Source organism: Homo sapiens, chromosome 3, assembly GCF_000001405.40.
Source record: "Homo sapiens chromosome 3, GRCh38.p14 Primary Assembly".
In the NCBI taxonomy this organism is placed as follows: Eukaryota; Metazoa; Chordata; class Mammalia; order Primates; family Hominidae; genus Homo; species Homo sapiens.
Window position 1 is genome coordinate 168839161 of NC_000003.12, and position 1052138 is coordinate 169891298.

The 1052138-nt window shown below is 37.7% G+C and overlaps 6 protein-coding genes, 7 long non-coding RNA genes, 2 other non-coding genes and 4 pseudogenes across 75 annotated transcripts, besides 52 other annotated features; 10 read left to right on the plus strand and 9 right to left on the minus strand.

Moving 5' to 3' along the window:
* RPL21P43 (ribosomal protein L21 pseudogene 43) lies at positions 19462-20012 on the minus strand (annotated as a pseudogene).
* On the plus strand, positions 62785-82836 carry LINC02082 (long intergenic non-protein coding RNA 2082). The gene is made up of 5 exons (NR_109989.1): positions 62785-62819; positions 64206-64380; positions 69127-69253; positions 71512-71654; positions 82572-82836. It is a non-coding gene; the product is annotated as a long intergenic non-protein coding RNA 2082 (long non-coding RNA).
* Positions 90899-91399: an enhancer, noted in NCBI's record as "NANOG-H3K4me1 hESC enhancer chr3:168647847-168648347 (GRCh37/hg19 assembly coordinates)". NCBI's record gives its function as "activates a minimal SCP1, AML or CMV promoter by ChIP-STARR-seq in primed H9 embryonic stem cells {active_cell/tissue: H9 hESC(primed)}" and the evidence as "EXISTENCE:reporter gene assay evidence [ECO:0000049][PMID:30033119]".
* Positions 163334-164105: an enhancer, noted in NCBI's record as "OCT4-NANOG hESC enhancer chr3:168720282-168721053 (GRCh37/hg19 assembly coordinates)". NCBI's record gives its function as "activates a minimal SCP1, AML or CMV promoter by ChIP-STARR-seq in primed H9 embryonic stem cells {active_cell/tissue: H9 hESC(primed)}" and the evidence as "EXISTENCE:reporter gene assay evidence [ECO:0000049][PMID:30033119]".
* Positions 163851-167783, plus strand: LINC01997 (long intergenic non-protein coding RNA 1997). Its single transcript, XR_924689.3, has 3 exons — positions 163851-164034; positions 165999-166118; positions 166835-167783. It is a non-coding gene; the product is annotated as a long intergenic non-protein coding RNA 1997 (long non-coding RNA).
* A 21822-nt stretch (positions 167784-189605) lies between these two features.
* Positions 189606-225033, minus strand: LOC107986051 (uncharacterized). The gene is made up of 3 exons (XR_001740574.2): positions 224955-225033; positions 192499-192648; positions 189606-190010 (listed from the first exon to the last, which is right to left on the minus strand). It is a non-coding gene; the product is annotated as an uncharacterized LOC107986051 (long non-coding RNA).
* MECOM (MDS1 and EVI1 complex locus) lies at positions 244347-824552 on the minus strand. 38 transcript variants are annotated; one of them, NM_004991.4, is made up of 17 exons: positions 824176-824552; positions 542027-542364; positions 304538-304672; positions 292269-292371; positions 288684-288900; positions 283420-283567; positions 281896-282049; positions 276223-277579; positions 273627-273714; positions 268766-268792; positions 262900-263066; positions 261725-261802; positions 255916-256085; positions 253798-253942; positions 250840-251076; positions 249840-250023; positions 244347-245883 (listed from the first exon to the last, which is right to left on the minus strand). In NM_004991.4, the coding sequence occupies exons 1-17, from the start codon at positions 824210-824212 to the stop codon at positions 245749-245751; spliced, it is 3720 nt and encodes a 1239-aa protein (NP_004982.2). In that variant the 5' UTR covers positions 824213-824552; the 3' UTR covers positions 244347-245748. The 38 variants fall into 38 exon arrangements, with proteins under 38 accessions (NP_004982.2, XP_005247270.1, XP_047303634.1 ...); XM_005247213.4 differs by having other exon boundaries at positions 281896-282052; XM_047447678.1 differs by lacking the exons at positions 542027-542364; positions 824176-824552 and adding exons at positions 310572-310595; positions 434209-434290.
* Positions 310279-310338: a silencer, noted in NCBI's record as "silent region_14872". NCBI's record gives its function as "represses an Ori minimal core promoter by ATAC-STARR-seq in GM12878 lymphoblastoid cells {active_cell/tissue: GM12878}" and the evidence as "EXISTENCE:reporter gene assay evidence [ECO:0000049][PMID:35858748]".
* Positions 393701-393995: an enhancer, noted in NCBI's record as "tiled region #14107; HepG2 Activating non-DNase unmatched - State 24:Quies, and K562 Activating non-DNase unmatched - State 6:EnhF". NCBI's record gives its function as "activates a minimal TATA promoter and a strong SV40 promoter by Sharpr-MPRA in HepG2 and K562 cells {active_cell/tissue: HepG2 | K562}" and the evidence as "EXISTENCE:reporter gene assay evidence [ECO:0000049][PMID:27701403]".
* Positions 401385-405996: an enhancer, noted in NCBI's record as "VISTA enhancer hs1433". NCBI's record gives its function as "enhancer in: limb[9/12] | trigeminal V (ganglion, cranial)[8/12]" and the evidence as "EXISTENCE:transgenic organism evidence [ECO:0001131][PMID:17130149]".
* LOC124909454 (uncharacterized) lies at positions 402901-408486 on the plus strand. Its single transcript, XR_007096154.1, has 2 exons — positions 402901-403591; positions 408166-408486. It is a non-coding gene; the product is annotated as an uncharacterized LOC124909454 (long non-coding RNA).
* Positions 438630-443600, plus strand: LOC105374206 (uncharacterized). The gene is made up of 3 exons (XR_001741018.2): positions 438630-442069; positions 443059-443141; positions 443446-443600. It is a non-coding gene; the product is annotated as an uncharacterized LOC105374206 (long non-coding RNA).
* Positions 470160-471359: an enhancer, noted in NCBI's record as "P300/CBP strongly-dependent group 1 enhancer chr3:169027108-169028307 (GRCh37/hg19 assembly coordinates)". NCBI's record gives its function as "activates an origin of replication core promoter dependent on BRD2, BRD4, P300/CBP, MED14 and CDK7 cofactors, with strong dependence on P300/CBP, by STARR-seq in HCT116 cells {active_cell/tissue: HCT116}" and the evidence as "EXISTENCE:reporter gene assay evidence [ECO:0000049][PMID:35650434]".
* MECOM-AS1 (MECOM antisense RNA 1) lies at positions 608707-637892 on the plus strand. The gene is made up of 5 exons (NR_134932.1): positions 608707-608775; positions 624784-624962; positions 627874-627940; positions 630985-631037; positions 637726-637892. It is a non-coding gene; the product is annotated as an MECOM antisense RNA 1 (long non-coding RNA).
* Positions 643395-643895: an enhancer, noted in NCBI's record as "H3K4me1 hESC enhancer chr3:169200343-169200843 (GRCh37/hg19 assembly coordinates)". NCBI's record gives its function as "activates a minimal SCP1, AML or CMV promoter by ChIP-STARR-seq in primed H9 embryonic stem cells {active_cell/tissue: H9 hESC(primed)}" and the evidence as "EXISTENCE:reporter gene assay evidence [ECO:0000049][PMID:30033119]".
* Positions 644258-644860, minus strand: RPL22P1 (ribosomal protein L22 pseudogene 1; annotated as a pseudogene).
* Positions 676079-676248: an enhancer, noted in NCBI's record as "experimental_66618 CRE fragment used in MPRA reporter constructs". NCBI's record gives its function as "activates a minimal promoter by MPRAs in K562 erythroleukemia cells, with activity observed for the non-introgressed 3:169233112 variant allele {active_cell/tissue: K562}" and the evidence as "EXISTENCE:reporter gene assay evidence [ECO:0000049][PMID:34662402]".
* Positions 724237-725436: an enhancer, noted in NCBI's record as "CDK7 strongly-dependent group 2 enhancer chr3:169281185-169282384 (GRCh37/hg19 assembly coordinates)". NCBI's record gives its function as "activates an origin of replication core promoter dependent on BRD2, BRD4, P300/CBP, MED14 and CDK7 cofactors, with strong dependence on CDK7, by STARR-seq in HCT116 cells {active_cell/tissue: HCT116}" and the evidence as "EXISTENCE:reporter gene assay evidence [ECO:0000049][PMID:35650434]".
* Positions 724600-724649: an enhancer, noted in NCBI's record as "active region_20780". NCBI's record gives its function as "activates an Ori minimal core promoter by ATAC-STARR-seq in GM12878 lymphoblastoid cells {active_cell/tissue: GM12878}" and the evidence as "EXISTENCE:reporter gene assay evidence [ECO:0000049][PMID:35858748]".
* Positions 724710-724769: an enhancer, noted in NCBI's record as "active region_20781". NCBI's record gives its function as "activates an Ori minimal core promoter by ATAC-STARR-seq in GM12878 lymphoblastoid cells {active_cell/tissue: GM12878}" and the evidence as "EXISTENCE:reporter gene assay evidence [ECO:0000049][PMID:35858748]".
* Positions 813787-813956: an enhancer, noted in NCBI's record as "experimental_66711 CRE fragment used in MPRA reporter constructs". NCBI's record gives its function as "activates a minimal promoter by MPRAs in K562 erythroleukemia cells, with activity observed for both the introgressed and non-introgressed 3:169370820 variant alleles {active_cell/tissue: K562}" and the evidence as "EXISTENCE:reporter gene assay evidence [ECO:0000049][PMID:34662402]".
* Positions 819945-822002, plus strand: LOC124906301 (uncharacterized). Its single transcript, XR_007096153.1, has 2 exons — positions 819945-820896; positions 821676-822002. It is a non-coding gene; the product is annotated as an uncharacterized LOC124906301 (long non-coding RNA).
* Positions 821634-822354: an enhancer, noted in NCBI's record as "NANOG-H3K4me1 hESC enhancer chr3:169378582-169379302 (GRCh37/hg19 assembly coordinates)". NCBI's record gives its function as "activates a minimal SCP1, AML or CMV promoter by ChIP-STARR-seq in naive H9 embryonic stem cells {active_cell/tissue: H9 hESC(naive)}" and the evidence as "EXISTENCE:reporter gene assay evidence [ECO:0000049][PMID:30033119]".
* Positions 823444-823543: a silencer, noted in NCBI's record as "silent region_14873". NCBI's record gives its function as "represses an Ori minimal core promoter by ATAC-STARR-seq in GM12878 lymphoblastoid cells {active_cell/tissue: GM12878}" and the evidence as "EXISTENCE:reporter gene assay evidence [ECO:0000049][PMID:35858748]".
* Positions 827473-827989: an enhancer, noted in NCBI's record as "H3K4me1 hESC enhancer chr3:169384421-169384937 (GRCh37/hg19 assembly coordinates)". NCBI's record gives its function as "activates a minimal SCP1, AML or CMV promoter by ChIP-STARR-seq in naive H9 embryonic stem cells {active_cell/tissue: H9 hESC(naive)}" and the evidence as "EXISTENCE:reporter gene assay evidence [ECO:0000049][PMID:30033119]".
* Positions 829953-830454: an enhancer, noted in NCBI's record as "OCT4-NANOG hESC enhancer chr3:169386901-169387402 (GRCh37/hg19 assembly coordinates)". NCBI's record gives its function as "activates a minimal SCP1, AML or CMV promoter by ChIP-STARR-seq in naive H9 embryonic stem cells {active_cell/tissue: H9 hESC(naive)}" and the evidence as "EXISTENCE:reporter gene assay evidence [ECO:0000049][PMID:30033119]".
* Positions 870112-871418, plus strand: SDHDP3 (succinate dehydrogenase complex subunit D pseudogene 3; annotated as a pseudogene).
* RNU6-637P (RNA, U6 small nuclear 637, pseudogene) lies at positions 881027-881133 on the minus strand (annotated as a pseudogene).
* Positions 925281-925370: an enhancer, noted in NCBI's record as "active region_20782". NCBI's record gives its function as "activates an Ori minimal core promoter by ATAC-STARR-seq in GM12878 lymphoblastoid cells {active_cell/tissue: GM12878}" and the evidence as "EXISTENCE:reporter gene assay evidence [ECO:0000049][PMID:35858748]".
* On the minus strand, positions 925450-925900 carry TERC (telomerase RNA component). The gene has a single exon (NR_001566.3).
* Positions 925529-926068: an enhancer, noted in NCBI's record as "H3K27ac hESC enhancer chr3:169482477-169483016 (GRCh37/hg19 assembly coordinates)". NCBI's record gives its function as "activates a minimal SCP1, AML or CMV promoter by ChIP-STARR-seq in primed H9 embryonic stem cells {active_cell/tissue: H9 hESC(primed)}" and the evidence as "EXISTENCE:reporter gene assay evidence [ECO:0000049][PMID:30033119]".
* Positions 925529-926698: a biological region, named in NCBI's record as "telomerase RNA component (TERC) promoter". NCBI's record gives its function as "regulatory_interactions: TERC".
* Positions 925581-925840: a silencer, noted in NCBI's record as "silent region_14874". NCBI's record gives its function as "represses an Ori minimal core promoter by ATAC-STARR-seq in GM12878 lymphoblastoid cells {active_cell/tissue: GM12878}" and the evidence as "EXISTENCE:reporter gene assay evidence [ECO:0000049][PMID:35858748]".
* Positions 925832-926336: a promoter, noted in NCBI's record as "hsProm505". NCBI's record gives the evidence for it as "EXISTENCE:reporter gene assay evidence [ECO:0000049][PMID:9546436]".
* Positions 925832-926698: a promoter, noted in NCBI's record as "hsProm867". NCBI's record gives the evidence for it as "EXISTENCE:reporter gene assay evidence [ECO:0000049][PMID:9546436]".
* Positions 925865-925882: a protein binding site, noted in NCBI's record as "Sp1.4 (h113)". NCBI's record gives the evidence for it as "EXISTENCE:protein binding evidence [ECO:0000024][PMID:12586348]".
* Positions 925878-925902: a protein binding site, noted in NCBI's record as "Sp1.3 (h112)". NCBI's record gives the evidence for it as "EXISTENCE:protein binding evidence [ECO:0000024][PMID:12586348]".
* Positions 925917-925944: a protein binding site, noted in NCBI's record as "Sp1.1 (h9)". NCBI's record gives the evidence for it as "EXISTENCE:protein binding evidence [ECO:0000024][PMID:11228546]".
* Positions 925924-925928: a TATA box. NCBI's record gives the evidence for it as "COORDINATES:motif similarity evidence [ECO:0000028][PMID:12586348]".
* Positions 925942-925963: a protein binding site, noted in NCBI's record as "h10". NCBI's record gives the evidence for it as "EXISTENCE:protein binding evidence [ECO:0000024][PMID:11228546]".
* Positions 925954-925958: a CAAT signal. NCBI's record gives the evidence for it as "COORDINATES:motif similarity evidence [ECO:0000028][PMID:11228546]".
* Positions 925991-926010: a protein binding site, noted in NCBI's record as "Sp1.2 (h4)". NCBI's record gives the evidence for it as "EXISTENCE:protein binding evidence [ECO:0000024][PMID:11228546]".
* Positions 927761-930401, minus strand: ACTRT3 (actin related protein T3). The gene is made up of 2 exons (NM_032487.5): positions 930161-930401; positions 927761-929190 (listed from the first exon to the last, which is right to left on the minus strand). Exons 1-2 carry the CDS (start codon positions 930358-930360, stop codon positions 928272-928274), a joined length of 1119 nt encoding a protein of 372 aa, NP_115876.3. The 5' UTR covers positions 930361-930401; the 3' UTR covers positions 927761-928271.
* Positions 929124-929268: an enhancer, noted in NCBI's record as "145 bp 3:169486144 sequence used in MPRA reporter constructs". NCBI's record gives its function as "activates a minimal TATA-containing promoter with rs9822885 allelic activity by MPRAs in C283T melanocytes {active_cell/tissue: C283T}" and the evidence as "EXISTENCE:reporter gene assay evidence [ECO:0000049][PMID:36423637]".
* Position 929196: a transcriptional cis regulatory region, noted in NCBI's record as "rs9822885 or 3:169486144 MPRA-significant variant associated with a GWAS melanoma risk locus at 3q26.2". NCBI's record gives its function as "allelic transcriptional activity by MPRAs in C283T melanocytes {active_cell/tissue: C283T}" and the evidence as "EXISTENCE:reporter gene assay evidence [ECO:0000049][PMID:36423637]".
* Positions 930130-930389: an enhancer, noted in NCBI's record as "active region_20783". NCBI's record gives its function as "activates an Ori minimal core promoter by ATAC-STARR-seq in GM12878 lymphoblastoid cells {active_cell/tissue: GM12878}" and the evidence as "EXISTENCE:reporter gene assay evidence [ECO:0000049][PMID:35858748]".
* Positions 930470-930539: a silencer, noted in NCBI's record as "silent region_14875". NCBI's record gives its function as "represses an Ori minimal core promoter by ATAC-STARR-seq in GM12878 lymphoblastoid cells {active_cell/tissue: GM12878}" and the evidence as "EXISTENCE:reporter gene assay evidence [ECO:0000049][PMID:35858748]".
* Positions 930470-930625: a biological region, named in NCBI's record as "melanoma risk locus-associated MPRA allelic enhancer 3:169487501".
* Positions 930481-930625: an enhancer, noted in NCBI's record as "145 bp 3:169487501 sequence used in MPRA reporter constructs". NCBI's record gives its function as "activates a minimal TATA-containing promoter with rs9811216 allelic activity by MPRAs in C283T melanocytes {active_cell/tissue: C283T}" and the evidence as "EXISTENCE:reporter gene assay evidence [ECO:0000049][PMID:36423637]".
* Position 930553: a transcriptional cis regulatory region, noted in NCBI's record as "rs9811216 or 3:169487501 MPRA-significant variant associated with a GWAS melanoma risk locus at 3q26.2". NCBI's record gives its function as "allelic transcriptional activity by MPRAs in C283T melanocytes {active_cell/tissue: C283T}" and the evidence as "EXISTENCE:reporter gene assay evidence [ECO:0000049][PMID:36423637]".
* Positions 932786-932885: an enhancer, noted in NCBI's record as "active region_20784". NCBI's record gives its function as "activates an Ori minimal core promoter by ATAC-STARR-seq in GM12878 lymphoblastoid cells {active_cell/tissue: GM12878}" and the evidence as "EXISTENCE:reporter gene assay evidence [ECO:0000049][PMID:35858748]".
* TRV-AAC1-1 (tRNA-Val (anticodon AAC) 1-1) lies at positions 933070-933142 on the plus strand. The gene has a single exon. It is a non-coding gene; the product is annotated as a tRNA-Val (tRNA).
* Positions 933776-934325: an enhancer, noted in NCBI's record as "active region_20785". NCBI's record gives its function as "activates an Ori minimal core promoter by ATAC-STARR-seq in GM12878 lymphoblastoid cells {active_cell/tissue: GM12878}" and the evidence as "EXISTENCE:reporter gene assay evidence [ECO:0000049][PMID:35858748]".
* Positions 933776-934402: a biological region, named in NCBI's record as "H3K27ac hESC enhancer GRCh37_chr3:169490847-169491350".
* Positions 933899-934402: an enhancer, noted in NCBI's record as "H3K27ac hESC enhancer chr3:169490847-169491350 (GRCh37/hg19 assembly coordinates)". NCBI's record gives its function as "activates a minimal SCP1, AML or CMV promoter by ChIP-STARR-seq in primed H9 embryonic stem cells {active_cell/tissue: H9 hESC(primed)}" and the evidence as "EXISTENCE:reporter gene assay evidence [ECO:0000049][PMID:30033119]".
* Positions 934041-934335: an enhancer, noted in NCBI's record as "tiled region #7912; HepG2 Activating DNase unmatched - State 1:Tss, and K562 Activating DNase unmatched - State 1:Tss". NCBI's record gives its function as "activates a minimal TATA promoter and a strong SV40 promoter by Sharpr-MPRA in HepG2 and K562 cells {active_cell/tissue: HepG2 | K562}" and the evidence as "EXISTENCE:reporter gene assay evidence [ECO:0000049][PMID:27701403]".
* Positions 934236-950556, plus strand: MYNN (myoneurin). 5 transcript variants are annotated; one of them, NM_001185118.2, is made up of 9 exons: positions 934236-934302; positions 934871-934937; positions 935105-935401; positions 939608-940401; positions 941430-941589; positions 943305-943483; positions 944317-944400; positions 945462-945548; positions 947256-950556. In NM_001185118.2, exons 3-9 carry the CDS (start codon positions 935136-935138, stop codon positions 947516-947518), a joined length of 1833 nt encoding a protein of 610 aa, NP_001172047.1. In that variant the 5' UTR covers positions 934236-934302; positions 934871-934937; positions 935105-935135; the 3' UTR covers positions 947519-950556. The 5 variants fall into 5 exon arrangements, 3 of the variants coding, with proteins under 3 accessions (NP_001172047.1, NP_061127.1, NP_001172048.1); NR_033703.2 differs by lacking the exon at positions 934871-934937 and having other exon boundaries at positions 939724-940401; NR_033702.2 differs by lacking the exon at positions 934871-934937 and having other exon boundaries at positions 935105-935271.
* A 3286-nt stretch (positions 950557-953842) lies between these two features.
* Positions 953843-973744, minus strand: LRRC34 (leucine rich repeat containing 34). 10 transcript variants are annotated; one of them, NM_001370608.1, is made up of 11 exons: positions 973410-973744; positions 969468-969585; positions 968428-968549; positions 968266-968330; positions 967688-967771; positions 964893-965018; positions 961499-961594; positions 957585-957739; positions 957054-957209; positions 956325-956451; positions 953843-954678 (listed from the first exon to the last, which is right to left on the minus strand). In NM_001370608.1, the coding sequence occupies exons 2-11, from the start codon at positions 969539-969541 to the stop codon at positions 954475-954477; spliced, it is 1209 nt and encodes a 402-aa protein (NP_001357537.1). In that variant the 5' UTR covers positions 969542-969585; positions 973410-973744; the 3' UTR covers positions 953843-954474. The 10 variants fall into 10 exon arrangements, with proteins under 10 accessions (NP_001357537.1, NP_001350817.1, XP_006713571.1 ...); NM_001363888.2 differs by having other exon boundaries at positions 964893-965021; XM_006713508.5 differs by having other exon boundaries at positions 964893-965021; positions 968482-968549; positions 973250-973744.
* Positions 955125-955269: an enhancer, noted in NCBI's record as "145 bp 3:169512145 sequence used in MPRA reporter constructs". NCBI's record gives its function as "activates a minimal TATA-containing promoter with rs7621631 allelic activity by MPRAs in C283T melanocytes {active_cell/tissue: C283T}" and the evidence as "EXISTENCE:reporter gene assay evidence [ECO:0000049][PMID:36423637]".
* Position 955197: a transcriptional cis regulatory region, noted in NCBI's record as "rs7621631 or 3:169512145 MPRA-significant variant associated with a GWAS melanoma risk locus at 3q26.2". NCBI's record gives its function as "allelic transcriptional activity by MPRAs in C283T melanocytes {active_cell/tissue: C283T}" and the evidence as "EXISTENCE:reporter gene assay evidence [ECO:0000049][PMID:36423637]".
* Positions 966996-967140: an enhancer, noted in NCBI's record as "145 bp 3:169524016 sequence used in MPRA reporter constructs". NCBI's record gives its function as "activates a minimal TATA-containing promoter with rs11711621 allelic activity by MPRAs in C283T melanocytes {active_cell/tissue: C283T}" and the evidence as "EXISTENCE:reporter gene assay evidence [ECO:0000049][PMID:36423637]".
* Position 967068: a transcriptional cis regulatory region, noted in NCBI's record as "rs11711621 or 3:169524016 MPRA-significant variant associated with a GWAS melanoma risk locus at 3q26.2". NCBI's record gives its function as "allelic transcriptional activity by MPRAs in C283T melanocytes {active_cell/tissue: C283T}" and the evidence as "EXISTENCE:reporter gene assay evidence [ECO:0000049][PMID:36423637]".
* Positions 969252-969396: an enhancer, noted in NCBI's record as "145 bp 3:169526272 sequence used in MPRA reporter constructs". NCBI's record gives its function as "activates a minimal TATA-containing promoter with rs28626343 allelic activity by MPRAs in UACC903 melanoma cells {active_cell/tissue: UACC903}" and the evidence as "EXISTENCE:reporter gene assay evidence [ECO:0000049][PMID:36423637]".
* Position 969324: a transcriptional cis regulatory region, noted in NCBI's record as "rs28626343 or 3:169526272 MPRA-significant variant associated with a GWAS melanoma risk locus at 3q26.2". NCBI's record gives its function as "allelic transcriptional activity by MPRAs in UACC903 melanoma cells {active_cell/tissue: UACC903}" and the evidence as "EXISTENCE:reporter gene assay evidence [ECO:0000049][PMID:36423637]".
* Positions 973119-973418: a silencer, noted in NCBI's record as "silent region_14876". NCBI's record gives its function as "represses an Ori minimal core promoter by ATAC-STARR-seq in GM12878 lymphoblastoid cells {active_cell/tissue: GM12878}" and the evidence as "EXISTENCE:reporter gene assay evidence [ECO:0000049][PMID:35858748]".
* On the plus strand, positions 973710-998613 carry LRRIQ4 (leucine rich repeats and IQ motif containing 4). 5 transcript variants are annotated; one of them, NM_001080460.3, is made up of 6 exons: positions 973710-973886; positions 982731-983781; positions 989599-989772; positions 991332-991470; positions 993827-994023; positions 998319-998613. In NM_001080460.3, the coding sequence occupies exons 2-6, from the start codon at positions 982762-982764 to the stop codon at positions 998469-998471; spliced, it is 1683 nt and encodes a 560-aa protein (NP_001073929.1). In that variant the 5' UTR covers positions 973710-973886; positions 982731-982761; the 3' UTR covers positions 998472-998613. The 5 variants fall into 5 exon arrangements, 4 of the variants coding, with proteins under 4 accessions (NP_001073929.1, XP_011511051.1, XP_011511050.1 ...); XM_011512748.2 differs by having other exon boundaries at positions 973787-973865; XM_006713613.5 differs by having other exon boundaries at positions 973885-974264.
* Positions 974909-975008: an enhancer, noted in NCBI's record as "active region_20786". NCBI's record gives its function as "activates an Ori minimal core promoter by ATAC-STARR-seq in GM12878 lymphoblastoid cells {active_cell/tissue: GM12878}" and the evidence as "EXISTENCE:reporter gene assay evidence [ECO:0000049][PMID:35858748]".
* Positions 975299-975348: an enhancer, noted in NCBI's record as "active region_20787". NCBI's record gives its function as "activates an Ori minimal core promoter by ATAC-STARR-seq in GM12878 lymphoblastoid cells {active_cell/tissue: GM12878}" and the evidence as "EXISTENCE:reporter gene assay evidence [ECO:0000049][PMID:35858748]".
* Positions 997136-997215: an enhancer, noted in NCBI's record as "active region_20788". NCBI's record gives its function as "activates an Ori minimal core promoter by ATAC-STARR-seq in GM12878 lymphoblastoid cells {active_cell/tissue: GM12878}" and the evidence as "EXISTENCE:reporter gene assay evidence [ECO:0000049][PMID:35858748]".
* Positions 998614-1000011: 1398 nt separating the features above from the next.
* On the minus strand, positions 1000012-1030775 carry LRRC31 (leucine rich repeat containing 31). Of its 7 annotated transcripts, none has more exons than NM_024727.4 (9): positions 1030473-1030775; positions 1022510-1022653; positions 1021401-1021568; positions 1017545-1017712; positions 1017176-1017343; positions 1015653-1015820; positions 1012459-1012626; positions 1008960-1009127; positions 1000012-1001153 (listed from the first exon to the last, which is right to left on the minus strand). In NM_024727.4, the coding sequence occupies exons 1-9, from the start codon at positions 1030645-1030647 to the stop codon at positions 1000822-1000824; spliced, it is 1659 nt and encodes a 552-aa protein (NP_079003.2). In that variant the 5' UTR covers positions 1030648-1030775; the 3' UTR covers positions 1000012-1000821. The 7 variants fall into 7 exon arrangements, with proteins under 7 accessions (NP_079003.2, XP_016862693.1, NP_001264057.1 ...); XM_017007204.2 differs by lacking the exon at positions 1030473-1030775 and adding an exon at positions 1023476-1023500; NM_001277127.2 differs by having other exon boundaries at positions 1000088-1001171.
* Positions 1008002-1008159: a silencer, noted in NCBI's record as "fragment chr3:169564950-169565107 (GRCh37/hg19 assembly coordinates)". NCBI's record gives its function as "represses an EF-1alpha promoter that drives an FKBP-Casp9 reporter gene in an ReSE screen in K562 erythroleukemia cells {active_cell/tissue: K562}" and the evidence as "EXISTENCE:reporter gene assay evidence [ECO:0000049][PMID:32094911]".
* Positions 1030776-1052138: the final 21363 nt, after the last annotated feature.

Genomic DNA, 1052138 nt, shown 5'->3' on the forward strand with positions numbered 1-1052138 from the left:
AAATAATAATATATGTGAAAGGAGGCTTAAATGCATTAAAATTCTTTAAGTGAAAACTATTTAAATCATTAACGTATTTCAAATGTGACCTCTGGTGAATTATGTATTATTTTCCTTTCATTTCCCTCGTCTTTTGAATCAGAATAACAATAATGCTTATGTTGACAAATTGTTGTGAGGACAAGGGTTACAATATTAAAAAAGTCTTCTCAGGGTGCATCTTCAACAACTAGTAACTTTTATTATGCCAATTAATTTTTAAAGTATCCAGATATCATTTTTGAAAAACTTTTAAAAACAGTTAATTTAGTGAACTATACTATATTACTTAGCATGGTTATGCAAATTTTTTTAGTTATTTTTACTACCAATTTTGGAGAAATGATAATTTCTCTGTCTTTCAAAGGGTATTTTTCTCATTGTACCTGCTTGAAAATCTATCCCCAAAGGTTTACTGGTTTCCTTTCTTTGTAATACATGCTTTAGGGGGAAATTATCATTTCTTCTTGGAATTCTGGAATTTGAATTAAAGAGTCTGCCAGTCAGCATTGCCTGTTTTCCCTTGGTCCTGGCATACAGAACTTGAATTGGTTTCCAAGGCAAAGCATTCAATAATCTGTATGCAAAGTAGTATTTTTACATAGCTCTGAATGTCATATCCAAATGTAAAGCTGCCTGTTGCCTCAAGTGTGAAATTCATTCTCATTTAAATTTTATGTTTCTTTGCAACTAGTGATGCTGGTATTTGGGGACTGGGCTGTAGAAACACATGTGACAGTGGTTAAAAGTAGTAATAGCTGTGATTGCACCTCCCTGGCTCCTTCCCCACTATTGCCTTTGTCTTCATGGAAATATGGAGAGCGTTTCATGTGGAAGCTACCCCTGGGCTAGCAGTAAATCTGCAGAATTTAAAGGTCCTAGTCATTTTTCTGAATGCATTTTACTTTGAGCTTTTGAGGTTGATTTTAGTCCAAAATGCTGATTGAGGATGAAAAGGTTACTAGAGAATTTGCCTATTCATGATGCAACCCATTTTTCATCCAAATCCCATGTCCGGATCACTTTTAATCTTCCCACTGCCTTCTGTAATGGCTGCTTGCTGCTCCTTTGAGCTACCATTTTTAATGCAAAGGGTCAATGGCAAGAAACTAGTGTCTCCATGGTTAGAACTAGACCTCCCATTTAAGTAAAGTGTTATACCAGAAATATGGATTCCTAAAGCCATTAGTTACAGTAATTGTATGGAGTACTAAGGACTGTACCTCACATGAGATAGCAAAAGTGTTAATGGTGGCTATAATCTAACACCCCAAAATATCCTTTTCTTAGGTAGGTAACTTATTCACTATAATGTTGAGCAAAATTGTGGAGCTATTGCTGTGTATCACACATTGTCCGCAAATTTAATGACATAAAACACAAACTATTATTTTTCATGAATCCTTGAATAAACTGGGCAGCTGTGCTGGTCTAGGCCAGACTCTGGACTCTCATATGTCTGTGGTCAGCTGGCAGGTCAGCTGGGCCTGGCTGGTCCAAGATGTGGCTGGCTAGTCTTAAGGCCTAGTCTCAGAACTGGCACATCATCACTTCTTGCTGCAGTCTTTTGGCCAAAGCAAGTCACACTCCTAGCCCAGATTCAAGAGGTGAGGAAATAAAGTCCGCCACTTCAAGGCAGGAGTTGAAAGTCACGTTATAAAGAGAAAAGATACATGTCTGGGTACAGAATTGGGGTCAGTTTTACAATCAACCCCAATTGCTTTTCCGGATTAGGAGGGGCAATACTGAGGTTCCCTCCTATACTAGATCACACCAGCTCACTCATGGTAAGCACCACAGCTCAAAAGCGAGATGTGAGGTTTTGAAGTTTTGAATAAGCTCTAACCCTCTGTGAAGTTATCTATTACAACAGCATTTAAGAAAAATAACTAGACAGGCCAGGCGCAGTGGCTCACTCCTGTAATCCCAGCATTTGGGGAGGCCAAGATGGGTGGATCACCAGAGGTCAGGAGTTTCAGACCAGCCTGGCCAATGTGGTGAAACCCCATCTCTACTAAAAATACAAAAATTAGCTGGGCGTGGTGGTGGGCACCTGTAATCCCAGCTACTTGGGAGGCTGAGGCAGGAGAATTGCTTGAACCCGGGAGGCGGAGGTTGCAGTAAGCCGAGATTGTGCCATTGCACTCTAGACTGTGCGACAAGAGTGAAACTCCATCTCAGGAAAAAAAATAAAAGAAAGAAAGAAAAATAACTAGACAGCTTCATAATGATGTTCTGTATTGATGTTCTGTATTGGTTAATACATTTCTGCAACATTTGGCTTAATATAGATATATTTTACCTATGCAGTGGAGTCTTGATTTCTTAAACAGCATGTTCTCAAAGTGTTTCTTCTTGTTTTCTTTCATGTGTGTGTTTATAAATGTATGTATATGCATGTATATATGGATTTAAATGTATACACATATGTATATGTATATATATATGCACATATGTGTGTGCATGCACATTTCCTACTTCACTTCTGCCAGCATGCCAGCATCCCTGTTATTCTTTAGCACTCTGAGGTACCACCTTATGGTTGTTTACTGAAGTTGCTGATTATTCCAAAGGTCACTACCCAGAGCAGGAGATGTTACCTGCCTTACTGGAGCCAACTAGTTATACAGTGGAAGGGAAATCTAGGTGAGGATGTTAACAGGCATATGTATGCATCTTTTTATGTGGTGGTTCTGATAAAAATTCCATAGGCTCAGCAATAGAGGGCTCAAAATCTGGCTGATAATTTTACATCTGGGGTAGCTGCATTTATAATCCTCCATCAGTTGTGGTGTTGTCATCTTCATTAAGAATTTAATGAGCACCAACAGGCCTAGCTAATGTGTGGAAAACAGAGGTGTAGCCACATCCTCTGCCTAGCAAGCTGTTGCATGATTACAGAGCTTCTGGTGTGCATGAAGAGCTGGGCCCTCCCTATTTTTACTTACTTCATAAATCTAGACACAGACTTCACTTTGGGGCTCATATTATTAAGAGGATACTGCAGAGGAAAAATAAACCCCGTTTGGTAAAGTAAATGGTATGCCTGCCTCTGTAGCTACCCATGGTTTATTACTGCTGTATGTTATTTCCAGCAGTGCTTATAACAGTGATCATAAGGGACCTTTAAAGACTTACTGATGCCTCTTGGGCAGTTTCAGAATAATACCGTTTATAAATTATTCTGCCTACATATCTTATGTCTTCAGGATTCCTTTTGCCTTGCTTTGTCTGTTGTGAGTATATTTGCATGAAAACAGGTGTGTGACAAAATTCAACATTCATTACAATGAAACACACCCACACTTATACACACTTTATTTTGCAAATGAAGAAATAAAGAGAACTTCTTAAATCTGATTTTTAAAGACAATCTATAAACATACATATAGCAAAGATTATACTTGGTGGCAAAATGCTGAAAGCATCCTCTGAGGTCAGGAAAACAAGACAAGGATGCTGCTTTCACCAACTTTCAATATTTCACTGGAGGTCCAGTCTAGCCTAATAAGTTAAGAAAAAGACTTACTGGAAATAAACATATTAAACTGCTATTATTCCTAGATGACATGATTATTTGTCTAGGAAATCTAAAAGAAGGTATATACTATTAGAACTAATAAGTAACTTTAGCAAGGTCACTAGGTACTATGTCAATAAATAGACTAATTGTATTTCTGTACATCAGAAACAAAAATGAATTTTTAAAAGACATTTATAATCATATTAGAGACCTATAAAATATCAAAAACCAAATTAGATGCAAGATGTATAATGCCTCTAATTAAAACCTCAAAATATTATTGAGAGAAATTACAGAAGACCTAAAAAAATAGAGGCATATACCATGGCCATGGATTGGGAATGATGTATAGTTCTAACTCAATCATAATTAAGATTTCTACAGCATTTTGAATCAATAAACTTATGCTAAAAAGTATGAAAAAGAAAAGATCCAAGAAGAGCCAAGAAATCTTGAAGAGTAAGAACAGAGCTGACAACTTTCAATGCTAGATAACGCTATAGTAATTAACATAATATATTATTGGTTCAAATGTGAATAAAGAGAACACTGAAACGTAATAAAAAGTCCAGAAAATGACCTACTTATATAGATCAATTGGTTTACGACAGGGAAAACCCTACAGTACAGTGAGTACATTAAGTGGATATATTCTATAAATGGTGCTGGGTTCATTGAATATTCATAAAGAAAAAATATTAATCTTGACTTCTACCTCTTACCACATACAAGTCAAAACATTTTACATTTAACTGTACAAAGATATGTGTCTTTTCTAAAAAAAATAGTATTTTTATTTTAAGGAACTATATTTTAATTTGTTCATTTGTTTTTGTTTTGATATCTAGGAACTCACAGCTAAAGCATGCCTGATCACAGTAATTTTCTTTAACCTAAGGTTTCTGGCATAACTCTCTTGTCCCTTTTATTGCATGACAATTGTTCTTTCATCCTTGCTTTAACGATTCTATTTTATGGGTCTCTTTTGTGTGTGTGAGAGTTATTTTAAATCTTTTTTTGAAGTAGACAAGGTATAAATAATGAATAAATCAATCAATGAGGCAAGTTAAACTTCTTTTGAAATTTTGAAGCCTGATTGAATTGTCAAAAAGAATTATAGCTCGTATAGTAATCCCAGTAATTACACTTTGATAAAGTTGTAACTGTCTAACATCATATTGCTAATATATTAAGCAAATAAATATTACATGGAATGTTCTTTAAATGTTAACATACGTGTCAGTATTAAAAATAAGTAGCATTTACATGGAGAAAGAACCTACTTTTTGTAGACTGTGTGTTATATATACTGGGACAAAAAATATAGATTATTTGTTTCTCTTTAGGAAAAGTTGCTTGAATATTGAAATAACTTTTTCATATGGATACAGTATGTAGAAGAAAAAGAATAACTGTTTGGAAGGTGGGAAGTGTAGCAACTGAGAAGTGCTTCAAACCCTGTTAGTGATTAAGAATGTGAGATTTAAAGTTATTAGACCTATCTACATAGGAATCCCAGCCCTGCCACTTAGTGACTGTGTCATCTTGGAAAAGTTACTTGACCTTTCTTAAGACTCAATTTCTTTATATCCAAAATGAGAATAATAATATCTATCTCATATAGGCTTGAATCTGTATATGGCTGAATGTAGGCATGACATTAATTTTTTGCAGAGTGTAATATTTCCGTATTTTAATATCCATCCTTTAAAATATTTAATTTTGAGTTTTGGAAGAGAATGAAATTTGAGCACCTATATGCAACAAGCAGACTGAGTACGGAATAACTAGGAGAGCAGGTGAAAAACGTGAATGATGTGGGACAAATAAGAAATTCTGAACACTGTGTGCAGCCCATCAATTGCAATGAGGACCTGGGGAGTTGTAACCTATGAAACTGTAGATGCTGTTGCTGTACTGTGAAGCACTACTGCTCTGACAGGCTCTCTGAGCTCCCATTCCACCTAGCACACGTGGCAATAAAGTGCAGCACATGGAATCCATATTAGAGCAATAGCTGCATCTTCAAAAAAACGTTTTAATGACTTTTCTAGTCTGCATTTAGAAGGATGATTTTAGATCTTACATCTTATCTTTTTCTAGGTTAATGTGCCTTCCCCCTCAGATCCCTGCATTTGGGGAAATTTCTGTGATGGTATACTCCCAGAGAGTATTGTGTCTCATTCAAAATACCCTTAGGAAACCTTTGATCTAGAATGTAAGTTCAGCAGCCAGAATCAGAATTGAATGCTTGTGGTGGTGTGAGAAGTCTGCATATATTCGGAAAGTTGTATAGGGACATTTTGTGTCGCTCCTTCTTCCACTTCTTCCTCTTCCTCCTCTTCTCCTCCTTCTCTTCCTCTTCCTAGTCTCCTTCTTCTCCTCCTCCTTCTCCATTTCCATCTCCTTCTCCTCCTCCTTCTCCTCTTCCTCCTCCTCCTTCTCTTCCTCTTCCTACTCTCCTTCTCCTCCTCCTCCTTCTCTTCATCTTCCTACTCTCCTTCTCCTCCTCCTTCTTCTCCTCCTTCTCTTCCTCTTCCTACTCTCCTCCTCCTTCTCCTCCTACTCCTCCTCCTTCTCGTCCTCTTCCTACTCTCCTCCTCCTTCTCGTCATCCTTTTCCTCCTCCTCCTCATTCTCCTCTTCCTTCTCCTCCTCCTTCCCATCCTCCTCCTACTCCTCCTCCTTCTCGTCCTCTTCCTATTCTCCTCCTCCATCTCCTCGTCCTTTTCCTCCTCCTCCTCATTCTCCTATTCCCTCTTCTTCTCCTTCTCATCCTTTTCCTACTCTCCTCCTCCTCCTTCTCCTCGTCCTTTTCCTCCTCCTCCTCATTCTCCTCTTCCTTCTCCTCCTCCTTCTTCTCCTCTTCCTCCACCACCTACTTCTATTCTTCTTCCTACTCTCCTTCTCCTTCTGCTCCTTCTCCTCCTCCTCCTCATCTTCCTTCTCTTCCTCTTGCTACACTCCTCCTCCTCATCTTCCTTCTCTTCCTCTTGCTACACTCCTCCTCCTTCTCTTCCTCTTCCTACTTTCCTTCTCCTTCTCTTCCTCTTCCTACTTTCCTTCTCCTTCTTCTCTTCCTCTTCCTACTCTCTTCCTTCTCCTCCTCCTTCTCTTCCTCTTCCTACTCTCCTTCTCCTCCTCCTTCTCCTCTTTCTCCTCCTCCTTCTTCTCCTCCTCCTCTTCTTCCTACTCTCCTCTTTCTCCTTCTCCTCCTCCTTCTCTTTCTCTTCCTCTTCCTACTCTCCTTCTCCTCCTCTTCCTTCTCCTCCTCCTCCTTCTTCTCTCCCTCTTCCTACTCTCCTTCTCCTCCTCCTTATCCTCTTCCTCCTCCTCTTTCCTTGTCTCTATATACTCTTCTCCTTCTCTTCCTTCTCCTCTTTCTTCTCTTCCTCCTCCTCCTCTTCTTTCTCTTCCTTTTCCTACTGTCCTTCTTCTCCTCCTCCTCTTTCTCCTCCACCTTCTCCTCTTCCTTTTTCTCTTCCTCCTCCTCCTCTTTCCCTTCCTACTCTTCTTCTCATTCTCCTCCTCCTCCTATTCCTCCTTCTCCTCCTCCTCCTCTTCCTCCTTCTCCTCCTCCTTCTCCTCTTCCTCCTCCTCCTCTTCCTCCTCCTTCTCCTCCTTCTGTTCTTCTTTCTACTCTCCTTCTCCTCCTTCTCCTCCTCCTGCTCTTCCTCCTCCTTCTCCTCCTTCTGTTCTTCTTTCTACTCTCCTTCTCCTCCTTCTCCTCTTCCTCCTCCTCCTCCTTCTCCTTCTTCTTCTTCTTTCTTCCTCTTCTTCTTCTTTTGAAGTCTGTGTACTGGTGTCTTGAAGAACCATCACCTTTGGAAAAGGTAGATTTTGTCAGCAAACTGGACCTGAGAAATCTTTTATTGCAAGGGAGGCTTCTGGATTAATTGTTCTCTTCTGTTGACATCCATAGCTATTGGCACTTGCAAAGATCTTATTTGATGGTTTCTATTCCTTGGGTGACCAAAAGCACTATATCAAAATGCAAATAAGGGAGAATTTTCAATGTTTAATATTAAACCAGCCCTCCTACCTACAGGAAACTGCCATTTCTGCAAATGGTGTGGAATGTTTTGTTATATGACAAGGAGTGGAAGAGCTAAATATGCCCTGCACTTGAACCGCACTCTGTTCATCTAAGAATTCTGTGTATGTTGTATTACATTGGAACTATCTGGATTACAGCACAGACTAATAGTCAACCAGCCAAAATAAAATCAGCCAAAGATTCATTGCTGTCGTTAAAAACCTCACTTTAGAAAGGAAGGACCTAAGTAGATACTTTAGTAATCAAATCTGAGGAAGTTCAATTTTACTTGGTTGTGAGAAACATGGAGCATGCAAATACCTAAAATTAAGCAATACTAAAGAAAAAAATAAATTTACTTATCAAAAATGATTAAAGTGTAGAAGTGAATCTGCTATCACAGTAATTTAATAAACTGAAGCATGAGTTATTTTGGATTGAATTTGTTACATAGCTCATGCATGAAATGATCTGTTGCTTGTTCTTGTGACTATGAAACAGCAAAGGGAAAAAATGTATTCTGTCCGAGGCATTGTAAAAATATTGAAAGCTTTGAGCCTTTTGTAGAGGCATATGACTACAACTTGTCATTTATACTTTACAGGCCAATAATTTTTACGCCGAAATCGCAGATGCTTAGCTTTCAGAATTATCTCTTAATATATAGTGGGTTCAGAAACTCAACTCTGGCGCCATGAGACTGTCACTCATGTGATTACACTGCCACCATGTGGTTTCAAAGATCCTTTCCAATTAAAAAAATCAAAGATATGGCCTCTTACGAAAAAGAAAATGATGATTCAAGTATTTTCTCTATTTTTCTTGGTCGTTTGTTCTGTTACAATATTATACATAGTGTATGGATTCTCATGGGAGGTATGACTGGGGCAGAAATGTAAGAGGTGGTAGTATAGGCTAATAATTATTTGTAGTTCTTCATGAATTCAGCTTCTGCCAAGTGAATACCATCAAGAGCTTTGCTAGCAGGTGCTACCTTCATTGACCTTTTCTGAATAAATATAGCATTTACAGTGTCCAGAAGAATCTAAAAAATTCCTTACAGATGTCAATAGGCAAGTGTTTCTCAAACTCGGTTCCTAGACTGGCAGCATGAACATTCTTGAGAAACGTATTAGAAATGCCAGTTATTCAGCTCCACCCCATGCACTGAATAAGAAATTCTGGAAATGGGGCCCAGTAATCTGTTTTAAAAAGCCCTCCCAGGTGATTCTGATGCTTGTTAAAATTTGAGAACGATTGTTAAAGACAATCACATCTCTCTTAGGATAGATTAACACACATTTCCCTAGATAGTGTTAAATTTAGCCACCTGCTTCGGGCCCCTAAAAAAAAAAAATCCACAGAGAAGTGAAAGACAAAGGTCCCAGGGCTTCCTATCAGTTTCGTTGACCAGCACCCTGAAGCCCTCCCTGGGAAGGAAGAAGCAGGTCATCTGGGGGGGTTCCTGTTCCCATCAACTGCCCTATCAGCATTCTTTCTTCCCTATTTAACTGCACCTGAAAGAGTTGCTACAGCCAATTCGGAATAAATCTTTCAACCTTTTGGGATTATTGGAACACAGTCAATTATGAATGGATGTTATATATAAGACTACTTTTCGGACATTAAAAATATAGTTTTTATATATAAGCTAAATATAAGCTAAAAATATAGTTTTTATATATACGCTAAATATAAGCTACAAATTGGAAAGCCTCCCAGGCTTTAAGAATGTTAAAGAATGGTGGGATGGTATGAATTGGAGACTCCATGCCCTGTCATTACAGCCAGACACTAAACTGCTTCCCAACTCAGTTTTCTGTAGTCATGCACAAAGGTTGGCCTCATGCTACTAGGACTTCTGATATTTATAATATGAAAAGTCAGAAAGAATAAATTTTATGTAAAATGTCAAAATTTTAAAGTATGAATTCAAGTTTACGTGCATGTATAAATAAATAAATGAAAACATATCTGCCAGTTTGATTCCATCTACTGACCTCCAGAATCTTGTTTCTGGGGTAAACAGTTAAGGAAAATTGTGGTTATCAACCTCAGCATACATTTATGAACATATGTATGTCTGATATTGAAGTGATTTGTGTCCATGCTTTTTCATCTTTGTATGTGTAAATACATATCCTTTCTCTTCCTCTTCCTCCTCCTACTCTCCTCCTTCTTGTTTGTGCTTCCATAGAAATTTTAGGATTGTTTTCCTGTTTCTTTGAAGAATGTCATTGGTATTTTGGTAGTGATTGCACTGACTATATACACAGCATGGAAACCTAGCATCTCAAAACATGGGGGAAATATTTTATTTGGTAACGAAGTAGCTTCAAACTGAGTAAAAGCAAAAAATCTGAAAGGTGCCTGAATTCAAAAAGCACATCTCTAAAGTGCCATGCTTTATAGAAGAGAATGTATGATATTTTTACTAATATGAAACATGTTTTCAAAGCATTTAAAAATCTTTCAAGATCTTACAAATTTCACAGCACATACAGAATAAAAATATTGAGAATATACGACTTACTTGTAGTGTAGGTTATTCTTAGGGACATATAAAATACTTAAAAATATCAAGATTAGGAACAAAATTAGGCACTCAATTGGAACAAAAATCAGATTTTAATTGTTTTTATCCCTGGCTATGGAAAGAGTGCTTAATAAATAGCAGCTGAACTAATAGAAGAATAAGTATTGATCAGGTGTTACTGAGAGAATTTTCTACATAAGGCATGGTCTCTGCAGCTTAACCCTCACTGTCCTCACTGTGTCCAAGATTCAGAAAGTGCGTCTTATATCATTGCAAGTTGGAGGTTTTCTGAAAGACTTCAAGAACAACTTTAGATAGAACCTTGGTTTTTCTCTGTGGTTTCTTTCCAAATCTAGTAAAATTTCAGTGGCTGTGCTGCTGATCATATATTTAAGATTGATAGAACTAATTCTGGGTTAAATTACAATGTACACACCAAGCTGAAGATCATTCTGGTCACTCGGGGCCAATGTCTGGATACATCCCCATCCCTTGGCACAACAGAAGCTAGTTTTTCAGACTGTTTCCAGATTTAATGAAGACCTCCTGCCCCAACTATCTTGACCTATAGAATATCATTGTGGTTAGGATTCTGAACATGGGGATCCTTTACTTTCCTTCCTCATGGATTTTAGAGTTTCAAGAGTATCCCATAAAAAAATGCATATTCAGTAGTCCCCACTTACCCTTAATGTATATGTTTCAATATACCCAGTGGATGCCTGAAACCACAGATAGTACCAAACCCTATATATATTATGTTTGTTCTATCCATACATACATATGATAAAGTTTAATTTATAAACAGGCATGGTAAGATATTAACAACAACAAAAATAAAATAGAACAATTATAATAATATGCCAGCATAACTACTCTTGTGCATTGGGGTCATTATGAATTAAAACAAGGGTTACTTGAACACAAGCATTGTGATACTGCCACAGTCAGTCTGAAAACTGAGGAGGCTACTAAGTGACTAGCAAGCAGGTAGAGTCTATGGGGTGAGTACTCTGAACAAAGGGATGATTCAAGTTCCAGGTGGGAGAGAGCAGAAAGATAAGGGAGGGTGTCAGATTTCATCACACTAAGAATGGCATGCAATTAAAAACTTATGAATTGTTTACTTCTAGAATTTTTTATTTAACTTTTTTCAATTTAGAATTTTCAAATTTTCTTAAATATTTGATACATAAGAAGTACATATTTTGAGGTTATATGTAATATCTTGATACAGTCATATATATTGATCAGATCAGGGTAAGTGGGATATCTGTCTCCTTAAACATTTGTCTTTCCTTTATACTGGAAATAATTATTATCCTCTAGCTATTTTGAAATATGCAGCAGATCATTGTTTAGTCACCTTACTGATTTATCAAACACCAGGTCTTGTTTCCATAATCTAACCATATTTTTGTTCATATAAATCAACCTCACTTTATTTCCTCTCCTCCAACCCTGGCCCTTCATGGCCTCTGGTAACCACCAATCTACTCTTTATCTTCATAAGATCACCTTTATTACCTCCAACATATGAGAGAGAACATGTGATACTTGTCTTTCTGTGCCTGGCTTATTTCACTTAACATTATGACTTCCAGTTCCATCCACTTATATTGCTGCAAATGACAGGATTTCATTCTGTTTTATGGCTGAATAATATTCCATTGTGTAAATACACCACATGTTCTGTATCCATCGATGGCCTCATAGGTTGATTCCATATTTTGGCTATTGTGAATAGCGCTGCAATAAACATGGAACTGTAGCTATCTCTCTAATATATTGATCTCCTTTCTTTTGGATATATACCCAGTATTGGGATTGCTGGATCCTATGGTAGTTCTATATTTTGTATTTTTAAGAACTCCCATGTCATTTTCCAGGATAGCTATATTAACCTACCTTCCTAGCAACAGTGTACAAGGGTTCTCCTTTCTCCACAATCTTGCCAACATCTGCTATTCCTTGTCTTTCAGATAAAACCAATTTAACTGAGGTGAGATGATACCTCATTGTGGTTTCCCTTTGCATTTCCCTGATTATTAATGTTGTGTAATTTTTATATACCGATGGGCCATTTTTATGTCTTCTTTTGAGAAATTACTATTCAGATCTTTTGTCCATTTTTAATTGGATTATTTATTTCCTGGGGGGGGGGGGTTGTTTGCTTTTTTGAGATTCATATATATTCTGGTTGTTTATCCCTTGTCAAAAGGATAGTTCACAAACATTTTCTCCCATGCTGTGCATTGTCTCTTCCATTTGTTGGTTGATTCCTTTGCTATACAGAAGCTTTTTGCTTGATACAATCTCCTTTGTCTATTTTTGCTTTTGTTGTCTACACTGTGGAGGTCCTGCCCCCAAAAACCTTGCTTAGCCCAATGTCCTGTAGCTCCTCTTCAGTGTTTTCTTGTAATAGTTTCATAGTGTCATGTCTTATTACATTTAAGTCCTTTAATCCACTTTAAGTCGATTTTTGTATATTGTGAAAGATAGAGGTATAGTTCCATTCTTCTGCACATGATTATCTAGTTTTCCTACCACTATCCATTGAAGAGCCTGTCTTTTCCTCAAAGTGTTTTCTTTGTGTGTTTGGCAAAAATGAGTTGACTGTAAATGCATGGATTTATATCTGGAGTTTCTATTCTGTTCCATTGGTCTATATGTCTCTTTTTATGCCACTACCATGCTATTTTGATTACTATATCTTTGTAGTATATTTTGAAGTCACGTAGTGTGATGCCTCCTCCTTTGTTCCTTTTGCTCAGGATTGCTGTAGCAATTCGAGGTATTTTGTGCATCCATAGAAATTTTAGGATTGTTTTCCTATTTCTTTGAGAATGTCATTGATATTTTGGTAGGAATTACATAGAATCTATAGATTGCTTTGGATAGTATTGACATTTAAACAACATTAAATTTTTCGATCTATGAGCACAGAATGTCTTTCCATTTGTTGTGTCCTCTTCAGTTGTTTTTCATCAATGTTTTATTGTTTTCCTTGGAGAGATCTTTTACTTCTTTCTTTCTTTCTTTCTTTTTTTTTGAGACAGAGTTCTTGCTCTGTCGCCCAGGCTGGAGTGCAGTGGCACAATCTCAGCTCACTGCAAGCTCCGCCTCCCGGGTTCATGCCATTCTCCTGCCTCAGCCTCCTGAGTAGCTGGGGTTACAGGCGCCCACCCCTATGACCGGCTAATTTTTTGAATTTTTAGTAGAGGCAGGGTTTCACCGTGTTAGCCAGAATGGTCTCGATCTCCTGACCTTGTGATCTGCCCACCTTTTTTGAGACGGAGTCTCGCTCTGTTGCCCAGGCTGGAGTGCTGTGGCACCATCTCGGCTCACTGCAAGCTCCACCTCCCGGGTTCAGGCCATTCTCCTGCCTCAGCCTCCTGAGTAGCTGAGACTACAGGCACACGTCACCACACCCGGCTAATTTTTTGTATTTTTAGTAGAGACAGGGTTTCACCATGTTAGCCAGGATGGTCTCGATCTCCTGACCTTGTGATCCGCCTGCCTCTGCCTCCCAAAGTGCTGGGATTACAGGCATGAGCCACCACGCCCGGCTCATCTTTTACTTCTTTAGTTAAATTTATTTCTATGTATTTTATAATTTTTATAGTCATTGTACATTTCTTAATTTCTTTTTCATATTGTCCACTGATGTTGTATATAATACTAATGATTTTTGTGTACTGTTTTTGTATCCTGCAAATTTACTGAATTTATTTATCAGTTCTAAGAGTTTTTTGGTGGAGTCTTTAGGTTTTTCTAAATATGAAATCACATTGTCTGCAAACCAGGATAATCTGATTTCTTCCTTTCCAATCTGAATGCCTTTTATTTTTTTCTCTTGACTGATTACTCTGGCTAGAATTTCCAGTATTATGTTAAACAAAAATGGTGAAAGTGGGCATCCTTGTCTTGTTTCAGATTTTAGAGAAAAGGATTTCAATTTCTCCTTATTTAGTATGATGTTACTTTGAGTATGTCATGTGTGGCCTTTATTGTTTTGAGATATATTTCTTCTATCCCCTGTTTGTTAAGTATTTTTATCACCAAGGAATGTTGAATTTTATGGAATGTTTTCTCAGGATTCATTGAATGATCATATGGTTTTTGTTTTAGGTTCTATTAATGTTATGTTTAACATTTATGATTTGCATATGTTAAACCATCCTTGCATCTCTGGAATGAATTCCATTTGATGAAGATGGTGAATAATCTTTTAAATGTGTTGTTGAATTCGGTTTGCTTATGTTTTTTGAGGATTTTTGCATTTATGTTAATCAGATATATTGGCCTGTAGTTTTCTTTTTTTTGTTGTATCCTTGTCTGGTTTTGGTACCATCAGGGTAATGCTGGTCTTGTAGAAGGAGTTTCCCCTTTCTTCACTTTTTTTGAAGAGTTGTTTGTTTGTTTGTTTGTTTGTTTTGAGACAGAGTCTTGCTCTGTTGCCCAGGCTGGAGTGCAGTGGTGTGATCTCAGCTCACTGCAACCTCTGTCTTCTGGGTTCAAGCAATTCTCCTGCCTCAGCCTCCTGAGTAGCTGGGATTACAGGTGCACACTGCCACATCCAGCTAATTTTTGTATTTTTAGTAGAGACAGGGTTTCACTATGTTGACCAGGCTGGTCTCAAACTCCTGACTTCAGGTGATCCACCCGCCTTGGCCTCCCAAAGGGCTGGAATTACAGGCGTGAGCCATGGCACCTGGCCGAAGAATTTTAGTAGAATTGGTATCAGGTCTTTAAATGTCTGGAATAATTCAGCAGTGAAACTATCAGGTCCTGAACTTTTCTTTGATAGGAGACTTTTATTGTGACTTTGATCTCATTATTTACTATTGGTTTGTTCAGATTTTCTATTTCTTCATGGTTCAATCTTGGTAGTTTATGTATTTCCAGTAACTTATCCATTTTTCCCAGATTTTCCAATTTGTTGCCATGTACTTGTTTGTAACAGTCTCTATTCTTTGAATTTCTGTATTATCAATTATGTCTCCTCTTGTATTTCTGATTTTATTTATTTGGGTCTTCTCTGTTTTTTCTTAGACTAAATAAAGGCTTGTTCATTTTGTTTATCTTTTCAAAAAACCAGCTTTTCATTTTGCTGCTACTTTGTATTTATTTAAGTCTCAATTTCATTTATTTCTGGTGTTATCTTTTATTTCTTTCTTACTATTAAATGTGAGTTTAGTTTGTTCTTGCTTTTCTAGTTCCTGAAGGTACGTCATTAGTTTCTTTATTTGAAGTCTTTCTACTTTCATTTGTTGCTATAAACTTTCCTCTTAGCACTGCTTTTACTTTATCCCATAGATTTTTGTATGTTTTAGTTCTTTTTCCATTTGTTTCAAAAATTTTAAAATTTTATTCTTAATTTATTCATTGGCCCATTGATCATTCTGGAGTATGTTGTTTAATTAACATGTGTTTGTATAGTTTCCAAGGTTTCTCTTGTTATTGACTTCTAGTTTTATTTCATTGCAGTCAGAAAAGATAATTAAGATAATTCTACTTTTTTGAAATTTTTTAGATTTTTTTTGTGTCCTGAGATATGGTCTTTTCTGGAGACTGTTTCATGTGCTCATGAAAAGAATGTATATTCTGCAGCAACTGGGTGAAAGGTTCTGTATATGTCAGCTAACCCCATTTGGTCTAGTGTGTAGTTTAACTCTTACACTGCTTTGTTGATATTCTGCCTAGATTATCCGTCCATTACTGAGAGTAGTTTGGTAAAGTCCACTCCTGTTATAGTGCAGCCTTTTTCTTGCTTTAGATCTATTAATGTTTATTTTATATACTTGGGTGCTGCTGTGTTGGGTTCATAGACATTATAATTGTTATGTCTTCTTACTGAATTGACTCTTTTGACCTGTGTCTTTTTGTTCAGTCTTTGGCTTGTGATGCATGTTATCTGATATAAATATAGCTACTCCTGCTCCTTTTTGGTTTCAATTAGCATGAAATGTCTTTTTCTATCCCTTCACGTTCAGTGTATTTGTGTCTTTTTGAGTGAGGCTTGTTTTTTGTAAGCAGTATACATTTGAGTCTTATTTTTTTGTGTACTCAGCTACTCTATGTCTTTTCATTGGATAATTGAGTCTATTTGTATTTATGGTTATTATGAATAAGCAATGACTTACTACTGTCATTTTGTTATTTGTTTCCTGGTGATTTTGTAGCTCCTCTCTTCCTTTCTTTCCTTTGTGGTGTACTGATTTTCTCTGGTAGTATACTCTAATTCATTATTTTTTATTTTTAGTGTATTTACTGTAGGTTTTTGCTTTGTGATTACCGTAAGACTTACAACAAACATCCTATGGCTATAGCAACTTATTTTAAACAGATGACAATGTGTCTTTGATCACAAAGAAAATAATAAAAACAGAGGAAATACTATTGCCCCTTATTTTGACCTTTTGTTGTATCAATTGATATATTTTTATATTACCTATCTCTTAATAGGTTGCTGTAACTATTATTGTTTTGACATATTTGTCTCTTAGTCTCCATACTAGAGTTATGAGTGAATTGCATGCCACAATTACAGTGTTAGAGTATTCCAAGGTTGTGTACTTACTTTTACCAGTGGGTTTTGTATCTTCAAATGTTTTCTTTTTGCACATTAATATTTTTTCTTTCATAGTGAAGAGCCCCCTTTAGCATTTCTTGTAAGATGAGTCTGCTGATGATAAATTCCTTCAACTTTTATTTGAAAGACTATCTCTCCTTTTTATTTGAAGGATAGCTTTGCTGGATACAGTATTCTTGGACAGTGTTTTCTCTCTTTCTTTGAGTATTTCGAATATATCCTCCCACTCCCTCCTAGCCTGTATGGCTTTCATTGAGAAATCTGTTGCTAGACAAATTGGAGCTTCTTTATATATTATTTGCTTTATTTATCTTGCTGCTTTTAGGATGCTCTCTTTGTCCTTGTCTTTTGTGAATTTGATTATTATATACCTTGGGGTAGTCTTACCTGGGTCAAGCCTGTTTTATGTTCTCAAACATTCCTATACTTGGATGTTTATATCTTTCTCAAGTTTTGGAAAATTTCCTGCTATTATTTGAGTAAGCTTTTTACCCCCTTGCTCTTTCTCAGCTCCCTCTTGAACACAAACAATTCCTAAATTTGCTCTTTTGACGTAATTCTCTACATCTTATAGGCATTCCCCATTTCTTTTTATTGTTTTTTTCCTTTGGCTGTGTTTTTGTATATTTTCAAATAGCCTGTATTTGAGTGTACTGATTCTTTCCTCAGCTTAATCCATTCTGCTGCCGAGAGCCTCTAATCAGTTTTTCAGTTCGGCAAATATATTTCTCAGTTCCATGATTTCTATTTGATTTTTAATAATTATTTCAATCTCTTTATTAAAATTCTCTGAAAACTTCTGAATTATTTTCCTGTGTTATTTTAGATATCACTGAGTTTTCTTAAAACTGTTATTTTGAAATCTTGAGAGTTCACTTGTTACCATCTTATTAGGAACAGTCACTGACTCCTTGCTTTGGCCATTTGGGAAGGTCATGGTTCCTCCCCAACAATTTGCTGTTGTTACTTGTGGATGTACATCTGTGTCTTTGTATTAAAGGGGAAGTTATTTATTTCAGTCTTTTCTGTCTGGCCTGTTTGGGTTTTTATTGGATATGTTTGCTTAGAGATTTGTTTGCAATTGAATGTGTTTTTTGCTAGGTCACTGCCTCGTTTTCAGCAATAGATGATGTCTTAAAGCCAGATTTGCGCTGGCTTTAGGAAACATTTGGAATGCTACCCATTCCAGATTTGGGAGGTCCCAAAGAGGATATGCTAGAAGTATGGGAAGGCTGGCTAGAGTTTTATGCCCAGGGGACCCTTGGAATATACCTCCTAAGGTTTGGCGCTGCTGAATAACCACTCTGATTTGTCAACTCTTTTGGTCAAGACACAGAACAGAGTTTCCAGGGCTGGGGATGGTAGTTGTGCCTCCCACATTTGTCTCTGGCTGTCGTCAGGGATATTTTTCACTTCAGGCCCTGCAAATACTCTCTGTGGGTTGAGGCAGGAACAGGTCTCCTGCTAGGGAACACAAGATAGTGGGAAAGCTGGTTGTCCACCTCAATCTCGCTTTTTCTAGTACAGTAGCCCTGAGTGGGGAGGGGGAATTTTCCACAGGCTTGGTGCCTGGCAGATTAGGAAAATGGTGTACCACATATAAAAGTCCAATTCTTTGCCATTTGAACAAAGACTTTTGATTCTCTGTAGCCCCAGGAGCTATTTCCTCATTTATTTATTTATGTGAGACAGGTTCTCACTTGGTCACCCAGGCTGGAGTGCAGTGGCACGAACTTGGCTCACTGCAACCTCTGCCTCCAGGGCTCAAACAATTCTCCCACCTTAGCCTCTCGAGTAGCTGGGACTACAGGTGTGCATCACCACACCTGGCAAATTTTTTGTATTTTTAGTAGAGACAAGTTTTCACCATGTTACCCAGGCTAGTCTCAAACTCCTGGGCTCAAATGATCTGCCCACCTTGGCCTCTCACAGTGCTGTTATTACAGGCTACAGCCACCGCACCTGACCTCCCTAGCACATTTAAATTTTGGGATGTTTCTAGTGATAATCTCAGTATTGTATATTTGTTTTGTTTTTTTGTGGGGAAAAGGGAAACAGGCTTGCTTCTGCTCCACCACTTTGGTGACATCTCCATTTTGTATTTTCAGATGACAGTTGACCATAGGTAACTGAAACCATAGAAAGCAAAACTGCAAATAAGGAGAGACTGCTGTACTCTTGGTAGGGATTAAAATGTAATATTTTTCTCATCTACTCAACAAATGTTATTAGGAATTTGGCCTTTTTAACTGGAGAGAACCAGACAGATACAACGAAGATTTCTGCGTGACTCCTGAGAAGGAAGAGTCCAGGCACCAGGACCCAAAATAAGTAATTGGATGACAATGTAATTAAGGTCAGAGTGGAATTTTCAGGGCTGGTGATGGTAGTCCTGCCCCTCCCCTTTGTCTCTGGCTGTCCTTAGGGGTATTTCTGTCTTCAGGCACTTTTTTTTTTATTATTTTGGTAAATTATTTTATTTCTTGCATGATGATTTGGAGGAACTATCTTCAAACCAGTACAAATATTTCATAAATAGCATGTGGCCATTTTCTAACCAATTGAGTAATTTGTTGCACAATAAGCCTCTTCACATCTTTCAGCAAGATATACATTGAATTTGAATAGTAAAGACATTACGCAATAAATTAGGACACAATTAAAATTTGCTTTAAATATTTCTTTGGGGGAGAGGACACCACACTTCCACTCAATGAAAAGAAACACTTTTGCAGTCCAGAGGTCTTTTACTTTTCTATACCTATTTGCCATGAATCCATAGCGACTGGGTTCCGGCAGCTCAGGCTCCTTCTCACTGGTTCTCCCAAAGTGTGCATCTCTGGGTGGAGCAGGCTGGCACTTCTCTTGAACCCAGGTGACTTTCTCTTTGGCTTTCTTCTTTTCTGATCATTTTCCTTCACAAGTTTCAGGAAGCTGCCTCAGCCCTTAAAGTGCTTAATATGCTCAATATGAACAATAATTCTCCTGACAAGAACCTTGCCCATAACTTGTTTGCTTACAACAGTGCCAACAGCATGCTGTGTAACATTGTAGACCCTCCCAGTTTTGCCTTCGTAACACTTGTAGGACATTCCTTTTTGATCAGTATTCATTCCCTGGATGTCTACAATATCACCTTTCTTATAAACTCTCATGTACATGTCCAAAGGAACAGCTCCATGTTTTCTAAAAGGCCTAGAGAACACGTATCAAGTGCCTCTCCTCTTTCCCTTTGTGTTCATTTTGGTGAATTACTAGAAAATGGCAGTTCTGGCCCAAAGGAAGCCAGGCGCTTTCATTGTTCCCTGTTGGTTGAGACAGAGACAGCATTGAAAGGGAACCCTGCCAGGGAACACAAGATGGTGGGCTGTCCACCTCGATCTCACTTTTTTCAGTGTAAAATCCCTGACCGAGGGGAAATTTTCCATAGACTCAGTGAAAAAAAAAACTGCTTACACTGAGGGAAAAATAAACAAGTAATCTGTCCCAACAGATCTAAAATGACTACATAGAGTAGTTAATATTTGAACCGGGTCTCCTAGAACTAATAGGCACTTATCTGGAGCAGGAAGAGGAGATAAGATGTGAACACATCAAAACCTGTTTTCTTGTGGCTACAGTATCTGCCAACCATTGTATCTTTGAAGCCTAGCACAGAACCCCTATAATGAATTCAATAACTATTATTTGAATTCAAGAATAAATGAGAGAAATAATGACTTGAATGTATGTAGGGCAGCATGAGCCATAGAAGAAATAAGATAAGACAAGAAAGATTAGTTAGGAGAAGACACTTTGAAGACCACACTATAAAAATTGAATTTTATTCTGTACATTAGTGGGATCTCTTGCATCAGGATGTATTGAAGTACTTTTTCAAAATGCGGTTTCCTGAATTTCACCACAGATTAACAGAATCAGATCTCTTGGGGACTGAATCAAGGAATCAGCATCTTCTGCACTCTGTGAAAGCTACTTCTGGAAGCAGTGCCCAATTTTTAAAATGTTAGTTTTGAGTTTGGGGGAGGGCTAAATATCTTAAGGGATCTGTTGAAAGCTAGGGAAATTCTTCCTATAAAAACGTATATACACATTCATTTTTACTAACAATTTCAGAGAGATCATGAAACCCCTGAGATTAACCTATGGACTCAGGTTAATAGCCTCAGAAACCAAGCTGGCTAACATTTGGCTTAGGAAAATCAGGTATGAACAATTGTAACTAAGAGTTATAGTGAAAAGGCCTTTAGGTGAAGCTGAAGAATATAGACAGTTTCCTCTAAACAACTGGTCTTTTGTAGAGGACCAACCTAATCTCATCCTGTCAATATTTACTATAAAAGAGACGTTCACATGTGAAAAGAGAAGAATTTATGCTGGGAGCCAGGAAGCTTCTAGGTCATTTCCGTCTTAAGTAAAGCATTTCATGAAAAATTGGAATGTTTCAAACTGAAAAAACGTACTTATTGAGCATTTAGAAACTGATTTTTTTTGCTCTGTTTCAAATAACGAAGTTGTTGCAAGTCTAGAAAATGTCCAAGTGAACTGTTTATGTAATTAATGCTTCAAAAATTTAGATTATATCTAGAAATCTTGGTCTCTTTCCGATAATCTAGCATTTGGGAACCATGGTGTGGTTCTATTTCCACAAAAATTAAGACCTCTATCTGCAAATAACAGCTAAATGGTCTATTGCTAGAGATATGTCACATGGAACAAGATAAAGTCTATGAAAACAGCCCTTTGAAAAAGTCATGGCTGAACTCTAATGACCTAAATTATTTAATGCAAACATTGTGTGTAACTTTGGAAATTTAGGGCAGCTCTCTCCCTGCCATAGTCAACTAAAACAAGCCTGTTTATGTGAAAGCAATGTGGAAACAGAGTTCGGAGGCACAACGTGCTATTCGTTGTACCTGGGGCGGAATCACTGAACTTCATCTAAACTTGGAGCTGACTCAAAAACCGGGTGAGAAGGAAAGAACTTGACACCAAGAGACAGAGACTGTGCTGGAATATGTGGGAGGGCTTCATGAACTGCAGAGCATTATATGGAGTTAAGAAGGTAACAGTGTATTCAGTTCACAACTTATAGTCTTGTTCTGTCGGCTTTTAATCACTGATTAATAAACAACATCATATTATAATTCTCAACCCACAACTTGTTTTTTCACTCAACATTGCTTTGGAATTTAGTTTGTATTTATATATGTTGACAATGTCCATTTCTTTTAAATGTGTAAATGCCCTGTTGTATGAATGAGCCAAAACTTTGCTTTCCATTCTAAAGGGAGATATAGGTTGTTTTTAATTGTCTAGTATGGCCAATAGCTTTTCAACAAACATCTCTCTGCATATCCCCTTGTGCACGTGTGGTAGGGTTTATTTAAGGTTTCTACCAGCCATGAATTTGCTGGGTCAAAGGATACTGCATTGTAAACTTTGTTAAATAACTTCAAATTGTTCTCCAAAGTAGGCAAATCAGTGAACGCTGTAGTTGCATTACTTTATTGTCTACCTTGTGTCAGCCTTCTCTAATTGCTAGTGAGCTTTTGCGTCTTTTCATACATTGTCTCTTCAAGTGTACTCTTCCATGAATTGCTGGTTAATATTCTGTGCCCATTTTTCTAGGTGCCAAATGCTAATCTTGGGATCAATTGGGATATACCTATGAGCAAAATAAAGAGCACTACTCTTAGAGTTTACCTTCTAGCAAGAGGAAATGTATTATGAAGAATAAACATAATAAACAAGTGCATTTTATAGCACAATAGAAGGTGATAAATACTACCGGAAAAAAGACAAAGTAGGACAGGGTAATGTGAAGGGGATTGGGGCCACAGAGTAGGCAAAACATTTTATTGTATTAAATAGGGTGGTCAAGGTGGGCCTCTTTGAGAAGGCAGGATTTGAGTCAAGATGAGGAAGTAAAGAACAGCAAGAGGTCAGTGAGTCAGAAGTGGAGACACAGAAGAGAAGAGCTATAGAGATGAAGTCAGAAAAGTAGAGGGGAAGGGTTGCTATATAGGGTCTTGGGGGCCATTGTAAAACTTGGCTTTTAGCTGAATGAAATGGGGGAACCACTGAAGGGCTATGAGCAGAGAAGTAACATGATCTGGCTTATCATGTTATTGGCTTATGTTATAAAAGAACCACTTACGGCCTGGCTTGGTGGCTCACGCCTGTAATTCCAGCACTTTGGGAGGCCGAGCCAGGTGGATCACGAGGTCAGGAGATCGAGACCATCCTGGCAAACATGGTGAAACCCCATCTCTACTAAAAATACAAAACAATTAGCTGGACATGTTGGTGTGTGCCTCTAGTCCCAGCTACTCGAGAGGCTGAGGCAGGAGAATCGCTTGAACCCAGGAGGCAAAGGTTGTAGTGAACCGAGATCATGCCATTTCACTCCAACCTGGGCAACAGAGAAAGACTACGTCTAAAAAAAAAAAAAAAAGGCTGCTCACATTAAATGCTGTTGTGCTATAGTTCTAGCTATAGTTCTATAGTTTCATAGTTTCTACATAATGAGAAACTTGGCTAAGTAATTTCTTCCTTTTGGAAAATCTATCCATTAATAGAACATCAGTAAAGGCTGGGAAACATTGTGGTTGAATTAAAAATTAAAATTTAGATCTTGTATAAGAAGGATGAGTTCTAACAGTGACTTTTATACTTTTTCTTCTGGCAGCTCTAGCTTCTTGTCTTTGACCTTTGTGCTTTAATTTACGTGCTTGTTAGGAATAAAGTTACTTATTGCTATTCTTGCCAGCTTTATGCCAGGGCCTGGGCCAGCTGTTGTTTAAACATTATCTCTAATGCCTGACAGCACAATGTGTGGTAAGTATTGTCATCTTTATTTTGCAGAGCTAGGATAGAAGCCAAATCTCACCAAGTCCCTTATTTTTCCATTATACTATGGTACACACTGTGTATGGTAAGGCTGTCATAGAATGTCTTTAACTAGATGGCACTGAGGTTTAAAATAATATGTTTCAACAAGTTGGTACTGAATAATGCTTAAGACCACCATAAAAATTGTTAAAGAGTAACTGTCTTAATATATATGATTCTCTAATCTAGCTTTTATCTTTTTTGAAGCTTGCATCTAACAAAACCTGCTTTACCCCTTTCTTGTTTTGTTTGATACTAGAAACAAAATTTATGGAATGAATTTTGGGTATCCAAAAATATTTGTCCTACTTCTTTAGAAAAGTGTAAGTTTCAATCCAATGGAGTAATCTAATATGTGAACCTGTTATCAAAACCCGGTGTAAGTGACATGTTTCAAGTGTTTTAATAAACTCAAAAGTTTAAAGAAAAATAAATTTCTCCCCAATGTATAGTGAATAACAAGCTATGTTTTGTTTTCTTCAACCTGAGTTGAGAATACGCCACATAATGATAGATCTAGTCCCTTCACATATATTTGAACACACATAGTTCAAGACCCAAGTGGATTCTATCAGTTTTCAAATTAAGGCAAAAATTTATGTCTCCAAATTCAGGACTGTTCAAAGGCAGTCTTAGCCAAGAGACACCTCTGTTATTTTTTCCATGACTGTTTAAATTCCAAATAATAAGACTATATTTTTTTCTGAGCCTGGAAGTCTATGATAATTACACATTGTCTTTTGATACAGTTTATCTTTAAACAAACTTCAGACAGGTCAGAATAAATTGTTTTAATGTTAGATTGTAACAAATTGCTAGGCATATCATCATGTACTGCAAATAAATGTACACGTCCACGAAATAGGAAAAATTGGGCAGAGGTGAATTCAACCACCCAGCCATTTACATGAAATAGCATTACTCAATGCCATTTTTAACTTCCAGCTTTGTCTAGATGAGCTCATTCAAGTTCACCTCAGTTGGGTGAACTGAGGAATCTGGAGATTAAGATCCCATGCATGTGTGTGACTGGGTTCAGTTAGAATAACATTTTCTTCCTGCAGATCATTAATTAGAATGTTTTTAAAGGCAAAACAAAGCACACAAAACACAGTTTGCTGAAAATGATGTTAGTTTATTTACTTTGAAAAATCTACTTCTATAAATTCATATACTAAAAAATAAATTAAAAGATAAAAATGATGTCCTAATATATTTCCTATTGAGAAAGCAAAATAATTAGCAATCTTCATTAGTTGTCTAGAAAAATAATTTCCTCTTCAAGAAAGTTGCCTCTATTTGCTAAGCTGTTCTAACCAAATTTCCCTTTATCACACATGAAATTTAACTGGAAATACTAGTGGTCTGTTCTCACTTGATTTTTCTGCATAAGAGTTTAAAAGGCAGGGTTACTATGTAATCTAGTCTGGTAAATTCTTTTTTGCCTAGGCAAAAACACCAGTTTACTTGTTAAAGATGATGAAGAGTTAAGTCCAGAGTTCATATCACAATCTTATCCCATGACACTCCCTCCCCCTTTCACTTGATGAAAATATGCTCATGTGAAGTGAATTCTGAAACTGAATCCGCTGAACATGCTCAGCATTTGGTACCAGATTTGTACTGTGACATTCAAACTTCTGCCATGGCTATTGCAATGTAAATAGGAAATTCTAAATGTGATTTGAATTGCCCTTTGGGGAGTTTTACAATGAGAGACGGTACATTTCCAAGGTAGCCCATAGTTAATATGGAGCAAGTCACAGTGGTCGGGTTGGAGACTGTTCTGCTTCGGAGCACAGGTTGACAGGAAACTCTGCACGCCTTCAACCGGACCGAGGGAATTCGGCGGTTGACATAGCCATGTATAGTTCTGAAATATTTTCTCTTGTTAGAAATGTTTTAAATTAGCCCATGAAAATAAGCACCTTTATTATTCACATACAGTGATTCAGTTTGGAGGTGACAGCTGTCTACATAGATCGTAGTGTAGAGATTGGCATAAGCAACGACTGTTTTTTAATTAGCAACAAGCTTTTGTAATTATTAGAGGTCAGCATTTCCTGTAATTGAATCATGTATGCTAGCAAATATACTCTCACAGCAAGCTGGTGTGCTCAGACCTTTCCCACGAAATGCAACTATTAGGTACCATCGTGTTGCACACAGAAAATGCATGGTAAGTTCGGATTGTACAAAGATATTTCCAAGATTCTGAAAGAACTACATTCAATGGCATTGAATTTTATATATGTTGTGATATTAAATGATATAAAATTCTAGTTCTTTCTACCTATAAATTTAGACGTTGAGACTTTTAAGAAAAGTGCATTGCTGAAGTTCTCCACAAGAGGGCCATAGCTCCCTCATTCTTTTAAATTTGGATTCAAGCTCAAAAAAAAAAGTAAATGCTATTATTTTCTCCTCAAACTTGTTGTTTCATGTATCTTATATATATCATAAATATGTGATAATAAGAATAATTTGAAAAAATGATGGATGCATAAGTGTGTACAGTGAAAGATTCCCTGCTGGTTTCCCCCTCCCCCCTCAAACATAACCACCTTTAAAGTGTGCTGGGGTTCTTTCCACATTTAAGCTTATCATGTATTTTTTATTTTACACAATGTGATTGCACTAAAGATTTATTTTATGTTTTGCTTCTTTGTTTATTCACTAAACCATACATTTAGGCATCTTTCTATTATCAGTCTACACAGACCTGCCTTTTCTTGTATATGGTTTCAGAGTATTATTTTGTATGTCTCTAAAATGTATTAATAAATCCCCTACAGATAAATATTTAGACTATTTTTAGTCTTTTGCTATTAAAAACAATGCTGCAGTTAAAAATCTTGCATTTATTTCTTTGCACAGGTATAATTTCTCTGCATGTTAAATTCCCTAGCTGCATAATTATAAAGCTTGTTTACTTAAAACTGTGTCTATCCCCCTCAGAAAAGATGGTTTCACTGAATTACACTCACACCATATAGGTGTGAGAAGTACTTTTAGCTCTGACTCTGACAAATACTATGTACGTCAAACCTTGTAATCTTTGCCAGTCTATGAAAGGAAAAAAATAATATCTTGGCAGTAGTTAAAAGTTCTAGGTCTGTGATAACTTTCTCCAATTAATTATTTAACTATCCCAATTAAATTTTTTTTACTTTCAAAACTGTGTTTCACAAATTTTATCAAAGATGGAAGCAGAGTGACCAGAAAAGACATCACTGGGCAAACTGACCTGGCTTCCATAAACTAGTGAGAGTAAAACCAATGCTATATCTAAGTAAGTGCTTAGTAGTTGCTACAATAATTTTATATCATTTGAAAATTTTTGTTTATTATAAAAACTGTATAAAATACGGTGGTCAGACATTAGTATTCCTATCATACAAATTAGACTGAATATTTGGACAATGTTCTTTTTACTTCTTCGTTATTATGATCATCAATTTAAAGAACTTCAATAAAGAAACTTGAAGTTTCTTATCTAAATTTTACTTAACCTTCCAAGCCTGTTTTTTCCTTTCTCCTTAGAGAATGTCTATCACAATTTGCCCATTCTTTTCTTTTCATTCTAAGCTACAACACCCACCCTTTCCTCTCAGTTTTTAGCAAAGAACAAAATGCCCAGAATTGAAATGTCAAGTATTTTTTTCCTAACAAAATATTTTTATTACTAGATTAAATATACACCCAAAGTAGCAGATTGAAAATAATTACAACAGAAGCTGGCTAGTTTACTGAACCAGCTTTGTTCACTTTCCTTGGAGGAAAAACTGGTTATTTCAGTGATAGCCATATATATTATACATGACCTAAAACTATCCCATCAAGTGACAAGCCCATTTTGGAAAAGCGCAAAGCAGGCAAGGCATATCTACTGCCATTGCAACCATCCCCATATTTTTCCCATCTGAGTGCTTCTTTCCTCCTTTCCCCTGCCACCTAACTATGTTTAGTTTTGTCCCAGCAATCTAACTATGTTTAGTTTTGTCCCAGCAATCTCTACAGGGAGTGAAATATTCTGATTTTTCATATTAGTTGAATATATCTACTGAGGTGTGGAGGGTGCCTCAAAGGAGAGCTTCTCTTAAGGGAATACTTTAAGGAGTGGTGAGCAGGAGATGTGTTTTCAAGCACTGAATATTTCATAAGTGGTTTCTGTGCCTGCTTGCATGGACCATCTCTGGCTCTATGTAAATGCAAAATGCCAGATGTAGAAAAATAAGATAGTAAAGAAGTATTAGAGGTACTAGAGTAACACTGTCTTTTTGTTTGTTTGTTTTTATGTTATGGTTTGTGTTTTCTCTGGGTGTTTCGTTTGATTGTTTTTGTTTTATTTTGTTTTTGTCACTTATACTTCAAGCTTTAGAATAGTATGTTCTAAATCCACATTCCAGCTTTTGTGGATATGTGGATTTTGTTAGACTTTGGCTGGTGCTGAGGACACAGCCCCTCCTTCCTGTCTCCTAACCCAACCAGATAAGAATCAGTGTAACTTACATGCCTCAATCATTTCTTATTTTGAGATCTCTGAATTTTTAGGTTGTCCTATTTCCATTTTTTGTTATTAACTAAATTATTTGAGAAAAAGGAGATGAAATGAAGTGGGATTGTTATTATTAGCCGTCAATTTGTGAACTTCAAAATATGGCATTGCTACAAAAGGAAAATACATATGAACCAGGAAAAATGAGTTAGTTATATATATGGATATGGTTTTTGTTTGTGAGAAATGAGTTATGTATATGGGATGAATTCCTGAGTGTGAATGTTGTTATAAAAGTAATAATTTAATAAAAATGCATTTATACAAATCAGAAAGAAAAGAGACTTGTATAGATAAACCAGAATTTATTTCATCCTTGTGCTGTAGTTTTTGTGTTGAAAAATGTGATTTTGGATTAAAAGCTCCAGCTGTGCAGTAATGTCTTATCAGTTGTGTAGCAATGTCTTATCAGTTGTGTAAAATAACCTTTGGACTGAATATTTCTTAATCATTCTATATTCTCCATAACATATATTGTGCATAAAATTCTCCATGCTTCATGTTAGAGATGTAATGAATAATTTGACAGAGGGTCAAATGCTTTTAAACACGATTGACGAAACTATTTTTAAAAATTAAAGGTTTCCAAGTGGTTGAAAAGTATATGCCCAGAAGCCTAGAAACAGAGTTGGTTCATTTGCCAGATACTAAAAAAGTACACAGAAACAGGTTCTATATTAAAGGAAAAAGAGAGAGAGAAAGAAGCTGATTTGTTATTTTCCATTTTCAACTTGTTCAGGTGGATTTTTGTGGCTGGAATTGTCATCAAGTGTGTGACTGTCGCTCTATCTGAGGGGCTCCTCACTGCCTCCCTGCCTGGGCTGGAGTCAAAGACAGCAATAGAATAGACAGAGCAGTTCCACCTGATGAACATGGGGGTGTCACACTTGTAGGTTTCAACTCCTCCCATATTATCCAATAAATTCTTTAGTTAAAAATGAATACAATTCTGGTTAATGAACACACATTCAAATAAGAAGTTTCTTACATGCTATTCTAGTGTCAACTTGCAAAATATCTTCTTTAAAAACATCTTTACATTGATATTTTGGGAAAGAATCTGTATAGTTCCAATCGTTTAAATGACAGCCTCTACCTCATACCATGGAGTAGCTAATCAGTTCAATAATTCAAAAGAAAAAAATCAGACCAGTTAGGGTGGGCAAAATAATCAGATGAAAAATTGAAATTTTTATGTTTCAACCAGCGCTTTTGACAGCAGGTTGATAAGGTCACATAAGAGGTACATGAATGTATTGGCATCCTTAGTTGTGTTTGTATCCTGCTAGTATCCTTCGGTGCATGTGCATGCTGTTAGCATCCTCAGGTGTGCTTGAATGCCACGTTCTATTAAGTTGCATTCTCCAGAGGCACAAAGAAATGCCGATGTGCTTCTAAGTAACTAGCTTGTACAAATGTTTAAACACTTTAAATTTCACAAGAGCTTACACTTTGGCAAGCTATTAAAAGGGGAAATATCTGTAGTGTTTCTGGGACATATCATCTTCAGTTGGAAACATTGGATTATAAAGTATTTTGGGAAGAGCTTTCTGAAGGGCTTATTTGCTGTTTGTGTAGAAAAATATTTTTCTAGCATAATTTTCAATAATGTTTTACAAAACCATTACTTTTATAGAGACACCAAGAGTAATAATATTGAATCATCATGCACACAGACTCATAACAGAGTCCTACCCTCTCCCAGGTCTGAAGCAGAAAAGTAAATAACAAATACGACCTTCTAAAATATTGGAATCAGTGTTATCTTTTATCGATCTTAAACTTTTTCAACATTTAATTTTGATTTAGTTTGGTTTTAAAAACTGGATTTTATTCCAAGGCTGGAAGCTTTATGGTTTCATAATGTGATTTCTAAAGAATTTGGAGCGGGAGTGAATGTCTGGGAGCACCTCCAATCTGAATGCTATGATCAAATAGATGCCTATGGAAATAAAGATTCTACTGCAGCATCATGAACTGCATACATTTTGGACAGAGGCTTAAAAATACTTGATTATCATGCCTGTAATCCCAGCACTTTGGAAGACCAAGGCAGGCGGATCACCTGAGATCAGGAGTTTGAGACCAGCCTGACCAACATGGAGAAACCTTGTCTCTACTAAAAATACAAAATTAGCTGAGCATGGTGGCACATGCCTGTAATCCCAGCTACTTGGCAGGCTGAGGCAGGAGAATTGCTTGAACCCGAGAGGCGGAGGTTGCAGTGAGCCGAGATGGCGCCATTGCCCTCCAGCCTGGGCAACAAGAGCAAAACTCTGTCTCTAATAATAATAATAATAATAATAATAATAATAATAAGATAAAAATAAATTTGGAGGCTGAGGCGGGTGGATCACGAGATCAGGAGTTCGAGACCAGCCTGGGCAACATGGCGAAAACCCGTCTTTACTAAAAATACAAAAATTACCCAGGCATGGTGGCAGGTGCCTGTAATCCCAGCTACTCGGGAGGCTGAGGCAGGAGAACTGCTTGAACCTAGGAGGCGGAGGTTGCAGTGAGCCCAGATCGTGCCATTGTACTCCAGCCTGGGCAACAAGAGCAAGACTCCATCTCAAAAAATAATAATAATAATAAAAATAAAACTGGATTCATTACAAGAGGAATACAGGGACTTCTATGGACAGCAAGTGGTCTTACAAATTCAAGACAAAGCCTACAGCCTTGAGCATTATATACTCACATATACTTCATTTGAGTATATAATGAAGTGAATGCAATAAATATGAACAATTTAACAAACTTTTGCTCATATATTGGAAAAGTAAAAAGAAACCTCAAAACTGAATTTTATAAGCATTTCAAAAAATCATAAATGCATTTTAATTTCTACCTCTAGTTTCTAGCTAAAACTCAGTGGAAAAAGTAGAGTTGGTATCTTACACCAAAAGCAATAATGACCTGTTATTATTGAAACTTCCAAGTCTTTCTTTTCCTCAGTTATGGATCCACACTGCCTCAATTCAGTTCAACCAACATTTAAGGAAATTGCAGTCTAACTCATGACATGATGAAATTTAACGTAATTGTAAAATTTTTATTTGAAGATCATGTTTGGCCCGGCCTTAGCTCCTGCCTAACCAACTTCACTACACCGCTTTCACTTACCAAAATTGCTTGTCTTTTCCAGACCAAATTCTTTCCCCTTGTCTCACTGTTAGCGACCTTTTTGCTCCCACCCCTCTTATCTTGATCTAAATCTTGCAAGTAAACCCACTACAAAATATAAATAACTGATTTCATTTGGTTGCAGCAAGGAAGTTGAGACAATATTACTTACATTTCTGGATAGTTTCCCTTTTGTTGTTTCACTCATAATCAGAAAAACTTTGTTCCCAAGAACTATGCAATTAGCAAGCTCTCAGAATGACCCTATTTATTCATCAAACTATTTGAACCTATGGCAAAGTTTGTTCCTTCGTATTTTATTAAACTCAATTAAGTAATGGGGTCTTTTGTCATCAGTTTCAACTTCATCTTCCGAGGAAAACCCACTGCACTTTGCAGTTTGTAAGATGCCAACCATTCATTGCTTTGTGGTGTTGAAGGTAATTTGATTTATGTCTTGCTCCAGTTAAGATGCCCAGGTCTTTAAGCATTTTTGACTCAGAGTTAGAGACTAAGGTCAAGTTAACAATGGTAATCTGTCTCTCTGTTTGCAAACAATGAATCATCATTTGGATTTTAAGATTGTATGGTAAGCTTTGACTTGGCAGCTTGGTTCAAAGGTTGTCAGCAAAATGTATAACAGTGGCCTGTTTCTGGAACCTCTGATCATAGACGGCAAGGATTTTCTAACAAGGCCACCAATATAGTTGTGAATAATTGGTAAGAAGGGGGTGTGGTTAAAGAAACATTAGTCCCATGCCCAAGTTACACTGGATTGATTTGATCCAGACTTAATAATATTAAAAGCTTCTCTAGTCATTCCCGGGACACAAACGATAATGCTTTCAAATTATTAAGAAAGACTATGACTTATTCAGGACAATATGTAAAAAGAGACTGATAAAATGAAGTACATAGTTCATTTCAATTTCTTACTTTAGACCAAGTAAACTGCCACTAGGAAGGGAGAGAGCTTCATTGAGAGTTATAGTATTTTATTACTAATTGAATTGGAGTTTATTTTGAAGAGTTGGCAGTTAAAGTAGCTGAAGTTGAGATTAACAATTCATAAAAGTTAGGGGCCAATTTCCTCAAACATCTTGTTCTTATTCGTAAGGAATTCAGACAAAGAAGTGACTGAAATAAAGAAAACCCTGAGATCTGGTCAACTTTGAGCTTTTCCCACATAACCTTAGTACATATGGCATATTAATTATTGAATTAATATTTGCAAATTGAGTGAATGAATCTTTATAAAATACTTATGTGTGAATCTTTGTATCTTTCTTTAAAATACCAGTGTCAAGAAAAGGACATATGTTTTCACAAGCCGTGATCTGAAAGCATGATTCTATGATTTGAACTGACAAGAATCTACTTACTCTCCTGTGGTTATTTGATTGTATTGCATCATGCAAAGTAACATTAACTGGTACTTTTATAGTTCTATTTTTTTCCATTTATTTATCCATAGTGATAAAGAGGGGATAATACTCAAATGGCCAAACAGAACCTGCGCAGGTCAGAATTTGAGCTGGTCACTAATAAAGAAATTTCATTAGTATATTGGATTATCATTTGTTGACTTTCACTTGACCTTCATGATGATATAAAGAAATCTTTTTATTAAAGATTTATTTTATATGGATACTCAAAATTAACATTCCAGGACCATAGCAAAAAAGCAAGTGCCTCTCTCTGGTAGCAGCTCTGAAAAGAGGAGATAGTTACTATTAATTATGCTGCTTTTACCTCCCATATTCTGTAAGTATTCTAAATGTATTCTTGCATATACATTTAAGGGAGTATTAAGATTCTTGAGCTGAATCACAAACACTCAGGTATTTTGGATTCAAGGGCTTCTTTCCTACTAAGTAAGCACCTCCTCTTCCTGGCCCCTTCTTGTCTAATTAACATATTGCTCATTACCTAGTCTGTTTGGGTTCTAAATGGGTATTGCTAACACTTTCATTACATTTCGAAGGAGAATTCTTGCTTCAAGTATGACTGCTGCAATCTACTAACTCAGGGCATTGAACATGGGTGTTCCTTTTTTGTGTACAACTCCTGTCCTTTAAATTCCACATATCTTGAAGAAAGTCGTTCCTGGTGACATAGCATTTCAAACTTAATGCCTAATTGTTTCATAGAAAAGAAAATTATAGGATCTAATCTAACTTGTTAGTTACTATGGTTTTACATATAGCAGGACCAACTTGTTATATATGCATACGGAGTAGATTGTACCAGATTTCTGTTATTAGTGATGCTTTACTGATCATTTTTGTTTCAAAAATATTTTAATTTTAATACTAAATGGAGCCATGGAAATTACAGAAGGCAATATGGTCCTCAGAGATGAGGTAACATTTTTAGGGTAACACAGGCAAGAATCAATAACTCTCAGCCGTCTTTCTAGACCTCTTCTCACTGAACTATACTGATTCTTTGAAATGAAGTAAGGACATGGGTCATAGATCCTTCTGCAAGTGCCCATAAATCAATATTGTATGTTCATAGTCTCCTGTTAGTGTACTTGTAGTAATTTCTGGGACACAGTATCTTATCATGAGTGAGAATGCTGACTCTGATTGTATAAACTTTGGACCAATGACTTCACATTCGTTTCCTTACTTTCCTCTGTAAAATGAAAATAATAATAGTTGTTCCCTCAAGCGGTTGTTTTGGTCATCAAATGAGATAATACAAGCAGAGAGTTTAGAACAATGCCTGACACATAGTAGATACTCAGAAAATGTCAACTATTTTCATTGTGATCCTTTCCTCTAGTCTCCATGGCATTCATTTGTTAAACTGATATCTGGTCATTTTTACCTTCTATTTCTGCAAAGTTCTCTTTTACCCCTTCCTCCCTTGAGTTCATGCATTCTGAAAATTTGCTGAAGGTTAGTATCCTCACCACAGGTATTTTGACCATGCTACTTATTTTTGCCTTTTAGCAACTGGACAAAATACAAGAAAAAATGGAAAACATGCATGAATAAATTAACCCTTGGTTTTACTGGATGGGTATATATCTTCCAGGAGTATTCATATAATCTATTAGCATTATATTAAAATTTTAATATTTCAGAATTTAGATTCATTGTTCAGTTTTTGTCTGGAGCACTGATAGGGGAAACTATTGCTAGGTATTTATGGGCACTATCCACACATTGGGAGGATGGCAACTACCAAATTTCACAAATGAGACAGCAGCTGTCATCAGTGCCCTTGGGGATGCCATGCTAACAATAGTAAATAAGGTGCCCATTGCAAAAAGGAACATTATCACTTTGAATTCAGCACTGAAACACTATGAACATTTCCTTAGAGATTGTTCCCTAGATGAGCATATACTCAGAAAACAAGCCTAAAAGGAATGAACCAGGTAGAGCTTATTTTCAGGACCTGTCCTAGAGCCATGGCCTTAGGACCATCCCTCTTTTCTGATACACATGCTCATGTTGCTTCCCAACCTTCAGCCCCCAGAACATCCACAATCTGTATCTCTTACAATGCCTCTGCTCTGTCTTGTGCCTTCCCTATCCAGTGCTCCTACTTAAAAGGCAAGCTGAAAAAGCTTGTTTTTATAAACATAAGGAAGTCAACATGTTGATTCAGATGTGACTATTTGCTGTAGCCTTCTAAAGTCAATGTCTTAATATTTTTAATCTATTCATAACTAGAATGTGAGAATCTTAGGCCATTTTAGAAGAGCAAGGTCATATGGCAAGAATAAACAATGACAACAAACAATGGAATAAATATTTAGGAACAGATAGAGCCTCTCCTCTGGTTTCTTACACAATCTGTCATCAGTACTTTCCGTAACACCTCAAAAAGATCTTTTGGCATAGCTTCTGTCCCCATTCTTTTCAAGATATCTGGTTCTGCTTCATGTTGTCTCTTGCTGGAATGCTGGCAATGGCCCCAATTGGGCTATCATCCTCCAATCCAATATGCACATTGTCATCAGTCTGATCATGACATTCCTATGGCTACCTACGCACCTAAGATTAAGCCTTCAGCAAGGTGTTAAAAACCCGTCACTTTTAAGGAATCACACAACTCTCCAACATCAAACGTGTCCCTAAATCCTGTCCTCTAGCCATGAAGCAAATGTAATTATCACTTTGAATAAAACACTTTACTTATTTACACTGTTTCTTCTGACTGGTGAATTTCTATTCACTCTTCTAGCCCCAATTCTAATGCTACCATGTAAGGACACCCTGATTCCCTCCTGATGGTGTTGACTATTATTTAGGATGCTTTCATCCTTTTTACAAGTCTCTGTTAGTAGCACTTGTCAGATTGTTCTGTGTTAATTTTTCACGTATCTTCCTGAATCAGTCTATTGACACAGAGTGTCTCTCTCTTGCTGGGGGCTGGAGTGCAATGGCACGATCTCAGCTCACTGCAACCTCCACCTCCCAGGTTCCAGTGATTCCCCTGCCTCAGCGCCCCCGAGTAGCTGGGATTACAGGTGCCCACCACCATGCCCAGCTAATCTTTGTATTTTTAGCAGAGACAGGGTTTCGCCATGTTGGCCAGACTGATCTCGAACTCCTTATCTCAGGTGATCCACCATCTCAGCCTCCCAAAGTGCTGGGATTACAGATGTGAGCCACCGCGCCCAGCCACAACACTAATTTTATTCAATTTTATGTCATCAGCGTCAAGCACAGGACCGTGATCCATAGTAAATATTGAATAATTGTTTAATAAGCAAATGAACATGTAAACACACCATACAGGGAGCCAGTGTTCTGTCTTTTTATAGAGCAAGCTTTTTACACAATTATGTATATTGTACTAGAGAAGTTTGCCTGCTTGCCTGCCTGCCTCCCTTCTTTTCTTTCTTTTTTCTTTCCTTTCTCTATCCTCCAAGCATTGATTGAGTGCCTTCAGTATTTTAGGTTCTATGTAAGGTGTCAGATGCATTGAGAAAACTAAAACGTTGCCTCCCTCCTAGAAGTGTTCTCAATTTTAATGTGAAGGAAAACAGTAAAGTAATAATAAACTTTGGGTACCAATAGTTTCACAGGAACCCCCTCCATGGTTGTAATTGAACTGTTGAGTTGTCCTCTGCTCTCTAAAGGTCAACTTTTGAGATGAGCTTTGAGAGCAAATGGAGACCTCCTTATAGTGCCTTGATACATTAGCATGTGCAAAAACCATTGATAGAACCAATGTCTCAGTTGTTTCTGGAGAATAGTATCTGATGTTGAGGATAAAAAGTGCATTGTCCTGAAGGTCCACATGCCTGGGTTCTAGTTCTAGCTTTGCTACTAATTAGCTATGCCCTTGATTCAGTGATTCAATCTATTGCATATCTTATATCTGTAGATTGAGGGTGCTGGTCTAGACTCCAGATCAATGAATCTCAACTAACAGTTAAATTACAGGATTCAAAAACATGTATACATTAAATTTATATTTGACATAAATATACATTTATATTTATAGCTAATAAAAATAATTATCTATTGGACATTATTTATTGGATGACTAATTAGGAAACATAATTTTATATGTATGTGTGTGTATATATATATAAAACTGTTTCCTAATTAGCCATCTAGTATATATAGTGTATGTGTATATATATATACACACACACACACACACACAGTGTGTATGTATCTATAGTGTATAGCATATAGTGTGTATATATGTAGGTATGTATATATAGTGGATAGTGTATGTGTGTGTATATATATATATACACACACACAGAGACACATATATATGTATATATGTACAATTTCCACCAAAGAGTCACTAAGTTAGAATCACCCAGGGGAGGCCAGGCCATGCATTTTTAGCAAAAAGCTTGCCAGTGATTCCGAGAGACACTGGCCTGAGCTAAATCTATTTTCCATGATATCATGATATATTTGAGGTCTCTGGGCCTCTACTTCTGTCTGTCTGGCAGGCCCCCACCCTCATGGAGCTGTGGAGACTCTCATCCCACTCCAGTCTTTCTCCTTTAATAGGCTGTGAGAACTAGGAACATTGTTTCAAGAAACAATCAGATCAGTAGCTGACATCATAGGTCTTCCTGAAAGAAAGGAAAGAGATGCAGAGCAGAGATAAGACCAAAAAAGTCCCCAAATGCACATGGGCTGCTGGTAATCACAGCTAGCACTGAGGCTATCTGCAACTTCTTGAACTTTAAGAGGGACCCAGTCATTCTGGTGTCCTGACTCCCAAGTATTTATTCTCTGACTGAGGCATAAAGATCCGGGTGAGCTAATGCATCAACCGATGAAAAATGAACAATTAAAACAATGAAGTTGTCGGTTCTTTTACCAGATTGCAAATAAATAACCTGCCTGTCAGACTGGCTGCTCTGCTGGACCATTAGTTTAATACAAAGACATTCTGAGGAACGGGTGGATGACAGCTGATCTATCACCCCAGTGGTTCCAGGCCTTTGATAAAGACCTGAGCAAAAAATGCTGTCATAAACCACAAAAGGTCAATCCCAATTTGTGGGAAGCAAAGTATTAAATGAAATTTGAATACACCCCTCTGCCCATCATGAAAGCCATAGGCTTTTTTTTTTTTTTTTAACCGGCAGGGTGTTGGATAGTTCTTTTAACAAACCGAAACACTTTTCTTTCTGCATATGCTTATTTAGCTTGTTAGAGACATTGTGCTGGTATATATGGCCATGGAGTTTGTAATTGCCACAGTGGAGGGAATGTGATCTTAGACTCCACAATGTATCTTCTTGCCAGGCTGAACAGGGTCTTACTACAAGGTGGTAGTAAGACATTCCATGCCATGGCAAATACTAAAACAGTCCTAATTTAACAAAAAGTCAATTCATTGCACTTTCTTATATGTGCTATGTCTATATGCCATCGCATAAAATATTTGCCAGCTAGAAATATTGTTCATTGGCAATATTAGATAAAGCCATATATAAAATAATTCAATAAGGATATATTATTGAAATTCTCTAGTTAATATCTCATTTGTCTTTAAATTTGATGGAAAAGTAATCACCTTTCAGAAGTCACCTTGAAGAAAATAATTATTATTTCTCAGAAGCATAAAATACAATTATAAAATTTACCCTACAGTTTACAACTAGGCAAGGTGCAATATTTATGAAGATTAACTAATTTCTTTCTCTAGTTGACTTTGTCTCAACTTGAATCTTAGCAAAGCTGATCCTCAATTTTTATCGAAAATCAATGAAATTACTGAGAAGTCAACAAATCAAAACAATAAATTTTCCCCTTCCAATTTTTTGGGGTATTTACCTATATTTAGGTTATATCTTCATAGTCAAAATGTTTATGTTCTACCTAAGTCAAAACAGCACTATCTATTTATTCGTATTTTTTAGTACATTAACTGATTAATTCAGAGTAAAATGTACCTTTAATATGGAGAAATACCTTAAATCTATACAGATGCTATCAGTAGAGGTTTTGTGGTCATTTAGTTGCCCAGAATGATTTTAACTAGGAAGAAGTATCAGCTACATTACTTCAAACTGGTTTGACCAGTTCTTCCTGTGGCCTGGATGGCTAATTAGGAAACGAGATGAATAAGAAATTAATGTAAAGCTTTTCAGGCTGATTTTCCTACCCAGCAAGTTAAACCACAGCTTTGCCTGTTATCTGCCTTTGTGATCTCTTCAAGGTTATATAATACTGTACCTCTCACTTCCTAAGAAGAAGCCCTGAGAGACTGGAAAAAGCTCAGAGCTCATTTCTGAGAGTAACCTGGTTCTGTTCCTGGTTTTGTCACTTATTGGCCAAGTCATTCATGCAAGTGATTTAGTGTTTGCTTATCATATTATATGCACAATAGCAACTGCTTAAAGAAAACTTCATGCAAAAGGCACATGCTGTTATCTAGATAGTGGGGTGCCCTTAAAGTCTTTTCTTAAAAAAACAGGGCAGTAATGTTATACAGACCACTAAAGGAAGCAAGTAGTTTCTGGTCTACAGACTTCTACTGTGATCTACAGTTAGTCCTTCGTTTCTCTAAGTTTTACCTTGGGAAGTTTTTCTTTTTAATTCACAGGTCTTCTTTCTGAGTTTCCTTTTTCATATCTCTGGAAGTCTCAAGCTGCTTTCAAAATGTTTATTGGCTCCTGACCTTATCCCAAGAATCTTAAGTCCTTTTCAACGTGACATTGTATTAAAACTTTTCTTTTGCATCCATTAACTAAGTAAAATTTTAAAAATAATTGGTCATAATTTGTCCATGTATTTTTATGTCACATAGTTTTTAAAAATATCATATTTGTATTCATGTCTATAAAGAGTTGTACATCAGGCTATTGTTAAGAACACTACCCACATGATAACATGGTCTGTAAGAGATGAGTCAGAAGCTACTTAAAATAGTTGAGAATACAGAGGTCATGGCAGGCTGAATAATGGCCCCTCAAGATGCCCATGTCCTAATTCCTGGAATATGAATACATTACCTTACACAGCAAAAGGGACTTTGCAGATGTGATCAAGTTAAGCATCGTGAAATGGGGAGATTTTCCTAGATTATTTGAGTAGGCCCAATGTGATTATGAAAGTTTTTATAAGGAGATCAGAGAAGAGAGAAGCTAAGCTGCTGGCTTCGAAGATGGAGAAAGATGTCACAAGCTAAGGAATGTAGGTGGCTTCTAGACACTGGAAAAAGCAAGAAAATCTATTCTCCCCTCAAGCCTCCAGAAGGAACATAGTCCTCCCCAATAACCTGATTTACATTTCTGACCTTCAGCATCATGAGATAATACATTTATATTGTTTAAAGACACTAAATTGTAAATGCATATTAGTGGTAATTTACTGCAGCAGCCATAGGACACTGACACAGAAATGTTTATAAGAAATCACCACTAAAGAAATTATTCATGCAACCAAACACCATCTGTTCCCCAAAAACCTATTGAAATAAAAAACAAAATAATAAAAAAAAAAATATTGCCACTAAACATGGGAATTTCTGCAGGTGTATATCTGATAATATGCCAAAATATTATCATAATTATAATTCATTCTGCTTTTTGATAGAACATCACTATACTTCGTGTATATTCTGTAGAGTTTTGCTTAATCTGAACCTGCTGAAAAAATGTCGTCATTTGATTAATAAATTTTCTCTAATGTTGAAAGAATAAAAATAATTTAAGAAGACCCAAAAAAATGTTTATAACAATCTAACACGCATATATACCTTTGCCAATGTATCCTTAAGAATCATGTCAGTAACTCCTATGTACCCAGTGTTTTCCCTGTGGAATTGTTTTCTCCTCCCTACTCTTTCTTCCTCTTCTTCCCCTTATCTCTATGTATACTTTTTTTTTTTTTTTTTTTTTTTTTTTTTTTTTGAGATGGAGTCTCCCTCTGTCACCCAGGCTGGAGTGCAGTGATGCAATCTCGGCTCACTGCAAGCTCCACCTCCCAGGTTCATGCCATTCTCCTGCTTCAGCTTCCAGAGTAGCTGGGACTACAGGCGCCCGCCACCACGCTTGGCTAATTTTTTGTATTTTTAGTAGAGACGGGGTTTCACCGTGTTAGCCAGGATGGTCTTGATCTCCTGACCTCGTGATCCCCCCGCCTCAGCCCCTCAAAGTGCTGGGATTACAGGCGTGAGCCACCGTGCCCGGCCCATCTCTATGTGTACTTTTACACTCTATCTAGTGTTTTGGATGTCAGTGAAGTAGTGATCTCCTCAGAGAGAATATCTGGAACTAAACACCTCCATCCCACCCCTGCCAGTCTAAATTGGGGTCCCTGATACTATTTTCCTCACAGCAGCCTGCACCTTTGTCACTTGTTTAAATTAGCTATTAATTTGAATGATTATTTAATCGTGTTTCTTTTCACTATTACAAGTTTCAAGGTACAAGAATCATGCCTGGTTTTGCTCACTGTTGTGAACCTGGCACACAGTAGGTATTCAGAGAATATTTCTTGGCTGAATGAAAAGATTCAGAATTCTTCATTTCTTGTAAGATTGACTGAAACTGTGTACTACAATGTAGTCCATCTAGAAGCATGAGACAATAAACTAACAAGAGTGATTGTTTTTGTTACTTACCATCTCTTGCAGAGAACATGAAGCCATCAGGCTTTGATCTCCTCTGAAGTCTCAAAGTCATTAGTATTTAGTTGGGTAATAATTGATGGACAATTTTCATGATGACTATCTAATATAAGAAATACTGTATTCTCAAAAATTATTTTTGGGTAACATTCAGAATGTTTTTTCTTGCTTTTATGTCTTTATTTTCATTTTCATTTTATTGCTTTGCAAAACAAATTGTAAATTCCTTCAGTAAGGTTTGAAAATCCACTTGAGAACTGACTGTAATAACCCTAAGAGGTCAAATTGCTCAAGAGTAAATTATTCCTATATTCTACAACTTTGATTCCTCTATATTTCAACTCAAAGCTAAAGATGTGCCTGGGCTCCTTTTGGTATGGAGAAGTGATTAACATGTGTGACTAGTTTCATAAAGCCCCAGACATTGGGAATTAATGAGAATATGGATAAATTTTATTTACATGTGTTTCTGAAACTTTACATCAAATAATTTCAATGTTCGTTTTTAAGAAATAATTTTCTCTGAATAGCAGATACATGTAAAGATGTTCTTCAAATGTTAAACAATTTTTCTCAATAATTTTGCTGATGTTTTCTATGTTGCTTGTCCAGCACCTTTGTTGAACAGTTGATTCTGATTTTTAATTATAAAGGTTTTCATGGAAAGGAAATAAATTTTGCTGAGGCACTATGAGATTCCTATACGTTACTATTTCAACTGTGTTACTCCTCATAAAAATCTGTAAGATAGATTCTATTAATCTCACTTTATAGAATAGAAAACTGAGGGTCTTAGAGCTCAAATAACTTTAATACCAGAGATCAGGTCAATGGCAGTGTTGGGCCTGCCTAACCCAAAGTTCCTGTAATTTCCTTTGGACCACACTATCTTTACTGGATACTTTCAGACCAGCACAATTTACATGACATCCCTCTCTCTCTCAAAGCACACCAGCCCAAACGTCCCTTCCTTCAAAGCCCTATGCCACTGGGCTCCATACCTCAAGTTGGGGAATGGCTAAATAGATTGGAATACTAGCATTTATTACACAAACCCTATTGTGTTCAGCACAGCCACTTTCACTTTTCAGTATAATTAGTCTCCTCAGAGCTCAGTGTTTTGTGGGCATATTTGCTATGGGAAGATCAAGTTTTATGCTCATGTATCCTGTGGCAAAAACAGATCTTCCCAATGATGGGATGAATTTGTAATAACTTTAGCTCTTGGTTTCTAAAGCTTTCAGAAGCCTCTAATGAAACATATTTCTATTTTTTTAATTATTGTTTACTGGCCTTTCATGTTAGAAACCTCCCATGAGGTAGTTCCTTTCATCAAGTCACAGTGGAATGTAGCTGATGCCCTCATGTGTTTAATGACAATGAGACAGAGGAAGTAAGAACATCACGTGCATCCACTCCCAGCTACCTCGGAAATAGCATGGTCAGTTCTCTTGTTAGCCACTTATCAACCAAACTTTCCAGACAGTAAAGCCACGTGGTGTACTTTTTGGTGTATCTGGCAAGTTCAGGATGAATACTTTATTGATAAATATTTGAACAATTAGTGACTCTTAGATAAAAAGATGTCTAGACTTAACAGCAGACTATAAAAATAACTGTTCAGATACTGAGTCAGAGTCCACCTAATGCTCTTATATTTGTGCATGTTCCAATCAAGTATTGGAGAAAAAAAGAGAATTTTTTTTTCCTTAATCACCCTGTGTTTCATCTATCACTTTGTTTTTAATGCTAAGCAAGCAACCGATGGAGTTTCTACACCACTGTTACTTTTACTTAAAGCTGTGAGATTAAATATCATTAAGGATAGTGGATGCTAAGAATACAAGAGACACCATAGGCATACAAGATCAGTAAACAAAAACATGGATGCAGTGAACAAAACAATAACGTTAATTCTTTCATGTACTCCTGATGCTAAGCGCCAAGGTAATAAGATGGTTGGTCTAATGATTATTATTCAATTTTAGGTCTGTGGGACCTAAATACCAACTTGGCTGATTTGTTTCACTGATTTTGTTTGAATTCTCATGAAGACACAACCATGAAACTCAAAATGTCTACTTAACTTCATTTTATTGCTGAAAAATACCCAGAAACCCTTTTTTTTTTGTCATGACGTTATTTAAAAACTGGAGGGAAGCTTTCATTGCACAGTCTGTAAAAAGAAAACAGCAGAACCCAGCAGAGTGGCTGACAGGTGACACAAATACAATGCATGCTAATGTGCAAAGAGAAACAACCTTGCGAGTTTAAACTGGCTGCACTAGAAAAAAAAAAAACTTTATCCAGATATGTGGTCCCTCATGAATTATACTATTATTTTAGTTGATTTTACCTGACATTACCGTATGATTTTTTTCTGTGACAAGAAAATTGCAACCGGCCCTTGACGGTCGGTCACAAATTGACTGAACAAAACAAAATCAAACAGTGAAGTAATCCCCAAATAAATTTAATGAAACCTAAATCCCAAAGGGCAGCACACTTCTGTAGGCAATGGTCTTATTTAATAAATTTTTCTCTGCTTTCACTTTTAGAGCTATATTTACGCAGACAAATTTAATTCATTGGGCTTACATTTCCTCTTCCCCTTAGTTTGTCCACCAGGCACATATAGAAAGGACTGTAACCAGGTATGTCAGTGTTCAGCCAAGAATGAGGACTGTCACCCAGTCACAGGGAGATGCACCTGTCTGCCTGGCTACCATGTAAACCACTGTCTTCTCCATGTGTGTGTTCTGTGCTCAGCTATAATTTATTGAGGAGGCACTGGTAGGGTGGGTCATCACTCAGAATACCAAAGGGCAAATGTTAATTCAAGCTTCTAATTCACAGCAAATTCTGTTAGAATTTATATTTGAATAATTGAAAACATATACTTTTTTTGTAACTCATTCTTCTATTTTGCCTTTTCTATTCAAAATATCCCCAAGTTCTTCACAAATATCCAACATGAAAAGAGATAAAAACGAGAAAGAAAAAATGAGAAAACATAGACTTATTATTATAAATCAACATACAACAAACTACTATATATTTCAAGTAATTCGCAAAGTAAGTTAATTCCAGGGTCTGCTTAGGAACAATTAAATTAAGCAAATTGTTATTCTGGAATGAAAATGATGACTAGCTTAAATGACCAAATGCCAGTTGGCTCCTTATTGTGTAATAAAAAAGAATAGTCCCTAGACCAAACACCTTACATTGATTTTTTAAAGGATATTTTAACATTGAAAATGGTTATAGAAGAATGCACAAAAAAAGTCCCAAGGAGCTTGTTAAAATGTTCAGCCAGCTACTTATTTTTTAAGCTTGTAATTATTTATAATGTACTTTTTATAGATTTAATTTTTCCCCCAACTTGGCAACTGCTGCTCTCTTTCCTCCCTAGTCATTCCTATAGCAGATTCCTTTTACTTTCCTAATTCTACAAGGATATGAATAATTTGGGGATTTTTCTCCTCGAACCAAAAATATAGACTCCTGGTCAAGCTATTGATTTTAGTTTTTTATAAGCCGTTGAATATATATTTTGAATATTACTTCCCTATTTTTTCCTAATGTTAAACATTACCAGCTAAAAACACAATTAAACATGTATGAAAATGGTTTCAATTACTGATTGCTTGGGATCTATAACCACTGAAGTTATTCAAACTTAAAATGAAGAACTAAAATATAAAATTAATCAATTTCTGTTCGTTTTTGGTTATGGCAAATTTCAAGCATCCTTGTATTGCAAGAAGGAAAGTTATTTCCTACATTTGATTCAAATGTCTCAGAAAGAATTTCTTCTTTATATCAAGGATGTTTTGTCTTAATAAAATAATATCAAGTTACATGTAACTGGGTTGCACTTTTATTTCAGAAGGCAAGCTACCTTTAGTTGAAAGAGGTAGCTTTACCTCATAAAAAGTGAGGCTGGCTGAGTCAGGGAACTGCTCTCTGACTAGTCAAATTGGCTTATTTCCAGGCAACACGTGGTTGGATGTGGCTGCAAGGATTCCTTGGCAACATCCACTATAATTACAGGACTATGAAAAAAGATTCAAGAAAATATCCATAAAAGGTGTAGCTGGCTTAAAAACAAAACTTTCAGCAGCCAAGAACAACTGGGCTTTCATGTTCTCAACTTCAGAATGGAGAATCAAAATTTTCTCTCAGCAGAGGTCAGAGGAAGCAGACAAACTTACAGTAGAATCTCATCACTTTTCATAATTCAGAGGATAGATGGGTCAGTCCTAACTTGTGGATAGCATGTAGGAAAAACAACAATTCCTGTTAGATGTAAACTCATAGTGCTATGTATTTTATGACCAATAAGAGGTTTTAAAGTGACCACAGACCCTGGAAACCTTTTATTTCTCCAACCCGTATGCAATACATGTTATTTACAGTCACTCTCTTTGAGGATATTTAAGGCATTAGAGTCCTCTATAACTATGGTCACTTCTTTTAACAGTATTCATAAGAACACCCCCACACTTGGTATAGAATGCTTTGAGAAGCATGGGCCACACAGTAGTCACCAGTGCCAAGAGAAAGATATCAAGACACTCACAGAAGTTGAGTTTTAATGCTATTGCTCATAGCAATAAAAATTCAGACAGACCAAATGTCAGTATCTCCTTTTAAGAATAAAGCCAAACAGCATAACAATGGCTGGTGTATCTGAGTAACCTGATCAAATACTAAGAAAACAGACTCTGTGGAAAACAGATTCATGCTTTTCATTTCTTGAGAGCTACGTGTGTCAGGATGCAGTCATAGCCTTGTTTAAGTTTCTAATGATAGTACCAAAGGCCGCTCACATAATAATAGTATACAGTAGCAGAGGGGCTTGGCATTTAACCTTTAATATTTAAATAAATCAGAACTGTAAATTCCCATCCAAGCTTCTTCTTGGAATGAGAATTCAAGAGAAGGGGATGTGCAAGGATGGGAAAAGATAGTCACCTTATAATGGAAAATAACTAAACACAACTTGCCAGAAATACAAAATTTCCAGGGAGAAATAATTGTAAAGGATAGAGGAAAGGCCAAGTAAAGATCAAAATGGATTTAGGAAATGAGGGAAGGGACGAGCCAAATAAAATCATTGTGTCCTGGGTGTGCGTTTTCTTGTTAAATTTAGCGAACATTTGAGCAAGTGCTGTGTGCATGATTCCAGAATCCAAACTTCACTTAGCACAGAATTGGATAGGGAAGTGAAATTGTCAATAAAATAATTTACTCTTGGAAAAAAAATGTCATTGGCACATCTATAAACACATATCATACTCTTGATACAAATTTAATGAGTTTTGGGACTAAGAGGTTAGCACAGATACTGTTTTTCAAACAGATGGCTCACTCATTAGTAGGTTAATTTCATCAAGTTCAGTTTCCCAATTTCAAAAGTATAATTAAGTTGAAGGCTAAAAATCAGATGATGTTCAAGTATATACACATATATATACATATATATACACACACACACATATATATACATATATATACACACACACATATATACATATATACACACACACATATATATACATATATACACACACACATATATATACATATATATACACACACATATATACATATATACACACACACATATATACATATATACACACACACATATATATACATATATATACACACACACATATATATACATATACACACACACATATATACATATATACACACACACATATATATACATATATATACACACACATATATACATATATACACACACACATATATACATATATATACACACACATATATATACATATATACACACACATATATATACATATATATACACACATATATATACATATATATACACACACACACATATATATACATATATACACACACACGTATATATACATATATATACACACACGTATATATACATATATATACACACACACATATATATATACATATATACACACACACACGTATATATACATATATATATGAAGAAAGAACAACAAAGGGTGATTCTATCAAATATAAAACCATCATTAAGAAAGTTTGGAAAATAGGTTCATATCAGAGGAAAATTATGTTTTCTAAGTAACTGATTCACATGAAAATTATCTCAAAATCTAGACCTTCACCTATATCAGTTACTTAAATTCCTCAATTACACAAGCTGTTTTTTCCTTTCAACTGAGATACTGATTCTTTGATACTTGTAATTATATCTACAGCGTAACATTTCCCTCCATTACAACACAAGTTTCACTCTTTGTTGTGTTGCTCCTTTCCTTACTTGCATAGAAATTCATGTTATCTTTCCTTTCACAGTAATATCACTGCAGAGTTTTCTATACCAGCCAACTCTTACTAATTTTACCTCCTTTTTTGAAAGCAACATGCCAGCAGTGCACATCAGACCTTAAAGTTTCAATTGCCATATTTTCAGCTTGTTTCATGCATTTTTCTCTAATCTCAAGCAACCAAATGTTCTTTTTCAGCATCACATTTATTTTACTATATTAGTAACTTAATAAAAACTGTAAATACTTACATTCTCAAAACTGACCCAAATGGATGTGAAAGAAGCATTTTATATATTGGTGAATGGTAGAAGAGAAGGTGATGGAGACTTTTTTAAAAAATCACTAATTTTGTTTTTAGGTACACTCACTGACTTTGTTTTTAGTACACTCAAATTGTTATAAGTGAGAGAGAAAAAGAACTACTTGGGAGGACTAAAAAAAATGCTGTGCACAAAAAAAAAAGGGCAATTAGCTATGAAAACTGACATCCCTTGATGGGAGGAAATGACAGGAGAGAATATGAAGTAAACCCATTGTTTTTCACAGAAAGCAATAAAGAAATACAACAGCTGTACAGATGAATAACCTTTGGTATGAACAGTTTTAAAGTGTTTGCTTCCCATCTCCATAATGGAGAATTTCATTTTTAACTGGAATGAAAAGGGAGGAAAGAAGCAGCCACTCTTTGAGTCTATAAGCAAATCTGAGACTCAAGATGCGAATTTTGAATTTGGAGATAGGATATACATGGGGATTGTAAAATTTTGAATCTCAACAAAAACCATTCCTTGGCCATTATTTATCTCTTACACAGTATCATCACAGTAGGCTGTACCTCCCTGGATATGAAAGTAAAAAATTGAAAAACTGACATAAAATGAAGAGGCATCCTCTATATCTGGTTTCTTTTTGAATTCTTACATGTATTAAACCCAGATAATTCCAGACAAGACAAGCTATAGCACTTAAATATTTAAAATAATGAACTTTTCTAGGTTGAAATTAGATAGCCTTGTTCAGTGAATTGTCTCCTAAGCACTTTTAAAAAGTAGGTAGATTCCCAAGGAAGCACAAAGTTAAGTCATACCTTATTAATGGGCAGCATCAAATACTAACAATTATCTGTATCGTCTCATATCCTCAGATAACTCCATGCCTTGAATCAACAGCTTGAAAGTGATTGAAAATACCAGTAGAAATTGGAATGTTGAGTTAACCACATGTCTACTGGTGTGAATTTAAACATTGGTTGCTGTAAGTTACAATACCACATATGGTTTTGTTCTCCTTTAACAGGATACCCGAAAGGCACGTATAGTCCATATTGCCAAAAGATGTGTAAGTGACTAACTGTGGCATCTGTGACGCCATGATTGGCACCTGTATCTTCTCTCCTGGCTTCACTGGGGCTGACTGAAGTCAAATTAAGTTATTCTTACCTTTTATGGAGTGGATATGCTGATCATTCCAAGGCCCAATACTGTTAGCAAAAGTACTAAAGCTGAGAGCTGGCATTTTTAAGAACTGTAATTAAAGAGTAAATGTTGTTGCAATTATTTTACTTCCTAATTTACAGTACTAACAGCAAACACAAACTGACCTAAACTCTAGGTTGAAGAATATTTATGTAGGAGTTTGGTTGAGAGCTACAGTCAGTGAAAGTAGCCAAAGAGATCTTTTTGGTGATAACCCCCCTTGCCCCAGGAACGCTAGACTCAAGTCAGTATTAGAAATTATGTTTGCCAAGATCAGAGCAGACTTAAGATTCCTGTGTTCACAATGTCAAACTCATTGTCTAAAGTTCCACAATTTCATTTATGCTCAGCAATTTCCTAGCTCAAAAGTAAGTGGTTTCCCTGCTCATCAAAAAGTAAACAGTTTCCTGAAAGCCAAAGACCTTAAATTAACTACTTATCACAAAAACAACTATTGACATAAAGTTTAAGGCACTGGATTGAAGAGCCCTTACAAATGCACAGGCTTAGACACTCTGAGGATATGACTACCAAGTATATTTTGTTTTTGTTTTTTTTTTCAGATCTGCCATTTTAAAAATATTTATATAGTTTTGCTTAACCCAAATAACTCAACCCATAGTCATACACTCTGACTCCTCTGACCCTTCAGGTGACAGTTAGTCAGAATGAAACACTCACATATGAAGCCACGATTATGATAATTTCTAGGGAGGATAAAAGAGGCAATGAGCAGGAGAGTGCATTGTGGGGAAGTCAGTTCTGGCAATACTGTATTTTTGACATGGGTGTTACGAATGAGGATGTTCACTTTGTCATCATCCATTGAACTGCACATTTGTGTTTTTGTGCTTTATTCTGTAATCTTATTAATTAAAAAAGTACCTCCAATAGGCCGGACGCTGTGGCTCACGCCTGTAATCCCAGCACTTTGGGAGGCCGAGGCAGGCAGATCACGAGGTCAGGAGATCGAAACCATCCTGGCTAACATGGTGAAACCCTGTCTCTACTAAAAATACAAAATTTAGCCAGGCGTGGTGGCGGGCACCTGTAGTTCCAGCTACTCGGGAGGCTGAGGCAGAAGAATGGCATGAACCTGGGTGGTGGAACTTGTAGTGAGCCGAGATCGCGCCACTGCACTCCAGCCTGGGCAACACAGCGAGACTCCGTCTCAAAAAAAAAAAAAAAAGTACCTCCAACAGATCTTAAAATAAAGATGGAAGTACTGCCTTAACACACACCTCAACATAAGTAAACTAGATTGTGAAATACCTTCATTTGAGATTCCTTCATTTGGATGAAGGATAGCTAAATTTGTCACTAGACAGGGTACTACACTGTTATGTGTTAAAGACACCCAAAATGCTTATGTTTCCTGGTCAGTCAGTTGCTTTGTCTGCTTTGGAGGAGGGTAATTTTTCTGTTAAAGTGCCCTGCAGGCCTCAGTGCTCTGCTGTATTGAGAATAAAAGACAAGACAAAACCTGGCTCCAGGTAGCAGACAACTGACACCTAGTGGATAGTGCCTCCTGAGGCCTCAATTGGCAAGTTATCTTTCAATTAAGGCCAACCTATAAAGGCCAACCTATAAACAGTTCTTAAGCAAGGTTCTGTCTGGTTCCTTTGTATTTATTCTTCAAAGAGAGTAAGTGGAAGAAATGTCCTTCTGCCAAAGCATTTTCAAAGCTGTGGTTTCTCTGAACATTGCGGGTACTTTGGTCTTAAGAAAGTTGTGATCTTGTACCTGAGCACTTTCCATTTGCTTTGACAGCTTAGTAGGGTAGAGCCAAATTTGCAACCCACCTCTTAAATGTTCCAAAAAATATGATATTTATTTTATATTATTACCACATTTTCCCTTTATGTGATTCTCAACAGATATTTATTTTGTCTTTGTGTATTTATATATATTTTGGTAAGCATCTGAATGAATTTGTGGAATGAAGTTGCAAAAAACCACCAAACAAATTAATAAATACAAATATATAAATGAATATTTGAAGATATGAGCATAATGAATCTTATATTTATATATAGGAACTTTAGCTAAAATTCTAGAATGGGCTTTAAGAGAACATACTCAAGAATATTATAAATATATATTTGTTGTATATATTATACATACATATATAACATAATATATGTACACATAATATTCCTACATGTGTTATATAACATATATGTACACATGATATACCTACATATACTATATAACATAATATATGTAATATACATACACATGCATATGTGTGTAATATATACATATGCATACATATATAGAGAGACACACACACACACGCACACACTCTTACACTTGCTAAGACAGAGACACATGGCAAAGCAAAACAATCCAAATTGGGAACAGTTGAGGTCCTTAATTTGTAAGAGACATTTATATTATATGTAAGTTTTTGACACTAGATATTTAGTTGAAAATTCCTAACGCCAACTAAAATGGCTCTATGTAAGCAACAATTTAAACAGTCCCTTGTTTTTCTTTGTTTATTTCTAAGTAACTTTTCACATTGAAAATCAAACTAAAAGCAAGTCAGTAAAACCTATTTGATTAAATGAAAATGTCATGTATTTCACAAGTTTTAAAAAATCTTGTCTGGCAAAATGTTTAATAAGAAAAATCTGGTTTTGTTTTGCTCTGTTTTATTTTGCTCTTACTTGCAGCTTGTCCTGAAGATCACTATGGGCAGAACTGTGTTCAATGGCGTTCCTGTGGCTCAGGACAGTGTGACCCAGTGACTGGAGTGTGTCAGTGTCCACCTGGCCGAATGGGAACCAGGTGTCAGGAAGGTAACAATGGGCAGGGTCACCTTCTCTGTCCAAGCACTAAATTAGCTATGCTGCGAAAGCAGATTTGGTGCCAACGAAGATAATTATATGGACAATATTTACAAGAATGTTTTCTGTTAGTGTGGCTTTCAAATAACATGAAAGTACATGCTCCCGAGCCGGGCGCGGTGACTCACGCCTGTAATCCCAGCACTTTGGGAGGCCGAGGAGGGCGGATCACGAGGTCAGGAGATCGAGACCATCCTGGCTAAGACAGTGAAACCCCGCCTCTACTAAAAATATAAAAAATTATTGGGGCGTGGTGGCGGGTGCCAGTAGTCCCAACTACTCAGTAGGCTGAGGCAGGAGAATGGCGTGAACCCGGGAGACGGAGCTTGCAGTGAGCTGGGATCGCCCCACTGCACTGCAGCCTGGGCGACAGAGCAAGACTCAATCACAAAAAAAAAAAAAAAAAAAAAAAAAAAGGACATGCTCTCATAGCACTATATAGAAAATAGTGCTGGAAGATAAGCACAAATTGGAAACAAAAGTAAAGAATAACTTATGCATGCTCTTGACTGGGAAGAAATTTTCAGATAACATTTGTTAACTTTTATAAAACTGCCAAAAATTGTGTGTTGGAGAAGTCTAATTATAAGAACTACAGAATTTTATATCCCCTTCAATCAGAAGGTTGAACCTGAAGAGGCCCCCTGAAATCTATAAGAAAAATGGGAGACAAGGAGAAAAACATAATCTTTGTTGAAAACTGCAAAATTTTCTTATCCTAATTGTAGTATTTATTATTACTATCATAAGGAGAGAAGAGCTGTCAAGTTTCAGAAAACAGGGATTTTTCGGGAGAATACTGGGCCCCTATAGATCTTAAGTAGGGCCAGCAGAGCAGCCACTTCTCCATGGCACACACACAGAGCAAAACTAAGGACACTTTCCTGAAAAATAAAGATTGGGTGAATAGGAGGGCTATTGAAACTTCTCTGAATCCCACTGAACATCTTAGAGTGGAGGAAAACTGGGCAAAAACAAAACAAAACAAAACAAGAATTATACAGACATACCATGTTTTTAACTCTGCACTAGGACAGAAGGGAATCTGTGGGGTAGTTTAGCAGCCTTGCAACTGAAGAGAAGCTCAACACACACAAATATCTCACACACACACACACACACACATACACATACATACATCCCACACCTTGTGTTATATGGAGCTGCACTCTGGACGAAGAAGGCTTTCTTCTAGCTGAGATCATTTTTCTAACCCTAAATAGACACTATCCTTCCAGAAATATGTGGTGCATTAAAAAATGAAGCTTGTACAAAAAAATACTTCTCTCATTTTACAAACAAAAAATGAAACTGTTCAAAGCTTCCCTTGCTGTTTTAGTGCAAATTCTGTAAGAAGGAAAAAGGAATAAAGGAATATGAAAAAGAAAAGGCAGATGAAACAACAGCAGAAAAGTTTTGCTATGGAGCACATGAAGATATTAACCAGAATCTCTTCCAAGAATTCAAAGGATGTAATGAAAAAGTGTTCTCTATAAAATGTGAGTGCAATGCAGAGATACAGGGGTTCATGGAATAAATGAAAAGACAACAAAAGGAAATGAAAAAGTAAGCTGGCAGAGCTCAAAAAAGAAGTGGAAATGAAAATTGAACCTCACATCATATAAATGAAGGCCACATTGGGAGCAGGTAAAGGAAGGACAGAATCTGCTGATAGTACAGCCAGGATAAAAAAAAAAAAAAAAAAACGAGGAAAATAAAAATAATGAAATGGAAAAGAAATGAGAAAGAAATGTATACTTGGAAGAGGAAAATGTTCAGATATAATATTCAAGATTTTTCCTTTGAAATAAAAGATCTGATGCTACATATTGAATGAATATATTTTATCTCGGGAAATAATAGTTACAGTGGCTCAAAAGCAAGGGGAAACTCCATTGAGGATATAAGGAAAAAATATGAGCTTACTTAAGAGTGAGAAAAATCAGTCTGACTTTTTACCTCACAGCAATATTCATTGCCAACATATGGCTAATCAATGCTTATTAAGTTTGTGAGGAAAAAATGTGACATGTATTTTATACACCATTAGCTGTTATCCAAATATAACATGGTGGCAAATTAACCACTTTTTAAAAAGTTGCTGGAAATATAGTAGCCTTAAAATATTTTAAAGAAACAATTGCGAGATAAATTGAAGCAGCCAAATAATAAATGGGAAATATCTGATAAAAAGACTATTAGTAAACATTGCATTCATCTTAATTAAGGCTAAGTTTAAAACAATTGTGGGAATTATGGCTACATGATAGAAGATAAATATTATAAATTATAACAATTGTAGAGATTTTAACATAGTGCTAACAAGGCATAAACTGGAAAGACAGAGAAGGCAAAGGAGTATAGGTATACTGGTCTTATTTCCTCATTCAAGTTTGTGGGGTACATGGGAGAGATCTGTGTCAAAACATATTATTTAAATATAACAATTCAATAAGTGTGTTTAAGTGTATAAAGGTACATTCTAGAATTTAGAATGCTTCAATTGAGATGTTAAGAATAAAAATACACCCAACTAAAATCAGATGGAGGAGCGAAATGAAAAAAAAATAAGAGAAAGCAGAATCATATTAATTTCATTACCATTTATACTGAGTTACCATGTACTAAATAAAGAAGTTTACTATATTATATAATGTCTGCACTATCTAAACAAAGTTCCCTAAATTATGTAAGAGTATATTTATAAGGCCCATGTAGAGAACGATGGAGTGCACATACCTTTTCCTATTGCTCTCTTTCAACATAGTAAACATTCCACACAATGTAGAAAACAAACATAAGTCTCTGAAATATGAAGAAAAGAAGGCAGATTGGATAAGAAACTTAGAAATCTAGGAAACAACATGATGGTGAGTTCCCTGGTTTTGTTTTGTTTTGTTTTTTGTCTCATATATCCCAGACTGAGTGCTGGAGAAACCTGCAACCCAGGTAGGCCAATGGGTGCAGACAAAGGTCTAAGATACAATTGATTTCTCTAGTCAAAGGACAGGAAAGGGGGCAGTCTAGCGATACAGAAAACTTTTAGAAAATAACTGGTCTTCTTCAGGCAAACACTACAAAATGAAACTGTGTCCTCAATCCCAATCCCATGAGCAAGGGCCAAATGAGGAGTGTGCACTTCAAACCCCATCCTGATATGAGAAGGTACCCCTCTCTACCCCACACACCAGGATTGTGTAAGAGAAGGCATTGTGGGGAGTTTGGACTTCATCTCTACCAGATAGTAACAAGCCCTCTAACTATGCAGTGTCCATGGTGACCATGTGATGTGAAGAGTGTGGACTTTCACCTCCACCAGATAGCAAGGAGACATCGCTCCTCCCTTCTGGGTGGTATCAGAGGAGGTCTAGTAGAGAGTCAGAATTCCCACAACCACCAAGCAGTAATGAATGTAGTGTCAGTGGAGATCAGGTGGGAGCCATAGGATGCACCTCTAATCCTATCAGTGACATTGGTATTAGCAGAGGCCTAGTGATGAGCTGAATTCCCATCCTGCCCCAGCAGGAAACAGCCCCATTTATCCAGTCTCCTACTTGGTGACCATGTAGGGAACTTGAACTTCTACCTGGTGAACCCTTATTCTCACCAGTGTAATATAGGAGGAGGAGACTGCTAAAATGGAAAATTTAAATGAGATCCATGTTCTGGTATCATAATATTCAAAATTTCCAGGTTTCAATTTTTAAAAATTCATCAACCAACAACTTGGAGAATTTCAACTTAAGGAAAAGGAGACAATCAACAGATGCCAACACAGAGAGGACACTAATGTTAAATTTATCTGACAAGAATTTTAAAGCATTTATCATAAAAATACCTCAATGAGTAACTACAGATATAATTAAGACAAATAAAAAATTAAAAGGCTCAGCAAAGAATAAAAGACCTTAAGAAGAACCAAATGGAAATTTTAGAACTGGAAAATAAAATTACCAAAATAAAAAGCTCAATGGATGAGTTCAACAGCAGAATGAAGTGGACAGAGGAACAAACCAATGAACTTGAAGGAATGATGGAAATTACCCAACCTGAACAACAAAGAGAGAAAAAAATAGCAACCAACAAACACACACACACAGCCTCAGAGACCTGTAGTACTATAAGAAAATATCTACCATTATGTCATCTGAGTCCCAGAAGAGGAAAAAGAGGGTGGAAATGAAAAAATATTTAAAGGAATAATGGCTGAAAATTTTCTGAATGTGACAATAAACATAAACCTACATATTGAAGAAGCTGTGTTAATGCCAAACAAGATAAACTCAAAGAAATTTACAAAAGTCATATCAACATCAAACTTCTGAAAATTATATACTGATTTAACTAATATATAAATATATGTTAAATAATGTATTCAATCAATTGATATATTAAATATAATCTATATTTTAATTCAATTAATAAATATTGAATAAACTATATTCATTTTAATATGAATAATTAATACATATTTTATATATCAAATACATTAATATATATTTCATTTTCAGAAGCTTGATATTGATATTTCTTTTGTAGATAGGTGTTGAGAGAGAAACAACAACACCTTAGCTATAGAAGAAATACTAATAGAATGATAGAATGACAGCAGCGTTCTCATCAAAAGTCATGGAAGGGGTGTAACATATCTGAAGTGCTAAAAAAAAAACAAAACCCTATCAAACCAGAATCATATTTCCAGGAAAAGAATCCTTCAAGAATGGAAAGGAGATTTTAAAAAATTCTCAGATGAAGGAAAACAGAGCATTTGTTGCTAGCAGACTTAACCTAAAGGAATGGCTAAAGAAACTTCTGGAAACCAAAAGAAAATGACAAAGAATCTTGGAACAGCAGGAAAATTAGAATGCATAAAGCAAAGAGTAAAAATATAGCAATGCAAACTATTTTTCTTTTCCTCTTGAGTTTTCTAGATTATACTTGGCAGATGAAGAAAAACTATGACACCAATGTAGTTCTCAATGTATATAGAAAAAATATTTGACAATTTATTATAAATGAGGAGAGTAAAAGGACAGAAAGGAGGTTAGGTTGCCACACATCATTCAAGCTGGTAAAATATTGACTCCGTAGACTATAAGTCAGGTGTGTATAACATAATACCTAAAGGAGTACCAAAAAAATCTATATAAAAGGAAATGCTGGCTCCTCCCCTGCAGTAGACTTCTGTCGGACATCCAGGTGTTTTCATACATCCTCTGAAGTCTATGCGAAGGCTCCCAAAGCTGAACTTTTGTCTTCTGTGCACCCACAGGCCCAACACCACATGGAAGCTGCCAAGGCTTGGGGCTTGCACCCTCTGAAGCAATGGCCTGAGCTGTACATTGGCCCCCTTTTATCCATTCCTGGACCTGGAGTGGCTGGGATTCAGGGTGTTATGTTTCAAGGCTCCACAGAGCAGCAAGGCCTTGGTCTTAGCCCATGAAACCATTATTCCCTCCTAAGCCTCCAGGCCTGTGATGGGAGGTGTTGCCATGAAGATTTCTGAAATGCCCTGGAGACATTTTCCCCTTTGTCTTGGCTATTAACATCCAGCTCCTCATTATTTGTGTAAATTTCTCCAGCTGGCTTGAATTTCTTTACAGAAAATTGATTTTTCTTTTCTACCACATGGTCAGGCTGCAAATTTTCCAAGCTTTTACAGTCTGCTTCCCTTTTAAACATAAGTTCCAATTTCAGACCATCTCTTGTGAGTGCATATGACCGTATCCATTCAGAAAAAGCCAGGTCACATATTGAATGCTTCACTGCTTAGAAATTTTCTCTGCCAGATACCCTAAATTATCTCTCTCAAGTTCAAAGTTCCATAGATCTTTAGGGCTGGGTCAAAATGCCACGAGTCTCTTTGCTAAAACATAGCAAGAGTAACCTTTGCTCCAATTCCCAATAAGTTCCTCATCTCCATCTCAGACCACTCAGCCTGGACTTCATTGTCCATAACACTATCAGCATTTTGGTCAAAACCAGTCAACAAGTCTCTAGGAAGTTCCAAACTTTCCCACATCTTCCTCTTCTTCTGAGTCCTCTAAATTGTTCCAGCTTCTCCTCGTTACGCAGTTCCAAAGTCATTTCCATGTTTTCATGTATCTTTATAGCAGTGCCCCACTCTGCCAGTACCAATCTCCTGCGTTAGTCCATTTTTACACTGCTATAAAGAATTACCTGAGACTGGGTAATTTATGAAGAAGAGAGGTTTAATTGACTCATAGTTCTACATGGCTGTGGAGGACTCAGGAAACTTACAATCATGGTGGAAGGCGAAGGGGAAGCAAGGACCTTCCTCACATGGCAACAGGAGAGAGTGAGCGAGCGAGCTGGGGGAACTGCCAAAAGCTTTTAAACCATCAGATCTCATGAGATCTCACTCACTATCATGAGAACAGCATGAGGAAACTATCCTCATGATACAGTCACTTCCCACTAACTAGGTCCCTCCCTCAAATTGTGGGGATTGCAATTCAAGATGAGATTTCAGTGGGGACATAGAGCCAAACCGTATCACAGGGGATATCATTATAGACACTGCTGGCATGAAATGAATAATAAGGGTATACTATAAATAGTTCTACACATATAAATTTGACAAATTAGATAGAAGGAACTCGTTCCTTGAAGAGCACAAAGAATAACTAATCCAATATGAAATAGATAATTTGAATAGTCCTGTAAATATAAATTAGAATTTTCCAGTTCCAGATGATTTGACTGGAGAATTCTATAAAATGTTAAGATGAATTAACATTCTACACAATCTCTTACTAAAATATAAGAAAAAGGAATCCAATTCATTTTATTCTGATACCAAAACCAAAAATATTACCAAAAACAGAAACTACCAAATAATGTCTTTCATGAACATAGCAAAAATGTTTAAAAAAATATTAGAAAATATAATTCAAGAGTTTAAAAATTAATTATACACCACCAAGTGTGCTTCGTTCTAGGGATGTGAGGCTGGTTCAATGTTTGAAAATCAATTTTACCATATTAATGGACTAAAGATCAAATTTAGGAGTATCATACCAATTGATGCAGAAAGAGCATTTGACAAAATTCAATATTATTCATGATTTTAAAGAACGCAGAAAACTAAAAATAAAGGGAATGTTCTCAGCTTGATAATTTGCATTTACATAAAGCCTATGGTATTATAATTAGTGATGAAAGACTGAATTTATCTTCCAAAATATTTATGTAAATATTTAGTAATAAGAAGGGATGAAAATAAAGAACAATAAAAACAATAAAATAAACTTGAAATGAGGAATTACTAAAAAAAAAGGTAAAATATGACTGACCTTATTAGTTCCATTAAGAGAAATTACAGCAATCTAGAAAAAGATAAAATTGTATTCCTACATTATTTTGTTCATCCAAATTACTTCCAGGTGCATAAAGTATTTAAAGATAATCACGAAAATTATGCAAGTACCAAAATTAACATGGGGATTAAAACATTATTTTGTATGGCCATGACAAAAACTCAGAACTCATTTTTTAGAAAAGAAACCCATGGTCTTTTTGACTTAAAGAAAATCAAAAATTTATTCAAGGTATAAAACACACAGAAAAGCAATGTATAAATAAGCTGGATGAAGAAAGACCAACAAAGCGCACTAATTTTCTTTTATTTCTTTTACTTTTCTTTTTTTTTAAGCTACACCTGCTGGAATGGGAGATTAAGTTTTAAGATCTGTGGGGGGTTTTTTTTGTTGTTTTTATTTTTTTGAAACAGGGTGTCATTCTATTACCCAGGCTGGAATGAAGTGATGCTATCATATCTCACTGCAGTCTCTCACTCCTGGGTCCAAGCGATCCTCTCACCTCAGTCTCCTGAGTAGCTGGGACTATGTGCACGTACCACCATGCCCAGCTAATTTTTTTATTTCTCATGAAGACAAAGTCTCACTATATTTCCCAGGCTGATCTCAAGTCCTGGGCTCAAGCAATCTTCCTACTTCGGCCTTACGAAGTGCTGAGATTACAAGTGTGAGCCACTGTATCTGGGCTAATTTTCTTAATAAGCAAAGAGATTTCTTTCATATATCAATAAGAAAAGGCTGTACAACACCCGGTGGATCTTATAAAAGATGATAAGCATCATTTATAGTGTGACAAATCCAAATTTAAGTTGCACTTTGTACCATCTTCACCTATCAGATAATCATGGCATGCCATATTGGCTAAAGATTGAAAAATGGGCACATTGATAATCCTTAGTAAATTGGAAAATCTCTTTGTAGGGAAATTTGATAGTGTTCATTACTACTTAAAAAGCACATATTTTATTTGAAGAATTTACTCTATAGGTACTATATTGTGATATTATACTATATTATCATATCATAAGAATGAAGACTTACATAATGATGTTCATTACAGCATTGTTTGTAGTAGCAAATTATTTTAAACAATCTGGAGTGCCAAAATAAATTTTGCAAAGCACAATAAATTCCTATGTAGCTGTTAAAAAAGAATGAGGCATATATGTACTAATGTAGTAATTTGGAAAAATTATTTAAATACTTTGTGTACTAATTTATGTACTATACTAATTTTATATACATGTACTAATTTAGTACATTGTTAATCTATATTTACTAATTTGGAAAAATCTTGGGAAATTTTATGTAAAAGAAAGCAACATTTACAATATTATTTATTATATATAATGTATTATATAATATATTATATATCATATATTATATATTTTATATATATATATAGACACACTCACACATACACACATATTAACCTTTGGGTAGAAAAGCATTAAGGGATACAGGAGATAGACATATTATGCTTTACTAGCCATAGGCTATTTCTGGATATATCCAGCCATTTATCCACTTAATTCAAAAAATATTTATTGAATGACAATGCCTGTTTTAAGCATATAAAGTGTATGGTTAAAATACAGACTATACAAGTGCTCATGCAACTTGCTTTCTAGTGAGAGAGATAATAATAAATATAAATAATAAGGGAATTAATAAATTTATATATGTTATTTATACCCCTCTAACATATATATATTCTTATCCTTACAGGCTGCTTAAGTCTGAGCGAGACTTGAGACTCTGAGCTTCAATGTTCTTAAGAGTAACGTGTGTGTGTGTGTGTGTGTGTGTGTGTGTGTGTGTACTCTAGAGGGAGTAAAATCTGTGGTAAGAGAAAAAAGAGCATGAAATAAGGCTGGAGAGCGCAGGGTGTGTTGAAAATTTAGAGTACTCAAGGTAAGTCTTATTGAAAGAAGTGAAGCCTGTGATACAGAAAATAGCTGGTAATTATGACGTTTTTGATGATGTTTTTAAGAAAAGAACTGAGAATACTGGAACACAGGAATGGAATATTTTCATAATATATTTTTGTATATTGTTTGAAATAATTAACATGTGATTACATAAAGTTTAAAAAGGCCATAAAGTCATTTACACAATTCTGTGTCAATATTGTCATAAGACCTAGACCTGTAGAAGTAAATATTTCTGAGTTTTTCTTACTTTTTCAATTATGCTTTTTTTCCCCAATTATGTTTTAAATCTTATCTTGGCTTAGTAGAAGTCCTGTATTTTCACAGATTCATTGATTTCATCAATCCATTTCAACATATAGGCTGGTAGATGAATGGGTCTCCTGGCTGATGAGGACAGGGTTGTTTTAGGAGCGTAGAAGGAAAACAGGCAAAAGTTTATTTTAATAACACCTGATATTGATTCTGCTTAATTTGCCCTATATGCAAAAGGTAAAATGGATTTAATTAAAGGTAGTCTATTGCACGTATAATGATGATTCAACCATTAATTGTACAACTATAACTGTTATTTAAGTAACAAAATCAAAAAATTTTTTTCATTTGGTACTGGAATTCAGTGCAGCTAGTTGCTCAAATAAAAGCAATAAAGAAAGTATCATGCAGATTGAATTCATGTACCTGTTCTGCTATGTATTAACCAATGCCTTTGGGCAAGTTAAAAAAAAAAAGTCTCTCTAACTCTTTTTTTCCTACTTGCTGGAATATAAAAATTTCTCTAATGTTTATTCTGCTAGCTGGAATTTTAAAAATTACTCTAGTTTGCTTCTGCTAGTTGGAATAGAAATAATTTGATTGGAAGTCAGATAGTCTAGATTTGACTCTTAGTTCTTATCCTTATAGGCTGTTTAAGTTTGAGCAAGACTTTAGACTCAGAGCTTCAATTTTCTCAAGAGTAAAATAAGAATACTGCTACCCACATCACAGGAGTATTTTTTAGTATTAAATGAGATAATCCATGTGGAAAATATTATTATGTAAAAATACTATAAACTTCAGGTCATAAATGGCAGGCTGTTGGCCAAATGTAGCCACAAATATGTTTGAATTGGCTGTCATAGTTTTGGCTTTTAGCAGCGCTGTAAAACAATTTTAATTAGTGGTCAACTTTCAAAGATTTGTTAATTTCACATAAAATATGAACTTTTGAGTTTTCCTTAAAAAGTCATATTAGCTGGCAGTATTGGGTTTGCGTTCTTCATAGCAAAAGCAACAAAATGCAAGTCTGATTCTCACCTTGGAGGGGCTTTGCACTCCCATCGGTTGCACTTCTCATCATTCAATTATCTTTTCCGTGACACTGAAGAAAGAGAGGCTCCGTTTTCCTTGTCTGGTTAGTTTCGTTCACTTGTGTCCTTTTTTTTTTTTTTTTTTTTTTTTTTGAGACGGAGTCTCTCTCTGTCGACAGGCTGGAGTGCAGTGGTACCATCATGGCTCACTGCAACCTCCGCCTCCCGGGTTCAAGTGATTCTCCTGCCTCAGCTTCCGGATTCTCCTGCCTCAGCCTCTGGATTCTCCTGCCTCAGCCTCTGGAATAGCTGGTACTACAGGCGCCCGCCACCATGCCCAACTAATTTTTGTATTTTTAGTAGAGATGGGGTTTCACCATGTTGGCCAGGATGGTCTTGATCTCTTGACCTTGTGATCCACCTGTCCTGGCCTCCCAAAGTGCTGGGATTACAGGCATGAGCCACCACCCCCAGGCCACTTGTGTCTTAATTCCTCTTGATAGTGCATTTTAGTTTGTGTCACCCACCTCTGTAAGTTGAAATACTTTTACCATTTCAGTAACTTGAAAACAAACTGCTCATTTTTCTTCTTTATCAGTTATGAAACTAAATATATAAAATCTTATCCCTAGTCATCCAGGATTGACTGCTCCTTCTTCACAAGGGTCTCTGCAGGTCCCAGTATACCAAACACACAGTATTAATCAATATTCATGGAGTGAATGAAAAAAATGAATGAATGAAAGTGATATATTTGCTACCTTACAGATAACATGTGAGTAGTTCTTTGTTTTAATTTTAACATTTATTAAGCTTTTGCTATCTAGATACAGTTACTGTATCTGAAGTAGAGAAAAATGTTGTTTTTCCGGCTGAGCACCATGGCTTACGCCTGTAATCCCAGCACTTTGGGAGGTCAAGGTGGGTGGATCACCTGAGGTCAGGAGTTTGAGACCAGCCTGACCAACAAGGTGAAACACTGTCTCTACTAAGAATACAAAAATTAGCCAGGTGTGGTGGCATGCACCTGTAGTACCAGCTACTCAGGAGGCTGAGGCAGGAGAATTGCTTGAACCTGGGAGGCAGAGGTTGCAGTGAGCCAAGATCATACCACTGCATTCCAGCCTAGGTGACAGAGCAAGACTCCTTTAAAAAAAAAAAGAGAAAGAGAGAAAGAACGGAAGGAAGGAAGGAAGAAAGAAAGGAAGAGAAAAGTGTTGTGTTATTTTATTTTTACAAAATTTTATTACAGGTTGTCCCCAGATAAGACATGGCCTCAATTATCAGCTAAAATGTACTTGTAAAAATGGTGGCCTTTGCAATTCTGCAGATAGAAGGTCTATCTGTGGCCTTGGGTGGACAGGAAATTATTGTGAAAAAAGCAAGTTGATTCACTGCCTTTTTTCCCTCAATAAAGATCTACTTTAGGCCGGACGCAGTGGCTCACACCTGTAATCCCAGCACTTTGGAAGATTGAGGTGGGCAGATCATGAGGTCAAGAGATCGAGACCAACCTGGCCAATATGGTGAAACCTCGTCTCTACTAAAAATACAAAAATTAGCTGGGCATGGTGGCGGGCGCCTGTAGTCCCAGCTATTCTGGAGGCTGAGGCAGGAGAATTGCTTGAACCCTGGAGGCGGAGGTTGCCGTGAGCTAACATTGCGCCCCTACACTCCAGCCTGCCAACAGAGCAAGACTCCGTCTCAAAAATAAAAAAAGGATCTACTTTTGAGAATACTGTCATTGGTTGATAAAATACAGCAGAAACTTGTGAAGAAGCTATTTTCCAGTAAGCTAATTCAAGTTGTTTAGAACTATAATTGAATATCCAATAAAATTGTTATGTAAATATGATTGATATTGTTACTGAAATATCACATGAAAACTCCTAAACTCCTTAAGTAATTGAAATAGTATTAATGTGAAAGAGCTCCTCTGAGACCTAAACTTAACTCCCCTACCAGCCACTTTTTAAGCCTAAAGAAAGGCTTTGTGGACACCAAATCTACTAAGTCTTGAGTTTCTAGGCATGAAGCTGAAGAATCTCCACCACCTCTGAGGCTTTCAGGCAGGCAAGGCGGAGGATACAGGGCTCTGGGAGAAGCCAGATCACATGAATAAGAATAGGCACAGCTGCAAAGAGGGAAGAGGACCACCCAAAAGTCTCCAAAATTTGTTTCATCAGGAAAAATTTAATCAGTACAGTAGTCCCCCTTTGCCTGTGGTTTACCTGCGGTACAGTACAGTAAGATTTTTGTAAGATTGGCAGAACTCTAAGTACATTGATGTAATTTTTTTATTAGTTACTGTGAATGCCTTATTATGCCTAACTTATGAATTAAACTTTATTATTGTTATGCATGTATAGTGGAAAACGTAGTGTATATAGGGTTCAATGCTATCTGAGCTTTCAGACATCCACTGGGAGTCTTGGAATGTATTCTCCATGGATGGGGGGCCTGCTATACCACTATACATGCATTTTTATTTATAAATGACATTCTTGCACGTCTTGACTAATAAGTATATTATAAAATGTAGATAAATGCTTAAATTGATAAACATGGATAAAATGAATATTGATAGTTGTTCTAATGTTTGTTTTCCTGAACCACAATTTGTTATTTTGTACAACACTGGAAAGCACCAACTTTATTTAGAGCGCACTATTGTAGGAGACATTGTATTTTGGCAGATTACAGAGCAAAGGTTCTGGCAAAGTGTGGATGAGAACATTGTGCTGGAGGCCTAAACTTGAGGCACTCAGAGCAGAAAAAAATTCACAATGTACGTTTACCCAGATGGTTTCAACTGCGGGTGGTGTGACTCTTCCGACTTAGTGAAAATGAGTGTGATTATCTACTCTCCGTCACTACTCGTTCAACTGTCATGAAATTCAACAACATGTTATAGAAGAAACCACATTGCAATGGGCATGGATAAACATGAATGCTAACCCTAGCTCTGCTAATACCATGTGGTCTATCTTTGGGCAGTTCACATCCTCTTTCTGATTTAATTTTCCCATCTGAAAATGAGGGTATTGAGCTGAATAATACCTGACAGTCCTTCCAAATCTAAGATTCAAGGCCATTTTTCATGGGATTTTGAAAAGATGGATATCCTGCCTAATTCATGGGAGATGGCTCTTATCAGTTTTGTGATTTGAGATTACAAAATCAGCTTTTTAAAAACAGACAGTACTATCATGTCCATGCTCTTTTTGATTGTAAGTTGAGTAATTTTCTGGCATTTAGTATGTGGGATATTTTTACCATTGATTCTATCATTTAAAGTTTTTATTATGTAACATTTCAAACACATACAAGAGTTAAGAGAATGATATAACGGTATAATGAATCTCCATATATCTGTCATTCACCTTCAACAATAATCAATCAATTTATGATTAATCTTGTGTCATCTATACTTCCAGCCACTCCCTCACTCTGTACCTCTATGGTATTATTTAGAAGCAGATCATGGTCATATTAATATTCTTTTCTAAGCTTTTGGTATTATAAATTTTGTATCAATAAATAGTTTTGTGCATATATTGTTTAATATTTTTGCCAAACCTCCAAGAGGTTTTAAGTCTTCCATATTGGACTTACATATTCTGTATTGTACTTGATTGGCCACCTAAGGAAATGTTTCAAAGGTTAAATTTTACAGACTTCAAAACCTAACTTCCTTGTAAGATATTTACCTACTGTATGTGCATCATATTCTTTTAATCTCTTTCTTCCTTCTTCTCTTCCTTCTTCCTTTCTCTCACACCCATCTCTGTCATTTACTCCCAGGACTTCAAATATCAAAAATTATATGATATCACCTTCCACAGATACTGTCTTATTTATTTAAATAATTTAATTTAAAAATCATTCTCACTAAATTTAGCCTGGATTTGAACACATTGCTTCTTTATGTCTTTAAGGTATTGAAGGATTTTTTTTCTTTATTTTTTTCTGTTTTTTCTTTGTTTTTTTTGTTTCATTTTTTTATTTTTTGAGATGGAGTCTCACTCTGTCACATGTCACCCAGGCTGGGGTGCAGTGGCACAATCTTGGCTCACTGCAACCTCTGCCTCTCGGGTTCAAGCGATTCTCCTGTCTCAGCCTCCTGAGTAGGTGGGATTACAGACATGCATCACCACGCCCAGCTAATTTTTGTATTTTTAGTAGAGATGGGGTTTCACCATGTTGGTCAGGCTAGTCTCAAACTCCTGACCTCGTGATCCACCTTCCCTGGCCTCCCAAAGTCCTGGGATTACAGGCGTGAGCCACTGCGCCCAGCCGGTATTGAAGGATTTTAGGAAAGGCTTTGGCCAAATGTTTATGTGCACATCATAGGACATAAGCATGATCTACTTAAAGCTATTTCAATTTCCTCATTCACTTTTCTAGACTAATTATAGAAACTGGCACCTATATATTCACTTATTTGTATGATCAAACTATTGTCAATGTGCTTCTCCATACAATTTTTTCTTTCTTTCCAATTCGCTCATCTCTTTATTTGGTATTGGGAAACAAATGAATTGAACATATTCTAATTTTCCTTTCATTTACTTTTAATGTAAATAAAATTCTAATTTGCCTTTTATTTATTTTTAAAGTAATAGTATTTTGACATTTCCATTTCCCAGTGTACCCTCCGGGATTTTATGGCTTGAATTGTGCTCACATCTGTGACTGCAAAAAATGGAGCTAGTTGTAATGCAGCAAGTGAACAGTGCATTTGCCCAGCAGGTGTCCATGGCAGCCAATGTGAAAAAAGTATTGCCAGAGCATTTTTAAGGACACAAGTGCGAGAATTCTGTGTGACTATGAGATCTTCTCATCTGGTGACAAACATGTAAAAGAAACTGAAAATATGCAATAATTACTTAAACATTCGACCTGCACATTAAAGTGGTAGAAATTCACTCAACGGCCAATATAATGAGTCCTTCTGATTTTGTGGCTGATTGGTCAAAATTTTATTTTCCTTTATATAAAGTTGTGAGATATTTCAAAACACCAGTAAAACTGTTAGTCTTTGTTGGACGAGGATTCTACCTCTGAATGAGAATAAATATTTCATTAAATGCTTTTAACGAATGTGACCTATGTATTGGGTTCAATGGCATTAAAAGAGATACAAGAAATTTATGAAAATATTTAAAGATGTGAATTAGGCATTTACCACTACAAAGTAATCATGGCCATGAGTGGAGATAAAGATATAAAGGTGAGAATTTGGGCTACTCAGTTTGAAACAAAATATTATAAAGCCCTAAAAGCCACTAACTCAGTAAACAACACAAAGTCCTGTTATGGCCTATATTATGTATAGTCTTTTGTCTATAGTTACAACAATCATGATCATTATAATTATAGTATGATGATAATGGTAGTCAAAGTTATTGTCTGTGGCCTTTAAAAAGGATTTATATGTTAGCTCATACTATGTTCTCAGTTGTCACTATAAAGAAAAATATCAATATTTTTCTGGCTGCAGTGGCGCGATCATAAATAAGACATAAAGAAGCAATGTGTTCAAATCCAGGCTAAATTTAGTGACAATGATTTTTAAATTAAATTATTTAAATAAATAAGAGAGTATCTGTGGAAGGTGATATCATATAGTTTTTGATATTTGAAGTCCTGGGAGTAAATGACAGAGATGGTGTGAGAGAAAGGAAGGAGGAAGAGAAGAAGGAAGAAAGAGGGCAAAAGAATATGATGCATATATGGTAGGTAAATATCTTGTAAGGAAGTTAGGTTTTAAAGTCTGTGAAATCTAATCTTTGAAACATTTCCTTAGGTGGCCAATCAAGTACAATACAGAATTGTCTCTTAGTAAGTCCAATATGGAGGACTTAAACCTCTTGGAGATTTTACCTCCAAGACTGGAGAAGATCAATATTTTTCTGGCTGAACATCAGAAGAAGTAATTGGTTATAAATTAAAATCAGATTCTGGAGTGCTCAGGAGAGATACTGACTCACATCTCTTTTTGTACATCCTTCATTATTCATGTATTATTTAGTGATTCAATAAAATGTCACCCATTATGTATCTGTGGTAGCAATAAGAACAAATTCCAACCTGACTCTAGTATACTATCACATGACAAGCAGCAGGCCCTGAGTTAAATTCTGGAAATACAGTGGAAAACATGGAGTTTATTGTCTTCTAGAGAGATGAATAATAAAAACACTTTAAGGGGAAATATTAAAAATAAGACGCTTGGCTTGTAGACTTGGTTTCCTTCCTAAAGCTCCTACCTTCAAAAATTTTATTTGCATTCTAAAGGATATATACTAGTGTTAAAGTAAATCAACTTTAAGACTTGCATGTCAAATCAGTTTAGAATGGACCTTCGTTCTGATATTCCAAAATTTTTCTCTCTTCTTTTGACCAGCAAATTCCAGTATCATCCCACTTTACTATTTGGAACTCAATCTTGAGGAAATTTTATATTTAACATTAAGATGCATTAATGAAAGTGCAAGGTGTTAATTTTTCAGCACTTCTCCTTTTTTGGTCAGTATTCACCTGGCATGTTTGGAGATGATTGCCATCAACTTTGTGACTGTGAAGGAGAAACCTTCTGCCACCCAAAAACTGAAAAATGCCTCTGCCCCCGTGGGAGAACTGGAGCCAGATGTGATGCTGGTAGGACCCAAAGCACGTCAGGACTCCCCCCTGACCCATCGTTATACAGAGATCTGTAGACATTTTCCTGCTAGAAGTGGTACTCTATTAAAGAGCATTGCCCAGAATTGCTTGATACTTTCCCCTTAGTAAGATGAGCAGGGTGTGTAGCTGTTACATCACAGGCAGCTCAAACAACGTTACAGCTGTCGGAGGACACGTGTTAAGTACTTAAAGGGACACAGTTAAATGCCCCATCACAAAGGTGATTCATAGAAATCACTGAGAATTAAGGCAATTAAGGTGTGGTCCAGATAGTATTCTTGAGACCCAAGCTTCCAGCTACTCTTTGGGAATTGAAATGTGTATTTCGTTTTTCTTTTCACTCAGAGAAATAATGACCTAAAATATAAAGTTCTAATTCTTCAGGGACTGTCTTAAGAAGAAGAGAGAGTAGATTGAGTAATTTTGAACTAATCACTTGCTACTAGACTTAATGGATGCTTATCAGATGAAGAGTTTTATATAATTCACAATAGACCTGAAGGACTGACCCTGCCACAGATATTACCCAAAATAGAGGGTTTAATCTCAGAGTTTACTTTTCTCATCTGCAACAGAGAAGGCTTGAAGCTTCATTGCTAAAAGAAGGGTTATTTCTAAATAAAGTCATGGCCTACACAGATGTCCTACAAGGTATTTTATTTTCATTTTTATTTTCAATTAAACACGGTTCATCTGTGATATTAAGTGTGAACAGCTGTGTCTATGCAGGCACCATAAAGATAAAAGATCTCATTTTAACTTGAACTCTGGTAAAGGTGCTATTAAACAGCCATAATATTAATTCATAAAAGAATATAACAACCTTTTATTGCATTATTCTCCCACCCCATTGGTAAATTAACATTTGCAGACATTCAAACAGATGTCTTAAATATACATCATTATTAACATGAAAATGTGGTATTTTTATAAATTAAACTCAGATTCTGGAGTGCTCGGGAGAGATCCTGACTCACAACTCTTTTTCTAATAAGAACACTCAATCTTGCCACCAAACTAAGTAATCCTCCCACACACTGGGCAGGGGTGTCTGGGTTGAACTTCATTTGAAATGACATAGGATTTTTTAAAATTTTTCACAAAGTTTCATGGTTTAAAGATTCAGAGCAGCATTTGCACTGCCTCCAAAGCTTCTTCTTAAAGGAAACTGTTGCTCTGTCATTTAGGAAGGGATTGAATTACTGTTTGCTAATGTTGAACCCTTGTAAAAATAATTAATTGCAAAATTGGTTTATGTTTCTATTTGCCTTATATTTATAATCTAATTAGTTAATTAAGGCAAGAGAGCTAGGCCACATCTTAACCTATGTTCATAATGCAAAATAATAAAAAAATATACATCCAACTGCTCATCTCTAACCCAGCATAAAGGATAGTGAGTCAATAAAGAAGTTTTTAACAAAAATTTGCCCAAAGTTTCAGAATTTGCCCCAGAGCCTATATCTTCATATTCACTGACATTTCCCAAATTCTCACTTTCCTGCTTTTTACTTTTTTATTAGGGCTTTCTTCTGCATATGTTTAATACCTTGCATCCACTCGTATAGTAGTGTAAAATGGGGAAAGAGCACTAGGTAAGAATTCTAAAACCCAGCTCTGCTGTTTATCAGAGATATATTATAGTAATTGAGAAGATCTTTTAAGCCATACCAAACCAAGGTTTATTTCTCTGTGGAATGCAAGAGCCTAACTCACTGCCTTGCCCACCTCACAGGTGTTAGAACCAACAGAAATACTGTATTAGAGACCCACTTTGTAAACTCCACAAGGGTAGGTGACTGTTATGATTGCACAGTTGAGTTTCTCTGATCCTTAAACATTGATAAACTGAGTTTCTTCCCAGTCCTGCCTGACCGAGTAGGAAATATGAATCTATTTTCTGTTTCCGTGAGCTGGGCTGGGCTTTCTCCTTATCCTCATAATTCTTCAGAAACAGAACTTGTTAATTCTCTACTGGAAATCAGGCTAAGAGCAAACACCCAGGCCGGGCCTTTTTGGTCAACATTTGGTTAAGCTAACACTTTCTATAATCTTCCATCATTTCTCTTTCTGTTGCAAGCACAGTGTAATTCAATTTAAAGATAGAGTCCTGTAGGACATAGATCAGGGGATCTATGGACCTTCTGACATATTTTAAGAAATGAAACAGTTGAAATTAAAGTCATTTCATTTTCAATAACATAAGCACAAATAATTGTGTTTTCATCCTAAAGGTTAGTCTCCTGTATTGGGCGTTCAGCATGGATGTTGCCTTTTTCTGACCTCAAGACAACTATCCAACTTTCCCTGTGTCCTTCACGATGCAACCACTAAAGCTCTACTGAAGTCTCTAATTCTGAGAAGGCACCTTAAAAATGTAAGTTGCTGTCCTGACTTCTCTTTTCAGTGTTGTCACTAACTTCCTTGACACTCCCACCCTTCTCCTGTTTTCCATTGATGTTCTTACTTTTATCACATAGCATTCTAGCATGGGAAGATATCCCATGGTAAAAAAGAATATTTCACAAGCGTATAATTATCTTATTGAATGCCAAGAAGTAATAGTAAGAACACTGTGTGTTTGAAAAGCATATCTGAATTGCTTTTACTTTAATTTTCTCCCTCATAGAATGCAGGCCAGGCCTGTATGGACCAAACTGTGCTCTCCAGTGTCAGTGTGGTTACATAGCTCACTGCAGCCCTCTCAATGGGAGCTGCACCTGCCTTTTTAAGACAGTGGACCCAACCTGTGAGGAAAGTGGTTCAGATGATCCTCAATATCCAAATACTAACAGCTTTTCAATTGGTGAATAGAATTTTGCAGACTTTCATCCACGGTTTATCATTTTAACTTTGACAGAGAAATGTACTTACTCAGCCATCTTCAGCCCATCCCGACCTGTTGTGGGGTAAATAACAGGATGTCTCAACTTTGTCATCTCCAAGCACAAGTCTCATTCTCTAGCCTAGCCTTCCCAGTGGTTTTTTTGCTGAAGAATATAGCCAATAATAAGAGAATGTTATTTCAGGATCCCAATCTTAGTAATGTTTGGACTAATAAGTGGACCTTTTTTATATGCACAGAAGGTATTTAAATTTGGATGGAAGAACTGCTTTTCAGTTCAGGTTGGACTACACTGAAATATTCACACCTATTCACTGAAGACTTCAGTGGCCATGAAATAGCTGGATCCTCTTTAGAAATATCTAGAATTTCATCTATTTATTCTCAGTATCCTTCTTCATAACAAACTCTGCTCTGGATTGCTAATGTATTGTTTTTCAAACATGACTTTGGTGTGGGAGACTATAAAGACTTTAGCCACCTAATGACGTGCACTTTCATAGTGAAACATCAAAATGTTTAGTGTGTTTTCTCCGTCACTGGCCAGCAGAAAGGAAAAAACTGGGTAGCAGTGACCGAGGCCAGGGCTTAGCCTACTCTGGGGGACACAAATTTCCTATAAATCAGGACCTACTTGTAATCAGTCTTTTAATTCACAGTGGTAATCTTGATTCAAATTGTTCATCATTTAGGACAACTATATAGCCATTTATGAACCTAAGATGAGTACTGTGATAAGCCAAGAAAGATACAGCAATAAATACTATTTTATTTTTGCTCTCAAGTAGTTTATAAGCACTTAAATTTTTCAGACCACTGGTTAATTCACATCAGCAAACAAAACTTTCTTGATTGGAAATGTTGTTTCTCATGTTACCCATGCTTTATTGGGATAAAAATAGAGAATATTACAATTATATGACTGAATATTTGATTTATACAAGATGTATGAGTGGCTTTTAAATCAAAACAGATTTAGGATAGAATTGACTGAAGGATTTATAAAAATACTTTTATCAATTCAGTACAGTTTCTCATCTTAATGATTATCTTTCTAAATCTCAGCACTTTTAACAGAGCAGAGATATAGCTACCTATAATGACCAGCCATGTCAAGCTTAATGTTATTAAATGATATAAGGGAGTTAATGAGATCACTTTCCAAAAAATGTTGTACTTTTTATTTTATTTTTTATTTATTTTATTTTATTTTTTTTTTTTGAGACGGAAGCTCACTCTGTCGCCCAGGCTGGAGTGCAGTGGCGGGATCTCGGGATCTCGGCTCACTGCGAGCTCCGCCTCCCCGGTTAACGCCATTCTCCTGCCTCAGCCTCCCAAGTAGCTGGGACTACAGGCACGTGCCACCATGTTCGCCTAATTTTTTGTATTTTTAGTAGAGATGGGGTTTCACCTTGTTAGCCAGGATGGGCTCAGTCTCCTGACCTCGTGATCCACCCGCCTCGGCCTCCCAAAGTGCTGGGATTACAGGTGTGAGCCACCGCGCCCGGCGTATACTTTTTATTTTCTTAGGGATAGAGTCTCCCTTTGTTGCCCAGACTTGGGTGCAGTGGCATGATCCTAGCTCACTGCAACCTCAGACTCTTGGGCACAAGGAATCCTCCCACCTCAGCCCCCTCAAGTAGCTGGAACTACAGACATGCACTACCATGCCCATCTGATTTTAAAAAATTTGTAGAAACGAAGGTCTCACTATGTCACCCAGGCTGGCCTTGAACTCCAGGCCTCAAATTATCCTCCTGCCTCAACCTTCCAAAGCACTGAGATTACACATGTGAGCCACCACTCCTGGCTTCTCCAAGAGATTATTAATTTAGTTTAGTCTTAAATGAGATAAAATAAATTACCTTTTTTCTCCAGTATTTGGAATTAAAGATTTACATTTCAGTGCATTTTAACCATTTAAATCAGTCATTAATAATCTGTTATTTCAAATCAGCTGAAAACTATTCTTTATTCTGAACGTTTGCCCATTTTCTTTACCTGCTATTGTTGTAGTTTCTCTCAACTATCACCATCTAACCTTCAAAGAGAATAAAGTAAATAAAAGCAGCATTCTCTCTTGGGCTGCCAGCCCCCTCTGGATTTTCTTTATTTCATGACTGTTAAAAAATTATGGCTACAAACAGGGAAAAGAGAAAGAAATCAGGCTTTTCTTCCTCAGTAGAGACCGTATTTCTATTCAGGCAGATGAGAAAAATCTAGATTTGATAGGAATAAAAATAAGGGATTTATTTTGACTATTCTTTTTGATTTTATATTACTTAACTTTTTATAAGTGAGAAACCATATGTAAAATGTTAAACAAGTTTCTTGGCAAATGGCAGATGTTTCATATATTATCTCCTTTCATCCCCTTTCCACCCAACACTAAAACAAATTGTAGGACCGGGAAAGCAAAGTCAGAGCATGAACCTGTATTTGTGCCATCCCAGGACCCTTTAGACAAATTGAATTTTCATTCTTATACCAGTCAGCATGAACAAGTGCAATTTACTGTAGCCCCTTTTCTGTATAAAAATTTTTATAAGTTGTCTTTCATATTAAAAAATAAAAATGAGAAAATGTTTAAAATCTAGAATATTTCCATTGTACTTTTGGTTATCTTGAAAAATCTTGATAAGCAATGCAGAGTGATCTCTCCTAAAAATACCTCAGTTCTGCTTAAGAACACTAGCAGATATCCTGAATATTATTATATGCAATATTTCATGCATAAACCAACATATAATAAACATTAATCTTAATTCTACAGCTGGAAAATTATGAAATATAGTTTCCTTGAAAATTTATATAATAGAATTTAAAATTTTATTTTTTGTAACTGCCACATTGAAACTGCTTCAAATTAAGAAAACAGTGTACAAAGACCTCACCTTTTTTAAACAAATAAATAAAGGTTGCTGTTCACTTTGGCAGTACATAAGCATTTACCTGAGGTTTTTACATGTAAACCACTATTCAGGTACAGTGAAGTATGATTTGGCTGCCGAGAAATAATTTGCACAAAATGTTAAAGAATCCAACTATTAAGTGAAGTATAATCTAATAGGCATGTCCTCTTTAAGCTAAAGTTTAATGTAAAATTGGAATCCTTGTCATTGGATACAAATATTTTATATATTACTCCTCTACTTTTTCTCCCTGTTTAATCTGTCCTTTAAATGTAAAAATGCTGATCTCCAAAGGAAATGTATCCACTCATAATATTTAACCGATCTAGAAAGGCGCATGTGCTATGATGTTTTAGCCTCTTTCATTTGAAATACAAGATCAGAGTGGGGATTATTATGCTTTTCTGCAATAATATAGCTCAAGTTTAAAGAAAAGTGAGCAGATGTGTGGAAGTATGCTGGCTAATTTGGAGTCTCAATTCAACATGCCTGGGATAAACTATTTCACTATGACACCTAACTTTCCCCTACTCTTTCTAACTTCTACATTCGTTTATTGAGTTTTCCAGATGAGACAGCTACTTGACACAGGTTAAATTACTTTCAGAGAACTTGGAAATCATTCCAAGAGTTAGTGGCAAGAATGGCATTTCCTTTGTTAGAAATAGCAAAGAGGGTTTGGCCTCTCCTGGGCCTCTTTCACCTTGGTTTCTCTAGGACCTGGTAATACAGATGTAGCAAGAATTTAAAAGAGCATTTGATGAAGTGAACAAATAATAGCAACTGTCTACACTCTAGGAGTTATGTATGCAATTCAGTTGAAATAACTTTTCTTAGGTCTGTAATAGAAAAAAAACAAAAAAGTAGCTGAGCTTTTAAAATAGATTTAAAAGACATTCCAAAGCTTTGTCTCTTTTAGCTAATTATGTGAAGACTATTTTCCACTTTTCCTGCTTATATTTTACTTTTTCTAAATAAAAAAACTTAAATATAAATAAAGTCTAAGATATGCATTTAAAAGTGATAGATGCCTCTTTTATGTTCTTCCAAATATTTACAGAGTTTTATCTCTAAATCTTATATCAGGATTACATGAAACACCATTTAATAATTCTTCATTTTAATGTTTGTGTGCTAACAGCTCTAATTTTGAAGAATATTAATTCAAATAACATATATTAACAAATTAGGTGTTTTTCTTCCAACAGAAGTCTTAAAATATATAAAATGTTTTAATATTAATGCCTCCACTTAAAAAAGATATAAGAAAATGTATTAAATATAATTTTTTTGCCAAGACTTCATGAGAAAAATTCAGCAATAGTTCAACAGACAAAACGATTCAGAACTGGATGTTTAGTGCTTAAGTGTTGACAATATTGGTCTCTTGAAACATAGAGTATTGGCTTGTGAATAAAATTCCATATGTGAGATTTGGATGAATTTGGGAGAGAGCATTCAACATGTGTTTGATGAATAGTGGAACCCGTGATGGATTAGATATCTAAATGGTCAATTGGTAATATTTCAAATAGTTTATTAATTGAAAAATGCCTTCATTCATGTCAATTTTCAACCATTGTCTACAAAGAAATTTTCTGCATTTTAACTCTACCTTGAATTCACTAAATAATTTTAAAATTTGTAGTGCCTACTATACTAGGTACTGTTTTAGGCATGAAAAAAGTAGTAGTGAACAAGAAGGATGTGTTCTCTGCCCTCATAAACTTCCAGTCAAGAGACTATGATAGCCAACAAGGGCAATGTTTTTAAATATCTCTAGCTGTGCAGTCAGTTTTATAGTTCATCAATCCTTTTATAGTTCATTAATCCTTTCCTAAGTGTATTTCTCACAAATTTGTTAATTCTCCAATGTTAATGCACATTTCGATAAATCAAATATATTTTACCTAACCTTAAATTCATGTAGCAGGTTTTACTCTTAGTGCTGTGATAGGAATTAAATTAAAAAAAAAACTCATGAAATACCATTTCACATTTATAGAAAGCTGTATTATTCTTTGCAATGTAAAAGGAAAGTTCACTTTCAAAGCTGTTGTTGAAGCCCTACTGTTATGAGGATTTACGTAGTGGAAGTAGAGAAAAAGAAAATATTCCTCATGTTCTGACAACTGTTGCATCCTTTTCAGCATCCATTATGCCTTCTCTTTTAATGGAGATGAATGTTTCCTAATGATAGAGGAGAGTTTTTAGGCATTTTTTGAAATCTGATTTTATTACTAGGCAAGTAATTCTGACAAACATTAACAAAATCTTGCCTCTTTAGTGGGGTTTCAAAACAAGATTAGATTTTTTAAAATTAAGGTAAAATGAACATAACATAAAAGATACCATCTTAACCATTTTTAAGTGTACAGTTCAGTGACATTAAGTGTATTACATTGTTGTGCTATATTCACCAAGGGTTATTTCTTTTAATACAGGAAAAACTTCTTGATGACATTTGAGTAACATGTAGGGTTCTCAGGCTGAAGTTGCTGGTCTACTTGAATAACATAGTTGTGTACTGCCTGCACTCCTGAAATTTTTCACACTAAAAATTTAATTATTTGAAAACATACTTTCTGTACATTTATTTTTATTTACTAGGCATTTTTGCAACAAAGACATGCTACACATTTAAGTAGAGTTATACTTTTACTGGGGACCAGAAGAGCAGTCATTTTTACTGAGCATATCGTAGTCGCAGCTCATAACTTTATCATGTTTTTGAACATACTAAAACATAAAACATCAGTACATCATTATGCTCTATGAAATAAAAATTGAATTAATAATTCTATTTTTAACAACCATCATGCATTTCCCAGATTTTTGCCATTTTCCTAAATATCTGCTCCCTGGGGTCCACTCTGGGCCTAAGGCAGTCATGGTACCAAGACCTTGAGGCCTCGAGCAGTGTTTCCTGATGAGTATTTGATGGAGTTACAAATTTACAAATTAATAGTATTCTGTAAAGTAGAACCAGGGAAAGGGGGTAGAATTGGTTGGATTTTATACTTGGTAACGCCATAACTAGGAAACTCTGGATTAAATAGAACTAAATAGTATACTTTATTGCAGTACTTGTTGGGAACCCAATATGTTGTGATTTGTGAATTTCTAGGAGGAAGACAGAGTACATAAAGAATTTCAAATAAAGAATTTCAAATTGTTTAGGCGTTCCTTTTTGTGAGGAATGTTTTGGAAAAACTAGTGTCTCAGGGAAAAGTTTTTGTGAAAAACAGAGATAAGTATCTACTTAAGTGAGCCCTCAGAAGCATCCTTGGTCTGGATGCCCTGATCACACATTTTCACGGTGTTTTTAGTCATTGCCTGAGAGAATTCTAAGGCCTATATTACTTTATAGTTTCCCATGAATCCTCTGTGAGCCAATACACATTTCTCAAAAGGGTCTTTGGAAATACAAATCAAAATGTTGATGAAACTTTTAGAGAACTTTGCCTTTCTTGCCTGTCCAATTAATATGAGAAATTAATTTTTAAAACATTAAGGACAATTAGGAAGATGTAAAATACATTGTGTTCTTTTAAAATTGAATTTTGTAAAAGTTATATAGGAATAAGTGTTGAAAAATAAAAGACCAAAATTTTGCTAACACCTGGGCATTTTATAGAAGCTTTACATACCCTATTTTGAATAACCCATGGGGTTTATATAAATGCATCAAAATTCCAAAGACAGAATATTGGGTAGCACATTGGATGAAATCCGTTTTGAGAATCACTAAATGGCTGCTGGCATGCCATGATTGAAGTGTGAGGATTCTAATAATGCTAGAGTTATCTAAGTATTTTGGCTACTGAATTTTATATTATTTATTAAATAAAATATTGAACATGAACAGACACACACATACACATAGACCTATCTATGAGTTTGGGAGTTTCTCTTAGGATTATATATTTAAGACATCTTCTGTTAAAATGACATTAACATTTCAAGTTTTTACAAATAGATATAGATATACTTTAGTAATGAGAAAAATCTTTCTCGCTTACAGATACCTGCAGTTCAACATGGTTTTTATAGACATCTATTTAAATTTTAAAATTGATAAATGAGGAAATAAACCTAATCTCAACTTGTCAGGCTAAAATACAGACTCTATTCATACTTTGGAATACTTATCCTAGCTATATTATGTGTTGGATAACCAAAGAAAACAAAGGGGCAACAATTATGGAGTAGAGAATCTTATATGCTTGCAATAAAAAAAGTGCAGAATTTAAAGAGACTTTAAAGCTTCCCCAGTCTTTTTGGTTCATAAGCAAGAAAACTGAGACTAATTGGGTCCTATAGTGAAAAAATCACAGAACCAAGACTTTCTCATCTCTTATCTCTGTTTTCTCATGTCTCTCAGCTTATGTCTTTTGATTATTCTTTTTGTTTTTTTTTTTTTTTAACTTTTGTTTTAGGTTCAAGGGTACATGTGTAGGTTTGCTACATGGGTAAACTCGTGTCACAGTGGTTTGTTGTACAGATTGTTTTCTCACCCAGGTACTAACCTGAGTACCCGACAGTTATTTTTTCTGTTCCTCTCCCTCCTCCCACCCTCCACCCTCCAGTAGGCCCCAGTCTCTTGTTCCCCTCTTTGTGTCCATGAGTTCTCATCATTTAGCTCCCACTTATGAAAAAAAGCCCAATATCACTGATCATTAGATAAATGCAAATCAAAACCACAGTGATATACCATCTCACACCAATCAGAATGGCTAGTATTGAAAAGTCAAAAAATAACAGATGCTGGCAAGATTGCAGAGAAAAGGGAACACTTATATACTGTTGGTTGTAGCGTAAATTAGTTCAAGCATTGTGGAAAGCAGTGTGGCAATTCCTCAAAGAGCTAAGAACTACCATTCGATCAGCAATGCCATTACTGAATATATACCCTAAGGGAGTATAAATCATTCTACCGTAAAGACACATGGATGCGTGTGTTTATTGCAGCACGATTCCCCTTTCTAAGATGTGAGACATTCTTTTGGCAAGGAGGGTCAGTGAATCTTACTTTACAGAAATCCCTTTGAATTCCAGCTTTAGTGTTACAGACCTTTCAAACTTGCGTTGTCACCATTTATATGATTCCACACTGTGTATGGAGAAGTAGTTAAATACAAATATAAGAAATTAAAGCCAATGAGAGATTCAAGGTCCTGTAATGATTTCATCATCATTTAAGGAAAGTAATTTAAATATTAATGGTTTTCATACCTTGTTTGGCATATGTTATTCAAACTTTATATTTTAAACACTATTTTGTCAACAGATTTTAAGAATATCTTCAGTTGACACAGCTTAACAATTTCTGTAATGAATGATAAACACAATTCTCAGAATTAATCCACACAAACATGGCTTTTTTTTTTTTTAAGTTCATTATGTAAGTGCCAAATAAACCTCTGAGAAGCATTATTGGTCAGTACCTCATTTGTAGCCATAAGGAACAGTTGCATTCACTTTATTTTTTTTGCTGTTCATTAGTTTAAGAACTCTTGTGATAAGAATCCCATATAATATTAATGAGTTTATTCCCCTTAAATTTGACTAACCAAGTTTGCTGGCTTATATTTTACTTAATCAAGACATATTCAAGGAAATTTAAGACAATTAAATAATGAATTAAATGAATAATCTGGATATGTGTCCTTCTAAAACAGTGTTTCTCAAACTTGATTGGGAGATAGAACATCTGAATATCATTATACTCAAGGTGGAACATGAATTATTAAGATATTTAATAATATATGAGCTGGAATAAATATTTCTTAGAGAAACTATATTATATGCATATTATATAAAAATCTAAAACATGCATATACAGGACCACAAAATTTTCTTAACTCTTCAGTTAGATACAATCACTTTTCTGAGAAATTTCATCAATTCATTGTATATTAATTGGACATTCACTTTGCCAGACTCAATAATTATTTGGGATCAATTGTTTTTTAAAGAAACTCTTATTGGTGAAAATGTTAAATAAGAAAATCTAATCAAATGCGAACTTGAAGAAACATTGGTCGTATTCAATTAAGCAATGGAACTCTTTTCCCAAGTTGCATAGTCTGAGGACTATTAAAGTCTGTATTAGTTTGTTGGTTGAAAGGTAAACATGGCATCTGTTTTTTGATCTATATACATACAAATTTTTAAAATAAACGAAAACTTTATGCAATAATGTACTTTTTAAAAATAAACGTGTGTTATATGTATGGCATTCATTTTAAATAGATGTTTTTATAATATGTTTTCTTTGTGATAATGTATGTGTTAAGAGTTATAACTGAGGCCGGGTGTGGTGGCTCACACCTGTAATCCCAGCACTTTGGGAGGCTGAGGCAGGCAGATTATGAGTCAGGAGACAGAGACCATCCTGGCCAACATGTTGAAACCCCATCTCTACTAAAAATACAAAAATTAGCTGAATGTGGTGGTGCATGCCTGTAATACCAGCTACTTGGGAGGCTGAGGCAGGAAAATCTCTTGAACCTGGGAGGTGGAGGTTGCAGTGAGCTGAGATCACACCACTGCGCTCCAGCCTGGCTGCAGAGCGAGACTCTGTTTCAAAAAAAAAAAAAAAAAAAAAAAAAACTTATAACTGAAACTTTACTATTGGGGTGAATCATCTACACTTGAGAAATCAATAGCCAGCTATTTACAAAGGCTAAATAAATCTGCTATTTATTAGATCCCCATCATTTGATTTGACAATATCAGTTCACTAGGTGACATCATGTTTTTCCACTCTAGTTACCTGAGAGAACCAGTTAGGACAAATTAATCTTATTGAGAGCTTTTTTTCTTTTTCCTTTGTCATCTTGGTCTATTCTGGCATGAATTTATTGGTATTTTTCTTTTTCTTTTGGATGTTTTATACTTTTTTTTCTTTTTTCTCTTTTTTCTTCTTCTTCTTTGTAAACCATAGGAATATTTTATATTTTCTAACTCACAGGGTTGGTACAAAAACCAAATTATTTGCTTGTGAGAGAATACTTCTTAAGCACTAAAGCAAGCTTGACCAACCCATGGCCCAGGACAGCTTTGAATGCAGCCCAACAAAAATCCATAAACCTTAAAACACTGAGATTTTTTGTGTGATTTTTTTTTTTTTTAGCTCATCAGCTATCATCAGTGTTAGTGTATTTTATATGTGGCCCAAGACAATTCTTCTTCTTTCAGGGTGGTCCAATTAACCCAAAAGATTGGACGCCCCTGCAATAAAGTATTGTATATGCTCATATTATTACCCTTTTGTTCATGATTTAATCAGGCAAAATGCAGTGAATCAATTGCCTCCAGTGTACAGATAAAGTTGTTTTCACAGATTTTTCCTCAAACTGATTATGCACATTTATCTTTGGGTGATAATAATAATTACATAATTGACTAATGACTTGTATAAATTTATTAGAATATACCAGACAGTATATAAGCATGTTTATAACATTTTGCTTAATCTTCACGGTAACTGTTTAGTAGATATGATTAACTGTCTGATTTTCCTTTTTAACAGTTGAATCTAATAACTTGCTTGGATCATATGGCTCCTAAGTGGAGCAGAACTCAGGTTTGCCTCATTCCAGAGGCCACGTTCTTGACTACAGCATGCATGCAATTATAAAACACTACCATCGAGGATGAAAATCTATACCCGTAAATTTTGGAAAGTAATAAAATTTTGATGAATCCAAGTCAGAATGAGTTCATACTCCAGTTGCTAATCAAGACACACACAGGTAGTCACATTTTCAACCACCTTTATTTTTGATGCATAAAAAAAAAAAACCTGTGAGTGCATTTTGTCTTTTGAGTGTTTTCTTTTGACATGTATATAAGCAGTGGTTAAACAAACAGTATCTCTGAAGGACCTTAACTTTAACCAAAAAACATTCACAGTAATTCCATCTATACCATGTTCTCTCCCAACCCCCAATCAAATTCTTAAAAATCAGAATGGAAAAAAAATTTTTTTCAGTTAAGCTGACTATAGTATTGCATACTTTTATTCTTAGCTTAATAACAATATTTTGAAATACATTTTGTCCCTAGTTACCAGTCCGGTTAACTTCAGACCTATGGTATAGACATTCTTTGCTAGTTTTCTTTTCACATTTTGTGGAATGTAATACTCCATTTCTCAGTATTCACAGTGATAGAGCTTACATTCTTCACTCAAAAACATTTAATAATGGCACTTCATAGCAAAAAATCTACCTTCTCTACCATTGTGTCTACACCTCTTCACTATGTGCCCTCAGCTACATAAGGAGAACTTGACCTAGTCCTGAAATCACCACACCTCCATACATTTTCTCTGCTTGCAATTCTCTATGTTTCCTGCATGGCAAATTTATTCTTCCTTAAAGGCTCCTTCAAAGAGTCTTACCTACCCCTCAAACCCCTACCCAAAATTATACAGAAAGTTTCTTTTAAGGCTTCTATAGCACAGGAGCTAGTATATAATGGGAGAAAAATAAATGATTTATAGAATTGTCGACTGCATTAAAAATGAATTAGAGACTGAGCTACCTGTCAGGAGGCCTCTTCTCTCTTACAAAATGTAAAAAGCTCCTTGTTTAAATTTCAAGTACCCACTCCCCTTGTGGCTATAATTGACTTGGACTAGCAATAGCCAAATGAACATATGTGAACAGTAGATGCCAAATAATGCAATTTTATTGAAATACGAATGTGGCTTTTTTGTTGGTGGGAGGATGTGCTGCTCTCCCACCATATATACTTGTTTCAAAAAATGCAGCATAAGGAAAAAACCAGATCCCATCTGCCAGGCCAAATAGCTATAAAGTAGAAAAATCAGGTTTTTAATGAATCCATTGAGAGTAACTTGAGTTATTTTTTAATGTAAGGGCAAATAAACTTTTGAGCAGAGTTACATAACCATGTAGTAGTCTTTTAATTTATAGCTAGGCCAAATTCAGATCCTGGTTTTAGCTAAATTAGAGTGCTCCCAAAAGACAGAATGATTAGATAATACAAGTAGGCTTTTGTTGGCCTCTTCTTCTAAAATATAGCTCACAGTCTAAGAAGACTAGAATTCAATTTTCAATTCAAGACAAGTAAACATGTCTGCATATATTCATAAGACTCACTGAACAACTGAACTTTGTTTTTTTATTTTCTTTAGCACATATCCACAATAAGAGTGTTGCTCTTTCATAGTCCAGTCGGAAGTAGTGTAGAATAAAGGCAGACACCTGTTCTTTCACCCGTTTTGGCCACATCTTCTAGCTCCATTTTAAGACTTCAATTTTGACAATTTTTTCTCTTAATCTACTAATAGAATCATTTGAAATATAACTCATCCATAGGAATTAGATGGTTAGCAAAGAAAGAGCCTCTATATTGATAAATAATTAATTATAATTGTGTTATGTAAAGGCCAAGATATTGCAGACAAACAGAGGTATTTAGGGCTTGTCACTGTTAATATTTGTTGTTCTCCTTGAGCATCATTATACTTCACAACGTTTTTCTTCACAACAGGAGGAAGAATTTCGCAGAAACATGACTTTGAATCCAACATACGTCCTGTACCAATTGAATGGTGCTGGCCACTAGTTTAACACATCTGTCTCAGGAAGGGAATAATGATGTTCTATCTACCTTATGGGTTAATGTGAACATTTTCATATTACGATTATTAAGCAGTACAGGTTGTTTGGCTAATTATATATGAATCAGGTGAAGGCATTTCGTAAATTATTTGCCTCAGTCTTGGACTTAGGAAACCTTAGCTTGCGTCCCAACTCTACCTCTGGGCAGTTTTGTGATCCAAGCACACTTAATCTTTTGAACTTCATTTATTCATCTGGACAGAGAGGGACAAAATTCCTCACTCAAAGTTACAGTGGTTTAAATGAAAACAAAAAGCCCATCATGTGGAACACATAGATGATAAATATAAGTTGAATCTGAACTATAGAATATAAGTTTTCCACCTGTTAATAGTAATACCATTAACAACAATAATAATGGCACACAGATTTCACAATCTTAATGTTGGGGCTCAGAACATAATAACCCAAAAGATGGCACCTTAGTGTACTATTTTAAGTTGAAGGAACTTGAAAAAAATCACAGAAGCAGGAGTCTCTGACCTCCCTCCCTTCTCCCCTGAAGACCCTAATGTGACAGGTGTTCTGCCCTGACTGTGAAGAGAAGAAGTGTCACACCTCTCAGAGAGGCTAAGACGAATCTGGACAGACAGTCCTTGCTATGTTTCTTCCAGTTTATTACCATTAGATCATACACTTTTGTCCTCCAATCATACTTCTTCTGCACAACTATTCATAAAATACAGAGTTTCCCTGTGTTTTTGGCTCTTCATTTCTGACAGCTTCTATGTCATGTAGAACTATGGTTAAATAAATTTGTTATGTTTTTCTTTTGTTAATCTGTTTTTCATTACAGGGGTCTCAGCTATGAGCCTTGTGATGGGTTGAAGAAAACATGTTACTTTACCTCCCCTTCATTGCTGAGTGCAGAAAGCTGGTCTAAGCACTGGATTTTACAGTTCTCCTGTCTATGGCATGTGTTTGTATTTCAGAAGTGAAGTAAAAGAAATCCACATTTTTAATATTATCAAGGAAACATACCCAAACAGCTGAATTATCCCTCTAGTATTTACACATTTGAGTAGAATAGGTTTTCTAAATATCTAAGTTGCCTAAAATTCTAAATATCTTTATGAAGTTCTTTTTGTTAGAAGATAATCGGTTATGGGTATTTGAAAGAAAAGTTTCTAGGACTTTTTGGTTGTTTCCTAAAAGTATGGTGTTACAAAAATGTTTGCTTCCTACTCACAGTCAGTGAGAGGTAAGGGTATCGCACTCATTGGGGATCACCCAAAGAATACCCTGGACCAGGGGACTTGGATGTTTAGGAAGATTGTTCAGAGAATGGTTTTGACCATTTCTGAGTGAGATAATATAGAGAATAATGGGGATGGAGGAAGGAACGGATAGCATGGGTTATGTCTGGGTGATTAGATGGATTGTCGGAATCAGAACCCATCTTATTCTCTGTAATTTGTCTGAAGCTCCCACGAGCCTCAAGTCAAGGGCCCTGCCCCACCACTTATTGTACATAATTAACACATTGTGGTAAATTAAACAAGTCACTATTTTCTGTCACTTCTGATTCTACTTAAATCAGAGACTTTATCACGAACAATTTGCCACTCTTTAGCATTGTTCTCAAGGGCAATTTGCCCCATTGATTCTTTGCACAGAAAGTCAGGACCTTCTGGCAATACAGGAAGAAGGTGGGAGTCAGGTGGGTTAAAAGTAGAGAAGAAAAGAAAAACCAACACCTTTGACCTGTAGAATGTGGGACAAATATGTTGGCAATGTATAATAGAATCCAAGGTTGAAAGGGATCTTTTAAAACAAACTGTTTTAGTTCTCACTCAGTGGAGCAATCATTTTTATTACCATATGTCTGATATCCACCCCACCTCTTCTTGAATGCCATCCACAATTCTTGAGTATCAGTCTGTTTCTTTGTTGCTAGAAATGTCTTTCTTAAGACAAGTGCTGTCGTTATAGAACCTCTAGTCTTGACAATCCTCTACTTGACAGTTCTAATAGTTGAAGGTAGCTTTCATGTTTCATTACTCTTTTTCTCTGAGTAAAAAAATCAGTGCTTTAATAGCTCTGATATTGTTAACCAACCTCCTCTGAAGATAAACAGTAAGTTCTTTTTGTAATTGCCAAAGCCATGGGGCTGTGGTTTAAAGTACATTATTATGGAAAATTTAATTTTTTAAATTATGTAAGTAATATATGTATTTTACGCCAAATCATTCATAATCCCACCCTGAAATAACCGCTGTTTACATTTTCATGTGCTTTTCTTTATGTATTTTATATCGTTTAGAAAAATAGGTTATATAAATAATTTTGAGTCCTGCTTTGTTTCCAATGTTATGGTTCCAACAATTTTCTGTGTCTTTAATGCTCTTTTAGAAGATGTCATCAGCAATTCATCCTAAATCCAGTATTCTTTTCTGATAATACCTTCTTCTTAACCTCTTCACCCTAAGTATCTGCAAAGATTCTTTTTAAAGTAGTTAGTCAACATCAGGAAGATGGCTACAAAGACTTGAAGAGCTGGCCTGGTAATCATTGATAACAAAACACTTCAGGTACAACAGAAAGCCAATGCTTTTTATTTAAAAAGTTAGCTTAAACTGAGAACACTTTCTTCTTTGTTGACTAAATCTTCCTTCTTGAAAAGACATTTCTTAAGCAGATAAAGAAATTTACACCCTCAGTTCATAAGGTATTTAATGTTTATATTCTCATGATGACAAACTGAGAGCCATTAGCACAAGGAGACTCTCTCCTGATGACAGAGGTGGATCTCCAGTGAAAGGAACCAAGTGAAGGTAAAGCGGTACAAGGCTTTGTAACCATAGTTACTTTAAGTCTAAGATTTTAAAGCTATTGTTTCCATTATGAAAGATGCATTAACATTCCTTTATGTCTACTCTTGGAAACCTTGTTATCATGACTAGCCTATTTACTTACTTATCTCTTAAGAGGTGGTTAGGCTTAATTAATTCTTAAACATTAACCTTGAAGATATATTCTGGAGGGTGGGAGAAGGGTTTTACTCTTTGAAAATGGGAAGGAGTAAACTCAGTGAAATGCTCAAATTCTGAGAGTAGCAGAAACTTTACCTTATGGACTTCTTTAAGAATTTGCTTCTACTTAATCCAGAAAATTCTGGAAATGCCCTCTTATGTCAATATGCATGCACCTAAATGAAGTGAAGGGTGAAATGGGGGTACTTTGGAAAGCAGTCCTAAAAAGCAACTTGTTATGTACTTAGCAGCTAATCATTCTTTTAGTTGTAACAGCTGTTTTCTTGTAAATGGTAAAAATATTCATGGTAAACTACGGGAATCATTCATACATTCATGACAATGAAGTAGGATGTTCTTTTATGACTAGGCTATTACCACATTAAGAGAAACTGCTGCCTCAGATTTTTTCTTTTCCCCTTTGTAGCAAATATTCTGACAACCACACAATTTTATCATTTGCATTGAGAGGCTGGCTACAGTAAACTACTATATCATTGTAAAAAGCACTCTCTCATTGCTACTTCCATTTTTGAAGAAGGAATACTAGTGTGAGTTGTTCCTAATTGTTTATAATAAATTTTCAGCGTAAGAAGTTTTCACCTTACTTTTCAAAAACATTCTGAACACCAGTGTTAGCCTTACTAAAGACTTTTTTCTGAAGTTGTTTATTGCCTTGCAGAGCAAGAGGAACTTAACTCTCACTTAAAGCAGGCCTATATAATTTAATATGATAATCTTCCTCAATTAGACTCAACATGCTTACCCGAGTACTGTGCATCCAGGAAATTTTAGCTTGGACATAATTTTCTCAGAGAAGCCTTCTGTTTCTCTGCACTAAAACAGCCATGCTACCAACACACTCTCTGATCATATTTTAAGTCCTCCTAGCACCCTAATTTTCTTTATATGACTGAGCACATTTTAAATTCTTACTCAATTCTTGTCTTTTCCACCAAGTTTAAAACTATGTCAAAGTAAACTATCATCTGTGCTTTCCTAGTGTTGTTTCCTCAGGACCATGCATAGTGCTTTGCACATGGCTGGCCTTAGATAAATGTTTGCTGAATGAATAAAATTGATGCATTAACTGTACTGTGTTATGTTCCTTGAAGCATGAACTTTTCCATAATACCACTTTATCAGTTTTGTTTGAGAAAAAAAGATGAGGAGTGCAACTCTGTGCTTTGGAAAGCAAAATCTAGAATATCTGACTTGATGCATGCCCATAGTTAGTGACATAGTCTACCATCTTGGATTAAGCTTGAGACTTTCTCCCTCTCACGCCAACCTCTATTCCATCTCAGGAAGAGTATAAACATAAACCAAGGGCAGTATTGGGTCATAAGCAAGAATATGAAACCTTTCATTTGACAATAGAAGTTAAAACATTTTGTGTTCCCATAGTAAATATTGTGATTGGGAAGAACTATTTGACTCCTTGAGAAGATTATAGAGTTTTTCAATTCGACTGTTTCCTTGAGAATAAGGAAAGAAATTCATTATTACAACTGAAAATGAATGAATGAAGATCCAGGGTAAATGTATTCTGGAAATAATATTTCATGGAAGATACTCCCCCTTTATTCTAAGCACTGCCAAAAATGATTTGATGCTGAATGTAACATTCAGGGCAAAATAATAAGATCAAAAGGGGTGTATTATAGTTATATTAAGCTAGTCTGATCCTTTGAAATCTGTGTAAAAGGCCTGACAAAGCAGTAATTTTTACATATGGAAATGTATTTATAATAAAAGCATACGGATAATAAATTGCCTTTGTTGAATGAATAAAGTTAGATTAAATTCACAATGCCTGTAAAACCAGCATATTGTGAAAAACAAACAAACAAAAAATCAACCTGTAGTCTGGAGCTTCATGTTCTAGTACAACTTTTTGTCCTAAAATTTTCATGGGCATTATGATAAATTATCATAATCTGTTGGAGATTCAGCTTCACCACACGTAAAAATACACTTAGATTAAATGATCTTAAGTATTCCTACCAAGTTTACTGTTGTATTAGTCCATTTTCATACTGCTGATAAAGACATATCTGAGGCTGGGAAGAAAAAAAGGTTTAATTGGACTTACAGTTCCACATGGCTGGGGAGGCCCCAGAATCACGGCAGGAGGGGAAAAGCACTTCTTACATGCTGCAGCAAGAGAAAATGAGGAAGATGCGAAGGTGGAAACCCCTGATAAAACCATCAGATCTTGTGAGACTTATTCACCACCACAAGAACAGTATGGGGAAAACTGTCCCCATGATTCAAATTATCTCCCACTGGGTCCCTCCCACAACACGTGGGAATTATAGGAATACAATTCAAGATGAGATTTGGGTGGGGACACAGAGGCAAACTATATCATTCCACCCTGTCCCCTCCAAGTCTCATGTCCTCACATTTCAAAAACAATCATGCCTTCCCAATAGTCCCGCAAAGACTTAACTCATTTCAGCATTAACCCAAAAGTCCACAGTCCAATGTGTCATCTGAGACAAGGCAAGTCCCTTCTGTCTATGAGTCTGTAAAATCAAAAGCAAGTTAATTACTTCCTAGATACAATGGGGGTACAGGTATTGGGTAAATACAGCCATTCCAACTGGGAGAAATTGTCCAAAAAAGGGGGTTACAGGGCCCATGCAAGTCCAAAATCCAGGGGGGAAGTCAAATTTTAAAGCTCCAAAATGATCTCTTTTGACTTCAGGTCTCACATCCAGGTCACACTGATGCAAGAGGTGAGTTCCTATGGTCTTGGGCATCTCTGCCTCTGTGGCTTTGCAGGGTACAGCCTCCCTCCCAGCTGCTTTCATGGGCTGGCACTGAGTGTCTGCAGCTTTTCCAGGCGAATGATGCAAGCTATCGGTGGATCTAACATTCTGAGGTCTGGAGGATGGTGGCCCTTTTCTCTCAGCTTCACTAGGTGGTGCCCCAGCAAGGACTCTGTGGCCCCTACGGGAAGTGGGCATGCCCAGCAGGGACCCAGGAGGGACTCAGACTCCACATTTCCCTTCTGTACTGCCCTAGCAGAGGTTCTCTATGAGAGCCCCACCCCTGCAACAAACTTATGCCTGGGTATCCAGGATTTTCCATACATCTGAAATCTAGACTGAGGTTCCCAAACCTCAATTCCTGACTTCTGTGCACTCGCAGACTCAACATCACATGGAAGCTGCCAAGACTTGGGGCTTGCACCCTCTGAAGCCATGGCCCAAGCTCTACACTGGCCCCTTTCAGCCACGGCTGGAGCAGCTGGGACGCAGGGCACCAAGTCCCTAGGCTGCACACAGCACTGGGACCCTGGGCCTGGACCACTAAACATTTCCTCCTAGGCTTCCTGGCCTGTGATGGGAGGGCCTGCTGTGAAAACCTCTGACGTGCCCTGCAGACATTTTCCCCATTGTCTTGGGATTAACCTTTAGCTCCAAGTTACTTATGCAAATTTCTGCAGCCTGCTTGAGTTTTTCCCCACAAAATGGGTTTTTCTTTTCTATCATATTGTCAGGCTGCAAATTTTCCAAACTTTAATGCTCTGCTTCCCTTATAAAACTGAATGCCTTTAATAGCACCCAAGTCACTTCTTAAATGCTTTGCTGCTTAGAAATTTCTTCCACCAGATACCCTAAATCATCTCTCCCAAATTCAAGGTTCCACAAATCTCTAGGGCAAGGAAAAAAGGCTGCCAGTCTCTTTGCTAAAACATAACAAGAGTCACCTTTGCTCCAGTTTCCAGCAAGTTCCTCATCTCCATCTGAAACTACCTCAGCCTGGACCTTATTTTCCATGTCACTATCAGGCTTTTGGTCAAAGCCATTCAACAAGTCCCTAGGAAGTACCAAACTTTCCCACACTTTCCTGTCTTCTTCTGAGCCCTCCAAACTCTTCCAACCACTGCCTATTACCCTGTCCCAAAGTCGCTTCCACATTTTCAGGTATCTTTTCAGCTACGCCCCACTCTATTGGTACCAGTTTACAGTATTAGGCCATTTTTATGCTGCTGATAAAGACATACCCAAGACTAGGAAGAAAAAGACGTTTAATTGGACTTACAGTTCCACATGGCTGGGAGGCCTCAGAATCATGGTGGGTGTCTTGCGCATCCGTGTGAAGAGACCACCAACAGGCTTTGTGTGAGTAATAAAGCTTTTTAATCACCTGGGTGCAGGTGAGTCTGAAAGGAGAGTCAGCAAAGGGAGTTAGGGGTGGGGCAGTTTTATAGGATTTGGGTAGGTAGTGGAAAATTACAGTCAAAGGGAGTTGTTCTCCTGTAGGCAGGGGTGGGGGTCACAAGGTGCTTAGTCGGGGAGCTTCTGAGCCAGGAGAAGGAATTTCACAAGGTAATATCATCAGTTAAGGCAGGAATCGGCCATTTTCACTTCTTTTGTGATTCTTCAGTTGCTTCAGGCCATCTGGATGTATACGTGCAGGCTTGGGCTCAAAGGCCTGACATTCCTGTCTTATATTAATAAGAAAAGCAAAACCAGATAGTGGTGAAGTGTTAGGGTGGTGAAAATTTTTGGAGGTGGTATGAAGAGATAATGGGCGATGTTTCTCAGGGCTGCTTTGAGTGGGATTAGGGGCGGTATGGGAACCTAGAGTGGGAGAGATTAAGCTGAAGAAAGATTTTGTGGTAAGGGGTGATATTGTGGGGTTGTTAGAAAGAGCATTTGTTGTGTAGAATGATAGGTGATGGCCTCGATACGGTTTTGTATGAATTGAGAAACTAAACGGAAGACACAAGGACTGAATAAGAGAAGGAGAAAAACAGGTATTAGAGGACTAAGAGTTGGGAGGACCCAGGACATCCAATTAGAGAGTGCCCAAGGAGGTTCAGCATGATTATTTGCTTGGTTGGTGAGTTTTTGGGCCCTATCTTTGAGTTTTTTTTTATGTTGCCATGTACCATGCCAGATTGATTTAGGTAAAAACAACACTTTTCATTTAAAAATATACAGAGTCCTCCTTTTTCAGCAGTAAGTCAAGACCTATTCCCGTCTTATTGTATTAATAATAAGAAAAACAAAACAAGATAGTGGTGAAGTATTGGTGTCATGAGGGGAACAGGAAGCTGTTCGGTAATATTTGCAAACTGATTTTTAGGGGTAAGGAAAACTAGTGTACATGTGCCTGTCTAATTAACAGGTAGACACATGTAGGTAGAGGAGCCACAGAGGAAGAAGAGACCTTGTGTAAGGCAAAACTAGAAATGTAAAGTAGGGGAAAGAATTGGAGTGTGTTTTTTCAGCAAAGGTCATTTATCCACTGTAAGAGGGAGTTAAGAGTGGTGGTTAGGGGATAAGACCAGGACCAGCTATGATGGTTTGGAGAAAAAATATAAGCCAGTAGTGTAGACAAGGGTGGGCACTCATGGATAAGTGAGAACGAAGAATAAGAGTATGACTAGACAGAAGACAGCAAGGATGAAAAGTTTTTAGGATGCAGTTTAAGTAGTAGGGGTGACTGCATAAAGCACTATTGCAAAGAGTAGGGTAAGGATGAATAGACCTAACAAAATGAAAGGATGTATTAGGCTCATAAGGGTCACTACTGTTCTTTAGAAATGTGGGTGACTTTAAGGGAAGTAGGGATAAGTACTTGCGACTTCTAGGAGGAAGAGGAGAGATCAAGCTGGCTGTCTGATGGACACAGCTTTATTCTGGAATGGTAAACCCAGTGGGGAGGGTCCTGCAGGTGGAGGCAGTTGGGGTATTATAGATGACTAAGTAGGGTCTGGTCCAATGAGGTTGTAGAGTTTGAGGGATCGGATTCTTAACAAGAACTGATTCCCACTAGCGTGTCTTTATATGGCTGGGAATCTGGAGTAGGCAAGAGAAGATTAGCAACCTAGCGAATTTCCTATCTAGCCTGCTGGAGGACTGGAAGATAGTCGCCTAGAGGGCTGGTGTCTGGGAAGAGGTTGGGGCTGAGCAAGAAAGTGAATTATGTCTAACAGAAGGGAAGAAATGACTGCAGCGGCCCTCTCAGGCCTTGTGGGAAAAGCCTCTACATATCCAGTGAAAGTGTCTTTCCAGACCAAGAGGTATTTTAGTTTCCTGACTCAGGGCTTTTGAGTAAAGTCAATTTGCCAGCCCGGGGCAGGGGCAAATTTGTTTCAGGACCAAATGTCATGTGCATCTGTGTGAAGAGACCACCAACAGGATTTGTGTGAGCAATAAAGCTTTTTAATCACCTGGGTGCAGGTGGGCTGAGTCCAAAAAGAGTCAGCAAAGGGAGTTAGGGGTGGGACAGTTTTATAGGATTTGGGTAGGTAGTGGAAAATTACAGTCAAAGAGGGTTGTTGTCTTGCAAGCAGGGGCAGGGGTCACAAGGTGCTCAGTGGGGAGCTTCTGAGCCAGGAGAAGGAATTTCACAAGGTAATGTCATCAATTAAGGCAGGAACTGGCCATTTTCACTTCTTTTGTGATTCTTCAGTTGCTTCAGGCCATCTGGATATATGTGCAGGCTTGGGCTCAGAGACCTGATAGAGGGAGGTGAAAGGAACTTCTTACATGGGAGCAGCAAGAGAAAATGAGGAAGACACAAAAGCAGAAAGCCCTGATAAAACCATCAGATCTCGTGAGACTTATTCACTACCACAAGAACAGTATGGGGGAACCACCCCCATGATTCAAATTATCTCCCACCAGGTCCCTTCCACAACACATGGGAATTATGGGAGTACAATTCAACATGAGATTTGGGTGGGAACACAGAGCCAAACCATATCAACTCTTTTGTGACCCAAAATACTCCAGGTGTTCTAAGAGCTCAAGATGGCTAGCAATGACGCTGCCTCTTGCATTGGAAGGGAAGAGGAGGTGTACTGAAAGGAATAAGTTAATGAGAAGATGGAGGCAAAGAGAAGGCAACGTGTTTGTGGGTTAGCATATGAATAAATGCATGAAAGAATGTGTATCGGTTACCTAGTGTTGCCATAGCAAAGTACCACAAACTGGGTGATTCAAAAAGACAGGAATTTATTGTCTCACAGTTTTGTATGGTGAAAGTTTAAAACTGAGTTGTTGGCAGGCCCATGTTCCCTCTGAAACCTGTAGGGAAGAATTCTTTTTCTAGCTTTTGGTGGTTTGCTGTTAATCTTTGGCATGCCTTACGATGCAGATGCATAGCATGGTTAGCACGGCATTCATCTTGTGTCTCTATCTCATTACATGGGTATCTTCTTATAAAGACACCACTCAGATTTAGTTAGAGATCCAACCTACTCTAGTATGACTTTATCTTAATTAATTGCATCTGCAATGACTCCATTTCCAATAAAGTCACATTCTGAAGTACTGGGGTTTAGGACTTCAACATATCTTTTGGGAGAAGACATTATTCAACTCATAACAAATTGCATCTGAGATAATCCTCAAGTAATTTTTCTCAATCTGTTATCCATTGTTGCTCCACTAAGACACCCCTTTGGATATCTTCTTCATAATTGCTCCTCCAAGAAATGTTAATACCACAGATCTATAACTGTTTAAATCATTTAGCCCTTTGGAAAATCAAACACCATTGTTGTATCTAAGAATCTAAGGGTTTGTTTTTGTTTTTGCCTATCAGGAAGTATCCATTTTTATGTTCTTGATAATTGAGAATACATGCTGAGAATTAGGGAAAAATTCATGTTGTATGATCAAAGGAAACCTTTTAATAATATATATTGTTATTATTTTGTTTGCCTGGACCAGGACATTTGCTCTGTTATAAATAAAATGCTAATATTGTTTTGTTTTGTGTTAAAGAGACATTATATATAGTAAACATTTTGAATTATTCTTTTTTAATAGTTTTCTTATTTTCAGGTTATTAAAATGGTTCTAGGTTTTTTTTTTTTTTTTTTTTGAAACAGAGTCTTGCTCTGTCACCCAGGCTGTAGTGCAGTGGTGTGATCTCATCTCACTGCAACCTCTATCTCACGGGTTCAAGCAATTCTCCTGCCTCAGCCTCCTGAGTTGCTGGGACGAAAGGTGCATGCTGCCATGCCTGACTAATTTTTTTTTTTTTTTGTATTTTTAGTAGAGACAGGGTTTCACCGTGTTGCCCAGGCTGATCTTGAACTCCTGAGCTCAGGCAATCCTCCGGCCTCAACCTCCCAAAGTGCTAGGATTACAGGCATGAGCCACTGTGCCCAGCCTATTTCAGGTAATTATAATCCAGATTATTTCATTGATTTCTTGGAGCCATAAAACATGTTGAATTACCATGGATATCTAAAAATGAGTTTAAAAAATTTTATTTTTTCATCAGAAATACTCTTGGCTGTGGTTTAATTCTTTTTCATGTTATATATAAGTTAAATGTATGAAAGCAAGATAAAATGATCTAAGATTCCTTATAATCCCCATGTGGGCTTCAGGCTTCTTTAATTGGAAGTCAATTTATGACAAAGTTGAGTGCATAGGAAAAATTCTTGGTAGAGAGAGCATATTACTGTAGATGAATTACATATTCTCTAGACAATATATTTTGCTAAAAGAAGAGATCAAGAAGACAAAAGGACAAAACCAAGAGAAAGAGGTCTCACAACTAAAAGGGAGGAAGAAATCAAGCTGTCTTTATTCACAAGTGACATAATTGTATAGAAAACCCGAAAGAGCCAGCAAAAAACCTCCTGGTACTAACAAGCAAATATAGCCAGGTTGCAGGATACAAGATTGATACAAGTCTATCACTTTCTTATACATTAGCAATGAGTAAGTGTAATTTGAAATTAACAACACAATACCATTTACATTAGCACCCTAAAAAATAAAATATCTCAATACCTTGAGATATTGAGGGTGTAGGTAGAGACCACTGCAATAAAGCAAATATTGCAATAAAGCAAGTCACAAAAATGTTTTAGTTTCCCAATGCATATAAAAGTTATGTTTACATTATATATATTCTATTAAGTATGCAGTAACATTATGTCTAAAAAGCAATATATATCCCTTAATTTAAAAATACAGTATTGCTTCCAAATGCTAACAGTCATCTGAGACTTCAGCAAGTCATAATCTTTTTGCTTGTGGAGAATCTTGCCTTGATGTTGATAGTTGTGGACTGATCTGAGTAATGTTTAGAAAAGATTGAGATGGCTATGACAATTTCTTAAAATGATACAACCATGAAGTTTGCTACCTTGATTGACTCTTTAACTCACCAAAGATTTCTCTGTAATGTGAGACACTATTTAATAGTATTTTACCCCCAGTAGAATTTCCTTCAGAATTGGAGTCAATCCTCTCAAACCTTGCTGTTCCTTTATTAATTATGTTTATGTAATATTCTGAATGCTGTCTTGTAATTTCAACAATGTTCAAAGAATCCTTAGTAGGAATAGACCTCACCTCAAGAAACCACTTTCCTTGTCATCTATAAAAAGCAACTCCTCACCCATTCAAGTTTGATCATGAGACTATAGCAATTCAGTCACATCTCCAGTCTCCACTCCTAATTTTAGTTCTCTTGCTATTTCTACCACATCTTCAGTTACTTCCTCCATTGAAGTCTTGAACTTCTCAAAGTCATCCATGGTGGTTGAGATCAATTTCTTCCCAAATCCTGTTTATATTAATATGTTGACCTCTTTCATGAATTATAAATGTTCTTAATGGCATTGAGAACAGTAAATCCTTTCCAGAAGGTTTTCAATTTACTTTGTACACATCCATCACAGAAATCACTATCTATGCAAACTATAGCTTTATGAAATGTATTCGTTAAATAATAAGACTTGAAAGTCAAAATTACTTCTTGATCCATGAACTGCAGAATGGATGCTGTGTTAACAAGCATGAAAACAACATTAATCTCCTGCACGTCTCCATCAGAGCTCTTGGGTGACCAGGTGTGTTTTCAATGAGTAATAATATTTTGAGAGGAATCCTTTTTTCTGAGTAGTAGGTCTCAATAGTGGGCTTAAAATATTCAATAAACCATGCTGTAAACAGACATGCTCTCTCATCCAGGCTTGGTTGTTCCATTTTTATAGGGCACAAGCAAAGTAGGCTGGGAATAATTGTTAAGAGCCCTAGGATTTTTAAAATGGTAAATGAGCATTGACTTCAACTTAAAGTTACCAATGGCATTAGCTCCTAACAAGAGAGGTAGCCTATTTTTTGAAGCTTTGAAGCCAGGCACTTACTTCTCTCTATCTATGAAAGTCTCAGATGGCATTTTCTTCCAATATGAGGCTGTTTTGTCTACATTGGAAATATGTTGTTCTGTGTAGCCACCTTCATCAATTATTTTAGCTAGATCTTCTGGATAACTTGCTGTAGCTTCTACATCAGCATTTGAAGCTTCACCCTCCACCATCACGTTATGGAGAGGACTTCTTTCCTTAAACCTCATAAACAAACTTCTGCTTGCTTCACACTTTTCCTCTGTAGCTTCCTTACCTCTCTCAGTCTTTATAGAATTAAGGAGCGTTCACAATGCAAAGGAAAATTGTGGATAATTGAATTTTTTCCAGAAGAACCCTAGCTTTTGGCCTACCTTAGCTCTTGACACGCTTTCCTCGCCAAACTTAATCATTTCTAGTTTCTGATTTAAAGTGAGAAACAGCTTAATACATGGGTGATGAAATAATCTGTACAAAAACCACCATGAAACAAGTTTGCCTATGTAACGAACCTACACATGTACCCCTAAACTTAAAAGTTAAAAAAAAAGTGAGAAATATGTGACTCTCCCTTTCACCTGAATACTTAGAGGCCATTGTAGGGTTATTTATTGACCTAATTTTAATATTTTTGTGTCTCAGGGCATAGAGAGGCCAAAACAAGGGAGAGAGAGGGGAATGGTTTGATGATGGGTCAGTCAGAACACACACAACATTCATTGATTAAGTTAAACATCTCATATGGACACAGTTTGTGACACACCAAAACAATCACAATAGTAACGTCAAAGATCACTGATCACAGATAACCAAAACAGACATAATAATAATGAAAAAGTTTGAAATATTGTGAAAATTACCAAAACATGACAGAGAGACATGAAGTGAGCACATGCTGTTGCAAAAATGGCACCAATAGACTTGCTTGATGGAAGATTGTCATGAACACTTAATTGTAAAAAACACAGTATCTGTGAAGTGCAATAAAGTGAAACACAATAAAATGAGTTATGCCTTAAGCATATCTTAGGTATGCACTTAGGAATAAATCTAACAAAATTATGTACAAGATCTATATGATGAAACATAAAACACACTGCTGAAAGAAATCAATGAATTAAATAAATGGATATTTCATATTCACTGAGAAAAATATAATATTGTCAAGATGTGAGTTCTTCCCACCTTGATCTACATTCAGTGCAATCCCAGTCAAAATTCCAGCAAATCATTCTGTGAATATTTGTAAACTATGTCTAAAGTTTATTTGGAGAGACAACAACAGACTTACCAACACAATGTTGAAAGATAACAAAGTTGAAGGACTAATAGTACCCAACTTTAAGACTTATTATAAAGCTATAATAATCTTACCATATGACCCAGCAAGTGAGTTTCTTGGTATTTACCCAAAAAGTTGAAAACTTATATTCACACAAAAAGCTTCACACAGATGTTTATAGCAGCTTTATCCATAATTGCCAAAACTAGGAAGCAAATAACATATCCTTCAGTAGGGTGAATGGATAAGTAAATGGTGGTACATTTTCATAACAGAATATCATTGAACACTAAAAGAAATGAAACATCAAGCCATGAAAACACATGAAGAAACCTGAAATGCATATTACTGAGTGGAAGAAGCCAGTCTGAAAATGCTAAATATTGTATGATTACAACTATATGACATTCTGGAAAAAGCAAAACTATGGAGGCAATAAAAGAATCAGTGGTTGTCGGGGAATGTGGGGAAGGAGGGATGAATTAGAGGAGCACTTTTTAGGCCAGTGAAAACTGTTCTTTATGATACTATATGAATGGATACATGTCATCCTACATCTGTGAAATCCATAAAATGTATACTAGGAGTGAACCTTAATGTAAACTATAGATAAAGGGTGATGATGTGTTAATGTAAGTTGATCAGTTGTAACAAATGAACCATTCTGATGTGGAATGTTGATAGTAGGACAGATTATGTATGTGTGGGGGCAGGGAGTATATGGGAACTCTGTACCTTTCACTAAATTTCTCTGTGAACTGCTCTAAAATATAACACCTATTAAAATAACAACAGCAAGAAGGAGAGAGAATTTCAAGAAGAAAAGATGGATCATTGCTTCTAAGAATTAACCTGGTAAGGGAAGAATAATAAGGATTGAGAAATAAAAGAAATGAATCTTTATTTGCATTGAGTCTTTATTTGTATTCAAAGATCATGGAGTAGGTAATACCAAATAACAACAGATGTTACTTGTACAGATTTATGAAATTTTAAATGATGGCTTTCACATTTTGATTTGATTTGAATGTTTAATTATACATGATAGCTTGTGAAAGATACCTGCAAATTAAATATGAATATCTTAGAATAGTGCACCAAACCCATAACACATAACAGAACAATTGCCCAATTATGTTCCTGAGACGGAGTTGTAATTTCTAGAACAGATCAACCTAGGGGCTTTGTCTGAGTCCTGGTGGGGATTGAAGCTCTATTTTCCACTGAACTTACCCTTAGGAATACAGATAGTCCCCAACTTACGATGGTTCAACCTGCAATTTTTTGACTTTACAATGGTGCAAAGGTGATATGCATTCAGTGGGAACCATACTTCTATTATGGTTTTGTGTTAGATTTTTCCCAATTGTAGGGTAATGTAAGTGTTCTGAGCATGTTTAAGGTAGGCTAAGCTAAGCTATGACATCTGGTAGGTTAGGTGTATTAAATACATCTTTGACTTATGACATCTTCAACTTACAATAGAGCTTAACTCATTGTAAGTCAAGGAGTATCTGTATTTAAACTATGGTTGCTAGCTTCTCTCTCCTGGGGCAATCACTGTCCTATGAGGGCCTCAACACTGTAGTGGGTTTGACCTCTAGGAATTCCACCAGGTTGTCATGGTAAAGAGCCAAGAAAGATCACTTTGTGGTTCTGGGAATTTGAGGTGAAAACTAATCATTGTGAAATATGCTCTGAGTGTTCTCCATAACAAAAGCCTACTTTTCAGATGAAAATAGTCTGCCAAAACCACTGCCAAAATCACCTGGGGGAAAAGCATTTTCCTGACTCTAACCCAGCCTACCCCCTACTCCTAGCCTACCCGCTTATCCCCAGCCTTCATGTATCACTTAAGGGATGTAAAAAGCTAAGAAACAGTTGTGAAGGACACAGGCCAGGGATACAGGCCCACTAAAAGAACTGAAATGTAATCATAAGATTATAGAAAGCTTCCCCCCTTCAGTGTTTTACAGCCATACCAACAGGACTCTGTTTAATAACAGTGAGTTAAAGCTGAAATAACTGCAAGATGCAGACTCTATCAAAGAATTTCTTAGAAAAGTCCAAAGAAAATAGGGTAGACAAAAAAAGGACACTATAAAAGTTTTAAGCCTCTGGAACGCACAGCCATAGCAAATATTAAACAAAGCCCAACTCCTAGCTGGACTAATATAAATCCTCACACTAAGACATACTCACCTTACTTTCCATTACCTGACACACTATTTTTTTTTTTTTAAAGAAACATTACAAGTCATGCTAAAAGGCAGGGAAAAGTACAATCTGAACAGACAAAGCAAACATCAAAAATCTGACTTGAGTATGGCATAGATTTTTGAATATCCTTAACCGAAATGCTTGGGGACAGAAATGTTTTTAGATTTTGGAATATTTGCACTATGTTTACCAGTTGAGCATCCCAAATCTGAAAATTCAAACTCTAAAATGCTCCAATGAGCGTTTCCTTTGAACATCATATCAGCACTCAAAAAGATTTGAATTTTGGGGTATTTTGAATGTTCAGATTTGGGATCTCAACCTGTATCAGACAGAGACTTTAAAACAACTATTAATAATAACCAAAGGACTATAATGCAAAAAGTTGTCAACATTCAGGAACACATGGATTAAGTAAGCAGAGGAATAAAATCCTAAGAAATCATCAAAAGGAAATCCTAGAAAGCAGAAATACTAACAGAAATTCGGAATGCCTTTGATGAACTCACGAACAGATCAAGCACAGATGAGAATAGAATCAGTGAACTTGAAGATAGAAAAAAAATCAGAAAAGAACATCCAAATACTGGAAACAATTTTAAAAGGTATAATGTATAGGTAATTGGAGTACTAGAAGGAAAAAAAAAGAAACTTAAGTAAAGAAATATTTGAAGTAAAAAAAGCTGAAAATTTTACAAAATTAATGGCAGACACAGTTCAGAGAACACTAAGCAGGATAAATAATAAGAAATATATAACTTTATATATTATGTTCAAGCTGTAAAAAACTGAAGACAAGAAGAAAATCTTGAAAGAAGCCAGAGGGGGCCAGGTGCTGTGGCTCACACCTATAATCCCAGCACTTTGGGAGGTCGAGGCTGGCAGACCACTTGATGCCAGGAGTTCGAGACCAGCCTGGCCAACATGGTGAAACCCCATCTCTACTGAAAATAGAAAAATTAGCTGGGCGTGGTGGTGCATGCCATAATCTCAGCTACTCGGGAGGCTGAGGCACGAGAATCACTTGAACCCGGGGGCTGGAGGTTGTAATGAGCTAGTATCTGTAATGAGCCCACTGTACTCCAGCCTGGGTGACAGAGCAATACTCTATCAAAAAAAAAAAAAAAAGAAAAAAACAGAAAAAGAAATATATCTTGCTTAGAGAGGAGCAAGGATAAGGATTACAATGCACTTTTTATCAGAAACCATGCAAACAAGAGTAGACTGGAGTGAAATATTTAAAGTTTTGAAAAAATAAAACCACCAACTTTGAATTCTGTATCCACCAAAATCATTCTTCAAAAGTGAGGGAAATATAAGGACATTCTCAGACAAATAAAAAGGAAAATTATATAGGTCCGGAAACTTGGAACTACATCAATAAAGGAAAAACACTGGAGAAGAAATGAATGAAGGTAAGATAAAATCTTTTATCTTTCTTATCCTTAATTTATCTAAAAGATAATTGTTTAAAGTAATTATAGTAATAATTTACTGAATGATTATAGCATGCAAATAAGTGAAATTAATGATAGCAATGTTGTTGGAAATGGGAAGAGGAATTGGGAATAATCTCTTACAAGTTACTTCCCCTACACCTGAAATGGTAGAGTACTACTTTATGTTAAACTTAGATTCATTAAAAATATATATTGCAAACTCTAGGGCAACCACTGACTTTTTTTTTTTTTTCAAGAAAAGAGAGGAGATAAAATGGAGCTAAATAAAATTCTCAATTAGAGAAAGCATAAAATGAAATGAGGGGGAAAAAATAACAATAATGCAAATAATAGAAGACAGTTACAACATGGTAGATACTAATCTAACTTTATCAATACTCACTTTAAATGTAAATGATCTGAAATACTACATGTTCTCACTTATACATGGGAGTTAAACCTTGGGTACTCATGGACATAAAGATGGCAACAGTAGACCAGGGACTACTAGATGGGAAAGGGCGTATGAGAGTCGAAAGGCTCTTGGGTACTACGCTTAGTACGTGGGTGATGGGATCATTTGTACCCCAGACCTCAGCATCACACAATATACTCAGATAACAAACCTGCACATGCACCCCCTGAATTTAAAATTAAAGTTACCAAAAAAAAGCAAAAATTAAAATAAATAAATAAATATAAATTATCAGAATACACCACTTAAAAGACAAAGATTGTCAGGGTGGATTTTTTTAAAACCACTACCATATGTTATCTACAGGAAAGCCACTTTAAATATAATGGCACAGATTGGTTAAAACTAAAGAGATGGAGAAAGATATGTCATTACACTAATCAAAAGAATGCTGAAGTTGCTATATTAATTTCAAACTAAGCAGACTTCGGAACAAGAAAACATGTCAGAGATAAAGAAAGGCCTTAAATAACAGTAAAGGGGTTGATTCTCCAAGAAGACATAACAATCTTTTTTGTTTTTTGAGACAGAGTCTATCTAGATCTGTCGCCCTGGCTGGAGTGCAGTGGCACGATCTCGGTCCACTGCAAGCTCCACCTCCCGGGTTCACACCATTCTCCTGCCTCAGCCTCCTGAGTAGCTGGGACTACAGGCGCCCGCCACCACGCCTGGCTAATTTTTTTTGTGTGTTTTTAGTAGAGACGGGGTTTCACCGGGTTAATAGTCTCGATCTCCTGACCTTGTGATCTGCCCACCTTGGCCTCCCAAAGTGCTGGGATTACAGGAGTGAGCCACCGCGCCCTGCCAACAATCTTTAATGTGTATACAATTAACAACAGAGTATAAAAATACACGTGGCAAAAATTGATAGAACTGCAAGGAGAAATAGACAATCTACTCATAATAGAAGACTTCACCGCACCACTTTCAGTAATTGATAAATCAAACAGGCCAGGAAGTAAGGATATAGTTGACTTGAACAGCAGCATCAATCAACTGGATCTAATTGACATTGGTAGAATACTTCATCCAACAGCAGCAGAATAAACATTCTTTTCAAGCTTACATGGAAAATTCACCAAGATAGACCATATTCTGTGTTACAAAACACATCTTAATAAATTTAAAATAATAGAAATCATATAAGGATGCTCTGAGATCACAATGGAATTAAGCTAGAAATCAATAAAAGAAAGACAGATGGAAAATACCAATGTATTTGGAAATTAAACGACACACTTCTAAATAACACATAGGTCAAAGAAGTCTTAAGGGCAATAAAAAATACCTTGAACTGAATAAAAATGAAAATAAAATATTAAAAAGGATGGGATACAACACAAGCAGTGCTTAGAGTGACTTTTTTTTTTTTTTTTTTTGAAACAGGGTCTCACTCTGTCACCCAGGCTAGAGTACAGTGGCATGATCACAGCTCACCATAGCCTTGACCTCCCAGGCTCAAGTGATCTTCCCACCATAGCTTCCTGAGTAGCTGAGATTACAGGTGCCCACCATCATGCCTGACTATTTTTTGTAATTTTTGTAGAGACGGGGTTTTGCCATGTTGCCCAGGCTGGTCTCGAACTCCTGGGCTCAAGTGATCCACCCACCTCAGCCTCCCAAAATGCTAGGATTACAGGTGTGAGCCACAGCACCCGGCTTAGAGTGACATTTGTAGCATAAAATGCAAATAATTAGAAAAAAGAAGGATCCAAAAGAAATAATCAAAGCTTCTGACTTAGGAAAATACAGAAAGAACAATTTAAGCCTAAAGCAAATAGAATGAAATAATAGAAATTAGGGCACAAATATTCGAAATGACCAATGACATTGCTATACCTTTAAGTAATCTAATCAAGACAAAAAAGACAAAAATTAACAATATCACAAATGAAAGACGGGTCACAACTACTACTGTTCTTATTGACATCAAAAGAATAATGAAAAAATACTACAAACAACTCTATGCCCACAAATTTGATAACTTAGATTCAATGTACCAATTTTTTGAAAGGCAAAAACTAAAGAAGAAAGAGAGAAGTTCATTCAAGAAGAAAGAGATAATTTTAATAGTCAAAAGAACGTAGAAGGCAACTGAAAGAATTTCCAATGACTAAAGGTGGAACAATTTTAACAATAAAATCACTAGTGTTGAATTATGACCAAACTATAATATATTCAAACTATAATATACCGAACTATAATAATGTTATGTAATATACTCATGAATGTTTATCCATGAGTCTATACTGATATAAGACATTATTAAATAAATAAATAAATGGACTAAAAGAGGTAAATTCATCATGCAGATAAATTCTAAATAATTTGTGTATATTCTCCACCCTAAATGAAGTGAAGCATAACTTTCCATAACTTAAGTATGAGTTGCTCATAGTGACATCTTTCCAAATAATACAGTATGGAAAGAGGGAATGAAGACAGTAACTTTACAGTGAAGAACCCTTATAAATATTCCTTCAGCTAGGTGATCAAGATTAACATCAACAATTATGTCATCATGTTGATAGTATGTACCCTTTATATGGTGTGATGAAAAGGGTAACATACTTCCGTGATTGTTCCCAAAAGACTCATCCTCAGTTTAATCATGAGAAAAAACAACAACCAAATCACAACAGAGTCATTCCACAGAATACCTGATCAGTACTCCTTTAAATGGTCAAGGTCATCAAAACCAAGAAAAGTCAAGAACTGTCACAGCCAAAAGGAGCTAAAAAGACAAGACAACTAAATGTAACATGGTATCTTGGTTCATCTGCGCTGGCGTAACAAAATACTTATTTCACGCAGTTCTGGAGGCTAGTAAGTCCAAGATTAAAGCCACCAGCAGGTTACATGCTGGGCGAAGACTGCTCTCTGCTTCCAAGATGGCATCTTGTTGCTGCACTCTCTGGAGGAGAGGAATGCCATGTTCTTAGAAGAGCAAAAGAGCAAAAAGAGCCTAAACTACTGGCCTGCAGCTCTTAAGGCACTAATCCATTCATAAGGGTAAATAATAATGTATCAACATTTGTTCATTAGTCATAACAAATATACCATACTAATGTAAGATGGTAATAATAGGGGAATCTGTGTGTGTATGTGGTTGGGGGGAAATGGGAATTCTCTGTAGCATCTTTGCAATTTTTTTTTCTTTTCTTTTTTTTTTTTTTTTCGGAGACAGAGTCTCACCCTGTCGCCCAGGCTGGAGTGGAATGGTGCAATCTCAGCTCACTGCAACCTCCGCCTCCTGGTTCAAGCAATTCTCCTGCCTCAGCCTCCCGAGTAGCTGGGCTTATAGGCACTCGCCACCACGCCCAGCTAATTTTTTGTATCTTTAGTAGAGACAGGTTTTCGCCATGTTGGCCAGGCTGGTCTCAAACTCCTGACCTCATGATCTGCCTGCCTCTGCCTCCCAAAGGGCTGGGATTACAGGCATGAACCATCGTGCCCGGCCTGCAATATTTATCTAAATCTAAAACTGTTCTAAAAAAGAAAGTTTATTTTTAAAATAATGACTCTTCAATGCTTGGCAATCTTACTCGATGAAAATTATTTTCCTTTGAACATGGTCACAAGTCAAATGTTATTTACTCAAGTTGTTCTATAAAAGAATAGGGACTGTATTAGCTTCCTAGGGCTGCCATAACAAAGTAACACAAACTGAGTGGCTTAAACACCAGAAATTTATTGTCTCACAGTTCTGGAGGATAGAAGTATGAGATCAAAGTGTTGGCAGGGTTGGTTCTTTCTGAGGGCTGTGAGAAAGAGTCTGTTCCATGCCTCTTGCCTCGCTTCTTGTGGTTCGCTGGCAATCTTTGGCATTCCTTGGCTTGTAGATTCATCACCCTGATCACTGTCTTCATCTTCATATGGCATTCTCCCATGTGCCTGTCAGTCTGTGTCCAAATTTCCTTTTTATAAAGATACCGGTCACATTGGATTAGGCTGTACCCTTATGACCTTCTTTTAACTTGATCACTTGCAAAGACCCAATTCCCAAATAAAGGTCACAGTCACAGGTAATGGGATAATACTTTCAACATCTTTGGTGGGGAGACATTACTTAATCCCTAACAGACACAGTCTTTGAATCCAAAATGTCCATTTGTTTATCTAGAAAGTCACCTCACTCACTGAATGCCTCATAGGAGAGTGAGTGCTTGGATAGTGCTAATATTTTCTAACAACACTGTAACTTATATTTACTGTGAGTGACCTGGAATTAACTAACTGGGCCTTTAATAAAGCCAATCAGATTTCAGGCTTTACTACATTTGCACTGACACCATCATAACTAAACCTATAGATATAACTTTCAACTACTTCTTAAATTGCCAAGAATTTTTAAGCTCAAATGAGGTTACACTGGACTTGCATATGCATATTTTTCTCTTCTTGTCCCTGTTCTACCTCTTCATCTTCCCCACTTTCAACTATATTTAAAAGACAAAGTGTTCAAATATGTTCATAAAGCACAGAAATGGACAATCATGAATAATTTTTTCAAAACATAGTTCAAAGAAATTCGGACTTCCCAGCCAAGCCCTTTGGAGTTACTATGTAGCGGCATCTAGGCACATTCTATAGAGTAGATTATGGACTCCTCAACCAACCAGATTTATAAACTCACTTATGTGGACATTTACCATATTCCCCTTCTGGCCGTAAGTACTATAAATAAGTAAAACATGCATGTTAGACAGTATGTTAAATGTTACAAGTGTTTGGGAGAAAAATAGGGCATAGAAATAAATATAAAAGGATGTCAGACTGTGAAATTTTAGATAGGGCATCCAGGAATGGTCTCGCAGAGAAGATAACTTTGGATTAAAGGACAAAACAGAATAAGGAATTCAGATACATAGCTATCTGCAGGGAGACAACTGATGATGTTCCAGGCAGAGGGAACAACTCAAGTGAAAGCACCAAGAAGGGAACATGCCTGGAATGTCTGAGGCCAAGGTAGCTGGAAAAGAGAGAGTAAGAGGAAAAATGTTAATAGATGAAATCAGAGAGATATCAGAGAATCAGGTTATTTAGGTAACTGTTTAACATAATGAGTATTTTGGCTTTTACTCTAAGTAAAATTCATTAAGCTATTTTCAAAAGGGACAATAACACAATAATAATTAGGTTTTCTGCATAGAGAATAGATTATGGGAGACTTCTCTCCAGGCAGAGGCAGAGAGACCAGCTAGAAGCTGGCGAGAGAAAATGGTGGTTTAGACCACAGTGTCAGCAGTGGGAATAGGAAGACGTTATTAATTTGGGATATAATTTCATGCACAACAAAAAGAATTTGCTGATGCAATGGGTGTAGAGTGTGAGAAAGAGAGAGTTTAAAATGACACCAAGATTTATGGAATAATTGAATTGTTATTTAACTGAGATGGAAATGACTGCAAAAGAGCTAAAAGTTTATTAGAGAGAGGTAGATATGAGGAGGCAGTTTGGGACATGTTAAATTTGAGATGACTCTTGGATTTTCAAGTGGCTATTTAGGCTCTGGGAGAGTTGAGTCCAGGACACAGAGAAGAAGTCCAGGCTGGAGAAATAAAGTTTTGATCCATTAGTATACAGATGATATTTCAAACCATGAGACTAGATGAGATGACCTAGAAAATGTGTAGACAAAAAAGAGAAGTGGTCCAAGGATTGAGCCCTGGATATTTTATTATTTCTCTAATGTTCTTTCTTTGTATTTTCTGCAGACTCATCTCCACCTTAACCAACCGTTAATGGTTGGCATTGCTCTACTGTATGTCAAAACTTAAAATGCTACAGTAATTGAAACAACATGGTATTGGTTTATGAAGATACAAATAATCAAATTAATAGGATCAATAGCCCATCTGCAGACTGATATATATATATATCCACAGACTGATATATATATATGTATTTATATATATATATAGAGAGAGAGAGATGTGATTTACAACAATAGTGGTGCTATAATATTGGGGATATGGTGGTGTGGTGGTGTTTTTAACAATGTATTGGGAATACTTACAATGCAAAGAAACAAATGACAGAAGCTCGAACCCTGCTTTACATAATACCCAAACATCAATTCCATATGTATTAAAAATTTAAATGTGCAAAGGAAAATAACAAAGCATCTAAGAGATAATATAGTAGAATATAGTCATAATATCTCTACAGGCAAAAAATTTATTAAATGGGAAACAAAATTATTAACTTTAAGAGAAAGATTGATAAATCAGGTTATATATAAAAACTGGACATTTCTGTTCATTGAAATATACCATTAAAAAAGTGAAAAGGGGCCAGGTGTGGTGGCTCACACCTGTAATCCCAACACTTTGGGAGGCCGAGGTGGGCAGATCACCTGAGGTCAGGAGTTCGAGACCAGCCTGGTCAACATGGCGAAACCCCCTCTCTACTAAAAATACAAAACTTACCCAGGCATGGTGGTGCGTGCTTGTAGTCCCAGCTACACGGAAGGCTGAGGCAGGAGAATTACTTGAACCTGAGAGGCAGAAGTTTTAGTGAGCTGAGATTGTGCCACTGCACTCCAGCCTGGAAGACAGAGCGAGACTCTGTCTCAGAAAACTAAGTAAATAACTAAATAAATAAATAAATAAAATAAGTGAAAAGGCAAAAATACTAAGAGGGAAAACATACTTTCAACACATATTGCTGGCAAAGAACTTTTTTCCTGATTATATAAAGAACTCCATATGTGAATAACAAGGAGGCAGACAACCCAATAGAAAAAAGGACAAGACAACTGAAAAGGCACTAAACACACACACACATACACACACACACACACACACACACACACAGAATGATAGACAAATATCAAGTAAACACACAGAATATAGGAAAAGATATTCAGCCTCATTAGTAATGAGGAAACTGCAAATTAAAACCACCTATAGAAAAGCCTAAATTTTAAAATATCACTAATCAGTATTAGGGAGATCGGGTTGTATACTGCTACACCACTTTGTAAAAAATGTGTCTACTAAAGCTGAAAATACACGTAGGTTATGACCTTGTAATTCTACTCTTTAATATACACCTAAGATAATACAAAACATTTATATTAAGAGATATGCATAAAAATGTTCATAGCAGCATTTCTTACCATAGTCAAAACTAAAAACTACTCAATGTCTTTAATAGTAGAATTTTTAAACAACTTGGGGAATATCCATGAGTGCATGGAATAATGTTGAGTGAAAGAAGCCATATACATATATATATATATGTGTATATATATATATATATACACACACATATATATATATACATATATATATATACACACACACATATATATACATATATATGTATGTATAGTATGACTCATTTTAAATTTAGTTCAAAAACAGGACAAAAGGAAATGTTTAATAATGCCAGCTTAGGTGGTATAAACAAAAGCAATTACCTACCATTCATAGTAATGGTAACTTTGAGAGGCAATGATTGAGAGGGGACACAAAGGACACTGACAATATTTTATTTGGTAGTCTTGAGGGTTACACAGGTGTTTGCTTTCTGACAAACAATTGCACTTTCAGAAAAGTAAAAAAGGATTGAATTCAAGTACTGAAAGATAAGATAAAGCAAATCAACTACTGATTTTTGGATTTGCTTTTGTGCTTAAGGAAACTTTAGGAAATGGTGGAGCACTATAACAGAAACAAAAGAGGGACAAAGCAGTATAATTATTTTAGACCAAGGAAAAGGATTAGGGAGAACAAAAAGTTTTCATCTCACTTGACAATCTGATTGACTGGTATTCTGATTGAGTTTGGGACCATTCATGAGCAAAGGGTAAAAGAATTCTGTGATGAATTATTAATATCTATTAGTAGATATTTGTCATACTTGTCCTAGGTTGCAGAGTTCTTAGTAAACAGATTAGCTCCAAATCCCAAAGAAAAGTGAGTTTGGGCAGGGAATGGTTCAATTAAGCCTGGGCTTAAAAAGAAGCCCCACATGCTGGGATATAAATTTAGCCTGCATTTTACCTTCTGAATTAAAACAGGTCGTGTGTATTGTGAGTGTCAGGGGTGTGCTGGTGGTGAAATGGAGTGGAATGTGAGGTAGAGAATGATTTCTCAGAAATAGGAAATCATTAAGTATTTACCCAGCAAAGAAGACAGGTAATGTAAAATTGATGTGAAGCACAAAGATTTTTCTTAACACAGTCTTTTTACATTTGTATTTTATAAGTGCTATTGATTTAAGATTCATTGGGAAAAAATGTGAAAATATTGAAAATGACACCAACTTGGAACCAAAAGCCTTGGTTTCTAATTTCAGTTATGTCACTAGTTAAATGTGTGAATTTGTGCAAATCACTTTTCTTCTCTGGACCTCTGCTTCTTTACCTGTCAAGTTAGCAATTAGAACAAGCTGGCCTCTGCATTTCCTTCTAGCTCTAATAGACTATAATTCTATGATGGAGACAGTTTGATTAGGTGGAAAAATCATGTGCATCAGTGTCAGGCCTTTGTGACTAAGCCTCTCTGAGCCTCATTTTCTCATCTGTAAATTAGGAGTGATCATATCTACATCGTTTGATTGTGAAAGTCAAAAAGAGATGAAATTGTCAAGAGCTCAGCCTAGCACCTGGAACTTAGTGAGCTTCCCAAAATAGTAAATTGTAATTAGGGCTAAAATACAATTTGCATGAAGCAAACCTATTTCAGATTCCAAGAATTTTCCTTTTTTTCTGATCTCAAAACAATCAGTGTCTTGGTCAACTATTTTGTAATCCATTATCTCTTCCATTCTGGGCATTGCTTTTATTTTTTAAATATTGCTTAAATATAACATTACTAGAAAAGATAATAGTGGCCATTTAGCTATCACCCAACTATGTGCCAGGCACTGGGCTGGGTAATTGCATATAATCCTCATAGCACCAATGTGAGGTAGACATTTCCCTTGCTTCAAAGTTAGGGCCAGTCATATTTTATTAGATATTCCCATAGCACCAAGCACAGCACCTTGAACAAAGTAGACTCTCATTACGTGTATTTTTGATTGACTGAAATGTGGCAGTGAGTCCCCTCCCTCTCTCTCTAATGTTTGTAGTTATTTGATTTATAAGAAATCTCTGTCCCTGGCTGTGGTCAGCTATTGAATTTATGTGTGACAAGAAAACCATAGAGTTTGGCAACTGTGCGGTGATAGGTGATGTGTGAATCATTTGGGGGAAGAATGAACATTTTATATTCAGACCTCGAATACCTGGGTCCTATGGTTAGTTAATCATGTCTATGGAATGCATGACTGAGCAGACAGGTTCAAAGGTAGGGGACTCGAAGCCACTCCATTGTGTGTTTCTAGATACCATCTTATTGCCCATTGGTAATATTTTCTATAGTCACTGCTCAAATGTATGAGACAAATACAGTCTAGGGTTTTTTCTTCTTAAAAGAAATTCTATAATGTAGGAAGCAGGGTCCAAACTGGAAGGCCCAGGACATTGTGACCCGTCAAGAGGTTAGAATATTCCCCCAATAAGTCACATCAGTCTGATGTGATACAACCAGAAAACTGCATGGGTTGGCACACAATGAGAGACTCCTGGGGACACGTCCCTAAAAGTAGCTCCAAGGCAGGAATTAAAAATGGTTCTGGAAGCTTTTGAGCAACTGAGCTAGCAGGACCAGAGCTGGCAGACATCACAACAGGCCATCGTTCCAGATGCTGCTCCCAAAGAGCACCCCCAGTGTCCGGCCCAGGCAGTTCCTCCTCAAGTAATTAATCTTGGCCTCCTTAAGTTACCCCCAGGTTCCCAGTGGATGTTTTTCTTCACTTCCCTATGAAATCACTTGAGTCTAGGTGCTGGTGGGGGTTGGGGAGTAGTATGGTAGGCATTGAACAATTCCAGCTTCACCAGTGGGAGAAATGGCCCTGTAAATCCTTTCAAAGGGCGCCCACCAAGTCCTTCAGAAGGAAGGGGCAGCCAGTGACATGAATACGATTATTGTAGTAGAGCAAAATGTGTGACTCGCCAGAATTCTGTTAAACCCAGCAAAAGGGAATGCCACAGTTAACCTATACCCCTGGGGAGCACTAAACCTGAAGCAGACTTATTAATTAGGTCTTCTGAGGGGCACAGAAAAAGGGGAGGAGGCCTTTTAAGTCACAGAGACAGACAGAGCTCCATTCTAACCAATTCCTTTCCATGGGGGCAAGTCCTGTATCTTTTTTTTCTTTTTTTTCAAACCAAACAGTTTGAGTTACATGTTCACAAGGTCCCTGTTGTGCCAAAGAGCATTTTCAATTCAAGTAGAACAGAAAAAACGTTTGTAAAATGAATCAGTAGGTGGAGCTCTTTCTTTTTATTTATTTTTCAATCCAAGGTCCCATTATTATTGAGGGACACAGAGCTTCAAAATGAAAAGAAATAGGCATTTTAAAAATGAAAACACATATACAACGTGCTTTCCTAATTGAAATGGTATATTGCGAAATCATTACTGTCACAGAACATTTGCGTTGCATGCAAATGCTGAAGCAAAGAAAATATATAAACCTAAATTGACTTTAGCAATTTGAAAGTGATAGTGGACATCTGTGTTCAATAAGTTTTTGCTGGTAACTGGTGTTTAATATTTCATGTCAAATCAAGAAGAGTGATAGAAGGTTTCTGAACACAGAGATGGCTGGCATTTTTGCAGCACAGCCTGCCCTTTGTCATACTCACCATAAAGAAACCTGCTGTAGCGAGGGTTGAAACTGCACCAGAGTGACTCCTTTTTTGGAACTTATATAAACTTCCAGAATATACTGTCTCTATTTTCTTTTAGAAAGATGTCTATAAGAAAAACAGGTTAAAGGACTTCCAAAGCTCATTATTTATTTAAGGGAAAAAAGGGTGTGTGTGTTTTGGGGATAGGGAGCTTTTGGAAGAAATTACAGCAGAATAAATCATCTAGAACAAATCTTACCTTTGTGTTTTCGTCAATCCTGATTCCTTTCTAGTCAGTGTGCAGTGATGTTAAGGAACTTGGTTGCCAATAGAAACATGCCTTCCTAAGTCTCACAATGAGGGCTAGATTGGATTTTAATGTTTATGTAGTTGGGCAGGGTAATGGTGGAGAATGGAGAGTAGGGAGGAAGAACTTTTTAAATAACTTTATAATTTCTTTTTCCACATCATGTTAAATAGGCAATCTTGACTCTAAATAGAACGTTTTGTCTTCGTAACAAATGTGATGAAAGGAAAAACTGCGGGGAGGGGGACAGCATTATTCTTTGAGCTGGCCACAGGATTAGCACTTAGTCCTGAAAAGGGTCATGTTGACCTGATTGTCATGTTAAGTCATGCTGACCTTAACATCTTCCATTTAGTTCTCTAACACAGAGGCTGGACCCTTGAATCTGCTTTGAGTATTGTATAATAAAGGTAAAATAAGAAGACCGACAGACTTTGAGGTACTACAGATATCAAGAAACAGTTTATGTTTATGTTGATATGAAGAAGTGTATATCTGAGCAAAGGAGTGCCCCCTTCCCTTCTCCGATGGTAGGACCAAGAATATGGTCCTGGAATGACCAGAAGCGGACCAAGAATATGGTTCTAGAATGACCAGAAGAGGATAAACAGGTACATGTTCTTTTTTATCCTAAAGTGATTTTTTTTTCTAGTGAGAGAAAAGCAAGTTGCTGAAAATATCCAAAAAACTGGAATGATTTGCCTGTGTGCCTAAAGTCATCTAACTTAGGTTCAAAAATAGAAAGAAATAGCAAGTTGTGTATTTTATTTTTTAGAGATGGGTCCTCGCTGTCTCCCAGCTGGACATGAATGCCTGGGCTCAGGTGATTCTTCTGCCTCAGCCTCCTTAGTAGCTGGCACATGCTACTGCACCAGGCTGATTTTAGCAACTGTTATAGTTTGAATATGTGTTACTGCCCAAATATCATATTGAATTGTAATCCCCAGTGTTGGAGATGGGTCCTGGTGGGAAGTGATTAGATCATAAGGGTAGTTTTCTCATGCATGGTTTAGTACTATCTCCTTGGTGCTGTTCTCATTATAGTGAGTGAGTTCTCATCAGATCTGGTTGTTTAAAAGAATGTGGCACCTCCCTGCTCGCTCTCTCTCTTGCTCCTGCTCTCACCATGTGATGTGCTAGCTCCTGCTTCATCTTCCACCATGATTGTAAGCTTCCTGAGGCCTCCCCAGTAGCTCAGCAGATGCCAACATCATGCTTCCTGTACAGCCTGCAGAGACTTGAGCCAATTAGACCTCCCAGTTTCAGGCATTTCTTTATAACAAAGAAAGAATGGACTAGTACAGCAACATAGGAGGAAACAGAGTAGATGAAAATAGTAACAACGTGCTTAGTGATGTGATAGAGTCTAATAGTATACTAAGCTAATTTTGCACCCCAAAATATGTATCTACAGGCAAACGTTAGGCACATAATAAATCACACTGAGAAGCTCAGCAGATGCCGGCATCGTGCTTCCTGTACAGCCTGCAGAGAAGTGAGCCAATTAGACCTCCTTTTATAAATTACCCAGTTTCAAGCATTTCTTTATAACAAAGAAAGAATGGACTAGTATAGCAACACAGGAGGAAACAGAGTAGGTAAAAAGAGTAAGAATATGCTTAGTGATGTGGTAGAGTCTAATAGCATACCAAGCTAATTTTGCACCCCAAAATATATATCTACAGGCAAACATTAGGACATAGTAAATCACACTGACAAGTTTTAAAGAAATCCTTTCTTTGTTTCAAAATAGCATTAGCCAATAATATGACGTCTTGCACTATGATTTATGCTTTGCAAAATTATAATAATTTTGTCACTTGATCATCATAATATCCCTATGAGTATCAAGGAAGTGCATATATCTTCCTTGTTGAGACACAGGAAAGAAGTAGTTTAGAAATGAATTGTGCCTAAGATAACATGGAATCTTTGTGGGTATATTTGTCCAAAAAGCCAAGCAGCATGGCCATGGCTAGAGCCAGGGGCTTCATGGCCACAGTTGAATAACCTGTCTCTTTTCTCTTAGAGCAGGAAGCTACTGTTGTCCACCAGACTTGGGCATTCAATGTGCAGCATGCAGGGGACCAAGCTAATCCCCCTGGCAGATGTTAAATCAATAGAAAAATGCAGATAACATACATGGGAAAGTGTAGCCTTCTCTTTCTACAGCTGCCAGGGTGATCTGCCTTGGGGCTTAGTCTGTTTCCCATATATTCCTTAAGTAAAATCCCAGCTATTGTGGCTAGTTAAAAGGGTGAAAGAAAAAAGATGTCATCACTCAAATGTTTCCCATGTAGGGTATGTTTATTAGTCATCAGTCTTATATATCACCATTCACTGGAAAGGTCCACATTTACAGTTACCATCAGCCTCTTCATTTTCTCCAGTCTGCAACTAAGCCTGCGCCATTTAATGCCCCCATAAGCATCCATTTGTGAGCCATTGTGGCTCCTTGCCAAGTCGTTGTGGCACTGAAGTTAGGGGTATAAACAGAGCATTATAGTACAACTACAGAAAATGATTTTTCCAGTGACATATCAAAATCCCCCATCTGCCTCTTTATCTTCAAAGAGAATCTAATGCCTTACTGTACCATCATTCGGAAAACTGATTCTCATTTTATTAGGAGCCCACTTTAGCTACCTAACTGCAAATTAGCATCATCTGCTACATGTAAAAAGGATCTGCTTCTCAGCTGTTACTGTAACTTATTTTATTAATAATCATTTGTGTTCTTTTCAACTTTAGACATTAACTGTCTTTTAAATCAAAATGAAATGTGTACTTGGCAACTTCTGACTCAAGCATTTGGTTCCCTGTAAATCCTGGAAATGACACAGTGTGCACTTTTCCTCTGGCGTACCTCTTCAGAAACCAGAGTTATGCAAAGAGGGACACTTAAGAACTAGGCAGCCCTGTCTCGCAAAGCCTCCCCAAGTTCTGGGAAGCAGTGGCATGTTGAAAATGACAGGAACGGAGCTCTTAATCACATGGAATTAAGAGAGTGTGTGTGTGTGTGTGTGTGTGTGCGCGCGCGCTCATGTGTGTATGTGTATGGTGAAGCAGGCCAAACAAAGACCCGAGTTTCTCTTCCTAACAATCTTAAAAAATAATTTCCTAGAATCCAACATTCTTCACATTTGTATATACTTTCAGGATAATGCATGGTTTTTTATTCTGATTTTAATAGAATCATGTTTCTCACCCTCGTTGTCTTACTCAAACTTTGTAATTTATGCAATTATGCATTTCTCTTCTCTAAAATGCTCTCTGAGCCAATTAAAAAATTATCTTAAATTTCACTTTTTCTGACTCCCACTCCTTACTCCCACTACAGATACAGAGAAAGTGGGCACACTATTAATTAGCCATTGCAAGCATCAGAGTTCCTTCCCATTAGATTCTCTTAATGATCCATCTGGATAGATAGGAAAGGTGTCATACCCTAATTCACAGAAAAGGAAACTTGGGCATAAAATTAAGATTTGCCCATTGCTGGAGCTGTCCATGAGCATTAGGAGTCCGGAATCCTAACTCTTAATAAAATCTATAATGATAAACAAAGCTACTATATACCAAACAGTGTACCAGGAAATGTCATCAGTGATTGCATTCCTTATCTCTTTGAATCCTCAAAAAAAAGCCTACAGTAGATATTAGAACTCTCATTTGAAATATGAAAAAGTAGGTTTCAAAAGATCATAAAGCTAGATAGCAGGAAAACCAGGAAACAAACCTGTCAACCCAGTTCCCAAACTTTTGGCATAACCACTTTGCTTTCTAGTCTCCTATACCTTCAGTCTGCAATGCTAATGTATTAATTATACTAGTCATTAGTAATAACACTGCTGACTTTTTCTTGAGGTGTAGGTATTTTTTATTTTTCTGGGATTCTTATAAATATTACTTTAGAGATATAAGGGCTGATTGTCACTCACAAAGAGCAGGGTCTGGCTATATCACGTAGTGAGAGCAGAAAGACAAGGTCATATAAGAACCAGGTTGTAAAATGAGATCAATCAGTACACGATATCTGGTTTAGTGGGATTGTTTGTTGTGCATTCTGTTCCCCACTAAAAAGAATACAGTGAAGTACAGATTCTAATAAGGAGGGAATAGACTGATGACTCTCTGATGTGTGTTAAATGCTACTTGTCATGATGACATTATCTACCATCTGCCCTTCACATTGTGAAAGACTAAGGGACTAAGGGTGAGATGGAAGACAGATCCCAAGCTGGGTAAAGACTCTTTTAACTTTTCATCACCATGAATCCTGTCAAAACACCCATCTCATTGTCATTACCTTAAACAAACCTGTTTACTTTTCATTTAATCTGTCAGTGGAGTTTGCCTTTTCTTTTCTGGATCTGATATCACATCTACAAACTACTGTTCACAGGTGTGATTCCCCAAGCATCCTTCTTCTACATAGGGAGAAATAGGATATTATCTTGTTTCTTCACAGCCGATATAAAGAGCACAGCTTCAAAGAAGGCCAAACACCCTTCAAAAACTGCTTTACCATTACCTTTATTACTTATTTTGACACAATTTAATTTTTAAAAATTGTGTTAATTCAGATGTGAAGCCTTAGGTCCGAAGCCAATGCACCTCTAAAGGGTAAAGATGACTTTCTCATTACCAGGACAATAGGTCTGAGAAAGTGGTAACAAAATTCTAATGATTTTTAAATATAATTGTTTGACAGAATTTCTAAAAGAAAAATTTTGAAAACAGAAAGATCTAATGACATAACTGCAGGAATGAGTAGCTGTCTTATGGTTTTAGAAACATACCATGATATATATTAGCATTTAATGTTGTATTATGTATGCATATCTTTCTCAGTAAGCTGAAAGCTGTTTAAACAAATCAATTTTATTGAAGTATAATTTATACATGATAAAATGTTCCTATGTAACCATCACTGCAAATATATACAGTTGTCCCTCCATATCTGGGGAACATCTGAAGAACAGGATGTTCTTCAGATACCAAAATCCTCAGATGCTCAATTCCCTTAGACAAAATGGTGTAGCATTTCTGTATAAACTACACACATCTTCCCATACACTTTAAATCATCTCTAAATTACTTTTTATGCCCAATGCAATATAAATGCTATGTAAATGGTTGTTAGGCTGTATTTTTATTTGTATTCTTTTACTGTTGTATTGCTATTTAGTTTTTCAGTATGCGGTTGGTTGAATCTGTGGATGCAAAACCTACAGGAGGGTTGACCGTATGTGTATACCCTTGTAACTATCACCACAGTGAAGATTTAAAACATTTCTATTACCCCAGAATATTTCCTGTGCTCTTCCCAGTAATCTCCACCCTATTCCCAACCACTAATGTGATTTCTATCACTATGCATTAGAATTTCATATAAAATGAATATAGAGTATGAAGTCTTTGTTTCTGGTATGATTTGCTCAGCATAATGTTTTTCAGAGCTACCCATATTGTTGCATATCAGGAATTTATTCGTTATCATTGCATACTATTTATTTGTATGGATTCCCATAATCACCTATTGGATACTTCATTTCCAACTATAGAATGAAGTTGCTGTGAAAGAACTTTGTGTGGACATGTCTGTATTTTTCCTTTTTTGTCAAGTTTTAAAATTATTTTTATATTTTTCTTTGTTTTTAATTTTTGTGGCTACATAGTAGGTATATATATTTATGGGCTACATGAGATGTTTTGATACAGGCAAGCGATATGAAATAAGCACATCATGGATGGAGAATGAGGTATATCCATCCACTTAAGCACTTATCCTTTGAGTTACAGACAATCCAATTACACTCTTTAAGTTATTTTAAAATGTACAATTCAGTTATTATTGACTATAATCACCCTGATGCACTACCAAATTGTATATCTTATTTATTCCTTCTATCTCTTTTGTACCCGTTAACCATCGCCCCGCCCTCCCCAGCCCCCAGCTACCCTTCCTAGTATTTTTTCTTTTAGGTAAATTACTAGAGGTGGAAGTGCTGAGTCATGTGGTAAGGGTATGTTTAACTTTATATGAAACTATACAAATGTTTTACAAAGGGATGTACAATTTTACATTCCCATAGTTATCCACATCCACATCCTTGCCACTACCTGTGATATGTAGCCTTCTCATATTGGCTTCCTTTACTGAGTAATATGCTCTTAAATTTCTTCCATGTATTTTTATAGCTTGATAATTCATTTCTTTTGGGCACTGAATATTTATTGTCTGGATGTACCACAATTTATTTATTGACTTACCTACTGAAAGTGATCTTGGTTGTTTCCAAGTGTTGGCAATCATCAGTAAAGCTGCTAAAAACATGTGTGTGAAGGTTTTTGTGTAGATAATATGTTTTCAACTTGTTTGGGTAAATAACAAGGACTGTAATTACTGGATTTTAAAGTTAGAGTATTTTTAGTTTTGTAATTTGAGCTGTTTCAGTGGTGCGTAATGGTATCTCACGCAGTTTAAATTTGCATTTACATGAGAACTAATGCATTTGAACATTTCTTCATGACTTATCACCATTTACATACCTTTGGTAAAACTTTCAAGCCTTTTACTCATTCTAATTGGATTTATATTCTTTTACTATTATATTGTAAAATACATATTATTCTCAGATATACGTACAGTGAAGATTTTCTGCCAGCCCCTGTCTTGCCTATTCATTTTCTTCATGGAGATTTTTGAATATTAAAACATTTTAAATTTTGATGAAGTCAGATTTATCAACTTTTTATGTTTGTGCTTTTTGTATTCTAGAAATCTTTGCCTTTTCCAAGGTCACAAAGATTTTCTCTTATGCTTTTTTTTAAGAAATTTTTATAGCATTGGCTTTTATATTTAAATCTATTGTCCATTTTGAGATAATTTTTACACGTGGCTGAGTTAAAGACTGAGGTTAATTTTTATTTTCCATTTGGATATCCAGTTTTCTGACATCATTTGTTGAAAAGTCCAACCTTTCTCCATTGAATTACTTTGGCACCTTTGTCAAAAATCAATTGACTATGTATGCATCAGTCTATTTTTAGAATCTCCATTTTGTTCTATTGAACTTATTGCCTATTCTTATGCCAAGACCACAGTCTTATTTAAGATAACTTTATAATGAGTAAATCTTAAATTCACGTAGTGTAAGTTCTCCAACATTGCTGCTCATTTATAACATTCTGTTGGTATTTCCAGATAGAGCTTTTGAACTTTCATATGAATTTTAGAAAAATAGAAGAAAAACTTCTATTTTTGTAAAAAGCCCCTGGGATTTTGATGTAAATTGAATTCAATTTACACTTTAATTTCAACAATGTTGAGTCTTTCAACAATCTATGAATATAATATAATTGCTCCATTCATTTAGTTCTTTAAAAAATGTTTTATATATTTTAGAGTATAGCTTTTACCCACATTTTTAATAGACTTTATTTTTTAGAGCAGTTTAGATTCACAACAAAATTCAGCAGTTTTCCCACATAACCCCAACCTCTACAAACACACAGCCTCCTCTATTATCAACATTCACCACCTTAGTAGTTCATTTGATACAATTGATTAATCTACATTAAGACATCATTATAATTGGAAGTCCACAGTGTACATTAGGGTGTATACTTGGTGTTTTACATTCAGTGAGTTTGAACAAATGTATAGTGACATATATCCACCATTATAGTCTACAAAATAGATCCGCTGGCCTAAAAATACCCTTTGGTCCACCTATTTATGCCTCCTTCCAGTCTCATTTCTGGTAATCACTAATTTAGCTTTGCCTTTTTCAAAATGTCATATAGTTGTAATCACGTGGTATATAGTCTTTTCATATTGGCTTCCTTTACTGAGTAATATGCTTTTAAATTTCTTCCATGTATTTTTATGGCTTGATAGCTCATTTCTTTTGGGCACTGAATATTTGTTTTCTGGATTACCACAATTTATTTATTGGCTTACCTACTGAACATGATCTTCGTTGTTTCCAAGTGTTGACAATTATCTGTAAAGCTGCTAAAAACATCTGTGTGAAGTTTTTTGTGTAGATAATGTTTTCAACTTGCTTAAGTAAATAACAAGGACTATAATTACTGGATTTTAAGGTAGGAGTATTTTTAGTTTTGCAAGAAGTCATTAAACTATCTTCCAAAGTGGCTGTACCACTTTGCAATGAATTTCTGCCAGTGATGAGTGGGAATTCCTGCTGTTCCACATCCCTGTTAGCATTTGGTATTGTTTGTGTTCTGGATTCGAGCCATTCTAATAGTATGAGGTGGTATATCACTGTTGTTTAATTTGCATTTCCCTGTTAACATATTATGTGGAGCATCTTTTTAGATGCTCATTTTTCATGTATATGTCCTCTTGGGTTAGGTGTCTAAGTCTTTGTCCCATTTTTAAACTGGGTTATTGTTGAGTTTTAAAAGTTCTTTGTATATTTTGGATAATAGTCCTTTACCAAATTTGCCTTTTGCAAATATTTTCTCCCAGTCTGTGGCTTTTCTTTTCATTCTCTTAACTTTTATGAAGTAAAATTTTTTTTATTTTAATGACATTCGGCTTATCAATTCTTTCTTTTATAGACTGTGTCTTTGGTTTTATATCTGAGAAGCGATCACCTAACCCTAGCTTATCTAGAATTTTCTTCTGTTATCTGCTAGAAGTTTTATCGCTTTGTGTTTTACTTTTAGGTCTGTGATTCATTTCAAGTTACTTTTCATAAAAGGTGTAAGGTCTGTGTCTAGCTTAATTTACTGCATGTGGATGTCTGTTTATTTCAACATAATTTTTAAGACTATCTTTTCTCAATTGTATTGCCTTTAATTCTTCATCAAAGGTCATTTGACTATGTTTATAGTATGTGGGTCTGTTTCTGGGCTCTCCATTATGTTCCACTGATCTATTTTTCTATTATTTTAATAATATAACACTGTCTTGATTACTATGGTTTTATAGCAGGTAGCATCAATCCTTCAACTTTGTTCTCCTTTCATATTTTGTTGGCTATTCTGGGTCTTTTGCTTCTCCATCTAAACTTAATACTCAGCTCAATATCCACAGAATGACTTGCTGGGGTTTAGATTGGGTTTGCACTGAGCCTGTATGTCAAATTGAAAAAAACTGTCATATTGACAATATCATTTTTCTGTTTATACCATTGGAATATCTCCATTAATTTGGTTCTTTGATTTCTTTCATCAGAGTTTTCTAATTTTACTCATGTAGATCTTGTATACACTTTGTTAGATTTATACCTGAGTGTTTTATTTTTTAGAGTGTTAATGTAAATGGTATTGCATTTTTGGTTTCAGGTTACACTTGTTTATTGCTGAGACATAGAAAAGTGATAGACTTGGCAGGATGCAGTGGCTCACACCTGTAATCCTAGCACTTTGGGAGGCCAAGTTGGGCGGATCGCTTGCACTCAGGAATTTGAGACCAATCTGGGCAACATGGTGAAGCCCCATTTCTACAAAAAATACAAAAATTAGCCAAGTGTGGTGGCACATACCTGTATTCCCAGCTACTCAGGAGGCTGAGTGGGAGGATGGCTTGAGCCCAGGAGGTGGAGGTTGCAGTGAGCTGAGATTGCACCACTGCACTCTGGCCTGGGTGACAGAAGAGTCAGGCCTTGAAAAAAAAGAAAGGAAGAAAGAAAGAAGAAAGAAAGAAAGAAGGAGAGAAAGAGAGAGAGAAAAAGAGAGAGAAAGAAAGAAAGAAAGAAAGAAAGAAAGGTGATAGACTTTTGTAAATTAATCTTCTATCCTGCAACCTTAATATAATTGCTTATTATTTCTGTGAACTTTTTTATTGGTTAAGTCTCAAATTTTCTACATAGACAATCATGTCTTCAAAGACAGTTTGATTTCTTCCCTTCCAATCTGTATACCTTTCATTTCTTTTTCTTGCCTTATTGCATTCCATTGTTATGTTGAAAAGCTGTAGTGAAGGAAGACATTTTTTCCTTGTTCTTTATCTTAGTGGGAAAGTTTTGAGTTTTTCATCATTAAATATAACGTTAGCTGTATATTTTTGTAGACTTTTTAATCAAATTGAAGAAATATTTTACCCACATTTTATTAAATTTACTCTTAAATTGTATTAGTCAGGGTTCTCTAGAGGGACAGAATTAATAGGATAGGTGTATATATGAAGGGAAGTTTATTAGGAGAACTGACTCACATGATCACAAGCTGAAGTCCCACAATAGGCTGCCTGCAAACTGAGGAGCCAGGAAGCCAGTCCAAGTCCCAAAACCTCAAAAGTAGGAAAACCGATAGTGCAGCCTTCAGTCTGTAGCCAAAGGCCTGAGACCCCCTGACAAATCACTGGTCTAAGTCCAAGAGTCCAAAAGCTGAAGAACTTGGAGTCTGATGTTCAAGGGCAGGAAGCACCCAGTGTGGGAGAAAGATGGAGAACAGAAGACTTAGCCAGTCTAGTCTTTCCACATTCTTCTGCCTGCCTTTATTCTGGCCACACTGGCAGTTTATTAGATGGTCCCCACTCAGATTAAGGGTGGGTCTGCCTTTCCCAGTCCACTGACTCAAATGTTAATCTCCTTTGGCAACACCATCACAGACACACCCAGGAACAATACTTTGCATCCTTCAATCCAATCAACTTAACACTCAATATTAACCATCATATAAGTACTTTATGTTTTTGATGCTATTGTAAGCGCTATTTAATTTCAATTTTTATTTGTTTTTGCAAGTATGTAGAAATGAAATGAATTGTATAATTAATCTTAAATTCTGAGTATTGCTAAACTCTCTTACTAGTTCAAGTAACACTAGCAAGTAATTTTCTGGATTCTTTACGAATTTCTAAGTTTTCAAATATTCCAATAAAAAGGTTTATTTTCAGTCTTAGTGTCTTTTTTTTTTTTCTTGCCTTACTTAAGTAGCTGGGGCTTTTAGTACAATGTTGTATGGATAGTGACTTTTTCCCAATCTTACGTAGAACGATATTAGTCTTTCATCCATGCATATAATGATAGATGTAGATTTGTCTTACATGCCTTTTATTGGGCTGAGAAAGTTCCCATTTACTCTTATGTGTGGTGCTTTTAATTATGAATGGCTGTGGAATTTTGTCAAAAGCTTTTTCTATATCTATTATGATAATCATTAGGGTTTTCTCTTTTATTCTGTTGATATGATGAATTTCAATGATTGCTTTTCAAATGGTAAATCATGCTTGAATCACCGAGATAAACCCTAAGACGATGTATTATCTATTTCAAAAGTGTTAAACTTGATTGGTTAAAATTTTGTTAAATTTATTTTATTTTATGCTATTGTTTTGAGATGGAATTTTGCTCTTCCTCCAGGCTGGAGTGCAATGTGATGATCTCGGCTCACTGCAACCTCTGCCTCATGGGTTCAAGTGATTCTCCTGCCTCAGCCTCCGGAGTAGCTGGGATTACAGGTGTGTATCCCCACGCCCAGGTGATATTTGTATTTTTAGTAGAGATGGGGGTTTCACCATGTTGGCCAGGCTTGTTTCGAACTCATGACCTCAGGTAATCCGCCTGCCTCGGCCTCCCAAAGTGCTCGGATTACAGGTGTGAGCCACTGCGCCCGGCTTGTTAAACATTTTAATGTTAATGTTTATGAAAGTTTCTGGTGTGTCATTTTCTCAAAAAGTCTTTGGCTTTGGAATAAATTTACTAGTGAAACTATATGGTTTGGGAGTTTACTTTTTTAGAAGGTTTTTAATTACAAATTCAATTTTTTAATAGATACACGCCTATTCAAATTTTCTATTTCTTTTTTAGTTGATTTTGGCAATTAACAAAGCAGTTTATCTATTTCTTTGAGGAGGTTAAAATTATTGCCATAAAGGTACTTACAATATTCTCTTATTACTCTTTAGTAACTGTGATGATGTCACATTTTCCAGTTCTTATGTTAGTAGTCTGGGTCTCCTTTATTCTTTGATTATTCTAGCTAAAGATTTATCATTTCTTTAAAGTATTTATCAAGATTTCAAAAATCCTATTCTTGCTTTAATTACTACTTTTTTATTTTTTTTACTTTTGTCCTCATCTATATTATTTCCTGTCTTCTGCTTACATTGAATTTATTTTCTAATTTATATGTTTAAAATGAAAGCTCAGATAATTGATTTTGCAACTTGTTTCATTTCTACACAAAAGCTTTTTAAAGCTATATTTGTTCTTCCTAATGGCAGTGTTACCTGCATCCTACACATTTCGGTATATCTTAAATATACATATATATATTTGCTTAATTCGAAATATTTTTAAATTTCTGTTATGGCTTATTTCTGACCATACATATATAGAAGTGATATTTTGTTTTGCTTTATACAAATACTTAGCATTTTTCATATATTTTTCTGATATTTCTCATCTAATTTAATTGTAGTCAGAGAACATACTCTGTTTAATTTCAGCCCTCTTAAATATATTGAAACTTATTTTGTAGCCTAAAATATGGTATATCTTGGTGAATGTTTCATATACATGTAAAAGAAATGTATATTCTGCTTTTCTCAGGTGAATGTTTTATAAATTTTATTTATGTCAAGTGGTTTTTAATGCCATTTAGGTCCTTTCTATCCATTCTGGTTTTTGTCTACTTGTTGTATCAATTACTAAAAGAACAGTGTTTAAGTCTCCAACAATAATTGTAGATTTGCCTGTTTCTCTATTCCATTCTGTGAGACTTTATTTAATGTGTATTAAAACTCTAATACTGGATTCATATGTGTTTAGGATTGTTTTCTCTTCTCGATTGGTCGACAATTTTATCATTACAAAATATATCTATCACTAAAATATTACATAGTTTAAAGTCTATCTGATCTGAATTTAGTCACTCTAGCTTTCTTAGGATTACTATTTGCATGGTATATATTTTTTAATTATTTACATTTAACCTTTTTGTGCTATAGGTTTTTAGAGTTAGTTTTTATAGGCAGACTTTTGTGTCATCTGATAATGCTTATATTTTAATTGGAAATTTTAGGGCATTTATTTTTAATGTAAGAGTTTATATGGTTGCATTTAAGTCTACATTATTGCTATTTGTTTTCTTTTAAATTCATTTTTTATTTACTCAATTGTTTTCCTTTATTTCTTGCCTCCTTTTTGATTAACCGGGTATGTTTTAGGGATTCATTTTATCTCTGCTGTTGGCATATTATTTATAACTCTCTGTTTTATTTTCTAAGTGGCTGCTTTGGGATTGATTGACAGTATGCATATTTTTGCTAGATATAGAATTATAAATTGGTAGATTTTTGGGGGGCCAAGACCTTCAGTATGTTGTTCCTATTTAGTTTCTAGTAAGAAGTGTCTTGTTATTTTTGTCTTTATTTCACTTTAGGTAATATGTCTTTTTTTTCTGACTACTTGTAAGATTTTCTCTTTATCATTGCTTTTCAGTAATTTAATTGTAATGTGCTTCTGAGTGTTTGTGTATGTATGTGTTTCCCTTGATTGCACTTCATTAAGCTTTTTATATCTGTAAGTTTACAGTCTTTATCACATTGTGAAAACTTGGAAACATTATTTCTCAAATAGTTATTATATCATTTCGTGTCTCTCTTCACCTTCTGGGGCTCCAAATATGCATATAACAGATAGTTTAATGTTATTCCACAAAATTCTGAGATTCCTTTTATTTTTCTTTTTAACTGCTCTTTATTTTGTTACATTTCTATTGTTAATACCCTCAAAAGTTTGCTGATTTTCTTTTTTCTTTTCTTTTCTTTCTTTCTTTTCCTTTCTTTTTTTCCTTTTTTTTTTTTTTTTTTTTTTTTTTTTTTTGAGACAGGCTCTCACTCTGTGGCCCAGGCTGGAATGCAGTGGCATGAGCTCAACTCACTGCAACCTCCACGTCCCAGGCTTAGGCGATTCTCTCATCTCAGCCTCCTGAGTAGCTGGGACTACAGGTGTGAACCACCCTGCCCAGCTAGTTTTTGTAGTTTTTTAGTAGAGATGGGGTTTCATGCTGTTGCTCAGGCTGCTCTCAAGCTCCTGGGCTCAAGGGATCCTCCCGCCTTGGCATCCCAAAGTGTTGGGATTACAAGTGTGAGCCACCACACCAGGTCAATTTTTTTTTTTATAATGTCTTTTTTGCTTTTCATTCCATCTGTGAAATTTTTATGCAACTATTTTTGAAGTTTAAAAGTGTAATTTGGTTCTTTTGAATCTTTCATATCACTGCTTACTGTGTTCATATTTTCATTTAATTACTTGTCTTAGTTCATTTTGAGAAGGGATAATCTGCTGGGTGTGGTGGCTCATGTGTGTAATTGTAACATTTTGGGAGGCTGAGGCAGGAGGATTACTTGAGACCAGGAGTTCGAGGCCAGCCTGAGCAACATAATGAGACCCCATCTCATTAAAAGAGAGAGAGAGACTGGATAATTCATAAAGAAAATATATATATATATATATTTTTACAATTCTGGAACCTAGGAAGTTCAAGGTCAAGGGGCTGTGTCTAGTGAGAACCTTCTTGCTGGTGGGAATCTCTGCAAAGTCCCAAAGTAGTGCAGCAGGCATCATATGGTGAGGGAACTAAGTGTGCTAGTTCAGATATCTCTTTTTCCTTTTATAATACCACTAATACCCCACACTTATGACCTCATCTAATCCTAAATATCTCCCAAAAGTTCCACCTCACAAATACCATAGCCAAATTTCCCACCTTCTTAATGCTGTTACAATAGGGATTAAGCTTCAAAATGAGTATCAGAGGGGACAAACATTCACATCATAACATTTCACTCCTGGTTCCCTAAAACTAATGTCTCTTACACATACAAATACATTCATTCCATCACTATTACCCCAAAGTATTAACTTGTTCCAGCACTAACTTAAAAGTCCAAAGTCTCATCTGTGATCCTGTGAAAACAAGTTATCTACTTCTAAAATGCAACGGTGAGAGAGGCATAGGTACACATTTCCATTCCAAAAGAAAAAAAAAGGAAAGAAGAAAGGAGTAGCAGGTCTCAAGCATTTCCAAACTCCAACAGAGTGAACAACACCAAATCTCAAGGCTTCACAATAGTCTTCCTTGCATGTTCCACTTCCTGGATACACTAGTTCACTTCCCAATGTGCATTGTTGAATTGCTTAATATTATTCCACAAACCACTGAAGTTCTTTACTTGTTTTTTGGTTGTTTGTTTGTTTGTTGGTTTGTTTTTTAGTATTTTTACTTTTAAATGTATTTTGCGAAGTTTCTATTGTTACTCTTACGTTTACTGCTTTTCTTTTCCATGGTATCACCCCTGCTTTTCATTCTATCAGTGAAATTTTCATGTAGTTGTGCTTAAAACTGAGAAGTTTAATTGAGTTCTTTTTTAACTTTTGTTCCTCCTCATTGTATTCATGTTTTCTTTTGACTGCTTAAACATAGCTATAGTTGCTGTTTTGAAATTCTTTTCTCCCAATTGCATCATCTTTGACATTTCTGCATCTGTTTCTATTGACTGCACTGAATTCTGCTTTTGAAAATAGCATGGATCATTTTTCGAATCTCATTTTTTTGGCATCATTAAGAAAATGAAATACACACAGTTTGGTATTTCATTATATAACATGTTCACTTTTAATATTTATGCGTGATAAACTCCTAAGACATTGACATTATTATCCATAAAAATACTACCATCATTTACTGAGTGTTTACTACATTCCAAATACTTTATATACAGTACCATTAAAAGAGCCTTTTATTGCACACCAATTTCTTTCTTTTGAGAATTGGTCTCAGTCATTCGTATAATTTTTTTAAATTTATGCTTTTCAAGACTGTAAATTTTATAATGGCAGGGTATACATCTTGTTTATCACTGCATAGCCAGCATTTGATACATAATCAGTTATACATTAGTTCAGACAAATATTTACCAATGAATAAATGAATATATAAGTGAATATTGATATTATTACATATCAATTGATATTATCATTTGATACACATCATTGATATTATTACACCTAACTTACTTAGACCCATCTTTCTTACACCCATCTTATTATTTGCCCAGGGTCAAATAATAAGTGGGGAGTCAGAACCTGAACCCATATTTTTTCCCCCAAATCCATGCTATGATGTGCTATGGTCTCTAGTTCTTGAAAGTAAGCACTATCGTTTTATCATTTATTCTCCAAAGTAATTGTGTAATGTGTGTTATTGTTTTATATTAGAGACTTAGATAAATGTCTCTAAAGAATTAATATGTATTACAGAATAAGAAGAATATAGATAACGCACATTCTTTAAGACATTTCATTTTGAGGAGTAGGGATTAATATACTGTTTCATTTTACATTAAATATGGTAAAATGGGGGTCCAAAGTCTGAAGCAGTGGGGAAAAAAAACAATAAAATAGAAAATAAGGAAAAAAATAACAAAAATCTCAACCTCGATTAATCAGTTACAAAAGACAAGAAAGGAGAAAAATAATATAAGGTCTGAAAATAAAGGTTAAAAGTTTTAATAACCAGTATATCAATAACCATAATTTTAATGTCAGTTAAAAGTCAGATGTGGCTGGGTGCAGTGACTTATACCTGTAATCCCAGCACTTTAAGAGGCCAAGGCCAGCAAATCACTTGAGCTCAGGAATTCAAAACCAGCCTGGCCTCATGGCTAAACTCTATCTGTACAAAAAATACAGAAAGTAGCCAGGCATGGTGGTGCATGCCTGTAGTCCCAGCCAACCGAAAGACTGACATGGGAGGATCACTTTAGCCCAGGAGATTGACGCTGTAATGAGCTGTGATCATGCCACTGCACTCCAACCTGGGCTGCAAAGCAAGACTCTTCCCCCCTGAAAAAAAAAATTAAAAAAAAAAAAAGATTTTTCAAATTGAATTGAGAAAACCAAGCTATTGTAGATTATAAGAAACATTCCTAATGCATAAAGATAAAAAGACTATATTAAAAGATTTAAACTGATACACCAGGCAAATACTAGCTAAAAGACTGCTGGCAAGCATTGTAATACCAGTAAAAATAGACTATAGCACAGAAACTATATTAGGTTACATGCTACAACATGAATGAACTTTGAAAACATGCTAAGTGAAATAAGCAAGGCATGATAGGACAAATACTATATGATTCCACTTACATGAGGTACCTAGAATAGTCAAATTCATAAAAACAGAAAGTAGAATAGAGGTTGCCAGGGGCTGGGGATAGGAGGGCGTGAGAAGTTATTATTTAATGGGTACAGAGCTTCTGTTTGGGATAATGAAGTTCTGGAAATGAAGAGTAATTGGTATGAACTACATGTTTGTATTTCTCAAAATTCATAAATTGAAATTCTAAACTCCAATGGGATGGTTTTAGAGGGTGGGGCCTTTGGGATGTAATGTGGTTTAGATGAGGTCATGAGAGTTGAGCCACCATGATGGGATTAGGGTCTTTATAAGAGGAGAAAGAGGTTTTAGCTCTTGCTCTCTCTCTATACCATGTGAGGACACAATGAGAAGACAGACATCCTCAAACCAGGAAGGGGCTCTTACCAGACATCAAAGATACTCATGCCTACATTTTGGACTTCCAAGACTCCAGAACTCTGAAAAATAAAATTCTGTTGTTTAAACCATCTACTCTATGGTATCTTATTAAAGCAGCCTGAACCAAGACAGTGGTAATGGTAGCACAACATTGTGAATGTGTTAATGCCACTGAATTGTATACTTGAAAATGATTAAAATGGTTAAACAAAAACTACATGGATATCAAGTTTTTAAACTATATTAGCTATAGAGAGGGTCATCACATAATAAAAGTTCATCATAAAATCTTTGCCTGTGCCTATGTCCTGAATGATATTGCTTAGATTGTCTTCCAGGGATTTTTATAGTTTTGGACCCAACAATTCCATTACTAGGTATATGCCCAAAGGAATATAAATGATTCTATTATAAAGACACACACATGTGTATGTTCATTGCAGCACTATTCACAATAGCAAAGACGTGGAATCAACCTAAATGCCTATCAATGATAGATTGAACAAAGAAAAGTGGTACATATACACCACAAAATAATATGCAGTCATAAAAAAGAATGAGATCATGTCCTTTGCAGGGACATGGATAAAGATGGAGGCCATTATCCTTAGCAAACTAACACAGGAACAGAAAACCAAATACCGCATGTTCTCACTTATAAGTGGGAGATAAATGATGAGAACACATGGACATCTAGAGGGGAACAACACACACTGGGGCCTTTCAAAGAATGGTGGGTGGGAGGAGGCAGAGGACCAGGAAAAACAACTAATGGGTACTAGAGTTAATACCTGGGTGACAAAGTAATCTGTACAACAAACCTCCATGATGCAAGTTAACCTATGAAACAAGCCTGCACATGTACCCTTGAACTTAAAATAAAAGTTAAAGATAATAATAATAATAATAAAAGCTCAATTCACATAGAAGATATAGTTTGCATGAACCTAATGAAATGGCCTCAAAATATATAAAGAAAAAAAAGTAGAAGTACAATAAAATTTGTATATCCATCTCCATAGTGGGAATTTCATCATACCTTTTAATTATTAATAGGTTAAGCAGACAAAAAATAATATACACACAGAAAAGATTTTAAAAATTGATCTAATAGTATTCTACACTCCAAATTATAGAATATACATTCTTCTCATCCACATTTATAATATTTAAAAAATTGATTACATGTATACTTGGCCATAAGGTAAGCCTGAATCATCCTAACTTAGTGCCCTAAAAAAAGAAAAGAGAAATATAAGATTGGAAAGAGAGGAACACCAAGGAATCTAACAAGAGTAGTTGAGTATAATATGAGGATATATAGCAAGTTGGCAAAATGTTAGATTCACATGTAGTAATTAATTACATTTTTATAGAGTAGCAACAAAGAGAAAGTATAATTTTCACAATGTTATTTGTAATAGCAATAAAAATTGTAGTCTACTAGGGAAAATCTAACAAAAGATGTGCAAGACAAATTAGTATTTTAAAACTTTATCCAAATAATTTAACCAAAACCTCAAATAATGGAGTGATATTTTATATGTGGATATAGCCACTGTTATAAAAATATCAAATGTTCTCAGATTAATATATAGCTTTAATGCTATTCCAATCCAAATTTGAACAGAGTTTTATAATCAAATTTTAATATTTGCATAGAAGAGAAAAGAGACAATACTAGCTAAGATACTTATGAGGAAGAATGAGGGATGATTTGTCCTAATACAAATTAAGGATTATGATAAAACTGTAGTATTTAAGAAAGTACGACATTGGTACATGGATAGACAGACTGATAAATAGGACAGAATACAAGTTTAGGCATAGGAGAAACTGATACAGACAGAAGTGGAATGGCTGGAGAAATGAAAGAGTATTCAATAAATGCAGTGAGAAACAAGTCAATTCATATAAAAATTAAGTTAGCCCCTTTCTTTCATCATATTAAAATGAATTGCTAATGATGTAAATATTTCTATGTTAAATATAAAACAATTTTTGAAGAAATTATAGGAGGGATCCCCCTGAAACTAGGGTAAAGAAGACTTTCTTAAACAATGCATAAAGAGCATTAACTCCACAAGAAAAGATTAATTAATAAGATTGATTAATTTAACAATTTTTCAAAATAAAATTAAAAAACAAGTCAGAAGCTCTGTGAAGATATTTGCAAAACATATAATCAACAAAAGATTATTGTCTTAAATATTTGAAAAAAGCAACAACTTATATATCAGTACTACAATTACCATGTAGAAATCTGGGCAAAAGACATGAGCAGTTTTGAATAACAGAAAACATTTTGCCAACCAAAATTATAAAAAGAAGCTCAATTTCATTAATAATAAGGGAAATGCAAATTAAGATGCAATGAGATTTTATACCCACTCAGTTGGCAGAAACTAAGAATCTGACAACACAATAATTGAACAAGATATGGAAACTTTTAGTAATTGTTGCTATGGTATTTATTATTATCAGTTAAATCCTTTTAAGTATGTCATCTGTTTCTTACCAGGGCACTGACTAATATACATTCTTGCTTATGTTCCAGTTGTTAGACTCATGGTTGTTGGGTATATTCTTGCACTAAATAACATATTTGTTAGAACAAATATTATTTTAAAACACGTTTTATATTGTTTTATGTGTTAAAAAGTAAAATATAAATTTTAAAAATAACAAATATGGTTATTATCAATATAATGTCAATTAAGACATCAGTGAATTGTATTTGTGTTTATATTTCCAGCTTCAATGGCACTTAATTAAATACCATCTTTTATTGATATTAATCTTATTTATAAATAAACTTTTCCGAAGTATTTGAATTCCTGCTTTTGTATGAAATAGGTTTCTGAAACTTTCCTATTCCTGAAACTTAGTTGTAGTCTTCCTAAATGGTGACTATAATAAAATCCCAATTTTCTAATTTCAAAATTATTTATTGTGTTTTACAGGTCAAAAAAGTGCTTTTAAATATACTTAACTCTCACGGTAAGCCTGAGCAGTGGAAAAAGACAGTCAATTAGAGTGACTATTTAAATAAATAGATAGTCACCTACAGGTTAAGTCACCCACAGAGGTCCATACAACCAGCTAGTTGCATAGTTTGTACTTGACTTCTAATTCCTTGTCCATTCTTTCCTCTACACCATTTTACCTCTAAAGATAATAATAAGCTTGTAAATCTGTAAAATATTTCGCCACTTTCAAAATACCTTCCATATCACGTCATGTGTTTTGATTCCCACATTCACCCTTGAGTTTCTTTAGCATATTTCTTTCTTCTCACAACATACATAGAGCATAATTTAAACAAAACATAGTATTAACTATTAACATAAAAGATTTACTTGTTAAAAATTTTCTAGATAATTAAGCCAAAATAACAATAAAATAACCTTGGTTTTGTTTCACAAACCCCATAGTTGTAGTCACTGATTTGTCTAAGAAATAAATAAAAATAATTACTTTGAAAGCTCCTTCATGGTTTCTTTTGAAAGAACAAATGAATGAATGAAAGAATGAATCAACAGTGATAAGGTGCAAAACAGTTTTTGCTTTTCTGAACTTTGTGAAAATAGAAAAGAATTTTTTCCTCCCGGCTAGAAATCTATTACATTGCATCTATCAAAGACAAACAAAATCTTTCCAGAAATTTTTCTTTAAGGTGCTATGACATGTAATGTGTATTATACAAATAAATAAAGTATGAATATAAAACAGTATGATTTATTTTTATTCTTATTAGTAAACATCTTGATCAAAATTTTCTCTCTACCCCCCTAATATCTATGTGATCTTGCCAGTGAATGGTAGTCTGGTTATAGGCAAGCTACATCTCACATCCCATTAAACCCACCTGCTCACACTTGGCAGGATTTGGCCAGTGCTGCTGCTCATTAGGGGCTCTGGCAGAGAGAAAGGGTGGGTGGAAGAGGCAATGAAACCAGTGCCTGAAGAGTGAAACTGAGGTTTAGGTTTTATGTGGGATTTTATTTGGTGAGTGGTTACACTGCTTTTCATTATACCAGATAACAGGTTGCTGGCAGCATATTTAAAAGATATGAAACTTTTAAGGGGCTGAAAATGAAATTAAAGCTTGATGAAATAAATCCTAATCTGTACCCCACATTCATATGTGTGCCAGGAAATGAACACACTAGTGCTTTAATTGTAATCAGGCTGTTCCCTTAAAGGCAGCAACAATATCCACTTTGCTGCACATGGAGAATCTAGGAAACAATGCCATTAAGAGTTTATATGCCATCTTATGCTCCACTTTCTTCATAACATTACATCACTTCTACAGGCATTTTCTGCCCCATTTACTAAACTGGCTCCAGTCAATGAAGTTGTGTATTATATGCCCCCAGGGAAGAAAATAATGCAAGAGTTTTACTGTCCCTGTTAATGCCATTTAATACATTACTCAAACACATACTAAAGACCAACAGTTCTAATTACACAACTTTGGTTTTAAGTGGCTTCCAAACTGACTTCTTAACTGGCAATTTCTCAAAAGCTCTTGTCTTCCCAAACTTCTTTTTGGAGGATTGGAGAGTCAAGAGAATGCAGTTTGAGATGCTGCAAAGGCTCTGGGTTGTTTGTTATGCTATAACTTCATTGTCTAAAAATGAAGAGAAAGAGTGGTATCCAGCCTGTTGTGTTGCTTTGTTTTTATTAAGTTTTATGTTTTACATGTTGCTCAAACTGGAATTAATCCTCACCTACCTCTTGGGAGGCTAATGTCTTTGAAAAATGGTTTAACATTCTAAAAGTGGTATGAGTCCAAAAGTAGGAGTGAATAGTGAGGTAGAACAGCATTCCATTTCTTTTTTTGGAGGACTTGGATTTCACTCCACTCCTTTTGAGTAGGAGAAAACAGATCTGTCTTTTCTCTGTTTGGATAAGGAGGGGAGAGGGCTTAAAGAAGAGAAACATTTTTAGTACCAGCTGTTCCCTAACTCAAGCCCTGAATAAATTTATTCTTTCCTGAGCTGGAGATACTAGAACAAACCCAAGAAAATGGAAAATATAAAGTGAATAAATGAAGCCGTTTTGATTTTAAGTTACAAATGTTTTAGAGGAGAGCCAAAAAGCTAAGGGATAAATTAACCACAGTTCAATCCCAAACCAGTGATAAGAACGTAGATATCTAAAAAAAAATCTCTGGGCTATGCTCTAGTGGGAGAGCTTTCAAAGCATCCCTGTGTTATAAACCCCAGTGGCCAATTCTTTTTACAAGATTCTTTAACATTTTTAGCAAACATCATCAGATATGTGAATCAAGTACTGCCACCTCAAGACTAAGCAACTAGCTCTCTTAGTTTTGATAAATGTGGTTTAATACCTGGTACAGTCTTAAGACTTAATATAGTCTTAATATTAGGATCTTATTATCAAAACCTCATATTTCCATTTAATATTTAGCATTTTTTCCACCAATTTTAAGGTCATGTTTAAGATTTAACCCATAAACATATTGCTATCTAAATTACAAAGCAGGTTTGGGATGTGCGTGCTTAAGCTCAAGAAGAATTTAACTATTTCAGTATAAATGATAAAATAGAAATGCAAATGAATAAGCATGTCAAATGGAATTTTTAAATAATGTTTCAGTATGGATGCGTATTTTTTCCATGTTTTGTCTATTGACAATATGTCTGTTTAATGTGTACAGCCTCCAGGCAAGCTACAATTTGATTTTCTCTTGCCCCACTCATTTCTTCTATGACTAAATATGTACTAGACAAACATGTTTGGGCCAGGCACTGTGGCCCATTCTGTACTCACAGCAATTTGCGAGGCCATGGTGGGAAGATCACTTGAGCCCAGGAGTTCAATACCAGCCTGGCAACAAAGCAAGACTCCCATGTCTACAAAGCATAAGAAAATTAGCTGGGCATGGTGGTGTATGCTTGTAGTCTAGCTACTCAGGAGATGGAGGCAGGAGGATCACTTGAGCCCAGGGGTTTGAGGTTGCAGTGAACCATGATTACTCGACAATCATTTTTTTCTGTTAAATCCACCAAAACTTTTCATTTCTTTCAGTGGCATCAATTTTCTGGATTTGGTAAAACAAAAAATTTGTATCTTTTTCTCTACACTTTAGTATAGGTTTTATATTATTCCTTAACTTTTTCATCCTTCAAAACCTAAACTCTGCCACATGAAAAGTCATGGATTTTGGAGCTCATCAGACCTGAGTACAGTCCCCATTTCTATCACCTGCTAGTGTGTGGTCTTTTAAACTTCTCATGAGCATCAGTTTTCTCATATAGAAAATGAAACTGCTTTGTAGGTGTAGTATAAAAAGTAGAGCTACTGTGAAAAATGGTGTTCAACTGATGGAAGCTCTTAATCTAAGGATCTAAGGGAAAGTCAAATGAGGAAAGATTGAAACGCCATGCTTGCCCCTTTCAAATTAACCACAGTTCAATCCAAAACCGGGGATAAGAACATAGATATCTAAAAAAAAATCTCTGGGCTATGCTCTAGTGGGAGAGTTTTCAAAGCATCCCTGTGTTATAAACGCCAGTGGCCAATTCTTTTTAAAAGATTCTTCAACACTTTTTAGCAAACATCATCAGATATGCGAATCAAGTACTGCCATCTCAAGACTAAGCAACTAGCTCTCTTAGTTTTGATAAAAGTGGTTTGTAGATGTAGTATTAAAAAAACTGCTTTGTAGGTATAGTATAAAAAGTAGAGATACTGTAAAAAATGATGTTCAGCTGATGAAAGCTCTTAACCTAAGGATTTAAGGGAAAGTCAAATGAGGAAGGATTGAAATGCCATGCTTGCCCCTTTCAAATAGGGCACCATGTGTACTAGGCCTGAAGACTATAGAAGCAGCAGATGGTCCACAAGAGAGCAAGGAGATTTGTTTCAGAAAGGAGTCCTTGGCTACGACTTCACTTCCCAAGTGACTAACTCATCTGGGCAAAGGAAGAGAAGCCTGAAACTTTCAGATTGCTGTGAGGGGAAGTCAGTCTGACAGGCTGAGTTGCCTTTCTTGTCCTTGGCATTGTAACACTGCACAGTCTTCTGTTGTTTCTGGAACCACTCAAGCATATAATGAATGGAGTACCACTGATTGGAAACGTTCGGCCCTAGATGATATTTCCGCAAGTTGTTTTCCTTCTACAACTTGGTAATGGATTTTTCTAACTTTAACAGAATGGTTGAAGTGTCTCTTGGTTTTATATGCTGTTGCCTGCTCTGGGTCCAACTCTGTCCAGTTATCATGTCATTTTTTTTTCAGCACCGAAAGTCAACTACTCTCCAAAATCTTAAATGTTTTTCTTGGAGAGCTACATGATCCTAAGCAAACAAACAAACTGAAGAGCCATTCTGGCTTTTCTGAAGAAACTGAAACTTTTTTTTCTTTAATGAATGAGCTGACTTTTTGGAACTGTAGCTTAGGTTCACTGAATTCTGCAGAGGTCAGGGGAGAGTAAGGAATGTTTGACAGTTTTGGGGCAGGAGGGAGATGGTGCTCTGTGAGGCTGACTGGGTTTGGTACCAGCACCTGGTAGGCCAATTGAAGGATAAGGCAGAGGTCTGAGTTGTGAATAGTAATGAAACATTGTGAAGACAGACTAGCCAGTTTTACCTGTGTTAAAATCTCAGCTCTACTAGTAACTAGATGGGTGAACTTAGACAAAGTTATTAAAATCTATGAGCTTCCATTTTCACATTTGTGTAGTGCAGTGAGAATTAACATGTATTAAGTACTTATTCTATGCTGGCCACTATTCTAAGCATGTTGTCTGTGATGTCTCAATTAATTTTCACAACAATCCTATGGAGCATAAAGCAAATATTATTATTTAGATTGTACAAAGATGAGGAAACTAAGGGAAAGGATACCTGGTCAAAGGTAACCAAGTTAGCAATAACAAGGTTAGAATCTGAATCTAGGCAATTTGGCTCTAAAGCTTATATTTTTAACCAATATTGTGTGATTAAGTCACTTAATGTATTTCCTGGCATGTAATTAGCATTTAATAAATCAGAGTTTTATTTTTTTCTTCAACTTTTATTTTAAGTTCAGAGGTACATGTGCAGGATGTGCAGTTTTATTACATAGGTAAACGTGTGCCATGGTGGTTTGATGCACAGATCATCCCATCACCTAGTTATTAAGCCCAGAATCCATTAGCTGTTCTTCCTAATGTTCTCCCTCCCCCAACCCTCCACCCAACAGGCCCCGATGTATGTTGTTCCCTGCCATGTGTCCAGGTGTTCTCATAATTCAGCTCCCATTTATAAATGGGAACATGTGGTGTTTGGTTTTCTGTTCCTGTGTCAGTTTTCTCAGGATAATGTCTTCCAACTTCATCCATGTCCCAGTAAAGGACATGATATTGTTTATTTTTATGGCTGCATAATATTCCATGGTGTATATGTACCACATTTTCTTTATCCAGTCTACCACTCATGGGTGTTTAGGTTGATTCCATGTCTTTGCTATTGTGAATAGTGCTGCAATGAACATATGTGTGCATATATCTTTATAATAGAATGATTTATATTCCTTTGGGTATATACCCAGTAATCGGATTGCTGGGTCAAATGGGTATTTCTGACTCTAGGTCTTTGAGATATCACCACACTGTCTTCCACGATGATTGAACTATTAATTAATTTACACTCCCACCAATAGTGTAAAAATGTTCTTTTTTCTCCCCAACCTTGTTAGCATCTGTTGGCTTTTGACTTTTCAATAATCGCCATTCTGACTGGCGTGAGATGGTATCTCATCGTCGTTTTGATTTGCATTTCTCTAATGATCAGTGATGTTGAGTTTTTTTGATATGTTTTTTGGCCACATGTATGTCTTCTTTTAAGAAGTATCTGTTCATGTTCTTTGTCCACTTTTTAATGGGGTTGTTTGGTTTTTTCTTGTACGTTTGTTTAAGTTCCTTGTAGACTCTAGATATTAAACCTTTGTCAGATGGATAGATTGCAAAAATTTTCTCCCATTCTGTCGGTTGTCTGTTGACTCTGATGATAGTTTCTTTTGTTGTGCAGAAGCTCTTTAGTTTAATTAGATCCCAATTAAATGAGAGATTTCAATATATAGTTGATTCTTGAAAATTTGGGAGTTAGGGGCACTAACCCCTTGCACAGTTGAAAATCTGCATATAAATTTTGACTCTGCAAAAACTTAATTACCAATTGACTTACTGTTGAACTGTTGACCAGAAGCCTTACTGATGACATAAACATTTGATTATCACATATTTTATATGTTACATGTACTGTATACCATATTTTTAACAATAGAGTAAGCTAGAGAAAAGAAAATGTTATTAAGAAAAGCATAAGGAAGAGGAAACATACTTACTATTTATTAAGTGGAAGTGGATTATCACAAAAGTCTTCACCATTGTTGCCTTCGCATTAAGTAAGCTGAGGGGGAGGAGGAGGTTGGAGAGGTTGGCTTTTCTAAGGGGTGGCAGAAGCAGAAGGAAATCCTTACATATGTAGACTTGCACAGTTCAAACATGTATTGTTCAAGGATCGCCTGGGTTTATAATATATATTATTTGTATATTTAAATATATATGTTTGTGATTTTTTAAAGGTTTATTTCTGGAACTTTAAGCAAGAATTAGAAAACTTTAATCTGCTAAAAGATTAATAAGCTTTGAGAATTTGTAGAGTTGATAGCTACACTGGTCACTGATTTAGGAAGGTCCATACCCATTTGAATACTGAGCATAAACTTAGGAAAATTAGAAAGATGTTCTAGAGTTAGTAAAGGCATAAGATAAGGGTCTTTTCTTTTCCCCTCTACTATTTATGATATGATTTTCTCTCATAGAAAGGGAAAAAATAAGTAAAGGTGTTTTTACTTTTTACTACTATTCTGCCTTGTTTTGCTTTGCTGTAAATTGATATGACTTTATGATTCGTTTCCCCTAATGATTTTTGGATTCATATTTTTTTCAGTCAGTCAATTAAACTTTCAGTGGTTGAGTTTCTATGCTCTAGACACTATGAGGGCACAATTCTGACTCAGTGGTTACATGATAGTCACCAATACTAAGCCTTAATTATTTCATGAAAAGTCCCTGCTCTAGTCCATCTTGAATATAAAACTAAAAAATTAACTATAGGGATGTCTATATGCCTTCTATTAGCCTCATCTTACTTATCTCACTTCAGCATGTAAAAATATAATCATAATAACTACTTAATTAGTTTTAAAACTTCAGTACAGATTTTAAAGTATGAAATCAGCTATACTTATTTTCAGATTTCAATTTAATAATTTTTTCTTTGGAGTTCCTTAAAATATTCCTTGATTTTCAACATTATCTCCTAATGTGATCAACTCTCTTCAGCCCACTCGTATTCCTTTTTCCAATCTTACCCTGTTTTCTTAGTCTCTGAGACTTTGCTTATATTGATCACATGTCTGGGATGTGTTCTCCTCACCAATGGAATCTTGTTAATCTAACTTCAAATTTACCTTGTCCAAAAATGTTTTTGCAGTAAACTTTACCTAGGATAATTCTTTGTATCTTAAATATAGAATAAGTTTTCGATAAATTGTTAATTATACACAGATAGATGTTTTGTGACTTTCTTACTAAGCATGTATTTAGATACATATAGCAAAAGGTAATCAGTTGTGAAACCATTATGTGTGATTCACATAATGAGTTGTGTGATTCACATAATGAGTTATGTGAATCAAGGGGTTGCCAAGTCCTGCCATCGATACTCAGTTTGGATGATGTTCTCTTCCATAGGGTGAAAAGTTGCTTTACAAATGCTCCCTACGTATGTCGTTTGTGTTTAGTTTCTTATACTACTTTGTTTTGAGTAAGGAAAATTGATTTTTAATTTATTCCATTTAATTATGTCATCTGGTCTCCTTTCAAGTTCCTATTTAAATGGCTTCTGAAATAATAAAAACATATAAATAGTTCTTTATTCTAGATTAAGTCAAATTTTTTATTTCTTCATAATTGTTTAAATTAAAAAAACTCAGTATACTTTTGCTCTTTCTTCTATATTTAAACCTTAATAAATTCTGATATATATGAGCTACTTCAGGATTCAATTGCATTTTTAATAACTGTGCTTTTCTACATGTTTAATAAATCAACCAATGAATGAGCAAAGAAATCAATAAATGAAGATAAATACAACAACTAACTAAAAAGAGCCTTTGGGTAGGGGAAGCCCTACCCAATATTCAAGAATATTTTGATATTCTTGAATGAATTCACATGTGAAATCCAGATTCATGCAGTGTATAAACTGAGTTTAGCAACCAAAGCCTGACATGCTGGCAATTTCAGCAGACTAGCAAAAGCTGTTATTTTTGATTGAAGAATAGAAATTTGCATTGATTATCAAAACAGACTGACATTCATTTGCATGAACATGATAAACCTACAGCAAGCATGCTAGCCAAATAGCACATTTATCAGAAAAATAGCTTCAGTGTGAAATTAATAAGTTGTTTTCCTTTTTTTCAACATGGGCAATAGGAACTTTTTGGTTTTGTTTAAGTATTATCTATTCCAGCTTATACATTGTTTACTTTTCATAATGTAATAATAACACCATGGCACCAATGCATTCTTTCCATGTGAGATAATTACATAAATTAAGTTAGTCCAATACTTACACCTAGCCTGAGTTCAAAACAGTTTTTTAATGTTTTGATTATAAGCAAGTAAATGAGCATATGTCCAATTACATTTTGGGTGCAATAGCTTTAGCCACCACATTTTGGCATTTTATTTTATTAGCTAAAAGTTCACATATGGTTTCCATGTCTCCAAGCTGTCTTTAAAGATACAAGACTTGTATAACCTAACATTGTTTTCTTTCCTCCTCTCTCCCCAGACCCCTCCCTATGTTCCCCATGTCTCACATACGCTCCCTCATAGAGGCACCCCTCTTAGGTTTTTAAGATTATATGTGCAAATAGTGAAAACCTGAAAGTTTGCAGATGCTTTCAAGGAATAATAAAAGAATTTTCCAACCCTAAAATTTTTACCTAATAAAGTATTCTGAAATGAATTCAAAAATGTTTACTATAGAAGCAGCAGTATTAATGTACAAATATATACAAGTTACAATTACTATTTAGCTGCTTCATTCTTTGGCTTGATGCTACACACTAGCATTATTGTCACCCTTTTCCTCCTCAAGACCCTCCTCAGCAGCTTTGGGATAAAGGAAGGGGAAACTTAGTGAACATCTTAAAGGTTGAAATGTATAAGACACAGCCTTGCTGGTGAAGGACACAGAATAAGGGAGCACAAAGAACACATTCAGTTCCTTTTGGCTTCAACATTCTTCTCTGTGTATCTGTGTTACTGATATGGTTAATGGTTTGGAAAACTGCAAGACTTGCATATTCTGGCCAGGGCTTAAAGACAACCTTTCTGAACAACCAACTAACAACTTGGTTACTTTTTAGGCTGTTGCTTTTAGCGTTTCAAAAGCCTTGGAGTAAATCAAATGTCTTTACTTTTTTTTAGTTGCCTCACCTGTTTATTGGAAATATCATATTTAATTTACAAAGAAAGTGGGGATTTTAATATATTGTTGATTTACAAAGGTTTCTAAAACTTCATATACAAGCAGTATTCAACTGATATAGGATATTCTTCAAGTTCAATATATATATTTAAGAAGAAAAAATCGTAAGACTATGAAATAGTCAACTGTGTAAAATGTTGAACTGTGTTAAATGTAAACTCCTGCATGCTATAGATCTTCATGCAGTAGATCTGACTTCTAGCTTTCAAACACATAACTTTTTCAAATTCCATTATTTGCAGGCAACCCCTTAAGAAGCAGGACATGGAATATTTTGTCATTTTCATTCTGAGGAACAGACTGGTTGGGTGCACTAGGCAGCTGATATGATGGGAAATCCTGCTGTCCATGAAAGAAAGTTAATGGATTTTTATAATGGTGCCAATCATATGGTAGAAATTATCCTTTCAATATTAGAGAATTTGATTAAAGGAATTACGTGAATTAGAAATTTTGAAGAATTTCATTGAAAAGCATTTTAAAGGTAATGCAAATTTTTGATTGAAAATATTTTGGTAATAAGTCATACATGCATGAGCTGTAAAATTCAAAGATTATTAAAAGATTAGGATTGTGTATTCTATTCCTGTGAAGAATGTCATTGGTGTTTTTATAGGGACTGCACTGAATCAATAGATGGCTTTGGGGAGTATTTTTCCTTGTAGAGATCTTTTACTTCTTTAGTTAAACTGATTCCTACATATTTTATTTGTAGCTATTGTAAATGGGATTGCTTTCTTGATTTCTTTTTCAGGATTACTCTTAGCATACTGATTTTTATGTTGATTTTGTATCCTGCAACTTTAATAAATTGTATGGAACCACAAAATCATCTAAATAGTTAAAGCAATACTCAGCAAAAAGAACAAAGCTGGAGGTATCACACTATATGATTTCAAATTGCACTGCAAAGCAATAGTTACCAAAACAGCATGGTACTAGCTAAAAAACAGACACATAGACCAATGGAACAAAATAGAAAACCTAGAAATAAATCCATGCACTTACAGCAAACTTATATTTGACAAAGACACCAAGAACATACATTGGGGAAAATACAATCTCTTTAACAAATGGTTCTGACAAAACTGGTTGTCCATATTCAGAAGAATAAAATTAGATACCCATATTTTACTGTATACAAAAATCAACTTGAAAGATTAAACACTTAAAGATAAGACCTAAAACTATAAAACTACTAGAAGAAAATATTGGGGAAACACTCCAGGATATTGATCTGAGCAAAGATTTTTGACTAAGATCTCAAAAGCACAGGCAATAAAAGCAAAAAGAGGCAAATGGAACTACACCAAGCTAAAATGATTCTGCACAGCAAGGAAAGAATTAACAAAGTAAAGAGAAAACCTACATAATGGAGGAAAATATTTGCAAACTAGCAAGCTGACAGGGGAATAGTAACCAGAATATACATAAAACTCAACTCAATAGCAAAAAAACACACAAAAAACCCCACAAATAATTCAATTTAGTAATGGGCAAAATATCTGAATAGACATTTCTCAAAAGAAGACATACACATGGCCAATGGGTATATAAAAAACATGCTCAACATCATTAGTCATCAGAGAAATGCAAATTAAAACCACAGTGAGATATCATCTCACCTTAGTTAGAACGGCTACTCTTAACAAGACAAAAGATAACAGGCTGATGGGGATGTGGAGAAAGAGGAACATTTGTACACTATTGAGGGGAATGTAAACTAGTACAGTCACTATTGAAAATAGTATGGAAGTTCCTAAAAAAACTGAAAGTACAACTACTATATGATCCAGCAATCCTATTTCTGGGTATCTTTCCAAAATAAAGGAGATCAGTATATTGAAGACATATCTGCATTCTGTGTTTATTACAATACTATTTACAATAGCCAAGACATGTAATCAACCTAAGTGTCCATCAATCGGTAAATGGACAAAGAAAATGTGGCATATATACACAACAGAATATTATTCAGCCATAAAAGAAGAATGAAATCCTGTCACTTGCAGCAACATGGATGGAACTGGAAGTCATTATGTTAAGTGAAATAGCCAGGCATGGAAAGACAAATATTGCATGTTCTCCTTCATATGTGGAAGCTAAAAAAGTAGATCTCACTGAGTTAGACAGTAAAATGGTCACTACTAGAGACTGAGGAGGAAAGGGGAGTGGGAGAAATGAAGACAGGTTAGTTAATGGGTAAAAAAATAAAGTTAAATAGAAGAAATAAGTTCCAGTATTTGATAACACAGTAGGGAAATTATAGTTAACAATATTTTCTTACATGTTTCAAAGTAGCTAGAAAATGTTTTCAACACAAAGAAAAGATAAATGTCTGAGGCAATGGATATCCCAATTACTCTGATTTGATTATTATACATTATACACATGCTCCAAAATATCACATGTACTCCCAAAATATGTACATCTATGTTAATAAAAATATCCAAAGTTATAAGTTTATACAGTAAAAAGTACATCTTTAATTAGTAAACCCCAGTTTTCCTCCTAAGAGAAAACTCAGACCACTGGTTTCTTATTCCTCCTTGTAGATATCCCCTACACACTCAAACATACACACACATCTATTTTTTCTTACCCACTCCTTAACAATCTCCCCTTCTTTATGATGGAAGTCTGTTCTTTTCAGGGTAGAAATGTGCCCAACTAAAACATAGCAGTTCCAAGGTACCTTTCCATTTGGATGGCTGTTCAATGCAATTCTGGCCAATGAGAGGGAAGCAGAAATTGATTATTGGTTCTTTCAGGAATGTTATTTGGAAGATTGAAAAATGTACAGTCTAATTCTCTCGGGTTGAAATATCAATAAAATGTTGGAAATGGAAAAGCCGTCTTACAATAAGTAGGGAGTAAACCACACGTGAGAATTAATGACAGAGAGACGGAAGAAGCCTGAATCCTTGCTGGTGGAATGGCATCACAGTGGTAGCTCTAGACTACTTTTACATTAGAAAAATAAAATTCCTAATTTATGCTTCATCCTTTTATAGAAGCATAATATTCTATTTTATAGATGTGATATAATTTCTTTCCAGACTTCCATTAAAGTCCAGTTAGGTTGTTTTAATGCTCCCAATAAAGAATATTTCACAATAGATATTCAGATACATATCATTCTACGCAGGAGCCACCATATGTGCATGATAAATTCCTAGAAGCTGAATTGCTTGGCTAAAGGGCACATACATGTAAAAAGCTTAGACGTTGTCAAATTACTTATAGAAAATTCCACTTTATTGACATCAATTCATGAAAAAGCAGGTTTTTCCACACCTTTATTAATGTAACATATCAAACTTTTAGGTTTTGTTTTCTAAACTGAAGGTAAAAAATCATATCTCAATATAGTTTTAACTTAAATTTCTTGCATTACAAATAAGGTTGAAATGTTTTCATTTGCTATAGAGCTATTTATTTTCCCTTTTCGCAGTCTTTGGCATCTTGCGCCCAAATTTCATTGGATTCCTTATTACTTAATTATTCAAATGAAATATTCAAATATTATTAAAATAATGCCTATAATTTTATGTCATTTACAGATCCCTAGCTTTTAGTTTATCTCTTACTTTTTTCCTTTTTTAATCCATGCAGAATTCTATAGCATTTGTGCAATTGAATTAGTTTTTTTAAATGGCTTCTAGATTCACATCTGACCTGCAAACGCTTTTCTCACTCAGATTATAAAAACATTCTCCTATGGATTGAAAAGTTTGATCCATTTTGGAATTCATTTTGATGTAGCCAAATGTGAGGTAAGGATTCAACTTCATTTTCTACCAAATGTTTACTCAGTTGTTCCAACATATTTATTGAATAAATGCTTTACCTCCACTATTTCTAATGCCACCTTCATCATATACTAAAGGCCTGTATATATCTGAATCTATTTATGGCCCTTTCAGTCTATTGTATTAATCAGTCTGTCTATCCATGTGCCACTATGCTGTTTTAATTATTGTACCACTATAATGTGCTTTAATTGGGCTTGCTCCTTCCTTATTATTGTCATCTTTCAGAATTTTTCTTGCTCTACTTACTTGTCTATTTTTATACATTAACTTTAGAAACAGCATATCCACTTCCAAAAAACATCCTTGTCTTATAAATTTAAAACTAAATATATACACTAAGGAAAATCTTTAAGAGGTTGTGTCTTACTAAAAATATATTATATGCATTTCCACTTAATTGAATATTATATTGTTTCTTCAGTAGTATCTTATGATTTTTTCTTATAGATCTTATGCATTTCCTGTTATCTTATTCCATTTCACTTTTGTCCCTATTGTAAATGCAGTATCCCTTTTACCACTTATAATTGTTTTGATACATGATGGCAGGTGATTTTGATATAGTAACATATCCCAAACAAACTTACTAAATGTATTTATTGTTTGTGAAGCCTTTTAATTCATTTTCTTAAACTTCCCAGGGAAACAAATATGTCATTAGCAAATAGTGATAATTTATTTCCAATTTTTAAGCTAATTATTGCTTCTCTTTGTCTAATTGCAATGGGTACAGTAACAGTTCAAATTCAAATAAGGGCTCTAGTTTAGTTGCAAAAATATTAATATGCTTTCCCAATTTGGCTCCCTATAACCACTACCAATACTATTAAACTTGCGCTAGTATAGCCTTTTCTTGGAAGATCTTAACAATTCATTTAAAATGCATGTTAATTATAACTGTCTTTTGATGAAAAACAAGGCCGTAGAGAAAGGTAAAAGTGGTGATAAATATAAAACTATATTCAAAGCCAATGAAATGCCTAAATAATAAAAATATTTATAAGCCCTAGCTAACAGCTCCACCTTTCTAAGTAGTATTCATGGCAACAAAATTCAAGGTAAAAAAGTACATTTCCCTAGAGTTTAATGTAAAAAAAATTTGGAAAATTTCTTACTCTAATGAAAATATATGTTCACATCTAATATAGTGCTTTATAGTTATGTTCAATACTTTTATTGGAATTGAATTTTAATATTTAATGTAGAACATTTTATGTATAAGTAACTAGAAGCTTTAAGATAACTAGATAACTTTTTAAAATTAGATAACTTTAAATAGAATTGTCAAATGTGGGCACTCTCTGCATTATTTGTTATATATCATATTGATTTTTTAAAGAACAGATAAGCAAATGGATAAAAGAAGCCATCATATAAGAAAAATGAAACATGTAACATAACGAATAAAATGAGATCAAAGATGGTAAAGTTGGTTTACTGTGATGAATAGTTTACTTATTTCAAATGTTGATCTCAAAACTAATTTCACAGCAAATTCTTTTCTAAAAAAGAAAGAAAGAAAGAAGCATGTCATGGCCAATAACTGCTGAAAAACTGTGGAGACTGGCACTTTCAAATGCTTGGCAGATTATTAAGCCAATTTTTGTTGAGTCCACTCTAGCTGTTGGAGGGTCTATGATTCCCAACTGTTTCACATCAGAGAATGAAAACAAGTAGGGCCCAGCCAAGACCACATTGGTAACTGCCAGCCCCTTTATATGCCAAACATGAAAGCAACAAGTCCAGATGCTTTGATCCTTGCATTTTTGGACTTAGCCCAATGTTATAGAAAAAAAGCACAACTCATGTTAGGACAACATACATTATAAGTAGAAATCAATCAATAGCACTGTGACCTTCAAACTCAGTAAATGTTTGGAGTTAGTTTCAGAGCATGTAATCTAAACTGGGGATTCGAAATTGGAACTGGTCCTAAACTAACAGAAAAAAATGTATATTTCTAAAATATAGAGATTAAAGGAAGCAACAGATGAAGTTTTAATTTATATATGTATGTGTGCATATATGTGTATATACATATGTACTTAAGAAGAATGTATTCTAATTTAAAAGACCCTAAATGGTAAGGAAAAGAAACCCACCACCACAGTGGAAACCTCTTTCCCTGCACGTAATTATAAAAGAAACTGAATTGTGAAGGGAAAATACATTGGAAGGAAATTATGAGCTTTCTCCCAATTTGGAGTAAGAGAATAATGAGATAATTTAATAAGTGAGTCACTTGGTTGCTAGGACACTGTTCTGACTTGTAGCACTGCTCTAGGCCTGCCAATTTATGAAACAATTGGCCCTCGTCTTGGCAAGGTTGTAGACCTACATTCCCCAACACAGGTACATTGAAGAACTGGCTACGACAGAGCCGAGCTGCGGAGATGATGGCCAATCTGAATTTGGACACAAGTTTAACTGCAGCCTCAATTCTTGTTTTTTTTAATCACTGTCTATGGTCAGGAGAGTTACCTGAAACAAATATTCTGGAATAGAGGAAATGTCAGTAAAAAATACCCTAGTTTAGGGGGCAGGATCTAGCACCAAGAGGTAAATAAAAACAATTTTGCATTATTTATTTAATTTTTTTAAATTTTACAATAATGAATTTACTGCATTGTCGCACAATTTCTGTCTAGACTACATTGTGTTAAAACCTTACCTTTTTTGTATTGTAAGCCTTTTGAATTGTTCCTGGCACCAAACAGACTGTTCTAGCACAAAACCTAATTTACAGTAATGCCTAAAGTGTTCAAGAAGCTATCATTAAGATTTCTTTTTCTTTTCTCATTTTTTAAGGTATATGCTTCTCGGTCAGAAAATTAAATTAGTGGTGGTGATAATACATTGCAATCTTTACTGACAAGTGAGAAAGGCAATGCACAATGCACAGATAGTCTAACATTTTCAAAACCTTCCAGGAACTAAAGACACCAGTTGCTGGAAGATCTGGTCTTGGCCTGTCAGCCTGCCAAAAAAAAAAAAAAAGTTATTTCCTACAATATAAACTGACTGAAAATGCCTCACAGTGTCTTCAAGAGAGCTGGGTCAGGGAAGGGAAGATGATCATACTGTTAGTTTGGCTGTGTTATCTGTATGTGTTTCGGCTGTTAAAAGCATACTCATGCACAAGGCAGAACCCATTAATGTATCTAAATAAGATAAGACAGTTAAGGCACGAGATCAGAACTTGGCCTATCTAAGTGAGCCTGTTTACCCAAGTGCTGAGAACAGCTTAATTCCGAACTTAGAAACATGGACATAACACCACAGAATTCATATTTTGCATTGAGACTTTTAATTTTTATTAGTCATTCCTTACATTGACTAATGCTCATATATCTTTATATGTATTCCACAATTGCAGAAGAATTCTTCTTTTAGGCCTATTTCTAAATAAATATATAAGTGGCAAGTGGACAAAAGCATACATCTATTCATTTATTCTTTCGTTGATCCCTTATGACTTGTGAAGGACTTTGTTGAAGGCTGAAAGGAATTTTAAAAGTAGAAAACAGTATGCTATAGTAGAAAGGTCAGAGACTTTAACATAACAATGTTTAGCTCAATCCCGGCTTTTCCACTTAATAAGGGTATGATCTTGAACAAATCACTTATCCTCCCTACATTTCAGTTCCATCATGTTTAAAACTGTAATAAGGGCACTTTCCTACTTTACTCTGTTCTTTGAGGTTTAAGAGAGATAATACGAAATAGGTAGCAATCCTTTGTAAACTATAAACATGTCAACAACATAGGTATTACAAGGAAAGGATGTTTTTCCTGCTACAAAGGAGTTTCCATCAATTTCTGGAGGCAAGGCATCTTTACATAAAATGGTTTTGGTATTAGTTAAAGGAAATTTTTGATTAGTCACAGTAAATATTAAAAAAATAAAATAAAAAAACACAGAGGCATCAAGATTTGAGATGACCCCAAAGGATGGGTTTGACTACACTAGGTTAAGAAAAAGAGAAAACATGTATAGTTAGAGAGTTCTGTGAACTACAATATGAAAGTAGAAATATAAAATAAAATATTTTCAGTCAATTATTTATGCACACAAAAACATTTGTTTAGTATGAAGAGAACGGTTTGACTGAAACACTTTTGAGGAAGATAGGAGACAAAATGTAGATCTTTCACTAAATTCTGACAGGCTATAAATCATTGTGAAAGCTGTGGCAACTCTGTCATAGTAAAGACGGTACAAGTAAAAGATATATATATATGAAAAAAATATATAAGAGAGGCTAACAGGAAATCTCTGTTCCAATTTTTCTAGCCCTAGTTTGCCAAGTAGGGAAGTAACACCCAAGACAAAATATAGTGATGTATTTTTGGAAAAACTCCTGGCTTAGTTTTAGGTTTGGAATAACCTTGGAGGGGTATTTTGGACGGTGTATCTGGTCTACTTTGTATTGGCACCTATGATGTTGTTCTGAAGTTAGGTGGCCCGCTCTGTCTTGTCAGAATACAGACAAATCTGGATATCAGTCAGATGGTCAAGAACACCAAGAAAGGCCTGAAAGAGGGTCACAGGTAGAGAAGGAAAAAAGGAGAAAGTTCAGTCTCAGCTGGAGTACATACAAGTGCAGGCCATACATGTGTTATATCTGTAGCCCAAAAGAGTCTGAATAAAGAATGTTGGGTTGCATCCAGTAACTGGGCTGGCCATGAACTTTTCAGACAGTTTAGTTGAAGGGACAGGAAGTGACAAATACAAGAAAGATATAGGATATGAAAAATCAGAAAAGTGGAGATACAGCCTCAAGATGAAACCTATCTGGAGATCTGTAATGATCTGTTGTCTCAACTCTTCCTTGGTATCCTCTTTTTCTTCTTCCTCTTCCTCTTTTGCTTTCTCCAATTTCTCTGGTAAAATCATTTATCCTCTCTTCCCTCTCTCCCTCATTTTCTTTCCTAATTTCTGTTTTTGGTAACAAATTTTATTAACACAATTTACAGTTCAGGTTTGCATTTCAGGGTTTCTTGCTAACTGTTCTTAGAGAAAAAAATTTATTTAACAAATGGTGAATGTTTAAGAGTTTATAACAGACATTTTCATCTTCTGGTAATGGTAGGCTAGTGTATTGCAGAGGAACCCTCCCACCAAAAGTAAAAAAAAAACTGGGCAACACATAGACACACATATACACACAAATGCATCTCTCTCTCTTCCCCAACCACCCAGATAGATAGGTAGGTAGCTGGATAGATAGATAGATAGATAGACAGACAGACAGATAGACAGACAGACAGATAGATAGATAAAGAGATAGATAGATAGACAATAGAAAATTTTTGTGTTTAAGAATTGGGGAGCTATTAAGGCAGTGACAATTACAAAGGTCAAAATATCCAAGACACAGGGTTAGACAGAAGTAGAAAGATGAGCCCAATGTCCTGCACCATTTTCCCCCTGCCGTTTACTGATTCACGAGCAAAAGCAAAGAGGCAGAGAAGTTAAATAGATCTTTGGAAGGACTGGGTAGCAATAATTGGAGTTTAGGACTCATCAACAAGAAACCCTAGAAAAGACCCCAAGCTTTCAATTGGGCTTCCCCAAAGGGCCACACTTTAAGTATGGGGTAAAATGGAATTAGACTGGCCCTCACAAAGACTAAAGCCCATCTGACTGGTTTAGAATAATCTATTTCTACCTTAACTGTCTGAAAGAGCACATAGTCCAAAACCAAGAAAAAAAAACAGACAAGAAAAGCAAACCCTGAAGAAATGTGGATATAGTAATTATCAGACATGGACATTAAAACAACCATAATTTATTTATTCAAGAAATCAGATGATAAGATAGAGGACTTCAGCATAGAACTGAGAGCCACAAAACAATAAAATAAAAATTTTAGAAATAAAAAATGTGATAATTGAAATTAAGAACACAATAGATGAGGTAAGCATCAACCAAGACACAGCTGAGGAGATTATTGAACTGAAATACAGGTCACAAAAAAATTATATACAGACTGAATCATGGAGAGAAAAAAGGGATAAAAGTAAACAAACAAAACTCCAGAAAACTACATAAAGGAAATTTAGGATGTGGTAGGGGGTAAATAAACAAAGCTTCTAAAGTTGTAATTAGCGTGAGAGAGAATTTTGCTTAGTCAAACTAGTCAGGCTTCTGAATCTTCTCCTAGGCCCATCTGTGCACTTCCTCATAAAACCCAGTTTTAGCAAAAGAACCCTGCTAAGTAAGTTTGGCCAAGACCTCTCATCCTCAATATCTAATTATCCTTTATATCAGATCAGATTCTTCATCCTTCACCGTCCTCCACATGATGTCTGATCCCCTTGACCTGTCTTTAGTAAGAATCCCCTTAGGTAAGTTTATTAAGAATATTCCTTAATATTCCTTACTGTTGATGCTTCCTCTTAGTAATTTTCCATCCACTGATCCTTCCACTGCTCCTTGGCTAAAAATTCCCAGTGGCCCATGCTGTATCTGTAGCTGAGTTCAATGTCACTCCCTTATTGCAAGACTCCCTTGCAGTGGTTCCCATACCTATCCCAATGGTCCTGAATAATGTCTCCCTTACCATCAAGTATCATTGAATAGTTTTTTTCTTTAACAGATGTCCTAGAAAGAAGAGATAATTTTCTAAATCCTAACAAGAAAATCATTAAGTAGAGTCAAAAGTACTATGAACTCCAAAACATAAAATAAACCACACTTAGGCTCATCACAGTAAAACTTCAAACCAAGATAGACATATTTCCTACAAATTAATAACAATAAGACTGATCAGCAGTGATGAAGATCAGAAGATAACGGGATGATATTTTCAACATACTGGAAAAAAATATAACTGCCAACTGAGAATTCCACATCTTGGGAAAATATTCTTCAAAAAATGAGAAATAATAACATTTTATTATAAGCAGAACCTGAGAGAATGTATCATCAACAGACCCACACTAAAGGCAATAATAGAAGGAGCTCCTCAGATAGAGAAAATGATTCCAGAGAAAGCATGAAAATGTGAGAAAGAATAATCAACCATGGAAAGGGTAAAGATGAGTGGAAATCTAAGGAAATATTGATTTATAAAAACATGAAAGATAATGTCTTATTGAATTTAAAACATATGTAAAATTAAAATATATGACAATAATAAGATAATGTAAAAGACATGAAGATGATAAATGAAGTTAAAGTATTCTGTTTCTTGCATTTGGGGGCAAGGGTGAAACAATACCAATTGATATTAGATTATTTTTTAAAAGAACAAATTTTTATTATATAGAGTAACCACTAAGAGAGTAGAAAAATGAATAATTAACAAGCTAATGGAAGACAAATTAAGACAAGAGAAAAGGAAAAGGAATGCAGAAATGTTGTAACAAATATAACAATAGTTAGATGGTAGATTTAAAACTAAATATATAAGAAAATATACTAAAGTAAAATGAAGTATATGCTACAAAAAAGAAAAAGATTATCAGGCTGAATTTTAAAGAAAAGCAACAATAAAAATTATATACTATCTATAAGAGGCACATTTTAAAGATTAAAAAAGCTAAAAGTTGAAGGAAAAGAAATTTATATCTTGCAAACCATAAACAAAAGGAACCTTGTATAGCTATACTAATATCAGACAAAGTAGACTTGAAGGTAAGAATCATTACCAGAACTAAAATAGGAATTTTTTAATGTTCAAATTCTAAGTATGTTTCTATCTAATAAAAGCAAAACTGATAGAACTAGAAAAAATATTAAATATCTACAATTGCTTTAATATTCTTCAATCTAAAACTGACAAAAGCAAATGGAGGCTGGGCGCAGTGGCTCACACCTGTAATCCAGGAATTTGAGAGGCTGGGGTGAATGGATCTTTTAAGCTCTAGAGTTCGAGACCAGCATGGGCAACATGGCGAGACCACATCTTTACAAAAAAAAAAAAAAATTAGCCAGGCAAGGTGGCACATGCCTGTAGTTCCAGCTACGTGGGAGAATGAGGCAGGAGAATCATTTGAACCCGGGAGTCAGAGGTTGCAGTGAGCTGAGATTGCATCATTGCACTATAGCCTGAACCACAGAACAATACTCCATCTCAAAAAAAAGCAAATACACAAAAAAATCAATAAGGGTATAGAAGAATTGATAACATGACGAACAAATTTGACCTAAACGGCATATGTAAAACATCATACCCAACACCTACAGAAGACATATTCTTTACAAATGGCCTTGAGACACTGATCAAAATTGAGCATATGTTGTGTCACAAAGCAAATCTTAATTAAACTAGAAAACTGGAACCATTCAAAATATGTTCATTGGCCACAGTAGCATAAAACTACAAATCAATAATAAAAAATGGTTTTATGTTCCCAAATATTTGAAAATTAGCGATATACTTTTATATAACCTATACATCAAAGAAGAAATCACAGTGGAAATTAGAAAGAAAATTAATTTAATGATTATCAAATATAAATATCAAAACTTTAAAACACAGAAGCTAAGTCCATGCTTAGAAAATATATACACTTAATTTCATGTTAGAAAAGAAGAAAGGTTAAAAAAGTATTTGCCAATCTCAAAACGTTAGAAAAAAAAGAACTAGAAGCCCAAAGAAAGTAAAAGAAAAGAAATTATATTATGGCAGTAGGAATTAATAAAATAAAAACAATTCTATAATAGAAAAATTCAACAAAAACAAATATTAATTATTTTTACTATAGAATTAATAGCAATAGGGCAACACTGTTCAAGAGAGAGGGAGAGCTTTAATAACCAATATCAGGAATCAAAGTGATAATGATGTTATTACAATCCCACAGTTACTGAAAAAATACAAAGTAATGTGAACTATTTTAGGCCAATAAATGGGTAAATGTTTGGAAAAAACTTTACAGAAAGGTGTTCTAAATTAATTATTTGTTTAATAATAAAGTACCCTAAAGAAGAGAGTTTTGGGTCTGGGTGTGGTGGCTGATGCCTGTAATTCCAGCAGTTAGGGAGAGCAAAGTAGGAGGATCCCTTAAACCGAGGAGTTCAAGATCAGCCTGAGCAACATAGCAAGACCACATATTTGCAAAAAATAAAATTTTAGCCAGGAATGGTGGCAGGCACCTGTAGTCCTAGCTACTTGGAAGACTAACACAAGAGGATTGCTTAAGCCCAGAAGTTGAGGGCTGCAGTGAGCTATGACTGCACCACTGCACTCTAGCCTGGGCAACAGAGCAAGACCCTGTCTCAAAAAAAAAGAACAAAAAAAAAACAAGCAGATTTTTTGGATCATTATTTTGTGTGGATCTAAAAAAGTCTCTTTCAGGACCCTGTAGAATGCCATTCTAGTCATTTCTTTCTCCTCATATTGATAAGTGAATGCCATTAGGAAAGACTCTAAAAACTGTGGTACAGAATTATCCCATTTGGTTTAAGTTACAAAATGACATATGAGGAGTTTTTAGAGAGTGACTCTGTAGACTCATAGACTAAGTGAACTTTGGGTTAGATAAGATGGTGAAAGAGAAAGTGAAAGATTAGCGTTGTGGGGCTTATATCCCATAGGATAGGTCCTGTATCGCCTCCCACTTCAGAGAGTTGCATAGCACATGTGCTGAATCTTTGATAAGATCCAACAGGCCAAAGTGCCACAAGTTCCCTGGTGATGTGTCTGAATGTGTGTGTTTTTTGTTTCGTTTTGTTTCTTTTTAAGACTTGGTGTACAAGAACATGTATCTCTGTCTCTCTGCAGTCTCTTTCTTAATGTTTCTTGGTTTCTCTATTTTTTCTCTTTCTTAGTATGAAAGATTTTTCCAAGCTTCATCTTCAGCCACTTCTCCTGACATTAGACACAATTTTTTCCTGTGTCCTTCCTACAGTGACAATTAATCTTTATGTATAATTCCCCAGAATCTCTTAACTCGGCTTACACGCTAAACTCAAGACAGAAATCAAATTATGACACTCTCTCCTTAACTCAATGTTCAAGGCGCTTGATCCATAATTCAAAGAACTCTGTCATTCAACTCCAAACTACCATTCCAGCTTTCACTGTCATTAAACCCCTGCTTCCTGAGTTTGCAACCAGAGCACCACTTTCCTGTCATGGTGGCATATGCACACTCACACTCTTTCCTCACCAGAAAGGCCCTTTCCTCCTCAAACCACCTCCCAGATTCTTACTCTCCTTTCAAGGTCTAGGTCAAATCCCATTCTATCTGGAAAACCTTCCTATATTGGTCTCATTCTGTTTATATGTTTCATAATGGAATTATTTAAATTTTTTTTTCTACTGGATTATGATGGGGGGACACTTTCTAGTCATCATTATTTCCCCACAACACTTAGTCCACAGTTTATACAATGTAATCAATAGAATCCTGTTGACTTTCAAACCTTCATTCTGAACTTTCACTTACTTCACCTAATGTGACCCTCTCTCCCTGGGAAAATCCTGCTTAGCCTTTGATATCCAGCTTTAGTGTCATTGACTCAACAAACCCTCCCTATCCCCACATAGAACCAAGTTGAAGTAGAAGTGAGGGAAAAAATGCAAGTTTCTTCCTTTAATTTTCTTACATAATAGAGCTTATGAAACTTACCAGTTGCATGTCAATTCAGTGTATGTTCATGTTGTGTGTACATATTTGGGGTTTTCAACTTTTCTGATAGTTCTCCTATAAGTTATTCTTTTAACAGATTGAGTTTCATTCTGCCAAGGTGATCCCATAGGCAGACTTTAATAACAGAATTTGTTTAAATTACACAGGAGTTTTAGATTATGAATTTTAATCTGGTGATAACTCTACATGAATAGGTAAAGTTGAATTTCAGTGGGGAAAAGGAAATAGACTTCTTTATATTTGTAAAAATAATTCTGGTGAAAAAGCATATGACCCAGTCTAATTAGTTAATGAGATATGAACACCAGCTTGAGAATGGTGCTTTAAAACTGAAGTAACTAAGGTTTTTCCTTTCCTGGTATTTTCCTAAGACAGATCTTCAAAACCAGATACATACCACAATATTCATCCAACATGAGTGTTTTTGATTGAACAAATATCTTTAATAGAAGCAGAATGTGCCAAGAATTATCTGGTGGTGTCCTTTTTAAAATTGATGTTTACTTTTTTCCATAGCTAACAATTCGAGATTAATCTGAAATAGTCATTTAACATTTTTCAGATACATTTTCTGTGTACTGTTTCATACATACCTAACTAAAGACCTAATAAAGCATCCCGAGTTTACTGAGTGCCTGCTATGTGTTCAGCTCTCAGCTCTGTTTTATGTGAGATTAGAAGAATGCTTTCCTGATCCTTGAAGAGACTCTAATCCAACTGGGAAGACAACTGGCACACAGATTTGGTGAAAATTTTTACTAGGCCAAATAGAATCAAACTTTTCAGAGTACAGAAAAGGCCTTAGGTATGGTAAAAGAAAAATGAAAAACAAATTATTTTAAGGAAACTCCAGAAACTGAATAAGCAGAGTTCACTAGGTGAGCAGTGTTACAAAACCAAAGAGAAATACTGACTTCCACCAAGAGTATCCAAGAGCAGAGCACAGAGCTGTCAGAGCAGAATATGCTCTGTGCCCCCAGAACTCCAGTGATGCTGGCCTGCATGGCATTCCCCAACACCTCATACAGTTACACTGGCTGCGTCTTTACAATGCATTCTCAGCCTCCTCTATTTGCACAAGCCTGAAATGTATTTCTTCAAGGTCTATCCCAAATGCTTCCTCTTCCTTGATGATTCCTGATTGATTCATCTGTTTCCTTTCATGAATTCTTAGTCTGAAACTCTCTGATTGCAAGACTATTATTTTCTTTGAATCATAGCTCTTGGTGTCCAGACCTTAAATTCTCACTTTTCCCCGAGAGTGTTCTGGCCCAAAAAACCAAATTCGATTTTTCTTTATATCTCTGACAGAGACTAATAATGACTACACATACAAAGATTACTTGTTGAATGAATAGATGTAATATAAACTAATAAATAATATGTGAAATAAACTATAAATTACATATTTTCCTTTGTATCTACTCATGGGATTTCATATAAACCAGTTAAAGTACTACATTAGGTCTTTAAGCAGAAAGAAAACTTTGCATGCAGATTATGTGTAAGTGAAAATGCCAAAGAGTCTAGGATGTTAATGAAGAGACTTTTGATACAAAGTATGAGGTGACAAGGGCAGGACCATATTAGTGGCAGTAGTGATGGGGAAGAGGATGGAACCATATGATTCAATAGATATAGGACATGAAAAAGGCAACTAATTAGATATGTTTGTAATTTGCAAGTTCCATAAAAATTTAGATAATGTCTTATTATTACACATGTCACAGCATTAAGCAGTGACTTGCAAGTGAAAGAGAATCACTGAAGCAGGGCACAGTGGCTCATGCTTGTAATTCCAGCACTTTGGGAGGCTGAGACGGGTGGATCACTTGAGGTCAAGAGTTCAAGACCAGCCTGACCAACATGGTGAAACCCCGTCTCTACTAAAAATACAAAATTAGCTGGATGTGGTTGCACATGCCTCTAATTTCAGTTACTTGGGAAGCTGAGGCAGGAGAATCACTTGAGCCTGGGAGGCAGAGGTTGGAGTGAGCCGAGATCACGCCATTGCACTCCAGCCTGGGCAACAAGAGTGAAACTGTCTCCAAAAAAAAGAAGGAAGGAAGGAAGGAAGGAGAAAGGGAGGAAGGGAGGGAAGTGGGGGGTTTGGGGGGAGAGGAGGAGGGAGGGAGGGAGGGAGGGAGGGAAATCACTGGAAAGAAGATAGCTAAACTCCCATCCCAAACTGAGTGTTTCCTGGCTGCGTGATGTTGAGCAAGTTACTCAACATCTCTAATCCTCAATTCCTTCAACCATAACATGAGGATAGTAATTCTGAAATCTTTTGAATGCTATGAAGAACCAAGAGAAAAAACAGAAAGTACCTATTGCAGTGACTGGCACATATTTCCTAACTGGTTAAAGGTAATTATCAGTGAATGTTTGCTGAATTTATGAATGAATGCATTAGGGCTAAAGTGGAAAGCAAAGACCAAAGAAAGGACACAGAAGGACTGAAAAAGCCTTTGGAAGAGAGGAAAATAGTTCAAGGTCAGAGGATTCAATGGAGGATTTTAATGTCTTCTGATTGCTTTAAATTATGGTAGGAGACCATGCCAAAGAGCTGAGCCTCTGTGGAAAAAGGTCTGGAATCAACAGTTTATTGTGATTGTATAAAGCATACCACAAAGTGAATTGGACACATCTTTAATATAAATAATTCTTTTTATTCTGCATGACTATCAGGTATAAATAGTTTGCAATTAGGATAACTGACTATGATTTCCATTACGGTTACATGGCTCAAATGAGCATGTGGGTAGATTTAGTTGGGGAAAAAAATAATAGAGCAGGCAGAGGCCTTAGGCTGTTGTAGCCATCTAAATGACAAGAGCATGGTGTAAGAATAGCCATTGACATGGATGCCATTCACTTACAGAACATGACAGTTGCTCTCTGCCCTTTCCCACCTTTTTGCAGATCTCCAAAATCTTAAAGAAATGAAGGGCAAGGAACTTATAGCCTGAAAGCTTTTAGATTTCCTCAGGATATAGAAACCAATTGTTTTAAATCCTCTAATATGTCAGAGATAATTTTGGTGAAAGAAAATCCAGGTTAAATACATCTGTACTTTGTAATTATACTCCAGAGTACCTAGTGATTGAATGTCTGTGTTCTACCTTCTTTAATACTAAATACTTTAATAAGGACAAATGCATGGCACTCAAGCCAGCTTCTGTCCCAATATGTGTCTGGGATATTCCTGGGCCTGAACAATTTAGACCAGAGAAGTTTCCTGCATGGCATCGTGACAGACATTATAAATGAGGCACAGGTCTCCTTCCTCAGAATCTACCTTAAAGCATTGCTCTGGGCAGTCCACTACAAATGGATTGAAATTGGCCTCTAAATTCATACCCGTTTGTCATTTTTGGTTCAGATGTTTGTCTGCCTTAAGACAGATGCCTGGAACAAATGCTGTCTAAAATTCATGTTCAGTTCAATGAGTCTATAGACCTCTCAGTTCCAATAATCTAATTAGCAGAACAAGACCATGATTATATAAGAAGGAGACTCTTGTGTATTAAAACCTTGAGGTAAATAAAAATTAAGGTAATTTATGTCTATGGCTGTATGAATAACTCTATCTTTATCTTGGCATCCTTTGGGTCCTTCTAGTTGTGCATGCATGTATATATTTATAAAATTACTATGTATTTCATTTTACTCATGTTCACAATTTTATCCCATATTTATCTAAGTTCATGATCACTTTTTCATAGTTTTTGTTCTAATTGTTGAGTGTTTCCGAACTGATTCATAATTTACTCTGAAGTCTTCTACTCACTCCTCTTGGCATTACAAATCAGTCTGAAATATGATGATACTAAAATATTTTTTAAATCCCTGGCACTTTGAATGATGATGCTTTGATTGGCTTTACAGAAGAACATACCTGGCAGTGCTCTTTTCAGTACACTGACCTTATTTCTAACAATTTGAAAAAAAAAAGTTTAAACATCATGTATTTTAGAATTTAAAGCTAGTTTATGATCTTTCTATATCGTCATTTGTTTTGAAAATCTTTTCCCCTTTTAAAAATTTTCTTCCTTTCCTCTAATGCCATTCTTAAAGATGTCTGAACCTTATTCCACACAAAAGACCTTAAAGCTGCAGGTGTGACTCTATACTTACAGTATTTTCTGTTACCCTTTTACTTTCATTTTTTCCCAAACCATCATGAGTTAGTCTCCTTATGTGCTCTCTCATTTTGTGCAATATTCTTCCTGAAAGTAAAGTTTAAGCAAAGAAGCTATACTATGTGGTTATTTCTCATTTCTCCCACGGCACCAAAATAAACAGAAATCAAACTTTGATAATCCTTTGAGTCTGTAGAAGACACGTATGACTCCAAGATTTTAGCACAATCTACATTGAAGGGGCTTTAGAAATTTGTTAAACTCATCTAAATCATAGTGTAAAATTAAATTATATTCCAAATAATTCTACTTTTTTGTTATTTTTCATAGCATACATTTATTGAATGGTTTTAAAGAGTAGTATGAACAAATATTCTGGGTGAGAATAAGCACATAACACTTTGGGGGTTAATGGGTAGGTTAGACTGGCTAGAGCAAGGTGTTTGAAGCATTTTAAGGAGAAGTACTGATAGGTACATAGTTTAAAACCAACCAATCACTATAGAATATTACAACATCAAAAGGTGGGCACCCGTAACTGTTATCTGGGTGTCTTTACAACATTTTAATTTGCGTTAGGGAGGGGGGATCTTACTAAGGTTTCTCCAATTCTTAAAATTAAACACTCCAGAGACCATTCTTTAACAACTCTTTTGGGTCATTCCAAAACACCTCTGTTATGGAGATTAATACTCTTTGATTCTGAGCCAACAGCATGGTTTTCAGATGTTACAATTACCTGTTCAGCTTCTCAGGGGCAATTATTTGAAAGGAGTAAATGCTCTGGCTACAATTGCCTCTGTGGGAGCCACAGTAATTGCCATTCATCAGGGCAGCAACCTGCTGAGGGCATCAATTCATAAGCTCTGAGCCATCAATAAACTGGAACTTGGGCCCCTGGTGCCAACATTCTTTACACAATGAAATATTATTACTGGCAATTAGGTAAACAATAGGCCAACCAGGAAATGGAAGAGAGGTTGCCAGTGACTATATCAGCACTCATCCACAGATGTCTTGATACTTTTCCTGCAAGAGAAACACCTTGAGATAACTCTACAAAACCAGGATCAAATTATCACAAAAAAACTTCACAGAGTGAAGAATGAAGGAAAAGAAAAATGATCACAAATGGGTTTTTGTTTTAATCAGGAAATACGGTATGGAGCAGTAGATAGCAACCTTCTTATCATAGATATCCATAGATATCCTATGCCACCTTTGTAGTAGCTGGTGTTGAGTACAACAGATGGAGAAAGACGGTTGTGTAACTGGACTCAAGGAAGCTAGTTCCACAGCCACAGTGTTGGGACAAACAGCTTAATAGTGTTCAGGGAATTCATATTAATGAAAGCTGATAATTTGTGAAGTGCTTTAAGAGTTTAAAAGGATTTTACCCTGCATGATGAAATTTGATCACCATGATAACAGTGATGTAATTAGGGTGGGTATTAGTGTTTCTGCCTGGGTATTTTTGATGAGGGGAGAAGACTGAGGGTCAGAGAGGCTAGGTATTAAGTTGCCTAGGTTGCTTCCAGAATAGTTCTTTCCCTATTCTACCGTGTTGCCTATCTCGTTCAGATCCCCACTCCTAATGTGCTTAGACTAGTCACGAAGGACATGTCCAGCTTACCCCAAACCTATTACTAAAACACTTGAGCCTCAGCCCCTACCCTTCAGAGCAATTCCTCTCGCAGGGCTCTGACTTACTTGAGGAAACAAGGAAATGCTGCAACCAGGGATAGGTCAGGAACTTTTGGTAAACCTTCGCTTCTGATGTAAAACTAGAAGACCAAAGAGTGAAACCCCAGATACCAACAGTAGCTTCAGACGAACACAGAGGCAGGGCTATTAAAGGTATTGAACTGACATACACAATAGTGAGGTTGAAAGGCAATCAGAAAGTTGCCATGTTCATCGCATGAACATGAATGCGGGGGATGTTTTAAGAGGTGAAAAAGAAAGTAACTCCAAACCTGATAATTGTAGTCATTTTTCTGTGTAAGTTGGAATTGATAAGTCCCTCATCTCCACTCCTGTTGTTTTTACCCAAATAAATAATGCAGCTGAAAGCTGTTTGATGGGATAAGAGTATACTGCTAAAACAGGAAAAATCTGTCAGGGCAGAAGTGGTGGGAGGTCAGGAATTTTTAAAAGGCATCATTAAAGAAATGATGTGGCTTGGGGTATGTTCCTAAGGTAATGCAGTGCATCCTTGGTCAGGAAATTCTTTTGACTGATAAATCTTATTCTATTTTATATGAGCCTAAGATTATTAAATTCATTTTATATATCAAACAAGTTTAGGGTCGATAAAATATATTTCTGAAAACTAAGCAGGAAATGGCAGTCTCGTGGTTAGAGTATTGATGGAGGGCCAGGAGTTTATTTTCACCTCCACCACAAGTTCATGACTCATGTGATCTAGGCAAAATAGTAGATTATTTCTCTTCTCCTTCCTCCACCTGAAAACAAAACAAAAACAAAAACATCGACTTTTTCACCCTTCCAAAGCCCTTTTCCTATTCATCCTTGCTTGCTTCTCTTGTTTCTCCGTTTCCTTTTCTTTCATTTATAGGCCAACCCCAAAGTTTAAGGAGATTGTGGCAAGGTATAAGTCAGACAGGTATTCTTTTCAGATCTTTTAAAACCATAGTATCACAGCAACAACTCTAAAAAAAATGACACAGACAGAACAAACCCGAATAAAAAGTTTGAAATAGATATATTTGACTTTTGCTCAGAATGAGCACAAGGGTTCTGAGAGAGGAGCTGAGGATCCCTAGAACCAGGTGCACAAAAAATATTCTAAAGAATTTCTTCTGAAATCTCAATAGGAAGTCTTCGAAGGTGCCACTGCTCCTAGTATGGGATTACTTCTTAGACTCAAGAGAAAAAATAAATATTAGAAAATAATTATCAAATGAAATACTCCCTGGGCTCAGGATACTCTGGTGCAGCCTGTGTCTATAATTAGGCAAGTAAAACAAATCATGGCAAAATTACTTTAGATTTGTTAAAACCATGTTGGCATTAGTGAACATTTTTACAAGACATGAATTATTTTTATTTTTTAACTGCTTTCTTGATAGTTCAAATGTTTCATTATTTTCTCCCTTACCAGGTTATACACATCTACAAGCAAGGACTGGATGTTCTATGTCATGGATCTCCCAAAACCCCTGGCACCATTGGTTGACGGTCCAAAGTATTTGACTTGCTAAAGAATCTTTCCCTCCTAGAAGTATAAAATTCTACTTTATTTTCCCTATAAAAACAAACAAAATAACTATATATATATGCTGATATTGAACCAGAATTACAAATAATTTGTAATGTCAGATATTTAAATTCTACCTATTTTATAATATTTATTTCACAAAAGTCACAAGACTCACTATGTTATACAATAGAGTTTTCAGAATCACTTTACAGAATCTTCTTTTTTGATTTCTATGTAACAATTGCTATTTTACATTAGCTCTAGTTTGAAACATATAACCTGTAATTTAAATATATAATTGTAAAAGTCCCTTTGCTTGTTTATGAATGTAGGTCATAATGCCAAATATATCATGATTAGTTATTTCCATTTATTGAAATTCCTGGGTTTGTCATAGATAGCTCTTATTATTTTGAGATACATCCCATCAATACCTAATTTATTGAGAGTTTTTAGCATGAAGGGCTGTTGAATTTTGTCAAAGGCCTTTTCTGCATCTATTGAGATAATCATGTGGTTTTTGTCCTTGGTTCTGTTTATATGCTGGGTTATATTTATTGATTTACGTATGTTGAACCAGCCTCGCATCCCAGGGATGAAGCCCACTTGATCATGGTGAATAAGCTTTTTGATGTGCTGCTGGATTTGGTTTGCCAATATTTTATTGAGGATTTTTGCATCGATGTTCATCAGGGATATTTGTCTAAAATTCCTTTTTTTTGTTGTGTCTCTGCCAGGCTTTGGTATCAGGATGATGCTGGCCTCATAAAATGAGTTAGGGAGGATTCCCTCTTTTTCTATTGATTGGAATAGTTTCAGAAGGAATGGTACCAGTTCCTCCTTGTACCTCCCGTAGAATTCGGCTATGAATCCATCTGGTCCTGGACTTTTTTTGGTTGGTAAGCTATTAATTATTGCCTCAATTTCAGAGCCTGTTATTGGTCTATTCAGACCTTCAACTTCTTCCTGGTTTAGTCTTGGGAGGGTGGATGTGTCAAGGAATTTATCCATTTCTTCTAGATTTTCTAGTTTATTTGCATAGAGGTGTTTATACTATTCTCTGATGGTAGTTTGTATTTCTGTGGGATCGGTGGTGATATCCCCTTTATCATTTTTTATTGCTTCTATTTGATTCTTCTCTCTTTTCTTCTTTATTAGTCTTGCTAGTGGTCTATCAATTTTGTTGATCTTTTCAAAAAAGACACATGCACACGTATGTTTATTGCGGCACTATTCACAATAGCAAAGACTTGGAACCAACCCAACTGTCCAACAATGATAGACTGGATTAAGAAAATGTGGCACATATACACCATGGAATACTATGCAGCCATAAAAAATGATGAGTTCATGCCCTTTGTAGGGACATGGATGAAGCTGGAAACCATCATTCTCAGCAAACTATCGCAAGGACAAAAAAACCAAATACCGCATGTTCTCATTCATAGGTGGGAATTGAACAATGAGAACACATGGACACAGGAAGGGGAACATCACACACCGGGGCCTGTTGTGGGGTGGGGGGAGGGGGGAGGGATAGCATTAGGAGATATACCTAATGTTAAATGACAAGTTAATGGGTGCAGCACACCAACATGGCACATGTATACATATGTAACTAACCTGCATGTTGTGCACATGTGCCCTAAAACTTAAAGTATAATTAAAAAAAAAAAAAAGAAGAAATTCCTGGATGGAAGGGTGTCAGAGACAATGAGCCACTAATTACATCTGAGCCTCAATGGTTTATTGGAGTGTTCCCTATGGCACTTAAAATATCCAGCGCAGAATTTGGGATTGACTACTCACAATTTATATTGTTATCTATTGTTCATGGACGGATATTGTTTTCTGACATAGATGGCAAAGCCCTTGACTGTAGCAACCATAGCTTCTTATATAATCAATAGCATTTAACACGAGAGGTAAAAGCCATCTCATTTAATCCAAGATTTCACAAACCAAAGAGTATAGTTGATTGGTAAAATATAACATTTTTTTAACCTCATACTTGTGGAAGGAAAATAAAAACCTGAGACCCCAATTCACTAAGCCAAAAAGAAAAAATTAAGCTGAGTCATGCAAGACGCTACCTTTTCTTTTGTTTCTAAGCAGATAGCTACAGATAAGAGGTTAAATATCTCCACAGGTAAGTACTCTATGTTCACCTTAAATTATGTAAAGTGCCAATTTACTGAGCTTGAGAGGAATACATGACTGACTAATTCCCCACCTGCTTCTTTTCTCTTGCAACATGTGGATGACCATACCCTCCCCCTTTCCCCTCTAGCCTGCTTTTCCCCTTTAAATATTGAAACTCTCAGAATCATCTTTGGAGAAAGGCACAGACCACAGACTGTTTCTGTGATTCAATGCTCTTTTCTTCCAGGCATGTCCTTAAACTTGGCAAAACAAACTTATAAATTGACTGAGACCTGTCTCAGATAATTTTGGCTTACATACTAGTAAAATTTGTGTGTGTGCATGTGTGTGTGTGTGTGTTTAGCTAGCTAATGATACATGCTAAAGACTTCTAGGTGCAGAGTAGGAAGATTTTGCATTGGTTTTTTAAACGAATCTGTTAGTCACTTATTTTAATTGTTAGTTGCAATTCCTTACATGAAGAGAAATGCTTTCAAAATATATTTCTGATTCATTAAGAAAATGTTCACCTCTTGCCTACTGACTTGCCATTAGGAACAGTGTGGTCATTATTTACGTGTCACAAGGTTGGTAAGCAAAATTAACCTCTAATAAAAAAAGTGTTTACAATGTTAAGGGAGCAAATACAATTCTCTAAAACAGGTTGAAGGACATTCTAACTAATGTCTCAGTGATTCAAGTCAATAGCAGTTGGAAAATAACTATTAAAATAAACTCGATATCACAAGAAAATGTTTGTTTTTTACTCAAAAATAGGCTGAAACTTTTATGATGACAATAAATAGATGAGCTATAGATATGACAAATTGTATGGCAATAGGTACATAAATTTTTCTTAAAACTAAAACTAAAATTTTTAATTAGGCAGCCTTGCAATTTATGGTATATGAATTTAACTACAGTTTTATTCATTATTGTATCAAGGACTCGGTGAGCTATAATAATAGATTTTTACATGATATGTTCTTCAGTTTCTCAAGATGTTGTCACAGGTAGCCACACTTTTTCACTCATTCTACATCTAACTCATGCGTCTAAGGATGCATGAATAAAGGATGCTAGTTGCTACTAATAGCCATCCTGTGACCAAGAGGAGAATCCGCTCCAGAAGCCAACTAACACAGTGACTGTCAGAGCAAAGAGAAAAATACAAACTAGATCTGTGATAATCTTGTGAGCTAATTGGTCAACTCAAAAGAGTGTCCAACTTCTGAACTTTCTCTAACATGAGTAAAATAATTGTTTTATTATTTAAGCTAGTGTAACTTTGGGTTTCAGAAAATCAAAAGTATACTAAGACAATACTCAAAGAAAAGGAGAGTAAAGAAGCAACAAACAAATTTTTACTCAAATTACAATTTTTTCCTGGAGCCCTCCATGATTATTAACAATTCAACATAAGCTATTCAAATGTAGGAGTTAAGATAAACAGCAATAGTCACAGATCAAAGAGATAAACAAACAAAAAAATTACATCCTCATACAGTTGCAAACAGGAGTCCCAGGTCGCTCTAGCGGTAGTTCTATGCTTATTTCCTGCTATTGCTGTTGCTATTGCTATTGTTGAAGCCTTGGGTTTCTTCTACAGTAATAGCTGAGGTTTACTGAGCTTTATTGTATGTCAAGTAATTTGCTGTCTAATGAACTCAGAATGGTCTCTTTGCATCACCAATTGTTGAAACAACTTGTCACTTAATTTTGTTTATTTCTACTTGGCTACCTAAGAACAAAGAGATAATCATTTCTTAGCCCTCTTATAGACTAACAGTCACTCAGGTGATTGTCTTAGCTCACCATTGAAGGGTTTTTCTTACATCATCATTTGACTCATCCAGTTAATGGATAATACTCTTGTGCTTTGACCATTTCTAGGCTAATTATAATCTTTCTCTTCATAGGTGGCCAATTGCTTTTTACTGTTAAAATATACAATATTTATTTTTTGTTTCTTATTCTATAACAAAGTATTTCAATAAGTTTATTCTTAAAAAAAGAAAGACAACTTAGAGCAGTCAAAAATCAGGTGGCCTGAGTTTAAAACTTGATCCTCACAAGATCATGGGCAAATAACAACTCTCTGTGGATTAATTTTCTTATTTGCAAAATGAGGAATAAATAGAATCTATCTTAGAGGATTACTAGGATACCATGGACAAATACATGTGAAGCACATAGAATGTCTCACACATAATAATGCAGAACAATCCTTAGTTATTCATTTACTCATTCATACATTCAATAAATAATTCATTGAGATGTTAATATGAGTAAGGTTATATCCTGGGCCTTATGCAAATACAAAAATCAAAAGGCACTGATTTTTTCTGCCTTCAATTATTCAACTGTCTAGTCTTGGACATAATTCACAAACAAAAATATCAACATTGTCACATAGTATTCAAACAGGACCACATAAGTGTATTAGGTATGAAAGAGGAAAAAGACAGAGGTGTCTTTTAATACTAAAATGTTAGTATTATTTTTCTCTTATATTCATGAAATTTGTTTAGTGTAGTGATTTAGTGTTTTTCTGCTGCTACGTTCTTTTCTCAAAGCTTGCTCACCTGTTGCCTGTTTTCCTGTTAATCTACTGTGCTAATGTAGCACGGTGTATTGCAGTAGCAAGCAAGGATACTAAAGAAAGTGTCAAAAGATAGAAAACATATTGCGACCTTCTTCCTAATCACTAACTGAATGATACAACTGACCAATCTTCCTTTGTGACACATAGTAGAGTATAAACAATTTACTAAGTCTGAAAGATCAAAGATCATATCCTATTGAGCTTTGAATCTTCAACATCTAATAAAATGTCCCTGATTTTCAAGACCTGACTAGTTAGAATATCACTTTCTCCTGGCCACAGTGATTGGTTCAGGAAAGGGAAAATCACCCACACAAGACTCAGACATTTTCTGCCAGAATAATTATTTAAAAAGATTCCTTCTGTCTACTCATTTTGCCAAGCTTTTGAAATAAAAGTCTGGAGTTGCCAACAACCATCTTGCCACCACCTGGAGGAAGTCTGAGAAGGAAGAAAGAGAACTAAACATATGAGAGAAAGGGAGACTACTGACAACCTTGGACCTCTGGATTCAATGGGCCTTGACCCACCACTTAGCCTTTTCAGCTAGTGAACAGATAGATTCCCTCTTCACTTAAAATCAGTTTAGATTGGCCGGGCGCGGTGGCTCATACCTGTAATCCCAGCATTTTTGGAGGCCGAGGCAGGTAGAGCACGAGGTCAGGAGATTGAGACCCCCGTGGCTAACATGGTGAAACCTCGTCTCTACTAAAAATACAAAAATTAGCTGGGCATGGAGGCGCGTGCCTGTAATCCCAGCTACTCAGGAGACTGAGGCAGGAGAGTCGCTTGAACCAGGGAGTCGGAGGTTGCACTGAGCGGAGATTGTGCTGCTGTACTACAGCCTGGTGACAGAGCAACACTCTGTCTCAAAAAAAAAAAAAAAAAAAAAAAATCAGTTTAGATTGAGATGCTCATAACAAGACTCAGAATTACATATTGTTATTATTATTAACCGGACTTTGATTATTAAATACCTTGAGGTAGTCTTTGGGTTAAATCTGCTTGATGTTCTATAACTTTTTTGTACTTAAATGTTGATATCTTTCTTTAGGTTTGGGAAGTTTTCTGACAGTATCCCTTTGAATAAACTCTCTACCCCATCTCTCTCTCTCTTTCTACTTCCTATTTAAGGCCAATAACTCTTAAATTTGCCCTTTAGTATGCAATGGGCATACTCAAGAATGCATCAGAGTCTTTTAATAGCACAGTGGATCAAGCAGAAGAAAGAATTAGTGAGCTTGAAGACAGGCTATCTGAAAATACACAGTCAGAGGAGATAAAAAGAAAAAAGAAGAAAAAACAATGAAGCCTGCCTAACAGGTTCTAAAAAATAGCCTCAACCGGGCAAATCTAAGAGTTATTGGCCTCAAAGAGGAGGCAGGGAATGAGACTGGGGTAGAAAGTTTAATTAAAGGGATAATAACAGAGAATTTTCGAAACATAGAGAAAGATGTCAATATCCAAGTACAAGAAGATTATAGAACACCAAGCAGATTTAACCAAATACTTACTCATTAGAGAAATGCAAATTAAAACTACAATGAAATACCATATATGGAAATGGCTAAATCTTAAATACTTGATAAAATCAGGTATTGAAAGGATGCGGAACATTTTTACATTTTTACATTAATGATGGGAATGTAAAATATACATCCACAATGGAAAACAGGCTGGCAGTTTCTTATGAAGTAAGAACCATAAAACCCAGCAATCTTATATTTACATATTTACCCAAGAGAAATCAAAATATATGTTCACACAGAGAATTGTTCTTAAAAGTTTACAGCAACCTTATACATAATAGTCAAGCAACCCAAATGTTCATTCTCTGCTGAATGGATAAACAAATTTTGGTGTGTCCATATAAAAAAATACTACTGAGCAGTAAAAGTAGTACCACATTTTCTTTATCCTGTCCACCACTGAAGGACATCTACATTGATTCCATGTCTTGGCTACTGTGAATAGTGCTGCAATTAACATAAGCGTGCATGTATCTTTGTATTAGAATGGTTTATATTCATTTGTGTATATACCCAGTAATGGGATTGCTGGGTCAAATGGTATTTCTTCAACGGCTAGTTTTTCGATCCTCACCCTCCTCCCACCCTACACCCTCAAGTAGGTCCTGATTACTATTATTCCCTTCCTTGTATCCACATATACTCAATGTTCAGCTCCCACTTATAAGTGCTGTCATGGACATAGATGTGCATGTGTCTTTAAGGTAGAATGATTTATACTCCTTTGGGTATATACCCAGTAATGGATTGCTGGCTTGAATGGTAGTTCTGTTTTAAGCTCTTTGAGAAGTCTCCAGATACCTTACACAGTGGCTGAACATTCCTGCCAGTAGTGTATAAGTATTCTTCTTATTCCACAACCTCACTGGTGTCTGTTAATTTTTGACTTTTTCATAATAACCATTCTGATCCTTGTGAGATGGTATTTCATATGTATTTCTCTAAAGATTAGTGATGCTGAGCATTTTTTCATATGTTTGTTGGCCACATGTATGTCTTCTTTGGAAAAGTGCCTGTTCACATCCTTTGCCTCCTTTTTTTTTAATGTAGTTATTTGCTTTTGCCTGGTAGTTTGTTTAAGTTCCTTATGGATTCTGGATATTAGACCTTTGTGAGATGCATACTTTGACAATATTTTCTCCAATTCTGTAGGTTGTCTGTTTACTCTGTATATGAAATTTTATAAAAGGCAAAAATATAGTGATGAAGCAGATCCGTGGTGGTCAGGGGCTAGGAGTGGGAGTAGTGTGATAGTGAAGAACCACAGGGGAACTTTTAGAAATGACAGAAATGTTCTATACCAGGATTGAGGTGAGAGTTACACAACTCTATACATTTGGCAAAATCATTAAATTGTACACTCAAATTTGGTGAATTTAGTGGTATATAAATTATATTTCAACAAACTAATTGAGAAAATATATATTTAGTCACTCTTACATATAACACATATACTAAGATTTGGAGAGGGAAGACTATTTTTTAATATAAGACCTATAATTTTCTGGCTTCCTACTGCACTTAGTTTTTCATTCTCTTTTGTAATGTTTCTTTTTCCATCTATATATATAATTGCCCTCTGCACATTCTGTATAATGCCTCAGAAATTGTTTCAAATCAACTTAGCCAGTGCCAAATCATCATACTTTCTCAACATATTGTGCTTGCTTTTTTTTTTTTTTTTTTTTTTTCATCTCACCACCATGCACCAAAGCCAGAACTTTCGGCTTCCCCCTGGAGTCCAGTATTTCCTAAGCAATCCTCAGCCAACTCAGACTTGTCTTCTTTTACCTTTGAAATCTCCCTGCTTCTCTCTATCTGCACTGCCTCCACTCATTGCACACCACATGATTTCCCACTTGGAGAATTGCAGCAACCTCCTCAGTGGTCTCTCTACCCCAATCTCTGTGATCTCTAATTCAAAATCTGATCTGTCACTTGCCTTGCCAGCACTGCCTGTAGGATTAGGTTCTAATTGCTCTTCATGGCTGATAGGGCCACTCACCATCTGCCCTACTTACCTGTGCAATCATATCTCTGCACTCTTCTGCCATGGAAAACTGCCTTCAGTTCTCTGAATGTGGCATATGTCCTTCTACTTCCAGGACTGATGGAAATTTTATTTTGCTGGAACATTCTCTTTTTATTTGAGATACCTCCCCTTTCCCAATCTCACAAATTTATCTTATTCATCCTGCAATTCTTAACCTAGACATCACTTCTTTTGGGCACCATTTGAATTTTCTTTTGCTTCCATGGCTCCTAGAACCTGTGTGATAGCATTTACCACAGTAAGATACTTTGGAAATATTTAAACCTATACCTCCTTCTAGGCAGACCATGAGCTCCACAAGGGCAAATAAACTTCCACACCCTTACTAGACCCCTAGAGCCCAGCATGGCACATTTTACGTACGAGACATACAACTAATAGGGGTTAAACAATTAAGTGACTCTACCTCCTCCTATCACTGTCAAAAACATGTAGGCTAATCATCTTAAAAATTAAATGTTGAACCATTTGCTTAGCTTTTGAGCATAAAGTCCAACTACTCTTTGTGGCAAGTCAGCCATTTGTAAAGGTCAATTTAAAAGTAACATTGGTTGCTCTTCCATTATAGTAAACTCTCTATTTCTTACATATTCCTCAATTTACAAAAACTTGTGGACATATGGTATTCATAAATCCTGTAATATGCAGCTGTGTCATACAAAGCTCAGAATAATCCATCATTGATTCATACCTCTGTCCATTGTTTTTTCCTCCTCATAAAGTGAGAGCAGAGTCTCAGTTTGCATTCAATATGTTTCTTCTGTTTAAAAATGAGTAGCAATTTATGTAAAAATTTTGTGCATTCAAAGCAAAATCACAAAGACTGGGAATACATCTTCTCCCTAATAAAGTTCATAGGCATTGTTGGAAACATACACTCTGTACCTCCACTAAAGCATTTTATTAAGTTCTGAAGGTGCTCAGTGAGAACCAATATTATCTATTTTGAGGAGTGGTGAGATGGGGATAGTCAAGATTAGTGATTTACCTGAGTACAAAGCAACATAACTTTCTTTGCTATATCATTATATGGTTTCAGTCCTGAAGATGGGCTTGTCACAGATACTGCCCTTAATATTTTGACCTATGATTGTTAAAGAAAGATTACTCTCTTTTCTTTCGATCAGCACTCATTAAAATAGCCTTTATGTCTGGTTGCAATAGAATATATATTTAATATTTAAAAGTTTATAGAGATACACACAGAAGTTAATATACTTCTGGAAAAATAAATGGAATTACTTGAGGCTGTAGGTTAATCAGCGTTTTCTGTGTGTGTGTTGTAAGAATGCATATATGTATCATTTATTCTAATTAGAAAATACATAAATAAAAAGAAAATTTTCAAATTAAAAATATGTTAAAGTAGAAAAAATGCTACAGATTACTGCTAATATTTTGTGTGCTTTCTTCTAGTAGATTTTCTATTTATATAATTGTAAAATTTTATATGTATGTATTTTACAACACTTTTACAATACTTGTTTAATACACTTTCTCATGGTTATGTTTAATTCATTCATTAACCATAACTTATTGATTTTACCATACTTCCACTGCTGAATGCATGAAACTCATATATTCATATATATATATTTAATTTCTTAATTTAATATATATGTACTTATTTAATTTCTTAGAGACAGGATCTCACTATGTTCTGCAGGCTGATTTCAAACTCCTGACCTCAAGCAACACTCTCATTCTGGCCTTCCAAAACGTTGGGATTACAGGCATGAGCCACCATGCTCAGCCTATTGCTGAATATTTTTATGTTACAAAGAAGAAAAAATGAGCATAAATCTTTTTTAATAGCTTAAAATGTTTTCTTAGAATATATTCCTTTAAGTGAGGGTGCTGACTCACATGTGTGAATATTCTTAAGGCTTTTGCTAAATATTATCCATATTGACCTTTAGAAAAGCTGCATTATTTTACATCTCTGAAAATAGTACATGACTGTCCTTATTTCCTACCACCCTTACCAATACTGAATATTACCTTTTTGTTTACTTGTGCGAATGTTATGCATGAAAAATCATTTATTATTGACATTTTAATATACTTCTTTGATAATTGTGATGCAAATGTTTTCTTATATTGTTCATAATTTGTATAAGTTGCCTATTTTCTTGTATCAATATTCCTTATTAATGTATCTTATTAATTTATAATAATTTTCATAAATAACAGTTGTTCTTTATTTTTACTTTATTTTAAAATTATTTTCACTAGTTTACCATAATTTATTTTTGATAATTTATGAGAATCATTTTTGTTTTTATGTACTTGAATTTATTAACAATTCTGTTTTTAATTGTTTGCTTTTCTACCAAGAAATGATGTATTTTCATCTGTACTTGTTTTATGACTTTAAAACTGTGTTCTTTATAACACTTTAATCCATCTGCAATTTTTAAATAAATATTATGAGGTAGGAAGAAAGCTTTATCTTTTCCAAATAATCAACAAATTATGCCATTCCCCTTCCCAATGATTAAACCATTCTTTCCTACTAATTAAGATGGATCCTTTATATCATATTAGTAAGCACATGTAGTTTCTGATTATCTAAGTCTGTTTATTCATCTGTCTTGCTTGACTTCTGTATGCAAAACAATACATTTGTGTTCATTCAAATATGGTATGAATTTCAGATTTGCTTCATGTGATATTCTCTGGCTATAAACAATTGGACTGAGGAAAATAATGAATGTGTTGCGAGTCTTTTTCTCAGTTTTCCATTTCCTTTCATTTATTTGTCTGTTTATATGGTGGTAGCACACCAGAGTCATTATGATAGCTTTAGTAACATATCTAGTTTTGAAAGCACCCCTCATTATTTTTTCTTTTATGACTTTTTTTCTTATTTTCACTTATTTATTCTTCTATAGGAGCTTTAGCATCTATTTTACTGGAATGGCTTTAAATCCATACATTTACCTGAAGAGACTGATACAGCATTGAGTTTATTTTTAGGTATAATTTTGTATCTTTTTTTTTTTTTTTTTTGAGACGGAGTCTCGCTCTGTCGCCCAGGCTGGAGTGCAGTGGCGCGATCTCGGCTCACTGCAAGCTCCACCTCCTGGGTTCACGCTAATTTTGTATCTTTTAAAAATGCATTTTATGTTTACTTTTTATTATTCTAAATTAATTATTATCAGTTATTACCTCAGCGAGGTTCTCTTTGAAACCTCCGAATAGGTCAGGACCCTTGTTGCATGAAAACGTCACTTGACTATTCCCATTAGGAAGAGAGGACCACCAAAGAAAAAATAAATAACAGAAAATACAGTGTGTGGAGCAGACTGGGTGTCAACTGTGATGAACTTGGGGAGGTGTCCTGTAGGATGCGGACAGTTGCTCTTCAGCTCCCCAAATTGTTGTCATTCAGGACTCTGTCATAGCTTCTGATTTCATAAAAGAAAAAACAGAAATCTGAATTTTTATATAAAATGAGCCTAGCGTTTCTAAAGACATATAACAAATTATAAGGGCAGGTAAGCAAAGTTGAGTGTAAGAAAGTAGTGAAATCCTAGTAAAAACAGGAAGTTTTGTGCTTACATTAATTTGTTTACTCCAAAATATTTATAGAGCATCTTCCTATGTCATATTCTGTGGAGAACAGTGATATATGTCTTAGTCAGTTCAGACTATAATGGAATACCATATACTATGTGACTTTAACAACAAACATTAATTTCTCATAGTTCTAGAGACTGGGAATTCCAAAATCAATACACCTGCAGATTCAGTCTGGTGAGGCCATTCTTCCTGGTTTGCAGACAGCCGTCTACTTGTTGTAACCTCATATGGTCAACAGTAAAATCTCTTTCCTGTCTCTTCATATAAGGGCACTAATTTCATTTATGAGGATTCAGATCTATGACTTAATTACCTCCCAAAGGCCCCACCTACCAATATCAACATATTGGGATTAGGATTTTAAAATATGAATTTGGGGGCAGGGAGAACACAAACATTCGATGAGATGTCTTTCTTTAAAAAGTTTAAAATAAAATAGATGAGTTTACTGTCTAGTTACAGAGTAGAGAATTAACTTTATTCAGAGAAAATTCTGACCTTTCCTCCCAATATTGGGAAGTGATCTCTAGGTCCTTGGAATATCATACCTGATATGAGTGTCTTTGCCTGTGGGTTTTAGCCAACAGACAGTCTAATAAGGCAATTTATGATAGATGCTTTGGGTCATGCAGCATCAGTTTTGCTTCCAGAAGAGACTGGAGACTACAGGTGTCAGTTCAACTTCTAGAAGGGGTTGAAAATGAAAAGCTCAACCACATGGCAGTATGTGATTAAACAGCAGTGAAAACTCTAGACACAAAAGGGTAGGGTGAGTTTTCCTGGTTGTGTATTGTCAAGATACTCCATGTGTATTGTCAAGAATCAATGCCAAGAAAGTAACAATGGAAGCTCCATGTTAGATACTTTTCCTGGAATCTGCCCTATGTGCTTCTTCTCTTAGTTGATTTTAATCTGTACCCTTTCTCTCTAACAAACTTTACCTATGAATATAAGAGTGTTCAGTGAGTCATGTGACATTTCTAGCAAATTATCAAACTTGAGAATGTTCTCTTATGAGGACTGTTCCTGCCAAAGTTTTGCAGTTGGCTTTAACTCTTACACTGGCCATTTGTGTTGAAGTCCTAAATTACATGACCCTTAACATAAACACCCACCCCCACCCCACACACACACACACTGAAAACTTATCAAATAGAGCTTTTCAGTTCTCAGTGACATTCAAAGAAAAGCAATTAAAAAATTGGAGCACCACTTAGAGCAGTGTTTGTAAATGGCAATAGAGAAAGTGAGTCTCTGAAAGCAAAATTTTTTCCAGGCTGAAAAAATATAGAACAATAATTGAATTGATTAGAGTTAAATCAAAATTACAATTATGATTCTAAAAGAACACCTAGTGCTATGGTTTGAATGTCCCCTTTGAATCTTATGTGGAAATTTAATTGCCAAAGAAGTGGTATTGGGAGGTGGGGCATTTAAAAGGTAAACAAGCCATGAAGGCTCCACTGTCATGAATGGACTAATGTTGTTATTGTATAAGTGGGATAGTTATCTTGAGAGTGGGCTCCTGATAAAAAGAATGAGTTTGGCCTGATTTTCCTCTCTGTCTAGCACTCTCCCTTGCCCTTCTGCCACGTTATGATGCAGCAAGAAGGCCCTTGCCAGGTGCCAGCAACATACTCTTGGACTTCCCAGCCTTCAGGACAACTAACCAAATAAACGTCTATTCTTTATAAATTATCCAGTCTGTGGTATTCTGTTATAGCAACAGAAAATAGACTAAGATACCTATTCTAAATATCTTAAAAGTTCAGCTCAATGTACTAAAGGTGTTTATGATTGAAATGACAGAACCACATAAAAAATGCAAACATCTAGTTTCAAAAAATGGTAAGACAAAGGATTTTGTAATTGGTATATATATATATATATATATATATATATAAAACGTGTGTGTTTATAAAACTAGATTGAGCTTTGATTTATAGTGAGCAAAGTTTTCTACTGATTCATGAGAAGGGCACTAGGCTATAGCTTGGGTTCACTGATAATCTAATTCCGAATATAAACATTCCTCTGTTTGACAGCTATCTTCTGTAGTTATCAAAAAATAAAATCTTGGGCTGGTGTGAGAAAAATTGGATTCTACTCCAAGTGACTCAGATAATATCTGATGTACATTAGTTCAAAAAAGATGAAATGGATGATATTGAAAAGATGATTAAGAAAGATGAAGTAAAATGAGTAGACATTTTTAACCTAGATAAAAGAAGATTTGGAGAACAAGACAGTATCCTTCAAATATTTGAATAGTCATTATATAGAAACACACATACTACCACCTGTTTGGCAATGATAGGTAGAAACAGTTCCAGTGTGCAATGATCTCAATGTAAGCAGAACCTTCTAATAATCATAGCTGCCCAAGAGTGGAATGAGCAAATGAACATTCTCTATGGTAGGATGGGAAAGTGTTTGTCTAAACATATTATGAGACCTTTGTAGAGAGCACTCAAATATGGATAAGCGGTTTTAAATTAAACAATACTTAAATAAGTAATCTTTAAAGTGATTTTTTTTAAAAAGTCAAATTATCTTTAACTTACTATCAAGCCTTCAAATCCCATGTCTTCAGATATGCTTTCCTAGCCAAGAACAATTTAGGAGTGATAAATTAGAAGTAAGGGGAAGTACTTGCTGGAAATGATCTAGGATTTATAGAACTCCTAATATGTATTTTCCATACATTTTTAAATTTGTTCTTTAGAAAATCTACTTTGGAAGTTTACTGTTATGCCAGTTTTGGAAGAGGGAGGATAAGCTCAAATATTAAAATAACCTACCAAAGTTCAACTACTCACATTATGGCCAACCCACATCTCCTATCTCTATTGCCCATATTGTTTCTCAAACCACCTCTTTCTAGAGGCAGATACAAGGGCCACAGCAAGCTAATGAGGGAATGACAGAGAATCTTTGTAAATCAAACCCAATATCTTACAAAGCCCAGTTGTCTGGGGTCATTTAGTGTGGACACAGCCTCTCCTATTTCAAAAAGCTCCTGAAGGTGTCACTGAATTAGAAGAGTATAATGATGGAAATGCATCATAGCATAAAACCCTACATCATCAAGACAATATGAAGATGTCTAAGAAAAGAAAATGCTATGTCTAAAATCAGTGCTTTTGCCATATTTAAGAGAAAAAATTATTGTAAATACTTCCATTGCTTCAGAAAATCACACTGGCTAAGGTTCACATAAAACCCATTTCATCTGTCCTGCAATAGCTTAGTGTTCAGAAGTTTCCCTGAATCAGCTGTGGACAAAACAGATATGTGATAATGTCATCAGAATTCTTTGCTTTCATGTAACAGAAATCAGGTAGAACCAGGTTAGACAATAAAGGGAACTCATAAGAAGGCTACTTTTCTAATCTCAGGAAGGACAGAAGTAAAGCTATGACTCAGAGGTAAACAGATAAAAAATTTCAACTTCTTTCTTAGCATCTTTTGTCTGTCTATTCACCTTGGCCTCTCTTCATCATTTGTTCCTGCTGCAGACTGCCTCCCTGCATGTCACGGGTAACCTGCCTGCCAGCAGTACTTTAGCATCACAGTCTGTATCTCCCATCAGTCTAAATTTGAGGACTATTCCCTGTATTAATTCTGTCTGAAAATCATGGATAAGGACTCTGATTACCCAGTTCAAGTCAGGTGTCTAACCATGAGCCAATCAGTTGTGTCCATGAGAAAGAGTTCACACAGAACTAAACTGGCTCCTGAGGGACAAAACTGTATATTAGTGCCATGCCTATGCAAGGAAATTATCAGCCAGAGAGGCATCACAATGAATATTTATTAGATTTGCCCTCCAGTTGAATTATGCAAAAATGTTCAGGCTTATTATGAGGTACATTTTTGGGAAAATTCTATGAAAACATGTATATATTTTAACACAAAAAATTGGGGGACTTAAAGGAATGAGCTTCAATTATCTAGTGTATTTGCTTATTCAGGATATTTTGTGGTTTACTGGCATAGATAAAACATATATTCTAGTCAAAGTATTTCCCCCATAGTGTCTTACATTAGTAGAGCATTATGTTGTGAAACGGTAAATAAGTGGCCTAAAGAAACAAAGCACTTTCAGTTGTGATTTAAGTCCTAGGGGAAAACTGGGTCCATGATAGAGCAAGTTTTTCTAAGACATTGTTATAAAATTTTACAAGAAGTGTTTCATCTTCTAGCTCAATTGTTCTGAAGTTTATGAGTTGAGCTAAAAATGTGTACCATCATCCTCTTTTACTGAGGTAAAAGCCAAGAGTTACAGAGAGCAATATATGATAATGTATGTTAATTATTAGAAAAGGCTTAAAAATATATGTTCCAATGACATGGCTATGCTGACATAGTTCTCAGCTGGAATACCATTTATGTGAAAATTCAAGCAGCTGCCACTACAAGAGAGTTTATGCTGAAGGCAAATTGTCAAATATGAAATGTAGGACCTAAAAGCTGGTGTTGGACAGATTAAAACCCACACAAATATGCACACACACACACACACACACCCCAAATAGACTGCATTGTCGGCTGAAGCTCATTTTCAGAAATACATGGCTCAGCACTAAAGTGGACAGTTTAATCAGTTCCTCTGCAGAAATAGCAAGATTTTTTACAAGGGAAAGAAAATCTACAGAGATGAAGCTGTGACTGGAAAATTTGATCCACATGTTGTATTTTTAGATCTGTCAAAGATTGACCTCTGTTTGCAGTTTTTCTAGCAACAGTTTAATGTAAAATTAGCCTATTTGTAGCACTTCTATATTTTGTGGAATTTTACTGTATATTATACCTTATTCGTTATTTCTAGAAAGTCAAATGTTTTCTTTTGAAATTCTTAGTTGCATATATTCCCTTTTTTAAGCTATGCAAATGATAGTGAGCCTACTTTGCATACATTTTGTGTAGTCTGTTCGGTGGGAATTTTGGTAGAAACTTATAAAGGATGGAACATGCTATTTTGTTACCTTTGAAATATTTGCAGAATAAAGAGATGGTGAACAGATGGGAAATTATTCACTGCAGGAATCGAAACAGAAATATTTCAAATTTTCTTCATCAGTGTATGGGAAAATCTTGAGCACGGAAAAGGGTGACTTCTCTGTATTTAAAACAGACACAACCTGGTTGTTTTCACAGGCATATTATTATTATTTCTTAGATAAGTGAGTAAGTATGTAAGTATGTCAACACATAAATGCATGCGTGTGGGAAAGTAGCATGGTCACCAAGGAAGAAAAGCTCTAGAGTAAAACCTTACCTTATTTTAAACCGTACATTTACTAAACTTATTATTTGCAATTCAGTTGACAATCATATTACCATGTGATATTCAAATGTCAAATGCATATCTCATTTTCAGCTAAGACCATTGCATCATTTCTTGTCAAATGCACTGAAATATGGCTAAGTCTAGCTCTGATTAGATAAGGGACCTCATGCTGGTGTTAGTAAATCCAACCCCAGGGATTGGTTCCCAAGCTGAGGGAAATGGCAAAGTTATTATTGATGGTGGTGCCAAAGCTAACAGGTTTCACATGTCTTTCATGAACATGTGGTGACAGCCCCAACAGTGACACAGTTAAGAGTCATTTGTTCAAATGTCCTAGAATCATTGCTGAAAAAAGGTGAAAAATCTGTGAATTTTAAATACCCACCAGTATGGGAGTTTGCTCAACTCTTTGTAGGTTTCCTGGTTCATTGCACTGAATGGAATCATATGAAAAGTAATCCCTTATTTATGTGCAGGAGTTTGCCTCATTAGAAGTCATATAACGTATACACTGGAATTCGAGTCTGGGGTTTGAGTCTGGGTACTGTACAGTTCTAGCTGTGTGACTTTCACAATGTTTTTTATTTCTCTGAACATCAATTCTTCTACATAATGATGATTTTTGTGAAAATTAAAGGAGATTGTGTATATAAAACACGTGGTGATCCATAAATCTTAGCTCTTCATGTTGTTATTTAGCCTTGTCATAATTTCATAAAATGTGCAGAGAATGCTTTATAGTCTTTATCTAGTTCAAGAAACAGAACCAGTGAAGGAAAAGTGGCTTGTCCGTGGTCACATGGCTAACCAGGGTGACAGAGGATCAAGCCATATCTCCTGGTTTGAAATCCAGTATCCCTTAAGTGTCTGTGGAGGAAAAAAAACCCTGTACATTGGACTATAATTAACGTACTGCTATACTTGCAGAGGCAAAGTAAAATGGTGAATTGGTGCAATTACCTCAATAATTCAAGCCCAAAAGTACCAAAACACTTTTATCTAGTACATCGGATTATTTCAAGCCAAATATCTGAATAAATGCCCCCATTATTCATATCATTTTGAATATATGTATACATCTGTTTTTTCTTGTGGGGGACAGGATGAGGGTAATCTTTGAATCATGTCTTCAATGTTTCCAACATAAATAGAGAGTATCATTTTTCATATTTGTTCCAAAATCCAGTGGCCTTTTTATTAAATTGAAGTTTGTGCATCAGTGGAAAAATCTTCACTGAAATATGGTACTTCCAACTGTAAATTTGGCTTGATTTAAGTGGCTTACAAGCATAACTGTACAACAGTGACAAGACACGGCCTTCTTTGTGGGTGTTGGGGGTGGGGCACAATTAGAAACACTTTTTAAATCCTTTCAGTTTTTGTTCTATATATGGAATTGAACTGTGATCCTGGAGAAAATGGTTCAACCCTGCTACAAGGGGTTATATTCAAATTAGTCCAAGACAATTGTGATATCAAAAGTGGGCTAAAATTGCAGTTATTTAAAACTCAAAGAAATACCCCCTCTTTTTTTCTGATCTTTACAAATCATATACCTATTTCAAAGCAAAATTAAACTCTTCTGATTATATTTCCTTAGCTACAGCCATGAACTGAATATAATATCAGCATTAAAATACAAATTAGTCACATTTGGAAAACAACCAACAAAAGTTTTTTAAACTATAGAAATACATATCAATTAAACTAGGCTGTGCGTAGTTAAAATCCAGTGTCTGTACTAACAAAATCTGTCAGCCCACCATCATTTATGTTTTATAATAAATATAGTGCTTAACAGAATGTGGGAATAACATTACCATGTATTGACAAGCCTATTATACTTTGAACAGGTACTACAAAGAAAGCTGTAAAGCAAATGTCTTTGTTCACTGTGAAGTCTGCATCGTAGAATAATCCCTAGAGATGAGGAAGGAAGAGTTTCAGACACAATTAGGGCCCCTTTTAAAGGGTATCCTCAGTAAAATACTGTGTATAAGTTCTTCAGCATTAGCACATGTACCCTCTCTTATGATTGCTAATAAGTCCTCTGGGCCTCTAGTCAACTTTCTGGTCTTTGCTTTAAAACCTGTCTCAACTGAAAGGCAATGAAAGGTCCCTTCAAGTCAGATAATAGGGGTGTGCACAGAAGCAGGTGAGATTGTTTCTCTCTGGTTTGATTGGTACTATCTTTGGAATTTCAGCCTATGATTTTATAGTCTCTACACTGTTATTCCATATACCTGCTTGAGTGTTAAATGGAAGAGCAGAATAGTACCTTTAGAGAAGAGATTAATACCATAAGTGTTCCACACATAGTAAATCTCAAAAGATCTTCATCGACCAGCTATGAAAGGAAGCCAAAGAATCAGAAAGAGAAAATGACAGAACGGAAAGTGGTTACGGCTTAATTTCTTGATGTTAAGGGGAAAAAATGTTTACTATTAAACTTTCCTTGTTCTAAGAAAAATTTGAGACCACTCTTTTTCTCACCTTAATTTAGAAAGGCCATATTAGAAGAAAACAAAAAACAAAAAAAACAAAAACCAAAAGTCATTTTCCAAATCATGATTTCTAAGATGCTGATAGAAAGGTTTTTATTTAAATAGCTGTCCTTTCTATAACTTTGGATCCAAAATTCTACTTCTAGGAGTCTTTCCAAAGGAAAAAATCAGACATGTGTATAGAGACTTAACTATATGACTATACACCAATTTCAACAGGAATAAAAATTGGGGACTGATTAGGTATATTATTATATGTGCATATATACAATGGAATAAAGTATAGCCATTAAAAAGACATTATTGAAAATTCTAATTTAATTGCAAGTGCTTTTTTAGTTCTTACTGTAGGCTATATTCTGGCCAGGCTGTAGCATACATTAGTGTCTGCTTTCACCAACCTCACACTCTCGCAGGAAGACAAAGATGGAAATATTTATTTATACTTGATATAAGTGTGGTAATATATTCACTGAAAGAACACATTAAAGGACATTGTGCTTCTGATTTTTTTATATACATATTTCATACATATATAGAAAGCATACTTATAATGTGTGTGAGCATATATACTCACACATTTGCATATACGTATATATAATGTGTGTGTGAGTAAATATATTTATATCTATTCACATTGTACCTGTTGGCTATTGCTGCATAACAAATCACCCCCAAACAACTATTACTTATTTCCATTCATGCATTTATTGTTACTCATGCATCACTGTAGGCCTACGGATTGGCTGGAGCAGCTCTGCTCCACATGCTCCACGTGTCTCTCCTCCTCCCTGGGATAATAAGCTGGATTGAGCATGTTCTTCTCATAGTAATGTGAGATGGACAAAAGAGAACAGAAATAGGAGGCATCTTTAGGTCAAGGCTTAAGAGTATTCAGAGAAAAAAATGCAGAAAAACCACGAGATACATAGGAAGCGATATAAATTTTCTGAGTGGTAAGATTATGTGTAATTTTTCATTTCTTCTGTTTATTTTTTCTAAAGTTTTAACAACAAAATGTACTACTTTTATAATAAAATCCAGGCAAAAACTTATTTTAAATATTTCACTAAACTATTCACAGGTTTCCTATTTCTTATGTCCTTCTCATAATTATTTATATAGAAAGGAGGCCAACTGGAGATAGAAGACCTAATATTTGATGTTGTCATTTATGTGTCAAAAAGCCATATTTTCCTTATGCGTTGCCTGGCCTGCTGTTGAATATAAATTGTGTATCACTGATAAACTTAAAGTGGTAGAGAATTATAACGCTAATATAATCCCTGTTCATTTACTTACTTTCCTCATTAAAGAAAACACACACACACAGAGAATTCCATTTGTTTACAAAAATCACAATCTTCTTAAATTTGCTTTGATTTTTGCATGGACACAACAAAATGTTTTAATATAGAAAGAAAGTACTTAACACCTTGAGTTGCTGGTATTATTTTTCAAATTTGTGGTCCTTCATCTCATAATGACACATAAAAGAAATGCTTTATGCTCATCTCTGTTCTTTGATTTCTTTACTCATGTAAGTGAATTTTTTTTTCTTTTCCTGTGGACTAGCCTAGAAAGCCTTATTTCCCTCCCCCCTCCCTTTTTTTTGGTGCCATAATTAGATTGAGTGGTAGATGTTTCTAGTGAATCATTCTACCAATTAGGCTAAAATATTAAAGACAAGTAACTTGAGAAGGAAACTCACATATCTATAGCACTTTGCAGCAGATGTATCCTATTTACTTCTTTATTTTATTGCTTAATGACTGGATCTGAAGTAATTGCACCATTTGACAGATATTTATTTGTAAAATGTGATTCATTCAGTCAGACACTTTTCAAATGATTTTCATGCCAAGTGTTAAAATTGCGTAGGCTTGAGTAGCTGTTTCAAAAGATGCAAACACACATGTTAATTCCATGCATCAAGCACATCTACTTTCGGCTCTTTTTATTATAGAAATATTTCAGTTGACAAAGAGTGCTAGTGAACAGACGGCAGGGACTTCTGGACTTTAATCAACCGCAATCACTGGCAGAGTTCAGAATTAATTTCCTAACCATGAATCACCTGCAGACAATGAATCACGTTCTAGAGAATTTTGCCAAACAAAACAAGCCATCATGCCCTATACAACTTTTGAGGACAGGGCTATGGAAACTCATTTGACTAGCACAGTTGAAACAGTGAAAGGGAAAGAATACTAGCGAATACTGGAACAAGCTATCAAAGAGTGCCTGGTGACTTTCAACTTAAAAAAGACAAAGGAAAGCAAGAGTTCAGCAAGAAAACACTCCTTTCTGAAACAACCTATCCATTGGTTGGCTTCTATCCCTAAATTCTAGCTATTGACAATCAAGATAAAGGATTTTTTGACTAGGATAGGTTCTATCCATTATAGCACAGACGTCAAAACATTTTCACCTATTCTTTAATCAAAGAATCAGAAACTTCTTATTTAGTTTCTGTTTCAGACACTGTATCTCCTTGGACAGAAATAAATGAGGGCAATTAGACAAATATTCAGATCATTCAGCTAAAAAATGTTTTTGAATGAAATAACCAAGTTATTTTTATACTTAAATTTGTGATTGTCTCAATTTTCCATTTTCTCTTCTAGGTATAGAACAAAGCACCTTTACATGCTTCTGTACACTGTAAAAAAGTTGCAGCCATAAAAAATGATGAGTTCGTGTCCTTTGTAGGGACATGGATGAAATTGGAAATCATCATTCTCAGTAAACTATCGCAAGAACAAAAAACCAAACACCGCATATTCTCACTCATAGGTGGGAACTGAACAATGAGATCACATGGACACAGGAAGGGGAATATCACACTCTGGGGACTGTGGTGGGGTGGGGGGAGCGGGGAGGGATAGCATTGGGAGATATACCTAATGCTAGATGACGAGTTAGTGGGTGCAGCGCACCAGCATGTCACATGTATACATATGTAACTAACCTGCACAATGTGCACATGTACCCTAAAACTTAAAGTATAATAAAAAAAAAAATAGAAAAAAAAAAAAGTTGAGACAAATTTCAGTTTCAAGACATGATAAAATGTTTAGCACTTTACATAACATCATCAAAATGAAAACTGATCACTTAAAAAGAAAATATTTTTATTGTCAAATTTGAATATAGTTAACTTCAAACTACACCAACAAGTAAACAATATACCACTAGGAAAAATAAAAGGCCTTGGCCAACCCAAGATATTTGACATACTTTGCTCCCATCATGCATGTCATTGCAATAAGAATAAAGAAGGAGTAGAACACACATCTTTTTGGGACAGAGTTTTGCTCTTTCACCCAGGCTGGAGTGAAGTGGCATGATCTCAGCTCACTGCAACCTCCACCCCCTGGGCTCAAGCGATTCTTCTACCTCAACCTCCTAAGTAGCTGAGATTACAGGTGCCCACCACTATGCCCAACTAATTTTTCTATTTTTAGTAGAGACGTGATTTCACCATGTTGGCCAGGCTGGTCTCAAACTCCTGACCTCAGGTGATCCACCCACCTCAGCCTCCCAAATGCTAGGATTACAGGAGTGAGCCACCATGCCCAGCCTAGAAAATGCCTATCTAGAAAAAATAATGAATAATAAGAACTTGCAAATGCATTATTACACAAATATCAGAAACTTAAACTAGATTGAACGTGTTTTCTTTTTACTGATTGATAACTTCCGTCAAATAAATCTGCCCTTATAAATTCACCCAGTGTTGGCACATAAAGAAAAAAAAAAGCAAGATTCATATCATATGGCACAGAATAAAATAATTTTCCAGATGAGCAATCAATATTTTATTTTAGACCATGAAAACAGGTATATCGGACTATAAAGCATCCATTGTGAGTCACTTTAGCCAGGCGAATGGAACACATTAACCATTATTATTATTGAGTGGAGGTAGCTGGAAGTTTTTTATTGACTCATATACCGTTTGGTCATACTATTGTCTGTCCATCACAGTGTGTTGTCTTCCAGCCTCTTAATCATTCCTTCTCATTCACTGATCGTCTTGGTGCCTGGGCTTACATTTCTTCTCTCTTCTCCAAATTCTATTATCCTGAGTGCCTGGCAAGACCTGTGTTCAGCCCAAACAAACCTTTGGTTCTAAGCACGTTGGTCTCATCTCGAATGACTTTTTCCAGTCCAATACCCTTCAGGAGTCCACCGCAATGCTGTAAATCGGAGTCATTAATCTTTATCTGAAACTGCTCCAGATTTTCTATTGCAAATTCAGAATCTATAATTATTTGACCTAAAACTCTTATTCTCTGACTGTTGCCCAGTTACTTCCCATACATTTTTTAACCTCATTTGTTTAGCCACTGTACTAAATATTATGAAGAGCCCTGTTAGTACCTTATATTGTTCTAGACATCAGATCTCCTGGAGTGAACCCAGCAAAGATGCCTGCTCTTGTGGAGCTTACATTCAAAACCCTTGACCCTTCTTCATTCTCCTAATCAACTCTCCCCTGTCTTCCTTTTCTACATAGTGTAAGTCCCATGAGCCATCATTTCAACTACTCTGTTCTTAATATCCTAACTTTTTGGCTCATTATTCTTCCATCATGTACTGGCAGAAACCCAAGTCTTGAGGAATCCAACCATCTCCCTTCTCAGCATATTCACCTCAGTGACTGAACATAATTTAGAGGAAATCACGTAACTGTGCAGATAGATGCCATACTAAGTTCATGGTCTCTGCTATAGTAACTGGGTCCTCAACATTTCCCAGAAATCCTTTCTTTTATATTTTCTTAGCTCTTTTTCTAGATCCCTTGGTGCTTATTTCAAACTAACAAGCAAGCTAAATAATGTTGGCATCCAAAGCAAGCAGTTTCAAATGAACCCACAAATCAGTCAGTAGTCCTTCCCTTATCTGCAGTTTCACTGTCTGCAGTTTCAGTTACCCACAGTTAACCATGGTCTAAAAATATTAAATTGAAAATTCCAGAAATAAACAATTCATGTTTTAAATTGCCTGCCCCTTCTAAGTAGTGTAATGGGATTTCACATTGTCTAACTCTGTCCTGCTTGGAATATGAATCATCACTTTGTCAGTTACCTGTGCTACTTGTCCCTTAGTCACTTAATAGTAATCTTCATTATCAAGAATGAAAAAACATAGTGCATAGAGGGTTCAGTATTGTCTGCAGTTTCAGGCATACACTGGAGGTTGTGATATGTATACCCCATGCATAAGGGGAGACTACTCTAACTCATGATATGACTAACAAATAATAATTGTATTAGTTCGTTCTCGCACTGCTAATAAAGTCATACCCGGGACCAGGTAATTTATAAAGAAAAGAGGTTTAATTGACTTACAGTTCAGCATGGCTGGGGAAGCCTCAGGAAACTTACAATCATGGCAGAAGGGGAAGCAAACATGTCCCTCTTCATATGGCAGCAGGAAGGAGAAGTAGCAAGCAAAGTGGGTAAACCCCTTAGAAAACCCATCAGATCTCATGAGAGCTTATTCACTATCATGAGTACATTATGGGGGTAACTGCCCCCATGATTCAATTACCTCCCATTGGGTCTCTCCCACAACATGTGGGGATTATGGGAACTACAATTCAAGAAGAGATTTGGTGGGGACACAGTGAAGCCATATCAATGATGATTATTATCAATACAGAGCATCTAGATGTGTTCTTTCACTAATCAGGGCTCAGAGAGTGAGGCAAATAGAAAAGTTTCTGAACCTTGGTTGGAATGGAACAACTAATTTTCTTTGCCTAAGTGTTAAACATTTTGTTGGGCCTAAGTTTAAAACTGAACTCCAATTCAGCAAGAATAGTTAAAATAGGAAGCTTCTCAGTGTTATGAATAAAAGAACCCACATATATAACCTTCCTGGACTGCCAGACCAGCAGGTGGATATAGCAGAAGATGATTAAGGGTGCTCCAAAACTTAACAGGGCCTTGGACAATTGTTGCATGTTTTTTGCCTTGGTTTTCCCACCTGTGAAGTATGTATAACAGAATTAACGTAACAGGGTTGTTGTGAAGATTGAATGGGAAATATGTGTAGAATGTTTACAAGAGTATCTGGACCTCATAAGTACTCAGCTATGTTAGCTGTTAGTTGCTGATTCCAATTCCATCTATAACTCTGGCTCTGTCTGTCTCTTTCCTGACACAGCAAACTTCTTAAAAACGCTTTCTGTGTTTGCAGGTTCTTTCTAATTTCTCCACCATCTCGTCACTCCACTACTCTTCTGAACCTGTTCTCATTGAAGTCATCTATGGCGTCCTTGACACTAAATACCTTAGATTTATTTCCCCGTTCTTATTTCACCTATTGGCATCATTTGACCCTAAAAACCACTCCCTTTTTCCTGAAACTCTCCTTCCCCAGCTTATATGAAAACACACACTCCTTGATTTCCTCCTATATTTCAGGTTTTACCTTCTCACCCCTTTTTCACAATTCAGAAATATTTTTTCAGTATTGATGTTTCAGAAAATCCTATCATGTCACCTTTTTTTCCTCACTCTACATTCTTTCCCTGGGGTATCTAATGCACCTTCTTAGGATTGCCATCTCTATTGTCTAGGATGAAGACTAAGCTACCATTAAAAAAAAAAAAAAAAAAAAAAAGCTACCATAAAAAAAGAGGAGTGGCTTAAGGAATGAAGTTTATCTATCCCTTACCTAAAGTCAAGGAGTATGTTGTTCAGGATGGCAAGGCAGCTCTGCTCCACACAGTCACTCAGAGACCCAGCTTCTTTTCTCCTGCTGCTCTGCATCCCTGCATCATCAGTGGCTGCTGTTTGCAGCTGGGTTGCTGTTAAATTCAGGGTCCTGAGGGAGGCAAAAAAAATAAGAAGTCTCAGGGGTAGAAATGATATGTAAATTACATATGTCACATCTGTCCACAATCCACTGGTAAATATGTGGCCAAATGACCACATGGATCCACCAGGAGAGCTCCGAAATGTGACTTCAGTTGGGCATATCCTCAGAAAGAAGAGGGTGGATTTTAGCAGGCAACTAGCAGTCTCTCCTGCACCATCTATAAGCCAATAGCTAAAAATTCTGTATCTTTAGCTCAGCTCTCATTCCTTAGCTTCAGACTCAAACATCTAAATGCTTCCTGGACTGCTGCACTTCGATCTCCCACTTAGATCTTAAATTCAGTATGTCCCAAACAGAATTTATAATATTCTACATCCTATGATCCTCATACTCCATTTTTTATCAGAAACAATTCCTGTTTCCTTACTTCCTTTTTTTTTTTTTTTTTGAGATGGAGACTCACTCTGTCACTCAGGCTGGAGTGCAGTTGCACAATCTCGGATCACTGCAACCCCTGCCTCCCAGGTTCAAGCGATTCTCCTGCCTCAGCCTCCCAAGTAGCTGGGACTGCAGGTGTGCACCACCACACCTGGCTAACATTATATACATATGTGTGTGTGTGTGTATGTATATATAAAAGTTATATATACATATATTATATATAATATATACATATACAATATACTTATCTACATATATAATGTATATATACACATATATATAATGTGTGTATATATATTATATTTTATATATATATAGTGTGTGTCTTTTTAGTTGAGATGGGGTTTTGCCATGTTGGCCAGGCTGGTCTTGAACTCCTGACCTCAGGTGATCTGCCCACCTCAGCCTCCAAATTCCTGAGGTGACTTGTGAGCCACCTCGCCAGGGCCCTCCTGTCTCCTTACTTCTTAACACAGCAGTAGAAAGACCACTGAGTTCCCCCAAACAAATAATTGTGCCACATCCTTTACCCCCTTGCCTCCATTACTCTTGCTTCCCCCACCCTGCCAGAATTAAATCTATCATAGTGGTCTATTGATGCTCTATTCTACATCTCTCTCAAATATTTAGGTCATTGCAACTTACTTCCTTTACTACTACCTTAATTATTCCTCCAGCCTCCACTGTTACTCATCCAAACTTACAAAATTCTTTATTCTCTGAATCTATTTGATTTCTCAGTTTGGACAGTAAGAGTTCAGAGAGGAAAGGACATTATGTTATCTAAATTTGTTTGGTATTGTGAGTAGCAAGAGGTTCGAGACAAGGGATTTTGTATAAAATTTATCCAAGTCTCCTCACTCCTAAGGTGAAAACTGTGAGTTCTTACTGTCTAATAAAGTGCATAGCAAGGGATACGTGTATTCTCCACAGTGCAGCCTGCAGTCTTTCTAAAATACAAATCTAATTTTACCACACTCCCACATATATAACTTTTCAATGGCTTCCCATTGGCCTTAGGATAAAGTCCAAATTCTTGATGTGGCTTAGAAGTTTTACATATGCTGATTTTTGCTGAATTTTGCCACCTCCTCACTGGATTTTTGACTCCAGACATGGAGACGGTTTCTTATGGTTCTTTGAAACCATCTCTCCCTTAAGTCCTTTGCTAATGGCATTCCATTTGGCTGGAGCTCTCTTACTTAAGCTCAGATCCTTTTGCCTAACTAATTCCTAGCCATCCCTCAAGCAGCAGCTTAGTTATCCTGTCTTCTAGGCAATCATGGGACCCTCCCCTGCAAATGGAATTAGGTGCCTTTTTCTACTTATTTTTTTAGCATCTAGTACTTACCTTGTATTGACACTTATAATATTTTATTATAATTGCTTTTTATTACTTATTTCCCAATCAAGAAAGTGAACTCTGTGATGACTGAGACTATTCTGCTCTCTGATACATCTGCAGATAGGATTGCGAATGTACTAGATGTTCAATAAATATCCACTAAATATTAATTTAATATTTGGATATCTGAGCACTTTGGAATGAGAATAAATGTAATTTAAGAACATTTACTCATAATTAAGTTCTTAATACAATTTTAATTAGGATGAATGGGTTATTTTATTTACTAAAGTACGTTTTATATAGAAATATATTCAATAACACTTTGAGAGTAATGAGCTAAAATGAATGATGTCAGGACAGACATGGAAAGTCAGAGTCTGCTAGACTTCTGATCTCTCTTCCTTGCCTGAGTCTTATTGTGCATTCCACACGTACAGAGCTCTTGCCTGAGTCCCACAGTCTGATTTCTTGAGGCCTCCTCCATGAAAGTTATGAGGAGTTGGTAAGCATAGGGTCATAAGCCCATCAGTGGGTCTGACTGAACTTCATTCAGAGTCAAACCTCTCTCAGACACTTGTCTTAGGAAATAGTACTCAGCCACAGCGATAATCAATTATGAAGTATGTTCCTGGTGATTACTGGTAATAAAGTACCAATGCCTATTAATTTCTTTTAAATTAGAACAGATTCAATGTCATCTCTATAATAGCATCAGTATTACCATTTTCCATTTTGTATGTTTTCTTGAGAGAGAAAGAAATGATTCAATCTATGACAGAGCTGACAATGACAATGGCATGTGTACCTGATAAATTATCTGGTTATCTGGTTTTAAAAATGGAAATGAGTAAATAAGTTCACCTTAATACAGAAAATATGGGGTCACCAGGTATGAATTAGACAAAAGCAAAATTTAACACTTCCTTTCTAGATGGGGAAAACAGGAGACTTACTAACCTAAGGGAATGTCTCAGGGCTGAGCAAGGCAGGGTGGTACTGCAAGAGGAAAGTGATGAAATCACCCTTTCTGAAAGCATGTGTGTCACAAGTAGCTGTATTTAACTCCTCCAGTTAGGGAGAAGCAGCATTTCCACCAGCGGGTTTGAGCAGATGTAAGTTCTAGGTGAATTTCTGTTACCTGCAAGGAGGGATGTGAATGCTCTCTTCATGAAGCTAAACTGGGTACAGTCATGGATTTCTTACAAGAGAATTTAGGGGCTTGACTGCCCATGCATCAGTAACATACAAGTCTTTTTAAATTGTATTGGCTAAAACTAATCACATTATTATGTTTCAAACATAACATTTAGTCCTACATTCAACTTGTACCTAAAAAAGTATGTTGCAGCAGCCAGCTTTTAATTTCAGGCTTCCAGGCTTTAATTAATTTAGAGGGCATTTACATCCAAAGAAAGAAAGTCTCATCACAAAGTGGAATTTGCACAGAGTGAAACCCTAGGACCGAAAAAGCAACTATCCCAGGGGTCCCTACCAACACAGCATGTGTGTCTCCAAAAGAAAAAAACCAAAGTATACAACCCTCTTTTTGGCTACCTCAATCAGCAACTGCGTAAAAGCCCCACATTTGACCTTAACCTATCCTACCAGGCATCCTCCTAGTTGTGTACTTGGAGATATCTGGAAGATGGTTAGAGACATCTGGTGATGTTCTAGAATTCAAAAGTGTGTGGAATGATGACTCCTCTAGAGATCTGATATAGAAAATTCTCAATAGTTTTGCATACTTCACATTAATACAGCCAGGTCCTGCAGACCCAAACATAGACAGGTACTTTTTCTTAATTGTGTTATTTTTCTCTTTGGTTTATTTGCTGTGTCCGTTATTGTTCTTGTTGCTCTCCTTTGTTTCGTTCACTTGAAAAGTCAGTGCTTTGTGAAGGTATGTTAATGAGTTATGAGGGCCGGGCATGCTAGCTCACACCTGTAATCCCGGCATTTTGGGAGTCCGAGGCAGGCAGAACACCTGAGGTCAGGAGTTCAAGACTAGCCTGACCAACATGGAGAAACCCTGTATCTACCAAAAATACAAAATTAGATGGGCATTGTGGCGCATGCCTATAATCCCAGCTACTTGGGAGGCTGAGGCAGGAGAATCACTTAAACCCAGGAGGTGGAGGTTGTGGTGAGCCAAGATCGTGCCATTACACTCCAGCCTAGGCAACAAGAGCAAAACTCCATCTCAAAAAAAAGAGTTATGTGCACTTGAAGGAAAATTTCAGAGGACATGGTGTAACGTCTGAAAGAGCTACAAGCCCTACTTGTTTCTGAAGATTTAAACATTCTCAGACTTGCTCTGAATGAAGAATCTCTAGTCCACATAGACATCGATCAGCTGCCTTTCATCTTCCTACGTCTCCTTCTCAAATTATGTGTGAAACTATAACATTGTAGACTGGATACTCCCCAGTGAATCCTAAGCTGTCCTAAAGATCATTTTCTACCACCCTGAAGGTTTAACTACAACTGCATTTAATTGGCATTGGTGGGCAATTCATTGGAGGCATTGCAATGTGACTTCAGGAAATGTCTGCCTACCATAGTGCTGGCAGGCTTATTTCTCTAAAACCTCATATCCCTTGTTGAAAAGTTTTGTGCTGCAATGTTGATGATATGTCCAGTTCAATCAATCAGCAAATATTTATGTTAAATGCCTGTTCTATCACTGCTGCTACATGACCTTCCCCCTCCATTGGCCAATGTGCTCCTGTGAATAGTGTTCAGGCAAAGGCCAGGATCATTCTTGTCTGACCCCAGTGGTTGCATGCTGTCGCTTCTAGTCCTTCCTAAGTGGAAAAAACAATGAATTTACCAAGAAGTAGTTATTGAGCACCTACTATGTGCATACAATTTTAATGCAGTTATGTTTCTTCCAGTCTGGTGAAACTCTCAAACACCAGGATGTCTCCCTCCCTCTCCCCTTCCTTTGTCCTTTCATTAACAGTTTATAATATTAATAACTAACATTTGCATAGAATTGTGTAATTAATAAAATATTTTTATCCCTTTTTTTTTTATATGGAGTCTTGCTTTGTCACCCAGGCTGGAGTGCAGTGGCATGATCTTGGCTCACTGCAACCTCCACCTCCCAGGTTCAAGCAATTCTTCTGCCTCAGGCCCCCGAGTAGCTGGGACTACAGGTGTGCACCACCACACCCAGGTAATTTTTGTATTTTTTTTAGTAGAGACGGAGTTTCACCATGTTGGCCAGGCTGGTCTCCAACTCCTGACCTCGTGATCCACCCACCTCGGCCTCCCAAAGTGCTGGGATTACAGGCATGAGCCACCGCGCCTGGCCAAGTATTTTTATTCTTAATCCTACACACAATACTGAGAGGGGGATGTTTCTCATCTTTCATAGCTGAAGAACCAGGAGATTGGGATTTGTCCAAAGACGCAGCCAGTAAAGAGAAACTTTCGGCAGCACCACATTGCTCTCTATATAAATAAAGCACTGCAATAAATGCTTGGGTTTGGGAATAGAAGTGATAATGAGATGAGTAAAATAGATTTTGACCTCAAAGAATTTTTTTTTTTTTTTGAGGTGGAGTTTTGCTCTTGTTGTCCAAGCTGGAGTGCAATGGCGCGATCTCGGCTCACTGCAACCTCTGCCTCCCAAGTTCAAGCAATTCTCCTGCCTCAGCCTCCCAAGTAGCTGGGATTACAGGCACTTGCCACCATGCCCAGCTAATTTTTTGTACTTTTAGTATACATAGGGTTTCACCACCATGTTAGCCATGCTCGTCTCCAACTCCTGACCTCAGGTGACCCTCCTGCCTCGGCCTCCCAAAGTGCTGGGATTACAGACGTGAGCTACCGTGTCTGGCCTTCCTCAAAAATTTAATATCAGAGGTAATACAATGCTTTTGTCCATTCTAAGACAGAACTAAGTGGCTGGTGCATTTCAGAATCCCTCCCTCATATCCACTGAGTGATGACCTGAGTCTTTGGAATCTTCATAGTTGCCCTGACCTCTGAGGAGTTATCCTGGCACAACTCTATCTTGGGCCTGATCAAAGCTACCTTTCTAAGAGCCACTGCTTTTTGAAAGCTGTTTGTAGAGCTGTATCTAAATATGATGTCCGTCTTCTCATCTCCTAGGCTCTCCAGTGCACTCCAGCATGGCTGTTGGCTTTGTCTTTTCACTCAAACAACTTTCGTTAAGGTCATGATTGACCTCGATGTTGATAAAGTGAAATTTTTTTTTATTTTTATCTCAAGAGCCAGAACAGCATAGTGGTAAACAAAACATGGAACTCTGAAGTCAAATTGCCTTGGTTTGAAACATAACTCCTCTATTTACTAGTTGTGTAATCTCAAGAAAAACACTTCACCTTTCTGTACTTCACTTTCTTCATGCATAGAATGGGGATAATAATAATACTACATCATAGTATCAGTGGGAGGATTCAATGAGTTAATATATGCAAAGCCCTGAGAAAATGTCTGAAACATTAAATGCTATAGATAGTAGATGTTATTTATTATTGCCTAAACTGCTTGCATGTTAACAATTTTTTTCTTCTTTGATCCCAGTCTTCCATTGATTTCTAGGATAACTGGCTAGCCATATGCAGAAGATTGAAACAGGACCCCTTCTTTTCACCATAAACAAAAATCAACTCAAGATGGATTAAAGACTTAAATGTTAGGCTCCAAACTATAAAAATCCTAGAAGAAAACCTAGGAAGTACCATTCTGGACATGGGCCTTGGAAGAGATTTCATGATAAAGTCACCAAAAGCAATTGCAACAAAAACAAAAATTGACAAATAGGACCAAACTAATCTAAAGATCTTCTGCACTGTAAAAAAAATAAAAATAAAAATAAAATAAATCAACAGAATAAACAGACAACGTACAAAATGAGAGAAAGTATTTTCAAACTATCCTACAAAGGTGTAATATCCAGAATCTATAAGAAACTTAAATTAATGAGCAAAAAATGAACAACTTTAATAAAAAGTGGGCAAAAGGACATGAACAGTCACTTCTAAAAAGAAGACATACACGTGGACAATAGGCATATGAAAAAATGCTCATCATCACAAATCATCAGAGAAATGCAAATCAAAACCACAATGAGATACTACCTCATACTAGTCAGAATAGCTATTATTAAAAGTCAAAAAATAACAGATACTGGTGAGGTTGTAGAGAAAAGAGAACACTTATACACTGCTGATGGGAATGTAAACTAGTTCAACCACTGTGAAGCAATTTGGAGATTTCTCAAAGAGCTTAAAACAGAACTACAATTCAACCCAACAATCCCATCCCTGGGTATATGCCCAAAAGAATATAAATCATTCTGCCATAAAGACACATGCACACATATGTTCATTGAAGCACTATTTACAATAGCAAAGACATAGAATCAACCTAAATGCCCATCAACAATGGACTAGATAAAGAAAATGTGGTACATAAGCTGGGCGTGGTGGCTCACGCCTGTAATCTCCGCACTATGGGAGGCCGAGGTGGGCGGATCACGAGGTCAGGAGATCGAGACCATCCTGGCCAACACAGTGAAACCCCGTCTTTACTAAAAATACAAAAAAATTAGCCGGGCATGGTGGCAGGCGCCTATAGTCCCAGCTACTCGGGAGGCTGAGGCAGGAGAATGGCGTGAACCCAGGAGGCGGAGCTTGCAGTGAGCCGAGATCACGCCACTGCACTCCAGCCTGTGCAACAGAGTGACACTCTGTCTCAAAAAAAAAAAAAAAAAAAGAAAAAGAAAAGAAAAGAAAATGTGGTACATTTGCACAATGGAATACTACACAGCCGTAAAAAAGAATGAGATCATGTCCTTTGCAGCAGCATGGATGCAGCTAGAGGCCATTATCCTAAGCAAATTAACACAGGAATAGAAAACTAACCATCACATGTTCTCACTTATAAGTGGGATCTAAGCATCGAGTACATATGGACACAAAGAAGGAAACAATAGACACCGGGGCCTACTTGAGAGTGGAGGGTGGGAGGAGGAAAAGGATCAAAAAATTGCCTATCAGGTACTATACTTATTACCTGGTGGGCAAAATAATCTCTATACCAAACCCCCACGACACACAGTTTACCCGTATTACAAACCTGCACATGTACCCCCTTTATCCAAAAAGTTGTAAATAAAAAAAAGAAGACCAAATTTGCTCAAATATTTTTCTATGACAGAATCTTCCTCTGAATTCTTGATTGACATATCAAAGTGCCTTCTTCTTGGCATCTCCACTTGACTGTCTCATATACAACTTAAACTCACCCTTTCTCCCTAAACTGGTTACCTCTGGTATTCCTCTATTAGTACATATAACCAGCATTCAATGTGTTATGAAGCTATAAATCCAGGAATTATCTCCACTACTTCTGTCGCACTGACCCTTAATATCCAATCCATCACTGAGTCCTGAAGTTTAGAATTTCCATATCCTTTTATTCACATATTCCTCATCCCAGTCAATGCTACCATTATGTTTCACTTGGACTACTGCAATACCTTTCAGAGGGCTCTCTTCTCATCACTCTGACTCCTGTCTATCTGCTTCCCATATATCAATCAGAATAATCTTTACAAACAGGAGAGCCTATCATCACTTACTTAGAGCATTTTGATAACTTTCTTATACTAGTATAATAAAGACAAACTAACTGCTTGAGCTCACAAAACATACATACATCAACTTTAAATCATCCCACATTTCCTCTTGCTTTCTTACTGCAGAGTCATTGACCATAGCTTCCTTTTACTAAAAGTTTCTTGCTCCCTCTCAGTGCAAGGCCTTTGTATATGTTCATCCTTCTCCTCTTTCCCTCCTCTTTGCCTCATTGGTTTCTACTCCTTTTGACATCCTAGCTGTATCATCACAGCCTCAGGAAGGCCTCCTCTGATTTTCCTCACTCAATATCCTTTTTCATAGCACTTTTCCTTGTTGTAGTTTCACATTCCTTCATGTCCTTTTTTGATTCTGTCTGTCTCATACCACAGACTACAAATTCTATGAGACTATGTCTCTGGGGGAAGTTGATTACTATAGTATAACAGGACCTGGCATATAAATGGTGCTCCAGTACACATTATTTGAAGGAACTTAATCTTGGACCCTTTGAGTTCAGTTCTATATCACAATGCCCAACATGGACCTCATCTTACAGGAGGGATGACTATACAAATACACATATGCTAATTATGGCAGGGTAGATATAATACTAACTGTGCTTAAAAGCTGCTATTTTTTAATACCTGTAGTCACAGGAATTGTGGTCAAATGAATTAGAGATGTTAGAGAACAACACAGTTTGTATGACTGATACTCAGGACTGAAAGAATAAAGCATTTAATTCATTTTGCCTTCTTAACATTGCTAAGACTGCAATTCCGGGGTCCTCTCTACTTACAGGCAGTATTACATGACCAAACTGCAATATAATAAATTTTTAGCTATATCTTATTTGTACTCTTATGTATAGCCATTATTTGAATTATTTTCTTCCCCAAAAAGAGGCTGTTTTAAGTTATGATGACTAAACTTAGACCCTACTGATTTTCTTTCTTTGTTTTTTTTTTTTTTTTGAGATGGAGTCTCGCTCTGTTGCTCAGTTTGGAGTGCAGTGGCAAGATCTCGGCTCAATGCAGCCTCCACCTCCCAGGTTCCAGCAATTCTCCCACCTCAGCCTCCTGGGTAGTTGGGATGACAGGCATGAGCCACCACGCCCAGCTAATTGTTGTATTTTTAGTAGAGACGGGGTTTCACCATGTTGGCCAGGCTGGTCTCAAACTCCTGACCTCAGGTGATCCACCCGCCTTGGCCTTCCACAGTACTAGGATTATAGGCATGAGCCACTGCGCCCTGTACCTACTGATATTCTTAAAACCACAGTAAGGGAACAAGCTGGGAATTGCATTATTTTACCTTCAGAATGGCCAGAAATATTTCAAACTTCAGCCTCTTGATGATTTCATAGATGAATAACAATGTGGTTGGTTTTACTAAAAAACAAGAAGCTTACAGGCCTTTCTTATTCTGCAACCCTGTCCCAGTGTTTAATAATAAAATTAATTGTTTTATGGCCTTAATGTTCAAATGTCAAAGACTGTAAATTTGCCGCACGAACAAAATTGAATGACCCTGCTTGGAAAATTTGTTTCTATTAATATTATAGGATCTGTTTAAAAAAAAAAAAAAAGCATCTGGACAGTTCATTTGAATGGCCACAAGAGAGCAGTAAGAAATTAAAGCTTAGGAAGATGACTCATAGTCACACTTACGTGTGTACTTTTTGCTATTAGGAAGAAATGAATAAAAAACCTACTTATATTTGTTCTTAAACTTGGCAATACAGTTTAGAATCTTTTTTTTAAAAAACAATTTAAGAAGGACAATATAGATAGCATCAGTAGATTAACTGAAAAGAACCTTGAATTAGAGCTTTTAGGAACCTCACGTTCATGCGTGAAAATGGAAAACAATAGTCACCCTGGGCAAAGGGACATCTTGAGAGGTCATCCAACACATCCCTGTGGATTATGCAAGCCAAAAGGTATGTGTCCCACTTACTAAGTCCCACAGAAGATTCCAGCATCTGTTTCTAAAGTATGGCCAATATTTTACAATGTTAACTATAGGACTTTTTTTTAAATGTCAAATTCTATCTTTTTATGTTGTAATTCAGCTACTATATTAAGTAGTATGTAGGGATACCCTGAATCTTTTTTAAAAGTTCATACCTATTTCTTTATGTGCCCCTGCCCTTTACTGCTCATACAAACTTGGCCATTTTTTACTTGGAATCTTGGATATCATGAATTTTAAAAATGAATTTTAAAATCATGAATTTGCAAAATGAACGGCAATAGCCTTAATATGTGAAGTACTATGAGGAGTCAGTCTGAAAAAAAGATGAAGAGTAGAAAAGTAGGCAAAGGCTATGAACAGGCAATTCACAAGATTAGAATTATATACTCAATATACATATAAAAATTGTTTATGTGAATTTTTAACATTTTTAACCTAATAATTTCCCTGCTAAGAATTTATCCTGTGGTAACAATCAGACTAATAAGAGTATAGATTTTAAAGTAAAAATAATTGGGAAAGTAAAAACTTAAATTATGTCAAAGAAGAAGAATTTGTTAAATTAATTATAGTCATACAAATGGGGTATAAGGAAAGCCATTACAATACTATAAGTAAATATTTATTGACATTGAAAGCCATGGAACATTTTAACTTTCAATAAAGTTGAAAACATTATATATAGTATGATTCCACTTAGGAAAAAATTGCGAATGACTGCATAGAAAAATATTTGGATGATATACGCCAAAACAGCAATTATGTCTGGGTAATCATCTTATGGAGGATTTTCTTTTTGTTCTTTTTTAGAACTTCTTGTAGATTCTGAATTTTTCTTACTGTTTGTTTGTTTGCTTTGGTTTATTTTAACAATTAACATGTGTTACTTTTTAAATTAGTAAAATCACAAAAAGCTACTTCTATGTTAGAAGAAGAAAATCCTCAGATAATCTTAAGAGTTAGTTTGGTGAATTTGTGAGGTGTTTAAAATTTAATCCTTATGTAGTGAGTTGCAATGAAAACATGGCTTAATAAAATATAATTTATGACATCTACGTTTTCATAATAATATGAAAGAAAAATATATAACAAGCTACCAGGGTATATTGAGATTTTGTCTACATGCAGCTAATATAACTAGGATATTTTTAAATCAACTGAAATGGATTTCATAATTTATAATGTAAACAGCTTTTATTTTTAGGAAAAAATAAAAGTCCCCCTCACCCCTTTTACCCGTGAACAGGCCAGTGACCTGACCTTCAACCTATTTCACTTTTTCTAAATGTTCTAAATGGCCATATTCTTACATAGGCCCATATTTAATCTTTAATTAATATGAATATTTCAGAACGGCCTTTACTTAATATGTGTTCTGTATAGCTGAGGATATAATAATAAAATTAATTACAGAAGAAAGTTCCAGTTACTACAGATTTGGAAAAGAATACTATGTTTCTTAGTATAAACTACTAGCAAGTATTTATTTTTAACCATGTTTAAATTGCTTCTATAATTTCTAAAATTATCAACTACTAAATATTTTTTACAAACCTAGTAATAGATTAGATCTCAAAATAAAAGCACAAGATAAACAGATGTCATCTCCATCTTAAGATGTCAAACTGAGGCTCTGTACTTTGCCCACAAATGATGTAGCTGGAACTGGGAAGGTATTCCATGCACCAATACATAGAACCCCCACAGCTTTTCATTAAAAAAAAAAAAGAAGAAGCTCTTTCCCTAATTATTCATACTTGTCTCTATATAGCATTTTCTCAAATATTTGAGGCCATTTTCCTCCTATCACTTAACCCTTCCATATGGGGAAAAACAAAATGTCTACAAGATATCTTTGGGGAACCACATTTCAGTGTTTTGTAATTTTATCCTTGCTTCTACTTGTGGGAATTAAGAGTTAGGCTTTGGCAGTGGGTGCAGGCAATACAGTCCAGTGAGCCAACTCAGAGCCCTTCCCACCACCAATGGCCTGAATCTCCTTAGGTGTTTGCCCATGTCTTGTACTTAATGCTTCTTCATTTGTGGAATCAGGACAGGCATCCTTGCTACTCTTATTAGTTGGCCACAACCCTATCACCCTTAAGAGTGTGTTTTATCCTTCACAGAAAAATAAAAAATGATGTTATGGAGACATGAGAGCACAAAAGGAAGTAAATGACTATGTTTTATCCATCACATCTGAAAATACAGTCTTTAGCAGCCCATGAAATTGTACTTGATAGCTAAAGCATTTAAATGACCTCAACTGTGTGTTTCACAGGATGGCTTAGAAATAGGACATGGAGGTTCTGGTTATACAATAGAGGGAGCACTGCCATAATGATGAGTAAATGTACTAGTCATTCACAATCTTCCTTCTGGCTAACATTGAAAAGGAGTTATTCATCTAGCACTGGCCTTTGCCCTCTTTGGTAAAAAGGTTCCTTGAATTTCTGAGGATCTCCTGATTTTTACCACAATCTCTCCCTATTCCCTTTCTTTTCTATTCCCCAAACATCACCCTCTTTTCACTCCTGTGTCTTTTGTTTGTGTGTGCTTTTAAACAACATGTTGAAAAACAAGACCATCAATTCCATTTTAAGAAAATCTAAAGGGAACCAAAAAGAGCAAAGACATTCAAACAGTAAATAGACAGGAAGGTAAAGATGCAGGAGATGAGGAGGGAAGGGTTGCGAGTGAGGCGGGGGACAAGAAACACAGGGTGCTTCCTTTACTTTGGATGAGTCACCTGACACTGATTCTGTCTGGAAAAGGGAATGTAAGAACACTTCCTTAAATTCTATGTGAACAGATACAGTGCAGTGGTATGTAAAAACTCTTTGAAATATGTTCCTTTAAAAACTCCAAGTATTATTTTTAACTTTCAGCTGGCTTAGCCTTCATATTTCAGCAATTATAGAAAAGTGTGTTGCTGACATAAAAATTGGGGGGAGTGTTATCACTATATTTTCTTTTTATGTTTACAAGCTTGGCTTTTTTAGTAGAGTTAATAAAGTATATGGCAAGCCTAAGGTTGCTCAACTTGCTGAAAATAAAATATTAAGATTCCAATTCTATTAACATTGACCAAGCATCTAGAATGTGTTCGGTTCTCTTTCTAGGTACTAATAGAAACTAAATGAATGTAAGGCTCTCATAAGAATCAAAGCAACTGTGGCAGCAAGTGAAGGAAAATTCATGGACCCTGAGTTGGTTGTAGTAGACGGAGACTCTGGAACCCTTCCTGAGCTTCATTCTGACTAGAGAGTTTAGATAAATTCAATGATTTGCTCTTTGCTTCACCCATTGGGTAACTATGCCAGGCCAGGCAATGGCCCACGATGAATAAGATATTTTCCTCAGGGAGCACACATTCTTGTACAGAAAGACAAAAAATGTACACGTGAGACAATAAAGCAACTAGATAATATTAGAGACTAATAAGTGCCCTAAAGGAAATAAAATAAGGTAGGATGATAGATAATCCCTCAGAGGTTTCTTTAGATTAGGTGACCAGGAAGAGTTCACTGAGGAGGTGACATGATGGACCAGCTGGAACTCCAAGGATGAATGAGAAGTTAGTAGTGTAATGAGGCAGGAAAAAAGTCTTTCAGGAAGAGAGAATGACCAGCCTGAGGGTTTCAAGACAGGACGAGGCCATTGTGCATGGAACATAGTGTGAAAGAGGAAGAGTGGTAAGAATTGAGGTCAGGGAAATGATACAGCCCAGCTCACGTTAAGCTTTTGATGTCACAGAAAGGAGTTTGGATGCTGATTAGAGTATAATGAGAGGTCACTGGAGGATTCCAGCAGCAAACAGAAGCTAACTCATTTACATTAATTTTGAAAGAAAATTCAGGTTTCTATGTAAGGAATGAACTATAGGAGAGGAAGACTTGAAGAAGAAAGAGGAATTAGAAAGTTACCATATAAGTCAGGTGAACAAAGATGGTGCCACAAACCAGAATTGTCACACAATACCGGGTAGAATTAGGGCTTTTCGTGGTATATCTAGAAATCTTTGGTGGTCTTCCTCTGAAATATAATTATATTGTCTAACACACTGAACTTGTTGGTGACAGTCACAATTAAAGTACAAAACAGATGAGCCATAGCTCTACACTACAAGAACATTTTTACTTTTAGTAATATTCATTATTATTTTCTTCTTCTAACTTTAGAGCATCGTACCATAACTTGAAATGTGCATAATATTTACTCTGTCTTCACTCTCCTCACCACAAGCCCCAGGTTTCTCAATCTTCTCATCCATTGAAGGCAAAGAAGTGGGAGAGAGGGTCAATATATTGCTTATGTTAACAAAGAAAGCAAGAAGTAGAACTGCTAGCAGAACACAGGTACTATGTCTGGATTTCAATAATGCTATAATCAGAACCACATTGCTTTATAAAGGGAAATCTGGGCTTCTAAGAACTGTGAAGTGGAGATTTACCAACTGACCTAATCATTCAAAGAAAATGTCAAACTACAATAATAGATTTCTGTATTCCTGTCTGCCTGAAGAGCAGAGTTGGGGCCCCTGCTGGGCATAGATCACGAAGCACACAATTATCCAGGCTCCAAGTTTCAGTAAAGAGTTTTGCTTAAATGTGCCAGATATTGTTAAAAACACAAAGAACCCTGTTCATAAACACCAGGCTTTATGCTGATCCAAAAGCCCGTGTTTATTTGTGTGGTCAATAGACTGCATATTTTAAGAATAATGTAAATAATAAAGTCAAACTACTTTATTTGGTATGAGTGAAATTGATGGGCTCAATAATCAGACACATTTGTGGACTGCTGTATCTGTACATATGCTACTGATGAGAAATAGTGACTGTATACATGTGAGAGAATTTATGGAAGCATATTTCAAAATTTACATATTCCATTCTGGAAAAAAAAAGTTCTCTTCTTTGCTTTGTGAATACAATTAGAAAAAAGAAATATTTTTTTAAATGACTGCAATGACTACTCCTTAGCTATTTTTCCAAGTAAAAAGCAACACAGCAGTCAAGACCAATCAGACCTGGAGTGGAAAATGTTTCTAACCATTAAATATAATCAAAATACTTGGATAATGTCTTAACGTCTTACATTGGGTGGGGGTGGGGGATGTAGGTAAACCTTTACTTCTGAAATGAAGACAATAGTGTTTCTCCCTACCAGAAAGAAATCTAAACTTGAAAAAATCTTCAATCTCACTGAATAAAGAGTTCAATCATAACTAGTTTTCAGAATATGTACATGTTTTCTTGAAATGCTCCCAAATTTCTTTTTGATCAATAAATGGTTCTTTTGACTGAATAAACTTGGTTTTTCTCATTTTTGTTTTTGGGAGTATTTGTTTGTTTGTTTTTGGTATGCCCCTATTCTTCTGTCTATAGTACCTGCAACCCAAATCCAAAATAATGTTCACTACAGATAGCTGAGCCCAAGCCCAAGTAACCACCAATTGTCAACTAATTTTTTTAATGTGCTGAAACATGATTAAATGATTTTTTTTTCTGTTTAGCTTTAGGCAAAAGTAAGTTAACTCCTGTCCAAGTGAGGACTTATTCCATCATTGATTTCTGACTTTAAAAGCTATTGACGCTTATTTTTATAGGCTGTATTTATTTTCCTCAGATAGAGCCGGAGATCAGTTGAAATAGACATATAAATAACTCAAAATTATTTTCTGATTTTCAGTAAAGCATAGCTGGTCATTTGCAGAACTTTGCCCCTCTATCTAGAATGGAAACTTTTCACTTCTGCACTCAGAGGTAGGCATCTTCCCTTGATCACAGCACACTTTCTCTCAGAGCCTGGATGAGACTTCACAACAAAACTCACAAGTAGCTGTTACAGAGATGAAAGCTGGTAAAGGAGATGAAACCTCCTTGCTGACCTATGTGCAAATGGAAGTGAGCTTTTTTCACATGATAGGAAACATACAAAGTACCTTCTCCTTCATGTCACATTCTTTCAATAAACTGAAGAGAATGCTGTGAGGGGAACTTCAGGATTGAGAAATAGACCCTCCCCCCGACAAAAAAAGATAAAAAGACCAAAAGAAAAAGAAGAAAAGATTGCACATTTGCACCCTGTGCATATTATCTGTATTGGCAAATCAACGCAGAACAGCAAGATGGTCAAAACAGAAGTTCTAAGTGCTCAGTGAAATCAGGATTGAATCCATATCCTCACAACTCACCAAGTTTCTACTGCTAAGTCATGTGGTGTATATATTGTGACTCTTGTCCTTGAACTACAATTCACAGGGGAGATTGTAGCATTGCTTTAAGTTGTAATTTTATGGAAGAGCTGATTAATGGAGGTCACAGACCAGATGAAATACTTAGCTTTGATTTGAGTCAACTTCACAGAGGATATTTTAAAGTATCAGACCAATACTAAATAAAAGCAGAAAACAGTACCTTGGATAATTGAAAGAAAAAAACATAAAAGAAAAAAATGGCAATTTCGGGTATATATTTTAAAAGTTAGTTCTAACTTGAATTTTGCTTATTTGCAGTCTTATGACTATACATAGATCTGTGTTAAAACAAGGCCAATATTTTAGAGTAACATAGCAATGTGCATTAAGAAATCTATCTAAATCCTGATTAGCAATAACTGCTGCTTAAAATACTAGAATCCATTTTAGCATTCAACAATATAAATTATTTTAGTATTCTCAATATCTTTTTTAAAAAACCTCATAATATACTTTTTATAACCTCTTGTTTTAAATAGGATCAAATACATACTATGGTAGAAACAGAGATTCCAAATTATAAATTTGGTAATTTATACTAAGTTTTAAGAGATAAGAAGCTAGTTCTTTCCCAAATTTTAAAGACAGATAATTTGTTTTTTGTTACAGGGTCAACATTACCATCATTCAAGAAAAATATTTAATATAAATGAATGTAAAATATTAATATAAAATATTAATATAAAAGTTACTTTCAAGAATGTATTATTTAATCTATGATATTACTAAGTTATTTTCATAAAGCATTTTGTTCACTGTGATTCATTATTTTATTTGAAAAGTTAGGGTAATTTAGATTCTTCTAATATCTAAGTCCAGTGGCAAATATATTTATAAGTATTATCTTCACGTCAGTCCACGGAGCTAGAACAACAGTTCTGCCATGAAATGGGAGCCTGGAGTAAAAGCAATTTAAGTAAATTGAAGATGAATGGTTCCACTCATATAGTGATCAGTTATCTCCTTTCCAAATGAGATCTTAAATAATATTCTGTTTTACTTGAGTATTTATCCTCATACAGTTTTGATTACTTTCCTTTTTCCATTACTGCATTCACACTTCTAACCTGGGGATTATTAATAATAAATAATTTGCTTCTATATCATTGTTCAGTTTTAGAATTGTGAATGGCTTACCTGGATAATGACTAGTTTTGTATTTGTTGCCAACCATCTGCAATGACCCTTATCCTAATCCTACATCAGAATAGGGGGGTTTGTGAAATAAAGGAGGAAGATGAAAAGTAATAACTTGTCTTATTTTTGTACTTACTTTGTGAATAGGGACTGTCTGGCCTAAGATCCAAGGTTTAGATGAACTTTGAAACATACAGAATTACATTTTAGAGTAGATTCTGCCAGCGCAACAGTGTTTCTTCCTATTGAGACGTACAGACTGTCTATAAGAAGTGGAGAGATTCTTTATATTTGCAGTGTTTGTGTGTTTTAAATCTCCTAAATTTTCTTTCCCAAACAAATGGAAACATACAGACGTTGCATTGTAAATGTGCACAATGGTGTGAGCTAACCTGAAATAATATGATCGTTGTCTGTGACTCTTTTTAAAAAACCTTCCCGTAGCAGCTGCTTCTGACTTCAGTTTTAAAACATTATTTCCATGCACATCCATGAATTATTTAGAATTCCTTAGTTTATGACACTCCTCTGCTCCTGCTGGTTACAAGATTGGTTTTGAATCATTGTCCTTAGAAAGATAAAGCACATACAAAATTGAATTTCATATGCACCACCCATGCAGGTTGAGCTCTCTAGAATGCTTTTACTTTCCAGATTGACCAAGTTGTTCAGCAAAGTGAGTACATAGTTCATTAGAATTTTAATGTAAAACCTTGTAAAATGAAAGTTTGGATAAATACAGTACCTATAAATAAAATGGAAAAGAATAAAGAATAGTTTCACATTATAAACATTATATTTGGAAACAGGAAAGTCCTCAGTTTTTATTTAATTAAAAGTCATCAAGGATGATCCAGCTCTCCAAAAAGTTTCCCACTTGTATTTTCAAGTTAACTAAAGTTTTATTCTAGTATCTTTTTTAAATATTCAAATCTGTTTTAGAAAATTTTTCTTTATTAATATGCAATAATCTCAATTTCTTCAGCAAAGAAAATGGTGTTAAAATGTCACTAGCTATCCAAAGGAAAAATAAAAATTTAAATCAATTGTCGAAATATTTCCAACCAACATGATCACACACAGTCTACATTGCAGACAAGATATCTCAGTATTTGAGGTGAAGGCAACATTATTTGAGTGAAAAAGCACCAAGAAGCATGTGATGCAATCTGTCTTTCCAAACCAAACCTAGCTTTCTTTTCCATCTCTTTTTGCTATTGCCTTTTCCTCTTTTCTTGATCTTTTCTCCCCATAACTTCCTTCATGTCTCATTGAAGTTTTGATCTTCTCACTGCTAAACTCAAATAGGGCCTCTATGACCAAGCAGGTTTTTCTATTTTACTTGAATTTTCATCCAGATGATTTGCATCCTAGAGACACAACCCCATTTTTCAAAATAAGATCTGGCAACACTCAGCTGTGGGGTTCAATTGCAGATGCCAAAAATGCAAGGTGCTATGATGGAGTTTTATAGTGTCTAGTGGAAAAACTCATAAGTGAAATTCTTTCTCCATCAACCTTCTTACATTAAAAGGGTCAATTTTTAAAAATAAACTCAGCTTTATGGAAGAATCATCAAACACAAAGGCATGGTTCCTTAGGGCGATGTGTCTCAGTTAAGACACATTTTTACAATTTGTTTCTATTCCAAACGTTTGATCATTTTATTATGTTTGAGGGAGTTAAAACTTTCTCTTCTGATGATTCTTGCATTCTCCAATAAATGTTGTTTATAAAAACTGTAAACAAATCTGACTGAATACATAAAATTACCATCTAAGAATATAGCCTAAAATAATCATTTCCAAAAGAATTTACACAAAATGAAAGCAGATAGTTTTTTGGATTTATAGTAGAAAACAGGTCTTAGAGAATTTTCCTGTTAATACAGCTATGAAAAAGATATTCTGGATATATTTTAAGAATGACACATCAGCTTCATCAATATTAGAATATAACAATATATAATATACAACTCTTTAGGACATTATTAAATAATTAAATAAAACATAAAGGCTTTATTTTTAAATTTTTGCTCTTCATATTTTAATTTGCATAAACATTTTTAAGTCTTAATAAATTTCAAAGAATTCCATATGACACTCTAAAAATGGGTTTTAATATAAATATGAAGTTTTTAAAAGTACATGGATTTTCCTAATAGTTTTGAAAATCTTTTTAAGGATGTTCTTACTTTTATGGTTCACTGTTGTCAAAAACATTCAAATAATTTAAAATTTAGAACTACCAACTAGAAGATTAATAGGCTAGATATTTTAGTATTGATATTAAGTCAAAAATTACTTATTTGTTCTTTCAATTGCAGAATACAATACTATAATATTCTTAGGGAAATAATATTGGCAGTTTTTCTTGGTAGTGTAGACTGTTATGTTCCATGACATGAGTACAAACAGGAAGCACAAAATATATTTTTCTAAACTAGCTTGTAATTCTTTTTCAAGAGCTAATGCATACTTTGCATGTATAGTTCTCAGCTGTTTATTTGTTTGTTTTTTGGACAGGATATAGCAGTAACTTCCTACAATTTTAACTCATTTAAAAAATATGTTATTCCAAAAATCTTAATGGATAAAGATAAAACTAAGACTCATAGACACAAATAGCAGGAAATTTGAAAACTATATATTTTTTTTGCAAGGAAATTCTGCTTATTTTTTCCAAATGCCTTTGCAAACAAGACAAATCTCATGATAAACAAAATATATCTAAAAATAAATATCACATATTAAATAAGTAGTAGTTAATCCAAGATGCAATATTCTTCACCTTTTCTAAATTATTTGGAAACACTTTCTAATGTCAAGGAATAGCTCATTTATTTATACTTAGATTTAGATTTAGATAATGTTTTAAAAATGATAATGAACTTTTAGCCAAGAAATTGCTTAAGTAAAATTATATGACTTGTGACTAACACTGTGCTTTTGTTTTTAAAGGAAAAAAATACAGTTACGTTCATTGTTAAGATGTATTTATAGAGCATTTTTATTGTTAAGTTATGCTTTTAGAGCTTTAGGAACATTTGAGAACAATAATCAGTAGTGTGTAATGGTATTGTTAGTGGAGTCCTTTCTATTGAATTTTCAAGATGTTGTAAAATGAGATTATGTGAGTAGCACCTCTGGACACTTTTTCCCATCATTGTGTTGGTATCAATCGCTGACTTCCACCATTTCTCCGGGTATTAAATAGAAACACTGGTTCCCACTGCCTTGATTGGAGGGTTTATAATACCTGACAGAACTGATAACCCTACTGAGATTAAGCATTGTGATCTTATGAAAGCTAAATGAAATCTACAGCTCCAGAATGTGTCTCTAAGACAGACCTGAGAAGATGTGAGAAAATATCTTTTTTTCATTCTTTCCTTATTCTGACAAAGCACTTCTTTCCCCAGGCAAATCTGGCTAAGAGAGACAGTGAGAAAACTCTGTGTCATAAGCTTCAGCCACAGTAGGGCCGCCATTCTACTGGCAGAGGTAACATCTGACACATGCCAAAGCTAATGCCTCATGCAGAAGGTGTGTTGCATGATCACTGTGTGTGGACAGATTGCCAACACATAGGATCAGTTTGAAATTGGCAGGGTTCAGCATGACTGGAAATTGAACTATGTTTGAAGAAGAGGTGCCTATGCTTGGCTCTGCTCCTGGAGTCATCTGTAACTACGGAAAAAGCCTTCTCACATTTACTTCTCAATTTCCCACACATTAAAAACATGAAATTTAACAATTATTGACTCTCCTCTATAAGGCCTTTCCAGGATCAGATATTAAAGTATCCCATTATCTAATATATTTAGAATGGTGTCCCAGTTCGTGGGGCCTGGCTGCAGAGACCAATAAATCTGCAGCTAACCACTGACGTTTTAAAGATTTTTGCTGCATTCTTCCTATCCTTATCCTCCTTGGTCATGAGTGGTCACCATGACCAGAAGAACAGAAATTATATGCCCTCTGCTTTCCACTCCTGGATTAATCTTAAGAAAGGATCTATCTCTTAGTAGCCCTGAAAAATGCGTTGTCAGCAGAGAACCGCTACCTCTAACTGATGTTTTTCAAATACCTTTTCAGCTCTCATTGACTGTCCTTCCTTATATTGATCCCTCTTCCAAACCTACTCAATCCACCAGTATTCTCATTTATATAGAAGTTCAGCTGCTACCCCAGTTCCATGCATTACTGGGTGTGGTCTGGCTCAGGAAATCTTGTTCTCTTAAAATGTATAATATTTTACATTTCATTTTGATAGGGAGATATCATCTTCTAGCTGGCTCCTTGGAAGGCCAGAAGCTAAGGCATAAGGAGCTGGTAATAACAATGTCATTATATGTCTTACAAGAAAATTTTTATTTTACCAAGTGATAGTGTCTTAAATCAAAGAATTTATTTTAAGGTCATTTTTTCTAGAAGCATATTTATGCTTTAAAAAAGCACAAATACAAGAATTTTCTGAAAAGAGATTTAGTTGCTGCAAAATTACAACGGATGGTGACAGTCTTATGCAACTCTGAGCTTGAAGTGTTGCATTTAATTCTCAGTCCCTTATTTTAAAAGCATTTACAAATCATAAGATATTCAGATGAATGTGACAGAATTGGGGAGAGGTCTGAAAATCAAACCATATTAGGAAGATTTAAAGTAACTATGGATGTTTTGTGTGGAGAATGAAAGACTTGAAGAGGAGATGCCCTATGATTTTTAATGGAGAGTCATATAGTAAAGGAATTTAAATTATTCAGTGTGGTTCCTAAGGACCATTGCATGTAAGTTGTGTAAAGAAAGATGCAGCTTTATATAGAGAAGAAAAATATATCAACTGGTATGTTAGATAGGAATCTTCTTCCTTATGAGAATATCTGGGACAGACATCAAATGGTTGCAATGAGCAAAACCTCATTCTAGCATAGCTTATTTTAAAAAGTGGATTATTGAAAAATAAAGGAGACATTTGCAGAACTCAACAGTGCAGTCAGGCTTCATGAAAAACAAAATAGTGTCAGTCATCTCCTCCCCCTTCCTCTTTCTCTCAGAAACCGCATGGTCTCTTCTCTCCCTTGCTCTCTTTAAGTCTGCTGCATTTATCTCTACAGAACGGATTAGCCTGTAAGAGCTCTGGTTTCCCTGCCTCCTCCTAATTTTAACTTGCATGTGGCTCTGGTTTGCCAGAGCAGCAACAATATATCATCTTTATATTCCCACAGCATTTCAGTATCCAACAGCATCTCTCTGTCATTTCTGGGTCTTTGTAGTTCAAGTTCTCCCAACAAAATTTCATCAATTCCTTTTGAGTCCATTTACCCATACTTGCTCTAATTTGCTGTGCCAAGCAGGTTGGATGTACCAGTGACAAAATGGTCAAGACTGTCAGCCAAGTGCTGGGAAAGGGGGCACTACCATTTAACCAGCCAAGTATTTCCCGTTTTAGTATATGTACCCACCATTTAGCCCATTGCCCTAGCCAAAAATCTGAAAGTTATTATTGACTCTGCCCTTTCCTTCAATTGCCAAATCCCACCCTTCATAAGTCCTGGCAATTCTATCCCCTAAATAGTCCATTGTTTCCCTAGACTTTTCATCTCTACTGATGCCATCCTACTCCAAGTCACCATTGTTTCTCAGGCAAGATATTTTAAAGGACGTCTAAGTTGTGTTCCCAAGGTCATTCTAACACCATTCTCCACACTAAAGCTAGAGTTACTTTTTCAACCAATTCTGATCATGTTGTCCACTGTTTAAAACAAGGCTTGTCAGATCTCAGTTTAAAAACAAATATTGTTCAAGAACCCTGTTTTGTTCAAGACCAGGAGTTTGGGTCTTGCCATACTCTCCGGGCTCATCATGTACCACTTCATTTCTTGCTCTCAGAACTCTAGGCCATAAAATTTACTTTCAAAAATAGAAATATACCAAAATTTCTATCCCCTCGAGACCTTTTACCTTGCTACTTCCTCTATCAGAAACACTTTGTTCTGCCACCCTTGGATTAGATAACTTCAACTCAGCCTTTGGATTTCAAATTAAGTATATTTATTCAGGGAGGTCATCTCTTTGAATGTTTTCTCCTACAGCAACATTCATCTTAGTTGAATTCGCTAGTTCAATGTCTAGCTTTTTCACCAGAGTATAAGATCAATGAAAGCAACTGCTACTGCCTTCTAGGCAACGGTAGTGTTTGACATAAAATATAACTCAATAAATATTTGTAGAATAAATGAATTATTGGTAAGCCTAGATCTAATACCAGGCATTCCAAAGATGTGAAATCCTAATTTTCTTAGATTTTTGGAGATGACGAAAAGCTCACACTTCTTGAAATCTCAAACCTTGATTAGGGAAGGCAAGACACTCTGTGACAACTTCTAAAATCAAGAATACATTTCTAAAAGGGTTAGATTATTTCTGCACAAAAAATAAAAGTAATAAAATTTTTATTTATGTTTTGTATAACTAAACATGGATATAAAGAGATATCAAATTCATGCAAGCAGAAAAAATAGCCAATCTTAATTCTTTCAATAAATTTATGTATCATGGCCGGTCATGGTGGCTCATGCCTGTAATCCCAGCACTTTGGGAGGATGAAGCAGGTGGATCACGTGAGGTCAGGAGTTCAAGACTAGCCTGGCCAACATGGTAAAACCCTGTCTCTAGTAAAAATGCAAAAATTAGCTGGGCCAGGTGGTACATACCTGTAATCCCAGCTACTTGGGAGGCTGAGGCATGAGAATCGCTTGAATCCAGGAAGCGGAGGTTGCAGTGAGCCGAGATCGTGCCACTGCACTCCAGACTGAGTGACAGAGTGAGACTCTGTCTCAAAAAAAAAAAAAAAGAAGAAAGAAAGAAAGAAAGAAAGAAAGAAAGAAAGAAAGAAAGAAAGAAAGAAAGAAAGGGAAAGGAAAGGAAAGGAAAGGAAAGGAAAGGAAAGGAAAGGAAAGGAAAGGAAAAGAAAGAAAGACAGGTAGATTTATGTATCGAGTGCCTGTATAAGCTGGGAACTGTTCTAAATATTTTAGATATAGAGTGAAAAAAATAGAAATGAATCCCTGCCCTCATGGAGTTTACATTTTACTACATTCTAGTAATATAACATGGTTAATCAAATACACAAAAATGAAAAAAAATGAAAAAATTGAAGTGTTCACCACACCTGGCTAAATTTTGTAAAACTCTTAAATATTTGTGAACTTGACTTACAAAGTGCTAGTGTTTTCTCTCCTATCTATGACTCTCCTAGGGAATCTCCTAGGTGTTTCGGAGAGACACAAGGATGTGGCTTTGGATAAATACTAGAGCAGAGGTGCATATAACCTCTGCAGATTTGCTGCTACGGAGGTGTATGTCTAAAAGGTAAATATTGTTTGAATTTGGATAAACATTTCAAAATAATAACAGAAAGACTTAGATCCTCATAAATCACACACCAGATAGGAATAAATAAATTTTAGTGACCTTGCTCCTCTTCATTTCCCCTAACACCCAGCATTTACACTAAGGAGCAATGACAAAGCTGTGTAGCAGAGAGACTATGGAGAGAGCAGGGTCCCTGACAGTCCCCAGATCAGATTGGTCTTGGGAATACCTGAGATTTTAGATGCCAAGAGTTGAAATTAAGCCATGGAAAATGGGGTGATACGCTATCCTTTTAAATCTCTTTTGTTTTAATTCCAAGAGATTCTATGCGGGTGCAAAGCCAAACAATAGATTCCAGAAGAGCAAAGTTCACAGTACAATAGGTGTTCCAAAATGGATGTCAATGCAAAAGGAAATAGGGCCACTTAGAAAACAGAATGTTGCCTTTTGTCTTAAAAATTAAAGCCAAATTTAACTCAGAGAAGACAATTCTGAACATAAAAAGAGACCTGTGGCTTCATCAGTTTAATCATAACCCACAAATATTTCTAACAAAGGTCATCGATGCAATCTCTTATAACACCAAGAAGTTAATAATGAATTTATGCATTCATTTGACAAATATTTATCAGGTCCATACTGTACATCAGGCACAGTTCTGGGTAATGAGGATAAATGGTGAATTTTTTTTTAAACCATGACCTTCCATAGAGCACAATCTAGTGAGAAAGATAAACATATAGCAAATAAATAAATATATGTCTAATATAATACTGGATGATAACATGCTATGAAAGAAAATATAGTAGTGTAAGAAGATAGAGGGTCTAGAGGTGGTATTTAAGATGAGGTGTGCAGATGTGGCCTGTCTGTTAAAGTGGCATTTGTGCTAGAGGGGAGTGAGCTACAGGGAGCGTGGTCAGAGAGGAGTCTGGAGAGGTAGCTAGGGTTCAGATCATAAGGGTACTGTGGGCCATGATAAGGTACTGTGGTGCATTGGACAAGAGTAATAGGAAATGGTGAAAGTAGTAAAATTCTGGTGGATAGATAGAGAGATAATGGAAGATAGATAGATCACTGATGGATAGGATATTATTTATAATATTATATTATATTTTATATCATTTATAATATCCTATCTATCTAATCACTGTTTGATGGGGTGTTATAAAGGTTCATCTCCTTGTCTTAATTCAGGACAACTCTAAAGAATTACAGAATTACAGTTACAGAATTCCTCTTATATCAGTTGAGGTCTTTGATATAACTGCATAAAAATTCAATTCTCCCTCTGTTCAATCTTGCTTCCAATGCCCCTCCTCCACACAAATGTTAAATTTGACAGCACCTTCTATAAACTTCTTACATGTAAAGCTCTTCATCAGAGTCTGTTTTCCAGGAAATCTGTCACTTGGTGCCAAGATTCATCCAAGGAAGCACGCTCAAAAATGAAATTTTGGCAGTAGATTACTGCTGGCCGACTGGCAACGAGGACCCCATCAAAGGTGTATAAGGAGAACGCCAGTGATCACTGGTTTGCAGTAGTGGTATGAATGTTAAAATTTTCATGAGTTGTAAACGTGGATGGGATGCTGTGATAGGCAGTCTCTAAAACAGTCCCCAGTGATCCTTGCCTCCTGGTTTTCATGCCCTTATGTAGTTCTCTCCTGCACTAAACCAGCATGTTCCATATGCCTAATGGAATACTGCCAAAATAATGGTATGTGTATTAGTGCATTGAAGCTTCTGTATTGGCATCTTAGATCACTCTCTCTGGGGAGGAAGCCCCTTGCCATATCATAAGAACACTCAAACAGCTCTATAGAGAGACCTTGAGGCTTAGCTAAACAGCTAGAATATTTTGCCAGGTATGTAGTAGTGAATATTTATTTCACTTGAGTCAAATCTTTTAACAAGTACAGGCATGAATGACATGGAATGGAACCTCATGGCCAGCCCTGAGCTACAGACTGCTCAGCAAAACCATTCCTGAATCCCTGACCCAAAGAAACTATGGGAAATAGTAAATGTTTATTGCTATTTCAAGGCACTGATTTTGGGGGTGGGAGGGTTATTTGTTATGCAGTAATGGATAAATAATTGCATATATTGGTAGAAGAGAATATACTTTAAAAAGTGCAATATATCATAGGTTTGAGAAATATTGGTTATAAGGACTATCAAATTATATGTCTATGGATGTGGGCAATGGATATATTGGGGGAAGGGAAAGTTTTAAGTTATTCACCACTTAAAGAGTAAGTGTGAAAGTGAGCCTCCTTTGAAACTTAAAAAAAGATTCTTAGCTCCTGCAGCCAGAGGGCAGAGAAAGCTGAGGACTGGGCTTATAAGAGTAACAAAGCTCCAAAAGAGATCATTTCTGGAAGGCTAATGTAGGGACCCTACGTGTGAAGCCGTGGGATGATGGACTTGAAGTGGGGATATTGTGTTGATGCATGAAAACCTCTTGAATCTCCAGATTCTCCAGAGCTTTTTAGACCTGAAAAAGTGGCCCACCTTCCCTGTTCAAGGACAGTACTCTTCCCTTGTCTGAAAATTATGCATAGGTGTGTTTGCAGCACAATCCATCTGCCTCTCAGGATCTACCTCCCATTATGTCTTTTCAGGTAATACAGTAGGCCCCTCTTATCCATGGGGTATATGTTCCAGCATCCTCAGTGGATCCCTGAAACCACAGATAGTACCAAACCTCATATATGCTAAGTTTTTTCCTAAACATATACCTATGATAAAGTTTAATTTATAAATTAGGCACAGTGAGAGATTAAAAACAATAATTAATAATAAAATAGAACAATTATAATAATATACTAGCATCACTACTCCACTATTCTTTGGGGCCATTATTAAGTAAAATAATGGTTATTTGAACACAAGCACCAGGATACTACCACAGTTGATCTTGTAACCAAGAAGGCTACTAAGTGACCACCAGGAGGGCAGCATATGAAGTGGGACTATGCCAGACAAACGAATCATTCCAGTCCTGAATGGAACAGAAAGAAATAAAGTAAGATTTCATTACGCTACTCAGAATGGTGTGCAACTTAGTTAAAACTTGTAAATTATTTATTTTTGGATTTTTCTATTTAATATTTTGGGACGTCAGGTATCTGAAACCTTAGAAAGTGAAACCACGGGATAAGGGAAACTACTATAACTGGAATTGAGCCTCAACATAACCCAGTGAGGGAAGGGCTGCAGTCTGCTAAAGGAGGAAAGAGTCTGGGTTTCAAAGGCATGACAGGACCTAACCAACATATACCAACAGATGGCAGAGCAGTATGTACAAAATTGGGTTCTGAGGATGCTGGATTAAGGAGGGTAGAATATAAAATTGGATTAGGAAGAGTTGATTAACATGGAAACACTCAACTACCACATAGGACTTAAAGCCCTGGAAAATGACCTTGGGAGATGAAGCTAATACGTTGCTAAGATAGCTCTTGGAAGTTTGCTGAAAGTTATGGCCCATGCTAAGTGAAGTATATTTACCAGGGTATTCTGGCAGATGAGGAAGAATAAATAAAGAAAAGTTGAGAGTAATGGTCATGTGCAGTGCATACATTTCATGAAGGTAGATGATAAAGAAGTGCAGGTGAGAAGAGAACCACTACAACTGAGAAGTTCAGTAATAGCTGTCCTCTATAGGCCAGGGCCAATGATAGGAGATGTGTCCATAGAACTGTCCTTCCTGATAATAGTGGGGATGATACGAGCTGGAATAATAACAGAAGCAGCATGGTGGGAACAATTATTGCATTGAGGACTAAGGTTGAGGTGGAAGCTGACAGCACATATAATAGTTATTTAACTGTTTGCTTTTTTTTTTTTTTTTTTACCTTTTTTAAGTGAATAAAGTAAGCACAGATCTGGAAACTGGGCAAGGGATGAACCATGGAGGATGACAATGGACCATTAAAAATTCAACGAGTCCTAATTGTGGCTGCTATACAAGATATGGTGTATTTGCTAGGGAAGATTAATAAAGCCTCAGATACATTTTATTATATATGACCACTAATCTGGTGAATGCAATTTTTTTCTAATCCTATTAGAAAGATCAGGAACAGTTCATATTCATTTGACACACACAACATCATTTACATATATTCTTTTCCTTGGGGCTATGTTAAATCTCCCATTTCCTGTCCCAAGGACTTGGACCATATGGATACTCTGAAGAAAATGACATTGGTCTACTATATCAATGATACCATGTTAGTTAAACTGAATAGATCAAGAAGCGGTGACTACATTGGAGACCAAGCTACAGATTCCTTCAGAGTCTATAGTAAACAATCCAATCAGTTATGAGGTTAGTATACATTCTAACCTGGACTAATGAACAGCATGATGGCTCTTGTTAATAATACTGTATTGTTTACTTGAAATGTCTTAAGAGAGATCTTAGCATCTCACCAAAATAAAATTTCAAAAGTAACTATGTGAGATGCTGGATGTGTTAATTAACTTGATTGTGGTAATCATTTCATAATATACACACATATCAAATCATCACATTGTGTACTTCATATATATACAATTTTACTTGTTAGTTGTAGCTTGATAAAGCTGGAAGAGTAGAAGAAGAAAAAAGAATGAATGACCTAGTCAGCTGATGTTAGCCAGACTGCTCATCAGCAGCCCCAGTACTTGCACAATAGATGCATGAATGGTGTAGCCTGATGAAGGAATGGACAATCTGCATGGGACCAAAAGCCTGAGCTCTCCCTCACTGAAGCTTATCTAGCTATTTCCACTGTCAAATGTCCAGCTTGTGAGGAATAGAGTCCAACTTGTGTGCTCTTTATAGTATTGTATCTCAAGGACATCCATTTTAGTGGCAAGTTGACAATATTGGACCCCTTCTTCCTCGAAAGGGGCAGCAACTCATCTTATACATGCATTCTAAGTATGGACTTGCATTTCTTGCTTGCAGGACCTCACCCACCATCATTAGCTGAGAGTGCACAGAGTTTGATTACCAACACAGGATCCCACATAACATCACATTGGACCAAGGAACACTCTAGACTAAAGAAAGTGTGGTAGTGGACACAGGGCCATGGGAGCCATTGGTTATATCACATACTGCTCCACCAAACTGGCCTGATAGAATAATGGAATAGTGCAATTACAGCCAGCTTGGAGATGATAGACCGTGAAGATAAGACCCTATCCTTCATAAAGTAGGATACTTCATGATGCAGTTATATAACCTAAACCAATGACCATTATATGGTTCTCTGTCTTTAATATTTAGAATACCTGGGTCCAAGACCCAAGGAAAGAAAACAGGAGTGGTCTTACTGCCATTACTTTTATTGACTTGGGGAATTTGTGCTTCCCATACCTGCAAGTTTAGGGACTATAATACCTAAAGGGAAGTGCTTTCAGAAGGAGACATTATACTAAGCCTTGAGCTGCAGTTGCTGCCTGATCACTTTGGTCTCTGCATGTCAGGACACCAAGAGCAAAGAAAGAAATTACTATGCTAGCAGGGATAATTAACCTTGATCATCACGAGTAGAGAGAGTTGCTGTCATACACTGGGGTCAGGAAGGAATATGTTCAGTACTCATGTGATCCACCTGGGTGTCTCTTGATACTCCCTTGCCAATTTTGATGGTAAATGAAGAAATGAAGTGACCACAGACTAACAAAGGTATGGTGACAATGAGATCAGACCTCTTGGCAATGAGATTCTGGATCATCGCCATAAGATAAGTCATCTAAACCTTCATGTGCCAACCAAGGGAATTTAAAATGACAGAGATGGGAGAGAATGAGTATCAGTTGCAGACTCAAGACCAACTACAGTAGCAGTGTCTGATGTTTATACCACTAACACTCTTCTTTTAAGTTTCCTCAGCAAAAGACATCCAACAGAACTGTGAAGGAGTTGCTCCTAGGAAGTGGATCCAAGAAATGCCAAGAATGGTCTCTTCTTTTTTTCTTTTTTTTTTTTTTCTGAGACTGGGTCTCACTTTGTCACCAGGCTGGAGTGCAGTAGCCTGATCTTAGCTCACTGAAGCCTCGACCTCCTGGGCTCAAGCAATCCTCCCACGTTAGCCCCCAAGTAACTGGGACTACAGACACACACCACCACTCCTGGCTAATTTTTTTTTTTTTTTTTGTAAAGACAAGGTTCTGCCATGTTGCCCAGGCTGGTTTCGAACTCCTGAGCTCAAGCAATCAGCCCACCTTGGCCTCCCAGTGTGTTAGGATTACAGGCATGAGCCACCACTCCCAGCAAGAATAGTCTCTATTGAATACCGTAGTGTGCTATCCATATGTCTCTACTTCGGTACTCGTCAGTCCTTCAAAGACATCCAAGACCATGCTTCCTCTGCAGCACCACTCCTTATCCAACGACCAGTAGATGCTGGAATTAAAGAACCAGACCCCTCGCCATGATTTGCGACAACTCTAAAGGCCTTCCCAGCTCCCGAGCTCTCCAGAAGACAGGCTGAGGTTTTTATTGTGACTGCATCATAGTTCAATTTCTTTCACTTCCACAGGTGTTAATTCCAAAAACAATCCCCAATAAACTTCCTGCATATAAGTCTCCATTTCTAAGTCTCTTTTTCGGGAATACCTGCCTACACCGCAAAATTAGTTATGATGATGATTATTATTATTTTTATTAGGCACTTAGCATATTAATTTAATTCTACTTCCCCCAAACAAAACCGTAAGGTTACTATTAAAGTAAACCCATTACAGCCAAGGAAATTGAGACTTAGAAACATTAAATACCTTACCTATTGTCACACAGGCTATAACTGGTGGAGACAGGATTTGAGCGAGGTCAGCCAATTTCTCAAGCCTGTGAGGTTTTATGAGTGATCAAGTATCGCTGTCAGAAGCAATAGCATGAACAAAGATATGTATCTTTGAGCTTGGGGGAATGAGAAAAGTTAGGGAGAGATAAGTCTTAGAAAGACAGAAGAGTTCAAATTGGAATAAACCAAGAATGCCACAGTCAATACGGATTTACCCAAAAATTGAACCAGTTCTGTAGAATTCTCCATTATTCTCATCCTAAAGAAGGAAAAACAGTATGGCTTATTGACAAGGATAAAGCTAATAGAAAAGTTACACTTGCACCCTTAATTCTGTTATATCCTTACCAGGTATGAGAAATGGCATGGGTAGAAGGAGAAGTGGATGGCAATAGCACAGAAAGAAATCCAAAACCCTCTCCTCAGGGATTATGAGGTGAAGGTGCCAGTCGTGGAATGCTGCACTCTTATTCTCCTGTGTTTATTCAGCCCTGGGGCTGAGGTTTGCCTTGGAGTTGTAACCTTTATAAGGGGTTTGCTTAATGACAGAATTATTCAACTGCATACCTCACCCCAATTAGAAAAAGGCTGTTTGGATTCTAATTGACCTTGACACAAGTCTGCTTAAAGAGATTCCCCAAGAATTATAGAGCTACTTTCAGAGTTTGACTTGGCCAGGAATATGAAATGTAACACGGTTTTTTGAATTTTCTGCAGTTACTATGAAACGACCAAGCCACAGGTATCAAACATGCTTTGTTTTTGTGTTATAATCACATTACAAATTGAACATTTCCACATGTGCAAGTTGGCAAATCTGAAATGAATGATTATGAAGATTATAATTACATATATCAGGTATATATGGCCAACATATTTTCACTCACACAAAAGCGTATTTTCCCTACTCCCTAGACATCCATGTATAGTGTGTTTATAGGATGTAAAACCATCATCCTATATATAAACCAAAAATGTATTTTTAAACAGTTATTGCCAGGTCAGGTGATAAGTCGACATAATATTTGGAAGGTGTAAATACCAGGAAGGGATAGAGATTCCTAAGCTAACCATGAGGAAATGACTAACAATAATAGGTTGAAATCAAGAAGAACATAATTTGGACTGAATATCAGGAGGAGAGAAAATAAGCTTCCTGGCTACAATAACTGTTAGGCTCTGAAATAATTCTTAAGGGAAGTAGAGCTCTCTTCCTTACCCAGGACTTTGGAAATGAGGCATGCATTCTTGGAGTCCCTTCTAACAAGCAGTTTTGCTTGGGGAGAGGAAGGAGATCTTTTCCATTTCTGTTTTCAGAGACTTGATATTAAGAAAAAAAATCTCAGAAATCTTTATGTAATTTCCCTTTAAATGTTCACCAAACCACCTTTGAGCATGATCCTGCATTTACCTTGTAGTGAACATTATGTCTCCTGTTCCTTCACAGCCAAGAAAAATCCATCCCATGGTCACACAGTTTGCAGCAACCAGGAATTATTTTCAGCTTAATCCTGAAGACCACTTGGTGGTCTTTCACTCGTCTGAGTACCTCTCCCAAGCACTGCAATAAGGAGTTCTCTAAGAATTGCAGCTAACTGCTTTAGTCAGGCGTACTCTCCTCATTTGTCTCAATCCTGCTTTTCCCTAGTTCACAGAGAAAGTGAAAGCCTAGAGTATGAACAACTATTAAGCTCCCTCTCCACCTAAAAATTGATCTGCATTCATAGTTTCCCTCCCTCCCTCCTTGCAAAGGCCAAGGCCCTCTTCACAGATCTCTGCACTAGATCTTAACCCCTCTTACCTCCTGCAGGGACTTGCTCTGTGAGCCACTCCACTCTTTTCACGCTCTCAAATACTCTATTTCCCCATCTCTTACTCTCTCAAGCATGTGTTTTACCTCCAAGTATGTAAATATGCTTTTTCCATCTTTTTTCTGGGTGGGGATGCTTCTCCAGTCAGTTCTCTAGAGGGTAGAGCACACTGCTAGTGGGCATACCTCAAGCCAAGGAGTGGCCATAGGTTGGGTGTTAGCAGGGAAAGAGGTGTGGACAGAGTTTGGGTTTGTAGCTGCAGTGGTCACACACACAGGTGTGTATACAGAGTTCCTCACAATATAAGGTTTACTGGGATGGGAAGAAAAAGGAGGATCTTCTGTTGGAGGTGCAGGGTATTCAGATTGACCTCTCCAAGCAATCATATTCTAGAGCAGAACTCTGGAATGCAAGAGTTTGAAATTCAAGCCTTCCAGGTGATTACAAGGTATATTTATTAAGTTGGGAGTATAGAACACATTTAACAGTTCATTCTACTGGTTCCTAGCTTTGAGATGGGGTAAGTTTGCCTCCATTCATACTTTTGCCTTGGGCCTTGGAAATACAACAGGTGGGCTTTCTGAAGCTACCATAATCTGGCTTATTTACCTCTATCTTGCAACCCCTATTGTTAAAGTTATCGATAATGTTTTTCTGGTTTTGTCCATTTGACACTTGACCAATCCCTCCTCAAAACTCTCCTCTCTCAGTGTCACATGACCGTCCCAGTTTTCTCCCTTTTTCTCTGCCCTTTCTTATTTGGCTTTCTTGGGTGCTTAGTGTGTCATCAGTCATTGAAATAGTAGAATTTCCCAGAATTTCTGTTTTTGGGCGTGATCACCACAGACCTCTCTCCTAGTGGGAGCTTTCTAGATTCTTAATCTGATCATATTCTGGTACTGTGAAACTCTACAGTGGCTCCTCATGATGGCCTGCAGTATAAATCCACACTCTTCTCATCAATTGAGGGATTTATGATCATCTGACTTCTCCAGCCTTATCTGCTACTCCCTCCCCATATGCATCCAACTCCATCCAAACTGCAGCTTCCTGAGGCCAGCATTTTCTCTCATGCTCTGGGCTGTTACCCAGGGGTTTCTTTTGCCTAGAATATGCTTCCCTCCATTGTCTGTCTGGTTAAACTATACACCATCCTTTGGGGATCGTCTTATCCATGTCTGCGAAGCATCTGGAGACTTACTTGGGTAGAATTTTGTGTGTATGTTCACAGACAGTTTCATAAAGGCTTCACACTTTCTCCTTTGTTAGGGGAAATAAAAAATCCATAAACTCCTCCTCTCCCACCCTCACAATGAACAGTGAGATATATTTCCTTCTAAAGTATATGCTAACTTTTACAAGATTTTAATTTGCAGCTTATAAACAATTCTGTTTTCAGCACTTTACCATGATATCATAAGAATTTTTCTATGTTATCTTACGGTAGCATAGCATTATAATTGTCTTTAAAATACATTGCTAAAATGTTTTTGCCAGCAACATAATATGATCAGACCTGTGATTTGAAAAATAAATCTGTTAATGATGTAAAGGGCTGATGTGTGAATAGACTGGAACCAGGAAACCAGACAGAAGTCTATTTGATCAGCCACGCTAGAGCCAGGGAGGAAAAGAGAGAAAAGGAAGACACTGGAACAGATACAAGAGAACTTTGTGAGGAGGAACTGGCAGACCTCAATGAAAGATTCCATGCGGCAGAAAAGGTGGAGACAGGTATCTCTATTAGATGATGCTGTGAACCAAACTGCAGAGGAAACATTACGGAAGGTAGTTTTCTAGAGAACAATGAATTGAGTTTCTGCATTAATATAACCATTTGGGGAGTCTTCATGAAGACAATAGTTGTATGATTGATATTTTAATAACTATGAAAAACAAGTTAGAGGAAATGTATAAAATATATACATTTATGTCAATGGTAAGGACTGTCAGGTAGATTGGAAAAGATTAAGATATTCTTAGGTTAAGTATTAACTCCGGGAAAACAAGAGTTAATAAAAAATAAAATGTAATGCATTAGTGATTTGTGAATAATATTTATATAATCATATGCAAAATATATTTATTGTCATAATTTTTAAACACTTAATTATGAGTTATTCAGTAATTGTTATGTAACTGTATTGGGAAGACGGGAGGAAAGAGTGTGGAGGGATTGCATAGGACAACTAAATTTTTATTTTCCATAACAGGAATCTGAAGAGAGTATCTACAGATGAAACCAATGAATAAATAGCAATATAAGAATGTTATTTATAAATGACTAAATACCTAAAAGGCCTGAAATTGAATGCACATTGAAGTAGGAAAAAGGAATAAGACAAGAAACTAATGGATTTTAAAAATATTTATTATAAAATATGTAAAATAAGTTGACTTTTAAAACTTGTTAGTAATGAAATAGCAAGCAGATTAAAGGTAAAATGCTATATTTACTTGTATGCATACATATACGTTAACGTGTTTTAAAGCACAGTTAGGAACATAAATCATAAGTGCCAGCTCAATCAATTATCATAAAATAAACACACCCATGTAACCATCACCTAAATTAAATGGAACATAATTAGCACCCAGAAATTCCATCTTAAGCTCTCTATATCATTGGTCCTTCCCTCCTATGCAAAAGTAACCACTATTCTCACTACCGTTATCATAGATTAGTATTGCCTTTTTAAAACTCAATTCAAGTTGAATAACACAGTATGTATTCCCTGCATCTAAATTCTTTCACTTAAAATTGTGTTTGGAAAATTCATCCATGCTGTTGCATGTAGCTGCAGTCATTAATTTTTAATGCTATACAGTATTTTCCTATATACAAATACCACAATCATTGGTTTACTCATCTATTCTACTGTTGATGTATACTTAGTGCTTACAGTTTAGAGCTATTAAGGTTGCTGTGAATACCTTTGTATATGAATTATGGTGCATATATGTACACATTTCTGTTGAGTAGCTAGATCATATGGGATAATATATTTTCAATTTTAATAGATAACATTTAAACCATTTTCTAAAGGGATTATACCAATTTATATGCCCACCAGAAATGCGGGAGGGTTACCATTCCTCCACATCTTACCAACACTTGATATTGTCAGTCTTAATCTTGTAAGTCTGGTATGTGTGAAGCAGTATCTCACTGAGGCTTTTTAATTGGTATTCCTTGATTTCTGATGAAGTTGAATATTCAGATATCCTCTTGTGTGAAATGTCCGTTTATGTATTTTGCCTTTTTATCTATTGAGGTTCTCTCTTTTTCTATTGAGGTTGTCTGTCTTTTTCTTATATACCTTCTCTATTAAAGTCAAAGATATTTTGACTATATGTTATCTTAAATTTTTGTCTTTTACTTTTACATATAAAATTAACCTGGAATTGATTTTATTTTTTGGTATGGGATGAGGTAGGTATCAATGCTACCTAAATTAATTTGTAAAATTAATGAATCCCAGTTAAAAAAACACAAGTCAATAAGACTTTGTGAAACTATATAAGCTGATTTAAAAATCCATTTTAAATGAACAAGTGATAATACCCAAGAAATTCTGAAATTTTTAAATAATTGTAGGTTGGCTCATTAGTTATGCAGAATGTGCACTGGACAGTTTTGGAGGGTGAAGGAAAGGGAGGTATCATTAAACATATAATAAAATGGTCCTGAGAATGAGCTATGTACAACATACATAATTGCACAGAAAAGCTCGAAAACCTATAAAACCTATTATAAGGCTATATTGATTAAAACTGTGTTACTGGTTTATCAGTAGGTTGATTGGGTAATGAAAAGAGTGAAGGTCACCAAAATAAACCAAAATTTATATAAAAATCTAATATATGAAAGGGGGACATTTCAAATCAGTGGTAAAAAGACCAATTATTATTAAATAATGTTTAGGAAACTTAACAGAATCTCTGCCTTGTAATTGTACCTTACAACAAAACAAACTTTAGATGGAACAAAATAGAAATTTAAAATAATCAGTGTGGATCATTGGTCTGTACATGAGTAAACCTCAAAAGGGAAAAGACCGATTAATTCAACTACAAAAATACACAATCTTCACAAAGTGAAAACTAAAAAAAAAAAAAAAAAACAAAAGCTAACACAGTTATAATTACTATAACAATTAAAGGCTATTTCCTTAAGTAAAGACCTCCTTGGAAAACAAAACCACCCAATAGAAAAGCAGACAAAACGTAGAAAGAGGTAACTAAGCAGACACCTTATAAATATTTTTTTAAACCCTGATGGTCTTAAAATGTATGAAAAGATTCACACAACCTTACTCATAATAAAAAAAAAATGCATCATATTTTATCATCTTGGATTTCCAAAGATGCAAAAAAAGAGAAGCTGGATTATTTGGTGTGGGGAAACAAGCACCCTCACATACCAATGGTGGGAATGTAAACCAGTGACAAATCTTTAGAGGTGCATTTATTGCCATAATCCTTGACCTTGCAATTCTATGACTCTTTACCAAGATATTAACTAAACTACTGTTCCCTATAGCAAAATATTAGAATCACCCCAAACGTCCAGTGGTAGGAGACTAGCCAATCAAATTATGATACAATGGAATATTATGTACTTGAAAAAAGAGAAGTGGAGAAGGAGAACAAGAAGAAGAGAGTTTTATTTGAATTTATATGCAGTGATCTCAAGTAAATTAAATAAAAAATTAAAAATATATAGTATGCTGCCACTTGTGAGAGAAATAAAAGGAGTAATACACATATCTTCTAGAAAAATATTGAAGAATCTTATAACAGGATTTGCATATTTGAAGGGGAACCAAGTTGCCAAGTGAGAAAAGGAAGCTCATTTTTTTTACTGTACTCTTTTAGAACTTTTGAATTTTTACCAGGAGCAGATACTACCTATTAAAAAGATGAATGAAATACTTAATAAAAATTAAAAAGATCGGGAGGCTGAGGCAGGAGAGTCACTTGAATCTGGCAGGCAGAGGTTACACTGAGCCGAGATCATGCCACTGCACTTCAGCCTGGGGGACAGAGCAAGACTGCTTCAAAAAAAAAAATTAAAAAGAAAAATATAATGAGGGATGACAGTGAAACTCAACTGATTATGGCTACTATTTATTGAACATGAATTCACACTAAATTCTTCATGTGCAACCGATGTTTGCATTTTTCCCCAAAACTATTTGGTAGTTATTGCTATCCCCATTTCACAGTTGAAGAAACTGAGGATCAAAGAGAAAGTAACTTACTATGGTCATGTATTAGTTAATAACAGAGGCATATTTCTTACCTGGGTGTGTATGTTTCAAACCATGTGCATTTTGTACTGTGCTTCCTCTTGCTATGACAAGTTTATCTCACATAAATGGAGATTCTCTTTAAAGCTAACTTGTTAATACCACATCCCACTGGCCAACTGCTAATCCATCTGTCATTTCACTTGCCCTCTGCATTCCCTCTCCATCCTTTCATACTCACACAAACTTGTGTACATACAAAAATGACTGTTTGGAAAGCAACCACCTACCGTGAAGTGACCCAGAACTTTGCACCGTTCCATGGATAATTGTAGGAAACCAACAAATAGTTTTCTTGTTCAAGACATATGTAAGTAATTGGTCAAAGTTAAGTGGCATCCATCCTATTCTGCATAGCTGGACTGTTCTTGCAACCCTCAACCCTTGCATTCCTCTGCAAAGTGTTTTGTTTATACAGGCAAAATTCTAAGCACATGGATATATCCTAGGCTGTCTTCATGATCAGAATCCAAATGTTCAAAAGACAAGCAGCAGGACACAGTTAATAGAGAAAAATGGAATTGCTGGTTAATCAGTGGAAAAGTAAAATAGCATTCCTTGTCATCAGGACGGAAGAGTGATTGAGTGCACAGCCTTTGGAGTCAAATATACCTGGGTGGATTCCCAGCTCTTTAATGGACCTGCTGTGTAGTCTTGGGTAAGTTTCCTAACCTCTTTTGCTTCCATTTTCTAGATGAGAAAATGGGAATGATAATACTGCCTATCTCACAGGCAGGATTGTTGTGAAGGTTAAAAAACAAAGAAGTGGAAGAAAAGCATTATCCTCAGTGCTGGGTGCATGGTAAGAATTCAGTGAATGATAACTATTGTTTTAGGTAATATTAGGCTACGTTGCAGGCCAAACCCTCAATTAGTTTTACAGTTCATATTTCAAATGAGACACTTTTTTGTGTCTTCTACAACTTGTTCCCTGGGTATCTGGTCTCCTTGACTCTACTCCCTCACCACATCTATCAGGGTGTCTGCAGATCTTTACATACTGTTCCCTTTACCTGCTACACTTTCATCCAGATCGTTCATGGAGGACTTCTTTCCAACAATGAGGTCTCTACATGAATGTCGTCTGCTCAGAGAAGCTTGCCGCAACCAAAATTTCATCCTTTCTTCTATCTCGAGCCTAAAATGGTGCTAAAGAAATATTTGCCCTTCAAAATACTGTGCTACACTGCAAAATGTCATGAAACATTAAAATATAGCCTGCCAAACATTTTTATTGTATGCTAAGTGACTGCCATCTTCAGATATTTTTCTCTCATCATCATAAAGCCAGTGGTTTCCTATCATTTTCTTGATAATGCAATTTAAAGCAAAGAGTTGACTGATTTTTCCTATTATATTTTAAGGAATGGGGATACATTTGAAGTACGTGAAAGAAAATTGTTCTCATTTTAATTTTTCCTAAGTTTTTCATCACACACAAGGAAGAAAATCTCAAATTAGAGCTAATATTTCTTTAACCTCTCTCTAACACTTCATAATATCCCCTTTTAAAATAAAGAACAAGTAGACAAAAAGCCCACAGTCAGGCAGGAAACAGTGTTGTATTAATCAGGATAGATTAGGTTTTTCTGTGGGCAAAAGACACATCCAATGTCTCAGAGCCTAAACTGAACAAAAACACATTTCTTATTTACAGTACATGCCCTATATGGGTTTGTATTCAGGATGAAAGCAGGTATGCACCACAGTCACTTAGAGACCAAGGCTGAGGCTCCACCATCTTAGAACTGTGTCATCTGAAACTTGAAGCTTTTTTCTTTTTCACATTTCACATTCTTTTTCACATTCCTCATAGGAAGAGGGTAGAGAGAATTGTGCAATGCAATTAAATTATTTGGACCAGTAGGCCGGGTGCAGTGGTTCATGCCTGTAATCCCAGCACTTTGAGAGGCTGAGGCGGGCGGATCACCTGAGACCCGGAGTTCAGGACCAGCCTGACCAACATGGAGAAACCCCATCTCTACTAAAAATACAAAATTAGCTGGGCATGGTGGTGCATGCCTGTAATCCCAGCTACTCGGGAGGCTGAGGCAGGAGAATCTCTTGAACCCGGGAGGCAGAAGTTGCGGTGAGCTGAGATCGCACCATTGCACTCCAGCCTGGGCAACAAGAGCAAAACTCTGTCTCCAAAAAAAAAAAAAAAAAAATTACTTGGACCAGTAGTGTGAAATGTCATTTCACCTAACAGTCCATTAGACAGAACTAGTTACATGCATCTCCCTAACAAGAATGTGTACTTTTCAATATGTAGTAACATCGACCACAAGTACAGATGGTCCCCAACCTATGATGATTCGATGTCGCTGTGGTGCAAAAGCAATATGCACTGAGTAGAAACTGTACTTCCAATTTTGAATTTTGATCTTTTCTCAGTCTAGGTCACAACCACAAGTGTAAAGAACCTATATGCTATACAGCGTACTGTGTTGCCAGATGAGTTTGCCCAGTTGTAGGATAATGTAAATGTCCCGAGTATGTTTAAGGGAGGCTACGCTAAGCTATGGCGTTTGGTAAGTTAGGTGGATTAAATGCATTCTCTATTTATGATATTTTCTATTTACTATGGGTTGATCAGGATGTAGCCCCATCATAAGTTAAAGAGCAACTGTATCTCACTAAAATCTAATAATATTGTAGTTTTTCATTGTGCATATTTCTATTATTAAGTTATATTTATAGCAAGTAGTTTTCTATTTACATGTTCTTTTCAAATAAAATTATCAAGCTGTAAAAAATGAATCAAGACAAAGAAATGTTAAATAAATAATGATACAAGTGGCTTAGAGATAAGGCAAAAGTTGTGTTGCTATCTAAATCATTAAAATGTGGGGCTCACTGTTCTTGGGTGAGATCACACAACTAGTTTGTGGCAAAAAGGATAAGACTGCAGATCTCTTCGACTCTACATCTGTGCCTTTCCAACATTGCTGTTGCCTTTCTAAGAACTGTGGTACCCAGTAAAGCCTATGCAATAGTCCTAAAGTGCTTCTGAATGCTAACATGAATGAGAGCAATTCCACTTTCTCTAATTATTCTTTTTTCTTTTCTTTTTTTTTTTTTTGAGATGGAGTTTCTCTCTCGTTGCCCGGGCTGGAATGCAGTGGCCCAATCACAGCTCACCACAACCTCCGCCTCCCAGATTCAAGCGATTGTCCTACCTTAGCCTCCTGAGTAACTGGGATTACAGTGATGCGCCACCATGCCTGGCTAATTTTGTATTTTGTATTTATTTTATTTTATTTTATTTTAGTAGAGACGGGGTTTCTCCATGTTGGTCAGGCTGGTCTCGAACTCCTGACCTCAGGTGATCCGCCCACCTCAGCCTTCCGAAGTGCTGGGATTACAGGCACGAGCCATCTCTAATTATTCTTTAACATTTTGTACCTTTGGATGGTGTTTTAGGAAAAAATGAAATGACCCAGCAACTACTTTTTAGTTAGTTATACACAAAAATTATTGGACTTAGAAGAATACGAACAGAAAATTTTTAATTTTAAATATATGCAAGAACAGTAAAAAAAATGCCACCAATTTACCCATTTAAATAACAGTTGACACTAAATTAGTGATACTAATGGGGAGATGCTTTTTCATAAAGACTATTTTTCTCTGTAAAGACATTTGGAAGTAAACAATCTAAATCTTTAGGTTTTAGTCAGTGTGTTTTGCTCTGAAGAGGTTTACAAAGCCATGGGGCCAATTGAATCTTCCTACTCCTACTATCCTAATATATTCACTTATTGAAAATTGTCCATTGAGATTTCCCACTTATCCTTCTGTTACTGCCTTTTTATTCTGTCAAATTGAAGACCTTAGTCCTTAATTTCATCTTTAGAAAGTGAATGTTGATGAAAGAACTGGTCCTTGATAAAAACAAAGCAAAGCAGAACAAAACAAAAATGAAAGCTGTATTCTTCTCTCTCCACCTATGGCACCTTCTCCCAGCCCATGAAGACAGATTGTTCAGATAGCTGCCACCATCCTCAGCTTCTTACAGCCCAGTCTTACCCGCTCAGGGAGGGCCTCAAATATGTCCCCTTACATCCATTTTCATCCTCTTTTGGCCTCTTAAAAATACGTTTCCTCCCATAACTATCACGGAGAAAAGGATCAGATTCACTACTGCTGATTGAAATCACTTAATATGTCATCCCTCGTAAAATAATATATTATTGTTTTAAAGGAAGCGCATATGATTATCACAGACCAGGATGACTTCAACGGTGGAGGTAAGGACATATTTTCTGACAAGGTCATGACACTAGCTGGCCTCCTGCTAGACTCGTAAATGTTGCTTCTTTGGGAGGTCTCTGATTCTTTTTTTCTCCTGATTTCTTTAACCTGATTTAAAGATACTGCTTCCTACAAGAAATGCTTGGAAGGAGCTAAAACTTTTTATCCTGCAGGGAAATAATGGAGAGAAAGTATTGAAAGTGAGCTTTGCCTTCTGAGATGTCAAAATAGGGCAGAATTTTTACATAAGATGCTTTTAACACTTCTTTCTTGCTTACAGGAGCTCAGTACTATTTAGTTGGTTATTTCTGTTCATCACTATTAGTTCATCACCATTTCTGATAAGTAGTTAGAGCTCCAAACAGGAACGAAATTGCTATGAATCAACATGTGGGAAATGGATAATACACTCTACTTTTATAATATGGACAATACGTTTGTTGCCATTAAGACATATTTTGTTTCATTTGTGACACATGAAAACAAGCTGAAGTTGAGTTTGGCTTTTGTGGCATAGAGCCAATCTGAGCACATTTGGAGGTAATCTAACCCCTGAACTTATCACAGAAGTCTTTGACCCGACCTCCTTTGTTGGATACCAGGATTTTACCCCACTCTGCTCATAACCCACTCCTCATTGTAGTGGCCTAGAAAGAAGAAACTTGGGTTTGGACTCCAAATCAGCTATGTGATCTTGCACCTTAGACAAAACCACCATCCCTCTTTTGAGATCTCACTGTGTTACCTGCATAGTGAGCAGGTTGGGCTCAGCCCTCCCTCACAGTGCATGATTAGAAGGCTCCTGTCACTCTCACACACAAGATTTCTTTTTGTTCTCTTTATGTAATTTACTCTTTGCTTAACTAATTTAAAAGAATTTGTTTGTTTTTGTAAAGTTTGTCTTATTAAAAAGCCACACATTCTTTTAGATAATGTAAAAATGCAGACAAACAACAAGAATAAAGCAAATGAAATTCATGCATAATCTTGCCAACCAGTAAAATGTTACATGATATAGCTTCCAGATATTTGTAACTTGCTTCTTCAGTTAATAACATATAGAGATTATCTGCTCATGTACTTAAACAGGCAGACAGCATAGTTTACTTTGCTGAGTCTCTTTCACTGACTACTTTGTAGATAACAATTATTTTATTATTATCAATGTTTTAATCAACATCCATGTTCGCAAATCTTAGTATGTAATGCTAACAAATTTTTAGGTTAAATTCCTAAACTGAGAATCTCTTTTTCATGGGTTATGCTCATAAAAAGAAGTATGTTTTTAATAAAACAAGAGTAATTCATTCTTATTGAAAATATCAAATAGTCAAAAATGTGTAATATAAAAAATTACCCACTGCGCTCCCTAGAGGTAACCCTGAATACTAGTTTGGTATATGTCCTTTTAGATAATTTATCTATTTATTCATTATTTAATAAAATGTATAGAATAGACACAATGTGCCATAGTAGTCACTGGAGAAACAGCATTGATCAAAGTAGATACAGTTAGTTCATTCATGGAGCCTAAGACATTAGCAATAGAGTTCTTAAATAATACACTAATACCTATGTATACAATTACAGATTGCAATAGGTGCATTGAATGTGTGGCAAATTGTTTGATGAGAGACACAACAGGACTAGTTAATTTACACTAATAGGTGAGAGAAAGTGAGAAGATATCAAGGAATGTTTCACTGAAAGACTAACATGTACATTAAAATCTGAAGAATAAACTAAATTAGCCAAGTGAGAATATAGGGGATGACTGGAGGAGTGGGATTCTGGATTGGAGGAAGATAGGAGTGCTCCAAGTTCACACATATGCTGTGCACAGTCCTTGGAAGTGAAATTGAATTTGGTGACTGAAAGTAATCCGGTAAATCTGAGAAAGGCAAGTAGGGAAAGACTAAACAGGTAGGCAAGAACTAGGTCATGGGGTGCCCTGGAGGCCATGTCGACCTGATGATATTCATTTGAAGAACAATAGGGAGCTATTGGAGGCTTTCTCCACTAACTAGGTATGTATGTCCAGTTTAGGCAGTTCTATGCCAGATATAGTCTGTTGGTAACCAGCACCATTTCCCTATTCCACTGTATCTTAGGGGCCCTGATGAGCCAAATCTTCACCCCCGACACTCTCTTGCTACCTGGTTTCCAGTGAGGTACCATGGAAAGCAGTTGAGGGAGGTAAGAAGGCAGGAGGAGGGGTGACTTTATCAGTAATAGTGACAGGTAAGTGAAGGCAATCAGTGGTTCCAGCAACCGCAATAAGGGCAACATCCAGGCAGCAGCAACAGCAGCCACACTCCTGTAACTCCGTGGGGAGTGGGGCCCTTAGTTATTTCCTGGTCTCTCCTTTACATCTTTTTCTTCCTTTTGTTCTCCTAGCCCTTCCAATGCCCTTGAATGCAACCCTCTGCATTAAATCCTTCTTCTCTGCTTAAAATATTTAGAGTGGTTTCTGTTCTCCTTTCTAGATATTGATTATTGAATGCTTTTGATTTAGACAAAAGCTTTAGTTTCTTCCTGACCATTTTTTTTGCATACACCCCCAAAATGTCTTTATGAATCAGTGTGCTTTAATTCTCGGTAACACTTGGCTACTTGGCTACAGTTTCATTGTGAGTCTTGCAGAGTCATCAGTAAAATTAATAACTGAAGCATTTAAAGCAAAATAATTCTTCAAGAATTCTCTAAGACAATTAAAGAACTGTAATGTTTTAGGATTACAGGTCCTTCTGGAGCAGTTCTAATTTTGTATGTGCTATCTATGTTATCCCTCTACCCCTGACATTAACAAATTATGTACCTGGCCTGAAATTATTGGCCCTTATATATGTTAGTTTTCCAGTGATACAGGTGGTATGGATATTTGTTGTTTTTGATGTCCATAACTTATTCCCACTTATTTGTGAGGAGCCTCTCTATACGACTGTATAGGAACTAGTCTTTCCTGCCCCACACCTTCAGGTGGGATTAATGGTGCTCTTGATGGTGCTGGGATCTCAAGCAGGGCTAATTTCTTACTCTATTTCTAAAATTTAAATCTGGACACAGAGGGACCAAAAAAAAAAAGACTGAAAATGATGACAATTGATGCATCTTGATGATAGCAGCCCAAGGCTACCTATTGGTTCTTGCTCTTGCCTATCCACTGGTTCTGGGTTGTGTATGAGGCCTGGTTTTCCAGATTTCCCTTTGATTGTGTAAGCTGTTCCACATCCACCTGATAATTTGCTTCTCTCCTTGAGCTGAATAGAATTAAATTCTTTCTGTCAAAAGAACCATATAAACAGAGTGGGATTGTATTTTTTTTTCTTTGTCATTCGTGGTAAAATATACATAACAAAGATTTTTATCATCTTAAAATTTTAAATGCACAGTTCAATAGTAGTAAGTACATTCACACTGTTGTGTAGCCAATCTCCAGAACTCTTTTCATCTTGCAAAATTGAAATTCTATACTCATTTACAACTTCCCATTCCCCACCTCCCCAAGCCCCTGGCAACCACCATTCTACTTTCCTATGAATTGACTGCTCTAGGTGCCTCATAAGTGCAATCACACATTATTTGTTGTTTTGTTTTGTCTTGTTTCTTGAGACAAAGTCTCGCTCTGTCACCTAGGCTGGAGTGAAGTGGCACAATCTCGGATCACTGCAACCTCTGCCTCTTGTGTTCACGTGAGTCTCTTGCCTCAGCCTTCTGAGGAGCTGGGATTACAGGTGTGTGCCACCACGCCTGGCTAATTTTTGTATTTTTAGTAGAGACAGAGTTTCGCCATGTTGGTCATGCTGGTCTTGAACTCCTGACCTCAAGTGATCCACCTGCCTCGGCCTCTCAAAGTGCTGGGATTACAGACGTGAGCCACCACGCCCAGTGGCATTATTTGTTTTTTTGTGACTGGCTTACTTCACTTAGCATGATGTTCTCAAGGTTTATCCATGTTACATCATGTGTCTGAATTTCCCTTATTTTTGAAGCTGAATAACATCCCATTGCATGTATATACCACATTTTGTTTACCCATTTATCCGTTGATGCACACTTGGGTTGCTTCCACCTCTTCACTACTGTGAATAATGCTGCTATGAACATGAGTGTACAAATATCTCTTAGAGACCCTGCTAATTCTTTTGAGAGTATACCCATAAGTGAAATCACGACTTTTTGAAAAACCACTATACTATTCCCTATAGTGGCTGCACAATTTTATATGCCCATCAACAATCCAAAGGGTTCCAATTTTTCCACACTCTCACCAGTGATTTTTTAAAAATATTAGCCTATATTCTAATGGATGTGAAGTAGTTCTCTTCTTTTTTGAAATACATGTTGCACCAAGGACAGCCTCTTGTATCGACAAATGGTTATGCGGAATATAAGGAACAATTCAATACTAACCCAGTTCTCTTGTGGAATAGCTGTCCAGTTCACTAAAGTCTCTTCAGGGCTCCTGGACCCAATTTGTTTGGTAAGTTTCCTCCGTTCTTCCCACTTCTCTCTGTATTCCTTCCATTCATTAAGTTTCTTTAAGCCTGGAGAGAATGAAATGAGAATACTTCTGAGCTGCATTTGCTTTCTCTCATGATGAGTCTGCTAATCATTTCAGAAAGGGCTTAAGTCTTTCCGTGTTAATACATTCAAAATGTAGGTTTTGGATAATATTTTTTTTTTTTTTACAAAAAGAATAACTAAAGAGGAAACTTAAGCCACCTGCTAGGAATTTGCAAACAAGGTAACTAAGGCTCTTATTAAGGAAACATTTAGAATCTTTCAAAAGCACTAGTATTGTTGGTTCTGACTTGAGATAACCTGAATTTAAAAAGCCTGGCAACCAGTCCTTAGCGCTCACCTTTCAAAACCTTCACAGCCAAGAGTCAGATGCCTAAATGTCTCCTCGGCATATTTGCATCCTGACAGCCTCACTGTGGGGATTAGAGGGGTGCACATTTCCTCAGTTTTGGAATATTCCATTTTGGCTTTTGTGTGTGTGTGTGTGTGACAGAGTCTCACTCTGTCGCCCAGGCTGGAGTGCAGTGGCGCCATCTTGGCTCACTGCAAGCTCCGCCTCCTGGGTTCACGCCATTCTCCTGCCTCAGCCTCCCGAGTAGCTGGGACTACAGGTGCCCGCCACCACGCCCGGCTAATTTTTTTGCATTTTTAGTAGAGACGGGGTTTCACCGTGTTAGCCAGGATGGTCGATCTCCTGACCTCGTGATCTGCCCGCCTCGGCCTCCCAAAGTGCTGGGATTACACCGCGTCCGGCCCCATTTTGGCTTTTCTTCAGCTGTGCCTGAACCAGGAGGTCTGAGACTCTCAGCTAAGTGTGGGCTAAGGAGTCAGCCCTCCTGGATTCCCAGGCAGTCAGCTGGGCTCCTCTGAGTAAGGTTCTTAAATTTTCTGAGCTCCAGTTTTCCTTATCCATAAAACAGGAATAAGACTGCCGGCTTGTAGGCCTATTGTGAAGGTTAGTTACGGTAATGAATATACCCATTTCCAGCGTGCTATCAACATAACAGGCAGTTTAAAAATGAATAATAATTTTCTTTATTCTTTACGGAAATTAATATTGGTAGATGGTCATTATCTAAAAATAAAATTATGAATGTGTTTTCTTACCTTTTCTTGAATTTTTTTGAGAGTCCTCAAAAATTATACTGAAAAAAAAAAGTTCAACAAATCTATTATACATCATGGTGACTACAATTAATAACAATATATTGATTACTTGAAAATTGTTAAGAGGATAGAGTATATGTGCTCTCCTCACACACACACACAAAGAAAGGTAATGTATATGTTAATTAGCTTGTTTAGCCATTCCATAATGCATACATATATCAAAATATCCTGTTATATACCACAAATATGTGCAATTTTTATTTGCCAATTCAAAAAACAGGGCCGGGAGCGGTGGCTCATGCCTGTAATCCCAGCACTTTGGGAGGCCGAGGCGGGTGGATCACTGGAGGCCAGGAGTTAGAGACCAGCCTGGACAACATAGTGAAAAACCATCTCTACTAAAAATACAAAAAAAATTAGCCGGCCATGATGGCGCGTGCCTGTAATCCCAGCTACTCTGGAGGCTGAGGTGAGAGAATCCCTTATACCTGAGAGGCAGAGGTTGCAGTGAGCTGAGATTGCACCACTGCAATCCAGCCTGGGGGACAGAGGGGAGATACTGTCTCAAAAAAAAAAAAAGGAAGAAAAATAAATAAATAAATAAATAAATAAATAAACAATAATTCTGGGCATCTTATGTTTTAAAGAAGTTTGGCTTGTGTTATTTTTTTAAACCTACATATTTTTTCAAGAAATACCTAACTTTTCCCTAAACTTCCATATCCAGTTTTTTTTTAAGTTTAGATTTCTGTTGTATTATAAATTTTTCCTCATAACTCTGTATACACACACACATTTTCTATTCCTTTGTTACCACAAAAATTATAAAATGTTTTGTATTTATAGAAGTATTATCAAATATTTTCAAAAAGTTATTTTGATTGTTGACATTCACAGAAACCCAATGAATTAGTAGGTGCAGCAGTTATTATTACTGTTGTTTCACAGATGGAATGGGAGATATATGACTTTCCCAAGACCTTGAAGCCAGTAAAGTGGTGGAGCCAGAACTCAGACCCTGGCCTTCAGTTTCCAAGTCCAAGATTGTCTCCACCATATCTCACTGTCCCTCTCCAGGGCCATGTAGTGAAGGGCTACTGGCTAAATAAATGGAGGAAACAAGCAGAAATGTAAGGTTGAATGCCTTTTTGGAAATCGGAGGAACCAAGTATTAGCAAACAACTGAAAAGTTATGCTCAAAGCCTAACAAGAAGCCAGTTGCATTGGGAATACTTGAACTGCTTCAGAATTTGTATATATATTTAAGACAAGGTCTCGCCCTGTCACCCAGGCTGAAGTGCAGTGGTACATTCCTGTAGCTTCCATCTCCCAGCCTCAAGTGATCCTCCCACCTTTCAGCCTCTCTCAAGTAGCAGGGACTACAGGCCTGCACCACCACTCCTGGCTAATTTTTGTATTTTTTATAGAGATAGGGCTTGGCCATGTTGCCCAGGCTAGTCTGGAACTTCTGGGCTCAAGTGATCCTCCTGGCTCAGCTCCCCACAGTGCTGGGATTACAGGCATGAGCCACCACACCCAGCCTGGTACATTCTTTAAAACAATGAAAAATGCCCTGCATATTCCAGATTTCTCTTTTCTCAAATATGCCATTCTTATGTCGTAAATACTAAATTCTTATTTGCCTTAGTTAATGGATTTATAGCTTAAATATATTTTCTGAATACTTCCTGTGCGTACTTTCTGTAAAAAAAATTAATAAACATACCCTATATTTTTAATTCTTATTCTACCCACATTTAGAAAGGATGCAGGGAGATTCTCTATGTATCTGATATTGTGGCTAAGAATGAATAAACAAATGAAAAAATCGGTCTGAATCTATTTCTACATGTCATACTAATTTATTCAGGCCTTGTTAAATCTCTACGATCAGCCAAAATTAGAATAAGTCTACTCTAAAACAACTTGGCATTATGCTTAAAGAGCAAAAAAAATAAATAACTGCTCCCCCAGCAGAGAATTTATCTTATGGAAGTACTACTACTCACATTCCAACTCTGTATGTACATATATGAACACACAGAAACAATTATATGCTTGAAAATTAAAATATAATTGCTGACTAGCAAATAGCAGAAAAATCTTCAACAAAATTAAAGTGGTGGAGGAAATTATAGTAGATCAAATGATGGAATATTGGGAAACTGCTACATTATTATTTTGAAGAATTTGTAGCACTATGCAGTGTAATTTTTTTTTCTTTTGACACAAGCAAAGAAAGAAAAAATAAATCTTGTTTACACGCAGTTATAACAATGAAAAAAGGATATTTTGCATGTGGACAAAAAATTAAAAGGAGCATAGAAAAGTCAAAGGTTTCCCCCCTTTGTGAATCAGTTAACACTACTCGTATAATGAAAAACAAAAATAAGAAACTGAGTTCCTTTTGGCATACAATCCGTAGAAAACCTGTAAGTCGCTCTTTGTCCTAATTTAAGTGGATGCTGTGAACGTGAAGTGATACCAGGACTGGGTTGTGGTGCACTTGAGCCCTGACTGCACCACATGGGGAAAGTACAGAACAATAAGCGAGACTCATTGTTGCCCAAGAACTATCATTTATGCTATCTCAAAACAAAACAAACATACTCTACATTCCACATATCTGTAGGGCATCAAGATCTCAGCATCATATCTTTAAATCATTGGATCCCAAAGGGAAAGTAAAATTGCATGAAGGAAAAATACCACACAGTGGGGAAAAATACTCCTTTTTGTAAGTCTTTATTTTTTAGTTGCTCCTCCCATAGTAATGCACTGAAAGGCATAACAGTTTATATTGTACAAAGCATTTGAAGAAAGTACCTCAACTTGCTGATTATTTCAAAATGAGATTACAAACAAAAAGAAAACAAATCTGGTTCCTCAATAAAGGGCAAAATAACTGAATACAGTCTGTTATTTACTTCTCTCTTTTAACATAAGGTTGGGAACACTTCATTTTACAAATAGGATTAACATGAACATAACATCGCACAAGCTTGCAGACAACCAGCATAAAATATGGAGTACAGTTTTTAATCAGAAGAATCATGCTTCCATGAAAGAAATTATAATCGTTTATACAATTGAATCGATTTCAGTATTACAAAAACTAAGTTGCATCTATTCGTATTTAGTTCATTAAGAAGGAAAACAAAACAAACAAACAAAAAGGAATGTTAAGAAAAGCCAAACACCATTTGGCACTCTCATACACAGGTCGGGTCACCTTGGTCCTTGAAATTCGGAAAGGGGTGTGCCTCAGACGTCATAAAGTAGTGGCTGACTGGAACAGTGCTATTTTAATCAACAAACAATAGTTTGCCAACAAATAAATACATGATACACGCAACACACACAAAAAAATAAACATTAAAAACAGTGACATGATTGTCTAAAATTAAGATGTTATTACAAGGATTTGGCAAACAATTTATTAGTGGTACAGCGGTACTGGTGATGAATAGGTTACTTCACTGACTTAACCTCTTTGAGTGTTAACATCCATAGTTTACAATATACACATACCCTTTTTCCCTAGTTTTAAACAATGTACTTAAGAAGGCAAAAGGGGGAACAAGTACTCCCTGTTATCAGTTTCTATAATAATTGACTGTGCATTTCATCCAACTACTTCTGTCTTCAAAGGGTTAAATTACATAAAACTTTAACGAAGAAAAAAATTAAATCTGTAATTAAAAGCAACTGTTCCCAATCATGTCAGGTGATCTTGTACAAAAGAGAATTCAGTTTCTATGGAGTGTTCATTCATATCAATGCTGCCATCTCAACTGCCCTTCTCACCCACCCATACCCTAAGGTGGGGTAAACTGGAAGATGCCTTCAGCCCACCAAGTTTTTTGTTTTCACTGAATCACTTTAAGTCGCATTGATTGATCTTCCAGAAGTCAGCAGCTGCCTTTGCTGTGCAAAACAAAATATCGAGAATAAATAGTTTCTTTTTTCTTTCTTTTCTTTTTTAAATCATTCAGTTTAAGGTCACTAGACTTTAGATGAGTGACCCTGCAGGTTTATAAGGCATTCTGCTCAGCAGTCTTGTAAATAGTCCTATATGAAAGAGCCATGCTACTGTTGGACTTGGTCCCACTCTGGTCAACCTTGATAACGTCATACGTGGCTTATGGACTGGATAGCACTGGATTCCGCCGCAGCCCTGGCCATACTGTGCCACACGTTGGAAGAACTGTGGGATGTAGAATGGAGGGACTCCTTGTCAGACAGTGACAGCATCATAGCATATGCCTGGGGTAAAAAGGAGAGAGACTCAGTAAATGGCATTTGAAAAACATCACTTTTAGTTCAAAGAATATTGTTGGTAAATGGAAAGGGATGGGACCCTGAGTAGGGGCATCCTTCATGGGTGTGTTTGGCAAAGAAGGCATATTTTTTGTAGAAACCACATGGGATTACTGCTGGCCTTTAGTGCCTAGGGGCCCCAAAAGTGACACACGCTACAGAACCAAAAAGAACTATCCTACCTAAAATGCAAATAGTGCTTCCATTGAGAAAAATGAGTCAGTCTCCTGTTCAACTATAAATACAGTCATCCATCCACTACATATGTTCAATTCACCAAAAATATTATTGTGTGCTTATGACTGAAACCTCAAATATTAATAAGATATAGACCTACCTTGACAGAGCTGTGGCCTAGTAGAGGATACAGCCTGACTCCTACACTTTATAACCGAAAGCACTGAAGGTGCTTGAGTGACTTGCCCAAAGTCACTCAATTAGATAGATAGTGGGAGAAGCATAACTAAAATGTATTTCTGCCCAACTTTTAATCCATTGTCTTTTCTCCAATTTCCCTCCATGCTTGACATACTCAGTCCTGGCACCCATAAGTTGAGGTGGATCAAATCAGCTCTACCAAAAAAATAAAACCAAACACAAGACCCAACAGTGTTCTAATCAACTTGTTTTCCAGTGTCTGCTGAGCAGAAGGTGCATGGAGGTGCTCTGTGAGGAAGTACTCTTTCTTCCCTATTATCATGTCAAATTTTAAATAACTGTTCAGAGAGTCCCCTATTTACTGCCAAGCAAAATATTCAAATGAAATGTTTGGTCTTGACTTGTAAGTGAACTTTTCACTGTTGATTTGCTATTGTTGGTCTCATCCATTGCTAAACTTGCTTGTCAAAATGCTGCTGAAGTGGAATCATTAAAGTCCTGCCAAAGACATTCCACTGTCTGTAAACAAAGACAAAATGCCTCTGTTGTTAGGCAGAATTTCATCTCTGGGAGTCATGCTGAGACATGTGGCCAGTCTGTGGTTTCTTCCGTAATCATTGCATTTAGTTAGAAAATTTACCCTTGTAGGCTGATTTTTGATTTGCTGGGTCATCGCTCTAAATGTACACATTTGACTTTTATGTATGCAATTTGCCTTTTGGACTTCTACAATATCTCATGATCCATTTAACAAATATTTCTTAAGCATCTACTCTATGCCAGGCTCTGTGATAGATCCTAAGAAATTAAGAATAAATAATATAGAGTACTTATCTTTGGCAGAGTTTAAAGTATGGGTTAAGTGAGCATTCAACCTAAATTATCTATTCTGATTATGTACCTACTTTTAGAGAACAAGATAAAGAGTACTCTGAAAGAGTTAAAACAAATTCTGATATTTGGGAAGATAAAAAGGAGTACAAAGAAAATTTTGGAATTTAAATTTTAATCCTGCCTTTAAACCTGCCTCTACTCACCTAGCTGTGTGATCTTGAGCAAGTTGCTTAACCTTTTAAGCTTTACTTTCCTCCTATAAAACAGATGATAGTAATAACAGTATTGGCCTCCAAGAGTTGTGGAGGAATCACATGCACTAACTTACATAAAGTGTTTAGCTCAGTGTGCCTGACTGAGGTAATACATAAATAGTACCTATTACCATGAAATTAATTTTTACCGGATAGAGTTTCTTGAGGGAGAGCACATGCAAAATGCAGCTACTATTGTACTGGTCAACTATTTTCAATTCAATCACTATAAAAATTACAGACTATAAAAATTACAGAATAAATATATGAATGCTTTGACTAAAGCATCTGAGCCTTTAGATTCTAGAAAATGGCAAAACAGCATATCTGCCTTTTGGTAATCAAAGGAAATAAACATTTTCATATATAAGGATCAGTGCCCAGCATATAGCTGGTAGTTAATAAATGAACGAATGAATGATATTATGAAATAAAGTGAATTTGCAAAAGGGCCTGACCATTTTCAAACTAATCTATATAACATGATCAAGTAACAAGAAAAATATGACTTAGGATTGCAAAATGCTAGTGTTTCTTATAACAGTAACAGTCCAGCTGGGTTGGGACTTTATGTCAAAATGCTGGTACTAAAATGTATTATAATTATATCCCTTATCTGTAGGTTTTCAGGCCCTTTTGCTTTCTGTCACTTCTGGCAGTTTCTGGAGTGTTTAGGTATTATATCTTACAATAAATAAGAAGCATTTTTGGTGGACTAATTAAAAGAAATTTAAAAAGAAAAAACCATGGCCAGGTGCAATGGGTCACACCTATACAAATCCCAGTAATTTGGGAGGCTGAGGTGGGAGGATTGCTTGAGCTCAGGAATTTGAGACCAGCCTGGGCAACATAGTGAAACCCCATCTCTACACAAAATTGAAAAATTAGCCTGGCATAGTGGTGAGTGTCAATAGTCCCGGTTATCCAGATGCCTGAGGTGGGAGGATCACTTGAGCCCAGCAAGTCGAGGCTATAGTGAGCCGTGATTGCACCACTGCACTCCAGTCTTAGCAGCTGAGTGAGACCCTGTCTCAAAAACAAAGAAACAAGTAACAAAAAACCAAAAACCTTGATACTCAAGTTATCTCTAATCAACAAGGATGGAAGAATGGGAAATCAAGGGTTAAAAAAAAATACTAGCCACCCCTTATGGATGTCTCTAAGTAAAAATGAAATGTCTACTCTAGCTAGTTTACCTTTAATGTTAAAAACTGGAAACTTCATTTTTATCCCCATTGAATAAAAATCCACTTACCCCTTTTACAATGAAGAAATGGTACCTATAGTCTTTAAGTGATGTTCTTAAGTTCATGGAGGTAGGCTCTAGGAGCCTCTGTAGATGGTGGCTGCTTTAACTTCAGTTGAGAAAGAACATTTATTTTACCTATTACCATACATAATATCTCAGAACTTTTTACTAAATTGAATATTATTTAATGATTTGTATTATCCCATTGACACAATGTTTTTCCCAACTTCCTTGGGATATTATTACATTTGCTGTTAAGACAAACCCAGACATCTTACCCAAATAGAAAATCATTTCCAAATGTACAAACTAATATGGTCACATTGCAGGTCAGGCCACATACAAAATGAACTAATGGATCAGGCAATTAGACCACAGTGCCCAATAAATATGGTAATAGGAAGTTTCTTTATTTTTAATTGACCTGAATGAACAATCCGGTTGAGTGTGGATGTCAAACAAAAAAGTACCGACTTCCTTTATTTTGTAACAAAAACACTGAGGCTCTTTTAATTGCTATTTATGGACCCTTAAATAGATTTATTTTTAGTTACCATAGTGCTGATACAATGTTGTAGAGCCTAATAAATTTGAGTACCATTCATTCACTCATTCATTTGTTGAATTTAAATTGACAGGTTTTATTTCCAAATCTGCCAGTAAGTTGGTGTAGACCTTTGGCAACTCACTTCCTTTCTGATCCTCATTTTACTATTAAATTACAACATGAGATGACTTGCTAATTAACTACACCTAACAATTTACTAGACATAGAAGGGGACAAAAAATAGAATTCACTTTTCAGAAAAATCTTAAAATATAATTACATTGACAAAAGTATAGACACGGAAAATGACTCTGAGGTAATACATAAATATTTGTAAACAAACATGATGAACTAACTGTACAAAAGTAAGAGAATTGCAAAGTCAAGGAAAGATAAGTGTAGGATGGGGCTTGTCATAAAATTTCTATACAGAATGCAGCTAAATTAATTGCTTTCTTGCTTAACTATTTTGGATTTGGTCATAAATACAGTAAAGATATGAACATTTTTAGAAAGGCATCTGACCCCATTTGGATTCTAAAATATTTCAAAGATAGAATATTTGCTTTTTGGTAATCAAAGGAAATGTACGTTTCATGCATAATGTAACCATGATGCTGTACTATGGGAAAATCTGTACCTGCGATTTGGACTTTCTGTGTAACGGCTGCTTAAGTTCCTCTGGCACATGGGAAGTACTAAAAGAAGACAGCTCAGCTTCAGAATATTGATTATCTTCCATTTTCCTCATTTTGAGGCTATCTGTGAAGTGCCTTATATGATCTAGAGCAGAAAGTCCACTTTTATATTCTTCCTCTTTATACCTAAAATGAACCAACGAAAAACACAGAAATTTTCTTTTCATTTGTTATCTAATCAAATCACTTTCATTTGAATCTATCTATACAACTGACAAACTTCATATTGTATCTGCAAGGTAAAGTAGCATGCATCAATTATTGGGTTTTTATAAATACTTACAAACATCATGTCTTAAAAATATATTTCTGTTAAGATTTTTAGTAACTAAAGCCAAGCATATATTTGAGATAAAGAGTTAAAGTCAGTGACACATTAGTCAGTAATAGGCAGAGACAGAATTCATATATTCATTATTTCCATTTAAAGTAAAGCTAATTATGACAATATTTAGTCAACATCCATCATGAAAATATAATAGTCCCATCAATTTAACTGTTTGGTTATTTCTTTTCATTTAAAAAGTTATCATCTATATAGATCACATATATATCTACTGAAGTGAAGTTTATCTCAATTATACTTAACTGATGACCATGCCAGATTATTGTATAATTAGATAACGTCAAAATCTCTATTTTTCTTTGAGTTTTATAGGTAGAGTCTAACAATAAATGATTGTGTACTTATGTAATTTTCATTTTATCTTTCCCACCTCAGGTTAATCAGAGTTGCACCAAACCTGATGTATTTATATGCTTGTGGATTATGTTGATAGCCACCTTATTTTCATCTATTTAAATCTGATCCACCATGTATCCCTTACTAATTCAAGTTTAATTTTTGTGATTTATAACTCACAAATTGCTTATCACAGGAGGAATTGCAACCGTACATGGATCTACTCTAGCTTAGTTTCTAAAGTCACCCAAGGTACTCACCTCACTGGGGATGTCTTGCAACTCATCTCCAGGGCACTGGTTTCTTCATAGTCATCCTCAGGGTTTCCTTCATGTAAATTACTTGTCACTGGTTCCTTTCCTGTTTTTCCAGTAATATCATTGTCTTCATCCTCCTCATCTAACAACACCTCATCTTCAACTTCTTCATCATCCAGCAAGTCTGAATTTTGACTGGTCACCAAAGCCTTTTCATCTTTAAAATGACTGCCATTCATTCTTTCAAAAGCATTAAAAAAAAAGTCCAATTGTTGGTTTCATTTTTAAAATTGTAATTTGTTCCTTTATTATGTCTTCCCAACAACAGTTTAGATTTTCAACACTTAACATCGGAAATGTTTTATTGTTTATGCTCTACGTCAACCATGAAAAAATAATGTGACTTCACAAATGGGAAGATAAAGAAAAAAATAATTGTATGATTGTTCAGATTATAAATGAAGCCTCTGGCAGAACCCGAAAAACAATCTTGGTCTCCCATTTCTTATCAGACTTTGCTTGATAATTGATATTGCTATATATATCATATAAAAAGGCACATAAGTATGTTCTCAGCACAATTTACCTAATTGCCATGTAAGTACCCACCATTTAAAATAATAGATTTCTGGAAAATTCATATCACTCATGGGCCGTAGCTACAATACACATGCCTAAAGTGACTCTAAAAGTCCAAAGACAATGTTAAAGTAGTTACCAAGAAACAACTGGTATTTACTGATACTAGATGACATTTGTGGTACATTCCACCTAACCACTCTACCCATATTTGGAAGTAATTGACAGCTCACTTATTTGTACTATTTTCAAATTATTTTTTACAGTCTGAATGTGAAATAGTTCCTTGTTTCTCAGGAAAACGCCAGGGTGGAAAAAGCTCAGGTATTACAATGTACCCCCATCACTTTCCCACATAACAAAAATGAGTATAATTTAATATTCAGATTTCCCAGGATTAAAAAATAAATAAAACAATCTTGGATGTGACAAACACACATAGTAAAAATCCATTTGACCAGAAAAAGTCATATCATTATTAAGCTTTTAATAAAAACAATCGCTTAACCTCTTTTATCAAAGAATGGTGAAAACATCTTTTGCACAGACATAAATTAGTTTCCAAACACACTGCCAACTTGCTTGCATGAGTGGATTAAAATTTTTATTTAAAAAAAAGAAAGAAAAAGTAAAAGAACAAAAAGAGTGCATGGATGAAAATCAAAAGTAACAAAAGCCAACATAATTAAGAAAATCTATTTGTTAATTAAGTTTTCAAATGTGGCAATTTACAGAGAATAAATTATTCATCAAAAGTAGCCTGGTAGGAGTTCAGGGGAAAAACTTAGATGACTCAACCTTCTTATTTCTGTGCTGTTTAGACATGCTGAAGCCAGATGTTGCAACTATACAGGCTCACAAATCGCCAATTAAAGGCTAGAAAATTTGAATAGGCATCTCAGAACCCAAATGGTGTGTTTTGTTCAACAGTTCTTATTTGCATCAAGTAAATATCATTATCAAAGTATAAGATCGTCACTGTTTCTTGCTTGTTCTTGCTACTTTGTCCTTCTGATCATCTGCTTCCTCTCTCCCTTTCACAAACAGACAGACAGACACGCACACACACACACAAATGGGCAAGTAAAGGGAAAGGTACATCCAACTGCACACTGGTGTAGTTATCAGACTTCTCAGAGACTGGAAGGGTCTTTTTTCTTGTTTTTCTTTGATACACTTTTATACAAGTTGAAAAACAGAAGTGGTCATTTTTTTTGTTATTTTAGTAAAAAATGTTTATTTGATGTTTGCCTTGAAAAAATTACATAAAATAATTAATTTTGACTTTTGATAACATCAAAAACAGAGGACACTAATCCAATAATACTTGTATGATGAAAAATAATGGAACTTTTAACTAATTTCATGTTATTTTGAAATTTACAATGTAGCATCTGAATTTAATAGGTCACTATATAGTCGTGTTCAGAAAAGTCTACTTCTCAACAATAGATATTTAATTATAGCTTACAGATAAGAAAAATTAAATCCAGTAGTTTTGGTGAAATAGTGTTTCATTAACTTCATATGCAATGTGAAGTGCTGGGTAACTGTTAAGTATTATCATTAACAGCATTAAAAGCTTTTTTAAATGAATTAAGCTATTCATGCTTAATGTTGGTGATGATAAAAGGGAGCCAGTGCATCAGGGCAGTAAAAACAAGGATGTTCATACCCACTGAAACAAACAGACCAGAATTAAATGAGTAGTCACTTAAGAGGACATAAAGTAGCAATAGAATCTTAAGAAGACTATAAAAGCTTCTATGTAAAATATATTTGGGGGAAACTCCATGGGTATTTCATATATAAATGCATACATACATATGTACTATAATATGTATATTACATATATACAGAATATACATATATGTATTTATGTATAATACAGGTATATAGAATCATATATTACCTGTAATATATATAATTTATGATGTATAATAGTAGCCACTATTGATCAGTGATTCAACTGAATCCCTGTGACGGCTTTCTCTTCTACTTCTGAAATTTTGATAACAGATTCTATTCAGCTATCAGATAGCTAAATCCTGGTAAAATTATGGGCTCTGGAACCAGAGAGCTCAGGTTGAATCCCATTGATTACTTATGTGACCTCTGACACAATGGTTTAAGCTTCAATGTCTCCATTCCTTCACTGCTAAAATTATAGTGGCTATCTCATAGGGTTATGATGAAATTAAATTAATTAACACATGTAAAATGCTTGGAAGCATTTAATGTGGTATTTAATATGTACTAAATATATACCAGTCTTTGGTGACTGAAGTAATAGTAGTGCCACAAAAGTGAGCATAGCAAGTATATTTTAAAACATGTTCATTTCAGTCGTCACAGAGTTTAAAAAGTAAAAGACAGCTTTACCTCTCCTCCACATTCCTGGGAGATTGGCTGCCATGGTTGCTGTTCCCAATGAAATTTCGAATTTCTGTGAAGTAAGCATCTTCTTTGTCATCCAGAATCGCACCTGTACTTTCCAGTTCAGAATGAGGCGACGATGTTGCTGTACCTGTGTGGAGCAGAAAGCCTTTTATGACAAAGATTATTGTTTATCTAGCAACTTATTTGGAAACTCACTCCTTATGAATTTGATCAGTGCTGTTTCTTAAAACATGCCCTATGAATATTAATAATAATAACTTTAGAAAGTCAAAGTCTCCCCAGTTTACCATAATACACATGCCCATGACGGTCCTTTGGGAATATATTGAACCACTGAAATCATGAAGTACAGTCTCGCAAAGAAGGTGCTTCTCTCACTAGCTTTTCCTTACCTCTATTGTGACATGAGAATATTTGTATTCACATAATGAGAATTTAGAGTGAGACAAATTATGAACAAGTTTTAAATAGATTCTGCCAAGAGACACTCTATATGAAGTCCTGGTTGCAGTCAACATGCCTTTTTATTTATTTATTTATTTTTTGGCTACTATGCTAAAGCATATAACAAAATACAGTTTAAAGGCACACTGAAAATTCTGCATCCTGGTTTGCTGGGCGAAGCTGTGAGTTGACTCAGAACACTCCAGTCCAGGGGTTGGTGCAGTATTAAAAGGACAATATTAGATATGCTGATTACAGGATGATCTTCCCCTTCCTTGCCTATGCACTGCAAGACTCACAATACCCGTATCACTGGATTGGTGTAAGGCTTACATAAACTTAAACCACTTTTACACTTAAGCACTTTATATGTGGTTGAGCTTTACACCAACATTAGCTTCCTGTTGTTTATCTTGCCTACAAAGTATCTGTAATATAATAGTTCATCACAATAGTCTATATGACAAAAACAGGAGGTTAGAACATCCCCTCACCTAAAAGAGGTTACAATCTTGGTCAAAAAGTATTAACTTTGACATGTTACATGTTTAACCTTTTTTCTTAAAATAACTTTGATAAGAAAATTATAGTTGTATGCTATAAGGGTACACACAGTTAGAGTGGCCAGTTTTGCACATTGGATTATACTTCTCTACCTAAAATCTAATATTTTAAAACTATGATCATTAAATTGCTGACTTTGAGGGAGACGAACAGTATATACTTTTAAGTACTAATCAGACAAGATCATAAATAATGTGCCTTTATAGGGGAAGAAAGATTAATAATTAAAAAATTCCATAAATAAAGATTGCTAGTCTGTATTAATCCAAATTTTTTCTGTTCTTAAATCTCTTTGCCTGAATTCTGTATCTCTCCTCCCCTACCCCCAAAGCATAACCTTTATTCTCTGGAGACAAATTGTGACTGCACAGGTTGGCTCTGCACACATATGCCAGCTGGCAAATGTTACTTAATGACTTATTATCTAACTATTGGAAGCCAAAGACTAGAAAACCTACAATCCCTTCTGCTAAATATGTGCTGGCAAGGTCCCAGTTAAGAAAAGTCTAGTTTTATGCCAGTTACTTTTATCTTACTTTCATATAAGAATTTGTGACAAAAACAAAGCACTACTATCATTTGCTATGGGTTGCTCTGATCATGTCAATAGTCTCATATTCCCAGTCTTAACAAAAATTACCAAGAGAGGTTCTCTGAGCTGCAGGCCTTTTACAAAAGCAGCTATGCTTTCTAGATTAATATTCAGAGGGTGACATTCTGGGGCTGCTACTCTAGAGACTCTGCCATGCCTAGAGGCCACATTCTGTGCCAACAGGTGAAAAGACTGTCCCCTGTATTTTAGGAAATCTTGTTTCATAAGTCTCCTGCGAGTTTAGGTCATTGTCCTCTTTGCTTAAAATTACCCATTAGGAAGATAAAAACATAATCCAAATAAGGCCACTGAATTATAAATTAATGATCACATTGCTCACATTATTCTAAAATCTCAACAGAAACTTCCTGGGAATTTTTACAATAAGACCTGATTTTGGCGTCAAAATGGAATAAAAGAAGAAAGATCACATTATCTTATTATCTTTTAAAACACGAAAAAGAAGTCATCTTTGACTTATAACACAATTTATTACGTACCGGACATGTTCCCATTCTCATGTTTCTTTAGGTGTCTGTCTAAATTGGTTTGTTGACCAAAACACCTATCACATAAGTGACACTTAAATGGCTTCTCTTTATTGTGGATGTTGCGAACATGCCTTTGCAAGTTAGAAGATATGCTAAATGATCTGTCACAGTATTTGCATCTGAAAAATAAACAAAGAGAAAATATTAGCAAGCACATTAAAAGGTATTTCTCAAGACTAGTTAGCCAGCTATCAAAAATCATCTCCACTCATAAAACAACATTTTAAAGAAAAGGCACAGGGAGAATACTATTCACACAATTAAGATTTCAATTCCAATATACTCTGATTGCTTTAAAGACTTTCATGACTTTATCAGAAACCATAATAAAATATTAGTGATTTGATTGCTCCCAAATTCATTAATCAGTACCAATATTTTAAGTAAACCTCATAAAATAAAGCACATTGAGGAACAGTAGCATTGTTTTATCTTCTGCTTAGGACAATACAACTAATTTTTTTGTAAACAAACAAAAAACATTCATATAGTTTTCAAATACAATAAAATATCACTTTTTAATTCAAAATTTCAGTCTGATTAATTTCTCAGGAAATTCATTTTCTCAGGTGCTAATCCTAAAGAAAATTCCATTATCAGTTTCAAAATAGCAATCAATATTTTAGACTTTTAAAACTAAAACAATGTAAATAATTTAGTCTGATACCCAAGAATCAGCTACCACAAAGCCTTTTCTCTGTTAATCTTTAAACTGTTATAAAAAAAATAATAATGCCACTAAGTTCTCTTTTTGGAATGAAAGCAAAGGGCTTCCATTTATCTCCCTTCCTATTACCCCCTATTTTTCATTTCTCTTTTTCTGAACGAGTCTCTAGCAGTCTGAATCAGGTTGGTTTTTCATGAAAGCACTTATTATTGGTTGGTTAGTTGTTTCTGTCTTCCATGTGATAAAAAAAATCATAAATTATTTTTAAAGTTTTCCTTTAGTCATAAAATGAAAATACAAAAATGCAAGGCCTCCTTCCCCTAGCTCTCATTAATGAAGAAGAAAAGGGTTTTTAGTAATTGAGAAGGTATTGTCCTCTGTCATTTTAAGGTAAAGATTCCATTATTTGCCATCATTTGTTTATGATTTTGGGGGGCATGTTACTTGAAAAAAAAAGTTAACTTTCTCCAAATGACCTTTTTTTTTTTTGTTTTTTAGATGGAGTCTCACTCTGTCACCCAGGCTGGAGTGCAGTGGCACAATCTCGGCTCGCTGCAACCTCTGCCTCCTGGGTTCAAGCGATTCTCCTGCCTCAGCCTCCCGAGTAGCTGGGGTTACAGGCACGTGTCACCATGCTCGGCTAATTTTTGTATTTTTGTAGAGACAGAGTTTCACCATGTTGGCCAAGCTGGTCTCGAACTCCTGACCTCAAGTGATCCACACACCTCAGCCTCCCAAAGTGCCGGGATTACAGTTGTGAGCCACCGCGTCCAGCCTCCAAATGACTTATAAATGAAAACTTCAATCTTAGAGGACAGAAAATTCTTAACTCATCCTTCCATGTGTGAAGGGCCCTTCTCCTCCCACTTCTGAATGCAGAGTCAGTGGTTCAAGTGCTCTAAAGCAGAAGTCACCCCATTCCACTAGAGTTCTTGGGCTTCTGTGGTTGTCCTTATGTGATGCCAGAAGTCTAGTCAGTTCAGTAGGAAAAATAATCTGTTGAACTAGTTACTTTGGCATAGTATCACTAAACCAACACAAGTACTGATTTGATTTTTCCCCCTTAAAAAACTGTTCTGGCATAATAAGCTTCTTCAACTTTCCTCACTTACGATATTAATAAAAATTGTGTGAAACCCCACATTATGGTAGTTGTAATATTTTAGCCCCAGTTTTTTTTTTTTTTAAATGCGTATAAAGTTATGACCTTCTCTGCAATAACTCTGTTTACCTCCAAGGCCCACTGCAATGAGAACCATGCTATATTTAGCACAATTTATTCTGTGCTTAGCAGAATAACCTAGAAAACCCTGTTACAGTAAACGTACTCCCACAAAACACTTTAGAAAAAATTTTTCACCCAAAACACTTTCTACACAAATCATGAGGAAGAGAGATTATGTTTCTGCCATGCTTCTAACTTTCTGCTTGCACACAAAGGGTCTTTTCCAAATCTAGTAAGCACCATCTTCTCAAATCTAAATAAGCATGTTCTAACCAATGATCAGTTGTTACTTTCTATCTCTCCTCTGCTAAAGTCTTGGCCAGAAAAAGAATGTTCTAAATAAAAAAATCACTTCCTTCTACACAATTCCAATAAGAGCCTAAGTTTTAGAAATTCTTAAAACGAACACATAACACAGTCATGGGCAGTATACTATTAAGCCTTCCTAGTTATTGGATGTAGACATGGAGGTCAGACGAGCCTTTGAGATCATGATGTAAAATAAAAACGCTGAAGTGAGAGCTCTGGGCCTGGGTTTTAATCCTGACTCTATTAGTAGCAGACTTTGCGGAAGGCAATTAGCATATGTAAATCTGAATTTTTTCATTTGTAAAACAGAGGGGCTGATGCATCAAGGACACAGAGATGAGTAAGATATGGATTCTCCGGGACATGGTGGCACCTGCCTATACTATAATCCCTTCTCCTGCTAAGAATCAGGAGGCTGACGTGGGAGAACTGCTTGAAGCCAGGAGTTCAAAACCAGCCTGAGCAACAGAGTGAGACCTACTGTCTATATAAAAAAAAAAAAAAAAAAAAAAAGGTGGATTCCACTGTCAAGGAGCTTGTGGTCTACTGGTATTTATCTTTCTGAAGAGATAATTTTCTACATAGGGACCATGTTTAACTTTTACTACATAAAGTATTAAAACCTAATAGAACTTTCCAGAAGGCACAGGTCAGCCACAGGAAGCAGACAATTCATGTATCATTTACATACCATTTTACTTTTTTTAATTTTTTCTTTTTGAAATAATTTTAGACTTACAGAAGACTTGCAAAGATAGTACAAAGGGTTCCCATATACCCTTCACCTCAGTTCCTCCAATGTTAACATCTTACCTAACATTCATTAAAACTAGGAAATTAACATTGATGCAATACTATTAACTAAAATACAGACTTTATTTTAATATCACCAATTTTCTCCAGTGCTCTTTTTCTGTTCCAGGATCTGATCTATGATCCCACATTGCATTTAGCTGTCATGTCTCCTTAGTTTTCTACAGTCTCTAACAGTTCCTCAGTCTTTCCTTGCCTTTAATTACCCTGACACTTCTGAATAATACCGATTGGGAATTTGGTAGAATTTTCCTTAATTTGGGTTGGTCTGATATTTTCTCATTATTAGAGTGAGGTTATAAATTTTGGGGGAAAATAGCACAGAGGCAATATGCCCTCTCAGTGCATCCTATCAAGGGTACATGATGCTGACATGTCTAACTTCTGGCATTGTTAACCCTGATCATTTGGATAAGGTAGTATCTGCCAGGTTTGTCCATTATAAGGTTATTACTTTTTCTCTTTCTAATTAACAAATATTTTGCAGAAGATATTTTGGGGCTGTGCAAATATCCTCTTTAAACTTTCACTCACTAATTTTTTATTTTTTAAATAAACTTTTCTTTTTTTGAAGATGGGGTCTCGCTGTGTTGTCCAGGCTGGTCTTCAACTCCTAGGTTTGGGTGGTCCTCCTGCCCCAGCCTGTCTGAGTGCTGGGATTGTAGGCATGAGCCACCACACTTGGCCTAAATAAACTTATCATTTTAGAAGAGTTCTAGATTTATTAAAAGGTTGCAAAGATAGTACATAGTACCCATTTTCCCCTATTGTTAATATGTTTCAGGTACGTTTGTCACAACTATTAAACCAACACTGATACATTAACTAAACTATAAAATCTATCTAGTTCACTATATCCACTCATTTTAACATTCAATTGATCTTCCCTGTAGCAGTTATTATTGTGGTGTCCTACTTGTGATTTTGTTTTCCTCATTTTTTCTACACTGTTCATTGGAATTCTTCTGCAAGGAAAAAAAAAAAAAAAAACCCAGAGGGGCTGGACAAATAATTGTGTAAGCTCTCCAGCTATACCAAAATGCTGGTTTGTGGTTTAAAAAAATATATATGCACAATAATAGAGCCATTATTGGGTGGAATAAAACCATTGAAATTTATGTACAAAGAAAGAGTAAAATGAACGTGATAACATAGTTTCCAGTACTCTTGCCATAACAAAACATGAGTGTGGAAACCTTTCCTTCCACTTAAGCAGAATTTCTGGTAATATAATTTTCTCAAAAGGGGAAATCATCTAAAACTTCCCAGTATTACATCTCTCTGAGACCTGTTATATCAAGTGCATTCTATCATGTATAAATTGGAAATATATCACTTATAATTAGTGATTTATAAAACAGGTAGGAAAGCAAGGAATTTGAGAAAACTGATGTTTTAAGTTTAGCTCCCTCTAGCTTTCTTCTAAGATTTCAATTATCCTCAAATGACCCATTTTCTTATTTTACCATTAAAAAAATATTTGAAATCTGATAAATAACTTACTTTTTGTTTTAATAGAAAAACTTAGCACTCAGGAAAAAATAATTTTGCATACATGCAATGTATAAGAATTTCAAAGGAGAATGACATTATGATATTACTTAAGTTGTATAATATTCATTCTTTGAAGAAATATTTACGAGTAACTAATACTGTGTGCAAGGCATTGAACATTAAATAATGTAGTTTATATTTTAAAATTGGAAAGAGTAATGTTGTCTATTTTCAATCTAATCTTTCTAAACAATATTAAAATTAGATGTGTCCAATGTGTCATATGACTAATTTTGGCATGTAATAGAATAAACTAAGAGGTAATTTAGGAAATTATTGATAAAATTGCCCGTTTTTCTATAATATACTCTATTTTATCTGTCCTACCTCTAGTTTCATATTTTCTTCTCCCCTGACTTCCCAGGTTTAAGATCTATTCTTTTTTTCTTTCTTTCTTTCTTTCTTTCTTTTTTTTTTTTTTTTTGACAGAGTCTCACTCTGTCACCCAGGCTGGAGTGCAGTGGTGCAATCTTGGCTCACTGCAACCTCCACCTCCCAGGTGCAGTGGATTCTCCTGCCTCAGTCTCACAAGTAGCTGGGACTACAGGTGTGAGCCACCACACCTGGCTAATTTTTGTATTTTTGGTAGACACAGGGTTTCACCATGTTAGCCAGGCTGATCTCAAACTCCTGACCTCAAGGGATCCACCTGCCTCTGCCTCCCAAAGTGTCGGGATTACAAGCGTCAGCCACCATGCCCAGCCTAAAATCTATCCTTTAAACCTCCTATTGGAATCCATGGAAAATGACTTAGCTGTGCTGGGGGAAAAAAAGTACATATGGGTTATTAACTCCTAGCAGAGATTTGAGGCTTGGAAAAGGAAGGCTGCAAAGTTATGATTTTTGTCAATTAAGATCATCCTAATTATTGAGAAAAGAGAACAAATGATAATAAAAAATAATATTTAAAATGGCTAGCATTTCTTAAGTACTTATTCTGTCCTAGACACTGTGCTAGAACTTTTAAACTGAGAGGTAGGAAGCCTTGATTAAAGAAACTGGAACTCTTCTAATTTTGATCCTAGCCATTAGTCAATTCTTTCTTGACTCAAAATTGAATAGACATATATTCAGACACGCATAAAATTTAAACTTTAATTATTATAAACTTTAATTATTATTTTATTATTAAAATAAACTTTAATTATTACAATATTTATCAAGATATTTAGCAAATATCATTGTCAGACCTGTAAGGCTGCTCTCCTGTGTGGGTTCTCAAGTGCCGTGTTAGGTTTGCAGACCTTGGAAAAATCTTGCCACAGTATCTGTTATGAAAAGATGTTTATAAGAGAAAGTCAGCACAGTTGACTATATTTCACTCATGCCACACAGCAGCCAGATGCTTATTCCTGATTCAATTAATCTTGCATGGAACTCACATTTCTTTGGTATTTAAAATTTACAACAAAGCCATTTCACAGATATTAATATAAATAACTCTACAAATAAAGACTGCATTCTAAGATCTGGTTGAATTTGTTCACTTATAAGCAAGCAATTTATGAAAATAGACTTTAGTTTTGATTACTCCTATACATCTCTCTTATTAACTCAATATTTTTACATTCACAAAATTGAACCAGATAAGGGGATAAAAATATGATAAGAGTTTCTGATTCTGGGTTGATGTAAACAGATTTCAAATGTTTCAACTCATTTTACATGTCAGCCACAGTGATAACTCCCTATGCATAGAGTGGTATCAGATCAGACAAAATCCTGAGACTTCATCCATCAAGGTATGTACCCATAAAAGCTTTATTTCTGGAAAGAAAGTGACATATTTTTCAAAGAGAAGATAAAGTGATATGCCTGAGTCAAATACCTACACATTTCTAAAGATGATTCAGAAATTATAAGCACAATTTATTTAGCAAAAAAAAATCACACACAAAACCAGAAACATAAAATAAGCTTTACTACTGATGAGTAACAAAAAATTTACTAGCTAGTTTTATTCACTTATGGACCTTACTTCTCTTTAATTAATGGCCTTATTCTTTAATGCCATGACAATTAATAAATATATGCTTGAGGACAGTAGTAGTATACCTTTAGATGAAAATAATTAATTGTGAAAGAAAATTCATAAATATCAAAGTGAGACAAGTAGATAGTATTTGGATTGTTTCCAACCTCATTTATCACAACCAAATGTCCTGTGTTAAAATTCACATTTAATAATTTTTTAAAAACACTATTTTTATATTTCACTAAATGAAGAACACTTTGAAGTGCTGGAGATCTATTATGGTGGCTATTAATCATCTAATCAGGAATAATTTCCAAAACAAACAGCAAGACCTTTTGAAATCAGAGGGGAGATTTCTGGAAAGTCAGCCATAATTAACTGTGCAGTTACCTGCAGGTATAGCGCTCCTTTCCCTTCCGCAGAAGGTTCTCTGGCAGGGCATTGGGAGGCGCCCTGAAGTTGAACATAGAGGGCACTGACTGTAAGAGCTCACTGGCCTCAGGTTTCAGGGCACTGAAGCTCTCTAGCTTTTCTGCCATGTTTTCAATAGCTGACATCTGAAAGGTAAAAGCACAAGACCATGAAGCGTTTGGCATCTTGTCTTCTATAATAATCTCTGGCAAACCAAGGACATCATTAAAAGGGAAGCATGAAATCTGCGACGGGTTGTAGAAAGAGACTGTAGTATCCCAATATTAAATAAACAACAACAGAATTGATTTATTTGGGAAATACCATAAGTAGAACCAAGCTTATAAAATGCTGAGCGAACTTTTTCCATAAGACCTTGGTTAGGCCATTTTATCATAATCTGATATATAATTGAACATTGAAATACATAAGAGAGCCAATAAAGCCAAGTTAACTTTTTATTTGATTAAATGACAGCATTAGTATCATGGTATGGATATTAACATAACGGAAATTATAGGAAAAGTTGCTATATGCCTTACCTAGGCAATGAAAACCGTAAGAACCATGCAGTCCCAAGAAAAGAACTGAAAGCATGGGAGAACATGAAGTATTACAGAATTACAGCTTAAGCCAAATATGGGTAACTCAGAAAGAAAAAACTAAATGTATAGGAGGGTATTGCCTAAGACTACATTAAATTAACATCTGGATATGCCATATTTTTATGTAGGATCATATACAAAGAATTTTGATTAAATATTAATTTTATCAAAGACAAAGACTAAGTTGAAATGACAGTTCATCATATGTTAATATAATTTCATATAACATAACTTGGCATGTGCCTTGTAAGACAGGGGGAGCAGTTTATGTAACCACACTTTTCGAGAAACATTCTTGAAAGAAAACTATCCCTGCCTAATTCTTCCCCTCTAGTAATCTAATTTTTGTTGTTTATAATCTTCAAGTTTTTGTACACCTGCACACTTATTTGAGAGTCACAAGCAGAAGATGGCATTTACTTTTAAAGTTGGCTTGATCCCTGTTTTTTAAAAACTTTTTGTAGAGATGGAGTCTCACTATGTTGCTCAGGCTGGTCTTGAACTCCTGGTCTCAAGCAATCCTTCCACCTGCTTCGGTCTCCCAAAGTGCTGGGATTATAGGCATAAGCTACTGTGCCCAGTCTTAGCTTGATTCTTAAGCTCCACAGCCAGAGGGACTCTCCCCTTTCCTTTGACCCTCTCAACATGTTGTGTTTCCTCAGGGCTCACATTTTATTTGGAAGCTGCTTATTACTGAATTTTTAAGTAGAAAAACAAACTTTCAGGCCATCCTGTTAAATCAACTCACCCATTATTTATTTGATTCTCAGGGCAGTGTGCCATTAGAAAGCTCAAGAAGCTATTTTAAAAGGTGTTTGCATTCTATATGCATTACATAAAAATCTCAAAGAGCTGTGATGCTAGACCAGAAGACACATAAGAACTGAGATGATCACTGCAAATTCAAACAACTGGTCAACCCAAGAAACTATCCTTTTGCTAATGAGACAGCAGGACAGAGATGGAGGCCTAATTTATGAGCTCAAGTTAAAAATAAAAGGCAACATTTCCTACTCAGAAGGAAAAATTAACAAGACATATATTCTGTGGACACACAGCTGGACAGAATACCATCAGCTTCTTAAAGTAGAGCAAAGTCTTAACAGCATGGCCTGAACATGATCTCTTCTCACAAAAGGAATATTGTGTGTTTGATTCTTCAAGTGACTATTCATGTTCTAGTTAGTTCTCTTTTTTCCCCCTTTATCCTGGAGCCTGCCCTCTCATTTCATGCCCGGACTCCTAATGTTAGCTACAAATTGCAACGTACAGGGTACTACTGCCAATTTGCCAAATGTCTTTCATCAAACACGGTACAAAAAAATCTCAGAGGAAAGTCAAGATACATTTACTTGTCAGACGACAAATGTGAACGCATCGGGAGGCAGTAAGGGCTATAAGCTCAGGGGTTTGATTCATAATCACTCAGCTGCTAAAACATTCTCCACAGATGCAAGTGGACAGCACATTTGTCACTATGAAGGATTTTGACACATACTGATCACAGGGCAGAGATATGGAATGATGCTGCTGCTCACAGAGGTTGGAGGAAATTCTGTCTCTGCAGAATATGGTCATTATTCCCTTCTAGACAGAGCATTAGCATGTCCATGTTACTTTGGATTTATTTGTTAAAAAATCAATCCAGAAATATTTTATGATACTCTTGTATTTGCATTTATTCCTTCTAATTGTTCCTTGCAGAAAATCATTTTGATATTCCACCCAGCAAGAAATAAGTTTTCTGAGTGAAAAATGAACTCTGGCCTTTAAACTGATTAGTACTACTAACAAGCATGGGTAAGGGTCATGATCACACACATTTATTGGGAAGAACAGTTAATGCATGGGTAATGATTATAAATGTTTTATTTATGTACATTTAATATTTAAGTAAAATTTCATTATCTAGTGGTTTTAAATCATTTGAGTGTCCATCTTGCTGACATACTCAGACTCCTGCAACAAAACATCTCATAGAAACACGTTTCCTTTTATATGGAAAATAGCTTACTCATGACTATTATTCTCGGCTTTCATCTTCAGCACACATAAACCACAAGTCCTTCAAGTTATTTGAGAGCAATTGGCTGTTGAGAAATGTGTCTTGCTTTAGTAGCTGCTAATAGCTAGCTCCTTTTGAAGAAAGATCACTGTGATTACTTTACCTCAAACTGTTTCGATTTGGGAAAACCATCAAGAAACAAGAAAATATATTATGGGCTTGATGGCTAAATAATGACATTCTTAAAGGTAATAGGAAAAAGAATAAGGGTTACGCAAGTGTCTTACAAGCCTCCCCCACCTTTGGCTTCTGGTGTCAAATGAAAAGAGGATTAAATTGGAGTGGGGAAAGGGAGGGAAAGACGATGGGAAGCGAGCTGAGGGTAACTATTAACACACATACACACGTACACAAAACATTTTCTGCCCAGCCAGCAACCACTGAAGCAACATAAAAGCCTTCGTTGAATCCTTCTTTTCATCTTCCTAATGTGTGCTCTTATAGCAGTTGACCTCAGTTGAAAAGAATAAGTTTCCACATTAAGATAAACAGAAGTGACTCAGACATCTGCTAGTTGGGGTAACTTGGCAGTTCTGTGATCAACATCAGCCCTAGTCAACACCTTAGATTAAGATATTGGATTAACACGAACTCTATTGAGTGCACAGATCAAAACCCCAACTCTCTCTTGCTATCTGGTCTGAGTCACGTGATGTTCCTCCAAAAGTAACACTTTTTTGCAGGAGAAATAGTAAGTTTTGACATTCATTTTAAATTTTAAAAATCAAGATAAATTGGAATAAATGGAACAGAATCTAGCTATATGTTTTTAAATTATGAAAAAATCAAATGAAAAGAGCAATATGTACTACTAGGAATAAGAAATTTGCTGAGAATGGGGAAATCAAAGGGGTAAAATTAGATCATATATTTTAAAAATATATTACCCTGTGATCCATTAATGTCATAGGCTAATCTAAGATCAGTAAATGACAGTTTTTTTCCTATGGAACAGTAATTTTTATTTACATATATAATAGTTGATGTTATCTGCAGCCAGATGTCTGGAAGAGGAAGTCATTTCACCCTGTTCCAGTCCCCAAGAGGCTATTAACTTTATACTGACGCAAACTAATATTTAGACACAATTCCCTAGCTCCTACCAAAAAATGTAGCTATCTCTCTAGTCAAATAAAGTTAGTATTTTTAAAAACATTTCAGCAGGCAAGATATTATCAACTGGGTCCTAAGCACTTAACATTTATTATCTGGCAGCCAATAATTGATGACAAAAAGGTTTCTCATTAAAACTATTAAAGTGACAACCTGATTATATGAAATGATATGTCCAACAACACCATGAATTATGTGACCTAATGTTTTACAAATTCGATTACACATGACTTTATCATAAAATAACTAACTTTTCATAAATAACTTATGATGGGAAAGTTTGTAGATTTGGTGATTTTCTATATTTATTCACTTGATAATCTTGAGAAATCTCAAAATCATGGTCATATGGGGGAGAAGTAAATATTCCTATTTTATGGTTATCCCACTCCATGTATCACATTCAGCAGTCATGATTATGAAATCACTTAGTTTTTTCTTTATTTTTGTGAGTACATTGTAGGTGTATATATCTGTGGGATACATGAGATGTTTTCATACAGGCATACAACGTGAAATAATCATATCACGGAGAATGGAATATTCATCCCCTCAAGCATGTATCCTTTGTGTTACAAACAATCCACATAGAGGTTTTTTTACCACGAAAAATTATAAACATATATCTTTAATATTTCCTACTAATATCTGTTTTATAATACAAATGTAAATCACATCTCTGAAAAACCTGTGACTCAATGGAATGGGAATGTTTCAAAGCATTGCAACGGCAATCACTATGCTGTTGTATTATAAGAAAAGGTAGTTTAACTTAAAATCTATATTGCCTTGGTAAGTTGGTACAATCATTGGCCATGTATGTAAGGGGTCAACACCTTAAGCTTCAACCACCTAACAAGAGAGCTATTGTCAAAGTCATACTGTACCTTAGAAAAGATGAGGACCGTGAGGCACAATACTCAAGACAGATCTCTACCAGGAAAGGCAAAGGAAGAATACTGGAAATGTAGGCCAGGATAATCAGAAAACAACCCCATCTATTGCACAACTTTGCCTAAGTTAGTGGGTTGATCTCTCTTCCTCTCTCTCCATAAATATTTGTGTACATTTGAAATAAACTTAAACCTTAAAAGTCTATCAGAATGAGAAAAATCACAATTTTACATATTCCACAAAAGAGATAAAATGAAGGAATTTCTCATAAAGAAAAATTAACATCAAATAGAGGAAATAGGTTAGTGCTAAAATGCTTCAATTAAGTTTATATATAATGATTCAGTGACTTTAAAAGGACAGCTAAACTATATCCCAAGATTTTGCTCATTCATCAGAAATCAGCATAATTTTCAGTGAAAAAGAGAAACAAAAACACATATACTTAGAGAATATTTTTAACTATATGTTATTTCCACTGACCAGGTTTTATTTGGGGGTAAAAACTAAATAAGCAGTATTCTTTGTATCCTGAATATCTTCCACAATAAAAATAAAGCTATCCCCTAATATTATTAATTGAAACTGACTGGATCTGGAAATAGTAACTGAAAGTCAAGGAAGTGAAACTAGATGCTAAAAGATCCATTCACTAGTTACACATGAATTTGTAAACATTTAGTTTTATATCTTCAAATAGCCAGAACCAATTTCTGCCCTAGGATATATAGATGTGAATTCCCATGTCAGCCTGTATCTACACAGGAGTTCAGGTTTTATCCTTTAGAAGGCTTTATCAAAAGCATCTTTACATGCTGATACAGGCTCCACCAAATAATGGTTGTTTTCACTTAGTGACCCATTTCGAAGCCTCGTTTAACAGCGTGTTCCCAGGTGTCCAGAAAGAGCTCCGTATCAAGGTATAATTATGTGGAATGCATCAGATTTATCGAATAAAATCATTCTGTAAACAATTTCTATCCCACTAAATGCCCAATTATAACTGAAAGAATGCAGCTTGAGAAAGCAGGGAAACTATCTGCTGGAACCATATCACGTAATGGAAAGGGGTTCAGAATTATTTATGTCTGTACAGCAATTTAGAATGTAAGCTGTTTTCTTTTTAATGCTACATCACTTTAGTCAAAAATATAAGTAGGAAACTTACCCAAGTTCTCTGATCAGGCAGTTGGAACTGGGAGCAAAATTGAAACAAAAACAAAAAATTACTTCTGTGTTGGTATCTTTATTGCAATCTATCCTTTGAGAAATTAACATTTGTACTAACTTAGTAATTTTTGCTTATCATGTAACTGTACCTTGAGTAAAAGCTTTGGAAATAAAAATTAAATATTGTTATAACTCTGTTGAATTTCCTCTGTTTACCTAAATGGAATGTTTGAATCAAGGTTAATTTCCACAAGAAAGCTAAATGCTACCTACTAGCAAATCTTACAGCAAAGCAGATGCTTCCTTTTTATTAACTACTACTTGCTATAAAACAATATCCTTAAACTTAGTTTAATTACTAAAAATTAGGCCATTTCCTGTAAAAATCCAATCTCTTGCATTTGTATAATGTTAATAACAAAGAAAAGATATTTACTCAAATATGAATCACTAAATAACAAAAGGATAATGAAAGGATAATGTACTTGGAAATTCACTACTTGATTTTTATTAGCATAGGACTCAGACCATCAGTAGTCAGAACAGTTAAGAACGTTAATGGAAAACTAAAAAGATCTAGCTCTTAATGACAAATTCTGACAAGAGTCACTGGGAAAACCTTCAGTGGGTTAGAAGCTCTTCCAGGAGACACAAAAGTTATATACGCTTAAAAATATCATTTTGCTTGGTTAAAGGAGATATATATTTTGCTTATACATGTTTTGGTATATTTAATAAGGAATATATGTAGTTTTTAAAGGATGAAAACTTGATTGCAGAAGAAATCTAACCATATGAAACACTTGTTGAAAGCAAAATAGAAGATGAAGAACAGAAGATTTAAGTGATTTTTCACATCAATGTGTAAATTATAACTTAGGAAAAGACTGTCTCCTCAGTTCCTTGGAATGTAGTAGCATGATAATCAGCCAATTTAAAAGAAAGAAAATATAAAAGAATGAAGAAAGGATAGAAATGTAAGTAAAAGAGAGTCTGTTGCAGATGTACTCAAAGCCAAACATTTGGAAATAAAATGTGCAAATAACCAAAAATAATATTAAAAGTATAGTAAAATCAAACCAAGGAATAATAGCCACTTTTACAATAGTGTAATTGCAAAATGACTTCCATGGATGTTCAAATGGGCTATCAGTGTGAATGCAAAGGATCCAAAATAGGAACAAACGAAATGGACATTCAGAGGTCACACAGTAATAACATTCCCTGCATCTTACCTATTTGTGGCCATTCAACTCCTTTTCAAAATTACAGTGACCATAAATAATTTTCAATCACATATGCAGGGGAAGCCTCTACAACGCTTATTTCTCCCTTAGAGTAAACTAACTTATTTGTAAAAGAAAACTAGAAGACTAAATAGTTCTCACCTGGCCTGATAGAGCAAACATGCTTCTTCAAGAATTGAACTAAGAGAAGACTTTAGACCCTCAGCATTCATCTTTTAATTTTGATGTATGCATTCATGTATCTTTTTTTTTTTTTTGAGTTGGACTTTCACTCTTGTTGCCCAGGCTAGAGTGCAATGGCACAATCTCAGCTCACTGCAACCTCCACCTCCTGGGTTCAAGTGATTCTCCTGCCTCAGCCTCCCAAGTAGCTGGGATTACAGGCATGTGCTACCACGCCCGGCTAAATTTTTTTGTATTTAGTAGAGAAGGGGTTTCACTCTGTTGGTCAGGCTGCTGTTGAACTCCTGACCTTAGGTGATCCGCCCGCCTCGGCCTCCCAAAGTGCTGGGATTACAGGCATGAGTCACCGCACCCGGCCTCTTCTAAGTATTTTTGACAGAATTTTTAAAATACGTATTATTCCAAAACGCAATAATATAGCCTAATAATCTTTCAATAAAATTCAATATATTTTTATTTACTGAGGTGTTCACTTATCACTGATTAGGAATTATGGAATGGGAAGGAATATGCTGGGAACAATATAAAGATATTCAAAAATTGTAAAACCAGACTTGCCCAGAGAATACCACTATGAAGCATCCTTCTTTCTTTTCCCTAAAACATTGAGAATTTGATCCTCCCTTTATTATTATGATAACCCAAGAAATAGGGCAGATATTATTCCCATTTTGAAATGAAGATCCAGATGCTGAGAGGGTCCATGTGATTTACTCCAATATACTTAAATGGAAAATGAAGCAATGAACAGTTTTATGCAAGCACATTAGCTATGAAATCATAACAAGCACTAAGAACAGAGGCAAGTCATTCTGTTTTGGCTCCTTGATCTGTGCCCCCCTTACTTCTGCAGTGAGGTCATGCCAAGAATACAATAAGCATCTTTTCAAGCACTCCTAGATACATGGCATGGCCCTGGCAAAGAAATTGGGCATAAATATTTATATTTATAATAAAATGCTTTTGCACCCACTAATAAGAGCTCTTCCTCATTTAGGTCCTTCCACATGCCAAGCACAATGCTAAATATGTTGCGTACATAAATGCCAGCTCTTCCAGCTACCCTGGGAAGGGTAAGACTTGATGAAAGAGGAAGAGGGCTCACCTGTATCCCAGCTTGTATCCCAGCTATATATAGCATGACACAAGAAAACAGCCATGATATTTATAAAAACAATGAAATATTTCTGTAATAGTCGGTAAATAGCCTTTGCCCTAAGCACCCTGAGTGTTCCCCTGCTTCCTTGGCCTCTTCCCCAAACACCCCTCAGATAGTCCCACTATCCAGCAAATAAAACATTGGCAGTTGATGCAGCAAAAGCCTCCAGTATCCTGCTCCAGAATGGCAGAAATCCATTCCGATTGGTAGGTATTCATGACGCATCAGGTTCTAAGTATTTTGATCACCACTCTTGGGTCCTGTTCTAATAGCAACATGCAGCAATAGGGAATCCCTTACACCAAGACGTGACATTCTGGTGTAGGAGGGAATCACTGCCACTGTGCTCCCACAGGCGTGTTTGTGAAGATCTGAGGAATGACTGCTATGCTCGAAGCACTGGACACATGCCTCATCTTTTGTGATCCTTAATTAACTTTGGGAATGTTAAAATATAACATATTTGCTCTCTTATGATTTTATTTTAAAATATATACCTACTACATTGCTAACAGCTGCGAATTCATACAGAATGAATGGTTGACAAAACTGCCCATCTTATGAACTGGTAAATTTACCTTAGTTAGCAAAACATCTTTGAATTTCAAAGTGGATAGAAACCTTACACCCGACTCTCTCATTTTTCAAACAGGAAAACTAAGAGCCAGGTAGACTAAGATGTTCAAAGACACTGAATCCCTTTTTGGTTTTTCTCCATTCTACCGTGAACCCATAGCACTCAATTTTGAAATGGTTAATTACTAAATTGTAAAGATTATCAGAACATGAAAATCACTTGACTACTGTAATTAATATTACTGTAATTAATTTTTGTAACATTAATGTATACATGAATATTATATGTTCATAAGTATTTATTTATAATTATAAAGGAAGTATCAAGAGAGATGTACTTTTTGTACAATATCTGACACAAAATATGTGCTACATTCCAGTTTATTAGCCTATGAAACTTTACAAGTACTATTTAGATCAGTCTAAATATAAAATATAGTCCCGATAAACATTAACTGTTTTGTAACTTACTTCTTTTCCATAAAGTAATTATGTGAGTAACATTCTTTAATCTTCCTATATAAAATTAATACTAACTGGAATGTTTCTGAAACTTTTACTGCTAAACCACATATTATCTCATTTTGAAAGGGAGTGAGAGTTCTTTAGTAATAGTAGATTTATCCAACTAACCCAGAAGATTGTGTTACAACTCTCATACTCTTTATTCAGGACTCTAGAAAGATACTTGAAAAAATACAAAAGAGGTAACAGAAAGGAAAAGGAAAAAAGAACCATATCCCATGATCTTTATTTAATTAATTTAATTACCTCATAGCTTTCCATAAGACAGCTTGCATAAACTTCCCCTGATTTTATTAGAGAACCATCATTTTTTGTTTGAACATATTACAACAGAACAAATTAGTTTATTCTATTTTTAAGAATTTTTATTAAAATGTTGCTATCTATAAAGACCAGAGCTTGCATCCTTTAAACAAAAGTAAAATAAATTTTAAATTAAGAAACCACATTCAAGATGTTTATATACCGTATTTGTTCTTTCAATACGATTTTCCACATGGTGGAAAATATGTAAACCTGTTTTTTAAAATTACTAAATGTATAAGGACTTTAGGATGAACCAATTAGAGATAGTGCTGCTTTGCATTTTCCTTGCAATGATAAACTGTATATATTTTGATAAATGAACACAATTCTATTCTGCAAATAGCACTGTGCATTGTGGTGAATTCTTGTGCAATTACAGAGCTTTGCTGGAATGCTCAGTGGTCTCTAGATAAATTCCTTCACCCTCTATGGTAACAACTTGTCAGGTAGACTCATTTCCTGTTTTTATCTAAGCCCGAAAAGAACAAGAATGACCTTCATGAGTATGGGACGAGTCACAGTATGATCTATTTCTTAGTATCAGCAACCACCACACACAAAACACATCTTGGATATTTATTTTCTTAACTGAATCCTGCTCACTCCAAAATGCACTTTAACTCAATAAACAGTTAATAGCAGACAATCATTTAACACTGAAATCATGTTATTTTTACACATATATTAACTAATTTTTCTTTAAAGAGTTTGGGTTTTAATTCTGCTAGAATTTCCTGTGTTCTTCCACACCAGCGTCATAGGAAATCCTAATGTTCTCAAGATGTCTTTCATTTCATTGCACCTGCTTTTCAGGATCAACAAGTTAGTTTACAAGCTGGAAATCTCAAATCCAAAATACTTACTTGTGGGTGAAACAAGAATCCTGGAGAAGGCCTCAAGTATTTCTCTTTTAAAGCTTCAAGTGGGTCAGTTAGTTTTCTTTTCTCTACTCTGAAAGGTTAAAATTAGATTTTGGAGATGAAGCAGTCTCACATATCAATCACTACATAATCACTGACATTTAAAGGAACTAACAATAAAGTCAATGGTAGGTTTCTGGGAAGCGCACTCATAAAACTATAGAGACATCTGTCCAGTTCTTGGAGATTCCTCATGACACTTCTAGGTGCTTAAGAAGAAAAGTTCCTATTTATAATGGAAAAACCCTACTGAATGACTAGGAATAGGAATAACGAGAAAACATGAAAAATAAGGAGTCACTAAATTAGAGGCATTTGTCATGAATTCAGTACCTTTCCATTCCAAATGTAGACAAGAATGCTTAATGATTTTGAAATCATGAGGTCAAGGCTGATTTTGAATATTAGAGCAATTTTCTACCAAGAAGGTGTTCTCCCAAATGTGCACTTTATTCCTTCCATATTTGTCAATAATAGTAAGGGCATTTCCAAGCATATACACTGCTAGCCACTCTTTGAGGTTCTCTCTCTCTCAATATATATTTATATTTAAACATATAGCATAATATATTGATATATAAATATTTTATGTAAATTATATTTAATATATATTCAGAGAGAGAGAGAGAATATATGCTCTTTGGATGCCACTGCTGATAAAGAAGGCAGGCAGATAGAATGGGTGTGGTGAGAAGAGAATGGGGAGCTTTCTGAAGATAGAGAGAGACACATAAAACTTACCTATATATCCCTTCTGCTTTAGAAATGTTTGCCATTCTATTTTGTATTAAGCACATAGGGAAATAATATCCCTATGTTGAATTAATTCATTGAATTAATTTCTTTTACCAACTTGGTAATTAAAAAAACTTTTAGATATGTGCACTCTTAAAGCAGAATAAAATACCTACCACTTATTGATATTATATATGTGATATATGTGTGTTGCATATACTATTTCACTTTTTGAAGTAGGTGATGTTATATCCATTTTATGCTTTTTTTTTAAGTCTCAGACATGAGAAGGCTGAGGTTGCAACCCAAGTCTGACACTAAAACTGGATTCTAGGTCTTTCATGAGTTTGGCAAAATGACAGGCCTAGGTCTTAATTGAGACAAGCACCAGAGAGATGTTGGAGATCACAGTGAGTAAGAGGAATGCTAGTAGGTGATGAGGATGAGTGCAAGAGATATGTGGAAGAATCAGAAGCCAGTTGCTACTGAGAGGGTACAAAAAGGAAAGCCTGAAAAATTATCTTAACAAAGGACTGAGACACATCATTGAGTTGGAAATACGACTTTACCCGAAATGTGTGACATACAATCTACACACAAAACACGGAAGACATGTTTTTCTTTTTTTTCCTTCTCTGGTAACAGGACTGCCAAACTAATTGAGATATAATAATTTTAAAAAGCAGCCAAACTTGGTACTGACAGCACTGAGTTATTTTGTATTGTCCTTTGATACTACTTTATCATATTCAAACGAGGGTAGTCCTTTCCATACTGACAGTGTTTCCTTGTTAACGCATTATAGATAATATACATAGAAGAAGAATTGTAAGTGAGAAGAACTTGCAGCTCTAGTACCTATTAAGTAATATGAACTTGATAAATATTGTTGAATTAAATAATAGCACATTTTCTCTTCACGAAAGAGAATTAGGCAAAATATGAAAATACTCCGATGTTAAATAAGTTCAATAAAAAATTATCCAGATGTTCCATGAACTCTTGACAATGTTCAAGATTAGAATGAGAAAGTAAATGTGAAAATGTTTGTAATATTCAAAATATGTAACAAACATATTATTATTCATACCCATTTAAAGAAAACTAGTATTTTAAAACTAAATCACTTTGGTCAGGTGAATATTACTGAATATTGCCAAAAAGGCCTTTTATTAAACTTGTATGTTTCACCCCAAGATTTTTTTGCTACATCAAAGGAAACCGGATAATGAAGCTATTAAACAGAGACATTTTTTAAGCCAACTACTCATATTATATACAAAACATATTCTGTGATTAATATTTCATTTACTTGGGGGCTCCTGAGAGATTTATTTAGAAACAATATGACCAGCCCTTATTAAGGATGTGTTGGTAGGTCAAAAAAGAGTGGACTCTTGCTGTTAGATATCCCCCCCATTCCAAAGAACCTGACCCATTTAAGTACCCACGCATATTTGCATTAATCCTTCAGGATCCTCATTCTTCCGCCACTTGACAATTTACTTTAAATATGACTTTCCCATATTTTCCACTCCAAAAAAAGTGTTTAAAAATAAATTTATTGTCAAGGGAAAAAAATTCTGTAGGCCTATTCCAAACCCCCAACTTCAGAAACATCCAAAAATAAGTTCAAACAGAATGATCCAACTTTCAGAATAAAAAATGAGTTCACTAGATCAAACAACTTCACTCTGTTTTATAATAATAGTAAAAATGATGTGTTAAAAAGCCATCACTTTACAGTGGAAATACCGCCTTTCATACATCTGCTCATATTTCGTCATCTTCCATACACGCTTACCTGTAAATAGGGTCCATAAAGAAAGGAGTGGGTCTTGCATGCTGCAAGGAACCATCTGAAGCAGGTCTTGATTCGACGTTGCTTCCTTTTTTTCCCCCAAACACGTGGTTTTTTCGAGGCTCAGTCAGCTTTGTCCCACTGGCTCTACTCCTACTGCCCATACTTAGATCCAGGGGCTGGTCTTGGCTTGTGGCAGGTGTCACTGGAGGCTTGGAGGGGACTGGAGTCAAGGGCTTCTCATCCTTTCGCTTAGTGGTGAGATCAAAGGGGGACTCAGAGCTGCCCTTCTGCAGTTTCTTTACTTCACCTGGTGATTGGGGTTCCATTTTCAAAGGTAACGATCTCAAGTCTCTATCAGGAAATGGGTACATTGATTGAGAGAATGCTGGAAAAAATGGGAGGGGAAACATGGAAGGGTAAGGTAAAGCTCCAACTTTTTTGTCTTGCAGCCCCACCAGTCCTGTTGAACCAAAGTATTTTTCAGCAATAGAAGCAATAGCCTTTATAGAATCATTCACAGCTCCTGACACCGCAGTCTGCTCCTCTAAAGATGGTGAGAAAATGGAATGATTGCTGTATTCTTTCTTATTATTTATTGAAGCCAGATTCTGAAGAGGGCTTACTTTGTCTTTGAACATTTTACCATTTTCTTTAAATTTCTCTTTATCACTTTCAATGTCACTTTCCAGATCAGAGCCCGAGGTTGTTTCCAGGTCACTGCCACTTGGTGTACTGACATCATCAAGGTCACTACTCTCTGACTGGTCACTGATTTTCTCAAAGGGCCTCTCTTCAGAGGACCTCTCGGGCTGGAGCTCCACTGGCTTATTGTCCCCTACAGATGGGTGTTTAGATAGTGCCTTCAAAATATCCTGTGTAGCTGGCAGTATCTGAGGATGTGTCATGAGGGGACTTTGACTTTTGTTTGTCTGTTCAGTACTTGATAGTCCTTTAACAGGAGAACTAGCAGGTATCAAAGGAGGCCTGTGGTACAAGCCGGAAGGAAACAGACCAGGGAAGCTAAAAGAAAATCCAGGAGCTGTTGGAAAGGTAAGACCAGCAGGATGCCTATTGGCGCCAAAATAGTCAGCAAGGCCCGGGTTGGCATGACTCATATTAACCATGGACGTTTTATCCATAGCTGGGGTTCCAGGAAGTGAAATGCCTTGGCCAAAAAATCCACCTGCCGCAAAATGGTTCTTGCCCTCACAAAACCTCCTGTGTTTATTTAAGGAAGACGTAGTGCTGAACATTTGTCCACAGTCTTTGCACTTGATTTGGGTTCTGCAATCAGCATGCATGCGCTTATGACGGCAAAGGTTTGAAAACTGAGTATAGGATTTATGGCAGACCTCACCTGTGTGCAAACAACAAAAAAGAATCTCAGGCTTTATGTCAATTGCTTCTGAATTTAGCAAATATCACAATTGGTTTACTCAAAATTTCAATTAGGAAGCCAGTAAAAGACATTGGAGGCACCAATCTGGGTGCTCCAAACACAGAAAACCCCATTTCACTAGATTCCAAAGCAAGGCAACCAACCTGACAAATGTCTTGAGGCAGCACAAATATTTCATATATATAGATATATATATCTTGTCACCCCCTTGTGCAATATTTTGCATAATATTTGTGTATTTAAATATTTATGAAAAGTTAAATTCCATCATGCATTGATTCTCCACACAATTATTATACTAATATAATGTTGAAAATTAGTCTTAAAATGCATTACGTACAAAACACAACAAGAACCCCTTTCAAATTTTAGAGTACTTAAAAATTCTATTTTGTAGGCACCAAAACAAAATAAAATATCCTCAACCAGAAACTTCACCTTTATTGCCTCTCCCCTTGGGGAAAAAGCCTGTGACTGCCCTGCTATTATTTAATTGGTATTATATCATATGCTCTCATCATTCACACATCAAAGCCACACAACAATGCACATTGTGTATTCTGAGACTTTTTTTAACAATCATTTTCATGATTTGAGAAAGACTGACATAATTTACAATGGCTCTATTTTAAGCCTGCAAAGGAAACTAAATTGAATGTAGCCCATCCTGCATTGCTGGTTCCCATGAACTATGATCACGTCCTCTGACTTCCCCTCACACCAGTGGTTGTGCTAACCTTCCTGCATTTATGAAAACCCCGTCCTTGGGAAACATGTCCACTTGTTGTCATATCTACACTGGTTATCTCAGGCTTGACTTCTGTGTGTTATAGCCAACTATGCTCAGTAGGGGAGAGCACTGTGAAAGCTCTAATCCAGAAAGAAGGGCACAGCATTGGATGCAGCTGTGAAATATGCCTCTTTGCTAAGAATTTGTCAATAAAGTAGAATCTTCCTCCTCACACATGTGCCACTATAGCCAAGTATATTTTAAGACCAAACTTTGTAACCCTTAATAACTCCTTTACCAGGTAAGAATCACTCACTTCACTGTCCAGCAGTATTACAGTATCAGTACCCTGAGCATCACATTTTTTATTTTACTTTACGGGATTGAGCCACGTTATGTGTGAGCTTATTTTAACACTTCTGTGCATGTTCAATACATGCAGAAACAAGATGTACCTTGTTGGTAATTGTTGAAGCAAATTTATTTTAAGAAATTAAATTGAAGACAAAATGCAACAGTTATTGCTTTCATATGATGGCTGCCTTTAAGTGCAGAATGATTGTGCTTCTAAGTCAAAGCAATAATAATTAAAAAAAAAAACTCATGTCAAGGAGATTTTATAGACTTTCAGTCAAGCAAAACTCACCCAGAGCTTGGATTATCCCACATACATCCAAACAGGAAGTACCAAGTAAGGGTATATCTCTTTCTTTTACTACTAAAGGTTAAAGTGTATTGTTGCATATATCAAAGTGTTTGGTAATATTAAAGGTGCCTTCAATTGTGGGATGAATCACAACGTTACAGAGGCTGTAACATGCATTTTAATGGGAATAGAAGATGTGGGTGATATCTTTTCAAATTATTTTACCAGAATATATCGACCAGAGTCAGCTTTAAAAGTATATACAATTTAACCATACACCATAAATATACATCTAATTTAAACTGTTTGATACACTAATTAAAATCAAATAATGGAGAAGGTAGAAACATCAGATGTTTACTAGATATATTAGAATAATTTATAGCTACAAGCAATAACAATATTTTATTATTGGAATTATAAAAAGTAAGAAAGCAACACCTCTTAAAAGGCATTGAAAAAATGTCTTGATGAGTATTCAACCAAGACATAAGTTTTTCAAAGACTTGTCATTTTTTGGCAAGGAAATGTTGCTCTCTACACTTCTTTCTTACAATCAGATGGCTTAAAAAAAAAAAATCAAGAGCTTCTCTCTATTGGAGTAACAGAAGTTCAGCTGACTTTTCTGGTGGCACCCGTTGTTACATGGCTGAGTGCTGTCTGTGTCTGGGCTCAAGAACATCGAATCTGGGATGTTTTCTTAGGCAGAGGCTTTGTTTTCGGCACTTGAAGGCCTGGCCTGGCATACCACAAACTACCAGGCCTCCAGGTAAACTGGTTCAATTGATGTTGAAGTTTATACTCTACTGTAATTTTCTCAGTAATAAGGAATTAGCCAGCAGTTAACATTGCATTTTTCTACTTATTAAACAAATTAAGAGGCATTTTGAATATATTCAGCCTATTAGAGCATGTGGTTTCTATTTGGGAAAGCTGTAGGTTTCTGTAAAGGCAGTGAGTAATTACCTTAGCACTGGTGACTTTGGGCTCAAGCGTGGCAGCACACTGTAATAAGAGACAGTTGCCATAAACACACCAGTGGGGGTAAATCGTGGTGTGTGGCCTTCTGGTGAGAAACAGATATCAGCCCTAGGTGAACCTCCTCCACTCAAGTCTCCACACCATTTCCTGATCTTTAATCTCTTTTGTTCTGAAATTACATGGCTATTATTCATAATTACTCCATGGTTCTCTGGCAGATTTTAAATTTGAAGAATGCCATCTGCTATTTAAATTTACCAATAATTACTGAAAATACATTCAAGGGAAATACTTTATGCAATCTGATTGGAAAGGGACACCCTATGGCACTTTAAAGTGAAACACTTGTCTTCAACACAATTAAAATTCCAGATCCCAGAATCTTCGATAGCAGAAGTCTATATTTTCTGACTTTTATTTTAAATAATAGAGAAAGCATTAAATGAGTGATCAGAATTCCTTGTGGTTTATTCTAGTTTTTTCTCACATCAAAACATAATAAAACTTACCAAAATTTATTTCTGAGGAATCAGAAATAAATGAACTATTTAATATCGTATGCCTGTAGTACTTCCAAGTACATTTTCAGGGCATTAAGACTTAAGAGTCAGGAATGCCTTTTTGCGACAAGAAGTCTAAAATTTCTATTGAATGCTTTATTTCCCGTGACCTTCAATAGAGCTTCCCCAAGGGAGATGAGAGCACCCTTTTTTAATCTGCTAGTCCTCTTCACCCGGGGAACAGAAGAGCATATGAGCAAAACAGGACTCTAGTGTAAGCTGGAAAAGGAAAGAAAAGCTATTTTGGTGCTTGGACACACAAAAGAAAGCTGTGTCGAGGCAAAGGAGAGTTAGTCTCTGGCATCTCCATGTTGGCACTGAAAAATAGTTTTTTCCATCAGGTCCTGTAGTAGTGTCTCATATACCTACTACAAACCAAAGTCAGAGGTCTTGCCAAGTGCTGAGTATGCTTCAACCAATTCTATGTGTATCTGGGTCCAAAATCAGTCTTGACGTTTGTAGCACAACTCAATAAGTCATTGTATTTATATGCCCCGCCAAGCAATGGATTAAAAGAAGCCCAGATTTTTTGCCCAGGTAGACTAAGAACAACTGATTTTACTTATAAAATGTTTGAGCACAATACAGAGAATAGGAGTGGGCGGAGAGAAGAAAAAGCAAATGAGAGCTGAGTTTTATTGTATTTGAAGGATGTTACTACAGTGCTCTGTACAGGGATGTTCTAAGTAGGTGGTCAGATCAGATGTCCCCTAAAAGCACACTGCCTATAAACTTGCTTTGGTGCAGTGGGTAAGAGAAACAGCATGTCCAGCATCTAAGTGAAAATGTTCTGCTTTTCTTCAAGTAACAGAGAACTACAGATCCGACAGCCTGTGATCGGCAACAATGGGTAGATTAAAAAGCATTTCATCCCCCTCGCTCTCTCCACACACATATACTCACATACATGCACACAGAGCCGTAAGCCTACTTCCCAGGTGGGCTTCTTCCAGCTCTTTCTGATCCAGAACAGGTTTTTAATCACTTCATCTTGTTTAGTGATGGCTGCTATTTGCTGCTTTACAAAGCCATGAACATTTACAATATGAGACAAATCTGATTGTCCTGATTAAATCCTACAACCTGTGGAGGTTTCCCTTTGATTATCTAATGAATTTTCTTTTCTCTACCTGTTATTGATTTCTTCTGAAAGAAAACACCCCAGGAATCAAGGACAAAATACCATGGATCTGATTATAAAAGATTTACTTGTAATCATAAATAGCCCTACTGGATTGGACCATAAATAGCTAACACGGTGACCCTCTAAAGGCCATGTGCAGCCACTCTCCTGGTCACAGTGCCTTTTGGGGAAGAGACAGATGTGGGAAGGAGGGCTGGAGTGTTGAAAACTTACAGATAAAGGGCTTCACACTGCTGTGGATGTGCTTGTGTTGTTTGAGGCCCGACGAAGTGGCAAACGTTTTGCCACACTCCGGGCATGCATGGGCCCGGGCACCGACATGCTGAGAGCGAATGTGCCGCTGAAGGTTGCTAGGGTCCGTGAAAACCTGCTAGGAAATGAGTACTGATTAATCAAGAAACTTAACTCAAGGGCACAATAAAGAAGACCCGGGATGACTCAAGAAGAAATTTTTCTTATTTGTTTTGTTTTTCTTTTCCCCAAAGACCAAAAGTGTACTCTCCTCTAATTTCCAAAATGTACTCTCCTCTAGGGTAGGAACTGTAAATTATTCTGCTCTATATCCTTAGCATGGTGTATCCACTGGTATCAGTTGAACCAAATAATGAATGGCACTATTAGGCCATATTCAAGGCCTTTTTGATACCATTTAGAGTGACTTGAGTTGAATAATAAAATGCTGGTTAAGCCATTATTAAAACTGGTGTGCTATTTTCACCCTTTAAATAAAGACACATTGTGTACAAAAATTTGGAGGATTTTGACTAACTACATTAAATCTATTTAAAGAGTTTCCCTAGGGCGTAAAATTCTAACACTCTTTCAGTGAGTTACTAGCAAGCTAAAACCATTCCTTTAGACATTGTACTAAAAACAAAAATAAAAAAGCCACCCAACACATCTGAGAGCAAAACATCCCTAAAGAAATTTCAAATGTATTTTTTAATTTTTATGAGAAAAAAACATACAAAATTTTAATGTGCATAGAACAAGGTAATCACAGGAGAATGACTACCCAGTAACCTGGTGGGGTACAGAAATTTCCATTGGCATGAAAAAAAAAAAGCTATTAAAATGCTAGGAAATGTGTTTTGGAAATAGAAAGCAACTTTAATGACACCAGGACATCTTTGAGTTAATCAAGAAACATGAAATTAAAAGAAGTGAATTACTTTTACCATAGTTCACAGTTATGGTCTAAGTTGAGTACTTCCATATCATCCCTATGTTGTTCAGCACTGACAGAGGCTCTATACATTTTAATTAGAACCAAGTCATAATTTATGGTGAGCCCTTGGTTGGAAAAATCTGCAAATATAAGAGTCACCCATTCTTTCTGAATAGGCATTCAGAAATTTTATGTGACTTCCTCACAAATTGCTATTAAAAGAAATCAGTAACATGAATTGGATAAAATTTTCATTCTCCGCAAGGCCATAAAACAACTCCACACTGGCAAATCAGTAGCGGAACCAGGAATTTACCAAGGATGTCTGACACCTAGTTCTGGAACTCACCATTAAGCCTCACTTCCTCCCTTACAAAAATAAAAGGATACCCACTAAGTGTTTTTATACACTCTACTAATGCCTTTTAGCATACAACACTCAGTGTACTTTTCTCAAGATATTTATAGTTTCCCCTCTGAAGGCTTGTTTTTATATATCGTAGCAAGTGATGGATTAAGAGAGAGCAGGATGACATAGAGAGGCCAAGTAGCCTACAAATTCACTGTACCTTGGCACAGTTTTCACATTCATAGTGCTTTCCACTGTCATGTGACATCTGGTGGCGAATTAAATTGGACTTCCAGTTAAATGCCTTGGGACACTGATCACACTTGTATTCCCTCTCTTCAGTATGTGACAGCATGTGTTTCTCCAGGCTGTTAAGAGAACAATAGATTTTAAAAGACAAAGGATGCATTCATAAACGGAACAACATTTTATTGTTAATCCAACTGGTAATTAAAGAAACAAGAAGGAAAAGGAGTTGAACTGAGAAGGAGGGAAGAGCAGAAACAGGCTTGTGACAGACAAAAGTGCATTTTATATTTCCTGGACTGTGTCTCCTGGACTGTGTCACCAATATGAAGATGTGTTCTTGTTGTTAGAAAATAAATCTGATACAGCTGGCAGGGATTATCTGCCAATTTAAAAGCATGATAAACAACAAGCTATTTGTCCAGTTTTGGATTCACTACACAATTCTAACAACAACACGTATTGCTAATACTCACTTAATTGAAACACAATTAAGTGAGTATTAAGCTCACAATTAAGTGAGTAGTCAATTAAGTGAGTATTAAGCTCACTTGTGAGCTTAATACTCACTTAACTGAAACACAAACACTCAAACAGAAAATGCTTAAAAGTATTCTGTCTAATGTATATAATCTCTAGTGAATCTAGGATGGACAGATGGATGGATGGATGGACTGATGCATGGATATATGCATGGATGTGTGTGTGTGTGTGTGTGTGTATCATATATATATATTACATAATATATAAAACCTAAGAATTGGGGAGCAAAAAAGTGTGTAATATTTTAAGTGGATGCAACATTTAAGTCCCCTAAAAGAAAAACATGATTAGAAGTTTCTCACAAGCATAGTTTCTCTGTTTTAAAGTTTAAATTGTTTTATCTTCTCAAATGTTTGCCCCCATTTTCTAAAATTTGTATATGAAATCTGCATGAATATAATGAAAAGCAAATATTATAGATAATGGATTATGTGATAGAAGATGTCTGCAACACCTTTATTGATTAAATACATAACACACTGGGATACTACCCCCAAATAAAGTAACCAGAGCTCCGTGGTAAAATAGCTTATTTCAAATCTGAACTATGAAATTCACAAGATGGCCCTTGAACATCTTGTTATGACAAAAGGCAAGCAATTTATAGATAATATCCAAAAAATTAGGGTTCCAACTTGAAGAGATGCCCACTGACCAAAGGTGGGGCAAGTGAAGCATCAATAAGAACAGCAACTCTTTTATCAATAAAGATATTCAAAACACAAACAGAACCCCAATGGTCTCCCAAGGAAGATGCAGGAAAGCCAAATCATTATTCCTAAAACTGGTAAATAAAGGGAAAATATTTGTGCACATATCTGCTTTTCCTATGTAAACTGCACTTTGGGGTAAACAAATAGGCTATGAAGGGAAGGTTCTCTACGCGAAATTAATCCAGGTAATAAATGATGAAACAATGATAGAGTTAGAGTACATTCGTTTTGAAGCTCCTAAAGAATTAATGAATCTAGGCAATCCATTATGTGACTTCGGGTAGAAATAAATGGCACCATCAATGAAATCTTCTTGGTGAAACACTGAGCGTAAATCCCAGCAAAGGCTTGGGATGTAACTACAAGTCTATAGGAAATTAGAGGGGATAGAGAAAGATGTTAACACCACAATGATATAAACAGCAGAATCCAACTCAGTTTCTTCTATAATTTTCTATAAATAAATTGTAATAAGAGAAAGAAGGTGGTGGAGAGAGAGACAGACAGAGACAGAAAGAGACAGAGAGAGACACAGAGAGAAAGAGACTGCCCTCTGGGGGAGCCTTTAGATTCAAATAGTCATAACAGACTTGTCAATCAATTGCTATATGTGGACTTTATTTTGATCTTTATTCAAACAAAACAGTAAACTTTATAACTGAGGAAATTTGTGCTCTTACTGAATATTTGATAATATTAAGAAATTATTTTTAATGTGGTATTGAACTTATGTTTTTAAGGAGTCCTTACTTTCTATAGACACATACTGAACTATTTTTGAATAAGATGATATACTGTCCAGAATTTGTTTCAAATAATTCAAAGCAGGTATAATGACAAGATTGGCTTCATGTGATAATTATTAAAGCTGAACATATGGGATTTTAAAAATCCTATCCGCTCTCTAGTTTTGTGTATATTTGAAGCGCTCCACAATAAAAAACTTATTTAGAAAAGAAAAAGTACCAACCATGAAAGCATTCTTTTATTTTCTTTTATTTCTTTGTGTGATGAATGCTATAAATATCAGTACCAATTAAGACCTTTGTGCACCTAGAATAAATTATCCAGTGGTCATACAGACTGTGTGACTGGGAGTATATGTAAGAAAATGAAGTGCCCATTCTCATATCTTGATAAATTAGAAATGCATTTCCTAATTTTCTCTTTCTCAGCTTCCTCCCCACAACTCTATTCGTACTGGCACAAGAACTCATTTTTCCTGCCCCATGAATCAATTGAGTTGGAAATGCTATTCTGAGCACAGGTGGTGATACCTCTGTGAACAAAAGGTACTAGGAGAGTACAGGTGTGTGGAGTCATAAGAAAGGCCCTAACTTTATCTACGATATGTAATCCTCTGTTTGTTACAGAGTGGAATGTTAATAAAAGAGTTAAGACAGAGATACCAACAACTGTCGTTAACATTGAAATGAGTCAGGGACATCCTCCAAAATCACTGTACAGATTGCAATTCTCACTGTCCGTCCCTAGCAACCCATACAGGCAAGCCATTTTATGATATATATTCTACTATGCTATATATCAAATCATAAACCCTGAAATCTAGTGGCAAAAGCTTGGCCTATATGTTGAGTTTTATTCCTCCCCCTAATTCCAAGGATATGGTTTAATTTTAAGAGTATATTATGAACATGTAGGTGTAAAAAGATAACAAAGCAAAAGGAATTTTCCCTTCTTTGTTTCTAATCGGGCAGAAACTCCATATTGTTCCATAGTATTATTAGCTTCCAGCTAATCAGTAATAAAAAGCACAAAAAAGCAAGTCATTTTCACAAAAGTAAATGTGCATTGCTTTCATAAACATAGAAGCAATGCAGTCAGTCAGTGAGACTTCTCTGCTTTTCGTGGAATTTTATCTCAATCTATAGAGCCTTGATCAGACTTTTGAGTTCTTTTCAGTTCTTTTCACCTTTTGCACATTGACCTTTGTTTCTTTCTTGCTCCTATTTTTTTGTTTGCATTCTTTTCTCAAGATTTTACATAAAGGATAGACAGCAGAAGAACAGATCAAATCCAGAAAGTAATTTTTGTCATTTAAAGCATAAAGTGACAACATAGCATTCAATAAAGGAAAAAATATTCAGAAAATAAAGGTTCTGAATGTGGCTAGATCATATAATTTATAACCAAAAATACCAGTTGGAGGATTAGCATTCAATTGCATAGTGACATGCTTTATCCATATGGCTGGACTACCAAAATATAAATGTTGAGAATTCATGCAATGACAGATAATTAGATTTCCTTATTGTTTTCTACTAAATGTTTGACTGAATCAACTAAACTAACAGTTGGTTTCAGCATTAGATAGAGTTGACTCAGGCTTAATCTTACAGCTAGGCAGATTAAGAGGCTTTCTCCACCCAAGAAGTATTGCTGTACACTCTTAGTAGAAAGTAAGAATTACATTTTAGTGTTTAGTTGGTCAATTTTTGCTTTATAATGCCGTTCATTATTTTTTATAACACAACTGAAGGAAATGGACTTTATTTCTGACACCAGAGATATTACTTTACAGTTTAAATATTTTTTCCTACTCATTTGTATTTGTTAGCTTCATTTTTTTTAAATTTGGGCACAATTATATTAAAGGGACATGCTGTGGCTTTTTTATTACAAATCCACACTTTACTAAACATACATAATTGATTTATTCTCTATGAAGATTTATATGAAGTGGCAGAGGTGAGTTTAAAAAGTTCTGGGAAAGCCCTCTTGTTCGGTAAAATGTTTACTCTCTAATAGCTAAATTAGTCCTAAATTTTCAAAGCTAGATACTTATCCTTTCTATTCAGTCTTCTCAACAGAAAGGATTATGCTTAATGCCTTTTAGTCATTTATGCCTTAAAATGAACTACTAGATGAAATCCTTTCCTAAAAGAGGCGTAACCAGGAGAAGAGGATATAGGGCTAAACATGAGGTGAAAATGAGAGGAAGAAAAGGATCCAGGAAAGAAGGAAAGGAAACAAAAGGGTAAACTGAAGTTGGACTGTCAAAGACAAAATCTGAGTAATTCCCATTCTTGAGTAAGGCCATTTGATATACTACCATTCCCATTTAAATATAATGTGATGTTCATTTAAAATTCTGATTACAAGTTTCAAGGATAATTTCCAGATTTAAAAGCAAAATAGTGAATACAATTATTAAAATTATTTGTGGACCAAGGCAAAAATCATTAGGTAGAAACAAACAAAAAAACCCATTAACTGTTCTAAACTGTTCTAATCTTAAAGACCATTCTGTAGTACAATTAGTATATACTTTTCAAAAAGTAGGTTCTAGTGTTGTTATCAGCAATTTTAAAAAGTTATAGAATAAAATTCAAAAGGCTATAAAAAGTTAATATGTCACTGAAATATAATTTTTATTGTGTTAAAAATAAGTGTTAAAGAATTACTTCATTTACGTTATTGTGTTTCTCTTTTTCCTTTTAGGAAATTCAACACTTTGGGAAATCAAACATGCTTCTCTTATTCTTTTATATATATGTAATTTAGATCAATTGTTGAAATTAAATCCATGAATTACTGCTCTATCAAAAGATCATTTACCTGTCATTAAGTGAATACCAGATCTAGTCCTTTAAAAAATCATCTGAATGTTCCTAGGGGTAGCTTTATTGTTTCTTGACATATGATTACTTTAATTTGTTCCAGCACTATATTTTCTCTAAATCACAATTTACTATAAAGTTAAGCCTTCAGTTTTTAATAACACTACTTAATAATAATATAACATTATTTTTCATCTGACATCAAAATAACTAATTCCAATTTCACTGTAAATGTTTTACAGATGAGAATATCCAGGCAAATATGATTTCTGAACATGTCACGAGTGCATTTGTCCAGCTCACTGGAGTTCCAAATTTTCCATCTGCACAAAGCCTCAAAATTCAGCATAACATTGCAGAAAAAATACACAAGTTGTATGGTACAACATGCCATTTCTAACCTTTGCAAATCAGGAAAAACTTGGTCACATTCCTTACACTCCTGGATCGTGTGTATCTCTTGGAGATCATTCTCGCTTTCGAGTTTTTGCTGAAAGTCCTCTTCAACCATTGAAAATGCTGAGTGAGGAGTACTGCATGGAAACTTTTGGTGATCTGCTAGTTCAGCCTTAGATTCAAAGAGCTGGTCACAGTCTTCGCAGCGATATTGCCGTTCTTCTGTGAAAACAATTCAGGTGTTAGGATTGGGTGGTCAGGAATTGCCATCACAAACCAGCCAATCTTACCAAATTTTACAAGACATAATAGGTATTATTTGATTGTCATTTCTATCTTGTCAATTTTAATCTGGATTAGAAATATCATATGTAAAGAACCAAGGACAGAGACTGGAACAATAACATAAGCAATGGCTGTGACTAGAGTATATTCCTCCTGATCAGTAAAACTTTTTGACTAAACCTTTTCAGGTCCAGAGAATACTAAAAATAATAAATACGACTTACTGAGCATCATATATTTTCTCAACCCTGTATGTGGATTACTGACATTCCTTAAAACCTGATTATGAGGAATTGTAAGTCAGATTTTTATCCTGGTTTTCAGATGAGAATTTCAGGTTCACAGAAGTCAAATGTAAACAGTCAGGGAGTATAGAGCTATGTGGCTGTATAAGGTTTTGAAACCATTTCTATTCCATACACTTCTTATTATGCCAGTGCCATATTATCTGGAAAGAACATGGGACACAGAGTCCCTATCTGAGCCATGTTTAACCTGGTTAATGTCAGCAAACTTGGAAATAGTTTAACATTCATCATCACTAATAATGGGACACAGGATGTTTTTAGTACCCTTCTAGGCTAATTTATGTTACCCCAGGGTCAGTGCTAATTGTCATAGCTTTGTTAAATAGAAAACATATCATTAATTTGCACTTTAAATCAATAAGATAAATAAATGGTAGTAGTGTGGTATAGAGATAACAAGGTTATAAAATGTCAGGTAGTGATGGCATTGTTTCTATTTTTGTCTTTTGAATAGCTTTCAGCCCACTCATAAAGCCACACTCCGCACAGATCACACAGATACAATCACAGAAGTCTTGAAAACAGCTCACACTGCTAAAAAATACCCACGGCAAACAATATGACACATAATCCCTCTTTTATAGACCTATGGCCAAGGAAGATGTTACTCTTCAATTGTTCATTGACTGAATGTTTTGGGGGGAATACTTTAGTCCAAGAATTCTTTTAGTCAAGTATTCTTTTTCTGAAAAGAGGTTCAGAAAAGGCTCTGTAATGAGTAAGAATCAGCCAGGTGAAGTGGAAGGAGGGGGCACATTTCGGGAAATGGGAAGAGACAGAGGCAAAAAAGAACATGGCACATCCACAGAAAGGTAGAGCTGTAGTAAAGTATGGTAGGTTCACAGAGCACATGTAAGGGAGGAGTGGAAAATGAAGCTGGAGGGGGTGCAGCTCACCAGGGGCTTTATAAGTCTATGCTAAGAAGGAAAACAGCCATTGAAAGTGGGAAAGCAGGGATATATTCAGACTTGGTTTTTAGAAGAATTTTCCCAGTTTCAGTATGAGAAGTCAAGCAGAGAGACCAAGTGAGACACTGCTGCAGAAATCCACATAAGATGCTGGTTTAGTTTATACTAAACCAGTAACAGTGGTAACAGAAATCTTTGGATTTAGAGGGTCGAGAGAGGGAAGTGTTCTAAAAAAATCAACTTGGCTCTAAAGACAGGATTCTCAATGACATTAGCTGGTTAGGAGAAACATTTCCTATAGTCTGTAATACTATTCATTTGTTTAAGATCTATATTTAGGACCTCAGCCAGGAGTCCGAACACAAGCAGAATCTCTAGGCCACATCATGCATGGAAAAAGCCTAGGTATCAGAGACAGCAAAGATTTTGGGTTGAATGCTGACCTCACCACTTACTAGCCATGCATTCTTGGACAATTTACTTAGCCTTAATTAGGTTCAGTTTCCCTATATGTAAAATGGATATAATTTCTTTCCCACAGGTTCTATGCATAAAAGAGTAAATGAGACAATATAGAGAGAGTATATAATATCTATCATATAGTAGGTGTGCAATACATGTGTTTCATTTTCTTTCCTAGGAAGAGTTGAATCCTAGAAGTATAAAATACAAATCATCATTTAAATATTATAAGAATTATATGTAACATATGTAGTGTATGTATGGATGTAAACATGATATGTTGAAAACAAGAAGCAACTGATGGGTTCAAGAGTGTTGTAAAGGAAAGTAATTTATGAATGGCAGCCCTAAAAGAACAGTCACTTCTATTTAAAACTTTTGGAGTATTAACCTAATCATTAATATTAAATAAAAATAATTGTTTGAAAACCTTTTTAGGTCTAACATTTACAGATGAAATATTCATTGCACCAGAGAAAGCCCAGATTGCAGTTCTTCATCATCTAAGAACTCCTTGCTGCCGAAGAGCCCTTTCCCATTGGGCCAGACACCCTCTTCAGGCTCAAACTCTACCAGGCTAATTGGGAACTCTAGGTTTCTAAAGCTATTTGCATGTCAGAGTTGCTAAGAGGAAAATGAGTACCAAAAGCGCCCCCCGCCCCCGCCGCCAGCCCTCCCCCTCCCCCTGCAAATACAACTACTCTTGTATAACCTACAAAGAGGCAGAATGCAGTCCAAAGGAAAAATTGTTCAAGTAAAGAGAACCCGCCAAGAGTGGCAGCTTCCTGGAGATATAAAAGCAAAAGCTGAGATTTTCCCATCTGGGATGCTAAAGAGATGAAGGGTGGTGATCCCTGACTCTGTGATGGGTTGGAATGGGTAATCCTTCCCAATAGACCTTCCAACTACAAAATATTCTAAAGATGCCACTAGATTATGTTGAACCAAATCACAGTATACTTGGACACAGAAAGAGGAAAAAGAAAAATATATATTAAATTTCCATCTCAATGACACAAATCAATATAAGCAAAATTTTCTCTTTATCTGACCTAAACATGTATCACTACTGATTATCATTATTTTTTATTATCTTTTGATTTAGAATAGGCCTCTGGCAAATAAAAAGTCCTCTGCCTCTATAATTTCTTCATCTATACATTTTTCCCAAGGCCTCTTCCCTGACACCCCTCCCATATGGTCATATTGGCTAAGATTTTCCTGCAGTAGAAACACTTTTCCCAGTAATAGAACATTAGATGACAGAAACATCCCCTTGATTTAGGAAAGCTCAAAATCAAGCTCCCTGAAAGATCCGTTACACAGTGAAAGGATTCTCACCATAAACTAATGCATTGACAAAAGGTTTAACTAGGTGAGGTTCTGCGCAAATGCTCAAAATTCCTTTGACCTCCACTTTAAGGAAGACCTCTGCTTACTTCAGCTTCACTGTAATAGTGGCCAGATGTCAAACCAAGAAAATAGCTGCTTCAAGAGAAGGAACTTGTTGAAACTGACATTGAAAAGCCAGGGAAACTAACAAACACCAGGAACAATGGATGCTTTCGATGCTACTTTATAGTCGCGATGATAAGGTGATAAGGAGGGTGGCGTGAGTGGTACTAACCGTGGATATCCGGCGCCATAGTTTCATGGGGATAGTCTTCGCTCTTCATGAACAGCAGAAGCTCCTCTCCCGGCGCAATGTCTGCAACTACTCTATAGAATATCTTTAAAGACAAAATAAAGGTGGATGGAATCAGGAAAGAGAGAGATGTATATATATTAACAAAGGGCAAGATATACACTAAGATACCTGTACAAACACCTTAACAAACATCTTTTTCTTTTTCTTTTTTATCAAAAGAAGTGTGATTTCCTGTTTTATATATTGAAAACCAGCCCTCTGGTGACAAATGGAAAGCTGTGACTCTCAAGCCAGTTCACAAATCTTTTCCAAATCCTACTTCACAAATCAAATTTTCTTAATGCAAGGCTAGCTGCGTCACATATATCCTGTGTAATGTTTAACGAAGAACTTTCCCTTCTCTGAATCCTCAAAGCACCCTAGCAAACCACACGTACTCACAGAGTTGAATCCTGCCTGGAATTCTCCAGCAGTAGCCTAGCTTACCTTGTACCTTCCCCACTTAAGCAAGTTTGCAAAAGTAGCGCCTTCTCAACAACGTGTTTGGAAGGTAATAGGTTGAAAGGACATGACATAAAGGATCATGACAACAAAGGAGAGTATTTTGTTTTTCAAAACTTAACCCCTCTCTCACCAATCAGAAGGGTGCTCCCATACCAGGGTCCTGCCCTCAGGCCCAGCTCCTGATCCTCTCTCTTTGAAAGTAGGCATTATGCATTTTATTGATTCATTTATTGGGGTGGTGGGGGTGGTGCTTATTCCCCTTGCTTTCTAGCAAAGTGCTGAGGAGAGGAAGCATTTAATAAATCTGTTAATGACTGACTCAAAAGCAGTGGAGCAAGTGTGGAAAGAACCCTGACCTGAAATTTCCAAGAGCCACTGCCTTTCTCCTGAGCAGCTTGGTGACTTAGGCAAGTCATTGTCCAACTTACCTGTCCAGGGACCAGGTTTTTTGTTTTTTGGTTTTTGTTCATTTAAAAAAGCTTTTAAGCATGAAAATCTTTAGATGTTTATTCATTCTACCATAAAAATGTCATCAGTTTTTTTTCATTCTAAGGTTATTTATTAAACAATCCCATAATCAGATAGAGGTTTTAGAAGAAAGAATGAAGTTCTACGATTAACTGGTGAAAATGAGACCAATTATATTATACCACAGTATCTTTGCAAAACCCTAGAGTACTCTGAGAAGGAAATTATTCCTTTGCCTCATATATTCTTCTCTCTCTTTAACAGTGCCAATAAGTCTTTTCTCCCAATCTTCCTAAGAATGTCCACAAACAGAATCAATCTCTTTTTTCTTTTCTTTTTTTTTTTTTTTGAGACAGGGTCTCAATCTGTTGCCCAGGCTGGGGTACAGTGGCATGATCACAGCTCACAGCAGCCTCAACCTCCCTGGGCTCTGGTGATCCTACTACCTCAGCCACCTGAGTAGCTGGGACTACAGCATGCAACACCACACCCAGCTAATTTTTGTATTTTTTGGTAGAGATGGGATTTCACTGTGTTACTCTGGCTGGTCTCGAACTCCTGGGCTCAAGCAATCTGCCCATCTAGGCCTCTCAACGTCCTAGGATTACAAGTAAGCCACTGCACCCAGCCCAGAATCAATCTTATTAAGCCAAAAAAGTCCAGATTCTAAATATCTGAGCAAAACACATACACACACACACACACACACACATACACTACCAAAACAATAACACAACAACCACCATCATATTCTAAGAATATATTCTTAGAAGATATTACTGTTAACTATGGTTTTTTGCAAGATCACATGATATTTCAAACTAAGAAAAGCTGCATAAGTTGATGTCTTATAAGATCAGCAGAAATGCTCATACTTTAATTTTATTTATCTATTTATATTTTGGAAAGATGAGAACTTTGTACGTGCCTCTTTATTCCAGTAGGTGGCTCTAAAGTCCAATTGTTTATTTTTCTATAACAAGACCGGAGCACAAAATTGTGCTAAATTTGAAAAATAACTTAATGAGGAGTATTTTCTGCTTAGCTTCTTTCCTGTCAAAATAAAATAATTTTTTTTCATTCAATAGTAGTTGAACCACCTGAAGCTGGTTTATAGAAAACAATGCTAAACATAAAATGTTGCTATAATATGTTATAATATAACCTAAGATTCTTTGTATTTGTCCACAGATAGAATCCAGACTAACTTGGCAAAATTACTCCTCATTATGTGCTGTTTCTATAAAAAAAATAGTTTATTTGCACTTTGTATCCTATTAACCCTAGCTGTTCACATTTTCTTTTCCTTGGAAGTACACTGAGAACAGTTCTTTTTAAAGATTACCAGATTTAAAATAATAATAAAATAATGTGTGAGTTTGCTTTTTTCCCCTAAACTTTCCAGTTAAATACTTATAAGTACACTGTTTCATTCTGGAGTTCTATTTCCCCTTAGAAAACAATGGACTTCTCTCAACAGTTTGAATCACCTCTTTTTTTGGCATCTCTCAAAGGTTTAACTTATTAGCTTCCTTTCCAACAACATGTTGACATTTGAATTGTGACATATTAGAACTTTTCGGTGGCTTCTCGGAAATAGTGAGGTTAAAGAGACAATACCCTACAAGACAGTAAAACAGTGCAATTGTCTCTATTGGGGAATACTACTTAGACACACGTCAGGTCATTTTAAGAGAGTATTATGATATCATTATTTCTTTGTAGTCCACTATTAATCATGTCTCTTTTAATTCCATTTTAGATTTACTCAATCCAATGTGAACAGTCTAAGAAACAAAAGAAATTGATGGATACACTGTAACTATATATTATAAAGACAATTCTCTTTGCCAAGACATAGATCACTACTGTAATTTCCCTTTAAGAGTCCAGATTGTCATGTGAAGAATATTGAGTGCATACAAAATAAAAGACACGGAAGAGTGTTGATGTTGGCTTTATTTACTGGAGGTAAAAGGTGACATTCCAAGCCATGAAAGGCAAAGAAAAGCAAAGTGGATTTTAACTTCAGGGTGTTCTTTTCAATTTTAAGTGAGTTTTTATGGTGCTCATGAAACTGAGGTTTGAAAAGAACTGGCAAGCGCCAGATATAATGAGGGCAGATTCTGGGCATGCTTCCCCATATAGCAATAAGAATGTCCCTCGAAGTTCCATTTGCCATACCCTTACCAAGCTAGTCCTTTTCTCAAGGTGTTTCTACCACCTGATCTTCATTACCTCTCATCCCTTAGGGTTTTGGAGACACTTAAGCAACATTGTTTTCCTCTTCTAATTACAATGGCCCAAAAGTATAATTTGAATCCTTGAATCTAGGGATGTCTACATATAAATTTAATTTACTTTCTAATAACATTAATGGTATGCCAGCAGGCATTTGAGAAGAGACAGGAGTAATTTAAATGAAAACAAAATGAAAATTTGTAGCCCTGAAACAATATAGTGGGGAAATGATGGGATGTCATCTTAGAGGAATCAGGCCTTTCAGAAAATATACTTTTATGTTATAAAATAGATCTTTCAGCAAATAAAAATGCAACAAAGGAGTGATTTATATAGATTTTCTCACATATTTGTATATAATAAGTATGTTTGACCATGCTTATAAAATAGAGTTATAATGTCTTTAAAATCTGTATTCTCAAAATCTTGAGTATATTGCAGTCCAGTGAATTACATACCATCTGTGTTATGTGCCATAAGCAGAGACACTACTAATATAACTCTCTCATTTTTGTGTTGGAGAAAAATGGAAGGGAGTCAATTAATCTGTTAAGTTCCATAAAACAGTTAATAATGGGTCTCTTCTCCTATCAGGGTTTTATGTAAAAAGTTCTCTGGATTCAAAATAAAAATATCCTGGATCTGAAATTTTGTAATGAATATACCCCCAATAAATAAAGAGAGGTTCAAAAATATTCAACACTTAGAAAATTTTGAGTTAATATGAAAAGGTTGTTCATTTGTTATTTTTGCTCTCTCTCTCAGAATGTTCTATGAGAAGAAAAAACTCAATTCTTCCCAATATAAGGTGAAAGACAAGAAGAATGGGGCCTATAAGAAAATAGATTATATGGAAATTCCATTTTTTTAAAAAGTCATAATAAATATTTTAAAACCGTGTTAACTCCTCCAAAACTTTCTATTTGGTAGCTAATACCAAAATCCAGAAGCACAACATGTTATGAACTAACCTAACTCCCATACATCTGAAACTTTTGCCAGTTGAGATGGTTTTTTCATTTTATCACATAAAAAATTAAATTTTCCCAGTATCTTGCTAGACTCTTTTTATTTTTCTATGAAGCAATATTTGTGCCTTTGTAAGTATGAATATTATATTTGGATCTCTGGATACCTCAATTTATAAGGATAAGTTTTTATAGTAAATGTTTTAGTAACAGATTTCTTCATGTTCTTTTATTTTTAAAATTTGTTCAAATAGCACACTAGTGAAATTTCTAAATGTTTATTTAAAATTCTAAATGATTCAAGTAGTTGAAAAGTAAAACTAGAAATCCAAAATTGTTCAGTTTTACCACTGGTAAAACCCACAGCTTAAGGCATAATTATAATATTATACATGTATATAGAAATTAAATGCCCTAAACAGAATTATTATAATTAATTTATTTTAATCAAACCCTGAAAGCAATTCCAAATGCAAAGAGAATATCCATTCAGCTAATACTCACAAGGCTAAGTTAAGTATAAAAGACAGTGGTGATATGAAATTGATTGAGCAAATTTAGACTTCCAAACTGTACATTTTCATGTGGTGTTATTTATAAATATAAATGTGCTTAGATATATTACATATTTTATAATTTGACATAAACATGGCAAAGTATATGTTTTGGAGAAATTTTTAAATTTTCATATTAGTAATCTCATGTATATAATTCTATATAATAAGAATGAATGCTTCATGGCACATGATTAATTCTTATTATATATCATACAAGTTATATGTAATTATATATTATGTTTTATAAAATTTATATTATATATACTTGGAATTAGAATTAATCATATATCATTATTCATTTTATTTGGTTAAGTCCAAGATGACAGCAGTAAAGCAGGCATAGACACTCATAAGCACTTTGATAGGAAAGTTAATATGCCATAAAAGACTTTCAGTCTAACTCTGTTTTATACTTTGAAGGACTGCTTTCAACCAAATCCTCTATCATTAGTTTTTTCAAATGGTAATCAGGTGGGTCTTGTTCATTATACTAGAGAACAAAAATCTGGAATCTGTCAGATTCTTTATCTGTGGATTGATTTGAAGTATTATGTTTGTATTGTTGAGACAGAAAAGTTCTGCACACAAGGGGGAAAATAAGAAAGAAGGAAAACACATTTACTTTTAAAAAGATGAACAAGGCTTTATTGTTATGAATCCCCGTTTATTTTTCCTGATCAAACACTGGAAGTTTTATTTATGCTTAATAGACTGCATTTGGCATGTCTAAAAATGACAGAAGCGTGAATTATGAATGACCTTCAACCTATGCAGGAAGTTGTAATAATTGAAATAATAGAGAAATATACTCCCAGCAAAATCTGTACTGAGAGAAAACCTTTTCTGGCTATTGGTGTCTTTTCACTTTGAAGTTAACAGTTGATTTCTTCCTCTTCCAGCTCCCAACATTTGGCCTAAATGCTTTATTTTCTATACCTTCATTCAATATACTTTCTGAAGACAAGGAAAAGCTGAATGGAACTTCAGCAATTGGAGGGTGGGTAGGAGAGGAGGTAGGTAGCCGTTTGCATGTTTGAACAAAGTCAGCATTTCATATGGACATATCTGTCAGTCTTGGTACTGCAGAGAGGTGGCATCAAGTCTACAGATACAATATATGCATTAGGAAACATAGTCTGGACCCTGATCTATCCATAGTAATGTGGGAAACTCCAATTCAGGAATGATGTAAATTTTAATAGGAGTATCTGCAGGAAGGATCCTATTATACATTCTGAGCCTAATTAATAAGAGGTAAAGAGAAGTGTCTTCAGCAGAGATTGATGACTGAACATAAATTTGTTCAACACTATGGAAGCTTTATCATGGCTAAGCATTGCCAAAGCAAATCACCCTTAGTTTCTCCAAAGAAAAAGTATCCCATATTTGTCTTCAGGGTCACAGTCTAAAGACAAGAAAATATTAATTGAAAAAGATCAAGTACTGCCTTGCTATATCCACTTCCTAAATGAAAAATATGACTCCACGAGACCAAGATATCTTTGGTGTGGAATTTTTTTCTTCTCCACATCTTTATCTCTTTGTCAGTAACATGAAGAGAAAACCAAGTATAACTTATTGAATGAAACAAAACAGAGAGAGAATTGTTAGTTCTAGTTTGCATAAATACGGCAATTGATAAAGATGCACATTATTATACACGAAGCTTACAGTGTACCCAGCCTGAAAGCCTTGCAAGATGTCTCCTTAAATAACCTCTGAGGGTCTATCTACAGACCCCCCAAAAATATCCATTAGCCACCTGTCTTTAATGTGGTCATTTCATCTGACTGTATAAAAACTGATGTTCATTTTGAATGGTTTCCAAACCTTTGGGAAGAGTTCCATCATTACATTACAAAGAAGCTAAAAAGATCATCTTTGGTGTTTTACTTGGCTGGAGGCTTCTCTTGTGTCCTTGACCAAAACATTATCCTCCTTCATGGCTTGTAAAGCATTCTTATGACTTTTATATGCCCTCCCAGAAATAGTTACAGTCTATTGTGTATGTGATGCTTTGTGATCTTCCTGAATGAAAGGCGATATATACATGCAAACACTAACTACTTAAAATGTACACTTAATACTTCAGGTCACCCTCTCTTTCAACTTATGCAGTTTGTGAATCTTAACAAAAATCCTAGCGTTATGTCAGTGTTGCATCCTAGGTATTGTTACATGAAGGAAACTTCACTGGGGCAGGGGATGAGGTGATGTTTGTTTTATGATGTAAAAATCAAATGGCAAACTATGTTTGAAAGAGTTTCATCTTCAGGTGAAGGAAGTAACTTGTCAGCCAGACAACATCCCCCCAAAGTCAGCTTAGGCACTGTTCACAAAGCCAGTCTCTGGGTATTGCCAGCTGGCATTCATCTTAAAACAGCAGAGCATAACTTTGGTATAAAAGTGGAACTTGACTTAAAAGCAAAGCAAAGAAAATGCCCAAAGCCAATAATAACTTTAACATCAAAAGAAGTGGTACAAAATGTGGACAGATACCCTTGTAAAGGAAGAGCAAATTAACAAATTACCTGACAGTAGACACAAACATTTTTAAAAAGTATAAAGAGGGTAACAAATTACATTTTTGCAGTATACATAGCTAATCTACCTTGCTGTTTTGCACAAATTGTACTAATCGAAAGATGCAGGAAAGTGGATTTTTTTTCATAGTAAAATCCAAAGAAAATAATAATTGAGCCCATAATAAGCTCACAATAAAATGCTGTTCTAGTGTCACAGCAGTCTGATATAATCATTCACGTGGACCTAAGGAGAGCGAACGCGGGGTGCCACATCAGCTAGGATCGTCCTGGAAGCAGTTAAAACTTTATAAGGTAAAGCACAAATGAGAACAATGCCTGTTCCAACTGAAAACACTGTAGAGTCTTGTTGCCGTTCATTAACCACAAGGGAGCTGGCAGAATCCTTAAGTGAATTCTGACTTTGTATTCTCTGAGGGGCACTCATTCTTCTGTAACTCATTTCTTCAAAATATACATCAGGCATTAGATAATCTCTTATCGACACATTTCTTTTTATTCAGAGTGAACAGCAGACTTCTCTTTTTCTACTTACTAAATACCAGCTGTCAAGGGCCTACTTAAAAATGAAAGGACTTATCACCTTGTGTAAATGACAAGATTAATAATGTCTTGGGTTTCTGAGAACTTTATTCTACTCATAGACCATGTTAGGGCAGGCCAGGAGTGTGTTCCTTCTTATGGTACAGAATACACACACACTTACATATACAAAACATTATCCCAAAGTACTCGCCCAGATCATTCTAACTATCAGTGGAAAGGCAGATTTCATTTAAGTCTAAAAAGTCAACTTACATAAATTGTATTAATTGTAAGTGGAAAGGCAGGTCTCATTTAAATCTAAAAAGCCAACTTAGGTAAATTGTGTCTTAGTGACTCTCTGATTATTACCAATATGTTTTCACTATGAAGATGTATTAGAGTAAAGCTGTTGTGTCCAGAGAACTACTCCATAAGTACCCAAACTTTGTGAATCTATTCAAACATGAGAACTGGCCTTGTCTGAGGTGGATGGGGGTCTATGGGTAGGTAGCCCTGGTTCTGATCCAGGCGAAGGGTATATGTGGGGTCAAAAGGAGACTTATCAAAGGATGGAGAGAGAGGTGAGAACAGGGTGAGACCGACCAAACCTAAAGCAATGAGTTATGTCCACCAATCAAAATGGTTTGTAAAAGTAAGACAGCTACAAGACTTTAAAGGAAAGAATATCTAAATAACTAGTTTTCTTTAAAAAAAAAAAACAATATATCATGTAGATGTTTGGTTTACTTCACATTAAACACATAGGTGCTTCTGTATGTAAATGAAACCTCTGAATAATGAAAAAAAAACATTTTTATGCTTCCTCTCTATATTGGTCCTCTTGAGGACCTAGTCTGGAAAGAGATTTCCTTAACCAACTCTCTGCTTTTGCTCCTACCCTGCTCTGCCTTTCAGGGCCAATTCTTGCTCCTGAAAGCAACCAAGGATAATTTCAGGTTGTTAGAATGTAAATATTTAAGCATTGTCTGTCTCAGTAAAAATTTCCAGCTAAACACCGTGCCACAGCCATAGACCTATGTAGCATTGTAGAGAAACTTTAAGGGAAAAATAATTAGAATGTTAAGGATAAAGAGACTTGGGTATCTTTAATGGATCTATTATTTTATGACTTGAGTGTGACTGTGACTCAATTGACTAGTGTCTTTGGTATAGCTTCTTTCATAGAGGTAAATTACTGTAGTTAATACATTTTTTCAGGGGTGAATAAAGATATCAGTCAGAAGCCACAGCTACTTAGAAATTATGGTTTAGCAGTGATGTCAATGTTTTCAGAATGTGCATCTCCAAAAACATCACTGCAATAATTTTGGAAGCATGAAATGAAAGAGACGTCTAAAATCACAAAACTTGAGTCTTTCTAGGCAGCACTGACAAGAAAGAAAGCTGCCACAAAGCTCATTCTGTCTGAAAAAAAAAAAATCTGAAATGAAATAACTCACAGAAATCTACTGGAAAATTTAAACTACTCAGGAAAATTTCCTTAAATAAAATGCTGGTAGAAAGGTATGGGGAAAGTGGTAACTGGGTTGCTTTCATTTTTATTTTTTCTGATACAAAATAGATTACATCTTTTATCAACTTTACTTAAAAACCAAAATCCATGCTGTTTCTAGAACTTCTTCACCCACAAAGAAATCAAATACAGGTTATCCAGCATACAACATTTTGACTGTCCTTCTACTATCAAACTGTATTATAATCTTAGCAAGCACATTTATTTTCTTTAATATGGCTCCTCCATATCATTAAAAACTGATCTGAATTGATTAAACTTGATCTTTTAACATTAGAATTTTTAAAAATATGTATCTTTGAAAAAGTAAAGTTCAATTTATACACTCTTGTTTTGTCCTGGGTAATCTTTTTATTTCTTTGTTAGATGACCTAATTATTACCATGACTAACTTGCAATTGAAAACTTCATCTCAAATTCCGTTTTTTTAGAGTCCAGGATTTATACCTGTCTTGCTCTAAAATTCACTTGATAAACTTTATCCGTATCTAAAAATCAGAGCAAAGAGAAACACTTTTTATAATTTCTTGTAGAGCGTTCCATTTGCTTTTGTGTTAGACAGGTGAGTTGATGTCATTAATGCTTAATAATTACTCCTATACCAGGGTCTCTCTCTATAGCTAAATATTAAATAATACCTCCCACAATGGGAGTGTTCATTATGTGATGAGTTGTGCTTATTCACCATTTGGCAGCTCCTATTCCTCATGGAAAAGAGAGCAAAAAACAGACCTAGAGAATCTCTTTAGTCAGCTCTTTTATCATTGTACCTAGTCCAACATTCACATTTCAAAGCTGTCTAGAATTGCTAGTTTTAATTGGATTTTAGAATATTCATATGTGCTTATAGGTGAATATGCTTATAATATATGCATACACTATTTGGGTGTCTCTTCCCTTTTGTCTTGTCAATTGGGCTAAGAGTGATTGTATACATCTACACGTATCATACAAATCTGACTTTTACCTCTGACTTTCCTCCCTTGTTGTTTATGGATGAATTTACTTGAATTTCACAATTACATTATTTGATATGCATTCTGTTAGCATCTTAGATTTCTGTCAGCATAAGAGTTAAAAATTACCACTTAAGAAAAATGTGTGTCTAATATTGTCCTTGTCTGTTTTCCCAGATTAAGTATTTTCTCTGATTCTTTAGTCAAAATAAGTAAACACGCTATTCATTAAGTCATAAAACTGGCATATTTTCTTTTGAAAACAATGGATTTTACAATGTATATTTCAAAAGCAACTATGGTAAAATTATAAATGCCTACTCTAATGAGTAGCCTAATTCATAGTGAGAAACAGGAAAACAGTTTCCCTTTGCAATCAAGATTCCCAATACGAGTACATTTATTATAAAACACTACACACATAAATATTAAATGAAAAAATGGCTGCAAATAGACTTAGATTGGCTACAAGTCCCGTTCTTAAATCATCTTTTCACGGATTCTACAACAGTTTTATCTGTCTAAGGAAATAGCTTCCATTGTCAATAAATATGAACAGCAAACAATTATTATGATATGATTATATTATTTCATCTTAAAGCTATCATTTGAGGTCCTCCAGTTCCTTTTGTAAGGAGTATAACATTAATTCACTCACAATACCTATGTATTTCTCACATCTACAGATAGTAGGTACTCAAAAAATATCTGTTGTTGATGGCGACAGTAACTCATATGATAGACGGAATATTTTCTGTTCACAATCAATAGCTAATTTAATAATGTTTTCCCTTGTCAATAATTCCTCTTGTTTTCTTATAGCAAGGAGAAAAAACAATTGATTGGTTTATTATTTTTGATATATGTTGAAGATTTTTAAATGATTTCCATTTAAACCTAATTTTACAATTTACTACCTCTTACACCGTTTAGTCAGTAAAAATTATCTGGTAGCTGGTACGATGCCAAAGAATAATCTCATAATAATGAATGAAATAGAGTCTTAGACCAATTGACAGTAGCTTTATTTAAGTTTTCAATTGGAAACATTTAATTTAAACTATTCTTCTTCTTGATGGTGATTTCATAGTAGATTTGCCAAGCAACCACTTCAATATGGTCTTTGAAACATATTTGATTTAGGAAACCATTGGGTTAAGAGAAATAAATGATTATAACATAATTAAATTCTAGCTCAACAATGTTTATAAAACAAAAATTAATGGGCTGAATTTCTTGTTATTTTAGGTATTGTCATATGATATTACAAGATTCATAACCTAATTTTATTAAGTGTAAAATATGTTTCACGATATTTTCATGATCTTTATTTCACAGTTATTGTTATTAAAGTCAACCTCACTGCATGGTCCTCCATAATGTCACAAAGCAGTTTCCAGCAGGGTTATTTTTAAACTTTTTAACATATACCAAAAAAAGTATTTTAATTAATCTAAAAGTAAGTGTTCTCATTTATAATTAGGCAAATCAATATAAAATGCATAATTAGATAAGATAACACTGATACTATGCATATACATTTCAAATAAAACCTATATAACATTTCAAGTATATCACTTCCAATTTCTGCATAAATTCACAAGATGTTCTTGATTAGCTCAATACCTTTTATGAATGTACCTACTATGATAGCAAAGAAAAACTGAACGGTAGGCAGTAATAATACTCAGTTTTTAAATCAGTCACACCAAGAAAACTGGTGCATTTATGAAGGATACTAGTACAAACTGAATAGACTACCCAAAGAATGTAAAGAAAGTAGTACTAAATATGAATTTGTTCTGCATTTTACTTATATTTGTGCATTATCTTTCACAATATCAACAAACAGGCCACAAGGGTCTACTGCAGCTTACTGTTATTTTTATTCTTCAGGCTCCAGTGATACTTTTGTGCTCTCAAGGAAAGACAAGAAAATCTTTACAACATACCTGATCATTTATCTGGCATGCAACAAGGTTGTGCTGATCATAACAGCCAGCGAATCTAATGTACTTGAGCCAGCTTCCAACATCTGGTTGACTGGCATCTATGCAGAACTTCACATTGTAAAATTCGTCTAAGATCTGGAGGGAAGAAGATGAGAACAATCAATTGCCATATTGGCCCACTCATTAAAATAATCAGTTGTTTGAAAATATTTCATTGAAATGTATATTCCTTCTTTGGATCCTTAAAAAAAGTCAGATCACAAGCACATTAATAGAGGGGAAATGAGAAGTTACCTTGAAAATGACAACATACTGCTTTTTTAAAAAGGAATAAAGCACTTGCAATTTGTTACAAAAACTGATTAATTGGTTTCAAAAATGCTTATTTTCATATGCATAAATTAGTGCTAATTTTATCCAATGTGATTTTTGCAAAAAATAATATTGAACAGCGTATATTAACATAATATTTCTAAACATTACAGTCAATATTTCATATTCGTATAGTCTCATGTAAGCATATATTTTCACATTTTTGCACTTTAATTTAAAAACTTCCATCTAAATTTTTTTTTCATGGTTAGCATCTCATTACCATGAAACAATTAAATCACACTCTTAATTGAAGGAGATAATAAGATTTGTCTTATAGGTGCTTCCAAACAAACTAAAGAAAAACAAATTAAAATAATGAATTCGGAAACACTCATGCAAAGTATGGCAAACTCAGGTTTTAGTTAACACATGTCAACGCATGTTTCAATATTTTGTCTAGTAAGCAAAATAAAGCTGGCTCCTTGTGAACAAATAAAAAATATATTAAAATACTGTAATGAACTGCCATCATTAGGTATACTTGTATCTTGTTATTTTTCATGAAATTTTACATTTGGCCCATCTAAATGTTAATCATTAGTTAGGACACACTAAACAAAAATTGAAGAGGGAAACTTCCATTTTTAAGATCATGTGTACTTAAACCAAGCTATTCTGATTCACTAACAGCAATAATGTCTTAAACATCAATATTAAAAGCTGTAGAGTTGTTGACCTGATGGTGAATAACTACAAAGGATGGTAATGTTATGTCAATCAGTTAATACAAACGAGGAAGTTTCCTATCAAAGACTAAGCAATATACCTAGAACAAAAATTATTGAATTAAATAACTCCTACAGATCTCTGCTGTATGCATAACCACATAAAAGTTAAAATTAAACTCTTGAGTACTGAGACCAAAAGCAATTTTGCATAGAATTCAGGCAATCACCCAATTGCAGATTCAAGTCATTAACTCACCATATACTTCAAGAAAAACCCAGTGCTCCAAGGGCTTTAGTCAAGAAGCCCTATGAATAAGCCTTTGGCCATGAGGAAATTGAAGGGCAATAAGTCGTCCCAAAATTTAAAAAAGAAAAATCGAACATAAGATAGGGATATTATTAAACACACACACACACACACACACACACACACACACACACACACACACAGAGAGAAATCAAACTCTTCTTTTTCAAGGATGCCTCTTCACACTAACAACGACAGAAGTGTACACTTAAACATCCTTTCTATTAAGAGGACAAATTCTAAAAATTTGTTATCAATAAAATTACAAACTTTAAGATGTTTCTTCAACTCTCAGTGCTGAGTAACTCAAATGGCAACTTGAGATTTCCCCCCATCCCAGATGTTGAGAAGGTACATAAATAATAGCAATGCACATTTTTAAATAGTAAAAAGTTGGAGTTTGTTGCTGGGTTTTGTTGGTTTGTTCAGTCTGTTTGGTTTCTGGTTGATCTTTTGTTGTTTGTTTCCTTGACTGGCAAAAAAAAGAAAAAAAAGAAAAAAAGAAAAAGAAAAGGCAGTTCTCCTGACACACCAAAGAAATATTTAATAAAGGACATAGAATAAAGCCAGTGAAATGCAATACTAATTCCATTTCATATTTGCAGAGAGACGTGGAAAACTTGTTAATTTCAAAGTCAAGAAGCATCCATCCCCTTAGCTTTCAAGCATACCCTTTCACAGGGGCAGGGAGTTAAGTATTACATACACTGCACATAAAAATTGTAGGTGTAATTTTATTCCGTGTTAACATTATTAGCATTGCCACTGTCAACAGCAAAATTAATTTTTAAAAAGGTTCATTTCCAAAGAATGTCTTTTTACTAATCTGTTATACGATTATTCAAAGATTTCACCATCATATTAACATTCTTCCTCTCAATATTCTTGCCCCAAGACAAAAGCTTAGCTTTCTCCAGAAACGTTTGCCCCCTGGGTGAATTATTCACTTTTGATTTGCTAGCAGAACTGCATTTGTCTCCCAAATGTCTTAATCGTGTCGGAAATCTCGAATAAAATAAAGTAACGACACATCTTCAGTCATTTCATATAACACACTCCTGTGTTTTTAAAAGCTGTCAACCTCCAAAGATAGCTTAAAAAAAAACCGTTTAGGTAGACTTTAGAGAAAGGCCCTTTCAAAAAACCAACAGCAAAAGGAAAAAAAAAAAAATCCCCACAATCTAGCCAAAGGGTCCGAATGTGACTTTCTCGCGAAGCAGCACACGATGTTGGACAGCAAAGCTGTTACTTGGCAAGGTGGAACTCGGCCGAGAGCGGCTCCAAAGTCGCGTGGCCAGTGCCAGGAATTCAGATTTTGGCAACCGCACCTTGTGCGTCCCCGAAACCGACGGACAGAGACACACGGAGGGAGGGGAAGGAGGAGAAGAGCGCAAGGAAAAGAGGCCGACAAGCCGGCAGAGAAACCCACCGAAGGCCGGACGACCCACCCCGGAGACGTGTCCAGACCGCACCGTTTCGCAGGAGGAACAAGGAAATCGCCCGGCTTAGCAACGTAGATAAGCAGCAGGGCTCCGCGAGACTGCGGGCGAGGAGGAAAGAAGGCTGGGGGCGGGGGGCGCCCGTAGAAACGGTGCCCCGGCAGGAAACTGTCCGAAGTGACAAACTTTCACATCGCCCAGACTTTTTTTCCTTTTAAAGTGAGGAGTTCTCTTACCTTTAGATTTCTATGGCCTCAACTCAGCAATAATAGGCATTCACAGAAGAATCAAAATAAACAAAATAAAATAATCAGCAGCCCCCAACGCTCCTGCACGAAAATCCTTTCAAACGATCCCGAGCAACATTTAGAGATGTTTAAAAATAATAATAATAATTTTTTAAAAGCCTCGCGTCTCGATTTCCAAATGGGTCTCTGACAACTTTGTCCGTCTCTAGGATCTGCTCTCCAGGACCACGCGTTTCGGATTTATTGTCCGCCAACAGTGTATTTTTAATACAAGAAATGAAGTCTTCTTTCGTCTGGGTGACCCGGGTTTGGTGTGTTTTGGCTTTTTCCCCCTTCCTAAATGAGCTCGGAGCTATTCCTTCTGGTTCACATCACCTCCCTCTTTTCTCACTTTCTCTTGCTCTTATCAGCCCGATGTGTAATGAAAGTTATCTGAAACCCACTAAAACTTCTACTTCTCCTTCCCAGTTCCAATGGGGGAAAACAAGCAGGAGGAGGAGAGTTTGAAAAGGTGGGGGGCCTGGGGAGGCGAGGGGAGCTCTATCCCCCTTTCAGATCCTCCGCAGCGCCTTCGCGGGTCCTGGACCCTCACGGGATCGTCCCCTTTCGCAACTCCAAGCTCAGCCGCCGGGTTTCTATTTCATGAACTGTCTCTTTAAAGAGGATCTGCTCGGCCATCCAGAAAGAACCCGGGGCGAGGGAGAAAGGGAGCTATCTCCCGCCGCCCAGAGTGATCTGATCGGAAGCCAGACGGGCTCCTCTTTTAAATTTTTAAAGTGACAGCAGCCTCCTCTGGCGGGAGAGGTCACAAAAAGGTCGCCAAGACCCAAGTCCTATAGGGACAGACTGATTATGGATGCACCATCCCCCTTAAACATGTAGATTTCTCCGGGTAAACAACCAATGGGGAGATCTCGCCAGGCAGGATTTCTTTCCCCAGGGAAATAGCCTCCGTTTCGATGTCTTGAAAGCACAAGTGTGGTGTGTGTGTGTGTGTGTGCGCGCGAGTGTGTGTGTGCATGTGTGTGTGTGAGAGAGAGAGAGATGGGGGATGGGAGGGATGGGGAAGGGTAGAGAAGTGCTTTCAGGGGTGTGAGGGTGTGTGCACCGAGGCAGGAGGGGGCGGGGGTAGGGGGGAGAGGTAGTGCTGGAGTGGGGAGGATAAAGCTTAGGGTATAGGGACGCTAGTTCAGACTAAATATAAATAGTTTAGAAATTCTCAGAAAACAGCAACCTCAAGAGTGAAAAGTTGACATGTACATTTCCAGTTTTCTGCTAAGCATTAAAAAAAATTTTTTTAATTGAAACTCATACTCTAATTTATTCCCTTCATTCTTGTAGCTAGGTCAGAGGAAGGGCGTGCAAAATTTTCAAACCATATTTTTCTTTAAAGATATTTTAAAATCTGAAAAATTATTGGCATATAACCCGCCCAAACAGCATATTATGGGTTTAGAGAGATTGATGACTGTCTGGTGAGTCTTTGCCATTTTCTTTGATACATTAATTAAAACACCTTGAACGCCAAAACGTGCAATAAGCAATTTGACGACTCAGATTATTTTTGAACGTTTAACATCATAAATGCTGCTTTTAGTAATCGGTACTATCCTATGTTTAATAACTTTCTAATATACCTTGGGTACATTTAAACCAATACATTGTAGAAAAGACATTGGAAGAAAGAATACAGGGGATACATAGCAAAACAAAAGGGTCTACAGATTTATTCATGGCCAACTTTGTAAGATTTAGTAAATCCCACTGGCTAAATGGAAGTAAACGCGTTTTTATCACAAAACTCCATTCATAAAAACAAATGGACAAAATCCAACTCCCCAGCTCAACAATGGAAAGTTAAGCAAAGTAAGCGAGTCTAGGGACACTTGCGGGGGAGAGGTGGGGCAAGAGGGGCTGGAAAGTGTGCTGACGGTTAAACTTTAGCTGCAAACGGGATAACACAAGTGCCACCCACTTTTTGTTTTCTCCAAGTGCAAATAAACGTGTAAATCCAGTAGAACTATATTTTCCCAAAATATTGATTTAAAAACAAAAATAGTAGCAAAAGGGAGGGATTGGGGGAGAGAAAATGACAAGAGGTGGTGACTAATTTGTTTCGGTGGCCTGTTATCTGTGACATTGAACTGTTATTTCAGATAATGGCCATTGTTTGAGAGAAAATCGCACAGCAGTGGTAGGTAGGACAGGAAAAATCCTTTGTAAATAACCTAAAACCCGGTCAGATATTCCCGTAGAGTTGGGCGCTTGAGAACCTTTAAGAGCTCCTGGTTCGTGGCCATTGATTTCCTGCCCTCCCTCAACTTGCCCATTGTCGGAGCTTTCTTTTTTTTTTTTTTTTTTTTAATTTAGCCATAAATTGGACCGGCTCGAGCTATGAGCTGTTCTATTTTCTTCCTGTCAGGATGAGGGATTTGTTTTATGATGCATTGTGTATTAAATACAAGTAATCTGGGGAACCGATTGCTTCAGACAGTGCGGCCTGATCAGGGGGTCTGGGAGCTCAGCGCCCCAACCCTGCGGCCCCCACCTCCTTGCCCTTTACAAAACTGCTTTCAAAACGAGGAAACGTCGGTAGGAAAACAAAAGGTCGTCTGGAATCATTGGCAGGTCCTGGCTAAATTAGGATTTCGTGGAAAGGGCCTCCGAGTTTTTTCCCCTATATTGGCTTCGGGTGGGGGGAGGCGGAGCGACTTTCAAGGTCTGGATACTTGCAGGTACGGCAGGACGCCGGTAGATGGCATTGCGCTCCGAAATAAAGCGCAGCGCCGGCGGCTCCAGCCACCCAGGTGAACCCGCCTCTGCCCGCCAGGCGCCGGCAACACAGCTCTGCCTTCCGCCTCGCCCGCCGTTCCGCGTCCTTCCGAGCTACGAGAGGAAGGCACACTGCAGTCCAGGCATGTAGACATCAGCCTGAGAGAAGGCTATTCCTACGTCTGAGCTTCTCTTCCCCAAATACAACCAAGAGTGAACGCTTACCCTCCGAGACCTTGGAAGATGTACCTAGAAGAATGGAGAATTCATTGCATCATCATTATTATTATATTAATATCATCATTATCGTCATCATCAGTCTTGTTCTCCACTGAATAAATTGTGAAAAAGACTAAAGGAAATCATCAGAAGGACCTGGGCAAAGGAAGCTAACAAAACACTAAATCTTAATCTCTCTTTCTCTCTCTCTGTGTGTGTGTGTGTGTGTGTGTGTGTGTGTGTGTGTGTGTGTCTGTCTGTCTGTCTGTCTGTCTGTCTCTCCCTCCCCTCTCCCCCACCCCATCCCACTCCCTTTCTCCTTTAGGTATATAACAATAACTTCATGTAAAGGCAGAGTCATCTCACTTTTTCTTCACACAACTTAAAGTTTAAAGATAGGGTTCTGAAATCCCACAGTAGTTAGACTGGCCTTGTTTCTCATGAAAGGGTCTTCTTGCTATTTAAATAAGAATTATTTAGAAGACCTGATCCATCTTCCCCAATAAGTGAATGAAACAGGAAAGAAGGTTAGAGGAAAAGGATTTTGCAAGGGGCTTGCTTCTTCCCCTGTTAGCTTGCTTTCCATCAGAAGGTTTCTAAAACAATAAATAAATACAAGGAGCCAAATACCATCACCAATTCCCTTTATTCCTTGGGATTTCTGGTGAAATCTGTTTACAGTAGTTCCCAGTTACAAATTAATCTGCAAAAGCCGCTGTCTGCTCAGCAGTAATCAGTAACATGCGTGTTCTGCAGTGTTTAGCACTGCCCTTGAAATGGGCTATTAAAAATAATGGTTTTACTGTAATCTCAAACCAGCTTTAATTTGCAAACATGTATCAGGACAGATGATCTAAATATTAAGGGGATGGAGTAGGAGAACAAACTAAAACAAATGTATAGCTTCGGGGAAAGAAAAAAATGGAATGATTCATCAGTGATGTTTAAAAAGAGAACCAGATTTTAAAAACATTTTTCCAGAAGGAATGATTATTTTTTCTTTCTTGATCTGTTAATTGTTGTTTACCAGGAAAAGGGCATTGGAAAAATATGAGGGTTGAGTGTGGGCTGATAGATTTTCTAGGAGTTGTAAAGATCCCCCTTTGGCTGATGGCAGGGCTGGGGTGGGAGAGGTTAATGTGTTTTCTTCCTGGTTTGAAAAGGGCATAAACCCTCCTCAGGCCCCTTCCTTCCTTCCCCAGCTGTGTGGATTGCAGAATCTTTAAAAAGCCCAAAGATTTCCAATAAGGCCACTGGCTCTGCCTTCATTGTGTAACTGTTTATTTAAAATAAGTCAATATATTAGTTAAAGCAGTAAGAAGTTAGTGCTCCAGTATTCAAGTGATTCCCACAAGACTGTAAACTGATGCCTCTTTTAAGCCTTAAACTTCATGGTCGTCCCAGAAGTAAAAGTTCTGCTAATGGAGACCCTATGGGCATGGTACATTCCAGCACATCATTAAAGGAAAGAAAAGCAGTCCAGCCAAAGCCAGATGAAATGACTGCACTGTCCACTTTTAATAGGCTTCCTGTGGACAAACAGCACTGTAACACTCTGCAGAGGACAATATTTAAAAACAAGACAACTTGCTGGCAGTTTTCAATACCGTAAAGTTAATAAAGTATGTTCCCATTCACCCTGACATTATGTTTTTAGTTTATAGAGGAAGGCACTTTATAACCTCAGTCTAAATTCCCTTAATTCTGCAGCTTTGGGTTTCTTGAGGTGGCTAAATATACACTAAACTCCAAGCCTAACATCTTTGTTTTAACTCTATTTTTTTGTAGCTTTTCAAGAACGTACATGTGCATTTTTACATTTCTCAAGTGGAGTTTTATTCATGGAGATTCTGTTAAATCCTGTTTCATACAGTTCATGTCAAGAAGCATGAAATAATCTGAGAAATTGACATTTGGCTGAACAATAAGTGCCTGCTAATTAAATTAGCTTCGTGTATAGATATTGATGTGTGTTTAAAAAGAAAATCAATGCTTCCTTTTCCATGTCAGAATAGGATTTTGTAAAATCTTACCTAACCTAACTGACACAAAGATAAGAAATAATGTAAGTATGTCTTTTAGGACTCAAGAGACTTCCCACTGATTCATATATAAATATTTCTCCCAATTTGTCTTTCTCCTACTCCTCTAAATTCTCTACCACCCACAATTTCTTTTCCCAAATCTTTTTATTTAATAGAGTAAACTTTGTAATGAAGCATGACCTTTAGGCAAGATAAACTAGATCAGAAAGCCATGAAATCTAAGGTGATATTCTGTTTAATTTTAATAATTTCTGTTTTTTAATTTAATAAGTATTTTGCAAGCTTTGTTCTCTAAGCATGAATGTGAATTCTGTGATGCTTTGATCAGACAGATCCAGTGAAACAGTCCAGCACAATACAAATTTACCAACAAAAATGCTGTGACTGTCCGTAGCCCCACACACATATCACAACTGCACTGAAGAGAGATTACTGGTGACTCTTGGTGGACTCTGCCTTTTTTTATTTTTTTTAAATTATTATTTTTTTTATCTATTGGGGTGTGCTGTTAGAAAAGAGGAAATTAAAGATAAAACAAATTTAAATAAAAAATTTCCCTTGGTCTGGAAATGGGCCCGACTGAAAGCATGTTAATCTCCACCTCAGTAATTTGGTTCTCCAGGAGAAGACAGAAGCCCTGCTGCTGTGCCCTGCACTTCATAAATCACATCTTTATGTGGACAAGGTCAGGGCACCTAACAGCTCAGACATGGGCCTTTGCAGTGGCTCGAGGATTCAGGCATGTTTACTCTCCTATTCGGCTCTCCGAGGAGTAGTCCAGCACGCTTCTAATTACTTTTGATTATTTTCATTTGCTGGGGTCAGTCTGGCTTGCCAGGACTGCTGGAGGGTTGATTTCCTACAAATCTTGATGTCTTTGTAGGACGGCACTGTGTGCGTTCAGAATTAGCACCCCGTTATTGTCCCTACAGCATGGGATCCTTCATAAATAGACATGGTGATAACAAAAGTTTCCCCAGTGAACCATTACCTACTTCCTTTCTTATTAATTAACTATACAAGCATAATCACCTAGCTGATCTTTCTCCAAAATGCCAAAGATTTTAACAGTTTAATATTTTATAGTATATTTGGCCAGAATGAGAGCAGATTTCTTTTTTGCTTCTATTTTAAAATATATTTAGTAACAACTAGCAGCTCTTTGGAAACTAAGATGAAGTACTTTGCTGAAACAACCGCTCTGGTGAATAAATTATTATACTCAAAGTTTTATTTTTTAAACTCCAGTTAAGGTTGCCATATTTAAAATATTTTTTGCTGGACTATTTTGATGTGTTTCAGTCCTAAGCTATGATGCTGAGTGGTTAATGCACAGCAACAAATTTATACCAAGTTTAAATGAAAATATTATGATAAAATAAAAATGTTAATAAAATACTGTAAAACTTTGGTAGCAAAATAGAGACAATAGAGAAATATTTCCCAAAAGTAGGGATGTTTAACTCTTTGATGTGTATTTATTACAAGATATATTCAAGAAATAAATGATGAAAAAATAAATACAAAAACTGAGACAGTCACAAAAAATGCATAACATATCAATCTGGTTGTTCAGACAACTGGTTGTTTTATATCACTAGGAAAAATTTACTATTATCTTTTTATTTTATAAAAGATAACTTTGCTTACGATTATCATTAGTCTCAAAAGGTGAAATCCCTCATTCTTTTTAACTTCGGACTAAATTAGTGAGGTAGTAAGTGCTTTTGGAAAAAACCTCAACTCTATAAGGAATTCATTTTTCATTATTTTATTAATTTTAATTAATTCAATCTTTCAATATAGTATTTAGCACATTATGCAATAACTCCAGGATCAGATTCTTCCCTCGAGCTTTAGATACACCATCTAAGAGTGCTTTTAGACTCATAATCTTGTGGGGAAAGTTTGTTGGAAGCTTGATTTTCCTCCTCTCTCCACGCCTAGCTGTGTACCTTTGGGTAAGTCACTTAACCTTTGAGTTGGTTTCCATGACAGTTTCATAATATCAGACTATTACGAGTGTTGGGAAAATAAATTGGGTAACGTGAGTGTGAACTGCCCTGAGTTCATGGGAACAGGTCAAAATACTATAAGTTTCACAGTATTTGTGTTTGTGTAACGGGTTACAGTAAACTTACATACATGCACAATGAGGAAGATAGTCTGGCCTATACTTTGGGGAACAGCAAAGTGTAAGTAGTTTTGTTTCCTCTTTCTTCCATTCCAGTGTCAGTTGCCCTAATCCTTACCCTGACCTTGGAAGGGAAGAATTTTAAGAAAAGTGTTTTTTTTCTCTCAAGCTGTGCTACCCATGAAGATGTCCGTCTCTGTCTGGCTTGCAGCTGAGTTTGTTCTGTTCTACCCACTGTGTTCTCTGCCAGTCAGTAAGAGAGAGTATTCTGCAGCAAAGGTGGAATACCATTGAGTTCCAGAGCCCTAAAAACGAGGGTAGGAACACACACACACACATCTTGGACTAGTTTTAGGTCAATATTTGTTACCAAGGCCAGGAAATTTATTCTCTACAATGTCTCCTGGTAGACAGACTTTAAGTACCAAGAGGGCAGGAATTGGGTCTATCTTTTTTGCCCCTGTTGCCCAGAGTCTACCATAATGCATGACATCAAGTATTTAGTAGATGTTTGTTGAAAAAAAAATGGATCAGGTCCTTCCTTGACTTCCATTCTCACCTAGTTTGAATGCCTAATTTGGATGCCTGTTACCTCTAGTCTGAATTATTGCAATGATCTCCTGCCAGATCCTCTGACCACCATTCACTCTCCCACCAGTTTAAAGTCCTTGATGTTAATCCTCTCAACCATCTGCTGTTACTTATTCCCTTGCTCACAGTTTTTCAGTGAGTTCCGATTGCCTAACAATTCAGTATAAATTCATTCCATTTTTTTTGAGAATTCAATGAGGCAATGTAGGTAAATCACTTAGAATCATGAAGAGGATATAGGATATAGTCAATAGAAAATAGCTATTATTATTGGTATTGCTATTATAATTTTAATTGCTATCATTATTATTGCTCAGCCTATAATTTATTTTGCCTTGGTTATCATAGATAAAATCTTATCTATACTTCTAAACCAACCATTTTTTATGTCTGCTGATTTTTACCACCCAGGCTTGACCTTTCCATCCTTCAACCCAAATTATCTGTGCTTCTCTCCTGGTTTATAGCCAGTTCTTCCTTACTTACAGGTGTGTCTTTAATGCTCTTGTCCTCCTAAGGACCATTGTAAGATTTTTAAGGACGGAATCAAGTTTTGTTCCTACTGATATCTTCAATAACAGCTTTCCATCATAAACTAAACTGTCTTTGAGACTTTTTGTAAGAATAAATTAATTATGGCTAAATGTATGGGGAATTACTTTATTTACATCCAAGCAAAGTTGGTTACTTAACACTATTCCCCCTTAGGAATCAGTTGATGCAGTGATGATTCTTTTTCAGGGATTTAGAAAGGAATTCCTACCACTGCTGCCTCTCCAGATAGCACAATATTGCCATACTTGCCTTACCCCATGTTTCCATTTCTTTACCATCTCTCTCCTTTCTCTGGGCACAAATCCTGGACAGTATCTTGGACTCCTCTCCTTCCCTTGTCCCCAATAAATAGTCATTGGTTCAGTTGGTCTGTTAAACTGTTTCTACAGGGTGCTCATTTTCCCACTGGCACTGGTCTAGTGAAGGCTATTGTCCTTTTAGGCCTGAGTTTTTGTGGCATTTTTACACCAAACATTAGTCTTCCTAAAATAACAAAGTTATAACAATGCTTTGCTTTACCTAAAAACAAAAGGTAAAGAGCAAAAAACAGAAGAAAAACCGCACTAACAAAAACTCCAATGGATCCCAATTTGCTAGAAAATAAAGCCCCTAATCCAAAATGCAATCTCCTCTTTTACAATTTGATGTCAAATTTATCGTCTTTCTAGGCCCATTTCCTGCTTGTTTCCTCTACACAAATCTTTAGCACTGGTTAACAACTGGAAATATGAATAGAAGCTCTTGGCCCTTCAACTGTGCTGAGGTAGGTCCTTCACTTCTCTTACCTCTGACACTGACAGCGTTCAGGAGATGAAACAATAGATCAAGTAGGCAAAGTGATAGTTCCATTCATCAAGCTCCTGCAAAGCCTTCCAGGCCCTCTTTCTTGAAATTTTTACAGTATGTAATATTAAAAGCATTCACTAATTAGTCATTATTCTTAAAATAGTTTGGGATATTTCTGTGATCAGCCAATCTACCTGTATACTGTTTGATGGCAGGAAACATCCTTCACACCAGCATTTTCTAATTGGTTATTAGAAAAGTTATTATCAGATATTCCCTGGAAATTGGCTCTGAGGTCAACTCAGAGAGCTAACTTCACCCAATGGATAAAGATAGCTCCCTCTTGGAGCTTCACAATGAGCACCAATGTGCTAAATACACTTAAGTCTAAAACTCTAAAAGTCTAGGAAATCCTTTAGTAAAGAGACCTATTTGGCTTATTCGACCAGGCATCATCGTAGGTAATTAAACTTATGTGAAAGCCTCTCTCCTCTTCCACTGGAACACCTAAGGAAAACAATTTTGTAAATAAAGTTTTATATTACTTTGTTTCAGAAAAGCATAAATATTCCCCATACATATATTTTTCTATCAACTGACTGTTCTCAACTCTTGATAAAAAAAAGTCCCCACAAAACAGTCATAAATAAATAAAGACAAAATGAAGCTTCCACATTTTATTCAAATTGAAAGCATTTGGAAAGTCTATAAAGATCACAAAGAAAGTAGGTTATCAGTAAACTCTAGCCAATCGATCCTTTGCCTGTAAACTATTACAATTGTATTTGAGTACACGGCCTGAGAACCTTCCAAAGGAATATATACAATCTCATTTCAAGATCAACCCACTTCTTCCTATCCTCCTCCATTAAAAGTCCTTCCAAAGCAGAGATTTTTACCATGGGCATATTCACATGCAATGTTTTATATTATTTAGACTTTTCTTAATAAGATTTGGCATTATCTAGATATGCATTTCCCTAGGAGAAAGAAAAGCAGCAGTGCAATCTCCATCTAAGGATGCCTGAATTAAACCTTTAAGAATTCACCTTTTTTCCAGTTTTTGATATTAGATTCATGTGTTATGCCTGCCCATGACTGTCTAACCACGAAACTAACTGGACATTAAATCAGATGGCATACAAAATTACAGGAATTTGATCTTTAGATAAACCACAAACCTTGATGAACTAATGTTGTTCCAGATGAATTAACTCATCCTGAGAAACAGAACATTTCATAGGAGCGACCACACAGTCTTCTCTGCAAAGAACACTAATGGCTGTGATTAATTTGTGTTCTATTGAACGTGCTTGCTTCTATTGAAAGTACACCTAAAAAGGTGTATACTAAAGGAAGGAAGAAGGCTTAGTCAGGCAATTCTGGCCTCAGAATAATTGCCCCACCCCAAATCTCTGATGGTGGATGCTGCATATTACTTATACTTGGTTATGATGTCTGTTACAGCGTTAAGAAACAATGAATGTGTTAAGTCATTATCAATGATTTCATGAAACATTTATCCTTTCTCTACATTGGAAATCCTAAAATTTCATTTCACTATTTCAATGACTGTAGCCAAACACTTAAAAAATAAAGTAACAACACTACAGAGCCAGAAAAGTATGTTTAGTTTATAATCCATTTAGTGAGTGTCACATCTTATGATACATATCAAATGGTAAAATGTCAAAATATTCCAATAGCAATTAAAGTACCAATACAATCTCTATATCATTGTGAAAATATGGACATTGATTTCAACTGTAGCTTTGAAAATATCTTTCTGTAAATGTTGTTGAGTAAATTCTTCAACTTCAAATAAAATCTTAATATAGCCTGTCTATAGAATCCAGAATTAAGTACTGGTCAACTTCCAAGAAGCAGATTCTCAAAGGTATTTGTGTTTTCTATGTAGTTCTTGGCTGGAAAACAAATCCAAGTTTGCTAACACAGTGCCCTACAACTAGAAGGGGGGGATGCCAGAAGGGACATGAATGGAAATACTTAAAGAGGAAAGAAAAATATGCACCCTGATTCACACATAATTTCTCTCCACATATAATCTGGACTGCCAATTTATAAATAAACCATAGAGCTGGATCATGATGTGGAGAACATTGAAATGATGAGCCTAGGAAGGTGATTGAAATGACTACAGGTTTAACATTTTAAACTCATACTTTTGTCTAATATTACATTGTGCCTTATACAATTTTATATTCCTCCACCCCACATCCATTCTACAAGAGCTGGCGAGGTTCAAAATTTCTCAAAAAAAGTGTTGATTAATTAAATTTAAATGACTCACTAAGTGTTTTAGCTACGTAACTTTTAAAAAATGTGGTGGTGGTTGTCGTCCCTGGAGAAATTACCATAAAACTGTTTATCATTGTCCGTATATAATCTCCTTGGTAATCAGTGTTGGAAGATTTCAAGAAGGTCATTATAAAAGTCTTCATAAAATATATTTTGCTGAATTTTAATCTTGGAAAACACAGTGAAGTCACAACATATACACGTTCAAGACTTACAACTATTACAAACAGAGGGAAACGGAAGGCAGGGAGTATGGATGAGAGAGAAAGAGGGAGGGAGAATGAATGAGCCTTTACCCAGGAAAGAGCATGAGACGGAAACACGAATCATCTGTTTCCTCAAAAGGAATCAGTGTTCAAATGCCTTTTGTACTATGAGTATCGTGTTCCATCAAGTGTGACTCTCGGGTTTAAAGATGTGTATTTTTCACACCATGCATCCTCTGAATGCAAATATACCACTTCCTCTGGTGCTCGGCCGAAGCCACGGTGGTCCATTCCAACACTGGATGGTTCAAGAGCAGAGCTGAGCAGAGGAAAAATTTGATTATACTTGATTTTCAATTACCTGCTCACTGTAGAACCTAAGCTCTCAGTAAGATGTAAATTCACTGAATTTGGTTTCATTTATGAAAAATATTCCATTGCAATGACAAGATAAGTAATTGAGACAGTGTGTTTTTATGCGTAGTGGGGTGCAGACCAGCACTTCTCTAATTATTCTCGCCCCCAAAATTTTTTGTGTGTGGTCCAGGTGATAACCGAGGTTCATGGCTCTCATAATTCAACTCTCGAATCACCCGTACCTAGGAAGAAGTGCCAGTCATCTGTTTTCACAAACTTCCTGTCTCCCATGGCCTTTCACAGGGAAGGTGATGGGCTGAACATGGTAAACTGCCATAATGAGGTAGGAAGTTTTCTTCCTAGGGCCCAGTAAACTACAAGCTTCCTCTCAGCAAAAAGGAAAACACTTGGCCTCATGAGCAATCAGTTTCATCCACAGTTTCCTGCTAGACCATAGCCTTCTGATGTTACACCCTTGAGGGAGTCTGCTTCTAGTTATGTAATAGTGAGAAAGTTGCTTCAACTTCTTCAGCCTCTCTTTTAGTATCTCTAAAATTGCAGGCCAGGCATGTTCATGCCTGTAATCATTCCAGGACTCTGGGACGCCAAGGTGGGCAGATCACGAGGTCAGGAGTTTGAGACGAGCCTGACCAACATAGTGAAACCCTGTCTCTACTAAAAATACAAAAAATTAGCTGGGCATGGTGGTGGGCACCTGTAATCCCAGCTGCTTGGGAGGCTGAGGCAGGAGAATTGCTTGAACCCGGGAGGCAGAAGTTGCGGCGAGCCAAGATCACGCCACTGCATCCAGCCCGGGCAACAGTGCGAGATTCCGTCTCAAAAAAATAAATAAATAAAATTGCAATAATGGGACTTCTAAGAAGTTATTAGGGTTAAACAATTGAGGTGAAGTATATAAAGCACTTAGTGTAATATCTGGTAAATAGAGACTCATAAAGAAGTACAGTACTTGGAGAGATAGCATAAATCCAAATAAAAATTTTAAAAAAGAAGTTTAGGATAGTGACTAACAACACAGAATCTGCAGTGGGGCAGCCTGGATTCAAATCACAGCTTCGCTATGTGCTTGGGGTGTGACATATGTAAAGTTACTTATCAGCTTGGTTTCCTCCTTTGTAAAATGAGTATAATGATAAAAAGTATCTCATAGGGCTATTGAGAGGATGAAATGAGGTAATCCATGCACAGCACTTAATTTAGTGTCTAGCACATACTAAGCACCTAATAAGCATGAGCTATTTTTAAATGGAGTTCTAACTCAATAAAATCGTTGGTACTTCCTATGCAAATGCCCTCTGTGGTTTTTTTTGTTGGTGGTGGATTTTTATATAGCCATCTTTATATCAAAAGAGAAACAAATATTTTGTCCCTTTAATTTATTTTCTGGTCACTCAGGCAGCAATTTGCTTCTGAGAAACAGAGATGGAAACATATAGAGCCAGAGAAGAATAACCAAAATAAGTGATAGGAATACAAATTCATAATGGTGTCTAAACACTAAGCCAGGAATTGCAATCCGAATGGGGAAAAACATTTTCTGAGAAAGGATTTTTTTGGAGACAGATAAAAAAAAAATGAAGAAAAATAAGAATCTTCAAAATTACGCTAGAAATGATATGTGTTTTTTAAAATAAACCTTGAACAGAAATTATGTTTAAACTACATTTTCCTCAATATTTGAAGTAAGCTAAATGAATAAGATCTAGTACTTGATAGCACAACAGGGTGACTACAGGGTGTAACTTTTAGTTATTTTTAAATGTACAATAATATATTGTATAATAATATATTAGTTATTTTAAATATATATTATATATTTAACAATAATATATTAGTTATTTTAAAATGTACAATATATTATTGTACAATATATTATTGTACATTTTAAAATAACTAAAATAATATATTGTACATTTTGAAATAACTAAAAGAGTATAACTGAGTTGTTTGTAAAACAAAAAAAGGCTGAATGCTTGAAGTTATTGATACCCTCATTTAACCTGATGATATTATTATGCATTATATGCCTGGATCAAAATATCTCATGTACCCCATAAATACATACACCTGCTATGTACCCACAAAAATTAAAAATTAAAAATGTTTTAAAAATATACATTTCTTCAGAATGTGGTAAAAAGAAGACAAAACATTCACAGAAAAGGAAGGACAATATACAAGATAAAACATTAGTGTGAATCCAGAGGACCTCAGTAGACGCTGTTCAATTTTGGGTGCAAAAATTGGTTCTGCTGGCTGGGAGTTTATGTTGCAAAGCAGGACAATGAGTTCAACACGTAAACCAACTTAGTTCAATTTGCTCCACAAGTATTTATGAGGAATCTTCTATATCCTGGCACATCATTTGACATTTAGTGTACATTGATGATTAAGTCATGGTCACCACCTTTAAGTAGCTTTAAAATCCAATGAAAAAAATCTATTGTGTTGGCCATTGGTTACATACCACACCCTATAGTTAGTCATAAGGGAACTGAACCATGCATGGATCCTGGGGAATCATTGCCACTACTGGGAAGACCAACCCTAATATAAGTGCTGGCAATGGCAGCTGAGCCTCAGCATCCTTATATACAGCAAGAGAGGCACAGTCTTATTTTTGCATTCTTACCTTGACACTGCCATCAAAAGGGGTCTGACCTGGATATTTACAAATTCCCTGAGCCAACAGTTCAGAATTTAGAGGATATGGACAGACCTAAAAGAAGACAAAAGACTTTTTTTTCCTGATTAAAAAAAATACTGGTCACAGATTAAAGACAAACCATTCACTCATTTATCCTCTCCATGTTCCAGGTACCACGTTGATGGTAAAGAGAGAAGATAAATATACTGAATACCCATCTGTGATGGTTTTAAAATATATTAAGAAATTTTAAATTTTCTCTCCCCTTCTTCAAAAAGTGGTCTAATTCTCCTCATGTTGAATATAAGCTGAGCTTAGTGACACACTTCCGATAAACAGAATGAGGAGAAAGGGATGCTATGTGAGTTTTGAAATTTGATTATAAAAAAGAAGAGTCTCTCTCTCTCTCTCTCTCCCTGTCATTCATGTTCTGTGGATATGATGCAGCCTGTAGAAAGGCCTATGCGGGGAACAATTAGGATGTGCCAGCTATGTGAAAGAGTGGCCTTGGAAAACAAATTATCCAGCCTCAGTCCCATTTTTAGGTGACTGAAGCTGCCATTTTCCCTGTGACCTGATGAGACCCTGGACCACAACTGCCCAGCTAGCTGAGCCACCCCTGAATTCCTAAACCATAGAAACTGAGAACACTAAATGTTTACTGTTGTTTTCAACCATTAAGTTTTGGGATAATTTGTGGGGCAGCAATAGATACCAAGCACACCAGCCACAGCTCTTTGGTGGATACGGAGAATTCAGTTGCCTGATGTCCTCAGACCATCAGAGAATAGCTCTGGGATATTTCCCTGGCCCCACAGCACTCTCTCTGATTCCTTGGCTTTTGACTCACAGGTTGAAAATTACCAAACCAAACATGCTGCAGGATAAGGTTTAGAAGGCAGAGGAAACAAAAAATTAATATTAAACCATTGTCCCTGCTGTTAAGTCCCATGCAATCTATTTAGAGAGACAAGACTAAGCTACTTGAAAGAACGGCAAATAGTACAAGACTGTACGTCATTAAGTACTAAATTATGTCATTCGAATGTTAAGTGCTGCAGAGATTCAAACAGAAGGGAGATGGATAAAGGATGGCATGGTAGGGGAAGCTTCATGAAAGAGGTGAGACCTGCTGTCATTCAAAAGATAGGCAAAAGCGGAAAATAATATTACTGGGAGCTTAGGCGAAACATATTTTCAACGTTCATTTAACTGCTTTGCAAAAAACCCAGCATACTATTGTTCATTAGGTGTGTAAAATCATCCTCACGTAATCATCCTCACATATTTTAAAAATATAGATTGTAGTAGGTTAGGTATGTTTATCTTCATATGTGTGTTCCAAACAGATAGATTAATTTTCCGATGGATTCCAATATACCAGACAGTTTCATACTCAGTGCTGGGTGAATCTGTCAGAATAAATTAAAGGAAAATTTAGAAATAATTCTTCTGGTAAAATATGAAAGCAGTAAGAGTAATTCTTTTTTTAATCTAATAATTACTAACACACTAAAGGTTCATATCCAGGCATAACGTTTTGTAGGCAAACTAGAAATATTTTATTTCAGATAATGGGTCTTCCTATTTTGTTTAACAACCAAGGACTTTATATCTACATTATATTCAACTCATTTGCAATAATGATAATAATAATAATAAAAAGCACAAAACACTTTTAAATCATAAGCATAATGCCTAAATATATACTATTCAGTGCAGTTTTCTGTGCTGTAGTTACTTAAAAATAGGCCCCTGGATTTAACTTCTTTGTAAGTAATTTGGCTAAGATTGGATATGTAGGCAAAAGATATCCATTCATTTTTTTTCTTTTAAAGCAAGTGTACTTAAATATTTTATTACTAACATTAGTCAGTCGTGTTAATTTCACTCATGTACTCCTTCTTTCAGAAACAAATCAGACATAATCCTTGCCAAATTCTCATCTTTGAAAACTCCACTGGCAACAATGTGGCAAGTGTATTGGGGTAGGGGCAGGGCAAGTGGATCCTGGGTGACCAATTAGCAAGTCATTGAAGTAATAGAAGTAATAGACACTGGCAAGATGATAAAAAATAGTAATTATAATACAATCTTTATTAAGTGCCTATTCTATGTAGAAAGCTTAGTATACATCATTTCATGTAACAACTCACTGACTATAAGGTGATTATTATCCTTGTTTTACAGATGACAAAACTGAACTCAATAAGATTGAGTATAGAAGTAGCCCAAAGTCACCCAACTGGTAGGTATTAAAAATGGGATTCAAACCCTGATCAATCTGCCTGTATATTCTGCCATGTTCTTTTCCAAGGCTACATTATTTCAGACATAATGACCTGAAAGACTGGTCTGTTAAGATGCCAAAGATACTATGTCCTTGGTAATTGGGAGTTGGCATTTAAGGTCACTCCGAGCCAACCACTGACTGACAGGGACTCTTAGGACCCCTAATCTCAGTTTAGTAATAAACATTAGATTAATAAAAGAAACACCACTGGGGGTATTTTCAAGACCAAAATATACTCTGGGGACATCAGGGAATCTATGCTGTGTACTAGTAATTAAATGGAGGCCAGCGAAGCAACATGATTTTGCCAAGGCTCAATCTTAATCAAAGTAAGAACAAATTTGAACCAATGTTTGGTTTGTGGCATCATGCTATTTTTTCAATTAGCTTCTCATTGATTAAATATATTTAAATTATAGTTGATATGGTTTGGCTCTGTGTCCCCTCCTAAATCTCATCTTGTAGTTCCCATAATTCTCACATGTTGTGGGAGGGACCCAGTGGGAGATGATTGAATTATGAGGGTGGGTCTGTCCTGCACCATCCTCATGACAGTGAATGAGTTTCACGAGATCTGATAGTTTTTAAAACAGGAGTTTCCCTGCACAAGCTCTCTCTCTGCCTGCTGCCATCCACATAAGATGTGACTTGCTCCTCCTTGCCTTCCACCCTGTTGTGAGGCCTCCCTAGCTATGTGGAATGGTATGTCTAATAAACCTCTTTCTTTTGTAAATTGCCCAGTCTTGGGTATATCTTTATCAGCGGCATGAAAACCGACTAATACAACAGTCTTTTAGGAAAAGATACACGCGAAAAGGAATTCAGTACTTAATACAGGGAGAGAGGCACTTCTTGGAAGTAAAATTTTGATCTACTAAGGTTCTCAAAAGTGACCCTACAAAAAAATCATCTATCTTCATCTTACATTTTTCACTTAGATTTCCCTAAAAACACAAAGGTAAAAATAAAAGAAGGCAAAATAATTTTTTTTGTCCCCAGCTATGAATCTATGTCATAAAATGTATGCTAATAAAAACAATTATATTTGATTTTAACATTATGTCATTAAACCATAATTATGTCTCATAGCTCAGGGAAGGTCATTTGGGGTTGTTAGTGGTGGTTTCCTCCTAAATCTAGCATATCTGTCCTTGCTATTTGTTTCCTTATCTGATTATTTACACTATTTTAAACTTCCTTGTACTTTTATCATCAAAAAGCACTTGTGGTCTGCATCCTGGGTGGATGACACTGACCTCATGTCATATTCCTTGTCTGAGCTACATTCCTAGTAAAGTTCCCTGACAAAAGTTTTGTCTACATAGTAGTCAACATAGGTTTTCACAGGAAATAAATTGGTTTATGAAAGTGAGTCTTAAGGTGGGAATTGGTTCCTCTGTTTCAGTACATCTTTTGAAAACGCTTAGTGAAAGTTCTTAAATATTTTGGTGAAGACACATATAGATACATGTCATCGGAAAGATCTAAGATTTCACCTCTTAAAACTATTAATAGAAGTAAACTGTTTACTGCACCATTTGACAAACATTTCCAAACCGTAACTAAGCTTAAGTTGAGCATTCATTCTAGTGAAAATTAACATGAAAATGCACTAAGAAAATGAAGTTGTAAAATTGATTGATTTCAGTGACAAAAGGAGATGCAATATAACCAAACATTGCAATTGTACCGGATGGTCAAGCCATCTATAGCATACCAGAAGTGTGTAATTAGTCTATGTTTTTCATCACTAGGAAAAAAGTATGTGGTTTTAGAGATCATGTTTAAAGCACCTACAGAACCCAACATTGTCATGCTAAATACAAGAGATCTAAAGATCTGCTGTTACACATCTATTACATTTAGTGAGCTGTCCCCCTGGCTTTTTTGAAGTGCTGTATACACGATCTTGCAAGGCAAAACACTTTATGTACCATACGAAATTTGAGGCATAATGTTAAATGTTCACAAGATAAGCTAACAAAACTGTATGCTAGTGACTTTTTTATTTCCTTGTTTTATGTCCTTTAAGTACTTTAAGGAAAGATAAACAAGAAGGTAGAGGAATAAAATGTGGCTCTTCCTTCTACATTTTTCACTCTCTTTCCTAAATTAAATTATAACTGCTGATTTGCACCCAAGGAAAGAATCATGTTAAAATATGCTGGGTTATTTTTTTAAAAAATGTTTAGATAGCAGCTTTCAAAACATAGCTAAGTAAAATGTGTTTTGAGATGGAAAACATTTGGTCTTTTTTTCAGCTTTCAACAGCTTAAGTGAAGGGATTTTTAATGTTCCCAAACAGCTGGGTCATACTATGTCTATCATGAATTCCACTCTTCACTGAAGGATCCCACCTCCCTAACTGTAGGGAGAAATTCTCTTTTTAATTCCTGTTCTTTCACTTGTTCATCTTAATAGCTTCCCATTAGTATCACAGGTTTTTCATAGGTAACGCTTGCAGCAGCGGTTGCTGACAGAATTTATTCTTGAATGAAACATAAAACTTTTCTTCAAAAAATGCCAATGGCTTTCTATTTATTGTGTGGTGGCTGTAGAAAACAACAGGTTAATGTACACTGGAACAATAATAATAACAGCATGGTAGGGAAGCGGGGAGTGCGTTGCTTATTTTCAGGACTCTAGCCTTCTCAAAGGTGCTAATTACTGAGCATTCCAGGGCTCATTATCTGAATTGTCTAAATTTTTATCACTCTTTTAACGTCACTCCGAACAAATGCACAAGAGTTTTTCAAAACAAATTAATATTTTTAAATTATTTTCAAATCCTTCCCAGGTAAAAATGTGCATGATAATACATCTATGTACTTATTTATGTGACTATAAGCAAGGTAATGAAGAGGGAGTGAATAGCAATCATGCAATATGTCAAATCAATATAAAACCAAAAATAATCCATGTAAAAACAGAGACAGAATATTGTTATTTACTGCAAATGTACGAGTTAAATTGCATCTTACATTTAACAATAGGTATACTGTTTTATATCCAAAAGAGTAAACTAAGAGTTCAAACATTTGCATGCACTAAATATGCAAACTACAAAAATAAACTGTGTTCATAAATGTACATAATTGTGTAAACTGCTTGGCAAAAAAATAACAAAAATGTTATTGTCTATTTTTATAATTATTGATTGATTGAGACAGGATTGGGATTACAGCCGTAAGCCACTGCACTTGGCCCTTTTTTTATTACGTTTCTTCAAATTAAACTACTTGGTTCTTTATAAATTATTGTATTATGTTATCTTCATTTGGCTGAGAGAGATGAGTTTAAAGAATTGTAGCTGTGAGATCAGTAAATTTGCCAGAGACAGGCTGGAGTCCAGTGGTACAATCATGGCATACTGATGCCTTAACTTTCCAGGCTCAAGCAATCCTCTCACCTCAGCCTCCCAAGTAGCCGAAACCACAGGTGCATGCTACCGTGTCTGGCTAATTTTTAAAAAAATTTTTGTAGAGACGGGGTCTCACCATGTTGCCTAGGTTGTTATTTATTGTTTGTTTCATAGTGGCTTTCACTTTTTTCTGCATCTATTTGTTTCTCATTTAGAAGTTCCATTAGATGGAAATTCCCAGCTGCATATTCACCCCCTGTGCCTTCTCCTCCTCACATAACTCCTCCAGTTGGACTGCAAGCCATTGGGCTTTCCAGCCTTTTCTATGTGGTCAGCCATTGCTATGGGCTAAGGATGGGCAGGGAGTGGAGAAATAGAGCATTACTCCAAGATGTGTGTGATTGGTCAAGGAACTCAAGGTCCCGCATGATGGAAGAAAAGACACCATGGTATTTATTATCTACCATGCGGTTCTACACAATAAACAACTCCCAATATGTAGATGATTCAGATGATTAACAGTAGTTTAAATTACTTTTGCAAATCCTCTATAATTGCTTTTCACCATAACCACCATCTTCTAACTCCTCCTCCATAAAAAGTCAATGTCTTCTTGGATAATTGAAAGTATACTTTACAGATATGTGATCTATACTTCTATGAATAGACATGTAACCCTAATATAGAAAAATTGATTGTGTATGTTTGACATATACACATACACAGACACTCACACACACACACAAACACACACACACAGCTTCAAAATTGCTTTTAATAAAACATACTAGAATCTACACAAATCTACATCTATACTCTGAATGACTTTTGAGTACTTGTCCTTTCGGGTTGCCTATTTCAATTAACAGTGTTAGTATCCACCCAGTGACTGACTCTGATTCGGTAAAAGAATATATCTTTAAAACATTCTTCTACATCCATGAGCAATGAGAGGGAATAGCAGCTTGTCACATGTAAACATGGCCTGGGTTTAAAAAGACGTGAAAACAATTGCAATTCTATTGTTAAAAAATTTGATCATTTTTTAGAAGAAATTTTAAAACTAGTTTTAGACTTTTCATAATCAGTTTTATTTAGAAATGCTTTAGATTGTGGAGATAATGCCAATAGTTTTTTACCTTACAGTATAATCTGTTTTTTGTTGTGTTTTTTGTTTGTTTATTTGTTTTTAGAGACAGGGTCTCGCTTAGTTGCTCAGGCTGGACTCAAGTGATCCCCTTGCTTCAGTCTCCCAAAGTTCTGGGATTACAGGCATGAGTCACCACACTTGGCCTGCTTTTTTTTTTTTTTTTTTGGTTCCATTTCTTCAAATTAAACTACTTGGTTCTTTATTAAATTATGGTATTATGTTATCTTCATTTGGCTGAGAGAGATGAGTTTAAAGAATTGTAGCTTTGAAATCAATAAATTTTGCCAGTTTTTACATTAAAATCCTGTTAGGTCAGATTTGTTAATATCAATTGCATAATGATTAGTTATGGGCAAATCAAAAAGTTATAAATACACTTCTTATACAGAATTAAAAGTTCTATATGACTCTACATGTAATCTTTTTTTAAAAAAGAAAAACTGTCTTGGAGAGATCATTAGTTCACTTTGTTAGATTCTTGGTCCTTGAACCTTATAGTCAGAGGGGGCTATAAATAAATAGTATGTTAGTTTTCATTGAGGGAACTCTTCTGGTTGGAACCAGACAATTGGCAAATCTCAAAAAAAAGTTGGAATACTAGGGGAAAAATGCAAATTTGTATACAAAAGTACATTATTTAACATAAAGAAAAACTCAAAGAAAATAAAATCAAAACATTTATAATTTAGAATAGGTTATTATAGATAAAATTATCTATAAAATGATAGAGAAAATTTAGATAAAAATAGAATAGATTGTTATAGATAAAATATCTTCATATAATATAGATAAAATTTAGACATATTATTAATAGAAAAATATGCAGGCAAAAATAAAATTATATTTGCTCAGGTTTTGGTTTCCACTTTTTAAAAAGTTATAGGTAATGTTTCCTCTTCATCTAGCACTAGTTCACTCCATAAACACATACTAAATTAAATTTAACAGTGTGCATTACCTGAGGAAAATGGCTTTCAAAAAGAATTTGTTTTCTACGTTATCATTTAGTGTAGGGAAAATAATTACACATGATTTTTAGCAGAAACACAATACTTAATATCATATTCTGGGTCACAGGTCAAACCTTTCCCTGGGTCAGTAATACTAAGTAGAAGAAAGACTTGAAACTATGATAAGAAAATCAGTCTTCGCAGTTATCAAAATAAGTTAAATTAACCTCATTACTTCAAACTGAAATAATCAATATGATATGACAATTATTTATGAATGTAAATGATGGTGATTTTACTTTCAAACATGTTCTGCTATGTTCTTTGCAGACATTCCAGAATCCAGGTGGCATACTTTCTCTCATATTACTAAATGTTTGCTCTGATCTCAGGAGTGTTAATACAAATAAAAATATTGACATTTTTTCTCACTTATTCAGTACCCATGGAAAAGAAACCTAAGTGTCATCCAAAACTCAGTACCTCTTGTACTTAAAAAAAACCTTCAGAATATAATTCCAAAATGTGAAATAATGTGCACCAGATAGTGAGAGCAAGAAGTAACCTTTAGTTTCCCTGAACTACTTCAACTTCCTGGTTAACCATCTTATCAGAAGTTTATTTTAATAAACAGAGAGGGTCAGCAAGATACTCTGTTCTATTCAATTCTATATGAGAGCAGTTCTACAGTTCTACTTTTTTTTTTTTTTCCCATGGGAAAGAAGCAAATACCAGCCAGCCAAAATACAAAGGCCTAGATGATATCTTACTACTGGCCTAATTAAGTAATATTTTAGGAAAATTATATTTAGGCATTTATGTAGTTCCTACTGGAAATGAAATCCCCAGACTATCACAAAAGCTATTTCATATACATGCCTACAAACTCTCTTTTGATCAAACCACTCTATTTTTACCTCTGTGGATTTAGATGTTTATTTTAATCATTAAAACTGTCTGTTCTAAATCAGACCTTAAAAGTCAAAGCTAGTCCAGGCGTGGTGGCTCACACCTGTAATCCCAGCACTTTGGGAGGCCAAGGCGGGTGGATCACGAGGTCAAGAGATCGAGACCATCCTGGCCAACATGGTGAAACCCCATCTCTACTAAAAATACAAATATTAGCTGGGTGTGGTGGCGCATGTAGTCCCAGCTACTTGGGAGGCTGAGGCAGGAGAATCCCCTGAACCCGGGAGGCGGAGGTTGCAGTGAGCCAAGATCGCACCACTGCACTCCAGCCCAGCGACAGAGCAAGACTCTGTCAAAAAAAAAAAAAAAAAAAAAAAAATCAAAGCTAAGCGTCTGCATTCTCTCAGAAGCAACCCTCGAATTACATTGTTTCCCAATGTACTTAATTGTAGCAAGTCAGATGAAGTCACAGCTCAAATGTATATACACTTTCGTGGATGCTGAATATGTGTACTTGGCCAATATTTTTTTTCCATTCAACACAAAGTGGCTAGAACTATGTTTTTTTTCTCTAGTCTACATTATGAGCCAGTTTCTCTAATTCTGGGCAACATTCCACAAAGCTTCACAGGGAATCCCCACAGTAATTTACATAGGATTGGGAGAACTAGGTGTTCCCTCAAATAAAAATATCAGCTGGGGAGCTTTTCCCCTTGACACTGTTGAACTCAACAGCCGAAAAGGAATTCTATTAACCCATTTAAAAGTGAACTTATTGATGGTTTTGAGGTTCTACCCATAATGTCCTTTTTCACACCATAGACAATTTGATTCTCAATTTTGAATTCTAAATTCTAAATCCACTGGGCAGTGTTTCATTTATACATTACAGAACAGCCTTCCATATAGATATGATAAAACCCCAAAATGGATATTCTGCTTTCAATGTTGCTAAATTAATAGGAAGATTTCAAAGGTACTCCTGGAATTTCTTTTTTATGTCACTGTATGCTTATAAATTATTAGCATTATTTTAAGAATATTTCTCTTCTCTAAGTATACACATGCATAATTTAATGTTATACATACTAATTTTCTATCAGAAAATACCTTTTGTGGCAAAGAAACAATAATGAAGGTTTAGAAGAAAAATATGTTGTAAGATGCTATTGTCCTTTTCTATTAGTTAGGAACATTTACTGAATATATGAGAATGAATTGAATTGCTTTGGTTCTCATGAATAAACCTATTAATAAGAACCAGTAACTCAAGGTAGGCTGCCAGATTTTCATCCACTCTGGACTCTCTATTAACCTTTATTCTTGTTAAAGACAGGACCCTTGGCGTTATGTCTCTCTTCATGTCTTATCCAGTGATTTGTACATAGTAGGTATCCAATACATATTTGAGAAAATAAATTAGAAATATTGTTTTATGACAGAGTTATAAAGCTCTTTAACATTTATACCATAGCTATTGTAATCCTTTAAAAAGAGTAGTAAAAAATGACCTTAAAATGGTATTTAGAAATTTATCCAAAAAATGAAAATAATTATAAATGAAATAAATAATTATTGGAATAAATCATTTGATAATCATTTGTCAAGCACTTATTTTATATTACTTCCAAAGGAAGGCAATGATGAAAATATATAATAACAAGGATAAGAAGCTATTCCTCAACTATTGTAAAATGGGAAAGACCACAAAGAGAAACAGGAAAACTGGCCTAGAAGAGCAAACTATTAAAATACAGATGAAGGGGCAGGGCAGGGGAAAACTTTTGGCCTTACTTTTCTCAAGGGAAGACAGAGAACTGACTCTAACAAAATAGAAAGCTCCCAAGAGAGGAAACATAGATACTAAAGGAATGCCAGGTCATTCCAGAATGAGCAATAGGAAATTAAACCAACATTCAATGGGTTCTATCCAAAGTAGACCATAAGACAGAGAAACTCCTGTGAAATCTGTATGAAACAGGCAATACTGATGTAGAAAGAACTGAGGAATAAAAAGAATAGAAATTCTCCCTTTGTTCTGGATACTATAAATTTTTACTAAGAGTGATATATGAAAAAATACCAAAAAAAAAAAATCTTCCCATGATTCGATCTGAAAGAAAAATGTAATTCATGTGTAAGAACTGGATGGTAGATGTTTGTATCAAGTAATATAATCATGCTATCTCCAATAAACATGGATTTAACTTTTTCTTGTTTTTTTACAGTTTATTATTTATTTTATTCAGGATATTATCTCCCAATGTTATACAAAATACTGACAAATGTCAATGTCTTTTCTTACTTTCCACTGTATCACAGGTTTTCACTTCATTTACTTCCGCAGGTACCCTTGTATGTGTGTGTGTGTGTGTGTGTGTGTGTGTGTGTGTGTATACATATATAAAATTAAAGGCCTATCCATATAAAAATTATCCCCCAATAAACTTAATCTCAGAAGAAACAAATCACAGCTGTAATTTTACCCATACATAGGAAAAATGGAACACAAGAGATTAGATAAAATAGTAATTGATATTTTGACTATTGCAACTTTATGAAACTGAAGATTTTGAATGATAATGACTAAGAGGAAAGAATAAACCTGAGGAATGGATGTGAAGATTTTGTGTCCTTAGGCTAAAGGACAATTAGTCATGTTTGGATTTCTAACATGGTATCATGAACCCTCAGTGGGTCAGGGGGCTAAGGACATAATACTGTGCTGTGCAAGCTCTACAGCTAACCGGCAGCAAGCCCTGACAAGTTGCTTGGCTTCAATGTGCATCAGCTTCTACAATTGAAAAAAGGAGAAAAATAAGGTCCCAATGCTTGTCTTATTGGATTCTCGTGAAAATCAAATGACACTGGAAATGAGGACACTTTATAAACCCTACATACTATATAACTACCAGTTAAAGGATTGTTATTATAATTATTATATTTACACAAAATGTGATTTTTCCATAGTTTACTCTAAGAAAAGGATGTATTATTTTCATTTTGGCCCCATTCATGTAATACCTATTTCTATCACCAATAAATGCAATAAAAAATGAGCTTAAGAACAAATATAAAATATTTATGAAAATTACAGCATTTGATACTAACAACCACTTCCTCCTTCTTGAAATGATCTCCTTGTTTGGCATTTATGACCCACCCTCTCCTGGTTCATTTTCTACTTCTCTGGATTATTTTTCAGGATGCTCTCCTGGGATCATTTTCTCTGCTAGCTGAGGAAATGCTGAATTTCCTCCAAGATTTTATCCTCAGCCTATTCTCCCTTTAACATGCCCACTAGGCTCTCTTCCAACAACTCTCAAAGCTTTAATCCTCCCTCTCTCCCCAATGCTGGTAATTCCCTGACAATACTTCTAACCACAAGCTCACCTCTGAACTCCAAACTGGTTTATCCTGTTGTCCCAGAGGCATCTTAAATTCAGTCTGGCAACTCTGAAAACATTTTGTGTTCACTCTCTTTCTCTGGCTTGTACTATCTTAGCCTCTATGACTCTCTCAGATCCCAAATCCAGCCAATCCTCAAGCTTTGTCGATTGCATTTCCAAAATATTTCTCGTATCAAATGCTTCTCACTATTGCTTGTCTTCTCCCATTTTATAGCACCCAGCTCCTTGCATCCAGACTTGCTCAGGTGCGATCCATTCTGCCAAATATAGCCAGAGTACTTTATCTTGTGTAAAAATCAAATCACGTTAATTCCCTGCTTAAAGTCCTTGAATGACTATCTGTATGTGACTACCTACACTGACGGGCTGAAGGCCAAGGAACTTCACAGGACATTTAAGGCACTCCATGTAGCCTCAACCACCATGTCACATTCATGCTCTGTTACTTTCTATGTAATACTTTGGACTTTATAAGTACTAATGGGATTGTAAGTCCTCATATTCACCTGAATATTTACCTGAACCAAAGTTTTAGCTTATGAGCCTTTACTTTGGCAAATGTCTCTTTGCCCAGCATATCCTGTCTACCCTTGACTTGCCAGGCTAACTCATGCTTATCATTTTAAAGATTTCATCTCCAGAAATGATGGCAAATTTTCAAACTCCCAGTGATGGGCATTTTGGTATGCTTCCACAGTTTCACAATTGGAAGTCTACGTATTATTTTTAAATGTATCTATTCATGTATATACATTTTGCCAGTAAACTCTAGTATTTCCAAGACCAGAAAAAAATGTCTTAGGGACCTTTGTCTCTGGCTTATATTAGATAATTAAAGTGGAACTAAATTTTGAACAAATTGGCAATGATCCTACCACCAAGCACTTCCTTCTGGCACTGATACATTACTAATGTAATGGACAAGAATGAATGCATGACATCAAAACTACAGAGGTTTCCTTTCTAATTACTCTGGACTACAAGGACAGGTAGAAAAATTATAATTGCAAAGAATGTGATGCAAGAAAAATCTTGAGTAAAAACCTCTTTATAAAAAGAAAAATCTAGACTCAAGTTTATGCCCAAACATCAGTTATATCAAAATACTTCAGTATTGACAATTGTTTAAAGACATATTTTATCCATATCAGGTTAATGCAGGGATTTTATTGCTAAATCATGATTTCTTGCACACTCTAAGATATTGGATCGGAAATTCTGAAAAATAGCATCCACCTGAAAGTATGTTAGGAGAAAGCAACTTGTTAGCATAAGACGAGGTCATTTCTTTCTTCTCTTCTGAACCTGACACACAGCATTTTAAAATTAAACAGAAGAATATTCTGCTTCCTAGGGATTTATGCCACCATCTACCACATTACTCAAATGACCACTGCTACTCATTACATAAGAGATCAAGCACAACTTTATTCATGAAAAGCAGACATGAAGACAACTTCTTAAAACTCAGGCTTTTAAAATCAGACTCTGTCTCATCTGGTACCTATTGATTGCCTTTTTTGTCAATCGGGGTGGGTATTTACCCATCTGGTATAGAGAATAGATACTAGAGTCTGAAATTGGACAGAACTGTGTTCCAATCCCACCTCTGTTGCTTTCTGTTTCTAGCTCTACAATTTTCAAGTTACCCAACTCACAAGTCTTTTTCCTCATATATAACATGAGAATAACAAAAGCCCGCACTTACAACATATCAGGCATGTTTTCATGGCTTTGCATCTATTATTGCATTTAAGTCACCCAATAGTCTTAAGAAATAAATACTACAAGTTGAGCATTCCTAATCCAAAAATATAAAGTCTGAAATGCTCCAAAATATGACATTTTTGAGTGCCTATATGACACCACAGATTGTCCTTATATAGGTGGCTAAAACAGTGATACCTTTGCTTTCTGACAATTCAATGCCTGCAAACTTTGTTTCATGCACAAAATTACTAAAAATATTCTATAAAATTACCTTCAGGTTATGTGCATAAGGTATATATAAAACAAATAAATTTTGTGTTTAGATTTGGGTCCCATCCCCAAGATATCTCATTATGTATATGCAAATATTCCAAAATCCAAAAGAATCTGAAACACTCTGGTCCAAAGCATTTTGGATAATGGACACTCAACCTGTATTATTTCCCATTTACAACTGAAGAAACGGAAAGGTCCCAGCAGCAGAATCTGATTTAAGTGGACCATTTCTAGAGTTCTGTGCTCTTGTGCTATGTTCTCCAGACCCGTCGCACAATGTTTGTATAAAGACTAAATACTTTAATAGGAGTAAAATATTTAAGATGGGTAGGTACTCAATAATAATTCCCTCTATGCTTTTCAGATGTATTCTTCTCTTCCTTCTATGGCAGACCCTCATGCAAACATCTCGACATGGCTTTAAACCACAGGAGCTAAATATCACTAAGTGAGGGAAGATGACCAATAAAAACTGAAGAAGAACCTAGAAGTCACAGAGTCAAGTGAGGCTTTTATAAATTCTTCAGGTCTAGTTTCTGCTAATATGGTTCGTTTTATTTCTTTACAAGAATGTCCAGTCTTTTGGCTTCCCTGGGCCACACTGGAAGAAGAATTATCTTGGGCCACACATAAAATACACTAACACTAATGATAGCTGATGAGAAAAAAAAAACAACACACACACACACATACACACCAAAAAAAAAAAACCCCTCATATGTTTTAAGAAAGTTTGCTAATTTCTGTTGGGCCTCATTTAAAGCCATCTTGGGCCACAGGTTGGACAAGCTAGCTTTAGCATATATCAAGAGGATCTTACACAGGGGAAGGATCAGGGAAGTCTCCCTCAGGAAAGGATGTTTAATATGCAACATGAAATATAAGAATGAGGTAGGCATTGACAAAAACAAGCAATGAGGAAAGGATCTCCTATTCAATAAATGGTGCTGGGAAAACTGGCTAGCCATATGAAGAAAACTGAAACTGGACTCCTTCCTTACACCTTATACAAAAATTAACTCAAGATGGATTAGAGACTTAAATGTAAGACCCAAAACCATAAAAACCCTAGAAGAAAACCTAGGCAATACCATTCAGGACACAGGCATGGGCAAAGACTTCATGATGAAAACACCAAAAGTAATTTCAAAAAAACCCAAAAGTGACAAATGAGATCTAATTAAACTAAAGAGCTTCTGCACAGCAAAAGAAACTATCATCAGAGTGAACAGGCAACCTACAGAATGGTGGAAAATTTTTGCAATCCACCCATCTAACAAAGGTCTAATACCCAGAATTTACAAGGAACTTAAACAAATTTACAAGAAAAAAACAAACAACCCCATTAAAAAGTTGTCAAAGAATATGAACAGACAACTCAAAATAAGACATTTATGGGGCCAACAAACATATGAAAAAAAGCTCAACATCACTGATCATTAGAGAAATGCAAATCAAAATCACAATGAGATACCATCTCATGCCAGTCAGAATGGCGATTATTTAAAAGTCAAGAAACAATAGATGCTGGTGAGGCTGTGGAGAAATAGAAACGCTTTTACACTGTTGGTGGAAATGTAAGTAAGTTTAACCAGTGTGGAAGACAGTATGGCAATTCCTCAAGGATCTAGAACCAGAAATATCATTTGACCCAGCAATTCCCTTACTGGGTATATACCCAAAGGAATATAAATCATTCTACTATAAAGACATATGCACACGTATGTTTATTGCAGCACTATTTACAATAGCAAAGTCATGGAATCAACCCAAATGCCCATCAATGATAGACTGGATAAAGAAAATGTGGTACATATACACCATGGAATACTATGCAGCCTTAAAAAGAAATGAGATCATGTCCTTTGCAGGGACATGGATGAAGCTGGAAACCATCATTCTCAGCAAACTAACACACAGGAACAGAAAATCAAACACCACATGTTCTCACTCATAAGTGGGAGTTGAACAACGAGAATACCTGGACACAGGGAGGGGAACAATGCATACCAGGGCCTGTTTGGGGGTGGAGGGCGAGGGGAAGGAACTTAGAGGACAGGTCAATAGGTGCAGCAAACCATCATGGCACACATATACCTATGTAACAAACCTGCATTTTCTGCATATGTATCCGAGAACTTAAAGTAAAATTAAAAAATAATAAAAATTATAACAATAAAAAGAATGAGGACCAGGCGCGGTTGCTCATGCTTGTAATCCCAGCACTTTGGGAAGCCAAGGCGGGCAGATTACCTTAGGTCAGGAGTTCCAGACCAGCCTGGACAACCTGGTGAAATACTGTCTCTACTAAAAATACAAAAAAATAGCTGGGCATGTTGGCATGAGCCTGTAATCCCAGCTACTTGGGGAGCTGAGGCAGGAGAATTGCTTGAACCCGGGAGGCAGAGGTTGCGGTGAGATGAGATCCCAGCCACTGCACTCCAGCCTGGGCGACAAGAGCTAGACTTGGTCTCAAAAAAAAAAAGGAGAAAAAAACAAAAAAGAGAAAAAGAATGTGGTAGATATACGCAAGATAAAAAGAAGAAAGAACAGGTTTTGTAACTGTTGGTCCCATTTCTGCCTTCCTGAGTAGTTAATACATTTCAGGAGGCTACAGACCATGTCTATTTTATTCTCCTACATAGCCTTTAGCAATCAGCATAGTGCCTGACACAGTCAGCATTCAATAAATATTGAAAGAAGGAAGGAATACATGTATATATGAAATGTGTGAAAGCCTGCAAGCAAGTTTAAGGAACTGAGAGAAATTCAGGAACTGAGCGAAGAATGTACAAAGATGGCAGAAGAATTTGCAGGAGCCAGATGATGGAGGGCCGCATGAGTGATTATACGAATTTTGAGCTTTATCATGAACACAGTGGGAAACCCCTGGAGGGTTTTGACAGAGGAGAGATATAATCAGATTGCTTGTGAAATTAGTGATGTGCCTTATCTCCCAAATAGAGCAGAGTCGAGGAATCATCATCAAGAAGGACATTAGTTTCTCAGAGTCCATCCTACCATGTTCCAGTGGTTTCTGCAGGTGTAACCTAGAAGCTTGAAGCTTGGGGAGGACAATGTATAGCCAGCTAAGAAGAGAAGTTTCTGGCCATCTATTTAGTGCAATCAGGTCATGTTTGCCAGCTTCAAGATAATGTTCACCAGCCCCACATAATCTTGAAAGCAATAGTGCCCCCATGATAGGTTCTGCCATGTTTGATTTTTCAAAATGAATTTTTAAAATATAAATTCTTCAGTTCTTTTCCTCTGTATTACTTAATTTCTAGGTTGTGATAAATCCTAGGATATGTTACGCTAGATATCCAACATCCAATGTTTTATTGTTTTTCTCATAACTCTAAAGACTACAAACCTTCTTGAAAACAATTACATAACTGTCTCTTTTGTGAGGTGGCTAATCTTTAGTAACACTGAACACTTTTGGCTGTACGAAGTTTTCACAGAACATTCAGATTAAGCACTATTAATCATGAAATTACAGTTTGTTAAGTAAAATGAAAAGTTCAATTTTTAATATACTACGCCCACAATATTTATTTAACAGAGTAATAAAACATAAATGCTTTCTGAAAACTAGGAAAAACAAAAGTGTGGTTAAAAATCCCTTTAACATTCACTTGAAAGGCAAAAAAATTATTTTTTAAGAAATATTCACTCTTTACAAAGTATCTAAGGCTACTCATGTGCTTTCTTTTCTCTATATATAGCTATGTGTCACCCATGCCTTTCTTTGTAATTTATGTTTAAACAAATTTTAAAGACCACAAGTAGGCCTTTGCTCTATGAAATAAGCCATGAGATATTAATGCAAAAGCTATTGTGCTGAGAGCTAAGAAACCCTACACTTCCACTCTCAATGCTAGTGTGTTAAAAGAGATTTTAGTAATGGCAAAGCCAGTCAACAGGGAATAATTAAACTCAAGTTGTCTAAGATTTGCTGTGATGTGTGGAATGATAGTTTCCAACCCAGCTGCTGCGGAATGTTTGCCTAAGAAGAAAGTGCAGTTGACTAGGGGCTACAGTTCAGATGAAATGCAATGAAAAAGCTCGTTGACCTCTAAAACAATAGGTGGGGCCTACTCGAATAATAAAATCAACACAAAGTCAACAATTAAACAAGAATGTAACAATAGGGCCATCTCAATATCATGCCACTAAAAGTTTTTAAAAGGACAGAATTACTCCACAGTAAACTGACAAATATCTACACTTGGCACCTCTTACAAGCTAATAAAGATGTAGACTGGCAACTGTGATAAACAAAGCCCTTCATGAATACCTTGCTTCTTTTTTCCTCAAAAAGTTTTTCAAATTCAGCTCGTTAAAAGGACATATTATATTTCCTTCAGTCCAGCAGCCGGTCTCTCTTTTTAAGCTGTCAACTAAGCAGTCATAAGCTCACATTGATAGTATGTTATCTGCTGAGTCCCCTCCCCCAGGACTCCCCATCAGTCCTAGACCTGTAGCTCAGCATAAACCAAGCAGTGTGACTTGTTCTCTATTAAAATGACTCATTGGTAATGTAGTCAACCTTAATCTACAATGCAGATGAAGAAAAAAGACAATTTTCAGCCAATTTGTTGATTTACTTTCGGAATTCCTTTTTAATTTTACTAGTTTTTCCGTTGTCTGGCATTTACAATATAGTCACAAACTAAAAAGGCAATTATTTTCCTCTCTTTCCTATCTATAATACCTTAAAGTTCAGGCCCAATATTATTTCCATTTAGAAAATTATTTGTATAGCTATTTGTAAGGTCTTTATAAGCTAAGGCTTGCCAAGGTAGTTCACATTTTTGATTTATCGTGGCTAGACTTGGTTGGCACTAAATGAAAAGGTTTTACCATCTAATTTTAATGTCAATATTAATATATATATAGACACACACAAATACACGTATACATACACACTATGTGTAGTATACAAGTCCCTTTAGCCATGTGTGTATGTTTTGATGCGCAAGGTACTTACATAATGACTGGCCAATAAATATCTCAAAGATTGATTTGTAATATACCTGATAAGAAATGATTTCCTACTACTTATCATGTGTCCTGTTAACATGGCCCTTTCCTTGATCACCTCCTCATACATTTCAAACTTCAAATAGAGTTTTTAAAGATCCTGAGTATTTGAGTTGCATGAGACAAAAGATGACAGGATTTCATGTTTTGTCTTTGTAAGTATTGGAGCTTCTTCACCTTCTTTCCTTCTGATTCATTTTGACCACAGACTTGCACTTTCTTATTGTATATCTCAAAAAGGGAAGGCATTTTCTGAGATCCTTTCCAGTATTCTCTTTATGTATGTGTGTGTGTGTGGAGATGATATATATATATATATATATCAGGCTGTGTGTATCAAAAGTTCCAAATCGGAGAGATGTCAAAAATTTAATTCAATAAATATATATTTAGCAGCTACCATGTTATCAACACTTCTAAGGAGATTTCCAGTCTTAAAAAAAGGCAAGCAAACTTAAATTATGTAGGAAGTGAAACTAATAAGAGTTATAATAACTGCTGTAACTTTGCTGAGCTCTTACTATGTGTGAAGTATTATACAAAGTATTTTCCTATAAAATTACTCATGTAATCCTCATAACTAACCTGTGAGGTACATACTATTATTAATCACACTTTATATTCAAGGGAATGAAAAACAGAGATGCCCAGTAATTTACTCAAAGTCACACAGGCTAGTGAGCCAGTCAGTTTGGCTCCAGATTTGAATCCTTAACTACTTGACTTAACTGTCTTTCTGTAGATCTATCCAGACCTATGCTGCCTAATACGGCAGCTACTAGCCACATGTGGTTATTTAAATTTAAACAGAAATTAATTAAAATCAAAATTAATAGTTTGGCTATTTAGTGCCATTAACCATATAGGTCAGTAACCACATGTGACCAATGCCAGCTGTACTGGACAATGCAGATATAGAACATTTTCATCTTTCTAGAAAGTCCTATTTCTCAGCACTGACTAAAAAATCAGCAATGGTTCCAGAGGAACAGGTCAGCCCTTGATTCCACACACCAACTCTTAACTAGGTTAGTGAGATTTGTTTTTTAAAAACCTGCTACTAAAAATAATTCCAGACTTCAATTATGCCTCAAACTTTAAATGATACCATTTACCTGCTTTTCCCAAGGGTGTAACTTTGTGAGTAAAGTGAGGATTCCAAAAGTACCAGAGATGTGTCATAGAAATAGGGTTAGTGACAGTGTGACCCAGAGGTCCTGGATAGGAAACTTAAACTGTAGTTATACCTGCATCTATCATGTAAGGAGACACATGAGAAGAAACAACTGTATATTGAGGAAAAGCAGGATTATGGAGTCAGGCGAACTTGGATTCAAACCAACTCCCTGCTTCTGTGACCCTGGAACATTAATTAAGCTATTTAAGCCTCAGCTTTCTCATCTGTGCAATGGGGCTAATAATGTCTTTTTTGCAGGTTATTATGAGAATTAAATGATAAAACACATACAGAATTCTTGCTCAGAAGAGGACCTTAGAAAACTATTTTTCTATATCTGGAGATGAAAAATACAAATCAAAGCTAAATAACAAGATGAAGGATAGGAAGAGGAATTATCTTGCTAGGTGCTACAGCTACTTGAACTGAGTCTAAATATTCACAGAGCTGAGATGTTTACGATTAATTACCTCTGAAAGTAACTAGTTGAAAGGCGTTTGGCAGGGTGTAATATAAAATAGAGCTGCCAAGGCTAACAGCTATTATTAAATGTCTGCATATTTTAACAACTGTGCTTGGCACTTTTATTCTCACTTTATTCAAAAGACAATCAGCATACTCTTCTTTGTGGTGTTCGTTATTTCATACAAACAAGCAGACTCTCAGGTTTTACCCCCAAAGATTCTAAATTATAAATCTGGGATTAAGTCCAGCAATCTGCATTTTAAAACAGTATCACAGCTTTTGATGCACGAGCTCCGCTGACCACACTTTGAAAAAACAGTAGAGATCCAACTTATTTAAAGCAGCAAAGCAAGTTGTGAGTCTACGTTTACAGGGATGCTATCTAACAACTTCAATTACATTCAGCCAAGAACTCACAAGTGTAGAGAAATTCCCTTTAATTTTGGTGGCACAGAGATTAAGCACATGTGCCAAAGCTTATATACTTTTCTTAAAAGAAAGTCATTTGGTGTCAATTTGCTTTGATTTAGGACATGAATCAAACAAGGCCCAGTTGGCTATCTGGCCTTCTGTACTAATGATTTTAGAAAAGTTTTCATCCTTAATGGCAACGTTACGGAAGCTACAGGGCTCAAACAGATGATCTTCAGATATATTGAGAATTCACTTCTCTGGAACTCTAACTTTCCTGATTTGCATTAATAAATGAGATGCTACTTGAACACCTATCAGTATTCAGATATTAGATACAAAAAAAAAATACTTGGCTAAACAGAGCTTGTTGAGATTGAGCAGAAAGTGGAGTCGAGGTCTGGCTCAGGACTAAGACATACATGAATTTCTGCCCTAGGTCCACAACTTCTTAGGTACGAGGCTTTGTGCGAGTTAATTAACCTTGCTGAACCTCATGATTCTCATCTCTAAAGTGAAGATTATACTGTAGTACTTATAATGCTAATCTCATTATCTCTCATGAGGTAATGCAAGTCAAGCATATAGCACATTGTTTGGCACATAGTAACAAAGGCAAGTTGTTGCTGTTGCTACTGTTACCCTAGCTATGTGATGGGGATAGAGAGGGCTAGTGAGCTTATCTGGATTAATCTGGACTCCATGGAATGAAGAAATGCACTCATTGCCATAGGGTAGGATTTCTGAAGACAATGAACACATTTCAACCTTCCACCTTTCTCCTGTGAGACATAGTCTCTCATCCCATTAATTCAGCAATGAATCTGTAGTAGATTTTAATCTAATGCACACTTTACTATTGTAAGAATCTCCTTCAGATCCCTATCTCTTTGACTTTAGATTTCCCCCTTCTTACCCAACCTGCACTTGACTTTTAAGATCAACCATCCTAAATACCTAAAATGCCACTATTGATATTTCACCCTTTTGCTGAAAAATGTTCTTTGGCTTCACCATTGTAGCAGCAACAGCAGGAGGAGGAGGAGCCAGAGGTCATATGAACTGAGCAGCTCCTCCTGCCTCACAGGCACTAAGCTATAAGCTGGGGTAGAAATATAAGAGCCACTCCCAACTTCCTGCCTTCCAAGAAGGCAGGGAGAAAGCAATCTGGAGGTAGAAGCAACTGATACGTTAAGGACTGTAGAAGATACATACATACACACACACACACACACACACACACACACACACACACACACACACACACACACACACATATATATATATATACACACATACATATTTTTTTCTTTTTTCTTTTTTCTCTTTTTTTTTAGTGAGACGGAGTCTCCCTCTGTTGCCCAGGCTGGAGTGCAGTGGTGCGATCTCGGCTCACTGCAAGCTCCACCTCCCGGGTTCACGCCATTCTCCTGCCTCAGCCTCCCGAATAGCTGGGACTACAGGCACCCGCCACCACACCCGGCTAATTTTTTGTATTTTTAGTAGAGACGCGATTTCACCACATTAGCCAGGATGGTCTCAATCTCCTGATCTCGTGAACCACCTGCCTCGGCCTCCCAAAGTGCTGGGATTACAGGCTTGAGCCACCACGCCTGGCCAGGACTGTAGAAGATATTTATGATGAATGTCTTTCTGCAGGGTACTTTCTCAGGGACAGCTACAAGAGTAAGATTTGTGTTGAATGACCAGGAATTTGCCTGGTAGAGAAGGTAGGGAAAAAGAAGAATAAACGTGACCATGGACTTCAAAGGGAGAAAATGAACATAAACAAAGACACACAGTGGTGAAGGAGCACAATGCTTTCAGGAGAATTCTGAATGATGACTAGGGTGAGGGGCAGAGAAAGGGGAGAAATGAAGCTAAAGACGTTTGGAATTAAATCACGGAGGGCCATGTATATCAGTCTAACAAGGCTGGCTTTCTAATTTTCAAAATGTTTTAGTGCAGAATACATTTTTTTTCCTCAAGCAAAATCTTAAGCAAACCCAGAAATATTGAACAAGTAAAAAGTGATGGTGTATTTCCTGAGGAAGAGGTAGGAGCTAGGAGGTCAATCCACCTGGCTTTCCCTTCCCCAGTGCTACTCTTTAAGGCGTCCCATGGGGTCTTGGGACTGAGCAGAACACAGTGAGAAACTACTGCTATGGACAACAGGGAGCCAGAGTAATGCCTTAAGTAAATAAAAGTTTAACTCAGGTTTGATGGTTAAAAAGGAGGGTCTCAAATGGAAAGGAGACCATTTAGAATACTCTTACATGCAGTCCTAGCAATAGGTGGTAAGGCTTTAAATTAAGGGAAAGGCAGAGTGATTTGAATTAAGCAGAATCAAGAAATATTTCTGGAGTGCAGACCATTACATTTGGCAAATCACTGGACATGGGAGAAGAGAAAAGGAGTGCCAGAAGGGAAGGTGGGCATCTAAATTCCAGCTTGAGAAATAAGGTAGATGGTGAGCCTATTAACCCCAAAAGGAATAAGGAGAGGGCGGATATATTTCACTTTATTTGACGTGGGGCAAAACGGAAACGTTCAGGTGGAGATATTAAGCAAGAGGGTAGAAATATAGGTTTAGAGCCTACGATAATGATTTAGGAGTCTATAATGGATAAGTAGATAGTATCTTTGAATGGACATGACCCAGGAGAATCAAGGACAGGAAGATGAAGGTGCTGAAGTGTGGACCCTGGGAAACACCATTTGAGAACTGTGGAGGGGAGAATAAGGATAGCCCAGAAAAGGAGACTGAGCAGAATAGAAGTGAATGAACCGTGGTCTAGAAGCCAGAGAGGACATAGAGTCCAAGAGGCAAGAATTGTCCCACGAAAGTTATGGAGGATGAAGGGCTGAAAAACTGACACTCTGTTTGGCAGCTGGGGAATGTTACATACCTTTTCAGGTGTTGTGGGCAAAATGAAGTTTGCAATAAGATAAAAAGTGAATGGAAATTGAGGAGATAGAGACAAACAGCAAAGACTATTTGCTCATGAAGAAAGGAAATGCAATAAGGTAGTGTCCTGCAGATATGGTACTTATCTTTAAAAGTCTTCCTTGAAGGCTTCTTTTCTACGGTTCACAATAACCTCTTTCGCCTCTAAACTCCAAGAAAAGTTCATAATCTGTACTCTTAGGGGATTTACTATTCTATCATTCACTACCCTAGATCATTCTATCATAATTTAAGAGTATTTTCTTGCACACCTCCTAATGATGTCTAACAAGCATCTAATGCCAGGCTGAATTCAATTTACCTTTAAGGGTAATTCAACCGAGTCTTTTCTCTCATTCTTCTCTCTGCCCTCCCACACTCATACTGAATTTATGTCAGTTCATGGGCTCTGCCATGCTTTCTTTTGTCTTTGGGCTGATGACTATACATCATTTTCTGCTATTATACAACTTCCTTTTATTGGAATAAAGGAATAATCATCTTTCAGGTGTTGGCTTAGACAATATTCCCTCAAGGAAACTATCTCTGACTCCCTCTGGACTTGGTTGTGTATCTCACCCAACCATTGCCCATACCTAGTATCTTATGCTTCTGCCATGACAGCACTGTATCAGTTCACTGGACTGTGTCCCTCACTTGATCTCCTAAGGGCAGAGAAAGCATCTGATGTAGTTATAGCTTATTTCCAATACCTAGCTTAGATGAGTAGTGACCAGCTCAGTATATGGGCTAAAACATTTGAGAAATAAGGGAGAAAAGAAGAAAGCTGGTCATGAGTAAAGGTAGGGAAAGATGGAAAGGAAGGAAGAAAGGAAGGAAGGAGGGAGGGAGGGAAGGAAGGAAGGAAGGAAGGAAGGAAGGAAGGAAGGGAGGGAGGGAGGGAGGGAGGGAGGGAGGGAGGGAGGGAGGAAACTAATTTGGTTCCCATTTCAGCATTGCCATTAACTATTGGGTGACTTTGGTCATACATGTAATTTGTTAATCTATAAAGCCAAAATATCATATTAAATTTATTCTAGGATCTTTTCCATTTTAAAATTGGATTCAAAAAGAAATCTAGCATTTATTTGCATGGTTCAGATTTCTGAATGTAATAACTGCATAACTATATTCTGTGACTCCCAGTAACTTTTACCCCTCAATAAAAAAATAGAATTGCTGAACTTTTCTCCTCAAATGACTATGTTAAAAATCTGTCTGAGTTTACACTTGCTAACTAACGAACCTTGACTAAGTCACTTAGTCTTGCTCTGACTCAGCTCCTCCACCTAGAAAATAAAGTGATGATTGGGGATTAAATGAGAGAGGCAAGCAAAGGTGACTTATGAGCTGCAGTCGTCTTTACGTAGGTTAGTCAGCAGATATTATTTGTAAATAGGGTTTCATTTACAGAATAGCTACCTTGATTTAAGGACATCAAGCTACTTGATATATTAGTCACTGGTAGTGCAGTGATGATCAATATTCAGTAGGTAGTTAGGTGAACAATTTAACAAAAACTTGGAGGTTTAAACTTGTTCCGAAGCAATAGAAAAGTAATTTATTTACTGTTAGGTCTTAGAAGTCTGACTGTACAGTGCTGTTCTTTGGAATCCAGCACACATTATGATGCTTTTCATAGTCTTCAATGGGGACTACTACCTGGAAAATCATGGTAGAAGTTTCAAATTCAAGAGGGTGCCTTTCTCACCCTTCAAAGAAGTTGCAGATTTTAAGAGTCTCTTCCTGGCTATGATCAACCTCTCACCTTACTGACAGAGTTTCAATTTAACCAAACGCTATTGAAACAAATGACTGCTACACCATACTGTTTCTCATTCTTTACCAAGGAGTTAAGTTTCACTTAGCAGAACATTCATCAATGAGTAAGAAAATATACACAAATACAAATAAAAATGGAAAAGCCAACACGTTACAATTTTTTGCCTTATGTAAGCTAAATTTTCTTCCATTGGAAACAGAACTACTTGTGCAGGTGGTTGCTAAATGCTACCAGCTGCTCTGTGGCAATATAGTTTCTGAACAGAACCCTAAAAAGTAGGATGGAGAGGGGAAAAATAAAGAAATGGGTGTGGAATAAGACTCTATATTAAACTAATTCCCTGGGTAATACAGGAGAGGGGGAGAGCAAGTTCTGTCGTAAACAGTAAGCAGAATTTCCATTCAGCTGGCCTACAATAAATTTATTTTTCCAAGAAAATGAAATGGAACAAGAGACCAGACATACCTGCTTTATGTTAAAGAAAAGCATGTATGAACCTAATACAGGAAGAAGTTGTTTAAGACTGTACATCCTTGAGAAAATATTACCTCCATAATAGTGCCAGGGTCTCTGTTAACTTGGGTTATCAGCTACATAAATTAGACGCACACTGGGGCTGTCTAACTTGTATAGCAATCTGCAGTGCTCATATAATTTGTACTTTGCTCTATCATTTGCTTCCCTCTGTCCTCTTTTCTAGTTACCAACTTATTTTTTAAAGCTTTGCACAAATACCATTATAGCTATCTTATTTATTGTACCAATTAAAAAATTGCTGAGAAATGAAGGGATCTACTTAGATTCCCGTAATAAAATGAGTGATCCGAATAAAAAAAATTGAAAATCACATAATCACTATTTTAAGGAATGCAATTCTCTCTCAATACCTGACAACCTTTTTTCCTTTGAGCAAGTTCTTGACAATGCCAAGACTCTAACTATTAATATACTTAATGTCAGCATATCTCCTACCCTGATTCAAAAAGCAAGAAACAGGATGAAATGGGGGAATACAGGAGATTAAAATAAAAGAAGAAAAAGGTAAAGGAGAAGAGGAAATAAACAGAAGAAATATTGAGAGAAACAGAGAGATAAATAGCAAATTGTGGTCTTCGAATGAGAAGATGGAGAGGACCAGAAGAAAAAAATAGAGAATTAAGGAAGAAAACAAGGTCAATTTGACCTTTTGTGTAGCTTTTTATTTATCTGAGTAATCCGAGGGGTAATTACAGGTCTTTGTCTTAATATGGAAAAATAACTATGATGTATGACCAAGACACAGTACTCCGGGAGTATTTCCGTATAGCCTACAGAGGAGCTATTGGTGCCTACCTTTATGGACATCGGGTTGTGATCATATTTTTTGCTAGGTCTGCTGCTGCCATGACTCTGCCATTGTGCTCATTGTGAACTCAGTGTCTTACATGAAAAGAGCCACCCAATCTCATTTTACCAACTCTGCATACTAATTCACAATAGCATATAATATCCCCACATATGGGTTTTTAGGTCATCAATGAAGCTGAATGAAACCATTCTCTTGCTAAGTACAGAATTTAGAAACCAAGCTGCTGCAAGTTGAAACATCAGTCACAGTCTCTCAAAACATTATGTTACAAAGGCTGTGATGAAGTTGCAGCTCTGCCCATATTTCCAAAAGTAATGACACTTCATCTTAAAGGCCCACTCAGTTATGTCACATTTATATTTGCATCCTATAATGTGAATGTATTAGCCCCAAATTGTTTGGTAATAAATCATCATCAAAGAAATATGTTCATTTTTACTTTTAGTATTCATGACTCGCATGATCCTAGAACAACATATATTTAGTACTTCAGAGCAATGAATCCATAACTTTGAGAGAAATTGCCTTATAGATCATTAAGACCTATGTTGCTTTAACAGTTAATCACATTTTCACTAATAATATGACATAAGTCCTTTACCTAAAGAGTGAAAAATGAATGACTCTTTTGCTTGCACTAAAAAGTCTTCTACTTGACCTTTACTAGGGGCAGAGGGAAATCCAGTATAATCACTGAACGCTTTCCCTACAGCAGTATCAATACTTTCATTCAGCCAACAGACTTCACCTTCAGTTAAGGCTCCTTGAGTCCCCAAACTCCAGGGGAAAAAAATCCTTTGGGGCTCTGCTGTAGCTTTGAACCTAGGGTCATGTGGTGATGTATCAATGAGCCCTGCATCTTCTGGAGAATACCTCAGATAGCTGGCCCAACAAAGACAAATATTATGGCAGCAAAAAATAAATCTGCCATTTTTAACCTTTTCAGGGAAAGTAATTCACTTATTGGCTTTGGTTAAAACGTCTTACCTTTCTTCCCCTTTTTGTTGTATCTGTGAGTAATTTCTCCAGTCACATTGTTTATAGGAAGTGAAGTTATTCGTAATCATGCCTTAAGAGTATGTACACAAACTGGACATCCTAAAAGACCGCTATGTATTAAATTCCTGATTGTTTGACATAAATTCTCTCTCTCTCTTTCACTCCGACAGGAATCTTCTCATTTATTTACGAATAGGTTAAGACCTTCGCCTTGTTTCTAACTATGTTCCTAAGTGCTAACATATATTAAGTAAATTTAGAGCCTCTTCTGCATAGGAAACAAATTAAATTGGTTAAACATGGAGAAAGACTAAATGTAATCCATCTCTTGTCATGTTTATGATATCTGAACTCATCTTATGTGAATGTTCCAATTTGGCAGTTGTAGCAGATGGGCTGCTTATGATAAAACATAACTACAGACGCAGAATGTGATAATATAAATCATAAAAGAGATAAATAATGAAATTCTTTTAAAATAACTCTGGCTAAATATTTAGACAGTCAATTTTTAAGCTTACTTGCAACACAAAAATAGTATTCACATATCTAGGCAAGGAAAGAAAGGTACTCAACCATAATATAAATATAATCTAAATCTAAACTTTCAGGACTCAAGGTATTTTAAAAATCTGGGTGAATTTTTAAGGTAGCAAAAAATAAAGTCGGGAGTCTTTTCCAGAGGTACTCAAAACCAGAGATGGCACTGATGAATATCTCTACACAGCTACCCCTCATTCCAAATCCCATTTCATAACTCCAGAATTAAGCAAAGTCTCCTATTTTATGATCTATATCAGATGATAAAGGAAACTCAGTGCCACTCTTGATGGACAACTTAATATCCATGAACCTGCTATCAATGTATATCAGTTTGTGACCTCATACTGCTTAGAGTTGCAAAATATATTTACATGAATCTGATCATCTCAAAAACCTCATCACAGGCCAACTGGTATCCAGATCATATAGAAGAGGAAAGTAAAGTTCAGAGAAGTGGCTTGTCCAAAGTCACACATTTATACATGATAAATCCAAAATTTGAACAGACATTTTTGTCTCCCAAACAGGTGCTAATTATTAATATCTTAATCATGGTGTCTCATCCAACTTACAAACAAAGGTAAAGATTTTAACTCAGAGAAGTTTGGAATAGATTGTACAATGCATAAAAGCAGCCCAGGTCCCCAGTCCACAGTTTGAAGATGGCCAGAAACAAAGAGATAAGGGGACAAAATCAGTACAAATGACTACTCAGGCAGTTTGGGCCAATTATGTTGTATATCAATGTGTATCTACCCTTACTAGGTGGCCACATCTACTCTTACACTTTCAATATGTACAGAGTAGGCAATTTTACCCATAGAAAGGCTGGCATTTGGTGCACTGTTTCAGATACCAGGAGCAGGACCAATTCCCATCTGGGATGCTGACTCCTTACCATCCCTACTGCAGATTCCTGGAAGGTAGCTGTGCTTTATCTGAAAATGAACTTGAGAGAGCTCTTAAGATACTTTTCTATTAGAAAACAGCATTGCCCCTCTCTCCACTTGTCCCCCTCCTGTCTTTCCTTCCCTGTTATTTATTGAGCTCCTACTGCATGTCAGGCTGTGCATCCATAAAGAAAGCAGCCATAGGCCAAAGCTCCATGGCACTTATCATCTGCTGGTGGGTGCAGAAATATAAACAAGCACATTCAGGACTATAGGAGTAAAGAAGAGCACCTGCCTGGACCAGGGATGGGGGTGAAGGAAGAGGACCAAGAGGGTATATATAAAACTTCCCAGATGAAGGCAGGTCTACGTTGAGACCTAAAGGAAAAGGGAGAATAGATCAGATAAGATGGAGGAGGACAATAAAGGCTGAAGGTAAGATGGATAAAATATGTTTGAGTGGATTTTGTTCTGTTGTTTTTGGTAGAGGGAGGAGAATGTAAGGAAAGAGTGAAGGTAGGGAGAAAGAAGTGGAAGAAAGAAAGAACGAAGGAAGGAGGGAAGGAAAGAAGGAGGAAATGAAGGAGAGAAAGAAGAAAGACAGGAAAAAACAGAGAGAAAGAAGAAGGAAAGAAAAAGAGATAGAAAAGAAAGAAAGAAAGAAAAAAAGAAAGAAAGAAAGAAAGAGAAAGAAAGAAAGAAAGAAAGAAAGAAAGAAAGAAAGAAAGAAAGAAAGAAAGGGAGGGAAGGATAAATCTCTTTGCTGTGTAATAAACAGAGGAGAAACATAGGTAAAAACACTAAAATCTGATTTGGTGGAATTTTGTACACTGCAGATATATGTCAGATTGTGAAGAAAAAGTGGAAAAAAAGAAGCATGTGTATCGGAGATACTGAACAGAGAATAGAGTGGGTGGAGTAAGCCTGTAAGTACCATTTCAATGGCATTAGCCGGTTTGTGTCTCTGCTGATTCTACCTGGTCTTAGAATGGAAAAGCTTGATTTACTGGACTGTTAAGGAACCTAAAAATGAAAAATACTATGCATAGGTTTGAGGATCACAGCCAACAGTTTATTATAAGTCTGGAATGAAGTCTCAACTTCTTCACTAAGAACTCATATTCTAACTTTTGTTTATTTGCTTTCTTATTTATTTCTGTTGAAGATTTTTTCTAAAAATACTGAATTGGAATAACAGAGCCCATATCTTTTAGGTATAACCTTGTAAAACACGTTTAGCAATTCAAGGCAGTGATACACAATATATCAAATGTAACATCATTCAGACATAACCACTAATATCTTCAATGAAATATATATTTAAGTTTTCCTCTCTGAGCAAGTTTTCTTAGCATTTCCTAAAACCTCAAATTTTTTTATTTAATTTTAATGTATTTTATCTACCATGTGGACAAAATTATGGCAAATGTGCTATGTTCTATTATCCTATGATTAGCCTAGTAGAAAGTATTACTGAAGAATATGGACATTATGCATGGACACTTCTTTTTGTTTTTAAATTGCCAACTGCCAAACCAGCATTTGCCATATTCCTTCCAATCACATAAGATTAATCAAGAGAGTTTAATTAAACAAGTCCAACTCACCAAAATTAATGATGTTCACTGAATGACCAGATTTTCATTCCAATTGGAAGTACTTTCATACTTTTACAGACAGTGTGACTATCCACTTTGCAATTGCAGTGCGACCTGTGAAACTTGCATAAAGACCTCCCCTGAATTATTGTTACCTACATAGTTACAGTAACTTGGAAGGTGATGTCATGCATTCACACAAAACATAGAAGTGATATCTTGTTGTTTATTTTTATCATTGGAGCTTGTTGGATGTTTGGGCTCAAGAATATGCAAACAGGGTTAATTAATGGCTCAATAGCAACCTAGAAATTATCCTATTCCATTCAGACATTTTATCAGTGACTTGGATGATGGGGGCAGGGGTAATATCGAAATGACACATGCCTAAGGGAGGGAGCAGACATGGGGTAAAAGTAGAAAGTCTGTAAAATAACAGAAGCTAGATATTAAATTATCTTACCAGGTCAGAGCTATGTGTCTGAATTAATTTTTAAAATTTAATAGACATGAAAATCCTGCACTTAGGTTTAAGAAATCAATTGTCTAAATACTGAATGGACAAAGACTTGACTTAATCATAGTTGACAGACTTTCAAATTCTATAGCAGACTGTGATATAATTACCCACAAAGCTTCTAACATCCAAGAGTATCCATAGAAATATAGTGTTCATAAGAAGGAAAAAAATAGTTCTCAACTCTGCATTTGTTGAACATCACTGGAATTCGGAGTGAGCTAATATCAGAAGACATTGTCAAATGGGCCAATGGCTGTCTTTCAGTCATTCCTTTCTGATCTTTGGATTTTTTTTTCTCTAAAGTTAAAATAAATAAATTTTCCTATCCCAAAATATCTTACAGAATAAGGAATTATTAGCCTAAAGACGTTTTAGAACTGCACAGGGGTCTTCAATGGTATTACACAAAAAATATCTAAAAAGGAAAAGCAGATGAGAATAAGGCCTTTCAATATTTTCATGGAAAAACATTTAAAGAAAAAATATTAAATAAAAAATATTTAATTCTCAAGGATGACATGGCTAAAAAGCTAAAGCTCATTTTGAATTTTTGGAATGTTAATCACCTATTTCAAAAGTTTTGATTTTAGAAATTAAAAGTCATTGTTACAATTTAAGTTATAGCTATATAAAACTATGGTTAGTGTTAGTTTAAGGGTTATAGTTAAGTGTTACATGTTTAAGACTAAAGAGAAATGAATACTAATTGAAATTAACCTAATCCATTGGCAATTCTTTTATTAAATAATGTTCCTTTTTATGTCTCATGTTGCACTCTGAAAATAAATAACAAAGATAACAAACTTTTCCTCCAAATACTAATACTGTAATGACAAATGATTACAAAATCTTTAAGTAAAATTTAATGAAAATTTTATTGAATAATGACTCATATATGCTTTTCAAAGATAGTGAGAATGTAGCTTATAAAATCAGTTACTGTACCTTTCAAGATGAATAAGCATGATTTGGGGAACAAGTGCAATTTTCTGATAAAGGACCAACAAGGTACCTTCTCTGCTATATAAAAAAATCTTAAAAAATGCTTGTTTGTCACTGCATGTTCTCACTCATAGGTGGGAATTGAACAATGAAAACACATGGACACAGGAAGGGGAACATCACACACCGGGGCCCGTTGTGGGGTGGGGGGAGTAGGGAAGGATAGCATTAGGAGATATACCTAATGTTAAATGATGGGTTAATGGGTGCAGCACACCAACATGGCACATGTATACATATGTAACAAACCTGCACGTTGTGCACATGTACCCTAAAACCTAAAGTATAATAAAAAATAAAATAAAATGCAATTTAAAGGTTAAAAAAAAGCTTGTTTGTAAACATCTTAATAAATAACAGCAACAACAATAACAATCATATAGGCATGCATGACTATATTTTTTCCTCCTGAACAACATATCTCAGGAATTGTTGGGCTTACACATCTGGAAAGCCATATTTGTTTGTGTATTTTCCATGCTGACACTGCCAAGAAACTAAATGCAGTTGAGTGTTACCGCTGAAATCACCAGGAGTCCTAGTGCCAGGCTGTGCCAGAATTTGCCACTCCAAGTTGCAGTCAGTCTTTCAACCTCAGAATTAAATAGAGCATCCGCCAAAGTAGTATCAGACTGAAGCTGCTTAAGTGGCTTTGACCATTAAAAACATACATAATTACACTTACATTCTGCGTGCAAATATTGTGCTATCATTTGAGAGTGCAAATAAGCAGTCAGCCACAACCCAGAAAGACAGTAGTCTACAAGAGAGATGAAGGACTATGGTAGAGACGGGACTGTGGATCTGTGTCCCATCTCAGCCACATACAGCTATATCATTCTAGCAAGTTATAGAACATCTTTCAACCTCAGTTTCCACATCTACATAATAAGAACAGTCATACCTGCTCTATTTGCATGAACTTTTTGTGATCATCAAATAATACAAATGAAATCACTTGCAAGAACCTTGTAAAACAAATATACCTATTTTAGCTAATCCCGGATCACACCTCTGCATTGTCAATGTTCCATTATAATTAAACAAGATCCTGAATACCCCAGGTGAAATGAGCCTGCTGTCCAGGTGGATCAATGCTTGGTCTAACCAGAGCTGATGCCCAACAGGGCCTTTCCTTGCAGGGCCAGTGACCGTCATATTGAGAATGCAAGTCTGAAGACTGCAGTTTGTAGAATGTGACTAAAGCAAAAACCTGCCGCATAAACTGTGTTTGTTCTTTAGACAATTTTTAGAATTAACTGACTCTATAGTAGCTTAAGAAACAGCATACAATTTTATAACGGAAAAAGGTGATAATTTTGACTAGGCTCACAATCATTTCTTGTTAGGTTGTGAGATAACTTTTATTAACGCCAGTTAATTCCTTCCTCAGGCCTGTGTCACTTTATAACCCTCTGCTTAAGAGAAATTAATTGTATGAATTCAGGTAAGACAAGAACTACCATAATAGATGTTTTCACTCTTGCCTTTACTTTTCTCTGATATACCTTAAGGTGGTCAGAGGTAAAAGCTAAAGATGCATTGTAGCCTGAGGGATGATTGAATGAAAAAAATGGGGGATGGGAACAGAACCTACTGGGATAGACCAATTTCCCACCACTGTAAGCCAGAGCAATTGATTGATGAATCCTCGCTCTGTCAAGAGGCAGCCTTCAGATTTGATCACATAAATACTCATTCAACTCAAATTCTGCTTGACAAGCCTCAGACAGCTTTGTTCTGTCACAGATATCATTGGAAGGAAATGCTCCATTAATCATCCTTAATTAACTTTACCATAGTCTGCTGAAACCAATATGCTCTCTGGCTAAACTTTGGACTTAGCCAGGATTCTATAGTTATCAAATGGAAGAGAGCTTTTTATGTTTCTTCTCTCCTATCGTTATGAACTATAGGGATCCAGCATGAATAGAGTTCACAGGAAGTCATGCCCATTGATTATATGAGATAGCTTATCAGCGTGTGCATTCTTTTCTAAAGGAAACATAATTTTAAATATGGCTGACCTGCATGAGATGGCATTTTATATCTATATCTCACTTGATGCTCAGACATTCTATATTTCCTCCCCAATTCTCAGCTATCATATGTCCTGAGATAATCATTTTCTAAGAGGAAAGAAAAATTTTAAAACAACAACAATAGTAAAGACTTAGTTTGAAAAGTAAAGTTGCTAGAGGCACAAAATGGTTTGTGATTAATTCATAAACACACACACATACACGTCTCACATTGTAAAATACTTCACAATTTTCATAAAGCTTTAACATGAGGCATGTGTTTTATTTTCATATTTGCTTAGTGCACATATTAACTACTTGTCTCACTTTGAAATTACCTACTGAGAAGTTTATTAACAAGCATCCTAATTCAGTGGTAATAAGGGCAAAACAAGAAAAAATGAGTAGCATTCACACTTTAAATAAAAATAGAGTTCTAAATGGCTATTATTAAAAGTCAAAACATAAAAGATGCTGGCAAGGTTGCAGAGAAAAAAGAATGCTTATACACTGCTGGTGTGAATCCAAATTAGTTCAGCCATTGGGAAAGCAGTGTGGCAATTTCTCAAAGAACTTGAAACAGAACTACCATTTGACCCAGCAATCCCATTATTGGGTATATACCCAAAGGAATATAAATTGTTCTACCATAAAGACCCATGCACTTGTATTTTAATTGCAGCACTATTCACATTAGCAAAATCATGGAGTCAACCTAAATGCTCATCAACAGTGGACTAGATAAAGAAATTGTGGTATAGATACACCATGGAATACTATGCAGCCATGAAAAAAGAATGAGATAATGTCTTCTGCAGCAACATGGATAGAGCTAGAGGGCATTATCCTAAGAGAACTAATGCAGGAACAGAAAACCAAATACTGCATGTTTTCACTTACAAGTGGGAGCTAAACATCAAGAACTCATTGACACAAAGAAGCGAACTATAGACACCAGGACGCACTTTAGGGTGGAGAGTGGAGGAGGATGATGTTTGAAAAACTACCTATTGAGTACTGTGCTCGTTACCTGGGTGACAAAATAATCTGTACACCAAACCCCCATGACACACAATTTACCTGTATAACAAACCTGCACAAGTACTCCTGAACCTAAAAATTAAAAATAAATAAATAAATAAATAAATAAAATAAAATAAAATAAAATAAAACAAGTGCAGTGTGTGCGGACTATGATAAATGAATAAAGTCTCCAGTATATCCCAGTCTACTTTGGTTGGTGTCTGCTCATCCATATACTCAGAGGCTTCATGACTGATTTCTAGCAGCTTCTGATCTTAGCCATATTTATGTGTTATGTGTTTACAAGGCAATTCATATGATAATGTTAGTGACTACTTCAAATGCTATGCTTTTAAAGCCAGAAGATCCATTTTAGAGTCACAAGAAACTTAAATTTACATCATAGAATTCTCTCTGTATATTAAAAAGTGCTCCTGTGAATGATCTACAGAAAGGGAAATGGACTCAAAATGATAAGGATGTGCACCCTCATTTTGTGTGTGCAAACTGAGGTTTGTGAAGTGATGAACTCAATAAAGAATAAGGGTTAAAGATTTCTGAAAATGACTGATCTCTTTATAAAATTACTGGTTTGGCTCTGCTATAGCAGACTTTGCCTTCTCCCCTCAGAAAGAGGTAGCAACTGACAGGCGTTTGATTTATCATTGATCTTTCAATGATATTTCTTATGGGCTATAGTTTTCTAATTGGAGGCAGAGGTAAAGTCTGTGGTAAAGAACATCTCCGTGTGGTTGGCAGACTTGCTAAAAACAAATACCAAATCATGTTCCTTTTGTGCAAAATGATACAAAGAACACATTTTCATGAAACTTCTAAAACATAGAATCTATTTGCCAACATTGGAGTTTTAAAAATATGTGAATGCTAAAAACCAAAACTTGATTTTTAAAATATGTAAACTACTTATGATTCTTCTGACAATAAAAGATGATGTTGAGTTAGTGACCAGTTCATAACAACAGATAGATACCCTGTTTATTAAAATGGTTCAATGTCTTATATTTACTTACTATGAAATAAGGTTTTATTTTTGAAGAAAAACTCATGTCTTAAATCAAATCTTTATATCAAACTTTCACTTCACATTGCTCTCCCCTTCCCTAGGGAAAAGAAAAAGTCAGGAATAAAAACAGGTGGAGGAAATCTTCCTTGTTAAAGTACATTTCTATTTTAATTTCTGATTATTATTACTGTAAATTATTCTGTGCTCTCTTTTTGTTTAACTACTTCCTTCCCTTGCTTTGGTGCCCATTACTTCTTCCATGGTTTAGGCATGAAGTTCTGATGGCAAAGTCATTATTTACCTTCCCCTCATTCCATTCCAAGCATCTCTTCTTTTATTTAATTTCTTCTCTTGCCACAGATTCTTTTTCCTTCGCATACCTTACCCACTGTTCATTTCTTTTTTGCTGATTCAAGTTGAAATTTACTTCCTGACCACTCTTCCCCATAAAATTTTTAGTTCAAGTATCTATTTGCCAATTACTGTACTAGGCAGTGGGGACAGAATACCACACATAACAGGCCGGTGCAGTGGAGGAGGTAGACATTAAACAGTGAATCCCAATACAATATGATAAAAGATCAAGCAGCATTTTAGTGTGCTACGGTAACAAATAATTGGGACATAATTTAATTTGGGAAGAGCAGTCAGGAAAATCCTTCCTGTGGAAAAAAAAATTAAATAGGGACCCAAGAGACAGAATAAGAGTTTTTTAGATGAAGAAGATGGAATAAGTGTGGTCTATATAACAGTCCACATGGAGTTATTCATTTGTTTACTGAACATTTATTGACAGCCACTCATGTGTCCCCAATGTCACCTCTACTGGCCATTTATTTGTCAATTTAAAACTGATATTTCAGAACATGTGGAGCATACTTATTAAACCCCAAAGAATATATTTGAAGTAGAAATTAATTTTGGAAGCAATGAAGAGCAAAATAAAGACTTATCCTACATTAAGTAGGAGACTGTTTATTTAGAACCTGCTTTGAGGTTACTTCTGCTCTTTCTCTTCCGTCAGCACCCCAGCAGAGCTGAGTAGATTTCCTGATGATAGAGGCCCTCTTTGTTCACAGTGAAGTGGAGATTGGCAGAAAAGGAAAAATCGTGGGGAAAAATGGTGGAGAAAAATGGAAGAGGAAACATGTTAACTTCTTTTCTTTTGTTTTCTTTCTTTTCTTTTCTGGAAACAAGTTCTCACCCTGTCGCCCAGGCTGGAGTGCCATGATGCAATCATGGCTCATTACAGTCTCAAACTCCTGGCCTCAAGTGATCCTCCTGCCTAAGCCTCTTGAAGTGCTGGGATTACAGGTGTGAGGCACAAAACCTGGCTTCATTTTTCTTTCTGGTTTCAAAGCATTATAATGCAATTTAGGCATACCTCCCTAAAAAACTGTGAGTTACGTTACACATGCACAACACCATAACTACACCCATTTCTGGGTCTTATTGAAATCTGAAAGGAGAATGATCAATAAAATTCTTATAACAATCCCAAGAAGATCTTGCCAAATTGTACCAAAGGGATTAGATAAGTTGAGACCATAGTTTCATCCTAGCGTTACTCTGTCATTTCATGAAACATACACTGTATATTTACATGTTTTCAAAGGTTAGCTGTGAGCCATGGAAACTGTATACTTTAAATATCTGAGTATATCTGTATATCTAAATATCTGAGTGAAAATTGGTGGAAAGCCATCCATTTAAGAAGCATACAACTCTGCTTATGTTTTTAAAGATATTTAATATCAAGATATAGTAAAACGTTGTGTTCTGTTTTAGGCAATGCAAAGAGTTAAGTAGATTTACATGAATGGAGTGGGAGCTGGGGGAGGACAATGAATGTCCTTCCTCATTTCAAAGGTCAAAGACAGCATTAATTATTTTTAACTAATGTCGTATTTAACCACATGCAAACTTAAATCAGTTTGGGTCTAACCAATTCAAAGCTATTCTTTGGTTCCCTGCTCTGCTGCAATAATTGACTAGGTTCGACTTTACAAAGGTCAAAAGAATGGACTTGGTTCATATTCTTTCAGCTAATAGCACAGTTCTTAAATCAAAATTTGAGAATTGATCTTTCAAAGTCACTTTTCGTCTCTACATTCATGTGTAATTTCAAATTATATGATAGATGTATCCAAACTCACTTTTTATTTAATTATTTTTTAATAACAGAAGACACAGTGGGAGGTTTTTTAACAAGATCTAGGTTTGTCTAAAAAAAATTCAAAAGGGAATTAAGAAAACCATGGGAAACTTGTCATTTAGCAGAGTTCTAATGAGTAAAGTGGATGTGGGCAATCTGAAGGAAAAAATTTAGGCAGACATAATGCCGAGCAACAGAAAATGAAAGCGATCTTAGTTTGGAGTCTAGGCAAAATGTAGAGCAAAGTCAAGTCAGATATTTGGGCAATTAGGTCTTAGAGGACTCTAAACATTATACTAAAGATTAAAACTATTGCTTTAGAGTAAGGTCTTCCCCAGACAGCTTACACTATCTGCCCGGGACTGAGCTTCTCTGCCCAGGCCTAGAGACCATGGCTTCATTCTAGCATTGTTCTGTCCTCCCTCTACAGGCAAGACCTCCCTACTCTGATGTGCCAGGCTTGTTGCTGACCATCATTCAAATTGTATATGTGATAACTCTTCATCCCCAAAGACTTTCCTGACTAATCAGTGGTCAAATGGTGATTACTTCTTAAGACTCCCCTATCTAACCTTATAACTCCCACAAGCTATCTTACTCTCATCACTCTGCAATATACATTTACCCTTGCCCTGTAGATAGTGAGGTCTTTATTGAATATGTACATCTGCTCAATGTTTATTCAGTTGCATGTACGTCTTTCAAGTGTGTCCTATGAGAATTTTATTTCTTGCACCTTAAATGACAGAGAACATGTTTACTTAATGCACTTTGCATTATGCCTAACACATCACCAATTGTTGACAATATTCAATAAGTACATTTGATTGTGGCATATTCAACTATGATTTTAGACAAGATGTGTGTGTGTGTGTGTGTGTGTGTGTAGACAAAATAAAATTCAGAAAGAGAAAATCTATTCTACAATGAAATTCAATCTCTTACTTAGCTATTTTGAAATTGTGTCCCAATACCACATTAACAGAGCCAAAATGAAATTTAAAATTATGGTTATACTATTATTCACACTAGGTAGGGTCAGGTTTTTTTGTCTGAATTAAATGGCTCCTTTACGCTAGCTACTTAGGAACCACTTCCCATACCCTCAAGCTAGAGTAATAGATACCTGACCCATTTTAAAAAGGAAGAGGGTTCCAATCAAGGTCTCTATGAAGTTTAGAAATGGGTTCAAAGCCTAGTTGTACATTTCCATAGTAAATATATTTTTGGTGGATTTTTCACCAATCATTCAATATATAAATCATGTTGGCTATATTTAGCCCTGGATAAAGTCCACTTTTTCCTGAGTCATAATGCCAACTTGGCTAAACGATCGTACATTTCCAATCATGCTTAAATAAACATAAAATTTATGTATGGATGAGAAGGACATTTCATAGATAATTTTTCTGGCTTCAGTATCAAGCACATTCATATTTTTCTCCTAAATCTGAAACCAAATGTTTGCTTTCCTAATATTTTTCCTTCCTACTGGATTTTTCTTTCCTTCTTCTATGTGGTCACCCACAGCCTGGCCTTTGTGTATTCTCCCAAGAAAGAATTGTTTATTTATATTAGCAGTCCTTTCAGGGGTTCCCTGTAGACTCTGTTTCCAATGGTATGTGGAGTTACTAAGCTTTTATTGTTGACAAGTGGTAGGTGGGATCCAAGCTTTTGTGGTTAAATTGTTTATTGATAATTACCTGTTAATTACCCTGCTGCCTGACTCCTGTAATTTACTATAATCATTACTTTCCTTTTTCTTGAAAACCATGTGCTCAAAAAACAAAAAGTGAAGACAAAAAATATACTTCTTACCACCTTTTTAAAAAATGGTTGGTTTTTTAATTAAAACCATTTAGAGTCAGAGTATTTTTCATCGTATAACATTTGGATTTGGAAAAGCAAACCAGTGTTATTAATGTAATTATAACTATGCCAAGTAATTGATTTAAACTGGTGAATATAACTTTGGGTGGCAATCACCAAATTAGGTGTCACACAGTATTCTTGAGTCATTAGTATTTTACTTTATTGCAGAATGTTTTCCTTCCTAGAGTTGGCCAGAAATTCTGTACAAAATCAAAGCCTTGAAACAAAATAGACTAAATTCTGTATTATTTGTTAAGGTTTGAAGCTTTTTACATTAAGATTCCAGCATCTAAAATTTTAATCCAATGTAGTGACATAATACTCTGTATCCCTGAGATAATGTACAGAGAGGCCTTTACATTTTTAATATAGTTATTATTTCTATGGTACAGTTCCACCTAACCAGACACGGTGTAAGAGTACATCAATGTCCAGGGAGTGTACAACTGGCTGCTTCAGTTTCCACACTTCTCAAGAAATTTCACCCAACTCTTGCTCCCAAAAGTTCTTTCAGTACTAAAAGCATCTGGTAAAATACCTTGCCATTAGCAAAAAAAAAAAAAAAAAAAAAAGAGTTAACAATTAAGTCCAACTTTCTGGGAATCAAAATCAGCTCCACCAGGCAAGCAGATGGATTTATTAGGTGTATATTCTTGAAATGTAATATACAAGGGACTGCAAAGAATGATCAAATAAAGTTCTAAAATAGCAAACCAAAAAAGCCCTGGAATCAACATAGCCATCATCCTGCCATTTCTCACCAACTTCCTCTCATTTCTCACCTTTGGACTATTTTAGCAGTCATTTTCATGGTATATTGAGGATAAGCATGGTCAAGGTGAGCCTATGAACTTCGTTGGCGCCATTGATTAAAACTACAGTTTAGAACTGTCCGTGGTTTACACTGCCCACTTCACCTCGACAGGAAGCAACATGGAGATGAATAGCAAGAATCCTTGATGTGCATTTTGCCAATTGATCAACACACATCTCCTGTGGGACTCCCTCGGCTAAATGCAGCCCTTTTGAAAACATGTCATTTTAATACCACAGTGGAAAGAACGTGGTATTTATGTTTAAATAGCTGGATTGGAGTCTAAGTTTGACACTTACTAGATGAGTAAACATGGACATATCACTTAACCTCTCTGAACTTACTTTCACCATTTAAAAAATAGGGATAAAAATAATAATATTGATCCAATTAATTTACTAAAGTTCTTATAATAATGTCAATGAGGTAACAATATAATAATGCACATGAATACACTTTATAAACTAAAATGCACTGTATGATTATAATAATCATTAATCAGGAAAATAATTAACACTCCTTTAAATAACCATTAAAAGAAATTTGCCAGACATAGAGAATAAATAGGACAAGCCTATTTAAATATCTAAGTAAGAGTGTCAATGCACACACATTATAGCATTTCAAGAAATATTTTTCTTAGGGAGAGATTAAAGTCAGGAGAGGAAATGGAACGGCTTCAGTTGCTGTCATTGCATTCTTAGTATTTTACTTGGGAGAATGAGCCTTGTCAAATGGAAAGACTGAAATGAATACATTTCTCAGCTGCTTAGCAGATATGTTTCCCAATATAAGCTAAACAGTTCAACCAACCTCATTTCCATGTGAATATCTGCACTTCTGAATAGATGATAGGAATGTGAAGAAGAATGGGTTGATCTTGGCCTTGGAATTATATGGCTTAGGTGTAAATTTATTCTTAATTTTCAATCATTATGTTTTAACATTCCTAGCTGAAATTTGGTTGAGCTATCAAATTGTTCAAAGGCCAGTTCATGCCACAGCCCAAGGAACCGCTACTGGGAGAAGGTGGAAACCCTAAACCACAACCAAGTCCATCCATAGGGTTTTCCCCATGAAGGTTACCACAACATACTTAACATTGTTACAGACAAATTGCTGCCATTACCAAGCCAAACAATTCTGTCTTTATGTTTTTAAATAGCTTTGGTAACTCTTTAGAAACTTTACAGCTGGAAAGGAACTGCATCTTGATGGAGCTACGTTTATAGAATTTTGTTCTATGCCCCTTTTTCATTTGTTTCCTGATTTAGACAATAGCCCCAATTTCCAGCTGCACATCAGTTACTCACAAGCCTGGTCTGAGTCTGTGATTCAGCCAAGCTCTGCACAATTGTCCCACAGCTCCCAATAGTTTATCATCATTGTTTTGTATAATTGGAAACAGAATTATTTATATGCCCCTGCCTACTCTGCAAGCAAATTTACAAGGGAACTGTGTCTCTTAATCTATAGTAGACCTAATGTAAACAGTAATGCAAAAGAGTATTCAGATTTATTGTAGGACTTCCTTAAAGATCAATATTTAAAATGAATACATATTGTGCTAATTTAAACATGCAACATATCACAGAGCTATTTACACAAGAAATTTACAATGGCCTAAGACATTTTTATACTCTATTCCTACTTCCTAGGAATATCTTTTATCAAATGGAAAGAAAAAAAGAGTTACAAGTTCAATGTTAATTCGCCTTATTTATAAACACTCATCTAAATCTGTAACCTCAACAGACAATATATTAAGCTACCAAATGAGGAATTAAAGTTACATTGAGTGTGACCCAAATAGGAAAATAAAGCTGACCGCATCCTCTGCAGTACAAGATGTACAGTTCAGTGTAGACAACAGTGTGGGACTCTGCAAAACCAAGGCTCAACTTGCTGATCTTAAAGCAGTTATTTCAGTTTTCCTCTGCCGTCCCTGGATGCTATGGGTTTAAATCACTCCCTGTCTTTGTTTAGACCTCATCTTGGAGGCTTAAAATAGTATCTCGTTGACAAGAATCTGAGGTCTTTCAGACCTAATATCACATCAAGCTGCTAGGCTAAGACCTTACATGCCAAGTCTCAGCCTACAATGAATTTTTATAAGTGAGTTATAAACCCCTCAAAAACAGGGTTTATAATGGAAACGCTGACAGACTCTTAACTATCGAGTTTCTAGTGGGTTCCTGTTTAATATACTGTATTTCTTCCCCTTGAAGATATTAATTTACTTTTTGAAATGTTCATTGCTAAGATTAAGCATAGGTTTTTGAAATGTGTTCATAGGCAATTTATGCATGAGTAGAAATGTACTCTTCTCCAGATGTACAGAATACTAATTTGAAAATGATTTATAGGCCACACCGTACTGTACATTCCATTCCCTTCTGAAAAGTTAAGACAAGGCTTTCCTTTGACATAACACCGGGATCCCCTATATATTGTAAATACAGTGTACTAGCCAGAGTTATTTAAATTCTTGAGACGTCAACTCTAGGATGGGTCAGAATAGAAAGAGTAAGCTGCCAGGACCAAGGGTATCAGCGGTAATTAAAAAATGGGAGGATTCAGGAAGAGGAAGATTGACATAAACACACATTCAAATAGAAGCTTCTCATCTTAAGGGAGTATTTTCATGTTTTGGCCAAATTAGATCGCTTAGAATTTTAGAGTGTTAGAATTGAATGAATTTTAGAAATCATTTAACTCAGATATTGCAAACTGGTGTCCTGGGGGCCAAATTAAGCCCCACAATATAAATAATAATCACATGAACAAAAAGTTGGGATTAGATGCTAATAATAATTGAAAATGTTCACCCCAAAAAGGAAATTTCTACTTCTCTTTAAAAATGGAAAGACTTGGTAACACTTAACTTGCATCTTCCCTTAGAAACAACTTGCTGGGGCTGAGTAGCGCAGCCCCCTTTAGAACAGAAGTGAGTCCCCTGCTTGCCAATGTCCACTCTTCCTGTTTCACACTTTCATGTCACCATCCTGGTTCCTGATGTAGTCATGTTTGTGAATCTCATCCAGAGAATATCTTGTCCAGGAATCCAAGCCTGTCTGTGGCAGGACTGGGATGAAAGTAAGGTCAAATCTTACACATTTTCCTCACTGCACTATCAGCACATTATACTCTCTTTGGCTAATTCCTTTTTGCAGGAAAAATGATCCTAGTGAAAAATAAGTTGAAAGATCTAATAATCACAGTCATTGGCAATTATGACTTCAGTGACTCTTCTGAGATCTAATGGAACTCTTGATCATCCCAAAAGGTATAGTGTTTTAATGCTTGCAAAAAATGTTTGCATCAAAATATGGGCTCTCAAACTTTGGTTCCACTTAAAAATCACCTGCAGAGTGTTTAAAAATTATGGCCAGGCATGGTGGCTCATGCCTGTAATCCCAGCACTTTGGGAGGATGACGCGGGCAGATTGCCTGAAGTCAGGAGTTTGAGACCAGCCTGACCAACATGGTGAAACTCCGTCTCTACTAAAAACTACAAAAATTAGCCAGGCATGGGGGCGGGTGCCTATAATCCCAGCTGCTCAGGAGGCTGAAGCAGGAGAATCGCTTGAACTCAGGAGGCGGAGGTTGCAGTGAGCCGAGATTGCACCACGCACTCCAGCATGGGCGACAAGAATGAGACTTCCTCTTAAAAAAAAAAAAAAAAAAATTAAACCTAGGTCCCACCCCAGATTTATTAAATCAAAATTTCTAAGTGTGTAGCCCAGGCATAATACATAAAAAACAAATTCCAAGATGATTCTAGTGAATATCCAGAGTTAACAAACACTGGCTCAGAGATAATTTATGATTTTATTATATTTGAATGAAAACATTAAACAGATTTTAAGTATAAAAATCATGTTTAATAAAAATGACTTTAAAAGCAGTTTGAAACTACTTCTAGTAAACAAAATGATGATATAGCATAAAGAACAAAAATATCTTGAGGCATAGTGACTTCTTTCCTAAACAAAAGCATTATAAGATTATTCATAGCTAATCACTTCATGGTAATGTGCTTTCATCATTGAGGAAGAAAGGTGTTCCTAAAATAGCTGAGAAATAAACAGTGTGCATATAAATGTCTGGAGAAGCAGCAGGGAAGGTGCAGTATCTCTGAAGGATGACACAAGATGGATAGGCGTTCCAGGTTAAGAATAGTTCTCAATGTTTCCTGGAAAGGAATTCCATATCCTCAGGAAGAAGTGACTATCTCAGAATATCCCATCTGGATACACAGTGGGCGGAAGTCACATTTACAGTAAGAGTTGAGGTTAAGCAGAGGATAAGCTATAATTAATATCTGGTAAAATCAGAAGAGCAGCAGTCACTGATATAAGAAACTATTTTTAATAATATAGATATAAGAAAAGATCATCTAAAATTTTACTGGATAGCAAGGTCTTTTATTTGCTTTCAGAATCCTGGTGGTACAGGTTTAAAGATCTAATTTTCTTAAACCCTGAAAAAACTACATATAAGTACATATGTGTATAAATGTGAGAAAGAGTGTGGATTACTTATGGAGACGAAGAGTTACATAGATTTCTAAGAAAAGGAGAATGCTTCCTAGTGCAGGTATTGGTGGTTTTTCCTGATATTCTGTTTCAAAGGCTCAAAAATCACAAATGATACAAAAATTTTAGGTAATGTCTCATGTCTTCTGTTAGGCTCCATCAAATGCCACCTTGTTGTTCAAAAGGATAGTTTAGAATTTAGAGATGATTTTAACCAATATTGGCAGTCCCTTAGAAACTTAGAAGCAGCTCTTGTTCCCCCACCACCCACTGACCACGCTGACGATGTGAATGAAAACAGAAATAACATACAGAATTTCAACTTTCACACTTGAGCCTGTATAACAAGTCAGCACTGTTCTGAAAACTTAACTTATGTTATCTTTAAACCCTATAACAAGATAGAAAAGTAATTATTACTTTACCTCTTTACAGATAAGAAAATTAGAACTCAGTGAGAGGAAGGAATTTGCCTGCTCTCACACAGCTGGCAACGAGTCTGAGATTCATGTCTAAATCTATTCCAAAGCTCTTGACCTTTCTATTATAACACAGTCTTAGTCTTCTAGTCAGCAATATATATATATGTGTGTGTGTGTGTGTGTGTATATTTATATATGTGTGTAAATATACAATATATAATGTATATATACACAATGTTATATTACATTATATATACATTATATAATATGTATTATATTATATATATAATGTATAGCAAAAGATTTGGGTACATTTATTAAAATTTGTGGTACAATTTGTGTGAAATGCCTTCACTCCAGTTATCTGTCTATAAAACAAAAGCTCATAACAGCTTCTGTTTATAATTCAAGCAGTCAAGTTACTAGTAAAGGAAAGACACAGTGGGATTTGGGTAATAAATAATGTCAATCTAATAGCATTATTATAGATATCCAAAACTAGTAATGGCAGCACTTAGGACATATTTAGGCATATTTTATTTAAATTACCTTATATGTTAAAGTAAGGATCAAAATATCTGTGTTAGCTAACAAGGGATGTGAAGGACCTCTTCAAGGAGAACTACAAACCACTGGTCAGGAAATAAGAGAGGACACAAACAAATAGAAAAACATTCCATCATGGACAGGAAGAATCAATATCATGAAAATGGCCATACTGCCCAAAGTAATTTATAGATTCAATTCTATTCCCATCAAACTACATTGACTTTCTTCACAGAATTAGAAAAAACTACTTTAAATTTCATTTGGAACCAAAAAAGAGCCTGTATAGCCAAGACAATCGTAAGCAAAAAAAAAAAAACAAAGCTGGAGATGTCACATTGCTTGACTTCAAACTATACTACAAGGCCACAATAACTAAAACAGCATGGTACTGCTACCAAAACAGACATATAGAACAATGGAACAGAACAGAGACCTCAGAAATAACACTACACATCTATAACCATCTGACTTCAACAAACCTGACAAAAACCAGCAATGGGGAAAGGATTCCCTATTTAATAAATGGTGCTGGAAAATCTGGCTAGCCATGTGCAGAAAACTGAAACTGGACCCATTCCTTTCACCTTATTTTGAATTACACTAAAATTAACTCAGGATGGATTAAAGACTTAAATGTAAAACCCAAAACCATAAAAATCCTAGAAGAAAACCTAGGCAATACCATTCAGGACATAGGCATGGGCAAAGACTTCATGATGAAAACACCAAAAGCAATTGCAAAAAAAGCCAAAATTGACAAATGGGATCTAATTAAACTAAAGAGCTTCTACACAGCAAAAGAAACTGTCATCAGAGTGAACAGGCAACCTACAGAATGGGAGAAAATTTTTGCAATCTACCCATCTGACAAAGGGCTAATATCCAGAATCTACAAGGAACTTAAACAAATTTACGAGAAAAAAACAAACAACCCCATCAAACAGTGGGCAAAGGATATGAACAGACAACTCAAAATAAGACATTTATGTGGCTAACAAACATAGGAAAAAAAGCTCAATATCACTGATCATTAAAGAAATTCAAATCAAAACCACAATGAGATATTGTCTCCCGCCAGTCAGAATGGCAATTATTAAAAAGTCAAGAAACAATAGATGCTGGTGAGGCTGTGGGGCAATAGGAATGCTTTTACACTGTTGGTGGGAATGTAAATTAGTGTAATCATCGTGGAAGACAGTGTGGCGATTCCTCAAGTATCTAGAACCAGAAATAGCATTTGACCCAGCAATCCCATTACTGGATTTATACCCAAAGAATATAAATCATTCTTCTATAAAGACATATGCACATGTATGTTTATTGCAGCACTATTTACAATAGCAAAGTCATGGAACCAATCCAAATGCTCATCAATGATAGACACAATAAAGAAAATGTGGTATATATACACCATGGAATGCTATGCAGCCATAAAAAGGAATGCGATCATGTCCTTTGCAGGGACATGGATGAAGCTGGAAGCCATCATCTTCAGCAAACTAACACACAGGAACAGAAAGCCAAACACCACATGTTCTCACTCATAAGTGGGACACAGGGAGGGGAATAACACACACTGGGGCCAGTCGGGAGTGGGGGTGAGGGGAGGGAGAGCATTAGGACAAATAAGCTAATGTATGTGGGGCTTAAAACCTAGATGATGGGTTGATAGATGCAGCCAACCACCATGGCACATGTATAGCTATGTAACAAACCTACACATTCTGCATTTGTATCCCAGAACTTAAAGAAAAATAAAAACAAACAAACACAAAAACAAAAAACAAAAATAGCTGTACCAAGAAACATATTTCTGAAAACACGGCGGCATTATTGTTAGCTACTCTGTGAAAAAGAGCTATCTAATATGCAATAGAAATTAGTAATTGAGTGACATTTTCACTGACATGAAACAGTAAATGAAGGGCTATCAACATAATCAAGATCTTGCAAATGTGATAAGAAAATGATTTAGGGCAAAAGAAGCTAATCAGAAGAAATAGAGATCTCATTCTTTCTCTCTTTCTCCCTATCAATTTTATTGAGATACAATTCATTCACATTAAGTAGGCTGATAACTTTTGACAAATGTATACACCATGTAACCACCGCCCTAATTGAGATAGAGAGCAGTTCCACCTCCCCAGAGAGCTCCTTCATGCCTCCTTTCAGTTTCCCCTTTTCCACCCAACCCTAAATAATTATTGATTATTATAGATTAATTTTCCTCTATTAATCAGTATAGATTAGTTTCCCTGTCCTAGAATTTCATATAAATACAATTAGAGAGCCTGGATTCTTTGTGTCCAGTTTCTTTCCCTCAGCACAAACTCTAAGAGATTTGCCCATTGAGTGGCATATATCAGTATTTCAGTCTTGTTTATTCTAGTACATGAAAATATCAAAGGGATTTATTCTTTCAACTATTAATGGATATTTGTGCAGTTTCAATGTCCTGATTTTATGATTAATGGTATGTCAAACATGTGTGCACAAGTCTTTTTGTGGAACTATTTTTTCATTGCCCTTGGATAACTACTTAAGAGTGACTTGCCGGAGTATACAGTAAGAAACTTCTAAACTATTTCCCAACGTGGCAGTACCATTTTACATTCCTACCAGCAACGTGTGCGATCTCTCTCTTTTGAGATTTTTCTACTCTCATGGGGCTTGAGAAATATACCCTGAGGCCTTGGACATGATCTCAATGATGAGATTGATTAGTAAAAAACAAAAAGAAAAATTAAACACACAAACAAAAACACCCTGCTACATATTCACCATCTCAATTATTTGGATGGTGTATCTGCTTGTCTTCTGCTATGGTGCTCACTCCATGACACAGAAGTTAGTGATCTCCTCATTCTTCTGTGGTCTTGTCAAATTGACCATCAATGGTCTCTGAATCTATCTTCTTCAGTGATATTATGTGCCACTGACCAATACTTCTTTCTTTAAATATGCTCTTTCACAGATTTGCATGGCTCAAACTTTCTAATTTGCTTCCTATTTCACAGACAGTTTCTACTCCATCTCCTTTACTAGTTCTTTCTCTCAGGGTTGTAGTTTCTGAGGGTTTCATGTTAGGCTGTTTTCCTTTCTCTTTCTGCACTGTCTTATTGAGATGTTTCATCCAGTTCTAGAACTTTAAAGATCATTTGTGTTCATGGCTCCCAAATTTATATCCTCAGTCTTGACCTCACTAGACAAAAGTCCAGACCTTTGTATCCAGTTGCCTACTTGACATCTAAATCTGGATGTTTAATAGCTATCTCAAATTTAGTTTCCTTAGTACGGAACTTTTGAAGTACCCTCCTCCCTGCACACTCCTCACCAACACACTCTTTTCTCAGTTGCCTCTATCCCCAAAATGGCTCCACCTGCCATCTGTTTTCCCATGCCAAACATCTGAGTGTTATTCTTGATTTTTTCATTTTCTCTATCTGCATTCAATCTATCAGAAAGCTTTCAGGGGATTCTTTCTACTCTCATGGGGCTTGAGAAATATACCTTGGGGCCTTGGACATGATCTGAATGGTAAGATTGATTAGAATATATCTAGGAACTACCCACATTTTTTCTCTCTCTCCTTCCACTACACTTCTCAAAATGATCGCTTAATGCAGCAGCATCTCCAGGAATACCCCACAACTGCTTCTCTCACAACAGCCAGAGTGATCATTAGACAACATAAATCAGATCATGCCATCCCCTGTTAAAATGCTCTGATGGCTTTCTACTACATGTAGAATAAAACTCAGACGCTTTATACCATGACCTGAATAGCTCTACCATACTCCAATGCCTGCAGGACAGAGGCTGTAATCAGCTGTAATGTCAATGAATAAAAGGGAGAAGGTAAAAAAAAAAAAAGCTAAACTGCTTGTAAGGGGAGGAAATTTAACAAATGACTACTTGCCCTGTCTTTTAAAACAATGTGAAGACAAAACAGGCAACACAGGCACATCTGTAACAATGTTAAATCTATTCCAAAGCTCTTGACCTTTCTATTATAACATAGTCTTGGTCTTCTAGTCAGCAATGTATATATATATATATATATATATATATATATATATATATATATATATATGCAACAAAAGTACACTGGCTACCTCCACTTTGTCACCTCTCCACTACCAGTTCTAGCCCTCACCTAGCCTAGTAATCTAATTGCTCTTACTATGCTCCTGGCCTTCCTTATGTTATCCAAATATGCCAAGCTCCTGCTTGCCTTGAGGTCTTCACACCTGCTGTGGCCTCTTCCTGGAATGCTCTCCTGCCTGGTTTTCACACCAGCTCCTCCTATCATTCAGACCACACTCAAATAGCACTTTTTCAGGGAACCTTCTCTCACCTCCACCTTTAAAGCAGTCCCCTCATTGTAACTATTATCCTCAGGCATTTACTGTTTCATGTCTGTCAAAATGTCACTTGATTACTGTCACATTACCCCCACTTTGTTACTTCCTCTCTTTCTTTTTTATTTTTTTTAATACTTTTCACTATTTGAAATTTACCTATTTATTTACTGACAGAATATCAATTTTCATCACAGGAAAGGAAGCTCCATGAGGGCAAAAATAGTTATCTCTCTTCTTTATACTTGACTTGCATCCTTTAGGCATGTTGTAAGTGCTTGAAAAATATCTTTTGAATTAACGAGTCTTTATAGAAGTGAAAAATATGCATGTAAAAAGTAGAGTTAGGTTTGGCTCCAAACTGAAAAGTGTTCTGGAAGATTACAAAAAGCAACGAAAAAAGAAAGGAATATATGAGAAATTAGATAATTTCATCATGTTTTGGCTTTTTTGCAACTTTCTTTTCTTTTCCTTTGATTAAAAAAATGTTTATACCATGTGAAATATTCAACTTTTTGCTCCATTTTGACTCCATGTTCTCAACTTTTATCCTATTAAAAAAGTGTTATGGGGGCCCATTTTCAAAGAGGGACACACCTAAATAACTCCAAACAGATGAGCCTGAACCAGTTTTAAAGATCATAAGAGAAAGAAATGCCATAGGCTTTTTGGTGGCTTTAAGTTTTTCTTTTTAAACAAACCTAGCTGGCCCTTAAACAGAAAAAATCGGCAAAGTTATGTTTTGGTACTCTTTAAAGACTGACCTGACTTTATGAATATTTTACCAATAATACAAAATTAAATCAATATATTTGCCCAGAGAAAATGAAGTTTTTATTTGAAAGAAGGCCCTAAAACTAAACCAGAAGTTTCCGTTTATTTTACCAACTGAGACCCTGACTTGAGCAGTAAACACTTCCTGCTCCCATGGCTGAAGGGCTATATATTATCTGAAATAATTTCTTTAGTCTGTGACTGGAGGAAGAAAAGTGACTTGCCCTTATTTATCTTTTTTAGGGGCTACATGGATTTTAGTGTCCTTGAAAACAAGTGATTGAGAACAAAGAATTAGCAATAATACACATCTGTATGATACCATTCATCTAAAGATCCCAAAGCTTTCTTGAGTGTCTACACTGCCCCCATCTTTCAATTGCTAAAGCATTTTGGTTTAAGACAGGCAATACAGCTATATTTGTTCCCCTTTGTGGCTTTGTAAAAGCCAACTTTTTTTTTAAACTAACATGTATGAACATCAGTGGAAATTAGCAGGCCTCACTCAGCTTGTAGAATTAGCGGTAGAAAAGAGAACTAAACTAAACTAAAAGAACTAAACTAAACATAGTGGATGGCTGATATATACTTGCCAAATTCAATTTAATTATATGATCAGGTTTTAATACAAATAGAAAAGACATATTTGAAGGGACACACTGATGTTTACAAACAGGAATAATGGAGCCCAGGAGTGTTTAAAAAAAAAAAAAAACAAACTCATTCTAGGAAACTCCATTTTGATTAAAAACAAATTCGTAAATCATTTTTCAGTTATAGCTTTCAGAAGCTCTTGGTTAGAATTCAATAAGGCAAAAAGAGTTTTGGTTTAGACTTTAAGTCATTGAGTACCCCAATACTAATAAATCCTGTAAAGAAAGTAATTGACAATGAATTTTTTTAAATGTTGCAGTAGATGATTCTGAAACTATTCATTTCTACCTAGATTTTTAATAAACATATTTTTGTTAACTAAGGGTGCCAACAAACTGATTATTATTTTATATTACAGCAAAATTTTCTACCATTAACATAAATAAGTCTTTAGGTTTTCAGAAAAAAAAGTTCTACAGGATTATATATTTATATATGTCTAGTATCTATTTTATATATATAATCTATAGGATTATATATATCTAAATATCTAATATCTATTATATATATACAAAATCTACATTATAAATATATATACATATATATACACACATATATATAATGTGAATACCCTCTGCAAAAATCAGAGCATGTGAAGATTTAGAAAACTAAAAGCCTAAAAGCCCAGGCTTTTCTTATAGGGCTTTGAAAATAGAAAGGCAGTTGTTAGAAAATCAGTATCATTTATTGAAAGTAGCCATGTTTGTTTAACTTTATTTTATATTCCACTCTATTCCTTGCACAATATTCCTCAGATTAAACTCCTCCAAAAGTAAAGAACAAAACACTAATGTGAAAAAAAAAGCCTTATGAAGTATTTTCCAGGAGACTCATTGTCTTTTTTTTCCCCCTCCTCTTTCCTTTTTTTTTTTTTTTAAAAAAGCAGACTTTCTTCAAAAGAAGCAATTTTACATGGTGTGTAAAACCGACCTTGGACAAGAAATGGAACACAAAGATAAATCATTTGTGGTGAATTTAAACATGAATCCGTGGAGCTCCTCCTTTTCTGAAATCCTCCATTTCTTTTAAAACATTCTGGTAATAAATTGCTGTGAGTTTTTGCCATATCCTATGTCCTTACTCACTGGGAACAATTGATGCTTGGAACCCATTCAACGATGGTTACATAGATTTGTGAAAACAGGAGCCGGCTCAGCTTTCCTTTAAGAGTTGTTTAGTGAAGTTATGCTCATTGACTTTTTACTCTTATTATTAAAATTCCTCATTAAACCTGCCTGAAAACTAAATGTGATTCCTTTTACCTGATGTGGCAAAATCACCCTCACCCCTTCCAGAACCATTTTATTACAAAAGAACAATAGATTTCCTTGCTGGGTAAAGTAAGAGCAGTGTGACTAATGCACTTTCTATCCTACAGAAGGCCTAATATTGTTAATTTACAAAATCAATTCAAGGGAACCACTTTGAAGACAAACTAGGGTCGTGCATATGGATCTCTCCAGAAATGATGTGTCAGTTCCAAGGCTGGCATTCCGCCTCAGCTGGCATCTAGCAGTTTTCGCTCTTCCAGGCAATTTGGCCCTTGATTTCAAACAAATGCATCCTGAAGGCCTAATGCCAGGAATAGTTTGATATGATTTATGCTTCATGTTTTCTCACAACCCAGAAAATTTTAGACCTGAAAGGCATATTTTTTCATTATTTAGCATTTGCCATGAGTCGTATGTAAGCCAAAGTTATTTTAGTGTCAACCTTTATTTTTCTGGACCTCTGAGTAGAGTCAACTCACGAGTGTTTCCACGTCTTGTTTGTTGCACAATAGGGAAGTTTTCTGGCTGCTTTCATTGATTTCCAAATCCCGAATCTTTCTTTTCTGATGGTATGATGGTGAAAATAACCTTATTTGGTTGCCATCATTTGATGTCAAAATGACGACCATCTAAACTACTTTTTTTCTCACTAGGTTTACTCTTTTAACCAAATTCATAGCAACTCTCTCTTACTTATTTCAAGCCTATGGGATAGAAATAAGTTGTGTCATTTCTAGTGGTGTTTAGGCATAGGTGTATCTTAAAAGCAATAGTTGAAACCTTCCCAAATCTCTGAAATGACATCTGACCACTGGCTGCCAGGTTGCAAGGTCTTCTGGCTTCCCCCATTTCCTGCATACATTTTTGCTATTTCTGAAATGAGAAGAAATAAATGTACTGCTAATTTACACAAACCTTCTCTAGTAAAAAAAAAAAAAAAGTACACTATAGGTTAAAAAACATTAAATATTACTAATTCTATATGTTTCAATCTAGTACATTAAAATAATATTCATGAAAACACTTTACAATATTGGGGGAAAGCCTTGTGAAATTTCACAATATATTGTTAAGTAAGAAAAATAGTTTATAAAATTATGAAAATGCAATCTTAATTTTGCAAAAGAGATATACAGATATGCATAGCAAAAATACTGTAGGTAGCTCAATAAAAAGTTGACAGTGTTTATCTGTAAAACAAAAACAAAAACAAAAACGCACATTAAGCTATCGCCGTGGCCACCATTTACACGGAGTTACTTAAAACAGAATAAATATATTACCCTATAATTTAAGTCATAAAAATCTACTGAGGAAGTTTAGTCTCTACTAGCCACACAAATAAACAGGTATGATACCATAGAGAACAACCGACAGATACCCCATCTCTGTGGGTTCATTTTGACTTCCTTGCACAAGTAGGTAACAGGAGGGTGGATGATCCGCAGATAGCCAGAGCCATATATTTAGAAGATGAACTCATAACAGAATGATCTGGATTTTGGCACCTGAGTAAACATGACTACATGGGTTTGTATTAACTTCTATTTGACATTCACAGAGAATTCCCACCTCTTGCCTGCATACATGAACTATAGCTAGACTCTTGGAGTCTTTTTTTTTTAATAAAACATTTTTGTGGAGACAATAAAATATATAACACAAAGGAAAGATTCTGATATAGGATTACATTTTGGGTTTGTAATAAACTAGAACATTGTACTTAAAGATAACACTGCTCAAGTTCAGAAAGATTTTTAAAAAGCAAAATATTTAGCATTTTCGTAAATTATGCACAATTAACATAACCTCACTACTATATACATGAAATGTTTAAAAATAAATAAATAGGCCGAGCACGGTGGCTCACACCTGTAATCCCAGAACTTTGGGAGGCCAAGGCGGGCAGATCACTGAGGTCAGGAGTTTGAGACCAGCCTGGCTAACATGGCAAAACCCCGTCGCCACTAAAAATACAAACATTAGCTGGGCACTGTGGCACGTACCTGTAATCCCAGATACTTGGGAGGCTGAGGCAGCAGAATCACTTGAACCCAGGAGGTGGAGATTGCAGTGAGCTGAGATCACACCACTGCACTCCAACCTGGGCAACAGAGCGAGACTCCATCTCAAAAAACTATATATATATTTATTTTACATATTTTATTTTACAAAATAAAATATATATGTAATATATATATATATAATCCCCATAATTTCAAAATTTATAAAAATTTCAGCATAGGGTAGTTTTTCTCACTCATCTACAAACATAATCAGAATTTACAACATGGCCTTGACAACAATTTTATTATACATCCTAAATTATCAGTGACTCTAATTAAATATTTTAATAGCTCTATAGTGAAATTAATGCTTAGGGCAGTAATCATTTGACTACTATAAATCATGTAAAGCTAAAAGTTTAGCAATATAGCTTATAGGTTGATAATCCAGAAGAGAAATATATTTTTATTTTAATGGGAAGAGACATCTTACTGTGTGCTTTTAAAATAAATTAGGTTTAAGAAGTCTACAAATTCTGAAAAGTTACAGGAAAAAAAAAGGATCCATTAATCAAAATTGTGTGACATGAAAAAATTTCATTTTTCAGAATGATCTTTAAGAAGATAAAACTTTCAACAGGGATCACAAGAGCTGGGTTGTTTAATTTGCAGTAGAATTTTTGAAATCTGGAGGAAGGATGACACTCAAATCAGATGTATGCACTTGACTTGTCAATGTAATGGAAAGTTACTTCGGGCAATGATCCCAATAATGCCACAGCTTGGGTGGGAAGTTTACAAGGAAAAACAGGAAGTGATGCCAGGGATCACAAAAGGACACTTCCCTTTTGACTGGAATGAGTATTTTACAAATCAAGGAGTGCTATGCATCCAGGGTGAGGCAGGGGGAGGCAGAGTGTCTCTCAGAAAAGCCTGTAACCTGTGGTCTCACACAGTGACTTCAGAACTTGTGGAATTTTGAATACTGTATCCAATTAGGAAAGTATCCTTTTTGTGTTCACATACTACAGAATGCAGTCCATATCAGTGTTAACTTTTATTTCTTAATCATTCTGTATTAGGCATCAAAAAGCCTACTACTGCTTGCCCAAAATCATTCAGGGAATTAAAAAGTTCTCTCTTTACTTACTCTTACAGTTTTATTTTGACAGACAATGTTGCACCGTATCCAATTTAAATTTGTGATGACAGTGGATTTGGGCGTGCAAATGTGACAGAGAACTTTCTCTTTCTCCCCCTCCTTCTACACCACACACCTACCCCTACGTATATAGCTGCGTGTGTGTGTGTGTGCTGTCTCCTGAGCTATGTCATGATCTTGGATGTGTGTCTGTGGGGCCCCAGTGTTGCTGCTGTGGGCTTTTTGCAACAACTATAAAATTCAGCACATTATCCTCATCTCGCTATAACAGCAAACATCGAAGTATCACAGAATCAAAGGAATTAGTTGAAAATAATTTCATAGACAGAGGTACTTAGCTTTTTATAGCTCTGGCTCAACTTGAATATCAATCTATATTAGGTCCTTTAAAAAAAAATTTAATAGGCCAGGCGCGGTGGCTCACGCCTGTAATCCCAGCACTTCGGGAGGCCGAGGAGGGTGGATCACGAGGTCAGGAGATCCAGACCATCCTGGCTAACATGGTGAAACCGCGTATCCACTAAAAATACAAAAAAATTAGCCAGGCGTGGTGGTGGGCGCCTGTAGTCCCAGGTACTCGGGAGGCTGAGGTAGGAGAATGGCCTGAACCTGGGAGGCGGAGCTTGCAGTGAGCCAAGATGGCGCCACTGCACTCCAGCCTGGGCGACAGAGCGAGACTCCGTCTTAAAAACAAAACAGAACAAAACAAAAACTTAATGAGATCATTCCTAGGTTAGAAGGTAAACTTATAGCTAACTTTCTTCTTGGCAAAAAATCAGGATGCTATATATACACCACTATATATTTGAGCACACACATGTAGCTACATATGTAGGGGTGGGTGTGTGGTGTAGAAGGAGTGAGAGAAAGTCTGTCACACTTGCATGCCCAAATCCACTGTCATCATAAATTTAAATTACATATATAGGTGTGTGTATATATATAATGGTATATATATATTATATACATTAGTTTGCTATATATAATAATAGCATGTGTATATATATATAAAATCATCCTAATTTTTTATCAAGAATACAGTTAACTATAAGTTTACCTCCTAACCTAGGAACCATCTCATTAAGTTTTTTTAAAGGATCTAATATATATATTATTCTAATATGTATAATTCTAATATATAATATATTCCAATTATATACATTTTAACAAATATAAATATAAGTAAATAAATATACATTTTCTAACTATATAGTTAGAAAATAAGACTGGGCACGGTGGCTCATGCCTGCAATCCCAACACTTAAGAAAGCTGAGGCAGGTGGATCACTTGAGTTTAGGAGTTCAAGATGAGTCTGGGTAATACAATGAAACCCTGTCTCTCCAAAAAAATACAAAAAAATTATCCAGGCATGGTGGTGCACACTGGTAGTACAGCTACCTGGGAAGGCTGAGGTGAGAGGATCACCTGGGAGGCAGAGGCTGCCTGCAGTGAGCTGTTTAGTCCAGCCAGAGTGAAACTCTGTCTCAAAAACAAGCAAAAAGAAAAGAAAAGAACACTTACTTGCTTCTTTTCTCAAATATTGCCTTTTCAGTGAGACCTCCCTTACCTAAAATTTCTACCTGTTCCTCCCACCTGCTAACACTTCATATTCCTCTTACCTGCTTTATTTTATCTTTCTTGCATTTAATTTTATTTTTATTATTATTTTTTGAGATGGAGTCTCCCTCTATCACCCAGACTGGAGTGCAGTAGCTCGATTTTGGCTCACTGCAACCTCCGCCTCCCAGGTTCTAGCGATTCTCCTGCCCCAGCCCCCCAAGTAGCTAGGATTACAGGTGCCCACCACCACGCCCAGCTAATTTTTGTATTTTTAGTAGAGACGGGATTTCTCCATGTTGGCTAGGCTGGTCTCAAACTCCTGACATCAGGTGATCCACCCACCTGGGTCTTCCAAAATGCTGGGATTACAGGCTTAAGCCACCGTGCCTGCCAATAAGCTACACTTTTTTCTTAACTTTTTTATTGTCTTTTCTCACCAGTAGAAGAGAAAGACCATAAGGGCAGGAATTTTTGTCTGTCTTGTTGACTAGTGTATTTCCTGAGGCTCGAACAATATCCGGCGCATAGTTGGGGCTTAAAAATCATTTGCTAAATCAATGAATAAAGGAAGGAAGGAAAGTAGGAAGAAAATCGAAGAAGAAGATTAGGGAAAGGCACTCTATACAATAATGTTTAAAGATGTAATTCTAGAATCAGGCTGTTTGGATTTAAAATCCATCTATGCCTTGTATTGGTTGCATAACCTTAAGCAAGCTACTTACACTCTCTTCTTTTTCTCATCTGTAAAATGGGCAAATACTGGAACTATCTTGCAGTGTTGCAAAGATTAACTAAAGTAATCCTTACATAGAATTTAGCATCATTTTTGAAACAATATGCAGTAAACAAATGTTAACTAATAGTATCATCATCATCTTCTTCTTCACCAGAACTATCACCTTTGTCCTAATTTTATGAGGCTAACATTAGATAACAGTCATTAATGGTTATTTTTAAATACTTCGGTAACATTTTGGAGTAAACTCAGAAATTATTTCAATTTCCCTTTACATACTTCTATCTGGCTACACAATTACCCTAGCATCCAAAAATAATTGTTTCCTGCCTTCCCACCTTCTTTTGTGAAAGAGTGTGAATTGTGTGCCCAGTTACCTTTAGCCCCCTTGGACCCATGGGCTTTTTGCTGTACTCAAGAGCACAGCTTTTGGAGACGTAAAGAGATGTTAAAAAAAAAAAAAAAAGCCAGTGGCAGCTCCTGGAAGTCACTCTGGTCTGGTTTTGAATGGGTTGGGCTAAGTGATCACTAAGAATTCATCTGGCTGTCAAATCTCACAACTTTTGGCTGACGTGTCCTTCAGGAAAAGGGCAGCAAGAACTGGTAAAATAGAAAAAAAATCACTTAAATTGCTTGCATTCATTTATTCATTATCTACGTATCCACTTCATTCACTCGTTTATGCATCACTTGCTTCTAAATATTTTTACCCTGTCCAAAAGGCATTATGATGATACAAAGGTAAATCAGACTTCAGCTCTGTCACCAGGTAGTTTGGCCTTTCCACTATGGCACCAATGAAAGGCAGACTAGATACCTGAAGGAAATGCTTTTTTGTTGTTGTTTTCTGATATTCTAGTCTTACATTATAGTTGCGCCATCATGTCACTATTTAAATTTTAATTACTTAAAATTATCATTTCCGTAGATCACTAGCTATGTTTCAAGTGCTCAATAGCCACATGTGGCTAGAGGCTACCTTACTGGAGAACACAGACAGAGAACATTCCCATCGTCACAGAAAGTTCTATGGGTCAGTGCTGTGCCACAGAATATGAGTTACTCATCAATTTATAAGTGGTAAATTATTTTCTGAGGTCCAACATAATCTGATATTAGCTAGCTAATTAAAGCAAACTTAATTGAAATGGCAAACAATAATCATTAGCAGAGATTCAGAATTAGTTTAAAGGTAGCTATGGTTTCGAAATTAATTCCAAACACTGGCTGCCCTCAGTACCTTGTTACAGCCTCTTATTCCTGCCATTAGACAACAGTGAAGCCCACATATGGTGCCCTGACTGGTCACATGATTTTTTAATATCCACATGATGGCACTAAAATGGCCTATTAGATTTACAGTGTCATTAACTTTCCAAAATAAAAATGAGAGTCTGCTCTGGCAGCGGGGAAAAAAAGTGTGAGTGCTGTTGGGTTTTGGGTAACCAGTCTATGAGGAAATGCTGACAGGGGTCAGTGTGACATCATCTTTCATTCAGCCCCAAAGCTGTCAGGCCCTCCCCAGATGTCTGAAACGCAGATATAAATTTTCATTATCCAGCAGCAAAGGGCCAGAGGTACACCAAATGAATTTTTTACCAATCAAATTATAGCTCATTGCCAGATTAAGTGTAAACACTAATTTTGTGAAGTTTTCTTCTGGTCATTTATCTCCAACTCCACAAAGTAACCTTGCTGAAGCTGGAAAGACTTCTAGATCAAATTATCATTTTCATAATCTTGTTGCAGACACTGCAAAATTGAATAAAAGGAAATTCCATTAATAATGAACGGTGCCTTCTTTCATGGAACAATTAGATTTTTTTCACATTTTCTAAAAGAAAATGCAAAGTGAGGAAATACTAAGGGATCACAGAAGAACCATTCTGGACCTCAGTTTCCCCATCTATAAAATGGTGAGACTGGATACAGTAATCGCTAATTCTGTGGTATAAGAATGACTCTAAGTATCTCTGCTTTCATACTGGCAAATTTCATTTTCAAAGTCCTATATTTTTTTTTTTACTATATGTTAAGTTCTAGGGTACATGTGCACAACATGCAGGTTTGTTACATATGTATACATGTGCCATGTTGGTGTGCTGCACCCGTTGACTCGTCATTTACATTAGGTATATCTCCTAATGCTATCCCTCCCCCCTCCCCCCTCCCCCCACCCCACAACAGGCCCCATTGTGTGATGTTCCCCACCCTGTGTCCAAGTGTTCTCATTGTTCAATTCCCACCTATGAGTGAGAACATGTGGTGTTTGGTTTTCTGTCCTTGTGATAGTTTGCTCAGAATGATGGTTTCTAGCTTCATCCATGTCCCTACAAAGGACATGAACTCATCCTTTTTTATGGCTGCATAGTATTTCAAAGTCCTATATTTTTAACAGGAGGTTTGAAGATAAAGTAACTTCCAATTAAAAAATGTGATAGGTTATAAAGTTCAACTGTGTATTTATTGCTGGGAAATTAGAACTCATTTCTTGGAGTTAGAACCCTGGGAAATAATGTGACAAATGGTATAGTTTGTCCTAGTTCTACTTTAATGTAAAAAGAATTACAGTTATACTATAATAGAACAAATACTCTATTATTGATAGTAATAGTACTACAATATCCAACCACTTGATTTAACAGTATGTACATAGGAAAAGGTATTCATGCTTTACTCTGAAAGTCAGAAACTCCATCTCCTCTGATTTGGACCGTGAGCCCCTCTATTCTTCCTCAAGTTCCAAGCCACTAGTAGTGACTCCCATGACCTCAGGTGGAACCTCCTGTAGGTTAAGTGCCTGGCCAAGAGAAGCAGAGCAACCTGGAACTCCTGCCATTATTAAACCCCAAAAGCTCTTCACAAGAAAAGGAAGAGTGCTTCAGAATTTTTTTCTGAGCCACTGGAATACTCTAGTTGACTACCGTGCCCTAGGTTTTTTCTATGCCCCACTGACGGGGGTGCCTTTCATCTAGGATATGGTGTGGTATCGATACTAAGGAGTATGATGGGGAGCTTTCTAGAGGGTAAGAGAGAAAATAATCTGAGAGGAGATAGAGAACGTCAGCTCCTGCTGGGCCCATTTCAAGCCTTCCTTCCCATCTGCCCTTCATCACCAACAATACTGTTACTGTGTTCTAAAGGGGCCAAGGAGTATCTGTGGAAGAACAAAGGCCTGGCAGTGATAGAGCATGCAATACTGGCTAAGTGGATGGAAATTCAAAGCAATGGCAAGAAGAAGTCTTGATTAAGCTGCAGTGGTCATCCAACACAACGTAAACCCAAATGAGTTGTTTTGGTGTTTGAATGGCTTGAGGGGGATGCCATGGCTTCCTAGGGTTCTCAAAACGCAGCCCCAACACTTTCCCAGGCCACTGTCACCCACATATAGAAAAGTACAGTGCTATCCTGAGTCTATCACTTCAGTGGAATATCCTTTCCTTCAGTCATCATCTTCAGCTACCCAGTAAACCTCACAGTAAAAACTGAGTGGCCATTGGGGATGGGAAGAAGGGAAAGAAATAATTCTCCAGTTTTCACAAATACTGAGATAGCTCATTGTTTGTAGTGTGACTTAATTTTTGAATAGTTGGCCTGAGTTTAAAATGTATGGCATTCATTATCCACCAGGGACTGAGAAGCAAGGCAAGGGGGCCCGTAGAGAATCAAGAAACCTGAAAAGCCCCATGGGCTGTAAGACCATCCAGCACTTGGCTAACAGTGCAACAATCTGTTGAGTCGAGCATAAACGAAGGATACAAATTAGATTTCCCCTGAAAGCCACAAGATTAAACATTAGGGGGCAAGTTCTTGGCAAAATGTATGTGTGTATTTTCCAAAACCAATCTTTTTTAAAAAAATTCACAAAGTCTGCTAAATACATTGGTCAGATTTTTCTCATACTTAAATATTTACCTAACTTAAAGAAACGTGATTTTCAGGTATGTCAAAGCAGAGATGATATTGATAATGCTAACCAATTTATTGATCCAGAGGGCTCCAAAATGAGTTTTATAGAGAATATATTTAGTATCATTATGTGAATTTTAGCATAAGATCTACTTAACTATGTAATAATAAAAATATAGACACTATGAGAAAAATGTTAAATGCATCCTAAATACAAGTGGAGAGCTATTCGGATTTTATGTTCAATATCCCATAGTCTATTAAGAACTAATGTTAGTTAAGTAGAGATTCTGCTGCCCTGGCTGCTTAGAGGGACATGTCTGGACTTGACCATATCCAAACCAATGGGGATAGAGTGGTTTGAGGTGGGCCAAGGAGAGTCAGGATGATTATTTGTGACTTTTGAAGCACATATGAGAAAAGAAACCCTGTCTTATCAAGGACTGGTGATCTTAGCTGTATCTTCTCTCAAAACACCCTACACCAAATTCAAAAACAGGGCCCATACCCAAAGATATTCTATTCTACTTTCTTTTCTTGCTGACAAAGATGAAATATTAGGCAGCTCGTCCTAAGACCCTTATTTGTTTGCTTGTTTGTTTTTACACTGTCTTGCTCTGTCGTCCAGGCTGGAGTGCAGTGGTGCGATCTCAGCTCACCGCAACCTGTGCCTCCTGGGTTCAAGTGATTCTTCTGCCTCAGCCTCCTGCGTAGCTGGGACTACAGGCATGCACCACCACGCCTGGATAATTTTTGTATTTTTAGTAAATAGGGGCTTTCACCATATTGACCAGGCTGGTCTCGAAATCCTGACATCGTGATCCGCCTGCCTCGGCCTCCCAAAGTGCTGGGATTACAGGCGTGAGCCACCATGCCCAGCCAAGACCCTTGCTTTAAGGGCCACAGACTGGTGCGGGAAATAAGCAACCCACAAAGAGAATGGCCCAAAAACTATCTGTGAGGTAGAAGAAGAGAAATCAGCAAAGGACTCCTTATTTTATTACATAAACTTCCATTGTCTCTTTAACATTCTTTAACTTAACAAATAATTTCTGAGCACGTCCCCATCTTGCCTAACCTAGATGGTCATTTATCTCCTTGTTCTCTTCAAAGTATTCTCTCACCACCCCTGCCTCACACTTCTTTTTTAATGCTGGTGCAAAGAGGTAAAATAAATATTATGGGTAACCCTGGATGCATTAAAGGTAACCTTGAACACTACTGTTAGTCTTCATTATATCTAATATCACCTGAATAAAAAAAGAATAAGAGTAGAAGTGGAGTGTGAGTTTCCACAGGACCTATAGTCCCTCAGAATAAGTTTTTCTAACTATTATAGAGATGAATAAAGGAATTTATAATAACTGTATATGAAGTATTTTATCTATTTAAACTTTGTGAATTACGTATTATGAATTTCATAAACTGTAACAATACATCTTTTCTGGAACTTCTCCACATTGGTTCTAGGTCTGGAGATGATATTTATCAAATATTTACTATGGGCGAAGGAAGTACAGTTATTCTCCCCGTTTTATTTATGAGAAAATCAAGTGACAACTTGCCCAAGGTCCTAAAACCAACACCATAACACGGAATTAAAACTAGATTTGTTTCCCTTTAGACATCTATATAAAATGTAGATGTATTCTCTTTGTTCAAGAGATTATAAACAATGATCAATAATGGAAAGGGGAATCAAAGGAGTTCTTCAGGTTTCACTTACAGAGGTCTTACATAAAGTGCTTATCAACTGGAAGGAATTTAACTGACTGTGCTGAATCTCAGAACTTCATTAAAAGCAGTTCTATTTCTCCCATGTATGGAAGAAAATTTTGCTTTTGTTTTTTGTATACAGGGCAATGGCAGGAGAATCTCTGAAATCATTTGATTTGAGAGTAGATGTTCATAGGCTATAAAAGGAAATCCTTGCCCTATGTTTAAGAGGTGTCTAACTTCACCCATCTTTAGTTTTTTCATTGTGTGACCTTAGGCAAGTCATTGGCTGGACACCACAGCTTCCTTTTGTGAAAAAGGAATCTTCGGGCAATTTAGTCAAACTCACTATTTTATAAAATAGTCATGGTGATGGATTTCTAGAGAAAGGTGAGAGCAGGCCCAGATTGTACACAGTACTAATATTAGCAAGAGCTCACTAATGGGAAAAAGGACTAGATCATTTTTACAGAACAACAAAATAAATATAAACATCTTACCATCTGAGAAAAAGCAAAATAAAATACATACTTTCTTCATAATATTTTGATTATAAAATATACCCAGAGAGAGAGAGAGCAGGTACACATATAAATAAATTCTGAATATCATAATCCTTACTTTTAAAATTCTGTCTCCTACCTGTTGTAATTTTGGTATAATATCCTATTTTTCCTACACCAGAAATTTATTTGCTAAATGCCCTATAGAGTAAATGTTTCTGAGAATTCTGTATAGATTTTCTTTTCTCTGTATCAGATCATAAGGATTGGTAGGTATCAGTGGGATTTGTTTTCTGGTTATGGGGACAGAGATCTCATGAACAGGCTTTGACCCCAACCATCTACCACAAAGTAGCACATTTGAGCTAAACCTTTGCCTTTCCTGAATGGCAGGCTGGACACAAACTTTTGCCCAAGAAATGCGTTGGAAAGGGGGAATGGGTGAAAAGTCATTGATATAGATGCAGAACTGTGCAAATCATGGAATAAAATGCTTGTTTTAAAAAGGAAACAAGATTAGAAAAATGACAACATTTCAAGAGGCACATTCAAGATGTGTTTTCAGAAGTGGGAATCAGCACATAGGAGGCAGGAGGGCAGCATGACCAAACTTGGGATTTTGTTGCTGTGAAAGTGAGCCCAAAACAAAGGGTGGGTATGGAGCAGTGTCCCTGATGGGAACCATTGTTTTCTCATCCGAAAGTCTTTCTCCCACAGCCCAAGAACAATTGAGACAAATACATTCAAAGGTCAACAGAACAGACAATGCTGGGAACGCCAGAGAACCTAGTAGCTAGCCCTGTGCTCTCATCACAACAGACGGAACCAACAACAGCCCAAGTAGCTACAAGCAATCTGATTACAACAGCCTTGCAGCGTTCCTGAGCAGTTTCTGTGGTTTATACTGAGTTCCTCCTCTACTGTAGTCTGTGCCGCAAATCTACCACAGATTTGGCTAAACAGATGATTTTCTTAAAAAGAATTATCTCTGGTGGTTTTGCCATATTCCGGGCAATACTATACTAAACAGTCATAATGGAAATACTAGCACAAGACCTGTTTTTTCTAAGCTCAGTGCAATATCTGCTGCCACTTGAATTTGATCATTTAAAGTCACTCATGATGCAGGCGTATGTTACGATCAAAGACTAAAAAGGAACTGCAAAGCAGGAGAGGACAGATGACCATGCTTTTATAAACTACAGTTTATGCAAAAACCAGTTTTTCACGGGGCTTTAAAAAAGGGGAGTTGTATTTTCGTGAGACTACAGTAGACTTTTTCAAGAAAGTAGTGTATTAAAAATAAAAACAGGATAAAAATAGAAAAGAAATTTATGAAGGAAATTCAGAGATGTGATTATAACATCACATTAATGACATTACAATTAACCTCAAAGGCATTTCCATGCAAACTTCCCCTTCCAACGTAAGTCACTCCAGCCAAGGAATAATCCTGTCAGGCTGAAATACTGCATACTTGGTGTGAGTCTAAAAGTGTTTCGGCTTTCTTCATTTTGTTTTTATTGCCAAGTTGGACAGCATTAGACGGAGCTGTTCTGGAGTTAGAAGGATACAATAGTCTGCAGTTTTAAAAGTTTAAGGCTTTTTATGCTTTTAACTCAAACACACCTTTTAAATCCCAAATTGGGCCACTCTTGGAGCTCACTGTATGCACTGATATTTTGGCTCACTGGGTGTGATAACAATGGACACAGTGAAGATGTTATTCAAAGCTTTTAAAATAAAACACAAAAACACTTGATAAAATAATGCTGATTATATGGCCCAAGCTTTTCACACTCACATATACATGAGTGTTAACTGCACTGGCTTGGAAACACTGGTTCTGGCTTTCTAGTCAATGGTCCGTTTACTTACAGTAAAATCTTCCAGAGGGGTTCCATAAAAATCTGCTCTGCTGTAAAGAAAAGGCCAACCTTACCAACTCCTTATACAGGAACTGAAGAGATTCCTTAGGCCTGTTGGGACTGTGATTAAGTTTAGCTAGAAAGTGCCATCCACGCATGTGAGATGGTTGGTGACTACCAAACGGGCAAGTGGAGAGGCAGCCAGCAGACACCAAATAAGTCACAAGAGCATCTCAACTAAAATTTCTGAACCCAAAGGCTTATGAGACTGAGAAATTATATTCTCTGGTCAGTCATGAAACTTGCTGCTTGGTCTTCTGATCAGAGTTTCCAGGGACTGGCAAGGCTTAATCTTAAATCCATGGAGGGGCCGAGGTTACTATCCTGGGTCAGTGATGGTCACTAGCCAGGGAGTTAGGTGAGGGTCCTTAGAGATGAAAGAGGCCCATTGAGCTGAATGAGGTCTGGATTCTGGTTGTGAATTCTGTTTCTACTACTTTCAATGGCCCTGGTCCCCTCCTGCAGGTCATTTTTAAAAGCTAAGCCCAAAGTATCTGAGTGGCTTGGATAAGGTGGCTACTGTGAATATGCCCTCAAGATAGCACTCATGAGTGTGAGATTCTCTGCACTTCAGAAGCCTCTACAACCAGGTGCTATTATGCTTTAAAACACACTAATATAAGAGACTATGATTTCCTAATCAGTTTCATGGGTTATTTCTCTATTCTTTCAGCTACAATGTTTTTTCATGTCATAATATAATGTGGGTAAAAAATACTTGCAACATCAAGTTGATTAAACCAAAATAAAACTAAACAAAGAAAATTCCAAATAAAGGAAGATTAAAAATGCCAAACAGCAGACTTAATTGCATTTTTGAGTTATCTTTCTTTACTCCAATGTCAAGGAAGAATACTTCAGGGGGCTATTTAGGGATAATACTTGAATATACAAATACTCTCTTTGGATTTACTTCTATGTTTACAAAAAATTTCTCAGGTGTCTTGAGGCAGCTACCTCTTCTCATAAGCCACTAACTCCTATGTTCACCTCATTTCCCTCCAGGCCAGAACTTTGAGACCTCTGTCTACCATCTTGGCTTTTCTCTAAATTTCCTCTTTTAGTGCCAAAAAGAAAAAAAAAAGGTTCTGGATTGCAAGTTCCCTTTATCAACTTAGCCAGCTTTTTTCTTTCTTGAGATACATGGGATATGAAGCATCTTGCCTCCTTGATGTTATAATAATGCAGTGATTTCAACTTATACAGCTGACCTTAGCTTTTCTTTGAGATACCAGGTTAAAAGTGGGCAGATTTTATAAATAGGCCAGTCTTCCTAATGGAAGTTTGAATGTATCTCCAAGATACCAGTTCATTATGACTTAATTCTCGATTTTGTTATTGATTTATTAAAAAGATGCATAACAAGTATCTTTTAAATATCAAGCTCTAAAGTAAGTTTTCTCCTCTGAACTCCAACTCACACATATAACTATTTTCTGAAATGGTTTAATTCTGCTCTGAAAGAACCCACAGCAGTAGGAATAATAGGTTTAGCCTCAAGATTTCTGCTGAAGAGCAGAAAAGAGGCTTCTACCTTTCATGGCCCATGGTCTGACTTTTACCCAAGCCTACTTCAATTTTTAAATTTCCTAGATGGTCATTTTGAAGGTCAATCATTGGTTCACTTTCACAATGGAGAAGAATAGTTGCCGCAACATACAGAATTGTTTATCTTGCCCCCATTCCCCTCACATAAGATCTTCAATGGTTCCCCCACTTTATCATAACTTTGTTATTATCAAAATAACAACACAAATAGAAAATATATTGTCTTTTTAACTTTCACTTTTATTAACTTGCCATTCATAGACGTTTGTTTAAATACTCTCTCTTCTCTCATCCTTCATTCATCATAAGAAGCATGCCCTCTACAAAAGATTCCCAAAATATTCTTGGTGGAAATAAAATCTTTGACAATTCTGGATGTTATTGCATCTATAGTCTTGATCTCTCCAATTTCTTACAATTGTAGTCTTTTTCTGTTTTTCCTTTTGTTGTGTCTATTGAATAAAATTGGAAGCTTCTCAAATGTAGTGCATGCATAAAGTAAACATGTTGTTCATTCTTTCATTTATTCACTTTTTCATTCATGCATTCATTCACCCATAAAACATTTATTCAACACCTACTTGCACCAGACACCAGGCTAAATACTGGGGATAAGGAAGTCTACAAGACTCACAAGTTTCTTGACTTTCAGGAACTTATATTCTGGCAGGACAAGAAGGGAGAGGCACATCATAACAAGTAAATGTAAATAAACTAACAAGTTACTTACAACCTATGGTGAGTGAGATGAAGGACATTTTTAAAAAATAGGATGATGAAATTAGGAGAAAAAGAAGTAGGAAACTTCAGACAGCTATAGTCAGCTGTAGTCAGAGAAAACAGCTGTAGTCAGAGAAGTCCCTACTGAGGAAATGATATTTGAGCCAAGACCCAAAAGATGAGAATGAGTCTTCCACACAAAAAGCTAGGGAGAAGCACCCCAGGAAGAGAAATCTTTGAGGAACAGAATAGAAACCAGTATGATGAAGTCATGAAGTGAGTGAGGGGAATATCAGGAGGTGGAAGACAAATCATACATGGTCCCATGACCAGAAAAAAAAAAAAAGTGAATATTATTTCTTAAAGCAAGTTCTCAAGATTTTCTAATTCATTGTTTAATGAAGTAATATGCAAATGTATCTACAGATCCTATATACTTGGTCCAGTTAAGACAGTGTCCCAAAGTTTAGCAGTAGGGGCTTTTACCTTCTAAGCTGTTAGTCCTGAGTCTTTTCAGCATCAAACATTTGAGACTGGATGATGTCACTTTAAGCCATTCTTGTACAAGTTCTAAGCAGCCCAACACCATCATGAATGGTACCCATTGCCCCACCCCAATGCATTAGGCCAGAATAACTGGCCAGCACAGCTAGAAACTCTAAGGAACTTCCAAAGCCTTTTCTCCTTTCTGATCACGTGAGAAGGCATTTAGTCCTATGGTTCTGTGAATTTCTCACGTTTCTCTTAAATTCACCTTTTTGAGATATTCTAAACTCTGGTGGGCTTTCTAAAAGATCATACCAAAAATTACCATTTTGAGGCCATTCTACAACAAAAGTGAAAAACGACTTGGACCCAAGAATCATGTCTTTTAAAAATTTCCAGCTCCACCACTGTTACCTATTATTTGCTGTTCTTCCAAGCATGATATAAGCAAACCACAAAAAAAGCTTTTGTTAGGAATCAATTTAATAGCTGAAAGGTTAATCTTAAAAAAGAAAAAAAAAAGGCAGGGAAGGGAGACACATCAAAGAACTTATGTATTGCAACTGGCATAGGAATCACAGCGAGCTGTGAATTTGGAGAGAGTAACATCAGAAACACCAACAAAGAGTTACATGTTTACAGGAAGAAATGAGTTGCAGAGGGAGTATAAGACACTATGGCCCCATTTTACATAGGAATCCAGTAACCATTTGTAAAATATATATATATATATATGTATACACATATTTTTAAGAGGCAGCATGTAAACTATGCTTGTGGTGCAGTTTGAAAATGAGAATTTTTTAAAGTAAAATTCTTGAAAATATTCTTTTTAACCACACCATTCAAAGCTTCAGTGAATATTTGATTCAGGCCCCAAACACTGTATGTTGCCAGTTTTTCTCAGCTTAAACTCTAGTGCCAAGCTGATTTTAACAACCTCTACCTTTATAAGCAGCCTTTTCATGTATATTTACTTGAAAATGGCATCTCAGCCTCTTGTCACCTCATGTTCTCTTCCAGACCATTCACCCAGGTCAGTTTCCTGGCAGGTCCCCAACAAGCAGTTGGGGGTTCTTCGTAGACCGAGCTTGGAGTAATTATGCTCTATAATTGTGGAGTCAGGGCCTGTCTCCCAGTCAGGATTAGAAATGCCAAGTCATTTCCTGTTTTCAAATCCAAAAGAAAGATAGTGACGTCTGATACTGGTTTTCCTATGTTTCAATTATTGTGGGGCAGCCTGGAACTGCCTTTGAAGGATTCTCTTTAGAATACCTGGGTCCCAAACATGGTGCTGTACCAACACCAGAGAATACAGAACATCATCCTAGCTATCTTATTTGATAATTCTTCAGGCTATTTCACCCAAATTGTGGCAATCTGGGTCATGCGGTATCAGAAATGTCATCTGGGGATGAACTACTTCTTGGGTGCTTTGTAGAAACAGGAGGTATATGCAGTAAAATGGGGGTGAAAGACGTTTGGCACATGTTAAAGGGTAAAGCACCTTCTTTTTAATTGTACAGATCCTTGTATTTTACAGCACATTAAACTTTAAAAGGAAAGGTAGCAAAATTGAGCATCTGTTTTTTTCTCATATAAATTCAACTCCTAATAAATACTAAGCAGAGTTTCCTTAGACCCAGTTGTGCGCAGATAAGCAGTTCCATACACACACAACTAATTGCAGCACTCTCTAAAGCTCACTCGACTGTCTTTTTTATTTCTCTGCCAGTGAAACCAGCTTTTAGCAATTGGGTTTTGGGAAAGATGACATCCCAAAAAAGAACCATAGCCAAAATAAACAGGGTTAAGATGGAGAATACTACTAAAATTATTACTGTTTATTCCATACTACAGTACTTTCCATTGTAAAGAGCATGCTGCACCTAAATTCGTCACAGTAACATGATTTTCATGCTGGAAATGAACCTGTGCATGTCTCCCAATTTCCTGACTATGGAGGAGTAAAATATATGTTGCTGCTTATCAGTTTTTTAAATGAATTACCTTTCCATAACCACTTATTTTACTTGAAAGTGACACAAAGTCTATAACATAGTAGATACGGTTACAATATGCCTGTTACATTTTATAGTGACAGCTGTATAACTTTTAAAAAGTGAAATGTAAATGTGTCCCTTCAGGTCAACTTCTTATAGAAATGTTTATGGTATAATTTTATTCAAAGAGAAATATGAGACAGATTTTTTGGAGTGGACACACAATTCCTACCATGGAAAGAATAGAAACAGACCTGAAAAGGCTGAAAAGGTGAGTTTCTGCCCACCCCCACAGAGGTACTCTGTGCCATTCAAGCGATGACCACTGAGAACGATAGCAAGGGTCAGTTGGCCCCTTTCTCTGGTGCTTTCTTTGATTGAAAAAAATCAGTATTTTAGGTTCTATCAAGATTCTTCAGTACTTTTAAGTTAAGCAGATTGAATTGAACCATCCATTTAGTCAATTATGTCATTGAGCAAATGATGGAAAGAGAAAGAAGACTAGAGATAAGGGAGACATATAAAAGCAATTTAAAAAAAGGGAAGAAAAGGGAAATAAAAGAAAAAAGAAAGAAGGGAAAAAAGAAAAAGGAAAGGAATAGCCATGTATTATAGATTTTTAGCTGATTTAAAAAAAATCTGGTAAACTTACTAAAGAGCCTTCAATAATTTGAGATGGCTAGAGTGATGTGTTTGTGTGCAAATCATTTATTTGCTATTGTGTAAGTTAAAACAGTAGCCCAGCTTCCACTTCTCTTTTGTCATTGGCTGTTATTCCTGGCCATATATTTTACATGTCAACCTGCTCACCATATGTGTACATACTTATGCTTTCTTTGCCACTAATTGCTTCTTTTTTTGACAATACCATCTATATGTGCATAGTATATTGCTGTTTTTATCACTCTAAGCCTATTAATGCCCAGACTTATGGTTCCCAGAGGAATTAAAATTAACCAGCTCTCTAAATATTGTTCATGAGTTGGAAAACTCCTGTATTTTAGAATCTCACTTCAGTTGTTTTTAATTGGTTTGCAATATTTCACCCTTCAGGGCTTGCCCTTAGCTTTTCAAAGTATATATTTGAAAAAATTTATGGGCGTGATATGAAAGGCAAAACTTAGGAAAAATAAACACTTCTTTTGGACAACGACAGTGCTTACGCTATGATTTAAAAGTCCAATTTTATAGTTTGGTAGAGACTAAACTCTTATTGACTTGCCACTGACTTCTATTATCATCAATGTGATTTTTACTTGTAAATAAACCATTCTAATGTGCTCTATGAGAAAAAAAGCACAGGACTCTACATAAAAGCAAATTCTCTTTTGTTGAATTCCTCTTTTTAGAGCTGGAGATCCCTAACCTATCATTCATTTTTTTTTAGTTTGTCATGAAATGTTGCTGTTTATTTCTAGAATATGGAAAGAGACTTCCTTTAAATGCTTGGCTTTTGAAGAATGGTCACTTTGTATGATCCATAAAGCAAATCACTGACAAAATGTCCCTAAGTCCCAAAGAACCATTTATTGTTAATGACAAATGCACATGCATACACACACACACCTCTCACATATGAAAACGTGTTTACTATTCCTGAAAAATAAAAAAGGAGGAATAAATAATAAAAAAGTAAAATTTTTGAGGAATGAAAAATAACCAAATAAATGATATTTCTTATTCTTTAAAATTAAAGTGATAGACTCTATGGATAAATGAAAACATATCTAAATTAGAACTACAGACTTCCCTGTTTCTCTGTTACTAGGGCAGAGGAAAAAGTAATTTTCTTCGCACACACAAAAAAGATAACATAATAGCAATAATATCATATTTATGTAAAACAAGGATCGCTTATGTTTTCATTCTCTTAGTTCCCCAAATGACAAATAATTACTATCTCCCAAATCATAGGTCCTGGAATCAAACCATTTTGCTTAAAAAAAAAAAAAAAGGGACAGACGCTCCTTGACTTATATGATTCAACTTACAACCTTTTTTTTTACTTTATAATGGTCCAGAAAGACACGCATTCAGTAGAAACTGGATTTTTTTGAATTCTGATCTTTTGCTGGGCTAGCTATATGTGGTACAGGGCAGCACCAGCCAGCCACAGCCTCCAGTCAGCCACATGATCACAAGGGCACTGATGGTCTATAGTGTACTGTGTTGCCAGATGATTTTGTCCAACTGCAGGCAAATGTAAGTGTCCTGAGCACATTTAAGGTAGGTTAGGCTAAGCTAGGATATTCAGTAGGTTTGGTGCAGTAAATGCATTTTTTATTTATGCTTTCAACTTATAAAGGGCTTATTGGAACATAAACCCATCTTAAGTGGAGAAGCATCTGTACTATCCAGCACATAAAACTTGGAAAGGATGCCCCCACCATGATATTTCAAAAAGCAACTCTTTCTCATAAGTAAACTTTCTCTTCGAGTGTTGCAATAGAAGTAACTAAAAATGACGTGGTTTTTAATTAATATTTGCTAAACATGAGTAAATGAATACATAAATGAATAAGGGGAGACATAAAACCAGATAGGGTATCAATGTGAAGTCTGTAAGAGAAAAAATCTATTCTCTAATTTTTAAGTAAGTTTTTAACACCTCACATGATCTGCCATGTGTATATTGTGTATATTTCATGCATCTGACAAAAAGAAAAGCCTAGTTAGGATTTCCCAAATTTGGATGTTTTGTATACACCTCGAAGAGCCGTCATCAAAAAAGGGTCACCCTGATTAATGATAATCAATGAATGAAAAGACTCTTTGACTGTATGTAATAGATGCTTTTCTCTGTGAATAAGTAACATATATTTATACAATAACAAGTGGCACGTTATTATTAATTGTGAATTCCAAGGTTAAGAACCTTTGACTTTGTGTGCATGACTATTGAGACACTTCAACGTGCTCAGACATTCAACAAACTCACCACTTGCTTTCATCTGTACTGAGTCTGTCACTTGACTTTTGACCTTTCATTTGGCACTGTCCTGTCATTTCTTTGGTTTCACAAATTTTAGCTTCTTACTTGACCTCTCAACTGTGACCTTTCACTTGACCTATGATCTCATAAATTCTGAAATCTCATACATGTAATCGAGAAACAAATAAACAAAACATCTGGATGAAGCTCTTCCTGAATTAAGTCTGAGTAGATGAAACATAGAACCAAAGGCTTCAGTAAGTAATGTAATATCCACTAGGATAATATGTAAATAGTAGAAAATAAATTTTTTGGGATTGACTAAGATACGGCAAATTATCAAAAGACTCAGCATTAGCTTCTATGAAAATATTTCTTTGGTCACATTAAAAATAACAATATACTAAGTTAGTCTGGTTAAAAATGAAACATCTTCAATGTAATACTGAAATGTAAAATCTTATCCTCAAGCATGAGAGTCAGAACTCTTGTCTGAATAAGTACCAAAGGATTTCACTCAGATAAAGATTGTGTAACTCACTATAGTATTCAATATAAAATTGTTATTTTAAGAGCTAACTGACCACCCTTAGTCACTCATTCTCCACTACAGTTTTATTATTTTTATAGAACTTGTCCCCGTATGAAATAATCTTCCTTTATTGATGTGCTGTCCCTCCCTACTAGAATGCATGCTTCATGAGGGCGACACATATTTCTGCTGTGCTAACTGCAATGTCTCCATCACAAAAAAAAAAAAAAAAAAAAAAAAATGTGGCACTTACTGTTGTTAAATGAACATATTTGTTGACTGAATAAAAGAATGACTATGCTTCCCAAAAATCACTGCATACCTGAACACCAGAGCAAAAATCTAAAGTAAATATACTAGCTAACTTTAAAGTTATATAGTTCACCCATTTTTTAGAAGTCCCATACTATTTAACCATTTAAAATTTATCCTGGATTTTTCTATATTGGTACTTAACTTCACAAATTTTCTTACTCTTTACTATTAAGAAATTATTTTTGGTGCAGGCAGGTTGGCTCACACCTGTAATCCCAGCAATTTGGGAAGTCCAGGCAGGTGGATCACGAGGTAAGGAGTTCAAGACCAGCCTGGCCAGCATGGTGAAACTCCATCTCTACTAAAACTACAAAAATTAGCTGGGTGTGGTGGTAGGTGCCTGTAATTCCAGCTAGTCTGGAGGCTGAGGCAGGAGAATCGCTTGAACCCAGGGGGCAAAGGTTGGAGTGAGCTGAGATCATGCCACTGCACTCCAGCCTGGGTGATGGAGCTAGACTCCATCTCAAAAAAAAAAAAAAAAGAAAAAAGAAAAAAGAAATTATTTTTTCTGACAAAATCAAAGACATCCTCAAAAACTCTCAGATTAACAAATGTTGATAATTAGCCCACAAATGCCAGCTGTAGCATGATTTAAGTCAAACCTCATGCTAATTTGAATATAGTCATGTTTCTTTCAGTAGATGTATGAACTCATATACTAGGAAACTGGTTTAAATTCACAGGAACATGCGAAGAGTTACTGAAACATGAGAGAGCATCAAGTTTGATGTTTTGCTACCTGAAATGACCACAGCAATTTTACTCTTAGGCATAGGCAAGCTAAAATTTACAAGCCCTTCAGATTAATGTAAGGAAGACTCAAACAGGAACCATAAAACCAAACCAAAAAAACCCCACGAACAAACCATTGAATAAAATTATTACTAAATAAAACAATTTGGAGGCAATATCTTCCAAAGGTTTAGCTAAAATATCCCCTGGACTCTCTTATAAAAGTTTGCATAAGGCATAAAGCTGATTCAGATAAACAAATCTGATTAGAAAGTCCACTTTCTCTTAAGATCTCTTATAGAATTCAACTAAGGAAATTTCAGTTTGAATATTAAATTAAAAGTGAGTTTTCACTTTCAAAATGGTGGTAGAAAAACCACTATGAATATATACATCCACTATTTAGTCAGTTAACAAAAGATTATAAACTAACTTACACAAAATATGTATTATGATTAATCCTATAAAATGCTAATACCAATAAACCTAGAATGTCTCATACTTATTTAAATCTTACCTGAATGTATCACATCTTCATCATAATGAGAATCGATAATAATAGATTAACACTATATATTTTTTGAAATGCAGAATAATTCTTGCTTTTTATGGGTTCCAAAATACTTAAAGATATGTTACATGTGAACTGCTATAAAAGTAAATTTTAAATTAATCACAAAACCCTAATTTTCTGACGTCCTCAAGCAAAGTTGAGTAAATTGTTCAGTTTGGCTAAAGCTTGAGGTTCTTTCTTGTTTAATCCTTTTTTCTTAAAGGTAATCAAAATAGTCAGATATGGTACAAATCATTTTGTTGGAGGAGAATTATGCTTGTGGTTTATTTAAATAATGTAATACCAATAAGGAGAACTTTAAAGAATATTAGAGTATTTGAAATATATGGAGAAATAAAAATGGCAACAAAAATATAAAAGAAAATTAAATACAGGAATTATTTTGTAGATACCACTGATATATTGGACATACTAACAATATAATATATTAAGAATAAAATCTAAGTAATAGCTATCAAAAAGAAATGGCTTGAAAAGTTCACATCAAGGGAAACCTATTAACTATTTAGAAATATAAGTTAAAATATATTATAATTGAGATTCAAATAAAAAGTTCTAGACTTCCAGATGAAAATAATATGAGAACTTAAAAAGATATTTATTTTGGGGGGTGTCCTAATAAATAAACTAGCAAGCTTACCATTTCTGTGTCATATCCTACATTAATCTATTAATGTAATCCAAGAAATTGTATTTTTTTCTAAATAAGTAAAGAATAGAAACCTCAGTTACATTTTAAAAATTACAAGGAAATTAGTAACAGAAACAGTTGTAGATGCTGTAAAAAGCAATATGGAAACTTTGAGGCGAAATAGGACAGAGTACCTAATTCCATTGTGTTGATATAACAAAGCCCAGACTTAAAAATAAAAGGTTTGCTGGCTTTACTTATGCTTTAGTTGTAGAAGCTTTTTACTACAAGAATTCAACTGCTGAAGTTCATTTCCTGTCTTTAATTCTAAACGAGCAATTTGCTGATAATTTCCTGTCTACATTTTCATAAAGTAGAAAGAACATGACTGGTTAAGCTAAATGTTTCAATAACCAAATAAACTTCAGCAAGTGTAGTTTAGGAAATTCGACAACTATCTAGAAACTGGTTTTATGATTATAGAATGTCTGAATACCATCTATCTCCCCCAAATGTTTGAAAATATTCTGAAGACCTTTGTGATTGCTTCTTTGACCCCCAGACAAATACAGCACCATTGCTTTGCCTCAGTGGCCCCAGAGCAATTAAAGTCAAAAGAGTATGAATCCCCTGAACTCTGAGCTGTTCCAGCATAGATGAGGAAGAAATGACCTCTAGCTGGGTTTCAGCCTCATTCCCCAACCCCCACCCTAAATCTTCATGCCTAAACCAAAATTCATTTGATGGAACTTTTTATAGACTGTGTTTTTGAATTCATGATTATCAGCATTTGGGGTTGAAATTAAAATAGGACATCACTAAAAGGGACTCGTCTAAAATCTAAATTAAGTTGTCAATTAAGGATGAAGAATGGCTTGTTATTATTGCCTTAAAATGATGTGTCCTCTTTGTCCTGTTGAGATCCCAAACATCTTCCATCTGAAATCTATTATAACTTCTGCAGAAGAGAATCTTAGGAAGTATACAGTTTCCTAAGTCTCAGAACTTAGGTCATGAAGGCTCAAAGAGGGGATGATCCATAAAGTCATGAAATGGGACAACTAAAAAACAAATGCCATTTTGTGCCTCTACCTGCCTCTAGATGCCAGCCAGTGGTAGAAAAGGAGTCAGATACTAATTATGAGGAGAGATTTTATTAGACAGATTTAAGGGGAACAGATGAGCCCAAATCCCCCTTTTTATTATCTACTGTACACTTAGCTAATGCTTTCTCCTGTGAGAAAGGCTTAAACAGTAAGCACAAACAGCACAATGAAATTGTAATGCCCTCTCCGTGTGGACCTGGATTATTTCAGCCACCAGCAATGTGAGTAGCTGCAGGTGTTGCACTAAATAAAGTAATATAAAGTGTCTACATTGCAACAGTGGAAGTACTGTTTCAAGACCCTTGTCTGCTTTTTATTAATAGTCAGATTCCTTCCTATCAGCAGCCACAACTACCTTTACCCTATTATTAAGCAACAATATTTTGATAGGCAAAGATCTATTAAAAATCACTGTTGATATTTTGTGACCATAGTCATTTTGGAGTTGAATAAGCGTTCAATCTTCTCACAGAAGGGGAGAACGTAAATTTGTGATTCAGGAAAAGAGGAAACCAGGGGTTACAAAGGTGGAGAGGCCAAGCAGAATGAAACAGACCCCCTCCATCAAGTAAAAAACTTGGCAGGATAACTAGAAACAGACCAACCCTAAATCTTAGGGTTCATGAGCTCTTAGAAACATAATTAACTGAAATAAAACTAATATTCCAGTGTTAAATTTCACCTTAACATACATCAGCAGTTACAATAACACCAGGTATAAAGAGAATCCGAAACTATTCATTTTGTTTATGGAATGTACCTTAAGCTAGGGGGAAACATTCCTTCACACATTAGTGTAATTTCTAAAATGGAGAAAAATTATCTACACAAAAAGAACTGTCAAGTTTACCTTACTCTATCAAGAAGCATTACTTTTGGGGAAAGTGTACTGATCACTTATTTGAAATTTCTTGTAATTATACAGAGCACCAGATTTCCAAAGCATTTGTTCTTGAGAAAGGAACCACTAATACCCAGGAAAGAAATGTTGAACAGGAAATGTTTGACCAATGTTGCATCACAAGATATCAAAAGAATTTCACTTTGGCTACTTCAGCGAATCAAGTCAGGACATTTTTAATTTTCTTTATAGTCTTTAAGCTTCTACAAAATAAGGTTTCCAAAAAATTGGTGATATTAAAATTTTTCTAGAAGTTTTGATACATGAAATAAAGTAAAAATCTTCTCCTAGAATGAAATGTAAAAAGTATTAGTGCTGAGAGTAGATAAACAACATTAGTGATCTGTGAATAGCATTCAGGAAATTCCATCTATCTGATGATCTGTCGGCTAACTGAGCAGTGTTTCATATGTCACCAGCTAACTAAAGCTCCCCATTGTGTTTATAGATTTCTTTTAAAGGCACTTTTAATGCCGTTTTACACATTAGGAGATAGTTAATTTAGAAGTAAATGGTAGACCACGAGAGGAGCCTTCTTCTTTTTCTTCTTTTTAAATTGATGTCCATTTGCATCTCAGCACAGCAACTCCACAAATTCCTGACTCTCAATCCTGAGAGTCCTGTCACAGGACTGCCTGCGGCAATCAGTCCTGGTTTCTTTTTGAACAAGCTTTCTTTTAACACTTAAATCCAGGGATGATTTAACAGAAAGTGTCTCAAGTCTATGAGCTACAGCCCCCTTAGACTCTACCCAAACAAAGCTACTAATGTGTGGTCAGTTTCTTGGCAACTCCACTCTCCGCTGATAACGCTCCTGCCTGCTATTCTCCAAGGAGCCGGCTGCTGGAAGACTGCTCCGAACCTCATCCCCTTGGTGCTCCTGATGCGGGCGATCCTCCGACTGCTCGGCGCCAACCACAACATGCTACCCACCGTGAGAGAGCAGGACGCGGGCTGCTCTAGTCAGGACTTATCGTCTATCATACTGATTGACGAAACCAAGAGTGAGCAGAAAAAATAAACACGAACAGAGGCTGCAGTGTATGGGCCAGTCAGCTGGGAGTTTTAGTATTTGGCCTTGGTGATCCTACTCTCATGGTAGGTTATCTTTTCCTTGTGCTATCATTTATCATAACTTTGAGGGCCAGGGAGAGAAACAAACCTACAATTTTTCTATTGGTTACATTCATTAGACTGCTTGCTTTTTTTTTTTTTTCTTTTCCTTAGCACTCCTTCCTTTGCCCCCTATAATAATCCCGTCCCCTCACATAGTATTCCCTTAAGAATGGTGAAATTAAATCTAAATATAGCTCTCCCCTTTTACTCCTATTCCAGCATAGATCATTGCAAGTAATTAACCTTTGTTATTCCATCAAATCTAGAATGCAAACCTACATGCTAATTTACTTAAGTCAGACTCAATAATAAATCTGCGTCTATAGCAGCTAAACTCAATGAAGATCCTGGATGTTGTTCAGTTATTTGGATTACTAACATCTTCTTTTTGAATAATGGCACTTGACTTTTTCAGGCACAAACCATGTTTTGTATTGGTCTTGACAGCCACTATAAAGTACTCCCCCAAGTGTCAGTAACAAAGATGATTTGTATGTGGCTTGCAGTCTTCCAGTGTTCTAATAGCTTTCTCATTCCAACCCAGAAACATGGAACACAGGGCAGCTGGTTAAAGCTGATACAAGCATTTCTTCTCTCAGCAGGCTATTCTTGCATAACCATTTATTTTGCAGAGTTTTAAAGTGCCTGAAGGATTTAATTATGTACATAGACAACCCCTATAAACTCTATTCTAGGGTTTTTATTGACTTTTGTGCTGGGCAGCTCTTAGGCATTTCAATTAAGTGTTTTTATAAGAAAAACGACAATATTGTTAAAAAAAATTCTTTATAGATACTTCCAAACAGGTTTTTTCCCCCGTCTGATTGAATAAACTATTTAATTGACCAAAAAAATCCAGGTTAATTCAAAGTTTGGTTTTTCCACTTTGGAAAAAATAGAGCGTTTGAGTCCCAGACAGGTTTGTGAAAATGAACCTGCCAATATCAGTGAAAGAATGGGCAGAGGGAGAACAGGATTACTTCGAAACATACTCTGAAACGTCACATGGCTACCTGTTACTCCGGAGTTTACTTAAACTCATGAGGGTAAAAACCTAAATGCAAAATTTTACATGTTCCACTAAACAAGTGCAGAATAATAAATTACCAAATTCATTTGGAGCACTCGCCTGACAGGCCTAACCCTCAAAAGTCTCCAGGAGACCCCAAAGCCCCCTTTGTCTGCCTTCTTCAATTGCAGGGCTCAAGTATTTACAAGGCTTCTGCAAACCTGCCTTCATTATGATGTGGGATATTTCAGTCCCAGCAGGTGGCCAACAGGAGACCAGACCTGCCCGTGAAATATGTAATACTTTTTCATATACTTTAACCAGAAATGTGCCCCTCCACAACTCTCCTAACTGTTCTAATTTCCCTTTCTCCTCTTAATCTCCTCAGAAAGCCATGAGCTTGCATTAAAATCTACCTAAAACATTTCACCCACAGGCAATGTAATTCTGAAACAAGCAACCAACATTTCACAGCTCTGGAGTAATAGATTAATTTGAACCTAATGTTGCCGTCGTTTACTGCTGCAAATGTTCTGGTGTAGACATAGCCCCGAGGCATGGTGCTGTGGCATGCACAAGTTTGGGAGCCGGAGCTACAGTTGGCTTAACATCTGTGCATCACATTTGCCATGTGCCTCATTATCCTGCACCCCACTGTGCCTACCTGTCCCCCTCAGCTTCTCAGCCACAGGCGATCTAATTTTTTTCCCCTCCAACTAAGAATCTTTGTTCTCCTTCTCACTTACTAAATTTTTGAGAGACCTCTGCACCCAAGCTGTGGGGATTCGGTCCATGTGAACAGCCCAGACCCTTTAGATTCTTAATTCTCCATTAGGAAGAGGAAAATTACAGCATTAAGTTTCTGACATGCCACCGCATAAATTGTGCCATTTGCAGAACCTACCAGAGTCTGTGACTAAACCCAGAGGCGTGTACTAAAGCATGGTGTTGTTGGTTTTGACTTTAACAAGTTTGGTCGGCTTCAATTATCTGTAAGCAAAGAAATAGTAACTTCCAACTCCAGATTTCAGAGAGATCAACAAGTAAAATCTAGTCACAGAAAGAGAAGATTGCCACACCAAAAATTAAAGCCAAGTGTCTTAAACTATTTAAGGAGTTAGCATTTCAAAGCTTATTGACACAAACAGTTGATACATACAACAACCTCACTCCATCACACACAAAAAAACAAAAACAAACAACAGCAAAAAAACGAAGGCTTTAAAAATAGATATAGTAACCAGGCCAAGCAGCTGCTTAAATTTTAATCCTGTTTTAACAATAAAAGAATCATATGACTCCTTTATTGGTTTTCCTTTGGAAGTGTTCTGGGTGCCCATTTATGGAGAGACAGAATGAAGATTTAGCCCTACCCAAACAATTTGAAATATGCAAAACATAAATAGTATTTGTTGTTATCATTATAAAGGGGAAATATAATATTATTAATAGAAGTATCAATAATGAAATATGCGAAAAACAACAGAACAGCCACGCTAGGGTTAAATGTTGAAAAGCCACCATCCTTGCCACAAGATAGAAGAAAAATTCAAACCAGAGACATTAGCTTTAAAAAAGCCAAAGCTTTGAATAAAGAAATTTAAAAACATTATCTTCATATTATATTTGACAAGCTGGATTTAGACATAGTCAACACATTAAAAAGGTGGCTTAGTGCTTTTCAATTGTTTACTAGTGTGCTAGCAAAGTACTTTACTGTGGGTGGTAGAAAATTAATTAGTTTTAAATAATCATTTTTATAGAACTAATAATTTTTTTAAAAAATTCATCAGATTCAAACAATTTCTACAACCTATCACTCAGACTTTTAGACCCTAGTGGAGAACAAAACTGAGAGGTCTTAGGAGAGAATGTTTCTAATGCCCTCTCCAAGTAAAAATATGCTCTGTTATAGAAATAGTATTGGATTTCCACACTTCCCTACATAATCCTCAAATTCTACGCAGTACAGAGCATTGAGTCTTGCACATTTCATTATATGCTTGAATTAATTTACCCTATATGGAATGTGTTACCTTTACAATAAAAAAGTCGCTATTCATTACTGAGAGTGGACAGATGGAACATGTTCAACTTAAGACATCAATAAGAAGAGAGGGAAAAACTTATAATCTATGTGGCACAGCCTCCTCCATCTGGTAGTTCCCAGCTTGTCTGCCAAGCCTTTTTTTTCCAAATAAAAGTGAGCATTTCTCTTTAGAGTTAATGGGACATTCTTAGATATTGACCCTGATTCTGATTTACAGATATTAAGCAACCATGCAATTAAAATATGATGTTTTCCAAAGGTAATCCATATCATAGGGGAATATTTGAGCCTAATTAGAAAACAAAAATTAGAACTACTATAATAATATTATGATAATACTAAAAGCATTATCAGATAAACAAAACAGTGTTTGATAGATTATGAAGGCAATTGAACAAGTTATTTTATTCTCTTAAAAAACACACTGTAAGCTGCATAAATACAACATTGGGTCAGTAAGGTGGCTGGCAATCTCTAGCAGGAAGACTATATTTGCACATCCTTCCCAAGCCCTTATCTAGCAGATGACACCTGCCTGATGTGTCACTAGGTACATCCCAAACCACAACTATCATGAGATCACTTTGCTAAGATGCAGTACACAAGACTATCAGGCTTTGAAATAAGTTAAATCTTATCATATCTTGATAAAAGTTAATTAGATTATCTCATCTATCAACTGAAACAGTACACATACACTTTTTTTTTTTTTTTTTTTGAGACGGAGTCTCACTATGTCACCCAGGCTGGAGTGCGGTGGCACGATCTCAGCTCACTGCAACCTCTGCCTCCCAGGTTCAAGCTATTCTCCTGCCTCCGAGTAGCTGGCACTACAGGCGCGTGCCACCATGCCCAGCTAATTTTTGTATTTTTAGTAGAGACAGGGTTTTACTCTGTTGTCCAGGCTGGTCTGGAACTCCTGACCTCATGATCCGCCCGCCTTGGCCTCCCAAAGTGCTGGATTACAGGTGTGAGCCACTGCGCCTGGCCCACATACAGTTTTTATGTATTTACCTCTCCTCTCATGTATTTGTTCCTTATGTCTGCTGTTCTTTGCTTTAAGCAATATCATTCTATGAAAGACAATGGATTGGGTCTTTATTTGTGTGCCAGCTCCAGGGCCTATGAATAATATTATGAAACATACACCCAATTCTCTGGCAATAGCCTATTATTTAAAGAGATTTTTTTAAGGTATAGACCATTTTTACATATTAGTAAAATATATAATATTATACCATCACAACATATTGGTAAATAACAATTACAACCGTATCTTTATTATTAAACCTTCTGTGTTGCAAAAAACCTCTGAAACTTTTTGTATAACCCTATCATGGAAAAACTACTCACTGTATATAATAATTACTATCATTCAGTATTATTTAAAAACATGAATAAACCTATGAAAAATATAGAATAAAAAGAGATCCTTGTAAAGGAAAAACAAAAAAGCTAACCATCCACCTAATACTTTTTTTTTTCTTTTTTTTTGAGATGGAGTTTCACTCTTGTTGCCCAGGCTGGAGTGTAATGGCACGATATCAGCTCACCACAACCTCCACCTCCCGCGTTCAAGTGATTCTCCTGCTTCAGCCTCCTGAGCAGCTGGGATTACTGGCATGCGCCACCACCCTGGCTAATTTTGTATTTTTAGTAGAGACAGGGTTTCTCCATGTGGGTCAGGCTGGTCTTGAACTCCCGACCTCAGGTGATCTACCCGCCTCGGCCTCCCAAAGTGCTGGGATTACAGGCGTGAGCCACTGTACCAGGCCTCTAATACTTTTATTCAAGGATTAATAAAGCCTTTTAATGCAATGATGTAATTGCATTTCAAGTTTCTTGAAACAATTTCTAAAATTTATAGCAATTTAGACAATAACTATTTATTAAACACTCACTACATGCTTATCCCACAATCCCTAAAATGTGATGGATATGCTGTCATACTTTTGGCACTGAGAAATTTTCTAAAAAATACAATTTTATTGACATATATTTAAACAGAATCTTTGGACATTAAGACTGTCTGCACAAAAATTTCTCTAAATTACTTTGTTAAAAATGTGATAGAATTCAGTTAAACCTGAAATTTGGGTCAATATGATACCAACTAGCTGACTTTTGCCCAGTGAACCTACATAGCTGCTCCATTTCTTCATCTCTAAAATGAGAATTATCATAATACTTATGTCATAGATAGGTTGTGAAGATTAAATAAAATCATGTGTTTAAGTATTTAGGATAGCACCTGGCACAGGGTAAAAACAATATGTTAACTATTTTTATTATGTATGTATTTAGAAGTTTCAAGTAATTCTAAACTTGACAATATTATTAGAATTGCATTACAATTACTTGGGAAAATCACTCCAAACCAATTAATCTGAATCTATGAGGATAATTATAATGTGTAGCTAGAATTGAAAACCTGTGATGAAGATATAGAAATTCAGCAGATTGGTGGCCCCTAAATGATTTGTTTTCGCTACTTCCTTGTGTCCTCCTAAAGCAAAGCTCAACTCAGTGATTTGCAGATAGTAGATGCTTAATCATCAAATAAAATGGAAAACTGCTAAATCTACCTCTTAGTTTGTATTGCACAAATTCTTAGTCTAAGTCTCTATACATGGTATAACATGTTCAGGGATGCATTTCTAGGCACTGTTCTAGGAATACCCTTTTGTTGTCTGTCAATTTGACATCTCTCTATTCATCTCTTCTTTGAGTACTATTCTTTGGGTACTGTTATGGTACCCAAGATTATGTCCTCATATATTAAAGCCCTAACACCCAATGCCTGAGAATATGACCATATTTGGAGATAGGACCTACAAGTATTAGTTAAAATGAGCTGTTATCGTGGGCCATAATCTAATCTGATTAGCGTACTTCTAAGAAGAGAAATGTTGGAAACACAAAGAGACACCAGAGGCATGCATGCTCAGAGGAAAGATCATGTAAGTAGGGCATAGTAAGTAGGTAGAGATCTGCAAGCCAAGGAGAGAGGCCTCAGAAGAAACCAAGCCTGCCAATGCCTTGATCTTAGACTTCTGGGCCCCGGAATTGTAAGGAAATGTATTTCTGTTGCTTAAGTCACTCAGTCTGTGGTACTCTGTTGGGACAGCCCTAGTAAACTATTACAAGTACGTTCATCTCTCCATCCCATTTATAGGCAGGGTTCCAGGCTCTCAATCTCACCCAAATGCCCTACCTTCCAGCATACTCTACAGTATATTGTATTTATTTACATGTCTGATGGCCCACAAAACCGATTTCTTAGGCTAGGAATTATCTAATTTATCTTTGTCTAACCTAGCACCTATCATGTGCTTTGCGTGATTGTTGAACGAGTGGGCGAATGAATGAATGAACCAATAAACACCTAAATGGCTACCAAGTCAAATGAAGGAATAAATGGAAGGGAAGCTACCATAACTGAACCATTTCTGATTGCATCCAAATCATCCCTAGACTTGACATCTAGTGCCACAACCTAGTGCTGCTGATAAATATTCAAAGAAAAAGACAGAACAACACACAATTCTATGATTTCTGGACTGCTATCAACTAAACCTACAAATAGTGTTTGCCTAAGATCTGCAAATCTTCCTTGGCTCCCGGTCCAAGGCAGAGGTATTGTTACTCTAATTCAGGCCAGTTGCATCCTTTCCACTTTGAAGACTGCAAAAGTCTTGCTGAGAGTCGAGAAGTTAGCCTGATAGGGTAGCCAGCTTTTTAAAACATTGATCCTTAAAAAATCTGTTTTTAAATAAAATTTCGTGGTAATCAAATGTGATACAGTCTAGATTGCCTTGATATGGAATTATGGAATTGTTGATGAGCAATAACATTTTGGGCACAATGGCTTAGAACACAGTTTAAAGCCAAATAGAGTTCTAGCATGCCACCCCAGTATTATGGGCATTTTATAGTTACATCACTCATTCATGGTACAAAAATCCAAAAGGTGGCCCTCAGGGGTTACTGGTAATGAAACAACAGAGAATTAAGATGAACCAACCAATTTAAATTTCACACTCTCCTCTGCTATAATTGAAAGGAACCGAGGTTGCAGAAGCTGTTTCAGAATCTTTTTTAAATACAAGGAAACGTTGTGAGCAGACATCTCATTTTTATTGGTACTTACATTCTGCATATGATTAAGCACAAACTTGCAAAGAATTAACCACTCCACCAACCCAATGGATCCGTTCTCAAACTTGCAGGAGGCGGGAGTGTTTGAAAGGGAAATGGGGGCTGGCGACCTGAAGCCCACTCCCTTGGGTCAGTGCATGCTGGGAGGGGAAATGAGCTACAGAGCAGACAATTTTCAGCATCAGTGGTTTTACTTTCTTTACCAGGCCTCACGAAAACACACTGACAAAACAAAGGACACAAAATTAATGACCCATGCATTCTGTCAATTGACTCTTAGTAGCAGTGGCCAGTTCACCTTAATTTTTTTGTTCGCATTGAACATGTAGCCCAAGGCACTGGTTAAGGTTCACTTAAGAATTCTTCAAAGGCATCACTTGGTTTTCATTAATTTGTTAACTGTAACTTCTCCTTTCTGCTGAGGAACCCGCATACCAAGTGAAGACCTTTATGCAAAATGTAGAAACAAAAGGCATATGTTTGACCAACCAGCTTTTCTCTTGTTTCTCGAGCAATCATGTCTCACTCGTTAATATTAGAGAAAATTATACCCATCAGATTTTTCTAGCATGTAAAATATATTTAAACCTTCTCAGAAATTCAAATGTCAACTCTCCGTTATTGTAGGGGAATAAGTAACACTGTAGTTTATTATGTCTGTGAGTAATTATTTCCTAATTATTCCTGTGGTTGTTAACCATGATTTTTGATGAAATTCAATTTGAGTATGCATGAACTATGGCCAACTAACTGAAATTTAAGGATTAACAAAAAAGCAGTATGAATTCAAAAAAAGGTATAAATGGAAATTTGTATTTACATATCTGTACAAAGATTACACCACCCTTAAGATGATGGTAACTTTTTGCATTTAAGTTTTCTTTCACTTTCTGGCCAGCATTTTGAGAATAGAGTAAATGTTTCCACTTGTTCAAAACTCACAAAGAAGATTCATCTCTACGATAATTTTGGTAAATTTGCTAAAATGTTGAACAGGTTTTCAAGAATGCATAACTAATAAACACTGAAGCACCGATGGCAGTGTCTGAATTTTCTTCATCAAGTGTAAAACAAGAATACAGGATGAGGCAACAGTTGCTTTCAAGCCTCAGGAGAAGTTAGCAATTTTAACATTTCTATTCTTAAGAAAAGAGTATCAAGAAAGTTCTAAGAGTGAAGGAGTCTACTCTGGGGACATTTGGTAGTTTTTAGCAAAGGAAATGGATCCCATGAAGCAAATGTATCATTCCTTTCTATAAACTTCTCAAACAGTTATAAAATATGATAGCAATGCTTGGTTGGTACAAGTTTGAGTTAGTTGGATCTGTCAGCATTTCCATTACAAATCCTTGATTTTCAAGGTTTTATAGTTCAGCTGTGAAAAGTTTCTTTAGAAAGAAAGTTGGCAAGGTGGTCTTTGCTAGGGGGTTTATCAAATTGAACAAATCTTTGTTTAGTTATCTCTCAGTTCTGTGAGCCGAAGTCTACTCCCAGCTAGACATGCCAAACTTCCAGCGACTTGAATGCCAGAGACAGGCTTTTTCTCTCTTTAAATTCACACCACAAGAGCTTCTCTTATTCTTGATTCAGAAGCCGCCAGGACCCAGCTCATATCCTGTGTAACCCAGTGGGAGAGGAGCCACATCATATGTAACCCTGTAGGACATATGAATTCAGTCTTGGCCAAGTGTCTCCAGCATGAAATGTGGACCGCACTACAGAGAGACTTGGAACTTTGGAATATGTGTATAATTAAAATGTAGGCACATCACACTACTGCTTGCAAAGTGAAGTGGTGTTCATTTATTAAAAGCCCCGTCGACTGTGGAAGTGTGAATGTGTTTCAGGGCAGTTCTGACTACTCAGAATAGGAATCTATTGCTGCATTGCTTTTAAAGAAATAGGTGGAAAAAAGATAATCCAAACCATATATTACAATGTAATATACAGATAATACAAACATGTATTCTATACCCATTGTATAGTTTTTAGATGTACATTTATTTTATTGAGGTTATGGTGTTGGAAATTTATATAAACTGTTTTTGATCAGAGGTGGATAGAAGGTCATTTCAATCGAATCAAATGTAAAATTACACTATCATAAATGTACAAAAAATTTAGGAGAGATGGCTCTGGGCAAGATGATATAAGAGTTCATTTTAAAACTCTGTCTATTAAAATGTTTTGTAAAATATCAATACATGCAGCAACTTTAATGTAAAGTTATTTATTTATATATACTAGCCTAGATATCTTTGACAAATAGGAGTATAAATCAAACAAAAATTCTTCACAAAATGAGCTTTAAATTTGAGATGGGGGAGAAGATATGCATTTAGATAAGCATAATAAAAGATAAAAATCCTCAGCATCCAAAAAGAAGAACAGAAAGTGTGTTCTGGTAGGTTAGAAAACGGAGATTTATGGGATATGACCAAGTACATATTCATATTAATAAAGTTCTATGATAATATAGTAAAATAGTTAACTATAGTAGCATTCAAATATTTTATTTTATATATAACAAATATTTATAAAAATAATTTATACTTATATAAATATTGTATCTATATATTTAAATGTGACATCTATTGAATTAAAAATGCAATCAAGTCTTAGGCTAATTGTTTCATTAGTAAAAGTCTACACTTTTACTGGGAAATCTGACACACCAAACCTGTTAGAATATGGAACTACAAGTTTATGCGGTCAGGCTAGCCAGCCCACAGAGGCACTAAAGGACACCACATGTCGAATTCAGGTGTCATCAGTGGTTTTAGAAAGGCAAAGCCCCATCAAAAGGCTTTTGTAGACAACAGGCTAGCAGATGGCTAAAGCCAGATATGGTTTGGGTTTGTTCAATATCTTACTCTATTCTCAAACTTTGGATTTGGCAAAACCAAAACCATATTTTGCCAAGTCCTTTCTTCCTTAATTCTTAAGCCCATGTGCATTTCAGTAAAATTTAACCCATATGTTTCTTATTCTTTAATACTTAACTCATCAAATATTTTTCTATAAGATCCATTTGACATTCAAAAGCCTTGTGAGTCTTAAAGCTCTGGATTTTTAGCTATTTTTTAAAATTAGGAGTTCTTAGCTTCCTCTGGAAAACAGGAAGTTGAATTCTGCCAAGCATAAATAAATGTGAACATGAATACAATAGGTTAATCCAACACCAAAAGATTGAATTTGGTTGGAAATAGCAACAATGCTCACTATATTTTTACAATATGCCTTTCTGAATCTGTCTGCACCTAGACAGTGACTGACATAATTTAAATCTAATGTAATGAACTTCACTAATGCTGACCAACAAAGGGATCAAGAAATATCTCTAGCGTGTAACTAAAGGAATTCTCAGCAAACCCATTTGTAAAACAAGCCACTGCTGTTTAGTTCTTTTTTTTTTTTTCTTGAGCTATTCGACTTCTTTTCCTAAAAGTTGTTTTGAATACACAGCAATAGAAAACATATTAATTACCATGACCTTAGAGTTATATATTTATCAGTAAGGAGCACATGTATTTATGTATTATATATTTATTCTGAAAATAAGATGCAAGCTTCAGAATGAAAAGTATAAGATACATGCTTCTGAATAAGACACATGTATCAGAATAAATACATACTTATGAGATACATCTATATATACTTCATATGATTTTTTGAATGTATATATTTGCAGAACACTTTTTTCCCCAGAAAGAAAAGGAAAACAATGATAATTTTTATAATGGCTTAACACAATTTCATGCCATCATATAAAGTCAACATAAATGCATTTAGAAAAGGAACCCTAACAAAAGAGTAATGAAATGATCTACCCTAATCATATTTATACTTCTTTGTACCCCAACTACATTTAACACATCTAGGCTTGAAGTGGGTGCTCATTTCATTCTTATTAGATTAAATTGAATTGAATCCAATAGCATAATTGATGACTCATATCATGATGATCCAAAGAATAATGACACTGTTATTCCTATGAAATATTTAAGAATTTCTTGTCAAAACCACTTGTATTAGTTATTTCTCCTAACAATCATGTGATGCCCTTTTAAAAAATGACTTGAAATTCTCTCTTCTGAGTTCCCATGGGCACCAGGGTACATTCTGTTATAAGACTTAGCATATTGTTTGGACGGGATGTGAAAATCTTGGCATTAACATCTATAATCAACCAGAAGATGTCATTGGGAAGCAAAATAAAGGTTGAAATCTATGTCGTAGGGAGTCAGTCTAGCACATCCAAGTAGCACATCCACATTCCTTTCATGAGTGAAATCCCATGAATGGATATCAACAGAGTTGGTCCCTAAACCTGAGAACTGACTTTCAGCTTTTGCTCTAGCCCTGTTCTCTGAGATTCTCAAGCCAAGAAATGGTCCAAGAATCTCTTCTACCTAAGGCAGCAGACACTCATTCATTCATTCAACAAATGCTAGTGAGCACCTACTTTGTTACAGGCACTCTTTATGACAAAAGTTCATGTCATCTTGAAGCTTACATTCTAGTGATTTTTACTATCTTAACAAACCATTTTCTCAGGGGGAAAAACCACAGTTTCTGTACATTTTATGTTTCTTGTAACAGGAATGCACGTTGAATTATAATTTCCTAAACTTTCATGTTAAATATTTGACATTGTTTTCAACAAGTTCTGTTCATGACAAATGAGATAATATTACTCTCAGATAACCCCTAAAATAAGGTATAAAAAGGAAAAAGATATTTCTTTCAATTTTCATGAAGAAATGAGAAAAAATCTGGAAAACATTCCAAAAATCTTAGAATTTTAGGGCAATAATCAAAGTTAGAAGTGGACAGAGAACTAATCAATGGTACAAACAGAAGGGCAGGATGATAGATATAGAAGTGGTGTTGGAGTTTATCTGGTTCTAGCAACAGCAAAAACAGGATCCATGAAGGCTCTTCTTCTGCTTAATGCATAGCTTGAACTGCTGCTAGCCGACCATGGAGCATGGCCACCACTTCCAAAATATTCTAAAGGATCAGAGATCTACCAAAGGAAAGGATGCACAAACACTGAAACCTGTTTGACATTCCCAATAATCCAATTCCTTCAGGTTTAGATAATTTGCCCAAAGTTACTCAGTTACTATCTCTTCACATTGCTTGCATAGACTTTTGTAATTGACAGAAGTATACTGCTTATAGGAGGAAGAGAAAAGAGAGTTGATATCCACCAAGTATCCATGACACCGAGCCGGTACAGTACCATATTTCACTAATATACCAATTTTGTGAGCTGAGTAGTATCCATTTTATAAATCAGGAGCCTATGCAGTCCTTCCTAGTCATATGCCATCTCTAAACTGGTTAAAAAACAATACAAAACAAAACCTGGAGACTTCATTTTTTTCTCTGTGCTTGTGTTAGCCTTCCTAGGCACTAGACACAGGGACCCTCTCATAGCGAGGAACATAGGTAAACGTAGATTATTGGATAAAAGAAAACGTGTGGCTCAGGGGTAGTCTCGGTGATCAGCCTGTTTATATTTCTGTTTCCTTCCAAAGTAAATAAGTTAAAGGCATGAAATACTTTGACATCATTATAAGTAAGATGCTATTTTAGAAGTTTCAAATAACCTGGTCTTCATTCATTATGACAGCACAGACTTTATTGGTCAAGTTCCTTACAATCATCAAGTGTTTGCATCAAAATCTTGCACTGTTATGACAACCATCTTCACATACTACTGACTTCTGTATTGTGGCTTAAACATAAATTCTCACTTTCTGAAGACATCCAGCTGGAAAGGCCACTTCAACTGCCAAGACGATGTTCCACAATTTCCACATCTGCTTTAGCAACTCTGTCACAGGCTCATTACTAATTTTTTAATCCATTTTTAAAGATCATTTTGTTAAGTATACACCCAAGATAGATTTTTATTTATGAATGGCTTCAAGTTATAGATGAAACATGCCTGTACTTTACTCTTTTCCTGCCTTTCTCAATGATTTGACATTATGACTAAATTTAAGTGTTCTCAAAAAAAATTTGAAAGATAATTAACCTATTTTAAATATTCATTCTCTGGTTTTTCTAGAATTCTGTCAGAAAAGTCTTCAAAAATACTTAGCTTCCTCTAGTTTCAAATCAAACCAATATAAATAATGGGTAGAATTACTAACCTGCAGGGAATGTCATCCTAAATTTCCTGGCGCTGGCTATGTAACTGTATGCATGACTGGTGTATTTACTGGAGGCAGTATATACTGTATAATGTTCCCCAAAAACTCATGTAACTAATGCAATATGATAACCACTAGGGTGCTACTGTGACGTAAAGGATATATTACCATTTTTTCCAATTCAAACAAGAAAAAAAAAAAAACAGTCTGCCTTAATGGCCCTGCCCTCTAAATAAATACATTGCCTGCTCTACTGAACTTAAAATTCAAGGTTATATATGTCATCCTGAAGTAAAAATAATTCTGTGGGATACACTTTCCAGCACCAAGATATTATTTGATTCTTTGATCAATTATTTCTAACAGTCATTTCAAAGGTCTAAATGGCCATGACTTTTACTAGGAGAACGTAAAATAAAAATGAGCCTTCAATAACACAGATTTCAAGTGGGCAAAAGATGGAGTTAGTCCAAGAGGTAACACATCTCCTTCGGGAGATGCTGGATGTTGGTTACTATCAACGTGTTTTAAGCTGGATCCAGTAGATACACTCAGTCATCAGTAGAAAAAGGTTCAGTGAAGAGAGGTCCTGAGCCATAGGACAGGAAAGATGCCTGGGCACATCTAGCTCCCTGCTCCTACCTTCTCATATGCCCATTTCCATGATTTTTCAGATGTGGAAACTGAGGCCAACAGCTGTAATTTCCCAGGGTCCCAGTCATTGTAGAGTAGGCATAGAGCCATCTCCTAACTTCCGAGAGGGCAAGATGCTGATTCTTCTGAAATAAGTTTTAGAATAGGAAAGCTAGAGCTGAGCAAACAGAAACAGCTTCATGGCAGGCTGCCAGGAAGACAGACAGCACAAAGATGATGGATGTAAGAAAAACAACTTGTAAGTGGTCCAAAAATGAGAATCCTGTTGGTTTTTCGAAAATACTGTAGTTTTTTAAAAATTCAATTAAAATAATATCCATGTTTAAAAGAAAAAAGAATGAGCAAAACAAGGTAAATATAAATAGATTGGTGTACATGTACCTAAGCTTTCAGCGGAGGCTACAAATATACATTATAAGCACCAAAGAGTGTCAAGAGCATTTTAAGAAATTGGTCATCCCTTTCCACTTTGTGAGTAATACTTGGGAATGGGATAAAAAATAATAATAATAGCCTCTAGGGAATGTTCAAAGATGAGGTAATTTGCATGTGTCTTCCAGAAAACATTAAGCATATCCTTCTCCTCTGCCAGGATAATTTTGAATTTCTGGCATTAAAACTTAAATTCTCTACCAAAATTGACCAATCTCCTGTTACCACTCTATATTTATGTTGGTGTAACAGTTTATTCTATGCAGTATTAGACTGAGGCTAGTCACCTATTTAATCTTCACATTTTTATTCAAGGTCTTATTGAAGAAAATCCCCAAATTCTGTGAAATTTTTGCACAGTTTTTAGGTTCTAATTCTTCCTACTTTGGGGCTATGGCAACTCAGCCAAGGAGGGCAAAAGTGATTGCTTCTCTAGAGAAAACTTGGATATATAAGTTTATCACCTTTTTCTTTCCCTTTTTTCCATCGGGCACATAATAATTTGGCCTTTCCTCAACCATCAAGTAAAACCCGTGAGCTGTGGAGGAGCTGCCGTAATGGTGTGGATAAATGCTTCCACTTCGTTTAGAGATGTAACCTATATATTAACTATTGATAGAAGCCTATGTTGATATCTCATTTCAAGATAGCAGTGTAACCCCCAAATACAAGCAAAGAACATGCAGTGTAAGAAAAAGTAGCCGGGCATGGCGGCGCATGCCCGCAATATCAGCACTTTGGGAGGCCAAGGCAGGCGGATAACTTTAGGTCAAGGGTTTGAGACCAGCCTGACCAACATGGCGAAACCCCATCTCTACTAAAAATACAAAAATTGGCTGGGCTGGTGGTGCGCTCCTGTAATCCCAGCTACTCAGGAGTTCGAGGCAGAAGAATCACTTGAACCCGGGAGACAGAGGTTGCACTGAGCCAAGATCGCGCCACTGCTCTCCAGCCTGGGTGACAGAGAAAGACTCCATCACAAAAAAAGGAAAAGAAAGAAAAAGAAAAAGTAGATTCCAGAAAATGTATGACAAATACATTGGGAAAGAACTATAGAACTATAGAAAGATCTGGAAAACCAGAGATTAGAACTAGAAGTGATTTTGGAATTTATTTACTTGCAATAACCTTCATTTTACAGTTTGGAAACTGAAGCCCAGGAGGTGAAGCAAGTTACCCAAGTCATAGGTTATTTTCTTTTATTCATTTTTTTAAAAAGATGAATCCATTAGTATTTCTATTACTGTTCTTCTAAATTCTGAGTCAATTGCCATGTTAAACTGTGGAGTAACCACTCCTGCTCTAAGCCCTTCATCAAACTCTTCTTGGCTCCTTTCTCTGACCTCTGTGCTTCTGAGGTGTCATTGTTGTTAGTTAGCAGCTGACTTCTACCTTTTAGATAATGCTTACTTCAGGAATTATGTCTCGCTGTCTGAAAACTGAAGATACACTCATCCCAAATTTCTGTGAATGGAGAGTGATCAGTAGGCTGTATTTTTCAAAGTCACTAAATAAAAGTGTTGTTACAAACATTTTAAGTACCTCCACTGCCCTAACACCCATCAAGTCACTTGGAGGTATTTAAGGTTAATAATATCGACTATTATCTGTGTTCAGTTAAAAGTGCCTTCACATTGTATTCACATGTTTAATCTCATGTAACTCTTAAAATAACCAAATAAAGTGGTCATTTCTAGCATTTCTGTTTTACAGATGAGACTCAGGTCACATGCTGAACACTGACAATACAACATCTATGGTTTTGCATCCCAAATCTCAGGCTCTCGACTCTATCATGAATATGTAGTCCTTTAAGCTTAAATAGTGAGTTTCTAGAGCTGATGCCATTTTTAATGAAGGACTGCCCTAATGAGTTGTATTATATTTAACAGACAACACTATGTGGCCAAGGTGGCCAAGACAGAAGCCAGGACAAAAAGAAAAAGGGCCCAATTTTTTTTTTTAAGTGTGGATTGTTTTCTCTTGGAAAAACAATTTGGGTTGTCCTAACAGCTGCCACTTTACAACTGTTCATAGTTAAATCACTTCCTCCTACATGTCTGAAGATACCGACACCGGCTCAAATCTTACGTTATACAGTATGACTGGCTTGAAGATCAGGCCTAAGGGCATCATTTAGTGCTATGCTTACGCTTCTGGATTCTATTAGGATCATACTTTATTTCTTCTGGCCAAATATTTTCTGGGCCAGGCACAGTGGCTCACACCTGTAATTCCAGCACTTTGGGAGCCCAAGCACTTTGCTTCAGCCCAGGTGTTTGAGACCAGCCTGGGCAACATAGCAAGACCCCATCTCTAAAAAAATAATTAAAAAAAAATTTTGCCTGACACAGTGGCACACACCTGTAGTTCCAGCCACTCGGGAGGCTGAGGCAGGTGGATCACAGGACCCCAGAAGGTCAAGCTGCAGTGAGCCATAATTAGGCCACTACAGTCCAGCCTGGGCAACAGAGTAATACCCTGTCTCAAAAAAACATATTTTCTGCTTTCTCATTGGAGGGCTTACTTGAGTCCAGAGCATATTGACTAAAAGCATTCAACGAAGAATGTGTTTGCTGAAAGCAGGGTGATATGTTGATGTTGAGTAAGTCTATAGCCCCTGGAGTCTGACAGTGTGGGCTTGAATCCCAACTTCACAAATCACTTGTTGTGTGATCTTGGTCAAATTTGTTAATCTCTTTCTGACCCAGTTTCCTCCCCTGCAAAATGGGTTCTTATGAAGGATTAATGAGTTAATGCATATAAAGTGCTTAGAGTAGTGACTGACACAGAGCAACGATTTAAATGTTAACTATTATGACTGAAAGTAGGTACAAAATGGGGGAAATGTTCATTAATCTCTAATTTTAATTTCTTATTAGTGGGTATTAATAGGTTCGTGTCCCTTTATTTTTAGATAATATTGGACTCCCTGACATTTGGTCCACTAAAAGCTTTAGTTATATTGGTGCCAAAATTGGCTAGACTTACTCATCATATTTTAAAATTTACCTTTTTAAAAAAATATACCCAGTAACCAGAGTTCTAAAGAACTTACATTAAAACTAACAAATAAAACTCATCTGTTGTAATATGTTCATTTTCATTAAAAAGACATCAGTCTGCTTTGTGCTTGCATTAGAAATAGAACTTAATCTCTGACAGGCGTTTCTCATTTTCCAGTTATTCTCTAAGGAGCATATGTTGGCAAGCATGCAATGATTTTTTTTTTTTTTTTGGCTCTGCACTGTGGTTGCAAATGGTGTCATTGTTCTTGGTTAAATCTGCGAAAAGTAAGCCTACCCCTCTCATTTTTTGGCTTCACGCTAAAGTAGCCTTTATGGCAAAGAACTGCATGAGTTTATCAGTCTCCGTTCACTGCCCATATTCCAACATGATCAAAGGCTGCTAAAATAGCCATACATTGAGCTTTGTTTTCTCCCTTCTCAGTTTCTGCACTTGTCGAGAATGATAATATATGTTGGAATAAAATCTAGATTTTTCTACTTTTGGGTCAATATAGGAGCTTCTGAGAGAAATAAAACAGGATAAATATTTATCCCTAAAGTTCTTTGCAGGCAGGAGAAACAGATTTAGTTGTCACTTGTCAATGAATATCATCACTGAATATTTAAAAGTTATACTTCAGACAAGTATTTAATCATTAATGAAATCATGGCATTTATCGTATGTCAAAATTCAGTGCATAGATTGGAGATTAGTTCTAGTGATTCCAGAAATACAAGAAAGGAACAATGAAAACCATTCCATGATAATAGAGCACTTTTTTTTCTAAGTAGTTGGTTTATTCATCCCCTTCATGATCGTGGTTGCATAATAAAGTTGCCTCTCAAGTTGTTTCTTTACACATAGTGTAAAAGTTAATAGCCTCTGTTTGAGATGTTATATCCTAAAGATAAAATAAATGTAATTTTACATTACTGTAAGGGACAAACTGATATTCTAAAAGATAAAAATATTTTTTTCTTTATTAATACATCTAAATTATTTTTCTTTAGTTTTTATTTGGGAATAGATTTTAAAATACATGGAGCACTATATTTATTGACTAATTGTGCCTCATACCAAATGATTCATGTGAGATGTTTATAGTTCTGTATAAATTAGCCACAATTATCTTTTTCTTAAGTGCATGCAGATTAAGAAACAAAAGAAGGGACAGGCACAGTGGCTCATGCCTGTAATCCCAGCACTTTGGGAGGCCAAGGTGGACAGATCACCTGAGGTCAGGAGTTCAAGACCAGCCTGGCCAACATGGTGAAACCCCGTCTCTACTAAAAATACAAAAAAATTAGCTGGGCATGGTGGCGGGCACCTGTAATCCCAGCTACTCGGGAGGCTGAAGAAGGAGAATCACTTGAACCCAGGAGGCAGAGGTTGCAGTGAGCCGATATCGTGCCATTGCACTCCAGCCTGAGCAACAAGAGCGAAACTCCATCTCAAGAAGAAGAAGAAGGAGAAGGAGAAGGAGAAGGAGAAGGAGAAAAGAAGAAGAAGAAGAGGAAGAAGAAGACGACAAAAGAAGAAGAATATGTCAGTGATACAGTGCCCGTGGTCCTAACCACTTGCTGGGCAGTGCCCACCTGTGTGTTTTTATGCTTACAAATGCAGAAGTACAGACAGGCACATTCATTTTCTAAATACTGACTCAACATGCTATCTGTAGCTACAAAGAGGCCATTTTAACAGAAGCAATTGCCCCTAGTCTTTGCAGGAAAAAGAAAGTGGGACTGAGTCCTTTACAAGTTCTGTAATTTGCTCAAATGTTTATGGAACGTCTACCCTGTGCCACGCCCCAATCTAGGAGCTTGGAATAAACTAATGGACACGAGCCAAGAAAAATTAGCTGCTCTCAATGAGCTTACATTCTGACTTCTAATAGTAACATCCTGATTTTTAAAATAAAGCTTTGCCACTTTTGGACAAAGACTGTTGCTAACCAATAGCATTTTAATAATAACAATATACCTTAATTTCAAAGAACACTGGCACATATTTTGGTATTTGATTCTCACAACAGGAGAATAAGGCTTTGCGCCTAAAATGCCCTTCCTGACCAAACTCTTACTCAAATGTAAAAGCTCAGCTAAAATGTCTCCTCTGGGAAGCCCTCCCTAATTCCTCATGCAATCAGTTTTATGTTACACAAGATGCTTCTCAGATATCAAGAAAAAGTTGTCTCAAATTTTCCCATACTGTATCAATTCCTACATTTACTCATCTCATTCCCCAGCTCTGCTTGCCCTGATAGAGAGTCGTGGGACGGAATTTGACCAATGAAATGTAGGTGAAGGCCACGGGTCACGTTAGGCTGGGCTCTTTAGAGTCTGTGATTCTTCTCCATTATTCTCTTCTCCTCCCAGGGTGAACTTAGAAGCCTTTTATTGCAGTGGAGTGTCACAAGAAAACCTGGGTCCTCAAACTCATTTCTGGAGAAAGCCCCCCACCACCTAGCATTAGACATCGATTAAGACATAAACTATTGTGTGAAGCCATGAGATTTATCTGTTGAGGCAGCTAGCATTAATTACTGTGATTAATACAATGACAGGAAAAAATGAATTTATTTTGTTTTGCCACAGAGGCACATCTTTTATACAGGAGGCAAGGAGTTACATTAAAGATGCCCCAGGCTGCTTGCTACCCCTGCAAGGGCTGGGGATGGAACTGAGAAACAATCACTACTTCAGCTCAGCTGCCTCTTTCCCTAACACTTACTCATGTCTTTTCTTTGATCCAAAACAAGAAAACCCATTAATTACCTTAAACAATGAGCTGAACTTAAACTAGCTATTTGTTGCCTTTTTTTCAAGATGCTATATATATATATATATATATATATATATATATATATATATATATATATATGTTTTTTTTTTTTTTTTTGAGACAGAGTCTCGCTCTGTCACCCAGTCTGGAGTGCAGTGGCGCAATCTCCACTCATTGCAAGCTCCACCTCCCGGGTTCACGCCATTCTCGTGCCTCAGCCTCCCGAGTAGCTGGGACTACAGGCGCCCGCCACCATGCTCGGTTAATCTTTTGTATTTTTAGTAGACACGGGGTTTCACCGTGTTAGCCAAGATGGTCTCGATCTCCTGACCTCATGATCTGCCCGCCTTGGCCTCCCAAAGTGCTGGGATTACAGATGTGAGCCACCGCGCCCTGCCAAGATGAAAGATATTTAAGTCCTGCCACCGAATATTGACAGAACAGGAACTCCTAGGTGTGACTCTCTCTTTTGATCATACGCAGAGCACTTGCACACACACACACACACACACACACAGAGTTCATTTTTAAACATTATTTTACTTATGAATAGGATGGTTGAATGAAATAGGAAATGGTAATTCTAGGCCTCAATTAATTTCATTAGTGAATACTGAATAAAATTTTGAGTTCATTGTCTTAAAGTAAATAGGAATTAGACTATCAGAGGTTAATAAAGATTGGTTATAATAGCTAAAAAGGGCCTGTTTGCTTACATAGTAATGTCTTTCTTTTTGTTTTAGCATGAAGGAACTGGGGATGTAGGGAAAATATGAGCACAAATCCTAAACTGTCAATGAAATATTTATTAAATAAAATTACTTCTGGTTTATTTTAATATTTCAAATTATATAGTATGTTGGTAGAAAGATAACAAATGAAAATTATTTTTGTATTCCACAAGGAAAAAAAAAACCCACTATGGCCCAGAGCAGTAGTGAAAGTAAATGTAGAAATAAGAAAAACAATGATGCTAATTAGTAGATAGAATAGGAATATGATCACTTCCATACAGAGTAGATTCAGATGACAGGTATTCTAGGTTCAGGATGTATGTCCTTAGAATCAAAACCTGAAATCTAAGTGGACTCTGCCAAATGTTATGACATACTACTTAACTTCCAAATTCCTGGGGGAAAATTGAACCTAACAACCAAAATGGGAAAATAAACACTGCTGCTACTTTCTTTTCCATAAATTGGTGGTGGTGGTTTATTGTTGATGTTGTTGTTGATCTTTGTTTTTGCCTTGGCTGATGGGAGGCTGAGAGACAGATTCTATACTTTCTTCTAGCTTTCATCAAAATTGATTGAATATACTGTTTTCTCCCTTCTTTTACTTCTCAGTATTTATCTTATTGTACATGTCTTTGTTTTTATTGTATCGGTATTTTAGTTGCAAGATGCCTCAAGTGCTTTGTGGAAGTAGCAGTGTTATAAATCAATTAAAAAAAAGCGAAGTATCAAGTGCAGATATTGCATTTCTGAGACTATCTAGTCCATATGGAGCCACAGAATGCTAGAAGGAAGGGAGCCTTAGAATTCTTCTAATCCAACACCCTTGTTAATCAGGTAAGAAAGCAGATACAGAGAAGTTGACATACCTAGGAAATAAATAATCAGGGGCCATTTCTCTTGTACCCTCTCATCCTTCCAACTATGAGACATATCTCCGCTTCAAATACACTGTCCAAATTACCACATACTATACTGTCTTAATTTATTTATTTTATACAAGTTTCTGAAGCTTTCTACCTAAAGAGTAAGCATTAATTAATGTGCTGTAGAGACCCACCCTCATCCTGCCAACTGACAGCAGTCCTTTCCACAAACTGCTGTTCAGGCAGCTGCCAAGAGAAAGAGATTATTCCCATGGACTCTTGCCAAGATCCTGGCTGGGGACTGTGCTCAGGGCTAACTGTTGCTTCGAGTAGTTACATTAGTCAGGAACTGGAACTGTCAGGATCTCTACCAACTAAGATCTTCTTAAGCAGCAGCAAAACAGAAAAAAAAAAAAGTTAGATAAAGCTCAGTTGCCAATATTCTTGATATATAAATCAACCCGAATTTGAAGGAAGATTTTTTTTAACCTTATCCATGGCTATGATATATGGTAAATAATGGCATTGTTGAGTTATTCATTCTAAATCACTTCTCCACCAGTGAGTAATTACTAAGGATGATCTTGTCCACATAGGTCATGTTGTGGCTAATATATAGAACCTTCTTCATAGGGCTCTGCACTGATAAGATGTGGCAGGCAGGCATGATGGAATGCAGACAGAGGACCGACCTTGCTGTGTGGGCAGACAGAGATGGGCTCCAAAGAAACTCCATTACTTGAAAATCAATATATTTGCAATATCCTTCTCTATAGCAAGAAAGTGCAACAATTATTTGCTAAAGTATGTACTGCGATTATTGTCTCTAATTTGTAGTTCTAAATATCCATTTTTAAAATAGTGAGAGAGTTTAGTATTTGACATAGAAGTCATCATTGGAAGATTGAAGTTGAATAGTGTCATCATAAGGTTCTTTTCAAGCTAGAGATTTGGAATGAAGGAGTGTGTGACATCAGAGAGCTGGGAACCCATAGGCCACTGGCCAGCCTTGAGCACAATGGAACACTAAAAGCGGGAGAATAAAACAATAAGTTAATAACGCATACTAAGTCACATGCTTTAGGAGAAATCTAATGCAAGAGGATGTGTTCTACCCCCAGTACTTCCTATGTTTTCTCATGCAGGTGGCATATCAGATTCTAATTCTCTATAATCCTTTCCCTTCGCTAGGACCTCTGTCCCTTCTGCAGTACTAGTGTGGTAGTCAGTGGACAAGGAGGTACGAGGCAGCAGTACTGTGCTATTAAGCCATTCTTTACTCAGGGGACAGAGTAACATTAATGGATTTCCAGATGTGGGAGGCTTCTAGCATTATTGCTTCTTGAAATCTCTTTGATGTCTTCAGAGTTCTCTACTCTGAATCCTGTCAAGAACAAAATCTATACACACAGGGTGTTATTTATGAGGCAACATGGCTGCCAGTCAGACATCAAGGAGGATTTTTACTTTGATAATTTCCTACTCTAAATAATTATTTTACATTTAGATCACCATAAATAAATGGAATTAACTCAAAAAAGGAAACTAACCTTAGTAAAAGACAAATTGACAGCCAGGCAGCATCATAAATCTCATGACCAATGAGATATTTGCAAGTAACTTCTCCTTGGTGTTGCCCATAAACACATCTGTTAGTAAAGTTGTGTATGAGTACAGTTACTTCCCCACATTAAGACCTGGGTAATTATGCTATTGTTAGTCAAAGTTCTAAGTTACTTAACATGGGTTGCAATTTCAAGTGTTTGAAAATGGTATAACCATTAAACGTACAGGGCAAAATAAGCAAACTATTTACTTCTAAATCGTTAAATGATTTTTGTTGTCATCTATGAAGCATACCTAGGTGAAGTCAGCATCAGTATTTGTTTCCAGGCTCACTTCCAAGCCAATGGCAACAATAGAACCAGTGTCTCACTGAACGTGGAGAGCCAACACAGTTCAGAGACAATAGTTTCTTAGCTTTCTCCCATTGTTTCACTCACATAAAGCAATCTGTACTTCTTGTCCCATATTACATTTGGTCTTTAATACTGGCAATTTGAGGACATACTATTAAAGGAAAAACTTCTGTCAAATATTATTATGCTTCCAAATCCTAAAGTAATTACTTAATATGAAGTATAAGGGCACAGAGACAAGAAGTTGCCTATTCAATATCAATTCCTTTTCTTTTTTTTTAAACCTTACTAATAGATCCAATTTTATTCAGGTCATTATAGGGAAAGAGAGAGAGAGAAGGAAAAAAGGAAGGAAGGAAAGAAAAAAAGAGGGAAGAGAAAGAAAGAATGGACTACATTTCCCAGATTGCCTTGCAACTAGGTTCAGTTAAGAATGAGTAGTTATCATTGGGTGGAGACTTCCAGAAAAGCCCCTCAAAGGGGACTGACTTATGGACATGCACTATTTTCATTGTTCTTTAGCTTTCTCTTGCTTAGAACATGCACAGCATGGCTGACGATTTGCAACCATGTTGAGAATGTGAGATTGAAGGTCACACCTTACGATACTACAGCAGGAAGTTAGAAGGATCCAGGGTTCCTGAGAACATCATGGGGCTGCCATACCAGCAGTTGCCTGCCAGTCTTCAGATTTCTTTTAAATTTTAAGCCACTGTTTTTGGGGTCTCTGTTACTCACACAGACATAATAGAGAAGTTGAAAAAGTGTTGATTGAGACCCGGTGTCTAATTTTTGCCTTTCCATAGACCGTATGGCCTTTAAAACCTCTCTTTACATCTCATGGCCTCAGGTCTCTTCTCTATAAAATAAGTGAGTTGGGCTGGATGATCCTAAGGAAACAGGAATGAGACCACGATAGGTAAATGGAGGCAGGAAAGAGCTGCCCTTACTTGCTTCTAGCTTTATTTAAGAAAGGGACCTGTGGGGCTGAGGGGGTGGGCAGTAGGTAATAAAGTAACCTCACCCCTGGGATGGAACATTAGCCTATGTTTGACAGCCCTGGGCAAGAGTTGAGCTCAAGGTGATTGAAGTAATGCTACATTTGACTGGAAAAGGGCCTCCCTTCTGTGTTCTCCATACTCCCTAGTCCTTCCTGAATACTACTGGGATGTGATAGAAAAGACAAAAGGAGAACATATCTTTAGCATAGTCCATTTTTTTTTTCAGAGTCCAACAGTTGCTTTCCATTTACCAGGGGTTGGAGGAACTAGAGAAACACGAATAATCACAATCCTCATGATCCAGAGATGCAGGAAAAGGAAGAGAAGACTCCCATAATTTTGTCTTACTCACCCACTTAAAGAATTTACATTAAGACATATAAGCCATAAGTCACTTATTTCATTCTGGAAGATGTCCCCTGATGGCCAAGTATAGTGCACATTGCAAATAAGCACCACACAACCAATTAGTTATTACGTTATTCACAAGAAGCAAAAAATTGTATCTATGATAAACTCTATACAAATTTTCCAGGTTCCTGGAAACAATCCAAACAATCTTTCTCCATCTACAATGTCCTTTACCAAGTTGAAACTAAATCATCTGGGATGGAAAATCTTTGATAGCTTTTCATACCAACCTTGTGAAAAAAGATGTATGTCTAAGTTTATGGCGACAAACAGTGTTATTATCTCTCCTCCTCTAATATTTAACCAACCTAAACACTCAGGGGAAAAATGTTATCTGAAATCCAACCACTTTATATACATTCACTTGGTCTTCTTTGGACAAGTCAACCAGCTTTTTCTCACAAGTATCTCAAATACTTGTTTGGAAAGCTTTTCTCAAGTGGGTATGCAAACAGGAGGAGAACTGTTCTTTAGCAGTCCCTTCTTATAAGCCTCCAATGATGCTATCTTCTTGTACTTTAGTTAATGAAAAGATAAATATGATCTGTGCTGTGCCCAGCTGTGTTGTTCTTGTACTGAGGAATTCACAAAAGGAAAATTTTACATCATACTTTTATCAGTGAACAAGCTTGCTAAAGCAAATAGATTTCAGCCTCCTGAGTTTGCTTCAATAAAAGATTAAACGCTAATAGTGCAACTTACCGCACTCAACAGATTTATGAATAATCAAAGTCTGGAGAAAGGCCAGGCCATTTAAGAACATTACCTACCAAACAGATGCCAGTAGTATGTAGACGTCTTCCCTATAGCCAAGCAGCTGTATTTCCTATCGCACAACTCAATATTGACTGCATAATTGGCCTTTACAAAACATTTATTAAAATGCACCATTTGTCACAGACCCAGTGTTTGTTTAAGAGTTTCAGGTGGGGAGAGGGAATTGAGGGGTGGGCGGAAGACACACAGTTTCTAATTACTAAGCGGATTTAATTGGTAAACAGCAGCAAGTCCAGCCTATCCTGGTAAGATGAAAGGTCTGAATTTTCAAGGAGCAAGGAGTTCTTTAAGAAATAAAGAGAATAAGCACCTTATGAGAACTAGTTTTTGAATACCACTTTGCATCTGTGAATGGCATTCCTCTCGGTGAACACAAAGCCCATTTCCATGTGTTTACCTTCGTGTTCTCATGCTATTCCTAGGTGGTCAGCCTGCCATTATGTTGCTGCTCTCCTTTTCTAGATTAATACACTGAGGCATGGAGACTTTTTTGAATGCTCTATCTACCCAAAGGAGCATATTAAGTTAATGATTAAGTGAGGGCTGAAGTCAGCGTGCTAAGTTTCTAACTCTTTGAAAAGGATTGCTTATTTCTCCATCCTGTATCTGTATACAGCTTTAAAAAGAAAAAAAAAAAATCAGTTGACTGATTCCTTGTAATAGAAACCACCTATTTAAAAAAATCTCCCTGCTAACAAATTCCAAATACATGTGGACAAAACGCTTTAATTAGAAGGCACTGAGTTTAGTTGCAATGAACTCAAAACGCACTCAGGGTATGACTCAAGAATGAAAAGTATCACTTTATTTTGTAGGTTTGCCATGGCAGAAAATGCAACTGGATTCCAGTTAATATCTTGCCAAATTAAAACATGCTTCTTAATTTGTTGGCCTCCTGCTCAATAAAAATCCTAGTCATGCTCTCTGTAATAGGAATTCCTCACTAAACCTCACTTAATGCTAGAAAAATGAGAGTATCATTTATCTCTGGCACCCAAGTATGTCTTCAGCAGGTGCTTGAATCATTTAAGATTTCTCTAACACCAAAAGCTAATTATTTTAGTTCTTTGGTGCTATTTTTAATTACATAAACACCTTTGGTTTCTTCAATTTTATTCAAACTTTAAAAGAGAGTAGGTTTGTGTTATGGCAATAATTATTCATTAAGTGGAAAATAGAAATATTTTTGTTCAAATTTTAGCTTTCTAACAGCTGCATACGTATATAAAGGTGTGTGTGTGTGTGTGTGTGTGTAGGTATTTCATACTCACTTGGCCCAAAGTGTAGGTGTTTTGTGCATTTACCTTACAGAGTCATTAAAAAATAATCATTTCATTGTGCATATTCAAACGCACTCAACAAAAAAGGACAATGTATAGTAGTTATAAACTCACTGATCCCGGTAAGAAAGGGACAGTGTTCTGGCCTATATGTCTGGTATCAGAATCTGGATAATAAGTGATACATTTTTAAATGATGGGTTGGTATCTAGCCAAGTGGCTAGGTTAAATTTATGAAAACTACAATAGAGGACAGGAATGCACATTCAAATAAGTGAAAAATAAATCCTAAATACGTGAAAAAATTGCTCACTTTCATGGATTATTGAAGTAGGAATTTAAGGTTCCAGATTATATCTATATCTGTATCTATCTATCTATCTATATATACTTATATGCAATTTATAATATTTATGTATTTAATTATAATTCCACAACTTATATATTAAACATATTTATGTTAAATATTAAACTCAGTGCAGGTAAAATACACTTATATCCTAAAGCTTTGAAAACTGTTATAACCCTTTCAGAAAGCAAGAACAGAAATTTTATAATATGTATACAAATATTAAAGTGTTTACAATCTTGATAATTCTACTGCTGGAAATTTACTTTAAATACATATCAACAATAGGTAAAGCTACATTCAGTAGGGTTTTTGTTGTTGTCATGGTGGTGTTAAATTTAATCGTATAAATTTAAACCATGCAAGTAACTAACACTAGAGGGAAAAATAAGTAAATTATTGCCCCTGGATGGACTAATACTTAAGTACAATAATAATCATACAGACTATGCAATAACTGGCCCAAATTCATGGTAAAATATTAATCAAGAAAAAGTTGAAGCTATAAGAAAAGTGATTAGCAGAGCCAAACAAAACTTTAGTAAAAATTATTGCTGGTTTTTAAATTTTTTGTAATACTGCTTTTATGTTTTGAAGATGTTGACAAGAGTTTGAGTCCTTCTTGTCCATATTTAAGTGTGAGATACAATTTTCCCTGGCCTGAGCACTTCACTCCACGTAGACAGTAACAAAGACAAGTCCGATTTCTCCGAAGGGAGTCAATTCCCATGGTATAACTATCTCCCAAAGCACCACTAAGGTTGCAGTTAGTTTCCTGAGTATGCATCAAACTCATGCAATCCAGGTCTGGAAATTACACCTGCCCTTCTTGGGAACCACTCCCTCTACATCAAAGGACTATCCTTGGCACAGTACAGCAGGGGTTGCAGCCCCCAGCCCTGAGCACAGCCACGTCTTCACATCATGAAGCCAGATTATCCTGATAAAAGGACACAGTCTCATCACCAGGCATATTTTTGTTAAAGCACAAATACCCAATGTTTCAACAATCAAATAATCGCTAAATTACCAAGCCAAGCAATTGCTTATGGAGAAAGCCACAAAAGGAAAAGGCATCCTTAACACTCTGATATTAAAACAACAACAATAACCAAAAAAGACTTTCCAAGTTTATAATTTTTTAAAGTCTGTGTTTTCCTCATGTTCTCACTCATAGGTGGGAGCTGAACTCGAGAACACATGGACACAGGGCAGGGAACATCACACACCGGGGCCTGTGGTGCAGTTGGGGGCTGGGGGATGGATAGCATTAGGAGAAATACCTAATGTAAATGACGAGTTGATGGGTGCAGGAAACCAACATGGCACATGTATACCTATGTAACAAACCTGCACATTGTGCACATGTACCCTAGAACTTAAAATTTTAAAAAAAGAATTTTCCAGAAAAAAATAAAGTCTGTGTTTTAAAACCAGATATTTATTACTCTCTTAAAATGTCTCAGGGTAACATTTTTAGTTCTGCAACAGTGCAGCTAACATTCCGAGACCAGCCATCGTGCAACTGCCCATAAAAAAATTAACACCATCAAGGCCATTTTTCTGTGCTTAAGCTCATACCAATGAAAACTACCCTATAGGCATAAACTTGATATTTCTGTTCACCACACATTAACCCAGCGTTCCTCAGAGTGTGACACCCAGGTGACTTCTGTGATGCAAATTTCTAAAAATCTGGCTGGAAACCTGCATGATCGAATACCCCACTCATGACAGGGTTCAACCATTGATCTTCGCTTATTTTACCCAGCTTGCACTTAGTCTTGGAAGATTAACCCTTTGGCAGGGTGAATTCACACTGTTAAACGCAAAGGAGTCTCTCCTGAGACTCATGAAAGTGCCTTAGTTCCCAGAGTAGGACCCAGAGACTACTGGAGATCTAACATGATTCATGGGAGTCAAAGAGAAGTGGCTAACATGGGAGTTGGGGAGAGACATAGGCTCTGGAAGGAATTGAATCACAGATTCCTGGAGCTACAGAAAACCTTAGCAGTCACCTTAGCCCTCTCAGTGCACCACACAACTGGTTAGTGAGACAAACTCAATGTAGCTTTCTTTACATTGTCCCCAGAATGTTTTGAGGTAAAAGAAATAGGGGCAGAAGGAACCTGGTCATAGAAAAAAAATTATATATTATTAAAGAAACATAATAGCAAATGAGGACAATATATGTAAAGATAATCTTTAAAACGTTTTCTGACATGGTCCTGGTATACATTTTAAATTACATCTGAATGCTGAGGAGACCATCTTAGAAGCTGGTGTGGATGACGACTTCCCAATAAGAATGTTAAGAAAGGGAGAAAGCAAATCATTTACACACCTGGCCGGCCCCTGTGACCTTCAAAAGTCACTGGCTGCACATTCAGTTGCACATACACTTTTGAAAAACTTCTCTTTGTCTGGCAATGTCATTCCCCTTACCCCATCCCTCACACTTTTCAAATAGAAAGAAAAGGGTCATAGGGTGGGCACTGGCTGGGTGCAGGAGGTCTCGACCTCACCACATCTGGTGAGGGCAGAGGAGGGGAGGCAGGGAGGACTGCGGGAAAGAGCTGGAGCAAGGGTGAGAGGACAGCAAGCTGGCCAAGGAGAAACACCTCATCCCCTTAACTCCTGCTTGAAGCATCTACCTCCTCCAAACACAGAAATATGAAAAACAGGTAGTCAGCTACAGAATAGGAAATTGAGATACTTTCCAAGGATTCAAGAGGAAGAGGAATGCATGCATGAGTTGGTCGTATTTCAGCTGCCCACATGCCGTTTTATGTGGGCACTTAGAACACATTTTCTATAACATCCCTTTGCCACAAATAAGGCATCAGAACATTTGTTACAAAGCAAGGGTATACAAAATACACTATATGATTTTGTATATCCACCACCACCTGCATACTCAAAATCACAGAGATAGATTAAAAAGGATATAGTTCAAAATGTTAAAGCCATATATGCTGTGTAGGAGCACTTTACCAAATTACCTTTGTTGCAGTCGCTGAAGTTCTCATCACAAAGAGTAAAAACCATCATGCTTCCACATAGAAATAAGCAAATTGCATCAGTGAAATATAACCAGGAAGAGAAAAGGAATTCAACCTCCCCCATCAACACTAAAACTAGTCAATAATTATCTAAGTGGTATCAGTTATGTTTTCTGCGCATCCTGGTTGGCCTCTAAGTAAAGAGAAGGAGCCGGAGAGAAGGGCTTGGGAATGCTACGGTTTCTCTATAGCAGTTTTATCTTAGGCGGTGTGTGTGAAGACTAGGGTGTATGCAGCGAGTAATCTGCATGTTTACTGCGTCAACATTCTACCCACTTCTGGGTAGAATCGTTGCTCATCCTAATCACATTCAAAGGCCCCATAGGGCAGCAAGAAGTTCCTACTTACTGGCAATTTAGCTCTTGGAAACCCTTGAAGAGGATGGTTTTGTCCCTGTGTGCTATCATGGCTGTGTGGAGGCCACTAAGCCAGCTCACAGCTAAAATTCAACAGGCAGGAATGACTCACACCTCTCCAAAGCTTTTTTTTTTTTTTTTTTTTGAGATGGAGTATCATTCTGTTGCCCAGGCTGGAGTGCAGTGGTATGATCTCAGCTCACTGCAACCTCTGCCTCCCGGGTTCAAGTGAGTCTCCTGCCTCAGCCTCCCAAGTAGCTGGGATTACAGGCACATGCCACCACGCCCAGCTAATTTTTGCATTTTTAGTAGAGACAGGGTTTCACCATGTTGGCCAGGCTGGTCTCAAACTCCTGACCTCAGGTGATCTGCCCTCCTCGACCTCACAAAGTGCTGGGATTACAGGCATGAGGCACTGTGCCTGGCCTCCAAAGCTTCCTAAAAATGAGTGAGGAGTACTGCCAATTTAAAAGTCTGCCTGATATTCAATAGAGGAAAGATACACTTTCAATAAACATTCACTTGTTTTACGTGATAATGTAAACTTGATAATGAGAATAAGAAATCTAATAAGGCCATTCTGTAATGTATATCATGAACTAAGTATATTTTCCTATTTCTTAGCACTACACTGTTTTCTGGATCTAAGTTGCCAAAAATACCTACTAGCTGAATGTAGCACAGGGGTTGAGCAGGAAGAAATCAAAAGGTTGAAGCAAAACAAACCCTGGAGAATAGGGTTTGAATTCAAATTCTGGAGGCACATTAAATAATGCTAAATAGAACTAAAGGGGGTAGTTTTCCTTATGAAAAGTCTACAATATAAATGTTGAAGTTTCTCTAGTCCTATATGAATGTGATAAAATGATCTATAAATGCACTGTCAAATACGGTAGCAACTAGCCACATATGACAATTTAAAGTGAAATAATTTTTTAAAATACAGTTAAAAATTAAGTTCCTCACTCACGCTAGTGCTCAATAGCTACATAGGACTAGCAACTACCACATTGAACAGTGCAGATTACAGAACATTTTCAGCACTGCTGAAAGTTCTATTGGGCATCTCTTATTCCAGAGCTTAATAGACTTTGAAGTAATCATAGATATAAAATATAAACTAAAATAAAAGGCATCACTCCATAAAAGTGCACAAGAGGGAGTGGCATATTTAAACCATAAAGAACCTTTATTCTTTCTTTGGCTCAATCCTTATTTAGAAGGGAAAAAATCTCTTCCAGAAAACAGGTAGGGCAATAACTAGGCTAGGTAGCAAAGTTTCTAGCAGAGTTCTCATTGAAGTCCTTTTACCTGAAAAGGCACAAATGTGTGTGTGTGTGTTTCCCCTCTGAGTTATTCAAAGCATGTACTTATATGGAGAAATGCTTACCATAGGACCTGCTAAAATAGTATGAATGGCCCAGAGTAGTGACATTAAGACAAGGACTTTTAAAAAGCCAGGAAATCAAAACTAACTGGCAACATTTGACCTGATCTCAAAACAGATTGCTGCAGAAGGGAACATTCTTACACAGAAAGGAGCCAACTATACATTTTCTATCCTCATAGGGTTAGATATTTATACACATTTTTATCACTGAAATTTATTTAGGATTGAAATGGTTATCTAGGTGTTGTCATTGGGTCTGTTTTTGGAAGGTCTCCTGCCTAGGGCGTTTAAAGTATGCTATATCTTGTGAGCAGGAAGATTTGATAATGTTCCAAGGTCACCTGTGCTGGAACATTGTTACCCTGCTAAATATCTTAGTTTTCTAATGATACGCAAATGGCAATTTAAAATACACTATTTAATTTCACTCTCTTCTTTTTTCTTTTTTACTGCTACAATTTGATCATGTGTGTGCCTCCATGCTCACAGGTTCAGGGTGTTCACATGATATAATTATAACAGCTATATGAAACAAAGCTCCAGAAACTATACCATGTGAGTTACAGATTAAATGGGTTGGCAATGCTGGACACAATACCAGTTCTCAAAAGTACTCCTGATTCTAACAAGTAAAGTTGTAATAAATTAAGAGGGCTGGTATTTACATAAGTAAATATGAAATTTCAAAGCTATATGTGAATTCCCATGCTGAATTGAATTCTTACTAACACAACATGTATTCTTTTTTTTAACGCAGATGATAGCCTTGTTAAAACTAGGGAATGCTCACTGGCATATTTACTTCTTGTGGATTCTAAGGTGCCTTTACTGATGACTGAAATCTAGCTATGTTAGAATAAGAGTCACTTGAATATATTTAGCACTTTATAAAGCAATGGTAACATATAACACTGCATTTGTCTGCCATAGCCACACATCAAGTATTTATGGTAGGTGGTATTTTGAAAGTGGGGGGTAAAAAGATCAGGTTGGTTAAGTTATGTGCCTAAGGACTTCAAGCCTTACATTTATTTTTAAAAATAATCTTAACACACAAGTAATACGAGACTATGTTTTTGTTTAAAAATGTCCTATGGCCGGGCGCAGTGGCTCACGCCTGTAATCCCAGCACTTTGGGAGGCCAAGGCAGGAGGATCACCTGAGATCAGGAATTTGAGATCAGCCTGGCCAGAATGGTGAAACCCCGTCTCTATTAAAAATAGAAAAAATTAGCCAGGCACGGTGGCGCGTGCCTGTTTTCCCACCTACTCGGGAGGCTGAGGCAGGATAATTGCTTGAAACCGGGAGGCAGAGGTTGCAGTGAGCTGAGATCATGCCACTGCACTCCAGCCTGGGCAACAGACCCAGACTCTGCCTCAAAAAAAAAAAAAAAAAAAAAAAGTCTACAACATGACATATGAAGCTAAAGCCCCTAGAACCACAACTCAATCTATGTCTGCTCCCTCTCCTCAAAGGCAACCACTGTTATCAGGTGATGTGTACTAGATCTTCTTTATGCCTTTGCAACCATTCACCCTTATCCAAGAAGGTACGCATAAGAAGATCTGGTGCAGCATTGTTTATAGAAACAAAAAACAATGTAATCACCTTAAATATCCAAAAACTAGAGATTAACCAAACTAAATGTAATTTAAAACAATGTAGCAAGCCTATATTAAATAATTTGAAGTTTCTAAAGTGCATAGCAAGTGCGTAGCACAGAGTGAGCATTATATAAAGTATCTACTATTATTATAAGGCACAACATATTTAATGAAAAACACAAACTGCAAAAAGACATACAACATGAGCTAATTTATGTTACACACACACACACACACACACACACACACACACACAAGTGCTGTCATAATTTTCTAGGAGTACCAGGATTTCACTCCATGAGGCTACTTCCCCTCTTTTAGATTATGAGGATACTTTCAAACTACATCAGGCAGCATTATAGAGTAAGAGAGAAAATGGGTATGTATATTATATCTGCCTCAATGTGTTTCTCTGGTCTTCATCCTTAGTATTACAGGTGAAGGGTATTCAAGGGTATTCAAGAATAGTTCATTTTCTTCTTGACTCCGTAAGCACAGGAGGAGCTCAAACATACTACCTCCCTGAAAACAAAAAAGGGATAAGAAACACTTTCTTACTTAAGAAAGAAAAACTTAAGAGAGAAAAAACAAAGTCGAATGAGCATAAACTGTCTCATCAGGTTCTAATTCTTCTGTTTCTATGCAGAAGTTTTTTTCAGATAAATCTTAATGTAGCCTAAAACGAAAGAATTGTGCTCTATGAAGCAGAGGACTCTGAAAAGGGAACCAAAGATGAATTTTAGTCCAGCTCCATCACTCTCCCAGTTGAGCACAGAGCCAGTCCCCTAACCTCCCTATACCAGGGACTTTGGACATAGTCTTTTATTATTTCCACATTGCCTAATGGGGGTCCTTTCTTCATGATCATGCATGTCCTTTACAAATGAAGCTTCCTTTGAAGACAGGCAAGAGATCAGATCAAGCCTTCCAATATTTATTACTTTGGTTTCCTCTTGGTTCACTGTTCTCACAATGGCTAATTCTCCAAGGGGTCCCAGATGTGAACTCTGCTCTAACTATTAAATATGACTGTAACAAGGGAACTCACACCGCAAAACATTCTTCTTGACTTCCAACCAGGGTTTCTCCCAAAGAGATGCCCCTGTACCATCTGCTCCAGAAAAGCGCAAATCCATTCCATTAATCATGGACGTCTCAGAGTTTTCTTTCCTAACCCTGAAGTTCCTGGTTCAAAGTTTCTAAAGTGGACCAACTTAGTAGAGAAATAAAACAGTTGCTATATTTACAAACACAGTATCAAGCACAATTCCTGAAACAAAGTGAACTCTCCAGAAACATTCACTGAATGAATGATGGCACGCCTTAACTAATAACAATGTATAGGGATCTTATTTGTTCATTTTCTTCATGTTTTTCATCAGGCTCTGTACCAACATATACAGAAATTCTCTCTTATTTCTCACTCTCTCTTAAAAGGACCACATTAGCCTTAAGCCTCCTGACATTCCTGGGCTATCATCGGAATTTCATGCACAACCCAAGCCAGGCCTTGATCTTGCCAAAAATCTCTGGTGATTTATTCAGTCTGCATATTGGACAAGTCCAGTTCTACAAGTCATTTAGATCCAGTCCTAAATGCCTTTAACTGGGATCAATTTTATTTTTAGTAGTTGAATATAAACTTTAAACCACAGTGAATGCAGTAAACCAAATGAATGCAGTAAAAACTTGGTGGCTTCCAAATTTATTTTGAGAATTGTAACATAAAAGCCAACATAGAAAATTAAAGCTTTCAAATAATCTCAGAAACAGTACCTGCTAAGGATGGTTTCCAAAGGTTAGCTGGAAAGTTTTATCAGGTTCATCTATATAACTACAAGATTCTTCATCTTAATTCTCTCATAATCTGTCTGATAACCAATGTACTAGAATGACAGACAACAACATAAGGAAAAGGTAGAGCTGAATAGTCAATGGAAATGCTTTAGCAGTCTTGGCCAGCACAGTCCAAAGGGAGCAATGAAGGTTCCTGATGCATGACGAACTCAAGCTCCTTCTGGTCGGTCCCTTGCCTTATTCACTGTTTGAGCATTTATTTAACCTTGAAGAGACAAGTCATATATTGGGAACTGTCCAGTTTTTTCCAGAGGTGTGGAGACACTAAAAACATTCAGTACTTTGAAAGCACCAACATTCCAAATATGAACTATGTTGCACTGTGCTCTGGCCTAGGCAGGCTCAGGAGTGCTTGCTGAGTCACTTCTGAATGAAAGGGATAAAAACTATGCCCCCATCATTTGATACAATTTTAGGTTAGATTAAGAAGTCATTCATTCAGATTTGGCTTAGTTCACTCAAATGTGTTTCTACCTTGGTCTCTACTTTCAATTTCTAAGCATTCTCTCCAAATTAGGCAGGAGCTTTGCTCCTCCTCACATCAACCACCACCATAATAAACCAGGATCTTCACAACTTAGAATTGGTTTAGGGCTCCTGACCCCAAATCTCAATCTTTCTTGAGGTTTGAATCATGCCTTTGTCTTATATTTAGAATCCAATGTCTTGTTCACTGTCTGGAACATTGGAATTAGCTGGGTCAGTTTCTTCCTCACCACATTCCCCTCCTTCCCCCCACTACACAAAAAAGACCAGAGTAAGTTGCTTGTTACGTAGTTGTTCAGTGGGAAATATGTTTTACAAATGAGGGGAGGAAAAGAGGAGGGAAAGCGGGTAAGTAGGTAGTAGTAGAACAGAAAGGGAAATTTGGGGAGCAGAAGAGAGCAAAAGAAGAAAAGGGAAACTTCTAGATTCCTGATAATAGAAAAGCTAGAGAATTTCATTCCTGAAAATTAAAGATATTTTACACGTTTGTGCATGTATGTGGCTTTGTGTTTATACACATACCGTTTTGTTTCATGTAGCATAATCAAATCTATTGCTAATTGTTTAGTTAATATTTACTTATTCAAACATGTTTTTAACATCTTGCCCAATATTCAATCTACATTTTACTTAGCAATTAGCTTCTCTGGCAACTTGCTGTTTTGTTTTCTTTTTTTAACAAAAACGAATACTGATGTTCTAACAGAACAGTCTTACTGCCCCCTTTGGCTATTGTCGTTTCTCTTGCTTCCCCAAAGGCAAAAGCTCTGCTATTTTGCTTGCAAACACAAGACTGATATTTCATTGTTGTTACAAAAGGGTCAAGATTTTTAAAAGCACCACCCTTTAAAGTTCTTTCATGGAGATCTCAGAAATGAACAGCAGTCTCACAGAAATTGCAGAACAGAAGCAGAGGAGAGAAATACAAATGGGCCAGCTAACATTATCAGTCATGTCACCCAGACTGTTACTCTTCTGAATGAAATAAATTGGCAAGAAGGGAAAGAAATGTCTGTGGAACATGCCACGGGATGAGGCACAATCTAGAGTTAGGACCTCCCTTTGCTTTTACTGTAAGCATGCCATTGGTCAAGATCAGCTAAATAAACTGCTCTGCAATTTCCATGCATTCTTTAACCATAATATGATTACCTTTAACAATCTTTTTGTGAAATCCAGGCAAATATCCAAGCCTACTTATTTTATTTTCCAGTTTTGTAACTATTTACCAACCTCACATACTAATCCAACAATGATTGTAGTTATATCAGGCATCTAGTGTATTCATTCAACAAATATTTATGTAAGGAACATTTCCTGCTATCTCACTAGATTGTAAAAACTTTTGTCACTAGATCTAGTAAAGAAATAGAACAGATTTAGAAATGAAATTCCATGGAAGCAAAAGAGCAAGCACACTATATTGGAAAATGTGAGATGTTTGGGGTAGATGAAATACAGTGTCTAAAGCTAAATAGGGAGGGGTTGTGGCCACAGTGTAGGCTGTAGCTGGAGGTATGGATGAAGGGGACAGGTCAAACTGTGAAGTCCCTAATATGCTGTGCTCAAAAACTGCATTTGATCATATTGGAAATTGAACACCATTGTGGGCCTTTAAAGGTGGGAACAGCATAATGACATTGTATTTTAGACAGAAAGAACTGATGCCAGTGGGAGAGGCTGATGGCAAATAAGAGATGCCAACAATCTGGGGCTGTTGTGATGGCCCAGCAGAGAGACACAGATGGCTCGAATGGAAGCAGCAGAAGTGAAATCGAGAAGAGAACATATTTGAGAGAAGTTTAGAAAGGAGAATGACTGATTAACTCTTCGTGGTATTATGATTGCTCTCCTCCCGCAGGAACCAGTCATAACCAATTTCAAAGCCTTTGGCTTGGAATGTCCTAAACACATTGCACAAAGCTACTCTGCATGGTTATCTTTAATCACGTCACATAGGAACCAATTATGATGTAGAATGTTGCCACTCAAAGTGTGATCTTTGGAGAAAAGCATTATCACCTACTGGAAACCTGTGAGAAATGCAGAATCTCCATCCCCACCCCAGAAATGCTGAATCGGATTCTGCGTTTAATCAAGGACCTCAGGTAAATCACATTCACATTGCCATCTGAGGAGTACTAACGTAGAGGAAGTATCTCTGGGTGTAGAAATAGCGGGACCCTGGTTAAGTCACTTACTTATTGAAATTTTCATTTCTTCTCCACAAAATTGGGAAACATATACTGATTGGCTGTAAGAGTGAGACTGTGATAAATTGTGTGAAAATGCTTTGTGAACTCTAAAGCATGATCCCAGATAGATTTAAATTCATTTTTATCATTGTGCTTGTCTTGTCATGCATCAAAATCATATGTTTGATTTATTTGCAAAAGACTTCATTGAGGGCTGGGCATTGTGGCTCATGCCTGTAATCCCAGCACTTTGGGAGGCTGAGGCAGGTGGATAGCTTGAGCTCAAGAGTTCAAAGCCAACCTGGGCAACATGGCAAAACCCCATCTCTATAAAAAATTACAAAAATTAGCTGGGTGTGGTGGCATGTACCTGCAGTCCCAACTACTTGGGAGGCTGAGATTAGAATATCACCTGAGCCCAGGAGGTTGATGCTACAGTGAGCTGAGATTGTAACACTGCATTTCAGCCTGGGTGACAATGAGATCCTGTCTCAAAAAAAAATTTTTTTTAAAAAAAGACTTAATTGAACCGTAAATATGGAAGTGGTAAAAGGAATGCATTTGCAGAGAAAATATCAAAACTTTAGTCACCTGGGTTTTTGTTGTTGTTTTGCACATTATTTCCTTGGGACTATATTGCCAACCTCCAAGCTTTCTATGAATTCACAAAACCTACATCCTCCTCTCTACTGAAACAAAGAAGAGGAGAAAGAATAACAATGTTAAGCACTGAATATTCGATAAACCTAAGGAACTTACCATTACCATATTTTTTTCTTGGTCAAATATCTATTATCTCTAAAAGTAAACCCAAATTCCAGCACTTAATTAGGTTCCTGGGGGAGGATATAGAATTGTTTAAAATAGAGTATAAGCCTATTTGTCTGTATTGTCTCATCCAGAAAGGAAATGAGATCAACCAGATAACCTTCTTGGATTCCTTCAAGTGTTGACTCCACAGTACCTTATTTTCAAGGTCAAGCAAGTAAGCAATATGCACAGGAGTAGCCCATGAAGTGCGATTTGAGGGATATCGAGTTGCTAAACCCTGAAGAAGGTATCCCCCCAGATATGCTGCATAGACCTACAATTAGACCCCAAATCTAGGGAGAAGATAACATGTCTGTGTCAGGGTCTTTTATAAAATATATTCTGTCTAGCACATTGCCACATGCTATGAATAATGAATTTATTAAATAGACCACTTTTATTTAGCAGCTGTAAAGGAAAGAGAAAGTATTTGTTTATTTATTTACTCATTTATTCATTCTTTGCTGTATATTTATTAGGTGCCCAAATGTGACCGACGCTGCCATTCACAGTAAAAGGCCAAACAAGATGGCCAGGCCCTTTGCCCTCATTAAGAATGTAATCTAGAGCTGTAGTCCTCAAGCATTTATCATCACATACCCATCAATAAAATTTGTTGAGTGTGCACCTCCAATATGTTAATATATTTATTTATAAATTAATCAATTATGCTACTGTACTAATATATAATATGATATAATAATATGTATATTGATAAATCCAAATAAAAATATGAGTGTATAACAGTAGAAACAGTTCTTAATTTTTTTTTTTCTGTGCCCCAATGCAACCACTGGCATATGGCCACCCACTTGAGAGATCCCTTTTTTACGGTAATTTCTATGAGAAACTTTTTTTTCCATGGGGACAATGTTATTCAAAGTATATGCTGACTTCAATCACATCTAGAATTCGAACAAAAGAAGTTATATGAGTTGCTCAGGATCAGAGATTCAACCTATTTTCTCTATCTCTCTCTAGTAACTTAAACTGCACTTAGAATATAATAGATGTTCAGTAAATGATTACAGAATTTAGGGAGAAAGGGATGAGGGTTTATGGAAGAAAATGAATACACTTATTACAAAAAAAGAGGTCAGGCATGGTGGCTCATGCCTGTAATCCCAGCATTTTGGGAGGCCAAGGCAGAATGATCACTTGAGCCCAGGGCTTCAAGACCAGCCTGGGCAATATAGTGAGACCTCATCTCTGCAAAAAATTTAAAAATTAACTGGATGTGGCAGCATCACTACACTCCAGCCCTGGTGACAGAACAAGACCCCATCTCAAAAAAAAAAGAGATAATTATTTGTATAATAAGAAAAAAATAGCTTGCTTGCCAGGAAAAATAATACATTGCCTCAATTATTTAAACAATAATAAGACAGAATAATACTCATATGATAAAGAATGTACCTCCCAGCTCACTTTCATTTGTGAAGATGAAATTTCTAATTATAGATCTCATCTCCAGAATTTCTGGGTACAATTTTACTGGCATCTCTCTCATATTTAATGGACAATACATCAATTTTACTCTAAGTAGTGAAATTATTTCTGAAATGCATTTACATGTAGGTTCCTTAAAATTATTTACCTTGCCCACAATTCATTGAAAAAGGAAATGGTGATAGAGTTACATAGTTACCTGGCCTCTTAGCTGGCCCCTATCACCATTGCCTTTGTTCAAAATCACCTGTATTTTTTTTCTGGCAAATGGCTTCTACTGATAGTTGGTAATACTAATATTTGTGTCATGTTATCAAAAACATTTCCCAAGACTCATGGTTGCAGTGTTATCAATAATAGATTTATCTGTTACATCAAAGTTTTGGTGTAATAAACTTATCACCATTTCCACTAGTTTTCCCCACACTCACTGTCAGCCTGGACAAAAGGTGCTTTGTAAAGAGTGTCCCATTCGAAATAGTTCCTTCAGGTGCACAGGCCAATTGCTGGTGCCAGGCTTTGTGCCCAGTCTTCTCTGCTGAGTTCAGAGCTCTCCCATCAAGACTCTGCCCAAGGAGAGCCTTCCACACTCCAAGAACCATGCGATAAGGGAAAATGAAGTTTAGGTTACGACACAGGGAACTGCATTTACGATACCGCCTGCTCCCAGATACTGCCATCTGGCATGTATAATTACCTTTCGGAAACCACGGGGTCACATTCTAGCAGCCTCCTTCGTGGTCTTGGGAATCCTGAGCGTTGAGATTAGGATCCCTGATCACTCTGGGCAGGGATGCACTCTAGCCTAAGAAGTCTATTTTTCCCTCAGCTTAATCCTGAGGGTCTCCAAAGTTCCAAACTGGTGGAGGAGAAGGATTTTTCCCAGGAACATTCTCCCCTTTAACAAATAATTAGGCCTCTCTCACAATCTTAAATTTCAAATAGGCCCTGAATCTCCAAGCAATGCTGACATCCTTTTTTTAAAGTATATGAGCGCACACACACACACACACACACAAATGTGTGTGTATATACAAATGTATAGATAAATATCCATATATATATGCTAAGAATGTGCTGCTCACAAAAGTTGTATATGATAGGTCTTATAATTCTCTTGTAAAAAATAAGGACATAGAGGTTCACAAAGCTTAAAGCACTCATCAAAAGTCCCATCACTAGGAGTCAAAGGTGAATGACACAGTGAAATAATAACTACAAAATTCTTAATTTATTATCATATAATTTCTCATGTTAGTGTTGCCATAATTATCACTGAGTTTTACATGTATATAAGACACCAGTACTTCCATGGACATTGCAGTCCTCCTCACCATCTCGGGCAGTGACCCCACCTTTCAGGAAGTGGGAGAGGGGAGGTTGCCCTTCACAACAGGATCCATGGTGTGGCCCCCATGGTGTGAAAGGAGGTTAGTCCCCAGCGGTGACTCTTTCATCACCAGGAGAAATCTGACCTCTCTTTCAGATGTGTGTAAAGTTATAAAAGCCTTAAAAATTTTTTTTAACTTCTTCTTACCGAGTATTGGACTTTGAATTCCTCTCTACCTAACTCCCCAGGGCCCTCAGGAGGCTTCTGGGCCATTATGAAAAGTGTTTGTAGAGCCGTGTCTGTGCCATGGTGGACAGGCAGCACAGACACAGGCTGGACAATAACAGCTGAGCTGCAGACGCTCTGCAGCCCTGCTTCTGTGGCGTTTTGACAGTGCCTTTTCAACACATGAACATTATTTCTCAGAGCCCTAATCCCATGGTCCTTATTAAATTTTCCATGTCCCACAGACCCCACCAGAGCTTTCTGTCCCACCTGAAGAATACTCTGCGCTCCCAGGATAAACAACATTTGATAAGAAGCTGACTTAGAACTACATAGAGTTTCACATTCAAACAAATGGTCAGCTGAATTTGCATGCAATAGCAAGTTGAATCTCCGAACTTCCTTCATATCTGGTATCTTGTAGAATTTCAGCTACAAGTGTGTGACTGCAGTAAACAGAGCCAGCTTGGGGAAAAGGTGAAAGACGCCAAGGAAACCTCCACTCAAACAATATTGTGAAAAATATTCTGATTAGTTAAGATAAGATGTACTCTCATTTTCCTGAGAGTTTTATCTTTATTAGATAGGCTGCACAATCCGTAACAAAGTCTTAGCTGAGCGTTTTGGAGCTGGTTGTTATTTTCAAATAGCATGTGCTATGGTGTTTCCTTGGGGGAATGCATTCCAATTTCTTAATGGGGTGTAATCAGTAACATGTTTGCTTCAGGCCTTATAATGATGATGCTGTTAACTACATTCAACAAAAATCCTTTAAAACAGCTGTTTTCAACCAACTTTCGCTGTGAATGTACTTTTGTGTGTTTAATGTACTTGGCAAGCATTTGAAAAAGCCCTTGCCTACTGTTTTATTTGTTTCCATTTATGAAAACATGCATTCGCTGTGAAAATCAGATGCATTTGTAAAGTTATCAAGGAACCCATAAGAAAATCTACCCTCTCCTTGCCATCATCAGCAATTTCTGAATCATCCACAGTGAAATTCACTTCGAAGAAACTTCTGTGGATTTGTTTAACCATAAAATGATCAGTAGCTCTTCTTGAGGCAAGAACAGAATGAACGTATTTCTTGAACTAAGTTCTCTCAGGTTAAATGAGAGAGGGACCCAGTAGGGCTGCCTGGATGAGGTTCAGAAGCAAAGATTTCCTTCTAGGCAGCTTCCCCCTCTGCTACCTGGGTGATTCATACCCAAGTTGTTGACCAAGCCCTGTTGTCTCTATCACTTATTAGTCTTCCACTCTGAAATGCAAAACTTATCCTCGATGCAGAGCCTGAGTAAGAATAGAATACCTTCCCTTCTTGTAACATTATCCAGCCAGGAAACAGGCAGCATGTACTAATGGTTGGTTTAAGTCTGGTCTTTGTTTTCTGTCTTCCACGGTTGACAACGCTCCCTGCAAGGAATCAGGCCAAAATAAAACTGCCAACCACCATAGTGCATAAAATTGTAAAAGCAGGACAAAAAATTCCTTGCCATTTTTATGTCCACCACTCCCTAGATTAGAAAGGATTGTTGCTATATGATCAACGTATTAGGTTGTGTTGTTATAGGTATTTGTAGGAGTCAGGGTGTACAATTAAAAAACAAACAAGCAAACAGCAACAGACCCACATTACAGACATTTGCCTGCTACCTGGTGAGTCCTCAAAAGGGAGGTAGCCCGGCAATTCCAACGCCCCGAGAAGAACCCAGAAGCTGTTCTTTTCCAATTTGCCTCCCTTATTCTGATCTCATTTCCTCAGTGCTGAACTTATACCTTTATCTGAAATCACTGGGAAGGCAGCTACTTAAACAATAAGAGAAACTAGTGCATTGTTTAATTTGCCTCTTCCATGAGTCCTAAATAATAAATCTCACAACATTCCTTGTACTCGGTGTGATACTGAATGCCAAACCCCAGCTCGGCAGCTGGAGTCCTATTTCCTGGGCCCTCCGAAGATAGAAAATATCACATTTCTATTTCATTCGACCCTTTCTCTCTCTCTGTCATGCTTCGCTGCCTTTACAAGTCACCATTTCACTGTTGCCACAAAGATTACAAGGACCCTAACAGGTAAGGCCTCCAGGAAACACGGATGGAGAGGGCCTGAAAGAAAGGCAGAGGACTGCCAGGCTTATCTGCTCCCTATCTCACCATTGCTTACCACAGGGCCTGTCCACTGACAGCCAAGCTGTCCTGAGGCAACAGCTCAGTAATAAGATACACAACAAATAATGTTTTTTTTGTTTTGCTGGAAAAATATATACTCAGGTAATTAAATTGTTAACATGATGGATGACCTTATTTTATATTTGAATTCAAAGTGACTTTCTGTATCATTCAACTAAAATGGCTTGATGTTATTAAAAAAATAAAAAACAAAGCATAATTCCAGAGAAATGGGAATATAGATTTTTGTTGATTTACTTTAGAAACAAACATGGGTAGTTGTTACTGTGCTGGATTGTAATGTTTACTTGAAATGCATGAAGCTGGTGTTCAAATCCTATATTCATTTTTTTCATTCCTAATTATTTGTACAATTAGGAATTGTATTTTATGGATACAATTGTTGTATCCTTAAAAGTGAGGCCGTAAAAAAATTGTCAATAAATATGCTTTGGTTTATGCAGGAAGAGCAAGAACATATTAGAGATACCTACTGTTCAGAAGGTTCCAGAAGCAGGGCCCTTGTATAGGAGTTTAAAATGTTAATGGACATGCATTCCGCCCACGTTGAATCCCATACGACAATATGTTTTGTGCCCAGGGCATGATTCTGACTAAATCAATAAACCACTCTAAGTCTGATAAAAGTTTTACAAAATATCCAAGACATTTAGAGTAATTGTTAACATCTGCTCATTATTCAACAGTGTAAGCAGGTTTAGAAGCCAGATAAATATATTTATTCATCAGCAGCCAGCATGTCACTGCTACCTCAGTGGTGATATAAAACAGTAAGACATTAGAACTTGCCTTAGTCTTGGGTTCAGAGAATACAAATGAACCATTATGGAAAAAACAGAAAATTCTGCTTTCTCCATGTTTTACACTTGGGGGGTAGGGGGAGAAAGAGGAAAGAGGCAAGTTTTAGTAAAAAAAAAAAAAATCTTGATAATTTACTTTGAACTAAAAACCTGGGGAATAGGCAAGAAAAATAAATATAAGAAGTACAAATCTTAGAGAAGGAATCTGATACAAATCATTGCTACAACATAAAGAGTATCTTTCTTCTTTATTCTCCAAAACACAACTTAATTTTGATTTCTTCTTTCATTTCACAATATAAGAAAGTTATTTCTACACTGGAAGGTTAAAAATGGGCTTTTTGAATATAACATTGAAAAGGTTCTATCAGAATGAAATTAGTTCTTTGAGAATATTTAGCAATTGGCAGTTGATTTGTCCTGAACCAAAACGAGCAGCAGAGCCATCATTTAATAGTAACAAGAAAATACTAATCAAATCACATTCACGCTTATTGGGGTGGGGAGGCATCTGAAGTGGTATTCTATGGGGTTTTGTTGTTGTCTCATGTAATCTGCTGCGTGTGCGTCTGTGTGTGTGTGTTCCAAGTGCCCTTCCAGTAGTCTCAATGACCTCCAGTGATGCTAATAGATCTCAAGTTAGGTGTTCCGTCAGTATTTGAAGCAGAGTTGATAATTAACTTTCAACTACCTGTGTTATCCTCAATCACGATTGTGTAAAATAGATTGCATAAAGTTGCCTCAAGGTTAACTCTTTGGTGAAGGAATAAATCTGACAATATGCCATCAACTTCAACACAGTCCACTAACACCAGACCTTAGAAACTTTATGAACTTTTTTTATGAAAGACAAAAGGATTCCAGAGAAGAGAGCAATAAAAATAAGTCGCTGGTGGACGTCGTTGCATTTATCTGAAGTACAGTTCTATAAACTCACTAGCATGTGCTTGCACAGTGAATATCAGATGGTAGACATTTAATAAAAGTTAGTTGAATTGAATACCTAGAACAATACTATATATCTATATGTGGTACCCAAAACATTCTAAGAAATTAGTTGAAAACAACAGGTTTTTTGTTTCTATGAGGACCAGAAGATTAGCAAGGTAGAGATGAGAAAATTAACACAGAGATGCTATCTAGCTAATTAAAGCTGTAAATGAAACAAGAACCTCCTCGTGGATTGTTCTGCTCACTAACCTGTAATTATATTGTCAATTGCATTAACTTCATTGCCCACTAATAGAGTAAGTTTCAAGGGAGGCAGCCAATGTTGGGATGGTTACTTATTTTTATGTCCTAATTAATCAGTACTGACACCAAACCACATCCTTCCTTCTTGTTCATTATTTAAATGACCCATTTATATGGATGAACCTCTTTGCTTTGTGCATTTCATTAGCACATTAACATGCTTTCAAAACAAAAAGGGTTGTTTCTGCTTCAGCAAATACTTTGAACAAACAGCTACTTGAGCTACCCCTGACAGGCTGTGCAACCCTCATCTCTTACTCGGCATTTGTATTAGGCCAATGGAGAGTTTGACTAAAATCAAATGATTACCACTTGGCTAAAAAAAATTAACTCCTGATGAGTTTTGTAGTGCTCGGGCAGGGGAATAAAGAGGAGGAATTAGAAAATAGAAGCAGGAATTTTAACTTCCCATCTGAGGTTGGAAAACAACTTGTATTTAGCTAGTTATTTCTTTGTGTCTCATATATGGAAACCTGAAAATAAGCTTTGCCACTAAGTGAAGTTAAACCCTGTTGAAGTCATCAGATTGAAGCATAATTTAAAAGTAGCTTGGTGAGCCCACCTCTGGGACATGACTCTCTTCTTGAGAAGGTACCAGGAGGAGTGTTAACTATTTTGGATTGCTGTAGCATTGCCCTTTAATGAAAGGTTCTATGCTTAGACTACACCTTGAGAAGCCGACAACAGTAACCTTAAGTATATCAGCCCCGATACTACCCTAAACAATAGTGTTGGAGAGAATAGATGCTTTAATATGTCCAAATAAAACAAATCATTTCCCAAAAAAAAATCCCTTAGAAAAGACAAAGCATGCTGTATCCAAATGTTAATAAAGTCTCTGTACATTATGGGGCACACTTGAGATATTTTTGGGAAAAACACAGTAACTGGGGGAAAAAAACTACAATCAAGGTTAATTTGTATGTTTAAAGACGTCTTATAATGAAATCATTTTTTAAAAAGTCAACATTATTTAACCCAGATTTATTAGTTATTCCTTTGAGTATGATCTCATAATTGCAAATATTTCATGAATTGCTCTATAATTTTAAAATAACCTTTAAACGTATATAGAAAAAAAGTGACTTTGTAGAGACCATGAATGTGCACCCACAGGATGCATGAAAAAAAATAATAGCTCCAGACCTACATGATTATGTACTTGGACCTGAGATGAGCCTCCCAGTGACAGCCACATACACAGATTTTAAAAATGGCATGTTTCAGATGCTGTGGATGCAAGTAAAGAGCTGTGCTCTTAAAAACTGTTGGGTGACTTAACCAATAAACTCTGATGATGCTGATGGTGTACATTTTAATTTTGAATAGAATTGTACCATAAAAGTGAATAAAGCTGTATTTCTAGATCATAAATACTGAAAATGCTTTGATAATGGCAAAAAATCATTTCTCGAGTTGGGTTGGGTAAAATTAGTTTTCGGTCTATGTTACATGGAGTTCTCTTAAATGGGATCATGGACTGTACTTGGATATGGTGGTGGTTTTCATGTTTCATTCTCATGAAAAAAATTGCAATTTTTAGAATGTAGCAGAACAAACAAAATCATGACTTACACTCCATACTTTCATTTACTTTTGGTGGTTTTCTCACATTTTCAACAGTTACCAGCCACCTGCCTACTACCACTACCACCTTTGTGGCCTGGGAATCTATCTCTGCTGAACTCCACTTATTAAAAGGAAATCCTTCTATATACTTTACCTAAATCTTGCATCCTTCAGTCGAAGCTCATTTCATATTATTCAAACTTTGGTGAACAGTAGTCCAACATCATCCTCCTTATTGGAAAAATCCATTATTTGAAAATAGTCAATAAATCACCCTTTATCCTTCATTTCCCCCACTTGAATAAGCCCAGCTCCCTAGGGCTTTCTCCAAAGTATGCAGCCTCCAACTCACTATCAAGGAAGAACTGAGTTCCTGGGAAAATTAGTCATATATTATAACTAATTGTAACATGACATATTATAGAAGAGTATAATAATTATTAATTTTAAACAGTAAATATAATTGCCCTAAAACTTGGCTTATACTTTCCTCTAAATTCCTCAGGAAATTCTCAAATTTCTCCTTTACCTCAGCCTACTTCAGAAATGCTCAATCCTCTCTGTCAGTGTGGGAGATCAGTTTATATTTAGGAGAAGTGGGCAAATGTCTGGTATGGAACACATCAAAACTAGGAAAATCTGTTCCCTCATAAACTAAGTTAAAATTTCTAAAACTAAAAGACAAGTTAATTAACCCATTGGATATAGTCATTGTTATAGCATCTATTATTGAAAGTGGGCTCTATTTCAAGCCTCAGATGTATAGAACATTCTGAAATGTTTTTCTAGGCAGTGCATACATGCTGATCCAATAAAACTTTCTTTTGCTTTGTTTAGTATGGAGATAGCTACTCTGCATGTTTCACATCAGTATTTGATTCTGTGTCTAAATTTGAGTATCATCTTGAATACTAGGTATTCTCCTCTGTAGAATCTGATCATGTGAATAATACCACAGGGAGCTGCATACTTCAAGCAAAAACTCAAGAGCTGATATTTGTTTCAACAGATTCACATTTTAAAATTTATTGTCTACCATTTGTGTATGAGGCATGAAACATGACCCTTATACTGGACCACAAATGATTATGCAACTAGTTTGGCGTTTTGTATTTTAAAGAGATTGGGGCTCATGCTGGTAATCCCAGCATTTTTTTGGGAGGCCGAGGCAGGTGGATCACTTGAGGTCAGGAGTTTGAGAGCAGCCTGGCCAACATGGTGAAACCCTGTCTCTACTAAAAATTCGAAAATTAGCTGGGCATGGTGGAGTGCATCTGTAATCCCAGCTACTCGGGCCAGAGAATCATTTGAACCCAGGAGGCAGGGTAGCAGTGAGCTGAGATCGCACAACCACACCCCAGCCTGGGTGACAGAGTGAGATGCCATCTCAAAATAAAATAAAATAAAGATAATCATAAACATAAATGAAAAGATTGAACTGATAGATGATGAAGCAAGATCTATTCACTGTGCAAGGATGAAAGGCCCCTACAGAATCCCTTCCTGAAACTCAGGATTGATTGTTTCAACCCTGTGATATTCTGCTTTCTGAACAAGATGCCAGAATTCTACTGTGAGCTCTGTGCAGGCTAATTTAGGAGATGCAAGATATCTGTTATCTCCCAGTGATCTCTCTGAGCCACAAGGTCAGATTCAACTGAATATTAAGGAGGGCCCTGAAAAGGCTCACAGGGCCACTTTGAGAACCATAAGGGTGAAGTGCATGACAGCTGGTTATGGGAAGGGGAGGGTGAATTCTGGTGGTACCATCTCTACCCAGTGACCATTCTTGTCATCAGGGTTTCCTAAATCAGCCTAATAGGAGACTGAAGATCTGAATTCGGGTATTGCAGAATGTTTGCAGCCTCCCAGGGAATGGAAAAAGATCTGGATCAAATTATATTCAATTTAGAGGCATGTGGGGCATTCTAATGATTTCCATTGCCCCTGTGGTCATCTTGGGTGGTGGAGCTCATTAAGGCTCAATCACAAAAATTAGGGCTCAGAGGATGTCAGACCTAAAAAAGGACCCAATGTGGACCACCTAAGCTCAGTGAGATGAAGTGACTTATCCAAGACCTCAGCTCCAGGCCATCTTATAACTAATAATAGGTACCTCCATGACTAGCAAAGGGGTGGCTGACATTTGTCTTTTAAATACCTATCGCAGGAGGAGTCAGCTAGAACAAATCAACAGAGCATGCCGAGAGTCTGAGAGAAAGTTATCTGGCATGAGCAGTGCTAGTTCCAGCCACCATCATGACTCTTGGAATTCCAGAGTAGGTTCCTAACTCACCTTCATGGTTTCACGCTCACCCCACCGTCTATTCACCACACAGCCGTCAGGGTCTTCTCCTGGCTTCCCATCACATTCAGTCCAAACTCCTCACCATGGCCTTTGAGGCCCTTCCTCTCTGACCTCACTGCTCCTCTCTCATTCATTCGCACTAGCCTCGTGTGTTTGGCTTTCTGGTTCTTTGAAACATCAAGTTGGTTTCTTCTTCGGCCGCCTTGGCCTTGCTATTCTCTTAGGCTGAAATGCTTTTTCTGAAGCTAGCCCCATGGCTCACTGTTATTCCTTTCAGGTTTCTGTTCCAGTGTCCCTGCTCAGAGGGGCTACACCTGACCCCTGCTCTAAGTACCAAACCTTCTGTGTGCTACAATTCCCCCTTTACTCTTTATCCCCTTCCTCATCTTCACTTTTCTTGATAGCAGTTATTATTACCAAACATTATATAGTTATTTGTTTCTGTATTTATTCATTTTCTTTGCCCCTACTAAAAAGTCCATGAGGGTATGGAGTTTGTCTAGATTTCAGAATAGTGCCTGGAACATAGTAGGTATTCAGCTTATATTTATTGAATCAATGATTTGATACTTTATGGGATTACCAGCCAGTGTGATCTACAGTGTCTAGCCCCAGTAACAGGTGAGAGTCACTGAAATAACCTGATCACAGTCCTCAGGTGGAGACCTCAGCCTGAGAGGCTCAGGGCTATTTCCAATCATTCTTGCATTTTCTATCATTTTGCCTAATTCTAACATTTCCTCTTTCTAACCTTGCTCTATCATGTCAACTAGAAACTCATTACTGCATGTAGGTTATACACACACACTTCTTAGAACAACTATATGATTTAAGACACCCTAGTGATTTTATTGGTTTATCATTAACTATTTATGGGTTTTTTTTGGTTAGTTGATTAGTGAGTTTTTTTTTAAGTTGTTGTATTTCCATTTAACCTTCCAGGATCTTGGTTTTCTGTAATGTAGAATAGTTATATCACTATACTTGCCTTATCTACATGTCTGTTCAAAGCTTGCATTAGGTTCCGTATTTTAAGATATTTTGAGAGAAAATAATCATTTTAGAAAATAGTTTCTGGGAGAGTTTGCAATTTCTACAGGCAGGTGTTTTCAGGGGAAAGTTAGCCAAACACAGAGAAAAACATTGCTTTTAACTAATGTATTGATCATTTGGGAGGGCACTGGCGTAAGGTCACAAACAAAGTAAAAATGTTAGCCAAGACAAGACTCAAGAGGGGCAGAAGCAGTAGCCTGGTCTCTGCTCAAATGTCCCCATTGTATGGAGCTGGGTAAACAGGCAGCTATGCAGTCTGTTCTGTCCTCTCTCATCACATGGGAGAGAAGCCACTAGAAAAACAAACAAACAACCAAATACAGCTCAAGGCTTATCAGCCTTTAAGTTGATGACCTTATACTCTGGGATCCCAGCCCCAGCTCTAAGGAGCTTATTGGACAATGATGAATCTAAAAATCTGAAGAAGTTCAGTCAATCATTGACTCTCAGGACAATCATACCCTCCTGCCTCAGTCCTTCTTCCAAAATCTCCAGTACGTCCTGACTGTGCCCAAACAGAGCTTGGTCTGCTTGGACAGAGTTCTCAGCAGTTTGGGCTTATATTCATGCTCTTGCCCATGCCTGCTTCACTCACCACATCACATTTGATCCGGATCCACAAGCACCCTCTTTTTCCTCCATTTGCTCTGATAAATGCTTTCTCGGTCTTTCTTCCTGCTCTAGAAGATTATCTTTTCTATTGCTTAGTTTTCTTTATTTAAAAAAAAATGTTTTCTATCTTAATGTTACGTAAAATATGTGCATTATAATTGAGATGGGGATTTTCAAACTGTCTTCCTGAGGTTCCTCAGAGATCATCAGAGGAAAGATATGAGCACAGACCTTTGGCTTTGAACCTCCTGTCCCACTTTCACCATAGGATCTAGGTTGACTTTTATCTATTTTATATATTGGGTTTCTGAGTAAGATATTGTTTAAAGAAAGATTTCCTATTGCTTTTATTTAAAAGGGTTAAAAAAAGTTAAATTACAATAACACGTGACTCGAAGGATTTGCCACCACCTGGTGGCAGCATACCCAAATTTCAATGTACCTAAATTTTTAAAAGGGTTGAGTTGAATCTGCTATTCTAAAATTATAAAGTGGTATCAGAAATGTCTCAGATGATGATGTATAATTATGAAAAAACATTAAAAAGTACAATATCACTTTCAAAATACAATATAGTATTTCAAAGTTGAGATTTTTATAAATGAATTAAATTACTTTATTGTAGGGCATAGTACTTGTAGAAAACATTTCCATTATGCCTTTAAAACAACATTGCAAGAAGGTAAAATAAACTAGTAGCATTCTCTCAAATTCTTTTTATGTTTGAACATCAATGTTACCTACCTATCCTCAAATATCTGGGGAAAACTTCATTTCTTCTTCTTCTCCTTAAAGTCAACATAAATACTCAGTTTCTGGGTAAATTGTACCAGGGACATTGCCCGTGCTGCTCTCTACCTCCACCAAAACAAAACAAAGCAAAGACACCTTTTCACAGAACTTTAGAAATGACTGCACAAAGAGAATAAAAAACAAGTATTACAATCACAAGTATATTCATGGACAAGTGGAGGAAGAAAGTGAGGTTTTGTTTGATGGTTTGTTTGCTTGTTTGTTTTCCTTTTTCAGGCCTTTCAGCTCTCATACAACAGTAACATATTGGTTGAACCAACTGACCTTGCTCTGGCCTGATTCAACCATAGTCTGTTCAGATAGAACACCTTTAGCACTCAAGAATAGGTTCCAGTAACTTAAACACCTGATGAGTGAAAAGGGAAATGAAACCTGAGCCTCACCATTCTCAAGTCACTTTTTTGACCAGACCCACATAGATGCCTCCCCAGCAGTCTGTAGTGGCCCTTGCTTTCCCCCTCCAGCTATGGGACTCCTAAGTCATTGCCCTCTTACTCACAACAATGATCTTAGGTTAAGTTTTCAGGCAGGACATGAGAAAATCAGCAGGACAGACAAGTGGCATCCTATAACACTCCCAGATCTGTGAGAACAGAGTGAGTGGGAGTGAGAAGAGCAAGAACGCCAAAGAAATATTCTTGGCGGCAGGCTGGTGGACGCAGAAGGAAGGTTTAGTTATGGTCCCTCAACAGCTGCAATAAACTTGCTCTGTAAGAAGCCATGATTATGTTGTATTGTGGATTTGCCAGCAAGATTACATCCACACAAGTTCTTTGTAGACCATCAGTAAACTCAGGGCATTCTGAGCAAATAGGAATTAGCTACATGGGCAGAGTTTTCAACTGAAATCCACGCCTAGTTCCCCTAAAGATTGTTTACCAGCTTTTCCCAGAGCCAGTTACAAGGAGCATAACATGACTTGATTCACAAAGAAGTAATGGAATTATAGTAATAAAGGAGTGAGGAAAATAAATAACAGGAATAGACTTGGCACTTTTGAAACTTAAAGGTGTTTTGCCTGAGATGAACCTGAGAACTGACCTACAATGCTTCTCATACTCGTAAACATGGTGCAAAGTTTGTTTTAATCATACAGAATATGTCACCATTAATTCTTTAAGCATGCAAAGAGCATATCATAGCAAATATTAGACACCCCAGAGGTGTAAACTATAGCTTAGAAAAACAAAACTCATTGGTGGCTATTACTTTGCAATTGTTAGATGTCACCATTGTCATTTCATGTTATAGATCTGTGTCACAACAACATCTGTACAAAACCAAACACCACCAGCTGTGCTCTTTCAACAATTTGGAGCAATAATTAAATTGTCTTTAGTAATACACCTGCACTGCAGATAGACAAAGCCAGTCCCATAAAATTTTACATGCTTATTTAAATTCTTCAGAAAGTTTCAATGAAGGATCCAAACAAACCAAAAATGCTAAAGTATGTCAAAATTGCCATGTGAGAAAACAAGTACACTGATACAAATTAATTAGCCTTCCTCCTTTGGTTATAATCTAACAGGCTACATCATACTTGCTGCCTTAGCTCCTGGGCTATTATTGCCTATCTGAGATCACTTTTGATACTCCTGAGGTAAAGGAACACCAAACAGTAGTCATTTATCTGACAAAAGACCTTGTGTTTTTCTTATTCTATCAATCATTAAACAAGTAATGTCTTTTTATGTTATTGCTTTGACATTCATTAACACTCACGTCAGAGGAAATCTTTGCAATTAAAAATTCTATTGACCATGTAAGGTTGTTTTGCCTGGGTTTGTTACAACTGATTTTTTTTTTTTAACAGAAGCAACAGCACTGAGGCAGGTCAGGAACCTACCACACAGTTCAGCTTGAGGTATCTCTTCTGACTCAAATGCTGCTGGTAATTATTAAAAAAATATTATTTTAAAAAAAATCATTTTTTCTATCTCAATGTAAACGTCAATGATAATCTTGACTGATCAGCTTAGCTTAAGAGGAAAGAATACCTCAGAAAGACAAAAGTCAGAGAGCCACAAGACTCTTGTGTTGTTATTAAATTCTTCCTCATGGCAAATGTGCAAACTTTCAGGAGAGTTTCAAGTAATAATCTGAAAAGTGTGCTAAAATCTCAAATGTTTGAAATAAGTTTTACATAAGGTCCTTGTGATTTGATACCATAAACAGAAACAGAGTAGGAGAAGTGCCTAACATGACAAAAGGAGAATTTTGAATATACCATAGAGTAACTTGTTCACTTCCAAACCACTCCTTTTGTGGGAACATCACCATAAAAACTGATTATACATCATCCACGGCAATATTATCATCCAGCATCGGGAGAAATAAACCTGAACAAACACATTTCTTTTTAATAAAGAGCAATTTAGAGGGTGGGAGAAGAACCAATTTCCTTCTTGGAAAAATCTCTGTGTTATAAAAATGTCTTTTATTTACGGAGTGGATTAGCTTTATGGTATCTGTATTTATATGCCTTCTACTTTACAAAGAATAAAACAGAATGGAAATCGATATAAAAATACTTCTTAATATACACCATATTAAATGTTATCAATATGAAGACACATATGGTTCTCTCTTTACATACAAAGATACATATGTATTAAATGTTATATATTAAATGAGATATGTATATTAAATGTTATCAATATGAAGATGCAGAGAGAAATGTGTCTTTATATTGATAACATTTCATATATAATATAATATAAACCATATTTTGACATCTATTAATATTTCCATCTATTTATATATACATATCTCCTTATACTATAATTCTAGTATTTAATTAAATTATATTAGTATTTAATTCAAATCAAAGATTGAATTTGGCCCTAGGGTACTGTAATGATTTGAAGATACTTAGAATAGAATGTGTCACATGGATTCCATCTCCATTCTAAGAATCAAATTCAATCACAAGAAGACTTGGGACATGAAATAATCTGAATTTATTTATTCATTCAACAAACTCTTAGTAAAGACACCAGTTTAGAGACATTGCAGCTGCACTGAGGAGGAAACACTACACTCCCCTGTACGCACGGGGAAGTGATTTTACCTGCAGGATGACCGAATGTGTGGTTTCAGGAAGTGAACTATAATGGGGTTTTAATGTCCTTTGGGTCCTGCCTCAGCATTGTTCATTTTCAGTAAATGAAAGCAATACAAGCTTTGCAAAGGGATTTCGAACTATAATAGGGGAAACTTAGAAACGAATCCAGATACCACCATGGATATAAGATTCTGGGAACTACTTATCTTGGAGAGATCTTTAATCTGAAATCACTGCAAGTTTCATGAATATTTAAGGAGCAAAGACTCAGAGAAGACAGTTAAAGGGAAAATTGCTGTTGGCTGATTTTTAACAAATAGATCCTTCCTAGAACTCCTAGTTCTCACTAGGAATTGCCTCAGAGACAATTTCCACCTATAGTCATTACTCAAGGATTAGAGCCCAAGACACCACACTCAGGAGGCCCGTTTATTGCAGACAGATGGTTCAAAAAGCAGCTCTCCCAGCATGAAGACTGTAAACCCGCCGCCCAAACCGAGGCCAAGAGGAGGGGCTGGGTTCCCCACCCAGTGCACACCCACGCCAGAGCTCCTCAAGATTTTCCTTCCCGCCCAGGCTGTGGTTGCTCTTCCTTCCTCACCTGATTCTACCAGGATCAAAATGTTCTTGGAATAAAATTAAGTAAAGATTAGGCCTGGAGTATAAGATTAGGTCACCCGATTTGGGTTTGAGTCGCCATTGTATCATTTACTAACAGCTTTTCCTTCAGCAAATCACTCAAGACCTTTCAAAGTAAAGTTCACCCCAGTCAGACCAGACAGACCCCATCTCAAAGTCCCCTGAACCCGGAATCTGATCTACAGAGCTCTTTTCTACTGAACTTCATGAATCACAGCCCCATTCCATATGCATAATTCCATATATATCAGCACACTGCTCAGCCACTATGGAATTTTAATGACCACATTTTCATTCAAACTGTGTATTCACTAGAATAGCTAAACATTTTTTCTGGTTAATGTACCTCAAGTTCTGATGCTATTTGGTCTCCTGCTCTTTGCCCCACAAAGAAATCAAATATAAAAATAAACAAATTGCATAATTTTTTTTACAAATAGGCTGGAGAGAGCCTTCACTATGAATGTGGATAAGTATTGATGTCACAAAGCTCTTGATTCTTGATTCCTTCCATATCATTTCACTTTCCTTTCCCCTCCACTCCCTCACATGTCTGAGACAGCCACGAGTCCCTCATAGAAACCTTGCAAAACTTAAGGGACTCATTGTTTGTGCTGTGCTTCAGAGGTGAGCCTAACTGAGTGCACTCTGATAATGTTTTTCAACAATTTCATGGATTGTTTCAGATTTATGTCAGCCTAAGATTATTATCTCTTGGCCCTCAGCCTATTGCCATGAAGTCATAACCTTTGTTTAAGAGCAGCCTAGCCCACTGTCATAATTACAGATTTGACTCTGTTAATAAAGAGAATGCAAGCCACTAAAGATTGAATTTCTGCTCTCACAGTAAGAAAATGAATGATATTTTATAGTAAATAATCATAATTTACATACTAAGAAGAAACCTTAGAATCTTAGATGATAGCCTCTCTTATAAATCATTCAAATAGAAAACATTTATAAAATGATCTTGCGGCGTTTATCAAATACCTATGGTTATACTATCTCACAACATTTTAGTTAACCCAGTTGACTCAAAACAGTTATAATTGTTCAAATGTTCTATACCCTCTTAAAGTTTTAGACTCATAGTCTTAATTTCACACCTGCTGATGTAAAAACAATGAACAAGTCTAATCATGGTAGCACATGACAGCCCTTCAGATATTTGAAGCTAGTCCTCATGTACCTTCTAAGTGTTCTCTTCTAAAATATCCTTAGGTCCTTCCATTTATTGACATGATCTCACTTCTTGCTATCTTTGTGCCCTTTCTTTGGAAGCTTTCTAGTTCATGAATCTCTCTCTCAAAACATAGTGTCCCCAAACAAAGACGATAACCCAAACGGGTTCCAACCAGAGGAGAGTACAACAGAGCTAACCATTACCCCATTAAATCAGGTCACTGTACTTCTATACTGGAGCCTGGGGTTCTATTAGCTTTTATAGCCACTCCAACACCTTGTTGGGTTATATTATGATTTGTCAAGGCTTCGCTCAATAAGTGGCCCTAAACTAAGACATGAACTTTTAGTTCTGTTTCTCGTGCTGTCACTAGTTACTGAATTAACTTGAAGCAATCTTTCTTAGCTCTGTTTCTATATTGTGGGTTCAGTATTTAAACCTTAGCCACAGCTCTCTTTTAACATGTTAGTTGGCTAATGTGGAATTAATTAAATATCGGCGCGATTCTGTTAGATAATAACATATCTCATCATCATTCTACACAATGTTATGATTATTCTCTGAAAGTGAAACAGCTGCACAAGGTGAGTGTCTGACTAGATTATGTCTAACCTGAACAGACTTTATTCCTCCAATCAAAACATTTTCCTCTCCTTCTTAAAGTTGACAAAGTGATTATAGAAATACAGAGATCTGAATAGAAGGAAAATGTATGATTCATATCATGTGAAGCAAGATGCCACCCAATCCACTCTAGGGAAAGTTGGGAGAAAATATGTCTTTTATTTTTTCTATCATAATGCAGAAAATAAGCACTAGCAGTGTTGATAGCCTATGGCTTTTCACTTAGAATCAACAATAGTGGCATGTCCTATGATTTTACTTTTTCAACACCATCCCCAAACAAAGCAATGAAATGTAAGATGATGTGAATGAGACCCTGAAATTTAAGGAGGCAGAATAATGGTTTGCAGGTGTGAACATTATTCATATTTTAAACTAAATTAAAATTTTCCCCATTACTCTAGGAAAATCAAATAATGTAATTACCAAGAGGTAAGATGCTTCTGATATGTAAAAGATATGCTAATTTTGATGACAGTTTTCAGTCATGTTAATCAAGTAAAGTATATTTATAGGATTTATATTACTGAGAATAATACCAAGGTGAAACTTACAAACTAATCCTTCATTTATAGCCTATTCTGTAAAATTTATAAACCCCAAATACAGGATCCTTTTATGTCCATTTCCTTCAAGTATAAATCAATATGATGGGGGCAACACAAAGGAGGGGGGCTTAGCACTGACATCAGTGCAGCTTGTTTAAATACCCAGATGATGTTTAGAAGACTGTACTTATTCTAGGAGATGTCAAAGAGGGGTTTTTAGTGAATATATGCCTCCTAAATGTCAATGATTGCTTTAAAATGTTCCCTCTAGGTTATCAAATATGAAGAGAGTTCCACTACCTTGCCTTTTTAAACACAATTGGGGCCCGACAGGACTAGACACTCCAGCAATAGCTGAACTTGAATATATACAATCTGTATCTGTGGCTTCAAGACAAGTAGAGAAAAGGAAGACACATGTCCATGTATCAAGTCCTGTTAGAAATGTAGCACAGTCTTAGACAATAGAAGAGAATCAGTGATTCAAGGTAGAGCTTGGACACAGTGCCAATGCTCCAGGGCAGGCAGAGGGACCAGGAATGCCGTGGGGTGGCACAACACCTCCTGCTGTGAAAATGGCAGAGTTTGTTTCCCATGGCCCAGTCTGTGTGCCTCAGGGTTTTGTTGTTGCTGTTGGTTTTTCTCTAAAATAAAAAGAAATCTGGTGAATTCAAACAATTATTACATTATAATTATCGCCTGGTTAATATTGATTGAAAGAATGAATAGAATGAATATTTTTTGAACCAGGGAAAAACTATGAACAAATATAAATTTTAAAAGTGTAATATTTGCCAGGTGTGGTGGATCATGCCTGTAATCCCAGCACTTTGGGAGGCCGAGGCCGGTGGATCACTGAGGTCATGAGTTCAAGACCAGCCTGGCCAACATGAGCAAACCCCATCTCTACTAAAAATACAAAAATTAGCTGGGTGTGGTGGCAGGCACCTGTAATCCCAGCTACTCAGGAGGCTGAGGCAGGAGAATCAGTTGAACCCAGGAGACAGAGATTGCAATGAGCCGAGATTGTACCACTGCACTCCAGCCTGGGCAATAGAGGGAGACTCTGTCTCAAAAAAAAAAAGCGTAACATTTTAGAAACAAACTAGATTTTACTAAACCAGATAAAAGATTAACAACAAAGAAAAATTTGAACAGAGCCAAAACCTAAACACACTGAGGAGTCCTCTTTCAGATTATTTTCACATCTTTAATATTTATTTGAAGAGAGATGACATATACTCAACTACTCTTACATTATTTCTTTCTAAGACAATGATCACCCAAAAAGGTCACATGAAAAACACCACCAATAAATTTATGTCACCGATCAAGAGAATTCTTTGGATTTTCACTAAAAGAAACCATTTTACATATTTTCTACAAATTCCAAGCCAATTGTCTGTAACATCATCAAAAGTCTAACTTCCCCCTTCCCACAAAACAAGAAAGTTCCTTGCCATTCTTTCCTCTCCATGTAATGACACACATTGATGGCATTTTCAGAAAATTTCACTCATGGAATTCATGGCTAACCCAACTTGAAACAGATATATATATATATATCACACTACTATTCATTCATTTATTCAATATATGTTTACTAAATGCCAACTCTGTGCCTGACCTAAAGATTCATAAAACAGTGGAGGTGGAAGACATGTTAGAAGTCATTCATAACAGACGTTGCAATATCTGGGACCTTAAGCGGTAGTGTAAAGATGTGAACACTCAAGTGTAAGATAACAGGGAGTGGTGAAATCCATGTGAAACAAACCACACAGTCCACTTAAGGCATTCAAACTCAATTTCTTTCTCTTCTGAAAACTGTATCAACCAGAAGCAGCCCCAAAGTTGTGAGTATCCAATCCTGATTTTGTCTAACCCTTTATTTTTTCAAATACTCAAAAAGCCAAATCCTGTTTCCAATACCATAAATCCAGTGAATTGGAAGCTTTATGCACCTCTCTGCCATTTTCCCTCACTGTCTCAAATCACTAAATGACTTTGTTTATTGGTTTGGTTTTTAGTTTATCTTCTTTCCTTTGGCTATATTGGCCTAATGCCAAATAAACAGTTCCTTCTCAGGAAGAAAAGGATGAGCTTCTAAACAATGAGATCAGACACTGCTGGTTATCAGAGAGGGTCATGAGAACTCCTGTGAATAGCTGCAAGAAATGTGGTTGCTTTCAAAAAATATGAATTTTAAGTCCAAGTGACTACAAAGCAATGAAGCTGCTTTTGTGTTTGCTCAAGGGAAGCAATTTCATCACCCCTCATGCATGAGAGATGGGTTCTGGAGGAATTTTCCAATCTTCTCACTTCCAATGAATCAATTGAATCAAATTATCAGTATAGTTTTGGGCTCAGAAAATACTTTTAATAGTTAATCCAGCTGTGCATGTAATGACAGCCTTGATATTTTAAAATAAATGTCAAAGTGAAGCTATTTCCACGCACTTCTATACATCATCTGTTCAGCTGGTGAATTAATATAAAAAATTAATTTTAGTGTTGACTTACTTTGTATTTTGTTCCCATGAGAATAATTCAGCCAAATCAATACACCTAAAAGTTTTTTATGTATCCTCAGTTCCTGTTCTTTCAACCTTATTGACCTCTGGTTGGAGCCAATTGACAAGTAATAAAATGTATAAAAATATAAATTTAATTTAAAGGATCTAATGTGAATGGTGATGAAACACACCATTCTTGGACCCTAGGCCACATTTATAAGCTGCTGGACCATTCAGAAGTTGAAGTGCTTTCCTTATATTTTAAAAATAAGTATTACTGAGCTACACAGAAGATAAAATGGCAGTCTAGCTAAAGCAACATTAAATAGAATATTTCCTATCACCTCAATCAATAACCTGAAAATTCCGACAACTTTGAAAACATTGTTACCATAGTATTAAGAACAAAATAATTAAGAAAGCCTTTCATTAGTTTGCTGATTATAAATATAACTTTGGTGTACTTTTTTCCTGTTCCTATATCTTTTTAACTTCCTCTGTTTTGTCTCTTAAAATGCCATCTTAGAGTTAGTTTTTATAATTAGATATCTCTCTTTCCACTCAATTTCTCTCCTGAAGCTTGTGCTGAGTCCCTCCTACGTGCAAGGCACTGTGCTAGGGTTCCTGGCTCATAGCTGATACTCAAAAAACATTTGTAACGATAAGATCTTTGAAAGGGTAGCTTAAGATTTCTTTATTCTTTCACCAGTAAATTTACACTACTGTGAAAGGCAAGACATTTCTAATCAGAATAAATGAGGTTAGATACAATAGGTACTGATAGGACTCAATAAATATTAATAGAATTAGTGAAGGCTCTTTTGAAAATTAAACCCCCTGAAAACCGCATTTTTATAGGTTTATTTATTGTGGTAGTTACAGTACACTCTGAGAAGGAGCTACTTAATTCATAATATAATCATATTCAGTGAAGTTAATTAATTCCAGATTTTATTATGTTACTTGAGCTCACTGAGTGCTTTAATCTCATGATATAAGGAGGTGGAAAAGGTAGGTGTAACAAGTCATCACAGAAGCCAAGGAGAATGATAATGTGCATCTCAATTACGAGACAAGGACTAATAAATGATTGCCTAATTGTGGGGGCTGGAAAAAAAATCCCAACACAAGGAAGCCCAAAGCACTTTAGAAATCAGACCAGATATCTAAGTTCCAAAGTAGCAGAAAAAAAGAACAAACATGGAGGGCGGCAGGCAGAGAGTGCCTTGCCAGTAACCAGGGCTTCCAAGATAATGGTAAACTTATGCAAGAAATAAACCTGTCTTACAATGGACACGTTGACTGTCAGCACCAAGGCCCAGCCCACTGGAAATCAGAGTTGCTGAAATATATGATTAGTGTTCTGTTTCATGCTCACTTTCATGCCACACCTTTCAGTGGAGGTCATCTTTCAAGTCATTAAATAATCTAAGAGTGATATGTACACAGAAGAGTTTGTTCCTTATCTTTTGTATGTCACACCTGGTGCTTTCCATGGACTCTTTGTTCTAGCTTTAACAAAGTTGTGTAAAGGTTTTTTTTTTTCCCCTTCCCAATGACTTACTTCAACTCAGTTTTTTAACCCTGTAACAATGGCAGTTATTGGGAATGTCTCTCCACCTAGACACACATTAGTTGTTAACAAAGATAATATAGAAAAACATATTTTGATTTCAATATTCTCTAGTTTGGTTAAAGATTTTCCTTTTATAAGTATATCTAGGTACATTGTTACCGCTCTGTTCCTTTCAAGTAAACATATTAATTCAATATTACTTTGTAATATAATTCTGATTTAAATATCTTTTATGACACTCATGCACAGGTGTTTAAAGTAAAGCATTATCGAGGTAATAAAAAATTCATGATTATCTTCCTTTGTATAATTATAGCTGAATATTATGCAATAAGTTCAATAGATTTTTATTAATTAATATATACTAAGAAAATATTAATTCAACTGATATTCTCAACATTGCTCATCTCAAGCCTGTGTGATAGATAAGACATATTCATCCCATTCAGCAGATGAAAAATGAAAACTTCCAAGAAATTAGATGACATATAAAATAGAAAGAAGTGGCAGAATCCACAGCTGGGCTCAGTGGCTCACTCCTGTAATCCCAGCACTTTGGGAGGCCAAGGTTTACGGATCACCTGAGGTCAGGAGTTTGAGGCCAGCCTGGCCAATGTGGGGAAACCCTGTCTCTACAAAAAATACAAAAATTAGCTGGACGTGGTGGTGGGCACCTGTAATCCCAGCTACTCAAAGGCTGAGGCAGGAGAATCACTTGAACCTGAGAGACAGAGGTTGCAGTGAGCAGAGATCATGCCATTGCACTCCAGCCTGGGTGACAAGAGCAAAAATCCAGACTAGAACAAGAGCCCCCTGGATTTTCATCCTTCTTGAAACATGCACAGACTCTGAGACACCTCACTGTCCTGGTTTTTCTCCTGCTGCTATGGCTGTATATGTCTGTCATCCTAAAGGGTTTCTTCTTTCTCCTTCTCAAAGTGTGGGCAAGGCCTAGGGCTCAGTCTTCTGCCTTCTTCTCCTCCTTACCCCACAGGGGGTCCCTTCCACTATCACAGCTTTAAATATCATATGGAAGTTGATGACTCCCAAACTCTTATCTCCAACCCAGACCACTTCCTTAGGTGCAGTCTCACATATCCAACTGTCCACTTGATGCCAACATTTGGGATTTAACAGCCATGCCAAGTTTACCATTTGTAAAACAAAATTTCAGATTTATCCATTCCAAACTGGTTTCTCTCTTGATATTTCATATCATTGGGCATGGTTCCATTGATCAAACAATTACCCTAGTTTCCCTCACACTCCTTTACTCCTAACATCAATAATTCTTAGACTTTCTTTCTCCCTCCAAATAAACCTTTAATAATCCCCTTTGCAATCTATTACCATCACTCTAGTTACAGCTGCATCATCACCTCCCTAGAATTGCCCCCTTCAATAGCTTCTCCACACAAACGCCAAAATAATCATTTAAAAACAGAATCATTGTAATCCCAGTACTGAGGTGGAAGGATCACTTGAACCCAGGAATTTGAGACCAGCCTGAACAATAAGGTGAGACTCTGCCTCTACCAAAAATTAGCTGGGTGTGGTGGCATGTGCCTGTGGTCCCGGCTACTTGGGAGGCTGAGAGGATTGCTTGAGCCCAGAAGGTCAACACTGCAGCAAGCCATGATCATGCCACTGCACTCCCATCTGAGCAACAGGGCAAGGCCTCATCTCAAAAGAATAAATAAATAAAAATAAATGCAGCATCATGTTAAGATACATCCTTACTTATAAGTGTAAATGGCCTCCTGTTAAATTTTTAAAATTTAAAGCTATTAATAGGTAACACATTCAAATGTTTCTAAATAAACAAATAGTATAAAAAGATAAACAGTGAAAAGCCTCCCTACCATCCTTGTTTCCCATCTACCTAGTTCCCTCCCACTCCTATAGGGAACCACTGCTCCTAGTTTCTGATGCTCCATAGCAATTTGAATACGACCCAAACATCTTATCCTGGCCACTGAGGCTACCTGGGCCAGATCCTGCTACTTCTCCACTCTCATTTCCTTTCACTCTTCTCCCTACTCATGGTGTTCTACTCCTCTCGCTTTCTTTGGTCTCATGAATTAACCAAATTATTTCCTGATTCAAGTATTTACCCACACTATTTACTTTAGTTAGGTTACTCTTCCCCTTTCTTCTATATTCTCCTGGTCCCCTCCCTCACTGCCATTTCACAGCAAGGTAGATTCTCCTTCACTACTTATTTAGCAAACTGATTACAAGTTGTAATTATACGTAAATGTGTTGACTTGTTCCCTAATTGTCTCTTTTACTAGATGATAAACTCCAGGAGAGCAAGTGCTGGGCCTATGTATTTTACTATTGTGCTGCTGGTACACCAAGTTACTTAGAGAAGGTGCTCAATAAATATTCACTAAAGTGAATCAATTAACACTATCTATGTAAACATTGGGAATGTAATTAAGCATTTCCTGAATATTGGTATTTACAGATACAGTGAGACATATTATATAAATTGGGAGTTATAAGGAACTCCCTCTCTCCAAAAAAGTGAGAAGGTAATGTTCTTAAATAATTCTATGTGTTAAAGAATGTCATGGTTTTGTACACAAGGGCTGCTCTAGGCATAATAAATATTCTATCTACTGTTCAAAAATAAAGGGCAAATAAGAATTACATATTTTGATGTGACATCTTACAACAATATATTTATAAATTTAAAGCCACTGCATATAACTTCATGCATTGTAACAAAATTTATTTGTCAATCGTCACTTAAGAATTTTGTTCATTCTCTTGCACATGCTATTATTTTTTATCCAAATAAAGGTATTTAACTCAACAAAATTTTAGGAAAAAAACACTTTTAAGGGTGAGCAAACTGTTTATTTCTTCTTTCCTTTTTAAAAAAGGGAGTGTCTGATGCTTTGCCCTGAGTGAGCTTGTTATGATCAACTGAATTCTCTCCCCATAAAAGACACGTCTTCCTTCTCATCCTGAGTGTGACTGTACATCGATGGACACTTCCAGACATTTCCCTTTCAGATATCAAAAGGAAGTATTAATCAAACAAAAGATGGGAAATTATGACATTCCACCACTAAGGTTTAACTCAAGTGGCCAAGTTTTAGCTGATCACAGGGTACAGGTGACTATCCATCATATAACCCATCATAACACACATTAAAACGTCTGGGTTAATCAGGACAGAAGCCAAAAATAATATATTTTGCTGACGTTCAATGAAGACTACCAAAGGAATTCCCCTGAAACCGGACTCTATAAACATGCAAGATCTAAAAGAAAAAAGGATATGAAAGGAATTCTGAGTAACACTATTTTAAACAAAGCAGCAGTACATTCTTTTGACAAAAAAACCTAAATGGTTTCTATGACATATGCAAGTTTAAATTTAAAAAATGGTAAAATAATCTCAGAAGTCCATGTGAGTATGCAAATGTATATTTGCATATTTTTATCTTATAAAAATTATCAGAGAATTGAATAAACTCATTCAAGATATATGAATAATATTCACAACCAGGCATAAACTTCTGATATCATCATACACCCATTTTCTTTTTCAGTCCTTTCTTCCAAAAACTAACTTCATCTGGAAATCAATGACAATTACATATAGAGGGAAACAGAAAGCTGTGGGATGTAACCTTAAAAGGAAACATATCTTCTCTTTATTATTAGGATTTTTACAGCTTTTCATTACAAATACTCTCATTTCCTGGAAATGGCTTTATTTCCATATCTGGAATAGGCTTTATTTCCATATCTGCCTCAACTCTTATCTTAAGCTCATATAACCACCCATATCACAGTTTGGGGTAATTCTTGTTGAAGCATCACGGTGTAAGAGATAAAGCACTAACTGGAGAGTCAGGAACTTGAGTCTTGCTTCCCGTTGTGCTACCACATGACAGCACTAAGGCAAACTCATGTCGCCACCTTGAGCCTCAGTTTCCTCACCTGTAAAGCGAGAGTGTGGGCTGGATGATGTCTGCAGACCCTGTCAGGATGTGTGATGCTATGAAGTGCCTTAGAAGCAGCTATTGTGATCACCACGGGCAAAACCAAACATTCCAGCACAGCACACATCAGGACCGGGGAAGAGGCCATTTAAATGCAGGACAAGTGTGGCCTTGGACCCTTTTCCCATTTTCTGTTCATTGACAGACTGTTAATACCCAGTGTTCCTTAACTCTCTGTAACTACTAAAAGTAACCAAAGCACACAATTCCCTTGAGCCATTTTGCAATTTTTTCCAATAACATTGTGTCTTTATAAGATTAAAGACATTTTTTCCCAATTAGAAAAAATCCATAATTCTTTTTCACATTTCACATATTCGTACACATTCAACATCCAGTCCATAAACATGCGCTGAGCACCTATTATATGTGATTCATGTGTTAGGCCTGAGGTATAAAGTAAAAACACACAGTCTCTGCCTTCTTCAGATCACTTATATTCAATTGATCTTATGAAATCGCTGATACTCAGTCCTTTATGACTCACAAAGTGGCTATTCCATGTGTCTCAACCTAATAGTTTTATAGCAAATTGTGTCATCAAACAGGTTAATCTTTCAAATTATCATAGGCATTTTGGAAAGTCCCATTAATTCTGGAAAGTCATTATGATGCTGTTTAGTGATTTCCTAGAGAATTGCCTAGCAAGGTTTTGGTTGTTTGCTTTGATTTTGGCGTGTGTATCTATTGCTGTCACTCTCGTTCAGAAACCTACACTAACAATTATTTGGCTCTTCTGTATTTGTTTCAATGCCTTTTCCATAATCAGTTAATAATTGACTGATCTACAGTCTCCTCAGCATTAATTAGTTATGATGTGCACACCACACACACATGCACACATGCGATGACCTGTTCTCCTTTTAAATCTTAAGTACTTCTCTTTTTCTTCCTAACAGACATAGCTGTGTTCTTTCTCACAGCTTGTCTTCTTAAAAGGATTTTAGACTGCTTGAGAGTAGGTTCACAGCCTATGCTTCTTTACATGACCTGCAGCCTCTATCCCAGGGTCCTGCATGCAGTAGACACAACAAAATTACCAACTAAATGATAAATTAAATTACAAAGGGAGACATCTGATTAAGAAGATACAGTAATATCCAAACATGAAAGCCGTGGGAAAACAGGTATTACATTTTTGCTAACCATGGCTGTGGCAGTTATATCATGCTCTAATGCTGTTCTTCACAATGACTCTTAAAAAAGGTCACAGTATTGAGTTCTTGGGCATGTCTAGCACATCAGAGAGCTTTGAGCACCGGATAATAACTATATTCAATTATGTCAGTTGGTACAAGTAAATTTCCAGCTTTGCCTTAGGAAAGGAAAATATTTATCAGGAAAATGAATAATAAGGCTTGCACTGTGATACAATAAGAGAAAAAAAACTTGGTAAGTTTATACAAAGACCATGGATAGTTCAAAATAGCCAACTACAATAATACTTTCTTTAAATGGGACTTTCTCTCAAAATAAACAAATAGCTGAAAACACCCTAATTTTGAATAACTGTCTTAAAATTTGAATGATATACCTATCTAAGCAAAATCAAAAACACTTCCCCAAATGATTAGCTTGTAGTGCACATATCAATTGCTTTATAGTGCAAGAAATGTCAAATGGCACTAGAAACAATACCATGCTTTCCTGTACAGTGCAAGCATATTTCTTCTTTAGACACAGTTTACATAATACAGGAAATGGCTTCATCTGGTTCCTGGTCTTTTTGATCAAGTCAAAAGCCTTAAAGAAAAAAAGTGTTTCTTTTACATTTTACTCTTTTTTTTTTGTACTTTTGTTTTTCAAAAATTACCTTTCTCTAAATTTTTAAAATGGGAACTGGACAAGGATGGAGAGCAATATCCTCTTAGAAATACTTTACTAAAAGACAAGCTCATGACCTTCTTCATGAATTCTGCAGGTGGCCAGAAATGAGGAGGAAAAAGCCTGTGATTCAAAAAAAAGTTGATACCGTGGTTTAAGATGCAATGTTCACATTTTAAAAAATAATAACCCAAAGGCCTAGATGTAGGGACTATTTGGAGTGTTTGAGAAGCAAGGTGGCCACTGTGGTGATTACACAGGAGTAGGTGGTAGGAGATGAGGTCAGAGAGGAGCTGGGCCCAGACCACGCGGGGCTTTGTGAGCACGGTAGGAACTTTGCATTTGACTCTGAGTTGGGACGCCACTAGAGAGTCTGGAACTAACTTATGTTTTTAATCAGTCACCTTGGTTGCAATGTGGAGAACAGATTATGGCACAACAAAGGGTGAAGCAAGGAGACCAACCAAGTATAGTATACACTGCCTTCATTTGGCAAGAGATGATGGTGATGTTGACCAGGGTAGTGCGATTGACAAGAAGCAGATGACAACTATATTTTTAATAAATAAATTGATGTGATTTGATGATTAATTTGATGTAGATGTGACAGAATGAGAAGAGGCAAGAATGACTGCAATTTTTTTTTTTTTTTTTTTTTGAGTTGGAGCCTCACTCTGTCGCCCAGGCTGGAGTGCAGTGGCGCGATCTCGGCTCACTGCAAGCTCCGCCTCCAGGGTTCACGCCATTCTCCTGCCTCAGCCTCCCGAGTAGCTGGGACCACAGGTGCCCGCCACCATGCCCGGCTAATTTTTTGTATTTTTAATAGAGACGGGGTTTCACCGTGTTAGACAGGATTAGCCAGGATGGTCTCGATCTCCTGACCTCGTGATCCGCCCGCCTCGGCCTCCCAAAGTGCCGGGATTACAGGCGTGAGCCGCCGTGCCTGGCCAACTCCAATTTTTTTTTACCTGAGCACCTAATAGAATAAGGAGGACACTAGGAGGAGCAGGTCTGGGGAGAGAGGAAAAACCAAAAGTTCAGTTCTTGACATGTTAATATTGAGATGCCTGTTAGTCATCCATGTGGGGATGTCAGCTGGTAGTTGGATCTCCAAACGTGGAATTAAAGGGAGAGATCTGGGATAGAGATATAAATTTAGGAGTCATCCAAGTAGGGCTGGCATTTGAAACTGCGACATTGGAAAGAAACACTGCCCTGGAGAATGAGCATGAAGAGAGATGTGAAAAGATCTAAGTACTGAGCATCTGGGTGCTCCAATACTTAAAGGGTGAAAAGAGGACAAGTAACCACAAAAGCAAGTTGAGACAACCAGTGAAATAAGAAGAGAATCAAAAGTAAATGGTTTGCAAGAACTCAAGCAACTAGAGTTTTTCAAAAAAGAAAGAAAGAAAGAAATGAATAACTGAGTCAAAGTGTAAAAGTAAATAGTATAGAATGAGGCCTGAGGATTGGCCATTGGATTTGGCAACATGACAGTAACTGATGGCCCTAAAAAGAGAATCTCTTTGATGATGTGAGATGAGGTTGGGAAAAAAAGAGAAAGTGTAAATTGCAGTGTTTTGCTCTAAAGAGGAGGAGAAAAATAATGCAATAGCTGGAGTGGTAAGTAGGGTCTAGTGAGATTTGTTTTTGAGGATGGAAGATAGCACAGTGTGTTCATACACTAATGGAAATATCTAGCGGGAGAGAAAATCAGATGATACTACAGAGAGAGGGCAGAATAGCTGAAGGATGTCTGCAGGAGGTGAGAGAGAATGGGATCCCATGTACATGGAAGGAAATTCACCTTACACTAGAGCAAGGACACCAAGGACAGAGTGACAGAAGGAAAGGCAGAATAAGAGGGGACAGATACAGGAGGCTTGGTTGATTTGGTGATGTGGCATGTAGATATTTTCATCTTAGTCTAGCTCCTCAGTGAAATAACAGATATGGTTATTATCAGCTGACAGTGAAGAGGGGAAAAGGTATAGAGGTTAAGGTAAATAGAAGAAGGTATAAAATGGTTCTTTAAGAGAGGTGCAGAGGAAGAGTAGGTGGAGAATCAGATCAAACTAGAGCTTGGGAATGGCCAGTTGAGAAGTAAGAGAGGTAAGGATATAAGCAAAGAGTATTCACAAGTGATGGACTATGGCTAACTAGTTAAGACAACTGAACCGGGACAACTGACAGGACCAAACACTGATCAAGAAACAGACTTCCATTTTATCAAGTCACAGAACTTTTGGAATCTATATGCTACCACATCCTAACCTAACAACAAATTCAGAATGTAAGGTTCCTTATGGACCCAGTCCCATCTTATTTCTGACTTCTCATACTGTATGATCTGCTGTACACAATTAGCTACACTTTGCTAGAACATCCAGAGCTTCCTCCTTCCTTGTCTTCTTCACAAGGTCAGCTCCATTCAGCCATTTCTCTTCTTTGGCCATTAATTCCACAATTACTTCACTGACCACTTCCTACGATGGATCAAGAATGAATTGACCATATGGCATAGTAACTGTCTTCCTCCAAAATTGCTGCACAATGCCTGGCACATACTTAGCACTTCTTTATAGATGAACAAATAAATGAACTCAAACATCAGTCATCCATGATCATTTATCTCTAAAGATGGAATGAGTTAAGAGGAAAGGGGATTTATAGCACGTGCATAGTTCACAGTCTCTGCTTAGTCCATGTTCTGCTCCAATGTAACACCATCAATGTCACCTGCTAACTAAAATTAGTGTTTAATTAGTTAAAATAACTTTCCAATTTTTACACTGATTTTCATTGTCTTAGTAATTCTCACAACTACCTTTTGATAGAAAAGTATGAGAAGAAGAAATAAGAAGAGAATGAAGAGAGGACAATAAAAGATGCCCAAGAATGAAAGTGGGAAAGAGAAGAAAAGGGAAAAGAAAGAAGAGAATAAAACAGAGACAGAAGGGGAACTAGGGAAGAGTAAATGGGGAGAAAAAAAAGCAAGCATTGGCCGCAGAAACTGATAGAGAGGAAAAGGCAAAAAGAAGAATATAGGAAAGGGATATTAATTTTAGGGCAACGATATTCTTACTTAAAAAGTGCTAAGGGAAGTTTAGAAATTTCTATGAGGAAGCTGGAGGATTCTGGAATATTTATAGTTATCCCTTATTCTCCTGAATATTTATGAATATTTATGAAGATCAACAACAGGCACATTTGTTAAGTAACTACTATGTGGAAAACACTGTGCAGGGCCCTGTGTAGTTCCCATGCCTTCAATTCCTCTTAACAGCTACTATTATCCTCACTTTACAGATGGGGAAATTGAGGCCCTGAGTAACTTTCCAAGACACAGAGTGAGTGAGATTGTTGATCCTCAGACCCAGTGCCACCCACGCTGCTTTTGCAATCCAGATATGCCTGCAGAATAGGGTGGGTTCTGAGCCAGCTGACAGGGCTTTCCCACATCTCCCATCCTCCCAGGCCAAGTCCAGAGGGCAACTGAGAAGGGCGGCAGGGGAGCCACCAAAATCAGCCCTGTAGTCCTTGACCCTAGGAACCTAAATGTGAAACAGATGGGACCCAGACACTCATCCAAGTCTCACACTGTCCTGTTTGGCTCTTTTCACACTTCATTCGGATATATCTGTTTATTCTTTGTAAAATACAGTTGTGCTCATGAGTTGAGAATCAAAGTACACAGACCGAGACCTTTTCTAGAGATGTTTGGCCTCCTTCTTTAGCAGCAAAGAGGATGGGAAAGAGACAAATTCAACCATCTTACTGGTGACTGGAAGAAAAGTTATTAAAAAGTTAACAGCTTTGTGTCTTTGCATGTTAGGTCTTTGGACAGCATTTTCTGGGAGTGTATGTAACAAGAATAATAAATTCATGGCCATATACTACCACAGTTCCCTCCAGCCTCAATAGTAATCAGTACCATGGGATCTCAACACATTGTCACTGAACCCAAAGAGCGCCAGATTAAAACCAGTTTGCAATTCCTGTATTCCTTTGTAATAACAAAGGAATCAAATATCATCTAGCGATGGCATATATCTATTCCATGAATGTTACCAGTTAACCAAAATTATACAACATTGGTGTAATGTCACCAATGTAATGACATAGATATATTTCATTGCTAGATGCTATATAAAGGCATAGCCCCATAACATAAAAAAAATTGCCTAACACAGGTAAAGTCAAATATGAGCCTAAATATTTAACAATAAAGTTATTTGTTCTTTGGTCAATAATTATTTTACCAACATATTCAACAAGAGCCTGTGCTTTCTTAATTAAAATTAGAGTTTTAGAAACTAATTAAAAAACAATAGATTTAAATTGATGAATACTAATGCTTCTGTAATTCACAATAATGTTTAAGGCCAGGACAGAAAATAGAAAACCATTTGACAGGGCCTGGGCTAAAAGCCATGGATGGCATCCACTGTTTAGTGTTGTATAATTTACAAACTTCTGTTCTTTCGACAACTCAAAGAATGAAGTTGCCAAATAAACACACAGCTCAGAAACAACGCAGAAGAATTAAAACACCCTCTCACATCTTGTTAAAAGGTGGTGGCCTTAAATAAAAGAACAGTATCTATAAACTGCTTGCCAAAAATACCCAGATACTAAACAGTTTCATTATAAAACTATTTTAAATTTCTCAGGATGCATTTGAGGGTGAGGCAGTCATATCAACAAAGTTTGATGATTTTATATTGTGTCTATGGCTATGTAAAATGAGATAAGGGGCACAAATGTCCCACAGAGAGGAGATCTCATATGCATTCACATATGTCAAACATTTGTCACTTTAAGAAAATATACTTTTTTTAAGACAGGGTCTCATTCTGTCACCCAGACTGGAGTGCAGTAGCATGATCATGGCTCATGGCAGCCTCGACCTCCCCAGGCTCAGATGATCCTCCCACCTCAGCCTCCCAAGTAGTTGGGAATTATAGGCATGTGCCACCACATCTCACTAATTTTTGTATTTTTTGTGGAGACAGAGCTTTGCCATGCTGCCCAGGCTGGTCTTGAACTCCTAAGCTCAAGTGATCTGCGTGCCTTGGCCTCCCAAATTGCAGGGATTATAGGCATGAGCCACTGCGCCCGGCCAAAAGACATATACTTTTAATCAAGTTTCATTACTGTGTGTCATTAGTTAAAAGAAAAATCCTGCCCATTATTCCTCATTTACATCTGTCTATCTTAGAATTCTCATTATATTGGCAATCACAATACTTGGTAAATTAGATCAAAAAGGGCATGATTCCAGAGATAAGAAATGGACTTAACTATTTCCCAGCGTGAGGGACCTTACAAAGAGTTTATTCAACAGTTTTCTTCACTTATTACGGTCCTCAGAGCAATTAAGTCCAGGGATAAGGGTTTCAGTGGTATCAGCAATATTACTGGCTTAGAGTTGTTATACGAGTTGTATTTGTTTTATAGAAACTCCTTGCCAATTCTTACATTAAAGTTAAACAAATCACTGAAATGATAACACTCAAAACGAATTGAATGATACTAAAAAGTTTCAAAACTCTGAGTTTTCAGAAAGGTTAAATAGCTTTAAAAATGTGGCTGGAGGTTTTTTTCTTTAATATGACAATCATTATATGATACTCAAGTTATGGTTAATATCCTTGAAAAAAAAATCCTTTTGTCAACTGGTGGTCTGTGGCTTGAGACTTCACTGAAAGGTTTCACTTGAAAAGGCTATGAAAACATCAGCCACTGATCCAGAAGTTCTCAACAGCTCAGAGATGTAAGGTCATTCATAATTGTCTCCATCCTTCTTTCCTCTCTCCAGAGTATAATTACTTCAAGAAACGAAATCCTGGTTTATTTTACTGAAATCCAGAAACTCACTACTTACATAGCAACAGCTACTTCCCTTATCTCTGGTTTAAATATCCACAACTGTCACCACTCCTAGGACAGTGACTAATGCTTAGTGGGTCTAATTTTTAGAACCTACACAATTTAAAAATATGAGCTACCATTGACTTTCTTCACAGAATTAGAAGAAAATGCTTTAAATGTCATGTGGAAGCAAAAAAGAGCCCGTATAGCCAAGACAATCCTAAGCAAAAAGAACAAAGCTGGAGGCATCATGCTACCTGGCTTCAAACTATACTACAAGGCTACAGTAACCAAAACAGCATGGTACTGGTACCAAAACAGATATGTAGACCAATGGAACAGAACAGGGGCCTCAGAAATAACGCCACACAGCTACAACCATCTGATCTTTGACAAACCTGACAAAAACAAGCAATAGGGAAGGATTCCCTATTTAATAAATGGTGCTGGGAAAACTGGCAAGCCACATGTAGAAAACAAACTGGACTCCTTCCTTACACCTTACACAAAGATTAACTCAAGATGGATTAAAGACTTAAATGTAAGACCTAAAACCATAAAAACCCTAGAAGAAAGCCTAGGCAATACCATTCAGGACACAGGGATGGGCAAAGACTTCATGACTAAAACACCAAAAGCAATGGCCACAAAAGCCGAAATACATAAATAGGATCTAATTAAACTAAAGAGCTTCTGCACAGCAAAAGAAACTACCATCAGAGTGAACAGGCAACCTACAGAATGGGAGAAAATTTTTGCAAACTATCCATCTGACAAAGGGCTAATATCCAGAATCTACAAGGAACTTAAATTTACAAGAAAAAAACAAACAACCCCATCAAAAAGTGGGTGAAGGATATGAACAGACACTTCTCAAAAGAAGACATTTATGTGACCAACAAATATATTAAAAGAAGCTCAACATCACTGGTCATTAGGGAAATGTAAATCAAAACCACAATGAGATACCATCTCATGCCAGTTAGAATGGCGATCATTAAGAAGTCAGGAAACGACAGATGCTGGAGAGGATGTGGATAAATAGGAATGCTTTTACACTGTTGATGGCAGTGTAAATTAGTTCAACCATTGTGGAAGACAGTATGGCGATTCCTCCAGGATCTAAAACCAGAAATACCATTTGACCCAGCAATCCCATTACTGGGTATATACCCAAAGGATTATAAATCATTCTACTATAAAGACACATGCAGGGCTGGGCACAATGGCTCATGTCTGTAATCCCAGCACTTTGAGAGGCCTAGGCAGGTGGATCACCTGAGGTCAGGAGTTCGAGACCAGCCTGGCCAACATGGTGAAACCTCGTCGCTATTAAAAATACAAAAATTAGCTGGGCATGGTGGTGGGTGCCTGTAATCCCAGCTACTCGGGAGGTGAGGCAGGAGAATCCCTTGAACCTAGGAGGCAGAGGTTGCAGTGAGCCAAGATCGCACCACTGCCCTCCAGCCTGGGTGACAGAGTGAGACTCTGTCTAAAAAAAAAAAAAAAAGACACATGCACATGTATGTTTATTGCAGCACTATTCACAATAGCAAACACTTGGAAACAACCCAAATGCCCATCAGTGATCGACTGGATAAAGAAAATGTGGTACATATACACCATGCAATACTATGCAGCCATAAAAAGGATGAGTTCATGTCCTTTGCGGGGACATGGATGAAACTGGAAACCATTATTCTCAGCAAACTAACACAGGAACAGAAAACCAAACACTGCATGTTCTCACTCGTAAGAGGGAGTTGAACAATGAGAACACATGGACATGGGGAAGGGAACACCACACACTGGGGCCTGTCAGGGGGTGGGGGGTAGGGGAGGGATAACATTAGGAGAAATACCTAATATAGATGACGGGTTGATGGGTGCAGCAAACCACCATGGCATGTGTAAACCTGCACATTCTGCACATGTATCCTAGAACTTAAAGTATAATAAAAAAAAAATCAGCACACCACTCTTTAGTGTCTATAATGAATTGGTCATATGGAAACAGATGTTAACGGTTGGGAAGAAGAGAGAATTGTGTAATGGAAAAATAACAGAGTTTATTTTGGAAATGAGAGTCTTAGCTCCATCATCAGTAGCTGTGAGAAAGTGGGAAAGTTATCAATCTCTCTTCTGCCCTATGTGTAAAGTGGGGAAATGATACCTACTTCAGAGGGTTGTTGTGTGAACTAAATGAGATAAGGTATAACATGACTGTGGACACATGGGTGATAGAACCTCAACCAGTTAACTGTCTTGGTTAACAAGATGAGAGTCAAGAAATATTTCAAATGTATAGCATCTTATTAGAGGTGGAGAAGGAGCTTGTAAATCACCTAACCAGACCCCTTCACATGTTCAAAGGATTTAACAAGAGGTCGTACGGTGACTTTGCCCAGAGCAATTTCAGAAGAGTAGTAGAGATAAGACGATTGTCTAGAGAAATAATAGTAGATAAAGAAATGGAGAAATGGATGTAGACAATCCTTTTAAGACGTGTGACGATGAAGGGAAGGAGAGAAAAATAAGGGATTGGATGCGGATTTTAGAATGTATGTGCCTGTTAGGTCTTTTTAGGATGGGAGAATTTGAGCTTTTGGATGGTTAAAGGTTAAGGTCAGATATAATTAGGAGAAACATATGTCATCCAAACCAGATGTTTTTGAGGGTAAAAGAGGATGCTACTTATGCTGACACAATAGGAATAAACTGGGACTGTCTGAGGCCAGCCAGAAAGTCTGGTGATCCTAAGGATACAAAGTGATGTTGAAGACATACAGAGAGAAAGAAAAATTGATGACGTAAGGTCCCTGAGGAGGAAGGATAAAGAGGGATCTGAGTAGAGGTATAGTTGGTCAGGAGGAAACGGTAATTAAAGACTAACCCTTTCCCAGGTTCTAGTCACAGATCTAAAGCCAATGACCCCCCTGTTTTCAGAGAGCTTACAATTTAGTGCACTGATTATCATGGTATAAGAGGAAAGAAGGAAGGGAATGGGATGGTCCACCAGTGGAAGAACCCATAATATTTTCAAGAAAACGTCCTAGAATTTCAATAGGGGACAAGTGTATTTTGAAAAGCATAGTCAATATTGTAATTCAGTGAAATGAAACTGTATTTTCTTTCTTTTTTATTGGCCACATCTTTATTTTGACATTTTGAGCAACACTGTAGAGAACTGTTATATTGTGTTTTTGTTTTTGCTTCATTATTACAGGAAGACATAAGCTAAGAAATTCTGATGGAGTGATAGGAAAAAGCTGCCCTTTTGTGAGCATATATTACTTTCTAGGTTCTGTGCTAGAATATATTTTATAAATGAACTGCCAGTAACTGGATGAGAAATCTGAGGCTCAGAGGGGCTAATAACTTACCAGAAAATAACCCAGGGTCTCCATGAGGGGATTTGGCAATGGGTCTGTGCTTCAAAGCTGGTGTGCTTCCTGTTGGTAAGTACAGCCATGCCAGGATAGGAAGGCCACCACTCTAATATAATTCCATGAACATTCATATCTAAGACACTGGAAGGATGTACAGTCTATGCTCAAGAAGTAAAACTTATTGGACAAAAAATATAAACTACTACATTAAAAGTAAATTGTGAAATGCTAAATGGATAGGAAAAGTGCTGTTAGAATACAAAGAGTGGGCCGGGTGAGGTGGCTCACTCCTGTAATCCCAGCACTTTGGGAGGCCAAGGCAGGTGGATCACGAGGTCCGGAGATTGAGACCATCCTGGCTAACACAGTGAAACCCAGTCTCTACTATAAATCCCAAAATTAGCTGGGCATGGTGGCACGCGCCTTTACTCACAGCTACTTGGGAGGCTGAGGCAGGAGAATCACTTGAGCCCGGGAAGGTGGAGGTTGCAGTGAGCTGAGATTGCAACACTGCACTCCAGCCTGGGTGACAGAGCGAGACTCCGTCTCAAAAAAAAAAAAGAGTTTAAATCTGGTTTAACTGGTTCAATCTGATCAGAAAATGTATCTCAGAAAAGAAGGTAGCTAAACAAAGCCTTGAAGAGTTGGGCAGTGACTCTTCAGGGAGATGGAATGTGGACCTATGTGGTTTTGTGGAGGGAGGGTGGGACAAGCGTGGTCAGGGAGGACTTGCTTAACACTTAAGGGAGGAGGTCAAACATGAACAGCAGTACAGATACAAGGTTCAATTAGTTTTACCAAAACATGAGACATGGCACTAGAAAAGACAGTGGAAGAGACATTTTTGGAAAGGAAAGAGGAAAGACACTACTCATGGTTGCTGTCCTAATTAAATATCAAACTAATGAAACTGGATTTCTTTCTGAAGAACACAGGGAGCCACCGAAGTGATTTTTTTTCCAGTTTCTGAGGCTGTCCTTCCAGAGCTGGGATTATTAAAGGACACACAGTTTCTCCATGTATCTCCAGCTTTGCTTACATAATCTTACAAAATAATATTGGTTTCTTCACATGTGGCACCCCTTGTCAACACCATCATTTATTTCTGAACTATAAGAAGTTACTTGAATTTCTGGTGGTGTGATATGACACTTGGATTTAGCATGAAAATTAACTGAATCTCGTGTGTGTTTCCTCTTAGGTGGTACTGAGAGTATTTCTAACCCCACGATGTTATCTAGACCCAAATATTTTTCTTCTTTATTTTCTTTATTTGAGATGTGATGGAACCTGCCAATAGAGGTATAAAGATAACACCTATTTGGCCAGATTGGGAATTAGGTGCAAGGGCTAACACCCAATTTTATTTTATTCATTCACAAAGAGGCTCTAGGGCTTTGTCTTTTGTATACCGCTTTATTCTCCATACTCATTGACCTCCTTGGCAGCTCACTAGTCTCTCAATAGGCTATAGGTGTAAAGAACTCCTTCATTAAAAATCACATGAAAACTTTTTTCCCAAGCCTGACCAAGACTTATCAGGATGGAACCAACTGAACAACTTAATAAAGTTTCCTCTTTGAGGAGTGAAGGACTATACAGTTAATTCTTCCTGGAGTGTTCACCACTGTAAAAAGAAAAAAAAAATTATAAAGACAGCAAATGCCAATGAGTACCTACTAAAGGTAAATGATACCAATTCATCCACTGAGAAGCTCATAAAAGGCCGGCCACAGTGGCTCATGCCTGTAATCCCAGAACTTTGGGAGGCCGAGTCAGGCATATCACCTGAGGTCAGGAGTTCAAGACCAGCCTGGCCAACATGGCAAAACCCCATCTCTAATAAAAATACAAAAATTAGCCAGCCATGTTGGCATACACCTGTAATCCCAGCTACGTGGGAGGCTGAGGCAGGAGAATCACTTGAACCCGGGGGGGGCAGAGTTTGCAGTGAGCTGAGATTGCACCACTACACTCCAGCCTGCATGACAGAGCAAGACTCCGGTAAAAAAAAAAAAAAAAAAAAAAAAAAAAAGCAGCAGCAACAGCTCATACAATGATGAAACACATTTTAGGAAAAAAAGAAATGGTTTTCCAGGGAAAACATGTAATATCCTGGGACCAATCTGTTAGACCTTAGACATGCAGAGTCATCATATGCACTCACACATATGCTTCACAACTGTTACTGAAACCAGGAGAGTTATCCTCCCTAGGATCTACCTTGACCCAGAAGGAACCAGCTTGAGGAGGTCAGAAACCAGTGCTGAGTAAAGGGCCATCACTTCTTTACCCCTCCTTCCCCCAGTATTGGGTGTGTGTTTCCCTTCTAGAGGCTTTATTTGGGAGTTCCATGTGGTAGTAAAATATGAAGTCATTAGAAATTCATCAGTGAATGATGGATTTCCTTTGGTTGCACAGCCACTGGGTCTGTCTTCCTGTTCCATGGAAGCACGTAGGCATTTGGACGGCCTATGAATTAGAGAAGAGAGAGGCAGACAGACAGGCAGGCCAGGGAATGCTTATCTAAAAGCAACAGTATGTCAAGATCTCAATATTGAACCCAGAAACTAATTTATGGCAAGCCTAATGTTTTTCAGTAAAAGAACATGTAACAGTTTACCAAATGTGACCACAGTCTTTCTGCCCAGGAGGCCACCAAAGGACCTGAATGTTGCCTCTACAGCCCTTCCCTCAAACAATGCATCCTTGTTCCACAGCCTCCCAGCTGTGACAGCCATGATAAAAATGGAGATTGTTTTTATACTCTATGTGCTGTTTGTACACTGACAGCAGCATGGTTATTCGCCAAATAATCAGAGTATGTTGGCATTTTTATAAATAAAGTGCTTGGGTTTGACAGTAATCTGTGCAAGGAAGACTTGGAGGATGGACAAAAATGTCTTCTTTCCCATGCAGAGGAAAAAAGCCTCCTTGGCTATTTTTCAGCACACTAACATCTCTTCTGACTAAAAGGCAGCCAGGAGCATAGCTATGACATCAGCCCAGCCGAAGCCCAGCTCTCTCCAAAAGGACACAGGGAAGTATTTCTTTCCTCCATGGCTTGCAGGAATGTGTTCCTGGGGCTTCCTGAGTTATACAAGAAGGATTTTATTTCACCAGAGTAGGGGCATGGGGGTGGAGAGGAAAGAGTGAGGAACTAACATTCAGCGAACTCCTATAGTGCTCTGTGCTCACACAGGTTGCTTTGTTTCATCCTCACGATAACCCTGGGAGGTGGGTATTATTGTCCCCAGTTTACTGATGAGGAAACCAAGCACACTCTCGTGTAGTGACCAAGGTGTGTTCACAGAAACCAACGCCTAGAAGTTGTCAGAAGTATAGGGATAGTCAGAGTATGAGAACGGGAGATACACACTTCTCCTTTAAGAAAATCATCTTCATGGCTGGAGGATTTCAAACACACATGCTCTGCTGCATACTTTCACATCTGTCTTGTCAAAAACATTTTTTACAGGTCTTGAAATATTTTTATAGACAATATCTTTCAAAAGTTCATTTAGGAAACTCTCTGGGTAGAGGGAAGATTTAATTATTATTTGACAAAGGAACAAACTGACCTTCTGAGAATTTCGGCAACGTGCCAAAGTCCCAGCTAATGACTAGAAGAAAGGGACTCGGTGCAGATCCTCGGATTCTCCCTCCTCTGGTTCACTGTCTTCCGTGTCACCTTATTCTGTCTCATTACTGAGCATAACAGAAACTTAGAACCAACTTTCCTCCTACAAGTGCAGGAAGAGACTGAGGACAGTGGGCTGGGGCTAATGCCGTTAACGCAGTTTGCCAGGAAGAACTTGTTCTGACAGCTAGAAGATTCAACTCTGGGTACTTTTTACTGAGGGTATTTCCACAGCCTCTTCCCTACCACCCCCCTCCCTTCTCTGCCAACTCCCTCATCTCAGCAAAATCAAATCACACCTGGTACAGATTGAAGTTACCTTGCAAACTGTGGGTCCTACAGTAACAGCTCTTCACACTACTCACAGCTCATATTTTCCAGGCAGCAGAGTACTAAATCTAGGATGATCAAAACCAGATCTTGAAGTCTAACCTACCATGGGTTTGAGAACCCCCTTATGAATAGTGAAAAGTTTTCACTGAGCTTTGGGCCCAGAGGTGCACAGAAGCACCCCGAGGTGGACACTGCGGAGCACACCATTCACAGAACAGGAGCACAGCTACGGGTCCGCTTGTTTTTGCTTTCGGACAGTCACTGGAATATCTTTCTAGCAACCAACCACTGGAAACTGGATGAGGTGGGCTTTGGCTGGTGGGTTACTATTCTGCTAGCCAAATTCCCGATGAATGTTTGCAAGTGTTTCTATCTGTAAGAGGATTCAGAAATACTGAATAAAGGCCATGACATAACAACTGAAAAGTATCTACCTCTCACCACCACTTTTTAAGGTGCATTAAATAGTTCAAGTTGTCCCCTTCATAAAGGGTAAATTTAGCTTAGGATAAATGTGTCTGAAGGGTATGTGAAGCCCCAAGACATTCTACTTTAAAGCATCTTAACACCAACAAACTTTGATTCTTAACTTAGACACTGTTGAAGAAGATGGAAAATTGAGTTCAATACTAACTTGGTGTTTGATCCTTTAAGAACACTGAATGCACTGTATCAACTAACATATACAATCTTCTGACGTCTGAATGGCCTTTATTTCCTTTCTAGAAGTTGGCCAACAAAGTCTGCTGCTCCTTTCAGCTCCCCTTTAATAAAGGAAGTTAAATAACTTTGAATGTTATTTATGATTGGGTCGGGGGTGATAGTTGCCAGATGTGAGATACTTCATGTAAACTATTAAAAGATAAAGATCCATGAAGTTGCGTTGATTTCTACGAAGAAGAAATACAAACCAAAGGGTCAAAACAAACATTTCAGCTTCCATAATGTGTAGCACTAAATTCAACAACCCTGTGTGCCTGCCACTGGGCTAGGCACTAGACATAGCAATATGAAAAAGATGAGCCATAAAAGGCTTAGAAGCCAGCCTAGGGCAGAGATAACATGGCACAATAAGGGCCACACCAATGGTGTGTGTCAACAGGGCTGTGGAACACAGAGAAAGAGGAGGGATTATTCTGTTTAGAAAAAAAGCTCAAGGAAGCCTCTCGGTGGAGGCAACAGTTGAACTAGGCTTTGGAGATAACTAGGATCTTGTTAAGGATCCAGGGGACAGAGAGAGAGGAGAGCCTTCTAGGCAGAAAACAACACAGGCAAAACATTAGAAGAGAAAAGATGGATGCACTCTGGATATTCTATTCAAAGAAACGAAAAATTATGCCACCTGAACCCTTACAGTATGTTATTTGGAAAAGTCTATTAATTTCACATGTAAAAACATTTTCCTTGTGTACAAGTAAATACTGTAATTGAAGTGACAGATTAGACATGTAGAATTTATTATCTGAAAGAAAACCTAATCAATAGGTATTTCATTTCAAAAAGTTAATGAAATATTATAGAGAGAGTGGCCTTTTAAGCTTTGATTTTTGGATTCAGAGAAAGAACTTAATTTTCAGTGACAAGGTCAGTACTAGTTGAATGGTCTCCTTTTGCTTCCCACAGAAATGACCGTTCTTTCATTCTTGAATTATTTATTAAAATCAGGCTTCAATAATCGGAGTCTATTTAAACATTTTTTTGTAGATCAGCAAGTTAAAAATCATGTTGCCTTTGCTATTTTTACCACCTTCAAACGGACAGTAAAGTACTTGTGTGAAATTAAATATTAATTTCATGAATATGTTTGGGTGTGTAACAAAATTCTCTCTTTTCAGTTCGTGTTAATTAATATTCAATGCAATAAGTACACATATGTTTAATACTATTATCATCAAGGAAGGGCAGAGGGTTCAAGTCATTGTAAAGGACAATGTGGGTATATTTTATCTCCTTCTAATTAGCAAAATTAGATGAGCTTCTGGAAGATTATTTGAAAGCAAAGGTTTGCCAAGCCTACTTTCAATAAACAGCTTTATGCTCCCAATAGCCTAGGACTCAACTCTTAGATGACAAAAATAAATCTTTTGGTACATCCATCATGGTTAAAGTAAGCCAATTCCAAGGTCAACTATAGGGTCAGATGCAAAAGGCTTGCCAAATAGCCACATATGCAAAATCATAGACATCAGCTCATCTGAAACAAATGCTCTACCTTGCAAAACAAAAATTATTTAGTTGTTTGCATTTATGGTCATGTATATTACCATGAATTTATGGTAATGTACATATGGTAGTATAGGTTGATTTGGGAACATAATGAAAATTATGTATCTTTTAGCCAAATGGATGATATTTTCTTACAGAAGTTAAAAAATAAAAATTAAAAATTAGCTGGCTGGGCACGGTGGCTCACGCCTGTAATCCCAACACTTTGGGAGGCCAAGGTGGGCAGATCACAAGGTGAGGAGTTCGAGACCAGCCTGGCCAACATAGAGAAACCCCGTCTGTACTAAAAATACAAAAATTAGCCGGGTATGGTGGCACATGCCTGTAGTCTCAGTCACTCGGGAGGCTGAGGCGGGAGAATTGCTTGAAGCCAGGAGGCAGAGGTTGCAGTGAGCCAAGACCACACCATTGCACTCCAGCAATGGTGACGCAGAGTGAGACTGTGTCTCAAAAAAAAAAAAAAAAAAGAAAAAAAAGCATAAAAACATTGACCTGTCTTTTTGCCAAGATCTAGGTCAGAGAGTAAACTGCATATATCTTTGGCAATGTATATAATTCGATAGACATTACATACACACTCTATCATTACTGAGGCAGTTCCTCTTTCAAAAGGATGTCTTTGTTAAATAAATGTGTCCTCATAACTGCCTTTGAGAAGGAGACATATGCTGATCCTATAACACTCCACACCTTCTTTGAAGCCCTTAAATACTTCACTTCAAAAGCATGTCCTATTTTAATTATATCATACTGGTACATGAGAGATAAGGTGATTTCTCTACTTCCTGAATCAAAAGGAACAGCAGGATTAGACAGAAACAGCACATCGACTATCATTTTAGCTGTCTCAAGATTACAACATTTGAGCATTTTGTTTCCATGCTACACCCTCCTTTCAGTGTCTATGAGGAAGTTTCTGCACTTTGTTTGACCCGACTGAACTTTGTCACACTGGCTTCTCACCACCCCTGATGAAGCAAGCCACTAAATCTTACCAACTATCTCTTTGTTGTCTCTTGTATGTTCCCAGCCCCTCCTTCCAATCTTACCAAGCCAGTTAAGTTGCACTTTTCACCTTCTCCGTTGACATAAAATGAAGTAACTGCATTTATTTGGATATTGACTGCACATTTTGTCAACATCTCAGATTTTATAAGTCAACTAGATCGTGTTTCAAGGCAAAGTCCTAAAATTTCATAGCTCATCTCTATTTGCTTGCTCAGTGCAAAGTAACGAAATGAAAAACCCAGAACTCCAGAGAAAGTTTGTTTAGTCTTGTCATCATATAACTGAACTAAATTATTCTGCACCATGTGAGTGTTTTAAAACATTCTATTATGGAAAAGGAAGCTATTAGTTTGTTAAAATATACTTAAATTTGATAGGCATTTAACCAATGTCTATGAATGTATAGTGTGCAGGAACAAAAATTATTGGATCACTGAATGCAATATGAATTAAATGTTGTAGAAAAAGCTGATGCAGCTTTTTCTACTAGTGTCTAGTAGCTTTTTTTCAGTAATGTCCACCTACTAAATGAAAATGTTAGGACTACAGGGCCTCGCTCCCAACTTCAGTTGTATGGGAAAACAAGGTCAACCTCCTGTTCGCTTATAAGATAGAGAATTGTTGTACTTGACACCTGGAGACATGATTGTCAGAGCTTCTAAAATATTTCATGGAATACATTATCTAACCATGTTAATATAAAACACGAGACTTGAGGCTATTTACATCTGAGTACCTGACTTTAGAAGAAGATCCTTTACTGTTCAAAATACTGTACGGAACCTACTGGTAGATATTGTTAGCTCCTTACCTAGTATCCTGAGTTTTACACAGAATCCTCTCTGGTGATGCTACCCATTCCGAAGTAAAGAAATGTTATTTAACATCAATATAGAAACATACTGATGAATATGCACATAGATTATCTTTGAAAACAAACACATTTCTCTTTTTTAGCCTTGGGAAACATTAACTTTTTTTAAAATTAGAGATTCATCTTATTACACTTGATTTGTGAAAAAAAATTAATTACAATGCTACATTCTAATGATTCAAAAAATAATTGAAGTCAGTCTATCAGGTGGCCCAGAAATTATGCTATAAGCTTTAAGCTATATTCAATTGCTGAGTTAGATCAAGATTAGAATTTTCCTATAATGCTTCTATTTCGGAAGCTGTTTTGTCCATTAACCAAAGAAGAAGTCTCAAAATGCTTGGGACATTGTTACCTTCAAAACTATGTGGGGAGTGTGGGCAAGCAAGTGCCTGTTTGTCTGTGTGCAAAAGTGAACCATTGAGCATCCTTTTCTAAGGCACTAAGACGTGCCCTTAATTCTTAATTCTGGAGAGCTGTTGGAATCCCACTGAATGAAGCCATCTAACTCGCTCTGTCCAGTTTATATTGCCTCCTGAGCCAGTTCTTGTTCATAGTAAAGTTGAATTTTATAACCTACCCTGCCCCAGTATTTCCTTATATAAATGGGTGACAAAGAGGAGTTCCATTGCAATATTTTTAAGAGAAAATTATTTTAGATTTGAATTCTGCAAAAATTCTGGATACAGGGGAAACTGTTAAAGCGCTGCTGCCCACTCATCCCATGAGCATTTTAAATTATGTACAATATGCCAATGAGCATTTAAAGCTGACTAAGAAAGTGTGTCGACCTATAAGAACCAAGTGAGGGGGTAGAGAAGTAAGCAGATTACCATGCAGCATGGCAAGGGCCATGATAGAAGTATCCACAAAGTGTTTTGTGTGTCAGCAAAAGAAATATCTAAATCTATTTCAAGAGTCAAGAAGACTTTCTTAAAAAGGGGATGGGTAGGTGGATTTTTATTTTTTTTTAGGTGGGGTTTCTCTCTGTTGCACAGGCTGGAGTACAGTGGTATGAACGCAGCTCTCTGTAGCCTTGACCTCCCAGGCTTAAGTGATCCTCCCACCTCAGCCTCCCGAATAGCTGAGACTGCAGGTATCTGCCACCACGACCAGCTAATTTTTTAAATTTGTAGAGATGGGGTCTCACTATGTTGCCTGGGCTGGTCTGGAACTCCTAGGCTCAAGAGATTCTCCAACCTTGGCCTCCCTAAGTGCTGGGATTTCAGGCATAAGCCACCACACCCAGCCTACAGGTGGAATTTTTAAGGGTGATTAGGAATTAACTGGACAAAGAAGAGGGAAAGTCTTTGCAAGTAGAGGAAAGAATCTGCTTGGAGCTCAGATAACTATTATTTGAAAACATAATGACATCTAGTTCAAACTTGTGACTGAGTTCCACAGTAGAATTCACAGAAAAAAAATTATTAAATATAATATTTCCATCAGTCTGTGTCTAAAAGATTAAAAAAGAGCAAATAACAATCTTAATAAACTGATGATAGATTATAGCCTCATCTCTTCCAACATCCGATTCTGTGGAAATTTGCATGGACATCTGAAATGGTTAAGCAAAATAAGTTTTCTTGTGTTTTTTTATAAACGCCTAGAGCAATCCATATTTTTCCTCTTGATTTTGACCTTTTTCCAAAAAAAAATAAATGTAATCTGTAGAAAAGAAATTTCATATTACCAAAATAAGTGACATTTTCATTTAAGTAATATCTTCCATTATAAAAAGACATTTTACTGAACTTCGATAATAAAGCTTTCATTTTATCCTCTTATGCACAGACCCTAAATTTATATAAATACATATTTGTCTATATATAGAAATATATATGTAAGTTATAGAGCTATAAATGACAATTGTAGTGTTCAATTACCTATATATTTACAGCTAAAGTATAGGTAAATTTTAGATAATGATGTTGATTATTATGCCACCACAAATGTGACTACTTCTGCCTCTAATAATACTATCAATGATAATAACTACTACCCCACCCTGTTTATTATGTTCTAGACACTGTACAAACATCCTAACTATACATTACATTTAATCCTTATACCACTACCACCAAGATATAGATATTAATCTCATTTTGCAAATGAGAAAACTGAGGCTTACAAAAGTCAAACAAATTGTCATTGGCCATACAGTTAATAAAGAGAAAAGGCAATCTAAATATATTGTTACTTTAAGCTCCCAACTTTACCACTTACTGATTGTCTGGGTTTTGACTCTCTGAACCTAGTTTTTTCTCACCTAAAGACTGGGAACCATACCTACCTAATACAGTGGTTTTGAATATGAACTCTAATGTTATATATAAAGATACTTGTAATACACAACAGCCATAAAAGTGTTAATTATCATCCCCATGAAAAAGCAATAAAGAGGATTTATATAATAAAAACTTGAAAACAATATATCTACAGAAATAACTTACAGTAGAATGATAATAGAAGGCAGGAATAGCTTACTGTGAGTGTTTCTTATAGTTTCATAAGTGTCATAACACACTGGAAGACTATAGAAATCTTAAACACATCATTTATTGTAAGTCCCACTGAAGATTGATCTCAAAATACATAGGATGAACCACATAAATTGACCCTACTATAAAAATTCAAAGGGCTTTCCAGATACATCTCTCTTTTTATTTTAATCTTTTAAAAGCATGTTTAGATTATATTCATTTGATTTTAGTGGAGCTTTTCTCTAAAATAAATTGCCTATACATGCACACACTAACACATGTGGAATTCCTTTTCTGTAATCCTCAAAGAGGCTTTTGATTCTTCTTCTGATTCTCCAAAAAAGAGTCAGTGAGCAAGTGAGATGCGTACTGGGATTTGGATGGCTCCAGAGTCACTGCATACATTTACATAGAAACCAGATGGCTGTGGAAAATGTTTCTTTTTTATTTAAAAAAAAAAAAAAAAAAGGATTATTGAGGTGTTTCTACAGACTCTTATCCTAAAATAGATAAAAAGTGCAAATCAAAGGCAAACTAAAGGGAAGTGGCATCCAAAATACTGCAGAAGCTCATCACAGTTTAACCACATATCCCTCAGGGGGAAACTCTTAAGAAAGTCACATTACTAGGACATAGGTAGGACCTTGTCCTAGAGAGTCTGGGGCTTTCATTATTCAGGGAAAAGGAGGGAAGAAGGAAAGGGGAAATCTTGGCCAAGAAAGTTGAAAGTCCTTGCCCTTCGAAGGCTTATTTTTTTTTTCTCCCTGCAAAACTAACCACAAGTTTATAAGATGGGATGTTTAAGGGACTTCACTTTTTAATCTTGTAATATTAATTCCCTGAAGCTTTGAACTGACAGGCAGGCCAATGTAAATGAGCCAGAACGAGAGTCAGAGCCAGAATATTTGTTGTACCAAGACAAAAAAATGTGTTATTAGTGCTCAGTGATTAATGAGCATGCAAGAGGAAGGGATATAACATGTATAAAATTGTCTTGGTACGTACATGGTTTACACAATATAAGGGCAAAATACAATCGACTTTACTACATACTCATATATACACAGATACCCATATCTTACAGATGCATCTGTACCATATGGGACATTTCATGTGAATTTGCATTCATGTTTAGCATTTCAAAAAATGATAAAAATCTGAATAGACATTTTACATTTGTGAAATGTCACATACACACAGTAAACAATGCTTATTCATCAGTGCATTTATTGGTTTCCTATACTTTAATGATATTTTGTCTTAAATAATTCAGATTCAGTACTTAGTGGTAAGTTAATTTCACTGGCAAAACAAATTAACCAAGTCTATGCTAACCCATGCATGGAGTGACAGTGGAAAAATTTAGTAAGGAATGCCATTATAATTCAAACAACTAGGGAAGAAAAAAAAGCACAGCATTGAAGAAAAAATACTTTTTAACAAAAGAAAGTTTTCTAGAAAAATATGATATTCTAACAAAAACATAGCATTTCACTTTATGAAATTTAAATTAATAATATCCTTTTCCTTTATGTCTGACCACCAAACATGTTCAGAAGAATATAAAGGTCTGCCTACAAATTATACATGTTTATAATAAAGCACATCTAGCATCAACTATTCATCAGGATTGGCTGAAGCCAAAAAAAGAGAAAGTTTTGAGGAAGTTAGACATGATGGGGAGGGGTGTGGAGGGACAAGAGATACAGAGGGGTGACCTGTTAACCCCATCAACTGCACCATGTCAAAGCTGCAAATAGCTGTGATTGGCCAAGCCAGCGAGAAGGAGAAAATAGCCACTGTATTTTAGGAATTAAATAAAATATAGAATAAATAAAAGGATGGAGACATAGTAATTACCCACAATAAACATTAGGGAGATGGGGGAATTTTCGTTTGGCCAGTTGCTTGGTTGACATCCCTCCCCAATTTGATCTCTTCTTATTTTCAAGGCTGGATCCCAAAACTAAACACCAACACCACTACCCTAAGCAATGAAAAGCAAATTATTTGCCGAATAAAAGTTTCAGATATGCTATTTTCACATTATTTGTATTACAAGTAAATACAAATTTTAATTTTTTAACTTGTTTTATATTATGATAATATAATGTTTTAGCAATCATTGTTGCAGGTAAAGAAAACCCAAAATCAATATAAAACAAACAAATATGAAAACAAATCATTTTTGTGCTGCTTAGGAAAAAGGAGTTCTACATAACAACTGTGCTTTCCACTTCTTTTCTTTTCACTACTTTTTTGTCTTTTCTTCCTGCCCTCCCTACCTCCCCGCCTTCCTTCCTTCTTTCCTTCCTTCCTTCTCTCCTTCCTTCCTTCCTTCCTCCCTCCCTCCCTCCCTTCCTTCCTTCTTTCTTTGTCTTTAAAGCATAAGAGCAAACCCAGACGGTAGCAATTCTGTTTACTCTTTTTGAGGCATCTCTCTAGACCTTCCTTCTGAGTGTTTTCTTTCTTTTAATAACACTTTCTTAAAAAAAAATAAATAAAAAACTTTCTAGAATGGAATGTGCAAATTTTGCTGGCTCTCTTCTGCTTTCTCATAGGATTAAATCTGTAAAGAGTTAGTTATTGGTTTTATTAACCCTAATATATCCAGTCAATTTGCATAACTATTTTTAGCTACTCATTTGTATTTTCCTCCTTTAAACACCAATATCATTGTTCTGGAATCAATTCTGCTGCTCAAAAGGAAATTGTACAGAAAGAGGCAATGCAGTTAATAATTTTATCTTTGTTGATGTGCTAATTGGGTTCAAATTAACACATATGCAAAATACGGTGAAGCACCGGACATTATTAGCTCATTCCATCTATAAACATGGTTCTCAAAGTTAGAATCACCAGGAAAGCTTTATAAAGTTCTGATAAATGGATCCTGTTCTCATAGATTTTAATTTGATTGTTCAGGATGGGCCTTGGGGATCAGAAGTTTTAAAACTCCTCAGGTGATTCCAACCTGCAAGAACCACAGAAGACGGAGAACGCTGGTTGATGAGGAGAAGGTCATTCATTGCGAGAGAGAAATAGTTGAGGTCAGAGAGGATGCTGATCCTGTATAATAAGTACACTGGGAAGACAATCAAATATTTCCAACTCATCTGTGATTTTCAAAACTTGTTTGTTGAATTAATCAGGAAAAAGAAGAAAATAGCAAATAAATAATTGCCATTTTACAGTGGCAAATAAATAATCACATGTATCCCTTTGGAGCCAGTGGCCCACCAAAGGTGGAGTCTAAGGAGAAAATGAGCCATGTAATGGAAAAGATGCAATTCTTCAGATAAGACAGGTGAAACCATCATGGGGTCTATCTTTGGAATTTAATTACATAGTTACCTATTTAGACTTCCCTTGCATATCTGCACTCCCTCAATAGAGGTAACAGAGAGTTCAAAAGAGGAAAAATAGTGTTACAATTCTAAAAGGGCTCCAGTTCTGCTGGCCTGTGGCAAATAAGAAAGAAATGGCCCCCACTGGTTTATACAAAACGCAGTTCATTTTTTTCAGGGGTTTGTCATTCCTATGCTTAGGTGGCTATCATTCTATTTTTCACTATGAATGTTGAGCTCTGCTCACCACTGGACTGAACAAGGAAGCAGAAGTTGGCTATGAGACAAAACTACTCACACACATCAGACAAGCCATATGAAAACAACAGAGCAAAAACAGCCTTCAAATAAATTGCACTAGTAAGAAGTTTGGAACTATTTGCTGAGAGCTCAGCATTTGTGATGATGAAGACTGATTTAATTTTGAACTAGGAAAGAAGGCATTTTCTGTATTCTCTGTGCTATTTTCCTTCAGCTCATGATAATCTTCCTCAGTCCTTTTCCTGAAACAGAATACAATTCTGTCCCTCTATGGCTCTCCTTCAGCATGTCAAAAATTGAGGTGAGCTCAGCGTGCGCTTGGAAGGTTGGGGAAGAACTTTTACGAAATGGGCAAAGTTTGTTCCAGGGAAAGCAGAGAAGACATTTGAATATTCCATAAGTGCAATCCTCAATATAAGTATGTAAATATATAACTGAGATTCACACAGTAAAAGATGACTTCAGAACCCCACAGTTGATAGGACTTAAAATAGTTGAAACACCTCAATTTTTGTTACACTGTGTTATAATATGTATTCATTATTTATGTTTCTTTTATTTGTTTTAACTCAAAATCATGTAAAATGATTTGGAAGAAAAGTTTAACAGTCAGTTTTATGGGTAATTCATGCTTGCATTTGATTCATTATTATGATTGCATTTAATATATGTATATAATGAATTTATAAAACAAAGAAATCCATTTTACTAAACTATGATTTCATATTATCTTAATACATTTAGAAACAGAAAAATTAGTTTTGGTGTTCCTATACATTATATATTACTTAATTATTTTAGAGGAATAAGGCAATGGCAGACTTTATGCAAACTATGTTTTAGAGAATTTGCGATTTTTTAGCGTTTGGTTTTGTTAGATATCAAAATGGCTTTCTGGATTCATCTTTGGTGTTACTGTTTCTAATATCATTTTATATAAAATAGTAATTGTGGCCCACTTGGACTCTTTACTCTTTTTGCAGAAATGTTAAAATTCCAGTGAAATCATACACTATTCTATGTAAGTCACAGGAAACCATCTTTTCAAAAAATATGACACAAAGTCTTGTAATAACATTTCCTGAGTACAATCTAGGGAGCTTCTGGGGGGCCAAATGAAGTCATAGAAGCAGAGCCTCCTGTAAAAAGTGAGAAATATTAATAAACACAATGTTTCTCTCTCATCAAATAAAAGCTCACCACAAAGGACTACCTCATGGCCTACAGGAAAAAAAATTTAATATTGTAAAGCATTGCAATGAAAACATTAAAAGTTACACTATTTTTTTTTTACTGAGGATAATGTTAAATCTGAAGAAACTCAATATAATTCACTTATCAGTGCTTGAAATAAAATACATGTTTAATATGCATCAATTCCAGGCCATTTGTCTCATGCTTTTAAAAGGATTCTCCATTAAAACACTGTATTTCTTCCTTAAAAGTTTTGTGATGGGTTTCCAGCCATTTCCGTTTATTGCTACACAGAAGGGAATGACTGGGCAGGTAAATTACTTAAATAGATGGCTGCTAAATGAGAATGAACTTTGACTCATTTAAATTAACTCCAATATTTATTATTAAAAGCTTGACAATGCTCTTGGAAATAATCAAGCATTACCACTAGAATAAATGAATTCAATGAAAAGGACTAAAAAGTAACAGCATTTTGTTTCAGAGATACTACCTTTATGTAAAAATCAAGGATCCATAAAAGGCTTGATGAACATTACCACAGTGTAATATTTGATAGAAACATCTCAGTAACTTTAGATATTTTTTCCGAGAGAAATTCAATGCAAGATACTCTGCAAGTGACTAGAATAACTATTTTTTAAAAAGACAAAGTAGTTAAGTTTTATATGTAAATTTTAATGAAATAGGAAGTGATTCTGTCTTCATGTATGATTGCGTCCATGAATAAGATTTATCATCTATGGAAAATAACTACTTATGTGAAATCACTGCTTAATTTAGAAGTTATTTTAGTTAGCCAATAAGTTAAATTATAGACCTAAGGGTTGGGTAGGGAGAGAGAAAGAACACCACCATTGTTAACATTTAATCTCTGTATACAATATATAAATTTTTTTAGGCAAGAAGGAAAATTAGTAAGATTTCCTTGCTACTGTAGGACATTTCTACATTCATACATCTGAATGACTCTCTGTGATTTACACTAGAATGAGACCTCTCAGACCTGTGGTTCAAAAGCATAAGCTTGGAAGAGATTTCAATTTATTGATTCCCGACACGCATCCTTTTGTCAGTTTCAAGAACACATTTGCTGTTATTAATACCAACCTCCATCTTTTTAACTCAAAATGTCACTGTAATAAGAAAAAAAAATAACTGATGGCCCTGATACAAACCCCTAGGGGGTCATTGTTGCCTGGGAATGAGTTTCCAGTTGCTGTTTACCTGTGTATGCCTTGCCTTGAAACCAGGAATGTACACATGCTTCATGGACAAAGTCCCTGTCTTCTAGAAGCCCTCAAAACTCTGAAGCCCGAGCCAAATACTGTGTACTCAGAAGATGCCCAAGAAGTGTTCCTGGAACTGAATCCTTATAAAAGGGCATTGTTAAAACATGACATTGCCCCCTGCTTGACCTCCAGCCTTCTACACAAATAGATGTGAAAAGATGTGTCTGTGTGTCAAAGTGTATTTTTCACATGGTGACTAATGTTTAATATAATCTATACTCAGCCATTACAGGAAAATAAAGATGATATCAGCAACCAACCCTGAGTGATAGCCTATCTGTCCTTTGTGACTAATTTTCAATACTGTTTACCAAAGAAAAATAGGTTTTCAAAAGCCTATTCCCTTTATCAAGAATACAAGAGAATTCATAAGTGCTGCATATTCACAAAACACATGTTTAAAGCATAGCACTTATTTGGTTGCGATATAATCAGAGGGTGTTTGTGCTTAGCTACACTGAACTACTTGATCATCTACAGCCTTATAGACTCCCTCAGGATCGGAGGCTCTTAAACAAGCTGTTTCAACTGCCAGGAACCTGGCCCTCCTCAGTTCCTACCTCCCCTCCCTTGAACTTCTACTCATTCTTCAGGCACCAGCTGAGATTTCACTTCTCCAAGAAGTTTCCCCGGATGCCTAATAAACTGAGCTAGGTCTCATAGCACCTCCGCCTTACAGAGTGTAATAATTATCACCCTGTATCGTAACTGCCTGTTTGCTTGTAGGTCTCCCTGCCCTAGACTGTCAACTCTGGAGAGCTGGGGCTGTGTCTTGGTCCCCACTGTGCCCCAAATATCTGGAATGGTAGGCACCTCACAGAAACCCACTGAATTGAAATGGTGTGAACTGGGGCTATCAGAAAACTGGAGTAATTTAGGCCAAAGAAACCTTTCTATAGATAACACTTTTTTCTGAATTATAGGTATTTAGGAAATGTATTTATGTTAGGGGTGTGTGTGTGTGTGTGTGTGTGTGTGTGTGTTGGGAAGCATAGAAGCTGCAAGAAAAGGAGAGTAAAGGGAGAGAGGGTGAGAAATGGATCTCATTCCTCTATGCAAGGTTGCACTTCTTCACAAGAATTTCATTCTGCTGTTATACTACACACAATCTTGTAGAATTCCTGCCTCCTTCATTAGACTATAAACCCCTAGAAGGTAGAGATTATGTTATTTTTTGTCTTTGCTGTTTATCGTTACTCATAGTGTCTTAGCAGATCGGGAGGAAGAGAGTGATAGGAAAAGGGGGCTTGGGGAAAAAAAGCTATGTTTTTACATTCTCAGAGTAAAAATTTGGAACCACATAGAAAACAGGGCAAGAATTTTGTTTTTATGGCACTATGAGAATTTAGGCCATTTTTCCAATGATTTCCAGAAAATATTATATAGAGTAGAACCAAAATCAATATTGAATAAATTAAGGTAATTAGGTAAGACAAATGAAATAATGTAGGTCGTTAGCATCTACAATGCCTAAAACACAGTACGCATTCAACAAATGTTAATTCCCCTCCCCTGTTTTATTATCTGTCTTATAACTTACCACCTTGCCAGCATTACATAAGGGCTTCAAGTGTCATGTGAATGTTAAATTAGGACTCCACACCAGGGGTTTTCAAAAATGTGGTCATTTGGGAACTTTTTAGAAGTGCAAATTCTTGGGCTCACCCCAGACTTATTGAATCAGAAACTCGGGGATGGGGCACAGACATCTGTTTAAACAACCACTCCAAATGGCTCTCTACAGCTAAAGTTTGAGAACCACTGCTCTACACCAATGAGAAAAACATCCATTTTAAATACAGGCAAATGATTTGAAGGGAAGACTGCAATGTATGGAAATAACCACCTTACCTAGTGTCTTGCTGCTAAAAGTGTGATCCCTGGACCAGCATCCCTGGACTGTCATTGAGTCACCTGGGTGCTTATCAGAAATGTTGGATTTCAGGCCCTTCCCGGAACTACTGCGACAGAAACTGCATTTTAACAAGATTCCCAGCTGATGTGTGTGTATATTAAGGTATGAGAAGCACTGGTCTAGTGAATATTTTCAGTAATAGAAGATGAGCTACAGGATGGGGGGAAACAAAACAAGTAAAAAATGACATTTAAAAAAAAACTAAACTGAAATCACCAAATTTGCTCTCATATAGATGGGTTATGTACAAAGTAATGGGTGTTTGTCTTTATCACATGTGATTTCTCTAATTAAATTTTATATTGTCTAAAGTGAGTCAAATATATGATGTGGGGGGAAGTGGGAGGGCACCACAACATTTTAACTCTGCTTTCTAACAAGAGAATAGGATGTAAGAGGAAGAACAAGTGGGCCACATTTGAAAGCCCAAGACATGTGAAATGAATCTATTATGTATTTGTAGCTGGAACACGTAAACACTGCCAGTGAATTTTTAAATTCTTCATCTTTTGTCCCACATTCTTACATACATGCACATTTTTCACATATTTAACAAGTAATACTTTTATCACCACGATTTTTGCTATTGATTGCTTCTTTAATAACAAAATGCATCACAAACAAAAATGAATGAAGCTGTCTGAGGAGAAAATTCCGTAGTAGCTTTACTGTCAATGCCCATCATAAATAACCATGACATCATAGGAGCCTTATCTACGGGTTGCCGCTACTGATCGATGGCATCACTCTAGTAGTGTAAATAGCTTCTAATGTCCCATCTTCCACCTTCAAATAGGCTCTGATTATTTATGATAGCTGTTAGGTTACAAGTCTGAGCTGTGGTTTGGATTTATTTTCTACTTATAGCTGCTGTGGATTTCAAGTTAGATAGGATTATTTTTTAGTTAAGATGATAAACTGAGATAGAACTGTCATCGAGCCTGGTACACCATCATCTCATCTGGTTGGTGTCACCATTTGACTATGAATTCATAATGCCAGAATGCTTTTGATATTATGATCATCACCGCACCAATATTAAAAGATGGCAGTTAATCACTGGATTTTACAACATGAAAAAGAAAAACATGCACCAGATATAGCTTTCTACACAATTAAAATGTTTTAAAAATACATTTAGCCATTTGTTACTAAATTGTAAAGAGGTGTATTGTGTGTATTTATGATAATGAAAGTGTGTCAGCTCCAATGTGACAGCTCAAGATGATTTAGGGGATAAAAAGGGAATCCATCAGCTTCTTGCAAGGTATTCTTCATAATCATAAAAGAGCCTGACAGGTAAGTTGGACAAGAATATATTTTTGCAGAGGGAAATAGATATGAGCTGTGTCTACATGAGACAAGCAGGTGGAACATTAAAAAATCTGTCAATTATCCAGATATTTTGTCAATATAATGACAAATATTTGAAGCATTCTGAACATTAGACAGACATGGTAAGTTATCAAAAATGTTTATGAACTAGACCAGGGTGATAGACTGTATTTTATACTTGTTCAGGAATTTTAAGCATTATGTAAACAAAGGATTTTTCTAATACAATCTTAAAGTCCCACTTTTAATAGATTTTACCAATTTGTTATTTAAATAATCTCTACTAAGTCATTCTTTTTCTTTGAGAAAAATTATGCTAAAAAATGTAAGATCTATGTTGCAACAACATGGATGGAACTGGAGGTCATTATGTTAAGTGAAATAAGCCAGGCACAGAAAGACAAACATCACATGTTCTCACTTATTTGTGGGATCTAAAAATCAAAACAATTGAACTCATGGACTTAGAGAGTAGAGGCCGGCAAGGGTAGTGGGGAGGTTGGCGGGGGAGGTGGAGAGGGTTAATAGGTTCAAAAAAAAAAAAAAAAAAACACAGAAGGGGCCGAGCGCGGTGGCTCACGTCTGTAAGCCCAACACTTTGGGAGGCCGAGGTGGGAGGATCATGAGGTCAAGAAATCGAGACCATCCTGGCCAACAAGGCGAAACTCCATCTCTACTAAAAATACAAAAATTAGCTGGGCTTGGTGGCGCATGCCTGTAGTCCCAGCTACTCAGGAGGCTGAAGCAGGAGAATCGCTTGAACCTGGGAGGCGGAGGTTGCAGTGAGCCAGTATCGCACCACTGCACTCCAGCCTGAGTGACAGAGTGAGACTCCCTCTCAAAAAAAAAAAAAGAACAAATGAATAAAACCTACTGTTTGATAGCACAACAAGGTGTCTATAATGAACAATAACTTAATTATAGATTTTAAAATAAAAGAGTGTAATTGGATTGTCTGTAACTTAAAGGATAAATGCTTCAGGGATGGACACCCCATTCTCCATGATGTGCTTATTTCACATTGTATGACTGTATCAAAACATCTCATGTACCCCATACATATATACACCCACTATGCACCCACAACAATTTAAAATAAAATGATTTTTTAATAAGTTCTCAAAACACAAGAAAGTTTTCACCACTCAAAATAGCATGTTCTCAATAGGTATAAGTATGTTCTGTATATACTTTTCAAGATAATTTTTAAATTATCTTAGTTATAAGACTATTTAAAAATCTCAGATTTCAGTACTTATGCTGTCATATATTACATATTCAGCAATTAACCAAGTTTATAATGAAATATGTATAATTTATACTTATGGTAAAAATTTTATTTCCTAAATTTGGAATAATTTTGTATGAATTTTATTTATATATAAAATATCTGTTATATTTGGGATTTTTGAATGGTTTTTAACTACACATGAAATAACTGGAACTCAGCTTACCCCTTACAGTATTTTACAAGCATATTAATAATAATAGTATATCTAAACTTAATCACTGCAAAGAAAAGTGTCTATTTGAAAATGCCCTAACTCTACCAAATTATAAAATTATCACTACAGCAATCTATCTTTTCATATTATTTATAAAATTTTTACCTGATCTTTTGCACATTGCTCTTATAAAGTCATTTTGAGAACTACTCTATATATCAAACATTTAAAAAATGAAAAGACATGCCACTTTTAATGGTGATAAAGCAACTGCTTGATGATATGTAAAATGAAAACAGAAGGTTTCCTCTAATAATTGTTGCTCTTAGATGAATATTATAATTATCCAACTCTCAGATATTTCACTTTCTAATGGTAGTTATTTGAATATTTCTTCCCAATATGGTTTGCACTACTAAAAGTCTCGAGTAAACGGAAAATCTCAGTAGAGAGAAAGTGGGAATGTGGCCACTAGGAGCTGACAATAGCTGTTTTGTCACATCTAGGCCCTGGTACTTACTCAGGAAGTGGGGATTCGTCCAGCCAGCTGATGCCAGGGGAGGATGATTTATTGCCTGGTGTCCTCAGTGGCAATTGGACCCTTTCCCACTGTCACTCACAACTTGCAAAGATTGTGTCCTAAAGAAGAGGTTCCCCTCCGTTCTAAAGAGATTACAATGCTTGTCATAAAGTGTCTTTTAACAGAGGGAAACGGGTATGAAAATGGGCAAAGAAAGGAAACAATCAGAAGAGGAGAGAAGATGGATGTTCTGTAACCTTTTCTCAGAGACCCATTTCTTCTACTTTTTCTCCTGTCTTTAGCAGGTTTTTGTTTTGGCTGATGACAATGCGTAATAGCCTGATAAGTTGATTTTGTGAGTCCTTTTTCTCATCTCTTGAGAAGACACTAACTCGTTGGGACTTCAGAGGGCTCGCAGAGGCAGGAGACAACAATTAGTTTGTTGAAGATGTCAGAAAGTAGCTTCAGAGTTTTGCCAGGAGAAATCCTTACTGACAGATCAGTGCTGACAATGTTGGCAGCTGCTTGAAAAGTGCAGTGAGTGGCTCCAGCATCTTAGGGTCCAAGGAAGAAGGCCACTGCTGCACATTAACTCTGTACTCTGGCTCTGTCTTCAGAGTAGGAATTCCTCCTGACTCGCCAGAATCAAAAAGGAATGTTGTATTTTTTTAAAAAAGAAAAAAAGTCTAAGAACTGGAGTCTACAAAACATTTTGTTAAATAGCTTCGTTAATAGCTAAACAAATAGAAAATTGTCAGTGTTGCTGTTAATTTAAATTTAAATCACTGCCTAAATAAGTCTTTATAACTGTTTTCAAAACCTTTTATGTACTGTACAATTTTAAATTTACTTCTCCATATGTAAAAATATACACTGGCGCTCAACTCTACAGAACATATTAATTTCAATAAATCTTTTTAAGGGACCAACCTGACATGTTAAGGAGATAAAATGCTTATGGTTGGAACATACTTAAATTAGTCAAACATTTTGCAGTACCATCCTTGAAATTATTAAACATTGTTGACATTCAAAATGCCAACAAACTTTTGCTTTAAACTTACCAAAGGAGACTCAAAGTATTGCTTTTCTAATACAAAATAACTTATTTTTCTAACCTGAAGACATAAAATTGGCGAGTTCTTAAAATTGTTGGAAATAATATAAAATCTCATTGCATTTTGATAAATATTATAAATATTAGTATTTTCCTTTGGGATAAAAAATAAAAGATTGATCTTTGTAATGAATAAAAGGAAAATACTACATTTTGGTAGCTTCGTAGCCATTTACTTTTTAAAGGAACATAAGTTGGAATACTATACTGCGTGTGTATGGATGTGTGTCTATATCATGTAAATGACATATATGTGTTTTTTGTGTAAAATTATCACTTTAGGCATAGTGTCCTGGAAGTTGTAATATAGTGAGGGGTTATTTATAGAAAATCTCTCAGAATGTTTCCCAGATAGAGCTAAATGTAAACCTTCTCTATATTTTGAAAAAAACTACATCAACTACAGTGTGTTTCTCACATTTCTAAAAAGAGTATAAAGTGCTCAAGCGGGACAAATAAGAAGAGATGTAAATGGGGTAACCTTAAATATTCTACAGAGAGGAGTCCCAGTGAAAGCCCTGAGTGTCAAGAAGCCTGAATTCTAGGCTTTGTTTTGCCACCAACTAGCAAATGACCTTGAGCCTCTCTGGGACCCACTTGCCTCATCAGTAAAATGAAGGGTTAAACAGGATGATCTCTCAAAGGAACCTTTTATAGTTATGCAATCATTATCATCTGAAACTACTGACTAAGCATGATCCACTCAGCATAATCTATGAGTTTAGTCAGAATGAGGTTTCTAAAACAAAAACCACTGCATAGTGAACGGCCAAGGCCACTGTCTGAAATTTGAGGAGCAATTATGCAGATATGGGGGCAACCAGATCTTTGATTTCTGGTCCATAGGCTTCCTGTCAACCTTTGATCCCTTCACCTGTATTAAAGGACAGCCAGAGGAAGAGGAAGAGGTAAGAGACATCACATAGTTTGCTACTGATCTGCTACATGATAAAAATTAGTGGAAATGAAGGGAGAATTTGAAACTAAACTGGGACTGAGAAGTTCTTAGAGTTTATCCCTGCTACTACTGCTGCACATTATCACAGTATTAATACGACTGTTGGGGAATAAATGCATTTAACAGTTAATGTGAACTCCACAGAAATAAATTACATGGCCAAATTGTTCACTAAATGCATTAATCCAGCTGTAAGGGACCTGCATCATAGCAATAATTGCACTGTCATTTCAAAGCTTTTAAAAGCTAATCAATCCAAATTATATCAACTTGACTTATACCTTCCCAGCAGCAGTACCTCAGTATTGCATAACAAATATACGATAAAAGACAGCTTCTGGCGTATTTGTAAAGCAGTTTAAAGCTTATGCATTTTTGGCTAACCTAAGACTTCCAGGGATAGGAAGAAAAAAAAAGACATCATGGCTCCACAGGTTTGACCCAAGTTTTTCCCATTTTACTGTCTGAGCCAAACAATACAGTTAACTCACTTTATGTGCGTTCATAATATTTGCCACAAATATTGCTGCAATAGATAAAACCAGTACTTCAATCACAATAGTCAATAGAGTTCTACTGGGTAGCAAAAACTCCTCAGCACAACAGGAGACTTTTAAAATTCAAGCACTCTAAAACTTAGCAGCACCCCTGAGAGCCACAAATTGAGAGAGATTAATTCTGTGCTCCTGCACCCCTCATTACCAGGAGAGCTGAAGTAGGTCAAATGCAAGTTAATCTCCTAAATTCCACTTTTGTACATGCAAGTTAGGCCAGCCATTACTGTGTATGGGCTAATGTCTTTAAGCTATGTGCACACAAAATTAATAGACAGTTTGCCCAGCCAATATGAAATATAAATAAAAGTAAATGCCTTGAAGTGATTTTACATAACGACATGGCACGATAAAGTAACCAAGGAAATATCTGCATACACCTCTGTGCTATCTAGAGTCAACACTGGTGAAAACAATGAAAGCCAATTATCGAAAAGTTCTGAATTTTTCTCTGATAAACAATAACACACAGATGAACAAATTTCATTTAATCCACCTATTTTGAAACATCTAATAGAAAAAAACTGCAAATATGATCTGCCTCCACCTCCCCCCACTTTTAAAAGAACAAGGCAAATTGCTCATGCAGAGGGTGATGAAGTTTTAAGCGAAGCAAGACTGCCATCACTCTGTGAAGGTACAATGTTTTCCATTCTTTAGGGAAGGAAAAAAAACAAGGCATACATGTCAGCACGAAGCTAGTAAAATCAGGACTCTGCTTGTCCAGAAGGCTCATAACAACCTAATTGCCTTACCTCTCTCAGACTGCAGCCAGGTCAAACTATTTATTCTGTTTTCATTATGAACTGCATATTTTCAAAGTGGTAAATCTTGTGATTTCTTTGTAAAATTAAATGAACCATCATCATACATTCTGCAGGTCTCTTTTTAATTTTGAAAATGTTGTTTCACATTCTAACTTATTTCATATGATCCTAACAATAACCCAAGGTTGGGAGGATTCAAATGATAACGTATTATTCTTAATGTACTACAGTAAGAAATATTAAATTACCAAATTAATAACCACGATAGCTGAATTCTAGTCCTGCCTCGGTAGCTAACTAGATATGTGACCATGGGTAAGTCATTTTATGTCAGCAAGCCACAGGGGGAAAAAATGCACTTCAATGACAATTTAAAGAATAAAAAAAAATTACACATGATCCTTAACTACATGAAAAGAAATGCTTAACCTCACTCTTACTATAAAAAAAAATTTAAAATACTCCAAGACACTACTTAGTTACACACCATGCTGGTGTGTAAGAGTGGGGAAATAGGGACTTCTATATGCTGCTCTCAGCATATAGTTCCATATATAGTTCCATGGTTGGTTAGCACAGCCATGGAAAATTGGCAGAACCTGAAATAGTTATAAATGCATATGCCCTTTTGCTCCATGTACAGTTATTGATTTGGCATTGTTTGCAATAGCAAAAAAGAAATAAAAATAAAAGCAACCCAAATGTTTAATAATAGGGAAACCTTTAAACAAATTATGGTATATCCATTCAGTGGAATTCTATACAATAATTGATAAAGAATGAGGAGGTTCTCTACATGTGGATATGGAATGATCAGCAAGACAAATGGTTAACTGGAAAAAAGCAAACTGCAGAATGGTATACTCAGTCTATACTAATGTAAAAAAGAGAAACAACATATATGCATTTGCTTCTACATGCATATCATATATTTAGAGAGATGATACACAATAAAAACATTGGTTGTACTTCATGGGGGGGCAGTTAGTGGATGGAGACAGGTATGTTTAGTTAATTAAATAAATATTTAAAAGAATTAGCTACATAGAGAAAGATATCCAAAATATTACTACAAAAATAAATCAAATAAGTGAATATATAGGTACACATTTGAAAGAAAAAGATTTTTGTCCGCATACACACAATGTCTGTGTGTGTGCATGCATTTTCCTGTAAACTTTTTGGAATGATATGCAAGATATTGTTGAAACTATAGAGAGACACGGAGTATTTACTAGGGGAAAAAAGACTTCTGCACTGCTTGAATTTTACTATATGCATGTGTTTCTTTCATAATCATACTAACCACAAATAAAAGACAAAAAATGAGGAGGAGTTAGAATTAACTGAAAGATATCTACAAGAGAAGTTATCTACCCTTAAATGAATTGAAATGACCCATAACAAAAGCATTCAATTACTCTCACCTTCCCTTCTTCTGATTCAAATGTAGATGAGTTCACTTTGAAAAAGAAAATTTCTATTAGAAATTCTGTGTGGATGACAGGCCTCTGTGAACATAAGAGCAAGAGCTCAGGGAATGGATTTGTCTGGTTCGCCACATAAACGCCCAATAAATACGTGTTGACTGACTGACAAGCCCCATTGCTAAGCATGCTACAGAATATGTGCAAAATAGCCTACTTGAGCAGTCTGCCATCCCATGAAGACATTCGATTCCAACAGGCTAGAACTTAATTGGAAAAATATGGGCAGAACAGGATGACAAGACCATTCTAACAAAGTCCTCTGAAAATGGGCGATTATTTCTCTGCTTATCTACAGGGCATCTTCCCAGCAAGACACTGAGCCTTAAAAAAAAATATTTCTAGCAACCGAAATAACTCTATTCCATATGCATTTGTCAATGTTCCCTGAGAAAGCAGTGGTAGTGTATGTGAGAGTGGAGAAAGATGGGAATATTGCAGATTCTGTCTGTGTGTGCACACATGTGCATAAGGACCAGATGAGGTGAATGCCCTTAGAAAAATTAGTATGTTTTTATTCACTGAAGTAAAAAGAGGCTGTTTCTGGGTGTGGAGTGTGAAAAACAATCTTACTACTTTATAGTCACACCTCATAACATAATCCTGTAACACCTACTGACCCAGGATCTCCAAGAAAGGGATAGTGTTAATTCTATTGCACTTATGGGAAATTTGGGGAATATGTAGCCAAGATCCACCAGCCCTGAGGTCCTGACTCATAGCCTTAACTATGAGATTTCCCTCCTGATTTGAGGATGAGTAGAATATACTCACACCTTTTCATGGGATTCTACCTCGTTCTTCTTCAGGAACTACAAAGCAATCCTTTAAAGATGAGTGGTATTAACACTGTAATTACTATTATTATTTATTTCATAAGAGAAGTAAACATTTTATATGTAGACTTCCTTGCCAGACAGCTAATGTAAAAATGAATATTTCAATTCTGAGTCAAAGAAAAGATTAATAACTTCTACACATTTATTGCCATAGACCTTTTATTTGCAATCATTTCAAAAAACAGACTGTCTTTAAAACATTTTAGTCAAATAATTATGAAGAACAGAACAAATGCCTTAGAATGACTGCATCTTCAGCAGCATGATACATTACTATTTCGGTCTACCTCCCCCTGCCCTCATGTCATATTTGGGTACTTTTATTTTTCAAATATTGAGTTGTTTTACTGCCTGCACAGTTAAGGCTATGATTGGTTGTTAACCACTTCTCTAAATACTTCAGGAGACTGAGAACCAGAGTGGAACTGCATTTTTTTACATCAATATAAAGTCATGTTCACCCCCATTCCCCTCCCTCTCATCCTCCCCTTTCCCCCCTCCCCCAGTGTTTTTCTCCCTCACTTCTTAGACGCATTTGGTAACAATCAGGCTTTTATTTTAAGGAGCCCTAAGATAAGGTATCTGTGAGCTCCACACTTGGAGTAATTGATCACATTTGTTTCCTGTTCGTAGGTTAGACCCCTCCTTCTTGCTCTTTTTCTTTTTTTTAAACTTGGCATGTTTCTCATTACCCTCTGCCTTGTTAGCCTAGTAGAAATTTTCTACTGTGGAGAGTGAAAACAGGACGATACTATTACAAACCTCGTCTAGTCGGTGACAGCAGCCCCTCTCTTTCTCCAGGAACATTGGGCCACTTCACGCTCTAGTGGGGGGCCCTCCTATGGATACAGGTATGCATGCCTGTAACTGAAGGAGGTTCTGTGGCATTTGCTTGGTGTTCACATGTTTAATTTTCACAGAACTGTGCTGATTCATACCGAGACTGTTCTCCAGGATGACAACATTGTTATCATATGACTCAAATTGCCCCACCTCATTTCATTTGGGAATGTTAGCTCAGGTTCAATAACCATCAGCTGCCAATTCTGTAAAAGAAGACCTGTATATTTCCCGTCTATGCTTTCTAGATAAATTGTAATCGGCAGCATTTTACTAGCCCTGTCAGGTGGGGCTTAATTGCAGATATTGTCTAAGGAAAGAAAAATGCAGAAGAATGAACGATCTTTTCTTCTTTGAGTCTCTGTGGGCCAATGAATATGAGACAGGGACTCAGTCATTTTCCTATCAAGGCTTCAATCACAACAATCCAAGTTAAAAACTCCAGTAACTCAATGTAAAATGAAATGCAAGCCCTGCCATTATTTTCCTGTTTGGGGCTGAGAGAGATACCAAAATAAATTGTTTATAATGGCTACAATTCAATTAATATATCTACTTATAATATCAATATTTATTTATAAAAATATGATAGAGTCTAATGAAGTGATATGCAGTTTATGCAAGAATCTTAACAAATAATCCTTTACCTGAGTGGTATTCCTTCAACATTCAAAGTTTCAAGACTATCTGAACAATTCCCTATTTTGTTTATTTGGTTGTTAGTTGGTTTTGTGCTTGTTATTCTCTTACACTTCACATGTCAACACCTTTACATAAGCAGCCAACAAAAGCAGCATATTTTAACAGAACTAAAAATAAATTAAAATTCAGGAAGAGACTTGGAACCTGGTCTAAGCTCTACCCCCAAAGTAGTTGGGTGACCTTGAGCAAGTAACTGACCCTTCTTGACCTTCAGTGTCCTCATTTATAAAATGAGTAGGCTGGGCCAGATGGCTCCACAGTGGCTTTCAGTGCTTCCTTCTCTGTCATAACTAACATTGAGCTGAATCACACTGTAAAAGATTGAGTCTTCGAGATTTTCCAAGGCTATGTAGAATACAATAGCCAGTAGCCACATGCAGCTACTAAGTGCTTGAAATGTGGCTAGTCCAAATTATGAGGTGTTATAAGTGTGAAATACATACCAGATTTCAAAGATTTTAGTACAAAATAGGTACAGTATTTCAGTCATTTAGTTTTTGCATTTAGAAATTACAATATTTTGGATCCTCTGGTTAGATATATTATTTAAATTATACCTTTTTTTTACTTTTTATAAATGCAGCTGTTACAACATTTTCAATTACTTATGTGACTCATGTTATATCTCTATCGGATGGTAAAGTAATAACAGGTCTATGGCTGTGTATTTACCACAGAGAGAATTAAAGTGGAAAGACTCTGAAATATTTTATTTACTGGGGGTCTTTCATAATAAAACAAAAATCTCTTGTTTTCTGGATAAAAATATCCAGGTCAAAGCCATCTCTGAAGCACCCATGCTACTCAATAAAGAACACTAAATGTTAAAAAGTGTTGTTTCATAAAATTATAGTACTAGTAACCCACATATAACCTAAAGAGCTTAAAAATTGCCCCAAATCTCATAATTTTCTCATCTAACTAATCCGATTTACATTCCTGAACACCAGAATTATTCATTCATTATATTCTTTACAATGTTTATATTTTAAAAATTTAGAAAAACACATTAATGAAAAGATTTTTTTATATAAATTATCTTTTGTTTCTTAATATAGATGTACCCACTTTATTCTGACAATCCCTTTGCTGAAGAACTTCTGAAGGACTGTGGCTAAAGATCAAATCTTAACATATTTTTGTCAATGAATACCTGGATAATTTAATTATTAAGGAAAAATCAAAGTTTTGTCTACATAAAAAAGTATTGCATATCTATATGATAGATATTTTAGTCAATAATTGCAATTTTGTATCTAAGGTGATAAATCTACACAGTAATGTATTTATGTATCTTTCTAGTAGGTATTAATATAAGAGAACTATTCATTATGCTAACAGTGAAGTCTAACCCTCAAAAGAAGCATTATCTATTCCACATTAAAGTAAACCCAGTTAATACCTAAAATGAATGTTTTAAAGTACATAGAAAAATGATTCAGCAAAAATTATAATTACAAAGCTGATAACGGTCATTTTTCTTTTGTTAATAATATTCAAATGTATCCCTTATTAAAATATGTAATCTTATTTTTACCACACTCTTTCTCAAGTGTTTGAATCTTTGACCATCCCCAGAACCTGACGCCTTGTCAGCCTATTGCAGGTAAAAGCTTTTGAAGATCTACCACTACTCTTGTCCTAATAAGGTCACTGACCTTTCAAGCTCAACTCCTACCACCCCCATCTTCATTTCCTCTCCTATCATTAGTCTGAAATGGCATCAACTACCTCTCAATTTTCCTTATCCCTTCAATGCCCCACCTCTTTAGTCCAAATTCACCTAATTAGGAACTTAATTTCCTTTTTTCTCTGATTGAGGAATTGATAATAGATGGACCCTATTCATCTTTGATTCACGGAAAACTGCAACAATGACCTCTTATTTAGGAAGGATAAGCATTTATTCTAGAAATTGTTTTGTGGAGGCCAACTACAGAACTAAGTAAAAGTGATGTTTTTATTTTTATTTTTTAGCTAAAACAGGGAAAGGAGAATCATTCAAATCTGATACGTTTTGTTTCTTTTACATTTCATTTTACATAGCCGTAGTTACTAATATTTAAAACAAGTAGATTTTCCTGTAAGGCAGAAAATAATTGAGTTCTAATAGAAGATCACTGAGTTAGATTTAAAGAAATATATTAATGGAAGTTAATAATTTCTTAAAACCGGTCATTTTTAACAATTTTATAAAAACAATCTCTCACACCAGAAAAGACATATGTGGGCTAGGTATCTACAAGTGGGAGTCACATATTAAAGGAGCTATCTCAGTAATTAGCTAACTTTACTATGAAATTATCTTCTTGACTCTGATGTGGTAGTTTAACTGTGGAGTTGTCTAACGTAAAAACTCAAAGCACATAAATATTCCTTGCAATATTTTTTTTCTGAAACTTGTTGGGGGGAAAAGTATGGCCTTAAGAGTTAGTGGTAGCAGAAAAACCAAACCAACAATTTTATTCCACCACTAAAATTTTTAATGTCTAATTTCATATCCTATTCATTCAGGGAGTGAAATAATCATAAACATCATAGTAAAGCTTAGAAGTGACAATCATAATAAACAGTAAAGACAAACCAACTTCATTTTGTCCAATAGGCATTTGAGCCCATACTCAGAGCATTCTGCAATAGGACTCAGGACCAAATCATTTCACCAACATTTTTCTTGCAACGAAGCTATTCAACGCAGAAAAGAATTAGGGAAATAGATGACCTAAGAAGAGATGACAATTTCTTGATTAAAAATGTCCCTCTCAAGTACACAATCTTATCTCTCTCTGCTCTCTTTGGTGGCCCATTTGAGCTGAATGAGGGTTAGAGCTTTGCTGTCTGGACCAAAACTATGCTGATGTGACTTAGAGCCTCTCCCCAAAAGGGAAGTTACATTGTTGATTTATCCCACGAGGCTACAATTTATTTTCATAAAAATAAAAATCACCAAAACAAGTTGCTAAAACACTGCTTTTTTCCTTCTCATTGAATAATTCATGCTACATAAGCCTAAGCATGGCCAAAGGATTTGGCTGTTTATAAGAGATAGCTAATGCTAAAATTGCCTCCAACTCAGTTATCTGGAAAGAAAGAAAATCATAGGATAATGAGTCGGGAATTAAGAAGAAAGCACTTTAAAACACAAAATTAAGTGAATCAACTACTTCATCAATTTTGGAAAATAATGTTAATACTATTTTTGCTTAGAAATAAAATCATTTATACCAAAAATCATTAATTATTAATAACAATTAAAATGGAGAACTCACTCTAATTGAGACTGAGGAATTTAAATTCTGACTATCTTGGAGCCCCACATAAAAATGTTTCCAAATGGAGGACAATAAAAAAAGATCGGTTTTATACAAGTTGCCATATTTTTGCCTTCATCTCCTGATGCTACTCCAAGTTAACCCTAAATAAGTAATGTAAATAGCTAAGTAAAATTCAGAATCTTTTCCAAAAGGCAGTAGTGTTATAACATCAACCAAACCAGCTGGTATGTAGCCAAAACATTAGAGAGGGAAATAATTTTAAAATTAAAATAAAATACTATCTTCTAATCATGAAGATAACCTTATTTTTTTCTTAGGTATCTTTTAAGAACTTGCATTTCCACAAGCCAATTACTGTCTTTATACAAAGCTTCATATATAACAATACAAACTGTAAACTGACATGTTGTGAAGCTAGTTGAATTCATCACAACATAACTATAAATTTCTTCTCAAATCATTTAAATAGTATGACATTTCCCCCCAGTTCTTTTGTTGATAAGCAGAATACACTTTTTTTCCTAATATATAGGCAAGTCTCAAGTTTCTTAAGTAAATCAAAGAATATTTATTCAGTCCCTCCATAGCTAACCAGTAGATTCGCATAGCTGAAATCTTTTATTGCTTCTTTTCTTTCTACTTCACAAACCTGCTTATAGTTATTACATAACAACGTGAGTTATAAAGTCCTGAAGATTTTCCATTGAGAGTGGAATTAATCTCAATGTAAATCAAAGTAAAAAATTAAAATATTGTTAGAAAACAATAAAAACAAGATGTTATAGCATTTTTAATCCTAACACCAAAAATCTCAAACCCCAGTAAATAAGTTCATATTCACAGCATATTTTTGACTCACACTAACAATAATCCCAGAAAGATCTGCCATTCCCCTAGGCTACCCAAGAACATGTTAAATCTCAAAAACCTAATGCCTACAGTTTTTCTCTTTATTCCAAAAAACTAATCATTATATCTCTTCCAAAGTTGCCAGAAATTCCTCAGTCCCCATAAAGCTTAATTTACTAGTTCATAATATTTCCATATTTATGTATTAAGCTACTTTCATAGGACACAAAATGATATATTTTTCAAAATTGGCAGTTTCTATTTCTCTTTTTAAGTTTAGTTTGGTCGTATTACCCATAGGTTAAATCCTAGCCTAACCTTTAACTTGTATCTTGGAAATACCAAAAAGCTTGTACCTTTAGAAAATGTGTGCAAAGTTTAAAAGAATTCGTGTTTTATGGCTAATCATAGAACGCTGAGGACAGGTAAAATGCAAGGAATGTTGCTAGAACCTCAGGATGCCGAACCAAGTAAATGGATGCCATGAAAATACAGCTGTATATGTTTGCATGGGCATATGTTTGTTCAGTTTTTCCCCCCCTTCCTGAGCTGGGGCTTCAGCTTTAGGTCATTCTGCAAACAAGCCCCAGGAGACACACAATTACACTCCCCTGGAGACTGACCCCTTAGAGTGCCCACCTGTAGCCAAACACAGATAGCATCCCGGCGCAATGAATTAGCACTCTAAGCTGATTAGAGCAGCTCTGCACAACTCTATTTTATTGACACAATGAAGAGAGGACAGAAAAGGGCCTGAAATGAGAAAATCATTTCCATGCTGACTGAATTAAAAGAACAAAAGAGCTCCTTGCAGTTGCAGCATTCAATTTGTCGGGAAAAAAGGAAGCCACTTAATGGCTCACAATAGATCTGAGCAGACAGATGAAATTTAAAACTTCAGCATGAGTGCGATTAGCAGCGAAACATATTCTAAATCATTTCCTCCATATGCATAATTTTGTTTGATTGTTTAGTTCTGTGTTTTACAAAAACACTGGGCTAGATGCTATCTTCAAACTGTCTTGACTTTTCATTTTGCAAAATCACAGAACAGTTTCTCATTGTATGTTAATGTCCTTGGTGACAATATAAATTGAACACAACAAGTGTGGCTCATGTTTTCCTTTCACCTTTGGTTTTCAAAAGTGAATGTATAAACAGAGGTTAATTTGTGGAAACTAGGATTGCAAAGTAATCTTCTACCAAACAACTTGTAATTCAAAATTAAATAGATTATAGACAACAGAAGCACTTTGACATGGGGTAAAAAACAACCAATTATTGCACCCAGAGGCTAAAAATAAACTGCCATGTTAAAGTCAAATGTCATCACTGATGTCTTCTTTGGTTTAAAAGATAGCATTATTATCAGTAAAAGCAACACCGTTAAGACGGCAGTTTCCAAGTATATGTTCTTTTTACATTTTTGCTCAATTAACTATTGTTTTACTTGTTCTGACTTATAAATTCCTGAGTTAAATTGAATTTGAAATTGATGTCAAAAAATGATCACTTAATAAGCAAAGCTAACTTTTAGATATAAATACCATATAGCAGTGAAGATTCTCTAGAATATCATCTTTTTTTTTTCCAATTTTATAAGAAAAATCTAAATGTCTAAACCGTATATGGAAAACAGAATTGATTTTCATGAAAGGATTGAATGTTTGTTTTTGATGGGGATTTTTCTCCTGCCAATGTTAATTTTCAGTGCCTAAAAATAAAGAGTAAAAGCAAAGGTCTTAGTTTTTAATTACTCAAAATTCACAGTTTCATTTTCCATGCCTAAGCTTCTTTTAAGAAAGCTTTTTTGTTTAAAGTGGCCCTTCAGACTTTTAACCTCTCATCTTGACTCCTAATTTAAATGAAGAAAATTCACTCCTTCTGTTCTTGAAACATTCTTTGCCAAGTGTTGAGGTGCAATGTAAATTGAGCAAAAATTGTAGAACAAATCAAAAGAAAAACAATTACTGTGAGATACTTTGAGATTCAAGACTTGGGGTACATTACTACTTAATTTGCTAAGTGTAATTTCCCCAGAGAAAAAAAACCAAGGTATTCTAAGGATAATAAAAGCACAAGTGATCTCCTCAACAGCTTCCATTTTCTTGACTAAATGAGGTAAGAGTTTTTTGTATAAAAAGAAACTATAAAGCTTGTGGATGTTTTAACAAAATCAACGTAGTGTAACTTTGCTGACAGCTTGTCACATTTCACTGACTGTCTGTCTGGGGTACCGCGATAACATCTGCATTCACTCAGTATGAGAGCCGAACATAAGACAAAAAAGTGGGCCCTGCCACGGACGGCTCCATCAGTCTGTCAGTTCTGACATGTCATCTGAATTTTTTGAATCACTAAACACTTTTGAGACTCTGGTACTTATTATCTTTTCTTAGTTTCTATACTCGCTCAGCAATGCTGGAAAATGTAAAATCTGCAAGCAAGGTAGTGGACGTCCCAGGCTTTTTGTTGTCTAATCCGTAGGCCCTCATTCATGCTCACTGTTAATCTCTTAAGACATTATAAAACTGTTAGACAAAGAAATGTGAATACCTCTGCTTCTTTTGAGAATGGGAGGAAACCAAGGAAAATCAGGATCATGCTAAGCTATTCTTTTCATTATGAAAATGGTAACTTAAACCTGTTGCATCAAATTATCTATAATTCCCCACGCTAAGGCAAATGTTTTTGAAGAATGAACAAGAGTAGTGTCACATAAAGAGAAAAATGATCACAGAATTTTCAAAATCTGCCAAATTTGATGTCAACAGAGCATTGAGATCCTTGTTGCCGCATTTCTGTTTCTATTTTTTATGCCATGGTACATGACATATGGTTAAGAGGCTTTCATAAAAGCTCATAAAAAAGCTTACCAATACCCACTAGTAATCATTAAATAGTTTAGATAATTTTGCTCTTTATTAGGAATCCTGGGAACACTAAGAGCTATATAACAATAGCCTTAAAATGTGGCTAACATTCATTAAAGTGCTACACATCACAGATTTTAATGAGCAATTTTATCCTCAAAACTGGAAAACCTTACAGCATTTTTCCTAAAAGGGTCAAATATAAGTAGATCCTCAGAGCTAGAGAGAATACTTACATGAACCACATAAAAGAGCCAAAGCTCCATTTCTACCTCCTGTTTGCAGTCAGTCATTCAGGACATTAAGTTAAAACTAGATGCATTTGCTTTCCAAGAAATCAAGACATAAGGAAGAGAGAAAATAATATTAAAATTAAGAGGCAATTTTTTTTCTGGACCTCAGATACCTAGTTCCCTTCTTCATAAGCACATGCTTAACACCTGCAAATAATTTCAGGTATAGACAAATGCCCTGCAAGGACTAATTACAGGTGTGCTTCCCACCTGCATCCTCAAAAAAAGACTAATTGTGCCTCAGATGGTCAAATCCTATGAATATTTGCTCTGAAGGAAGGTGACACATATATTAGATAGATAATTAATTTAACCAAAACCATTAGGTAAAAGGAGTTACACTGACATTTGCCTAAGGAAAAGAAAAGATAAATGAATGAAAACTAGAGAAAATAAAGACAGAAAAAGGGAAGAAAGGAAGCAAAAAGGAAGAGGTGAGGAAAAGAAGTCTATCATTTTTCACTGCTATATTCTCTGGGCATTTTGCAAACACGGTAGACACACCACACACACTTTGAAGTTAATATACTAATTAATTAATAATGAACAAAAATAAGAATGAATTTTGGAACCATGTGTTATTTTATGCACTTTACCAGCGCCTTATGTAAATCCAACTTGAAAAACAATTTTGCATGCAAACAAAACCTCCCTAATTATAAGCATGGGTAAATGCACTGGCACTGGCAAATCCACTACTGCAAACAGAAGACTTTGTGACTATTTCTCACTTTTCTTCTTTTGGCATATTGTCGTCTTGTAACTCTCTCAAGAGCTTTGATGTAATGTCATTTGCTTGATGTTTAGTCTGTGCCTAAAATGTCAGCTGTTTATTATTTTTACATTTCAGCGCTAACACAATGGCACTTCAGAATAAAGGGCAGGGTTCTGACACATCTCAATGACCAAAGGACTTATATTAAATAGAGGTTTCCATTCTTCCTGAAAATACTAGGGCACTCATTTTTTAAAACTTAGATAGACCAGTTTTCATTACTACATAATTTTCTTGTGACATTTTTGTAATCTACCTGTGAGTGGCCCTGTTTCAAATACTGTATCGAGAGCCAGCTTATTACATCAAGAACTGTATGCCTTCTTTAGAGCCACAAAAAAAAAAAAAATCACCTTTTCCTTTTATAGAACAGAAGACCAAGATGGTAGAAGGGTTTTGAGCCCTAGGACAAGCAGACAAAAAGATAACTGTCCCAAAGGCAGTCTCTCTCCTTTCTAAACTGCTAAGCTTAAGGGCCTCCTAGGGAGGAAGAATTTAGGGCCTACACGAAAATTAACAGGTACTATTTAATGCATGAAAGAGTAAATATAGACAAAGTTTTCCAGGAGAACTGCATAAACTTATAAGACTTATAACAAAGTTAAAAACGTAAGTGGCTTTCAAAAGGATAACAGACAAATCCACAGCAACAGAATCTTGGTGAGGAACAGCTGATGGTAGAAATACTATCTCATTTATGCTAAATTTTTAACCCTTACCCATGTGGGTAATGAATTCTAACATCCTACTGTGGCAATTAGTACTTCTTTTTCATCTATTTTTCTCAACTGGAACTAACTAATCCTCGAGCCTCATACCAACTCTACTAAATCTATTCTACCAGAATTTGGTTTAAAAACAGTCATGTTCAGCTATGTCTATAGCACATATCACATCATAATTTTGCCTTTCTTTACAAAAGTTTTAATATTTTAAGTGTCACCTTACCTGATTATAGTAACTTCATCCTATTTCATGGAAACTGAAGGTGAAATAACTTATTTTTCTTTTCTCAACACAACTTAGAGGATTGCAATTGGCAATCAGTGCTCTGAGGTGCTTAGTTGGACTATACATAGAAACCAAAACTCTTCAACTATACTTTACAACTGTATCTTAGATTCTCAGTGAGATTCATAACAGATCTGTGGAGCAGAAACTAAAGTCAATTGGAGATCTATGTTTCTATCAATCAGTTATGGTAGGTGAGTAAGGAATCAAACTTCAAATGAACACTTGAGTGAAGCCCACCAAGTGACATCATATACCACCTCAGTATAGTACCTTTGGTAATGTGCCTGAAAAATCAGTGTTCAGGGGTCCTTATTGGAGCTCTATAATTTGAATCCTAACAACTCATGATTTTCATCAAGTGCTTTCTGTATTTTTAACCTGGCTTATCTGTAGTCAAACTCAACTATTCTTCTACCTTTATATTGCTGACAATATTCTATAGAATGAATATCTTCAAAGGAGAATCTCCATGCTTTGGAAGATACAAGCAAAGTGAAAATTCTCTTGTTAAAATGATATTCACATCTGGTGTTCTCAAGATTGATGCCTTTTCCAAGATTAAAAAAAGGCTCTAACTTCTTATTAAACATTCCAATTAAATGTATTACTAAATCCACACTGTTCTCAATGGAAGCCCCTGCATGAAGAGAGACCTTAGGCTATAGCAGAGTTTGAGTAAGTAAAGAATCATAGCATGTGGTAGTTTTGTGACAATTTAGTTCATACTGCAGATGCTAGCAGACATTAACATTCAGTCTTAATGGTTAGGAGAATTGAAAGGAGTTAACTACACTCCAGGGAAACCAGAGCCTCCTATAACTGGTCTTGCCCTTCAAGTTCTTCCTTGAGGAAGAATCTACCTACACTCAGGGAAACTCAACTTTGGGCTACTGTTACTTTCAACCATAAATCCTTAACCACATAATTCAAGTATACCCCTTCTAATATCCTGTGAGTTGGGCAGTTTGCCCTCCATTTCCAGTAGCATATATTTTGGAATTTCTCTGTAAGAAAAAAGCTCCTTTCTGGCACTCCCTAGTGAGATGAACCCGGTACCTCAGACCCTAAAACTTAAAGTATAATAAAAAAAAAAAAAAAAAAAAAGTTACACCAAAAAAAAAAAAGAAAAAAAAAAAGAAAAAAGCTCCTACAATTTTTGACATTTCTTATGGTTCAAAGGCAATGATGAACAGCATAGCTTTAGATGTGAAAAGCTGTAATAGATTTTCTGTAGAGTCTGAATCTATGAATCCTCAAATTTCTGCCCAGAAAGTCCCAGGACTCACTGGACAACCAGGTACCATAATTAAAGAAAAATTTAAGAATAAACAAATGACTGTACAAAAAGATTAGATGTATTATCACTTATCTGAAATACTTCCATACACTTTATCGCAATATATTTAGTTATGATATTATTCTCAGTGACTCACAGCCATTCTCATTTAACAGGCCATTGATGGAGAAGAGCCCAGGGGGGAAAAAAAAGCAAATTCACAGGATGGCCAGGGTTGTTATTTCATATGGAATAAGGTCAACATCTTGTTAATGGGCGGAGTATGCCTTCTTCATTTAAGACAAAACACTGATGCCTTGGGAAGATACTTGCTGTCATGAGGCATATTTGTTATTAGGTTATTCTGAAAGATGCCATGTCAGTCCATACTGAAAAAGAGAATGAACTGGAATAAAAGCATGCGGATCTTCCCCTAGTTCTCTAAACTAGATCATACTTCTCCATGCTAGAGAAAACCAGCTAGATTACACTCTGGCTGAAGCCTGAGGAGGCAGAGTTTACAAGACACAAGAGTGCTGGGGGCCAAATTAAGGGGTAGTAAAAAAGTAAAAGAGATAACCCTTAAAAGGGAGCTCTTGGAAGAGAGTTTTCTTTCATGGAGTTAGGGATGAAGGAGAACGCTTTATGAAGGTTTAAATGTACAGCTCTTACCTCTCTCAACCCTGCTCCACCGCACTACAAGAACATAAATTAATTAGACACGAAGCCAAAACCCCTAGTCCTCCTCCTGTGCACTGTTTAGGGACACTTACTAAAGTCTTCAGCAAAAGAACCATTTAAACATGAATCAATGTTTCAAATATGTTAGGTCTAGTGAAGGCCACTTCCCAGTGGTATTCAGAAAGGGGACAATATTTAATTCAAGGTGTGGTGGCTCTGCCAACCTCAAGAGCTCTAACCTAAAAGAATGAATTCCACAATCCTTCCTTCACAAGGATAAAAAGAGCACCCTTGACTTTGGAAGGATGATGGTGATGATGATTATTAAAATCAGTTTGCTTTGAGGTGCTCACTACAGTTTACCAAGCCCTGCTCTAAGCTCTTCACAATACTTTACAATGAAATATTCATATTTAATATTCACAAAAATTCTATGAGGTAGATCCTATTGTTAATACCATTTAAAAGATGAGGAAATTGAGGCAAGAAGTGGTTAAGTACTTGCTTAAGGTCACAAAGCTAGTCAGTGGTAGAGAATTTGAACACAGTCCATGAATCTCTAGAACTCCTGCTCTTGGTCCATGTGTTATACTGCCTCTTTTGCTGTTGTTGACAAAAGTCCACTACAGCCATGCTACATTTGAGAGGATCAAATGCAATATTGAGGCTGAACTAAAGTCATACCCCGAGAAAGAATGCAGTTCATACCTATATCTTTTCAAAGATGGCGAGGAATAGAATTATCTCTCTAAACAATTTACTTTCCTCTTAAAACAAAGCTTTGGTCTTAAGCCACCTTCTCTGCTAACATATAAAATGCAGAGAGAGATGCACCTATCAAAGGTGCTTTGATTTCAGATATATAAAACACAACTAGACACTAGTTTCACACGGGAGAAATGATAAAACAAGTATCTATTTTCTATGTAATTTAAAGTTAACTTGTATTCTTCTCAAAACATGCCCCAATATATTAGGTTGGTGTAAAAGTAATTGCAGTTTTGCCATTAAAAGTAATTATTTTGGAGGTTTTGTTTATTGTTGTTGGTGGGCTTTTCTCAACAACAACAATAAATTAAAACCTCCAAAACCATGACAATATAGAACATGTCCATAAAGATGAAAAGAACTAAAGAGCAGGTGTAAGAGACAGAATTCGAAGACTCATAGAGTTACAGCTACAAGAGACCTGAGTGAGACTTCAGAGGGTAAAGTCAAATGACTTTTCCAAGTTCCCAAGTCTGACTTGTGCAAAAATTCAAGGTTCCTGGCACCCAGCCCAGTTTTCATTCCAGTGTATCACACAGCCTCCCTGAAACACAAACCACTAGACATATGGCAAAGAAGCAAGCAAGGGAGCTATGCCACATGAATGGCCAGATTGTTGAGGAAAGAGGGGTGGGGGCTAGGAGTAAAGGCCTGAAGGATAATATGGTTTTACAGAAATCTATTTGCAAGTAGATACTGCGGTTACCAATGTGGCTGCCCAAGAGAAAGAACAACTGACTGACAGCAGGAACAAAGGCATGGACAGTCTCACAAAGAGAGACACAAGAGTCACAGTGCTTCGTGTATATCACGAATACACTTCATCAAGTTGAGACCAAGAATAACAGTGAGGAAAAGCCCACCATACACAAGGGCCCCTTTATTCTTGGGGCTTTGCTGTTTCACACACACTTTACCTGAGGAAACATTAGACCTTTTGCTTCCATTTCTGTGGGATCCTTTTGATTTTTCCACATTTAACTAGCACATTTCATGACTATTTAGTGTTCCTATTTTTTTGCAAATTAATGTTCTGTGTACGCTGATGACATATTCGGAAGTTAATGAAATCAGATGAAAATCGCTTAGATTAAAATTTCCCCATTTCTTCACTACCCTGTATGCCACCTACTGTTCAGCCACAAAATACCGCAGCTCATGCATCAACAAAACTTCATATTAATATTCTCTAAGGTGGAAAGACTCTATTAGCCATTTTTTTCCCTCCTGTCCTTTGCTTCCAACTGTGTTTAGCTTTGAAACCCTCTGACAAATGGCCATTATTCTCTGGGCTACTAAAAAATTTCTAAACTTTAGGGGAAATGTATTTGGTCCAAAGCCCAAGGGAATAGGCTTGTTGAATTAAATGATAAATATATGCATTTAAGGTCATTAGAGACTTTATCTCCTGTGAAGGCTATATTTGTCAGATTGATATAATTTCTCTCAACTGAGTACTTAACTCCATCGGCCAACATTATTACAATTATTCCTTTCCCTTTAAGTGGGAGACTTCTGGCTAACAACACGTGCGCTCTTTCTGGTGCTGCTTCTTGAGCGATCAAGGCACACCTTTGTTTCATTTAGTATGCAATTTTCACCTCTGACCCAAGAAATGAGTCCTGGGCTTCCTGAACTTTATTGCCTGTTAATAGACTGCTGGCTCTCTTTTCAGCAGTAATAGAAATGGTGGAGAGGCATTTCATTTAAGAGGCTGGCAGACTGCAGCCTGAAAGACAATGTCAGAATTAAAAGTCAGCCTGGCCGAAAAACTGTATAAAGACCACAGTGACATGAAAGAGGAAGTTTTCCATATTCCACCCCGAGACTGAACACGCAGTATATAAATAAGAACAGCATCCCGGATCTCATTATTTTCCCACCGCACAATGGCAGACACTCTGAATGGTGCTAAGTGATTGATCTAGTAATTCATCTTCAACTTACACCTATCTACATATTTTGTTTCTCCTCATTAAACTGGAGACATCAGTGACAAACTTATGAAGTGGTAGTCTTTGGCTTCATAAAATACACACAGATGCTCATCAGAGGCTCTTTCCTGCTTGCTTCTTAGTGACACATGTTTATAATTTTGTCTGTATTGCGTTTGCTGTGGTTTACTCTTAAGTACATCTGTTCAATTAAAATGGGAACGTGTGACATGGCCTGTACTCAGCAACTTTTGAGCTTGTTAATGAAATGTTCTAAGGTTCCTGCCTTAGCTCTTTATTTGCAAAAGGGTTTCATTCCACAGAGTTCCAATGATTGAAAAGTACAAATAAAAATACCCTTTAAAACACATAGAAAGAAGTCGACTGTTTTGTTAATAGTTAAGAAAGGACATTATTACTGCATAAGGACATTATTTTACATGAAAAGACATTATCAAAAATGATTTACTGCCTCATGTTTGGAAACTTACAGGAAAAGTCTGATAATATATTAAACTTGTTTATTACAGCTTCATATAATTTTAAATAATACTACTTTTTCCTTTGACAAGTGCAATAAACTCTACTGGTATAGACATAGGTTGATTATCACGAGTCAACTGTGTGCTTAAAGAAACATGCCCAAACAATCAGCTTTTGACGGCTGCATCTCCCGTTATTTACACTCACCATCATGGTAATAACTCACCATTTCTATATTAATAAGGCAGTGAAATTTATTATGATGGCATTGAAAAGTTATTAAGTACTGCATCCCAAGTGACAAAGTACCACAGCACTGTCACTATCCAAAAGCAGTTGCCCATTCATCACCTGCCTTTCCAGATGGTCCTGCATCTTTATCGCTCCCAGGTTGGTGACATCACCTGTTCACCCACTCAAAATTGATGATGAAAGCAAACAGATCTATCTTACTTACATTTACCAAATCAATTTAATTTTTACAGGCCATGGCTTGGTGACATATTGACTGTTTTCCTTAATGGCATCTACCGTATTTAATGCAAGGATGTCATCTTTGATTCCTGGCTTGCATAATGTGTCATTTCATAATAAATGTTTTCTAACATATTTACTTAATGGAAAGAATTATGATTGCTTGTCAGTTCTCTTATTAAACATAATGATAATTCTTTTTCTTCTTGAGTATCATCCATTGGGCAAGAAATCTATTTTTATCTCTCCTTGTCTCTTACAGGAGATAATGACTTGGATATAAAGTAAGCTCTAGGCAAGTGTTAGACATACCGCTGACCCTTCTCAATCCTGGGGCTCAGTGTAAGGGTTTTATCTTATTTATTTGTTACTATAGAAGAACTATAGTCTTAAGGGATGCTCTAATTAACACATCAGCAATAGCTAAAGACGGATATGAAATAGCATTGCAAAAGGATAACAGACGTAAAACTGATTTTAACAGTTCATATGATGTTTAATCTTTACTTCCCTGGGCTAGTATAGTCGCTTCTCTTCAGCTAGTGACTCTATATCGAGTGCATGTTAAAATACATATCTGTGTTGTAAAAGTTAAGATGCAGGTACAGAGACTAGTCTACTGACTATCCGATACTCACATGTGACACCTCCTTTCCCCAAGTATGATTTATAGATCCCATCTGCTGCTCTTTGGAACAAATGCTTCTCTGACCTGTGTCACCATGGCATTGTGGTACATTTCTATTACCTAAGGGAATTAGCAATTAGATTTACTTTTGGAGATGAAGGCAAAATGGCATCAAGCTTCTGTATTTCTATTTAATATCCATACTATATGGGTATGTTCTGGGGCAATATTCCTGACTCATTCCTCACCAGTGCTTATATTCAGAGAGGTGTGGGAGTCCAGAGGGAAAATCAGTATGTGGTCTCCCTGCCCTCTAAGCCCCCACCTGTGCAAGTAAATGTGTATGCAAGTAAAAACAACATCAAATAAACTCCAAGTGACACTCTAAAGAGAAAAATTGGGAAAGGGTCTGTGACAAAGGAAAACTGAGTAATCTAAGGTGTGTGTTTCTGTTTCTTTAGGTATTTATCTATCAAGCATCTATTTCTTTAGATATCATGACCTAGCCAAGAGAAGCCTTAGTAAGGTAATGGAGAGAGAGGACTGGAAAAGGTTAACCGGCTTCAGCTCTACACTGCTGACTTAGACTGACAGCAATTGCGTTCCTTCTCTTGCTCTCTGGTTCTCTCAAACAGTGTTACTGTAGCTAATCTCTCCCCACCCTTCATTAAGGCTAGATGAGGTCTGGAATGACCTTCAGATTTATCTTGCCCTATACTGAACTGGTTGGGTCCCAGGGTTGGTGACTTCCTGGGGAGATTCCAGGAAGATGGAAGAACTCCACACAGGATCACTCTCCATCTGTGCTCCTACTGTTTAGTCTCAATCACGTGAGCAGAAATTTATATGTCAACAACAGCACTCTAGGATGGCTTATATCCCTTTGGAAACCAGGTCCAGGATTTCCTACATCCCTATAATTGCAATAATACTACCTCAAACTAGGAAAAAAAAAACTTGAGTTCAAAGCCAGGTAACCTGCTCCTACCCGTACAGTACATTCACATAAGGAGACTCATACTCATCTGAAAAAATGCTTCATGTTCATCTGTGATTAGTTTATCCTAATTCATTAGTCAGAGTCTTTCCCTTAGGTGAGGCTTCCAGGAAAACAGGGATTCAGGCCAGTAGTGTTGCGAGACCAACAAGAAATACCTTTTTTTGAGGGCAGCTGGCCTCTGTGCCAGGGTGGAGATTCTATGCTGGCATCACACACCTGCTGAATTCTTACCACAAGAATCTAAACAACGAAAAAAGAAAAAACAAATCATGCACACCTGTGGCTGCCAACCAGTGAGGTTTCATTGCCATGCCATGCACACCTGGGAAGCCTGTGAGGTCAGCTGCAGTGTCAGAGGAAAACAACACTCTCAGCCAGTTGGTAGGAGGCACAAAGCATCCATCTCCCATGGGTCTGTGACATGAACTGACTGGCCAATAGCCATAGAAAGTACATACACACACATCTTCTATGAAAGGAAAACCCTAAGTGTAGGCATGGCAAGAATAAAAGAGATTTCAGAGCAGAGGCTAACTGTAATCATTATCTGCTGCGCACTGTGCCCCCAGGAAGAAGGAGTCTTCTTGCATCAACTCTTAGGTCCTCCTTTATTAGCCAAATCCAGTCGCTGGGTAACCCAGAGAATAGAAAAAGACTATATTGAATAAGTGTCTCTGTATGACTGAAAAAACAGAAATGCAGAGTGCTGGATTATGAGGAGAGTGAGAATTTTGAGAGGAGAGAGTCTGAAAGCAGCACCTGCTGGATGTGTGAGATACTGAAAGACTAAGAAAGTGAATTGCAGAAATATACAGGGATAGTGGATTTAAGTTTTGCATAACATTAGTCATGGAATTCCCCTGTGATGTTTCTAGAAAAGATGTGATTTGGTTTTTAATTTTTTTTTTGTGGGGGTAGGCAGAAGTTGATGGACCTTAAACAATTTTTTTTGTAGTTACTGCCAAGGTGTAACTATAAGGCACCCAGATTTATATGCTTACCTAAAGAAAGCATCAGGTATCAAATACAGTACTGGTCGATTCCAAAATGATAAATATTTAAAAGCAAGAAGGCATGTGTATTTGCCTGTGTGTGTCGTAGGGGATGGTATACAAGATTGTGCAGTGTGGGTTCTAGAAACATTGTTTCTGTATCAGGTGACATTCTATGGCTGACTTCCTAGGATTAGATTAAGAAGTATCAACAAATTATTTTCTGTATCTTCAGCAGCACTCTACTGGTGGAATAAAAGTCGGGTCTGAAAGCTGGTGGAATAAATGCTCAACAGTGTAAAGGGGCTGGATCTGCAAGTAGTCTATTGGCAGTGGGTGGCATGGCCAACAATAATACAATTAACTTTCAATTGTTCTTGAAGCTGATTGTCTGGTTCCTAGGCATGTATATTCCTCTGAGAAGATACCTGTGAGATCTCCTTAGGTCATGTGGACCCAGCTCACACTATGCTGTGGAGCACTTCAGTGAGATAAGCTATTTCTATGAAATGTTTGCTTTACCGTCCATCAGTGCAAGCATCTTTTTTAAACAAAGGTACTGTCAAATTTCTTGTGCTTTATGAACATCTTATATCGAATATCAACTTTAAAGACGTAGTTTTTGGTGTCTATTTGCACACGTCTCTTTATATTATTCCTTGTTCTAATGATAGTTGACCAATTCTTGCCCTTTGTGATTTTTTAGCTTGACAATTCTACTAATTAACATGCAGAAAATAATCTTAAAAAGCACACAATATTTTACCAATCTTCAGTTTCGGTTACATCATGAAAGACCAAAAGAGGTTCTAGGGCAAAAGTGAGCATAGTATTTATCTACTGAATTTGCCTATAGCTGAAATAATTCATTTTAAAAATCACTACCTTGGACAGAATTATGTATAAAGAGAAGCATTTTATCAAAATGATTGTATGATTCTATCAATGTAAATAAACTTTGAGATGTTAAGATACTACATTAATAAAAATTTTTATTTATCATTCAAATGGAAGAGTGTACAGTTCCCCTCCTACTCCCCATTTTTTCATGCTACCTACTTATCATTATTGGAACAAATTCTCTTCATGTTGCTACCTTCATTTGATGAAACAACTAGGGAGCAAAGAAGCTGAACCAACTCCTATCCTTCTAAGATAGATTTGAATTGGTTATTTCCTATTACTTCTCACTGCTTCTTAATTTATCCTCAAGGAAAAAGCATAGAGAATAGAATATTCTGATGCAGTGGTCTCAATTAAGTATTCTAGAATATTAAGCATCATAAAGAATCTCTGTCCCTATAATTGCCAAATCCTAGACAACTGTCAAAACTATTAAAAGAGGCTCTTTCCTGAATATTTTATTGTGAGTTTTACTATTGACTTAGTGGCCAAAGAGGGAAGCAATAATCATGCAAGTATGGGGGTTAATAATAAGAAAGAAACTCATGAGGGTTTGTTTTGGGATAAACAATTTATATGAGGTTTCCTAACCGGAAGACAAATCACCCAACATTCCTTTGAAAAACGATTGATTCACATTCAAATTCTGGTTGATCACCAAGGCAGACAGAGCAAAACAGAAGACTCCTCATACTTGAGGAAATTTTCTTAAATTTGGACATCAGACTTTTCCACTTCACCAACTTCACTTTGGAAGTACTAGAGGTTGCCCAAACAGCAGTAAGAGTAATAGACATGCTGGACTTCATTGACATCTTTCATAGAAGAAAGAATAAGGCAAGCAAGCCTCATGGTATGGACAGAGCATATGTGAATGTAGGAAAGGGGACAGCTGACCTTTCCATAAGAAAGAAGGTCCCTCTTGAGCCCAGGCCAAAACCAGAGACAGTCCATGGTGCTTCTGGAGGGTAAATGTCTATAAACTTGATTGCAGCCTTTTTTTTTTTTTTTTTTTTTTGAGACAGGGTCTTGCTTTGTTGCCCAGGCTGGAATGCATTAGGATGAATACGGCTCACTGCATCCTTGACCTCCTGGGTTCAAGCAATCTTCCTGCCTCAGTCTCCCAAGTAGCTGGGACTACACATATGTGTCACCATGCCAGCCTAATTTTTAATTTATTTTTTGTAAAAATGGGGTCTCACTATGTTGCCCAGGCTGGTCTCAAACTCCTGGGCTCAAATGATTCTCCCACCTCAGCCACCCAAAGTGCTGGAATTACAGGCATGAACCACCTCACCCAGCCTTCTTTTTTTATTTCATTATATTCTAAGAGAATCTGTAATATTTCCTTGGGCACTAATGACGTTCAAACTCAGGGTCCCATTAACTAATCTTCACTTCTCTTGGCATTTTCTCTGTTTTTAATTTCTCACAAGATAAAATTGAATATCCAAACTATATTTACTATTTTAAAAACAATATTGCAAAGCTTAATAAATACTTTGTAATGTAGGCTTTTATAGTAATACACATTTGTTATTATATTACATTTCTCTTTCTTAACTACACATCAAAGACAATCTTTTGGATAGCTGGTAGTCTTCCTCCTCATTTTAAAACCATTAAGACTTCACTTCTTAGTTATCTAGTGTTAAGAGTATGCAACACGTCAAGTGCACTTGCTTTCTCATAAATAAATTAAACTTTTTCCCTGAAATAAATGCCAAACCAGTCAAAATTCATTTTGTGCCCAAGCCAACCTAAAGGGTCCTAGGGGAGAAATACTGTTATTCAAAGACATCTAGTGCAACTGGCATAAAAACATACACATAGACTGATGGAACCGAATAGAAAGCCGAGAAACAAAGCCACACATATACAGCCAACTGATCTTCAAGAAGGGTGCCAACAACACACAATGGAGAAAGGGTAGTCTCTTCAATAAATGGTGCTGAGAAAACTGAATATCTAACGCCAAAAAATAAAATTTGACCCTTACTTATCGCACACCATACAAAAAACTCAACTCAAAATGGATTAAAGACTTAAACCTACAACCTGAAATCATAAAACTTACAGAGAAAAGTATAGGAGAAAGACTCCATGACATTGGTCTTGGCAATAATTTTTTTTAATATGACCCCAAAAGCATAGGCAATAAAAGCAAAAATAAACATGTGGGACTATATCTAACTAAAAATTTCTGCAAAGCAAAGGAAACAATCAACAAAAACAAAGAAAACCTATGGAATGGGAGAAAATATTTGCAAACCATATATCTGGTAAGGGGCCAATATCCAAAAATATATAAGGAACTCATGCAACTCAATAGCAAAAAACATTAATAATAAAATAACTCAATTTAAATATGGGAAAAAGGACCTGAATAGATGTTTTTTCAAAGAAGACATACAATAGCGATCAAGTATATGAAATGATACTGAATATCACTAGTCATCATGGAAACGCAAATCAAAAAACCACAATGAGATATCACCTCTCAGCTGTTAGAATGACTGTTATTGGCGAAGATGTGGAGAAAAGGGGCTCTTTATATACTGTTGGTAGGAATTTAAACTGGAATAGCCATTAGGGAATACAGTATAAACAGTCCTCAAAAAATTGAAAATACAACTCCTTTATGATCCAGCAATCACACTTCTGTGTATATTTCCAAAGTAAATAAAATCGCCATCTCAATGAGATGTCTGCACTCACATAGTCATTGACTGCAACATTATCAACAGTAGCCAAAATATAGAAACAACCTGAATGCGAAGGATGAATCATTTTAAAATGTGGTACATACACAATGGAATACTATTTAGCTTTTTAAAAAGAAGAAAACCCTGCCATTTGGGACAATGTGGACAAACCTGGAGGATATTATGCTAAGTGAAATAAGCCAAACACAAAAAGACAAATACTGCATGATTTCACTTATATGTGGAATCTAAAGTAAAAAATGATAGGAACAGAGAGTAGAATGGTTGTTCCCAAGAACTAGGAGGTAGGGGAAATGGGGAGATGTTGGTTAAAGGGTACAAACTGGCACTTGTAAGATGAATAAATTCTGGAGACCTAATATACAGCATTGTGTCTATAGTTAATAATAATGTATTGTATACATGAAATTTGCTAAGGGAGTAGATCTTAAGTATTTTCACTACACACACACACACACACACTCACACACACATAACTACATGAGGTGATGGGTATCTTAATTAGCTTGATTGTGGTAATCATTTTACAATGTATATGTATATCAAAACATCACGTTGTACACCTTGAATGTATACAATTATTATTTGCCAATTATACCTCAATAAAGCCAAAAAATAAAAAATAAAACAAACACAAAAAATCTGTTGCATATGTCTAAAATCTCAAATTATTTCATTCTTCTTCATTATCAAGCACACATTATTTGTCAGCCTCCTGATGCTGACCACCGTTGTTAGGTATCTTAGAAGTGCAATGTTGCTGTTGTTGCCATTTTAATGAATATTCCTGTCTTAGTTAACATAGATTGCCTGTTTCAATATGTAAGGTGTCACTGTAGAATCTAAAATCAAACTTAAAAGTGTGAGAACTATTTATTTTTAAAATGACACAAGGAAGCACATCTTCATTGTAATATCACATTTTAGGATTACATTGTTGGAACATAATGTATTGCCCAAGCATTGATTCAAAATTAGTTAATGAATTTCTGACTCCAGTGTAATCTGTTTCCACTATTCCTTTCCACCTATTTAACACAGCATAAGAGATATTCACTCTCTACTCATGTCATTATGTTCTATGTGTAAATGTATGTATGTTCGAAAGAAGAAAACTAAGTTCACAGCCAATATTTTAACTGATTAAACTAATTTGGAGCAATTCTGGCTGAGATGAACACAAAGCCGGGTCTGGCACATGACAGGTGCATCAACAACTGACTTATACTTGCAGAGTTTTGTAATGGCCAATGATAATAAAGATCAGCAAAGAAAATGTGCCACAAGGCAATATTTTAAAGAAGCAAACTTTTTACTTTTTTCAATGGCTTATCTCAGAGTATTACAAACTAAGCCACCTAAATTTTTCTTTCACGTAAACAAGAAGTTTGTGATCTCTCCTGAACCCTCGTTTTCATTGTTAGTTAGAAAACGGTCAGTGCTTCCATTTCAAACCAACCCAGAGTCAAATAATTAGACCATCCAGAGATAACTGAACTTCTAGGAAACAAGAAATTGGAAAAAGAGCAATAACTTATAAAAATCAATCGATAAAATATAATAATTGGCTTTTGCCCTAATAACCCTATGCTAGATCTGCATTTTAGCCAAGCTGCTTCTGCTGTTGTCTTGTTAACATTTATTGGGTTCTTCTGCCAGCTCTGTGCTAAGCTCCTGACACACAATGTCACATTTTACCCTTACAACAACTCTAATTGGTTAGATACAATTATTATTCCTACGTGACATGTAAATAAACTGAGGGGCAGATAATTAAAGTTTCCCAAATCACTCAAGCCCACAGGACCCCTGAGGAGGACTTGAGACCAGGAAGTCTCACTCCAGAAGAAGCCTGTTTCCCACTGCTCCGCATGCAGTTACAATGTTACTACATTGTGGGCACTTTTAGAAGGAAACATGAGAAAAACCTCATCCTGAACCAACAGAACTCTAAAAAGTTATTTCTACTCAGTAATTTTAATCAATCCGTAACTCTAAAGTTCATAACCTGAGAAAAAGCTTTCTATCACTAATTATTTTCAAGTCCTTTAGACAAGCACATTCCAAGTCTTTAAAGATCTTTTTGTTGGAGAGAAGTCACATGCATTGTGAGGTGGCAATTGCTGCCAAACTCTAATATTATTTTTAAAGTTTCTCTTGGTTGGATAAATACTGGTTTGAGAGAAAATCATACAAATGATGTTTCTGGTATCTATAGCTTATTTTTACCAGACCATATATTTTGGTCTATAAATTATATTTTCAAAAGTATCTTATTTCTCTAACATATAAACAAAGGATTTTCCAAAGTACCTTACTTGGGAAATATATTCAATTTTTTATTCTTAAATAAAGTTCAGAAAGATGGCCCCTATTTATAATGTTATCTTTGACCTTTCTCTTTTAAAAATTTTCTTTGAAGAGACTACCACATTTCTCTACTCAATTCTGATTATATAACGGCTAATGACGTGGGGCAGTTTTTTCTTAAGTTTTTATTTTTAATTTTTGTAGATACATAGTAGGCAAATATATTCATGAGATATTTTGATAGAAGCATGCAATGCATAATAATCACATCATGGAAAATGGGGTATCATGAGGCAGTTATTATTGACCCATTGACCAAATAAAAAGCAGGGACCATTCAATTGGAGTAGTTTCCCTAGAATCACACAGTTAGTGACAGAAGCAAGACTGGATTATACATGTCTGAATTCCAGGTTCTAGATTTGTCCATGGACTACTTCAGCTCTCATTCCTTGCCTCCTCTTTCAGAGTCACATAATCCTATATTCATCCATCCATTCTTTCATTTATCCATTCATTCACTCATTTATTTATTGAACAATTATTTGTTGAATGTCTGTGTTATAGACTGAATGTGTGTGTCCTCCTAAAATCCATATGTTGAAGCCCTAACCCCCATTAGGGCTATTTTTGGAAATAGGGCCATTAGGATGTAATTAAGGTTAAATAAGTTCACAAGAGAGGGTCACCAATCCAATAGGATTAGTGTCCTTATATTAATAAGGAGAGAGAGCAGAGAGCTTGTTCTCTCTCTCTCCCTCTCTCTCTCTCTCTCCACCTGCCCCAACCCTCTCTCTGCTTATGCACACCAAAGAAAGGCTATATGAGGATGAGATGAGAAGACAGCTGTCTGCAAGCATGGAGGAGAGCGCTCACCAGAAACCAAAGCAGCTGGAATTTTGATCTTGAACTTCTAGCCTCCAGAATTGTGTGAATATAAATTTCTATTGTTTAAGCCACCCAGTTTATGGTATTCTGTTACAGTAGCCCAAGCTGACTAATACAGTCTGCTTATTTCATTTAATGGCACTATTTTCAGAATAGTGCCACAGGGATTAAAAAAATATATGGAACACAATCAAAACATTGCACTAGGAGAATACACCTTTGCAAGCTCTCAAGAACTCTTGCTTTGTTAGGGAAGCTATGTAAATAATCTGGATACTACACAATGTTTTAGTGTTTTCAGCCCAAGAAGTTCACCCCAGAAGCCTGCTTTCTACTGCTCTGCGTGCAATTCTCACGTTGTCTCATAATGGCTATCTTTAGAAGAAAACATAAGATAACCCTCATCTTTAATAAGTGGATCCACCTTTCTTGGTGGGACAAAATTTAGGTAGTAATATATTGTAATTAGAAAGAACATAAGGCTGGGCATGGTGGCTCATACTTTTAATCCCAGCACTTTGGGGAGCCAAGGTAAGAGGATCACTTGAGGAAAGGAGTTTGAGACCAGCCTGGGCAACATAATGAGACCCCATCTCTACAAAAGATGTTTTTTTTAATTAGCGAGTCATGGTGGTACACATCTGTAGTCCTAGCTACTTGGAAGACTGAGGCTGGAAAATGGCTTTAGCTCAGCAGTGAGCTTTGATCATACCACCAAACTACTCCAGCCTGGGTGACATAGACAAAGGGAGACCCTGTCTCTAAAGAAAAGAAGAGGAAGAAAGAAAGGTCATAGATGATATTATGGAAGAAGCAAACTTGAGGAATGAATAGAAACTTGCTAAGGATGGGGAGGAAAACAGTTTCCCAGGTAGAAAGAACAGTGTGTATACAGCTAAAGCAGTGTTTAGAGGGAAATTTGTAACACTAAATGCCCGCAGAAGAAAGTGGGAAAGATCTAAAATCAACACCTTAACATCACAATTAAAAGAACTAGAGAAGCAAGAGCAAACAAATTCAAAAGCTAGCAGAAGACAAGAAATAATCTAAGATCAGAGCACAACTGAAGAAGATAGAAATATGAAAAATCCTTCAAAAAAAAATCAATGAATCCAGGAGCTGTTTTTTAAAAAAAAAATTGACAAAATAGATAGACCACTAGCCAGACTAACCAAGAAGAGAAGAGAGAAGAATCAAGTAGACACAATAAAAAATGATAAAGGGCATATCACCACTAATCCCACAGAAATACAAACTACCATCAGAGATACTATAAACACCTCCATGCAAATAAACTAGAAAATCTACAAGAAATGGATAAATTCCTGGACAAATACACCCTCCAAAGGCTAAACCAGGAAGAAGTCAAATCCCTGAATACACCAATAACAAGTTCTGAAATTGAGGCAGTAATTAATAGTCTACCAACCAAAAAAAGCCCAGGACCAGACAGATTCACAGGTGAATTCTACCAGAGGTACAAAGAGGAGCTCGTACCATTACTTACAAAATTATTCCAAACAATGGAAAAAGTGGAACTCCTCCCTAACTCATTTTATGAGGCCAGCATCATCCTGATACCAAAACCTGGCAGAGACACAACAAAAAAAGAAAATTTCAGGCCAATATCCCTGATGAATGTTGATGCGAAAATCCTCAATAAAATACCGGCAAATTGAATCCAGCAGCACATCAGAAAGCTTATCCACTACGATCAAGTCGGCTTCATCCCTGGGATGCAAGGCTGGATCAACATACACAAATCAATAAACATAATCCATCACATAAACAGAACCATGAAAAAAAACACAGGATTATCTCAATAGATGCAAAAAAGGCCTTGGATAAAATTCAACAGCCCTTCACGCTAAAAACTCTCAATAAACTAGGTATTGATGGAACGTATCTCAAAATAATAAGAGCTATTTATGATACACCCACAGCCAATATCATACTGAATGGGCAAAAGCTGGAAGCATTCCCTTTGAAAACTGGCACAAGACAAGGATGCCCTCTCTCACCACTCCTATTCAACATAGTATTAGAAGTTCTAGCCAGGGCAATCAGGCAAGAGAAAGAAATAAAGAGTATTCAAATAAGAAGAGAGGAAGTTGAATGGTCTCTGTTTGCAGATAACATGATTGTATATTTAGAAAATTCCATCGTCTAAGCCCAAAAACTCCTTAAGGTGAAAAGCAACTTCAGCAAAGTCTCAGGATACAACATCAATGTGCAAAAATCACAAGCATTCCTATACACCAATAATAGACAAACAGAGAGCCAAATCATGAGTGGACTCCCATTTACAATTGCTACAAAGAGAATAAAATACCTAGAAATACTACTTAAAAGGGAAGTGAAGGACCTCTTCAAGGAGAACTACAAACCACTGCTCAAGAAAATAAGAGAGGACACAAAAAATGGAAAAAAATTCCATGCTAATGGATAGGAAGAATCAATATCATGAAATTGGCCATACTGCTCAAAGTAATTTATAGATTCAATGTTATCCCATCCAGCTACCATTGACTTTCTTCACAGAATTAGAAAAAACTACTTTAAATTTCATGTGGAACCAAAAAGAGCCCATATAGCCAAGACAATGCTAAGCAAAAAGAACAAAGCTGGAGGTGTCACGCTGCCTGACTTCAAACTATACTATAAGGCTACAGTAACCAAAACAGCATGGTACTGGTGCCAAAACGGATAAAGTAGACCAATAGAACAGAACAGACACCTCAGAAATAACACCACACATCTACAACCATCTGATCTTTGACAAACCTGATAAAAACAAGAAATGGGGAAAGGATTCCCTATTTAATAAACGGTGTTGGGAAAACTGGCAAGCCATATGCAGAAAACTGAAACTGGACCTCTTCCTTATACCCTATACAAAAATTAACTCAAGATGGATTAAGATTTACATGTAAGACCTAAAACCATAAAAACTCTAGAAGAAAACCTAGGCAATACCATCCAGGACATAGGCATGGGCAAAGACTTCATGACTAAAGCACCAAAAGCAATGGCAACAAAAGCCAAAATTGACAAATGGGATCTAATTAAAGAGCTTCTGCACAGCAAAAGAAACTATCATTAGAGTGAACAGTCAACCTACAGAATGGGAGAATATTTTTGCAATCTATCCATCTGACAAAGGGTAATGTCCCAAATCTAGACGGAACTTAAACAAATTTACAAATAAAAAACAAACAACCCCATCAAAAAGTGGGCAAAGGATATGAATAGACACTTTTCAAAAGAAGACATTTATGTGGCCAACAAACATATGCAAAAAAGCTCATAATCACTGGTCATTAGAGAAATGCAAATCGAAACCACAATGAGATACCATCTCACACCAGTTAGAGTGGCGATCATTAAAAAGTCAGGAAACAACAGATGCTGGAGAGGATGTGGACAAATAGGAATGATTTTACACTGTTGGTGGGAGTATAAATTAGTTCGACCATTGTGGAAGACGGTGTGGCGATTCCTCAAGTATCTAGAACCAGAAATACCATTTCACCCAGCAATCCCATTACTGAGTATATACCCAAAGGATTATAAATCATTCTGCTATAAAGACACATGCACATGTATGTTTATTGCAGCACTATTCACAATAGCAAACACTTGGAACCAACCCAAATGCCCATCAATGATAGACTGGATAAAGAAAATGTGGTACATATACACCATGGAACACTATGCAGCCATAAAAAAGAATGAGTTCATGTCCTTTGCAGGGACATGGATGAAGCTGAAAACCATCATTCTCAGCAAGCCAACACAGAAACAGAAAAACAAACAGCGCATGTTCTCATTCATAAGTGGGAGTTGAACAATGAGAACACATGGACAGAGAGAGGGGAGCATCACACACCAGAGCCTGTCAGGGGGTGGGGGGCTAGGGGAGGGATAACATTATGAGAAATACCTAATGTAGATGACGGGTTGATGGGTGCAGCAAACCACCATGGCACGTGTATATCTATGTAACAAACCTGCATGTTCTGCACATGTATCCTAGAACTTAAAGTATAAGACCAAAAAAGAAAGAAAAAGGAAGGAAAGAAGGAAGGAAGAAGGAAGGAAGCAAGGAAGGAAGACAAGAAAGAAAGAAAGAAAGAAAGAAAGAAAGAAAGAAAGAAAGAAAGAAAGAAAGAAAGAAAGAAGGAAAGCAAGCAAGCAAGCAAGCAAGAAAGAGAGAGAGAAAGAAAGAAAGAAAGAAAGAAAGAAAAGAAAGAAAGAAAGAAAGAAAGAAAGAAAGAAAGAAAGAAAGAAAGAAAGAAAGAAAGAAAGAAAGAAAGTAAGTAAGTAAGTTTGGGGACTTAATACAATATGGAAACCATCAATTAGACATGGTTGATATGGGAGAGAAATGTGTCAAAATGACACATTTTTTTGGACTGAACAACTAGATAGATGGCAATGGAATTTATTAAAACAGGAAATGTATAAGAAGGGGAGCTTTGCAGGAAGAAAAGAGCAAGGGCCCTACTAGAGACAGCAATGATTTGTTCAGTTATGATAGGCTGAGTTTCCATTAGGGGAACATTTAATGCAGAATCTGATGCATAGTAGTCCCTCAATAATTGTTTGCTGAACATGGATTTTCTCTGTATTTATTTGGGAGGAGGCCTAAGAGGTTTTTTTTTCTCCTTCATCATTTTTTTCAAAAATGAAGGCATATCAAAAAGAGAGGTCACACTAGTTAATCACAATTATCTCTAACTAAATAGGAGGAAAACCAGCTAGAGTTGAGAAAAAGATGACATGGGGACAAATAAAAGTCATCCGGCAGGGGTTGGGTGAGATGCCTTTGAGAAAGTGCCCTTGCTAATCATGATTGGGTTTTGTATTAACTAGGTAAGATTAAAAGAGAAAAAAAAAAAACCCTAAGAAGAATCAAGAGCTCAACTGCTCCTCTGTGGAAAACAAGTTTGCCAAAATTACAAAAAGTCATTTCTTTGGTTTTTTTATAATACCTAAAGAGCAGACAAGCCACATTCTCAAAAGGAAGGGTAATCGTTAAAATGATGGGAAAAGCTACTGAATTGGCCATCAACTGAATTCTTGAAGGAGAAAGAGGAGAAAGGGAATATGTGATTTTCGGCCAAAAAGTCAGGAACTATTTTATAAAGGTGTCTTGAATTCCAAGCAATAAAAACAACTCAGTTTTGACATAATGAAAAAAATCATTTTACATTTCTCAAGGTAAATATTTGCCAGTGTATATGTGGAAGACATTTCACTCCAAGGAGAAAAAAATAATTATTTTTGAATTTCCTCCAAATGCAGAATTTTCCCCAGGTTCATCCACCAATCCATAGGTATTATGTTTAAAACGGCACAGTCCTGCATTTACCAAGCCTGTAATTGAAAAGTGATTTCATTATTAAGCTGTGGTTTATTCCAAGCCTTCTGGATAATCTTGATGAGTATTGCACTTGTTGCTTAACTGTGGAGATTTTGTAATAAAAGTTTAATGAGTTACTTATTATTAGAATGTTTATAGCCATTATTTTAAGGTGAACAATAATGACGTAAAGTTCGTACGCATTTGGTTTAAAACGTATTCAACTCACATATCAGTTAATGCTACAGTGATTTTTAAAAACTCTCTTATCAGTACACGTGTCTAAAGGCAATGCAGCTAAACCTCAGCTTTACTGGGGCTATGGTTAAGAATGAAACTAAGGAAGGATTTCCCACTTGAATCATGTCAAAGCCGGATTCTGGCATTTCAGAATTTGAACAAGAATTGCTTTTATTATGGCATTTTGAACAGATTTCACAAGAGGATACATATAAAGCAAGAGGACAAAAAGTTGAAATTAAGTCCTGAAGGCACTGAATATTCATTTCTATTTAAAAGCTAACCAGATATTCTATTAATGATCATAAATATTAAGGAAACATACCGAAATAAATCCAGTTTATCTGATTTCTGTCTACTGAAATGCTATGAAACCAAAGGTCAATCACATCTCTAAAAAATATCTTACCCCTGCAGAAACTGTCTACAAGTTTTTCAGATAGAAACAAGATTTTCCAGAAATTATGATGTAATGATTCAAGCACAAAAGTTTTCAAGTTACAGAAATAAATGGAAAGTATATATATCTACTGAATCTGTATAAAACTTACACTCAGAAGAATAACATAGTTACCTGTCTTTATTGAAATAAATTTAATTTAGATTCTTTAATCAGACTATAACTTCTAATTCTTAGATGTTGCCAAATGGATTTTATGAAAAATATGACTGAAACGAGTGACTAATTTTCACAACCATTTTGTGCGTCTGTTTTGATGCACAAATTACTCATTAAATCATTTGAATATAAAGAACCATAACCTAATTCAGTGATGAGTACAGTGCTGACATTCTGGAAGCATGTATAATTAAAGCAGGGTTATCAAAAGAGAGGCAAAATATATTAGAAAAACATAGCACAAAATGAAAATAAAACCAAATTAACTCATAGTCACAAAATAGAGAAAACAAATGTTTTCCTCCAATCCTCCAACTCCCCACCCCAAAAAAGATAAAATGCAATAAACATGTCATATGATTATGCTTGTTTGCTAATGCCACATGCTACACATGGTCATAGCCAATGTTTCCAAACGTTAACTATAAAATCATATCTTCTTCCTTTAGTATTTTTTCAAATCAGTACAATTCTTTAACCATATATTAGGTTGGGTTCCCTCCTATCACGCTATACCTTTAATCAATACATTGTTTGTATTAAGAAGTGAGATTGTAAAGGAAGTTTATTCTTAAAAACCTGTTGAAAACATATTGTAACAAATATAATTTGCTTATTTTGTGGATGCTTAAACAATCTCTTCTTTACACAGCTGCAATATATAAATGTGTTAACTCAAAATACATTCTTACCTCCCATCCATAACTGGGGTCTTTCAGGTTTGACCTCTGCTCTCCCACATAAGGCCCAAACTTTTCACCTACTTCGATCTTCCTTTTGGTCCATATTCCTAGTCCTGCCCCAGGCATATTTGACTCTCGAAGTTCAAACTCAGCAGGAATGGGGATATCATCAGGGATGTAGATGGGGGCTTTGTAAGGAGAACCCTCCTTTGGAGTGAATGCTTCACTGGATGTGGCAGGAGAGCATGGCTCTTGAATATTGAGGGAGGGAGTGCTGGCTACTCCATCTGCATCTGGCATTTCTTCCAAAGGTATTTCAGGGTAGTTGCCATATACACACTCATTATCTGTGAATAAATAAGAACTTCATGAATTCCTTCTGATATTGAAGAGACAAAATTCCACAGGGGTAGCCACCTTATTATGTTGTTCTTTGAAGGATAAACAGGAAAGACCATTGTTACGATGTGCCTTCATTAAAATCTTTATTATTTACAGGCCAGGGAGAGGCTAGAGATTATGGCCTCTGTGGTTTATCTGTGGTGAATCCATAAATCAAATGAGCTAATCCTCAATTGTCAATACTTGCATGGGCTAGTTCAATTCATTATCCATCTGGGAAACAATCAGCAACTTCATTATTGGTCTGACTAAAGTACAGACAAGAAGTTAAACATGTGTGTAACTACAACCCCCAAACAATTCCAAATTGGGAGCTGACAGGATTCTAAAATATATTAGAAAGTTTTGTCATGCAATGTTATCTTGGAATAAACATAGGAGAGTCATCAAAGATTCCAAAGGCTGCCATGTGCCACAAGGCTTAAATGTGTGTGGCAGGATTATTTATTGGAATATTAGTGTTTTTTCTTTCTCTATATTTCCTTTCCAATTTTGAACATGTCACCAAGCCCTTGGTATTTCCTTGCCTCAGTAACTTATGCAGAGAAGAAAGTTAAAGTTACCTGAAGCCAGTGATGCCTCTGGGTATTCGTAAACGCTAAAATCGTTAAAGAAATTGGGTAAATTTTCCAGCGGGGAAAGGGAGAGGAAGGGTCCCTTGAGATGCACCAAAAAGACAGAGAATTTCCTCCAGACAGAGAAATGAGGGAGATCAGAAACGCTTTGTATGGGGCACTGCTCATCTTTACGGAGCAGCACCTGGGGAGGTGGCAAGACCTTTGAACAGACAGCAGGGTTGGATAGCTAGGAGTTACGACACTGAGCACGGAGGACCTGAGGACCCCCAAGGCAGCACGGCGCCACACTTGAAGTAAACGAGTGGACCGTGGGAGACCTTAAGACCTCTATGAAACTTGTATGGGGATTTTATGAAACCAATCAAAGGGGATTTCAGTTGTCTTAGAGCAAATGAATACATTTCTTGTCTGCTAGGATCACAAATTGAAAGTCATACCTGATTTGTTTGATTCATAGAACTTCAAGGAAGGAACTAAGAAAAACAGATGAAAATTACGAAGAAACAGACTTCGATCGAGCTAGTCAAAGGTTAATTATTTGAAAAATTAGCTGAGTGTGGTGGTATGCGCCTGTAGTCCCAGCCACTTGAGAGGCTGAGGTGGGAGGATTGCTTGAACTTGAGAAGGCTACAATGAGCTATGATTGTGTCACTGCTGCACACCAGCCTGGCAAGAGACTGAAAGCCCATCTCAAAAAAAAAAAAAAATAAAAAAAATAAAAAAAGAAGGTAAAATGGGTTGCCTCCAGCTCCATGATCAGTGTTCTACTATAGCCTGGATAACCACGAGTTAAGGATGATGCATCATCCCTAACTCGTGCATCAAGTTGCTGATTAAACTAGGTGACTTTAAGACCCTACCAACCCCGCAGTTCTATCAATTAAAGTCTTCTAAGAGAGTTTATTGGGCTAGAAGATAGAAGACCTTCATTATTCAGATTTATTATTGTAACAGACTATAACACTCATCATCAATTGCCCATCAAGTAATGACTCCTGTCTCTTAAAGTTTTGTGAAGTGTAAAGTGATAGCACATGCAAAAGTATTGTTTAATGAGGTGCTTGGTTCTTGGTTCAAACACTGAGATAATGCCATTTAAACCAAGCATATAACTGAATTCCAGAACCCAACCTTATACCTATGGGACATAGGTTCTCAACATACAAGCTCATTATCATTCAAGTTCAGCATGTCCAAAATATTGTACCTTATCATCTGCCCTCAAATTGATTCTCTTGTTCACTTTCCTCTTTCTACTATGAATACCATCTCTCCCTTAATTATCCATGTCTGAGGCTTTAAAATAACATAGCCATTTTCTCTCCTTTGTCTTCCAAACTGTTCAGTCACTAAATGCTATTTGTTCTTCTTGCAAGATTCTAACCTTCATCCAATTCTTTCAAATCCACATTTTCACACCTAAATATTTTCATAGTCCTTTAAATGGGTCTCAACCTCCAGCTTCTTTCCACTATCCATCAACACTGAGCCTGTTTAACACTGCTGAGTTTACCTTCCTGGCAGACCAATTTTCCTGTTTGACAGCCTTCAATAATCTCCAGTGTCTGCAGGTAAAGTATAAACCTCTTAGGTTTGGACTAAAATCTCTGTGGTTTTGAAACCATTCTTCCTTTCCATCTGATTCTCAATGCTCCTCAAAGGGAACCCCCAAGTTAGAGTAAACTTACTACTCTCCTCTGAGCTCAGTGAGTATTTCTTCTTCAGTTCTTCCTGCCTGGCACTCCTCTCTCTGCACCTCTGCCCGACAAACTTCTAGTCTTCCTCCTGAGTCAAATTCCAGCTGGTCCTATCACCGTCCCATTTAACACTAGTATTCTCTTCCTTGAATTATTACACAATTTTATCCCTCAGTTTGGCAATCATATACCATGCATTGCTGCTTATGGTTTAATGTGTATGATTGTTTCATTCCCAAGTAGGAAATAGGTCCCTGATGGGAGACGCTAGGACTCTTACTTTTTCAGAATTGTCCAAGTGATCTGCATATAGGTGTTTAACAAACACTTGTTAAATATATAATTAATCTAACATATAATTTTATTAAACTATGAATCCAAATCAATACTTTTTTTTACCAAATATAGGAAACTTTTGATCCTACAAAGCACCTTTAAACCTGTAGAAATAGAACATGATGAATTGTCCACTTTTCTCCAAACCCAACATCAAAGGAAACAATTTTAATAATTCTCCAAAGAAATATTATCAGAGAAGTATACTTTAAGGTCCAAACATACTCAACAAAATCCATCTAATTTTATCGTTCAGGGAGATTTTGCAATTCAACCTAACATTTAAAAGCTCATTAATGGTCTTAGCACAGGTAAAAACCTATAAAAACATCTCTTTAGAACTGTAACATTCAACTACTGCAAATGCAAAGTTATTTTACACATTCTTAAAGCGATTTCTCCCCCATTGTTAGAATTCTGTTTTTCTTGAGAAATATAAATTGTAAAACATTGTGTACTCTATAAATGTGTCCATGTAAGCGGGAGGAAACCAAAAGGCACCAAAATAAATAGAACAATATTCCTCCCGTAATTATCTATTAAAGATCAGTAAAATTTCCCCTACTTCCTCAAAGTGTCAAATCAGTCATACTTTCAGTTTCATGAAAGTGATCTTTAAAAAAGGATAGAGGCCGGGTGTGGTGGCTCCAGCCTGTAACCCTAGCACTTTGGGAGGCTGAGGCAGGTGGATTGCCTGAGCTCAAGCGTTCGAGACCAGCCTGGGCAACATGACGAAACCCCATCTCTACTAAAAATACAAAAAATTAGCCGGGCATAGTGGTGCATGCCTGTAGTCCCAGCCATTCTGGAGGCTGAGGCACAAGAATTGCTTGAGCCCGGGAGACAGAGGTTGCAGTGAGCCGAGATCACACTATTGCACTCCAGCCTGGGCAACAGAGTAAGACCCTGTCTCAAAAAAAAAAAAAAAAAAAAGCATAGAGACAAGCCCATCTGTGCCCTCCCACTGGCATAGCTTATCCCATGACCTCTGAATTACCCACAAACTCTCCCAATGCATAATCTAAGCGAGTGCATTTAGATTTCAGTTCCTGTGGAGACAAAATACATGTGTGTGCCCAGGCAGCTGCACAGAAGAATTTGAATTTAAAGCCTGAATGCAATTCTGCTTACAATGACAAAAATGTACAATTAAACCTAAAGAACAACTTACATAGGTCAAGCAAATCCACAAGAAGAACTCACGGACCTATTCATCCATATGCAAGCACTAAATATATATGCAAGTGCAGGCAATTTGTTTTGAAGCCACTTTTAATCTAGTATCATCCAAATTAAATGTAAAAAAGGCTGTGATGACAAAAGCGAAAATATTAAACTGCTGAGTTTTACGTATCAAAACATGCAACAATATTTCAATGTAATCTAGCATTATGAAATTTTCAACAGCAAATGCAGTTTATCACACCACATTGAATATTTGCATAAACCAAAATAAAATAATGCCTCCATATACATTACTCAAAAACTATCCAAAAAGCTGCTAAAACATTTCATCTAAATGATAAATTACTTCAATTATCATATCCCCATTAAATCTCTGTTATTGGGGAAAATTGGTAGATCCTTTCCCTCAGCTATAACTATAGTTAATTAAAGCATTTCTCAGATATCACACTGACAGATTGGGCACGTTTACAATAGGTAAGTATCAGGTAAGAAGTGCCATATATATCAGTGGTCCCATAAAGATAAATAACACTTGTAACTTCTTGGAGCTGAGCTGTCTGCTACTGTAATTTGCTTCATGCATCCTTTAGGCATGTCATTAACTGAGTGAGGAAAGAAAGACAAGCATATTGTTGGATTTGAGACAAATGATTTGGGAAATTGCTCTTGGAAGTCAACCTCTTCAATTCAAATTTTAAGTGTTCTAATTTCCTCAGAGACCAAGGGAAAGGCCACATTTTGATTAGATTATATTTATTTATATGTGTCTTTGAATAACTACCATAGGTTTCCACTTCAGAAGTATTCCATTTTGGAAACATATCAGAACCTTCAAAGAGAAGAAATTGCAGAAATAATACCAATAATAGTAACTTCCATAGATGTATCCACATTTTCTCATTTTAATGCTCAAAACAATCCATTGAGAAAATGATGATAAGAATAATCTTCCATTTTCCAGATGTAGGACCTGATATTCAATATATCCAAAGTCAGCTGAGACTAGCTGGGTGTCCAAACCCAGTCCTCCCTTTAACTCTTAGGCAACTTGTTTTTCGATCCTTAAAGATATGTTTTAAAGTTTGTTTGTTTTATCAAAATCGTAGCCATAATGTGTGAATACTTTGGCTTTTGACTTTTTCATTGGATTATAGTTTATTATAAACCCTTCCTTATGTGTATTTTACTATTTTCTAAAACTACATTTAATTGCTTTATAATATTCCATTATAGGAATCCACAACAGCTGAACTACTTCCATGGATTTTATTTATGTTGCTTCTAATTTTCTGATATCATAAATATCATGAAAATGAGCCTTCCTTAACATAAATTTTTATTGTCATCCATTTCAATTTCCTTAGGTTAGATTCCTATAAGAAAACTTAGTGGGTATTGACAGATTGCTTTTCAGAAAGTGTATAGCAATTTACACTTCTACCAATTATACTGGCATTTATTATTATGTCTTGTTTTTAATAAAGAAAATTATATATCTATTACTGCTTAATTCACATCTCAGTTGATTACAGAAACTAAATATTCTTATTTGTCATTCAAACTTCTTTATTTGCAAATTGTTCATTGTTTTTGCCCACTTTTAATTAGGCTTTCATGTCTGTCTTATTAATGATAAATAAATTAGCCCTTGGATATTGTATTTTAAAATTTCCTAGTAGACAATTTGCCATTTGGTATTTCGATTTTTTTTAACTTTTATGGAACTAAGTCTATATGTCTTTTGTGATTTTTACATTTTTCTTACAAAGTCCTTACCTACAGAAGGGAAAAAAAGATTCCCTTGAATTTTCTTTGAGTTTCATAGTTGCTTTTCTACCAACCTTGGATTACCAATGAGTGATTTACTGCTGAGTGAAAAGCAGAAAAAAAAATGATTTCATTTATTTGAGCGCCTGTGAACGGCAGGCTAGAAAAAAATGCCATTTCACTCGTAATTCTTCGGTTCTTATTTGCAAGGCTGGCCTAAATGCCTTCTCTTTTTGTGGGTTTTATATAACTCACCATTTGTTTCTTTTGGCCTTTCCGCCTAGTTTAACTGCAAATCTGGTCAGATGCCATTCAAAATCCTGAGTTTCACCATTAATGCCCATCATAATACTTATCACTCAGCATTATCATTAGTGATAGTAACATGAATAATTTTTCTCTCTACTCTTCACATTAGTTCATTGATAGAAAATATTCAGCAACTAAAAAGTTTAATATTAAGAGCATATATACATACTTTGACTATAAAGTAAGACTGATTTCTGTAGTTATTAAGAAGTTAATTATTTATACTCAACTGTACACATATATGCATATAATACACACATCCATGTGTATTTGCAATCTGTGTGTAGGGGTGTGTGTGTGTAATAGCTCCCTAATCTTAAAAATAGGCTGAGACAGAAACATGATTTGAGATCCCAGGCAGACTGGTTGAGATCATAACTACATGAAACAACTGCCAAGAGGAGCTCAACTAGGGAATTGAACAGATTAGGTAACTCAGAAATTTAGACATTTCCCCCCATTATGTTCCTCATTGCAGTTTTGTAATAAAAACATGAGCAAACTTCAAAGGAAGCTCTGTAGTAAAGGTTAATTGCTACTAAAGAAGAGGGTGGGCCCAAGCGCCAGTACTTTGTGCCCAACTTGCAAGCAGACAGGAAGGATTACACGTGGCTGAGAGCGGAGGATGTGTGCCCTGCTCTAGGAGGAGAACAGCTCGGCCAAACCTCAAAGCCCCACTAGGGACCTCCTGGTAGGACGTGAGCACATGAGCACAAGTCCATGAGCTGATGCCTGCTAACAGTGCGGCAGGGAAGGGAGGGGGAAGACATCAATTTCCTTACAAAATTAAAACTGGACATGCTCTTCTTCCCTTGTTAGGACAATTCCAGAGCAGTTACAGAGGCTTGTTTGTGAGAAAGCAGAGGACTTCGGGAGCCAGCTCTTCTGCACCAGTAACACAGTGAATAAACACGTGCTGGGCTTGGGGAAAAGGGTGGAGCTCAACTAATGCCAGATGCACAAACAGAACAAAGAAGGAGGCTATGAACTGGCCAGCAAAATCTTCTATGAGAATGGCCCCAAGATAATGAAATTTAAGATCCCAAAGAAACGAAGAAAGGAAACTAGTAAAAGTAGGGAAAATGAATTTCCAGAAAACTGACTTAAACAAGCTGTGAAGGACTGTAGCAAGGGTGCAGAATTACAGGCTTAGAAAACAGAGACATTGAATAGAATGGGAACTGCTGATGGGCATAGTCTTTAGCATGTCCTGCTCCAGAGGGGAGTGAGAAGAAAAGAGACTTAAATGGAGTGTTTGGACACTGGACTGAATCTGTAGAACCCGTGTCTCTAGATACGACCATTATGTTTGGAAATAATCTATCAACATGGCTTGGCACTAGAATTTTTTTAATGACCCTCTAAGCTTCCTTGCACTTTTAGTATTTGCTACTTCATAGTACCATGCTATTCCATGTCTTCCTTATGGAACTTTTCCCCAGTGTTTCCTAAAAATATTTCATATACGAGTTGTCAAAAAGACTCAGAATGGAAGTATTGGGGGCAAGATAGCAAGGGAGATGGCAAAGAATGTGATACGGATGGAAAATAAGGGACTAAATCAATGAGCAAACTTTTATTTTTCTCCTGGTATTGCGGCATACTGTTGCATGTCCTGTGGCTTTTAAATCTGGTTAAGAGATTTTCCACTCCTCTAGGAATTTCACAGACATTTCACTAAATAAATATGATTTGGGAATTAAACTAGTACTCCTAAGCTATTAAAAAATGGGCTTCGCCTCTTCCAAAACTTTCTCTTCAGAGATGGAACTAAGCTTTTGTCAAAAGGTAATGGAAAGAAATTGCTAGAAAATTCATACTTGAGGTACCAGTAAAGCCATTTGGTATCTAGTTACTGAATCTAAAAGAGCTAACGCAAAGACATTAAAGTTCTGTGAGTACTATTCCAAAGGAAAACATGAGCTGGTTAATGTTTGGCTTATTCTGTTGTTAAGGAGCCACCGTCACCAATATCCACTGGAATGACCAGGTAAGAACAGACTTATCACATATCAGATAGATAGTTTTTCTTTTATGTTTTAGCTATGTGCCTCTACTTTCTTTTGCCAGTACAAATTTTTGAGAGACTTTTAGCAACCTCTGATGGACCTGATGGGCTTTTTCTTCATAAGCTTTCTATGTCCCCAAAGTGATTTTCCTTCAGATTCATTTAGAGGAAAGTAGAACCGTCCTGAATTCATGCTGCAGCAGACTGGGTGGTTACTCCTCAGGCAATCTGAAATGACCAGAGTACAGCCTTTCAGTATTCCAGCCATATCTACAGTAATTATTTGCCAGCATATCTAAAAGAAGGCAGGCATTTCCTGTTGCACACAAATGGGACATTCTTATCTAAATTACTGTTTAAACAGGTATTTAAGAAAAGACTATCACAGTCAGGAATTTACTGATGACGGAACACATTAGTTTAGGGCTGGACACATTAGTTGAGGACTAACCATTGTCAAGAAAGGAAGTATATCAGCATCAGGAAGGTATAGAGAATATTTTACAACTCCCATATGGGTCAAGATGGAGGATTGTAAACTATGCCATTTGCATTTGGAGAAAGCAGGAGGGTCACAAGTCCTGGCATGGAGTTGTGCTTGCGTCAATATGTTGCTGAACCCTGGAGTAACCTTGAGAGGCAGAGGCTGAGAGTCATAGCTGCTTGGGGTCTCTGTTTCCCTATCCATAAAATAAGCATGTTGGACAAGTTCATCCCCAGGTCCATTCCACTCAAGCAATCCCAGTTCTACATAGTAGAAACCAGAAGGTGGTCAAAATTTGGTGTGCCAAAAGCTTATAAAATGTATTTCCTGGAAAGACACTCTGAGAATTGGTTTGGTCTCTCCCAACATGTAACCTAGGAGAGACTGTGCTCTAGCTGCCTAACCTTGCTCTAACCAGTGAAACTGGAATTTATTCCCAGTAGAGGCTTATAAAACTGGGCTGTTATTCTCACATTAAGTAGACTGCCCTCTGGTGAGGACTGTGGTTTATGTGTGGGCAGAAGGTGTGGTTTACTACCTCTAATTTGTTTATGTTGTTGATGGTGGTTTCAGAAGAAAGCTGCACCCCTTCACATGCTAAAGAGTGACCGGATTTACTTCCTTTAAAAAAAAAGTGTTTAAAGGTGGGCAGAGACATGAGGGAGCATTAATGTGCCATTGCTAATGGAGGAGCAACTGGGATCCCTGTGACCACAGCTCTGCTTCATTCAGCTCTGCATGTGAAATGAGAGCCCCAACTTGTTTATTATAATTACCTAAGTGTGGCTTGGTGGCTTTTGGCAGAGATCCTTCTTGCCTCCAAAGGAGAGACCAAAACTCAGGAGCTACACGCTAAAGGAAGGAGGATGGTGTGCATTCTGTAGCAAGGAGGCTATAATTCTAATATATTCTGGGTGAAAATATTCAAAACAACCCCCAAAAGATGAAGATCAAAAAGTAAATGAGATTGAGATCTACCTTCTACCACATGGCAAACAAAGATAGGCATGCAGGAGAACTGGATAAACAGCGTAAATGTAAGTTCAAATTCATTTTCACAGCTGACTTGATGCAGACCCTTCCCTATTACCACAAAACAGAAGAGCTTTCTTACAGCCAGGAGTCTTACATAAAGAAAAGAAAATAATTATGCATGTCTGGCAGAAGAGGGAGTTGTAGCAATGGCTTGCTGGTAAAACGGAATATGAGCGAGCAATAGAACACTAACTTAACCACACTCTTGGTTTGATAAGAAGCAGAGAGTGCCCAAAAGATTGAAATTTTGTTAGAGTCTCAAAATGTTTTATTTGAAAATGAGCAATGGTCCTTGTTCTCACAAGGTTTGGTAACTAAAAGACAGCAATAATTTCTCATCTTAAAGAGATTCTGTGGAAAAGAGTCCTTGATTTAGCTAATTTTAGCTTGAACTCTACCCCATTGCAAGCACAGTATCTTCAGTGTTAAACAAGTTTAGATGTTGCTAAGGAGTGCAATTTTCTGCCCCCATTCTAAGCTCTAAAGGCCCCCATATTGAGTTTCCCAATACCACATCATATTAAATGTAAAATCATTCAAAACCACAGAGATGAAGAGAATGTCATTGAAAAACATAAAGGAAGATTTTTTGCTTTTTTTAAGTATGAGAAAACATTATATATTTTGATTAAAAATGTTTGCAGAAAAATATGAACAGATGTGCTATGCATATGTGTATACATACACCAAATAGCACTTATAATTTGAGAGGGGGTAATTTCAACATTGCTAAGTGGTAACACAAGCTAGGTATTTAAGGGAATGATATAATATGACAACTTCATAGACTACCAAACTATGTATGGTCTCTGGAAATTGTCATTATCAACATGTACAATAACTAGTAGCATTAGGTGGTCTGTACAGTATCCTTCATGTCTAATTGAGTCACACAGTCTAAGACACTTGATGGGCACCAGGCACTGCCTTCTAATGGGAACTGACTTTCAAAAAAAAATGCATTCAGGGCCTCTTCTATATAAATTACTATCGTTTGCAGCAAGAGAGAATTATAAATGTTTGCTGGCAAAAACTAAATTTATTTACAAACTGAGTCTAATTTATTTATGGCTGCAGTACAATCGGCTTTTGTTGAAATATTTATGTTATCTGTACTTCTGCCTCACTAAACTCTACCACAATCATAAACACTGTTGAAAAATTATTTGCAGTTAGCAGGATTTAAGCTACCCATTATATCACCAGCTAGTGCCAGTAAACTTTTGCACTGGTTGATAAAGTTTCCTCCGTGGAATAAATATACATTTGACTTTCAAAATCTTTGGTAGGCTCCATACTATGAAAAGTGAAGGATTAAACAGATGTCCCAGACTTCACTAGTTTTGTGTGAATGCTTCAATTGCACATTCCAATTGAAATTTTGTGGATAGACTAGAAAAGTGCACAGATTTAAATCCTTTTCTAGCATTAAAAGAGGAATTCGATGATTGAAGTGTTGAGGTGATAATCTTTGCCAAAGATGCTACTGCTCAGACTTGAATTCATTTACCCATTCCAAAACATTTATTCAATAAATACCACGTTGTGCCTGGAGCTGTGTAAGTTGCTAAGGATAGAAATAGAGTTGAATAAGATAAAATGTCTGCCCTCAAGTAGCTTAAAGTTCAGTAGTGAAGACATAGATGGTAACGTATGTGACAATGAAATAAAATAAGGCCTAAGATGAGGTTAGGAAAAGTGCTGAGTGCTAAAAGAGTTGAGTATAAGTAATTCTGCAATTGGGCATGCCAGTCTCGTAGAACCTCTATCCTTAAGTTTGCTAGAACTATATATGTACTACATCTTTAAAGAAACCTCTTATTTTGATTATTGGTGGAAACGCAGTTGCCATTCACATTTATTTCTGAGTATCACTAAGCTCTTCATAGTAACGTGAGCATCAGAATATTTTGGGGGGATTATCTACCCTCACTGATGCTTCCAAATAACTCATAAAATGATGAAACATTGCCACATGTTCTAAAATGGCACGCCCACATTTCCATTACAAAGTAAGCCAACAGAAAACAGCACAGAGTAGTGGGTAGTTCCCATGTCAACTAAATATGTATTTCTGCTTGATCTGCTTCACTGAAAAGGGCCCAGAAGTTCTATTGTGAATAGGTAGGACTGCTGTGATACCAGTGAAACTCCCACCAGCCTACAAATGATCCAAACCACAATATTTACCTTCCAGCTAGAATTGAAAGTTATTCCAAACTGACCAGAGATAGTCCTGATGGATCTCAGAACAGTGATGTATTCAAACGAGGACTGGCCAGAGCACCCTGGAACCTCCAGTGGCATGGCACCAATCTGGAGTAGGAGTTCTTAGAGAAGTGTCAGTACTATTGTCTTCTGGTGTCTTACACTACCCACCAGATAATGAATTTTTCTCAAATAATTTCTACCTATGTATACAATAATCAAAGTAACTTAACAAAAAGCCAAAGTAGCAAAATTCATTTTGAGAGCTGTATTTATTTGATGGGGGAAAAAAGATCTCAAAAAAGGAGCTTTTCATTCATCAAGGTGCTTTGTAAAAAAGAATACCCAAAACTCACATATTTGGAGCTTCATATTTAGTAATATAATCATAAAATATTTTGCTGTCCACTTATATCAACATGATATAAAACAACTCTTACTTAGATCCAGGTGTTATTCACTAGAATAAACAATATCTCAGTGATTTTTTTGGTGTTTTGCTGATTTTTTTATGAGTTTATTCTGGTAAACCTTCTTTAACTGCTTGTTCTAACAGACTATAGCTATGCTAATTAAGTTACATAAAATCTTCTGGCATCATATTGCTTAAACCTCAGGATAATCAATTGAAATAGATATTTCAATAGCATTGTAGAATCTCAGAGCTAAAGAAAGCAAGAAAATTTTCAATTTATTCATCTAAACACCTAAAATTCTTACTAACTTAAATATATTGTGGATAAAGCCATGTAAATCTATACGAACCATGACTGCTCATGAGAAAAAATTATAACTGTTATAATTCTATCAAAAGCACATAATGTTAAGAAAATCTACTGGAGACAGGAAAGATACCTGAAGTCTATAGAATACACAATAATTTAACAGGCTTTTGCTATTGTTGCTTTGTTGTTTTGTTGCTGTTGTTGTATTAATACGTCTACTTCATTCAAGTTTTTAATACTCATCACCACTATTAAATCTTAACAACTATGATCCAACATATGCCACAAAACATTAATCATTTAGCCAACAAGACTTCTACATGTAAATCACCATGAGGGGGTCACAAAAAAGAATAAAGTGAAATTGCTGATTTCAAAGGACTTACAATCTTGTTGGGGAGATAAGGCAAATGCCCAGGAGGATTTAACTTATGTAATATAAGGCTGCATTAAATAGAGTCAAGTGAATGGCACAGAAAATGACCTCAATGATCAACTCTAAAAGTGATATTCCATTTTTTTAAGAGAAAGCTGAAGTGAATGCTGGCTAGAAATTCTAGTTGTGATGAAGGCAGATAATCAAGAGGATTGTGAAACAAAGGGGTATAGACTGTGGCCAAGCCTTGGAGAGGTAATGACTTTAAATTGGATTGAGTTTATCATATTTGCAGAGGTACGGCAGACACAGAAGAAAGGATTAGAGTGATTTCCACTTTCTATTATTTGACATAATGAGAAAACAGAGGGTGGTCCACATCTCTGGTACATATTATGAGCCATAGGAGATGCTTAACATGTCAGGTTTTGGTAGCATTGAACTCTTCTAAATAAACATATTTATTTGGACATAGTTAAGTCAAAACAAGTCACCTGGAAAAAAGGTTACAGGTCATTAATTTGCATAGTACAAAGGATTTATGAATTTTTAAATTAACCCTCCTGGATCTCGACACCATTTCAAAGAGTAGGGCATATCTGCATTTTTCTTCAAAGTTTAGATAGCTTAAAGGGTCAAATGAAAATGCTTGGCTGATGAAAAACCAGCTGAGCCAATTTGCTTTTTTCTAGATGGAAAAGAAGTGTATTATAAATTCTTCCAAGAAACAGCATTATATACATCAGGTCAAATATATATACAAAACAAATGAGCAAATAAACAACTGCAACAAAGTTGCATAAATATTTGGTGAGTCACAAAAAGATCATGCACACTCCAAATTCAAGAGAGCCCAAGTATGAAAGATGATTAAAGCACACCTCCACTGAAACTCCACTAGACTATAAGGGGATGAGGGCAGGGAGCATGGGTGCCTGTTTCACTGCCGAATCCCCAGGATCCAGCAATGTTTCTAGTTCATTACAATGATTCAATGTGATTGTGTTGAGTTGAAAACATCAGCCAAAGCACACCAATTTTACTGAAATTGGCTGGTACCTTTTTCTCCTTCTCTAAATTGGGAAGTTCTAACATAAATGTTCAAAAGGCATTACACAAATTGTGTCCTTAGTCTGCTTAAAGGTACGGTAAAAATGCCCCACTGAAGAAAGGGAAAGTGACTACTAAATTTACACACACTCATATGTGCACACATAAACACACACTCCAAATGCTCAAGATACTGATAGATTAACAACCAAACACAGTCAATTCAGAGTTTATATCATGTCCTCTTCACATTGCAACCTTTTCAAACAAATTTGTTTTTCTTTTAAAAGAAAAAAGGAATAAAAAACAAACAAAAAGTCTCTACATGGATAATCCATATTTATGTCCTTTTCTCAAGACTTTTACTAAGTTCTTCAGGAAGAAGAACAGTAAACCAGTGTCAAATATTACCAACTAAATTTGTTTCCACCAACATTTGCAGCAGCACCTGCCATGAACTAGCCATACCTTATAGATTGTAAAACATAAGCTTCATGAGGATAGGGACCCTGTGTGTTTTCTTCACTGGTGCCTTTGCAGCACCAAGCATAGTGTCTGGTACATAGCAAAGGTTCAATAAACAAATAAATATAAAATTTGTTAAATAAATAAATATAAAAATGGAAGAATACAGAAATGAGCCTTAAGGAGTCCAGAAACTATAGAAGCTATCCCCAAACCAGGCTGTGCCTCTGAATTCCATATGAAGCTTATTTTAAAAAGTACTAATTATATGGCATTTCTAGAATTAGTGATAAAGAATTCTTACTGACCTGATAGAATCATTTTTCATAACATCTGCAGCTTCCTGTTCTATAGTATGAATTTACAATATCACAAGAAATTCAAATAATCTATAAACCATAGATCCAAGCCAATTCCTGTTTAAACCAGAAGAACACAATGGGTTCAAGTCCACCAAACTAGTTATATAACCCCAGAAAATTCTCTTAATGTATTTGAGCCTCAGTTTCTTTATTCATATTTGATGCTGTCATATATGGTACCCAGGAGTCACATATGACAATAGAGCACATGACTTGTGGCTATTTCCAATTGGGATGTGCTGTAATTTTTAAAAATATAAATCAGATTTCAAACACTTGATACAACAAGTAAAATATCCTGTTGATAATTTTTGTCTATTGATTACATGCTGAAATAATATAATTTTGGATACACTATGTTAAATAAAACATATTAGTAAAATTAATTTTACCTGTTTTGTTTTACCTGCTTTAATGTGACTACTAGAAAATTTAAAATTACTATGTGGCTCACATTTGTATTTCCATAAGACAACACTGGTTTTCAAAATATGACACCAAGTTATATTAAGAATTAGAATAGCAAGGCATGGTGGCTCACGCCTGTAATCCCAGCACTTTGGGAGGCCCAGGTGGGTGGATCACTTGAGGTCTGGAGTTCGAGACCAGTGTGACAAACCTGGTGAAGACTGTCACTACTAAAAAAAATACAAAAACTAGCTGGGTGTGGTGGTGCATGCCTGTAATCTCAGCTACTCAGGAGGCTGAGGTAGGAGAATTGCATGAACCCAGGAGGCGCATGTTGCAGTGAGCAGAGATCAAGGCACTGCACTCCAGCCTGGGTGACAGAGTGAGACTTCATCTCAAAAAAAAATAAATAAATAAGAATCAGAATAAATGATGCTCTTGAGCATCTTTTGTAAGCTTTAGAGTAATATACAAATGCCAAAAGTTATTAAGTGACAGATCTAAAATGTCATTGTCTTTCAGGTCTACCTGCACTCAGCTAGCAAAAGATTATGAAATGGTTCATGATCAATTCATTCTCCACCACTCCCCTATTAATAAATCTCTCAATAAACACTTGTTGAAACCAAATGTAGAACAAGATCAACATAGTCATTGACATGGTACAAAAAGATGAGCTAATTCCGCAACACTCCCCTGCCATAGTTTCTGTGACGATGCAGGAAACAGCTTGGGCTAAACAACGTTGGAGGAAGGTTTACATTTGTAAGAGGCATTATTGGCCAATGAACAATGAGCAATATTTAATGATAGACGATGAAAACCTATTCCATTATTTCAGCCCAAAGTGCAGGATATGAGGGAAGTCATAAGATTAACCTATCTCTTTCCCTATATCTTGGATAAGGCAGTTCAATTCCTCCCACAAATATCCCATTCCATCACTTCAAAAACAATGTGTGCTTTGAAACACCTGGCAAAGAAAAGAACATGAAGAACTTTCTTGATGCTCTTCCATTGCTATGGTGCAGTTGGTGAACCTCCAAAAACCTTAGCTGACGAATGAACATGAGACAGATATTCCCAGAGTGTGTATACATGACACGACCTTGATAACATTCTCAAGAGTTTTAAATTCAGTTAGGTTCAGAGATAGGCAAACCCCACCCAGCATTCTCCCAAAGTTCTATTATATGAAAGTGAGGAGTAGAAAGGATTCCTCTGTGGGTAAAAAGGTTGAATTGTCATGGGCAGCTCATTCTGAGCTTTTACCAGGTCATGCCTCTAGACATTTTATGAATATTAATTGATGTATTACTGCAATGTAAGGCAGTTGCTAACCTAACATTCCAGCCTTTGTTCCAAGCCTTGTATCATTTTCTTCTGGGCTGTTGATTTTGGAGTGGCTGTGTAATCCTAGTGAACTGCTAGCAAAGAGTGATCAATCAACACTTTGAAAGCTTCTGGTTCATCCCAATACCTGGGATGAGCTTTGATAAATGATATTCTTGGGACTGTGTGAAATTTACATTGTAGAAGTAGTTAAATACATGTGGAAACATGGCAGGCTATTGTTTTTGTTATTTATTTATATTTAAACAAAATCTTTTGTTTGCAACAAATCCTCACTTGGTCCAAGATTATTCTGCTGCAAACTCAAGTCACTACATTTCTATATGCACGAACATTAGTGCTCTCTCTATGGATTTAAAGATTGCCACTCATTTATACACATTTGGGGGCACATAAATAATAATATAAATAGAAAAATGTTCTACATCCCATTTTAAAAACCTGGATAAAGGGATTGAAGAACATATCATACACTTGTTCATGGATGAGTACTAAATTTATCTCCCAATAATACTTTATCCTGGGTCATCAAGATTGACATTCATTTTAGAAAAATGTAGGAGGGTTAGAGTTCTTCAACCTTCTTCACAAAAATCAGCCACATCTTTTTGAGGACCTCACAAAGTTCTTTTGTGACTGGTCACAGTCAATGTGCCCATCTATTTTGTGTCCATATATATCCTCTGGAATGCGGCTTCCCTGTGTTGTTTTCTTTGTCAGCCTTCTGATCTTCTCCATTCTCTGCTCCTGGTGAGGGCCTCCTACTGTTCTGAGAGCTGTAGAGAGAGCAGTGAGCAAGACCAACAATACTCCTGCTCCTGTGAACCTTACTGCTTGATGGGTAGAGGAGGAAACTAAACCAACACACACATAGAGAACATCAGAAAGTCTTAGGTGCTCAGCAGAAAAAGCAGGGTGAAATGTATGTGCGGGTGGCTACTTCAGGTATGGAAGGCCTTGCTAAAGAGGCAGCATTGAGGATTTACACATTGAAACCCTTTCAGATCCCATTTAGGTGTCATCTCATCTGTTAAGGGTTCCCACTCTCCATGTTCATCATCTCCTCAAGCTCCAGAGTGAGTTCCTTGCTTTATGGATCACAAAGTACATAAAACGTACCTCAAAACATATCCTTTTGTCAATTGCCTGTTGCTATTAGAGTGAGTTTTATTTATGTCCATCTCCTCGTTTTGATTTCCAGTGACTTTAGGGCAAGGGCTGTGTTTCATTTACCTTTATATCTTCCCTCAGTGGCTGTAAATACACTAGATGCTCAAATTCAAATTGAACCAACTTTTACGCACATGTACCCTAGAACTGAAAGTGTAATACAAAAATGTTAATTATGAGGAGTTTCGTTTTTGAAAGCTGTACTTTGTACCTCACTTAGCTCTGAATCTGACAGATTTCAAAGGAAGCTCTCATTTACAAAAGTCATTGCCACCACGGGAAGAGGTATTTTCTAGAATTGTAGACTACTGACCATTCAGAATGCTTGCCCAAGTAAGTGACGTGTCAACTTTTCTTCTAGAAGAAGTTAAAGTTGGAAAACAATGATCTCTTCCAATACTTTTTAGATAATTACCCCTTGGTCCAAAAACAGAATTCTCAAGCTTGCTGCTTGCAAATGTGCCCCAGAAGTGAGAATTTTGTAGTTGAAAAAGAATCAGAAAGAGAAGCTTTTGATAAATAAACCAGAGTACTGAGCTAAACCTTGTACAACACAAGCTAGATTTCAAAGTAGATGGTGAGAATGAGCCTAGAGTTTGAAAATTCTGCCAGAAAGTTTTGTTTTATGTTTTTGTGGAGTTTTTTAAAGAAACATTTTGCTTTTTTGTTTTGGACTTGAAGATTGTGCTCAATACAGTTTTTCTTCCTTTAAGTGACACCTATTAAAAGAGAAAAGTAAATTGTTCAAATAGAAGAATTAATAAGACAAATAAATGCCCTTTTCTGAAGAATCTAAATTTTCTTACTTGGGATCTGATTATGAAATTCCAATTATAAATAAACTCCCAACCCCTTACCCAAAAAAGGAATGTCTCCAAGTTTAGACTGAGGTAGGATAAATACTCAACATTCTATTCCAAATACCAAGAACAAGGTAGGTATTTTCCCTGCTGCTTCCTTACCCTGAAATTTGACGTTCATTTTAATGATGCTTACTTTATTACTTGTCAGAAAAGTGAAATGGCCTGTCAATTTTATGGAGTTTCTCCTACCTTTCAAATGATTATATTACATTTTGAAATAAGTGTATAGCTCCCACCTCCTTTTTTTAACCTAAATGGTTCATGTGTGGGTTTGGTACTTGGCTACGAGTGGAATGAAATCATAATTTCAGGAGTCCAAAAGAATAGATCAAAATCATGCCAACACTTTCATGGATGGATATATGCTGCTAAATGGATGTTTACCTAGAAAAGTCATCATCTGGCATGCAACAGAGTGAATGTTTCTAAGCAGCTAACTCATGTATACTAAACAAATTTGGCTTGGCTGCTGTGAGAGCTGCCCTTTGGAAATTCTCAACATACATTTGTTTGATTGAGCCGTCATTCCCAGTTGATCTGCTGATGATCTGTGTCACTTTGTTTAAATGTCCTGGTGTGGTTTTCTATATATATACAGTGAAAAGCCAGTATGTTTCTGTGATGGATTAAATAGAGGTGAAATTCGAGAGTGACTCCTGTTTTTGATTCCTGCATTCTCAGACAGGTGGGTCTGGAATGATCAAGAATGTCACATTCAAACACAGGGGAAAATATGGAGCCCTTTTGATTTAAAACACATTACCGTAAAGATATATTTGCTACTGTGTTCTCCTAGTACCAGAAGCTATTTAGGATTTCCCACCTAAACAAACACCATATGGGTTAATTCTCAGCATCCTTTTCAGATATCCAGAAACAGGGGACACAAAACTCACTGCTTGGAAATGCAATCTAAGAGAAGCAAACAAGGCTCATTGCTGATGTATGGATTCAGAAATCAAATGCAAGGTCAGGCTAGAACTGAAGCTCCAGATCTCAAATATCCCAGTAATGGTTCAGATGGAAACCCAACACCACAGTGCCATACCCTGTCTGAGGCACTAATCAAGCGACTGCCTGTTTGCTCCGTGGTTAAAGCACTTCCTGCAGCTAATCTTCCTAGATAGGCTCTCAGCTTTAATAACCTATGGGGTCTGCTGTTAAGTGCCGGGATCTGGGCACCATCAGCGTTGATGTCTCCACTCTGCCAAACCCCAGACAGCACGTGATGCTCACGTAATCCCTCCCCTTAGCTTCCATGGATGCAGTAGACAAGGGCCTGCCTTAAGCTAGGTTCCCCTACTCAAAAAACATACAGCCCTGATCAACCTGCTGTCATACCTGAAATTCTCCCACCCCCACCCCTGACCCACTTAGCATTGTTTCTCTGGGCTAAGGTAAAATCATCTCCAAGAGTTCTGACCATTAATCGTTTATTCATTTCCATTTACATTTAAAAACCTACTATGGACTACACAGACACTGAATGTGGACTTTGGAAACCAAAATACCTGGCCTCATTCTTGGCTTCACAGAGCAACATTTCAGTAGAGAAGGAAGACATGCAAACAAAACATAGTACCCACGATCAACGAACTATGTCCAAGGTTCAGTGGAGAGAGGGAATTAATTCTGTCTTAGGGTAGAAATGGCTAGGGAAGGCTGTCAAGAAGTGGCCACACCCAAGAAGGGAAGAATAAGCTGAAGAAGAAAGGTGGCTTTGAAGGTGTTTCCCAGAGAAAAGATGAGGGAAAAAAAGACCCTACTAGAAAGAAGAGAGGACATATCTAAAGGTATGAAAAGTATGAAAGAGCTTAGCATGTGCATGAGACTAAGCATTCCTCAGTATTGTCTGACTTATAGTGAGAAATAGAGTAGGTGCACATGCAGAGAAAGAGGCAGTGAGGATCCAAACAATCAAAGGATTCATGCCATACCCTAGAGCTTGGCCTTCCTCCTATTGTCAATATGGAAAATGGAAAGATCAGAACTGGATATTAGCATGATCACTCTGATTCAAAAAAGAGGAGAAATTTAAAATTGGCAGAAAGCAGATGGACCAGTCAGAGGCTGTTTCAGTAGTCCATGACAGAAATCATGAGAGCTTAAAAAAGGGGCTGTGATGCTGGAGGATGAAGAATAACAGGGAGAGATTTAGGAAGTAAAGAGAGTCCAATAAGGGAGTGGAACGGGGATAAAATAAACTTCAATGAGCTCATATACTATGTCATGAGTTAATTTATCAGTGATAGGTAAAGTTGGCCACTCCCAGGAACTGGGACACATATGGGGGCTGAGGACACAGATAGAGAGAAGATTGGAATACTGAACAACGAAGTGATTAGAATACTGAACAATGAATCAGGAGCCCTGAGCCCCTGGGAGGCAATCATAGAGCCCTGGGCCATCTAGACAGTAATGAGGCTGCAGAACCAACAGGCTTTTCCCTTGCTTGAAGGAAACCTGGAGATCAGAAGATCAGCATGGGGATGGTAGGAAAAAAATTTCATTCTTACATGTACAAATAGAAAAAATAACACAAAAATTAGCTGGGCATGATGGCGCATGCCTATAATCCCAGCTACTCAGGAAGCTGAGGCAGGAGAATCGCTTGAACCCTGGAGACAGAGGTTGCAGTGAGCCAAGATTGCACCATTGCACTCCAGCCTGGGCAACAGAATGAGACTCTGTCTCAAAAAAAAAAGAAAACCAGGTAAGACATTAGAGGACACCTTCACTAGATCGTGCAGACTCTTAAGGAATGTTGATTCCCTAACAAACTTCATGCTTGACATTAGTAGCTGTGCCTTTATATTGATCACCCTTATGTTCCTACACTTTACGATGTTCAATATTCTTTGGCAATCCTAACTCAGGTACTGCCTTCACAAAGTGTTTGCCAGGTACACACCCCTTTCCTTGCTCAGTGTTGCCTGAAGTGGTATTCCTCAGGAAAGGCTCCAAAACCACTCCTGACCTCAGCAGTTTTGATAGGCACTTATTAAGCAAAATTCAACTTACATGTTATTTATTCCTACTGTTGAGAACTTTGAGAGAAAAAAAGTGGCTTAATGTCAAGAAAAGTAATTTGTTAAGATGATTTTTAAAACTCATTCAGTGCATATGCAGGAAATCCTGCAAAATCAACATTCTCTATACAGCGTTCTTCCCTGCTTATCCTCCCATCCCAGAACTCTAAATCCCCAGAGCACAGTACTGGGTGGCTCCCCAGCCCACAGGTCCCTCAGCCTATGTGCCTTCTTCCCCAAAGGAGATCTGATCCTTCCCCAAATTAATGTTTTGTATTATTTACTTGTGTATTTTCTTGATGGAAAAAATATAGAAAAGGGAAAACAGACAGAGGGTAGAAGTTGGGTTTTATTTATTATGGTTTAACATTATTTATGATTATTGTAATTTAGGTCCAACATCCCAAGAGTCTCATTGTAATGGGTGCAATAGACACCAATAAAATAGTGTCACAGAGCACATACATATATTCTTCTACTTCCTTTTTTTACAAGACGTATTTTCTCTATGCACACAAAGCAAATCCTGTCAAATTGCAATATACTTCTAGGCATTCTGTTTTGGATTTTCATTTTAAGAAATATAAAAGGAAGAATGAACTGCAAGACACTTATTTATTTTATGGACTTATTTGCACCATCGAAAAGAGAATGACGATAAATCCCTTTTAGGGAGGGCTTGTGTTTACCACTTCATAGCCATTGAAAGTAAATAAAATAATATGGAATAAAATAAAAACAAGATGGCAGGGGCTCTATATTAATAAGCCCAAGTGATTAAAACACAGATCAAACAATAAGCTTCTTTTCTATTTTGGGTTTTGAAATTTAGTAATTCTATTAACCCTCTGAAACATAAAAAGACAAATTTTAAGTATATTTTCTTAACTGATGAACATAATAAAATTTAGATTTATAAGTTTGGTTATTAGTGTACATGCACTTAGTTCTAACTCAGTCCCTGGTTTCCTGAGAAAACCCAAAATGGAAGATAGATAAAAATTTACATATTTGGCTGCCAAATATTTTTGCTTGGGAACTGAGAGACCAAATCAGTCATTGTTGAGCAACCCAGTCTCACAGAGGACTCTCTGGCAGTCTGGCTCTGAGATCATATTGCGATAAATGCTTTTCTATAGAACTAGACCCTATACTAATTCAAGAGTTTTAAAATTTTTTTAAATAGCTAAGAGCCAAATTTCTTCCTAGATTAAAAAAAATAGTTTGAAAAAAGTTGCTAAGGATATAAGAAATATATAAACTGGAGTTTTTATTGGTTGTCTCTCTGCAAAATATGCACACACACACACACCACCACACAAGTCTTGCCTAATTTGAAATGACAAAGGCCAATCTTTCCCACAATGGAAATGCACAGAGGGAGAAGGCCAAACAACAAAACAATCCAGAGAGTTAAAAAAAAATTTTTAAGGCTTACCAACAAACAAAAAACAAGCTCAAAATAAATTAGAAATAAACTCCAAACAAACCCAGCCAAACATAAAGCAGAGAAAATCCAAAGCAAACAATCCAAAAATCTTTAAAAGTATAGTACAGTGATCCCACACTGTTGCCTATGGGGATTGCTGGAGGGGGAAGCCCCCCAAGCTCAGGCTGATCCGATGGGCCAGTTCCTCTGAAGCCTCCTCCACCCCTCCCACTGCCAGGCTTCCTGGAGTCCTGCCCTGCAGACCAGAGAGCGCCACGCAGAGAAGGCTCTGGCCACCCCGCCGGCCTGGTATTTGGCTCCCCAGTCACCCAGCGCACAAGTATGATGGATGATGATGGATCGCAGCACCACCAAAACCGTGTGAATTTCCCAAGGCCTCTGATTATTCTAATCGAGCCCCCAGAAGAAGCACAGAGCTTCACAAAAGCCTCCAAGGAAACCTCCCATTCCCCTTGTCTGCCTGACACAGACTCCACTAAATAAAGCAATCAGGCCCTGATATGGCCTCCTCTCTTTGACACACAGATCCAGGCCTCCATATTCATTGTTCCATGATATGATTTAGCCTTGAATGAATTTTTAATAAACACCTACAGTTATAGCACAGCGAAATGGCCACTCTGGCTTCTCCCAGGGGAAGATAACAGTTTATGAACACTTGCCAGTCACAGCTTTGCTAATGTTCTATCGCTGTGCTAGACAATATGGTCAAAAGGGTTTTTTCTCTATCATCTAGTCTCTTTCTCTGTCTCTCTCTCTCTCTCTGTCTCTCCTCACCACTGCCTGCTCTCTCTTTCCCTCCCTCCTTCTCTCTCTCTCTCTCATTAGATCTTTCTTAAACCACAAAGAGTCTCTGAGAGATACAACTGCATAAGATAAAGGCACAATTATAGAATTTGTTCAAAACAGATAAAGAGTATCACAGCCAGACTCAGATATGCATAATGGAATTTTATATGTTGTAATAATCCAAGCTAAAAAAAAGAAGAGTGTAGTACTATTTCAATTGAGTTCAGTGTCCTCGACTTACTGAGATGTTTTTTTGCCATGTAAATTTGCAGCTTGTGCGATGGGGAGACTCTCAAGGCTTTGTGACTGCTGTTGGCTTCTTGGAATGTTCCAGATCAATACAGACAGAGTTAATAGTACCATACAAGTCTATAAAACTCCACAAACTAGCCATATTTAGAAATACAGCTAGTGTACTTGCAGCAAACAATATGTCCATTTAGTACTTTCTAATACTTACTGTCATCCAATTTCTAATACTTAGGTACTTAACTGTTCCCCTTCCCCTAAATGTACTACCTCTTGAACTCTTAAAATCTCTCAGTATCTATTCACATGCAAGCATATGAGAAAAAGGGTGGTTGTACTTCTCAGGAGTGGCCCCCAAATTTCTACATCAGAGTAGCATATGGAAATGAATTTAATTGAACAAGGGTAAGGAGAAGGGGTTGAAGCTGGGTTTACAGAGCACTTTGCATAAGAATGAGAAAATGCCAACAGACTTCATCAAATAATTGGAAGAGGAGTGTGGAGAATGTTGAAGATTATGGGTTAGCTTGGGAAGACTTTCCTAGCCATGGTTAGGTAACACCACCCATACTTCTACACTATAATTTTGTTTAGCCATTAATGATATCTCATACATACACTTTGATTTTTTCCCCAATTAGCCATGTAGCTTTAAAAACCATAACATTTTGAAATAGTTCATCCTGACCAACAACTCAGGATATTCAACCATAATCTTTGTTTCCTAAACCAGAAGGGTAGATAAATAAGAACAATAGATTACGCTTTTGGAAAACCAGATCCTGTTCCTGGCACTGTCACTAATTAACTGGGAAATTCTGAACAAGTCTTTTCATCTCTCTGGGAATCTATTTCCTCATCTGTAAAATTACTGAATGCAGAGAGCCCCCAGGGTCCTTTCCAGCTTATATTCTATGAGTCCATCAATCTCTATGTGATTGTGGAAGTAAATTCCTTGAAAGAGCCACAAGTATAGCTGCTTTGTACCATAATCAGCAAAGTCCTGTCTGCATATAAACTCAAGAAAAGCGATTGAAGGCTGATGAAGATATCATTTTTAGTTTGTGTTATGAAGCTGGCTTGGATAGGAATTAGAACATGGAAAGCAATAAAGTTTTGAATTGTACTGAAAACTTACTATGTGCCAGACTGACACTCTCTTACGCATTTTACATCATTATCTTATTTAATGTCACCGTAAAACCTACTGCATAAATAGGTAACAGTCCCATTTGACAGATTTTAAAAACTAAGGCTCAGAGAGTTTATGTGTCTCACTTCATTAAAACCAGTCTTCTTGAGCCCAAGCATAATATCATAATATTCTCATATTATTCTATTTCAAGGTTATTTGGTTACTGTTTTTTTTTGTTTTTTTTTTTTAATGGAGTCTCACTCTGTCACCCAAGCTGGAGTGCAGTGATGCAATCTCGGTTCACTGCAGCCTCCACCTCTCCCGGATTCAAGAAATTCTCTGCCTCAGTCTCCCAAGTAGCTGGGATTACAGGCACCTGCCACCACGCCCAGCTAATTTTTTCTCATGTATTTTTAGTGGAGACAGGGTTTCACCATCTTGGCCAAGCTGGTCTTGAACTCCTGACCTCATGCTCCACCCACCTCGGCCTCCCAAAGTGCTGGGATTACAGGTGTGAGCCACTGTGCCTGTCCTATTTCAAGGTTATTCTAATAGTTCCATCGCTCCCACCATTTACAGTACCCAAACTATCAAATGACAAATAAACTCATTAAAATTTGACAATAACTAATATGTTTCTTTCCTTTCCAAAAGAAGGCTACTCACTTCTTGGCTTCACTTTGCTCCTCTCTATAAGGTTGGTTCAACCAACTCCAGGTAATTCTCTAACTTAAGATTTACACACATATTATATCAACATTAAAGGCTAACTTGTTAAAGCTTCATGAAAATTTAGAGAAAAGCCAGTCATCATTGATTATCTTACCAGTTCACAAAAACATTTTTTGTAATTTATTATTACTGTAATAGAACATTTGTTATTATTTCAATCAACTTCTAAGTGGGACCTGTAAGGAAAGTAAAAATCGAAATAAAACTACAACAAAATGTACTCTTGACATGTTGGCAGTCTTCTCAAGAAGGGCTTGCTACTTATATCTTAAACACCTCAAACTAATTGTAAAATACTTCCTCACACATAATCCAAAATAATAACTTCTGAGGATATTTCTACTTAGGATTTTAATCCAAAATTAGGAGAGGAAAGAAATACCTGTCTATCTATCCATATGGAAACATTTACCTATCTATATTCCACAGATGCACTGACAAGGAATTCAGGCATTAGGAGAGTCTTTATATTGTTATATGTAATCAAATCACCAGTCATCAGACTCTTCTCCAAGGAATTCCACTTCTTGATGGTTATCCAGAATACTGTGACATTGACATGCAAAATCCAAGTTTGGATCCATCTACTTATTGGCCTCAGAAATTGATCATGTTTGGGAAAATTCCAAGATTTAGAGATCTGCACCAACAGTGTTAACAAAGAGCAGGATATAGTGTGATTTCCATTGCTGCAGTCATAGTCTGTGAAATGCCAATATTCTGCATATCTTCAAAGAACAGAATCTGTCTCCAAAAACTGTACAAAATAGCCCACTACAAAGGAAAATCCTTCAAGATCTTTGCTATTGAACGAGGACCAGAAATAAGAGGAAAACTTCCGAGAACAGTATAAAAATGACAGATATAAGAGGAGGCCAAGCATGCCATGAAATGAGACACTTTTTGCTGACAGATGAGCACCTTTGAACTCTAACCCAATAAAAGAATTAGCACTCCCAATGTATAATCAGTACAGCAAGCAAAATATGTCAACACATGATAGGCAGGATAATCAATCGACATGCGAGGTAGGAAACAGCCAGACTAAATAGCAACCCAGTCCCACTGAGCCAGACAGGCCTTCCTGCTCCTTCAATTTCTCATACCACAGGGACCAGGAATTAATATGCAGTAAAGGAAAACTTCTGGTAAGTAAAACAACAGAGCAAGAATGAAGAGTTCTCACTAAGAAGTGATTAGGATTCCCAAAACACGGTCTTGATGTCTTGATTTTTTTAGATGTGTTCTTTAAAGAACTTTCTCCTGTCAGATACTAAAAACTTTGAAATTATCAACCACAGTACTATTATTTATTCTCCTTTCCCATGAAGACTACAGAAATAGTAAAAAGAGCAGGCACTACGGACATAAACAGAGCTAGCTTTTAATCCTGGTTGGCTGTATGCTAACCACTGACCTCAAGCAAGTAACGTAAGCAGGCTGGGCCTCAGTTTTATATTCATCTGTTAAAAACAGAAGAATAACACTTTTTAAAAGGAGATTTGTGACAATTAAAAAAAAAACAGAATAGGTAAAGTGTCTTATTCAACACAGATTTGATATTGGCAATCCCAGTCTCCTCACAGCTAGCATGGTGTTTCCAACCCTGTGAGTGCTTAAGAAATGTGGAGATGCCACATATATTAAATAATAAACTCACAGACCACAACAGAGTAATGTAGTTTCAGACATGCTTAAGAAGGGGGGAAATTGGCCTAGGTTAGAATGCCCTATTTACCATAGCTCTGCAACAGTGAGAGAGTCACCTAACCTCTCTGGGTCACAGTCAACTCATTTATAAAGTTGAGCAAATAATATCTCACCAACCTAAGGCCCGAGCTGAGAAGAGCGACTCTCACAGTTCCTTTCAGCTTTAGATCACTCATTGCAAATTATCTGTTGCTAGTTTATCTTATCTTATGCTCTAACTTGATAAAATCGAATAGAAATTGCTTCAATTCCTAAATCTACATCCCTTCAGGAATTTGAAAATGATTACTTTGTCTTATTTTGCTTGTGTTTTCCATTTTCCCAAAGGAGAGTTACTAGTGTTCTCTGCTTAAAATCACTTAGCAACTCTGCAGCATTTTCATGGCGTGGTTTGAATGGTTTTTGATAGCAATTTGTTTTAAAATATTATCCTCAACCTATCTAGCCCCAAACCACAGGTGAGTACATTTTGTAACATTTTACACTCATGCCATCTATATTTCAAGATTCTGCCTGCTTTAAACAGAGTAGTTTTGTGTGATGCAGTACTTTATTTTTCACTTATTTTAAATACATTTGTTTTTCAAATAGACGCTTTGCAAGAATGACTTTCCAGCTATACATTTTGAAACCCTCATAACTGTACTCCCATGACTTTAGCAGCACTTCAAAGGGCAATTTTCTTCACTGACCATGGCAAATACTATTTGAATTAGCTAACAATTTTTCTTTGGATTCATGAGACAGAAGAGCATGCATCCATTGAAGCTAGGCTGATCATTATAATTTTAACACTACTGAGAGGATAGTAACCTAAAGTCAGAGAAAACGCAATATTGTGGGCTTTCCTAAACAACTGCTTAAACTTGTTTCTCTTTTCTGACAAGTGTGGATATAGACAAATTCAGATATTCTAGTATTTATCATTCACCAATACTATGGCTACAAAAATGAAATCTGAGGCCTAATTTGCCTTATAATTCAGAAACTGAGGAGCTTTCAGACAGCAACAATAAGTCATTTTTCACGTTTATTTTCCATGCACATAAAGACACACCACTCTGCCATCAACATATCAGGCGAAATCAAAAATGGCTTAGCACAAAAATTACCCAGAGAATGGCCATCAGAAAAACAGTTGTGACAAAGCAACTATGCTAAAATTGTACCTTAACTTGAATTATATTTGCATTCATTTGCTTCCTAATACTTTTGGAGAACTTTGTGGAGAAAAGACTGGGCTTTTTGTTCAGTAGTTTTTAAAATATCAAACGTTCTGTCCATCAGCTATCCCTTCTTGGATGTGACAATGTGATAGAATAAAGACCGACTTTTCTTTTGGAACCTCATTGACATGGCCTTTGGCAGCTTACAAGACCTGTCTTCACTTATTGTGTCCTTTGTACCCTGATGCCTTCTTATAAGGAAGGACAATAAGAGAGGCCTATGACAATATCTCAACTTTTCCCCCTGGAGACTGAGATTCCATGGTTTTTTGTGAAATCCAGCATGAGTAATACTTGTTATCAGAGAAGAAAAGCGCTAGACAAATAGGAAACATCATTTGACATTTCTCCTCCACATTTACAAAGTTAAGTGAGTTGTGGAACTGTGCCTAGGAGGGAATAAATATCTCATCACAAACTAGACTCAACCAGTCGTGCCCATTGACGCCTATCAAAACACAGCCGCCCTTTTCCTTTCATTCTGCTTGGATTATTTAGATTTCTCTAAATGTTTTCAATGAACTCAAAGACTAGTTATTTCAGGACAAAATAATTGACAATGCAAAACATTGTCATTATTTTATTATCTGCAGAGTTGTCCAACGGTTAGCAAAAATTAAAAGGACTTACCCATAGTCCACAAAAACATGAAATGCTTAGTCTTCTATTTAGATAGAATCAGGGATAGAAATGAATTGTAAGCATAGCTCCTGCCCATTTTCCACTACTGAATTTAGTAATCTTGTCTATCTCCATATGAATATATGCATATACATAGGTTTGTGTGTGTGTCTGTATATATGTATCACCATTCCATATGCTAACAAATGTGGAAAGGTCCTTTACTTTCTTAGGATGAAACTATTAAACTACATATAAATATCTGAAGACTTTAGTAAGAGAAACTGAGCCTTTCAATTTTCATTTTCCAAATGACACTATTGCCAGAAAAAAAAATGTTTGGCAAAACTCTTTGCTTTCTAAGCATTAAGAAAAAGAAGGTCATAAAACCGAAAGGAAAGATATTGCTCTCTAAAGAATCCAAATCCCAAACTAACCACAAGCAGGAATGTTTATAAAAGTACTTTCTTGAAACTCTCTCTGTTAGATATTTCATGCTATAGAAAAATCCTTCTGTAAAGAACATCAGTATATCATGGACTCAGCTTGCAGGTTAAAACCCAAGGATAGGCACTGCACTGTGAATTTCCCTCCTGACTGTATGAAGAAGCTGTAGAGGAGATGTATGCTTGGTTTCCTGACGTCCGCACTCTGAGAGGCTCCACTAATCCAAATTGCATATTGTGACTCCAGATGGCATTTCCAATATAAGAACAATGACTTCTGCAAAAGCACCAAAGAGCCCAAAAGTTGCAAGGCCAGGTGCCATCCACACCTTACATAAATATTTATGTTAAAGAATTTCTGACTGGGCGCAGTGGCTCATGCCTGTAATCCCGGCACTTTGGGAGGCCAAGGTGGGAAGATCTTTTGAGGCCAGGAGTTCCAGACCAGCCTGGCCGACATGGCGAGACATTGTCTCTACTAAAAATACAAAAAGTAGCCAGGCATGGTAGTGCATGCCTGTGATCCCAGCTACTCAGGAGGCCGAGGCAGGAGAATCGCTTGAACCCGGGAGGCAGAAGTTGCAGTGAGCTAAGATCAAGCCACTGCACTCCAGCCTGTGCGAAAGAGCAAGACTTTATATAAAAATAAAAATAAGGCTGGGCACGGTGGTTCATGACTGTAATCCCAGCACTTTGGGAGGCCAAGGCAGGTGGATCACCTGAGATCAGGGGTTCAAGACCAGCCTGACCAACATGGCAAAACCCCATCTCTACTACAGACACAAAAATTAGCCAGGCATGGTGGTAGGCACCTGTAATCCCAGCTACTTGGGAGGCTGAGGCGGGAAAATCACCTGAACCCAGGAGGCGGAGGTTGCAGTGAGCCAAGATTGCGCCACTGCACTCTAGCCTGGGCAACAGAGTGAGACTCTGTCTCAAAAAAAAAAAAAAGGAATAAATAAAAATTAAAAAGATAAAAATAAATTAATTAAAAGTTTTTTTTAAATTTATTTGGGTTATTTTTATTACAATGATCTTACTCTTGAAAATCCATGCTGTTTTCCATAAAAAGAAAGATGATGTTCCCTGCGTTTCTCATCTGGCTTCTGTGACACTCCTTTGGCAATTCTTGCGTATGCCATCAAAATCATACCAGACAAATGCTCCTGAAAGCTACGATCTATTGATTTTCATAGAAGGATTTTCCCCCTACAGCTGACAAGGAAAACAAGCATCTTCCAAAGAAAATTAAGGTAAATGCCAAAATGTCTCATCTCTTCCCAGTATGAATCCTTTAAAAATATTAATTATAATAATGTTTGACTTCAGAAGAAAGGCAAAAAGGAAAAATTTGAGTCAGGTGTGAAGAACATTAGGAATATTATGATCTAAATAATATAATATAACTGAAACATATAAGAACATCACTAATTTTCATTTGACTATAAACCAACCACTGGCTTTTCAAATGATTGGAACAATCTCTCAGTTTGGGTTACAGCTTTTCTCTTCAAAAGTTTAAACTGTTCAGTTCAGTGACTGTTGAATTTCAGCTCCTGAAATACTGTATACCATTGAGCACTTACTTTTGTGTTTTATTCATGGTCAAGATAACACCAGTGACTTTAACAACCCCTGCACTTTATTCAAATTGTTTTAGAAAATATATAAAAGCAGATTTCCTTTTAAAAACATAGTTAGGAGGATTCCTGGGCAAGATGGCCGAATAGAAACAGCTCTGATCTGCAGCTCCCAGTGAGACCAATGCAGAAGGCAGGTGATTTCTGCATTTCCAACTGAGGTACCCAGTTCATCTCACTGGGACTGGTTAGACAGTGGTTGCAGCCCACAGAGGGCGAGCCGAAGCAGGGTGAGGCATTGCCTCACCTGCAAAGCGCAAGGGGTTGGGGAACTCCATCCCTTAGCCAAGGGAAGCCATGAGGGACCGTGCCATGAGGGACTGTGATTTCTGGCCAAGACACTATGCTTTTCCCACAGTCTTTGCAACCCACAGACCAGGAGATTCCATCAGGTACCTACACCACAAGTGCCCTCGGTATCAAGCACAAACCTGGGGGGCCATTTGGGCAGACACCAAGCTAGCTGCTAGCTGCAGGAGTTTTTTTTTTGTTTTTTTTTTTATTTTTTTTTTTGTACCCAAGTGGCATCTGGAACTCCAGTGAGACAGAACCAAACACTACCCTGCAAAGGGGGCTGAAGCCAGGGAGCCAGGTGGTCTTGCTCAGTGGATCCCAACTCCATGGAGCATAGCAAGCTAAGATCCACTGGCTTGAAATTCTCACTGCCAACACAGCAGTCTAAAGACGACCTGGGATGCTCCAGCTTGGTTGGGGGAGGGATGTCTGCCATTACTGAGGCTTGAGTAGGTGGTTTTCCCTCACAGTGTAAACAAAGCCACCAGGAGGTTTCGATTGGGCACAGCCCACCTCAGTGCAGCAAGGCCACTGTAGTCAAACTGCCTCTCTAGATTCCTCCTCTCTGGGCAAGCCATCTCTGAAAGAAAGGCAGCAGCCCCAGTCAGGAGCTTATAGGTAAAACTTCCATCTTCCTGGAACAGAGAACCTGGGGGAAGGGGCGACTGTAAGTGCAGCTTCAGCAGACTTAAATGTTCCTGCCTGCCTGCTCTGAAGAGAGCAGTGGATCTCCCAGCACAGCACTCAAGATCTGCTAAGGGGCAGACTGCCTCCTCAAGTGGGTCCCAGACCCCCGTGCCTCCTGAGAGGGAGATATCTCCCATCAGGGGTCAACAGACAACTCATAAAGGACAGCTCCGGCTGGTATATGGTGGGTGCCCCCCTGGTATGAAGCTTCCAGAGGAAGGAGCAGGCAGCAATCTTTGCTGTTCTGCAGCCTCCACTGGTGAGACCCAGGCAAACAGGGTCTGAAGTGAACCCCCAGCAAACTCCAGCAGACCTGCAGACGAGGAGCCTGACTGTTAGAAGAAAACTAACATACAGAAAATAATAGCATCAACATCTACAAAAAGGACAACCATGCAAAACCTCCATCCAAAGATGGAGCAAAGATGAAAGGTAGATAAATCCATGAAGATGGGGAAAAACCAGCACAAAAAGGCTGATAATTCCAAAAACCAGAATGCCCATTCTCCTCCAAATGATGGCAACTCCTCACCAGCAAGAGAACAAAACTGGACGGAGAATGAGTTTGATGAATTGACAGAAGTAGGCTTCAGAAGGTGGGTAATAACAAACTCCTCCAAGCTAAAGGAACATGTTCTAACTCAATGCAAGGAAGCTAAAAACCTTGAGAAAAGGTTAGAGGAATTGCTAACTAGTATAACCAGTTTAGAAAGAACGTAAGTGATCTGATGGAGCTGAAAAACACAGCACGAGAACTTCGTGAAGCATACATAGTATCAATAGCCCAATCAATCAAGTGGAAGAAAGGGTATCAGAGATTGAAGATCAACTTAGTGAAATAAAGTGTGAAGACAAGATTAGAGAAAAAAGAATAAAAAGGAATGAACAAAGCCTCCAAGAAATATGGGAATATGTGAAAAGACCAAACCTATGTTTGATGGGCATACCTGAAAATGACAGGAGAATGGAACCAAGTTGGAAAACACACTTCAGGATATTATCCAGGAGAACTTCTGCAACCTAGCAAGACAAGCTAACATTCAAATTCAGGAAATACAGAGAACAACACAAAGATACTCCTTCAGAAGAGCAACCCCAAGACACATAGTCATCAGATTCATCAAGGTTGAAATGAAGGAAAATTTGTTAAGGGCAGCCAGAGAGAAAGGTCAGGTTACACACAAACAGAAGCCCATCAGACTAACAGTGGATCTCTCTGCAGAAACCCTACAAGCCAGAAAAAAGTGGAGGCCAATATTCAACATTCTTAAAGAAAAGAATTTTCAACCCAGAATTTCATATCCAGCCAAACTAAGCTTCATAAGTGAAGTAGAAATAAAATCCTTTACAGACAAGCAAATGTTGAGGGATTTTGTCACCACCAGGCCTGCCTTACAAGCGCTCCTGAAGGAAGCACTAAATATAGAAAGAAAAAACTGGTACCAGCCACTGCAAAAACAAACCAAAATGTAAAGATCATCGACACTATGAAGAAACTGCATCAACTAATGGACAAACTAACCAGCTAGCATCATGATAGGATCAAATTCACACATAACAATATTAACCTTAAATGCAAACGGGCTAAATGCCCCAATTAAAAGGCACAGACAGGCAAATTGGATCAAGAGTCAAGACCCATCAGTGTGCTGTATTCAGGAGACCCATCTCATATGCAAAGACACACATAGGCTCAAAATAAAGGGGCAGAGGAATATTTACCAAGCCAATGGAAAGAAAAAAAAAGCATGGGTTGCAATCCTAGTCTCTGTTAAAACAGACTTTAAACCAACAAATATAAAAAAAGACAAAGAAGGGCATTGCATAAAGGAATCAATGCAACAAGAAGAGCTAACTATCCTAAATATATATGCACCCAATACAGGAGCAACGAGATTCATAAAGCAAGTTCTTAGGGACCTACAAAGAGACTTAGACTCCAACACAATAATAATGGGAGAATTTAATACCCCACCATCAATATTAGACAGATCAATGAGACAGAAAATTAACAAGGATATCCAGGACTTGAAATCAGCTCTGGACCAAGTGGACCTAATAGACATCTACAGAACTCTCCACCCCAGATCAAAGTAATAGACATTCTTCTCAGCAACACATAGCACTTATTCTAAAACCGACCATATAATTGGAAGTAAAACACTCCTCAGCAAATGCAAAAGAACAGAAATCATAACAAACAGTCTCTCCAACCACAGTGCAATCAAATTAGAACTCAGGATTAAGAAACTCACTCAAAATCACAAAACTAAATGGAAACTGAACAACATGCTCCTGAATGACTACTGGGTAAATAATGAAATTAAGGCAGAAATAAATAAGTTCTCTGAAACCAATGAAAACAAAGACACAATGTACCAGAATGCCTAGGATACAGCTAAAGCAGAATTTAAAGGGAAATGTATAGCACTAAATGCCCACAGGAGAAAATGGGAAAGATCTAAAATTGACACCCTAATGTCACAATTAAAAGAACTAGAGAAGCAAGAGCAAACAAATTCAACAGCTAGCAGAAGACAAGAAATAACTAGGATCAGGGCAGAACTGAAGGAAATAGAGACACAAAAAAACTCTTGAAAAAAATCAATGAATCCAGGAGCTGTTTTTTTTTAAAAAAGGATGAACAAAATCAATAGACTTCTAGCTAGACTAATAAGGAAGAAAAGAGAGACAAATCAAATAGGCACAATAAAAAAAGATAAAGAGGATAGCACCACTGACCCCATAGAAATACAAACTACAATCAGAGAACACTGTAAACACCTCTATGTAAGTAAGCTAGAAAATCTAGAAGCCCTCAGAAATAACGCCGCATATCTACAACTATCTGATCTTTGACAAAACTGACAAAAACAAGCAATGGGGAAAGGATTCCCTATTTAATAAATGGTGCTGGGAAAACTGGCTGGCCATATGTAGAAAGCTGAAACTGGATGCCTTCCTTACACCTTATACAAAAATTAATTCAAGAAGGATTAAAGACTTAAACGTTAGACCTAAAACCATAAAAACCCTAGAAGAAAACCTAGGCATTACCATTCAGGACATAGGCGTGGGCAAGGACTTCATGTCTAAAACACCAAAAGCAATGGCAACAAAAGCCAAAATTGACAAATGGGATCTAACTAAACTAAAGAGCTTCTGCACAGCAAAAGAAACTACCATCAGAGTGAACAGGCAACCTACAAAATGGGAGAAAATTTTCACAACCTACTCATCTGACAAAGGGCTAATATCCAGAATCTACAATGAACTCAAACAAATTTACAAGAAAAAAACAAACAACCCCATCAAAAAGTGGGCGAAGGACATGAACAGACACTTCTCAAAAGAAGACATTTATGCAGCCAAAAAACACATGAAAAAATGCTCACCATCACTGGCCATCAGAGAAATGCAAATCAAAACCACAATGAGATACCATTTCACACCACTTAGAATGGCAATCATTAAAAAATCAGGAAACAACAGGTGCTGGAGTGGATGTGGAGAAATAGGAACACTTTTACACTGTTGGTGGGACTGTAAACTAGTTCAACCATTGTGGAAGTCAGTGTGGTGATTCCTCAGGGATCTAGAACTAGAAATACTATTTGACCCAGCCATCCCATTACTGGGTATATACCCAAAGGACTATAAATCATGCTGCTATAAAGACACATGCACACGTATGTTTATTGCGGCACTATTCACAATAGCAAAGACTTGGAACCAACCCAAATGTCCAACAATGATAGACTGGATTAAGAAAATGTGGCACATATACACCATGGAATACTATGCAGCCATAAAAATGATGAGTTCATGTCCTTTGTAGGGACACGGATGAAATTGGAAATCATCATTCTCAGCAAACTATCGCAAGAACAAAAAACCAAACACCACGTATTCTCACTTATAGGTGGGAATCGAACAATGAGATCACATGGACACAGGAAGGGGAACATCACACTCTGGGGACTGTTGTGGGGTTGGGGGAGCGGGGAGGGATAGCATTAGGAGATATACCTAATGCTAAATGACGAGTTAATGTGTGCAGCACACCAGCATGGCACATGTATACATATGTAACTAACCTGCACATTGTGCACATGTACCCTAAAACTTAAAGTATAATAATAAAAAAAAACTAAACAAAAAAAAAAAAAGAAAATCTAGAAGAAATGGATAAGTTCCTGGACAAATACACCCTCTAAAGACTAAACCAGGAAGAAGTCAAATCCCTGAATGCAGCAATAACAAGTTCTGAAATTGAGGTACTAATTAATAGGCTACCAACCAAAAAAAGCCCAGGACCAGACAGATTCACAGCTGAATTCTACCAGAGGTACAAAAAGGAGCTGGTACGAATCCTTCTAAAACTATTCCAAACAATAGAAAAAGAGGGACTCCTCCCTAACTCATTTTACGAGGCCAGCATCATCCTGATACAAAAACCTGGTAGAGACACAACAAAAAAACAAAATTTCAGGCCAATATCCCGGATGAACATCAATGCGAATATCCTCAATAAAATACTAAACCGAATCTAGCAGCACATCAAAAAGCTTATCCACTATGATCAAGTCGGCTTCACCCCTGGGATGCAAGGCTAGATCATCATACACAAATCAATAAACGTAATCCATCACATAAACATAACCAATGACAAAAACCACATGATTATCTCAATAGATGCAGAAAAGGCCTTCGATAAAATTCAACACCCCTTCACGATAAAAACACTCAATAAACTAGGTATTGATGGAACATATGTCAAAATAATAAGAGCTATTTATGACAAACCCACAGCCAATATCATACTGAATTGGCAAAACCTGGAAGCATTCCTTTTGAAAACCGGCACAAGACAAAGATATACTATATCACCACTCCTATTCAACATAGTATTGGAATTTCTGGCCAAGGCAATCAGTCAAGAGAAAGAAACAAAGGATATTCAAATAGGAAGAGAGGAAGTCAAATGGTCTGTTTGCAGATGACATGATTGTATATTTAGGAAAACACATTGTCTCTGTCCAAAATCTCCTTAAGCTGATAAGCAAATTTAGCAAAGTCTCAGGATACAAAATCAATGTGCAAAAATCACAAGCATTCCTATACACCAATAATAGACAAACAGAGAGCCAAATCATGAGTGAATGTCATTCATAATTGCTACAAAGAGAATAAAATACGTAGAAATACAAATCCCAAGGGATGTGAAAGACCTCTTCAAGGACAACTACAAACCACGGCTCAAGGAAATAAGAGAGGACACAAACAAATGGAAAAATATTCCGTGCTCATGGATAGGAAGAATCAATATCATAAAAATGGCCATACTGCTCAAAGTAATTTATAGATTCAATGTTATCCCCATCAGGCTACCATTGACTTTCTTCACAGAATTATAAAAAACTACTTCAAATTTCACATGTAACCAAATAAGAGCCCATATAGCCAAGACCATCCTAAGCAAAAAGAACAAAGCTGGAGGCATCACACTACCTGACTTCAAACTATACTACAAGGCTACAGTAACCAAATCAGCATGGTACCAGTGGCAAAACAGATATACAGACCAATGGCACAGATTGGTCTTACACCTTCCTTACACCTTATACACAAATCAACTCAAGACGGATTAAAGATTTAAATGTAAGACCTAAAAGCATAAAAACCATAGAAGAAAACCTAGGCAATACCATTCAGGACATAGGCATAGGCAAAGACTCCATGACTAAAACACCAAAAGCAATGGCAACAAAAGCCAAAATTGACAAATGGAATTTAATTAAACTAAAGAGCTTCTGCACAACAAAAGAAACTATCATCAGAGTGAACAAGCAACCTACAGAATGGGAGAAAATTTTTGCAATCTATCCATCTGACAAAGGCCTAATATCCAGAATCTACAAGGAATTTAAACAAATTTACAAGAAGAAAATGAACAACCCCATCAAAAAGTGGGCAAAGGATATGAACAGACACTTCTCAAAAGAAGACATTTATGCAGCCAACAAACATATGAATAAAAGCTCATCATCACTGGTCATTAGAGAAATGCAAATCAAAACCATAATTAGATACCATCTCACGCCAGTTAGAATGGCGATCATTAAAAAGCCAGGAAACAACAGATGCTAGAGAGGAGGTGGAGAAATAGGAATGCTTTTACACTGTTGGTGGGAGTGTAAATTAGTTCAACCATTGTGGAAGACAGTGGGTCTTCCACTTCCCAAGTTCAAGCATCTCTCCACCAATCAACTACTGTTGGGCAAGATCAGCAGTTTTCCCAGGCATAGCCAGAGTGATGTCCTAGAAAGAGCTCTGACCTGCAAAGCATGGAAGCATGGGACCTGCATTATGGCTCCAATCCCTGCAGCAAACCCACCATGACCACATCTTTAAATTCCCATGGTAAGTTGGGCTGGGTGTTCTCTAAGATTCCTTTCAATACCAAGAACCCATGGATCTGAAATTCAAATTATGGGGAAATGTTGAAAATGAAGAAACAGAAGAAATGTAGCAGTGGTTTCTTTTTATCTGAACAATGAGGCAAATAGCAAACATATTTCCTTATAGGAAGCCGGCCCCTAGAAATAGGGAATGGCAGTTTCCTCCACGGACACAATTATAGGTAGTGAAAAGGGAGAAGAGAGCCCCACTCCTCTGGTTCAACTATGAATCATTTTCAAGGAATAGGCTTGACTCATGACTCAATTTTTACTTTCAATTTCTCTCAAAAATGAAGAACTGAATTTTCAACCTCACTAACCAAGCCCATAATTCCTAAGAATATGATGTTTTAATATAGGATGGTCACTAAAGTGTTATTGAAGATGCTTTAACTGAACATGAACATGCACTTTGAAATAAAATAGGTATGTATAAATGAACCTTGAAGATAACTAAAATAAAGTGTATTTCATCAATATTCCATTGAACACAATTTTATGTAGGGTGTGTTTTCATCTCCTGTAAAGGACCCTAACATTCCATAGAATATTATATTATAGTAGGCACATTTGGCAATGATGACAGTGTACTGTATTTTTCTTGTAACTACATCTCCGATGAAGTCACTGCAGTCATGACAAACTCCAGTCCCACTGGAATGAGGTTCAGAGAACGGACTAAGAGGTAGGACATGGTCTAAGGGAAAGGGTTCTATTATCTGTCAAAACCAGGTAAAAAGGGAAGGTTTCTAGTTCTTTGAAGGCTAAACGATTAGGTTCTGATGGCTTTTAAATGTTGATCATTTATTATTAATATGAAAGATCATTTTAAAATGTATTATCTTCTTGTCTTCTCACTTTTGTGAACACAATTGTACATGCTAGAATTTAGCAGATTCAGGACACTGTTAAGGAATGTGGAGTTGTTTGCCATACAAGAAGTACTTCTAGATTGCTGTGCTGTTCTAAATGACATTTTTCCTTTCTCCCCATGAGGCCCATTGCCAATCTCCTTTGCCTGTTGGTCAGTGGACCATTGGCAGTAGATCTAATTCTTGCCAGCTTTCTAGTGCATCTTTTACATGGTCTCATGTTTGCTCTTCTGCTTCTTAACACTGTCTTCTTCTTGCTTTCCTTTGATCTCTTTCTTCCTGCCTCCTTACTTCGCTGCCCTGTTCTTACAGCCTAGGCTAACCAACGAGAATTCTCATTTTCTGTGGTTGGCAAACCAATCACTTATAGCATGTTTGTTTTTTTAAAAAAAAAAAACAAAACGATTTCTTACTTCTTCATGTTTACAATTCTTTTCTGCATTACGATTGGAAGATATCACTGCTCAGGCTCAGAAATTCTCAGGTATTTCTAAGTTAGCAACTTCCCCAGAAGGTAAGAGGTGAGAGCCTGAAGAATAAATAGGTGGACATGATTAAACATCTCTTGTCTCTAACATAGATTAGCTGTAATAATCCAAGTGAAAATCTGGGCTTCTGAAGAATAATTAGCATAGAATAAAGAATTGAGGGTTTAACTTTCTGTAAAGAACCTGGACAATCTTAAGAGAAACACGATTTATGCTTCACTATATAATCATCTATATTTCATAAACAAATAACAATTGTAAGTTTTATTTTTGCTCTTTTTATTGGTTTCTTTTTTAAAAAAAGATAGATGTTATCCTAGTTACCAGTATAAGGCTCATTTGTACCAATAAATACTCTCAATTATATGTTTGAAAGTCAGAGTTCTAGCTGAGACTTTATTCACATCCCTTTGTTATTTTATTTGTTGCCTAAGTTGCTGTGTGTGTAATGTTAAAACTTACTGGGAATTAGTGTAATAATGAAGAGAAAACTGATATGTTCTGTAGGATAAAATGAATGCCATGATCATTCACATTCCTTAATGGTGCTTAATCTAATCAAAGTCCAAGCCAAAAAGCAAATACATAAAACTATTAATAATGCAACTGAGTTTACACCAGAAACAAAATATGTTATTCATATAATACAGCAAATTACAGAGAAAGAGTAAATTTTCTTTTCACATATACAAAACTTCATATTTGGTTGCTTCTTTTCTTTCTTTCTTTTTTGTTTACCTAGAACCCAAAAGCTTTTGTCTAACAGTTCAGATCACATTCTTTTGAATGGAAAGGAATTTATGTCATTTAATGGAGTCAAGAAAGACAATTATTCACATTTTAAAGATATAGAACACTAAAATTTTCAAAAACTCACAAGCCTTAAGAATTAAATTTGGCCTTTTGGCAGAGATTCACCTACCCAGATCCCCTGAATCATATGCATAACGCAGTGAAAATTTTATGGACTTCATAGTCAAAAAATACTCCCTTTAAATCCAACTTCTGTGGCTCACCAGCATGCAACTTTGGACAAGTTACTTTATCTTTCTGAAGATCTGTATTTTTTTATATGTAAAATAAAATACTACCAATTTTGTGGAGCTTGAAAATAAGAGACATGGTACAGCACAAAGAAGGTACACAATAAATTGTAAAAATTGCCCTTATTTTTAAAAAGAGTGCTCTGGTAAGCAGAAAAAATAACTAAATTGGGGTCATGTGTCTACTAGTGCTTCCCAAACCGTAATGTACATAGAAATTACCTGAGTTCTTCTTAAAATGCAAGCTCTGATTCAGTAGATCTAGGTGAACCCTGAGATTGTGCATTTCTAATAAGCTCCTAGGAGATTCTAATGCTGCTGGTCTATGGATCATACTTTGAGTAGCAAGACTCACTAAGAAGCTAGACTCTAAGAATCATTGCAATGTCACTGATTCACAAAAGGCAGAAGTTTCTCAAAGGAAGATTTCACACATCGAGGTATCAACAGGAAAAAGAAAACAGAAAAATTGGTACTTTGCATAAGCCAATTAACCTCTCTTGGTTTCAAGGAAGGCAGGGGTTTGCCTAAAGTTCCTTTCTGTTAAAAAGTTTTATGTTTCCATAGAGCTTGTAACCATACTTTTCTCAATTTCAAGTTTTCCGATCACCTGAAAGGGGAAACTGATTATTTGTAAGGGGAAACTGTATAGAATTCCTTGCAGATATTTAACCTCAGTGAACAGAAAATCTCTCCTTATTTTGGAAGAAGATAAAGAAACTATACAAAAGATGATCAAAACTAATCAGATTTATCACTGGATGGGAATCCTTGGTAGATATCTTTGAAATTAGTGAGAATTTTTTAGCATTTTCCTAATAAGATGCCTTATTAATAGGAAACATGCAGGGATCACCAAATATTAACTCCATCCCATTTCTGATGAGGAGGCTGAGGTCTGGGGGAGACTCATACTTTGTCCACACTCACTAGAAGCTTCCAAGCAAAGACAAAGATTCAGTTCTCCTAAGCCCCATTTAAGCTGCCTCCGAAGTTTTGAATACTTCTTTTCTGATATGAAATCCTCATTATGTTATTAATTAAGCCATCATTAATTGCCAAAGAGGTAATATGTAATCTAGAACCAAAACCAAGCTGGGATATAAGTAGAAGACAGATGTGCCCTGACATAGTGGATGATATTTACTCAGTTTCCGATGGTCCCAGAGATTTAGTCTAAGATGCAACAAGCCAAAAAATGTAGCCTTCTTCCTCTGCCAGAATTTATAGTCAAATGCTTAAAGTTTCCATTAAGCCCATGACATTTCATCATCTTCTCAACAGACCTGTAGTTATTCCAATTGAAATAAAGAAAAACTCAGTGTTCTGGGAGACCACCTCCTGTAGGCCTGGCTCAAGAGCTCAATTTCTTAGTCTGACCTTGAAAACTAAGACAAGCATCATCAAGACTGCTGAGGTTTCGTCAAATTCCTACCATGCAAAGACCATGATGCTCTGGTTTAAAAGCTGAAAATAGCATCCTTTCGGTGGCACAGCTAAACCCTGCAACTGATTTTATGGTAGTAAAACTTCAGGGAAGCTTTCAAAGTTTTTCTGATCTGATTGGCAGTGCATTTCTCTAAGTCTACCATGACTTCCAGAACAAGTTGGCGGTCCATCTCCAGTTAGTCTAAAAAAGTCACAGCTCATGACCTCTATGATCAGAGACCTAGAAGACACAATTGTACAAACCTCCATCTTGACCATCATGTGAAAGAAGATGGTTGTTCTTCTGAAGGGTACACAATGTGAAACATGACTGGCAAGTTTTCTCCATAAACAGAGCAAATCTCTTCCCTCACAGAGCTGCCTTTATTTGAGCAAGACATTTGCAAAGCTTAGAGTCTCCTTGAATCTATTAGAAACCCTTCCCTGAGTGAGGAAACAGACATTGTAAATGAACCATGACTCAGAAACCCCCTTGTACCAGAAAATATCCTACAGATTCCAGAGGCATTTTATGTTCTATTTTCCTGACATACTAGTTCTAACTATCTGATTCATTTATTTTTTTGTTTAATGCTTTAACCAGTTTCTGCAGATTATTACAGTCAAACAAGTGATTTCTTTCAGGGTTAGTTTTTTTTTCTCCTTCTGACTTTGGAAGGGTTTCAGATTCAGTTGAAGGAAAGACTCTGTTATATACTACAGAAACACTCAACACCATATATTCAGCTTAACTACAATAAGAAAAGCCAGACCCAGATGTCCCAAGCTAAATCGAGGGAAAAGAGGAAAATTAAAATTTAGTGTTCATTTGCAGAAACCCCCCCCCACTTGCATGTGCCTCAGATAACCAGTTGGAATCAACGAAAATTTATAAGCTTACAGAATAAAAATCTAATTCTCCTGTCTCAGAGGACCTTGGAGCACTTTCAATTTTTTATGTACTACACAGATGACTTCAGTGGCACCAGATCACTTATCAATTAAGAGAGAAGAAATGTGCATGTCCATGCTCTTTGCACGAGAAAACGGAGCTATGATTAACAATCTCAAGTTGTCCATACACTTGATCTGCATTTAACATGCAGGCATTCTCTCAAATTCTATCCAGATATGGTCATAGTTGTTGATACAAATCAAAAATTTTAAAAAGATCTGAGCTTTAATTCAGAAATTCCATTTACAGAAATAAGATTATGCAAGAAAATGTATCTAATAAAGAGACAACTCTATGTAACATTTGTTGATTATGAATTAGGCCCTGTACTAAAACTTTATATCTAGTGTCTTCGAGTCACCCTATGAGGTATGTCCGACCACTATATTACTTTACAGCTGAGGAAACAAAGGTTTAGAAAAGGCATTTTGATTGGTCAAACAGTAAGCGATAGAGCATATTTAAAAGCCCACATTCTTAGCCACTTTATTTTGCTGTGTCTGAGTGTTAGAGCATTATTTATAATAATGAAAAATCTAAGCAATCAAATGTCCAACAATAGAAGCTTTGAGAAAATAAACACAATGGAATTCAGTGCAGCCATATGTTGAAGAAGAATAGTATTCTACAACATGGGAAAATGTTTGCAACACAGTGAGTGAAAAAGTAAAGCAATTTTTCAAAGCAGATAGCATAGAGCCTTTTGGTAACAGGATCTATACAGAAGGAAAAAAAGATGAAAAGATAACACATGGATAATGTGGAAGGTGGTTATCTCTGAGGGTGAGCCTGTGTATTATAGTTTTCTTTGCTATGTTTTGTATTTTAACAATATTCTACAATAAACACTGCAGAAATACTTTTCTATCTGAAAAATTAATGAACAAAATGGCAGCCATTATCTAGTAAAAATCCCCCCAACAGTTCTCCCTACACGAAAATATAATTTTGGCTGAGTTTGCTCCATCCATTGTAACACAGATTTCTTTTTGCAAAAAGCCTATGTGAAAACTTCAGCTAAAAAATTTTAATAATATTTTAAGAAAGAAGTCATTAGCATTTTCCCAATGATTCTGTCAGGTAAGTACATGCTCCTTTGGGAGACCCTAGTGACACAGTTCAGTGGGAAAGTCATTTAATATCTTGAGGCACAATCTAAGCTAAAAGTTACAGCACAACTTCAAGACGGTGGACACTCAGGCAGGGAAAAGGAACCTCTGATGCTCAGGCATGTCACCAGGAGATTGGCAAATGGCATCGCTGTGCTCATAGGAGACACCTGGAGCATCCAAACATGGTGGTGAATTAATGTTTGCCTTCCATCCTTCTCAGTTCACTCAACCTGAAAAGTGTTTTTCACCTTTTGAAATCCGTCTGATTTAAAGTCAATGAATAGTTTTCTGCACTAATAGCATGAAACATATGAGAACCAGTTTATAGCAGTCACAAATTTAGTAATTGCTGAAGTAAAAGGGCTAGAAGAGTAATTGCAGTTAATATGAGATTAATTGAGCTGCACGTGGAGCAGAGAAGATTGTGCAAGACAGTCTTCAGAATCCTTCTTCCAAATGCAAAATCATAAAATGTTGGTATCACTTAGGCATCCAGTTAGTAACATAAGGCTAACAGAGAATGTAGGAGGAAGAGACTGCATTTAATGAATGCCTACTATGTGCCAGATATTGTATGTATACACGTTAAATCTTTGTGACAACCCTATTAGGTAGAAATTAATCAACCCCCAATTTACAAATGAGGACATTGAAAACCAGAGAAATCTACATTCAGAGCCTATATTCTTTCTACTAGATTACTTTTTTTCAATAACAAGCATGGATATATAACAGAGAGCTTCTCAAGGTATGAATTCTTTTTTAAAGCCTCTTCGAGCTTTTTATAATTATTGGTATTCCCTTTCCCTCACATGTCACAGAAATACTAATATGTAAACTTTTTAGTATTTCCAATTCATTTTTTAGTAAAAATTATGATGTTTAAATGCATATATTATCATTTAAAGTCACAGAGCTATGCTAGTCTCTGTATTCTTTATCAAGTGCTGTTATTTTTAGCTCTTAATGTAGTATAATAGCTTTGTATTTTGTTAAGGTAAAGGATTTGCACTTCATTTAGGTGAGTCTAGGTAGCTAATTATGTCAAAGAATGAGGTTTTGAGTATACTATAGGCCGATATTTTCACACAAATTAATTCTTGGTCTAAAATAAAAGGAAACCTCTTCAGCTATTCAAAAGGAAGTCATTGTCCTTACTGACTATAAATAATAATAGGGCTTTATCTTGTCCATTTGGTTATTAAAAAGAAGATGAACTTGTGTTGACCAAAGAACTGGTGAACTTGATGTGGTGAAGCTAATGGAAATCTCCACTCAGATGTGAGTTATGTCCAGGTCTAAGTTTTTTGCAGCAATCTCTTGTACAGAAGATGGAATCACGAGGGAGAGAATATTTATTAAAATAAAAAGCATCCCATCACAGAGAGGAGTTGAGAGATTATTGCTATCTTTTCTATCATTGTAACTCCTTTTCAGGACAAAATATGTGTGTATGAAAGATAGCTAAGTGGTAACTAGAGACAGAAATAAATTAATGAAGTGGTGAGTTCAATTGTGTCTCCTCAAATTCATATGTTGAAATCCTAACCTCTAATACCTCAGAATGTGGTCATAAGGAGGTAGTCTTTAAAGTGATAATTAAGTTAAAATGAAGTCACTAAGGTAGGCTCTAGTCCAATATGACTGGTATCCCTATAAGAAGAGGAGATTAGAACACAGTCAATGCATGGGCACAGAGAAAAGGCCATGTCCTGGTGGCAGGTGCCTGTAGTCCCAGCTACTTGGGAGGCTGAGGCAGAAGAATCGCTTGAACCCGAGAGGCAGAAGTTGCTGTGAGCCAACATCACACCACTTCACTCCAGCCTAGGCAACACAGCGAGAAGAAACCAACCTTGATCTTGGACTTCCAGACTTCAGAACTTCAACAAAATAAATGTCTGTTGTTTAAGCCAGTGGTCCCCAACCTTTTGTAAACCAGGGACCTGTTTCATGGAAGACAATTTTTTCATGGACTGTGGGGGGTTGGTTTTGGGATGAAACTTCCACCTCAGATCATCAGGCATTAGATTCTCATAAAGAGCCTAGATCCTTCACATGCGCAGTTCACAATAGGGTTCACTTGCCTATGAGAATCGAATGCTGTCAGTCATCTGACAGAGGTGGAGCTTAGGCAGCAGTGCTCACCTGACAGCTGCTCACCTTCTGCTATGCGGCCCAGTTCCTAACAGGCCTAATAACAGGCCGTGGACCGGTACTGCAGGATTGCAGACCCCTGCTTTAAGCTACTCAGTCTATGGTATTTTGTTATGACAGCCCTAGCAAATGAATATATAAATCTTAAAATTTGTTGGAAAAGAATATGCTCATGAGGTCATACACACTCTATTGTACCTTTTTTCTACTTGCAAAATATCTTTTACCTCAAATTATTTTTTGTAAACAAAACTCTTAAGGCTATTATCTACTTTTTCAGACCAACAAACTAAAAGAATGAGAGCTTTTGTGGTAAAAGGGATTGGAATCAAAGGTCAATGCCCTTGGTCTGGGTTTTCACCCTGACATCACCTGGAAGTCTCTGTGCTAGGCACTGGGAAGGGAAAAAAATAAAAGAAAGGTGCAAAGAAAATGAAAAGAGACTCTGTCTTCAAGAAGCTCATAGTCTAGAGAAGGAGCCAGACACTTGGATACTAGAAAACAAAGCCAAAAATATATGAATGTGGTATAACCAAAGAGCCACAGGAACAATAGGCAGAATATAATTAATTTTAGCTAAGGATATACAAAAGATATCATGAGTGTCAGTTGAAATGAGAGACTGGAGTCAACTCTAAACTTCCTTGTCAATATAAAATGCTGTGGTAACAGCCAGAATGAAAACTCAGAATACTTGATCAGATATGCTGTATATAAGCTTTTCCTGTCATTCCAGCTATAGGATCCCCAAACTGCTGGACAATTCAATCAAGCTTCCTATTAAACCACTGTGTATAGGTGTTACGTGTGTGGGTGTGTATCTGTCTGTCTTAGGGTTGGTGTAGAGAAGATTCACTTTTTTAATTAAATAATTTTGCAGTATAAAGAATAGATTACATTGACTCAGATTCAGTCTAAGCAGTGAATGTAACCTCAGATGCAAGCTGCAAAATGGAAGGAATGTATCTATCTTATTCTCCATCACAAGCTCAGAGACTAGCATGCTATCTGACCCATAGCACATGTTCAACAAATATTTGTTGCCTGAATGTTGCATGGATGAGTAAACATATTTTCTACCAGATGAGATGTAAAGTTTATAGGGAGAAAACATCTTGAAAATTCGGCTCTAGAAATATCCTAACTCATACATGTCCAGTAGCTAGATGTAGTAACAGGTTTAATGGGTTTAACATGAAAAGATTTTAGTTCCAGGCCCTTCCACACTTAATAGTTGCATACCTTATACTGTGTCACTAATCCCTCTTAGTCTCCATGTCATTATTGGCCAAATAGAGTCAATGATATTACCACTTCTCTACGTCAGTGTATTGTTGTGAAGATCAAATAAGATATTGTGCATAAAAAATCCTCAACAACAAAGCAAGAGGAATGGCATAAATGCAGAATCAGGTAGTCTCTGTGTTGCAGAGTCCCACTGTCTCTCCTACAGCTGAAAGTTCAAAGATATAGCTTGACTTGTACTTTGCAGAAGGGCACTTAACTCTAAAAGAAGAAAATAAACTTTGAAAAATGATTAAGAATGGCGTGAGTTTAGAGAAGTTAGAAGTAGAATGTTCATTGATGCCTTCCCTGGTAAGATTCTACTTTGAACAGTAAGTCTATTCCATTCATAGAACTAGCTAAAGGTAATTTGTTTTTCAATAAATCCTCATTTCCAATATTCTGGATGGCCTCTGGCAGAAAATGTTATATAGCTATAAAATGCAATCTTTCATCAGGGCCATTTTAAGACTTTTGCCTGTCCTAGCTACTTAATTTTGGAAGCTGCATCCTATGTTATATCAAAAATTAAAATGTAACCACACTCTATATTTAACATAATTAAAACACAACTCTAGATGATTTGAATTATACTGGACTGGATGACATAGTACTACATTAATAAACATTTATTAATTGTGATTTTATCATTTTCATTCATATTTTTAAGCCAGTAATTTTTTTCAAGTAATTTTTTAGGCCCTTGGAAAACTAATAGCTCTCAGGTTCTAGGCTTACAGTGGTAACAGATAAAACAATTCCTGTATTTCATAATTGTCTAATTAGTTACTTTGTATAATTGCACTGGATTTTGAATAAGGAGAAAAAGGCCTCCCGCACTATTTCCTAGTAATCTGTGTCCACAAGTCTATTTTCCCTACCTGCTATGTTTGCCTAAGACTGGTCATTTGTTACCTGCTAGTTCCAATTGATTTCCTTTGCCTTTGCCTCCTTTAGCCATGAGTGCAAAGAACAGACCATACGATTTATACCAGCCATCTAGTACCAATCATTAGATAACAAGACCCTTTACTGAAAGCATTTAGAGTAAAACAATACTTTAGGTTTACCTTTGCTTTCATTTCCTTCTTTATTACACTAGGTTCAAAGTGAGGCCAAAAATGGTATCACAAGGCCTATTTAGACATCCAAGCAAAGAATGCCAAGTCATTCTAAATAAATCCCCCAGCTGCAGTAGAATTTTACACATTTTCAAGTGCAAGTTTCTAATAACATTTTTGGGCTTGTTTTTCCCCTTGTCTGTTTCAGTCACTGTCTTTATATATAAGGGGAAATGAGTCATATTAAATTATGCTCCAGCAAATGTCCTATAAAGACATATCTAAGCCATCCTGTTTGCTAATAAAAAGATAAGATTTGTCCTCTGAAAGAAGCAAGGTTGAACTATGCCAAAGAGCTTACAGCCAGAGTTAGACAAACCCAAAGTCATTAGCTGGTGGGGAAATCTGAACTTGTGGCCTTTCTTCAAGTGGGAGGAGTAGGAAGGGAGTAGCAGGGACCTGTCAGCCTTGGAAACTCAAGCTTGTGGCGAGAGGCTGGGAACTTCCTGTGGTTACTAAGAGGCTGCGATACCTTGCATAGATGTCCTGATAATTGTTTTCTAAAGTTGGCACTGCCTACTGGCTTACCGTTGCTAGTAGAACATTATCAAAACCGGGGTCTTCCAGAATTATAGGTCTCTAAGACCTACATAGAAGAAATAAAGGTCCCTTGACCTGTTGCCAAATGGTACCACAAGAAAAAAAAGCCCTTATTTCAAACTTTGAGCTCAAGTTAACTTCCCTACTTTGTAATTCCCTGATGGATTCCCTGATTTACTCACCTGATTAGATTCAAAGTCGCACAGACTAATTTCAATATTTTCCATGGTAAATACAATTAGGTAGACTGGTCTGCCACAAATCCTAAAGCCAAATACACACGGTTGTGAGATTTTTAGATTCTCCTGTTTGGGGTTCTCAATTCAGTAGCATGAATTAGTACTTACATATAGAAATGGCTAAGAGCATCCAGCATACCAGGTAAATGAGGTGTAAGGCAACACGAGATGGCACAGACCAAGGGGTTAGGAGAGGCCATGCTCCATCTAAAGGAGGGAGCTGCTATCAGGTATGGCTGAGTGTTGCCATGGAGAAAACTGGTTTGATATGGCCACATAATCTGATACTTCAAGATAAATCAGAAATTTGGATTTTGGGGTGAGGTTTTTCACCTTTTTTTTTTTCACATTGTGTTAGCCAAACTACATGTGTCTACAAACTGACTGTAGGCCAGAGAGACAACAGTTCGAGACCTAGTATGAATCTTGTTTAATTCTCTCCCTTTGTCATGAAGAAAAGTGATAGTTCCACTGTCATTTTTGTGATAGTACTACTGTCTTTTTTTTTTTTAGACAGAGTCTTGCTCTGTCACCCAGGCTGGAGTGCAGTGGCACTATCTTGGCTCGCCACAACCTCTGCCTCCCAGGTTCAGGTGATTCTCCTGCCTCAGCCTCCTGAGTAGCTGGGATTACAGGGGTGCACCATCACACTCGGCTACTTTTGTATTTTTGGTAGAGACAGGGTTTCACCATGTTGGCCAGGCTGGTCTCGAACTCCTGACCCCAGATGATCCACTGGCCTCAGCCTCTCAAAGTGCTGGGATTATAGGCGTGAGCCACTGTGCCGGGCTGTCATTTTTTTCTTCTCATTATTTAGCCTTAGCTGATCTCAAAGACTTATGAAACAGTAAAGCAGATGTCAATGTCTCCCTCTCTAACACACAAACAGACATATACTTTCTTCATTAAAAATTACAGAAAACATTTAAAATATGAAGGTTCATCATGTGGATAAATTATTTCAACCTCATAGAACACAAAAAGCCCTGTTAGGCTATACATCTATTTCATTCTTCTTCTTTACTATTGAATTTTAAAATGTGTGCACAGTGAGGTGACCCTTATATCAAAGACTACAAACAGTGCTTAAAGATATGCAGCACCTTTTTAAAGAAACACACCTTCTTATAAGCACAGTTAAAAGGGAAAAGGTTAAAGGCTACAGTAGATTGTTCTATTCTGTGCCAAGATTCTGCTCCAGCTGCAACTAAATAGTGGTTCTCAGGCTTAATTAAATAAAGACCCGTGTAAATTCTAACTGTTTACTATGTGATTAGAACTTCTCTGGGCAAAAAGCTCATATTTGATTTCCTTGCTGTCTGCACTTGCCCAAACCCTTTACCCACCAGGTATGTACTGAAGCTGTGTAAACTCAACATTTTTCTTTTGGAATCAAGGGTAAGATATAAAAGTTTATAGAAACGGTGAGACCCAATTGTGGAAAATTCATTTTATGTAAATGGAAAAAAAGTATTCTATATATTAGAACCAATGTTGTCATGATGAAATTTCTTTGACTAGGCCGGGCATGGTGACTCACACCTGTAATCACAGCACTTTGGGAGGCCAAGGCGGGTGGATCACTTGAGGTCAGGAGTTTGAAACCAGTCTGCCAACATGGTGAAACCTCATCTCTACTAAAACTACAAAAATGTGCTGGGTGTGGTGGGGCACACTTGTAATCCCAGCTATTCGGGAGGCTGAGGCAGGAGAATTGCTCAAACTCAGGAGGCAGAGGTTGCAGTGAGCAGAGATCACGCCATTGCACTCCAGCCTGGGCAACAACAGCGAAACTCGAAAGAAGGAAAGAAAAGAAAGACAGACAGACAGAATGAAAGAAAGAAAAGAAAGACAAACAGACAGACAGAATGAAAGAAAGAAAAGAAAGAAAGAGGAAGGAAGGAAGGAAGGAAAAAAGGAAGGAAGGGAGGGAAGGAGGGAGGGAGGGAAGGAGAAAAGAAAGAAAGAGAAAGAGAAAGAAAGAAAGAAAGAAAGAAAGAAAGAAAGAAAGAAAGAAAGAAAGAGAAAGAAAGAAAAGAAAGAAAGAAAATTTCTTTCAATAACATTGAGAGCAGTAGTTTTTAACCTTTGTGAAAAATCATCTAGAGTGCTTGTTAAAAATGCAAATACACAGGGCTTGTCCCCAGAGATTTACTGTGACTGTAGGGTGAGACCTTTCAAATGTTTGAACGCAGGAGATTCAAAGATCACATTTGGAGAAGCACCTATCTAGAGAAAAATCCTACTTCCAAGTTTAACGTTGGAGAGCTGTTATCTGAATTCATCTGGGAAAAAAAAGGGTTTATTCTTAATAATGGGGAGGTGGCAGAAATTGCCTCTTTAATTTTACCCATTCTCCAAGTGTCAAAACGTAATTGATAATTAAGATTATGTTCCCTTTAATATTTTTCAAATTTAGTTTATTTAGATAATGAATACCACATGTCCTTCAATAATTTTAAAATTCAGTTAATTTAAAAATTGTATAAATAGATTCTGAGATACTAAACAAATATACAGTCAAATTTTTTATGTTTTCATTTGAACATTCTGGGGAAAATAAGCATACTTTAGAAGCAAGCACATATAAATGCATAATTCAGTTAGGTTTTTTGTTTTAATTTGTCCTTGGCATTGATGAAAAACAAATTAGCTACTCTCCTTGGGTGCCTACCAGAAATAATAGTAACAAGTTGAGCTTTTTTCCTCCTCAGTAATATGTTCCTTTGTAGATAAGCACAGTGGAGAGGTAAAATGATGTATAAAAAGTTTACTGTTTTTTTTTTGTTTTGTTCTAAGATGTAAATGATAGGGGAAGGACTGGGAGCTATTTCAGAAATATTTATTCCATTGAGACAATGAATTTTGGTCATTAGAAGAAAGAATCATGGACTATCAAAATGAAACAAAAAGACAGCAGATTTATTTCTATAGCAAGTGTCTGTACATAAAGAGCAGGCACACCTCACAACATTGTACATTTATTGTCTTACAAAATGAACTGGGGTTGAGGTAGATGTAGTAAGGAAAAAGCTTTAATGATGTGAGGCAAATTTTTAAGAGAGGAGATGTTTTTATTTTTAAAGAATTCAATAAATATAATGATAGTGTTAAATGTTTTTGTTGTTTTTTCTCTCAAAACTATTTGAACCACTTATTAATCTCCAGTCTGTTTCATCAATCTTTTATGATGTGTTACAAGGAGTTTCTCAAATTTAAACTTCATTACATCATTTTATAGTTATAAACCCTGACCACTATAATTCTTGGTCCTAACTAGGCTATGAAAAGAGGAATGTATTCATTAGGCTAGTACAGTATGGGAAGCCTGTAGTTTAACCAAGGTTAAAACAAATAAGATGCCAAAGTTCACAATTTTAAATAAACTCAAGAACCTGAAAAAGATAATTTAAAAACAACATAGTGCATTTCTATAGTTTGTCATTATTTCATCTCTTATGGAAATATGCAGCAATGATGGTCTTTTTCTATATCTAGAAAAAATACATAAGTGATTTTTAACAGTAAGAAGTTATTTGTGTTTGGATTTCCTTCGCCACAGCTTCCTTAACTAGCTCCTGGGTAGAATTCATTAATTTTTATTAACAGGGAAAACATTTGTTCCCGTGACAATATTTGCATTGCCTGAATGATTTTCACCTCTGCCACAAGGTGTACTATCGGCTCATACATCACCCGATTACTTGGAGAGCAGAAAGACCCTCAGTCATTAGTGAGTGAATTAAAGATGATCTTAAGAGCTATTAATCACAGTGACAAAAGCCTTAATGTTTCTGTGACCCTAGTGGAGCCTGGGGACCCAAAGGGAAGCAGAGGGAGAGAAAATGGAAACATATGTTTTCTCCAAAATAACCTACCTTAGGAGAACTGTCAAAAAGAGAGTCACATCAAACTAAGAAATTCTGCCAGCAACTGGCCTCTGGATTATGTGTCTATTTATCTTCTTGTGAACTCATATTTCCTTTTAAAATATATATTTTCTTGCTGTAGACAATTAGAGGGCCAAAACTAGTGTCTTCTGTATCTTTGATTTCTTAATTCCGTTTATTTAGAACGACTTGTGCTTCTGCTAAACTGCATTTCTTGAAAAAATTCAACATAAATTGCATTCAGTCTAATAACCACATAAATCAGTATAAAAACAAGCAGACAATAGCAGTAAAGTGCCATTATAAACATTAATTCAAGCAGATACAATATTCCAATAATGGACCAAAACGGTAACATTATTAAGCACTACAGTCGGTTACAAAACTTGATCATTCTTCAATGTATCTGGCTGTATTTCCCTGGATGTTTACAAGATTATAATGGCATCAACTCCACTGTTAATAACATAGGCACTTGCTGGAATTTCAATTATCTTTCACAATATGTTGACATAAAAAACAGACTACAACTGGCTATTTCTGAATATGGTAAGAAGATCCATATCCCCTTATTTGTATGCACGTCTTTGTTTACATAGCTGAGGAAGAAATATCACATTGTGCTTATGTTTTGCAATTGGTTCTGAGTCTATGACGCAAAAAAAAAAGGGAAATTCTGGCTAAATCGCTTTTTTTTTTTTTTTTTTTTTTGAGACAGAGTTTCGCTCTTGTTGCCCAGGCTGGAATACAATGGCGCAATCTCCGCTCACCACAACCTCCGCCTCCCAGGTTCAAGCGATTCCCCTGCCTCAGCCTCCCAACTAGTTAGTATTACGGGCATGCGCCACCACGCCTGGCTAATTTTGTATTTTCATTAGAGACGGGGTTTCTCTGTGCTGGTCAGGCTGGTCTCAAACTCCCGACCTCAGGTGATCTGCCTGCTTCAGCCTCCCAAATTGCTGGGATAACAGGTGTGAGGCACCGTGCCTGGCCCTAAATGGCTTTTCTACACGTCAGTTTCTTCAATACGATTTGGATTAGCAAAATTAATGGTGAAATTATAGTTTTCTCTTTTGACATTGATACTATGTTGCCAAATAAAAAATCCTTTTTTTCAATCACTTTTCAGTGCCTAATACAGTAACTAACACATAATTAGGGCTCAAAAACTATGTGTTAGACTGACTGAATTGGATAAATATTCAATGTTATTTATATTGAAAAACAAATATGACTCTGGATTAAGAATATTAAAAATTTTTGGAAATTTTTTATTCTCAATAAGTTTTTATGTTTTGACTAAAGAGTCCAAGTCAATACAACTGAAAATACTTGAGCTTGAACGACATAACAGGATTATTTTATTCATTAGAAAAAATATATTTTAAGGGTAATTTTCTTTCTGGAATCATAGAGAATAAAAGAGAAAAAATTATGAAGAAGTTATTTTGCTACGGCTAAAAATAATTTCAGAGTACTTTAAAAGTCTCGTGAGTAAAATAAAATCTTTTATGAACCAATTAGAGTTTTGTATTTGACTTTATGATTCACACAGCTCTGTAACTAGATTTCATTATTTTCTCCATCTCCCAGATAAGGAAACCAAGGCTTACAATATTAAACTAATATTCTCCACTGTCATAAATCTAATTGGGGGTGGACAATGCCAGATTTTCTGGCTTCAAATCCAGTTAACTTGCCATTGAACTAAGCTGTGTCCCAAATACTTTGAAATGCAAGGAAAATGTATTGGTTAACTAAAATCAATCTATTAAATTGGGTCTCAGATAAAGCCTAGTTTCTATACAGGAAGGTTTATTGTTAAACGTATAGGAGACATTCAAATATTAACTTTTTTGCAATTATTAGTCATAAGAAGAGAAAAGTTTAAGGAACTCAAACCGGATCCCATGATAGAATCTCCAAGATTAGTTAACATAATATTCACAAAAGCACCTTCTTTGATAACCACAGAGATTCAAATTATAACTCTCTCCATTTAACAGAGTCAAACTTTTTGGAATGTAATTCTTGGAGACAAAAACCTTCTTTATATATTTCCCTCTTGTCCACCTGTAACACCCAGCAAATAGGGGTAAAGCTATTCTTGAGTTAAAGAAAAATGAAAAGCGTAGATTTATAGAGAAACGTGTTTTCATATGGCATTTTTCCTTCTCTCCAGGTGCTAAAGGGGGTCTCAGAGTAGAGTTCAACACTTAGATTAGAACTTTTTCCTTAAAAGCAATTAGAAAGTTATTTTTGAATGGCTAGACCAGACTTCCTAAACTTTTAGCAGAGCCTAATTGCAATGTCATATATAGAGTGACAAGAAATGCATAAAAATCTCATCCTCCTAAAATGTATCAAGGGATGTTTTATTATTCAATGGCTCCAGGAAAGTATACGACACAACCATGAGCCAAACACTAGTTTTAGCACTCTACGTATATTAGCTCATTTAATCCTCATAATAGCCCATGAGGTAGATATGACTCTCATCCCCATTTTATATGTAAGGAAATTGAAGCAGTAATATTAGGAAAAAGAATAAATGATTTTTAAACAGCCATAATTCAAACCCTGATTGTCTAGCTCTAGAGCCCACGCGCTTTATCCCTAAACTATACACCTTCTCACTCTGGGCTTCACCCAGTAATAGCTGCCCAATTACAGGATAACAATAAGAACATTTTGCTTGTTTTTTTTTTAAAGATTATTCAATCCTAAATCATAAGTATTCAAGTTTCTGAGTCAAAATTTGACATTCAAACATTCTTAATTGCACCAGCAGACCCTGAGACAATGGTTCAAGAGTCCGTAGTTTATTTCAGAGGTGGTCCCAGGAAACGTGTGTTAAGGGAGTATGCAGTGAGACAGAGAAGGGCCAGAAGTCAACAAAGGGTGTGCTATCAATCGAGTTAGCACTAGGGAACTCTAGATCAGCACAGCTGAGGTGAGGGATCTGGGGTTTTATCCACCGATTCCCATCAGTCATTTGTTGAGAGCTTATCCCAGGGGATGTAATTCCTCACACTTCTGACCTGCCCCATGCTCTGGCCGGGCAGTCTCAGGCAAAGCATTTGGAAGTCACGTGAATATGCACAGAAATGGTGAAGGGATATGGATGGGGTACTGGCTGGCCATAGAGATGGCCACAGCCAGCACGTGAAGAAATGTTTCAGGTACTATCGGGTTTTCTTGTTCCAATATGCAGTGTTCGATCCAATCATTTAAAACCATGTGTGTTTGGCAAATAAAACAACTTTTTATTAATCTTCTGTCCATAGTATTTATTAATTCATTATTTTCAACCAAAATTTACTGTAATTGTGAATCTAGGTTGGGTGCTGGGGGCAAAGATTAAAACATAAATTAAAAACAATCTCAAGCAAGACCTACAAATTACTACCCACAAAAGCAAAGACTGATAAAACAGGCTACATTAAAATAAGACCTTCTGTTCATTTAGAGATAGCATAAGGAAAGAAAAGACAAGCTAGGAAAGATATTTAAAAATATATATAATTAACTAAGGATTAGTATCCAGAATATTAATATTATTAATATTATTTAATATTAATATAGTTAATATATTATTAACTAAAGATTAGTATCCAGAATATATTAGTATCCAGAATACTTCTAAAATAAAACAGACTACATTAAAATAAGACCTTCTGTTCATTTAGAGATAGCATAAGGAAAGAAAATACAAACTAGGAAAGATATTTAAAAATATACATAATTAACTAAGGATTAGTATCCAGAATATTAATATTATTAATATTATTTAATATTAATATAGTTAATATATTATTAACTAAATATTAGTATCCAGAATATATTAGTATCCAGAATACTTCTAAAATAAATAAGACTAAAACAAAAACTCAATGTTAAAATAGGCCATAGACATAAACAGGATTTCACTAAATAGGAAACACAAAAGGTCCACAAACATGTGAAATCAAATGCAAATTAAGGCTGTAATGAGATAGTATTTTACATCTCCTAGATGGGCAAATAGGGTAATACCAAGTGGTATAAACATGTGAAGAATGCAGAAACTCTTGCACATTGCTGATGTGTGTGTAAATTGGCACAATTACTTCCAAACAATATTGTACTATCTTGTGCTATATCCCTGACATGCCAATTCCAGTCTTGTACGTACATACTAGAAGACATGTTTGAGGCTGTTCTTGTCCACATTCCTTATATGAAAAACTGCAAACCCAAAAGACACATCCACAAGAAAATGAATAAATAAACGGTGGTATAGTCACAAAATGAAATATTATACAACAGTGAAAATGAATAACATGGGTGAATCTTGGAAACAAAATATTGCATGTAGAAAAGCAAGACCCAGGAAAAAATTTCTAACTCAAAAACAAGCAAAGCCAAACAATATATTGTTTGGTAATACATACATAAGCAATAAAACCATTTTTTAAAGTAGAAGAATGATTAAAGTTCAGAGGAGGGCTTACTTCTAGAGTAAGGCAGAAGAATGAAATAGGGAAAATGCACATAGAGAGATAAAATAATTTGGTTGTGTTCCACTTCCTGAGTTAGGTAGTGAGTTCACAAGTGTTCATTTTATTTTTATATTCCATTACTTCTACATATATCATATATGTTATGTTTTATATGTGTATATATATATTCTTTTCAATATATCAAGAATTGTGTAATAAAATAATAATAATTAAGAAAATTTTGCTTGGCTGTACACAGCTCACAATCCTGTTTGGAAGCCTTCTTGTTGAAATGCGAAATGCTTTAATAGACAGAGAATCAAAACAGAGGGGTTGTGGAGCCCATGCTGGGGCCAAGGAAGGTTTCATGGAGGAAGCCTTGAAAGATGAGTAAAATTTGCCAAGTGGAGGTCCAAGAAAAGCATTCCAGGCAGGAGAAACCCAATGAGCAAGGGATTGAAGGAAGATGGAAGCCTGTTGGCATGTAAGGTGCTAGAAGGGTTGGGGATGGGGTGGGAGGAGGGAGTGGGGTTGGGGTGGGGGAAGACAACACTCTAAATAGTTTGCAATTGAGTGAATTGACAAGGTTTGGATTATTTTATGTCAAGTTACAATTGTCATACTTGTAATGAGACCTGTTATCATTGCTTATCTTTTTAGGGATAAACCATATGCCCTCCAAAGCTTCTGAAGGAAACAACTTCTCTTTCCCCTTCATATTGGTGATGTTGGGAGGGGGAGATGAGAAATTGAACACAACTAGCCCCTTCTCTCCACCAGTTTAGACAGCTCACCCCAGACCCAAGAGTCAAGTAATCACCTCTGGATATGAAGAGATATTCATGTTGGGTGGTCTACCAAGGATTAAATGCCAGGATCATTGAGAAAATTTCATCTCATTAAAGGCACAGAGGCCAGCTGATCCTCCTATCTGCAGAGCTGACAATACCTTAGGTGCACAATTAATTTCCCAAATAGTTTAAATAATCTAGAGGAGCAGAAACTGCACTGACATGAGGAATACAGATAACAATGAGTCTAATAATCCTGGACATTGCTCTGGGCAGCCTGGGTAGACACACGTGTAGCCATTTCCCAAGCTGGCTGATGTGACAGCTCAGCCTGAGCTGAGTGGACAGACAGAGTCCATGGCCCTCCAGGAGAAATTCAAGCCACTGGTGCCTTGGACAGAACCTTCATCTCTAAAGCAGCGCAACCAAGATATTCACGTTTCTGTGCTGTATGACAAAGATTTTGTACCAAATGAAAAATGTTACAATAATAATAATTTCTATCACCAAACAATACTTTGAGTGTATATAGCAACTTAACTATTTGAATCATACCCATTTTTAAAACTCTGTACCAGTACAAGCCTGTTAGCACATTCACTGACATATACTAGTAAGCATATGTCCTTTTCACCAAACCCAAGAATTCTATCTTTATCAAAAAATAGAAAGACTATAGGAGACAGAAAAATGTTCATTTTACATTTCCTTAGCAAATCTGAGATGCACAACATCTCAAATCTCAGATAACACCATGGTATTACGTGCATGTAGAAAGACTTTAGTTGCTACAATGGACTTGTCTGCAATTATGTCAAATATGCATAAAATTTTTGGCAGATGGGAATATCAGAAATAAAAGATGCTTTTTTTAGCTATGTTACACTTCTTCTTCTCTTCTTTTTTTTTTTTTTTTAAAAAAGGGGGGGTCTTGCTCTGTCACCCAGGCTGGAGTGCAGTGGTGCAATCTCAGTGCACTGCAACCTCCACCTCTCGGGATCAAGTGATTCTCCTGCCCCAGCCTCCTGAGTAGCTGGGATTACAGGCACCCACCACCACGCCTGGCTAATGTTTTGTTTTGTTTTGTTATGTTTTGTTTTGTTTTGTTTTGTTTTGAGATGGAGTCTCTCTCTGTTGCCCAGGCCGGAGTGCAGTGGCACAATCTCAGCTCATTGCAACATCCACCTCACAGGTTTAAGCAATTTTCCTACCTCAGCCTCCTGAGTAGCTGGGATTACAGGCACATGCCACCACACCCAGCTAATTTTTGTATTTTTAGTAGAGACAGGGTTTCACCATTTTGGCCAGGCTGGTCTCAGACTCCTGACCTCAGGTGATCCACCCACCTCAGCCTCCAAAAGTGCTGGGATTACAGGCATGAGCCACCATATCCAGCCAATTTTTGTATTTTTAGTAGAGACGGGGTTTCACCATGTTGTCCAGGCTGGTCTCGAACTCCTGACCTCAGATGATCTGCCTACCTCAGTCTCCCAAAGTGCTGGGATCAGGGTGTAAGCCACCTTGCCCAGGCTTGTGTTACACTTCTTATGAGTAACTTCTATATGCCATTAAAGTATGAATTAGAGAGTTTTAATAGTCTGCTTTTATTTTCTAGTAAGCACAGAAAACATAAGAGGTTGCTAGTAACAAGATAAAAATATCCATAGTGACTAGGCAGGTAAGTATCCCAATTAGGTGGGTATACTAATGTAATCTCTTCCATGCCAGGAAAGGAAGCTTCAGATGTTTCATGTCAAAGAATCATATATTAAGGAGATTGTAGAGACAATCACCACTAACTTTTAGTGGAAGAATAAAGACATCAAAAGAGGCAAACAGGCAAAACAAACAAATAAGAAGAGTTTTCTAAAAGTGAGGCTATTGCAGATGAAGGCACAGAAACAGTTTTTGTGGTCTCTTTTCTACTACTGGACTCAAGGTGCCCCATAACTTTGGAAACACCACCATCGATGAGGTTTTCACATTTTTTTTTATCTATAGTTTTTGACCCTGAATACAGAATTGGTCAAATGGAGTAGTATCTTTATGGCCCTAATACATTGCTTTGTATTACAGTCATTTGAATGGAGGTCTGTATTCTTTTCAACACTTCCACAGAACCTAGTCCAGTGTCTAACATTCAGTAGGTGCTCAGTAACTGTCTGCTGAATTTCAGTGAATAAACCCCTTGAAAGAGGAGTTATTCCACCACAGCATCAAAAAAAAAATTCACAATGAGTTTATAAAGATTATGTTTTCTACTCATAATATTTGAAAGTATCTACCAGAACTGGGATTTCTCTCCTTCCAATCTGCTTTGAAATTTCTTGGTATCCCATGGAAAAGAATATATTGCTAATGGAAATTCCAGTGGGGTCTCTTCCCTGTGAGCAGGCTCCTTGACTCTCTTCCAAATGCCACCATCAAAGATTCCATTCATGCCCCTCACATTAGGTCCCTTCATTACCCTCACTCAGTCATAAAATATTTATGGTGTAACTATTGTGGTGTTTAAGGCGCTGCACTACTCTCTGTGGGGGGAAGGGAAGGGGGAAGAAATGTAGCCCCAATCTACCCCCAGACCTATTGTGACCTATGAAATAGGTTTGCATTAAATACCCATGTTTATATTGTAATATCTTTGCCCATCTTAGGAACCAATCACAGTGTTAAGAAGCAGGGAAACAAAACAAAAAACAGAATGCCTTCTCTATCTGCCCTCAAATAGTTAAGGCTTTAACCTGTCTTCTGTTCCCATCATTCCATGAAAAGCCCTTCTCTGACTTTGCCAACAGCCTCCATCTTATCCAATCCCATGGCATTTATTTTATTCTTCATTATCCTGTTTGAACAGGCTCATCTCCTGTCAATACTCTTCCGCTGTTTCCCACTGACAGTGCTGGGTCTGATGCTTGCTGTGCTCATCTGAAAACACAGCAGAGGTCAGTTTGGGCTTTCATTTTAGCAATCGCTCCCTGAGGAGCAGAGGGAAAAGTCCAGCTACTCTGAACAACTGCTTCAGTTCTCTCTGAGGACAGAAGAGGACTCTCAGCACTAGACAGTTAGCTCTGGCTCCTCCACTCTCTTGAGGTCTGTGAGCCCTTTTCACATCAAATCCCACTAAATAGAGAATTTCTTATAATCCCCATATTTTCATCCCCAAACTCACTCTTTCATAAGTTTCTCGTAACTGCATCTCAGGGCTCTTTCTTCGTACTGATAGCAGATAACTTTGGAAACATATTTAAGTTATCCTTTGCCCTGTCTTTCCTACCGTCTACTTCCAAATCTTTTTCAGAGTTCCTGAAGTATCATTTTGATCTTGTTGCCCTTACTCCCAAATCTTATGAGGACTCTCAGTTCTCACATCAAGGAAGATACCTGAAAGCCTTTACCAGATGTGTCACAACATAGCCCATCCTTCTCGTCACAGATTTCTAGACACTCCCCATCAAATTTTCATGAGCAACACTGATATGGTTTGGCTGTGTCCCCACCCAAATCTCCACTTGAATTCTATCTCCCAGAATTCCCACGCATTGTCCGAGAAACCCATGGGGAGGTAATTGAATCATGGGGGCTGGTCCTTCCCGTGTTATTCTCGTGATAGTGAATAAGTCTCATGAGATCTGATGGGTTTATCAGGGGTTTCCGTTTTTGCCTCTTCCTCATTTTCTCTTGCTGCCACCATGTAAGAAGTGCCTTTCACCCCCCGCCATGATTCTGAGGTCTCCCCAGTCATGTGGAACTGTAAGCTCAATTAAACCTTTTTTTCTTCCCAGTCTCGGGTATGTCTTTATCAGCAGCATGAAAACAAGTAAATTGGTACCAGTAGAGTGGGGTGTTGCTGAAAAGATACCCGATGACTTTGGAACTGGGTAACAGGCAGAGATTGGAACAGTTTGGAGGGCTCAGAAGAAGACAGGACAATGTGGGAAAGCTTGGAACCTCTTAGAGACTTGTTGAATGGCTTTGATAAAAATGCTGATAGTGATATGAACAGTAAGATCCAGACTGAGGTGGTCTCAGATGGAGATGAGGAACTTGTTGGAAACTGGAGCAAAGGTGACTCTTACTATGTTTTAGCAAAGAGACTGGAGGCATTTTGCCCCTGCCCTAGAGATCTGTGGAACTTTGAACTTGAGAGAGATGATTTAGGGTATCTGGCAGAAGAAATTTCTAAGCAGAAAAGCATTCAAGAGGTGACTTGGGTACTGTTAAAAGCATTCCATTTTAAAAGGTAAACAGAGCATAAAAGTTCAGAAAATTTGCAGCCTGATGATGCAGTAGAAAAGAAAAACCCATTTTTTGAGGAGAAACTGAAGCCAACTGCAGAAATTTGCATAAGTAGGAAGACCATGGGGAAAATGTAACCAGGCCATGTCAGAGACCTTCATGGCAGCCCCTCCCATCACAGGCCTGGAGGCTCAGGAGGAAAAAGTGGTTTTGTGGGTGGGCCCAGGGTCCCCATGCTGTTTGTAGTCTAGGAATTTGGTGCCCTGTGTCCAAGCCACTCCAGCCATGGCTGAAAGGAACAAACATAGAGCTTGGGCTGTGGCTTCAGAGGGTGGAAGCCCCAAATCTTGGCAGCTTCCAAGTGGCATTGAGCCTGTGAGTACACAGAAGTTACGAATTGAGGTTTGGGAACCTCTGCCTAGATTTTAGAAGACGTATGGAAATGCCTGGATGCCCAGGCAAAAGTTTGCTGCAGGGACGGGGCCCTCATGGAGAACCTCTGCCAGGGCAGTGCAGTAGGGAAATGTGGGGTCACAGCCCCCACACAGAGTCCCTACCGGGACACTTTCTAGTGGAGCTGTGAGAAGGGGACCACCATCCTCCAGACCCCAGAATGGTAGATCCACCGACAGCTTGCCCTGTGCACCTGGAAAAGCTGCAGACAATCAGTGCCAGCCCATAAAAGCAGTCAAGAGAGAGGCTCTACCCTGCAAAGCCACAGGGGCAGAGCTGCCCAAGACCATGGGAACCCCCTCTTGCATCAGTGTAACCTGGATGTGAGACCTGGATTCAAAGGAGATCATTTTGGAGCTTTAAATTTGACTACCCCACTGGATTTTGGACTTGCATGGGCCCTGTAACCCCTTTGTTTTGGCCAGTTTCTCCCATTTGGAATGGCTGTATTTACCTAATACCTGTACCCCCATTGTAGCTAGGAAGCAACTAGGTTGTTTTTGATTTTACAGGCTCATAGGTGGAAGGGAGTTGCCTTGTTTCAGATGAGACTTTGGACTGTGGACTTTTGAGTTAATGCTGAAATTAGTTAAGACATTGGGGGACCATTGAGAAGGCATGATTGGTTTTGAAATGTGAGGACATGAGATTTGGAGGGGCCATGGGTGGAATGATATGGTTTGGCTGTGTCCCCACCCAACTCTCAACTTGAATTGTATCTCTTAGAATTCCCACGTGTTGTGGGAGGGAACCAGGGGGAGGTAATTGAATCATGGGGGCCAGTCTTTCCCTTGCTACTCTCATGATAGTGACTATGTCTCACGAGATCTGATGGGTTTATCAGGAGTTTCCGCTTTTGCTTCTTCCTCATTTTCTCTTGCCACTTGCCCTGCCATGATTCTGAGGCTTCCCCAGCCATGTGGAACTGTAAGTCCAATTAAACCTTTTTTTCTTCCTAGTCTCAGATATGTCTTTATCAGCAGCATAAAACCGAACTAATACAGACACTCTCCACGCTACACAAATAAGCCTGGTCTTCCACAGAGCCACCTTGCCCTGAGTTTACATCATAGAACTTGCTAAGCTACCCTCCCTTTCCTGATAATTAAGTGGGTAGTAGTTATGTGTGTTGTGCGTTATCTTTATCTACCTTTATTATCTTAAATCCCACACCTGCACCCACTGTGAGGTCACTATTACTGTTTTTTCAGTTAAGGAAATAAAGACTGAGAGAGCTTCTCATGATCATATACCTGGTGTCAGAACCAAGATTTGAACCCAAGTCTGCCTGATTCAAAAGCCCATGCTCCTAATGACTATGCAGTGCTACTGCCCTCATCCCTATCAGGATGGCTTGTTCAGGGGGTGCACCAAGCTTTAGGCACTCCCTGCACATGCCATTGTGGTTCACTAAGTGGAAAATTAATTAACAGTTACTGAATTTTCAGTTATTTTTTTCAGTATAATTTTGTCAACAAATAAATACTTACAGGTCTAAGAATTTTTTATGTTATGAAAAGGGATCCTCATTGTAAAATATTGAAATCCAACTCCTTCATTTTATCTACAATCTAGAAGATTCTACATTAGTTCAAGTCGTCCTCATCCTTGAGATGTAAAAGAAATTGCTCTGAACCACCCAATTTCTTGACCCCTTGTGAAGATGTCTACAATTCCCAAGGGTGGAAGAATTAAGTCTTATTGGTGCCCTCTGCCACCCATGCCCTAGAGTTCTCCTGCTCCACCTCCATCTTCTCCTATAAAAATGCACCTTCTCATTCAGTAGCTAGAAGGTGGCCAGGCAAAGCAGGCATTTTGTAAATTTTAGTTGACTGGGGGAGGGAACAGATGAATAATGCAGGATGTGAGGCTTTGTAGGTTAAGATCACAAGAAGAGGTGGATGGTTATCTACTATCTCCCCCCACCAAGAACTTTTCTGACTCTGAGTTTGAGATGTCCAAAGAAAGGCAGAATCATACCTTTCTCATTGATTCTTATGTTTACAAAGTACCTTTATAAAGCGTCTACTGTGTTCCAGGTACCATGTTAATTTCTAGAAGTAAAAATGTCAACTCTGTCACTGTCTTCAAGGAATCCATAGTGGGAAGCAGAGCACACAAACAGATGTTTACAGCACAACATGATGAGTGGTTTATTACACACAAAGTATTCAGGAAACAACTAAGAGGAAGAAAAACCATCTCCACCTGGAAAGACTGGAAAGGCTACACACCAGAGCTCAAATTTGAAATACATCTCGAACAAGGATTTGGCCATGCCAAGACAGTTGAGTGGAAGGAAGTACATTCTAGGCAAAGAAAAAGCACAAATGTGACCTACAAATGAAAGATTGGTGAGTAACTCTGCATAGCTGGAATATAGGCATAAAAGAGAAGGCAAGAAATGAAGCTGAAATGGTAAGTCAGAAGTGTATTATTTAAACCCTTGTTTGTGGTGCTAAATGGCTGGGCAACTAGGAGTCATGGTGTGATCAGATCTGTAGTTTGGAAATTCAACTGGAAACTGCTATGGATGAGAGCTAGGAGAGGGGAGAAATTAGAAGCTATTATAGTGATGATGGCAACCAATGGTGAGGTGATCTTTAGGTCATCACTGGAACCTGACCTATAGTAGACATTCAAAAAATATTTTCATGTAATTGAATTTGTCTCATGAGCTCCTTGATCTAATATACTGAGCAACTAGCCTTGCTACCATATCTTGTAAAATGCCACTCGTGTTATACGTTGTGGGAATGCTTAGGTGCCTGACCAGGATTTTAAGAAGATATAGAACTAACTTAGTATTTATTTATAGGTCGCCCATCACATGCTAAGCATCTTCTATACATTATCTCATTTGTGCCACACAACAATCCTTCAAGACAGTGTTTTCACCATTTTACACAGGAGTAAAATGATGTTCAGAGTAACTAATAAACAAATTTATCCAACTAGGGGTAAAGCCAGATTTTTAATTCAGTGTACATCTAACTTCAAAGGCACCTGTAAATTTGGGATATTATGGCAAGAGAGGTACTGGTAAAGCCACATTATCTTTAATCAAATATTTTAGAATAGCATCCACAGGAGTGTGCATGTGAGACCCCTGGCCTGGGAAGAGGAGTTTGCATCCTGATTTCCTTTTTCACTGCATATGGCAGCAAACCATAATGAGTCAGACATTGTCATAACACATTGCATAATTCCAATGAAGCATTCACATCTCAACTACTCTTGATTATTTCCAATTCCGTAATAAATGAAAGAGATCAACTGTTCGGTGGTTTGAGGAGGGTGGAAAATCATTTAATTCTTAAGTACCATTAAATATTTAATACTATTATAAGGAGGTAATGTCACTTTCCATAATACATTTGGCTTCAGGTACACTGGAATCCAGATTTTGACACCTCCATACCATGATAAATTTTTGACCCTGAAATTTTATTTGAAATCACGACTCCAAAATCTCCTGTAGCCAATCTACCAGGAGTAGTATCTGTCAACAGAGAGAACATCATATAAAGACCTTAACATTTTGAAAGCAAAGCCAAATGAAGCTCAATCACGAAAGGTCTTTTCTTTCTTTAAGGTGAGAGATGGAGCACAAATGAAGCATACCATGGTAAATAGGAACTGTGCTCACTTGCAGTCATGCACTATAGCCATTAAGCCTTAAGGTCTTAAGGTACTAAGCAATGCATATGATAAATTTCTCAAAAACATCCCAGCCATAACATAGTTCTTGCTGATTGCTCATTTACCCATAATGCATGCTGTCATAGCAAAGCCTGACAAATGACAGAGAAAGCTCAGGTTATTTTTTACACTGACTGCCAAGCCCCTCACCTCAGATTATTCATTTATTAGGGCAATCACTGAGGTCTGGGTACTTAATATTGTTTTCACCAAATATGAAAATGATCTACTTGCCTATTCTTTAGTTCCTCCTAGGGCAAGCCATTTATCATCAGCTCAGGATAAATGACTGCTTCATTATAGCTATAATTTATGAGGTGTTAGAAGTAAAGAGCCACGCCTAGAGACTTAAAGCTTTAATATGGATTAAAATAAGATAATCAATCAAGCTAATACAAATTTTCCCTCAGCATTATTTCTTGTTTTGAAATAGCTTAATAATTTGGTGAGGTGGCGGTAAGCTATGTTGAATATCCCATTATCCAACTACATGCATGTATGTCTGAGACAATACGTAAAGAAATATAGGATGTGATACCATCGGAAAAAAAGAAATACAATGAAACCATCAGCTGTAATTGGCTGAAATCCTCACTTTCCTTAATGGTGTCAAACTGGAGACCAAAGAATTACAAAGCAGGTGTAAACTTGGGTAGCATATTCCCTCTAATTCTTTTTCCTCTGTAAGAATATTGTAGAAAGATTGCTGCTGTTTTACTTTTCCTTATTCTCTCTACAACAAAGAAACACTGGGGAGAAAAGTTATGTCCCAATAACATGTCAACAATTTTGCTTTCTTTTATGTCTGAAGGTTTCACAACTCATAATTTGGACAAGAGCAGCTTCTTACTCTGTCTAGGGAATAAAGAATATTTCCCTCTAAAATGGCATTACGGACTTTAAAGAAATTTTTTCTGGTTTGCATCTCAATTTTATAGTTATTAGGCTATGCCAGAACAAATATTATTTCTGAAATATGTGTCATGCTCAAGACACTAACGTAAACCTATTTGGCCACTTGAGTGAAAAGCTTTGAAGACTGTACGGGAAATTCACGATTTAGTACTTTAAACACACAGCACCAGGAAGAAAATCACCACAAGAATTAACAAATCAGCAGTCTAAAGCCAAAGACTCCAAGGTGCTAATTAAAAAAGCTTCCAAAAGTTCTTGTTATTTTTTTTAAGGCCATGTTCCTTGCAGGTGAGACAAATAGGCCCCTGCTGCCTCCAAGCAAATCTTGAAGGAAACTTCCAGCAAGGCCTGGTGACTGGAAACTACTCAGCCTTGAAATTAACATCCCTAAGAAAAACCTTTTCCACTCCCTCTAGACAACAGCAGCTTACATCTTCAGGACAAAACGAAAAAAAAAAAATGATGACAAAAAAGAGGCCAGAGAAGACAGTTGGAGTAGTCACGCTGTGTTCTCTTGAAGGGAGCCTTCATTCTTTACCTCAGAGAGAGAGCGTGAAAACACACAGATCCTGACAATGGATTTAGTCAACGTGGCCAATCTCCCTACTTCCTTACACGTACATACCACTGAGTTTACCTTAAAAAAGTAAAAGCAGAAATTTTCACAAAAGCTGTGCATCAGGAGCTGTTATTACAAATGAGGCCAAGGCTCTGCATAAGAAGAAAAGGATCTTTCACAAGTTCATAATGGGAACCGAATGCAAAAGCCATATAATTATAATCCAGAATATGGCATCCTATGATATAAAATATTTCCACTTAGCTTAACTGTTTTCCATTCAATATTATTTCCAGCAATAAAAGCCTCTGGAATATCACTCAAACTGGTTCAAGTTAAATTCCAATCTAGATCTTTGTTAGCTAAAGGACATTTTTTTAATCCAGTCATCTTTCTCCACCCTACACATAATTCAACAACAGCCCTTCAACAGGGATAAAACAATTTAAGCTCTGAAGTTGTTCTATGCATGTGTGTGTGAGATTTTCATGCCCTATGTATTTGGACTGAAAATACTTCTCTCTGTCTCTCTCTCATTTAGACTTTATTTAAGATGGTGAAAAAAAAAAAAGCAAAATGTGATATTCACAAGTGCGCAGCATCTTATTTCCCATTTAAAAAGTATTCTGTAAAGAAAAGTCTTATACATAAAAAGAACTCTACTTGTAAAAATGAATAGGAATATGTACTATGAAAATATTAACCATCTTAGCTGTGAAGAGGTTCCAGTGGTTATAAAGAGAAGGGAAAGTAGATAGAAAGCTCTGGCTTGGCTGTTGGGTTTTTGGTTTGCTTGTTACATGTTTACCTGTTTGTTTAACACTACATATATCTCCAGGTACTCCACCATCCATGTCATCAACTGTGGAAAAATGTCCCATTCTTTCTTATGCCTATTTCTTAGAAGTTCCAGATAGTGAGGGAAAATATTCTAGGTCTCAATGAGCAATGTTATAAATTATATTTTGTATGCTACACTTTAGAGAGATGTCTTTAGTGTATTATACCATTGATGATTCTTGTGATTTTTATTTCTATGTAAAATACAGTTTACACAAAATTTCTATCGCTTAGTGAGACATTCATAATTACATATGAATAAGAATTACAGAAGACATTAAAATGTTTTCATAATAGATGTGGAAAAAAGCTATCCTGCGAGCATGTTTAAAATAGACATGGTTTGCCTTAAACTGAGGCATAAAGCCCCACTGCTAACTGATAATTTAAAGCACAAAGATGGGGAACTGTTTTTCTCCTTACTTCTGCTTGTCTGTTTATCTGATGAAATGTTCAAATAATTCCTCTTCTCAAAATACTAGTCTCTAGTAATGCTTTTTTATATATGTGATCCCTCAAGGTAGTCCTTCCCAAATAATAGCCATCGATTTTTAAAAAAACTTTGAATGGATCAAATCTTCCAATAGACATCAATCAATATTCTCAGATGCTTTGGTAAGCCGGGTCATCACTACTCACGGCCGATGCCCAACTACAGCTTGGTAGACTGGCAGAGCAAAGCTGATTTCTTTGAAAGGCCAAGTGATAGAGGTCAAGCTTGAGACTGCTTAGGAAACACACGCCTTTCCCTTATTTGTAGGACAAAAATGATTGTTAAAAATTTTTAAATTAAATAAGTTAACATTTTAAAAATTAAATAAGTTAACATATGGGAAATCCATTGGTAAACTGAAATGCACTACATAAATCTATGATGGATCAATGTTGATATTATTATTTCTGTTAATTATATTATGCATCTTCCTTCATGAGTCAGTCAGAATTTAGAAGATATTTACATTGTATTGGAATTTGTTGATTCAGTTCTAGGAATACAAACTCAGCATCTACCACGTAAAGGAACACAGTACTAGACACAAAGGGGATGTGTATCATGGATGTCAAGTCCCTGCTTTCTAGTAGCTCACAGTTTCAAACAACTAAAATGCAGTTCTGCGCCGGCTTCAGAGGGGCCAGGTTTCCCACAAGGCCTGGAATTGACCAATAGCTGAGCACACATACTTGCCATATATTTCTTGAATGAGTGAGTGAATGAATGAATACCTAATTTGGCTAACCCTGGGTATCATCCTTATTTTCATCATCTACTAAAAATTAGAGTTGAATATTTCTATTTTTCTGTAAGGTTTGAAAATAACAAAAAATTATTTTCAATAAGCTAGGCATGAGAAAAAGCAATGGCAGCTACATATTTTTCCATAGCTTTCATTCCCTAATCACTTCTTGCATAGTTATACACAGAACTTTAACTGCTGGCTTTTTAAGGGAAATTTCTCAAATGCAAACAAATATATTTCACCAAATAAAATCCTTACATGAATGGAATGGGAAATAGTAACTTAGATGTAAACTGCTAAGTTACCAATTAGCTTCTTAAAACAATTGAAAGTCACAGAGAGCCCTCAATATACAGAGGTGGTTAATTAATTAACATTAGATGTGATTAATAATGAGTCTCATTTAATAGCAAATATCTGCCTGCAATGGCTGCATGACAGAACAAAAAGCCTTCAGAGAGCAAGCAACTATATTTATCCTGATTGTGTTTGGGATTTTAACATGTTTTGTGCAGGCTGACAAATGGCCTATTAATTATCTAATGTTGTCTGACAACAACAGCTTGATAAAGATGTATGTTTTTGAATCGCTGGATGGAAACTGCTGGAGAAGAGCCCCAGAGGGGCCTTGCTGTCCTAAAACTGGGCTCCTAGCCACAATGACAGTCAAGACAAAGCCCTATCTCCCGCCACAGCCTTCGCAGATAAAATATGGCTTGGCATTAGGGACATTTTTTTCTTTCAGAAAACTGCTTCTGCAATATCTGATTAGGAAAAGGAGGAGTACTTCTTTACTAAATTGGGGTTAAGGCATAATCAATATCATATATGGAGTGTCTGGCCTATTCTGCATAAACACGGGCACTTCATATTATTAAGGAGTCTATAATGCCGAGGAAGCATATGGCAGGACACTGCAGCTGTCTCTATTCTTTTTATTTAGAAGTTTATCTTCCAACCTGTTTGACAGCTGCTCCTAAGTGGTTTCACAGTGCCAAACTATTTTTATGATTGTTTGATGTTTTATTCTCCCATTTCAGTTAATGAGATAGGATCCCACAATGGCCATAATTCAGGGCTGTCAGAACTAAAAAGCATGCTTGTGGCAAGAGAGCCTGATGGTAAATAAGGCTAAAAGCAATGGATAATAAAAAAAAAACTCTGTTATCAGAGTCGCCTTTGCAATCAAAACTTGTTGGGGTCAGAGCCTTCCTTTCTTTGTGTGGCTTCTGGATATTCCCAGCCCTGTGCAAGGTCCCTGTCCACCCTCCTCCATCACCCATTTCGATTCTACAAACAAGTCCTCATTTCTTTGGAAAGGCTCATGAGGAATAATATTAACTAAGAAATGTTAGAAGGTCTTAAAGATATCGAGTGCTATATTCTAATTAAAGGGCTTGTGCATCATTTACAGTGCCAAGCGAGTAATTTGTCATACACTGTTACAGAGAAATTGTTCAACAAATAACCTTTACAAGAGTCTTGAGAACAGCTTCATAATTGAAATCCCTAATGGTTTTGCTGGGAACTTTTATTAAGGTTTGGAGGATTTTTTTCTTTTCCTCTCCCTGAAGAGTTTTTAGAAACTTATGATGGTAATGTAGCAACTTTCTTTCAGGAAAAAAAAAAAAAAAAAAAGCCCTTTCTTAGTTATATTTACAAATGCCGTAAGTATTCACAAGGCCATTTCTGCTAAGAATCAAAAGTACAGTGTTTTCCAGAAGAAAATGTGAGGTTTGCTTTGTGTCTTTTATTTTGTTTTTATTATTCCTAATGGAGAAAGTTTTAAGACAGATGAAGATACCTACCTTTAGAATTATTTTTATCTTACACTAAAGTTCATGATCTTTATTTTGGTGTAACACTATCCTTGAAAATGTAATTTAAAAAAATTCAAAGTCACTACTAGATTGAGTCTGTCACATAAATTATTATTCAAAAGTTTAAAAACTGAAAAGTGACCACTTTCTCAAACAATATTTCTCTTCTTATTACACATTTAAAATAATGGTCCTTCACAGGCAGAAAATAGCATGGCAAAAAACTCAAATAATAATAAGTCCCATAACTAATTATAAAGCCTGACACGCCTCATACAGAAACACTCCCTGATGACTACCAAAGATTGGCTGCTTTATAAATATTTAATGCTTGCCAGTAACCCCAATTTTTATCTCACATCTAAGACTAAACCATTTGTCTCCTCTTACAATCAGCCATGTCTATGTAGTGTCATCATGTCTGAGCAAGTTTGACTTACTACGTGTTTTCCAGGATATAAAATTCAGGACATGACACATCATCATGTGAATGAAACAATTACACAATCTAAGAAGGATGGGGAAAAAAAGAATTCAAATAGGCTAAGTGTCATTATAAGGTTAGCTCCAGAGAACTCAAGTCAGAAAAACTGAACATCAGAAAATGATAGATAGGTATGGATCTGTTGTGAACTACTGAAGATGCAGCTCTTATAATACTCTTCTGTGACCCTCAATTCTTTTCTGCAACCAAATAAAGTTATATGAAGAAAGTGCACACCCTAATTTAGGGATATTTATATCCATATAAAATAAAGTGTATCTCCGCGTTTATACTGCGCCACCTTTGGGGAAAAGTGTAGTAGTCTCTAATCAGGGCTGGTGATGGCACCTGAATCAAGAGAAAAACTTTGACAGTTGAACAAGTGGTTCCTATTAAAGGGATCATAGAAGTTAAAAGGTAAAGATTACTACTCTCTGATTGATGGGTTATCACCTCCTTTGGATTATCCTATAAACCCCATTATTTCTATGAGAATGACTCTCATAATTCCGGAATATTTTACAGGTGAGTACAGCCACCTCAAAAACTGGAAACATGTTTCACAACTTCCAGAACAGTAAACATGTGAACAAACCCAACTACAAGCCATGCATGGAGCAAATACCTTTGAGAGAGCTCATATAACCTGCCAGTGCTCAATGCACAGCCCCTTCCACCAGTCTTATATATGAAACTCAGGATCCTATGTCCAGAGCTCTGAGACACCAGCCACTTCCAAACCACCATTGGAATTGGTTTGGTTTGTCCATCATGAATGTTGCTCTTATTGGTTTGACGTGGCTGCTGTTTGTGAATGTAGTTCTTATGTGTTTGCTGGTAGAAAGCTTTTGAGCCTAGTCCAAGCCAGAGGCTGCGAACTAGGCAGTCTTTGGCCTGCAAAAGTTATCATTTCATTATCAGTGTTTCTTTTCCTTTTAAAAAAATTATTTTACTTGTCAACACTTAAAAGTGAGAGGATTTTTACATTAATTTAAAAAATCAGATTTCCACCTTCTTGGAAATTTATATGGTCTGGCAACATGGGATCCACATTCTGGGAAGAAAAAAAAATTCTAGAGCCCTAAAGACATGATATCCATTCTTGGGTTCCCTGTGACCCACCACTACATGAGTCTTTTCCTTCATTCACACCTGGGTCCTGCTCTTGCTTTTAAATAACACCCAAATTCTAGTCCACACCTGCTCCTTGCATTGTACAATATAGAGATGGGGGGATTTCAGTGAAAGTGATCATTGTCACGAAATTCATTTGCAGCAGAAGTGGGTTTAGATTCCAGACCCCCTAGTTGACAAATCAAGGCAATTAATCATTATATATTCACCAAGTCAGTAACAGTATATTTTCAAGGGGCTTGGAACCTAGTGGGAAATAAGGGATGCATTTGTAAACAACAATAATATGGTAAATGGCTGAAAAGTTACTCTTGCCATGAGAAAAGAAAATATAAAGTGCCATGGACTGTCAGCATCCATGTCAACTGGGAGCTGGTTGCAAATGCAGAATTCCAAACCCACCACGGACCTGCTGAATCAGAGTCTGCATTTTAACAAGCCCACTCCACGATTCAAATTCCCTGTCCTAGGGGAGGGACTTTGCACCATTCCAGAGGTGCTTTCCATCATCCCCTCCGTAAAGGTGGGACCACATAGCTGCATGGTTATCTGCGACCCCTGTACCCACCATAATACTACGCACTGAAAGTTTAACCAGTATTAGTAATAAACAAACTACTAAATTAGGATTCTTCCCTCCACCCATAGGAGGAAGAACACACACATGTTCTCGCCGGGTGTGCTTTTCTAATGTGAAAACCAAGGACTGAAACCAGAAGAACCACTGGAAGCAGGCAGGAGGCCCTGATGTGAGGCAGGTCAGTGGCAGGATGTATAAGAGGAAAGTACATCCAGGGAGCTGGGCTGGCTGCCGTCTCAGCAGCCAGACCCAGGGCCAGTTGTTACTCATTGCCATCCAATCCCTCCAACCTCATCGTTCTCCAGCTCTGTTCACAGCTCTACCACTGTTCTCCACAGCTAAAACCAGCTCCCCTGCTGGGGCCCTGCCATGTGTTTGACAGTCCCTTCCAAGCACCCCTTCCCCGAGCAGAAGGGCCAGAATCTTCACTAATTAATATAGCCCATGGATGGGGCAGCGCTTAGGAGAGGCTACTCATTGTTGAGATACCCTAGATGATTTTTTTCTTTTAATTTAGGAACTCACAGGGCTTAATTTTGAGCTACAATTGTTTGGTCGGGCTCTCTGTTCAGAAACTCGGCCAAAGGATTAAGCATTAGCTCCAGGAGTGCAGATAAAATGATTAAGTAAATTAGTATAGTACTTAAAGGGAGAAGAGACATCCTTTAGAATATATAGGGGAAGAGAGGACAGTCACCTAAAAATTATTCACTCTTCTTATCTGATCATATCAGGCCAACTTTTATGTGTGCTAAGAAACAGAACATACATAAAAGACAAATAGAAGAAAAAAATGAACCACAATCTTCTTTTAGGCTCCATAACTGTATTTTGAGGATAAAATTGAGACTATCATCTTAAATGGAATCTCTGATATTCATGTTTGAATAATAGATATTCCCAATTATTACTAAAAATGTCACCTCTGAAATATGAGGGCCACATACCTGTAATGCCATCAGTCTTCCAGGCCCTCACTGAGGATTTGGGTTTCTTTTTTTGTTTTGTTTTCCCTTATCTTTTCTTCCCCTTGGAATAGGAGCAAATGTGTCTGTATTGTTCAAAAGCATACACGAAAATGTGATGTAACCTAAGCTAGGTTTTCAGGTGTTCCTTTTTCTAAGCACGAGGAAAGAAAATAGATGACACCACAGGTTTAATACTAATTGATTTATTACCTGCCTAAGCAAATCCCAAGCTGCGCAATGGCAGGCTTGGACTTAAAGCAAATGATTTACAAGATAATGTTTGACTCTGGGAAAGGGTAATCAGATCCAGATACAATGGATGATAGGATAATTGAGAAGAAATAAAAGAGGATAAATTGCCATGTGCTAATGAGTTTACAGGCCTTAATGGGAAGGACATCAGTTTTAACACTCAGGTTATGAGCTAGGAGCAAGTCTTTTTCTTTTCCACCCCCGCCTTCAACTGCTAAAGATGTAGTGCTGAAACAAACCAAGATTAATGGTATCCCACTCATTTACTTAACCATTCTTTACACCTCAGAAAGCTTCCTGCATTAAGCATATATAGCTGTGGTGTCCTGTATTAAACACAGAGAGCTGTGGTGCTTATTTTTTAAAACCAACTTTATTCCAAGCAGTTCCTGTCAGCAGATGCCACTTATCCAACAGCGCCGAGATATAAATGTTTTTGGCTGGGCCACTTGAGCAACAACTCTTCTGCTCCCGAGTCCCTGGGGGCCTTGGAGCCTGATGAGTTGATGCCGTTATCTGCAAGCCTTTTGGCCTAACGGAGAATATTCCGAACCATTTATGCAACCTGGGTGCACTCACATTTAGAAATGGTTGCCTGAGCAGCAATCATGTCTTGCCTCATGATTCATTTTTATATCTCACTCACCCGCCATCCCACATCACCAGCGAGGACTGGTGACACTTTATTGGTATTTTTTGATTACTGCTATAGCCATCTAAATTTTTCACAGGATGGGGGCCTCTGGTCCAAATGTAGCCGCACACTGGACTAAGGGTAGAGGCTACAAAGAAATAAAGGGGCAGAGGCCAGCAGGGCGATTAGGAAGTAATGTAGAGCAGAGGCACTTCCTAGGAAACAGAGAACCTATTCCCTTGTAATGTTTCTACCAAATGAAGTTTAATATGATGAATCATGGTGCAGCTCCAGCATGTTCACACCTTGCAAAAAAGCAGCTCAAGCGCAGCATTTAAACATGTCTGAATGATGACTCGATTCCCTTACACAAAAGCCGAAGGAGTACATATCCAAAATGGCTATTTCTACCTGTATTGGGAAGGTTGTTTTAGAGCGTTTCCCATTTTCACATGTGCTTGGGAAATCCAAGTGCTCATTTCATGCTTACTGATGTAATCCTGATCAAATAGTACTCTTATTCACAAAAGCTGATCTGATGTTATAGTTGGATCCTAAACCGTAAACCTCAAACATAATTATTTTCTTGACCTGGTGTTTTGTGCAGTGAGGTTCTAGGGATTGATTTGAAATTTACAACCTGACTATTTCTGAGTCAAGCAGTTACTATGAAACTATAAGCAATATTATTTACCCACTCCATACATGAGATTTTTAGGAACATCTGGGTTGTTTCAAGTTTCTGACAATAGTAAAACTTCACTGGTTCATGTTAATTTGGAGAAATCACTAAAACAATATTAAGTTTGTCACACTTTCTTTACACTTTACCAAGTGTTTTTACCTGAAAAGTTGACCAGATAATATAGGAAGTTTGCTTTTAGTTTTCAATTATTACTGAAAATATCTGCAGTAATGCAGGACAATTTGCTCAGCCTAAGCTGTAGCTAAGATTCATTTTAATTTAAATGATAACTGTTTATATAGAAGTAGATGCTTCCAACAAAATCATCAGGCTTGTATTCCCCCTTCCCCCTCAACCTGTCCCCTGCTCCAAATCCTACATTTGCTTATCTTTCAACTTGATTTACTAATACTTTACATAGCAAACCTGTTTCAGGTGTATAAGGGTCACCTGCAGTTCAAGCCAGGCCCATTTTGGTTGGATTCTTATAGTTTCTGAATTAGGCCTGTGATGCTCTACCCTATACTACTTGTGCAAAAGCATCTGGTGCTAGGCAGTGGAGAAGCACCCGAGACTGGCGTTAGTATACACCCCGAAAGACTAAAGTTAATCTTCTTAACTCTTTAGGCTGCTGTAATCCTTTTCCAAAATGTTTAAGAATAGGTTTTCCCTGTGGTAAAGAAGTAAGAGCCCAATTTCTCAGGCAGATAAACTGAGTCTTGAGAGTTGTTTTGTGGCTTCTGAAGGTCACAAAAGGAGCAGAAAAGCTGGGAACCAGGCCTGGGATCTCAGACTCCCACGTCCTCACTGGGAACACTAGACAATACTGACACCCTCCATGAACTGAATCCAAAAATTGTAAAAGATAAGTTGTTTCCTTATATTGTTCAAAGAGGAAAAAAAAGAATAGCTTTCCCACAGAGAGCAAACAAATAGTGAATGGGCCCTCTCTTCATCCTATAGAACTCTATGTGAGAATATTTTTTTTTCTTATGTGAATTCTTAAAAAGTCAGTTTGGATTGCTGCCTAACTTACAGAACATTTCAGAACAGACCTATTTTTTGTCTAAACAATAGAAGTATTGGGTCATAGAATTTAGAGTTGGAAAAGACCTTAGAGATCATAGAATTCAGCACCCTCATTTTACAAACTGAGAATCAGAAAGATTAGATGGCATGGACATGTTTACAAGTCATTTATAACAGAGGCAATTAAATACATTTCAAGGAAAATAAATCTATTTGTATGAATGTTCTAATTATTCTAGGAAAAAAGTACAAGAATACGTTATCTGAAACACATTTATTATTTTACATGGCAAGACTTGGCTTCTTCCCTTCAGAACAAATCTCGCTGAGAGTGGATTCAGTCTCCTTGCAAGAAATTGGACAAGTACCAACAAGGCCCCCATTAGCCCTGTCCATTACAGGTTCCATAGACTCAGGTTTTGTCAAGAGTGCAAAGAGGAAATGGCAGTGTGATAGCAAAGCATGGTGCCACACAAGGATTAAATAAGAAAAGGGCCAAAAACATCCACAAAGGGGAACCAATTAATTTACGGGAGAGTCCAAGATATATGGGAGATCATGTTCCAGATTCAGGTATCAGTTGGCCAGGGCCTTTTTGGAAAATAATCCTTATCTTTTATTTGGTGCCCTCCTTGCCTTCCTGTTCCTTCTCAGCCAGTAAATCTGCAGCCTTAAACACCAGCTCCTAGAGAAAACCAATGTTTTCTTTTTTTTTCTAAAACAGACAAGCAGTTGTATCAAGGATCTTCTCCCAAGAACAGGGTGTATTGATATTGGACACAACAGTTCAGTTCTGCTAGAGTTGAATCTTCCACTTGCGCCACCCCTACTCTCTTATTTTCGTACTTCATCTATTTTCTAAATTAGTTGAAAGATTAGCTGTAAAATGATCAGCTTCTAAATGATTGAAGCTGTGGTCTTATCTGACTCATCATCTGGGACAGAAACCATGGTGCAGATGGATGTTCAAACAGAAAGACATTTTTACATAAAAAAGTTGTCAACAAACACCAGGCTAGTGTTATTGCCCAGAGGAAGCTGACATCATGGCAAAGTTTTGAAGAACTCTAGAATTTTAGGACTGCAAAGACATCTGTGCCTCCGCTTATACAGAATCTTTATTTTTCAAATATGAAAAATTTAAGTTTTCAGAGATTTGGTGAAGGTCATTTAGCCAATAAATAGCAATGAAAGACCCAGGCTTCTTGGTTCCCACTGTACCACATTTCCAGCAGTTCTGAACCAGCTCACACAGGTCTAAAAAAACAACAATAGAACAACACAAACTATTGCTCTCCATTTTTGAAAAAATAAATTTTTGGAAGTGGTAAGTTATAGACGCATATAAGTTAATCACAGCTGCCTGTGTGTGCAAAAGTAGCAGTAGCAAAACACCTAGCTGATAAAGTAGTTCTTTAACCTTTATAGAAAGCATGATTTAAGGCATCTTATGGGAAATCAAAGGCTTCAGCCAATTCCAAGGATCTTACAGACCAATGGGAGCAGTAGGAACCCTGGTGAGATGGTTTCATGCCATGCTTTTTAAGTTTACATTTAGTCACCAAAAAATAATAGGCTGATATTTTTGAAGAAGAGCTACCTTCTTTCTTCATCTTTGTTATATAACTTTGTTATCCCTTTCCAAATTCACTATCCAAATATTCGCTAGTGTATTTCCAAATACACTAGCGTGTAACTGGGCTCTCAATCGCCAAACCCTGGTGGCATTCCAAAGTGTAAATTTTAGACACCTCTGAGCAGATTTTCCATGAACCTAGAGATCCAGTGAGAGACAAATTCTACCAACAACTCAATCCTCTAGCCAGTGAAGGTAGCCCCAGCAGACAGCAGGGAAAGCCTATACTCTCAATCAAAGGTAACAGCTCAACATGCCAGAGTTCAAGCATTATATAGATGTAATATTATTCTTACACCAAAAGACTAAGCTGTTGATGAGAAAATTGCACACATGCTGAATGATGGGCTTAATGTCAGACAGCCAGATGTTTTTACTTAGGGCTCTTTCCCATCTTTGCCAGCAGGCAGGAGAGAAAAAAGAAGACAACAATGTTCTAGATTAGGAGCTCTCTGAGAGCAAGGAGTGAGAAGTTTTGCTTTTACAACATTAATCTTTAGTGTATACTACATTCCTGGCAAAAATTAGATGTCCCATATGTGTTTCTTGAATTCATATGTTAGCACTCAAATCAGTTAATTTTCTATTTAGCTTAATGGAAAAAAATGAAGACTTGAAATTTTTATGCTGTTAAATTTACTTATCTGTATCACACTGGAAAACATCCTTACGAAAAACTGGAAACAGTCTTGGATAGGGGCTTGGGGTTTTTTCTTTCAAACTCAACAAGTAACTCTGTTGCCATTAATGAATACTGTAAAGGTAGTCTTTATTTGTAAATGTATATGCCAAAGGCAAATATAGTCTATATTCTAGGATTTACAGAATAATTATTTTGAAAATTTCTTAAAAACAAAATTTTCTTGTGTCTAAATTATTTGTTCATGAAACTTTGTAAAACATGCAAATTTTAAAGAACAACCTCATGTAAGAAACATAAAGGCTAATTTTTATTTACCAAATAAGAAGCTGTTTTTCAAAGCCCAGTTCAATAGGACAAAAAGTTTTCCTGTTGGCAAGCATAAAAACTCATTTTCAGCATTTAAGCTAATGAAGCACTTGGACAAATGCTCAGTTCAAGATATTTCATGGACAGTGTGGGCACACATTTATATGTCTGTGAGCATACAAAATAACACACACATGTAATTTTACAATGCAAGTTAAGTATAAGGAAATGGACTCCCTTTCCCAGGCACCGGGCATTAAAAAAGAAACCACCCCACTGGGAAATGGAAGGATTAAGCAGAGATTCCTATATGGCATCATTCATCTTGCACAGATATTAGCTTGATGCTCATGTGAAAACATAAAAACTCCATCTGTTCCCTAGGCATACTTAGTTTGTTGTTCAGATGGTTTGTTTTAAAGACTAATTTGTAATGGTTAAGTTAGTTATTTCAACTGAAAAAAAGTGTACAAAATGGAGCTTGGCATCTGGTTTTGCTAAAGGTGTTAAGCAATATTTAAGCAGCTGAGTGTCATCTCTACTTAAAGGATAAAATGAACAAGGGAGGTGGATTCTGCCTCCAGATAGATGAGCTTCAATCAGTATGAATGGGAACAGAATAAAAATAAGAAAATTATTATATTTTAAACTCTAAGGTCATCCTCAAATGTATTTGAACTTTTCATTTAGATGATGTAGCCATATGAGAAATTCTGTGTAACTTGTTCTACTTTGATAGTAAAACCTTAAATATTTACATGTATCAAGTTATACGTTTAATTTTTTTCATTTCTCCAATTGCCATTGGATTTGGGAGTAATTGGGAGAGTGCAATAAGATGGCCTTTGTTTCCTCTTAAATGGTAATTTGCACCTTCACTGTCATGGTGTCAGATATCAAGTGCAGATGCCTATCATATTTTTATCAAATATAATTTTGTTAGGAGAACTAAAAGTACGACTGCAAAAAAATTTTTTTTAATTCACCTATTTTTCTTCAAGGGATATGTGCCCTTGACTAATGAAGGTTCCTCCTTAATCTGCGAAGTTTCTGCAAAGCTTGCTGAGAGACACCCACAGAGTGGAAACCAGGCAGAAGAGAAGACTCACATGCCCACCTCACCGGCCAAAGAACCCTTGAGAGCAACAGCACAACGGATGTCAGAGCCAGGACATCCAAGGTAATGATGCTATTCCTATTATCACCTGAGACAACATTTGTGTGAGGATTCTTGCATATGGCCATATTAAAGATTTACATTTGGAGTTTTGCTAACATTTCCAAAGCAGTTGAGACACGGAACATTTTTGTTTTGAAAGCATTTCAAAACAGTTGTCTGTTAAATTTTGGAATGTAAAAATGTAGTTACACTTGGCATGGGCATTTAAATGTAAAACATATCTCTGTGATCCTTTTCATAACAGCAAGATTCTTTGTTGGATTGGAAACAAAAGAAAATCTCAAAACACTATCCAAAAAATCTTCCTTGTTGTCCATCAGGATGTCTCGCCGTGTAGATCTCACACCCTCTAGTTTTCGAAAAGCACCACGGACCCTCATTCATTGCTTATTACTTTTATTCACTCTCATTCTACCTGCTTTTTCTAATTCTCACTGGATTTGAAAAAGCAAATTAGGAGGGCATTACATGGGGAAAAGTGGGGAAAGTTCTTCAGGAAACTGATGGATTACTGTATATTATTCATTTAAATCTATTGAGCTTTATGGTCATATGTATCCCTTTAAACGGTATTTTTCTTCTATATCAATTTATAATACAGTATAACTTCCCTCTGTATACAGCTATCCCAATTCAGGTGAGAAGAAGAGCAACTCCACCATTGTTCATGGTCATAATCATCAGATCTTTGTCTTTGTTGAGAATACAAAATTCAAATTTTCTTTCTTCTACTAAGAAATTAAATTAAACATTAAATAGTAAATTTTTAGTGTTTACTGATTTTCTCTCCTTACTGTCACTGTGTCAGGCTCCAAATATCAAGCCAAATATATTTAATATTTAAAATGTTGAAAATGTTTCCTCAATTCACCTCTTTTTTATGTGGAAGAATTTTTTCTTTTAAAAATCTTACAATGAATACTTATATTAGAATCAGAATAAAAACAAAATTCTTATTACTAACAAATTTCTCAATTTAAGCTCTTTTCACCTATATATTCGTACTTTATTTAAGTTCCCTCTGATGTTTTAAGTTCTTCATTCTTAAGACAGCCTTGTTTAAAGGTTAAGAGCATGAATTCTGGGGCTGAACTGCCTGGGTTTTAATCTCAGCTTTGTCACTAATTAGCCGTGTGCCCTTGGGCAAGTTACTTAACCTCTCTGTGCTTTTTGCACATTTGTAAAACTGGGATAATAATATCTGTTTCCTAGTATTGTTATTTAATTGTTATTTCATATTCCTAGTATTGTTATTTAATATGTATAAAGTGCTCAGAATAGTGGCTGGCACACAGTAAGTTCTCTATAAGTATTCATTATATAAATAAAATAAAATAAAAACCTTAAAGACAGCCATTGATTAAATTCCATTTGGACAAAGCCAGATAAATGGCCAACACTTTGCTTGTCTTAGATTATCATCAAAATGTGATCTCTCTCATTTTACACTGATTTTTTCTGTATGTGTCGACATCCATTTTAACATAATGACATCACTTCATTTCACTTTGGCCTCAGCTGTTAACAGAGCTATTGAACACTTGGTGTAGATTAATTTATCTTTCACATTTTAATATGACTTTCTCACCATAAGAAAATCCTCATGATATACTAAACAATTTTATTTCTAGAAAATTCAATCTTGGAGATAAGTGATTACTTCTAAGAATATCCATAAAAATTACAAGCTCAATTACAACTCATCTGCTGTTTTAAATGTTTTCTTCTTTTGCTCAATTACAGTTCTTCTGGGCTTTAGCTCATAATATTCTGAATATAAACTCTACATTTTACCTGATCCTTTTCTAACAAGAGTTCTTCAAACACTATGCTACTTAGGAACCATGATGAAGTCATGGTGTAAAAATCACATGTCCTTACAAACTCACATCTTTAAAACTTGTATGTCTACTTTACTTTGATTCTAAAGTTGTATTTTGTTGCCATCTGAACACTTGAGATATAACATTTGAAGAATCAAGGTATAAAACCAGAGTGAGTAGAATCCCTGGCCATCCGTTACTATTGCTGGGTTAGGAATCCATCAGTCCAACAGGCAGCCTCTCAAAACCCAAACACTGGATATGCATATGCCAAATGGACTTCAGCTGAATAAAGTGAATACTGATGTTGGTATTTAGAAGCAGGTCCTTCTCAAAGAAGCCTTGGTACACACCTTTGACCCTTAACTGGGGTGCTCCAACATTGCCTGTGATGATGACTCCCAGTGAAGGCTCTGCGCTGTGCTTGGCTGCATTTCTATCTGAGTGCCAACAGCAAGATAAATGAAAGACTGGTTCACTGGAGTACTGGTGGTTTGGGGGCTATTGATTTTTGGTCCATTCTCTTTAAAAGTGAGATCTAAAAAGTTGACAGAGGGTCATTAATTTCATCATATACTTGTCGTCTCATCCATAACCAATCCAGAGTCTGAGTGTGCTTGTCACTCTGTGTTTGCACTTTATTTGTTTGGGGTTTTCTTGGTGATTCCACTCTTTTTTTTCCTCTTTCACTTCGGCCTCTTTAAATAAAGAAAGAAAAGAAACATGCCAGTTTGTGGCTCTTTCCTGAAAATGATTTGGGGATGGGGAAAGTTATAGATACAGATACATAGAGAGAGATTCTGGTAATAGGAAACAGTCAGAAAATAGCCTCTTCCAGCTGCCTTCTAACCTGGGTTTAAAAAAAGAAAAACTCCATATAAAATTCATCAATCCTAATTATTCAATTAGCCTCCAATTGAATAAACACTTACTTAGGTGAACTAGTGGACTTGTTTTAATGAAATATTAAAATACAAGTTGCCAACATTCTTTTTCAAAAAGCTTCTGGGTTCTCAACAAATGTTGTTGAAATGTACAAAAATAATTGATAGTAATCGTTAATTGAGTTTCTTTGGCTGTAAATTCAGAACAGGTCTACCAATCCTGCAAGAAACACCAAACTGAATTTCAAGATATCGTGAAAACAACTTACTGGTGAGTTTTATTGTTATGATGGCAGGTTTATTTCTTGTTTGTTTTTTAACAGGGTAAGGAGAGTTTGGCAGCCTCCATAATTATTATTGAAATAACCATCAAATAAAATCTTTAAGCCTGGTTGAATTTTCAATGAGCTGTGTAAATCTGGGGTGTGGAAAACAATAGCACAGGGCAAGAGTAGAATTCCAGAAAAATAAGCAGAGATTTTTAGACAATTCTTCAGCAGTCCACCTAGACAGTTATGTCCTCCTACCTGACTGGGGATGTAGTTGATTCTATAGTATCTGTTTTGAAACCTAGTTGCAAGACTGCAAGTGAGGAAAGCAAAGGAAAATATGATTAAGTTCACGGGCCAAGGCAAGGAAATCCAGTATTAATAATATCACAACCTGCCAGTAAATCTCTATTTTATAGGTGAAGAAATACATTTCTACTTTAAGTGTGTTTTTATATACCCTTGAGTGTCCAACTAGTTAAACTACCAAGGGAGCTCTACATGATTTAGAAATTAATCCTTCAAATAGCTAACAATTGAATGCCTCAGCTGTTTGTAGTCTCCTACCGCTGGCTAATTTCATTTTTGTTTTATATGTTCAGTGGTAAGCTTTCATTGTTCGCTGACACTGAGGTTGTAAGTCTAGTTAATTTAGTTAAAATGAGGCTGAGAATGTTCATAGCTTTTCACCGGCTACAACAAGACCTGGGAAAACTTGGAGTGAACACCCCACAATGAAACTCAATAGGAAAGAAAATTGAGATGACCCAGCTCATGGTCAGCTTTCATCACCATGGAATAGGGATGTAAATAAACATCTTTAAATGTGTTAAAAGGCTTCTAAGATCTGAAAACGTTTGGTGCTTTGCATTATCTCAGGCTCTGTGGTTACTTTTCTGGCCAACTCCCTTCTCCTCTTTTTATGTCAAGTCATTTTCCCCCAAAGCCATTGCTTGAAGTTGCGGTAAAAGACAAACCTAACAGTCTTCGTGTGCTTCTTACTAACAAAACCCACTAATTTTTTTTTTCATCTGCCTATCACCTGCTCTGTTTCCTCCCACTCTCCCAGGGTTCCCTACACTTTTCCTTTTAGCTGCTCAAAGGTGTAAATCTCCTTCCCATGCCCTGATTCCTCATTTCCCTTCCCCAGATAACTCCTGCCCCTTCCTTTATTTCAACATACCCATCCCTTATACAAGTTATTTTTCTAACTCTTCATACAAGATCTGCTCCACTGGTCTCATGTTCTCTCTTTTATGTGTACAAACACGTACTTAATTCTTCACAGCACTAATCAGGGCTGTAATTAAACAATTAATTGTGTAATTAATTTTTAGGGTCTGTCTTTCCCATTAAAATGTAAGCTCTGTGTAGATTGGGACCATATTTGTCTTATTTACTTTCCCGTGCCTCAGAGCCTAGCTCATAGTATACACTCAAAATTTTGTTGAATGAATGAATCCATTCCAGGATCAGTTTTCTCACCTGCAAAATGTAATAAAAAGGAATCCTTGCTTCTCAATGTCATTGTTAGTATCAAATGATATAACAAATATTTGAAAAATACTTTATAGGAAATCAAATGCTATAAGCATTATTGTTAATGCATTATCATTAATGCATAATGGTAGCAATTGTTGTAACCATTTCTGACACATGGAAGCAATTGCTTGAAAGGAATTTGTCAAATGACAACCACTCTGATCTTACTTGATCTTACTTCATGCAAAAGCAGCCAACAACTCGCCTGGGAACAGACTCCCCTCATCTACCCTGTGCCTGCTAGGCAGACTGCCACCAAGGAATCTGAATGCAGACCTTCATAATTCCATTGTAATCATGGTCTTGGTTGAACTCAAAAAACATTTTTGGGCACTGTGATGGGTGTTAGAATATCCTAGCAGTCTTTCTAGGGCAGCGTAAGTCACATTGCCTAGAAAAATTAATATTCTAATAGTAAAGATGGACACAGGGACAGATCGTTACAATTCTAGTCAAATTCCATAAGGGGAGGAGCCAGATTATAACAGAAGTGCACTGAACTCAATCTGGAGCCTCAGTCATGACTTTCCAGGAGGAGATGGTGACTGAGCTGATTCTTAAAGAATGAACAAGGTTTCCCAGGTAAAGGTGGTGAGAGTGCTCCTAGCAGAACAAGCAGTATAAGAAAGATACAAATGTGTGGAACAGTAAGAAGTACAGGTCACCAATCAGGTGTCCTGTCAGTAGGAAGCCAGCAGGGAGTCTATATCTACAATGTCTTAGTATTCCAGCAGTTGCATAGGAACCTAAATCTGAGATGTGGTTTTATCAACCAAAAGTAAAATTGCCAAAAGCCCAGCAAAATAACCTATGAGTGACTTAAAATCAAAACTACTACCTATCACCCCTGTTTTAGCATCAGCTAAATATAGCTGCTTTTAGAAAAGCAGCTTATCTCCACAATAGTCCTTCTGAAAAACTAATTATGTGAAAGTATGAAAAATGTACATTTCAAGGTGTACGTTTTTTTCTCCTACCCAGAAGTCCTCCTTTCAACTCTCCAGCAACGCCCCCTTGCATTCATAAACTCTGTGTCCACAGAGATACATGCATTTTTCCAGAAAAGTCATTAATTTTGGAATTTAAGAAATATGAAATAGACAAAGTGGGTAATTTTTCACACTTAGAAGAATGTACCCGTTATGTTTTGACTCTTTTTCTTGCACAGCTGAGAAAAGATTAATAACTCACTTTCTCTATTAATTGGCTTCCCAGGTGCCATAAAAGATGGTACCCAATCAAGTCACTTAAAGCAAAAAATGCCCATAGCACTCATTAACCCCCAACCAGAGAACGTGGTCATCACACATTAACTTTCCAGCAGCTAGCCTTCCTAAGAAACTGATATGATATTAAAGCTCCAGAGGAGTCAACTCTTAAATAAATTGTTGAATTATCCTCTTCTCCGAAAGGTACCCAAAAGTATTTTATATTAAAAAAGTAGCCAAGCACATGTGCCAACAATGCAAAAGTGTATATGATTACAAACAATTTTATTTTGCAGAAGCTTGGAGTTGGAACAATTCTAGCTTATTGAGGAGCTCTTCAAATTAGAAGGTAAGAGAGCAAATCACAAAAGATACATTCCAACTTCCTCTATTCATAGCCATAAGAAAAGGCCAGGGGAAAAAATAATAAAAGGTCTGAAGTCCTATGAGACTACACTTAAACTCTGAAGTCTAGGAAACTCTTACTTTAACATTAGCAAGAATTCCAAAGATTTGTATTTAGTCTAATGGAAGAGAGAAAAAACGAGCTTCTTGATGACAGCAAAACCACACTCAGATCATTGGAGGTCCTGGCAACCAGATACAAATTTATTCCTTTAGGAGCCCTGTCCTTTCTGTTGAAGCTCACTGCTGGAAGAATAACACAACTTCACAGTCACAGTTCTGCCATGAAAGCAGGAATCATGGGGTACAGGTGTATGAGGGGGAGGGGACAGGCAAGAGGGAAGAAAGTGATATGTATTAGACTGTTCTATTCCTGGCCACAGAGAGAGAAATTCTGAGGCATGTCACAGTGCTTGATGTGAAAGCCTAGTAAGTCAAAACGGGAAGAAATACTTTCAGAATCCTAATGGTCCTATTGCCAGAGTATAAGTTATGAGGAATCTGGTGTATCTATCATCTAGAAACCAAACAAAACTAAAAATCACAGGGGAATTACTACAGGTTAAAAAAAAATGTCTATTTTAAAGATTTAGAGATAGATTCAAATAGCTAGAGGAGGGTCTGAGCTATTTTTTTATTACAATAAGGCACACTTTTAAATGCCTAATGTCCTTTTGTTTTAGGGGGGCTTGTTTGTTGTTTTGTTTGTTTGTTTTGAGACAGGGTCTGGCTCTGTCACCCAGGCTGGAGTTCAGTGGTGTGACCTTGCCTCACTGCAGCCTCCTCCAACCCTTCTCCACACAACTTCCCCAATACCCCCATCCCCACCCCAGGCTCAAACAACCCTCCCACCTCAGCCTCCAGGGTAGCTGGGACTATAGGCACGTGCCAGCATGCCCGTCTGATTTTTTGTATTTTTGTAGAGATAGGGTTTAGCCATGTTGCCCATGCTGGTCTCTAACTCCTGGGCTCAAGCAATACACTGGCCTCGGCTTCCCAAAGTGCTGGGGTTACAGGCATGAGCCACCACACCCAGCCTCAATGTCTCTTTTTTTTAAATCTCTTTACCTTTATTTTTGCTTCTGCTTTTCTTTCTAAGTTTACCTCAGGAAAAAAAAAAAAATTCCTGCTTTAAATTCTAGACACCTATCCTGTGTAACTCCTACCTAGCAAGCATTGAATACATATATTTAAATGAAAGCAGATTTATCATTTAATCAGATAATGGAGAACACTGATGAAAACTAAGTGAAACTTCTCAGAAAAGTCACACGCTCTTTGGGCTTTATATCCAGGAATCCAACAAGGAGGAAAGTACCATCCCAGCTGAGCATTAATTATTCTTCCTTAGATTTCTCAGCTCCCATGATACTGCACTACATTGCCTAAGTCCTATATGTTAACCACTCTCCTTTGCTATGTGCCTATAATTTCTTGTTTATTCTTTCCTCCTGGCTCCTCATCACAATGCCTGGAATCACATTTGTATAATTTTGGAGGCAAACAAAGCACTTCCATGTCGTTTCCCTCTTCTGTTTTTCTCCTTGTAAGTTCCCATTTTCCATTTATACAATTCACTCTATTTAATAGTTTTCCTTACTATTCTATTTATGCCCACTTACTTTGATGATGTGCATTTATTTATGCCCCCTTCATTTTAGCAACCATGTTTTGTTGTCCACATGTCTTGAACTTTCAGTTTAAGATCTTTAGCTGTGTAGACTTGGGCTAGACTTCATGTTGTCTGGAATTCTAAAATATAACAAAATCTTGCCATGACTACATGTGCAAGGATCCTAAGAGTGTTTCTCTCAAAGAAAGGATAAGTGCTTGAGGTGATGGATACCCCATTTACCCTATAGTGCTTATTATACATTGTATGCCTGTATCAAAATATCTCATATACCCAATAAATATACACACCAACTGTGTACCAACAAAAATTAAAAATTAAAAAAAAATTAAAGTTTATTTCCCCATTCAAGAGGTTAGTTCACCCAATGGTGCCTATAATATTGTGTAAAAAAAAAAACAATAATAATAATATATTCAGGAGGCTGAGGCAGGAGGTTCACTTGAGCCCAGGAGTTTGAATCCAGCCTGGGCAATATAGTGAGACCCCATCTCTAAAAAAAAGGAAAAATAATAGAGGAGAGGAGAGGAGAGGAAAGGAAAGGAAAGGAGAGGAGAGAAAAGGAAAGGAAGGGAAAGAAGGAAAGGAAAGGAAAGGAAAGGAAAGGAAAGGAAAGGAAAGGAAAGGAAAGGAAAGAAAAGAAAAGAAAAGGAAAGGAAAGGAAAAGAAAAGAGAGGAGAGGAGAGGAGAGGAGAGGAAAGGAAAGGAAAGGAAAGGAAAGGAAAGGAAAGAAAAGAAAAGAAAAGAAAAGGAAAGGAAAGGAAAAGAAAAGAAAGGAAAGGAAAGGAGAGGAGAGGAAAGGAAAGGGAAGGGAAGGAAAGGAAGAAAGGGAGGGAGGGGGAAGGAAGGAAGGAAGGAAGGAAGAAGAGAGGGAGGGAAAGAAAGTAATATAAGCCTTAGTGTTCATTTTTTCAAATTGTTCAATTTATAGAAAATCCTAATCATGTGTTTAACCGACATAAAGTTCAAAGACAAGGTCTTAATGACTGCTTACTATTGTGGTAAGACAAATATGTCACATGTTCTAAAAATCAATCAAAATATTTACTAGGCCCCTACTTTGTCCCTACCTGGTAGTTATCAATATGTAGACACCACCCAGATACCATGCCAAATGTCAAAGATTTTTAAATCAGAGAAAAACCTAGAGAAGGAGTCATTAGCATCCAACAGTCTCCTGGTTTCCAAAAGGAGGTCCACCACAGTGGTTCCAACCTGTGAGAGAATCAAAAGTAATCTTGGAAGCTTTGTCAGAAATACAGAATCCTGATTTCTACATTAGATCTCTAAGGTAAATAAGGCTGTCTGGAAGTAGATTCAGGAATTTGTACTTTTGAAACTTCTCTGGTGATCAGAATGATCACCCTATCTACAAACTGCTGATTTATCTGGCCTTCATCCTAATCCACAGGCTAGCCAAAAACACAAGAGCGAATATATGAGGTTCCCAGCCACTGAAAAAAGAGAAAAGAGAGACCACTATCCCTAAATATTGTGAAACTTGAAATTCAGCAACACGATTTTGAGAACATTAAGAAGTCACTACTTTCTTGCTGTCCTACAGGTTAGGCGAAGGAAGAAATATGTTTAAACACCAGATACGGCAGGGCGTGGTGGCTCATGCCTGTAATCCCAGCACTATGGGAGGCTGAGGTGGGTGGATCATGAGGTCAGGAGATCGAGACAATCCTGGCCAACACAGTGAAACCCTGTCTCTACTAAAAATACAAAAATTAGCCGGGTGTGGTGGCACACACCTGTAGTCCCAGCTACTCAGGAGGCTGAGGTAGGAGAATCACTTGAATCTGGGGGGCAGAGGTTGTAGTGAGCCGAGATTGCTCCACTGCACTCCAGCCTGGTGACAGAGCCAGACTCCCTCTTAGAAAAAACACAAAAACAAAAACAAAATACCAGACACTATTAGTTTTGGGTACAAGAGAGGGAAGCCAATTACACATATAGCAAAAGAGAAGGAAGAATAAATACTATATATATGTAGTATTCATTATATCTATAGATAGATAGATAGATAGATAATTGAATCTATAGACAGGTTCTCAGAGAGAAAGAATACGCTCGCATCTTTCCTCCCTTTTCCTATGAGCACGACTCAACAGGACAGATTGGGTCAGTAGCTTAGGTAGAAATGGTCCAGGTTTGAGAATGCTAATGAGCATGTCAAACAATTTAGTCAGTCACCACGTGCCACCTCTCATTCACAAGATGAATTTCTTTTGTAGTGGCACATTGAAGGGAGAGGTTTAAATAGACCTTGTGGAAGGATCTGCATCAATAATAATTTCCAAGCAATCCCACTAGGAAGACAACTGTCTAAAGTCAGCCGAGAGAGCAAACAACAACAAACTTCATTACTATCTTTGGTATTTTGTAAACGTCAGTTCCTGAAGTCCAGCCTTCCAGCCTAATGCTCCATACTAGAAAAAGCCACTTACCCAACACCCCTATCATTCTTTCCTTTTTTCAATATACGGTTTATTAATATAGATGTCAGTCTGTACTTACAACCCAACATAAAATATCCTTGAAAATGGAATGTCAACAGAATGGTAATATACCACCTTGGGTTGATGGGACAGTTTTATTGCAACAGCTTAATTTTTATCAATATTATATAAATTATATTGTTACAATCATATATATTTATGATTAGATATAAAGTAACTGCTTTTTCCCTAATGCTAAAAACTCTATTATGTGAAACCTTGGTGTTAAAAGCAGGGTTTGAGGTTGGCAGCCCATGTTTTGTGTAATAACTGCTAATCCTCCACCAAAGAAGAGAAATCATTTGGAAGATACAAAAACTCTGAGTTTTTTATGCTCTCTGAAACCTATGTCATCAATGTGGATTAATATTTGCCCCCAGAATGATTCTGCAGGTGAGAAGAGATAACTGATATATATTAGCTTAGTGTCTAGTACTTAACCACCCATTATGATGGTATCTAATCAATCTATATTGATATCTGTCTGCCTACCTCATAAAATCTGTAGGTAGATACTATTATCCCATATTACAGAATAGAATACTGAGGTTCGATAAAGTTACATGTATTACCCTAGATCTCATTGCTAGTAGGGGCCAAGCTGAGTTCCAATTTCAGTTTTTGTGATTCTTAAAGCCTGAACAACTCCTACTGTATTCTCCTCAGGCCAACAGTCTGAATTACTAACACAGCACGTAAACAATCAGAACAGAGTCCATGTATTTATTGGTAACAAATGCACATACAAATCACTTGAAATTCCTTTTAATGATAACATAGCATATAATTCTATAGGGGAAAAAAGACAATTTGTGCTCTTATTTGTTGCCAATGGTTGCACTTCATTCTGAAAGTCATTTAATATTGAAATAAGTATCTTTCATGATTATCCTAATATAACCATTTTAGTTCTAACCCTGACAAGCAGCAAACTTTGTCCCCTGGCCCAACTTTATCAAGACGGTTGAAGTGTTTTTTTAAGTTATTCCCATTTTGCTTCTGGAAAAACTGGGCACAGGATGTTTCATGACCTTCCTCTTATGCACCCTGGGACTGAATTTGATCACAGTGACAAGCCAAACTGAGAATTTCTAAGGCCAGGAATACGGGCTGCCCTTTCTTTTAATGGACACATGGATGAAATGGTAATGTTTCCTTAGCACATTAAAAATAGTGACTAAAAAGTCGAAGTTTTTTTTTTTTCCGAATCTAATAGCTGTCTTAAATCGGGTAGAAAAGAAAGACGCAATCATTCCTTAAATGCATATTTAAAATTCACCAAGCCAAAGCCAGTCTTGCCAGATTTTGTAATCCTTTCCATAGTCTTTGTAAAGTACCTAGCTTGCCAATTAAAAAAAAAGGGGGAGGAGGAGGGAAACCTCAAGTGGTTTTTAACCACCAATAACAAAAACGACAAAGGTATTTTGAAACATCAGTTGCTGCTAGTTAGGAGCTAGCATGGATGTCTCTGGCTCAAAGATAATTCTTGCTCATGTTGGGTTTTTTTTTATTGCAACAGTATAAAATCAGATAAAGATAAATAAAATGAAATGGAAGCACAGAGATATTTGCTCTAAATATGGCTAAAGTGAATTTGTGGCTTGATGCCACTTTTCGCAGCTTTGTTCTCCCTAATCTAATTATGCCTTGAAGTTGTCTGCATTTGAGAAATTAATACTTTGATGAAATATCTAGCCAGTTCCATAAGCAGCAGAGGGAGAGGAAAGGGAAACATATATATAGTATTAACTCTGCCAGCCTTCAACCACCACAAGACCTCCTGGGCACAACAGTGGCCCACTAATAAAATGAAATGATAGCATATGTGCTTTGTTTAATTTTGATGTCTTCATAATGTATTACACAATTAGATTGATTTGACAATTTCCATTATGCTTGATAAAATATTTATTGAGCCCTGAAGATGATAACTCTTATCTAACCACCATTTGTTCTACAGATGTGACATATTTAATATATAAGTAACATCACTCAGATCTATGTTCCAGTTAGCCCATTACATTTTATTTGCAGAGTACAGTGTAAAGTCATCAATAACGCTTTGATAGATCCCTGTCTGCCCGGTGCTTGACAGGTGCGGAGAGAGCTTGCTCACATTCAGCGGCAGGGGCACATCAATCATGGCCAAGAAATTTACTGTGTGAAATTGGCCTCATCTGTCTCAATGCTTGATGCAGATCGAGTTTGTTCTTCTGATAGAGGTGTCGTTAGTCACCTAAGCATGCCTCCCTTGGTACTCATGCTCTCTGCAAGTAATCTTTTTTTTCTCCCCCTTCTCCCCCTTCCCTTTACATATTTTTGTGAAATTAAAATCTCGCCCTCCTGTGACCCTAATCCACATATTCTTGGCCAAAACAGGAGCCAGGTGACCTTTGAGATTACCCTTGTGAAGCCTTGCAGGTTGAGTGGAAGAAGATGCTATTTTTTGTTGATGCTGTTCTTTTTTTTTTTCTTTTTCTCCCCTAACCTCACAGGCAACATGTTCCACTGATGAGAAAACCGGCAAAGACAGGTTAGGCAGAAGAAAAGAGAGATGAGACAACGGACTGTGCCAACAAACTAAAATTTTACCTGCTGCTATGGATAAAATAGCTTTCTTTTTAGAAATACTCATGTTAATAAACTCCTACATGCGACATAATATGTGCCTAGAGGTCTGGATAAGTAAGATGTGTGTGTGTGTGTGTGTGTGTGTATATATATATATATATATATATATATATATATATATATATATACACACACACACAATTTCATTTGCAATAGGAAGTCTTCACACTGCAAAGGTCTAGGTAGATTCCTAGTTAAATGGCATTTCAAATTAAGGCATCTACCCCTGTCAAAGGAGAACTCCAAATGGTAACTGGCTCCCACAACTTCGAAGTGCTGCTGAGACCCTCATCAGCTTTTATCTTTGCGCCCCGTCATTCTCCCATGGGCAAAGAATTGCACAAAAATCTTGGAGTAAACACAAACAAGTGCCAAAATGAAGACCATCAATGATCCAAATCCTTGCAAGGTATAAAAGAGAATTTTTTTCTGAGTCCCGAAGTCAAGATTGTTATAGGCTGCAGGATTTTTATGTGAGAATGGAATTGTAAGATTAATCTTTGGCCAAGAGCACTTCTCTGTTTCTTGCAAAGGATTAGCTGACTTAAACTAGAGGCTCTGCGTCCTGCTCCTGGAGCTGCAGTCAGCTGTTTTTCCTTTGTGGAGCTTCCTGATATGCCCAAACACCTTTCTTCTTAACCTTTGTAGTTATTTCAGTATTTACTTCATTCTAAATCCTTATGCAGACTTTTTTTTTGCTTTCCAAGGCAAACCTTGTAGATAGCCAATCTGTACTGTTTCCACCAAATTAATGTGAGAGCTTGTTTTAGCAACTGCAAAACAAAAGTGATACACGGCTTCAATAAGACATATTATCTTCAGAACCTGTAAAAGTTGAGACTATCTCTAGACAAAGCGCAAGCACAGGATAGTCCTACCACTGCAGTCAAAATACCACAGAAGCTACATGCCACAGCAGGATGCCTGTCGGATAGACAATTAAAGTGGCCCAGGAATGACATATCCCCTCTTGCCAACATAATTAAGGTGTATTATTTGTCAGGGAGGTCAACGGTGAACAAATGTCCTAGCAAACTGAGAATGAAAGACAGGGAAGGAGCAGATAATGAAATTCAGGGATGACAAATGGCTCGGAGCCTGACACCGTGGCATCTGACAAAGAGAGACATCCAATGGCTCTGAAACTTTTCCTGGTGCTCTGGAAGGCTCTTGGATTTGGGGCATTTTTACATAAAGGATGTTGCATGTATCATTAATGTCATTCCATTTCCTTATAGAAAAGTATTAATATTGACAACTGTAGAAGAATGATATTGTCAAGGCAGAATTCAATATGCGGTATGGTTTTTGTCATGTGTACTCACTCTGCTGCTCCTTTGTGTCCTATCTACACTTGTTTTACAGCCACCTAGAGTAACCAGCCTATCTCCACTTTTCCCATTACTTGTTAATAGCTATTGTGCAGATAAAAATGCCTCAGAGTGACCTATAGGGACACCTCTGCCTTTGGCCAAGCACCCCCACAAGTGAGGGTACGAATACTTCCCAAGCTAAGCCAAGATTGAGTTATGTTCAGACAATAAGTATCACCAATTACTACCCTTCAGTTGTTCCCAGATACCAAAGGCTTAACCACCCACGGGAATAGCGACTGGTGCCTGCCACTTCCCTAAGGTTGTGTGTATTGTGCTAGGATATTTGATAGACTTGAGTATTATGGCTTAAAAAAACTATACAGGAGAAGGGATGCCAATTCCTAGGCTAAACCAGCTTCCTTTGTGAACAAATATCTGGGGGTGTTCCTCTGTGATAAAAACCATTTACGTCATTTTAGGCCCATTTTTAACCATACTGGGTCATTTTACAATTCAGAGAGCACAGATTAACCATACAGAGCCAGCAGTTATTGATGTGGAACACAGTAGGACTCCACAATCTTGTAATGCTACAATGATGTAGTCACTAATTTGTTTCTGCATCTAGCATTATTTATTCACCAAAATATTTGTTGATCACCTATTATGTACCAGGCATAGAACTGAATGGGAGGGCCACAGTAGTGATTCAGACAAACATAATCCCTGTCTTTACTAATACTGTAGCCAGAAAGACAGACATTAGCCAACATCTACCAAGATAACTAATTAGTCATAAATGTGATAAGTAGCAGGAGGAATGCTGGAAAAGCTTTTGACCAGCAAATCTAACATACGCTAGGGTCTCAGGCAGGAAGTGACACTTAAGGTGAGATATAAAGCAAGTAGGAATTCACATAGATAGGGATGTGAGTGTGTGTGTGTGTGTGTGTGTGCAAGAGACAGAGATGAGCAGCAACAAGAAGGAAAGGGAGGCGTCTAGGAACAGTATCTCAAGCAGAGGTAACAAAGACCCTAAGAAAGGAGAAAGTTTGGGTTGGTGGAGGAAAGAATGAAGCCCAGTGTGGCTGGAGCATAGACAGTGGAGGAGACGGTCACAAGGGTGAGGCTGGAAAGACAGGCAGGGCCAGACCATGCAAGGCTTTGAAGGCTCTTCTAAAGATTACGGCCTTCACATGCCTCTGCAATTAGAGAAAGCACTGGAAGTAAAGCCAAGCAGATATCAGCCAATGTGTCTGAGCAGTAAAGATATGGAGGTGAATGAAACGTCTCATTTTCAGATTTTCTCTTACCTAAAAAAAAAAAAAAAAAAAAAAAAATTTGCCTGATTCTCAGGCACAAATTTAGAAAGCAGACACATTTGGTGATATAACCACTAAAACTCATGCCTAATGTCTTCTAAATTTTATGGCCTTTTCCTTATAGGGACCTGAAAAGCTCTTGACAAGGCAGGAACGTGACTAATATAATTGAGCACATACTCTGTCCCAGGCACTGTGCCAGGCACCTTTAAAATCTCTTATTTTAATACTCACAAAAATGTTAAGACAAATTCCCCATTTTTTAACTGAAACAAATACAGAGTAAGTAAATTGTCCAATATCAGAAAACTACCAAGAGGCCTGAATGCTAATCCATCTGACTCCAGATTCGATGTACTTTCCACAGTGAAGACAATGGACTTTTTTCTACATTGATTCGCCTTTTGGTCAAAGTGGAGTCATCACTATTGGTATAAAAAAAGTATGATGATGGTTTTCTGTAGGTTGCCAAAGACTAACATATTGACATGTGAAGAATTCAAATATAATTGTGTTTTTTCAAGCAAGCTAGTGCTGTCTTCTTTTTATTTAATTGAAAGAGCTTCTTTATCACATATACTGTCCCATGAATACCTTCCATCCTAATCTCCACCTCAAAGCATTGGGCTCTACCTGCTAGCTTGCCTTCAACACTGCAATCTGAGTTCTTCAAGTACTACTGGAGTACTTCCCAGAAGTAGGAACAAAAGGATTTACAAGGTGTATACAGGTGGCTCGCTGGCCCTACACTGCTCTTCCTCCTTCTCATCTGCTCTCAGTCCACTGCTCCCCCAACCCCTTCCCCTGTGGCTGCCATTCCTCTCCTTCTCTTTCCCACTTTTTTTCTCATCTCTTTAGTCACTTTGCCCGTACCATTTATAATACCTCTTTACGTAAATAAGTTGGCCTTTTATATCACCAGCCATTTTTCCTTCCACTAGTCAAAGTATAGGATCCTTTAGTGTTCTCTGCTGTGTTTGTCCAAGCTGGTTGGTTGATGATAGGGCGACCTGGTAACCAATGAGGTGGGTGGTTTTTGTTCTTCAAAAAGGAGATGAAGGGAGATAAGCTGTTTCTGAGCCACATCCTAGAAGCCTGTGCTTTTCAGGAGGCTCCTCTCTGAAGATTAAGGGGCATATTTGTGGATGTGTGTTTTTTGCTGCTACTGTCTGCAGAGTGTCAAGGATCAACACATTAAAAGATGCCATTTTTCCTGGTGTTTCTGAGTTCTTGGGGCGGGGGGGCTTGTTTGTTATTTGTTGTTGTTTTGTTGAGTTTTGTTTTTGCTATCCTCATTAACAATACATGGCACAAAATCTTAAAACACGTTTCTGTACTTCACAAGTCAACAAAAAGAGAGTGTACATTTCTGTTTTAACCAGAAAAAGAATTAAACTTTATAAAAATAAATAACACCTGCCCCCCCAAAAAAGCAAATCATCACCCCAGGATGACAGAAAACATCGGTTAAAAAAACAAGTTAAGAAGTTTTTAAGCTGAACACAAATCTACTAATGTGTTAATCGGTCATGGACATTAGCCAATTCATGACTTTTAGCTGTATATCTTGGCATGTTAGGTTATGCTGGGTATTAAAAACAATTCTGAGACAATGTTGGGATTGGCAATTTTAAAAAAGCCTCAGCACTTTGGGAGGACGAGGCGGGTGGATCAATTGAGGTCAGGAATTCAAGACCAGCCTGGCCAACATGGTGAAATTCAGTCTCTACTAAAAATACAAAAATTAGCTGGACATTTTGGTACATGTCTATAGTCCCATCTACTTGGGAGCCCGAGGCAGGAGAATCGCTTGAACCTGGGAGGCAGGGGGTGCAGTAAGCCAAGATGGTGCCACTGCACTCCAGCCTGGGTGACAGAGCAAGACTCTATCTCAAATAAATAAATAAATACTTAAAAATAAAAAAAAAACTAAAAACTTTTCACAGTGTCTAGAATATAATTTGTCTATTCCACAAATAAATATATATTATTCCAGTGACAAATCTGTGTGTGTGTGTGTGTGTGTGTCCTCAACACACTTCACTAGCTTGTTGGACATTTCCCTAGACACAACAACCTCTGGTTTCTGTTAAGTAAAAAGAGAATGAACATTACTGCAATGACTGCTCCATGGTGAGGTGTTAGCTTTTCATCTACATGTATATGGAGCAAAAAGGTTTCATTCTTAATTACAAGTCATCATTTTAATACCATATCTCAAAGATCTGCCCCAACTGGAATTCCCACTGGGCACTGATAGTTTTCATTTGTTTCTTCTTTTTGTTATTGTTTGGTGGTGGGAAGAGAAATGTAAAGTACAACTCTTGAGATCATGTTCTGAATCAGGAATTTATAGACTGGAGGGAATATGCTATCTCTCTCCTTAAAAATTCAACTCTAACACTTCATGCATAGATATCAAGTACTTCATTACATTTCCAGTCACTGTGAAATAACAGTTTCTTTTACCTCCACCACGATCTTATTAGAGAAAAAAAAAGCAACTAAAAAAAAGGGGTCTAAATCTCACAGTCTGTACTTCCCTTACAGGCTGCTTACAAAGTTCTCATGATGAAACTAAGACACACTGGGGCGTGTACTCGCCTGTGTCATTCACCATGGGGAGGAGCACTGCAGAGCTCTGTTACAGGGGAGCTTAACCCACGTTCTTTTTTTTTTTTTTTTTTTTTGAGACGGAGTCTCGCTCTGTGGCCCAGGCTGGAATGCAGCGGTGCAATCCGGGCTCACTGTAAGCTCCACCTTCCGGGTTCAAGCCATTCTCCTGCCTCAGCCTCCCGAGTAGCTGGGACCTGTACAGGCGCCCGCCACCACGCCCGGCTAATTTTTTGTATATTTAGTAGAGACGGGGTGTCACCGTGTTAGCCAGAATGGTCTCGATCTCCTGACCTCGTGATCCGCCCGCCTCGGCCTCCCAAAGTGCTGGGATTACGGGCGTGAGCCACCGCGCCCGGCAACCCACCTTCTAACAAGATGAAGTCATGCATCGAGAAGTCAGTGCTCATTGTCTCCTTGGCAGTTCATCTTACTAAAAACCATCAGCTGGACTGAAGAAAGGAACTCATATTAACCTACTCTGAGCAGACTCTTGATTTTTTATTTCTGGTGAATAACACTGTGATATGTTACATGTTTTAGCTCTCAATGACCGAAACATTTAAAATTGATAGGCCTTTTAAATCTATGGCCACGAAGCAGGGACTTGCCAATATTTCTAATGGAAGTCTCCAAAAGTACATAACAATACATATATTGACTTCTTGTTTCAAGGAGTATCAAGATTAATTGTTCCTGTAAAGGTAAATAAATATTGACAGAGGTTTCACTTTGGTCCATATTTTCCACTTGGGTCAATAAATCTTGGTATTCACCTCAACTCGAATCAGTATCAGGTGATTATTAATTCATGGTATACTCGACTAGCAGCCAAAACTACAACTTAACATATAGAACACAGTCCTGCAGACCAATTTATGTTTAAATAAATACATGGAGTGAAAAACCATTGTTTTATTTTTATTTTTATTTTTTTTTTTTTTTTGCCCAGAAACCCGCATTTTATTGACAGTCATTTTCCCACAGAGAATCTTAGAAAGATGTCGCATTTTCTTTTAATGAATGAGAGAAGCCCACTTGTATCCCTGAATCATTGAGAAAAGCAACAGATACAACTGACAGTCACACTTTTTAAAATCAAACAGTCACTACCTTCAGCCCACACCTCCACACCCGCATCTGCCTCCCCAATGGCTGTCAGTTCGGTAAAGTCACCCTCTCCTTCTACTCTGGTATTACCACGAGAATTGAAATTTTTAAGCAGAAAAAAAAAGAAGTCAAGTTACAAATAAATGAGTGGCGAACCAAGGGAAGCCCTTTGACTATGATTTCCAATTTTCTGTTCAATCCACACTGCAGAGATACAAGGATAAACCACCATTTTGGTTCCCAAGTTTTATTCAAGAACTCATACAAAATTTTCCAGATAAATGAAATTTAATCCTCGTCTTCCTCCTCTTCTTCGTCCTGGTTAATCTGGAAGTAACGTAATTCGTAACTCTCTTTGCTGTTAGCAACTACGCGCAACCAGTCACGTAGATTATTCTTCTTCAAATATTTTTTGGTGAGATATTTCAAATACCTTTTGGAGAAAGGCACCTCGGATGTCACGGTGATCTTGCTCTTGCTCCTTTCGATGGTCACCACCCCTCCACCAAGGTTCCCAGCTTTTCCGTTCACTTTGATCCTTTCTTGCAAAAACTGCTCAAAATTGGCAGCATCCATGATTCTACAGGGTGGGTGCAATCAAGAGTGAACTTCAGAACTTGCTTCTTTTTTTTGCCCCCAAAACCATTGTTTTATATAACTAATGGAAAGTACAACCTATAGCTACCAGGCATTTAAAATAATCTATTGTTATTCTGTTATATTTCAATTTCTCTAGTAAACAAAAAGTGATTCTTTTTATCTCACAATTCAACATTTTGCTTTGCCCAATCCCATTACTGCTTGCACTTATTGATGAGCTTTGTAAATATGTGAATGTTTATAACAGAAAGAAAGGATGAAGAACAAAGGAAGGAGAAATTTTAAAAAGAAACAAAAGAGAAAAAAGAAAGAAAGAGGAGATAAAGAAGAGGGCTAAAGAAAATATTGGTTAGAAGAATTGAGAGACATAAAAAATATGGAAGGTAAAAGGTAACAAACTTAGGGAGAAAAAAATTTAAATATCACAGCTGATTAGTGTGTACTTCCATAAATTTCAGCAAAAGATATTTATTTCTTTCCAATATTCTTTTCCATTTAAAAAGATGCTCTGCCCAATTCTAATGACTTAAACATCATAAATATTCTAGTTTTCCATTCAAGATTTAAAATGCAATTAGCTATTAACTTATATAAACACCTCAAAGAAATTTTAAAGAAAATTTATTTTACACAGTAAATTTAGGAGCAGTTGATTAAAGTTTTCAGGGATTGAGACATCTCAGCTAATAATGGAAATAATAATTAAATATTAACAACAGATGGATGTTTCACATGAAATTATGGCACTTTTATTTCCTATGAAGGCACACTAACATTGGAAGGCAGACTCCTTAAGAGAAATTGCTCATCAACACTACAAATTGACAAGCATATCAAAAGAGTTATTGATCTCTATAGCATACCAGCTCAGATATATCAGTAGTAAAGCAAGCACCGAGACTGATTACATTAGCTAGTTGATATTACTTAGGGAGAGCTTTGCCTATTAACGGGGCTTCAAGTGCACCTTTCCCGAAGTACTGCATTTCTGATCTTTACTCTTGCTTATTTATTTATTTATTTATTTATTGAGATGGAGTTTCACTCTTTCACCCAAGCTGGAGTGAAGTGGTATGATATCGGCTCACTGCAACCTCCACCCCCTGGGTTCAAGAAATTCTCCTGCCTCAGTCTCCTGAGTAGCTGGGATTACAGGCATGCACCACCACGTCTGGCTAAGTTTTGTATTTAGAGTAGAGACGGGGTTTCGCTATGTTGGCCAGGATAGTCTCAAACTCCTGACCTCAGGTGATCTAACCGCCTCGGCCTCCCAAAGTGCTAGGATTACAGGGATGAACCACTGCACCCAGCCGCTCTTGCTCTTTTAAATCAAAATAAGGTTAAAAACAAAATTTTATTTTAGCCAGAATATTCTCGTTAGTGTTATATTAACCAATCACTTTGTAGTCAACAAAATAGTTTAAATGCAAATTTACCTTAGAGATAATTTATTTTCTAAGAATTGTGAGACATTCATTAACTTAAATTTACCAACTAAAAAGAGAGGGTTACAATAAAATATCTCTAGAAAGCTAAGACACTTTATCAAATTACTAGAAGTTTGGAGGTGAGAGGAAACTTGAAGATCATCTCATCCAACATTTTCACTTTAAAAAGAGGGAAATCAAAGCAAGAGAGAAGACACTCAGCTACTTAGTAGCAAAGGCAAATGAGTATGCAGATCTTTTTATTTTACTAAAAAGGCTGCGTGCTCAGATACACTCCCTTTACTTTTCACCTTCAAAAAGGCAATTTGGCAACGAAATATGCGATTTTGCATTTAGCTAATAAATCCACCAATAGAGATAACTTTGAAATGTACAATTCTTCCTCTAAATATATATATGTATATATATGTGTGTGTGTGTATATACCATATGTATAGTATATATGTATATATATGTATATATAGTATATATAGTATATATGTATGTATATATAGTATATATAGTATATATGTATGTATATATGTACATATATACTATATATACATATATATATAGTATATATATGTATATATATACTATATATATATGTATATATAGTATATATATATATGTATATATATATACACTATCCCAGAGACATCACCAAGTTTGATGTGGTTTTAGGTGTGGAAATATGAAGAGCCCACTAATATAAAATGATAAACTCTCTTTTTGTGTTTTTAATTATTCTTTAAAAGCAAATCAACAAACAATAACAAAACAAAATTATATTCAACCCAAGCATGAAAGCACTTCTCCACAATGCCTAAGTTGAGTCTTTAATAATAGTAGAAGTTTACTAAGTAAAGGAGGATAGCTAATAATGAAGCAGCACATGTAATGGCATTGAAACAAGAGTGCTCATTATACATTCCAGGAATGTTAAAAAATTTTCAACTTAAGCATCAAGTGTTTATGAGAGAAGAATTTTGAGGCCAGAAACCAAACAGCAAGGCTCAGATCTTTCCAAGTATTTGGAGCTTGTTCTGTATCTTCATGGTAAACCATGAAGAATTAATATGATCAGAATCTCCTTTGAGAAAGATAATTTTGGTATCGGTACTGAGGGAATGAAGAAGAAAATGATACTTGATGCACAAAGATCTATTGAAAATATATTTTGATTACCCAGAAGGGGAAGAACACCTGGATAATTAATCAATCTGAGTTAAAAAAAGAAAAAAGGCTATCTCCTGGGATTTAGGATTGGAATAGAGAATGAGGAATATGCTCATCAAATATAAACTCAGTCTGAAACCCCCAGAAACAAATGTGAAACTACTCCAAAGCAACGTATTCTAAATGTAGGCTCTACAAGATTTTCTCAGATAAAGCCTTGTGAAAATGAGCACACAGCCCCAAATTACAAAACATTCAAGCAAATACTCTTTTAGGAGAGAAAGCAAGCAGACAAAAGGAACTTCAGGTTTAGACATAACCTGGTTGACCTGTAGAATAATCTTCTAGAGACCACAAAATGTTTCCTTAATAATTAATTAATTTTTAAATCATCAAGTTCTATTTAGATTTTTTTTAATTTGTCATTAGAGAAATGATATCTCATGTCTTTCTTTTGGTTTTAATTTTTATTTCACATTTTTAATTGTATAGTCCAAAAACTAATTGAAAAAAAAGAGTAAAATAAAGATATTTTCAGACAGACAAAGGTGAAGAGAAGTTACTACTCACAAAACATTACTAAAATTAATCTAAAGAATATACTTCAAGAAGAATAATATTGAACCCGGAAGGAAGGAGTAGGATACAAGAAACAATGGTGAGAAAATAAATTGGTAAATAATGTGTATAAATCTAAATAATCATTAATTGCATTAATAACATGACTCCTTTGGAAGTTGTAAGTACAAGGTGAAACGAAAACACTTGGCAGCAATTAGCATGTAAACTGGGGGCAGGGGAGGGGGACAATCTGAATTAATGTGATCTACAGTGTTTCCATATTTCAGAAAGAGGGTAGATATTACTTAATGTGAGGCTTGTTAATTATGCACATTAAATATCTATTTGTGCTTATTTAAGAAAACACAAATAGAATGTAGGAGAGGGAAAAATAAAAAATAAATAAAATTTGGTGAATCTTACAGGAAGCAGGAAAGGAGAAAGAAAAACAAGTAGAAGAAAAAGAAACAGAAAGCAGGGCAAATACAAAACAGAAAATAAGAAGAAAGAAATAAATCCAAACAGATCTCTAATCACAATAGATATACATAGCCTAGAAGAGAAAGAAGGACAAATTTATTTAAGAAACAAAATCCAGCTATGTGTTATTTGGAAGAGATATATGCAAAAAAGGGAGGGGGCGGGAGGGTCGGGGTGGGGGGACTCAGTTTGGAAGTAAGTGGATGAAAAAAATACATACCAAAAAATAGAAAGCTAGAGTGGTTACATTAATATGAAACAAAGTATACTTCAATGAAAAAATCATTATTCCCTAATTATTACAAAATGACAAAAGGAAAACTTTACCAGGGAGATACAGTGTTTGGAATTTATAGGCATAAATAAATTGGAATTTATTTATTCCAATAGGCTTACTGGAATTTATAGTTTAACTTCCAAAAGCATGAAGCAAAAATTGACAGCATTACAAGAAATAAATGGACAAATTCACAATTATAATGGCAAATTTCAACACGCCTCTCTCTGTAATTAATAAAGACCCAAAGTTAGTAGAAACACATAAAATTTGAACAGCATAATTAACAAGTTTGATCAAACATATATAGAAGTCTGTATACAAAAACTATTTTTCCAGGCCAGGCACGGTAGTTCACACCTATAATCGTAGCACTTTGGGAGGCCAAGATGGGTGGATCACTTGAGACCAGGAGTTCAAGACCATCCTGGCCAACATGGTAAAACCCTGTCTCTACTAAAAATACAAAAAAAAAAAAAAAAAAAAAAAATTAGCCAGGTGTGGTGGCACACACCTGTAATCCCAGTTACTCAGGAGGCTGAGGCAGGAGAATCACTTGAACCTGAGAAGCAAAGGTTGCTGTGAACCGAGATTGCACCACTGCACTGCAGCCTGGGCGACAGAGCTAGACTCTATCTCAGAAAATAAAAAAGTAATAAAAGTAATAAAAACACTATTTTTCCAGTTTATGTGAAGCATTTATAAAAATTTGCCATATTTAACCACAAAGAAAGCACAGTACAATAAAAATGAATAACAAAACTATAACACAACTCATGTTTAGAAATTTTAAAGAATATTAAATAATATATGGGCCAAAAGAGAAATCATGACAGAAATTATAAAATAATTTAAACTAAATAATATTGACAACATTATATATCAAAACTTGTGAAAAGCAGCTAAACCAATATTAGAGAAAATGTATAGACTTAAATGTTTATACTAGGAATGAAATGGAGTAAAAACCAATGAATGAGTCCAATTCAAAAATTTAGAAAAGGATGAACAGAATTAAAAAAAACAAAAGTTTTTAAAAGAAAAGTAAAATACCTTTTAAACTAATAAAACAGATGAAATTTTGGCATCTGAATTAATTTTTTAAAAGGAAGCATAAATGAAAACATTAGTAATTTAAAGGGGGAATACAGATACACAAGAGATTTTTAAATGCTAGATAGACTACTATGAACAACTTTTAAGTCAATAAATTTGAAAACCCAGACAAAAGAATAACTTCCTAGAAAAATAAAACTTACTGAAATTGACGCATAAATAAAGAGCAAATCTGAATGTAACCATTTAAAAAGTTGAATATGTAGCTGATCTCCAAAATACATTAACCTAGTATTAAAGAAGGGGTTTTAACAGATTTTCAAGTAACCAGTAATCCCATCCTAAAGAAATTGTTCTAGAGAACATATAGAGAAAGTGACAAGTCAAATCAATCTAAATAAAAATAGAACAGGTTTTGTATGTGTGTGAAACTTGACAAGCTGACTGTAAATTTTATATGGAAGAATAAATGACTGAAACAATCTTGAGGAAGAGAAAGAGATTTGGCTTACAGATATCAAGATATCCTTAAAAAGATGTGACAATTTTAAAAAAGTGTTTGTGGCATCAGGATAAAGAAATGGACCAAATGATCAGGACAGGGACCCAAGGAACAAACCTGCACATTTGTGGGAACTTGGTATATGATGGAGAAGGCATTATTAATAAATCAGTGGGGAAAAGAATAATTCTTCAATAAATAGAGCCAGAACACTTGGTTAGGCGTAGAAAAAAGGATAAAACTAGATCCTTACCTCGTATGCAAACAAAAATTAAATTTCAAATAAATACCTAAATATGTAAAGCAAAATAGAAATTTTTAAAAGAGAAAATAGCTTTATAATATCAGTCAAAAACAATTTCTAAAACAAGATGCCACTATGCATAAAAGCACAAACATATAAAGTATAAAACGGGATATTCATAGATTTGACTACTTCAAAAATAGAAATTCCTGTTAAGCAAAGTTCGCCATTAACAAAGTGAAAGACAAGCCACAGACTGAGAGATGACCTTGCAATGTATGTAAGCAACAAAGCATTAGTGTCATGTAAAACTGAAAAAAGAAAGCCTGTAAAGAATATGATACAAAATCCACAGAAATGAAACCTGAATGGCCAATAAACATGAAAATATGATCAACTTTATTAGTAAAGAGAGAAAGTCAAATGAGACTTTGCATGCGCTTTAGAGTTTCAAAAATTAATAAATCTGATAATACTAATCATTGTATGAGAGGACAGGATGAAGAGAGATCTAGCAAAAATAGAAATTGAATCACTCTTATTAGGAGTGTAAAGTGTACAATCAACACGAGCTGTTATTAGGTGGCAAAGTTAAAAATGCACATAGCCACAACCCAGCAATTTCAATTCAAGGTATCGATCTTGAAAAATTCTCACACAGGTGCACAAACAAACCCAAACGAGATGCTAGATACAGCCCTGTTTGTGATAACAGAAAAGCAGAAACAACTCAACTATTTTTCTAAGTAGAGGAACAAATTAATAAACTGTGGTGTATTCATAGAATAGAATATCATATGACAGTTAAAGTGAATAAATCTGTTGAATCTTTATCATCATGGATTAATCTCAAATACAAGATGTTGAGTAAAAAAAAGCAAGTTGAAGAATGATATGTACAGTATAGTACCACTTATGTACATTTTAAAACATGCCAAAAGAGAATCTGTAGCTTGTGATGGAACATATACAGTTAAAGTTCAAAAATGAACATCGAAATACTTTACACCAACTTTAGGATATAGGAGAAGAGTAACAGAAAGGAGGGGTGGGCCTTTATCTGTAATATTTTCTTTCTTTTGCAAAAGAGAGTTTGTTAGTAGATATGCAAAATGTTAATATTTGAGTATATAGGTATTTTTATGTTCTTTTTCATGTATTTGAAGCATTTCATAATATAAAAAAAATGTTTTTTTGTAGTGACAGGGTCTCCTTATGTTGCCCAGGATGGTCTGTAATTCTTGGGCTCAAGCAATCCTCTCTCCTTAACCTCCAGAGTAACCAAGACTATAGGCACATACCACTATCCCCAGTTAACATTTTAATTTTTTGTGGAGACGGGTCTCCTTACGTTGCCCAAACCAGTCTTAAACCCCTGGGCTCAAGCAATCCTCCACTTTAGCTTCCCAAAGTGCTGGGATTTCAGGTATGAGTCAATATGCCCAGTCTGAAACATTTCATAATTAAAAATCAAATGAATTATTGAGTATATAACATGAAAAAGGAGAATAGATATTGCCACTTAGAAATCCTGGAATCAGGTCTAAAGTCACTCCAGAGACGATTGCTGACCAAAGTAGATCCACCCAGGGCAAATGTCCTAACCAAAAGGCCTGGAGTTTCCTCCAGGTCTCATGAGTATGGACTACAGATGATACTAGAAAAGGCTCTAGGTTGGTGATTTGCAGACCAAGACTTTTAAGTATCAGTAATTAAAATAAATAAATTTTATATACATACAGACACTAACATTATTTCACAAAAGAAAAGGCACTATAAAACAGAAAAATAAGAATAATAATCTCACAATAATCAAACATCTTTGAAATGAAGACTTCAATTTATCTTCATGAATAACTACATTTTTCTCATTTTGTCTCAGAACAATGAAAACTTCCTAATAGACTAAGAGGAAACCATATCCCAATGTTTGGGACCTCTTGTTTCAGAAACACAGTCAGCATTGTTACCAACCAGAGCCACGTACCAACAAAACTAGCTCTGTAAGACATTTGTACCAACCTCAAGTGGATTTTAGAAACTACATGATAAATTTTCACTTTCTTCATCAATCCTTCTAGTTTCGTGTTTCAATCAGAAACATGGGATCTCCAAGACTAAATGTACAAAATGCTATGAATCACATCACATTCATCTATTGCCAATTATAAAAGTTGTTTCTTTTCCTGGTTCAAGAAGTGATATAATTTCATCTATTTTTGCTATATTTTGCCTTGTTTGTTTAACTCAATAAAACAGGCACAGACCATATTTAAATATCAAAGAAAACACTTTTATCTGGGACTAGAATTCTTAAAGATAAGTGCTTTTTAAGCTTCCCAAGTTTGGTACATTAGTATTGTCTTCAATTCTGCTCAGCACAAACACACATTCAGTTTCATGGGGTCAGTGGCATGACCCTACTGACTTTGAAGAAGAGTTTTAAAGGAAGAGAAGATGCACAGTGTTGAAAATAGATATGAGGCTATTTAGATATTATAGCAAGTAGGAGAGAAAGTTCGTGGGGTAAGAAAGAATTAGCTTTCAATGAAAAGCAAAATACGACCTAGTTGACCAACTCAATGAAACAGCAGTCAAGTCCATTGTATGAGAGCAAAACTTGTTGAATAAATGGATCACTTTTCCATTCATTCCTTTGCTCAATTCCAAAGCCATTATTATAGGTTTGGCCAACCTCAGGACTTGTCATCCACTGAAGATTATTCTGGAATTTTTATCCTGAATCATATATAACAATCCCTGCCTTCAATGTATAATATTTTCAACCTAAGTAGGAAATAAAAAATAACTACTTGTGTTAAGCGCAGTCACAAAATAATATTAAAGATCAAGTTAAATACAGTTATTTACCATACACGTGTTTAATACTATTATTATATAACCCTACCTATAATACTGTTATTAAAGAAATAGTAATAAATGGAGTAACCAGTAAAATTAACTCATATTAGGCCCGGCATGGTGTCTCACGCCTCTAATCCCAGCACTTTGGGAGGCCGAGGCGGGCAGATCACTTGAGGTCAGGAGTTCAAGACCAGCCTGGCCAACATGGCTAAACCCCCTCTACTAAAAATACAAAAATTAGCCAGGCGTGGTGGTGAGCACCTGTTGTCCCAGCTACTCAGGAGGCTGAGGCAGGAGAATTGCTTGAATTCAGGAGGCGGAGGTTGCAATGAGCCGAGATCACACCACGGCACTCCAGCCTCGAAGACAGAGAGAGACTCCATTTTAAAAAATAGTAATGATAATAACTCATGTTTAGAAACATAATCGTACCTACCTGTCTTTTCTTATTTAAATAGAATAGAAAGCTATAGTCAGAACAATGAACAATCTTCTTGTTCAAGCGCTGAAACTTTAGCTAATATGTCTTTTAGTCACTGTATTCTATCATTTTTCTTGAGCCTCCAGCCATACCATACAACTCCATTTATTCGTTCAAAAAGATACTTGAACATTTGCTGGGTACCAAGCACTGGGGCTCAAGAACAGAACTCACCGTTAATATGGTTTATTTGCAAATATGGTTTATTTGATCAAGTAGCATGTCTCATAAAACTTGATTCTAAATACCTGTGCAACACTGTCATTTTATATTCCTCATCTTCAAAAGGAATAATGAAGCTTTAATCTCTTGCAAAACCTGTATGGTTCTTCTCCCTTCTCAGATAGCACCACGAGCTCCCACCAGTAACAAAACCACATTGCTGCCTCCTTCACTTTGCAGTTCCCTTAGAATCTAACGAGGAACACCACACTCTGCTTTGAACACTGTCTTACATACATATATATGTATGTATGTAAGACATACAGACATATGTATTTTTATATATACACATATGTATACATATATATATATATTTCACACATACACTGGGTGTATATTTATATACTGGGTAACTGAAGTTCCTCAGATGGGAAATGATTTAATCTGTAGCAACGTCTGACTCTGCATATAATGCTGTGTGAAACAGAAACAGCCCTGACACTTTATGAATAGGGAAATGAGAGAGCCTATTGAAGAAAGCTTGACAGCAAGAATGAAAGAATGAAGATTCAACTTAAGCTGTTGAAAGCCTAACAAGATAAAGGGCAGGAGAGTCTCCTTAAATGTGATGAAATAAGGCCTGAAGGGAAGGAACCATAGAGAGATTGACGAGTACACACTTTGAAACAGAAGATGAGTGTGTTCAACCTGACAGTAACGTGGTTAAATTAATCAAAGTACCAATAACCTTAAACGGTAGGAAAGAATACAGATTTATGCAGCAATCATCTTTGATGGTTGGTGTGAAATTTGAGCTAGATCAAAGAGGTAGAGCTTTTGAGGGAAAATAATTGTTATGATTATACAGCCTTCTCATAACATGTAAACATTACACTGACCATTTCACCGTCTTCTCTGCTTGCCTTGTGTTTTATTTCCTCCACCTTAATATTTTAAAACAGGGGACAATCTCAGTTTTTATTACCCAAAGGAAACACCTAATTTTAAGTGATGTTGCTCTTGTGATTTTTACTGATAAATTTTTGAGAGGGAATATTTTCAGAGAGTAAACTTATTGGTAAAACTAACAAGTTGACAGTTCACACTGCCCAGTTCTTCCTCTCTGGCTCCCAAGGGCGTAAGGCAGCCCAAATACCAAGCCCGCTCTTTGCCTTACTCTTGATTCATGTTGCTATGCTTTGCAAAACTGCTACCCAAGAAGTCAGATGCCACAAGTTCTAACTGTTGAGAATACAATTAAAGCAAGGAAAAGTTAAAAAGATCAAACTATTCTCAAGGTGTAAGCATTGAAATACATTAGCTATAAGCTAACTAAAATGGCCAACTAATCAAAACACCCCATTGAATACACTCATCACCAAAGTTTTATTATACACCACTAAGATCTTCCTGCTTTCACCTATCTGTATTAACTAATCGAGAGCACAATCTTTTAAAGCACTTATTCTTCAAGGGAAGGTAGAGGACAGTGAGGGACCCTGGAGCATCTGTATTTTGTAAAAGCTCCCAGTGTGGTGATTCTGATTCATCTTTCTACTCCAAACTTCCAACTGAGAGTCACTGCCTTCATGAGAAGAAATCTTTTAGTTATCTATTAAACTGTTTCAGCCATGGTGCCATTCACCTTCATCCTTATCATTAAAAATCAATAATGATGATCCAAGGAATGGAAGAGAGTCAATAAATGACACTAGTGAGGATGGAGAGGAGAATCGTGTTTGAAATTCACATCTAGCTTAAATCTTCCCTGTTGTAGGCTAGATCCTTTTCTCCTTCTTGGAAGACATTTGGTCACCATGCTTCTCTTAATAGTCCTTCATACAGTTGAGGACAGTTATTAAGTCACCTCTAAACCTTCTCAATACCGGTAATCCTGATTCCATTCATCTTTTTTCATCAGTGCTATTTTCCAACCCGTTAATCATTTTCATTGCTCTCCCCTGGACCCTATCCAAGTTCTCCACGTATCTTTAACCTTCTGTGAATTATGTGACCGGTTTATAGCTTTGATAAGCCTGGGTAGTGAAAAAGGTAGAATCTCATCACAACAGACTATAATTGTATGTGGGGGAGGACAGGGATGGAGCAGCAGATGGTTCAATTGTACAGAAAGTTTCACCACAAATATGATATTAATTTAAGTTTTTATTCTTTGATAATTATTTCTAAACACACCATATTATAATATTCTGAGCTACAATTAGAGTCTGTATTTTACACACCTGTCTTTTTAGTGTGAACCTGTGTCTGGCCTGGTTCTTTTGCATAATAGAAGAGACTATATTTTTCGAAAGAATGCTTGTTTCTTAGTTGAAACAACTTTTAATTACAAAGAAGTACTATTCATAACACCTCTAAGAAATGGAGAGACTAGCATATTTTCATATTCCAATACTCATTCTTTCCATGGCTTTTCCAAATGAGGCTAAATGGCCCAAACCTGAATATACTGGTAATTTGGACACTGGCCTCACTATCAAAACTATGAACCAGTCACTCACAAAAGCTCTTCAGTTTCAAAGCCATTAGTCACATTGTACTTACAGAAGGCAGCATGGCACAGTGATGTTAATTGATGGCTGGCCGCTTACTAGCTGAAAACTTTCAGCAGGTTGGGGTTGTCCTTTCCTCTTCTTTTAGAATAGATAATAATAGAGCTGTGTCATAAGACTGATGTGAGGATCTCATGAGCTATACCTGTAAAGTCTTCAAAACAGTGCCTGACACATAGTAAGCATAACGACCCTACCAGTAAAAGGGTCGACTCCAACTAGAAGTCACAAATATGGAGAACAAATGAGGACATGCAAAGCTTTTCTCTTGGATCTGCATTTAGGATATGGGAGCCTCCTCAAACAAGAAAAAGCCCTGTTGTTATGGGGAAATTGGAAGCAAAGAAAATTCTGCAGTGGCCAGTGGCAGAATTTCTCACCATTGAAAACATATTAGGGATGGGCAGAGTCTATCAGGAGTTCACTGGAATTCAGTGGCTAGCCAGTTGCCTCTATAAGCCTTAAAGATTCCCTTGAAGACAGACAATACACCCGTCTTTGGAAACATATTCTCATGTTAGAACCAAACGTGCATATGGAAATTATTATCCCTTAGCTAAGAGCTTTTGTTTTAAAACCCTTGTGGTGTTTGTAACCTAAAAGAGGGATTTCCTCAAGTTTTCTAAAACTGCCTCATTTTTTTTAAGAATCACCATGATCCATACCTCATTTGAGATCAAGTGAATCGTCAAACTAATGTGTTTTTTCAGGAAGCTAATTCTGTGACTTCCTTAAAGAGAGGGTTGCTCTTCCCAAGGGTTATCGGCAAGCCACTGCTCTGGCTCCTTGTGCCAGTTGTTCTTCCTGACTGGCCATTTCCCCTCTGGCTGGAGATAACCCTGCAATGACTTCAAATTCTTTCGTTCAGTATCTGATTCCATCTCCATCATAAAGCCTTCCTCAGAGCATGGTTGGACCTAAGCATTTCCACGTCTTAGTTCATTCCCAAGATCCCAAGTTGACTTTTGCTTGAACTTCAGTGGAAAATCCAAATCATGTGAAAATCAAAAAGAAAATAATGGCTCTTTCTTGATTCTATTTTCTAAACATATGGTAATGAACAATAAATGTTTACAGGTAGCTGTGATGGCTACAGAAAAATTTTCTTTGGGACCCCCATAAAATAGATTATATTCAGTAAACACAGCCAAGCATGCATAAACTTTAAGAAAGATTTTAGCCTTCTATCCATTCAAACTATTACCCTATTTCTTCCCTCTTTATTGCTACCATTCCTTCTGAAAAAGAGTTTATAAATTCATAACACATTAAAATGAGCAGACTCTTTAGTTCCTTAATCCTAGCAGTCTGATTTAGTAATTTCTTTAATGGCAATATTATTCTCCCCATGCCACAGTTCATATTTGACTTCTCTTGACTCCTTGCTTCCCACTTACTATCAGCAACCAAGTCCTGCTTATTCTTACCTTATTATATTGTTCTTTCTATCCCTATTGCCACAACCTACTTCAGGTCCTTATCATTTACTCCCAATGCTTCTTTTGCAATAGCCCACTAACTAGCTCTCTAATTCTTCAATTTTTCTCTTTTTCTTTTTCTTTTTTTTTTCTTTTGAGATGGAGTCTTACTCTGTTGCCCAGGCTGGAGTGCAGTAGTGTGATCTCAGCTCACTGCAACCTCTGCCTCCTGGGTTCAAGTGATTCTCCCGCCTCAGCCTCCCAAGTAGCTGGAATTACAGGTGCCTGCCACCAGGCCCGGCTAATTTTTTTTCTTTTACTGGTATTTTTAGTAGAGATGGAGTTTTACCATGTTGGCCAGGCTGGTCTCAAACTCCTGACCTCAGGTGATCCACCCGCCTCGGCATCCCAAAATGCTGGGATTACAGGCATGAGACACAGCTCCCGGCCAGTTTTTCTCTCTTGTAATTCATCCTGCATACCTTTGCCAAAACAAACATCCTAAAGCATAATTCTGATTATGTCTCCTCACATTTCAGACATTCCAATGGCTTCTCATTATGTCTAAATAAAGTTCAACTCATATAAAGTCAATGTGTTTGTTGAGTGAATCAGTACAAAAATTCCATATGTAGGCTTTAGCTATTTATCGAATAAAGTACAAAAGAAGAGTTTTGTTTTGTTTTGTTTCTTAGGCCAACATATGCCATATATCCTGTTTGTGGCCTCAGAAATGTGTGAATCACATTGATAAATCAGCTGAAAAAACAAAAGTTAGTATTTTACACCTTCTCTTCTCTAGAGTCTTAAAAACTCCTTCAGACTTCAACTGAATATGCGCTTTATTTCTGTTCTCTCTATTGATTCTTCTTCATTAATGTTTAATCCAAGGAGCTTTGAAGTACAAGATGACAAAATACATAATTTGTACCAATGTTCACAATTATTTCTTCCATATCAGTTAAGTGTAATTTGAAATATTATATCTTAAATTAATAAAGAAGATTTAGTAAAAACATGTTTACCTGTGTGAAAAATATTTATTGAAAATAAAACTTATTTTTAAATCCCACGAAAATAACAGACCAAAATGGCAGTGTAAGTACATGCCAAAATTGCCCCCTGTTCAAAAGCGAGAAATAATGGATAATGATTTTTAAAATATATGAAAGTGAAACTCTGTCCAAAAGCAAGAAAGTTTTCATGGACCATAAAAGAAAAGGAAACCTACAATACTAAAGGATGCTCGGTTTATGCCCAAAGATGAACAGTAGGTTTTGGGTTTCAGTGTTTATACAGAAAAGGGCCTGAGCCTGCCCCACACATGACCCAAGTACACTGCATAAAGCCAGAGTTAAAACTTCACTGCCAGCCTCTGAACAGAAGGCTGTTCTATCCACACTATCACAAGACCTGGTGGAGTTGAGGCAACTGCTGAATTACCATACAGGGAAGAATGAATTCAAGAAAATTCCCATGCAAGATAGGCTCTTAAAAAATAAATTTACACAAGAAAATCAGCACTGTAAAGGTAATTGATAAGCCCAATAGAAGGGAAACCTATACAAAGAAATAGAAATAACTAAGCAATCTGAAATGGACTTTAAATAATGATGTTTACAATTCTCTAAGAGGAAAAGGAGCATTAGCATCAGTGAAACAAAAGTAGGGCTATAGAAAAAACAATACTTATGAAAAAAACCAATTGGAAATTTTTAGATGGAAAAGCGTGAAGTAAAAAATTCAACACATGGTCTAAAGAATAAACTGCACACAGCTGAAGGGAAAATTAGTTAATTTTACGAAGAAACAATAAATCTCACAGAATGTAAAGAGATAAAGATATTTAAATAAATCAGAGTTAAGAGATATAAAACTATATACATATGAGTATATAAATATCCATATGTTTATATGTATACATATATATACCAGAAGGAAAGGACAGAAGAGATACAATATTTGAACAGATCATGGCTAAGTTTTCCAGAATTAATAAAAGACATGAGCACTAGAAACAGTCACAAGAAGTACCAAAAAAGAAAAGTCCAAACTTAGAGATGTTGCAGTAAGACTTCAAAAGGTCCAGGATACAGAGAAAAATCTTAAGCTTGCAGAGAGAAAAGACAGATTACCCACAAAAAAAAAAAAAAAAAAAAAAAAAAGAGTATAGTCAGAATAAGAGAAGAACTGTTCTCCTCAATAACCAGAGCTGCTAAAAAACAATGGACAAGTATTTTCAAAGTTCCAAGGCAAAATAGCTAAACCAGAATTCTGTATCCAGTTGTCAAACCATCATTCAAAAGAGCAGACAAGAAGAAGATATTTCCAGACTTATAAGACCTAAAAAAGCTAACTTCTCAGGAGCTATCTTGGAAAGAAATACTAAACAATTTACTTCGACCAGGGGGAAAAAAAAAGAATGGGATGCAAGGAAAAACAGGGACCAAATAAGTCAACAAAACATGCTGATATATCTAAAGCATTATATGCTTTAAAAGAAGCTAGAACATAATAATGTCAAAAATAGGAGTTGATGGCAAGATCATGCAAGAGATTGAAGGGATGTTAAAATGTATTAAAGTCCTTGTCTTCCTAGGGAGGAGGTTAAGACTACTAACTGCAGACATTTTTAGGAAAATTAAAAATTATAATGTATATTAAGGGTAACCAATAGAGGAAAAGCAAGAATAAAAATACACAGCTTGGTAACATTTTCTAAGGCTCTCTAGCCCTCACTATCTATCTCCAGAAGAGATAAAAACATCCTGTTAAAACTACAGATCTTGCTTTATAGTCACTTATGGCAACAGTGTGAAATTTCCCAGACAGCACTATATTCAATCAGTTACATTTTATAGTTTTTAAATAATGTTTAATAATTTAACAGTAGGATAAAGGAAGAAGGTTTAAAATAACTGAATAAAAATATTAGAAAAAGCCTATTTATTAGATCATAAAAGTCTATCAATGGATACTGTTAGATGATATATCTGAAAGTTAAATAAAACTGGATGAAGCCCCACACAATAAAAGTCACTGATGGCATTTGGACAGGCCTTCCATGAGAGCAGTGGATTAGGCAATCAAATAGGTACATACTCCTGTATCTTCCATAAGTCTGATGGCTTTTTTATAACCATCTTTTTAAAAGTTTCAATCATTAATTGATTATTCAGCTATGAATAAATACATAGATGAAACCTGTGTATGTCAAAAAGAGACAAAACCATATTTTAAAAATTGATATATGGAGAAAAACCAAATTTAACATTAGAATTTTGAATACTGCAAAATAATAATGGTACTTGTTTCTGAGTGACATGATTATAGTTGACATTTTCTTTTCTAAACAAACTTTTTAATAGTTTATACAAAAAAACACATATCATTTTCTATTGCTTTATCAGGCAAAAACAAATGTTTTAAAATTTTAACATTTTCCACATGAACCCATCTTATAAGGATTTAATTACTAAGCAATTATATAAATTTAAAGAAGCATTTCAAAATCCTAAGTAATTCTTCTAATACAAAAGTAGTTTTAATTGATTGGATATTTTAGGTTTAATTATTCACCTACATGTATAATATTAGATTATGTAACATGTTGCTTATTTTAAAAACAGGGCTAAATCTGATTATATAAACTTAATCTCTTCCACTGATACATTGACACAGTTGTTAAAACAATAAAGTCTCAAAGGAGAGAGGAAAAGTTTTAATAAAGAAAAGTTTTAAGAAAAATCAATTTATTCTTAATCTAAATAGAAATTAAGTTCAATTTGATCATTGTCTAGATTTTTATAAACTCAATGCATTTGTCCGTAGAATTCAGGAATACAACTTACTTATCTCTCTGTTAACGCCTGCATTAAGGTACCTATACAATCAGGCCCCTCCAGATTTAATAAAAACACTTATTTAGAAATATTATTCTCAGATTTCCAACTATAACAGGGTAACTATAAGGTTTGCTTAGAATTTGAATATACATGCCTGGGTTGAGTTAAGTACATTAACATACAGATTCCATTCTGCATGACTCTGTATAATGTAATGAACACTAACAGACATCCCATTTCCTATATCTCATATGTAGAAATTACATCCCTAGAGCTAAAGACTAGAAAACAGACATCAGAATTTTTTTTTAAAGTGAAAAGCATTTTCTAATAAAATTACTGAAAGGCATTTTACATTCAAGATATAATGATGTTCTACTTCTACTTAATATTTTTATCTTTATCAATTAAAAACAAACAAGAAAACCAGAAAAACCTCTTATTGGAGGCCACGTTTTTAACCCAGCTCTGAAAGACTCATTTGAATATTGCTAATAAAAAATGTTTACATGCCATTTCTACAAATTCTTATTATTGCATCTAGCTCAACAAGCAAGTCTGCAATTAACAACATAAAACATTCTTTCCTATGCCGTTGACAAGATTTTTAATGACCAGGCTAGTCATTTACCAACTTCCTTTGCTTAAAATCTAATAAAGAATTCATTCACTTTTGGCTCTCATTCATGTTAGCTAGAGTTTTTCTCATCCTCAAGTAGAGAATGAATTCAAGATTTTAATTAGAAATGTTGGCTTCCAAAGCTATACTCAAGCTTTTATTTTTTTAATTTATAATTATGTTTAAGGATAAAACACTGTGCAGAAGTAGCTACACAACATGATTGCTGGGTCAGCCACTTACTGGTTCAAGGTCTGTATCAAATAATTATACTGGCTGAAATCCACAAGAAATAACTGATAACAATAATGCTACACAGTGCATTAGACTTTATTTAGCATCACCACATATGTCACATAATGTAATATTCACAAATTGTGGGAAAAGCAACATTATTTATGATCCTCATTGTAGTTATTGTTTTCTCGCAGGCCAGGATCTACTTCCTTTTCCTACAGTGCTCTGATTTCCTTTTGAATATTCACCTGTTACTCACAGAACATAGACAAGAAACTGGATTCAAAAACCCATCTCTCTTACAAGCTGGCAGCCTTGCCAAATTAGACCACTCATTGGAGTCCTTTCTGTGAACTTGATGCTTGCACAGAGAAATAAAGATACAAAAAATATTTAGAGGTTTTCATTTCAGTGGCAGAATCCATATCAGATTCTTCCTGCTACAAGACCTATCCTGATCTCCAACTCCTTGGAGATGCCTTGACTACTGTCCCATTTCCAAGTCTGATTTTCCTGCTTTCCTTTAATTCTGTGTGCTCCCAAACCTATTCTAATAAATTTTCTTTTGCCTAAGTTAGCCAGAGCCAGTGTCTGTTGACTGCAACCAGAGACCCCTAAAAACACCCTTTTACACATCAAATGCATAAATGTTAAGTAATTACCCAGAGTTGCTCAATGAACAAGAAAGTGGTAATCTCATGACTTCTAATTCAGTGTTCTTTACACTCTGCCACAGATAAAGATGATCATACAACACTTTTTAAATATAGAGCTTGGTTTTCCAATGGTAAAAATGGCTTTAAAGTTCAACATCATTATAGGAGTAATTTGTCCTCAGGAAGAAATGAAGAATAATTTAATTTTGGATAGTTATAAGTATGTCATAGAACTTTTAGAAAAATGCCACTCATTTCCATCAGCAATATTTTCAGATTGTTATAAAGATATAAACATATTAAACCATATGCTTCATATATTAGGTTATCAATGCCTACTGTTGACTAACTTTCCCAAATACTTCTTTCCTGAATTCAGATGCCATATAAAAGAAAGCAAAAAGCCACTGTAAATTAAATGAATTGAGAACACTAACAACAATAATGGCAACCATTATTTAAGTACTTACCACACACCAGGCAATTCATTGGCATGTATCATACGATAGTAAATTCTCACAACAGCTTTGCAGAGTCAGTGTCAATATCCCATTTTAGAGAGAGTGAACTGGGACTTACAGATGTTAAGTAATTTGATCAAGTTCACATAACCAAAAAACGATTAAAACTATTATCTAAAGCCCTTATTTTTTTCTGTGCATACCATATATAATCTCAGAAACACTAAAGAGAGATGTCAGTATAGAGCTTTATCCCTCCAATTCCCAGAGGCTTAGACAAAGAAAACGTTGGTGAAACCATTGGACTCTATGACAACTAGAACTGCATAAATCATAATCAATAGAAAAACTAAATTTATCTCTAGAATTTGGAAAATCACAGGACATATATGTTAAATAAAGATTCTGAATATTACAGTGATTGAAAAGACATTTACCCCCACTTAATGCAATAATTTGAACCAGAAAAGCCTTGCATTTTGAAAAAGTTTAGAAATCTTTCTTTTAGGTTTACAAAGAAAAAGCGGCCTTCATTTTATCCCTTAGACTTCTGTGTCCTCCACCTGCTACATTACACTTCAAGAAATTTAACTTATATCAATCAAAATTTGCTTCTTAATGGATGTACATCTCAAACTCAATAGCCCACCCTTTACAAACACTGTACAACCCAATAGTGAAAGCAAAAAAAGCTATGTAGTTATTTCTTTAAAACCTTCAGCAGTTAAGAAGAAGGAGACATATCAAAGCATATTTTTTCCATCTGGCTCCAGAACTTTAGTTCATGGGCAAAGTATATGGTATTTGTATTGGCAAAATAAGTTGTGATTTCAAAGCATCATCTAGTAGCACTGTAACATAGACCATGGTGCTAAATGAGGCATGCTAGTGAATATCGTTCTTGTAATAGTATCAATTGTTTCAATATGTAAAACTCTGTTTAAAGCTATATGTTGAATCTCTACTCTACTTTTGGGTGTCTGGCCATCCAAAAACTGAATCCCACAAGTTACTAATAGACTTGAACTGAAAACTATCTCTGAAAATAGATCAAAAGGCACACTTTGTTCAAGATGTCTCAGGGAAAAGGTGACTTCTGCTCTCAAAAAAAAAAGAAAAAGAGAAGTGTGTGTGTGTGTGTGTGTGTGTGTGTGTGTGTGTGTGTGTTTAAATTAAATGGCTGCACAACCTAATGGAGAAGCTGCCCAGACTTGCCATTTGGTGGGGGTGGGAATGTGGGAGGTGGTTCAAACTTATTAGGCTACATCACTTCAGCTGGAGCTCTGTCTCGATGGGGATGCTAAAATCCAGCAACCAAGACTTATACCAGTAAAGTGCTCAATGAAGATGTTCTCTGATAGAATTCAGTCATATATGAGGTACTCATTTTTCCTACTCAATTATTTAATTGCTTTAAGTCTCATTTTAAAAAGTCTTTTTAATATCTTGAAAGTTTACGTAATGGTTATTATGTGCAACTAACTATAATTCTATTCCACTTTATTTTCATGTAACATTATTGAAAAGAGCTCATAAACCAGATTCCACACTCAAAAACTCAAATTCCTTTCATACTGTATCATTTGTTTCCATACCCAACAAAATTGTATCTTCCACCAACCAGCCTGGCTGCCTAAATGAGACTTGTGGGATGCTATCAAAGGATAGCAATGACAAGTGAATGACAAGACAGAAGCTTGTCATTCTGCCTCTTCAGGGTGGGATGTGATTTTTGCCTATCCAGAAACCAGGGGGTTCATGTTACAAATTTATATTGTTTAAAGAAATCCCCCGCAAAGTGATTCGTGGCCAAAATAATTGCTGTAGCTATCACATTCTCAACATAAGCATATAAATAAAATATATGCTTACGCTTAGCATAGGCATAGCTGGCTGATTGCATCTGCATTTTTGTACCTGCAGCTAATTACTGGCCCAAAAAGGAGGCTACCATCCGTCACCACCAAAAGGTAGGGGCATGGAGAGCAACTGACACATGACTGTTCTCTAATATAGCAGAGCTCCATCTATGTTGTTGCATGAATAGCAGAGATTGGAGACAGAAAACAAACATGTCTAAAACAAAAATGTCCAACTTCCTCTATTTATAATCTCAGTATTTATACTAGATCTGGTAATAAGTGCAAGGCCTACTCCTCATATACTACTATCAATTAAGATAAGATTCCATTTTATCCAAAGTATATCATACCCTGTAATTCTCAAAGTAGTTACAATAAATTTAAATAAAGTCAAAATCCTTTCTTAATCTTAGAGCAGGAATTTTTTTTTTTTTGCCAACATGTGGTATTTTATGCCCTTACCAAAGGCATACCAAAACATCACATAATCTAATTCCAGTTTTCCTTGGGTTTATTTCAGCTTTATTGGTGTACATTTGCAAATAGAAACTGTATATATTTGAGGTACATAACTTGATATACATATATATTGTGAAATGATTACCACAATCAAGCTAGTTGACATATATAATCACCTAACATAGTAATCTTGTGTGAGTGTGTGTTTGTGTGTATGCATACGTGCACACACATGGTGAGAACATTTAAGATCTACATTCTTAAGAAAATTTCAAGTATGCAATACAATATTGCTAACTATAGTCATCAGTCTGTCCACTGGATCTCCAGAACTTAGCCATCTTGCACATCTGAAACTTTCAGTTTTCCATGTTTTAAAACTTGGTCACCTTTTGCTGGAGGATAAGAAGAAGGAAAAGCACATGGCACTGTTTGGAGGCCACATGTAAGCCTATCTTTCCTCCTCATCAAAACCCTCTGAAAATAAAGACTCTTTCTCTGTCTTTATCATAAAGGTGGAACTGCGGGTCTTGAAAGGCTCTCACTGCCTCCTTTAAGGCGTTCTTGCCTCACATCAGTCAGAGGAAAGAGTGCCCCCACAGGCCATCATTAACCTGCCAATTCTGCCTCCAAACAAGGAGGACAAGAGCTCACTAATTTGAAGATCAAAAACCCACTTGTCCATTATATAATTGGAATGAAAGGCAAAATGTTGCCGTTCTGAAGAGCACAGTAATTACTAGCTGTTAATTGCTCTCTCGTGGTGGCTCACTTTTAATTAAAAAGAACAGCTCGTTGCAGGCCGATAAGCAATGGTGGAGACCACTGGTTTAATCAACAAAGCAGAAAAATTTGTTTCTGCTGAAGCCAACAACAGCTTGAGAAATCTTCAGATGTCCAATTGAGATTAAAAACTGTCTATTTAGTGCAGTCAGATTTTATTTTAACCAAGGAAATGACTATTTGAAGTCTTCCAATGTGAGTGTCCCCGCCACATCCCCGCTGGTGCCGTGGGGACTAATCACGGGCTGGGGTTGTGATCACTCAAGTAAAGAAATTTAGCGACTTTCCTCTTGACTTCATCATTCTTGGGTAATTGGCCTGTCTGAGGTGAGTACTCTTTTTTTTTTAAAGAAAGCGCTTTAAAGTATGGAAGGCCCACAGACTGTGCATTTAATTACTGTTCATATTTCATGCAGTCAAACTGAATTTCATTTGAAAAGAAAATGATTTACCTATCTTTAAAAAGCCTTAATGTTCTGCTTTGTTTTGTTTTGTTTTTTTCTTCCAGGGGTTATATATTTACATGCCAATATTTAGGGCACCAAAATTAATTCTGTAAGATGCTTCTCTGTCTTTTCCTCTTTCATCTAACAGCCACAGAATGCAGCTATACTTACCCCAGGGTGAGGAGGTAGTCCCTGGAAGGATAATACTACATTTAGTTAAGAAGGCTCCCAAGGTTAAGTAGAGTTACTTGGTCCCAATTTGGCTCATCTCTCTGCCTTTGAACAGTGTGTGTATCTGCCTCCCATGCCTCTTTTCTTCTCCCTCTTTTCTAAGTCATGATGGTTGGAAAGCCATTTGTTTTTAAAATTCACATGTTCTTCCACTTAACTGAATCTCAGGCTATATTTCAGTCTCGTCCTTCATCAAGGAGGAAACTTCTTCCCTCTTCACTAATCATAAGAAACACATATCCCTGAATTGTCTGGATAATATTAAAAATGTGTCTCAATCACAATGCCAGTGATATAGACTGTTGGTCAACTATCTACCCTATACATTGGGTGTTAGCACTAGTCTTCCTGTACAAAATGGTTTATCACTTTGGCTCCAGTGGTGCCTCTGAAAAGATCTGTCCTCTTGCCAGCCACTAAAGCAAACTTCTCTTTCTCCTCAGACAAGTCTTTAAGATACAGCCTATAAACGCATGTAGGTAAATGGGTAATTTAATTTGGGTAATGAAAAATTAACCAATTGTTAGCTTAATTTGCTAGTCCTTTTCTTTGAAAACACTGGTGACGTCAGGCTGATGGAGGCTGGTACCTCCTTCATGCCTTCATTCCTCCATGCCAATCTACTTAAAGGCATACAGCCGTCCCTCTTAGTAGGGAATTTATTAATTGAGTCTTGAACTGACTTTTCCAAATTAAGGTGTCTGCTTTCAGAAAGAAGGGGTAGGGAAGAAAAAGAGGGTTTTATAGGGTTTTCTTTTTCCCCTGGCTTCATTTATATCCAAGAATAGAAGGCCTACAATGGTGGAAAGAGCAAAGACCAATTTTGGTTTAAATCCCCACTTGCTTTTTTTTTTTTTTTTTTTTTTTTTTTTTGAGATGGAGTCTCGCTCTTTCGCCCAGGCTGGAGTGCAGTGGCGCGATCTCGGCTCACTGCAAGCTCCGCCTCCCGGGTTCACGCCATTCTCCTGCCTCAGCCTCCCGAGTAGCTGGGACCACAGGCACCGCCACCACGCCCGGCTAATTTTTTGTATTTTTGATAGAGACGGGGTTTCACCGTGTTAGCCAGGATGGTCTCGATCTCCTGACCTTGCGATCTGCCCGCCTCGGCCTCCCAAAGTGCTGGGATCACAGGCATGAGCCACCGCGCCCGGCCCCAACTTGCCATTTCTTAATACGTAACCATGAGATACTTGTTTAGCCTCTTAAATCACAGTTCAATCCATGGAGAAAAGAACTCTTTTAAGAGACTATTTCAAAAACTAAGTGAAATAACATTTTGAATATACTATGTGCTCAATAGGTCATAGTTGTACCTAACATTTGGGGCTGGCGATAAATGGATGGTAATTCAAGAAGGGTCCCTCCACATTCACCCCTCTGTATACTTTCAAACATGGCAGAACCTGGAGAAGAAAATCCCACAATTATTTTGTTGAGTATTCTCTATTTTCTCCTATCCCTACACTTCATCACTGAGCATGTGCCATTAATTGTTTTAACCGCTGTAAAATCTGGCATGGGAATAGGGTGGGACACAGTAAACTGGTGAATGACACAAAAAGGAATTTGATAGGAAATTTGCTTCTATAGAAAGGTGGGAGTGCAAAAAAAAAAAGACAAAAGAGTTATTTTCTAAAGTTTAAGCTTCTGAAAATTTGCCTCAGGATGTTAATATCTAATACAAAAGAAGAGTAAACACACATACACACTCACACACACACACATGCACAAACACATTTTTTGTGAGACTCTTCTTACCCAGCCTGTCAATCCTGTAAATAAGTTTGGTGACAGTGAAATAAGTGTGGTAATGATAAGAAACTATTCTCATATGAGCAGCACCATCTCCTGATGCAAGAAGGCTATGCAACTAGAAAAATAATAAAATAAAATTATTTTTTTCCTAAAATAGATACTTTCCTAAGGTACGTATTCAAAGTTGTTGCCTCTTTGATGTAACATTCCTTTCTGATCATTCTACTGGGAACTATTACATGGCTTCTTTTATTTCTCACTGACAAGAGGTTTTTAAAACAATTACTTAACCCAGTGGAAAAATTCAATGCCTTAGTTAAACATATTCGTCTTATTCTTAGTTACAAAATAAGTGTGACGCTATAGTCATCCTGCCTATATACAATCATGAAATATCAAGTTCTGGAGTTGAAAGAGACCTAAAGAGTCTTATGCAAATATAGGCCTTTAAAGTTGCTAAATACAAACAAATTCAAGGAACAATGACTAAACTCTACACTAAGATAAATGCCGAAGAGACCTGCTATTAATGTGCCTCAGGGCTTCATCTTCCCCAAAAGCTCAGTAGAAAAGGTTCCCTGTCTAAGACTAGAACTTGGTGTTAAAAGTGAATGGCCCATTTGTCAGGAGCAGGCTCCACCAGCAGCTCCTGGTGTGACCCTGGATAAATCCTGTCACTTCCCTGATGTGATGATTGATGTTCAGAAGCTCTGAAGGCTCATCTAGCTTGAAAAATCTATTTTTCTATCACCACTTCAAAAAATTTTTTGATCGTGGTAAAACATATATAAGATAAAATTTACCATTTTAACCATTTTTAAGTGTATAGTTCAGTGACATTAAGTACCTTCACACTGTTGTACGACCATCACCATTACTCATCTCCAGGGCTTTTTAATGATCCCAAACTGAAACTCTGTACCCAATAACTCTGCATTTCCTCCTGCCTCCTCCCCCATTTCCTCCTGCCCCTGGTAACCACTGTTCTACTTTCTGTCTCTGTGAATTTGCCTATTCTAGGCCTCTCATGAAAGTGGAACCATGCATTATTTGTTCTTTTGTCTCTGGCTTATATCCCTTAGCATAATGTTCTAAGGTTCACCCATGTTGTATCATGTGTCAGAATTTCTGTCCTTGTTAAGACTGAATAATATTCCTTTTGTATGTTTACACCACACTTTGTTTATCTGCTCATCTGCCAATGGGCATTTAGGTTGTTTGCACCTTTCGACCATTGTGAATCGTGCTGCTATGAACACTGGTGTAGAGTATCCGTTTGAGTCTCTGCTTTCTCTGCCTGCTTTGCGATTCAGGAAGAGTCCAAGCCGACTCAAAGGCAGCCGGTCAGCATCAGGCTTACGCATCTCTTGACTCACTTTGTACCACACCAACTACCAGCAGATGCTCAAACAAATGTCCTCTGATAACAGAAAGCAGATTCAGTCTCTTTGGATCAATTACATGTTAAACCAAAATCCTCTTATAGGGTGGGGGCAATCTCAGACACGTGCACCGTGCCAGTTAAGGCAAAAGCCAAGCAATGTGTATATGCACAAGCTTTTCTGAACACTTACAGTCCTGTGTCTACTCACGGCATCCAGATCAGGAGGGCTGGGATCACTGTAATCGATTCTCATCACTGTAAACTCCTGCATTCACTCTGTGATTGGGATGTGAAGGGTCGGGGGCAGGGAGGGAGTGTCCCCCCACCCCCCTTATTTCCTGTTTCTAATTTTCAGGCAGCACCTGTCACCAGCAGTCTTGACTTTCACAGTTTTCTTTTGAGCCTCTTTGCTTTTTTCTCATACTTGTTCTAAGGTTTATCAGAGGAAACACTTGCCCTCCCAAGGATGGCCTCCATGCTGTGACAGATTAATCCAAGTTGAGTGAACTTCCTTCAGACAGAGGACACTAATTATTATGAAGGCACTTAGAACACAATGCGAGCTGACATCTCACAGGCCATTCCCTGCCAACTCTGCATTGTCTTAATGTCAGACCCTGTCAGTTCCCAGCCTTAATTATATCCTGTTTACAAACATTAGGCCTGACTTCAGATGAAGCATTAACAAAGGTTGACAAAGGTCAGGGTCACATCGCAAGGATGTTATCTGTCTATACTCTCCTCCCGATAAACCAGAGGTAGAGGGCTGATCCGAGAGATAGCTTTCAGAGCAGAAAAATGCAGTGTGGTCACTGGAATATCTAATCTCTGCGGACACATTTTCATCCAATCTGCTAAATGCTGTGGCAGGGAGAGGGGGGCAAATTTAGAGGGCCAACTTGGTGCTACTTATCTTAAATCCCCTGAGGGCAGACATGGCAAAGGTGTTGGTAAAAACCTCTTTCAATAGGAAGAACAATCATCACCCTTTGCCACTGAATCAAGAAACTAATTCAAAGCGTTAAAAAACAGCAACCACCACCACCCAACCCCTGTTAAAATAGGGACCTGTTTTAAAGATGACAAGCAAGTTTGAATTACTATACTTGGCCTTACTTTTTAAATCTTATTATTTTCAAATGTTTTTATATTAGGGTCAATGAGCAGCTAAGCAGATTTTTCTTAAGCAAAGCACTCTTTAGATTCATTTTATATGCTGAATTTGTAGGTATCACATCAGACTTGCATTCAAATTAATCAGACTCAGGTTTCTTTGAATTTCAGTAAGTTAAAACAGTAATTACTATCACATACAACCCATTCTTTTCTTTAGGTTATGATCTTAGTGATCATCTGCCAAATCTCTATATTTTACAAATGGGAAGACAGTGGCTCAATGAGGTCGAAGTATTTAACCTAACTGAATCTTACAGCACAGTGGTGGAAAGTTCAGGCTAAAACCAAAATTCTCTCCCCCTAATCTAGGATTCTTCCCATACTTGGGAAATTAAACCTTTTTTAAAAAGTATTTTTAGGCCAGGTGCAGTGGCTCATGCCTGTAGTCCCAGCACTTTGGGAGGCCGAGGTGGGCAGATCACTTGAGGCCGGGAGTTCAAGACCAGCCCGGCCAACATGGCAAAACCCCGTCTCTTCTTTAAAAATACGAAAATTAGCTGGGTGTGATGGTGGGCGCTTGTAGTCCCAGCTACTCAACTTGGGAGGCTGAGGCACTAGAATTGCTTGAACCCAGGAGGCGGAGGTTGTAGTGAGCCGAGATCGTGCCACTGCACTCCAGTCTGGGCAACAGAGTTAGACTCTGTCTTAAAAAAAAAAAGCACAAAAAAAAATTTTTTTTAAAGTATTCTTACAGAAGCTGACATCTATTTACTAGACATCTGTTTAACAATTTCTATAATTTCCCCCATCAGCCTTCTCTCCCAACTAAATAACTTAGATTCTTTTCATCTTATAAGTTCCTGTCTGCCAACATGTAAATTGCTTTAAATGTTCTTTTCTGGACACACTCCTCTAAGTCTTGAAATTCCCATAGGGCACACAAAAGCACTCAGTAGATAATTTATTTAACTGCTTGGGCCTCATTTGTTTCTTCCACAGTATTGAGGCTTGTATTGTGCTAGGTCCAGGTCATTTTCTTATCTGGGTCCAGTTAGTTGCAATCTGTTCGACAGGCCATCTCCCTAAATGCACAGCTTGTGCAACTGAGTTCCAGGTGAATTAACACTTTTTGAAATTTATCTCCTTCAGTCTCTAGCTCCTCCCTCATCCCCCAACCACCCTACCATACCCTGAGGCCAAGGCCAAGACTTACTTCCAGGCCTCCTACTTACTAACGCTCCCAAGAAATTTCCTCTGTTCCCAGATTTTTGATTTCTTGCCACCAGTGGACAACTCTGAATTGTTCAGACTTAGCCCTATCTCCTCACATCTCTTTCTTCCTCATCTCTGTGAGAGGCATCTATAGCACAATGTTAACTCAAATGCAGTAAGCGTAAGAACAAATCTCCTCCAGGGTCCTTCTCCCAGTCCTCCCATCTTGGATAGAAGAAACACCGTTCTCCTCATGCCCAATATTTACTTCAGAGGGTCCTTTCTCAGCCCTAGCTACTTCCCCATAGTGACCAACTACATCTTGTTAACTGTTTTGTCCAAAGTGCCTGCCACAGAACCTGGAACATAGTAGGCACTTATAATATCTGATGAAAGAATCAATTAATGAATCAATGAATGAATAAACTTGGTGAAATCACGAAGTCTTGTCTATCTTTCTCCACAGCATCCCAGCTCCCCCTTCCCACTTCTTCCTGCAGGGCCATCTCCACAGCATCCCAGCTCCCCCTTCCCACTTCTTCCTGCAGGGCCATCTCCATCCTCAACACTTTCATCACCAGGAGTCTGACTTACTAGAAACCAGGGTTGCTATATCAACTTTAGTTTCTCCACCTAATCCCTCCTAATCATGGCTGGGCACAGACAGAAGCTCTGTACAAAAATTAGTGCTTCAATCTTACCTTAAAAACAGATCCTTTGTGACAATTCTATCAACTATTCTAATTTGTTATATAAAAATGTCAAGTAGCTCTAGGCCCGGGTCCAACTCCTGCCAAATGTGACTTATTTTGTTTCCCCGGGATGACAATGAAATGCTGTTAACTACCTTTTGATGATGATTCTCTGAACAGGTGTGCACCCCATAACATTCTGTGGTCTAGACCAGATTTCCCAGCTTATGGCAGATTATGTCATTTGGGACAGATTCCAAGGCTTGGTTTAAATAGATGTATTACTGCCTTGCTGTTCATGCATCAACCACATGCACACAGTGAAGGCAGATGAATCTGCCCATCAAGTGTGATGTGGAGCTCTCTGATGACAAACTGGACTTACGGTAATAAAATTGAGGTTAGAGTGAAATTGAACTAAAATCCCTGGGTGTTATAGTCCTTTAACTTGCTTCACTCACTGTGATGAGCTGCATAGTTCAGAAGGCAATAGTTACTAATAGTTTAAAAAGTTGTGCTTTAAGATGTTTCCATTGCAGAACTGTAAGTTGTGTCCTTTTTGTGTCTGCCAGCCAGTGGCTGGAATGCTCAGTCCGGAATTTCTATCAATTAGCAGAGGAAATAAATGCAGCGGGTAGAGGTAGAGGAGGAGGGAGAAAGGCAGAGAGAAAAATAAATGAAAAAAATGAATTCTTTCCTTTAAAACCTTGAGGAGGTGTGATAAAGCTGGCCTTTTTGCATGCATTACATATATATTTTAGTACTAAGTACAATTTAAAGATGGACAATAATCATCTGTTATCTGGGTCACACTGACACATTAATGGTTCTATTTGTAAGTCTTAGGACAAGATCAATAATTGAGAGCTTTAAAAACACCAGGCACACCTGCAACCTCTTCCCACCACTGAAAAATAACTGCCTGCTCTTTTTTTCAGGAGATCATTTTACTTTCTCTGCATTTGTAATGCCAGTCATAGGCACAACTTACTCTCCCATCAGAATTGGATTACATCAGTGGCTAGTGCATCCAGAAATACAGACCTAATATTTCACAATTGTTCTACAAGGGTGTGCACATACTTTACTACCCCAAACCAAAAAGAAATCTAATTTTAGGGGGAAAGGAGTTGAGATGGTCATAAGAAAACCATGTCGGTAATCTAGCACATACCTTTACATTTTTGAGTGTGAAAATGTCCAGTGCTTAAGTGAACTCCAGAATTCCTAATATGCTTACAACAAGCTGTTTAATTCAAGTGCAAGAGATCTTTTCTAAGTAGGAAAAGACACACTAACACAAGCAACATTTTTACAGTTCTTAAGCACAGAGTCAAAAAAAAAAGAGAGAGAGAGACATCGTTTTACAAAATAACTTGTTTTTCCACACTCATTCTGCCTTATTTGTTCAGTGGTGAATGGTTGGGGGACAGAGGGAGTCGGCGACTAAAAGGTTTTTGGTCTATAAGGAGTTGGAAGCATGTGAAAGAAGAGGTTTTGAGGATGTATAATTAAGCAGAAATCCTCAGCACTCACTAAAAAGGAATCAAGGTGAATGGAGGATCAACTGTGACCACACTGACTACTGAAGCCTTGAATGCCAAAACCTTTCCTTTCATTCAGGCATCTGGTTCTAAAGCAAGATAATTTTCAATTTTAAACAGTGCTAGATTTGATTGTAAAAATGTCTCTTGCATGCGATAGGACAGTTGCTGTCCTCATTCTCCTTTCCTCAGCACCTTAAATACCAGCCACATAGCAGATGCCCGATGAATGTTCACGGAATGAGTAAATAACCCCTGAATGGGTTCAAGGGTCCAAATATTGTCTTGGGTTCTCCTATGTGTCACGCTTTAAAACAATCCCTTTATAATATCTGAGAGCCAGTATAGTTTTAAATCAACTTACCAACAATATACAATTCAACTCAGAAAGTAAATAGAAATAAGCAAGATAATTTTCTGCCTTACTGGTCAACAATCAAAAACTTTTTAGAATCCCGGTAGACACAGTACTGGATAATTCTGCATTAAAAGAAGAAGCAGCAGATCAAGACTGTCCTCAGCAGTTCCACCCACATCCAACAACTGAGAGAGCAGTTGCCTTCTGAGAATGACAGTAGGGAGCTCCAAGCGGAGCTCCCACCCAACAGATCCAGCCTCACCTTTCATTTCGCCACAGCACAGCAGCAGCTCTCCTGTGGTCCTGCTTGCAGGTAGAGAGCACATGAGGGGAAAAAAGAGGGATCTGGTATGGGATTGTACCATAGGCCAGATCCTAAGGAACAATATTATTTTATACTCCTATGACAATCCCAACTCACTCACTCCATTGTGTCTGCCCATGTTTCTGAGCAACTTGGAGCTAGCCAACTCCTGTGGGGCCAGCAGCCTAGGCAAATAGCAGTCATCATTTATTGGTACAACGTAAATATTCAGTACAGACATATAAAGTAAATATTATTATCACCATTTTACTGGGGAGATAATTAAAGCTAATCTATTTAGCAGGTAATGGAGTTAGGATCTGAACCTTGGTTTGTCTGACTTTAAAACATGAGAATTTTTTTTCACCATACCATACTACCTCCTGGGCCCTATCGAAGCTGAGATTCCAGAAGAGAATGAGTTACACAGGAGGCATCATCATCTGCATTCAAAGTAGGCATCATTTTCAGATGAAGTCCTTTGTATATATGGGCCTAACAATTTAAGCTCAAAAGATTAAAATTTGAAGACACCTAAATATCACAAAGTGACAAACATTTTAGAAGTCTCTCATTCCACCACATACTACAGAGGGAAGCATCTTTGTAAAAATATCTTGCAAGATTTACTTGTACTTATAAAAATAAATTTTACATATATTAACATTCAACATGTATTAACATTGCATAGTACTTTTCCACTGAAAGAGTTCAAAGCATTTTTCAAATACCAATTTTTTTATTCATCTGACTGGGGGGAAAATGCTGAAACATTATGGACAAGCTCTAGGAAGCATCTCTTAAATAATCTAACTTCCTTCTTCCCAAAATAATTCAGGCATCTCAAGATAAAATACACATAAACACTATGACTAGTCAAATAGAAGTCCAAAACTCATGAGAAGTATTTAAGGAAAAAAACTCGAAACCTTGACAATATGGTCATTTGAGCACTGAATTTAATGTTCAACTTCATGAAAAACAAGGTGAAAAGGAAAAGAAGTATGTCATATATAATTCTCATTATCTAATAAAAAGGACTTCTATGGATTGTTGTTTAGGAGACTCTGAGTAAGATATTGGATAATGTTTTCTACCACTATTTGATAGAAAATACGTGAAAAGTTTTCATACGACATTACCTAAACTGACCCTCAACAAAAATTAAGAGTATCTTTAAACAAGAAAGCAATCTGTTTCAGATATAACTCTATTTTCCTTCTACATAGATCATATCTCATTGCTTATACTATGAATAGCGTACTCAATTTCTCCCATTTTTTTCAAGATCTTTTAGTTATCTGTAAATTTTTAGCAATAAAAGAATGTTCTTTTTTTTAAGGTAACATCTATAGACCATTTACTACTGTGTAACCAAAGCCCTGTGCAAAGCGTGCATTCTCTTGACTCGGAGACTCAGGGCTGTCAAACAACTTACCCTCAGTACCATGACCACATGTGACAGACCCAAGATTTTAGCTTGGGTCTTTCCAATTCCAGAACCCAGCTCTTAATTATCTGCTATAGATTCTCTTCCATCACATGTTTGCAGGATTTGCAATAGTTTTATCTGTGTTTCCAAAGTCAAATAGATATGAGCGTCTTCCTGGGGAATTCATATTTTCCTTAGGTCCATTTTTTAAGGGCAGACCCACAGAGGAAAACGAATGCTAGTTGCTTCTGACCAGTCAAAGCATTGAAATCATAACCTAAATTTAAAAAACCTAAGCAACGACAATAAATATTGCAACATGCAGGCAAACGAAAAAGGTCCATGTGGATGGTAGGAAATCATATACTTTGTGGCATGAGCAATAGGAACTTTCCTTTCAGGTCACTGATCAATTCAGTCAGTTGAAAGTAATCTATTGTCATCATGGATAATATTATAGATGAAATCCATTGGTGATCAAAAAACACCTAAAATTCCATGGATCATACAACAACAACAACAACAAAAAGCAATTACCATCATCATTCCCCGGGCAGGAAGCTCCAGGGAGACCAAGAAGTGGATGATAAAGGGGCCACCACCACCTCTTAAATCTTGTTGACTACTTCCAGATGAGCTTTTTGGCATGGGGAGGGAATGGAGCTAAAGAATCTTGCCTAGCTGTTAGATTTCAAGTAGAAATTCTCAATAGTTGGGCTTATGATCTTCTAGTTTCCTTTGTAAGGTAATAGATTTATCTAAGCATGGTAATTTTCTTACTACTTTTAAGCAGATTGTATCTCTGAATTTTGTGAAGACTTATCCAATATGTGCCTAAGCATGTAGACGTTTTAGACTATAAGGGGAAAAAAGATATTGCTAGCTTGTCCTATAAGAGGGAGCAGGGAAGGAAATGTCCTCTAGGGCTTATGCATTAGACTATTTCTAATAGACTATTTTTCTCTTCAACTCAGCCTAAAACATACCCTGAACCCTAAAGTTTTTCGATAATCTTATGCAAAAAAAACCTCTAGAATGACTGCTATTTTCTAAACATTACAGTAGAAGAACCCCTAAGCCAGAATTGATGGCAGCTATGTTTCTCACAAAGACACTCCCAAAACAAGAAGAGACCAGTGAAAGCCCAAGGATTTCCATCCATTGATTCAGTCAGGAACTGTGGTAGGTACTAGAGATTCAGTAACTTAAAAATATTCAGACACATTTGAGTTCAAAAAAAGAGAGAAAAAATAAGTAAATCGAGAAATAGCATTTGCACTCAAGGAATTTACATTCCAACAGAGAAGTCAGACACTAAACATCAAATTGTGCATAGCTATTTAATTAAAATTATGTTAAGAAAACAGTTGACAGGGCCGGGCGCTATGGCTCACGCCTGTAATCCCAGCACTTTGGGAGGCCAAGGCGGGCTGATCACAAGGTCAGGAGATCGAGACCATCCTGGCTAACATGGTGATACCCCGTCTTTACTGAAAATACAAAAAATTGGACGGGCGTGATGGCAGGCGCCTGTGGTTCCAGCTACTTGGGAGGCTGAGGCAGGAGAATGGTGCGAACCCGGGAGGCGGAGCTTGCAGTGAGCCGAGATCGCACCACTGCACTCCAGCCTGGGCGACAGAGTGAGACTCCATCTCAAAAAAAAAAAGAAAAGAAAAGAAAACAGTTGACAGGTATAGTACTGGTGTTCTCCAATTTAATTTAAAGGCACTTAGATTCCTGGGGGAAGGGGAGCAATAAGATGTCGGCTAGCCAAAAGCATTCTCCTAAAAATGCTTTTTAAAATAAAGTTTAGCAGCATTTTTTCCTGGGATTATGAATCTAACCTCCAATTCTGGCAACTGGACTCATTGTTGAGTCTGGGCACCATATTAAGAATCATGGTAGCCAATGGCAACCCAGCTCCCATAAATTCAAAGCTTCATATATATAAAACTATATGTACTGTATATTTCACTTTACCCCAGTTTTTTGCTTGTTTGTTTGTTTGCTTGTTTCCTTGCCAGCTTCACATTTTACAGATTCTCATAATAATTCTAAGAATAGCTCTAATATGGTTTGGCTGCCCCACCCAAATCTCATCTTGAATTGTAACTCCCACAATTCCCATGTGTCATGGGAGGAACCTTATGGGAGGTGATTGAATTATGGAGACAGGTCTTTTCTGCGCTGTTCTCATGATAGTGAGATCAGTCTCATAAGATCTGATGGCTTTAAAAATGGGAGCTTCCCTGCACAAGCTCTCTCTCTCTTTGTCTGCTGCCATTCATGTAAGACATGACTTGCTCCTCCTTGCCTTCTGCCATGATTTGAGGCCTCCCCAGCCATGTGGAATGGTAAGTCCATTAAACCTCTTTCTTTCATAAATTGCCCAGTCTCAGATATGTCTTTACCAGCAGCATGAAAAAGGACTAATACAAATTCCATCTTGAATTTGACAACCAGAGTAACAATTACTTGACTTTTCTGTTTCCTTTCTACAACAAATTTTTAAATAAATGAGAATGCTTCTCTCTGTGTAGAATCAAGGCATATTTTTAAAAGTAGAAAAATATTTGTCCAGTTTGAAAAACAACTGCTATGATCTATCCAGAACCTTAAAACTATAGAATCATATTATATTGGACTTTGAGTAAATCTTAGAATGAATCTCATCCAGCCCTTCATTTTATAGACAGAGACTGATAATGTGAGACTTTGTGAAGACCTCAGCCATTTAACCCTTGAGACATTAAACTGGTGTGTATCAAAGATATATGAACTTTGACATGGAACTACTGGCTGAATGGAACCCATTTAAATACACAAAATTGTATGTAAATGAACAGCTATGTATAGTCACAATCAAATTAGATGGTAATTCACTACTCTTCAATGTCAGGAATACAAAGTAGTTCCACAAACAGTGTGGTTGTGATACTGTGGTTTGTACTATGTAAAATGCCCAATTCAGTATCTGGCTCTTGGCAAAGACTTTGCTTTTAGGAGGAGCCCATCTTAAAAGATGAGGAAGGCAGAACGAGCATGGCCTCTTGCCCCAACAACCACCCACTGAATCAGATGAAACATACCACAAGGCAATTTGAATTTTTAAAGGCAAAACCTCAGGAAGACTCCTTTGCCCATTTGTTTAGTTGCTCACTAAAACAAATGCTCTTGATTTTTGACTGCTCAGCATCCATTCTCCAATCTTCTGGCAACAACAGCCATTTTCCTTTAGATAACCCCCCCTTGCCCATTCAGGCATGTTGTTCAGGTGGGGTTGACTCCATCCTGTCTCACCCCAGACTACAACAAAGAGCACATGGCCTATGCCTGGCCAATAGAAGCATTTCATCCCTTGACCACAGCAACTGGTTCAAGGTTAGGCACACGACCCAAGCCAGGCCAAAGTCTACATTCGGGACTTCTGTGGAAATCACTGGGAAAGAGAAAAGCTTTTCTTATTAGTTTGGAGCTGCCCAGAACCACAGTAAGAAGAGAGATGATCTGAGAATGTAACCAACATGGAAGAAAGCAAAAGAACAAGATAGAACAAGATAGAAAGAGAGTCTGAGTCTTAATGACATTACTGAATCCCTAAATTCAACATTGCTGAAGCCAAATGTTCCCTGAAACTCCCAGTTACTTCTCCAGTAAAATCTTTGTCTTTTATTTTTCATAAGTAAATTTGAATTGGGCATTTTTCTTTTGCAAACACAAGTGTCCTGATGAAATACTAATTTTCCCACCCTTCCCAACCTCCCTCATCCTTGGACTTCCAGGACAATGTAATGAGCACCAAGGATCTGAACTCTAGCTCTTGTTCCGCCATTTTCTTGAGCCACATCCTCTCTAAGCTCCAATGTCCTCACAAAAAGGGGATGGAGGCTATCTTTCCCATTTAGTAACATTAATATGGATCTTACTTTCAAGGGTTTTGAGATCATTAAGACAGAATTAATGTCATTAATACAGAAGCTCTGGTACACCTTGGTAAGTATGTAATGCTTTCAAAAATGAAATGCCATTATTTTCTTGGATTATCTCATTTCTCATTTTGGTTCTTTTATCCTTATTCTTCCATGTTATTAAATACAAACACAGGTCACTATTTAATGAATTGTGTTACCCTATTTTCTAGCCATTTTTATAAAAACTTAAAATCTTAATCTCAAAAAAAAATGGCTATGTGGAAAAGTGCTAAGAGTGTGTGACTTAGTGGCTCAGATGTGTAGCAAAACAAGCTTTAAAGTCCAGCTCTGCACCCACCCCAATTGCATGGCTGTGGCCAGATCATTTAATCACTCTGGGCCTCAGTTTGCCAATATGTTCAGCGAGATAAAATCACCCAATTTTTTTGAGTTGCTGTGAAATTAAAGCATATACACAAGGTCTGTCATATAGATGAAGCTCAATAAATGGGAAGGACAATATTGATCATTAATATTACTAGTAAGAGTGCCAGAGGCAATGGGGTCAACTCGGAGAAGATAGGTGAGGCTGGAGGGATGACACAGAAGTACCAAAGACCACTGTGGCAGAACAGCTTGGGTGAGTATCAAAGACCTAGGCTGGTTGGGTCCAGAGTTCTGGGGCCAGAGGGTCAAAAACAGCAGGACTATCTCTTCGTTCATAGCTTGTAAACTTCCCTACTCCTTACAGCTTTTGAGACCCTGCACTTTGAGCTTACCAAGCTCAGGGTAAGTGTCTTGATTATTTTTGTATTTCTGTCCTTTAAGAAGTGATTGGTAAATGCTCACTGTGATTTGAACATGATCATCTCTTATCCAAGAGGAAAGGCTGCCTTTACTTTTTGGTGTCCATTCCCAAGAAAAAGAAGGCCAGACAGAGCCCACAGCATGTACTTTTTCATTGGAGGAGAGACTTTAAAGTTCCATTTCATGTGGTTAACCCAAAATGTTCTCATCCATCTCCAGATGCCCTAGTGTCTCCAGAGGTGTGAAGGTCAGTGGTCTGAGATGTGTGGATCAGACCAGTGCAGCATTGGAATCACTTGGGAGCTTGTTAGAAATGTATGTTCTTGGGCTCTTTACCAAACCTACTGAATGAGAAACTCTGTTGGTCAGACCCAGGAATCTGTTTTAGTAAGAACTCCAGGGATTCTAATGCACACTCAAGTTTGAGAAACACTGCTCCAGGTAGCACCTTAATGCAGTCGGCTATTCATATCCGTGGGTTCCATATCTGTGGATTCAAACAACCACAGGTCAAAGCTATTAGGAGGAAAAAATGTGTCTGCCTTGAATAAGTACAGAATTTTTTTTTGTTGTTATTCCCTAAACAATACAGTAAAAGAACTATTTACATTGTATTAGGTAATATAAGTAATCTAGAGATAATTTAAAGTATATAGGAGAATATGCATAAGTTATATGCAAATGCTATGCCATTTTATGTCAGAGACTTGAGCATCTGCAGATTTTGGTATCCGTGAAGGGTCCTGGAATCAATCCTTCACAGATACAGAGGGATGACTGTATACATGTTTTTGAACCCTGTAAGTAAAACTTCTAGCATTTCCATGTTGAGAGGCAAGTGGAAGCTACAATTACATCCTTACTCAATCATGTAGCTCATGTTCATGCTTCTCATGGAAAATTATTTCAAAAATATTTGCTAAATACTTACTAAACAAAAAAAGTAAGATCTTGATCTCAGACCTTAAAAAGTTCTAGTTTCTTTTCTTAAGAGACCAAAGGGTCAGCTGCGGGTGGAGGCACCAATTTCCATGTATTAGTCATGACTCTAGGTTGCCTTTTTGGAGGCATGTGGAGTTAATATGAATCCTCAGTCTATATCAGACCCATTATTGATATAATAACAGACTTAGCATCCTTCTGCCTTGGTTCATAGTGAGCAAACCTACAGCTTTAAAGCACAGTAGGTTTAAACTCTTAAGAGCCAATGTATGATAAGTGACCTCAGAAAAGTAAGCCAGATCTCTCTAGACCCACTCAGCCACGACCAGGTGATCTCGGCATCAGCACTAATCCAGGTATATTAGTCCTGGGCATTTAGAAAAGATTATATGTGATCATATGGATGTAAATGTGAGAAAACAATGTAAGGTAACAGTATAAGGAATAGACATGGATGGTGTGTGTAACTCATTATGGTAAAAGAAACCAAAAAGAATAGTTAGGTAGATAATCAATCTTCTGATGTGTGTGACAACCACCTGGCACTTGGCCAGATTTTATAAGTAGTGCTCTGAAGTAGTGAATGTTTTTAGTAATTGATTTACACAATTTACCCCATACCTGTACACACTTGTAAAGAACCAGTATTTAGTGCCAGATCCAGCATCTGAAGACTTAAAAATAGACAATCCTGATTAGCTGTGTTTGCAAGACTTCCCCAACATAACAGATGTCAGGAGACGAGTATGACATCATGTTATAGATGATTTTTGTAATGTCATCACTTTGAAAAATTAAAATTAAGGTCAGCCCAGTGGAGATCTTTTATCTTTTCTTTTTATAGAAAATGAACAAACAAAATGTGATGATGAATATATTAAGTAGAAATGCATCCAAAAGCAATTTGCCCTTCCAGACAGGCTCAGCAAAACACCAGCAGGAGCCACACAAACACTTGGGTACTGGAGGCAAAGGACAATAAAGGGTCTTGGGAAGTGCCTCTGTCCTCCCTTCTGGGGCCTATAAAGAGAAGCCTAGTCCTTTCAAGCAGTTTCTCCAGATTTTACAACCTGGTTCTGCTGGTTGGGAGAGAGGATCCTCAAGAAGAATCAGTGCATGCCAATGGCATTCCAGAAGATATTCGCCATGAAAACTCACTACTGCAGGTAATTTTTTTTTTTTTTCCTAAGAGAGAACTTCTCTCTGGAGAGAGAGGAAGATAGGCTTAATTTGTGCTTTTACAAATTACATACTGGGTTCTGTACTGCAAATGTGCTTAATGAAAGAACAGATGCTCACAACTACCACATCGGGTTAAGTACTTAGGCACTGACATGGAAGCATGAAGGGCCCCTGTGTAACCATTCCCAAACTTCTTTAGGCTGTTTATTATCTATGCAATGTAAGAAATGTTTTTTAACCAGAACCCCTAAGTTGCCAAATTAGCAAATAAAAATACAGGGCCCAGTTAAATTTGATTCTTCAATAAACAAGTAATTTTTCAATACAAGTATATCCCAAATATTGCATGAGACATACCTTCTATTATATATATACACACATATATATATGCATATACAGGTATGTACGTGTATGCATGTGTGTGTATATACACACATATATACACATATACATACCTGTATATGCATATATATGTGTATATATATTAGTGTAATATATATATGTGTGTATATATACACACATATATACACGCACATACACATACATACCTGTATATGAATAAATATATACACATACATGTATGTATATGAATAAATATATATATATATATATATATATATTTGCTGTTTATTTTAAATTCAAATTTAACTGGGCATTCTGAATTTTATCTGGCATCTTATCCCTGAACCTATCAATAAGAAATTTCTCTCTTGGAACTAAATATTAGCCCAGGTGGAAGAGAATATAGGAATGTGGAAACTAAACTTTTTAATGTGTACAGGGTCCTTACTTTACAACTTTCCTGTGAGGTAGGACCAAAGTCTTTAATCCTCACTTTACAAGTGTAGACTCTGTGTTAAAGAGTTGCGAAATAAAAGAGCTGGGATTCAAATCAAGATCCTCTGACAGTTTGCAGAGGACTCTGTCAATCACTACACTAAACAAACTTAAAAAAGGAAGAATTAAAGAGATTGGCTAGAAAGGGCTGCTTTAGCAAGTAGAAATACCTGGTGCAAGCATGGACACTCTTTTCTGTTTTCACGCCTAAGTAAGCAATCATCAGTCTATGTTCTTCACAGGCTAAGAGTGGCCATTAAGAAATGAAAGCAAGTTTAGATTTCAACAGCATGTTTGGATTTGACATTTTGCATTTCAAGAAACCAAGGTCAGCTCAATCCTTTTAGCACTGGGACCCAGATACCACCATGATTTAAGTAAACAACAACCCTACTGAATTTAAGGGTAAGTGGTGGAGTAATTGCTCATGGCCTCTCTTGCTTTAATTTGGACTATCTTTATTTCTAAATCCATTAAGGAGAGCTTCGTTTCATTCTGCAAAACACTAGTAAGTTCTGTAATGAGATTGAATTTATCCTTGTGAATACTGTCAGAGAATTAAAAAATGAGTATCAGAAATAAAATGTTAACCTTCTCAACATTAGCTGTCTTATTTTCCATCTCCAAGCAATGCTATAGCCTGAAGAACTCTTAGGTTAGAAAATTATAGAAAACTAAACTGCATACTTGTTTAAAAAAAAAAAAGACATATTGTGAGATTAATCTGTCCCTGATAAGATATTCCAAATTCAAATCTTTCTCTAATCTTCCTCAAAATCAAATACTAAGCTATATTTACCATATCAAGAAATAACGGAGTTTCTAATATCACAGAAACAAACTTATGTTTCTCATCTGTTTATTCATTTTTAGAAGCTGTGCAATGAGTAATAATTGCCTATGAAAACTGCCTGTGAAGAATATTGTCAGAAATTCCAAACTGCTCCAGAGCGGTGGCAAGAAAGTCCAGAGATTATTATTGGGTAATGACATTGGAAATAAAAAAGTATATAGTATTACAGTATTGAGCTATTAGAGTAAGGAATCAATTCAAGGAGACAAGCAAAATTTATATACTTTATTGATTTTAAATTTTACATGCTCTGCTATGTGAGTAAATCTTTCGTAGTAATTCTAAAGCTTTGAAACATTGTAAATAACAGGGACTGTAGGGAGTTCAGGACAGCTATTTTTTCATACTGAGAGTATATAGCCTTTAATGCATATTAGAAGAAATTGGAGTAATGAAATACCTTAAAGCTAACTTAAGTCAGGGTTGACATGTTTTGTTTGGTTTTGTTTTTTGTCTCCAAAAAGAGAGCACGTATCAGGTAGTGAAGTAATTCCAGGTAGCATTCTACTTAAGGAAAAGCATATTAAATTGATCTTACTGTATTACATAAATCCAACATATCCTGTGTAAACTCAGAAACAGGTGGCTCTTTGTAAAAGGTGGCTGGATGCAGCCGGGCGTGATGGCTCACGCCTGTAATCCTAGCACTTTGGGAGGCCGAGGCGGGTGGATCGCCTGAGGTCAGGAGTTTGAGACCAGCCTGGCCAACATGGCAAAACCCCATCTCTACTAAAAACACAAAAATTAGCCAGACGTGGTGGTGGGCACCTGTAATCCCAGCTACTCTGGAGGCTGAGGCAGGAGAATCGCTTGAACCCAGGAGGTGAAGTTGCAGTGAGCCGAGATCATGCCACTGCACTCCAGCCTGGGCATAAGAGCGAAAACCCCATCTTGAAGGAAAAAAAAAAAGTAGCTGGATACTAACCAATAGCAGTAAAGTTTTCTCACACAAAAACAAATGCACTGGAGGAAAACACTGAAACAATAGTTGACTCAGGATTCCATCACCGAGAATTAGATTGGATTTGAAATAACCCTTCTATGTTCAATGTTGAATTGAAAAACCTCAACGTTGGGCCGTCGGAGAGCCTTTTTCCAGATAGGCGTTTGAGTAAGCCAGTCAGGTTCCTGGACAGTGCCATTTGTATTAAAAAGATCAGTTTTGGTCATTTGTAACTTTCAATCATATATATAATATACAAAATGACAGACATGAAGGAGGTGGGAGGAGTTTGACATTTTTATTGCAATGAGGCCTACTGACACTTAGGAAAACGTTTTGACACATTCAAGTGTGAGCAACAAATCTGTCCACTGATTCATAAACCACATGTTTACTTAAAGAAGCCTGGTCCAATAAATGAGGATCAAAATTTCAAGTGCTTAAGTCCATAAAATTCCCTAAAGTGAAATAGTGTCAGCAGAACACATTTTGACCTTCTTAAGATGAGTAAAGATTTTCAAATAAATGCACAGCCTGCTTATATTATTCTCATTTCTATACAATTTGTTTTATTTTTTTGTATCTGTACCCTATTTTTTTTTAATTCTGAGAAGCCACAAATCAACTTTTCAATGTTTAAACTTGTATGAATATGTGAGTGCAGTACTCAGGTAACTAAGCCCTGACTACTTTTTGCAATTTTGACTTATATTTACCCAGAGCATGTCAGTATGCTTGTTTGGAAGCCCTATTCATTACAAAGGTTTATTTTTTTTTCTTGTTGTGCCACTCCTCACACACTCAAAGCTATATAAAATAATGATTCTACACATTTGCAAAGACCTAAAGGAAATGTTGGTGATCCTAAAACACATCACAGTCAGATGAAAGAAAACTGGTTCTGTATTTATTAAAAAGAGACGAGTTTCGTATTTCTTCAGGCTTCTAATGTGAGCTGTTAAGAATGGAAATCAAAGTCACTGTAACTATTAACACTTAAAAGTGAAGCAATGGATCATTACAGTTTCTTAAAATGGAAAACCTTCTCAAAACTGGATATTTCGAACCAACCTACCAGGCTCTTATGCTGGCCACCAGCATAGGCAACCTTTGTATGTTGGAGAAGGAGGGGGAGGAGGAATTCCTGTTAGCAGAGGGAAGTGAGCAGGAATGGTATAGGAGAAAAAGAAAAGAAAGAAATCTAACTCAACAACCTTGAAAAGTTAATTCGGAAACTTTCGTTAGTGACTTTGGACTTCATTAAACTCCATGTATCACTATAGCAGCATGATCTCAACAGTTTGAAAGGTATTTGTCATCAGCAAAAGAAAAACATTATTTTTAAAGGAGTAAAGAGATTGATGCATCACTATGGACTACTTAAGCCCCACGCAGTTTCAGTCTTTAGTATTAATCTAAACGTGATGGCTTTTACATACGGTGCATAATTAAACATTTTCTTTTCAGGGCTTTATAGAATCCCCATATGTTTTTAATGGCATCATCTGAATGTTTTTCTTAATAATTCTGGCAGCCTGCTCCCAAATCTTCATGTTTGTTTTTTGTTCCTAATATCTTTTCTACAGAGGCTGCATTGTGCCAGAGATTGAATAAAGCTCTGAGGGCCTATGGTTAGAGAAGACACACACACAGACACACACACTCACATTCTGCTTGCTCCTCTCTCTTTATTTGCAATCTGTATTGCTATTGGCACTGGAAAAAGATATGTGAGAGAGAGAAAGCAAGGAAAAAACACAGGAGCCTGGGTCACAGCTTCACTCCACCACTGTGATACGGGCTCTCTCTCTTCTTTGGTAGGACTTTGCTAACTGTGTCATCTGTCTGTCTATAGAAGTTTGATGTGCATACTTAGGCGTGTGCATGCCAGTGGGATGGGTTGACTTTGGCGGCTGCAACAAATGGTTTCCCTGACACTCTGGGGGTGAACGTGCCATGATTTGCTGACTCCATACCTACTGCCTCATGGGAACAGACTTCCTCCTTTCGAGCAGTGGTCTATTTTCTGAGCCAAACCCCTTCAGACATGACCCATAAAACGGAAATAATGAAATGTTCACCATTTGGCTTAGGCAAATTTTGAGTTGTAAATCAGAATCACTTCCATTTCAGATGATATAAATGTAACCCAATGATCAAACATATATACAAGAGAGGACATCGGGATACAATAATAAGCTGAGACTCTAATATCCATGTCTACCCAGGATTAAGTGCCCATAGTCTCAAACATAGAACATAAGAGCCTCTACTTGAAGAATGAGTAAATCAAAGAGAAGAATGTGCCCCATTGTTGTTCAAGTGTAGCTTGCATTTGCTTTATCCCAACATAAATTTAAATTCTGGAAATTGACAAAGATAATAAATAACTCACATTTGAATCATAAGTCTCCTTTAAATTGAGTGTTTGAACTCAGATCCAAGTTTCAAAACATAATATTTTTTTAAAAAGGAGTATTCTCACATTCTTTCCATATTTGTCATCTTGAAATCTGATGATGTGAATGAATAAAATGGAAATAGTAACTGAAACAGCTTCCTTATGCTACTTTCTTCATTGAACTTCATTTATTTACAGATGGCCAAGTGGCTGTAAAGGCATTTGAAACTCTCCTATTATTAAAAAGTTAGATTTATCAAAACTTTCAAAGAACTGGTTTGCGTTTCAGAATTCCACAGATGATGTGCCTTAAATAGAAACAACCACCCTGGAAAATCTTAAAACATTTGCAGGCAAACAAGAGCAGAAACAAGTTATCCAGGAAGGGGAATTCTATGGCTTTCTCTGGTACCTCTAACATTCGTTGTTGGAACTTGACTAAAACAACAAATAATCTTTAAGAGCATCTCTTAAATAAACAAAAACACTTTTTAAAAATCCAAACCTCACTTTTTTCCCATTTGAATTGCTGTAGGAGAATTTATAATGTGGCAAACACAGTTTTTTAAAAAAGGGAGGTTCTAGAAATAAAGTGATTGAATAAAAATTAAAAATAAGGCCTTTAAAAAAAATCAATTGACATTCCCTGAATCCAGACACCACTTCAGCTGCTGGGTCTCCTAGCCCCAGTCAAAGGAAGGAGCTGCCAGAGAATCAAAGCCACAGGGTCTAATAAGCTCACAATCCACCAGGGACTATCACATCAGAACTCCTACCAGCTGTGCAACCTTGGTTAAAACCCAGAAATACATTTCTTGAAAGGTTTTGAGTCATGAAAACCAGCAGGACAATAATAGTTTTGATCTTCTATCAACAATTTGATTGAGGGACCTTCCCCTATTCTTCCAGAGCAAACTGCATCCATGAAAATAGCTTGATGGTATCTCCACATTTGAAACAACTCTCCCGTTTAGCTTGCTAACAATTGCCAAGGCTTCCCATATCCATATCCTGTAGCATTTACCACCACAAGCCCAATACAAAGAAGCTGAAGTAACAGCCAGTTTGACATCCCCACTCCCCAGCATTTCAAAATTGGTTAGTAAGGATGAGATCCACCTGTAGATCTAAGAACAATTCCAAATCACAGCAACGAAGAATTTGAAAAGTCCTAAGCCAGGTGCTAGCTGGGCCTGATTTTCATGACTTTTCTTTGTTCGTTTGTTTTAGTAACTGAGTGCTAACCTCACCCCTTAGAATAAAGACCCAGCATGCCCAAAGCAAGTAAATAGATTCCCTGCTTTGTACTGGTCCAGCACCCAAGTTCCTCTGGGACTGGGCCTGCCTTCTCTTCATCTTCTTCCATGCAACCATTTGGAGGATATTGCCCCATGTCAGACACTGTGTTGGGCACTGGAGAGAAGAATTAGAATAAATAGGACACAGTCTCTGCTCTCAAATAACTCAAAGTAGAAAAAAGGACATACATATTTTAAGTACAGTACAATATGATAGGGGTTATAGCAGAGGCAGAAACAAATTGGTATGAAGAACAAACATGGGGATTGCTAACTCTGCTGGGGAAGAACCTAGAAAATTTCACAAAACAGGTGACATCCAAGGTAGCACTTAAGGCTATTCAAGTGGTAGAAAAAGCAGGGAGTACAGAAAGAAAGGCAAGGAGGGCTTTCTAAGAAGGGAGCACAGCACATAAGGCTGAGCAGAGGTTCCCAGTTGATGTTTACATGAATCACTTGGGGGTACTTCTTAAATTGCAAATTCCTGGGTGTTACTCACAGATTCTCTTTCTTTTGGTCTAACTCAAGGACCTGGAGTGTGCATCTTTAACAAGGAGGTAGATCTCAGGTTACACTTTAAAAAGCAACTGGCCAGGGTCATGAAAGCGCATTATGTGTTTGAGGGATGCAAAGCAATTTAGTATAAGTGGAGCATAGATTTGAGGGGTGAGAGGTGAACTGACAGAGCTGGTCAACCAGGTCCAAGAGGAATTATGGAGTCTCCCAGCCACCTATGAAGCCCTAAAAATGAGATTCCAGGAAGCTTCAGAGCCACCCTCAGAGCTGCACCAGGGCTTGGATCTAGTCTCTATAGCTGCAACCACTTGGGTGTCTGCCGCACTGGGGTGTCAGCAGGGTAGAGAGAGAGAGGAGGAGCGTAGACAGCCTAATGTTTCAATCCCAGTTCTGCTACTTACTGACTATAGACTTGGCAATTGATTAACCATCTTGGGCCTCAGTTCTTCCTCTGTGATGAGAATAATAACTCCAAAATGCCAAGGTCAGTCTAAAGGTTAAATGGTATAATGTCCATGTAATACCTATCTCAGTACTTTACTCATAGTAATAGTTTTAATAGTAAAAATATTACCTACCATTTATTGAAAATTCAGATAAGCAGCAAAAAAAAAAAATGATTTCAAATAGAGGGAGTCATGTTTTGCCTGCACGACAAAGATGTAGAATTTCGCCATGACTGAGCCTCTCCTGCAGGTTACCACACCTAAATGTCACCTAGCTGTCAGCACTTCAGATAGACAGACCCTTTGCCTATTTTCTAGTGTGGGTCCCATCCCTGATCATTAGCCTTTGTCTAGAGTTTAGAGCTCCCTGGTCTGACATACCTTCCCACCATCATCACCTGCAAACCTGACAGCTCTTCACCAGTTCTATATTTCCTGATCATACACAATACCAAACTATCTCAGTGCCATTATGACTTATAAGGGTTGGCACTGTTCCTGAATACAATTAATTTATCTGCCAAAGACACACTTAACTGTTTCATGAGGCTCCTGATCTCTCTAGCATAAACAAACCAATGCAGAGGAAGAGAAGCCCTGATACTGAGGATGGTGAATAACTTTATCCTGAATCCTTGTCTCCTCATTATATTAACAGTAACAAAACTCTAAATTTAAAGGATACTCTGGAGTTTCAAGATATCTTTTTCCACTGTCTCTCATATGACCCTCTCCATAACCTCATCAGAGAGGCAAGACATTTTTCCCCATTTTACACATGGAAAAATATTGAACCTCAGCGAAATTAAATGACTTAGTCACATGGCCATCAAACTACAAAGACCTGAACCCAGGCCTCCTAACTCCTGGTACAAGTGCGCTCCAATATTCTACATCTGCCACCTCTCATTTTCTGCTAAAATTGACCTTCAGCAGGAGAGTTAATGACTACTCATGGGTCCAAACCCTTCCACACAAATGGTTACAAGTCTTAAATCACATGAAAATAAAGCCTGTATAGCAGTAAAGCCTAAAAATAGCTTTATTAATCTACTTCTGAAGAAGGGATTAATTCTAAAAACATTACAGAACCAACTGGATTCCCTTTTGTACCAATTGGGAGCAGATTTGGAGCCACAGCTGGTCATCATGGTATAGGAGAAATAACAAGTTTTAGATCAAAAGGATCTGGGTTCACAATCCTGACTTAGCCACTCCGCTGGATGCATCATCTTGGGCAAGTTCCTAAAGTTTTGAGTCCAATTTTTTAATCCTTAAAGTGGTTTGATCACTTCTAAGCTCAAGTGTGATTATACAACAATAAACATCACAAGCCTAGCTTGGAAATCACATAGAGGCCCTTAGCAATTGTTATCCCACTTTCCCTAGACCAGTGTTACCAAACTTTAACATGCATGAGAGCTCGTTAAAACAGTTTGGTGAGCTGCCCCATGCTCAGAGTTTCTGATTCAGTGTGTCTGGGGTGGAACCTGAGAATCTGCACTTCTAACAAGTTCACTTGGGTAAGGCTGATGCTGATGCTGCTGGCCCAGGGATCACGCTTTGAGAACCACCACTCTCAAGCCAGACAAAGGTGTCATGCAGACATTGAAATAGAAATCACTGGCTAGAAATCTCTAACCTAGAATGGTGATGCTAAGCTACTGGGTGTCAATTGCTAACAAGCAATACCAGCTAGGAAAATAGAAGAGCAAAGACCCATAATCCTGACTCCTTCATGGACTTATCAGGGTCAGAGGATTCCATGCTAGATGAGCACTTTGTCTAAGACCCCTTATAATTAAGACGTTCAGAATTTCCGACTGAAGGACCTCCCAACTCCACTTCTGGGAACATGCTGCCTTATAAATAGCCTCTGAAAATCCCTGGGAGCACCTAGACCACTGCTTCTGTGAAATCCAGCATGAATCTAATTGAAGCTGCTTAATCGAACACCAAGTTGCCCTCAGTGTGATTTTTACATCGCTGGCTCCTCAGTTGCTTCCCCACCCGGCCCTACCCCACATGCACACACAAATATACTGAATCTGAGAGTCCTTCAGGAGTGCAATTAGGACAGTCATTTAAGAGATGCACCAGCAATACCTCATTTTTACACATAGACATTTTTCTGAAAGAGAATCATGGATTTTGCTTCTTAAAGGGAATAACAACAACAAAACCCCAGAAAATACGTTAACCCTATTTTATGAAGGTGGTATAGACAGTATATCCTCTTTTGTTTCTAGATATGAAGAATACATAAAAATGTGATGAACAGGCACTGGCATATATATCACCCTATTCTTGTGAAGAAATTTGTAATATATCTCTATTTTGCTGCAGCCGATGCCACTGAGTCATCAATTTCCACTGTATTATCCAATGTTCTGCTTGGTTGGAATATTAAGCAGCCATCAGATTTTGAACTTCACGTTTCCTCACATTTGGCCCTTCACTGATCAAGCTTTGTTTCTCTGTGATTATAGATATATATCAGACCCCGGAATCAACTTTCTTTGTTTTATCAAGACCTGGTGTGTAGTAATTCTGATTTATCATTTTTACAACAGTCTCTTCCCTGCGGGCTCCAGGTCGTGATGGTGGCATTGCTACGATTTATGGTGGGGACTGTTGACGGAAAATGTATGGTCTTTTTGATTTTCCTTCTTTCCAACACCTGGTTCTTATTTTCCCAACTCTAGCTTCTGCCATTTTAAGCATTATTTACCATTCGCTGAAATGCATGGGTCTATTTGGAGGGGGACGTGTAAGGTAAAGGATGAATTTTCACAGTTGGCTATGATTTTTTCCTCTTATCAATGACCCAGTGCTGATTTTTTTTTTTTTTTATTTCCTTATGTCGTTGGGGGCCTGGAGTTCATATTCATTTCTCACTTGCTTCTTCTTATCTGACACGACTTATTAGTTCTCTGAGAAGGAAAAAGAAAATGCAGGCTGGGTTAAGTTCCTCACAGAGGTTTTTGAATTCTGCCTGTGATTCACGCTGTAGGTGGTCACCTCCCTTTCCAACCTGGATAGGTTATTTATTACTTACTGAAGGCTCCTCTCTCTCCAAGTCCCAGAGCAAGGCTAATTTTCTTTAGAGTCTAAGAAGTTATTTCAGAATAACTTGGCAAAAGGAAGAGTTTTTAAAGCCTGATAGTAATCCATTTTATTTACCAATATTGAAGAAAATTGTAAAAGATGGGGATGAAATAAGTAAAGTTGCTCACACCTGAGAAATGTTTGATTTTTGAAGACTAACGTTTAGGTTTCCCTGCCAATGCAAATCAAAAACCAATCAAAGCTGTTTTTCTACCAGAGATACCTAGAGTGCTTCCACTGTTTTTTTGCCTCCTCTCCTGCACCCAGCAGATGCACTATGAATTTCTTATAAAAATTGATTTGTATTTCCTCTTTTAACCAAGGTTTCTTTTGTTAATCTGTATACTTTTCCAAGAGGCCACGTAGTTTGTGGTAGAATTCAAATAGGAAAAATACTTAACATCCCCTCCATCTGTCCTTCTACTCATTCCTAAAAATAGAAGTCAACTTTTCAGACTAAGATTTTTAAATAAAAAATTTGGGAAATTGGTCAATTACATATGCTCTGGTAGAGATAGCTAATAACCCCCTGGATAAAGCACCCAGACATACTGATTTTCCCAGGACAGTTCCTGTTTACGCTTAGTATCCCAGTGTAATCAGTGGTAGTGGCATCTTTCACTGTCATAAGTGTGTCATTTTGGATAAAAATTATGTGGTCATACTGTCCTGTATCCACTCCCCCCATTCTTCCTTTTATTAAAAAAAAACCCTACTGACTTTTATTTGACAGGACACTTGGCTACCCATGTAGAAACTGCATTTCCAGTTTTTCCTGCAGTCTGGTATGGCCAATTATTTACATAATGAGCAAACTCGTAGTGCTTACTATTTGCCAACCACTGTCTTAGGTCCTCTACCAACTAACACATGCAATCCTCATCCCATGAGCAAGGTGCTATTCTCCCCATCCCTATTTTACAGAGGAGGAAACTGAGGAACAAAAAGGCTAGACCACTTGTACAAGTGGGATGTGCTGGGATGAGCTGGGATGTGAACCCCAATGGTCTGACTCCAGAATCTGTGCTCTGAACCTGCTACCTCGGAGTGTGACCAAGTTTCAGCTGTGAGAGGAAGTTGCATGGGCAACCTCTCCATTTAGTCCCGAAAGGGAAATGTCGTTGTCCCCAGTTCTTTCCTTTCTCTTTCACTCAAGGAGGAACAGGGACTTGGTGCTGGTGAACGCAGAAACAACTCTCCAGGAGCTGGAGAAGCCACAGACAGAGGGATCTGAAACCTGGGCCAACTTTCCCTGAACTGCCTACCTCCCTCTATCTAAGCCGCTGCCAGCCTGTACCTTAACTAATATGCATCCACATCCCCACCTCACCAAGTCCCACTTGATGCGAAAGCCTAGGCACCCATTGGAGTCAGGCAATGGGAAGATATATGTGAATATTCTATTCCAGTATCAAAATCAATCCTCTTGACCAGAAACAGACATTCCATCCCATTGGCCCCAAGAGTCCTATTCATTCTAATAGTTGCTCCCATACCATTTTTGAGGGATATTTCACCCTAGTTCTATATTTAATTCTAGATACATAGAAAAAAAATCCATGAAAGGCAAACATGAAAGAAAATATAGGTAGAGACATGCAGCCTCAGCCCTTACTTTCAAATGTCTAGGTGCCACCTGGGCCTCTTCCCCATCCTAAAGTCGTTCCAGAGCAAAGCACTCAACACAAAGGCCTTCCTTTACCACTGTATGAAACAGAACTCTCTACCCTAGCCTTGTGGCATCCCCTTTTCTCTCTCCCCTCCTTCATTTTTCTCAGCAGCACTAACCACCACCTGATATATGTTAACTTCTTCCTTTATTTATAGCCTATCCCATCTGGATTATAATCTCACTGGAGAAGGAACTGTGTCTGCTTTGGTCACTGCTTTATCCCCAGCTCCTAACTGAGCCTGATATGTCGTAGGCACTCAATAAATATTGATTGAGCAAATGAATGGAGAATAAGCAGACTGTCAACAGCTGTAACTATGTGACTTTTGGGTTACTTAACCTCTCTGGGTCCCATGATAACAGTGTCTAATAGGGTTGTTGTGAGAATTAAAAGAGATCATATATGTCAAATATAGAAACTACCTTCCAGTACATGGAAGGCCCAATATCATGTTAAGAATAACAACTAATACAGTGCTCACTCTGTTCAGACTGTGCTATGCACTACTGTTTCATTTAATAACAGCCCATGTGTTTAGAATCACCCACCTTCTGGTACCATAACAGGAGTCCTGGTTCAGCCACCACTGAACCTTGTTCTGTGCCTTGCCTTGTTCTGTCCTCTTTCTGGGATTTCCTGAGACAAACCAGACAGCAATTTCCAGAGGTAGGACAAACCCCAACCTTCTTTAGTGAAACCCAGGTCAGGAGTTGCTAGAACTGGTCTTGCCTTTGATAAACACAGCAAAATAGTATTATTTTAGGATTAGGACCATATCTGGTGTAAAAGTTAGTGGATTTGGAGCTCTGTTTGTTAAATGTCTCTCCTTTTTTTTTTTTTTTTTTTTGGTATTCCTTTAAGATCAGCATTGGCATCTTCCCACTAATAACCTGGGGTATAGTCAACTTATTCTTTCTTTCTGGACGTTAATTCAGCAGACCCTGAATAGTACAAGCAGACCCTGAGACTGAATCCTATAATCTGGAACAAAGCTACTATGTCTGACACCTAGCTAGGTCATAAGACCTCTTTCCAAAAAAAAAAGAAAAAGAAAAAAATTAGTGGAGCTAGAGTTCTGAGGATAGCAGATGTTTAAAAAACAAAGTAGCAGGACAACTTCCAAAGGGGAAAATCCACACTCAAGCTCTGTGATATCTAACTGGCCACTTGCAATGGATAGGGTCTCCTTGCCCAACCTCATGCTTCAAGACCTCAGCTCCTTTTAATTTTAACACTTACCAAACTAGAAATGATCTAGAGGATAATGACAATAAATAGTAGCAGCAGGCACAAATTTGAGTGACTACCTTATACAGGAACTATGTGCCTGTAATTGATTTTTCTAACATTATTTTTCAATCTCACAATCCTAAAAGTAAGCTACTATTATTTTTGTTGTTCTTATTCCTATTTTATAGATGGGGAAACTGCAGCTCTGAGAAGTTGTTGCTAGCACCCAAGGCCCCACAACTACTGAGGGGCAAAATGAAAATTCTAATCCAGATCTTTGTAATTCCCATGCCTACACCCTCTCCACTGGATCTTCCAACATTTAGCCCCTTATAATTCCTATGGGCAGGACATTTCACACATATATTTCTGGACACTTCAATACTAAAATGTGAAAGAACTGTTCAAACTTTACCCAACAAGAAGAATTATTTCCCCATGGGACAGCCTCTGGAATGACTGTATGATTCCATTACTCATCCCACAAATGTACCTGCAGTTATAGTTTCATTCTGTGGAATGCTGGGGAACCCTGCCTGTATCTCTAGCATAGCCATTAGTATTAGAAATGTCTTACTAGTAAGCTCCTCTTTGTATTTTACCATGTATTGGGTGGCTATTTCAGAATGGGTCAAAAGCAAACAACTTTACCTTATTTCCCTGAACCTCAACGTACACATCCTCTGATTATACACCGGCCCAGATAAATGAAATCAGAGACATAAAAGTAGATTCATCCTGAAACTCCCTAATCTCATAAGTAGTTTTTGTTGACAAAAGTTTTTGTTAGTGAGGTTCCCCCTCAAAACCTGCCAATGTTATAATTGACAGGCTAAAGTTAGTGTATTCCAGGTCTGGACAATTTTAACGGTCATCCCCTTAGCCCTGGTTTAATATACAGTGCTGGAAAACAGGCCAGAAAGTGAGTATCTTAGATATACTGATATAGTACATGCAGCAGAACATTTAAAAAAAAAAAAAAACTTACCCAAGGAATTCAAATCCTATCACAAATGCCTTTTTCTTTTACTTTAAAAACAAAGTAAAAAAATAAAACTTGAGTACAAAGGTGGCCAGGCTTGGCTGACAGGGTTGATAATACTGGGATTTAACAACATGGTTGTTCACAACCTATAAACCTACTTCTATTAGTTTTATAATTATAAAACGATTACCCCCAAACTCTATAGAAGTATAACCTGTTGGAGGCTCTGGCTTCACATTTGCATTATCTGAGGGGATTTTTTAAAAAAATAATGATACCTGGGGTCCTACCCTTAGAAATTCTGACATAATTTGTCTGAGATGGGGTCTAGGCATCAGTGCTGGTTAAAAGCACCCCAGTTGATTCTAATGTGCAGCCAGTGCTGGAAGCCATTATTCTTGGCAACTCTCTATTGAGATTCAGCCACTTCTCTGTCCCCATCACATAGCTGTAACTTGCCTCCAGTCAAATAAAACTTCAGATAAAATCTCTTACTGCCGAATTTCTTTCTCTTTTATTCTAACTGGTGTGTTCAATTTTTGCCTAATTATTCACCTACTTTCTTCGGATTGGGCCCAAGGTATACTTTTTTTGTGACAACCCAAAATTCTCTCCACACTATGACAACACTAATTCATTGGATAATCCCTTAAAATATCACACCCACTTTTATTGTTCATAAATGGCAGGTTAGAGGGACATAGATTCACTTCTGACTGATGACTAAGTGAAAGCAAGTGACTACAAATTCCCTATCCTCAGTTTGCAAAACAGAGACTGTAATATTTAATATTTTTGAAATCTCAAAAAAACTATAGTACAACACAATCTGAATTCAAATCACAGTCTTCTGTCAACTGAATTCGAATCACAATCTGCTGTGTGACATTTAGCAAATCATGATCCCTCTCAGAGCCTATGCTTACTCAGCTACAAAGCAATGGATTTCTTCCTCCCAGAGTAGATGTTGAGGCTAGGATTCTCTTGTAATGTTGAAGAAGTTCTGTATCTAAAGTCAGGAGTAACTAACTACTGGTGAGTGCAGTGACATTAATCAGTTGGTGGTGCTTGAAACTATATTCTCTTGCCACCCACCAAAAGAGCCCTATTCAAATTTTGTTCAAAGCAAGAGAAGAATAGAGTTCTTACATTTCATAATCAGGGAAAAGTACCTTCACTCCTCCTTTGAAAGTCCTATATATGTACTTATAACACAGAGAAGACTCAAGTCCTGTAAATTAGACATTTATTTCAGAATTTGCATTTTCACTGAAATAAATATTTTATAGATTCCAAAAAAAAAAAAGAAATAGAGGGCACCTGAAACAACCTCTTCATTTATTCTTCTATATACATATGAAACTAGACTATCCAGGAAAATATAGAATAGCTCGTTGTTCTTTAAATATATTAGCAGATGGGTTTTAGCAACTTCACTTGATCTAAGGCTTCCATGGTGGATTTGTTGAGTAATCTTCACTCAAATCAACCCAAATTCTGATTGTGCTAGTTTCCTCTCAGAGGCCTATGATTCATTTGCCTGTGTATCCTCAAAAGATTTTATTAATACTAAAGAGCCCTGATTCCTTTAGGCCTTCCCCATAGGACCTCAACTTCTAAAATTTCCTTTGAACCTCCACCAAGCTCCACAAATTTCCTACCTCTGCCTTATGTTTTAGAGTCTCTTCTGAGCTCCAGGACAACTGCTTCTAAGACATCTCCTCCTGGACATCAAACTCAACATGTTCCTGCCATGCTATCCTCTTCCAGTGTCTGTCTATGTTCATAAATGTCACCACCACCCACTCATCTCCACAGTCAAATGTTCACCAAGAACTTTGTACCCTAAATATGTTGTGAATTCTTCCACTTCTTTCCATTTCCACTATCCCCAGTGCAAAGACTATTCTCTTTGGATACTATAACAGCTCCCAGCTGATCCCTCAAGATCCATGCTCTGCCCAGTAGCCAGAGTAATCTTTTAAAAACGTATATCAGACCACAGCACTTTCCTATATAAAACCCATCAGTGACTCCTCAGGGTCCTCATAATAAAGATCCATGTACTTAACAGGGCCTTCAAGATCCTGTGTGACAAAACCCCCTACCCTCTACAGTCAAATCAATAATCACAAGTATGCAACTATAGCTACATTAAGTGCTATGAAGAAAAATGAAGAGCTACAAGAGTGTAAAAAGAAGGACTCTGAAACTGCCTTCCTATTTTCCTCTGGTGGAGCTCTTTTTGCTTCATGGCTGAATCCTCCTCTGTTTGTCCCATAAATGTCTGCATGCCAGACTTCCGTCCTTATCACACTGCTCTTCTCATGTACGCTCTCTCTTCCTGTGCCAAGGACTCCCACATCTGAATCTTCAGGCCTCATTTTCCAGCTGCCTCTTGGATATCTCCCAGATGTTCTGTAGGCACCTAAAAGGGTGCATTCCCAACCAGATTAAATGTCTTTCTCCAATTCCTCTTCTGCTGTTACCTCTCACCATTCACCTGAACTAGAAAATAAACACCCCTGAGATTTTTTTCTCCCTTTCCCTCACTCCCACAACCAAGCAGGAGTTCTGGCATTCTGCCTTCTAAACATCTTGTAACTTGGCATGTTCTCCATGCCCAAATGCCACTACTTTTGTTCAGACATGTGTTATCTCTCCCCTGCATTAGGGCTGCAGTCTCTTCCCTGGATTTTTTGCCTCCAGTCTCCCCTAACTTTGATCATTTGCTTTGCTGCCACCATGTTCAATGTGGCCATGTCATGGCCCTGCTTAAAAGCTTCTAGTGCCTTTAAAATAAAGCCCACATTCATTAGCTTCATAATCAGATCCTGCCTATCTCTCCTCTTTTTTTTTCTTTTTCATTCATTCTTTTCACAAGTATTCACTGATCACCTACTATGTAGATGGAGCAGAAAACATTGCTACATTTATTAAGCCCATCCCCAGGTGCTGCAATATACCCACACATTTGGCCTCCAGTAACTTGAAATCTCATCATTTTCTGCACATTTCATGTTCTTTCAGGCTTTCATGTAATACCTCCATGGGCTGCAAGACTTTTCCTTCCTCTCAAACATATTTGTACTCCTTATAAAGACTCAACACTCAAATGTAACCTCCATGAAGCCTTGTGAGAGTTCCACAGGCAGAATTAGGCACACTCCTTGGCACATCAAACCACTTTGAACACATCTCTTCCACACATCTGTCTCCATCACTAAACTGGGAGCCCTTCAAGAGCAGGGTACCATCTTCTTCCAGTGCATATCCTGAATAAATGTTACTGATCATATGAATTTAAAAATAAATGAACCAATCCATTCTATTTCATCTTTGAGAGCAGCAGTCCACAAACTGTAATGTGCATTAGAATAAGCTGGGAGTCTTATTAAAATGCAAACCCTGATTTGGGGTGAGACCTGAGAATCTGTATTTCTAACAAACTCCCTGGGGATATTGGTGTGTGGGCCCTAGGACTATACTATGAGGGGCAATGTTTTAGAACTTGATCATGAAACACACAAAGGGAGATTAGTTGAGAACTGAGAACTGTTCTTGCAGAAATTGAACAAAAAATGGTTCAGTTTCACATCTTTTCTATCAAATATGCATGACATCTTGACAGCAACCACTTTCTGAAGTGCTAGAGAGAAAGAGTCATTGTTGTAACCCTTCCTCAGTTGGAAAGCCCACCCTTAGCTCTCCAGATCCTCTCAGAAGCCCTGACTGAAGCTGATTCACTAGCCTTGCTTGTTGCAGAAGCCCGATGCTGGCATTTGTTTCCAACTCTGCGCATGGCTCGAATGTGCTCCCTTGTCATCTACAGCATGGATGCAGGACCCCAAATTTCCCTGCCAAGAGTTGGTGGCCCAGGACGGCTCAGTGCCTCTTTCACCTTCCCTGTTCTAAGGCAACAGCCCTGGCTGCCATTCCGGATGCCCCTTTTCAAGCCGTCCTACCTCACTGAGCGAGGCCTTGGCACTGGCTCTGCTGCATTGTCCTGGCCAGCACACCTCTTATCAGCCCAGCATCCTCTGTGCTCTTGACAGTAGCCTGCAAAGACTCACAGAACTGCCCGAAAGGTGATCCCAGTTTTAGTTAAAACTTTTCCTACCCTCAGAATTCTGAGATGCTACTGGGGATTTACAAGTTGTTTTAAGGCTTTTTAAAAGACAAACCCACGGTATTTACATAGATATATGGGTCTGTGTAAAGTACTGTGCAGTTCTTTATAAAAGGTGTAGTATAAATGTTCTTGTATTACTAGAAGGATTATATAAAAGATGTTAAAACGTATTTCTACTAAGCAGTGCTATAGATGGCCACAGAATATAATGTATCCATTGTAAAGAAATCCCCACCAGAGACCTCTGAAATCTTACATTGATTGAGCTGTGCTGGACCTAAAACGCATTGAAAGTTTTCCAAGTGGTAAAATATTAAATATACTCTTTTTTAAAATATTTACCAGTTAAACACTAAAGTACTATAACTGGCTGACCTTTCACAGCAGTTTTTGTTCTACTTTTCCAAAAGCAGCCAAAAAGGGATTGTTTTCTTTTAATGTTTTGTTTTGTCTTCTAGAAAAAAAAAAAAGAACAGACTTATTTTGAGCAATACGACTCCCCCCTCCGCCTATGCAATAACATCATAATGGCAGAATAATCACTGTAAACAATGCCCTGGGGATTTAGTTGGCTACAACAGGGGACTCTAGGAGCCAATTTCAGTGCTTTTCTTAACTACATCATTGCATTTTTGTCTGCAAGTGGATAAGAAGAGTCTCCTTTTAGAGCAGGTTGATGGAAAGTGCTAATTGTTGACACATTAGCTAATTGTTATGATTAGCCCCTGACTTCTTTTTTATTCTGGAAGTCAAGATCTCAACTGTGAAGTATGAAGATGCTTTATGGCAACAATGTTATGAAAACATTCAAACAATGAGAGGCTAATCTTCAGAAGCATTCAATCCGGTGGCAACTAAACAGCCATGCCTTTAAAGAACAGACAACTAGCAGGAAAAAAAAATATCCTAACTGCTGCATCCACCCAATATTTCAGACATAAGTATTCTGGGGTTATCATTAATGATCTGTTTTTACAAATCTACTATGTCTTTGGAAAGTTGAAGCAACTCCAAACCAAATAAACCACACGCAAGCCATAATGGTCCACTGACAATTGAGGCAGCTTGGAATCTGTGATAATATGAACTTGTAAAGTGCCACAATTAGATGTTTCTCTATTTTCCGAAAGTCAACATGGGATATTTGAAATTGGGATCATTCTCAACCATAGTTCAACTTGAGAAAACAACTAGTTACGAATACCAAAATGTGCATTATTTTTTTAATATTTAGAGAAAAGGGAAAAAGAGGAAATCAAGTAGAGAGAGGAAATATCAAGAAACCAAATCACAGAGTCCAATTATTGGCTCTGGCCATTGAATGGGTCATTATTCCATGCCTTGTCCACCTGACTTATAAATGCAAGCAAATATTTATTATTTGATGTAGGAATACACTGGCTTCTTATAAAAAAAAGTATTTGAGACTGGGCACAGTGGCTCATGTCTGCAGTTCCAGCACTTTGGGAGGCCGAGGCAGAGGACGGCTTGAGGCTAGGAGTTCTAGACCAGGCCTGGGTAACATAGGAAGATCCTGTCTCTACAAAAAAGTTTAAAATTAGTTGGGCATGGTAGTATGTGCCTGTAGTCCTAGCTACTTGGGAGGCTGAAACCCAGGTGTTTAAGGTTACAGTGAGTTATGATCACACCACTACACTCCAGCCTGGGTGACACTTGCTCTGGGTGACAGAGCAAGACCCTATCTCTGGAGGGAAAAACATTATTTGACGAAATTTCAATTTAAAAGTAATTCCAGACAAATAATAAAATCAAAACACAATTCTAACATGATAAAATGTGTTCATTTTATATTTTAACAAATGGAGAAAGTACAGACAACATTCTTAAATTATTCTGTCTTATAATCTCCCTTATATAAGATAATTATATTTTACAATCCATCCATTAATCAGTATCTGTACATTTTCTTCCTACAGGGATATTTCCTTTAAACTTTAAGTATCTGCATACTTGAGGGGAAAAAATCAGTTTTCAATAAGCTGCTGTTTATTGATTTTTATTTATTTATTTATTTTGAGATGGAGTCTCACTCTGTGACCCAGGCTGGAATGCAGTGGCACAATCTTGGCTCACTGCAACCTCTGCCTCCTGGGTTCAAGTGATCCTCCTGCTTCAACCTCCCAAGTAGCTGGGATTACAGGCATGTGCCACCACACCCAGATAATTTTTTTGTATTTTTAGGAGAGACGGGGTTTCACCATGTTGGCCAGGCTGGTCTTGAACTCCTGACCTCAGAAGCTGCTCTTTATTTTGATTGTACATAGTTTGACTATTTTGAGTGACTTAACTGGTTACTAACTGGTTATCCCAGCTAGAATTGTTTACAAGGCTAAATGTGATACTAACTTAATGTGAGTAAAGCAGTGCCTGGCACATATGCACCCAATAAATGTTAGCTGCCATCATCATCATCATCAAAGTGACAAGTAACTGATTAAAAAGTCAGACTTTCATTTATAGAAAAAGGCATACTTCTTTGGGTATATACCCAGTAATGGTATTGCTGGGTCAAATGGTATTTCTGGTTCTAGATCTTTGAGGAATCGCCACACTGCCTTCCACAATGGTTGAACTAATTTACATTCCCACCAATGGTGTAAACGTGTTCCTATTTCTCCACAGCCTCACCAGCATCTGTTGTTTCTTGACTTTTTAATAAATTGCCATTCTACACATGAACACACATGTTTATTGCAGCACTATTTACAATAGCAAAGACGTGGAACCAACCCAAATTCCCATCAATGACAGACTGGATAAAGAAAAGGTGGTGCATATACACCATGGAATACTATGCAACCGTAAAAAAGAACGAGATCATGTCCTTTGCAGGCACATGGATGAAACTGGAAGCTATCATCTTCAGCAAACTAACACAGGAACAGAAAACCAAACACCACATGTTCTCACTCATAAGTGGGAGTTGAACAATGAGAACACATGGACACAGGGAGGGGAACAAAACACACCAGGGCCTGTCAGCAGGTGGTGGGCAAGGGGAGGAAGAGCATTAGGACAAATCCCTAATGCATGCAGGGCTTAAAACCTAGATGACAGGTTGATAGGTGCAGCAAACCACCATGGCACATGTATACCTATGTAACAAACCTGCACGTTCTGCACATGTATCCTGGAACTTAAAGTAAAATTTAAAAAAAATTTTTTTAATTAAAAAAAAGAAAATGGTATACGTGTTCCCAGGTTAAGGTAAGATGTAACACAGCATTGTACATGGAAGAAGGTATTATTTGTATCAGCTGCTAAATGTTTTTGTTGTTTGGGCATTGGTTTTTGTTTTCTGTTTTGTTTGTTTTGTTTTTTCGGTACCCCATGACCAGTCAATAGTTTGTTGAACATCTATTACATAATAGGCACTCTGCTACATGGCTTAGATTAGGGCTCTGTCTACATACACAAACTGAGCTGAAGTTTAAAAACCTAACAGAAACTGTAGTAGTCTCTCCTCAATTTAAACACCCCAGGGGTATAATCCTTAGCTCCTAAAGGGAGAATAAGGTTGGAATGAACAAAGGTAAGAGGGAAATCTTGGAAAGGATATATGCAAGCCCTTATAAAGGACTGAGCAATAAAAAATAAAGACAGTACACAAAACCAAGATAACAACATCAGTGAACTCTTTCTACCCTAAGTTTGTAATAATTAAATGAATAATAACTTTTTTCTCTCTTGTTAGAACCTCCTTAGGCTCTTTCTTCTCTACAGTTTCAACCGGATATTTCAAATTCACTTAGCTTTCTTTCAAAGATCACAATAAGAAGACATCTCTGTCCTGGTCCAGTCCTGCATCTGACATGAGTGCCACTCTGCCTGAGAGTCAATACTGATTCCCAAGTCTGTGCCAGAGACACAGCCTGAGGCACATCCCTTCCTCTTCCCTGACATGAATCTCTGCTGCCACTTGCTCTGACCATCCCTTTTGGTTTCCTGCCAAACCTCCTCCCCTGCTCTACAAAGCATGTGACTTCTCGCTTCTCTTCCCAATCTCTTTTTTTTTCTTTTTCTAATGGCCCTCAACAGGAATGATTTGAGATTTATATATGAAAACCAAAATTCTTCCCATAGTGAAAGTTATATTCAAAAGTAAAGCTTCATGTAAAGGAAGCGCTAGGTTGAAGAGAGATTACTGTAAGGGAACTAAATGAAGCTATTATTCTTTAATGTATTATTGAACTGAGCCAATAATTGGCTTTTTAGTTTAATTCAACTTGTTTTCCTACCAAAATATAGATTCTATGATCCTTTATTTCTAATTCTTTTAAAATTGTATATATAAGAGCCTAACTGTATCTTACTCTATATATGCTCTTCTGCAGTCGTGGCAATTCCTGTCTATCTCTTAATTTACCTTAAGTAAGAATAACACAGGAATAAAATCCCTGTATATGTTAACATATTTTCTAAAAATATATTAATGGCTTTCTTTACAACATGACTGTAAAATATACAATTTTCTATAAATATTCAAGTATGTGTTGGGATGGAAGGGGCTTTTAAAAGCACATATTATTGGTAGAAAAAGAGAAAAGTTAAAACTCACCTAAATCAACTCCCCTCACCTAACATATGAAGAAAGTAATATTTAAAGTGGTGAAGTGACTGGTCCAATGTACACATCTGACCTTGGCAGGCCCACAGAGTTTGCACATGCCCTGCCTCCTACGGAAAGAATAATGGCATGTGGCACTGGCCACTTCAAGATGCAGCTCTCCTGGTAGTGTGTTGGACTGTATCCAAACAACCCAAAACATGAGACAAGTTAGTACAAACTGGCTATTAGGTGTTCTACTTCCCCATCTCTAAAGAAAGAAAGAAAGAAAGAGAAAGGAAGGAAAAAAAATACAATACAATCTAGGTTTGTTATAAAAGTGTTTGTTTTTAACTCTACTTTTGAACTTTTTGAACTTTTCAAATTGGTTTCTGGTATGTACTATCTCCAAATCCAAAGGGGGTTCCTAGAGCTATCCAATATGTGATGGAGCTGTTGAAAGAACATGAATTCAACTATATTAATTATGACATATAGTCACAGTTCAATTACTTCCAACACAGTATAAATTTTTTATAAAGGCAGAAAAATAAAAATGGTCAACATCCTATTAAAGACTCTGTATTCTCAAAGATGGTCATGCTACCTGATATAGTTTGACTCTGTGTCCCCACCCAAATCTCATGTTGAATTGTAATCCCCAGTGTTGAGGGAGGAACTTGTTGGGAGGTGATTGGATCATGGGGTAGATTTCCCCCTTGCTGTTCTCATAATAGTGAGTTCTCATGAGATCCGGTTGTTGGAAAGTATGTGGCACTTCCCCCTTTGTGCTGTCTCGCTCTCTCTCTCCTGCTCCACCATGGTAAGATGTGCTTGCTTCCTCTTAGCCTTCTGCCATGATCGTAAGTTTCCTGAGGCCTCCCAGCAATGCTTCCTGTACAACCTATGGAACTGTGAGTCAATTAAACTTCTTTCCTCATAAATTACCCAGTCTCAGGTAGTTCTTTATAGTAGTGTGAGAATGGTCTAATACATTACCCATACATGCCATATGTGTGTATAAGCAGTGGTCATGTTCTCAGAAGAACAAGTATGGGCTTTGGAGGCAAACTAATCTGGGTTCATACTCCACCTCTGCCACTCTCTGACCTTCTTTGGGAAGTTATTTAATAGCTTTGACCCTATGTTATCATTGTAATGGATTGATTGGTGTCTCCCAAAAAGATATGTTCAAGTCCTAATTCCCAGTACCTGTGAATATACCATATTTGGAAATATAATCTTTGCCAATGTAATTAATTTAAGGATCTCAAGACTAGATCATCCTGGATTTAGGGTGGGCCCTAAATCCAATGACCAGGGCCCTTATAAGAGAAAGGGGAGGGCAACTGGAGACCAGAGATCCAGAGGGAAGGCCATGAGAAGGCAGAGGCAGAGACAGGAGTCATGCAGCCACAAGCCAGAGAATGCCAAGGGTTGCCAGCAGCCACCAAAAGCCATTAATAGGAGAGAAGCACACAATAGACTCGCCTCAGAGCCTCCAGGAGGGAACAAACTCTGCAAACACCTAGATTTTGGACGTCTGGCCTCCAGAACTTTATTTACTATTTTCTTTGATGGAGACATCAGTACCAATGTATTAAAGGCTTTCCAACCCAATTTCATTATCTTTTCCCCTTTCAGAAAAAATAAAATATATCGCTTATTAAAACATAAGAAACTAGACCTTACTCAAGTCTTAAATTAACTACTAACTAATGATTTGTCTACATATCAAAGGAAGTCACACACACACAAAAAAAAAGAAAGAAAAACTTTAAAAATACTGTGAAATTGATTTTGTGGTTTAAAAACCTAATTTGAAGTGGTTTATTTTTAGAATGCCACCTTTTTCTCTATTTACTTAATTCAGGAAGAACCCATGTGCAAGTAGACACAGCCAGATGGTTTGGCAGTGGTCTTTTTTCCTTTCATTCCCTTAATCTCCCACTTGCAAAGTAAAGAAAAGCAGCAGTCATAATTGGTTGGCCCTATATGATTCATAGGTACGCAATTAATAGCTGCAGCAAAGATAAAGCATTTTCAGTTTCTTGGAACACAAGCTCTAAAAAGTAAGAGGGAGCTAAAACCTTAACACTCTTTTACAGAAGGGAATAAACCTCCTGCAACATCTTCCTTGTTTTTTCCTTTATTCAGGCCGATAGTTTGATGACTTGAGAGGCATACTACAGTTCATGAAAGGGACAATAGAGAGGTCTGCATCCCCTTTGAATGCAGACGTGTAAATACTAGAGGAGATAAGGTAGATGTCCCTGCTTGCTGGAGCCCTCTCTCCATCATTCAGGCCAAAAGAACAGGAGGAGAGACAAGTGTGATTAATTAAGCTCTGTTTTATTCTGTGCTCCATTTTAGGTTATAGGTTTACATATGTTAGGCACTGGGTACTCTCATTAATTATAATAGGTACATGTCATTTTCTCCTTCTTACAAATGTGGTAACTGATACCTAGAGAGCTTAAATAACGTGGGTATTCCATAACTGGGCCATAAACACGTAAAACTGACATTTGTCTCTCTTTTTTTTTTTTTTTTTTTTGAGACGAAGTCTCACTCTGTTGCCTAAGCTGGAGTGCAGTGGCACGATCTCAGCTCACTGCAACCTCCGCCTCCCGGGTTCAAGTGATTCTCCTGCCTCAGCCTCCCGAGTAGCTGGGACTACAGGCGCATGCCACCACACCCAGCTAATTATTGTATTTTTAGTAGACAGGGTTACACCATGTTGGCCAGGCTGGTCTCAAACTCCTGACCTCAGGTAATCCACCCACCTTGGCCTCCCAAAGTGCTGGGATTACAGGTGTGAGTCACCGTGCCCGGCCGACACTTGTCTCTGTATAACTTCCCACTCCCACTTAAAAGAAAGGATTCAGGAGTGACCAAGAAACTTGAACGTGGTTGTTGATGTTTATTTGACCAAACAGCATTAAAGAGAGAGTTTCACTGTAAGTAAAGAAAAAAAAAAAAAAGCTTTCTGGACTTAAATCTGATTACAACACATTTTAAATCCACTGAAACTTATCCTGATACCAAAAGACAAGCTTTGCCTATGCCAGTTCTCAAAGCTTTGAAACCCTAGTCATGAAGCAGCAGGTGTGGACTGCCTTAGATTGTTCTGGGGGATAAACCACACTCCCCCAGTGCCACAGCTTGCCCAGGATTTTCCCTGTGTCCTCGATTCTTCATCTGCCTGAGGCCCACCTTCTTGGAGAAGGGACAGCACAGAAAAGATTACATGTCATTTTTTAAGGCCAAGTAAGGCCTAGTAGTTCAAATTAAAACCCAGATTTTCAGCATAGCTTTTCTGAAATAAGTGTTCCTGTGAGAATCACTAGCTCCTACATTGTTGCCTTGACCCTCATAGGCTTATGAGTGAGGAAGTCCTCTGGGATGTGGCGCTGTCCAGAAGCGGATTCAAAACTAATGTAAGAAATAGCTTTGACCTTTAGAGAGCTTGAAATCTAGTGGGCAGACACAGCAGTCTATTAGAAAGCAATTACAATTTAATCCTCACCATTCTGGCGCAACCTCTATCAGGAAAGGTGAGAAATCTCCATACGGATTGGAAAGATAAGGGGAAAATAAGGAGGAAAGGCTAGCTTGAGTTAGACTTTGAATGATGAGGAAGGGGATTTGAAGGATGAGGAGGGAAGGAATTAGGGTAAAGGAAGATAACTGTCATTGAAGAGAAAGTCATAAAAATTATTACAGTTATTACAGTTTCTTTGGCAGGCAGAGAAGGAAGGAAAAGTTGAACAAAACGAGCAAATGCAAAGTTATGTCTACTGGGTCTTTTTCCAGGCCAAGATACCCCATTCACATCCTGTACTTAACTCACTTCCACCTGGACAGGCTCCTGAAAGGTTAAAGGCTCATTTTACTCTCCACAAATACATTTGCCTAATTTTTACAGCCATTTACACAGCAGGTAAACAAACTTCTTGATCCAAGATGAAAACGTAATTGTCACCCATTTCAGTGAAGAAGTGAAAACAGTGGTTGAAAGTTACCAGCAGAGCATGAATATGAGAGCTTCTAGTGAAGTAACAGAACCAGGCTACGCCACAAGGAACTCAAGAGGTGTGCTGGTAAATTTCAGTGTTCTACATAAGAAAGCATTACCTGCTTGTGCTTAAGAAATATGCATTTCAGTGGGCAGCAACAGAACAAAATCCTTCAAAGTTTGTTTCTTCAACTAGACATCTGTGGATACAATTATATATACGATTTGCCACAGCTCACAAAATTTTATGATTACCTAGACCCCAAACCAAAGCAAGGTGGTAATTCTGTGAAAATGAAAGTTTCCATCAGATTTCTGTCATGGAAAACAAATGTGGTCTTTATAAATGAGAGACAGGTTCCCTTTCCTTTTTTTTTTTTTTTTTTTTTGAGACGGAGTCTCGCTCTGTCGCCCAGGCTGGAGTGCAGTGGCGGGATCTCGGCTCACTGCAAGCTCCGCCTCCCGGGTTCACGCCATTCTCCTGCCTCAGCCTCCCAAGTAGCTGGGACTACAGGCGCCCGCCACTACGCCCGGCTAATTTTTTGTATTTTTAGTAGAGACGGGGTTTCACCGTTTTAGCCGGGATGGTCTCGATCTCCTGACCTCGTGATCCGCCCGCCTCGGCCTCCCAAAGTGCTGCCCTTTCCTTTTTAAGTGATGTCTGTGGTGGAGAGGAAAGCCACTGTCAGTCATGAAACGAGTTGACAATTGATTACACCTAAATAATCCACTGACTTGAGAGTCTCTTGATCCTGTATATCCTGGCTTCCTATCTGCTGTCTACTTCTATGTGCACCATCCATCCAGCCCTCCAGGTCTTAACACATCTAGTACCCCATTAAGAGTCTTTCCTAAATGTCCAGTGGTGATATCCAAAAGAGAAGACAAGTAATAAAAGAAGAAAACAAATATCTACACTTTAAAAAAAAAAAAAGTCAACTTGAAATGCCAAAAATTCTCATCCACTCCTCAGAATCAGAAACTATGTTTCATTTGTCTTGGTTTACGCAGTGCCCATCACAGGGGCTGAGACAAATACTCTGAAGTGTTTGTGAACAACTGAGAGTCTTTTCTAGGAATATTGGAATCAAATGACTTCTCTTTCATTTCCAATCAAGCAAGGTCAAATTAATATTCAAATATTGTACCTTAAATATTTGGGAATGATGCAGCTCACTTTTCAAGACACTTTGGCACTTTTTCAAAAAGTTAAATATAGAGTTACTATGTTACCCAACAATTTCACAGCTAGGTCCACAGCTAGCAGAACTGAAAACATATGCCCACATAAAACTTGTTCACAAATATTCACAGCACTATTATTTATAATAGCTAGAAAATGGAAACAATACAAATGTCACTCAATGAATAATGAATAAACAAAATGTGGTATATCCATGCAATGGAAAATTATTCAGCCATAAAAAGGAATAGAGTTCTGACACATGCTGCAATATGGATGAATCTTGAAAGCATTAGGCTTTCAAGTAAAAGAGACCCAAAATGCTACATACTGTGTGATTGCATTTATCTGAAATGTCCAGAATAGGCAAATCCACTGGGACAGAAAGTAGATTAGGGAGGGATAATGAGAAGTAACTGCTAACAGGTAAAGGCTTCTTTTTAGGAGATGAAAATGTTCTGGAATCAGACAGTGGTAATGCTTATACAACTTTGTGAATATACTAAAAACCATGAAATTGTATACTTTAAAAAGGTATTTTATGGTATGTCAATTATATCACAATAAAAAGAAATTTGAGAAACCTCTTGGTGAAGAAATCGTAGTCAGGATTTATGTTTAGTTCTTCAGGTGTGATGAAAACTATTAATAGTCTATGCATTCTTTTTTTCTTTGTCAATAGATATTTTGATAACATCATCAAAATTCTTATACCTACAAAAGCCCTTTGGCCATTTATTATATAATTAATCACTTTAAAATAGCAAGAGTAATAATAATAATAGCAACTAACATTTATTGAATACTTACTATACATTGGTCACTGTTCTAAATTCTTTGCATGTATTAACTCCTAAAAGAGTTAAAAGAACAACTCTATAAGGTGAGTACTATTCTTCTCTCTATTTAATATAGGAGGAAACTGAGGCACAGAGAGCTTACCACAGTCACACAGCTAGTTAGTGGTGGAGCCAGGATCCAAGCCGACACAGCCTGGTCCAAAGCTGACACTCTTAACCACCATTCAATCCACCTTTAATGCAAATAGGAAAAGGGTTAGTGTTGTAGAAAGAGTGCTGGGTGAGTCACTGCAGGCCCAAATCCAGAGACTGGTCTATGTTTTGCCACTTGCAAGCTCTGTAAGACCAGTATTTCCTTCTAGCCTGCTCCTCCTGATTTTTAAAGTGAGGAAGTGGGGCGGTGCCATCCCTAAGTCCCCAGTCACTTTGAATCTCCATGATTCTGTAACTAAATCATGATACAGCAAGCAAACCAAAAAAATGCCAAGGTAAATATCCTATCATTAGTGTGTTGTGCACATCAGAAACCTTAAACTTATAATATTTTATAGACAACAAGTAGGAATTTTAGGATTAAATAACTGAAATGACCTCAGAGGTTAAAGGACAAGGTCAGCTACCAGGTACTTTTTTCAAAGACAAAAAAAAAAAGAAAATTCTGTTCATTCTACCTTAGACTCAAGAAATCATTCCTTACATGATTTTTTTCCTGAAATGCAATTTCATGATATCTCATTCAATCCTCAACAAATAAATATCAAAATCCTCCTATGTGCCAGGCATTTTTGAGGCATTAAGAATAGAATTTTTAAAAAATAAAGCATAAAAAAGGGGGGTTCTGTTCATTTTAGAAGGGGATAATAAGCAAATCAATAAACATGATAATTTCAGATAGTGATAAGTGCTAAAAAAAGAAAATAAAGCAGGATGGTATGATAGTAATTGGTTGCTTTAGTATCTGCTAAAACTGAAGCTACTGTACAGCAGAAATTTTTGTCTATTTTGCTCATTATGTCCCAAGTACCTATAAGAGCATTTGAATGAATTAGCAAGAGATAAGTAAATGGCACTCTTTACATTGTGGCAGGGACTGCTAGCTAATCACTAAGTCAGTTTCTACCTTTTCCTGGGCTCATAGGTAGATTATATGTATTAGCTTGCCACAATTTCCATTACAAAATACTTCACATGGGGTGGCTTAAACAACAGAAATTTATTTTCTCACAGTTCCAGATGCTAGAAGTCCAGGATGAAGGTGTTCGCAGGTTTGGTGTCTCCTGCGGCCTCTCTTATTGGCTTGCAGATGATCACTTTCTCTCTGTGTCCTCATGTGGTCTATTCTCTGTGTGTACACACATCTCTGGTGTCTCTCTCTATGTGTCCTAATTGTCTTTTCTTATAAGGACATCAGTCAGATCGGATTAAGGTCCACCCTAATGGCCTCTTTTTAGCTTAATTCCCTCTTTAAAGGCCTATCTCCAAATACAGTCATATTCTGAGAGTACTGGAGGTTACGGCTTCAATATATGAATTTGGCCAGGGTTGCTGGGGAGGGCGGGGAGGGTCACAATTCAGTCCTAACACTACATTTCCCAGCCTCCCTTGCATTTAGGTGGAAAGCAGTCATAAGGCTACAGCCAGTGGCATCTGAATAGAAGAAATGTGTGCCACTTCCTGGCCAGCTCCATAGAAACCTCATGGCCTTCCATGCTGTTTCCCCATCTGCTGGCAGGATATTGACCCCCGTGATGATGTTAGAAGCCTCATGGTAAAAGTGACAAAGCCTGGGTCCCTGAAAATAGTGGGGCAGAACTTACAACTGTACCATTGACAGAGGCCTACATCAGACCACTATATGAGGGAAAAAATGAACACGTGCTGAGATTTGCTTATTACAGCAGTTCGCCTACATTAAACAACATCACTTCAATTATGCCTTCAGAGCTCCTAGTCTTCCCCAAAAGCTTTCTGTTATTCAAGTTAAAGAGTTTTCAATTTTTAAAAAAGATTTCCTCACAGGACTATGATTTCATTTTTTAAAGTCCTCTCTTCCTATTCTCTTTACTTTCAGCGTAAAATACAGGCAAAGTTATCCAAAACCAGGCAGAGGTCTTTTAGTGTAAGTTTTCACTGTTAAAGATTGGCACATCACAGATGAAAGTTAAAAATAATATATTACTTATCATGAGATAATGCAAGGACATAAAAACCAGAGATTCCCAATATTCTTAAACCCATAGTTTCAACCTCACAAAAACTAAGCCTGTATGGGCCAACTCAGGGTTGCCAGCTGCTGCTGTGGTTCATATACTAAAAATAACAGGGCACCAAGGAGCAGCTAGTCAGGCTGAATCTGGGCTGCAGTCCTCCCTGGACCAGGAACAACAAACAAGGTGAAGGAGGTAATAGGGGGTTGGGGGCACCAGTCTTCGCTGCAGTGATCCCGAGAGCAATGGGGAATCCAAAAATAAACATTGGTTGACTCCAGTGCCCTTGAACAAGTATGCAAGTCACTGAATAACAGAGCCAGCTAATCTAAATGCCAATCTAAACTTCTCCTGAGCTGCTAATGCAGGTGGCCAGATCTTTAACTTCTAAATAAGTTTACCAGAAGAGGTATGATGATTTTATGTCATTTATATTTCTAACAGATGCATCTGACCCATTCCAAAATATCTAAAATTTTCTTTTAGGGGCCCAGAAATATAATTCACAGCTTGAGTGATGAAATACAAGCAGCAGCCTGCCTATTTGTTCCTTCCTTCCTTCATGTCTTCATTCATTCATTCATTCAACATTATTATTTATACCTAATATGGGCCAGGCACTCTGCTAAGGACTAGGGATACATGGCTAGTAGAATCTAGTCTTTTCCCTCGGGGATTTCACAGTCTGAGAAGGAAAGCACATAGAAAAATGTGATAATTGTTATATAGGCATTTTGGCAAGGAAGGCAGAGAAGGAAATGGCCAGCCCCCCGCCAATGGAGAATAAAGATGAAAACAGAAATACTCCCAAGACCCCCAAATAAGTATCTATTACAGAGACTTCCTCTACACTTGGTTACAAAAGAAAGAAGCTTTAATCCAAACAGGGGTCTAACAATGTAAAATAATTGCACTGTAGGCCTAAAACCATGAAGGAAAAAATCAAGTCTCAAAGGAGAAAGGCCTGAACATCTTGAATGCCCAGCCTGACCTTGTCTGTGTCCTGTTCTCAGAAGGTGTCTCCCAAGTTTTCGAGGTACCATTTTTCTCTGGTTACCTCCAGCTCCCAAGAGTCTCACTAAAATACAAAACACATCCTTTAATATGGCCCTACTTCCTGGGCTCCTTAAACATACTTTAATACCTGTTGGAACATATCGTATAAAAGCAATTCATCACTTATCTTCTCCCAACACGCAGCCTGTGTCTTCACCCTGGCGGACTGGCATTTTAAAGTCAGTGGCATCTAAACGATCTCTGAAAACTGAGCTTTTTAAAACAAAATAAAATGGGGGACTAAGTCATGAACATCAGTGGTCTAAACCTTATGTACTTTTTGTTTTATTTCATATTTTAACTAGATTTACTTACAGCAAGCATCTTTTGTAGTTGAGAAAATGTGGATTGTAAGTGGAGTTCTTTTTGGTTAGTGAAATGACAAGTTCTTTAAACTCCTTTCAAAAGAGAGACCAGGTCTCAGATTGAGGATGTCATGTACAATAGTCTTTTCCCCTTGTAACTTTCCTTTGATGGCCAATTAAAGCTACTTATTCCTACAACAAGGACATGTATTTTGTGGGAACAGAACTGAAGCCAGCACCTTAATCTCATGTAATTCCACTGAATGACTTTATTTCCTCCCCAGGCTGACTCGGGGCTCCCACCAGTGGATGGTGGTGGTGGTAGTGATGTTTTGAATACGACCCTCTGATCTACTGGATTTGGGCTGAGAAAGATACTTGAATGACTTTGTTGAAGGTGAAGTAAAGGGGAACCAAATTTCTGTAATGAAATATTTCAAGCAGATCTTCATAATATCTTGAGTCATTGGGTAACTGAACAAAATTTACTGAAAGGGGTTGTGGTAGCCAGACTCTTAAGATAGCACCAGTGATCCCCACCTCCTGGTTGTCCCACCCCTGCGTCATCCCCTCCTACTGAGTGTGAGCTGGATTCAGTGACTCAATTCTAACAAGGAAAATAAAGAGAAGTGTCAGTGTGTGACCCAGAGACAAGGTCATAAAAAGCAGCATGTGTCCACACACATCACTCCCTTGAGGGGAGGCCAGCTGCCATGTCATGACAGCCCTATAGAGACACCCAAGTGGCAAGGAACTGAGGGCTTCTGTGAATGAGCTTGGAAGCATATGTTCCCCAGCCTTCACATGACGGTAGTCCCCAGCAATATCTGGATTGCAACCCTGGAAGAAACCCTACGCTACAACCACACTGTTATGCCAGCTCCCAGATTCCTGACCCGTAGAATCTAAAAAATAAAAAATAAAAAATTTTATTGTTTAAAGCTGTAAATTTAGGGAAAATTTGTCACACAGCAATAATTAGTACAGGGGCTAAAAGTATCCACTCCCAGGACATGGTGTAAGGAGTGCCAAGAATGTGCCCAGATCTACACAATTACAACCCCACCTCATTGCTCTCAGGCCGGAAATGCTGCAAGTCCTGTCTTAAATATGTATTCAATCACTCATAGAGTATACATTGGGTGCCCTCTGTGTACAGTCAGGGTACCTAATGTTACAGATAGCAAGGGAATGTGCCCCTTCTGAAATCCTATGTTCCCTCCCCTGAAGAATCAACCAGCTTTCCTGTCAAAAGCAGTTTTTAAGGCCACTAAAAACTGAAGCTAACCATTGAGCTGAGTCCAGGGCCTCCTATTAAAAGGAAAAAAAAGGGAACTTCATGGAATGTAGTCACCACCCCACCCTCATAGTTCCCCCTAAATTTAAATAGAAACACTTCACTCTACCCTCTTAAAATTAAGTATTCACACAAAGCAGACACTGGAGCATAAAATATCTTTTTACTTCACCAATTTGAACACCAGAGATTTGCCTTAAAGGGCCAGGCAACCTGAAGCTTTTCAACAAAAACAACTCGTGGAATACTGGAGGCAGATGATATTTCATCTTAAGCATCAGGTATATTGTCTACACCATCAGAGATTCTCAAAGGATTAGTACTAAATAGTGCCTATTATTATATTAATGATAAACCATTTGCATATCACTAACAAGTTTCACCCAGGTAGGGCTAATCCCTCAGTTTATTTTGTTTGTAGATCAGCCAACAGGTTCCTTATTCACTGTAGGCAAGGCAAGAAACACACTTTTTCTTCAACCTAGTTGGTTGGACCAAATGTTTACATATACACATTTATCCCCACCATTATAACCATCATGCAGCTTCTAGGACAATAATACTATTTCTTACATAAAAATATTAACTAGAAAGGCTTTCAATTAGCCAAATGTAATAACAAACAGATATGTACTTAAGGCTTGGCTACTGTGAAATGAAGTTATAAGCTAGTGAAATGAAGTCATAAGCTGGTCATACAAATACATATTTTTCAATAACAGGATTTTTTAAAAGATTTTTTAAAATAATTCATACCTTTGTTGATTCCACTTGTGCCATTTGCAATTTAACATCAGAAAATAATCATTCCAAATGGTTCTCCCTGCTATGATTCACCACGGTGAATGATTCTGCCACTCACAGCAAATCAGAGAATGGTTTGGAATGGCTTATTTTCCTGCTCCAATAAACTATGACTAGGCATTCAGCAGATTTTTCTTTTGTTTCTTATTATTTTGCAGAGTCGAGAAAAATATGAAAAATAAAAGAAATAACTGAATGGCCCACTGCTTTCAAAACGTATTTAGTCTTGCTCACTTATGTCAAATCTATTATAATTCACCTCCATCCTGCTGTTTTTCTAGTGTTTTCCATATCATGGAACCCTCACCAGTAGACGCCCATTCTCTTTCGGACCCCAAGGCATGGCTTACCTTTTCCTATAAAACTCTAAGTGCTCACTGCCAAAATAGATGTGTGTGATAAAATTAAAGTATTTCACTGGCCTTTGGTTCTGGAAATAATTGGCACAAATCTCCTTTGTTGCATTAATTGTATATCATTGTTTATCCAGCGAGTATCTCAGCACCCACTTAGCCATCTGGGCCTCAGCCCAGAAAACTGACTTACATGAAATAACAATGAGGCCTTTTGACAGTTTTCAATACACTGCTTTAATAATTTTTTCAATTGTATACTTTTCCTGATTCAGGAGTCTAAAATCAGTAACTACAAAGAAACAGCTGCTACAATTCTCTTTATCCTCCTACTCTCATCCTTAAGATTCCAGGAATCATCGGTCAGAAGTATTCAACTTACCAATGCTTAAACCTTTGGGAAAAAAGCATCTAGATTCCCTCTCAACCCCAGACATCTAGAAAAAAACAATAATGAATGATGATAGACCCAGTCAGAGAGAACTATCTTCTCATCATTTTTCATGCTAATGTATAAAGTTACTGATATTCTACAATCCTCTGTCTTCTCAAAGCATCTACACACACACACACTATACACACACACGCGCACACACACACACACACACACAAGTATGCATACCCAGAATCTCCTAAGCTAGGACTGCCAACAACCCACTAGCAGGGGCGAAGTTTGGATGCCAAAAGACATTGTATTGTCAAAGCTAGAGTTACATGAGGTACACTTTGCATAGAAATAATGTTATAAATGAAGATCATATAAACTTGGTTTATCTATTTAATTTATATCACTTTTCATAGCCGGGCTCTATATTCTTGACTGGGTGAAGATATAAATGAACTAGTGGGCTCCAAACTGTCTTGGTCAAACAATACATTAAAAATTATCATGAGCATATTCATCATGTATGTGTGTGTGTATGTATTTACAAATTATATAGGTATTCTGCTGTGATGCAAACTCACAAAAAATAATACTAGGATAAGAAAGAAATAATATACATAGGCATTCTACTATACGTCTGTAAACTCCACACCTGCACACCTCCTGGGGTGTACACTTTCCATTTTGAAGCTCCAGTGATATACCATGTTCTGCCCTTTAACAGTTATTTGTTTGGTGGGTGAAAACAATATATCTGCCACTTTTATGCAGCATTTTATACTTCATAAAGCATTTCATACACATTATCTAAAATAGTCCTCACAAACACCTTCTCCTCATTTTATAGACTAGGAATTTAAGTAACGTAAGTGCCTAAGATCACCCAAATGGACTGTGGCTAAACTAGATTTGAAACCAGGGCGATACTACAGATATACGACAGATTAAATGGGTTTTTATGTGCCAGTCTGGAAACCACACCACCACTTACAATATTACTTCCAAGGGAAAATGCTTTCTGAGTTCTAATTAACTGACTTGTAAAGGAACTTTTCGAATATAGGTCATACATTCAGGACTAGATGTATTACATATTTTCAAATAAATGTTTTTTTCATACAGGATAATCTGAAACTTTTATTATACCACTAATGCCAAAAAGTAAATCATATAAACATAAAAGCCCTACCAAGCAGTGCTGAGATGCCCATGTTCTATAAGACAGTCACCCAATGCTCAGGGCAGCATTTCTACCTTTACTTGTATAACCAATTTCATGTCCCGAAATTAATGAACCACATTCCCTTATAAGTGTTTAAGAATCAGTAAAATTTTATTTATAATTATTAAGCTTGTAAGTGTTATGCTTTAGCTCTGGAAAATTATCTTTTTCTTTTAAAGCCAAAAAGTTGCAAATGCAAGAAAGAAAATGCCTGTAATGAATGGTGCTTTGGGTCAGAAAGGTGACTAGAGAAACCAAAGTATTTTTGTTTTCCCTCTGCCAAAGGTGACTTAGATACTTAGACTTATGCTGGACTCCCTTGAGTCTTCTTGAACCCTGCTTTCTTAGATTGCCAGCATTGATTAAGTAATATTTTTACTTTTAATATTTAACAATGCATTTTACTTTATAAAAAATTTATATCCCCTTTGGCCCATAACCTGACTTCTGTGAACTTAATCTAAGAAAATAATATAAAATTATCAAAACATTTTAGACAGAAAGTATTTCTTCATAATGTTACTTACAAATTGAAAATTTAAAAGCAACTTGAATGTTTAACAATAAATGACAGAAATACTCAATGATATAGCATACTTCTGTTTAAAATGATGGCTACAAAAGCCATACAGAAGCATCAAAAAATAAATTTAGATATATTAATTGATAAAAGCAGGATATAGACCATGTGTGCATTATACTTACAATGACAATAATATCATAGGAAAAAAACAGACTAGCAGCAAATGGGCCTAAATGAATCAATGTTTTGGTTAAAGATAGTAGAATTTTGGGTGACTTTTTTTTCTATATTTTCTAATTTTCTCTGAGGTGGGTATTTTTATAACTAAAAAGAGGTTTCTACAAACGGCATCTGATGATTTATAAGGAATTTCTACAAATCAATAAGAAAAATATAAATATCTCTAATCAAAACTAGGGAAATATGAACAAACAATTCAGAAAAGGAAATCCAAATGGTAATAAAATGAAAAGAGGTTCAATCTTCTCTAGTAATCAGAAAAATTTTAATTAAATTAAAATAATAAAATATAATTCCATGTCATAATATTAACAAAAATTTAAAAGTTTTATAATTTTCGATGTAAGGGTATATGAATATTGGAGCTTTCATACACAGTAAGTAAGAGTAAAAATTTGTACAATCACTTTGGAGACTAACCTGGTAACATCTAATAAAGCACATAAGAGTCACAACAATGTTCATTGTGACATTATTGATAATAGTAAAAAGTTTAAAATGACATGCATTTCTAGCAATAGGGAAATAGATAAATAAATCATGATATTTTCATATGATGAAATATTATAAAGCAATAAAAATGAAAGAATTTGACCTATATGGAACATCACAGATAAATCACAAAAGCATACTGTTGATAAGGGAAAGAAGATCAGGATAATATAAACAGTTGGTCCCATTTAAATAAAGTTTTAAAGCATACAAAACAATGCTATTTTATAACTACATATGTTATAGCAGTAGTGTAAAAATATGCATGGGATAGCTAAACACCAAATTCACGATAATGACAACTTTGGAAAGGAAGAAAAACAAATGGGATTCGGGGTTGTGAATCCAGAGGACCTAAGTTCTAATCTGTAATGTAAAACACACACCACACACAGGCACGCACACTTAATCCATCTGAAGCAAGATTAGCAAAGGATTATTAAAGACAACTGAATGCGTATTTGCAGATACATAGGTGTCCATTATTTAGTCTTTTTTTCTTAATATTTAACATAAAACATTGTAAAGAAACAATGAGCACCTAGGCTGGGCATGTGTGCTCACACCTGTAATCCTAGCACTTTGGGAGGCCTAAGAGGGCAGATCACTTGAGACCAGGAGTTCAAGACCAGTCTGGCCAACATGGTGAAATCCCATCTCTACTAAAAATACAAAAATTAGCCCGGCATGGTGGTGTGTGCCTATAGTCCCAGCTACTTGGGAGGCTGAGGCAGGAGAATCGCTTGAACCTGGGAGGTGGAGGTTGCAGTGAGCCGAGATTGCTCCACTGCACTCCAGCCTGGGTGACAGAGCAATACTCAAAAAAAAAAAAAAAAAAAAAAAGGAAAGAAAGAAAGAAAAAAAAAAGATAGAAAAAGAAACAATGAGCACCTAAAACATTCTTTATTGGAAACAATAAAATTCTCTTGCAAGGGTCCAGAATCTTATCTCTAAACAAAATAAACAGAGTGCTCTCAATGAAATAAACAGTGGTTAGAACTGAGATAGATTCATAGAGGATGATCTAGGTAAGTAAAGTCGTTTGCAGTCTCTCCGGTCCTGCTTCTACTTGCTGTGAGGTGTGGCATGTTAGAAATGTTGTTTCTGCCTTCATATTTGGCTGGGGAAGTGGGGCAGGGAGACAACCCAAAAAAGATTGCAGCGTATTATGGTGGAGGGGCTCACCCTCAAAAAACTCCGACGCCGCAGTTTAAAGTGCTTCAGCTACGTGTATTGATGTTTAATTGTGTAGCAACATGAATTTGGTGTCTTAACCTTTCCGCCTCCTGGAAGATATTGAGTTATCCAACCCACAAAACCCTGGAGACTCTCAAGGCTTCCCAAAACCCCAAACTCTCCAGAAAGGAGCCATGCTTGGAAGGACTAGTGAATTTCATGTCTGTGAAAAGCCATCTTCAACAGTCTGGGGGGCTGCTTATCACATAGAAATGCTGGTAGGGGGCTGGGTGCAGTGGCTCATGCCTGTAATCCCAGCACTTTGGGAGGCCAAGGCGGGTAGATCACCTGAGGTCAAGAGTTCAAGACCAGCCTGGCCAACATAGTGAAACCCCATCTCTACTAAAAATACAAAAAAATTAGCCAGGCGTGGTGGCAGGCACCTATAATCCCAGCTACTTGGGAGGCTGAGGCAGGAGAATTGCTTGAACCCAGGAGGTGGAGGTTGCACTGAGCCAAGACCATGCCATTGCACTCCAGCCTGGGTGACAAGAAAAAAGCTCCATCTCAAAAAAAAAAAAAAAAAAAATGCTGATAAGGAAGAAGAGATGATTGCTTTGAAAGGGGTCACATTCTAAGTCTGTTCTTGGAGGCAATGATTATTCTTTTGTTCCAGCAGAGGGTGCACCCTGGCAGACAAGTCAGAATCCTATGGTAATTGGCATGCAAAGAGACATCACCAGCAGACTGCTCTGCCCTGGAGAACAGGCATGGGGGTGAGCAGGTTCATAAAACCAACTCCACCTTCTCAGGCCAACACTACCACCATGTACAACTGTAACTGGCCTGCGCCATCTCCAAAAACTAAAGCAGCAGGTTTATTCATTGAAACTTAAATCCACATAATAGAAAACTTTGATATTGACATATCCCATGTTTTGATCTACTATTCCCTTGAAAACATCTTTTGTGAACAAATATCCCAAAACAGTCAAGCCCAACCAGCCTGAAATGTGTGTTGTTTGACCTTTTGGCCATCTAGTCTGCATCTGGAGGTAAATTTGGAAAGTGGAGCAAATCTACTGAAAGATTGACCCTCCTCCTTCCTGAATATCCCGGAAGCTTTTTGGAATTCAACTTGCAAGTCATGCTTCATTCGAGGAACTTGATTATAATAGTTCCGGTGTGAAGGGTGCTGGACAGGACACTACGCGGACATCAGGCATAGCGATTCACACATTCCTCTACAAAGAGCTTCAGGTGTTTTTAGAACAAAATGAAAGAAAATGAAGCTGAGTCAGTTCTCAAAACTGTCCTCCTGTCATAAGATTCACCAGAATTACTCACAGTTATCACAGTCATTCTCAGAAATGTCAAGTGTAGGTGCTCTTCCGGGCCTTCAGAATGGTTCTTCCTCTCTCAGTCTCCTCCCTCTATTTGGAATGGCCCAGAAAAACAGTACACTGACCAAGAGCCCCATCTAAAATCAATTGTTTGCTTAAAAATGGCTACCATAATATATAGTGGTTACCAAAGTGTGTCTTATCAAAGATGATTATTTTATAAGAAAGACAGATCTTTTCAATAAAGGGAATAACTAACAGCATTAGAAAAAAATTGAAGAAAAGGTGTAGAGTAAATTGCAATAATCTTGACCATGGGGTAATTAATATTTTTTTAAAAAGAAAAAACTTATTTCAATCACTAAGACGACTCAAACATACAAGACATCTACTTGTATTCAAAAGACTAAATGTCACATATATGAACCAGCCAAGACTCACCATCTGAGAGTTAAACATTATAAAAAGAAAAGTCTTAAGCTTAATTCTCCTAGTCTATGCCTGCTTCAAATTAACATAATAAAGAATCAGAATATAGGAAAAAAGTAGTAAAAGCCCTGTTAAAGAAAAACAATGCACATATGCTTATTGGGATGTAAAATACAAATAATCTATATATGAAATAAATATATTTCCAAATCAAATAAGCTATAGATGTGATAAAATATTTCCAAATTTTATCATATATTTAAATCCAGGTTTCCACAGCAGGTCTTAGGTTAGTCAAATAGAGTTTACTATAATTCAAGTGCCCCCCCAAAAAATACTTTAGCAAGAGCTACTTATATAAAAAATGGTATTGCCCATGCAAGTCCAATGAAACAAGTTTCCTGTTTGAAATATCAAATTTAATTACCAAAATCTCCATTTTTTTCCTCTGAACACTAAAAGGTTTCATGTAATGAGGTTCAATTTAAAGAACTCTCTTCACTACATGATTTCATCTCACTTAAAAACCATAGCGCTTCAGGTGTCCAAACAAATGCTGCAAACTAAACCTGGACACACATACTCACAGAGCCTTCCCCAATCCCAGGAGAAATTTATACATGAAGATCCTTCTGTTTAGCCAGGTGAACTCTGCTAGAAATTCATATTAAAGAGAACTTTGAAGAAGGATGGTACAGGAGAACAGGTGCAGCAAAGGCACCATGTATTGAGCATCTTTTATGCGCCTCTCATTTTAAGTGTTTCATCTCATACAATCCTTACAGCCACCCCTGAGGTACACACAATTGCCCCCAGTGGACAAAAGAAGAAAGGAAAGCTCAGTGTGGCTGAGTGTGCTGCCCAAGGTTACACAGTGGGGAGGGGTGTCCAGGGTCTGAACTCCACGAGGGGAGAACTACCTTCCAATTCCGAACCCTGTGCCTAGCAAGCACCAGGGGCAGGGGAGGCATTTGATAAATGTTTGTTGAATTGAATATGACTGTAAGGCCTATCTACTTTGGAGCATCCTGGAGAATGGTGTCAGAAAGCCCAAATGCAATGTGAGGGATAACAAGGAGGGGTAGTCCACGCAGTCTAGGGTGAACCAAGTAACTTCACCCGGGCTTTCCTCGGATCCACTGCCCCCTCCTCACTCACTGTCTTCTCACCATTATCTCTGTCCAGCTCTGGACATCTGTCTGGGTTTGCTCTCTCAAGGTTGCTGCCAGCCTTGGCTGGACCTAAGGCTGCTTATCCTTCACCTCACTTTTCAAGGGAGCTGGTAACCATAAAAATACTGCCCAGCCATGGCTTCCATCCTTTAGCTATTTGGGATTACCCAGGCCCTGAGACTTCCCAGCTTCCCACTGACAATGTTGTTTCAAAGTCCCAGGACTTTGCAGGAAATCTCTGGGAATGGAGCTCCAGAAAAATCTGGGTGGTCAGGCTTGTGTTGCTTTCATAGATGGGTTTTAGTGAGAGAGTTTGAATCTGCCTAGAGTGTACACCTCAAGTAGTTATTAGAAATATCTGTTAGTAGTTTGTGTTCTCCAACAGGGGCATATGAGGGAGTCAGGGAGGTTTGGCAGCCCCTAGCATGCACACCACTGGTAACCTGGTGGATCAGTTAGTTTTCACACTCCTTTAAAGAACTATGTGAGACTGGGTAATTTATAAAGAAAAAAGGTTTAATCAACTCACAGTTCTGTGTGGCTGGGGAGGCCTCAGGAAACTTACAATTGTGGTGGAAGGCGAAGGGGAAACAAGGACCTTCTTCACATGGAGGCAGGAGAGAGAAAGAGCAATGAGAGGAACTGCCAAATACTTGTAAACCATCAGATCTTGTGAGAACTCACTCACTATCACAAGAACAGCATGGAGGAAACCACCCCCATGAGCCAACCACCTCCCACCAGGCTCCTCCCTCGACAAGTAGGGATTACAATTTGAGTTGAGATTTAAGTGGGGACACAGAGCCAAACCATATCACCTGGGGAAGAGTTTTAAGAGACTAATACATGAAGACTGTGGAAAGAGGTACCTGGGCATGCACCTTGTGGCAGAGCCTGAGCACCAAACAGCCTCAACCACAGGGTCTTGAAAATGACACCCCACTCCTGCTGAGAGCTTAAGGAAGCACTCTTTCAAGTGCCCTCTCTGCTCTGCAGATCAGGCTGGTTTTAAAATTACAATAATCGGTAATAATATCAAAAGCTACAACCACAATTTGCTGATTGCCAGGTACCATGCAATGGGGCTTTACCTATTCTAAGCCCCATTGATGGGGGTTATTATTTCCCCAACTTTGCAGATGAGAATATGGAATGGGAACTTAATAACCTGTCCAAGCCTCAGCCAGTGAAAGAGCCAGCTGCTAACCTGGATCCCATGCTCCCTGCAGCCAGCCCACAGATCACCCTGGCAACCCAGCAGATGAGCCCAAGCCACACAATAGTGCAACTTCTTCCCAGATCCCAATAGAAAGTTACTTGAACTTCTACTTCCCCTCCTGCTTTCCCTCGTCTGCCCACCTATGCAGGAATGAATTCGTGAAAACCTGGCCAGGCATTCCACCTTGGGAACAACTTCTATATCCCAACTTTCTTAAAATGTCATCCAACATGGTGAGGAAAATGAACTTAAATTCTGAATTACATTACAAACTGACTTTCCTTCTCATTGTGGCCTGGACCAGAATCAGCCAAACTTCTCTGGGCTCAACTTCCTCATACTCAACACAGGTCAGATGGGCTTCTCATCTTCTAGTGTGTTGACGATGGTTTATGTCGTTGCCTCAATTTTCAGGTCCCTTTGGCCATTGGGATGAATTACACAATGTGAATCAGAAGTGGACAATCAGGAGAGGAGAAATCCAGCCATGTCTGGGCCTAGGCCACTCTTCAGAGATGTGGCCCACAAACACTAACAAAAAGTGGCATCAAAGCTCTGCCAGTTTCCAAATACTTTTAAAATCCTAGAAACATACCTTAGGATAAGAACCTTAGAATAACTTCTAGTCCAAACCCTTGTTTGACAGTAAGTAAACCAAAATTTAGAGAACTATCTGTTCATTTCCCATCACCCCCACTCTCGTAGCTAGCATGTGGCAGGACTTGGATTCCGACTGAAGACTCTTTTAATTCAAAGGTCATGCATGAGGTACCACAAATGCAACCTCCTCTGATTTTATTACTTTAGCCACTAATATATTTATATTTGGTAATATTGCCCTGAATAGGAGAAAACAGGGAGTAAAGCAACCCAATCCTTATAGAATGTCAGATACAGTAAGGCTCCTGAAAGTCATTATTAATAAAGAAATTGAGGCACAGAAGTATGAAAATGCTTTGCCAGTAAAATCAAGCCAGATGATGATGACGCAGTGGCTCAAACTCCAGTCTGTAGACTTCCAGCCCAGGGCTCTTTCCTGACACCCTGAGGAAACATTGCAGAGATGTCACCAGTTGGTCTTGTTTTCTAAAGTTGTTAATTTCCATAACACTTCTTATTTCTTAGACAGTTAAACTATGTACAACTATGAAAATATCTGTACTCAGAGGTGGTATAATTACATGGAAAAAAATATAAGGACCACTGGGACAAAATCAAAAGAGACAATTAGAACCTGAGTTAAATTCAAAAAACAAAAAAGGAGAGGGGCAAAATGGCTGAATAGGAACAACTCCAGTCTGCAGCTCCCAGCGAGATCAATGCAGAAGGCAGGTGATTTCTACATTTCCAACTGTGGTACCCAGCTCATCTCATTGGGACTCGTTGGACAGTGGGTGCAGCCCACGGAGGGTGAGCAGAAGCAGGATGGGGCGTCACCTCACCCAGGAAATGCAAGGGGTCGGGGAACTCCCTTCTCTAGCCGACAGAAGCCATGAGGGACCCTGCCATGAGGGACAGTGTACTCTGGCCCAGATACTATGCTTTTCCAACTGTCTTCACAACCCGCAGACCAGGAGATTCCCTCAGGTGCCTAGGCCACCAGGGCTCTGAGTTTCAAGCACAAAACTGGGCAGCCATTTGGGCAGACACTGAGCTAGCTGCAGGAGTTTTTTTTCATACCCCAGTGGCACCTGGAACCTCCGAGACAGAACTGTTCACTCCCCTGGAAAAGGGGCTGAAGCCAGGGAGCCAAGTGGTCTGGCTCAGCAGATCCCACCCCCAGAAAGCCCAGCAAACTAAGATCCACTGGCTTGAAATTCTCACTGCCAGCACAGCAGTCTGAAGTCCACCTGGGACATTTGAGCTTGGTGGGGGGAGGGGCATCCACCATTACTGAGGCTGGAGTAGGAAGTATTCCCCTCACAGTGTAAACAAAGCCACCAGGAACTTCCAACTAGGCACTGCCCACCGCAGCTCAGCAAAGCCACTGTAGCCAGACTGCCTCTCTAGATTCCTCATCTCTGGGCAGAACATCTCTGAAATAAAAGCAGCAGCCCCAGTCAGGGGTTTATAGTTCAACTAAGCTTCATAAGCAAAGGAGAAATAAAATCCTTTACAGACAAGCAAATGCTGACAGATTTTGTCACCACCGGGTTCTTGCCTTACAAGAGCGCCTGAAGAAAGCACTAAACATGGAAAGGTAAAACTGGTACCAGCCACTGAAAAACATACCAAATTGTAAAGACCATTGACACTATGAAGAAACTGCATCAACTAACGGGCAAAATAACCAGCTAGCATCATAATGACAGGATCAAATTCACACATATAAATATTAACCTTAAATATAAACAGGCTAAATGCCCCAATTAAAAGACACAGACTGGCAAATTGGGTAAAGAGTCAAGACCCATCGGTGTGCTGTGTTCAGGAGACCCATCTCATGTTCAAAGATACACATAGGCTCAAAATAAAGGGATGGAGGAATATTTACCAAGCAAATGGAAAGAAAAAAAAAAAGCAAGGGTGGCAATCCTTGTCTCTGATGAAACAGACTTTAAACCAACAAAGATCAAAGAAGACAAAGAAGGGCATTACATAATGGTAAAGAGATCAATGCAACAAGAAGAGCTAATATATGCACCCAATACAAGAGCACCCAGATTCATAAACCAAGCTCTTAGAGACCTACAAAGAGACTTAGACTCCCAGATAATAATAGTGGGAGACTTTAACACCCCACTGTCAATATTAGACAGATCTACAAGACAGAAAATTAACAAGGATATTCAGGACTTGAAATCAGCTCTGGACCAAGCAGACCTAATAGACATCTACAGAACTCTCTACACCAAATCAACGGAATGTACATTCTTCTCAGCACCATATCACACTTATTCTAAAATTGACCATGTAATTGGAAGTGAAACACTCATCAGCAAATGCAAAAGAATGGAAATCATAACAAACAGTCTCTCAGACCACAGTGCAATCAAATTAGAACTCAGGATTAAGAAACTCGCTCAAACCTGACAATGCATAGAAACTGAACAACCTGCTCCTGAAGGACAACTGGGTAAATAACACAATTAAGGCAGAAATAAATAAGTTCTTTGAAACTTATTTCAAAGAACTTTGAGAACAAAGACACAACATACCAGAATCTCTGGGACACAGCTAAAGCAGTGTTTAGAGAGAAATTTATAGCGCTAAATGCCCACAGGAGAAAGCAGGAAAGATCTAAAATCAAAAACCTAAATCACAATTAAAAGAACTAGAGAAGCAAGAGCAAACAAATTCAAAAACTAACAGAAGAAATAACTAAGATCAGAATAGAATTGAAGGATAGAGACTTGAAGAACCCTTCAAAAAATCAATGAATCCAGGAGTTGGTTTTTTGAAAAGATTAACAAAATAGATAGATCGCTAGCCAGACTAATAAAGCAGAAAAGAGAGAAGAATCAAATAGACACAATAAAAAATTATAAAGGGGATATTATCATCACTGATCCCACAGAAATACAAACTCCCATCAGAGAATAATATAAACACCTCTATGCAAATAAATTAGAAAATCTAGAAGAAATGGATGAATTCCTGGACACGTACACCCTCCAAAGACTAAACCAGGGAGAAGTCAAATCCCTGAATAGGCCAATAACAAGTTCTGAAATTGAGGCAGTAATTAATAGCCTACCAATCAAAAAAAGCCCAGGACCAGACGGATTCACAGCTGAATTCTACCAGAGGTACAAAGAGGAGCTCATACCATTCCTTCTGAAACTATTCCAAACAATGGAAAAAGAGGGACTCCTCCCTAACTCATTTTACGAGGCCAGCATCATCCTAATACCAAAACCTGAAAAAGACACATTAAAAAAAGAAAATTTCAGGCCAATATCCCTGATGAACATCAATGTGAAAATCCTCAGTAAAATACTGGCAAACTGAATCCAGCAGTACATTAAAAAGCTTATCCACCACGATCAAGTCGGCTTCTTCCCTGGGATGCAAGTCTGATTCAACATATGCAAATCTATAAACATAATCCATCACATAAACATAACCAATGACAAAAACCACATGATTATCTCAACAGATGCATAAAAGGCCTTTGATAAAATTCAACACCCCTCATGATAAAAACTCTCAATAAACTAGGTATTGATGGAACGTATCTAAAAATAATAAGAGCTACTTATGACAAACCCACAGTCTACATCATACTGAGTGGGCAAAAGCTGGAAACATTCCCTTTGAAAACCAGCACAAGACAAGGATGCCCTCTCTCACCACTCCTATTCAACATAGTATTGGAAGTTCTGGCCAGGGCAATCAGGCAAGAGAAAGAAATCAAGGGTATTCAAATAGGAAAAAAAAGGAAGTCAAATGGTCTCTGTTTGCAGATGACAGAATTGTATATTTAGAAAACCCCTTCATCTCAGCCCAAAATCTCCTTAAGCTGATAGGCAACTTCAGCAAAGTCTCAGGATACAAAATCAATGTGCAAAAATCACAAACATTCCTATATACCAATAATAGACAAACAGAAAGCTAAATCATGAGTGAACTCCCATTCACAACTGCTACAAAGAGAATAAAATACCTAGGAATACAATTTACAAGGGATGTGAAGGACCTCTTCAAGGAGAACTAAAAACCATTGCTCAAGGAAATAAGAGATGACACAAACAAATGGAAAAACATTCCATGCTCATGAATAGGAAGAATTACTATCATGAAAATGGCCATACTGCCCAAAGTAATTTATAGATTCAATGCTATCCCCATCAAGCTACCATTGACTTTCTTCACAGAATAAGAAAAAACTACTTTAAATTTCATGTGGAACAGAAATAGAGCCCGTACAGCCAAGACAATCCTAAGCAAAAAGAACAAAGCTGGAGGCATCACGCTACCTGACTTCAAACTATACTACAAGGCTACAGTAACCAAAACAGCATGGTACTGGTACCAAAACAGATATATAGACCAATGGAACAGAACAGAGGCCTCAGAAATAATACCACACATCTACAACCATCTGATCTTTGACAAACCTGATAAAAACAAGCAATAAGGAAAGGATTCCCTATTTAATAAATGGTGTTGGGAAAACTGGCTAGCCGTGCAGAAAACTGAAACTGGACCCCTTTCTTACACCTTATACAAAATTAACTAAAGATGGATTAAAAACTTAAACGTGAGACCTAAAACCATACAAAACTCTAGAAGAAAACCTAGGCAATACCATTCAGGACATAGGCATGGTCAAAGACTTCATGACTAAAACATCAAAAGTAATGGCAACAAAAGCCAAAATTGATAAATAGGATCTAATTAAACTAAAGAGTTTCTGCACAGCAAAAGAAACTTTCATCAGAGTGAACAGGCAACCTACAGAATGTGAGAACATTTTTGCAATCTATCCATCTGACAAAGGGCTAATATCCAGAATCTATAAGGAACCCAAACAAATTTACAAGAAACTATCAAACAACCCCATCAAAAAGTGGATGAATGATATGAACAGACATTTCTCAAAAGAAGACATTTATGCAGCCAACAAACATATGAAAAAAAGCTTATCATCACTGGTCATTAGAGAAATGCAAACCAAAACCACAATGAGATACCATCTCATACCAGTTAGAATGGCAATCATTAAAAAGTCAGGAAACAACAGATGCTGGAGAGGATGTGGAGAAATAGGAACACTTTTACACTGTTGGTGGGACTGTAAATTAGTTCAACCATTGTGAAACACAGTGTGGCGATTCCTCAAGGATCTAGAACCAGAAATACCATTTGACCCAGCAATCCCATTGCTGGGTATATACCCAAAGGATTATACATTATTCTGCTATAAAGACACATGCACACATATGTTTATTGCAGCACTATTCATAATAGCAAAGACTTGGAACCAACCCAAATGCCCATCAATGATAGACTGGTTAAAGAAAATGTGGCACATGTACACCAGGGAATACTATGCAGCCATTAAAAAGGATGCAGGGACATGGATGAAGCTGGAAATCATCATTCTCAGCAAAATAACACAGGAACAGAAAACCAAATATCGCATATATTCTCACTCATAAGTGGGAGTTGAACAATGAGAACACATGGACACAGGGAGGGCAACATCACACACCGGGGCCTGTTGGGGGTTGGGGGACTAGGGGAGGGATAGCATTGGGAGAAATACCTAATGTAGATGACAGGTTGATGGGTGCAGCAAACCACCATGGCACGTGTATACCTTTGTAACAAACCTGCACGTTCTGCACATGTATCCCAGAACTTAAAGTATAAGAAAAAAAAAATGCTATCACATACACAGCCATTTTCAGCTGGGCAATCAAAACTGGGCCATGTTGAAGCTTTCACCCCACAAGCTGAAATACAGCTGAAAGATCCACGCCCCAGGGGCAGCCTAGCCAGGCTGGACACCAGCTCCTGCTCCCAGGCTTCTCCCCCTCACCCTCTGCTTTCACAGACCTCTTCCACATCAGAGGCTACACAGGAGGAGGGAGCCGGTTTTGTTTTCTGCATAATAAAGATTTCAAAAGGCGAACGAATGAAACTTCCATGCCTTGTTCGGAAGAAGTTCATTTTTTAATATATTTAAGAAACATCTAAGCATACAAACAAAAAATTTTGTAAATGTACACAAAGCCCCCTTGTGGAAGTATATTTAAAAACCATTTTGAGGGCTGGAATCTTGGAAAGGGAGAAATTATGGCATTCATGATATTGTAGGCTCCCGTGGGCTGGTCATCATGTGAGGAATAGATGCAGGTATCTGACGGCAGCCGAAGCAGCATACCGTCAGCCAGACTGCCTGCCTCCTGGACTATCTTTGTATAACTACAGAATCCTTTTTTCTTTTCCTTGTAGCCACCAAAAAGAAGTCCCAATATAGACCTTAGCGGATTTCATCCCATTTTAATTCTACATTGCTTTTATCTATCTTTTATCAGAGGAAGGAAATCAAGCGGCATAATTTGGTTTACCTTTTTTTTAACTTTCAAGAAGAAAATATCTTCATATCTCCCAAGGCAACAGAATCTTTTGAACTAATAAAAACCATACAATTTCCTAGGTACCAGTTTTTCCTATGGAAGATTTTTAAATTTCCTTCTAGGAAAAATAAACAATTAAAACACATCCTATGAAGATATGTTAAAGACCACGTTGAGTTGGAAATGAAATAAAATGCTGCATGTTCTGCATTTTTTTAACTCAAGAAAAACTTTTTTGACTTTCATGATGTGCATATGGCCATTAATTTCAATGTGATATTATGGTTTTTGGCTGAACAGACAGTATGTATGTATGTATGTAAGCAAACAAAACAAATGCATTTTGTATTCAAATTTATACAACTCCATACATTTTTATGCTGTTTATTTGAAAATTAATTTTGGCTTAGGCCTCAGAGACAGCAAATGTTGTCAAGATTTGAGGGCTACCTGAAAAGCCTTGGGGACAGCATTACCCTTATGCATAAGAAACAGCAAAATAAAATAAAAATAAATGAATTTCCAAATACGTCATGGCTAATCCCTTGAGCTGACCTACAGATGAATTATGGAGGTTTTGCTACAGGACTGAGATCTGGTGATTTCACCGAGAGATTTATCTTATTTTCCAACTTATTTTCATATCTTATTTCCTTTTCTTTTAGAATTAGACTGTAAATAAAAGAGCTAAGAGTGAAGGAAGCTCCCTTTCACAGAACTCATATTGGATTGATAAATTAAAATGGTGAGATGAGTTTTGTATGACCCATCCTCAAGGATTTGGGAAATTTAGCCGATGCAAAACAAGGCATTAATTTGGAGAGGCCTAGCTACTTACAATGCTTAGTATTCTGACAATGATGAATGGCATCATTCCAAGCAAATGGTAATTTCACTTTTTGTGACGGTACTTTAGAGCAAAACCGACTTTCTTCACACAAAGAATTTGCAATCCTATTGAACAGAGGCAGTACCTGAATATCAGAAATCCTTCATTGTTTAAGTATCATCTGATATTCTTGATTGGCTTCAGACTGAAGGTTGGAGTTGAATTAGGGAGAACGGAGGTTAAGTCCTAACCTTGAAAGACTTAGCAGCCATTGAAACACTGCCTTTGGGCACTTATTGGCCTGTATTTATAAAAAAAAAAAAAACTTTTCAATTCAATGAGGGGAGGGAGAAAACACAAAACTTGTCACATTCATCAAGTGAAGCCACTGGAAAGACATCTACAGAACACCCAAAAAGCATAATCTTTCCGAAGCGCTGATAGAAATGGTAATTGGATGGGTCAGGGAATAATACAACCGAAGCAGGGGCAAAGCAGAATATCGCTAAAAAATCAAGGTCAAAAAGAAAAGAACAGACCCTTCTTAACTAGTAAAAAACTTACACTTGGCCTTTGTACTAAGGGAAAAATATACCTGTTGCTACCCGTAATTTATGTCCTCACAAAAACCTCTCGAATAGAACCTTCAAACATAAAAAGCATTAAAGACCCTCAGTTTCACAGCCCATAAGAAAGCTTCGCCTTAAATATTGGCTCCATCAAAATAAGTTTTCTGCATGCAGAAAAGAAAATGATTTTTAAAAGGAGCAACTAAAAGCAGTGACTCCCTTTCTCAATCTAAGCCATCTGTCTTTCCAGCAGGGGAAGGTGTGCCCTGCGGGGGTAGAAATACATTTAACAAACTCTACCCTGGGGGACTGAAAAAGACCAGGCACTCCGAAGACTGGCAGAGAATGCCAGCACTGTCTCCCCAGAGAGGAACAGACCTGATGAATCACCAAATCTGGGTTGCTCGTTTTCCTGCCTTCTTTGCTAATGAGCTAATCAGGGCTGAGCCAAATGACACATGTAAACAGATGAGCCGTCCGGGGATGCCGCCTTGTCCTGCTTTTATCTTACACAAACACCTCCACACTGGACTTAGAAGGCTTTTGGCACAAGGCAGAGAACTGATATTCTGGGCTGCATCCAGCTGGGAAAGGAAGAGAACTAGTGAAGTGGTGTGTCGTTCAACTGGTGGAACTGCACGGATGCAGGTGTCTCCTTACTGACAAAGATATCAGTTAAGGGGGGAAACAGTCCCTGAAAAGACAGTATCTGGAGCCCCTCCTCTTCATCCAAGGAAATAAAGCAGAACACCCTCAAAACCTCTCTGGACAGGTTCCCTTAAGAGTTAAAAAAAAAACAAAACAAAAAACCCAAAGCTCAGCCTAGCATTTCCCTGTAAACCGTACAAATTCACTGATACACAAGAAAGACAGCATCATTTGTTAATTCGCAAAATTCTAAGGTGCCTGTATACCCATTTCTATTAATCTAGGAATTCAACTTTCCACATTAGATTTCTACAGTGATGCAGGGTAGGAGATGGAGTTTATGATTTGTGCTGACAGAGCCACATCATATTTTAGGGAGATGACATTGCTATTGATGGTTCCTTCTAATCTATTCCCAGTAACATGCTCATCTGTATGTTTTCCCCAGGCACCAGAAGAACAATCTCAGATCCTTAAAACAGTATGTCATTCCTTTCCACACATCTCATATGCACATATATTATTATTATTTAACGTTTATTAAGTACCAACAGTATGCTAGGCACAATAGACATAGGGGGCCATAAAAACATATTTAACGCATCAAAAACCACAATAAAAGGATGCTGTGTATGTGACAGAAGACGATAAAAATCTCTGCAATTCATAGTTCAAGATGAAATGCACCCCAAGTCCCAGAGAAGCCTTGGAACAGTGTGGCACATCAAAAAAGGTATTGGAATTTTTATTCAGCCAGCGTAAGGAAGGTTATGCATACCTTACAATTAAACATGGCCTTCCTCAACCTTCCCAACATTCTGCAACAATGAATTCTCTAATGGTAAGCCACTAATTACTTAATTTATCTAGTTAAACTTCAGCACTCTACCTCATTCTCAATCATAATAGCATATACTCTGTACCAAGCACTATGGTAGTCATTTAAAATGTATTTCTCTGTATGAGAGTGGGGTTGAAACTTGGAAAGGTTCAGTGATGCATCCAAGGTCCATGATCAGGATTTCATTTTATTGTCTGTTTTCCAGGATTTCACTTCCTGTTTTACACACACACACACACACACACACACACACACACACACACACAGAGAGAGAGAGAGAGAGTTAAGAGTGATAAATGCCATTCACAAGTTTGGGGATTTGGAGTTAATATAATATCAAATAACCAATTTAGACATTGTGTAGACATAGCACTGGCCGGGCCAAGATAGATATATGCTAGGGGTCTCAACTTCTTCACTTGCTAACGCTACTTTAGACATGGTTTAGTGTAGGGTAAAGAGCATGGAACCAAGTTTTCTGAGTCTGAATCCTGGTTTTGCCACTTCTAAGCTGAGTGACTATAAGCAAGTGAATTGACATCTCTGTACCTCTGTTTCCTCACATGTTAAAAAGATATGAGGAAAATAATAGTAACTTATTTCACAGAGTTATTGTGAGGATGAAATGAGTTAACGTATAAAGAAAACTTAGTACAGTGCCCAGCACATAGTAAGTGCTTAAAAAGCTGTTATGTCATCAGAGTCCTGGCATTGAGAAGCAGATAATATGTTTTGAGTAAAAGACATTGTTGCTGATGCTTATCAGTAAACCCTGTGCTGCAAGCTGCTTTATAATTAATAAAAATGAGTTTACACTAGCCATCTAACTCTCTTCATTCCAAACTTTCATGAACCTAAGTGAATCTACAAGACAGCTGGCTAAAACCCCGAAAAGTTGCCTTTTTTTTTTTTTCTCCAAAACTGCTGTAAACACTAAAAAGTTGGCTTTTCTATGGTCGCCTTTACTGAACACCAGATGGATGGTTAGAAGGTAAAGAAAAGACCAGACTCATAGTGTTAGGCCCCATGGAGGTGTTAAATGAATGAATGAATGAATGATCCGACAGTGCCTAGAAGCTCAAATAATTCAACAAGGCTTCAAATTTGGATTCAGAATCTTCTTTGAAATTGGGCAACTCTCAGCCACAGCCAGACTAATTTGCATATTTTCCATGTATTTTCCACTTCCTCCCTATTTCATTGTACATCTTCTGGAAATTTCTCTACTTGTTATTTCTACAGAGGACCTGGAGGAGATGGGAGAGGTAAACTTCAAGTCAGTTAACGGAGCTCATTGTTCTCTAACCAAGTGATAGCCTTAGTTGGAGAAAAAGTCAAAGCTAATCACTAAATTCAGATTTTTGGATTATCAGTCAACATGAATTGACCATGCATTCCTTAGACAAATTAGGATTAGTAAGCAAAGTAGGAAAACAATCAGAGTTGATGCTTCGTACTAAGAAAAAAAAAAGACGTTGTTTTCTAATATGGTACTTATTGTCATAAATATCAAGGGATTAGATAACTAACTGCTATAAATTAAGGGTAGTCTAAATTATAAGCCCTGTTCATTAACAAGTATAAAATAATTGCTTTAGACAACTTAAAAGATGTGTGATATGGACTTGAAATCACAAAATGGAAGTTTTTAAAATTATTCTGTGGTCACTATTTCCTTTAAGCTCAGTTACTCAGTGGGAATTAAAAACCTGCCAGGACTTCTTCAGTGATACAACTCACGATGCTTTTTTAAGGGAAATTACTATGGAGCATAAATTTTTTTTTAGAGTTTCACACCTTTCCAAACCACTTTTTTCCTGAAGGATATTGCCTACTTTCTGTAGCTCTAAGCTTAAATGTGGTGCCATTTAATTACATACAGACTAATAAAGCAAGACATATTTAAATGTAATTTTGTAGCTTGTACACATAAACTCAAGCCAGTGGATGATGAAATGCTGCTAAAATTATCCTTATCCAGTAAAATTTATTGCAGTGATGAAAATCTTGACATCTATTCCAAAGTTCAAATTAAACTTTAGCGTAATAGAGTAGCCTAAGTTAAACCAAAGTAAATAAGCAATTATTTATAGTAATTGCATGTGTGTGTGTGTGTTGCATGTATTTAACTTTTCAGAAGAAGTCAGTGAACCCACATTGTGGGGACCGCTGAATTAATTACAAGCGTACACAAAAGGGTATACTCTTCAATGATCTCAGCATGTCACTTTGAATTTATCCATCTGCCTAATACCCACCTGTCTAGTTGCTCTTTCATTTAACCACATATTATGGCATCAATATTAACTTTCAGATTTGGGTAAGACCATTGCCATTTCCCAAGCTATTTGCCTCCTAATAAACACAGACTGAAGGGGAAGTGTTGAAAGCTAGGGCAATATTTTTCCCATAATGTTTGATACAAATCCCAGCTGCACAACATTGTATGTTAATAACCATTATTTAATTAACAGATGAAGAAGCCCTTTTGAGCTGCTCTGGCAGATTTTGAACTTGATCTTCTATCATTTGATGTCATGCAAGACCAGATAAATGACAAGTCTTTCGAGAGTCTGCAGAGCCCCTTTAGAACAGCTGCACAGTCTTCCCCCTTCTTTGCAGCAGGTTTCTCACTTAAGAAAAAAACACGCTTCATTACATCGCCTCTTACTTGAGCTGCAAGGGTCTATTCAAGGAAGATAAGCCTCTTAGAAATGAAGTAGCGTTGAATTTAGGTTTTGAGTGACAGCAGGAAGATTTATCCATTCAACAGACAATACCGCTTTCTCTGCATTAATCTAGGAGGCGGACAATGATCTGTTTTTTAGGCCTCATCTCATCTCTTTCCCACAGCAGAAGGTGATTAGAGTTAGGAAACAGGGACTGTGAAAGAAAACTTGAGCGCTATCTCTCTAGCCCTCCTGTTTCCTGAAGGGGTAAGAGGGAGCCCCTAGGCCAAGGGCATCAATCACAGATTCACAACAAGGATATGATGCTTTACCACTGGGAAACTGATAGGCCACAGGTATAAAGGGGTGAGCCCCAGAACCCAAAGGGTAAGGCATTATAGTTAACCTCCCAAAAAGGGAAGAAAGCACAAAGTAGCTCTTCATAAGTGAAAGCCCTTGAATTCTTCCTAGCTGGGCCCAAATGAAAATGTCAGGATTCTCTTGGACTGAACATGATATTCTACCACCTATACACGGGTTAAGGTTCAGTGAAATCCCAACTAGCTGATCTGCCAACAGCAGCCTAAAGAGAGAGCAGGAGACACAAAAGAATGCCATGCAACATTTGAGTGAGATTTCCACAGCACAACCATTTCATCTCATTTATATCCATCTTCTGCACCTCAGGAGAGGATTTTCGTAGGAGCCCAATTATTAATTTGAAGTATCCCTCTCAGCCAAGCACTGAGCACAGAGCCCATTGTGAGCAACTCGTCACCTGCTAGGAATCTGCAAAGATATTACCCTGAAGTCCAGCATGAGAATTCCATTTTACAGGAAATAGCTGGTACTATCCTTAGTGTGGGAGGCTTGCCACTTTATTAGTAGACTATTTGTCTATATTTTGAAGTGCAGAAATTGACGAATGGACTTTAGAGAGAATATGGTGGCGTCGAACAATGCTTTCAGTTTGGGGCATGCAATTTTTTTAATTTCAATAGGTTTTGGGGGAACAGATGACGTTTGGTTACATGAATACGTTCTTTAGTGATGATTTCTGAGATTTTGGTGGACCCATCACCCGAGCAGGGTACGCTGTACCCAATGTGTAGTGTTTGGGTACTGCTACTGCCACATCACAATATCCAGGATGCCTTTTATAGACTACTCACAGTCTTGATCCTTTTTCCTTTAGCTCACTGTGGAGGTACATATCAAATATCTAAAACTAAATGAATAAAATAAAATATTCACCTCCAGTTACCCTCAAAGTATCCCTGCACCAAGACAATCAAAATTGGGCCCAAAAAGGTTTAGAACTCAGATACTGGAAAACAAGTATGAGGCAACATGCTTTTGTGTGATATCTATTTTCCTGAAAAGGCAGCTCATGGAGGCTGGGAGAGACTCTCATTCAAGTGTGAGTAATTAATTAAGTTAGTAAGTAAGCAGAGAGAAAAGTCATAGACATTACCACAGAATTAAATCAAGTTGCCCCAAATGACTTGTAAATTTAAGAGCAGATTGTGTGTTCTCTAGAAATCAATATAGAGTCATCACATTTTGAGATTTCCTGTTGTTAAATTGTGTTTTGTTTTGTTTTGTTTTTGCAAAATGTCGTATTGACAACTAGAGGCTTCCTTGACATTTACCCCACGTGATACTGGAAATATCTGTTCATCAATCTTAAAGCCACTGTAACCAGCCAAATATTGTGGTGACAGGATGTAATCCATGTTTCAAGTCTCCTAGGAACCCAAATCCAACACCAACACCAACACCAGAATGTGGCTTGAAGAAGATTCTGAAGGAAAATAAGAAACCATCACTCAGACCTCTTTGGAAATCCCTTATAGCATCATAACACAGAGGCTATGCTCACATAGTGAACAGGTCTTCAGAAAAGCAGTAATGATTCAAAACAAAATGAAACAAGAAAAGGAGCACCGAATCTCTGATATTCCATATTGTCCAAATGAGTCCTGGGAAAGATGGTTTTCTTCTTATCTCTGATCTTCAGATTCCTTAATGTCCATCTTTATAGCACTATTATCGATAAGTTCTTCTTTACCTACTGCTTCCATAATCAAAAGTTGACCTCCCAGGTGGCAAAAAAAAGCAGTTCCTCCACCATCAAACCCTACCTAATGGGCCTAATCAGCTCCTACCATGATAGTCTTTATTTTCTTCTTTCTTGCTTTCTGCCTTTTTTTTTCTTTTTTAATTACTGAAGACTCTTGTTTTGGAGAAACCCCTAATTGCTTCATTTTGAGATGTTATGTTTAACCTCAGGAAATGGTGCTATAAGACCTGGCAAACAGCTTTCTGGTTGTTTCAATCAGTACCAGATTATGAGGTCCAGCCGGGTAAGAACTCTATTCATTTTCTTGCCCTGTCATCTTGATCTTATTTGAATGTCTGGGGAGCTGGAGGTGCTTAGCTGGCCCTGGATTTCAGGACTGGGGGTGGGAGTACCAGGGAGAGCTATGCGATGTGTTAGAGACACTGAAAGTTTTCATTTTGACTCCTTAATGAGAGCGACCTTTGACACAGGCTGATGAGTTCCATGCCTGTCCTGGTGTGCTTTTTGAAAACATTTGACACTGGTCACAGGTCTGACAGGGATATGACTAATGAAGTCGTGGTATAAAAATAATGGGCTGCAATTGCAAGTCATTTGCATGAAACCAAACTCCTTAAAAACTTGTCTCTGTTCACTTTCTGTTTTCTAAATGAGTCAATAATATGAATCAGATGGGTTGAAGGGAATAGACTCCCAAATATTCCTTCTATAAGTTTGGTAAATTAGTTGGCATTTGGTGCAATTTTTGTTGCCTTGAGGCCTGGTTTAAATTGGACTGTAGTTACTAAATTGCTAGGGCGATTGCAGAATGTGTAGGATAATGCATAATACCTTGTTTTTCTTAAGCGTTTCGTCAGAGAGCTTCTTGTGAGGTCAAGGGGCCCAGGCAGCGCTTTGCAGAAAATATCAAGCGAGAGTAGATGAAGAAGAAATATAAGGAGGTTGTGGGGGAGGGAGAAAGGAAAGGACTAAATAAAAGAAAGGAAAAAAAGAGAATAAATGTAGAAAGAAGAAATAAAACAAATAAAAAAGAGGGCAACATGGATTGGGGTCCAAAAACACAAAAGGACAGGAACAGGAGGAAAAAGAGGGAGATGGGGAAAAACGGGAAAATGAACGCAGAGTGGTTAAAGAAAATGGGGAATAGAAGAAAATTTTTAAAGGGAGAACCCTAAAAGAAGAAGCTACCATGTTGACTTCAGTTTATCCTGTCAAACTGTGTATTATTTATCCTCACACAGGTTAAGTATCCACTAAACAAAACTCTGGGCTAATAGCAGCTCACAGCTCACACACTAGGGCCAATCCTTCCCTTCCTTTGTCTCTGCACAACCCTGCCAAAGTTCCTGATGTTTCATCCTTTCACCTGTAGCTAAAAACACCTTCAGAGAAGGTTTTAGCAAAACTTCTGAAATTACATTTGACCAGCTGCGTCAGGAAGCAGCAGCCAGGAGGAGGCACATTGTACAAGTTCCTTCCTAGAGCCTTCCTCCTGTGGGACTGACTATTCATGATTTAAACACTTAGGGTTTTCTTTATGATTTGTCAGTTTCAGCACATCTATTTGGAACTTTGTTTTGCTTACTGGTATATACGACAAAACGAAATATCATGTGTTCCCAAACTTAAATAAAAAGAAATACAAATGATTTACAGATATACACACATAGAACAAATGAATAAAGGAAAGGTTACATGGCACAGAGGAAATTGTACAAGAGGTTTGGAAATGAACCAGCTCCAGTTGCTCTGTGACCTTGGGAAATTGTCTTAATCTCACTGAGCCTCAGTTTCTTCAATCACAAAATGAAGGATTAAAAGATTGTTTTACAAAGTACTAGCAAAGTACCTGGCACACCATGAGTAGCTAAAATGAATGAATGAGCAGGCAGAGTAGTAATACTCTCTTTTGTGCCTGCCTTTCAAGGAAGTATTTCTCACCTACCATTCATACATAAAGAAATCAATAATAATTCTACTTATATCCCTCGATAACACTGAAAATCCAGGATAAAACATGCATAGACTCCATAAACTAACCGCATTGCATCTGTTGGGGTTGTACATTCTACTCCCAAAAACCTGAAATCCAAACAACTAACAAAGTGAAACATGTTGTCCTCTCTCTCCCCCTCTATCTCTCGCTTTCCCTCCCTCTCTCTTTCTCTTCCTGTAGAACTGCCCATCACATTCCAAATCTCCACTTAAATGCTTGGATTAGTGCATGCCAACCCAAACTCCTATATTTACTACTTCTAAAAAAGCACAAACTAAGGATTAATGTTCATAATCATGACTTGATAATAGTTGAAGATTGGTAATTTTTTGTTTGTTTGTTTGTTTTTTGAGACAGAGTCTCACTGTGTCACCCAGATTGGATGCAAACAGAACTCACTACAGCCTCTACCTCCTGGATCCAAGCATGCCACCACGTCTGGCTAATTTTTTTTTTTTTTTTTTTAAGAAACGAAGTCTCACTATGTTGCTCAGGCTGGTCTTGAACTCCCGGGTTTAAGCAATTCTCCTGCCTTGGCTTCCCAAAGTGCTGAGATTATAGGCATAAGCCACCGTGTCCAGCCAGTAAATATTTTAAAATCAATTATTTGAGAAATATTTACCGTAGCTTAATTCTCAAAAATTGATCAATTGTGGTTACTTTCAGTTTGTCACAACTGGCCAAATCCTGGCCACTGCAAGCCCCAATTATTCTAAATATGCATGCATTTACTCTATGAATTCCTGCTGAGAGAATATTATTTCAGTTATTTGTCTTAATGAGGCTCCTCAGTCCATAAGCAAGTTTTGTTATTGTTACTGAAATAAAGACATAGAAGATATTCTCATTCTAGGAACCAAAGCTAACATTAAAAGACAGTAATAGACATTAGAACAAATTTTTTTAAATTAAAGAGTTGTTTTTTTAAGAAACAAAATGAAGTTTAATAAAGACAGAAGAAAGGCCGGGCGCGGGGGCTCACTCCTGTAATCCCAGCACTTTGGGAGGCCGGGGCGGGCGGATCACGAGGTCTGGAGATAGAGACCATCTTGGCTAACACGGTGAAACCCCGTCTCTACTAAAAATACAAAAAATTAGCCGGGCGTGGTGGCGAGCGCCTGTAGTCCCAGCTACTCAGGAGGCTGAGGCAGGAGAATGGCGTGAACCCAAGAGGTGGAGCTTGCAGTGAGCAGAGATGGCGCCGCTGCACTCCAGCCTGGGCGAAAGAGCGAAACTCCACCTCAAAAAAAAAAAAAAAAAAATTACAGAAGAAAATGAAGAATGAGTTAGAGAAAGTCTGGGAAGGCTCAAAAGGAGGACACTTAGACTTGTAGTACATTTCCAATTGAATTTGAGTATACTACTGGTAAACTACTGTGTATTTCTAAAGAAAGTGGGACTTAACAAGTGAGTATGACATTTGGCAGCTGAGAAATCATCCTTTCTCTGTAATCAATAATGCTAAAGACTATATATAAAGTGGTCCACGCTGCCCAGCACTGTATTCACATTTTAAAGAATGAAGACACTGAAAATGAGCAGTACCAAAAAGTACTAAGAGGATGAAAACTAGATCCTAAAAGGAAAAGACAATATAAATTCTAGTTATTTCACTAGAAGTGTTCAAGAATCAAGTGCGAAAGGATCTTACGAGAATGATGCTGACTAGTTGTCTTTCATTTCCACAGATTATCAAGCAAGATGAAATGGGAAAATGGATAGAACATAAAGAAAATCTTCTTGACAGTAATAAATATAAGAACATTTTTAAATATTGGACAAGATGACCAATAGAGGTTATGGATTAGAGGTCTTAGAAATCTTTTTAAAATAGGAGCAATGACCATCTGTCTTAAATGGTTTGTGTCTTTACCTGCCTGGAGGCCAAACACTGAATCATTACCAAATGTATGGTTCTATTATCCCAGAGATTGATGTCATTACCTCTGAAGTTTAATGCAGGGGAATGGGACAGGCAATTGAATAGTGCTGAATCGAAGATTTAAGGATTGAAGAGATGATGATACAATATAAGTGTAGCATTTAATTTCTCTAAAACTCCAGAGAAAATAATTCTATAAAAATAAAAGTTTGTGGAAGTTCTATTTTGTATTTTAATTATGTGTGTATTTGGCTCATTTCCTTTATTAAACCATAAGCTTCTTGAAGGCAAGAGATGTATATTTCTCCTCATTTCGCCTCTACCTCACCAACCCACCCAAAGTCCCTAACACCAGGGCCAAGAACCAGGTATTATTACCAGGTCTATAGACACCTATAAGGTTATACCTGTCCATGCCCTGTCAGACTGGTTTGCTGCCTGGACCGCAGAGGTTGTTAACTATTTTAAATATTCCTACCCATCCCTTCTTAAAAGCTGCATCTTCATGAGGGTAGGGAGTTTTATCTGCTTTGTTCACTAATAGCACCTGTAACAGTTTCTGGTATATAGTCAACACTTAATAAATACTGGTTGAATGAGTGAATGAATAAATGAATGATTGCCATTCAATACACTTCTTGAGGGCTATTTAGGAATAACAAGTTTTTTAAATCTCCCAAACAGAAAAAAATGTTAAGAACATTCTTAGCAGGTGGTTCTGTATCCTGGGAGGCAAATCCATATTAATTCTAACATTTTTGTCTTCCTTCTCCCTATCATATTCCTATGCAAGACTCTACAACCACAAAATTGCACCCTGTATTTCAAAACAGAGAAAACATTTAAGATCAACAGTCTTATGCAGAATAATTAACTCAATTTCTATTTTTTATATTTTCATTTCAAAACTTCAAATAGTTGTCTAATCAATAAGTGGTTTTAAATCTACATTTTCCTATCCATTTCTTTGCAAGTAAAGTAGGAATGAGAATACTTGCTCCCATAGGGGAAACACATAAAAACCATAGAAGGTTATGAATATACTATTTAGTTTAAATTTTTTTACATTATAAACCACACTCTGCATTCAAATTTCCATCTTTACTTTTCCCATACCTTTATATTTTAAGCATCTAAAGCCAACAACTGTAATAGTTTGCTGTCTAGTTAGCATAATTTCTTTATTGCCTTGGGCATAGATTTGCAATGTAATATAAATAACAATACTATTTTGCATGGCTATTGTACCTCTGGAAACCCTTTACCAACATTAATTTTCACAACCGTCCTTAAGGAATAGGTGATCACTGATATTAAGGCTCAGGCTAATGAAATTTGGCTTAAAGAATAATATATTCGCAAAAAAGTTTTAATTTACCATTTGTCAGTTTAGTGTTATATGGGTATGTATTTGTGTTTCACTAGATCCCAAAGAAAGCATTTGCCTTTGTAACATCCCCTAGGAATATATAATTTCAATTTAGATTCTTCACTTACCCAGACAGGAGACTGAATTCTGTTTGTTTGTTTTAATAGATCTCTATGTCTACCTTACACCAAAGCTCAGTCTGACCAGATACACAAGTGAAATTATTCAGTTTGGTCAGTTCTTAAAGCATAACCATCTGGTAATGTTCTCTGCGCAGCAGCTTTTAGAAATAGCTTTCCACTTACTAGGTATCAGCAGTTAGTGCTGGCATATCTGTAGTAATCGTAGAAGAAGTAATCATAGTACTGGTAATATTAAGTCACATTTATTGAGGACTATGTGCCAGTTCCTGTTCTAAGCACCTTACATGTACTAACTCATTTAACTTTCATAATAACCTAATAACAGCAGTGCAGTTATTATCCCCACCTTTCCAGATGCGGGAACTTGGACAACAAAAAGAGGTTAAATAATTGCCCAAAGATGTATACCTAATAAAAGGTGGGGTCAGCATTCCAACCAATATTTATTGAGCATCTAATTTTTTTGCCAGACACTTCACAATGCTTTCACTGCCCAATATTTCCTGTAATACAGAAATGATCATACTGTATTTTGATTCAGCAACATTTATCAAAAAGCCTGGAGCTGTCACCAAATATTTCTGATAATCACATCTCTTTCCTAAAACAATGAGTTTTAAGAGAACAGTAACATTTTTTGCCATTGGCACATATGGCATGGTTTCTGTCAAAGGGACTGTGGCTCTTTATCACATGTAAACCCACACGCCAACACACACACACACACACACACACACACACACACACACACACACACATAAACAATCACCTGTTGAATGGGCCAACTCAAACAACTGGTCAGTGAAAGCTGGGGAAATCAGTCAAACCAGTTATTTGACACCTTGTAGAAAAAAAAGGGAGGGGAGATGCAAATATTGTTGGATCTAATTTTTTACGTTTTAATATCCTGTACCGGAACCATGCAAAGTAATGCTAGAACCTATAAAATATTTAGGAGGAACCTGGTAAGGACAAAAGATAGTTTCCAATGCTACTCTAAAGGTGTATTGATTTAACTGCAAACAGTTACATTGTACACTGTCATAGCCTAATGCTTCATGGAACAAAGAGTTTCCAGTTGCGTCTCCATGTCTTTTATCTTTTAAAATGCACTTTTCTATTTGTTTACAAAGTTCTATTATTCACCTGCCAGGAAAAAAAAAATACCAAATTTAAATGAATCCCTTTATCCAAAATTAAATCCTGGCCTTAAGGATCAGATCCAGAATTAGCCAGAAATATGCATAAACTCCATACAGTTCCAAATTAATTTGTTAATTTAATTACCATAATAATTAAAATTGTTTACCATATTGTCATCAGAAACCAGAAGAAAATTATAAGTAAACAGAATCTTTATTATTTGTATTAAGCAAAATAAAATTACATAAAGAGAGACCTGGATATGTAGAGTATCTTTCATCTTCAAAGTAGTTTCTATATCTTCTGTATAATATTACAGTATTCAATGTAAGCACTCATTTTATCAAACAACAGAGTAAATAACAAAATAAGAACATAAAGTGACTTGCTGGCTATAGATGATGACTTCCCCAAGGCTGCCGTGACTTATATACCTTTCTTTGGCAACTCCTTTTGGAATTCTTTTTTATTTTGCCATAGAGATTTTTGTGGGTGACTTTTATTTTGTTTTGTTTTGATACTTTCATGAGCTACAATATTATGTGGTTCTCCCCTTCTACAATTCGTCCCATTAAAAGTTCTGTCATCCTGTTAGACATATAAGTGACATGGTGGCCAGAATTCAGGGGTGAAGGGAACTGAATTTTGAAACCACACAATTTATGTGGAAATAAAGTACATTCCTCATTTGTTTCTGCGTCAGACATATGGGAAGACTGTGTATAATAGGTTGTTTCATTTGTGTGATGGAGAGATTTTTTTTTAAGCCTTCTGAAGAAAAAAGTCATACTGATGTCTACGTTCATCTATGCTTCTTTTCCCGTGTTTTAATGTGGAAACATTTTAGAACTCACAGTTTCCACACTTCGTACGTTTTCCACAGTTAATTAATCCTGCTTTCCCTCATGACAAATGACCCTATCTCATAAAAGGACACATTGGCAAGCAAGGATTTAACTCAAAGAAGCTGTTCTTTGATATATATGTATGAATTGGGTTTTTTTTTAATTTAAAAGCACTGGACTCTCAGAATATGAAAATGTACTACATCTCCTACGGAAAAGTAAATTTGGAAATCTTTTAGGTAAATGAAATACATAGGGTTTTTTTCTTGTCTTCAAGAACCACCATGTCCAATTAGAGGGCTGGGAAGTATGACTATTCCATATCTATATTTTTAAGTCTACCATACCTTGTGCTCTCAACTCAGAAAATTCAGAAAGTAAACCCTACTCAAATGGCTGTGTGGTAGCTTCTGAAAATTCCCAATGCAAATGGCCCTCTTTTTTCCCTCCCAACTCTCCAAGTCTTAGGGAAAGAAATAAACTCCGAATTATTAACCTGTTGCTAATTTTCCCTATTACTCAATATTAAATGAAGATGGAGAAGAAGGCCCCAGGATATTAACCTAGGCTGTCCGCTTCCCACAGAGACACAAGGCTTTGCAGCATAAGAGCTAGAAGGGTGAATGACACCACTATTCTTATCTCTAAGAAGTAACTGAAAATTTCATAGATTGACAATAGGCCAAATTCGGCCATCCCATATCCCTACGCCTCTCTAGAGACCAGGAAGGCACCATGTTAGAGTAGATTCTACTTTAAACTTTATAGGTAACTGCAGGTCCTAGGAAGTCCATGCCACCTCTCAGGGCCTCTGTTTCCTCATTTGTAAAATGATGTGGATGGAAAAAACATTCTCTAATGACCCCTCAGCTCTGGCATTTTATGATTTTCTCTTATGCCATGTAATATGGCATGCTATTCCCCACTGTCTCCCCTCCCCAACCCCCACTGATTTATTGCTGAACAGCTAGTCCATACAGCAAGCTCTGGGCTTAACCTGGCCTCACTTGCATTAGTAGAAGCAAGTTATTTCTCATCTTCATCGCCACACTGCAATTCCGACTCACATAGAAAAATCTATCTATCTGCCTACAAACCTATACATCCATCTACCTACTTTTAACAAATCTGTGTTCAAATCACATGCAATTTCTGAAGAAAAATTAGTGTTTCTAAGGCTGATTCCCTTGGAATCACTGCAACAATTTTGTCACAAAAGACACCAATTGAGCCAACTTGCAAGACCCTTTAAAATTCAGGCATTCTGTCTTCACTTTCCCTTTTATTCAGCACTACCCTTTCTTGGCATCTTTGGACTCAGAACTATGAATCTCCACATGCCTTCCATTTTGTTCCACATCTGGACAAGAGGCAGGAAAACAACAGATCATCAACAAGTTCAGGTGGAGTTTGTTTTTGTTTTGGATTTCTATAAACAAGAAGGGAAAACAAACTCTAAGTAAGCATTAGTTTTTACCAATTTATTTTTCTAACATGCTACATCTCTGGGGGAAAATATCTACTGATTTGATGAATAAGTATGAAGTTGGGAAGCCTGCTCTTATAGGCATGAGGTAAATACCAAGATGAATAAGATGACTAAGGAAGCTAAAATAGGTATAATAGCAACAATAGCAACAGCAAGAGATATTTTGGGTTATTTGCTCTACCTTAGAATCAGAGTGCCCACACCGATACATGAGCATACCTGGCAAAATCTGCTCCCACAGAGGAATGGCCAGTGCAGAATGTTCTTCTCTAAATGGTTGTCAGAGGCCAATTTGTTAAGACTAGAAATGGAGAACCAGAATAAGAATAAAATCCTTTTCTCGAAAATTCAGGCCTGTCACATAGGTACAAAGGAGGATGTATTTTTAAAATCTCTGTTGTATGTCAGGCACCATGCTAGGTACTTCTATATGCATATTTCATTTAACCTTCTCAACAAATCAACAGTGTGATTCTCACTTTTTCCCCATTACATAATGAAAACCTTGGGATTTTTAAAGTCCACGCACTGCCACTTGATGGTGGATGTGAAATAATTGTACATTAAGATTATTAAGCTGCTGCAGCTAGATAAAATATTTAACAAGTATTAAACTGGAAGTGATCATGTGAAATCAGTTTTAGCTAAGATACTAATCTAGAAGTTACTATCTGTACTAAAGACAGCAAAATAGAAAGCGTCCCTACCAGCACAGCATAATGCAAAACGCAAGCAAGGACAACTAGTAGCAGGCCTTCTGCAGAACCTATTAGAGAAAGCAATCTGCTTTAGAATTGATGGAGATTCCCTAATCAAAGTGAAATTGAGCAAATTCCTAAGCCAGATGGGGAGTTTTCTGCTAGCAAGTCATCAGAAACAAGGATGCCAACTTGATCCTATGGAAAGGCACAGTACAAGAATGACATGGAACACTACCTCATCGAGAATAGAAAACTCCAGACCCTACCAGGACTGTGGCAATCCTCTCAGCCCTCTCGCTTATTAGTGGAGGAGAACTGGGAATCAATAACAGAATCCTTTTGTACATCATTTATATCTTTGTACATGTAATTATACTTAAATCAACAAAGTAGTAAACTTTATATTACTCCTAAGTTATAATGTGGGTTTAGTCATTCTCTGATTCAAGGAAATGTTGGCTTTGTAAAACCAAAGGTAACCTTCTGCTGTTATTTTGTAGGCTGTGGACGGAGAAATCCCTGGAATGATTGGAGAGTCGAGAGTCGGATGCACCAAGCCGAGAGAGAAAGCCAAGTGCACCGTTTAGCAAATGATACTTAGGGTTTATTTCTCTTTGGTTTTTTGCTCCATGTTACACACCCACATACTTGTAAGACAGAGCAGTGAATGGCCTCTTCTGTCTGAGTCCAAAGCCCACACTCTGTCTGCTATGTCACACTATTATGACATACAGCCATTAACCCGTGCTAATCACCTATTTCACTTGAATGACCCAATATAACAATGTGTGGATTTGAGAGACAATCTCATACTAAAAACAAACAAAATGAAAGAGAAACCTGTTATAATATGTAGAGTACCTTATTACAAAGATTCAGAACCACAGGTCAAATAGCATGCTCTCCGGCAACAATATGATAAAATTCTTTCCTAAAAGGAAAATTCCATTGAAAACAAGCACTTTTTACATCCTAGGAGATGGCCCATAACAACAGTACAGTATAGAGAATAATTTTCCATAAAAAAATACTCATAAAATCAATGCTGTTGTTTTTTCTGGTCCCCACCCATTTCATCTTCATTTTCTAGAAACCAAACTGAAATGATGTGGCTGTTTACACTTTCAGAAGGAGAGAACACAGAAAGCTGAGTGACTGTGACTCAGAGATTTTGTTCTACCCCCGACCAGCAGTTACCCTTCAACCAGTCTCGCTCTTCATCCCTCACAATGCAAACTTCAGAGTCACACTGCCAGAAACAAACCCAAATAATTCCCAAACACACCACTAGAAACCCAAACAAAACACTAGATTAAAAATTCCAGGGTGTCTGCTGTTCACAAAAACTTGCTGGCTCACCAGCAAAAATCTGGGCATCAGCACTGTGCTGTCCACAACTCCTAAAGACGGATGTGGCTGCCTCCAGTCCAGAAGGCCTCTTCCTTTCTGACTTTCACATTATTCCTCAGCCAACTGCAGCCTACTTGGCCAACATTATTTTCCTCACCCTTTCACAGACAGCCTCCACCTCCTCTTACTGCCCTCACGCCCACCCTGCCCAACTGGGTTGTGTTTATCCTTTCCTTCCAGCCTTCTCCTCTACCCTCTGGGGTGTCCACCGCCCTCTCCTCTCTAGTTCCCCTAAATCCTTGCCCAATGCCCAGTTTAGGTCCAGCCTTTACTGGGTAACTTTTATCCAAGCACATGAGCTTCTCTCTGCCCTGAAATTCTAGAATTCTTTCCACGTAGGGCACAGAATCATGAAGTTCAATTTCTCTAGTTGTTTTTTATATGATAGTCTCATCTTTTCATCTGGATTAAAAGTCCACATCTTAGAGTCCCTTGCCATGCCCTCCATCTCAATTAGGGCACTTAAAGCCAAACAGCTGCCAGCATTTTCCACAATTACATGTATTACATTACAGACACACATACACACATACACATATACACATGGATACATACTTATAAATCTATACATGATATGTAGGCATGATATGTATTTACACACACATCATGGGATATATATGTACATAAAAAATACGGTGTATGTTTATATATCTAAGACATATATGTATGTATAAAACATGAGATACATATGCCTTCATTTATTATTCATTTGTTTGTTTACTGATTGTTTACTAAATGCTGATAGAATTTTTTAAGAATTAAATTCCTATTGAGAAGGGGTCTCGCTATGTTGCCCAGGCTAGTCTGAAAATCCTGGGCTCAAGTGATCCTCTGGCCTCAGCCTCCTCAGAAGCTGGGACTACAGGCCTGCAAGACTGCACCCAGCTTGGCTGGGTTAATAGAGTATTAACACTAGGAAAACAAACGCAGAAATGTTGTAGCCTCATCCTGCATGCTGTCTGTAGATGGGAAAAATCAAACTCAGGGAAATTAATTTTTTCAAGACTACACTTGGTAGAAAGCAAGGTATGAGAAGGAGCTAACAAACTAAATTCCACAGGAAAACAGCATAAATATTACAGCTAGACAAGAACGCTGATGGAGAAAATTTCCCAATAGAGGAACCATTAGGGGTTCCTGAGGCAAATATACCCTATACAGTGCAGATTGTCTATATATGTAGCTCACTATGGCCCATGACATATTAGCATGTGAATCTCCTTCAGTGTTATTGATAAAAATTCAGATTCCTCAATGCTATCTGAGAGCTATCTAATCTGAATCTCCAGGTAAGGTCCAGGAATCTATATTTCCACGGAGTCCCACAATGATTCTCTGCACACCACAGCTGAGAACCACTGGCTCTACCCTATATCAAGCTGACAATGAGAAAGATATAAAAGACTAGGCAGATGCTGCTGGACTTGAGATCCCCATTCCCAAGGAGTTAATTCAAAGACAGTCATTGCTCATAAGGCTAAACCAAGTGGTCCAATTTCATTTGCTTATTCTTCATTCAAAAAACCACTTTTCTACCAGGCACAGTGGCTCACACCTGTAATCCTGGCACTCTGGGACACCAAAGCAGGCAGATCACCTGAGGTCAGGAGTTTGAGATCAGCTTGGTCAACATAGTGAAACCTTGTCTCTACTAAAAACACAAAAAAATTAGCCGGGTGTGGTGGTGCACGCCTGTAGTCCCAGCTACTCAGGAGGCTGAGGCAGGAGAATTGCTTGGACCCAGGAGGCAGAGGTTGCAGTGAGCCGAGATTGCACCACTGCACTCCAGCTGCACTCCAGCCTGGGCAACAGAGTGAGACTCCATCTCAACGACAACACCACCACCACCACAAAAAAAAAAAAAAAAAAAAAACACCTTTTCACCTAAGTACCTCAAGGCCCTCCACCAAAAAAACAATGCTCTCTTAAAACTAGCTGACCCTTTGCTCTAAGCATAAAGAAAAACAGAAGCACATGTGGCATTGTGAAAATGACCTATTCTCAATTTTCTATGTCTATCTAGAGCTGTGGCATTCTTCTAATTTTTTTTCTTTTAACTTAGAGTTCTTGTCCCTAAAGCAGTGGCCCTCACAATGTAGTCCCTGGACTAGCAGTATCAGCATCACCTAGAAAGTCAAATTCTTAGGCCCCAGCTCAGACCTGCAGAATCAGAAATTCCAGGGGGCAGGGCCAGCATTCTGGCTTAATAGACCCATTGGGTGATTCCGATACAGGCTACAGTTCGACAACCACTACCCTGAAGGAATACTGGGAGAAGAGGAGTTTCCATTAGTCCTTCTCAAGTCTGAGCCTCCTCTGCTTGGGGAAATGGGAAGAGGTGAATGGCAGGCTGAGCAAGGGAGATCCAGGCCCATCCGCTCCCACTAGTCCATCTGCAGGCATTTCACACAGCTGGCTTTCATAACAAAGCTTATCCTGAGTCTCAAAGTTGATACTCTCTGAATATCAATTGATAAGCTTACCAACATGTTAAAACAACAAGGCAACACAGCAGGCCTAGTATGGAACACAAATAAACGTCACAGAATCTGACCTTAAAAGCTGGATCTAACTGAAAAAAAAAAAAACAAAAAAAAAACTGGATCTATATTCTAAAATTAATGGGGGAGGGAGGGCTGGACTGATTTAATTTAGTGAGAACTGTTTCTTTTAAGTGAATTGGTTGATTTAAGTCCTACAACCAGTTTCTAAGCACTCAATTTCAAATTAACCAGTTGCTTGAATAAAATGGTGAATTTTCTTTATTTTCTTCAAGACAGGCTCATGTGGCTATGACCTGAAATCAGTGATTAAAGAAATGCTTAATGGTATCTGCCCATTACTAAATTATTATTATTAATTAAAAGTTTAAAAAGAAAACAAAGCTTACTTTTGTCTACTAATGGATACAGGGATTTAATGTTACAAATTACCTTTCTAAACCCAAAATGCACAAGGAAGTGAAGTATACGTAGAAAATTCATCTCTAAAAGCATACTACCCACCAACGACTACCTAATTTAGCAGAATATATTACCTCTATGCTTCATAAATCTTAATTAAAGCTGTTAGTTTTCCTATTATGTGATCGAGAAATGCCCCATTAAAGTTAAACAGTTTCTACAAGTAATTATACACATATACACTTTAAAATTGCTTCATATATACTGGAAACATTGTCTACTAAATCAAAAACTTGCAGAATTTCATTAATGCAAGATTTTTTTATCTCCCAAAAGTCAAATGTGTCCCAGAGGAACCAGTATACTCAGTGTTGGCTTCTTATAATACAATTTAATGCTCACAAACACAACTAAAGTATTTAAACATTTACAGGGGTTGTCATAAATGCTTTTCTTATTTTTGATCAAATTCAACCTTACACTTAATACAGTTAACTGTAGTTATTTAATTTAAAAACTTGAGATTCCAACCTCAAAAATTTATAACAATATAAATGCAGTTACTTGGCTATAGGATACGTATACTGTGGGGACTCCATTCTTCAATATGAAACACAAATACCAAAACCAGAGAGGTAGTATTTTTTAAAGTAGACATTATTTTAAATAACTTTTGGCACATTGAAGAAAAAACATCAAATCCAAATACAAAAATAGAATTCTTTCATTCATATAGTCAATTTCAATCAGACACTAGCACACCAATAATAAGAATAATGTTTATATTTTTCTGTTTTGAAAAATAATACAAGATGAATCGATAAACTAGCTAATTGAAAATATAATGTTATTTGAGGGATTCTAGACATCCTAACTGAATAATTGGATGGAAAATATTATTGACAACTTCTCCATTTTCTCAAAAGGTGTAGTTTATTTAATTCATTGAAATGTTACATGTAACTCTTTAATATTATACTTCCGAGAGATGTGCAAGTTTCATCTTCAGAAACTGTCACTGGCCTTAGAAGAAAACACTTAGATGTAAACTCTTGTGCCAAGAGCTTTCTGTCCTGGGGCATATTGGATGAGCACATTCACAGAACATGAAACAAGAGAAGGAAGACAGCTGTAGCCCAGGCGGTGATGGATAACCCTTGATCGGGCAAACGTAATATCTCTGAGGGCTGAAAGTACATTATTAATTGAAATCCTTGGTTAGTTCCTCCTTGTAGACCACCATATAATTGCATCTCTACCTGAAAAACTGTTTTCAGCAGAATTCATAATGGGTAAAGTGTCCTCAAAATGCATATGAAGGAAATCTATTTTGCGTACAAGTGATTATATCACAATGTACACATTACAGAGACACTAAATCCTTATTTCCATGACTGTACACAGACCAGAAAATAAATGCAAGCAGTTTACCGCTCACCATACAGCACAGTAACAATTAAAATGCTGTTTGATCAAAAATTAAAACCTAAAAAACATTAAAACTAAAAAAAAAAGACTGTTCCATAGAATTAGTGTTTCCAGTTAGCAACAAATATAAATGACCTCAGTGTATTCTGATATTAAATACAACCTCCCCAATATAAATATCTTATAGTTACAAATACCTTAGTTTAATGAAATGCCTCTTCTTTTGTGACTATATTTTATGAATATAAATTGGACTAGTCAAACACATTAGCATTTTTTTCTTATTCAAATAGAGTGTATCAAATCTTGCTGGTTTAAAAAGAAAAAGTTTCTTAGGACAATGAAAGTTTTATGGGGAGTTGAGGGGTTGGAAGGAGGTGAAGAGGTGCATGTTTCCAAGCTAGGGTATAGGAAAGATTAAATATCTCACTGAACTTCAGCCTGACATGGAAAAGTAACATCACCTAAAATCTCAATCTTATCAAAGTGTAAGATGAAGTAAAATAGAAGACAGGGATACATTAAGAGATGTTCAACATAAGTTTTAAAAATAGGTACAGTAATAATGCAATCCACTAATAAACTGAATAAGGAGCCGGGTGGAGAGTCTAACAACCAGTCATACTAAATGACAGCTCAGAGGGCGAAGAGGTGTGGAAACTGAGAAGATAGACTTCCAAGTCTTTTCCTGAAAGTGCTTAGATTTTGAGAAGAGTCCAATATTGTCAGACAAAAGAGTCTTTGTGCAACAACACCAGGGAGGTGACGGAAAGCTGCTCAGGAAAACCAACATAGACAGCCCCAGCCTTGTACACAGGACCCGTGGAGAACTTTGACTTATGGGGCCTGCAGAAAGAACAATGCTAAATGCAAGAGCATCATATTCAGCCAATATCAGAATGGGCACAGAGCAGATGAGCAGATGTCTTTAAAAAATCATGTTGGGTTTTTTTCTTTCAAAAAATATAATAAGCAGATACACAGACTACAATTTCAAATTGCATCAGTAGTCTTAGACTAGGTCCTCAGACATTTGACCACTCTGGGTGATTTAACCTGCCTCACAAACCTTGATACCTCTGGTTGGCAGGGGCTCTGATTTTGAGTTCTTGGTGAAGTGGCAAAACAGCTCATGAGGGAGTATCAACACACAAGGCCTAATATCCTGAGGTTCCTGTCCCAGAATAATGAAATAGGAGCCTGTTATTATTAAAGGAAGACTGGTGTCATACAGAGACAATTTCAAATAGAGAAATACACACTAAACATGGATGGTGGTCCACTGTTTATTCAAATTCAGGATATCTACAAAAACTTAGGCTGTAAATCAAGTAAACACATCAGATAATTGGCACTTCCAGCGTTAGGGAGAGTTGTCCAAGCTTTTGCCCCTACAGGAAACCATAATAAATAAGAGAAAAACACCCAGTATATCAACCTTTCTGGATCTTCAAAATAGAGCTGCCTCATAAGTTTTACCAGGATGAAAATATTAAAAGATTCATAATAAGGGTACAAAAAATTCATTTTTCTCCTTCACCATTTCCAACTGCCCTGCTATCAATCTGAAAATAATTTAAGTGTTTAAAGGTATCCAATAAACAAGCAATGTCCTTAAATAAACTTTAAAACCAGGTGCCAATTTTAAATTAGCATTAGATGCAATTTTATCTTAAAATGGCATCTTCGCAGCTGTAATTTCCATCATATGAAATAAACAGCAAGTTATAAAACTGGCTGAAAATTTTTCAAAAATATACATCTGCCAATAAAACATACAAAAAAGATTCAATCTCATACAAGAACCAAAAGAAAATAGGGTGGGAGGGTTTACTGTGGAATTAAAATGTAAGAAGATAGCAGAACAAAGTCTTCCAGTAACTATTTTTTGTAGTGCTAAATTCTGTGGTGTAATGGAAACAGCATGATGTCAGAGACAGAAGCCTGGTTTTCAATTCTACCGCCACCTTGAACTAGCCATGGGATCCTGATCTGTAGATTTACTTCATTCATAAAGGGGGGTAATGATACTTTTCGTCTGAGTGTAGTATAGTGAGCAATTTGCACCGCAGTTGGTGCATATAAACTCTTAATAGGTATTATCTGTTGACGTTATTATCATCATGAGTTGCTAGATCAGATCAGCTAGCAAAGAGAAGGGTCTTAAGAAAACAGGAGACAAAAATGGATCCAAATGAGGCCAGAGTGAAGAAGAAAATATGGGACTAGGCATCAAAACCATGAAGGTCAAAGGAAAGAGAAGAGAGAAACTTTGGAAACATCACAGGTCAGACTGTGACCTTAATGAATATGATATGTGACTGCCTAATAGAATTGTTATTGATATGACACATGTAGCTTTAGAAACAAACTACACTAAATGCTTGCACTGGGCCTGTACCTGATCAAAACAGACATATTCATTCATACCACTCTGCTTCCATCATTCAGGGTTTTGATAAAACGTTAAACCTCATCCTCACACCTTAAATGTAATTTTACCAAACTAAAGTAAACTGAAGTGAGCTACAACCGATAGCGAAGAACCCTATACGCATTAACGTGAGCCACAGTTTAAAGTGTGTCCCCTTTAGCATAAGGCCGGGCACGGTGGCTCATGCCTGTAATCCCAGCACTTTGGAAGGCCGAGGCGGGCAGATCACGAGGTCAAGAGATCAAAACCATTCTGGCCAACATGGTGAAACCCCATCTCTACTTAAAATACAAAAATCAGCTGGGCGTGGTGGCGCATGCCTATAGTCCCAGCTACTCGGGAGGCTGAGCAGGAGAATCACTTGAACCCAGGAGGCGGAGGTTGCAGTGAGCCAAGATCAAGCCACTGCACTCCAACCTGGCGACAGAGTGAGACTCTGTCTCAAAAAAAAAAAAAAAAAAAGTGTAAACCTGTATATGGAAAAACTACATAGTGAAAGTCTGCTATGATACATTTAACTTTTAGACAAGAATAAGCTGGTTCCCAATATAAGCTTTGTGAAGATGTTCCATTGTACCAACAATCAATTCTCTCACTGGGAATGGTTGAGAAATGGCTTTGTTGACCAAGTGCTATACTACACATAAATTAGCAATTTGCAAAAAGAGAAAGAATAAAAGGGAAAGAATCAAATACACTCAACACCACAACATGATAAATATGTTGATTAATTCCCTGATCATTCAAAGAGATATTCAGGAATTTCAAAGACTGTACATCATTATAATTTCCTTTGTCTTCTAGATGTAGGAACCTGCCAGTTAAAAGGAAGTCATAATTAACACTATGCCAGTTGAAGATTTATGTATGGATATATGTAATATTCTGCACAACTACCTCTTGACTTACTTTTTTTTTTCTGAGACAGGGCCTCGCTCTGTCCCCCAGGCTGGAGTGCAGTGGTGCAATTTCAGCTCACTGCAACCTCCACTTCCTGGACTCAAGCCATTCTCGTGCCTCAGCCACCCGAGTAGCTGGGATTAGCTGTGTGTGCCACCACACCCAGCTAATTTTTGTATTTTTAGTAGAAGCAAGTTTTCACCATGTTGGCCAGGCTGGTCTTGAACTCCTGACCTCATGTGATCTGCCCACCTCAGCCTCCCAAAGTACTAGGATTACAGGCATGAGCCACCGTGCCCAGCCATTACTTATAAATTTTTTAAACTGAGATTAACATAAAATCATAGCAAATTATAAGTACTCCCCAAGGGATTAAAAAACTAAGCAAAAATAGAGAAAGTCAAGAATTAGTCACCCATAGTTTTCTCAAGAAAACAGAGTTTAAATATATAATAGGAAGGTAGAAAAGTAGGCACTATATCTACAAATAATTCACATGCACACGTATCCCTAAAATGTGCTAAGTATCATTTAGATGTCCAAAAACAAGAAACACCAGTTACCCAGGGGCCATGATTAATTTTCTCCCTTCAAGAGGAACTAGGTCTGCAAAAGGCTTAGAAATTGGTAGACTCAGGCCCACTCCAGGAAACTCGGCTGGTGTTTCCATTATAAACCGCATTTCAGGAGTTTACAAGTTGAATGTTTTTAAAACATATTGGGCTCATAATGAGCTCACACATTCTTAAAATGTTCTCTTTTTGCTCTCCTTTAAAAAGTATGGCCACTTTTGTGAATAAATCATAAACAAAATTTCAGGTGATTATTTTTGGCTGAGCTCCAAGACACAATGGCTAAATGTTTGAATAAAGTAAAAAGACTAATTATTTTCTTCATTTGGAAAGTAGAGTAGAAAGGCCAGCCTGAGAAACACTCCACAGGACTTCCGTTTTAAAGCATTCTTTTGCAATATTTTCATTCAGTGGTTCAAGATCCTAGGACTGCAGCTAGGAATATGCAATCAAACTTCAAAAACTCCATTTCTACATCTGGAGATTTATGCAATAATCGCTCCAGCATTAGACTTCTCTAAAGTTATTTGTGGTCAAAATTACATGTACCATGAAAGCCAGGAAGACTCTTAGAATGAAGCTAAAAGCCAGGTGGTAAGGCACCTACACTTAGGTGTCGCCACAAACCCAAATTCAAACCAACCTCATAGTTTTATAAGCCTTTTCCCTGTGCCAACTCCCAGCTTAAAAATAGTCCAGGGCAAATCTCAGCAAGGAACTGAGTTGATGAGTAGGTTAAGGCTTAAAAATCATTTCTTTCAGAACCAGGGGGAAAAGAAGAACCTGGAGGTTCTGCCGAATATGAAAACTATTCTCCACAGCATCTCTAACACCTTTTGGGGTTTATAAAAGAGGAAGGCAGCAGAGATGTCAAAGCCAGGCATGCCTCATTCCCACAAGGAATAGAGCACTGAGTGTAACTCACCAGGCCTCTTACATGGGAATGTTGGATGGTACAGCACCATTGAGTTCCAGAAGGATGGTCCTGCGCCGCAGTAGAAAAACACCTTGAAACAAGGTAGCTTTACTGCTAAACTCTCTCACCATGCATGGCTGAGTTCAGCTGCTGAGGAAAAAGGTGTTCTCTCTGAACCTGTGAATTGACAAGATTCCCCCTATTCACAGAACAACCTTCCATCTGCAGGCTCACGTCACACTTAGAAGACATGAAAATGTGCCCCATCCCAAAAGAAAGAATCACATAAACTTTCTAAATTGCAACTATGCAAAAGACACAAGTAACACTGATTAAAACTGCACAAATTCCAAAATTTAATTGATAATATTCTACATGTAGGTTAAAGGTTAAAAATACCCTGCAATGCTGCTATATTTATTGACAAGGGCAACTTTTCCATCTGTTTCTAATTTTATCCATGATTGGTCATGAGCCTCAAAAGAAAAATCCACTGCTGACAATAAATGAAATGAAATTTGCACTTTCCTATAAATACCATCCCCCTTCAAGAAGAGGAACCCATTAATTACCACGTATGGGGAAAGAAGAATTAGTATGCTAATGCATACTAGTGTCCTAAATATTGTTCTTGATCAATAAACACACAACTTCAAACTCAGAACATTAGAAACAGAGATATACTCTGATTTGAATGGTGGTTTAAGTAAAAAAACTTATGTATCTGATATTTGGTAGATGGATATGGCACCTTTACACAATGAGTAGCCAGCAGCCAACTTTCCAAAGATTATGAACTTAGAGAGATGTTCTCTATTCGTCAGCTAGCAAATGACTAACTTTTCCAGATAGCCTTAACCACCTAAATCTAAATTATGGAAATAATACAAGAAGAGAGGCTGGAATCGGGGGAAAGGAGCCTTTATGCTCAAATAGTATTTTTATACCCCTTCTCACTGGCTAGTCAGGGACCTGACTCCTTTATCCACCAATATCAGATTTCTCAACCTCAGCACTATTGGCATTTTGGCCCAGGCGATTCTTTGTTGGGAGCTGTCCTGATTGTAGGATGTTTAACAGCATCCCTGGCTTCTATTCACTAGATGCCAATAGCACAACCCACTAGAGGCTGCCTACTCCTTGTGACAACCAAAAATGTCTCCAGACATTGCCAACTTTACCCCAGGGAGAAAAATCATCTCTGGTTGAGGACTTCTGACGTATACCAAAAGAGGAAGGAAATATTTAGTCAAAAAGAAAAAATAAATAACATTTAAAATAAATCTGAAGGCATAGGGAGTTTCCAGACCCCACAGAGTCCTCCCTTCCCCAATCACTCATGAGCTGCAGAGCTATGAAAGTAATCCACAAGATTGCAACTTACAAAAAAACTATGTTCTGAAAGTTTTGAAATGCTCGTTAGAAACATACCACCAATTTTCTCCATAGAAATGTTTATTATATGTGGTGAATAAGTTCACAGGCTAGCCCCCAATACATATATTCACTCATATATGCACATAGACAAATACCACATACACACATATTTAACTTACAGGGAATATATTATTGTAATATCAGTAATTAAATACCATGAAAAATAAATATTGAATAACAAATTATATACAGTCACACATCACATCATGAGGTTTTGGTCAACAATGGGCCACATATAAAACAATGGTCCCATAAGATTATAACAGAGCTGAAAAATGTCTGTCACTTAAGTGACATCTTGATGATCCTGACCCTGCGTAGGCCTAGGCTAATGTGTGTGTGTCCTAGTTTTTAAAAGAAAGTTTTTAAAGTTTTTTAAAATTTTTTAAATAGACAAAAGCTTATAAGGTAAGGATATAAAAAATATTTTTGTACAGTTGTACAATGTATGTTTAAGCTGTTAGCACAGGAGTCAAAGTTTAAAAAGTTTACAAAGTAAAAAAAAATTACCATACGCTAAGATTAATTTATTATTCAAGAAAGAAAAATTTTTGTATACATTTAGTGTAGTCTAAAGTGTACAGTGTTTATAAAGTCTGCAGCAGTGTACTGCAAAGTCCAGGGCTTTCACATTCACTCACCATTCATGCACTAACTCACCCAGAGCAACTTCCAGTCCTGCAAGCTCCATGGGTAGCAAGTGTTCTATACAGGTGTACCATTTTTTCTTTTACACTGTATTTTTACTATACATTTTCTATGTTATGCAATTGCCTATGGTATTCAGTACAGTAACATGCTGTACAGGTTTGTAGCCTAGGAGCAACAGGGTACACCATACGGCTTCAATGTGCAATAGGCTAAATTAAGGTTTGGGTAAGTACACTCAATGATGTACCCACAACAATGGCATTGTCTAATGCCACGTTTCTCAGAAAGCATTCCCAAACATACCCCTGTCATAACTATGCATGACTGTGTTTGCTTATCTCAAAACTTAAGAAAATGTCATTTTTACTAGATTTATCAGACTGACAGAGACTCTGTAGAGAGTCTGAAGAAGCTTTTTGGCACTCTAAGATCTTTGGCAGTTAGGAGCCCTGGATTCTTTAGGGACAGTTTTTAAAGTTTCTAAGGAAGTTTGTGTAATTGCCTTTTTCTCTAAGCGAAAATTTCCCTTAGAGAAAGAAAAATGATACGGAGTGGAGGGGAGCAGCTAGAAAGAGAAAAGTATTAATGAGTATTTGTGTGTAAGCATGAGAAAGATTTACCTGCAAGGCAGTTTAAATTAACTGAGCTTTGATTTAAATATACAAAAGAGAGAGAAATCTCTCTCTCTCTCTCTCTCCCTCCCTCCCTCTCTCTCTTTCTCTCTCTCTCTCCCTCCCTCCCTCCTTCTCTCATTCACATACACATACTCACTAGCTCCCCTGAGGGGATGCCGAGGAGTACAATTTGAAAACCACCAATTTAGTTCATGCTTCTCATTTCACAGACGAGAAACCTGAGGTGTAGAGAGATTAAGTGACTGGCCCATGCCCTTGTTAATGATGGGCTGGAAGAAAGACTCTGGCTGGGACTACTTTGCATTTGTACCCCTGAGCCCTGTGGAAGCAGCTAGGCAGAAAACTAGACTGGAGGACTGGACTTGTGCAGGGAAGAGCTGGGAGATCATGGGGTCAGACAGCTGAAGACACAGGGAGCCCAGGAAGTGTCAGGGACCCAGCTGTCCTCTCCAAACCCCAGGAGTGGGACCAAGGACTTACTTCCCCAGGGCTACCAAGAGGCAGTCTCCCAGAAGAGCTGCCCTCTGAAAGGGCCCCAAAACATCTTAAGAAACTCAAGAGGGACTTGCAGGGCATCCTTCCATGAGCTGCCCTCTAGAGGAAGTTGACAGAGAACAGAAAAACCTCCCATCCCTAAAAGTGGGCACATGACAACAGAAAATGAAGCTGTTGGACATTGAGCTTGTAGAAACAGTATTCTTGGGGGTATCTCATTTTTCCCTTTTCCTCACATGTCTTCATACCCATCGCAGCATGAATCCTATTTAAGACAGAATGAAATTAGTATCTCTTTCTGCTTGATATTATCTAAAGGGCAAGAGTAGAAATGCTGGTCTTTGTTTATAGATACCATTAAGAAACACATACAAATTCCCAGAGGCAACATTATACGGATGGAAGGTCAGAAAACTCTGAGTGGGAGGTTTAGTCAATTGCAGAAATGCCGAAAAAAATAACCTGGCTCTCGGATTCCTAGACACAAAGGTACCATTTAAGGAAAGAAGATGATATATACTGCCTCCCAAGTAACTGCCAGCCAGTAGACATTGCCTTGAGCACTGGACAGAACAAGTTTAGATCCACCTCTGAAAAACAAACACTTTCAGCTATTTCATGGTAGCTGCCATGTCCCTTAAGCTTTATTCAAACTAAAGGAAAACTACACAAAGGAAAAAAGTAGAGTTATATATTTTTAAACTCAGACACATGCTAGCTCTTACTCTTTTTTCTGTAGGCACAGGGGTAATAGACATTAACTCTGGAAGAAAAGAGATTAAGTGACAAAATTTTGTCTGTATCACAGAAATGAGTAACAGTAACCCTGTTAGCCCTGTGTGCTACAGTGAAAACTAGACAATGCTGGAGGGTGCCGGTCTGTGCTAGACGACAAGACTAAGCAAGACAGAAAGAGTCCCACTGGAAGGCAGGAGGTGATGGTGAAGGAAGAGAAGAGTGAAAAGAATGTCGTGTGATCAGGTGAGGATGCAGTACCACTAAGAACCTATCTAGGTTGCCCTGAGTTGCCTATAGGCTAAATCATCAATGTATTGATTGATGCTCTGGAACCCTATGTGTCTTTTCCCAGAGATTATCATTAATCTTAAAGTTTACCCAACTTTTTTAAACAGAAGCCATGGATATCATGTGGTAAGTAATCATGGTAAACTAGTTTTCATAAATGATGTAACGCATTTGATGCTGTGAGGTAAAGTGAAGTTTATTTATACCTCTGAATCTTGAGTGAAATATCATAGACAGAATGAGAGAGATGACTCTGTAAAGAAACCAGAACCTGAAAATGTGATCATTTTCCAAGCAGGTGAAAGTTGACTGGTAGGACCAGTTTAGGAGTGGAAGGAAAGAATGATTATTTAACCTAGCCCAGATGCCTTATGGTTAATATTTAAATATTCCAAGTGGTATCCACTACTTTGATTAGAAATTAAAAGAGGCCAGGTGCGGTGGCTCACGCCTGTAATCCCAACACTTTGGGAGGCTGAGGCGGGTGTATCATCTGAGATCAGGAGTTCAAGACCAGCCTAGCCAACATAGTGAAACCACATTTCTACTAAAAGTACAAAAAATTAGCCAGGTGTGGTGGTGCATGCTTGTAATCCCAGCTACTCGGGAGGCTGAGACAGGAGAATCGCTTGAACTCAGGAGGCGGAGTTTGCAGCAAGCCAAGATCACACCTGCACTTCAGCCTGTGACAGGGCAAGTCTTCGTCTCAAAAAAAAAAAAAAAGAAAAAGAAATGAAAGAAATTAAATGATACCCAGTGTTTTAAATGATAAACGTGTTGGTGTGCTTCTATGTGCCAGCCTATGTTTGGTGTTTTACAAGTATTAGATCTACTAGTTAGCATACAGACTAAGCTGCTGAAACAAAACCACCGCAAAGTACAGTGGCTTAAACAGGAAAGAAATGTCTTTCTTTTTTGTATAACAGTCCCAAGTTAGGCAGGCAGTCCCAGACAGGTAGGAAGCTCTGCTCTGCAAGAACATTCAGGGTTCCAGATTCCTCCTCGCTTATTGCTCTGCCATCTCCTAGGGTATTGTTCTCCTCCATATGGTCAGAGCTGACTCACTACCATCCATCTACTTTCCCACCTGCAGGAAGGGAGAAAAGAGGGGAAGGTGGACAGGAAGCTTCTTTTTATAAATTGCAGATAATTTAAACATAATTCTGTTCACATTCTATTGAACAGAATCCTAATGGCATGATCATGTCTTCCTCCAAGGGAGGCTAGAAATGTAGCCTATAACTGAATAGCCATATGCCTCAGTATAGCTCAAGTCGTAGTGTTATTAAAAGGACAGAGAAGGGGAATAGATATTGGGAGAAAATTTGGAGTCTCCGCCATTTTAACCTCATTGAACTCTTTCCACAATCCTGTATTATAATACTTTAAAAAAAGTTTTAATTTTTTAGATACTTACGGAGGCAATATAATATCTTTATAAATGAACAACACACTTGAAGCTGTTAATAATTCTCCCAAGCGCCACAGCAGGAAGTGGCCAAGGTAGAATTCAAACTCAGGTTTTTTTGTCTCGATATCCATCTTCCTTCTACCACGCTATGTACAGTGTGCCTAATGAGTCTTACTCCAACAGACAAAGCACATAATATGAAATAAAACTCATGCCATGTGGCTTTTTTCTTAAAGCCAATGTCTCTTCATAAAATAACAACACCAGCAGAAATATTTGTGTAAGAAAAAAAGTCAGAAACTCCTTTTTAGAAAATAAAAAGTTGAGGGGAGAGGGAAATTGCAAGGAATTTATTAAAATACCACTACAAAAGATACTTGAAAAAATTTATTTTTCTCCTACCACTATAAAACAATCAATTTTGGTGGTGTTGACCACAAATCGTATTGGTAAGAATAGAAGGACTCACGTGGAATGACTTTCTTGTTATTGAATATCCATAATAAGCTGGCATGGAACAATCTAAAACAGCAATGGGTCTGGTTTGGTAAAGTTGGTGTGATGTGTGCACACACGTACAAACACACACCCTTTATGAAATAGCATTACTGAATCCTGCTATAATCTTAAATCCCTACACACCTGAATGCGTCTATGTCATGAGATAAACACTCGTAGAATAAAAATTTACTATCCCACACATTCATTAAATTTGCGTAAGCGCTTTCAAGAATGGAAGGCTCTGCTTGGGGTGGGGTTTTATCCCCTCTTCCTTCCCCTGAAATCAAGAGATATATTTTATAATCTACAGCCAGCTCTCTGGCAAATCTCCATTCTTTTCAACCTGACAGACTGTTTGTCAGTTAAACTCCCCTTGTCATGTATCCCTACCACTGCCAACTCATGCACGGAGACCTTCACTTTTACTGCTACCACTTGCACCCTATGCAACCTTTGTCATTGATCACTGATCCGATCCAGTGCCCACATGTTCTTCAAGTGCCTACACAAGTAATGAGGTACTTGTGGTGTAAAATTAAACTGTCAACTGTCAGCGATTGATAACCACAGTGAGAGCTGACCTAGAACACCTGCACCAGTGGCCAAGACAGGTGTGACGTGTTTGATCGCTGAGGCCTGCTAGTCAGTCTGACCTGGTGCTGTCCCTCCATGGGTTTCCTTGCATTTCAGCCTCCCAGCTTTCCTGCATACCCCTATGAGCATCCCTAGTTTGCAGAAACCACCCTCACAGCCAATTCGGGCAGCTGATCAGAGTGGCCTTGAAAGCAGATCTCGAGTCAGTAGGTTGGTTTGAAAGTAATATGACCTAGAGATTTTCAAAGGTGGCATCTGGAGTCAGCCTGGTGTTTTTTCTTCCACATTTCCCCACATCCCCTCCTAAAGCGAGTCTTGGTGGCAGGATTCACACATACCATCCTCCCTCCATTTGTGTTTCCAGTCATGTACCAGTGCCTGGCAAAAGGACCTTCCCTTCAGGGCAGGCACACGGCAGTTATTAAGAGTCTGGTGTAAGGATGAAGCAGTCCTAATGGAACTGCCTTATGGCTCTGAGCATTTGCTTAAAGGCATTTAAGTTGAACTGGCTCACGTTCTGTTAAAGTACGATAAATGCAAGCTTTTCTTACTCATATGTAATTGAATAACCTGCACAAAGGAAAAAAACATGTTCTGCTCTGACTAAAATTGTTTTTAGCCAGAGTTGTTGCACAGCATTTAAAGTTTTTATTTAACAGTTTTATTATGTAAATGAGTAATAGATTTTTTTAGCCTTAAGCAAAAATGCACTTACAGACCTAAAACATCCTTTGTGAAAAATCTGAGACGCGTGATGGGATTCTCATCCCATTACGCCATCTCACCCGCACCAAACAGTTGCACTATATTAAGTTCATGTGATGAGAAGATAAAAATCTATTAACTTTCTGCTGACCTTATCGACACAGGAATCTCTGCAGACATTACAAAAGCCATATCTCTTCTGACTTTTACATCCAGAGCCTCATGCTCCAAAGTCCCAAACCAAATGTAAAATCTTCATGATGAGTGGGACCCTGACACCAATTCAGATTCCAGGCTTGCTGGCTTGCAGTCAATGGAGCCTCCTCTGGGGCACAGAGGCTAGCCTCTACTTTGCATGTGACTTGAGGGGCCTTTTTTTTGCCATATGCTACTGGGGACTCTGAATCAAAACTATTTCATGAGGACCATATGTTATGAGAAATGCATGATGGAAAGTGAACAGCAAAAAGTTGCCCCATATCACTGGGTGATGTATTACAAACATAATTAAATCTGAATAATGTGCAGTGTTATTTCAGTTAATCATTTTTTTTTTTTTGCAATTTAAGTGAGGAAAACATAGCCCAATTTCCAAATTACATACCAAAGTCCAGATAAGCTAAAGCAGATTGGTGGGAGAGGAGTAAAACAAGAGCTGTACACCCTTGTTTAAGCTTCTGTAAAAGGTCTTGGTGTATTTAAGATATGTTGGTAGGAAGGTGACAAATTATAGTCTCTGTAAATAAAAGGTTTAAAACACTATTCGTTTTCTTTTGAATCAACAATGAATTCAGACCATCCCCAACTTATAAACAAGCAGCAAGTCAAAAAGATCACTGTGTGTTCATTGTTTAGAATCCAGAGTATAATTAAAATTTCATTATTAATAGCTATTAGGTTTCCAAGCTAGCCTATGAAGACCTGTCTACTCCAGCTGTTTCTGAAATGTGGTATTTCTACTTTATCTTGATAGCATTAGTTACAGGGAGAATGGACAACATATTCCAAATTCAATGGAATTTATTTATTCATTCTCTACTATGTTTTCCCAGAATATACTGATTACTACATTTCCCCAAAGGATATCCCAATTTCCCAAATGTCCCCAAGCTGGAAGAAATCATTTTCTATTCTGAACCCTTGGAATACTTTATTTGTACTCTTATAATCACCTTCTACCTAAACTACAGGTTTTTGTCAATTGAGCTTAACTACTCCACTTATTTTTATATTTTTATATTACTAGCTTATTTTTACATTTCTAACACCCTAGTTCCAAGCCCTGAATTTGGCAAGTTCTCAGTACATATATATGTATAAAAGTGGATGCCTATGTAAATAAAGGAATACGATCTACTAGGGTTGCCAAACATATTTTCCCCTCAGTGGCACTGGAATCATGGGATGTAATGGGGGAAAGGGAAGAATATGATAATGATAATGACAATGATGAGAATGAGGATGATAATAGCAAATAATATTGTGTGTTTACCATGTGACATGCTCTTGTCTAAGCACTTTGAAAGTGTTGACCAATTTAATCCTTGAAACAACTCTGTATGGTAAATGATATATATGTAATGTTACGTGTGTGTGTGTGTGTGTGTGTGTGTGTGTATAATATCCCTATTTTACAGATGGGATACTGAGCACAGAGGCGTCAAACAATTTTCCCAAACTCATACAAATAGTAAGTATAATAGATATTTCTGGACACCAGAAACATATTTGCTGTGTACATGTGCATAAGAGGGAATGCTTCCCTACATTACTCCAGAATACAAAGCTTCTTTCTGCCTTTCTCATCCACATAATGGAAGACACTTCTTGGGTGAAATACTCCACAGTTATTTCAGTTCTCACTGGTGAGTCTGAATATAAGCTCTATGAGAGCAGGGACCTTGTCAGTCTTATTCACAATATCCCCAGCCTCTAGAACAAGGCTGGCACATAGTAGATGCACAAAAGGTGTTTGCTGAATGAATGGATGACTGAGTCTGTGTGGGGTAATGATAGGGCTAAGGATGGGACTCTAAACTCAGGTTTCCTCTGTGGGTTTCACAGTTTACTGGTCTTAAGAGGAGAGTTTCCTAAACTTGCCTTATGATAAAAACCACCTTCAGCATTTGTTAAAAATTACCCATTCCTGTAGATTCTGAGTCAGTGAGCTGAAGTGGAGCTGATAAATCTGTTTTTGTTGATACTGCTGCTGCTGCGGTTTTTAACACATGCTTCAGGTGGTTCTAAGCTTAGGAAACCTTGCCCAAAGGATACCATTCTGTCTCTTGGGAAACTGCCTCTATGATAGGCATTTGCAAATTCACCAAGAGTGACAGATAGTGCCTCGGGCACTGCCACTGTCTCTTCCAATGCAATTTGTACATTATGCCGAATCATAATACAGGCCTTGTACTTCTGCCTCAGCTGACTTGTCTGTGGGATCCTGCAGCTCTCAACCATGCGGAGGAACGCTTCCATTCACACATTTTGTCCCCCTAACCCTGTCTTTTCTGAGGGTGCATCAATGTCTGATGAATGAATGAATGATGGAATAAACACCAACATGGGCAAACAAGCAAGTCAGGCAGTTGTGAGGAGTGGAAGTGTTTCATAAGCTTCAGTTTTTAGTTGCACGTAGTAGCATACAAACAATGGCAAAAAGAATATTAACATGTCCTGTTTCCATTGCTTTCCTTCTGACTTAAAGAGCGTTCCTATAACAGCTAATAATCTCTGGACCTCAAAATCACTATATATCTTTTTTAAAATATTTTATTTTCCTTAGTTATAATGGAACAGATATGGTGACCTTAGTACCCAAAGGATTATTTTAGTCTTACAGATATCTCTCTCTTCCTTATTCTCATTTTTATTCTTCTTTCTTCCCCCAGTCTGATAATTATGTCCAGAAATCAGTAAAGAACATCAATCTTGGTTGGGATAAATTTAAGTAGCTGGAAATCATAATATCTATGATCCTCCAGAGTCTAGAACACGGTTTCTAAATCTCAACGCTATTGACATTTTGAGCCAGATAATTCTTTGTGATGGGGAGCTGTCCCGTGCATTATAAAATATTGAGCAGTGTGTCCCTGGCCTCTACCCAGTAGGTGCTAGTAGCCAACCTCCCGAATCTCTAGTTATGAGTTATGACAACCAAAAATTTCTCCAGATATTACTAAATGTCCCCTGGGAATCAAAATAACTCCCAGTTGAGAATCACTAATCTAGAATGATTTTTTAAAACAATGTGCTTTTTAACATATTAGTCGATATTTGGTATTTATGTTAAAGGATATATTAATCAAAGTTGCTTGAACATCAAACGAAAATATGGACATAATTTCTTAAAGAAATTGTTGGTTCAAAAGAATCATGGCTACCCCTTTAGATGTGAAGTTCAAGAGATATCAGGCAGAAGCTGAAATGGAATCTTGACATTGCTGAGATTTTACAAAAAAATTTGAAAGGAGGGTGAGCTTGAAGACTAACTAAAATGTCTCACTTTTGGCAAAAACATCCAAAGTGTAATGCACTTTGCCAACAGCTTTGCCCTTGGCTTTTTGTCTTGTTTTTTCTTTTTAACTTAAGGGTAGTTCAAGGGTAGTTTTAATCTGTATGTTCCTGGTTCCTATAATCTAAAAATCATCCAAATGCTGTTTTATAAGAGTATCTCGTAAGCTTTGATGTCCAAGAAGCCTGGGGGCCCTTTTTTTATGTGCTTATTTTCTTTTGAACCAGGAAATTGTGTTTTGCCAAGAGCAAATGGAACTTGAGCCTCAAAAGATTTGAGCTCTGTTTGAAACATAGAACCCACAAATTCTCTACAGGTTCTCAACTTGATAAAATACGTGCTTTCACCTTCCCTCAGACCAAACCTCTGCTGGTTCTACTTTAAATCACCATTAGCACTGTCCTATACACCTAAAGATTTCCCCACAAGAGAAAGGGTTAGGCCGTAAGTCTGAATTCCTGACACAACACTATTTTCAGCTGGACTCATCATCAAAATGCTCTGCAAGGTAAGAGAAGAGAAGTTAAATGAGAAGACAGAGAAAAGGTGAGAGATTCAACTAAGTAACTAAGAAAGTCCTTTGACTTTCCCCAGGACCAAATCCAGCAAACAAGAGATTACATCAAAGTTAAATTGTTTACATATTAGATGACCTGTTCATTTTTTTCCTTACCATTGATTTCCACAGTACAAAAATATTATTTCAGTGGCAAGGATGTAAACCTTATTCATAACAGGATTTCAACCACATCCTGAGAACGAAGCATCTCCTTAGATAGTGTGCTCTCATTTATATCGAAGACATGCTGGTTTTATTTGTCAGTGTTTGTTGAGAGGTCACAATATCAGGAAGCAGGAGATGGCTCATCAAAGCGTCTCTGCAAGCCCCTACTACTCATCAATTAGACAGCACCTTGTTTTTAACATCGGGGCGGAAATGCATCTCCCCTGACCCATTGTTAGAAGCTTCCTTCTGTCTTTAAGTTTTTTGGAAGGGACACTCAGGACTCGACTTCTTTTTTCCAATAGGTAATTGTCACTAATTAATGCTCCTGCTGCATACAAGAATGTGGACCTGTGACCCTGAGTAATCTGGGTCTGTATCTCTGGCTTTGGAGCAAGGACACTCTAATCTCCTGACTCTAACCATGGGGGCCCAGGTCACAGACACAAGACTTCCCGCTGGGTTCCTGAGCAGGCCTTACTCTGCTTCAAAGCCAGTGAGTTCAGTGGGGCAGCCTGACTTCAAGGAGAATGTGGCATCTGGCCAGTGAATACCTTCTGAGGTGAGATGTTTTCTCTGAAGGTCTGGAGATCTTTCTGCAGAAACCAAGGTCTCTAGCTCTATTCATTCCACATTCATTTACTGGGTACCTGTTCTGTGCCAGTCTCTCACCTAGGCACGGAGGATAAAATGAGTAAAACAGAGTCCCTTCTGCTGACAAGGAACTAGAACTAGGCTCAGTCTTAGCCCCTTGTTAAAATACCCTTTAAAGTGTAACTAGATAAGGTGGTCTTATGTTCCATCTTTTAGATCTAATGTTTTTGTTTAATGGTGCTTGTTATTTTCTCATTAATAAAAACTGATGAGCTCACATATGCATTAATTCATCTCATTTCACCATAAGATTCTTCATTCACTTTCCCTCCCTTCTCCTCTCCTCTCTTTTCTTTTCTTTTTCTTTTTTCTTTTTTTTTTCTCTCTCTCTCTCTTTCTCTCTCTCATCTCTTTCCCACACACACAAACTAAAGCATGGGAATTTCTGATGAGCATAAGACTCAGAATGACTCCAGGATAAAAATATATCTCTTTCCCATACTCTTAACAAAATACTAGATCACTGAGGATGCCTGTCCAAAATTCCTCCCTCACTTAAACAGAGCTTTAGGTTTTCCTTTTCCTCTAGTGAAGATCTTTCTCCAAAACCGAGCCTAGCAACTACCCTCATGCATATACACCACTGGATTAATTTCAAATCAATAAAAATGATATAAACAAATGCCCAACATTAAAAAACAATAAGGAAACTCTGGACTTCAAAATAGTTAAACAAAAGGCTGGTTATTTTTAAAATAGTCTTCATATTACAAATGTCGGATTCCTTTGAATAAATCTGGCCCGGATTCCTTTTTAAACATTTATGGCTGCTTGATTTCCACGGTTCAAGAACCTATCACTACTAAAGAAATAAGCTACAACCATGTATTATGTAATTAAACAGGCCTAAGTGATAGAAACAAATCTACCAGGTAATAAGCAGTGAGCTCTGCACAATTCTTTAAAAAAAAAAAAAGACGGTCTCTCACTATTTCGCCCAGGCTGGTCTCAAACTCCTGGCCTCCTCCTGCCTCAGCTTCCTGGGCAGCTAGGATAAAAGGCATGAGCCCACACACCCAGTTAAGCTCTGCACACCTCTTTTTGGGTTATACTGCTAGTGCACCCGCTTCGGGAAGACAGCACAGCACAGCACATAGAAAGACTCAAGCTGGGCTGCTAAGTTCAAGTCCTTCTCCTCCACCAAGTTCAGCAAGTTATCCAATCTGTCTTTGCCTCCATTTTCTTATCTGTAAAATGGGGGGTTAATAATCATATATTAGATGAGTTCACATCTCTAAAGCGTCTAGAAAGTTTCTAGCCCATAGTAAGCACTATACAAGTGCAAATACTAATACATGTTTATAAAACACATAGGCTCACAAATACATGACCCTATACTTAAAGGAAAAGCAGGCTAGAGAGATGTTGGAAATAGTTGTTAAATTGGCTTAACTTTCTCAGGACACCTTGTACCCACCACGTTCATGTCTCCTCTAGCCAACTATAAAGTTATTAACACAAGAACCCTGTCTTATTCATCACAGTATCACCCACAGGGGCTGAGACAGTGCTTACACAGAAATGGCCCTTGATAAAATATGGGCTGAATGAATGAACATATGAATTTGATACTTTGAGAACTAAATTAAAAGTTATTTCTACTAGCATTTTTAACACAAGAACTATTGAGATTACTTATATATTAGTAGTAAAATGTTTGCTTTATTCATTTGATTGCAAAACTTATAATGAACTCAGTGAAACTTGTCCACCTTTTTCTACATGTTGAAATTTTCAAAAATCCATAAGATTACTCCTCACACACACACCTCCAAGTATCCATAGAGATGGACCTACTTCATACCATTATATTCATAATCCAATTATTTCTAGAAATCCCATTGATTTCAGGGAACTGAATTTGATAGCCAGGAGGCATTCCACTGGCTTCTTAAAGGACATTATTGGTTTTCATTTTGTTTTGTTTTGATTTCAATTGCAACTCAAACAATGAATCTTCCAAAGATGGTTACCCTCACTCTACAAAAGTGCTAAGTTAATATTCTTTAAAATAAATACAAGCATTTCTTGGACTAGATACCATCAACTTTAATTTTATTTTTCTCACATAAATGTTAACCAAAAACTAAATGATAATTTCCTTCTGTCACACAGCAATTCCACTGTGGTGGAACAAAGTGTTATCTCAAGTTTCACAGAGCAATTGTTCAATCATTCCTGTTGGTGGCTCCTTTCCAAATCTTCGAGAATGGCCCAGCCAGCCAGCCCTTGAAACTGGGAGTGGGAGGCAGAGGGGGAGTCGCTGTCAGTAAGAGCTCAGCTCTGTGGCATACTGGCTGGTTCTCCCCCAGGAGCATCTCCTACCCATGAGGACAATGCCCAAAGCATGCTGCCTGCTTGGGGACAATTGCTGGGAAACCTCTAAACATTGAACTTGTGCAAAGGAGGCATGGAGGCATCAAGGAAAGCTTCATCTCACCCTATTTTGGTGAATTAAATTCTCACGAAGTTTGGGGAAGAAAAGAGGGGGCTCAGAAAAAGAAATGTATTCCTTAGAGTTTTTTTGGTTTTGGTTTTGGTTTTTTTGTTTTTTTGGTTGGAGATAGAGTCTTGCTCTGTTGCCCAGGCTGGAGTACAGTGGCACGATCTTGGTTCACTGCAACCTCCGCCTCCTGGGTTCAAGCGACTGTCCTGCCTCAGCCTCCCAAGTAGCTGGGATTACTGGCACCTGCCACCACACCTGGCTAATTTTTGTATTTTTTTAGTAGAGATGCCATGTTGGCGAGGCTAGTTTCAAACTCCTGACCTCAGGTGATGCACCAGCCTCAGCCTCTCAAAGTGCTGTGATTATAGGCACGAGTCACTGCACACGGCCAATTTATTCCTTATAGTTGAAAAGCAGTAACAAAGATTTCGGCTTCACTGAAAGAAAACATTGTTCAAACTACATCACCTACCTCCTGCTAAAAATCATCTACAAAGCCACCCTTTAGAGTTGGGTCAATTAATCTTTCTAGATAGACTGCTCAAAGAGGAAGGGAAATTCTGATACATGTTTTCCTACCAACTTCCACATACAGATGAAGTAGGTTTGTTGAACCTTAGATGCATAGAGCTCTGAGCCCATTTATGATACCAAATCTGTTTGTAACATAAATCAACCAAATGTTGGAATTAAAATGAGTATAGAATAGCTTAAAGTTAATAATCAATTCTATTCTCCAATTCCTTGTAAGTCTTGAAAGTTTGTGACACAACAGAAACTAGGGTTATATCTCTATTTTCATTGTATTTTCTTCGCCCTCCCACAAAACTAGGAGCAATTAGTCAAACCCAGTATATTTTTTTAAGATATGGGAGTGGCTTTGTAGAAGAATGGCTTTCCCCCTCACAAAAAAGTCTAGACTTCTTCAATTAAAAGATAAAGAAAATTAAAAGACCCCTAACAGAGGTAGGACCATAGGTAATTATTATTTTTTATGTATTTCTATATTTTTATAACCTTACAATAAAAGTAAATCATTTGCATAATGAATATTTGTGTGTTTGTGAATGTTCATGTGCACCCAGAAGGAGTCTTGACCTGACTTCAATGTTTACATAAATCACCTGCGAATGTTGTTAAAACTCAGATTCTAGTTCAGTAGATCTGAGATGGGCCTGAGAGTCTGCATTTTTAACAGGCTCCCAAGTTACTGGTCCATAGACTATACTTTGAGTGGCAAAGTATACTGTATAGTGCTTGTCTGATTAAAAGTTCCACTAGGTGTCTTCTTTCCTGCCAGTCCAAATGAAGTTAAGAAACTTGACCCCAACACTTTAGAGCAACAACCAAAGCAGAGTTAGAGAAAAGCTGACATCACTTATAAAACTTGGTCTGCGGTGCCTTTGGTTTTTCTCTTCTTTGAGCAACTTTGGTCTATAAAGACTTGTCCCCTACCTCATATTGGCCAGAATCTAGCAGCTAATGGGAGGGGCGGGATTATAAAGGGAGAAAATTTCATACTGATAATTGTTTTAGCCAAAGAATGGGTAGCCCACCTGCCATCAGAGTCTATACCAACCATTTAGAACCATGAAGAGAGTTTCAGGCCCTGAACTCCTGAGCCTTGACCAGCCCTGGGACACTTCTTAGAACAACTGTCTCCCCTCTCCTGTCTCAGGTGAGTGGATCTTTATTCTTCATAACCTTGGCTCCTCAACCCTCAGCTCCTTTGCACTGAGCTCTTTCCAAGCTTTCTCCTCCTTCATAGCTCCCAGGCAGACCCTAGACTTTTCTTCCTCTCCTCCTTAAGCTTCTTTGTCTTCCCTTTCAGTGCCATCAAAATGAGATCACAACTTCAGATCTATCATTGCATCTAGTCCCAATATGGGGCCATGGCATATAGTTAATCCCATTTTAGAAACAAAGACATTTCCACATAGAAATAATAAGTGACTTGTCTAAGAAGGCCCAACAAATAGGTGTCAAGGTGAGTTTGAACCACACACACTTCCTTTCGTTTACTCCCACTAGCCCTTCATATCTCAACCAGATTATATTTCATAATGGCCCAGTAGCTTTTTACATAATTTGTCACTTCAGTTCACTTTATCAAAAATAGAAAAAATAGGCTGGGCGGTGGCTCACACCTGTAATCCCAGCACTTTGGGAGGCTATGGTGGGGTGGATCACGAGGTCAAGAGATCAAGACCATCCTGGCCAACATGGTGAAACCCCGTCTCTACTAAAAACACAAAAAATTAGCTGGTCATGGTGGCGCGCGCCCGTAGTCCCAGCTACTCAGGAGCCTGAGGCAGAAGAATTGCTTGAACCCAGGAGACGGAGGTTGCAGTGAGCCGAGATCACACCACTGCACTCCAGCCTGGTGACAGAGTGAGACTCCATCTCAAAAATAAATAGAAAAAATAAAATACAGCTGATAACACTGGGTCATTAAACAACAACCGATAAATTTCACCATGGCTTACACCCACCTAAAAAAATCAGAATAATTCTGGTTTAGTAATATTAATTTGCCTTTTGCTTCCCCACTGTATGTGAGATATAGAGCATAAATCAATTAAATATTTGCTCAGTATTAGTAATAAAAAATACGTGAGCATTTCTCAAAGAAGATAGTAAAATCTAACACAAACTATAAAGTAGGCATTATACCTAAAAGCCACCGTCCTCTAAGAAAAAAGACAGTTGTTTCTTCTGCTTAGTAGCAGCATTTTGTTGAAGCTGGTAATCTGTCATCTAAACATTTAAAAAAAAAAAAAAGTCCACTCTTTTCTACTAAAGAGAAACAGCTATAAAAACCAAACCAGATTGAAGCTAACAGCAACTGGCCTGCAAAATATGGTGGCATTTTCACAGTTAATTTTGCTGCCATTTGTACCTGAATTTATCGTGGTTCTGAAAAAGTAAATTGAGAGGCTAACACAGCCCTCACTCCGGGTGCACCGGCCGCAGCGCATCCCCAGTCGGGCTGGATATTTAGTGCCGCTGTGCTGAGAAGGCCGAGGAGAGAGCCAGGGGAGGGATTACTGCTCGGTGCTGCCCATAAATCAACCGCAACACGTCACACAGCTCCACATCCCACAAATAAGGCTGGGCTGGAGAGGTGTCACCACTACACAAAAGGAAGGAGAGCCCTGGATGCCTTTGCCCACCTGGCCCTTCCCCTCCTGGGTGCTCATGAAGCAGGGAGGCACCTCAAGATTTTGCTGTCACTTTTCTCCCCTCACTGTCTCTTTCCTCCCTTCACCTGGGGAGAAGATTGGGCCCCAGGTATCCAGTGATTTTAACAAAGGCAGGCCACCACCGAGCCTTAATTCCAAAGTCCCTTCTCACTTGCTAGTTAACCACACAGCCCTTACCTTGTTGACTGGGCTTCCTCCTGAACTGAAGACGGTAAATCAAGTGTCTCCTCCACCCCCAGGGTTCAGTGACTACCAAAGAAATATCTGAACAGCCCTACTCTCCCCTTCTGCCCAAGAATTTTCCTCAGAATATGAAAATCAGGGTTTTTAAAATATTATTTATAAAAACAAACTTGCCTTCCTTTTTAAAACTCACACCACCCTGTAGGAGGTGCTAGTCATAAACGTGCAGAGGCTGAGAACTGTTGGCCCCAAGGGCCAAAATGAAAAACAGCACCCTGGTGTCCCCCTGCGGAACCAGCCCTTCATGTTCTAAGACAGTCATCAACATGATTCCTGAAAACAATAGCGGCTTCTTGTTTAAAATGGAACTGCACCTGCTAGAATATCGTGTCAACAAACAATTGCTTTGTTTTTCATAATAGCCATCCGAGCCGAAGCAATGGGACTTCCTGAAGTGCATACTGGAAGGCTTATTCTTAGAAGGGGACAGAATTCTCATTTTAACACAAGGCTCAGAGGGCCAGAGTGATGGTCATCTTCCTTCCTTCTTTTGTACTCCCCTGTGTTCATCTTATTTGGTTTTCAACAGGTTTATTTCCATTGCAACCCTCTGGCTTCCAATGCCCATAATGCCATATTAGGCAAATAACATTCATTTCTGCTTCCTCTCTGTTAATGACGAAGGCCTTTAATTGCTATTCCACCATTTCAAACAGTTCTCAGAAGCTTCTTCCCTCCTCTGTTGAAAGAATTGGGATGAAGCCTGATGAAAATTCTTTGCCAAATGTTCAACCATTGCTAAATCACTCTGCTCTTTCATTTTAGTCATCTAATTATGATGTCTGCTTCCAGTTTTTCTATTGCCCTTTGATGCTTATCTGTTGAACAAATTGTGACACCTTTAAAAGGGGTTATTTTGGTAAAATAAGGTGCTTGGTTCTGATTAAAAAGTGTTTTAAGTGATTCAGCCAAGGTTGTCTCCATGGGCTCAGGAAGTAACCACAGCCAAAATACCCTAGTGAGGGCAGAATATGAGAGGCCGATAATACCTATTGTTACCTTCGTCAAGGTGCAGCCAGGCACCAGGCTCATGGGAGCAAGCAAAGGTCCAGGCCTCTGACACCGCAGATTCTAAAGCAGCCAGAGCTAGCGATAGGTACTCAACAAGGAACTGAGATCTAGTTTTTTTAAAGTATCTTTATTTTCTTTTCTGTAAAATAGGAGATAGAAGACTAAACACTAGGATTTTATGCTATTTTGAAAATGAAAACGTAGCATGAGAAATATTGCCTGATATAGGAAAAAGAGTGCAGGGCTTAAAGTCTAGATTCAAAGAGCTCTGCGGTCTTAAGAAAGTCACTTTACCTCTCTGAGCTTCACATTTCTAATCAATAAAGTGATGCTGTGAGGCCAGCTGCTCTCCAATTTCCCTTGCAGCTTAGAAAGCCTAAGATGTCTACTCTAGCTAAAAAATAAACCAACCTTATAAAGAATTTAAAACAGATAAAAATTGTCTGGTATATCAGCTAGTGTTGGTGAATTTTCCTGTTAATTTGAAACTTTGCTCTATTTCACATTTCTTAACCTCTTAATTGAGAATTTACATAACTTGTCAGCGTCTCACTATCCTAATCTATAGAATGGGCATATTAATAGCACCTGCCTCATTGAGTTGTTGTGAGGACCAAGTGCACTGCTACATGTCTTCAGAACAATGCTTGGCATGCAGAAAGTACTCCATAAATGTAAGCAACTAGTAGTCATAATAGTAGTAGCAGTTGTTGTAGAATAGCTCTTTGATTTGATTGTTTATAAATGTTTTCAAAAAATAAACAAGCTGGCCGGGCACGGTGGCTCACACCTGTAATCCCAACACTTTGGGAGGCCAAGGCGGGCAGATTACCTGAGGTCAGGAGTTCAAGACCAGCCTGGCCAACATGGTGAAGCCCCATCTCCACTAAAAACACAAAAATCAGCTGGGCATGGTGGTGCATGCCTGTAATCCCAACTACTCCGGAGGCTGAAGCAGGAGAATTGCTTGAACCCAGGGGGTGGAGTTTGCAGTGAGCTGAGTTCGTGCCACTGCACTCCAGCCTGGGCAATAGAGTGAGACTCTGTCTCAAAAATGAACAAACAAACAAACAAACAAGCTAAGGTAGGAGTTGTTTTTGTAACCTCCTCAAACTGTCAATAAATAGGTGCCCAGAACATCTGTAGTGCTAGCTCTGCACTGTCACTCTCAGCCCTCACCATTACCTGCATCATTGACAGGAGAGGTAAGGCAAAACCCTATAAAAAGAAGAAAAACTTCCTTACGACTCCAATCAAGAGACAAGACATGAGATAAAACATTGGCCATCAAGTTTAAAAGATGATAATCTGTATTTTAAGCACTCCAAACTCTCTTTCTTCATACTAAATATTTTGAACTGTCACACAGATGCCAACAGAGGTTTGTTTGTTTGTTTTTTGAGAAGAAGTTTCACTCTTGTTGCCCATGCTGGAGTGCAGTGGTGCGATCTCGGCTCATTGCAACCTCTGCTTCCTAGGTTCAAGCGATTCTCCTGCCTCAGCCTCCCGAGTAGCTGGGATTACAGGCACCCGCCACCATGCCCGGCTAATTTTTTTGTATTTTTAGTAGAGACAGGGTTTCACCATGTTGGCCAAGCTGGTCTTGAACTCCTGAACTCAGGTGATCTGCCCCCCTAGGCCTCCCAAAGTGCTGAGATTACAGGGTATGAGCCACTGTGCCCAGCCGCCAACAGAATCAGTTCATTTTTAAACGAAAGGAGTTAGACTAACATCACTTCCAGCCATTGGACTCCATGTAGCTAAGACCCCACTTACTTTGGGTCACACGCTGCAAAGAGAATATTTTCAGAGTGAGCAAGAGCAGAAGGCTCTGTGCCTGATACTATTTGTGGTGCCCACTCAAATATATCTCATAAAACATCAACTTCCACCTATAGGCAAAGGTTATATCACCTATTCCTGAGACACTTTTGTCAGAATGCATAAGTTAGCTAATATCAGTGGGAGTTAATCTGATTAAATAACTTCTCTTTTATTGTGTGCCTGGCACTGTGTTGGCACCAGAGTTTCAAAGATAAGATAAAACTCTCATGAAACGAAGCCATACTCTTGAGAACTCTCAGATAGTATAATATAGTGGTTAAGTGCAGAGGCGCTGGGGTCAGACTGCCCAGGTCATGGTTGCTAGAAGGAGGAAAGACAGGTAATTCATTAAAAAAATAAAATAAATTCCACCTCACAATCTTTTCCCAACTCAGCTCTGCTTTCAGGTTGAGATTTACTGAAACGAAGATCAGATGAAAAGAGTAAGTCAGAACTTCTGTAAGCCAGAACACTTCTTTAGTATACATCTGTGACACAGAACTAGGAGAGAAATCGCACAAAGAAGGGATCATTGAGATTTGTCAAGTCACAATTCAGATTAGATGTGAAGCCCCTTACCTGGACTCTCCATTATCAGATGGTACAGTCAATGTCATCCTAATTAACTGTTTGCATTCTCAACACCTGCTCATTCTACATTGAACCTACGTAATCTGCATATAAACCCAATGACCATTGATGATTTGTGCAAACTGACAAAAATAATACTGAAAATGTATCATGGTTGCAGCAATCAAAACCTGCTCTTATTCATTTATTCTAGTTCAATGTGCTCTCTTACTAAATGATAACACTTCACAATAATATGATTAAGTATTATCGAAGAATGATAATTTTCCAAAACTACAAAAGTTTCACTGAACAAGCAATTAATCAATTCTAGGAGTTCTATGATTTATATAAAAATAAAAAGCCAGTAATAACCCAAATTCTCATCCTATAAAAAATATAGATTAATGTTTGAAATATTTGTTGAGTCTATGGCCATACCACTGTCTACAGCCGTACCATCCTGAACATGCCCAATCTCATCTGAAATATTTGTTGAACTATTTTTATCTGGAGGATTGTGGTTTACATTTTCTGGATACACATATATGTAATTAGGATGATTTGGGGCCATTTATAAGTTCATAAAGTTTAATTCTCCTCTACTGACCCTACTTGGCCCTTAAAAAAAATCATCTAGGAACAAAAAAACAAAAACACCAATTTTTAGACAGATAAAATGCTGTCTCCTAAAACACACACACACACATACACACACACACACACACACAGAGACACACTGGTCTTCTTCTGATCTTTCCTTTAGTGTAACAAAAAAGTTATTCCTTAACATATTTCCCACCTCCTTTCTTCATGCCTTCTCATTGCTTTCCCAAGCTGCTCATTCCAACAATGCCTTTAACTCTGATGACTCTTATTAAACACGACTACTTAATTACCATCAATCTATTATGCTATGTACTTCACCCTCCACTGACACATCTGATCCCATTATGTGCCTGACCTTTAACGGTCATCAAATCAAAGTCATTCTGGTCAGTTCAGTCTGGGCCTGACACATGCCCAGGTCACAGAGATGAAGGCGCAGGGGCCTAGCATACCACGTTACCCTGCCCTTCACTTAACACCTTTGTCAATAGAATTTCACAACTGGGAAACTGCCAGGTTTCTGCCTGGCTTGAATAAAATGCCCCTCCTTTTACAGAAAGCTGAAATAAATAATTACACACATGCTGACCAGCACTGGCTTTTATGTAATTGGTGCCTCTCTACCAGCATGACACACTGCCTTCTTGGATGTTTGTGCTGAAAAATCTTTGCTTGGAAAGTGAGAATTTATTGTGCAGCCTTCTAGAATATACCCAGCACTCCACACTGGCTGAAAATCCCCTAAAGATATAAGAGAGATGGAAAGACAAGTTGAGGATGGCCACAGCAACACCACCAAGTGGGTGGCCGCCTTCCACTGAAAGGCCAGTCCACGGAAGCATTCTGGGTTCACAGACTTGTGTGCTACCCTCTGATGGGAACAGCTGTTCGGGCTGCTCTGTCTCAAAGCTGCATGCTGAAAAACACTCCCACTCAACCTAATGAGACAGCCATTTAGAAAAGAGGCTCTTCCTGGCTAGTAGGGCCTGGTCATTGTTATTCACCCACAGGCTTTCCCTGGTGGTGAACATGGAACTGTTTTCCCAGACCAAACATGGACCCTCCCTCGAGGTAGCCAGACACACTGTCTGGTGTGCACAAACATTTTGACTTCTGACTGGACAGCTAGACCTGGCAGTGTCTTCCCCTTGCTTTACTTTACTAATGCGTGTGTATTTTTACCAGCCCCTCTGGGAAAACTGCCCTGCTTTATAGCAACTTGTCACTGACAAGGAATTTCTCATCAAGATTGAAATCTCTGGCCATCCCCAAAGCTCCCAACCCTTCTGAGTTTCTGAGCTCAGGACAAGGAGATTTGTCCTTGGAAAAAAAAAAAAAAAGAAAGGAAGAAGGAAAAAGAAAAGAAAACTGGCTTTAGGAAGCAGTATTGTGGTTTTTTCATGGCTGTGATGAACGAAAACCCTCCCATAGTGGCCCAAAGGCAATTACAAACATTTGGCATGTGACAAATTAATAGTGAGACTTATTTCTTAGAAGAACAATGATTTGCTTAGATTTTTTTAAATTTCTAGATTCTCTAGAAATTTTCCAATGGAATGTGTATTACCTTATTCTTTTTCTCCCACCTCCTCCAAAATATACCAATCTGAGATGATGAACTACATCACCTATTTAGCTCCCTCTTCTCACTCTCATTCCTGACAGGTTAAAGCTGTTTTCACAACAGTTTTCTCTTTTTGCCAGGCTCTTAAGCATTGCCTATTAGTAATACATACCAAATTTACTTAAAAGTCTTAACATAGGGCCCATAAAGCAACACAACCCTCTAATAATTGTATCAGCCATCGGGCTGAAACAAGTTCAGTTCCCTGAAAAATAGGAAGTTTCACTGTGTAAGAAATAGAAACATAAATAATAAATCAGAAAAAAAGACTTCAATCCCATTATCATCTTTCATCTGAAAGACTGAAATTCACAGTCTTTCCACAAATCACTTCACTTGCTATCAAATGTCTTCCAAAAGACTCTAAATGTCTTCTAAATTGAAGTTAATTGTTAAGGAAGGATACACTCAGGTGATCTATCATTAGGCCCAGTAAAAATATTTGGCAATGTGAGCTTCGTTTCCATCTGAGAATCTCAAGACAATTGACCAGCAATCAGAAATTATTCCCACATTAGGAGAGATGATCGGAAGTACAGATCCTACAGTAAATACAAACCTCCCATTTCAGACCCAACTCAGATTTATTACCAAAAAAATTACCCATCCAAAAACTAGCATGTTGAAAATACAGCATAAGCTATTATTTGGTATGTAACTTCTTATATTACAACCATTTACCACTTTTATTTCCAAAAACTCATTTTATTCAAAAGTTTCCTTATGTAAGTGATGGTTCTGAAGGCACAAAAATATCTCCAACATTTTCCTGAAATTTTTATTGGTTTAAAAGTGAGTACCAGAAAGAATTCAGATAAGCATGACATAGGACTGGTGTGTTTATAACAGCAGCTGTATCTGTTTGCATTTGTGGTGTAACTTATCCTCACCCTCCTAAACCTGAAGACCCATCTCTACTTTGATTGACAATTGTATATTAGAGGAATTCTCACGGTAATATGTACACTATGTAAATTTCTCTATGTCTGACTGGCATAAACAGACTTTGCCCAATTAAAGAGTTAATAATCATTGAGCGGAGCTTGGGAGCAGAAGGTACCCTGTTGCTTTAAGATACATTTGCCCTCAAAGTAGTTAACAGGAAATTTAATTCATAAAGTCTTAGGAAATGTCACATCTGTAACTATTCCTCTCTCTCTCTCTCACTCAACAAAAAGAGCCTCGACTGATCTCATTAGAACACTGAGATGAACTAGCCTGTGGTGAGTAGCTCAGAGGTTTGGTTTGCCCAGGGCCTGACCTCCACACCAGCCTTCCTCTCCCTCGTGATAGCAACAATTTCAAGTTTTAAAGGATTGAGCAGCCTAGCTTTTTTCCTTACATTTAAAACACACCTGGTTTCTAGGAACAGTCTTCAGTGTTTCATCCTTTACTTGATTATCTCAGAAATGTTGGAGGCCTTGAAGATCCTGGATGTCTTTTCTCTGCTCCTTGACAATTCCATGTGAATTTTAAGGTTTCTTTTCTCTTTTTTTTTTTCTCTTTCATCTTATCCCTGCTTCTCTTTTTCCCAAACTCTCAAATAAGTGGGGTTTTCCCTTTCTCAGTTCTTAATATGTCTCCATAAACATCTTACCCCAGTGAGTACACACACATGCACAAACACACATAACAATGCTATATGAGGGTTATGTGAATGTTCAATGTGTCACTAAAATTGCTGATGTTGGTCTGTATTTGTAATACCTTAAAGAAGGATCAATCAATTAATCATTTTAAGTTCTGCTTAAAACAAATTACAGCAGTCAAAAAAGTGATGCACAACCCCTTAAACAATGCTAATGTATTCTTGTGAAAGGATCCAATTGACAGTTTTACGAGACTGGAGTCTGGTGAAAGCAGGTGTACACGGCCCAGCAAAAATGGCACTATGTCGTGAGGTTTGAAGGGAGATGCGAAAGTCATTTTATGTGGTTGGCCTCTGCAGAGCCTCAGAGAAATGAGGCAGCAGCGAAAAGCCATCTGCTGCCAAGATACAAGCACAGCTATTATACTTCTCGCTATTCACATGATCATACCTGAAACTGATATGGAGTGACATTACCCAGCAGCTTAATTAATGCTTTTCTACACTGCATGAAATACACATTGGCATCAGCCAAGCAAAGGAAAAATACTTAAGTGGATTCTTACATTGAATTACATATATGTTGTACTTTAATCAGAGATGAACATGTTACTTTTGAAATAAAATCTGAAATTGTTATTCCTTACACAAGGAAAAAAATCAGCATTGCAATCTAAATCTAAATTGGAATGTAATTTTGAATTTCTAGTAATAATGGATTCTAAGGGCAGCATTTGAAGCTAAACTCTTAGAAGCAAATAAAATAATTGATACTTCTTTTTTGGTCCACAATACCTTTTTATTTTTTGTTTTCTGCTCTATTTTAGACTAGCCTTTGTTCTTCTTAATTTTAACTTGTGAGATAAACTAATGGCCTTTACCATAAAGCACGTTTATAAACAAGGACAATTAGGAAATCAGGAAAGAGGACAAGAATTAATTTACAGTTCTGTGAGCAAGTGGATAAAGCTGCGATTTACACCGCAGATTTGAGCAGTGCTGTGGTCAGATCACAGGTGACGTGGCGGGCCTCAAGCCTGCCTGTGCAAACATAAAGTCAGAGTCGGAGAACTTGAGATGCACCGACTATTTTGCAAGAGCTCAGGAAGCTGCTCTACATACCAAAGAGCACCCCCAGAGAGAACTTCAACCCTTTAACCAGGGTCTCTACCAAGAATATTGTCACCTGCCACCTGTGAAACTTCGAGACAGACACCTCTCCATCTCTGAGCCAGGAATTCCCACTTCTTGGTGTTCAGCTCCAACTGCTGGTTTTACACCTGCTGCGGGGAAAGCCTCAAATATCTTAGCCACATTTGGAAGTAGTTCATTAAAGAGGTTCTAAATGCCTATTTTTAAAAATATTTTTAGAACACTCAAGAGTTTTATAGCACAGGAGAGGCCTATAAAAGAAAAGTACTTTGCTAACAGTATATGGAAGGAAATTTTTCAAATTAATTTTTAGTGCACATTGTTGCTTCTGAGAGTTTTTGTTTAATTTTTATAGTGTTAGAGGTTACACTCATCATTTTATTAAAAGATTCAATTAGGTTTAACATTTATGGAGCACCTTTCCTTTGCAGGCTTCTTGGCTGAGGATTCAAGGATGAATTAGAAGTGACCCTATATAGGAAGCTCATGGTGTGGTGAGACACACACAGCTATCTCTATACATTGGCAAGGTACACACAAGACTCCAAAGCATCTCAGGGGACGGAACAATTCATTCCGCAGTGCAGTGGGAGTTCAGGGGCCAGGCTGAAAAGGCGGTCCAGCAATGTATCAAAGAAGTGATAACAAGTTCTCTGGGTCTTAAAGGATGATTCAGAGTTCTCAAGAAGGAGCTCAGGGGGAGGAGCATTCCCTGTCCATGCTAGAGATACAGCACTTGCAAAGGCCCAGAGACCAGGAAGCACAGGTGCTCTTGCAGATTAGAAAGTCAGCTATTGGGCCCTGAGGAGCAGAATTCAGAGTGGGGCAATTTGTGGCATTCATTTTTGGCCACTCCACTTTAGGATAAACATCCTACACCAGGCAAACTTTGGCTTACTAGAGTACCTCTCAAGCAATATGCTGAAGCTAAGTAGATTTCTGTGGTGTTTGACTTCCCAAAGAACTCAAAGCACTTAATCAATAAAGAACACCATCCCATCCCATCCCCTCCCCTCCCTCATCTCAGTGTCTTGCTGCTGCTTGAAATTTTTTTTTTTTTTTTTGAATCTCTAAAGATAGCCATTGGAGGAGGAGGAAAAGAAGGATATAAAAGTTATGGTATATTTATGATGTTTACATATAATAAATATATGCATTTTACATTTTTTAAATGTCTATAAATACAAGATTTATATATTTGCCGACATCATAATACCATGCAGACAATGTGGTTTTGTAATAGAACACAAGTGTGAAGTTTTATGATGGACTTTTTTCTAGCCTCTGTGTATCTGTTGTAGTATATATACCCTTGTTTACAGAAAATGTCACATAATGAAATTTGAGGTCCTTCATAAATGTAGAGCCAGAGCAAATGCACCCCAGCCCCATGTGCCCACCCCCATCCAGTCCTTTCTAAATGTTTACTCAGTTAATACTAAATAGTAAACTAATAACAACTCTACTCCCCAGCCGAGAGCTCCTGCTGTTGGAATAGGCATATTTTACTTAAATAAGTGTTCTTACGTATGAGATTGGAAGGCTACATGTGTAAGGGAACGTGCATGTAGGTAATGCCTTTGTGGAAAGTCCACACCCCACCCCAAGATCTCTCTTGCTAAGATTCCAAGCTCACTGCCTCTGGAACTACTGAATGGTCAGGGACAAGTGGGGAGGTTTGCTGTGGGTCACTCTACCTCCACCACTGCCACGAAGGCCCATTTCCTGGGCTTTGCTCCCTCTTCAGTTCACTGCCCAGAGTGGAGTTAACGGGGACACACTTCACCACCTCAACAACCACTGGTGGTCCATGCAGCACAGGCTGCCCAGCCATCCATCAAAGCGGAGCCTCCTGAGAACAGCAGAATGCCAGTTTCCCCTGTCAACCCACCTCTCCCAGCCCTTCTGCGGAGCCCTGCCAAGGACTAGTCCCAGCCTGCTCCTCCATTGGCCATCTGAACAACTCCCAGCATGATGGGCAGATGGAAAGAGAGTGGCTTGTGACGCTCTCCACACAATGAAGAAAGAAACATGCCTTCTCTCCTCAACACACAGCAGCTCCCTGTCATGACCCCCTGCTGCCGTTACAAAGTCATTAGCATCTACTGTGCCCCTGGGGGTGAGGGAAAGCCAAACCCCGGAACAATATCATCTCTGCTAAAGACACAAAACTTTTGCTTATGGCACAGGCACAGAGAATTCTGGATAAACAGGCTCAGGGTTTTCTGGCACCCAGTGAGTGGCTACCTCAGAAAGTCACCTTGGTTTGACAAGGGGCCCATGAGAAGGATGGAGTTTGGGGCATTTTTCTCTTAATCCTCACAAGTTATGGGGAGAAAGAGCTACTATTCTGGAAATTCTGCCCCCAAATTTATTCTTAAAAAAAAAAAAAAAAAAAGACAGAGTCACACTCTTGTTCCCCAGGCTGAAATACAGTGGTATGATCACAGCTCACTACAGCCTCAAATTTCTGGGCTCAAGCAATCCTCTCACCTCAACCTCCTGAGCAGCTAAGACTACAGGTACACACCACCATGTCCAGCTTATTTTGTATTTTTATTTTTATTTTTGTAGAGAAGGGGTCTCACCATGTTCTCTAGGCTGGTCTTAAATCCCTGGCTAGTGACATGGAACTACAAGGCTGTTTGTTTGTTTTTGTTGATGTTATTTTGCTTTCATTTTTCCCATCTCAGGTAGAACAGCAGCATTTTGAATCTTTCTCTACCATGTACTCAGCACCAATTCCATGAGCTAAGTTCAGGGACCCTGTCTATACCACTACTTGGTTTGCATAAAAGTGCTGGGATCCCAAAGTGCTGGAATTACAGGCGTGAGCCACTCTGCCCAGCCCCAAATTCATTCTCATGAGACTTTGCCCAGCCTGTAAGAGGGAAGCCTCCATCCCCATGTAGAGATAACCTGATAGCAATGCTGAGGGAAGCATATTGATGTCCTCCTCCATCAGCTATCCAGATCAGGCTGCAGGCAGCTCTGCAGTGGTGGAGCACAAGGAGACTGCAGAAGGATCCCTAGCCTTGGGATCAGTGCCCTGGCTTCAAAGCCCAGCCTTGCCTCTTTTAAATTGCTTTCATATGTATCTGCAGCTAGTGTTTCCCAAACTTCACTCATCCCAGTACTTCCTTTGCAAATATCTGTGCATCACCTGGGCAATAGCTACTTCATGATTTCCTTCAAGCACTCACTTTTGTCCCCTAAATTCATTCTAAAAGAACAGTTCAAATGGAAAGTCAGTATCTTTTGCTATAATAGAGGGAATCATAAAAAGAGAGAAGACAAAACAATATTAATAAATTCTAGCTAAATTCTGTTATCTGATGAAGCTTCTGTCTTTCTGTTGACTAGAGAAAATAGCAAATTTTTTTTATTTTACTTTATTATTATTATACTTTAAGTTTTAGGGTACATGTGCACAATGTGCAGGTTAGTTACATATGTATACATGTGCCATGCTGGTGTGCTGCACCCATTAACTCGTCATTTAGCATTAGGTATATCTCCTAAAGCTATCCCTCCCCCCTCCCCCCACCCCACAACTGTCCCCAGAGTGTGATGTTCCCCTTCCTGTGTCCGTGTGTTCTCATTGTTCAATTCCCACCTATGAGTGAGAATATGCAGTGTTTGGTTTTTTGTTCTTGCGATAGTTTACCGAGAATGATGATTTTACATTTGCACTTATTAGAAGGACTAAAAGAGAGCTTGAAACTAAATAACTCACTTCTTGGTTCAAGGCTGTTGAGTACTCAGGCTATGAGCCACCCAAATTACCCCCATTCTAGTCTACACCCTACAGTTTAGGAAACCCCAGGCTAGTGACATGGAACTACAAGGCTGAGTTTGTCTGCTCTTGTTGATGTTATTTTGCTTTCATTTTTCCCATCTCAGGTAGAACAGCAGCATTTTGAATCTTTCTCTACCATGTACTCAGCACCAATTCCATGAGCTGCTAAGTTTAGGGACTCTGTCTACACCAGCACTTGGTTTGTGTAAAAGGCAATATACAGATCCAGCTTGAACTGAGAGCAAGGAAAGGCCATTAGCTATCCTCTGTTCTCAGTTATTCCTTCCTTTCATTTATTCAGAAGCATTCTGGAGAGAAATATATATATATATATATTCAAAACACATGTTTTTTCAAAATATGTTTCAAAATAAAGCTATGTGAAAAACTCAGAAATCTCATATCACGTGAGATTCATTTAAAAATAGGTGCTAAAAATTCCAATGACACTTTCCTTCATGCAAAATATTCCATTCCCTCACCAGTCATCTAGCATTCACCAATCAGGTAATACTTCGGAGAAAAAAAAATAGATTTATAGCTTCATTTTACAGACAGAATGACTCAAACTCCAAAGAGGTAAAGATAGTCACCCAATCACAGAGCATCATCTTGAATTAAAAAATAATCTAAACTTACCGCTCTATTTTACACATGGGCTAACTCACAGTCCAAAGAGGTGATGAAGATGGCTGCCCAAGACCACATACAAGAGGTGACAATTTAAAAATTCCATACTCTCCAAGTTTATGCTTTTGAGTCAAACAGTAGATTGGCCAGAGTCACTTCTCTCACGTGCAAACACCAGAAAAACTGCTTTATCTGCCAATATCACCATTAAATATTATGTCCCTCAAATTCTTCATGAAATTCATGGCAACCTGTCTGAGTTAGCTTATCCCAAAGGTCTTTATTTTTGTTTGGTTTGATTTTCCGAGGCCCTATCTGAACAAAGGTTGTAAATCAAAAGGAAAAGGCTTGGATGGACTTCCTGAACATTTTGTAGGATGCTTGTCCTTTCAATGTTCTGTATTTCTTGGCCTTAGCATCTCCAACACTAGGTTCATTGTATCACACAACAGTGTCAACAAATGCTATGCACTAAAGGAAAAAAGCAATGGACCTATCATCTGCTTTCTATCCCATGTAACTTCCTAATCAATCTTTCCCTGTGATAACCTGGGGACTGAGAATACATTTAAAGCAACACTGAATCCTGTGAACATTGCCCTTTCTCCAAAGGCATTTTTTTTTTTAATCACAAAACAGGAAGTTCCAAGCCATTGAAACTCACCAGTATATTTGCTTGAAAGTCTTCTGGAACAACAAAACGGTACATGCCTATCCAGGCAAGCAGACTATTATAAAAGCAGATGTTTTGCTCACTTCCACTTCAGAGAAACACATTGTCAATTTAGTTAACATCCTCTAGTCATTTGAACAGCCTTCTCAGGAAGTCAGCAATGATATAACTCAAGTACAATATGATCCTTGTGTTCCCATTTATCTCATACTTACACATCTTAGCAGAAGATAGATGTGTGCGTGTGTGTGTTAAATGAATTAGAAGGAAGAAAAATGCTGGGCTACTCACTAGTCTCACTAAAACATCAACCCACAGGAGTGGGATTCAAAGAACAAAAGGTTCTTGGAGGGTGTGGGCATCACTATACATGGATAACATTCTTGCCAAGGATCTAGCACTGCCTGTTTCCCACAGCCAGCACAGAATAATTCACCCACACACACACTCTGTGTCGATCAACCACTGGAAAGGTGGTCTCCAAGCATCCCAGCACTCAATGTCAGGGACCTCAGCCCCTTGTGCAGTGATCTGGTCTCATCGTGCCTTGGGTAAAGTGGCCATGCTTCGTCAGCCAGCTCAAGAAGAGAGGCTAAGGTTGGGGGTCAAGATGAAGGGAAAACTAAGAAACAGCCTAAGACAAGCAAAGGGTGAAGTGTCAGGGAGGAAACAAAGTAAGACAGAAAAAGGAAAAAGAAAGAGAGAGGTAAACAGTAGTGACCCTGGCAAAAAAAAAAAAAAAACAAAAAACAAACAGGCGACAGGCAGCAGGGGAGGAGTTGTTGAGAAACGGCATGGCTTGTGTCCACACCACAGCCCTGCTGTTAGAGAACTCATCCCACAGAATGGGGCCATTCAGTGTGACAGAACAGGACTGCCAGCCACAGTGCAGGGACAGCAGGAGCAAGAGCACTGAGATGCTCCTGAACCATTATCACAGAAGGAGAGGAAAACTGCATTAATGACTGAACTAACTTTAGGTCTTTTCAAAACAAATATAGTCATCAAGCTAAATATTCCCAAGTCTCCAGAACACACATGGGTATGCACAAACATGTGTGCACAAACACACACACACACACACACACACACACCTCTTTGCTGGCAACAAGATAAGCAAGTATTAGCCAGCATTATTGGGACAGGTTTTAGCCCTAATTTACAGAGCTTTTGAGATCATGCCCCAGTAAATTTTTTTAAGCTAATGTGTTCATACAGGAGCATCACAAGTAAGTTTATCCAAGTCACTGTTAAACCCACACCCTGTCTTACTAACTCAGACCATCTATTTCAATAGCTAATCTCTCTCACTTGAGGATGTTAGCCAAGGCTTGTTGGTAAGGGTGAAGAGGGGCAAATAGCAGAGGGCAGAAGGGCCCCAGCTCCAGTCAACCTTTTTCTCTCTCTCAAACATCAATGCCACCCAAGTAGCACCAGAATCACAAGGCATCCAGACATCAGTGGGATTTGAACAAAGGGCCAAAGTTCTCTTTTTCAAATGTCTGCTTGGGGCCTTGCAAAGCCAGAATTTAACCTTATGCTACTGGGGTAATGTTCATTTGGGAGCACTTAAACTTAAATTACTCTTAAATCACTCCTCTGTACTAGACACACCCAGCTCTTGGCAGTGAACCAGAGTCTAGATGCACCGCCCACAACCCACTGTTCAAACCTGAAACTTGAAAGGCCTCAAAATCCAAAAAGTAAACACGGCTTCTTAATCACTTTTTTAAATCATCAGCTTCCTTTATCTCCAGCACCTTGTTTTTCTGTTGGGTCGTTCCAAGCAGAAGCGAGAAGTGAAATGCTAGGCCAGGATGGGTGTATGGAGGACCACAGTGTTCTGGGTGCTGCAGCAGACACTACAGAGGGCACAGAAGAGGCTCATGCAGTTCAGCCCTTGTGGCGCTGCCAGGGCATTGTCCGGGGAAGGGGGTCAGAGCACAGCATCAAGCCAGGCCGCTGCTCTACCTTTATGAATGGTGTGACTTTGGGGAAGTTACTGAACCTCTGCCCCTTTGTTTTCTCATCTATAAAACAAGGATGATAGCAATGTCTAACTCATAGGACTATTGCAAAAATTAAATGAGTTAATATATTTAAGAGCTTAGAACAGTGCCTATGAGCTTTATTATTATCATCATCATTATTACCATTATTATTCCTTAGTTTATAAGCCATGGATCACTTCCCATTGCCTACCGAGGTAAATACACACACCCTGATGTAGCATTCCAGGTTGGAACTATCTTCTCCAACCTACATTTTTAGCCTCATCTCCCATTGCTATCTGCCATGCACCATGCACTTAAAACAAAGGAGGTGGTTCTCCCCATTTCCTGGACATATCTCATAATTCTCTGACTCAGCTCACATAGTTTTCTCTGCATTTCCACATTTCTATCAAAAGTGAATCCATCTTTCAAGACCATTCTCAAATGCTGCTTGAATTTCCAAATATTCATTGAACATGTAAAATCCTATAGTTTCTCACAGGATGTGGCTGCATGTACTCTGGCTGTCAGTGTGCTTCTTCAAAGGTAACAACCAATATTGGGTGAACTACACTGGATATGCTCTAAATAATCTAGAGTATAAAGGGAAGGATCATTTTCATAATTAATTTATTTCTTTATTGCACTAATATAATGCCAGATTTTTAGAAGCCACATGATCACAGCTTCTGTTCCACTAGTTATTCTTCACCTAAATCTTCTGTCGAGCCTTCCCATAATTATGCAATTAATTTTTTAAACCTAAATGCACAATTTTACATTTGTATCTACTGAGAGACACCTTGCAGATCACCAGGCAGAGCTCCAACTTGAAAAAGTAATGTGGATAATACTTTGTTATCTTTTATATTGGCCATATACCCCGGTGAAGTCATCTAAAAAGCTTGAGAGCATTCTGTCTGCATCATAGATACCAATGTGAAATAATGTAGGATGAGGACAGATTATTGCAGCCATCCACTAGTCTCCCCAATTTGACAGATCCAAGATCTTTAGATATAGTTATTTCACCAGATGTCTAACTCACCCTGCCAATTTTCATCACCTTATCCACACAGACATCAAGAAATTTTATAAAACACTTTCCTAAAACCAAGTTTTCACTATCTATTCCCTTCCCCTAGTAAGAATCTTTTTTAAGACTAAGGGGTTAATTTGCATGACAAACATGTTTGTCTCCTAGAAACTACCACTCTTTTCTAATGCTCCAAAACAATGTCTGGATATATTTTTCATGTAATAGAAAAAAGAAATAGGAGACTGATGGGGAAGATTCACAATTCAGTGACAAGAAGCAGCCCAGAAATCTCAACCGCCTGGGATATTTGTTCTAATGAATCTAAGGGTCAGATGAACTTCTAAATACAATGCAGCCACTCCTTAGCAGTTTATAACTGCCAAGTAGGAGCGTACACCTCCTGGAACCTTTAGACTTTCGAAGGTTCGTAATCCTGTCCCCCAGTTGACCATTATATCAGGTGAGCCATGCAGCAGACTAGGAAGAGTTAAGATCTCTTGGGTTCAGTTTCCTGATATTTTAGAGAATCTTAAGTTACAACAATTCTACATTCCCGAATTGGGACATCCGTCCACGAGAAAGGCATTTCCCCACTCCCACCATGATCTAGAGCAAACACGAACAACCTCTGAATAAAGCAAAGAGTCTTGTGTGAGCAAACCTAGCCTAACACTCTAGACTGTGATCTGTTCATTTCTAAATAGACTACAATACCTAGTCTCTGAAAATGCCACCCTATCCACCTGTAAGTCCCAGTATTCGTGCCCTTGTGTAGTCTCCTCTTCTCAAATCTGGGTTGGCCCTGGGACTCGCATTTGACCTATAGAATATAGCAGAAGCAACACAGCATGACTCCAATGTTAGGTCATAAAAAGCCTTGCAGCTTAGAATGCTCCCTCCAGCAACCCAGCCACTGTGCTGTTAGAAGCCATATGCAAACATTGATGTCCTCAAGAACCTCAACTGAACTCTGACAGCCAGTAGCAAGCAGCCATTCGATTGAGCCACTCGAACATCCAGCTTAGTGGTCTTCTAATGACTGCAGCCCCAGGCCAACATTTGACCACAGCCACATGAGACCGCAAATGAGACCACCCAGATGAACTCAGTCAACACCTAGAACTACAAAAAGTAATAATAAACTGTTGTTTCAAGCCATTAAGTTTAGGGTTGATTTGTTACACAGAAATATCTGGAATCAGACCCAACTTGGAGACTGTGGATAGCAGAATCTACTTTTATTCTAGGCCTGGAAATGCCAAAGATGACTCTGGGGTCCCAGGAACTTACAGCCAAGTTGTCCCGGGCCTCAGATATTTGAGGCCTATGGATGACTCAAAACTCTGAAATAAAGATCAACCAGAAGAACTGAGCTCTCTGGCACTGTGTCCTAATTCGGACTGTTGGAGAATATCACACAACAGTAAAATCTTACGTAACTGCAAATTCACTCAAGTGGAATTTCAACTAATCACAAATTCATTATATGTGATCTTTAAGTTTTCAAAGTTTGAAATAATTTATTTAACTTCTAGCATCAAAATTGGATTGAAAGAGCTACTCTTCAAATTAAAAATCAATAGATGTTTATAATCATGGGCTCATAAAATATTGAAAACACCATTCATTCCATATTATTCCACACACAGTGCAAGGTAATGAGTATGCAACTGGGGTCAAAGGAGACATAACCTTTGAGCAAGCAATCCAGCATGAAAGGTAAACTCTATAAAGTAAACAAACAAATGATTAAAACTTCAACATGGAATGCAGTAATAAAGAAGCAATGGTAGAGGAAATTCTCATCAAGGATGTCTCTCTGGAGAAGAAATATTTCATCTGACACCTGAAGGATGAAAAAAGTTCCCAAAGTACTTTATACAAGTTGCAAGGCTTGATAATTAAAATTCTTATGTAGTAGATAATTGTAGTGAACTGTATTTTTTCTCCATTGACTTGCCTACACACTCAGAGCACTTTAAAGTCTTCCCCTAGCATTAGTACTACATTTCAAATTTTGAATTTCATAAAACCACCTCCCTCCTAACTACTCACCTTCCTCTCACTCTTCTGCACTGTCTTGTTCCCCAAGACCTCCCCAATGTGGACTTCATCCCAGTTCTGCATGTGGCCCCTTTGTGTGACCCTCATGAACACATTCTCCAGGTTTATCCCCAGCAGTCCTCCTACACATGACTGACAGTATTAGCCCCCTGCTACCATGCACCATGACCCTGAGAAGAAGCACCCTACCTCACATCCCACCTGACCCTTAGCCCTCACCTGCTTTTCCAGAGAGAGGAACTTGACGTCTTACAAGTAATCATGTATTTACTAGTATATAATTTTCTGAAATTATTTTCAAGTAATACATGGACTTTTGATCTTATTGGTCAGTCTAATAGGCAATGGAGGGCTCACACATCTGCTTCAGCACAAATCAAGGCCTGCCTGACATTAAGACCTGGCTTCCTGGTGTGGTTGACATGGTTAGTTGCCTCCCCAATATTCACTCCATTTATCTCCCTTTTGTGCTGCGTGGGTGGGATTAACATCCGTGGCAGAGTCAGTTGGCTGATCAGCAAAGATTCATGCCGCCTTCCACAGGTTGGAGTGGATGCTGGAAAGCAGATGCCCACTCAAGGCATCTTCTCACACTTTACACTTTTCTTGACCTAGGAGGGGTCACATGATTAGTTCTCACCAGTGGAATTTGAGGGGATGTGATGTGTGTCATTTCTGAGCTAAAGTAGTTGAGAAGTAGATGTATCTTCTCCAAGGTCTCTTTCTCTGTTTGCAGCAATTTTGGAGTGCCACGTTGAAGATGGAAGAGTGCTAAGATACTGAATAAGCTCCTGGAGGTGAACCAATCATTAGGATTAGCAACACCCATATCAGTCTACGAGATAACTAAAAAATAAATGTTTACTTAATAAATGTATTAATCCAGAGAGAAGTTGGGATTTACCTGTTATAGCACCTAGCTCTCCCATATTAATATGGCATTATTCCAAGCTCCAGCGATGGATTCAGACTTGGTTCAGAGATGGGCATGTATCCCACGTCTGAGCCAATCAGTGCATAGTGTTCCTCTAGCCACAGAAGTGTCTTCAAAAGCTGACATATTGCCTAACTCAGTCCAATTAGAAGAAAGATTATGATTTCTTTTCAAAGTTTTGGAGAAAATAAGCTTTGTCTTTCCTACTGAATATGAATAACAAAGTATATAGTGAAGCATTTTGTGATAGTCTGAAGCCAACACACAAGAAAGAAGGGCCAAGAGAAACATTAAGAATAATAGAACCAGAGTCTTGATCAAACTGTGCCTGGGCATGTAATCTATTAGATTTTTCTGTTTCCTAAGCTAATACATTCCCTTAATTTTTAAGCCAGTTTAAATTTGGTTTTCTTTATTAATAACTAATATCTTCCAAGTATATACTTCATTATACATGAAACTCTTGTAATCAGTATAGGGAAAAGGAATAAATTAAAACCAATTGCAATTTAAACATAATTCACAGTTCACAAAACCCCAAGTATTAAGATAGGATATATAATTGGCACATCAATAAAACATTAATCAAAATTCATAAGTATCTATACCTATGACATGCACTATATCAGTCAGAATAGGTTAAGTTATGCTTCCATAATAACTAACTCCAAAATCTCAGTGAGTTATGAAAAGTTTATTTCTTGCTAATGCTATGCTATGTGTCCCATTCTGGGCCACCTGTGCCTCATCTTCATCATTCCTCTGGGCCTTAGACTGCTAAAATAAGCCTCTATCTGGAACAGGAAAAAGACACAACACAGTGAACCACATGGTGAATCTTAAAAACTTCTGTTGCGTGTATTGGTCAGAGCAAACCTGGAGTCACAGAGATAATTCTTTATAAGAGACGTAGTGAATATTTGATTTGAGCAATATTAAGATATTTTATTAAAATTTTTAATTCAAAAAAAATTAATATTTTATATGAACAGTAGATTTCTAAAGTTGATAAATCCTAAATTACCTACTGAAAGAATAATTAAGACCCTAAAGAATAATCAGGCCCAACCTTACCATTTGTCAGCCCACAGATCAGAATGTGAAAATAAGTTCATCCAAGGTTGAAAGAAGTTGGGCTGTCAATAAAAAAGTGTTGAAAAGTCTTCTCCAAAACATTGTCTGTCACCATTCTAAAATTTTAATGACTACTACTAAGGTGCTGGTCAGAAGAGAGAAACACTAGAAAAAATATTGACACTTTAATGGAATTTGAGGAGAAACCTACTTGTAGGAGTCTGTCCATCTGTGCTATTCTAATATTTTATTTTACTACTAAGGCTTCTCTTCTGTAAGGGGTGGTGGTAACAGTAGCAGCTTTACAGAGGTCATAGAACTGAAGAAAAGGATTTTACTGAGAATTTCAAAGTGCTAAGCACAGTACAAATATGACGTCATGGAAACATCACCACACCCTTATGAAGTCGGTGGTCTCATCTCCGTGTTATAGAGGTGATGTCAATGTCCAAGGTCTCAGAGCTACGAAGTAGTAGACACAGATTTAAACATGTGCTCTGCCCCTAAATCCTATGCCTCCCATAAATCAAGGTTTGCCAGAAAGAGAGACAGGCTCTGAACTCAACAAAATTATGAGGAGGTGATTCCAAGGTTATGTCACCCTCCCTTGTCCAATCAGTGCATGCCTTTGTGAAGAAATCAGATATTCTGGGGGATAAGGGTCAATGCATTCTCCCACAGAGGGCATGAAGCCTTTGGCCACCCACCTGAAGCCCCACCAGTGACACTCTAGATCTCCATAGGCAGGAAGAGGCAGCACTGGGAGGGCAGAAGTCTTTTCACATTGCCACCTGTCATGCTAAGGGCCACCCTAAGATTGGAGTTCAGGCAAACAGGATGGTGGCAGAAAATGGAAAGAAATCTGTTTGGTGATCAAGAAAGCTTCATTTGGTGAAAAACCCAGAACAGAGCAAGATTAAGGAATCAGGAGGCCAGGTGCTGAGGTATAAAGGAATAGACTGGAGGCACAGCAGTGAGAAGTAGGAAAGCACTTGGAGTTACCTCAGGACAGGATCGGCTGAAGAAAAATTAGTCAGTATACTGACTGTTCTCTATTTGCATAGCCACACATCTGGGTAGGTCAGCGCTTCTGTGACTTTAACCCCACTGAGCCAACTCCTTACTGATAAGCCTGCACCCTCTGATGGCTCTGGCTTCTGTGCAATGGAGAGATTTGACGCTATTCATTGAGGGTTTCACTACGTATCTGTGGCCAGTTTTTTATTTTCCTTGCAAATTGTTATTTGTAATATATCTATAACCTGCAAGTATGGGGCATTATCATAAGTGTTCTATTCAAAGAAGCTAGAGGACCACGTGGGCTAATTCAATACCAATATAAATGCCATTTTTTAGTTAACAAAGCATTCTCCAATGTATTAGCTCATTTGAACCTCACGCTAATTCTGTGAAGTAAATATTCTCATTCCCGCTTTACAGATGAGAAAACTGAGGTTGGGGTCTATTAACTATCTGTCCAAAGTCTCAAAGCCAGTGGCAGAGATAGAATTTGAATTTGGGTCTTCTGACAATATGATATTGCCCTAAGGAAAGGAATTCATAAATCAGAGAGAACAATTGTGGGCACTGGCAAAGAGGAATGCATTGGAATGGAGAAGAAGGTCCATATGACAGCTGTAAGATTATTTCAAGGAGAAATGAAGACAAATTGGAATTAAGCTCTCTTTTAATGATACATTTACCAGTGATCTGTCATTGAGAAAGAACTAATACATAGAGTATCAATTTTCAGTAAATATAAATGGCAAATAAGGCATTTAATGAATTGCAAATGACAGTGTTTCTAAGAGTAGTTATCAATCACTAGTAAAGGCCTTCCCATTTATTAATCATATATTTCATTTCAGCAAAGAATCTAACAAAATGGCATAAAGAGAATACAGAGCTGTGCAACACTTGCAGGGAATTAAAAAGAGAAAGAATACAGAGATGGTGCAGATGGTGACTGGGGAAGGTAGGCATGAAAAACAAAACTTCTGCTTTATCCATTTCAAATGTGAAGGGAAGACAAGAGAGAAGGAAAATATTTAGAAATGGGATTTTAAAATAGTCGGGTAACTGATAAAACATTAAGAAAACTACAAATTGTGAGCCGAGATCGCGCCACTGCCCTCCAGCCCGGGCAACAGAGCGAGACTCCATCTCAAAAAAAAAAAAAAAAGAAAAGAAAACTGCAAATTCATCCACTGTAGGGTAGGTTCTTAAGCCAACTAACAACAAAAAAAAAAAGTGAAAAGGAAAGAATCTTGGCCAAAAGTAAAGAGCAGTTCAGAGAAGATAAAAGAGCAAAAATCTGACTGCTCGGAGAGTCACCATGGTTATGGAGAGGGCTCCAGTACACTGAGTTGCCAAATTATCTCGGAGATTGAGCTTATCAATTCACACAGCTTCAGGTATTTAGCCTGGCCAGAGTTTTATTCAAAACAAAGGTTAATTAAAAAAAAAAAATAGAAAGTACTCTCATGCTCCCTTCCCCTACTTCATCCTGCCAACCTATCAAAAAAAAAAAATCAGTAAGTCTCCTTGGCCAACTGAATGATTTTAATATCATTATAAAGTCTTAATAGTTTGTTCTGGATGTGCTAGTAAAGCCACCATGCAAAGGATTTAAGGCAGCGTGAAATTATCAGGAGAATGAAAACCCAGTAGCATCTCCCAAAGCTATTATAGAAGGCATGGTTCAAGAAAGGAATATCCCCAATCACAAAAGAGGAAAAGAGAGTCAGGGCTGCAAAGGAGAGCAAAAAATATCTACAAATGGTTACTGCAACTGGTCAATTAAATTTAGCCTTTCTTCTAGTGTTTAAATTACCAAATCATTTTACACATTTATACAAGGGCAGAAATGTTTGCAACAAACTCTGAAGCAAACCAGATTGTCATTTTTTTCTCAGGGAGCCTAATAATTCAACTCCTCATTCAAATAACATTGCATATTTATGAGGCTGGAGTCTAATTAAATTACATCAGTCATCAATCTGATTTTGCTAAATTTTCTTTTCACATAACTATTAATGGAAATATGTGAACCCCCAAATATGAGCCTTTAAATATTGAGTTATTAGCACTGTGTTTTCTAAAGAAACCCTCTTACAGGTACCCCAAATGTGCTGCACCTTGCACATCCCCTTTCTGCTGCACATCTGTTTTTCTTCCACATTCTTTCTTCTGCCATCCCGTATCCCACCCTACCACTCCCAGAATCCAAATGGCAGAAAAGTGTGAATGAGCACAAACCAATCTTGTTATTACTACCATTTCCTTCTGCTTACTCTCAAAATAAGTTTCATAAGAGAGAATTAGGTCACTTATAAAATTACAAAAAGAGTCCTTCATCCAAAATCATTCACCAAGTGGAAGCTTCAAAAACATTAACTGAGGGCATCATGACAACTCTGGCCTGACCTTGGGCCTTCATCTCCACTGGGTTCAGAATATTGGGTCTAACTTTTAGAATACAGCTTCCTATTTTATCTCAATGGTATGTAAACACTCTATAGCAGAAACTATTTTATTTAACACAGTGAAAATGAAATGAATAATTTCTGTGTAGTGAAAAAGATGTCTCTCAACTAGAGATACTCAACTCTCATAAAACAAGTCACAAAACTGCCTCTGATAGCAACAAATGTATGCAGTCTAGCAGCTAAGAAATAGGTAAGCCAGCATTCTCTTACCAGTTTCACCCCCTCGTACGCATTGCCTAGAAAAACTTACCCTCATCTTCCTTATTTCAAGCCTCAACTGTAGAATAGAATCATTCTATTTTCTTTAGTTTATCATATAGTATGCTACAAAACTCCTCTTGCACCATAACTTATAATCCTCTTAAAATACATAGATTATCTCAAATAGTTATGATTCTGAAGCCCCACTCCTGAGGCTAGAAAATTCTACTCTTGGTTCAGTTCCTCGCATTTTATTTTATTTATTTGTTTATTTATTTATTTATTTATTTATTTATTTATTTATTGAGACAGGGTCTCACTCTGTCGCCCAGGCTGGAGGGCAGTGGTACAATCTTGGCTCACTGCAACCTCCGGCTCCTGGATTCAAGCGATTCTCTTTCCTCAGCCTCCTGAGTAGCTGGAATTACAGGCACATGACACCACGCCTGGCTAATTTTTGTATTTTTAGTAGAGACAGAGTTTTGCCATGTTGGCCAGGCTGGTCTCAAACTCCTGACCCCAGGTGATCCACCTGCCTCTCCCTCCCAAAGTGCTGGGATTATAGGGGTGAGCCACCACACCCGGCCCCTACCATTTTATATTTTATATTCATCTTACACTGGCAGTATAATTTTAAAACTCAAAATTCTCATAAAAACCTGGCTTTAATCTCTCTTTTCAACAATTGAACCATCATATTCCTTTACAGTTGGTTCAAAGGAAATTCTAAAAATTATAAAACTCAAGTGATCATTTTGGGGGAACAAAACAAAGGGGCAATTAGATTAAACAGCATTGAAATAAACTGCAAAATCCAAATGAAATCTCTCAGAGGTTTGTGCAAAATTATTAATAGTTTTGAAACAAGCAGTTAAAACTAAACTGAAGGAGTGTGGGCCCTTCAGGTGTCCAAAGTTATACACCTGCACACATTTTATAAATACACACTCATGCCTCTTTACTGACTTAGTCCTCTCTTTGAGTAAAGCCATTCTTCTTCGGCATAAGTACACACAAATGACTGTGTTTCTCAACAGGGGCTGTTTCTGTGTCCGTCCCACTGATCTCAACTAAACCTCCGGAACCATTAGGAACACAGACCAAATGTACACTCAGGTGCAACTGAACATACCTAGGCTGTCCAACAACAACAAATGAGATTATTTAATGAATTTTCATGTATATGGAAGTCTGTGACTGATAGCATTGATTAAAACCAACCAAGCATAAGGGCTACTGGCGTTCAACATCTAAACTTCCTAAAATATAGCCCGATCCCACCCTAAAACCTAATATCCTGCTTTTTAACATTTCTGAGTAGACAGATGTATTTTTTTTTTCTGGTTTCCCTGCACACCTTCTGTAGAATTCCCATTGCTTCCTTTGCATGGGAAGGTTGGCAGAAACATTTATGTCTGGAATTCTAGAAAACCAAAAGACAAAAGTGGCTAGCAATAGTAAAGTCCTCCCTCATAAAACAGCTGCTGATTCTGGGGTTTTTTTCTATTGTTTACCTTGTTGTTTAATCTGAAGAAACATTATTGTCTCCTTAGAAATGGCCACCAGATCAAAATGGTCAAAAAGATATCAGAGCTTCTGGATTCTCCACAAACATCCACTCTCTTTGATGAAGTTTCCCCACCAATGGTCTTTCACAATTGAAAATCTCTCATCTATTGCGGCTACAAAGGCCAGAAATCATAGGCAGAAAGCAAGATCATTATCTAGTTTAAAGACAACCCTATGCCTGTAAAAACTGAAAGGAAGCCCTATATGAAAATATATATAATGCTGGAAGTAGCCCCCAATTGTAGCATTTGGAAATAGCCCTGCTATCTCCCTATTGTTTAATCAAAATGACCTCCTGCTTCCCAGTTTCTCATGTCTGGGACTCACATTGCTCTCCACTACCTGAGTCCCATCCCCAAAGACTCTGATTTAATTGGATTGGGGTTAGTATTTTTAAGCATTCCAAGTGATTCTATGCAGCCATATTTGAAAGTCACTGTCTCTTCTCTTAACTTGTCCACTGCTCTTTCCCTAAAAGTAAAAAAAGAATGATGGCTTCCAGCTTCATCCATGTCCCTACAAAGGACATGAACTCATCCTTTTTTATGGCTGCATAGTATTCCATGGTGTATATGTACCACATTTTCTTAATCCAGTCTATCACTGATGGACATTTGGGTTGGTTCCAAGTCTTTGCTATTGTGAATAGTGCCGCAATAAACATACGTGTGCATGTGCCAAACACCGCATGTTCTCACTCATAGGTGTGAATTGAACAATGAGAACACTTGGACACAGGAAGGGGAACATCACACACCGGGGCCTGTCATGGGGTGGGGGGAGGGGGAGGGGGAGGGATAGCATTAGGAGACATACCTAATGTAAATGACGAGTTAAAGGGTGCAGCACACCAACATGGCCGATGTATACATATGTAACAAAACTGCACGTTGTGCACAGGTACCCTAGAACTTAAAGTATAATAAATAAATAAATAATAAAAAATTAAAAAAGAACTAGATCTGAGAGCTCATTAGGCTTTCCTTATCTAAATTCTACAGGTTATTCAATTAAGTAGCTAGTGAAATACTTTGTTGCAGGCCCAAGTCATTTGGATATTAAAACAAAATTGAGGATAAGTGAACGAGACTTGGTCTCAAGTATTGTACAAAAAAAAAAAATTAGAAAGTTGTAGCTAGCTTTCCTTGCCCTAAAAATATGCTGGTGAGCTTGGGCATATTTACTGTCACAATACATTGTTTAGGAAATGAAAATCTGAATCTAGCACCATCTATTCACTGGTAAATGATAAGGTATAATTAGCTTGTGATGTCAGGCAATGAAGTAATGACGTATCCCTAAGTCATTCATTCAACCAAGACATTTGGATCTCCCTAAACAAAACTAAAATCATAACGTAATAGAAAATCACAATGCAGATAACTTGAGGAAGAAAATGAAAGATGAAGGGATGACCAGCCCCTGTCATAAAAAGAAGCTTTCTCATTTTAAATTGCAGCAAAATTCCTCTTTACTAAGAGTTGTATGAAATCATTTCTTTAAGTTAAAGTGTCTTTTTTCCAAAATCTTATTACGTTTTATGAGCTTTGGAATGCCCAGGCAATGTAGTGTTCTACTTTTATTTCTGGATTTAAAAAAATAAGGCAGTGGAGCATTCATTCAGATTAAGTTCTTCGACTTTATTGTAAAGCAGATCAAGGTTTGGATCCTGGCTCTGTACTTAAAGCTGAGAGGCCTGGAGCAAAGAACAAACATGTCTCCAGAGCGCTCATCTCTAAGCTAAGACAATAATATCATCCACCTCATAGAGATGTGAGGATTAACTGCAGTGACGCATGAACACTCAACAACCTTGACTGGCGTTATTACTTATTGTTGCTGTTATAAATTATCTCCATTTTACAGATGATGACATTCAGGCACAGAGAAGTAAATAGCTGGCCAATGCCCACACAGCTAGGTAGTGATAGAACCAAGCCATCTAATTTAAAATATGCTTTGAAAAATGTTAACTAGAGTAATGCCCTCATGGAACAACCTGTAAACATCCACACCAAAAAAAAATATGCATCTGGAACAAATATTGTGCTCTAAGGGATTAAAACTGAAAAACCTAAATAATGTGGTTCCAGAGTCTACATTCTTAATACCCTCTTAGCATTTTTAATATTCTATAATTTCTAGAGTTTCTAATAAGAAATTCTGTGTGTGTTAAGTTTACACAGCTTTTTGCAGCTGATAAAAGCTTATACATATGTCATCTTATGTTAGCATTGCTGGTCTGGAAGAAGCCAAACAGAGGTAGTTATTGTTCCTCTCTTACGCTTGAGGACACTGAGGCTCAGAGGGTTAATGCCCTGCAGAAGGATACCATACTGATGAGTAGCAAACTTGAGACTCAAACCCCTACATCCTGACGTCCCAGCCAGCATTATCCGCCAGAAAACATGTTTACGGTACCCAAAATATACTGAAGTTTTGAGATGATCACGCCTAAGAAAAAAAACAAGTCCCTATCTTCAAGGCAGGGAGGGCTCAAAACACCACAGAGAGCATTTTCCTCTTAGGAAAGTTATTAGTAATTAACAAGCTTCATAATGACATGTTATGACATGGTTAGGTAAATTACTCCAGAAGCAGTAGAAGGAAACAAATGTCACATTCTACAAGTCCTGGCCAATGCCAAGGATTCACTTGGAAGGTTAACTAAGATGGAGCTCATTATGCTGTATTAGGTATCAGAGTATTTTGTCTTCTTGAAGATAAAACCTTGGTGACTGATATTACCATAACTTGAGGGCAGGAAGAGAGATCTGATATACAGACCATGAGGCACTTTGAAAACCCTAGACATATAATGCTCTTTACCTTGACATTTCCCATCCTCTAATGATCCATCTACCCAGTATTTTTAGGTCAAAAAAATATATATGATACAATGCTGCTTCATGGGTCAAACCACGGTCTCTGCTGGTATTTTAATACTGCATCATTATCAACAGAATACGTAAATCACTCGCATCTTAAGCATTTAGGCAAATGGGGAATTTTGCTTAGAATTTCAGACTGTGCCCAAAAGTAAAGATGTTCAATGCACTGATTTCTGTGCCAAGCCTAGTGGCTGGAACATTGGCTTGGATGCATACACATAGCTCAGCAAGATGGTTGGCAAAGACAGTTGGAAGAGAAGGCAGCGCTTTTTATTCTTATTTCTGTTTCATGAACAAGAAAATCACATGCCAGCCTGAAAGACAAGCCACTTCTGTGAGTTTATGTCAATTTGGGGGTAGCACTATCTTCTACTGGATAAAAATTGAACCTAGCAGAAAGACACACCTTTGGAAACCATGGAGACTTCAGTTTGGGCATTTTAATCAGATCTTTGCTCTCAGACAGTGGTGCTCTTGTAAGTGGCAAGAAGCTGGAGGAATGAGATCCTTTAAAGAGAACTTGTTCTTGAACTGTGATGGGAAAGTTTGCTCTAACTGCACAAAGGATAAAATACGCAAAAACTGTGAGCATGGAAGGAGTAATTTGCCCATCTGCAGACCCAAGGCTTGTATTTCTATAAAGTGTTTATGGGCTATGTAAATACATCCTACATCTTACTCAGTTATTGCAATCAGCATTTCCCTAACAACAGACAAATGTGATAGGCAGACTTTCCAGGAAAACATCAGGCTGACACAGTGGCTCACTCCTGTAATCCCAGCACTTTGGGAGGCTGAGGCTTGCAGATCATTTGAGCGCACAAGTTCGAGACCAGCCTGGGCACCATGGTGAAACCCTGTCTCAGCTACTCCAGAGGCTGAGGCAAGAGAATCGCTTGAACCCAGGAGGCGGAGGTTGCAGTGAGCCAAGATCACGCCATTGCACTCCAGCCTGGGCGGCAAGAGCGAAACTCCATCTCAAAAAAAAAAAAAAAAAAAATAGGAAAACAAAATATCTGGAGAAGAGACAGGCTTAGGATTCAGTATTCCAAGCTCACAAAACCAGTTTGTAGTCATGGATATCTTTGTCCCTGTTAATAAATCATTTTCAGGGGTATATGTATGTCTGTCAAATGTCGGTGTTCAATATTTTCAGGAAATTGAGTGTTTATAGGATTTAATTCATCATGCCTTACATATGCTAGGTACTTGATAACTATTCATTAATTCAATTTGATTGATCTAACTTAAAATATACTTTGAAAAATGTTAATAGAGTAATGCCCTCATGGAACAACCAGTAAACATCCACACCAAAAAAGTACGCATTTGAAACAAATATTGTGCTCTAAGGAATTAAAATTGCAAAGTAAATTAATCCCTTAAAGATTTATATGAATAATTTTAATTCCTTGAATGGTACCTTTTCAAATCCAATCTAAAATGTCCAATATGTTTGCAATCTGATATAATCCAATGAGTTTTAATAAGCAAAATAGTTCTTGCCAGTAGAACCAAAACCCAGTTATTCCATTTTTGTAACCTTCTGTGTAAAGGAATGGGCTGAACTAATTTTTTCTGAATTTTTTATATTTAATCAACAACATCATTGCCAAAGAAAACCACTTTTCAGAAGTCTCTCTATCCTGGTTTATAACTTATAATCAAAAACTGGAATTTTGCATCTGATGGGCTTTAGTGTGTAACACTATACTGTCATATTTTTTATGCTATAGTTAAAAGTAAAAGATAGTTTCCATTATAAAAATTTTCCCATAGTCTGATTACCCAGTGAAAAACATTTTTCTATAAAAATGGTCTTCATAATTCATAAGCTAGAAATTATTGTGGGTAATTTTTTAAAGAACATCAAAAAAGTTTTGGTGGGTCTAGTAGCATCAGTTGGCTTTAGGTACATGTACAGGATAAGGCAGTATGATAATAATGTCCCACACAAACAAGGAAATCACTTAACAACAACAAAAAAGCCTTGAGGCCTGAAACTCTGACAACTTACTTATCCTTACCCAGTTTGGGCTACATGGATTGATTTCAGCTACAGCCTGTTCCAAGCAGCAGGAAGAAATAGAAATGGGGCATAATATAAGACCTGGAATAATCCTGTAAGCTTGAAATAGCACAGATATATCACAGTGGATTTTAGAAAGATATACCTTAGCTCTGGTTTTAGACCCTTGATCCTCCAGAAGCCAAAGATGCTTGGAAATCTGATCTGCCCTGACAGTGAAGCAACCCTCTATGACCTTCCCAAAACCCTGCTGTGACCGTGTCTCAGAGGCCAGCACACTTCACCCTGAACTGTGAGCTTCCTTTAATTGCAGACTTTACTTTCATATTCCTTTGGGTCCTGGTTTGGGGAACTTCTCTGTCTGTTTTGTTCTGAAAACTGGACACTACCCAAATGTCATCCACAGGGAATTGGTTCAATGAAATGTGTTAGATCTAAACAATAGAGGATCTTCTGCCTTTAAAAAGAATGGTTTAGATTGATACATACAGACAAAAATCCAAGGTATATTAAGTTTAAAAAAAGAAAAAGCCCTTTATTTCTTTCTCTTGTCTGATTGCTCTGACTAGGACTTCCAGTACTGTGTTGAAGAGGAGTGGTGAGAGTGGGCATCATTGTCTTGTTCCAGTTTGCAGACGGAATGCTTTCAACTTTTCCCCACTCAGTGTTATGTTGGCCATGGGTTTGTCACAATAAAATAATGCTTTTAGTACATTGAGGTATGTCCCTTAAATGCCAATTTTGCTGAAAGTTTTAATCCTAAAGGGATGCTGGATTTTGTCAAATGCCTTTTCTGCATCTATTGAGATGATCATGTGATTTTTGTTTTTAATTCTGTTTATGTAGTGTATCATATTTATTGACTTGTGTATATTAAACCATCCCTGCAAGTGATATGAAACCCACTTGATCATGGTGGATTATCTTTTTGATAAGTTGTTGAATTTGGTTAGCTACTATGTTGTTAAGGATTTTAGCATCTATGTTCATCAGGATATTGGTCTGTAGTTTTCTTTTTTGGTTACGGCATTTGCAGCGACCTGGATGAGATTGGAGACTATTATTCTAAGTGAAGTAACTCAGGAATGGAAAACCAAACATTGATGTTCTCGCTGATATATGGGAGCTAAGCTATGGGGATGCAAAGGCATAAGAATGATACAATGGACTTGGGGGGAAGGGTGGAGAGAGGATGAGGGATAAGACTACAAATATGGTGCGGTGTATACTGCTCAGATGATGGGTGCACCAAAATCTCACAAATCACCACTAAAAAATTTACTCATGTAACCAAATATCACTAGTACCCCAGTAACCTACGAAGAAGAAAAAAAAGAAAAGGCAATTTGCTGTAAAAAGTTGTAAATCTATATGTATGTATGTGCTAATATATGCATGGGGGAAAAAATCTGCTGGAAGCTACACTAAAGGATGAATGGTGGTCATCTGCAGGCAATTTATGACAAAAAAGAAAGAAAATAACTTTCATTTTTATTTTATACATTCTTTTCATTTAAAAATTATTGTGTATAAATTTTGTAACAAGAAAAATATTGTGTATAAGACAATGAAAAAAGATTGATAAAAACTTTAAGATGTTTTATAATAAACATGCTAAGGTGAATCAAGTCTGAAAAAATGGTTGAACCCCCATTCAACCATTTAGAAATTTAGAAATCCATGAGCTGCTAAAATTGTATGAAAATGTTTCTTGCATGTGTATTTTCTGGAAAGAAGCTCCATACTTTCTATGAGATTCTCACAGGAGTCTGGGACCCAAAAGAAGGTCATGAACTATGACCCTAGCCAAAACTAAGATAGCTATTCCATCCCTCCATTCGTTTTTATTATCATTTTATCATGAAACATTTTATTACTAATTTCATAGTTCCCACCAAAGGTAAAGTCTATGCTAAGCATAAAAGCTGTGGGTCTTAGTCTTACCCTCACTTAGAGGAGTTCCCATTGACTTAGGAGCAGTCCTAAGTGCACAAGAAACCATATATGGCTGTTCTCGGTAAAAGAAAACTCCTAACAGGCACTAAAAGCCTGTAATCATTCAGGACTTGAGGATAGTTGTCCAAGACACAGACAGTCCTATTTTCTCTATAGAGATGGTTGATTTGTGAAATGACAGATGGGGGTTAGAGGAGTGGGGAGGGGCAGAGAAGAAGAAGTCATGTTTGCACTTGAATTAAGGGAACAGAGTTGAGTGAGTTGGGTTAATTTAATCAGTAAAACAAGATTCAATACATTATCTATCAACCTTAAATTGTTTGAAAGAAATCTTTAATCATAAAAGTGCATTTAAATATACAGCAAAATGCTTGACACCATGCTCTATATTAATAGAGCATAAATATTAGGCAGCAAAACTGCCTACATTGGTGTTAGGATTTAGGTAAAAACTTGGCTTCTGATGACTTGTAAACTGAATATTCCCAAATCCCTAGGAATTACATGAGTCCACAGAATGTTTTACCATTTCTACCTTGACTCCTTTGACATTCTCCAGAATCAGGTCTAGTACAGAGTTTAAGATCAATAACAATTTGTGATTTAAGTGAGGGGTCATGGGCAATACCTGCACTGGCAAAATGAGGGACATTATTGGTGAAAATTAGGAATAATACTCCACTTTCCAGGTGGTTTATCACTGTCAAAATAGGTCAATTGTGGATTTAGTATGCACTTGAAATGTCAGATATCCCAGAATTCTGGTGCCGACATTACTTAACTGCACAGGTTTTACAGCCAAAGAAATTGAAGGGGTTCACATAATCCACCAAAGCCCATTGCTAACCACCATCACCTAATCATATTGATATCTGCCATATGCAAAGCATAGTATTAGGCCCTATACAAAACAGAAATGGGCTCTCCAGGAGTTTTACAGTTTACCTAGAAAAATAAGATATATACCATGAAGACAAGCAATTTATAATAAAATGCCAAAATGATGATAAAGACAATTCCATACTATTGGAATGAAATAACATAGAAGTCATATCTCCAGGAGAGATCATGAAGAAGCAGGAGTTCAAATGAAATCTTAGAGGAGTTAGATTTTGACAGTCAGTGTACAGTATGGGTAGATTTACAAACTATGGCAACATTATGGCCAAAATTTGGATGGTAGAAACACAAGAGTAGGCTGATAAGAGACTGAGAGGTACAGAATGAGTAAACAAGGTAGGCTGAATGGACCAGTCTTGAATAAGACAAGCCTGAAAAGTCAATAAAATAATGTATTGAACTCTTATTCTATTTAAGGCACTCTAAATGCATTAGTTTGATCAAATCCTCACATGAGGTAAGTACCTCTAGTCCACAAGTAAGGAAACTGAGGCACAAAAAGGTTACATGGCTTGCCTTCATTTCAACCAGCTAGTAAATGGTGGAGCCAGGATTCAAACCCAGGCAAATCTCACTCCCGACCTGTACTCAGGAGTCACCACATTCTTCTGGCACAAAAGTAGAGCCCCTCAACAGCCAAGCTAAGGAATTTGAGATTCAGCATCAGGTATAAAGATTGAGAATGAGGTGATAACTCATTGATAATGCTTATATGCATGGTTCATCACTACTCAGAATCTTCCTCTAAAAGAATTGCATTATCCGATGATATTCCCAACAATATTCACTGATAGTGATATGTATTCACTGACAAGTCCCATGACTACAGTATTGAGTTAGATATTATAAAGTGCTCAGTCAAATCTTTATCAGGAGAGTCCATTGTGTTGACATTCCATCACCACAATTTTTAATCCTAAAGACTTAATTTTACCTGTTATTCACCTAACACTTCTGCTAGAAATACAACTCATGATAATAAACAGAGCAAAGTATGTTTATTTTCACATGTTACCCGAACATATATGACCTTCCTACATGGAAAGCCACTCTGCTCAAATAAGACGTTCATCCCTTAAAAACTTATTTCTCCATCCTAGGTTCAGGTCTTAAAAATCAGTTGGGTTCCTCAGTTACAGATGTACAGGACATTACATCTGGACTCTCCTAGGAGGGCAGGGGTGAACTCTTCCTCTGAATATCCACAGTAGCCAAATGACTCCTTCTCCCACTGTGGAAAACCACAGATGACTGTCTCCTAATGATTTACTGCCCAACCCCCAGCCCACAAATCAAAGAATTGGGTTTAGTGAGAAATAAGAAAGAATGGTGGCCAGTGGATACAAGAAGGGGAGGGAATGCTTCAGTTTATTTTCTTAAGCCAATTAATGATGAAACGGCATGGAGGGAAAGAAAGACACAACATAGTTGTAAAAGACTATTTTTCCAGATAAATGGCCAGATATCAGATTCTGTAATAAGTACTTCCACCTATCAAAACACACACACACACACACACACACACACATATTAACTTGAGGTGGGGAAGAAGATATAGATCTTAAAAACACAAGGTAATATTCAAAAACCATTCTGGATATCACCATAAAATGAAACTTTGAAGCACCCTTGGAAATCAATGAATCTGGACATTGCAAACCCTACAAACTATATATTGCAGGCAGAGGTGTTTGGTTGGGCCTGCAGAATTTTTTAAAATTGAATCAACATTTCATAAAGTAGAGAAAACTTACATAAAAACCCAGATTTGTGGCTTCTCTTAAAAAGTGGAAGACCTGGCGGCCCTGAACCCCCTTGCCCAAATGGTAACAGTGAGCAGGAGCTGAGAAGAAGCTGCCACCTTTAGAGGAGTCTTGAACTGCCAGTTTCCCACCATCCCCGCCACTCCCTCTTGTTCTGAAATACAAAGGCTGGGTGTCAAAAAATTAAATAAAAATAGGAGAGAGCTTAAGGCTTATACCCACCTTGCTTCACTCATTTATGGTACCTGCAAATTTACAGGCTCTGCTCTAGTCTAATCCATTCATTTAAAGAGGAGCAACCCAGCTGCAGTAGTAAAGTGACTTACAAACTCAATCCACTAAAAGTCAAATTTTCATTCAGGAGGGATTATTGCCTAATGATAACTAGAGAGTATGCAAAACTAAATTAGGGCTGTGTGGCTATACAATGCCAAAATCTGTGGGGAAAAGTTGAAATCTCAATCATTTTATTTACACATCCCCCTCACCCCGACTCCAAATAAAGGGCAAAGGAAGATGCTCAAGTTTTCAGAACAAATTTACTGCCTAGTTTGGCTTGGTATGGACAGTTTTAATGTGCCCAAATTTTAGATATGACTTCCCTTCATTCTGAGGGCATAATTTATTGAGAAGACATACAAAATGCTTACCGTAGACATGTAAATACTTTTAAAAAGGAAACTGGATAAAAACATTAAACAGGAGGGGAAAAAAAAGGATGTTTCTTCTTCAGAAAATTTAACTGATAAATTATAAGGAAACTGAAACCCACTAAGATTTATTGAGCATGTGCCTTAGGTACTTTGCACACATTATACCAATTAACTCTCACAGCAGCCCAAGGAGGGTAGTATTATTACTCCCACTTCACAAGTAAAGATGCTAGGCCTCAGAGGCATTCAATAACTTGAAGAGGACCTGACTTTTCAATCAGGGATCATGCCCAGATTCAAACACTGATGTGCACGTTTGTAATGCTTGTGAGAGTAGGGAACATGGTTTGCCCGTGCACAGGGCCTAGCACATTGATATTTGTTGTGTAAGCCTGCCCATCGCCAAAGCACAAAAACTGCCATGTACAAGCACTTTCATTCATAAATGTCATCATTTGAACAACCTTGACATATACAACTAATTCATTTAGGCAGGTTCTTGAACAAGGTTTAGGAAATGTTGGTTCTTTATGTTGTGTAGTTAATGACCCCTACACACATGTTTACTAACATAATAAAATCTCTTTTCTAAATAAATTTCTCCTTTAGAATTGTTATAAAAGTCAGTAGTCAAGAATTTGGCTGAATATACAAGCCAAAAGCACGTTTGCTAATGAATAAGAATAATAACTAAAATCAAAATAAGAATTAATTCAAGAATGAGTGCTTTTGAAGAGTCAGGAATTTGATTAAAAATTCAGTTCCCTTTTTTTCCATAATGAAACAGTTCTTTAACCACAAAACAGCTTTTATAATAATGCCGAAGAGTATGGTTCCAAGCAAAACACTCCCCCATTTTAATCATGGCTATTATTTTTGAAAATGAAAATGACTGAGGTCATTGTAATCTATTTTAGGGTTTGCATGGGTTGATGGTATTTTTGTCTTGGCTTTGAGTTCTCCACATTACCCACTAAATGTTATGGGCTTTACCGTGTGCCCTTTCAAATCCCATTCTTTCTAATAACATTGTATTTTATACACATAAATTAGAGTAAATTCCACTTTCTTTCCTAACAACTCCAGATGTGGTCCACACTTTCAAAAGGACTAGAACTTGCCTTAAAAAAAATTCAGTATGTACTTCTTAGAACAACTATGTTTCTATATAGATAAAAATGCTGTATGGATGTTTAAATGCTGAATAATTAGTAAAACCATAGGACTTGTGGTTTTTTCACCAAAGTGAAATATGAAGATAATATCTATATATTTACTCCTTCCAACTTACAAGGACATACACAGATAAAAAATGCCTAGAAACAAAACCATCTGGGCAGAGTTCTAGACCTACTGATACCAATAGGGAAGGGGGATCTGTATTCAGACAACCATTTAGAACACATCAGTGAGGCTCTCTGTCCCCTGTAGACCCAGTAGACAAAATTAACAAATATCTAAATACACTAAAGTTACACAGTCAAGGCTCCCTTTAGACGCAGTTAATATTTCACTTACTTTCTGAACTTAGTTGGGGTTTTTATTAAAATTCGCTATCACGATCCCTCTAGGTAACCCCTACACAGCCACACGTGAGAGAATGGCTTCACAATACATACAAATTGTGGAGATCTGGCTATTAAAATGCCTTGAGATCTGTTTGTTTATTTTTTTAAAATCAACTTGCAAGGCCAATGTAATAAGATGCTGTAGCTTTTATGAAAGAGGTGAAATAATTTTAAACACAGACACACAATGAGTTTATTTATTTAGAAACTTGTTAAATAGAGTCTGGGAATTCAAATATTCAATGTTGACATTGTACAGAATTGGCAAGAAGCCAGAACCCAGTCTCCAGAGGGACCCATTGGACAAGGAATTCAGGACTTTCTCTCCTCCCACTTGAGCTAAATAGGTAGAAGCCATTAGTTATACCCACAGCAATATCTGAACCACACTCAAATAAGCTGCCCCAGCCAGGGCACTTCAAAGGAGGCTAAGTGTGTTTAGCTTTTTAGTGCTGAACTAGAGCAATATGTCACACTTTTGAAAGAGTCTTGTAAACAGTTTCTTCCCTATGTAGAGACATCTCTGAAGTTTCTTGTATGGCTTGTAGTAAGCAAAGGTAATTAACAAGGATTATACTTTTTTCATTTCCTGGAGGGGCTGGGGAGGATAATACCAATCTGTGTGCAAACTAAGGATCTGGAAGAACTACACTATTTCTCCCTTCCTGTCTCCCTCTCTGGTTTTCTGATCGATTTGTCTGTCTCCTCTTTATCCTCTTCCTTACACTTGTTCTCACTATACAGCCAATTTCCTTGAAAATTCCCTGGTAAACTCTGAAGGCCAGAAGAGTGGGAAGGGGGAAATCTAATTTTAGAAAGAAGACCGTGGCTAGTGGAGTGGGGAAGTCGGGAGGGAACTAATGATTTATCCTGCGCCGTCCAGGAGAAAAGAAAAGCAGACCCCACAGACCGTTTTAGAAAATGCCTAGACAGCGGCTTCCAGCGGAAGAAGGGTTAACCGTCACTCCAAAAAAATGTACCTGGCATCATCAGAGTGTAACTTTTCCCTCCCACCCCATCTCTTCCCCAAACTCACTCTCCCTTGCCCTATGAGGCTAGGAAGGAGCCTGTCCCAACAGGGAGAGTGAATGAGTGAGTGTGTGCCTGCCCTCCGCGCAAGAGTGCTCCTTGTCTTCCTGAAGCCAAGACGTGTGTGGGTGTGCACACGCATGTGTGGGTGTGAGTTTACACTGTCAATGTAAACCCAGCTCCGAGGGAAGCAGCGCGCCAGGCACGCAGCCCCTCTGAGACTAGAGAGGGAAAGAAGAGTTCTGGCCAAACCTTGGAGCCCTGAGCTGAGCAGCCTGAGGAGCGAGGTGTAGGGGGCCCCCTGAGTGAGAAACTGCCTCCCACCTCACTGGGGCTTCCCCAGTCCCACCCCCACGTCCATCTTGGGCCACTTCCTCAGCACCAGACGGTTTTGAGATGAAGCGTGGGAGGGCTCAGCTCTTGGGAACAGGGCTCTGGGTGCCTTGGGAACAGGGAAAAAGCCGGTGACCAGGAGATGACAAGTCAAGGTTCTCCATCTCACCGCCCGCTTCCAGCGGAGGCAACGCGCAGGGGGGTGCCGGGAGAGAGGGGGCCGAGCCGGGCGTGCCGGGGGCAACTCCGCTCTCTTGTCCTTCTAGCCCGGGGAGGAGGGCGTCCCCCCTTCCTGCCCCAGGTCACAACTGCAGCCTCGGATAACCTGGCCCCAACTTACAAAAATAAAATAAACTCCCAAACAGTAACATGCTTAAAGAGAAATTGCTTACGACTCCTCACCTTCAACTCCAAAAAAAAAAAAAAAAAAAGAAAGAGAAAGAAAGAAAGAAACCAAAATTCGTGGAATGACATGTTAATTTCTAGTCCTACATGTTGAATGTCTGTCCCTGCAGGAAGCCGGCCCCAGGGCCCAGGGGAGGCCTTGGCTCAGAAAGCCTGGGAGCTGGGCTAGCCGGCAAAAGTCACACTCACTCACATTCACACACACACTCACATGCACTCTATAGCCAAGACCTGCAACTCTGCAGTCCCTACAAATAAAAAAAGAAGCCTTGCTTTTTAGCCTTTCTGCCTCTACAGCTAATGAACCGTTCCCTTCCACAGTGCTGGAGATGAGGGAAGAATGAAAAGCGTAATTAACCTTCCCCTAAACACAGATTTTTTTTTTTTTTTTTTTTTTTTTTTTTTTTTGCAAAACACATCAAAATACTGCAAGAAGACTGTGCTCCAAGTGCCAAATGCAATAAAGAAGCCCTAAGCCCGGGTAATGGTCAAGTAATAGCAAATAAACCGCCTTCCTAGAAGGGGCCTCGGCCTCCGTTGGGAGAAGGATTTTCCTCCTCAGAAGCAATCTGAAATAAACAAATAAAAGTATTTTTTAAAACAAAGCTCTGTTTTCATCTGAGTTTCTTAAGGATGAAGGAAAACCCAAGTAGGTGGGCATACAGAGAGTAAATGCCTGAATCTGGGTGTTGTGTTTGTTGTTGTGGGGGGGTTGTTTTGTTGTGTTTATCTCAGTTACTGGGCTGACAAGGTGAGTAGTTTAAGGACGGGAGAAAGGGTCGGCATCTACCTTTCCTACTTCAGAGCCTTTTTTTAAACAGAGAGCAAGTGTAGGAGTAACAAGTGCCCCCCTTGCCGCGGTCTTGCTAATCGCATCGCCTTTTGAGACTTTACGAGACTTCTGGGGGGCCGGTAGCTAAGGGAGTTACTGGATGCAACTCGTTCTCTGCTGTGACTGAATTCCCGCGCGTTGTCACTTTGGGGAAGTAAGGTAAGGGTGGCTTCGGTATTTCAGGCTTTAGACATGCTGCGCAGACCCAACCTGCACTTCCTTTCCATCCATCAGGACCATAGCAACTGGCATTTCTGGCACGGCCCAGGTGCTGTCCTAGCTGCCCAAGAAAACGGCTGGGAAGTCTCCCCGCGCTGCCAGAGTCGGTTTGGCTTTTGGTTTTCTTTTCTTAAAGATGGAAATAAAATTCAGGGGCGTTAGGCACTACAAATGTCAATCTTCCTGCCTTTCATTTTATTTTTAATTAAATTTTTTAACCTTCCCAAATGATTTACAACGAATTTATCGGTTTCAACTACTGTATAAAATACAAGCCTTACAAGTTGCAAACTGTGTTGTGCATTCAATCTCGGTGTAGATTCAGTGGGTATTTTCAGGGTCCGTGGTCTCTGGTCTAGGTCCATGGGCTCCTGTACTGTAGTCAAGGCCAAATCAGGACTTAAGACCACCAAAGAAATTTACAAAAGACAAAAAGAACAACAAGCTACCGAGAAAACAACTATTTATATGTAATTTGTTTCCATTGTAATGTTTTCTCTTGCCACAATAAAGGTAGTTTTGTTTTTTAAAGTATTGTAGTCACAACTCCCCTTCTAAACCCAGAAAAAGAAAAACTGGTGCAGAGCAGTGAAGTTTTCGTTGGATGATTGCACCGCAGGGGTCACCAACCATCTCCGCCACGCGCTACTCGGGGGAAGGAAATCGCGCTTTAAAATACAAAAATCTGTAGTTTTAATATGATTTCCTTTATTACCCAGATTGTAACTGAAGAATTGCAACGCAGCGCTTCTGTCTGGGAAAGGCAGCTGCGGCAGCAACAGCTGGAGTAGTGCAAGCGGGAATCTGAGGCTCAGTAAAAGTTTGTAAGAGTTGAGATCTAGCTATCAGAAAGCGGCAGCGGCATCCTTAGAGACCCTGGGGACAAAATAAATGGGTCTCCCACCAGTTGAATGACAAGTATCATCAGATCGGAAACGAGGCTCAGTTTCTGGATGCTGAGTGGACTGTGCGTGCGGGAATATTTTAAGACGGCATCGTATGTCTTGCTTGGCAATTAAAATAGTTGAAAAAGTTGCTCAAGAAAATTCGAAGGGTTTTGTGTTCTGCTTTCACTTCAGAAGTTATCGGGCAGTGAGTTGCGGCGCGAAGCCTTAAGCTTTCACTTCACAACTTAGGCATGGTTGAAAAGGGCTACCCACCCCCACCCACCATCCCACTCCCGCCAACTCCCCCCCCCACACACACACTCTCTCTCTCTCCCAACCTTTAGTCCAAATCGAAGCCCGCAAACCTCAAGTATATGTACATTTATTTCCCTTCAGATGAAAATAAAGACATCGGCCTCATTTAAAAGCAAACAGGGAAAACAGTTCCACCGGCGCCCTTTGACACTGTAGCAGCGAGTGTAAAGAACAACACCCAAAAGAGAAACAGATGGACTGATGACCCAAAGAGCCCTATATTTAGGTTGATTTCTCAGACCCAGGGGAAAGGAAATGTATCGGGGAGTGTACGAGTGCTTGGGTGAGGACTGCACAAAGCACTGGAAAGGCGCCTGGGATGACAGCATCTCGCGGGGCTACACCGCCGACTCCAATGCCCGCGAAGCCGAGCCTGCTGAGGTGCCGCCGACTTCCCGGGCTGCTGCAGGGACGCAGTGAGCAAGGAGGCGTGGATACGATACCTACCGTATTTGGTTCTAATGTGCGAGGGTCGCGCGGGGGGAGACTGGGATTTCACTGGGGAGAAGCATCCCACCCATCTCCGATCTCTCATTTCTGCGTTCCGTAAACAACACAATTAGAGAGTTTTGTTTTCGGCGAGTGCGAGTGTGGGAGAGAGAACCGCGGCCTGTCCACTCCCGAGGCAGCTCCAGCCCCGCCTATTGACACCTCAAGGAAGAGCGCTCCCAGCCGCTCCGGGGCTCAGTGTCCCTGAGTCCCCTTCAACTCGAAGTAGAAGCATTTGGACAAACGCAGTCCTGTCGTCTACAGTCCTGGCGGAGCATCACACCGTGTGGGAAAGTGTGGGCCCCGCCGGCAAAGCCAGGCGAGTCATCCAACACTTTTGCTGTAAGAGTGGGGGATGGGACTCCCACCGCCCCCTCCCCAAACCCCTTAGCCCACATCCCGCCAGACCAAGGCCGCTCCGCGCCGGGCAGGCAGGGGGCGCCGGGGAGGGTTATTGACCCTGGACCCAGGCTGCACCCAGACGAAGCGCCGGAGGCTGCGCTGCGCCCTCTCCGCGGCCCAACGCTCTGGCAGCCCGCCCCCTGGGGTTTGCTCGGCGCCCAGCAAGCCCGAGGTGCGCGGGTCGCAGCGCGCCCTCTCTGCCTCCTGCTCCTAGGCTGCCGCCGCTGGCTGTGTGCCCTCCACTCCCGGCTCTCCGAGCGCTCGCTGGGCCTCTTCTCTCCCCACGTCCGAGCGCTCGCTGGGCCTCTTTCCTCCCCACCTGCGCGTGGCTGTGCGGAGCCGGTAGCTCTGCTCTGCCCGTGCCCCCGCCCCCACCCCGCGATCACAGCCCCCACCTTGGTGTCCCCTACTCCCCGCCGCAGTCCTCCCGCCGCGCAGCGCCGCGCCGGAGAGCATGGCCGAGCGCACAGCGCCCACTACCGCAGCCGCGGCTCGGCGCAGTCCACCCGCCCGCCCGCGCAACTTCCAGCGGCCGCCTCGCAACTTTTCCCAAGTCCACCACAGCCGCCCGCCGCCGCCGCCACTGTGGCTCCCTCTGAGCCGCCTACCCTACCCAAACCCCAGAAACAAACCGAGGCTCGAAAAGGCTCCCTTCTCCTGCCGGCCCCCCATCCCCCGCGCCCCCCTCCTCCCACACCCGGGACTAGCTGGTTGGCCAGAGGCAACTCTCCCCCGCCTGGGGGGAAGGGGAGGGGAGGGGGAGACTTTCTCCTCTTCTCTTCCCCCCCACCCCACCCCTTCGCGCTCACTCTCGCGCTCTCTCCTCCCTCCCACCCCTAGTCTTTGCTGCCCCCACCCCCACCCCCACCCCGGGGTTGCCACAGCTGGTCGGTGCGCGGGACTGAGGGCTGCCCAGGCTCCTCCGGCGCCCAACCCGGGAGCGAGAGCGCGGGCGACCGGGAGCAGAGACTGGAACCGGCAGGTTGCTGGGGCTGCGCTCCGCCTGCCCTCCACCCGGGGCCCCGGCGCAAGAGGCAGCCCGCGCTCCCTCCCGGAGCGCTAGAGACAGATATGCAAGATGGCAGAGGAGGGGGAAAAGCCAATAGAAAAGGGATATTGCACCTACTTGTGGCCAGTTTCCTTGCCCTGCCTTTGGATCTCATGCTGTGCCCAGTCCTGCAGCCGCTGGTGTGTGGTTGGGGCTTTTTTTTCTTGGATCCTTTCCTTCTTTTGCTCTCCCTCTCGCTCCCTCCCTCTCTCTCCTGTCTCTCTCTCTCTCTCTCTCTCTCTCTCTCTCTCTCTCTCTCTCTCTCTCTCTCTCCCTCCCTCCTGTTTCTCTCCTGTTTCTCTCTCTCTTCCACACACTCACTCTCTGTATTTTCTTCTTTCACTCTCTCTCCCTCCCTCTCTCCCTTTCTCTCAATCCACACTCGCTATCTCTCCAGCATTGTCAGTTTGGACACCTTCGCACATGCGCGCTAGACGCCCCTCCAACATCTCAGCGCCGCCAAAAAAAGTTTGGAGCGATTTATCACTTTGATTTGGAGATCTTGTCAGATGGCAATCGCCGAGGAGGCGGAGAAAGGGAGCCGCGGGGAGGGCGGCGGGGGGCGGGGAGCGAACGCAGGGAGCCAGAGGGGAGCAGACACCTCGCCCAAAAAAAGGGGAGGGGGGAATTGAAAAGGCTTGGGCAGAGGATTGATTCCATGTTAGAATCGCCAACAAGCTTGTATCATGATTATTGTTATTGTTTTTCCCACCATAAATTGCAGACATTTTTCTATACCATCTACGAGGGAAGCAAGAAGCCAGGGGGGAAAAAAACTTTAAAAACATTTTTTAAAAACCCTTCTCCTGTTAAAGAACTAGAAGGGCTGGACCCTCGGCTAATAATCCAGGAGAAAGTGAGAATCATCCTGAACTTGAGAAATCTACTGCTGCCGCTGCTACTGCTACTGAAGCTATTGCAGCTTCCGCTTTCAGGGTTGTAAGCAGAATAAATAACTGGTTTTTTCCTCGATTTTAGCTGTAATACCAATGCTTGCTGCCATCCTTGGGACATTTCAGTATTCTTTCCCTACCAAGTAGTAATGATCACCCTTGATTCCCGGGTCCGGGCCGGCGCTGGCATTTGACATCCAAAGACCTCCTGCTTTCTCAGAGGTCGGCTGTCACCTTCCGGCCTCCCCCACTGCTGCCCCGGTCGCCTCCCGATGCAGCTCTGCTTGCCTGCCATTTTCACTCACTCGCTTAAACCTACAACCTCGGGGTCAAAAGAAAGAGGAGTAGGGAGGAAAATCACACACTCTTAAAAAAATACATTGTTGAAATTTCCTTTAATTACAGGATTTACCAATGAAGTGCCACTCAGAAATGGGAATTCCTAAAGGGGCTAGCTGTGTACAAGGTATGAATCAATCCCAACTAGGTATAGATTTTCTTTTGGTACAACCTTCTTGCATTAAACAGTTTTGTTCAATACCTTCCATGTGCTATTTATGTCCCCATTAATATCTGTTGCAAATCCTGCCAGACACCATAAAAGAAAATTACAATCTTTTCAGTCTCCGTGCTGCAACAATACATCCTTGATGTTCAAGTTAAAGGAAAAGAAAAGCAGGTCCTGGGCATGAGTTTGGCAAAGGCTGTGGAGGGAAAGGGGAATCATTGAGAATGCCCAGTCGTACCTGTTGGTATTTATTATCAAATCTAGGACTGCAGACATGAGAGAGCAAATAACAAGGTTCAACCCCAAAGGGTATCAATGGCCTGCAAATCTCTTTATTCAAGAGAATCAAAGTTCAAAGAATTTGTCCTTGTTAAGGATGCCTACCATTTTCCTTTATCCAGAGCTGTGTAATTCTGGGGGCATTTGGCTGTAAGATAGAGGTCCCTGGAGAACCAAGCTACAGGTCTCAAGGGAGACAGATGTATAAGGTTGAAATGTGAGGAAGGGAAGTAGGAAGGTAAAGGAGGGAATTACTCACAACAGGAGTAAAACAACTTCCAAAAGAGAAGGCTCTAGTGCCCACACGCGTGGGCACAAGAGAACTCTATTATCCACTCTGAATTAAAGAGGCACCTGGGTTTTTTTCCAGACCTAGAATTCCCGCTGTCCTGTGCATAAAGGTGAGTGTGCTAACACATTTGGTGTGTGCAAAAGCACCAGCCATTCCAACATTCTGTTAGGTTCACACAGGTCTTTGACTCTGAAACTTCCCCCAAAATGTGACTCCACCAGCTTCCCTCAGTTTAGATGGAGAGGTGCCTACCCTCTGACCAGCAAATGTCCTCCGAGGAAACGGAGAAATGGGTCTTGAGAGGCTTTGGAAGGGGGGACAAAATCTCTAGGGAGAGACAAACACTAGGCTGACTGGCAAGAAGTTCATAAGGCTGCTTCTGATCGGTGTAAGAGACTCTCTAGGGACCATCCCCTAGGCCAGGGGACAGACCAGCAGCACCTGAAGATCCCAGCTGTCAAAATCTAGGTCTTGTCCCTCCAATCCTCACCTTCCCTGCCAGGCACCCCAGGGGTGGCTGAGCACCTTGCCTTGGTGCCCAACCGCCAAGGTAGCTTAAAAAAAAAAAAGAAAGAGAAGAAAAGAAAAAAGAAAAGAACCGCCATCCTCCCCTCCACTCCTCCGGCTAATCCCTTTCACCTCATCCCCAGGGGGTCTGTCTATGTCTAGGTTCCCTTGGAGACGGGAGGTTAAGAGGGGTGCAAGAAATGTTCCTAGGAAAGGAGGGGACCAAGGTACCAAACTCTGAGATTAAATGCAAGACCCACATGTGAAGCTGAGCTTGCTGTTGCTGCTGAGAAATTATAAACCACGTGGAGGGTTGGGGAGGTAGGGGGTGGGTTCTGTGAGGGGAACTGGGTGGGAGGTGGAAGACTGAAGTGAATCGGAGTCTCCGAACCTCCAAATTTAAAGGTCCCCGTCTTTTAAACTTTTCTAGAAGGGGGGTTGGCGGAGTGGGAGGCGGAATGAGGCGCGGCTGGAGTACCCCTCCCCTTCTGGTTTGAAGTCTCCGCTGTCGCTTCAGCGCTCCAGCTTTCTCCCTGGTCTTTCTAACAGTTTCGGGCCACGAGAAAATCCAACCCCTTCTAACAAATAATAAACGCAAACTCTTCTCTGTCCCCAGACCAAGCCATTGTGAAAAGACAAGACATCGTCTTTTAAATAAATAAAAGTATTCTCAATATCATTCGTTTTTTATTTTCAAACCTAAAAGCTGGGCTTCTTTTCCTTTTCTCTCCTTTTCTTTTTCTTTCTTTATCATTAGCTTTCTGCCCTAAGTGTGCGCTAATAAAGAGCTAAGTTGCTAGTTCAAGTGTGTTTAACCTGATGGAGCAAACACCCAGCAGCAACCGGTCGCGCTCGCGGCTGATAGCGCCGCGACCTCTGCGCGTCCGCCCCGGCCGGTTCCCATTCTCAAGTGCCTGGACCCTGTCACTTCCACCTGTCCCAGTCCCAGCCGTGAGACCAGAGCAGGTGACTGTTCAGCAGCCCCTAGAGTTCCCGACACCCTCTGACGGGATGTCTGAGCTGTCGCTGGCCCAAGAGAAAAGAGGCCTCCAACAAGTTGGCGGAGCTGCCCTAGCTACCCGCCCCCACCCCACCTCTCGCCTTTCCCTCTCCTCCTGAAATTCGTTTTCTTGGGGGACAGTAGCATGCATTCCAACGTTTCCTTGTGTTTTCTCCCACGGAAGCGAGCATCCTGGAAGCAGTGCCTCGTTGGAAAGTCGATGGGTTTACAGACTGTCTGGGTTTGCTTGTTTTATTGCTGTCACTTTTTGTTTCGTGTTTTTGTTTGTTTAGCAGAAGTGAAGAGATTGAGATAGAAGTTAGAAGGAAAATGGGACATTGATGAGAAAGACACAGACAAGTATATCCCTTCCCCAACTATATTTTTTAAATTAATGTTAGAAATGGCAAATAACCGATTTTCAATACATTACATGCAACAGGAAGTTTTCCTTTCCTCTCATTTTAATTGAACCGGCCCCACGGTATCTTTGGAAGAAAGTTTGAATTCTTTATGGAGGTATTTCGAGGCCTATTGTCTTTGTGCAGTGAACTTTACATCATGCTATTCAATCACAACCTATATTCTCCTGGCTACCAGCAAGATTAATTTAATCATTGTAATGCAATTATTAATACTGTTTACCCAATGCTGGGTTTCAGGTTGGCTGTTAAGAAATTAAACTCTCGCTGGGTGACCAGAGCTAGGCAGGGGTTTCTTCATGTTGAAATGAAACAGTCCTCTTTATTTAGTCTCAGGGCTCCAGCTTTCGGCCACCGGCTCAATTAGCCAAAATGGAAACAATTTTCATTCATTGCAATAACTCACTGTTCTGGAGATCGCTTTCAAAATACACACTTTATTATACGCTGACCTCGGTGGCGTGGAGTGGCAATAAAAGAAAGAGGCAGGGAGATCTATCTAGCCCCCTTGGGCTATAATTATTAGAAATTAATTGGGTTCAGGACCCTGGGTAGCCTAGCTAAATTAATAGCTTGTCTAGTGGTTTAAATCCGAATTTTCAGTCCACAGGAGAGAAAGGGAGAGAGTCACAGACATGAAATGCAGACCCAAGGGACGCCTGAGTTTACTTGCAAGACACTCATCTATTAAATAGTGTCCAGAATACATTTGAGTTGAGGAGGGGGGCTGAAGTAGGAGGGAGCAGGGGCGACAAGAAAGAATGGAGCAAGATGGGGAGGGAGGCTGAGAGTGAGCGAAAAGGTCTCGAGTTGATTTTATTCGATTTTTCTTGTCTGCATTGTTTTCGGGAGGGGTTGCATTTAGGGGTTAAAATAAAAAATAAAGATCCTGTGTACTCGGAGCTGTCGTGCCGGAGTAAAAGTGAAAAGGGAGCCTTAGGCAAAAGGAAATTACTGCGAGCCCGCGTGACCTTTCAGGGAGGTAATCAATCAAGTGATCAACAGGGATATTTATCATCGCTATATAGGACTACTTCGCCCTGCACAGGCGGGGTGGGGGTGGGGCTGGGGGAGCGAGAGGAGGGTGGAGACACGCGCGCACTCACACACACACACTCACAAAAGTTTGAACAAACCTGATAAGCCTCGAGATAGAACACGTAGGCTTTAATGTTAAAGCTACCTGATTTGTCTGACATTGTCAGAGAAATACACACACATACACATATAAGCACACATCCAGGCAGCAGCGGCTGCATGAAGGTGTTAACTTTGAATGATCCGCCACGCTTTGCCCTAAAAGGGAAGCTTGCAGAGAAATGCGCGCTTTGAACGCCGGCGAGGCGACAGCTCAGGGCTAGCTCGGCTTCCACGTCCAGCCAGGGAAAGGGAGCCACGGGCCGCAAAGGGCGCGGGGCGGCTGGGGGCACCCCTCTCCACAGCGTCTCGACGCCGGGGCCTGAGACACGGAACAGCCTCCTCTTCCTGCGAAATCCTCGCGCTGCCGGGGCGGCATGGCACAGCGAGGCGCGCTCGGGACCAGCCGGCTCAGCGAGTACGCGCAGCTGGTGTTCGGCGGCCGGGCGATTTCTGCCCAGTTACCTTCTCTACCTCGTAAAACTTGCCGTTTTGTAAATTGCGTTTTCGGTCCCAGATTTCTTAGCAAATCATTCGGTTTTACAATCCTACTCCCTCCCCCTAGTTCAACATCCTCCCATCCAACTTCTGATGTGTATATAAGGTACGGGGAGCAGGGAGCGGTCAGGGTAGCTGGCTTTTAATAATAATGACGATGATGACATTAAATAGTCGATTTAAAATCTGGGCCCCCGCCCCGCTCGGGAATTATAATCAGCAGTTCTTTGGAGAGAACGTCGGGCTGATTACTAGCCCATGGGGTTGAAGAACCATTTCCCGAAGGGTTTATGAAACGCAGGTTGGAGTGATGCGCGCCGCCTCCCAGGTGGCGAGCCTAGGTTCCTGCAGTGTGGGAATGTGGGGCCGCGCCAGGGCCGTGCCTATTGGCACCAGGTGCTAAGCTCGCGGTCCCCCACCAGCCGCTCTGGCCGCCCTCTCCGGGCTCGGCGCGGCCTCCTCCCGCACAGCCTAGTCTGCGGCGCCCTCGCCTGGTTTCTTTGGCCGCGGCAGCTCTGGTGCTCACGCCGCTTAGGGCTCCAGCTGTGCACAGTAGCCGCCTGGGCGTGGGGGTGGGAAACAGCTGGAGCGCCCCGGGGAGGCGCGGGTTGGGGTGGAAAGGAACCCAGCAAGGAGGATTATGAGGCGAGCAAACTCCTGGAGCTGCTACCGGTTTAGAATCAGGAGGAGCAACTTCACGGGGCACGGAACTTGAGCTCCGGAAAGAAACCAGACTGTTCCTGAGCGATGCCCTGGGAAGTTTGGACCTCTTGGGGTCCCTTCCATTGAAAAAAGAATTACTTGGAAGAGTATTTCTCAAAGTGTAATGTGCATACGAATCGCCTGGGAATCTTGTTAAAATGCAGATTCTGATTCAGTAAGCCTGGGGTGGGGCCCAACATTTCTCAACAGGCTCCTAGGTGATGCAGATGCTCCTCGAAGTGTAGTCGCAGACCAGCAACATCAAGCATCGCCAGGATTTCAATAGAAACTCAAGATCTCAGGCCCCAACCAAACCTACTAAATCAAAATTGACATTTTAACAAGTGATTCACTAGAACGTTGAAGTTGGAGATGCACTGCAATAGAATGTGCCTGGCCAGGTTTTCTTTCTTCTGTCTTAAATCAGGACGCCTCTGTGATTGAACTTCATTTCAAATCCTGCTTTCTGCCGTGGTCACGGGAGAGGATGGAGTCAACGAACCTATCCACGTAAACGCTACATCTCCTCTGGCCCACTGCAGAAACCCTAGACTAACATGCATTGACCACTGAGCTTAGGGGCCAAATGCCACCTGCAAGGCTTCCTTGATTCTTGTCTGATTGACATCTCTTCCAGCCACTTTCCTCAAGCCCCCCTCACCCATTCAGTATTTTGCTGCCAAGTCTATGGCTTTTATTTCTCCCTCCTTACATTACAGTTTTTTGTTTACAGATCTTCCTTCCCCTTTCAGCTGTGGACATCTTGAAAGAGATTATGCCTTATATTCTCCACTTTGTTTTTTCATCTGCAGCATGGAAATAGGCATTTCTTCCCACATAGGATTAATATATAAAAATGCTTTGGAAGCCATGGTTGCCATTGTTAAGAAAAGATGGCAGTATTCAGATTTCAGGGCCATTATACCTTAGATAAATTCTGGGGTCACAAGATTGAGTTGAAACACCTTAAGTATCAAACCACTGGAGGTACAAATCCCAGTCCTCCCTTTTACCAGTTGCATAACTTTAGGCAAATTATTGAACCTCTCTGAGTCCCAGTTACCTCCCCTGTATTATTAGAATAAGTATGTACATCTTGCAGAATACTTGTGATAATTAAAGACAATGTATACAAAGCACCTAGTATGGCGCCTGCTACATAGTAGGAATTTAATAAATGGAGCTATTTAGAGCTCTAAGCTCTAACATTTCATAGTCGGCAAAATAACGAGGGTGTGCGTGTGTGTGTGCATGTCTGTGTGTGAGAGAGACAGAGAGAGAGAGTCAGGGGTCTTGGATACTGCTCTTCCCATTCCCATCTGCAATAAGATAGTTGCCTTTAGTCAGCAGACTGCCCCTCAAGTAGCTGAAGCCTGAGGACTTTGACATACATAGAACTGACTGGTACAATTAGATATTAACATTTCAGTTTAAATGCACATGTGTGTGTGTATGTGTGTGAGAGAGAGAGAGAGAGAGGAGAGAGAGAATGGTTTTAGCTATGGTTTTTGGTTTGTTTTTTGTTGTTGTTGTTGTTGTTGTTTTGTTTTGCTTTGTTTTGAGATGGAGTCTCGCTCTGTCACCCAGGCTGGAGTGCAGTGGCACGATCTCGGCTCACTGAAACCTCTGCCTCCCGGGTTCAAGCAATTCTCCTGCCTGAACCTCCTGAGTAGCTAGAATTACAGGCACACACCATGAGGCCCAGCTAATTATGTATATTTAGTTGAGACATGGTTTCGCCATGTTGGCCAGGCTGGTCTTGAACTCCTGACCTCAGGTGATCCGCCTCCCTCGGCCTCCCAAAGTGCTGGGATTACAGGAATGAGCCACCATGCCCGGCCCCTTAGCTATGTATTTTTAAGGGATTCTTGTGTGCTTGTGCTTTCACAACTCAGTTTCATATAAGTCAACACTACACTCAGTTCATCTCGTACAAGCAGAGTCCTGACCATCTCCCAGTCAGCCTGTGGCAGCAGGACCTGGGCCACATGCTGAGGGCTGGTGAGACTCACTGACAGAGGCATTGCTCCTCCCGTGGCCTTAAGATTGCAAGAATTTCTGCACAATATATACAAAGTCAGTATTTGAAGATGTGTAATGTTTTTATATTACCATATTCTCTCCCTGTGAGATGGAAGCCACAAAGACAATTCAAAGAGAAAGTGGTTTTCAATGGAATAAGCGCTCTTTCTCTCTTCTTTCTTTTAAAATTATTTTTACATGCTTTTAAATTTGTTCAGTGTTTCTTACATTTTCACTTCCATAAATTTGGTTGTTGCCCATACTTTCAATACATGAAACTATTTACTAAGTCTAGATTCCTGCCAGGAAATAAAAGATTTGTAAAATTAACACCTACAGGACTTTTAAATTCTTTACTCAAACAAACAAGTGATTATGGTTGACATGAGAAAATATAGACATAAAGCAACTTAATTTGCTTAATATACTTTTAAACTTACAAGTATAGCAGACTTTCCACATCTTTTTAAAGCACAAACTTTAGGATCCATGCTGAGACAGCTTATAAATGAGACTTCCTTGTAACAAGATCCTCAGTACTCAATAACTTAATTCCCTTGACTTAGGTCCAAGCTAGACCTGGCAACCCTCAAACTCTGCTATGGAGTGAAGTCCTATAGCCATGACAGAGTGTGATACAGGTGTGCCCTGCTTTATGAAAAGCCACATCACAATGTGATTATTCGCTTCATGCTATTTTATTAAATAATGAGTTCCCCTGGGACATTTAAAATATGATTTGACTTACAAAAATCTGATTTATACTCACTTTCCCCAGAAACATACCTACTGAGGTAAAGCTATGTTTTTAAAAATGATGATGCATGTCCCATAGCAAATGTTTTATAATGAAAAGTCCATTTTCAAAGATTAAGACAAGGGAACATACCACCATTCTGGGGTTGGGAAAGAAACAATTTCTGTACAGATCAATTGTACACAGAAGAAACTGTAGGGCTCATTAATTGAATTATCTACTTTGAGGGCTCATGTAGATATACTAGAAACCAGGAACATGATAAGATTTGGACTTCAAACATTTTAGAAAATATAATGCTCTTATACTGGGTTTTGATAGTAAAGTGTTCAAATCAACTTTATAAACACTCTTGAAAAATACACTTTTTGAAATGAGAAGAATTTTCTGTTGCATAGAGAAACTGAAAAATAATTCTAGGGCTAGGTGCAGTGACTCATACCTGTAACCCCAGCACTTCGGGAGGCTAAGGAAGGAGGATTGCTTGAGCCCAGGAGTTTGAGACCAGCCTGGGCAACATGGCAAGACTCTGTCTTACAAAAAAAATTAGCTGGGCATGGTGGTGCACACCTGTAGTCCTAGCTACTTGGGAGGCTGAGGTGGGAGCCTGAGAGTTCAAGACTGCAATGAGCTATGATCACGCCACTGCACTCCACCCTGGGCAACAGAGTGAAACTCTGTCTTCCAAAAAAAAAGAATAATTCTAAAATTTGTCTGGGCTTACACCCATTTAGAAGTAATAGTTTATCAGCAAAAAATCACCATCTAACTCATATCCAGGTTTTCACTTAGCTGTTTGACATTGAACTGGAACTCTGAAATTGGATACATTGGACTCATAAAGATATATGCTATTCTTAAGGGCTCTAGGAGACAGCTTCAATTCTAGCTGCAGTGGAAGCACCAATGCAGAGAAGCCAAGATAGTGAAGATATTTTGATGCATCTGTTTCTGTTCTGTTAATGCTTGGCTGAGATTTTCACATTTGTGTCCAAAATTTCTACAGAATCAACTATCATGCAGGTTTCTTCATTAAACCAATTGAGCAATCTGGTGTCTCTTGTGCCTCCCAGAGTGGGGCAATATTTAAGCAGGGAGCAAGGGCTACTTAGCTACAGGAACCTCCTGTTCTAGTCTACCCTACACAGCACTGCCTGCTTAACTTTCCTGAGGCACTATTCTGAAAGTGTCTTTCTTCTATGACAAGTTTCAAGATCCCTCAGTTATTGTCAAGATAAAGCCCCAAATTTTTGCCTCTCATTCAAAGGTGTTCTACACTGGGGAAATAGCAAGAGAGATGGGGAAACATGAGATGTGCACCAGAAGCAGCAAGGACTTTAGGCAGCCTATGTTATGGAATTCAAGAAGGGACTTATGGGAAATATGTTTGGAAAGATAGGTTGGACACATGCCACAGAGGCTTGGAATGAATGGCAAAATTTTGAGGCTTTATCTTGAAGACAACTGAGAGATCCTGAAGATTCTGAATAGGGGAATGACATTATCAGAATTTGCCTTAGGAAGATAAAGCAGGCAGTAATGTGAATTACACATCCTCTTCACATGTTCAGACTACCCATCTTTTGAGATTCAAAACAAATATCACCTCCTCCCCTAAAGTTCTGATATGTTGTTTCAAGTGGAAAAACAATCTCTCCCCATCACAATCACAATCTCCTATGGCATCTTAGTTTTACATGTTGGTTTTGTCTGTATCTCTATGATCTCTCTTCATAGGCTATAAATTCCTTGAGGGGATATTTATATCAACTCTTCTTGTCTTCCACTGCTAAGGCATATTTTGCTCAAAAATTGTACTGTCTAAATGTAAGGATTCTAATTTTTAAACAATTTGAGAAAATCCTCAACCATTACCTTTTTAAATATTGCTTTTTCTTCACCCTCTCAATTCTTTTTTCCTGTTATCTGATTAGATATATGTTAGATCTTCTTGCTCTATCTTCTGTATTTATTAGCCTCTCTTTCATAGATTCTCTCTATTATCTTGTGCTTACTTCTGAATAATTTCCTCAAGTTTATATTCAAGTTTTCTAATTCTCTCTTTCTCTGTATCTAATAAGCTATTTAAACTGACGATTAAATTTTTTATCTTAATTATTTTTTAAATTTCCATAATTTATATTTGATTCTTTTTTAAAATGTGCCTGTTATCTTTTCACACTGTCTTGTCTTTTTTATCTTACAGTTCAGTTCTTGGGATTTTTTTTGTTTTTTGTTTTGGTTTTGGGTTTTTTGTTTTTTTTTTTTTCCAGACAATCTTGCTCCGTTACCCAGGCTGCAGTGCAGTTGCATGATCTCAGCTCACTGCAAACTTTGTCTCCCAGGTTCAAGTGATTCTCCTGCTTCAACCCCCTGTGTAGCTGGGATGACAGGAGTGCACCATGATGCCTGGCAAATTTTTGTATTTTTAGTAGAGACGGGGTTTCACCATGTTGGCCAGGCTGGTCTCGAACTCCTGGGCTCAAGCAACCTGCCTGCCTCTGCCTCCCAATGTGCTGGGATTACAGGCATGAGCCACCGCACCTGGCCAGGTTAAGTTTTTAAACATTTCAAATATATTTATTTTATCTGACAGCTCTATTATCTGAAGTTCCTAGGGATTTTTTTTTCTTTTTTTTTTGAGATGGAGTTTCACTCTTGTTTCCAGGCTGGAGTGCAATGGCACGATTTCAGCTCACTGCAACCTCTGCCTCCCAGGTTCAAGTGATTCTCCTGCCTCAGCCTCCCTCAATCCTCCCAAGGGATTATAGGCATGTGCCACCAAGCCCAGCTAATTTTGTATTTTTTGTAGAGACGGGGTTTCTCCACGTTGGTCAGGCTGGTCTCGAACTCCTGACCTTAGGTGATCCACCCGCCTCAGCCTCCCAAAGTGCTGAGATTACAGGTGTGAGCCACCACGCCTGGCCATGGGATCTTTTTAATCCTTCTGTTTGTTGTACCTACTAATCATTACTCAGAAAAATTGTTTTGCCATACTTTAGAATTTTAAGTTGTGAGTTCACCTTCAACAAGATTTTCTCTGTGGAAATCATGTTTAAAATTACTTGACATATCCTTTCACAATGATTTTACCTTTGCTTTTGTTAGATGCTTCAGTGTTATCAATTTTTTCACTAATTTATCAGCCTGGCTTTTCCCAAACTATGGAGGAAATGTAATTAGAACCACAGATGTAAGTGATAGTAGGCCTGTTGGAAAGAATTGTCAGGGGACACTTTTTTTTTTTTAACCCAGAGGCCAGATGAGATAGAATCTTCCTTATTTCTTTTTCTAGTGAGCTGATGATTTTCTAGACCAGCATTTCACTGATTACGTAGCCCTTTGAGACCCAGATTTATGCAAGGGTATCAGTTTTTATCTCCCCAATTCATGTTGGGCCAGAGCTTTATGTCCTAACTCCATGAGAGTTTTGAAACCTATGCCCTGAATTCTCAAGGCTCTTGTCTCCCCTTCCACAACCATAGGCTGCCAGGATTTTGATTCCCATTGTGTTGAGCCCCAGAGACTTTCCTTAACGTTTTTCAAGAGCATTGATTAGTTTTTAAGCAGAATGCCTCAGTGGTTTGTGAAGGGAAGGATTGCAGATTATTTACTCCATAAAAACACTGGGAAGCCTAGACCTGAAAATACCTGTGGTGATTTGCTGTTAGTGAATTTCAGTTGCACTTTTTTCTTGAATCCTTTTATTTAAACGAAATATCTGACTCCCAAAACAAAGGCAGAACTGAGTGTCACCTATAAGTAGAATCACAAAAATAGCTTTTTCACATGTTTTTGATCAGCCTAAAATCTTTTGTTCTACCTTTCTTCACTAGTCATCAAAATCATATTCAGCCTTCAATTGTCGTCTCAGATTCAGTGTTGTCCCTAATGTTTTCCATGATAATAATGATTATATTAAACCAGTGGTCAAAGTGAAAAATACGAAGAAGAATAATTACAGAACAACAACTATTTATTAAGTGCTTACCCTGTGTTAAGCATTATACTGGTATTTTGCATATGTTACCTTATTTTTGCAAATAACTCTAAGACATTTTTAACCTCAGTTTACTGGTCAAGAAACTGATATTCCCAGAAGTTAAGTAACTTTTTGAGGTGGCTTAGCCAGTAGTACATTGAGCCACATTAAATTGCTGATAGTCAACTAGTTTTTTATCCACAACAAAGTAGTTTTGCATGGTTCAATCTAACAAGTGATGAAGGTAACATTCAAATTAAGGTCTGACCAATTTCTAACCTCATATACCTCCCTTTAGACAACACGGCCTCTTCACCATGCTAATTATTCCTTCTTGTAGGTTATCATAACACTCTTTTTTTTTCTTTTATTATTATTATACTTTAAGTTTTAGGGTACATGTGCACAATGTGCAGGTTAGTTACATATGTATACATATGCCATGCTGGTGTGCTGCACCCATTAACTCGTCATTTAGCATTAGGTATATCTCCTAAAGCTATCCCTCCCCGCTCCCCCCACCCCACAACAGTCCCCAGAGTGTGATGTTCCCCTTCCTGTGTCCATGTGTTCTTAACACTCTTATACTATCTGTCTTCATTCAGTTTCCTCATTTGACCCTCAGTTACAATAAAGCATATACATCTGTTTTCTCCAGTGGATTGTAAGCTCCTTGAGGGCTCTTCCTTAGCTCTGTATCCCAGGCCCTTTGCACAGAACTTGGTACAGGATAAGTCTTCAGTATGTTTTTTTTTTAAATAAACTAAGCTAGGTTATTCAAGTTTTAGTCAATATTTATATGCAGCTAATGTGTTTTTAAACTTTACTCTTTCACTTCTTCTTTCCTAGTGGCAGTTTCATAACATGATCGCAAATGTTTTGACATTCTTCCCATCGAGACGTGGGATCTATCTATGACTCCTTTACATGAATCTGGATGGGTTTGTGATGGCTTCAACCGACAGAGTGGTGCAGGGTGATGTTAAATGACTTCTAAGGTTTGGCTATAAAAGCTCATGCAGCTTCTGCCTAGGTTTTTTGGTACATTTGCTCTCTGCAGGCTCCCTCTTGAGTGCTTCATCTCAGAACCCAGCAGCCATGCTGTGAGAAGCCCAGTTCACAAAGAGAGCCCTCACTAGGTTCTCTGGCCAATAGTCACAGCTGAACCTAGCTTTTGAGCTATTCCAGCATACAAGCCAGGTAGATGAGTGACGATGTCCCCAGATGAGTTCAACTCCCAGCATTTTGAGTTGTCCCCAGGCATTTGAGTCTTTCCAGCTGAGGTCCCAGATATTGTGGAGCAAAGACACATGAGTGTAATAAAATGATTATTGTTTTACACCACTATGTTGGGGTGATTTATTGTGCAGCAATAAATAAGCATAGCTTCTATTTGGCCTGTCTGGTAGGGACCACTATAGCCTAGTAAGTTCTAAAACCTCTACAGATTGGGACAGTGATAGCTCCTTTTCCCCAGTGATAAGAGTCTGGTGCTAGACGGCTGTTCCTGTGTCCAGAATCAAAACTGGGTTTCAAGTGGATTTCAGCTTCCGGACATGTTTTGAGCATTTGGCTCACACTCGTTTTGTGTGTCTTACTTGCTCTCTGTCCTGTAAGCCTGAACCCAAACTGGTTGGCTGAGAACAGTGGTCTCCTAACTCATTATTGTTACTCTCTTTTCTTGAGGCCAAACCTTGCCTCTATCATCCCTCATACTGACTCTAACATGCCTATCTGGCCTACGGCAGCCAAGCCATTCACTAGAAGCTGAGCCCTGCTACTGGCCCAGAAGCCCCATTGCCCATTCTACCCTCTTGTTCAGGACCACTCAAAGACTGATTCCAGAACAGGCTGTCAGCCAAGCTTTGCCTTCTTGGACTCTGGCCCCTCCTTAAAGGGGTGCAGCTCTTTCTTCATTACCAGCCATCCTACAAAGTACAGCCCTTCTCCTTACCAGGATTTGTTGGCAAACAGCATGGCTAGACCTACCCTCTTCATTGCAATTAGTCTCAACAAATAGCCTAATAGCAGACACACTTTCAGAGATGTGGAGGCAAAATGATCAGTGTGAGTCAGTGTTCCCTAGGGGCAAGTGAACCTCCCTGAAGCTCAGAGGCAGAGGCACCAGGAGTTCCTGGGGCAGCTGTGCTGGAGATTCTGTCATTCTGTCCTAAGCATCATTCATGTTGAGAAGTAAGCAGGGACAGATGCAGTGTTTGGTTAGGCCAGTCCTGTGCTGTGGAAGGGCATTTCTTCTAGTTGCTATGTGAAGCAACCAAGCCCGGTTCTCTGTTCCTCCCAAAGATCTGTAAACTGTCTGAAATCTTTTAATAAAACCTTCCTGCTTAAATGAACCACAGTGGTTTTTGTCTGGAATTAAAAACACTAAATTTACCATCTTCCAACATCTTGTGACTGTGTGAATCAATCAGAAAATCCTAGAGCTGTAGGCAGTTTATTTAATTTTTGTTTGCAGGTCCTGACAGAAAGTATATACCATTAATATTGAAGATCAACTATAAGCCTTACCATGGTAGTAGAAAATTAGCAAGTCCTATGCAGTTACAAACAATGACCAACCAATCAGGTGACATATTCAAATACCATTACTTTCAGTAAAACTTTTAATGTTAATATTAATAATGTTAAGTAATAAAGGTATTAATATTGATAAAAAGTTTTAATCATTATAAAATAAATGTATGATTTACCTTAAAATTTAATATTTATCTCCCCTTTAAAATTTGTTTTGGGAAAAATGTTTTGTAAGGAATATATCTTACAGTAATACACTTACATAACTTATTAATCTTTGCCATGCAATTTTGGAATTGCATGGCAAAAATACTTTTACTGATTAGGATGCAAAAAGTTTAGAAACTATTGCTTATCAAAAAGTTTAGAAACCGGACAGGCAGGGTGGCTCACGCCTGTAATCCCAGCATTTTGAGAGCCTGAGGCAGTCAGACTGATCGAGGCCAGGAGTTTGAAATCAGCCTGGCCAACACGGTGAAACCCCGTCTCTACTAAAAATACAGAAAATTAGCTGGATGTGGTGGTGCACGCCTGTATTCCCAGCTACTGGGGAGGTTGAGGCACAAGAACTGCTTGAACCCAGGAGGCAGAGGTTGCAGTGAGCCAAGATCGTGCCACTGCACTCCAGCCTGGGTGACAGAGTGAGACTCTGTCTCAAAAAACAAACAAACAAAAGAGTTTAGAAGAGTTTGTATAGGGGAGGAGCCAAGATGGCCGAATAGGAACAGCTCCAGTCTACAGCTCCCAGCATGAGCGACGCAGAAGACCGGTGATTTCTGCATTTCCATCTGAGGTACCGGGTGCATCTCACTAGGGAGTGCCAGACAGTGGGCGCAGGCCAGTGGGTGCGCGCACCGTGCGCGAGCCGAAGCAGGGCGAGGCATTGCCTCACCTGGGAAGCGCAAGGGGTCAGGGAGTTCCCTTTCCGAGTCAAAGAAAGGGGTGACGGACGCACCTGGAAAATCGGGTCACTCCCACCCGAATATTGCGCTTTTCAGACCGGCTTAAAAAACGGCGCACCACGAGTCTATATCCCACACCTGGCTCGGAGGGTCCTACGCCCACGGAGTCTCGCTGATTGCTAGCACAGCAGTCTGAGATCAAACTGCAAGGCGGCAACGAGGCTGGGGGAGGGGCGCCCGCCATTGCCCAGGCTTGATTAGGTAAACAAAGCAGCCAGGAAGCTCGAACTGGGTGGAGCCCACCACAGCTCAAGGAGGCCTGCCTGCCTCTGTAGGCTCCACCTCTGGGGGCAGGGCACAGACAAACAAAAAGACAGCAGTAACCTCTGCAGACTTAAATGTCCCTGTCTGACAGCTTTGAAGAGAGCAGTGGTTCTCCCAGCACGCAGCTGGAGATCTGAGAACCGGCAGACTGCCTCCTCAAGTGGGTCCCTGACCCCTGACCCCCGAGCAGCCTAACTGGGAGGCACCCCCCAGCAGGGGCACACTGACACCTCACACAGCAGGGTATTCCAACAGACTTGCAGCTGAGGGTCCTGTCTGTTAGAAGGAAAACTAACAAACAGAAAGGACATCCACACCGAAAACCCATCTGTACCTCACCATCATCAAAGACCAAAAGTAGATAAAACCACAAAGATGGGGAAAAAATAGAACAGAAAAACTGGAAACTCTAAAACGCAGAGCGCCTCTCCTCCTTCAAAGGAACGCAGTTCCTCACCAGCAACAGAACAAAGCTGGATGGAGAATGACTTTGACGAGCTGAGAGAAGAAGGCTTCAGACGATCAAATTACTCTGAGCTACAGGAGGACATTCAAACCAAAGGCAAAGAAGTTGAAAACTTTGAAAAAAATTTAGAAGAATGTATAACTAGAATAACCAATACAGAGAAGTGCTTAAAGGAGCTGATGGAGCTGAAAACCAAGGCTCGAGAACTACGTGAAGAATGCAGAAGCCTCAGGAGCCGATGTGATCAACTGGAAGAAAGGGTATCAGCAATGGAAGATGAAATGAATGAAATGAAGTGAGAAGGGAAGTTTAGAGAAAAAAGAATAAAAAGAAATGAGCAAAGCCTCCAAGAAATATGGGACTATGTGAAAAGACCAAATCTATGTCTGATTGGTGTACCTGAAAGTGATGGGGAGAATGGAACCAAGTTGGAAAACACGCTGCAGGATATTATCCAGGAGAACTTCCCCAATCTAGCAAGGCAGGCCAACGTTCAGATTCAGGAAATACAGAGAACGCCACAAAGATACTCCTCAAGAAGAGCAACTCCAAGACACATAATTGTCAGATTCACCAAAGTTGAAATGAAGGAAAAAATGTTAAGGGCAGCCAGAGAGAAAGGTCGGGTTACCCTCAAAGGGAAGCCCATCAGACTAACAGCGGATCTCTCGGCAGAAACCCTACAAGCCAGAAGAGAGTGGGGGCCAATATTCAACATTCTTAAAGAAAAGAATTTTCAAACCAGAATTTCATATCCAGCCAAACTAAGCTTCATAAGTGAAGGAGAAATAAAATACTTTACAGACAAGCAAATGCTGACCGATTTTGTCACCACCAGGCCTGCCCTAAAAGAGCTCCTGAAGGAAGCACTAAACATGGAAAGGAACAACCGGTACCAGCCGCTGCAAAATCATGCCACAATGTAAAGACCATCGAGACTAGGAAGAAACTGCATCAACTAACGAGCAAAATCACCAGCTATCATCATAATGACAGGATCAAATTCACACATAACAATATTAACTTTAAATATAAATGGACTAAATTCTCCAATTAAAAGACACAGACTGGCAAATTGGATAAAGAGTCAAGATCCATCAGTGTGCTGTATTCAGGAAACCCATCTCACCTGCAGAGACACACATAGGCTCAAAATAAAAGGATGGAGGAAGATCTGCCAAGCAAATGGAAAACAAAAAAAGGCAGGGGTTGCAATCCTAGTCTCTGATAAAACAGACTTTAAACCAACAAAGATCAAAAGAGACAAAGAAGGCCATTACATAATGGTCAAGGGATCAATTCAACAAGAAGAGCTAACTATCCTAAATATATATGCACCCAATACAGGAGCACCCAGATTCATAAAGCAAGTCCTGAGTGACCTACAAAGAGACTTAGAGTCCCACACATTAATAATGGGAGACTTTAACACCCCACTGTCAACATTAGACAGATCAACGAGACAGAAAGTCAACAAGGATACCCAGGAATTGAACTCAGCTCTGCACCAAGCCGACCTAATAGACATCTACAGAACTCTCCACCCCAAATCAACAGAATATACATTTTTTTCAGCACCACACCACACCTATTCCAAAATTGACCACATAGTTGGAAGTAAAGCTCTCCTCAGCAAATGTAAAAGAACAGAAATTATAACAAACTATCTCTCAGACCACAGTGCAATCAAACTAGAACTCAGGATTAAGAATCCCACTCAAAGCCGCTCAACTACATGGAAACTGAACAACCTGCTCCTGAATGACTACTGGGTACATAACGAAATGAAGGCAGAAATAAAGATGTTCTTTGAAACCAACGAGAACAAAGACACCACATACCAGAATCTCTGGGACGCATTCAAAGCAGTGTGTAGAGGGAAATTTATAGCACTAAATGCCCACAAGAGAAAGCAGGAAAGATCCAAAATTGACACCCTAACATCACAATTAAAAGAACTAGAAAAGCAAGAGCAAACACATTCAAAAGCTAGCAGAAGGCAAGAAATAACTAAAATCAGAGCAGAACTGAAGGGAATAGAGACACAAAAAACCCTTCAAAAAATCAATGAATCCAGGAGCTGGTTTTTTGAAAGGATCAACAAAATTGATAGACCGCTAGCAAGACTAATAAAGAAAAAAAGAGAGAAGAATCAAATAGACACAATAAAAAATGATAAAGGGGATATCACCACCGATCCCACAGAAATACAAACTACCATCAGAGAATACTACAAACACCTCTACGCAAATAAACTAGAAAATCTAGAAGAAATGGATAAATTCCTCGACACATACACTCTCCCAAGACTAAACCAGGAAGAAGTTGAATCTCTGAATAGACCAATAACAGGAGCTGAAATTGTAGCAATAATCAATAGTTCAACAACCAAAAAGAGTCCAGGACCAGATGGATTCACAGCCGAATTCTACCAGAGGTACAAGGAGGAACTGGTACCATTCCTTCTGAAACTATTCCAATCAATAGAAAAAGAGGGAATCCTCCCTAACTCATTTTATGAGGCCAGCATCATTCTGATACCAAAGCCGGGCAGAGACACAACCAAAAAAGAGAATTTTAGACCAATATCCTTGATGAACATTGATGCAAAAATCCTCAATAAAATACTGGCAAACTGAATCCAGCAGCACATCAAAAAGCTTATCCACCATGATCAAGTGGGCTTCATCCCTGGGATGCAAGGCTGGTTCAATATACGCAAATCAATAAATGTAATCCAGAATATAAACAGAGCCAAAGACAAAAACCACATGATTATCTCAATAGATGCAGAAAAGGCCTTTGACAAAATTCAACAACCCTTCATGCTAAAAACTCTCAATAAATTAGGTATTGATGGGACGTATTTCAAAATAATAAGAGCTATCTATGACAAACCCAAGCCAATATCATACTGAATGGGCAAAAACTGGAAGCATTCCCTTTGAAAACTGGCACAAGACAGGGATGCCCTCTCTCACCACTCCTATTCAACATAGTGTTGGAAGTTCTGGCCAGGGCAATTAGGCAGGAGAAGGAAATAAAGGGTATTCAATTAGGAAAAGAGGAAGTCAAATTGTCCCTGTTTGCAGACGACATGATTGTATATCTAGAAAACCCCATTGTCTCAGCCCAAAATCTCCTTAAGCTGATAAGCAACTTCAGCAAAGTCTCAGGATACAAAATCAATGTACAAAAATCACAAGCATTCTTATACACCAACAACAGACAAACAGAGAGCCAAATCATGAGTGAACTCCCATTCACAATTGCTTCAAAGAGAATAAAATACCTAGGAATCCAACTTACAAGGGATGTGAAGGACCTCTTCAAGGAGAACTACAAACCACTGCTCAATGAAATAAAAGAGGATACAAACAAATGGAAGAACATTCCATGCTCATGGGTAGGAAGAATCAATATCGTGAAAATGGCCATACTGCCCAAGGTAATTTACAGATTCAATGCCATCCCCATGAAGCTACCAATGACTTTCTTCACAGAATTGGAAAAAACTACTTTAAAGTTCATATGGAACCAAAAAAGAGCCCGCATTGCCAAGTCAATCCTAAGCCAAAAGAACAAAGCTGGAGTAATCACACTACCTGACTTCAAACTATACTACAAGGCTACAGTAACCAAAACAGCATGGCACTGGTACCAAAACAGAGATATAGATCAATGGAACAGAACAGAGCCCTCAGAAATAACGCCGCATAACTACAACTATCTGATCTTTGACAAACCTGAGAAAAACAAGCAATGGGGAAAGGATTCCCTATTTAATAAATGGTGCTGGGAAAACTGGCTAGCCATATGTAGGAAGCTGAAACTGGATCCCTCCCTTACACCTTATACAAAAATCAATTCAAGATGGATTAAAGATTTAAACGTTAGACCTAAAACCATAAAAACCCTAGAAGAAAACCTAGGCATTACCATTCAGGACATAGGCATGGGCAAGGACTTCATGTCTAAAACACCAAAAGCAATGGCAACAAAAGACAAAATTGACAAATGGGATCTAATTAAACTAAAGAGCTTCTGCACAGCAAAAGAAACTACCATCAGAGTGAACAGGCAACCTACAAAATGGGAGAAAATTTTTGCAACCTACTCATCTGACAAAGGGCTAATATCCAGAATCTACAATGAACTCAAACAAATTTATAAGAAAAAAACAAACAACCCCATCAAAAAGTGGGCGAAGGACATGAACAGACACTTCTCAAAAGAAGACATTTATGCAGCCAAAAAACACATGAAAAAATGCTCATCATCACTGGCCATCAGAGAAATGCAAATCAAAACCACAATGAGATACCATCTCACACCAGTTAGAATGGCAATCATTAAAAAGTCAGGAAACAACAGGTGCTGGAGAGGATGTGGAGAAATAGGAACACTTTTACACTGTTGGTGGGACTGTAAACTAGTTCAACCATTGTGGAAGTCAGTGTGGCGATTCCTCAGGGATCTAGAACTAGAAATACCATTTGACCCAGCCATCCCATTACTGGGTATATACCCAAAGGATTATAAATCATGCTGCTATAAAGACACATGCACACGTATGTTTATTGAGGCATTATTCACAATAGCAAAGACTTGGAACCAACCCAAATGTCCAACAATGATAGACTGGATTAAGAAAATGTGGCACATATACACCATGGAATACTATGCAGCCATAAAAAATGATGAGTTCATGTCCTTTGTAGGGACATGGATGAAATTGGAAATCATCATTCTCAGTAAACTATCGCAAGAACAAAAAACCAAACACCGCATATTCTCACTCATAGGTGGGAATTGAACAATGAGATCACATGGACACAGGAAGGGGAATATCACACTCTGGGGACTGTGGTGGGGTGGGGGGAGGGGGGAGGGATAGCATTGGGAGATATACCTAATGCTAGATGACGAGTTAGTGGGTGCAGTGCACCAGCATGGCACATGTATACATATGTAACTAACCTGCACAATGTGCACATGTACCCTAAAACTTAAAGTATAATAAAAAAAAACAAAAAAAAAAGAGTTTAGAAATAACTGCTATGAATTCACTGTTGTGAATTAAAAGTATCCATTCTTTAAAGAGACTTTTAAAGGTCATCTAATGAAATCCTTCATGAAATTTTTTGATGACAGAAATCTTTCTTCAAAAAAAGCTCCTAACTACTTCTCAGATACTATACTCATTACCTAGGTGACAAAGTAACCTGTACACCAAACCCCCACAATGCACAATTTACCCACACACTAAACCTGCACATGTACTCCCTGAACCTAAACCTAAAAGTTGGAAAGAAAACAATACAAAAACAAAACAAAAAAAGCTTCAATGCCTGAAACAAACAATATACTTTGGTAGAGTCCCACCATCCACTGCTTTCCTGAAGGGTCCTGAAAAGCACTGTTTGCAAACCATGGGTACACTAGACCTCTCTCATTTTACTGATTAGGAAAGGAAATTACTTGGCCAAGAGTTATTTAATGATGGAACTGGGGCTCAACCTACATTCTCAAATCTCTTTTTGGCCAAAAATCTTTCCATCATATTACATTATTCTATTTAAATGCTAGATTTGAAAGAGTTCTGGTGATGCTTCCTAATTTGTGTTTCCTTTACAGTTCTGAAATGTTGAGAGATATTTGCAAATCTGAGGCTGGGGAGTATCTGAGAAGCTGGAGGGAAAAGTTAAATAACCTCTACCTATCACCCTGACCCCTAGCACTTCCAAGCAAAGCTGTTTATATAAGAACATTTTAAAATGAGTTCCCTGTGCATTTTGTTTCTGCTTCCTTGCCTGTTGGCTTTAGTTGAAAGAATCTGGATTGGAAGCCCAGCCAAACACTTTCATCTGATCCAATCACAATCACATCGTCATCTGATAGAAACGTGGCATCACCCAAACCTCTAGTCTCTTGTTCACACATGTGGACTCTAATCAGCAACGGAATAAGCTGTAGTGACTACAAGCAAATATCTCTGAACTTCACTGAGTTTGATGACAGTGGTAATAAAAATAGTCTTTTCCATGACGAACACTACCAGTAAGTCAACAGTTCAAGAGCGATAGTTTTAAGAGTAACTGATGCATTAGCTCTTGTCAATGAGATTCCTTTTGGCAGTAATATATTCTGCGGATTAAGTTAAACCAAATGTTTGTAACAATGGAAATTTATTCATGTTAACAGTTAGGATTATCATCCCAGTGAATATTTACTATAGTTACAGTCAAATTTACTCTTTTGGACATTGCTTATTTTCATTTCTTTGTTATAAACTCCACTAAAAGCAATAGAAAGCATCCTTTAACATTTTTAAAGTGCTGCAATTTATTTTCTTTTAAACTGGTTTTTTTCTTTTTTTTTTTTTTTTTTTTTTTTTTAGGGGCTACTCTCCCTTTGCCCATACAGTGATGGCAGTGAGCAATAAAAGTTCTGGTTGAGAAAGTTCTGTAAGTTATTTGGCCACATTTGAGCTCACCATGGCTGGATACTACATGGCATTTGTCCTTTGATTTCAATCTGTTTCCTGCCACTTGGTTACTTTGTGGTCACGTGGGTGAAAAAGAGGGCCAGTGTTGACTTTATAGCTTGAGAGCTTATCTCTCTGTTTCCTGTACCTAGAGAGAGATGGTGCAGGTACAGAAAAGTCCATACATACATAACCTTCCATGAAACAAGCCTTCTGCTAGCTTCTGCAGTCACTCTGGCAATTTGTGGTTGCAGAATTCAGCAAGACTAAGAACTAGTGCTGTGTATCACAAGCGCACTTTGTTCTTTAGAGAACTTTGCTCTGAAATTGTTCTAACTCTATATTTTTGTCAGTTGGTATTTTTGTCAGCTTTTTTATCTCAGGCTGTAAGTGACACTTTATCATGTTTTCAGTCTGTAGAATGAAAGAAAGAGAATGATAGATAATTTGCACTTTGGGTTGCTTTGCTGTTTGTTTGTTTGTTTGTTTCATCACTCTTGGCTATATAGACACAAGAGTGACAAGTATTCCCCCACAATGAAGAGTGGAGAGGAGCTTCATGAGTGGCTTCAGAGCACCTATGACTCAGATGCCTTGAGAGGGTCCCCACAGAGCCTTGCATGTAGGTGAGATGGTTCCTCACTCTTCCCGGCTACCACACCACAGCAAGCTCAGAGAAAACCAAGAGGGATGGTTGTAACAATGGAAATTTGCTCATGTTAACAGTTGGGATTTTCATCCCAGTTAATATTGACTGTAGTTACATTCAAATTTACTCTTGTGGACACTGTTTGACCAGTGGAGGAGGAAACTCATTTATTCCCAAGTCACTCCCAAGCCATCAAACAAACACCAGCTGCAGAAGAGAGCAGTTGCCCAGTGGCCCCACACCTTCCAGCTAACTGTTCCTTAAGCATGAACTGATTGCCCATCTTCCTATTACTTGGTGGCTGTTAACCATAGTTGCATCTATAATTACCTGCAAAGCTCTTTAGAACACTGATACTAAGGTTCCAATCCAAACCAACTAAATCAGAATCTTTGGGGAAGAGTCATGAACATTCCTATGTGTTAGTAGCTCCCCAGGTGATTTCCACTTACCAAAGTACCTTCTCTGTACTAAGTCTTTGACCTCATAGAGATCTTTGACCCATTGGCCCTGTTGCTTTTTCACTAATCATCACATCATCACTCTCATTTCCTCATATCCAGATTCCCATGGTCCATAATTATAATCATTTCCATGATTATAGAAATTTCTCCATTTCTCCCCATTATTATACTTTCCTGGTAAAGTCCCCTAACAGGGTTAAACTCATTGCCACAGCTACTCTATACCTGGACCAAATCTCCTGAACATTCCCATGGAAAAACACATGACCAACCATGTTAACCACTTAATTTTAGATCCATGTTTTAGAAAATCCATGGTTTAGAAACCATGTTCAAAGGAACCTGAAATTTTGTCCTTATGTTAAAAAGTCTTTACAGGTTCCATGTATGAAATAATAACAAATCTCAATTGGACACATAGCACAGCTCAAAAATCCTATTATGCTTTCAGGTTTTAAATTTCCCATACTACAGCTTCTATTCTCGCTCTCAAATCTCCTATATTCCCTTTCTCTCCCCACCACTCTTGGCTGATGATCTGGCCTCATCATTGACTGGGAAAAATACAGAAATCAGAGGAGATTCCTTATACCTCCAAACCTGCAAAACCACCCACATCTGTATTCACACTTTTTGCCCTCCCTCCATTTGCTATTCATTAAGCATCCCTGTTCCTATGAAAGGCCAGCCCTCCTCTTTGATCTGGATCTCTCCTTCTCTTATCTGTTGGGGACTTCATTCCTCCCTTCATAAGCATACGTTGCTAATTTCTTCCCAGAACTTACAAATAAGCATGTTTTAGTATCTTCCATCTTAAAACAAAACAAACCTTTCACAATTCTACATCCATCTTAGCTATCATACCATGTCCTTGCTTCTCTTCACTTTAAAACTTCTTTAAAAAGGCTTGTCTTTAGTCACTCGCCCCACTTCCTCGATACTCTAGTAAAAACACTATTATCAAGGTCAGCCTTAGCTTGCAACCATCTTTTCTTTGATATCTAAAAGGAATCTCAAGCTTAACATGTCCACAAACAATCTCTTTTTTCTAGCACTGCAAAACAATGTGGGCCTTCCTCAGTCTTCCTATTTCACTCAATGGCAGCCTTATCCACTGAGTTAAGCCTTTTTCTTCTTTATCTCATGCCCGATGTATAATCCGTCAAAGTGTTTTGTTGGCCATTCTTCCAAAATATATCATGAATCCAGTCACCTCTCTCCATTTCTTACCACTCCAATACAATCACCATGATTCCTCACTTGGACAGTCTCCTCTCTTCCACACCTGTCTCATGGCATCCATTTTCTGTACAGCGGCGTGGGTAGTCTTTTAAAAGCCTAGATGAGATCAGTTCATGTCCAATAGCTTCCTATTATTCTTAGAATATATTTAAACTTTTTCCTGGGTCTGCATGACCTGACTCTTGCCTACTCCTCCAACCTCATCTCAGATCACTCCTACCACCCACTCCCAGTTTGCCCCAGCATAGAGGGCCCCTGGATGGTCCAAAATCACTCCGTACTCAGACAAAACTCAAACCCTTTAGCTCAGCTTGTTCTACCTAAAATTCTTGCACCCCAGACCTTCTTTTGGCCAGCTCCTTCTTATCTCAGCTCAACAGTCACTTCCTCTCCCTGACCACTCACTCTAAAGTAGCCACCACCTAACACATCACTTTTTATTACATTATTTAGTTTTCTTCATGGCAAAAAAAAAAAAAAAGAAGAAGAAGAAGTGATTTTAGTTTCCATTCCAAAAGTAGGTAAAGCTACTTTTAAAAATATCCTCCAGCAATTTGTGTGAAAAAGGAAATGCTGGGCCAGTCGTGGTGGCTCACACCTGTAATCCCAGCACTTTGGGAGGCCGAGGCAGGTGGATCACCTGAGGTCAGGAGTTTGAGACCAGCCTGGCCTACATGGTGAAACATACATGATAAAAATATAAAATTAGCCCAGTGTGGTGGCGCATGCCTGTAATCCCAGCACTTTGGGAGGCCGAGGTGGGTGGATCATGAGGTCGGGAGTTCAAGACCAGCCTGACCAACATGGTGAAACCCCATCTCTACTAAAAATACAAAAATTAGCTGGGCATGGTGGCGCACACCTGTATTCCCAGCTACTCAGGAGTCTGAGGCAGGAGAATTGCTTGAACACAGGAGACAGAGGTTGCAGTGAGCCGAGATCGCACCAATGCACTCCAGCCTGGGCGACAGAGCAAGATTTCATCTCAAAAATAACAATAATAATAATAATAATACCCGACCTTTAAGAGCACTTCCTGAATTGCGCAGGTAAGTATTACTGACTTTCTCAAATGGCCTTTGGAGAGGTTTGAGATTTAGTGAGAATAATCACAATTTTAGTTGTAGCTCTGACTATTCAGGTCCTTTGACTAGGTCACATGGCCCAAAGAATTTTGGATCATATATTCTATGTTTCTCTGTCTCCACAAGAAGCACCAGCTCAGGGGACTCCTTTTTGTGACAGTGTTTAACCTACCAGTGTCTATGATTTGGAGCAAGCTTAATGATAATCTAAAGGATGATCTGGTCCTTACTTCTTATAGTGTAAAAGTCCTCACATGGTTAATTTAAGAAATGACTCTTTTATACATTAAATTTCCTTTTAATAAAAGGATATAACTAATTTTGTCTCCTTCTAAGTGATAGCACCACTTCTGCTTCAGAAGCTAATTAGGAGATGCCCAGTTTGAGTTCTTTGATACCATTGATGAATGAGAAATGTACATGGGTAATTTTTCTTTACTGCTAATAGAAGTTAAACAGCACATGTCCTGTGGAATAAAATTCTCTTCCCTGCAATAATAATAGCTGTTTTGTTTTGACTTCAGAAATTCTGAAATCTGTGTGTAGCCAACAGTAATTACTGCTCATTACAATAATCACCATCGACTTGATCAGTCCCCTGGAACACAAGTCAGGACCTAAGGAAATGGATTTTTACCTAGGGTGATGAAGAATTTTACCTGAGGCCCAGGGCAGCCTCTCTGGGAGCCAAATTTGGTGACTGATACTAGAAGCTGTTAATATGTTGAATTCCTAAGTCAGAATTTTTGTTTTAAGTGTTTTCTGAGTGAAACCATATTCAAAGGAACCTGAAATTTTGACCTCATGTTAAAAATTCTTTACAGGTTCCATGTATGAAATAATAAAAAGAGCAAGTGTGAATAAGTGAGAAGTTTGTCAAGCAAGGAAAGTAATAGCAGCAACCATATTACAGAGATGTGGAGACCAACCTCTACTTCTTGGTTTAGGGGTTCCCTTCAAAATAACATGTATGGCTAGGAGAGGGGTAGGTGTTGGAGTGAAAGCAAGCATTGGGGGTGGCGTACAGAATGAAATCATAAAGTCTCAGGATTGACATGGATCTGAGGCTTAAATCCCCTTTCCAGTATTAGAGTGAACCTTTACTATGTGCCAAACATTAGGTATATTTAGAGTTCAGAAGCAAAGGAGTTGGCTCTGTCTTTAAGGAGTTCATAGTTTTGACCAGACTATCGGTTCAGATGCATTCTTTCAGGAAGGCATTCAGCTACATTCAAATAAAAAACAAAAACGCATTTACAGAGGCTTAACTAAATAGAGTAATTTTCCTCCCAAATGTTAGGTCCAGAGGTGGGCAACTCAGAGCCATTCAGGCTCTGGCTCCAAATATCTTTGTGCTCCACCATCATTAATATATGACTTCCTTCCACAAGCTAGTCACTCATGGGTGCCAGGTAGCAGCTCTACTCCAGCTGCATGCCTCCTGCCAGGAAAGAAAGGAGAGAAAGAACAAAGAGGAGGGTAAGAAAGCTGCCTGAATCAGGAAAATAAAATCTTTCCCAGAAATCTCTAGCAGACATTGATTTCTGTCTCCTGGCCAGAATTGTGTAGTAAGGCCACTCTATCTGCAAAGAATTTTGGGAAGGTAAGTACTTAAGCTAGGCATATTGCCACTCCAAGCAAAAATAGAGACTCTTGTAAGAAAAAAAAAATGGGAGAATGGGGATTGGTTAACAAGCAGCATCTGCCATAGACCAACAAGAACACTGACAATGAAACCATGGTATAATTTGTACATAATACAAATTTCATGCAGAAAAGCACAGAACTCTCTATCTTCAGGTTAGGGGGAGGTGTCATGGAGGGTTTCACTGAGGAGGGTAACATTTGGCTGAGTCTCAAAGAATGAATTAAATTGTCAAAGTACAAAAGAAAAATAGTTGTTCATCAAAATATTTTTATTTGCCACTGGCAGAAATGTAGCTTGAACCCAAAAGTACCAAGGTAAGGTTTCAAGCATTGCTGGCTCCAGTCACCCAATTGATGTCACCAAGACCCAATCTCTCTCTCTCTTTCTCTCCATCCTTTGATTCTATAATAGCCAGCAAGCAGCTCCAGATTTACATTACACCCTATCAGCAGCTTTAGCAGTTCCAATAAAGCTCTGAGTATGCATCTCACTGGAACAACTTGGGATATGTGTCCATCACTCTGACCTATCTCCTTGGACAGGAAAATGAGATATGTTGATTGGACAAGGCTGGGCTCCATGTCCACCTCTGGAATATTATTCAAAACACTTGAACTAAAAGCAAGAAAGAAGGTTCTCCAAAGGAAAACTGTGAGTAAGTAAAGTAGGCAAAAAGTACAAATGTCTCTTACAGAGAACAATTATTTTAGTGATGTTTAGAAGGTGTAATGCACAAGATACAGTTGAACAATTGGCTGATTTTGGTGAGGGGAGGGAAGATTCTGAAATGACACTGGAATTCAGGCTTAGGTACTTAAGTATGATGTTGTCATGAAACAAGCTGATGACTACACAAACAGAACCAGTCAAGGATGGGCAGGTGAAGAGGTTGGAGGCAATAATAATAACGATAAATAATACTAACTATACTCCCTGGCAAACCAAGGGAAAGGAACAGCAGGAAGCAGTTTCCAGTGCTTAAAACAAACCACTGGACTAGAAATATTGATTTTTAAAAATCTTCAGGCCTGGCCAGGTGCGGTGGCTCACACCTGTAATCCCAGCACTTTTGGAGGCCAAGGCAGGAGGATCACCTGAGGTCAGGAGCCTGGTCAACATGGTGAAACCCCCATCTCTACTAAAAAATGCAAAAATTAGCCAGGCATGGTGGCAGGCACCTGTAATCTCAGCTACTCAGGAGACTGAGGCAGGAGAATTGCTTGAACCCAGGAGGTGGAGGTTGCAGTTAGCTGAAATCGTGCCATTGCACTCCAGCCTGGGTGATAAGAGCAAAACTCCGTTAAAAAAAAAAAAAAAAACGCACAAACAAACAAACTTCAGGTCCATCTTTGTTTACATGGGCATTTAAAAATGTATTTATTTTAATGTGCAAAGCACTCTGATTTTAAAAATTTCCCAAATACATCCTATCTCATCTGTCATCTATTATACTTTCAGTTCTCCTTTCTTTTTTCTCTTAGGTAACTAATGTCTTAAAACATCAAAACGAGGGGTTAAATTAGCAACAGTTTGAGATGAACGGTGATTGGAACCTGCAGCCATAATGAAAAATAGCATCTAAATGTTTGAAGCTACATGAAGCCAATAAGCTGTCTCTAAATCCAGTTTAATTAATGTGCAGCCTTTGTCTACTCCAAAGTGTCTGAATAAATCCTCAAAACCAAATTCGTATTTTAAAATACGAGTTGCCCAATATGATGTGAGTTAGCATACAAGCAGATTAAGATGGTGTTTCCATTTTGAATGAATATAATTCAAGATTTACAAATCTTAAACTAGATTTTTCTTACACAAATTTGGTCTTTCTTTTAGCTATAACAGAGAATTAGTGACCTGGTTTCAAAAGAAAAAGGACAATTTTTAAAAATACTTCCTAAATCTCATTAGTTGTATTAATCTCTTAAACTGAAAAAGACTATTTTGAAGCTATCTCTGGAATTAGCACTTCTACAATACTGCCATAACATATTGATATGAATATTACTCAAAATCGATAAGAAATTCCATTTCTATGCATGTTATGAATAACACAGATTATTCTGAAAGAAGAATAACATACGTAATATTATTACATATGTTACAGATACTGTTAGGTGTCTAGCCTACAACCATTTCTCCCTTTTCTCCTTTCTTACAGAACCTTGGCTGAGTACAAGTATATGCTGTCCTTCCGAGGCCTTCTGCAGCAGGGAAGATTGGCCCTGCCCCAATTTCAGAGGATGAATCCTGATTGGTCTAAGATCACCACACTAGTCCTGTTGCCTTCACAGTGACTAGTGAAGCATGTGCTTGTGTGATTTTAGAAGTCAGCTGGGAAGCAACTGGGAAGAATTTCCTTACTCAAAAAGAAGCACAAGAGAGAGGCCATCTAGTATTTCTTAGAGGTTATCTTATCTGCATGTAGCCTGCAATTGCTATAACTACCTTGCCACCTTGAAGTAAGCTAGCCTGAAGATAGCCAATATACTGGATAAAACTTTTGTTTAAAGATTTATCTGCTTAATATTATCTCTTCTGAAAGGTAGCTGTACTCCATAAATCAGATTGTGAATCAGCTTCTTGTTTGATAAGCGAAGATATCAAACATCAAATTGGTTGTTGCAAATCAAATGTTCACATCAATATGTTTTTTGTTCCACATCTAATCAGGAGTGGTGGTAATCTGTCTAGAATAATTTCCAAAGCTGTGTTTAGGTGTGGATTTATTTAATGCATTTGAGAGCACAAAACTTCTCAGGGTAGATATGTAGAACTAATAACATAATTGGAAACTTATTAAGGAGTGACGTTTTATTTAGATATTCTTTAGTCTACAGAAAATGAGTGAATAGAACCACATATTACTAATTTAAAACAATTATCCAGCTAATTTGCTTTTTTGAATAGTGTGAGTTTAAGTTTTGATATTTATTAGTGTAATATCCCTATGGAACCATTTAATCATAGAAGACTAATCTTTCCCTACAACATTCTCTCCTAAATAAGACTTTCCTGAGAAACAAACTAGAATATTTTTATTCTTGAACCGAGGACTCACTTATCTTATCTAGGCTGACTTACTGGATAAGGCCATAGCATCAGTCTATGTGAATCACCCAATTTTCATATTATCCAAAGATACATTCTTTTCAACAGTGCAGCCTCTTCAGCAATCAGTTCCAAAATATGTAGGTCAAAGGGGGAACTGAGTGAGAGGATGCAATGGCTTAATTCCATGTGTAATCACTCACAGAAAAGTCACACACACACACACACACACACACACAGACAAAAATGTCCTCTGACAGTTACTGGCATCATGTTTAGATATGAGATGGTGTGCTTAGAACACGGCTTCAGAAATCAATACATCAACAATTAGCTGGGCATGGGTCATTGTACCTTAAAAAGAATAACAATGGGGTGGCATTGCCCGAGAAGACCAACTGTCTGGTTACCTGACAGGTGGGCATTACCTTCATGACATCACAGAAGTGAAAGGAATGATCCCTGGCTCTATAATTTTTTTTCTGGAGACAGAGTCTCACTTTGTCACCCAGGCTGGAGTGCAGTGGCATAAACATGACTCACTGCAGACTTGACCTCCTGGACTCAAGTGATCCTCCCACCTCAGCCCCCCAAGTAGCTGGGACTACAGGTATGAGCCACCATGCCTGGCTAATTTTTGTATTTTTTGTAGAGACAGGGTTTCACGTGGCTGGCCTGGAACTCCTGGGCTCAAGCAAGCCCCTTCCACCCACTAGTTTTCCAACGTGCTGGGATTACAAGCATGAGCCACTATGCCAGCCTAGATTTAAAAATTTGATCTCCACAGTGCATCAGAGTTATCAAGAAGACTACTTCATGATAAACACACAGGGGACTGATATGTAAATTAGAATGCCATTTATTCATTTAAATAGGAAATATGACTGTGACAAAAGAATGATCATTTTGGCATGTCCCGTGGTCTTAGTTCATTTCTGCTGCTGCAACAAAATACCTTAGACTGGGTAGTTTACAAACAGCAGAAATTTATTGGTCATAGCTCTGGAGGCTAGGCAGACCAAGATCAAGGCACCAGCAGATTCAGCGTCTGCTTTATAGATGGAGCCTCCTTGCTATGTCCTCACATGGCAGAAGAGGGCACACAGGCTCCCTCAAGCCTCTTTTATAAGGGCACTAATCCCATTCATAATCCCCTCCCACAGGCCCCAACTCTTTATAACATCACCTTGGGGAGTTAGGTTTCAATATATGAATTTCAGGGGAAGGGGACAGAAACACTCAAACCACAGCACCTGTACGTGCCTTGTAGGTAGTTAATATTTAAATCAAATTATAACCAGAAGATTGCTTGGTGAGCAGTAAGAAATTTGAATGAATGGATTTATTTTATATGATTCAAATCTTTGATGGCCCTGGATTTTGATAGCCTAATTCAGTCATTTTCAAAATCTATTATTATTTTATCAACAATAGGACATATTTTTAGGATAAAGTCTTACAAAGAACACATATACAGGTATATAGATATAAACATATAGATACCTCGGCCTTCTCTCTCTCTGTTCTGATTGAACTAAGGTAGCCTATTCAGATCCCCACATGCTCAGCAACCCCATATACTGGAGGGAACCAGCAGAGGATGGGGAGAGGAATTCCAGTAATGAGGGAACATATGCAGAGATACAGAAGCATGACAGATGGTGGCACATTCTGGAAACTACAAGTGGTTGGATAAGAATGGAATATAGTATTTGTGAGGGGATGGAGAGAGAGGAGGCGGTAAGAGGTCAGGCTGAAGAAGCAAGCAAGAAAAAAACGATGAAGGAAAGACTTTGTAGACTTTGCTAAATTATTTAGATCTTATATAGAAAGCTATGGAAAGCCTTAAAAGTATGTTCAGGGGGCCATAGCATGATCAAATTTCAGTTTTGGAAATATCACTATGGCTGAAAAATAGAAAATTAGGTTATCAGGAAGGGTACAATATATGCAAGGAATATCGAAGGCCTGAATCCCATGTTCCTATTGCCCCACCCTTACCGCTTTACCCCTAGGACTTCACTGCCATAACCAGTCTTCCAGATGCCAGCACCTGCATTGCATCACCTGAGAGCTATCTCCTACTGCTGGAGCCCACTTTGTTGGCTGTGGCAGGCTTGAAGTGTCAGAGAATGAATGTCCCAGCAACATCTTCTATATCAGTGACAAAGAGACTGGTGTATAACTCTGGAGCATGTGTTAGTCCCAGTTGGGATTAAACTCCAGTGGCCCACGGTGGTAGCCATCTTGACAACAGAACTTTTGGCTATTTGCCCTTCCTTGTCTCACTTCCCCACTCTTCTATCCTTGTGGTTCTCACCTCCCAAATAAATTATTTGCACTCAAACCTTTATCTCAGAATCTGCTTTTAGAGAAATACAAAGACAAGGCTACCATAGCTGAAGGATGATGAGGGCTTGAATTAAGCAAAGAGCGGGAGACAAGGGAAGCAGGCTAGAGATACATTCAAAGGATGTGAAGACTAAATAGAAAAGACATTGGAGAATTCCAGCATAGTGTACAGGTTACTGATTTGGGAGACTAGGAGATGGCAGTGCCATTCACCAAGTAAAGCAACAGAGGAGAAGGAGGATTTGGGGAAAAAAATGATAGGCTCAGACTTGCACAGGCTAAACGTGAAACAAACATGTAGGGATGAGAAGTAGGATGTTGGACATACCAACTAGAGCTCAGAAGACTGGCCTACGCTGGACATACATACTTGGAAAAATGGGTTTTGTCATTTTGTGCTCAGCACATGAATCGTCTTCATATTAGGGGAAAATAAAAGATGAGTAAAGGCAGGGCCCCTTCCTCCCTTGAGAGAAATCAACAGGGGATCAGATTCCCTGTCCCAACTCATTAGCAGGCAGGGCATAATCATGTAACCTGGACTTGACCAATCAGATGCCTCCATCAGAATTTTCATATATTGAGAGAACGAAACACAGAGCCAAAGGGCAGTCTGATTATTCTGGGTGGATATGGCCAAATTGAGAGCCCTGTGTTTCTGGGGCGATGGCAGCAGCAATAATGTTCTCCCTTCTATAGTTCCCAATAGGTCAAACTTTAGGGGAGGGACCAAGAATCCATGCTAGTTTACCATCATATAGGAAATACAAGGCAAACTCTTTTTTTTTTTTTAAAAAAAGGATCAACATTCTATTTCCTAACCTGGGAAGTAGGTTCATGACTATTTTAGTTTTTGTTTGTTTTATATTAAGTATTCCTATGCATTTTAAACACCCTCTTGTATGCATATTTCACAATAAAAAATTTAAAACAGAGAAACATGTTTTTTCAATAGAGGTAACAAAGGAGAAATTATGTTCAAGAGTGAAAAATCCTTTTCGCTATCTGGGATATGCTCTCTGGGATTTGTTTTGAAATAAGGGAGAAAAATGAAGAAGACTCATAAAATGTTGATAATTGCTGAGTGACAGATATGGTGGCCTTTTGGGATAGTCTGTCTAAATTTTTTAATGTTTGAAAATTTCCCTAATTTTAAAGTATCTTGAGTAGGCCAGTGTGATAGGGAGTGGAGGATGAATTAGAAGAGGGAAGACACAGAGGCAGAAAGTGTATCCAGGGATCAGGAAGGAAGATTAATTTAGGGAATAATCCAAGGGAACCCAATGCCTCACACATTAAATATGACCCATATTAGTTGATTGACCTTAATTCAGAAAACTGGCAACTGACTGGAAACAGGACTAAACTTTGTTTAATCAGAAAACTAAAGCCTTGGAAATATCTGAAGATTTGAGTCACCAATAGCCCCCAGATTCTTTCTTTTCTGGTAATTCAGATGCCTCAGATCTCAGATTCCCCACTCACCTGTATGCCACTAACAGCTCACATTTTGCTTTGGTAAACTATGAACATTTTCTTCTCCTTGGTAGCAATTATCATTCTTGATATTAGTAATTACACTTTTCTGCTCCTAAGGCTGAGAAAAGCATTTCCCCCAAGTAAATTCCCAGTCTTGTCATTAATCTTGGATGGCCAGGATTTTAAGGTGCCACTTTATTACCTTGCTCCTCAAGCTTTACAGAACCATCTCCACCCCCACTCCTACCCACATCCCTAAGAAGAGGAACATGGAATATGTTTCCAAAGGGCTGTCTGGAGAGGATTTGAGTGACACTATCCTGGGCCACTAAAAAGAGCCAGCTCCCAAGGAGGGAATGAAGTCTCTGCTTTTCCAGGGTTTCCTTCCCTTCTATTCAGTCTGAAAAGTCTGGGACACACTGCATTATACAGCTTTATTCACCATTTTATCCCAGCATCCTATCGGGAATTTGATCAAAAAAGAATCCCAGAATATAAACCAGCCACACCTGCAAATTTTATTACAAGCTTGTTGTTTGTTTGTTTGATTCAGATGGGGGAAGAATGGTGGAAAATTAAGAGCTACGGGAAGATTGTCCTCACAGCTCAGCTCCTCTGCTGTGGGCTTCTTTCCAGTTGGTGCAACAGGAGATCTGGGGCCTGTGTTTGCTTTTCTTGGCATTCACAGAGGTGGTGTCTGTAGCTGAAGACACTGGGGTTGTTGCCAGAAGCCCTGCTGGAGCTGGGACTGTGTGCGTCCAGGTTCCAAGATCTCATCTGCTCACAGCGATGGGGAACATTTTGATCTTGGCAAAAGCTCTCATGCCGGCACTCCATGTCCACTCGATTCTTTTCCCTACTTTTCTGACCCCAAGCAGAGAGCAGAGTGACCTCTGGACACATGCAGCTGGGCAGCACCACTGTCTCCGGAATTCCTCATATCTCCCTGGGGAACTTGAAACAGTGGACGCAAACATGAATACAGACTGCTAGTGACCTGGTAGCACGTTCACAACAGGCCCCGTGAGAAGAGAAGAGCAAGCCTTCCTTCCCCAGTGGCTGGTTCCACTGTCATGCCTGCTTCAGACACCAGGGAAGTAAATGTTTCAGCCATGTAAAATTAGCACAGTCTGAACACAGTTAGAAAACCAAATGCATTCTCTGTAAGTGGGAGATGTGACCCCCTTCTTTAGGCTGTTGCTAATCATTAACATCAGGGTGGGTGTTCTCGAACAGTGCCTGAGCCAGGCCCCAGCTATCATTTCGAGCCCTTTGGAACTGCGGATGTGTCGGCCTATAAAGTCTTCCAAAACTCAGGTCCTCATTTATCACTCCACCCTTGACCTCCTATTTGTGAGACCCTCCAGCCCATTTCCCGCAACTGTTACCTCATTCCTCCACATCCCAGCAGCACCTCACACGCTCTCACATCCATGCACTTCAGTTCCACCCTCCCCTATATGCAAAGGAAGCAATCAGCTCCTCCTCCACTTCTGAACCGGTGTTTCTCAACTTCCAATCCACAGACAGGAGAGGCAAAATCAAACCACCATACCACAGGTTCTCTGTTATAAGTGAGAGCTAAAGAATGGGTACACATGGACATATAGAGAGAAATAATAGACACAGGGGACTTCTAAAGCGGGGAGGGTGGCAGGGAGATGAGGTTTGAAAAATTGCCTATTGGGTACACTGTTTACTAATTCAGGTGAATGGCACACTAGAAGCTCAGACTTCATTCACCATTACACAACATATCCATGTAACAAATCTGCCTATGTACCTCTCAAAACTATACCGATTTTAAAAGTTTTTAAACCAAACTACTATAATAAATTCATTCCCCCACCCATTTCCTCCACCACACAACAGCATTTCCAGCTCTTCTTTCCCAAACTTTTAAACTTTATCTGGATACAAAATAGAGAGTTTAGAGGTTTTGGTTAATGATGTGGTTTTAGTTGAGAAACAGTCTTCATTTATGTGATATAATTTTTAAAGTAATATTTATTGAGCTTTAATATGTACTAGGTACCTGATGAAGTATTATCCTATTCAATCTTTACAACCACCTTTCTGCAGATAAAGAAATCGTCCAGAGAGATTAATTTGCCAAAGGTGATACAACTATAAAATGGTAGAGCTAGAATTTAAACTTAAGGCAAATTAAGTTCTGAAAACAATCCGGAGCCTAGAGTCCATGCTTTTAATCACACTATATATCATTTCCCAATCCCTAACAGCACCCCTCTTTTAAAATTTCTTGCCCTCTTTTTGTACTGCCCCTTGCCAAGATCATGATTCCCTACCAACTTCAAGGAAAGTTTGCCATATTACTCCATGATGCTAACCAAAACCTACCCCTCCATCTTTTTCTCTGCTATCACCCTAGGGCTCTACCCAGGTTAATTACTCTGAGAACTCTTTAATACCCTTGTATCAGTCAGGATGCTTTTGGCTACAAGAATCTAAACTCCCAACTTAGGCTAACTTCACTGATAAGGACATTTAGTTTACATAACAGGAATTGTTAAGGATAAATCAGAATTCGTGGCTACATGACTGAGCAGCTCCACAATGCCATCAACAATTCAAGGATCAAGGTTGTTGCTGTCTCCCTGCTCTGTAAACTTAATCCTACAGCTGGTTCCCCTCAAGAGTTGAGGGCGGCTGCCAGAAGCAACTTGCTCCACGTTCTTCCTTGCTATTGTGCCTGAGTGGTAAGGGGTCGGGGGGACTCTCCTCCAACTATGTCTGATTGGACCATATGCCCAACCCTGCCAGTAACAGGGGAATGTACAACATGATGGATTTAATCCCAAATTCCTGAGCAGTTATCTGACAGCCTGTAGCTGCCAGCTCCTTCAGAGACTGCCTCAGCAAAGAGCATAAACTTTTCATGTAGCATCAAGCCAATGATTAAGCAAGATGGTGGTTCTAGGGCCCAGCCATTTCCACCCAGTGCAAGACTCCTCTAGTTGGCATTCATTGCCCTGGAGCTCCTAACTGGAAAGGCAAAGAGTTTGTCAGATCTGCCTCATGGTCTGTTGGCTCTTCCTGTGCAATCCTTCTTCCTCCTCTTTTCCTTTCACTGGTGTTACTCCTTAATAAGCCTTTGGGACTCCATCTCAGTACCCCCTCCCCAGAGAACCCAACCTACAGCAGTACCCTGCTAGCTAACTATGACTCCATCTTCACCTTCTGTCTCTATTCCACCCACATATCTTATACCTCCAGAAAATCTGTCCTACACCATCTACATTCCACCCCTCCTTCTAAAACTGCTTTTCATCTGCCTTAGGACCTTCAGTCCTTTAACCCATCCCCATTCTTAGTCCACCAGCCACCATCTATGTTCCCTTGCATCATGCCTTTGCCTGGACTGAATCTTTACCACAACTTTGCTATCACCTAGTTTCTCCCCTCCCAACCCTTAGACCAATCCCCAGCCCTGGGAAAGCTATAGTAAAGCATCCTTTCTCCCCTCCTAGGTCTACTGAAAGAAAACCTGAAAACTGGGTTTAATGGCTTAATGAAAAATCCATGCGATCTAACTTTAATTGGACCCTCAGGATGGCTAAGTAATCATTTTACTAATCTCTGTAGACTTCCACTGCATTGATGCCAAATGTTTTCTCTCTTCACTTCCTAATGTCCCTTCCTCCTAATTTCTCCTCATACTCTGAGGAGGGATTGTTAACCTCCTTCTTTTTCTGTTGATCAAGTATGTAGTCTATTGCCTTTACTTATCCAGATCCATCACACCTCTCTTTCCCTTGGAGAAATGGCCAGCCATGGGCATGTGAATCAAGCCAGACCAACAAAACCCTTGTCAAAACTATTAAGGGAGAAAACTTTTGCTTGTTTGTTTTGGAGATTGCTAATCTGTAAAGAAAAAAGTCTGGTGCTATAAGCCCCCATATTGTTCCAGAAGGGAAGAGCCTTTCTAAGAAAAAGCCAGAGGAAAGCAGATCAGGCCCTGATGGCATCCTACTGCTTCCAGATCCACCTGTCTTAAAGCTGTCACCCCATGAGACTTCAATTACGTGTTCCAACAAATTCTCTTTATGTGTCTGTACTTTCAGCCAAGGGTTGATATATAAACTCCTTTCAGTCTCCAAATTTGTCTCTATCTTTACCTATTCTGACACATTCTCACAGGCCTCTGACAGAGGTATTGTTCTTGTTTGTATAGTTTTCCTCCTGTGCATTTTTCTTTTGGACTTTGTTTGATCACATTGTTTTCTCCAATGTCTTCTTCCTCATTGCCCGTATTCACGATTGGTATTGGCTGAATAAATGTTACCAAGCTATTTCAAAAGTGGGTCTTTAATGAAACTAGACAGAACACACAGAACACATTTCTGAAGGTGTAAGAATGTGGCTCTTTGACAGTGACTTTATTTGCAGGTGAGCGAGGTGGAGTCATTCCAGAGGACGGAAGGAGAACTTTGACACAATTTCTATCCTTATATGTTCCTCAAAAGGATGCTAAGATCTCACCTCCTCACTCACTTCACCTCCATTTGGCAGTCAGTACGCCCTTGAAGAATTGCCTTGTGGCACACAAAGGTGAGAAGAATATGTGCTGTACTGTTACGTGTAAGAGATTCTGCAGAGTTGAGGGGACTTAGGAGGAGGGAGCAGACTGGTGCATATCAGCAGCCCTTAGCTGCCCTCAGAAACTTTTCAATGCCCAGTAGGGTTTGGTTGTTGTTGTTTTCATTTTCTTTTTCATTTAATTTTAAGTAGATAATATATTTACATGATTTAAAATTCAAATCTATATAAAAAGATATACAGAGAAATTTCAGTCCCCGGCCCCTCCACATTTTCCATCAAGTTTTCTGAAGTTTTCAGTTTATGCCTCTGTGTTAGTTTCTATTGCTGCATAACAAATTGTAACAAACTTAGTGGCTTTAAACATATTTATTATCTCATAGTTGCTGAAGGTCAGAAGTCTGAGCAGGATGTTCATAGGTTTTCTGTTCAAGTCCTCACAAAGCCAAAATCAAGATATCAGCCAGGACTGCAGTCTTTCTAGAGCTCAGGGTCTTCTTCCAGGCTATTCAGTTCCCTATAGCTGTAGGATTGAGGTCCTTGTTTCCTTGCTGGCTGTTGACTTGGAGTTGCCCTTAGGTCTGAGATGCCATCCTCAGCCTCTAGCCACATGGTCCCCTTCACATGCAGTTAACAACATGTCTGTTTTCTTTCCTCTAGGCCGATGAAGAGCATCATATTGACTGGTCCCATGTAAACTCAAGGAGAAGGGGATGATACAAGGCATATATATAGTTGGTGGACAGAATATTGGGAGTCATCCTAAAATTCTGCCTACCACAGCTTCCATTGTTGTTCAGCTTATTAAAAATAAAAGCAAAGCAAAAATACACACACACACATACATGCACATTTCCCCATTAAACAACAGTGGCATATAATATATACCTTACTCCATATTGTTTTTTGCACTTAATAGTATATCTGGAGTCCATTTTTTAGCAGTATATATCATCTTCATTTTTTTGTAGTAGTTCAGTTCTTTATTAAAGTATACTATATTTATTCAACCATATTTATATACCATATGCCATAAGATAACACCATATTTATTCAAATATTTTCTAACTCTTAGTCATTTTGATTTTTTCCTATATTCTCTTTGCTATTACAGATAGTGCTGTAATGAATAGTTTGCATAGCCTTTTTTTTCCCCGGGTCAAAGAAATGTGCTAGATGTTGTCAAATTCCCCTATATCAAGTTGACACCATTTTGCTTTCCCTCCTTCAAGATACCTGGTACGGTTTTTATTTGTGATTTTCCTTTTGTGAGTGAGGTTAAGCAACTTAAAGGGGGAATTTTTATTCATTTTTCTGTGAACTGTCTGTTCATGTTCTTTGCTATTCTTCTATTGGGTTGTTGGGCTTCTCACAGTTTCTAGAGGCTCTCAAGTAGTTTAATCATTTTCCTGTGATATGGCAAGTATTTTTCCCAGTTTGTCACTGTCTTTTGACTTATGTTGTTTTGCTATGGAAGAAACTTTCTTATATGTTGTTGAATGTGTCAGTCTTTCATTTCAGGGCTTCTGAATTTTGAATCAGAGACAGAAAGGCTTTGCCCAATCAATAAACATAATCCAACATATAAACAGAACCAAAGACAAAAACCACAAGGTTATCTCAATAGATGCAGAAAAGGCCTTCGACAAAATTCAACAGCCCTTCATGCTAAAACCTCTCAATAAATTAGGTATTGATGGGACATATCTCAAAATAATAAGAGCTATTTATGACAAACCCACAGCCAATATCATACTGAATGGGCAAAAACTGGAAGCATACCCTTTGAAAACTGGCACAAGACAGGGATGCCCTCTCTCACCACTCCTATTCAACATAGTGTTGGAAGTTCTGGCCAGGGCAATCAGGCAGGAGAAAGAAATAAAGGGTATTCAATTAGGAAAAGAGGAACACAAATTGTCCCTGTTTGCAGATGACATGATTGTATATTTAGAAAAACCCCATTGCCTCAGCCCAAAATCTCCTTAAGCTAATAAGCAACTTCAGCAAAGTCTCAGGATACAAAATCAATGTGCAAAAATCACAAGCATTCTTATACACCAATAACAGACAAACAGAGAGCCAAATCATGAGTGAAGTCCCATTCACAATTGCTTCAAAGAGAATAAAATACCTAGGAATCCAACTTACAAGGGATGTGAAGGGCCGCTTCAAGGAGAACTACAAACCACTGCTCAATGAAATAAAAGAGGATACAAACAAATGGAAGAACATTGCATGCTCATGGATAGGAAGAATCAATATCGTGAAAATGGCCATACTGCCCAAGGTAATTTATAGATTTAATGCCATCCCCATCAAGCTACCAATGACTTTCTTCACAGAATTGGAAAAAACTATTTTAAAGTTCATATGGAACCAAAAAAGAGCCCGCATTGCCAAGTCAATCCTAAGCCAAAAGAACAAAGCTGGAGGCATCACTCTACCTGACTTCAAACTAAACTACAAGGCTACAGTAAACAAAACAGCATGGTACTTGTACCAAAACAGAGATATAGACCAATGGAACAGAACAGAGCCCTCAGAAATAATACCACACATCTACAACCATCTGATCTTTGACAAACCTGACAAAAACAAGAAATGGGGAAAGGATTCCCTATTTAATAAATGGTGCTGGGAAAACTGGCTAGCCATATGTAGAAGCTGAAACTGGATCCCTTCCTTACACCTTATACAAAAATTAATTCAAGATGGATTGAAGACTGAAATGTTAGTCCTAAAACCATAAAAACCCAAGAAGAAAACCCAGGCAATACCATTCAGGACATAGGCATGGGCAAGGACTTCATGTCTAAAACACCAAAAGCAATGGCAACAAAAGACAAAATTGACAAATGGGATCTAATTAAACTAAAGAGCTTCTGCACAGCAAAAGAAACTACCATCAGAGTGAACAGGCAACCTACAGAATGGGAGAAAAATTTTGCAATCTACTCATCTGACAAAGGGCTAATATCAAGAATCTACAAAGAACTCAAACAAGTTTACAAGAAAAAAACAAACAACCCCACCAAAAAGTGGGTGAAGGATATGAACAGACACTTTTCAAAAGAAGACATTTATGCAGCCAACAGATACATGAAAAAATGCTCATCATCACTGGCCATCAGAGAAATGCAAATCAAAACCACAATGAGATACCATCTCACACCAGTTAGAATGGCGATCATTAAAAAGTCAGGAAACAACAGGTGCTGGAGAGGATGTGGAGAAATAGGAACACTTTTACACTGTTGGTGGGACGGTAAACTAGTTCAACCATTGTGGAAGACAGTGTGGCAATTCCTCAAGGATCTAGAACTAGAAATCCCATTTGACCCAGCCATCCCATTACTGGGTATATACCCAAAGGATTATAAATCATGCTGCTATAAAGACACATGCACACATATGTTTACTGCGGCACTATTCACAATAGCAAAGACTTGGAACCAACCCAAATGTCCATCAATGATAGACTGGATTAAGAAAATGTGGCATATATACACCATGGAATACTATGCAGCCATAAAAAAGGATGAGTTCATGTCCTTTGCAGGGACTCGAATGAAGTTGGAAACCATCATTCTCAGCAAACTATCGCAGGGACAAAAAACCAAATACCGCATTTCTCACTCATAGGTGGGAATTGAACAACGAGAACACTTGGACACAGGAAGAGGAACATCACACACCGGGGCCTGTCGTGGGGTTGAGGGGAGGAGGGAGGGATAGCATCAGGAGATATACCTAATGTAAATGACGAATTAATGGGTGCAGCACACCAACATGGCACATGTATACATATGTAACAAACCGGCACGTTGTGCACATGTACCCTAGAACTTGAAGTATAATAAAATAATAATAATAATAAAATTAAAAAAAGAAAGGCTTTGCCCACTTAATGTTTATAAAGGAACCCACTATGTTTTTTTCTTGTACTGCATAGTTTTATTTTTTATACTTAAATATCTAATCTACTTGAAGTTTGTTCTATTATCTTGTTTAAGGCATTAATCCAATGTAATCTTTTTCAAATGTCTTCCCAATCAATTGTTCAATCATCAGGAAAACTGAGGAACAAAAGTCACCAGAAACCAACATCAAAGAAAAAAAAGCTATTCTTCAGTAGTTTAAGGAGGTGCAGACTTTCTCAAGACTGTGATAAAGGGAAGTAACACTGCTTAATTATCTGACCAGGTATGCAATGCCAAGTGCCAGACAATTTTATTGAGCTGAACTTGAAGAACATTTAAACCATGTAAACTACAGAGAGAATATGGAGAAAAACCACTGATTTCAGAGCAAGAACATGTATACTTTCTATGCTTGAGTTGATAAAGTTTCCCCTCATCCACAAATGCTACAAAACTAAAATCTTAGTCTTCTCTTATTTTTTTCTTTTCAAGTTCAAACCTTTATTAATGTTCTTAAGGTACTCTAATTTTTTAAAAAATTTACAAACAGTAAAATTCACTCTTTAGGGTATACAGTTTATAAGCTTCAAAAATGCATAGAATTATGTAACCATTTCCATAATCAAGAAACAGAACAGTCTCATAATCTCCAAAAAATTCTCTCAAGCTACTCCTCCCCAAACCAGAATACCCAGAAAACCTGGCAACCATTGATCTGTTCTTCATCCCTACAGTTTTTCCTTTTCTAAACATTATATGTCATATAAATGGAATCCTACTGCTACAGTATGAATGTTTGTGTCCTCCCAAAATTCATATGTTGAAACCTAATCCCCAATGTTGTAGTATTAAGAGATGGGGACTTAAGGGAGGTGACTAAGTCATGACAGTGGAGCCCTTGTGAATGAGATTAGTGTCCTTATAAAAAAGGCCTAAGAGAGATTGTTTGCCCCTTCCATTGTATGAAGACATATAGAAGGTGCCATCTATGAGGAACAGGCTCTTACCAGACACAAAATCTGTTGACACCTTGATCTTGGACTTCCCAGCCTCCAGAACTGTAAGCAATAAATTTCTGTTGTTTATAAATTACCCAGTTTAAGGTATTACATTATAGCCACCCAAATGGGCCAAGACACCTACTTTATGTAACCTTTTTAGTTTGGCTTCTTTCACTCAGCATAATGCACCTGAGATTCATCCATGTTGTTATGTGTAGAAATAATCTGTTCTTTTTATTGCTAAGCAGTACTCCATGAGATGGATGTACTACCATTTGTACCAAAGGTTATTTGGAATATTTCCAGTTTTCAGTGATTATAAACACTTGCACACAGATTTTCAGCATACAGATCCTGCCTGTATTTTGTTAAATATATACCAAAACATTTCTTTCTTCAGGGAGACGGTGCTATAGTAAATGGTACTGTTTTCTCACTGCTAGTATAGAAGATTTTTTTTCTGTATTCTGTTAACTTGCTAAACTCACTTATTATTTCTAGAAGCTTTTGTAGATGCCTTAAAGTTTTGTATGTAGACAATCATATCATCTGCAAAAGTGATCATTTTATTTGTTCCTTATCTATCCACAGATGCTCTTCGACTTACAGTAGCATTATGTCCCAATAGATCCATTGAAATTGAAAATACTGTAAGACAAAAATGCATTTAATACACCTAACCTACTGAAGATCATAGCTTAGCCTAGCCTACCTTAAATGTGCTCAGAACACTTACATTAGCCTACAGTTGGGCAAAATCATCTAAAACAAAGCCCATTTTACAATAAAGTGTTGAATAGCTCAAGTCATTTGTTAAATACCATACATTATGCCAAAATGGAGATAATGGGACCTTGAGCCCTCAGGAACGAGATGGCGGTTCTCCGGAGGCTGAGTGCCCTTTACGGTGCCCAAGGAGGCCGAGCTCTGTTGCTGCGAACCCCAGTGATCAGACCTGCTCATATCTCAGCATTTCTTCAGGACCGACCTATCCCAGAATGGTGTGGAGTGCAGCACTTACACTTGTCACCGAGCCACCATCCTGGCTCCAAGGCTGCGTCTCTCCACTGGACTAGCGAGAGGGTTGTCAGTGTTTTGCTCCTGGGTCTGCTTCCGGCTGCTTATTTGAATCCTTGCTCTGCGATGGACTATTCCCTGGCTGCAACCCTCACTCTTCCTGGTCACTGGGGCCTTAGACAAGTTGTTACTATGTTCATGGGGATGCCTCGCAGAAAGCTACCAAGGCAGGGCTTTTGGCACTTTCAGCTTTAACCTTTACTGGGCTTTGCTATTTCAACTATCACGATGTGGGCATCTGCAAAGCTGTTGCCATGCTGTGGAAGCTCTGACCTTTTTTACTTCATACTTTGAAGAATTGATGTATGCCTCTTTGCCTCTGCTTTGTCATGCCATTAAGCCCACAATAACGAAGAAATAACAGGTAAGTCCATTGGTGGATAGCCTTCTTCTCTTAATCACAAGATTATTTTCAGAACTTAGTCTTTGAGGAAAACGTTTGAGAGGAGTTACATCTAAGTTGTGAGACTGAGTTCTGTATTCTGGTGAGTTAACGGGGTTGCCTCCCAGCTTCTTATAAGACTCACAGTATAACTAAACATGATATATGAGCTTTTGCCTTTTAATTTATCAATCTCTTAAAGAGAATCCAGCTTTATTACTATTAGTATATGATCAAACTTCCATATTTGCCCTGGGAATAATGGACAAAGGGAAATACTCTTAATTCATGAATAAAAACTTTGCAGAAAATTAGACGGTGTTTAATTTTTGAAAACTTCCCTCTGTAGTCAGTAGATACCACCTACTGATGGCTACATATACTAGGGAAATTTTAAAATTAGGAAATGCTGTTATCTCACATTATAAATTTCTAAATCCTAGGAAGAAATGCTTGGAATACTTCTGAATATAGAGAAGTTCCATTTAAGGGCAAGTTTCCCCTTGTATACATATCAAAATATTACCAATTGTAAACTGAGATTTAATTCTCAAATGTGTTCTACTTGTTCTAAAACAATCTGTCCACAGATATAAAACTATAAGTAATAAATTGTTATTTTCGCACAATGGGAATCTCTAATGTGAAAATGTATTCTATGAAAATAATTTGTTTAAATAAAGCGTTGTATAATAAAAAATGGAGATAATGGGTTTCATACCATTGTAAAGTAGAAAAATTATAGATCAAACCACCATAAATCAGGGATATCTGTATATGCCTTCTATTTATTTTTCTTGCCTTATTGCATTGAAAAAAAACCTTCCCGTATGACACTGAATAGGAGTAATGAGAGTGGATATCTTTGTCTTGTTCCCAATATTAGGCAAACATTCTTTCACCATGAAGTGGATGTTAACTGCAGATTTTCTTGAAGATGCCTTTTGTTAGGTTAAGGAATTACCATCTGTTCTTTGGTGACTGAGAGTTTTCATCATGAATGGATGTTGAATTTTATCCAATGATTCATCTTCATCTATTTATTTGATCATACGGTTTTTCTTCTTTAAGTTGTTTATATGATGAATCACATTGACTTTTGAATGTTGAATCTACCTTGCATTCATAATATAACCTGGTCATGTTATATTACCCTAATTATGTATTGCTGGATTAGATATTGCTTATATTTTATTGATGATCTTGCATCTGTGTTCATGAGGAATGTTGATCTATAGGTTTCTTTACTCATAATGTCTCCGTCTGGTTTTATAATAGGGTAATATTGGCCTCATAGAATAAGTTGGAAAGAATGTCATGCTCTTCTATTTTCTAGAAGAGATTGTAAAGAATTGTTTTCTTTCTTAAATGTTTGGTAGAATTCACCAGTGAAACAATCTGGGCCTAAAATATTTTCTTTTCTTTTTTTTTTTTTTTTTCCTGAGGCAAGATCTGGCTCTATCACCCAGTCTGGAGTGCAGTGGCACAATCTCAGCTCACTTCAACCTCTGCCTGTCCAGCTCAAGCCATCCTCCCACCTCAGCCTCCCAACCAAGTAGCTGGGACTACAGGCACCCACCACCATCCCTGGCTAATTTTTGTATATTTTGTAGAGACAGGGTTTACCATGTTGCCCAGGCTGGTCTTGAACTTGATCCACCTGCCTTAGTCCCCCCAAAGTTTTGGGATTACAGGAATGAGCCACCACACCCAGCCAAATTTTTTTTCTTTGAAAGGTCTTTTTAATACAAATTCAATTTCAATTTCTTTAAAAGATAAGGGACTATTCGTGTTATCTATTTCTTCTTGAAGGAATTTTGGTAATTTGTGTCTTCTGAGTATGTCATTTAATCTAAGTTGTTGAATTTACAGACTTGGAGTTGTTGATAATCCTCCCTTATTATTCTTTTAATATCAGTGGAACCTATAGGTGACATTTCCTCTTTCATTCTAATGTTAGCCTATAGTTAGGCAAAATTAGCCTGCAGTCAAGTAATTTATGTCTTCTCTAAGGTTTTTCCTGGTCACTTTATGTTAAGAACTGTGAAGGGTTGGAGATTTTACCCTACTTGCAAACTAAGAAATTAGGCTGCCAGTTTTGTAGATTCTGGTGGAAGACACATGACTCCTAAGTCAGAGACAAAGTTTAGTTTAGTGCTTACAGCAGTAGCAGCAGCCAGCCAGCGTGTCAAGATTTTTGCACCAGTTCCCTGGGCACACATTCCCACAGGTCAACACAAAGAGGTCTAGATGATACCTGAAACTGCAGTGGCTTGTACTGCAGGAAAGGAACACTAAACTTAGAGCACCAGAATCTTTTATATTGAGAGTAAGCTTTCCTTGCTCCAGAGTGAGACACTATCTCCATCTTCCAGGGATGTTTATAGACATTATTGGGGGGAAAAATAGTCCAGAACAAAGGGTAGTCAGTGTCTTACTCAAAAAACATGTAGAAAAGTGAGAGATCCATAAAGAGTTGTTTCCCAACACTCTGGTTAGAAATTGATTGATTATATTGATCATTTCAAAGAACCAGCTTTCATTTGATTGCTATTCACTGATTTTCTCTATTTTTATGTTTACAATTTCATTGATTTCTGCTCTTAATTTTATTCTTTTCTTCCTTCTGTTTAATGTGGGTTTAGTTTATTCTCCTTTTTCTAGTTTCTTAAAGCAGAGGCTTAGATTATTTATTTGACATCTTTTTTCTTTTCTGATGAAAGCATTTAATGCTATAAATTTTATTCAGTACTATTTCAGCTACATGCCACAAATTTTTGATGTTTTATTTTTATTTTAATTCAGTTCAAAATATGGCCTAATTTCTATTAAGACTTTTTCTGTAACCACTGGGTTTTTTAAAAATGTGTTGATTAATTTTCAAATATTCATCAATTTTCCAGAAAGCTTTGTTATTGATTCCAAGTTTAATTCTGTTGTGATTGAAACGCTTTTTTAAAACTGTTATAGTTTCAATTATTTTAAGGTTACTATTATTTATATCCCAGAATATAGTCTATCTTGGTAAATGTTCCATGTAAACCTGGAAAGAATGTGTATTCTGCTATTGTTGGGTGGAGCATAAATGTCAATTCAGTGCTCAATTTAGCAGCATATATATTAAAATTGGAATGATATAAATGTCAATTCAGTCACGTTGGTTGAGAACATTGCTCAAGTCTTCTGTATCCTTGCTCATTTTTTTCTACTTCTGTCAATTCTGAGAGAAAAATTTTTAAGTCTTCAAATATAATTGTGGCTTTGTCTATTTCTTTTCTGTTCTATCAGTTTCTGATTCATGTATTTTGATGCTCTGTCGTTAGACGTATACACATTTGGGATTGTTATGACTTCTTAGTCGTAGAAGAATTAGTGAATTGCTTATTTTTTCATTATATAAGTGCCCCTCTCTTTAACTCTGACACTTTTCCTTGCTTTGAAGTCCATTTTGGTGTTAATATGGTCCCTGTCATTTGTTTGGAATAATGCTTGCATGGTATATTTCTTCTATCCTTTCATTTTTTTTTTTTTTTTTTTTTTTTTTTTTTTTTTTTTTTTTTTTTTTGAGACAGAGTCTTGCTCTGTCGCCCAGGCTAGAGTGCAGTGGCGTGATCTCGGCTCACTGCAACCTCCGCCTCCCAGGTTCATGCCATTCTCCTGCCTCAGCCTCCCGAGTAGCTGGGACTACAAGCGCCTGCTACCATGCCTGGCTAATTTTTTGTATTTTTAGTAGAGACAGGGTTTCACCGTGTTAGCCAGGACGGTCTCGATCTCCTGACCTCGTGATCCGCCCACCTTGGCCTTCCAAAGTGCTGGGATTACAGGTGTGAGCCACCGCGCCCGGCCTATCCTTTCACTTTTAACCTATTTATGTCACTGTCTATAAAATAGATATCTTGTATTCAATATATAGCCAGGTCTCTTTTTTATCCAATCTGAAAATTTCTTTTTTTAATTAGTGTCTTTAGGCCATTTACCTTTAATGTAATTATGGATGTGGTTGGATTTGAATTTGCCACTTTATTACTTGTTTTCTATTTATCCCTTCTGTCTTACATTAGTCTGTTTTTCCTTTCTCATATATTTCCTGATTATTTGGATATTTATACTCTCTCGTTTTAATATACCTATTGGCATTTTTTGCTATATCTCCTTTTATTCTTTTTAGTGGATGCTCTATGGACAATATACCTACACAACCTTTAGTTGTCCATTTAGTGTTAATATTAGCACTTCGAGTAAAAGGTATTAGACGTAAGCAGGAGAAACAAAAATCTCTTTAGCCTTCCCTTCTTTTAAGTTGTAGTTGCCATTTATAGTGTAACATTGAAACCTCCACTAATCGTACAATTTTTGCTTTCAATAATCATACATATAGATATATTTTTTAGAGACAGGATCTTGCTATTGCCCAGGCTGACCTTGAACTCCTGAGCTCAAGCAATCTTCACACCTCAGCCTCCTAAGTAGCTGGGATTAAAGGCTCATGCCACTGCACGCGGTAGTCATGCATTTTAAAGAACTTACTAGGAAAAAATATTCTTTTACATTTACCTAAACACGAGTTAGTTCTCCCTTTATTCTTAATGTTCTAACTTTATCTCTCTTATGATTTCCTTTCAGCTTGAAGAATTTCTTTTAGCATTTCTTTTAGAGCAGAAAATGTCTGATAGCAATGAATTTTCTTAGTTTTTTTTCCCTCTGAGGTTATCTTTATTTCTCCATAATTCCTGAAATATATTTTCACTGATTGCAGAATTCTGGATTAATAGCTCTTTTCTTTAAGAACTTTAAAGATGTTGTTCCATTGTCTTCTAAGCTATGTAGGATTTTTAAAGATCTTTAAGAACTCTTTTTCTTTTGTCTCCCTCTTTTGGTTTTTATAAGTTTGATTATATCTGTCTGATGTGATTTTCTTTGACTTTATAAGATAACCTTACGTGTTTCACCAAATTGGAACGTTTTCAGCCATTATTTTTTCAAATAATTTTTCTTCACCAATTTTTTTTTCCTCCTGGGACTGCAATTACACAAACGTTTTATCTCAAAATACTGTCCCACAAGTTTCTGATGATCCGTTTGTTTTTAACAAATATTTTTCTCTCAGTTCTTTACTTCGGATGATTTCTATTGAACAATGTTCAAATTCACTGACTTTTCTTCACCATCTCATTTCTGCTACTGAGCCCATCCAGTGAATTTTTTTTTATTTCACACATTATCTTTTTTAGTTCTAAAATTTTCATTTGGCTCTTTTGATTATAATTATATTTATCTACTGAAAACTCATTTTCAAAATTTCATTTATTTCAAATGTGTTCACTATTGCTTCATTAAGTTTGGTTATAATAGCTGTTTTAAAGTCTGTCTAATAATTCCAACCCCTGGATAATCTTAGGGTTAGTATCTGTTGATTGTCTTTTCGCTTGAGGATTAGTCATGTTTTCCTGCCTTTTCATATGTTGAGCAGTTTTAGATTCTATCTCAGACATTTTTAATACATTTTATACTATGAAACTCGTAGTCTTATTAAAATTCTTTGGAGAATGTTGACTTTTTGTTATTGTTTTAGCAGGCAAACAGTATGGCCGGGTTCAGACTATAAATTGTCCTTCCTTCTTTGGTCAATTAGTTTAAATGTTAGTTGTTTTCAAATCTTTTGCCATGCTTCTTTGGGTCTACACTACACACGTGCCTCTCAGAGGTTAGTCTCTGAATTGAGTGATTTATGTCATAGATCACTCCTCAATACCTTTGTTATCCAGCTTTGGACCTGTTTTATGCCTTTAAAGCTCAATCTTGCAACATAAGATTCCAACATGACACTTCCTTCCCATCAAGTCTAACGAATTATATGGATGTTATAATACAGTCAAAAGACATGTTTTTCCATCACTGTTCCTTTGTGGCATTTGTTGTCACCTTCCTGTCATGTCAGCTTAAGTGATTTCTATTTAAATCACAGAACTCCGAAAAATGATTTTCTTCTTTCCATTGTCAAAAGAATTATTAAAGTTGTGTTTGTCTTTAATACCGAAAAAAAGCCAATACAGGTGAAGGACACTCTTCACCATTAGGTGACTTTAACCCAATTTCCGTCTTAGTCTCAATGGATCTCTCTTGTTCAGAGAGCTTTCTTGCCTTTCCATCTCTTCCAAGGATAATAAATGGATTTATGCATGAAGGGCTGTTGAATTTTGTAGAGGGTCTTTTCTGCATCTATTGAGATAATCACGTGGTTTCTGTCTTTGGTTCTGTTATATGATGGATTACGTTTATTGATTTGTGTATGTTGAACCAGCCTTGCATCGCAGAGATGAAGCCAACTTGATCTTGGTGGATAAGCTTTTTGATGTGCTGCTGGATTCGGTTTGCCAGTATTTTATTGAGGATTTTTGCATCGATGTTCATCAGGGATATTGGTCTAAAATTCTCTTTTTTTGTTGTGCCTCTGCCAGGCTTTGGTATCAGGATGATGCTGGCCTCATAAAATGAGTTAGGGAGGATTCCCTCTTTTTCTATTGACTGGAATAGTTTCAGAAGGAATGGTACCAGCTCCTCTTTGTACCTCTGGTAGAATTCGGCTGTGAATCCATCTGGTCCTGGACTTTTTTTGGTTAGTAGGCTATTAACTATTGCCTCAATTTCAGAGCCTGTTATTGGTCTATTCAGGGATTCCACTTCTTCCTGGTTTAGTCTTGGGAGGGTGTATGTGTCCAGGAATTTATCCATTTCTTCTAGATTTTCTAGTTTATTTGCATAGAGGTGTTTATGGTATTCTCTGATGGTAGTTTGTATTTCTGTGGGATCAGTGGTGATATCCCCTTTATCATTTTTTACTGCATCTATTTGATTCTCCTCTTCATGCTAAAAACTCTCAATAAACTAGGTATTGATAGAATGTATCTCAAAATAATAAGAGCTATTTATGACAAACCCACAGCCAATATCATACTGAATGGGCAAAAACTGGAAGCATTCTCTTTGAAAACTGGCACAAGACAGGGATGCCCTCTCTCACCACTGCTATTCAACATAGTGTTGGAAGTTCTGGCCAGGGCAATCAGGCAGGACAAAGAAATAAAGGGTATTCAATTAGGAAAAGAGGAACTTAAATTGTCCCTGTTTGCAGATGACGATTGTATATATAGAAAACTCCATGATCTCAGCCCAAAATCTCCTTAAGCTGATAAGCAACTTAGCAAAGTCTCAGGATACAAAATCAACGTGGAAAAATCGCAAGCCTCCCCATACACCAATAACAGACAAACAGAGAGCCAAATCATGAGTGAAGTCCCATTCACAATTGCTTCAAAGAGAATAAAATACCTAGGAATCCAACTTACAAGGGATGTGAAGGGCCACTTCAAGGAGAACTACAAACCACTGCTCAACGAAATAAAAGAGGACACAAACAAATGGAAGAACATTCCATGCTCATGGATAGGAAGAATCAACATCATGAAAATGGCCATACTGCTCAAGGTAATTTATAGATTTAATGCCATCCCCATCAAGCTACCAATGACTTTCTTCACAGAATTGGAAAAAACTATTTTAAAGTTCATATGGAACCAAAAAAGAGCCCGCATTGCCAAGACAATCCTAAGTAAAAGGAACAAAGCTGGAGGCATCACTCTACCTGACTTCAAACTGTACTACAAGGCTACAGTAAACAAAACAGCATGGTACTTGTACCAAAACAGAGATATAGACCAATGGAACAGAACAGAGCCCTCAGAAATAATACCACACATCTGCAACCATCTGATCTTTGACAAACCTGACAAAAAGAAGAGATGGGGAAAGGATTCCCTATTTAATAAATGGTGCTGGGAAAACTGGCTAGCCATATGTAGAAAGCTGAAACTGGATCCCTTCCTTATACCTTATACAAAAAATAATTCAAGGTGGATTAAAGACTGAAATGTTAGACCTAAAACCATAAAAACCCTAGAAGAAAACCTAGGCAATACCAGTCAGGACATAGGCATGGGCAAGGACTTCATGTCTAAAACACCAAAAGCAATGGCAACAAAAGCCAAAATTGACAAATGGGATCTAATCAAACTAAAGAGCTTCTGCACAGCAAAAGAAACTACCATCAGAGTGAACAGGCAACCTACAGAATGGGAGAAAATTTTTGCAATCTACTCATCTGACAAAGGGTTAATATCAAGAATCTACAAAGAACTCAAACAAATTTACAAGAAAAAAACAACCCCATCAAAAAGTGGGCAAAAGATACGAACAGACACTTTTCAAAAAAAGACATTTATGCAGCCAACAGACACATGAAAGATGCTCATCATCACTGGCCATCAGAGAAATGCAAACCAAAACCACAATGAGATACCATCTCATACCAGTTAGAATGGTGATCATTAAAAAGTCAGGAAACAACAGGTGCTGGAGAGGATGTGGAGAAATAGGAATGCTTTTACACTGTTGGTGGGAGTGTAAACTAGTTCAACTATTGTGGAAGACAGTGTGGCAATACCTCAAGGATCTAGAACTAGAAATCCCATTTGACCCAGCCATCCCATTACTGGGTATATACCCAAAGGATTATAAATCATGCTGCTATAAAGACACATGCATACGTATGTTTATTGTGGCACTATTCACAATAGCAAAGACTTGGAACCAACCCAAATGTCCATCAATGATAGATTGGATTAAGAAAATGTGGCACATATACACCATGGAATACTATGCAGCCATAAAAAAGGATGAGTTCATGTCCTTTGTAGGGACACGGATGAAGCTGGAAACCATCATTCTGAGCAAACTATCGCAAGGACAGAAAACCAAACACCACATGTTCTCACTCATAGGTGGGAAATGAACAATAAGAACACTTGTACACAGGGCGGGGAACATCACACACTGGGGCCTGTCATGGGATGGGGGGAGGGGGGAGGGATAGCATTAGGAGATATACCTAATGTAAATGACGAGTTAACGGGTACAGCACATGCACATGGCACATGGGTACATATGTAACAAACCTGCACATTGTGCACATGTACCCTAGAACTTAAAGTATAATAAAAAATAAATTAATTAACTTAAATTAAATTAATGGATTTGTTTTATTATTTCATCTACCAAGTATTTATCAAGTGTCTACTGTGTGTTAGAAGCTATTTTAGACATCGTTCAATTTTTTTAAAGAACTGCCTGATGCTGAAATGAATAGGTTACCAGAGACTTACTTTTAAGATAATTTTTAAGAAAATTACTTGTCTATTCAAGAATATTAGCTGGAGAATGGCTTGAGGTGAGGAATGGACTAGACTCTTCTCACTGTCCTTTAGTTCAGTGACTTCTCAAGACAGAAATAACAAGGCAAGACCATCAAATAAACCCAAAGCATCTCTGAGAAAAAAAAAATTTTGTTTTTTTATTTTAAGTTCTGGGGTACATGTGCAAGATGTGCAGGTGTTTGTTACGTACATAAATGTATGCCATAGTGATTTGCTGCACCTATCAACTCATTACCTAGGCATTAAGCCCAGCATGCACTAGCTATTTTTCCTAATGCTCTTCCTCCCTCCGCCCTGCCTCCCACAGGCTCCAGTGTGTGTTGTTACCCTCCCTGTGTCTGTGTGTTCACATTGTTCAGCTCCCACATATAAGTAAGAAGATGCAGTGTTTGGTTCTCTGTTCCCATGTTAGTTTGCCAATGATAATGACTTCCAGCTCCAACGATGTCCCTGCAAAGGACATGATCTCGTTCCTTTTTTTTTTTAATTACACTTTAAGTTCTAGGGTACATGTGCACAATGTGCAGGTTTGATACATAGGTATATATGTGCTATGTTGGTTTGCTGCACCCATCAACTCATCATTTACATTAGGTATTTCTCCTAATGCTCTCCCTCCCCCAGCCCCCCACCTCACAACAGGCCCTGGTGTCTGATGTTCCTCACCTTGTGTCCAAGTGATCTCATTGTTCAATTCCCACCTAGGAGTGAGAACATGCAGTGTTTGGTTTTCTGTCCTTGTGATACTTTGCTGAGAATGATGGTTTCCAGCTTCATCCATGTCCCTACAAAGGACATGAACTCATCCTTTTTGTGGCTGCATAGTATTCCATGGTGTATATGTGCCACATTTTCTTAATCCAGTCTATCATTGATGGACATTTGGGTTGGTTCCAAGTCTTTGCTATTGTGAATAGTGCCACAATAAACAAACATGTGCATGTGTCTTTATAGTAGCATGATGTATAATCCTTTGGGTATATACCCAGTAATGGGATTGCCGGGTCAAATGGTAATTCTAGTTCTAGATCCTTGAGAAAAATATGGAACGCTTCACGAATTTGCATGTCATCCTTGCACAGGGGCCATGCTAATCCTCTATGTGTCATTCCAATTTTAGTATATGTGCTGCAGAAGCGAGCACAATCTCGTTCCTTTTTATGGCTGCACAGTATTCCATGGTGTATATGTACCACATTTTCTTTATGCAGTCTATCATTGATGGGCATTTGGGTTGATTCCATGTCTTTGCTATTGTGAATAGTGCTGCAATGAACATACGTGTGCATGTATCTTTATAATAGAATGATTTATATTCTTTTGGGTATATACCCCATAATGGGATTGCTGGGTCAAATGATATTTCTGGTTCTAGGTCTTTGAGGAATCACCACACTGTCTTCCACAATGGTTGACTTAATTTACATTCCCACCAACAGTGTAAAAGTTTTCCTATTTCTCCACAGCCTCATCAGATCTGTTATTTCTTAACTTTTTAATAATCGCCATTCTGACTGGCGTGAGATGGAATCTCACTGTGATTTTGGTTTGCACTTATCTAATGATCAGTGATGTTGAGCTTCTTTATATGTTTGTTAGTCACATAAATATCTTCTTTTGAGAAGTATCTGTTCATGTCCTTTGCCCACTTTTTAATGGGGTTGTTTGGGTTTTTTCCTTATAAATTTGTTTAAGTTCCTTGTAGATTCTGGATATTAGAACTTTGTCAAAAAAAAAAAAAGAATTTTGTCAGATGGATAGGTTGCAAAAATTTTCTCCCATTCTGCAGGTTGTCTATTTGCTCTAATAATAATTTCTTCTGCTGTGCAGAAGCTCTTTAGTTTAATTAGAACCCATTTGTCAATTTTTACTTTTGTTGCAATTGCTTTTGATGTTTTTGTCATGAAATCTTTGCCCATGCCTATGTGCTGAATGATATTGCCTAGATTTTCTTCCAGGTTTTTTATAGTTTTGGGTTTTCAATTTAAGTCTTTAATCCATCTTGAGTTAATTTTTGTATCAGGCATAAGAGCGGAGTCCAGTTTCAATTTTCTGCATATAGCTGGCCAGTTCTCCCAGCACCATTTATTAAATAGGGAATCCTTTCCCCATTGCTTGTTTTTTGTCAGGTTTGTTGAAGATCATATGGCTGTAGATGAGCAGTCTTATTTCTGAGTACTCTATTCTGTTCCATTGGTCTATGTGTCTATTTTTGTACCAGTACCATGTTATTTTTTTACTGTTGCCATGTAGTACAGTTTGAAGTTGGGTAGCATGATGTCTCCAGCTTTGTTCTTTTTGTTTAGAATTGTCTTTGCTATTCAGGCTCTTTTATGGTTCTATATGAATTTTAAAATAGTTTTTTCTAATTCTGTGAAGAATGTCAGTGGTAGTTTAATGGGAATAGCATTGAATCTATAAATTACTTTGGGCAGTATGGCCATTTTCACAATATTGATTTTTCCTATCCATGAGCATTGAATGTTTTTCCATTAAAATTTTAATAAGCTATTGTCTCTCAAATTGTAGCCCTTCCATACTGCTGTAATTATACCTGTTCCTACTTCTCATGCTTCTCCCCAGAAGCCCACAAGTTTTGAAGGGGAAATAAAAGCCATAATCTCTCAAAAGTACTATAAACTAATGGCCAAATATCTCACCTGGCTGACTTTGGGACAATGTTCCACATTCAAACGGTTTCCATCTTCTTCTCACTGGTAAAGTCAATGGGAAAAAATATATAGTGAACTAACTGAGCTAGAAAAATAATTTTATTGTTCTATCAACAAATTCCTAATAAGTATGATTAGCATAAATACTTTCACATCAGTAGAATGAGGCTTCACTAATGAGATGAACACAATACACATCTGACATAATACCAATTGCTTTTAAATATATATACGTGTGTGTGTGTATATATGTATATAATAAAAATTATTTTTAAAGGCAATATAATTAACTTGCATGATTCAACTGGAGTTTACTCCCATTTACTGTTTGTGTGATTTTCAGATAAATTATTTAACATTTTTGAGTCTCCTTTTGCTCAACTATAAAATTGGGACAATAGTTATTTGTAGTTTGTTAGAATGTAATGCCTAATACAGTAGATACTCAATTAATGTTAGGTGAATGTGATCCAAAGTCAATAAAATTTCTGAAAGGGAGTATATGCATCTGTTTGAAAAGCGACCTTGAGAAGAATTTATTCCAACAATTTATGTATTTTACAAATTGAATAAAGCAGAAGGATTTCTTAAAACATTGTCACCTAAAGCAGAACAAATCTTTCTTTTAAATAAGTGTTTTCCTGCCTTAATATTTAATTCAATTAGATTAGGCTGAATGTTTTTGGAGAGACTTGAATATAATAATGCATAAAATTTGTCTACATTTGGCCACAAGCTTTTGCTGACACTTAATGAAATCTTTTTAATTACTCCAGCAGCCCTTGTGTTGGCTGCTGTGCTGGGGTCATTGGAAAACTCGACCCTGTGGTACTTGGGATACAAGAACATCTTCTGCTGATTGAAGCCTATACCCTGTGGAAATGTTTTAATGTGGTCCTTGAAGCATGTCCTAAGAAATACTGTCAACACATATTCTTCCTTGTCAGGCCTTTACTTGGTCAGGAATACTCAAGAGCTCTGTCTTTTTGCCTGTAGTTTACCATGTTGTCTTCCACTTGTTTTCAAATCTGGTTTAGCTGTGTTCAATAAAGCAGAGTTAGATGAATTAGATGACATCATCAACCCTTCTCTCCCAGAGAAAATTTCCCATCAGATAAATCACTGAACCAGCTACCATGTTCTGACACATAGAAGCCACATCCCTGCCACCTGATCATTCACTTGCAGCAAAACATTTTCTTAACACAGGGAACAAAGAGGCATGCCCAATGGGCCATATGAAAAGCTGGGGTTGATCACAAACCCCCAGCATGAAGAATTTCAAAAGAAGAAGGAATGGGAAAGAATAAAAGGATAACTTATTCATAATTCACAGTATCACAGGTGATTTTTTTAAAACAAACAGGCCAGGCACAGTGGCTCACACCTGTTATCTCAGCACTTGGGGAGGCTGAGGTGGGAGGATTGCTTGAGCCCAGGAGTTTGAGACCAGTCTGGGCAACATGGTGAGATCCTGTCTCTAAAAAAATTTTTTTAAATGGTGACCAGGCATGTTGGTGTGCACATTTGGTCCCAGCTACTCAGGAGGCTGAGGTGGGAGGATGACTTGGACCCAGGAGTTTGAGGCTACAGTGAGCCGTGATTGTGCCACTGCACTCCAGCCTGAGCAACTGGGTGAGACTCAGTCTCAAAAAATTAATTAATTAATTAATTAATTAAATAACAAACAGAAGACTGTTGGACTCTACTGTTTAATATAAACTAAAAGATAGGACATAATCCTGAAGACTCCATAGCTAATTAAAAAACAACTCCTAAAAAATAACATACGAGCAAATATAGATTACTTTGGGTTTGGTGATGACTTTTTCAGATAGAACACCAAAGGAATAAGCCATGAAAGAAAGGATTGATAAACTGGACTTCATTAAAATTAAAATGTTCTGCCCTGGGAAAAACACTGTCAAGAGAATGTAAAGACAAACCGCAGACTGGAAGAAAATATTTGCAAAAGATCTATCTGATAAATGACTGTTATCCAAAATATACAAAGAACTCTTAAAACTCAACAATAAGAAAACAACACAATTAAAAATGGGCCAAAGACCTTAATAGACACTTCATCAAAGGAGATCTATAGATGTCAAATAAGCATATGGACAGATACTCTACATCATATGTCATTAGGGAAATCCAAATAAAAGCAACAATGAGATACCACTATATACCTATTAGAATGGCCAAAATGTAGACACTGACAGCAGCAAATGCTGTTGAGGATGTACAGGAATAGAAACTCTTATTTATTGCTGGTGGAAATACAAAATGGTACAGCTACATTGGAACACAGTTTGACAGCTTCTTGCAGAACTAAACATACTCTTACAATATTATCCAGCAATCACCCTTCTTGGTATTTTTCCAAAGGAACTGAAAATACATAGCCACACAAAAACCTGCACGTGGGTGATTATAGCAGCTTTACTCCTAATTGCCAAAACTTAAAAGCAACCAACCAACCAAGCAACTTACGTATTTACCTTTCAGTAAGTAAATACGTAAGTAAATTGCAGTGCATCCAGATAATGGAGCATTATTTGGTGCTAAAAAGAGATGAGCTATCAAGCCATGAAAAAGAATGGAGAAAACTTAAACGGATATTATTCAGTGATAGAAGCCAATCTGAAAAGGGTACACATGTATGATTCCAACTATACAACATTTAGGAAAAATCAAAACTATAGAGACAGGAAAAAAATCAGTGGTTGTCAGGGATTAGGGAGGGAGGAAGGAATGGATTGACAGAGCACAGAGAATCTTTAGGGTAGTAACACTACTCTGTGTGATATTATAACTGGTGGGTACATGTCATTATACGTTTGTCCAAACCTGTAAAATGTACAACACCAAAAGGGAATCCTAATGTAAACTATGGACTTTGGGTGATAATGATGTGTCAATGTAAGTTCATCAATTGTAACAAATGTACGACTTCGGTGAAGAATGTTCATAATGGGAGAGGCTATGCTTGCGTGGGGACAGAGAGTATGTGGGAAATCTCTGTACCTTTCTCTGAATTTTACTATAAACACAAAACTGCTCTAAAAAATTTAAGTATATTAAACAATCCACACTGCTATATATAAACATGTTTATATACTGATTAACTGGGGTGAATAGATCTTGACAAACATAAGAAATTGCCATATCCGAAGACACTGGACGTCCCCCCAGGTGTGTTGTTATTGTTATTTACTTGTTTGTTTCATTTTTTATTTTTATGGGTACATAGTAGGTATATTATTTATGGGGTACATAAGATATTTTGATAAAGGCATATAGTGTATAATAACCACATCAAGGTAAATGGAATATTCATCACCTCAAGTATTTATCATTTCTTTGTGTTATAAACATTCCAATTATAATTTTAGATATTTTTAAACAATAAAATATTGTTGATTAAAACCATCCTATTGTGCTATCAAATATTAGATCCCATTCATTCTACCTACCTATATTTTTGTACCCATTAACCATCACCATTCCTCCTCCCCACTGTGCTTTCCAATCCCTGGTAACATTCATTTCACTTTCTATGTCCATGAGTTCAATTGTTTTAATTTTTGGCTCCCACAAATGAGTGAGAACATGTGACAGTTGTCTTACTGCGCCTGGCTTATTTCATTTAACATAATGTCCTCCAGTTCTATCTATGTTGTTGCAAATGACAGAATTTCATTCCTTTTATATCTGAATAGTACTCCATTGTGTACCACATTTTGCTTATCCATTTGTCTGTTGATGGACACTTGGGTTGCTTCTAAACATTGGCTATTGTGAATAGTGCTGCAATAAACACAGGAGTGCAGATATCTCTTTGCTATACTGATTTTCTTTCTTTGGGGTTTATGCCTAGCAGTGAGATTGCTGGATCATATGGTAGTTCTATTTTTAGTTTTTGAGGAACCTCCATACTACTCTGTATAGTGGCTGTACAAATGTGCATTCCCACCAACAGTGTATAAACATTCCCTTTCCTCCTCATCCTACCCAGCATTCGTTATTGCCCATCTTTTAAAGAAAAGTCATTTTAACTTGGTTGAGATTATATCTCATTGTAGTTTTGATTCTCATTTCTCTGATGATCAGTGATATTGAGCACCTTTTCATATATCTGTTTGCCATATGTCTTCTTTTGAGAAATGTCTATTCCAATCTTTAGTCCATTTTGATTGGATTATTAGATTTTTTCCTATTGAGTTGTTTGAGCTCTTTATATAGTCTAGTTATTAATCCCTTGTCAGATAAATAGTTTGCAAATATTTTCTCCCATTCTGTGGGTTGTCTCTTCACTTTGTTGATTGTTTCCTTTGTTATGCAGAAAGTTTTTAACTTGATGTGATCCCATTTGTCCATTTTTGCTTTGGTTACCTGTGCTTATAGGCTATGGCTCAAGAAATCTTTGCCCAGACCAATATCCTGGGGATTTTCCCCCAGTGTTTTCTATTAGTAGTTTTATAGTTTGAGATTTAAGTATTTCATCCATTTCGATTTAATTTTTATATATGGCAAGAGTTGGGGTCTAGTTTTTTCTTAGCACCATTTATTGAAGAGACTATCATTTCCCCAATGTATGTTCTTGGCACCTTTATTGAAAATTAGTTCACTGTAGTAGTAAAGATTTATTTCTGAGTTCTTTATTTTGTTCCACTAGCCTATATGTCTGTTTTTATACCAGTATCATGCTTTTTGGTTACTACAGCTTTGTAGTATGATTTGAAGTCAGGTATTATGATTCCTCTGGTTTCATTCTTTTTGCTTAGGATAGCTTTGGCTATTCTGGGTCTTTTGTGGTTCCATATAAATTTCAGAATTGTTTTTTTCTATTTCTGTGAAGAACATCGTTGGTATTTTGATGGAGTTTACATTGAATCTGTAGATTGCTTTGGGCAGTATGGACATTTTAACAATACTGATTCTGCCAATACGTGAACATGGAATATCTTTCCATGCTTTTGTGTCCCTCTTCAATTTCTTGCATCAGTGTTTTACAGTTTTCATTGCAGAGATCTTTCTCTTCTTTGGATAAAGTTATTCCTAGGTATTTTGTTTATAGCTATACATGGGACTAATTTCTTAATTTCTTTTGCAGTGTTTGCTTTTGGCATATGAAAATGCTACTAATTTTTGTATGTTGATTTTGTATCTTGCAAATTTACTTAATTAATTTATCCATTCTAATAGTTTCCTTGTGGAGTCTTTAAGTCTTTCCAAGTGTAAGCTCATATTATCTGCAAACAAGGATAATTTGATTTCTTCCTTTCCAATTTGGATGCCCTTTATATCTTGTTTATATCTTTCTCCTGTCTGATTGCTCTAGCTAGGACCTCCGGTACCATGTTAAATAACAGTGGTAAAACTGGGCATCCTTGTGTTGTTCCAGATCTTAGAAGAAAGGCTTTCAGCTTTTCCCCTTTCAGTATGACGCTAGCTATGATTCTGTCATATATGGTTTTTATTATGTTAAGGTATGTTCCTTCTATCCTCAGTTTTTGAGGGTTTTTATTATGAAGGGATGTTGATTTTATCAAATGTTTTTTCAGCATTAACTGAAATGATCATATGATTTTTGTCCTTCATTCTGTTGATAGGATGTATCATGTTGAATAATTTGTGTATGTTGAACCATCTTTGCATTCTTGGGATAAATCCCACTTGGTCATGATGAATGATCTTTCTAATGTGTTGTTAAATTCAGTTTGGTAGTATTTTGTTGAAGATTTTTGCATCAGTGTTTGAATATTGGCCTGTAGTTTTCTTTTTTTGATGTTCCTAGTTTTGGTATCAAGGTAATACTGGCCTCATAGAATAAGTTTGAAAGTATTCCCTCTATTTTTCAGAATAGTTTCAGTAGTATTGCTATTAGTTCTTCTTTAAATGATTGGTAAAATTCAGCGCTGAAGCCATTGGGTCCTGGGCTTTTCTTTGCTGCGAGGCCGTTTGTTATGGCTTTGATCTCATCTCTTGTTATTGGTCTATTGAGGTTTTGGATTTCTTCATACTTTAATCTTGGTAGGTTTTATGTGTCTAGGAGTATATCTGTTTCTACTAGGTTTTCCAATTTACTGGCATGTAGTTTCTCATAGTAGTCTCTAATGTTCCTTTTAATTTCTCAGTATGAATTGTGATGTCTCCTTTTACATCTCTAATTTTATTTACTTGGGCCTTCTCTCTTTTTATCTTTGTTAGTCTGACTAAAGGTTTGTCAATCTTGCTTGTTTGTTTGTTTGTTTGTTTAACAGGGGCTTATTCTGTTGCCCAGGCTGGAGTGCAGTGGTGCAATCATAGCTCACAGCAGGCTTGATCTTCCAGGTTCAAACCATCCTCCCACCTTAGTCTCCCAAGTAGCTGAGACTACGAGTCCGCACCACTTTGCCTGGCTATTTTCTCTTTTATTATTCTTAGTAGAAACAGGTCTTGCTATGTTGCCCAGGCTGGTCTCAAACTCCTGGGCTCAAGCAATCCTCCCATCTCAGCCTTCCAAAGTGCTGGGATTATAGGAATAAGTCACCACCCCGGCCTTGTTTATCTTTTCAAAAAAACAGCTTTTTCTTTCATTGATCTTTTGTATTTTTGTTTTTGCAAAATGTTTATTCCCACTCTGATCTTTATTATATGCTTTATTTTACTAATTTTGGGTTTGGTTTGCTCTTGCTCTTCTAGTTCTTTATGATGCACCAGTAGGTTATTTGTTTAAATTTTTTTCTACTTTTTTGATGTAGGCACTTATTGTTATAAATTTTTCTCTTAGTACTGCTTTCACTGTATCCCATAGGTTTTGGTATGTTGTGTCTTCATTTTAATTTGTTTCAATACATTTTTAAAATTTCCCTCTTAATTTTTTCATTGACCCAATAATCATTTAGGAGCATGTTGTTTAATTTCCATGGGCTTTGTATTTTCCTAAGTCCCTCTTGTTACCAATTTCTAGTTTTATTCCATCGTGGTCAGAGAAGATACTTTATGATTTCAATTTTGTTGAAATTTTTAAGGCTTGTTTTGTGACCTAATATAGAATCTATCCTTGAGAATGATTCATTTGCTGAGAAAAATAATGTGTATTCTACAGCCATTAGAAATGTTCTGTAAATATTTATTAGGTCCCTTTGGTCTATACTGAATATTAAGTCTAATATTTCTTTGTTGATTTTCTATATGGACGATCTGTCCAATGCTGAAAGTGGGTGTTGAAGTCTCCAGTTATTATTGTTTTGGGGCCCATCTCTTCCGTTAGTTCTAATAATATTTATTTTATATAACTGAGTGCTCCAGTGTTGGCTGCATATATAATTGTTATATTTTCTTCCTGAATTGATCCCTTTTCCTTATATAATTACCTTCTTTGTCTCTTTTTATGTTTTTTGTCTTGAACCCTATTTTATCTTACATAAGAATAGGCACTCTTGCTCTTTTTGTTTTCCATTTGCATGGAATATTTTTTCCATCCCTTTATTGCCAGTCTATGTCTGTCTTTATAGGTGATGTGTGTTTCTTGTAGGCAATAGGTAGTTGGGGCTGGTTTTTTTATCCATTCAGTCAGTCTATGTCTTGATTAGAGAGTTTAGTCCATATACATTAAATGTTTTTATTGATAAATAAGGATTTACTCCTGCCATTTTATAATTGGTTTTCTGGTTGTATTGTGGTATTTTCTTCCTTTCTGTCTTCTTTTTTGGGAAAGTGATTTTCTCTGGTTGTATGTTTTAATTTCTTGCTTTACATTTTTTAGGTAACATTGTAGGTTGTTTTCCTTTAAGGTTATCATGATGCTTGCAAATGACATCTTATAACTCATTATTTTAAACTAATGACAACTTAACACTGATTCATAAACAAACTAGAAAAAAGCAGAGAAAACTAATAAAAAAACACTTTAACTTATACTTTAACTCCCCCCAACTTTTCAACATTTTTGGTCTCTATTTTTATCTTATTATACTGTCTATGTCTTGAAAAATTGTTGTACTTATTATTTTTGATAGGTTTATATTTTGGTCTTCCTACTTAAGACATTAATAGTTTACACACCATAATTAAAGTGTTATAATATTCTATATGTGTACATGTACTTACTATTGTCGGTGAGTGTTGCACCTTCAGATGATTTCTTCTTGCTCATAAATGTCCTTTTCTTTCAGCATTTGTTGTAATACTGGTCTAGTGTATTTTCTTTAAGCATTTGTTGTAATACGGGTCTAGTGTTAATGAAATCCCTCAGCTTTGGTACGTCTGGAAAAGTCTTTATTTCTCCTTCATATTTGAAAGATATTTTCACTGGATATACAATTCTTTTGTGTTTTTTTTTCCCCTCAGAACTTTAACTATGTCAAACCACTCACTTCCAACCTATAAGCTTTCCACTGAGAAGTCTGCTGCCAGACATATTGAAGCTCCTTTGTATGTTTCTGTTTGGTTGGTTGGTTGGATTTTTTGAGACAAGTTCTCACTTTGTCACCCAGGCTGGAGTGCAGTGGCACAATTACAATTCACTGCAGCCTCAATCACCTGGGCTCAAGCAATCCTCTCACCTCAGCCTCCCAAGTAGCTAGGACTATAGGCACACGCCACCATGCCATGCCTGGCTAATTTAGAGATATGTGGGGTTTCACTGTGTTACCCAGGCTGGTCTCAAAATTCTGGGCTCAAGTATTCCTCCTGCCTCAGCCTTCCAAAGTGCTAGGATTACAGATGTGAGACACCATGCTGGCCTCCTTTGTATGTTATTTGTTTCTTTTCTCTTGCTGCTTTTAGAATCCTTTCTTTATCTTTGGCTTTTGGGAGATTGATTATTAAATGTCTTGAGGTAGTCTTATTTGGGCTAAATCTGCTTGGTGCTCTACAACCCTCTTGTACTTGCATATTGATATCTTTCTCTAGGTTTGGGAAGTTCTCTGTTATTGTCCCTTTGAATAAACTTCCTACCCTATGTCTCTCTCTGCCTCCTCTTTAAGGCTAATAGCTCTTAGATTTGCACTTTTGAGGCTATTTTCTAGTTATTGTAGGCATGCTTCATTCCTTTTTATTTTTTTTTCTTTTGTCTCCTCTGACTGTGTATTTTCATATAGCCTGTCTTCATGCTCACTAATTCTCTCTTCTGCTTGATCAGTTCTTCTGTTAAGGGACTCTGGTACATTCTTTAGTATATCAATTACATTTTTCAGCTCCAGAAGGAGCAGGAAATGTAAAAAGGACCTTATCTTGCAACTTGGGCAACAGCTCAGCCACAGTAAAATAAAGCACCAAGTAGATTCCTGACGTTTCTGACTACAGGCTCTAGCTCCCAGACAGTATTTCTAGACCCACCCTAGGCCAGAAGGGAGTCCCCCACCCTGAAGGGAAAGACACAAGCCTGGCTGAGTTCACCACCTGCTGACTAAAGAGCCCTTGGTCCTTGAGTAAACATCAATGGTAGTCATGCCATAGTTGCTACAGGCCTTAGGCAAGCCCTGAGCTGGCTTCAGGTCCAAGAAAGATGGCTACAAATAAGCACAGACAGTGAAGACTACAATAAATTCCTAACTCTTCAATGCCCAGACACCAAAGAACATCTGCTAGCATCAACACCATCCAGGAAAACATGACCTCACCAAATGAACTAAATAAGCCACCAGAGACCAATCCTGGAGAAACAGAGATATGTGACCTTTCAGACAGAGAACCAAAATAGCTGTGTTTGGGAAACTCAAAAAAATTTAAGACAACAAAGGGAAGGAATTCAGAATTCTGTCAGATAAATTTAACAAACAGATTGAAATAATCAAAAAGAATCGAGCAGAAATTCTGGAGCTGACAAATGCAATTGGCATACTGAAGAATGCACCAGAGTCCTTTAACAGCAGAATTGATCAAGTAGAAGAAAGAACTAGTGAGCCTGAAGGCAGGCTATTTGAAAATACACAGTCACAGAAAACAAAAGAAAAAAGAATTAAAAACAATGAAGCATGCTTACGGGATCTAGAAAATAGCCTCAAAAGGGCAAATCTAAGAGTTATTGGCCTTAAAGAGGAGGTAGAGAGATAGGGATAGAAAGTTTATTCAAAGGGATAATAACAAAGAACTTCCCAAACCTAGAGAAAGATACCAATATCCAAGTACAAGAAAATTTAGAACACTAAACAGATTTAGCTCAAATAAGTCTACCTCAAGGCATTTAATAATCAAACTCCCAAAGGTTCAAGGATAAAGAAAGTATCCAAAAGCAGCAAGAAAAAAGAAGCAAATAACATACAAGGGAGCTCCAATATGTCTGGCAGCAGATTTTTCAGTGGAAACCTTACAGACCAGGAGAGAGTGGCATCACATATTTAAAATGCTGGTGGGAAAACACCTTTAACCCTAGAATAGTATATTCAGTGAAAATATCCTTCAAACATGAAGGAGAAATGAAGACTTTCCTAGACAAACAAAAGCTGAGGGATTTCATGCATACCAGACCTGTCCTATAAGAAATGCTAAAGGAAGTACTTCAATCAGAAAAAAAAGGACATTAATGAGCAATAAATAATCACCTGAAGGTACAAAATTTACTGGTAATAGTAAGTATACAGAAAAACACAGAATATTATAACACTGTAATTGTGGTGTGTAGACTATTCTTTTCCTAAGTAGAAAGTTTACACTGAACAGGCTGGGCATGGTGGCACATGCCTGTAATCCCAGCACTTTGGGATGCGGAGGCAGACAGATCATGAGGTCAAGAGATGGAGACCATCCTGGCCAACATGGCCAAAGCAATCTACAGATTCAATGTAAACTCCATCAAAATACCAATGATGTTCTTCACAGAAATAGAAAAAACAATTCTGAAATTTATACGGAACCACAAAACACCCAGAATAGCCAAAGCTATCCTAAGCAAAAAGAACAAAACCAGAGGAATCAGAGAGTATAAATATCCAAATAATCTGGAAAAATATGAGAAAGGAAAAACAGACTTTGGATACTGTAGCCTTGTAGTATAGTTTGAAGTCAGGTAGCGTGATGCCTCCAGCTTTGTTCCTTTTACTTAGGATTGTCTCGGCAATGTGGGCTCTTTTTGGGTTCCATATGAACTTCAAAATAGTGTTTTCCAATTCTGTGAAGAAAGTCATTGGCAGCTTGATGGGGATGGCACTGAATCTATAAATTACCTTGGGCAGTATGGCCATGTTCACAATATTGATTCTTCCTATCCATGAGCATGGAATGTTCTTCCATTTGTTTGTGTCCTCTTTTATTTCGTTGAGCAGTGGTTTGTAGTTCTCCTTGAAGAAGTCCTTCACATCCCTTGTAAGTTGGATTCCTAGGTATTTTATTATCTTGATAGCAAGTGTGAATGGGAGTTCACTCACGATTTGGCTCTCTGTTTGTCTGTTATTGGTATATAGGGATGCTTGTGATTTTTGCACATTGATTTTGTATCCTGAGACTTTGCTGAAGTTGCTTATCAGCTTAAGGAGATTTTGGGCTGAGATGATGGGATTTTCTAAATATACAATCATGTCATCTGCAAACAGGGACAATTTGAGTTCCTCTTTTCCTAATTGAGTACCCTTTATTTCTTTCTCCTGTCTGATTGCCCTGGCCAGAAGTTCCAACATTATGTTGAATAGGAGTGGTGAGAGAGGGCATCCCTGTCTTGTGCCAGTTTTCAAAGAGAATGCTTCCAGTTTTTGCCCATTCAGTATGATATTGGCTGTGGGTTTGTCATAAATAGCTCTTATTATTTTGAGGTACGTTCCATCAATACCTAATTTATTGAGAGTTTTTAGCATGAAGAGGAGAATCAAATAGATGCAGTAAAAAATGATAAAGGGGATATCACCACTGATCCCACAGAAATACAAACTACCATCAGAGCATACTATAAACACCTCTATGCAAATAAACTAGAAAATCTAGAAGAAATGGATAAATTCCTGGACACATACACCCTCCCAAGACTAAACCAGGAAGAAGTGGAATCCCTGAATAGACCAATAACAGGCTCTGAAATTGAGGCAATAATTAATAGCCTACCAACCAAAAAAAGTCCAGGACCAGATGGATTCACAGCCAAATTCTACCAGAGGTACAAAGAGGAGCTGGTACCATTCCTTCTGAAACTATTCCAATCAACAGAAAAAGAAGGAATCCTCCCTAACTCATTTTATGAGGCCAGCATCATCCTGATACCAAAGCCTGGCAGAGACACAACAAAAAAAGAGAATTTTAGACCAATATCCCTGATGAACATCGATGTAAAAATCCTCAATAAAATACTGGCAAACCGAATCCAGCAGCACATCAAAAAGCTTATCCACCAAGATCAAGTTGGCTTCATCCCTGGGATGCAAGGCTGGTTCAACATATGCAAATCAATAAACGTAATCCATCATATAAACAGAATCAAAGACAAAAACCACATGATTATCTCCATAGATGCAGAAAAGGCCTTCGACAAAATTTAACGGCCCTTCATGCTAAAAACTCTCAATAAACTAGGTATTGATGGAACGTATCTCAAAATAATAAGAGCTGTTTATGACAAACCCACAGCCAATAGCATACTGAATGGGCAAAAACTGGAAGCATTCCTTTTGAAAACTTGCACAAGAGAGGGATGCCCTCTCTCCCCACTCCTATTCAACATAGCGTTGGAAGTTCTGGCCAGGGCAATCAGGCAAGACAAAGAAATAAAGGGAAATTATTAGGAAAAAATCAATTAGGAAAAGAGGAAGTCAAATTGCCCCTGTTTGCAGGTGACATGATTGTATATTTAGAAAACCCCATCGTCTCAGCCCAAAATCTCCTTAAGCTGATAAGCAACTTCAGCAAAGTCTCAGGATACAAAATCAATGTGCAAAAATCACAAGCATCCCTATACACCAGTAACAGACAAACAGAGAGCCAAATCATGAGTGAAGTCCCATTCACAATTGCTCTCAAGATAATAAAATACCTAGGAATCCAACTTACAAGGGATGTGAAGGACCTCTTCAAGGAGAACTACACACCACTGCTCAACGAAATAAAAGACAACACAAACAAATGGAAGAACATTCCATGCTCATGGATAGGAAGAATCAATATCGTGAAAATGGCCATACTGCCCAAGGTAATTTATAGATTCAATGCCATCCCCATCAAGCTACCAATGACTTTCTTCACAGAATTGGAAAACACTATTTTAAAGTTCATATGGAACCCAAAAAGAGCCCACATTGCCAAGACAATCCTAAGCAAAAAGAACAAAGCTGGAGGCATCACGCTGCCTGACTTCAAACTATACTACCAGGTTACAGTAACCAAAACAGCATGGTACTGGTGGCAAAACAGATATATAGACCAATGGAACAGAAGAGAGGACTCAGAAATAACACCACACATCTATAACCACCTGATCTTTGACAAACTTGACAAAAAGAAGAAATAGGGGAAGGATTCCCTGTTTAATCAATGGTGCTGGGAAAACTGGCTAGCCATATGTAGAAGCTGAAATTGGATCCCTTACTTACACCTTATACAAAAATTAATTCAAGATGGATTAAAGACTTAAATGTTAGACCTAAAACCATAAAAACTGAAGAAGAAAACCTAGGCAATACCATTCAGGACATAGGCATGGGCAAGGACTTCATGACTAAAACACCAAAAGCAATGGCAACACAAGCCAAAATTGACAAATGGAATCTAATTAAACTAAGGAGCTTCTGCACAGCAAAAGAAACTACAATCAGAGTGAACAGGCAACCTACAGAACGGGAGAAAATTTTTGCAATCTATCCATCTGACAAAGGGCTAAAATCAAGAATCTAAAAAGAACTTAAATTTACAAGAAAAAATCAAACAACCCCATCAAAAAGTGGGCAAAGGATATGAACAGACACTTTTCAAAAGAAGACATTTAGGCAGCCAACAGACACATGAAAAAATGCTCATCATCACTGGCCATCAGAGAAATGCAAATCAAAACCACAATGAGATACCATCTCATACCAGTTAGAATGGTGATCATTAAAAAGTCAGGAAACAACAGGTGCTGGAGAGGATGTGGAGAAATAGGAATGCTTTTACACTGCTGGTGGGAGTGTAAACTAGTTCAATCATTGTGGAAGACAGTGTGGCAATTCCTCAAGGATCTAGAACTAGAAATCCCATTTGACCCAGCCATCCCATTACTGAGTATATACCCAAAGGATTATAAATCATGCTGCTATAAAGACACATGCACACGTATGTTTATTGTGGCACTATTCACAATAGCAAAGACTTGGAACCAACCCAAATGTCCATCAATGATAGACTGGATTAAGAAAATGTGGCACATATGCACCATGGAATACTATGCAGCCATAAAAAGGATGAGTTCATGTCCTTTGTAGGGACATGGATGAAGTTGGAAACCATCATTCTGAGCAAACTTTCACAAGGACAGAAAACCAAACACCGCATGTTCTCATTCATAGGTGGGAATTGAACAATGAGAACACTTAGACACATGGCGGGGAACATCACACACCGGGGCCTGAGTGGGGTGGGGGGATGGGGGAGGGATATCATTAGGAGATATACCTAATGCAAATGACGAGTTAATGGGTGCAGCACACCAACATGGAACATGCATACATATGTAACAAACCTGCATGTTGTGCACATGTACCCTAGAACTCAAAGTATAATAAAAATAAATTTAAAAATAAAATAAAAGTATTAGAACTGATAAATTCAGTAAAGTTGCAGGGTACAAATCAACATACAAAACCTATATGCCAATAGTGAACAATGTGAAAAGGATATTTTAAAAAGTAATCCCATTTACAGTAGCCACACATAAAATTAAATACCTAGAAATTAACCAAAGAAGTGAACAATCTCTACAATGAAAACTACAAAACACTGCTGAAAGAAATTGAAGAGGACACCAAAAAATGGAAAATGTTCCATATTCATGGATTGGAAGAATCAATATTGTTAAAATGTCCATGCTACCCAAAGCAACCTACAGATTCAATGCAATTCCTAGCAAAATACCAATGACATTCTTCAAAGAAATAGAAAAACAATCCAAAAATTTATATGCCACCACAAAAGACCCACAATAACCAAAGCTACCCTAAGCAAAAAGAACAAAACTGGAGGAATCATATTGCCTGACTTCAAATTATACTACAAAGCTATAGTAAACAAAACAGCATGGTTCTAGCATAAAAACAGACACATAGGTCAATGGAACAGAATAGAGAACCCAAAAATGAAGCCATACTTCTGCAGTAAACTCATTTTCAACAAAGGTGCCAAGAACATACAATGGCAAAAAGACAATCTCTTCAATAAATGGTGCTGGAAAAACTGGATATCCATACACAGAAGAATTAAACTAGACTCCTATCTCTTGCCATATACAAAAATCAAATCAAAATGGATTAAATACTTAAATCTTAAATCTCAAACCACAAACTATTAAACTATTACAAGGAAATACTGGAGAAAATCTCCAGGACAATGGTCTGAGCAAAAATCTCTTGAGCAATGCCCCGCAAGCACAAGCAACCAAAGCAAAAATGGACAAATAGGATCAATTCAAGGTAAAAAGCACGGAAAATGAAACAATCAACAAAGTGAAGAGACAACCCACAGAATGGGAGAAAATATTTGCAAACTACCCATCTGATAAGAGATTAATAGAAAATATCTAATAATCTGATCTAAAAAATGGGCAAAAGATTGGAATAGACATTTCTCAAAAGAAGACATACAATGAAGGCATATGAAAAGGTGCTCAAAATCATTGATCCTCAGAGAAATGCAAATCAAAACTACAATGAGATAACATCTCGCTCCAGTTAAAATGGCTTTTCTCCAAAAGACAGGCAATAACAAATGCTGGAGAGGATGTGCAGGAAAGGAAATGCTTGTACACTGTTGGTAAGAATGTAAATTAGTACAATCCCTATGGAGAACAGTTTGGACATCCCTCAAAAAACTAAAAAGTGAGCTATCATATGGTCCAGCAATCCCACTGCTAGATATATACCCAAAAGAAGGGAAATCAGTATATGGAAGAGATACCTGCACTGCCATGTTTATTGCAGCACTGTTTACAATAGCTAAGATTTGAAAGCAACCTAAGTGTCTATCAGCAGATCAATGGATAAAGAAGACGTGGAACATATATAAAAAGGAGTACTATTTAGCCATAAAAAAGAATGAGATCCAGTTATTTGTAACAACATGGATAGAACCAGAGATCATTATGCTAAGTGAAATAAGCCAGGCACAGAAAGACAAATATCGCATGCTCTCACTTATTTGTAGTATATAAAACTCGAAACAATTGAACTCATGGACATAAGTAGAAGGATAGTTGACAGATGCTGAGAAAGGTAGTGGGAAGGTAGTGGGGGCAGGGGGAGGTTGGGATGGTTAATGGGTACAAAAAAAATAGAAAGAATGAATAAGACCTACTATTTTGATTCTGCTGAGAGAGAGAAAAGAGAAAAATTAAGAAAGAAAAAAAAAGGCCTACTATTTGATAGCACAACAGAGTGACTATAGTCAATAATAACTTAATTGTATACTTTAAAATAAAAAGTGCAGTTGGATTGTTTGTAACTCAAAGGATAAATGCTTGAGGGGATGGATACCCCATTCTCCATGACTTGCTTATTTCACATTGCATCTCTGTATCAGGACATCTCATGTAACCCATAAATATATACACCTGCTGTGCACCCATAAAAATTTTAAAAAGCTGGAAAAAAATAAAAAATAAAAAATAAGGAAATAGGTTTTATATTTTATACATATGCTTAATACACATTTATAAAAGAACTGTGATTACTTTTTTTTTTTTTTTTTTTGAGCCAGGATCTGGCTCTGTCACCCTAGTTGGAGTGCAGTGGTGTGATCTTGACTCACTGCAACCTCTGCCTCCCGGCTCAAGCCATCCTCCCACCTCAGCTAGAACTACAGGCGTGAGCCACCACCTGGCTAATTTTTTAAAAAATATTTTTTATAGAGGCAGGGCTTTGCCATGTTGTCCAGGCTGGTCTTGAACTCCTGAGCTCAATCCATCCACCCGCCTCAGCCTCCAAAAAGGCTGGGATTATAAGTGTAAGCCACCATGCCCAGCCCCTAAGGTTACTTTTTAGACAATATTGAATTATCTCAATACCTTATCATTGGCTTAACCTTGTCACACAACCAGTATATCCCACAACCGACTGATTCTTGTTCACAATTCAAGAAACTATGTGTATTTAAGCAATGCTGTATTTACTAAAAAAAAAAAAAAAAAAAAAAAAAAAAAATTAGTACATGAAATCAAGGGACTTCTGCCATTGAGGAAATGTAATGAACTGTTTCTACAGAGAAAAGTTGGTGGCTGCCACTTTACTCTAGTGGTGAAGGGCACAGGACTTGGGAGTAAACTCACATAGACTGAATCCACTATATATGTGACCTTGGGTGAGCTACCTCATAGGGGGCTGTTTCCTATCACACAATAGATTCCTCATGGTGTTATTTAAATAACGCATATAAATGCTTTAGCACAGACGTTTGTTTAAACTCAATGAAAGAGGGCTGCTTTCATTTTGAACCTTCTGTTCTTTAAATGTTTTTCTTTACATTCATGTAGATGTACATGCTTGCAGAGGAAAAAAAATAAGAACACAAAATAGGTAGAAAAATGGAAAAACAGTGGCCTCTGTGGAACAATTTGTGGCAGTTGAAAAAGGCTTTCCTAGTCAGGCATATCTCACCAAAGGGGCCCAGGAGCAGTCGAGAAGCTCTAATTAAAAATTCAGTGTATTCCTCAGGCAAACCCCTGTGAACATGCATATATTTTAGAAGGAGATTAACCCATTAACTAGTAATATTTAGCATGGCACATTAAACAAATGCTAGTTTAATAGCTAGTGGCAGAATTCATCTTAGGGAACAGTCTCTGTTTGGTGACAAACAGAATCCTTATGTGCGAGGACTGATGTGGAAAGAAAGAGTCCTTGGGGCACAGCTAGAATAAAGCAGGAATAAGATGAAGAGAGCAAAACTGTTCTGCATACGAAAAGAACAAGGGCCAAGGTGGGTGGATCACCTGAGCTCAAGAGTTCAAGACCAGCCTGGCCAACATGGTGAAACTCCATCTCTACTAAAAATACAAAAATTAGCCGGGTGTGATGGTGGGTGCCTGTAATCCCAGCTACTTGGGAGGCTGAGGCAGGAGAATCGCTTGAACCCTGGAGGCGGAGGTTGCAGTGAGCTGAGCTCACACCACTGCACTCCAGCCTGGGTGACAGAGTGAGACTCCCTCTCAAAAAAGAAAAGAATAAGGATTTTGGGGCTGGGAGCAGGAGCCAGTCAGGGAAGAAGAGCAGACTTGGAAGCAGAAGAAAGGAGACTCCCAGGCCAGAGAAGATTGCAACTCCCCAGTGGGAGGGATGGCCAACAACTTTTGAGGACAAAAATATCTCAAATTTTATTTTAAGTGGGGTCATGAAGCTGCACAAATATAATAAATAAAATTATTATAAAATAAATAAAATTATTAATTATATTAGTGCAGCTTTATGACCCCAAACCTAGGGTAAGACTCTACACATAGCCCTGAATTGTCTGGACTTTGGGCAGTGAAGGGATTTGGATAATGTCCAGGAAGAAGACACATGCAGAAATGGGCAGAAGATATAAAGAGTGGGCTAATTGCACAGCGGAGGAGACTTCCAGAAACAAAGGTAGAATCCAATGGTCTAAGTCCAGAGTACAAGCTATCCCAAAAGTTCTGGGGTAAGAGTGAAATGTGCAGGGAGGGGAAGGGATGCCTCCTTTCCCACCACATTTAGGAAAAAGGGCTGAGTCCATCTAATTAAATCTCAAAGGATGAAGTGACCCAGCTGCATGTTGGTTCCTCTAGCTCTCTTTCTTCCTAGCTCTCTAACAGCTACGGAAAAGCTAAAAGAAGGACACAGAGGGCCTAGCGCCCAGGGTTGACCAAAGGGATTAGAGGACAAAGCTGGGAGAGATGACACATAAGGGGCATCAAATGGAGGCACCTTAACAGAAGATAGTTATTATGAATAGAGGCCGGGCATGGTGGCTCACACCTGTAATCCCAGCACTTTGGTGGATGGATCACTTCAGGTCAGGAGTTCGAGACCAGCCTGACCAACATGGCAAAACCCCATCTCCATTAAAAATACAAAAATTAGTCCAGCGTGGTGGCACCTCTCCTGAGGCAGGAGAATCGCTTGAACCCAGGAGGCAGAGAGTGCAGTGAGCTGAGATTGTGCCATTACACTCCAGCCTGGGCAACAGAGTGAGTCTCTCTCTCTCTCCCCGTGTGTGTGTGTGTGTATATATATATATATATATATATTAGAGAGGGGCACCTGTGGCTTGAGCAAGCCCTGAAGAGATTACAAATTAACATTTTAAATATTATTCACCTAAATTTAAATTTGGATATATGTTATTTGGGTAAGTGATCAAATACCAGATTGCTTGTGATAAATTACTTAGAGATATTCAATCTGTAACATGACAAATACAATGAAAAAATAACAGGAATTTTTTTAATGAAAATGGCACTTTTTCCTCCCAGCAGTCTGTTTAAAAGAGTTAAAGCCGGGCGCGGTGGCTCACGCCTGTAATCCCAGCACTTTGGGAGGCCAAGGCGGGTGGATCACGAGGTCAGGAGATCGAGACCATCCTGGCTAACACGGTGAAACCCCGTCTCCACTAAAAATACAAAAAAAAAATTCTCCGGGCGTGGTGGCTGGCGCCTGTAGTCCCAGCTACTCCGGAGGCTGAGGCAGGAGAATGGCGTGAGCCCGGGAGGCGGAGCTTGCAGTGAGCGGAGATTGCGCCACTGCACTCCAGCCTGGGCGACAGAGCGAGACTCTGTCTCAAAAAAAAAAAAAAAAAGAGTTAAATTAAGACATGAAATGATCATATTAGCCTTAATTCTTCTCATTTATTAATTGAACACCTTGGAAACATGCAGATAAATGTCCCACCTTGGAGAATTTGAGATAAGTGTGAATAGAAATGAAGAGAAATTACCAAGATTTACCAGTTCACACTCACAACCATCACACTCTGTTTATTCAAAGCTGCCTACAGATGCATGATATCAAATTAAACCTTTAATGTATTCTGATGTCAAGGGAGCTTACAATCATAAGGCCTGTTCTTAGGTTCACACTTGGGTCTTTGTACATAGTAGAGGCCATAAAACCAGGTAAACAGCAAAAGGCTGTTGTGAAACAAGACAAATGAGAGTTCCATGTGTTATCAAGAAATTCAAGCTGTTTCCTGTGATGAAAAATACATAGATATACATATTCATTATATTCCTAAGAATAGTAGTACCATAATGCATTCATTTACAGGCATATTAATATGACAAAAGAAATGATGAAATTTGGTTCTTTGCCTGAAGAAAGACTTGTTATAAATAGGAAAGCTGGCCAGGTGTCCAGTGATCCTAAAAATAGGTAAGCTTCCACTGCGAAAGCCATCACCACACACGAAATAATGAGAGAAACACAAGCTCACTCTATGGAAAACATCCACCAAGAAATAGCCAAAATAATTCCTTTCATTTGACCATAAACCCATCAAAACTTCATGGAATGTGGTTACATTATTTATGCAGTGCCTGCATTCAGTAAACCTTACATGCTGTAGCGTTCTTAAATAATGAGAGAGTTAGACGGACAAACTTTCATGGGATTTGTTCTCTAATAGAAATTCAACTATCAATGTAAATCTTCAGAATCCTGAGGAATTTTCTGCTGAAATAAACAGCCACCAACACAAAATGACCTAGAAATAGCTTATAGCTCATTCCTCCTTGACTCCTCAAAACTTTTTTTTTTTTTTTTTGAGACGGAGTCTCGCTCTGTTACCCAGGCTGGAGTGCAGTGGCACAATCTTGGGTCCCTGCAACCTCCGCCTCCCAGGTTCCAGCAATTCTTCTGCCTCAGCCACCCGAGGAGCTGGGATTATAAGCACGCACCACCACGCCTGGCTAATTTTTGTATTCTTAGCAGAGACAGGTTTCGCCATGTTGGCCAGGCTGGTCTTGAACTCCTGACCTCAGATGATCCACCCACCTCGGCCTCCCAAAGTGCTGGGATTACAGGTGTGAGCCATCGCGCCTGGCCAAAATATTTATTTTTAAAAATCTAACTAATTCAGTGTGCAAGAAGGAGTGTTATAAAAGAAAAAAAAATCTAACTACTTAAAGTGAATCACTTTTATCCTTTAAAAAAAAGAAATTTGTCCGGGTGTAGTGGCTCTCACCTGTAATCCCAGCACTTTAGGAGGCTGAGGCAGATGGATCATCCGAGGCCAGGAGTTTGAGACCAGCCTAGCCAACATGGTGAAACTCCGTCTCTACTAAAAATACAAAACTTAGCCGGGTGTGGTGGCACATACCTGTAATCCCAGCTACTCAGGAGGCTGAGACAGGAGAATCATTTAAACCTGGGAGGCAAAGGTGGCAGTGAGCTGAGATCACGCCACTGCACTCCAGCCTGGGCAACGGAGTGAGACACTGTCTAAAAAGAAAAAAATAAATAAAAAATAAAAATAAAAAAGAAATTCAAAAGGATTATAAAAGGATTATAGTCAGATTCTGAGAGGCTGGTCCTCAACTATAGGAACAAGGAAACAGTCATTTTTTAATGAAAAGTAGCCCAATACTAATGTGTGTCTGAAGTCTTAATCAGCATGATGTCATGGAAACTAAACCTATTTGATACCAGCAGATGTGACCCACTTTTTCTTTTTCATTGCATTTTGTTTCCGGTTTAATGTTCGGGAATGCAGTGGTAGACTCTTGTCCTACCTCCTAGCAGTTTTGTCTGCAAAGAGCTGTTTTCCCATCCACAGTCTTCCAAAGAGCAAACTGTCAATGGAATGATTTTGACGAATAAATGACTTGTTTTGCAATACAAAAGCAAAAGTTACAGCCGATAAACAATCAACTTAGTAACAAATGTTACATATTAAAGGTATATGTCAATGAAGGATAACACTCATTATGGAAAAATAAAAGCTAGAGAGTTACAGGAGATATGCCAATGTTCTCTCATCATACTGCACAATATTATAATAATTAGGCGTTCAAAGGAATAGATGATATTCCTTTGTACATACTTAAGATGTGGAGGATAAGACTATATATTATCCCTTTTTTAAAAAGCTCATTTATTGTTGTATCACAAAAGTAAAGCTGTTTAACCTGTAGAGCAGCTATTTTGTTTAGGTCTTCACCTGTAATTTTTGAAATTTTTGAAACTGTGGTGCCATTACTTACCAACGCGAGAAATGCACTTTATAAAGTGTAACTGCTCGGGTTGAGGGGACCAACAAGAGGATCAGATCTAAGAGAAACCTCTCCCAAAGACTAGTCTTCACCCCTCCCCCACTACTCCTTTGAGAAGGAAAGAGTAAATGTTAGCCTTGGGTACAAAATTGGCATTGTTTTATTTATTTCTTGCTTTATTTCTTGATATAAAAAATGTGAAAAGCTTACAAATTTCTAGGCAAAAAGCACACTTCAGGATTTTTTTAAATGTAAGCAAAAAACCTCTATGGGTATATAACAAGATCTGAGCATAAACTTTAACAGAACAAACTAAAACCTGCTAGCTTATCCTCTCTTGCTCCTGCCACAGACCATCTACCCACAGGTTCTCTTTGTTCACTGCATTCAGCAGCCTTCTCTGGAGCTGCTCTCCTTGTCTACCCTGGAGTGAAAGAAGGCATAGTTTTCATAGTACAAAAGTACTCACATACTTTTGTACTCCTTCAACCAACATTTAAAAAGTAATATTGTACAAACTTGCAAACTGTTTCTGTCTTCAATTTACAATTTTAAATAGGCTGATTTCACTTTACAGAGTGGGAGAAAAAAAAATCTAAGTCTGCAGTTATTCATGTGAGTGGGCTTTTTGCTACAGGTGAACAGATATTGCCATCTACTGTTGAGAAAAAATAAAAGAGTTAAGCCAAAAGTTTTCAGCCTTCTTGAGGTCTTGACAGATCATAAATTTAAAATGGAAAAAAAAATGACTTTATGAAAGTAGTCAGTTTCTTTTTACTTATACAGCTATTTAGCATTTGTAATTTGAGAACTAAAGAGAAGAAAAAGCATAATAAACCAGAAAACTTTCTTCTCTAAAATCAGAAAAATTGCTGTGAGTAATTATTCTTAGTTTCGATTAAAGTTGAAAGCAAATCATGTTTTACTGAGTTCCATTTGGCCCACAATATTAGCTGCTGCAATCGAGAAGAAATATAAGTAATGTCTCTTTTTAATTACCTTAACTTCATTTCAAAATTTACCTTATGAATAGGTTAATGTGTTTTATCATAAAAATCACTGGAAACACTCATGGCAAAGTCAGTTTTTTTTTGTTTTGTTTTGTTTTTTTTTTTTTGAGACGGAGTCTCGCTGTCGCCCAGGTGGGACTGCGGACTGCAGTGGCGCAATCTCGGCTCACTGCAAGCTCCGCTTCCCGGGTTCACGCCATTCTCCTGCCTCAGCCTCCCGAGTAGCTGGGACTACAGGCGCCCGCCACCGCGCCCGGATAATTTTTTTTGTATTTTTAGTAGAGACGGGGTTTCACCTTGTTAGCCAGGATGGTCTCGATCTCCTGACCTCATGATCCACCCGCCTCGGCCTCCCAAAGTGCTGGGATTACAGGCGTGAGCCACCGCGCCCGGCCCAAAGTCAGTTTTTAACTTTACATTTAGCTATTAATATTCTTTTGAAAAATAGAGTAGCTACCACTTAGCCTTCTTTAGGCCTCTAGTAGTACATACTTAAGCTCAAATTTACAGAAAGCCCCTTTAGGGCAAAATGCTACCATAAAAGCAATGCATCTGAGTCAGAGAACCCAGCCATGTTCAACTTCTCCCACAACCTCTCCCACTAGGAAAGGGAGACAGAGCTCTGAGCCTCAGATCAATCAATGTGAGGAATGACCTGTCTTTATTCTGGTGGCTGGTGTTGAGCTGGAGGAAATGATTTGGTGGCCGAAATTCAGTTGTTTTTGCACATAAAAAAGTATTTTCCCCTCTAAAAAATATTTATTTAACTCTGTCAACCACCACACCAAGCACCACACCACGTCCTGTAACAGCTATCTTGTATTCGAATGACGCGAATGTGAAGCGTAATGTGTGGATTGTGAGGAACAAGCCCCCACCATGAATGTCTGCGAAGAAAAGGGAAAAAGACCTTTAATCTTTGCAGTGTATTAGGCCAAGTATGAAAGCTGACTACACACTATGCACTATGGAGGATGTGTCTGTGTGTATATCTGTGTGTGTGTCAAGGGGCTGATGTTTTTAAAATTGGTAACTGATTTTGCTATATTGACAGCTCCGGTTCCAACCATTATGATTTATTCTGCTGGCTTCATTAAGATATTGTCATCATAACTAAGGCTGGTATAGCATTTACTGTTCATAAAATGCTCTCATGCATGTCAAAATTTGCTCGTTTAACATATGTGTACTAAATACCAACCCTGTGCGAGGTTCTCGCAAGCTTCAGGAATACAAAGCTAAAAGACAAGGTATCCCATCTTTCAAAAAGCTTCACAGTCTGGGGAGGTGAAAGGGAAGCAAACCTCACAGCTGGATTTTAAAACAATGTTAGATGTCCCATGATAGAAGAATGAAGGGGCGCTAAGTAAAATGAAACACAGTAGCTCTGTTTCTGCTTGGAGGGACACAGCCAGGATCCAGGAAGGTGTAAGTAATCGAAAACTAAATAGCACATGATCTAGCAGAGAAGGGACATTTTCTGAAAACCACAGATCATTATGGGATACCACAGGCTCACTGAGTATCAGCAGGTGAGTCTGGTGAGGAAGTGTCAGGCAGAGGTGTCCTGGGCATATATGCCTAGTGTCACATAGGGAAGGTAAAAAATAAAGGTGATAAAAGGAAAGCTTACAAGCAGAGAAGGAGCAGAGTGTCCGCAATCCCCTGAACTCTCATTATCCCACAGTTTCGGCCCTGTGTAGATGGGCCACATGTCCATGGCTAACAGTGCAGTAGAAAGGGACCCTGCCCTACAATCCTGTAGGGAACAGGGAACATCTATGCACTTGGATGTCCCGTGGTCACAGAAGTAGCTTGATAGAAAGGGAGGGTCGGGTCTCTGCAGCCCAGAAACTGGCATCCACCTGTTCTAGTGGGCTAACTCTAACTTGCTGAGCCAACTTTCTACTCATCTACCAAAAACGGGAACATGAGCCTCCAGTACATCCAGATCTATTGCTTATAAGAGGAATGCAGAACAGGAACTGAATGAAGTCTCTTGTCCGCCGCAGCAAGGAGGTGATTCGAAACCACAGGTGTCAAGGAACAACCAACTGTTCTTGGGCAGAGAAGTAATAGGATATGATTTCTATTTTAAAGAGGTCACCAGCATTGTACAAGATAGGTGAAAGATAGGAGACCAGCAGGGAGCTATTGCAGAAGGTCAGACTAGGGGGTCTGACCCAGAGCAAAGAAGGTGGGGAGGGGCAGTCAGACTGGAGAGATGCCACACAGGGATGAAATGGACAGGACTTCAAGACTGCTTAGATGATGGGGATAGGGGTAAAAGAAGGAAAGAACAGAGTCTCATATTACCTGGTGTCTGACGGAGTGACAAGATGGACTGGGGAAGACAGAGTAAGGAGGGAGAGAAAAGTCAATAAGGCTACTTTTTTCAACTTATTATTTTGAAATAACTATAGATTCATAGGAAGTTGGAAACATAGTACAGAGAAGTTCCATGTACCCTTCACTTCATCTCCCCTAAAGGGGACATCTTACATAATTATAGCACAATATCAAAAGGAGACAATTGACACTGGTACAACACATGTGTAGTTGTCATTTGATCACACCAGTCAATTTACGTAACCACGAATTCAATTAAGATAAAAAACTATTTCATCACCACGAACATCTCCCTCATGCTACCCCTTCACAGTTACAGCCCCCTTCCCTCCACCACCCCTATTCCCTGGCAGCCACTAAGCTATTCTCCATCTCTACAATGTTGTTATCTTGAAGATGTCATGTAAATTGAATCATCCAGTATGTGACCTTGTGTGATTGGTTTGTTTCACCTAGCATAATGCTGGAAGTGCACCCAAGCTGTTGCATGTATCAATAGTTTGTTTTTTTATTGCTCAGTGATATTCCATGGTATGGATGTACCACAGTTTGTTTAATCAGTCACCCACTGAAGAACTTTTTTTTTCTTTTTTTCTAGTTTGGGGCTATTAAAAATAAAACTGCTATGAACAATTGTGTAAAGGTTTTTGTATGAACATAAGTTTTCATTTCTCTGGGATAGATGTCTAGGAGTATGATTGGTGGGATACATTGTAAATGTATGTTTAGTTTTTCCAGAAATTGAATAAGGCCAATCTTTCAAGTTAAGTATTATTTTATCCCCATTTTGAAAGTAAGACATGGGAATTATGGTGATTAGCAGTCCAGACTTTGGTGACAAGTAGACTTAGGGTTGAATCTGGCATTGCCATAATCAACTATGGGATTTGGCAAATTAATTAACCCTGATATAGTTCTATGTCATTTTATCCCACATGTAGATCTTTATAACCTTTCAATGACTTCAGAATAGCACCAGAATAATTTCCTGCTTTATTATACACAGAACCAGTAGGATTCCTAGGTATGAAATGCACAATTATGCCAGTTATCGAATAAGGAAAAGGGAAGCTGGGCTGGATAGAACTGAGAATGCAGGAGAAAATTGAACAGTTTTTACTTAGGTTAAGATGATCAGGGGGTGTATTGGAGACTGTGATGGGATAAGAGAATAGGAAGTGGCTAAGGTTTGTAACTGGGCAACTGAGAGTGGATCTAGAATAAGCCAGTCTCAAGGCTCATACAGAAAAAAATATATGACGTGATATATGATTTGATGAAAGACTCTTCAGTTCAGCAAGATTCTGGTTACTGGTAGTTTCTAAGTTACATGTGTTGTGAGGGATTCAGAGATGAAAGCAAAGGGAAGGATGAAACGTGTATGATCAAGTCAGCAAACATTATGACTCATCCTCTGTAGGTGGTTTAAGGCGAAGTTAAAAAATAAAGGTGTATCACATTGAGGTGGGGTTGACAATGGGATAAGACCATTTACAACAAGCCAGCTCCAGGTAGGAGTCTAGACAAATAGGAAAGGTCAAATAGAAGCAGCAATTTAGACAATATATGGCCGAGTTCAAGAAAACCAACAGAAGCAACAAAGGGCAGAAATATGCCTAAGTTCAGGCAACCAGAGTCAGCTATTGGGAGGTCAGCAGAATTATGGAGCAAGGGCAGTGCATGAATCTGATTTTAGAAAAACAGACTTTTTGCTTATCTATTTTTTGCTGTCTGCTGCTCCTGTGAAGCCCTGGGCCTTTGAGTATCAGTTCTAGCCAGGAAGAGCTCAAAGACCTGCTATAGTAGACTATCTTTGATGAGAATAAAAGATTGAGATTACCTTACATAAGATTAGTAGAGGCTAATGTATTGGTTAGGATGCTTTTGACTGCAATAACAGTAACACAACTGAAAGCCTCACATGATAAAGAAATATGTAATGTGGCAAGTGAGGTGGCTCACACCTGTAATCCCAGCACTTTGGGAGGCTGAGGCTGAAGGATTGTTTAAGCCCAGGAGTTCAAGAGCAGCCTAGGCAACATAGCGAGAACCTGTCTCTACTAATAAAAAATACTGCCACGTGGTGGCATGCATCTGTAGTCCCAGCTACCAGGGAGGCAGAGGCGAAAAGATCTTATGACCCCAGGAGTTTGATGCTGCAAGTGAGTCGTAATTGCACCACTTCACTCCAGCCTGGGCAAGAGTAAGATCCTGTCTCAAACAAACAAAAAGAAATTTATAGGCTGGGCGCAGTGGCTCATGTCTGTAATCCTAGCACTCTGGTAGACTGAGGCGGGCAGATTGCCTGAGCTCGGGACTTTGAGACCAGCCTGGGCAACATGGCAAAAGCTCATCTCTACTAAAAATACAAAAAATTAGCCAGGTGTGGTGGTGCATGCCTGTAGTTCCAGCTACTCGGGGGGCCGAGACGGGAGAATCGCCTGAACCCAGGAGGTGGAGGTTGTAGTGAGCCGAGATCACAGCACTGCACTCCACCCTGGGCAACAGAATGAGACTCTGCCCCCCAAAAAAAAAAAAATTATAATATGACACAATAAAGTCTAAGGACAGGGAATTCCAGAGCAAGTCAAAATAGCGGCAGAACAATAGCAGCAGAGCAAGTCAAGGACACCACCCATTCCATCTCCCTCTGCCTGCCATCCTCATACTTACCCCTTATGGCCACAGTATATTCTCAGGATAAATCTAAAACATTTCTTTTGGGGGTTTAAAATCAGAAAATTTAAAAATTAATCCTGGTTAGTTAAGTGTTTTGGTTAGTTGAATTCTAACTGACTGAAATTCTTCTTTAGGTCTTTTTGTTGTTGTTGTTGTTGTTGTTTTTCTTTTTTTGTTGATGGTGTTGTTGTTGTTGTTTTTGAGACAGAGTCTTGCTCTGTTGCCTAGGCTGAAGTGCAGTGGTGCAATCTCCATTGCAACCTGCCTTCCGGGTTCAAGCAATTCTCATGCCTCAGCCTCCTGAGTAGCTGGGATTACACGCATGTGCCACCATGCCTGGCTAATTTTTGTATTTTTAGTAGAGACAGGGTTTCACCATGTTGGTCATGTTGGTCTCGAACTCCTGACCTCAGGTGATCCACCTGCCTTGGCCTCCAAAAGTGCTGAAATCACAGGCATGAGCCACCACGCCCAGCCTAGATCCTTCTTTGTATTTCATATTTTGTCCAAGATTTCACTCTAACATCAGGATCAGATCACTGTCATGGTTTTAGATGAATTTCCTTTATTCCCATTCTCAGAACATGAATAGATGACTCTAAATATTTCTTTTAAGGAAGTAAGTGGTACACCTTAAATTTGCATAGCAGTACACTTTCACATGGTTTGCCTAATCTAATCTTTACAAATATTTGTGAGTTAGAGAGAGCAGATATTAATAGCCTCATTTTAGAGACGAGGAAATAAAGGCTGAAGTTTAAGTGAATTGCCCAAGGTCACTGAGAAACTACACGGCATAACTGAGATTTAAGCCCAGATATTCTATCTTTCAATTCAGTGCACTTTCTACTTGTGGGGACAATAAATCAGATTTCTCTGGGCCAGTGCAAATTTCGCATATCAAGTCACAGTCTCCCCATTACTGCACTCATATTTGTTGAAACAAGTGTTGTTTTTTTGTTTTGTTTGTTTGTTTGTTTTTGTTTTTGTTTGAGATGGAGTCTCGCTCTGTCACCCAGGCTGCAGTACAATGGTGTGATCTCGGCTCACTGTAACCTCCACCTCCCGGGTTCAAGTGATTCTCCTGCCTCAGCCTCCCTACCAGCTGGGATTACAGGCACCTGCCACCAAGCCCAGGTAATTTTTGTATTTTTAGTAGAGATGGGATTTCACCATGTTGGCCAGGCTGGTCTCGAACTCCTGACCTCAGATGATACACCTGCCTCGGCCTCCCAAAGTGCTGGGATTACAGGCGTGAGCCAACATGCCCGACCAAGAGTTGGTTTTTAAATTAGAAAACACAGCATTATAACTAAAACTATGGGAGGGCTTCCAAAGGAGGAATCAGGTCAGATACTCAAGCTAAAACTCTAATTTCAGTGCAGTGGAAGAATGGCTGTGTCTTATCCCTTCCCACTCTACAACTAAAGAGTGAAAAAGAGAGAAGTTTGATAAATAAAATGGATCAGGAAGGTTGCAAGGACAGAGGTAACATTGCTTAAGGGACTGTGTCACAGATCTTGCTTACCCTCAATTTATCCTATATAAAATTCAGTAATAGTAGCTATAATACAGTGTTTTGTACTAATAAAATAAGACAATCACCTTAAAACAATCAATAAAGGTAGTTTGAGTGTTAGAAGAATAAAGAAACCCTTGCACATGACCCAGGCTCTAACTTCAGAGAAAAAAGAAGCCATAAGATATGAACCCCCTTAACTCCCTACCATGAAATCTTTAAACTGACCTGTATCTGATGGCCCATTTCCTTCCCTTTTGCTCTTTTCTTTTCTATGGAAAATCCCTCTTCTGCTGTACTGCCTTCCTAGAAACCTTTCTCCAGTTCCAGTCATCAACCTTTTTTGTTCTTCAGATCCCTTCCTATCAGCACATAAACATGGTTATTCAAAGCATTACTCAACTCATTACCCTGTCAGCTAACTCTCCTATTTCTCTCCTCTCCTTCATAAACTAAAGAACTATCTGTATCTACCATCTCTCCGTTAATTCCTACACCTCAATTCTCAATCTACTGCGTTCTGGCTTTCTGCCTCCCCAGTCCACCAAAACTACTCTTACCAATAGACAGGATGACTATATAATGTATTGTCCAAACTGGAATTTTTGAAAATACTATTTAAGTCCTTCTCCCCTGCCCATTGTGCTATGGCGTAAAACCCTGTTCATTTCCTTCACACTCTGGAATTATATATTTACTAGTTTACTTCGCACTGTCTGTCTTCTAGTTTACTGCCAAACTTCGGGGATATTGAAGTTTAGTTGCCCTGGTGCCTGGCATTCCCAGCACCTGGCATAATGTTGGCACTTAGCAGGAGCTCAGTAATTCTTTTTTTTTTTTACACGCAATACTTTTATTTTAGACATGCAAGGAAAGCTGTTTCAGAATCTACTAATTTAAAGCAAGCAGCTGTATATAGATAGCAAAAGAAGCAACATTTTGTTACAGCTTAGCAAGAACTTTTTAGAGAGCTATGTCTGAAGTCTGTTCTGCAATATCTGTTGCTTAATAATAACTCTTTCAAAGCATTAATGTTGAGTTTATATAGTTCAAAAATTCTAATATTCAGTTTTAACACCTAAATACTTATATTTTACTAGTGATGGCATTCTAATGTATTAAGTCCTCATTTAAATAATTAATACTTTGTTAACTGTGGCATTATATTTCTGAATTTTAAAACCTTTAATATTGGTAACTATTGCATATTCTTTTAATAAAACAGTAATTCTTTATTGGATGAATGGATACATGAATAAGCAGATGAAAAAATAAACAAATACCATGCAGAATACTTTTGGAAAATAGTGGCATAAATACTACAAAATTGAGAATACTATAGCTGGATCTTTGTCCTCTATTTAAAAAATCAGCAACAGAATCTCTGAGATGAAGGTTGAACAACCAAAAAAGGTCAGAGTTAACACCAGGAAAAAGGTAAGAACGAGTGGAGAAAAGTCGAGAGAACTGGTGAATTCAAACCATTTCCTCCATTCTTCTCCTTTGATACTTGCTATCTGTATAACCCTGTTTTAATTCCATATCTTGCACCAGAGAAAATTACACTAATGAACAGGTAAAACAATCTTTCTTTCTTTCTTTTCTTTTTTTTTTTTTTTTTTCAGATGGAGTTGCCCAGGCTGGAGTGCAATGGCGCAATCTCGGCTCACTGCAACCTCCACCTCCTGGATTCAAGTGATTCTCCTGCCTCAGCCTCCTGAGTAGCTGAGATTACAAGCTTGTGCCACCATGCCCAGCCAATTTTGTGTGTGTGTGTTTTTTTGGTTTTTGTTTTTTTTGTTTTTTTTTTGTATTTTTAGTAGAGACGGGGTTTCACCATGTTGGTCAGGCTGGTCTTGAACTCCTGACCTCAGGTGATCCACCTGCCTCAGTCTCCCAAAGTGCTGGGATTACAGGCATGAGCCACTGAGCCCAGCCCAATCTTTCTGGTTAAGGAACACCATTCTGTCTGATAGAGAGAGGAGACCTTTGAATGTGGAAGTCAAACACTCAGAAGGATTATCAACAGCAGTGCTATTTTTGCTATAGTCAGGTTGTTGCAATGAATACCAAAGAAAGATTTATTCCATAACAGGAATGACACTTTGGACAGCTATCAAATAACATTTACTTAATTATCTTTTTAACAGTCACTTTTTAAAGATTAACTTTAAGACAAATATTTAACTAGATAGATATTCTCCTATCAGTTATACATCAATCACATGAATCTGTCTGTAATAAACAAGCAACCAAATAAGGTGAGAGCTTCTACTGAGAAAAGGAAAAGTGGGAGTGGAAGATGGAGAAAGGTGAGAGAACTGTGAGTTTTTATTATTGTATATCTCATTATTGAAAAGCTACACATTGGACACATACACAAAAAAGAAAAAGTCTTTCACCTCTGAGAATAAATATTCCGAGCACGCTCTGTGTCCCAATTTCCTTTTTTTTTTTGAGACAAAGTCTCTCTCTGTTGCCCAGGCCAGAGTGCAGTGTGGTGTAATTGCCTCACTGCAACCCCCACCTCCTGGGTTCAAGCGATTCTCCTGCCTCAGCCTCCCAAGCAGCTGGGACTACATGCATGTGCCACCATGCCTGGCTAATTTTTTTGTATTTTTAGTAGAAACAGGGTTTCACCATGTTGGCCAGGCTGGTCTCGAACTCCTGACCTCAAGTAATCTACCCACCTCGGCCTCCCAAAGTGCTAGGATTATAGGCGTGAGCCACTGCGCCTGGCCCCCAGCTTCCTAGTTTTGGGGCCTACATCCCCGAATAGCACAGGGCTGTAAACAAGATTTGTTCTGCCCCAGAATGACAGCCCCTGTGCCTTTCCTATTTAATATTACAAATAATCACAAACCATGTCCATGGTATTTGGTAGTTGCAAAGGGTCTCAAATAGGAGAAAATTTACTTGCAAATATAGCCTCTGAAAGCTGCATGTCCTGTCTTTACAATGCCATCTGTCATTGTATCCAGGGAAGAGGGGTACAAATTGGGAGAAGAGCTGGTCCCAGAAGTCTCTGAGGCATGCCTCCTGTGTTGTAGAGAACATTTCCTTCTAGGACAGAAACCACGCTAACCTCTCTTCTAGGACAGTGCCACAATACAATTATTTGGTAAGATAGCAATCATATAGCAGTCATGCCAATTTTCCTGCATCAGTTAAGGTACTTTTGAGTGAAGCAACAAAACCCCTGACGCTAACTGGCTAAAACAATCAAGGTGATTCATCAGCTCATGTATTTGAAAAGTCGAAAGGCAGGGCAAGCTCACACATTTTGGAAAGTCCAAAGGCAGAGCTCCACCTCTCTTTCTCTGTGTTTCCCTGGGCTTTGCCCTTCTTTGTGAGTTGACTCTGTCCTCAAACTGGCCTCCCTCTTAGTTGCAAGTGACTGATAGGAGCAACACTAGTTACTAACGTCTTCATTCCCATTAAAGGGGAGAAAACTCTTACTTCACTCAGCCATTAAACTGAAGTTCAGCACTTTGTTCTGATGAAGCCATCCCAGAACCAATCATGATGGCAAGAGAGGGGATTAGAACCATCCTTGGATACAGGCAAGAGTCAATCCATCCTACCTATGATGCATGGCTGCAACTGAATGCAGGAGGAGGGTGTGATGCAGGAGAGGCACCACTATGTATGTATTCAGCCTCTGCATTGATACCCTTGACCCCCGTGACTTAATACTACACACACACACACACAACTCTGAGAAACAGATTCTGTGTTTTTAGCCATTATCTCTCTCCCTGCCATCTTTACCTCCTGCTTTATCAAAACTTTTGGCAGGGAAAGCAAGGCAGGAAAGAAGATGAGGAAAGATAAGACAGAGAAGATATAATGTGTCCTTTATTTTAGTAGTAGAAGGACTCTGGAAACGATTGAATGATTCAATCTGCATAGCTACTCAAGGTTTGCAGCTGTGGCCAGATCTAGTCCTGTTGACAACCAGATATACATAGTGATCAAGATAAATTCTATTTTGGGAAATTCCAGAAGAGAAAGTAACATAGGTAGATTACCCAGAGGTTCTATACAAGTCTGGACAATTCTCCTTCAAACAAAATACTACCCTTTGGGTTAGTGATGCACCCTTAGTAATTAAGTAAAGGAACAATCTAAAAACATAAAAAAATTTGTGCATAGTTATTCACGATAGCAGTAAAAAAATTGAAAACAAGTTAAATATTCATCTGTAGGTGAAGTGTTACATAGATTATGATACATCCATTAAATGGAACATTAGGCAACAATATTAAATAATGGTTCTGAAGGCTCTGTAATAACATGGAATAATATTTATAATTTATTACTAAATAAAAAAGCAGAATTTGACATATAATTGTCTAAAATATATATATCAGGTATAAAAAGAGACAGGTATAAAATATATACATCAGGTACAAAGAGAGACTGGAAAGAAATGTACCAAATAATGACCTAAATTTTAATTTTGTAACTGAAAAACATTAGAAAGCACTATTAATTACAGATATCTACTTAGCATTTGCCTCTGTGCTGGTGAAATCATAGTTACAATTAGCTGGTCTGTTCTCTGCCCCAACAGCACTCCATCATGCATTCAACAAACAATTATTGAGCACCTGTTATGTACTAGGCACCTGGGATCTGTCAATGAACTCAATGACTTGGGTTCTGCCCCTATCCTTATAACCCAGTGAAGAACACAGATAAGCAAATAATTTATTGCAAATTAGGAAAACATGTTATAAAGGTAATCAACAGAAGATCATAAGAGGAGGGGTAACCTGCTTCAAAAGGGGGTCAGAGAGGATTCTGAGGAGGTGATATCTAAGTTAAGACTTGAGGAGGAGAGAAGGGGCCAGGAACTACAAGTGCAATTTAAGCAGAGAACCCAGGATGAGAGTTTGGTACAAAGGAGGCTGGTGTGGCTGAAGCACAGTGCAAGAAAAGAAGAGGGTGTATTAGTTTGTTTTCACACTGCTGGTAAAGACATACCCGAGACTGGGAAGAAAAAGGGATTTTATTGGACTTACAGTTCCACCTGGCTGTGGATGACTCAGAATCATGGTGGGAGGCAAAAGTCACTTCTTACATGGCGGCAGCAAGAGAAAATGAGAGAAGAAGCAAAAGTGGAAACCCCTGATAAACCCATCAGATCTCGTGAGACTTATTCACTATCACGAGAATAGCATGGGAAAGACTGGCCCACATGATTCAATTACCTCCCCCTGGGTCTCTCCCAAAACACATAGGAATTCTGGGCGATACAATTCAAGTTGAGATTTGGGTGGGGACACAGAGGGGTAAGCAGGGGGCCAGATTATACAAAGCCTTGATAAGAATTTTGGATTTTATTCCAAGTGCAACATGAAGTCACTAAAGTGTTGTGAAGAGAAAAAACATGGCTCAGTTAGCCTTTTAATAAGATCACTCTAGTTCCGTTGTGAAGAATGAATTGGTAATGGGTGTGAGGCAAGATAAGAAGTAGAAAGACCTGTCAGGTCTTTGTAGAAGATGGTGAACTGGGCTGGGGCAGTGGCTAACACCTGTAATCCCAGCACTTTGGGAGGCCAAGGCAGGTGGATCACCTGAGGTCAGGAGTTCAAGACCAGCCTGGCCAACGTGGTGAAACCCCATCTCTACTAAAAATACAAAAATTGCTGGGCGTTGTGGCACGTGCCTGTAATCCCAGTTCCTTGGGAGGCTGAGGCAGGAGAATCACTTGAACCTGGGAGGTGGAGGTTGCAGTAAGCCAAAATCACACCATTGCACTCCAGCCTGGGCAACAGAACAAGACTCTCTCTCCAAAAAAAAAAAAAAAAAAAAAAAAAGATAGTGAACTAGATTAAGGTAGTAGAAATGAAGCCAAAGTGGGAGGATCACTTGAGGCCAAGAGTTCAAGACCAGCCTGGGCAATATAGCAAGCTCCTGACTCTCAAAAAAATTATTTTAAAAATTAGGCTGGCGGTGCACATCTGTAGTCCCTCTATTTCTCACCTTTTTTTATGATATTGTCACATTAATTTTGTAACTGAAAAAATTAGAAAGCATTATTAATTAGATTACTTAGCATTTGCCTCTGTGCTAACTCCTGGGCTCAAGTGACCCTCGCACCTCAGCCTCAGGGCTGCAGTGAGCTATGTCACACCACTGCACTCCAGCCTGGGAAACAGAGCAAGACCCAATCTCAAAAAAAAAAAAAATAGACCAGAGGACACGGCAGGGTGCGGGGAAAATGAGACATCAGCAGTGGTGCCCAGAAGACTGGTTTTAGCTCCTGGGTGTAGCAGTAGCATTTACGGGAAGGGGAAAGGGAAGAAAAAATAGATTTGGGGGATAAAATGATGAATTTAGTAAATTTAAATAACATGAGACTGCACCATATAATTTGCTTATAGAATCTCTCTCTCCAGGAAGACCTTTAAAGATGAGGAATATATGTTTCACCTTTGAAGTCTCAACACCCTGAACAATACAACATGTTGCAGACTAGGTATTTAGTGTTTGTTAAATGAACATCACAACTTTGCAAGTGGTTCATTCATTCCAGTATAATAAGATTCCAGTTATTGTGAAAAGCCATTTAAACTGTTTTCCTTACCAAGGAAAAGTTGATAGATGAGTAATTATTCTTTAACTTAAAAAGAGAATGAAAAAGTATGTGATTTTTTTAAAATTATTTTTTGTTTGTTTAGTTTTCTGTAAAGTAAAATAGCAGTTAAAAGCTAAAATGCGTGTATTTACATTCTTAGGCCTGCTACTGACCTTCTTCAAGTGATTTTACCTCCCAACGTTTCAGTTTCTCCATTTGCAGAAGGGAGATAATGGTGGTTGCCTTATCTCACAAGGATGTCATGAAAATAAGTCAGATAAATTGCTTTGCCCTCCTTGGAGAGGGGCTCTAGAAAGTAAGCATTATTAGATATGATGATGAATACCCACAACTTCAAAGATATTTTTAAATTGCCCCCCCTCCGCCCCCAAGTCTTTGAACATGTTAAGCCTATGAATAGCACTGGGGTAGGTGTTTATATATTTCTGGCAAGCTTTCACCTCTTGTTAAAGCAGTAAATGGTCTTTGAACAAACGTATTTCTCATTCTTTGATAACTATGCTTCCTTGTTTGTACACTTGAAAGATGATTATAATCTGGCATATGAGGTCAAGTTGAACTCCTTGGTGCCATTACAGTTCAAATGTAGCTTTAATTGAGTTTTTCTTCCAAGGTTGAAAATAAGTCACCCAGTTCACTTTAGCAAACTACTCGCATTTTTTAAAAAGATTGTGGGGAATGTAACTGTTTTTGCAACTGATATGTATAATGTTTTTCATTTTAGTTATAATATCCTCATTGATCATACAAAAAAGTCAGTATTTGTATTTCTTCATTATTGCATTTTTCTGTTTTCCTTAAATTGTTTTTAATAACTATAATTATGCCTTTTAACACTTATATAGACAGCCATAGTACACACATAAATATCACCAAAGTGAAAACCTAGAGCCCCAAGACAAAAAAAAAAAAAAAAATGATAGTCAAACATCATCTAGAGAAAGATTCTAGCTGCAGGTGTGCATCAAGTTCATAATTGGTGTTATTTTAAAAATTCACAAACCATTAGCACTTCCACCCTTCTCCATATATCTCTTAACTATATACCCAAGTCAAAACCACTTCCTGCCAGAGTAACTACAACATACCCATCAGAGCGCTGTAAAATCATTACTTGCAAAGTAAAGAGTAAGACAGACTTCTCCTCTCATTAATAATACCAGTTGCTGTCATATATATTACTCATATATTCTCCCCACAACCACCCTTCAAGGGAAGTCTTAGTACATCCGGTTGACACATGTGGAATGTAAAGTTGGGTGACTTATGCTAGATTCCCTCAGCTAGGTTAGAACAGGGTAAAAGTACAGGACCACAATAATATCCTTATTTCAATGTCTTCCTGTTTCCTTTTTATATCAAGGAAGAAATGAGAATTTGAGGCAACACAAATGAAGACCATATATACTTTGATACCTACCTAGGAGGGGAGATACAAACCAGAGTAAAGGAAAAATATGGGAAAAGTTGCCTCATTTCCACCTAGTGATGGTGGAACCCTTGGAACCCTCTTCACATCCCATAACGACTGACAGAATGGACACTGAAAAACAGGCCCACCCCTCAGGCAGAACCACTGGAAGAAATACCCTAACCCCTATACGTGAAGGATTAGCACTACTATTTTCAGAATATTATTAAAATTTAATTTTGAAACTTCTCTTTAGTGATATTCCCAGAAACCTATAACAGATACCACCAGTGTAAACTCCTCTCAAATACATTTATTTTGGGTAGGCCTCAAACTGGTAGGATGGTCCAAACCCTCACCCTTCTAGAGAAAGCACTCAGGAATGCTTAAATTTGCCTAGGCCAAAGGTCGCAAATTAATAGCCTATAATAGACCAGATTTTATCTCAAAACGTTTTTTTATTGGTGCATTGCAATGACTTCAGCTATCAACAACCTAAGCTAGGAGGTCCCCAGGCCATCCTTACATCTGACAAGCTGCCTACAAATTTAGGGGTTCCCACTACCCCTTCAAGTTTCATAATTCAGTAGAATGACTTAGAGAACTCAGGAAAGTGTTATTTCGGTTTTATTACAGTTTTATCATAGCAAAAGGATGTTTATTATAGTTATTATTATGGTTTTATTATAGCAAAAGGATTCAAATCAAAACCAGCCAAAGGGAGAGACACATAGAGTGAGGTCTGGGAGGGTCCCAGAAAGAAGGTTCCATTGTCCCTCTCCTCATGTCCTCAGGGACACATTTTCCTCCTAGCACACTGAGTACTGCCAACCACGGACGTTCATCCAAGCTTCAGTGTGTCCAGAGTTTTTATTGGGGCTTCATTACAGGCATGATTGGATGAATCACTAGTCATAAGGCTCAGACATGTGGCTCCAAGTCTCTCAAGAGGTCGGGCTAGTATCATGGGGCCCAAAGCCCCAACACTCTAATCACATGGCTGACCAACCCCCAGTCATGAGTCATCTCGTTAGTGTAAACTATTGGGTCTAGTCCAAGAGGCCTACCAAGAAAAGACACTCCCACCATTCTTGGTGAATTCCAAGGGTTTAGAGGCTACTTCCCAGGGTTCAGGAACAAAAGCCATCCAAATTCTTTACCATGCACTTATATAATATTTAAATTTTATTTCAATTTAGCTACCAACATTCTATAATCAGTGGTGTTGACATAAAAATCTGAATTTTTGTCTTCTCTTGCAATACTGACAATTTTAGGCTCAATTTCTGTAAGATTGCTGCCTCCTTAAAAAGGGAAGCTCATTCTCCCTACCATCTCTATAGTCTCCATTTTCTTATTCCCAGTGTGATTCACTTCTTTGTTTCCTTTCTGTCCACTGCAGACATTTAAATTTGCATATCCTGGGCTAATTCTTGGGTATTTTCGCTGTTTTTACTTCCATCACATATTATTACCTTAAAAGAATGAACATGAAGGAATGACAGTTACCTTTTGTCACTTCATTCTCATCTTATTTAAAACCACTCCTCCCTTACACTTTGTATGACGGTGGGTGCATGTGTACACACGCTTGTGCCTGTGCCATCTATTTGTCTCTTAAGTCTCGAGCCAGGCTAACATGGAATTTTTGACTGCAGAACCAGGACAAGCTGAATTAAAACTCAATGTCATCCTCAGAGTCAAAACCCATAACCAACTCCAGACCTTACAAAGGAAGCCCCTCATTCTGAAGGACAAAAGAAAAAGCATGTTTCTCAGTATTTTTAAAGCTAATGCTTCCTTCATACGCATAAAATTCTCACATCCTTCATGTGAAATACAACCTAAGTAACAAAATAAAGAGAACAAGTATCGTCATTTGCAAACTTCATATACCCTTTCTCTCACTATACCCCTTTGAGAATCACTGGTTTAAATAATATAAAAGGCATGAAACAAGCCCTAAGTACCTCAGGAACCATGTGGACATCTGTAGTCTCTCTCAGATACAGCTGTCACATAGACCTTGAAGTACAGTCAACCCTCAATATTCATAGATTCTGTATTTGTGGATTCACCTAGTCACCGAAATTGTTTATAATCTCAAAAGCAATACCTGCAGTGCTTTCATAGTCATTCATGGGCATGTGCAGAGCCCTGAAAAGTTTGATTTCCCCAACACATAGGTTCTCTTTTGCCTTTGTAGTCCAAAAAGGACACTATAAACAAGTGTCCTATTTCTGGTCTATTTAATGGCAAGTTTTTCACATTTGTATGCTTTTAGTTGGTGACTGTGCTGTTTAAAATGACCCCCAATCATAGTGCTTAAGTGCTGTCTAGCGTTCCTAAGCACAAGAAAGCTGTGATGTGTCTTACAGAAAAAAAATACTTGTGTTAGCCTTCATTCAGGCTTAAGTGATAGTGTTGTTGAATATGAGTTCAGTGCTAATGAATCAACAACATACTTTAGGATGTCTTTAACAGAAACACACACAAGATTATGTATCGATTCTTTGACAAAAATGTTGTGACCGAATGTTCCCAGGAACCTAATCCCGTAATTCCTCTGGGAGCAATGGTTCAGTATTCACTAATCCAGTGTTCACAGAGGCTTCACAGAATGTAACTACTGCAAATAACTAGAATCAACTGTACTTGTAAAAAAGTGAAACACACACAGCACAAAATCACATCGAAGAGTATTAGGGCGGGAGTGGATGTGGGGTGGAAACCAAGGTTACAACCATTAAGGAGGTTATTTTATTTTAAACCAGAAAGTGACGATGGAGTTAATGCTAACCATCTGCCCCAGGTTAACCAACAAAGACTTAGGGTGCAATACAGTGAACAGAACACTGGACTAGAACTTGGGAAGCCTAGCTTCTGGTCACAACTCTGCAAAAAAATTAACTTAGGCAAGTAAATAACTTAGGCAAGTAACTAAAACCCCTCTCCGCAGCAGTTTCTTCATCTGCTAGAGTCACTCAAATCGGTGGCAGTAAGAAGTCACTTTTGCAATAATTATTATGTACAGAAAGTTTTCACATAAATTATCTCACTGGATGACCTGTATGGTCATCCAGGATGACTGGCCGTCTTTACTCTAGAATTATATAACTTAATCATTTTACCAAAAAGAAACAATATATTTAATGTTTATAATACTAAGAATTGTCCTTTGGACTGTTTGTAATAGACATGTCAGAGGGACGACTTCAAATATGAGCTAGAAAACAACTATGGACTTATTTTTAAATTGAATGTATTAAATCACTGTTTTCTTTTTAAAAATGAAAGAAAAACATTCCCAGTCTGTGGCCATTCTTGCTTCACGGCCCTGCACCACCACAAATGTTGTAAATGTGGAGAAGCAAAAGTACCACTAGATGGAGTAAGAACAAAAGACATGCACTTGTCTGTAGTTCAAGGAGTCCCCGCCCTTGCAAAAGGGATCTTAGTCCCCGCACGGTGGCTCACGCCTGTAATCCCAGCACTTTGGGAGGCAGAAGCGGGCGGATCACCTGAGGTCAGGAGTTCGAGGCCAGCCTGCCCAACTTTACTGAAAATACAAAAAAATCAGCCGGGTATGGTGGTGTGTGCCTGTAAACCCAGCTACTTGGGAGGCTGAGAGAAAATCGCTAGAAACCGAGGAGGCAGAGGTTGCAGTGAGCCAAGATGGGGACACTGCACTCCAGCTCTGGGTGACAGAGTGGGACTCCGTCTCAAAAGAAAGAGAAGAAAAAGCGATCTTAGATCACCTTGAGTAAACTGAGGCTTACTGAAGCTGAGCTACTTCCTCAAGACTCTAGACAAGTTCTTGGCAAAATCATTCCTTACTTTTCCACAAAACCATGCTGATAGGAAAAATATTTTTCCTTATTTAGAGAACATTACCAGCAACAGTGGACTCTAGAGGTTTTTTTACATTTCTTAATTCTAATAGTGCTAAGAAATGTATCTGCTAGACAATTCCAGGGGACCTACTTAGGTAATAGGTTAAAAAGCTACAAATATACATGTTCATAAATTTACTGACATGGTCTTGACTTCTGACTTTCAATCATCAGGATTCAGGCTATCACCCTAAAGGTGGGCCTTTATATACACACCCCTGGCTGCTCTCTCTCTTGGCAACTACCCCCAGATGATCCTAAGGAATTGAAGGTATGGATTTGGGACGGAATTACCTTGTCGTGATAAGTGGGCAGAATGGCCTGTTTGTTTCTTTCAACCTAGTGGGCCATTAGCTTATTTTCTTAAAGGAAATCAGAGCCAATTCTTGTGGGAGACTGCCGGCTGGGAGGGTTGGGGGTGGGGGGTGTGGAATAAATTTCTTTTCCGTCTTTCATTATGCCTAGTGTTCCGTTATTGGAACGCTAAGCTTGTGGGGGTTATATCCTACTGCTCAAGGTCATCGCCAAGGTCTAATTTTTCAAAAAAGAAACTTCTAACCTCTGGCATAAACCGATGACCATTAAAGGAACACAATTTCCAATGTTCATTTAGATCTTCTAATTAAATATTCATTAAATGTTAAATGATCTCTCAAAAAAAAATGACTGTTCTCCCACACCCCGTTGAGGGGACTGGTCGAGATCTACCTTGGGAGAAGCAAAAACCTCAACAAAATCTGCAGAGCAGGAACTAAGTTGTAATACAACCATAAAAGGCAACAAAAAGCGGAAGACGGGAGAACCCACGCAGGAACGGCTCCAGGCAACCCCGGCTCACTGCCCATTCATTTTGGCCGACTTTGGAGGTGCCTTCACGTCTCCTGCCAATTTGCAGCACACTGGCCCAGTCAGTCAGGTTTGGGGGTTCACAAGCCCCCATTGCCGGCGAGGGGTGACGGATGCGCACGATCGGCGTTCCCCCCACCAACAGGAAAGCGAACTGCATGTGTGAGCCGAGTCCTGGGTGCACGTCCCACAGCTCAGGGAATCGCGCCGCGCGCGGGGACTCGCTCCGTTCCTCTTCCTGCGGCCTGAAAGGCCTGAACCTCGCCCTCGCCCCCGAGAGACCCGCGGCTGACAGAGCCCAACTCTTCGCGGTGGCAGTGGGTGCCTCCGGAGAAGCCCCGGGCCGACCGCGGCCTCCAGGCGGGGTTCGGGGGCTGGGCAGGCGACCCGCCGCAGGTCCCCGGGAGGGGCGAACGGGCCAGCAGCTGACATTTTTTGTTTGCTCTAGAATGAACGGTGGAAGGCGGCAGGCCGAGGCTTTTCCGCCCGCTGAAAGTCAGCGAGAAAAACAGCGCGCGGGGAGCAAAAGCACGGCGCCTACGCCCTTCTCAGTTAGGGTTAGACAAAAAATGGCCACCACCCCTCCCAGGCCCACCCTCCGCAACCCGGTGCGCTGCCGGGCGAGTCGGCTTATAAAGGGAGCGGCCGCCGACCGCACGGATTGGCCAAGCTGACTCTCGCGGCTCTCGTGAGAGTCACTCTCTCGGGCGGGCTGGTTGGGGGGAACGGGAAATTAAAGTTCCATTTCCGGCCATGAGGAAGGACGTTGCCCTTCCGCACGTCCGGGAAAGGCTTTGCGTCTTTACTTCCGACCTTCTTTAAAGGTGAAACTAACTTGAGGTATCAGAGGGCCTTTTTTCTATCCTCTGCAGACCAGACGCGGTTCACCTCGACTACCTTAAAAATGGAATTCACAGGAAGATTTTAGGGCCTAAGACACAGAACACTAATTCCTAGTTTTGATCATCACATTTTTTGGAGAACTTTGTGAAAATAGATTCCCAGGCAGCACTGACTACAGCAGAATCTTGTCTCGGCTCAGTGGGATGCGTCCGAGTTCCTACCCTGCCCCCTTCTCCTTAGAATGCCTTCTCCAGCCTCTCCTTGAGCAGAGGATGGCTTTAATCAAGTGTAACTACTACATTATTAATCTTAAGGACTGAATCTCCCTTTTATTAGGAAAGAAAGGCGTTTCAATCATTGACTTTGCTTTAAAGTAGTGCTGTGTCTTGATGAGGTAAAAAGAGGGGAGTAATCCACCATAAATTGTAACGATTTTTTTTTTTGAGACGGAGTCTTGCTCTTTCGCCCAGGCTGGATGGAGTCTAGTGGCGTGATCTCGGCTCACTGCAACCTCTGCCTCCCGGGTTCAAGCGATTCTCGTGTCTCAGCCTCCTGAGTAGCTGGGATTACAGGCGCCTGCCACCACGCCCAGCTAGTTTTTGTGTTTTTAGTAGAGACGGGGGTTTCACCATGTTGCCCAGGCTGGTCTCGAACGCCAGGGCTCAAGTGATCCACCCGCTTCGGCCTCCCAAAGTGCTGGGATTACAGGTATGAGCCACCGCACCCGGCCGCGAATTTTTATAATGGCCAGTATAGTGCAGTTTTACATATAAATGACAGGATGATCTTAAAAGTTTTACTCGTATTCAGTTAGATAAACTCCGTGGAGTTGTCGCTGTCGGTCCTCGATCTGAAAGAAAAGTAAAATATCTCCCTCTCCATCTCTCTCCCTCCTTCTCTCTCTCCCATCCCCTTTTTCTTTCATAGCATCTGCCAGGTTGTAAAGTTTTTTACGGACAGAATCTGACTCCTGTTTTTAGCACTATTGCACTTAGCACAGTACCTTACATAGAGTAGATGCTAAATGCTTTGAGTTATATGTCAACACTACCACCATTCTCTTAGCATCCCACATTATCTCAAACCCTTCTTTCCCCTTCATATCTAAGTAGGCACTAAATCTTGTCAGTTTTCATAATTTCTTTTTTTAAATTCCTATTGCTTATAATCTTGAGTACAAGACTTGGCACTTTATATGTGGACTAGTAACTTTCTAACTGATCACCAAATCTCCAGGGCCTTCCTCATTCAATTTATTCTCCAAACTATCACATTCATCATAACATAGTTTCCTTATGGCTCCTGCTTTTAAATCTTTAATTTCTCTCCTTTGCATATTGGATATTTAGCACTTTAAGCCTTTCAGTCCCTGGCCTTCACTTAACCTTGCTAGTCATAGCGCTTGTTCTGCTCTATATGAGCTCTTGACTTGAACAAAATCAGTCTAAACTTAGGCGTGGTGGTGCATACCTGTGGATTCAGTTACTTGGGAGGCTGAGGGCAGAGCCCAGGAGTTGGAGGCTGCAGTGAGCTATGATTGCACTACTGCACTCCAGCCTGGGACACAGGGCAAGACTCTGCCTCTAAAACTAAATAAATGAATAAATACATACATAAACAAAAATTTTAAAAACAAAATCAGTCTATTAAACATGCCCTGAATATGCTTTGTTCATTCTCATCTTTAGCAACTTGTTCATTTTAGTATGCTTGCCTGGATATCTGCGCTCCATCCCAATGCCACCCCTTCCATGATGGCATACCTCTGCTATGGAGTCTCGTTCCTCACCACAGCAACCTTCTTTCCCTAAACTTCAATAAGCTTAAATCTTATCACTCATTTGGCACATAGCATATTGTACCACAAATGCTCTCTTCCAAGGGAAATATAAGCTCACCAACGTCAAGTTATAGAAGAAACACTATGGGAAACATTATTTTAACTTGGTTCTACTCAATAGACATCTGTTCTTGAGCTTCACCATTATTATCCCCCAAACCCATTATAGAAATACAACAGAAATATTGGCATCCCAATAGGTGAAGTATTTTCTCTTCTCCCAGAAACATATAATATCCAAAGTTTTCTGTCACATATACTCAAAACATTTTCTTCCAACCATTTTATCTGTATTTCAGAAGCATCTTTGGTGTACTATGTTGGGTCCAACTTCTTTAAATTCTGCAGCAGTGATCCACATGTCCTGGAAGGCAGACAAGGATGCAAGAATAGAACCTCCCATCCACACTGATATTTTCCTTTCTGGAGGAGCTATAACTTGCACAGCGGTGTTGGCAGGAGCCACCTTTGCTATATCCTTAACTAACCGCTTGTCTAAACCAGGGAAAGAGGTTGATCCCCCGGCAAGGATAATATTGGAAAAGAAGGAATTCCTCAGGCCTGTATCACATTTCATTATGCTGCTGAAGCATATCTTATCAATGCCAGGGGCCTCAAGGTTCATATGACACGGAGAGAAGAGGGCCTCTGGACAAGAAAAGAGCTGGTCATGGAGCTGGATGACCTTCCCATCAGGTAGTTGGTAAACTTTCTCTAGACAATCGGGTTTCTTGGCCATTTCCTCTTCGTAGTTCATTGCCACATAACAAAAGCTCTCCTTGATGTCTTCAACAATCTTTCTGTCTGAAGCACTGAGCAACATGATACCATGGTTCTTCATTAGCACCATGAGGTAGTTGGTGAGGTCAAGGCCTGCCAGATCCAGTTGCTGCACACCATGAGGCAGACAGTAACCCTCAAAGATGGGCACACTCTGGGTAACCCCAGCACCTGAATTCAGCACAAGGCCAGTAGTGAAGCCAGCAGCAAAGAGAGCCAGCACAGCCTGGATGGACATATAGAAGGCAGGAACACCCAGATGCTCAAAAAACATTTCCGTGATCTGTTGCCGGTTGGCCAGTGGGTTCAGCGCTGGCTCAGTAATCAAGACTGGGCCATCACACGGCTTCAGCTTTAGGTTATAGTCATAGATATGCTTCCACATGATCTCCATGTCCTCCCATGAAGTAATGAGACCACGCTCCACTGGGTAACTGTAAGGAAAGCAATAAGATCAATGACAGCTTTTTATTTTTCTAGTTTCTATTGTCTTCGACCCTCAGTTAATTCCCCGCGTTTATTACCAATATCCCTTTATGGGCAATAACTGCCACAGCCTCTCACAGCAGGTAAGTGTCAGCCAAAAATAGCACAGCTACTTACCTCTGCAATTTTTTTTTTTTTTTTTGGAGACAGAGTCTCGCTCTGTCACCCAGGCTGGAGTGCAGTGGCGCGATCTCAGCTCACTGCAAGCTCCGCCTCCCGGGTTCACGCCATTCTCCTGCCTCAGTCTCCTGAGTAGCTGGGACTACAGGCGCGCGCCACCACGCCCGGCTAATTTTTTTGTATTTTTAGTAGAGACGGGGTTTCACCGTGTTAGCCACGATGGTCTCGAACTCCTGACCTCGTGATCCGCCCTGCTCGGCCTCCCAAAGTGCTAGGATTACAGGCGTGAGCCACCGCGCCCGGCCTACCTCTGCGATTTTTGTTGCTTTCCATTTTCTCTGTCCTTTGGAACCTTGTGACTTTTAAAAAATTGGGAAATGTCCACATTATAGTATAGTTTAAATGTCAATTGAAGAGAATAACCCAAGTGACAAAAGGGACCATGAGTTAATATTCTTAAATGAATTCGTTCGATAACTTTATACGTTTTAATACATTTGTATAGCCACAGAGAGCAAAATGTTCAGTTTTTAGATGTGTGGTACCCTTGGAGATTTGTGGCCCGTGCGTTTGTAGTAATTCCAGCTGGATGGGGCTTTCCAGCTCCCGGCTTTCTTATTCTTTCTGTCCCCATTGCGCACCTCCTTTGGGGTCCTTTCCTGCCCCCCGACAACACCCCCAGTCCCCCCACCCCCAGCCACCCCAGCCCCACCCCCCAACCTCCCCAGCCCCACCCTACCCCACCCCCACCCCACCCACCCTCCCCAGCCCCAGCAGCCTGCTGGGAGAAGGAGGTACCTGATGAACAGCGAGCTCCTCCAGTCCTGAGCTTGGTCGCCCACGCAGAGTTCTAGCCCGCCCTGGGCCGCGCGGCTCTGGCCCTTGGCGCGGCCGATAATGTTCGGGTAGATAAACTGGGGCTCCCGGCACCCAGCCACGCCCGCCTTGATCATTCCCGAGCCGTTGTCGATCACCACCGGTAGCTGGCAGTGGTTCATGCCGCCGCTGCTGCCGCCGCCTCCTGTCTCTGAGCCGCTCTAGCTACGGGCTCGGCCGGGGCCGAGTGCCTGGAACGCCGCGTCACAGAGGCCCCGGCACGGCCGGGTGAGGCCAGAGTCCTGGGGGCGCAGGCAGGGGGTCGGCAGGGCCCCAGGCGGAAGGACTCGCTGGACGCACCGTGCTCCTCATGTTACCGCCCGCTATTGCTTCTCGCAGGAATTGGGCCACCCCAACACCTGGAATCCCGGAATCCCAGTATCAGGAAAACCCGACTTTCGCATCAAAAGATTCAACTCTAACCCTTCACAAGTGCATTTCTCAAATACCCAGAAGAGCTATAACAGCAGTTTTATTTTCCAAAGCCACGGAATTCTGGTTAACTGGTGGCGGTTCCGGGGAGTTCTAGAATTCGCCCTTGAAACTGGGGAAAAATGAGACTTAAGAGGAGAAAGTTGTTGCAGGAAGGGAGGCAGTGTCTGCTTCTGAAATGTTAAACTTCTAAAATAAGGAGAAAAATGCTGGAATTTAAATGAGTTTTAAGTACGTTTATTATTGTTTCTGTACCTTGGGCAATGCTTTGTTGTGTTTCTTCCTGTGATTTCCAAGCAAAATGTACGCAATTAAAACAAAATAGTAGTTCCTAGCTTAAATATGTAAATAAATATAAATTTATATATATTTATATAAATATATATAAATTTAAATATAAAATATTAAAAAATATATAAATTTATATAATTTATATAAATATATGTTATATTATATAAATATATTTATATATTTATAAAATATATATTTATATATTTAAGCAAGGATATAAATCGAAATATATATATTTATATTTATTATATGTATAAATATAAATATATAAAAATTTATATTTATATTTATTATATGTATAAATATAAATATATAAAAATTTATATTTATATATCATAAATATAAATATATAAAAATTTATATTTATATATCATAAATATAAATATATAAAAATTTATATTTATATATCATAAATATAAATATATAAAAATTTATATTTATATATCATAAATATATAAAAATTTATATTTATATATCATAAATATATAAAAATTTATATTTATATATCATATATAAAAATTTATATTTATATATCATATATAAAAATTTATATTTAGATATCATATATAAAAATTTATATTTAGATATCATATATAAAAATTTATATTTAGATATCATATATAAAAATTTATATTTAGATATCATATATAAAAATTTATATTTAGATATCATATATAAAAATTTATATTTAGATATCATAAATAAAAATTTATATTTAGATATCATAAATAAAAATTTATATTTAGATATCATAAATAAAAATTTATATTTAGATATCATAAATAAAAATTTATATTTAGATATCATAAATAAAAATTTATATTTATATATCATAAATATATAAAAATTTATATTTATATATCATAAATATATAAAAATTTATATTTATATATCATAAATATATAAAAATTTATATTTATATATCATAAATATATAAAAATTTATATTTATATATCATAAATATATAAAAATTTATATTTATATATCATAAATATATAAAAATTTATATTTATATATCATAAATATATAAAAAATTATATTTATATATCATAAATATATAAAAAATTATATTTATATATCATAAATATATAAAAAATTATATTTATATATCATAAATATATAAAAAATTATATTTATATATCATAAATATATAAAAAATTATGTTTATATATAATAAATATATAAAAAATTATGTTTATATATAATAAATATAAAAATTTGTTTATATATAATAAATATAAAAATTTATGTTTATATATAATAAATATATAAAAATTTATGTTTATATATAATAAATATATAAAAATTTGTTTATATATAATAAATATATAAAAATTTATGTTTATATATAATAAATATATAAAAATTTATGTTTATATATAATAAATATATAAAAATTTATATTTATATATAATAAATATAAATATATATATTTCGATTTCTATCCTTCTGGTGTAATCTGCAAGCCTCATTCGCTACTCTTGATTTTTAGGCTGAAGGACGTGCCTGTCTTTTTGCAGGAAAAGTGAAGTTTATCAGGTCATATGAAATTCAAGTTTGGAAAAATTTGAAAGTACATTGCATGTCAATAAACGCATCTTGGTGTCTGATTCTGCATACATCTGTAGAGAATTTGAAAACAAGCAGTCAATTTAGAACTTCTGCTTGGTCTTCGGAAGCAAAAAGAGGAAATTCAAAAGTAATTTTACACGTCCTTCCACCAGAAGCTGAAAGGATGGCTTTTTCGCGGCTGAATAACGAAAGCCCCCTGCTTCGCCCCGGACTCTGAGCAGCTCAACCTGCGGAAAGGATGTGTAATAAAACGCCTTTCCAGGGAGACAAAAAAAAAAAAGGCCACCCAAAGGAAGGGCAACTCGGGAGTGCCTGGTTTCTACTGCGGTACCCGGGCACTTTGGAAGAAAGTGCGTGCAGATTCAAGCTTTTGAAATGGTTTCAGCTCTGTTCAATTGGGCATAGGCTATTTTTCCTTTTCTGTTTTTTTCTTTAAATACATTATATTCATTCCTCTCAATTTGATAATAATCACTTGAGAATTGCGAATTGACACTTACATATCAAGGACTTTACAAAACCCTCTCCAAAGTGGGGTTTCCGTAGTGTAGTGGTTATCACGTTCGCCTAACACGCGAAAGGTCCCCGGTTCGAAACCGGGCGGAAACACACTAAAAAATCCCTTTTTTTTTTTTTTTTTTTTTCCTTCGCTTGGAAGAAAGCGTGAGATCACGCTTTGTTTTCTTTTGTTGTTTGTTTTGTTTTTTTTTCTGAGGGAAGCCTTAGCTTAATGTATGCCGGTCCTTCAAAAGACATGATAGCAATTTGAGAGTCTGAACTGTAAGTTTTTGTTACTTTATTCGTTCACCAAATGTTTTTATGGAAGCCTTGCCACGTGGAACATGTGTCCCGGGTTTTAAAAAATGAATTTGACTCACCAGCTAACACTGAAAAAATAATGTACAGCCTAGAAGGAAAGATCAAAGTGTAAAAGTGGTTAGTCCTGTCGCCTCCTGAGCATTTTTGTATTATATCACTTGGTTTTTCGTCTGAAGTGGCTGTAAATAATCGTATTAAAAATCTTCTGGTCCAGACGCAGGAAAACCTTTTCCGGTATAAAGCCCACCTTCCTCTAATGTTGCGCATGCCCACTGTGCCCAGCTGCTCCGCTTTCGTGCATCCCAGACTTCTGTCACCAGGTAAGGGCATCTTGGAAGCTGAGCTACAGTTGGCTGGGGCACAAAAAAACCAGGGGGTGCCAAGAGTTTTCAGGTACGTAAGCGGGAAAGGGGTGCCAAGTCTCAGCTAAAAAATCCCCTATGGCAGAGATCCGAGTACACATGCAGCAGTTTCCACCGGTGGGGCCCCGAGGAAGGGGAGGATGATGGGAGAAGACAAGCAACTACAAGCCCCCGCACGCAGTGCGCAGCTGGCTTCAGGAGAGAGGCCCGCGGTGCTGTGCTGCCGGGCCTCGGCGCAGAGCCCCGGCAGAGCGCCAGACGCTGACTGCCGGCACCAGAATGCTCGCGATGAGGAAGACAGGCGGAGCGCTGCGAGCTAGCGAGCCCTCAGCTCTCGTATCCATGACGCCTGCTGCTTCGGGGGACCCCTGGCATGCTGGGGAGTGGGTCTCTGTGGTACATCCTGTACCGCCCTGGCCGGCGCCGGACCCCCATGGCCCCAGAACCTCCCGCACTGCCACGGGAAGACAGAGCCGGACGTGACGCCACCGTGGAAGGAAGGGAGGGGCGGAGCGTGGCTCGGTGACGTCCTCCCAAGATGGCGGAGACAGAGTGAAGAAACTGTGTTCCCCCCTTGGGTTGCTATCGGTGAGTTCCTACTTCACCCCCAGCCCGCCATCCCGGTCTCTCTAGAGCCTGGGCCATCAGAGGGCAGGCTCCTTGGAGTTCCAGCACGGGTCGGGGCGCAGGTGGAAGGCTTGGGCTAGGCAGCCCCGGGGTGGCCTGGGCCACAACCTCTGCTGTGGAAATTCGCGGGAGTGGGAGCTGGGCAGAGGGCAGGGCGGCAGAAGCCGAGGAGGGACTGGCTTTGGTTGTCACTCTCGGATGCCGCCTCGCGTAGAGAGTGGGAAGGGAGAAGGTGTGGCCTCCTTAGCGCGAGTGATAGAACCTTTGACAGCAAGCCATGGCCGGGCGCATTCCCGGCTTTCTGGGCAGCCACCTCTCGTTTTGGAGAAACTGCACTGGGGAAACTAACAGGTTTTGGTGACTTGAGAGCAGTTTTTAAAAACTCGTACTGTTCTGCCCCTATCTGTCCCAAGAGATCATGTCTTAGTGGTTTAAAAAATTTTTTTGTAACATAAGTATGTCTACTGAGCTTGAAAATCTGAGGGTTCAACAGATGTGAAAGCGTCAGGTTTTGCTGTGCTTTTTGCAGGTGGTAGAAGTGTTGCCATTCACCGTCACTTATTGATGTGTCCAAAGGATTGTGTTAGTTGATCAAGGTAACCAAAGATAGAAAGGCACTCATCCCTTCATTCTTAACCATGTATGTTTGATAAGGATTTTCAAGGGGGCTAAAATTGTTTAAGTTATGTCCTCTGTCCCTTCCCTCACTGAACGTTGATGAGAACTTACGGTTACTGATTTACTGTTTCTTTTTGTCTTTTAGATCAAGGGTAAAATTCCATTCTGATATCAAAATGCAGTATTCGCACCACTGTGAGCACCTTTTAGAGAGACTGAACAAACAGCGGGAAGCAGGTTTTCTCTGTGACTGTACCATAGTGATTGGGGAATTCCAGTTTAAAGCTCATAGGAATGTGCTGGCCTCCTTTAGTGAGTATTTTGGTGCGATCTACAGAAGCACTTCTGAGAACAATGTCTTTCTTGATCAGAGTCAGGTGAAGGCTGATGGATTTCAGAAACTGTTGGAGTTTATATACACAGGAACTTTAAATCTTGACAGGTAAAGTACACATTTTATTTTCAGTTATAAAAGCTAGTCAGTAGTCTTCACAGCAAAAGTAGATTTGTATTTTTTCCATTCATTCTCTGAACTCAAATTCTTCACCTATTTATGCACACAATGTTTGTTTTTATAAAGAAATCAGTATCACTGATTTAGGATGAGCAGGCAATATTTTTCATAAGCACAGATAATAAACAGTAAGATTTCTGACACGTTTATTTACTGAAACAAAGCCTGTGATTTCACTTATGTAAACTTGAACATTAAACACAATGAATTTATTTTATTTTATTTTTGAGACGGGCTCACCGTCACCCAGGCTGGAGTGCAGTGGGGCAATCTCGGCTCACTGCAACCTCTGCCTCCCGGGTTCAAGCGATTCTCCCACCTCAGCCTCCCTAGTAACTGGGACTACAGGTGTGCACTACCACACCTGGCTAATTTTTGTATTTTTTGGTAGAGACAGGGTTTCACCATGCTGGCCAGGCTGCAAACAAAAAATTCTAAGTTACTTCCAGTTTCCCATTGCTTTTTGGTCCTTGAATTCCTCTGGTCTTCTGTCTCCCTCATTCTGACTCCTGTTATCTCTATTAACCTACCAGTACTAATACTGAAGTAAGGTCAGAGATGCTAGAATGATTCTCTAAGATGCTTACTGATGTCACTGCATTAACAAGAAGTGGGTTCTGAGGAATCTGATAATGTAGGCACTGTGTGTCTCCCCTGTATAACGAACCATATAATTAGATTAATATCAATACATTTACAGATTGTAGGGGAAAAGGTGGAGGGAATAAAAGCAAAGAGAAACTGATTAAATTACCCCTGTCTTATTTCTGTCTCTCTTATGAAAGTGAACATGAATAGACTGTTCATAATCTTCTGACACAGGAAGATTATAGGCTTTGGAATTAGATCTTTCCTGTCAGTCGCTATGTCTCCTTGAGCATGATGCAATCTCTCTGGGCCTCAGTTTCCCCATCTGTCAAAATGAGATGGTAATAACTACCTTGAGGCTAAATAAGGTTTTACTTGATCCTTATTCACTTCCCACTGAACGTTAATTTCTTTATTTTTCTTCTTTACCCTCTCCTCCCCCTTTAATTCCACATTTCTCGGAGAAAAAATAGAAAAAACAAAAAAGAAACACCTGAAATACTGCTGCCCACTGATAACCCCTGTTAACCTTTTGATATATATTAATTAATTCTTTTCCAGATCTCTGTAGAGATGTGCATGTATACATTAAGCAAAATCTTTCCCTCCCTTTTATATTGTAACTTATCATGGAAATATACTTATTTAAAAATCTAGAATCAGGGTGCTCATTAATCCTTTTGACGAGGAAACATTCTTGTGTAAGAAGTATCCAGTGGGGGGAGGGGAGGGAGAGAAAAGTAAACTTTCATGCTATTTTGGAATTATTTTTAAATTTTGGTATAATGAAATCTTCAAGTGAGTTCTTTATAAGTTGATTAAAGGAAAAGAGCAGTGTGAATTTTGGCTGGCCTGCAATTTAATGGTTTCCCTTTCTCTCAATTAACTATGCAAAACAAAAAAATCTTCATTTGAATACACGGTAGAGCACTTTTCTTTGAGACTTCATGCAAAGAACCAATGTGAAGAACAGCCAGGTGTTTTGTTCAGTCTCTTTTGGTACATATCTTTCCTGGAGACTGGGGAGCTAATTCCTCGAGTTCAGCTAGAAATGTAAGAGAGGATTTATACCAAAATAGAAAGGCTTACAACTTAGTGATTAAGAAAACAGGTAGAATATATTAAGTTGGCTCAGGGGCCAGATTACCTTGGTCAAATCTTGGTTCTAACATTCTGTGCTCTTGGACAGGTTACTTTATTTCTTTGGACTTCTGATTTTTCACTTGTGTGTAAAATGAGGATTATAATAGATTTCATAGGCATGTCCTGAGGATAATCTTATAAAGCATTTAGGCATGTACCTGGCAATATGTAATTAAATGACCTTCAGTGACTGTTCAGAGGATGTTATCTAATACTTGTAAACAAAAGCAAATCTGTTATTGAAGTATTGATTGGTGCTCTTAACTGTGACTGAGATTATAGCCATCTATGAAATAGTTTGTATGAATTACCATTTCAATGTTGAACAAATTTTTTTTTTTTTTTTTTTTTTTTTTTGAGATGGAGTCTCACTCTGTCACCCAGGCTGGAGTGCAATGGCGTGATCTCGGCTCACTGCAACCTCCACCTCCCAGGTTCAAGGGATTCTCCTGCCTCAGCCTCCCGAGTAGCTGGAATTACAGGCACCCGCCATCATGCCCAGCTAATTTTTGTATTTTGTAGATACGGGGTTTTACCATGTTGGCCAGGCTGGTCTTGAACTCCTGACCTCAGGTGATGCGCCCACCTTGGCCTTACAGGCATAAGCAACTGCACCCGGCCTTGAACAATTAATGTATGACTTCCTGCTAACTTATATTGGTCTTAAAGGCTACCTGACCTTGTTATCTGTTTGGCGGTTTATTTTATGGAGCACTAAACACAATTAGAGACCAAAAGATCTTTTTTAGTGGCCCAGCCCAAAAGACAATTTTTAGAAAGCTGTTGTGATGCTAAATTAAATAAGGGGAAACATACAGGTGGCACTTGAGGCAAAGCAAGTTTAATTAGAAGATGATGAGAACATGGGTAGAGATTTGTAGATACTGTAGCATACTTTTAGAGATCTTAGAGGTTCATGACACTAGTTATTTTTTATTTTATTTCAAATTTTAGTCCTTTAAAATAGTATCACCAGCACTATATTTACATTGTCAGCTATGATTAAAACCCTTTTCTGGCTTATACTTACAACAGAGAGGGAAAGAGATCATCTTCCCAAAGATAAACCATATTTAGGGAAAAAAATCAAGTAGGAAGATTATTTGAGGGTAAGGGGTGTGTGTGTGTGTGTGTGTGTTTCCATCCTCAAATACTTATAACAGTCATGTTTTTAGTGTTAACACCAACTCAACTCTAATTTTACAGCTAAGAAAGTTGAACCCCCCAAAGATGCTGACTTACCCTAATTAAGTCAGCCAGTAATGCCAGAGCCAGTGCTAGATTAATCAAACAACCTTTCACCACATTGTGAACTTCTGAAGGGCAGAGACTATTTACTTATTAATATCTTAGTACCACACATGGTAGATGCTTAGTAAACATTTGACTAGAATATTGAACAAGGTGGCTTAAGTCTTTCTTTGTAACTCTCACATCACGAACACTCCAGCTAATTTGGGTTGAGTATCACCAAAAAAGGTGGGAGGGTTGCTAGAGAGAGTTTAACATTCTAAAACCTTGTTCCTCTAAGTGGATTCCTCTAAGCAACATTGGCATCACCAGGAAGTGTATTAAGAAATGCAGGCTGTGCTGGTGGCTCACGCTTGTAATCCTAGCACTTTGGGAGCCCAAGGTGGGAGGATCACTTGAGGCCAGGAGTTCGAGACCAGCCTGGGCAGCATAGCAAGACCCTGCCTCTACAAAAAAAATAGCCAGGCATGGTAGCACATGCTTGTAGTCCCACTTACTTGGGAAGCTGACGCAGGAGCCCAGGAGTTGAAGGCTGCGGTGAGTTATCATTATACCAGTGCACTCCTGCTTGGGCAACAGAAGAATACCCCATCTCAAAACAGAAAAAAAATGCAGAATCTCAGGCCCCATCACAGACCTACTGAATTTGAATCTACATTTAACAAGATTCCCGGGTGATTCACATGCACAGCAAAGTTTGGGAAACATAATTAAAGTCCCTCACAGGGGAGCAGGAGAAAATAGTAGGAAACAAGTGTCATTAGACTTTCCCTCTTGCCAATCCAGAAAAGTTGGTTGCTATCTGAAGAAGCCTCAGGATGAATGGAGGAGGTAGTGAGTTACCATCAGCTATTTTTGTGTTCTAGGGTTTTAAAAAAAAAGCCAGAAAATTTAACATTTAATTTTTCTGCAGTGGTTCACTGTCAGCTGTGAATAGCCATTATCTTTCATCTCTTGAAGTTCTGTAAAATTGGAGATTTTTTACCTAAACATTATTCTGAATGAATTTATAAATCTATTTTTCTCTTAGTTATGTCTTTTTCAGCATTCTGCTTCATTAGGTCTTTAAAATACATTGAAGTATATATGCAGCTCTGTTTCGAAAGTTTTTCTTTGATCAGAATATTGTCATGTAGCCTTGTTTCCTTGCAGTTGGAATGTTAAAGAAATTCATCAGGCTGCTGACTATCTCAAAGTGGAAGAGGTGGTCACTAAATGCAAAATAAAGATGGAAGATTTTGCTTTTATTGCTAATCCTTCTTCTACAGAGATATCTAGTATTACTGGAAACATTGAATTGAATCAACAGACTTGTCTTCTTACTCTGCGAGATTATAATAATCGAGAGAAATCAGAAGTATCTACAGATTTGATTCAGGCAAATCCTAAACAAGGCGCGTTAGCGAAAAAGTCATCTCAAACGAAAAAGAAGAAGAAGGCTTTCAACTCCCCGAAAACAGGGCAGAATAAAACAGTGCAATATCCCAGTGACATCTTAGAGAATGCATCTGTTGAATTATTCCTAGATGCAAATAAACTGCCCACACCTGTAGTAGAACAAGTTGCACAAATAAATGATAATTCAGAACTCGAGTTGACATCAGTTGTGGAAAATACTTTTCCAGCACAAGATATTGTGCACACTGTTACAGTGAAACGGAAACGTGGAAAATCACAGCCAAACTGTGCTCTGAAAGAACACTCTATGTCTAATATAGCCAGCGTCAAGAGTCCTTATGAGGCGGAGAACTCCGGGGAAGAGCTGGATCAGAGGTATTCCAAGGCCAAGCCAATGTGTAACACATGTGGGAAAGTGTTTTCAGAAGCCAGCAGTTTGAGAAGGCACATGAGAATACATAAAGGAGTCAAACCTTACGTCTGCCACTTATGTGGAAAGGCATTTACCCAATGTAACCAGCTGAAAACGCATGTAAGAACTCATACAGGTGAGACGGGTGTGTGGGGAGATATTATTTTTATACTGTGACTAATATAGTGTATTTTTATAGAGAGTACTTAGCACACACTACTTGTGACCAGAATTTGGTATATTTTTCTATTCATCAAAGTATTTAACAGTGTTAAACTGTTGAAAATTTATTTGTAATTGTAACCAAGTATTTAATGGCTGTTTAAGCCCTAATGCATCAACTCCTTATACCATTTTCCCTCCAAATAAGTATGTTGATTCTAGCTTACCAAGTATTTAACAGAGACAAAGACATTAAAACTGATAAAGAGAAAATGTAATTACAATTCAGGCCAATTTTCAGATATTGCCAACACTTCTCATTACATACTTCTAGACTCTGTTGACTTCTGAACATGTTCATTGGAATTACACATACAGTGTTCCCTAAGCTTCTACAGTTACCTTTATTTTGCATGTCCTCTGCCTGGTTGTAAAGTATGAGCACCTATTGGTACGTTTACATTCGTACTTTTTTCTTTTTTTTTTCTGAGACAGAGTCTCACTGTGTCGCCCAGGCTGGAGTACAGTGGTGCGATCTCGGCTCACTGCAAGCTCCGCCTCCCGGGTTCAAGCCATTCTGCTGCCTCAGCCTCCCGAGTAGCTGGGATTACAGGTGCCTGCCACCAAGTCCGGCTAATTTTTTTGTATTTTTAGTAGAGACTGGGTTTCACCATGTTAGCCAGGATGGTCTCGATCTCCTGAACTCGTGATCCGCCCGCCTCCGCCTTCCAAAGTGCTGGGATTATAGGCGTGAGCCACCGAGCCCAGCCCTAGATTCGTACTTTTTAAAATGCTGTATGTATTTATCTCGTGAATTCAGAAACACTAATTTCTTTTGATTCTACTGGTGTTTTCAGTGGTCTGGAAAAGATTATATTTGTTTTCAGTTCCAACAGTTAACATTTTCTTAATAACAAAGCTAGTACTGTTGATGAAATCTTATATGACTTATGCAACCAAAACACTATTTTCTTCTAAATATAAATTTTATTGTTCCTTTAGGTGAGAAGCCATACAAATGTGAATTGTGTGATAAAGGATTTGCTCAGAAATGTCAGCTAGTCTTCCATAGTCGCATGCATCATGGTGAAGAAAAACCCTATAAATGTGATGTATGCAACTTACAGTTTGCAACTTCTAGCAATCTCAAGATTCATGCAAGGTAAAAAACCAAATGAGTTGTTTGATCTTTTAGTCTTTTAATCACCATAGTCTTATGAATAGACTATTATATTAGAATTCAGGACAGTAGAATTGTAATTGTGGTTCCACCAAACAATGTTAACACGTTCAAGGAACCACAAGGAAGCCACAGTGGTTGATAGGAAATAAGCAGGGGGTGGGGACTACTAGGAAATAAGGTCAGACTCGTCCAGAAGTAAGATCAGAATGGTCCAGAATGCAGCTTAAGAGGATCATTCTGACTGGTATAGGATTATAAGAGTGGAATCAGGGTAAACAGGAATCTATAGATAAAACCCAAGCAAGGGTGATGGTGGTTCAGGCCAGGGTGGCAGCAGTGAAAGAAATAAGTAGTAGTAGATTCTGGATATATTTTAAAGTTAGAAATAATAGAATTTGCAAACAGATTGTATGTGAAGTCTGGAAGAGAGTCAAAGATGATTCTGAGGTTTTGGGCCTGAACCCCTATAAAGATGGAGCTGCCATTAACTGAGATAGAGAAGGTTTGTGGGTAGAACAGTTTAAGTGGAAGTGCAGGAATTTACGAGTACAGTTCTGTGTGTGTTAAATTTGAGATGACTTAACACTTCTGAATAGAGGTGTGCAATAGATAATTGGTTATCTAAGTCTGCAGTTCAGGGGACTGGTTTGAGCTGAAGATAACAGTTTGGCAATCATTAGCGTTTGGCAGTCATCAGCATATGACAGTATTTAAAGCTGTAACCCTGGCTAAGGTCACCAAGAGAGTGAATGTGGACAGAAGAAATCAAAAGACGGCCCTGAGGCACTCTAACTTTATGAGTTCTGAGAGATGGGTGAGAACCAGCAGAGGTAACTAGGAAGGAGCAGCCAGTAGAGGAGGAAAACCAGGAAAGAGGGCTGCCCTGGAATCCCAAGTGAAGGAAGTTATTCCAGATGGGAGTGGTCAATTGTAAAATTCTGTGATAGGGAGATGAAGACTGAGAACTGACGTGGATTTAGTAAAGTGGGAAGTCAGCAGTGCTCTTGACAAAAGTATCATTAGTAGAGGCCAGTAGAGAAGAAATGGAAGTAGATAGAACACTTGGAGTCTCAAGGTTTTGGTAAAGGGGAGCAGAGAATGGAGGAGCAAGTAAGGTCAAGGGTCTTTGTTTTGTTTTTGGTTTTTTTTTAATATGGGAGACATCAGTATATTTGTATACCATAATCCAATGGAGTGAGAAACATGGATGATGTAGGACTGGGGAAACTGCAGAAGTGATATCATTAAGTAGGATCTCAAGTATACAAATTGGAATTGATGGATTCAGATGAACTGTCACCCTCATGTCATATGAATTTTTCTCAGTGAAATAGGAAGCAGGGATGTCACCTGAGAGTTACAATGGGCAAGGAGATGCTGATGGTTTGAGGAGAGAGTTCACAAGTCAAAGAGTGACTAGACTCATGAAAATAATTGCCTGCAGTATTAGGGGCCCACTGACAACCATATAAAGATCATGGAAAAACTTTTTGAACTGATCTCAGAACTAATGTTTTGATAATAAGAAATATTTGTTTTTGGCAGTGTTTACACTGAAACAACTACTGATTTTAAATACATAGTCTTGGCCTGTTAAGATGACATGAAATAAAATCTATAAAAAACTTTATGAATTCTTGCTATATAGACTGACCTCCAAATTGTTTTACTTATTTAACTTTATTTACTAACAGGAAGCATAGTGGAGAGAAGCCATATGTCTGTGATAGGTGTGGACAGAGATTTGCTCAAGCCAGCACACTGACCTATCATGTCCGTAGGCATACTGGAGAAAAGCCTTATGTATGTGATACCTGTGGGAAGGCATTTGCTGTCTCTAGTTCTCTTATCACTCATTCTCGAAAACATACAGGTAAGTTTGACAGGGAGAGACTGCTTAAAATAAAGTTATAAATAAAAGAAAAAGGGGACTTGGGCCTTTTAGCGAAGTAGATCGGAAACTTTGTAGTTAGATATCTGTTTATATTTCTATAAGCTATGTTTATGATTTTTGCACATATTTGTTAAATATAAAAGCTGACTTATTTTCTAGAATAATACAAGGTGGGTGAAATAAATTATATAACTTACACATTAAAATCAGTGAGATAATTTTGATATTATATAAACTTGCATTGAGATGCATTTTGTGACTTTATAAAAACCTTTTCAGCTTCCTAAAGGGTCATCTCCTATAGTTAGGGTTGGGGAGTGGGTTTGGGTTGAACATGGATTTTTAAACTTCTTAGGACCTTTCCTACACAGATATTCTGGGATTTTCAAATAAGGTAATTCAGATGCAAAATAGCAGTTTGGAAACAAATTGCTTTTTTAGGGTACATTTTTTAAAAGACTTCCCTACATACTTTTATTCTCCTTTATTAATATAGTAGATAGCAAGAATAGAAATGTGGGTTTATGAATTGACATGTTCTTAATCATATAAAAATCAAATTCCTTGCCCAAATCATCTCTATTAGAAGGGACATTTTGAGGAATAAAGTTTTAATATATGAAAACTTATGAACAGTATACAATAATTACTAATATTCATTTACTTGGATCACTGAAAATACCTCTAAAGTACAATATAGAGAGATTTTAATTTAAATAATATTCCAGAAAAGCTTACTTTAGATTATTTGTAATTGATAAATATTATATTGGTATAGTACACCACTTCGCTATCTTTTATTTTCCATCTAGGTGAAAAACCATACATATGTGGTATTTGTGGGAAAAGTTTTATTTCCTCAGGAGAGCTCAACAAACACTTTCGGTCCCATACAGGTCTGTGTTTAGGGAGAACGTATTATTTTTTGTTCTCTCTTAATTTCTTTTTATGTAAACCTTGACTTTTAAGCCATTATGGACTATATGGTATTTAGTCATACTGTACCTATAGCAATATCTTAATGTATAAATATCAACTTATTTGCTTATTTTGTTTTTTTTTTAGTTGTTTGGAGTATGAATTAAATTTGTTAAAGAATTGTGTTGGTTTTCCAAGAAATATGCCAGATAATCAATAGTTTTTAAATGATTTGGATTAAATTGCACAGATATACCAAGAAATGAAAAGGAATAGGTAATACCAAGATAACATCAGATTTTCTTACTAAACAGTGTTTAGTATGCAATTTTTAGGAACAAATTTTAATTTTGACATGCTTATTGTAAAAAGTAGTTTGTAAATTGTATAAAGAAAATATTGAATGTAAAAAATTTTAAAACAAAGGAAAATGCCACTTTGAAAGAGTACTGTTCTGACATTCTCTTTTTAAAAATTCCTTCTCATAATTCCTACCTAGAATAATGTGAGTACTTAATAGAGATTTAGTAAGTTTTTGGTGACTTTATATTCTGACGCGCTTTAGTTTACACCATAAAGCACTGAACAGTTATTTCCAAAGAAGTGTAATATTGTAGCATGCTGTCAGTATTTTTAAGGATTTTCTAATTTGCCAGGTACCTGAGAGCAGAAACCATGATTATTACACTTATTTTCTCCCAGCTGTATCTCTTAGCCAGTGTCTGGCATATAACTGACACTCACTAAATGTTTCATAGAAATACAAGAGTAGGCTTTTGTTTGTTTTAGTTTGCAGATACATTTCTGTTTATGAAAATGCTCAAGTTTTCTTGAGATACAGATTTTTTGTATAAAGGAGTGTCTAGGTTGTATAGAATCTTTCATTTCACTATATTATAACCAGGTGATTAAAGTGACAATTTGAAACCAAATTTAAACACTATAATAATTTTTGCCTTGTGTTCATAAACATTGATATTTTTGTCTTAGCTAGCAGCTTTTAAAATATTGAAATTTAAACTTCTAATTTGTTTTTCAGGAGAAAGACCATTTATCTGCGAATTATGTGGAAATTCTTACACAGATATTAAAAATTTAAAGAAGCACAAAACAAAAGTCCATTCTGGTAAATGCTTGTGTTTTGTTTGCTTGTTTGTTTGTTTTAATTTGGTGCTCATATTAGTGCTATTCCTTAAAATGCTGAGATGAGATTTACATTTAAGCAGTTTAAATTAGATGTCTATTTCAAAAACTAGGTATATACATGTGAGGAAAGTAGCTTTTTTGCAGAAACATTCACTCTGGATTTTTCATATTGAATCTCTTATTTAAAAAAAAAAAAAAAAAACTTGAAACATTTCCTCCTTTGAAAACCTGACTTAATAACAGTCCCAAGCATGAAGGAACATATAAGCAAGCTATGTGTCACTGTTTCCCATACTGGAGTCTGGATAACTCAGGGTTTACTATGGTTATTATGAAAAAAAAGGGGGGGGGGGTGGTGTTATCATGAACACTAGTCCAGAAATGTTTAAGAGGAAATAGGGAAACAGGTAGCCCTACATTGTTATAATATATAAAAATGGAAAGCCAAACAACAAGTTTTGAGTCTATTGGTTAAAGTGAATTCTTGAAAAAGTTTCCCTGTGCTTACCATTTTATTCCGTCATTATTCGACATGACACTAGGCCCTTCTGGTGTGTAAATACTTAAACATCGTAAGTATTAAGTTAGAAACATCTAAAAACTGCAGTAAGTCATTAATTTAACCACTTGTTAAATTTCTGTAAAGTGTACTTTCAGGGAATATGAAGTTAAACAAGGCATAGTTCTGGTACTCAAAGCACTTACAACCTGGTGTGCGAGACCAGAAACCTAAATAAATAATTAAATAAACTAAATAAATAGGGAAAATGTAGGGCATAATCGACACAAAAGTGCTAAAGAAGATACTATGTTTTTCTGAGGTAAGTACTAAAAAAAACTTAATTTTAACTTGAAGGATGGAGAAGAGTTCAAAGATGGAGATGGGAAGAGAGGATTCATTCCGGGCAGAGAACACTGTAGAGAGTCAGTGGGACAAGAAGGAAACCTTAGCTAGTTGAAGTGAAGAGTAGTTTGGGAAGAATACAGATAATTACAATTTTACGAAAGCAGTTTTGTCTGCGTGACAAGGACGGTGAAACCAAAATCATGTCAACACTTTAGAGTAACGGAAGCATGTTAAAGCCATTGGAAAATTTGAAGGCAAAAGTACATCTTTAGTCAGTGTGCTGATTGCTCCCTTGAGTAGAGCAGAATTTCTCACCTCTGAAAATATATGAAAGTGCCATACATACTGTTCTGAACTCACAGAATAATATGAACAACTTATTAAAAACATTCAGTGAATGAAAAGAGTATTTCTTATCACTGTTTAATATTTTGAGGGAGTTAAAGAAGTATAACGACATTTACTCTCAAAGAATTTACAGTCTGGTTGAGGATTCAAGGCATACCTGAGTAGAATGTTAAATGGCAATAAGAGAGATAGATGCCACAAGGCAGTATATGAAAATTGACAAATGTGTGATTAAGCCGATATAACAGCTCACCCTGTTTCATTCTTAATCAAGTCCATTTTTTTAAATGGAGTTGGTGCTTGAACTTAACCTTGAGGCCCAGATTGAATTTACATAGATAGTGAGGAGGGCATATGTACAAAAGAGAAACCGCTTGAGTAAAGGTATGGTGGTTGGAATGTAATTTCTGGGAATGGTAAGTACATTAGTCTACCTCAGGGGTTTAGTTTTGTTTTAAAGATAATGTAGATTTTTTTTTCCTTCCATTCTAGGTGCAGATAAAACTCTAGACTCCAGTGCAGAGGATCATACTTTGAGTGAACAGGATTCCATACAAAAAAGTCCTTTATCAGAAACTATGGATGTGAAGCCTTCTGATATGACTTTACCATTAGCTCTTCCACTTGGGACTGAGGACCATCACATGCTTCTGCCTGTCACGGATACTCAGTCTCCTACATCAGATACATTGTTGAGGTCAACTGTGAATGGGTATTCAGAACCACAGTTGATTTTTTTACAACAATTATACTGACTTTGTAAGGAATATGGAATTGCTAAGATATCATTGGTAGCAAACATCTCTGGTAAGGTGCATATATTCATATTAAATTCCCATTCATTTGAGTTGTGACCATTATTTTTCATTCACTGAAGTAAAAGCACCTGATGCTGCATCACAACTGCAATGTTTGTTTTTATTTTTGGCTTTATGTCTATACTCCACAGAGAGCTTTTTAAGTAATGAATTATGTAGCACTATTTTGGGTGGATGAGTTTTATTTTCTTTTAAAGCTGCCTTAATTCCATTTTTATTTTGCATTTTAGAATTGCCCTTCATTTACTAAATCAGCCAGTTAATGTGATTCAGTTGTGACCTGTGGGATTTTAAAATTTTCCTGCCCTCATAATTTAAGCAAAATCCACGATAGTATCAGCCCAAGAGTGTGTTGCTATTTGTAAGCCCCATGGATCAATACATAAACTATGCATAAAAATAAAATTTCATATTTTCGCTCGTAAAAATTTAGGCGCTGAATAAGAATTGTGCTATTTCTCTATTAATATATTGTTAGAAATAACTTTTCTAATGAAACAAAAATGTTTCTCAAAATCTAGAAAAGTGCATATAAATTTTTGTTCATTTAGAACTGAGTATTCTGGAGAAAACCAATGGTCAGCACTTTTGGTTTGAGTTATCTGAGATTGTATTTTCAAAATGAATTTTAAGTAGATATTTGGTGTTTTTATCTTGTCAAAGACAGTTTCAAAATTTGATTCAGTTTATGTTTTATTCCGTTCTAAAATATTGGAGATGAGGAAAATGTACTTGAGTTTTGAAATATTTTGGTAAGCCTCTCTTACTCCTGTTATGCACTTTTTAAAATAAATACTGAATTCCAGAAAGAATTTTCTAGATATAAACTTAATGCATACTAGAAATCACTTGGCTTCTAAATTTGGTACATTATATTGCATAAAGAGTTAAGAAATTAACCTCAATTATAAGTAAACATTTTGAGTTACCAGAAAGCCAACTATAGTTAAATATTTTATATCTGAGTTTTCTATAAGTTTGGGGTTTGTTAATTTTATAAATTAAACCACAACTTTTGGTGGTGGTTGTAGTTTCACAATGGTCCTTTTCCTTCCAAATGAATGTAGAAAATTCGTTATTATCCTGATATTTGCACCACTCATCCCCATGCCACTTTTCCCACATATTAATTTATTTCACTGCCTGATCTTTGGATATGAAATTATGAGTTCCACAAAGTCAATTTTTATAGTGCCAATCAAACAGCATGGTGATATTCTTTTTCTTTTTTTTTCCCCCCACAAGGCTGTTGTTCAGTGTGAGATGACATCATTTCTTATTTCTGCCATGCTGTGGCTTTTTTGTGTTCTGCTTTTAAACTACACCTGTAGTACAGTTAATATGTTTTTTATTGGTATTGATTTCTTTAATTCATTAATTTTCTCTATTTGGGACCCAAGTCATAAGAACCAATTAGAGGACATAATAAAAACACTTAATGCTTGTAGTCTGTAGAGATCTTCACCATTTCACAGCACACACATTATTTTCATAATAAATTGCCACTGGTGGGACATGGGACTGACTTATTTGAATAGAGTTTGAAATACCACCTTTGTATGATGCAAACAATATTTGATTATTTTATCTAAGAAATCTATGCATGTGTATCAAGTTAAAATAGTGGGTTTAAATACAATTTACAAAGCATTAGAATGTTACCTAATCTCTTCTGGGTTAAATGTGATAGGAATGTATTGGAATGTGAAGAAATTATAGAAAATTAAAAGACTCAGCCTCTTTAGGAAGTTTGCTAAAATGGAGAGGTTATGTTTAATTTATTTATATCTTCGTTAATCCAAGCATCTAATGAACAAAAAACTGCTACAGTGACGTCATAATTCTATAAGGGCAATAGTTGCCAAATTTCCTCTGGTATTATTAGCATTCTGCCTTTGCATAGATTAGCCTTCAAATTTATTATTTTTAGTATTATTTGATACGATTGAAGTGGCTAAGATTGATTGAGCTTTTCTTGATCACATTTTCTGCTTCTTAGCTAAAGTAATTTTATTTAAATTGACATGGCTTGAGTTGTCATCATTTTCTGCTCTTCTAGAATGATGTGTAGAGAAAACTTGAAGATACTATCCCTTCTTTGGCATTCTTCTCTTAATGCTATGCTATTATTTATCATAATATGCATATATTTAGTTGTATCTGGTATCATTCTAACACTCATAACTACCATTTTAGTTAAGTCCAACTTTATATTTGTTACAATGCAGTGTTTTGGGAAAGGTCTATTAGTAATTATTTAAGTATTACATATTTTTATGGAAGTCTTTAGAAGGTGAAGATCTTACTGAGAAACTATTTTCTAAATAAATTTAATTTTCTTTTGTATTTGTATCAGATCATGCCTACTGTATGTTAGATTTTAGACTATTTTAAAAGAAACCGTAGATTATATAAAAATTTTTTTGCTGTTTTTAAATGGCATTTGTCTTATGTTTAATTTCACAGGATGATTTTGATAGACAAATTTTAGAAAACCTTTTTTCAAAGGTAATGGTTCTATCAGTTTCATTCCAACAGTAGCTAATTTCTGTGTTTCAGTCCTACAGAAATTGTGTGAGTAGTTGAAATAATGTACATGTACTAGTTTTTTTAAGTATTCTAAATAGTTCTAACATTTAATGCATATCAGAAACATGCTTAAGAAATAACAATATCCAGGCCCACCCCACCTATTGAATCAGACAGTTCCCAGGGCATATATATGCTGGGGAAGCCCCATAGGTGATTTTAATGTATACCAAACATGTAGAGTCTCACTCTGTTGCCCAGGCTGGAGTGCAATGACGTGATCTCAGCTAACTGCAACCTCTGCCTCCTGGATTCAAGCAATTCTCCGGCCTCAGCCTCCTGAGTAGCTGGTACTACAGGTGCGCGCCACCACACCTGACTAATTTTTGTTAGAGATGGGGTTTCATTCTGTTGGCCAGGCTGGTCTCGAACTCCTGACCTCAGGTGATCTGCCCACCTCAGCCTCCCAAAGTGCTGGGATTATAGGCATGAGCCACTGCGCCCAACCATGAACTACTATCTTAAACATTTCCTGATGTTCTACCTTTGGGAAGCAGTTTAAAATGATGCTCTTGAATATAATTTTCAATATTTTACCTGGAAATTTTGAGTACCTAGAACTTTTTTTTTCTTATTATTATTATACTTTAAGTTCTAGGGTACATGTGCACAGCATGCAGGTTTGTTACATATGTATACATGTGCCATGTTGCTGTGCTGCACCCATTAACTCGTCATTTACATTAGGTATTCCTCCTAATGCTATCCTTCCCCTCTCCCCCCAACTACCTAGAACTTGACTAGAAATACCATCAAGTAAAATTCTTTAAATTCTACATTTTTACTCGTTATTTATGGGCAATATTGATATGTACTTATTACAGCATTAATTTTTTGAGATAATAATTATAGTCTACTCTTCTGTCCTCTGCAACTCCTGCCTCCATTCATTCAAAAGAGGTTTGCTGTACAGAGACTCCTTGACTTATGGGTTTATCATAAGTCAAAGAGTATACTGAATATGTATTAGTTTCACACATTGTAAAGTCAAGAAATCATAAGTCAGGGACCATCTGTATTTGTTTAAGAAATTAGATAATTACCATGTAAACACAGTATTTAATTTCATGAAGAATTTACTAAAATAAACACCATGGATGTGAACATCCACATATTTGGATAACAGTATCTGGCCAGTGTTTCAAATGCTGGGAAAAAAATTCAAATCAGAATGCATAAAGCTGCAAAGATGATAAACTACCCTTAAGTTTACAGTCAAATGGAGATGCCAAGCATAAATATAACTTGCAATAAGACAAGCCAAGATGTTGAGTGTTATAGTAGGGGAAGGCAAGAAAGGAACTGCTGAGCAGTCAACAGGAGTAGAATGGACAGAGAAACAGCCATTGCTTACCTGGATAGGCAAACGAGGAGATGGCTGATGGAAGAATTTGCACATAGCTGATGAAGAGGGAACTAGGCAGAATGGAGAGAAAGCATTAAGTGGAGAGGAGATAGAGGTCAGAGGCATCTCCAGTACTACACCTATACCATCTTGAAATAGTCCTCTACCCATATCCTGTGCTGAAGGAGTGAGATTAGATAGCCAGGTTTGTAACCTATGTCCTCACGTGCCAACCACAGTTGCGTGCTAGAGGGTGGGGATTAGACAGCCACATAGGTAACACATGATTCCATACTGGTGACCACAGCAACAAGACACTTCACCAGGGAAAAACAATTCATAGGCTAGACTGAGCTGGTAAGATTCTTTCTCACAAATTTGAGCTATGAAATTCTGAGACAATCAGATAATGATATACGTATAAATGAAAAGATCATTTTAGAACTGGCCTTGAAGTCAGTGAAGCAAGCTAAAGTCTAAAGGAAATGATGAGTAAGCAGAGAAAGCTGATCTATAGAGCAAAGTTAGGGAATGAAACAGGTTTGCAGAGCCAAGAGACTGCCCTAGAGAGATCAGAAAAGTGGCCTTAGTTTCTGGCTCTGCAGTCCTACTGAGGTGATGCAGCCATGATTCATTTTCTGCCCCTGGATGCCATTGATTGTGGCTGTTGTATCCTTATGTTAAATCCCCCTTTTCTTAAACAGGCTGAGTCACTTTCTTTTCCTTGTAATCAGGCAGCCCCAAATTGGACACCTAAGCTTTGATCCTTGGTGATTGAGAGGATAGTGATACCATTGACATCAAGATAAGTCAAGGAGCATGTTTAGAGAAGGGAAGCAATTTTGATGTACCGAATTTGACTGGTGGTGAGATATGTAGGAAATTTCTGGTAGTGGTTGGAAATGGGGCCTGAACCAGGAGATGTTAAAACTAGAGATACAGATCTTGCAGCTAATAATTTATAGAAATGATTAAGGCAGCCCTGGGAGATGGTATAGGAGAAAAAAAGATGAGGACAGAATTTGGGGGAAAATTCATTTAAAGGATAAGCAAAGACGGAAAAGAAGATGGAAAGTGATAGCAGAAAGGAAGAAAACCAAGGTGGCACACATTTTTCAGAGGCAAAAGTGGCTTTGTAGCAGTCACATGGTACAGAGAAGTAGGATGTAAATCTGAGACAACATTGGGCTGGATAATTGGAGCATGATGATCCTTTAGAAGGCAGGTACAGTATAATAGTGGGAGCAGAAACCAGATGGATATGGTTGTAGTAGATATTAAGAAGACATGATGAATGATAATACTATAGAAAAGTTTGAAAAGGAGAACGTTTAAGACAAATGATCATTATTTTCCCAAATATCTGAAAAGCACATACTGCTTTATTTTTTGCTTTCAAATTTGAAACATTGTAAAATGATGAGTATAATATGATCTGCAACAGTGTAAGGTGAAGCAGTCTTTGAACTGGGTCTTAAAGGATGATTGCTAAGAGAAAAATGAAACAATACATACAATATGATTGCAGATTTGCTCTTTATAATTTAGATGTGCAGAGAAAATGAGAGTTTTCCTATGGAACTTATATGTCCTTCCTCTTGAGCCCATACCCAGTGGTAAGTCTGGAAAAAATTAACTTTTAGTTTTAGCCAGTTTAAAACCTAGTCTGATATAAAGGGGATAGAATTTATATCTTAAGGGATTTTAAGGTAATGCTTAATCTTTTGGAGAAATGCTGTTTTATTTCTGCCTTTTGTCTTTCTAAAATGGTGTCCAGACATATCATACAAGACAGGGGCATCAGGGTAGACAGAGTCTTTGTGGAGCCCTTCCATTCTCTGGGTTAATTATACTGACCTCTGTTGTGGCAGGCAGCAGCTTATAAAATAAGTAACAAGTCTTTCCTAGTCTGGTCAGAGTCCAGTTGTCCTTGGCTGAACTGACTTCATCTCAGTTCTTTTGGATGCGGAAAACTCTCTGAGGCCCTATCACCTGCAACTCTGCCTCAAGCAGCAGTGTAGGTCAGGTTACAGGTTTACCACCTGCACCCCACTGTAAGCTCAAGGTAAGCCTACTTGCTTCTCCTTCAGCCATCTTCTGAATCTCCCTTTGGGGGAATATGGGAACTTGTGGGTCTCTTCTATAGCACACAGGAAGAGACAGTAGCCTGGGAAATCAAACTCTTTCCAGAATCTGGTAGACATCCTACTACCCAGCATGTGAGGAATACTACAAAGCAATGAAAAGTGAACAGACTACTGCTACATGAAACAACATAAATGAATCATACTAATATAATGTTGAACAAAAGAAGCCAGACACAAAGAGAGTGTATACTGTATGCTTCCATTTATATAAAGGTCAAGAACAGGCAAAACTACTCTGTGGGGTTAGAAGTCAGGATAGTGGTTATGAGAGGAGAGTGGGAGAGCTGGCAGCACTGGCTTGTTGGGAAAGGGGTATGTATATGTTTATATATATTTGCCTGTATTTATGAAATTGTTAGTAACACCTGTCTGTAACACGTAAATAGGATAGGTAGAATACTTTTTCAACTTCTGAACTTTGAAACCCTTTGAAAGTCACTGGTAATTTTCTACCACAAACCTTTTTATTAATACTACTTAATAACTTTCAGTTAGATACCTACAATGACCTTTACTTGTACGCTATTTCACTACTTGGTTATATTTTCATTATAAAAAGAAATTTAGTCTAGTTCCTTGGTCTCTTTCTCCAGGGTTAGAATTTTAGTCTCTATATTGTAAAATTTCTTTTAAAAAATTACCCTACTCAGTTTTTCACAATAGACAGTTATACAAAGTTTAATACAGTCATTATCTTTTACACATTTGAAAAAAGTAACTTGTTTTAATTTATAAAAGAAAATAGGCTATAGAATATTAATCTCTGTGAAACAATAAGACAAGTGTATGAAAATTATTTTACAGCTACTTTTTCATGGCTGTTGACCTACTGGAACAAGAGCAAAACCTGCATTAGATGAGTGGTCATAAGATTCTCCATAAGTTGATGTCCAATAATAATGCTTTTTAAGGCCATTGGAGACTTCTGCAAGATATACACGTCCATCTACCACAAATGGCTCCACATCTGTATTGTCTGGTTTTAGACAACCCATTTGAATTAAGTCTGAATATGCCTAGGATTTTTAGGAAAAAAACTATATCATTAAGAAAAAATGTATTCAATTTACAGTGCTTACGGAAATTTAAATATTCAAATTAGCTGTGCTAATTTGTAGTTTAAAATAAAATATTCTGAATAACATTGCTGAATTTTAATATTTTCCAGGTATTGTAAATAGATTTTTATTCATTTAATTACACAGAATGAAATTATAATATTGCAAAACTTATTTCTAACTTTTAATGTATTAGACATGTTTTGTCATTTTGTGACTCCTAGAGTTGATTTTCTATACTACCAATTTTGTGGACCAAAGCTCCTATGGTCAAAATTTTCAAGTCCCACAGATGTTCATAAATTGGAATAGGTAGGGGGGCTCGGTAGGAGGCCTATTGTATACATTCTCAAAAATCTGCTGATAGCTAGTTACCCATTCCTCAGAAAAATTAAGGGAATCCCAGATTTGGACATACAATTATATAGAGTTCATGACCCCCCTGAATCTAATCTACAGATTTAGGCTAAAACAGACAATTCCATAGTATTGGATGCGGACCTATTAATTATTTCTTCATTGTAGAATTTTTATACTTTTTTTTTTTTTTTGAGACAGAGTCTTGCTCTGTCGCCAAGCTGGAGTGCAGTGGCACGATCTCGGCTCACTGCAACCCCTGCCTCCTGGGTTCAAGAGATTCTCCTGCCTCAGCCTCCCGAATAGCTGGGACTACAGGCCCAGCGCACCACCACACCCAGCTAATTTTTGTACTTTTAGTAGAGATGGGGTTTCACCATGTTGGCCAGGATGGTCTCAATCTCTTGACCTCGTGATCCCCCCGCCTTAGCCTCCCAAAGTGCTGGGATTACAGGCATGAGCCACGATCCTTAGTATCTATGTAACAGAGTCATACAAATACGTTGAACTGGTTTGTCAGTAAGGTTGGCAATATGGAGAAAGATGGAAATTTAGACATTAAAAGATTTAAAAGTCAAGTTGGTTTTTGCTTTAGCTTGTCATTCATCATTAGTTCCAGTTCCAGACTCAACTTATTCAGCTACTGATGTGTAGAACCTAAAGAATTATGGATGTTTTTCTAAAAGTAAGGGTTGGTTTTTTTGGGAGGGTGGTTTAGACAACACTCTATGTTTTATTACTCTTTTTAGTGGTGGAATTTTTGTTAGTCCTTTTGCAAATTTTGAGAATTTTAACATCTACTTTTTCCCCCTCGTTCTTTCCAAATGAAAACTGTTACCATTATTTCTGTTTTGAAAGTAGTATCAAAGGCTGTCTGTATTTATGTGAGCAACATGCCAAATATTTTGATAGCTTGTACTCTATCTCTCCCATTCCATATTTTGGTATAATTATTAGGGAGCAGATCAGAAATTTTGCTACATCTGATCAATAATTATGATTTTTCTTAACCTTAGAGGAATTAGAACTGTGTCATTCAGTGATGTGTAATACTAATACATAGTTTTAATATCTTTGGTTATTTGAACCACCAAACTCTCTAGTAGTTAATTTTAAGACTTATGTTAATTATCAAAACTGCAGTGTCTCACTGTGTAACCATTTCTGAGGCACCTGTAAATAATATCTGATGTTACAGAGATGATCCCAGAAAAAGCCTTCAGTGAAGGAAAAAACTTAAAACTTACTATACACGTAGCCTCATCAAATTTGTTTCCCCAAATGTAGATATGAGAGAAAGTGAGATTTGTTTTCATTGATTGTGAAAGTGCAACAAGTCCTTCTCCCTCTATGTTGTTGCTGACTACTGACAACCTGAAACCAATAATTCCACAAGGAAAGAATACAAAAATTAGCAACATTTATTACAAACACTTTCTTGTGTAGTCTTAGCATTATTCTTCAGTATGTTGTAATGTAGTGGTAAAAATACTGACCATTTAATTCCTAAAATCCAAGAAACTTAGTTTTCTAATTAGATCCTTAAGGTACTTAGTAGAGCTAACTACATTTTGAAAGTCTTCTGTTTTATATTATTCAGTAAATGTTTGGGTGGATAGCAGATATATTTTTCTGGATAAATGCATCCAAGTATTTTATTCTTTAGTTCATTCTTACTTTTAAAAGTCTTGATCATATTGAATGCTTCTGAGTTTTCTATTAGAATTCAGGATAAGTAATATAAGCAATGCAAATTTTCTCATTAATTTGAAGGAATCGTTAATAGAATCAGTCTAATTGTAAAAGACATTACATTTGAAAAATAGAAATGTAAATGTTTACTGTAACTTAATACTATGTCAGTTTAGAAGCTGAGTTTTCATATTTCATTATAATCTTAAGAGTTAAGGGGATTGAGGTTAGTATTTAAAAATTTGCTTTTCTGTTATTTTGATTAAATATAAAACCATACTAACGCTTTAAGACTCCTGTTGTGTGAAGTAAGAGTTTCACTGAGATAGTTTGCGCCTGCATTTTCTATTCTGTTAAAGGAAAGATCTATTACTTCCAGGGTAGTGTTGCTTTTCAGTACATCAGCCAAATACACCATTCCATCATGAGTTATTTTGTTGCTGGCAAAGGAAAAATAGTTATATTTGAAAATATGAAATAGTGTTTTTATTCATAGTGATAAGATGCTTGAAAACTTAAACAGTACTTTCTGTTTTAGTAAAGGTTTATTTTAACCACTTGATTTCCAAGAAAGTTAATGAAAATTCACCATAAAATATTGCTTTCATTCTTGTTTACACAACTAAATTGCTCATTTATGTTACTAAAAGATAGCAGTATTAAATATTAAAGCTTAGGACAAAGGATTGACAATTGGTTGCAGTTTCTAATCATTGGAAATAATGTCTAACAACGTATCCCAAGTACCATGAATATTTATATAGATTATTCCCATTATTTAACTTTGAATTATTAATGTGTAAATTATCACTTACCAGCTGACATCAAGGTAGCGCAGGCTACTGTTCAGATACAGTGCATCACATAACTGTTGTATACCACTGTTTTTTATATCATGCTTACACATGTGTAGTGCAACAAGACAGTGATTTTCTTTCAACATGCGGCCTACATGGACTGTAGACTCTTCCTAAAAGTGGATAAAATCTTATTTCTAAAATATAATTTTGAAGTAGTACATGTTTATTTCAGACATATGCTGTTATTTAAATTAGCTTTTTAAAAAGATTATATTGGTTAAAACTGTTAGTCCACAATTTGCATTTGTTTGGTCTATCTTTAAAAAATTATCTTTGCCACAAATGATATTTTTTACCTTCTCAGAAGGTAAAATATAGTCACTATATTTTACAAGTGCCTGCTACCTAAGTGATGTAAAAGAGGCTGGTTAATTTGGTTTTTTAAAAAAACAATAATCAGTCATTTCGAAAGGAAAAAAAAATTGGTCCCATCATGTATTGAGCATGTAATCCATCTTTCAAGTCTCTAAACCTTTCTTATACCTTCCATATGTTCCTGAACTTTGCTCTTGATCTCTACTCTTGATGGTTTTCAGACAAAATACAAAGACATTTCCCAATCTTTATTTTATATTAAGAATACACTCATTAACCCTGTGATATATCTGATCCTTCCCTTTATATTCATCTCAAATTCCTAAGAGGTTTTATTCTTATTTTCTGATCATCAGAAGACTTTTTTTTAAGTTCCACAATCTAGCTACTTCTAGGTAAAAGATACATGGCATCAATGAAGATTTGAATACCAGGCATTTTAAGTTTTTAGTAAAATCAAAGCATATTTTCAAATGAATGGCCCAAAGTATTTTGTGACAAGAAGTACTCTTGCATGATTGCTGTATAACATAATAAGTTTTTTAGTCACTGGAAATGCTGATGATGAACACAGATAACTATATGTGTTCTTGTTATATATAAAGGTACTTTGAAAAAAACTTTAAATGAAACCACATAGCAATAGCAGAAAGTACATGAGCTTTATAAAAATCAAGTCTGTCAGATACTAGCTCTACCTTTTACTGGCTATATGACTTTGGGCAAATATTTTCATCTAGCTGAGTCTCAGTTTCCATTTTAGTAAAGTAGCTGAAATTATGCTTCCCTCACAGAAATAAGTTAACTAATAAAAGGTACCTAGCACAAAATAAGTGTTCCATAAGCAGCCTACAAAGCATTTATTATTGTTCAATATTCTGTAATTCTGTATTTGCTGAAATTGCTTTGACACTGAAAAGATACACCCAAAGGAATGCTATGTAGACTAGGATCTTTAAAAATGCACGCCAACCATGCTAAAGGGATGCTATGTAGTCTAGGAACGTAAAAAAATGCAAACCAACCACTTAGGGGGTTCCACTATTGCTCTTCCTAGTGCCAGGCACAGAGGACAAACTCAGTACGTTTTTGTGTTTGGGCCTTGATTGCAGTTTTAGGCTACAACGCTTGAAAGCAGGAGTATCCTAATTAAGGGAGGAACTATTGTCAGAAATAGTAAAGGGTTTTAGCCCCATTCACTGAGTTTGTGACTTGATTTGTCTAGAGTGGCACCTGGCATCAGTATTTTTCAAGCTCCCCGGATAATGCCAATGAGCATTAAAGGTGAAGTCCAACATCTTAACAGCTTTTTGTTATCCCATTCCTCCACGGTAATAAAACAGTAAAACCCGTACATGGAATAGATTTGCAGGTTTGTATTTGGGAACAGCAATTTAAGAGCAGAATAGTACCCTTGGGGATAGAGAAGGTAGTGGCTGTCCTGGAGAAGAACAAAACAGACTAGCACCTAGCTGGCTGCCAGAAGCACCAAGCTGAGAGCAACAAGGGGGCCTGGGCTTTTAATAATAAGCATCCTCAGGTGGATTTAGGAATGACACCACTCAACATATTTTAAAAAGGGATCATGCTTATAATGTGATCTCCTATATATAAACATATTTCCACAGAGATAAAATCCAGAAATGTATTTAGCCCTCGAATCTCCTGTCATGTCCTCAATCTGAGAACCTCCCTACCACACTCACCTCCCCTGCTTTGATTCTGATTACCCTCCTTATGTCCCCATGGCACCCCGGGCATATCACTCTCCAGACTTGTCAAGCTCCCTCCACCTAGATGGAAAACTCACTGAAGACAAGTGCTATGTAATTTATTTGACTTTAATACCTCTAGCACCTCGCTAGCATTGTGTCTTGTTTAAGGTTGCATTCAAATATTCATGGTGTGAATGAATCATGAGTGAAGCAATTCACTGCATGCCTACTTTGAGCTGTATTTTGCTAGTCTTTTAAGTATTTTTAAAATAGGAATCTATTTGAAGATTCTGAGTGTCTTGTTGAACAGATTGGATTTACGTACATGAAACAACGTGATGTAAAACCACAAAAATTCTGGTACCAAAAAGTGCAGCGATAACTCAAAGGGAGAGATCTATGTAGGCAAAGAATGTAAAATACACTTCTGAATATGAGAATACTACTTTAAAAATATCATTAATTCTCAGTGATTCATACTAAGGGGGAACAATGAAGTAGATAATTTTAAATTATCTAAAGTGCTTTAATCATTTAAAAAGTTCAGAGTTTGGCTGGGCATGGTAGCTGATGCCTGTCATCCCAGCACTTTGGGAGGCCAAGGCAGGCAGATAGCTTGAGCTCAGGAGTTCAAGACCAGCCTGGGCAACATGACAAAACCCTGTCTTTACCAAAAATACAAAAAAATTTAGGTGGGCATGGTGGTGCATACCTGTGGTCCCAGCCACTCAGGAAGCTGAGGTGGGAGGATCACTTGAGGCCAGGAGGTGGAGGCTGCCGTGAGCCGATATCATGCCACCGCACTCCAGCCTGGGTGACAGAGTGAGACCTCATCTCAAAAAAGAAAAATAAAGTTGAGAATTCAAACACTGACATTGATTGATTGATTGATTGATTGATTGATTGAGATGAAGATGAAGTCTCGCTCTGTCGCCCACGCTGGAGTGCAGTGGTGCAATCTCGGCTCACTGCAACCTCTGCTTCCTGGGTTCAAGCGATTCTCCTGCCTCAGCCTCCCAAGTAGCTGGGATTACAGGCACCTGCCACCATGCCTGGCTAATTTTTGTACTTTTAGTAGAGACTGGATTTTGCCATGTTGGCCAGGCTGGTCTCAAACTCCTGACCTCAGGTGATCTGCCTGCCTCAGCCTCCCAAAGTGCTGGGATTACAGACGTGAGCCACCGTGCCCGGCCAAACATTAAATTTTAAACATTGAACTTTATAAAGTGCTTTGACCATTTACTTTTCCTAATAGTTAGATATATGTTTTTGTTTATACCAATAATAACATGAGTTCTTATTCTCTAGCTGTTTACAAGTGATAGGAGAAGAAAGCCACCCAGAAGGAGAAAGAAGTCATGAAAGTAGGAACCACATTTTTACTCATCTTTCTGTCTCCAGCAAGCAGCTTACTGCTTTTCATACACATTTTGCTTTTATTACTCATGATTTCAAAGGTGTAATGGTTCAGCCACATCAATGTAACAAACAGTTCACACTGGGCTCTTATAGTCTGGCCTTTAAAACCTTCACTATTTATGCTTTCATCTTAACTACTTTGACCCTCACAGGTTTACTCACTAAGAACTTGAGTTTCAAGAGAAAAGATGACATGTTTGCTGCTTAAACAAGCAATATCTAAAAGCATATTTAGTTATAAACGTCTTACCAAGAATTGATATAATTTTCATTTAAACATTTTTATAAATAGTAGTTTACAAGATATAGTAAGTACATCTCTAAAAATACAGTGTATTCATGTACCTTGACATAAACTTGTAGTAGTACCTTAGTTTTATTCATGTTGTTATATTAACTACCATCACTTTGAATACATACCTGTTCACTGTACAGTATAGGTCGGTTTAGGTTTATTGCCTTAATTGCTTGGTTTTGAGTTAGTACTGTAGCAAATGCTATCACACTTTGCATTCCCTAAAAACAGGTAAATTCATTAAGGAAACAGACAAAGTATATAATAATCTCGCTACATAAATATTTCAAGATCAGCTATCTGCATTCTGATAAAATTGTTTTTAAAATTTAAGCATTCCTTGGACTTTGAATTGTAAGTTGATCAAATTCAAAAATGAATTGTTACTGTATTCTTCTCTCCTGGCCCTAAAATCTATCTAAAACATGGCATGGGGAGTTTCTTAATGTTTCAGTGTCCATTTCCTGGGTGTTTCCCTCTAGGTTTTTTTTCCTCACCCCTCAAGCTTCTATGTGGATCCCAGCTAGAGCTCATACTACTTATCCAACACACATCATTGTGCAAGCACTCTTTTATATTCATACTAGTACTTTTAAGTGTGTGTGCGGTGGGAAAAGGTTACCAATCACATTTTTCACAGATCCCATAGGCCTCTCTTGCTCTATCTGACTGGAAGGGCCTAGTCTCCCCATATCCGTGATGGACACCACCATGTACACCCAGCTGGTATGCCGGAAACCATGGGCTTCCTCTCACTCTGCCATTCCTCTTACCTTCCCATCCAGTTGATCACTAAGACTTACAGATTCTGCTGCCTCCAAAAGATGTCTCAAATTAGTCTGTTCCTGTCCATCTCTGTGGCCACCACCCCAGCCCAAGTCCTCCTCACCTCTCACCTGGACTACTAAGTGGTCAGATGGCTTCTTCTTGCCACCCTTTACTTCTGCACAGAGAAACCAGTGATCTAAAACCACCAATCAGATCATTACCCCTCAGAGCTTTTCCAGATTTCCATGATTTGCTTTTTCCATGATTTTCATTTATAATACAACCCCCACTTCTTCCCCTTACCTGTGACCCACAACCCACACAACTTTGCCATATCTGGCCTCCATAAGCTTCTCTACTTTTACTTCAAGGCACTCTTAACTTTGTCTGCTCAGCCATTCTGACTTCTCAGTTCTTAAAACCTGTGACACTTGCTATTTTATTATTCATGTACCTCCCTCGTGATTTTTGCCATATCTCAGTATGCAAAATATTTAACACTATTTTTGTTTTTATTTATTTATTTTTTGAGATAGGGTCTCACTCTGTCGCCCAGGCTGGAGTGCAGTGGCACACTCGGCTCACTGCAGCCTTGACCTGCTGGGTTCAAGCAATCCTCCCACCTCAGCCTCCCTAGTAGCTGGCATGCAACACCATGCGTGGCTAAATTTTGTATTTTTTGTAGAGACGGTATTTTCCCATGTTGCTGAGGCTGGTCTCAAACTCCTGGGCTCAGGCAATCTGCCTGCCTTGGCCTCCCAAAGTACTGGGATTACAGGCGTGAGCCACCACGCCCAAACTTACTTTACACCATTTACTTAATACTTTCCCATTAAATCAACTCACTTTTTCAATTATATTTATTTTAAAATAAAACTTTGTATCACTGCTGTAAATGGAAAACCATAATCCCTTGAAACAAACAGAAAGCATCTGTAAAAATAAATATATGAGTATGAAAATTACCTCACTCTGCACCAAGAATGCTACCCATGCCACACTTAGGGAAGCACTATCTTAATGTCTGTGCATGCTGGTGCTCTGCCTGGAAGGTTCTGACATGGACACTCTCCATGAGTTTTTTCTCATCCTTCATAACTCGTAAATATTACCTTAGTAATATAAGTCTTAGGCAACCCTCCTGTAGCAGAATTACTTCTCCCCATTATCAGAGTACTCAGTCATTTTTGTAGCACTTTCCTCTACTTCTTCATTGGTGTTTCCCCAACTAAAATATAAGTTTCATAAGGGCAGAGGCAGAGGCCATGTGATTCACTGTTGTATCATTAGTGTCCAGCACAATGACTGGTATGTGGAGATGATAAGTACCGAATTAATGTTTTCCCAGAACCACACTGGCTGCATCTACCACCTTAAAAAGTTAATCTTGGCCAGGCGCTGTGGCTCACTCCTGTAATCCCAGCACTTTGGGAGGCCGAGGCAGGTGGATCACCTGAGGTCGGGAGTTTGAGACCAGCCTAGCCAACATCATGAAACCCCGTCTCTACTAAAAATACAAAAAAAAATTAGCTGGGCGTGGTGGCAGGCACCTGTAATCCCAGCTACTCAGGAGGCTGAGGCAGGAGAATTGTTTGAACCCGGGAGGTGGAGGTTGCAGTGAGCCGAGATCACGCCATTGCACTCCAGCCTGGGTGACAAGAGTGAGACTCTGTCTCCAAAAAAAAAAAAAGTTAATCCTTCAGAATCTATTATACCAGAGAGCCCCCTGGCCCATCTTATTTTCATGTCACATTGATTAACCTGAGGCTATACAACAGGTTCCCAAGAGTAGGCCTAAAGATTTGAAAGCATGTCAGAGAAAGTGAAGCCTGGAATTTGAAGACATGCAAAAAAACACATTTTTCATTATCAGGCCAGGTGAAGGTTCAAAGCGACTTTTATCTTTTTTAATAATTTTTAGAGACAGGGTCTTACCATGTTGCCCATGCTGGAGTACAGTGGATGTTCACAGGCACGGTTGTAGTGAACTGTAACCTCAAACTCCTGGGCTCAAGAGATTCTCCCACCTCAGCCTCCTGAATAGCTGGGACTACAGGTGCATGTCATGTCGCCCAGCTTCAGAGCAGCTTTTAGCATCATCATTTTAAGTTTTTGTGCTACAATATAAGTAACTACTAAAAAGTATTTTATTTTTGTTTTGAGTCAGAGTCTCACTCTGTCGCCCAGGGGCTGGAGTGCAACTCACTGCAGCCTCCACCTCCTGGTTCAAGCAATTCTCCTGCCTCAGCCTCCTGAGTAACTGGGATTACAGGCTTCCGCCACCAGGCCCCGACTAATTTTTGTATTTTTAGTAGAGACGGGGTTTCACCATGTTGGCCAGGCTGGTCTTGGACTCCTCACCTCGGGTGATCCACCTGCCTCAGCCTCCCAAAGTGCTGGGATTATAGGCGTGAGCCACTGCAGCCTAAAATGTATTTTCAAAAGTAAAAAATTATATGAATAAAGTAATATTTGTTTAATTAAAGTGAACATGATCTTTTTCTAAAAATTCCATACAGTTTAAGATGAGTTATATAGATGGAAGTTTAGGAATATTTTTATTAAGTATTTTTCTATGTTATTTACTATAGTCTGATTTTATTAATAATCTGCACTATTATGTCTAGGGGAAAAACACCTTTTCTCTGATATTAGACATAAGAGGCAAAATTAATCATTCATAAGACTCTGATTTAGCTGTTCTCTAATGACCCACTATCTGGATGATTTTCTCATAACCAGTTTACTCACCAGATCACAGTCACCCAGATCTAATTTCTCTAATGATGAATTAATTTGCAGCATTGCAGCAAAAAACATTCCACCTTTATTTTCAATTTTGTTTCCAGTCATTCTTAGGTATTTCAGAGTCCGATTCTTCTGAAAAGGAAAAAAAACTTATTTAATAATTGTTAATCCACAGAATTCTATATATTACATGAATTAGGAGACTGTATTACTATTTGCAGACTCCAATTTTCATGGAGCTAGAACACGATATATATTTTTTTTGAGACAGAGTCTCGCTCTGTCGCCCAGGCTGGAGTGCAGTGGTGTGATCTCGACTCAATGCAAACTCCACCTCCTGGGTTCACAGCATTCTCCTGCCTCAGCCTCCCAAGTAGCTGGGACTATAGGCACCCACCACCACGCCTGGCTAATTTTTTTCTGTATTTTTGGTAGACATGGGGTTTCACCATGTTAGCCAGGATGGTCTCGATCTGACCTCGTGATCTGCCCAGCTCGGCCTCCCAAAGTGCTGGGATTACAGGCATGAGCCACCGCGCCCAGCCAGAAGAGGATATATACCTTAAAGGTAACATTCAATCTACCATAATAGATAAAAATCTAGTTTAACAGTTGAGTAGAAAGAATGCCCAAGAAACAGATGCCCAAGCAATAACCAGTAAATAAAACATATATTAATAAACTTTCACTGGAAAAATCTGTAAATTTATCTTAAGAAAATTATAGCACTTCACTTTTTTAAATTGAGGTGAAATTCACATAACATAAAACTGACCATTTTAAAGTATACAATTCAGTAGCATTTAGTACATTCACAATATTGCACAGTCATCACCTGTAGCTAGTTCCAAAACATTTTCATCATCCCCGAAGCCGGTCCTATACCATTAACCAGTCACTCCCCATTCCTCCTATATCACTTTTAAAGTAATATAATTTGATAAATATTTCACAAAATCACAGACATTTCATCATTCTAATGAGTAACTATTAGGACATATAATAGTGTAAATAATTATCACGATTCAAACCCCTCTGAGATCAGGAAGAAGAAAAGGATGTCCTCTCACCACTTCTATTTAACATTGTACTGGAGGTTCTAGCCAGAGAAATTAGCCAAGAAAAACAAAAAGAAAAACCATACAAATTGGAAATGAAGTGAAACTCTGTATGTGACACCATCTTGCATAGGGAAAATCCTAAGGATTCCACCAAAAAAACCTGTTAGAACTAACACAAGAGTTCAGCAACATAGCAGGACACAAGATCAATATACAAAAACAGCTGTATTTCCATATGCTAACAATGAACAACCTAAAAATGAAATTAAGAACAACAGTTCCACTTACAATAGCATAAAAAAAAGTTAGGAATAAATTTAACAAAAGAAATGTAAGATTTGCACATTGAAAACTACAGAGCATTGCTGAAAGAAATGAAAGGCCTTAAATAAATGAAACATCTTATGTTCGAGGTTTGGAAGACTTAAGATGGCAATACTCCCCAAGGTGATCTACAGATTTACTGTAATTCCTATTAAAATCCCAGCTGCTGGCCGGGTGAAGTGGCTCATGCCTGTAATCCCAGCACTTTGGGAGGCCGAGGTGGGCAGATAATCTGAGGTCGGGAGTTTGAGACTAGCCTGACCAGCGTGGAGAAACCCTGTCTCTACTAAAAGTACAAAATTAGCCAGGCATGGTGGTGCATGCCTATAATCCCAGCTACTTGGGAGGCTGAGGCAGGAGAATTGCTTGAACCTAGGAGGTGGAGGTTGTGGTGAGCCAAAATCGCGCCATTGCACTCCAGCCTGGGCAACAAGAGCAAAACTCCATCTCAAAAAAAAAAAAAAAAAAAACTCCCAGCTGCTTTTCTTGCAGAAATTGATTAACTGACCTAAAATTCATATGGAAATGCAAGGGACACAGAAGAGCCAACACAATCCTGAAAAAAGAACAAGGACACATTTCTTGATTTTAAAACCTACTACAAAGCTATAGTAATCAAGATAGTGTGGTACTGGCATAAGGATAGACATACAGATTAAAAGAATAGAATTGAGAGTACAGAAATAAACTCCTGTAATGATGGTTAGCTGATTTTTGGACAAAACTGTCAAGACAGTTCAATGGGAGAAAGAATAGTCTTTTAACAAATGGTGTTAGGACACGTGGATATACACATGCAAAAGAATAAAGTTGGATTCCTACCTCATACCATATTCAAAAATTAAAATGGATCAAAGAAAGAGCTAAAACTGTAAAACTCTTAAAAAAACATAAATCTTTGTGACTGGGTTTTCAAGATGAACCTTGAAAACATTAAGCCAGTCCCAAAAGGCCACATATTGTATGATTCTGTTTATATGAAATGTCCACAATAGGCAAATACATAGAGAGACGAAGTAGGTTAGTGACTGCCAGGGGCTGGAGAGCAGGGGGTAGAAAAGATGGAGAGGGATTGCTAATGAGTTTAGGGCTTTTCTTTTTGGGGTGATAAGAATGTTTTTAAAATAGTGATAGTAGTGATACTTGCACAGCCCTGTGAATATATTAATACTTAAAAAACCACTGAAGACTTTCAAAGGGTATATTTTATGTATGTGAGTTAAATCTTAGTAAAACTATGACTTCAAAAGTGTTCATGCAATGTCTACACTTGAATAAATTAAAGTATAATAAAAATATACATTCCTACAATATTAAAATAAGTTCACTTCAACATTGGACACTGTTGGTTCCAAGCTATCAGAAGTTAGAATTTCCAAATACAATGTTAGTTTGAAATACATAAATGCTTACATGTAGCACTTTAGCAATCAATTCTCCACCTTCGGGCCCAATATCATTAAACATGAGGTTTAAGTAAATGAGATTAAGTTGTTTCTATAAGAGAAAAGAAGCTATTACACATTATTATTATTGGAAATTGGTCAGTTTTACATACATGTATATACATATACACATACAGTATATACTTTATTTGAATAAGTGTTTTCCTCCAAAGAAAATCTTTATAACCAAGAAAAACTGTATCCTAGCAAAAACAACTACATTAAGGAAAAAAATCATTCTCATGTAATCAAAATATAATTACAATATAAATGAAAGAAAAAACTATATTTACCTTTGATCAATCTGAAAGATGTGTGGTGTATATATTTAATCATGGTGTACAAGTTTGCAAAAGATAACTTAGGAGCTCTAGCTACTGGCTCCATTGAGACCAAATCCACAATGGGTTTCCAGTATATTTCGAGTGTTCTAGCACAGAGTCAGGACCCTTGACATCAGGTAAAACTAGTGTTTTATGTGTGTGTCATTAGACTAATTGGTTTCATTGTAAATGGAACTAAGGACATTTTGTAGTAAAATAATACCTGAAGCAGTTTCGCAGCATAGTATGCACCAACATCACATAGAAGGTTATATCCAACATCCAAACCTGAAGCACAGATGAATAGAAGTGGATATTCATTATAAAGAATACTTAAAATCAGATCAATGAAAAGCAGGAGGTATTGATTCTTATGGAAACATACCATTAATATACAGACAATTCTTTAAAATTTTGGAAAGAATCCAAAAATCTTCACCTGTAACTCTTTCTACTGGCACTAAGCGATTGTTACCAGCAATGTTTAATGTGATTCCTGCTGCTAGCCTGTTAAAATACAAAAAAAAAAAAAAAAAAAAAAGATTTTGAAATAGAAACCCAGTAAAGAAGTAAAAGTATGTTTCCTTCATGTATAAATAGTCATATCACAGATATCATTTACTGGAAGCAAGCATATAATAAGTAGACTTATACAGTATATTTATACCAGGTAACTTAAAACTACTGAACATTCTGCAGACTGCAAAGTGCTTTAAAAGATTCCATATATTTAGCTCTCTCACACACACTCACACTCACACAAACAGTATCCCCACTTTATAGATAACACTGAAAACTTCAGTGATTTGCTTAGACTCACCCAGCTCAGGTTAGGCGTGGTGGTTCACGCCTGTAATCCCAGCACTTTGGGAGGCCAAGGCGGGCTGATCACCTGAGGTCAGAAGTTCGAGACCAGCCTGGCCAACATGGTGAAACCCTGTCTCTACTAAAAAATACAAAAATTAGCCGGGCATGGTGGCGAGCACCTGTAATCCCAGCTGCTCGGGAGGCCAAGGCAGGAGAATTGCTTGAACCCAGGAGGCTGAGTTTGCAGTGAGCCGAGATCACGCCACTGCACTCTAGCCTGGGCGACAGAGGGAGGCACCATCTCAGAAAAAAAAAAAAAAAAAAAAGATTCACCCTGCCCACAAACAAAAAAAAAAGATTCACCCCACCCACAGAAGTTAAAGATCACTCTGGAGCCCAAGCTTGGGTACTCCTGGTCTAGTGCTCTTTCCTGAATACTATACCACCTCTAAGACCTACTAACAGTGTTGCTCGTGTACTTACTTACCTGAATCAAATGGTATGTTCATTTTACCAAGCATTTTCAAATGGCTATAAAATCACTCAATATGTTAGGATTTTCACACACATGAATATAAGCAAACACTATTAATGTAATCAAGTATTTGTCTTTCTTACCCCTTTTTAATTTCTTCATCCACTTCTTGGAGTATATGCAATATAAAAGGATTAATTTTCTGGGATTTTTCCATACACAGATTAGAATAATGTTTCTGGAGACCAGATTCTGGAGATTCTGAAAAATATATGCATCCTCTATCACATATAAATTATTCTAGAAGCTTTAAAAAAAACCATAAAAACTACCTCTTTCAAATATATGAGTTGTATGTGTGTATAGTGGGGGTAGGGAAGAAAAGGAAACAGAATTAAGGTTAGAAAAAGAGAAGAGAAATAAAAATAATGAATGGGAGAGATAATTAAAATGCTGTTTGGAGAACTAGGGCCATTGAAGCACCCATTGAGGCTTGGCAGACACTGGCTCAAGTGAGCACCCTACGTTGGAAGTGACATAAAGGGAGAACTAAGCTCCATTATGTGCCAGGCCTGGTAGCTGAGGAAAATGACTTCCAAAGAAATTGTATATTTTGTCCAAAACCATGCAGCTAATAAAGGCAGAGTGCAGAATCAAACTGATTCCAAAACCTCTTTCCACTGTGCCCTAATGGGTTACAGGGACTCAAGGTTTCTTTTTTTTTTTTTTTTTTTTCAACTCAGTATCTCAGCATCCACGAGAGGAAAAGGTTTCTTAAAATAGCTTCACATAAAAACAATTTTATCTAATAACCTAACTCAAAAGGGATCTGATAAAGCACCTACTCCCACAAGCTTCTTGGATACCCTCTACACCATCCCAAGTTTGAATGTAACTGTCATTTCTTCATACCAAATCGAGGCCTGGCTCACAGAAGCTCTTCTCCTACCCAGCCTTCCATTTCCTCTTTCTAAAGGTGACTTTTCCCTAAGTTCTTAAGAAGACAGACACAAAGCAGGAGTTGAGATCTCCTTTCTGTTATACATGCAGATTTCCTTAATGACCTTGCTGTTCTCAGTAATACCTCAAAAGCATCTTCTGCAAGGCCTACATCTTCTGGGGTGGAAGTTATGCTGTTACTTTTCTTAGAAGTACAGGCCACTGTCTTTGTTTTCTATACATCTACCTTTTGTGGATGTCTTTTAAAAATTTGTGCACAGAGATCTCATTGCTCAACCAGCCTAGCTTTTTAGGAGCTGGCTTCTCTTCTAAGTCTCTACATCTCAGAAATGTTGTTTACTGAGTGTCCTTTGCACTCTGAAGAATAATGAGTTTGCTAAACGGATCTGCAGAACGAGATTTAACATGAGGAACATTACATTTCAGATGAAAGCAAACAAAATTTTCTTATAGTTTTTAATAACCTTTTTAAAAATAAATTTAATATACTTATTCCAGACAATTTGGAAATTTCTTTTTTTTTTTTTTTTGAGATAGGTTCTTGATCTGCCACCCAAGCTGGAGAGCAGGAGCGCAATCTCGGCTCACTGCAACCTCTGCCTCCCGGGTTCAAGCGATTCTCCTGCCTCAGCCTCCCGAGTAGCTGGGACTACAGGCACACACCACCACACCCAGCTATAAAGACGGGGTTTCACCATGTTGGCCAGGCTGGTCTCAAACTCCTGACCTCAAGTGATCAGCCTGCCTCAGCCTCCCAAAGTGCTGGGATTACAGGTGAGCCACTGAGCCCGACCGGAAATTTCTAACATTAAAAAAAAATACATGTTAATCTGCAATCCCACTGCCAAAGAACAACCACAATTGAGGTCTAGGCATACATACTTCCTATAGTTTTTCTTTTATATGCATATTAAGTATTTTTTAAACAAAATTGGAATCTTTGGATATAACTTTATATGCTGTTTTTTAAATTAACATTATATTGTAAGCAGTTTTCCCATGTCACTAGATATTCTCTGAAAAATTTAAATAGCATAATTTCTGTCATGTGGATAGATGTACGTATTAAAAAAAGCTTCACCTATTTTAGAAAATTTTCATGTATTTAAATGATATTGTAGCACAATATTTCCCAAACTGTATTTTGTGGAATATGCATGTTCTACAGGATGATCAAAGGTGTTCCAAATAGAATAGGTCTTATTATCAAGTAAGTCTGAGAAGTACTAAAATAAACAAAACTATACACAGACACAACACTTCTCAGGGCATTTAAAACGTGCACACTCTGCAAACTGTTAAGCTTGAGAATAGGGAGGATAAGAATGCTGCATTTCCGGCCGGGTGCGGTGGCTTACGCCTGTAATCCCAGCACTTTGGGAGGCCGAGGCGAGCGGATCACTTGAGGCCAGGAGTTCGAGACCAGCCTGGCCAATATGGTGAAACCCTATCTCTACCAAAAATACAAAAATTAGCTGGTGTGGTGGCGCATGCCTGTAGTCCCAGCTACTTCGGAGGCTGAGGCGACAGAATCGCTTGAATGCGGGAGGTGGAGGTTACAAGGTTGCAGTGGGCAGAGATCGCGCCACTGCACTCCAGCCTGGGCGACAGAGGAGACTCCATCTCAAAAACAAAACAAAACAAAAACCTCACTTGGAATGCAATCTAGAAAATGCTGCTTTAGCGTCCTCCCCAGGAAACAAAGCAAGTAGATCCCAAATAGAAGTTGGAGCTGGGCTCCCACTGGGCTTCTTTCTTCCCTACTGTCTTCCTTGGTATTAAGAGAAAAATTGCCCTGAGAATCTCCGAGGGCACAGAAATGTGTCAGACTACAATTCATTTTCGCGAAGGCATGAAGGAATCTTAGACTACGAGCTAAATACAGCTAAACAAAGTTATGGAAATATTCTTATTTAACAAGCTAGCCAGAGATTTACAGTATTTAAAAGTTTCTGCTACCCTTCCTTTGATTTAAAATTCACCTACGTATTTTGTATGCCAGGATTTTGTGGCACCAATGAATTTATTTCCTATATTGTATTCATATTAGAAGGAAAATAGCCTTCAAATTGTAAAGCAAAAACTAGGAAATAACCCAGCTACGCAGGAAAATGTCAAGAACCTAACCCAAATTTCATTTTTTCATCCACGCCTCTGGCAGCCACGTTTTAACAATTTCCAGAGAGAGGACTTACTTAGGAGGTAGATCCCTCCAAAACATGCTTTTCTATACTTAGCCAAGCACTGGGAAATCTAAGCGATAAGCATGAGTCAGAACGTGGGTGCCCTATCCAGAATCCGCAGTGTGTACATTTGAACAAGTTGTTATGCCAGCTTAAATTTCCTCTCATGCTAAAGGCAGAGCCTAACACTGCCCATCTCCTGGATGCAGTATTATTAAGCCAGCCTCCGAACACAGTTCCGTATCCACAAACAGACTTTAAAACCAGCATATAAAACGGAAATGGCGGGTAGGGGGTGGCCGTTCAGGGTAGGTGCTTAACTTGCTAATCATGGGCGCAGAAATATTTAAAACGGAGATAGTACAGAGGTGCAAAGTCAGAAACAGTATCAAGACCCTCATGCCCCCCTGTGACCTGCTCTCTGGGACTTTCACAAAAAGGGGGCTGAGAAGAGCCCCCCCGCCACCCCCTCCCGGAGACCCTGAGAGCACGGCGACAGACACCATCTGCACAACCTATCGCGCAAAGGGCGGACCCACGGGAACTCCTCTCCGTGGACTCCTCTCCTGCCCCCGGTCGCAAAGGGCGACCGGGGACTCTTCTCCTGCCCTCGTTTCTGGGCGCCCCAAACCTCTGGCCACAGCTGGGGTTCCCAGGGGCCCCCCTCCCGCCTCGACGCCTTGGGCTGGCGGGCTGCTGGGAGGACTCCTGCCGTGCGACCCCGGCGCCCCTCGCGCGTTTTGTCTGGGCCAGGCCGCGCAGACGTGCTCCCTACTTCTTACCGCGCTGGACCGCCAGGGCCGCGCCCGGAGTACTGGCCTGAGTGGAGGCCCAAGCCGGGGACCTGGCCGGCGCACGGGCGGCCTCCCGGGAGCTCCCCATGCTCCTCTCACCCACTGGCCGCGGCGGCTGCGCTGCCATGGCGACCGCGCGCGCACTTACAGTCCGCCTGCAGCTGTGAGGCGGCTACACGAGCCTCGGCGCCAGCCTGCTTCGAGTCCCGCTGGCTGTGCCTGCCCGGGCCCTGAGGCCTCACTGCTAAGGCAGTGACCGCCTACTCTGTGGAGGTCCTTTGTCACCCTGCCCTGGTTAAAGGCAGCCTGAGGGAGGGCGTCCTGGCTCCTTTGCAGGGAGGAGTTCCCGAGGTTTGAGGGGCTCCGCTGCTGAGCTAGGGCTGGGGCTACAAAGAAGATTATGACAAAGCCCGCTCCTACAAAGTGTGCACCGGCCTGCCGGGCCAGCGAAGAAGCAGAGTAGCATCAGCACATGATAAAGGCGTTGGGCTTTGGGAGCATAAAGGGTTTTGTGCTCCCAAAGGGCGGGGCCACCAGGGAGGGCTTCCTGAAGGAGGTGACATCTGGATGGTCCGAAGGAGGCTGCCAGAGGACAGAATGCTTGGTGCGTTCTGGGCATGCGCAGGTACTTGAATGTACTCAGATCAGTACAGACAGCGGGGAGGCGGGCAGGGCCAGATCCACATGTGTTACTAAAAGGCCAGGGGTTCCGTCTAGATCCAGCTGCTCCTGGCACAGAATGCCAATCACTGAAACAATGAGAATTGCCAGGGAGGAAGGCTTTAATCTGGTGCTGCAGCCGAGGAGATCAGTCTCAAATCTGTCTCCCCAACCAACTAGAATCAAGGGTTTACATAGCAAGAAAGAAATGTGACTACTTGCAGGAAATCAGGAATTAGGGAGGGGTAAGGAAGAGGAGTTGGTCAACAGGAATCAGGTGGTCGTTTAGGGAATCATGGTGGGTGAGGGATCTGGTGTCTCATTGTCCAGATGTGACGATCTGGTAAGTTTCATTTCCTTGATACTGAAATGGTAATAGTTTCCTTATCCCCCTTGCAGGGCATGCGATGGTGAGGCAGGAAAATAGGGTCTGGAGGTAGGGAACATAAGGCCGATTCGCACTTCGGCTATAACAGGAAATATCCTCTCCATAGGGTGTACACCATAAACGACTTTGTAACCTTACTTCATCCTCTTCATTTACACAGGGCGTACTCTAAGTAACCAATGGAATCCTCTAAGGGATATTTAAACTCCCAAAAAATTTGTAACGGGGTCTTTGAGCCCCTGTGCTCGGCCCACTCCCACACTGTGGAGTATACTTTCATTTTCAGTAAATCCCTTCATTCCTTCCTTGCTTTGTGCGTTTTGTCCAATTCTTTGTTCAAGACGCCAAGAACCTGGACACCTTCTACCGGTAACAATGGGGGTGTGGCTTGCTTCTTTGGTGCTCCGCTGCTCAAACCTCTAGGGGGAGCATGCAGACGGGCAGGTTGTGGGGCACGTGGGCTCCGAACTCACCGCAGCGTCTAGGGGTGAATGCTTACAGCTGCTGAAGCAAAGCCCCAGTAGGCGTGTGTTACAGGGTGCTCTTTCAGTTTTGCTGTGTATAGGCGGCTTGCGTCAATCAGCTCAGTTAGACCCTCTGTCTTACCGCAAGGACAGAGGGCTTTCTGTTTCCTGGGGTTCTGGCCTTGGTGTACCGGAAAAATCGGATCACACAGTGGGCTTGGAGAATGAGTGCAAGGTTTTATTGATTGGTGGAAGTGGCTCTCAACAGATGGATGGGGAGCCAGAAAGGGAATGGAGTGGAAAGGTGGTTTTCCCCTGGAGTCCGGCCGCTCAGCAGCCAGACTCTCCACTGACTGCCCTGGCCAAATTCCCCTCGGTCTACACATCGTGCTGCTTGTCGGTGACCTGGCAGCGTCCGCTGGTGCCTGTCGGTGTGCTCTTCTGCTCCTCTGTTCCTCTCAATGTCCAGCCACCTGTGTGCTCCTCCGCCGGTGTGTTCCTCTCAACATCCAGCCGCTTGTGTCTGTGCCTACTAGGGTCTTGGGGTGTTTGTTTGTTTGTTTGTTTTTTGAGACAGAGTCTCGCTCTGTGGTCCAGGCTGAAGTGCAGTGGCCTGATCTTGGCTCACTGCAACCTCTGCCTCCGAGCTTCAAGCAATTCTCCCACCTCAGCCTCCAGAATAGCCGGGATTACAGGCGCCCCCCACTACGCCCAGCTAATTTTGTATTTTTAGTAGAGACAGGGTTTCACCATGTTGGCCAGGCTGGTCTCAAACTCCTGACCTCAAGTGATCTACCTGCCTCTGCCGCCCAAAGTGCTGGGATTACAGGCGTGAGGCACTATGCCTGGCCCTTTAATCCATTTTGATTTGATTTTTGTATGTGGCAAGAGATAGGGGTGTAGTTTCATTCTTCTGCATATGGATATCCAGTTTTCCCAGAACCGTTATTGAAGAAACTATCTTTTCCCCAATATATGTTACTGATACCTTTGTCAAAAACGAGTTCACTGTAGATGATGGATTTATATCTGGGTTCTCTATTCTGTTCCATTGGTCTATGTATCTATTTTTATGCCAGTACCATGCTAGTTTGGCTACTTTAGCTCTGCAATATAATTTTAATTTAGGTAATGTGATTCCTCCAGTTTTGTTCTTTTTGCTCAGGTTAGCTTTGGCTATGCTGGATCTTTTGTGGTTTCATACAAATTTTAGGATTATTTTTTCTATTTCTGTGAAGAAGGTCTTTGGTATTTTGATAGGAATTGTATATAATCTGTAAATTGCTTTGGATAAAATGGACATTTTAACAATAATTATTATTCTAATCCAAGAACATAAAATATCTTTCCTTTTTTTGTGTGTGTGTCCTCTTTAATTTCTTACTTCAATGTTTTATAGTTTTCATTGTAGAGATCTTTTACTTCTTTGGTTGAGTTTGTTCTTAGGTATTTTATTTTATTTGTAGCTACTGTAAATGGGATTATTTTCTTACTTTTTCTGATTGTTTGCTGTTGGTATATAAAAATGCTACTGAGTTTTATATGTTGATTTTGTATCCTACAACTTTATTGAATTTGTTTATCCATTCTAATAATTTTTTTTGGTGGAGTCTTAAGGATTTTCCAAATATAAGATTATATCATCTGCAAACAAGGATAATTTGGGTTCTTCTTTTCCAGTTTGGATGCTCTTTATATCTTTCTCTTCTCTAATTGCTCTAGCTAAGACTTCCAGTGCTACACTGAATAATAGTGGTTAAAGTGGGCATCCTTATATTGTTCCAGATCTTAGAGAAAAGGTTTTCAGTATTTCCTATTCAGTATGATACTACCTACGGGCCTGTCAAATATGGTTTTTATCGTGTTGAGGTATCTTCCATCTACTCCCAGTTTATTGAGGGCTTTTATCATGAAGTGATGTTGAATTTTATCACATGCTTTTTCAGCATCAATTAAAATGATCATATGGTTTTTGTCCTTCATTCTGTTGATAGGTTGTATCACATTGATTGATTTGTGTATGTTGAGCCATCCTTGCATTCCTAAGATGAATGCCACTTGGTCATGATGAATGATTTTTTTAATGTGTTGTTGAATTCAGTTTGCTAGCATTTTCGTTGAGGATCTTCGCTGAGAAGATCCATCAGGGACATTGCCCTACAGTTTTCTGTTTTTTGGTTTGCTTGTTTGTTTGTTTTGGTGTGTCTTTGGTTTTGGTGTCAGGGTAATACTGGCCTCATAGAACGAATTTGGAAGTAGTTTTTCCTCCTCTATTTTTCAGAACAGCTTGAGTAGGATTGGTATTAGTTCTTCTTTAAATGTTTGATAAAAATCAGCATTGAAGCCATTGGGTCCCAGGTTTTTCTTTGCTAGGAGACTTTTTATTATGACTTTGATCTTTTTACTTGCTATTGGTCTATTGAGGTTTCAGATTTCTTCATGGTTCAATCTTGGTAAATGGTATATATCTAGGAATTTATCCATTTCTTCTAGGTTTCCCAATGTATTAACATATAGTTGATCCTTGGAATTTCTACTGTATCAGTTGTAATATCTCCTTTTTCATCTCTGATTTTATTTATTGGATCTTCTCTCTTTTTCTCTTAATCTGGCTAAAAGTTTATTGATTTTATTCATCTTTTCAAAAAACCCAACTTTTCATTTTATTAATTTTTTTGCATTGTTCTTTATTTTAATTTCATTTATTTCTGCTCTGATTTTTGTGATTTCTTTTCTTCTACTTTTTTTTTTTTTTTTGACAGAGTTTTGCTCTGTTGCCCAGGATGGAGTACAGTGGCATGATCTCAGCTCACTGCAACCTCTGCCTCCTGGGTTCAAGTGATTCTTTTGCCTCAGCCTCCTGAGTAGCTGGGATTACAGGCACACACCACAATGCTTGGCTAATTTTTATATTTTTAGTAGAGACAGGGTTTCACCATGTTGGCCAAGCTGGTCTTGAACTCCCAACCTCAGGTGATCCACTTGCCTCAGCCTCCCAAAGTGCTGGGATTACAGGCGTGAGCTATCACTCCCAGCCTTCTACTAACTTTGAGTTTGGTTTTTTACTTTTCTAGTTCTTTAAGATGCATCATTACATTGTTTATTTGAAGTTTTCTGCTTTTTTGATGTAGGCACTTATTGCTATAAACATGCCTGTTAGTACTGCTTTCACTGTATCCCATAGGTTTTGTTATGTTGTGTTTCCATTTTAATTTGTTTCAATAAATTTTTTAATTTTCTTAATTTTTTCATTGACCCACTGGTCATTCAGGAGCATGTTGTTTAATTTCCACGTGTTTGTACAATTCCCAAATTTCCTCTTGTTATTGCTTTCTAGTTTTATTCCATTGTGCTCAGAGAAGATACTTAATATGATTTTGATATTTTTGAAAATTTTTAAGACTTGTTTTGTGACCTAAAATATGTCTATCCTTGAGAAGATCCATGTGCTGAGGAAAAGAATGTGTATTCTGCAGCTGTTGGATGAAATGTTCTGTAAATATCTAGGTACATTTGGTCTATAGTGCAGATTAAGTCCAATGCTGCTTTGTTGGTTTTCTGTCTTGATCTCTCCAATGCTGAAAGTATCCAATGCTGAAATCAACAGCCATTATTGTACTGGAGTCTATTTCTTTCTTTATCTCTAGTAATATTTGCTTTACATAACTAGGTGATCCAGTGTTGGGTGCATGTATATTTATGATCGTTATATCCTCTTGCTGAATGAACCCCTTTATCATTATATAATGACCTTTTTTGTCTTTTTTTATAGCTTTTGTCTCGAAATCTATTTTGTCTGATATATGTATAGCTACTCCTGCTCTTTTTTGTTTTCCATTTGCATAGAATATCTTTTCCCATTCCTTTATTTTCAGCTTATGTGTGTCTTTATAGGTGAAATGTATTTCTTGTGGGCCACAGATCGATCATTGGGTCTTGTTTTTTAAAATCCATTTAGCACCTCAAGAGCAATTCCTCAGAGCCCAGCACAGCATCAAGATTTGCCCAGGAATTGCAGTCCTTGTGACCTAGACTGCCTTTCAAGTTTATTTAGAACCCCCAGAGCACTTTATCCCACAGTGGTGGGGCTAGCCAGAACTCACGTTCCACCCACTGGCATGGACAATTCCCCTCTGGCTAGGGCTGGTCTAAATGCTCCCTCCATGAGCACCACCTGAATTCTACCCGATGTTGCTTTCCACTGTGACAGGCAGCACTGAAGTCCATTCCAAAGCCCCACAGTCACTTTCCTCTCCCTCCCCGAAGCACACTTATTCTCTCTCTGTGCCACATGGCTGCTCTGGGGGTTGGAGGAGGGATGGTTCTGACTATCCAGGACTGTCTTTCCTACCTTCTTCAGTGCCTCTTTCTTTGCTATGATGTTAAAACCAGGGACTGTGATTGCAAACCTGATCTTTCGTTCTTATGAAGATGATTTCTTGTGTGAATAGTTGTTCAATTTGGTGTTCCTGTTGGAGGGGATGATTGCTAGAGGGTTCTATTCAGCCATCTTGCTCTGCCTCCAGGAATTTTTTTTTTAACAAGATGTATTTGTACAGAATTCTCTCAGCTATGACTCCCTGTTGAAGAATTTTCTTTCTGGTATAGGGAAGGCATGTTTCACATGGAAGGTTTTATTTCCTGTTTTCAAGGCGAGAAAGGGAAGATTAGAATACACTTATTGCATCTGCTATTTTTCAAGTGTCTTTAGCTTAAAGTAATCCTCATACCAAAGTGGCATATTTTGGAGTGGCATATTCTGCCACTCTTTATTACCATTACATGAATATCCAGTCTGAAGTCAATTAAGGTTACTTTTAGTTTGTTTGTGATTCACCAGTTTTTAGAAGGAGAAGTTCTGCTGAGTGAAGTTTTAAGCAAAATCTTGAAATTCTTTTAACTAGAAATGGGTTTTTATGCTAACAGAGAGAGTCACACACCATATTAACCTCAGGAACCTAGTCTTACCTATCTAGTTTGTGCATAGACAGACTTGGAAACAAAAGCATCAACACTCACTGTAAATTTGAGAGGGCTGATTAGTTTCTTAAATGATTTTCTCAGGGGTTAGAGTTACACAAAGAAAGCTAATTGTTAAACTATCCAAATCTTGGCTCCTTCAAATGAAGATGTAACAATTATTTAATTTAAAAATCACCCGACCATAATATTGGATTGTAATAATAAGTAAATTTGATCACATTTGTGTAGCAATCCCTAGAGAAAAAATGGCCAATAAAGACCAAATCTTCCCCTTTCTCAATTACTGTGGCAGAATTACTGGCAAAGCTATTGCAAATCTGGGTTTTACAATCTCCTTTTATTAAATCCACAAATGAACGTGAAATATGGGTGTATATATATAGCTTTCAGAGGGCCGTCAAATTGATGGGGTATATGATTAAGGTGAGATAACATACACACACAATCAGATATTCTAAGCAGGTCTTATTATGGAGAAAGATGAATGCTAAGAGAAATAAGTTATTTCATGTGTCTGGAAGCCCAGACACCCTCATATTAATTCTAATCCACATAAATTTCTCCCAGTTGACTTTGTTGTAATGCTGCACAATAAAATCAAGTCTAAAATTTCACACCCGAGAAGAATGATTTTAATAAGTGCCAGGTTTCCTGTAAACGAGTGATGTTAAAAATCTAGGTGAGGTTGTGTCCAGTTCTCTGCTCTTACTCCCACTTCCTACCATGTTCTGAGAAGAGCCCTTTTAGTTATATAATTTCTTTATCTGGGAAACAGGGCAAATAATGATGCCTCCTGCATAGGATTATTGTGAAGATTAATTAGGTTACTTTAAGTAAAGCCTGGAGTACATAATCAGTGTTCTTGGTGTTCCCTATTTTTATTTGTATTATCACCTCAGTCTACATACTGTGGAGAATTTTCAGAAATTTGCAAGTAGGAAACTGGAGATTTTATCTTACAGGACTGAACAGTATTAGATAAATTTAATCTGCCTGATGACTAAGTGACAAAAATGCTGGAGACAGCTAGTTTTAAACAAAATCAGTGTTAAATCTTTCCTTTTCTTTAAATAACATTGTCTCAGAGCTGGTTTTGAGTCCAGGCATAAAGCAACAAGCACCTGAAGCACATAGTGTTGTGTTTTGAGGAATAGCAGTATTATGTATGGGGCTAGAAATGTATCCCCTTCATCTAGGCACTGGGCCTCTGTGATGGATGAGAGGCCCAGATACTCCAGCAGGACTGCCTTCATTCTAAAAAGAAGTTCAAAGACGCTACCGCCAACCTTGCCACTATCATGTCATGTTGTTCTCTGCCTTTCCCCATAGACTCTGTGTGTGTGTGTGTGTGTGTGTGTGTGTGTGTGTGTGTGTGTACTAAAGACTTACTCTTCTGAAATACAATATTCACATCTTGCATTTTATAAGATTTATAAGCCTAGTAGTGTAAGTCTGCTGATTTTGTTTTCACTAAAGATTATCTTTAGCTCCTTTGCATTTTCATATAAATTTTAGAATCAGCTTGTCAACTTCTACCAAAAAAGAAAAAAAAAAGTTTGCTAAAATTTTGACTAACATTGCATAAAAACTATAGATCCAATTAGGGGAATATTGACATCTTTTTTTTTTTTTTTTTTTGAGACGGAGTCTCGCTCTGTCGCCCAGGCTGGAGTGCAGTGGCGCGATCTCGGCTTACTGCAAGCTCCGCCCCCCGGGTTCACGACATCTTAGCATTACTGAGAATTCTAATCCATGGACATGATTTGTCCCTCCATTTATCAGAGACTTTAATTTGTTTCTGGGTTGGGCTTTAGTTCATTCAATTAACCGCAGTTCCAAATGTCTCACTTAGACAGAGTTAAGCTCCTTCCAGCCAGGCTTCGGTACTTAAGACCATGAAACTTCAGGACCTGTCTCTGTTCTTTAGTCCAGCCTGCAATTTTCCCTGTGGCCGTTTAACCAGCCAAAGACTAATGGGAAAAACTAGTTAGTGGGGAGAACTGACTTTGCATTTGGGGCTACTCCAGATTCTAATCCACTATGCCAGCCCACACATGACTGTTAAAAGTTTGGCAGGTTTATTCTTCTCCCAGAAGTTCCTTTGCCTGTGCCTATTAAAGGGTTGTTTCTCTGCCTGACAGTCCTCAAACTTGCAAATGCCATCAGGCATGAGAGGGTCTACTCACGGGTCTCTAGTTATTTAGAAAAGGTTGGTGCATCTCTAGAATATAGTGTTTTTGTTGTTGTTTTTGTTTTTGTTTTAGCTTTCTTTGTATCTTCGACTCTCTGGTGGTTTTAAGGAAAAATACTGTATTTTAAAAGATGAGGTTTTTCCCTAGTGTTTTCTCAGTGTTATGGTAAGAGCAAGGATCTTTTGCAACCTTCTACATCCTACTGGAAACATTCAGAATAGGCATTTTTTTTTAACTGAAATTAGGCTGGGCACGGCGGCTCATGCCTGTAATTCCAGCATTTTGGGAGGCCAAGGCGGGTGGACCTGAGGTCGGGAGTTTGAGACCAGCCTGGCCAACATGGTGAAACCCCGTCTCTACTAAAATTACAAAAAAATTTAGCTGGGCATGGTGGTGGGTGCCTGTAATCCCAGCTACTCGGGAGGCTGAAGCAGGAGAATCGAATCACTTGAGCCCAGGAGGCGGAGGTTGTAGTAAGCCGAGATCACACCATTGCACTCCAGCCTGGGCAACAAAAGCGAAACTCCGTCTCAAAAATAAATAAATAAATAAATAAAACTGAAGTTAATCTCTTTTTTTTTTTCATGTGAGTCTACGTGTTAGGGGAAGGAGTCTACACTTTAATTCTTCTAACATGAAATGCAAAAACCTAAATTTTATGTTCTGTCATAATTTCAAGCACTAAGTTTAATCAACTAGGTTTTAATTTTATTTTTCTTAAGGATAGCAAGTCTGGTGGCAGGTAAATTCTATTTTTTTTCATCCTTTTCACAATATTTCAGATTTTGAATATTTGAGCTTTTCTTCACAATAATGTCAAAAGACATAAAATCAGTAGAACATTCACCTAAAATTCATCAGAGAAATGATCCACAGCACGTCAATGATAGAACATTTTTCATTGATGCCTCTAATCAGAGCTTGACTGCCATTCCTTTGGAGATCTTCACATTCACAGAATTAGAAGAAGTGCATTTGGAGAATAACCAGATTGAAGAAATTCCCCAGGAGATTCAGCGTTTAAAGAACATCAGGGTCCTCTACCTGGATAAGAACAACCTGAGGAGCCTGTGCCCGGCGCTGGGGCTGCTGAGCAGCCTGGAGAGCCTGGACCTGAGCTACAACCCCATCTTCTCCTCCTCCCTTGTCGTTGTCAGCTTCCTCCACGCCCTGCGCGAGCTCCGGCTCTACCAGACCGACCTGAAGGAAATTCCCGTCGTCATCTTTAAAAACCTCCACCATCTCGAGCTGCTCGGACTGACCGGAAACCACCTGAAATGTCTGCCCAAGGAAATAGTGAACCAGACCAAGCTGAGGGAGATCTACCTGAAGCGAAACCAGTTTGAAGTTTTCCCCCAGGAGCTCTGTGTTCTCTACACCCTGGAAATCATTGACCTGGACGAGAACAAAATAGGTGCCATCCCAGAAGAGATCGGACACCTGACGGGGCTGCAGAAGTTCTATATGGCTTCTAACAACCTTCCCGTTCTGCCCGCGTCCTTGTGCCAGTGTAGCCAACTGTCGGTGCTCGATTTATCCCACAACCTCCTCCACTCCATCCCGAAGAGCTTCGCCGAGCTCAGGAAGATGACGGAAATCGGGCTGAGCGGGAACCGCCTGGAGAAGGTGCCACGCCTCATTTGCAGGTGGACCTCGCTGCACCTGCTCTACCTGGGAAACACCGGCCTGCACAGGCTGCGGGGCTCCTTCAGGTGCCTGGTCAACTTGCGCTTCCTGGACCTAAGCCAGAACCATCTGCACCACTGCCCGCTGCAGATCTGTGCACTGAAGAACCTTGAAGTCCTGGGACTGGATGACAATAAAATAGGACAGGTACGGATTCCTTTTCTGGCTGTCACTATGCTCTCATCCAGGGTCCTTCCTGCCCTAAGTTGGTTCTGTATCTAAACAGCAAATTTGAACTGACTTTATGGGCGAAAATCCAAGATTACTAAATATCCAACAAGGTGATACTTTGTATTACTCTCTTTTTCCCTAACAGCAGCAGTAATCATAATAGTAGCTAATGTTTATTTAGAGGGTGTATGTGCCAGTCACTGAGCTAAGTGTTTACATGGATCATCTCATTTACCTCACAACGACTGTGTCCTCAATGGTATATGAAGGAAGTGAGGGGCAGGGAGCTTAACTAACATATCCAAGGTTACACAGCCTGTAAGTGCTGCAGCCGCGATTCCAGCCCACAGCTGCCAGGCTCCAGGGTCTACATTCTTTTTTTTTTTTTTTTCTCTTCCCCGAGACGGAGTCTAGCTCTATTGCACAGGCTGGAGTGCAGTGGTGTGATCTCGGCTCACTGCAACGTCCACCTCCCGGGTTCAAGCGGTTCTCCTGCCTCAGCCTTTCGAATAGCTGGGATTACAGGCACCTGCCATCATGCCCAGCTAATTTTTGTATTTTTAGTAGAGACGGGGTTTCACGGTGTTGTCCAGGCTGGTCTCGAACTCCTGACCTTGTGTTCCGCCCGCCTCGGCCTCCCAAAGTGCTGGGATTACAAGCGTGAGCCACCGCGCACGGCCCAGGGTCTATATTCTTAACAAAGACAATCTCCTGACAGAGTTTCCGTTAACAGCAGATGTTTCTAATACACAACAGCCTTAGAAGCCTAAAGTTCCATCCATAGGAAACTGCAAAACCAGACTTGTCCCAACAGAAACTGTCCCGTGTGTGCAGGGTGGCATATTCAAAAATGGTCATTTAGCATTGTTGATAATCATGAAATTATGGGAGACAATCTAAATGTCAGTAGGGGAGTGGGCAAATAAACTTCAATATATTCATAAAACGAAGTTATATAGTAATTTAAGTGAACTGGTACTGTATTGCCAATATGGATAGATCTCAGTATTGTGATGTTTATTGAAAAGAAAACCTAAGGTTCCGCATCAAACTGCAGAACCTTATGATACCATTTATAAATTTTGAAATCACACAAAACTATATATATACACACATATATGTATATACATACACACATATACACACAACACATATTTTATGGATATTTTTATATATAATGAAAATATAAAATATTGACTGGAAGAAAACTAAATTCATGAAGGTGGCTGCCTCTGGGAAGAGAGAAGGAAGTCAACAAAATAGGGAAGCAGCTGGATGCAGTGGCTCACTCCTCTAATCCCAGCAGTTTAGGGGGCCAAGGAGGGAGGATCACTAGAGGCCAGAAGTTCAAGACCATGCTGGGCAATGTAGGAATGTGTCTTTAAAAACCAAGAAAGCAAATGGGGAAGAGATCATAAGGGGACTGAACTTAATTGCAGTATTTCATTTTGTTTATTAAAAGATTTGGGCAGTTGGGCACGCGTGGGTTTATGTTTCTTTATTATTTTATAATATTCTATTTATTTCAATTTTAATTTTATTTATTTATCTATTTATTTTTGAGATGGAGTCTCACTCACTCTGTCACCCAGGCTGGAGTGCAGTGGTGCTATCTTGGCTCACTGCAACCTCTGCCTCCTGGGTTCAAGCGATTCTCCTGCCTCAGCCTCCCAAGTAGTTGGGACTACAGGTGTGCGCCATCACACCCGGCTAATTTTTGTATTTTTAATAGAGACGGGGTTTCACCATGTTGGCCAGGCTGGTCTCAAACTCCTGGCTTCAAGTGATCCACCCGTTTTGGCCTCACAAAGTGCTGGGATTACAGGTGTAAGCCACCATGGCTGGCCTATAATATTTGATTTAAAAAGAAAAAAATAGCTGTTAAGAGCAAAAGACAACTGTAGAGGGAGTAAAAAGGGGAATTTGGAAATCAACAACTATAATCAAATAATAGGTCTGCTTTACCTGGCCATGGACACCAGTCTCATGTGTTCCCTATAAATTATAAAAGTCCTGGGCCTTACGGATTTATTTTTAAAAATCTTTTTTTTTTTTTTTTTGAGATGAGCTCTCGCTCTGTTGCCCAGGCTGGAGTACAATGGCGCCATCTCAGCTCACTGCAACCTCCACCTCCCAGGTTCAAGCGATTCTCCTTCCTCAGCCTCCCGAGTAGCTGGGACTATAGGTGCCTGCCACCACGCCCGGCTAATTTATGTATTTTTAGTAGAGGCAGGGTTTCACCATATTGGCCAGGCTGGTCTCAAACTCCTGACCTCATGATCTGCCCACCTCAGCCTCCCAAAGTGCTGGGATTACAGGCGTGAGCCACTGTGCCCGGCTGCTAAAAAAATCTTTTATTTGATTTTTTATTTCTAGAACTTTTTTCCCCAAATTGCTATGGGGTTTTAAAGCTGCCTTTCAGGAAGTAAACATTTTGATGGTAACTTGTAGATTTAGGTCGAGATTCTAGGACTTAATCTCCACTGATGTAGCAACTCACCTTGGAGGATTTTTGAGGTTCCGTGAGAGCCCGGCCCTGAACTATTCCACTGCTGATGTAAGAAATTCCTTTTAGTGGACTAAGTCAGTCATTCTGCAGTTGGAGTGAAAGACTTAAAATATAAAGTACATGTGGGAGGGATAACACATTATACTGAGCCATGAATAATACCTAATCCTTTTCTGAGAGAAATTTTAAGAAATCAAAGGAGCAAATCACACACAGACTGCTTGTTAACAAAAATAAGCTTCATCCAATACCAAGTTTTAGCACAAGTCAAACTGCACTGAAATGTAGACATGTTAAATATTATTGTATTGAACATGACAATCTCTGTGTACCAGTGCTTTTTCCTCTTCAGTTATTCTGATGGGTTTTGTGTGTGTGTGTGCATTTGTCCTCCCTTCTCAATTTCCTCTTATGCTAATACCACCTTCCAATGCATTTCTCTCCTCAATGAAACATGGCCTTTAAGCCAGCTCATTATCTCTCCCTCCCCAAAGACTCAACTCATGGGTTACTAGCTCTTAAAGCCTAACCAGTAGCTTCTACTTGCCTGTGTGCATGCAAAAAATATCTGATTTTCAATGTGTACCTAGATGGATTTTATTTGTAGAGTATACTTCTATTAAAGGAGAAAAGCAGGCCACGTGCGGTGACTCACGCCTGTAATCACAACACTTTGGGAGGATGAGGCGAGTGGATCAACTGAGGTCAGGAGTTTGAGACCAGCCTGGCCAACGTGGCGAAACCCCATCTCTACTAAAAATACAAAAATTAGCCGGGCATGGTAGTGGGCACCTGTAATCCCAGCTACTCGGGAGGTTGAGGCAGGAGAATCGCTTGAACCCAGGAGGCAGAGGTTGCAATGAGCCAAGATTGTACCATTGCCGTCCAGCCGAGGCAAGAAGAGTGAAACTCCGCCTCAAAAAAAAAAAAAGAAAAAGAAAAAGGAAAAAACCAAAACAATGTACCAGATCCCAAAATGGCTATATGTCAGTTACAGTGTCATCAGTAATTGTCCTCATCTAATGCTCTACAGATTTTCTATACATCTAGATTTCTTCTCATTATACTTTACTATGACTATGATGAAACTAACTACTGGATCTTAAATACTCCTAAAAAAAATTTTTGAACATTCAATGTGCTTTGAAAAAGAAAAGCTAAGCTTTTATGAGTTAAGTGAACAGCAATAAGAATGAAATTTCTAGGTTATAATAAAATGGTTAGATTGAAAAATCTTTTTTCATTGTTTTGGACTGCACAGAATGCAGGCATTTTGTATTGAAGACATCTAAGTGCTTGATGAAGAATTTTGAAATAGCCAAAGAGGAAAGCTTAAACATCAGTTTCTCCAAAGATTGACTTCATCTAATTAAAATAAATAGGTAAATAAATAAAACTGGAAAACTGTTACAGCATTTTTAGGAAAATGAGTCCTTACTCTACACAAAAAAGAGAAAAATGCATTATGGAAGATTCCAAGTATGTGAAACTTTTACAGATAGGTTGTCCTCAGTGAACTTTCTTTTTCTCCAACTGTAAGTGACCCATTCACCAATTACCTGTCTATTCCACCCATCCATAGAGAGGTGGGGGTGGGAGTGGCTCAGCTGAGCTCTAGCCAGAATGAAAGTAGGGTGGCTGACTAGGGAATGGATGGGAAGAATGCCCATGGGCTCAAGCAGGGAACTGTGGGGAAGGATTTCCCAGTTAGGAATTAAGCCAGATAAAGGAACATATGAGTTAAGGAGCTGTTGAGCTATATAGCTGGGATTTTTTTCTACGAGAAAATAAGGCATCTCTGTAACACAGTCAATAGGGTGATTGTCACATATTTTAAGAATGAGATTTTTTCGCCGGGTGCGGTGGCTCATGCCTGTAATCTCAGCACTTTGGGAGGCCTAGGCGGGCGGACCACGAGGTCAGGAGATCGAGACCATCCTGGCTGACATGGTGAAACCCCGTCTCTACTAAAAATACAAAAAATTAGCCGGGCGTGGTGGTGGGCGCCTGTAGTCCCAGCTACTCGGGAGGCTGAGGCAGGAGAATGGCGTGAACCCGGGAAGCGGAGCTTGCAGTGAGCCGAGATCGCGCCACTGCACTCCAGCCTGGGCGGCAGAGCGAGACTCCGTCTCAAAAAAAAAAAAAAAAAAAAAAAAGAGATTTTTTTCCCATGTGGTCTCCCATGGTCCAGAAAGAAACCGATAGACGGACATAATGGTGAAGCTGATTTTGGCTGTACTAAAGTAGGAAATCTGATGATTAGAAGTAGCCATAGAAGATAATGAGCTTTTCTTCACAGGAGGTGGTGTTTAGATAAAACTGGATGGCTCGCTATAAAAAGTATGCAAGCACTGTATTAGAAGGTTGAAATAGAGAACCTTCTTAAGGCGTTCCAGCCCTGAAAGTGTGGCACTCTGTGAAATGCCGACCCAGTTCCCACACAGGTTACACAAGCCTGGGTATTCACTGAAAAGCAGAACATGACACGATAGGATCATAATGGAGTTCACTGAACACTGATTAGAAATGGTGTGAATATATGTTTGCCTCCAACTGAGATTTCAACTGAAGTTTCAAAATTATTAAAGCCTTTTAGGATGAAGAGTCATATCACTAAATTTATTAGTTCCAATAACTGAATTTATAATGAATATTATTATTGCAATATTACACATAACTTTAGTATTTTTCTTTCTATAGTGTCAAACAGTTGCCACACTACAGTCCATAAATGGCAAGAACATAGGTTAAAAATTGCTCCAATTTTTTTTTTTTTGAGACAGATTCTCGCTCTGTCGCCCAGGCTGGAGTGCAGTGGCACAATCTCGGCTCACTGCAACCTCTGCCTCCCACATTCCAGAGATTCCCCTGCCTCAGCCTCCCGAGTAGCTGGGATTATAGGCACCCGCTACCACACCCAGCTAATTTTTATATTTTTTAGTAGAGACAAGGTTTCGCCATGTTGGCCAGGCTGGTCTTGAACTCCTGACCTCAGGTGATCCACTGGCCTTGGCCTCCCAAAGTGCTGGGATTAAAGGCATAAACCACCGCGCCCAGCCACAAAAAATTGCTCCAGTTTAAAGTGGTGCATAAAAGTGAAATCAGAGACTTTAGATCTACAAGTATAAATACTGTAATGCAGATATGTGCACAAATTTTTCACTAGTAGGAGAGGCTAAGTTACTCCACTTGTTTAGCAGTCTGCCTCAAAACCAGAAGCCCAATTTATCTCTGCTGTTAAAAATAATCTTGACCTGAAACTTATCTTTTTGGAATACTTCTAGTTACCTTCAGAATTGGGCTCACTTTCAAAACTGAAGATACTTGGACTAACAGGAAATGAGTTCCTTTCCTTTCCGGAGGAAGTCCTTTCTTTAGCGTCTTTAGAGAAATTATACATTGGGCAAGACCAGGGATTCAAACTTACCTATGTGCCAGAACACATTAGGAAACTGCAGGTAAGCCTCCCCAAATGAGCAGGCTAAGAAGCACCTGTCACTGCCTCTTAAATTGGCTGAAACTGAGAAAATATGAGGTCTCCACAGGCTGGATGTAGAATCATCCATACTAGATTTCCAGCTTCAGACAAGCAATCATTTTTACATTTTGAGGTTTCCACTGTCCGTGAACAACTCTTCAACATTTCATTGTGATTGCTGTTGGATATGTCCTGCCATACTTCTTTCCACTGTGTGATTTGGTGTGTTTCATTTGCAGAAATTGAGTCATAACTCTTTCCATTTAATTTCCACTTTTTATAAGTAGCCCCCTGAAAACTGGACTATTTTGAAGTTAAAGAGTATCATACAAGTGACATGCTGGGAGCCTACATTTTGGTGCCCAGGATTTCCTGTAAGGGGAAGTGTGACCTCTCTCCCTGATTGGAAAAGGGAAATCATGTTGCACCAGCTTCCTGGATCTGCAGGGCTGTGAGGAATACTTGCAAAGCAACAGGATAACTTCATTCAAAGTAGCCATAGTAGGGTGTCTTCATATATTCATCCTTTAAAGAACTGTTTTTTTTTTTTCATGTTCCTGTTGCTGCACTTTTTTTTTTGACAGAGTTTCGCTCTTGTTGCCCAGGCTGGAGTGCAATGGCTCACTGCAACCTCCACCTCCCGGGTTCAAGCGATTCTCCTGCCTCAGCCTCCCAAATAGCTGGGATTATAGGCGCCCACCACCACACCTGGCTAATTTTGTATTTTTAGTAAAGACGGGGTTTTGCCATGTTGGCCAGGCTGGTCTCGAACTCCTGACCTCAGGTGATCCACCTGCCTCGGCCTCCCAAAGTGCCGGGATTATAGGCATAAACCACCGTGTCTGACCTGCTGCACTCTTAATGATGATAAAGTAGGCGTGGGCCACCACATAACCCCAGTCATGCAATGCCATGCACAGCATAGGTAGTTCTCACTATGACACAGGGTGTCTCTTCCTAATTCTCCATTCCTTTGCCCTGTGTTCATAGAACACCTTTCATCAGCTTTTCCTTTGTACCTGTCATGCCACAATCTTAGGGTGAAGTACAAACATTAGATTTTTGCCCAGTGAAGTTGAAAATAGTTATTTTGAATACATTCAAATCCATTCCCTGTGCATTTTGGCTACTTTCACTGAGGCAATATTGGGTTGATAGTTGAGGCAATTATCATTCTGTAGCAACTGCCACAGACAATTAGCTATTAAAAAAGGAGTTAATGATAAATGTAGTTAAATTATTCAAATTATTTTTCCATAAAGTTCTGGTGAAACAAATAAGCACTAGATGTCTGTAGTCTCTTTTCCCTGCATAAATGGAAACTAAGTCTAATGGATTTACTCAAAAATAATTTTGGGTCTTGATGATGGTCCTTTAGACATGCTTTTTCCCTTAACTCAATGCGTAATTTCCCCACTGAAAGTGAAAAAAAAAAAAAAAAAAAAAAAAAAAAAAAATGCATGAGCACCCACAGGTGATTCTGGTTATTATAATTAATTAATCAAGGTATATTATTATGGTACACTCATGTTATTTCAGAGTCTCAAAGAGCTATATATAGAGAACAATCATCTGGAGTACCTGCCCGTATCCTTGGGGTCAATGCCTAACCTAGAAGTTCTTGATTGCCGGCACAATTTGCTTAAGCAACTTCCAGATGCCATTTGCCAAGCACAAGGTGAGGAAACTTAGTAGATTCACAGCCTAGCAGAGTTTGTGGCCAGCATTTCCTATGGCAAATGGCTTCCTTGCTTTGCTAAAGACCTATCTCAGTGTTCAGAGAACTGAGTCTATCCCATTACTTCCTTGCAGGGCTCACTTAGCGACATGGGGGAGGCCAGGTGTCCTGATTAGTATAGCTAAGAGTCTTGCAAAGGCAGTTAAGTCATTTATTAAAATGGAAAGGTAAATAGCGACTGCTAAGAAAATTAGCATTTACCCATACATTTATTACACTACCAACAATAATTTACTGTACACTTACTACATGCCAGAATTTGGAGTTGGGATCCTGCAGTAAATTTCATCTAGGTCACGGAGTCACTTGAGTAAAAGAAAAAGTATTGGCCCAGAGTGGTGAAATTAGCAGGAGACTTTCTTGGAGCTACATAATTGACCTGGAAAACTATATATGATTCCTACTTAAATAGCCAAACATTTTCCACTACACTAAGCCATTCTTTGTCTGTACATTCATCCATCCACTTAATATGCTTTTGCTGAGCACCCACTGGGACCAGATTTTAAATGTTTCTTTTTTTTTTTCTGAATCCTAGGCTTATGCACATGTTTTCAAACTATGGCTATTCTTTTTTTTTTTTTTTTTTTTTTTTTTTTTTAAGACAGAGTCTCGCTCTGTCGCTCAGGCTGGAGTGCAGTGGCGTGATCTCGGCTCCCTGCAAACTCTGCCTCCCGGGTTCACGCTATTCTTCTGCCTCAGCCTCCTGAGTAGCTGGAACTACAGGCGCCCGCCACCACGCCCGGCTAATTTTTTTTTTTTTTTTTTTTTTTTTTTTTTTTTTTTTTTTTTTAGTAGAGACGGGGTTTCACTGTGTTAGCCAGGATGGTCTTGATCTCCTGACCTCGTGATCTGCCCACCTTGGCCTCCCAAAGTGCTGGAATTACAGGCGTGAGCCACCGTGCCTGGCCCAAACTATAGTTATTCTTTAATGAAAAAAGAATGGAGAGAGTGGAAGCTGATGCCTACTCATAAGGCATTCAAAAACTGGGGGCAAGGCCAGGCGCGGTGCTCACGCCTGTAATCTCATCACTTTGGGACGCCGAGGAGGGCAGATCACCTGAGGTTAGGAGTTCAAACCAGCCTGGCCAACATGGTGAAAACCCATCTCTACTAAAAATACAAAATTAGCTGAGTGTGATGGCACGTGCCTGTAATCCCAGCTACTTGGGAGGCTGAGGCAGGAGAATTGCTTGAATCCGGGAGGCAGAGGTTGCAGTGAGCTGAGATTGCACCACTGCACTCTAGCCTGTTAACAGGGCAAGACTCCGTTTTAATAAAAGTTAAAAAATTTAAAAAAAAAAAGAAAAAAAAAATGGAGACAAGGGGTTGTATGCAGTAATCCTTAGTAATGCTCCTGACCATAAATTTTTATCCTGTCCTTGGTCCCTGGAGGAGTGAAATATTCTCAAAATTTTTCAGTGTTTTCTATTTTTCTGTCTCTAATATTTATGGACACTGGCTTCAACAACTTTGAATTGTTATAAAGAAGTTGTAGGCCAGGCGCGGTGGCTCACGCCTGTAATTCCAGCACTTTGGGAGGCCAAGGCAGGCAGATCATGAGGTCAGGAGTTCGAAACCAGCCTAGCCAATACAGTGAAACCCCATCTCTACTAAAAATACAAAAATTAGCTGGGCTTGGTGGTGGGTGCCTGTAATCCCAGCTACTCAGGAGAATGAGGCAGGAGAATCACTTGAACCCGGGAGGCGGAGGCTGCACTGAACCGAGATGGCGCCACTGCACTCCAGCCTCGGTGACAGAGCTAGACTCTGTCTCAAAAAAAAAAAAAAAATAGCCAAGTGTGGTGGCGTGCACCTGAAATCCCAGCTACTTGGGAGGCTGAGGCACTTGAATCGCTTCAACCTGGGAGGCAGAGGTTGTAGTGAGCTCAGATCATGCCACTGTACTCCAGCCTGGGCAACAAAGTGAGACTCTGTCTCAAAAAAAAAAAAAAAAAAAAAAATCAATAGTCTGCTGACCTTAGGAACAGCAGGGTCTGAGAGTGATTTTTCCCAGTGGGCTGTCAGTTTCAGCTAAAAACTGTTGCTCTAAACAAACAAAACATTTGGAATATCTGGAGACTGAATTCTGTTCTCTTCATTTTGAGAAGGAGCAAACATAGAGCTAGAACTTTTATTAGATGGTAGAAAAAGTTTTGTCGGGTCTTGTGCATCCTTCCTCTCATTCCCTTTGCAAATGCAGAATTGGATCCCTCACCTATGTGGACAGGATTAGGTGACAAGTTAATATTGTTTCTTCTAAGATTGAACCACCATTACGAAAAAATCTTTTCAGCTTTGAAAGAATTACGGCTGGAGGACAACTTGCTCACCCATCTTCCAGAGAATTTGGATTCCCTAGTGAATCTTAAGGTTCTGACACTGATGGACAATCCCATGGAAGAACCCCCAAAAGAAGTGTGTGCTGAAGGCAATGAGGCCATATGGAAATACCTCAAGGAAAACAGAAACAGGAATATAATGGCAACAAAGGTAAAATCAGCCCAGATTCTTGATAACAGTTGCTTTAGAGGGAGTCTAATGGTAAACACAGTACAGATTATCCTACGGAGCAACTCCTTACACCCTTGTCCTGCTTCTGAAAAGAGAAGTTACTTGGTAACTTTTATGTCCCCAGGGCTAAGTAAGAAGATTTTTAAATGTCAGCCCTAGCATTTTTGTCTTTTATGTCCCTTATTTCTTTGTCCAATAAGAAGCCAACAAATAGGCAAAGGAAACCAAAACTTCAACATTTCCAACAATCTAAAATTCGTGGACTATTTCATTGGAATGAAAAAAGTTTGTATTAACAAAAGTAGTAAAATAAGTTTAGAAAATTAGAAATGAAAGCGTTTATAGATGAGAGGCTGAGCCCAGGGTTCTGAGCTGCCATTAATAAGGATCAAAAGGCTGAGATCCTTGTAATTCTGCTCTAGCCCTTTGAGCCCATGGAGATGTAGGACAGGTCTGGAATGTGTCCACTTCAGCCAGTGTTCTTTATTCTCCAACTGGCCCAAGTCCCCATCATCTCACAGCCGGATAACTACATAAGCCCTCTGACTACTGTCCCTGCTTGCATGCCAGCCCCCCACAACATACCTTCTGCTCAGCAGTTGCACTGATGCTCCACTGAAATTGGCAATCCTCCATTACACTCAGAGTAAGAGTCAAGTCTTCAGTCCGTAAAACCCCCTCTCAATAGCCCTCAACCCTATCAGACCTAATGTCCTCCCTTTTATGATAAATCTTTTGTAATACCTCTTTTACTATTCCAAAATAAATTCAGAGATAATAAAAACATACAAAAGGACATAATTTTAATCAAAATAACGCCTGAGTTACAATTTAAAGGAGAAAGAAAAGTAATTTATATACAAATATATATTTCAGGCCTGGCGCGGTGGCTCTCGCCTGTAATCCCAGCACTTTGGGAGGCTGAGGCGGGTGGATCACTTGAGGTCAGGAGTTCGAGATCAGCCTGACCAACATGGTGAAACCCTGTCTCTACTAAAAATACAAAAATTAGCTGGGCATGGTGGTGCGTGCCTGTAATCCCAGCTACTCTGGAGGCTGAGGCAGGAGAATCGCTTGAACCCAGGAGGCGGGGGTTACAGTGAGCCTAGATTGTGCCACTGCACTCCAGCCTGGGCAACAGCTGTCTCCAAAAATAAATGAATAAATTATTTCAGTGTGTATATGCTCAGGATGGATTACACTTGAAAGAATGAAAGTTGTGGTTCTTAATTGAATACTTCCTAAAAGCATTTTGAAAAACTGTGCACCCTCTTGCACGTTCTTAAAATGATATTTAACATTGTTGGCCACAAGTTTAAATCATTGCAAAGGATGTAATTTCCAGTGAATTTTAAATGTTGACATTTTAAAATAGAGCTGTTAGATCAATATTTTAAATGTATCCAGTGGAAACTGAATATCATTATGATTTGTCAACACCAATTTACAAATACTCAAACAAGTTATTATTTTATAGGCAGAATTTTTATATCATATTCCTTTTCTTCTTAAACATGTACTTCCATTCTACTTTCCCCTCAAAATTGATCCTAAGGTTTTATGTATACACATATAAGTCTTTCATAGATTGCTCTTTTGTACTTCTAGGTGACAAAAATATTTATATAAATTAAATTTTAAAAATTTAAAAATGTATATACATTACAACTATTAGTATAAAATCACCTAAAACAACATAAAATTTCTTACAAATTTTAATAATTATTAGACATATAGGATTTTTTAGAACAGTGTACCAAAATGAGAGGGTTTTTTTAGCATAGTTTATATATTCATGCATAAATATTGATGATTATTAGAATAACACAGGGTTGATTATAGATTCTACTCCTGTTTCTCATTTTACAGATGAAAGCCTTGAGAAACCTTGTTCACGTAGATGAGTTAAAGAGAACAGAAGAAGCTTTTTTTGCCTGTAATGTTTTATTTTAAAAAAACAATGATTCATGCATCTCTGAGCTTCTTCCAGATTTATATCCCCCAAATCGATAGCAGGTCTTAGCTGACATGTCAACTAGGCTTCCCTTATTTTTCTTGAAGGTAGAATTAGAAACCACCTGTCTTGCAAAAGGATTGGTTAACCAGTCCCTAGAGTCATTCATTTTCTCATCAACACTTGTACTTTGAATTGTCTTTTTCTGTGTGTGTGTGTGTGTGTGTGTGTGTGTGTCCTAATGATTTTTGGAGTCCAGGGCAATGCACCATAGTAAGATTCAGGTGGGTGCAAGCTGTGCCCTTCCTCTGTGGAGCATCACAGGGGCAACTGGGATGGGGGATCTGCAGTTATGTTCTCGGGATGATTTTAGGAAGGGGTACATATGGAAGCTGGAGCTCAGGAAATGGACTGTCTTCAACCTATCCATGCCTGCACACTGTTGGAAAGGCTTTGTAGACCAGGGTATAGGCCACACAATTGAAGACTGCTTAACCTTAAGTCAACAAAAAGCCCCATAAATTTCCAAAATGCCTCTAGAGAGCAGTGCTGTTCCCTGGATCCCGATTGGTCTGCTGTTTTCACTCCCCATCTCCTCTTTCCTACTCTCACTGGACTTCAGTCACAAGCAGATCTGGTGTTCCTCCAAGGACCAAGCATGTTCCTGGCTCAGGGCCTTAACACTGGCTCTTCCTGTGCCCAGAGATGCTTTCCCCAGATATGAGCAAGATTCTGGCCCTCACTTCATTCCATCTCTGCTTAAACATTCTCTTATCAGAGAGCCCTTCCTTGATCCACCTTATATAAAACAGCATACCCCCAGCCACCTCTTTCATTTGTTCATTCATTCAACAAACATTTATTGAGCTTCTACTATGCACCAGACACTGTTCTAAGCATTGAGATACATCAGTGAACAAAACAAATATTTATGTCCTCACAGTACTTAAAATCTAGTAGGAGGGAAATAAAAGCATGAAATAGAAAACATAAAATGAAATACTATGTTAGAGAGTGCTACTGTTTAAAAAAAAAAAAAAGTTAGCCTAAGGGGAACTGAAATTGCCAGTAGTGTGTGGAGGTGGAGAAGTGGTTGATTTAAATAAGATTGTCAGAGTAGGCCTCACTGAAAAAATGGCAGTCTTAGCTTAGGCTGCCACAACAAAATACCATAGAACAGGCGGCTTAAACAATGGAAATGTATTTTCTCACAGTTCTGGAGGCTGGAAGTCTAAGGTCAGAGTATCAGCATGATTGGAGTCTGGTGAAGGCCCTCTTCCTGGCCTGTAGAAGCTGACTTCTCCCTGTGTCTTCATATAACAGAAAGAGAGAGAGAGAGAGAGAGAGATTGCACTAGAGAGTGCTAACTCTCTGATATCTCTCCTTATAAGGCCACTAATCTCATCATGAGGACCCTGCTGTTATGACCTCATATAAATCTAATCATCTCCTCAAAGCCCCTTCTCCAAATTCATTCACACTGGGGATTAGGACTTCAGCATATGAATTTGGGGCAACACAGTTCAGTCCGTAGCAATGACAATCAAGCAAATCCTTGAAGCAGCGGAGGGGTGAGCCATCTGAATACTGAGAAGAGTTCCAGGCAAAGAAAGCAGCGAATATACAGGCCCTGAGTCACAACTGTGCCTATGTGTCTGAGCAGGGAGGAGGCCCGCATGGCTGGAGCAGAGTGAGCCAGGGAAAAGGGAGTTAAGAGGTTAGAGGGGTCAGGATTGGGGAGGCAGATCAGAGAGGGCCTTGTAAGCCATATAAGGACTTTGGCTTCTATTCAGAGAGAAATGGGGAGCCACTGGACAAGTCTGCTGCTAGAGGAAGGGTGTTGCTGGGTAGGTAGGAGGGAATAGGATCCAGGGAACAAGTGAGGGCTGGCTTTAGGCAGGAGCACAGACAGCCCAGTAAGGAGCAGGAAGGCAGGGCGTAGGCACTCAGATCCCCTCACCATGTGCGGTCACTCTCCATAGCACTCATCACCGTCTGACAAATTGAACATTCATGTGTTTATTTTGTACTGTCTCTTCCTCACTGGAATGTGAGCTCCATAAAGTTGAGACAGTTATTTCTCTGCTGTTGCCCAAAAGTCTAGAACAGGCACTGGCACATAAAAACAATAAATGCATTTTTTAAAAAATTTGTCTGAATGCCTAGCCAATTGAGAAAGATAGAAAATAAAATTTAGAGTTCTAATCACATCCCATTCTCTCCACGTCTTCAAGACCATGTATCAGAATAAAGAGATTTAACAATTTCCAGTTCATTGTGATACCAGCCGATGCTGAATTTGGGTTTATCTTGTTTTCAGATTCAGGCATGGTGGCGTGGAACAATGGTACAGAGAGGATTTGGGAAATTCGGTGAACTACTAAAACCACAAAAGAAAGGAAAGACCTCTCCAAAAGATAAGAAAGGAAAGAAGGATGTAAAAGGAAAACCAGGAAAGGGAAAAAAGAAATAATCCTGTAAATTGATAAATTGGGGTAATGGACCTTGATAGATTAAGAAGACAAAATATCTAGGAATTAGATGCCTACTACATTAAAATTATTCATAAAATTACACTTATGTGTAAAAATAAATGATTCTTACTTTTACTGAAATATTTATGGATAAAATGATATAACACCTTGGAATTGCTTCTAAATAATATGGGAGGGGGAGGGGAAAGTGGGTAGGAATACAAGTGAAACAAGATTGGCCGTACATTGATAACTAGAATAAGGTGATGAGTACGCAGGGGTTCTTTATACTATTTGCCTACTTTTATTTATTTATTTATTTTAAGACAGGATCTCACTCTGTTGCCCAGGCTGGCATGCAGTGGTGCAATATTGGGTCACTGCAACCTCCATTTCCCAGGTTCCAACAATTCTCATGCCTCAGCCTCCCGAGTAGCTAGGACTACAGGTGCATGCCACCATGCCTGGCTAACTTTTATATTTTTTTTGTAGAGATGGGGTTTCACCATGTTGGCCAGGCTGGTCTCGAACTCCTGACCTCAAGTGATCTGCCCGCCTTGGCCTCCCAAAGTGCTGGGATTACATGCGTGAGCCACTGCACCCAGCCAGCCTACTTTTAAAACTTTTACTGTGAAATAATTATAGATTCACAGGAAGTTCCAAAGAAATGTTCAGGTAGGTCCAGGCACTACTCAGCCTCCCTCAACGCTGACCTCTTTTATAACTATAGCACAATAACAAAACCAGAAGATTGACATTGGTACAATCAACAGTGCACTCATTTGTGTGTGTGTGTTTGTGTAATCCTATGCAATTTTGTCACATATAGTTTTGTGCAGCCACCATCACAGTCAAGACATAGAATTGTTCCATTGCCACAAGTTTCCCTTGTGCTATTCCTCTGTAGCCATACCTACTGCCTACTCCTCTCCCAATGCCTAACTTGTTCTCCAGATCCATAATTGTGTCATTTTAGGAATGTCACATAAATGGAAACACACAGTTTGTAACTGGGATTGGCTTTTTTATTCAGCCTAATCCACCTGAAGTCTATCGAACTGGGGGCATGTATCAGTGGTTTGTTCCTTTCTGTTGCTGAGGAGTATTCCATAGTCCCACAGTTTGTTTAACCTTTCACTCATTGTTTCTAGTTTTTTTGCTATTGTGAACAAAGCTGCTATGAACATTCATGCATAGGTTTTTGCATATGCATAGATACTCATGGAATGCATGGGAATGCTCATGATATTCATGGTATTCTTTTATATCATGTAACCCAAAATATCCCCTTTACATCATTCAAAACCTCCTCATCCTGAAAACCTTTTAATTTGGAGTAGTGTTGATTTTACATTTGCATGTCTTTCAGGCAGTGATTGCAATACTAATTATTAGTGTAGTAGAAGAAAGCAAAACATAATTTGACTAGAGCTTGTCAGAATAGAAATGTGCAGACAAACATCTCTGCCATGCAATGACTTTCATGCTCTAGCAAAAGAAAATCAAAAATTTCAAAAATAGTTTAGAGCAACACAAAACTGTCATTAACGAATTAAATTAGTTTTATGAAGCAAATTCCATTTCAAAGAAATGCCTGGAGGCAATATGTTAACAATTTTTTAAACAATAAAAGGTTTTAATTTATTCTAACAAGATATGTTTTTCATACTGAGTTTTAGATTTTTAATCACTTTTTACTAAGATTTATATGTCAGTGACTATCATTACTGTTCATGGTTTATATCTGAGATAAAAGGCACCAGAATATAAAATAATAAACCATAGAAAGGTACACTTTCTGATAAAAACCTACATAGACTACATTAAGATACATATAGTAATAGTAATGATACATGAAACTATTAGACAGCTAGTGCCTTTCACATTAGAATTACACACACACACACATACCCCTTTATATTTAGAACATTTAACTTGTAGGAAAAGAAGAGGCAAAACATTTCTGGGCAAGAGGAAAGCAGTTGCAGTACCAAAATCTAAACACTTTTGGCAAGGCTTCTAAACAGCAAATGAACTAATTATATATCCAAAACAAATCCATTGAAAAATGCCATTTTTGTTTCATAGACAGAGAATAATGGCATGCTCATATTAGATATTATATATATATTTACATATATATGTGTATTATATATGTATATTATATATATGTGTATATATGTATATTACATATATATATGTAATATATATATATATTTACAAAGCTCTTGTAATATAAGTCCCATTAAATGGCCCAGAAGTTGAAATTCAGTTCATGACTCTGGAATTCGTTCATGTTCTTTTCCTTTGGAGAATGGTTTGTAGCTTAGTAGGACATGGGAAATCAGTTTACTGAAACCCACCATGGTCAAAGTGAATGCTTCTTTTTTTATCTTGGTCAAAGCATTCTAGTTCTTCCTCCTGTGAAGCTGGGAGAATCCATCTTTTCATTCCTATCTCAGTGATCTGAGGAAGCTTGGTCACAGCATATAACAAGTGTCTAAACCATTGTCCACAATCTCGAAAATTTGATGGTCGAAGGCTAATATCCAGCTCGATTAGCTCTTTGAGGAACCGCACGTTTTGGCAGAACATGGTCCACCCCGCATCACAGATGCTGTCATTGTAGCTCAGGTCCAGCTTTTGCAGTTTGGCCAGATGACCCGTCTGTATGACCGATGCTGGAAAACAGAATCACTCTAAATGCTAACATACAAGAATACTGTCTGCCATGGCTATTCCCATTTCCCATAACACTATCTCCAGGAATAGTAATGACAAGATTAGTAATTAGTAATGATTTGTTATTAGCAGCTTTATTCAGGACATCTGAAATTAGTAACAGATTTCCTCTCTGTACATCCCATCTACAGCTTTTTTTATTTCTTTTTCCAAATCTCAACCCAATAATTTTTTTTTGTCAAGTTCCTGCTCTCTGTTCCACTGAAGTCCGAGCTCTTCCTACAGATTTTCTCTAATTAAATGTAAAGAGTGATGGCTCATTGGCTTTAACTAAGGACCATTTGTAAATAATCATCTTGCTGCTTTAATTGTTCATTTTCATTCATTCAGTACTTCTTCATCCAGCAATTATTTAAATGAGCATTTTCCATATGCAGAACATACCTGGATAATTTCCAATTCACCTTAGAGACCCCAATACATGTGACAGTTTTCCTTTTGAATAGAACATATCAGTACTACCTACAATGGCACTTAAAAATGATGACTAATGTACAATCTGAGCTATTTGATCAGAAAATAAATAAGTTAATGATGAAATAAAGACTTCTGTAAGAGGAGGCAGGAGAGATAACCACGGAAAATGGGACATGCTTCCCTTTTCAACCAAACCCAGGAATGGATTGCAGAGATCAGGTGGGTTGTATAGAATCTCAGCGTTGCAAGGGATCTTGGAAGTCTCCTTATCCAACCTCCTAATCAATAATCAGAGAGAAATCCTTTTCACAGCCTCTCTACTCATGACCACCACAATTCTGGCTGAACTGTTCTTTCAAGTTTGCCCCAGCATTATGGAGCAGCTCCTAGCGGGAGGAAGCCCTCCCACAGGGCCCCAATCTATCTTCTGGTGTCTTTCACCCAGTGCCCCAATCAGTCAGCTGTAACATTCAGCTCCTTCTTCCTCCTGGCAGCCCTGCAGTGTTGGACAACAGCCAGGTCTCCCTTAAACTTTATCCCTGTAGGACTGAACATGCCCTGGTCTTTCAGTCTTTCCTCACACGCATGGCTTTCAGATCAAGGAGGATGCTCCAACTCCATCACTTTCACTTGCCAACAGTTTGATTCCACAGTGAATTTGAGAGCTCAGCCACCCGTGCACACAACAGCTGCACTCTGTCTCTAGGTGTTCATGTCAGTGTGTGTCTCCCTTCCTGTCTCGCAACATTAATCATAATATTCTCAAGACCTAACTGTTAAAACAATGTGCACGCTTTTTCTCTTTTAAAAAATGTTGTATTATGAAAATTTTCAAACACAAAAAGTAGAGAGAATAGGAGAAAGTGGACCACCATGTACCCATCATTCAACTTCAACATTATCTTCATTACATCAATCTTGCCTCATCTAGTCCCCTTTCTTCTACTTTTTTGTTTTTTAAAAACACATTTTAGGCTGGGTGTGGTGGCTCACACCTGTAATACCAGCACTTTGGGAGGCTGAGGTGAGTGGATCACCAGGTCAGGAGTTCGAGACCAGCCTGGCCAAGATAGTGAAACCCCGTCTCTACTAAAAATACAAAAATGAGCTGGGCATGGTGGCGGGCACCTGTAATCCCAGCTACTCGGGAGGCTGAGGTAGGAGAATTGCTTGAACCCAGGAGGTGGAGGTTGCAGTGAACCAAGATCGTGCCACTGCACTCTAGCCTGGGTGACACAGCAAGACTCCCTCTCAGAAAAAAATAAAATAAAATACATAAATAAATAAATTTATTTTTTGTTTGGATTTTATAATGTGAGCACCCTATTTTATTATATTTTATTATTTTAGATTTATTACATTTTAAAAAATCTAGGTAGGGGAAATGTAGGCCATGGGTATACTCTTTATAGTTTACTGTATGAAAAAATAAATGCCATTAATTATTTTTAAAATGTATATAAGCTAGTGATTAACAAATTTTTAATGTTTCTATTAGAAAAAATATAAAAGTGACAATTGCTAAAACCACATATAGTAATACTTGTTTTTTGTTGCTGTTGTTGTTTTTGTTTTTTTGAGATGGAGTCTGCTCTCTTGCCCAGGCTGGAGTGCAATGGCGCAATCTCAGCTCACTGCAACCTCCATCTCCCGGGTTCAAGTGATCCTCCTGCCTCAGCCTCTCGAGTAGCTGGGATTACAGGCACCTGCCACCATGCCCAGCTAATTTGTGTACTTTTAGTAGAGACAGGGTTTCACCATGTTGGCCAGGCTGGTCTCGAACTCCTGACCTCAGGTGATCCACCTGCCTTGTCCTCTCAAAGTGCTGGGATTACAGGCGTGAGCCACCATGCCTGGCCTGTAATACTTGTTATTGAGTAAAAATTCAAAGAAGGAAAATATACCCTGATAAAATGTAAAAGTATAAATTTGACCTGAGAAAAAAACTGTCAGTAAAAATTAAGAAAAAATATACAATGGCTGAAGACATGGTGAATAAAATTTGATGCAGACAAAAATAAAAAAGACCGAAATGAAGAAGCAAATTTTAATTATAAACATTAAATAAAATAACTTAAATATATTTAATGGTGTCTAATTCAGAGAAATAAATAAATAAAAATCAAAAGCTTATTTTTTAGAAGACACAACATCAATAAACCCCTTGCAGTAGTCAGAATTCTAAATAGCCACCTTAAGATTTCCATTGTATCCCCAGGACTGAATGTGGTAGATTTTGCTCCCAGAATTAGCTTAGGCTATATGGCACACCTGACTTTAAGAAAGGGAGATTATCCATATGGAGTCAACCTAATCACATGAGCCCTTTAAAAGCAGAGAGAATTTCCTCCTACTGCTGGCAGAAGAGGAAGGAAGTCACAGAAGTCAGAGAGATTTAAAGTGTGAGAGGCACGGACAATCCACTCCTGTCTTGAAAATGAGGGGCCATGTATCAAGGAATGTGGCTGGCCTCTAGTAGCTGACAGCAGCCCCCAGCTGAGAGCTAGCAAGAAAACGGGACCCTCAGTCCTAAAGCTGCAAGGTCCTCGACTCTGTCAACAAGAATGAGCTTGAAAGTGGATTTATTCCTAGAGCCTTCAGATGAGAACTCAGCCAGGCTGACACCTTGATTTTAGTGTTGTAATACCCTACACAGAGAACCGACACAAGCTGTGTCAGACTTCTTACCTACAGAACTGTGAGCCGGGTGAGGGATGAGAAATTACTTAATGATGCATTATTCATTTGGGTGATGGTTACATCAGCACCCCAGACTTCACCACTACAATATACGCATGGAACAAAACTGCACTGGTGCCCCTCACATTTATATAAGCTTTTAAAAAGAACTGTGAACAAATACATGGATATTGTTTTAATCCACAAATTAACATGTTACACAGCAACAGAAAACTAATACCTTTGGTCAGACTAGCCAAGAATAAAGAGATAGAAACACAAATTATCAATATCAGGAATGAGACAGGTGGTATCACTATGGGCAGTAAAAGGATAACAAGGAAACAACTTTATTTCCATAAATTCAACAACCTAGATGAAATGGGCCAATTTCTTAAAAGACACTATCAGAACTTGCTTAAGAAGAAATAGACAACTGGAATAGTCCTAGCTCTATTTTTTTTCTATCTCTATTTTTTAAATTGAATTCGTAATTTAAAATATCCCACAAAGAAAATTCCAAGTTTAGATGGCTTCAGTGGTGAATTCTGTGAAACAGTTGAGCAATAAATAATACCAATTTTACACAATCTTTCTGGAAAATAAAAGAGGAAGGAACACTTTCCAACTCATTGTATGAGGCTACCTATACCCTCATAACAAAGCCAGACAAAGACATTATAAGAAAACCAGTAGACTATTATCCCCTTGTGAACATAGGCACAAATATCCTCAACAGAATATTAGCAAATAACATCCAACGCTATATAAACAAGATAATACATAATGACCATGACCAGGCTGATTTAACATTAAAAAATCAGCTAATATTATTAATTATTATCATTCATTATTATTATGAATATTAATGAACTATAGTTTTTTTAAATGCTCATCTCAATAGATGCAGAAAAATATAATTTGACAAAATTCGTTATAAGAACTCTTAGCAAATTAGGATTCCTTAACCTGATAAAGGGTAGCTACAAAAAAACCTATAGCTAACATCATACTTAATGGTGAAAAATGGAATGCTTTTCCCCTTAGCTTAGGGGACTAAGACTGGAAGCAAGGCAAGAATGCTCTCATCTCATTCAACATCTATTGGAAATCTAGCCAGCTAAATAACCAAGAAAAAGAAAGAAAAGATACACAGAGATAAAGAAATAAATCTGTCTCTAGGCCGGGCACAGTGGCTCACGCCTGTAATCCCAGCACTTTGGGAGGCTGAGGCAGGCAGATCACGAGGTCAGGAGATCGAGACTATCCTGACCAACATGGTGAAACCCCGTCTGTATTAAAAACACAAAAACTAGCTGGGAGTGGTGGCACATGCCTGTAGTCCCAGCTACTCAGCAGGCTGAGGCAGGAGAATCGCTTGAACCCAGGAGTCGGAAGTTGTGGTGAGCCGAGATCATGCCACTGCACTCCAGCCTGGTGACAGAATGAGACTCCATCTCAAAAAAAAAAAAAAAAAACAAAACAAAACCTGTCTCTAATCATAGATGATATGATTATCTATATAGAAAATCCTACAGGATCTACCAAAAATATCCTACAGCTAACAGATGAGTTTAGCAAGTTTGCAGTAAAATGTCAATATACAAAAATCAATTATATATCCACGTAACATTGGGAATCTAAAATTAAACAGTATCTTTTATAAGAGAACAAAAATTAAACACTCAGATATAAATTTAACAAAATATAAAAACTAGAAAACACCAGTGAAAGAAATCAAAGAGTACTTAAATACAGAGATAGACTGTGTTCATGGATTGGAATACTCAATATTGTTAAGATGTCATTTCTCCCTGAATTGATCTATAAATTCAATGTAATCCCAATAAAATTTCCAGATGGATTTTTAAAATAGATATTGACAATCTGATGCTAGCTTTAAATGGAAATGCTAAGTAACTAGAATAACCAAAACAATTTTGAAAAAGAAACAAAGAATACTTATACTACTTCATTTCAAGACTTACTATAAAGTTTCAGCAATCAAGACAGCGTGATATTGGTAAAATAAGAGACACAGAGATCAATAGAACAGAACTGAGAGACCAGAAGTAGGCCATCACAAATATGGCCAATTGATTTTTCACAAAAATATAAAGGCAAATCAATGGAGAATGGATAGTCTTTTCAGTTAATGGCACTCAAATAATTGGACAGTAATATGCAAAAATATTAACCTCTACCCATACCTCATACCTTATATAAAAATTAACTCAAAATAGGTAATAGGTCAAAATATAAAATGCAAATACAAAGCTTTAAGACAAAAATATGGAAAAAATCTTTGAGAACTTAGATTTGCAAAACGCTCTAAGATGCAACACAAAAAAACTCTATTCATCAAATTAACAAATTGATAAATCTTTATCAAAACTGAAAGCTTTGATCTGCAAAAAAACACTATCAAGAGAATGAAAAAGCCAGTGGGACAGACCCAGAGAAAATAATAGCAAATTATATTTCTGATAAAGGACTTACTTGTATTCAGAAAAATCTAAAAAACTCTCCAAACTCATCAATAAGAAAACAAACAATCCAATTTTTTAAATCAGGCAAAAGATTTAGAACAGACATTTCACCAAAGGAGCTAAGAAATGAAAATACACACATAAAAAGATGTTTGACATCATTGGTCATTAGGGAAATGCGAATTAAAATCACAATGTTTTGTCCCCATCTTCTAATTACAATCATTTTTGCTATAACACTTGTTTTGAAAACACAAGTTTATTTCAATGAGATTGAAATGTCAGGAAACAATCTGAGTATAATGCAAATTTCTTGTTTGCATTATGCACACAATTTGTCCACAGGAAACACTAGGTGAACATATAAAACTGTCCCCAGCTGAATTGAGCTGCATATAGAAATAAACAGCCTGGGCACGGTGGCTCACGCCTGTAATCCCAGCATTTTGGGAAGCCTAGGCGGGTGGATCACCTGAGGTCAGGTGTTTGAGACCAGCCTGGCCAACAGGGCGAAACCCCGTCTCTACCAAAAATACAAAAATTAGCCAGGCGTGGTGGCATGCCTCTAATCCCAGCTACTCAGGAGGCTGAGGCAGGAGAATCTGTTGAACATGGCAGGCGGAGGTTGCAGTGAGCCAAGATCATGCTACTTCATTCCAGCCTGGGTGACAGAGTGAAACTCTGTCTAAAAAAAAAAAGAAAGAAAATGCAGACATGCACACACCTCATGAGGACAACAACCCTCATCTCTCCACACACCCTCTTTCCACCAATGGAAGTGTGGACAGGCCACTTCTACAAACTTCAGGTCTTTCTCGGGAAAATGTAATATTTGCTCATTTCTTAACTATTTAATATGTAAAACTGTATTGCTATTTTTCATAGCTTCTGTTTTTTAAAATATGCCACTGATGAAGTGTTTGAGTGCGGTGCTTCCAACCGTAAGTCCTGTGGTTATTACTGAATAATTCTTGCATAACACATGATTTTTAGGCCCATGTGCCGTGTCATAGCAAAACTGACTAATATATACACTGAGAACACAGATACAACTACCTGGAGTGACTGTTCTGGCCCTTCATTGGGAGGCGCGCTCATTGCTTTGGAATTCCGGCTGAATAGTGATTGGAGTGTGGGGACAAGGCTAGATGGGAGCCAGAGAGAGTACTCTCTGATTCATTGTTTTATAATGGGAAAGTGGAAACATAGAATGAGTTTTTTATTTTGTTTTGTTTTGTTTTTTGAGAAGGAGTTTCGCCCCTGCTGCCCAGGCTGGAGTGCAGTGGCACGATCTCAGCTCACTGCAACCTCGGCCGCCCAGGTTCAAGTGATTCTCCTGCCTCAGCCTCCCGAGTAGCTGGGATTACAGGCATGTGCCACCATGTCCTGCTAATTTTGTATTTTTAGTAGAGATGGGGTTTCTTCATGTTGGTCAGGCTGGTCTTGAACTCCTGACCTCAAGTGATCCGCCAGCCTCGGCCTCCCAAAGCGTTGGGATTATAGGCGTGAGCCACCGTGCCCAGACACATAAAATGATTTTAGGGAATATTTGGGTAGCCTCAATCCCACAGTGCAAAAGTTATTCCTTATTCAATTATCTTTCCATCTTTCTAGACTGACATGGAAAAAGGGTCAGATTGTTACTACAGTATGCCTTTAACCCTCTCATCTTTTTCTAATAGAGAGGAGCCTCTAATCAAAGCCATCAGCAGTCTAGTATCTGTGAGAAGTGATACCTGTATTTCAGTTACAGTGATAATCAGTTTCCTGTTTAAATAAAAGCATTTAAATTAAAGAGTCAATTTAAAGGAAAAGTTAAGCAATAGTGCTGGAACCATGTGGATGGGTGAGATGTAGATGACTGAAGTGGGAACACTCACGGACCGCGGAGGTGTGGAACAGAGCTGTTTGCCTTTCAGGAACCTCCCCACCTATCTATATCCATATCCTTTTAGGAAATGCCTTCCACTGTCATGTGGTTTTAGAATTGCCTTCGCTCATTTTAATTAGACCTCTCGGCAGATGTTGGTGAGAAGGGAATCTGCACAGAGGGCTTCACCCCAGGTCTGGTACCTCCCCCACCTCCCCACCTGGTGCTTTGCAGGGGCCGCACCCACTGCTCTGTTTGCCAAGACCGCTTGGGAACAAGTAGATACACACCCAGGAGAGCCACATCCTCTGTCACCAGGGAACAGCTGCTCAGCCTCAGCACTTGAAGAGACATGGAAAGCTTTAGTGTTTCCAGAAGCAGCTTCAAGTTGCCACCAACACACTTGTTCCAAGAAAGGTTGAATACTTCCAGAGCAGAGAGGTGAACAGAGGCTTCAGCTAAAAGTGATAACAATACGAACAGCAGTAATTTAGGATTTCTTACAGATCATAGGCTTTGGATTTGAGGAAACTGGTCTAGGACAACACATGAATATAACTGGGGTTGAGAAAGTTGTAGAGACCATTTTCTTCTGCCTTAAATTTATGGCCTCAATTTATGTTGTCTGTTTTTTGTTTTTTGTTTTGAGACAGAGCCTTGCTCTGTCACCAGGCTGGAGTGCAGTGGCGCGATCTTGGCTCACTGCAACCTCCGCCTCCCGGGTTCAAGTGATTCCCCTGCCTCAGCCTCTCGAGCAGCTGGGGCTACATGTGCGTGCCACCACACCCAGCTAATTATTTTTGTATTTTAATAGAGACGCTGTTTCACCATGTTGCCCAGGATGGTCTCGATCTCCTGACTCAGGATCCGCCAGCCTTGGCCTCCCGAAGTACTGGGATTACAGGCGTGAACCACCGCGCCCAGCCTGTTGTCTGTTTTTATTTGGGGAAATATTGGAAACTTTAGCAATGCAAAACTTGATAAATTGGAATTCACTGTCCAACTGGGGTTTCTTTCCTTCACTTCACATGTAGGAAGGAGAAAGAGGCAAAGTGCTTGGACAGCTAGTCAAGATTTCCAGAATGTGTCCTGGTTGGTACATATTTCACTGCACAGTCACTGCTGAGATTCAGATGGGGGCAAGCCTCCCTCAGAGTCTGAAATACCAAAACTTATTTGTATTTACTTCACGCAATTACTGCAGGCAAGGAAAGTAACTAATGTATTTTGGAAAGATTTTTAAAGAAAAGTAAAAGATTTTCTGCTTAATTCTCAGTTGCCCCCAATGTTAAAATTAACCAGAATATCTTATTCCCAAGTTAATTGCACTTTAATCTATTCTGCCTTCCTTCTAGAAAATAATGTGTTCAAGGGGAAAATATATATCCTTTTATAATATCTAGTAAGAAAATCCTTACAGAGATCTACATTAAGGAGAAATGGAACTTTTTCTTCTAAAAGTGATGTAGGGAAATATATATTTGCTTCATTTACTTAATTCAAATTGAATGGTAGATTTATGTCAGATGATATAATTTAGTGTGATACCTAGTTGATCATGATTCATTGATTGTGCAGCTAGAATTAGAAACAGCTGTGCCTTCTAATGGCTGCAATTCCTTTAAAAAAAAAATATTTTCCCAGAATGGGCAACATGGTAAAACTCTATCTCTACCAAAAATACAAAAATTGGCCAGGTGTGGTGGCATGTTCCTATAGACCCAGAAGCTACTGAGGAGGCTGAGATGGCATAATCACTTGATCCCAGGAGTTCAAGGCTACAGTGAGCCATGATAGTGCCACTGCACTCCAGCCTGGGCAGCAGAGCAAGACCCTCCCAAAGTACTGGGATTACAGGTGTGAGCCACTGTGCCTGACCCAAGTCCACGGTTCTCTACTGGGGGTTAGTCATCTAGCTACCCTCCGCTCAGCATACACCAAAATTCCATCCTCACAAAAGAAAAGCTCATGTTCAGCATAAACCATGTTGTCTGTGCAAACAGGTTAGGCACAGTAAACCACCCTTCTCAGTTAGGAAATGGTATGAACACCCCCAGATTCCAAGTTCTGGGATATTAGCTAAGGGCCAGCCTTACTGGTTGATAGCAGGCCTTTACAGGGATAGCAGCATCAGGCCTGCTACGTTAACTCTTTTTTGCCCCCATACACGTGATTGGAGTTGCTGGATTTGGGTGCTTCCTGGATAATGCTAAAAACAGAGTCCTTCTCTCCAACCCTCTCACCAGTGTTTTTTATCAGTTGGCACTTCCTTAAAAATGAATTGTACTGTCCACCAGACAAGGGCTATTATTAATGAAATAAATGCATTAAATTCATAAAAATGAGTAATTATTATTATACATTAATAAAAATAAATGCATATTATTTACCCCCAAATTTGAAGAACTCTATATTTAGGGCATTCTTGCCCTCCTTTTCGGCCTGAGTATTTGGCTCAGCCTGAGTATTTTGCTCAGCTCGAGTATTTTGCTCAGCTCGCATAGACTTGGTCCTCACCATGTCCTGCTCCCAGCACTCCCTCAGCATCATTCATCCCATTGTCCACATGTCTGGATGGGGAAAAGTCCCAGGATACGTAGCCTTCAGCCCTGCTGTTCTAGGGCCCATGGACCCACCAGACAAGTCTAGGTATGCTTGAAGGGGTGCCTGTGAGCTCCCTAAAACTGATTACAGTTATTCTGTGGGGAAGAGTATGGTACATTTTCTGTATGCAAAACATCTGGAATTAGACTTCCTGAAATCAAATCCTGCCTCTGGCTCTTATGACCTTGGGTTACCTCATGTACTTAACATCTCTGTGCTTCAGTTTCCTTGTCTGCAAAATATAAAATGGAACAATGGCACATGCCTTATACAGTTATAAGAGTTAAATTGGTGAATGCATGTAAAGTTCTTGGAAAGGGGCCTGGCACATAGGATATGCTCAATAAATGTCAGTTGTTAAGTTCTGCCCACTTGGTGACAAGTGCAGTGTCAGCAAGTAAGAGGAGATATTTTGAAACAAAGAGACTTGGTAGCACTTTTCCAAATCCATCACCCAGGGAAACAGTAGTTTGTGCACACAGTGCTGGGGTCCCCAACACCACCTCCCTTTACTTGCTGACACTAAACTTGTCACCAAATGGGCAGAACTTTCAGATTCAGTAGGTTCCTGATGTAGGCTGGGGTATATCTGTGACCTTAAGGCATACCCAGATTCCTCAGACAGCACATAAATCCTGTTGGGAGTGATTGCTTGGCAGTTAGCTAGGCTCACACTCTAGTAAATGGCTCACTTTCCCATCAGATCCCAGATCCTCACCATGTCCTGCAGGTGGGCATGATCCACCAGGAGGGTGGATCACTTGAAGTCAGGAGTTTGAGACCAGGCTGGACAACACGGTGAAACCCTGTCTCTACTAAAAATACAAAAATTAGTCAGGTATGGTGACGTGCACCTGTGATCCCAGCTACTCAGGAGGCTGAGGCAGGAGAATCACTTAAACCTGGGAAGCGGAGGTTGCAGTGAGCCAAGGTCGCGCCACTGCACTCCAGTCTGGGTGACAATCTGTCTCAAAATACAAACAACAACAACAAAAAAAACCCTGCACATACTAGAATCATTTTTATGGACTTTCAGAAGGTCACTTTTAAGAAGGCATATGTCCTGAAAAGAAGACAAATTAGTACTTCGCAAACTGGCTGAGCCTTGGAATGAAATGCAGGGAAAAAGAAGTCTCCCTCGCACATTATTGCATGGTTCCTGCAGGGATCTGGGAAATCTCTTACCAAGAGCTGTAAAAGTCTCACTCTCCAAAGCACAGTTGTTGATAACTAATGACTTCAATGCTGGTAAAAATCGGAGCCTGCTGAGTAAGTTTTCAGAAGAACTGCCCATCTTTTTGTTGGCTGATAAATCCAATTCTTGAAGATTTGAAAGTAAAGGAATGACCTGGGCTGTTAAAAATATCAACAGTGACATGTTTTAGGCACCATCTCACAGGGAGTCTTCTGGGTGTTTGGTTCCCACAATCTGTTTAATCTGTCAGTCAATACAGCTCTCCCCACCCCGGCCCTCCCTCCTTTATACACCCCAAACCAGCCTCTTCCCAGCATGCTGCTTGGGCTTTCTTACTTCCAAGCCCCTTTTCAGGCTAGAAGAGCAAAGGCTGTGGAGACAGAGAAGTAGATCTTGGATCTGCTACTAAAGAACTGTGTGATTTTGGACAAGTTAATTAACGTCTCTGAACCTTAGCCTTCTCAACTCTAATACTCTTAGCCCTCTCGGCAGGGCACAGTGGCTCACTGCCTGTAATCCCAGCACTTTGGGAGGCTGAGGCGGGTGGATCACGAGGTCAGGAGATCGAGACCATCCTGGCTAACACGGTGAAACTCCGTCTCTACTAAAAAAAAAAAAAAAAAAATTAGCCGGGCGCAGTGGCGGGCGCCTGTAGTTCCAGCTACTCGGGAGGCTGAGACAGGAGAATGGCGTGAACCCGGGAGGCGGAGCTTGCAGTGAGCCGAGATTGCGCCACTGCACTCCAGCCCGGGCGACAGAGTGAGACTCCGTCTCAAAAAAAAAAAAAAAAAAAAAAAAAAAAACTCTTAGCCTTCTCTATTTCAAGTGGTCATTGGGAAGGTAAAATGACTTGGTAAAGGTAAAGTGCTTGGTATAGTGCCTGGCACATACTAACTGCTCAATTAATGTTTGAAATTATAATTCTTTTCTCAGAATGTAAGTACCAGTAAGGCAATGAAAACAAGCCATCAGAACAGACACCTATTGGTAACGGCACTGGGTCCTGAGGGGCCCAGCTAGGAATTACCCTCGTTCGCTATCTTTTGGCTACTTCTCTGGCCTTTGCCCCAACTATTACCAAGGCAGAAAATGCAGTATGCTGGATCTCTACAAAGCTGGCTTACCTCCTTGAAGCCTTCCAGGGTCACCCACACCAAAGTAACCCCTTGGTCACTATCACATCACCATATTTTATTTTCACAGCACCCAGCATTATGTGATATTTTCTTGTTGATATATTTGTTTTCTGTCTTCCCTCACTAAAGGCAAGCTCTGCGTTATAGGAACTATCTCACTCCCAGAATGGGAATCAGTACCTGAAACATCAGAGGTACAAATGTTTGTGGGAGAAGGGAGAGAGGTCAGGGGAAAGAAAGGGGAAAGGCAGGGAAGGCAGATAGATGGGCACTTGTAAAGTCAACAGGTGTAACTATTTCTCCCTCTTCCAACCCCCTCAGCACTTTGTATTTCACCATGTAGTTTGGGTATGCATCGGTTTACTCCTGCCCTTGCCATACCGAAGCTCCCTGAGAGTTGGGATTTTCTGTAGCCCCTGGCACGGTGCCCCACACCATTAGAGGATTCATCAGTAGTTATTGCTTAAAGGATCTATAATTCCATTTCTTTGGAGCAATTTACAATGATCGGATAAAAGAATGTTCAATTATTTAACAGCGTAAAGTACAAAGCAGGATGTATTTTCATTTCCATCTTTTCAGAATTAAGCAGAAGGAAAGCAATGCAATTCATTACAGTTATCAAATAATTATTAGTTTTCCAGGGCCATTCACCCATGTCAGTGGCTGTGAACCTAGGTAAGGAAAGCTTAGTCCTCCGTTATACTAGTGGGAACAATTGAGGTTCTCCAGCACTGAGGAGCAAAATGAGATGTGGTATTCATGTTATTTAGTTGTACCAAGGGAATCTGGTGGGCTAATAACTCTGAATGTCTTCCTAGGTATGACGCTCAGGCTATGATAAGTAAAGGGGATGGTAGGAACCCATAATGCTCCACGCAAAGCTCAAAAAGGGATTATTTTGTCATTTTAAAATCTTCATGAAAGTCTTGAATTCTTCCCATTTTCCCAAATTGAGAGATAAGAGTCTGAAAGATAATTTAGCAGGTTTAAAAAGATAGATGTATTAGACCTAGAAACATATTTTACGGTCTTCCTCCCCAAATTGTACTATAAACAACCAGAAACTTACTTTTATTCTCATTGTACACTCATTCATTCATTCATTCACATATTCAACATGCATTTACTTGGTGCCAACCATGTGCAGGTGCCTGTGCTTGAGCAGTGGGGAGATGCCAAACGAGACACCTCTAGCCTGGAATTGCCCATGACCTGGGGAGAGAGAGCATGGGCAAAGGGCCCAAGGCCAGAGCATGCCTGGCGTGTCTGAGAATCAGCAAGGGCAGTGGCCAGGGTGGAGTCTGTGAGGAGGAGGGGGAGTGAATGAAGTCAGAGTGTTAGAGGACAGGGAGACCATTTGGGCTCTTGCAATAATCTAAGCATGAGATAACCGTGGCCTGGACCAGGGTAGTGGAGGTCTAGATGGTGAGCCATGGTCAGATGCTGGATGTACATTGAAGGCTTATTGTGGCCACAGGTGGGATAAAACCCTTAATCTCAAGGCTACGCTTGCTCTGTTATGGGAAATTGCATTTATATATTACATGTTGTAATTACAGAACTATGTTTGCAGTAGGAAAATAAGTGTAGTTGCCCAAAGCAGTAACGTACAGCCATCACGCGCCACCCTGCTGACTCTTTTTCTGTAACTTCATTTGTATCTGAGTGGCTTCACTTCACTTGTTATTCAGAAAGCCTCGATACCCTTTGTGTTGACGTTTGGTTACAGGTATGTAACCTGTTTGTAATCAACTTTGTGACACTAAGAGATTTATTTCTAAACAGCAACATAAATTCAAAATTTTCCCTAAGTGCCAAATCTATCATTTGCAGACATGTATGGGTGGAACTGAGATTCACTAACATTTACTGGGCGTTTAATACATGCCAAGTACTACATTGGGGCACTCACAGAACTGTTATGAATTGATCTTTCCAATAACTTCAAAAGAAGTAAATTTAAGTGTACATATTAAAATTTCCAAGTTTCCAAATATAGGCCAAGATTCCAAAAGTCTTTCCTTTGCTCTGCAATATATACTTACTCAGTGACATCACGTCATCTGCTGTTAGTGAGCACTGGTGAAGATCTAGGACTTGTAGATGCTTTAGCATGACCAACTGAGCCGGCGAGTCTTCAAAACCTCCACCTAGATCCTTATTGCAGGAAAGATCTAATTTCCTCAGCTCACCCAAATACCTAAAAGCAGCATCTACAAAGAAAGTCAGAATCCCATTCTGGTAGCTGGACACAGTGGTGTACCTATAGTCCCAGCTGCTAGGGAGACCAAGGCAGGAGGATTGCTTGAGCCCCGGAGTTCGAGTCCAGCTTGGGCAGCATAGTGAGATCCATCTCTTAAAAAAAGAAAAACCGGGCTGGGCGTGATGACTCCCATCTGTAATCCTAGGACTTTGGGAGGCTGAGAGGGTGGATCACAGGGTCAGGAGTTCAAGACCAGCCTGGCCAAGATGGTGAAACCCCATCTCTGCTACCATTCTGACATATCGCAAGGTGGTAAGAAGGTGTGGAACAGGGGTGGGGCCATGGTGCAGTAAGGGAGGTTGAGGGAACACACTGTGTTCACAAAAGACAAAAGGAGGAATAAGTGTAGACTTCCTACCATCTGGCCTTCTGTGAACCCGACCATGATTTCACACACACGCTTCCTAAGATCTGCATACATTGCCAAGGGTTTTGACATGAATCCTGCAACTACACTTGAGCATCCTCTCCTATTACACTTGAGCATTGGAGTTTACATAGATTTTTAGACTTATTCAAGCTGCCAGTGAATATTACAGGTTCTGTAAGTTGAAGGGGAAACACAATATCATTTCCTATTCTCTGTTAATATGGATACTATATACAGAGGAGTAAGTTTTAACTGTGGACGCCATCGAAGCCGTTCTTTTTATCAGTACCTATTCCTTCCTACTACTGAGCATAAAATAATGCTGACACTTTCAAAAGAGAAAACCTAGTAGTTCTAGCAGCAAAGAAACTTTATTTTTCCCAGTGTTTATCTTAACCTAAAATATACTGGCCTTTTCAGAGTCAGTCATACTAAAGGCTTATTTTTATAATCATGAAAGTGTATGTTCTCTATAAAATATTTAGAAAATAAATAAAATATAAAATATGTATATATTTTTGAGATGGAGTCTCTTCTGTCACCCACATCGGCTCGCTGCAACCTCACCTCCTGAGTTCAAGCAATTTCTCCTGCCTCAGCCTCCCAAGTAGCTGGGATTACAGGCGCACGTACCACCACGCCCAACTAATTTTTGTATTTTTAGTAGAGATGGGGTTTCACCATGTTGGCCAGGCTGGTCTCAAACTCCTGATCTCAAGTGATCCGCCTGCCTCAGCCTCCCAAAGTGCTGGGATTGCAGATGTAAGCCACTGTGCCCAGCCTAAAGGAGATTTCAATTACCCATAATCTTATTCCCCAGCACAACCACTGTTTATATTTTGCTATATTTCCTAGTAACTTTTCAATATATATATTTATATGTATATCATATATAATTATACATGTAATCTTAAATCCAGCCATTGTTAACTCACCCAATATTTTGACACTCTTTTGTGATAATCCACATGAATGTAACTTCAGTACTTTCAGATTTGAGGTGCTTTTTAATCCCTGAGCAATACTGTTCAGACTGCCAACAATGTCTCTGTTAATGGAAAGATCAAGTACTTCGAGACTTTGCAGCATAGGTAGCAGTTGACCTAGAAGGAAAGAAATCCAAATAAGAAGGGTAGGTAGGAGGGGAGTGGAGTTTTACATCACCTGGGGATATCGTGACGTAAAACTCCACTCCCCTCCTACATACCCTTCTTTAAATTCAGAATAAGACAAAACACAGCAAACTTCCCAAGCTATCCAGTGGGCATCTTCACTTTTTTTTTTTCTCTTCAAATTCCACTTACCCAGAAATGTCCCATCTTCTGACGTGAGGGAGCAATCCACAAGCTCAATCATTTGTATCTTGCTCCCTTTTTGGAACTTCTGAAGGATCAGAGGCAAATTTCCTCCCACTTTACTGTTCCAAGACAAATTTAGCTCTTCAAGTTCAGGAATCATCTCAAATGCTTCTCCTGTTAACAAATGGCCCGAAAATTCTGTTGGTCACTAGTCAGAAAAGCAGGGAATTCATTTCAGAATCAGCACAACCATGATTAATGGAGTGTGGAAACTGGGCCAGGTACTGTCCTGTTTGGCACCGAGGAACAGAGAGAAGGAAAGAACCCAATTCCTTCATAGCAGGGCGTGCTTCTCTAGATTTACAGGCACAGTCATTCTAATCCCTCCAAAATTCTGAAGCCATGCGTATGAGCTAAACAATTGTTGTTGTAGAAAAATCCACCTATTGGTAGGGTGGTTTTAGGAAGCTGCTTTTGTGGTGGTTCATCTGCTTTCCCTTAGCCCCTCTCTCTGGGATCAGCATTTCTGAGAAGTTTGACCAGGGATAGAAGTGAGGCAAAGCAGATAACTGGCCACCACAGAGGTAAAGCTCTCTCCAATGTCAAGAATATCACATGCCTATATATATATATATATATATATATATACACACACACACACACACACACACAAGTATATATATACACATATATACATACACACACATATACATATACATATATATATATATGAGGAATATCACATGCAACCTGAACTGACCACTACAGAGAGAAACTAATAATAGAGCATCAGGCACTAGAAGCTTATAACAGCCGTGCTGCCTTAAGGGGTAAAGGAGGGTGCAGTGACACAGGGATGAAAACTAACATTTCTGAAACCATTACACACTGGAAAGCTCCCAGGGCTGCAGAGTGGAGGCTGGGAGAGAATAGGAGAAGTGACCAAACAGATCTGTCCTTAGGAATGATTTTCACTGCCTTGCGGGTAGACACATACATGGAAAATGTACTTTCTCAATGTGCAAACAATTAAGCATTCTGGCAAGTCCCCTGTATCTAGAACCCTCTTTACTACCTGTCCCTGGGTTTGAACTTCTACCATGGTTTATTCATTCCATGGATTAAGGTTTTAGAAGTCCAGGAACCCCATGCTAAAATGCGTATTCCCCAGGAGTTATAGCATCTTAAGCCAGCAATGAACAGGCATCATTTTTTGTGCTATTACCAGTCAATTGGGGGTGACTTTCTATAGCCCTGAGGTGTTCCCCAGGCTCAGGGAGAAAGAGCTCATGATTGATTAGTTATGTCTGCAGTGGTCATGGTACTGGAGTGCCATGCATTTGCCACTCGGTACTAAACTATTATAATGGGTGTAACAATTTTGAAATGCCTTCTGATTTATGTTCTCTTATCAAGAAACCATTTATTTTCCCTATACCCCATCTGCATTAAGGTTGAGTGAAGAAGATAGAGTATGGGTGATAGGTAAGCCCCTCCTGATGGGAGAGGATGCAGAAGTCCTTCCAGAGAAGAAATAACTCTGGGAGAGGGAAAAGGGCGCAAACATCAGAACAACAACAGTGCAGACTCCCTCCTCAACCAGGTAAGTTTGGAACAGGTCCCAGGGCAGAAATTTCATTTTCTTGTTTTCTAAGGATGGAGGGTCAGGAAAAAGATCAGGTTAATCACAGAAAATAAGAAAGTTGTCTTTTCACACCTGAGTAATGGTATGTTAAAATTGTGAGTCTGCTACATGATAACCAGCTGCTTAATGTGGGGCTAAACTCATCATGTAAACCCACAGAAAGGTGGTTTTAGATGACAGAATGGAGAAAGAAGGACTATCAGTTATTGAGCAACTATTATGCACCAGGCATGCAGTAGGCACTTTACAGAAATTGTTTAATCCTTGCAACAATTTTTTGAGAGGGAGGTTATCCCTATTTCAGATATAAGAAAACCGAGGCTCAGAAATTTAAATTATTTGTTCATGTTCACAAAGCTAGTTAAAAGTGGCACTAGAGGCTGGGCATGGTGGCTCACGCCTGTAATCCTAGCACTTTGGGAGGCCAAGGCGGGCAGATCACTTGAAGTCAGGAGTTCAAAACCAGCCTGGCCAGCATGGTGAAACCCTATCTCTACTAAAAATACAAAAAAATTAGCCAGGCATGGTGGTACATGCCTGTAATCCCAGCTACTTGGGAGGCTGAGGCAGGAGAATCACTTGAACTCAGGAGGCGGAGGTTTCAGTGAGCCAAGATTGCACCACTGCACTCCAGCCTGGGTGACAAGAATGAAACGCCATCTCAAAAAAAAAAAGGGGGGGGGTGGGGGATGGGCACTAGGATTTGAAGTAGGATCTACTAAAAATAAAAAAAATACAAAATAATTACAAAAATTAGCCAGGCATGGTGGTGCACGCCTAAAATACAAAAAAATACAAAAAATTAGCCGGGCATGGTGGTGCACTCCTGTAATCCCAGCTACTTGGGAGGCTGAGGCAGGAGAATCACTTGAACCTGGGAGGCAGAGGTTTCAGTGAGCCAAGATTGCACCACTGCACTCCAGCCTGGGTGACAAGAATGAAACACCGTCTCAAAAAAAAAAAGGCCGGGGGGGCGGGTAGGCACTAGGATTTGAAGTAGGATCTGGCCAACCTGAGATGTGTAATGTTTCTCCTCAGCTACAGGAGGCATGGGCCGGGGGACGTCAGCTGCCCCCATTTCCAGGGAGAGACTGACAAGCGGAGATATTTGGCATAAAATGTGTTGTTTTTACAGAAATCTTTAAATAGCTGTAAAGGATTAAAATAAGTCATGAAAATAAGAAACTTTACATCAAAAGAAGAATAAAAAGTATCAAAGACATCTAATAAACCAGCAAGCATTTTAGTACAGCAGTTGGATAAGTAGAATGACTGTGTACAAATTTAATCCTATGAAACTAACTTAATGGAGGTTCTAGTTCTAGTTAAACTATTAACTTAAAAATCTTGTTTTGTTTAATGTTTCAAAATGTGGGTGGGAAAATAGAAGAGAGAAGTATTCTTTTGGAATTGTAAAAGAACTTAATTCTTGTCTACTCTAACTCCTCTATTTTACACATGAAGTAACAGACCCAGTGTAAGCATGTTTTACAGTAACCTCCATTGAAACTACATGAGGCTGGACACGGTGGCTCACACCTATAATCTCAACACTTTGGGAGGCCAAGGTGAGTGGATTCCCTGAGGTCAGACGTTCGAGACCAGCCTGGCCAACATGGTGAAACCCCCATCTCTACTAAAAATACAAAAATTAACCAGGTGTGATGGTTCACACCTGTAATCCCAGCTACTTGGAAGGCTGAGGCAGGAGAATTGCTTGAACCTGGGAGGCAGAGGTTGCAGTGAGCCGAGACTGCACCACTGCACTCCAGCCTGGGCAACAGAGTGAGCCTCCATCTCAAAAAAATAAAAATAAAAATAAATAAATAAATAAACTCCATGAAAGCAGGGACCTGGTCAGCCTTGTTCTTTTTTTTCTTTTCTTTTCTTTTTTTTTGTTTGGAGATGGAGTCTCACTCTGTCACCTAGGCTGGTGTGCAGTGGCACGATCTCGGCTCACTGCAACTTCCGCCTCCCAGGTTCAAGCGATCCTCCTGCCTCAGCTTCCTGAGTAGCTGGGACTACAGGAGCCCACCACCACACCCGGCTAACTTTTTGTATTTTAGTAGAGACAGGGTTTCACCATGTTGCCCAGGCTGTTCTCGAACTCCTGAGCTCAGGCAATCCGCCAGCCTCAGCCTCCCAAAGTGTTAGGATTACAGCTGTGAGCCACGGCGCCCGGCCGAATCCATCTTTTAAGAAATGCATTCATCATACCCAGTGCTTGAACATCGTCAGTGGTGAGTCTGCAGCTACCCAGCCTCAAGATTTTTAACTTGCTGACCAGATGCATTTGCTGAGTGATGGAAAGGAGGGTTCCACCTACAAAACCATTCCAGGAGATATCCAGTTCTTCCAAGTCTGGGAGAAAAGGCAGCAAGGCAACTAGAAGTGAACAGAAGAAAATACAGATATGTGTATGTGACTTGTGATTTGTAGTAAATAAAATGCAATGCTTACATACACAGGATATAGTTTTACACTGTAAGAGAATAGACAGTGGTAGGCACGCTGACTTTGGGCAAAGCAGGGAGCCCTCAGCTGTACAAGTGGAGAAATTGTGATGTTTACATTTGCTATTTCTTGGGATGTTTTCTATTTCTGCCAAATAACTGCAGTCTGAAAATGCAGGAGTGTGTCTGTAAGATTTCATACAGCCTCTTTTCCTAAACTCAGCTGAAGTCTTCAAAACTTGAGGAAGGATCAATTAACTTGTTTTTCTTTTCCTTTTTTTTTTTTTTTTTTCAGACGGAGTCTCGATCTGTCGCCAGGCTGGAGTGCAGTGGCACGATCTTGGCTCACTGCAACCTCCGCCTCCCAGGTTCAAGTAATTCTCTGCCTCAGCCTCCCGAGTGGCTGGGATTACAGGCACCCGCCACCACGCCTGGCTAACTTTTGTATTTTTAGTAGAGACGGGGTTTCACCATCTTGGCCAGGCTCGTCTTCAACTCCTAACCCCGTGATTCACCCGCCTCGGCCTCCCAAAGTGCTGGGATTACAGGCGTGAGCCACTGCGCCTGGCCTTTTTCTTAAAAAAAAAAGAAAAAAGAAAAAAGAAAAAACCTACTCGGGAGGCTGAGGCAGGAGAATGGCGTGAACCCGGGAGGCGGAGCTTACAGTGAGCTGAGATGCGTCACTGCACTCCAGCCTGGGTGACAGAGCGAGACTCCGTCTCAAAAAAAAAAAAAAAGCGATGCTGTTTCTGCAATTGTCTGGGACCACTCAGCAGACTTGGGGTTACTAGGTGGGTAGCTGAGTATGTTTTATCTGCTTATCTCAATGGAAAGGCCCTATCTTCCTCTATGCAAAGTCTGCTGCATACAGACCCATTTCTTTCATGTCCGCTGTTGTTAATCCACAGTTATTCAAATCTAGACACTTGTTGACAGCCTTTTTGCCCAGCTTCTGCAGGAAATGCTCATTTTTCTCCATACTGGATCTCCATTCCATTTCTGAACTGAGAGGCTTAGCTGTGTGATAAGCATAAAAAAGAATTTGCTGTTAATGATGGATGTATTAAAGATGCATAATGACCACAATCAGACAAGTGAAAAGACTGCATAACTCTGAATTGCTCTTTTATAAAAACCTCAACTCAGAGGCAGAGCCATTTACTAGGGACAAAGCTTAACTAACCACTGTTCCTGCCGCCAGGTGCCCAGACACTGCTTCAGGAGCCTGAGGAACGCAGTGGCTTTTCTATCATGACCTGACCTGGGCTTCTCAGCATGAAGACAGAGCTGCATTCCTGGGTGAGAAGTAAACCTGTCAGCCCGGCTTTTGAGATGCTTGCTTACTTGAAGGGCACGCATATCTTTGGTGGATGCAACTGCTAGGGAGGAAGCAGAGATACTTGCCTCCTCAAACCAAACAGGTGAAGAAGGGAAAGCGTTGAAATCACCATCAAGGAGCTGCAAATGGCCACACGGAGTAAGTGGAATTCTTGCCGGTCAGTTTCTAGACCATTCAATTGGCAAACACAAATCCAGAGAAACTAGGCCTGGGAGAGCTTTTGCTTTTTCTCAACTCCTGCCAGAAAGTGAATTTGGAAAGCCTCGTCTGTCCTCCTTGTTATTAGGGACTACTGTGGCACCCTCACTAGCTTCCTCTGTAATAACACTGTAATAACATGCTAGTGGCTGGGCACGGTGCCTCACACCTGTAATCCTAGTACTTTGGAAGGCTGAGGCGGGTGGATCATGAGGTCAGGAGATCAACACCATCCTGGCCAACATGGTGAAATGCTGTCTCTACTAAAATACAAAAAATTAGCCGGGCGTGGTGGTGCACACCTGTAGTCCCAGCTACTCAGGAGGCTGAGGCAGGGGAATATCTTGAACCCAGGAGGCAGAGATTGCAGTAAGCTGAGATTGTGCCACTTCACACCAGCCTGGCAACAGAGAGAAACTGCATCTAAAAAAAATAAATAAATAAATAAAAAAGATAGCACTATAATAATAAAAGCTATCATTTTATTGAGCACCTGTTATGTACTCGTTCTTTGCCTACTTGCAGGTGCCAGCATTTCTTTTTTCTTTCTTTTTTTTTTTGTTGGGGGGGATGGAGTCTCACTCTGTCACCCAGGTTAGAGTGCAGTGGCACAGTCTCAGCTCACTGCAACCTCCACCTCCCAGGTTCAAGCAATTCTCCTGCCTCAGCCTCCCGAGTAGCTGGGACTACAAGCGCCTGCCACCACGCCCGGCTAATTTTTGTATTTTTAGTAGAGATGAGGGGTTCGCCATGTTGGCCAGGCTGGTCTCGAACTCCTGACCTCAGGTGATCCACCTACCCGGCCTCCCAAAGTGCTGGGATTACAGGCATGAGTCACCATGGCAGGCCAGGTGCCAGCATTTAAGACATACATAAAACACATCATACTTTTCTAAGGAAAAATGAATATACATGTACTGACAGTGATTTTAAAGTGATTTTGTAAGTGAAATATACAATTTTAAACATATAGATTATGTATATTGAAATCCAATAGGAAATAATAAGTTCTGGAATGAGCAGTAATATTTTATTAACCCTGACAAAAAGGTGTAAGACAACATAGCTAAGAAGAAATACATTGGTACCTGTGAAAATTAAAAGATAGTAGGTTTGCAGTAGTAATAAATTTAGACCAAATGATTAGCAGGATAATAAAAACTACACCTGTAATCCACAGCAGTCTTGTGGCTTCCTGTTTGGTCTAAGAAAACCACACGTAGGATACGCGTCCTTGTTGGGATGCTTGGTGTTACCACATTTCACCAGTAGGAGGCAGCAGCATCCACCATTTAACCTTTCACTCTCGCCTTCCGTTTTTATGGCACATTGGACACAAGGCATTTAATTTTGGGTAGAGTTGCCAGATTTAGGAAAAACAACAACAGGGTGCCCAGTTAAATTTAAATTTTAAATCGACAAGGAATTGTTTTATTGTATGCCTCAACTGTTGCATGTATTTTCTCTGGCAACCCTAATTTTGGGTGGGGCAGAGCAGAATTGTGGATGGGAGACAGGGAGGGACTGCCTCTTAGGTGCCAGCAAGTACAGGACATTTTGTCTAAACGAGTCACAAACCATTTCATAGATTTGGAAACTTAGAGACACGATTAATTAGGAAGAAGCAGAGCCTGAATTTGAACCCAGAATAGTTTGTTCCAAAGCCTAGTGTGTGTGTGTGTGTGTGTGTGTGTGTTATTTTTGTATTTTAAAAAATTTCTCTGCATTGCATCTTATTGCTGTCTCTCTTTTGTTTTTAAGCTTTTTATCTCGACCTACAATCATCCTCAAGTTCCAGCCCCACCAAACCCACTCTTCTGTTTTCTCCTCAAGACACTGCTCTGTCAAGCATTTCCTTTACTGTCAAATGTTTGGAAAGAGTGGTTTCCACTTGCTGGCCCAACTCCTTCCCCACATTTACAAGCTAACCCTCTACCTTCTGGTTGCTACACTCCTCTATCCAAATACATTGTTTCTCAAAGGTCACCAACAATAACCTACAAACTGACAGACGCAGAAATCTCTTCTCAGTCCACATCCCACTGGGTGCTCTGTCATGTTTGATGTGACTGACAAGTAAGCAGTACAGTCAAAAGACCTGATCCAAATCACAGGTCTGTCTGAGGAACAAGTCACTCAACCTCTCTGAGCCTTGGTTTACTCATCTATGAAATGCCTGGTTCATTTCTCAAGAGCATCGTGATTTAAACTTACTGGAACCTCCTATGCACATGGTAATCTGCAGGGCCTTTTACCTGAGAGGTATTTGGTAAATATTTGTTAAATGAGCAAACAATTGAATGAATGAATATTGGTTTTACAGTTCCTCAATTACCAAAATAAATCATCATGATAAATCTTTATCAAAACACTTAAATATAAATGTGAGTACTAACTTATGAGACCCCTGGACATCTCCTCACAGATCATGTATTTCAATTTTTAAAAAATCTGTGAAACCGGCCAGGTGCAGTGGCTCATGCCTGTGATCCCAGCACTTAGGAAGGCTGAGGCAGGTGGATCACCTGAGGTCAGGAGTTCAAAACCAGGCTGGCCAACATGGCAAAACACCGTCTCTATTAAAAATACAAAAATTTGCCAGGCGTACTGGCATGCACCTGTAATCCCAGCTACTTGGGAGGCTGAGGCAGGAGAATTGCTTGAACCCAGAAGGCAGAGGTTGCGTGAGCCGAGATTGTCCCACTGCACTCCAGCCTGGGCAACAGAGCAAGACTCCATCTCAAAAAAAAAAAAACCTATGAAACCAAATTAGCCCAGTGTAGTGGCGGGTGCCTGTAGTCCCAGCTAGTAGGGGGCTGAGGCACAAGAATCTCTTGAACCCGGGAGGTGGAGTTGCAGTGAGCCGAGATTGCGCCACTGTAGTCCAGCCTGGGCGACAGAGTAAGGCTCTATCTCAAAAAAAAAAAAAAGAAAAATTATATGAAGCCTTCTCTTCACAGGATACCTTATGTCACAGCTCAGTGTGTAGAACAAGTGAGTCAGGGCTGCTACAGCTAGGCTGGAGTGGGGTGGGAGGCACCCATGGGGGGCGCATTAGTAACCACACAGGAGCCGCTCTGTGGAGATTGAGGCCTTTTCCTAGCTGTGTTAGCTCTGAACAAAGCTCTCGGTTCTTAGTGCTCTCACTAAGTTCCTTTCCGACTGAAATCTGTCAAGGTTTGTCAACCAAAACTCTCGACACTCATAAAACATTATTACACATTGGTAACATGGGTGGTACTGTACCAGGAACCAACATAACAAGTTCCTGTTTTCAAAGAGCTGCCTGTTTAATGAAAGAGACAGCAAGAAAGCCACCGTTACCGTATAGATGAGAAGTGGAGGCACGCAGGGGTGTGTGGTTCCACACTTCAGTGACAATAAGTACCTCAAGTCTGGTGATTCCAGGTCGGGGAGGAGGGTCTTGGGAAGTTTCCAAGAGAAACTGGTGCCTGGATTGCACCTTAAAGGAAGAGTGGGAGTCATCCAGGTGGGTGGACATGAGGGAGGGATAAGTCGGGGGGTTGCAGGGGAGGATGGTGACACGAGGGAACATCTTTCTAGCCACAAAGAACCACTTGCTGGGGATGGGAGAAGAATGTGGCCAGTCCAGGGAATTATAAGTAAATCAGAGGGCCACACGTAGAGGATGAGGGCGGCGCTGTGGTGGGAGGTGGGAGAAGGCAAAGGTCATGAAGAGATATCCAATATCCAACTGATCACTAATACCTTGAGGGCCATGCTTGGGAATATAGGTGAGAGAAACTCAGTGAAGGATTTTAAGCAGGCGAGAGACACCACCATATCTGTGGTTTAGAAAGAGCATTATGGCAGTGTAGAGGACAGATTGGCAAGAGAGCAAGACTGGAAGCAGAGAAACCAGTTAGGAAGCTATTGCTGTGGTCCAGGCAAGAGACAATGAGAGCTAGGCAGCAGCAATGGAGAGGAAGAACCAGGTGGGAGAGCTATTTAAGGACAGAATTAACATGACTCCAGGAGCCATAGAATTTTGGGAGAAATAGAAATGAAGAACCAAGCAGCTTGGGTGGTCAGTGTTGCACAGCAGGGATGACCCCGGCTTGGTTTTGCACTGTTAATTTAATCACAATTACATTTATTCATTATCTTCTTTCCTGATGCTCTAAATCACACTCTAGAACAAAAATGAACAATTTTCTGATAGAGATGGTTTTCTTTTAAAGACAGACTTTAATTTCCTATTTATAAAAACATACTTAAAATACATTTAATCTACTTGCTGCTAAAACTGTATTATTTTTGGCATTTGATGGCAAACAATCTGATGGAAGGGAGGGTAGGTATAAATGATATAAAATTGGCTAGGCACAGTGGCTCCTGGCCAGGCCTGTAATCCCAGTACTTTGGGAGGCCAAGGCAGGCAGATCACCTAAGGTCAGGACTTCGAGATCAGCCTGGCCCACAAGGTGAAATTCCTTCTCTACTAAAAATACAAAAAAATTAGCTGGGCATGGTGGCGGACACCTGTAGTTCCAGCTACTTGGGAGGCTGAGACAAGAGAATCACTTGAACCTGGGAGGCAGAGGTTGCAGTGAGCCGAGATCACACTGCTGCACTCCAGACTGGGTGACGGTGCGAAACTCTGTCTCAAAAAGAAAGAAAGAAACAAAATCGGCCATGGGTTGATTTTTTTTTTTTCTGTCTCAGAAAGAAAATTGGCCATGGGTTTTTTTTGTTTGTTTGTTTGTTTTTTTTTTTTTGAGGGTCTTGCTCTGTCACTCAGCCTGGAGTCCAGTGGTGCAATCATGGCTTACCACAGCTTCAACCTCTAAAATTCAAGCGATCCTCCCACCTCAGCCTCCAGAGTAGCTAGGACCACAGGCATGCACCACCATGCCCAGCTAATTTTTAAACTATTTTCTAGAGATGGAGTCTTTTTTTTTTTTTTTTTTTTTGAGACAGAGTCTTGCTCTGTCGCCCAGACTGGAGTGCAGTGGCGCAGTGGTGCAATCTTGGCTCACTGAAACCTCCACCTCCCGGATTCAAGCGATTCTCCTGCCTCAGCCTCCCGAGTAGCTGGGATTACAGGCACCTGCTACCACACCCGGCTACTTTTTTATATTTTTAATAGAGACTGGGTTTTACCGTATTAGCCAGGATGGTCTCGATCTCCTGACCTCATGATATGCCTGCCTCGGCCTCCCAAAGTGTTGGGATTACAGGCATGAGCCACCGCACCCGACCAAGACAGAGTCTTGCTATATTGCCCAGGCTGGTCTTAAACTACTGGCCTTAAGCGATCCTCCTGCCTCAGCTTGCCAAAGTGCTGGGATTACAGGCATGAAACACCATGCCCAACTGATAATTACTAAAAGTAGGTGACTATGGGGATTCTTTATTCTATTTTTGCATATGCTTAAAATGTTTTTAAAATGCTTTTAATCTAATAGATAATATATTGATGACATTGCACATAACACATAACTTTAGAGAGAGATTTGACAATATTTATTTTCATAACCCTTGAATTTGCAATCCCTGTTCTGGAAATTTATACTTTAAAAATAGCTGAAATATGGTGAAACAGGGAATGGGAAAGAAAGAAAGCCAAAGATACTCACCGAAGGACAAACAAGGAACTCACTGAGTAATTAAGACATATGAATGTGATGGAATATTATGCAACCATGAAAATTATGCATATGAGCATCATGTAGCAATGTGGGAATTGAGCAATATAATAATATGTTCTAGAAGTAGGATCACAGCTCCACATAAACTCAGGAGGAATCTGTAAGCTATTACAACTGTGGAAAAGATGCCAATCTGGCCCCAGCGACCTCTCTGACTTGTCTTCCACTACCCCTTCCTCTCCATGTCTCCCATCCTGCTTTAGCATCCCTGACTTCCTGACTCTCTCTCAAGCACTCTAGGCTCAGTCGTATCTAAAGCCTTTGCATGTACAGTCTCTTTGCCTGGAAAGCTATTTGCACAAATACCTAAGTGGCTCGCTTTATTCATTCATTCAGCAAAGCTGATTTTATTCAGATTGCTGCTCAAATGCCTCCAAATCGAAGACTTCTTTCCTCCACCCCCATCTAAATAGCACCCCATCCCATCATTCTTTGTCTCCTTAGCCTGCATTATTTTTCTTCATATCACTTATCACCACCTGAAGTTATATCTGCATTTGGTCCTTTTCATGGCTGTATTTCTAACACTTAGAGCAGGGGTTACTACATAGCAAGCACTCAATAAAGATTTATTGACTGCTGACTGACAGAACATAAATGCATGCATATGAAAAGAAAAGACTGAAAAGAATCTTAAAGAAATGATCGTTTGTGTTATAATGAAAGGAAATTCAGTATTTTCCCTACATTTTTCTGTAGTGTTATATTGCTTTTAACAATTTAAAAGTAAAATTATGAATCATTTAAAGCATGTAAGTAACATAATAAATGATTAGCACAGAGACTCATAGTTGAGTCTTTAGTCTCAAAAGTCTTAAAGTCTTTAGTTTAACCCATAAGATCACTTTAGAAGAAAACTCTAAAAAATAAAGAAACATAGAGGCTGGGAAGGGTGTGTGTGTTGTTGGTGGGGGAGGTGTGGATGGTTAATGGGTACAGAAAAAATAGAATATATAAGATCTACTGTTTGATAGCACAACAGGGTGACTATATTTATCCTTTGTTTACAAACAACCCGTTGTGCTCTTTTAGTTATTTTTAAATGTGCAATAATTTATTGCACATTTAAAAATAACTAAAAGAGGCCTGGTGTGATGGCTTACACCTGTAATCCCAGCAGTTTGGGAGGCCAAGGCAGGAAAATCACCTGAGGTCAGGAATTCGAGACCACCCTGGCCAATGCAGTGAAACCCCATCTCTACTAAAAACACAAAAATTAGCTGGGCATGGTGGTGCGCATCTGTAATCCCAGCTACTCGGGAGGCTGAGGCAGGAGAATCGCTTGAACCCGGGAGGCAGAGGTTACTATGAGCTGAGATCACGCCATTGCACTCCAGCCTGGGTGACAAGAGTGAAACTCTGTCTCAAAATAAATAAATAAATAAATAAAACTAAAGGTATAATGGGATTGTTTGTAACACAAAGGATAAATGCTTGAGGGGATGGATACCCCATTCTCCACAATATGATTATTAGGCATTGCATGCCTGTATTGAAACATCTCATATACCCCATAAATATATACACCTACTATGTACCCACAAAAATTAAAAATAAAAATATTTTAAATGTGGAAGTAAAAACAAAACAAATACAACAGCAAAAACACCAGCAGCCAGCAGCTTACCAGTCTCTGAGGTGGCTGTCTTCTGTATCCAGTCGCTGGGTTGGGAATCACTTGTTTTAAGGTCATTGTCCTCTTTTCTGCTTTCAGCATTGGAGCCCCTGAGAAATTTGTTGACAGTTGAAGTCTGGGGCTTAGTTTCTCCTTCTGAGGAAGTTTTCTTCCTTGTTTGACTCATGGTGAAGTTGATGGGGGTAGTTCCCAATAAGACATCTTCCTGTTGCTTTCTGTTTTCTAGGATTTCTAAGAAGAAAAGAAGATTCTGTCAAGCCTGTGTTCAATCAAAATATCCTCCCCTACATGACTGCCCCCCACTCCCTGCCGCACCACCTTTCTTTTTCTGTTTTTTTATTGCTGTTAATGTTTAACATGAAAATAAGAATGATGTAACCCAGGATCCAGAAGCCAATACAAACTCAAAGCAATTTGAGTTTTTAACTTTGCCCTATTTCATTGTGTGAGATACAAGTCATTAAGCATGACTTTGGCAAGCACATCAAGTGTGTCAACACATCTTAAATTACAGCTGTCAATTAGTTACCTGAAGACTTAATATGCCTTTAAAAGGGACTGGCCATTTGCAAAGCTGTCCCCAGAGGAGTTTGCCTTCAGCGACCTCTGCCTTCTGGTGACCCCCACCTCCTTCCTTTGCACATAAGCTCCTTTTTCTCTTTGCATATTCATATTTTCTCTACCCCCAACCCTGCACCACCACCCCACTGAAACATGTTGGCAGTAAAGAATTCATTCATTCCATAAATAGTTTTAAAGAATCTACTGTGGGCCAGTTAATGTTCTAAATGCAAAAGATTCAATGACGAACAAGAGACAGTTCTTGTCTTTGATGGGATCTTAACCTGGTGGGAAGATGGACCTGTATGCCATTGATTGAGTGGGACAAGAGCCAAGAGATGGGAGGTGGTCAGGGAACCCACAGTAAACTAAGCATGCCTTGGAGAACAGACTTGGAACAGTGAGTGACATTGCCTGGGTTTTGAAGGACTGCGAGTTAGCTTTTTAAGAGAGGGAAGAGTATCCCAGGCAGAAGAAAGGGTAAGCTCAAGAGCTCCCAGGCAGGAACGGCTGGAAGAGCCTAGCATTGGAGGTGGGGATGTGGGTCAGGGGGTGTGGAGGTTAGGGGTGAGGTCTGGTATGAATTGAAGCTAAAAAGGATTCGTAAAGGTCAATCTATTATCTCTCCTGAAATTTGCTTATATTTTATGGGAGGGCTAAGGACTTAAACTAAAGGGATACACAGAAGTGTTTTGTTTTGTTTTGACATAGAGATGGATTTTCACCATGTTGGCCAGGCTCGTCTTGAATTTCTGGCCTCAAGTGATCCGCCCACCTCGACCTCCCAAAGTGCTGGGCTTAAAGGTGTGAACCATCATGCCCAGCAGAAGTATTCTTGAAATTACAGTTTTCATAGTCTCCTCTCTAATAAAATAGCTCTTTCTGTAACATTATGTTCCAGAATGGTCCAAGAAACATTTTACACAGGGAATCCTAAAAATGGACCTTGCAGAGCCCACCTCCACTCGTGAGGGCTGGAATGTTCCATGCACTTGGAGCACTGCTTTGGAAGTCACAATTGGACATTCCATTTTTCTTTTAAAATCTTCCTTTCATATTAGAGCAGGGCCCAGCCCTGGTTTACCCAGCAACAGACAGCAGTGGAACTAAACAATTACTCCATGCACAGCAGCACAGCTGACTAGAGTCTCAGGGGGTTAGGTGGAAAAGAAGAAGGAAAGGGGCGCTAACTCATAAATCTAAACATGACCTGCAGCCCTGGCTGCCTCACCCTGATTCCACCATCACCCCAGGCCTTTCTCAATTTGCTACTCTTCTGGCCCCCCACCCAGGACACCTCCATGGTCATTTTCAGCCAATTTCACCATTTGGAGATTTAGACAGGGCTATTCTCTGGGGAGCTAGCTCAGTAAATGGTTTCACTTTTTTATCCTCCCCCCAAATGCACTGACTCCAACTCCCCAAGTCCTAAGAAAACAGTGCTGGAGGGTGCTCCAGGATGTGGTAATTTACCCAGGTGAAACCACACCCAGCTTCTGAGGCCCAGCCAGTTCTCTGTGAAGATCAGTACACTAAGGAACAGGGGAGCCAGGAAGCCAAGAAACACAAGAACCAAGGAACAGAAGAGGATGTGAAGGAGAGGAAAGGAACAGGAGAATAGAAAGCAACCAGGAGGCTAATAAGGCAACAAGAAAGGACCATGCCAGAGGAAGGAAGGCTTTTGAATGAAAAGGGGGAAGCATTTGCACATTTCTTCATGTATAGTAGTTAAGTGCTAGGTTACCATACTCATATTTAAAAATAATAATAATTTTTTCTTGAAAATATGTCTGGGAAATTCCTCTTTATATAAAAACTTTAATAAGCCCTCAGGCTTCCCAAACCAAGTCCATCTTTAAAATCTTAGCTTCAGTAAACCTTCCGCTTCCTCCTTATCCCTGAACTGGACTTTATAAAGGAAATCCCTGGAAAAGGAATTTGGGAAAATTTGCAGATCACAGCACAACCACCACAATACAGCAGCTAAAAACTGGGGGTTTGTCCCTTCTACCAGGGTCAAAAGCATTCACTTAAGAGCCCTTAGGAATAAGAAATGGCTGATATTTCAATTCAACTCATCAATATTAATTGAGCAGATACTTTCCATATTTACTATATTCTTAATAGTTAAGGTTTTGCCATGAAGCCTCAAGAGTAATAATACATATTTGACACGTCATTTCTCTTGCATGTAAGCTCTTTTTATTTATTACTTTTGCAAAAGTAAGGAATACCTTTCCTTTCTTGTCAATCCTTAGGTTTGGGTTTAATATAATTTAAAATTTTTGAGGAATGTCTTTAAAGGTCTTTCTTTCTTTATTCTTTTTTTTTTTTTTTTTTGGAGATGGAGTCTCACTGTTGCCCAGGCTGAAATTCAGTGCCGCAATCTTGGCTCACTGCAACCTCTGCCTCCTGGGTTCAAGTGATTCTCCTGCCTCAACCTCCCAAATAGCTGGGATTACAAGCATCCGCCACCACACGTGGCTAATTTTTGTATGTTTAGTAGAGACGGGGTTTCACCATGTTGACTAGGCTGGTCTCAAACTCCTGACCTCAGGTGGTGCGCCCACCTCGGCCTCCCATAGTGCTGAGATTACAGGCGTGAGCCACCGCACCTAGCCAGTCTTTCATTTTTTGATGTAATGTTTCAGAGTGAATCATATTTTCAATGTTGTTTGTCAAAGGGAGATGCATTTTTCTTTCTCCACAGTCTTATTTCATTAAAAAAAGAAAGGAAATTCTGTTGCCTGTTACAACATGAATGAATCTTGAGGACATTAGGCCAAGTGAAATAAGCCAGTCACAATAAGATAAATACTGTATGACACCTCTTCTATGCAGTATCTAAAGTAGCCAAATTCATGGAAACAGTAAAAATTGTGTTTGCCAGGGGCTAGGGGGAGGGGAAGTAGGGAGTCGTCTGATGGGTATAAAGTTCCAGTTTTGCAAGATGAAAAAGTTCGTCTTTGTACAACTTTGTGAATCTGTTGTACAACAATGTGAATATATTTAACACTACTGAACTGTATACTTAAAAATGGTCAAGATGGTTAATTTTGTGTTCTGTAGTTTTTACCACAATTAAAACATTTTTAAGTGTATTTTTAAAAAGTGATTCAGGCTGGGTGCAGTGTCTCACACCTGTAATTCCAGCACTTTGGGGAGGCCAAGGCAGGCAGATTTCCTGAGCTCAGGAGTTCAAGACCACCCTGGGCAACATGATGAAACCCCATCTCTACTAAAATACAAAAAATTAGCCGGGTGTGGCAGTGTGCACCTGTAGTCCCAGCTATTCGTGAGACTGAGGCACGAGAATCGCTTGAGCCCAGGAGGCAGAGGTTGCAGTGAGCCAAGATTGCACCACTGCACTCCAGCTTGGGCTACAGAGTGAGACTCCATCTCAAAAAAAAATAGAAAGTGATTCAGAGGACTGAACTCCAAATGTAAAGTTTTAAGAATACAGTAATCAATTTCTACTTTTATTTTCCTTCTTATGTATCCACAAATGTGACATGATTTTAGAAAATCCATGCCTAACTACTAAATAGATTTTTAATAAGCATAAAATAAAAATCCTAGGTAATCGGAAAAAAAAAAGCTTCAGTCACTCAGTTCTAAGGCATTGTGGTGGCACGCAGTATCTTGAGTTCTATGTCTGATGAGCTTAGTTCAGCCTTATTCAGAACTCTTGTCTTAAAGAGGCATTATTGTAGATATATTTGTAGTACTTTAGTTCACTGTACTATTTTTAGTTAATTTAAGCAGAAAAGGAATTTATTAAAAGAATGATATGGAAGTTCTACTAAAACGATGGCAGAGGTAAATATGTGTTTACCTCCACTTCTCTTGAAACCCTATTTAATCAACAGATTTTTAAAAAAATCATAAATCTGTAAGGATAAGGAGAACTGGATAGATGTTAACACAACTTTGAAAACTAGAGAGCAAGAGGATGAGTTTAACTGACTTTAAAGTTAAGTGTCTGCATGGATTGGGAGAACAAATTTTTCAAACGTCAGAATCCCGAAAGTCTCAGTAATTGACAGCACAAGGTAACTCTGAAGGAAAGAGATGTGTGGGTAGAGCTGCACACAAGATGATTCGCGAAACATTTGTAAGAGGTTAAATTGTTAAATTCTATTTCTCACTTCGGGCAGCCAGGAGGCTACCCCTTCCCCATCTTGGCAGAAGAATGTTTATTTTCACGACACGTCGAAACATAGAAGATCCAGACTCAGACACTGGTCAAGTTTTGAATACCTTATCTGAAAGGAGCTTAAGTAAAGTCTATAACTGAGCTATGAAACCCGTCCCTATTCCCTCTTCTGTTCCTCCAAGAACACCCTGACAACCAAATGTAACTACCCACTTCGCCACATAACAGAGGTGGAGTGGATGACAACTATCTGAAGAAACTGGCCAGCCTAAGAGAAAAAACCTAGATATTGACTGTTGAAAGTCCTTCAGCTAAATGAATCTGTCCCTGCCCAAGCACGTTACAAAGAAACCCACTGACTGACAGGCCCTACTTTTGTACACAGACATTCCAGTATAATGCATAATCTACATATGCGTGGAGCACCAAGGATGTCAAGATATTTGAGGAAAGATTCTGACATAACACCAAGGTGCAGAAACAGTAAGAAAAATGAAACTTGGAAAATAAAGACAATGTGGGGAGAAGAAGGGACTTTTACAAATCACTATTATACTTAGAGTGTTAAGAGATGAGACGATGTATGGTTCATAAGTCAAGAGAAAATCCAGAGAACAGAAGAACTTCTAGATAGCAGTTTCTGGGCAAGATGAAAATGTTGATGGTGAAGTGGGGTTTTTTGTTTGTTTGTTTGTTTGTTTGTTTGTTTGTTTTTATGTATTTATTGAGATGGACTCTAGCTCTGTCGCCCAGGCTGGAGTGCAGTGGTGCGATCCTGGCTCACTGCAACCTCTGCCTCCTGGGTTCAAGCAATTCTCCTGCCTCAGCCTCCCAAGTAGCTGGGGTTACAGGTGCTCACCACCACACCCAGCTAATTTTTGTATTTTTAGTAGAGATGGGGTTTCACCACGTTGGCCAGGCTGGTCTTGAACTCCTGACCTCAAGTGATCCGCCCACCTTGGCCTCCCAAAGTGCTGGAATTACAGGCATGAGCCACCACACCCAGCTGTTGTTGCAGTTTGGAGTCTACCCAGTCCTCCAACAATAACCCCTCTGAGGCCCATGAAAGCCCTGGGCTCAGCCAGAGTTGAGCAGATGAGGGAACAACCAGCTGCAGAGAGGAGCCACCTTCTCTGCTGAGAACTTCAGAGATCTGCAGAGACCACCAAATGACCAAATGACCTGCCTGCAGGGAGGAACTACCCTCTCCAAGGGCCTCCTCTCTGCTGAGCACTGAACACTGAGGGTATGACCTGCCTGCCTACAGAGGGGAGCTACCCACTGTGGGTCTCCTCTGAGCTGTTCTAACACTAAATAAAGCTCCTCTTCATCTTCTTCACCATCCACTTGTCTGTGTACCTCATTCTTCCTGGACACAGGACAAGAACTCAGGCAAAGGTGCTACCAGCCACAGGGTTTTCAGGAAGAAAATAGACACCCAAAGATCCAGTAACAATATTATTCAGGCACAAAAATATAATGAAGTATTGATACATAACTGAATATGAATAAATCTTGAAAATATGCTAAGTGAAAGAAGTCAAACATAAAAGGCCACATATATTATTCCGTTTATATTAAATAGCCAGAATAAAACAAAGTAGATTAATAGTTGTACATTGGGTGAGGAGATAGGGATATTATAACTAAAGGATATAGAGTTTCATTTCCACATTTCTACAGAAATGTGGAATTGTCCTAAAATTGATTGTGGTGATGATTGCACAACTGTGAATATATTTAAAGTCATTGAATTGTACACATTAAATGAGTGAACTTACACATTTTTGGTATATTTTGTGGTTAAGCTGTGAACAACTTTTACATTGCCATAATAGTATAAACACTATATGTTAAAACTCAGGAATAACCATATTGGAATGCCGAGGAAAGGGGAAATTTGCAAACATGTAACAGAAATAAATCCTCATTTGTCCTACAAAGAGGACAATAGGTAATACCTAAAAATGAAATAACAGTATAAGCATGTTATTTGGAAATGCAGAGGTACACAGCACACAAAAGGTAAAAGGGATGCATTTCCTGAACAAAACTCTTACTTATTATATTTAGAGTTTTCTGAATCTGACAGAAACAATTTAAATTAATTTTTTTTCTTATTAAGTCTTTTGGGAAAGAGAGATGAGAAATCACAGTGACAATCTCAAAGAACTAAAAGCTGTTCTGGCTTTTTACAACCTTCTGGAGAAAAATGAAAATATAGAAAATATATACTAGTGATGTCATTTACAACTTAAGTAAAGGATAACAGGCATTTTGTGAACTAACAATTTCCTCAAAAAAAAAATCCTAAATTCAAGCAAATTATTTCAAGTCTAGAAATTATAAATTACATTGAAGTTGCTTAAATACATTAAAAGCATTTAGGCAAGCTGAAAGTTTTCTCTTAATATGAACTAGAGCAAGCAAACAGTTACCTAGCACTCCCAGAAAGTCACTTCAACTCAGGCCTTTCATAGCACATCATCTTTATGGATGTTTTGTCTTAGTTATTTCTTTTTAATCAAAGCTGGGCAAAAGGAGACAAATAATTTTAATCTCTATTTTCTCCTTGTTACCGCTGAGTGCAGACACCACGTTCTGCACCATTGACCCCATTGATGCGGCAGGCTAGGCTCTCTGCTAGAACCTTGGCCCCTACTGCCTTCGAAGCCTAATATAATTGCCACAGCCAAGGCCATGTCTTCAGAATGGATTCTGCATGATTCATGCTTCCTGGTGCCATAAGTGCAGCTTCTAAGCCTCCCCAGAGATTCTTTGAAATACCTGTGGAATTAAAAACAAAATACAGTCTGGGTGCAGTGGCTCACACCTGTAATCCCAGCACTTTGGGAGGCTGAGGCGAGTGGATCACTTGAGGTCAGGAGTTCGAAACCAGCCTGGCCAACATGGCAAAACCCTGTCTCTACTAAAAATACAAAAATTAGCTGGGCATGGTGGTACCCACCTGTAATCCAGCTACTCAGGAGGCTGAGGCAGGAGAATTGCTTAAACCGGGGAGGCATGAACCTGGGAAGCAGAGGTTACAGTGAGCCAAGATTGCGCCACTGCACTCCACCCTGGCGACAGAGCAAGACTCCGTCTCAAAAAAAAAAAAAAGAAAAAAAAGTTTTAAAATGCATTTTGAATTTAAGCTGCCTGGTTACATTATGACCTGGGGAAAGCCTGAGGTCAGAACTGACATGACCTGAGAAAGACAAAGGGAAGGGAAGGCCACTGTTGGGTGAAGTGCTGTGCTCTCAGCATTTCTCCCCTGCTGCTCTATGGCATCCTCCACCCAGCTGTTGATGGTAGGTGCCCTCGCTCCACTATCTGTGTTGTGCTCTTTTTCCTCCCTGATCTTCTCCCAGGCTCTCCCTGGAGAAGCCCAGGCTCAGGAGGGCCATCCAGCCTCCAAAACCCGAGTCCTACCACCCCCAAGCCAGCTCACCTCCCACATCCCCATAGACTTTGACTATGTAACTGGCTGTGTGGAGCTTTCTCACCTCTGAAATTCTTGTATTGCCTGACCTGTATTTAAAAATACATAGCCATGAATTTAAGTAATAAGTAATTTAAGGTATTAACATCTTGCTTCCTCAGCTGGGCAGTTAGTTCCTTAAGGACAACAGCCATGAGTTGTATTTCTTTGCACCTATTAATACCCGGTAACGGCATTATAGGTCACAGATGTTCATAAATGTGTGACTGATGCTGAGGCAGGCCCATTCTGCAAAGCTCCAAGAGCAACTGTATTTCAAGGCAAATGAGGGAGAGCAACAGCAAACCATCCATGGTTCACATGTAACAAAGGGACTAAATCTGCTTGTCCTGTGAAGGCAATGAATACTCAAAGAGCCTGCCCGGGTAAGCAGATTCTGTTATTGACCTAAAGTTCATTGTCACAGGGGCATTTCTGGTAAAGCCCTGAGCTTAGGGCTGCCAAGATAAGAATGCACATTTAGCCAGGCGTGGTGGCTCATGCCTGTAATCCCAGCACTTTGGGAGGCCCAGGTGGGCGGGAGTTCGAAACCAGCCTGACCAATATGGTGAAACCCCATCTTTACTAAAAATACAAAATTAGCTGGGTGTGGTGGCACATGCCTATAATCCCAGCTACTCGGGAAGCTGAAGCAGGAGAATCGCTTGAACCTGGGAGGCGGAGGTTGCGGTGAGCCGAGATCACACCATTGCACTCCAGCCTGGCAACAAGAGCAAAACTCTGTCTCAAAAAAAAAAAAAAAAGAAAAGAAAAGAAAAAAAGAAAGCACATTAGCCAGTAAAGAACATGACAATATGACAATAAGAGTGAAATGGGAAAAATATTCCTTAGAGCAAAGAATGCAGTGCACTTATTTTAGGAGGTAAAACTCAAGTCACCAGTTACAGAACAATCAACCCTTCGTCCTATCCCAACCTTAATGTTTAGGTCAGTTTCTTGGGTAGGAGGCTGCGATAAACATTACTATTACACACCAGTACCTGCCATTCTACTCCTCTCCCTGGATTACCTTTTTGAATTTAGGTGGCCTTGTGACTTGCTTTGGCCATCAAAATGTTCGTGTAATTGAGATGCGACACTCCCAGGCAGAAGCATTTAACAGCCAGTGCTCAATTTTTCCAGCCGTCTTCCCTTGCTGCAGCAATCATGGGAGCCAATGTCCAGTGAGAGATGCAGCAAAGTCGGAGCAGGGAGACGGAGTGCATTCACTCCAAGTATACTTACTGAGCACCAAGTATGTACTTACTGAGCACCAACCACGTACTTAGCACCAACCACGTACGAAGCATTGTTAGGCACTGGGAATCTCCTAGTGCGCAAGGCAAGGTCTCTGCCCTCATGGACGTTCCTGTCTGGCAGGGGAGACATCTATTTTTAACTTATTTTTAACTTAGATATAAGTCATTATTTAATTCTGGCCGTGACTCATGTTATGAAGAAAGTAGAACTTGTCCAGAGAGCATAGAATACAGGCATCCTGAGGTCTGAGATTCAATGGGAGGGTTGATTTAAGAACAAATAGGAGGGGCCAGTTAAAGAATATTCCAGGCTGAGGTTCTGTGTCAGGGAGGGGTACAGTGAATCTGAAAAATAAAAGGCCAGTGTGGCTGGACAAGAGAAAGTGGGGCAACAGTTCATGAGACTTGTGAAACATGTAGAAGCCAGATTGTGTGGGGCCTGTGGGCTCTGTTAAAGAGTTCAGTCTCTTATTCCAAAACTGACTCGGGTATTCTTGAAACAAACAATGAATGGTCACTTACCACCCTCCTGTCATATTTTCCTATATCCCAGTAGCCCTTGTGGAGTGGCACAGAGCTCTTCCCAGTTGGGAAAGAGTTAAGCAAGTTGAGAGGTTGAGCACATACCCCTGCCATGAGGTCACCAAGGGGTCTATCCTATTCCTCCTGTAGGAACCAGCACCTTCTACCATCCCAGTGATGCTGGCTACAGCAGGGAAGCATGGCTGGGACTGCACAATCCATGGAGCTGGTGGGAGCCCTGCCCTCCTGAGTGGGGCTACAGCCACCCAAACTGTGGTTGTATATCCGAGCCTCCCTGTGCTCTTGGAGGGGGCTAGGAGTAGGCAGGGTCTGCCTGCCTGGTTGCCACAGCAACTGCCAGACCTGCAGCTGCAGAGCTGGGCCTCCTGCTCCACAGAGCAGGCAGGAGCCAGGGACAAGCAGGAACCCCACCCCTTCTGAGTTGGCAGGAACAGCCACCCTCCCAGGCACAGGACCTGGGCATCTTTGCAGCCTGCAGGCTCAGAGGTGTCTGCTCCCACTGCCTGGTGCCTCTGGTCCCAGAACCTACTCTGATCTCAGAGTGGGGTTGGGGCCATAAATGGCAGTGGGAAGCAGATTGATTCCTGGGCAGAAGGGGGCAGGTCCCCAGTAAGTCCCCATGTTCAGGCCAGGGAGGGCCTGAAGGCTGGGGGCTTGGGCTGCCAGTCCTGTGGACTAGAGTGGAGACTCGGGATGCCTCTTCCAGACCCACCCATGGCTGCCCATGGACCAATCAGCATGCACTTCCTCCCCTCTGAGGTCTGTAAAAGTCCTAGGCTCAGCCAGCAGGGCAGAGGATGGCCAGAGGGTGAAGAAGGCAGAGAGACAGACGCAACAACCAGCTGCAGAGGAGTTACCCTCTCTGCTGAGAGCTGCAGAGATGTCCTGCCTGCCAAGAGGAGCCACCCTCTCCAGGGCCTCCTCTCTGCTGAGAGCCGAACATTCGACAGGATGACCTGCTTACAGAGAGGAGCTACCCACTGTGGGTCTCCAACACTAAATAAAACTCTTCATCTTCTTCACCCTTCACTTGTCTGCATACCTCATTCTTCCTGGATGCAGGACAAGCAGTCAGGCCAAGATGCCACCAGCCACAGAGGTTTCTGGCAAAAAAATCAATACTCCAAATATCCCATAACACCAGGGTATTGGCAGCATTCTTTGGCAGAGACGAGGAATCACTCTGGATAGCTTAATAAAAGAGAAATACTGCCTGTATTAAATAGCTATGGAATCATGGAGAAATGGATTCTAAGTTGTGTTTCCAGGAAGTACTCCCAAAGCTACCCCACATAACTGTGCTACCCAGAAAGCTGTGGCCCTCTCATAGTGAGGACACTGCCTGTTGAAACTAGAAGTAGTGTCACAGTTGCTGGCTCAAAATCACAGACATCAGGAAATTGGATGTCACGTGACCTGCCTGTCACCCTATGTACCTCAGTTGCAAATTCAAGGCTTGCACAAATGTGAAGGATCAGGAGAACCTCAATCACTTCCTGAACCTAGCTTCAAGGGAGGCTGGGAAAAGTCATTTTAACTTTGTAGTGTCTGCAGTAGGGAAAACCTGCTAGAAGAGGGTTGAAATTCAGTATATAATTTATTGTGTTCATCACACCACATATCAGAGGAATCAAGGTTGACAAGTGGGATCCCCACTTTGGAAAGTCTTCTGACTTTCACTTTAGCTCTTCAAAACCCTATGCTAACCTAGTGACACTCTCCTTATCTTCCTATTGTATTTTTCCCTATCAAAAATAAAACCACTGTGAAGCATGTATTTCTCCACCTCTTTTGCATTTGGTTAAAGCGTGTGCCTTTCTGACTTTCTATTCCTTGCTTTGGGAATATTAGAAACTCTTAAAAGGGTGAGTTCTTCATCACAGACGAGCTCCGTTGGAACCCAGCACTGTGTAATATTCATACACATCCTTATACAAATATTATTGGTCTCCCTGAGCTCCTGTATAATGCAGTTGTTCTAGACTGTTGTGGGAAGGTTTAAAAGGCAGCTAGGTAATGCAATAGGAATGAGCAATGTTGAATCCTGCTTAAAGGCCAGAGGAGGGTAGATAGTTCATACTTCTCTGGGCTCGTATCCTTTTCTGTGACCACAGTTAAAAGGTACAGTACCCTTAAATCTATTATTTCCTCTGCCTTTCCTCTACCTTGGGCAGCATTTGTGATGAGGATGTATTTAGATAGGGCTTTGATTTTCAGGATTTTGTGAGTCCTGATATTTTGGCATTGGGCATATGGGAGGTTACATCCAGGTTAGGAAAATTTTGTGAGCATCTAAATCCATAGAGATGTGGGGTTTTTTTTGGTTTTTTTTTTGGTTTTTTTGGTTTTTTTGAGACGAAGCCTTGCTCTGTTGCCAGGCTGTAGTGCAGTGGTGTGATCTCGGCTCACTGCAACCTCCAACTCCCTGGTTAAAGCTATTCTCCTGCCTCAGCCTCCCGAGTAGCTGGGATTGCACCAGCTGCGCCACCACACCCAGCTAGTTTTTGTATTTTTAGTAGAGACAGGGTTTCACCATGTTAGCCAGGATGCTCTCGATCTCCTGACCTCGTGATCCGCCCGCCTTGGCCTCCGAAAGTGCAGGGATTACAGGCGTGAGTGACCGCACCCAGCCTTATATGGTGGCTTTTTAAACTCAAATGAATGTGTTCTGTTTGTTACAATCTGCCAATAAGGAGACAAGTTCAATGGAGGAGGCAACTGAGGATGAACATCTCCGAAATGGGAGTTGAATATTGCATAGGCCGGCTGCTTACTGTATCCTCTGTAATAACTCGCTGAGTAATAAAGGATGCATGGCTGCATAAGGACCACAGGGGACTAACTATTAACGGTTGTGGACATGGCCAGGAAGGACCGAAGGTATGGCATCAGCTGCACCTAAGATTCTGCACCCAAGACTGGTCTTTGCCTTCTTTATTACCTTGGGACCTCAGAGAGGCCTTGAAGTACAAAGGGGAGAGGGCCCCATAGCAAAGAGAAACCATTATTCCTGCCCTGATAGCGGTTATTTCTAGAACTTCTCATGAGCATTCAAATAGCCCTGGTGGAGTGTGGTGGCTCACACCTGTAATCCCAGCACTTTGAGAGGGCAAGGCAGGCAGATCACTTGAGGTCAGGAGTTTGAGACCAGCCTGGCCAACACGGGGAGACCCCTGTCTCTACTAAAAATACAAAACAAAAATTAGCCCGGTGTGGTGGCACGTGCCTGTAATCCCAGTTACTCCGGAGGCTGAGGCAGGGGAGTTGCTTGAAACCGGGAAGCAGAGGTTGCAGTGAGCCAAGATCGCGCCACTGCATTCCAACCTGGATGACAGAGCAAGATTCTGTCTCAAAAAAAAAAAAAATAGCCCTAATGGTTGAGAATATTAGAGCAAATGCCAGCTGCCTAATTGTTCTTGGGGTGGTGATGATGATTATGATCATGATGATATCAGAATCCAACATGCATTGAGTTCTTTGTATATGCCAGACACCATAATGAGCATCTGACATACACCATCTCATTTAATCATCGCATTATATTATTATTATTATTCCATGTTATATAAGAAGATATTGAGGCATACAGCCCATAGATATTGAGGATCACACAAATAGCAAGTTGTTGCTTGAGGAAATCCACGCTCAAATTCGCCCCATAACACTTACTACTTATCAATTTTTCCTCTTTTGTGGAAAACATATGAGATTTGAAAATTATAACTCTTGTCTATGAAAATTACATGAGAAGCTATGTGTACCTTTCCCAGAAAGATAAATTAGTATATTACAACAAATTAAATGATTGTGAAACTCCTGTGAGAAATATTCCACTGTAGCCTTCTCCTTAATAGTGTTAGTAAAGACCTGAGAAGGAGCTACCAGGTCACTGAATTGGTCCCAGGGTAGATTATGGAGTCAAGAAAGGGTATCATTTCTGCCAGTTGTTTCTGCCCCATGGAGAATAATTTTAAAAGGCAGAATCATGCTTTGAAGCGGCACCTGGATATGAAAAAAACCTTTATTCCAGTCTCCTTAAAGTGGAGGATTTGGAATTCCTTGGACACCTGTAGAAGAGGAGATGTTTCTCTGACAGGGGAATAGAATCAATGTGGATAAGTCCTGAGCATTTTTCAGAACTCATTTAGATAGTATATTAGCTGGCTCAGGCTGCCGTAACAAAATACTGCAGACTGGGTGACTTGAGCAACAAATTTATTCATCACAGTTGTGGAGAACGTAAGATCTTGGACACATTCTCCACAATTGTGGAGTTAATTAATTGTTAGTTAAGTAGTAAGTGTTATAAGGGTGAATTTGAGCATGGATTTCCTCAAGCAACGACTTGCGATTTGTGTGATCAGGACTCATACAATCCTGAAAATCGAAGGCCTATCTGTTGACCAAGGTGGGGTTTGTTTCAGGTAAGACGTCTCTCCTCAGCTTGCAGCGACTGCCTTCTCGCTGTATCTTCACATGGCCTTTCCTCTGTGTGCACACAACGCCCAGCTAATTTTTGTATTTTTAGTAGAGACAGGGTTTCACCATGTTGGCCAGGATGGTCTCCATCTCTTGACCTCGTGATCTGCCTGCCTCGGCCTCCCCAGGTGCTGGGATTACAGGCGTGAGCCACCACACCCAACCTGTGAGAGCTTTTTACGCATTTCCTCATGGGGCCCCCAGAGTAAGTGAACCACCACCGCCCATTAGGAGTAACCACCTTCTAACACATATCCTGGGCCAGCTTTTCCTCTTTCTGTTTCATTCTTCCCTGTCCCCAAATAAACTACAAGTCTTCAAGCCCAAATTAAGACATATCTCCCCAAAGAAAACTGCTTTTCTCTTCTTTTTCTTTTACTTTCTTCATTAAAGCACTTACTCCTTTGTTTCAGGGTTAATTATTGATGGAAAAAAGTCTAATTCTATTTCTATACCTATTAGTCACACGTCTTCTGCACTAAACTAATGGGATGAAATTAACTATGATTGAGTAGAAACAGAAGGAATTCAAAATAACTCCTGGAGTGTGGGAAAGGAGAGATTTTGCTCTGGCTTTTAATATGTCTTATTAAAAGGCCTTCTTTCCAAAGTATCCCCAGATACTCATCCAGATCCCCATAGCCCAACTGACGTTTGATCATTGTGTCCTTTCTCGTGGAACTCATCTTTCTCTACCACATTAGAAGTTCTTTGAATGAAATGACCACCTGCATACTTGTAAGTCTTAAGAGTTCCCTGTTTTACTTAACACAGTACTGGGCATAAAGCAAATGCTCAATAAAAATATGTTTATTAACTGGTAAGCTTGCTCCCAAGGGACTGAAATCCTAGCACTGCACCAACTTTCCATAGCAAGTTGCTTTTTGTGATGAAAATACATGGGACTAGATCAGCCAAGGGGAAAACCTGGCACATTCTGATCAGCAAAGGAGAAGTACACACACAAAAACCTCTTTTTAAAATGTTTGATACTTTATATTTGAAAAAAATAACAGAAGCAGTCATCACAGGAAAGGTAAATTCTTTGCTGGACTCCCTACAAGTATTTTATAGTTTGGAACCATTTTTACTTGTTTTACATAATAGAGGGAGCATGGTGATCTTTCCAACACTGGGGCCTCTAAGAACCTCATCCAGTTGAGAAATCATAATAATGTAATTTCTTTGTCTCCTTTCTTGGATACATTGGTGATGCTGAGTGTTTGTAGAACAATCATTTAGAATTCCAAGGTGTTGTATACCTGAAGCAGTAGCAGTAATGGGTCAGCGTTACATGACTGAAGATCTGTTCAGCCTTCCTTTTAGGTGAGGATGACTGTGATAACATAAAGGGGCTTTAGGTTTCAGCTTTTTGAGAACTAAACTTTTGGAATAGATCTCTAATATAGATCCTAAAATGTGTCCATTTTTATTTATTTATTTATTATTATTATTATTATTATTTTTAGAGACAGGCAGAGTCTTGGTATGTTGAGGCAGAGTGGTATCTCACTCTGTCTCTAGGCTGGACTTGAACTCCTGGGCTCAAGGGATCCTCCAACCTCAGTCTCCTGAGGAGCTGTGACTACTGGCACATGCCACAGCCCCTGGCTCAAATTTTGTACTTAGTAAAAAGTATTTGGCATCACAAAAACAGGGCTTAGATGCTAGCATAGAAATAACATTGGTAGTTGAGATGATTTCCTATCATTTCAAGAGGCTGTCACCCAAAAGTTGCAAAGTGTCCCTGCCTGGGTCCTTCCAATCAGGGGAGAAACACTACTAATTCACACAGAACGTTGTCAACAAGATGCTCTGCTTCCCAGGCCTATTTGCATTCTTATAGGGTCAACGGTGCTTGATTCAAATAAATGACTACCTGAGGGTAAAATTTCAGATGATGAACCATTTAGAATTTTCTACTTTCTCTTAAAGATTATCCACTAAGTTTCCTCCAGCTCTTAACTTTCTGTAATACAATTGCAAATTCAAATGATGAAAGTTTGCATGTTTAAACTTAGAAATTGTCAGAAGAGAAATTTTGGTTTTATTCAAATTTGCTTTTTAAACATTTACAAAAGAGAAGCAGGGAATTGTCATCACCAGTTCGAAAGCGAAATGCCTTCTGATTTTTTATTGTTTTCAAGAACAAAAGACTTTTTTGTTGGAAACATCAGAGTTGATTTTTATGTTTGCATACATTAGAGAGATAATGACAGGTTTCTTGCAAAAACCACCATTACGTCTCATACCAGCCTCTCTGATGTTTCATAATTTTCTAAACATATTTCAGAGTTATTGGCAAGCACAAAACTTTGCAATTTAGGTGGATATCAGAACAACTTGACAATTTTCCTCATGTTTTAAAGTGAAAGTCATAGAAACACAACAGAGGAAATCTGCCACTTGTAATGGAGCAAAATCTTTACTTGAGTCTTTGAGAGATTGTCTCAACCAGATCACTTAGATCCTTTAGTCCCTAAGTTATAAACATGCTTATCCTTTAGCTTAGTTTATTAGCATAGATGAAAAAGCACTTTCAGAAATTTGCCTTATTAATTCTTCTAAATTAAAGCTGACTCCCTTCTTTAAAAAGCTGCACTTTTCTAACTTCAGGTGTTTCCTTCTCAGAGAGAAGATGTATATGATTCTATTTCCCCACCTATGAGGCCAGCCTGTGTGCCTCGTCTCCTGAACAATCATTACCCGACTTGGGCCTGCTCACCAGATTGTTGGATGTTGAAAGGACCTGGTCTGGGGCCAGGACACTTTAGGAATCTCTGCTGTGCTCATGCCAAACTCTTGGCAGGAAACCAGGCTGGGCGCTCCAGGACCCAGTGCTAGAGGCCAAAAGACCGGTCTCTTCTATGATGCCTGGCTCCTCACCAGGCAAAGTTGCGGGGGCTGGGGGGTGGGGGTCTCTTCCATTGCTGAGATTCTGCCCCCACTCTCTTGTGTTGGTTGAGAGAGCTGTATCCAGTGACCGCCTACGTGGCTACCATTTCTAAAACATTGTTTATTTCATCATTTAAGATTTCTATTTGGGGGCGTTTTATCACATACATAGCACATTTAATCACAGTTCATGTGCATAAATATATAAAGTTTAAAAATATATAAAGGATATTCATGTATAAAAATATTTTCTGATGAGAGTTCCCAATCAAAAAAGTTTGGATACCACTGTTCTATGAGCAAAAGTTCTGGAAAAGGTTTCTATGTCCTTTTCCCAGAAGCAATTAAAAAGCTTATTTCTGAGACACAAGAACCAACTTGAAACAGCTCCAAGTGGCCAAAGACAGCATAATTTGAGCATTAATACAATGGATTGAAACATATTAAATAAATTTAAAATTGATACATTCATAATAATATTTTTAAAATAAACACATTGGTCATCTTTAAAGGATGTTAATAAACCAATTAATTATTCTGAAAAGAATCAAGCATGAAACCTGACTTTCTAGTGTGAGCTGTACCCTAGGATACCAAATACTTAATGAGGGAAATTTCACTCCCTCTCCCTCACTCCCTCTCCACACACATACATACTCAAAGAATAATAGAATATCATCATCTGGCAAATCTCAAATTAAATAAGATACAGGCTATGACTTTCAGTAGCCACTAACATCACAAGAAGAGAAATAACTGAAGATGACGTGCCTCCTGATGGAAGATCCAACACCACCTATGAGACTGTTCTGCCAAAAACTCAAACCTGAATCAGACCAAGCATCTAAATCTCATAACCAAGTTTTAGGAAATACAGAGGCCTGTGGAACACCATGGAGTACAATAAGCCAAACCAGACTGTGGCAGGCTCAACTGGAAAGATAATCTGTTTATTAAGCAAATGTATTTCAAGACAAAAGAAGCAGGAAAAAAACCTATAGCTTAAAAGAAACTCAAGACATGTAAGCCAAATGCAGCTTGTGGACCTTTTTTGGATTCTCATTCAAACAAACCAAATTTTTAAAAAATTATAAGACAGTCAGGGAAATCTGAACACTGGATAACAGGTAATTATTATTACTATTATTATTTGAGACCAAGTCTCACTCTGTCCCCCAGGCTGAAGTGCAGTGGTGCAGTCTCGGCTCACTGCAACCTCCGCCTCCCGGGTTCAAGCAACTCTCATGCCTCAGCCTCCCAAGTGGCTGGGATTACAGGCGTATGCCACCACGCCCGGCTAATTTTTGTATTTTTAGTAGAGTATGGGGTTTCACCACGTAGGCCAGGCTAGGTCTCAAACTCCTGACCTCAGGTGATCCACCTACCTCGCCTCCCAAAGCGCTGGGATTACAGATAACAGATAATATTAAACATTGTTAAAGTTTTAGGTCATAATTTTATGGTAATTTTTTGATGTCTTTCTCTTTTAGAAACACTTACTAGAATATTTATGGATGAAAGAATACCATTGCTGTCACTGGCTTCTATATACTCCAGTGTGGGGAAGGTGAAAGGTGTACCTTTTGTAGTCTTAGAAGGTATAGGTGAAACAAGAGTGGGCACAATTTTCTGATTGTTGTAGCTACATAATTTGTACATTCAGGGTTATTGTTCCATTCTGTCTCCTTTGGTATATGTCTGGAATTATTCATAATAAGAGATTTTTCTAAAGGCTTATTATGCCCAACAGCCATCCTCCTTTGTATTCCTAAGGCACACACTAGAGAAAATGTTTCTCAGAATCAAGAATTCCAAATGCTGTAGTGGAATCCAGTAACAAAATTAGTTTGAAGGGACCCATGAATTGCTGCTGCAATCTCGCCTCTGAGAAAAAGCCAAGAAAAAGGGAAAGGCGGCCGTAATGACCTTCATGATTGACTTATGCAGGATTTCCACTGCTGAAAGGGAAATCCTATAGCATTTAGTGCTCTCAATTAAATATTTCATACAGGAGCCATAAGGTGTTGTTGAAAGAAATGAAACCTTGTTGTGTGCCCTGTTTCCTAATATCTGCTAAGGCACATCCTCCTCTGGACCCCACCTTACATCTAGAGGACGGGCCAAGGCAGCAATGCTGGGGATCAGGTTCAATGACTCTTTTCAGTGAAATATATATACAAAAGGAGGTGGCTGAGTTTTTGTTGTTGTTGTTGTTGTTGTTGTTTTTAGGGGTTTTGTTTGTTCGTTTTTTTGAGACGGAGTCTCACTCTGTCGCCCAGGCTGGAGTGCCGTGGCGTGACCTCGGCTCACTGCAACCTCCACCTCCCAGGTTCAAGCAATTCTCCTGCCTCAGCCTCCCGGGTAGCTGAGATTACAGGCATGTGCCACCATGCCCAGCTAATTATTTTTATTTTTAGTAGAGACAGGGTTTCACCATGTTGGCCCGGCTGGTCTCAAACTCCTGACCTCAAGTGATCCACCCACCTCGGCCTCCCAAAGTGCTGGGATTACAGGCGTGAGCCACCGTGCCCAGCTGTGACTGAGTTTTTAAACAAAATTTTATCTTTCTTTATTTTTATTGTATTTATTTTTTTTTTTGAGACAGAGTTTCGCTCTTGTTGCCCAGGCTGGAGTGCATTGGCGCGATCTTGGCTCACTGCAACCTCCGCCTCCCAGGTCCAAGTGATTCTCCCGCCTCAGTCTCCCGAGTAGCTGGGATTACAGGTGCCCACCACCTCGCCTAGCTAAATTTTTTTTGTATTTTTAGTAGAGATGGGATTTCACTATATTGGCCAGGCTGGTCTTGAACTCCTGACCTCAGGAGATCCACCTGCCTTGGCCTCCCAAAGTGCTGGGATTACATGCGTGAGCCACTGCGCCCGGCCCTTGTCCTGTTTTTTTAATCTTAAAAGTTGCTGGGCACATAGTAGTTGTCTTTAAGTGTCCACTGAATGAATATTTGTGCATATAGTATTTCATAGGGTTGGGTGGGGAGGACATCCCAGCTGTTCATCAGAACACAGCCTAGAGAGTGAACACAATTTATTTATTTATTTTTTATTTATTTATTTATTTGTTTATTTTTGAGACAGAGTCTTGTTTTGTTGCCAGGCTGGAGTCCAATGGCGTGATCTCAGCTCACTGCAACCTCCGCCTCCTTGGTTCAAGCGATTCTCCTGCCTCAGCCTCCTGAGTAGCTGGGATTGCAGGCTCACACCACCATGCCCAGCTAATTTTTTGTATTTTTAGTAGAGACAGGATTTCACCATGTTGGCCAAGATGGTCTTGATCTCCTGACCTCATGATCCGCCTGCCTCGGCCTCCCAAAATGCTAGGATTACAGGAGTGAGCCACTGCGCCTGGCCCACAATTTAAGGGGCATAATCTCATTGTGATCATGACGGCCACCATCGCTTTTGTCCTCTGACATTGCAACTAAAACATTCTAATACCTCGAGCTCTGAGGGCTTTTCCAGGTGTATTCATTTTCTGGGGCTGCCATAACCACAAATAGAATGGCTTAAACAACAGAGGTCTGTTGTCTCACATTCTGGGGCTAGAAGTGTGAGATCGAGGTTGTGTTGGGGTTGGTTCCTTCTGAGAGCTGTTGGGGAAATGTCGTTGTTGCTGGCCATCTTTCATGTTCCACGTACTCCATCTCCAAATAAGGCCATATTCTGAGGTGTTGGGTCTTAGGACTTCCCCATATGAATGAGGAAAGGAGGTACAACTCAACCCCTAACACTGGGTGGCCCTTCCTTCCCAAGGCCTCTCTATCCTCAGGGACAATTGCATTCGTTTGAACCCCCTGTCTTCCCAGGAAGGCACTGGGCTACAAGGCCCCAAGCTCCCTTTCTTTGCCTGTTGGCACCAACATCACCCTCCCACTCTTGCTCCTGAAGCTTTCTCAACACTGCTGTGGTTAATGTTGGCTTTTTGGCTCTTGGTGGCCTGGTTTGTGGCTGCTACTTTCCTGTCATTATAGTAGTGTTCTCAGCTCTCTCTTCTTTTCACTGCAATAGTCCTTAAACCCAAAGAAGAGGTTTTCCCTTGCCAGCGAACATCAGTGGCCTAGCCTTATACTGGCAATTATATTCCTTGGGCCCCTTTCAAAAGATAGGCTGCTCTTTTGAGGAAGTTGGGATATGGGATCTAGAAAAATATGGGCAGAGAATAGAGTATTTCTTCCGTCTTGCCCTGGAGCTCTTCTCCCAGGATGAGACTAATTTTCCTTTTGGTTTTCAAGACATGTTATGTCTCTGCTTCAAGGTACCCCAGTCACC

Coding starts and splice junctions, on each gene's coding strand:
- MECOM (XM_005247213.4), bottom strand. CDS start 824,212: ATGAGATCCAAAGGCAGGGCAAGGAAACTGGCCACAA. Junction 261,803..262,899: donor AAGGAGCGCTATACCTGCAG/GTAACTGCACAG, acceptor TTTTCATAACAG/ATACTGTGGCAAGATTTTTC. Junction 251,077..253,797: donor CCCAGGAATGTGGAGGAGAG/GTAAAGCTGTCT, acceptor TGCTTTTGAAAG/AATGAATGGCAGTCATTTTA.
- ACTRT3 (NM_032487.5), bottom strand. CDS start 930,360: ATGAACCACTGCCAGCTACCGGTGGTGATCGACAACGGCTCGGGAATG. Junction 929,191..930,160: donor AGGAGCTCGCTGTTCATCAG/GTACCTCCTTCT, acceptor CTTTCCTTACAG/TTACCCAGTGGAGCGTGGTC.
- MYNN (NM_001185118.2), top strand. CDS start 935,136: ATGCAGTATTCGCACCACTGTGAGCACCTTTTAGAGAGACTGAACAAA. Junction 943,484..944,316: donor TCATTCTCGAAAACATACAG/GTAAGTTTGACA, acceptor TTTTCCATCTAG/GTGAAAAACCATACATATGT. Junction 944,401..945,461: donor ACACTTTCGGTCCCATACAG/GTCTGTGTTTAG, acceptor TTTGTTTTTCAG/GAGAAAGACCATTTATCTGC.
- LRRC34 (NM_001172779.2), bottom strand. CDS start 973,388: ATGGCAGCGCAGCCGCCGCGGCCAGTGGGTGAGAGGAGCATGGGGAGC. Junction 969,586..973,249: donor GGCCCTGGCGGTCCAGCGCG/GTAAGAAGTAGG, acceptor TATATTTTTCAG/AATCTCCAGAATCTGGTCTC. Junction 965,022..967,687: donor TGATTGCTAAAGTGCTACAT/GTAAGCATTTAT, acceptor TTTCCTTTTCAG/AAGAATCGGACTCTGAAATA.
- LRRIQ4 (NM_001080460.3), top strand. CDS start 982,762: ATGTCAAAAGACATAAAATCAGTAGAACATTCACCTAAAATTCATCAG. Junction 989,773..991,331: donor AACACATTAGGAAACTGCAG/GTAAGCCTCCCC, acceptor ATGTTATTTCAG/AGTCTCAAAGAGCTATATAT. Junction 994,024..998,318: donor GGAATATAATGGCAACAAAG/GTAAAATCAGCC, acceptor TCTTGTTTTCAG/ATTCAGGCATGGTGGCGTGG.
- LRRC31 (NM_024727.4), bottom strand. CDS start 1,030,647: ATGAGTCAAACAAGGAAGAAAACTTCCTCAGAAGGAGAAACTAAGCCC. Junction 1,022,654..1,030,472: donor GACAGCCACCTCAGAGACTG/GTAAGCTGCTGG, acceptor CTTATCACACAG/CTAAGCCTCTCAGTTCAGAA. Junction 1,012,627..1,015,652: donor AGATGACGTGATGTCACTGA/GTAAGTATATAT, acceptor TATTTTTAACAG/CCCAGGTCATTCCTTTACTT.